At 46.7% G+C, this 1,027,500-nt stretch overlaps 9 protein-coding genes and 1 long non-coding RNA gene across 25 annotated transcripts in view; 5 read left to right on the forward strand and 5 right to left on the reverse strand.

Annotated features, from left to right (window-relative positions):
- The first annotated feature begins 175,792 nt into the window (after nucleotides 1-175,792).
- LOC137326212 (uncharacterized) lies at nucleotides 175,793-192,830 on the forward strand. Of its 3 annotated transcripts, XR_010964138.1 has the most exons (3): nucleotides 175,793-177,366; nucleotides 181,005-181,160; nucleotides 191,480-192,830. XR_010964138.1 is itself a non-coding variant. In XM_067991090.1 (2 exons), exon 1 carries the CDS (start codon nucleotides 176,160-176,162, stop codon nucleotides 176,895-176,897), a length of 738 nt encoding a protein of 245 aa, XP_067847191.1. In that variant the 5' UTR covers nucleotides 175,793-176,159; the 3' UTR covers nucleotides 176,898-176,920; nucleotides 191,480-192,830. The 3 variants fall into 3 exon arrangements, 1 of the variants encoding a protein (XP_067847191.1); XR_010964137.1 differs by lacking the exon at nucleotides 181,005-181,160; XM_067991090.1 differs by lacking the exon at nucleotides 181,005-181,160 and having other exon boundaries at nucleotides 175,793-176,920.
- Nucleotides 192,831-195,585: 2,755 nt separating this feature from the next.
- On the reverse strand, nucleotides 195,586-494,707 carry LOC137326213 (coiled-coil domain-containing protein 9-like). Of its 6 annotated transcripts, none has more exons than XM_067991093.1 (15): nucleotides 494,598-494,707; nucleotides 460,588-460,626; nucleotides 422,336-422,446; nucleotides 421,032-421,136; nucleotides 420,054-420,194; nucleotides 330,826-330,909; nucleotides 307,953-308,132; nucleotides 286,110-286,294; nucleotides 284,706-284,758; nucleotides 280,912-280,965; nucleotides 266,333-266,444; nucleotides 250,043-250,091; nucleotides 212,647-213,556; nucleotides 211,047-211,144; nucleotides 195,586-197,731 (listed from the first exon to the last, which is right to left on the reverse strand). In XM_067991093.1, exons 2-15 carry the CDS (start codon nucleotides 460,591-460,593, stop codon nucleotides 197,717-197,719), a joined length of 2,103 nt encoding a protein of 700 aa, XP_067847194.1. In that variant the 5' UTR covers nucleotides 460,594-460,626; nucleotides 494,598-494,707; the 3' UTR covers nucleotides 195,586-197,716. The 6 variants fall into 6 exon arrangements, with proteins under 6 accessions (XP_067847194.1, XP_067847193.1, XP_067847195.1 ...); XM_067991092.1 differs by having other exon boundaries at nucleotides 494,534-494,707; XM_067991094.1 differs by lacking the exons at nucleotides 460,588-460,626; nucleotides 494,598-494,707 and adding an exon at nucleotides 429,814-429,890 and having other exon boundaries at nucleotides 212,647-213,454.
- LOC137326216 (uncharacterized) lies at nucleotides 470,025-591,823 on the forward strand. 3 transcript variants are annotated; one of them, XR_010964139.1, is made up of 4 exons: nucleotides 470,025-470,102; nucleotides 506,132-506,386; nucleotides 574,353-574,449; nucleotides 591,756-591,823. It is a non-coding gene; the product is annotated as an uncharacterized lncRNA (long non-coding RNA). The 3 variants fall into 3 exon arrangements; XR_010964140.1 differs by lacking the exons at nucleotides 574,353-574,449; nucleotides 591,756-591,823 and adding exons at nucleotides 507,274-507,418; nucleotides 510,804-511,501; XR_010964141.1 differs by lacking the exon at nucleotides 470,025-470,102 and adding an exon at nucleotides 495,038-495,101.
- On the reverse strand, nucleotides 505,791-626,771 carry plekhd1 (pleckstrin homology domain containing, family D (with coiled-coil domains) member 1). Of its 2 annotated transcripts, none has more exons than XM_067991097.1 (13): nucleotides 626,572-626,771; nucleotides 622,910-623,003; nucleotides 590,299-590,388; nucleotides 564,756-564,832; nucleotides 561,684-561,775; nucleotides 543,969-544,021; nucleotides 542,386-542,480; nucleotides 539,987-540,080; nucleotides 536,913-537,094; nucleotides 534,401-534,533; nucleotides 524,642-524,786; nucleotides 517,014-517,166; nucleotides 505,791-506,326 (listed from the first exon to the last, which is right to left on the reverse strand). In XM_067991097.1, exons 1-13 carry the CDS (start codon nucleotides 626,718-626,720, stop codon nucleotides 506,208-506,210), a joined length of 1,476 nt encoding a protein of 491 aa, XP_067847198.1. In that variant the 5' UTR covers nucleotides 626,721-626,771; the 3' UTR covers nucleotides 505,791-506,207. The 2 variants fall into 2 exon arrangements, with proteins under 2 accessions (XP_067847198.1, XP_067847199.1); XM_067991098.1 differs by having other exon boundaries at nucleotides 505,791-506,359.
- A 15,941-nt stretch (nucleotides 626,772-642,712) lies between these two features.
- Nucleotides 642,713-677,333, reverse strand: slc39a9 (solute carrier family 39 member 9). Its single transcript, XM_067991099.1, has 7 exons — nucleotides 676,944-677,333; nucleotides 662,575-662,683; nucleotides 652,481-652,669; nucleotides 649,229-649,297; nucleotides 647,317-647,402; nucleotides 646,380-646,514; nucleotides 642,713-643,901 (listed from the first exon to the last, which is right to left on the reverse strand). Exons 1-7 carry the CDS (start codon nucleotides 677,037-677,039, stop codon nucleotides 643,674-643,676), a joined length of 912 nt encoding a protein of 303 aa, XP_067847200.1. The 5' UTR covers nucleotides 677,040-677,333; the 3' UTR covers nucleotides 642,713-643,673.
- Nucleotides 677,334-677,741: 408 nt separating this feature from the next.
- On the forward strand, nucleotides 677,742-706,451 carry LOC137326218 (enhancer of rudimentary homolog). Of its 3 annotated transcripts, XM_067991102.1 has the most exons (5): nucleotides 677,750-677,827; nucleotides 679,238-679,252; nucleotides 683,955-684,042; nucleotides 693,069-693,189; nucleotides 705,731-706,451. In XM_067991102.1, the coding sequence occupies exons 1-5, from the start codon at nucleotides 677,825-677,827 to the stop codon at nucleotides 705,831-705,833; spliced, it is 330 nt and encodes a 109-aa protein (XP_067847203.1). In that variant the 5' UTR covers nucleotides 677,750-677,824; the 3' UTR covers nucleotides 705,834-706,451. The 3 variants fall into 3 exon arrangements, with proteins under 3 accessions (XP_067847204.1, XP_067847203.1, XP_067847202.1); XM_067991103.1 differs by lacking the exon at nucleotides 679,238-679,252 and having other exon boundaries at nucleotides 677,742-677,827; XM_067991101.1 differs by lacking the exons at nucleotides 677,750-677,827; nucleotides 679,238-679,252 and adding an exon at nucleotides 679,287-679,801.
- An 11,433-nt stretch (nucleotides 706,452-717,884) lies between these two features.
- On the reverse strand, nucleotides 717,885-837,279 carry galnt16 (UDP-N-acetyl-alpha-D-galactosamine:polypeptide N-acetylgalactosaminyltransferase 16). The gene is made up of 15 exons (XM_067991104.1): nucleotides 836,976-837,279; nucleotides 769,895-770,070; nucleotides 751,433-751,531; nucleotides 745,533-745,600; nucleotides 743,527-743,592; nucleotides 741,147-741,268; nucleotides 737,464-737,551; nucleotides 733,303-733,387; nucleotides 732,543-732,646; nucleotides 727,685-727,811; nucleotides 726,986-727,078; nucleotides 726,152-726,235; nucleotides 722,766-722,910; nucleotides 720,622-720,738; nucleotides 717,885-718,107 (listed from the first exon to the last, which is right to left on the reverse strand). The coding sequence occupies exons 1-15, from the start codon at nucleotides 837,144-837,146 to the stop codon at nucleotides 717,955-717,957; spliced, it is 1,698 nt and encodes a 565-aa protein (XP_067847205.1). The 5' UTR covers nucleotides 837,147-837,279; the 3' UTR covers nucleotides 717,885-717,954.
- Nucleotides 837,280-884,622: 47,343 nt separating this feature from the next.
- dnal1 (dynein, axonemal, light chain 1) lies at nucleotides 884,623-925,956 on the forward strand. Its single transcript, XM_067990957.1, has 8 exons — nucleotides 884,623-884,684; nucleotides 884,783-884,821; nucleotides 892,254-892,363; nucleotides 900,612-900,667; nucleotides 902,486-902,541; nucleotides 912,356-912,482; nucleotides 922,904-923,044; nucleotides 925,232-925,956. Exons 1-8 carry the CDS (start codon nucleotides 884,682-884,684, stop codon nucleotides 925,270-925,272), a joined length of 573 nt encoding a protein of 190 aa, XP_067847058.1. The 5' UTR covers nucleotides 884,623-884,681; the 3' UTR covers nucleotides 925,273-925,956.
- A 13,192-nt stretch (nucleotides 925,957-939,148) lies between these two features.
- mideasb (mitotic deacetylase associated SANT domain protein b) lies at nucleotides 939,149-1,010,772 on the reverse strand. 2 transcript variants are annotated; one of them, XM_067991105.1, is made up of 13 exons: nucleotides 1,010,491-1,010,772; nucleotides 974,574-976,631; nucleotides 972,081-972,392; nucleotides 967,715-968,054; nucleotides 965,705-965,771; nucleotides 964,456-964,589; nucleotides 960,182-960,285; nucleotides 959,974-960,049; nucleotides 956,519-956,607; nucleotides 954,188-954,337; nucleotides 948,881-949,051; nucleotides 946,759-946,937; nucleotides 939,149-943,369 (listed from the first exon to the last, which is right to left on the reverse strand). In XM_067991105.1, exons 2-13 carry the CDS (start codon nucleotides 976,347-976,349, stop codon nucleotides 943,204-943,206), a joined length of 3,564 nt encoding a protein of 1,187 aa, XP_067847206.1. In that variant the 5' UTR covers nucleotides 976,350-976,631; nucleotides 1,010,491-1,010,772; the 3' UTR covers nucleotides 939,149-943,203. The 2 variants fall into 2 exon arrangements, with proteins under 2 accessions (XP_067847206.1, XP_067847207.1); XM_067991106.1 differs by having other exon boundaries at nucleotides 946,759-946,934; nucleotides 1,010,491-1,010,771.
- Nucleotides 1,010,773-1,010,825: 53 nt separating this feature from the next.
- Nucleotides 1,010,826-1,027,500, forward strand: part of ptgr2 (prostaglandin reductase 2) — an 81,969-nt gene continuing 65,294 nt past the window's right edge. The window contains exons 1-2 of one of the 3 annotated variants that reach the window (XM_067991109.1): nucleotides 1,010,843-1,010,926; nucleotides 1,011,547-1,011,620. The gene's annotated coding sequence lies outside the window, so the exon portion shown is untranslated. Of the gene's footprint in view, nucleotides 1,010,927-1,011,546; nucleotides 1,011,621-1,027,500 lie in introns of all 3 variants that reach the window. The other 2 variants (XM_067991108.1, XM_067991111.1) reach the window with 2 other exon arrangements.

The raw sequence follows: 1,027,500 nt of genomic DNA on the forward strand, positions 1-1,027,500 counted from the left end.
ATCCTTCAAAATTACACCCCTGCCAAAATGTCTACTCAATCAATTATTTCAACTATCGGACAAACTATGCTAATGACCATCCCACCAGCTTTAATTGCCGGTGGGACTTCTGCATTCGGGAGGCGCACACACCCGAACACGTCACCAGGAGCCCGGTAGTTGGCAGGTTGGATCTGAGCTCCGAACCCGCTCGGGATTTCAGCCATTTTCAGAGTCCCCCCGCCCCCAACACATCCGCCCCGCCATCCGAAAATCGAGCCCATGCACTTTGTTGTATGTGGTTCATATCTCACCTCTGAGTCAGAAAGTTGTGGGTTTGAGCCCCACTGCATTGAGCACATAATCCAGGCTGATACTCCCAGGGCAGTACTGAGGGAGTGCTGCACTGTCAGAGGTGCCGTCCTTCAGATGAGGCATTAATCCGAGGCCCTCTCAGGTGGATGTAAAAGATCCCAAGGCACCATTCAGAGAAGAGCAGGGGAGTTCTCCCCGGAGTCCTGGAGAATATTTATCCCTCGACGAACATTACTAGGATTATCTGGTCGTTATGTTATTACTGTTTGTGGGATCTTGCTGTGCACAAATCGGCTACCATGGGCTCGATTTTGGCGTCGGGTTTCCGGCGGGTTTCCAGCGGGGGGGCCCGGAAAATCCCGATATCCGGTCACGTGACCGGATCGCGTCGAAATCCCGGCCACTTCCGGGTACCGCGCTGACGTGCGGGGCTGCGCGCGCAAGCCCCGCTGGTGGGAATCCCGCAGGCAATTAATGCCAGCGGGGTTCCACTTGAGAGTACTTACCTTGCTCGTTGTGGTCAGTTAATGAGCTGAAGCAGCTGTCAAAAGAGGAAGTGTGGGATTTTAGGTTCAAGGCAGTGAGTTTCCCACACTGGGGGAAACAGTCTCTCTCCAACCAGGTGTGTTGCAGCCAGCAGCCTGTGGCAGCTGCCAAGGTGCACTCCATGGGGGAGAGCCCTCACCCACGCAGGAGGCCACCGCGTCACATAGGGCAACCCCTGCCCTCCACCACCCCCCGCCAAGCCAGAGGACAGACCGACACGAGACCGCAGCCCCAGTCCGAGGAACCACCCACCTACCCTGCACAACCCCTCAGACCAACACCTGCCAGATGGGTGGTGCGTGGACACCCTCGGAGGACGAACAGCATGACCAGCACCAGCAGCCTCGCAGTCCACGCCGTCCGCCGCAGAGACGTGGAGCCCCCCAACACGGGGTTGTTGCACGCCCACCTGCACAGCAGGAGGGAGGGCTACCGCAGAGAGAGACGCATCGCAGAGGGCACTACCCTAGCCACAGGGTCCACAGACCGAGGCGCAGCTCCCCGGACCTCTCCGAGCAGCAGTGCACACGGAGGCGCAGATTCACTCGACATGTAGTCGTGGAGATCTGCAGGCTCTTTCATGCCGAGCTGCTCCTGGCTGGCCCCAGCACCAAGTGCTTACCTGTCGCTGGCAAAGTCACCACTGCCCTCCACACCATCTCCTCCGCATCCTTCCAGGGTGCAGCCGGCTACACCGCCGATGTCTCTCAGTCGTCGGCGCGGACGAGCCCTGCAAATACACCTGCACCTACTCTGCAGTAACACGATGGGTGGCATCAGTGGTGGGTCCTCATAGTGATACCCAGGAGCGGGCATTATTGGACACAACGGACAGGATTCGCGGAGACATGGCAGTGGTGGTGTCAATATAATGTGTGCTGTTTGTTGCTCTGAAATTCAATAGAGGTAACACCCATGACAAACCCTCAGACACCCTTGTGCACCCCCTTCATGCTCACGACACGTTTGCCTTACGCTGCCTACCGCACGTATGTGATGCATGCCCTGTGGCTGCAGCACAGGTGGTGGCAGGTTGAGTGAGGCTGGCCGTGAGAGAGATGCACGAGAGGGTGAGTATGGGATGGAGCAATGAGATTGTATGAGGATTGGGTTGCGTGGTAGTGGCAGGATGAGTACTGGCGAGGTGAGTAGGTGCAGGTAAGATGAGGATGGGGTTTGAGTGGGTATGAAGGGTGATGTGACAGAGTAGTGTTGGCGGTGCTGAAGGAGATGTGGGGTTGGGGCAGTGTTGTGGCAGACGGAGTGTAGGGGAAAGACTTTGTGTTCTCACTGTGGCGGACCTACTGCGGTCATTGCAGCGCCTCCTGCACTGTATGCAGGTGGGCCATATGTTGGTGGCGCAGGTGACCTCCTCTGCCACCTCGAGCCAGGCCTTCTTGGTGGCAGAGGCAGGCCGCTTCCTCCCGCCCGCCGGGAGGAAGATCTCTGTCCTCCCCCTCCTCCTCACCCCATCTAATGATACCTGGGGTGAGGCATCATTACACTGGGAGCAGCCTTCCCCCTGGGCTGCTCCATGCTGTAATTTGTCCCATTGGTTGCAGCATCTGTCAGTGGAGGACTGCCCCTTTAACTAGAGAGCCTCCAGCTGACAGATCGTACTGTGCATGCGCAGCCCGCCCGACGCGCAGGCCAGCGCCGTGGACCCCGGAGGAGCAGGTAATTGATTCCTATTAGTGTGTTGCCTGCTACGATCGCGCGGGCAACCCACTAATTTCACCGAGCGTGTTGACCACGCTCCCGAAACCCAACCCGCCAGAAACCCGCAGGCCTGGCAAAATCGAGCCCCATGTTTCCCACATTACAACAGTGACTACACTTCAAAAGTACTTCATTGGCTGTAAAGCACTTTGGGACGTCTTGAGGTTGTGAAAGGCGCTATATAAATGCAAGTCTTTCTTTTATATGATTCAATATAAATTGGACAATACTAATTCACTGTGGCTCAGAAGTAAACTCAACCAGGGATCCTGTAAAAGTGTTGCTGCCAAGTTCCTACTGCTAATCACATTGCAGGACCAAGTGAAATTCCAGTTGTTTATCTCGATGGCTGTCTAATGGTTGCCATTCTAATTGGGTCTCAGAGCCCAATCACTGAGTTTGGTGCCACGATAATGACTCAAGCTGAGAGCAGGCGGGCTGAGGTTTGCATTGTGCTGAAAGCAGAGCTCTTTATAGCTTAATAACAAAACACATCATCAAAACGGTACAATGCTCCTTTCTTTGTGTACTGTGATGGGCCTGCTGTAAGGGCGATGTCCCTCCAATTCTTTGTGTACTGAGATGGGCCTGCTGTAAGGGCAATGTCCCTCCTTTTCTTTGTGTACTGAGATGGGCCTGCTGTAAGGGCAATGTCCCCCCAATTCTTTGTGTACTGAGATGGGCCTGCTGTAAGGGCAATGTCCCTCCAATTCTTTGTGTACTGTGATGGGCCTGCTGTAAGGGCAATGTCCCCCCAATTCTTTGTGTACTGTGATGGGCCTGCTGTAAGGGCAATGTCCCCCCAATTCTTTGTGTACTGTGATGGGCCTGCTGTAAGGGCAATGTCCCCCCAATTCTTTGTGTACTGTGATGGGCCTGCTGTAAGGGCAATGTCCCTCCTTTTCTTTGTGTACTGTGATAGGCCTGCTGTAAGGGCAATGTCCCTCCAATTCTTTGTGTACTGAGATGGGCCTGCTGTAAGGGCAATGTCCCTCCTTTTCTTTGTGTACTGTGATGGGCCTGCTGTAAGGGCAATGTCCCTCCAATTCTTTGTGTACTGTGATGGGCCTGCTGTAAGGGCAATGTCCATCTAATTCTTTGTGTACTGTGATGGGCCTGCTGTAAGGGCAATGTCCCTCCTTTTCTTTGTGTACTGTGATGGGCCTGCTGTAAGGGCAATGTCCCTCCAATTCTTTGTGTACTGAGATGGGCCTGCTGTAAGGGCAATGTCCCTCCTTTTCTTTGTGTACTGAGATGGGCCTGCTGTAAGGGCGGTGTCCCTCCAATTCTTTGTGTACTGTGATGGGCCTGCTGTAAGGGCGGTGTCCCTCCAATTCTTTGTGTACTGTGATGGGCCTGCTGTAAGGGCAATGTCCCTCCTTTTCTTTCATCACCCAGTTACTTTCAGCCACGGTAAAATACGTCAACCACTTCACCACTCAAATGTCAGCCAACAACTCGCACCATCCGTTAATGCTTGTGTCATCATTTTGTGGCTTAAACAAGGACCTAAAAAAATTACCTATTGGTTGATTTTCATGAATTCTGTACCAGGCCACGATGTAAAGGTGAGGTGTCTGGACCTATTGACAATGTGTAACTTATTCCATTGTATGCATCTCTCCGCTCTGAGTCAAAAGGTCATGGGTTCAAGTCCCACTCCAGAGTCCTGAGCACAAGGTCCAGGCTGACACTCCCAGTGCCAGTACTGAGGGAGTGCTGCACTATCAAGGTCCCGTCTTTTGGATGAGACATTAAACCGAGGCCCCATCTGCCCTCTCAGGCGGATGTAAAAAATCCCATGACACTATTTGAAGACGAGCAATTAGCCACATCTGGATTCCCAATTAACCACATGTGACTCCTGACTAATATATTGGAAAACACTGATTTAGAGAGGACTGAGGTTGAACCTCAGTAACCCTGGTGCAGCTGGACTGCAGCCCCCTTAAAAAGGACTTGCATTTATATAGCGCCTTTCATGACTTCAGGAAGTCCCACTCTGCATTACAGCCAATGAAATACTTTTGAAGTGTAGTCACTGTTACAATGTGAGGAAATGGAGCAGCCAATTTGCACACATTTTCTGATTAGTAAATAAATAATGAGAAACAGACAGTTATTGGTCATGTGATCTCAATACTCAGTCACATGGAATGTGCCTGTGAACTGTAACCTTTGTGTGTGTTGGTAAAATGGTGAGATGAACAGCAGATTGAGAGAGTGTTTCCTGATTGTTGTGGCTGATTTACTTCCTTGGTCAGTGAATGGTGGAGATGTTTGTTCAGTAAATATCCACACGTGAAGTACATTTACCTGGATTGTGTGTCAGGCGTTTTCTACTGAAATTAGTGCATGGGGATAAAACGGTGTCGCCATAGCAACACCTGTGGCTAGTCAGAGATTTCTATTGGCCGCGACTGAGTTAGAATCAACAAAACAATCAGTAATGTGATATAAAGAGTAGTTGGGTTTGGAGTGTATTTTTGTGCAGGCGAACTGACGGTTCTTCACCCAGGATTATCTTTCAAGCTCGGAAGCATCGAGTGAATTTCAGTTGCACACTTAATAGAAAGAGAACCTATTTATAAATCGAATCCCAGTCATGGAAAAAACCCAGCGAGCTCAGAACTCCATCACATCTTATCAGGAGTTTCTCACTGCACACTGCATTCCCACCAGATAACAAGACTATTTCCACATAACATTCCCTTTCCCATAAAAGGCCTGTGCTCGAGCTTTGGTTCATTATGATGCTGGGAAGAATCTGCTCCAATGACATGGATCACGTTCACAAACCCTCCATTATTCAGGATGGATTTATTTTCTACATTGAAGTCATCGAGAACAATTGATACGTTTAGATGCAGAATTGAGTGTTCGTTCTACTTCCAGAGAGATGTCAGTGTCTTCACCCCTCGATGATACCCGGCCTCACCCCTCGATGGTACCCGGCCTCACCCCTCGATGGTACTCGGCCTCACCCCTCGATGATACCCGGCCTCACCCCTCGATGGTACCCGGCCTCACCCCTCGATGGTACCCGGCCTCACCCCTCGATGGTACCCGGCCTCACCCCTCGATGATACCCGGCCTCACACCTCGATGGTACCCGGCCTCACCCCTCGATGGTACCCGGCCTCACCCCTCGATGGTACCCGGCCTCACCCCTCGATGATACCCGGCCTCACCCCTCGATGGTACCCGGCCTCACACCTCGATGGTACCCGGCCTCACCCCTCGATGGTACCCGGCCTCACCCCTCGATGGTACCCGGCCTCACCCCTCGATGATACCCGGCCTCACCCCTCGATGGTACCCGGCCTCACCCCTCGATGGTACCCGGCCTCACCCCTCGATGGTACCCGGCCTCACCTCTCGATGGTACCCGGCCTCACCCCTCGATGATACCCGGCCTCACCCCTCGATGGTACCCGGCCTCACCCATCGATGGTACCCGGCCTCACCCCTCGATGATACCCGGCCTCACCCCTCGATGGTACCCGGCCTCACCCATCGATGGTACCCGGCCTCACCCCTCGATGGTACCCGGCCTCACCTCTTGATGATACCCGGCCTCACCCCTCGACGGTACCCGGCCTCACCCCTCGATGGTACCCGGCCTCACCTCTTGATGATACCCGGCCTCACCCCTCGATGGTACCCCTCACCTCTCAATGGTACCCGGCCTCACCCCTCGATGATACCCGGCCTCACCCCTCGATGATACCCGGCCTCACCCCTCGATGATACCCGGCCTCACCCCTCGATGGTACCCGGCCTCACCCATCGATGGTACCCGGCCTCACCCATCGATGGTACCCGGCCTCAGCCATCGATGGTACCCCTCACCCCTCGATGATACCCGGCCTCACCTCTCGATGGTACCCGGCCTCACCCATCGATGGTACCCGGCCTCACCCCTCGATGGTACCCGGCCTCACCTCTTGATGATACCCGGCCTCACCCCTCGATGGTACCCCTCACCTCTCGATGGTACCCGGCCTCACCCCTCGATGATACCCGGCCTCACCCCTCGATGATACCCGGCCTCATCTCTCGATTGTACCCGGCCTCACCCCTCGATGATACCCGGCCTCACCCCTCGATGGTACCCGGCCTCACCCCTCGATGGTACCCCTCACCCCTCGATGATACCCGGCCTCACCTCTCGATGGTACCCGGCCTCACCTCTTGATGGTACCCGGCCTCACCTCTCGATGGTACCCGGCCTCACGTTTCGATGGTACGCGGCCTCACCCCTCGATGATACCCGGCCTCACCCCTCGATGATACCCGACCTCACCCCTCGATGATACCCCTCACCTCTCGATGGTACCCGGCCTCACCTCTCGATGGTACCCGGCCTCACCCCTCGATGGTACCCGGCCTCACCTCTCGATGGTACCCGGCCTCACCCCTCGATGATACCCGGCCTCACCCCTCGATGATACCCCTCACCCCTCGATGGTACCCGGCCTCACCCCTCGATGATACCCGGCCTCACCCCTCGATGGTACCCGGCCTCACCCCTCGATGATACCCCTCACCCCTCGATGATACCCGGCCTCACCCCTCGATGGTACCCGGCCTCACGCTTCAATGATACCCGGCCTCACCTCTCGATGGTATCCGGCCTCACCCCTCGATGATACCCGGCCTCACCCCTCGATGATACCCGGCCTCACCTCTCGATGGTACCCGGCCTCACCCCTCGATGGTACCCGGCCTCACCTCTCGATGGTACCCGGCCTCACCCCTCGATGGGACCCGGCCTCACCTCTCGATTGTACCCGGCCTCACCCCTCGATGGTACCCGGCCTCACCCCTCGATGATACCCGGCCTCACCTCTCGATGATACCCGGCCTCACCCCTCGATGGTACCGGGCCTCACCTCTCGATGGTACCCCTCACCTCTCGTTGGTACCCCTCACCTATCGATGGTACCCGGCTTCACCTCTCGATGGTACCCCTCACCCCTCGATGGTACCCGGCCTCACCCCTCGATGGTACCCGGCCTCACCTCTCGATGGTACCCGGCCTCACCTCTCGATGGTACCCGGCCTCACCCCTCGATGGTACCCGGCCTCACCCCTCGATGATACCCGGCCTCACCCTTCGATGGTACCCGGCCTCACCTCTCGATGGTACCCGGCCTCACCCCTCGATGGTACCCGGCCTCACCCCTCGATAATACCCGGCCTCACCTCTCGATGGTACCCGGCCTCACCCCTCGATGGTACCCGGCCTCACCTCTAGATGATACCCGGCCTCACCTCTCGATGATACCCGGCCTCACCTCTCGAAGGTACCCGGCCTCACCCCTCGATGGTACCCGGCCTCACCCCTCGATGGTACCCGGCCTCACCTCTCGATGGTACCCGGCCTCACCTCTCGATGGTACCCGGCCTCACCTCTCGATGGTACCCCTCACCCCTCGATGATACCAGGCCTCACCCCTCGATGGTACCCGGCCTCACCCCTCGATGGTACCCGGCCTCACCCCTCGATGATACCGGGCCTCACCTCTCGATGGTACCCGGCCTCACCCCTCGATGGTACCCGGCCTCACCCCTCGATGATACCCGGCCTCACCTCTCGATGGTACCCGGCCTCACCCCTCGATGGTAACCGGCCACACCCCTCGATGATACCCGGCCTCACCTCTCGATGATACCCGGCCTCACCCCTCGATGGTACCGGGCCTCACCTCTCGATGGTACCCCTCACCTCTCGATGGTACCCCTCACCTCTCGATGGTACCCGGCTTCACCTCTCGATGGTACCCCTCACCCCTTGATGGTACCCGGCCTCACCCCTCGATGGTACCCCTCACCTCTCGATGGTACCCGGCCTCACCTCTCGATGGTACCCGGCCTCACCTCTCGATGGTACCCGGCCTCACCTCTCGATGGTACCCCTCACCCCTTGATGGTACCCGGCCTCACCCCTCGATGGTACCCCTCACCTCTCGATGGTACCCGGCCTCACCCCTCGATGGTACCCGGCCTCACCCCTCGATGGTACCCGGCATCACCCCTCGATGGTACCCGGCCTCACCCCTCGATGGTACCCGGCCTCACCCCTCGATGGTACCCGGCCTCACCCCTCGATGATACCCGGCCTCAACTCTCGATGATACCCGGCCTCACCCCTCGATGGTACCCGGCCTCACCCCTCGATGATACCCGGCCTCACCCCTCGATGATACCCCTCACCCCTCGATGATACCCCTCACCTCTCGATGGTACCCGGCCTCACCTCTCGATGATACCCGGCCTCACCCCTCGATGATACCCCTCACCTCTCGATGATACCCGGCCTCACCTCTCGATGGTACCCGGCCTCACCCCTCGATGGTACCCGGCCTCACCTCTCGATGGTACCCCTCACCTCTCGATGGTACCTGGCCTCACCTCTCGATGGTACCCGGCCTCACCCCTCGATGGTACCCGGCCTCACCTCTCGATGATACCCGGCCTCACCTCTCGATGGTACCCGGCCTCACCCCTCGATGATACCCCTCACCTCTCGATGATACCCGGCCTCACCTCTCGATGGTACCCGGCCTCACCCCTCGATGGTACCCGGCCTCACCTCTCGATGGTACCCGGCCTCACCCCTCGATGCTACCCGGCCTCACATCTCGATGGTACGCGGCCTCACCTCTCGATGGTACCCCTCACCTCTCGATGGTACCCCTCACCCCTCGATGATAACCGGCCTGACCGCTCGATGGTACCCGGACTCACCCCTCGATGGTACCCGGCCTCACCTCTCGATGGTACCCGGCCTCACCCCTCGATGGTACCCGGCCTCACGCCTCGATGGTACCCGTCCTCACCCCTCGATGGTACCCGGCCTCACCCCTCGATGATACCCGGCCTCCCATCTCGATGGTACGCGGCCTCACCTCTCGATGGTACCCCTCACCCCTCGATGGTACCCGGCCTCACCTCTCGATGATACCCGGCCTCACCTCTCGATGGTACCCGGCCTCACCCCTCGATGATACCCGGCCTCACCTCTCGATGATACCTGGCCTCACCTGTCGATGGTACCCGGCCTCACCCCTCGATGGTGCCCCTCACCCCTCGATGCTACCCGGCCTCACCTCTCGATGGTACCTGGCCTCACCCCTCGATGGTACCCGGCCTCACCCCTCGATGCTACCCGGCCTCACCCCTCGATGATACCCGGCCTCACCCCTCGATGATACCCGGCCTCACCTCTCGATGGTACCCGGCCTCACCCCTCGATAGTACCCCTCACCCCTCGATGATACCCGGCCTCACCCCTCGATGGTACCCGGCCTCACCCCTCGATGGGACCCGGCCTCACCTCTCGATGGTACCCGGCCTCACCCCTCGATGGTACCCCTCACCTCTCGATGATACCCGGCCTCACCCCTCGATGGTACCCCTCACCTCTCGATGGTACCCGGCCTCAAACCTCGATGATACCCGGCCTCACCTCTCGATGATACCCGGCCTCACCTCTCGATGGTACCCGGCCTCACCCCTCGATGGTACCCGGCCTCACCTCTCGATGGTACCCGGCCTCACCCCTCGATGGTACCCCTCACCTCTCGATGATACCCGGCCTCACCTCTCGATGGTACCCCTCACCTCTCGATGATACCCGGCCTCACCCCTCGATGATACCCGGCCTCACCTCTCGATGGTACCCGGCCTCACCTCTCGATGGTACCCGGCCTCACCTCTCGATGATACCCGGCCTCACCTCTCGATGATACCCGGCCTCACCCCTCGATGATACCCGGCCTCACCCCTCGATGGTACCCGGCCTCACGCCTCGATGGTACCCGTCCTCACCCCTCGATGGTACCCGGCCTCACCCCTCGATGATACCCGGCCTCCCATCTCGATGGTACGCGGCCTCACCTCTCGATGGTACCCCTCACCCCTCGATGGTACCCGGCCTCACCTCTCGATGATACCCGGCCTCACCTCTCAATGGTACCCGGCCTCACCCCTCGATGATACCCGGCCTCACCTCTCGATGATACCTGGCCTCACCTGTCGATGGTACCCGGCCTCACCCCTCGATGGTGCCCCTCACCCCTCGATGCTACCCGGCCTCACCTCTCGATGGTACCTGGCCTCACCCCTCGATGGTACCCGGCCTCACCCCTCGATGCTACCCGGCCTCACCCCTCGATGATACCCGGCCTCACCCCTCGATGATACCCGGCCTCACCTCTCGATGGTACCCGGCCTCACCCCTCGATAGTACCCCTCACCCCTCGATGATACCCGGCCTCACCCCTCGATGGTACCCGGCCTCACCTCTCGATGGTACCCGGCCTCACCCCTCGATGGTACCCGGCCTCACCTCTCGATGGTACCCGGCCTCACCCCTCGATGGTACCCCTCACCTCTCGATGATACCCGGCCTCACCCCTCGATGGTACCCCTCACCTCTCGATGGTACCCGGCCTCAAACCTCGATGGTACCCGGCCTCACCTCTCGATGATACCCGGCCTCACCCCTCGATGGTACCCGGCCTCACCTCTCGATGGTACCCGGCCTCACTCCTCGATGGTACCCCTCACCTCTCGATGATACCCGGCCTCACCCCTCGATGGTACCCCTCACCTCTCGATGATACCCGGCCTCACCCCTCGATGGTACCCGGCCTCACCTCTCGATGGTACCCGGCCTCACCTCTCGATGGTACCCGGCCTCACCTCTCGATGATACCCGGCCTCACCTCTCGATGATACCCGGCCTCACCTCTCGATGGTACCCGGCCTCACCTCTCGATGGTACCCGGCCTCATCCCTCGATGGTACCCGGCCTCACCTCTCGATGGTACCCGGCCTCACCTCTCGATGGTACCCGGCCTCACCTCTCGATGGTACCCGGCCTCACCTCTCGATGGTACCCGGCCTCACCTCTCGATGGTACCCGGCCTCACCCCTCGATGGTACCCGGCCTCACCTCTCGATGGTACCCGGCCTCACCCCTCGATGGTACCCGGCCTCACCCCTCGATGGTACCCGGCCTCACCCCTCGATGGTACCCGGCCTCACCCCTCGATGGTACCCGGCCTCACCCCTCGATGGTACCCGGCCTCACCCCTCGATGGTACCCGGCCTCACCCCTCGATGGTACCCGGCCTCACCCCTCGATGGTACCCGGCCTCACCTCTCGATGGTACCCGGCCTCACCCCTCGCTGATACCCGGCCTCACCCCTCGATGGTACCCGGCCTCATCTCTCGATGGTACCCGGCCTCACCCCTCGATGGTACCCGGCCTCACCTCTCGATGGTACCCGGCCTCACCCCTCGATGGTACCCGGCCTCACCCCTCGATGGTACCCGGCCTCACCCCTCGATGATACCCGGCCTCACCCCTCGATGGTACCCGGCCTCACCTCTCGATGGTACCCGGCCTCACCTCTCGATGGTACCCGGCCTCACCCCTCGATGGTACCCGGCCTCACCCCTCGATGGTACCCGGCCTCACCTCTCGATGGTACCCGGCCTCACCTCTCGATGGTACCCGGCCTCACCCCTCGATGGTACCCGGCCTCACCTCTCGATGGTACCCCTCACCCTTCGATGGTACCCCTCACCTCTCGATAGTACCCGGCCTCACCCCTCGATGGTACCCGGCCTCACCCCTCGATGGTACCCCTCACCTCTCGATGGTACCCGGCCTCACCTCTCGATGGTACCCGGCCTCACCTCTCGATGGTACCCCTCACCTCTCGATGGTACCCGGCCTCACCTCTCGATGGTACCCGGCCTCACCCCTCGATGGTACCCCTCACCTCTCGATGGTACCCGGCCTCACCTCTCGATGGTACCCGGCCTCACCTCTCGATGGTACCCCTCACCCCTCGATGGTACCCGGCCTCACCCCTCGATGGTACCCCTCACCTCTCGATGGTACCCGGCCTCACCTCTCGATGGTACCCGGCCTCACCTCTCGATGATACCCGGCCTCACCTCTCGATGGTACCCGGCCTCACCTCTCGATGGTACCCGGCCTCACCCCTCGATGATACCCCTCACCTCTCGATGGTACCCGGCCTCACCCCTCGATGGTACCCGGCCTCACCTCTCGATGGTACCCGGCCTCACCTCTCGATGGTACCCCTCACCTCTCGATGGTACCCGGCCTCACCTCTCGATGGTACCCGGCCTCACCCCTCGATGGTACCCGGCCTCACATCTCGATGATACCCGGCCTCACCTCTCGATGATACCCGGCCTCACATCTCGATGATACCCGGCCTCACCTCTCGATGGTACCCGGCCTCACATCTCGATGATACCCGGCCTCACCTCTCGATGGTCCCCGTCCTCACCTCTCGATGATACCCGGCCTCACCCCTCGATGGTACCCGGCCTCACCTCTCGATGGTACCCGGCCTCACCCCTCGATGGTACCCCTCACCTCTCGATGATACCCGGCCTCACCCCTCGATGGTACCCCTCACCTCTCGATGATACCCGGCCTCACCCCTCGATGGTACCCCTCACCTCTCGATGGTACCCGGCCTCACCTCTCGATGGTACCCGGCCTCACCCCTCGATGGTACCCCTCACCTCTCGATGGTACCAGGCCTCACCTCTCGATGGTACCCGGCCTCACCTCTCGATGGTACCCGGCCTCACCCCTCGATGGTACCCGGCCTCACCTCTCGATGGTACCCGGCCCCACCCCTCGATGGTACCCGGCCTCACCCCTCGATGGTACCCGGCCTCACCCCTCGATCGTACCCGGCCTCACCCCTCGATGGTACCCGGCCTCACCCCTCGATGGTACCCGGCCTCACCCCTCGATGGTATCCGGCCTCACCCCTCGATGGTACCCGGCCTCACCTCTCGATGGTACCCGGCCTCACCCCTCGATGATACCCGGCCTCACCCCTCGATGGTACCCGGCCTCATCTCTCGATGGTACCCGGCCTCACCCCTCGATGGTACCCGGCCTCACCTCTCGATGGTACCCGGCCTCACCCCTCGATGGTACCCGGCCTCACCCCTCGATGGTACCCGGCCTCACCCCTCGATGATACCCGGCCTCACCTCTCGATGGTACCCGGCCTCACCCCTCGATGGTACCCGGCCTCACCTCTCGATGGTACCCGGCCTCACCCCTCGATGGTACCCGGCCTCACCCCTCGATGGTACCCGGCCTCACCTCTCGATGGTACCCGGCCTCACCCCTCGATGGTACCCGGCCTCACCTCTCGATGGTACCCGGCCTCACCCCTCGATGGTACCCCTCACCTCTCGATGGTACCCGGCCTCACCCCTCGATGGTACCCGGCCTCACCCCTCGATGGTACCCGGCCTCACCTCTCGATGGTACCCGGCCTCACCTCTCGATGGTACCCCTCACCTCTCGATGGTACCCCTCACCTCTCGATAGTACCCGGCCTCACCCCTCGATGGTACCCGGCCTCACCCCTCGATGGTACCCCTCACCTCTCGATGGTACCCGGCCTCACCTCTCGATGGTACCCGGCCTCACCTCTCGATGATACCCCTCACCTCTCGATGATACCCGGCCTCACCTCTCGATGATACCGGGCCTCACCCCTCGATCGTACCCGGCCTCACCCCTCGATCGTACCCGGCCTCACCTCTCGATGGTACCCGGCCTCACCCCTCGATGATAACCGGCCTCACCTCTCGATGATACCCGGCCTCACCTCTCGATGATACCCCTCACCTCTCGATGGTACCCGGCCTCACCCCTCGATGGTTCCCGGCCTCACCTCTCGATGGTACCCGGCCTCACCTCTCGATGGTACCCGGCCTCACATCTCGATGATACCCGGCCTCACCTCTCGATGGTACCCGGCCTCACCCCTCGATGATACCCGGCCTCACCCCTCGATGATTCGCGGCCTCACCTCTCGATGGTACCCGGACTCACCTCTCGATGGTACCCGGCCTCACCCCTCGATGATACCCGGCCTCACCCCTCGATGATACGCGGCCTCACCTCTCGATGGTACCCGGCCTCACATCTCGATGATACCCGGCCTCACCTCTCAATGGTACCCGGCCTCACCCCTCGATGATACCCGGCCTCACCCCTCGATGATACGCGGCCTCACCTCTCGATCGTACCCGGCCTCACCCCTCGATGGTACCCGGCCTCACCCCACGATGGTACCCGGACTCACCCCTCGATGGTAACCGGCTTCACCTCTCGATGATACCCGGCCTCACCTCTCGATGATACCCGGCCTCACCCCTCGATGGTAACCGGCTTCACCTCTCGATGGTACCCGGCCTCACCCCTCGATGTTAACCGGCTTCACCTCTCGATGGTACCCGGCCTCACCCCTCGATCGTACCCTGCCTCACCTCTCGATGGTACCCGGCCTCACCTCTCGATGATACCTGGCCTCACCTCTCGATGATACCCGGCCTCACCTCTCGATGGTACCCGGACTCACCCCTCGATGGTACCCCTCACCTCTCGATGGTACCCCTCACCCCTCGATGGTACCCGGCCTCACCCCTCGATGGTACCCGGCCTCACCCCTCGATGCTACCCGGCCTCACCTCTCGATGGTACCCGGCCTCACCCCTCGATGCTACCCGGCCTCACCCCTCGATGATACCCGGCCTCACCCCTCGATGATACCCGGCCTCACCCCTCGATGGTACCCGGCCTCACCTCTCGATGGGACCCGGCCTCACCTCTCGATGGTACCCGGCCTCACCCCTCGATGGTACCCGGCCTCACCTCTCGATGGTACCACTCACCCCTCGATGGTACCCCTCACCTCTCGATAGTACCCGGCCTCACCCCTCGATGGGACCCGGCCTCACCCCTCGATGGTACCCCTCACCTCTCGATGGTACCCGGCCTCACCTCTCGATGGTACCCGGCCTCACCTCTCGATGATACCCCTCACCTCTCGATGGTACCCGGCCTCACCTCTCGATGATACCCGGCCTCACCTCTCGATGATACCGGGCCTCACCCCTCGATCGTACCCGGCCTCACCCCTCGATCGTACCCGGCCTCACCTCTCGATGGTACCCGGCCTCACCCCTCGATGATACCCGGCCTCACCCCTCGATGATACCCCTCACCTCTCGATGGTACCCGGCCTCACCCCTCGATGGTACCCGGCCTCACCCCTCGATGGTCCCCGGCCTCACCTCTCGATGATACCCGGCCTCACCCCTCGATGGTACCCGGCCTCACCCCTCGATGGTACCCGGCCTCACCTCTCGATGGTACCCGGCCTCACCTCTCGATGGTACCCGGCCTCACATCTCGATGATACCCGGCCTCACCTCTCGATGATACCCGGCCTCACCCCTCGATGATACGAGGCCTCACCTCTCGATGGTACCCGGCCTCACCTCTCGATCGTACCCGGCCTCACCCCTCGATGGTACCCGGCCTCACCCCTCGATGGTACCCGGACTCACCCCTCGATGGTAACCGGCTTCACCTCTCGATGATACCCGGCCTCACCTCTCGATGATACCCGGCCTCACCCCTCGATGGTAACCGGCTTCACCTCTCGATGGTACCCGGCCTCACCCCTCGATGGTAACCGGCTTCACCTCTCGATGGTACCCGGCCTCACCCCTCGATGGTACCCGGCCTCACCTCTCGATGGTACCCGGCCTCACCCCTCGATGATACCCGGCCTCACCCCTCGATGGTACCCCTCACCTCTCGATGGTACCCCTCACCTCTCGATGGTACCCCTCTCCACTCGATGATATCCGGCCTCACCTCTCGATGATACCCGGCCTCACCCCTCGATGGTACCCGGCCTCACCTCTCGATGGTACCCGGACTCACCCCTCGATGGTACCCCTCACCTCTCGATGGTACCCCTCACCCCTCGATGATAACCGGCCTCACCCCTCGATGGTACCCGGACTCACCCCTCGATGGTACCCGGCCTCACATCTCGATGGTACCCGGACTCACCCCTCGATGGTACCCGGACTCACATCTCGATGGTACCCGGCCTCACCCCTCGATGGTACCCGGCCTCACCCCTCGATGGTACCCGGCCTCACCTCTCGATGATACCCGGCCTCACCCCTCGATGGTACCCGGCCTCACCCCTCGATGGTACCCGGCCTCACCTCTCGATGATACCCGGCCTCACCTCTCTATGATACCCGGCCTCACCCCTCGATGGTACCCGGCCTCACCCCTCGATGGTACCCGGCCTCACCCCTCGATGCTACCCGGCCTCACCTCTCGATGGTACCCGGCCTCACCCCTCGATGCTACCCGGCCTCACCCCTCGATGATACCCGGCCTCACCCCTCGATGATACCCGGCCTCACCTCTCGATGATACCTGGCCTCACCTGTCGATGGTACCCGGCCTCACCCCTCGATGGTGCCCCTCACCCCTCGATGATACCCGGCCTCACCCCTCGATGATACCCGGCCTCACCCCTCGATGATACCCGGCCTCACCCCTCGATGGTACCCGGCCTCACCCCTCGATGGTACCCGGCCTCACCCCTCGATGGTACCCGGCCTCACCCCTCGATGATACCCGGCCTCACCTCTCGATGGTACCCGGCCTCACCCCTCGATAGTACCCCTCACCCCTCGATGATACCCGCCCTCACCCCTCGATGGTACCCTGCCTCACCCATCGATGGTACCCGGCCTCACCTCTCGATGGTACCCGGCCTCACCCCTCGATGGTACCCCTCAACCCTCGATGGTACCCGGCCTCACCTCTCGATGGTACCCCTCACCCCTCGATGGTACCCGGCCTCACCTCTCGATGATACCCCTCACCCCTCGATGACACCCGGCCTCACCCCTTGATGATACCCGGCCTCACCCCTCGATGGTAGCCGGCCTCACCTCTCGATGATACCCGGCCTCACCCCTCGATGGTACCCCTCACCTCTCGATGATACCCGGCCTCAACTCTCGATGGTACCCGGCCTCACCTCTCGATGATACCCGGCCTCACCTCTCGATGATACCCCTCACCTCTCGATGCTACCCGGCCTCACCTCTCGATGGTACCCGGCCTCACCCCTCGATGCTACCCGGCCTCACCCCTCGATGATACCCGGCCTCACCCCTCGATGATACCCGGCCTCACCTCTCGATGATACCTGGCCTCACCTGTCGATGGTACCCGGCCTCACCCCTCGATGGTGCCCCTCACCCCTCGATGATACCCGGCCTCACCCCTCGATGATACGCGGCCTCACCCCTCGATGATACCCGGCCTCACCCCTCGATGGTACCCGGCCTCACCCTCGATGGTACCCGGCCTCACCCCTCGATGATACCCGGCCTCACCTCTCGATGGTACCCGGCCTCACCCCTCGATAGTACCCCTCACCCCTCGATGATACCCGGCCTCACCCCTCGATGGTACCCGGCCTCACCCATCGATGGTACCCGGCCTCACCTCTCGATGGTACCCGGCCTCACCCCTCGATGGTACCCCTCAACCCTCGATGGTACCCGGCCTCACCTCTCGATGGTACCCCTCACCCCTCGATGGTACCCGGCCTCACCCCTTGATGATACCCGGCCTCACCCCTCGATGATACCCGGCCTCACCCCTTGATGATACCCGGCCTCACCCCTCGATGGTAGCCAGCCTCACCTCTCGATGATACCCGTCCTCACCCCTCGATGGTACCCCTCACCTCTCGATGATACCCGGCCTCAACTCTCGATGGTACCCGGCCTCACCTCTCGATGATACCCGGCCTCACCTCTCGATGATACCCCTCACCTCTCGATGGTACCCGGCCTCACCTCTCGATGGTACCCGGCCTCACCTCTCGATGATACCCGGCCTCACCTCTCGATGATACCCGGCCTCACCCCTCGATGGTACCCGGCCTCACCTCTCGATGATACCCGGCCTCACCGCTCGATGGTACCCGGCCTCACTTCTCGATGGTACCCGGCCTCACCCCTCGACGGTACCCGGCCTCACCTCTCGATGGTACCCGGCCTCACCCCTCGATGGTACCCCTCACCCCTCGATGGTACCCGGCCTCACCCCTCGATGGTACCCGGCCTCACCTCTCGATGGTACCCGGCCTCACCACTCGATGATACCCGGCCTCACCCCTCGATGGTACCCGGCCTCATCTCTCGATGGTACCCGGCCTCACCTCTCGATGGTACCCGGCCTCACCCCTCGATGGTACCCGGCCTCACCTCTCGATGGTACCCGGCCTCACCCCTCGATGGTACCCGGCCTCACCCCTCGATGGTACCCGGCCTCACCCCTCGATGATACCCGGCCTCACCCCTCGATGGTACCCGGCCTCACCCCTCGATGATACCCGGCTTCACCTCTCGATGGTACCCGGCCTCACCCCTCGATGGTACCCGGCCTCACCACTCGATGATACCCGGCCTCACCTCTCGATGGTACCCGGCCTCACCCCTCGATGGTACCCGGCCTCACCCCTCGATGATACCCGGCCTCACCTCTCGATGGTACCCGGCCTCACCCCTCGATGGTACCCCTCACCTCTCGATGGTACCCGGCCTCACCTCTCGATGGTACCCGGCCTCACCTCTCGATGGTACCCGGCCTCACCCCTCGATGCTACCCGGCCTCACCTCTCGATGGTACCCCTCACCCCTCGATGGTACCCCTCACCTCTCGATGGTACCCGGCCTCACCCCTCGATGGTACCCGGCCTCACCCCTCGATGATACCCGGCCTCACCTCTCGATGGTACCCCTCACCCCTCGATGGTACCCCTCACCTCTCGATGGTACCCGGCCTCACCCCTCGATGGTACCCGGCCTCACCCCTCGATGGTACCCGGCCTCACCTCTCGATGGTACCCGGCCTCACCCCTCGATGCTACCCGGCCTCACCTCTCGATGGTACCCCTCACCCCTCGATGGTACCCCTCACCTCTCGATGGTACCCGGCCTCACCCCTCGATGGTACCCGGCCTCACCCCTCGATGGTACCCGGCCTCACCTCTCGATGGTACCCGGCCTCACCCCTCGATGGTACCCCTCACCTCTCGATGATACCCGGCCTCACCTCTCGATGATACCCGGCCTCACCTCTCGATGATACCCCTCACCTCTCGATGGTACCCGGCCTCACCTCTCGATGATACCCGGCCTCACCCCTCGATGGTACCCGGCCTCACCCCTCGATGGTACCCGGCCTCACCCCTCGATGGTACCCGGCCTCACCCCTCGATGGTACCCGGCCTCACCCCTCGATGGTACCCGGCCTCACCTTTCGATGATACCCGGCCTCACCTCTCGATGATACCCGGCCTCACCCCTCGATGGTACCCGGCCTCACCTCTCGATGATACCCGGCCTCACCGCTCGATGGTACCCGGCCTCACTTCTCGATGGTACCCGGCCTCACCCCTCGATGGTACCCCTCACCCCTCGATGGTACCCGGCCTCACCCCTCGATGGTACCCGGCCTCACCTCTCGATGGTACCCGGCCTCACCACTCGATGATACCCGGCCTCACCCCTCGATGGTACCCGGCCTCATCTCTCGATGGTACCCGGCCTCACCTCTCGATGGTACCCGGCCTCACCCCTCGATGGTACCCGGCCTCACCTCTCGATGGTACCCGGCCTCACCCCTCGATGGTACCCGGCCTCACCCCTCGATGGTACCCGGCCTCACCCCTCGATGGTACCCGGCCTCACCCCTCGATGGTACCCCTCAACCCTCGATGGTACCCGGCCTCACCTCTCGATGGTACCACTCACCCCTCGATGGTACCCGGCCTCACCTCTCGATGATACCCCTCACCCCTCGATGATACCCGGCCTCACCCCTTGATGATACCCGGCCTCACCCCTCGATGGTAGCCGGCCTCACCTCTCGATGATACCCGGCCTCACCCCTCGATGGTACCCCTCACCTCTCGATGATACCCGGCCTCACCTCTCGATGGTACCCGGCCTCACCTCTCGATGATACCCGGCCTCACCTCTCGATGATACCCCTCACCTCTCGATGGTACCCGGCCTCACCTCTCGATGGTACCCGGCCTCACCTCTCGATGATACCCGGCCTCACCTCTCGATGATACCCGGCCTCACCCCTCGATGGTACGGCCTCACCTCTCGATGATACCCGGCCTCACCGCTCGATGGTACCCGGCCTCACTTCTCGATGGTACCCGGCCTCACCCCTCGACGGTACCCGGCCTCACCTCTCGATGGTACCCGGCCTCACCCCTCGATGGTACCCCTCACCCCTCGATGGTACCCGGCCTCACCCCTCGATGGTACCCGGCCTCACCTCTCGATGGTACCCGCCCTCACCACTCGATGATACCCGGCCTCACCCCTCGATGGTACCCGGCCTCATCTCTCGATGGTACCCGGCCTCACCTCTCGATGGTACCCGGCCTCACCCCTCGATGGTACCCGGCCTCACCTCTCGATTGTACCCGGCCTCACCCCTCGATGGTACCCGGCCTCACCCCTCGATGGTACCCGGCCTCACCCCTCGATGATACCCGGCCTCACCTCTCGATGGTACCCGGCCTCACCCCTCGATGGTACCCGGCCTCACCACTCGATGATACCCGGCCTCACCTCTCGATGGTACCCGGCCTCACCCCTCGATGGTACCCCTCAACCCTCGATGGTACCCCTCACCCCTCGATGGTACCCGGCCTCACCTCTCGATGATACCCCTCACCCCTCGATGATACCCGGCCTCACCCCTTGATGATACCCGGCCTCACCCCTCGATGGTAGCCGGCCTCACCTCTCGATGATACCCGGCCTCACCCCTCGATGGTACCCCTCACCTCTCGATGATACCCGGCCTCACCTCTCGATGGTACCCGGCCTCACCTCTCGATGATACCCGGCCTCACCCCTCGATGGTACCCGGCCTCACCCCTCGATGGTACCCGGCCTCACCCCTCGATGGTACCCGGCCTCACCCCTCGATGGTACCCGGCCTCACCCCTCGATGGTACCCGGCCTCACCCCTCGATGGTACCCGGCCTCACCCCTCGATGATACCCGGCCTCACCTCTCGATGATACCCCTCACCTCTCGATGGTACCCGGCCTCACCTCTCGATGATACCCGGCCTCACCTCTCGATGATACCCGGCCTCACCTCTCGATGATACCCCTCACCTCTCGATGGTACCCGGCCTCACCTCTCGATGATACCCGGCCTCACCCCTCGATGGTACCCGGCCTCACCCCTCGATGGTACCCGGCCTCACCCCTCGATGGTACCCGGCCTCACCCCTCGATGGTACCCGGCCTCACCCCTCGATGGTACCCGGCCTCACCTTTCGATGATACCCGGCCTCACCTCTCGATGATACCCGGCCTCACCCCTCGATGGTACCCGGCCTCACCTCTCGATGATACCCGGCCTCACCGCTCGATGGTACCCGGCCTCACTTCTCGTTGGTACCCGGCCTCACCCCTCGATGGTACCCCTCACCCCTCGATGGTACCCGGCCTCACCCCTCGATGGTACCCGGCCTCACCTCTCGATGGTACCCGGCCTCACCACTCGATGATACCCGGCCTCACCCCTCGATGGTACCCGGCCTCATCTCTCGATGGTACCCGGCCTCACCTCTCGATGGTACCCGGCCTCACCCCTCGATGGTACCCGGCCTCACCTCTCGATGGTACCCGGCCTCACCCCTCGATGGTACCCGGCCTCACCCCTCGATGGTACCCGGCCTCACCCCTCGATGGTACCCGGCCTCACCCCTCGATGGTACCCCTCAACCCTCGATGGTACCCGGCCTCACCTCTCGATGGTACCACTCACCCCTCGATGGTACCCGGCCTCACCTCTCGATGATACCCCTCACCCCTCGATGATACCCGGCCTCACCCCTTGATGATACCCGGCCTCACCCCTCGATGGTAGCCGGCCTCACCTCTCGATGATACCCGGCCTCACCCCTCGATGGTACCCCTCACCTCTCGATGATACCCGGCCTCACCTCTCGATGGTACCCGGCCTCACCTCTCGATGATACCCGGCCTCACCTCTCGATGATACCCCTCACCTCTCGATGGTACCCGGCCTCACCTCTCGATGGTACCCGGCCTCACCTCTCGATGATACCCGGCCTCACCTCTCGATGATACCCGGCCTCACCCCTCGATGGTACGGCCTCACCTCTCGATGATACCCGGCCTCACCGCTCGATGGTACCCGGCCTCACTTCTCGATGGTACCCGGCCTCACCCCTCGACGGTACCCGGCCTCACCTCTCGATGGTACCCGGCCTCACCCCTCGATGGTACCCCTCACCCCTCGATGGTACCCGGCCTCACCCCTCGATGGTACCCGGCCTCACCTCTCGATGGTACCCGCCCTCACCACTCGATGATACCCGGCCTCACCCCTCGATGGTACCCGGCCTCATCTCTCGATGGTACCCGGCCTCACCTCTCGATGGTACCCGGCCTCACCCCTCGATGGTACCCGGCCTCACCTCTCGATTGTACCCGGCCTCACCCCTCGATGGTACCCGGCCTCACCCCTCGATGGTACCCGGCCTCACCCCTCGATGATACCCGGCCTCACCTCTCGATGGTACCCGGCCTCACCCCTCGATGGTACCCGGCCTCACCACTCGATGATACCCGGCCTCACCTCTCGATGGTACCCGGCCTCACCCCTCGATGGTACCCCTCAACCCTCGATGGTACCCCTCACCCCTCGATGGTACCCGGCCTCACCTCTCGATGATACCCCTCACCCCTCGATGATACCCGGCCTCACCCCTTGATGATACCCGGCCTCACCCCTCGATGGTAGCCGGCCTCACCTCTCGATGATACCCGGCCTCACCCCTCGATGGTACCCCTCACCTCTCGATGATACCCGGCCTCACCTCTCGATGGTACCCGGCCTCACCTCTCGATGATACCCGGCCTCACCTCTCGATGATACCCGGCCTCACCCCTCGATGGTACCCCTCACCTCTCGATGATACCCGGCCTCACCTCTCGATGGTACCCGGCCTCACCTCTCGATGGTACCCGGCCTCACCTCTCGATGATACCCGGCCTCACCCCTCGATGGTACCCGGCCTCACCCCTCGATGGTACCCGGCCTCACCCCTCGATGGTACCCGGCCTCACCCCTCGATGGTACCCGGCCTCACCCCTCGATGGTACCCGGCCTCACCTTTCGATGATACCCGGCCTCACCTCTCGATGGTACCCGGCCTCACCCCTCGATGGTACCCGGCCTCACCTCTCGATGATACCCGGCCTCACCCCTCGATGGTACCCGGCCTCACCCCTCGATGGTACCCGGCCTCACCCCTCGATGGTACCCGGCCTCACCCCTCGATGGTACCCGGCCTCACCCCTCGATGGTACCCGGCCTCACCCCTCGATGGTACCCGGCCTCACCTTTCGATGATACCCGGCCTCACCTCTCGATGATACCCGGCCTCACCCCTCGATGGTACCCGGCCTCACCTCTCGATGATACCCGGCCTCACCGCTCGATGGTACCCGGCCTCACTTCTCGATGGTACCCGGCCTCACCCCTCGATGGTACCCGGCCTCACCTCTCGATGGTACCCGGCCTCACCCCTCGATGGTACCCCTCACCCCTCGATGGTACCCGGCCTCACCCCTCGATGGTACCCGGCCTCACCTCTCGATGGTACCCGGCCTCACCACTCGATGATACCCGGCCTCACCCCTCGATGCTACCCGGCCTCATCTCTCGATGGTACCCGGCCTCACCTCTCGATGGTACCCGGCCTCACCCCTCGATGGTACCCGGCCTCACCCCTCGATGGTACCCGGCCTCACCCCTCGATGGTACCCGGCCTCACCCCTCGATGGTACCCGGCCTCACCCCTCGATGATACCCGGCCTCACCTCTCGATGGTACCCGGCCTCACCCCTCGATGGTACCCCTCAACCCTCGATGGTACCCGGCCTCACCTCTCGATGGTACCCCTCACCCCTCGATGGTACCCGGCCTCACCTCTCGATGATACCCCTCACCCCTCGATGATACCCGGCCTCACCCCTTGATGATACCCGGCCTCACCCCTCGATGGTAGCCGGCCTCACCTCTCGATGATACCCGGCCTCACCCCTCGATAGTACCCCTCACCTCTCGATGATACCCGGCCTCACCTCTCGATGGTACCCGGCCTCACCTCTCGATGATACCCGGCCTCACCCCTCGATGGTACCCGGCCTCACCCCTCGATGGTACCCGGCCTCACCCCTCGATGGTACCCGGCCTCACCCCTCGATGGTACCCGGCCTCACCCCTCGATGGTACCCGGCCTCACCCCTCGATGGTACCCGGCCTCACCTTTCGATGATACCCGGCCTCACCTCTCGATGATACCCGGCCTCACCCCTCGATGGTACCCGGCCTCACCTCTCGATGATACCCGGCCTCACCGCTCGATGGTACCCGGCCTCACTTCTCGATGGTACCCGGCCTCACCCCTCGATGGTACCCGGCCTCACCTCTCGATGGTACCCGGCCTCACCCCTCGATGGTACCCCTCACCCCTCGATGGTACCCGGCCTCACCCCTCGATGGTACCCGGCCTCACCTCTCGATGGTACTCGGCCTCACCACTCGATGATACCCGGCCTCACCCCTCGATGGTACCCGGCCTCATCTCTCGATGGTACCCGGCCTCACCTGTCGATGGTACCCGGCCTCACCCCTCGATGGTACCCGGCCTCACCCCTCGATGGTACCCGGCCTCAACTCTCGATGGTACCCGGCCTCACCCCTCGATGGTACCCGGCCTCACCACTCGATGATACCCGGCCTCACCTCTCGATGATACCCGGCCTCACCCCTCGATGGTACCCGGCCTCACCCCTCGATGATACCCGGCCTCACCTCTCGATGGTACCCGGCCTCACCCCTCGATGGTACCCCTCACCTCTCGATGGTACCCGGCCTCACCTCTCGATGGTACCCGGCCTCACCTCTCGATGGTACCCGGCCTCACCCCTCGATGGTACCCGGCCTCACTTCTCGATGGTACCCGGCCTCACCTCTCGATGGTACCCCTCACCCCTCGATGGTACCCCTCACCTCTCGATGGTACCCGGCCTCACCCCTCGATGGTACCCGGCCTCACCCCTCAATGGTACCCGGCCTCACCTCTCGATGATACCCGGCCTCACCTCTCGATGATACCCCTCACCTCTCGATGGTACCCGGCCTCACCTCTCGATGATACCCGGCCTCACCCCTCGATGGTACCCGGCCTCACCCCTCGATGGTACCCGGCCTCACCCCTCGATGGTACCCGGCCTCACCCCTCGATGGTACCCGGCCTCACCCCTCGATGGTACCCGGCCTCACCCCTCGATGGTACCCGGCCTCACCCCTCGATGGTACCCGGCCTCACCCCTCGATGATACCCGGCCTCACCGCTCGATGGTACCCGGCCTCACTTCTCGATGGTACCCGGCCTCACCCCTCGATGGTACCCGGCCTCACCTCTCGATGGTACCCGGCCTCACCCCTCGATGGTACCCCTCACCCCTCGATGGTACCCGGCCTCACCCCTCGATGGTACCCGGCCTCACCTCTCGATGGTACCCGGCCTCACCACTCGATGATACCCGGCCTCACCCCTCGATGGTACCCGGCCTCATCTCTCGATGGTACCCGGCCTCACCCCTCGATGGTACCCGGCCTCACCTCTCGATGGTACCCGGCCTCACCCCTCGATGGTACCCGGCCTCACCCCTCGATGGTACCCGGCCTCACCCCTCGATGGTACCCGGCCTCACCTCTCGATGGTACCCGGCCTCACCCCTCGATGGTACCCGGCCTCACCCCTCGATGATACCCGGCCTCACCCCTCGATGGTACCCGGCCTCACCCCTCGATGGTACCCGGCCTCACCCCTCGATGATACCCGGCCTCACCTCTCGATGGTACCCGGCCTCACCCCTCGATGGTACCCCTCACCTCTCGATGGTACCCGGCCTCACCTCTCGATGGTACCCGGCCTCACCTCTCGATGGTACCCGGCCTCACCTCTCGATGGTACCCCTCACCCCTCGATGGTACCCCTCACCTCTCGATGTTACCCGGCCTCACCCCTCGATGGTACCCGGCCTCACCCCTCGATGGTACCCGGCCTCACCTCTCGATGATACCCGGCCTCACATCTCGATGATACCCGGCCTCACCTCTCGATGATACCCGGCCTCACCCCTCGATGGTACCCGGCCTCACCTCTCGATGATACCCGGCCTCACATCTCGATGATACCCGGCCTCACCTCTCGATGATACCCGGCCTCACCCCTCGATGGTACCCGGCCTCACATCTCGATGATACCCGGCCTCACCTCTCGATGATACCCGGCCTCACCTCTCGATGATACCCGGCCTCACCCCTCGATGGTACCCGGCCTCACCCCTCGATGGTACCCGGCCTCACCCCTCGATGATACCCGGCCTCACCTCTCGATGGTACCCGGCCTCACCTCTCGATGATACCCGGCCTCACCCCTCGATGGTACCCGGCCTCACCTCTCGATGATACCCGGCCTCACCTCTCGATGATACCCGGCCTCACCCCTCGATGGTACCCGGCCTCACCCCTCGATGGTACCCGGCCTCACCCCTCGATGGTACCCGGCCTCACCCCTCGATGGTACCCGGCCTCACCCCTCGATGGTACCCGGCCTCACCTTTCGATGATACCCGGCCTCACCCCTCGATGGTACCCGGCATCACCCCTCGATGGTACCCGGCCTCACCCCTCGATGGTACCCGGCCTCACCCCTCGATGGTACCCTGCCTCACCCCTCGATGGTACCCGGCCTCACCTCTCGATGATACCCGGCCTCACATCTCGATGATACCCGGCCTCACCTCTCGATGGTACCCGGCCTCACCTCTCGATGGTACCCGGCCTCACCCCTCGATGATACCCGGCCTCACCCCTCGATGATACCCGGCCTCACCACTCGATGATACCCGGCCTCACCCCTCGATGATACCCGGCCTCACCTCTCGATGGTACCCGGCCTCACCTCTCGATGGTACCCGGCCTCACCCCTCGATGGTACCCGGCCTCACCCCTCGGTGGTACCCGGCCTCACCCCTCGATGGTAACCGGCTTCACCTCTCGATGTTACCTGGCCTCACCTCTCGATGGTCACCGGCTTCACCTCTCGATGGTACCCGGCCTCACCCCTCGATGGTACCCGGCCTCACCTCTCGATGGTACCCGGCCTCACCCCTCGATGGTAACCGGCTTCACCTCTCGATGGTACCCGGCCTCACCCCTCGATGGTACCCGGCCTCACCTCTCGATGGTACCCGGCCTCACCTCTCGATGGTACCCCTCACCTCTCGATGGTACCCGGCCTCACCTCTCGATGGTACCCGGCCTCACCCCTCGATGGTACCCCTCACCTCTCGATGTACCCGGCCTCGCCTCCGCTCCAGACCACAGTTATTATCTAAGTGCCTTTCCAATATCAGATTGTGGATGAGCAGACTTCCACCAGTTAAACACTGAGACAATCCTGTTTGGTTCCCAAGGGAAACATTACACTCTCCATCCCCCAACCACACCTTCCGGGTTCCATCCCTTTTCCTGACTGCCCTGCTCAGGACTGAAGGTTACCAGTTCCCTCCACTATCACGCACTGTGGCTGCAGTCTGTACTATCTACAGGATGCTCTACAACACCTCCCAAACCCCGACCTCTACCACCTAGAAGGACAAGGGCAGCAGGCACATGGGAACAACACCACCTGCACGTTCCCCTCCAAGTCACACACCATCCCGACTTGGAAATATATCGCCGTTCCCTCATCGTCACTGGGTCAAAATCCTGGAACTCCCTTCCTAACAGCACTATGGGAGAACCTTCACCACACGGACTGCAGCGGTTCAAGAAGGCGGCTCACCACCACCTTCTCAAGGGCAATTAGGGATGGGCAATAAATGCCGGCCTCATCATCAGAATGAATTTTTAAGCAACTCTGGTTGGACGTATTCCTGGAGGTTTCACCACATGACCTCCTGTCTCCAATCACCTTTTCTCCCCATCTCCAGTACTTTTATAACCAATAAATGAAAGTGTTCAAAGGGAATGAAAAATAAACACAATGTTTTTTTTAATACCCCAATGATTTTTCTCCTGGGATTCTTACAGCAGTGTCCAGGAGATTAAACTTTAATTCCTGGAGACTCCAGGGCAATCCTGGAGGGTTGGCAACCCTGCCCACTTGTCCTGCCTCAACCCTGAGACCTTTGTCCGTCCCTTTAACACCTCCAGACTCGACTGTTCCAACATCTTTGACACCATCAGTGACAGAATCACCAGCTACCATGGCCCTACGAGATAACTGTACTCGCACTATTGCTACCCTTTATGCTGTCCTTGCACTATTGCTGCCCTTTATGCTGTCCTTGCACTATTGCTGCCCTTTATGTTGTCCTTGCACTATTGCAGTCCTTTATGTTGTCCTTGCACTATTGCAGTCCTTTATGTTGTCCTTGCACTATTGCAGTCCTTTATGTTGTCCTTGCACTATTGCAGTCCTTTATGTTGTCCTTGCACTATTGCAGTCCTTTATGATGTCCTTGCACTATTGCAGTCCTTTATGTTGTCCTTGCACTATTGCAGTCCTTTATGATGTCCTTGCACTATTGCAGTCCTTTATGATGTCCTTGCACTATTGCAGTCCTTTATGCTGTCCTTGCACTATTGCTGCCCTTTATGTTGCCTTTTTTGGAGTGGCGATTCACTCATTCATACAGGGTCAGAGCACCAAATAAAGGTAAATGAGTTGCCTCTCGAGGAGAATCCTCTGCACACCAACAATTTGGGCTCAGCCAGCCCACAACCAGATAGTTGGAAAGATTCCATGAAGCAATTTTTTCCAAGCTGAGGCACCATTCTTTGAGTCCCAAGTTTCCCGATGAGACGGATTAGAAGCATAGAGGCTGCATGTAGAAAGCCTTCCTTTGGATAACAGAAGCTGCTGAATACCTGGTCCTTCATACATGGACAGTTGGTCAACTATCAAAGACTGGACCTGTGAGAAGGAGTGTCAACAGGAAATCAAATAATCCTTAAAAGCAATGAAATATTGATGCATAAAAATTTATGTAAGAAATTAAAATTATACATCAAAAGTAGCAGAAGGAGGTTAAATTCTCTTTTCAGGGATCATTGAACATCTAGATTGAGAAATAACAGCTTAGAAATGCATGAATGGTTGGTCAGATTATGTCCTTGCATATTTCAAGTGGAAAGGAAAGGTAGAACAATGGATGGGGTCGCCATTAAGAGTGACCTTGAACTTCAATAGAGGAATTTCTGTCAGCTGGTCAATAGCATGGGGTAATGTATTGGACTGGTAATGTATTGGACTGGTAATGTATTGGACTGGTAATGTATTGCACTATCAAGATAGGGAGCGTTTCTTCAGACATTAGACTGAAGCTCTATAGCTCTACTCATTTATATGGGACAAAGAAAGGGTCAGTTTATCTTAATGAAATCAATGTCAGAACAGATACATCTGCAGGTGTTATATAGAGTCAAATTCATGGTCAATTATTCATTAAAGACTGATGTTAAAGGGCTTGACTGACTGATTGAGACAAAATGAAGGAGAGATTTGGAGCTAGGTTTAAGGATAACTTGCATCTCTTCGGATTTTGCACAGTCATTGACCAAAGCTTCATCTTCACAAACTCCTTTTAATAGAGACAAAGGGTCAGCAAAAAGGCAGCATTCCAAGCAAAGAATTTCAGACACTAGAATCTGAAAGGCAAATGCATGAACTGAGAAAAGACTGTAGTTGGGAAACAGAGTGGAGGAGCACCCTGGGAGATCCTGGCAACGAAGCAGCAAGAAGTTACCAGGATGTTTCCAGACACACGACCAAATGAAAAGCAGCATTAGTGAGGGGTGGGGTAGGGTCACTAACACTGACTGAATGAGGGGGGGGGGTAGGGTCTCTAACACTGACTGAATGAGGGGGGGGTAGGGTCACTAACACTGACTGAATGAGGGGCGGGGTAGGGTCACTAACACTGACTGAATGAGGGGCGGGGTAGGGTCACTAACACTGACTGAATGAGGGGCGGGGTAGGGTCTCTAACACTGACTGAATGAGGGGCGGGGTAGGGTCTCTAACACTGACTGAATGAGGGGGGGGTAGGGTCACTAACACTGACTGAATGAGGGGGGGGGGTAGGGTCTCTAACACTGACTGAATGAGGGGCGGGGTAGGGTCACTAACACTGACTGAATGAGGGGGGGGGGTAGGGTCACTAACACTGACTGAATGAGGGGGGGGGTAGGGTCACTAACACTGACTGAATGAGGGGGGGGGTAGGGTCTCTAACACTGACTGAATGAGGGGGGGGGTAGGGTCACTAACACTGACTGAATGAGGGGGGGGTAGGGTCTCTAACACTGACTGAATGAGGGGGGGGGTAGGGTCACTAACACTGACTGAATGAGGGGGGGGGTAGGGTCACTAACACTGACTGAATGAGGGGCAGGGTAGGGTCACTAACACTGACTGAATGAGGGGCGGGGTAGGGTCACTAACACTGACTGAATGAGGGGGGGGGTAGGGTCTCTAAAACTGACTGAATGAGGGGCGGGGTAGGGTCACTAACACTGACTGAATGAGGGGCGGGGTAGGGTCTCTAACACTGACTGAATGAGGGGGGGGTAGGGTCACTAACACTGACTGAATGAGGGGGGGGTAGGGTCACTAACACTGACTGAATGAGGGGCGGGGTAGGGTCTCTAACACTGACTGAATGAGGGGCGGGGTAGGGTCACTAACACTGACTGAATGAGGGGGGGGGTAGGGTCTCTAACACTGACTGAATGAGGGGTGGGGTAGGGTCACTAACACTGACTGAATGAGGGGCAGGGTAGGGTCTCTAACACTGACTGAATGAGGGGTGGGGTAGGGTCACTAACACTGACTGAATGAGGGGCAGGGTAGGGTCTCTAACACTGACTGAATGAGGGGGGGGGTAGGGTCTCTAACACTGACTGAATGAGGGGCGGGGTAGGGTCACTAACACTGACTGAATGAGGGGGGGGGTAGGGTCACTAACACTGACTGAATGATGGGCGGGGTAGGGTCACTAACACTGACTGAATGAGGGGCAGGGTAGGGTCTCTAACACTGACTGAATGAGGGGTGGGGTAGGGTCACTAACACTGACTGAATGAGGGGCGGGGTAGGGTCACTAACACTGACTGAATGAGGGGCGGGGTAGGGTCACTAACACTGACTGAATGAGGGGGGGGTAGGGTCTCTAACACTGACTGAATGAGGGGCAGGGTAGGGTCACTAACACTGACTGAATGAGGGGCAGGGTAGGGTCACTAACAATGACTGAATGAGGGGGGGGGTAGGGTCACTAACACTGACTGAATGAGGAGCGGGGTAGGGTCACTAACAATGACTGAATGAGGGGGGGGGTTAGAGACACTAACACTGACTGAATGAGGGGGGGGGTAGGGTCTCTAACACTGACTGAATGAGGGGCGGGGTAGGGACACTAACACTGACTGAATGAGGGGGGGGGTAGGGTCACTAACACTGACTGAATGAGGGGCGGGGTAGGGACACTAACACTGACTGAATGAGGGGCGGGGTAGGGTCACTAACACTGACTGAATGAGGGGGGGGTAGGGTCACTAACACTGACTGAATGAGGGGGGGGGTAGGGTCACTAACACTGACTGAATGAGGTGGGGGGGTAGGGTCTCTAACACTGACTGAATGAGGGGGGGGGTAGGGTCTCTAACACTGACTGAATGAGGGGCGGGGTAGGGTCTCTAACACTGACTGAATGAGGAGCGGGGTAGGGTCACTAACAATGACTGAATGGGGGGGGGGTAGGGTCACTAACACTGACTGAATGAGGGGGGGGGTAGGGTCACTAACACTGACTGAATGAGGGGTGGGGTAGGGTCACTAACACTGACTGAATGAGGGGCGGGGTAGGGTCACTAACACTGACTGAATGAGGGGTGGGGTAGGGTCACCAACACTGACTGAATGAGGGGCGGGGTAGGGTCACTAACACTGACTGAATGAGGGGGGGGGTAGGGTCACTAACACTGACTGAATGAGGGGGGGGGTAGGGTCACTAACACTGACTGAATGAGGGGCGGGGTAGGGTCACTAACACTGACTGAATGAGGGGGGGGGGTAGGGTCACTAACACTGACTGAATGAGGGGCAGGGTAGGGTCGCTAACACTGACTGAATGAGGGGCGGGGTAGGGTCACTAACACTGACTGAATGAGGGGGGGGGTAGGGTCACTAACACTGACTGAATGAGGGGCAGGGTAGGGTCTCTAACACTGACTGAATGAGGGGCAGGGTAGGGTCTCTAACACTGACTGAATGAGGGGCAGGGTAGGGTCTCTAACACTGACTGAATGAGGGGCAGGGTAGGGTCTCTAACACTGACTGAATGAGGGGCAGGGTAGGGTCACTAACACTGACTGAATGAGGGGCGGGGTAGGGTCTCTAAAACTGAGTGAATGAGGGGCGGGGTAGGGTCTCTAACACTGACTGAATGAGGGGCGGGGTAGGGTCTCTAACACTGACTGAATGAGGGGCGGGGTAGGGTCTCTAACACTGACTGAATGAGGGGCGGGGTAGGGTCTCTAACACTGACTGAATGAGGGTCAGGGTAGGGTCTCTAACACTGACTGAATGAGGGGCAGGGTAGGGTCACTAACACTGACTGAATGAGGGGCGGGGTAGGGTCACTAACACTGACTGAATGAGGGGCAGGGTAGGGTCTCCAACACTGACTGAATGAGGGGGGGGGGTAGGGTCACTAACACTGACTGAATGAGGGGCGGGGTAGGGTCACTAACACTGACTGAATGAGGGGGGGGGTAGGGTCACTAACACTGACTGAATGATGGGCGGGGTAGGGTCACTAACACTGACTGAATGAGGGGCAGGGTAGGGTCTCTAACACTGACTGAATGAGGGGTGGGGTAGGGTCACTAACACTGACTGAATGAGGGGCGGGGTAGGGTCACTAACACTGACTGAATGAGGGGGGGGTAGGGTCTCTAACACTGACTGAATGAGGGGCAGGGTAGGGTCACTAACACTGACTGAATGAGGGGCAGGGTAGGGTCACTAACAATGACTGAATGAGGGGGGGGGTAGGGTCACTAACACTGACTGAATGAGGAGCGGGGTAGGGTCACTAACAATGACTGAATGAGGGGGGGGGTAGGGTCTCTAACACTGACTGAATGAGGGGGGGGGGTAGGGACACTAACACTGACTGAATGAGGGGGGGGGTAGGGTCTCTAACACTGACTGAATGAGGGGCGGGGTAGGGACACTAACACTGACTGAATGAGGGGCGGGGTAGGGTCTCTAACACTGACTGAATGAGGGGGGGGTAGGGTCACTAACACTGACTGAATGAGGGGCGGGGTAGGGACACTAACACTGACTGAATGAGGGGCGGGGTAGGGTCACTAACACTGACTGAATGAGGGGGGGGTAGGGTCACTAACACTGACTGAATGAGGGGGGGGGTAGGGTCACTAACACTGACTGAATGAGGTGGGGGGGTAGGGTCTCTAACACTGACTGAATGAGGGGGGGGGTAGGGTCTCTAACACTGACTGAATGAGGGGCGGGGTAGGGTCTCTAACACTGACTGAATGAGGAGCGGGGTAGGGTCACTAACAATGACTGAATGAGGGGGGGGGTAGGGTCTCTAACACTGACTGAATGAGGGGGGGGGTAGGGTCTCTAACACTGACTGAATGAGGGGCGGGGTAGGGTCACTAACACTGACTGAATGAGGGGTGGGGTAGGGTCACTAACACTGACTGAATGAGGGGCGGGGTAGGGTCACTAACACTGACTGAATGAGGGGCGGGGTAGGGTCACTAACACTGACTGAATGAGGGGCGGGGTAGGGTCACTAACACTGACTGAATGAGGGGGGGGTAGGGTCACTAACACTGACTGAATGAGGAGCGGGGTAGGGTCACTAACACTGACTGAATGAGGGGCGGGGTAGGGTCACTAACACTGACTGAATGAGGGGGGGGGTAGGGTCACTAACACTGACTGAATGAGGGGCAGGGTAGGGTCGCTAACACTGACTGAATGAGGGGCGGGGTAGGGTCACTAACACTGACTGAATGAGGGGGGGGGTAGGGTCACTAACACTGACTGAATGAGGGGCAGGGTAGGGTCTCTAACACTGACTGAATGAGGGGCAGGGTAGGGTCTCTAACACTGACTGAATGAGGGGCAGGGTAGGGTCTCTAACACTGACTGAATGAGGGGCAGGGTAGGGTCACTAACACTGACTGAATGAGGGGCAGGGTAGGGTCTCTAACACTGACTGAATGAGGGGCAGGGTAGGGTCACTAACACTGACTGAATGAGGGGCGGGGTAGGGTCTCTAACACTGACTGAATGAGGGGCAGGGTAGGGTCACTAACACTGACTGAATGAGGGGCGGGGTAGGGTCTCTAAAACTGAGTGAATGAGGGGCGGGGTAGGGTCTCTAACACTGACTGAATGAGGGGCGGGGTAGGGTCTCTAACACTGACTGAATGAGGGGCGGGGTAGGGTCACTAACACTGACTGAATGAGGGGCAGGGTAGGGTCACTAACACTGACTGAATGAGGGGCAGGGTAGGGTCTCTAACACTGACTGAATGAGGGGCGGGGGTAGGGTCTCTAACACTGACTGAATGAGGGTCAGGGTAGGGTCTCTAACACTGACTGAATGAGGGGGGGGGTAGGGTCTCTAACACTGACTGAATGAGGGGCAGGGTAGGGTCACTAACAATGACTGAATGAGGGGGGGGGTAGGGTCTCTAACACTGACTGAATGAGGGGCAGGGTAGGGTCTCTAACACTGACTGAATGAGGGGCAGGGTAGGGTCTCTAACACTGACTGAATGAGGGGGGGGGTAGGGTCACTAACACTGACTGAATGAGGGGCAGGGTAGGGTCACTAACACTGACTGAATGAGGGGCAGGGTAGGGTCTCCAACACTGACTGAATGAGGGGCGGGGTAGGGTCACTAACACTGACTGAATGAGGGGCGGGGTAGGGTCTCTAACACTGACTGAATGAGGGGCAGGGTAGGGTCTCTAACACTGACTGAATGAGGGGCAGGGTAGGGTCTCTAACACTGACTGAATGAGGGGCGGGGTAGGGTCTCTAACACTGACTGAATGAGGGGCGGGGTAGGGTCACTAACACTGACTGAATGAGGGGCGGGGTAGGGTCACTAACAATGACTGAATGAGGGGCGGGGTAGGGTCACTAACACTGACTGAATGAGGGGCGGGGTAGGGTCACTAACACTGACTGAATGAGGGGGGGGTAGGGTCTCTAACACTGACTGAATGAGGGGCAGGGTAGGGTCACTAACACTGACTGAATGAGGGGCAGGGTAGGGTCTCCAACACTGACTGAATGAGGGGCAGGGTAGGGTCTCTAACACTGACTGAATGAGGGGCAGGGTAGGGTCTCTAACACTGACTGAATGAGGGGCAGGGTAGGGTCTCTAACACTGACTGAATGAGGGGCGGGGTAGGGTCTCTAACACTGACTGAATGAGGGGCGGGGGTAGGGTCACTAACACTGACTGAATGAGGGGGGGGGGTAGGGTCTCTAACACTGACTGAATGAGGGGCAGGGTAGGGTCACTAACTCTGACTGAATGAGGGGGGGGGGGTAGGGTCTCTAACACTGACTGAATGAGGGGGGGGGTAGGGTCACTAACACTGACTGAATGAGGGGCAGGGTAGGGTCACTAACACTGACTGAATGAGGGGCGGGGTAGGGTCTCTAACACTGACTGAATGAGGGGCGGGGTAGGGTCTCTAACACTGACTGAATGAGGGGCGGGGTAGGGTCACTAACACTGACTGAATGAGGGGGGGGGGTAGGGTCACTAACACTGACTGAATGAGGGGGGGGGTAGGGTCACTAACACTGACTGAATGAGGGGCGGGGTAGGGTCACTAACACTGACTGAATGAGGGGTGGGGTAGGGTCACTAACACTGACTGAATGAGGGGCGGGGTAGGGTCACTAACACTGACTGAATGAGGGGCGGGGTAGGGTCACTAACACTGACTGAATGAGGGGGGGGGGTAGGGTCACTAACACTGACTGAATGAGGGGGGGGGTAGGGTCACTAACACTGACTGAATGAGGGGGGGGGTAGGGTCACTAACACTGACTGAATGAGGGGGGGGGTAGGGTCACTAACACTGACTGAATGAGGGGTGGGGTAGGGTCACTAACACTGACTGAATGAGGGGTGGGGTAGGGTCACTAACACTGACTGAATGTCTTCCAGGAGGTTTCATCACATGTCTCAAACCACCTCACCCCCACACTCCCACCATTGGTCACCCAACACATCCATCCTCACGGAGCCCCGCCCCCACACTCCCACCATTGGTCACCCAACACATCCATCCTCACGGAGCCCCGCCCCCACACTCCCACCATTGGTCACCCAACACATCCATCCTCACGGAGCCCCGCCCCCACACTCCCACCATTGGTCACCCATCACATCCATCCTCACGGAGCCCCACCCCCACACTCCCACCATTGGTCACCCATCACATCCATCCTCACGGAGCCCCGCCCCCACACTCCCGCCATTGGTCACCCATCACATCCATCCTCACGGAGCCCCGCCTCCACACTCCCACCATTGGTCACCCAACACATCCATCCTCACGGAGCCCCGCCCCCACACTCCCACCATTGGTCACCCAACACATCCATCCTCACGGAGCCCCGCCCCCACACTCCCACCATTGGTCACCCAACACATCCATCCTCACGGAGCCCCGCCCCCACACTCCCACCATTGGTCACCCAACACATCCATCCTCACGGAGCCCCGCCTCCCCACCCCAATAGGAAAGTTGAAGAACTCTTAATTATCCGATTGGATGATTCTTGATCGTCAGTCAAACAGCTTTTTCTTCCCATCTTCACTAATTTTACAATTAATAAACAAAAATTTGAAATAAAATGTAAAAAACACACAAGTTCTTTGAATGGCCCTATGATTTTTCTCCAGGATTGCTTGCAGCAGTGTCCTGGAGATTAATCTTTAATTCCTGGAGATTCCAGGGCAATCCTGGAGGGCTGGTGACCCCAGGAGCGGGTTGCACATGTTGAAGCATGCACTAAAGCCCAGAAATATGTGTTAGTGATATTAGTGGATGGAAGCTGAACACCTTCAGGTGAATCTTCTGTCCACTATTTTAGCTCCGGAGTTAACACCACCAGTAAAACAGTGGGCAAAGGAATATCACATCAGTGGAAGAGGTGAAGAAGAACAACAACTTGCATTTATATCGCACTTTTATAAGTAAAATGTTCCAAGATACTTCACAGGAGTGATTATCAAACAAAAATTGACACTGAGCCACATAAGGAGATATTAGGACAGGTGACCAAAAAAGAGGTAACGAGCAGAGAGGTTTAGGGAGGGAATTCCAGATCTTAGGGCCTAGACATCTGAAGGCACGGCCATCAATGGTGGGGCGAAGGAAGTGGGGGATGCACAAAAGGCCAGAATTGGAGGAGCGCAGAGATCTCGGAGGGTTGTCGGGCTGGAGGAGGTTACGGAGATAGGGAGGGGCGAAGCCATAGAGTGATTTGAAAACAAGTATGAGAATTTTAAATTCGAGGCGTTCCCGGACCGGGAGCCAATGTAGGTCAGCGAGCACAGGGGTGATGGGTGAACGGGACTTGGTGTGAGTTAGGGTACGGGCAGCAGAGTTTTGGATGAGCTCAAGTTTATGGAGGGTCGAAGATGGGAGGCCGGCCAGGAGAGTATTGGAATAGTCAGTCTGGAGATAACAAAAGTGTGGCTGAGGGTTTCAGCAGCAGATGGGCTGAGGCAGGGCAGAGAAGTGGCCAATATTGTGAAATAAAGATAAATTCGGTTTCCCTTTAGATCTTTGCCATTGTAAAAAAAAAGCAGGAGAGAGGGGGGCAAGGTGAATAAATTGTATCTTTCTACATTATGGATCATCCATTACAAACAAGTATCAATGAGGAGGCATCAATTTCCACCATTGAATATTGGGTGCGCGAAATCTGAACAGAAAGTTCACCCATGGCAACATTCCGAGCCTGCCTGTGGGTGACAAGTCAGGCTGGTGATCTCCCCGATGCACCACTAAAGGAGTCTTTAATCTCAACAAGCAAATGGGTGTCAAATGCAAGTTTCCACATATGTTCAGGTAATTGCAGGTGATCACATGTGTTCAGGTAATTGCAGGTGTCCACGTGTGTTCAGGTAATTGCAGGTGTCCACGTGTGTTCAGGTAATTGCAGGTGATCACATGTGTTCAGGTAATTGCAGGTGTCCACGTGTGTTCAGGTAATTGCAGGTGTCCACGTGTGTTCAGGTAATTGCAGGTGATCACATGTGTTCAGGTAATTGCAGGTGTCCACGTGTGTTCAGGTAATTGCAGGTGTTCACGTGTGTGCAGGTAATTGGAGGTGTCCGCGTGTGTTCAGGTAATTGCAGGTGTTCACGTGTGTTCAGGTAATTGCAGGTGTCCACGTGTGTTCAGGTAATTGCAGGTGTTCACGTGTGTTCAGGTAATTGCAGGTGTCCGCATGTGTTCAGGTAATTGCAGGTGTTCACGTGTGTTCAGGTAATTGCAGGTGTCCACGTGTGTTCAGATTATTGCAGGTGTCCACGTGTGTTCAGGTAATTGCAGGTGTTCACGTGTGTTCAGGTAATTGCAGGTGTCCACCTGTGTTCAGATTATTGCAGGTGTCCACGTGTGTTCAGGTAATTGCAGGTGTCCACGTGTGTTCGGGTAATTGCAGGTGTCCACGTGTGTTCAGGTAATTGCAGGTGTTCACGTGTGTTCAGGTAATTGCAGGTGTCCACGTGTGTTCAGGTAATTGCAGGTGTTCACGTGTGTTCAGATTATTGCAGGTGTCCACGTGTGTTCAGGTAATTGCAGGTGTCCACGTGTGTTCAGGTAATTGCAGGTGTCCCCGTGTGTTCAGGTAATTGCAGGTGTTCACGTGTGTTCAGGTAATTGCAGGTGTCCACCTGTGTTCAGGTAATTGCAGGTGTCCACATGTGTTCAGGTAATTGCAGGTGTCCACGTGTGTTCGGGTAATTGCAGGTGTCCACCTGTGTTCGGATAATTGCAGGTGTTCACGTGTGTTCGGGTAATTGCAGGTGTCCACGTGTGTTCGGGTAATTGCAGGTGTCCACGTGTGTTCGGGTAATTGCAGGTGTCCACGTGTGTTCAGGTAATTGCAGGTGTCCACGTGTGTTCAGGTAATTGCAGGTGTCCACGTGTGTTCAGGTAATTGCAGGTGTCCACGTGTGTTCAGGTAATTGCAGGTGTCCACATGAATTCAGGTAATTGCAGGTGTCCACGTTTGTTCAGGTAATTGCAGGTGTCCACGTGTGTTCAGGTAATTGCAGGTGTTCACGTGTGTTCAGGTAATTGCAGGTGTCCACATTTGTTCAGGTAATTGCAGGTGTTCACGTGTGTTCAGGTAATTGCAGGTGTCCACGTTGGTTCAGGTAATTGCAGGTGTTCACGTGTGTTCAGGTAATTGCAGGTGTCCACGTGTGTTCAGGTAATTGCAGGTGTCCACGTGTGTTCAGGTAATTGCAGGTATCCACCTGTGTTCAGGTAATTGCAGGTGTCCACCTGTGTTCAGGTAATTGCAGGTGTTCACGTATGTTCAGGTAATTGCAGGTGTCCACGTGTGTTCGGGTAATTGCAGGTGTTCACGTGTGTTCAGGTAATTGCAGGTGTCTGCGTGTGTACAGATTATTGCAGGTGTCCACATGAATTCAGGTAATTGCAGGTGTCCATCTGTGTGCAGGTAATTGCAGGTGTCCACGTGTGTTCAGGTAATTGCAGGTGTCCACGTGTGTTCAGGTAATTGCAGGTGTTCAGGTGTGTTCAGGTAATTGCAGGTGTTCACGTGTGTTCAGGTAATTGCAGGTGTCCACGTGTGTTCGGGTAATTGCAGGTGTCCACGTGTGTTCGGGTAATTGCAGGTGTTCACGTGTGTTCGGGTAATTGCAGGTGTTCACGTGTGTTCGGGTAATTGCAGGTGTCCATGTGTGTGCAGGTAATTGCAGGTGTCCACGTGTGTTCGGGTAATTGCAGGTGTTCACGTGTGTTCAGGTAATTGCAGGTGTTCACGTGTGTTCAGGTAATTGCAGGTGTTCACGTGTGTTCAGGTAATTGCAGGTGTCTGCGTGTGTACAGATTATTGCAGGTGTCCACATGAATTCAGGTAATTGCAGGTGTCCACGTGTGTTCAGGTAATTGCAGGTGTCCACGTGTGTTCAGGTAATTGCAGGTGTTCACGTGTGTTCAGGTAATTGCAGGTGTCCACCTGTGTTCAGATTATTGCAGGTGTCCACGTGTGTTCAGGTAATTGCAGGTGTCCACGTGTGTTCGGGTAATTGCAGGTGTCCACGTGTGTTCGGGTAATTGCAGGTGTTCACGTGTGTTCAGGTAATTGCAGGTGTTCACATGTGTTCAGGTAATTGCAGGTGTTCACGTGTGTTCAGGTAATTGCAGGTGTCCACGTTTGTTCAGGTAATTGCAGGTGTTCACGTGTGTTCAGGTAATTGCAGGTGTCCACGTGTGTTCAGGTAATTGCAGGTGTCCACGTGTGTTCAGGTAATTGCAGGTGTTCACGTGTGTTCAGGTAATTGCAGGTGTCCACCTGTGTTCAGGTAATTGCAGGTGTCCACCTGTGTTCAGGTAATTGCAGGTGTCCACCTGTGTTCAGGTAATTGCAGGTGTTCACGTATGTTCAGGTAATTGCAGGTGTTCACGTGTGTTCAGGTAATTGCAGGTGTCCACCTGTGTTCAGGTAATTGCAGGTGTCCACCTGTGTTCAGGTAATTGCAGGTGTCCACCTGTGTTCGGGTAATTGCAGGTGTTCACGTGTGTTCAGGTAATTGCAGGTGTCTGCGTGTGTACAGATTATTGCAGGTGTCCACATGAATTCAGGTAATTGCAGGTGTCCATCTGTGTGCAGGTAATTGCAGGTGTTCAGGTGTGTTCAGGTAATTGCAGGTGTTCACGTGTGTTCAGGTAATTGCAGGTGTCCACCTGTGTTCAGATTATTGCAGGTGTCCACGTGTGTTCAGGTAATTGCAGGTGTCCACGTGTGTTCGGGTAATTGCAGGTGTCCACGTGTGTTCGGGTAATTGCAGGTGTTCACGTGTGTTCAGGTAATTGCAGGTGTCCACGTGTGTGCAGGTAATTTCAGGTGTCCACGTGTGTTCAGGTAATTGCAGGTGTCCGCAAGTGTTCAGGTAATTGCAGGTGTCCACGTGTGTTCGGGTAATTGCAGGTGTTCACGTGTGTTCAGGTAATTGCAGGTGTCTGCGTGTGTACAGATTATTGCAGGTGTCCACGTGTGTTCAGGTAATTGCAGGTGTCCACGTGTGTTCGGGTAATTGCAGGTGTCTGCGTGTGTACAGATTATTGCAGGTGTCCACATGAATTCAGGTAATTGCAGGTGTCCACGTGTGTTCAGGTAATTGCAGGTGTTGACGTGTGTTCAGGTAATTGCAGGTGTCCACCTGTGTTCAGATTATTGCAGGTGTCCACGTGTGTTCAGATAATTGCAGGTGTCCACGTGTGTTCGGGTAATTGCAGGTGTCCACGTGTGTTCAGGTAATTGCAGGTGTTCACGTGTGTTCAGGTAATTGCAGGTGTCCACGTGTGTGCAGGTAATTGCTGGTGTTCACGTGTGTTCAGGTAATTGCAGGTGTCCACGTGTGTTCAGGTAATTGCAGGTGTCCACGTGTGTTCAGGTAATTGCAGGTGTCCACGTGTGTTCGGGTAATTGCAGGTGTTCACGTGTGTTCAGGTAATTGCAGGTGTCTGCGTGTGTACAGATTATTGCAGGTGTCCACGTGTGTTCAGGTAATTGCAGGTGTCCACGTGTGTTCGGGTAATTGCAGGTGTCTGCGTGTGTACAGATTATTGCAGGTGTCCACATGAATTCAGGTAATTGCAGGTGTCCACGTGTGTTCAGGTAATTGCAGGTGTTGACGTGTGTTCAGGTAATTGCAGGTGTCCACCTGTGTTCAGATTATTGCAGGTGTCCACGTGTGTTCAGATAATTGCAGGTGTCCACGTGTGTTCGGGTAATTGCAGGTGTCCACGTGTGTTCAGGTAATTGCAGGTGTTCACGTGTGTTCAGGTAATTGCAGGTGTCCACGTGTGTGCAGGTAATTGCTGGTGTTCACGTGTGTTCAGGTAATTGCAGGTGTCCACGTGTGTTCAGGTAATTGCAGGTGTCCACCTGTGTTCAGGTAATTGCAGGTGTCCACATGTGTTCAGGTAATCGCAGGTGTCCACGTGTGTTCAGGTAATTGCAGGTGTCCACGTGTGTTCAGGTAATTGCAGGTGTTCAGGTGTGTTCAGGTAATTGCAGGTGTTCACGTGTGTTCAGGTAATTGCAGGTGTCCACGTGTGTTCGGGTAATTGCAGGTGTCCACGTGTGTTCGGGTAATTGCAGGTGTTCACGTGTGTTCGGGTAATTGCAGGTGTTCACGTGTGTTCGGGTAATTGCAGGTGTCCATGTGTGTGCAGGTAATTGCAGGTGTCCACGTGTGTTCGGGTAATTGCAGGTGTTCACGTGTGTTCAGGTAATTGCAGGTGTTCACGTGTGTTCAGGTAATTGCAGGTGTCTGCGTGTGTACAGATTATTGCAGGTGTCCACATGAATTCAGGTAATTGCAGGTGTCCACGTGTGTTCAGGTAATTGCAGGTGTCCACGTGTGTTCAGGTAATTGCAGGTGTTCAGGTGTGTTCAGGTAATTGCAGGTGTTCACGTGTGTTCAGGTAATTGCAGGTGTCCACCTGTGTTCAGATTATTGCAGGTGTCCACGTGTGTTCAGGTAATTGCAGGTGTCCACGTGTGTTCGGGTAATTGCAGGTGTCCACGTGTGTTCGGGTAATTGCAGGTGTTCACGTGTGTTCAGGTAATTGCAGGTGTTCACATGTGTTCAGGTAATTGCAGGTGTTCACGTGTGTTCAGGTAATTGCAGGTGTCCACGTTTGTTCAGGTAATTGCAGGTGTTCACGTGTGTTCAGGTAATTGCAGGTGTCCACGTGTGTTCAGGTAATTGCAGGTGTCCACGTGTGTTCAGGTAATTGCAGGTATCCACCTGTGTTCAGGTAATTGCAGGTGTCCACCTGTGTTCAGGTAATTGCAGGTGTTCACGTATGTTCAGGTAATTGCAGGTGTCCACGTGTGTTCGGGTAATTGCAGGTGTTCACGTGTGTTCAGGTAATTGCAGGTGTCTGCGTGTGTACAGATTATTGCAGGTGTCCACATGAATTCAGGTAATTGCAGGTGTCCATCTGTGTGCAGGTAATTGCAGGTGTCCACGTGTGTTCAGGTAATTGCAGGTGTCCACGTGTGTTCAGGTAATTGCAGGTGTTCAGGTGTGTTCAGGTATTTGCAGGTGTTCACGTGTGTTCAGGTAATTGCAGGTGTCCACCTGTGTTCAGATTATTGCAGGTGTCCACGTGTGTTCAGGTAATTGCAGGTGTCCACGTGTGTTCAGGTAATTGCAGGTGTTGACGTGTGTTCAGGTAATTGCAGGTGTCCACCTGTGTTCAGATTATTGCAGGTGTCCACGTGTGTTCAGATAATTGCAGGTGTCCACGTGTGTTCGGGTAATTGCAGGTGTCCACGTGTGTTCAGGTAATTGCAGGTGTTCACGTGTGTTCAGGTAATTGCAGGTGTCCACGTGTGTGCAGGTAATTGCTGGTGTTCACGTGTGTTCAGGTAATTGCAGGTGTCCACGTCTGTTCAGGTAATTGCAGGTGTCCACCTGTGTTCAGGTAATTGCAGGTGTCCACATGTGTTCAGGTAATCGCAGGTGTCCACGTGTGTTCAGGTAATTGCAGGTGTCCACGTGTGTTCAGGTAATTGCAGGTGTCCACGTGTGTTCAGGTAATTGCAGGTGTCCACCTGTGTTCAGGTAATTGCAGGTGTCCACGTGTGTTCAGGTAATTGCAGGTGTCCACATGAATTCAGGTAATTGCAGGTGTCCACGTGTGTTCAGGTAATTGCAGGTGTCCACGTGTGTTCAGGTAATTGCAGGTGTCCACCTGTGTTCAGGTAATTGCAGGTGTCCACGTGTGTTCAGGTAATTGCAGGTGTCCACGTTTGTTCAGGTAATTGCAGGTGTTCACGTGTGTTCAGGTAATTGCAGGTGTCCACGTGTGTTCAGGTAATTGCAGGTGTCCACGTGTGTTCAGGTAATTGCAGGTATCCACCTGTGTTCAGGTAATTGCAGGTGTCCACCTGTGTTCAGGTAATTGCAGGTGTTCACGTATGTTCAGGTAATTGCAGGTGTCCACGTGTGTTCGGGTAATTGCAGGTGTTCACGTGTGTTCAGGTAATTGCAGGTGTCTGCGTGTGTACAGATTATTGCAGGTGTCCACATGAATTCAGGTAATTGCAGGTGTCCATGTGTGTGCAGGTAATTGCAGGTGTCCACGTGTGTTCAGGTAATTGCAGGTGTCCACGTGTGTTCAGGTAATTGCAGGTGTTCAGGTGTGTTCAGGTAATTGCAGGTGTTCACGTGTGTTCAGGTAATTGCAGGTGTCCACCTGTGTTCAGATTATTGCAGGTGTCCACGTGTGTTCAGGTAATTGCAGGTGTCCACGTGTGTTCGGGTAATTGCAGGTGTCCACGTGTGTTCGGGTAATTGCAGGTGTTCACGTGTGTTCAGGTAATTGCAGGTGTCCACGTGTGTGCAGGTAATTTCAGGTGTCCACGTGTGTTCAGGTAATTGCAGGTGTCCGCATGTGTTCAGGTAATTGCAGGTGTCCACGTGTGTTCGGGTAATTGCAGGTGTCCACGTGTGTTCAGGTAATTGCAGGTGTCTGCGTGTGTTCAGGTAATTGCAGGTGTTCACGTGTGTTCAGGTAATTGCAGGTGTCCACCTGTGGTCAGATTATTGCAGGTGTCCACGTGTGTTCAGATAATTGCAGGTGTCCACGTGTGTTCGGGTAATTGCAGGTGTCCACGTGTGTTCAGGTAATTGCAGGTGTTCACGTGTGTTCAGGTAATTGCAGGTGTCCACGTGTGTGCAGGTAATTGCTGGTGTTCACGTGTGTTCAGGTAATTGCAGGTGTCCACGTGTGTTCAGGTAATTGCAGGTGTCCACCTGTGTTCAGGTAATTGCAGGTGTCCACATGTGTTCAGGTAATCGCAGGTGTCCATGTGTGTTCAGGTAATTGCAGGTGTCCACGTGTGTTCAGGTAATTGCAGGTGTCCATGTGTGTTCAGGTAATTGCAGGTGTCCACGTGTGTTCAGGTAATTGCAGGTGTCCATGTGTGTTCAGGTAATTGCAGGTGTCCACGTGTGTTCAGATAATTGCAGGTGTCCACGTGTGTTCAGGTAATTGCAGGTGTCCACGTGTGTTCAGGTAATTGCAGGTGTCCACATGTGTTCAGGTAATTGCAGGTGTCCACGTGTGTTCAGGTAATTGCAGGTGTTCACATGTGTTCAGATTATTGCAGGTGTCCACGTGTGTTCAGGTAATTGCAGGTGTCCACCTGTGTTCAGGTAAATGCAGGTGTCCACGTGTGTTCAGGTAAATGCAGGTGTCCACATGTGTTCAGGTAATCGCAGGTGTCCACGTGTGTTCAGGTAATTGCAGGTGTCCACCTGTGTTCAGGTAATTGCAGGTGTCCACCTGTGTTCAGGTAATTGCAGGTGTCCACGTGTGTTCAGGTAAATGCAGGTGTCCACGTGTGTTCAGATTATTGCAGGTGTTCACGTGTGTTCAGGGAATTGCAGGTGTTCACGTGTGTTCAGGTAATTGCAGGTGTCCACGTGTGTTCAGGTAATTGCAGGTGTCCACGTGTGTTCGGGTAATTGCAGGTGTTCACGTGTGTTCAGGTAATTGCAGGAGTCTGCGTGTGTACAGATTATTGCAGGTGTCCACGTGTGTTCAGGTAATTGCAGGTGTCCACATGTGTTCAGGTAATTGCAGGTGTTCATGTGTGTTCAGGTAATTGCAGGTGTCCACGTGTGTTCAGGTAATTGCAGGTGTTCATGTGTGTTCAGGTAATTGCAGGTGTCCACGTGTGTTCAGGTAATTGCAGGTGTTCATGTGTGTTCAGGTAATTGCAGGTGTCCACGTATGTTCGGGTAATTGCAGATGTTCACGTGTGTTCAGGTAATTGCAGGTGTCTGCGTGTGTACAGATTATTGCAGGTGTCCACATGAATTCAGGTAATTGCAGGTGTCCACGTGTGTTCAGGTAATTGCAGGTGTTCACGTGTGTTCAGGTAATTGCAGGTGACCACCTGTGTTCAGATTATTGCAGGTGTCCACGTGTGTTCAGATAATTGCAGGTGTCCACGTGTGTTCGGGTAATTGCAGGTGTCCACGTGTGTTCAGGTAATTGCAGGTGTTCACGTGTGTTCAGGTAATTGCAGGTGTCCACGTGTGTGCAGGTAATTGCTGGTGTTCACGTGTGTTCAGGTAATTGCAGGTGTCCACGTGTGTTCAGGTAATTGCAGGTGTCCATGTGTGTTCAGGTAATTGCAGGTGTCCACGTGTGTTCAGGTAATTGCAGGTGTCCATGTGTGTTCAGGTAATTGCAGGTGTCCACCTGTGTTCAGGTAATTGCAGGTGTCCACGTGTGTTCAGGTAATTGCAGGTGTCCACGTGTGTTCAGGTAATTGCAGGTGTTCACATGTGTTCAGATTATTGCAGGTGTCCACGTGTGTTCAGGTAATTGCAGGTGTCCACCTGTGTTCAGGCAAATGCAGGTGTTCACGTGTGTTCAGGTAAATGCAGGTGTCCACGTGTGTTCAGATTATTGCAGGTGTCCACGTGTGTTCAGGTAATTGCAGGTGTCCACGTGTGTTCGGGTAATTGCAGGTGTTCACGTGTGTTCAGGGAATTGCAGGTGTTCACGTGTGTTCAGGTAATTGCAGGTGTCCACGTGTGTTCAGGTAATTGCAGGTGTCCACGTGTGTTCGGGTAATTGCAGGTGTTCACGTGTGTTCAGGTAATTGCAGGAGTCTGCGTGTGTACAGATTATTGCAGGTGTCCACGTGTGTTCAGGTAATTGCAGGTGTCCACATGTGTTCAGGTAATTGCAGGTGTCCATGTGTGTGCAGGTAATTGCAGGTGTCCACGTGTGTTCAGGTAATTGCAGGTGTTCATGTGTGTTCAGGTAATTGCAGGTGTTCACGTGTGTTCAGGTCATTGCAGGTGTTCATGTGTGTTCAGGTAATTGCAGGTGTCCACGTGTGTTCAGGTAATTGCAGGTGTTCATGTGTGTTCAGGTAATTGCAGGTGTCCACGTGTGTTCAGGTAATTGCAGGTGTTCATGTGTGTTCAGGTAATTGCAGGTGTCCACGTGTGTACAGATTATTGCAGGTGTCCACATGAATTCAGGTAATTGCAGGTGTTGACGTGTGTTCAGGTAATTGCAGGTGTCCACCTGTGTTCAGATTATTGCAGGTGTCCACGTGTGTTCAGATAATTGCAGGTGTCCACGTGTGTTCGGGTAATTGCAGGTGTCCACGTGTGTTCAGGTAATTGCAGGTGTTCACGTGTGTTCAGGTAATTGCAGGTGTCCACGTGTGTGCAGGTAATTGCTGGTGTTCACGTGTGTTCAGGTAATTGCAGGTGTCCACGTGTGTTCAGGTAATTGCAGGTGTCCACCTGTGTTCAGGTAATTGCAGGTGTCCACGTGTGTTCAGGTAATTGCAGGTGTCCACGTGTGTTCAGGTAATTGCAGGTGTCCACGTGTGTTCAGGTAATTGCAGGTGTCCACGTGTGTTCAGGTAATTGCAGGTGTCCACCTGTGTTCAGGTAATTGCAGGTGTCCACGTGTGTTCAGGTAATTGCAGGTGTCCACGTGTGTTCAGGTAATTGCAGGTGTCCACGTGTGTTCAGGTAATTGCAGGTGTCCCCGTGTGTTCAGGTAATTGCAGGTGTTCAGGTGTGTTCAGGTAATTGCAGGTGTTCAGGTGTGTTCAGGTAATTGCAGGTGTTCACGTGTGTTCAGGTAATTGCAGGTGTCCACCTGTGTTCAGATTATTGCAGGTGTCCACGTGTGTTCAGGTAATTGCAGGTGTCCACGTGTGTTCAGGTAATTGCAGGTGTTCAGGTGTGTTCAGGTAATTGCAGGTGTTCACGTGTGTTCAGGTAATTGCAGGTGTTCAGGTGTGTTCAGGTAATTGCAGGTGTTCAGGTGTGTTCAGGTAATTGCAGGTGTCCACCTGTGTTCAGATTATTGCAGGTGTCCACGTGTGTTCAGGTAATTGCAGGTGTCCACGTGTGTTCGGGTAATTGCAGGTGTCCACGTGTGTTCGGGTAATTGCAGGTGTTCACGTGTGTTCAGGTAATTGCAGGTGTCCACGTGTGTGCAGGTAATTTCAGGTGTCCACGTGTGTTCAGGTAATTGCAGGTGTCCGCATGTGTTCAGGTAATTGCAGGTGTCCACGTGTGTTCGGGTAATTGCAGGTGTCCACGTGTGTTCAGTTAATTGCAGGTGTCTGCGTGTGTTCAGGTAATTTCAGGTGTTCACGTGTGTTCAGGTAATTGCAGGTGTCCACCTGTGTTCAGATTATTGCAGGTGTCCACGTGTGTTCAGATAATTGCAGGTGTCCACGTGTGTTCGGGTAATTGCAGGTGTCCACGTGTGTTCAGGTAATTGCAGGTGTTCACGTGTGTTCAGGTAATTGCAGGTGTCCACGTGTGTGCAGGTAATTGCTGGTGTTCACGTGTGTTCAGGTAATTGCAGGTGTCCACGTGTGTTCAGGTAATTGCAGGTGTCCACCTGTGTTCAGGTAATTGCAGGTGTCCACATGTGTTCAGGTAATCGCAGGTGTCCACGTGTGTTCAGGTAATTGCAGGTGTCCACGTGTGTTCAGGTAATTGCAGGTGTCCACGTGTGTTCAGGTAATTGCAGGTGTCCATGTGTGTTCAGGTAATTGCAGGTGTCCACGTGTGTTCAGGTAATTGCAGGTGTCCACGTGTGTTCAGGTAATTGCAGGTGTCCACATGTGTTCAGGTAATTGCAGGTGTCCACGTGTGTTCAGGTAATTGCAGGAGTTCACATGTGTTCAGATTATTGCAGGTGTCCACGTGTGTTCAGGTAATTGCAGGTGTCCACGTGTGTTCAGGTAAATGCAGGTGTCCACGTGTGTTCAGGTAAATGCAGGTGTCCACCTGTGTTCAGGTAATCGCAGGTGTCCACGTGTGTTCAGGTAATTGGAGGTGTCCACGTGTGTTCAGGTAATTGCAGGTGTCCACCTGTGTTCAGGTAATTGCAGGTGACCACCTGTGTTCAGGTAATTGCAGGTGTCCACGTGTGTTCAGGTAAATGCAGGTGTCCACGTGTGTTCAGATTATTGCAGGTGTTCACGTGTGTTCAGGGAATTGCAGGTGTTCACGTGTGTTCAGGTAATTGCAGGTGTCCACGTGTGTTCAGGTAATTGCAGGTGTCCACGTGTGTTCGGGTAATTGCAGGTGTTCACGTGTGTTCAGGTAATTGCAGGAGTCTGCGTGTGTACAGATTATTGCAGGTGTCCACGTGTGTTCAGGTAATTGCAGGTGTCCACATGTGTTCAGGTAATTGCAGGTGTTCATGTGTGTTCAGGTAATTGCAGGTGTTCACGTGTGTTCAGGTAATTGCAGGTGTCCACGTGTGTTCAGGTAAATGCAGGTGTCCACGTGTGTTCAGATTATTGCAGGTGTTCACGTGTGTTCAGGTAATTGCAGGTGTCTGCGTGTGTACAGATTATTGCAGGTGTCCACATGAATTCAGGTAATTGCAGGTGTCCATGTGTGTGCAGGTAATTGCAGGTGTCCACGTGTGTTCAGGTAATTGCAGGTGTCCACGTGTGTTCAGGTAATTGCAGGTGTCTGCGTGTGTACAGATTATTGCAGGTGTCCACATGAATTCAGGTAATTGCAGGTGTCCATGTGTGTGCAGGTAATTGCAGGTGTCCACGTGTGTTCAGGTAATTGCAGGTGTCCACATGAATTCAGGTAATTGCAGGTGTCCACGTGTGTTCAGGTAATTGCAGGTGTCCACGTGTGTTCAGGGAATTGCAGGTGTTCACGTGTGTTCAGGTAATTGCCGGTGTCCACCTGTGTTCAGATTATTGCAGGTGTCCACGTGTGTTCAGGTAATTGCAGGTGTCCACGTGTGTTCGGGTAATTGCAGGTGTCCACGTGTGTTCGGGTAATTGCAGGTGTTCACGTGTGTTCAGGTAATTGCAGGTGTCCACGTGTGTGCAGGTAATTTCAGGTGTCCACGTGTGTTCAGGTAATTGCAGGTGTCCACCTGTGTTCAGGTAATTGCAGGTGTCCACGTGTGTTCGGGTAATTGCAGGTGTCCACGTGTGTTCAGTTAATTGCAGGTGTCTGCGTATGTTCAGGTAATTTCAGGTGTTCACGTGTGTTCAGATAATTGCAGGTGTCCACCTGTGTTCAGATTATTGCAGGTGTCCACGTGTGTTCAGATAATTGCAGGTGTCCACGTGTGTTCGGGTAATTGCAGGTGTCCACGTGTGTTCAGGTAATTGCAGGTGTTCACGTGTGTTCAGGTAATTGCAGGTGTCCACGTGTGTGCAGGTAATTGCTGGTGTTCACGTGTGTTCAGGTAATTGCAGGTGTCCACGTGTGTTCAGGTAATTGCAGGTGTCCACCTGTGTTCAGGTAATTGCAGGTGTCCACATGTGTTCAGGTAATCGCAGGTGTCCATGTGTGTTCAGGTAATTGCAGGTGTCCACGTGTGTTCAGGTAATTGCAGGTGTCCATGTGTGTTCAGGTAATTGCAGGTGTCCACGTGTGTTCAGGTAATTGCAGGTGTCCATGTGTGTTCAGGTAATTGCAGGTGTCCACGTGTGTTCAGGTAATTGCAGGTGTCCACGTGTGTTCAGGTAATTGCAGGTGTCCACGTGTGTTCAGGTAATTGCAGGTGTCCACCTGTGTTCAGGTAATTGCAGGTGTCCACGTGTGTTCAGGTAATTGCAGGTGTCCACCTGTGTTCAGGTAATTGCAGGTGTCCACATGTGTTCAGGTAATCGCAGGTGTCCATGTGTGTTCAGGTAATTGCAGGTGTCCACGTGTGTTCAGGTAATTGCAGGTGTCCATGTGTGTTCAGGTAATTGCAGGTGTCCACGTGTGTTCAGGTAATTGCAGGTGTCCATGTGTGTTCAGGTAATTGCAGGTGTCCACGTGTGTTCAGGTAATTGCAGGTGTCCACGTGTGTTCAGGTAATTGCAGGTGTCCACGTGTGTTCAGGTAATTGCAGGTGTTCATGTGTGTTCAGGTAATTGCAGGTGTCCACGTGTGTTCAGGTAAATGCAGGTGTCCACGTGTGTTCAGATTATTGCAGGTGTTCACGTGTGTTCAGGGAATTGCAGGTGTTCACGTGTGTTCAGGTAATTGCAGGTGTCCACGTGTGTTCAGGTAATTGCAGGTGTCCACGTGTGTTCGGGTAATTGCAGGTGTTCACGTGTGTTCAGTTAATTGCAGGAGTCTGCGTGTGTACAGATTATTGCAGGTGTCCACGTGTGTTCAGGTAATTGCAGGTGTCCACATGTGTTCAGGTAATTGCAGGTGTTCATGTGTGTTCAGGTAATTGCAGGTGTTCACGTGTGTTCAGGTAATTGCAGGTGTTCATGTGTGTTCAGGTAATTGCAGGTGTCCACGTGTGTTCAGGTAATTGCAGGTGTTCATGTGTGTTCAGGTAATTGCAGGTGTCCACGTGTGTTCAGGTAATTGCAGGTGTTCATGTGTGTTCAGGTAATTGCAGGTGTCCACGTATGTTCGGGTAATTGCAGATGTTCACGTGTGTTCAGGTAATTGCAGGTGTCTGCGTGTGTACAGATTATTGCAGGTGTCCACATGAATTCAGGTAATTGCAGGTGTCCACGTGTGTTCAGGTAATTGCAGGTGTTCACGTGTGTTCAGGTAATTGCAGGTGTCCACCTGTGTTCAGATTATTGCAGGTGTCCACGTGTGTTCAGATAATTGCAGGTGTCCACGTGTGTTCGGGTAATTGCAGGTGTCCACGTGTGTTCAGGTAATTGCAGGTGTTCACGTGTGTTCAGGTAATTGCAGGTGTCCACGTGTGTGCAGGTAATTGCTGGTGTTCACGTGTGTTCAGGTAATTGCAGGTGTCCACGTGTGTTCAGGTAATTGCAGGTGTCCATGTGTGTTCATGTAATTGCAGGTGTCCACGTGTGTTCAGGTAATTGCAGGTGTCCATGTGTGTTCAGGTAATTGCAGGTGTCCACCTGTGTTCAGGTAATTGCAGGTGTCCACGTGTGTTCAGGTAATTGCAGGTGTCCACGTGTGTTCAGGTAATTGCAGGTGTTCACATGTGTTCAGATTATTGCAGGTGTCCACGTGTGTTCAGGTAATTGCAGGTGTCCACCTGTGTTCAGGCAAATGCAGGTGTTCACGTGTGTTCAGGTAAATGCAGGTGTCCACGTGTGTTCAGATTATTGCAGGTGTCCACGTGTGTTCAGGTAATTGCAGGTGTCCACGTGTGTTCGGGTAATTGCAGGTGTTCACGTGTGTTCAGGGAATTGCAGGTGTTCACGTGTGTTCAGGTAATTGCAGGTGTCCACGTGTGTTCAGGTAATTGCAGGTGTCCACGTGTGTTTGGGTAATTGCAGGTGTTCACGTGTGTTCAGGTAATTGCAGGAGTCTGCGTGTGTACAGATTATTGCAGGTGTCCACGTGTGTTCAGGTAATTGCAGGTGTCCACCTGTGTTCAGGTAATTGCAGGTGTCCATGTGTGTGCAGGTAATTGCAGGTGTCCACGTGTGTTCAGGTAATTGCAGGTGTTCATGTGTGTTCAGGTAATTGCAGGTGTTCACGTGTGTTCAGGTCATTGCAGGTGTTCATGTGTGTTCAGGTAATTGCAGGTGTCCACGTGTGTTCAGGTAATTGCAGGTGTTCATGTGTGTTCAGGTAATTGCAGGTGTCCACGTGTGTTCAGGTAATTGCAGGTGTTCATGTGTGTTCAGGTAATTGCAGGTGTCCACGTGTGTTCGGGTAATTGCAGATGTTCACGTGTGTTCAGGTAATTGCAGGTGTCTGCGTGTGTACAGATTATTGCAGGTGTCCACATGAATTCAGGTAATTGCAGGTGTCCATGTGTGTGCAGGTAATTGCAGGTGTCCACGTGTGTTCAGGTAATTGCAGGTGTCCACGTGTGTTCAGGTAATTGCAGGTGTCCACATGTGTTCAGGTAATTGCAGGTGTCCACGTGTGTTCAGGTAATTGCAGGTGTTCACATGTGTTCAGATTATTGCAGGTGTCCACGTGTGTTCAGGTAATTGCAGGTGTCCACCTGTGTTCAGGTAAATGCAGGTGTCCACGTGTGTTCAGGTAAATGCAGGTGTCCACCTGTGTTCAGGTAATCGCAGGTGTCCACGTGTGTTCAGGTAATTGGAGGTGTCCACGTGTGTTCAGGTAATTGCAGGTGTCCACTTGTGTTCAGGTAATTGCAGGTGTCCACCTGTGTTCAGGTAATTGCAGGTGTCCACGTGTGTTCAGGTAAATGCAGGTGTCCACGTGTGTTCAGATTATTGCAGGTGTTCACGTGTGTTCAGGGAATTGCAGGTGTTCACGTGTGTTCAGGTAATTGCAGGTGTCCACGTGTGTTCAGGTAATTGCAGGTGTCCACGTGTGTTCGGGTAATTGCAGGTGTTCACGTGTGTTCAGTTAATTGCAGGAGTCTGCGTGTGTACAGATTATTGCAGGTGTCCACGTGTGTTCAGGTAATTGCAGGTGTCCACAGGTGTTCAGGTAATTGCAGGTGTTCATGTGTGTTCAGGTAATTGCAGGTGTTCACGTGTGTTCAGGTAATTGCAGGTGTTCATGTGTGTTCAGGTAATTGCAGGTGTCCACGTGTGTTCAGGTAATTGCAGGTGTTCATGTGTGTTCAGGTAATTGCAGGTGTCCACGTGTGTTCAGGTAATTGCAGGTGTTCATGTGTGTTCAGGTAATTGCAGGTGTCCACGTATGTTCGGGTAATTGCAGATGTTCACGTGTGTTCAGGTAATTGCAGGTGTCTGCGTGTGTACAGATTATTGCAGGTGTCCACATGAATTCAGGTAATTGCAGGTGTCCACGTGTGTTCAGGTAATTGCAGGTGTTCACGTGTGTTCAGGTAATTGCAGGTGTCCACCTGTGTTCAGATTATTGCAGGTGTCCACGTGTGTTCAGATAATTGCAGGTGTCCACGTGTGTTCGGGTAATTGCAGGTGTCCACGTGTGTTCAGGTAATTGCAGGTGTTCACGTGTGTTCAGGTAATTGCAGGTGTCCACGTGTGTGCAGGTAATTGCTGGTGTTCACGTGTGTTCAGGTAATTGCAGGTGTCCACGTGTGTTCAGGTAATTGCAGGTGTCCATGTGTGTTCATGTAATTGCAGGTGTCCACGTGTGTTCAGGTAATTGCAGGTGTCCATGTGTGTTCAGGTAATTGCAGGTGTCCACCTGTGTTCAGGTAATTGCAGGTGTCCACGTGTGTTCAGGTAATTGCAGGTGTCCACGTGTGTTCAGGTAATTGCAGGTGTTCACATGTGTTCAGATTATTGCAGGTGTCCACGTGTGTTCAGGTAATTGCAGGTGTCCACCTGTGTTCAGGCAAATGCAGGTGTTCACGTGTGTTCAGGTAAATGCAGGTGTCCACGTGTGTTCAGGTAATTGCAGGTGTCCACGTGTGTTCGGGTAATTGCAGGTGTTCACGTGTGTTCAGGGAATTGCAGGTGTTCACGTGTGTTCAGGTAATTGCAGGTGTCCACGTGTGTTCAGGTAATTGCAGGTGTCCACGTGTGTTCGGGTAATTGCAGGTGTTCACGTGTGTTCAGGTAATTGCAGGAGTCTGCGTGTGTACAGATTATTGCAGGTGTCCACGTGTGTTCAGGTAATTGCAGGTGTCCACCTGTGTTCAGGTAATTGCAGGTGTCCATGTGTGTGCAGGTAATTGCAGGTGTCCACGTGTGTTCAGGTAATTGCAGGTGTTCATGTGTGTTCAGGTAATTGCAGGTGTTCACGTGTGTTCAGGTCATTGCAGGTGTTCATGTGTGTTCAGGTAATTGCAGGTGTCCACGTGTGTTCAGGTAATTGCAGGTGTTCATGTGTGTTCAGGTAATTGCAGGTGTCCACGTGTGTTCAGGTAATTGCAGGTGTTCATGTGTGTTCAGGTAATTGCAGGTGTCCACGTGTGTTCGGGTAATTGCAGATGTTCACGTGTGTTCAGGTAATTGCAGGTGTCTGCGTGTGTACAGATTATTGCAGGTGTCCACATGAATTCAGGTAATTGCAGGTGTCCATGTGTGTGCAGGTAATTGCAGGTGTCCACGTGTGTTCAGGTAATTGCAGGTGTTCAGGTGTGTTCAGGTAATTGCAGGTGTTCACGTGTGTTCAGGTAATTGCAGGTGTCCACCTGTGTTCAGATTATTGCAGGTGTCCACGTGTGTTCAGGTAATTGCAGGTGTCCACGTGTGTTCAGGTAATTGCAGGTGTCCACATGTGTTCAGGTAATTGCAGGTGTCCACGTGTGTTCAGGTAATTGCAGGTGTTCACTTGTGTTCAGATTATTGCAGGTGTCCACGTGTGTTCAGGTAATTGCAGGTGTCCACCTGTGTTCAGGTAAATGCAGGTGTCCACGTGTGTTCAGGTAAATGCAGGTGTCCACATGTGTTCAGGTAATCGCAGGTGTCCACGTGTGTTCAGGTAATTGGAGGTGTCCACGTGTGTTCAGGTAATTGCAGGTGTCCACCTGTGTTCAGGTAATTGCAGGTGTCCACCTGTGTTCAGGTAATTGCAGGTGTTCACGTGTGTTCAGGTAAATGCAGGTGTCCACGTGTGTTCAGATTATTGCAGGTGTTCAGGTGTGTTCAGGGAATTGCAGGTGTTCACGTGTGTTCAGGTAATTGCAGGTGTCCACGTGTGTTCAGGTAATTGCAGGTGTCCACGTGTGTTCGGGTAATTGCAGGTGTTCACGTGTGTTCAGGTAATTGCAGGAGTCTGCGTGTGTACAGATTATTGCAGGTGTCCACGTGTGTTCAGGTAATTGCAGGTGTCCACATGTGTTCAGGTAATTGCAGGTGTTCATGTGTGTTCAGGTAATTGCAGGTGTTCACGTGTGTTCAGGTAATTGCAGGTGTTCATGTGTGTTCAGGTAATTGCAGGTGTCCACGTGTGTTCAGGTAATTGCAGGTGTTCATGTGTGTTCAGGTAATTGCAGGTGTCCACGTGTGTTCAGGTAATTGCAGGTGTTCATGTGTGTTCAGGTAATTGCAGGTGTCCACGTATGTTCGGGTAATTGCAGATGTTCACGTGTGTTCAGGTAATTGCAGGTGTCTGCGTGTGTACAGATTATTGCAGGTGTCCACATGAATTCAGGTAATTGCAGGTGTCCACGTGTGTTCAGGTAATTGCAGGTGTTCACGTGTGTTCAGGTAATTGCAGGTGTCCACCTGTGTTCAGATTATTGCAGGTGTCCACGTGTGTTCAGATAATTGCAGGTGTTCACGTGTGTTCGGGTAATTGCAGGTGTCCACGTGTGTTCAGGTAATTGCAGGTGTTCACGTGTGTTCAGGTAATTGCAGGTGTCCACGTGTGTGCAGGTAATTGCTGGTGTTCACGTGTGTTCAGATAATTGCAGGTGTCCACGTGTGTTCAGGTAATTGCAGGTGTCCACGTGTGTTCAGGTAATTGCAGGTGTCCATGTGTGTTCAGGTAATTGCAGGTGTCCACCTGTGTTCAGGTAATTGCAGGTGTCCACGTGTGTTCAGGTAATTGCAGGTGTCCACGTGTGTTCAGGTAATTGCAGGTGTTCACATGTGTTCAGATTATTGCAGGTGTCCACGTGTGTTCAGGTAATTGCAGGTGTCCACCTGTGTTCAGGCAAATGCAGGTGTCCACGTGTGTTCAGGTAATTGCAGGTGTTCACGTGTGTTCAGGTAAATGCAGGTGTCCACATGTGTTCAGATTATTGCAGGTGTCCACGTGTGTTCAGGTAATTGCAGGTGTCCACGTGTGTTCGGGTAATTGCAGGTGTTCACGTGTGTTCAGGGAATTGCAGGTGTTCACGTGTGTTCAGGTAATTGCAGGTGTCCACGTGTGTTCAGGTAATTGCAGGTGTCCACGTGTGTTCGGGTAATTGCAGGTGTTCACGTGTGTTCAGGTAATTGCAGGAGTCTGCGTGTGTACAGATTATTGCAGGTGTCCACGTGTGTTCAGGTAATTGCAGGTGTCCACATGTGTTCAGGTAATTGCAGGTGTCCATGTGTGTGCAGGTAATTGCAGGTGTCCACGTGTGTTCAGGTAATTGCAGGTGTTCATGTGTGTTCAGGTAATTGCAGGTGTTCACGTGTGTTCAGGTCATTGCAGGTGTTCATGTGTGTTCAGGTAATTGCAGGTGTCCACGTGTGTTCAGGTAATTGCAGGTGTTCATGTGTGTTCAGGTAATTGCAGGTGTCCACGTGTGTTCAGGTAATTGCAGGTGTTCATGTGTGTTCAGGTAATTGAAGGTGTCCACGTGTGTTCGGGTAATTGCAGATGTTCACGTGTGTTCAGGTAATTGCAGGTGTCTGCGTGTGTACAGATTATTGCAGGTGTCCACATGAATTCAGGTAATTGCAGGTGTCCATGTGTGTGCAGGTAATTGCAGGTGTCCACGTGTGTTCAGGTAATTGCAGGTGTTCAGGTGTGTTCAGGTAATTGCAGGTGTTCACGTGTGTTCAGGTAATTGCAGGTGTCCACCTGTGTTCAGATTATTGCAGGTGTCCACGTGTGTTCAGGTAATTGCAGGTGTCCACGTGTGTTCAGGTAATTGCAGGTGTCCACATGTGTTCAGGTAATTGCAGGTGTCCACGTGTGTTCAGGTAATTGCAGGTGTTCACTTGTGTTCAGATTATTGCAGGTGTCCACGTGTGTTCAGGTAATTGCAGGTGTCCACCTGTGTTCAGGTAAATGCAGGTGTCCACGTGTGTTCAGGTAAATGCAGGTGTCCACATGTGTTCAGGTAATCGCAGGTGTCCACGTGTGTTCAGGTAATTGGAGGTGTCCACGTGTGTTCAGGTAATTGCAGGTGTTCACGTGTGTTCAGGTAATTGCAGGTGTTCACGTGTGTTCAGGTAAATGCAGGTGTCCACGTGTGTTCAGGTAAATGCAGGTGTCCACGTGTGTTCAGATTATTGCAGGTGTTCAGGTGTGTTCAGGGAATTGCAGGTGTTCACGTGTGTTCAGGTAATTGCAGGTGTCCACGTGTGTTCAGGTAATTGCAGGTGTCCACGTGTGTTCGGGTAATTGCAGGTGTTCACGTGTGTTCAGGTAATTGCAGGAGTCTGCGTGTGTACAGATTATTGCAGGTGTCCACGTGTGTTCAGGTAATTGCAGGTGTCCACATGTGTTCAGGTAATTGCAGGTGTTCATGTGTGTTCAGGTAATTGCAGGTGTTCACGTGTGTTCAGGTAATTGCAGGTGTTCATGTGTGTTCAGGTAATTGCAGGTGTCCACGTGTGTTCAGGTAATTGCAGGTGTTCATGTGTGTTCAGGTAATTGCAGGTGTCCACGTGTGTTCAGGTAATTGCAGGTGTTCATGTGTGTTCAGGTAATTGCAGGTGTCCACGTATGTTCGGGTAATTGCAGATGTTCACGTGTGTTCAGGTAATTGCAGGTGTCTGCGTGTGTACAGATTATTGCAGGTGTCCACATGAATTCAGGTAATTGCAGGTGTCCACGTGTGTTCAGGTAATTGCAGGTGTTCACGTGTGTTCAGGTAATTGCAGGTGTCCACCTGTGTTCAGATTATTGCAGGTGTCCACGTGTGTTCAGATAATTGCAGGTGTTCACGTGTGTTCGGGTAATTGCAGGTGTCCACGTGTGTTCAGGTAATTGCAGGTGTTCACGTGTGTTCAGGTAATTGCAGGTGTCCACGTGTGTGCAGGTAATTGCTGGTGTTCACGTGTGTTCAGATAATTGCAGGTGTCCACGTGTGTTCAGGTAATTGCAGGTGTCCACGTGTGTTCAGGTAATTGCAGGTGTCCATGTGTGTTCAGGTAATTGCAGGTGTCCACCTGTGTTCAGGTAATTGCAGGTGTTCACATGTGTTCAGATTATTGCAGGTGTCCACGTGTGTTCAGGTAATTGCAGGTGTCCACCTGTGTTCAGGCAAATGCAGGTGTCCACGTGTGTTCAGGTAATTGCAGGTGTTCACGTGTGTTCAGGTAAATGCAGGTGTCCACATGTGTTCAGATTATTGCAGGTGTCCACGTGTGTTCAGGTAATTGCAGGTGTCCACGTGTGTTCGGGTAATTGCAGGTGTTCACGTGTGTTCAGGGAATTGCAGGTGTTCACGTGTGTTCAGGTAATTGCAGGTGTCCACGTGTGTTCAGGTAATTGCAGGTGTCCACGTGTGTTCGGGTAATTGCAGGTGTTCACGTGTGTTCAGGTAATTGCAGGAGTCTGCGTGTGTACAGATTATTGCAGGTGTCCACGTGTGTTCAGGTAATTGCAGGTGTCCACATGTGTTCAGGTAATTGCAGGTGTCCATGTGTGTGCAGGTAATTGCAGGTGTCCACGTGTGTTCAGGTAATTGCAGGTGTTCATGTGTGTTCAGGTAATTGCAGGTGTTCACGTGTGTTCAGGTCATTGCAGGTGTTCATGTGTGTTCAGGTAATTGCAGGTGTCCACGTGTGTTCAGGTAATTGCAGGTGTTCATGTGTGTTCAGGTAATTGCAGGTGTCCACCTGTGTTCAGGTAATTGCAGGTGTTCATGTGTGTTCAGGTAATTGCAGGTGTCCACGTGTGTTCGGGTAATTGCAGATGTTCACGTGTGTTCAGGTAATTGCAGGTGTCTGCGTGTGTACAGATTATTGCAGGTGTCCACATGAATTCAGGTAATTGCAGGTGTCCATGTGTGTGCAGGTAATTGCAGGTGTCCACGTGTGTTCAGGTAATTGCAGGTGTTCAGGTGTGTTCAGGTAATTGCAGGTGTTCACGTGTGTTCAGGTAATTGCAGGTGTCCACCTGTGTTCAGATTATTGCAGGTGTCCACGTGTGTTCAGGTAATTGCAGGTGTCCACGTGTGTTCGGGTAATTGCAGGTGTCCACGTGTGTTCAGGTAATTGCAGGTGTTCACGTGTGTTCAGGTAATTGCAGGTGTCCACGTGTGTGCAGGTAATTTCAGGTGTCCACGTGTGTTCAGGTAATTGCAGGTTTCCGCATGTGTTCAGGTAATTGCAGGTGTCCACGTGTGTTCGGGTAATTGCAGGTGTTCACGTGTGTTCAGGTAATTGCAGGTGTCTGCGTGTGTTCAGGTAATTGCAGGTGTTCACGTGTGTTCAGGTAATTGCAGGTGTCCACGTGTGTTCAGGTAATTGCAGGTGTCCACCTGTGTTCAGATTATTGCAGGTGTCCACATGAATTCAGGTAATTGCAGGTGTCCACGTGTGTTCAGGTAATTGCAGGTGTTCACGTGTGTTCAGGTAATTGCAGGTGTCCACCTGTGTTCAGATTATTGCAGGTGTCCACGTGTGTTCAGGTAATTGCAGGTGTCCACGTGTGTTCAGATTATTGCAGGTGTCCACGTGTGTTCAGATTATTGCAGGTGTCCACGTGTGTTCAGGTAATTGCAGGTGTCCACCTGTGTTCAGATTATTGCAGGTGTCCACGTGTGTTCAGGTAATTGCAGGTGTCCACCTGTGTTCAGATAATTGCAGGTGTCCACGTGTGTTCGGGTAATTGCAGGTGTCCACGTGTGTTCAGGTAATTGCAGGTGTTCACGTGTGTTCAGGTAATTGCAGGTGTCCACGTGTGTGCAGGTAATTGCAGGTGTCCATGTGTGTTCAGGTAATTGCAGGTGTCCACCTGTGTTCAGGTAATTGCAGGTGTCCACATGTGTTCAGGTAATCGCAGGTGTCCATGTGTGTTCAGGTAATTGCAGGTGTCCACGTGTGTTCAGGTAATTGCAGGTGTCCATGTGTGTTCAGGTAATTGCAGGTGTCCACCTGTGTTCAGGTAATCGCAGGTGTCCATGTGTGTTCAGGTAATTGCAGGTGTCCACGTGTGTTCAGGTAATTGCAGGTGTCCACCTGTGTTCAGGTAGTTGCAGGTGTCCACGTGTGTTCAGGTAATTGCAGGTGTCCACATGTGTTCAGGTAATTGCAGGTGTCCACGTGTGTTCAGGTAATTGCAGGTGTCCACATGTGTTCAGGTAATTGCAGGTGTCCATGTGTGTGCAGGTAATTGCAGGTGTCCACGTGTGTTCAGGTAATTGCAGGTGTTCATGTGTGTTCAAGTAATTGCAGGTGTTCACGTGTGTTCAGGTAATTGCAGGTGTTCATGTGTGTTCAGGTAATTGCAGGTGTCCACGTGTGTTCAGGTAATTGCAGGTGTTCATGTGTGTTCAGGTAATTGCAGGTGTCCACGTGTGTTCAGGTAATTGCAGGTGTCCACATGTGTTCAGGTAATCGCAGGTGTCCATGTGTGTTCAGGTAATTGCAGGTGTCCACGTGTGTTCAGGTAATTGCAGGTGTCCATGTGTGTTCAGGTAATTGCAGGTGTCCACCTGTGTTCAGGTAATCGCAGGTGTCCATGTGTGTTCAGGTAATTGCAGGTGTCCACGTGTGTTCAGGTAATTGCAGGTGTCCATGTGTGTTCAGGTAATTGCAGGTGTCCACCTGTGTTCAGGTAGTTGCAGGTGTCCACGTGTGTTCAGGTAATTGCAGGTGTCCACATGTGTTCAGGTAATTGCAGGTGTCCACGTGTGTTCAGGTAATTGCAGGTGTCCACATGTGTTCAGGTAATTGCAGGTGTCCATGTGTGTGCAGGTAATTGCAGCTGTCCACGTGTGTTCAGGTAATTGCAGGTGTTCATGTGTGTTCAAGTAATTGCAGGTGTTCACGTGTGTTCAGGTAATTGCAGGTGTTCATGTGTGTTCAGGTAATTGCAGGTGTCCACGTGTGTTCAGGTAATTGCAGGTGTTCACGTGTGTTCAGGTAATTGCAGGTGTCCACGTGTGTGCAGGTAATTGCAGGTGTTCATGTGTGTTCAGGTAATTGCAGGTGTTCACGTGTGTTCAGGTAATTGCAGGTATTCACGTGTGTTCAGGTAATTGCAGGTGTCCACGTGTATTCAGGTAATTGCAGGTGTCCACGTGTGTTCAGGTAATTGCAGGTGTCCACGTGTGTGCAGGTAATTGCAGGTGTCCACGTGTGTTCAGGTAATTGCAGGTGTCCACGTGTGTTCAGGTAATTGCAGGTTTCCACCTGTGTTCGGGTAATTGCAGGTGTCCACGTGTGTTCAGGTAATTGGAATTGTCCACGTGTGTTCAGGTAATTGCAGGTGTCCACGTGTGTTCAGGTAATTGCAGGTGTCCACGTGTGTTCAGGTAATTGCAGGTGTTCACGTGTGTTCAGGTAATTGCAGGTGTCCACGTGTGTTCAGGTAATTGCAGGTGTCCACCTGTGTTCAGGTAATTGCAGGTGTCCACCTGTGTTCAGGTAATTGCTGGTGTCCACCTGTGTTCAGGTAATTGCAGGTGTCCACGTGTGTTCAGGTAATTGCAGGTGTCCACATGTGTTCAGGTAATTGCAGGTGTTCACGTGTGTTCAGGTAATTGCAGGTGTCCACGTGTGTTCAGGTAATTGCAGGTGTCCACGTGTGTTCAGGTAATTGCAGGTGTCCACGTATGTTCAGGTAATTGCAGGTGTCCACGTGTGTTCGGGTAATTGCAGGTGTCCACGTGTGTTCGGTTAATTGCAGGTGTTCACGTGTGTTCAGGTAATTGCAGGTGTCCACGTGTGTGCAGGTAATTGCTGGTTTTCACGTGTGTTCAGGTAATTGCAGGTGTCCATGTGTGTTCAGGTAATTGCAGGTGTCCACCTGTGTTCAGGTAATTGCAGGTGTCCACATGTGTTCAGGTAATCGCAGGTGTCCACCTGTGTTCAGGTAATTGGAGGTGTCCACCTGTGTTCAGGTAATTGCAGGTGTCCACGTGTGTTCAGGTAATTGCAGGTGTCCATGTGTGTTCAGGTAATTGCAGGTGTCCACCTGTGTTCAGGTAATTGCAGGTGTCCACGTGTGTTCAGGTAATTGCAGGTGTCCACGTGTGTTCAGGTAATTGCAGGTGTCCACATGTGTTCAGGTAATTGCAGGTGTCCACGTGTGTTCAGGTAATTGCAGGTGTTCACATGTGTTCAGATTATTGCAGGAGTCTGCGTGTGTACAGATTATTGCAGGTGTCCACGTGTGTTCAGGTAATTGCAGGTGTCCACATGTGTTCAGGTAATTGCAGGTGTCCATGTGTGTGCAGGTAATTGCAGGTGTCCACGTGTGTTCAGGTAATTGCAGGTGTTCATGTGTGTTCAAGTAATTGCAGGTGTTCACGTGTGTTCAGGTAATTGCAGGTGTTCATGTGTGTTCAGGTAATTGCAGGTGTCCACGTGTGTTCAGGTAATTGCAGGTGTTCATGTTTGTTCAGGTAATTGCAGGTGTCCACGTGTGTTCAGGTAATTGCAGGTGTTCACGTGTGTTCAGGTAATTGGAGGTGTCCACGTGTGTTCAGGTAATTGCAGGTGTCCACGTGTGTGCAGGTAATTGCAGGTGTCCACGTGTGTTCAGGTAATTGCAGGTGTTCATGTGTGTTCAGGTAATTGCAGGTGTTCACGTGTGTTCAGGTAATTGCAGGTGTTCACGTGTGTTCAGGTAATTGCAGGTGTCCACGTGTGTTCAGGTAATTGCAGGTGTTCACGTGTGTTCAGGTAATTGCAGGTGTTCACGTGTGTTCAGGTAATTGCAGGTGTTCACGTGTGTTCAGGTAATTGCAGGTATTCACGTGTGTTCAGGTAATTGCAGGTGTCCACGTGTATTCAGGTAATTGCAGGTGTCCACGTGTGTTCAGGTAATTGCAGGTGTCCACGTGTGTGCAGGTAATTGCAGGTGTCCACGTGTGTTCAGGTAATTGCAGGTGTCCACGTGTGTTCAGGTAATTGCAGGTTTCCACCTGTGTTCGGGTAATTGCAGGTGTCCACGTGTGTTCAGGTAATTGGAGGTGTCCACGTGTGTTCAGGTAATTGCAGGTGTCCACGTGTGTTCAGGTAATTGCAGGTGTCCACGTGTGTTCAGGTAATTGCAGGTGTTCACGTGTGTTCAGGTAATTGCAGGTGTCCACGTGTGTTCAGGTAATTGCAGGTGTCCACCTGTGTTCAGGTAATTGCAGGTGTCCACCTGTGTTCAGGTAATTGCTGGTGTCCACCTGTGTTCAGGTAATTGCAGGTGTCCACGTGTGTTCAGGTAATTGCAGGTGTCCACATGTGTTCAGGTAATTGCAGGTGTTCACGTGTGTTCAGGTAATTGCAGGTGTCCACGTGTGTTCAGGTAATTGCAGGTGTCCACGTGTGTTCAGGTAATTGCAGATGTCCACGTATGTTCAGGTAATTGCAGGTGTCCACGTGTGTTCGGGTAATTGCAGGTGTCCACGTGTGTTCGGGTAATTGCAGGTGTTCACGTGTGTTCAGGTCATTGCAGGTGTCCACGTGTGTGCAGGTAATTGCTGGTTTTCACGTGTGTTCAGGTAATTGCAGGTGTCCATGTGTGTTCAGGTAATTGCAGGTGTCCACCTGTGTTCAGGTAATTGCAGTTGTCCACATGTGTTCAGGTAATTGCAGGTGTCCACATGTGTTCAGGTAATCGCAGGTGTCCACGTGTGTTCAGGTAATTGCAGGTGTCCATGTGTGTTCAGGTAATTGCAGGTGTCCACCTGTGTTCAGGTAATTGCAGGTGTCCACGTGTGTTCAGGTAATTGCAGGTGTCCACGTGTGTTCAGGTAATTGCAGGTGTCCACATGTGTTCAGGTAATTGCAGGTGTCCACGTGTGTTCAGGTAATTGCAGGTGTTCACATGTGTTCAGATTATTGCAGGAGTCTGCGTGTGTACAGATTATTGCAGGTGTCCACGTGTGTTCAGGTAATTGCAGGTGTCCACATGTGTTCAGGTAATTGCAGGTGTCCATGTGTGTGCAGGTAATTGCAGGTGTCCACGTGTGTTCAGGTAATTGCAGGTGTTCATGTGTGTTCAAGTAATTGCAGGTGTTCACGTGTGTTCAGGTAATTGCAGGTGTTCATGTGTGTTCAGGTAATTGCAGGTGTCCACGTGTGTTCAGGTAATTGCAGGTGTTCATGTTTGTTCAGGTAATTGCAGGTGTCCACGTGTGTTCAGGTAATTGCAGGTGTTCACGTGTGTTCAGGTAATTGGAGGTGTCCACGTGTGTTCAGGTAATTGCAGGTGTCCACGTGTGTGCAGGTAATTGCAGGTGTCCATGTGTGTTCAGGTAATTGCAGGTGTCCACCTGTGTTCAGGTAATTGCAGGTGTCCACGTGTGTTCAGGTAATTGCAGGTGTCCACGTGTGTTCAGGTAATTGCAGGTGTCCACATGTGTTCAGGTAATTGCAGGTGTCCACGTGTGTTCAGGTAATTGCAGGTGTTCACATGTGTTCAGATTATTGCAGGAGTCTGCGTGTGTACAGATTATTGCAGGTGTCCACGTGTGTTCAGGTAATTGCAGGTGTCCACATGTGTTCAGGTAATTGCAGGTGTCCATGTGTGTGCAGGTAATTGCAGGTGTCCACGTGTGTTCAGGTAATTGCAGGTGTTCATGTGTGTTCAAGTAATTGCAGGTGTTCACGTGTGTTCAGGTAATTGCAGGTGTTCATGTGTGTTCAGGTAATTGCAGGTGTCCACGTGTGTTCAGGTAATTGCAGGTGTTCATGTTTGTTCAGGTAATTGCAGGTGTCCACGTGTGTTCAGGTAATTGCAGGTGTTCACGTGTGTTCAGGTAATTGGAGGTGTCCACGTGTGTTCAGGTAATTGCAGGTGTCCACGTGTGTTCAGGTAATTGCAGGTGTTCATGTGTGTTCAGGTAATTGCAGGTGTTCACGTGTGTTCAGGTAATTGCAGGTGTTCACGTGTGTTCAGGTAATTGCAGGTGTCCACGTGTGTTCAGGTAATTGCAGGTGTTCATGTGTGTTCAGGTAATTGCAGGTGTTCACGTGTGTTCAGGTAATTGCAGGTGTTCACGTGTGTTCAGGTAATTGCAGGTGTTCACGTGTGTTCAGGTAATTGCAGGTATTCACGTGTGTTCAGGTAATTGCAGGTGTCCACGTGTATTCAGGTAATTGCAGGTGTCCACGTGTGTTCAGGTAATTGCAGGTGTCCACGTGTGTGCAGGTAATTGCAGGTGTCCACGTGTGTTCAGGTAATTGCAGGTGTCCACGTGTGTTCAGGTAATTGCAGGTTTCCACCTGTGTTCGGGTAATTGCAGGTGTCCACGTGTGTTCAGGTAATTGGAGGTGTCCACGTGTGTTCAGGTAATTGCAGGTGTCCACGTGTGTTCAGGTAATTGCAGGTGTCCACGTGTGTTCAGGTAATTGCAGGTGTTCACGTGTGTTCAGGTAATTGCAGGTGTCCACGTGTGTTCAGGTAATTGCAGGTGTCCACCTGTGTTCAGGTAATTGCAGGTGTCCACCTGTGTTCAGGTAATTGCTGGTGTCCACCTGTGTTCAGGTAATTGCAGGTGTCCACGTGTGTTCAGGTAATTGCAGGTGTCCACATGTGTTCAGGTAATTGCAGGTGTTCACGTGTGTTCAGGTAATTGCAGGTGTCCACGTGTGTTCAGGTAATTGCAGGTGTCCACGTGTGTTCAGGTAATTGCAGGTGTCCACGTATGTTCAGGTAATTGCAGGTGTCCACGTGTGTTCGGGTAATTGCAGGTGTCCACGTGTGTTCGGGTAATTGCAGGTGTTCACGTGTGTTCAGGTAATTGCAGGTGTCCACGTGTGTGCAGGTAATTGCTGGTTTTCACGTGTGTTCAGGTAATTGCAGGTGTCCATGTGTGTTCAGGTAATTGCAGGTGTCCACCTGTGTTCAGGTAATTGCAGGTGTCCACATGTGTTCAGGTAATCGCAGGTGTCCACCTGTGTTCAGGTAATTGGAGGTGTCCACCTGTGTTCAGGTAATTGCAGGTGTCCACGTGTGTTCAGGTAATTGCAGGTGTCCATGTGTGTTCAGGTAATTGCAGGTGTCCACCTGTGTTCAGGTAATTGCAGGTGTCCACGTGTGTTCAGGTAATTGCAGGTGTCCACGTGTGTTCAGGTAATTGCAGGTGTCCACATGTGTTCAGGTAATTGCAGGTGTCCACGTGTGTTCAGGTAATTGCAGGTGTTCACATGTGTTCAGATTATTGCAGGAGTCTGCGTGTGTACAGATTATTGCAGGTGTCCACGTGTGTTCAGGTAATTGCAGGTGTCCACATGTGTTCAGGTAATTGCAGGTGTCCATGTGTGTGCAGGTAATTGCAGGTGTCCACGTGTGTTCAGGTAATTGCAGGTGTTCATGTGTGTTCAAGTAATTGCAGGTGTTCACGTGTGTTCAGGTAATTGCAGGTGTTCATGTGTGTTCAGGTAATTGCAGGTGTCCACGTGTGTTCAGGTAATTGCAGGTGTTCATGTTTGTTCAGGTAATTGCAGGTGTCCACGTGTGTTCAGGTAATTGCAGGTGTTCACGTGTGTTCAGGTAATTGGAGGTGTCCACGTGTGTTCAGGTAATTGCAGGTGTCCACGTGTGTGCAGGTAATTGCAGGTGTCCACGTGTGTTCAGGTAATTGCAGGTGTTCATGTGTGTTCAGGTAATTGCAGGTGTTCACGTGTGTTCAGGTAATTGCAGGTGTTCACGTGTGTTCAGGTAATTGCAGGTGTCCACGTGTGTTCAGGTAATTGCAGGTGTTCACGTGTGTTCAGGTAATTGCAGGTGTTCACGTGTGTTCAGGTAATTGCAGGTGTCCACGTGTGTTCAGGTAATTGCAGGTGTCCACGTGTGTTCAGGTAATTGCAGGTGTCCACGTGTGTGCAGGTAATTGCAGGTGTCCACGTGTGTTCAGGTAATTGCAGGTGTCCACGTGTGTTCGGGTAATTGCAGGTGTCCACGTGTGTTCAGGTAATTGCAGGTGTCCACGTGTGTTCAGGTAATTGCAGGTGTCCACGTGTGTTCAGGTAATTGCAGGTGTCCACCTGTGTTCAGGTAATTGGAGGTGTCCACCTGTGTTCAGGTAATTGCAGGTGTCCACGTGTGTTCAGGTAATTGCAGGTGTCCACGTGTGTTCAGGTAATTGCTGGTGTCCACCTGTGTTCAGGTAATTGCAGGTGTCCACGTGTGTTCAGGTAATTGCAGGTGTCCACATGTGTTCAGGTAATTGCAGGTGTTCACGTGTGTTCAGGTAATTGCAGGTGTCCACGTGTGTTCAGGTAATTGCAGGTGTCCACGTATGTTCAGGTAATTGCAGGTGTCCACGTGTGTTCAGTTAATTGCAGGTGTCCACGTGTGTTCAGGTAATTGCAGGTGTCCATGTATGTTCAGGTAATTGCAGGTGTCCACGTGTGTTCAGGTAATTGCAGGTGTCCACGTGTGTTCAGGTAATTGCAGGTGTCCACGTGTGTTCAGGTAATTGCAGGTGTCCACGTGTGTTCATGTAATTGCAGGTGTTCACGTGTGTTCAAGTAATTGCAGGTGTCCACGTGTGTTCAGGTAATTGCAGGTGTCCACGTGTGTTCAGGTTATACTCGGTCGCAGTTTTTTTCGATTTTCTCCTGCTGGGTAGTTTCAAACTGGCAAAAGGTTTTCTGGAGTGTGAGAGGTTTCAGGCTGTTTTCATGGTGAATACATTGTTCTAAGAAAGTGACCTGGGACAATGTAATGCTTCAAACGATCGCCCCAACTGACCAAGAATACATCCATAAGTTGAGTGACCTCAGCTGGTGGCGGTTGAAAGAGGAATGTTTCAGAGTTCATTGGTGGGACTCATCCACCAGGGCAGTTCATGTTTGACTAAAATACTTTGATCAAAAGGTGACCAAGAGGTTGCTATCTGGAGATCAGGTTGAAAGTTTTTGTCTGAACAGAAAGGTGTGCAGTGCCAGTGGTCAGTGGAAAGCCCAGAGTCTTTTGGAGGAAGTAGGCACCTGGTCTCCCAACAGGGAAAACAACTGAAGCAGCTTTGCAGGCGAGTTCCTATTGAAATCGAATTCATCACATCAATGGTTACTCTCAATCGGAATAACATCAAAGCATTTGTTAGTTATAAAGTGGCTTCTCTGTAATAGTTTTACCTGAGTGAATGTCGGGTCGAGTTAATCAGAAATCCTAGTCTAATAATGCTAAGTTGGTGTTCACAGACCTTAACAAAAACACTGTGATTTGAGAGGTAAGTCATGCTTAAAAGAATCAATTATTAGCCATCAGTGAAAAGCACTTCACGAGCACTCTTTGAACCATTAAAATTCCGAAGGCTCGGCAATGGCATCAGTTTCCTTGAAAACAAATGAGAAGAATCTTTACAGCCACTGGCAGAAATACAGAAGTAGGCGTCTTGAATATTTACAGATTGGAGTCAAGCATTTGGAAGGACCAATCTGGTTGCCATATGCATGGGCTATCTTGAACTCAACTCTCTGTGACGTCTGTTTCGATTGTCCGCATGGCTTCTGGCACCAAAGCCTATATGGACCAGAAACTGCTTGTCTAGAATTGTGAAAGGTTTGGTTTAATGGGTTTGATCAGAATGAGGTGTGTATTTTGAGAGCAGGTACCTACTACAGACATGTAAACAACAAAGGATAGATGCTTGAATGGCCTGGAATTGGCTACTTTCCTGGTTTGCAATATCCAATTTCAGGAAAGGTATGATAACTACCAAACTTTAGTATCTTGGGAATGTCAGTTGGAATTTCAGGATCCAGCCTTCTGAGTCAGGCTGTTTTGTGTGCGTTTTTTAAAAATGCATGTCAGAAAAATATATTTTACGCTGAATAAATCTTTATGAAGTATTTTTTTTAGTTGTCCTGAGTCTTGACTCCAAAAATATTGACCACAAAGTTGCAAAAATTTAACAATAACCAACTACAACTACACCACAATCTGTAGTATTAAAAAAAGGTTTATCGATAAACTTCAACGTAAATACAGCCCATCAAAAAGAAATGTTCTGATTCATGATAGAAGAAAAAAAGAACCTTGACATGGTCATTGAGTTCACTGGAGAGTCAGAGTTTGTCGGTGGCCAAAAATAGTCCTATATCCTTCTCAAGACTGGTAATGGTGCTGGTTGGTGATGGTTCTGGTTGGTGATGGTTCTGGTTGTCAATGGTGCTGGTTGGTAATGTGCTGGTTGTCAATGGTGCTGGTTGGTAATGTGCTGGTTGTCAATGGTGCTAGTTGGTAATGTGCTGGTTGTCAATGGTGGTGGTTGGTAATGGTGCTGGTTATCAATGGTGCTGGGTTTTTTTTATTCGTTCATGGGATGTGGGCGTCGCTGGCGAGGCCGGTATTTATTGCCCATCCCTAATTGCCCTTGAGAAGGTGGTGGTGAGCTGCCTTCTTGAACCGTTGCAGTCCATGTGGTGAAGGTTCTCCCACAGTGCTGTCAGGAAGGGAGTTCCAGGATTTTGACCCAGCGACGATGAAGGAACGGTGATATATTTCCAAATCGGGATGGTGTGTGACTTGGAGGGGAACGTGCAGGTGGTGTTGTTCCCATGTGCCTGCTGCTCTTGTCCTTCTAGGTGGTCGACGTCGCGGGTTTGGGAGGTGCTGTCGAAGAAGCCTTGGCGAGTTGCTGCAGTGCATGCTGTGGATGGTACACACTGCAGCCACAGTGCGCCGGTGGTGAAGGGAGTGAATGTTTAGGGTGGTGGATGGGGTGCCAATCAAGCGGGCTGCTTTGTCCTGGATGGTGTTGAGCTTCTTGAGTGTTGTTGGAGCTGCACTCATCCAGACAAATGGAGAGTATTCCATCACACTCCTGACTTGTGCCTTGTAGATGGTGGAAAGGCTTTGGGGAGTCAGGAGGTGAGTCACTTGCCACAGAATACCCAGCCTCTGACCTGCTCTTGTAGCCACAGTATTTATATGGCTGGTCCAGTTAAGTTTCTGGTCAATGGTGACCCCCAGGATGTTGATGGTGGGGGATTCGGCGATGGTAATGCTGTTGAATGTCAAAAGGAGCTGGTTGGACTCTCTCTTGTTGGAGATGGCCATTGCCTGGCACTTATCTGGCGCGAATGTTACTTGCCACTTATCAGCCCAAGCCTGGATGTTGTCCAGGTCTTGCTGCATGTGGGAATGGACTGCTTCATTATCAGAGAGGTTGCGAATGGAACTGAACACTGTGCAATCATCAGCGAACATCCCCATTTCTGACCTTATGATGGAGGGAAGGTCATTGATGAAGCAGCTGAAGATGGTTGGGCCTAGGACACTGCCCTGTGGAACTCCCGCAGCAATGTCCTGGGGCTGAGATGATTGGCCTCCAACAACCACTACCATCTTCCTTTGTGCTAGGTATGACTCCAGCCAATGGAGAATTTTCCCCCTGATTCCCATTGACTTCAATTTTACTAGGGCTCCTTGGTGCCACACTCGGTCAAATGCTGCCTTGATGTCAAGGGCAGTCACTCTCACCTCACCTCTGGAATTCAGCTCTTTTGTCCATGTTTGGACCAAGGCTGTAATCAGGTGTGGAGCCGAGTGGTCCTGGCGGAACCCAAACTGAGCATCGGTGAGCAGGTTATTGGTGAGTAAGTGCCACTTGATAGCACTGTCGACGACACCTTCCATCACTTTGCTGATGATTGAGAGTAGACTGATGGGGCAGTAATTGGCCGGATTGGATTTGTCCTGCTTTTTGTGGACAGGACACACCTGGGCAATTTTCCACATTGTCGGGTAGATGCCAGTGTTGTAGCTGTACTGGAACAGCTTGGCTAGAGGCGCAGCTAGTTCTGGAGCACAAGTCTTCAGCACTACAGCTGGGATGTTGTCGGGGCCTGTAACCTTTGCTGTATCCAGTGCATTCAACCATTTCTTGATATCACGTGGAGTGAATCGAATTGGCTGAAGACTGGCTTCCGTGATGGTGGGGATATCAGGAGGAGGCCGAGATGAATCATCCACTCGGCACTTCTGGCTGAAGATGGTTGCAAACGCTTCAGCCTTGTCTTTTGCACTCACGTGCTGGACTCCGCCATCATTGAGGATGGGGATGTTTGCAGAGCCTCCTCCTCCCATTAGTTGTTTAATTGTCCACCACCATTCACTGGATGTGGCAGTACTGCAGAGCTTTGATCTTATCCGTTGGTTGTGGAATCGCTTAGCTCTGTCTTTAGCATGTTGCTTCCGCTGTTTAGCATGCATGTAGTCCTGAGTTGTAGCTTCTACAGGTTGGCACCTCATTTTTAGGTATGCCTGGTGCTGCTCCTGGCATGCTCTTCTACACTCCTCATTGAACCAGGGTTGATCCCCTGGCTTGTAGGTAATGGTAGAGTGAGGAATATGCCGGGCCATGAGGTTACAGATTGTGCTGGAATACAATTCTGCTGCTGCTGATGGCCCACAGCGCCTCATGGATGCCCAGTTTTCAGCTGCTCGATCTGTTCTGAATCTATCCCATTTAGCACGGTGGTAGTGCCACACAACACGTTGGATGGTGTCCTCAGTGGGACTTCGTCTCCACGAGGACTGTGCGGTGGTCACTCCAACCAATACTGTCATGGACAGATGCATTTGCGACAGGTAGATTGATGAGGACGAGGTCAAGTAAGTTTTTCCCTCATGTTGGTTCGCTCACCACTTGCCGCAGGCCCAGTCTAGCAGCTATGTCCTTCAGGACTCGGCCAGCTTCGGTCAGTAGTGGTGCTACCGAGCCACTCTTGGTGATGGACATTAAAGTCCCCCACCCAGAGTGCATTCTGTGCCCTTGCTACCCTCAGTGCTTCCTCCAATCTCCATGCGATTTCATGGGGTCCGGAGTCAATGTTGAGGACTCCCAGGGCCACTCCCTCCTGACTGTATATCACTGTACCGCCACCTCTGGTGGGTCTGTCCTGCCGGTGGGACAGGACATACCCAGGGATGGTGATGGAAGAGTCTGGGACGTTGGCTGAAAGGTATGATTCTGTGAGTATGGCTATGTCAGGCTGTTGCTTGACTAGTCTGTGGGACAGCTCTCCCAATTTTGGCACAAGTCCCCAGATGTTAGTGAGAAGGACTTTGCAGGGTCGACTGGTCTTGGTTTGCCTTTGTCGTGTCCGGTGCCTAGTGGTCTGTCCGGTTTTATTTTTATTATGACTTACTTTAGCAAGATTTTACAACTGAGTGGCTTGCTGGGCCATTAAGAATGAACCACATTGCTGTGGGTCTGGAGTCACATATCGGCCAGACCGGGTAAGGACGGCAGGTTTCCTTCCCTAAAGGGCATTAGTGAACCAGATGGGTTTTTATGACAATCCTGTAGTTTCATGGCCATCATTATTGATACTAGTTTTTTTTAAATTCAAGATTTTACTTAATTAATTGAATTTAAATTCCCCAGCTGCCGTGGCAGGATTTGAATTCATAACTCCGGATTATTAGTCCAGGCCTCTGGATTACTAGTCCAGTAACATAACCACTATGCTACCATACCCATGGTAATGGTGCTGGCTGGTAATGGTGCTGATTGGTGATGGTGCTGGTAATGATGCTCGTTGGTAATGGTGTTGGTAATGGTGCTGGTTGGTAATGGTGCTGGCTGGTAATGAGCTGGTTGGTATGGTGCTGGTTGGTAATGGTGCTGGTTGGTAATGGTGCTGGCTGGTAATGAGCTGGTTGGTATGGTGCTGGTTGGTAATGGTGCTGATTGGTAATGGTGCTGGTTGGTAATGGTGCTGGTTGGTAATGATGCTGGTTGGTAATGGTGCTGGTTGGTATTGAGCTGGTTGGTAATGGTGCTGGTTGGTTATGATGCTGGTTGGTAATGGTGCTGGTTGGTTATGATGCTGGTTGGTAATGGTGCTGGTTGGTTATGATGCTGGTTGGTAATGGTGCTGGTTGGTTATGATGCTGGTTGGTAATGGTGCTGGTTGGTTATGATGCTGGTTGGTAATGGTGCTGGTTGGTTATGATGCTGGTTGGTAATGGTGCTGGTTGGTTATGATGCTGGTTGGTAATGGTGCTGGTTGGTTATGATGCTGGTTGGCAATGTTGCAAATGTTACTCATCAGTTTACTGGTGGGACATAAAAAAAACTGTTTGGAAAACTTTAGCCAAAGAAATCAAGCTCTCTGGTGGAATAAAACACACCTTTGGTGTAAACCAGTGGTGAGAGTAGCTGCCCTCAATTTCACGGCAGCATTTGATTGGTTATGCACCCCTAGATAAACCGAGGTTAAAAGGGGTCAAAGGAAAAACCAAAGGGAGATGGTTGTGGACACTGGAGGCTAATCATCAGAGTCCAAAGGACATCACTGCAGGACTTCCTCAAATATCTTCATCTGCTGCACCAATGGCCAGGAATGTGACTGCACATTGCGTATGTACTATCTGCAGGATGCACTGCAGCAGCTCACCAAGCTTACTTCAATACAACCCCACCCCCTGACCTCGACCACCTGGAAGGATGAGAGCAGTAACATCATGGGAACACCATCACCTCCGAGTTTCACTCCATCTGACACACCGTCCTGACTTGGACATAAATCGCTATTCCTTCATCACCGCTGGGTCAAAAACCCAAAATTTCCTACCTAATACCGTTTTGGGAAGCACCATGAGCAGAAGGATGACCCACCACCATCTTCTCAAGGCAACTAGTGATGGGTAATAAATGTGACCTTGTGGGAGTCCCCAAGAACAAATAATAAAAAGAGAGACAAGAAACTAGTTTCCAGAATGTGGAAGAGTTGCAATAGCCCACAAAAGTTGAGCATAGTGAGAAAGTAGAGAAAAAAATAATGATCCTAATACATGAAATTAATAGAATAAATCTAGACAACTTTAAACAACATGCATTTGCGTTATGTCATTCAGTTTCGGATCATCAGGAAAATTGCTAACGTTTGTTAACCAATTTCAACTTGTTGACCAATTTTGGAACTTCCGAACATCCCAGGTCGAGGTGAAGTCAGAAAATCGAATTAATGCCTGCCACAAATTCAAAGAAAGAAAGACTTGTATTTATATAGCACCTTTCACAACCTCAGGACGTCCCAAAGCATGTTACAGCCAATGAAATATTTTTGAAGTGCAGTCACTGTTGTAATGTAGGAAATGTGGCTGTCAATTCGTGCACAGCAAGATCCCACAAACAGCAATGTGATAATGACCAAATAATCTGCTTTAATGCTGTTGGTTGAGGGATGACTATTGGCCAGGACATCGGATGAACTCCCCTGCTCTTCTTCAAATACTATCATGGGATCTTTTACGTTCACCTGAGAGGGCAGACGGGGCCTTAATTTAACATCTCATCCAAAAGACAGCACCTCTGACAGTGCAGCACTCCCCCAATGCCAGCCTAGATGTTGTGTTCAAGTCTCTGGAGTGGGACTTGAACCCACAACATTCTGACTCAGTAGGAAAGATTGCAACCCTCTGACCACCACAAGTCCAGTGATTTATCGTTGTGTTTCAACATTGCGTTTTGAGCTACTTTTATTTTATTGACATATAATCACTGAATAGTTTTCACCATTTGCCAATAATCTCCGGGCCCTGGTGACCACACAGCAATGTGATGACCCAATTCCATCAGAGTGACAAATTCCAGCAACAATACATTAAAACATCTGAGTTAATCAACAACCATATTAACATAACTCTTTGGCAAGCTATGACTCCATATGAATAGCAACACGGTGTCAGATTCAGACATGATCTTCAGCCACCAAACCGAGAGATTGAGTTACATTTGATCAGCTGACCAATGTCAGTTTACAACCCTGGTTAATAAGAGAATGTCCGAGTCTTGCTGGCCTCATCTGTGAGGGAATCTATAAATTATCCATCTGTGAGGGAATCTATAAATTATCCATCTGTGAGGGAATCTATAAATTATCCATCTGTGAGGGAATCTATAAATTATCCATCTGTGAGGGAATCTATAAATTATCCATCTGTGAGGGAATCGTAAAATTATCCATCTGTGAGGGAATCTATAAATTATATATCTTTCAGGGAATCTATAAATTATCCATCTGCGAGGGAATCTATAAATAATCCATCTTTGAGGGAATCTATAAATTAAACATCTGTGTGGGAATCTATAAATTATCCTTTTGTGAGGCAATCTATAAATTATACATCTGTGAGGGAATCTCACACGGTGAGCGGCGGGAGAGAGCGAGACCAGAGCGGGGATATAAACAGCGCGGAGAGAGCGAGAGTTCAGTCGGTGAGCGGCGGGAGAGAGCGAGACCAGAGCGGGGATAAAAACAGCGCGGAGACAGCGAGAGTTCAGTCGGTGAGCGGCGGCAAAGAGCGAGACCAGAGCGGGGATATAAACAGCGCGGAGAAAGCGAGAGTTCAGTCGGTGAGCGGCGGGAGAGAGCGAGACCAGAGCGGGGATATAAACAGCGCGGAGAGAGCGAGAGTTCAGTCGGTGAGCGGCGGCAAAGAGCGAGACCAGAGCGGGGATATAAACAGCGCGGAGAGAGCGAGAGTTCAGTCGGTGAGCGGCGGGAGAGAGCGAGACCAGAGCGGGGATATAAACAGCGCGGAGAGAGCGAGAGTTCAGTCGGTGAGCGGCGGGAGAGAGCGAGACCAGAGCAGGGATATAAACAGTGCGGAGAGAGCGAGACCAGAGCGGGGATATAAACAGCGCGGAGAGAGCGAGACCAGAGCGGGGATATAAACAGTGCGGAGAGAGCGAGACCAGAGCGGGGATATAAACAGTGCGGAGAGAGTGAGACCAGAGCGGGGATATAAACAGTGCGGAGAGAGTGAGACCAGAGCGGGGATATAAACAGTGCGGAGAGAGTGAGACCAGAGCGGGGATATAAACAGTGCGGAGAGAGTGAGACCAGAGCGGGGATATAAACAGTGCGGAGAGAGTGAGACCAGAGCGGGGATATAAACAGTGCGGAGAGAGTGAGACCAGAGCGGGGATATAAACAGCGCGGAGAGAGCGAGACCAGAGCGGGGATATAAACAGCGCGGAGAGAGCGAGACCAGAGCGGGGATATAAACAGTGCGGAGAGAGTGAGACCAGAGCGGGGATATAAACAGCGCGGAGAGAGCGGGAGTTCAGTCGGTGAGCGGCGGGAGAGAGCGAGACCAGAGCGGGGATAAAAACAGCGCGGAGAGAGCGAGACCAGAGCGGGGATATAAACAGCGCGGAGAGAGCGAGACCAGAGCGGGGATATAAACAGCGCGGAGAGAGCGGGAGTTCAGTCGGTGAGCGGCGGGAGAGAGCGAGACCAGAGCGGGGATAAAAACAGCGCGGAGAGAGCGAGACCAGAGCGGGGATATAAACAGCGCGGAGAGAGCGAGACCAGAGCGGGGATATAAACAGCGCGGAGAGAGCGGGAGTTCAGTCGGTGAGCGGCGGGAGAGAGCGAGACCAGAGCGGGGATATAAACAGCGCGGAGAGAGTGAGACCAGAGCGGGGATATAAACAGCGCGGAGAGAGCGAGACCAGAGCGGGGATATAAACAGCGCGGAGAGAGCGAGACCAGAGCGGGGATATAAACAGCGCGGAGAGAGCGGGAGTTCAGTCGGTGAGCGGCGGGAGAGAGCGAGACCAGAGCGGGGATATAAACAGTGCGGAGAGAGCGAGACCAGAGCGGGGATATAAACAGCGCGGAGAGAGCGGGAGTTCAGTCGGTGAGCGGCTGGAGAGAGCGAGACCAGAGCGGGGATATAAACAGCGCGGAGAGAGCGAGACCAGAGCGGGGATATAAACAGCGCGGAGAGAGCGAGACCAGAGCGGGGATATAAACAGCGCGGAGAGAGCGAGACCAGAGCGGGGATATAAACAGCGCGGAGAGAGCGAGACCGGAGCGGGGATATAAACAGCGCGGAGAGAGCGAGACCGGAGCGGGGATATAAACAGCGCGGAGAGCGTGAGACCAGAGCGGGGATATAAACAGCGCGGAGAGAGCGAGACCAGAGCGGGGATATAAACAGCGCGGAGAGAGCGAGACCAGAGCGGGGATATAAACAGCGCGGAGAGAGCGAGACCGGAGCGGGGATATAAACAGCGCGGAGAGAGTGAGACCAGAGCGGGGATATAAACAGCGCGGAGAGAGCGAGACCAGAGCGGAGATATAAACAGCGCGGAGAGAGCGAGACCAGAGCGGGGATATAAACAGCGCGGAGAGAGCGAGACCAGAGCGGGGATATAAACAGCGCGGAGAGAGCGAGACCAGAGCGGGGATATAAACAGCGCGGAGAGAGTGAGACCAGAGCGGGGATATAAACAGTGCGGAGAGAGCGAGACCAGAGCGGGGATATAAACAGCGCGGAGAGAGCGAGAGTTCAGTCGGTGAGCGGCGGGAGAGAGCGAGACCAGAGCGGGGATATAAACAGCGCGGAGAGAGCGAGAGTTCAGTCGGTGAGCGGCGGGAGAGAGCGAGACCAGAGCAGGGATATAAACAGTGCGGAGAGAGCGAGACCAGAGCGGGGATATAAACAGCGCGGAGAGAGCGAGACCAAAGCGGAGATATAAACAGTGCGGAGAGAGCGAGACCAGAGCGGGGATATAAACAGCGCGGAGAGAGCGAGAGTTCAGTCGGTGAGCGGCGGGAGAGAGCGAGACCAGAGCGGGGATATAAACAGCGCGGAGAGAGCGAGAGTTCAGTCGGTGAGCGGCGGGAGAGAGCGAGACCAGAGCAGGGATATAAACAGTGCGGAGAGAGCGAGACCAGAGCGGGGATATACACAGCGCGGAGAGAGCGAGACCAGAGCGGGGATATAAACAGTGCGGAGAGAGCGAGACCAGAGCGGGGATATAAACAGTGCGGAGAGAGTGAGACCAGAGCGGGGATATAAACAGTGCGGAGAGAGTGAGACCAGAGCGGGGATATAAACAGTGCGGAGAGAGTGAGACCAGAGCGGGGATATAAACAGTGCGGAGAGAGTGAGACCAGAGCGGGGATATAAACAGTGCGGAGAGAGTGAGACCAGAGCGGGGATATAAACAGCGCGGAGAGAGCGAGACCAGAGCGGGGATATAAACAGCGCGGAGAGAGCGAGACCAGAGCGGGGATATAAACAGTGCGGAGAGAGTGAGACCAGAGCGGGGATATAAACAGCGCGGAGAGAGCGGGAGTTCAGTCGGTGAGCGGCGGGAGAGAGCGAGACCAGAGCGGGGATAAAAACAGCGCGGAGAGAGCGAGACCAGAGCGGGGATATAAACAGCGCGGAGAGAGCGAGACCAGAGCGGGGATATAAACAGCGCGGAGAGAGCGGGAGTTCAGTCGGTGAGCGGCGGGAGAGAGCGAGACCAGAGCGGGGATATAAACAGCGCGGAGAGAGTGAGACCAGAGCGGGGATATAAACAGCGCGGAGAGAGCGAGACCAGAGCGGGGATATAAACAGCGCGGAGAGAGCGAGACCGGAGCGGGGATATAAACAGCGCGGAGAGAGTGAGACCAGAGCGGGGATATAAACAGCGCGGAGAGAGTGAGACCAGAGCGGGGATATAAACAGCGCGGAGAGAGCGAGACCAGAGCGGGGATATAAACAGCGCGGAGAGAGCGAGACCAGAGCGGGGATATAAACAGCGCGGAGAGAGCGGGAGTTCAGTCGGTGAGCGGCGGGAGAGAGCGAGACCAGAGCGGGGATATAAACAGCGCGGAGAGAGTGAGACCAGAGCGGGGATATAAACAGCGCGGAGAGAGCGAGACCAGAGCGGGGATATAAACAGCGCGGAGAGAGCGAGACCAGAGCGGGGATATAAACAGCGCGGAGAGAGCGGGAGTTCAGTCGGTGAGCGGCGGGAGAGAGCGAGACCAGAGCGGGGATATAAACAGTGCGGAGAGAGCGAGACCAGAGCGGGGATATAAACAGCGCGGAGAGAGCGGGAGTTCAGTCGGTGAGCGGCGGGAGAGAGCGAGACCAGAGCGGGGATATAAACAGCGCGGAGAGAGCGAGACCAGAGCGGGGATATAAACAGCGCGGAGAGAGCGGGTGTTCAGTCGGTGAGCGGCGGGAGAGAGCGAGACCAGAGCGGGGATATAAACAGCGCGGAGAGAGCGAGACCAGAGCGGGGATATAAACAGCGCGGAGAGAGCGAGACCAGAGCGGGGATATAAACAGCGCGGAGAGAGCGAGACCAGAGCGGGGATATAAACAGCGCGGAGAGAGCGAGACCGGAGCGGGGATATAAACAGCGCGGAGAGAGTGAGACCAGAGCGGGGATATAAACAGCGCGGAGAGAGCGAGACCAGAGCGGGGATATAAACAGCGCGGAGAGAGTGAGACCAGAGCGGGGATATAAACAGCGCGGAGAGAGCGAGACCAGAGCGGGGATATAAACAGCGCGGAGAGAGTGAGACCAGAGCGGAGATATAAACAGCGCGGAGAGAGTGAGACCAGAGCGGGGATATAAACAGCGCGGAGAGAGCGAGACCAGAGCGGAGATATAAACAGCGCGGAGAGAGTGAGACCAGAGCGGAGATATAAACAGCGCGGAGAGAGTGAGACCAGAGCGGGGATATAAACAGCGCGGAGAGAGCGAGACCAGAGCGGAGATATAAACAGCGCGGAGAGAGTGAGACCAGAGCGGAGATATAAACAGTGCGGAGAGAGTGAGACCAGAGCGGGGATATAAACAGCGCGGAGAGAGCGAGACCAGAGCTTACTCTGAGACCGAGACTCTGAGACCAGCGGCAGTTCGGGGTGACGTCACCAGTCAGAAAGTGACGCGGCACAGGGGAGGCAGCTGATTGGTGAGTAGGTTCAGGTGAGTATTTCTACCATTTTACTGTAAGTAAAGTAATAAGAAAGGGAAGATCTGCAGGTTTTATAGCAGATAGTGTTTTTTTTAAAGTGAACCTAGGTCCCTCGTATAGTTAACATTTTCTAATTTCAACGTAATTTAAAAGGGGTAACTCAGCTAAGGCAAGTCATGGCAGCAGACCTCGCACCCGTGATATGCCCCTCCTGCAAGATGTGGGAAGTCATGGACACTACCAGTGTCCCTGCCGACCACGTGTGCAGGAAGTGTGTCCACCTGCAGCTACTGACCGATCGTATCTCGGAGCTGGAGCTGCGGGTGGACTCACTGTGGAGCATCCGCGATGCAGAGAAACTCGTGGATAGCACGTTTAGCGAGTTGGTCACACCGCAGGTAAAGGGTGTACAGGCAGGAAGTGAATGGGTGACCACCAGGAAGAGTAAGAGGTGCAGGCAGGTAGTGCAGGGGTCCCCTGTGGCCATCCCCCTCTCAAACAGATTTGGATGCTGTTGTGGGGGATGACTTATCAGGGGAAGGCAGCAGCAGCCAACTTCCTGGCACCACGGGTAGCTCTGCTGCACAGGCTGGGAGGAAAAAGAGTGGCAGAGCTATAGTGATAGGGGACTCAATTGTAAGGGGAATAGACAGGCGTTTCTGCGGACGCAACCGAGACTCCAGGATGGTGTGTTGCCTCCCTGGTGCAAGGATCAAGGACGTCTCGGAGCGGCTACAGAACATTTTGGAGGGGGAGGGCGAACAGCCAGCTGTCGTGGTGCATATAGGTACGAACGATATAGGTAAAAAAAGGGGATGAGGTCCTAAAAGCAGAATATAGGGAGTTAGGAGGTAAATTAAAAAATAGGACCTCAAATGTACTAATCTCAGGATTGCTGCCAGTGTCACGTGCTAGTCAGAGTAGAAATAGGAGGATATTTCAAATGAATACGTGGCTAGAGGAATGGTGCAAGGGGGAGGGATTCAAATTCCTGGGACACTGGAAACGGTTCTGGGGGAGGTGGGACCAGTACAAACCGGACGGTCTGCACCTGGGCAGGGCCGGGACCGCTGTCCTAGGAGGAGTGTTTGCTAGTGCTGTTGGGGAGGGTTTAAACTAAAGTGGCAGGGGGTTGGGAACCTGAGCAGGGAGAGAGAGGAAAGCGTAACAGGAAGGGACAGAAGGTATGGAGTAATAGGTAAAGTGTTAAAAAAGGAAAAAGCAGGAACTAAGTGTCACAAAACAGATTTGAAAGTTCTTTATCTGAATGCACGTAGCATTCGTAACAAAATGGACGAGTTAACGGCACAAATAACTACGTATGGGTATGATCTTGTGGCCATTACAGAAACATGGCTGCAGGGTGACAACGACTGGGAATTAAATATGCCAGGGTATTTAACAATCAGGAAGGACAGGCAGGAAGGAAGGGGAGGTGGGGTGGCTATGTTAATAAAGGAAGGAATCACTGTAATACAGAGAAATGATATTGGGACAAAGGATCAGGATAATGAAACAGTTTGGGTGGAGATAAGGAATAATAAGGGGAAAAAAACATTAGTGGGCGTAGTATATAGGCCTCCTAATAGTTGCAACTCTGCTGGAAGAAGTATTAATCAGGAAATAGTCGGTGCATGTAATAAGGGAACAGCTATAATTATGGGGGATTTTAATTATCATATTAACTGGACAAATCAAATTGGGCAGAGCAGCCTTGAGGACGAGTTCATTGAGTGCATCAGGGATGGATTTCTTGAGCAGTATGTAACTGATCCTACAAGGGGGCAGGCAACCTTGGACCTGGTCCTGTGTAATGAGTCAGGATTAATTAATAATGTCCTAGTTAAGGATCCCCTTGGAACGAGCGACCACAACATGGTTGAATTCCATATCCAATTAGAGGGTGAGAAGGTTGATTCTCAAACAAGCGTACTGAGCTTGAATAAAGGAGACTATGATGGTATGAGAGCGGAATTGATTAAAGTGGACTGGGAAAATAGATTAAAGGGTAAGACGGTACATGAGCAGTGGTGTTCATTTAGGGAGTTATTTTACAACTTTCAAAATAAATATATTCCACTGAGGAAAAAAGGGTGTAAAAGAAATGACAGCCATCCGTGGCTAAGTAAAGAAATTAAGGATAGTATCCGACTAAAAACAAGGACATATAAGGTAGCCAAACTTAGTGGGAGGATAGAAGATTGGGAAGTCTTCAAAAGATAGCAAAAAGTAACTAAAGGATTGATTAAGAAAGGGAAGTTAGATTATGAAAAGAAATTAGCAAAAAATATAAAAACAGATAGCAAGAGTTTCTATAGTTATATAAAAAGAAAAAGGGTGGCTAAGGCAAACATAGGTCCCTTAGAGGATGAGATCGGGAAATTAATGGTGGGAAACATGGAGATGGCAAAAATGCTGAACAAATATTTTGTTTCAGTCTTTACAGTAGAGGACACTAAGAAAATCCCAACACTGGACAAACAGGGGACTCTACGGGGGGAGGAGCTAAATACGATTAAAATCACTCAGGAGATGGTACTCAGTAAAATAATGGGACTCAAAGCGGATAAATCCCCTGGACCTGATGGCTTCCATCCTAGGGTCTTGAGGGAAGTGGCAGTAGGGATTGTGGATGCTTTGGTGATAGTTTTCTAAAATTCCCTGGACTCAGGAGAGGTCCCGGCAGATTGGAAAACTGCTAATGTAACACCGTTATTTAAAAAGGGTAGTAGGCAGAAGGCTGGAAATTATAGGCCAGTTAGCTTAACATCTGTGGTGGGTAAAATTTTGGAGTCTATTATTAAGGAGACAGTAACGGAACATTTAGATAAGCATAATTTAATAGGACAAAGTCAGCATGGCTTTATGAAGGGGAAGTCATGTCTGACAAATTTGCTTGAGTTCTTTGAGGACATAACGTACAGGGTGGATAAAGGGGAACCAGTGGACGTAGTGTATTTAGACTTCCAGATGGCATTCGACAGGGTGCCACATAAAAGATTATTACTTAAGATAAAAAATCACGGGATTGGGGGTAACATTCTGGCATGGGTGGAGGATTGGTTATCGAACAGGAAGCAGAGAGTTGGGATAAATGGTTCATTTTCGGACTGGCAACCAGTAACCAGTGGTGTTCCACAGGGGTCGGTGCTGGGTCCCCAACTCTTTACAATCTATATTAACGATTTGGAGGAGGGGACCGAGTGCAACATATCAAAATTTGCAGATGATACAAAGATGGGAGGGAAAGTAGAGAGTGAGGAGGACATAAAAAACCTGCAGGGGGATATAGACAGGCTGGGTGAGTGGGCGGAGATTTGGCAGATGCAATATAATATTGGAAAATGTGAGGTTATGCACTTTGGCAGGAAAAATCAGAGAGCAAGTTATTTTCTTAATGGCGAGAGACTGGAAAGTACTGCAGTACAAAGGGATCTGGGGGTCCTAGTGCAAGAAAATCAAAAAGTTGGTATGCAGGTGCAGCAGGTGATCAAGAAGGCCAATGGAATGTTGGCTTTTATTGCTAGGGGGATAGAATATAAAAACAGGGAGGTATTGCTGCAGTTATATAGGGTATTGGTGAGACCGCACCTGGAATACTGCATACAGTTTTGGTCTCCATACTTAAGAAAAGACATACTTGCTCTCGAGGCAGTACAAAGAAGGTTCACTCGGTTAATCCCGGGGATGAGGGGGCGGACATATGAGGAGAGGTTGAGTAGATTGGGACTCTACTCATTGGAGTTCAGAAGAATGAGAGGCGATCTTATTGAAACATATAAGATTGTGAAGGGTCTTGATCGGGTGGATGCAGTAAGGATGTTCCCAAAGATGGGTGAAACTAGAACTAGGGGGCATAATCTTAGAATAAGGGGCTGCTCTTTCAAAACTGAGATGAGGAGAAACTTCTTCACTCAGAGGGTGGTAGGTCTGTGGAATTTGCTGCCCCAGGAAGCTGTGGAAGCTACATCATTAAATAAATTTAAAACAGAAATAGACAGTTTTCGAGAAGTAAAGGGAATTAGGGGTTATGGGGAGCGGGCAGGAAATTGGACATGAAGCTGAGTTCGGATCGGTCAATGCCCTGTGGGTGGCGGAGAGGGCCCAGGGGCTGTGTGGCCGGGTCCTGCTCCGACTTCTTCTGTTCTTTAGATTTGTGGTTGGGATCAGATCAGCCATGATCTTATTGAATGGCGGAGCAGGCTCGAGGGGCCGATTGGCCTACTCCTGCTCCTATTTCTTATGTTCTTATGTTCTTATAAATTATCCATCTGTGAGGGAATATACAAATTATCCATCTGTGAGGGAAACTATAAATTATCCATCTCTGAGGGAATCTGTAAATTATCCATCTGTGAGGGAATCTATAAATTATCCATCTGTGAGGGAATTTATAAATTATCCATCTCTGAGGGAATCTGTAAATTATCCATCTGAGAGGGAATCTATAAATTATACATCTGAGAGGGAATCTATAAATTATACATCTGAGAGGGAATCTATAAATTATCCATCTGTGAGGGAATCTATAAATTATACATCTGAGAGGGAATCTACAAATTATCCATCTGTGAGGGAATTTATAAATTATGCATCTGTGAGGGAATTTATAAATTATCCATCTCTGAGGTAATCTAAAAATTATCCATCTGTGAGGGAATCTATAAATCATACATCTGAGAGGGAACCTATAAATTATACATCTGTGAGGGAAACTATAAATTATCCATCTCTGAGGGAATCTATAAATTATCCATCTGTGAGGGAATCTGCAAATTATCCATCTGTGAGGGAATCTATAAATTATACATCTGTGAGGGAATCTATAAATTATACATCTGTGAGGGAATCTATAAATTATACATCTGTGAGGGAATCTATCAATTATACATCTGTGAGGGAATCTATAAATTATACATCTGTGAGGGAATCTATAAATTATACATCTGTGAGGGAATCTATAAATTATCCATCTGTGAGGGAATCCATAAATTATCCATCTGTGAGGGAATCTATAAATTATCCATCTGTGAGGGAATCTATAAATTATCCATCTGTGAGGGAATCTCTCAATTATGCATCTGTGAGGGAATTTATAAATTATCCAAATGTGAGGGAATCTATAAATTATTCATCTGTGTGGGAATCTATAAATTATCCATCTGTGAGGGAATCTATAAATTATTCATCTGTGAGGGAATCTATAAATTATCCATCTGTGAGGGAATCTATAAATTATCCATCTGTGAGGGAATCTATAAATTATCCATCTGTGAGGGAATCTATAAATTATACATCTGTGAGGGAATCTATAAATTATACATCTGTGAGGGAATCTATAAATTATCCATCTGTGAGGGAATCTATAAATTATACATCTGTGAGGGAATCTACAAATTATCCATCTGTGAGGGAATCTATAAATTTTCCATCTGTGAGGGAATCTATAAATTATACATCTGTTAGGGAATCTACAAATTATCCATCTGTGAGGGAATCTATAAATTATCCATCTGTGAGGGAATCTATAAATTATCCATCTGTGAGGGAATCTATAAATTATCGATCTGTGAGGGAATCTATTAATTATACATTTGAGAGGGAATCTTTGAATTATCCATCTGTGATGGACTCCATAAATTATCCATCTGTGAGGGTGTCTATAAATTATCCATCTGTGAGGGAAACTATAAATTATCCATCTGTGAGGGAAACTATAAATTATCCATCTCTGAGGGAATCTGTAAATTATCCATCTGTGAGGGAATCTACAAATTATCCATCTGTGAGGGAATTTATCAATTATCCATCTGTGAGGGAATTTATAAATTATCCATCTCGGAGGTAATCTACAAATTATCCATCTGTGAGGGAAACTATAAATTATCCATCTGTGAGGGAAACTATAAATTCTCCATCTGTGAGGGAATCTATAAATTATCGATTTGTGAGGGAATCTATAAATTATCCATCTGTGAGGGAATCTATAAATTATCCATCTGAGAGGGAATCTATAAATTATCCATCTGTGAGGGAATCTATAAATTATCCATCTGTGAGGGAATCTATAAAATTTCCATCTGTGAGGGAATCCATAAATTATCGATATGTGAGGGAATGTATTAATTATACATTTGAGAGGGAATCTATGAATTATCCATCTGTGAGGGAATCTATAAATTATCCATCTGTGAGGGAATCCATAAATTATCCATCTGTGAGGGAATCTATAAATTATCCATCTGTGAGGGAATCTATAAATTAAACATCTGTGAGGGAATTTATAAATTATCCATCTGTGAGGGAATCTGTAAATTTTCCATCTGTGAGAGAATCTATAAATTATCCATCTGTGAGGGAATCCATAAATTATCCATCTGTGAGGGAATCTATAAATTATCCATCTGTGAGGGAATCTATAAATTAAACATCTGTGAGGGAATTTATAAATTATCCATCTGTGAGGGAATCTATAAATTATCCATCTGTGAGGGAATCTATAAATTATCCATCTGTGAGGGAATCTATAAATTATCCATCTGTGAGGGAATCTATAAATTAAACATCTGTGAGGGAATCTCTAAATTATGCATCTGTGAGGGAATCTCTAAATTATGCATCTGTGAGGGAATCTATAAATTATCCATCTGTGAGGGTATCAATAAATTATCCATCTGTGAGGGAATCTATAAATTATCCATCTGTGAGGGAATCTATAAATTATCCATCTGTGAGGGAATCTATAAATTATCCATCTGTGAGGGAATCAATAAATTACCCATCTGTGAGGGAATCTATCAATTATCCATCTGTGAGGGTATCAATAAATTATCCATCTGTGAGGGAATCAATAAATTATCCATCTGCGAGGGAATCTATAAATTATCCATCTGTGAGGGAATCTATGAATTATCCATCTGTGAGGGAATATATAAATTATCCATCTGTGAGGGAATATATAAATTATCCATCTGTGAGGGAATCTATGAAATATCCATCTGTGAGGGAATCTATAAATTATCCATCTGTGAGGGAATCTATAAATTTTCCATCTGTGAGGGAATCGATAAATTGTACATCTGTGAGGGAATCTATAAATTATACATCCGTGAGGGAATCTATAAGTTATATATCTGTGAGGGAATCTCTAAATTGTACATCTGTGAGGGAATCTATAAATTATCCATCTGTGAGGGAATCTATAAATTATCCATCTGTGAGGGAATCTATAAATTATCCATCCGTGAGGGAATCGATAAATTGTACATCTGTGAGGGAATCTATAAATTATACATCCGTGAGGGAATCTATAAGTTATATATCTGTGAGGGAATCTCTAAATTGTACATCTGTGAGGGAATCTATAAATTATCCATCTGTGAGGGAATCTATAAATTATCCATCTGTGAGGGAATCTATAAATTATCCATCTGTGAGGGAATCTATAAATTATCCATCTGTGAGGGTATCAATAAAATATCCATCTGTGACGGAATCAATAAATTACCCATCTGTGAGGGAATCTATAAATTATCCATCTGCGAGGGAATCTATAAATTATCCATCTGTGAGGGAATCTATAAATTATCAATCTGTGAGTGAATCTATGAAATATCCATCTGTGAGTGAATCTATAAATTATCCATCTGTGAGGGAATCTATGAAATATCCATCTGTGAGTGAATCTCTAAATTATCCATCTGTGAGGGAATCTATAAATTATCCATCTGTGAGGGAATCTATAAATTATCCATCTGTGAGGGAATCCATAAATTATCCATCTGTGAGGGAATCTATGAAATATCCATCTGTGAGGGAATCTATAAATTATCCATCTGTGTGGGAATCTATAAATTATCCATCTGTGAGGGAATCTATAAATTATCCATCTGTGAGGGAATCTATAAATTATCCATCTGTGAGGGAATCTATAAATTATCCATCTGTGTGGGAATCTATAAATTATCCATCTGTGAGGGAATCTATAAATTATCCATCTGTGAGGGAATCTATAAATTATCCATCTGTGAGGGAATCTATAAATTATCCATCTGTGAGGGAATCTATAAATTATCCATCTGTGAGGGAATCTATGAAATATCCTCTGTGAGGGAATCTATAAATTATCCATCTGTGTGGGAATCTATAAATTATCCATCTGTGAGGGAATCTATAAATTATCCATCTGTGAGGGAATCTATAAATTATCCATCTGTGAGGGAATCTATAAATTATCCATCTGTGAGGGAATCTATAAATTATCCATCTGTGAGGGAATCTATAAATTATCCATCTGTGAGGGAATCTATGAAATATCCTCTGTGAGGGAATCTATAAATTATCCATCTGTGAGGGAATCTATAAATTATCCATCTCTGAGGGAATCTGTAAATTATCCATCTGTGTGCGCATCGTAAAATTATCCATCTGTGAGGGAATCTATGAATTATATATCTTTCAGGAAATCTATAAATTATCCATCTGTGAGGGAATCTATAAATTATCCATCTGTGAGGGAATCTATAAATTATCCATCTGTGAGGGAATCTATAAATTATCCATCTGTGAGGGAATCTATAAATTATCCATCTGTGAGGGAATCTATAAATTATCCATCTGTGAGGGAATCTATGAAATATCCTCTGTGAGGGAATCTATAAATTATCCATCTGTGAGGGAATCTATAAATTATCCATCTCTGAGGGAATCTGTAAATTATCCATCTGTGTGCGCATCGTAAAATTATCCATCTGTGAGGGAATCTATGAATTTTATATCTTTCAGGAAATCGATAAATTATCTACCTGTGAGGGAATCCATAAATTATCGATATGTGAGGGAATCTATTAATTATACATTTGAGAGGGAATCCATAAATTATCCATCTGTGATTGACTCCATAAATTATCCATCTGTGAGGGAATCTATGGGCTCGAATTTAGCAGGCCTGCGGGTTCCCAGCGGGTGGTCCTCCGGGAGCGTCGAAAACGCGGACGGGTAATTGTGTGCGTCCCCCACGCGATCGCGGGATAATTGGACCCATTAAGCCCTGCTTCCGGGTTCTGCGCTCCCCAGCTGCGTGCCGGCTGGCTGCGCATGCGCAGTACCGTCGACGCGATGTAGGAGCTCCAGTTAAAGGGGCAGTCTCCCAAAGCCCCTCCTGCTGCAAGCAAGAGGTCTGGGAGAATGGCTCAACAAAGGGGAAAGGCTGCGCCCCGATTTTCAGATCTGACACTGCAGCTGATGCTGGAGGGCGTGAGGAGGAGGAGGGAAACACTCTTCCCTGAGGATGGGCGCAAGTTCCCTGCCGCCGCAACCAGGAAGGCATGGGCAGAGGTGGCGGCGGAGGTGAGCAGCAGGGGCAACACCCCAAGGACTTGGGAGCAGTGCCGCAAGCGCTTCAATGACCTGACTAGGTCTGGCAAGGTGAGTACACCAACGCACCCTCCCACATCCCGTCCCCACCATCACGCCAAGCAGATCACAACCCCCTCCTGCACAGCCACCACTGCGCTCCATCAGCAATCCTCACAGCCACTCATTCACCATCCTCGCCGTGCACGCAATTACCCACCGTCCCTGACCCCACCCGAACACTACCACACACCCCAATCCCCATGCAATGGGATGGGCACGTGGCCCACACTTCCTCCCATCCGTTCCGCGCCACGCTCAACCCAACCACACCGATGCTCGATGCGTCTCACGATGCAATACGCACCCACTCACACATCTGTGTTTTGCCTTCACAGGAGAAGAGGAGCAAGAACAACCGCGAAAGGGCACGCACCGGAGGTGGGCCGCCGCAAGTGGTGGAGCTCACCGACGCAGAGGTGGAGGCGCTCGACCTTGCCCGCACGCGACATTGCCTGTCGGTGGCCGATGGCGAGTGTGTCGCTGCCGAAACGGCCGGTAAGGGAAAGCTGACACTCCACACCCATGATCGCGAGTTACCGTATCATCACCTGCCATCAGGCGCACTGTCAAGTTGGTCCACATGCCTCAAAGTGCCCTCTGTTCTCTTGCAGGTCCGTCTTTGGGTCAAGCGAGCGTGGAGGGCGATTCCTCAGAGGACATGGCGGTCTCTGAGGGTGCATCGTCACATCAGAGCCAACCATCCACCAGCGCAGAGACACGCACCTCGGTGGGTCCCCCTCGCCAACTAGTTGGGGTAGCACTTGGTGAGTCACTGCGCACGAGTGAGCATGAGCAGACCCTGGTGGCAGGGGCAGCCGCGGAGGGTCTGCAACGGAGGGAGCACTCATCTCCAGGCTCTGCTCAGCCGGACCCAGATGCTGAACCCAGGGGGCCACCAGAGAAAAGGAGAGTCATCGAGGGCCACCAGCTAATTGCTGAGGTGCTGGCAGAGGTGCCGCGCGCATTGTCCACAATAGCGCAGGTGATGGAGGAGTCCACCTCCTGCATGTGGGCATTGGTGGCGCAGGCACAGGAGAGTACCGGCGACACAGTGTCGCGGGTAGGTGCGGGACTGTCTGCGGTGGAGGACAGGCTGGCCTCCCTCGAGCGTCACGCACAGCTCCACTTCGAGTCCTTGCAGGCCCTGACAACGTCTGTACGGATTCAGGGTGAGCAACATTCCGACGCCACCAACAGGCTGAGGGATACACTAGGGGTGGCCTTGCAAGGCCTCACACATGCCATCCAAACTGCCGTCCAGCAGGGTGGAAGGGGTGATGTGGGCCGAGGCCAAGAGAGGGATGATGGTGACCGGGGACATGGAAGCGGGGACGCCTCTCAAGGCGCCCCCACGTCCCACCCATTGCCCACCTCTCAACCAGTACCCGCAATGGTGCCTCCTCTCCAGGTGGCCGAGTCTGCCCCTGCCCCGGTGCAGGAGGAGCAGTCTGTGGAGGTGCCCTCACGGGCACCGAAACCCAGGGGCCGTCCGCCAAAAGCATCTACCCGGTCAAGGCAAGAAGACGAGCAACCTGCCACTACCTCTGCTGGAGCCACAGGGGTAGCACCACATAGGGGTTCCCGGAGAAGAATTCCAAAGGCCTTATAATCACAAAGGGAATACACCAGGGTGTTTATTATTTTGTACTTTGTTTCTTAAATGATGTCACATTCCAGATATTAAATAGTCTATTCTCACCACTCCTGCCACCTCTCGTCCATTCTTCCGCGGCTTGTGCAATAGGTGCGTTCCGTGGAGGCCATCATGACGGCGAACACCTCCTGCCACCTTGGGCACACTGCTGTGGGTGCAGGATTACTGGCAGCACTCTTCAGTGGAGGGGGCTGGTATGGCCTCGCACTGTCTGACTCTAGGAGAACCGTTGACGTATGAGTGCGTCCCTGGCCCGGCGACCATCCCGGTGAGTCGCGGCTCGGCGCATGGGTCGTCCAACATCCTCTCGTGCGTCCTCCTCCTCCGCCTCCTCCTCCTCCGCCTCCTCCTCCTCCTCCTCCTCGCCCTCGCCTTCCTCAATGTGGGTGGCGGGTGTGGATGGGGCCTCCTCCAGCGGCACCCCTCTCTGTTGGGCCATGTTGTGCAGGGCACAGCAGACAACTATGATTCGTCCCACTCTGAATGGTGTGTATTGCAGCGCTCCCCCAGAACGATCAAGGCACCTGAAGCGCATCTTGAGAAGCCCTATGGTCTGCTCAATTGTAGACCTGGTAGCAGTGTGGCTGTCATTGTACCGACGCTCCGGCTCGGTGATGGGGTTCCTCAGAGGTGTCATGAGCCATGTGTGGAGGGGATACCCCTTGTCGCCGAGGAGCCAGCCGTTGCCGGCGTTGGGTGCCTGCAGGATGGGCGGGACGGCGGACTCCCTGAGGACGAAGGCATCGTGGCAGCTGCCGGGGTATCTGGCGCACACGTGTAGGAATCTCTGGCGGTGGTCACAGATGAGCTGGGCGTTCATGGAGTGATACCCCTTCCTGTTGATGAACAGCCCTGGCTCATGTGGAGGTGCCCGTATTGCGATGTGGGTGCAGTCGATTACACCCTGCACCCGTGGGAAGCCGGCCATGGCATGGAATCCAACCGCCCTCTCCATCTGGCTGCGCTCGTCCATGGCGAAGTTGATGTAGTGGGAGGCCCTGCGGAACAACCCATCGGTGACCTGCCTTATGCACTTGTGTGCAGAGGACTGACAGACCCCGGTGATGTCCCCGGTGGCACCCTGGAAGGAACCGGATGCGAAGAAGTTGAGGGCAGTGGTGACTTTGACGGCGACAGGTAAGAAGATGCTGCTTGGTCCATCAGGGAGCAGCTCGTCGTTAAGGAGGCTGCAGATGTCGGCGACTACCTGGCGATTGACTCTGAGCCTCCGTATGCACTGCTCCTCGGAGAGGTCCATGAAGCTGAGCCTCGCTCTGTACACCCTGTGCGGAGGGTAGTGCCTCCTGCGACGCATCTCTCTCTGCGGTTGCCCTCCCTCCTGCTGTGCAGGTGGGTGTGCCGCAGCACCGTGTTGGGGGGACCCACCTCTCCGAGGCAGACAGCGTGGACTGCGAGGCTGCTGGGGCTGGTCATCCTGTTCGTCCTCCGACGATGTCAACGCACCACCCATCTGGCAGGTGTTGGTGTGAGCGGTTGTGCAGGGTAGGTGGGTGGGTCCTCGGACTGGGGCTGCGGTTTCGTGTCGGTCTGTCCTCTGGCTTGGCGGGGGGTGGTGGGGGGCAGGGGTTGCCCTATGTGACGCGGTGGCCTCCTGCGTGGGTGAGGGCTCTCCCCCGTGGAGTGCACCTTGGCACCTGCCACAGGCTGCTGGCTGCAACACGCCTGGTTGGAGGGAGACTGTTTCCCCCAGTGTGGGAAACTCACTGCTTTGAACGTAAAATCCCACACTTCCTCTTTTGACAGCTGCTTCAGCTCATTAACTGACCACAACGAGCAAGTTAAGTGCTCTCAAGTGGAACCCCGCTGGCTTTAATTGCCTGCGGGATTCCCACCAGCGGGGCTTGCGCGCGCAGCCCCGCACGTCAGCGCGGTACCCGGAAGTGGCCGGGATTTCGTCCGAATCCGGTCACGTGATCGGAGATCGGGATTTTCGGGGCCCCCCCGCTGGAAACCCGCAGGTAACCCGACCCTAAAATCGAGCACTATAAATTTTCCATCTGTGAGGGAATCTATAAATTTTACATCTGTGAGGGAATCTATAAATTTTCCATCTGTGAGGGAATCTATAAATTATCCACCTGTGAGGGAATCTATAAATTATCCATCTGTGAGGGAATCTATAAATTATCCATCTGTGAGGGAATCTATAAATTATCCATCTGTGAGGGAATCTATAAATTATCCATCTGTGAGGGAATCTATAAATTATCCATCTGTGAGGGAATTTATAAATTATCCATCTGTGAGGGAATCTATAAATTATCCATCTTTGTGGGAATCTATAAATTATCCATCTGTGAGGGAATCTATAAATTATCCATCTTTGTGGGAATCTATAAATTATCCATCTGTGAGGGAATTTATAAATTATCCATCTGTGAGGGAATCTATAAATTATCCATCTGTGAGGGAATTTATAAATTATCCATCTGTGAGGGAATCTATAAATTATCCATCTGTGAGGGAATTTATAAATTATCCATCTGTGAGGGAATCTATAAATTATCCATCTTTGTGGGAATCTATAAATTATCCATCTGTGAGGGAATCTATAAATTATCCATCTGTGAGGGAATCTACAAATTATCCATCTTTGTGGGAATCTATAAATTATCCATCTGTGAGGGAATCTATAAATTATCCATCTGTGAGGCAATCCATAAATTTTCGACCTGTGAGGGAATCGATTTATTGTACATTTGAGAGGGAATCTATAAATTATCCATCTCTGAGGTAATCTATAAATTATCCATCTGTGAGGAAATCTATAAATTATCCATCTCTGAGGGAATCTATAAATTATCCATCTGTGAGGGAATCTATAAATTATCCATCTGTGAGGGAATCTATAAATTATCCATCTCTGAGGGAATCTATAAATTATCCATCTGTGAGGGAATCTATAAATTATCCATCTGTGAGGGAATCTATGAATTATCGATCTGTGAGGGAATCTATAAATTATATATCTTTCAGGAAATCTATAAATTATCCATCTGTGAGGGAATCTATAAATTATATATCTTTCAGGAAATCTATAAATTATCCATCTGTGAGGGAATCTATAAATTATATATCTTTCAGGAAATCTATAAATTATCCATCTGTGAGGGAATCTATAAATTATCCATCTGTGAGGGAATCCATAAATTATCCATCTGTAAGGGAATTTATAAATTATCCATCTGTGAGGGAATCCATAAATTATCCATCTGTGAGGGAATCTATAAATTATCCATCTGTGAGGGAATTTATAAATTATCCATCTGTGAGGGAATCTATAAATTATCCATCTGTGAGGGAATCTATAAATTATCCATCTGTGAGGGAATCTTAAATTATCCATCTGTGAGGGAATCTATAAATTATCCATCTCTGAGGGAATCTATAAATTATCCATCTGTGAGGGAATCTATCAATTATCCATCTGTGAGGGAATCTATCAATTATCCATCTGTGAGGGAATCCATAAATTATTGATCTGTGAGGGAATCTATTAATGATACATTTGAGAGGGAATCCATGAATTATCCATCTGTGAGGGAATCTATAAATTATCCATCTGTGAGGGAATCTATAAATCATCCATCTGTGAGGGAATCTATAAATTGTTCAACTGTGAGGGAATCTATAAATTTTCCATCTGTGAGGGAATCTCTAAATTGTACATGTGTGAGGGAATCTATAAATTACACATCCGTCAGGGAATCTATAAATTATCCATCCGTGAGGGAATCGATAAATTGCACATCTGTGAGGGAATCTATAAATTATACATCCGTGAGGGAATCGATAAATTATCCATCTGTGAGGGAATCTATAAATTATCCATCTGTGAGGGAATCTATAAATTATCCATCTGTGAGGGAATCTATAAATTATCCATCTGCGAGGGAATCTATAAATTATCCATCTGTGAGGGAATCTATAAATTATCCATCTGTGATGGAATCTATAAATTATCCATCTGTGAGGGAATCTATAAATTTTCCATCTGTGAGGGAATCTATAAATTAAACATCTGTGAGGGAATTTATAAATTATCCATCTGTGAGGGAATCTATAAACTTTCCATCTGTGAGGGAATCTATAAATTATCCATCTGTGAGGGAATCTATAAATTATCCATCTGTGAGGGAATCTATAAATTATCCATCTGTGAGGGAATCTATAAATTATCCATCTGTGAGGGAATCTATAAATTATCCATCTGTGAGGGAATCTATAAATTATCCATCTGTGAGGGAATCTATAAATTTTCCATCTGTGAGGGAATCTATAAATTATCCATCTGTGAGGGAATTTATAAATTATCCATCTGTGAGGGAATCTATAATTTTTCCATCTGTGAGGGAATCTATAAATTATCCATCTGTGAGGGAATCTATAAATTTTCCATCTGTGAGGGAATCTCTAAATTGTACATCTGTGAGGGAATATATAAATTACACATCCGTGAGGGAATCGAAAATTATCCATCCGTGAGGCAATCTATAAATTTTCCATCTGTGAGGGAATCTATAAATTATCCATCTGTGAGGGAATCTATAAATTATCCATCCGTGAGGGAATCTATAAATTATCCATCCGTGAGGGAATCTATAAATTATCCATCTGTGAGGGAATCTATAAATTTTCCATCTGTGAGGGAATCTATAAATTAAACATCTGTGAGGGAATTCATAAATTATCCATCTGTGAGGGAATCTATAAATTTTCCATCTGTGAGGGAATTTATAAATGAAACATCTGTGAGGGAATCTATAAATTATCCATCTGTGAGGGAATCTATAAATTTTCCATCTGTGAGGGAATTGATAAATTAAACATCTGTGAGGGAATTCATAAATTATCCATCTGTGAGGGAATCTATAAATTTTCCATCTGTGAGGGAATCTATGAATTATCCATCTGCAAGGGAATCTATAGATTATCCATCTGTGAGGGAATTTATAAATATTCAATCTGTGAGGGAATCTATAAATTATCCATCTGTGAGGGAATCTATAAATTTTCCATCTGTGAGGGAATCTATAAATTATCCATCTGCAAGGGAATCTATAAATTATCCATCTGTGAGGGAATTTATAAATATTCAATCTGTGAGGGAATCTATAAATTATCCATCTGTGAGGGAATCTCTAAATTGTACATCTGTGAGGGAATCTATAAATTATCCATCTGTGAGGGAATCAATAAATTATCCATCTGTGAGGGAATCGATAAATTATCCATCTGTGAGGGAATCTATCAATTATCCATCTTTGAGGGAATCTATCAATTATCCATCTGTGAGGGAATCCATAAATTATTGATCTGTGAGGGAATCTATTAATTACACATTTGAGAGAGAATCCATGAATTATCCATCTGTGATGGACTCCATAAATTATCCTTCTGTGAGGGAATCAATAAATTATCCATCTGTGAGGGAATCCATAAATTATCCATCTGTGAGGGAATTTATAAATTATCCATCTGTGAGGGAATCCATAAATTATCCATCTGTGAGGGAATCTATAAATTATCCATCTGTGAGGGAATTTATAAATTATCCATCTGTGAGGGAAACTATAAATTATCCATCTGTGAGGGAATCTATAAATTGTACATCTGTGAGGGAATCTATAAATTTTCCATCTGTGAGGGAATCTCTAAATTGTACATCTGTGAGGGAATCTATAAATTACACATCCGTCAGGGAATCTATAAATTATCCATCCGTGAGGGAATCGATAAATTGTACATCTGTGAGGGAATCTATAAATTATACATCCGTGAGGGAATCGATAAATTATCCATCTGTGAGGGAATCGATAAATTATCCATCTGTGAGCGAATCTATCAATTATCCATCTGTGAGGGAATCTATAAATTATCCATCTGTGATGGAATCTATAAATTATCCATCTGTGAGGGAATCTATAAATTATCCATCTGTGAGGGAATCAAAAATTATCCATCTGTGAGGGAATCTATAAATTATCCATCTGTGAGGGAATCTATAAATTATCCATCTGTGAGGGAATCTATAAATTATCCATCCGTGAGGGTATCTATAAATTATCCATCTGTGAGGGAATCTCTAAATTGTCCATCTGTGAGGGAATCTATAAATTATCCATCTGTGAGGGAATCTATAAATTATCCATCTGTGAGGGAATCTATAAATTATCCATCTGTGAGGGAATCTATAAATTTTGCATCTGTAAGGGAATCTATAAATTATCCATATGTGAGGGAATCTATAAATTATCCATCTGTGAGGGAATCTATAAATTATCCATCTGTGAGGGAATCTATAAATTATCCATCTGTGAGGGAATCTATAAATTTTGCATCTGTAAGGGAATCTATAAATTATCCATATGTGAGGGAATCTCTAAATTGTCCATCTGTGAGGGAATCTATAAATTTTGCATCTGTAAGGGAATCTATAAATTATCCATATGTGAGGGAATCTATAAATTATCCATCTGTGAGGGAATCTATAAATTATCCATCTGTGAGGGAATCTATAAATTTTGCATCTGTAAGGGAATCTATAAATTATCCATATGTGAGGGAATCTATACATTATCCATCTGTGAGGGAATCTATAAATTATCCATCTGTGAGGGAATCCATAAATTATCCATCTGTGAGGGAATTTATAAATTATCCATCTGTGAGGGAATCCATAAATTATCCATCTGTGAGGGAATCTATAAATTTTCCATCTGTGAGGGAATCTATAAATTATCCATCTGTGAGGGAATCGATAAATTATCCATCTGTGAGGGAATCTATAAATTATCCATCTGTGAGGGAATCCATAAATTATCCATCTGTGAGGGAATTTATAAATTATCCATCTGTGAGGGAATCCATAAATTATCCATCTGTGAGGGAATCTATAAATTATCCATCTGTGAGGGAATTTATAAATTATCCATCTGTGAGGGAATCTATAAATTATCCATCTGTGAGGGAATCTATAAATTATCCATCTGTGAGGGAATCTATAAATTATCCATCTGTGAGGGAATCTTAAATTATCCATCTGTGAGGGAATCTATAAATTAAACATCTGTGAGGGGATTTATAAATTTTCCATCTGTGAGGGAATCTATAAATTATCCATCTCTGAGGGAATCTATAAATTATCCATCTGTGAGGGAATCTATAAATTATCCATCTGTGAGGGAATCTATCAATTATCCATCTGTGAGGGATCCATAAATTATTGATCTGTGAGGGAATCTATAAATTATCCATCTGTGAGGGAATCCACAAATTATCCATCTGTGAGGGAATCTATAAATTATCCACCTGTGAGGGAATCTATAAATTATCCATCTGTGAGGGAATCCACAAATTATCCATCTGTGAGGGAATCTATAAATTATCCATCTGTGAGGGAATCCATAAATCATCCATCTGTGAGGGAATCTATAAATTGTACATCTGTGAGGGAATCTATAAATTTTCCATCTGTGAGGGAATCTCTAAATTGTACATCTGTGAGGGAATCTATAAATTACACATCCGTCAGGGAATCTATAAATTATCCATCCGTGAGGGAATCGATAAATTGTGCACCTGTGAGGGAATCTATAAATTATACATCCGTGAGGGAATCGATAAATTATCCATCTGTGAGGGAATCTATAAATTATCCATCTGCGAGGGAATCTATAAATTATCCATCTGTGAGGGAATCTATAAATTAAACATCTGTGAGGGAATTTATAAATTATCCATCTGTGAGGGAATCTATAAACTTTCCATCTGTGAGGGAATCTATAAATTATCCATCTGTGAGGGAATCTATAAATTATCCATCTATGAGGGAATCTATAAATTATCCATCTGTGAGGGAATCTATAAATTATCCATCTGTGAGGGAATCTATAAATTATCCATCTGTGAGGGAATCTATAAATTATCCATCTGTGAGGGAATCTATAAATTATCCATCGGTGAGGGAATCTCTAAATTGTACATCTGTGAGGGAATCTATAAATTATCCATCTGTGAGGGAATCTATAAATTATCCATCTGTGAGGGAATCTGTAAATTATCCATCTGTGAGGGAATCTATAAATTTTCCATCTGTAAGGGAATCTATAAATTATCCATCTGTGAGGGAATCTATAAATTATCCATCTGTGAGGGAATCCATAAATCATCCATCTGTGAGGGAATCTATAAATTGTACATCTGTGAGGGAATCTATAAATTTTCCATCTGTGAGGGAATCTCTAAATTGTACATCTGTGAGGGAATCTATAAATTACACATCCGTCAGGGAATCTATAAATTATCCATCCGTGAGGGAATCGATAAATTGTACATCTGTGAGGGAATCTGTAAATTATACATCCGTGAGGGAATCTATAAATTATCCATCTGTGAGGGAATCTATAAATTATCCATCTGCGAGGGAATCTATAAATTATCCATCTGTGAGGGAATCTATAAATTATCCATCTGTGATGGAATCTATAAATTATCCATCTGTGAGGGAATCAATAAATTATCCATCTATGAGGGAATCTATAAATTAAACATCTGTGAGGGAATTTATAAATTATCCATCTGTGAGGGAATCTATAAATTTTCCATCTGTGAGGGAATCTATAAATTATCCATCTGTGAGGGAATTTATAAATTATCCATCTGTGAGGGAATCTATAAATTTTCCATCTGTGAGGGAATCTATAAATTAAACATCTGTGAGGGAATCTATAAATTTTCCATCTCTGAGGGAATTTATAAATTATCCATCTGTGAGGGAATCTATAAATTATCCATCTGTGAGGGAATCTTAAATTATCCATCTGTGAGGGAATCTATAAATTAAACATCTGTGAGGGAATCTATAAATTATCCATCTGTGAGGGAATCCATAAATTATTGATCTGTGAGGGAAACTATTAATTATACATTTGAGAGGGAATCCATGAATTATCCATCTGTGAGGGAATCGAAAATTATCCATCTGTGATGGACTCCATAAATTATCCATCTGTGAGGGAAACTATAAATCATCCATCTGTGAGGGAATCTATAAATTGTACATCTGTGAGGGAATCTATAAATTTTCCATCTGTGAGGGAATCTCTAAATTGTACATCTGTGAGGGAATCTATAAATTACACATCCGTCAGGGAATCTATAAATTATCCATCTGAGAGGGAATCTATAAATTATCCATCTGTGAGGGAATCTATAAATTATCCATCTGTGAGGGAATCTATAAAGTTTCCATCTGTGAGGGAATCGATAAATTGTACATCTGTGAGGGAATCTATAAATTATACATCCGTGAGGGAATCTATAAATTATCCATCTGTGAGGGAATCTATCAATTATCCATCTGTGAGGGAATCTATCAATTATCCATCTGTGAGGGAATGTATAAATTATCCATCTGTGAGGGAATCTATAAATTATCCATCTGTGATGGAATCTATAAATTATCCATCTGTGAGGGAATCTATAAATTAAACATCTGTGAGGGAATTTATAAATTATCCATCTGTGAGGGAATCTATAAATTTTCCATCTGTGAGGGAATCTATAAATTAAACATCTGTGAGGGAATCTATAAATTTTCCATCTGTGAGGGAATCTATAAATTAAACATCTGTGAGGGAATCTATAAATTATACATCTGTGAGGGAATCTACAAATTATGCATCTGTGAGGGAATCTATAAATTATCCATCTGTGAGGGAATCTATAAATTATCCATCTGTGATGGAATCTATAAATTATCCATCTGTGATGGAATCTATAAATTATCCATCTGTGAGGGAATCTATAAATTTTCCATCTGTGAGGGAATCTCTAAATTGTACATCTGTGAGGGAATCTAAAAATTATACATCTGTGAGGGAATCGATCAATTAAAAATCTGTGAGGGAATCTATAAATTATCCATCTGTGATGGAATCTATAAATGATCCATCTGTGATGGAATCTATAAATTATCCATCTGTGAGGGAATTTACAAATTATCCATCTGTGAGGGAATCTATAAATTATCCATCTGCGAAGGAATCTATAAATTATCCATCTGTGAGGGAATCTATAAATTATCCATCTGTGATGGAATCTATAAATTATCCATCTGTGAGGGAATCGATAAATTTTCCATCTGTGAGGGAATTTATAAATTATCCATCTGTGACGGAATCTAAAACTTTCCATCTGTGAGGGAATCTATAAATTATCCATGTGTGAGGGAATCTATAAATTATCCATCTGTGAGGGAATCAAAAATTATCCATCTGTGAGGGAATCTATAAATTATCCATCTGTGAGGGAATTGATAAATTATCCATCTGTGAGGGAATCTATAAATTATCCATCTGTGAGGGAATCTATAAATTATCCACCTGTGAGGGAATCTATAAATTATCCATCTGTGAGGGAATCTATAAATTATCCATCTGTGAGGGAATCTATAAATTATCCATCTGTGAGGGAATCTATAAATTATCCATCTGTGAGGGAATCTATAAATTATCCACCTGTGAGGGAATCTATAAATTATCCATCTGTGAGGGAATCTCTAAATTGTCCATCTGTGAGGCAATCTATAAATTATCCATCTGTGAGGGAATCTATAAAGTTTCCATCTGTGAGGGAATCTATAAATTATCCACCTGTGAGGGAATCTATAAATTATCCATCTGTGAGGGAATCTATAAATTATCCACCTGTGAGGGAATCTATAAATTATCCATCTGTGAGGGAATCTATAAATTATCCATCTGTGAGGGAATCTATAAATTATCCATCTGTGAGGGAATCTATAAAGTTTCCATCTGTGAGGGAATCGATAAATTGTACATCTGTGAGGGAATCTATAAATTATACATCCGTGAGGGAATCTATAAATTATCCATCTGTGAGGGAATCTATAAAGTTTCCATCTGTGAGGGAATCGATAAATTGTACATCTGTGAGGGAATCTATAAATTATACATCCGTGAGGGAATCTATAAATTATACATCCGTGAGGGAATCTATCAATTATCCATCTGTGAGGGAATGTATAAATTATCCATCTGTGAGGGAATCTATCAATTATCCATCTGTGAGGGAATCTATCAATTATCCATCTGTGAGGGAATGTATAAATTATCCATCTGTGAGGGAATCTATAAATTATCCATCTGTGATGGAATCTATAAATTATCCATCTGTGAGGGAATCTATAAATTAAACATCTGTGAGGGAATTTATAAATTATCCATCTGTGAGGGAATCTATAAATTTTCCATCTGTGAGGGAATCTATAAATTAAACATCTGTGAGGGAATCTATAAATTTTCCATCTGTGAGGGAATCTATAAATTAAACATCTGTGAGGGAATCTATAAATTATACATCTGTGAGGGAATCTACAAATTATGCATCTGTGAGGGAATCTATAAATTATCCATCTGTGAGGGAATCTATAAATTATCCATCTGTGATGGAATCTATAAATTATCCATCTGTGATGGAATCTATAAATTATCCATCTGTGAGGGAATCTATAAATTTTCCATCTGTGAGGGAATCTCTAAATTGTACATCTGTGAGGGAATCTAAAAATTATACATCTGTGAGGGAATCGATCAATTAAAAATCTGTGAGGGAATCTATAAATTATCCATCTGTGATGGAATCTATAAATGATCCATCTGTGATGGAATCTATAAATTATCCATCTGTGAGGGAATTTACAAATTATCCATCTGTGAGGGAATCTATAAATTATCCATCTGTGAGGGAATCTTAAATTATCCATCTGTGAGGGAATCTATAAATTATCCATCTGCGAAGGAATCTATAAATTATCCATCTGTGAGGGAATCTATAAATTATCCATCTGTGATGGAATCTATAAATTATCCATCTGTGAGGGAATCGATAAATTTTCCATCTGTGAGGGAATTTATAAATTATCCATCTGTGACGGAATCTAAAACTTTCCATCTGTGAGGGAATCTATAAATTATCCATGTGTGAGGGAATCTATAAATTATCCATCTGTGAGGGAATCAAAAATTATCCATCTGTGAGGGAATCTATAAATTATCCATCTGTGAGGGAATCTATAAATTATCCATCTGTGAGGGAATCTATAAATTATCCATCCGTGAGGGTATCTATAAATTATCCATCTGTGAGGGAATCTCTAAATTGTCCATCTGTGAGGGAATCTATAAATTATCCACCTGTGAGGGAATCTATAAATTATCCATCTGTGAGGGAATCTATAAATTATCCATCTGTGAGGGAATCTATAAATTTTGCATCTGTAAGGGAATCTATAAATTATCCATATGTGAGGGAATCTATAAATTATCCATCTGTGAGGGAATCTATAAATTATCCATCTGTGATGGAATCTATAAATTATCCATCTGTGAGGGAATCGATAAATTTTCCATCTGTGAGGGAATTTATAAATTATCCATCTGTGACGGAATCTAAAACTTTCCATCTGTGAGGGAATCTATAAATTATCCATGTGTGAGGGAATCTATAAATTATCCATCTGTGAGGGAATCAAAAATTATCCATCTGTGAGGGAATCTATAAATTATCCATCTGTGAGGGAATCTATAAATTATCCATCTGTGAGGGAATCTATAAATTATCCATCCGTGAGGGTATCTATAAATTATCCATCTGTGAGGGAATCTCTAAATTGTCCATCTGTGAGGGAATCTATAAATTATCCACCTGTGAGGGAATCTATAAATTATCCATCTGTGAGGGAATCTATAAATTATCCATCTGTGAGGGAATCTATAAATTTTGCATCTGTAAGGGAATCTATAAATTATCCATATGTGAGGGAATCTATAAATTATCCATCTGTGAGGGAATCTATAAATTATCCATCTGTGAGGGAATCTATAAATTATCCATCTGTGAGGGAATCTATAAATTTTGCATCTGTAAGGGAATCTATAAATTATCCATATGTGAGGGAATCTCTAAATTGTCCATCTGTGAGGGAATCTATAAATTATCCATCTGTGAGGGAATCTATAAATTATCCATCTGTGAGGGAATCTATAAATTATCCATATGTGAGGGAATCTCTAAATTGTCCATCTGTGAGGGAATCTATAAATTATCCATCTGTGAGGGAATCTATAAATTATCCATCTGTGAGGGAATCTATAAATTATCCATATGTGAGGGAATCTCTAAATTGTCCATCTGTGAGGGAATCTATAAATTATCCATCTGTGAGGGAATCTATAAATTATCCATCTGTGAGGGAATCTATAAATTATCCATCTGTGAGGGAATCTATAAATTATCCATCTGTGAGGGAATCTATACATTTTGCATCTGTAAGGGAATCTATAAATTATCCATATGTGAGGGAATCTATACATTATCCATCTGTGAGGGAATCTATAAATTATCCATCTGTGAGGGAATCCATAAATTATCCATCTGTGAGGGAATTTATAAATTATCCATCTGTGAGGGAATCCATAAATTATCCATCTGTGAGGGAATCTATAAATTTTCCATCTGTGAGGGAATCTATAAATTATCCATCTGTGAGGGAATCGATAAATTATCCATCTGTGAGGGAATCTATAAATTATCCATCTGTGAGGGAATCCATAAATTATCCATCTGTGAGGGAATTTATAAATTATCCATCTGTGAGGGAATCCATAAATTATCCATCTGTGAGGGAATCTATAAATTATCCATCTGTGAGGGAATTTATAAATTATCCATCTGTGAGGGAATCTATAAATTATCCATCTGTGAGGGAATCTATAAATTATCCATCTGTGAGGGAATCTATAAATTATCCATCTGTGAGGGAATCTTAAATTATCCATCTGTGAGGGAATCTATAAATTATCCATCTCTGAGGGAATCTATAAATTATCCATCTGTGAGGGAATCTATAAATTATCCATCTGTGAGGGAATCTATCAATTATCCATCTGTGAGGGATCCATAAATTATTGATCTGTGAGGGAATCTATAAATTATCCATCTGTGAGGGAATCCACAAATTATCCATCTGTGAGGGAATCTATAAATTATCCACCTGTGAGGGAATCTATAAATTATCCATCTGTGAGGGAATCCACAAATTATCCATCTGTGAGGGAATCTATAAATTATCCATCTGTGAGGGAATCCATAAATCATCCATCTGTGAGGGAATCTATAAATTGTACATCTGTGAGGGAATCTATAAATTTTCCATCTGTGAGGGAATCTCTAAATTGTACATCTGTGAGGGAATCTATAAATTACACATCCGTCAGGGAATCTATAAATTATCCATCCGTGAGGGAATCGATAAATTGTGCACCTGTGAGGGAATCTATAAATTATACATCCGTGAGGGAATCGATAAATTATCCATCTGTGAGGGAATCTATAAATTATCCATCTGCGAGGGAATCTATAAATTATCCATCTGTGAGGGAATCTATACATTATCCATCTGTGATGGAATCTATAAATTTTCCATCTGTGAGGGAATCTATAAATTTTCCATCTGTGAGGGAATCTATAAATTAAACATCTGTGAGGGAATTTATAAATTATCCATCTGTGAGGGAATCTATAAACTTTCCATCTGTGAGGGAATCTATAAATTATCCATCTGTGAGGGAATCTATAAATTATCCATCTATGAGGGAATCTATAAATTATCCATCTGTGAGGGAATCTATAAATTATCCATCTGTGAGGGAATCTATAAATTATCCATCTGTGAGGGAATCTCTAAATTGTACATCTGTGAGGGAATCTATAAATTATCCATCTGTGAGGGAATCTATAAATTATCCATCTGTGAGGGAATCTGTAAATTATCCATCTGTGAGGGAATCTATAAATTTTCCATCTGTAAGGGAATCTATAAATTATCCATATGTGAGGGAATCTATAAATTGTACATCTGTGAGGGAATCTATAAATTTTCCATCTGTGAGGGAATCTCGAAATTGTACATCCGTCAGGGAATCTATAAATTATCCATCCGTGAGGGAATCGATAAATTGTACATCTGTGAGGGAATCTGTAAATTATACATCCGTGAGGGAATCTATAAATTATCCATCTGTGAGGGAATCTATAAATTATCCATCTGTGAGGGAATCTATCAATTATCCATCTGTGAGGGAATGTATAAATTATCCATCTGCGAGGGAATCTATAAATTATCCATCTGTGATGGAATCTATAAATTATCCATCTGTGAGGGAATCAATAAATTATCCATCTATGAGGGAATCTATAAATTAAACATCTGTGAGGGAATTTATAAATTATCCATCTGTGAGGGAATCTATAAATTTTCCATCTGTGAGGGAATCTATAAATTATCCATCTGTGAGGGAATTTATAAATTATCCATCTGTGAGGGAATCTATAAATTTTCCATCTGTGAGGGAATCTATAAATTAAACATCTGTGAGGGAATCTATAAATTTTCCATCTGTGAGGGAATCTATAAATTATCCATCTGTGAGGGAATCTATAAATTATCCATCTCTGAGGGAATCTATAAATTATCCATCTGTGAGGGAATCTATCAATTATCCATCTGTGAGGGAATCCATAAATTATTGATCTGTGAGGGAAACTATTAATTATACATTTGAGAGGGAATCCATGAATTATCCATCTGTGAGGGAATCGAAAATTATCCATCTGTGATGGACTCCATAAATTATCCATCTGTGAGGGAAACTATAAATCATCCATCTGTGAGGGAATCTATAAATTGTACATCTGTGAGGGAATCTATAAATTTTCCATCTGTGAGGGAATCTCTAAATTGTACATCTGTGAGGGAATCTATAAATTCCACATCCGTCAGGGAATCTATAAATTATCCATCTGAGAGGGAATCTATAAATTATCCATTTGTGAGGGAATCTATAAATTATCCATCTGTGAGGGAATCAATAAATTATCCATCTGTGAGGGAATCTATAAATTAAAGATCTGTGAGGGAATTTATAAATTATCCATCTGTGAGGGAATCTATAAATTTTCCATCTGGGAGGGATTCTATAAATTAAACATCTGTGATGGAATTTATAAATTATCCATCTGTGAGGGAATCTATAAACTTTCCATCTGTGAGGGAATCTATAAATTATCCATCTGTGAGGGAATCTATAAATTATCCATCTGTGAGGGAATCTATAAATTGTCCATCTGTGAGGGAATCTATAAATTATCCATCTGTGAGGGAATCTATAAATTATCCATCTGTGAGGGAATCTATAAATTATCCATCTGTGAGGGAATCTATAAATTATCCATCCGTGAGGGAATCTATAAATTGTACATCTGTGAGGGAATCTATAAAGTTTCCATCTGTGAGGGAATCTCTAAATTGTACATCTGTGAGGGAATCTATAAATTACACATCCGTCAGGGAATCTATAAATTATCCATCCGTGAGGGAATCGATAAATTGTACATCTGTGAGGGAATCTATAAATTGTCCATCTGTGATGGAATCTATAAATTATCCATCTGTGATGGAATCTATAAATTATCCATCTGTGAGGGAATCTATAAATTTTCCATCTGTGAGGGAATCTCTAAATTGTACATCTGTGAGGGAATCTAAAAATTATACATCTGTGAGGGAATCGATCAATTAAAAATCTGTGAGGGAATCTATAAATTATCCATCTGTGATGGAATCTATAAATGATCCATCTGTGATGGAATCTATAAATTATCCATCTGTGAGGGAATTTACAAATTATCCATCTGTGAGGGAATCTATAAATTATCCATCTGTGAGGGAATCTTAAATTATCCATCTGTGAGGGAATCTATAAATTATCCATCTGTGATGGAATCTATAAATTATCCATCTGTGAGGGAATCTATAAATTTTCCATCTGTGAGGGAATCTCTAAATTGTACATCTGTGAGGGAATCTAAAAATTATACATCTGTGAGGGAATCTATTAATTATACATTTGAGAGGGAATCCATGAATTATCCATCTGTGAGGGAATCGAAAATTATCCATCTGTGATGGACTCCATAAATTATCCATCTGTGAGGGAAACTATAAATCATCCATCTGTGAGGGAATCTATAAATTGTACATCTGTGAGGGAATCTATAAATTTTCCATCTGTGAGGGAATCTCTAAATTGTACATCTGTGAGGGAATCTATAAATTACACATCCGTCAGGGAATCTATAAATTATCCATCCGTGAGGGAATCGATAAATTGTACATCTGTGAGGGAATCGATAAATTATCCATCTGCGAGGGAATCTATAAATCATCCATCTGTGAGGGAATCTATAAATTATCCATCTGAGAGGGAATCTATAAATTATCCATCTGTGAGGGAATCTATAAATTATCCATCTGTGAGGGAATCAATAAATTATCCATCTGTGAGGGAATCTATAAATTAAAGATCTGTGAGGGAATTTATAAATTATCCAACTGTGAGGGAATCTATAAATTTTCCATCTGTGAGGGAATCTATAAATTATCCATCTGTGAGGGAATCAATAAATTATCCATCTGTGAGGGAATCTATAAATTAAACATCTGTGATGGAATTTATAAATTATCCATCTGTGAGGGAATCTATAAACTTTCCATCTGTGAGGGAATCCATAAATTATCCATCTGTGAGGGAATCTATAAATTATCCATCTGTGAGGGAATCTATAAATTGTCCATCTGTGAGGGAATCTATAAATTATCCATCTGTGAGGGAATCTATAAATTATCCATCTGTGAGGGAATCTATAAATTATCCATCTGTGAGGGAATCTATAAACTTTCCATCTGTGAGGGAATCTATAAATTTTCCATCTGTAAGGGAATCTATAAATTATCCATCTGTGAGGGAATCTATAAATTGTACATCTGTGAGGGAATCTATAAATTTTCCATCTGTGAGGGAATCTCTAAATTGTACATCTGTGAGGGAATCTATAAATTACACATCCGTCACGGAATCTATAAATTATCCATCCGTGAGGGAATCGATAAATTGTACATCTGTGAGGGAATCTATAAATTCTACATCCGTGAGGGAATCTATATATTATCCATCTGTGAGGGAATCTATAAATTATCCATCTGTGAGGGAATCTATCAATTATCCATCTGTGAGGGAATGTATAAATTATCCATCTGCGAGGGAATCTATAAATTATCCATCTGTGAGGGAATCTATAAATTATCCATCTGTGATGGAATCTATAAATTTTCCATCTGTGATGGAATCTATAAATTTTCCATCTGTGAGGGAATCTATAAATTAAACATCTGTGAGGGAATCTATAAATTTTCCATCTGTGAGGGAATCTATAAATTATCCATCTGTGAGGGAATCTATAAATTATCCATCTGTGAGGGAATCTATAAATTATCCATCTGTGAGGGAATCTATAAATTATCCATCTGTGATGGAATCTATAAATTATCCATCTGTGAGGGAATCTATAAATTATCCATCTGTGATGGAATCTATAAATTATCCATCTGTGAGGGAATCTATAAATTATCCATCTGTGAGGGAATCTATAAAATTTCCATCTGTGAGGGAATCTCTAAATTGTACATCTGTGAGGGAATCTCTAAATTGTACATCTGTGAAGGAATCTATAAATTATCCATCTGTGAGGGAATTTATAAATTATCCATCTGTGAGGGAATCTATAAATTATCCATCTGTGAGGGAATCTATAAATTAAACATCTGTGAGGGAATTTATAAATTATCCATCTGTGAGGGAATCTATAAACTTTCCATCTGTGAGGGAATCTATAAATTACCCATCTGTGAGGGAATCTATAAATTATCCATCTGTGAGGGAATCTATAAATTATCCATCTGTGAGGGAATCTATAAATTATCCATCTGTGAGGGAATCTATAAATTATCCATCCGTGAGGGTATCTATAAATTATCCATCTGTGAGGGAATCTATAAATTATCCATCTGTGAGGGAATCTATAAATTGTACATCTGTGAGGGAATCTATAAATTTTCCATCTGTGAGGGAATCTCGAAATTGTACATCTGTGAGGGAATCTATAAATTACACATCCGTCAGGGAATCTATAAATTATCCATCCGTGAGGGAATCGATAAATTGTACATCTGTGAGGGAATCTATAAATTATACATCCGTGAGGGAATCTATAAATTATCCATCTGTGAGGGAATCTATAAATTATCCATCTGTGAGGGAATCTATCAATTATCCATCTGTGAGGGAATCTATAAATTATCCATCTGCGAGGGAATCTATAAATTATCCATCTGTGAGGGAATCTATAAATTAAACATCTGTGAGGGAATTTATAAATTATCCATCTGTGAGGGAATCTATAAATTATCCATCTGCGAGGGAATCTATAAATTATCCATCTATGAGGGAATCTATAAATTAAACATCGGTGAGGGAATCTATAAATTATCCATCTATGAGGGAATCTATAAATTAAACATCTGTGAGGGAATTTATAAATTATCCATCTGTGATGGAATCTATAAATTATCCATCTGTGATGGAATCTATAAATTATCCATCTGTGATGGAATCAAAAATTATCCATCTGTGAGGGAATCAATAAATTATCCATCTGTGATGGAATCTATAAATTATCCATCTGTGATGGAATCTATAAATTATCCATCTGTGAGGGAATCTATAAATTATCCATCTGTGATGGAATCTATAAATTATCCAGCTATGAGGGAATCTATAAATTAAACATCTGTGAGGGAATCTTAAATTATCCATCTATGAGGGAATCTATAAATTATCCATCTGTGAGGGAATCTATAAATTATCCATCTGTGATGGAATCTATAAATTATCCATCTGTGAGGGAATTTATAAATTATCCATCTGTGATGGAATCTATAAATTATCCATCTATGAGGGAATCTATAAATTATCCATCTGTGATGGAATCTATAAATTATCCATCTGTGAGGGAATCTATAAATTATCCATCTGTGATGGAATCTATAAATTATCCATCTGTGAGGGAATCTATAAATTATCCATCTGTGATGGAATCTATAAATTATCCATCTATGAGGGAATCTATAAATTAAACATCTGTGAGGGAATTTATAAATTATCCATCTGTGAGGGAATCTATAAATTTTCCATCTGTGAGGGAATCTATAAATTAAACATCTGTGAGGGAATCTATAAATTATCCATCTGTGAGGGAATCTATAAATTATCCATCTGTGAGGGTATCTATAAATTATCCATCTGTGAGGGAATCTATAAATTATCCATCTGCGAGGGAATCTATAAATTATCCATCTGTGAGGGAATCTATAAATTATCCATCTGTGTGGGAATCTATAAATTATCCATCTGCGAGGGAATCTATAAATTATCCATCTGTGAGGGAATCTACAAATTATCCATCTGTGAGGGAATCTATAAATTATCCATCTGTGAGGGAATCTATAAATTATCCATCTGTGAGGGAATCTTAAATTATCCATCTGTGAGGGAATCTATAAATTTTCCATCTGTGAGAGAATCTATAAATTATCCATCTGTGAGGGAATCTATAAATTATCCATCTGTGAGGGAATCTATAAATTATCCATCTGTGAGGGAATCTATAAATTTTCCTTCTGTGAGAGAATCTATAAATTATCCATCTGTGAGGGAATCTTAAATTATCCATCTGTGAGGGAATCTGTAAATTATCCATCTGTGAGGGAATCTATAAATTATCCATCTGTGAGGGAATCTATAAATTTTCCATCTGTGAGGGAATCTATAAATTATCCATCTGTAAGGGAATCTATAAATTATCCATCTGTGAGGGAATTTATAAATATTCAATCTCTGAGGGAATCTATAAATTATCCATCTGTGAGGGAATCTATCAATTATCCATCTGTGAGGGAATCCATAAATTATTGATCTGTGAGGGAATCTATTAATTATACATTTGAGAGGGAATCCATGAATTATACATCTGTGATGGACTCCATAAATTATCCATCTGTGAGGGAATCTGTAAATTATCCATCTGTGAGGGAATCCATAAATTATCCATCCGTGAGGGAATCTATAAATTATCCATCCATGAGGGAATCTATAAATTATCGATCCGTGAGGGAATCTATAAATTATCCATCTGTGAGGGAATCCATAAATTATCCATCCGTGAGGGAATTTATAAATTATCCATCTGTGAGGGAATCTATAAATTATCCATCTGTGAGGGAATCTATAAATTAAACATCTGTGAGGGAATTTATAAATTTTCCATCTGTGAGGGAATCTATAAATTTTCCATCTGTGAGGGAATCTATAAATTATCTATCTGCGAGGCAATCCATAAATCATCCATCTGTGAGGGAATCTATAAATTATCCATCTCTGAGGGAATCTACAAATTATCCATCTGTGTGCGAATCGTAAAATTATCCATCTGTGAGGGAATCTATAAACTATTTTTCTTTCAGGGAAACTATAAATTATCCATGTGTGAGGGAATCTATAAATTATCCATCTGCGAGGGAATCTATAAATTATCCATCTGTGAGGGAATCTATAAATTATCCATCTGCGAGGGAATCTATAAATTGTCCATCTGCGAGGGAATCTATAAATTATCCATCTGCGAGGGAATCTATAAATTATCCATCTGCGAGGGAATCTATAAATTGTCCATCTGCGAGGGAATCTATAAATTATCCATCTGTGAGGGCATCTCTAAATTATCCATCTGTGAGGCAATATATAAATTTTCGATCTGTGAGGGAATCTATAAACTATCCATCTGCGAGGGAATCTATAAATTATCCATCTGTGAGGCAATCTATAAATTATCCATCTGTGAGGCAATCTATTAATTATCCATCTGTGAGGGAATCTATAAATTATCCATCTGTGAGGGCATCTATTAATTATCCATCTGTGAGGGAATCTATAAATTATCCATCCGTGAGGGAATCTATAAATTATCCATCTGTGAGGGAATCTATAAATTATCCATCTGTGAGGGAATCTATAAATTATCCATCTGTGAGGGAATCTTAAATTATCCATCTGTGAGGGAATCTATAAATTATCCATCTGTGAGGGAATCTATAAATTTTCCATCTGTGAGAGAATCTATAAATTATCCATCTGTGAGGGAATCTATAAATTATCCATCTGTGAGGGAATCTATAAATTATCCATCTGTGAGGGAATCTATAAATTTTCCTTCTGTGAGAGAATCTATAAATTATCCATCTGTGAGGGAATCTTAAATTAAACATCTGTGAGGGAATCTATAAATTATCCATCTGTGAGGGAATCTATAAATTTTCCATCTGTGAGGGAATCTATAAATTATCCATCTGTAAGGGAATCTATAAATTATCCATCTGTGAGGGAATTTATAAATATTCAATCTCTGAGGGAATCTATAAATTATCCATCTGTGAGGGAATCTATCAATTATCCATCTGTGAGGGAATCCATAAATTATTGATCTGTGAGGGAATCTATTAATTATACATTTGAGAGGGAATCCATGAATTATACATCTGTGATGGACTCCATAAATTATCCATCTGTGAGGGAATCTGTAAATTATCCATCTGTGAGGGAATCCATAAATTATCCATCCATGAGGGAATCTATAAATTATCGATCCGTGAGGGAATCTATAAATTATCCATCTGTGAGGGAATCCATAAATTATCCATCCGTGAGGGAATTTATAAATTATCCATCTGTGAGGGAATCTATAAATTATCCATCTGTGAGGGAATCTATAAATTATCCATCTGTGAGGGAATCTATAAATTAAACATCTGTGAGGGAATTTATAAATTTTCCATCTGTGAGGGAATCTATAAATTTTCCATCTGTGAGGGAATCTATAAATTATCTATCTGCGAGGCAATCCATAAATCATCCATCTGTGAGGGAATCTATAAATTTTCCATCTGTGAGGGAATCTATAAATTATACATCCGTGAGGGAATCTATAAATTATACATCCGTGAGGGAATCGATAAATTATACATCCGTGAGGGAATCTATAAATTATACATCCGTGAGGGAATCTATAAGTTATATATCTGTGAGGGAATCTCTAAATTGTACATCTGTGAGGGAATCTATAAATTATCCATCTGTGAGGGAATCTATAAATTATCCATCTGTGAGGCAATCTATAAATTTTCGATCTGTGAGGGAATCTATTAATTATCCATCTGTGAGGGAATCTATAAATTATCCATCTCTGAGTGAATCTTTAAATTATCCATCTGTGAGGGAATCAATAAATTATCCATCTGTGAGGGAATCTATAAATTGTACATCTGTGAGGGAATCTATAAATTATCCATCTGCGAGGGAATCTATAAATTATCCATCTGTGAGGGAATCTATAAATTATCCATCTGTGAGGGAATCTATAAATTATCCATCCGTGAGGGTATCTATAAATTATCCATCTGTGAGGGAATCTCTAAATTGTACATCTGTGAGGGAATCTATAAATTATCCATCTGTGAGGGAATCTATAAATTATCCATCTGTGAGGGAATCTATAAATTATCCATCTGTGAGGGAATATATGAATTATCCATCCGTGAGGGAATCTATAAATTATCCATCTGTGAGGGAATCTATAAATTATCCATCTGCGAGGGAATCTATAAATTATCCATCTGTGAGGGAATCTATAAATTATCCATCTGTGTGGGAATCTATAAATTATCCATCTGCGAGGGAATCTATAAATTATCCATCTGTGTGGGAATCTATAAATTATCCATCTGTAAGGGAATCTATAAATTATCCATCTGTGAGGGAATTTATAAATATTCAATCTGTGAGGGAATCTCAAAATTGTACATCTGTGAGGGAACCTCTCAATTGTACGTCTGTGAGGGAATCAATAAATTATCCATCTGTGAGGGAATCTATAAATTATCCATCTCTGAGGGAATCTATAAATTATCCATCTCTGAGGGAATCTATCAATTATCCATCTGTGAGGGAATCCATAAATTATTGATCTGTGAGGGAATCTATTAATTATACATTTGAGAGGGAATCCATGAATTATCCATCCGTGAGGGAATCGATAAATTATCCATCTGTGAGGGAATCTATAAATTATCCATCTGTGTGGGAATCCATAAATTATCCATCCGTGAGGGAATCGATAAATTAAACATCTGTGAGGGAATCTATAAATTATCCATCTGTGAGGGAATCTATGAATTATCCATCTGTGAGGGAATCTATAAATTTTCCATCTGTGAGGGAATCTATAAATTATCCATCTGTGAGGGAATCTATAAATTATCCATCTGCGAGGGAATCTATATATTATCTATCTGTGAGGGAATCTATAAATTATCCATCTGTGAGGGAATCTATAAATTATCCATCTGTGAGGGAATCTATAAATTATCCATCTGTGAGGGAATCTATAAATTATCCATCTGTGAGGGAATCTATAAATTATCCATCTGTGAGGGAATCTATAAATTATCCATCTGTGAGGCAATCTATAAATTTTCGATCTGTGAGGGAATCTATTAATTATCCATCTGTGAGGGAATCTATAAATTATCCATCTCTGAGTGAATCTTTAAATTATCCATCTGTGAGGGAATCCATAAATTATCCATCTCTGAGGGAATCTACAAATTATCCATCTGTGTGCGAATCGTAAAATTATCCATCTGTGAGGGAATCTATAAACTATTTTTCTTTCAGGGAAACTATAAATTATCCATGTGTGAGGGAATCTATAAATTATCCATCTGCGAGGGAATCTATAAATTATCCATCTGTGAGGGAATCTATAAATTATCCATCTGCGAGGGAATCTATAAATTGTCCATCTGCGAGGGAATCTATAAATTATCCATCTGCGAGGGAATCTATAAATTATCCATCTGCGAGGGAATCTATAAATTGTCCATCTGCGAGGGAATCTATAAATTATCCATCTGTGAGGGAATCTATAAATTATCCATCTGTGAGGCAATCTATAAATTTTCGATCTGTGAGGGAATCTATTAATTATCCATCTGTGAGGGAATCTATAAATTATCCATCTCTGAGTGAATCTTTAAATTATCCATCTGTGAGGGAATCAATAAATTATCCATCTGTGAGGGAATCTATAAATTGTACATCTGTGAGGGAATCTATAAATTATCCATCTGCGAGGGAATCTATAAATTATCCATCTGTGAGGGAATCTATAAATTATCCATCTGTGAGGGAATCTATAAATTATCCATCCGTGAGGGTATCTATAAATTATCCATCTGTGAGGGAATCTCTAAATTGTACATCTGTGAGGGAATCTATAAATTATCCATCTGTGAGGGAATCTATAAATTATCCATCTGTGAGGGAATCTATAAATTATCCATCTGTGAGGGAATATATGAATTATCCATCCGTGAGGGAATCTATAAATTATCCATCTGTGAGGGAATCTATAAATTATCCATCTGTGAGGGAATCTATAAATTATCCATCTGCGAGGGAATCTATAAATTATCCATCTGTGAGGGAATCTATAAATTATCCATCTGTGTGGGAATCTATAAGTTATATATCTGTGAGGGAATCTCTAAATTGTACATCTGTGAGGGAATCTATAAATTATCCATCTGTGAGGGAATCTATAAATTATCCATCTGTGAGGCAATCTATAAATTTTCGATCTGTGAGGGAATCTATTAATTATCCATCTGTGAGGGAATCTATAAATTATCCATCTCTGAGTGAATCTTTAAATTATCCATCTGTGAGGGAATCAATAAATTATCCATCTGTGAGGGAATCTATAAATTGTACATCTGTGAGGGAATCTATAAATTATCCATCTGCGAGGGAATCTATAAATTATCCATCTGTGAGGGAATCTATAAATTATCCATCTGTGAGGGAATCTATAAATTATCCATCCGTGAGGGTATCTATAAATTATCCATCTGTGAGGGAATCTCTAAATTGTACATCTGTGAGGGAATCTATAAATTATCCATCTGTGAGGGAATCTATAAATTATCCATCTGTGAGGGAATCTATAAATTATCCATCTGTGAGGGAATATATGAATTATCCATCCGTGAGGGAATCTATAAATTATCCATCTGTGAGGGAATCTATAAATTATCCATCTGCGAGGGAATCTATAAATTATCCATCTGTGAGGGAATCTATAAATTATCCATCTGTGTGGGAATCTATAAATTATCCATCTGCGAGGGAATCTATAAATTATCCATCTGTGTGGGAATCTATAAATTATCCATCTGTAAGGGAATCTATAAATTATCCATCTGTGAGGGAATTTATAAATATTCAATCTGTGAGGGAATCTCAAAATTGTACATCTGTGAGGGAACCTCTCAATTGTACGTCTGTGAGGGAATCAATAAATTATCCATCTGTGAGGGAATCTATAAATTATCCATCTCTGAGGGAATCTATAAATTATCCATCTCTGAGGGAATCTATCAATTATCCATCTGTGAGGGAATCCATAAATTATTGATCTGTGAGGGAATCTATTAATTATACATTTGAGAGGGAATCCATGAATTATCCATCCGTGAGGGAATCGATAAATTATCCATCTGTGAGGGAATCTATAAATTATCCATCTGTGTGGGAATCCATAAATTATCCATCCGTGAGGGAATCGATAAATTAAACATCTGTGAGGGAATCTATAAATTATCCATCTGTGAGGGAATCTATGAATTATCCATCTGTGAGGGAATCTATAAATTTTCCATCTGTGAGGGAATCTATAAATTATCCATCTGTGAGGGAATCTATAAATTATCCATCTGCGAGGGAATCTATATATTATCTATCTGTGAGGGAATCTATAAATTATCCATCTGTGAGGGAATCTATAAATTATCCATCTGTGAGGGAATCTATAAATTATCCATCTGTGAGGGAATCTATAAATTATCCATCTGTGAGGGAATCTATAAATTATCCATCTGTGAGGGAATCTATAAATTATCCATCTGTGAGGCAATCTATAAATTTTCGATCTGTGAGGGAATCTATTAATTATCCATCTGTGAGGGAATCTATAAATTATCCATCTCTGAGTGAATCTTTAAATTATCCATCTGTGAGGGAATCCATAAATTATCCATCTCTGAGGGAATCTACAAATTATCCATCTGTGTGCGAATCGTAAAATTATCCATCTGTGAGGGAATCTATAAACTATTTTTCTTTCAGGGAAACTATAAATTATCCATGTGTGAGGGAATCTATAAATTATCCATCTGCGAGGGAATCTATAAATTATCCATCTGTGAGGGAATCTATAAATTATCCATCTGCGAGGGAATCTATAAATTGTCCATCTGCGAGGGAATCTATAAATTATCCATCTGCGAGGGAATCTATAAATTATCCATCTGCGAGGGAATCTATAAATTGTCCATCTGCGAGGGAATCTATAAATTATCCATCTGTGAGGGAATCTATAAATTATCCATCTGTGAGGCAATCTATAAATTTTCGATCTGTGAGGGAATCTATTAATTATCCATCTGTGAGGGAATCTATAAATTATCCATCTCTGAGTGAATCTTTAAATTATCCATCTGTGAGGGAATCCATAAATTATCCATCTCTGAGGGAATCTACAAATTATCCATCTGTGTGCGAATCGTAAAATTATCCATCTGTGAGGGAATCTATAAACTATTTTTCTTTCAGGGAAACTATAAATTATCCATGTGTGAGGGAATCTATAAATTATCCATCTGCGAGGGAATCTATAAATTATCCATCTGTGAGGGAATCTATAAATTATCCATCTGCGAGGGAATCTATAAATTATCCATCTGCAAGGGAATCTATAAATTGTCCATCTGCGAGGGAATCTATAAATTATCCATCTGCGAGGGAATCTATAAATTATCCATCTGTGAGGGCATCTATAAATTATCCATCTGTGAGGCAATCTATAAATTTTCGATCTGTGAGGGAATCTATAAATTATCCATCTGCGAGGGAATCTATAAATTATCCATCTGTGAGGCAATCTATAAATTATCCATCTGCGAGGGAATCTATAAATTATCCATCTGTGAGGGAATCCATGAATTATCCATTTCTGAGGCAATCTATAAATTATCCATCTGTGAGGGAATCTATAAATTTTCGATCTGTGAGGGAATCTATAAATTATCCATCTCTGAGTGAATCTATAAATTATCCATCTGTGAGGGAATCCATGAATTATCCATTTCTGAGGGAATCTATAAATTATCTATCTGTGAGGGAATCCATAAATTATCCATCCTTTTGTTTAATCTGTATTTTATGAGTCATCATTTGACTATGATGTGGAGATGTCGGTGATGGACTGGGGTGGACAAATGTAAGGAATCATAGAATCATAGAAGTTACAACATGGAAACAGGCCCTTTGGCCCAACATGTCCATGTCGCCCAGTTTATACCACTAAGCTAGTCCCAATTGCCTGCACTTGGCTCATACCTCTCTGTCCCCATCTTACCCATGTAACTGTCCAATTGCTTTTTAAAAGACAAAATTGTACCCGCCTCTACTACTGCCTCTGGCAGTTCGTCCCAGACACTCACCACCCTTTGAGTGAATAAATTGCCCCTCTGGACCCTCTTGTATCTCTCCCCTCTCACCTAAAATCTATGCCCCCTCGTTGTAGACTCCCCTACCTTTCGGAAAAGATTTTGACTATCTTCCTTATCTATGCCCCTCATTATTTTATAGACTTCTATAAGATCACCCCTCAACCTTCTACTCTCCAGGGAAAAAAGTCCCAGTCTATCTAACCTCTCCCTATAAGTCAAACCATCAAGTCCCGGTAGCATCCTAGTAAATCTTTTCTGCACTCTTTCTAGTTTAATAATATCCTTTCTATAATAGGGTGACCAGAACTGTACACAGTACTCCAAGTGTGGCCTCACCAATGCCCTGTACAACTTCAACAAGACATCCCAACTCCTGTATTCAATGTTCTGACCAATGAAACCAAGCATGCCGAATGCCTTCTTCACCACCCTATCCACCTGTGACTCCACTTTCAAGGAGCTATGAATCTGTACTCCCAGATCTCTTTGTTCTATAACTCTCCCCAACGCCCTACCATTAACGGAGTAGGTCCTGGCCCGATTTGATCTACCAAAATGCATCACCTCACATTTATCTAAATTAAACTCCATCTGCCATTCATCGGCCCACTGGCCCAATTTATCAAGATCCCGTTGCAATCCTAGATAACCTTCTTCACTGTCCACAATGCCACTAATCTTGGTGTCATCTGCAAACTTACCAACCATGCCTCCTAAATTCTCATCCAAATCATTGATATAAATAACAAATAACAGCGGACCCAGCACCGATCCCTGAGGCACACCGCTGGACACAGGCCTCCAATTTGAAAAACAACCCTCTACAACCACCCTCTGTCTTCTGTCGTCAAGCCAATTTTGTATCCAATTGGCTACCTCACCTTGGATCCCGTGAGATTTAACCTTATGTAACAACCTACCATGCGGTACCTTGTCAAAGGCTTTGCTGAAGTCCATGTAGACAACGTCTACTGCACAGCCCCCATCTGTCTTCTTGGTAACCCCTTCAAAAAACTCAATCAAATTTGTGAGACATGATTTTCCTCTCACAAAACCATGCTGACTGTTCCTAATCAGTCCCTGCCTCTCCAAATGCCTGTCGATCCTGTCCCTCAAAATACCCTCGAACAACTTACCCACTACAGATGTCAGGCTCACTGGTCTGTAGTCCCCAGGCTTTTCCCTGCCGCCCTTCTTAAACAAAGGCACAACATTTGCTACCCTCCAATCTTCAGGCACCTCACCTGTAGCGGTGGATGATTCAAATATCTCTGCTAGGGGACCCGCAATTTCCTCCCTAACCTCCCATAACGTCCTGGGATACATTTCATCAGGTCCCGGAGATTTATCTACCTTGATGCGCGTTAAGACTTCCAGCACCTCCCTCTCTGTAATATGTACACTCCTCAAGACATCACTATTTATTTCCCCAAGTTCCCTAACATCCATGCCTTTCTCAACCGTAAATACCGATGTGAAATATTCATTCAGGATCTCACCCATCTCTTGTGGTTCCGCACATAGATGATCTTGTTGATCCTTAAGAGGCCCTACTCTCTCCCTAGTTACCCTTTTGCCCTTTATGTATTTGTAGAAGCTCTTTGGATTCACCTTTGCCTTATCTGCCAAAGCAATCTCATGTCCCCTTTTTGCCCTCCTGATTTCTCTCTTAACTCTACTCCGACAATCTCTATACTCTTCAAGGGATCCACTTGATCCCAGCTGCCTATGCATGTCATATGCCTCCTTCTTTTTTTTGACTAGGGCCTCAATCTCCCGAGTCATCCAAGGTTCCCTACTTCTACCAGCCTTGCCCTTCACTTTATAAGGAATGTGCTTACCCTGAACCCTGGTTAACACACTTTTGAAAGCCTCCCACTTACCAGACGTCCCTTTGCCTGCCAACAGACTCTCCCAATCAACTTCTGAAAGTTCCTGTCTAATACCATCAAAATTGGCCTTTCCCCAATTTAGAATTTTAACTTTTGGGCCAGACCTATCCTTCTCCATAGCTATCTTAAAACTAATGGAATTATGATCACTGGTCCCAAAGTGATCCCTCACTAACACTTCTGTCACCTGCCCTTCCTTATTTCCCAAGAGGAGGTCAAGTTTTGCCCTCTCTCGAGTCGGGCCATCCACATACTGAATGAGAAATTCCTCCTGAATACACTCAACAAATTTCTCTCCATCAAAGCCCCTAATGCTATGGCTGTCCCAGTCAATGTTGGGAAAGTTAAAGTCCCCTACTATTACCACCCTATTTTTCTTGCAGCTGTCTGTAATCTCCTTACATATTTGCTCCTCAATTTCCCGTTGACTATTTGGGGGTCTGTAGTACAATCCTATCAAAGTGATCTCTCCCTTCTTATTTTTCAGTTCTACCCATATGGACTCAGTGGGCGAACCCTCGGATATATCCTCTCTCACTACTGCCGTGATGTTCTCCCTAATCAAGAACGCAACTCCCCCTCCTCTCTTACCTCCTGCTCTATCTTTCCTATAGCATCTGTACCCTGGAACATTGAGCTGCCAGTCCTGCCCCTCCCTTAGCCATGTTTCAGTAATAGCTATAACATCCCATTCCCATGTACCCATCCATGCCCTGAGTTCATCTGCCTTGCCCATCAGACTTCTTGCATTGAAATAAATGCAGTTTAATCTCGACTTCCCTTGGTCTTTGCCCTGCTTTCTCAGACCATCTGTCCGGTCATGTTTTGTACACTCTCCCTTACTGCCTTTTGTTTCTGTCACCACTTTATTTCCCACTGACTTCCTGCATCGATTCCCATCCCCCTGCCACTTTAGTTTAAACCCTCCCCAACAGCATTAGCAAACACTCCCCCTAGGACATTGGTTCCAGTCCTGCCCAGATGCAGACCGTCCAATTTGTACTGGTCCCACCTCCCCCAGAACCGGTTCCAATGGCCCAGGAATTTGAATCCCTCCCTCTTGCACCATCTCTCAAGCCACGTATTCATCCTAGCTATCCTGTCATTCCTACTCTGACTAGCCCATGGCACTGGTAGCAATCCTGAGATTACTACCTTTGAGGTCCTACTTTTTAGTTTTACTCCTAACTCCCTAAATTCAGCTTGTAGGACCTCATCCCGTTTTTTACCTATTTCGTTGGTACCTATATGCACCACGACAACTGGCTGTTCACCCTCCCCCTCCAGAATGTCCTGCAGCCGCTCCGAGACATCCTTGACCCTTGCACCAGGGAGGCAACATACCTTCCTGGAGTCTCGGTTGCGTCCGCAGAAACGCCTGTCTATTCCCCTTACAATCGAGTCCCCTATCACTATAGCTCTGCCACTCTTTTTCCTGCCCTCCTGTGCAGCAGAGCCAGCCACGGTGCCATGAACCTGGCCACTGCCACCTTCCCCTGGTGAGCCATCTCCCCCAACAGTATCCAAAACGGTATACCTGTTTTGGAGGGAGATGACCGCAGGGGACCCCTCTACTGCCTTCCTCTGTCTGTTGGTCACCCATTCACTATCTCCCTCAGTAATTTTTATCTGTGGTGTGACCAACTCACTGAACGTGCTATCCACGACTTTCTCAGCATCGCGGATGCTCCAAAGTGAGTCCATCCGCAGCTCCAGAGCCGTCAAGCGGTCAAACAATAGCTGCAGCTGGACACACTTCCCGCAGGTGAAGGAATCAGGGACACAAGAAGGATCCCTGAATTCCCACATCCCACAAGAGGAACATGACACGGGTCTGGGATCTCCTGCCATGACTTAACCCTTAAGTTAGCTTAACAACAACTACTATGTCAAGAGAAAAAAAAGGAAAGAGAAACTACTTACCACTCCCTTTAAGGAGTTTACTCCTTTAAATTATTCTTAATTTAGAGAATGTTAACTACACTAGGGACCTTGATTCACTAAAAAAACGCTACTTCCTATAAGACCTGCAGACCTTCCCTTTCTTTTTACTTTAGTTACTGTAGATAAGTAGAAATACTCACCTGAACCTACTCACCAATCAGGTGCCTCCCCTGTGTCACGTCCCGATCTGATTCCTGGGGCTCGATGTTACCAGGCCTGCGGGTTTCTGGCGGGTTGGGTTTCGGGAGCGTGGTCAACACGCTCGGCGAAATTAGTGGGTTGCCCGCGCGATCGTAGCAGGCAACACACTAATAGTAATCAATTACCTGCTCCTCCGGGGTCCGCGGTGCTGGTCTGCGAGTCGGGCGGGCTGCGCATGCGCAGTACGATCTGTCAGCTGGAGGCTCTCTAGTTAAAGGGGCAGTCCTCCACTTACAGATGCTGCAACCAATGGAACAAATTTCAGCATGGAGCAGCCCAGGGGGAAGGCTGCTCCCAGTTTAATGATGCCTCACCCCAGGTATCATCAGATGGGGTGAGGAGGAGGGGGAGGACAGAGATCTTCCTCCCGGCGGGCGGGAGGAAGCGGCCTGCCTCTGCCACCAAGAAGGCCTGGCTCGAGGTGGCAGAGGGGGTCACCTGCGCAACCAACATATCGCCCACCTGCATACAGTGCAGGAGGCGCTGCAATGACCGCAGTAGGTCCGCCACAGTGAGAACACGAAGTCATTCCCCTACACTCCGTCTGCCACAACACTGCCCCCACCCCACATCTCCTTCGGCACCGCCAACACTACTCTGTCACATCACCCTTCATACCCACTCAAACCCCATCCTCATCTTACCTCCACCTACTCACCTCGCCAGTACTCATCCTGCCACTAACACGCAACCCAATCCTCATACAATCTCATGGCTCCATCCCATACTCACCCTCTCGTGCATCTCCCTCACGGCCAGCCTCACTCAACCTGCCACCACATGTGCTGCAGCCACAGGGCATGCATCACATATGTGCAGTAGGCAGCGTAAGGCAAATGTTTCGTGAGCATGAAGGGGGTGCACAAGGGTGTTTGAGGGTTTGCCATGGGTGTTACCTATATTGAATTTCAGAGCAACAAACAGCACACATTATATTGACACCACCACTGCCATGTCTCCGCGAATCCTGTCCGTTGTGTCCAATAATGCCCGCTCCTGGGTATCACTATGAGGACCCACCACTGATGCCACCCATCGTGTTACTGCAGAGTAGGTGTAGGTGTATTTGCAGGGCTCGTCCGCGCAGACGACTGAGAGACATCGGCGATGTAGCCGGCTGCACCCTGGAAGGATGCGGAGGAGAAGTTGTGGAGGGCAGTGGTGACTTTGACAGCGACAGGTAAGCAGTTGGTGCTGGGGCCAGCCAGGAGCAGCTCGGCATGAAAGAGCCTGCAGATCTCCACGACTACATGTCGAGCGAATCTGCGCCTCCCTGTGCACTGCTGCTCGGAGAGGTCCGGGGAGCTGCGCCTCGGTCTGTGGACCCTGTGGCGAGGGTAGTGCCCTCTGCGATGCGTCTCTCTCTTTTTTTTTTTTTTATTCGTTCACGGGATGTGGGCGTCGCTGGCAAGGCCGGCATTTATTGCCCATCCCTAATTGCCCTTGAGAAGGTGGTGGTGAGCCGCCTTCTTGAACCGCTGCAGTCCGTGTGGTGAAGGTTCTCCCACAGTGCTGTTAGGAAGGGAGTTCCAGGATTTTGACCCAGCGACAATGAAGGAACGGCGATATATTTCCAAGTCGGGATGGTGTGTGACTTGGAGGGGAACGTGCAGGTGGTGTTGTTCCCATGTGCCTGCTGCCCTTGTCCTTCTAGGTGGTAGAGGTCGCGGGTTTGGGAGGTGCTGTCGAAGAAGCCTTGGCGAGTTGCTGCAGTGCATCCTGTGGATGGTGCACACTGCAGCCACAGTGCGCCGGTGGTGAAGGGAGTGAATGTTTAGGGTGGTGGATGGGGTGCCAATCAAGCGGGCTGCTTTATCTTGGATGGTGTCGAGCTTCTTGAGTGTTGTTGGAGCTGCACTCATCCAGGCAAGTGGAGAGTATTCCATCACACTCCTGACTTGTGCCTTGTAGATGGTGGAAAGGCTTTGGGGAGTCAGGAGATGAGTCACTCGCCGCAGAACACCCAGCCTCTGACCTGCTCTCGTAGCCACAGTATTTATATGGCTGGTCCAGTTAAGTTTCTGGTCAATGGTGACCCCCAGGATGTTGATGGTGGGGGATTCGGCGATGGTAATGCCGTTGAATGTCAAGGGGAGGTGGTTAGACTCTCTCTTGTTGGAGATGGTCATTGCCTGGCACTTATCTGGCGCGAATGTTACTTGCCACTTATCAGCCCGAGCCTGGATGTTGTCCAGGTCTTGCTGCATGCAGGCTCGGACTGCTTCATTATCTGAGGGGTTGCGAATGGAACTGAATGCTGTGCAGTCATCAGCGAACATCCCCATTTCTGACCTTATGATGGAGGGAAGGTCATTGATGAAGCAGCTGAAGATGGTTGGGCCTAGGACACTGCCCTGAGGAACTCCTGCAGCAATGTCCTGGGGCTGAGATGATTGGCCTCCAACAACCACTACCATCTTCCTTTGTGCTAGGTATGACTCCAGCCACTGGAGAGTTTTCCCCCTGATTCCCATTGACTTCAATTTTACTAGGGCTCCTTGGTGCCACACTCGGTCAAATGCTGCCTTGATGTCAAGGGCAGTCACTCTCACCTCACCTCTGGAATTCAGCTCTTTTGTCCATGTTTGGACCAAGGCTGTAATGAGGTCTGGAGCCGAGTGGTCCTGGCGGAACCCAAACTGAGCATCGGTGAGCAGGTTATTGGTGAGTAAGTGCCGCTTGATAGCACTGTCGACAACACCTTCCATCACTTTGCTGATGATTGAGAGTAGACTGATGGGGCGGTAATTGGCCGGATTGGATTTGTCCTGCTTTTTGTGGACAGGACATACCTGGGCAATTTTCCACATTGTCGGGTGGATGCCAGTGTTGTAGCTGTACTGGAACAGCTTGGCTAGAGGCGCAGCTAGTTCTGGAGCACAAGTCTTCAGCACTACAGCTGGGATGTTGTCGGGGCCCATAGCCTTTGCTGTATCCAGTGCACTCAGCCGTTTCTTGATATCACGTGGAGTGAATCGAATTGGCCGAAGACTGGCTTCTGTGATGGTGGGGATATCGGGAGGAGGCTGAGATGGATTATCCACTCGGCACTTCTGTCGCCCTCCCTCCTGCTGTGCAGGTGGGCGTGCAACAACCCCGTGTTGGGGGGCTCCACGTCTCTGCGGCGGACGGCGTGGACTGCGAGGCTGCTGGGGCTGGTCATGCTGTTCGTCCTCCGAGGGTGTCCACGCACCACCCATCTGGCAGGTGTTGGTCTGAGGGGTTGTGCAGGGTTGGTGTGTGGTTCCTCGGACTGGGGCTGCAGTTTCGTGTCGGTCTGTCCTCTGGCTTGGCGGGGGGTGGTTGGGGGCAGGGGTTGCCCTATGTGACGCGGTGGCCTCCTGCGTGGGTGAGGGCTCTCCCCCGTGGAGCACACCTTGGCACCTGCCACAGGCTGCTGGCTGCAACACGCCTGGTTGGAGGGAGACTGTTTCCCCCATTGTGGGAAACTCACTGCCTTGAACCTAAAATCCCACACTTCCTCTTTTGACAGCTGCTTCAGCTCATTAACTGACCTCAACAAGCAAGGTAAGTACTCTCAAGTGGAACCCCGCTGGCTTTAATTGCCTGCGGGATTCCCACCAGCGGGGGCCACGCACGCAGCCCCGCACGTCATCGGGGAACCCGGAAGTGGTTGGGATCGCGGCGCGATCCGGTCACGTGACCGCATATCGGGATTTTCGGGCCCCCCCGCTGGAAACCCGCCGGAAACCCGACCCTAAAATCGAGCCCCTGATGTCACTTCGAACTCTGTCGCAGCTCCCTCGGCTCCTCTCAGCTGTTCTCAGCGCTCCGAAATCCCGCCTTTTTATGGGACACTCCCTCTGCTCCGATCCGCTCCTCTCAGAATCTTACAACACCAGGTTATAGTCCAACAGTTTTATTTTAAAATCACAAGCTTGCGGAGATTATGGGGGTGATTTTACCACCCGCTATCGGGTGCGGTCCTGGCGGGGGGGCCCGAAAATCAGGGAATCCCGGAGCGGGACCGGATCCCGTCTCGATCCCGCCCACTTCCGGGTTCCCCGCTGACGCGCCGGCGTGCGCGCGCAGCCCCCGCTGGTGGGAATCCCGCAGGCAATTAAAGCCAGCAGGATGCCACTTGACAGTATTTATTTAGGTATTTCAGGTCATTAACTGACCTGATTATGTGAGGAGGGGTGGGATTTTAGAACAAACTGGGACTGTTTCCCACACTGGGGGAAACACTCCCAGGTCAAATGGACGTGTTGCAGCTGTCAACCTGTGGCAGCTGCAAAGGTCCATTTGACAGGTTTGGGGGGGGAGAGACCTTCACCCATTGCAGGAGGCCACTCTGTCACTTGGGACAAAGTTTGGTCTCCACCACCCTCCTCCTGACAGTCAAAGTCACCAACCTGCACACTTACCCCGGGGTCCAGAGACATGTACCTACCTTGCGGACCCCCTCAGATGTACATCTTCCGGATGGGGGCCGCCGTAGCTGCAGTCATGACCTCCTCGGAGGGCGAACAGCATCACCAGCCTCGCCATCCACGCCGTCCACCTCTGACACGTGGAGCTCCACAACACAGTGCTGTGACACATCCACCTGTACAGCAGGAGGGAGGGCTACCGCAGAGAGAGATGCGTCGCAGAGGGCACTACCCTCGCCACAGGGTCCACAGACCGAGGCTCAGCCTCCTGGACCTCTCTGAGCAGCAGTGCACACGGAGGCTCAGTCACTCGACATGTCGTCGTGGACATCTGCAGCCTCTTTCATGCCGAGCTGCTCCCGGTTGTCCCGAGCACCATCTTCTTACCTGTCGCTGTCAAAGTCACCACTGCCCTCAACAACTTCTCCTCCGCATCCTTCCAGGGTGCAACCGGGGACATCGCCGACGTCTCTCAGTCATCTGCGCAAAAGAGCCCTGCAAATACACCTACACCCACTCTGCAGTGACACAATGGGTGGCATCAGTGGTGGGTCCTCATAGTGATTCTCAGGAGCGGGCATTATTGCACAAACCAGACAGGATTCGCGAAGACGTGGCAGTGGTGGTGCCAATATAATATGTGATGTGAGTTGTTCAGAAATTCAATATAAGTAACACCCATGACAAACCCTCAAACACCCTTGTGCATCCCCTTCATGCTCACGACACATTTGCCTTGCGCTTCCTACTGCAACATATGTGATGCATGCCCTGTGACTGCAGCACAGGTAGTGGCAGGTTGAGTGAGGCTGACCGTGAAAGAGATGCACGAGAGGGTGAGTATGAGAGAGATCCATGAGATTGTATGAGGATTGGGTTGAGTGGTAGTGGCGGGATGAGTACTGGCGAGGTGAGTAAGTGCAGGTAAGATGAGGATGAGGTTTGAGTGGGTGTGAGGGGTGATGTGACAGAGTAGTGTTGGCAGTGCTGAAGGAGATGTGGGGTGGGGGCAGTGATGTGGCAGACGGAGTGTAGGGGAAAGACCACGTGTACTCACTTTGGCTGACCTACTGAGGTCATTGGAGCGCCTCCTGCACTGTATGCAGGTGGGCGATATGTTGGTGGTGCTGGTGACCTCCTCTGCCACCTCGAGCCAGGCCTTCCTGGTGGCAGAGGCAGGCCGCTTCCTCCCGCCCGCCGGGGGGAAGATCTCTGTCCTCCCCCTCCTCCTCACCCCATGTATTGATGCCTGGAGTGAGGCATCATTACACTGGGAGCAGCCTTCCCCCTGGGCTGCTCCATGCTGTAATTTTTGCTGTTTGTTGCAGTATCTGTCAGTGGAGGACTGCCCCTTTAAATAGAGCGCCTCCAGCTGACAGATGTTACTGCGCATGCGCAGCCCGCCCGACGCGCAGATCAGCAGTGGGGAACCCGGAGGAGCAGGTAAGTGGATCCAATTAGTGGATTGGATGCTACGATCGCGCGGGAAGCTGACTAATTTCACCGGGCGCGTTACCCACGCGCCCGATAGCCTCCCCGCCGAGAACCCGCAGCCCTGCTAACATCGGGCCCTATCTCCTTCGTCAGGTCAGATTATCTCCTTCACTCACCTGACGAAGGGGATAATCTCCGAAAGCTTGTGATTTTAAAATAAAATTGTTGGACTATAACCTGGTGTTGTAAGATTCCTTACATCAATAGACGAAGCAGATCGTTGTGAGCCAAAAGTGCCTTTGAATACACACATGAAGTGGATGCCTATCATTTTCTCACACTGACACCAGCCCATTCTGCCCGAACTGTTCTCTGCTCAATCTTCATTCTTCACTCTGTAGCAACAAGTGAGAATATATCAGTAAAGCCATCAATTCCCGCAGAAATCATTGGGTGTAGTTATCAATTTAATTTAGTTTACATTCAGTCAGAACGCTTTCAAAGAGATTCCTGCTTTTTTCCACAATGTTCAAGGGATAATATGTTTACATAAATGACTCTCTCATATTTTTTTTTGCAGGGGCTAAATGTTTGTGCTCATCAAGTTGATGCACGAACACTGAACACATTTGTACAATATTCTTCTGTCTGTTGTTTTAACACGGGCCTTAACCCATTTATTCCAACTGGATAGCCACTGATATCGCCAAAACAAAGTAGATATGTAATATATTTAATTGATCTGTCTCACCAGTTCCACTGTTAGTCTGAGTAATGATGACGAGGTTGCAGCTCACCCTTCTAAATGTGGCCCACATCAGGCTTTTGTACCTGTACTCTTGTGCTCGCTGACCTGCATTGGCTCCCGGTCCAGCAATGCCTCGATTTTTAAATTCTCCATCCTTGTTTTCAAATCTCTCCATGGCCTCACCCCTCCCTATCTCTGTAACCTCCTCCAGCCCTACAGCCTCCGAGATCTCTGCGCTCCTCCAATTCTGGCCTCTTGCACATCCCTGATTTTTATCGCTCCACCATTGGCGGCCGTGCCTTCAGCTGCCGAGGCCCTAAGCTCTGGAATTCCCTCCTTAAACCGCTCTGCCTCTCTCTCCTCCTTTAAGACACTCCTTAAACCTACCTCTTGATCCAAGCTTTTGGTCACCTGTCCTAATATCTCCTTATGTGGCTCGGTGTCAAATTTTGTTTGATAATCACTCCTGTGAAGCACCTTGGGACGTTTTACTATGTTAAAGATGCTATATACATGCAAGTTGTTGTTGTTTGTGCAGCCTTAACATCTGTGAGTGGTACTGTGGTACAATGCACAGGCCTGTAGAATCATCGAAGGTTACGAGTTGGTTAAACACGATTTGCCTTTAACAAATTGGTGCTGTCTTTCCCTAATCTGTGCCGAGACACAAGAACAGCTGTTTCCTGACCTCAGAATCCAATCCCTTCACACGTTGCATTGGAGCACTTAGAAAACAGAGGCTTCTCCTCCTCCTATTTTACTTCAGTTACCCTTTCCTTTTGTTTATCTGTGGGATTTTGTAATCTGGCTGAATTTTCCACCTGACACTATGGTTGAAACCCTGTCTGTCTATCCCTTAGGTCTTCTTCCAGACTCTGAAGCATGCTCCCATTGCCCGTCATCACTAAATTTGGAAATTCGTGCCATCTACTCCCACCTAGTTAGGCAACGCTGATACTTCTTAAATCCCAGTAACACTTCCCGGAATGAGGCCGCACTCGTCTAGACCAGCAGATGCTGCTTATCAATCTATTCAACTGGCATTAAAGCCCAGGATCTTCATTGACAAAACTGGCCATATTTAGGATTGTTCCACATGCAAAGAGATGAGGAGGAGATGCCGGTGATGGACTGGGGTGGACAAATGTAAGGAATCTTACAACACCAGGTTATAGTCCAACTGTTTTATTTGACTATGACTATAAAACTGTTGGACTATAACCTGGTGTAAGATTCCTTACATTTGCCAAGAGATGAGGAGGACTGCTTTTGATGGTCAGTGTGTGAAAGATACTGTGCATAAAAGTAGCATGGATATTGAGTTACATAAGGACAGGCCATTCAGCCCATTGGCTTCCCATCACAGTATCTAATTGTTACAACGCACAGAGCACAGGGTTTGAACACTGCTTAACTAACAACAGTCACAGCCAACTAACCTTGAGAAATGTAATCACAACAAGTCATCAGGAATTATACCAATTCAGTGCAGACAGGGGTCTCAGTTTAACATCTCATCCGAAAGACAGCAGCACACTCCCTCAGTACTGCACTGGAGTGTGATCCTAGATTCTGTGCTCAAGTCCGTAGAGTGGGATTGGAACCCACAACCTTCTAATTGATAGGTGAGAGTGCTCCCCACTGAGGCACGGCTGACAGGAGGAGGATTTCAAACAAATACATCAATTTTTCACAGGCTAAAATTTGCAGTGAAATTTCAAGGCCATGGTATCCTGCACAGTGTGCTATTCATGACACAACTCACGTCATCCCATCATAATTTAATCAACATTAGGAAAAAGTTTCTCTGATAATTTGTAAAGATCTCTGCTTTCCAGAGCAGACCAAAGAACACATTGGCTCCAGTGCCACCTGCTGGTTACTCTCATCCTGCTACAAATCCCCCCTCAATGTTATTTCACCAACTGGAACTCTTTGTTCTTTCCTTTGTTCTTCTTTCATTCTTTTTCTTTTACTTCTGATCTTTTCTTCTGTCTCACAGGATTGAGCTGCAAACATTGATGCTGATAAAATGCAAGTTTAAAAAAAGCCTAGGATCAGGAGGAGGCCATTCAGCCCCTCGAGCCTGTTCCGCCATTTAATTAGATCATGGCTGATCTGTATCTTAACTCCGTTTACCTGCCTTGGTTCCATATCCCTTAAGACCTTTACCCAACAAAAATCTGTCAATCTCAGTTTTGAAATTTTTGATTGACCCCCAGTCTCAACAGCATTTTTGGGGAGAGAGTTCCTGATTTCCACTCCCCTTTGTGTGAAGAAATGCTTCCTGATTTCACCCCGAACGGCCTGGCTCTAATTTTAAGGTTATTCCCCCTTGTTCTGGACTCTCCCACCAGAGGAAATAGTTTCTCTCTATCTACCATATCAAATCCTTTAATCATCTTAAACACTTCAATTAATCTTCTATATTCAAGGGAATACAAGCCTAGTCTCTGTAACCTGCCCTCATAATTTAACCCTTTTAGTCCCATTTTCATGAACAATCTGCTACAATCTTCCTCAATGCTATTTGACCCAGGTGAACTCTTTTTTTCATCTTTTTCTTTTCTTTCTGGTCTTTTCTTCTGTCTAACAGGAGTTAGCTACAAAAAGAGATAAAATATAAGTTGTGATTTAAAAGAAAAACTTTTTAAAAGGTAAATGGGGCACGTTATCGTGAACCTATAGGACTGTATGGATTTAAAAACCTGAGGCATGGGGGAATTTTACATTTCTTAAAAAGAAAACTCTTCCTTTAATTAATATTTTTGTAAATTATATTCCAGAAAAAAATAATGAAGATATATGTTTAGTAAGGCATTTGACAAGGTCCAGATGCCAGACTGGTCAGAAAGGTAAAAGCCCATGGGATACAGGGAAATGTGGTGAATTGGATCCAAAATTGGCTCAGTAACAGGAAACAAAGGGTAAAAGTCAATGGATGTCTTTGCGAATGGAAATCCGTCTCCAGTGGTGTGCCACAGGGCTCAGTGATGGGTCCCTTGCTGTTTGTGGTATATATTAATGATTTGGACTTGAATGTAGGGGGCATGATTGGAAAATTTGCAGACGACACAAAAATTGGCCGTGTAGTTGATAGTGAAGAGGATAGCTGTAGACTCCTAGAAGATATCAATGGGTTGGTGGAGTGGGAGGAAAAGTGGCAAATGGAGTTCAACCCGGAGAAGTGTGAGGTAATGCACTTAGGGAGGGCAAACAGTAAAAGGGAGTACGCAGTAAACGGGAATATATTGAGAGGGGCAGAGGAAGTGAGAGACCTTGGAGTGCATGTGCACAGGTCCCTGAAGGTGGCAGTACAGGTAGATAAGGTTGTGAAGAAGGCATACGGAATGCTCTCCGTTATTAGCCGAGGTATAGAATACAAAAGCAGGGATGTAATGATGGAACTGTATAAAACGCTGGTAAGGCCACAGCTGGAGTATTGTGTGCAGTTCTGGTCACCACATTACAGGAAGGACGTAACTGCTCTGGAGAGAGTGCAGAGAAGATTTACAAGAATGTTGCCAGGGCTTGAAAATTGCAGCTACGAGGAGAGATTGGATAGGCTGGGGTTGTTTTCCTTGGAGCAGAAGAGGTTGAGGGGAGACTTGATTGAGGTGTACAAAATTATGAGGGGCCCAGATAGAGTAGACAGGAAGTACCTGTTTCCCCTAGCGGAGAGTTCAAGAACTAGAGGACATGGATTTAAGCTGATTGGCGGAAGGATTAGAGGGGACATGAGGAAAAACCTTTTTACCCAGAGGGTGGTGGGTGTATGGAATTCGCTGCCCGAATTGGTGGTAGAGGCAGGGACCCTCAACTCTTTTAAAAAGTACCTGGACCTGCACCTAAAGTGCTGTAAGCTGCAGGGCTACGGACTGGATGCTGGAAGGTGGGATTCGAATGGGCACCTGGTTGTTCTTCGAGCCGGCGCGGACACGATGGGCCGAATGGCCCCCTTCTGTGCTGTATCTTTTCTATGGTTCTATGGTTCTACATGTGACAAATGTTCACAGGCATAAGATGGGGCATGTCACTATTCAAGGTCTAGTGTGGGATAGAGAGGGACGTGCTGCTGAAATGCCCCTCAAAGAAAGACTTGCATTTATATAGCGCCTTTCACAACCTCAGGATGTCCCAAAGCGCTTTACAGGCAATGAAGTACTTTTGAAACGTAGTTGCTGTTGTAATGTAGGAAACACTGCAGCCAGTTTGCGCACAGCAAGATCCCACAAACAGCAATGTGATAATGACCAGATAATCTGTTTTAATGATGTTGGTTGAGAGATAAATATCGGCCAGGACACCGGGGAGAACTCCCCTGCTCTTCTTTGAAATAATGCCGTGGGATCTTTTACTACTATCTGAGAGGGCAGAGGAGCTTTAGTTTAATGTCTCATCCAAAAGATGGCACCTCCGACTGCAGCACTCCCTCAGTACAATTAATGCCACAACACAATTAATGCCCCTATGATTTTTCTCCACAGTTTTGCTCACAGCAGTGTCCTGGAGGTTAATCTTTAATTCCTGGAGACTCCAGGACAATCCTCAAAAGTAGGTATAGGCTGATAGACTGTTCATTGTACCTTTTTCCAAATTCTAGGAGATCATGAAGGGGCTGGTGACATGTCCAGTAAGATAAATACAGGAAGAAGCATTTCTGTTCAACCCCTGGGCTCACTACGTTACCAGATATCAAGGGCTCTATATTAGCACCCGCGATCGGGTGCATTCCTGGCGGGGGGGGGCTACGAAAATTGGGGAATCCCGGAGCGGGTCGGGAGCCCGGCTCCAACCCGCCCACTTCCGGGTTCCCCACAGACGCGCTGACGTGCGCGCAGCCCCCGCATGTGGGACTCCCGCAGGCAATTAAAGCCAGCGGGGTGCCACTTAAAAGTATTTATTCTGCTATTTCAGGTCGTTAACAGACCTGATTAAGGAGATATTTCAGGAGGGGTGGGATTTTACAAGCAACTGGGACTGTTTCCCGTCCTGGGGGAAACACTCCCAGTTCAAATGGACGTGTTGCAGCTGTCAACCTGTGGCAGCTGCAAAGGTCCATTTGACAGGTGCGGGGGGAGACCCTCACCCATTGCAGGAGGCCACTCTGTCACTTGGGACAAAGTTTGGTCTCCACCACCCTCCTCCTGACAGTCAAAGTCACCAACCTGCACACTTACCCCGGGGTCCGGAGACATGTACCTACCTTGCGGACCCCCTCAGATGTACATCTTCCGGATGGGGGCCGCCGTAGCTGCAGTCATGACCTCCTCGGAGGGCGAACAGCATCACCAGCCTCGCCGGCCACGCCATCCACCTCTGACACGTGGAGCTCCACAACACAGTGCTGTGACACATCCACCTGCACAGCAGGAGGGAGGGCAACCGCAGAGAGAGATGCGTCACAGAGGGCACTACCCTCACCACAGGGTCCACAGACCGAGGCTCAGCCTCCTGGACCTCTCTGAGCAGCAGTGCACACGGAGGCTCAGAGTCACTCGACATGTAGTCGTGGACATCTGCAGCCTCCTTCATGCCGAGCTGCTCCCGGCTGGCCCGTGCACCATCTTCCTACCTGTCGCTGTCAAAGTCAACACTGCCCTCAACAACTTCTCCTCCGCATCCTTCCAGGGTGCAACCGGGGACATCGCCGACGTCTCTCAGTCGTCTGCACAAAAGAGCCCTGCAAATACACCTACACCCACTCTGCAGTGACACAATGGGTGGCATCAGTTGTGGGTCTTCATTGTGATCCTCAGGAAAGGGCATTATTGCACAAACCAGACAGGATTCGCAAAGACGTGGCAGTAGTGGTGCCAATATAATATGTGATGTGAGTTGATCAGAAATCAATAGAAGTAAAAACCATAACAAACCCTCAAACACCCTTGTGCATCCCCTTCATGCTCACGACACATTTGCCTTACGCTTCCTACTGCACATATGTGATGCATGCCCCGTGGCTGCAGCACAGGTAGTGGCAGGTTGAGTGAGGCTGACCGTGAAAGAGATGCACGAGAGGGTGAGTATGAGATGGAGCCATGAGATTGTATGAGGATTGGGTTGAGTGGTAGTGGTGGGATGAGTACTGACGAGGTGAGTAAGTGCAGGTAAGATGAGGATGAGGTTTGAGTGGGCATGAGGGGTGATGTGACAGAGTAGTGTTGGCAGTGCAGAAGGAGATGTGGGGTGGGGGCAGTGATGTAGCAGACGGAGTGTAGGGGAATGAGTAAGTGTACTCACTTTGGCTGACCTACTGAGGTCATTGGAGCGCCTCCTGCACTGTATGCAGGTGGGCGATATGTTGGTGGTGCTGGTGACCTCCTCTGCCACCTCGAGCCAGGCATTCTTGGTGGCAGAGGCAGGCCGCTTCCTCCCGCCCGCCGGGGGGAAGATCTCTGTCCTCCCCCTCCTCCTCACCCCATCCAATAATACCTGGAGTGAGGCATCATTACACTGGGAGCAGCCTTCCCCCTGGGCTGCTCCATGCTGTAATTTTTTCTATTTGTTGCAGCATCAGTCAGTGGAGGACTGCCCCTTTAAATAGAGCGCCTCCAGCTGACAGATCTTACTGTGCATGCGCAGCCCGCCCGCCGCGGAGCTCAACAGCGGGGAATCCGGAAGAACAGGTAGGTGGATCCAATCAGCCTGCGATCACGCACGGGGCAGACTGATTTCACCGGGCGCGTTACCCACGCACCCAATAGACCCCCACCGTCCTGGTAATATCGGGCCCCTATTGTATAAAGGCATACTCCAATTCACATGGAACAAGAGGTTACTGGCAGGTGTGGTTGTTGGTTCTGAGTTAAAGACCCAAAAATGTAAGCGCAGGTTTGGCCCAAATTGAGTGTATTGATGCACCTACTCCACCTTACACTGGTGGTTTAGTAGTGAGAACCATTGACCCCGTCCAATCTTTACAGCCACAAAGCCGTCAACAAATCATTATTCATTTAGCAACTAGAAACCCAAGAGATTGCCCCCTTGGATTGGAAAATTGTCAATGTCCCTCCACTATTTAAGAAGGGTAAGAGAGACAAATAAGGAAATTATAGGCCCATTAGTGTAAGGTCAGTTGTGGGGAAGTTACTCGAATCTGTTATTAGGGACAGAGTGACTGATCATTTGGACAAATATGAGCTGATCAGAGAGAGCCAGCATGGATTGTAAAGGGTAGGTCATGTCTAACAAAGCGAGTTGAATTTTTTGAGGAGGTAATTAACGTGGTAGATAAGGGAGTATCTATGGATGGTATTTATTTGGATTTCCAGAAGGCATTCGACAAGGTTCCACATAAGAGGCTGTTAAAACAAATGAGACCACGTGGAATTGGTGGCGACCTATTGGCTTGGACAGGGGATTGGTTCGGAGGTAGGAGACAGCGAGTAGGGATAATGGGTATGGACTCAGATCGGCAGGATGTGACTAGTGGTGTCCCCTAGGGATCTGTACTGGGGCCACAGCTTTTCACTATATTTATAAATGACTGAGATGAAGGAATAGAGAGCCATATATCTAAGTTTGCTGATGACACTAAGTTAGGCGGCACAGTGAATAGTGTTGATGGGAGCAGAAAGTTGTAAAGGGACATTGATAGATTAAGTGAGTGGGCAAAACTGGGGCAGATGGAGTTCAATGTGGGAAAGTGTGAGGTCACCTACTTTGGACCCAAGAAAGATAGATCAGAGTATTTCTAAATGGTGAGAAGCTAGGAACTGTGGATGAGCAGAGAGATTTAGGGGTCCTAGTACAGAAATCACTAAAAGCTAGTGGACAGGTACAAAAAAGAATTAAAAAGGCTAATGGAATGTTGGCCTTTATCTCAAAGGGGTCTGGAATACAAAGGGGCGGATGTTATGTTCCAGCTGTACAGAGCTCTGGTGAGACCCCATCTGGAGATACTGTGTTCAGTTCTGGGCACCGCACCTCAGGAAGGATATATTGGCCTTGGAGGGGGTGCAGAAAGGATTTACTGGAATGGTTCCAGGGATTAGGGACTTCAGTTATGTGGATAGACTGGAGAGGCTGGGGTTGTTCTCCTTAGAGCAAAGAAAGTTGAGAGGAGATTTGATAAAATCATGAAGGGTCTAGACAGAGTAGATAGAGAGAAATTGTTCCCACTGGCAGAAGGGTCAAGAACGAGAGAACATAGATTTAAAGTGATTGGCAAAATTGACATAAGGAAAAACCTTTTTACTCAGCGAGTGGTTATGATCTGGAATGCACTGCCCGAGGGGGTGGTGGAGGCAGATTCAATCATGGCCTTCAAAAGAGAGTTGAACAAGTAATTGAAGGGAAAAATTTGCAGGGCTATGGGGAAAGGGCGGGGGAGTGGGACGAGCTGGATTGCTCTTACAGAGAGCCAGCACAAGCTCGATGGGCTGAATGGCCTCCTTCTGTGCTGCAACCATTCTATGATTCTGATGGGAGAGTCCAGAACAAGGGGACATAACCTTAAAATTAGGGGTGATGTCAGGAAGCACTTCTTCACACAAAGGGGAGTGGAAATCTGGAACTCTCTCCCCAAAAAGCTGTAGAGGCTGGGGGTCAATTGAAAATTTCAAAACTGAGATTGATAGATTTTTGTTGGGTCAGGGTATTAAGGGATATGGAGGCAAGGTGGGTAGATGGAGTTAAGATACAGATCAGCCATGATCTAACTGAATGACAGAACAGGCTCAAGGGGCTGAATGGCCTCCTCCTGTTCCTATATTCTTCCTATGTTCCTAGCTGAAAGCTCTTGCTACTTCCCTCCTGCTTGGCTGAGGGTATTTATAGTGATAAAAGTCACATAGCATAGCTCAGAAGGTCAATGTACCTTATGGTGTGGGAGTGAGCCATGTAGGAGGTGATGATCCCAGATTTGGTCACTGACCCATGCTAAATCTCAGCTGGAGCAGTGGTGGGAGGAGGAGAGGTAATATTGGCTTGGTGTCCCTTGGGCCATGGTTCCCATTCTTCATCACTATCCAGTGGCCATATGTTGAATGTGTTGATGTCAAGTTAGGGGTAACTGCCCCCGATTGGGCATTAATTGGTAACCTTACTCACATGGTGGTGTGGGAAATCCGAGAGTCCCATCGGTTGCTCTTTGGGGTGAAATTGGTCTTCGGCAGTAGGGCAAACATGGACAATAGCGAATCATCAGCCTGTTTACACCCCGTCCGATTTTCATTCTCATTGACTTAGAAAAGAAGTCAAGCGGGCTGTAAAATGGGCTCCCTATCACCAAAGCCCAATTTCACCCCTGTTGTTGGGCAGAGTAGTGGCAGCTTTGCTCTGCATCTAATCCGTGCTGTACCTGACTTGGGAGTGCTTGATGCTGGCTCCAGATACTACATGTGGAAGGGGTTCCGTGCCATTGCACTGACATCCCTCAGGTGTGAGGAAATACCCAAAAATAGGAAGGGGAGTGGGGAGGGAAATAACAGTTCGCCCAGGTCCTGACCTAAACATCTCAATCACGGGGACTGTGAAGGTGCCAGACATTCTCCGTTTGCTGTGGACTGGCGACAAAAGTGTTCGCCAATGCTGGCACACTGATCCTTGCAGAGACAGTCGACACTAAACCATTCATTGGCATCGATGGAAAGCTACTGGCAGAGGAAGCAGTCTTGTTTATTATTGAGAGCCATCTACCTCAGTGGGGAGATACTGGTTTGAATAACAAGGCAATTTATGCCGACGACTCTCGAGAGCTAATTAAATCGTGTCAGTCTGACTTTATGTCAATACACAAATTTATTGTTTCAAAATTACGCCAGGGGGAGCTCAAAGCTTGGGTTTACTATTCTAACCCCATCACAATTGTAGTATAGTGTTTCAGTGTGAATTTAGCGACTGCTATATGTTTCAGTGAAGTTAGAGTGTGTGATTCGAACATCCTTTCCCACCTTTGTCAGGAATGGGCTCTCATGGGCCAATTCATAATTCTATACACTGTAACTGGGTCTCACAATTTTGAGACAACAATCTTGGTAGACATCTTCAAGCTGCTCAGAGCAACGAAGAGTGCAAAGTTGGTTGAAGTCCTGGACTGCCCCCACCCCGGTGATGGACCTGCCACACAGGTTGTTTAAAGGCAGGTGGTCATCAGGGATTCCATATATGCAAGCAGGAAAATCTGGTTTGTAAACATGCTCATGTGATGGTGTCATCAATGTGTGGTTTCTTAATCCTATTGGAGAATAAGTACTCACAATACAACACCTCCCCCAACAGTCATGCCCACCTCATGTTATCAACTAGTTTCCTCTCAAATTGCTCTATTTGTTAATGTCATAGTTGATGGCTGATCCTGTGACTCTTTTTCCATCAACTGAGGGATCCGTCAGGCTTGAATCTTCCTCACACTCTATTGCTTCTTTGTATCAGTGACTGCCCCCCATCCATTCTTGTGCTGATGATCTGACCCTATGCTCATTCTCTTCAGGCTGCACCTCCTCAGTGCACACTGCTGACAGTTTTCTCACAATACTGAACTGAAACACGACAGCTGGCCCGTCTCCACGCCCTTCAATCATGCAATGAAAACCTTGCTTCTATCAATTCCTTGCAAATATAACCAACATCTCTTACCTTTTGTCCTTATAGAATCGTAGAATCAAACAGCACAGAAGGAGGCCATTTGGCCCATCGTGCCTGTGCCGGCTCTTTGAAAGAGCTATCCAATTAGTCCCACTCCCCCTGCTCTTTCCCCATAGCCCTGAAAATTTTTCCTTTTAATTATTCAATTCCCTATTGCCAGTTCATCATATAGCAACTAAATGGTGACTATACAAATCATAGGTTTGTTACAGTAATCGATGCCAGGCTGAAAGTTGAAGAATTGAAGCTTGTAGGAAAAAGGAAAGATTGAGGGAGGTCCAGCCTTGGGTGGCTGAGAAAGAATGGGGGCGGTATTGGACGGGAGCTCACGCCCGGCGAGCGATGGGTGTGACGCGTGCAAAGCATGTCCAGCGAGCGATGGGCAGGACATGTGCGCACACACCCTGGGGCCAGGAGGAGCCCTCATGGTCCCACAAAATTCAACGTAAAAAAGGTTTTGGGCTGTTTTCTGAGTGGCTCTTTCAAGGAGCCAGCACAGGCACGATGGGCCGAAAGGCCACTTCTTTGCAGTCTGATTCAATGATATCCCTTTTCTTCAACCATCTGTGCTGTAAGATTCTATCAAAGCATAGCTAGGTTTAACTGACTGAACTCTGGTTGCAAATCTAATCACTTAAATTGGACCTCTGAAACAAACAGTGTTATTTAAATCATTTAAACCCTTGTAAAGTGTCCCTAAATTGGTCTACGGTCATAAAATTTCCCAGTTGACTGTTTAACAATCATGATAACAGTGCTTCAGTTTATGTTTAGTAATTATAGGTTAGAAGTTACTGCGGGTGATAACAGTGGACAATAAAATCTCCTTGCCCGCTATTTAATGGAGGCACTGTGCTGTTTAAAATAAAAGAAAAAAAGACTTGCATTTATACAACAACTTTCACAACATCCCACAGCCAATGAAATGTAATATTTTTTTTATTCATTCATGGGATGTGGGCGTCGCTGGCGAGGCCGGCATTTATTGCCCATCCCTAATTGCCCTAGAGAAGGTGGTGGTGAGCCGCCTTCTTGAACCGCTGCAGTCCGTGTGGTGAAGGTTCTCCAACAGTGCTGTTAGGAAGGGAGTTCCAGGATTTTGACCCAGTGACGATGAAGGAACGGCGATATATTTCCAAGTCGGGATGGTGTGTGACTTGGAGGGGAACGTGCAGGTGGTGTTGTTCCCATGTGCCTGCTGCCCCTGTCCTTCTAGGTGGTAGAGGTCGCGGGTTTGGGAGGTGCTGTCGAAGAAGCCTTGGCGAGTTGCTGCAGTGCATCCTGTGGATGGTACACACTGCAGCCACGGTGCACCGGTGGTGAAGGGAATGAATGTTTAGGGTGGTGGATGGGGTGCCAATCAAGCGGGCTGCTTTGTCCTGGATGGTGTCGAGCTTCTTGAGTGTTGTTGGAGCTGCACTCATCCAGGCAAGTGGAGAGTATTCAATCATACTCCTGACTTGTGCTTTGTAGATGGTGGAAAGGCTTTGGGGAGTCAGGAGGTGAGTCACTTGCTGCAGAATACCCAGCCTCTGACCTGCTGTTGTAGCCACAGAATTTATATGGCTGGTCCAGTTAAGTTTCTGGTCAATGGTGACCCCCAGGATGTTGATGGTGGGGGATTCGGCGATGGTAATGCCGTTGAATGTTAAGGGGAGGTGGTTAGACTCTCTCTTGTTGGAGATGGTCATTGCCTGGCACTTATCTGGCGCAAATGTTACTTGCCACTTATCAGCCCAAGCCTGGATGTTGTCCAGGTCTTGCTGCATGCGGGCTCGGACTGCTTCATTATTTGAGGGGTTGCGAATGGAACTGAACACTGTGCAATCATCAGTGAACATCCCCATTTCTGACCTTATGATGGAGGGAAGGTCATTGATGAAGCAGCTGAAGATGGTTGGGCCTAGGACACTGCCTTGAGGAACTACTGCAGCAATGTCCTGGGGCTGAGATGATTGGCCTCCAACAACCACCACCATCTTCCTTTGTGCTAGGTATGACTCCAGCCACTGGAGAGTTTTCCCCCTGATTCCCATTGACTTCAATTTTACTAGGGCTCCTTGGTGCCACACTCGGTCAAATGCTGCCTTGATGTCAAGGGCAGTCACTCTCACCTCACCTCTGGAATTCAGCTCTTTTGTCCATGTTTGTACCAAGGCTGTAATGAGGTCTGGAGCCGAGTGGTCCTGGCGGAACCCAAACTGAGCATCGGTGAGCAGGTTATTGGTAAGTGCCACTTGATAGCACTGTCGACGACACCTTCCATCACTTTGCTGATGATTGAGAGTAGACTAATGGGGCGGTAATTGGCTGGATTGGATTTGTCCTGCTTTTTGTGGACAGGACATACCTGGGCAATTTTCCACATTGTCGGGTAGATGCCAGTGTTGTAGCTGTACTGGAACAGTTTGGCTAGAGGCGCGGCTCGTTCTGGAGCACAAGTCTTCAGCACTACAGCCGGGATGTTGTCGGGGCCCATAGCCTTTGCTGTATCCAGTGCACTCAGCCGTTTCTTGATATCACGTGGAGTGAATCGAATTGGCTGAAGATTGGCTTCTGTGATGGTGGGGATATCGGGAGGAGCCCTAGAGGAGTACAAAAAGTGCAGGGGGATACTTAAAAAAGAAATTAGGAGATCAAGGAGGGGCCATGAAATAACACTGGCGAGCAAAATAAAGGAAAATCCTAAGATGTTTTATAAGTATATTAAGGGTAAGAGGATGACTAGGGAAAAAATAGGGACCATTAGGGACAAAAATGGCAATCTGTGTGTGGAGCCGGCAGATGTAGGAGGGGTTCTAAATGAATTTTTTGCATCTGTTTTCACTATGGAGAAGGACGATGTAGACATAGAAATACGGCAGGGGGACTGTGATATACTCGAACATATTAACATCGAGCGGGAGGAGGTATTGGCGGTTTTAGCAGGCCTAAAAATGGATAAATCCCCAGGCCCGGACGAAATGTATCCCAGGCTACTGTGTGAGGCAAAGGAGGAGATTGCGGGGGCTCTGACACATATATTCAGAACCTCTCTGGCCACAGGGGATGTGCCAGAGGACTGGAGAACCGCTAATGTAATACCATTATTTAAGAAGGGGAGTAGGGAAAAACCGGGGAACTACAGGCCAGTGAGCCTAACATCAGTGGTAGGAAAATTATTGGAAAAAATTCTGAAGGACAAAATTAGTCTCCACTTGGAGAAGCAAGGATTAATCAGGGATAGTCAACATGGCTTTGTCAAGGGAAGATCATGTCTGACTAATTTGATTGAATTTTTTGAGGGGGTGACTTGGCGTGTGGATGAGGGTAACGCAGTGGATGTGGTATACATGGATTTCAGTAAGGCCTTCGATAAAGTCCCCCACAGGAGACTGGTCAAGAAGGTACGAGCCCATGGAATCCAGGGTGCCTTGGCACTTTGGATACAAAACTGGCTTAGTGGCAGAAGGCAGAGGGTGATGGTCGAAGGTTGTTTTTGTGACTGGAAGCCTGTGGCCAGTGGGGTACCACAGGGATCGGTGCTGGGTCCCTTGCTGTTTGTGGTCTACATTAATGACTTGGATATGAATGTAAAAGGTATGATCAGTAAGTTCGCTGATGATACAAAAATTGGTAGGGTGGTAAATAGCGAGGAGGATAGCCTCAGTCTGCAGGACGATATAGATGGGTTGGTCAGATGGGCGGAACAGCGGCAAATGGAATTTAACCCGGAAAAGTGCGAGGTGATGCACTTTGGAGGGACTAACAAGGCAAGGGAATACACAATGAATGGGAGGACCCTAGGCAAGACAGAGGGTCAGAGGGATCTTGGTGTGCAAGTTCACAGATCCCTGAAGGCGGCGGAACAGGTAGATAAGGTGGTAAAGAAGGCATATGGGATACTTGCCTTTATTAGCCGAGGCATAGAATATAAGAGCAAGGAGGTTATGATGGAGCTGTATAAAACACTGGTTAGGCCACAGCTGGAGTACTGTGTGCAGTTCTGGTCGCCACACTACAGGAAGGATGTGATCGCTTTGGAGAGGGTACAGAGGAGATTCACCAGGATGTTACCAGGGCTGGAGCGCTTCAGCTATGAAGAGAGACTAGGAAGATTGGGTTTGTTTTCCTTGGAGCAGAGGAGGCTGAGGGGGGACATGATTGAGGTGTACAAAATTATGAGGGGCACAGATAGGATGGATACCAAGGAGCTTTTTCCCTTCGTTGAGGGTTCTATAACAAGGGGACATAGATTCAAGGTAAAAGGCGGGAGGTTTAGAGGGGATTTGAGAAAGAACTTTTTCACCCAGAGGGTGGTTGGAGTCTGGAACTCACTGCCTGAAAGGGTTGTGGAGGCAGGAACCCTCACAACATTCAAGAAGCATTTGGATGAGCACTTGAAATGCCATAGCATACAAGGCTACGGACCAAATGCTGGAATATGGGATTAGAGTAGACAGGGCTTGATGGCCGGCGCGGACACGATGGGCCGAAGGGCCTCTATCCGTGCTGTATAACTCTATGGATCATCCACTCGGCACTTCTAGCTGAAGATGGTTCCAAACGCTTCAGCCTTGTCTTTTGCACTCACGAGCTGGACTCCGCCATCATTGAGAATGGGGATGTTTGCAGAGCCTCCTCCTCCCGTTAGTTGTTTAATTGTCCACCACCATTCACGACTGGATGTGGCAGGACTGCAGAGCTTTGATCTGATCCGTTGGTTGTGGAATCGCTTAGCTCTGTCTATAGCATGTTGCTCCCGCTGTTTAGCATGCATGTAGTCCTGAGTTGTAGCTTCACCAGGTTGGCACCTCATTTTTAGGTACGCCTGGTGCTGCTCCTGGCATGCTCTTCTACACTCCTCATTGAACCAGGGTTGATCCCCTGGCTTGTTAGTAATGGTAGAGTGAGGAATATGCCGGGCCATGAGGTTACAGATTGTGCTGGAATACAATTCTGCTGCTGCTGATGGCCCACAGCGCCTCATGGATGCCCAGTTTTGAGCTGCTAGATCTGTTCTGAATCTATCCCATTTAGCACGGTGGTAGTGCCACACAACATGTTGGATGGTGTCCTCAGTGCGAAGACTGTTGTAATGTAGGAAACGCAGCAGCCAATTTGCGCACAGCAAGATCCCACAAACAGCAATGTGACAAATGACCACATATTCTGTTTTAGTGATGTTGGTTAAGGGATAAATATTGGCCAGGGCACCAGGAGAACTCCCCTGCTCTTCTTCGAGCAATGGCCGTGGGATCGTTTACATCCACCTAAGAGGGCAGACTCTGGTTTAATGTCTCATCCGAAAGACAGGACCTCTGACAGTGCAGCACTCCCTCAGTACTGCAGTGGAGTGTCAGCCTGGATTATGTGCTGAAGTCTCTGGAGTGGGGCTTGAGCCCACGACCTTCTGACCCAGAGGTGAGAGTGAGACTCACTGAGCCATAGCTAACACCGTGAAGAGGAGGTAACTCATCTTCAGCATGGTAAGGGTTAAAAAGAACTAAAATTCCCTCCGACTTATTTTTAATGTTTATGCTTGGCACTGGTGTACAAGGTAATGTGGCATTCCCATTATCAACATCACTTCTAGGTTATGAAATAAATGGCAAATGTCTCAGACGACACATGTGGCATGATTCTTAATTTACAGCATTGAATATTTCAAGAAATCATAACCTCACTGTGTGAAAAGGTCCCTGGAGAGATAAAGACAGCATCGTGCCAATGTTGTGTCTTCCAATCCCAGAGGGTGATCACACAAAACCTGAACAACCAATGATGCTCCGTCACATCATCATCGTGTTAGACTGTTTACTGTTCTCTAAACTTCTGCTGTCTTGCAAACAGGAAAATAAACCTTGGAGCTTGGTGCTGAGTCATTTAGGAGGCCATGTGGAGAGCAGTTTTTCACACAAAAGTTAGTGGAAATCTGGAACCCTCTCCCCCAAAAGGCTATGAATGCTGGGTCAAAGGCTGAGATAGATATAGATTTTTGTTGGGTAAGGCTATTTAGGGATATGGGTCAAAGGCAAGTAAATGGAGTTGAGGTCCAGAGCAGCCATGACCCAACTGATTGGTGGGACAGGCTCGAGGGGCTGCTCCTATCTTCCCATTCTTAACAGGCAAAGGCACTTTGTTAAGTGGAATCAGTTCCAAGAATAATCAAGAATAGTCTCCTCTAATTCTCACATAGCTGCCTGGGAAAATCTGTACTGCAACACAAACATTTCAATGTGTCTTTTTACTGTTTTTAGGATAGAACTAGGATAAATTGAATTGATTCTCCTGCAGTGGCTGTGTGCATTACCCAGTGTGCAGCCGAGCCATGCAGATAGGAAGGTCCCATGTTTAATCCCTGTTCAGTCCTGAGTTACTTGATCTAAGTCAGAGAGTTGAAGACCTCTCTGTCACTGATCTCAGTGCCCCTGGGCATGGGCCAGGAAAGGATCAGCAAGGTCTCCCGCCCTTTATCACAATCCAGTCAGTCCTGCTGGAAAGTATGTTGGACAGGCAAGAATAGGGTTGGGTTCAGCTGTGATGCCCTCCATATAGAAAGTCCTGCCAACATTGACTGTCTTAGGCTCACACATGAAGAATGGGACAAGGTAAAAGGATGCTGACTGGGCCTTTAATCTAACAAGAGTTAGTGTCTTCAGGAGAGGATTGTCTAAAAATTGAGATGGAGGGGTAACAAATTGGCTTGTAGTGACAGACACCAAGAACGGTGCAATGACATCATTGGATTGTCATTGGGTCCTTGAGTTCTCTGGATAAATATGGCAAGTATCTTGCAAGGCACTGTAGCAGAGAGCCAACACTCTCTTCAGGACTCCCAAGTGACATGAGTAGGTTGGTCACACATTAGTTGTTTACCATCACCACTCCGTTTGAATAGATTCAAACGTCTATATTTTTTTTAACCTGCAGTTTTTATTCTCGATTTTTAAGCAGACGACACTTTAGTGGGGATTGGGTGATCGCTTTGCTGAACACCTCCACTCAGTCTGCAAGCGTGACCCCGAGCTTCCGGTCACTTGCCATTTTAATTCCCCGTCCCACTCCCACTCTGACCTCGGTCTCCTACACTGTTCCAATGAAGCTCAATGGAAGCTCGAGGAACAGCACCTCATCTTTTGATTAGACACTTTACAACCTTCCCCACTCAACACTGATTTCAATAACTTCAGATCATAACCACTGCTCCCATTTTTTTAGGCAGCAAGTGCTGGTAATGGTTCTGATGTTGCTATTTACAGCTCCTCGAGACCCATCTTTTGTTTCTTTACTTGTCCCATTCCCACCCTCTTTGCCTTGCACCATCGTCCCTTTTGTTATTTAATCACTCCTCCCTCCACCTATCACGGACCTTCTGTTTGTCCCCCTGCCCCTTTCCCTGGCTCTGTAATTGCTTAGAAACTGTTAAATCTTTACATCTTCCAGTTCTGACGAAAGGTCGTCGACTTGAAACGTTAACTCTGTTTCTTTCTCCACAGATGCTGCCTGACTTGTCAAGTATTTCCAGCATGTTCTGATTTTACTTTAATGAGGACAGAAAACTGCAGGGTCATGGAATGCCGTGAGAGCACATTGTAAGGCTGATCATCAGTTGCAGTGCCTGTTGTCTGGGGAACAGTGTGTAGCATGGGATGGAGTCAGTACCAACTCACCTGGGAAGGAAAATGACTGCAGCTGGTTTAACTCATTATTTTGCTCGCAATACTCCAGTGTGTACAACTACGGATGTGATATAAAAATGCCTAAAGTTAACCAACATGACAAATACTGAGAAAATGTATCTCTTAGAAGTCCACATTTGTACAAAGATGGATAGCTGTCTAGTGACTAGAGGTGCTGATGTAATACTGTGTCATTAGGAGCAGGCTATGACAAGTTCAGTGCCTGTTCTGTGCAGAGTTGGCAGTAGGTGGGTGCTACAGCTGGCACTCAGTACCCTGGTTTAAGGAGAGGATTACCCTTTGACCTAGGGAAACACCAGCCAGATTGGTAATCAGTGACCCCTCCTGGAGAGTGCAATTGTGTGAATATCAGGTGAGGAAAGATTCAGCCTCAGCTGTGATGCCTTCTTTAGTTGAATAGCCTGACAGCCACTGCCTAACCTGACACATGAAGAATAACCACAAGTAACGGAGCGTGCAAGACCGAGTCATTGGTTTCAGCAGAGGAGGAGAGCATGTTGAAGAGAGGGGAAGGAAAATCTGCATTTGAACTGGAATTAATTTCACAGATTTGGAACTACTAAATCGCCATTTACTGCATTGTTGTAAACTCTCAAAATTATTGCCCTTTGGGAAAAAAAACTGCATATTATGAATTTAAGTGTTGGTGATGTGAGTTCAGAGTTTTAAAACTCTATTGTACAGAGTTTAGTATAAATGAGCTCTGCTGTAGTTTGGTTAGAGTCAGGATGAGGATGGGGTTGAATTTCTATGGAGGTTCTCCTGCTCGTACACCCGAACAAGCTCCGTTCACACTGCTTTCCCAGCGTTCCCACAGCTCCTCGTCCAAAGTACCTGTGTACGAGGGGCAGAATCCCCATGGAAATTCACTCCCATGTCTCCTGACACACACGGACCAAACTTGTACCAGGTGATGTATGTTCAGGGTGAATGCAAGTGCTCGGTCGAGATGTCTGTGTCTATATCTGTGTGGGATAAGAGGCAGACATTGTTTAGGTATATATACTATCGATATTCAGATATGCAGCAACAAATTCTGAGTGTTGAGTTATGGGTTGAATAATTGGAAATAGCTGATAGTTAAGGGCCAGGAACACAAGAATTTCTAGACGAGAAAAGGCCACAGTCCGTCTAGTTCACCTCTACCATCCTGGTAGTCACATGATACGATAGTGGAGTTGTTGACTAATCAGAGCTATCAATGAGTCTACAACAGACCCAGACATGAGGCGAGGGAAACCCCCAGTGGGGGAGAGATTGGGGATCCACAGTCCAAAATCATCTGTTCCTCCCGAGCCTGTTACACTTACCACGTGTCATGTCTCAAATTACTCAGATACTGGATCCCAAAATATTATTTTCTGAAATAAATTATCTAATTTACATTTGAATGAATCAATACTAACTACTCCCACCGTCTCCCTGGGGAATCTGTTCCACTCGCTCACTGAAATATTGTTCCTGCAGATTAGTGTTGAATTTACCCCCTTCAAGCACAGGCCGTGTCCTCTGGATCTACTGTTCTGGACAAGGTGAAACAGCTGGTCATGGTCATCCTGTAGAATGACTAATCGGAAACAGCCGATAGTTAGGGGTTGTCTAATTGGAAATGGGCAATATTCTGTTACAGTACTGGTGGATCTCCTGTGGTGTTGCTCTCACCGTGAATCAGAGGAAGTGCTATTTGACACTGACAGGAGTGTTAGTGTCAGACTATGTAACAGTGTACTGTCATATCTGCTGGCTGGTCTCCCTTGGGCTGATAGTGGTGAGTCAGAGGAAAGACTGTTTTATAATAATAAATGTATTGATATATAAGACTAGTTGATCTCCAGTGGTGCTGCTCGTCGATTAAAAAAGTGAAAGTGGTGTTTGTTGAGGGATAAATGTTGACAACAGGAGAACTCCCCTGATCTTCCTGGACTAATTCCATGGGATCTTTTACATCCACTTGAATAGGCAGATAGAGTCTTGTTTTAACTTCTCATAAAAAATATGTCACTTCCAACAATAAGCACTCTCTCAGTACTGTACTACAGTGTCTGCCTAGATTGTACACTCAAGTCTAAAGTGGGGCATGACCCACAACATTGGGACCGAGGAAATGAGAGTGCTACCATTGAACCAAGCTAACATGAGAAGCAGGAACCTTGGCTCAGTTTTTACTACTGCAGCTCAGGGGCCCCTTGAGGTTAACTGCAGCACCCCACTGCTGACCTGGCAGAGATTAGTTAAGTCTGTAAAGACTGAGCATTGAATCTGGGACATTGCTCATCTATACGGCTCAGTCACAAACTGGCTTCACATGCTGAAACCTCACGGGAGCTCGGAAATAGATTTTACATAGAAATAAGTGACAATTTTAGTAATATCTTGGTTCAGTAATGGGGCTCTATTCTCTAAAAAAAGAGACGACTGAGGGGTGACCTGATAGAGGTGTTTAAGATAATGAAAGGGTTTGATAGGGAGGATGTAGAGAAGATGTTTCCACTTGCGGGGGAGACCAGACTAGGGGCCATAAATATAAGACAGTCACTAATAAATCCACAGGGAATTCAGGAGAAACTTCTTCATCCAGAGAGTGGTGAGAATGTGGAACTCGCTCCCACATGGAGTAGTTGAGGTGACGAGCATAGATGCATTTAAGGGGAAGTTAGATAAATACATGAGAGAGAAAGGAATAGAAAGATATGGTGATAGATGCTTCTAGATGAAGTACAGAGGGAGGAGCCTCGTGTGGAGCATAAACACCGGCATGGCCCAGTTGGGCCGAATGGCCTGTTTCTGTGCTGTAAATTCTATGTAATTTTATGTAATTCTGTGTAAATAGAAGCTGAGTCACAGAAAGCCATTGGGAGCCAGGCCTGAAAAATCACAAGCTACGTGATCATGAGTGACTTATGACCCAGCTCTCTGAATAAAACTAAATAAATTAATATATATTTATAAATAAATAAATAGACTGGATGTTGGGCGGTTCCTCTTTGCCCAGAGAGTAGTGTGCCTCTGGAATATATTGCCAGCTGGTGTGGTGGGTACTGACTCTCTGCATGTCTTAGGAGGGAGCTGGACAGGTTCCTGCCTGGAGCAGAGATCACATCATATAGAAGGCAAGCATCTTTATAGATAACACTTGGTCCGTGCGATCTCCTGGACTGGTTTCAATCGCCTGAGGGGGTCGGAGAGGAATTTTCCAGAGTATTTTTTCCCTTATTGGCCCTGGGTTTTTCTCTGTTTTCTTCCCCTGTCCCAGGAGATTACATGGCTTTGAGGGGGAAATGTCTAGACATGATGATCCAGCCACCATGAGTGTGGGGCAGGTCTGATTTACCAGCTGGGACTTTTCCTGGCCCTCATTTTCATCTGTTTGTATAAAACAAATGATATATTTTACATATCCTGGCCCATAGATTTTATCCCTGGATCAGAAAATGTATCACTAGATTCTTATTCTTTTGAATCCATCAATAGTCAGAGAGAAATTCTTTAGGATGCTTCAAAAACCTATCAATAGACCTTCCTCCTGTAACACCATCGTTATATTGAGAGAAACTCTTTAGTAACAAATTTTAATCAATGGCTTTTAGGATTTGTCTGTTTTAACCATTATTTCACCATTGCCATTACATGGAAAATTAAAGAGAGATCTAAAAACATAAAATATAACTTGGTATCCTTGCTGAGAAGCAATCCATCAGAACAAGATGATTTCATGTAAACAGGGTCATGATATGGTAGGAATGGGCTTCGGATTATGTCGCACTAATGGATTGCAATCATTGTCTACATTAGTCAATCTCTCATGGCATTGCACATGGGTGGTTTATGCAAAAATGTTTGCCATTCTGTAACTTATTGGTAATAACACAGTTCGGTTCTTTAAAGTGGCCCGAGGTATCTACACCAGGAGCATCAGAAAAGGATCTAATAGCCCGGAAGATCATTCCTTATCAAAACAGTGGTCCTCCCCCCTCCAAGCTGCACGCCACCCTGACTTGGACATATACTGCCCGTTCCTTCATCGTCCCTCAATCAAAATCCTACAACGCCCGACCTAACACCATTATGGGAGTACCTTCACCATACTACCCGTTTACTGTTTACATGCCTGGAGATGACTTTTGGATTCCCTTTCATGTTGGCCGCCAGTCTATTCTCATACTCTCTCTTTGCCCCTCTTATTTCCTTTTTCACTGCAGGGGTTCATGAAGAAGGCGGCGGCCCACCACTACCTTCTCAAGGTCAACTAGGGATGGGCAATAAATGCAGCCTTGCTTGAGTCAACCACATCCCAGTAACATTTTTTTTTAAAACGTAAGAGAGAGGTGAACATCTTCAACTATCCTAATATAGACTGGGATAACAACAATAATATAAGGGGCACAGAGGGGGAGGAATTTTTTGAAATGTCTTCAGGATAACTTTCTTAACCTGTATGTTTCCAGCCTAATGAGGAAGGAGGCGGTGCTGGACTTGATTCTGGGGAATGAGGTGGGTCAAGTGAAGCAAGTGTCAGTGGGGGAACATTTAGGGAACAGCGATCATATTATCATAAGGTTTAGAATAGCTATGGAAAAGGACATGGAGCATTCAAAAGTAGAAATACTCAATTGGAGGAGGGCCAATTTCAATGGGTTGAGAACAGTTCTGGCCTGGGTAAATTGGAATCAAAGATTGGCAGGCAAAACTATAATTGAACAATGGGCGGCCTTTAAGGAGGAGATGGTTTGGGTACAGTCTAGGTACGTTCCCACGAGGCAGAAAGGTAGGGCAACCAAAGCCAGAGCTCCCTGGATGACAAAAGAGATAGTAAGATGAAACGTAGAAAAGGGGCAGGTTGATAACGCAAGTGAGAACCAGGCAGAATATAGAAAGTTCAGAGGGGAAGTGAAAAAGGAAATAAGAGGGGCAAAGAGAGAGTATGGGAATAGACTGGCGGCCAACATAAAAGGGAATTCAAAAGTCTTCTACAGGCATGTAAACAGTAAACGAGTAGTAAGAGGAGGGGTGGGGCCGATTAGGGACCATAAAGGAGATCTACTCATGGAGGCAGAGGGGATGGCCATGGTACTAAATCAGTACTTTGCATCTGTCTTTACGAAGGAAGAAGCTACTGCCAGAGTCTCAGTAAAGGAAGATATAGTTGAGATACTGGATGGGCTAAAAATTGATAAAGAAGAGATACTAGAAAGGCTGGCTGTACTTAAAGTAGATAAGTCACCTGGTCCGGATGGGATGCGTCCTAGGTTGCTGAGGGAAGTAAGGGTGGAAATTGTGGAGGTACTGGGCCATAATCTTCCAATCATCCTTAGATACAAGGGTGGTGCCAGAGGACTGGAGAATTGCAAATGTTACACCCTTGTTCAAAAAAGGGTGTAAGGATAAACCCAGCAACTATAGGCCAGTCAGTTTAACCTCAGTGGTGGGGAAACTTCTAGCTGATAATCCGGGACAGAATTAACAGTCACTTGGACGAGTGTGGATTGATTAGGGAAAACCAGCACGGATTGTTACAGGCAAATCATATTTAACTAAACTGATAGAGTTTTTTGATGAGGTAACAGAGAGGGTAGATGAGGTGCAGTTGATGTGGTGTACATGGACTTCCAAAAGGCGTTTGATAAAGTGCCGCACGGTAGGCTTATCATCAAGATTGCGGCCCATGGAATAAAGGGGGCAGTAGCAACATGGATACAGAATTGGCTAAGGGACAGGAAACAGAGAGTAGTGGTGAACAATTGTTTTTCAGACTGGAGGGAGGTATACAGTGGTGTTCCCCAGGGTCGGTGCTGGGACCACTGCTTTTCTTGATATATATTATTGACTTGGACTTGGGTGTACAGGGCACAATTTCCAAATTTACAGATGACACAAAACTTGGAAGTGTAGTGAACAGTGAGGAGGATAGTGATAGACTTCAAGAGGATATAGACAGGCTGGTAGAATGGGCGGACATATGGCAGATGAAATTTTAACGCAGGAAAGTGTGAAGTGATACATTTTGGTAGGAAGAATGAGGAGAGGCAATATAAACTAAATGGTACAATTCCAAAGGGGGTTCAGGAACAGAGAGATCTGGGGGTATATGTGCTCAAATCTTTGAAGGTGGCAGGACAAGTTGAGAAGGCGGTTAAAAAAGCATATGGGATCCTGGGCTTTATAAATAGAGTACAAAAGCAAGGAGGTCACGATGAACCTTTATAAAACACTGGTTTGGCCACAACTGGAGTATTGTGTCCAGTTCTGGGCACCGCACTTTAGGAAGGATGTGAAGGTCTTGGAGAGGGGGCAGAAGAGATTTACTAGAATGATTCCAGGGATGAGGGACTTTAGTTATGTGCATAGACTGGAGAAGCTGAGGTTGTTCTCCTTACAGCAGATATAGTTGAGAGGAGATTTGATAGAGGTATTCAAAATCATGAAAGGACTAGACAGAGTACAAACATATGAACATACGAATTAAGAGTAGGCCATTCGGCCCCTCGAGCCCGCTCTGCCATTTGATAAGATCATGGCTGATCTGATTGTGACCTCAACCTTACTTTCCCATCTACCTACTATAACCTTTGACTCCCTTGTTAATCAGGAATCTATCTAACTCAGCCTTAAAAATCTTCAATGACCCTGCCTCCACCGCTCTCTGGGGAAGGGAGCTCCACAGACTCATGACCCTCTAAGTAGATAGAGAGAAACTGTTCCCATTGGCGAAAGGGTCAAGAACCAGAGGACACAGATTTAAGGTGATTGACAAAAGAACCAAAGGTGACATTAGGAAAACCTTTTTAAAAACAGCGAGTGGTTATGATCTGGAATGCACTGCCCGAGGGGGTGGAGGAGGCAGATTCAATCATGGCCTTCAAAAGGGAATTGGATAAGTACCTGAAGGGAAAAAATTTGCAGGCCTGCGGGGAAAGGGCGGGGGAGTGGGACTAGCTGGCTTGCTCTTTCAGAGAGCCGCCATGGGCTCGATGGGCCGAATGGCCTCCTTCCGTGCCGTAACCGTTCTATGATTCTATCCACTCGTAGCCTTAGCATGCCAACTGAGGCCTACAGATTACTTAGAAACTAGAGCCTAGAGGTTCACCGGCCAGGGCAAATGAAATGGCGATAGCAAGTAAATTTCTTGTATGCGATAAAAGAAATGAAACTGGTCAGAGGCTAACTGTTTGTGGGAAAGAGTAATTAGGACAAGAGGAAAACAGAATAGTCAATCAGGCAAAGTTCACACCAAGCCCTGTTACACATAATTGGCCACAGAAGGATTCCTATTCCATTCAGTCGAAGGCCTCCCAGAGATGGATCACTAAATGTGCTTGAAGCAGAGAAAATATCTAGTCAGAACTAAAACAAGGCCAACTGCATGTTTCCCACAGATAAATCTTCAACAGAGATCTTTTTCCCCACTTTGAATTCCTCTTCTCACCCTTGCTCTCTTGTAGGTAATGAATTATGCTGGGGTATAGTTTCCATGGGCAACAACAGCATTTCTCAGGGATCTTACCAAGTGGTCAAGCTGTGAGTGCAGGTGGACTATTCAGCCATGAGTGGGGGGCCCATCCCAGCTGAGTCCAATCCTGCCCTCAGATGTTGCCCATCCATGCACTTCTAGATAGGTTCCGAGAGTGGCTGGAGACTGAAACCCAAGCTGATTTTTGTCTTCCTCTCCCCCTCTCCCCTCCGCCCTCCCTAAGGACAACTAGATGAGATAAACTGACACTGCAGAGACCAGGGATTAAATCAGGATACTCCTAGTCTGTACTTCTTCAGTGAACTATGCGGGGAGAGGGGAGGGGAGAGCAGAGATTTTTTAAAAACATTTTAATACTAGGATTCTTATTATTCTCAGATTCTAATTTTCCAAAGCATGAAGTTCTAACTGACTTCAAACAGCACATTCAGGATACACGATGCCCTGAGCTCTTGTGACACTTTGTGAACTGATGCAGCTTCCCATTGTCTTTCAATCATTGAGGATTGTAGCAGTATCTGGGTATCACTGAAATAACACAGTCTCCCATTCTACTTTATGTACTTAAATTACATTCATTGAGTTCTACGTGCAATTTTTGGATGAGGGGCCAAGAGGAAACGTTAAAAAAACTAAACACTTTCTGATGCCCGAACATGTTTTAGAACAAGTTGGGTTTGTATGTCCAAAGTGATTAGATTGGGACCATTTTGGGTTATCTGTGACGAACAAAATTTGAAAAGAGAACAAGGGAGAATATACAAAATGCTTTATAAAGATGCACATACTCTGTGGTACCTTTTTGCCCATGGGGGTCTGTACATACTAATTATTCAGTAGCACAAACCAGTTTGGGTATTTTAATAATTGTTTTACCCATGTAGCTAGGGACATACAATTAGCTGTTTGGAGGAGGTGCAACAGTTTAAACTGTGGATCCACAGTTTTCCATGTGGAGCAGAGCACTGCTCCCTGGAGCTGGGTCAGGTGGTGAGAGGCAGATGATCCCAGCCCATGATGATCCCAATCCCAGTGGATTGTTGGGCTGTGTCACTTACTCATGTGTCAGTACCAAAACAATCCAGGAACAGATATACCTTCACCAAGAACCTTTTTTGACTATTTGGCCTTGAAGAGATTTAGGATTAACTTATATTAAGATGTTGCTATTAAGTTAATTTGAGCCCATGTCAGCTTGAGACAAAAAGAAAGAAAGAAAGAAAAGCAAGGAAGTTATGCTAAACCTTTATAAAACACTGGTTAGGCCTCAGCTGATTTATTGTATTCAATTCTGGGCACCACACTTTAGGAAGTATGTCAAGGCCTTGGTGATGGTGCAGAAGAGATTTACTAGAATGGTTCCAGGGATGGGGGACTTTAGTTATGTGGAGAGACTGGAGAAGCTGGGGTTGTTCTCCTTAGAACAGGGAAGGTTAAGGGGGGATTTGAAAGAAATGTTCAAAATCATGAACAGTTTTGATAGAGTAAATAAGGAGAAACTGTTACCAGTGGCAGAAGGATCAGTAACCAGAGGACACAGATTTAAGGTGATCAGCAAAAGAACCAGAGGAGACATGAGGAAAGATTGTTTTTATGCAGTGAGTTGTGATGATCTGGAATGCGCTGCCTGAAAGGGCGGTGGAAGCAGATTCAATAATAACTTTCAAAAGGGGAATTAGATAAAGGGAAAAAATTTACAGGGCTATGGGGAAAGAGCAGGGGAGTGGGACTAATTGGATAGATCTTTCAAAGAGCGGGCACAGGCACGATGGGCCGAATGCCCGCTTCCTGTGCTGTACCTACTATGATGCTATGAAAGAACTTGCATTTAATTAGTGCTCTTCATGACCTCACGATGTCCCAAAGTGCTGCACAGCTAATTAAATACTTATGAAGCGCAGTCACTGTTGCAATGTAGGAAACACGGCAGCCAATTTGTGCACAGCAAGATCCCACAAACAGTAATGTGATAATGATCAGATAATCCGTTTTTAGTGATGTTGGCTGAGGGATAAATATTGGCCAGGATACTGGGGAAAACACCCTGCTCTTCTTCAAAACAGTGGCTGTGGGATCTTATACATTCACCTGAGAGGGCAGGGGTCTGGGTTTAACATCTCATCCGAAAGACAGCACCTCCGATAGTGCAACAGTCCCTCAGTACTGCACTGGGAGTCTCAGCCTCAATTATGTGCTCAAGTCTCTGGAGTGGGACTTAAACCCACGACCATCTGACTCAGAGGCGAGAGTGCTACCCACTGAGCCAAGCTGACACGTAAATAGTAGATTCCAGTCTAGGGTGTACAGTCAAGGGTATTGCTGGGCAGAGGCTAGGCACTTTGCATGTGGCAGGGAGAGGTGGGCTCATCTACAACAGTTTGACTATAAAGTACTGTTGGTAGAAATTAGGGAACAGTTTGCATGTGGCAGGGAGAGGTGGGCTCATCTACAACAGTTTGACTATAAAGTACTGTTGGTTGAAATTAGGGAACAGTTTGCATGTGTCTTCTCAACTGGAACACACCATAAAAGAAAAAAACAGGAAATGCTGGAAAAGCTCAGTAAGTAAGGCAGCGTCTGTGGAGAAAAAACTGAGTTAACGTTTCACTCGCCTCACTGGCTGAGCTTTGCCAGCATTTTCTGTTTTTATTTCAGATTTCCAGCATCTGCAGTATTTTGCGTTTGATCAGATGCAGGGCTAAGGACAAGTACCAAAATATCCATCCTTCTTTAAATAAAAGGAATAGTGGCAGTGTTAGGTTGAGATGGATGTTTTATTATGTTAAAGGCGCTATATAAATGCAAGTTGCTGTTGACGTGTTAAGTTGTAAAGTAAAGAGCCCGAGTCACACCTGAGATTCTCTGCGTGGTCATTTTCACAATCTCAGCTATGCCATCGGGTGGGGAGCGCAGGACAGAGATGGCACACATGGAAGGAGGTGAATTTGAAAACACAAGTTACCTTAGGTCACACAACCTGAAGAGCAGCCAATGCTTGGGAGTGGCTCACTTAGCTAACCTCTTGAGTTTAGCAATAGTGAGTGTCGCTTGTTCTCCAAAGCATACGTTTTCAAACTGAGATCCACAGACCCCTGGGAGTCACCAGATTTCTGTCTGTTTAGGGTTGAGCATATTTGTTGATGTCATTTCTGTTGCTATACATGAATTGAAAAATAAACTATTTAAAGCATTACAGCATGATTTTCCTTTGAGTGGCCAACATTATATTTTGGCAGTTACAACAAGGAGTCCTCGAGTGTGTGTCAATATTTGCAGAAAAGTTTGAAAACTGCTGATTTGAAGTGGGAAGAAAATCATTTTAAAATATGGAAACATATTTTAAAGCAGCCTGTGATCTGTTTCTTTAAAGAGATGTCTTGGATTTCTATCTCCCTAAAGTCACTTTGATTTTTTTTGAGGTTTTTGTCGTTTCCTTTCTTCATTTGGTTCCCCATGCCACATTCCATACCCTAGCTAAGCAAGTGAGCAGGTAATCTGCTCCCAACCTTTTGCCAACAATTAACTGAAACCCACCAGTAGGCAGAGCGAGATAGGCTGGGTTGAACTGTTCTTCACTTTTCATCCTCTCTCCCTTCCTGGGGGGTAGGCCTCGCCCATGGTCTCGTACCATCCTAATAATTTGCCTGCAATCTGGATTGCACTGCATGGGGAATCACAAGTGTGAGTCTGCATCCATAACTCTTTGTTGTTTGTCTTTTAAATTAAACTAATTTTTATGATCACAGTGTAACATTAATCCTCAGCTGGTGGCTCCAAATCAGTACCAACTCCTTCCCCCAAATGTTTAAAATAGTACAAAGCTCCTGTTATCTCTCTGAACCTCTCCTGTTTCATTTTGTTGTTAACATTCAACTGGGTCTCCTGAAGCAAAGCAACATCAGCTCTCATTTTAAGGACACGACAAGGTTCTTTCTCTCAGTGGGCCTTTTTTAGTCATCCAGTATTCTTAGAGGAGACTTATTGAATATGTATACTACCCATTAGGCACTAAAAGTATCAAGAGGGTGACAGAAGATATATTCAATACCCAGCACTGATACAATATAAAGCACCATTTTAGGTGGTTTGATTCGCATTGCCCTTCTACAGGTTTTGGATCTCCTGTAACCCATACAACAGATACTGTAATGGAATACAGTATTCGATATATGTGCAAACTATTTAAAACAGGACAATCCACCCTCCCATGTTCCAATTCCTGCAGACAACTCAGGACAAAAGAAAGTCCCCATTAATTATGGTCATGGACCATAGCCCATAGACCAAAATGCACCATACAGATACTGTACCTTCTATTTTTCAAGGGTCTGTTATCTAATTTTCCCCCATTTATGGTCTCCCGTTCCCTCTTGTGGCCAAGGGATAGTTAGGCAACTTACTTTCAGGACTCTCCCTTACCACCCTTTTTCTTGCCAAGTTACATTCAGTTCAAGGTTTCCTTGGTTTCCTCTTGGTCGCACACAAGTAACTTGCACTTCTACACTGCAACAGTGTCTTTGTATGGCAGCAAATGGGGATAAGTTCAAAATTGCTAACTAGCAATTCAGAATTCTGTATGCAAAGAGTAAATAAGACAAGTAATCTAAACAGAGACACCAAATCTGCAAAATGCAGAACAGACTTGGGATAGCTAATTGTAATAAAAGTTAAAATCTAAGGTGTTACACAAACTGCCCATAATGCAAAAATGGTGTTTAAATTTTATAAGCAAGTCTTTTGTAATGTGAATCTATTTGTGTAAGTTGAAACAGTAAAACCGGATAGAAATCTGCACGTTTGTGTTGCACATTACTGAGTTATCAGTGCTGTACTAGCAAAAAAACCTGCAGAAAGCCCTGCACTCACTGGTTTAAAACAATGCATCCAGGACTCCAGGCTGCTTCCCGTGTCCTGGACAACCACAGGTTCAGGAAGTTTGGTCAGCTGGAGGAGCCCGAGCTCGGGATTTCGGAACTTGAGCAGCAGCTGGCGTCACTACGGTGTACCGTGAGGCTGAGAGTTTTGTGGACGGCACGTTTCTGGAGGTGGTCACCCCGCAGCTTAAGAGAGTGCAGGGAGAGAGGGACTGGGTGACCGCCAGACAGATAAGGAGGACCAGGCAGGTAGTGCAGGAGACCCCTGAGTGTATCTTTCTCTCTAACTAGTATTCAGTTCTGAATACTGGTGAGGGAGAGGGTTCCTCTGGGGAGTGCAGCCAGAGCCACGTCCACAGCACCATGGGGGGCTCAGCTGTACAGGGGGGGAGGAGAAAGGTCAGGAGAGCGATAGTGATAGGGGAACAGACAGGCGTTTCTACAGCTGCAGACGTGATTCCAGGATGGTATGTTGCCTCCCTGGTGCCAGAGTCAAGGATGTCACTGAGCGGCTGCAGAACATTCTGAGGGGGGAGGGTGAACAGCCAGAGGTCGTGGTCCATATCGGTACCAATAACATAGACAGAAAGAGAGATGACGTCCTGCAGGCAGATTTTAAGGAGTTAGGAAAGGAATTAATAAGCAGGACCTCAAAGGTAGTAATCTCCGGATTACTCCCGGTGCCACCCGTTAGTGAGTATAGAAATAGGAGGATAGAGCAGATGAATGTATGGCTGGAGAGATGATGCAGGAGGGAGGGCTTTAGATTCCTGAGGCATTGGGACTAGTTCTGGGGGAGGTGGGGTCTGTACAAACTGGGTGGTTTGCACCTCAACAGGACCGGGACCAATATCCTTACGGGGAGGTTTACTAGTTCTGTTGGCAGGGGAATGGGAATCAGATTCAGAAGGGAGAGAAGCAGAGCTGGAAATGGAAGGCAGAAAATTAGTGAATGACTTAGGAAGGCAGAGGAAACAAAGGTTAGAAACTAGACAACAAAGGAGTTTGTCAGTGCTTAATGGAAATACCTCAATGCAAGGAGTCTAGTGAATAAGGCAGATGAGCTGAGGGCACAGGTAGACACATGGCAGTACGATATCTTAGCTATTACTGAAACACTGCTTAAAGAGGGGCAGGAATGGCAACTCAATGTCCCTGGTTACAGGGTTTCCAGACAAGATAGAGAGGGGGATAAAAAAGGAGGGGGTGGCAATATTGGTTAAAGAAACAATTACAGTTGTGAGGTGGATGATATTTTAGAAGGAGCATCAAATGAGGCCATAGAGGTTGAGCTAAAATACAAAAATGGGGCAGTCACACTGCTGGGAGTGTACTATAGACCCCCAAACACTCAGAGGGAGATAGAGGAGCAAATATGTAGGCAAATTTCTGAGAAGTGCAAAAACAGTCGGGCAGTAATAGTAGGTGATTTCAACTACCCTAATATTAACTGGGATACAAACAGTGCGAATGGTATAGAGGGAATATAGAGGGAAGAATTGGATAAGAGCCGTTTTTGGGCAGGGGTAGCGTGATGAACTATTACCCCTCACCCCCTGTGCAGGCAGGCCGAGACTTTCGTCAGGCCTGAGGACTTACCTGCAATCAGCGTTGGGAAACAGAGTTGAACGAGGATTCCATGCAATTCGCACATCACACCAGCAGAGGGAGGACCAATCTCTTATAGAATCATAGAAAGGTTACAGCACAGAAGGAGGCCATTCAGCCCATCGAGTCCATGCCGGCTCAATGCAAGAGCAATCCAGCCGATCCCACTCCCCCGCCCTCTCCCCGTAGCCCTGAAAATTTTTTCCTTTCAAGTACTTATCCAGTTCCCTTTTGAAGGCCATGATTGAATCTGCCTCCACCACCCCCTCGGGCAGTGCATTCCAGATCATAACCACTCGCTGTGTAAAAAAGTTTTCCCTCATGTCACCTTTGGTTCTTTTGCCAATCACCTTAAATCTATGTCCTCTGGTTCTTGACCCTTCCACTAATGGGAACAGTTTCTCTCTATCTACTCTGTCTAGGCCCTTCACGATTTTGAATACCTCTGTCAAATCTCCTCTCAACCTTCTCTGCTCCAAGGAGAACAATCCCAGCTTCTCCAGTCTATCCACGTAACTACAGTCCCTCATCCCTGGAATCATTCTAGTAAATCTCTTCTGCACTCTCTCTAAGGCCTTCACATCTTCCCTAAAGTGTGATGCCCAGAGCTGGACACAATACTCCAGTTGTGGCTGAACCAGTGTTTTATAAAGATTCATCATAACTTCCATACTTTTGTACCTTATGCCTCTGTTTATAAAGACCAGGGTCCCATATGCTTTTTTAACCGCTTTCTCAACCTGCGCTCAATTTGCGCACATATACCCCCAGATCTCTCTGATCCTGCACCCCTTTTAGAATTGTACCCTTTAGTTTATTTTGCCTCTCCTCATTCTTCCTACCGAAATGTATCACTTTGCATTTTTCTGCGTTAAATTTCATCTGCCACGTGTCCGCCCATTCCACCAGCCTGTCTATATCCTCTTAAAGTTAATCACTATCCTCCTCACTGTTTACTACCCTTCCAAGTTTTGTGTCAACTGCAAATTTTGTAATTATGCCCTGTACACCCAAGTCAAAGTCATTAATATATATCAAGAAACGCTGTGGTCCCAGCACTGACTCCTGGGGAACATCACTCCAGTCCGAAAAACAACCGTTCACCACTACTATCTGTTTGCTGCCCCTTAGCCAATTCTGTATCCATGTTGCTACTGTCCCCTTTATTCCATAGGCTGTAATTTATCAAACGCCTTTTGAAAGTCCATATACACCACATCAACTGCATTGCCCTCATGTACCCTCTCTGTTACTTCATCAAAAAACTCTTATCAGGTTAGTTAAACACAATTTGCCACGAAATCCGTGCTGGCTCTCCCTAATCAACCCACACTCATCCAAGTGGTTGTTAATTCTGTTCCAGATTATCGTTTCTCAAAGTTTCCCCACCACCGAGGTTAAACTGATTGGCCTGTAGTTGCTGGGTTTATCCTTACACCCTTTTTTGAACAAGGATGCAATGTTTGCAATTCTCCAGTCCTCTGGCACCACCCCCATATCTAAGGATGTTTGGAAGATTGTGGCCAGTACCTCCGCAATTTCTACCCTTACTTCCCTCAGCAACCTAGGATGCATCCCATCGTGACCGGGTGACTTATCTACTTTAAGTACAGCTAGCCTTTCAAGTATCTCTTCTTTATCAATTTTTAGCCCATCCAGTATCTCAACTACATCTTCCTTCACTGAGACTCTGGCAGGCTGTCTGTTAGAAATCTCTTAAAGGTAGCTAGTACCAGTCATTTGCTGAAAATAACAGTCTGCTGTCTGCATGGAGACTGAATGGAGATCAGACATCGCATACATAAAACACAGATGCAGGTCCTGTCACTCTGTTTACAAACTGATGAGTTATGTTAAAACATTGAATAAAGGTTGCGCACTGCTAAATCCCACATCCTCCAATCTGCATGCCATGCCTCACCAATCTGCCGATCTGAGTTTGTACCAGGCCTGCAAGAGTCCATGCACCAAGGTTCTCTGCTGATGCACCAGGGGCCTTGGTGCAAGACATGGACAGAAGGAGGGACATCCTATATCCGCAGTGGGTCGGGGGGGTGGGAGTGCAAGAGGCCCTCCAGACAAAAGCCCAAAAGGCAGTGGGAGGCAGCGGGGGACGAAGTCAATGCCAGGCACACAGCATCATGAACATGGATGTGGTGCAGGAAGAAGTTCAATGCTTTGACACGAGTGGTCAGGGTGAGTGAGATCAAGTGGCGTCTCCTACCAACTGCACCATGCACTACACCCCCCATCACCCACATACCAACAAACTCACTCTTTCCATCAGTACTCAACTCTTCCAATCAGATGCTTCCTCTCACCCTTACACATTACTGCTGTTGCAAGCTGCCCACCCACAACTCACAGGCCACACACACTGGCAGCTATTCAACCATGACAGGCACATCACCCAGACACACGACCTGTTTTCTTGCAGGAAAAGGTGACGCATATCAAGTGGCAGCAAGTGGCAGTGGCACTTAGCCCCTCGAGCCTGTTCTGCAATTCAATGAGATCATGGTGGACCTGTGACCTAACTCCATATACCCGCCTTAGCCCCCTATCCCTTAATACCCTTGGTTCACAGAAACCTATCAATCTCAGATTTAGAATTCACAAGTGAGCTAGCATCAACTGCCGCCTGTAGAAGAGTGTTCCAAACGTCTCCCACCCTTTGCGTGTAGAAGCATTTCCTAACTTCACTCCTGCACATCCTGGCTCTAAATTTTAGGCTATGTCTTGACAGCCAGAAGCAATAATCCAGCCACTAACCAGTAAATCCTGCATGGTCCCTTTAAATAGCGCTGGTGGGGGGTCCTCCAAGCACTCTAAGGCACGTTCAGATGGTCGGGGTGAAGGCTGTGTGTTGAATGGAGCGTTAAGTCCCAAAACGGTGTCTATCACTTCAAATCAGCGCTGCACATGGATTGTTTCCATTTTCTCCTTATTTTACATGCAGCTGGCGTTCGTTATTTGTGCCTGCGCTAATTCCTGTACCAAAATGGCATCCAGCGCACGTCACACTGGAAACGTGCGTGCGCAGCCAAGGCGCCATCTTGGATGTCGGAGAGGCCGTGTTGCACCGAAACAGTGGCCGCTACACGGCTCAATTTAGTGCTCATAATTCTTAAATTGCATTCAGGAGAACTTTTTTAGCCAGTAGGTAGCAAGCCCAACAAGAAAGGGGGCAGTTCTGGATTTAGTTTTAGGAAATAAAGCTGGGCAGGTGATGGAATATCAGTGGGAGAGCATTTTGGTGGTAGTGATCATAATTCAGATAGATTTAGCATAGTTATGGAAAAGGACAGAGATAGGCCAAGTGTTAATGTTCTCAATTGTGGAAAGACCAATTTTACTAAGCTGAGAAGTGATTTATCAAAAATGGACTGGAAACAGCGACATAAAGGTAAATCAGTGTCAGAGCAGTGGGAGACATTCAAGGGGCAGATTCAAGGGGTTCACAGTAAACATGTTCCCACAAATCTAGAGCCCCCTGGATGACAAGCAGCATACTGGGTAAGATAAGGCAAAAAAGGGAAGCTTATGTCAGACACCGAGAACTCAATACTGCAGAAAGTCTAGAGGGGTATAGAACATGCAGGGGTGAAATTTAAAAAGGAAATTAGGAAAGCAAAGAGAGGGCATGAAAAAATATTGAAAAAAATTAAAATCAAGGAAAATCCAAAGATGTTTTATAAATACATTAAGAGCAAGAGGATAACTAAGGAAAGAGTAGGGCCTATTAGAGACCAAAAAGGTAAACTATGTGTGGAGGCAGAAGATGTGGGTATGGTTCTTAATGAATACTTTGCATCTGTCTTCACAAAGGAGAGGGATGATGCAGGAATTGAAATTAAGGAGGAGGAGTGTGAAATATTGGATGGGATAAACACAGTGAGAGAGGAAGTATTAAGGAGATTAGCATCTTTGAAAGTAAATAAATCACCAGCCCCGGATGAAATGTATCCCAGGCTGTTAAAAGAAGCCAGGGAGGAAATAGCGGAGGCTCTGACCATCATTTTCCAATCCTCCCTGGATACAGGCGTAGTGCCGGAGGATTGGAGGACTGCTAACGTTGTACCGTTGTTTACAAAGGGAGAAAGATAGGTCAAGTAATTACAGGCCAGTCAGCCTAACCTCGGTGGTGGGCAAATTATTGGAATCAATTCTGAGGGACAGGATAAACTGTCACTTAGAAAGGCATGGATTAATCAAGGACAGTCAGCATGGACTTGTTACGGGAAGGTCGTGTCTGACTAACTTGATTGAGTTTTTTGAGGTGGTAACAAGGGTAGTGTGTTTGATGTTGTCTACATGGATTTTAGCAAGGCTTTTGACAAGGTCCCACATGGCAGACTGGTCAAAAAAGTAAAAGCCCATGTATGTGTGAGTGTCTGTATATATATATATATGTGTTTGTCTAGAGGTGTGTACATATGTGTGTATAATCTGTGTGCATGTCTATGGCAAGTTGGATCCAAAATTGGCTCAGTGGCAGGAAGCAAAGGGTAATGGTCGACGGGTGTTTTTGTGACTGGAAGGCTGTTTCCAGTGGGGTCCCACAGGGCTCAGTACCAGGTCCCTTGTTTCTTGTGGTATATATTAATGATTTGGACTTAAATGTGGGGGGCATGATTAAGAAGTTTGCAGATGATGCAAAAATTGGCCGTGTGGTTGATAGTGAGGAGGAAAGCTGTAGATTGCAGGAAGATATCCGTGCCTTTCTAAGTGACAGTTTATCCTGTCCCTCAGAATTGATTCCAATAATTTGCCCACCACCGAGGTTAGGCTGACTGGCCTGTAATTACTTGACCTATCTTTCTCCCTTTTTAAACAACGGTACAACGTTAGCAGTCCTCCACGCCTGTATCCAGGGAGGATTGGAAAATGATGGTCAGAGCCTCCGCTATTTCCTCCCTGGCTTCTTTTAACAGCCTGGGATACATTTCATCCGGGGCTGGTGATTTATTTACTTTCAAAGATGGGCAGAAAAGTGGCAAATGGAATTCAATCCAGAGAAGTGTGAGGTAATGCATTTGGGGAGGGCAAACAAGGCAAGGGAATATACAATAAATGGGAGGATACTGAGAGGTGTAGAGGAAGTGAGGGACCTTGGAGTGCATGTCCACAGATCCCTGAAGGTAGCAAAACAGGTAGATAAGGTGGTTAAGAAGGCATATGGGATACTTTCCTTTATTAGCCGAGGTATAGAATATAAGAGCAAGGATGTTAAGCTGGAACTGTATAAAACACTAGTTAGGCCGCAGCTTGAGTACTGCGCACAGTTCTGGTCACCACATTACAGGAAAGATGTGATTGCACTAGAGAGGGTACAGAGGAGATTTACGAGGAAGGCAGCAGCAGCCAACTTCCTGGCACCAGGGGTAGCTCTGCTGCACAGGCTGGGAGGAAAAAGAGTGGAAGAGCTATAGTGGTAGGGGATTCTATCGTAAGGGGAACAGACAGGCGTTTCTGTGGCCGTAAACGTGACTCCAGGATGGTTTGTTGCCTCCCTGGTGCCAGGGTCATGGATGTCACTGAGCGGCTACAGGGCATTCTCAAGGGGGAGGGTGAGCAGGCAGAGGTCGTGGTCCACATTGGGAGCAACGACATAGGTAGGAAGGGAGATGAGGTCCTGCATCAAGAATTTAGGGAGCTAGGTAGCAGATTAAAGAGCAGGACCTCAAAGGTTGTAATCTCTGGATTACTCCCAGTGCCACGGGCTAGTGAGTATAGAAATAGGAGGATAGAACAGATGAATGCGTGGCTAAAGAGTTGGTGCAGGAGGGAGGGTTTCAGTTTCCTGGATCACTGGGCCTGCTTCTGGGGAAGGTGGGACTTGTACAAGTCGAACGGGTTGCACCTGAACCAGAGCGGGACAAATATCCTTGCGGGGAGGTTTGCTAGCACTGTTGGGGGGGGTTTAAACTAACTTGGCAGGGGGATGGGATACAGAGTGGAGCTACAATAGGGGGTGATGTGCAGCCAAATATAGAGAAAAAAACAAGTCAGCTTGGAAGACAGGGCAAATATGTAAGGGCTAGGCTGGATGGCATCTATTTTAATGCAAGGAGTCTTGCGAATAAGGTGGATGAACTGAAGGTGTTGATAAACACATGGGAGTATGATATTGTTGCTGTCACAGAGACATGGTTGAGGGAGGGGCAAGACTGGCAGCTCAATATTCCGGGGTACAGAATCTTCAGGCGAGACAGAGAGGGAGGTATAAGAGGAGGGGGGGTCGCAATATTAATTAAAGAATCAATTACTGCCATAAGGAGGGATGATATATTGGCAGGTTCCTCAAATGAGGCCATATGGGTGGAGCTTAAAAACAAAAAGGGGGCAAGCACTTTGATGGGAGTGTACTATAGGCCCCCAAACAGTCAGGGGGAGATAGAGGAACAGATATGTAGGCAAATCTCAGAAAATTGAGCAAATAATAGGGTAATAATAGTGGGGGATTTCAACTTCCCCAGTATTAACTGGGATACTCAGAGTGTAAAAGGCTTAGAGGGTACAAAATTCTTAACGTGCATCCAGGAGAGCTTTTTGAGCCAGCATGTAGAAAGTCCTACAAGAGAGGGGGCGGTACTGGACCTAATTCTAGGGAATGTGGCCGGCCAAGTGGAAGAAGTGCTAGTAGGTGAGCACTTTGGTGACAGTGACCATAATTCGGTGAGATTTAAGGTGGTCATGGAAAAGGACAGGGAGGGGCCGGAAATAAAGGTTCTAAATTGGGGGAAGGCCGATTTTAATAGGATAAGGCAGGATCTGGCCAAAATGGACTGGGATCAGCTGCTTGTAGGAAAATCCGCATCGGAGCAATGGGGAGTCTTTCAGAAGGGAGATTGAGACCATACAATGGCAACATGTTCCCGCAAAGGTCAAGGGTGGTTCCAAGAACTCCAGGGAACCTTGGATGTCAGGGGATATACGAGAATGGATTAGGAAAAAAAGGAGGGCTTTTGGCAGATACAAAAGGCTAAAGACGGAGGAAGCCCTAGAGGAGTACAAAAAGTGCAGGGGGATACTTAAAAAAGAAATTAGGAGATCAAGGAGGGGCCATGAAATAACACTGGCGAGCAAAATAAAGGAAAATCCTAAGATGTTTTATAAGTATATTAAGGGTAAGAGGATGACTAGGGAAAAAATAGGGCCCATTAGGGACAAAAATGGCAATCTGTGTGTGGAGCCGGCAGATGTAGGAGGGGTTCTAAATGAATTTTTTGCATCTGTTTTCACTATGGAGAAGGACGATGTAGACATAGAAATACGGCAGGGGGACTGTGATATACTCGAACATATTAACATCGAGCGGGAGGAGGTATTGGCGGTTTTAGCAGGCCTAAAAATGGATAAATCCCCAGGCCCGGACGAAATGTATCCCAGGCTACTGTGTGAGGCAAAGGAGGAGATTGCGGGGGCTCTGACACATATATTCAGAACCTCTCTGGCCACAGGGGATGTGCCAGAGGACTGGAGAACCGCTAATGTAATACCATTATTCAAGAAGGGGAGTAGGGAAAAACCGGGGAACTACAGGCCAGTGAGCCTAACATCAGTGGTAGGAAAATTATTGGAAAAAATTCTGAAGGACAAAATTAGTCTCCACTTGGAGAAGCAAGGATTAATCAGGGATAGTCAACATGGCTTTGTCAAGGGAAGATCATGTCTGACTAATTTGATTGAATTTTTTGAGGGGGTGACTAGGCGTGTGGATGAGGGTAACGCAGTGGATGTGGTATACATGGATTTCAGTAAGGCCTTCGATAAAGTCCCCCACAGGAGACTGGTCAAGAAGGTACGAGCCCATGGAATCCAGGGTGCCTTGGCACTTTGGATACAAAACTGGCTTAGTGGCAGAAGGCAGAGGGTGATGGTCGAAGGTTGTTTTTGTGACTGGAAGCCTGTGGCCAGTGGGGTACCACAGGGATCGGTGCTGGGTCCCTTGCTGTTTGTGGTCTACATTAATGACTTGGATATGAATGTAAAAGGTATGATCAGTAAGTTTGCTGATGATACAAAAATTGGTAGGGTGGTAAATAGCGAGGAGGATAGCCTCAGTCTGCAGGACGATATAGATGGGTTGGTCAGATGGGCGGAACAGTGGCAAATGGAATTTAACCCGGAAAAGTGCGAGGTGATGCACTTTGGAGGGACTAACAAGGCAAGGGAATACACAATGAATGGGAGGACCCTAGGCAAGACAGAGGGTCAGAGGGATCTTGGTGTGCAAGTTCACAGATCCCTGAAGGCGGCGGAACAGGTAGATAAGGTGGTAAAGAAGGCATATGGGATACTTGCCTTTATTAGCCGAGGCATAGAATATAAGAGCAAGGAGGTTATGATGGAGCTGTATAAAACACTGGTTAGGCCACAGCTGGAGTACTGTGTGCAGTTCTGGTCGCCACACTACAGGAAGGATGTGATCGCTTTGGAGAGGGTGCAGAGGAGATTCACCAGGATGTTACCAGGGCTGGAGCACTTCAGCTATGAAGAGAGACTGGGAAGATTGGGTTTGTTTTCCTTGGAGCAGAGGAGGCTGAGGGGGGACATGATTGAGGTGTACAAAATTATGAGGGGCACAGATAGGATGGATACTAAGGAGCTTTTTCCCTTCGTTGAGGGTTCTATAACAAGGGGACATAGATTCAAGGTAAAAGGCGGGAGGTTTAGAGGGGATTTGAGAAAGAACTTTTTCACCCAGAGGATGGTTGGAGTCTGGAACTCACTGCCTGAAAGGGTTGTGGAGGCAGGAACCCTCACAACATTCAAGAAGCATTTGGATGAGCACTTGAAATGCCATAGCATACAAGGCTACGGACCAAATGCTGGAATATGGGATTAGAGTAGACAGGGCTGATGGCCGGCGCGGACACGATGGGCCGAAGGGCCTCTATCCGTGCTGTATAACTCTATGACTCACACACATACATATATATATCCACACATGTTATACATATATATACAAATATATACCTGCACATATTATACACACACGAATATATATACTCGCACATATATACATGCACACATATTATGTACACACATTGACACACATATATACAAACACATACACATATATACACACGCTCGCATACATTTACACATACATATATAAACAAAACACATATATCCACACATGCACATACATATATATATTTGTGTATACATGTATATATTTGTGAGTGTATATAAGTGTGTATGGATATACTTGTGCATGATTGGATACATGTTTGTACGTGTGTATATATATGTATGTGTGTGTATTTATATATGTGGGTGTGCATGTTTGTATATATGTATACACATATATATATACACATATGCACACACATTGACACACACATACATATAAACATATGCACACACATATATATAAATACACACACATGCAAATATACATAAATATATACACATACAAAATGTATCCACAAGTATATCCATAGACATATACTCACATATATTGACACATATATATACACAAACACACACATATATAACACACATATACATGCATACACACATATCCCCACCATCACAAAAGCCAGTCTTCAGCCAATTCGATTCACTCCACGTGATATCAAGAAACGGCTGAGTGCACTGGATACAGCAAAGGCTATGGGCCCCGACAACATCCCAGCTGTAGTGCTGAAGACTTGTGCTCCAGAACTAGCTGCGCCTCTAGCCAAGCTGTTCCAGTACAGCTACAACACTGGCATCTACCCAAAAATGTGGAAAATTGCCCGGGTATGTCCTGTCCACAAAAAGCAGGACAAATCCAATCCGGCCAATTACTGCCCCATCAGTCTACTCTCAATCATCAGCAAAGTGATGGAAGGTGTCGTCGACAGTGCTATCAAGTGGCACTTACTCACCAATAACCTGCTCACCGATGCTCAGTTTGGGTTCCGCCAGGACCACTCGGCTCCAAACCTCATTACAGCCTTGGTCCAAACATGGACGAAAAAGCTGAATTCCAGAGGTGAGGTGAGAGTGACTGCCCTTGACATTAAGGCAGCATTTGACTGAGTGTGGCACCAAGGAGCCCTAGTAAAATTGAAGTCAATGGGAATCAGGGGGAAAACTCTCCAGTGGCTGGAGTCATACCTAGCACAAAGGAAGATGGTAGTGGTTGTTGGAGGCCAATCATCTCAGCCCCAGGACATTGCTTCAGGAGTTCCTTAGGGCAGTGTCCTAGGCCCAACCATCTTCAGCTGCTTCATCAATGACCTTCCCTCCAACCCCTCAAATAATGAAGCAGTCCGAGCCCGCATGCAGCAAGACCTGGACAACATCCAGGCTTGGGCTGATAAGTAGCAAGTAACATTCGCGCCAGACAAGTGCCAGGCAATGACCATCTCCAACAAGAGAGAGTCTAACCACCTCCCCTTACAATTCGATGGCATTACCATCGCCAAATCCCCCACCATCAACATCCTGGGGGTCACCATTGACCAGAAACTTAATTGGGCCAGCCATATAAATACTGTGGCTACAACAGCAGGTCAGAGGCTGGGTATTCTGCGGCGAGTGACTCACCTCCTGACTCCCCAAATCCTTTCCACCATCTACAAGGCACAAGTCAGGAGTGTGATGGAATACTCTCCACTTGCCTGGATGAGTGCAGCTCCAACAACACTCAAGAAGCTCGACACTATCCAGGACAAAGCAGCCCGCTTGATTGGCACCCCATCCACCACCCTAAACATTCACTCCCTTCACCACCGGTGCACTGTGGCTGTAGTGTGTACCATCCACAGGATGCACTGCAGCAACTCACCAAGGCTTCTTTGACAGCACCTCCCAAACCCGCGACCTCTACCACCTAGAAGGACAAGAGCAGTAGGCACATGGGAACAACACCACCTGCACGTTCCCCTCCAAGTCACACACCATCCCGACTTGGAAATATATCGCCGTTCCTTCATCGTCGCTGGGTCAAAATTCTGGAACTCCCTTCCTAATAGCACAGCGGGAGAACCTTCACCACACGGACTGCAGCGGTTCAAGAAGGCGGCTCACCACCACCTTCTCAAGGGCAATTAGGGATGGGCAATAAATGCTGGCCTCACCAGCGACGCCCACATCCCATGAATGAATAAAAAAAACCATACATACACACACATATATACACACACATATATACACATATGCACACACATTGACACACACATATATAAACATGCACACATGTGCATATATACATACATACATACACACATAGGTATCCACACATACAAGAATGTATTCACTTACGCACAAGTATATCCATACACATATATATACTCACATATATTGACACACATATACATGCATGCATATATAACATGCATGTATGCACACAATGTACACAAATGTTTCCACCCACATGCACACATACATACACACAGCCACATACACATACGCATGCACATATATATATATCCACATATACAAAAAATTATCCACTCACGCAAACATATATCCATACACACATGTATATACTCACACATATATAGATACACATATTTATATATACATAGATAGATAAACACACATACAGATACACACAAGCACATCTACACATACATACATGCACACACATACATATATAGACATATTATACACAAATAAATATACACACATATATATCCATACATGCCCCCACACATATACATACACACTTGGAATATGGTAGACATGGGTCTCTTTAAGAGATTGTCGTCTCTTCGCTTTCTCTTCCCCCTCCTCCCCTCTGCCGTTTATTACAAAAAAAGCTGCTTCGTTTCCTGGCACCAAGGGGGCAGATTGTGACAGCTGATCTTATTCAAGAGATGCGCATTTCAGGCAATAAACAACCTCAGGCTGTTTTCTCTCTCTCTCTCTCTCTGTGACTAACCCGGCAGCATCACAGCACTGGTGAGAACAACAGGAAGATCTCCAGCGAATAAGAGAAGCTGCCCCGCTCCCACACAGGCAGACATAATGTGGGAGGTGGGTGCCGGAGAGGACTGAGTGAAAGCACAAGCCGCTACAATGGTGCTCGGTGGGGAGATGGAGGGCGATTGGATGAAATGCTAATTTCGGCTTTGAATTGATTTCTCGCGGTAAGTTCTGAGAATCCACCTCGGTCCGAAGATAGAATAAAAAGCAAAAAGCAGGAGCCAATAATGAGGGACAAGGACTTCATGCCCAGTGGGGATAAAGGCAAGCCAGCCAGCTTCACCGGGGACAAGAAGGCGAAGATGGCGGCAAAGACCAACAAGAAGTGGGTGAGACTAGCCACGGTTTTGGCCTATGTCTTGTCGGTCTCCCTTGCAGCTATTATCTTGGCGGTGTATTACAGTCTGATCTGGAAGCCGGTTCAATCCACTCCCAATCCTCACACCATGAAAGGAGATCGACTGAATGAAGTCATGACTCCCACCGCTGCGATGAAGCCGGATTCAGACTCCAACACAAACCAAATGGTCACGGAGCAGCTGAGCACCAAGGCACTAGACTCTAAGACTCTGAAACCCACAGCAGGGGAGGAGGAACCCCGAATGCAAGCGTTGACTGCCACAGAGGCCTTCAACAAAAGAGAGATAGAGCAAGGAGGAAGCACCACAAAGAGCCCAGATCTGCCAGTGGTCACTGGGGTTCCTGGTGACCTGGAGGATGGCGAGGTCAGTGCGGGAGATGTTCCCAAAAATCTACAACATACCACAGGAACTAAGAGCCTCAAGGAGATAGCAATAGGTTCACAAGGGGTCACTCAAGCTCAGTCAATGACCAAAGTGAGCCCAAAGATCTCTGGCCATTTACAAAGTTTCTCGGAATCAATACCACTCGAGAGGGCAGAGCACCAGAATCTAACAGAAAGGACGGATGGGAACCAGGCGTCGGAAGCAGCTTCAAGGCAATAAGACGGACCTCCCGCGGCCGGACTGTAAGCACGTGTACTTGTAGATAAGACATCTAGATCTTTCAAGGAATTTAATCGAGATCCCAAAATCTGAGGGTCAAATCTGTGCACCTCGGGTAATCTCAAACTTTTACTGTTTAAATATTTGGTCGTTTCATCAAGATTCCTATTTCACGCGGGTTAGTCAATAAAATCCTCAGCATTACACTTGGGCAACATTTTTAAAAATAAACTTTCTAAAAAGTACACAAAGACATCGGCTTCGCTGCTTGTTGGGGACATGATCCTCGTTTAAAAATGGTTCCAGGACAATTTAGCGTTAAAATTTGGGATTATAATTTTACAGGAGTTTTTTTCTTTTCACACACGCTTGGTTGGCACTGGAAATATCTCAATTATTGCTACGTAGCTCGTTCAGTGTACTTAAAGGAGATTACATGCCTAATGGACACGATATGAGTTAACCTCAGGTACGTCAAGCTCTGTAAAATGTATCTGTACAGTCAACTATTGTATTTTAATACTCAGATTTGGGTCCAACAGACCTCTTGTGAGCTTTAGTAATGGTTAGTATTTTTTAAAAAAAATAAACGTCTTAAGAACTGAATTAGTGTTCGTTTCTTACCTAGAGGTAAGTAGAAATAACATTTGACATAAAATGCCCGAGTGGTGAGATATGAACAATTCTGGACAGGAATCAGGCTCCTTTTCAATCATGTAACGAACAAGATTTCTAAGTAAGTTTCTTAAAATTTCTACGGTTGACTTATTGAGTGAGGAAAAGCTAATGGTCCTTAAAGTACTTCCTAACACGGTATTATTCCACCGCTAAAAAAAAATGACTTTTAATTTTGGGTTATTTGCAAATCCCTTTCCGTCTTGGGGAAAGTGCATATAATGTCACTCGGTAACCAAGTGCATTGTTCTTATGGCGAAGAGAGACGGAGGAGCGCTCCGATTCTACTAGGAGAGTTTTAATGGAAGGTAAAACTGGAGATAATTGTGTTTCTCCAGCCGTGATAATCGTAACTCATGCTGCAAAGGCAATAACGGGGCACGTTTTAATTGGATAAAAAGGTCCTTGAATTGATGGGGAGAACGACGCTATCATTAAATACAGAAATGTGGTGACGTGTCTGGAGCTCAAACTAGAATATCTTGAGACCTGTGATTTACAAACTCAATCTTTAAGGCATTTTATTCATAAAAAGCAATATTTTGATTTCCTAGGTAATAAAAGAGCAGCTGTTAAATGAGGCTTTGGAAGGGTTTTTAATTCAATAAAAGGCCATTCGTAAGTTTTCATCAAAGGATGCATTTGTTAAAGTATTAACTTAGGTATTTAATATCAAAATACTAACATTTAATGGTTTTAACCGTTAAGAACTTAAAGTCAAGTCAGGGCAGGGCAGGAAACTCAGCCTGTGTTGTGGAAATGTTATAAAGTAAATCATTCATAATTAAAGCCACTTTTTTGGTGGGACCAAGACTTTTGAGAAAGTTCCTCACAAAACGCTATCAGTTAAACTCAAAACTGTGTGGATTCAGAATAGGTAGAAGGATTAAAGGGGAGTTGAGGAGAAATTTTTTACATCCAGAGGGTGGTGAGGGTCTGGAACTCACTGCCTGAAAGGGTGGTAGAGGCAGAAATCCTCATGGCATTTTAAAAGTACTTGGATGTGCACTTGAAGTGCCGTAACCTACAGGGTTACGGACCAAGAGCTGGAAAGTGGGAATAGGCTGGTTAGCTCTTTCTCGGTCGGCACGGACACGATGGGCCGAATGGTGTCCTGTGCCATAAATTTCTACAATTCAGGTTCAAACTAGTAAAGGATAAATTTAGGACTTACATCACAAAGTTCTTCTTCACACAGAGATAATACCAAATGGTATGGACTCCCAGATACAGTAGTGGAGACAGAAACCCTGGAAGCATTTAAGAAACAATTGGATGCTACAATGGGTGGAATAATAGGATCTTTCTGGATGGGTAAAAGATGGAGCAAATGGCCATCCTAATCTGTAATTAATTTATGATTTGTGATCCAACAAGTAAAACTGATTTAATAAGAGGCCTTGAAATAACTCTGAATATTAAGCTACAAACACCTTCCTACAATATCCCTTTGTTCCCTAGTTTAATTGTAACCAGAACAGGTTAATGCGGTGGGGGGGGGGGGGGGGACATCAACTTCGGTAGGGGCACAAAATGGGTGATCCATACACCCCACTCGATTCTCCTTTCCATTGGCTCCAATAGAAAAGAAAATCAGTGGGGGGGAGGGGTGTGTATAATGTGTGACTGATCCACTACTGCCCATTTTGCGCCCCCACGAGCTTGAATTTTACCCCAAATGTCTCTTAAAATAGCAGTCAAAGTTCATAGGCGGGTAAATGGGGTTGAGGCACAGATTAGCCATGATCTAGTTGAATGGCAGAACAGGCTCAAAGGGCCGAATAGTCTATTCTATATGAAGGTGTTAGCATTTGCAAGTCATCTGATTATATAATACTGATCCTCAAATAAATTTGGATTGTACTTTGCTTTCCATCAAAATGGTGTGGTGTCCATAGAAAATAATTATTTGTCTTATATGGGACAGGCTATTTCTCAACAATCATTAGCGAATTCTGTAACATTATCAGCAGGAATCATTTATTTCACCATTATAATTCTGGTTACTGCATAGCAGTTTGTGGGACACAGCTTATTCATTTAACAAGTGTTCATTTTAATGAAACTTCAGTAATTTAATATGCACAATTTGGTTCATGCTTTTCATCAACTTTGTAATAGGAAATTGGTTAATTTGAAGTATGGTTCAGCAAGAAATGATTGACCTAGAGACTTCTCTAATTGATCAGTATGTTAACTGAGCCATGCAAATCAGGGGGTTCTCAGGTTCTAACCCTGCTTTGAGTTAGCTGACCACTGCCAAGATAACGGCACTGCAATTAGCCCCAGCACCCTTGATTAGAGAGGGGAGAAAAAAGGTCAGCCAGGGTTTTCATTCTTGCTAACTATTCAGTGACCCCTACTGGAAAGTGTATGTTGAAGCCATACAAGAATCCAAATGGACCAAACTGGGATGCTCCTGCAGTCAAGTAGTCTGCGGACAGTAACTATCAACAACAAAAACAACTTTAACATAACACCTTTAACATAGTAAAACAACCCAAGGCGCTTCACAGGAGCGTGATCAGACAAGAATTGACACCAAGTCATTAGGTCAGGTGAACAAAAGCTTTGTCAAAGAGGTAGGTATTAAGGAGGGTCTTAAAGGATGAGATAGGTAGAGAAGTTTAAGGAGGGAATCCCAGAGCTTAGGCCTAGGCAATTGAAGGCATGGCCACCAATGGTGAGGCAAAGGGAGTGGGGGATGCACAAGAGGCAAGAGTTGGAGGAAAGCAGAGTTCAGAGAATTGTAGGGCTGGAGGAGGTTACAAAGATAGGGAGGAGTGAGGCCATGAAGGAATTTGAACACGAGAATGAGAATTTTAAAATAAGAGGTGTTGCTGGCCCAGGAGCCAATGTAGGTCAGCAAGCACAGGTGACCTACATGAGTGATGGTAAACGGACTTGGTGCGAGTTAGGAAACGGGCAGCAGAGTTTTGGAAAAGCTCAAGTTTACGGAGGGTGGAAGATGGGAGGCCAGCCAGGAGAGCATTGGAATAGTCGAGTCTGGAGGTAACAGAAGCACAATTGAGAGCTTCAGCAGCAATTGGACTGAGGAAGAGGCAGAGACAGGCGATGTTACAGAGGTGGAAGTGGGCAGCAGTCTTTGCGATGGAGAGGATACAGGGTTGGAAGCTCAACTCAGGGTCAGATAGCACGCTGAGGTTGCAAACAATCTGGTTCAGCCTGAGACATTGGCCAGGAAGGGGGATGGAATCAGAGGCTAGGAAACAGTTTGTGGCAAGGGCCAAAGTCAATGACTTCAGTCTTCGCAATGTTTAATTGGAGGAAATTGGGGCTCATCCAGGACTGGATGTCAGTCAGGCAGTCTGACAACACAGAGGCAGTGGAGGGGTCAAGAGAGGTGGTGGTGGTGGTGAGTTAGAGCTGGGTGTCATTAGTGTAAATGTGGAACCTTATGTCATGTTTCAGATGATGTCGCCGAGAGGCAGCACGTAGACGAGCAATAGGAGGGGCCAAGAATAATCAAGGCTCAAACATGAATAATGGCCACTTGGGCTTAGAGCAAACCCCAAGGAAGGAGTCAATGTCTTCAGAAGAGGAGGCAAATTGAGAATACCGACAAAGGTTAAAAATAATTTTTTAAAAAACTTTTTAAGATGATTTAGCTATCACGGGAGAAATGGTGTCTTAAGATTTAATTTTTCCCCTTTTCTCCCAAGTCTCTTCTATTATGCTTTATCTCCTGAAAGTGGTGGTCACCTTCTAAGGTACCTCCGCCATATAGCTGTTATTGGTATGAACCTGGACAGTGAGTATTGGTAGGATAGTCAACTGTAAGAACAAAAGAGTCCAGTCCAAACCCGACAGCTTTCCCTCTCCTCCCCACACACACAGAAACATTCTTTTCAGTAGGGTTTATTGGATAGTGATCAGGATTTTTGTTTTCTAATGTTAAAATTCACCTTGAATTATATAATCCAATATAGTCATTTTACAATTTCAAAACCATAAATAGTTCTTGTCATAAGATGTTCAAGTTCAATTAGTATCACTGGAAAGCTCTCGGAACTGTGATGTTATTTTTCATTTATTTATGAGAAGCACCTGATAAAACAATTAGTCAGTATGGTAGTGTAATGGTTATGTTACTGGACTAATAATCCAGAGAACATGAGTTCAAATCCTACCATGGCAGTTTGAGAATTTGAATTCAGTTTGAAAAATCTGAAAATAAAAAGGTGGCATAAGTAAAGCTGTCAGATTGTTGTAAAAACCCAACTATTCACTAATCTCCTTTAGGGAAGGAAACCTGCCGTCCATACCCGGTCTGGCCTACATATGACTCCAGTCTTATACTAATGTGGTTGACTGTTAACTGCCTTCTGACGTGGCCTAGCAAGACACTTAGTATCAAACCACTACCAGCGGTTCCACCTTCTCAGGACAACTAGGGATGGGTAATAAATGCCGGTCTTGCCAGCAAGAATGAATTTTTAAAAAAAAACAATGTTGTCACACTTCAGTGTACCACAGTGTCATAAAGGACAGGAATTACATCTTTCCTCACGATGGCTATAAGTCTGCTATATTTAAGGACTTTATAACAGCTATTTGAAAACCCAAGCAACAAGTAATAACTCTCCGATTGATGCAAAATTGTCTAGACACCAAAGCCTTGAAATTGGCTTGCAACAGTAGGCGAGCTGGGTGCAGGGAACAATCCTTGCACTGAATGAGTAGGCCCAAGGTGCACCTCATATTGGGCCTCGGGCCTCATTTACATGAGGCTGGAGAATGGCAGACACCTACTGGGCATCCCCGGGCAGTTCGCCGGCGAAGATGATTTCAAGTTTGGCCCATTGCGTCACCGGCAGTGACGCTCAGGTAGGTCCTGGGAGAGGGAGGAAGCGATCGGGGGCAGGGAGATCAATCATGAAGGGGGTGGAACGATTGGGAGGGGGTTGAGCGGATGCCGGTAACTCTTCAATACTGCAATGGAGCCAGGAAGAGCACTTTAGCACCTCCGGACTCCACATTCAGATATTTGTTTAAAAAAAACTTACCTCTTTGGTAGCAGTCTACGGCGGTCCCTTTAAGGACCGCTGGTTAGGACACATGTAGACCATGTTTGGTTTGCACCACGCATGATTTTGCAATGGGGGCCTCAAACAGACATTTGGCCTCTTATTTACATATTCAAAGGGCCCCAGGTATCTCTTTTTCTGCCTTTACCAATAGGAAGGGCAGGCAGCGCACTTTCGGCGCTTAACGTGTGCACACCCCTGCCTGCTATATTAGATGTTCAGGTGCCCGTTTTGCACCTGAAATGTAGTCCTCCTCTGGAATCAGAGCTAAATGCTTATACTTGCTCCTTGAGCCAGTGATAAAAGTAGCTAATTTGAGGGCCTAAATGACCATGTTAACATACTGAACCCTTATGTGATTTCCAAGATGCTGCTTAGTCATGTCCAGAAAGAAGCAGGAGACCGCTCACACAGACTTTTATTTAAAGCAATGCCATTAGTTGTCCCTCTGTTGTACAAACTCAATGCACAATGGGGAATAATGGAATAGTCCCTCATTTCTTTAATCAAGAAGGCCTTCAGAACTTTGTCATAGGTTATCAGGTTTTCCTCACTTGAAGAATTAACCCTGTCCCACTATTTCCCATTTTGTATCATCTTCATAGATTGTGTTATGATAGCCTATAGGAAAACTAAATGCATGGTATCCACAGAATGTCATGACCAGAAGCATGATGATGATACATTTGCAATAACTGTTCAATGTATCTTGCCTTGAAAACTGACCAGCCTGAGGAACAAGTATCATTTTACTGATACCATAAACAAAAATCTCCCAACTGATTTTAGCTCCAGCTGCCTATTGAATTAATGAGTTTCTTACTTGTTAAGTCTGCTGAAAATCGCGGTGACAATTCAGGTTTTATAGTCGCAGTTTCTATTACATTTTTTTTTGGAAAGGGACCAAAGTTCGATGAAAGAAAGGACATAACTAGTTTAGTGGATTAACGTACAACACCCAGAAAAGAGCACAAAATCATTTGTGCTGTCAATCTGCCCATTTAGTGTTTGAAGACACATCATATTCATTCATCTTGCAAAAGGACCAAAAAAAGTATAGTATATGCACATAAAAGGAGTTTTCGACATGTCTATTGTTGAACGGTCTTATAGAAGGAAGAAAATTATTCAGTGTAGTTTTATATATATTAGTTTTTAAAATAAAATTAAATGGTTTTATTGATGTGTATAATTCATGGAGCCATTCTAGGCCACTTGCAAGAAAGAGTACCTGTAAATGCAAGTGGGTAAGAGGACTGTTTGAAGAAGTAATGTGTTTATACAGACAGTCAGAATGCAAACACTTTTACACCATTTACAGTAACCGCATTTGAATCTGATGACACTTTGCCACTGTAAACAACCCATTAGTTTAGGGTCATTCAGATTCACCTAAAGAGGCGGCCTCCAACTCGAGAATTTTAGAGACATTTGGAGTCCGACATGTATAAATAGGGATTTGATTTGATTAATTCTTTATTCATTTTATAACGGGTCCTTCCTCCATGTTCCACCAATTTTCTCCTTTCCGCATCTCTCCTGAAAGCGTTGACTCATTGCAGATATATGGCTCCACAGGGGTCAGTTGTCCTTCAGTACCTCACCCACGTCATCATTTATCATTGATGAGCCTAGACAGTGAGTATCGACAGGATATTTAACTACAGGTAGCATCATAACTGCATTCAATCCTGTCCTCACCCGAAATCCACAGATGCCCACTACCAAACTAGTATCAGTAATGGTGGCCATAAAACTACCGGATTGTCGTAAAAACCCATCTGGTTCACTAATGTCCTTTAGGGAAGGAAACCTGCCATCCTTACCCGGTCTGGCCTTTATGTGACTCCAAACCCACAGCAATGTGGTTGATTCTTAATTGCCCTCTGAAATGACCTAGCAGCTCATCATCACCTTCTTCAAGGGCAATTAGGGATGGGCAATAAATGCTGGCCTTGCCAGTGACTCTCACATCCCATGAACGAATAAAAAAAAACAACAGAGGTTGCTAGACAGTAAGCAGGGGTGGGAACCCTGGCTGATTTTTCTCAAGACCACAGAGGATGCTGTAGCACTATGACTGCTGCCGTGGCTTAGATCAGCTAACTCAGCACCGATCGGAGATTGAACTTGGGACCTTCCCTTTCTGTATGGCTCAGTAACTCGTTACCGTATCCAGCTGCACCATCAGGTAGCAAGTAGCTGAGCCATCAGAAGATACTGATGCCCTAATTTTAGGTCTACAAAATCTATGGCTGCCATCCTCTCACTGCTTCCACCTCACGGTTTTCCCTGTGTCCACCTGTTCAGCAGCTTCTTTTCCAGCAAGGCAAACTTTAAATCAAGTTGTTAAATATTTTTTGTTGTGTATCGAGAGTTTAAATTTTCCTCATTGGCAGAGGGGCAGTTGAATCAGGCAGGAGCAAGTCTTGACAACAGCATGAGTGGTTGAATAATAGGTAGCCATTGTTATCTGCCTCTTGGTTCAGGGAATGTGACTAGAGGAATTTCATGAAACGGCAGATGGCAAATTAATATTCTGAATCTGGATTAATCACGGAGTCTCAGCACAAAACACTGAACATACCAATGTTAAATTAAGTGTAGTTAAGTCAAGCACAATGAAATGTGATCAAGTAAATCATCAGTCTTGTATTTTCAAAATTATTCCTGGTACCATTCAACTTTAAAGGTAGCACCACTTTAAAGGTTTATTCATTTTAAAACGGATCCTTGCTCCATGTTCCACCAATTTTCTCCTGAAAGCGTTGACTCATTGCTGGGGTATGGCTCCACAGGGGAGGGGAGGCTCTATTTCTCCAGAAACACTGTTAGATAGGTATATTTCCTCTCACGAGAAATATAGAAACCAAGCTGTGCAGGTTTAAAACTGTTGGGACCACAGGAAATATGATGGTTGCATTGCCTCTGTTCAAGTGAACATGGAATGGCATCATACATATTTTTGGATACCAATCATGTTGCACAAATGCAAGTCAAAATTTTGATACCAATCAGAATTTGGGCTTGACTATTCAACATGTGTTTGAGTGCCAGGCGTGGCATTCCAATCAATACTTAGACAGCTGGCAGCTACAGGAGACAGGACCACTAGCTCCATCATCAAATTGGGCCTCGTCTGGTCAGAAGACCCAATATAGCTGCTGTTGGTACTGCATAGATTATGTTACATTTCTCCTACATCCGAGAAAAGATCTCTCTTTCTTTAAAAACAATGGTCTTTATGGAGGAATGCTTTACTTGCAAGTAATTTCCCCCACCCCCCCAGAGTGAAGTATTGCTCATCTTTAAGCTATTGAGGTGACAAATTGTTCTTTATATTTGGATAGGCTGATAGTTGATGTTTACCTGGTCCCCTCGCCGTTCCCTCCGCAAAAGAAAACTGGGGAAAACATTCGATAGGCCTATTATTGGGCACAGGTAATGTGATCACCTATTAACCCCCGCCCAATGGCCCCTACGCAGGCAGAACGAGAACTTTGTTCTACCTCTGTACTCACCTAAAAGCTGCATTCAAATCCAGGCCTTGCACGTCAATTCAATGCAATTCACACTTTCCATCAGCAGGGGGAAGCTCCAATCTCTTAAAAGGAGGATGAGTCTTAAAATCTCTTAAAGGTAGCTGGTACCTGTTATTTGCTAAAAATAACAGTCTGCTGTCTGCATGGAGTCTTAACGGAGATCAGACATCGCACACGTAAAACACAGATGCAGGTCCTGTCCCTATGTTTACACACTGATGAGTTATGTCAAAACATTGAATAAAGGTTGCACACTACTAAATCCCACATCCTCCAATCTGCACGCCAGACCTCATCAATCTGCCGATCTGGCTACTTCCATGATGAAATTCCAAACAAAACTTTTTTTTAAAAACAATATTAAAATAGCTGCATGTCAACTAATAAAAGCCAGTAGAAATCTACATAATCAAGCCCAGTACGTGGACCTCATCTAGTGATCACAGTAGTGTGAAGTGAGCAAACATATGAAGCTACTTTAATAAAAATAAGGGCCTTCCAAAAATAATTGTCTTATGTATTTAGATATTCATTTTGAAGAACCCAGAATGCTTACTTGGCTTCTTCAGAGATTGGCAACTAGCTATCCAATCAGACAACAGGGAATGACTGTCAGTTGTCTAGTGTTCTAGTAAGTTGATGGAATCCTATTTATCTGTTGTATAATATTAGAAAATTAAACCGTAGTCACAAAATACAACTCCTAAAGCTTTCACACATACACACAGACTACTGTCTGTTTACTATTCCACAGACTAATGATTTTATTTACCTCTCATCAGATATTAGAATGCTGTATGAGTGTTACAAATTTCAGGTCTGCACTACATATTCTTTTGGGTTCAGCGCTGCATGTCTCTCCAATAAAGGATCCCATGTCCTCCACAATATGGAGATTATCTTTACTGGGCGTGATCCAGGAGTCGTAACAATGAAAACCCCTCATTGTGTACTGGATATTGTAATCTTGCATGTGTCCCCACGTGCATTTCTCCTATTGTGTGAACAGCAAGACGATGAACACTAGACAGATGAGGTCAATTGTAAACTAATAAGCTGATTTATTTTACATGTAATATATGAATGAACAGAAGTTTTCACTGAAATTCAATCTAATCCCTATCGTTCCTTGAACATCAAAGATAAGTTACGCAAGCTTATGTCCTGCTACAGGTCTAGTTTGGCTTTTACAAGTCAGTATTTACTGAACTGACTGGCTCTGAACTTAGAAGATCTCTTGTTCTGCGACTTTTTCCCACTCCAAGTTTCTTGTGTCTCAGCTGGACTCCTCCCTCAGCTCTCAGTGCCCAGTGATTGGCCAGTTGTGTTGTGATTGGAAGGTAGAAAATGTAACCCTGCTATTCAAGAAAGGAGGGAGGGAGAAAACAGGGAACTACAGGCCACTTAGCCTGACATCAGTAATAGGGAAAATGCTAGAATATTATTAAGGACATAGTAACAGGGCATTTAGAAAATCATAATATGATTAGGCAGAGTCAACACAGTTTTATGAAAGGGAAATCGTGTTTGACAAACCTATTAGTGTTTTTTGGGGATGTAACTAGCAGGGTAGATAAAGGGGTACCAGTGGATGACGTATATTTGGATTTTCAAAAGGCATTCGATAAGTTGCTACACATGAGGTTGTTACACAAGATTAGGGCTCATGGGGTTGGGGGTAATCCCAGACAGAAAACAGAGAGTAGGGATAAACGGGTCATTTTCAGGTTGGCAGGCTGTTACTAGTGGGGTGCTGCAGGGATTGGTGCTTGGGCCTCAGCTATTTACAATCTATGTTAATGACTTAGATGAAGTGACCGAGTGTAATGTATCCAAGTTTGCTGACGATATAAAGCTAGGTGGGAAAGTAAGCTGTGAGGAGGATGCAAAGTGTCTGCAAAGGGATATAGACAAGTTAAGTGAGTGGGCAAGAAGGCGGCAGATATAATGTGGGGAAATGTGAAGTTATTCACTTTGGTAGGAAAAATAAAAAAACAGAATATTTTTTAAATGGTGAGAAACTATTAAATGTTCGTGTTCAGGGGGATTTGGGTGTCCTTGTACATGTATCACAGAAAGTTAACATGCAGATACTGCAAGCTATTAGGAAGGCAAATGGTATGTTGGTCTTTATTGCAAGGGGGTTGGAGTACAAGAGTAAGGAAGTCTTGCTGCAATTGTACAGGGCTTTGGTGAGACCACAACTGGAGTACTGTGTACAGTTTTGGTCTCCTTACCTAAGGAAGGATATACTTGCCTTCGAGGCGGTGCAACGAAGGTTCACTAGATTGATTCCTGGGATGAGAGGGTTGTCTTATGAGGAAAGATTGAGCAGAATGGGCCTATACTTTCTGAAATTTAGAAGAATGAGATGTGATCTCATTGAAACATGTAAAATTCTAAGAGGGCTGATGCTGAGAGGTTGTTTCCCCTGACTGGAGAGTCTAGAATTAGGGGACATAGTCTCAGGATAAGGGGTCGGATATTTCGGACTGAGATGAGGTGAAATTTCTTCACTCAGAGGGTTGTGAATCTTTGGAATTGTCTACCCCAGAGGGCTATGGATGTTCAGTCGTTGAGTATATTCAAGGCTGAGATCAATAGATTTTTGGACTCTCGGGGAATCAAGAGATATGGGGATTGGGCGGGAAAGTGGAGTTGAGGTCATAGATCAGCCATGATTTTATTGAATGGTGGAGCAGGCTCGAGGGGTCGTGTGGCCTACTCCTGCTCCTATTTCTTACGTTCAATCAAACCTACTACTGCTCTCCTAGGTGTGGGCTCCTGACAGCTGCTTCCCCCCCACCCCCCCCTTCCCTCACCTTGTTGGGCTCAAATGAATGAAACCAATCCAACATATTAGGTGTGGGTCACTAGACTTAACAAGCTCCACTGTCTAGAACTGACACAGAAACAATAACATTTATATAGCACCTCTTACGAGTTCAGGACATCCCAATACACTTTACAGCCAATGAAGTACTTTTGAAGTGTAGTCACTGTTGTAATGTAGGAAACGCAGCAGCCAATTTGCGCACAGCAAGATCCCAGCAATGAGGTAATGAGCAGATAATCAGTTTTAGTGATGTTGGATGAGGGACACCGGGCAAAACTGTCCAGCTCTTCTTCAAATAGTGTCATGGGATCTTTCATATCCACCTGAGGGGTTTAAAGTCTCATTCGACAGTGTAGCACTCGTTCAGTACGTGGTACACTTTATGGATTTAATCTCTTATCAGCTGAACTTAATTTATATTATCATTAAAGTTAAATCCAAATTTCTATTAGACAAAATAGTCAAAAATCTCAAAACACAACAGTGGGTTATATATACAATACTTCATTTGATACAGCTCTTAACCAAGAGTACGAATGACTTTCAAAATGTGCTTCTTTTTCCATGGAAAGCTGCAAATAGGGGTTTCTGTAAATTCAATGGAAGGAAGTTGTAGAGTATTCTAATCTGATGTGTCATGTAGTTCTGGGATGTGGCATTTCCCTAACTGTTCCACACACAAATCATCCGAGCCATCTGATGTAGGCACCAAGTGGAGGTTGGCGGGAACTAGGGAAAGTTACCTCAATTTGCTTTTCACACTCCCTATTGAATGATGACAGACAGAGGTGTGGTAGCTACCTGACTGTCTTCTTCAACTGGAAAACTGTATATAATTCAACAGATCTAAAAGAAGGAATAAAATATATTAAAATAAGGCAAAAAATGTTATAAAGTAGAATTCATGAAACTCAAAGAAAGAATATTTAATTTATATATTATTAATGGAGTGTAAAAATAGTAAAATAGTAGTTTTATGTTTTATTGCATTGCTGAAATTTTCATGCAGTTCTCAACCCAGCTGTAATTCCTTGTTGTATACCTAGTGGTACTAGGCCTTGTAAAAGCCTTAAAGTGAATGAGCCACATATGGTAATAAAAGTTTTTACTTTTAATCTAAAGGGTATAACTAATGAAGCATTGCTGTATTTTGTTTTGACAAAATGTATTCCTAATTATTAAATCAACAGTAGAACTCTTAGCTGAGGAAACTTGATCAAAATGTAGCAAAGTTAAGTATTGAATTAGGACACTTGGGGGGCTGCTTTCAGACTTGTTGGGCATAAGACATTTTAGATAGGCTTGAAAGAAAAAGGCTGACATTTATATAGTGCCTTTCATGACCTCAAGATGATCCAAAGCATTTTACTTTTAAAGTGCAGTCACTGTTGCAATGTAGGAAATGCGGCAGCCAATTTGCGCACAGCAAGATCCCACAAACAGCAATGTGCTAATGACCAGATAATCTGTTTTTTAGTGATGTTGGTTGAGGGATAAATATTGGCCAGGATGCCAGGGAGAACTCCCCTGCTCTTCTTCGAATAGTGCCATGGGATCTTATACATCCACAATGAGAGGGCAAATGGGGCCTCAGTTTAACGTCTCATCCAAAAGACGGCACCTCTGACAGTGCAGCATTCCCTCAGTACTGCACTGGGAGTATCAGACTAGATTTTGTGCTCAAGTCTTTGCAGTGGGACTTGAACTCATAACCTTTTGACTCAGGTGCGAGTGATACCCACTGAGGCACAGCTGAAACCCGGTGGTAACCATGTACAGATACCATCCAATCATGCCTAATTTTCAGCTCCACTCGGTTTTTAACCATGTCTAATGGAACGATAAGCCATTCAGATGTAAAGATGTAAATATATTTAAATACAAAATTGAGTCATTTTACCTACTGTGTTCGAGAATGGTAACAGATGGTAAGCCACAATTTTCCACCAATAACACAACATTTCTGGAAAGTCAAATAAGTTTATCTACAACAGAATGCATTCAAAAGGCAGACCATCACTGTCAAAAAAGTTAATAAATATTTACGGGTATACAAGAAGTAAATAAGCTGAGAAGGCTACTAAAGTGAAACCTCAACACAAGGGGGGGGGAGTGTACTCAAAAGCCGAAAGTTACTAAGGACATACCTCACTTAACCAAGAACTTTGCATAATTGTTCAATCTAAGAGAGTATGACGCCATCCTGGAATCTGCTGCTGCCTCTGGTAGCTGATTACAAAAGATTGTGAACATTATGTCAATCATAAACCAATAAGATCACAGCAATGCTTATAAAATCTCGAATATGCACGTCAATATGTAGTAAGGTCTTGTAAACTATCTGCAAACATCACATGTCCATAATCATTTCTGTTCCATGTAAATAAAGTTGTGGTTTTCTTCCTTCTCCAACAGTCCTATTATAAACACATTATGTATGGTTTAAAGATTATAACACAAGTATCTCTTGCCTCTCCACAGATGAACCCACAACATCCAGTCCTGAGTTGCTGTATAGTGCCATCACAGTTTCTGAGGACAACAGGAAAGGTTACCAATGACTGGCAGAAGACGCAACTCCAATAGCCACAGAATTCAAGTCCCCACGGACAATGCACTGCTGAGAAGCAGAACAGTGAAATATGACTGGATCATCCACATGGGTTTTCTCTGAATCACATTATGTAAGCCATAGGTTATTACCACAATGGGCCAAGGATTCATTGGCTAACATCCCAGCCTCACACCTGGGGCACATTAGAGGCAGCAATACAAAATATCCATGACAGTCTGCATAGAAACATAGAAAATAGGAGCAGGAGTAGGCCATTCGGCCCTTCGAGCCTGCTCCGCCATTCAGTATGATCATGGCTGATCCTCTATCTCAATACCATATTCCCGCTCTCTCCCCATACCCCTTGATGCCTTTTGTGTCTAGAAATCTATCTAGCTCCTTCTTAAATATATTCAGTGATTTGACCTCCACAGTGATAGAGAATTCCACAGGTTCACCACTGAGTGAAGAAATTTCTCATCTCAGTCCTAAATGTCCTGAGACTGTGATCCCTCGTTCTGGACACCCCAGCCAGGGGAAACATCCTCCCTGCATCCAGTCTGTCTAGCCCTGTCAGAATTTTATGTTTCAATGAGATCCCTTCTCATTCTTCTAAACTCGAGCGAATACAGGCCGAGTCGACCCAATCTCTCCTCATACAGCAGTCTAGTGACATGACTATATTGCATAACAGTGTACATTTAGCCTGGCAGACATATCATCGATATTTCTGTCGCCCTTGTCCTCAGAAATCGCAGCTTCATATAGCAACTCAGATTGATTCTCAACTCAAACTACTCAGCACACGTGCGTAAAACTCTGCCCTTGAGCTCCAGGATATGGCTATTCAGAGTTCTCAAGTTCTCTGAAGGCCATTCTGCAGGGATTGCAAGCCAAAGCCTAGGTACCGTCCCTACCCGCCAAACCACAGCACCAACACATGGGTGATCCTTTGAGTGATGGGTCCTCCCAAAGCTTCAAAGCCAGTCCTAAGGATAAGTTGAAATAAAATATAGTTTCAGTATATATTCCTCGCAATATGTTCAACACAATGGACATTAAGATATTTCTACATATTTATATAGAAGTTAGAAAAAAATGCTGAAAGTGAACATTTGTAAATATATGTTTACTTTTAGGGCTTAATCTCAGTTTTCCTTTATCTGACATTTTGCAGTGAGGTTGACTACACTGTTGTGTTATGCGTGGAAATAAAACAAATATTTATTTATTTGTAAACTGTGTCTTTTTACTTAACTAAATAACTTATTTTTATCACTTGTATGTCCTGTGTTTTCCTTTCACTTACATTATTAGAAACCAGCAATATGGTGTCCCTTCCATCTGCAAGTTGCAAATCTCAGTGCTAGGAACATTCAACCACACTAGACATCCTTTTGCTCCTGGTCCTGCTTTCACAAATATATTCATGCAGAAAGTAATTTGGATCTTGCATCTCAATTTTTGTTCAAGAATGTTATAAATGCAAACATTCCATAACCATCCAAGTACATCATACAAATGCGATATAGAGCAAATAGATTTGTTAGAAATATGACCGAGGCCAGCAGCGTAACTAATACTCAATTGTGTTGTTTCACAATGTATTGTCATGCATCAGTACAGCATAAACACTTTACACAGGAAATTTCTGACTCCTGCTGGTGAGCTTGATCATGTCTTCATATGATGTGCACGCTTACATTGTTTCCAGCAGGGACATTAGACAGTAATCAGATGCAGGAACACAAGCTAATCTTTCTTTCTCCTCCTTAGCATTGAGACCAAGAGAAACGTCCCTAACATTGCACCTGCTGAGATCAGCTATCCCACCACAGATCTGGGATTGAACTTGGGACTTTCCTGGCATGCAAGACCCAGTACTGCACCAAGCAGTACATTTACCTACTAAGCCATCAGGGGGTGGCAGGAAGTTCTTTATGCAAAAACAAATTAAAATGTTTTTTTAAAAAACTGGTCCAAGTGTGATTTATAATGCAGATATAGGTTTAGTAATACCAGGAATTAAACCTTACTCAAAGGGGTAGGAAAGTCTAGGAGTACTTTCTGTTTGAAAAATGCAATTATAAAAATGTTACTTGTTTAATTTCTAGGTCTCTTTTCCTCCATAGCCACATCAGATATCAGTGACCCATGTCTCAGAGTAGCTCCATTCATTTTTTTTGTGTTCAAGGTGAAGAATGTTAGTGAGTACTGGGGAATGGTAAACTTTCCATTTCAGGCACCCAGTATCAGCATCAAGCATTCTCATAGCTAAATCTGCTAGATCAGAGATAGCACAGTTAAATGCAGGGTAAAACTCCCCTTACTCTACTCATCCTTGGGCCTGAGCGGCGTTGTCAATTAGTGCAGCTGACCTGTGCCCACTGAGTGCCCAAACCCATTCCACATAGGACCCTTACTGCTAGCAGACAGACAAGACTTTCATCCCATCAGTGTGGGCTGGATTGGACCCAGGTCCCAAAGGTGAAAGGCAGCACCCAGTTGGAGCTCTATTCATGTTGATGGGAATTGGTCTGGAACATTATTGGCAAAGAAAATGATATATAGTTGGGCAGCATTCTTTAAAACCTCCAATTAACATTATGAAGGCTTTGAATAACTATACAGAATCATTTATTTTACTCGATGCTTGCGATGCATTTTTGATTAGAGTGAAGCTTCAGCAATGATGTTCAGAAGATGATAATACTCTGTGTTAAGTGATGAAATCAAGGTTAAGATTTGGACCGTCAGGATAGACTATGTTGAACCTATTCAGTGTTGTCAGGAACTGAAAACTAAGCATGGGCTCTGGTACCTCCTGGAATGGTAATAATGAATACAGCAAGCACATGAAAACCAGGGTTAGGCTTTGAGCCTTTCGGATTAATGACCATGAACTGAGCAATGAAAGTCCTTCAATGAAATGCTGATGGTCGATGATGATCTGTACTTCAGCTCTGGAAAGCCAAACTGATCAAGAAAACCTAAAATTCAGATTAGTGAGTAGAAATTTTGAAAATTGAAGTTCAGCTGACAACCTTGTACTACGCTCTATTGTGTGATGTTTTTACACAGCCATTAATCAATTTATTTTAAAGCATTCGTACATAACCTTCATTGATCAGAATTTCTACCATAAGGATCTGATGTTGGACGAGCTTTGCAGCTGTAATGTAAACATTCATGTCTAACAAAAACACAAATTGGGAAACATGCTTGAATCAGGATTAACCATTTCAGTGTTCTGCCTGGATGAGGAACTATAATTAAATTCAGTAATCCATAAAATCCTATTCAATTCATTATGTTGTTTTCTGTGGGATCAGCTACTCAGAGACACCCAGATCTGGTCCTGGCAAACATCAATGGATCAGTGCATTCAACCCAAATATATCTTTTGCAAAAATGATCCACGTTATTAACCATTTCACCGACTCAAGAGAATTATTATATTTATTAAAATAGTCCTAATGTTGGGGGATACACACAATTCACAATGTGCATTATGTATTAAAATGGAAGATTGGATAGATTATCCATAGCAATACTTGTTTCCTGGCACTCAAACACTAAATAAATCCTCAATGTAACAAGAGGTCGAAGCCAGTGAAGGTCTCACCAACTTCAATGCAGAAATACTCCTCAATCTATCAATGGATTAATTTTTTCATTTAAAAAACTTCCCCTTTCAAAATTCTTTCTGCCATATGCCAAGTTCTGTTAATGGGCAAGTGACTTGTACCCAGGCCTCTGCCAAAGAAAGCTGAACAGTTGGAGGTGATTTGCCATATACTTTTTCTTTCTCCTTGCCTGTGGATTCACCACCTTCTCGATGGCATGGGTAACTGTGAACACAAATCTATGATACATCACACTGGGGCACTGCATTTGGACCATCAATGCAATGCACTGTCACAATGTTTACACATTAACTTTGTTTTAACATTTTAGAAACAAATTAATTTAGTTATCAAGAGATCTGTATGAAGTATTCAACAACTAAAAGAAAAACTCTGCCAGAGGCCCATTAAACACAAGACATTTTTGTTTTAATAATTTCATAGAATTTTAAATCAGCTTTCAAAATAAACCAATTCTAACCTTCAATCCAGTCTAAGGCTGCCACAGATATTAATTGCTTTAAATATATAAACTCCAAACCATGCTCTAGCATGTACATCAGTAACCAGTGTTTCCATGGACTCACTTTATCTTAATTGTTGGTTACATGACATGAGTAACAAAAATATCAAATTTATCAATTGATAAAATTTGTAAATACAAATGAAATATCAAACAATACACATTATTGAAATGTGTAAACTTAAGGTGTATATTAACACTGCACCATACCAATGTTTCAGCCCATTACTGAATCTAAAACAACATCTTCCTCCCTCCTCATGTAGCATTAATGGCCCCACTTTCAATCCAACCTTCAATACTGAACAGGATCACTCAGATAAACTTAGACTTTATGCTTTTGAAGAATGGTAATTATGGATGAAAGCTGGAAATCCTGCATGATTGCAGTTCCTAAATCTCTTCACCAACCCAATGTATTCACACAAAAGCTAATTTATTTTAAAAAAACAGTGCATTTCGCTCATCAAGGTGAGGGGCAAAATGCTGGGAATGCTAACTTTTTCAATTTGCAACGAACAGTGACAACATCTTGTACTTTTAACTCTAATTCACATTTGATTTGTGACATTATAACCTGACCTCAATGCAATTCTCCCAGAACTCTGAATTAGGAATGGCTAATTCAGTTTGCATGCCAGGAGGTATAATCTACCTGACTAACACACAGGCTGATTTTCAGCTTTCAGCTGGAATTAGCAGACTTTAGATGTTTGTACCAGCTTGTTCAGTGTTTTCAGTCCTGGATAACTCCGGTCAAACACTGGTATTTCTTACTCCAACATTTGAATCCGCATTGTTTTGTACCAAAAGTTGTTGCAATGCCATTAAATAATGTCAGTGTTTTCTACACATGGACTTAACAATTGCAACCCGCAGCTTGATCACAACGCTGCTGGTTATCAAAAAGCAACTGAATATATTGCAAATATCAATGTAATGGTTACTTTTACTGTAATCGCTTTCTTCCTCAAAGTGCATATGATTATAAACTTGGAAGGAGGATTTGAAAAGAGGGTGGTGGGCTGCCACCTTAAAAGCCAAGGGGGAAGAACACTCCATGTGGTATTAAGTCAGATATAATAGAGGACTCATATTCAGTAGAGCGATCCCTTTCAGCTGCCTTGCCAGTGCATCACCAGCCTCAACATCTGAAGACTCTTCTCTCCTGGCACTGAGATGTTTCATTTCCCAACACACACCAGCCTGTCTGAGCAAAACTGGCAAATTTGTCACAAATGTGGTGTCAGAGTTGTGCAGGGCCTACTGGAAATTGGACTGAGACCAGCCCAAACTAATTTTATTGTGACCCTTTAAGAGCCTGTTTATATTCTTTCTATCTGAAGAGCACTTATTATATAACTTACGTTTTTTTAATATTATGCTTGTCAATCAACTCACAGTAAATGAGTTGTTCTGCATTTTCTCCTAGGCACTAATTTATAGTATTCCAAACCAATAATGTTGACTAAGCATAAATACAATACCAATGCAAATCACTATTCACATCAATGTTGTCCAGAGACATTTTGTTGAAACCTATTTGTCCCTTTAAAGAGGCCAAAAATTTGAAAACATACCTGTTAAATCCAGTGTCCTAAACTAAATCCCATTCACAGAGACCAATTTTATTCTAAAATTGGAATCCATTTGTCAAGCATTACCTATTCTGCAGCCATCATGCCAAATGCACCACATTCTCACAAAATTCAAATAAAATTAATTATATAATAGAAATAAAGTGCTTAAATATGCAGCAATTGCAACCAATCAAATTATAGAAAAGCAAATAAAGTGAAATCAATACAGAAATTTTGTTTAGTAATTTAAAAAAATGTTTTGGCCTCAGCTAGTGTAAGGTTTCTAATTTTGCATGTTATTTGTGTACTATGAAGCTTGTAGCTTATACACTATAAGAGAAATACTGTCAATAACTTATTGATGTGAGAAGTGCACTCAAGAAGCAGAAAATCTTGATATCTTGATTATATAATACCATCAGTAAGGCATTTATTTCAATTTTCTTCAACCTGGAAAAGAAAGGAACAGGAAAGCAAACATTAATTACCAAGTTGTGCTTCATAAAAACTGAATTAGGCTATTTTATTAGCAACTCATGTGATCACATCACTTGCATGTCACATCCCTGTTCTTTAAGGAATAGTTTAAGCAGCCAGTGACATGCAAGTAATGTGATCACATCAGCAAGGTGTGACTGTCCACAAGTCTCTGCTCAATTTAATGGGGATAGGGCACTCTTAGTAAAAGAAGCATTGTCTTATCAAAGCTGTTTAGCAACATGTGCTTGGATCTCCTTTCTTGGCACAAAAAGTTTGCCAAATACTTATGAAGATGGTATAACTTTAAAAAGTAGTCTATGTAAGTGCCAAATAATTTCACAAGTAAAACTATGCAAGTACCTTGTAGTTGTTAAAGCTTGTACTGCTTGGATTTATTTATTCTAGTAAGAAGTACAAGATAGCAAACAGCCAGATATGATGACACCGCTATCCAACTGTAATACCAAATCAACTTCTATGCATGCCCAAAATACCAATTAGTAAGCACACAGCCAGGCCTCAGGAGAGTTAAAGAGGACATTTAATTCATGCAAACTGAGGCACAGAGATACTCTGGCCCCAATATTTACGAGAAGGGAGCAGGGGCGCGTGTTGTCAGGGCAGAAATCTGAAAATGCCGGGGATCCAAGGTGAGGTAGCCAATTGGATACAAAATTGGCTTGACGACAGAAGACAGAGGGTGGTTGTAGAGGGTTGTTTTTCAAACTGGATGCCTGTGTCCAGCGGTGTGCCTCAGGGATCGGTGCTGGGTCCGCTGTTATTTGTTATTTATATTAATGATTTGGATGCGAATTTAGGAGGCATGGTTAGTAAGTTTGCAGATGACACCAAGATTGGTGGCATTGTGGACAGTGAAGAAGGTTATCTAGGATTGCAACGGGATCTTGATAAATTGGGCCAGTGGGCCGATGAATGGCAGATGGAGTTTAATTTAGATAAATGTGAGGTGATGCATTTTGGTAGATCGAATCGGGCCAGGACCTACTCCGTTAATGGTAGGGCGTTGGGGAGAGTTATAGAACAAAGAAATCTTGGAGTACAGGTTCATAGCTCCTTGAAAGTGGAGTCACAGGTGGATAGGGTGGTGAAGAAGGCATTCGGCATGCTTGGTTTCATTGGTCAGAACATTGAATACAGGAGTTGGGATGTCTTGTTGAAGTTGTACAGGGCATTGGTGAAGCCACACTTGGAGTACTGTGTACAGTTCTGGTCACCCTATTATAGAAAGGATATTATTAAACTAGAAAGAGTGCAGAAAAGATTTACTAGGATGCTACCGGGACTTGATGGTTTGACTTATAGGGAGAGGTTAGACAGACTGGGACTTCTTTCCCTGGAGAGTAGGAGGTTATGGGGTGATCTTATAGAAGTCTATAAAATAATGAGGGGCATAGATAAGGTAGATAGTCAAAATCTTTTCCCAAAGGTAGGGGAGTCTATAACGAGGGGGCATAGATTTAAGGTGAGAGGGGAGAGATACAAAAGGGTCCAGAGGGGCAATTTTTTCACTCAGAGGGTGGTGAGTGTCTGGAACGAGCTGCCAGAGGCAGTAGTAGAGGCGGGTACAATTTTGTCTTTTAAAAAGCATTTGGACAGTTACATGGGTAAGATGGGTATAGAGGGATATGGGCCAAGTGCAGGAAATTGGGACTAGCTTAGTGGTATAAACTGGGCGACATGGACATGTTGGGCCGAAGGGCCTGTTTCCATGTTGTAACTTCTATGATTCTTCTATGATGCGGAGGTCCTGCCAAGTTTAACAGCAGGACCTCATTAGCATTTTTGTACCCTGTTTCCTGCCTGGCAGCTGGCCAAATTGACAGGCTGGCTGGCTTCCGTGCGGAAAGCCAGCGATAGAAGGCTGCAGCCTGGGATCGTTGGGGACGGTCCCCGGCAACCGAGAAAACATTGCAGGTTGGTGGGGAAATGGCAATCGGGAAGGGGGTGGGGTGGGAGGCAAGAGTCGGCAATCAGGAAGGAGGGGTGACCGGGAGACATCGCGGGTTGGTGGGGGGGGGGTAAGAGAGGATCGGGCTGGCAATTGAGAAAGTGGGGGGACCGAGAAACATTGCGGGTTTGGAAGGAGAGGGTCTGCGAATCGTGGCAGAAGATTTGCTTGAGGGCCAGCACTTACCTGCTGGATCTGCCCCCCTTTAGCTGCCGGGTTTCCCGAGCCCTGGGAAACCTGGGCGGCCTGCGCTAAATTTAAATCGCTGCCAAAATCTCAGGAACAGAGCCTCATTTACGTATTATAAATACAGACCCGCCTCTCCAGAATGGGTTTACTCGGACGCCCCCAAACCTGCCACGGTTAAACTGGAAGCAGTCACACTCATGGCAGGTTGGGATCAGGTTACCCAATATTTTATTTTTAACCACCGCCCACCCCCAACCCTCTCCCACCCCTCGTGGCAGGGGTGGGGTTTAAAATGTCTCCTTACGTGTCATTTATAAACTTTCCACTTGGCAAAAAAAGTATGTGATTTTACAACATTCACCTTCTGCTGGCAACATCTTAAAGGTAAACCACCACTGGAGTTGGCAAGGTACCTATCTCTACTACTGTAAATTGCACCACCTAGAAGAACAACCTACAAGTGGCATATTTCACCCAAGAAAATGTTGTTCCGTTCGAATGATAGTCAAGACTTGGATTCTAACTTTGGCCTAGCATATTTATGTCAGTAAATTTCTGTACATCATAGGGACATTGCTGGAGTTTAAGAAGCTAAAACCATGCAGCTTACTAGCAGAGAGAACTGGCAAGTTTTCCGAAGCTTATCCAGTCAGGACCACCCTGCCCATGAGTTTAAATGAGATTCCGACACGTTAGAATGTCAGTGCATACAAAGATATAAAGACATAAATACAAAGATATAAATACAAAGATATACTTTGCAAGGTCTTTGCTCTGTGCAAAAGGACATCCTTCATACATCAATAGAGTTGAGCTAGGGCTGGACTATGCTCTGGGGAACCCAAGTGAAGAGATCACCTAACTTTAAGACACTTGCATTGGGCGACATTGATCCACATGGTGTTCTGCTGTTGTGTGGTATAAGATTGCTGTGCATTATAGCATCAGCTTGTTTTTCATCAGTGTGAAATATATGAAAGGTAAAACACTACTTGTGGGGGAGTCCAAAACCAGGGGCCATAAATATAAGATAGTCATTAATAAATCCAATAAGCAATTCAGGAGAAACTTCTTTACTCACAGAGTGGTTAGAATGTGGAACTTGCAACCACGAGGAGTAGTTGAGGTGAATAGCATAGACACATTTAAAGGAAAGCTGGATAAATACACAAGGGAGAAAGGAATAGAAGGGTATGCTGATAGGGTGAGATGAAGTAAGGTGGGAGGAGGCTCATGTGGAGCACAAACACCGGCATAGACCTTTTGGGCCTAATGGCCTGTTTCTGTGCTGTAAAATTCTATGTTATTCTATCTTCCTTATGTATATCTTCAGTTATCTGAAGAGACTCGAGAAACTGGAGTTGTTCTATTTAGAGCAGAGAAGGGAGATTTAATATAGGTGCTCAAAATCCTGAAGGGTTTTGATAGAATACTAGGGAGAAACTGTTTCCACTGGCAGGAGGATCGGTAACCAGAGTACACAGATTTAAGGTAATTGGGGAGAGGGGAGATGAGGAAAATTTTTTTAAGCAGCGAGTTGTTATGATCTGGAATGCACGGCCTGAAAGGGTGATGGAAGCAGATTCAATAGTAACTTGCATCTCTACTTAAAAAGGAAAAATTTGCAGGGAAGTGGGACTAATTGGTAGCTCTTTCAAAGAGCCGGCATAGGCACAATGAATTGAATGGTCTCCTTCTGTGCTGTATTATTCTATGATTCTTCTTCATCTTGCAAGGTTTGCCCATATAACAGACCAGCTGTAAAAGGGATTTGCTCCATGGGTTCTGCTGATATCTCTCTGTAACCTTCTGTTTGGAAATTATGTGAAAGCAGCCTAAAGTGATGTGCTTTCCAATTTTCTGCTCCTCCCTGCGGGAAAGCTGTTGGTTTCTATTCCATACACACCCGCTCCACCAGAACAGCCAAGATCAACAATTCACAAACCTAGGTCCTAGTATTGTGTGCTGCAGCTGTTGGTATGCCAAAGTGCTGTTACACCCTCAGGATAGGGTAAAAATTCTTAGTTTCTTACTATATGTTGAATCAGAAAATTATATGTATACATATTTTAACAGAATTCACATTTTTCCAAATTGACGTTTATTTTTTTAGTTTATCAAGTAACTGAAGGCTCTTAATTCTACCCTTAATAAATAGCACAAAATGTGGACAAAAAATGATGCAACAAACCTGCAGCAATTGATACCCTGGATTTCTTTACCGTTTGTTGTTTTTAGTTATTAAGTTTATTCTAGCATAGATTTATGAAATGCATTACATTCTAATAGGTCCAAAACCAAAAGGAGTTTTCAAATGTTGCATAAGATCAAGGCCAAGAAGACTCTCCAGTTCGAGACTGCAATCAGAAATTATGAACTAAGGCATTGGTTTCCATTTTCAATTAAGTAAAACTCACATGACTGACAGAACCTTACTAAGGTCCTAAATTCAATCCCTTGTCTGTGTGGAGTTATCTGATCTCAGCCAGGGTGGTGTTAGAGTACCTCCATCAGTCTCAGTGCCCAAGATAGTGAGGGGGAAAATCAGCTGGGGTTTCTGTTCCTAATCCTGATAAAAAATCAGGATGGGGTTTGCTGTGATTACCCCCATCTTATGACATGGGTTGGGAGGTAGGAGATAGGAATAAAGGAAATGTACTGATCGGCAAAATGTGACAAGATTAGAAATCTAATGAGAAAAGTTAAAACAATAGAACAGTGTAGTGACTTGGGTTAAGATAAGCAGAGTGTGGCAGGAAGGGACAGAGAGTTTAACAATAATAGTGCAACAACAAATAAGGTCAAAGCAGGAAAAAATGGTAAAAAGTCAAAATTAAAGGCTCTTTATCTGAATGCATGGAGCATTCGTAACAAGATGGATGAATTAATTGCACAAATAGAGATAAATGGGTTTGACCTAATAGTCATTACAGAGACATGGTACATGACACTTAGAAAAGACAGGCAGAATGGAAAAGGAGGGGTGTAACCCTAATAATAAAGGATGACATAAGGACAGTGGTGAGAAAAGATCTTAGTTCGGAGGATCAGGAAGTAGAATCAGTATGGATGGAAATAAGAAATAACAAGGGGCAGAAAACACTGGTGGGAGTAGTTTATAGGCCCCATAATAGTAGCAATACCGTTGGACAGAGTATTAATCATGAAATAATGGGAGCTTGTAACAAAGGAAATGCAGTCATCATGGGGGACTTTAATCTGCATATAGACTGGGCAAATCAAATTGGCAAAGGTAGTTTGGAGGACGAGTTCATGGAATGCATTCGAGACAGTTTCCCAGAGCAATATGTCATGGAACCAACCAGGGAACAGGCTATTTTAGATCTTGTATTATGTAATGAGACAGGGTTAATTCGTAATCTCACAGTAAAAGAACCTCTGGGGAAGAATGATCATAATATGATAGAATTTCACTTGAGTTTGAAAGTAACGTACTTAAGTCAGAAACTAAGTTGTCAAAGGTAGATTGGGAAATTAAATTAAAGGGTTTGACAGTTGAAAAGTAATGGCAAACATTTAAAGAAACATTTCAATATTCTCAACAAGTATACCTTGCATTGAGAAATAAAAAGTCCACAGAAAAAGTGATCCACCCATGGCCAACTAAAGAAGTTAAGGAGAGTATTAGATTAAAAGAAGAGGCCTATAATGTTGCCAAGGATAGTAATAAGCCTGGGGATTGGGAGAGTATAGAAACCAACAAAGGACGACCAAAAAATTAATAACAAGGGAGAAAATAGAATATGAAAGTAAACTAGCAAGAAATATAAAAACGGATTGTAAGAGCTTCTACAAGTATGTAAAACGGTAGGGAGTAGCAAAAGTAAACGTGGCTCCCTTAAAGGCTGAGACAGGAGAAATTATAATGGGGTATCAGGAAATGGCAGATGGGTTAAACGATTATTTTGTATCTGTCTTCACAGTAGAAGACACAAAAAAAGCGTACCAAATATAGTGGGAACTAAGGATAAATGAGAGTGAGGAACTTAAAACAATTAGTGTCAGTAGAGGAAAAGTACTGGGACTAAAAGCCGACAAATCCCCGGACCTGATGGCCTACATCCTAGGGTTCTAAAAGAGGTGGCAGCAGAGATAGTGGATGCATTGGTTATGATCTTCCAAAATTCTCTAGATTCTGAAACGGTCCCAGTGGATTGCAAGGTAGCAAATGTTACCCCGCTATTCAAGAAGGGAGGGAGAGAGAAAATAGGGAACTACAGGCCAGTTAGTCTGACATCAGTCGTTGGGAAAATGCTGGAATCCATTATTAAGGAAGTGGTAATAAGGCACTTGGAAAATCATAATATGGTTAAGCAGAGTCAACATGGTTTTATGAAAGGGAAATCGTGTTTGACAAATTTATTAGTGTTTTTTGAGGATGTAACTAGCAGGGTAGATAAAGGGGAGCCAATGGATATAGTATATTTGGATTTTCAAAAGGCATTCGATAAGGTGTCACATAAAAGGTTGTTACACAAGGTAAGGGCTCATGGAGTTGGGGGTAATATATTAGCATGGATAAAGGATTGGGTAAAGAACAGAAAACAGAGAGTAGGGATAAACGGGTCATTCTCAGGTTGGCAGGTTGTAACTAGTGGGGTGCCGCAGGGATCGGTCTTGGGCCTCAGCTATTTACAATCTATATTAATGACTTAGATGAAGGGACCGAGCTTAATGTATCCAAGTTTGCTGATGATACAAAGCTAGGTGGGAAAGTAAGCTGTCAGGAGGACACAAAGGCCCCGATATTAGAATGGAGGTGGGATGGCAGTAGGGGGGTGAATGGGCGTGCAGGTAACCCGACCAGTAAAAAATGTCCGTTTCCCACGCGATAGCAGTTGAATTGGTGCCACTTAACGTGGCTTCTGGGTTTGCCGTCCGAAAGCTGCGCAGCGTGCGAACTGCGCACCCGCATCACAGGCTATCAGCTGGAGGAGCTCTATTTGAAGGGCCATTGCTCCAAAGGCTTTTGCTGAAGCAAACACCCACAGACCACATTGGGGCAAGGCTGCTCCAAGGTTCAGGAATGCCTCACTCCAGGTGCTACTGGACGGGGTGAGGAGGAGGAGGGAAGTGTTCTACCCAGCAGACGGGAGGAAGTGCCCTGCCTCTGCCACCAAGAGGGCCTGGTTCGAGGTGGCAGAGGAGGCCACCAGCAGCAGCAACATCTCCTGCACCTGGATCCAGTGCAGGCAGCGCTTCAATGACCTAACTAGGTCAGCAAAAGTGAGTACACTTACTGATTCTCCTACATTCCATGTTGCACATCACCGCCCCAACCCCCAACTCATTCTGCACTGCCAAGACTACTCCTCACACCTACTTAAGGTTCATCCTCAACTTACCTGCACTTCCTCACCTCCCCATTAGTCACCCCACCACTACCACTCATCCCAATCTCTACAATGTCATGACTCTGTCTCACACTCACCTTCTAATGCATTTCTTTCAGGGTCAGCCTCATCCAAAGCAATGCATTCATCAGTTGGCCACTTCACCATCACTCCTGTTCATTCTCCCCTTCTAGGAGAAGAGAGCGCAAAATGCACGCGAAAGGGCGAGGACTGGAGGGGGGCCACAACAAGACACGGTGCAGGAGGCGCTGGAGCTCAGCCACACCCTCGAGTGCCTGTCCATCGGGGACGGCGAAACTGGCACCCCACAAACGTTTGGTGACACAACTTTAACATTCATCACACAGAACATGAACTGATGTTAACAATACTTGCCATCTTCAACACCTTAGTATGCTCATCGCAACATGACACATCTGTGATGATGCTTAATATTGCCTTCTGTTCTCTTACAGGCCCTTCCGTGACCGCAGTGGCGGCAGAGGGCGGTTCCTCAGAGGACCTGCCAGCCTCTGAGGGTGCACTGTCACATCTTAGTGAGCCATCCACCAGCGCAGATACTCACACCTCGGTGGATCCTAGTACTCAGTTAGTTGGGTTGGCATCTGGTGAGTCACCACGTATATGTGAACGCGAGCAGACACTAGTGGCAGGGGCAGCTGTGGAGAGTCCGCGTCAGTGGGAGCACTCCTCTCCAGGCTCTGCTCAGCTGAGGATGGAGGAATCCAACTCCTGCATGAGCAGAATGGTGGCACAGGTACAGGAGGGAATTTTTGAGATACTGTCAGAGGGACGTGAGCAACTCTCTGAGATAGTGTCGCAGATAAGTGCGGGAATGTCTGCGATGGAGAGATGGCTGGCCCCGTTGAGCTTCAAGCACGGGTCACATATGAGTCCATTCAGGTCCTGACAACGGCCTGACAGGCAGGCAGATACACTAGCACTGACCTTACAAGGCATCACACATGTCCTCCAAACTGTTGTCCAGCAGAGTGGTAGGAGTGATGAGGCCCTGGCCCGGGGAGGGATGATGGCAAATGGGAACAAGGAAGTGGGGACGCCACTCAAAGAGCTCCCACGTCTCACCCGTTGCCCCCCTCTCAACCAGTACCTGCAATGCTGCCTCCTCTCCAGGTGGCCGAGTCTGTCCCGGCACAGGTGCAGGTGGAGCAGTCTTTGGAGGGGCCCTCATGGGCACCGAAACCCAGAGGGCGTAGGCCCAAAGCACTTAAGCAGTCAGGGCATGAACATGAGCAACCTGCCACTACCTCTGCTGCAGCCACAGGGGCTGCACCATGTAGAAGAAGTTGTAAGAGAAAGGTGAAGGTTTTGTGAGCATGAAGGGTATGTTCAAGGATGTTTGACAGATGATCATGTTTTTCATTTATATTTGCTTTTTCTTAAAGTCACATTAAATGTTATGATTGTCACCACTACTGCCACGTCTTGGCCATTCTTGACTGGCTTTTGTGATAGGGCCCTTTCATGAAGTTCACCATGAACGGCGACACTTGATGCCACACATTGGGTCACTTTACAATGGTGTATGTGTACCTGCAGGACTGTTTTGTGCAGGGAGGGGTGGGGGAGTGCTGGTGTGGGCGCTGCTCTTTCCAGGTGGTGTGAGGACTGGACTCTTCACAGTGTCTGAAGTTAGGAGAACCGTTCACATATCAGTGACTCCCTGGCCTCACGAGTAGCCAGGTGAGCTGCTGCTCTGCCCATGGGTTCCTCCTCTTCCTCCTCCGCTTCCTCCTCCTCCACCTTCTCCTCAATGTGGGTGGCAGATGTGGATGGGACCTCCTCATGTGGCACCCCTCTGTTGTGCCATGTTGTGCACGGCACAATACACTACTATAATGCGTCCCACTCTGTCTGGTGCGTATTGAAGCACTCCCCCAGAACGATCAAATCACCTAAATCGCATCTTGAGCAGCCCTATAGCATGCTCAATTGTAGACCTGGTGGCAATGTGGATGTCATTATATCGACACAGTTGCTCGGTGATGGGATTCCTCAGAGGTGTCATGAGCCACGTGTGCAGGGAGTATCCCTTGTCCCCGAGGAGCAAGCCCTTGCAGGTGTTCGGTACGTGGAAGAGGGGTGGGATGTTGGATTCACTCAGAATGAAGGAATCGCGGCAGTTGCCAGGGAATCTGGCGCACACGTGAAGGAATCTTTTGCCGTGGTCACAAACGAGCTGAGTGCTGATGGAGTGATACCTCTTTCTGTTGATGAACAGTCCTGGCTCGTGTGGAGGTGTTCGTATTGCTACATGGGTGCAATCGATTACACCCTGCATCCATGGGAAACAAGCCACAGAGTGGAATCCCACTGCCCTCTCCATCTGGCTGAGGTTGTCCATGGGGAAGTTGACGTACTGTGAGGCTCTGTAAAACAAGCTCTCCGTGACCTGCCTTATACTCTTGTGTGCAGATGACTGAGAGACCCCGGCGATGTACCCGGTGGCACCCTGGAATGATCCGGAAGCGAAGAAGTTGAGGGCAGTGGTGACTTTCACAGTGACGCGTAATGAGATGCTGCTCGGCCCAGCCGGGAGCAGCTCGGCATGAAGGTGGCTGCCAATGTCTGCGACCACCTGGCGACTTGCTCTCAGCCTCCGTATGCACTGCTCCTCATAGAGGTCCAGGAAGCTGAGCCTCGGTCTGTAGACCCGGTGGCGAGGGTAGTGCCTCCTGCAATGTCGCTCTCTCTGTTGTTTCCCTCTGTGCTCTTGTGCAGGTGCCTGTGGCGCAGCACTGTGTTGTGGAGCTCCACGTGGCGGAGGTGGACGCCGTGCCTGGCCAGGATGGTGATGTTGCTCGTCCTCGGATGTAGTGGTGAATGCAGCCATGGCGCCCCCCTGATGGTGTGAGTTTGAGGGGGTCCAAAAAGTTGTTAAATATGTGTGAACAGAAGAATTGTGAGTGGAAAGTAAGAATTTTCAGTGAAAACACAAAGATCTCGCAGCCAAAAGTTTGTGTGAAAGAAGTGAGTGCCCTGCAACAAGAACTCACCTTTTCTCCCCATCTGTCAAACAAGCATTTGAATGTCCTGCTGGCTGAAACACATCTGGTAGAACACGGAGTGTTTCCCACAGCACAGGAGACACGCTGAGGATGTTTCAAAATCAGACCCCTACCTCAATGTGGACAAACCTAAGTACTTCAAGTATCTAAATAAGTTTTAACTATCATCCCACCATTGCCGGTGGGACTTCCGCATTTGGGAGGCGCACGTGCACCCAGAAGCATCAATGGGGAACTCTGAAGTCTGCGGGTTGGAGCCGGGTTCCGAACCTGCTCGGGATTTCCGCGATTCTCGGTGCCCCCCCTGCCCCCGCCCCCAACCACCCGCTACTTCACTTGAAAATCGAGTCCAAAGAGTCTGCAAAGTGATATAGACAGATTAAGTGAGTGGGCAAGAAGGTGGCAGATGAAGTATAATGTGGGGAAATGTGAGGTTATTCACTTTGGTAGGAAGAATAGAAAAACAGAATATTTTTTTAAATGGTGAGAAACTATTAAATGTTGGCGTTCAGATAGACTTGGGTGTTCTCGTATAAGAAACACAAAAAGTTAGTATGCAGGTACAGCAGGCAATTAGGAAAACAAATGGCATGTTGGTCTTTATTGCAAGGGGGTTGGAGTACAAGAGTGAGGAAGTCTTACTACAGTTGTACAGGGCTTTAGTGAGACCTCACCTGGAGTATATACATAACATAATATATTACTGCATACCCTAACCTTAATCTAAGGAAGGATATACTTGCCTTGGAGGTGGGCAACGAAGGTTCACTAGATTAATTCTGGGATGAGAGGGTTGTCCTATGAAGAGAGGTTTAGAAGAATGGGCCTATACTCTCTGGAGTTTAGAAGAATGAGAGATGATCTCATTGAAACATATAAGATTATGAGAGGGTTTGACAGGGTAGATGCTGAGAGATTGTTTTCCCTGGCTAGAGAGTCTAGAACTAGGAGGTATAGTCACAGGATAAGGGGTCGGCCATTCAAGACTGAGATGAGGAGGAATTTCTTCACGCAGAGGGTTGTGAATCCTTGGAATTCTCTACTGCAGAGGGCTGTGGATGCTCAGCCGTTGAATATATTCAAGGCTGAGATGGATAGATTTTTGGATTCTAGGGGAATCAAGAGATATGGGGATTGGGCGGGAAAGTGGAGTTGAATGGTGGAGCAGGCTCGAGGGGCCGTATGGCCTACTCCTGCTCCTATTTCTTATTTTCTTATAAGCGGTATCCCCCAGAGATCTGTATTGGGGCCTCAGCTTTTCACTATCTATCACTGAATTGGATGAAGGAATAGGGGGTTGTATATCAAAGTCTGCAGACGACACTATGTTAGGAGGCACAATAAGTTGTGTAGATGGGAGCAGGAAGTTACAAAGGGATATAGTCAGATTAAATGAGTGGGCAAAACTGTGGCAGATGGAGTTCAATGTGGGGAAGTGTGAGACTTTGGATCCAAAATAAGACAAATTGGAATTTTTTCTTAATGGTGAGAGACCAGGTGCTGTGGAGGACCAAAAGGGATTTGGGTGTCCAGGTACACAAACCACTAAAAGCTAGTAGATAGGTACAAAAAGGCTAATGGAATGCTGGCCCTTATCTCAAGGGGGCTGGAATACAAAAGGGAGGAAGTGATACTTCAGTTGTATAGAGCCTTGGTCAGACCCAATCTGCAGTACTGTGTTCAGTTTTGGGCACCGCTCCTCAGGAAGGATATATTAGCCTTGGAGGGGGTACACTGCAGATTCATGATAAAAAGGCTTAAAGGGTTACATTATGAGGACAAGTTGCATAGACTAGGCTTGTGTTCCCTTGAGTTTAGAAGGTTGAGAGGTGATCTAATTGAGGTGTTTAAAATGAGAAAAGGATTTGATAGGGTAGATACAGAGGAACTATTTCCTTTGGTGGGGGAATCCAGAACAAGGGGACACAATCTTAAAATTGGAGCCCGTCCATTCAGGAGTGAAATTAGGAAGTACTTTTTCACACAAAAGGTAGTGAAAATGTGGAATTCTCTACCCCAAAAAGGCTGTAGATGCTGGGTCAATTGAAATTTTCAGGAGTGAGAGTGACAAGTTTTTATTAGGGAAGGGTATCAAGGGATTAGGAGCAGACGGGTAAATGTAGTTAAGGTACAGATCAGCCATGCTCTGATTGAATGGTGGAACAAGCTCGAGGTGACTGAATGGCCTCCTCCTCTTCATATGTTCCCGCGCAATGGTCAAATGATCCATCAACATTCAGAGTCAAACCTCGTGTACATGAATAATGGTCACTTGGGTCAAATACACAAAAGGCACCGGATCAAGGAGTCAACAACTTCATAAGAGATGGGGAGGGGGGGGAAAATTGGCAAAAATAAAAATGAACCATAATTCTACAAATAAAGGACAGGTATATTTACTGTACTATTTTTGCACCCTCCCCCAAAAGAATGTCTTAAAAAGATTTTTTGCACATGATTTAGTATTTTAAAAGGGTAATGTCCAACCCATAAGTGTACTGGCTTAGTAATCTTCTCAAACCAGTCCAAAGATCTAGTAACTAGATTTCAATCTAGTGTTTTGAAGGAAATTGGTCTTGCAGCTAGGTGTGACACTACAGTATTTATTTTATCAGTCAATGTAAAAAAAAGGGGAAAGAAAGAGAAACTAAATCATAAATTGGGATTGTTTAACAGTTAATTCACAGAACAATTCTTTCGAAAAGCATTTTGCTTAATCATACCTTCATTCCAATCAGAGTCTTGGTAATGTCTAAAATGGCAGCGTCGGGTGAAATCTTTGCACTTGGCTTCAAAGCAATGGCTGAATCACCAGGCGTCCCTGAAGAAAGACAAAGGTGCATGTAAATAAACAGTAGATAGATGGTTGATGCCCTTTAAAAATAACCTAATGCATCAAATCAATCATAAAATTAATAGAAAGACTGTCTCATGTGATCACAGATGAATAAGTCACATCTCTCAGCGGAAGAGGAATTTAAAAATATACACAATATTCTATTACGTTGGTCACCATGGGAGAGTTGGTGAAGAAAAGGGAGCAATTTATCATATTTCCCTGAAGTTCTAGAAAGTATTGGCCAGTGACTCAGAAATATGCAAATAAAACAAAACATGTGCGAAGTACTACTACATTCAAATGCATGTTAGGTCCCCTACTGTACTGTAATGTCTCCTGATTAGAATTTGTGTCAGTTAACAAGTTATGAAATTGAATTCAATCGATCTATTAATTTGTGGGCTAGGAGCAGAAAATGAACATTAATAACCAATTCACTAATGCCCATCAGGGAAGAGAACCTGCCACCCTTACCCAGTTTGGCCTACATGTTACTCCAGTCCCACATTATATGGTTGACTCTGAATGCTCTCCAAAATGGCCTAGCAAGCTACCCAGTTGTAAATAAAGTAATCATTCAAGTACAAGGCCCACCACCACCTTCTAAAAGCAACTAGGGATTGGCAATAAATGCAGTATTGCTAGTATCTAGCTCTCCATTATAACATGGCCGTTACCCATCCCCGCACACCAAAAGCAAAATCCACCCAGAGGTAAATTACAAAAAAAATGTAAAGAAATATCTTTTATCATTGAGGGGGTAGATATTTTCCCTCCAATTTTCTCCCATTTTTCTTTGCTGTAGACTCATAGCAGCAGACATGAAATAATGTCCTGGGTGCAAATCTTTCTATGGGCCTGGGTTATACTAGATACTTCCCCATGGTAACACGGCTAATAATTCAACAAAGCGGGGGAAAGAATAAATTAAATGTGTGTCCCACCACTCCATGGAACTAAAAGCAGCATGCTGCTTCTTGTAAAGCATACGCTTATGTACGTTCTCTGCAACAGGCTATAGGGTGGGGGCAAAACTGTTAAAATGGACAAGTACCACTCCATTTAAAAGCCTCTTACGGCAACTCTTAATTTTTGTAACTTTTAAGGAATCGATGCTATCAAATTGAGGCACGTATTCAAACCAATTATTTCCAAAGGACACAAATTATTTAAAAATTATCACACAGAGCATCAAACTTTCAGACCTCACTAAAAAGGTACCATATCATATGTTGAATTGCCTCTGTGATAAACCTATCAAGTGCAGTTATGAGCTTTATGAACATTTCAAGTTTCTCTTACAAAAAAAGGGTCAATTGTTTCAGCAAATATCAGTGACCAAAAAGCAACCACCTTTGTTTCCCCCTAAAACAAATATAATGTAAAGGAGTTAATTCATCACCTTTGCAGACAGTTTACAAAATAAAGCCAAGGCATTATAATGATTAGTTTTACAGTGCTCAAAATGTTTTTAAAAATCTTACCTTTACCATCCGTGTAGTCAGTGTAATTTCTTTTGTTTTCTTCAGACAGTTCCTCTTGATTTTTCTCTGGATGAAGCCCAGAACAACCATTTCCACCTTTGCAAGCAGGGGCACTGGTTTCCTGTTCACCGTGCACAGTTTCTGCACTATCAGTTATCAATGTTGGCTGCAACTTCCCAGTAGCTTCCTTAGCAGACTGATCCTGCAATTTCATGCTCATTACCAAACTCTTTGTTGCAATTTCAGCAGCTGAAGAACATTTCTTTCTTTCTTCATCACAAACAGCAATTAATATATTTTTATCCAGTACTGAAGAATTATCATCCAGAGAGTCAGAACACTCAGAAAACTCAAGTCCAAGTGGAATTCTGTCTTTTAATGCTGCATAATCCTCTATAGCAATGATTTGGTCTGACTTCTTATCTGAGGCAACCAACATTGACTTTTTACTCAGTTTACTAGTGTCTGAAGAGGAACAATGATTTAATGCATTTCCTGTCTCTTCAAAGTCCTGTACATCACTCCCTGACAGAACAGCGTGACCTAAGACCCCATTTTCTGAAGGGGAATCAGAGTTGGTTTTGCCTGAAATATTATGGTGCAATATAGGGCTGATCTGCATCAACTCCTCGGCCAATGATAGATTATCCAACTTACTGCTGCAAGGTGTTGGCTTGTTTACAGTCCCTTCAGCATCCACCAGAGCTCTATGAACTTCTTTGAGATCGAAGGTGCTTGCCTTGGAGTCACGTGGCTCAACAGTTTCCCACTCCCCATTCATCCAGTCATCAGTGCCTTCTTCAGCATCCTGCCAATCAAACATGACCACATCTAAGTCAGCATCCCTCCACAATTCTTCATCTTCATTTACCCGTTGTTTCTTACGTTCTTCTGTGACTGTCTCCACCCACTTTAAACAAGAACACAAATAGAAACTGATATTAGGACTGGATTATTGTTAACATATTCACAGTCACCAATATCAATAATGCATTACTATCTTCAAAATATACACCTGCAAAAGGTGATTTTTTGAACTATCTTAAGGATGTTTACCTCTGCAGCACTAAACAGTTGGTGACTCATCAAAGGGCAAGTCACAAACTACAACACATTCATTTGGCCCACCAATGGACCTGAAAATATTTGAGCATACTCAGCACTTGCTAGACTGTGAAAAGGGGAACATTTTGCCTGAGGTACAGAACCTAGCATTCTTCCCAATTTGTTTAGCTTCCCATAAAATAAGATAGTGTAGAAACAAAAGGCAATGACTTTGAAGGCCTACATCTTCAAGCTTGAGCAATGCCAGCCTTGTCCCGAGCTGTCAATTCAAGTAAATGGCGCTTGCAGGATGCAAATTCCTCTTTGCAGCTGGCTTACAGATAGCTTTAAGAGAAACCCTCAGCATGCTACAAGGCAACCATTGAATGAATATAATGAACAACATTTCTTTGGTGGTTCCTACCCTGCCAGATATAATGCAAAACCAATTCCACTATCCAATTTGCTAACTTTCGTTTACTGTCTTTTTCCCAATCAAAACAACTGCCAGCAAAATTTTTGTCCAACCAAGATAGAAAGGTAACAATTTCTGTACATCAACCACGTGATACTTCCAATGGAAGAACCACATGGTGTGCAGAAAGGGGCGTAAAATCTCAGCATTATGATTTCCTGAGATAAATGATACTTGTACAATCTTAGGTAAAAATGATAGATAGATCCTAAGGATCCTACTCACATGCAAAAGGAGGTATGAAGGATACACAACAAAAGCACGCAATTTGCGAACTCTTGTCAGAATGAGGGCTAGTAGCAAAAGAAACACAAGACTTCACAAAAACCAAGTTCAAATGAACTGGATACTGCTTTGTTTAGAATCAAGTTCAAAATTGCATGTGGGAATGATCTGAGGAAAAAGGGGTATCACTTCATAAGCTGGGACATCATAGGATTTACCTCAATCAACCTAAAGACAAGTGACGCAGTTGTATCAGTTGGGACTCAACAAGCTGGAACAGAGTCCTTGGGGGGAGTTTTAACCCCCAAGGACGGGTGGGTTGGAGTCGGGTGGGAGGTAAAAATACTCGTTTTTGCAATTGCGACCGCAACCCGGCTCCAACGCGCCCACTTCCGGGTTTAATGTGGGCACATTGGATGCACACAGAGCCAAATAGCAGATGTCACGTTCCCAATTAGTGCCGGCGTGCAGGTCATTAGTGGGGCAATTAACCTCGTTGAAATAGGTTTTATATTATTTAATATTACTCACCTCTAAAGTTAACGGCTCCAGGACAGCTTTCCCGGGGCTCGTGAATCTCGCCAGGTGAAAGCAGGCGAGAAGGGCCGGACCCATGAGGTAAGTGCCTTTGTTGGCACTGCTTGTGGGCCTGAAGGAGCAGGAGTGTTTCCTCCAGGCCCAACAAGCTCACCTGGCGCGCTTGGACCCCGGGGATCGGCTGACCCCCACCCCCCACCCACCCGATAGCCTCCAGCCTCCCCGCTGACTGACCTCTCCCCCCGCCCACAATGTCAGACTTACCTGGCATCTGCTTCCTGGCTGCTTTTCCTCCCAAAGGGCAGCCAGACTATCAATTTGTCAATTCTGGGAAACCCGGAAGCAAAAATAATTGCCTTCAATTGAGTTGCAATCGCAGATTCCGATGCGCTCACTCCATTTCCGGGTTTCCCACGTGAAAATCTACCCACCTGCTCTCTTCCCGGCTCCAGGTCAAAATCATGTCCTCTGGTCCAGCAACAACTGCATATATAACAGAATTATTGGCATATCATATCCCAATAGGTTAAAAAAAATACCGGCACAAGATGAATAGCCATTGGCTATGAAGGGAAAGACATACAAGGACTTGTCCTGCCAAGAAATGGACAGGCTGTTCTGGAAGGTAGACATCAACTGTTGAAAGTACAACAGGTCTCCTCCGAAAGGTTGGACCTGTTGAAGATATTTGTTGTCACATTTCACATGCTCGCGCAATGGGGGAATTGTAACCCCCAAGAATGAGTGGGTTATGGTCGGGTAGGAAGTAATAATTACAGAAATTTGAAATGAGACCACAACCTGGCTCCAACATGTCCGCTTCCAGGTTTAACAGAGGCACGTTTTTGCTGCATGTGAGTAACCTGCTCGCTGGAGGGGGGTCGATAATTATCACAGCCATTTAGATGTTTAGCAGATGTTAATGAGGCGATTTTAAATTGAATTCAACAGGTACTTGAATTTAATGCGCCCTGCACGGGTTTCCCGGGGCTCAGGAAACTCGCCAGTGAAATGGAGGCGAGATTGAGCCGCAGTTCATGGGGGTCTTTAAAGTTAGAAATGCCCGATGTGAGTAAAAGCTCAGTGCTTACAAACGGTGTCTCAGTTCCCTCTGGGAAACATTTGACACAGAATTCTTGTGATCATACAGCTTTTTCAGAAGTTTGGAGGCTTTCAAACTGAAAAGATCAGGATTGGTGGTGGGGAGGGGCACCATGGATGATTTCAACAGGACATCGGATGAGGAAACCAATCACCACAATTGTGTACAAAATTATGAGGGGCACAGATAGGATGGATACTAAGGAGCTTTTTCCCTTCGTTGAGGGTTCTATAACAAGGGGACATAGATTCAAGGTAAAAGGCGGGAGGTTTAGAGGGGATTTGAGAAAGAACTTTTTCACCCAGAGGGTGGTTGGAGTCTGGAACTCACTGCCTGAAAGGGTTGTGGAGGCAGGAACCCTCACAACATTCAAGAAGCATTTGGATGAGCACTTGAAATGCCATAGCATACAAGGCTACGGACCAAATGCTGGAATATGGGATTAGATTAGACAGGGCTTGATGGCCGGCGCGGACACGATGGGCCGAAGGGCCTCTATCCGTGCTGTATAACTCTATGACTCTATGACCATTCACGGCAGAGGTGGGATTTGCAGGTGCACAAGAGAGAGAACACAGATCTGGAGAACAGCAGAGAGAAGAGCAGAGTGGAGAAAAGCAGAGAGAAGAGCACTGTGGAGAACAGCAGAGAGGAGAGAAGAGTGGAGAACAGCAGAGAGAACAGCAGAGTGGAGAACAGCAGAGAGGAGGAGCAGACTGGAGAACAGCAGAGAGGAGAGCAGAGTGAAGAACAGCAGATAGGGGAGCAGAGTGGAGAACAGCAGATAGGGGAGCAGAGTGAAGAACAGCAGGGAGGAAAACAGCAGAGAGGAGAGTAGAGTGGAAAACAGCAGAGAGGAGAGCACAGTGGAGAACAGCATAGAGGGGAGCAGAGTGGAGAATAGCAGAGAGGAAAACAGAAGAGAGGAGAGCAGAGTGGAGAATAGCAGAGTGGAGAACAGCAGAGAGGAGAGCAGAGGGGGGAACAGCAGAGACGAGAGTTGAATGGAGAACAGCAGAGAGGAGAGCAGAGTGGATAACAGCAGAGAGGAGAGCAAAGTGGAGAACAGCAGAGAGGGGAGCAGAGAGGAGAACAGCAGAGAGGGGAGCAGAGAGGAGAACAGCAGAGAGGAGAGCAGAGTGGAGACCAGCAGAGTGGAGAGTAGAGTGCAGAACAGCAGAGAGGAGAGCAGAGTGGTGAATGGCAGAGAGAAGAGCAGAGTGGATAACAGCAGAGAGGGGAGCAGAGTGGAGAACAGCAGAGAGGGGAGCAGAGTGAAGAACAGCAGGGAGGAAAACAGCAGAGAGGAGAGCACAGTGGAGAACAGCATAGAGGGGAGCAGAGTGGGGAAAAGCAGAGACGAGAGCAGAGTGGAGATCAGCAGAGAAGAGTGCAGAGTGGAGAACAGCAGAGATGAGAGCAGAGTGGAGAACAGCAGAGATGAGAGCAGAGTGGAGAACAGCAGAGAGGAGAGCAGAGTGGAGAATAGCAGAGAGCAGAGCAGAGTGGAGAACAGCAGAGAGGGGAGCAGAGTGGAGAACAGTAGAGAGGAAAATAGAAGAGAGGAGAGCAGAGTGGAGAATAGCAGAATGGAGAACAGCAGAGAGGAGAGCAGAGGGGAGTACAGCAGAGAGGAGAGCAAAGTGGAGAACAGCAGAGAGGGGAGCAGAGAGGAGAACAGCAGAGAGGAGAGCAGAGTGGAGAACAGCAGAGTGGAGAGTAGAGTGCAGAACAGCAGAGAGGAGAGCAGAGTGGTGAATGGCAGAGAGAAGAGCAGAGTGGAGAACAGCAGAGAGGGGAGCAGAGTGGAGAACAGCAGAGAGAAAAGCAGAGTGGAGAACAGCAGAGAGGTGAACAGCAGAGAGGGGAGCAGAGAGGAGAACAGCAGAGAGGAGAGCAGAGTGGAGAACAGCAGAGAGCAGAACAGCAGAGAGGAGAACAGCAGAGAGGAGAACAGTAGAGAGGAGGGCAGAGTGGAGAACAGCAGAGAGGAGAGCCGAGTGGAGAACAGCAGACAGGGGAGCAGAGCGGAGAACAGCAGAGCGGAGAACAGCAGAGAGGAGAGCAGAGTGGAGAATAGCAGAGAGGAGAGCAGAGTGGAGAATAGCAGAGAGGAGAGCAGAGTGGAGAACAGCAGAGAGGAGAGCAGAGTGGAGAATAGCAGAGAGGAGAGCAGAGTGGAGAATAGCAGAGAGGAGAGCAGAGTGGAGGGGAGCAGAGTGGAGAACAGCACAGGGGAGCAGAGTGGAGAACAGCAGAGAGAACAGCAGAGTGGAGAACAGCAATGTGGAGAACAGCAGAGTGGAGAACAGCAATGTGGAGAACAGCAGAGTGGAGAACAGCAAAGTGGAGAACAGCAGAGTGGAGAACATCAGAGAGGGGAGCAGAGTGGAGAACAGCAGAGACGAGAATAGAATGGAGAACAGCAGAGAGGAGAGCAGAGTGGAGAACAGCAGAGAGGAGAGCAGAGTGGAGAATAGCAGAGACTAGAGTAGAATGGAGAACAGCAGAGAGGAGAGCAGAGTGGAGAACAGCAGAGAGGAGAACAGAGTGGAGAACAGCAGAGAGGGGAGCAGAGAGGAAAACAGCAGAGAGGGGAGCAGAGTGGAGAACAGCAGAGAGGGGAGCAGAGTGGAGAACAGCAGAGAGGGGAGCAGAGTGGAGGACAGCAGAGAGAAAAGCAGAGTGCAGAACAGCAGAGACGAGAGTAGAATGGAGAACAGCACAGGTGAGAGCAGAGGGAAAACAGCAGAGAGGAGGGCAGAGTGGAGAACAGCAGAGGGGAGAGCAGAGTGGAGAACAGCAGAGAGGGGAGCAGAGAGGAGAACAGCAGAGAGGAGAGCAGAGTGGAGAACAGCAGAGAGGAGAGCAGAGTGGAGAACAACAGAGAGGGGAGCAGAGAGGAGAACAGCAGAGAGGAGAGCAGAGTGGAGAATAGAGTGGAGAACAACAGAGAGGGGAGCAGAGAGGAGAACAGCAGAGAGGAGGGCAGAGTGGAGAACAGCAGAGGGGAGAGCAGAGTGGAGAACAGCAGAGAGGGGAGCAGAGTGGAGAACAGCAGAGAGGGGAGCAGAGTGGAGAACAGCAGAGAGGGGAGCAGAGTGGAGAACAGCAGAAAGGAGAGCAGAGTGGGGAACAGCAGAGACGAGAGTAGAGTAGAGAACAGCAGAGAGGAGGGCAGAGTGGAGAACAGCAGAGAGAAAAACAGCAGAGAGGAGAGCAGAGTGGAGAACAGCAGACAGGAAAACAGCAGAGAGGAGAGCAGAGTGGAGAACAGCAGAGAGAAGAGCAGAGTGGGGAACAGCAGAGAGGAGAGTAGAGTGGAGAACAGCAGAGAGGGGAGCAGAGTGGAGAATAGCAGAGAGGTAAACAGCAGAGAGGAGAGCAGAGTGGAGAACAGCAGAGAGTAGAGTAGAGTGGATAATAGCAGAAAGAAGAGTAGAGTCGAGAATAGCAGAGAGGAGAGCAGAGTGGAGAACAGCAGAGAGGGGAGCAGAGTGGAGAACAGCAGAGACGAGAGCAGAGTGGAGAACAGCAGAGACGAGAGTAGAATGGATAACAGCACAGGTGAGAGCAGAGGGAAAACAGCAGAAAAGAGGGCAGAGTGGAGAACAGCAGAGAGGAGAGCAGAGTGGAGAACAGCAGAGAGGGGAGCAGAGAGGAGAACAGCAGAGAGCAGAACAGCAGAGAGGAGACCAGAGTGGAGAATTGCAGAGAGCAGAACAGAGTGGAGAACAGCGGAGAGGGGTGCAGAGTGGAGAACAGCAGAGAGGGGAGCAGAGTGGAGAACAGCAGAGAGGGAATCAGAGTGGAGAACAGCAGAGAGGGGAGCAGAGTGAAGAACAGCAGAAAGGAGAGCAGAGTGAAGAACAGCAGAGAGGGGAGCAGAGTGGGGAACAGCAGAGATGAGAGTAGAGTGGAGAACAGCAGAGAGGAGAGCAGAGTGGAGAATAGCAGAGAGCAGAGCAGAGTGGAGAACTGCAGAGGGGAGCAGAGTGGAGAATAGCAGAGGGGAGAACAGCAGAGAGGAGGGCAGAGTGGAGAATAGCAGAGGGGAGAGCAGAGTGGAGAACAGCAGAGACGGGAGCAGAGTGGAGAATAGCAGAGAGGAGAGCAGAGTGGAGAACTGCAGAGGGGAGAACAGCAGAGAGGAGGGCAGAGTGGAGAACAGCAGAGAGGAGGGCAGAGTGGAGAACAGCAGAGAGAAGAGCAGAGAGAAGAGCAGAGTGGAGAACAGCAGAGAGGAGAGCAGAGTGGAGAACAGCAGAGAGGGGAGCAGAGTGGAGAACAGCAGAGAGAACAGCAGAGTGGAGAACAGCAATGTGGAGAACAGCAGAGTGGAGAACAGCAATGTGGAGAACAGCAGAGTGGAGAACAGCAAAGTGGAGAACAGCAGAGTGGAGAACATCAGAGAGGGGAGCAGAGTGGAGAACAGCAGAGACGAGAATAGAATGGAGAACAGCAGAGAGGAGAGCAGAGTGGAGAACAGCAGAGAGGAGAGCAGAGTGGAGAATAGCAGAGACTAGAGTAGAATGGAGAACAGCAGAGAGGAGAGCAGAGAGGAGAACAGAGTGGAGAACAGCAGAGAGGGGAGCAGAGAGGAAAACAGCAGAGAGGGGAGCAGAGTGGAGAACAGCAGAGAGGGGAGCAGAGTGGAGAACAGCAGAGAGGGGAGCAGAGTGGAGGACAGCAGAGAGAAAAGCAGAGTGCAGAACAGCAGAGACGAGAGTAGAATGGAGAACAGCACAGGTGAGAGCAGAGGGAAAACAGCAGAGAGGAGGGCAGAGTGGAGAACAGCAGAGGGGAGAGCAGAGTGGAGAACAGCAGAGAGGGGAGCAGAGAGGAGAACAGCAGAGAGGAGAGCAGAGTGGAGAACAGCAGAGAGGAGAGCAGAGTGGAGAACAACAGAGAGGGGAGCAGAGAGGAGAACAGCAGAGAGGAGAGCAGAGTGGAGAATAGAGTGGAGAACAACAGAGAGGGGAGCAGAGAGGAGAACAGCAGAGAGGAGGGCAGAGTGGAGAACAGCAGAGGGGAGAGCAGAGTGGAGAACAGCAGAGAGGGGAGCAGAGTGGAGAACAGCAGAGAGGGGAGCAGAGTGGAGAACAGCAGAGAGGGGAGCAGAGTGGAGAACAGCAGAAAGGAGAGCAGAGTGGGGAACAGCAGAGACGAGAGTAGAGTAGAGAACAGCAGAGAGGAGGGCAGAGTGGAGAACAGCAGAGAGAAAAACAGCAGAGAGGAGAGCAGAGTGGAGAACAGCAGACAGGAAAACAGCAGAGAGGAGAGCAGAGTGGAGAACAGCAGAGAGAAGAGCAGAGTGGGGAACAGCAGAGAGGAGAGTAGAGTGGAGAACAGCAGAGAGGGGAGCAGAGTGGAGAATAGCAGAGAGGTAAACAGCAGAGAGGAGAGCAGAGTGGAGAACAGCAGAGAGTAGAGTAGAGTGGATAATAGCAGAAAGAAGAGTAGAGTCGAGAATAGCAGAGAGGAGAGCAGAGTGGAGAACAGCAGAGAGGGGAGCAGAGTGGAGAACAGCAGAGACGAGAGCAGAGTGGAGAACAGCAGAGACGAGAGTAGAATGGATAACAGCACAGGTGAGAGCAGAGGGAAAACAGCAGAAAAGAGGGCAGAGTGGAGAACAGCAGAGAGGAGAGCAGAGTGGAGAACAGCAGAGAGGGGAGCAGAGAGGAGAACAGCAGAGAGCAGAACAGCAGAGAGGAGACCAGAGTGGAGAATTGCAGAGAGCAGAACAGAGTGGAGAACAGCGGAGAGGGGTGCAGAGTGGAGAACAGCAGAGAGGGGAGCAGAGTGGAGAACAGCAGAGAGGGAATCAGAGTGGAGAACAGCAGAGAGGGGAGCAGAGTGAAGAACAGCAGAAAGGAGAGCAGAGTGAAGAACAGCAGAGAGGGGAGCAGAGTGGGGAACAGCAGAGATGAGAGTAGAGTGGAGAACAGCAGAGAGGAGAGCAGAGTGGAGAATAGCAGAGAGCAGAGCAGAGTGGAGAACTGCAGAGGGGAGCAGAGTGGAGAATAGCAGAGGGGAGAACAGCAGAGAGGAGGGCAGAGTGGAGAATAGCAGAGGGGAGAGCAGAGTGGAGAACAGCAGAGACGGGAGCAGAGTGGAGAATAGCAGAGAGGAGAGCAGAGTGGAGAACTGCAGAGGGGAGAACAGCAGAGAGGAGGGCAGAGTGGAGAACAGCAGAGAGGAGGGCAGAGTGGAGAACAGCAGAGAGAAGAGCAGAGAGAAGAGCAGAGTGGAGAACAGCAGAGAGGAGAGCAGAGTGGAGAACAGCAGAGAGGGGAGCAGAGTGGAGAATAGCAGACAGGGGAGCAGAGTGGAGAACAGCAGAGGGGAGAACAGCAGAGAGGAGGGCAGAGTGGAGAACAGCAGAGAGAAGAGCAGAGAGAAGAGCAGAGTGGAGAACAGCAGAGTGGAGAGCAGAGCGGAGAACACCAGAGAGGAGAGTAGAGTAGAGAATAGCAGAGAGGAGAGCAGAGTGGAGAACAGCAGAGAGGGGAGCAGATTGGAGAATAGCAGAGAGGAGAGTAGAGTAGAGAATAGCAGAGAGGGGAGCAGAGTGGAGAACAGCAGAGGGGAGAACAGCAGAGAGGAGAGCAGAGCGGAGAACAGCAGAGAGGAGAGTAGAGTAGAGAACAACAGAGAGGGGAGCAGTGTGGAGAACAGCAGAGGAAAGCAGCAGAGAGGAGAGTAGAGTGGAGTACAGCAGAGAGGAGAGTAGAGTAGAGAACAGCAGAGAGGGGAGCAGAGTGGAGAACAGCAGAGAGGGGAGCAGTGTGGAGAACAGCAGAGAGGGGAGCAGTGTGGAGAACAGCAGAGAGGGGAGCAGAGTGGAGAACAGCAGAGAGGGGAGCAGAGTGGAGAACAGCAGAGAGGGGAGCAGAGTGGAGAACTGCAGAGGGGAGATCAGAGTGGAGAACAGCAGAGGAAAGCAGCAGAGAGGAGAGTAGAGTGGAGAACAGCAGAGAGAAGAGCAGAGTGGGGAACAGCAGAGACGAGAGTAGAGTAGAGAACAGCAGAGAGGAGGGCAGAGTGGAGAACAGCAGAGACGAGAGCAGAGTGGAGAACAGAAGAGAGGGGAGCAGAGTGGAGAACAGCAGAGAGAAGAGCAGAGTGGGGAACAGCAGAGACGAGAGCAGAGTGGAGAACAGCAGAGACGAGAGCAGAGTGGAGAACAGCAGAGAGGGGAGCAGAGTGGAGAACAGCAGAGAGGAAAACAGCAGAGAGGAGAGCAGAGTGGAGAACAGCAGAGAGGAGAGCAGAGTGGAGAACAGCAGAGAGGAGAGCAGAGTGGAGAACAGCAGAGACAAGAGTAGAGTCGAGAATAGCAGAGAGGAGAGCAGAGTGGAGAACAGCAGAGACTAGAGTAGAATGGAGAACAGCACAGGTGAGAGCAGAGGGAAAACAGCAGAAAGGAGGGCAGAGTGGAGAACAGCAGAGAGGAGAGCAGAGTGGAGAACAGCAGAGAGCAGAACAGCAGAGAGGAGAACAGTAGAGAGGAGGGCAGAGTGGAGAACAGCAGAGAGGAGTGCCGAGTGGAGAACAGCAGCGAGGGGAGCAGAGTGGAGAACAGCAGAGAGGAGAGCAGAGTGGAAAACAGCAGAGAGGAGAGCAGAATGGAAAACAGCAGAGAGGAGAGCAGAGTGGAGAACAGCAGAGAGGAGAGCAGAGTGGAGAACAGCAGAGAGGAGAGCAGAGCGGAGTACAGCCGAGAGGGGATCAAACTGGACAACAGCAGAGTGGAGAACAGCAGAGAGGAGGGCAGAGTGGAGAACAACAGAGAGGAGAGCAGAGTGGAAAACAGCAGAGTGGGGAGCAGAGTGGAGAACAGCAGAGTGGGGAGCAGAGTGGAGAACAGCAGAGTGGGGAGCAGAGTGGAGAACTGCAGAGAGGAGAGCAGAGCTGAGAACAGCAGAGAGGAGGGCACAGTGGAGAACAGCAGAGAGAAGAGCAGAATGGAGAACAGCAGAGTGGGGAGCAGAGTGGAGAACAGCAGAGAGGGCAGCAGAGTGGAGAACAGCAGAGAGGGGAGCATAATGGAGAACAGCGGTGAGGAGACCAACAGTGGGGCCAAGGTCGCGTGGGGCACTACCCACGTGAGAGGGTCAGCAGACAGAGGCTGAGCAACCTGGACCTATCTGAAGAACACTGCCTGTTCAGGCTTTGATTGAGGCTGAGGTCGGCAAGTGGTTGCAGACATCTGCAGCCTCCTTCAAGAGCTGTTCCTGCTGAACCTGCTAGCCGCACATTGCCAGTCACTGTCAAAGTCACCACTGCCCTCAATTTCTTTGCCTCTGATTCCTTCCAGTCTGCCACTGGAGACATCTCCAGAATCTCTCAGTCGGCTGCACATAAATATATAAGGCTGGTAACGGATGGGTTGTTCACCAGGGTGCCCATTTCCCCAGCAACGATAATAGCCAGAATGAGCGGGCAGTGGGTTTTGCATCTCTGGTTGGCTCCCCACAGGTGCAGGGTGCCATCGATTGCACACAGGTAGCAATCCATGGACGACCACATGAAACAGGTGTTTTTATCAACCACAAGGGATTTCACTCCATCAATGCAAAGCTGGTGTGCAACCACAAGAAGACGTTCAAGCAGGAGTGCACCAGATTTCCTGGGAGCTGTCGTGATGATTTTATTCTGTAACAGTCCAACATTCTCGACCTCTTCCTCTCAGGAGACTGACTTAAGAGCTGGTTCGTAGGAGAAAAGGGATACCCGCTTCAAACTTGGCTCATGACACCTGTGAGGAACCCCACCAATAAAATACAAGAGCGATACCAGAGCCACATGACCACTAGGTGTGTCATTGAGCAAGCTATTGGCATGTTGTATGATGCGCTTCAGGTGCCTGGATCGGTCTGGAGGCGCCTTTCAGTACTCGCCAGCAAGGATGTCCAGAATGGTAGTGGTGTGCCATATCCTGGACAACAGCGGAGAGGATTAGAAGTGGAGGATGGCCAAGGCGCTCTTCAATCATCTTCTGATGATGAGAACATTGAAGGGGAGCAGAAGGACGAAGAGCAATTATGAAGATGGGGCAGCCATCGCCAGGCCAGCTGCGTATATTGGTGCCAGGGATGTCCTCGTATCTCAAAGGTTCACTAGTTAGTCAGACTGGGAAAAATAAAAATTGAAATAATCTGGCCCACTCCCACCACCAACCACTCCCCCCACCTTTTCACAAAACAATCCTTCAACCACGCATACATCCACTGCACATCTGCCCAATGGGTCCAGTCATGTATTGACATGCATCATGAAGCAAATGAAAGAGCGAGTTGGCACTCGGAACGCAATAATGGGCAAGACGTGGCAGTGGCACTAATCAATAAATTTTATGTGCTGATATCAAAAAAAGGAAACTTCACAACATAACATTTCTTCAAACATCCATGTGCATACCCTTGGTGAATTACAATTGCTTGAACTTACGGTTCATTCCACTTCCATGAGGTGCATTCCCTGTGGATTCAACAGAGGCAGGTTGCTCAGATCCCTGCCCTGACTGCTGAGATGCATTTGGCCTACGGCCTCTGGGTTATGGAGCCTGTGAGGGCCCTGCCAAAGACTGCTCCACCTGCACCTGCGCAGAGGCAGTCTCTGACATCGGGAGAGGAGGCAGCATGTCGGGTACTGGTTGTGGGTGGGGGGGGGTGGGTGCAACTGGTGAGACGTCGGAGTGCTTTGAGTGGAGTTCCCACTTCCATGTCGCCTTTCGCCATCATCCCTCTCCTGGCTGCGCAACATCACTCCCACCAATCTGGAGAACAGTCTGGTGCAGAACAGTGACGCCTTGTAAGGCCACGGATAAGGTATCTGTTTAATGTGGCAGACCTCTCCTCCACGGGCGTGGTCATGGCCTGCATACTTATTTGAGAACTGTCCTGGAAGCTCCACAGAGGTAGCAACTCTCTCCTTCGCAGATATTCTCGCAATTACATGCGACATCAAACCACTACTGTTGGAACTGGGCTCCTCCTTTCTCCTTTCCACTGTGGAGAGTGTGCGTGACATGTCTGCCAGTACCTCGCAAAGTTGCTGCTGTACCTCTATTGTTCTCATTCTCAATGATAACCCCAGGGTTCAGCATCTGTGTCCAGCTGAGCAGAGCTTGGAGAGTACACCCTCCAACGTGGACTCTCCACAGCTGCCCCTGCCATCAGTGTCTGCTTGTGCTCACTTGTGAGTGGTGAATCACCAGGTGACAACCCAACTAACTGTCTAAGAGGACCCAATGAAGTGCGAGTATTTGGGCTGGTGCATGGCTGGATGTCCCATGACAGTGCACCCTCAGAAGGAATGAGGTCCTCTGAGGAATCGTGGTCATGCATCACCCCAGACTCTTGTTCTACACGTGAAGGCCTTGGAAGACAAAAGAAAGCGATATGAATTAGTCCCGGCAAAGTAACAATCTTGACAATCACCATACTCAGGCTTCTCATTTTGACAAAATAAAGTTAGCACGTGTGTCAGAGATTTTTAAAATTCTGTCACCAGGCATCTGCGAGTTCTCAGTCTCTCCATCTCTGATGGAGAGGGATGCAGATGTGCCACTTACCTCAATGCCGTCCTAATCTGCATCAGTGAGCTGCACTATTTGTGGAGGGCCACCTCCAGTCCTCATCTTCTCCCTTGCATTTTACGCTCTCTTCTACAGGGGACAAAAGAACAGATCTGTGAGTGACTGAAGGTCACGTATTCACCCGATGGATGCAGTGCATTGGGTGAGGGTGTGTATCAGACAGATGCATCACATTGCATCAGGATTAGGGTGAGTGGCAGCAGTGGATGGATGCATGTCCGGTGAGGAAATGCACAGAAAGTGAAGTATGGGTGCAGCTGAAACTTAAGTGGGTGTGAGGAGTGGTGTGATGGAGTATGCTTGGCAAGTCAGAGAAGGGTGCGGGGGGTGGGGTGGGGGTGCTGTACACCAAGGAAATAGGTGAATCAGCAACTGTACTCACTTTTCTTGTCCTGGTTAGGTCATTAAAGCACTTCCTGCATTGGATCCAAGACCAAGCACTGTGCCCTGCAGCTCACCTCCAGCCACACCTTCTTGATAACAGAAGCAAGTTTTTTCCTCCCATTGCTGGGTAAAATGATATCCCTCCTGCTCCTCACTGCACCCAGCAGTACTTCAAGAGAAGCATCACTGAATCTGGGTGCTGGCCTTGCTCTTCGTGAATCTATGGTAAATACATCCCGGCTCCTCCAAATTTCATTTTTGTATTGGCCCTTTAAATAGCAGACTTCAGATCATGTCATGCGGGTGTGCAGTACGTCCGCTCCATAGCTTGGAAATGCCAAACCCGGAAGAAAAAATATATTCATTCAATCAAGTTGAGATCGCCCTTTAAGTGGAGAATTCATAAACAGCCATCTACCAAAATGCCTATTGCCATCAAGCCCAGCAGATAAATACTGTGTCTAAATCCTAAACCCCACCTGAAGACATGGCATTTTGCATAAATGGCCATGACTTTGTCTGGTGTGACCAAAACTATGCCTTGTTTGGCTGTGAAACAAAGTTACTATTAGAATTTTTTCTAGTTAACCACAAACCATAATCTTTCTACAAGTACCAAAAAAGTGTTGGACTGGATCTTTGGTGAACAGAGGGGGTTTGAGTAGCCAGCCATTCAGGTAAGGGTAAATATGCATTAATTCCACTAGTTATTTGACAAACATTTGTAATTTGAAAAGAAATTTAAAAATTGAAAGGTAATTTCAGTATTGTAGGAAATATATGCTAAGACAGGAGCAAAGGAATGTTGTTGCCCAGAGGTTTTTTCAGAAGGAGCCCTTGAAGGGTGAACCACTCTCCTCATGTTTTCTCCTCCTTGTCTTCTGAGAAGAGGGAGAAGTCTACCTTAAGATGACAAAAACAAGCAGTGGACCTGGGTGACTCAGTGGGGGCAGAAAGTTTACATGTACTGCAAAATATAAAGCCACATTGGCCTCCAGCAGTGATGAGGCCAGCACCCCGAATGTCAATGGTGAAGGAGACATTATAGCATCCACCTTAACAAAACCGAATGGAGAGATAAGACTGGACACAGTGCTAAAGGAATCCTTCAAGAAATTTAGGGAGAGACAAGATCCTTGGTCAAAGTCTTACCTTTCCTTTTACAAGGAAGGTGTTGGTGTTGATGGAAGGATTTAGCATTCACTCGCCACTTTTGTCCTGACTGCTACTTTTAAGTTTTGGGTTGTCATACCATCAGGTGGTCACTTACCCTGTCTCTTGTGAAAACTAAGTTAGCGGTTGGGTGATTAGTCGCGTGGGAAACCCGTAAAAAATTTTGGGTGTCGGTTTGAGCGATCGCGACCGAATTGAAGGCCCTTAATTTTACTTCCGGGTTTTGCGTCTCCAAGCTGCGCAGTGGACATACTGCGCACCCGAATGACATGCTGTGAACTGGAGTATTTAAAGGGCGATTGCAAAAATGGATTTTGAGGGAGAAAGGAGGAGCATCCAGAATTCAGCATCATGGAGCCCAGGCAGCCCGTTTTAGTGACTCCTCCCTTGAGTTGCTACAGGCTGGTGTCAGAAGCAGGAGGGAAGTCCTCTACCCAGCTTACAGTAGGAAGCGACCTGCTTCTGCCACGAAGAAGGCATGACTGGAGGTGGCAGAGGAGATCAGCAGCAGGAGCATGGTGCCCAAGTCATGGGGACAATGCAGAAAGCAATTTAATGACCTAACCAGGTCAGAAGTGAATACCACCCACATCCTGTGAAAAGAACCCTCCACTCCTCCACCACTCTATGTTGGCACGTCTACACCATCACATCACTCCTTACACCCGCTTACGTTTCAGCATCAGCCATCCTTCACTTTCGATGCCCTTCCTTACCTCCCCATTTATGCACCCACCACTGCCACTCACCCCAATCCTGATGCAATATGATGAATCTGTCCGATAATTTCCCTCTGAAGCATCTGTTTCATAGTGAGCCTCATCCAAAGCAGTGCATCCATCGGGTGAATGCGGCACCTTCAGTCATTCACAGGTCTGTTCTTTCTCCCCTTGTAGGAGGACAGAGCGCAAAACGCAAGGAAGAGGAGTAGAATTAGAGAGGGGGCCACCACAAATAGTGCCCTTGACAGATGTGGAGGAGGAGGCGATGGACATCAGTTGGACGGTTGCATGCCTGGCCATTGGAGATGGAGAGACTGGCAACCCGCAAATGGCTGGTGACAGAAACTTTAACATCCTTGAACTATTCCACACCTCAGTATGGTCATTGGAAAGATTGTAACTTCTCCTTTGACTATTTAATATTGCTTTATGTTCTCTTCCAGGGCCTTCACGGATTGATGAAGAGATAGCCACCATGGAAGAAGATGATTCCTCAGAGGAGTTCAATTCTTCTGAGGGTACACCCTCACACCATATCCAGCAATGCACCAGCACAGATACTGGCACTTCGGTGGGTCCTGTTAGCCAGATAGTTGGGTTGTCACCTGATGATTCACCACTCAAGTGTGTGCGAGCAGACACTAGCGGCAGGGGCAGCTGTGGAGAGTCCACGTTGGGGGCCGCACTCCTCTCCAAGCTCTGCTCTCCTGGACACAGATGCTGAATCCTGGGAGGCATCGTTGAGATTGAGAATGATCGAGGTACAGCTACACCTTTGCGAGGTAATGGAAAACGTGTCACACATACTCTCCACAATAGCGCAGAGGATAGAGGAGTCCAACTCCATCACCAGTGGGTTGGTGGCGCAGGTAAATGCGGGAATTTCTGCAATGGAGAGAGTCGCAGCCTCCATTGAGCTTCAGGCACGGCTTTCTAATGAGTCTGTGTAGGCCATGACAATGGCCGGGTGGCCTCTGGATGCCAACCTGTCTGACGCCTGAAACAGGCAGACAGATACTTCCACTGTGGCCTTAGAACGCGGCACTTCTCCCCACCAACCTGCTGTGCAGCAGAGCGGTGAGAGTGATGTGGCACTCGCTCAAAGCGGGATGATGGCGAAAGGGGACATGGAAGTGGGGACTCCGTTCAAAGAGTTCCCACGTCTCACCCACTGCACCATCCGCAATGCTGCCTTCTCTCCCGATATCCAAGCCTGACCCTGGTGGAGCAGTCTATAGCAGGGCCCTCATGGGCTCCAAAACCCAGAGGGTGTAGACCAAGAGCATCACATCAGTCAGGGCATGAATCTGAGCAACCTGCCACTCCCTCTGCTGAAGTCACAGGGGATGCACTACGTAGAAGCGGTAGGAAGAGGAAGACTAAGCAATTGTAGTTCACCAACGGAATGCACGACGGTGTCTGATGCAATGTCACGTTTTTCATTTATATTTGTTTTTGTTCATTCTGCATTATATGTTAGAATTCTCACCACCACTGCCATGCTTGCCCATTCTTGAGTCTCTTTTGTGAAATCACCCTTTCATGTGCTTCATCATGAATGCCAAAACTTGATGCCACCCATTGGGCAGGTGTGTAATGGGTGCATATGTGGTTGAAGGACTGTTTTGTGCAAACGGAGGGGTGGGTGGGGTGGTGGTTCCAGGCGGCCTGAGTAGTCACATTCTATTTGCAGATTTCATTATGGGAGCCTGTTAGATATGAGTGAATCCCTGAAATCACAGGCAGTCATGTAAGTCACTGCTCTGGTGATGGGTTCCCCATCTTCATGTGCCTCCTCCTCAGCGATACTGTGGAATAATTCCATTGCGCCGCCCATCCTAATCATGTCAGTTTGAGGGGGTCCAAAATGTAGGAAAATTTGTCTGAACATAAGAATTCTCAGTCTCAACAAAGAAATCTCAGTCTAAACACAAAGAGCTCTCAGCCAAAGGTTTGTCTGAGAGAATTGATTGTCCAGCTGCAAAAACTCACCTTTTATTCAGATGTGTCAATCACTGGTTTAATGGTCCAAATGAGCTTCGGCTGCAACTCGCCTCCATTTCCATGGCGTGTTTCAGAAGCCATGGGAGACAAGTTCAGTATAAATTAAATTCAATTCTGTCGCAGAATCCATAAAAATCCCCTTAAGTGTTTGAACTCAGTAAGTTCGCTGATGATACAAAAATTGGTAGGGTGGTAAATAGCGAGGAGGATAGCCTCAGTCTGCAGGACGATATAGATGGGTTGGTCAGATGGGCGGAACAGTGGCAAATGGAATTTAACCCGGAAAAGTGCGAGGTGATGCACTTTGGAGGGACTAACAAGGCAAGGGAATACACAATGAATGGGAGGACCCTAGGCAAGACAGAGGGTCAGAGGGATCTTGGTGTGCAAGTTCACAGATCCCTGAAGGCGGCGGAACAGGTAGATAAGGTGGTAAAGAAGGCATATGGGATACTTGCCTTTATTAGCCGAGGCATAGAATATAAGAGCAAGGAGGTTATGATGGAGCTGTATAAAACACTGGTTAGGCCACAGCTGGAGTACTGTGTGCAGTTCTGGTCGCCACACTACAGGAAGGATGTGATCGCTTTGGAGAGGGTGCAGAGGAGATTCACCAGGATGTTACCAGGGCTGGAGCGCTTCAGCTATGAAGAGAGACTGGGAAGATTGGGTTTGTTTTCCTTGGAGCAGAGGAGGCTGAGGGGGGACATGATTGAGGTGTACAAAATTATGAGGGGCACAGATAGGATGGATACTAAGGAGCTTTTTCCCTTCGTTGAGGGTTCTATAACAAGGGGACATAGATTCAAGGTAAAAGGCGGGAGGTTTAGAGGGGATTTGAGAAAGAACTTTTTCACCCAGAGGGTGGTTGGAGTCTGGAACTCACTGCCTGAAAGGGTTGTGGAGGCAGGAACCCTCACAACATTCAAGAAGCATTTGGATGAGCACTTGAAATGCCATAGCATACAAGGCTACGGACCAAATGCTGGAATATGGGATTAGAGTAGACAGGGCTGATGGCCGGCGCGGACACGATGGGCCGAAGGGCCTCTATCCGTGCTGTATGACTCTATGACTCTATAACTACCTAAATTGGCCCTTTAACTATTGGCCCACCGGTTTTAAGTGCCGACGGGACTTTCAGGTGTCAGAAGTGCGTGCGCATCCTAACGTGCCTGGGTCAAATCCGGAAGTGGGCGCGTTGGACCCTGGATGCGGTCCCGCTCTGAAAACTTAGTATTTTCACTGCCCACCTGCCCTCAACCCACCCGTTGTTGGGGGTTAAAATTACCCCCCACGTCTTTTGAAGTTGACTTTTCCAGCTCTGGGAGTTCTTTGTATTTAGACTGAGATTTCTTTGTTCAGACAAATTTTCCTATATTTTGGACCCCCTCAAACTGACAAGATCAGGACCCCAGCTGGAAGAAAGGAACTGTTCACAAATTGTACCTGTTTTATCATCAACTGGCAGTGATGTGTTGACTGCTGTCAAGTTGACTTCTGTGACATCAGCTGATGAAGGAGCAGCTGTAGCAGATGACTTGGAAGCAGACTTGTTAAATATTTATGAAACAAGAGAATGCACTTCTGTGACTTTTAATCCAGTGACAGCTGGTACTGGAGAGGCTAGAGCCTCTAACTGCCATGCGTTATTGCTTGAATGAGTACCCCAAAACTTTCTAAATCAATATGAATGTACCTCAACCACATCCTAAGCACAATGCACTGCACTTGATTCTCTGTCCAAGAACCCCATTTTTCAGCTAGCCATAATACGAGCACAGAGTGAAGTCATACTAGCATACAAAATAAATACAACAAACCTGAAATATACTGTGCATCTCTCAAAATTGTACATCAGCAATGTAAATATTTTTAAGCACATCAGTTACTGGAAAAGACATATAGATCTTAAAACTGGGCACTGACATTGACTGAAATCAAGGATAAAAATCAACTGGAAATTAATCTATGAATGCAATAATACAGTTGACACAGGCCTCAATCAAGCAATTTAAATGCAAAATTACAAAATGCAGTCCAAGACTGGAAGTTAGTATCAGTGACTTGCAATACTGAAAACCTGTTGAAACCACAAAAAGTTTATGAAGTATGGAACTGAGACTACGAACGCAACTGAATTTCCAAAAAAGAAATTGAAGCTGTAAAACTTTTTTTTCCCAGATGTGCTTCCATCAAAGTGCTGTTAGCCATGGTAAAATAGGTATTCTTCCAGAACAGGCCCTATATATAATGAAGTGAGAAAAAACATATGGTAAATTTGACTCCTGCATGGGGCCACACTTAAAAGATGTATTGCAGTTTTCTCTGTTCACTTTTGGGTGATTCTAGGCATGAGGAAGACTGGCAGATAGTCAGATATCTTACAATCATCCCACATTGTTTTGGTGCTGACATAGGCCCAAAACCAGTGAGGTCCTATGCAAATTTCACATAATAAACATTAAAAACCATCTCAAATGATGGCTATTATTTTATAGTTGTTAATTTGCCTGACTAGCTTTGTGTTCAGTATTTCTACTAATACATTTTTCCTCCTCCCTTCAAAAGGTGTTGATGCCTTGCTCCAGTACCATTCCCTAGGCACTGGATGCCCTTCAATGCCTTGCCCACACAGCCATTCTTCATGTGCGAGCCTAGACACCAAATCTAAGCAGGCTATTCAAACATAGAATCATCTCAGCTGAGCTAGATCTCGTCTTCACTGGATGACCAAGCACATGCATTACCAACAGGGGTACATGGGTAGCAATCCGAAGCGGTAAATTTCCCCTTAACCAGGACACTGAGCACCCCTTCTACTGCCTGGCTGAGCCCAGTTAACTCAGCATAGAACATGAATCAAACCTGAAATCTACTGGTCTGTATAGCCTAGCTACTCACAGTGTTAACCAGCTAAGTCATTCACATTTCTTAATATTGTGATTAACCAATTCCAATAATGGAGTATATTTTTGGCAACTAAGCAAATTCACCAAAATAGGCTATTTTTAACCTCTTATTCAAACAAACTTTTAACGGGTTAGGTATCAGTCAGGTTTCAATGTAAAATACTTGCCCACATTTGTGTTCCACATACTACCGTTTCTTTTAACTAGCACTCTGTTTATAGCAAAGTAGAGATTATATTAAAAGATAAAAGTTTGGCACCTGATAAATATATTAGCAACAAACTAAGTAAACAATTATTGGTAGCTAGCAGATATAATTTGTGAGAATTCCAAATGTCTGTTATCAGCACACCAAATATAGTAGTGAAATATCTGTCCAGTACTGCGAATAGAGACTTGATTGAAGAACAAGAGTGCTGGAAATTGCAAACCAGCTGAAATTAATAATTTTTATATAATTGACACAAACAGGATACGGTTATTTTTTCACATAAAAGTAACTAAAATAATTTAGATTTGACAGTCTGTCTCCAGAGCTCTATAGAGACATTTAACAATGATTATTCAGCAATGAAAAGAGATAGTTACAAAATAGAGGAAGGGCAAGTATTTCTCCCTCAAATATTTTCAGTATCACAAATACTGTGCAACATGGAAACAGACTATTCAGTCCACCCAGTCTGTGTTGGTGTTTTTCCTCAAACGAGTAGTAGCCATAATTTCACGAGCCTGCCCTGTTCCCATATCCCTTTATTTCCCTTTCCTTCAACCATCTATCTACCATGTTCTTAAATGCAGACGTGGGGGTCGATTTTCGGATGGCTGAGCGGGTGCGTTCGCGGCGGGGGGGCTGCTAAAATTCGGGATTCCCGGGGCGGGTCTGGAGCCCGGCTCCAACCCGCCCACTTCCGGGTTCCCCAATGACGCGCTTAGATGCGTTCAGCCCCTGCATGCGGGACTCCCACCAGCAATTAAAGCCGGCGGGATCCCACTTAAACCAATTAATTAGATAGTTCAGGTCGTTTGCAGACTTAATTGCGAGGATATTTTAGAAGGGGTGGGATTTTCATATCAACTGAGCATGTTTCCCGTACTGGGGGAAACACTCCCAGTTGAAATAGACGTGTTGCAGCAACCAGCCTGTGGCAGCTGCAAAGGTTCATTTGACAGGTGGGGGAGGGGGAGACCCTCACTCATTGCAGGAGGCCACTCTGTCACTTTGGACAAAGTTTGGCCTGCACCACCCTCCTCCTAACACAAAAATTCACAAACTTGGAACCTAAACTCCGGTGTGCAGACACATTTACCTACCTTGCGGACCCCCTCAAACGTACATCTTGCGGATGGGGGCCGCCATAGCTGCAGTCATGACCTCCTCGGAGGACGAACAGCATCACGACCTCGCCAGCCACCTCTGACACGTGGAGCTCCACAACACAGTGCTGTGACACATCCACCTGCACATCCGGAGGGAGGGGAACTGCAGAAAGAGATGCATCTCAGAAGGCACTACCCTCGCCACAGGGTCTACAGACCGAGGCTCAGCTTCCTGGACCTCTCTGAGGAGCAGTGCACATGGAGGGTCAGTCACTCGACATGTAGTTGTGGACATCTGCAGCCTCCTTGATGCCGAGCCGCTCCCAGCTGGTCTGAGCACCATCATCTTATCTGTCGCTGTCAAAGTCACCACTGCCCTCAACAACTTCTCCTCCGGATCCTTCCAGGGTGCCACCGGGGTCATCGCCGGCATCTCTCAGTTGTCTGCACAAAACAGCCCTGCAAATACACCTACACCCACTCTGCAGTGACACAATGGGTGATCCTCAGGAAAGGGAATTATTGCACAAACCAGACAAGATTTGGAAAGACATGGCAGTAGTGGTGATAACAAATTTTAATGTGCTTGCCAAAACAAACAAAACTAAATGAAAAACATGACAGTCTGTCTTACACCCTTGTGCATCCCTTTGTGCTCACAAAACCTTCGCCGTACGTTTACGGGAACCCCTACGTGGTGCATCCCCTGTGGCTTCAGCAGAGGTAGTGGCATGTTGCTCTTGTCCATGACCTGACCGATGAGATGCTTTGCGCGGACGCCCTCTGGGTTTCGGTGCCTGTGAGGGCCCCTCCAAAGACTGCTCCACCTGCACCTGTGCAGGGGCAGACTCGGCCACCTGGAGAGGAGGCAGCATTGCGGGTACTGGTTGAGAGGGGGGCAACGGGTGAGATGTGGGAGGGCTTTGAGTGGCGTCCCCACTTCCATGTTCCCTTTCGCCATCATCCCTCTCCTGGGCCAGGCCCACATCACTCCTTCCACCCTGCTGGACGACAGTTCGGAGGACATGTGTGAAGCCTTGGAAGGCCAGTTGTATCTGTCAGCCTGTTTAAGGCGGCAAAATGTTGCTCACCCTGAATCCAAACGGCCGTTGTCAGGGCCTGAATGGACTCATTGTTGAGCCGTGCTTGAAGCTCGATGGAGGCTAGCCTTTCCTCCATTGCAGACATTCCTGCACCTACCAACAACACTGTCTCAGAGATGCCTTCATGTCCCTGTGACAGTATTCCACTCATGCAGGAGCTGGACTCCTTCCTCTGCGCGATTGTGGAGAGTGCGCGTGGCAACTGTTCTAGTACCTTGGCAATGTGCTGCTGGCCCTCGATGACTCTCGTTTTCATGGCTGGCCCCCAGGGTTCAGCAGAGCAGAGCCTGGAGAAGAATGTTCCCACCGACACGGACTCTCCACAGCTGCCCGCCACCAGGGTCTGCTCGTGCTCACATGTGTGCGATGACTCACCATGTGCAAGCCCAACTAACTGAGGACGAGGACCCACCGAGTGTGTGTATCTGCGTTGGTGGATGGCTGGCTCAGATGTGACGATGGCCCTCAGAGGCCGGCAGGTCCTCTGAGGAATCGCCCTCCGCAGTCACGGCGGTCGCAGATGGCCCTGCAGGAGAACAGAAAGCAGTATTAAGCATGTGGACAGATGTTGAGATGCTGCAGATGCCAAGCAACGTTAAGATCATTCGCTAATTTGAGTGCTGAGTGTTAGATTTCTGTCACCAGCCGCTCGTGCGCTCCCAGTCTCGGCGTCCGCCACTGACAGGCACTCCAGCATGCGGCTTATTTCCATTGCCTGCTGCTCCGCGTCCGTTAGGACCACCTGGTGTGGCGGGCCCCCTCCGGTCCTTGCCCTCTCCCAGGCATTCTGGCATCTCTTCTTCTATCAAGGCAAAACACAGAGAGGCGTGATTGAGTGATGGTTGCATAATGACCTGCTGCATGCATTGGTGTGGGTGGGGGTGTCCGTGAGGGAGATGCATGGGAGGGTGCATTTGAGACATAGCCATGATATTGTATGAGGATTGGGTTGCGTGGTTGTGTTCGAATGGGAACTGGGGCGGTGAGTAAGTGCAGGCAAGGTGAGGATGATGGTTGAGTGGATGTGGGGAGTGATGCGAGAGCGTTGTGGTGGCAGTGCAGAAGGGGTTGTGCGGTGGTGGAGGTGATGTGGAAGACGGAGTGTGGGAGAATGCATAAGTATACTCACTTTGGCTGACCTGGTTAGGTCATTAAAGCGCTTCCTGCACTGGACCCAGGTTCGGCCGATATTGCTGCTGCTGCTGACCTCCTCTGCCACCTCGAGCCAGGCTTTCTTGGTGGCAGATGGACCTCCTCCCATCAGATGGGAAAAACGTTTCCCTCCTACTCCTCACCCCATCGAGCAGCACCTGGAGTGAGGAGTCAGAAAACCTTGGAGCAGCCTTGCCTCTGGCCTGCTCCATTCTATTATTTTGGTTCTTTGCTGCAGGAGGAGCATTGGAGGACTGCCCCTTTAAATAGGGCTCCTCCTGCTGACAGTCTGTGATGAGGGTGCGCAGTGCGCCCGCTGCGCAGGTCTGGAACGGGAAACCCGGAAGCAGGCGTAAGTACCTTCAATTAGGCTGCGATCGCGTGCGGAGCACCCCGATTTCACTGGGCGCGTTACCTACACGCCCAGTCGACCCCCCCGCTGCCAACCCGCCTCCCTCCTAATATCGGGCCCGTGGTCTTAGCTTAAATCACTAATTCCGGTAGTGCATTCCACAGCCTCACAACCTCTGTGTAAAAAATGTTTTTTCCTGCTCTGCCTTGAATTTCTTGCATTTAATCTTAAAAATTCCTTGGTGCTCGACCCCTCAATCACTGGAAACAGTCTGTTTCTAAGTACTCTGTCCCATCCCGTTATAACTTTTAAGCACCTTTATCTTATCATGAAGACAGGTTAGAGGATGTTTGACAATAACCGAAAACCAGTTTCATAATTTGATAATTTAATCAAACACGCAAACTGTCAATTACTCCAAATCAGTTCAAATCCAAAAACAGAAGGACTCAATAGCCTAAATTTTAACTCAGAAAAATAGGTGGGTTGGGGCGGGGGGGTCAGTAAAAAATTTAAAAATCTAAAACCTGCCCCCAACCCGCCCATTTCTGGTTTTAACGGAGGTGTGTCGAGGGGCGGACGACTCTCAGGAGGCAGGTCAATCGCTAAAAGCTTTCAAGGAGGCTGCGGGCCTCCATTTTTACAGCTTTTTTGTTTTTAAATCCTGGGGGCCGGGGTTCCCGGGCCTTCTGCTTCACACCACGTGAGAGGAGGCGAGAAGGCCCGAAACTGCAGGCAAGTGGCTTTAGAGCACAGCTTGTGGGCCCAGAGGAGCAGGAGTGCTTTCGCCAAGCCCAACAAGTTTACCTGCAGCGACCGCCCAATGATTGCAGACCCCCCCCCCACGATCTCCAACCCCCCAATGATCTCCGACCCCCGATGACTCCCGACCCTCCCTCCCATCTAAGACTTACCTTCTTGCATCTGCTTCCTTCCACTTCTCCCGTCCGACTGAGACCAGTCTAAAACGTAAGGACGTCCGGGAAACCCATACTTCCGGGTTTCCCGTCAGGAGCTCCCTCCCACTCGAGTAAAAATTTAGGTCAATATCTCAAAAATAATATGCTTATAGAAAAGATATTGATTAAAATGCTTAAAATACTCCCATCATCAAAGACAGGTGAGGTGCCTGAAGATTGGAGGGCAGCAAATGTTTGCGCCTTTGTTTAAGAAGGGCGGCAGGGAAAAGCCTGGGAACTACAGACCGGTGAGCCTGACATCTGTAGTGGGTAAGTTGTTAGAGGGTATTCTGAGGGACAGGATCTACAGGCATTTGGAGAGGCAGGGACTGATTAGGAACAGTCAGCATGGTTTTGTGAGAGGAAAATCATGTCTCACAAATTTGATTGAGTTTTTTGAAGGGGTAACCAAGAAGATAGATGAGGGCTGTGCAGTGGTCTACATGGACTTTAGCAAAGCCTTTGACAAGGTACCGCATGGTAGGTTGTTACATAAGGTTAAATCTCACGGGATCCAAGGTGAGCTAGCCAATGAGGGTACGGTAGCATAGTGGTTATGTTACTGGGCTAGTAATCCAGAGGCCTGGACTAAAATCCAGAGTCATGAGTTCAAATCCCGCCACGGCAGCTGGGGAATTTAAATTCAATTAATTAATTAAATTCAATTAATTAAATAAAAATCTGGAATTAAAATACTAGTATCAGCCATGATGGCCATGAAACTACCGGATTGTCGTAAAAACCCATCTGGTTCACTAATGTCCTTCAGGGAAGGAAACCTGCCGTCCTTACCCGGTCTGGCCTATATGTGACTCCAGACCCACAGTTGTAAAATCTCGCTACGAAAAGTCATAATAAGAATAAAACCGGACGGACCACCCGGCATCGGACCACTAGGCACCGGACACGACAACGGCAAAACACCAAGCCCAGTCGACCCTGCAAGGTCCTCCTTACTAACATCTGGGGACTTGTGCCAAAATTGGGAGAGCTGTCCCACAGACTAGTCAAGCAACAGCCTGACATAGCCATACTCACAGAATCATACCTTTCAGCCAACGTCCCAGACTCTTCCATCACCATCCCTGGGTATGTCCTGTCCCACCGGCAGGACAGACCCACCAGAGGTGGCGGTACAGTGATATACAGTCAGGAGGGAGTGGCCCTGAGAGTCCTCAACATTGACTCTGGACCCCATGAAATCTCATGGCATCAGGTCAAACATGGGCAAGGAAACCTCCTGCTGATTACCACCTACCGTCCTCCCTCAGCTGATGAATCAGTCCTCCTCCATGTTGAACACCACTTGGAGGAAGCACTGAGGGTAGCAAGGGCACAAAATGTACTCTGGGTGGGGGACTTCAATGTCCATCACCAAGAGTGACTCGGTAGCACCACTACTGACTGAGCTGGCCGAGTCCTGAAGGACATAGCTGCCAGACTGGGCCTGCGGCAGGTGGTGAGCGAACCAACATGAGGGAAAAACTTACTTGACCTCGTCCTCACCAATCTACCTGTCGCAAATGCATCTGTCCATGACAGTATTGGTAGGAGTGACCACCGCACAGTCCTCGTGGAGATGAAATCCCGTCTTCGCACTGAGGACACCATCCAACGTGTTGTGTGGCACTGCCACCGTGCTAAATGGGATAGATTCAGAACAGATCTAGCAGCTCAAAACTGGGCATCCATGAGGCGCTGTGGGCCATCAGCAGCAGCAGAATTGTATTCCAGCACAATCTGTAACCTCATGGCCCGGCATATTCCTCACTCTACCATTACCAACAAGCCAGGTGATCAACCCTGGTTCAATGAGGAGTGTAGAAGAGCATGCCAGGAGCAGCACCAGGCGTACCTAAAAATGAGGTGCCAACCTGGTGAAGCTACAACTCAGGACTACATGCATGCTAAACAGCGGAAGCAACATGCTATAGACAGAGCTAAGCGATTCCACAACCAACGGATCAGATCAAAGCTCTGCAGTCCTGCCACATCCAGTCGGGAATGGTGGTGGACAATTAAACAACTAACGGGAGGAGGAGGCTCTGCAAACATCCCCATTCTCAATGATGGCGGAGTCCAGCACGTGAGTGCAAAAGACAAGGCTGAAGCGTTTGCAACCATCTTCAGCCAGAAGTGCCGAGTGGATAATCCATCTCAGCCTCCTCCCGATATCCCCACCATCACGGAAGCCAGTCTTCGGCCAATTCGATTCACTCCACGTGATATCAAGAAACGGCTGAGTGCACTGGATACAGCAAAGGCTATGGGCCCCGACAACATCCCAGCTGTAGTGCTGAAGACTTGTGCTCCAGAACTAGCTGCGCCTCTAGCCAAGCTGTTCCAGTACAGCTACAACACTGGCATCCACCCGACAATGTGGAAAATTGCCCAGGTATGTCCTGTCCACAAAAAGCAGGACAAATCCAATCCGGCCAATTACCGCCCCATCGGGGCTCAGTCATGGGGATATCGGACATGAGGGACTCAGTCATGGGGGGTGGAGGGGGTTGGAGCTTGTGGTGGTGGGGGAGGGTGCAGTTGATCACGTGTGTGGGATTGCGGCAGGTAGGCTTGTTGGGTCTGGAGGTTACACTCCTGCTCCCCTGGGCCCACAAGCAGTGCTATAAAGGCACTTACCTGCTGATCTGGGCCTTCTCGCCTCCTCTTATGTGGTGTGAAGTACAAGGCCCGGGGATCCAGGAGTTAAAAATAAAAAACCTATTAAAATGGAGGCCCGCAGCCTTTTACTGACCGATCTGCCTCCTGAGAGCGGGTTGGTTGCCCACCCTCGACCCGCCTCCGTTAAAACTGGTTTTACTTTTTTAAGATTTTTACCTTCCCACCCGACCCCAACCCACCCATTCATGGGGTTAAAATTTAACCCCATGACTCCGGGTACTTTTGACATGCTGGCTTGAGATGCTTTACTATCTTGTTAGGGAATGTGAATCAGTAGATGACGTTTTGCCTACAGAGTAATTGATTGGCCTGTGAACACCAAGGTTGTTTGGGATACAGCTGATTTTACTGTGTGATTATAGGTATATAGGCAAGAGTGTAACATGTAGTTGTTAGAATATTCTCAGAGCAACTGAACCGCTTGATATCGCGGGGTCATTAAGGTCTGATCACCCCGGGAGCCTTGTCGTGTAAATTTTTTGTCAGGATGTTTTTAACGTCTTACTTAGTGTATTATAGTTGCATTATTGTATCTTGTATTGTAACTCTTCACAAACATGGGTGGAAACTTGTATGTACCTCTCTCTTTGAATCTCACCTAGCTAGGATTGCACATGCTGTGCAAAATCTTCTAATCAAAAAACAAGTAGTTGACTTTTAAAAAATCATCTTAGAAAACATTCCAGATTGTGTTGATTATGCCAAGAGAATGGAAACAAACATCTTATTTTTAATTTAGCCATGCAATTATTCAAAATCAACTTGATTGAGTTCTTTGATGAAGTAACAGAAAGGGTTGCTGAGGGTAGTGCGGTTGATGTTGTGTATATGGACTTTCAAAAGGCATTTGAAAAAGTACCACATAACAGACTTGTTAGCAAAATTAAAGCCCATGGGATTAAAGGGACGGTGGCAGCCTGGATTCTAAATTGGCTAAGGGACAGAAAGCAGAGAGTAGTGGTGAACTGTTGTTTTTCAGACTGGAGGAAAGTATACAGTGGCATTCCCCGGGGTCGGTATTAGGACCACTGCTCTTTTTGATATATATTAATGACCTGGACTTGGGTGTAGAGGGTATAGTTTCAAAGTTTGCAGATGACACGAAACTCGGAAATGTAGCAAACAATGTGGAGGTCAGTAACAGATTTCAGAAGAACATAGACGGACTGGTGAAATGGGCAGACACACAGCAGATGAAATTTAACGCAGAGAAGTTTGAAGTGATACATTTTGGTAGGAAGAATGAGGAGAGGCAATATAAACTAAATAGTACAATTTTAAAGGGAGTGCAGGAACAGAGAGACCGGTTTTGATAGAGTAAATAAGGAGAAACTGTTCCCTGTGGCAGAAGGGTCGGTAACCAGAGGACACAGATTTAAGGTGATCGGCAAAAGAGCCAGAGGAGACATGAGGAAACATTTTTTTACACAGTAATCTTTGAAGGTGGCAGAACAAGGTGAGATGGCTGTTAAAAAAGCATATGGGATCCTGGGCTTTATTAGTCGAGGCATAGAGTACAAAAGGAAGTTATGCTAAACCTTTATAAAACACTGGCTCGGCCTCAGCTGGAGTATTGTGTTCAATTCTGGGCACCACATTTTAGGAAAGATGTCAAGGCCTTAGAGAGGGTGCAGAAGAGATTTACTAGAATGGTGTCAGGGATGAGGGACTCCAGTTATGTGGAGAGACTGGAGAAACTGGGGTTGTTCTCCTTAGAACAGAGAAGGTTAGATTTGACAGAGGTGTTCAAAATCATGAACGGTTTTGATAGAGTAAATAAGTTTTCAGTGGCAGACAGGTCGGTAACCAGAGGATAGAGATTTAAGGTGATCGGCAGAAGAGCCAGAGACAACATAGAATCATAGAATCATAGAATCATAGAAGTTACAACATGGAAACAGGCCCTTCGGCCCAACATGTCCATGTCGCCCAGTTTGTACCACTAAGCTAGTTCCAATTGCCTGCACTTGGCCCATATCCCTCGATACCCATCTTCCCCATGTAACTGTCCAAATGCTTTTTAAAAGACAAAATTGTACCCGCCTCTACTACTGCCTCTGGCAGCTCGTTCCAGACACTCACCACCCTTTGAGTGAAAAAATTGCCCCTCTGGATCCTGTTGTATCTCTCCCCTCTCACCTTAAATCTGTGCCCCCTCGTTATAGACTCCCCTACCTTTGGGAAAAGATTTTGACTATCGACCTTATCTATGCCCCTCATTATTTTATAGACTTCTATAAGATCACCCCTTAACCTCCTACTCTCCAGGGAATAAAGTCCCAGTCTGTCTAACCTCTCCCTGTAAGTCAAACCATCAAGTCCCGGTAGCATCCTAGTAAATCATTTCTGCACTCTTTCTAGTTTAATAATATCCTTTCTATAATAGGGTGACCAGAACTGTACACAGTACTCCAAGTGTGGCCTCACCAATGCCCTGTACAACTTCAACAAGACATCCCAACCCCTGCATTCAATGTTCTGACCAATGAAACCAAGCATGCTGAATGCCTTCTTCACCACCCTATCCACCTGTGACTCCACTTTCAAGGAGCTATGAATCTGTACTCCTAGATCTCTTTGTTCTATAACTCTCCCCAACGCCCTACCATTAACGGAGTAGGTCCTGGCCCGATTCGATCTACCAAAATGCATCACCTCACATTTATCTAAATTAAACTCCATCTGCCATTCATCGGCCCACTGGCCCAATTTATCAAGATCCCGTTGCAATCCTAGATAACCTTCTTCACTGTCCACAATGCCACCAATCTTGGTGTCATCTGCAAACTTACTAACCATGCCTCCTAAATTCTCATCCAAATCATTAATATAAATAACAAATAACAGCGGACCCAGCACCGATCCCTGAGGCACACCGCTGGACACAGGCATCCAGTTTGAAAAACAACCCTCGACAACCACCCTCTGTCTTCTGTCGTCAAGCCAATTTTGTATCCAATTGGCGACCTCACCTTGGATCCCATGAGATTTAACCTTATGTAACAACCTACCATGCGGTACCTTGTCAAATGCTTTGCTGAAGTCCATGTAGACCACGTCTACTGCACAGCCCTCATCTATCTTCTTGGTTACCCCTTCAAAAAACTCAATCAAATTCGTGAGACATGATTTTCCTCTCACAAAACCATGCTGACTGTTCCTAATTAGTCCCTGCCTCTCCAAATGCCTGTAGATTCTGTCCCTCAGAATACCCTCTAACAACTTACCCACTACAGATGTCAGGCTCACTGGTCTGTAGTTCCCAGGCTTTTCCCTGCCGCCCTTCTTAAACAAAGGCACAACATTTGCTACCCTCCAATCTTCAGGCACCTCACCTGTAGCGGTGGATGATTCAAATATCTCTGCTAGGGGACCCGCAATTTCCTCCCTAACCTCCCATAACGTCCTGGGATACATTTCATCAGGTCCCGGAGATTTATCTACCTTGATGCGCGTTAAGACTTCCAGCACCTCCCTCTCTGTAATATGTACACTCCTCAAGACATCACTATTTATTTCCCCAAGTTCCCTAACATCCATGCCTTTCTCAACCGTAAATACCGATGTGAAATATTCATTCAGGATCTCACCCATCTCTTGTGGTTCCGCACATAGATGACCTTGTTGATCCTTAAGAGGCCCTACTCTCTCCCTAGTTACCCTTTTGCCCTTTATGTATTTGTAGAAGCTCTTTGGATTCACCTTTGCCTGATCTGCCAAAGCAATCTCATATCCCCTTTTTGCCCTCCTGATTTCTCTCTTAACTCTACTCCGGCAATCTCTATACTCTTCAAGGGATCCACTTGATCCCAGCTGCCTATGCCTCCTTCTTATTTTTGACTAGGGCCTCAATCTCCCGAGTCATCCAAGGTTCCCTACTTCTACCAGCCTTGCCCTTCACTTTATAAGGAATGTGCTTACCCTGAACCCTGGTTAACACACTTTTGAAAGCCTCCCACTTACCAGACGTCCCTTTGCCTGCCAACAGACTCTCCCAATCAACTTCTGAAAGTTCCTGTCTAATACCATCAAAATTGGCCTTTCCCCAATTTAGAATTTTAACTTTTGGGCCAGACCTATCCTTCTCCATAGCTATCTTAAAACTAATGGAATTATGATCACTGGTCCCAAAGTGATCCCTCGCTAACACTTCTGTCACCTGCCCTTCCTTATTTCCCAAGAGGAGGTCAAGTTTTGCCCCCTCTCTAGTCTGGCCATCCACATACTGAATGAGAAATTCCTCCTGAATACACTCAACAAATTTCTCTCCATCCAAGCCCCTAATGCTATGGCTGTCCCAGTCAATGTTGGGAAAGTTAAAGTCCCCTACTATTACCACCCTATTTTTCTTGCAGCTGTCTGTAATCTCCTTACATATTTGCTCCTCAATTTCCCGTTGACTATTTGGGGGTCTGTAGTACAATCCTATCAAAGTGATCTCTCCCTTCTTATTTTTCAGTTCTACCCATATGGACTCAGTGGGCGAACCCTCGGATATATCCCCTCTCACTACTGCCGTGATGTTCTCCCTAATCAAGAACGCAACTCCCCCTCCTCTCTTACCTCCTGCTCTATCTTTCCTATAGCATCTGTACCCTGGAATATTGAGCTTCCAGTCCTGCCCCTCCCTTAGCCATGTTTCAGTAATAGCTATAACATCCCAGTCCCATGTACCCATCCATGCCCTGAGTTCATCTGCCTTGCCCATCAGACTTCTTGCATTGAAATAAATGCAGTTTAATCTAGACTTCCCTTGGTCTTTGCCCTGCTTTCTCAGACCATCTGTCCGGTCATGTTCTGTACACTCTCCCTTACTGCCTTTTGTTTCTGTCACCACTTTATTTCCCACTGACTTCCTGCATCGGTTCCCATCCCCCTGCCACATTAGTTTAAACCCTCCCCAACAGCACTGGCAAACACTCCCCCTAGGACATTGGTTCCAGTCCTGCCCAGATGCAGACCGTCCAATTTGTACTGGTCCCACCTCCCCCAGAACCGGTTCCAATGGCCCAGGAATTTGAATCCCTCCAGCTTGCACCATCTCTCAAGCCACGTATTCATCTTAGTTATCCTGTCATTCCTACTCTGACTAACCCGTGGCACTGGTAGCAATCCTGAGATTACTACCTTTGAGGTCCTACTCTTTAGTTTAACTCCTAACTCCCTAAATTCAGCTTGTAGGACCTCATCCTGTTTTTTACCTATATCGTTGGTGCCTATATGCACCACGACAACTGGCTGTTCACCCTCCCCCTCCAGAATGTCCTGCAGCCGCTCCGAGACATCCTTGACCCTTGCACCAGGGAGGCAACATACCATCCTGGAGTCTCGGTTGCGTCCGCAGAAACGCCTGTCTATTCCCCTTACAATCGAGTCCCCTATCACTATAGCTCTGCCACTCTTTTTCCTGCCCTCCTGTGCAGCAGAGCCAGCCACGGTGCCATGAACCTGGCCACTGCCACCTTCCCCTGGTGAGCCATCTCCGCCAACAGTATCCAAAACGGTATACCTGTTTTGGAGGGAGATGACCGCAGGGGACCCCTGCACTGCCTTCCTACTCTTCCTCTGTCTGTTGGTCACCCATTCACTATCTCCCTCAGTAATTTTTATCTGCGGTGTGACCAACTCACTGAACGTGCTATCCACGACTTTCTCAGCATCGCGGATGCTCCAAAGTGAGTCCATCCGCAGCTCCAGAGCCGTCAAGCGGTCAAACAATAGCTGCAGCTGGACACACTTCCCGCAGGTGAAGGAATCAGGGATACAGGAAGGAGCCCTGAATTCCCACATCCCACAAGAGGAACATAAGGAAACATTTTTTTTTACACAGTAATGATCTGGAATGCACCGCCTGAAAGCGTGGTGAAAGCAGATTCAGTAGTAGCTTTCAAAACGGAATTGGATAAATACTTGAAAGGAAAAAAATTACAGGGCTATGGGGAAAAGAGCAGAGGAATGGGACTAATTGGACAGCCCTATCAAAGAGCCGGCACAGGCACAATGAGCCAAATGGCCTCCTCCTGTGCTATATCATGCTATGATAGTATGAAAATAACAAAAAATGCATCATTACTTCATTCTCAAAGTGTTCTTATGTGGGACACGTTTGGGGTCTGGACGCGGTGACACATCAGCCTACTCATACAGGCCAGCAGCGCGCCTTTGCCATTGCTGACTTGTATGGATCTTCCTCTGACATGGGGCAAGATGTGCAGCTAAACTGCCAAATGCACCTTTGCGCTAAAGTTTTGAAATGCATGAAATTCATACAAGTGCAATAACTTTAAAGTTAAGATCGTTCAAAGGAGAAGCTGTTGTTGCCAAATCCACTCCATAGATAGGTAGGCAGATTCAGCACCATCAGAAGCTGTCACAATTGCTGAGCAATAATACAGTAAGAGCATAAGTGACTTTTTCTGTTTGCACATGGTACACAGTTAGGAAGTCTGCAGCAGGTTAGGTAAATAAAGACTTCTCAGTTGCCAGGGATACTCTATAGATCCTGATGGGGCTCAAGGCCATGGGTTCTTCCTGACTTATATTCTCCCACACAATTATAAGACCTTATAAGAAAGGGGAATTGAAACTGGCAAGCTGACCCATTTACTGGTATATTATTGACTCCCTATTAGCACTAGAGGCCTGAATTGCTAATTGACAGGCAATATGGGAAATGCATCTGCAAAACCGTGAGACAAGTAAAGGTCAATGTTGGAGTCCAATTTCTGGTCTGCAGGACCCCTGGAAAATGTATTCCTCTCTCTCTCTCTCCTTCCTCTGAAAAGAAAGGAATGGAATTCCTATATCGCATGATAAATTCAACCGATTTAGGTTAAGTCAGTTAGCACTATTGACGTAATCGCGTTGGGCAATATCATTGCATTTGCGGCTTTCACTAATGCCAAAATAATAAAACTTTCAAAATAACTTTCCAAAGGACCACTTCTACAACTTCATATGACAAATGACACTGATCTTCATTGATGAAATAAGCTTTCTCTGGTATGGGTGGCCAATGGTGAAGACCACTGCTAATTACTGCATAAAAATAACAGTTTGCAGTTCAGAATAACTGTCTTAAATATAAAAGGAGCAAGATTACCTGACTAACCTGTAACACCATGAACTGCAAAGTTTCTAGCCGATTCTCCACAATGGAATGAGTGATGTTCCTATTTGTGTGTGGAAGTTGAATAAATCTGGGAAAGTGTTTAAATCAGTGCAAGATGACAGCTGTTGCAGTTTTAGCTGACTGTTTACTGTAGCTGAACTTCATTTGTTAGTCAGTAATGCAGTGAATTTGCCACAGGTAGCTGGTCTGTGTGGGAACCTCTTCGACTTTAGTTGCAGCCGAGGACAAAACGCCAGGGACCAAAGAAACTGAAATCATCTTCTGTGGAGAGGAAAAGATTGGCTGCCATACAAAAAAAGTGACAGTTCCGGCTGCAACACCAACAAGGAAAGAATCAGAACACTTGTGGGAAAATTTACATATTGCCCACATGAGGTTTCTGCATTTGCAGGAGAACACCATTTTACTCTCTGCATCATGTGTGATGGGATGCTTTACAATTAGTGCTCAGTTGAAGAACCAAATGGAACATACCTGCAATAATGCTGCTGCACTGCTTCTTAAGCTCCGAAATGTATACTCAATGAACTGAAGGCTTCAAAGCATTGCTATTGCTGCTATGTAGTGCATTAGGTTCCAGTGCTTTTTGTTACAACGGGCTTCACTGAAAGTATAGGAAACACCAAGGTCTTTCGTTCATTCATTACCTTAAAGGCAGCCTTTCTGCTTCTTTTGCAAATAAAAAAATTGCAGCTGGTGTTAAAATTGTCTATTTGATAAGGTGTATTACTAGCTCCAATATAAACCCTCCCGCAACAAGTTAGTAATTGTCCAGCAGTTTGCAACCAACAATTATGGGTCATTGTTCTGAATGGCCTCTCACTATTCTGTGACACAACAGCACTACATAGATACTATATGACATATAGCAAGAAACAAGAGTACTCTTATTTAAGACTTAAAACCCAGTATCATAGGAGCTTAAGAATGTACAGGACTGTTGCTTTCGGTAGTCTCCTTGCCTCTCTGTGTTTTTGTCTCCGGTTCCCCCCTGTCCCAAATGCTAATTTTATCTGTTTCACATAACTGTTTGCACCTTCTTGTTCCTTACACTGTTGGGTCAGCTGCTAAAAGGCGTTACATGCACTTTTTCTGTTAAAAGTCAAACCTTAAGAATTTTGGGAAAATCCCAAATTACTTGTGCTGCACCAGTTTATTCCCAGGAACAATTTTGGGAACATAGACAACAGTTAGGACTGTCTTTTTCATGCTAATAAAACAAATTTTTACACGTTAATGCATATTTTGTGTATGTGTTTCCTATAATGTACAATGCTCCCCCATCATGCTACTGCTAGTCCCAGGTGAGCTCAATAGCCAGCACTAGCATCATTCTAAATCACTGCTGCTTGCTGGGAGAGAGGTTGTAATTGAGCCCATGTTGTTTTCATTTATTGAATACACTTTCTATCCCACTCTGTCTTGTTAGGTATGTTCATATTTGATTAAGAAGAAAAAAATGTGAAAGCAAACAGAAGAGATTTCCAATGCCTTAGATTAGCACAATCTCATACATACTTGTCCTCCAGTGTCTCTTTGTACTTCAATCTTCTCTTTTACATCCAATCTGTTGTGTAAAAATAAGTGACACTCACATTACTTACTTGCACAAAAAAACCTTCTATGTAAACTTTATTGATGATAGTTGATCTAGTTTTGCTGTGCACCCTCTATAACTGCTATTTCTTTTGCTATTTGCTCATATATAGAAACACCACTTTAAAAAAGCTTCAATTTACTAACAAAAATTTCTGATGATTAATTTTAATCGATCATTTCAACAAACGTTCCAAAGCATGGTGTGCAATCTAAAACTTTCAGCAGAAATTACTTATACAGGATTAACAAAAGATTAGCAATTGTAGAAAGAAATAAACTACTGGTACTAAGTATTCAGTTTTAAATTCTATTCTTTTGTTATTGAGATCTGGTATAAATGAACAAAACTGATATGGAATATCTGGACTTGTGTCTGAGGTCTCACTTTTGATCCTGCTGATCCTTTCCTTTTTCACACCATTGTTTCCATTTACCATCTTTTTTATTTTATTCCCTTCTAGAAATTTCACATTTTCTTTCTTCTATGTAAGCTCTTCATATATTTTTCCTACTGATTGATTTAGAAACAAACCTGTTTTCTTCCCCCAATGAACATTTAAAAAAAAAAATGATTTGTGCTACAAGAAAAAAAGGAAACTCTAATATCATATTAACATTTGTTGAAATATGGATGACCTTACAACTCCTGGACACATTCCCCATACACAACAATGGAAAAATATATTCCATTTGGATGACAATATAGGTGGAAAGGATCACTTTCCCATTTTTCATCTGGCAACGTCATATGTTCCTAACACAGTGAAAATGTTTCGCTGTGTGCTCGAAGTGACATTTTCATATACTATTTTAAATCATCAGTTTCTAAGAGTTTATTGTACTAGCTAAATCTCTCCTGCCTATGATATCCACTGGAGCTAGACTGAAGGTACCAAATCTAAATTGATTCATCACACTAGCATTAAACAGCTAGTGTGTCATATATGGTGCTACAATAAAAATACTGCCAGAGCACCAAATACTATTAAATCTGGCAATATGTTGACCATCTTTGAATTAGCAAATAATAAAGCAACTAATATAAGGGGATTAAACTGCAACTGAGCAGTCAAGCTCACTTTTCTGGTGAAAACTGGATTGTAGCAAATTTTATACCGAAATACATAGCAGGCTGTTAATAAAGCAAAATTAGAAAAATAAGCATAGACAGTGTAACTGAGTGAGAGAGTTGTATCTGAGATAGGGACACCATTTTAAGAGGTTGTTGACGTAATTGCCTTTAACAACTCAAGCCTGGGAGAATAAAAGGCTGGGGAAATGGTTCTGTTAGAAAGGGGAATTTGAGGAGGAAGGATCTAAGATGATATCTGTGACTGTCTGGTTCATTACTATCAGTAAAGACCCAGCAGGAAGGTGAATAAACTATGCTGGTTTGGGTACCATAGTCTGTGTATCTAATTGACCACTGGGTCCTGGGCCTGCATCAGCTTGTTACAATAGCTACATTAAAAAAAACAGTATTGATAATATTGGGGCTAATTACATTTTATTAGGGCATGAATGGAGTAGGACATGGGCCAAGCTGAAATAAGATGTGTTTCCCGTTATCTGGTAAGTAGAAGCGACGAAGTCTGGGGCTGATGCAGCAGCATACCTGGGACTCAGGCTGGGAGCCAAGGTGTTCCTCAGGCTGATGCCATGATTAGAGACATTCCTCTGGCTAAGGCCTGGAGTGGAAGTCTAGGTGGGGCTAAGGCCCAACACAAGGCTGAAACTAAGAGCATAGGCTTATGTGTGGCTGAGGACAAGAGACATTCCTGGGGCAGAAGTGAATGGAGTAGTTCTCCTATGCTGTTGGGTAAGTTGGAGGAACATAGGAACAGGAGGAGGCCATTCTGCTCCTTGAGCCTGTTCTGCCATTCAATTAGTTCATGGCTGATCTGTATCTTAACTCCATTTACCTGGCTTTGATCCCTATCTCTTAATACCCTTACCTAATAAAAATCTGTTGGTCAGCATTGAAAATCTTAACCAACCCCCCAGCATCCACAGCCTTTAAGGAGACAGTTCCAGAGTTTCACTATCCTTTATGTGAAAAAGCACTTCCTTATTTCACTCCTGAAAGGCCTAACTCTAATTTTAAGATTATGCCCCCTTGTTCTGGACTCCCCCACCAGAGGAGAGGATACACAAGTAATGGGTTTGGGGAGTAGTATGTGGCCATTTGGTAGTGGTGGAAGAGGGCAGTTACAGGCTGTGGCAGTGGTGCTAGTATTTGGGAGGAGGAGCATTGGGATAGTAGGATTTAGTAGTGGAGTTGGTTTTGTAACATGGAGTAGTGGAGAGGGGTTGTGGGATGTGATAGAAATGAATAGCCCAGATGTGGGAATCCACATAATGGGGAAGGGGAATGGAGTGCAATTTGAGCAGTGGGAAGGAAGTATTGGAATGTGGTAGAAGTGGGGAGGGTTGCTGGGATTTGGTAGAAATGGCAGCATTGAGTGTCAGGGTATCAGTGTTGAAGGAGGAGTTCTGGGCTCTGGTGGGGGTGGAAGTGGGGGTTCTAAGATCTAGGAATAATGTGTCAGAGTATTGCAATGGCGGGATGGCAGTTTTGAATTTTGACCTTGCTAGGGAGGATGGTGCTGTATGTGGGAGTACTGGGGAACATACATTTATATGAATTAAGAGCAGGAGTAGGCCATTCGGTCCCTCGAACTCATTCTGCCATTTGATAAGATCATGGCTGATCTGATTGTGACATCAACCCTACTTTCCCATCTACCTACTATAATCTTTGACTCCCTGTTAATCAGGAATCTATCTAACTCAGCCTTAGAAATATTCAATGACCCTGCCTCCACCACTCTGGGGAAGGGAGTTCCACAGACTCATGACCCTCTGAGAGAAAGAAATTCTCCTCATCTCCGTCTTAAATGGGAGACCCTTTATTTTTAAACTGTGGCCCTTAGTTCTAGTCTCTCCTACAAGGGGAAACATCTCCTCAGCATCTACCCCTTCTAGACCCCTCAGGATCTCACATGTTTCAATAAGATCACCTCTCATTCTTCTAAACTCCAATGCATACAGGCCCAACTCGTCCAACCTTTCCTTATAAGATAACCCCCTCATCCCAGGAATCAGTCGAGTGAACTTTCTCTGAACCGCCTCTAAAGCAATTATGTCCTTTCTTAAATAAGGAAACCAAAACTGCACACAGTATTCCAGATGTGGTCTCATCAATGTAGCAAAACATCTCTACTTTTATATTCCATTCCCCTTGCAATAAATGTCATCATTCTATTTGCCTTCCTAATCACTTGCTGTACCTGCATACTAACTTTTTGTGATTCATGTACAAGGACACCCAAATCCCTCTGTACTTCAGAGTTCTGCAATCTCTCTCTATTAAATAATATACTGCTTTTCTATTCCTCCTGCCAAAGTGGACAAGTTCACATTTTCCCACATTATACTCCATCTGCCAAATCTTGCCCACTCATTTAACCTATCTATATCTCTTTGCAGACTTTTTTTTTATTCGTTCACGGGATGTGGGCGTCGCTGGCAAGGCCGGCATTTATTGCCCATCCCTAATTGCCCTCGAGAAGGTGGTGGTGAGCCGCCTTCTTGAACCGCTGCAGTCCGTGTGGTGACGGTTCTCCCACAATGCTGTTAGGAAGGGAGTTCCAGGATTTTGACCCAGCGACAATGAAGGAACGGCGATATATTTCCAAGTCGGGATGGTGTGTGACTTGGAGGGGAACGTGCAGGTGGTGTTGTTCCCATGCGCCTGCTGCCCTTGTCCTTCTAGGTGGTAGAGGTCGCGGGTGTGGGAGGTGCTGTCGAAGAAGCCTTGGCGAGTTGCTGCAGTGCATCCTGTGGATGGTGCACACTGCAGCCACAGTGCGCCGGTGGTGAAGGGAGTGAATGTTTAGGGTGGTGGATGGGGTGCCAATCAAGCGGGCTGCTTTATCTTGGATGGTGTCGAGCTTCTTGAGTGTTGTTGGAGCTGCACTCATCCAGGCAAGTGGAGAGTATTCCATCACACTCCTGACTTGTGCCTTGTAGATAGTGGAAAGGCATTGGGGAGTCAGGAGGTGAGTCACTCGCCGCAGAATACCCAGCCTCTGACCTGCTCTCGTAGCCACAGTATTTATATGGTTGGTCCAGTTAAGTTTCTGGTCAATGGTGACCCCCAGGATGTTGATGGTGGGGGATTCGGCGATGGTAATGCCGTTGAATGTCAAGGGGAGGTGTTTAGACTCTCTCTTGTTGGAGATGGTCATTGCCTGGCACTTATCTGGCGCGAATGTTACTTGCCACTTATGAGCCCAAGCCTGGATGTTGTCCAGGTCTTGCTGCATGCAGGCTCGGACTGCTTCATTATCTGAGGGGTTGCGAATGGAACTGAACGCTGTGCAGTCATCAGAGAACATCCCCATTTCTGACCTTATGATGGAGGGAAGGTCATTGATGAAGCAGCTGAAGATGGTTGGGCCAAGGACACTGCCCTGAGGAACTCCTGCAGCAATGCCCTGGGGCTGAGATGACTGGCCTCCAACAACCACTACCATCTTCCTTTGTGCCAGGTATGACTCCAGCCACTGGAGAGTTTTCCCCCTGATTCCCATTGACTTCAATTTTACTAGGGCTCCTTGGTGCCACACTCGGTCAAATGCTGCCTTGATGTCAAGGGCAGTCACTCTCACCTCACCTCTGGAATTCAGCTCTTTTGTCCATGTTTGGACCAAGGCTGTAATGAGGTCTGGAGCCGAGTGGTCCTGGCGGAACCCAAACTGAGCATCGGCGAGCAGGTTATTGGTGAGTAAGTGCCGCTTGATAGCACTGTCGACGACACCTTCCATCACTTTGCTGATGATTGAGAGTAGACTGATGGGGCGGTAATTGGCCGGATTGGATTTGTCCTGCTTTTTGTGGACAGGACATACCTGGGCAATTTTCCACATTGTCGGGTGGATGCCAGTGTTGTAGCTGTACTGGAACAGCTTGGCTAGAGGCGCAGCTAGTTCTGGAGCACAAGTCTTCAGCACTACAGCTGGGATGTTGTCGGGGCCCATAGCCTTTGCTGTATCCAGTGCACTCAGCCGTTTCTTGATATCACGTGGAGCTAATCGAATTGGCCGAAGACTGGCTTCCGTGATGGTGGGGATATCGGGAGGAGGCTGAGATGGATTATCCACTCGGCACTTCTGGCTGAAGATGGTTGCAAACGCTTCAGCCTTGTCTTTTGCACTCACGTGCTGGACTCCGCCATCATTGAGAATGGGGATGTTTGCAGAGCCTCCTCCTCCCGTTAGTTGTTTAATTGTCCACCACCATTCACGACTGGATGTGGCAGGACTGCAGAGCTTTGATCTGATCCGTTGGTTGTGGAATCGCTTAGCTCTGTCTATAGCATGTTGCTTCCGCTGTTTAGCATGCATGTAGTCCTGAGTTGTAGCTTCACCAGGTTGGCACCTCATTTTTAGGTACGCCTGGTGCTGCTCCTGGCATGCTCTTCTACACTCCTCATTGAACCAGGGTTGATCCCCTGGCTTGTTGGAATGGTAGAGTGAGGAATATGCCGGGCCATGAGGTTACAGATTGTGCTGGAATACAATTCTGCTGCTGCTGATGGCCCACAGCGCCTCATGGATGCCCAGTTTTGAGCTGCTAGATCTGTTCTGAATCTATCCCATTTAGCACGGTGGTAGTGCCACACAACACGTTGGATGGTGTCCTCAGTGAGAAGACGGGATTTCATCTCCACGAGGACTGTGCGGTGGTCACTCCTACCAATACTGTCATGGACAGATGCATTTGCGACAGGTAGATTGGTGAGGACGAGGTCAAGTAAGTTTTTCCCTCGTGTTGGTTCGCTCACCACCTGCCGCAGGCCCAGTCTGGCAGCTATGTCCTTCAGGACTCGGCCAGCTCGGTCAGTGGTGGTGCTACCGAGCCACTCTTGGTGATGGACATTGAAGTCCCCCACCCAGAGTACATTTTGTGCCCTTGCTACCCTCAGTGCTTCCTCCAAGTGGTGTTCAACATGGAGGAGGACTGATTCATCAGCTGAGGGAGGACGGTAGGTGGTAATCAGCAGGAGGTTTCCTTGCCCATGTTTGACCTGATGCCATGAGATTTCATGGGGTCCAGAGTCAATGTTGAGGACTCCCAGGGCCACTTCCTCCTGACTGTATATCACTGTACCGCCACCTCTGGTGGGTCTGTCCTGCCGGTGGGACAGGACATACCCAGGGATGGTGATGGAAGAGTCTGGGACGTTGGCTGAAAGATATGATTCTGTGAGTATGGCTATGTCAGGCTGTTGCTTGACTAGTCTGTGGGACAGCTCTCCCAATTTTGGCACAAGTCCCCAGATGTTAGTAAGGAGGACTTTGCAGGGTCGACTGGGCTTGGTGTTTTGCCGTTGTCGTGTCCGGTGCCTAGTGGTCCGATGCCGGGTGGTCCGTCCGGTTTTATTCTTGTTATGACTTTTCGTAGCGAGATTTTACAACTGAGTGGCTTGCTGGGCCATTTCAGAGGGCAATTAAGAATCAACCACATTGCTGTGGGTCTGGAGTCACATATAGGCCAGACCGGGTAAGGGCGGCAGGCTTCCTTCCCTAAAGGACATTAGTGAACCAGATGGGTTTTTACGACAATCCGGTAGTTTCATGGCCATCATTACTGATACTAGTATTTTAATTCCAGATTTTTATTTAATTAATTGAATTTAATTAATTAATTGAATTTAAATTCGCCAGCTGCCGTGGCGGGATTTGAACTCATGACTCTGGATTTTAGTCCAGGCCTCTGGATTACTAGCCCAGTAACATAACCACTATGCTACCTTATGTAGACTCCTTATGGTCTCTCCACAACTTACTTTCCTACCTACCTTTGTGTCCCTTACCACAGGGATCCCTGTGGTATGGGAGTACTGGAGGACTTGGGGTTGGAAGTCGGGATCAAGGATTGTGGAAGCTTCGGGCCAGTTGGATTTGGCAGGAGATACCAATATGTGGGAGGCCACATTGGCAGTTGAGGGGGGGGGGGTAGCTAAGAAGGAACGTACAGATGCTCCCAAAGCATCCTGTGCTTAAATGAAAACAGTGATTCCAACTCAGTGGAAAACCAGCTCAAAATCATAGAGAATAAAACTAAATGCACCTCACATGGATGGTCCTTTTTGCACCACTGCTCGAGAGTCAAGAACTGAAGGGCTCAAACTAAACAAGTACACGTGGCAAGTAAGGATAGGTATACTATAAACATGACAGTCAGGTGTGATGGGAGTAGTATGACAAGAGGAAATAATTACATGTTACTTTCTGGAAGCACAGGATGTGCATACTACACACAAGGTGATTGCTGATATGAAGTTAGAGGATTTGATTAAATATAATGTCGCAGGGATCAGTGCTTGGGCCCCAGCTATTCACAATAAATATCAATGATTTGGATAAGGGAACGGAATGTAGCATTTCCAAGTTTGCAGATGACACAAAGCTGGGGTGGAATGTGAGCTGTGAGGAGGATGCAAAGAGGCTCCAGTGTGATTTAGACAAGTTGGATGAGTCGGCAAGAACATGGCAGATGCAGTATAATGTGGATAAATGTGAGGTTATCCACTTTGGTTTTAAAAACAGAAAGACAGATTATTATCTGAATGGTGATAGATTGGGAAAAGGGGAGGTGCAACGAGACCTGGATGTCCTTGTACACCAGTCGCTGAAAGCGAGCACTCAGGTGCAGCAAGCAGTTAGGAAAGCGAATGGTATATTGGCATTCATTGCAAGAGGATTTGATTACAAGAACAGGGATATCTTACTGCAGTTGTACAGGGCCTTGGTGAGGCCACATCTGGAGTATTGTGTGCAGTTTTGGTCTCCTTATCTGAGGAAGGATGTCCTTGCCATGGAGGGAGTGCAACGAAGGTTTACCAGACTGATTCCTGGGATGGCAGGACTGACGTATGAGGAGAGATTGGGTCGACTAGGCCTATATTCACTAGAGTTTAGAAGAATGAGAGGTGATCTCATCGAAACATATAAAATTCTAACAGGACTAGACAGACTAGATGCAGGGAGGATGTTCCCGATGGCTGGGGAGTCCATAACCAGGGGTCACAGTCTCAGGATACGGGGTATATCATTTAAAACCGAGATGAGAAGAAATTTCTTCACTCAGGGTGGTGAACTTGTGGAATTCTCTACTACAGAAGGCAGTGGAGGCCAAGTCATTAAATATATTCAAGAAGGAGATAGATATATTTCTTAATGCTAAAGGGATCAAGGGATATAGGGAAAAGGCAGGAACAGGGTACTGAGTTACACAATCAGCCATGATCATTTTGAATGCCGGAGCAGGCCCGAAGCGCCGAATGGCCTACTCTTCCTCCTATTTTCTATGATTCTATAAAAGCAGCCACTTGTACAATGGGGTTCCCCCAAAGTGTATTAAAAAAATAAGTGCCCATTTGATGTTAATGGGTCAGCCATTTATTCCAACATGCTTGCATAAATTTACTAAATAAAAGCAGTGGACATTTAATCCAACAGCATTTAACTAAACTTTATCAAATAGAAAGACAAGTACAAAATGGTTCCTCCAAAATGCATTCATGAAATAAAAGCAGCAGGCATTATTAAATGAATTATGCAGCAGGCAAGAGCCAGCCAAGGAGTATTAAATTAATTTATGGAGCAGCAGAGGTTTTTATATTAACTATATGCAGCAGTGGTGCTGGGAAGATTTCTTTTAAAAAATTAATTTGCAGGTACAGTCAGGAGTGGGGCCTGAGGCATACGGCCAGGAATATTTTCAAATTAATTTATAATTCAGTTGGGAGTGGGGCCAAGAAATATATGAATTAATTCATATTGCAGCCGGGAGGGGGGCTGGGGAAATTGTCAAGAGTTTTTGTTTCAGCCAGGAATGGAGAGCATAGGCAAGTAAATAAGTTCATTTTGTAATCTCTTATTATATATATTCCTTTTCTTGGGAGCAGGGCTGGAAGAAAAGGATCACGATTTCTATATTTTTTAACTTTTGCTCTCTGGAGTGATGCCATGGAAAGGACCATGCCAGGAAGATTTTGCAGCTAAAGAGGTGGACATACAGTACAGAGGAAACATTTTCTTTTTAAAAAAAAGTTAGAAAGGAAACAGTTTTTTTAAATAAAAAAAATGTTTACAAATTTTCTATGATTACTGTGTAACAATGTTTACAGAGATTTTCATTGAAAGTGTGACATTAAAAGAAACTCAATCATGACAAAGTAAGGCTTGTGGACAGGAACTGCGCACCACATACAAGACTTAATATATCATAGTTAGATCAATTACTTTCAAGCTTGTACATTAAAAAATGTTTTAATTGAGACTTTTTAAATGTTTTTTTTTAAATTCCAGCCAAATACTAAGAAATGCCTTGTACTCACTGGGAACTACCTTCTGGAAGGGGGAGAGAAGCACTAAGTGGAACTAAGTTAGTCAACTTTTTTTTGACATTTAAAAAAAAATTCTTTCAGTTAATATAATCTTTGTTTCAAAGGCCAGCTTTATAATTTTTGTGCATTAGAAATGCACCAATTCCCTTCATCTATAAGACACACAATACATAAGAGAACTAACTAATGATTAGTCTGACAAATATAGTAAACCTCAGTCCCACAGAATTTTGAGTGCTTTCAGAAGCATGAACCTAGTCCATATTCACCATATTTGATTTAAATAATTTAACAACTAGTTGCAAGCCAAGTTACAGTAACCTCAAAAGGACTGCTCTTAGTCTGGTCGAAACACAGCATGGGATTTAATTTGCATTATAGCCCTTATAAACTGTAAGCAAGGATGAGTCATTTTAGTTTCTATCTGGCAGGGGAGAGTCCATGATTCAGAAGGTGGATCTCCCAGGACGAGCAAGTAGAATCAGCTATAACCAGTTTAAGCTTTGCTGACGTAGAGATAGATCGTAATGCTGGCTGGAGACAGTCTAACGCCTTTATCCAGTAGGGTGTAAACTCTTTTCTTTTTGCAGCGGACATGGCGACCAGAGCTACTTGGCACGGGGTGCGAAACAGTCAGGTTGACTGCAAGGACAGGTGAAGGAACCTCGCCGTGGCAACGAAATGTCTTTGTGAAGAACCTTCTTCACGAAGCTGTGGTTTCAAGGCTGCGGACATCTTCTGCAAGGCTTCCCGAGGCACGGATACTTCGACATGACCTTCAGGATGCTAAAGATGCTTCATGCCTACAAAGGAAGCACTGTTGTCGCTTCTCACGGCAGAGCCACTCTTCACGCTTCCGTATGGCGAAGGGACGGATGCTGACCGTCCCATGTTCAACCCGCATGTGCCTGTTGTGGATGTGCTGATGTTCCTCAAGAGGGATGAGGATCGGAGCATCGACATCGCGGACATGTTTGGGATCTGGACCAGCAAGAGGAGCATTAAGGCGATGCTGAACGTGGATATTGAGGGGAAACATCACTCACCTCCCCTCAAGCTTTGCGATTGGAATGAGTCGTGGGTATGTGGTGTAGTAGGGGCAGCCCAGAGTGTGTCGATCCTGCGGCAAACCTGGGAACGAGGCGGCCTCCTGCAAGGCAGTGATCTGCAGGAAGGAGGGCCACCAGACGCTGGTCTGTCAGGAGGCCAAGTGCTGCACCCTGTGTGGCGAGGCTGGTCATCTGTACAAGACCTGTCCAAACCACAGACACAGCTACCCACGGGCAGCGAGAGGCGAGGCGACGCAGGAGAAGAGAGCAGCAGTCGTGGCTGCCCTAAAGGAGGCCAGACCCCTCCTCACCTGCTCCCCCAGCATCCCCCCACCCTGCAGACCTCTGTGAAAGCGCCAACGACCAGGAGGAGGATAAAGAGCAGGAAGGGAGCATCACTGAAACCAACCAAACCCCGAGACTCTCCCTGAGCATGCAGAGTTGATGGAAAGTGAACCAGAGGCAGAAGAAGGATGGACCATGCAGGATCGTAGGATCAGAGGAACTAACTCAAGGTGGGTCCAGCAGCAAGAGGCACTTAGGGTCCCCAATGGACAACAAAAGCCACTGGCACATAGGAAAAAGGGGAGAGACTCCCGCCTTCATCAAAGGAAGCGGCAAAATGCGACAGTGACACGGACAGCATGCACCAGCTCCAGGTACTTGGGAGCAGTAACACCCAGCTCTGGGGCACTGGGAGCAGCAACGCGCTCAGCAAACCCCCAACTTGGACGCCGAGAGTAGCGATGTGGAAAGCGAGGTTCCCCAACTCCGGGCAACTGGGAGAAGTGACGTAGAGAGCGAGGTCCTCCAACTTCAGGCAACTGGGAGAACTGACTTGGACAGTGAGTTCCTCCAACTCCAGGGGATGGCCAGTACTAAATGAGTACTTAGAATCATAGAACGGTTACAGCATGGAAGGAGGCCATTCAGCCCATCGAGTCCACGTCGCATCTGTCTTTACCAAGGAAGAAAATACTGCCAGGGTCTCAGTAAAGGAAGATATAGTTGAGATACTGAATGGGCAAAAAATTGATAGAGATACTAGAAAGGCTGGCTGTGCTTAATGCTTAAAGTAGATAAGTCACCCGGTCCTAGGTTACTGAGGGAAGTAAGGGTGGAAATTGCAAAGGTATTGGCCATAATCCGTAGATACGGGGGTGGTGCCAGAGGACTGGAGAATTGCAAATGTTACACCCTTGTTCAAAACAGGATGTAAGGATAAACTCAGAAACTATAAGCCAGTCAGTTTAACCTCGGTGGTGGGAAAACTTTTAGAAACGATAACCTGGGACAGAATTAAGTCACTTGCACGAGTGTGGATTGATTAGGGAAAGCCAGCACGGATTTGTTAAAGGCAAATTGTGTTTAACTAACCTGAGTTTTTTGATGAGGTAATAGAGAGGGTAGATGAGAGCAATGTAGTTGATGTGGTGTATATGGACTTTCAAAAGGTGTTTGATAAAGTGCTGCACAGTAGGCTGATCAAGATTGTGGTCCATGGAATAAAGGGGGCAGTAGCAACATGGATACAGAATTGGCGAAGTGACAAGAAACAGAGTGGTGGTGAACGGTTGTTTTTCGGACTGGAGGGAGGTGTAAAGTGGTGTTCCCCAGGGGTCGGTGCTGAGACCACTACTTTTCTTGATATATATTAATGACTTGGACTTGGGTGTACAAGACACAATTTCCAAATTTGCAGATGAGACAAAACTTGGAAGGGTAGAGGAGGTTAGTGATAAACTTCAAGAGGATATAGACAGGCTGGTGGCATGGGTGGACATGTGGCAGGTGAAATTTAACGCAGAAAAATGCGAAGTGATACAATTTGGTAGGAAGAACAAGGAGAGGCAATATAAACCAGAGGGCACAACTCCAAAAGGGGTACAGGAACAGAGAGACCTGGGGTATATGTGCATAAATCATTGAAGGTGGCAGGGCAGGTTGAGAAAGCGGTTAAAAAAGCATACGGGATCCTGGGCTTTATAAATAGAGGCATAGAGTACAGTGGAAGTTATGATGAACCTTTATAAAACACTGGTTCGGCCACAACTGGAGTAGTGTGTCCAGTTCTGGGCACTGCACTTTAGAAATGATGTGAAGGCCTTAGAGAGGGTGCAGAAGAGATTTACTAGAATGATTCCAGGGATGAGAGGCTTTAGTTTCATGGATGGACTGGAGAAGCTGGGGTTGTTCTCCTTGGGACAGGGATGCTTGAGAGGAGATTTGATAGAGGTATTCAAAATCATGAAGGGTCTAGATAGAGAGAAACTGTTCCCATTGGTCAAGAACCAGAGGACATAGATTTAAGGTGATTGGCAAAAGAACCAAAGGTGACATGAGGAAAAACTTTTTTACACAGCGAGTGGTTAGGATCTGGAATGCACTGCCCGAAGGGGGGGGTGGAGGCAGATTCAGTCATGGCCTTCAAAAGGGAACTGGATAAGTACTTGAAAGGAAAAAATTTGCAGGGCTATGGGGATAGGGTCGGGGGCTAGCTGGATTGCTCTTACATAGAGCCGGCGTGGACTCGATGGGCCGAATGGTCTCCTTCTGCTCTGTAACCTTTTCTATGATTCTAACTCCAGGACACCAAGAGCAGCGACGCGGAGGCTGAACCACCAGCGAAGGCTGAGGAGCTGGACCTGGATCTCGATCTCAATGGCAAATCACCCTACGAGACCCCGTAGAGAACTCCCAAGCGCAGACAGTTACCCACCCACCACACCACCACCAAAGGAGAACAGGCCTCGTACCTCAGCTCAAGAACCTTCCAAAAGTTTGTGCACACCACGCAAATGCAGAATCCAGACCAAGGGATGGAAATAGAGGGTAAGGTAGAACCCGGACTGATGCAATTGTAGGATCTTAGAATGGCTTTAAAAATTGCATCAATAAACATGCATAGTATTAAGTCAACTACACGATGTGCTGCGACCCTGAACTACCTGTCCAGGGTCAAGAGGGACCTACATGGAATAAAAAGGAAAAAAAATAGCACAACCAAAAACTGTAAAAGCCTCAGAAAACTCATGGCCACAAGCTAAACAAAAATAGGAACAATTATAGCAAATTTTGTAAGTTGAGAGTAGCATTAAGCACCTCTCATGACAGGAGGAAAGTAACTGACGTGAAGCAAGACAGGCAACTATATAATGCATGGAAGGAGTAAATCAAGTGTGGAACGACAAAGTTTTCTTTCCTAGGCACCCTTCGAGACTGAGACATGCACAAATTTCCCCCTTGTGTCGCATTTACTGGCTTTCTTCATGGGGAGAACAAAGCAATTGCTAGAAATCATACTTTCCTACATGAATTTGAGTTTCACAGCACTAATCATTCATGTACTAGATAACTAAAAATTCCAAATTGCGTTAATAACTCATACTATTCCCAAATGATTGAACCTTTAAGGATAAATTTTATGAATGCAGCCTTTCCCACTGGAAGAACAGATCAGGAAATCATGGGCCTGTGTCCCACAATTTTCCACCCATTAAAATGCACAAGGATAGAGCAAATTAAGTACTCAAGTTTTCTAACTCATGGCTACATACTAAACATTAAATTTTACAAATGTGCACTCCTGATGTGGAGCCTCCTAATATCGTGGGAGGCACGTCCACAATTTCCCAACATGCATCCCCAGCAGCAAAGCTCCTCACTATCAATTCTGATCTATTTCTCAGTGAATATCACGTACAGTTACTAAACTGGCTACTCTTTCTTAATCTTTCTCCACAGCAACCAAGGATACTATTTTTATACTTTGTTCTTTTACAGGATGGGAAAGAAAGTATTATTTGGCTTTGGTACAACTAGAAAACTTGGATTTAATTTACTCTGACCTTGTGTTCAGTAAAGCAATCTAATTCCAAAATGAAATATTAACATTGTACAGATTGGATACTAAAAACTTGAGGAAAGTTCTGTGGACTAATTATATTAATCTGGTGACCCAAGCTATGGGTTCCACTCACTGCATACACAAAAATAGATCAACATGAGGTCAAGCTAGTCTTTACAATTGGGACTGTTCAGATCCTAACCAATTAAATGCTCTTTTGAGTTGAATGCCACTGTATGGTTAGACATGGATATTTTAGAAATCCAACTTTTTTTTTGGTGGCAGTGGGAGGTATCAAATACATAGTTCCTCCACTTTCTCTGCAGGCCTCCTAATCTTTGCAGGTCTTTCATTTACTGTAGCTAAACAAGCTGATGGTAGACCTCCTTCAGTGCCAACAGTTACCTCTCCTGATTTTCTCTGCTCCCTGTGGGCAAGAACTTAGGCGGAGCAGTTCACCTCAGTATAGCGGGAGATTGAGTCAGCAATTAACCCACCCTCCCAATGCTAAGGTGCCATATCTATGCTCCAACATGTCATCTTAGTCATTTTAATTAAATTCATTTTCGGGATGTGAGCGTTATTGGCAAGGCCAACATTTATTGCCCATCCCTAATTGCCCTTGAGAAGGTAGTGGTGAGCCGTCTTCTTTTTGAACCGCTGCGGTCCGTGTGGTGAAGATGCTCCCACAGTGCTGTTAGGTAGGGAGATCCAGGACTGTGACCTAGTGACGGTGAAAGAACGGCCAAAATATGTCCAATTCGGGATGGTGTTTGATTTGCAGAGGAACTACAGGTGTTCCCATGTATCTGCTGCCCTTGTCCTTCTAGGCGGTGGAGCTCCCGGGTTTGGGAGGTGCTGTTGAAGAAGCCTTGGCGAGTTGCTGCAGTGCATTGTGTAGATAATACACACTGCAGCCACAGTGGTGGAGGGAGTGGATGTTTAAGGTGGTGGATTGGCTGCTGATCAAGCGGGCTGCTTTGTCCTGGACGATGTTGAGCTTCTTGAGTGTTGTTGGAGCTGCACCATCCAGGAGAGTGGAGAATAGTCCATCACACTCCTGACATGTGCCTTGTAGGTGGTGGAAAGGTTTTGGGGAGTCAAGAAGTGAGCCACTCCCTGCAGAATTCCTAGCCTCTGACCTGTTCTGGTAGACACAGCATTTATGTGGTTGGTCCAGTTAAGTTTCTAGTCAATGTGACCCCCAGGATGTTGATGGTGGTGGAAAATCAGCAATGGTAATGCCATTGAATGTCAAGAAGAGGTGGTTATGCTCTCTTGTTGGAGATGGTCATTGCCCGGCACTTGTCTGGCGTGAATGTTACTTGTCATTTATCAGCCCAAGCCTGGATGTTGTCCAGGTCTTGCTGCATGTGGGCACGGACTGCTTCATTATCTGAGGGGCTGCGAATGGAACAACACTGTGCAATCATCTGGCAAGCATCCCCACTTCTGACCTTATGATGGAGGGAAGGTCATTGATGAAGCCTTGATGTCAAGACTTCATAAAGTTTTGAAGGTAAAACCCAACTTCTAGAATATTATATATTAGACTCTCAAGTTCAGAGAACTGAACAGTTTTTGTAAATTAAAAATGAATGTTAAAAGGTCAATCACCCTTGTGGTGTTTGAGCATGTGTTGCCTGTGTCAACCCCAATGGGTTCTTATTAGAAAGTGTTCCAGATCAATCTACTTCTTTAAAAGCCTGCGCATATATATGCTGTTAATTTCATTAGCAACTTGCAAGTAGAAGTTAAGGTAATTCTTTCCCGCCCCAACCTCCAAAAATGGAATATTGGATACCTCTGTTATGGTGGCTTTATGTTCTATACTACAAAACAATGGTGAATTTGCCAACAGAATACAAAGTTGTCCCTCTTTTGCTCGCACTTACTTAAAGCTTCTGGCTCTCCCAGTCAGTCTGTCTTTGCCCTTTGATTTACTGCTATCTGTAGCTTCAGACCACGGAAACAATTCTTTGATCTTGTCAGAATGATTCCCATCATCTATAACATAGCAGGATACAATTTAGTAATAGTATCAGACGGAAAATACTTTGTATCTATTTTAAAGTGCTTTTTGGGTAACAGTTTTCACTGGATTTAAAAGAACATTCCTTTTTGGCAATGCTATGAAAAAACAAAAAATATGTATTCAGTATAGAATATTCTCCAGCTACCAAGTTAACAGGCTCTACAAACAACCCTAAAATAGCAAGTACAATTACCTAACTTAAGGAAGTACGTTCATGTTTGTAAAAAAAAAGAATTATGTTTACTTCATTGCGGCATTAAACAGAAAAGCATAATAGGATATTGTATAGGATATCACCATGAGAAAGCAAAAGGTATACATGGTTGTGCATTGAATGTGCTGCTTAGTGTTAAAATACAACAATACCAGGAGTGTTTACCCCAAATTCAGGAATCATTCATGTTGTGACTTTTTCCACTCTTGTTGCTAGCCAAAGGGCAGTTAATCCTTAACTGCTTCTATTTTGGCAGTCTTTCAACATGGCAACATCCCATAGAAGGTTATGCTTTCAGAACAATGTAAGAAAAACATTGGGTTTCATGCAATAGTTATTTTGGCATTAGCAAAAGATTCCCATGCTGACTCAATTGGAAGGGAAGGAAGATTCAGCCCAAAGGCACCATTTTTAGACCCTCTCCTAGATTTTCCCTCTCAAGGTGCTGACTGAGGATTTCATACAGTTCTAAAGGGTGCTAACTATTCCCAGTACCTCGCCCAAATGGTCATTCTTCCACCTTAAAGTATCAACAAGGTATGAGGCATCTCAGCTAAATCAAATCATATCCTCACCCCTTCCAAGATCAGCTAACCCAAAGGCCAGGGACTGAACCATGAACTCTTCTGGTCTACACAGCTGTTTCACACTGTGCAATCTTTTTACTGACTGAACCTTTGGGGAACCCTGATCTTGCCGAAGTTGTCCCCTTGCAAAACGTGCAACACGGCAAACCCAGTTTTGATTTTTAACATTAACTCGAGTACAAAAATACTTCTGCTGAAATTCTTCAGGTCTTCATAGCATTTAACTGTACAAGAAATAAACTCAATGCTTTGCCTTTTTTAGTAAAACTTCAGTTTTTCTGCCTTGAGAATAAGGGATTCTGCCCAGTCAGTTCTCCTTCCTCACGTATCAACCCAACTGAAACTGGCAAAATTAACCCAGAAACCTAAACTTCCTATTGGCATAATTTTGTAAATGTTGACATAGAAGCGTTACTCCAATGTTAAAGTGGTATGTAAACATTTACAATGGCAATTTGCCTCTGTAAAAAATGGTCCCTGACCAGTAGGTGGTGCTACAGTGCCACTTTGTCTCCCAGCTGTTTAGCCTTTAATGGCCTCACCTCAATCTCTTTGGTCCTGCTGCAGCCTCTGCCTCTCTTGGCTTTGAAAATCCTCTGTGTTCAAACTCAAAAGTTCACAATTTCTACATTTATTACCTGTATAAAATGCTTTGATTTTTATTGCTCCCTCAGAGCTTCGTCCGTAGTATAATTTTTATTGCTTCCTTGGGGCCTCTGGTCCTGGCCTCGGTCCCAGTCTTACTCAGGTAAGGGCCTCTAGTCTCAGCCCCTGGTTTATTTTAAGTTTCTTAATTCCCAATTCTTGCCCTCTTCTATTGCCTCTGCTCCTCAACTCACTGCCACTGCTCCCTTTCATGTTCCTTTCATTCGGACTGCTTTCTTTTGTGCTGCTTTCTGCTGTCTGTTAGTTCTTAACTCACCAACCAATTTTTCACTCTTGAAAAGTGCACTTCCTGATTACACTCAACATTTCCTCCCTATACCAATCCCATTGAAGATCCATTCATATATAGATTTTAAATTTCACAGCTCAAACTACCGACTCTGCTCCTCAGTTTGTTTCCAGCAAAGAAGTGTGAGTTGTCAGTGAATTTGCAATTCACACTACTTTCTCCCTGCTCCCCTTTCTCACATTACATTGCACCATATCATCCACTTTTCCCCTAACTGGGGCCTGCCCTCTTCTCTATTTGCTTCCACTTATTATTATAATACTAAACTCCTCCACTCCTTAATACCTCCCTCTGAAAAGTGCTCACCTCCCAATGATTCAACAACAACTTGCATTTTTATAGCACCTTTAATGTAGTAAAATGTCCCAAGGTGCTTTTCACTGAAGTTGTGTCCACAATCTCCCAGCTACTTATTTTTTCTCCTGCACACCCTAACCACTACCACACCTCTCAACTCCTCACAAACCCAAAACCACATTCCCAAAATATTCTACACCTTGCACTCAATTTTTCCAGTCTTCCCCTTATTGTCATATATCACACCCCTTGCTCCAATCCTAAATTCCACCCCATCCCACCCAATTCATTCACTCCATCCCAGCTACCAATTCCCTAGGCCCCATCTTCCTACACAACTACCCAAGCTCTCCCACCCTTATCGGCAACCCCTCTGTCACCCATTTATGCTAACTACCTCCTGTGTACATCACCTGGTCTGAATGCTAGCATCCACCTCCAATCCGCTAGTCACTGCCATCTTCCTCCTTCCCCTTTACTTCAACATAACACTCTACAATTTACTACATAATGCATCAACATCACTAACACCCATACACACAGATCACAATAATGCACAATACAAAATAAAATGCATGTACAACATTCAGATCCATGAACAAGTCTTTCAAACACTTAGTCGTATACTTCGCCACAATCATAAACTCTTACACCTGCACAAAGAGAGACAAGCAGGACATAGCAAACAACATAAGCCATAAAAAATTATATATTTCCAAACATCAAAACACTTACACAAACAACCACACAATTTTTACTTTATTTGTCACCAAACTCACATCAGTTGCATTGTATAATACATGGTACATTAAAAGAACTTGCATTTAAATAGCGCATTTCATGACCTCAGGACGTTCCAAAGAGCCTTACAGCCAATTAAGTACTTATGAAATATCGTCACTGTTGTAACATAGGGAATCGCAGCAGCCAATTTGCGCATAGCAAGGTCCCACAAACAGCAATGAGATAAATGACTGTTTTAGTGATGTTGGTTGAGGGATACATATTGGCCAGGACACGGGGGAGAACTCTCATGCTCTTCGAATAGTGCCACGGGGTCTTTTATGTCCACCTAAGGGCAGACAGGGCCTCGGTTTAATGTCACTTCTGAAAGACATCATCTCCGACAGTGCAGCACTCCCTAGTAATGCAATTAAATGTCAGCCTGGATTATGCGCTCAAGTCTCTGGACTGGGGCTTGAAACCATGACCTTCTGACTTGGAAGAGAGTGCTACCACTGAGCCAAGACTGATATAATTACAGACTAAAACACTATTACGAAAGGGCATATCCTTTGATTTCCTTTAAGCAATGCCACAGCATTAAGCATCAGCCTTGGCCAATATTTTATGCATAAAATGTTCATGTTTGCAATTAAAAGTTCCCCTCCATCTACATAGGAACAGAAGGAAGCCATTCAGCTCCTCGAGCCTGTTCCGCTATTCAATTAGAATGCCTGCCTTTGCTCCATATCCCTTGATACTCTTACCTAACAAAGATCTATCAAACTCAGTCTTGATAATTTCCATTGACCCCCAGCATCCACAGCCTTTTGGGGGGAAGACAATTCCAGATTTCCCTCCTAAATAGACTGGCTCTGATTTTAAGATTGTTCCCCCTTGTTCTGGATTCCTCTACCAGATGAAATAGATTCTCTGTATCTACCCCATCAAATCATTTTACCATTTTAAACACTTTGATTAGATCAACCCTCAATCTCCTATTCTCAAGGGAATATAACCCAAGTTTATGCAACCTGTCCTTGTAAGTTAACCCTTTTAGCCTCTATCATTCTGGTGAATCTGAGCTGATATATTCAAAAATATTTTTAAAAATCTATGCAATAAGCAAAAAACAAATTAGCTTTAGTTTTTAACCAGTATGATTAACCTTCTGTATATATGTTAGATTATTGTGAGAACCCACTAAACAGGAGTTTGTATACTGAGGTAGTAAGCTAATTCAATATGTTGTAAATTAATGTTAAGTATGTGGAAAAAAAACAAGTTGTTCAAGAGTTTCTCCAGGGAGAATACCACCACAGTGCAAAACAACTGTGTAGAGCTGTTGTTTTGCTAAAAGTCGGATAGTAGTTGCTACATCTCTTGCAAATGTGCATAAGAAAACATTTGACTTAATTCCAAAACTGTTCTTTCAATATATTCTGCATATACACTCCGGGGGATTACCAGTGTAATATTAACAGATTATGTTTTACAATCAAGGCTGGTGACACCAAGTATAGAAAGGTTCTTCCACAATTTTTTTTTAAGTTCACAAAATATCTCAGTTTCATTGTTTCTATTTTTATGCCAACTGTAATTTATTGGAATTCTTCATTTGGAAAGGAAATGTAGCTTTCTCCTAATGACTGTAGTAAAATTCCCCATTTGAAATTGTATCGAGCCATACAAATCAAGAAAGTCGCATGTCCAATCACCAGTCTGTGCTGAGTTAGTAAATATCAGTAGTGGGGGCTACAACTGGCCTCAGTACTCTGGGCTACGAATGTGGAAAGGGAATTAAAAGTTAGTGCATCAGGATTTTGGCCAAGTACATTACATAGAAACATAGAAAATAGGAGCAAGAGTAGGCCATTCGGCCCTGCTCCGCCATTCAAAATGATCGTGGCTGATCGTCTAACTCAATACCCTGTTGCTGCTTTTTCCCCATATCCCTTGATCCCTTTAGCATTAAGAAATATATCTATCTCCTTCTTGAATATATTTAATGACTTGGCCTCCACTGCCTTCTGTGGTAGATAATTCCACAGGTTCACCACCCTCTGAGTGAAGAAATTTCTTCTCATCTCGGTTCTAAATGGTATACCCCGTATCCTGAGACTGTGACCCCTGGTTATGGACTCCCCAGCCATCGGGAACATCCTCCCTGCATCTAGTCTGTCTAGTCCTGTTAGAATTGTACATGTTTCGATAAGATCAACTCTCGTTCTTCTAAACTCTAGTAAATATAGGCCTAGTCGACCCAATCTCTCCTCATACGTCAGTCCTGCCATCCCAGGAATCAGTCTGGTAAACCTTCGTTGCACTCCCTCCATGGCAAGGACATCCTTCCTCAGATAAGGGGACCAAAACTGCACACAATACTCCAGATGTGGTCTCACCAAGGCCCTGTATAACTGCAGTAAGATATCCCTGTTCCTGTACTCAAATCCTCTTGCAATGAACACCAACATACCATTCACCTTCCTAACTGCTTGCTGCACCTGAATGCTCGCTTCCAGCGACTGGTGTACAAGGACACCCAGGTCTCGTTGCATCTCCCCTTTTCCCAATCTATCACCATTCAAATAATAATCTGTCTTTCTGTTTTTACAACCAAAGTGGATTACCTCACATTTATCCACGTTATACTGCATCTGTCATGTTCTTGCCCACTCACCCAACTTGTCTAAATCACATTGGAACCTCTTTGCATCCTCCTCACAGCTCACATTCCACCCCAGCTTTGTGTCATCTGCAAACTTGGAAATGTTACATTCCGTTCCCTCATCCAAATCATTGATATATATTGTGAATAGCTGGGGCCCAAGCACTGATCCCTGCGGTACCCCACTAGTCATTGCCTGCCACCCGGAAAAAGACCCGTTTATTCCTACTCTCTGATTCCTGTCTGTCAACCAATTTTCAATCCATGACAGTATATTCCCCCAATCCCATGTGCTTTAATTTTGCACACTAACCTCTTGTGTGGGACCTTATCAAAAGCCTTCTGAAAATCCAAATACACCACATCCACTGGTTCTCCCCCATCTATTCTACTAGATACATCCTCAAAAAACTCCTGTAGATTTGTTAAGCATAATTTCCCTTTCATAAACCCATGCTGACTTTGTCCAATCCCATTAATGCCTTCCAAGTGTTCTGTTATCACATCCTTTATAATAGACTCGAGCATTTTCCCCACCACTGATGTTAGGCTAACTGGTCTGTGATTCCCTGTTTTTTCTCTCCCTCCTTTTTTAAATAGTGGGGTTACATTTGCCACCCTCCAAACTGTAGGAACTGTTCCAGAGTCTATAGAATTTTGGAAGATGACCACCAATGCATCCACTATTTCCAGGGCCACTTCCTTTAGTACTCTGGGATGTAGATTATCAGGCCCTGGGGATTTGTCAGCCTTTAGCCCATTAATTTCCCTAGCAGTATTTTTTTTACTAATACTGATTTCCTTCAGTTCCTCCCTCTCACTAGACCCTTGGTTCCCTAACATTTCCGGGAGGTTATTTGTGCCCTCCTTTGTGAAGACAGAACCAAAGTATGTGTTTAATTGTTCTGCCATTTCTTGGTTCCCCATTATAATTTCCCCCATTTCTGATTGCAAGGGACCTACATTTGTCTTCACTAATCTTTTTCTCTTGACATATTTATAGAAGCTTTTACAGTCAGTTTTTATGTTCCCTGTTAGTTTACTCAATTTTTCCCCTCTTAATTAATCTCTTTGTCCTCCTTTGCTGAATTCTGAACTGCTCCCAATCCTTAGGCTTGCCGCTTTTTCTGGCAATTTTATATGTCTCCTCTTTGGATTTAATACTATCCCTAATTTCTTTTGTAAGCCACGGTTGAGCCACCTTTCCTGTTTCATTTTTGCGCCAGACAGAAATGAATAATTGTTGTAATTCCTGCTCACATTCTTTAAATATTAGCCATTGCCTATCCACCGTCATCCCTTTTAGTAAAGTTCCCCAATCTATCATAGCCAACTCACACCTCATACTTTCGTAATTTCCATTATTTAGATTCAGGACCCTAGTTTGGAATTCAACTACTTCACTCTCCATCTTAATAAGGAATTCTATCATGTTATGGTCGCTCTTCCCTAAGGGACCCCGCACAACAAGATTGTCAATTAATACTTTCTCATTGCACAATACCCAGTCTAGGATCGCCTGCTCTCTAGTTGGTTCCTCAACGTAATGGTCCAGAAAACCATCACATACACACTCCAGGAATTCCTCCCCCACAGTATTATTGCCAATTTGGTTTGACCAATCTATATGTATAGTGAAGTCACCCATGATTATAGTTGTACCCTTCTTGCATGCGTCTCTAATTTCCTGTTTAATGCCCTCCCCTACATCTCCACTAATGTTTGGGGGCCTATAGACAACCCCCACCAACGTTTTCTGTCCCTTGGTGTTTTTTAGCTCCACCCAGATTCCACATCGTGATTTTCCGAGCCAATATCCTTCCTCACTATTGCATTGATTTCCTCTTTTACTAACAACGCTACCCCACCTCCTTTCCCTTTTTGCCTGTCCTTCCTAAATATTGAATACCCCTGGGTGTTCAGTTCCCATCCATGGTCACCCTGCAGCCATGTCTCCGTAATCACAACTATATCATTAGGTTCAGTTATGATGCCCCCTCAGCTCAGTAAGCTTCCAATATACCATCTAGGCTCACACATTAAGGAAGGTCACTTGGGTGAGATCTCAGTGGGTTTTTGCAATAACTACATTCTTTGTCACTAAGATTGAGACCAATTGTTCAGCTACCTCTGCCGCATCCCTCCCTTCCCTTTCTCACCAAGCCAACCATCTCCCAAGGTTCCCCTCTGTCCTAGCCCTGAACTCGCATCTTTCTCTAGTTTATGTCCTCTCTCTCTTCTTGCCCTCTCCAAGTTCATCTTGTCCATAAGAGGCTTTCTCAAACCTATTCCCATTAAACTACTGACGACGCAACTTCCCTTCCTGTCCCCGATGCTAGCTGATATTTATTGTAAATGGTTCCCTCTCCTCAGGTACTGCCCAACCTCCCTTTCAAATCTGACATCATCAAGCCCCACCTCAAAACCCACCTTTGATCCCTCTGTCCTTGCAAACTATCAATCATCTCCAACTTCCCTTTCCTCAAATCCTTGAATATGTTATCGCTTCCCAAACTGTGCCCATCTTTCCCACGTTTGAATCCCTCCAATCAGGTTTCCACCCCTGCCACAGTACTGAAACGGCCCTTATCAAAGTCACAAATAACATCCTCTGTGACTGTGACACACTATCCCTCCTCAACCATCTCTCTGCAAGCCTTTGACACGGTTGACCACACCATCCTCCTCCAACACCTCTCTCCTTCGTCATCTAGCTGAATGGGACTGCCCTTGTCTGGTTCCATTCTTACCTGTCCAGTCATAGCCAGAGAATATCCTGCAATGGCTTCTCTTCCTGCCCCCGCACCGTTACCTCTGGAGTGCCCCTCTATTTATCCTTGGGCCCCTCCTATTTTATCTACATGCTGCCCCTCGGCGACATCATCCGAAAACACATCAGGTTCCACTTGTACACTGAGGACACCAGCTCTACCTCAGCACCTCCTCCATTGACCCCTCCACTGTCTGTCAGACAGCATGTCTGACATCCAGTCTTGGATGAGCCACTATTTCCCCCCATTAAACATTGCGAAGACCACAAACTCTGTTCCCTCAACCAATTCCATGCCCCTCCCTGGCCTCTCTCAGCCTGAACCAGACTGTTGGCAACCGTGGCATCCTATTTGGCCCTAAGCTGAGCTTCTGAACCCATATCCTCTCCATCACTACTTCCACCTCCATTGATCTGCTGCTGAAACCCTCATCCACATTTTAGTTACCTCCAGACGCAATGACTCCAATACTGTCCTGGCCGGCCTCCCATCTTCCGCCCTCCATAAACCTGAGTTCATCCAAAAAACTTTGCTGCCCTTATCCTAACTCATACCAAGTCCTGTTCACAGATCGCCCCTGTGCTTGCTGACCTACAATGGCTCCTGGTTCATTTAAAATTTTTAAATCCTCATCCTCAAGTCCCTCCATCGCCTCTTCCAGCCTACTACCCTCCAAGAACTCTGAAATTCCCTCCCTAAACCCCTCATCCTCTCCACCTCTCTCTTCTTTCAAGACCCTCCTTAAAATCAACCTCTTCAACCAAGCTTTTAGTCACCCATCCTAATATCTCCTGCTTTAGCAAAGTGCCGATTTAGCATTAGTGCCTGAAGCTTACTACCTTGACTAGCTGAAACCAGAGCTAGCAGCAAAACAGCTTTCGAGATCAAGAACCTAAGCTGGCAAGAGTTCAAAGATTCAAAGGATGACAATGTGTTTATGAAAAAATAAGGTTTAAATCCCAGGGAGGGACCAAAGTGGAGGAATGGGAATTTACTTACCCAGCCCTTTCATAAAGTGAAACCTGGGAAGATACTGCTCAGGAAGGAAACAGTGCTAGATCTAGTTCTGGGGAATGAATTGGGGTAGGTGGAGCATGTTTCAGTGAGGTAGCATTTGGAGTACAGTGATCATAATATCATTTGGTTTAGAATAGTTATGGAACAATCAAATGTGAAAATGCTTAACTAGAGGAGGGCTGATTTCAGTGAGTTAAAAAGGGATCTTAAACAGGTGGATTAAATGGTAAAAGGGTAGTCAAAGGAAGGGTAAGACCGATTAGGGACAAAAAAGGAGATCATCTTGTGGAGGCAGAGGGCATGACTGAGGTACTAAATGAATACTTCGCATCCGTCTTCACTACAAAAGAGGATTTTGCCATTGTAGCAGTAAAGGAGGTAGTAGCCATATTGGTGTGGATAAAAATAAAGAGGAGGTACTTAAAAGATTGGAAGTACTCAAAGTAGAAAAGTCACCCGGTCCAGATGGGATGCATCCTCGGTTACTGAGAGAAGTAAGGGTGGAAATTGCAGAAGCTCAATCTTCCAATCCTCCTTAGATATGGGGATTGTGCCAGAGGACTGGAGGATTGCAAATGTTATACCCCTGTTCAAAACAGGGAGGAGGATAAACCCGGCAAATACAGGCCAGTCAGCCTAATGTTGGGGGTGGGAAAATTTTTAGAGACAATAATCCGAGACAATTAATTGGCACATAGAAAAGTATGGGCTAATAAATGAATGTCAGCACAGATTTGTTAAAGGACAATCGTGTTTGACTAACTTGATTGAGTTCTTTGATGAAGTAACAGAGAGGGTTGGTGAGGGCAATGCGGTTGATGTTGTGCATATGGACTTTCAAAAGGCATTTGATAAAGTGCCACATAATAGGCTTGTTAGCAAAATTAAAGCCCCTGGGATTAAAGGGACAGTGGCAGCATGGATACAAAATTGTCTAAGGGATAGAAAGCAGAGAGTAGTGGTGAATGGTTGTTTTTCAGACTAGAGGTAAGTATAAAGTGGTGTTCCCCAGGGGTCAGTATTAGGATCACTGCTCTTTTTGATATATATTAATGACCTGGGCTTAGGTATAGAGGATATAATTTCAAAGTTTGCATGACACAAAACTCGGAAATTTAGCAAACAATGTGGAGGATAGTAACAGACTTCATGAGGACAGAGACAGACTGGTGAAATGGGCAGACACATGGCAAATGAAATTTAATGCAGAGAAGTGTGAAGTGATGCACTTTGATCAGAAGAACAAGGAGAGGCAATATAAACTAAATGGTACAATTTTAAAGGAAGTGCAGGAACAGACCTGGGGGTACAAGTACACAAATCTTTGAAGGTGGTTGAACAAGTTGAGAACGCTGTTAAAAAGCATATAGGATCCTGGGCTTTATTAATAGAGGCATAGAATACAAAAGCAAGGAAGTTATGCTAAACCTTTATAAAACAATGGTTAGGCCTCAGCTGGAGTATTGTGTTCAATTCTGAATACCACACTTTAGGAAAGATTGTCAATACCCTGGAGAGGGTGCAGAAGAGATTTACTAGAATGGTACCAGGGATGAGGGACTTCAGTTATGTGGATAGACTGGAGAAGCTGGGGTTGTTCTCCTTAGAGCAGAGAAGGTTTAGAGGAGATTTGATAGAGGTGTTCAAAATCATGAACAGTTTTGATAGAGTAAATAAGGAGAAATTGTTTCCACAGGCAGAAGGGTCGGTAGCCAGAGGACATAGACTTAAAGCAATTGGCAAAAGAGACAGAGGCGACATGAGGAAACATTTTTTATTCAGCAAGTTGTAATGATCTGGAATGCACTGCCTGAAAGGGCGGTGGAAGCAGATTCAATAGTAACTTTCAAAAGGGAATTAAATAAATACTTGAAGGGAAAAAATTTACAGGGCTATGGGGAAAGAGCTGGGTAATGGGATTAATCGAATAGCTCTTTCAAAGAGCCATCACAATGGGCCGAATGGCCGCCTCTTGTGTTGTACCTACTATGATACTCTTAGAGAATGAAGGGAAACAGATTCATAAGTCAAAATAGTTGCCACATGTACATCAATAAAATTAAGTTTCAGAGAAATAGGAAACACTGGAGATAGTCCAAGATTAGAGCAATTTCCCAACACAAAAGGATTCTCCTACTGCAAAAAAAATTCTACAACTTTCTTCCATTTAAATGGAGCAAGAATGTTCAGTTTACAAACCATTACTGATATATCCACCACCAGAGCGGAGACAATTCTCTTAAAAAGGTTCCATTTCAAGAATTGGATGTGCATGGGGTGTTTATGCTCCACACAAGCCTCCACCCACCCCTCTTCATCTAACCCTATCACAGTATTTTTGTTTTATTCGTTCATGAAATGTGGGCATTGCAGGCGAGGCCAGCATTTATTGCCCATCCCTAATTGCCCTTGAGAAGGTGGTGGTGAGCCGCCTTCTTGAACCGCTGCAATCCGCATGGTGAAGGTTCTCCCACAGTGCTATTATATCCTTCTATTCCTTTCTCCCTCATGTGTTTATCCAGCTTCCTCTTAAATGCATCTATGCTATTTCGCCTCAACTACTCCTTGTGGTAGCCAGTTCCACATTCTCACCACTCTCTGGGTAAAGAAGTTTCTCCTGAATTCCCTATTGGATTTATCAGTGACGATGTTATATTTATGGCTCCTAGTTTTGGTCTTCCCCACAAGTCGAAACATCTTCTCTACATCTACCCTAACAAACCCTTTCATAATTTCATAAGAGTAAGACCATATCAGAATCACCATTGCCTATTCTGCTTAAATTTTCTGAACAGATATGTTCCCACTGTTTCTTGATTTACTAGATTACTATTGTATTATCTATCCAGTCATGCACCAGATGGCCTGAAAATGAGCCATAGACATACTGGTCAGGGTTTGAGGCTGTTGAGATTAGAGGTGAGTTCCTCTAAATGCCACTGGTCTTGGATCTACTGCTATTGGTGCAAGCTCCCCAGCAGTACAGAAAAGCATCTGTCACCAGTGTCAGAAAAGGAGGAAACGCCTATAAGAGAACTCCTTTAGGGATAGGCAATTTCTGGAAATGCTACCTCACAGCCTGTGCTGCAGCCAAATCTATCTTCAGCTGTGGCAACATACCCCAGTTGGGAAACTATTATGCAAAAGATCTCATGAATAGTCTTGTATTATGGAACGTAAGAATAGCTGGGATGATCAAAACACAGACAGTTTATTGCTGCAAAGAATACTTTCCAGGTTGATTAAATCAATCTGCCCACAAACATAATTTCCTGCAGAGTTTCCAAGTGAGACTTCCTGTAGCTGACAGGATAGTGGAGCTCGTGGAATGTGGCACTATTCAAAATATTCAGACTAAAGTTATAAAGTGAGCTCAAGCAAAGAAAACTCATCCCACCACAGGAGAGAATTTTAAACTTTTTACAAACAAAAAACTGCTAAACAGTATTCAAACAGTTTCTGGCATGATAAACAAAAGTGTCAATATATTGCTGACAATGGGATAAAAAGAACTGTAGACATGCCCTAGGTCATGGTCTTCCTTAAAGCAGAAAGGGGGAAGATAGCCTTGCTAAGCATCTGATTTTCTTAAAAGGATGATTTCCAAAGTGGATTTGTATGTGGATTAACTATTTTTCAATTACATAGGGTATTTGATGGATATATATTAATGGATCTCCAATGGTGCTGCTCATGGTGAGTTGACAAATGTGGTATTTTATAACATGGGCCCAAGTTCTAATGCCGTGTCCCTTCCATTCACAGCAGAACCTGAGATTACACCCCCTCCTACAGCAGATTTATCTCCTTCCCTTCTTGCACTCCACCTCCCTCCTTGACGAACAGGATGTATGTGTCTCACTTGCTCTCTTCCCTCCCCACTTCGCTCTCCCTTTGGCCATCAACGGTCTTCCCCCCTCAACAGGTTCGCTCGCTGCACTCCCATAACAGTATCTGTCACTCTTTCGTCTCATCCACACTCAAAAGTTCTTCTCCTCCTCTCCCCACATTGCTGGACAGGGGCCTGTGCATTTATCTCCCTCCCACCTCAACATAGAGTGTCTCCTTGTGTCTGTCTGTCTCTGCTCCCCTCAAGAGGGTTTCTCCTCCTTAACCCTACATCTGCTTCTCTGTTTCTCTCTTCCTTCCTTGAGCTGTAGCACTGCTGAAATAAAGTCAAGAGTTTGTTAACCAGATAAACTCTGCATTCATATTGTTTCATTTTTCTCTCATTCACTTCTCTTTCCTCATATCTTTTCTTTGGCACCTCCTTAACATCTTTTTTAATTTTCTCTCCTTTTTTTTTAAAAAAAGCTCTTTTTACTTCACTCTCCTGTTTATTTCTACAATGCTCCCCAATCCTCCTCCACTGTCATTGCAGCATTGTCACTGCAGTCGGTGTGGAGCAGACAAAAAGGCTATGGAGAAAGCACAGAGAAAATGGGAGGGAGCGGACCATTGTGGTCTCACTAGGGTTTACTCCAGGGAGTTGTGGTCTTGCACATCAGATTAGAAAGCAGATGAATAAACTGGAAGGTGATGGACTTCTGTGCTTCGGGGGGGGGGGGGGCGGAGGGGAGGAGAGAAACTGTGAAATGGCTGCAGAGTGGCTTGTAGGAGTTACTTGCATGAAGATAGCCACAGCAGTTCTTGAGAATGGGGGCAACAGAGAAATTTAATACAAAATTTATCCCATTTTGGTATTCCCAGCTTGAGGGAAGAGTAGAAAGAGAAAACCAGGGTGAACCAGGAGTGCATGATGTTCAGAGGCTTGGCAGGATGCAACAGAAACCAGTTTGTGGCCAAGGGGTGGGGAGCTGTTGGAATCTGGTAATGTTGTATTTTGTGAAAAGCTGCTGTTGTGATGAATTTTATTTTCAGGGCTTTATAGTGAAATTGGTGACAGCCTCTCACAGTGACCATATCTTGCAGTACATTTTTGTTGGAATGTGATCATACAGAATTCTTTTTTTGGATTGTGTAAATTTTTTCAGTGAAAAGTGATTGCAAAGAAAACAAATTTGGGGGGGGGTTGCATAATATAAGTGATGATAAAAAGTAGAAAAGCAGAGAATTATGAGGAAAAGAAATTTGACTAGATAAGCGCAGTGATCACGACAGACGCTGGCAGGGACAAATCATATATATAATAATTAATGTATATATAAAATATTTGTGATGATTCATGTACACTCAAAGTAGTTTACCTCGTGCATCATAATGCTGAAACCGTACACTGCATTTCCTTGCGTTTCTTCCACCTGCAGAGGAAAAACATTATACTAGCCATTTCATTCTAAAAGTGTTTTGGTGCGGTGAAGCAGAAAATGTTACACTGTATCCGAAATAAACAGCTTACTACAACATTTTGCTACCAGCAAGTTTTAATTATGCTGAAAGTCTGCAGTTCCACCAATTGTCTATCTTTACCCTCCTGAAGACAGCAACTCATGAGTGGTGCAGGCTTAACCTGCACCTCACCCATACATCTGATCTTCATGTGAGTCTAGACGCAGAGTAACAGCACCTCATTCAATTATTGGACTATCACCTGGTATCTGCACAAACAAAGCTCCAAGGAGGATAGCAATCAGCAGCAGACCTCTGGCCAATTTTCCCCAGGAACACTGACACCAATAGTAATGCCCTTAGTGTGGAGATATATTAACTCAGCACAGAGAAGGACTCGAACCAAAACCTTCCAGGTCTGTATAGCTCAGTGCCACATCACATGGTGCATTTTCCCATTTGTTAGTTGAATTGTTTATTATCTTAATACAATCTAAGGCTAAATATTAGATTACTTTACCATAATGGTCTTTGAAAGCAGACTGTCTATTGTTCTACCAAGAAACAAATCCTACGGCAGCCTTCCAGTCCACAGGTGCAAAATTCAGTGCATGTGCAATGTTTGCATTGAATACCACAGGCCCATAATTTTATTCACTGCACACAAGATAGCAGCACTATCGATTTGAAATAGTTTTTGTGTAAAACCAAGGGTCAACAGAGCAGCGACTGAAATTTTACACAATTCAATAGGATCTTAAAAATATATACTGGCCCTGATATTTACGGGAGGGAAAGAGGGAGCAAGGGGCAAACCCAGAAATTCTGGGGACGTGGAGGTCCTGCTGAATTTAACGGCGGGACCTCCTTATTTTTTTAAATTCTGTTTCTCACCCGGCAGCCGGACAGATTGACAGGCTGGGCTGGCTGCCGGGCAGGAAAGCCAGCAGCAGAAGGCCGTTGGGGACAGTCCCGGGCAATCGGAAAAGATCGCGGGGCAGAGGGGGGGCCGGGAGAGGGCTTGGACTGTCAATTGTGAAGGAGGGAAATTTCGCGCGACACATGTGGGGGGAGGTGTCGACTGATCACAGTGGTGAGGAGAGGCCGCGATTGGCAGAAGGTTTGCTGGAGGGCCGGGAGGAGCACTCCTGCTCCTCCTGGATCATAAGCAGTGCTGGAAAGGCACTTACCTGCTTGATCCGGCTGCTCCGTCTCCATTTAGCTACCAGGTTTCCCAATCCTTGCGAAACCCAGCCGGCAGCAGTTAAATTTAAATCGGGCTGCCAACTGCACTGTGGGTTCCTGATTTAAATATTACAATGAAGTGTCCCTCCTCTCCAAGACGGAACACAGACATGTCACGCAACTCACCGTAAAAATGGCGGCAGGTTGGGGTCGCCTTTTTGTGATTTTTAATTTTTAAACCCCACCCCCCGACCCTCTCCCACCTGTTTTAGGGGGTTAATCTTAGCCCCACTGTCTCCAAAAAGTAGCCTAAATTGCTTGACTATTTACTGAAATTGTGCTACTGGTGTGGCTTGTTTGAAGTAATGAGTTAAATTTCCATAAGGAATACTAACTCTGATAAACAAATAGGGGGGAATTTTAATCCCCCCACGACGTGTGGGAGAGGGTCAGAGGGAGGGGGTTAAATGGCTAAAAATGTGAAACCCACCGCGAGTGCGCCTACTTCCAGTTTTACTAGAATGGGTTGGGGCGGGCGAGTAACCAGCTCTTTAGAGGCAGGTCAGTGATTTTAATATGTTAATGAGACTGCGTTCCTCAGATTTTGGCAGCCATTTAAATTTAGCGCTGGCCGGCAGCTGAAGGGAGGCGGGAGCTGCCGGAACCAGCTATTATGTGCTTTTCCAGCACTGCTAGTGGACCAGGAGGAGCAGGAATGCTTCCCCCCAGCCCCTCAAGCAAATCTTCTCAATCAGCCTCACCCGCCTGTTTTAGGGGGTTAATCATAGCCCCACTGTCTCCAAAAAGTAGCCTAAATTTGCTTGACCATTTACTGAAATTGTGCTACAAGTGTGGCTTGTTTGAAGTAATGAGTTAAATTTCCATAAGGAATACTAACTATTTAATCCCCCCACGACGTGTGAGAGAGGGTCGGAGCTCCGAACCACCGACCCCCAATCTTCCTGATTGTCAGGGGCGTCCCCAGTGATTGCTAGCTTTCCCGCCCGGCAGCTGGCCAGCCTCTCAATCTGTTCGGCTGCTAGGCGGGAAACAGAGTTAAAAATTCTAATGAGGTCCTGCCGTTAAATTCGGCAGGACCTCGGCCGTCCCGGGATTTCTGGGTTTCCCAGCCACTGATACACATCCCACGTCCCCGCTACCTCCCTGCCTCCCGTAAATATCAGGGCTATAGTATTGGTCCAACTTTTAAGACAATTTCACAGCAAAGGCAGAATGCTTCAACAAAATCTTAATGCAAGTCTTTAGTTGCAGCCCCCTAAACTTTCACCATCACTGTTTATTGATGAACCAAATGAATTTTTGAAAAGGCTTTATGAAAAAAAACATTAATCTACCTTTTCTTCCCCTCAGTAATTGAAATTTCAAATGTCCAAAGTAAGGTTTTAAGCAAAATAATAAAAAAGATACATGTCATAATAACTTGACTAAATCAGTCAATTGAATTGTCTGTTCATATCTTTATTAAAAGGCGTCAGCCTCTTTCAAAAGCTAGGATTTATTATTTTTGGCCAGAGCAGTGACTGCTAGGTGAAGGAGGTCCTGAAGTCTGAGCATGTGCACAATCCCCCAGGATGAATCAGTAGGATATAAGCTAGCCAAATAACAAAATGCTTCTCCCAGCCTCTAACAAAAACTTTTAGTCTTTCAAAATTATTTGCAGAAAAGCAAGAGAACAAATTTCAAAAGCTTTATTCAGGTAAGGTTTTTACTGATTTTGATTTTTAAAACACTGAGGGAGAGACAGACAGAAAGAAAAGAGACTAAATAAGTATTGGTCAATCTCCCAATGGTGTTGCGCATGGAGAATTAAGATGAAGCGCAGTGTTCGGGTTGTCGGGTGGGGGAAATGGGAAGAGAGAGAGGAGATTAAGGGGGGAGGGAGGATGGGGTGGACAAGAGGGGAAAACAGGGCAGGAAAATTCAGCAAGGAGGGGCCGGTGAACTCAGTGAGAAGGGGATGGGAACCCTTCCCTCAAGTCCAAATTTTCATCGGGGGGTGGGGTCAGTCATCTTTCTGCTCAGTGTGGGGTGGGGAGAGATGAGTTGTGTTTCCCTGCATCGTATATCTATATATCTGCTCGCAGATAAAATAACTCACTTCCCCTTACGTCCCAGTGAAGAACGACCATAACCTGTATTCAACAGCTCCAAGTGCCGAATCAAGATTGGAAACTCACTGCAGGAAACCTAAGCTGCAAATTTATATCCCACCATTCTTTACCACAGGATGTTGTTTCCACCACCAAGCTACTCTAGACTCCAATATTCTTATATATCATAGGGTCAAAACAGTTTCACTAGAAAGCTCCAGAGTTCATTATTTTATTTACATATACATTTTTGAATGAAGAATTCTGTAGCATTTAAATTCCACCAAATCTGAAATATTGGCATCCTTGAAGTATAAATTACAAAGTTTACTATTCTTTAATTCAGGAAAACCATCACTATTTCCTACAATTTTTAATCAGTACATACTGAACAATTTTACTGCTTAGATGCTGACCTTTTCTTTTATGAAAGCCAAGCTCATTTTCCACAGCAAAATCTTCTCGAAACCTGGTGAAAAGAAAAGCACTTATTGAAAAGAAATGTAATGCTTGAAAACTTCACATTCCACACTCCAGAACACTCTTGTATGACAGTGTTCTTGTGTATTGATGAGATCATATAGCATTAATTCCAGTCTTCAACATAAGAACATAAGAAATAGGAGCAGGAGTAGGCCAATCGGCCCCTCGAGCCTGCTCCGCCATTCAATAAGATCATGGCTGATCTGATCCTAACCTCAAATCTAAATTCATGTCCAATTTCCTGCCCGCTCCCCGTAACCCCTAATTCCCTTTACTTCTAGGAAACTGTCGATTTCTGTTTTAAATTTATTTAATGATGTAGCTTCCACAGCTTCCTGGGGCAGCAAATTCCACAGACCTACTACCCTCTGAGTGAAGAAGTTTCTCCTCATCTCAGTTTTGAAAGAGCAGCCCCTTATTCTAAGATTATGCCCCCTAGTTCTAGTTTCACCCATCCTTGGGAACATCCTTACCGCATCCACCCGATCAAGCCCCTTCACAATCTTATATGTTTCAATAAGATCGCCTCTCATTCTTCTGAACTCCAATGAGTAGAGTCCCAATCTACTCAACCTCTCCTCATATGTCCACCCCCTCATCCCCGGGATTAACCGAGTGAACCTTCTTTGTACTGCCTCGAGAGCAAGTATGTCTTTTCTTAAGTATGGACACCAAAACTGTATGCAGTATTCCAGGTGCGGTCTCACCAATACCCTATATAACTGCAGCAATACCTCCCTGTTTTTATATTCTATTCCCATAGCAATAAACGCCAACATTCCGTTGGCCTTCTTGATCACCTGCTGCACCTGCATACTAACTTTTTGATTTTCTTGCACTAGGACCCCCAGATCCCTTTGTACTGCAGTACTTTCCAGTTTCTTGCCATTAAGATAATAACTTGCTCTCTGATTTTTCCTGCCAAAGTGCATAACCTCACATTTTCCAATATTGTATTGCATCTTCAAATCAATGTAATTCCAGCACTAGTTTTAATTGTTATTAGAACTTATTTCATTTTACTGAGATTCTAACAAATATTCTAAATATAATGGATGTTAGGAGAGAATTTAATCTCAGGGTTCAGATGATCCCCATAAGGTACAGACAGTCATGAACTGCTGATGTAAATTTACAGCCTTTTCACTCCTGTTCATTCATCCCACAATTCTGTTTATTGAGTCTGGTATTGTTGAAGTAAAATTCTTACAGCTTGAAAATATTAGCATTGACACTGTGAGGACAAAAAACTTAATTTTATCTCTGAGTCGTAGTTTATTGAGAAATACAAAATGACCAACATCTTGAATGTTGCCTCTAACAGGGAAAAGACCTACATGTCCTCAGTTTTGTTTGCGTCCCATGCTCTTTTCCACTCTCCTCTGGAGTTCTTGTGACGTGCCAGCCGCTCCTGATCTATCTGCTCCCGCTCTTTCTTCCAGCGGACGTACTCTGCTCTCTCCCGCCCCGTCATCAACATAGTCATGTCCACAGTGCCTTTCTGAGCTGGCATCCCACCCTCCTGAAGCAAATTTTAAAAATTACAGTATTAAATTTTGAAAGACTAACATTTTTATACCAAAATAGATGTACAGTCCCAACCACTTACATTGTCCATGCTTATCATGGGTAGCCGCCTATATCGGGCAAATAGAGCTAACCATTTGCCATTAACATAGGAGTCAATTACAAAGCACCACTTATAACATATTAAGTGCACTAGCTATATCAGGCAGTGTTTGCGTCTGTTTGAAAGGGGCATGCTGACGGGTCCAGGTTCATTGTGTCTGTTCAAAAAACATAGATTATAGAAGATGCTGCACTACAATCACTCCAATTGGTTAGTTGATCAAGTTGCAACCGCAGGGATGGAATTCCAATCCAGTCAGCCGCTTGCTTCCTTCTTTATTCCCGTTCTCTCTCGGTGTCTCTAAAAGACAATGCACTAGATCGGGAATCGAGTTTGGATCAGCCCTGTGATGGACAGACTAGAATCCATCACTGAGGCACAGCAAGTGCCGTTAAATCTACCCCAGGGATTCCTTCATGAGTAGTGAGAAGGCTTCATAAATGGTGGGGACTGTTCTTGGTAATACAGTACTTTCAACCAACCTATTATGGTTTTACCGTCCAACGCTTAGAGCGGGCTAATCACATCAACACCAACGTGCCTGCTATAAGCGGCGGGAACGGGATACCACATTGCAAAAAAAAAGTTAAAATATTTTGGGATTTTGCACATTTCTCCAGCTGTTACATGAAGGAAAAGAAATTAATGTTTGAAAGCTTAAAAAAAATTTAGTGGGGGATTTAAATTCACCAATGATAACTCCTCCTCATGGTTCAGTTGGTAAAGACAGTGTGTAACTGAGTCACAAAGACCAGAAAGATCCCAGATTCAATCCTCAGCTGCAAATCCAAACTTCCAAACTTGGATCTTCAATCGAAACTGATTCAGCTGCGGTAATGGGGCACCAGAATTAGCCTATACAATTACAACAGTGACCATACTTCAAAAATAATTAACTGGCTGTAAAGCGCTTTGGGATGTCCTAAGCTCGTGAAAGGCTATTATAAATGGAAGTTCTTTCTTTCTTTCTATGCGCCCCTGGGACAAGCAGAGGGGGAAGAAACATATCGAGGGGTCCTGTGCCCAATCACTAGCCAGTGACCCTTGCTAAAAAGCAGGTGTGAGCATGCGCATGTGTGCAGATACCAGACGATATGGTCAGGTTCAGCCTTCGCTGTGAAGCCCCCATGCTCAAATAACCTCCAAGCATTCACTGTCTAGGCTCACACATGAAGAAAGGCTCACTTTTGGTTAATTTGGCTAGAAAAGGATAAAGTCATCCAGGGAATAATTTATTCAAGCCTAAACACCTAATAACAGGATACTGTCACATTGTTTACAAAGAATAATAATAAAGCTTATCAACAGCTTTTACTTTTGTAAGTGTGGTATCATTTTCTTATCCTGTAACTGTAGCTGAATGCATAGTGTGGAGATGCCGGTGATGGACTGGGGTTGACAAATGTAAGGAATCTTACAACACCAGGTTATAGTCCAACTGTTTTATGCATAGTGTACAGGATGAAATATGTGTCAATAAATTAGAGCACAACTATTCTGCACTAAAAACCTGAAATGGTATTAGAGACTAGTTAAAAAGAGTATAGAAACAAGAGATAGAATCAAAGAATCGTTACAGAACAGAAGGAGACCATTCGGCCCATTAAGCCCGTGCCAGCTCTTTGTAAGAGCAATCCAGTTAGTCCCATTCCGCCGTTCTTTTCCCGTAGTCCTGCAAATTTTTTCCCTGCAAGTATTTATCCAATTCCTTTTTGCCAGCCAGGATTGAATCTGCTTCCACCACCCTTTCAGGCAGCGCATTCCAGATCATAACTACTCGCTGCGTAAAAATGTTTTTCCGCATATCACCTTAGGATCTTTTGCCAATCACCTCAAATCTGATTCCTCTGGTTCTCGACCCTTCCGCCAATGGGAACAGTTTCCCTTTATTTACTTTATCTAAACCCTTCATGATTTTGAACACTTCTATCAAATCTCCTCTTCACCTTCTCTACTCTAAGGAGAACAACCCCAGCTTCTCCAGTCTATCCACGAAACCGAAGACTCTCATCCCTGGAACCATTCTAAACCCTCACTAAGGCCTTCACATTCTTCCTAAAGTGCGGTGCCCAGAATTGGACACAATACGCCAGCTGTGGCCGAATCAGTGTTTTATAAAGGTTCAACGTAACTTGCTTTTGTACTCGATGCCTCTATTTATAAAGCCCAGGATCCCGTATGCTTTTTTAACCACTTTTTCAACCTGTCCTGCCACTTTCAAAGATTTGTGCACATATACCCCAGGTCTCCCTGTTCCTGCACCCCCTTTAAGACAAAAGAACATAAGAAATAGGAGCAGGAGTAGGCCATACAGCCCCTCAAGCCTGCTCCGCCATTCAATAAGATCATGGCTGATCTTCAACCTCAACTCCACTTTCCTGCTCAATCCCCAAATCCCTTGATTCCTCTAGAGTCCAAAAATCTATCTATCTCAGCCTTGAATATACTCAATGGCTGAGCATCCGAGGCCCTTTATGGTAGAGAATTCCAAAGATTCACAACCCTCTGAGTGAAAAAATTCCTTCTCATCTCAGTCTTAAATGGCCCCTTATCCTGCAACGATGCCCTCTAGTTCTAGACTCTCCAGCCAGGGGAAACAACCTCTCAACATCTACCCTGTCAAGCCCCCTCAGAATCCTATATGTTTCAATGCGATCACCTCTTATTCTTCTAAACTCCAGAGAGTAAAGGCCCATTCTACTCAACCTCTCCTCATATAACAACCCTCTTATCCCAGGAATTAATCTAGTGTACCATTTAAAATTGTATCATTCAGTTGGTATTGCCTCTCCTCATTCTTCTTGCCAAAATATATCACTTCGCACTTCTCTGTGTTAAATTTCATCTGCCATGTGTCTGCCCATACCACCAGTCTGTCCACTTGAAGTCTATTACTGTCCTCCTCAGTATTACACTTCCAAGTTTTGCGGCATCTGCAAATTTTGACATTGTGCGCTGTACACCCAAGTCCATGACATTAATATATAAAAAAAAGTAGTCCTAGTACCGACCCCAGGGGAACACCACCATACACCTCCCTCCAGTCCGAAAGACAACCGTTCACCACTATTCTCTGTTTCCTGTCACTTAGCCAATTTCGTATCCATGCTGCCACTGACCCTTTTATTACATGGGCTCCAATTCTGCTTACATGTGGCACCTTATCAAACGCCTTTTGAAAATCCATATACACAACATCAACCCTTTCTGTTACCTCATCAAAAAACTCAATCAAGTTCGTTAAACATGATTAGCCTTTAACAAATCCAGGCTAGCTTTCCTTTATTAATCCGCACTTGTCTAAGTGACTATTAATTTTGTCCCGGATTATCATTTCTAAAAGCTTCCCCACAACCGAGGTTAAACTGACTAGCCTGTAGTTGCCGGGTTTATCCTTACACCCTTTTTTGAACTAAAAGGGTAGTCAAAGGAAACGTGGGACCGATTAGGGACAAAAAAGGGGATGATCTTGTGCAGGCAGCGGGCAAGACAGATGTACTAAATGAATACTTCACATCTGTCTCCACTAGGGAAGAGGTTGCTGCCATTGTACAGTAAAGGAGGAGGTAGTAGCGATATTGGATAGGATAAAAATAGATAAAGAGGAGGTACTTAAAAGATTGGCAGTACTCAAAGTAAAAAAGTCACCCGGTCCAGATGGGATGCATCCTCGGTTACTGAGGGAAGTAAGAGTGGAAATTGCAGAGGCTCTGGCCACAATCTTCCAATCCTCCTTAGAAATGGGGATGGAGCCAGAGGACTGGAGGATTGCAAATGTTACACCCCTGTTCAAAAAAGGGGAGAGGGATAAATTCGGCAATTACAGGCCAGTCAGCCTAACATCGATGGTGAGGAAACTTTTAGAGACAATAATCTGGGACAAAATTAATTGGCCATTGGAAAAGTATGGGCTAATAAATGAAAGTCAGCACAGATTTGTTAAAAGGAAACCGTGTTTGACTAACTTGATTGAGTTCTTCGATGAAGTAACGGAGAGGGTTGATGTTGAGTATTTGGACTTACAAAAGGCATTTGATAAAGTATCACATAACAGACTTGATGGCAAAATTAAAGCCCATGGGATTAAGGGACGGTGGCAGCCTGGATACAAAATTGGCTACAGGAGAGAAAGCAGAGAGTAGTGGTGAACTGCTGTTTTTCAGACTGGAGGGAAGTATACAGTGGTGTTCTCCAGGGGTCAGTATTACGACCACTGCTCTTTTTGATATATATTAATGAACTAGACTTGGGTATAGATGGTATATATTTACAGTAGAAAAAGAGGATAGCATGCCGGAAATCCCAAGAAAACTAATATTGAATTGAGGACAGGGACTCAATAAAATTAACATAAGTAAAGCAACAGTAATGAAGAAAATAATAGCACTGAAGAGTGACAAATCCCCAGGACCAGATGGTTTCCATCCCAGGGTTTTAAAGGAAGTAGGTGAGCAGATTGCAGATGCCCTAACTATAATCTTTCAAAGTTCTCTATATTCAGGAACTGTCCCTCTAGATTGGAAAGTTGCACGTCACTCCGCTTTTTAAGAGAGGAGAGAGAGGGAAACCGGGGAATTATAGACCAGTTAGCCTAACATCTGTTGTGGGGAAATTGCTGGAGTCTATAATTAAGGATAGGGTGACTGAACACCTTGAGAATTTTCAGTTAATTAGGGAGAGCCAGCATGGATTTGTGAAAGGTAGGTCGTGCCTGACAAACCTGATTGAATTTTTTTGAAGAGGTGACTAAAGTAATGGACAGGGGAATGTCAATGGATGTTATTTATATGGACTTCCAGAAGGCATTTGACAAGGTCCCACATAAGAGACTGTTAGCTAAGACAGAAGCCCATGGAATCGAGGGAAAAGTACGGACTTGGTTAGGAAATTGGCTGAGCGAAAAGCGACAGAGAGTAGGGATAATGGGTAAGTATTCACATTGGCAGGATGTGACCAGTGGAGTCCCGCAGGGATCTGTCTTGGGGCCTCAATTATTCACAATATTTATTAACGACTTAGATGAAGGCATAGAAAGTCTCATATCTAAGTTTGCCGATGACACAAAGATTGGCGGCATTGTAAGCAGTGTAGATGAAAACATAAAATTACAAAGGGATATTGACAGATTAGGTGAATGGGCAAAACTGGCAAATGGAATTCAATGTAAGCAAATGTGAGGTCATCCACTTTGGATCAAAAAAGGATAGAACAGGGTACTTTCTAAATGGTAAAAAGTTAAAAACAGTGGATCTCCAAAGGGACTTGAGGGTTCAGGTACACAGATCATTGAAGTGTCATGAACAGGTGCAGAAAATAATCAATAAGGCTAATGGAATGCTGGCCTTTATATCTAGAGGACTGGAGTACAAGGGGGCAGAAGTTATGCTGCAGCTATACAAAACCCTGGTTAGACCGCACCTGGAGTACTGTGAGCAATTCTGGGCACCGCACCTTCGGAAGGACATATTGGCCTTGGAGGGAGTGCAGCGTTGGTTTACTAGAATGATACCTGGACTTCAAGGATTAATTTACGAGGAGAGATTACACAAATTGGGGTTGTATTCTCTGGAGTTTCGAAGGTTACGGGGTGATCTGTTCGAAGTTTATAAGATATTAAGGGGAACGGATAGGGTGGATAGAGAGAAACTATTTCCACTGGTTGGGAAGTCTAGGAGTAGGGGGCACAGTCTAAAAATTAGAGCCAGACCTTTCAGGAGTGAGATTAGAAAACATTTCTACACACAAAGGGTGGTAGAAGTTTGGAACTCTCTTCCGCAAACGGCAATTGATACTAGCTCAATTGCTAAATTTAAATGTGAGGTAGATAGCTTTCTGGCAACCAAAGGTATTAAGGGATATGGGCCAAAGGCAGGTATATGGAGCTAGATCACAGATCAGCCATGATCTTATCAAATGGCGGAGCAGGCACGAGGTACTGAATGGCCTACTCCTGTTCCTATGTTCCTATAATTTCAACTTGACACAAAACTCAGAAATGTAGTAAACAATGTGGAGGATAGTAACAGACTTCAGGAGGACACAGACAGACTGGTGAAATGGGCAGACACATGGCAGATGAAATTTAACGCAGAGAAATGTGAAGTGATGCATTTTGGTAGAATGAATAAGGAGAGGGAATATAATCTAAATTTTAAAGGGGGTGCAGAAACAGAGAGACCTGGGGGTGTATATACACAAATCTTTGAAGGTGGCAAGACAAGTTGAGAAGGCTGTTAAAAAGCATATGGGATCCTGGGCTTTATTAATGGAGGCAAGTGTACAAAAGCAAGGAAGTTATGCTAATCCTTTATAAAACACTGGTTAGGCCTCAGCTGGAGCATTGTGTTCAATTCTGGGCACCAAACATTAGGAAGAATATCAAGGCCTTAGAGAGGGTGCAGAGCAGATTTACTAGAATGGTACCAGAGATGAGAGACTTGAGTTATGTGGAAAGACTGGAGAAGCTGGGGTTGTTCTTCTTGGAACAGAGAAGGTTAAGGGGAGATTTGATAGAGGTGTTCAAAATCATGAACGGTTTTGACAGAGTGAATAAGGAGAAACTGTTTCCAGTGTCAGAAGGGCCGGTAACCAGAGGACACAGATTTAAGGTGATCGACAAAAGACCCTGAGGCGACATGAGGAAACATTATTTTACGCAGCAAGTTGTAATGCAGATTCAGTAATAACTTTCAAAAGGGAATTGGATAAATATTTGAAGGAAAAAATTTACAGGGTTATGGGGAAAAAGCAGGGGAGTGGGACTAATTGGACAGCTCTACAAAGAGCTGGCATAGGCACGATGGGCTGAATGGCCTCCTCCTATGCTGTACCTACTATGATACCTGCCAAACCCAATTCTCATCTTCTTCTGTTCACTACTATTGCTCCATTTCAGTAAGGCAGACACACCATGGGTTGGGGCTATCCAAACGTGCACTGTGAAAATGATCTAGTCCCTTCACTAACACTGAAGATACCAGGATACCCGTTCCCTTTGGCACTCTCTGTTCTGCAATTGTGAAATGCAGAGATGGATAGAAAGTTGGAGTCAGGATTCAGAGATATGGTAGGGATGAATCCCAAGGGACCAAAGATTCTCAGAGTTTGAAGCAGCTACTGGTGAGGCGGTAGCAGGCTGACATGGAGGCATCAGGCAGGCAGCCATGTGGGTTAATTTGTAATAAGTATTAAAACTTATATATTGTAGAATCTTAGGAAGAGCAATAGTCTTTAAAGTTTATTGAATATGAGTTATCTTTCCGGAAACTTTTCCACTCCTATACTTCCAACTGAACAGCTAGACGAATCAACCAGAGAACAGAGGATTGGTAAAAATCACTGGATGGAGAAAAGTGGCAAATGGAATTCAATCCGGAGAAGTGTGAGGTAATGCATTTGGGGAGGTCAAACAGGGCAAGGGAATATACAATAAATGGGAGGATACTGAAAGATGTTGAGAAACAGAGGGACCTTGGAGTCCATGTCCACAGATCCCTGAAGGTAGCAGGACAGGTAGATAAGGTGGTTAAAAAGGCATACAGGATACTTTCCTTTATTAGCCGAGGCATAGAATATAAGAGCAGGGAGGTTATGCTAGAACTGTATAAAACATTGGTTAGATCACAGCTTGAGTACTGCATACAGTTCTGGTCACCACATTATAGGAAAGATGTGATTGCACTAGAGAGGGTACAGAGGAGATTTACGAGGATGTTGCCAGGGCTGGAGAATTTTAGCTGTGAGGAAAGATTGGATAGGCTGGGGTTGTTTTCTTTGATACAAAGGAGGCTAAGGGGAGATTTTTTTGAGGTACATAAAATTATGACGGGACTAGATAGAGTGAATAGGGAGGAGCTAGTTTCCTTAGCAGAGGGGTAAGTGACCAGGGGCATAAATTTAAAGTAATTGGTAGAAGGATTAGACGAGAGCTGAGGAGAAATTTTTTCACGGGTGGAACTCACTGCCTGAAAGGGTGGTAGAGGCAGAAACCCTCAGCTCATTTAAAAAGTACTTGGATGTGCACTTGAAGTGCCGTAAGCTACGGGGCTATGGACCAAGTGCTGGAAAGTGGGATTAAGCTAGATAAGCTCTTTTTCAGCTGGCATGGACATGATGGGCCAAATGGCCTCCTTCTGTGCCGTATCTTTCTATGATTCTATGTAGAAAAATCCAGATTCCACTGTGTTAACATTAGTAAAGCAATCAGTTCTACCACCACCAGGCCCCCTACATCTGTACAGGTACAGAAATGTGTGTATGGTGATGGGTATGTGGAAACAAAGGTGGAGATTGCAGTATTAGATTGAATGGTAATCCCAAATGTTACACTGCAATGGCTTATTCTAGAACAATATTCAGTTGGTGGCAATGGGTATCAGAGTATACAACAGGTACTAAATTTGATTCTGACAACAGGTAAGATATGCAGCTTGTGGGGTGGGGATTTTAATCTCCCAAGAAGGACAGGAGAGGGGAGGTGGGGTTAAAATTTCAAAAATCAGAAACCCAAACCCAACCTGGGTTGGGGGCGGGTGGCTAACCTGTTCGAGAGGCAGGTCAGTAATTTAAATATGTTAATGTGGCTGCGTGCCTCAAATTGTACCGGAGTTTTACATTTAACAGCTGTGGGCCGGCTTTCCAAGGGCTCAGGAAACCCAGCAGAAGAAGGGAGTTGAGGAAGGCCGGATCCAGCAGTTAAGTGCCTTTTCAGCACTGCTTATGAGCCAGGAGGAGCAGATGTGTTCCCCCCGCCCCCCAGACCCCCAAGCTAACCTGCCTCCCTCCCCACATATGCCGACCCCCACTCCCCACTCGATCACTCCCCCCGCCGCCCCTCCCCCCTGTCTGGGAATCCACGCTCTTTCTCTCTCCAGAATACACACTCTCTCTCTCCCTCCCTCCACAATCTCTCCCTGCGTCTCACCACAATCTCCCCCCGATCTCTCCCTCCCTCCCTCCCTCCCTCCATGATCTCCCCCCGATCTCTCCCCTCCTCCACGATCTCTCCCTCCCCGCCACGATCTCCCCCCACCCACGCTCCTAACTCACACTTGTGAACCAGTTGGGTTTTTAAGACAATTTGGCCACAAAGTCCCAGATTTATTAAATTCAATTTCACAACTTGCCATGGGGGGAATTGAACTCTCAGCCTTTGGGATGCTAGTCCACTACCACAACCATTAGGGTACCCTATCGGCTGTAAGGTAAAAACAAGGGCCAACATCACTGCGTTAATGAATACGAGTGCACAGTATGGAGGAAATAAGACAAAATTCCCGACTGGCTAAACCATGAAAGAAGTTTTGTTCGAAGAGCAGTTAGGTGGTTCATTGTTTAAAAGCATGGACTGATATGCAAGCACCAGACAATACGTGATTTCAATTGCTGCCAGATGCCAAAAGTAAACAGACGGTTGGGATGGACAGGGCCATATCATTCACACCGTATTTATTTACACGTTAGAAATGGTTAATATCTCGGTCGCCTATCATCAAAATGAGCTTGCATTGTTAAAGTTAAGACAGACCGACCTATAATTGAGGAGCAATCCTACGATTACTGCTTTTCACTGCCTCAACCTCGACAGGAGACAAACAGGGGTTCTGTGCAAGATCAACATCCCGAGACTCAGTTGAAAGCTATGGAAAAGATCAATAGGATTCTTGACTGTTTCTTGTTTTGAAACAATTTACATATTGCATAACAAGTATTGTGCTACCAGTTTTATGCTGTGTATTTCTGCTGCTGTGTAATTATCATGCTTATAAATATATCTATTAATTTTAGCATTACCCACTGATCTGACATGTTGGTATTTGCCCCTTTCTGAATAGAGAGAAGAATAGTATAGGCATCCCATGTGGCTGCTGTTGCAATATGCCATGTGTAGGGAGTAATTATTAGTCCTGTCGCATGCTATCCCACATACTGCACTCACAAGGGCACTAGTTTTGGTTCATAGGAAACTGGGTACATAATCAATTGTTTCAAAGCAGACTGGCAATCTGGAATCCTTCTAGTTCTTTTCAGTTGCTTTCAACTGAGTCTGAGTAGTTGATCTCAACATTTTCAGAACATTCATTAGGGTATGAAATCATAGAACATTACAACATAGAAACAGGTCATTTGGCCTGTATCGTTTTTCTCCACATTACTCTCTAGTCTAATCCCTCTCTCTATACTGTTTAATATTCCTCTTTCTCAACCTAGATGAAGGCTTACAGTAAGTTTCAGCAAAGAAGCACGACCAAGAAAAGCATTAACCTTAGAATTCCAAATCTTGTTTTGACAAATCTTAAATTTCAACTCTATGTAGCTAAATTCCGTGCTAACTGCTACTTTTTCTTCTCACTTCTTCACTGCACACTTCCCTCTCATTTTATTTTAGACATTTTCTGTAACTCCATAGTTATGTAATTGCTTGTCACATCTCATATATTTTTCATTTAGGCAGCTTTACTCAGCTAATATAGTAAACAAGAAATTTCCATTCACCATTAGCTCCTGTATCCCAAATACATTAAGGCTACAACTCTTAATGTGTCATAGAGTTATACAGCACGGATAGAGGCCCTTCGGCCCATCGTGTCCGCGCCGGCCATCAAGCCCAGTCTAATTTAATCCCATATTCCAGCATTTGGTCCGTAGCCTTGTATGCTATGGCATTTCAAGTGCTCATCCAAATGCTTCTTGAATGTTGTGAGGGTTCCTGCCTCTACAACCCTCTCAGGCAGTGAGTTCCAGACTCCAACCACCCTCTGGGTGAAAAAGTTCTTTCTCAAATCCCCTCTAAACCCGCCTTTTACCTTGAATCTATGCCCCTTTGTTATAGAACCCTCAACGAAGGGAAAAAGCTCCTTAGTATCCATCCTATCTATGCCCCTCATAATTTTGTACACCTCAATCATGTCCCCCCTCAGCCTCCTCTGCTCCAAGGAAAACAAACCCAATCTTCCCAGTCTCTCATCATAGCTGAAGCGCTCCAGCCCTGGTAACATCCTGGTGAATCTCCTCTGCACCCTCTCCAAAGCGATCACATCCTTCCTGTAGTGCGGCGACCAGAACTGCACACAGTACTCCAGCTGTGGCCTAACCAGTGTTTTATACAGCTCCATCATAACCTCCTTGCTCTTATATTCTATGCCTCGGCTAATAAAGGCAAGTATCCCATATGCCTTCTTTACCACCTTATCTACCTGTTCCGCCGCCTTCAGGGATCTGTGAACTTGCACACCAAGATCCCTCTGACCCTCTGTCTTGCCTAGGGTCTTCCCATTCATTGCGTATTCCCTTGCCTTGTTAGTCCCTCCAAAGTGCATCACCTCGCACTTTTCCGGGTTAAATTCCATTTGCCACTGTTCCGCCCATCTGACCAACCCATCTATATCGTCCTGCAGACTGAGGCTATCCTCCTCGCGATTTACCACCCTACCAATTTTTGTATCATCAGCGAACTTATTGATCATACCTTTTACATTCATATCCAAGTCGTTAATGTAGACCACAAACAGCAAGGGCCCCAGCACAGATCCCTGTGGTACCCCACTGGCCACAGGCTTCCAGTCACAAAAACAACCTTCGACCATCACCCTCTGCCTTCTGCCACTAAGCCAGTTTTGTATCCAAAGTGCCAAGGCACCCTGGACTCCATGGGCTCGTACCTTCTTGACCAGTCTCCTGTGCGGGACTTTATCGAAGGCCTTACTGAAATCCATGTATACCACATCCACTGCGTTACCCTCATCCACACGCCAAGTCACCCCCTCAAAAAATTCAATCAAATTAGTCAGACATGATGTCTGAGATGTTAACCAAGGCTAAACTAAATGAAGACAATTTATGGCTACCTGTAGTTTGATAACAAAAGCAGCATGTAGCAATTTTAATTTTTTTTCTCATATTTAAAACCAAGTAATAAAGCTAAAAATGCATATTGTAGCTACACTTCACTACATGAAATCACATCAAGATTTTGAAATCAGGCTTTGGCACAAATCAAACATTTTCAATGCAACAATCTTAGTCAGAGTATAGTATGAAAATTAATAGAATACAATGTCATCCATAATAAGACAATGAATTGAAGCAGACCATGGGAGAAAAAAACTCATGTATTTATACATAAAAAAGTATTGTGGAAAGTTTCTTAAAGTGACAAGCATGTGTCGTGATTTCCATTAGATTGGATGGTTTAACATTTTTTGGGTTTTTGTAGGTGTTCCAGTTGTTACCTTTGTGACCCACTCTGATACATTTAAAACACCAAAGGGCCAATTTTAACTTGACCCTCCTGGCAGAAATGGGGCAGTAATGGAGTTAAAATTGCTGTACACCACTTACTGCTCCATTACCACTTCACCGCCATATTTATTGAGGCCTTCCACTGGGCAGCCCAGGAGACCACCTGCATCTGGCAAGAGCCTCATTACTACATGCAAATTGGGATGCTATGACGTACAAAGGACCTGAAGCGATTTAGAAGGACAGCGTGCAGTGTGCATGCTATGCTCAGCTGAACCAGGTGAAGAAATGTGGCCCAAATAGGTAAGTGCAGAATTACTTTTGTGGGGCAGGAGCAGCAGGAGTACTCCTCCAGCTCCACAAGAATAATGTGGGCCACTCTGGGCTCCCTCCCCGATCTACCTGCCTGCCAGCTGGGTCAGCCTTCAAGCCATTCGATACTGTGCCAGCCCGGAGCTGGTGAGCTGCAACAGCGTGGTAATGAGGCCTGGCCCCAGAAATAGCTTGGGACTCCCGCCGGCAGGAACCGGAGTTAAACTCTACACTCAAACCTCCATCGTCGCCCTTCTGTGTTCTCCTCAGCTGTACTGACGCATATGCAGTGCACATGACTGATCAGCTGGCTCACAAGCAGCCGAACAGATGAATGGCATAGGCATCTGACTTCTCACCACTTGACAGACTACAAAATGATTAGCAGGTTTGCCTACTTCCAGAAGGTTCTAACTAAAATTTCCAACTATCCTCCAGTTGCGTCACTAATTCTCCAAGTACCAACACAGTTTAAAGTTATGTCCATAAACATCAGGCATTAAGTCATAAGCAGTAATATCGCGTTTTATAATTTCATAGTCCACACTGTCCATTCGATTAAAGTGTGAAAATGCTGAGTACTTTACCGTGAAAGTGATGATACAAGCTGTTGGGGGTTAAATTGGGCCGCATAGCGCCCATTGTGTAGGCGCTACGCGGACTGCTAAGCCCAAAATGGTGTCCATGATGCGCGCGCGCGCGCTTCCGGCGTGACGTGCGCAGGATTCCATCTTGGTAACGGTAGCTGTGCTTGTGCACCTAACGAACGCCGGCAGTACGTAAAGTAGGGAGGTTATGACGTAGATTCGTATGCAATGCTGATTTGAAGCAGCCGGCACCATTTTCGAACTCCCCGCTCCAGCCAACGCACTGTCCTAACCTCCCACAACTGAACAGGAGTTAAAGGGCATGAAGGACCCCCCCCCCACCAGCGATATTTAAAGGGATCATGCAGGAGTTACAGGTTAGTTGCTGGATTAGTTATTCTGGCTGCTGGTACAATTGTAGGTGTTTGAGGAAGTTGCCTAAACTCAGAGAAACTTGCAATATTATATAGTGTGGTCTGGGTGATCCTGCAGTAGTTAGTGGCATTTAAAATAGTGTGCTGAACAATGTTGCTTCCAGACATGGGTGGCCTGCTAGGGCTTCCTCTGGGAATTGAACATGACTGGGAGTATGCAGAGAGGACAAGCTGTGAGAAGAGGGAGGAGGAAAAGATGGAAGAGGAGGTGCAGCAGGAAGTGGAGGAAGAAGCAGGGAGGCAACAAGGTAGACAAGCCCTGTCTGCTAGGGGTCTGCATGATCACATTATGAATGAGAGATACCAGTAACCTCAAAGACACCTCCCCATTCACCAACGGTCCCACGCTCCTTACCTTTCCGCTCCCATATGACCATCAAATCGTCTTCCTTATGATTACACATAATTTTCTCCCTCAACTCAAAACAGAAATGAAAGCCAACACCAAATGCAAATACAAATGCAAATCCAAATCTATCATTTAACATATGCAATAAAGCAAAAAAAATGAGACTATTCCACCTTGTGCATTCCCTCAGAGCCTATCGTTTGTGTGCCTTTACCTTTCCTAGTACTCCTATGAGGTGCATCCCCAGTGGCTGGAGCATGAGTGTTGGGAGGCTGCTGACCTTTTTTTTTATTCGTTCATGGGATGTGGGCATTGCTGGCAAGACCAGCATTTATTGCCCATACTAATTGCCATTGAGAAGGTGGTGGTGAGCTGCCGCCTTGAACTGCTGCAGTCTGTGAGGTGAAGGTTCTCCCACAGTACTGTCAGGTCAGGAGTTCCACGATTTTGACCCAGCGACGATGAAGGAACGGCGATATATTTCCAAGTCGGGATGGTGTGTGACTTGGAGGGGAACGTGCAGGTGGTGTTGTTCCCATGTGCCTGCTGCCCTTGTCCTTCTAGGTGGGAGAGGTCGCAGGTTTGGGAGATGCTGTCAAAGAAGCCTTGGCGAGTTGCTGCAGTGCATCCTGTGGATGGTACACACTGCAGCCATGGTGAAGGGGGTGAATGTTTAGGGTGGTAGATGGAGTGCCAATCAAGCGGGCTGCTTTGTTCTGGATGGTGTTGAGCTTCTTGAGTATTGTTGGAGCTGCAGTCATCCAGGCAAGTGGACAGTATTCCATCACACTCCTGACTTGTGCCTTGTAGATGGTGGAAAGGCTTTGGAGAGTCAGGAGGTGAGTCACTTGCCACAGAATACCCAGACTCTGACCTGCTCTGGTAGCCACAATATTTGTGTGGCTGGTCCAGTTAAGTTTCTGGTCAATGGTGACCCCCAGGATGTTGTTGGTGGGGGAATGTGGCGATGGTAATGCCGTTGAATGTCAAGGGGAGGTGGTTAGACTCTCTCTTGTTGGAGATAGTCATTGCCTGGCACTTGTCTGGCGTTAATGTTACTTGCCACTTATCAGCCCAAGCCTGGATGTTGTCCAGGTCTTGCTGCATGCGGGCACGGACTACTTCATTATCTGAGGGGTTGACCTTCAATGGAGGCTCTGGGCCGAGAGGACCCAGCTTCGGACTGCACCATCTCGGCCTGGGCTGCAGCAGTCTGGCCTGGCTGGCTGACAGGCAACAGGAAGAGCACTGGCCAAGTGGCAGGGGTGGGGGCAGGAATGCTGTCACCCTGAGAACGGACAGCAAGCTTGTCTTCCATGGCGCCACTGCCACTCTCCCGGGGCGGGGCCTCAGCACTCCTGGTGATCTGCTTGAGAACAGATTGCTGGAATGCTATGACGCCCTGGAAGCCCCATTCCACAGTAGTACCTAGAACCACGATAACAGCAGTCTGAGCCCGTAATGTAGAAGTCTGAGCTCCGAATTAAGCATGCTGACCTTGGATGGCAGATGTTTGTACTGTAATAGAAGTTGAGACATCGGTCATCAGACGCTGTATCATGGTGGGTCCCACAGGTGCGCTGATGGAGGTGACCAACCGTTCCATGTGGGAAAGAATGGGCTCCAAGCTCTGCGCAAAAACCCTGTGCCAAATTGGAGCTGGACTCCTCCATGCCCCTTGACAGTTTGTGCAGGCTTTCCGGCAGGCTTTCCAGTGAACCAAGCATTTGGTGATGTACGCTCATCAGCCACCTTCTGTAGCCTGGCCCAGTGAAGTCATCATCTGACTCCTCGGCAGCAGAGCCATTGTGAGACCTCGTCCTCCAGCGAGCTGGCACTTGTGGTTTCCGTCCTCCCGCCAAGCCTCCTGCGCACTTGTGCTCGGTGTCTCACCACATGGAGTTCCCTCCTCTAACCTAGCCTCTAAAGTATACAGTGTCAGTATCTGAGCTGGTGGATGCGAGTGTCAGATCAAGTGACGGTGTGTCTGCATCATCACTATAGAATCATAGAATCATAGAAGTTACAACATGGAAACAGGCCCTTCGGCCCAACATGTCCATGTCGCCCAGTTTATACCACTCAGCTAGTCCCAATTGCGTGCACTTGGCCCATATCCCTCTATACCCATCTTACCCATGTAACTGTCCAAATGGTTTTTAAAAGACAAAATTGTACCCGCCTCTACTACTGCCTCTGGCAGCTCGTTCCAGACACTCACCACCCTTTGAGTGAAAAAATTGCCCCTCTGGACCCTTTTGTATCTCTCCCCTCTCACCTTAAATCTATGCCCCCTCGTTATAGACTCCCCTACCTTTGGGAAAAGATTTTGACTATCTACCTTATCTATGCCCCTCATTATTTTATAGACTTCGATAAGATCACCCCTTAACCTCCTGCTCTCCAGGGAAAAAAGTCCCAGTCTGTCTAACCTCTCCCTGTAAGTCAAACCATCAAGTCCCGGTAGCATCCTAGTAAATCTTTTCTGCACTCTTTCTAGTTTAATAATATCCTTTCTATAATAGGGTGACCAGAACTGTACACAGTACTCCAAGTGTGGCCTCACCAATGCCCTGTACAACTTCAACAAGACATCCCAACTCCTGCATTCAATGTTCTGACCAATGAAACCAAGCATGCTGAATGCCTTCTTCACCACCCTATCCACCTGTGACTCCACTTTCAAGGAGCTATGAATCTGTACTCCCAGATCTCTTTGTTCTATAACTCTCCCCAACGCCCTACCATTAACGGAGTAGGTCTATGATCTTCCTCTGCCTCCTTTGACTGGGCCGTTTCCAGGTCTTGGGTATCTGAATTGACAAAGGAACACGGGTTGAGTTGTGGTGAAGGGAGAGGAGAAAGTAAGATGCGTGCTAACACAATCTGCAGCACGGGAAGCGAGAAGGAGGATTAGGTATGCAGAGACCCTCATCATCGATACCGCCAGCACCGCCAGTGGCAACGGCCACAGCAACGGACCGTCCAGCACAGTGTCCTCCATGGGGGTGAGGACGTATAGGTGTGCCTGCCCTCCCCCAAGTCTTTCCTGCTGCCTAGTGTTATGCACCACCTTCTCCTGCAAGAAAGAGGGAAGTGTGTCAGTGAGTGTCCTGCAAGATGTTTGGGTGATGTGGCTGTCATGGTTGAATAGCTGCCTGTGATCTTTGACAATTGTAAACAATTTTACAACACCAAGTTATAGTCCAGCAATTTTATTTTAAATTCACAAGCTTTCGGAGGCTACCTCCTTCCTCAGGTGAACGATGTGAAAATGAAATCCTCGAAATGAAATCGCATTTATAATTCACAGAACAATGCTTGGTGATTACAGACAGTTTTTTCAACTGCCCGTTGCCAAGGCAATCAGTGTGCAGACAGACAGGTGTTACCTGCCAGGTCTCAGAATATACAAATCACCAAAAAAAACAACAAACAAAAAAAACAGAGATAGAGAGGTAGAAACATAGAAAAGACAGCAACTGACCCGTTATATTAAAAACAGATAACATTTGTTCGCTGGTGGGGTAACGTGTAGCGTGACATGAACCCAAGATCCCGGTTGAGGCCGTCCTCATGGGTGCGGAACTTGGCTATCAATTTCTGCTCGACGATTTTGCGTTGTCGTGTGTCTCGAAGGCCGCCTTGGAGTACGCTTACCCGAAGGTCGGTGGATGAATGTCCATGACTGCTGAAGTGTTCCCCGACTGGGAGGGAACCCTCCTGTTTGGCGATTGTTGCGCGGTGTCCGTTCATCCGTTGTCGCAGCGTCTGCATGGTCTCAACGATCGCACACTGCAATTTAACCCCCGTTCTGTCCAAACTTTGTCATTCTATTTACGGTGGCTCGCTAATTCAAATGCTTGCAAAAATCCAAGTTGCCTCCCTCTGTAAAATTTGGTGGCCGACAAGAATTAACAAAGCCACTGCATGCAAAGTTATAGGGCTCAATTTTAAAAGGGTAGCGGGATGGCAGCGGGGGGTGGGTCATTGGGCGGCAAACCTGAAAAATAAAAATTTACCTTTCCCAACGCGATCGCGAGGTAATTGATGCTCATTAATCTTGTTTCCGGATTTTGCGCCCGACAGCCAGCCTGATTGACAGGTTGGCTGTGGACAGGAGCTGTAATGCCAAGGGGCAGGGGGTGGGGGAGAGAGAGAGAGACGTCATTTGGAGCTGCAAGAGAGAATTGGGGGGGGGGTGCGGATTGGACATCGGGGGCGGGGAGACATCGGAGAGAGAGACATCGGAGCAGGGGGGTGCAGGTGACATCATTTCAAAGGTAGATTTATTTATTTTTTACGTTGTGAACTGTTATTTTACTTCATTTATTTTTGCCTGATCTGGCCCTTCATGCCTGGTTTCACCAGGCGGGAATCGGAAGCCGTTGGAAAGCCACCCAGCTAAGTTGAAAATCACTTTAACTATCTAATATATAAGAAATAAAGTACCTTAAGTTCCTCAATGAGGTACATTTGTTTCTTTAAATATCGTCCTGCCGGCACTTCCAGGTTTGGGAACAGCGCGCGCACCCAGATGTGTCTTTGTGAGACTTGGAAGTCGGCGTGTTGGAGCCGGGTTCGTTTCCCCCTCCTCATTTCCCAATTTTCATAGCCCCACCCCCCCCCAACACTTCCAAATTAAAATTGAGCCCTTAGGCTAGATACCAGATTCACTGCAAGTTAATGCCCCATCTTCCTTTCCTCTGTGTTAAATTTGTATAGAGCCATTACGTGCTACTGTTCCTCCACCTCAAATCTGTGCTGCTTACCCTTCTCACCAACCTTCAGTTTCAGACAGTCTATCTCCTCCTCACGTTGTTCTTTTGCAGCCTTCAATTTCAGCACCTAATTGGTATAATATATTCCTTGTCTTTTGCCACTGCAGCTAAATGATCTAATCCTATCTCTTAGCCTAAATCATTGAGCCATTGTTGTCACACAGCTGTTTCCTAGTTTCAGTTTTCTTGAAATTTAAAGCATTTGAACAGCCTTTTTAGCTGTACGCATGATATTCAGTCACACCAAATTGCCATCATGTTTATGCTCTTTACGCCAGCTATTTCCTTGGGTTTATGCCACCGATTACTTCCTAACCTATGAGCCAGTGTACTTTACCTGTTCAATATTAAGGTAAATCATAGAATGGTTACAGCACAGAAGGAGGCCATTCGGCACATCGAGCCCATGCTGGCTCTTTGTAAGAGCAATCCAGTCAGTCCCATTCCCCGCTCTTTCCCCACAGCCCTGAAAACTTTTTCCCTTCAAGTATTTATCCAATTCCTTTTTGAAAGCCACGATTGAATCTGCTTCCACCACACTTTCAGGCAGTGCATTCCAGATCATAACTGATCACTGTGTAAAAAAGTTTTTCCTCATGTCACCTTTGGTTCTTTTGCCAATCACCTTAAATCTATAGCCTCTGATTCTTGACCCTTCCACCAATGGGAACAGTTTCTCTCTATCTACTCTTTATGATTTTGAATACCTCTATCAAATCTCCTCTCAACCTTCTCTGCTCTAAGGAGAACAACCCCAGCTTCTCCAGTCTAGCCACGTAACTGAAGTCCCTCATCACTGGAATCATTCTAGTAAATCTTTTCTGCACCCTCTCTAAGGCATTCACATCCTTCCTAAAGTGCGGTGCCCAGAATTGGACACAATACTCCAGTTGTGGCCGAACCATTGTTTTATAAAGGTTCAAGATAACTGCCTTGCTTTTGTACTCTATGCCTCTATTTATAAAGCCCAGGATCCCGTATGCTTTTTTAAGCATTTTCTCAACCTGTCCTGCCACCTTCAAAGATTTGTGCACACGTACCCTCAGGTCTCTCTGTAGCAAGGCCCAGTAGTCTAATAGAGTATTCCAGCTTACATTTTTTTAATATATATTCATTCTCAGCATGTGAGCATCGTTGGCAAAGCCGGCATTTATTGCTCATCCTTAGTACAACCTAAGGCTTGCTAGGCTATTTCGGAGGTCAGTCAAGAGTCAACCATGTTGGTGTGGGACTGGAATCACAAATTGGCCAGAATGGGTAAGGATGGCAGATTTCCTTCTCCGAAGGACATTAATGAACTGGTTGGGTTTTTACAACAATCTTTACAGCTTCATGGTCACTTTTACTAATACTAGCTTTTTATTTCCAGATTTTTTTTTGACTGAATTCAGATGGCATTTGAATTCTCATTCTCCGGATTAGAAATCCAGGCCTCTGGATTATTAGGCCAGCAACATAACTACTACATTACCATACCCGGATTGAAAAGTACCGTGTGCTGCTATGTGGTTTCTCTGACTCGATAGGTGGAAGGACATATGCTATATTTCTTACTTCTTTAGATTCATCTGTTTGAATGGCAATTTGGAACGGGCTATTCTCAGCCTATTCCTTCACTGGTGGATTTCAGATTTATCCACCAATGTGAAATGTAGCTTTGACACCAAAGACATACAGCATTTTTAACAAGAATGTTCACTCTCACAAAACTAATCTCACCTTTGGAATTACAAGTTTTCTTTAGTGGTTGAGATTTTAGTTCATTTATGTATTGCCAAGAATCAATAGATCAACCAAGACTAATCAATAGGAACACAGATGATACCCAAGATTATACTGAGTTAGTTGATTTGCCATAATTTTTCATCCATTTCAAAAAATTATTCGGTATGTTACATAACATATCTTCGTTATGACCAGCAGGCTGATAACACAACTTCTATTGGTGACAGACTTGCTATAAACCAGAGTACTTTTCAGTTTACAAATATGTTTGAGATAAAACTACAGTGAATACACATTAACGTACAAGCCTGGTTTTCTGGTCTGGTAGACTTACTGTCTGAGATAGGTATCTGTGTTTCATGAAGATATGGTCCATAGTTGAAATCTGGTTTACTAGATATTCTGCACTGGTCCACCAAAGCATTCGAACATTTTGTGAAATACTGTTCTCATGTTCATTTTAGCTACATCAGTTACTGGTTCTGGAGAGAGAAATTTCAAGGGTGATACCATCTATGGGTAAAGACTTCCACCACAGGGAGAATATTCGTTTTGGCATTATGTGTAGCACTACTGATACTATACTAACCCAAACCAGTATGCATAGAGAGATAAAGAATGAAAAGACAAAGGAGACAAAGAAAAATTGAAGGAACAACTTTGAAAAAGGAGGGAGAGCACATTGGTATTCCAAAGTGTTTCACCAGGGAATTTTAAGCAGTATGTTCACACCTATGGTTTCCTGTTTGAGAAGTTCCTGATTTTTGCTGTACCGTCAGCAAAAATAAATCATGCTCAGCTGTTTCCCCACAGGAAGCAAGGAGAAAAAAAAGACCAATAATATGCCCAGATCCAATGGACAGAATTTTTAAAAAATTGATAAAAATGTGCCAATCCCCACCTCTAGAATATTTTTATCCAGATTCCTACAGGATGTCCATTTCTCCAATTCAGTAGTTCTGGTTCTCATTAAAAATTGTAATGCACCTTTCTAATAGGTCCTCCATGACAATCATTAACAAATATTTTAGAAAATTTCAAGAAAGGTTTACACATGAAATCTTCAGATAAGCAGCAGCAAAAACACATCATGCATCTTTTCATGCATTATCTATAACTTACCTGCCACCCTTTTTCCCAGCGCTTGTTTTCTATACCAGACTTTACCATCTGAAAGTCAGGGCCACCCCAGTTGCGAACATTACGCCGACTGCCCACTTTCTTATCCCCCTCTGGTAAGGGACCTGAACGCCGACGGTCATCCAAGAAATTTCTAACTGGATTCTTGTCAACTTTTCCTTCCTAAAAAAAAGGCAGGTTACTCGCCAGAGGTAAAGTAGTTCCCATTATTCTCTACCAAGCTCTCCTTTACAGAGCATATGTTAAGCTCTTAAGCCAGCAACTTTACAAGAGCATGGAGAATGGGAATTGTATGTTTGTTGCTTCATTAAGAGCACATTAGGTAACAAATTCCATCTCGTGCAAACTTTCAGATTGTATACAGCACCAACATTCTTGATTTTTACGGCAAAGGTCACCTTTTACGAAAGTCCTGAAGAAAAAAGGGAGGAAATACAGATACATGGAGAATTTCAAAGAATAAGAACTACTACACCAGCTCCTTAGACAGTACTGCACTTCCTTTGGAAACAGGTTACACCAGCTGGGAACAATAGCAAGTTCAGGACACCCGTCTGCTAGTTGCCAGAACAGTGTTGAGTAAATGTAGGAATACAATTTTGCGCACTTGTCATGCAAATTTCCTTCAAGTTTAAAGTCAGTTTACACTGTGGTTACTGCCTTACTAAATGGCACTTTATGAGCAGTTATTGTACTCATCATCCTGGTAAGAGTATTAAAAACTCCATAGATTACACAAATTGGGGTTGTATTCTCTGGAGCTTCGAAGATTAAGGGGTGATCTGATCGAAGTTTATAAGATATTAAGGGGAACAGATAGGGTGGATAGAGAGAAACTATTTCCGCTGGTTGGGGATTCTAGGAGTAGGGGGCACAGTCTAAAAATTAGAGCCAGACCTTTCAGGAGTGAGATTAGAAAACATTTCTACACACAAAGGGTGGTAGAAGTTTGGAACTCTCTTCCACAAACGGCAATTGATACTAGCTCAATTGCTAAATTTAAATCTGAGATAGATAGCTTTTTGGCAATCAAAGGTATTAAGGGATATGGGCCAAAGACGGGTATCTGGAGTTAGATCACAGATCAGCCATGATCTTATCAAATGGCGGAGCAGGCACGAGGGGCTGAATGGCCTACTCCTGTTCCTATGTTCCCATGTAAATACATTGTCTCCTGTGGGAGCAACATCTGACTGGATTTCCTAATGCTCTTAACTGAATCTATATAGTAACAAAGCCCAATTTTAGTACCATGGAGGTTTCTATCATCAGAAAGAAAGATGGGATTATAATCTCTTGGACAAAAAGGAATTCGAAAAATAAATTGGACATAAACAGTGTTATGATAAAGGGATGTTCTATCCTTATGTAAATAAAAGGAGTCAGTCATCAGAGTATATAACTTACTGACATCTAACAAAAAACAAAGCCATGGCAGTTTCACAGGTCACTGGTTTCTGTCATAGGAAGATACTGGCTCAAAAAAGCTTGCGAATGCTTGGTTCAGATACCAATATAAACTGTGACATTAGAGAGTCATTATACCAACCTTCCACCAGAATACAGATGTATAACTATTATTGGGTAAAAGATAACAACTTACTTGAATCTGGTGTATATGATCATCTGCATTAACTCATACATATAAATGCTTTAATTTGTACCGCTGTGTGTAAAATAGCTTCTGCATTTACTTGCACAGGTCACTACACTTCAAATTAATTCAATATATGTGAAGCAATTTGAAATTTTTTGGAACATGTTTTAAGATGCTACATAATTGTACGTCTCTCTCTCTCTCTAGAGAGAGAGAACGCAAGGGGGGGGGGAGAGAGAGCGCGCAAGAGAGAGAAAAAGGAGACTGTGTGTGTTCCTTGTTATTAGGGTAGGTCTTGGCAGGGGAGGGGGGAGGGAGAAGATAGAAGCAGCAGAGGCAGCTGAATGGATAATCCTTATCTTGGTGACGAAGAGCTCCATGAGATCTTTACATTTATTGTTGGAGGCAAGGGTGGAGAGAATATGGAGAAGGGTTAAGCTGGCTGTTGGCAGCAGAGAAAAAGGCTAGTGGTCGGCCAAGTGGAAGAAGTGCTAGTAGGTGAGCACTTTGGTGACAGTGACCATAATTCGGTGAGATTTAAGGTGGTCATGGAAAAGGACAGGGAGGGGCCGGAAATAAAGGTTCTAAATTGGGGGAAGGCCGATTTTAATAGGATAAGGCAGGATCTGGCCAAAATGGACTGGGATCAGCTGCTTGTAGGAAAATCCGCATCGGAGCAATGGGAGTCTTTCAGAAGGGAGATTGAGACCATACAATGGCAACATGTTCCCGCAAAGGTCAAGGGTGGTTCCAAGAACTCCAGGGAACCTTGGATGTCAGGGGATATACGAGAATGGATTAGGAAAAAAAGGAGGGCTTTTGGCAGATACAAAAGGCTAAAGACGGAGGAAGCCCTAGAGGAGTACAAAAAGTGCAGGGGGATACTTAAAAAAGAAATTAGGAGATCAAGGAGGGGCCATGAAATAACTCTGGCGAGCAAAATAAAGGAAAATCCTAAGATGTTTTATAAGTATATTAAGGGTAAGAGGATGACTAGGGAAAAAATAGGGCCCATTAGGGACAAAAATGGCAATCTGTGTGTGGAGCCGGCAGATGTAGGAGGGGTTCTAAATGAATTTTTTGCATCTGTTTTCACTATGGAGAAGGACGATGTAGACATAGAAATACGGCAGGGGGACTGTGATATACTCGAACATATTAACATCGAGCGGGAGGAGGTATTGGCGGTTTTAGCAGGCCTAAAAATGGATAAATCCCCAGGCCCGGACGAAATGTATCCCAGGCTACTGTGTGAGGCAAAGGAGGAGATTGCGGGGGCTCTAACACATATATTCAGAACCTCTCTGGCCACAGGGGATGTGCCAGAGGACTGGAGAACCGCTAATGTAATACCATTATTCAAGAAGGGGAGTAGGGAAAAACCGGGGAACTACAGGCCAGTGAGCCTAACATCAGTGGTAGGAAAATTATTGGAAAAAATTCTGAAGGACACAATTAGTCTCCACTTGGAGAAGCAAGGATTAATCAGGGATAGTCAACATGGCTTTGTCAAGGGAAGATCATGTCTGACTAATTTGATTGAATTTTTTGAGGGGGTGACTAGGCGTGTGGATGAGGGTAACGCAGTGGATGTGGTATACATGGATTTCAGTAAGGCCTTCGATAAAGTCCCGCACAGGAGACTGGTCAAGAAGGTACGAGCCCATGGAATCCAGGGTGCCTTGGCACTTTGGATACAAAACTGGCTTAGTGGCAGAAGGCAGAGGGTGATGGTCGAAGGTTGTTTTTGTGACTGGAAGCCTGTGGCCAGTGGGGTACCACAGGGATCGGTGCTGGGTCCCTTGCTGTTTGTGGTCTACATTAACGACTTGGATATGAATGTAAAAGGTATGATCAGTAAGTTCGTTGATGATACAAAAATTGGTAGGGTGGTAAATAGCGAGGAGGATAGCCTCAGTCTGCAGGACGATATAGATGGGTTGGTCAGATGGGTGGAACAGTGGCAAATGGAATTTAACCCGGAAAAGTGCGAGGTGATGCACTTTGGAGGGACTGACAAGGCAAGGGAATACACAATGAATGGGAGGACCCTAGGCAAGACAGAGGGTCAGAGGGATCTTGGTGTGCAAGTTTACAGATCCCTGAAGGTGGCGGAACAGGTAGATAAGGTGGTAAAGAAGGCATATGGGATACTTGCCTTTATTAGCCGAGGCATAGAATATAAGAGCAAGGAGGTTATGATGGAGCTGTATAGAACACTGGTCAGGCCACAGCTGGAGTACTGTGTGCAGTTCTGGTCACCACACTACAGGAAGGATGTGATCGCTTTGGAGAGGGTGCAGAGGAGATTCACCAGGATGTTACCAGGGCTGGAGCGCTTCAGCTATGATGAGAGACTGGGAAGATTGGGTTTGTTTTCCTTGGAGCAGAGGAGGCTGAGGGGGGACATGATTGAGGTGTACAAAATTATGAGGGGCACAGATAGGATGGATACTAAGGAGCTTTTTCCCTTCGTTGAGGGTTCTATAACAAGGGGGCATAGATTCAAGGTAAAAGGCGGGAGGTTTAGAGGGGATTTGAGAAAGAACTTTTTCACCCAGAGGGTGGTTGGAGTCTGGAACTCACTGCCTGAGGGGGTTGTGGAGGCAGGAACCCTCACAACATTCAAGAAGCATTTGGATGAGCACTTGAAATGCCATAGCATACAAGGCTACGGACCAAATGCTGGAATATGGGATTAGATTAGACAGGGCTTGATGGCCGGCGCAGACACGATGGGCTGAAGGGCCTCTATCCGTGCTGTATAACTCTATGACTCTATATTTGCCCTACAGGATGCTCCTAAAGTAATCGTAATCACAACCAAGCTGGAATTCACTGTGGTGTTGCCCATACTCTGTCTCACTCATTATTTTCAGACTTTTTTTTAATGCATATAGTTCATGTGAGAAATTTAAAAAGGCAGGGGTCTTGAAATTCACACTCCAGCAACTTGTTTGGAGGAGTTAGATCAGGCTGGCAGAAGATATTACGTGGGATGCCCCAGGGATTGGTATTGGAATCACTACCATTTACTATTTACATCAATGCAGACAAATACAAGATACAGCACGTAGGAAGGAAAAATGGGTGGCACACTTACTCCATTAATGGTGTTGAAATAAGAATGATGTTGGGAGAGATCTAGGAGTCTTAGTATACTTGACACTCAACCAACACTAAGCAACAACCAACAGAGTCAATGAAATGTTGGTGCTTAGCCAGAACAGAAGACTACAAGTTTAAGGAAGTCATGATCAAACTATATAGAGAGCACTATAGACCAAACCTTGAACACTGTGCTGAGTTCTAATCACTGAGAAACAAGGAAGACATTCAACCATTGGAGGCAGTGCAAAGAAGAGGCACAGACTGATCCCTAGGGCATGATTTTTACTTGGAACCGGGAACCCTGAGTGACAGGCTGGCTGCCTGTCGGGAGTGGTGGTGGGGGGGCTTTGGAGAAGATCGGGGTGGGGGGGATCCTTGGGGAAGGTCCGGAGGTGGGGGGTCTTGGAGAAGCTCGGGGACGGGGGAACGTTGGGGAAGGTCGGGGGGGCCCTGGGGAAGGTCGGAGCGGGTGGGTGAGCCTTTGGGAAGGTCGGAAAGTGGGGGGCCTTGAAGAAGCTTGGGACGGGTGGCCCTTGGGGAAGGTCGAGAGCAGGAGGTGAGGTATCAGCAGTCAGATGAAGAGTCGGAGATGGAGGGGGGTCTACCATTGGGAAGTGGGGTGGTTGGCTGATCCCCAGGGTCCTGTTGGCCAGGTGATTTTACTGGGCCTGGATGAAACACTCCTGCTCCTCCGGGCCCAGAAGCAGTGCAATGAAAGCACTCACCTCATGGATCCGGCCCTTCCAGCCTGCTGTCACCTGACGAAAATCAGAAGCCATGGGAAACCCGTGTAGGTGAGCTTAATTTAGTTTCAGCTTTAGAATCCACAAAAAATTAAGGAGCTCAACTATTTCAATGAAGTACGTTGCCCCTTTAACAATCCGCCCACCAGCCTCAACTGGGGACGAGACTTCCGGTTTGGAGCCAGGTTACGATCCCACTTCAAGAAACTGTTACTTTTACCTCCCACCTGCCCCCAACCCACCCATTCTTTGGGGTTAAAATTACCCTCTAGTGTCAGAGGCCTGAGCTATGAGGGAAGATTGAAGACAACTGAGTTTTTCAGCCTTGAAAGGAGAAATCTAGGGGTGATTTTATAGAAGTAGATAGGATAACGTTATAGGAAAAAATTGCAGAAAAGCAAGTATTCCTCAATAAGGGAACACTTAATGTTCCTGCAATAGACGTTGCGTCAACACTATTTTCTACAAGATGTCTTCTGGGGACAGCATAGAGCTCCCGCAAATAATAGTCAATGTTGGAATTTTAAGGCAAGAGATGCAGGAGCATGCCCCAGGTGCAGATGCCTTTTGTTGAAATATAACTCAAAATTTAACTCCCGTTGATTTATTTTGGCCAGCTTCCGATAATACCACTAAATAATTTATTCAATTCTCTGTCAGATCTGGAAACTTTTCCTTCAATGGGTAAGAATCATAGAATGGTTACAACACAGAAGGAGGCCACTCAGCCCGTCAAGCCCGTGCTGTCTCTCTGCAAGAGCAATCCAGTTAGTCCGACTCCCCCGCCCTTTCTCCGTAGCCCTGAAATTTTTTTCCCTTCAAGTACTTATCCAATTCCCTTTTGAAAGCCATGATTGAATCTGTCTCCAGCACCCTTTCAGGCAATGCATTCCAGATCATAACCACTCGCTACATAAAAAGGTTTTTCCTCATGTCGCCTTTGGTACTTTTGCCAATCACCTTAAATCTATGTCCTCTGGTTCTTTACAATTCTGCCAATGGGAACAGTTTCTCTCTATCTACTCCGTCTGGACCTCTCATGATTTTGAATACCTCTATCAAATCTCCTCTCAACCTTCTCTGCTCTAAGGAGAACAACCCCAGCTTCTCCAGTCTAGCCACGTAACCGAAGTCCCGAATCCCTGGAACCATTCTAGTAAATCTTTTCTGCACCCTCTCTTAGGCCTTCACATCCTTCCGAAAGTGCGGTGCCCAGAATTGGACACAATACTCTAGTTGTGGCCGAACCAGTGTTTTATAAAGGATCTTCATAATTTCCTTGCTTTTGTACTCTATGCCTCTATTTATAAAGACCAGGATCCCGTATGCTTTTTTAACCATTTTCTCAACCTGCCCTACCACCTTCAATGACCTGTGCACGTATACCCCCAGATCTCTGTTCCTGCACCCCCTTTAGAATTCTACTCCTACCAAAATGTATCACTTCGCACTTCTCTGCGTTAAATTTCATCTTCCAAGTGTCCGCCCATTCCATCAGCCTATCTATGTCCTCTCGAAGTCTATTACTATCCTCCTCACTGTTCACTACACTTCCAAGTTTTGTGAAATCGGCAAATTTGGAAATTGTGCCCTGTACACCCAAGTCCAAGTCATTAATATATATCAAAATAAGCAGTGGTCCTAGTACCGACCCCTGAGGACTGTACACTGTACACCCCCCTCCAGTCTAAAAAACGTTCACTCTACTTACTCTCTATTTCCTGTCACTTAGCCAATTTGGTATCCATGCTGCCATTGCCCCTTTTATTCCATGGGCTTCAACTTTGCTGACAAGCCTATTATATGGCACTTTATCAAATGCCTTTTGGAAGTCCATATACACCACATCAACTGCATTGCCCTCATCAACCCTCTCTGTTGCCTCATCAAAAAAACTCAATCAAATTAGTTAAACACAATTTAGTTTTCAAGTGACTATTAATTTGGTTCCGGATTATTGTTTCTAAAAGCTTCTCCACCACCGAGGTTAAACTGACTGGCCTGTAGTTGCTGGGTTTATCCTTACACCCTTTTTTGAACAAGGGTGTAACATTTGCAATTCTCTAGTCCTCTGGCACCACCCCCATATCTAAGGATGATTGGAAGATTATGGCCAGTATCTCCGCAATTTCCACCCATACTTCCCTCAGCAACCTAGGATGCATCCCATCCAGACCTGGTGTCTTTAAGTACAGCCAGCCTTTCTAGTACCTCCTCTTTGTCAATTTTTAGCCCATCCATTATCTCAACTACCTCCTCTTTTACTATGACTTTGGCAGCATCTTATTCCTTGGTAAAGACAAATGCAAAGTACTCATTTAGTACCTCAGCAATATCCTCTGCCTCCATGCATAGATCTCTTTTTTGGTCCCTAATCGGTCCCACCCCTCCTCTTACTAACAGATTTCTATTTATATGTCTATAGATGACTTTAGGATTCCCTTTTATGTTGGCTGCCAGTCTATTCTCATACTCTCTCTTTGCCCCTCTTACCTCCTTTTTCACTTCACCTCTGAACTTTCTATATTCAGCCTGTTTCTCACTTGTATTATCAATTTGACATCTGTCAAATGCCCCCTTTCTCTGCTTCATCTTACTCTCTATCTCTTTTGTTATCCAGGGAGCTCTGGCTTTGGTTGTCCTACCTTTCCCTCTCGTGGGAATGTGCCTAGACTGTAACCGACCCACCTCCTCTTTAAAGGCCGCCCATTGTTCGATTACAGTTTTGCCTGCCAATCTTTGATTCCAATTTACCCGGGCCAGATCCGTTCTCAACCCATTGAAATTGGCCCTCCTCCAATTAAGTATTTTTACTCTGGTGTGCTCCTTGTCCTTTTCCACAGCTAATCTAAACCTTATATTCTACATATATATATATATATATATATATATATATACTATGATCACTGTTCCCCAAATGTTTCCCCACTGGCACTTGCTCCACTTGGCCCATCTCATTCACCAGAACTAGATCCAGCAATGCCTCCTTCCTCATTGGGCCGGAAACATACTGATCAAGAAAGTTCTCCTGAACACACTTCACAAATTCTTCCCCTCTCTGCCCTTTACACTATTACTATCCCAGTCTATTCTCAGGTTCTCAGGTGACTGTGCAGAATATTGAATGAGGCCATCCAATTTTCCTAGATTCCCTAAAGAGCCCTACAGAAAAATCTGAAACAGCTGATGTACCCATGTACCAATCTTGAAAAGGCATCAGTATTGACCAAGGCTAACAGCAAAGAGGTGCTTGACCAATGCAGCACTACCTACTAATGAAGGTCTTGATATCAATGCAAAAACTTTAAAAAGTACTTTCCAAATATAGAACCAGGTAATGATTGTGAAGTCAAAAACATTTTATAAACTTTTTAGATTAAAGTTTTGCAAAGAGGACTGGATACGATATTCAAATATTATACAAGCGCAAAATGACCAAATTAAAACAGCAAGAAATCTTTTGCAAGTGTGCTAACAGAAACTGCTGCCAATAATGGGAGAAAAAGAACCAAGGTATCTCCTTCCACAAGGTGCTGTATACAAATATTGGGAAAGGACTACACAATCAACATGACTTGTGTTATGCTGTACTTTTAAAGTAACAGATTTTCCTCTAAGTATTTATTTGTATCAGGAGGCTGAATGTGGAACTGTTTCATGGCCTTGGTGGTGCTCATAACCTGTATGGCCATCTTCCAACTATATATTTTTTTATTCGTTCATGGGATGTGGGTGTCGCTGGCGAGGCCAGCATTTATTGCCCATCCCTAATTGCCCTTGAGAAGGTGGTGGTGAGCCGCCTTCTTGAACCACTGCAAGCCGTGTGGTGAAGGTTCTCCCACAGTGCTGTTAGGAAGGGGGTTCCAGGATTTTGACCCAGCGACGATGAAGGAACGGCGATATATTTCCAAATTGGGATGGTGTGTGACTTGGAGGGGAATGTACAGGTGGTGTTGTTCCCATGTGCCTGCTGCTCTTGTCTTTCTAGGTGGTAGAGGTCGCGGGTTTGGGAGGTGCTGTCAAAGAAGCCTTGGCGAGTTGCTGCAGTGCATCCTGTCGATGGTACACACTGCAGCCACGGTGCGCCGGTGGTGAAGGGAGTGAATGTTTAGGGTGGTGGATGGGGTGCCAATCAAGCGGGCTGCTTTGTCCTGGATGGTGTCGAGCTTCTTGAGTGTTGTTGGAGCTGCACTCATCCAAGCAAGTGGACAGTATTCCATCACACTCCTGACTTGTGGCTTGTAGATCGTGGAAAGGCTTTGGGGAGTCAGGAGGTGAGTCACTCACCGCAGAATACCCAGCCTCTGACCTGCTCTTGTAGCCACAGTATTTATGTGGCCAGTCCAGTTAAGTTTCTGGTCAATGGTGACCCCCAGGATGTTGATGGTGAGGGATTTTGGCGATGGTAATGCCGTTGAATGTCAAGGGGAGGTGGTTAGACTCTCTCTTGTTGAAGATAGTCATTGCCTGGCACTTGTCTGGCGCGGATGTTACTTGCCACTTATCAGCCCAAGCCTGGATGTTGTCCAGGTCTTGCTGCATGCGGGCTCGGACTGCTTCATTATCTGAGGGGTTGCGAATGGAACTGAACACTGTGCAATCATCAGCGAACATCCCCATTTCTGACCTTATGATGGAGGGAAGGTCATTGATGAAGCAGCTGAAGATGGTAGGGCGTAGGACACTGCCCTGAGGAACTCCTGCAGCAATGCCCTGGGGCTGAGATGATTGGCCTCCAACAACCACTACCATCTTCCTTTGTGCTAGGTATGACTCCAGCCACTGAAGAGTTTTCCCCCCGATTCCCATTGACTATATGAAAAACTGGCCTCTTATTCAAACAATACTGTGCAGGTGAGTTTACATCTTCAATACTGCTGTCATCACTCACATTAGGGAGAGGGAGAAACTATATGTGAAATCCAATTTTAACTCAGGCCGCAAATCATGTGTGTGAGGGGCTTGGCATGACCATTTTAACTGCTGAGCCTCATTTTAATATGATTGACGGGCTACCCTCCCAATTGTGTGGCAAAATCGGGCAGCCCCCCCACAAGCGCACACAATTTCCAGCATGACTGCTGAGGTCTAGTTAAAGCGTGGATGCATCCCCTGCATGCATTTTTGCTTGTACAACTTGAACATTTTTTGGCAAAAAGATGAGTCGACGGATAAAGTGGGGTTATGCAGGGGTGTCATTAGCCACAAGGTATCTCTTGTTCCCCAGCAGCCATCCTGCCACAGTCCTCTCATGGTCGAATATTGGGGGGATGGTCGACTGTATCACGATAAATGCATCGTGGGAGCTCCTGGGTACCTTACAGAAACCTGCAAGATGGTGTTCCTGTGATCAGTCACTAGCTGGACATTAAAGGAGAGATAGCCTTTTCTATTGACATACTCTGCTGACTGGTGCTCTGGTGCCGATAGCAACATGTGTGCAATCAATTATACCCTGTACATGAGGGAAGCCAGCCACTGCTGCAAATCCCCAAGCTCGCTCCTATTAATTGCTGAGATTAATGGGGAAGGAGATATACTGCTTCGCCCTGGTGAACAGGGAGTCAGTGATCTGCTTAATGCAGCTGTGTACTGCAGACTGGGAGATACAGCTGATGTCCCCGTAGCAGACTGAAAGGAGCCAATGGTGAAGAAATTAAGATCTGTGGTGACTTTGAGAGCCACTGAAAAAGCATGCGACCCTCCCACCCCGCAGTCAGTAGGTCCTGCTGCAGGAGGCTGCAGAGGTGACAGACGTCCTGCCTGGAGAAACGCAGCCTCCTCCTGCATTGCTCCTCCAAGAGGTCTGGACATCCTATGTGTTGGGTAAGGCCTCCTACAAGCAGCCCCTCTCACCTGCTGTCTTCTGAGAAGCCCACCTAATACTGGTTGCAGTGGTTGCTGCTGCTCCTCCTCCTCCAAGTGTCCATCCAGAATAAAGTACCAAAAATTGTCCCCATAATATGCATCCTTACTTAGGATGATAAGGCCAAAAAAGAGTGAAAGAAACAATCTGGAAGCTGGAATTTGGCAAGCCAGACAGCAAAACGATCATCTGGTCCACTGAGCTGCAGCTGAGAGCCCCTTTCTTTTTAATAGAGCTTTAGTAGTTCTCACATATCAATCCCACCAGGTTTTACTGGCAGGTCTGGGACTGGGATTCCACGATTTTCAGATAAAATGGCAATGGGGTCCAGATGACATCATCGGAGCACAACCATTATATTTTAATGAGGCCCCACCTGCCTGTTGCGGGGGCCTGTCCTGAATTCAAAATAACCACAGTTAAAATGGCGGAGGGCGCTAACACGTCAGGAATGGAGCGAGAAGCGCTCGACCGCCATTTTAGACCCCCACCACATGCCGCCTTCCCGTCAGGTGGGGGGCAGGGTTAAAATCAGGCATTAAAGGATAAACAACGAAGAGACAGAATTCATTTTACAAGGCTGAAAAATTACTTTTAGCATTAAGCAGGTCCTTCAGTAAAGAGTATATTGGTCCTCATCAGGACCAGTTACTTGAACCTCTAACTAATAACACTGCTTTGAGTAAGGCATAAGAGAAGTTTGTTAGAACTTAAATCAACCAAAAAGGTGGGTTTCATTCATTCTGAATACTCTAAACTGTATTTTGGCAAGCAAGAAATTGAAATCCTTCTTTTTCTTCAGTGATCCAACTTCAGCTTGCTATTTTAAATAAGGTTTAGTCTGACTCGTGAACCAGGAATTGATATCTATGTACTTCCTACTGAAGTCATTTTTCAGCTTTTTAAAATGAATCCTAATGATTCTGTCCATATGGACTCATGTATTCCACCTGCTCAACAGAGCTAATCTTTTAACAGTATCGGGACTTGATGGTTTGACTTACAGGGAGAGGTTAGACAGACTGGGACTTTATTCCCTGGAGAGTAGGAGGTTAAGGGGTGATCTTATAGAAGTCTATAAAATAATGAGGGGCATAGATAAGGTCGATAGTCAAAATTTTTTCCCAAAGGTAGGGGAGTCTATAACGAGGGGGCACAGATTTAAGGTGAGAGGGGAGAGATACAAAAGGATCCAGAGGGGCAATTTTTTCACTCAAAGGGTGGTGAGTGTCTGGAACGAGCTGCCAGAGGCAGTAGTAGAGGCGGGTACAATTTTGTCTTTTAAAAAGCATTTGGACAGTTACATGGGGAAGATGGGTATCGAGGGATATGGGCCAAGTGCAGGCAATTGGGACTAGCTTAGTGGTATAAACTGGGCGACATGGACATGTTGGGCCGAAGGGCCTGTTTCCATGTTGTAACTTCTATGATTCTATGATTCTAGTATTGGACTCAAGTGACTCATTAACAAGCTATTAATTAGAGAATCAAACTGCTATGTTTTTTTGTTCACATCTACAAATGTACCAATGCCCTAGTGACTGAGATATTCAACAACAATCCCACAGCAGCTGTTTAACTTTGTTAGCATCTGGATGTTGAAAGATGAAAATACAGCCTTTCTAACTACAATGAATACTTGATTTTGGACCTATACAATTACTTGATTACGAATAGTTGATTTTGGATCAATACAATTACTTGATTACGCAGTAGGACTTCTTCCACTTTTGCATTTTCAATGTTAAAAATTTATAAAGAGTAACATTAGTGAAATTCTGGCGTGTGAAACTAGCCATGTGTAATGTGCGATTTTCCCCTGTGTAAGAGCAGGTATATTATTGACAGTGTATTTGAAAAAGGAGCTGCTACCAAACAAGTGTGAAATCTTTGTCCCATTTATGCTGGCAAAAAACTGTGAATAATTTTTGTATATCCTTCTGAACACTTGGGAGCCCCATCCATTATTTTTTTTAAAATAATTTTTAAAAACAGAGTATTAAAATAACTGTACTCGCCCCCTCCTTGTGTGGGGGTCAGTATGCACTAGGTATCCCCCAATAGCAGTTCCCTGCCACTAGAGTTAAAAAGGCAAGGAATTTTAAGCCTGGCAATAATCCAACTTTATTCCTGGCAGCAGGCTGAAAATGGCATTGTTGCAGTTGGCGACACTATTCCCAGTTGTTTGTAGTGGGAAAAATACATATGTTCATAGTCCATACTTTAGTGAAGATACAAAACACTTTCTTTTGGTTTTATTGTAAAGCTGCTGGGGTTTTTTCATAGTGTAGGAATGCAAGGGGCCAAACAGAAATCAGCAAGCAGATGAGTGAGTCTGGTTACTCTCATTTCCTAATATAATGGCTAGTTACAAAGCACTACAACCTATTGGTTTGGGACAGCCAATGGTGTCTGACATAGACGCCAAAAAGATTTTTTTCTGGGGGGAGGGGGATATAAATCAGGAATCCTATTCCTTCAGCCGTGTCACATGTGGTAACACCCTCAACTCTGAGTCAGAAGGTCTTGTGTTCAAGTCCCACTCCAGAGACTTGAGCATATAATTCAGTGAGGTACTGAGGGCGTTTTGCACTGTCAGAGGTGCTGTTTTTCAGATGAGACATTAAACCCCCCCTCTCAGGTGGATGTAAAAGATCCCATAGCACTATTTCGAAGAAGAGCAGGTGAGTTCTCCCTGGCGTCCTGGCCAATATTTATCCCTCAACCAACATCACTAAAAACAGATTATCTGGTCATTATCACATTACTGTTTGTGGGATCTTGCTGTGCGTAAATTGGCTGCCACGTTTCCTACATTACAACAGTGACTACACTTCAAAAGTGTTTCATTGGCTGTAAAGCGCTTTGGGACATCCTGAGGTGATGAAAGGCGCTATAAAAATGTAAGTCTTTCTTTCTTTAGTTCTCTATTTAAGCAGCAATCTACTCAAGTCACAATCCACCATTTAAGCATATAATTTAGGTTGACATTCCACTGTAGTGATGGGGAAGTGATGTAGTGTCAGATGACATCCTTAAGAGATGTTAAACTGAGACACTGGGGGAAAAATTCGTAAAGGGTTGTTTTCGGGCGGGGGTAGTGTGATGCGCTAGTACCCCCCGCCCGATGGACCCTACGCAGGCAGCACGTGAACTTCATGCTATCTGCTAATTATCATGATATCTCCGTGCAGCCAGCACTACCCATACTGCTGACAGGGTGCACGGAGAATGAAGAAGTTGGAAATGAGCCGTGCACAGCGCACGTCATCAACAGCCCGCACCTCTTAAAGGTGCAAGTGCACATTTCAAATGGTAGATATGCAGCTTACTTGGAGGAGGGAAAGATGGCCACGAGGATAGCAGGACCGGCATAAGAGAGGGCTCCACGCTTCTCTGATGATGTTCGGAGGTCCTGATGGAAGGGGTGGACGAAAGGAGGGCCAACATGTACCCACAGGGTGGTCGGAGACCCTCCAGACTGCAGCTCTGCAGGCATTGGCAGGCTGTGGCGCAGGAAGCAAACGCCAGGAGCATTGCACCACACACTTGAGTGCAGTGCCGAAAGAAATTCAATGATTTGACACGATTGGTCAAGGTGAGTGAATGCAACTGCACCACTGCTCCTCGCATCACACTCCCCATCACCCACCCACCAACAAACACTGCCCATCCATATGCAATGCTGCATTCGGCATGCTGCATCTCACCCGCACATAGTACCACACTTGCAGGCCACACAACCACCACTCAAACTCACACAAACTGGCAGCTATTCGACCACGACAGGCACATCACCCATACATCATGCAGGAGACTCACTGACACACTGTTCTCTGTCTTGCAGGAGATGATGGCACCTAACAGCCGGCAGCAGGAAGGACCTGAGGGTGGACGGGCACATTTACACATCCTCACCCCCCTAGAGGAGACAGTGCTTAGGATCATTGGGAGGGCTGTTGCTTCAGTCACAACATGCAGCGCTGGAGGTCACGATGAAGGGGGTCTCTGCATATCTAATGCTCCTTCTCCTTTTCTACATCTCCCTCCTCCCATAATCTTTTCTGACTCACGTGCTGCAGATGCTGTCAGCACGCACGTCTTACTTGCTCCTCTCCCCACTCCACAACTCAACCTGTTTCCCTTTGTCATTGCAAATATCCAAGAACACATGTTGGCACCGTCCGAGGAAGAGGAGGAGGATAATGAAGCCACAATCACTCGATCTGACACTTGCTTTCACCAGCTCAGAGACTGACACTGCGTGTCCTTTAGAGGCCAGGTTAGAGGAGGGATCTGCACGTGGTGAGACACCGAGCACAAGTATGCAGGAGCCGGGGCAGGGGGAATAGATACCACAGGTGCCAACTCGCCGGAGGGCGAGGTCGCTCACAATTGCAGCACAAACATCTGCCATCCAAGGTCTGACTGCTGCATTTGGAGCTCAGACTGCTGCTATCGTGGCTCTGGGGACCACTGTGGAACAAGGCTTGCAGGGCGTCACAGCACTCCAGCAATCTGTTCTCCAGCTGATCACCAGGATTGCTGAAGCGCTGCCCCGGGAGAGTGGCAGTGGCGCCGTGGCAGTTGGACCGCTGTCCTCTCTCAGGACGACAGCCTTCCTGCTCCCACCCCTGACAGTGCCCCTGTTGTTGCCTATTGACCAGCCAGGCCAGACTGCTGCAACCCATGCTGCGATGGTGCAGTCTGAATCCGGGCCCTCCTGGCCCAGAGCTGCTCGAGGTCGTCCTCCAAGGCCATCTGCACGCTCCTCCATGGAAGGCCAGCAGCCTCCCACCACCCATACTCCAGCCACTGGGGAAGCACCTCCTAGGAGCACTAGGATAGGTAAAGACACACAAACAAAAGGCACTAAGGGAATGCACAAGGGTGAATAGTTCTGTTATATTTGCATAATTTCATTTATTCATTGATAAATGAGACTTTGATTTTGCATTTGGTGGCGGTTTTTATTTATGCAATGAGCTGAGAGGGACACCAATGTGCAATCAGATGGAGGGCGATTTGATTGTCTTGTGGGAGGGGAAAAGTGGGGAGTGTGGAGCGTTGGTGAGTTGGGGGATGTAGTTCCAATTATTGATAGCGGGCACGGATCAGGTGAGCACGCAGAGCCCTTGCAGACAAGGCGTGTGGTTCCTGCTGCAACCTTGCGTCTTCCTCCACTTCCTCTTCCGGCTCCACCCCCTCCTCCTCCTCCTCTTCCTCCTCCTGCTCCTCAGCCTCCTCCTCCTCCACCTCTGGCTCAGGGTCTTCTCCAATCATTGGTGGCAAAGGCTGGTCCCTCATGATGGCGAGGTTGTGCAGCATGCAGCAGACCACCACAAATCTGCCCACCCACTCAGGGGAGTGTCACAGGGCTCCTCCAGACCAGTCCAGGCAGCAGAAGCGTTGTTTGATGGTGCGCTCCAAGATGTTGCGTGTGGCAGCATGGCTCTCATTATTGGCCTGCTGTGCACGTGCGCCTGGGTTCCTGATCGGTGTCATGAGCCACGGGGTGAGGGGATAGCCCTTGTCGCCCAGTAGCCAGCCTTTGACTTGCCGAGTTGGATGAAAGATAGCTGGCACGTTGGACTGCCGCATGACGAGGGTGTCGTGACTACTCCCAGGGTAGCAGGCATCGACCTCCATAATTTGATGCATGTGGTCGCACACCAGCTGCATGTTGAGGGAGTGGAAGCCCTTTCGGTTGACGAAGACGGCTGAGTTGATGTGCGGGGCATGCAGAGCAATATGTGTGCAGTCAATAGCATCCTGCACCATGGGGAAGCCAGCAATACGAGCGAACCCCCATGCTCGCTCGTTCTGCTTGTGGAGAGGAAGGTGATGAACCTGTTCTTCATGTGGTACATTGTGTCTGTGACCTCCTTTATGCAGCAGTGCACTGCATACTGCGCAATGTTGCACATGTCGCCAGCAGAGGCCTGAAATGCTCCTGAGCCACAGAAATTCAGCACCATGGTGATCTTCACAGCCACAGGCAATGCTGTCCTTGCCCTGCTATGAGGCTGCATTTGTGGCCGCACCAGTTGACAGATCTCGGTGACGGCTTCCTTGGTGAACCTCAGGTGTCGGATGCAATCCTCCTCGGTCATGTCGAGGTAAGAGAATTGGTCCCGGAAGGCCCTCATTCGGTCGGCCTCCTGCTCAGTGCCCTGCGTCTCCTCGCAGCTTGTCCTGCTATGCGTGGCCTCGCTACATGCTCCCAGTCATGCTCAATGTCCAGCGGGAGCACCAGCAGACCGCCCATGGTTGGCAGGAATGTTGTTCAACCACGGTTGTAACTTTCCGACCCGTAAGGCAGTACCTGCCAAAGCACTCTCAAGTGTAGCCTAGGAACTCTCAGTAAGGATAGGGAGCTTCAAAAAACACTTCCTACTCCACCAACAGCCAGAATCAATAATCCAGCAACTAACCTGCAACACCTGCGTGGCCCCTTTAAATAGCGCTGGTGGGGGGGGGGTCCTTCAGGCACTGTAAGACACGTTTAGATGGTTGGGGTTAAGACTGTGTGTTGAGTTGAGCGTTAAGGTCCAAAATGGTGTCTATCACTTTAAATCACCGTTGCACACTGATTGCACGCATTTTCTCCCTACTTTACATGTTTCCAGCGTTCGGTATTTGCGCATGCGCTAACTCCTATACCAAAATGGCATCCAGCGCACGTTATGCTGGAAACGTGCGTGCGCATCCAAGGTGCCATCTTGGATGTCAGAGAGGCCATGTAGTGTCGAAACAACGGCCGCTACACGGCCCAATTTAGCGCCCACTACCTGCCCGTTCCAATCATTTAAGTGGATGTTAATGATCTCATAGCACAAAGAGCTAGGAACATTACAGCCAACACTTTTCCTTGAACCAACATCACCAATAAATAGATTATCAGGTCACTTTTCTCATTGCTGCTTGTGAGATTTTGCTGTGCAAAATACATCTGGGTTTCCTACACAACAGTCAAAGTGCTCTTCAAAGTATGTCACTGTAGGTGAAACCCCTGGAAATGTTTGAGATAGATGATGAAGGCATTATATAAATGCAAGTCTGCAGAGTCTTTCCTTTACTGCAATTTAACTGAAGTCTTCATCATTAGGTGCAGTACCAATTAGGACCTTTATATACAAGCCCCAAAAGGTTCCCTTAAGATGCTACAACAATTAAACAGCTTTGGAAAGGTGATATTCCTTTTGCTATAGAAGGGGAATATTAGCACATATGGTTATGAAGAATGCATTTAAATTTTATTACAAGTAGCAGAGAGGAAATGTTCCCCCATACTCTGGGGATGGGAACTTTTGGACTAGGGGTAGGATCAACAGAGCGCAAACACTACGTGGGCAACACATAAAAAATTGATGGCCTCCCTCCCCTCCACTACCCCCAACCTCCAGTTAAAAACCAAGCCCCTATACACAAAATCTAACAACCCTATACTAAAAAAATCCTAGCTCCCTCCTCTCCCTAGAAACCTAAAAAGTTCCCATGTACAAAATCCAAACACCCCCACATTAAGAATTGACATTCCCATGCTAAATGTCCAACCCATCACATGTAAATAAAAGCCCTGATACAAAGTAAAAATCTACATCGCTCAAGCCCCAAGCCCCACCATCAACTTCCTGCAGTTTTTAAAGTGAAAGCTCTTTCAGCTTTTTTAAACGTCTCAGGCCTGAAAGCTGCTTCATGATTGGTACAAAAATTGGTCTCAATGCACCAATTAGGAAGCAGCTTCTCTAATCCTCAAGGCCTAAGGATTCTGAACCGCTCGTCAAATTGGGTATGTGAATCATGTCTTGGACACTACCAAGGTTAGTTACTGAATGGCTCTCATTCTGTTTACATGAATCAGCAACCATCCCTAGCTAAGATACTAATGCTGAAGTACCAAGGCAAGTTAAAAATTCAATATCAGCCAAAGCTGATAAAATACCAAGTACAAATGATTAAATATCATACAAGTCTATTACAACAGTCACTATCATTTTAAATTACCCCACAAACCACAGTATTTATCTCAAGCTCCCTTGGAAGATAAGTTTACATTGTAAATATGGTAGGTTATTACAATCTTCAGTATTGTGGGAAATTCTCACCTCTAGTCTTCCTTAGCTTCAATTAGGTTTTAATAAAACTAGCCTGATTCAGATCACTATTTACAAGTTTTGCATAATGCAACAGTATTCCCAAGTGATCAGATGTTAATTAGTGGTTGATAACTGATTGCACTTTATACACACTGCAGATTACTAATTCTGGATTCGGAAATGTGTTCCCCCTCCCCTCCGACAGCCTCTTTGAACCAACACACTTCTAGATACTGAATCTGAATGGAGGGCTGAATCAGGTATTAGGAACTCTTCAAGCTGTTAGTGAACATTACATGGTTGGTACTTGAAGGAGGGGTCTGAAAGTGCCATGAATGTTCCAAACTTGTGCATATGATTTTGATTGTTTGTTACTATCTCCAGTGAATGAACTATCTATCTTCGTTTTATGCCCTTTTACATTACATTTGGGAATATTGCTGGAGAATAGAGAAGAAAGTGCCCTGTCTCTATTTATATTTCTAATGTGGACGAGATTATTTTCCATCACCATGGTCAGTTACAAGTCTCCTTTAGCCTGCCAATCATTCTGACAGAAGGAAGGAACTGGTTTAACTGGACTTTAGATTATGTAAAATTCTTCGTTGACCTATTTCTATTTCCACTTGCAATCTATTTTGTTGCATGCATCTTTATTATATGATCTATTACAATGTATATTCTCCTACTGGGAACAGGTTGTAAATTCCTGGATTCCAGCTCTTTATCGTTCATGATCCATCATCCAATCTCTCATTTATTTCTCCTATGCACATGGGATCAGTTACCATGTGCATAATATAAAATTAATCCCCATATTTGGGAAAATATCCTTTTGCCAAGTGTCACATTTTATTCCATTACAGTTTTTCTGGTAAGACATTCTGCATGGGTCATTTTAAAATTAAAGTGATCCTCAGTACTGTACTTTCTTTAACCAGCTGGGATTATTTTTGAAGACATTAATCAGGCAAACTAATGGTTTGCTTCAACCTACATCACTGATGAAGTATACATCAGTTCTCACTTATAACCCAAACAGCAGGGAAATATGTACAGTAAGTTTTGTGAAGAGATGTGAAATAGCCCCACATAAGCCTTGGTCAATATAAAATTCCGAGGGAACAACAAGCATAAACACAGATGATATTGATTTTTGTACTGAAAATGTTATACCCATCATGGTTTAAATAATGGCAGAATTAACATATATGTTCAAAGGTAGAGATTATACACTACAACTTAAATGTACAATCAACATTTCAAAGGAAAAATATTTTAAAATATAATTAGCTACAACAGCCAGAAGTTGTATATCTATTACAAATCCATTAACATCTCATGTTAATTCATCATTTATTTCACAACAATGTGTTCTTCTAGTCTACAAGTATCAGGCTTGACTTAGTGATAACGTTCTCACCTCTGAATCAGAAGTGGGGTTCAAACCCCACCCGAGACCTTAGCTCATAATCTAGGCTGGCACTTCAGTGCAAAAAACAATTTCACTGCCTACACTTATGGCTCAAATCTGTTTTTGTTGAGAGCAACATCAATTATGGGAAGAGTATCATTTCATATTTGAAACATTAGAAGGTTTTTATTTTGTGCTCAGGGTGGCAGAGGATTGTAGATGAGATTAAGCAATATGATGTTTGTAATTTTAATGGTTTCCCTTTAACCCTTAGGCCACTAGCATCTTCAGGGAATTCCACTCTCCCCAGATTTGCCAGTTTTAGGTTTACACACTCGCTCAATGACTCAAACCAATTCTAACATTACAGTAATACAGCTATTCAGATGTCAGTAGTGGGCCATTATTGTAACACTAAAATGCTACCAAAATGCATACTTACAACATCGTCCATTGTGAAGGCAAGGTGCATTGTCCAAAATCATCTTCTCATGCCTTAGAAAAAGTTCCAATAGGTTGGTTTTTCAGCCAATCAAGACTCGGAATTCTAAACACTGGCCTGGTTGCTTCATTGGTGCAACCATGTCAACTTTAGACATCTTTTTGAACATGACAGTAGGTACTCTAGAGGTTCAAGATACTTTATCAATGGTCCACAGAAAGATACCACTGAAATCAGTTTTCATCAGTACTGCTCTCGTAGTTGAACACTCCTTAAAGCAAAGCCATGCAATCATGGCCTGCATTACTGTTTACTAAAAACCATCTGAAAATAATGGTACAACTTGCTGAAGCTATCTGTGTCCACTTTGAGTTAGAGGTTGCATGTCAAGCGCAATAACGTAGCAAAATTTTCAATGGAAGAAACAGTTTAAATTTAAAATCCACAGGTGGTTCAGTGGGTAAATCCAACAAAAGGTTCTGTCAACCATGGCAGTGATGGGGATCCCAAAATTAATTTAAGTAGCCCTTGGCTATGGACAAAAAATGAACCAAGATTTCTGTTCCTGCTGATGTCAGGTGATGATAGATTAGGTACAACTAAGATAGCCCCCACAGTCAAATACGCTGTTAACAAATACTAACCAAGTTAGTAGCTACTTTGGCAAGGCACAGGAGGGCCACCATAGTTGATGGAACCCTATACCATTGCAAAAGGAGGTAGAATAGGGTATGGGTAGAAAATTGGATGAAAAATGTTTCTTACAACAATAGACAAATAAAATGGTTCTCTACAAGGCATCTCACATCGATTGCCAACCAACTGGTTTCCTGCAAGGTTGGATGTTAACCAATTTTAGGTAAGCAAATGCTGATCAAGTATCCTTTATAGTACTGAGTGGTACCAATATATGGTCTTGAAAATGCAAGAGAAATATCTTAAGACAACTTAATTAATGCTACAGCAAGAAAACACCCATCTACAAATAAAAACAATTAAGATGCTCATTTCTCGCTGGTTAAAGTCTCAGTGGAGGGCTCTTGATTGCTCAGTGAGCTCATCCAGTAAGTGACTGAGTCACACAGACCAACAAGATCGCACTCCGTGCTGAGGTAGCTGATCTTAGCTCGGAGACAGTGTACTACAATTAGTCTCAGCGTTTTGGGCTAGAGAGGGAAAAAAATCCAGCGAAGGTTCCTATTCCTGATCGCTATCCAGCAAACCCTGCTGAAGTGTACATGTAGACATACAGTACGACAGGATCAGGTTCAACCGTTGAATAGCCTGCTGACAATCACCTCCAGGATTTACATGTGAATAACAGCTACTTGGCAGAGGTATCGGAGGGTAAATGGCACCTGTGAAACTGCATCCAACAAGGACTTAAATATCTTCAGGAAAGGAAGAAGAAAAAGTGAGCCTTAGTGGAGAACAAACCTGTACTGCATTTGAAGTTGAACACAGATACACATATTATATATATATATATAGGGTACGAGATCAAATCTGACTTTTTTGGTGTGGGCCAGGAAGAGGAAAGGATAAAACACTAGCTGAAACATAAAAGACCTAAAAGTTCTTACCTGTCGGCTACGTTCATATTCAGCTATTTTCTCCATTTCGTCATTCATCTTTTCAATATTTTGCTTTCTTCTTTCCTCCCAATCCTGGTTTTAAAAGCAAACACAGGGTCGGTTATGATCCCATTTCCTACCATTATGAGCAATCTCAGATAGGCTGACCATACATTCAGCTTCTCAACCAACCAATTGGACGGTCTGAATTTGTAAATCCAGTCTCAATAGCTAAAAACCAAAATCGCTCTTCCCACCGCCACCCAACCCCACCAAAAAAGAATTGTGAAAGACCTGTTTAATGTCAACATTAAACCATTGGTAATATCACAAGAACATGTTTTTGAAACATCCAATTCCTGAGAATAGGATTTTAATAGTGGGTAATCGAAACTAATAGCCAATCATGGCATGAGAGATAAATGATTCTCAAGCAGTTAGCAAGCCACTTAACCTGTATAAATGTCAAAGGTCATTAATCCAGCTGTGGAATGTGCAGCTGTAATTAAAAATGACTCAACATCAGCTGTGGAAAAAAAATTATTTCAAGCAGGTCCTGCGAATTCTGATGATCTCTGTAATGGTGTGTCATAAGTACATTTTCATGAAGGCAGAACATTCCATTGTGTGCAAAGGAATGGCAAGTATGGGAATATGTGACAAAGATCTCACGAATTTGATTGAGTTTTTTGAAGGGGTAACCAAGAAGATAGATGAGGGCTGTGCAGTAGACGTGGTCTACATGGACTTCAGCAAAGCATTTGACAAGGTACCGCATGGTAGGTTGTTACATAAGGTTAAAACTCATGGGATCCAAGGTGAGGTAGCCAATTGGATACAAAATTGGCTTGACGACAGAAGACAGAGGGTGGTTGTAGAGGGTTGTTTTTCAAACTGGATGCCTGTGTCCAGCAGTGTGCCTCAGGGATCGGTGCTGGGTCCGCTATTATTTGTTATTTATATTAATGATTTGGATGAGAATTTAGGAGGCATGGTTAGTAAGTTTGCAGATGACACCAAGATTGGTGGCATTGTGGACAGTGAAGAAGGTTATCTAGGATTGCAACGGGATCTTGATAAATTGGGCCAGTGGGCCGATGAATGGCAGATGGAGTTTAATTTAGATAAATGTGAGGTGATGCATTTTGGTAGATCGAATCGGGCCAGGACCTACTCCGTTAATGGTAGGGCGTTGGGGAGAGTTATAGAACAAAGAGATCTGGGAGTACAGATTCATAGCTCCTTGAAAGTGGAGTCACAGGTGGATAGGGTGGTGAAGAAGGCATTCAGCATGCTTGGTTTCAGTGGTCAGAACATTGAATGCAGGAGTTGGGATGTCTTGTTGAAGTTGTACAGGGCATTGGTGAGGCCACACTTGGAGTACTGTGTACAGTTCTGGTCACCCTATTATAGAAAGGATATTATTAAACTAGAAAGAGTGCAGAAAAGATTTACTAGGATGCTACCGGGACTTGATGGTTTGACTTACAGGGAGAGGTTAGACAGACTGGGACTTTTTTCCCTGGAGAGTAGGAGGTTAAGGGTTGATCTTATAGAAGTCTATAAAATAATGAGGGGCATAGATAAGGTCGATAGTCAAAATCTTTTCCCAAAGGTAGGGGAGTCTATAACGAGGGGGCACAGATTTAAGGTGAGAGGGGAGAGATACAAAAGGGTCCAGAGGGGCAATTTTTTCACTCAAAGGGTGGTGAGTGTCTGGAACGAGCTGCCAGAGGCAGTAGTAGAGGCGGGTACAATTTTGTCTTTTAAAAACCATTTGGACAGTTACATGGGTAAGATGGGTATCGAGGGATATGGGCCAAGTGCAGGCAATTGGGACTAGCTTAGTGGTATAAACTGGGCGACATGGACATGTTGGGCCGAAGGGCCTGTTTCCATGTTGTAACTTCTATGATTCTATGATAAGATCGGTCAATCATCAGAAAAGACCTGGCCATGAAGTGGGCAAGTTGCTGCCCAGTTTGGAGTGCACAAAGCTAAGACGTGAACATTACTGTAAAGTATCAACATAGAACCTACGTGTACAAGGGAAATTTGTAGTTGTGAAAGAAAACGTGACTGGAAGCCTGTGGCCAGTGGGGTACCACAGGGATCGGTGCTGGGTCCCTTGCTGTTTGTGGTCTACATTAATGACTTGGATATGAATGTAAAAGGTATGATCAGTAAGTTCGCTGATGATACAAAGATTGGTAGGGTGGTAAATAGCGAGGAGGATAGCCTCAGTCTGCAGGACGATATAGATGGGTTGGTCAGATGGGCGGAACAGTGGCAAATGGAATTTAACCCGGAAAAGTGCGAGGTGATGCACTTTGGAGGGACTAACAAGGCAAGGGAATACACAATGAATGGGAGGACCCTAGGCAAGACAGAGGGTCAGAGGGATCTTGGTGTGCAAGTTCACAGATCCCTGAAGGCGGCGGAACAGGTAGATAAGGTGGTAAAGAAGGCATATGGGATACTTGCCTTTATTAGCCGAGGCATAGAATATAAGAGCAAGGAGGTTATGATGGAGCTGTATAAAACACTGGTTAGGCCACAGCTGGAGTACTGTGTGCAGTTCTGGTCACCACACTACAGGAAGGATGTGATCGCTTTGGAGAGGGTGCAGAGGAGATTCACCAGGATGTTACCAGGGCTGGAGCGCTTCAGCTATGAAGAGAGACTGGGAAGATTGGGTTTGTTTTCCTTGGAGCAGAGGAGGCTGAGGGGGGACATGATTGAGGTGTACAAAATTATGAGGGGCACAGATAGGATGGATACTAAGGAGCTTTTTCCCTTCATTGAGGGTTCTATAACAAGGGGACATAGATTCAAGGTAAAAGGCAGGAGGTTTAGAGGGGATTTGAGAAAGAACTTTTTCACCCAGAGGGTGGTTGGAGTCTGGAACTCACTCTCTGAAAGGGTTGTGGAGGCAGGAACCCTCACAACATTCAAGAAGCATTTGGATGAGCACTTGAAATGCCATAGCATACAAGGCTACGGACCAAATGCTGGAATATGGGATTAGAGTAGACAGGGCTGATGGCCGGCGCGGACACGATGGGCCGAAGGGCCTCTATCCGTGCTGTATAACTCTATGACTCTATAACAGAAAAGTGTCACGAATATAAGGTGTCAGAGGTGAACATAGCAGAGTTGTTCAAATTACACTAGATACTACCATGTACATAAATGCACCTCAGAGAAAAAAAATGAATGTTAGAATTTCCATATGTTAAATCACACTCAATCCTCACTGCTGTCATATTTAAATTGGCACATAATTGGAATGCACAACATGAAACAGGTGATGGGCCTTCAGAACATAACCCACACCCATGGGAGCATGCTACTGCAGATCTGTTCAGGAGGGTGTTTGGAAGGCACTGAATCTGTAGAGAATAGAGGGCAGCACAGAACTCAGTACATACACCACATAATTAAGATATTCTATGATTGCACAATATGTTACATTATTTGTCCATGTACATTGAACGTGAGTGCATAATGAAAATGGAATGAACATACTGCATCTATATCAACAAGAATTAATTCGGTCATAATATGCATAGTTATACTCCAGGTAGAATCTTGATGCAGTCACCAGCGCCGATAGACACAAAAGCAAAGAACTCATGATGAACCTTATAAAACACTGGTTTGGCTACAACTGGAGTATTGTGTCAGTTCTGGGCACTGCACTTTAGGAAAGATGTGAAGGCCTTAGAGAAGATGCAGAAGAGATGATTCCACGGATGAGTGACTTTAGTTACGTGGATAGACTGGAGAAGCTGGGGTTGTTCTCCTTAGAACAGAGAAGGTTGAGAGGATATTTGATAGAGGTGTACAAAATCATGACGGGTCTAGACCAAGTAGATAGAGAGAAACTGTTCCCATTGGTGGAAGGGTCAAGAACCAGAGGACATAGATTTGAGGTGATTGGCAAAAGAACCAAAGGTGACATAAGGAAAAACTTTTTTACACAGCGAGTGGTTAGGATCTGGAATGCACTGCCCGAGGGGGTGGTGGAGGCAGATTCAATCATGGCCTTCAAAAGGGAGCTGGATAAGTACTTGAAAGGAAAAAATTTGCAGGGCTACAGGGATTTGCACGGACTCGATGGGCCTCCTTCCGTGTTATAACCTTGCTATGATTCTATTTTAGAAGTAGCTAGCAATGTTCACATGAATTACAGATGAAGCATAAAGCACTGGTGAGAAAAAAGCAGCAGTGCTGTTGGTAGAAGAGGAGTCAGCTGGTACAGGGCAGAGGTCCAGCATGCCAAGTACCCCGACGTTCCAAAAGGATACAGACTTAAGGATCTACTGAGGCTGTTGCAAGATTTTATTGAGTCACTTGTGTCACTTGCTGAGTCACAGCAGCGGAAGATGGCCTGGCTAGTGTGGAACTCCAACATCCAGGAGTGAGGTCATGAGGCAATGCTTGTTTGCACTGCAGACTGCCACTGAGCACATGGCAACACCAATAGAGTCTGTACGGGAGACCTCATTTATACATCCCAGTAGAAGCATCCCTCAGGAATGCTTCTGCGGATGTTAGACAGGTTTTGGTGTCCAAAATCCAAGAGCAAACTTTGCCAAATTCAAATTGCTTGGAAAGCCTTTAAAGTACCTATAATACAACAGCAACTACCACTTGCATTTATATAGCACCATTAAAGTAGCAAAACATCGCAAGGTGCTTTCAGGAGCGATTTTCAAACAAAATTTGACACCGAGCCACATAAGGAGATATTAGGATAGGTGACCAAAAGCTTGGTCAAAGACGTAGGTTTTAAGGAGTGTCTTAACATAGAAACATAGAAAATAGGAGCAAGAGTAGGCCATTCGACCCTTCGGGCCTGCTCTGCCATTCAAAATGATCATGGCTGATCGTCTAACTCAGTACCCTGTTCCCGCTTTTTCCCCATATCCCTTGATCCCTTTAGCATTAAGAAATATATCTATCTCCTTCTTGAATACATCTAATGACTTGGCCTCCACTGCCTTCTGTAGTAGAGAATTCTACAGGTTCACCATCCTCTGAGTGAAGAAATTTCTCCTCATCTCGGTTCCAAATGGCATACCCCGTATCCTGAGACTGTGACCCCTGGTTCTGGATTCCCCAGCCATCGGGAACATCCTCCCTGCATCTAGTCTGTCTAGTCCTGTTAGAATTTTATATGTTTCAATGAGATCACCTCTCATTCTTCTAAACTCTAGTGAATATAGGCTTAGTCGACCCAATCTCTCCTCATACGTCAGACCTGCCATCCCAGGAATCAGGCTGGTAAATCTTTGTTGCAAGGACATCCTTCCTCAGATAAGGAGACCAAAACTGCACACAATACGCCAACTGCGGTAAGACAACCCTGTTCCTGTACTCAAATCCTCTTGCAATGAACACCAACATACCATTCACCTTCCTAACTGCTTGCTGCACCTGACTGCTCGCTTCCAGCGACTGGTGTACAAGGACACCCAGGTCTCGTTGCACCTCCCCTTTTCCCAATCTATCACCATTCAGATAATAATCTGTCTTTCTGTTTTTAAAAACAAAGTGGATAACCTCACATTTATCCACGTTATACTGCATCTGCCATGATCTTTCCTACTCACCCAACTTGCCTAAATCACATTGGAGCCTCTTTGCATCCTCCTCACAGCTCACATTCCACCCCAGCTTTGTGTCATCTGCAAACTTGGAAATGTTACATTCCGTTCCCTCATCCAAATCATTGATATATATTGTGAATAGCTGGGGCCCAAGCACTGATCCCTGCGGTACCCCACTAGTCACTGCCTGCCACCCAGAAAAAGACCCGTTTATTCCTACTCTCTGTTTCCTGTCTGTCAACCAATTCTCAATCCATGCCAGTATATTCCCCCAATCCCATGTGCTTTAATTTTGCACACTAACCTCTTGTGTGGGATCTTATCAAAAGCCTTCTGAAAATCCAAATACACCACATCCACTGGTTCTCCCCCATCTATTCTACTAGATACATCCTCAAAAAACTCCTGTAGATTTGTTAAGCATAATTTCCCTTTCATAAACCCATGCTGACTTTGTCCAATCCCATTAATGCCTTCCAAGTGTTCTGTTATCACATATTTTATAATAGACTCGAGCATTTTCCCCACTACTGATGTTAGGCTAATAGTCTGTAATTCCCTGTTTTTTCTCTCCCTCCTTTTTTAAATAGTGGGGTTACATTTGCCACCCTCCAATCTGTAGGAACTGTTCCAGAGTCTACAGAATTTTGGAAGATGACCACCAATGCATCCACTATTTCCAGGGCCACTTCCTTTAGTACTCTGGGATGTAGATTATCAGGCCCTGGGGAATTGTCAGCCTTTATAGCCCCATTAATTTTCCTAGCAGTATTTTTTTTACTAATACTGATTTCCTTCAGTTCCTCCCTCTCACTAGACCCTTGGTTCCCTAACATTTCCGGGAGGTTATTTGTGCCCTCCTTTGTGAAGACAGAACCAAAGTATGTGTTTAATTGTTCTGCCATTTCTTTGTTCCCCATTAGAATTTCCCCCATTTCTGACTGTAAGGGACCTACATTTGTCTTCACCAATCTTTTTCTCTTGACATATTTATAGAAGCTTTTACAGTCAGTTTTTATGTTCCCTGCTAGTTTACTCTCATACTCTATTTTTCCCCTCTTAATCAATCTCTTTGTCCTCCTTTGCTGAATTCTGAACTGCTCCCAATCCTCAGGCTTGCCGCTTTTTCTGGCAATTTTATATGTCTCCTCTTTGGATCTAATACTATCCCTAATTTCTTTTGTAAGCCACGGTTGAGCCACCTTTCCTGTTTTATTTTTGCGCCAGACAGGGATGAATAATTGTTGTAATTCCTGCACACGTTCTTTAAATATTAGCCATTGCCTATCCACCGTCATCCCTTTTAGTAAAGTTCCCCAATCTATCATTGCCAACTCACACCTCATACTTTCGTAATTTCCTTTATTTAGATTCGGGACCCTAGTTTCCGATTCGACTACTTCACTCTCCATCTTAAAGGAGCAGAGAGAGGTAGAGAGGCAGAGAGGTTTAGGGAGGGAATTCCAGAGCTTAGGGCCTGGACAGCTGAAGGCACAGCCGTCAATGGTGGAGCAATTAAAATCGGGGATGCGCAAGAGGCCAGAATTGGAGGAGCGCAGAGATCGCGGAGGTTTGTAGGGCTGGAGGAGGTTACAGAGATAGGGAGGGGGGAGGCCATGGAGGGATTTGAAAACAAGGGTGAGAATTTTAAAATCAAGGCATTCCCGGACCAGGAGCCAATGTAGGTCACTGAGCACAGGGGTGATGGGTGAACAGGACTTGGTGCGAGTTAGGATATGGGCAGCAGAATTTTGGATGAGCTCAAGTTTATGGAGAGTGGAAGATGGGAGGCCAGCCAGGAGAGTATTGGAATAGTCAAGGCTAGAGGTAACAAAGGCATGGATGAGGGTTTTGGGAGCAGATGAGCTGAGGCAGGGGCGGAGACGGGCGATGTTACGGAGGTGGAAGTAGGCGGTCTTGGTGATGGAGTGGATATGTGGTCGGAAGTTCATCTCGGGGTCAAATAGGACGCCGAGGTTGCGAACAGCCTGGTTCAGCCTCAGACAGTGGCCAGGGAGAGGGATGGAGTCGTTGGCTAGGAACTTTTCCTCATCCAGTACTGGATGTCGGACAAGCAGTGTGACAAATCGGAGACAATGGAGAGGTCGAAAGAGGTGATAGTGAGGTAGAGCTGGGTGTCGTCAGCTTACGCGTGGAACCTGATGCTGTGTTTTCAGATGTTGTCGCCGAGCGGCGGCATGTGGATGAGAAATAGGAGAGGGCCAAGAATAGATCTGCGGGGGACTTCAGAGATAACGGAGTGGGAAGAGAAGCCATTGCAGGTGATTCTCTGACTACGATTGGATAGATAAGAACGGAACTAGGCGAGTGCAGTTCCACCCAGCTAGACAACGGAGGAGAGGCATTGGAGGAGGATGGTGTGGTCAACTGTGCCAATGGCTGCAGACAGGTCAAGAAGGATGAGGAGGGATAATTTACCACGGTCACAGTCACATAGGATGTCAATGATGACTTTGATAAGGGCCGTTTCAGTACTGTGGCAGGGGTGGAAACCTGATTGGAGGGGTTCAAACATGGAATTGCGGGAAAGGTGGGCACTGATTGGGAGGTGACAACACATTCAAGGACGTGGGAGAGGAAAGGGAGGTTGGAGATGGGGCGTTAGTTTGCAAGAACGGAGTGGTCAAAGGTTTTTTTTGTGGAGGTGGGTGATAAAGGCAGATTTTAAGGGGAGGGGGACAGTATCTGAGGAGAGGGAACCGTTAACAATATCAGCTAACACGGGGGCCAGGAAGGGAAGTTGGGTGGTCAGCAGATTGGTGAGAATAGGGTCGAAGGAGCAGGAGGTAGGTCTCATGGTCAAGATGAGCTCGGAGAGGGCATGAGGGGAGACAGGAGAAAACTAGTGAAAGATGCAACTTCAGGTCTAGGGCGGGGGGAACCGTAGGGGAAGTTTGGCTTAGTGGCTAGGGGAAGGGAAGGAAATGGCAGAGGCAGCTGAATGGGGTTCAGGGGTTCACAGAAAACATGCTCCCACAAAGAAAAAGGATGGGAAGGCCAAATCTAGAGCCCCCTGGATGACAAGGAGCATACAGGGTAAAATAAGGCAAAAAAGGGAAGCTTACGTAAGACACAGATAGCTCAATACTGCAGAAAGCCTAGAGGAATATAGAAAGTGCAGGGGTGAAATTAAAAAGGAAATTAGGAAAGCAAAGAGAGGGCATGAAAAAATATTGGCAAGTAAAATTAAGGAAAACGCAAAAATGATTTATAAATACATAAAGAGCAAGAGGATAACTAAGGAAAGAGTAGGGCCTATTAGAGACCAAAAAGGTAACCAATGTATGAAGGTGGAAGATGTGAGTATGGTTCTTAATGAATACTTTGCTTATGCCTTCACAAAAGAGGGGGGCGATGCAGAGATTGTAGTTAAGAAGTACGAGTGTGAAATATTGGATGGATAAACATAATGAGGGAGGAAGTATTAAAGGGTTTAGCATCTGTGAAAGTAGATAAATCGCCACGCCCGGATGAAATATATCCCAGGCTGTTAAAAGAAGCAAGGGAGGAAATAGCTGAGACTCTGACCATCGTTTTCCGATCCTCCCTGGCTACTGCCGTGGTACCGGAGGATAGGAAGACTGCTAACGTTGTACCATTGTTTAAAAAGGGAGAAAAGGATAGACCTAGTAATTCAGTCTAACCTCGGTGGTGGGCAAATTATTGGAATCAATTCTGAGGGACAGTATAAATTGTCATTTAGAAAGGCACGGATTAACGAAGGACAGTCAACATGGATTTGTTACGGAGAGGTTGTGTCCGACTAACTTGATTGAATTTTTTGAGGAGGCAACAAGGAGGGTCAATGAGGGTAGTGCATTTGATGTAGTCTACATGGATTTTTTTTTATTCGTTCATGGGATGTGGGCCTCGCTGGCAAGGCCAGCATTTATTGCCCATCCCTAATTGCCCTTGAGAAGGTGTTGGTGAGCCGCCTTCTTAAACCGCTGCAGTCCGTGAGGTGAAGGTTCTCCCACAGGCTGTTAGGTAGGGAGTTCCAGGATTTTGACCCAGCAAGGATGAAGGAACGGCGATATATTTCCAAGTTGGGATGGTGCGTGACTTGGAGGGAAACATGCAGGTGGTGTTGTTCCCATGTGCCTGTTGCCCTTGTCCTTCTAGGTGAGAGAGGTCGCGGGTTTGGGAGGTGCTGTCAAAGAAGCCTTGGTGAGTTGCTGCAGTGCATCCTGTGGATGGTACACACTGCAGCCACGGTGCGCCGGTGGTAAAGGGAGTGAGTGTTTAGGGTGGTGGATGAGGTGCCAATCAAGCGGACTGCTTTGTCCTGGATGGTGTCGAGCTTCTTGAATGTTGTTGGAGCTGCACTCATCCAGGCAAGTGGAGAGTATTCCATCACACTCCTGACCTGTGCCTTGTAGATGGTGGAAAGGCTTTGGGGAGTCAGGAGGTGATCACTCGCCACAGGACACCCAGCCTCTAACCTGCTCTTGTAGCCACAGTATTTATGTGGCTGGTCCAGTTAAGTTTCTGGTCAATGGTGATCCCCAGGATGTTGATGGTGGGGGATTCGGCGATGGTAATGCCATTGAATGTCAAGGGGAGGTAGTTAGACTCTCTCTTGTTGGAGATGGTCATTGCCTGGCACGAATGTTACTTGCCACTTATCAGCTCAAGCCTGGATGTTGTCCAGGTCTTGCTGCATGCGGGCACAGACTGCTTCATTATCTGACGGGTTGCGAATGGAACTGGACTCTGTGCAATTATCAGCGAACATCCCCATTTCTGACCTTATGATGGACAGAAGGTCATTGATGAAGCAGCTGAAGAAGGTAGGGCGTAGGACACTGCCCTGAGGAACTCCTGCAGCAATGTCCTGGGGCTGAGATGATTGGCCTCCAACAACCACTACCATCTTCCTTTGTGTTAGGTATGACTCTAGCCACTGGAGATTTTAGCAAGGCTTTTGACAAGATCCCACATGGCAGACTGGTCAAAAAGGTAAAGATCCATGGGATCCAAGAGAAAGTGGCAAATTGGATCCAAAATTGGCCGAGTGGCAGGAAGCAAAGGGTAATGGTCAAAAGATGTTTTTGTGACTGGAAGACTGTTTCTAATGGGGTTCCACAGGGCTCGGTACAAGGTCCCTTGTTTTTTGTGGTATATATTAATGAATTAGATTTAAATGTAGGTGGCATGATTAAGAAGTTTGCAGATGATTCAAAAGTTGGCCGTGTGGTTGATAGTTAGGAGCAAAGCTGTAGACTGCAGGAAGATATCAATGGACTGGTCAGGTGGGCAAATGGAATTCAATCCAGAGAAGTGTGAGGAATGCATTTGGGGAGGGCAAACAAGGCAACAAAATACATAATAAATGGGAGGATACTGAGATGTGTCGAGGAACTGAGTGCATGTCCACAGATCCCTGAAAGTAGCAGGACAGGTAGGCAAGGTGGTTAAGAAGGCATACAGGATACTTTCCTTTATTAGCCGAGGCACAGAATATAAGAGCAGGGAGGTTATGCTAGAACTGTATAAAACACTAGCGAGGCCACAGTTTGAGTATTGCGTATAGTTCTGGTCACCACATTACAGGAAAGATGTGATTGCACTAGAAAGGGTACGGAAGAGATTTATGAGGATGTTGCCAGGACTGGAGAATTTTAGCTATGAGGAAAGATCGAATAGTGTGGAGTTGTTTCTTTGGAACAGAGGAGGCTGAGGGATGATTTAATTGAGGTGTATAAAATTTTGAGGAGCATAGATAGAGTGGACAGGAAGGACATATTTTCTTTAGCAGAGAAGGTCAATAACCAGGGGGTATAGATTTAAAGTAATTGGTAGAAGGATTGGTAGAGGGGAGCTAAGGAAAAAAAATTTCACCCAGAGGGTGGTGGGAGTCTGGAACTCACTACCTGAAAGGGTGGTAGAGGCAGAAACCCTCATCGCATTTAAAAGGTACTTGGATGTGCACTTGAAGTGCCAAAACCGACAAGGCTACAGACCAAGTGCTGGAAAGTGGGATTAGGCTGGGTAGCTCTATTTTGACTGGCATAGACACGATGGGCCGAATGGCCTCCTTCTGTGCCGTAAATTTTCTATGTTTCTAATGGATGGTCCCAATCTTAGTGACAAAGTAGTCCATGAGCTCCTCGCACTTCTTGTTGGAGGTGAGAGTGGAGGAGGCGGGGAGAGGGGTTTGAGAAAACGGTTTGTAGTGAAGAAAAGCCGGGGGTAATCTTTGCATTCCAGGATGATCCTGGAAGTGAGCAGTTTTGGCAGAGGATAGCAGGACCCGACAGTGCTTTATGTAGTCCAGCCAGATTTGGCGATAAATGGCTACAGTTGTCCACCATAAACGTTCAAGTCTGCATCCCTTGGACTTAAGGGAGCGGAGATGAGGGCCATACCAGGAGTAACGACCAGGGTGAGAGAGAGTAATGGTTTTAATGGGGACAAAGGCATCAAAGGTGGAGTTGAGGGTGTGATTAAGCAGATCGGTAGTGGCAGAAATGTTGTGGTGAATGGAGGGCCAAAGGCTAGACAGTTGGGAACTTGAAAGTACCATTATAAGTAACTTCGGGGAGAGTTTTTTTCCAAAGGCGAACACAGAAGGAAGTGGGGTTGGGAGGGGGATGTGGGTGGAGAGGGGTACAAGGAAGTGATCAGAGGTGGCTTTATCCGTGATTGACACGATGGGAGTAGAGAGACCACGTGAGATGGCAAGGTCAAAGGGGTGGTCGTGAATATGGGTACAGGAGTTTATATGGAGGGGGAGATTAAGGGAGGCTAGGAGGGCAGTGAACTCAGAGGAGAGAGAACATGATGTGTTTAGATGGAGGTTGAAATCACCGAGGATGAGAAGTCGCTCGGTGCGGAGGCTGAGGGAGGAAAGCAGTGAAGATATCTTGGTGAGAAACTTGGTGAGGTACTTGGGTGGGCAGTAGAGAATGAGGATTTTAAAGGAGAGATGCTGAAAGGAGGAGAAGATGCCAGAGGAATATGGGGACAGACCAAGGTATAATTTGGTGATAAGGGCCACACTGCCATTGCGGCAGTCTAGGTAGGGCAAGTGGTGGAAGTTTTAGCCAGGCGGGGAGGCTTCATTAAGGGGGAAGGTGTCATCACCCGTCAGCCACGTTTCCGTCATGGCCATGATGTCGATACAATCATCCACAATAAGCTCATGGATGGCAAGGTCTCAGGTAACGGACATTCTGGAGGGAGATGCAAAGAGGGGCGGTGATTGCTGATCCGCTGGCAGAGTCTACAGGGTCAGCTCTGGGAAAGGTGAGTGGGACAGGAAGGAGATTGGTGAGATGAGTCTCTAGCGGTCGCGCTGGGCGGGAAAGTCAGTGAGAGAGTACAATGGGGCAGTTGGGTTGCTGCTCGTAAGGAGGCAGCAATGAGCCCTTCGGAGGATGCTAAGAGAGGCACAGAGGGAAGCTGCGAACTTATCTAAGAGGGAGTCATGCCTGAGATGGAATCATAGAAAATTTATGGCACAGAAGGAGGGCATTCGGCCCATCGTGTCCACGCCGGCTGAGAAACAAGCCACCCAGCCTAATCCCACTTTTCCGCATTTGGTCCGTAGCCCTGCAAGTCACGGCTCTTCAGGTACACATCCAAGTATTTTTTAAATGAGTTGAGGGTTTCTGCCTCTACCACCCTCTCAGGCAGTGAGTTTCAGACCATCCTCTGGGTGAAAAAATTTTTCCTCATTTCCGCTCTAATCCTTCTACCAATCATTTTAAATCTATGCCTCCTGGTTATTGACCTTCTCTGCTAAGGGAAATAGGTCCTTCCTATCCACTCTATCTAGGTCCCTCATAATTTTTTACACCTCAATCAAATCACCCCTCAGCCTCCTCTGTTCCAAGGAAAACAACCACAGCCTATCTAATCTGTCATCAGAGCTAAATTTCTCCAGTCCTGGCAACATCCTCGTAAATCTTCTCTGCAGCCTCTCTAGTGCAATTACATCCTTCTTGTAGTGTGGTGACCAGAACAGTACGCAGTACTCAAGCTGTGGCCTAACCAGTGTTTTATACAGTTCCAGCATAACATCTCTGCTTTTATATTCTATGCCTCGGCTAATAAAGGAAAGCATTCCATATGCCTTCTTAACCACCTTATCCACCTGTCCTGCTACCTTCAGAGATCTGCGGACATGCACTCCAAGGTCCCTCACTTCCTCTACACCTCTCAGTATCATCCCATTTATTGTGTATTCCCTTGCCTTGTTTGCTCTCCCCAAATGTATTACCTCACACTTCTCCGGATTGAATTCCATTTGCCACTTTTCAACCCATCTGACCAGTCCATTGTTATCTTCCTGCAGTCTACAGCTTTGCTCCTCACTATCAACCACACGGCCTATCTTCATGTCATTCGCAAACTTCTTAATCATGCCCCCTACGTTTAAGTCCAAATCGTTAATGTATACCACGAAAAGCAAAGGACCTAGTACCGAGCCCTGCAGCACCCCACTGGAAACAGCCTTCCAGTTGCAAAAACACCCGTCGACTATTATCCTTTGCTTCCCGCAACTGATCCGATTTTTGATCCAATTTGCCACATTCCATTGGATCCCATGGGCTTTTACTTTTTTGACCAGTCTGCCATGTGGGACCTTGTCAAAAGCCTTGCTAAAATCCATGTCGACTACATCAAACGCACTACCCTCATCGATCCTCCTTGTCACCTCCTCAAAAAATTCAATCAAGTTAGTCAGACACAACCTCCCCTTAACAAATCTGAGCTCACTGTCCTTGATTAGTCCGTGCCTTTCTAAGTGACAGTTTATCCTGTCTCTCAGAATTGATTCCAATAATTTGTCCACCACCGAGGTTAGGCTGACTGGCCTGTAATTACTCGGTCTATCCTTCGCTCCCTTTTTAAACAACGGTACAACATTAGCAGTCCTCCAATCCTCCAGCACTACGCCTGTATCCAGTGAAGTTTGGAAAATTATTGTTAAATTTTCCCTATTTCCTCCCTGGCTTCTTTTAACAGCCTGGGATACATTTCATCTGGCCCTGGTGATTTATCCACTTTCAGAGATGCTAATCCCCTTAACACTTCCTCTCTCACTATGTTTATCCCATCCAATATTTCATACTCCTCCTCCTTAACTTCAATCCCTGCATCATCCCTCTCCTTTATGAAGACAGATGCAAAGTATTCATTAAGAACCATACCCACATCTTCTGCCTCCACACATAGTTTACCTTTTTGGTCTCTAATAGGCACTACTCTTTCCTTAGTTATCCTCTTGCTCTTAATGTATTTATAAAACATCTTTGGGTTTTCTTTGCGTTGACCTGCTAGTATTTTTTCATGCCCTCTCTTTGCTTTCCTAATTTCCTTTTTAACTTCACCCCTGCACTTTGTATACTCCTCTAAGCTTTCTGTAGTATTGAGTTCCCGGTGTCTATCATAGGCTTTCTTTTTCTGCCTTATCTTACCCTGAATGCCTCTTGACATCCAGGGGGCTCTAGATTTGGCAGCCCCTCCCTTTTTCTTTGTGGGAACATGTTTACCCTGAACCCCTTGAATCACCCCTTTGAATGTCTCCCACTGCTCTGACACTGATTTACCTTCAAGAAGCTGTTTCCAGTTTACTTCTGCTAAATCATTTCTCAGTTTAGTAAAATTGGCCTTTCCCCAATTGAAAACTTTAACTCCTGCTCTCTCTTTGTCCTTTTCTATAACTATGCTAAAACTAACTGTATTATGATCACTACTACCAAAATGCTCTCCCACTGCTACTTCTTCCACCTGCCCCTCTTCATTTCCTAGAACTAAATCCAGAATTGACCCCCCTCTCGTTGGGCTTGCTATATACTGGCTAAAAAAATTCTCCTGTATGCAATTTAAGAATTCTGCGCCCTCTATACCATTCACACTGTTTGTATCCCAGTTAATATTAGGGTAGTTGAAATCACCTACTATTACTGCCCTATTGTTTTTGCACTTCTCAGAAATTTGCCTACATATTTGCTCCTCTATCTCCCTCTGACTGTTTGGGGGTCTATAGTACACTCCCAGTCGTGTGACTGCCCCTTTTTTGTTCTTTAGCTCAACCCATAAGGACTCATTTGATACTCCTTCTAAAATATCATCCCTCCTCACAACTGTAATTGTTTCTTTGGCGGTAGGAGTGTAGGAATGTTGAGGAATGCTGAGGAGTTGGGGTAGGGATTTGGGGTGGGGGGGGCGGCACAGAACTCGACAGGAGAGAAATGAAAGGAGGCATGATGAGAGGAGAGAGGGGCCTTGGAGGGGTAAAGAGAAAAGAAAAAGGTGAAAAAAAGGGAAATAAAAGCGATGGGCTTGGGTCCAGAGCGGCAGCCAAAACGCGCACGCAAATAGATACAGGGAAACTCAAGTTACATAGGCGTGGTTACATAGCAAGATTGGGATAGATATCTCTTGGTAATAACCAGGGAATAGAGGAAAGTCAATAGGAAGGAGTCCAAAGTTAAAGTCAGAGGTCCAGTGGTGGGATAAAATTGACGTAGTTAGGGTAGAGTCAGCTTGGAGCATCGACGGACTTATGTCCAGGTTCGGTGACAGGAGTGGAGGGCAAGTGAGTCCAGAGGCTATATGAAGGGTAGAGTATCAAAGGACACATTGCTGGAGAGAATAAAGAGCCAGGAGGTGTGCAGAATCGAACGCAGGGCAGAACGGTAATGAAGAAGAAATTCAGAGGCCTCAGCACCCACTGTTTTATGTTTGGGCAGATCAGTGGGCATGGTGAGGAGATGCCTTCAAACATGTGTGTGGCAGTACAGCAGCAGTCAAATGGCACTCAAGCAGTACTCTGCTATTACTTCACCCTTCTCAACTGGCACTTAGCTTTGTCTACAAAAGCAATGAGCCAATAGCGATTCTATCAAAGGATACCTGGCACTAATGCAGGTCCATCAGGGTTTATCTCAGACATCAGTAGTGGGCTTTCTATACTTCTTGCAACTTGCCAGTTGGCCACTCCCTCAACTAGGGGAGCACTTGGTAGTGGGACAATAAACATGATGAAATTCACAATGCACAAGCAGCAAACACACAGCAAAGTACATTAAACATTTACACCATAAGCACTAAATAATATGATTCACTTTTACTATATCTTGCAGTCCTTGACCATGCCAAAATGAAAGCATCAGATATTCAACTGTAACATCCCCAATGAACCAACTGTTCCTTCTTCTATTTCATTGAGTATGTCACAAGATCATAATTCAGATGAGCAAGGCCATTTGGCCCATCTTATCTCATCCGTCCAAAAAGACAAACTCATAGTCCTTCCCATCACAACCACATTTGATTGTCTAAGAAAGCATTTTGTATACCACACTCTCTTCTTTTCCACCTCTCATGCATCCTCTCCCTCCCGAAACAATCACAGAGGCACATTATTCTCCGCCAGTGGTCACACACCATTTACACAGATGGATGAACTTCCTATTTTGGTATGCCATATTTGGTATGCTGGTTGATGCATGAATGGCCATACAGCCAATTGTGATTTTAGAAAAAAAATGTTTTGATTTCTGATGCTTTTGAAGTTTATGTAGCAGGATATATGCCATGCAGAGCATTAATTACTTTCTTAATAAGCACTATACCACAAAATGGTCAACTTCCAATGGGTGCCCGGAAAGTCCATAGTAGCAACCATCACTACCACTAGTAATGTAATGCAGATAGCTGACTGTCTTTTTCAACTAGATGGTACAGCATCATAGATTGGAAATTTGCTAATGTCACTCCATTATTTAAGAATGGTGGGACAGATAAACCAGGCAACTACAGGCTTGTCAGTTTAACATAATGTCGGGAAGCTATGTGAATCTGTCAATAGGGATAGAGTGATTGAAGACTTGAACAAATATGAGCTGAACAGAGAGAGCCAATATGGCTTCATTAAAGGTAAGTCATGACTGACCAATCTTGTTGATTTTTTTGAGGAGGTCACTAATAAGGTAGATAAGGGCATGTCTATGGTTGCTATCTATACAGACTTCCAGAAAGCATTCGATAAGGTTCCACATAAGATTATTAGCAAAAATGAGAGCACATGGAATTGGAGGTAGCCTTTTGACTTGGGTTGGAAATTGGTTGGGAGGTAGGAGACAGAGAGTGGGGATAAAGGGTAGGCACTCTGATTGCGGGATGTGACAAGTGGTGTTCCCCAGGGATCTGTTCTGGGGCCTCAACTTTTCACCATATTTATTAATGATTTGGATGAAGGAATAGAGAGTGGTATATCCAAGTTTGCAGATGACACCAACTTAGGAGGGACAGTAAGTAGTGAAGATGGGAGCAGGAAGTTGCAAAGGGACAGACAGATTAAGTGAGTGGGCAAAACTCTGGCAAATAGAGATGAATGTGCGCAAGTGTGAGGTCATCCACTTTGGACCTAAGAAAGATAAATCGGAATATTTTCTAAATGGTAAGAGACTAGGAACTGTAGAGGAGCAAAGAGGTTTGGGAGTCCAAGTACAAAAATCATTAAAAGCCAGTAGACTGGTACCAAAAAGGCGAACGGAATGTTGGCCTTTATCTCAAGGGGGTTGGATTACAAAGGGAAGAAAATTATGCTCTAGTTGTATAGAGCCTTGGTCAGACCCCATCTGGAGTACTGGGTTAAATTTTGGGCACCGCACCTCAGAAAGAATATATTGGCCTTGGAGAGGGGTGCAGCGCAGATTCACCAGAATGATATCAGGGCTTAGAGGGTTAAATTTTGAGGATAGGTTACATTTTTTTTATTCATTCATGGGACGTGCACGTCGCTGGCAAGGTCAACATTTATTGGCCATTCCTAATTGCGCTTGAGAAGGTGGTGATGAGCCGCCTTCTTGAACCACTGCAGGCCGTGTGGTGAAGGTTCTCCCACAGTGCTGTTAGGAAGGAAGTTCCAGGATTTTGACCCAGCGACGATGAAGGACAGCGATATATTTCCAAGTCAGGATGGTGTGTGACTTGGAGGGGAACGTGCAGGTGGTGTTGTTCCCTTGCGCCTGCTGCCCTTGTCCTTCTAGGTGGTAGAGGTCGCGGGTTTGGAAGGTGCTGTCAAAGAAGCCTTGGCGAGTTGCTACAATGCATCTTGTAGATGGTACACACTGCAGCCACGGTGGAGGGAGTGAATGTTTAGGGTGGTGGATGGGGTGCCAATCAAGTGGGCTGCTTTGTCCTGGATGGTGTCGAGTCTCTTGAGTGTTGTTGGTGCTGCACTCATCCAGGCAAGCGGAGAGTATTCCATCACACTCCTGACTTGTGCCTTGTAGATGATGGAAAGGCTTTGGGCAGTTAGGAGGTGAGTCACTCGCCGCAGAATACCCAGCCTCTGACCTGTTCTTGTAGCCACAGTATTTATGTCGCTGGTCCAGTTTCGTTTCTGGTCAATGGTGACCCCCCTAGGATGTTGATAGTGGGGGATTCGGCAATGGTAATGCCATTGAATGTCATGGGGAGGTGGTTAGACTCTCTCTTGTTGGAGATGGTCATTGCCTGGCACTTGTCTGGCATGAATGTTACTTGCCACTTATCAGCCCAAGCTTGGATGTTGTCCAGGTCTTGCTGCATGCAGGCACGGACTGCTTCATTATCTGAGAGGTTGCGAACGGAACTGAACACTGTGCAATCATCAGCGAACATTCCTATTTCTGATCTTATGATGGAGAGAAGGTTATTGATGAAGCAGCTGAAGATGGTTGGGTCTAGGACACTGCCCTGACTTGATTTGTATTCACTTGAGTATAGACGATTGAGGGGTGATCTGATCAAGTGTTTAAAATGTTCAAAGGATAGGGTGGATGAAAAGAAACTATTTCCTCTGGTGGGGGAATTTAGAACAAAGGAGCACAATCTTAAAATTAGAGCTAGGCCGTTCAGGAGTGAAATCAGGAAGCACCTTTTCACACAAAGGGTAGTGGAAATCTGGAACTCACTCCCCCAAAAGGCTGCGGATGCTGGGACAATTGAAATTTTTTAGACTGTGATTGATAGATTTTTGTTAGGTAAGGGTATCAAGGAATATGGAGCAATGGCGGGTAAATGGAGTTGAGATGCAGATCAGTCAGGATCTAATTGAACGGCAAGGTGGGCTTGAATGGCAGAATGGACTACCCCTATTCTTAATGTTCCTACTTCAGTCACAGTCTCCCAGCTAAGCCTCTTCAGGCACTGCTCTTCCATAATGACTATTTAGTAATTGTAAACAATTTTACAACACCAAGTTATAGTCCAGCAATTTTATTTTAAATTCACAAGCTTTCGGAGATTTTCTCCTTCCTCAGGCAAATGTTTCAAGAGCTCCTTGAAGCCTACGCATTTATACATATTGAACAATACATGGTGTTTACAGACTGCCCCTGCAACTGCCCGTTGCCATGGCAATCACCGTGTTCAGACAGAGAGGTGTCACCTGCAGAACCCCCGAATACACATTCAACAAAAAAACAAACAGGGAAAAAAAACAGAGAAAAAAAAACACAGAGAGAGGCAGAAACATCCGGAAGGCAGAGAGAGCCAGCAAATGACCCATTATATTAAAAACAGATAACATTTGTTCGCTGGTGGGGTAACGTGTAGCGTGACATGAACCCAAGATCCCGGTTGAGGCCGTCCTCATGGGTGCGGAACTTGGCTATCAATTTCTGCTCGACGATTTTGCGTTGTCGTGTGTCTCGAAGGCCGCCTTGGAGTACGCTTACCCGAAGGTCGGTGGATGAATGTCCATGACTGCTGAAGTGTTCCCCGACTGGGAGGGAACCCTCCTGTTTGGCGATTGTTGCGCGGTGTCCGTTCATCCGTTGTCGCAGCGTCTGCATGGTCTCGCCAATGTACCATGCTCTGGGGCATCCTTTCCTGCAACGTATGAGGTAGACAACGTTGGCCGAGTCACAGGAGTATGAACCATGCACCTGGTGGGTGGTGTCATCTCGTGTGATGGTGGTATCTGTGTCGATGATCTGGCATGTCTTGCAGAGGTTACCGTGGCAGGGTTGTGTGGCGTCGTGGACGCTGTTCTCTTGAAAGCTAGGTAGTTTGCTGCGAACGATGGTCTGTTTGAGGTTGGGTGGCTGTTTAAAGGCGAGTAGTGGAGGTGTGGGGATGGCCATAGCGAGGTGTTTGTCCTCATTGATGACATGTTGAAGGCTGCGGAGAACATGGCGTAGTTTCTCCGCTCCGGGGAAGTACTGGACGACAAAGGGTACTCTGTTGGTTGCGTCCCGTGTTAGTCTCCTGAGGAGGTCTATGCGATTTTTTGCTGTGGCCCGTCGGAACTGTCGATCGATGAGTCGAGCGTCATATCCCGTTCTTACTAGGGCGTCTTTCAGCGTCTGTAGGTGTCCATCGCGTTCCTCCTCGTCTGAGCAGACCCTGTGTATTCGCAGGGCCTGTCCATAGGGGATGGCCTCTTTGACGTGGTTAGGGTGGAAGCTGGAAAAGTGGAGCATCGTGAGGTTGTCCGTGGGCTTGCGGTAGAGTGAGGTGCTGAGGTGCCCGTCTTTGATGGAGATTCGTGTGTCCAAGAAAGAAACTGATTCTGAGGAGTAGTGTTGTAAAATTGTTTACAATTGTCAACCCCAGTCCATCACCGGCATCTCCACATCATGACTACCATCGACACCACAAACTGCCGGCTCACAGTGGAAAGGATATCCAAGAAGATTGCGCATTTAGACACAGACATCAAGTTTTTACAGAGCTGCAAGAAAGCAGACAAGATCCCGAAAGGACTCCAGATCACGAACCCACTCAAGTCCACATACAACTCGGATTACGCTGAGAGACTCTGCCGCCGTACCTCTCGCACACTCCGCAACCATCTCATAGCCAAGTTCCGCACCCATGAGGACGGCCTCAACCGGGATCTTGGGTTCATGTCACGCTACACGTTACCCCACCAGCGAACAAATGTTATCTGTTTTTAATATAATGGGTCATTTGCTGGCTCTCTCTGCCTTCCGGATGTTTCTGCCTCTCTCTGTGTTTTTTTTTCTCTGTTTTTTTTCCCTGTTTGTTTTTTTGTTGAATGTGTATTCGGGGGTTCTGCAGGTGACACCTCTCTGTCTGAACACGGTGATTGCCTTGGCAACGGGCAGTTGCAGGGGCAGTCTGTAAACACCATGTATTGTTCAATATGTATAAATGCGTAGGCTTCAAGGAGCTCTTGAAACATTTGCCTGAGGAAGGAGAAAATCTCCGAAAGTTTGTGAATTTAAAATAAAATTGCTGGACTATAACTTGGTGTTGTAAAATTGTTTACAATTGTCAACCCCAGTCCATCACCGGCATCTCCACATCATGACTATTTAGTAGACTCTGATGCAGCAGACTGTCATGAAACTTCTTGTGCCCTTTATGCTCCCAGCCCCCTTCTCATCCTCTTCTATAAGTGAGAGCTACCCGCCAGTAGCTGCTTCTCCTATACGCTCGACCAGAAAACACTACTTTGGTTATTACACTAATGTTTCCCTTTGTTAGCTCATTGATCCAAGGTTGGAATAAAATACTCACTCAAACGAAACGCCACAGCTAGTAATTCTGCACACCTTGTTCAGGTTTGGCCTTTAACAAGCCCTTAAGTTAAGTAGGGCTTTTTAACAATAATTTGTCACTAATGGTTACTAATCAGTTTTTGGAGGTTAGGAATTCTCAGAGAAGCCATGAACAAATTAGGATTTAGCATTTCCTACCTATTCACCACTTTCCATCCACATCAATTTTTTTTTGCTAAAACTAGTGAAGTGAGGTTATGGCTATAATGTTATGCTATGCTATTATAAGATTACAATGTTGAGGAATTAAGTTTATCCCAGACCTTACAGGGCTTTTCATATGAATTCTCTCTCCCACCTCTTGATCACAACCCCACACCTCCAAAAAATAGGAAATGAGTTACATAAAGGCACACCAATAATTGTCAATGAAACAATTTTAGAAAATCAATAAAAACAGAAAAAATTGAAAACAAACTATGGAGGCAGCATGGCAAGTTACACTGCAGAGCAGGGCAATTTACATTGCACAACAGGGCAAAGCTGAATGACCTCAAAATGTGGTTTAGGAAGTAGGGCTAGAGGAGGGAGAGTGGAACTTGTAAATGGAGATTTTGAAACCAGTGTGCAGGGGGAGATGGTTTAGGAAGGTCAGTGGTGATATGTAATCAGATTTAGAACAAGATAGGATGTGAGCGGATTTGATGGAGTTAGAACGTGAGTAGGCAGCAGCTCGGAAGGCCAGAAAAGAGTTAATTAGCAACGGTCCTAACACCAATCCCTGCAGGACACCACAGATCCAAATGCATTCCAACCACTTTCTGCCTACGGGCATTCAGCTGATTCTCAATCCACCGCAGCAGATTACCACTAATTCCACAAGTTTCTATCTTGTAGAGAAGCCTCATGCGGTACCTCATCAAAAGCTTTCTGAAAGTCCAGGTAGACGATGTTACATTGAGTTACATTGAATCTACAGCACAGAAACTGGCCATTCGGCCCAACTGGTCTATGCCAATGTTTATGCTCCACACGAGCCTCCTCCCTCCCTACTTCATCTACCCCTATCAGAATACCCTTCTATTCCTTTCTCCCTCATGTGTTTATCTAGCTTCCCCTTAAATGCATCAATGCTAGTCACCTCACTCCTTGTGGTAGCGCGTTCCACATTCTTACCACTCTTTGGGTAAAGAAGTTTCTTCTGAATTCCCTATTGGATTTATTAGTGACTATTTTATATTTATTACCTCTAGTTGTGGACTCCCCGACAAGTGGAAATATTTTCTCTACACCTACCCTATCAAACCCATTCATTATCTTAAAGACCTCTATTAGGTCATCCCTCAGCCTGCTCTTTTCTAGAGAAAAGAGCCCCAGCCTATTTAGTCTTTCCTGATAAGTATACCCTCTCAGTTCTGGTAGCATCCTTGTGAATCTTTTTTTGCACATGGTGACTTCTTCAAAAAATGCAATCAAATTGGTAAGACACAACTGTCTTTTCCGGAAGCTGTGTTGGGTGTCCCTGTATTGCCTGCTCTGTCTAAGTGGTCGTACAGTACATACCTAATGATTCCCTCAAGCATCTTACCTATTACTGATGTCAAGGTAATGGTCTCCATATTATAAAAAGAATATAGAGGCATTGGAGAAGATGCAAAAAAGATGAAGTAGGTAGGGGGAAGGCTCATGTAGAGCATAAAAGCCGGCATAGACCAGTTGGGCCGAATGGCCTGGTTCTTCGCTGTTAACTCAATGTGTAGTTACCTGGTTCTGCCTTATTCCCCTTTTTAAAAATTGTAACTACATTAGCCTCTTTGCAGTCTAAGGGAACAGTCCTCGACTCCAGCGAGCTATTACGGGCAAGGGGCTCGCACAGCACCTGTCCCATCTCCTTTAGGACCCTCGGGTGGATATCATCTGGACCGGCAGCCCTATTTCTTTTATACTAGATCTAATATACAATCACCCCTGGTTTCCTCTTAGACATACTGAGTTAGGAAACAGTCTTGTATTACTTCAACAAAACTTTCAGTTGCACTTCCCACCACATCAGATGATATACCATCATCCCACTGATTTCTTGGAAAATTAAAGTCTCCCATCAAACAGAGATCATTTGTTTCAGAGGCTTTAGAAATTTGTTTCCAGAGTAATTTATGTTCAGGTAGTTGATTTACTGTATTTTGTAACTGTAACATTTTATAGATTTTGGATTGTTTTGATGGGAGTAGGTAGCCTGGTAGTAAACTGGTATGATATTACTTGCTTTGACACGCAGATTTCTTTAACTGAAAATGGCGACAATCAGGTTTTTCTGAACCTCCTGTTGGCCTTGCTGTGCATCTGAAGATATAGTGACAGCAGCTATAAGGCAAATGTCAATCTTGCTTTGGTGTTGCTGGGTTTGGCGACGTTTGCTGGGTTTGGTGACTTTAGGCCTTCTCTGAGCTGGGACTTTAAGAGGCTTACAGACGATTCGTCTTACAACGTGCAGAAGTTACAATGTGCCCCACTTAGTTGGATCAACCACCCATGAAAGAGTATAATTGATGTTTCTCTAACAGCTTTGGCAATCAGTTTCTTTCAGGAACAGGAGATGGAAAATTGCAACTTCCATCCCCATCAGACGAACACATTAACCCACGTAACATGGCAGCTTCCGAATGTCTTTCTGCTGTTGGAAAAATTTCAGCTTGCAGAATTTGACCCCATAATGAACCTTCTTTTTAGAACTCAAGCATATTAACCATTCAGAATAAAGGCAGTATATCAACCATTTAAAGCTACAGTCTTTCAAAAGGTTTTCCTTTAAAACCCATGTAGGGTTAGAGATTGAGCCACTGACAAATACACTGACTGCAGAACACGATAACTACCTAATAAATTTTGACCACTCCTCTTCCTACAGATTTTGACTCCTTTTGGGGACAGTTCCAAGGGCAGTGGGCACTTTCTAATAAGTGGCTATTATTCATGTGTGAACCTCCACGGTGAATGCCAGTCACCATTTCAAACTGGATTTCATTTGACATTCACAGCACACTCTTCAGCAGGGGTTGCTAGATTGCAATCACGAGCAGGAACACTGGCTAATCTTTTGCTCACTAACCCAGGACTCCTGAGGCCATTTTAGTACTGCCATCATTCCAACTGAAATTAGCTAACTCACTGTCCAATCTTTGGCAAAAGAAAAAAAAACCTCAATCATCACCGATTCAACTGCAGATTAATTCTAACAGTGTCTTATAAATATTAGCTCTAAATTATCAATGATGTTTTTCCTCTTTTAGGAAGCCAACCCTCCCATCTCTTGCCCCTCCCTTCCAAGATCAGGGGACTCATCCCACCGATCTATTTACCTTGGGAGGAAATGGTTGGCAATATAAAGATCCAATGCACCCCCTAGTGGCATCAAACACTCAGTTCAGGCTTTCCAAAGTGCATCAGCAGTGTCACTATTTATAGGCATTTCACTGGATCAAAAAATAGAACTCAAGAGATCAAGCAAACCAAATAACTGACAACACATTCTAAAAAGGCCCATTTTTCTTTGCCTTCCTCCCCCCAAGGTTACTTTTGTCTTCTTTCCTGAAGCCGATTCCATCCATCACAAATATTTCACATTTCAGGAGCAGGACAGAGAACCTGTTTGCTTCTATGCTTCTGCCAATGTAGTTCTATAACTATACACCAGAAGGTGCACAACAGCTTACCTTTGCAGATTTACTCAAAGATACCAACAGTATTATTTCACTTTATATACAAGCTACCATAGGCTGTAGTGCTGAAGTCTTGTGCTCCAGAACTAGCCACGCCTCTAGCCAAGCTGTTCCAGTACAGCTACAACACTGGCATCTACCCGACAATGTGGAAAATTGCCCAGGTATGTCCTGTCCACAAAAAGCAGGACAAATCCAATACGGCCAATTACCGCCCCATCAGTCTACTCTCAATCATCAGCAAAGTGATGGAAGGTGTCGTCGACAGTGCTATTAAGCGGCACTTACTCACCAATAACCTGCTCACCGATGCTCAGTTTGGGTTCCGCCAGGACCACTTGGCTCCTGACCTCATTACAGCCTTGGTCCAAACATGGACAAAAGAGCTGAATTCCAGAGGTGAGGTGAGAGTGACTGCCATTGACATCAAGGCAGCCGAGTGTGGCACCAAGGAGCCCTAGTAAAATTGAAGTCAATGGGAATCAGGGGGAAAACTCTCCAGTGGCTGGAGTCATACCTAGCACAAAGGAAGATGGTAGTGGTTGTTGGAGGCCAATCATCTCAGCCCCTGGACAATGCTGCAGGAGTTCCCCAACCATCTTCAGCTGCTTCATCAATGACCTTCCCTCCATCATAAGGTCAGAAATGGGGATGTTTGCTGATGATTGCACAGTGTTCAGTTCCATTCACAACCCCTCAGATAATGAAGCAGTCCGACCCCACATGCAGCAAGACCTGGACAACATCCAGGCTTGGGCTCATAAGTGGCAAGTAACATTCACGCCAGACAAATGCCAGGCAATGACTATCTCCAACAAGAGAGAGTCTAACCACCTCCCTTGACATTCAACGGCATTACCAATCGCCAAATCCCCCACCATCAACATCCTGGGGGTCACCATTGACCAAAAACTTAACTGGACCAGCCATATAAATACTGTGGCTACAAGAGCAGGTCAGAGGCTGGGTATTCTGCGGCAAGTGACTCACCTCCTGACTCCCCAAAGCCTTTCCACCATCTACAAGGCACAAGTCAGGAGTGTGATGGAAGACTCTCCACTTGCCTGGATGAGTACAGCTCCAACAACACTCAATAAGCTCGACACCATCCAAGACAAAGCAGTCCGCTTGATTGGCACCCCATCCATCACCCTAAACATTCACTCCATGGCTACAGTGTGTACCATCTACAGGATGCACTGCAGCAACTCGCCAAGCTTCTTCGACAACACCTCCCAAACCCGCAACCTCCACCACCTAGAAGGACAAGGGCAGTAGGTACATTGGAGGGGCACAACACCACCTGCATGTTCCCCTCCAAGTCACACACCATCCCGACTTGGAAATATATCGCCGTTCCTTCATCGTCGCTGGGTCAAAATCCTGGAACTCCCTTCCTAACAGCACTGTGGGAGAACCTTCACCACACGGCCTGCAGCGGTTCAAGAAGGCGGCTCACCACCACCTTCTCAAGGGCAATTAGAGATGGGCAATAAATGTTGGCCTTTCCCGCGATGCCCACATCCCATGAGCGAATAAAAAACATATACTATTTCTATTATCATTTTAATACAAAGATTTCTTCAAAAGAGCTAGGCAATATTAAAGAATGAGGGAGAGGAATAATGGAAGAATAGACATTATGGGGAGGTAGAAGGGGAAGAGGGAGAAAATTCTCTTACCCCTGTAAAAGAAAGAACTTATATACCATCTTCACGACTTCGGAACGTCCTAAAGCATGTTACAGGCTAAGAATAATCTGCTGATATGCCTTGCTGACAAAAGTTAATCCAATGTTACATCTATATATTTGCTTGCTGGATGATGAATGCAATGGCTAGATAAAGGGGAATGTTGGAGGACTGGTTTATCTCTAAAGCAGTGTTATTTTAATATTGATACAAGTGCAGAAGAATAGTATTAAGCATAGGTTTCACTCATCATTCCTATGGTATAGGAAATTGAGAGTAAAAATAAAGAACTACCTCAGCTCTTCCCCACCACCTTGAAAACTGTGAATTAATCACTAAAACTGGAGTAAAATTGATCATTCAATGGAAACAATTCCTAGAAGTAAAGTGGTTTTCCACAACAATTCTTATAGATCAGTGATTGTAATGATTTTAAGTAAAGCATAGATCAACTTTTTTAAAAAATGAACCCAGAACTCAAAAGGTTCAAGAGAAAGTTGCAATTGATACGATGTGAGAATGAAACTCTCCAATCAAATTCAATTCCCAGTCCCTGTAGGTAAGCAATGAAGGAATAAATAAATAACTTGCATTTGTATAGCACATCCTCAGGATGTCCCAAAGCACTTCAAAAGTATTTAATTCACAATTAAGTGAAACGTGAAGCCAATTTGTGCGCAACAAAGCCCCACAAACAAGCAACAAAATAAATGACCACATAATTTTTTTTTAGTGATGTTGATTGAGGGACAAATGTTAGCCAGGGCACCGCAAGAACTCTCCAGGTCTTCTTTGAATACTACCATGGGATCTTTTACCTAAACATGCAGAAAGGATCTTGCTTTAACGCTTTGTTTGAAAGATGGAACTGCTAACAGTACAGCACTCCCTCAGCACTGCACAGTGTCAGCCTAGATTATGTGCTCAGGTCTCTGGAGTGGGGCTTGATCCCACAACCTTCTGACTCAGAGGGGAGAGTATTACAACAGAGGCCAAGAAAAGACCATAAGAGATAGGAACAGGAGTAGGCCATTCGGCCCCTCGAGCCTGCTCTGCCAGTCAATGAGATCATGGCTGATCTGATTTTTTTACCTCAACTCCACTTTCCCGCCCTTTCCCCATATCCTTTGACTCCCTTGCTGATCAAAAATTTGTCTAACTCAGCCTTGAATGTATTCAATGACTCAGTCTCCACAGCTTTTTGGGGTAAAGAATTCTAAAGATTCACAACCCTCTGAGAGAAGAAATTCCTCCTCATTTCAGTCTTAAACGGGCGACCCCTTATTCTGAGACTATGCCCCCTAGTTTTAGATTCCCCCATGAAGGGTAACATCCTCTCAGCATCTACCCTATCAAGTCCCCTCAGAATCTTGTATGTTTCAATAAGATCTCCTCTCATTCTTCTAAACTCCAATGAGTATAGACCCAACCTGTTCAATCTTTCCTCATAAGACAACCCTTCCATATCCAGAATCAACCTAGTGAACCTTCTCTGAACTGCCTCCAATGCAAGTATATCCTTCCTTAAATAAGGGCACCAGAACTGCACGCAGTACTCCAGGTGTGGTCTCACCAGCACCCTGTACAGTTGTAGCATGACTTCCCTGCTTTTATATTCCATCCCCCGAGACATAAAGGCCAATATTAGTTTGCCTTCCGGATTACCTACTGCACTTGTATGTTGACTTTTTGTGTTTCATGTACGAGGACACCCAGATCCCTCTGTACCGCAGCATTTTGTAGCATTTCTCCATTCAAATAATGTTTTGCTTTTTTATTTTTCCTCCCAAAGTGGATGACTTCACATTTTCCCACATTATATTCCATCTGCCAAATTTTTGCTCATTCGCTTAACCTGTCAATATCCCTTTGCAGACACTTTGTGTCCTCATCACAACTTGCTTTTCCACCTATCTTTGTATCATCAGCAAATTTGGCCACAAGACACTCTGTTCCTTCATCCAAGTCATTGATATATATTGTAAATAGTTGAGGCCCCAGCACTGAGCCCTCCAGCACCCCACTAGTTACAGATTGCCATTTTGAAAATGACCCTTTTATCCCGACTCTTTGTTTTCTGTGAGTTAGCCAATCCTCTCTCCATGCCAGTATATTACCCCCAACACCATGAGCTCTTATCTTGTGCAGTAATCTTTTATGTGGCACCTTATCGAATGCCTTTTGGAAATCCAAATATACTGCATCCATTAGTTCCCCTTTATCCACCCTGCCCGTTACTTCCTCAAAGAACTCCATTAAATTTGTCAGACACGATTTCCCCTTCATAAAACCATGTTGACTCTCCTTGATTGTATTATGAGTCTCCAAATGTCCTGCTACTATTTCCTTAATAATAGATTCTAGCATTTTCTCAATGACAGATGTTAGGCTAACTGGTCTATAGTTACCTGCTTTCTGTCTCACTCCCTTCTTGAAAAGGGGTGTTACGTTTGCAGTTTTCCAATCCGCTGGGACCTTTCCAGAATCTAGTGAATTCTGGAAGATCACAACCAATGCATCCACTATCTCTGTAGCCACTTCCTTTAAGACCCTCGGATGCAAGCCATCAGGTCCAGGGGACTTGTCAGCCTTTAGACCCATTAGTTTACCTAGTACCTTTTCTCTAGTGAGAGTGATTGTTTTTAGTTCCTCCCTCCCCTTTGCCCCTTGATTTTCTACTATTATTGGTATATTATTAGTGTCTTCTACTGTGAAGACAGGTACAAAATATCTGTTCAATTCCTCTGCCATTTCCTTGTTTTCCATTATTATTTCCCCAGTCTCATCCTTTAAGGGACCAATGTTTACTTTAGCTACCCTCTTCCTTTTTATATACTTGTAGAAGCTTTTACTGTCAGTTTTTATATTTTTTGCTAGTTTACTCTCATAATTTATTTTCTCCCTCTTTATTATTCTTATAGTCATCCTTTGCTGGTTTTTAAAGTTTTCCCAATCTTCAGGCTTACCAGTAATCTTTGCCATGTTGTATGCTTTTTCTTTTAATCTGATAACATCCTTTACTTCCTTAGTTAGCCATGGTTGGTTCACCCTTTTTGTAGAGTCTTTCCTCCTTACAGGGATATATTTTTGTTGCGAGTCATAAAATATCTTTTTAAATGTTTGCCACTACTTATCCACCATCATACCATATAATCTGTTTACCTGGTCCACTTTAGCCAATTCCGCCCTCATTCCTTTATAATTGCCCTTATTTAAGTTTAATACAGCAGTTTCAGACCCAAGATCCTCGCTCTCAAACTGGATGTGAAATTCTATCATGTTATGATCACTGCTTCCCAAGGGATCCTTTACTTTGAGATCATTAATTAATCCTGTTTCGTTACCCATTACCAGATCCAAAATGGCCTGTTCCCTGGTTGGTTCCCCAACATATTGGTCTAAGAAACAGTCCCTAATACACTCTATGAACTCCTCCTCAGGGCTATTTTTGCCAATTTGATTCGTCCAATCCATGTGAAAGTTAAAATCGCCAATGATTATTGCATTACCTTTTTTACAAGCCCCCCTTATTTCCTGATTAATATTTTGCCCTAGTGTAGCTACTGTTAGGGGGCCTATATATTACTCCCACCAGTGATTTCATTCCCTTGCTATTTCTTACCTCCACCAAAATTGATTCGACATCTTGATCTTCTGAGCCAAGGTCATTTCTCACTATTATACCAATTTCATCCTTTATTAACAGAGCTACCCCACCACCTTTACCTTTTTTCCTATCCTTCCAAAATGTTAAATAATCCTGAATATTTAGCTCCCATCCTTGGTCACCTGCAATGGCCACGAGATCATACCCTTTGTTTTTATTTGTGCAGTCAATTCATCTATCTTATTAAGAATGTTGCGCGCATCAGATAAAGAACCTTTAATTTTGTCTTTTTACCATTCTTTCCTACCCTGGCCCCATTTGCTAGTGCACTCTTATGTTTGTACGCTCTGTTCCTTCCTGTTTATCATTAACACTCTGTTTATCATTACCTCCATCACTTTCCTGTACTACTTGTTTTCCTGCACAGGAGGACTCTAATTTTAGAATTTCTGCATACAGCTATTAGAAAGCAACGAAAGACTTTCGTCCCATTCAATATCCAAATTATTTCAGTGCCTAACCTCTACGCTTCGAGGAGTGCAAGGATCTTCTATTCTATAAGTAGACATGATCGACTTAGGAACATAGGAACAGGAGTAGGCCATTCAGTACCTCGTGCCTGCTCCGCCATTTGATAAGATCATGGCTGATCTGTGATCTAACTCCATATACCCGTCTTTGGCTCATATCCCTTAATACCTTTGGTTGCCAAAAAACCATCTATCTCAGATTTAAATTTAGCAACTGAGCTAGTATCAATTGCTGTTTGCGGAAGAGAGTTCCAAACTTCTACCACCCTTTGTGTGTAGAAATGTTTTCTAATCTCGCTCTTGAAAGGTCTGGCTCTAATTTATAGACTGTGCCCCCACTCCTAGAATCCTCAACCAGCGGAAATAGTTTCTCTCTATCCACCCTATCCGTTCCCCTTAATATCTTATAAAATTCGATCAGATCACCCCATAACCTTCGAAACTCTAGAGAATACAACCCCAATTTGTGTAATCTCTCCTCGTAACTTAACCCTTGAAGTCCGGGTATCATTCTAGTAAACCTACGCTGCACTCTCTCCAAAGCCAATATGTCCTTCCGAAGGTGCGGTGCCCAGAACTGCTCACAGTACTCCAGGTGCGGTCTAACCAGGGTTTTGTATAGCTGCAGCATAACTTCTGCCCCCTTGTACTTTAGTCCTCTAGATATAAAGGCCAGCATTCCATTAGCCTTATTGATTATTGACACTTCAATGATCTATGTACCTGAATCCCTACATCCCTTTGGATATCCACTGTTTTTAACTTTTTACCATTTAGAAAGTACCCTGTTCTATCCTTTTTTGATCCAAAGTGGATGACCTCACATTTATCTACATTGAATTCCATCTGCCACAGTTTTGCCCATTCACCTAATCTATCAATATCCCTTTGTAATTTTATGTTTTCATCTACACTGCTTACAATGCCACCAATCTTGTGTCATCGGCAAACTTAGATATGAGACTTTCTATGCCTTCATCTAAGCCGTTAATAAATATTGTGAATAATTGAGGCCCCAAGACAGATCCCTGCAGGACTCCACTAGTCACATCCTGCCAATGTGAGTACCTACCCATTATCCCTACTCTCTGTCGCTTTTCGCTCAGCCAACTTCCTAACCAATTCCGTACTTTTCCCTCGATTCCATGGGCTTCTACCTTAGCTAACAGTCTCTTATGTGGGACCTTATCAAATGCCTTCTGGAAGTCCATATAAATAACATCCATTGACATTCCCCTGTCCACTACTTTAGTCACCTCTTCAAAAAATTCAATCAGGTTTGTCAGGCACGACCTACCTTTCACAAATCCATGCTGGCTCTCTCTGATTAACTGGAAATTCTTGAGGTGTTCAATCACCCTATCCTTAATTATAGATCCAGCATTTTCCCCACAACAGATGTTAGGCTAACTGGTCTATAATTCCCTGGTTTCCCTCTCTCTCCATTCTTAAAAAGCGGAGTGACATGTGCAATTTTCCAATCCAGAGGGACAGTTCCTGAATATAGAGAACTTTGAAAGATTATAGTTAGGGCATCTGCAATGTGCTCACCTACTTCCTTTAAAACCCTGGGATGGAAACCATCTGGTCCTGGGGATTTAAATTAGCAATTGGAATTTGCAGCTGAGCACCATGACTTTTGTTATTATGACTTGGCTATCATCCTGGGAATTAGTGGAAATCATGCTGGAACCAAACAAGAACTTCCAGTAGAAGAAAGGAATCAGGTTTAATGCAGAACAGTAGATTTGCATTTCATCAGAATCAAATAGATCTACCTGTGGATAACCCCATTTCCTTAAAATCACGGAATATCTTCCTGTTAAGAGCACATTTATAGGGTTTATCCCCCTCATGGCTCGGGATGTTTTGCTATGTTAAAGGTAAAATATAAACGCAAATAGATGTAGCGTCATGCTCCTGTTGAGCATATTCACTTGTTTTCCATGCTGAAGACTGTATTAAAGGCCATCCTTGTGAAATCTGGGCTAATTACCTTTGCTGCCCTGAACCATAACATTAAACATCCATTGCATTGCCAGCAAGGTTCAAAGCACTGTATTATCAATTAAAGTTATACTGTCAGTGGACTGAAAAGGTGTCCAGTTGCTTTGTGCTCATCATCAAGGCGCCACATCGAGAGGGAGGCTTAAGTAGTGGAGGGTCTACAGAGCAATTGCAGCTAGCCTGAATACTAGCCATGTATATTGCTCCCAAAAGCCCATGACGTTTTGGCAATATAGAATTTCCCAATTCCAACTCAAGCAATGAAGACCAGTTGGAAGACAATGGTTTCAAATGCTGACCTGAAGATTCACATTGTGGATCATGTACATTGCAGCTGTTATTCGGGTTCACCTTTCATTTTGCTCTCTATCTGTAAATCATGCTAACATGAGAGTCTCTCCCAGAAGGCTTACATGGTAACCCAGGAACACACAACCTCGCTGAGTACCTTTACTCGTGTCTAGAAACTCCTGGCTGGAAAATAGCTGTTTGGATTTTTAAAAATAAGTTGATCTGAAAAGTGCTTCATTCATGTAGTCCTGACAGCAGTGGCTGTGACTCACTTAAGGTCATGGTTATCAATAACAGTGGGAACTTAAGTCCAAGTTTTTTTTAATTTATTCGTTCATGGGATGTGGGCGTCGCTGGCGAGGCCGGCATTTATTGCCCATCCCTAATTGCCCTTGAGAAGGTGGTGGTGAGCCGCCTTCTTGAACCGCTGCAGTCCGTGTCAGAACTCATTTTATCCTACATCTCCATTCAATTATTCCCATTGTTTATCTTGGTAAATTCCACCTGCCCTACATATCTTTGGGCTCAATATTAATGCAGAGACGGGATTGGAGAGGGGGGCCAATAGCGGACGACAAATGTGCAAGATTATGGGACATGTGGGAATGTCCAATTTCAACAGGGCTGCCTCATTATCATTTTACTTCCAGGTTTCGCGTCTCTACTGCTGTGAGTGGGCGTGATGCGACCCGCATGACAGGATTTCACCTCGACTATTTAAAGGCCCAGTTAACAGATGCAATAGTGGAGGAGGTTTGGAGTTTTGTGTATTGTGTTCAGTGTTTAGTTAAGTAGAAGGAAAAAAATGGAAGCAAGGAGGGCATAGGCTGTGCCCAGATTCAATGAGGTGTCCCTGGACGTACTACTGGGTGCAGTAAGATCGAGGAAAGAGGTCCTGTTTTCTAGCAATGGGAAAACGAAAGCTGCAGCCACAACAAAGGTGGTGTGGCTGGAGGTGGGCAAAGAGAATAGCAGCAGGAGCATTATTATGAGGACTTGGATCGAGTGCCGGAAGCGTTTTAATAGGAACATAGGAACAGGAGTAGGCCATTCAGCCCCTCGTGCCTGCTCCGCCATTTGATAAGATCATGGCTGATCTGTGATCTAACTCCATATACCCGCCTTTGGCCCATATCCCTTAATACCTTTGATTGCCAAAAAGCTATCTATCTCAGATTTAAATTTAGCAATTGAGCTAGTATCAATTGCCGTTTACGGAAGAGAGTTTCAAACTTCTACCACCCTTTGTGTAGAAATGTTTTCTAATCTCCCTCCTGAAAGGTCTGGCTCTAATTTTTAGACTGTGCCCCCTACTCTGAGAATCCCCAACCAGCGGAAATAGTTTCTCTCTATCCACCCTATCTGTTCCCCTTATTATTTTATAAACTTCGATCAGATCACCCCTTAACCTTCAAAACTCCAGAGAATACAACCCCAATTTGTGTAATCTCTCCTCGTAACTTAACCCTTGAAGTCCGGGTATCATTCTAGTAAACCTACGCTGCACTCCCTCCAAGGCCAATATGTCCTTCTGAAGGTGCGGTGCCCAAGTCAGGAAAGGTAAGCAAAGTTGCAGATTCACCTACATCCTATAGTGTGCCACCACCCGCCCCCCCACCCCCACCCCCACCCACCTTCACTCTGTCTTGTCAAGCGTACTCTATTCACATCACTCCTCACTCCCACTTAAGTTTCAGCAGCACCCATCATTTCATTTCAATGCACTTCCTCAACTCCCCCTTCCTCCATCCATCACTGGCACTACCCCAATCCCACAGAGAAGCAGGAGTGATGTGCCGTTGGCCCAGGCAAGGGATGATGGTGATAGGGGAGTGCAAGTGCAAGTTTGCACATCTCACGCATTGCCCCACGCCGCCCTCAACCAGTACCCGACATGCTGCCCTCTCTCCCGCTAGCCCAGTCTGCCCCTGCACAGGCGCAGGTGGAGCAGTCTTTGGCGGGGCCGAGCTGGGATCAGAGCAGCCTGCCACTACCTCTGCTGAAGCCATAGGGATTGCACCACATCGAAGTGCTAGAGAAAGAAAGAGAAAAGCTTTGTAGATCACTGAGGGTACGCACATGGGTGCTTTTGAAAATGTGTTAATATTTTTAATTTATTATGTTGCACCACTTTCCCATTCCTGCATGGCGAATGCCAACTCAGGTTTTCATTTGTTTCACATTAAATGTGAAGACATGGAACTGACTGAGACCAATTGGTTCATGTGCAACTAGTGGATGGATGGTTACAGGACTGCTTGTATAATTGGGGGGAGGGGGCAGGGGATGCGATAGTTACTTTGATCCAATGTGAGTGACTAACTGAACCTTTGAGCTATATGGAAATCCCTGGCATCCCGAGGATCAATGTGATCGGCTGGTCTGGTGTTGGGCACCCCATCTTCCTCTTCCTCCTCTTCGGTATTGGAATCCTCATCAGATAAGGCGGGCTGAGCAGCTTGTTCCTCCTGCACCTCTAGTCCTTGCTGCTGCGCTATGTTGTGCAGAACGCAGCACACCATGATTATTCTGGAGACCCTCACTGGTGAGTACTGAAGGGCACCTCCAGACCTATTTACGCACCTGAAGCGCAACTTGAGCATGTCGATGGCTTGCATTGGTTGACAAATATCTGCCATTGCATTGCTCCTGATGTTCATCGGTGGGGTTCCTCAGAGATGTCATCAGCCAGATTTGAAGAGGGTATCCTAGCAGCCATCTTTTAAGGCTGGTTTCAGGTCTGAACAGGTTGGGGATGTTGCACGGCCGCAGTATGAAAGCATCATGGTAGCTCCACGGCGCAGGCCTGCATGAACCTTTTTTTTGTGGCTGCACACTAGCTGAGCATTGATGGAATGAAATCCCTTGTGGTTGATGAATGCTCCTAGTTGATCTGGTGGTGCTTAGATTGCCACGTGTAGGCAGTCAATGGCATCCTGTGGGAAACCAGCCAGAGAAATGAATCCCAGTGCCCACTCATTCTGGCTACTGTCATCACAGGGGAATTTATATACCTCTCAGCCCTGGCCAACAATCCATCCATTATCTGTCTTATACATTTATGTGCAGGCAACTGGGAGACCAGTAGCACCCTGGAAGGAACCAGAGGCAAAGGAATTGAGGGGGGTGGTGACTTTCACAGCCACTGGTAATGCGTGACCACCAAGTCCAGAAGGCAGCAGGTCTTCTTCCAGGAGGCTGCAGATGTCTGCAATCACCTGATGTGACAATCTCAGCCTTCGGTAGCACTGCTCTTCCAAGAGGTCAAGGAAGCCTCTGCCTGTAGACCACTGGCTAAATAGTGCCTCCTGTGACCTCGACCCCTCTGCTAGCCACCTGCAGCTCCCTCCACAGCATGCCCTTATTGCTGATGATGCTCATTCTCTTCCTCATCCAAAATCCAATCAAAAGCAGAGGTGGCGTCACCCATTGTGATGTTCTCTGTGAACACCTCCAAACTGTACAAATAAGTTTCTCACAATAAGTACTCTCACCAAACTGATTACCAACAACAACTTGCATTTATATAGCACCTTTAATGTAGTAAAACATCCCAAGATGCTTCACAGGAGCGATTATCAAACAAAATTTGACAACGAGCCATATAAGGAGATATTAGGAGATCAAAAGCTTGGTCAAAGAGGTAAGTTTTAAGGAGCGTCTTAAAGGAGAAGAGAGAGGTAGAGAGGTGGAGAGGTGGAGAGGTTTAGGGAGAGAATTCCAGAGCTTAGGGCCTAGGCAGCTGAATACACGTCTGCCAATGTGGAGCGATTAAACTCAGGGATGCGAAGAGGCAAGAAATGACCCAGTTGGACCGTTCCGCCCCACCTGTCCTTCGTGGAAAAGTTTGTGCAGAAAAACACCTTTGACCACAAGGCGATCAGCAAGTGGTCCGTACGTAACATCCTCGAGACCCTGCGGGAAAAGGAGATGGTGGATCCTGTCGGTTGGTTCCCCAAGCAGACTGTCAATGTCATTTGGCAGAATGCCTCATCGCCAGAACTGTCAAACAAGCACCAAGACCTAGCTTGGCTGGTGGTGAGAAGGGCCCTTCCCGTCAGATCCTTCATGCACTCCCGGACTCACAGCGCCACCGCGTGCTGTCCCTGAGGAGGCTGCAGTGGGGACAAGACCGTCACCCACCTCCTTCTGGGATGTGCCTTTGCAAAGGTCTGGAGAGAGATGCAGTGGTATCTGTCCAGAGCAGTTCCGTAACACAGGACTCTGTGCTCTACAGGCTATTCCCAGGGACGCACACCAAGACAAACATCGACTGCTGCTGGAAGACCATCAACTCGGAGAAAGATGCCCTTTGGTCTGCCCGAAACTTGCAAGTCTTCCAGTGCAAGGAGCTGTCCTCGACCGAGTGTTGCAGACTAGCACATTCCAAGGTCCAGGACTACATGCTCAGGGACGCACTGAAGCTGGGTGCGGCCGCCGCAAAGGCTCTATGGGGAAAGGCAACTGTTTACAGCCTTCCCGCCATTGTATACCGAGGGGCTGCAATCAGGGAAAAACCCGCACGGGCAGAATGTAAAATTCAAATTGATGTAATGAATCTGTAATATACCTGTAATGATTCAATAATCAGTATTGAGTGCAGTGCAAGGAGGCACCCTAGAATGTCATGAACTGTAATTATGTACAATGTGTTACTGAACTGTACTTGATGTAACCTGCAAATTGTATAATCTGTATTGTGTACGTTTGAAATGTGATATGACAACTGTATTGTATGTATTGTTGCAAATTTTATGAATAAAGTATACTTTTTGAAAAAAAATCTTTCACACCCAGTCCACCCTACCTTCTCCTTGGAAATTTATTTGTGATCACTCCCAAAAAAAAATCCAACTTGCTCTTACTGTGGTACTTTCTGGAGTGACAGGAACTCTCAAACGATCCACCATCACAAAAGTTCTGGTCTAATGCATGATTGCCAGTATGGATTTTCGCACGATCAACACACTCATGACCTTGTTGCCTTTATTATATCACTCTGGTCCTAAATGCTTCAGTAAATCATGTCATTTTCCTGGGCAGCTCGAAAGCCTTCAGTAGCAACTTTACATACAAATAGCAATTACAAATGCATATCTTATGACTTCCCCCCAAACTATGTTTGTGGCTATGTAATTTCCTTTCAAAGCGCTCTGCATTGACGGCTCACCTTTTGACCTGTATTATTGCAGAGATTACGCAAGGCTCAGTCCTTTGTCCGACTCTGACCCTATCAGCGACCTTCCCCGCTCATCATCCAACAACCTGCAAATGACTCCACTCTATATTCAGCAGCTTTCTTCAGATCCCGCACCCTTAAAGCTCACAATCTCCTCTTCTTGAGATGTAATGGCTTGTTATTACATTTTAATCTCCTCCAGGTCTTCAATTCAAATAAAACTTGTGTTCCTTTCAATTTTTCACAGACAACGGCCTTGATATTTACGGGGCGGCGTGGCTGGGAAATCTGGAAAAACGGAATGTGGAGGTCCTGCCTAATTTAGCAGCAGGAACTCATTTGAAATTTTTTTCTCCGGTTCCCACGTGGCAACTGGCCAGTTTGAGACCCTGGCCGGCTGTCGGGCGGGAAGCCTGCAGTAGAAGGCTGCAGCCAGGGACCGGAGTGGGGGGGGGGGGGGGGGGGGGAGGGGAATCATGGGTTGGCATTGCAGGGTTGGGGAGCAGAGGAGAGATCAGATCATGTGGAGGGGGTCTGGAGATCGCGGGGAGGCATCTGATCGCGGTGGGGGTGTTCTGGAGATTGTGAGGAGGGAGGCAGGTTAGCATGGGGGGCCATGGGGGAACACTCCTGCTCCTCCTGGCCCACAGTCAGTGCTGGAAAAGTACTTACCTGCTGGATCCGGCAGTTCTCGCCTCCCTTTGGCTGCCGCAGCTGTTAAATCCAAATGGCTGCTAAAATCTGAGGCATAGAGGCTCATTAACATATTAAAATTACTTACCTGCCTCTCAAGAGCAGGTTATACCCCCCCCCCCCGCCAACCAACCCGACCCGGTTAAACCGGAAGTAGGCATTTTCGCGATGGGTTGGGATCAGGTTTTCCATTTTTAAGAATTTAGCCCACCCCTTCCCCCACCTGCTCTGGGGGGATAAAATTCCCCCCAACTTCTGTTCATGTCCTTCTATTTTAAAAAAAACTTTAATTGGTTGTAGGTCATATAAAAAGATGTTATGGGAACAATGAATTTGCAATTCTTTAGGATAGAAAATGTAGTTGGGAGAAGCTCTGCACTTTGAGGGAACTTATCTCATGGATTAACTCTAGTGGAACTATAGAATTCAGTCAAGATAAGGAAAAACATGTATAACCCAGATTAAATTCTGTATGTGAAACTATTAACAGACATTTGAACAGATTGGGCTCAGAGATAAAGGATTTGGTCACTATTTGAAAGCAAAAAAACATCCCTAAGGCATTCCTTGATGGCCATCTGCAAAGCTCTACCCTTCATTGCTGGTGAGCCACTCCCCAGGACTCGCTGAATAATTACAAGTAATTGAACTTTTTCAAGGGCTTGAACCAACTCTTTCCTCCTCTCTCATCGCCTACCCAAAAACTACACCGTATGGAAAGAAAAATCACGACTCTCCTAGCTTAAAATACCCAATCACAGCCTTGATCCAGACATGGACACAAGAGCTGAATGCTCGAAAGGAAATAACAGGGGCAAAGAGAGAGTATGAGAATAGACTGGCGGCCAACATAAAAGGGAATCCAAAAGTCTTCTATAGGCATATAAATAGTAAACGGGTAGTAAGAGGAGGGGTGGGGCCGATGCATGGAGGCAGAGGGTATGGCTGAGGTACTAAATCAGTACTTTGCATTTGTCTTTATCAAGGAAGAAGATGCTGCCAAAGTCACAGTAAAAGAGGAGGTAGTTGAGATACTGGATAGGCTAAAAATTGATAAAGAGGAGGTACTTGATAGATTGACTGTACTTAAAGTAGGTAAGTCACCCGGTCCGGATGGGATGCATTCTAGGTTGCTGAGGGAAGTAAGGGTGGAAATTGCAGAGGTGCTGGCCATAAGCTTCCAATTATCCTTACTTATGGGGGTGGTGTCAGAGGACTGGAGAACTGCAAATGTTACACCCTTGTTCAAAAGAGGGTGTAAGGATAAACTGTGCAACTACAGCTCAGTCAGTTTAACCTCGGTGGTGGGGAAGCTTTTAGAAACGATAATCTGAGGCAAAATTAATAATCACTTGGACAAGTGTGGATTAATAAAGGAAAGCTAACAGGGATTTGTTAAAGGCAAATCGTGTTTAACTAACTTGATTCAGTTTTTTAATGAGCTAACAGAAAATGTTAATGAGGGCAATGCGGTTGATGTTGTGTATATGAACTTTCAAAATGCTTTTGATAAAGTGCCCCATAATTGGCTTGTCAGCAAAACTGAAGCCCATGGAATAAAAGGGGCAGTGACATTATGGATACGAAATTGGCCTAGTGACAGGAAGCAGAGAGTAGTGGTGAATGGTTATTTTTCGGACTGGAGGAAGATATACAGTGGTGTCCCCCCAGGGGTCAATACTAGGACCACTGCTTTTTTTTGATATTAATGACTTGGACTTGGGTGTATGAGGCACAATTTCAAAATTTGCAGATGACACAAAACTTGGAAGTGTACTAAACAGTGAGAAGGATAGTGATAGACTTCAAGCGGACATAGACAGGCTGGTGGAAACGGCGGACACATGGCAGATGAAATTTAACGCAGAGAAGTGCAAAATGATACATTTTGGCAGGAAGAATGAGGGGAGGCAATATAAACTAAATGATACAATTCTAAAGGAGGTGCAGGAACAGAGAGATCTGGGGGTATATGTGCACAAATCTTTGAAGGTGGCAGGACACATTGAGAACGCAGTTAAAAAAGTATACGGGATCCTGGGCTTTATAAATAGAGGCATAGAGTACAAAAGCAAGGAAGTTAAGTTGAACCTTTATAAAATAAATACTGGCTCGGCCACAGCTGGAGTACTGTGTCCGATTCTGGGCACCGCACTTTAGGAAGGATGCGAAGGTTTTAGAGAGGGTGCAGAAAAGATTTACTAGAATGGTTCCAGGGATGAGGGACTTCAGTTACGTGGATACACTGGAGAAGCTGGAGTTGTTCTCCTTAGAGCAGAGAAGGTTGAGAGGAGATTTGATAGAAGTGTTCAAAATCATGAAGAGTTCAGATAAAGTAAATAAAGAAAAACTGTTCCCATTAGCAGAAGGGTCGAGAACAAGAGGACACAGATTTATGATGATTGGCAAAAGAACTAAAAGCGACTTGAGGAAAGATTTTTTTAACGCAGCGTGTAGTTATGATCTGGAATGCGCTGCTTTCAAGGGTGGTGGAAGCAAATTTAATAGTAGCTTTCAAAAAGGAATTGGATAGTACTTGAAGGGAAAATATTTGCAGGGCTACAAGGAAAGAGCGGGGGAATGGGACTGACTGGATTTCTCTTACGAACAGCCAGCATGGGCTTGATGGGCAGAGCTGCCTCCTTCTGTGTTGTAACTATTCTATGATTCTATGAGACGTGAAAGTAGTTGCCTTCATCATCAAGGCAGCATTTGATTGAGTATGCACAAATGAGCCCTAGCAAAAATTGACGTCAATGGGGTCAAAGGGAAAACCGTCCAATGGCTAGAGTCATAACTGATGCAAAAGATGATTGTGATTCACGAAGGTGAGTTATCACTGCAGGAGTTCCTCAGGGATGCGTTCTCGGCCCAACCATCTTCAGTTGCTTCATCAACGACCGTCCCTCCATCATAAGATCGGGAATGGGGCTGTTAGCTGACAATTCCACAGTGCTCAGCTACATTCACAACTCCTCCAATAATGAAGCAGCCTTAAGCAACATATGGATAATATCCAAGCTTGGGCTGGCAAGTGGCAGATAACATTTGCACCACATAAGTACCGAATAATAACCATCGTGAGCCAGAGAAAGCCCAGCCACCTCCCCCTGACCTTCAACGACACCATCATTGCCAAGTTGCCCACCATCAGCACCCACTAACCAGAAGTTGAACTGGATCAGTCATGTCAACGTCATGACAACAAGAGCAGAGCAGAGGATGGGTATTCTGCAATGAATGATTTACCTCCTGACCCCTCAAAGCCTATCCGCCATCAGCAAGGCTCAAGTCAGAAGTGTGATGGAATACTCATCACTTGACTAGATTTGTGTAGCCACAAAAATACTTAAGAAGCTTGACACCATCCAGGACAAAGCAGTTCTATTGATCGGTGCTCCTGTCACTGGACTCAATACCCACTCCCTCCATTACAGGTGCACTGTTGCTGTAGTATGTATTATCTACAGGATGCACTGCAGCAATTCACAGAGGTCACTTCGACAACACCTCACTTCCCTGTGACCATTACCACCATGAAGGTCAAGAGCGGCAATGTTGTGGGAGTACCATCACCTCCAAGTTGCCCTCCAAGTCACACACCATTCAGACCTCGACATATACTGCCGTTCCTTCATAGCCACTGGGGCAATATCTTGGAATTCCTTACTGAACATCATTGTGGGAGCACCATCACCACAAGGACTGCAGCAGGTCATTCTTCTCGGGGCAACTAGGAATGGGCAATAAAGTCACAAAGACACTGCCTCAAATGAAGTCTGCAACCATACCTAGACTGATGATAAACATAAGTTGCTTAGTAGATGACATATTCTTCAGGTAAAGTTTCTGGCCTTTAGAATCTAGTCTACTGCACTTTTGAGGGGTACAAAGTTATGTTTGTCCCAATGCAGGCATTTGCTGATACAAATCTGGACTTGGTAGTGCATTATAAATTCTACTTAAAAGGCTTACTTTGAAGTTTATGTGTAAGTATATATATTATATTTGTTCAATAATTGCTGTAGAAGGAAAATGAAAGATTGATTCTAACAAATCTTTGTGCTCTGAAGCATATAACTTTTTGCAAGCCACTTCAGAAACAGCCAAAAACAATCACCTCAAGTCCAACAATCAAGTGCGTGTTCAGTGATATAGGAAACTTGATCAGGGAACAACAATGTTGAGACAGCAATTAAAATAGCAGCCCACAAATAAAGGAACTATGACAACTTCTTGGAATGGAAAATTATTTGGCATGGTACATATCAGACTGGCCTAATATATCAGCAATAAGAATGTTCCATGAAAAGAACGTCCAGTGGTAAAAGTTACACCACAGATTTGAAAAGTATTTCACAAGAACTAGTGCTTACTTTTTATGATCTCAAAAAGTCTACAAAGATCAGAGTTGATGCAAATCAATATGGGTTGGGTAATGTATTGCTCTAGAAACAGGACTCAAAAGCAGCCATCTCAATTTCTCCACTCCCCTCACTTAATCTAACCTACATCTCTCTGAACTTGCAGCACTCCGTTCTCTCAGTTCCAATCCTGACATTGTCATTAAACCTGCTGACAACCTTCAGATCATAACCACTGCTCCCATTTTTTTAGGCAGCAAGTGCTGGTAATGGTTCTGATGTTGCTATTTACAGCTCCTCTAGACCCATCTTTTGTTTCTTTACTTGTCCCATTACCACCCTCTTTGCCTTGCACCATCGTCCCTTTTGTCATTTAATCACTACTGCCCTCCACTCTATTAGAGACCTTCCCTATGTTCTTTCTTCCTCCTTCCTTCCTCTCGCCTTTCCCTGGCTCTGTACTTGCTTAAAAACTGTTTTATCTTCAACAACTTCCAATTCTGACAAAGGGTCATCGACCTGAAATGTCAACTCTATTTCTTTCTCCACAGATGATGCCTGACTTGCTGAGTATTTCCAGCATGTTCTGTTTTTATCTCAAAAGTAGCAGCCTATTCACCTCAATTACAAACACTGGGCACAGATATGCATAGAAAAGCAAAACATTAGAAAAGTAAAACATTAGAAAAGATTATTTTCCTGCAAATGGAAATCTATCCATTTGGAAAAGTAAGGGCTAATAGATGAAAGTCAGCACAGGTTTCTTAAAGGAAAATCATGTTTGACTAACTTGATTGAGTTATTTGATGAAGTAACGTAGAGGGTTGATGAGGGTAGTGTGATTGGTATTGTGTATATGGACTTTCAAAAGGCATTTGATAAAGTACCACATAATAGACTTGTTAGCAAAATTAAAGCCCATGAGATTAAAGGGACGGTGGCAGCATAGATGCAAAATTGGCTGGGGGACAGAAAGCAGAGAGTAGTGGTGAACGGTTGTTTTGCAGACTGAAGGGAAGTATACAGTGGTGCTCGCCAGGGGTCAGTATTAAGACCACTGCTCTTTTTGACATATGTTAGTGACCTGGAATAGGGAACACAGGGTATAATTTCAAACTTTGCAGATGACTCGAAACTCAAATGTAGTAAACAATGTGGAGGATAATAACAGACTTCAGGAGGACATAGGCAAACTGGTGAAATGGGCAGACATATGCCAGATGAAATTTAATGCAGAGAAGTATGAAGTGATGCATTTTGGTAGGAAAAATGAGAAGAGGCAATATAAGCTAAATGGTACAATTTTAAAGGGGGTGCAGGAACAGAGAGACCTGGGGGTGTATGTATACAAATCTTTGAAGGTGGCAGGACAAGTTGAGAAGGCTGTTAAAAAAGCATATGGGATCCTGGGCTTTATTAATAGAGGCATAGAGTACAAAAGCAATGAAGTTATGCTAAACCTTTATAAAACACTGGTTGGGCTTCAGCTGGATTATTGTGTTTAATTCTGGGCACCACACTTTAGGAAGAATGTCAATGCCTTAGAGAGGGTGCAGAAGAGATTTACTAGAATGGTATCAGGGATGAGGGACTTCAGTTATGTGGAGAGACTGGAGAAGCTGGAGTTGCGCTACTTAGAACAGAAATGGTTGAGGGGAGATTTGATAGAGGTGTTCAAAATCATTAACGGTAAATAAGGAGAAACTGTTTCCAGTGGCAGAAGAGTCAGTAACCAGAGGACATAGATTTAAGGTGATCGGCAAAACAGCAAGAGGCAACATGAGGAAACATCTTTTTTCGTAGCAAGTTGTTATGATCTGGGATGCGTTGCCTGAAAGGGTGATGGAAGCAGATTCAATAGTAACTTTCAAAAGGGAATTTTTTTTTTTTATTCGTTCACGGAATGTGGGCGTCGCTGGCAAGGCCAGCATTTATGGATAAATACTTGAAGGGAAAAAATTTACAGGACTATGGGGAAAGAGCAGGGGAGTGGGACTAATTGGAAGACTCTTTCAAAGAGCCGGCAGAGGCACGATGGGTTGAATGGCCTCCTCCTGTGCAGACAGGGTCCCCCTTATCCTCACTGGCCACCCCAGTATTCTCCAATTCATGGGAGAGGGTGATCCCTCCTGAGCTTGCATGGGAAGGGGAGCAGGGGGTGATGGAAGAGTGGATCAGGGTTTCTCTCTCCACAGCTGCTGCCTGATCTGCTCAGTGTTCCCAGCATTTTCTGTTTTTTTTACAAATATGGGAACCTGATATACTTATTTGATGTTAAAGAGCACTGTTTCTATTTTGTTAAAATTGATTTTATTTTGTAATAAATGCCTATTATAAATTATTAGTTTTTTGGACTGTAATTTTTAAGTTTTAAATGCATCACTTCAAAATTATAGAATTTTAGTTCTATTTTCATGTAGTTTTAGTAGTAATCTTAGTCATTTTGAAGGGAAGCTGCAATGATAGTTGTCACTAAAGAAAAGTTAAGGAAAAGAAGATGCCATCCATTCCAGCAAAGCTCATTACTCTGGTATTCTAAATCAAAAGCAAAATACGGCAAATGCTTGAAATCTGAAATAAAAACAGAAAATGCTGGAAAAGCTCAGCAAGTCGGGCAGCATCTGGGGAGAAAGAAACAGAGTTAACGTTTCAGGTCGAAGACCTTTCGTCAGAACTCAAATTCAATCCAGTTCTGATGAAAGGGCTTCGACCTGAAACGTAACTCAGTTTCTTTCTCCACAGCTGCTGCCTCATGCATTTTCTGCATTTTCTGTTTTTACTCTGGTATTCCAGCTGTCCCACTTAGCATCCAACTGTGTATTGGAGCACTGAAGGTTCCATCTCTGCTACCATGACCATCAGATTATTCCAGATATTCCTCGTATGAAGAAGTTCTCTGATACCCATTTAAACTGTTGCGATACTTGTAACAACTGATCCCATTATCCTGCCTTATTTTAAAATATTCAGGACTTAACCATGCAATTTAATGTTTTATACAGCTCAACAAGGTTTTCCCTTAACCTTCTTTTCTAAAGACCAAAAATGGAGGGCTTCTTCTTGTTACCTATCTTACATTTAGAATTATTCTTTTTGCTCTTCTCTACACTTTCTCTAATATTTGCACATCTTTTGTAGTACGGTAACCTGAACTGTACACAATACTCAGTATGGTGAGCATTGTACAGCCTCAGGATAACCTTAGCAGTATTGTATTCCCCTGTTCTGCAACATATCCCAGCATTTGTTAGCTTTAATTTCTGCACCACATTCTCTAGACAGTGTAGGTCCACTTAAATATATTCCTTTGAGTCACCCTATAATTTTATTCCATTTTGTACTTAGATTGCACATTTCATCCGCTGTACAATATTTTTCATTCATCATCAAAATTGCATCTGCCATCTCTCAGTCTGTTTGTACAAGTTATCCAAATCCTTCTCTGGTTTTACTGCTATTCCTATTTTAGCATAGGTTGCAAATTTGGTAATCTGACAGTTGCATTCAGAATCTAGTCCATTTATGTAAGTACAGTGAAACCTGTAAATTACAGACACCTCAGGGACAAGCACCAACTGTCCTTTTTTTTGCAGGTCCTTATTTTCAAAATTATACCGACTGTAAAAGTTTTCAGTGGAATGAGGAGTTCTTTACCCAGCATCCACAGCAGCAGAGAAACCGCTCTATCCCTGGGATCGAGCTGTGCGGATATTCAATCCCAGAGAAACCGCTCTATCCCTGGGATCGAGCTGTGCACGTATTCAATCCCAGAGAAACCGCTCTATCCCTGGGATCGAGCTGTGCGGATATTCAATCCCAGAGAAACCGCTCGATTCCTGGGATTGAGCTGTGCACGTATTCAATCCCAGAGAAACCGCTCTATCCCTGGGATTGAGCTGTGCGGATATTCAATCCCAGAGAAACCGCTCTATCCCTGGGATCGAGCTGTGCGGATATTCAATCCCAGAGAAACCGCTCTATCCCTGGGATTGAGCTGTGCGGATGTTCAATCCCTGAGAAACCGCTCTATCCCTGGGATCGAGCTGTGCACGTATTCAATCCCAGAGAAACCGCTCTATCCCTGGGATCGAGCTGTGCGGATATTCAATCCCAGAGAAACCGCTCTATCCTTGGGATCGAGCTGTGCACGTATTCAATCCCAGAGAAACCGCTCCAGCCCTGGGATCGAGCTGTGCGGATATTCAATCCCAGAGAAACCGCTCCAACCCTGGGATCGAGCTGTGCGGATATTCAATCCCAGAGAAATCGCTCTATCCCTGGGATCGAGCTGTGCGGATATTCAATCCCAGAGAAACCGCTCTATCCCTGGGATCGAGCTGTGCGGATATTCAATCCCAAATAAACCGCTCTATCCCTGGGATCGAGCTGTGCAGATATTCAATCCCAGAGAAACCGCTCTATCCCTGGGATCGAGCTGTGCACGTATTCAATCCCAGAGAAACCGCTCTATCCCTGGGATCGAGCTGTGCGGATATTCAATCCCAGAGAAACCGCTCTATCCCTGGGAACGAGCTGTGCGGATATTCAATCCCAGAGAAACCGCTCTATCCCTGGGATCGAGCTGTGCACGTATTCAATCCCAGAGAAACCGCTCTATCCCTGGGATCGAGCTGTGCGGATATTCAATCCCAAATAAACCGCTCTATCCCTGGGATCGAGCTGTGCAGATATTCAATCCCAGAGAAACCGCTCTATCCCTGGGATCGAGCTGTGCACGTATTCAATCCCAGAGAAACCGCTCTATCCCTGGGATCGAGCTGTGCGGATATTCAATCCCAGAGAAACCGCTCTATCCTTGGGATCGAGCTGTGCACGTATTCAATCCCAGAGAAACCGCTCCAGCCCTGGGATCGAGCTGTGCGGATATTCAATCCCAGAGAAACCGCTCCAACCCTGGGATCGAGCTGTGCGGATATTCAATCCCAGAGAAATCGCTCTATCCCTGGGATCGAGCTGTGCGGATATTCAATCCCAGAGAAACCGCTCTATCCCTGGGATCGAGCTGTGCGGATATTCAATCCCAAATAAACCGCTCTATCCCTGGGATCGAGCTGTGCAGATATTCAATCCCAGAGAAACCGCTCTATCCCTGGGATCGAGCTGTGCACGTATTCAATCCCAGAGAAACCGCTCTATCCCTGGGATCGAGCTGTGCGGATATTCAATCCCAGAGAAACCGCTCTATCCCTGGGAACGAGCTGTGCGGATATTCAATCCCAGAGAAACCGCTCTATCCCTGGGATCGAGCTGTGCACGTATTCAATCCCAGAGAAACCGCTCTATCCCTGGGATCGAGCTGTGCGGATATTCAATCCCAAATAAACCGCTCTATCCCTGGGATCGAGCTGTGCAGATATTCAATCCCAGAGAAACCGCTCTATCCCTGGGATCGAGCTGTGCACGTATTCAATCCCAGAGAAACCGCTCTATCCCTGGGATCGAGCTGTGCGGATATTCAATCCCAGAGAAACCGCTCTATCCCTGGGAACGAGCTGTGCGGATATTCAATCCCAGAGAAACCGCTCTATCCCTGGGATCGAGCTGTGCACGTATTCAATCCCAGAGAAACCGCTCCATCCCTGGGATCGAGCTGTGCGGATATTCAATCCCAGAGAAACCGCTCCAACCCTGGGATCGAGCTGTGCGCGTATTCAATCCCAGAGAAACCGCTCTATCCCTGGGATCGAGCTGTGCGGATATTCAATCCCAGAGAAACCGCTCTATCCCTGGGATCGAGCTGTGCGCGTATTCAATCCCAGAGAAACCGCTCTATCCCTGGGATCGAGCTGTGCGGATATTCAATCCCAGAGAAACCGCTCTATCCCTGGGAACGAGCTGTGCGCGTATTCAATCCCAGAGAAACCGCTCCGTCCCTGGGATCGAGCTGTGCGGATATTCAATCCCAGAGAAACAGCTCTATCCCTGGGATCGAGCTGTGCGGATATTCAATCCCAGAGAAACCGCTCCAACCCTGGGATCGAGCTGTGCGGATATTCAATCCCAGAGAAACCGCTCTATCCCTGGGATCGAGCTGTGCACGTATTCAATCCCAGAGAAACCGCTCCATCCCTGGGATCGAGCTGTGCGGATATTCAATCCCAGAGAAACCGCTCCAACCCTGGGATCGAGCTGTGCGGATATTCAATCCCAGAGAAACCGTTCCATCCCTGGGATCGAGCTGTGCGGATATTCAATCCCAGAGAAACCGCTCCATCCCTGGGATCGAGCTGTGCGGATATTCAATCCCAGAGAAACCGCTCTATCACTGGGATCGAGCTGTGCGGATATTCGATCCCAGAGAAACCGCTCCGTCCCTGGGATCGAGCTGTGCGGGTATTCGATCCCGGAGAAACCGCTCCATCCCTGGGATCGAGCTGTGCGGATATTCAATCCCAGAGAAACCGCTCCATCCCTGGGATCGAGCTGTGCGGATGTTCAATCCCAGAGAAACCGCTCCATCCCTGGGATCGAGCTGTGCGGATGTTCAATCCCAGAGAAACCGCTCCATCCCTGGGATCGAGCTGTGCGGATGTTCAATCCCAGAGAAACCGCTCCATCCCTGGGATCGAGCTGTGCGGATGTTCAATCCCAGAGAAACCGCTCCATCCCTGGGATCGAGCTGTGCGGGTATTCAATCCCAGAGAAACCGCTCCATCCCTGGGATCGAGCTGTGCGGGTATTCAATCCCAGAGAAACCGCTCCATCCCTGGGATCGAGCTGTGCGGGTATTCAATCCCAGAGAAACCGCTCCATCCCTGGGATCGAGCTGTGCGGGTATTCAATCCCAGAGAAACCGCTCCATCCCTGGGATCGAGCTGTGCGGGTATTCAATCCCAGAGAAACCGCTCCATCCCTGGGATCGAGCTGTGCGGGTATTCAATCCCAGAGAAACCGCTCCATCCCTGGGATCGAGCTGTGCGGGTATTCAATCCCAGAGAAACCGCTCCATCCCTGGGATCGAGCTGTGCGGGTATTCAATCCCAGAGAAACCGCTCCATCCCTGGGATCGAGCTGTGCGGGTATTCAATCCCAGAGAAACCGCTCCATCCCTGGGATCGAGCTGTGCGGGTATTCAATCCCAGAGAAACCGCTCCATCCCTGGGATCGAGCTGTGCGGGTATTCAATCCCAGAGAAACCGCTCCATCCCTGGGATCGAGCTGTGCGGGTATTCAATCCCAGAGAAACCGCTCCATCCCTGGGATCGAGCTGTGCGGGTATTCAATCCCAGAGAAACCGCTCCATCCCTGGGATCGAGCTGTGCGGGTATTCAATCCCAGAGAAACCGCTCCATCCCTGGGATCGAGCTGTGCGGGTATTCAATCCCAGAGAAACCGCTCCATCCCTGGGATCGAGCTGTGCGCGTATTCAATCCCAGAGAAACCGCTCTATCCCTGGGATCGAGCTGTGCGCGTATTCAATCCCAGAGATAGAACGGTTTCTCTGCCTCTATGCATGCTGGGTAAAGAGTTCCCCATTCCATAAAAGCGGTTTCTTTCACAAAACCCAATGCTGCCTCGCGCTGACTGGCGCAGGCTGTTATAACTGGATAGCCTGGTGAAGGATAGAATACTGGAGCCTGGTCTTCAGTTGCTTCCAAGCCTTTATTCACACAGCTCAACATTACACACCCTCCTATATATAGATACAAGAGAGTTCACAATTGATACCCACCACCTGACTACAATTAACACTAATTGATATAAATCATATGGATACAATTAACAGATTCCCTTCTCTCTTCAAATAAAATTTTAAAAAATTAAACTTTACATATACAATATGAACAAAATTTCAAAAATCAAAAACTTCCATACTCTGTACAACTTATCCTATTCACACCATTCCATTGTGAGGCGACCCTTCTCCAGGACTCCGAGTAATTTCTTCGTACATGGACTTCTTTTAGTAAAACAATCTGACAGTTGATGGCTTGAATCCACCCATTTAATTTGAGAAATTTCCTTTCTCTCCAACATTTGTTTCAAGCCAGCAAGGTCAATCCATAATCTTTTCTCACTCACATTATTTGTAGTGTATCATTATCCCACAATGAACGATTGTCTACATAACATTCAAAGGGTATACTATCTTCAGTGCTCCCATTGTACAGGATGTCACTCAAGATATTTGTCAAATAGATTCCCATATCCACTCCATCAACAAGAGCCAGTGTTTCAGCAGCCAGAGTACTTTTAACAACTCTTTCATTTTCTTAGCTTCCCAAGCTAAAAGGACAACATTTCCTATTCTCACCCATAAAAAAAACTATGAGACCAGCTGCACTATAATAACCATCACGAAACAATCACCTGAAATGTTAACTCTGTTTCTTTCTCCACAGACACTACCTGACTTGCTGAGCTTTTCCAGCATTTTCTGTTCTTCTTTCAGATTCCCAGCATCCGCAGTATTTTGCTTTTGAAGAAGATTAGCCTGTGAAGCATCGCTAAAGATAACTAGCTTCATTTTCTATGGGTCACCTAAGGATGGGAAACTTAAATACCCATTTATCTATATTTAATTTTTGTAATGTTTTATTTGCCCTTAAAACATTCTCTACTATGGGGGGTTTTATTGAAGTACTTAACTCCAACACATCAAAACTAGCATCTGGTCTAGTCTGAGTGCACAACCAATTCAACTGACCAATCAAGCTTCATAATTGCTCTGTCTCTTCTTTAGATAGAACATCACCTATCTGTGATGACCTTGTACGATTCACCAGGATGGCAGTAACACTCACTAAATAGGACTGTTGATTTAAACTTATACCCGACCCTCTCTACTTAATATCTAAACCAATATTTAAAAGCCCCACAGGTCTGACTCCCAATTTTAAATTCTACTTTCATCTTATTAATGACGAATTTCTCAAATTCCACAGTACCACCCCATAAAAAATCAACATGCACCATGAAGATGCCTGAAAGTTTTCCATTATGTTACCAATAAAACATTGCGGAATCTGCTTTGAGTTGAACACAGCCTGTTCTCAGCAAAACTGATCTCACTGAAAAATACCATACCCTGGAAGCATCATTCAGGCCATAGGCTCATTTGTTTAGTTTCCATAGCTTGCCTTCCGCATCTGCTGCCTCTTTAGGCGGTTTCAGATACACTTGTCCCTGAAAAGTATTGCCCTGCAGAAATGCGGCCTTTTATGTCAATTGACCTACACTCCCATCAATATGTTGCCAAAAGAGCCAATTTTTTTTTTAAGATTACCTTTCCAGCAGTGGGAGCATCACCCAGTTTCTCTTCAAAACCCCAAGCTACCAACCTCGCTTTAGCCTTATAAGTTCCATCTGCAAGGACTTTTTCACTAAATCCCATCTACGCGACAAAGCTTGTTGACCCTTATCCGTTAACTCAGAATAAACTCTAAATTCTTTCCAACTATCTCACTCCCTTGGTTTTGCCTCTCTTACTCATCTATCCTCAAGTTTATTGGCCGCCACCAAAATTTCATGATCATGAGGATTTCTGTTACGTGACTGTTCTGTTTTGTTTCATTGTCTGACTTAGTCAAGCTACATCTTCTACTTCTACTGCGAGATCTCCCTCTCTCATCTCTAGTTCACCATCATTTTCTGACATGAGATTCACTTCCAGACTCTCTATCGCTACTTGTACTCCGCTTTCGTACTCTCCACTCTTTTACCCCATTCTGTCAGTCCATGGATCTTGTTTCATGGCCATCATCATGAACATTCAACCAATATTTAAACCTACCAGTAGCTTTGCCTGCACGTCCCAAAATTGTTGCATCCCTCCATTCGTTAGTCCCTTCTGGAACATATGTCACCCGTGTACCCACTTTGGGTAATTGTTCTGTGGATGTGATAGCTCGGTCATATGTTTCTTGATTACTGACATTACCACTGTCCAGCCCTTGATCTACCTTAGTCTGTACCTCAGGAAACTCATCAAAAAAATCATGAACATCTGAGGCACAAGGTGTCTCGTTTGCTTACATTTATGAGATTTTATAAATAATCCCAATTAATCGTGAAGAATGAACCCTAACAGTTTGATTGCCGTGTTGGACAAGTACTGTCTTACCATCACGACCTATTACCTTACCAGGGCCTTTCCATTCTCTATGATCCTTTCTTTTATTGTACACCAAATCTCCCGAATTGAACTCTGTCTCAGCTGGTCTAATACGATGCCTCAGTGCTCTATGAATTTTCTGATACCTCAGCCTTGATAAAAGCCTGTCTCCCTGCATACATAGCATTTAAATACTCAGAAAATATGGCACTAATTGTAGTACCTTCTAGAGCAGCAGGATTATCACAAAGAACAGAAGGTAATTTGGGATTGCGCCCATTGACCAGTAAGGACTATATCCTCCAACCATCTGAAGAGAATTCTTTGTATGAACAGCCCATGCTGGGGCAGTTGACAATTCACTGTGTTCGATCAGCCAAAATTTTATGCACTATGCTATCAATCACAATGACATGATTCCTTTCACAGAGTCCATTGCTAAAAGGGTTCTCAGCTGCTGTTATTCATGTCAATTATATTCATATTCTCTCACATATCTCTAAAAACCGTGTTAGCGAATTCACCTCCATTATCGGTCAAAAACTTTGCTAGTGTCACAAGTCCAGTCCCTATCCATTTTTCCATAATTTTATCTAGAATAACCTTCTTCTCCTTACTATATATTAATGTAGAAATACTAAATCTAGTAGCTAGGTCAATAAAATGCAAGATGAAAACATTTCTGTCTTTGTCTAATACCTTTAGATCCATGGCAACTACCTCATTGAAGTCACGTGCTAATGGAACACTTAGAATAGGACATGGAGGCGAGCGTCTATACTTCTTACAAATTTCACAGTTCTCACTAAACCCGTCTATTAGCCTCGTATACTCATCAACTACACCTGCATCCTTTTAAACGTTGACAAGTAGAGTGGGCAAATTGTCTATGTAACTTTAAGACAATTCGTTTTTTTTCCTCTCATCCTTATCACCTGATGCCATTAATACTTGCCTAACACACTGATGAGAAACATCAGGTTTTTATTGAGGGGATACAATAATGCCCTGACTGGGTAAACTGTAAATTAACCGATTTTCCAAAAATGATTGCCTCATCATGTTCCATGTCAAGTTTCATTTTTGCCTTTTTAATGGAAGGTTTACCCAAAAGCATAAAAGCATAGATATCTCACTAGAGACTACATCCGTACTTATAAAATGGCTTACTCCAGCTGTCTTACATGGAATTACCACTCTCTTTAGTGACCTCAAGGTATTGGCGTCTCCAAGCCTAAAACATATAGAACTTTTATATTCCTTAACCGTGCGTCGATCCTCACTACTTAGCGAATCAAGATAACATTTTAACCAACCGCATACAGTTGAAGTACATGCTACTATCTAACACAGCACAATTAAAGGAATCCATGACTAATACATTCTTCACAGGATTAAAACTCCTTGTGACCAGTATAATCTATTCAGCTTCTTCATTATCTTCATCCTCTTCCTCAGAACTACTTTCTTTATGCGTCGTTTCCAAGACCCTGCATCTTCGTTCTGGGCAATTCGCCTCAATGATACGTAGTGTCACATCTAAAGCATCTATTGATCTTTCCTTGAGCATTCCTGGGATTTGAAACCTGGTCTGGCACCTGCAATAAATATCAGGAACATTTTAAAACCTGGTATCCATCAAATCTTCTATTCTTTGTGCCACAGTGGAAGACCCCATTTGTTCCATGAACGCTGAAGGGAATGACAGTTTTCCCAGGAACTTTTCGTAATGCAGCAGACATTTGATCCAATAAAGCCTCCTTTTCCGAGAACATGGATGCCAGTTAGGACCGGTTGCCTGTCCATTTGAGACACCCTCGCACAATCTAGTAATTTAAACGCTAGTACCGATCCAGGGATTCTCAATTGGAACTTTAACAAATTATACAAAAGGTTGACAAAGTCCACGATATACTCTTCCACTGAATGACCGTGCGTTTTCCGAAATCTCTCAAATGCTGACCAGGCCTCATAGGTACTTAACAGGTCATCTTTCTTGTAGACTTTATCTAGAAATTCTATGAGAAAGGTAAAACCTTCACCATCTGCATCCATCTCAGAAAATACCTTACTTCTGATTTTACTTTGTTCAGGAAGCGACAACGCCAAGACCATGCCTTGTTTTCTCTTTGGCAGAGTAGTAACCCATGTCCACATATCCACCTCGTTCTTCCACTGGTCATACGGTTCAAACTCCGAGAACATTGGAGGGAAATTGTACTTCAATGATTTAAACTTGCTTTCTTCCATTTTCCACAATGGCCACTAGACTTTCAAGTTTTTCATCTTTATGTGTCCAAAAATAATTGTAGTTTCCAACCTCCACTTTTAGGCAACTATCCTCTGCTACCATTTTATAACTGGATAGCTAGGTGGTGAAGGATAAAATACTGGAGTTCACTGGAATACTTCAGTTGCTTCCAAGCCTTTATTCACAAAGCTCAACATTACACACCCTCCTTTGTATGGATCCAAGAGGGTCCCCAATTGATACCCACCACCTGAATACAATTAAGACTAATTGATATAAATTACATAGATACGATTAACATACACTGACCTCCTGAGAATTTGGGGAAGGCAGCAAGCTGCAAGGAGAAGCGCCAATGATCCCAATTCAGTGAAACTTCCAGATACAACAGTTTTGCAACAGTCTATTAAAGGGTTTGGAGCATTGAAAGCTGTCCATAGTTGGTAATTTGCGAGTGTCCGTGGTTTCAGAGTGCCTCTTGTATATTTTACCATTCAAGTTATTTAGATCTATCAATAAGTGTCCGTTTATACAGGCTTCACCGTATAAGACGTGGGGGGTCAAAGCACAGATCTTACAGAATACAACCCGACACTTCCCAGAGTCTAAAACATATCTCACTGGCATTGTTTCCTATCCTTTAGCCAATTTTGTATCCAGTTCCATTGCTCTAACTTAACTAGTTAGAAACCTTGCACGAGGGATCTAATCAAAATCTTGAAAGTCCAAACAAACTACATCCTAGGGAGTTCAAAAGGATACATCATCCATATAGTCAGTATAAGCCGGATCCAGATAGCAAAACTTGCACTATAGTAAGAACCAACAAATACTTCCTCAAATACTTTCAAATTGGATAGCTCTTTTAAAGATCCGGCACATGGTAGATGGGCCTAATGGCATCCTTCTGCACTGTATGATTCTATGACCTCGACATTAACCCCCGCCCTCCGGGTCGGGCGAGAGGAGGTCAGGGGAGGGGGATGTTAAACCTTAAAAAATGGGAAACGCATCACCAAACCCGCCTGTTGCCATTTTTACGGTGGGTTGCGATGCGAGCGAGTGTCCTGCCTTGGAGAGGAGGGACACTTCATTATCATATTTAAATCAGGCTCCCACAGCTGAATTTAACTGCCGTCAGTTGGGTTTCCCAAGGCTCGGGCGCTACACGGCCTCTCTGACATCCAAGAGAGCGTCTTGGATGTGCACGCATGTTTCCAGCGTGACGTGCACCAGACGCCATCTTGGTATAAGAGTTAGTGCAGGTGCAGATAATGAACACTGGAATCATTTAAAATAGGGAGAAAATGGCTTCAATCAGTGTGCAATGCTGATTTAAAGTGATAGACACCATTTTGGGACTTAACGCTCAACTCAACTGTGGTCTTAACCCCAACCATCTGAACGTTTCTTAAGAATGCCTGGGAGGACCCCCCACCTGCACTATTTAGAGGGACCATACAGGATTTACAGGTTAGTGGCTGGATTATTGCTTCTGGCTGCTGAGACATTTGCAGAAGTGAAGTTAGGAAATGCTTCTACACGCAAAGGGTGGGAGACGTTTGGAACGCTCTTCTGCAGACGGCAGTTGATGCGAGCTCACTTGTGAATGTTAAATCTGAGATTGATAAATTTCTGTGAACCAAGGGTATTAAGGGTATATGGAGTTAGGTCACAGGTCCACCATGATCTCACTGAATGGCGGAGCAGGCTCGAGGGGCTAAATGCCACTGCCACTTGCTGCCTCTTGATATGCGCCACCTTCTCCTGCAAGAAAGCGAGACGTGTGTCTGGGTTATGTGCCTGTCATGGTTGAATAGCTGCCAGTGTGTGTGGCCTGTGAGTTGTGGGTGGGCAGCTTGAAACAGTGGTAATGTGTTAGGGTAAGAGGATGCACTGGTTGGAAGAGTTGAGTACTGATGGAAAGAGTGAGTTTGTTGGTATGTGGGTGATGGGGGGTGTAGTGCATGGTGCAGTTGGTAGGAGACGCCACTTGATCTCACTCACCCTGACCACTCATGTCAAAGCATTGAACTTCTTCCTGCACTGCATCCATGTTCATGATGCTGTGCACCTGGCATTGACTTTGTCCCCCGCTGCCTCCCACTGCCTTTTGGATATAAGTCTGGAGGGCCTCTTGCCGCCACCCCACCCCCTGCGGATATAGGATGTCCCTCCTTCTGTCCACCTCTTGCACCAAGGTCTCTAGTGCATCAGCAGAGAACCTTGGTGCACGCTCTCTCGCAGGCCTGGTACAAACTCAGATCGGCAGATTGGTGAGGTTTGGCGTGCAGATTGGAGGACGTGGGATTTAGTAGTGCGCAACCTTTATTCAATGTTTTAACATAACTCATCAGTGTTTAAACATAGGGACGGGACCTGCATCTGTGTGTTACGTGTGTGATGTCTGATCGCCGTTCAGACAGTAGACTGTTATTTTCAGCAAATATCGGGTACCAGCTACCTTTAAGAGATTTCTAAGAAACATCCTCCCTTTAAGAGACTGAGCTCCCCCTGGTGTTGGAAAGTGTGAATTGCAGTGATTCCATGTGCCAGTCCTGGAAAGTAACACTGATTGCAGGTGAGTCCTTGGGCCGGCCAAAACTCGCATCCTGCCTGTGCAGAGGTAATTGGGTGCGGGGTAATAGCGCATCACACTACCCACGCCCAAAAGGAGCCTTTTTCCAATTTTTGCCCCGATAATTCAAAAGTTTTGATGTTCTTTTCAAAATCAACAATTCAGTTTGAGTTTTCTATATAATTCCATGTACATAAATATAAAACTATAAATATAAATCCAGAAATAGGAAAACAGGGTTTTTATGCTGGGTCGTTTTTTGGATGATAATAATAGACTTGAATCAGATGGATTCATTAATTGTATCAATTAAATATGTGATTAAAACCAAGATTAACATTTTTAATCGCGAGATGAATAGCGATTCATTTTTTAACCCTAGTTAGAGTATGTTGGTTGAGATTAATTTAGTACAAATAACTATTAGTGTAAACAGATGAAAGTCATTTAGTGCATGAATGACAAAACTGTTACATCAGTTTGACTATCCTGATATAGACTGGGATAGTAATAGTATAAAGGGCAGAGGGGGAGGAATTGCTTAAGTGTGTTCAGGAGAACTTTTTTGATCAGTATGTTTCCAGTACAACGAGGAAGAAGCATTGCTGGATCTGGTTCTGGGGAATGAGTTAGGTCAAAGGGAGCAAGTGTCAGTGGGGGAACATTTCGGGAACAGTGATCATAGTATCATAAGGTTTAGATTAGCTATGGAAAAGGACAAGGAGCACACCAGAGTAAAAATACTTAATTGGAGGAGGGCTAATTTCAGTGGGTTGAGACCATGTCACTCCGCTTTTTAAGAAAGGAGAGAGAGTGAAACCAGGGAATTATAGACCAGTTAGCCTAACATCTGTTGTGGGGAAAATGCTGGAGTCTATAATTAAGGATAGGATGACTGAACACCTCGAGAATTTTCAGTTAATTAGAGAGCCAGCATGGATTTGTGAAAGGTAGGTCGTGCCTGACTAACATGATTGAATTTTTTGAAGAGGTGACTAAAGTCGTGGACAGGGGAATGTCAATGGATGTTATTTATATGGACTTCCAGAAGGCATTTGATAAAGTCCCACATAAGAGACTGTTAGCTAAGATAGAAGCCCATGGAATCGAGGGAAAAGTACGGAATTGGTTAGGAAGTTGGCTGAGCGAAAGGCGACACAGAGTAGGGATAATGGGTTGGTACTCACATTGGCAGGATGTGACTAGTGGAGTCCCGCAGGGATCTGTCTTGGGGCCTCAATTAGTCACAATATTTATTAACGGCTTAGATGTAGGCATCGAAAGTCTCATATCTAAGTTTGCCGTTGACACAAAGATTGGTGGCATTGTAAGCAGTGTAGATGAAAACATAAAATTACAAAGGGATATTGACAGATTAGGTGAATGGGCAAAACTGGCAAATGGAATTCAATGTAAGCAAATGTGAGGTCATCCACTTTGGATCAAAAAAGGATAGAACAGGGTACTTTCTAAATTGTAAAAAGTTAAAAGCAGTGGATGTCCAAAGGAACCAAGGGGTTCAGGTACATAGATCATTGAAGTGTCATGAACAGATGCAGAAAATAATCAATAAGGCTAAAGGAATGCTGGGCTTTATATCTAGAGGACTAGAGTACAAGGGGGCAGAAGTTATGCTGCAGCTATACAAAACCCTGGTTAGACCGCACCTGGAGTACTGTGAGCAGTTCTGGGCACCGCACCTTCGGAAGGACATATTGGCCTTGGAGGGAGTGCAGCGTAGGTTTACTAGAATGATACCCGGACTTCAAGGGTTAAGTTATGAGGAGAGATTACACAAATTGGGGTTGTATTCTCTAGAGTTTAGAAGATCAAGGGGTGATCTGATCGAAGTTTATAAGATATTAAGGGGAACGGATAGGGTGGATAGAGAGAAACTATTTCTGCTGGTTTGGGATTCTAGGAGTAGGGGGCACAGTCTAAAAATTAGAGCCAGACCTTTCAGGAGCGAGATTAGAAAACATTTCTGCACACAAAGGGTGGTAGAAGTTTGGAACTCTCTTCCGCAAATGGCAATTGATGCTAGCTCAATTGCTAAATTTAAATCTGAGATAGATAGCTTTTTGGCAACCAAAGGTATTAAGGGATATGGGCCAAAGGCAGGTATATGGAGTTAGATCACAGATCAGCGATGATCTTATCAAATGGCGGAGCAGGCTCGAGGGGCTGAATGGCCTACTCCTGTTCCTATATTCCTATGTTCCTATCTGGCCCAGGTAAATTGGAATCAAAGATTGGCAGGTACATTTCGACAAGGGGGAAAGGTAGGGCAACCAAAGCCAGAGTTCCCTGGATGACGAAAGAGATAGAGAGTAAGATGAAGCAGAGAAAGGGGGTATGACAGATGTCAGGTTGATAATACACGTGAGAACCAGGCTGAATATAGAAAGTTCAGAGGTGAAGTGAAAAAGGAAGTAAGAGGGGCAAAGGGAGAGTATGAGAATAGACTGGCGGCCAACATAAAAGGGAATCCTAAAGTCATTTATAGGCATATAAATAATACATATAATAGTAGGAGGATCGGTGGGGCCTATTAGGGACTAAAAAGGAGATCTATGCATGGAGGCAGAGGGTTTGGCTGAGGTACCAAATGAGTACTTTGCATCTGTCTTTACCAAGGAAGATGCTGCCAAAGTCACAGTAAAAGAGGAGGTAGTTGAGATACTGGATGGGCTAAAAATTGATAAAGAGGAGGTACTAGAAAGGCTGACTGTACTTAAAGTAGATAAATCACCCAGTTTGAATGGGATGCTTCCTAGGTTGCTGAGGGAAGTAAGGGTGGAAATTTCGGAGGTACTGGCCATAATCTTCCAATCCTCCTTAGATATGAGGGTGGTGCCAGAGGACTAGAGAATTGCAAATGTTACACCCTTGTTCAAAAAAGGGTGTAAGGATAAACCCAGCAACTACAAGCCAGTCAGTTTAACCTCGGTAGTGGGGAAGCTTTTAGAAACGATAATCCGGGACAAAATTATTAGTCATTTGGACAAGTGTACATTAATAAAGGAAAGCCAGCACAGATTTGTTAAAGGTAAATCGTGTTTAACTAACATCTTTTGATGAGGTTACATAGAGGGTTGATGGGGGCAATGCGGTTGATGTGGTATATATGGGGCCCGATGTTAGCAGGGCTGCGGGTTCTCGGCGGGGAGGCTATCGGGCGCGTGGGTAACGCGCCCGGTGAAATTAGTCAGCTTCCCGCGCGATCGTAGCATCCAATCCACTAATTGGATCCACTTACCTGCTCCTCCGGGTTCCCCACTGCTGATCTGCGCGTCGGGCGGGCTGCGCATGCGCAGTAACATCTGTCAGCTGGAGGCGCTCTATTTAAAGGGGCAGTCCTCCACTGACAGATACTGCAACAAATAGAAAAAATTACAGCATGGAGCAGCCCAGGGGGAAGGCTGCTCCCAGTGTAATGATGCCTCACTCCAGGCATCAATACATGGGGTGAGGAGGAGGGGGAGGACAGAGATCTTCCTCCCGGCGGGCGGGAGGAAGCGGCCTGCCTCTGCCACCAGGAAGGCCTGGCTCGAGGTGGCAGAGGAGGTCACCAGCACCACCAACATATCGCCCACCTGCATACAGTGCAGGAGGCGCTCCAATGACCTCAGTAGGTCAGCCAAAGTGAGTACACGTGGTCTTTCCCCTACACTCCGTCTGCCACATCACTGCCCCCACCCCACATCTCCTTCAGCACTGCCAACACTACTCTGTCACATCACCCCTCATACCCACTCAAACCTCATCCTCATCTTACCTGCACCTACTCACCTCGCCAGTACTCATCCCGCCACTCAACCCAATCCTCATACAATCTCATGGCTCTATCTCATACTCACCCTCTCATGCATCTCTTTCACGGCCAGCCTCACTCAACCTGCCACTACCTGTGCTGCAGCCACGGGGCATGCATCACATATGTGCAGTAGGAAGCGTAAGGCAAACGTGTCGTGAGCATGAAGGGGATGCACAAGGGTGTTTGAGGGTTTGTCATGGGTGTTACTTATATTGAATTTCTGAACAACTCACATCACATATTATATTGGCACCACTACTGCCATGTCTTCGCGAATCCTGTCTGGTTTGTGCAATAATGCCCGCTCCTGAGAATCACTATGAGGACCCACAACTGATGCCACCCATTGTGTCACTGCAGAGTGGGTGTAGGTGTATTTGCAGGGCTCTTCTGCGCAGACGACTGAGAGACATCGGCGATGTCCCCGGTTGCACCCTGGAAGGATGCGGAGGAGAAGTTGTTGAGGGCAGTGGTGACTTTGACAGCGACAGGTAAGAAGATGGTGCTCGGGCCAGCCAGGAGCAGCTCGGCATGAAAGAGGCTGCAGATGTCCACGACGACATGTCGAGTGACTCTGAGCCTCCGTGTGCACTGCTGCTCAGAGAGGTCCAAGAGGCTGAGCCTCGGTCTGTGGACCCTGTGGCGAGGGTAGTGCCCTCTGCGACGCATCTCTCTCTGCGGTAGCCCTCCCTCCTGCTGTACAGGTGGATGTGTCACAGCACTCTGTTGTGGAGCTCCACGTGTCAGAGGTGGACGGCGTGGATGGCGAGGCTGGTGATGCTGTTCGCCCTCCGAGGAGGTCATGACTGCAGCTACGGCGGCCCCCATCCGCAAGGTGTACATCTGAGGGGGTCCGCAAGGTAGGTACATGTCTCTGGACCCCGGGGTAAGTGTGCAGGTTGGTGACTTTGACTGTCAGGAGGAGGGTGGTGGAGACCAAACTTTGTCCCAAGTGACAGAGTGGCCTCCTGCAATGGGTGAGGGTCTCCCCCCCACACCTGTCAAATGGACCTTTGCAGCTGCCACAGGTTGACAGCTGCAACACGTCCATTTGACCTGGGAGTGTTTCCCCCAGTGTGGGAAACAGTCCCAGTTTGTTCTAAAATCCCACCCCTCCTCACATAATCAGGTCAGTTAATGACCTGAAATACCTAAATAAATACTGTCAAGTGGCATCCTGCTGGCTTTAATTGCCTGCGGGATTCCCACCAGCGGGGGCTGCGCGCGCACGCCGGCGCGTCAGCGGGGAACCCGGAAGTGCGCGGGTCCGGGGCGGGCTCCGGTCCAGCTCCGGGTTTCTCCGATTTTCGGAGCCCCCCGCCAGGACCGCACCCGATAGCGGGTGCTAAAATGACGCCCATGGACTTCCAAAAGGCGTTCGATAAAGTGCCATATAATGGGCTTCAATTTTGCTGACAAGCCTAATAAAAGTGCAGTGGCAGCACGGATACGAAATTGGCTAAGTGACAGGAAAGTGGTGGTGAATGGTTGTTTTTTAGACTGGAGGGAGGTGTACAGTGTACAGTCCTCAGGGATTGGTACTAGGACCACTGCTTTTTTTTAGATATATTAATGACTTGGACTTGGGTGTACAGGGCACAATTTCAAAATTTGCAGATGACACAAAACTTGGAAGTGCGGTAAACAGTATGGAAGATAGTGATAGACTTCAAGAAGACACTGACAGGCTGATGGAATAGGCCGACACATAATGAAATTTAACGCAGAAAAGTGCAAATTTTGTCAGGAAGAATGAGCAGAGGCAATATAAATTGAAGGGTACAATTCTAAAGGGGGTGCAGGAACAGAGAGATCTGGGGGCATATGCGCACAAATCTTTGAAGGTGGCAGGACAGGTTAAGAAAGTGCTTAAAAAAGCATATGAGATCCAGGGCTTTATAAATAGAGGCATAGAGTACAAAAGCATGGAAGTTATGTTCAACCTTTATAAAACACTGGTTCGGCCACAGCTGGTGTATTGTGTCCAATTCTGGACACCGCATATTCAGAAGGATGTGAAGGCCTTAGAGAGAGTGCAGAAAGATTTACCAGAATGGTTCCAGGGATGATAGACTTCAGTTATGCGGATAGACTGGAGAAGCTGGGGTTGTTCTAGGAACATAGGAACAGGAGTAGGCCATTCAGCCCCTCGTGCCTGCTCCGCCATTTGATAAGATCATGGCTGATCTGTGACCTAGCTCCATATACCTGCCTTTGGCCCACATCCCTTAATACTTTTGGTTGCCAAAAAGCTATCTATCTCACATTTAAATTTAGCAATTGAGCTAGTATCAATTTAGAGCAGGGATTCATGAAGGGTTTAGATAAAGTAAAAAAGAGAAACTGTTCCCATTGCCGGAAGGGTCGAGAACCAGAGGACAGAGATTTAAGGTGATTGGCAAAAGAACCAAAGGAAAAACTTTTTTACGCAGCGAGTAGTTATGATCTGGAATGTGCTGCCTGAAAGGGTGGTGGAAGTAGATTCAATCGTGGCTTTCAAAAAGGATAAATACTTGAAGGGAAAAAATTTGCAGGGCTATGGGGAAAGAGCGGGGGAATGAGACTAACTGGATTGCTCTTACAAAGAGCCGGCACAGGCTCGACGGGCCGAATGACCTCCTTCAGGGCCGTAACCAATCTATGATTCTATGACCCTGATAAAAATGTTCAATAGCATAATAAAAATCCATATTTGTGTTAACCTGCCAGGACAGCTAGGTAGTAAAATGATCTTGGCAGTACATAAAGGACAAAACTCCAAGTACCAACAGCAGCACTAAAATAGAAGCAAAGCACAAATTTTGTTGATTGCCTATTTTAGGATAAATTTGTTATCATTCCTTACTGCAGTTGCTTGGATGATGTTATCGCTGCTGTTATTAGAGCTGTCTTGGATATATAAGATGTGTTGAGAATTGCAGTGGACATTGATCAAATTGCTGTGAACTTTTGCTGAGACTTAAAAACAATTAGTTAAAAGGGAACTTTAACATAGGGGTAAATATATAAGAAAAGACAATACCTCTTTAGTAGTATAGTCTTCATTTTTCTGAATTCATTATAATCTCTGCAAGCTGCAGGGACGTCCCTAGCCATTAGGTCAGATGTGAGGGAGGGAGGGAGGGAGGGAATAAATATGTGCAATCCTATAAAGCATTAACATTTGGATGTACCTATCTTTCCTTCCCAAGCATTATGAATGCTTAAGTCACATATACAGCCTTAGTTCATTTCTGTATCAGAATAGTACATGTGATGAGGCAAATCCCCTAAGAAGGGTTTAATGGAATAATTTGGGATCTTGGCAGATTCGAGCTGTACAAAGCTAAAGAATGAAGACAATCCTAGCAGGCAGGTAACTGGCCATCTTCATTCTCTACATCTTCCACAGTGAGCCTAACCCTGGAGTAGGATGAACAACAGTAGCAGTATAAAGAACTCTTGGCTCGTAAACACCTATAGCCAGGATGAGATCATCCAAATTGTAAACCAAAAGCAAAATACTGCGGATGCTGGAAATCTGAAATAAAAAAGAAAATGCTGGAGAAGCTCAGCAAGTCAGAAGGCATCTGGGGAGAAAGAAACAGAGTTAACGTTTCAGGTCGAACACCTTTCATCAAGGCAAGCTTATCTAAGCAATAATGCTTAGGAGCTATATATTTTTTACTCCACATGGGTGCTTCAATAGAGATCTTGAAGGTTTGTCCAATACTTTGAAGTCAACCCTGTGGAATGCTTGAATGAGGCAGACTATTTCCTACCTTCTAGGTAATAAAAATTAGCTAATCTTTATTGGGACTACTTTTCCCCCACTGACTGTCTCTGAGCAAAAGGAGTAGCATGACAATGGGAGGTTTCCTGATTTTCAGAATCAAACTCAGAAGCAGCCAAGAAATGCTTCCAGCTGCTCATGGATGAGAATCATTGATCAAGGCACCCTTGGTCATAGAAACAGAAAGAAAGCCATTCGGCCCAGCTGGTCTATGATGGTGCTTATACCTCAAACGAGCCTCTTCCCACTTCCCATCCTGCCCCCATATCCCTCTATTCCCTTCTCCTTCATGTATTCGTCAAGCCTCCCCTTATATGTGTCAATGCTATCTGCTTCAACCACTACATCTCATTACTCTCCTGTGTAAATAAATTCCTCCTAAATTCTATATTTGATCTGTTCGTGGTTATCTTATATTTATGCTCCCTTGTTCTGGACTCACCCACAAGTGGAACCAGTTTCTCCACGTACACAGTATCGAACCCCTTCCTAATTTTAAATACCTCTATCAGGCCTCCTCTTAGTCTTCTTTTCCAGAGAAAAGAGCTCCAGCCTGCTCAATCTTTCCAGACAGTTGCATCCTCTCAATTCTGGTAACATCTTTGGACATCTCTTCTGCACTTTCTCCAGTAATTCAATATATTTTTTGTAGTGTGGAGACCAGAACTGCACACAATAGTCCAGCTGTGGTCTAACCAAGGTTCTGTATAAAGTTAACATTACCTCCTTGCCTTTGTGTTCTATTTCTCTAGAAATGAATCCAGTTCTTTGTTTGCACTCTTTATGGCCGTATCAATTTGTGTTGCTACTTTTAGCAATTGATGTAGCTCTTCTCCCAGATTTCTTTGCTCCTTTATCCCATTTAGTTTCTTACCTTGCAACGAATAAGTGGCCTCCTCATTCCTCCTACCAAAATGAACCACCTCACACTTCACTATATTGAATTTTATTTTCCATTTATCCGCCCACTCTGCAAGCCTGTTTGTCTTCCTATATTTTGGTGCAGTCCTGCACATTAGCTCTACCCCCCAATTTCCGCCAATCAAGAATTTGTGGGAGATGGAAGAACCACTCAATAGTTTGTTGGGCTGGAGTATACAATACAAGCTGAAGTGCATTACTAGCCTCCAGCACCCCTTCGCAAATAGAGAGAGAATTGGAAATGGGAGAGTGGAATTACACCACTCTTCTTTGATATTGCCTGAAGAAAAGGATTTGGAAGGCATCTCTGTGCCAGCTAGGGTCTCAAGATTATACATGGCCAAAGACAGCCCAGTATCATCTGTGCTAAGCTTACAGGACAATTCCACACACTGGCCAATACTCCTCACTTCCTCAATGGACAAAGACCTGACCCCTAACAATCCCCTTGAAACCATGATCTTCTAACTCAGAGATGAGTGCGCTACCACTGAGCCACGACTGAAAGCAGCAACTGTAGCAGGGAAAGGCAGAAAAGGATTCTAAAACACTATCCCTGTTGTCTGACTTACAAGAGTAAATTTTACAAGATTCCATTCATGACACGGAGTTTCTTGGCCAGGAGCAAGAATCATACAATTAAACATGAAAGTCAACACGCCCAATCAACGTGTTGCATTTTGCAAAGAAATTTTAGTCTTTCTTGGAGGACGCACTACCAGCTAGAGCAAGCATCAAGTAAATTTTTGATTATTATACAAATTGGTCCTGTAGTGGATTTCCACCTCCTTCCCCCCACCTCCACCATAGCACAGCTCTCCATATAAAATGTGCAGAGGAAGAAGTAATGTTCTGACCTGTAAGAGTGGGAGTCTAAGTGTACACTTCAAAGATTATCTCCCATTGCACTAAAAGTTTGTTTCATTTTGCTTTTTGGATTCCTTCAGTTAAATTTTGATTGTTGTATTATTTCCTGCGGTTGCACGGCAATATATTTTTTCACACTTCTTTTCACACAAGAATCTTGCTGACAGCTGCAATTTGAATTGCAGGAAGCAAAATGCAGATGAGAATTTCTTTGGGGAGTTCACCGGTGCTGCTAGAATTGAAGGAGGAAGAAATGCATGAAGGTTGTGTGTTATAGGAAAGAAGATTATGTCAGTCATTAGCACGTTTACCCAAGTTATGAATCTGCGCACTGTATATGCACAACACCACCATGCCCTCCATTGCCATTTACTGTGCCTCAGCTACCACTCCCCATATGCTGCTACCTTAATACTACCCTTCTAAAATGAATTATTGGGGCTATGTTGAAATAAACTACCATAATTTTTCATTTTCTGCAACTGTATCACGATGTACTGGTACTGATGTTTTTCAATCCAGTGCTTTCACTCACTAAGTGTATGGTGTGAGTCTTCTAGAACCTAATCTAGTGCTCCTTCAGTAGGGAAAGTAAGATTGATGGCAGGTTGCTGATCATCATCAGAGATAGACTTCCTTGTACCTCTTGGTGCTAATTCACAAAATGGCCCTGCAATTCATGGCACATCTGATACAGCTGTGGCTACCTGCTCCTGGACAGATCTTTCATCATGTCACCAACTATATCTGCTGACCTCGCAAGGTCTACCTGCCAATAACCGAGGACAACTGCCATCACTTGCTCCAGGTCAGCAGTTTTACCATCTGCTGCAAGGACATGCTACTGTCAACTTCTAACAGAGGACAAACATTGCCAATGGCGGGCATAGTCAGTACCATCAACTGGTACAGTACCATCAGTATCTCTGGTTCATTGACCAGAGGTGGCGGTACAGTGATATACAGTCAGGAGGGAGTGGCTCTGGGAGTCCTCAACATTGACTCAGGACCCCATCAGATCTCATGGCATCAGGTCAAACATAGGCAAGGAAACCTCCTGCTGATTACCACCTACCGTCCACCCTCAGCTGATGAATCAGTCCTCCTCCATGTTGAACACCACTTGGAGGAAGCACTGAGGGTAGCAAGAGCACAGAATGTACTCTGGGTGGGGGACTTCAATGTCCATCACCAAGAGTGGCTCGGTAGCACCACGCCTGACCGAACTGGCCGAGTCCTAAAGGACATAGCTGCCAGACTGGGCATGCGGCAGGTGGTGAGCGAAACAATACAAGGCAAAAACTTACTTGACCTTGTCCTCACCAATCTACGTGTCGAAAATGCATCTGTCCATGACAGTATTGGAAGGAGTGACCACCGCACAGTCCTCGTGGAGACGAAGTCCCGTCTTCGCACTGAGGACACCATCCAACGTGTTGTGTGGCACTACCACCGTGCTAAATGGGATAGATTCATAACAGACCTCGTAGCTCAAAACTGGGCATCCATGAGGTGCTGTGGGCCATCAGCAGCAGGAGAATTGTATTCCAGCACAATCTGTAACCTCATGGCCCAACATATCCTTCACTCTACCATTACCAACAACCAGGGGATCAACCCTGGTTCAATGAGGAGTGTAGAAGAGCATGCCAGGAGCAGCACCAGGCGTACCTAAAAATGAGGTGCCAACCCGGTGAAGCTACAACTCAGGACTACATGCATGCTAAACAGCGGAAGCAACATGCTATAGACAGAGCTAAGCGATTCCACAACCAACGGATCAGATCAAAGCTCTGCAGTCCTGCTACATCCAGTCATGAATGGTGGTGGACAATTAAATAACTAACGGGGGGAGGAGGCTCTGCAAACATCCCCATCCTCAATGATGGCGGAGTCCAGCACGTGAGTGCAAAAGACAAGGCTGAAGCGTTTGCAACCATCTTCAGCCAGAAGTGCCGAGTGATCCATCTCGGCCGCCTCCCGATATCCCCCCCATCACAGAAGCCAGTCTTCAGCCAATTCGACTCACTCCACGTGATATCAAGAAACGGCTGAGTGCACAGGATACAGCAAAGGCTATGGGCTCCGACAACATCCCAGCTGTAGTGCTGAAGACTTGTGCTCCAGAACTAGCTGCGCCTCCAGCCAAGCTGTTCCAGGACAGCTACAACACTGGCATCTACCCGACAATGTGGAAAATTGCCCAGGTATGTCCTGTGCACAAAAAGCAGGACAAATCCAATCCGGCCAATTACCGCCCCATCAGTCTACTCTCAATCATCAGAAAAGTGATGGAAGGTGTCGTCGACAGTGTTATCAAGTGGCACTAACTCACCAATAACCTTCTCACCAATGCTCAGTTTGGGTTCCGCCACGACCACTCGGCTCCAGACCTCATTACAGCCTTGGTCCAAACATGCACAAAAGAGCTGAATTCCAGAGGTGAGGCGAGAGTGACTGCCCTTGACATCAAGGCAGCATTTGACCGAGTGTGGCACCAAGGAGCCCTAGTAAAATTGAAGTCAATGGGAATCGGGGAAAACTCTCCAGTGGCTGGAGTCATACCTAGCACAAAGGAAGATGGTAGTGGTTGTTGGAGGCCAATCATCTCAACCCGAGGACATTGCTGCAGGAGTTCCTCAGGGCAGTGTCCTAGGCCCAACCATCTTCAGCTGCTTCATCAGTGACCTTCCCTCCATCATAAGGTCAGAAATAGGGATGTTCGCTGATGATTGCACAGCGTTCAGCTCCATTCGCAACCCCTGAAATAATGAAGCAGTCCGAGCCCGCATGCAGTAAGACCTGGACAACATCCAGGCTTGGGCTGATAAGTGGCAAGTAACATTCGCGCCAGACAAGTGCCAGGCAATGACCATCTCCAACAAGAGAGAGTCTAACCACCTCCCTTTGACATTCAACGGCATTACCATCGCCGAATCCCCCACCATCAACATCCTGGGGGTCACCATTGACCGGAAACTTAACTGGACCAGCCATATAAATACTGTGGCTACAAGAGCAGGTCAGAGGCTGGGTATTCTGCGGCAAATGACTCACCTCCTGACTCCCCAAAGCCTTTCCACCATCTATAAGGCACAAGTCAGGAATGTGATGGAATACTCTCCACTTGCCTGGATGAGTGCAGCTCCAACAACACTCAAGAAGCTCGACACCATCCAGGACAAAGCAGCCCGCTTGATTGGCACCCCATCCACCACCCTAAACATTCACTCCCTTCATCACCGGCACACTGCAGCAACTTGCCAAGGCTTCTTCGACAGCACCTCCCAAACCCACAACCTCCACCACCTAGAAGGACAAGGGCAGCAGGCACATGGGAACACCACCACCTGCACGTTCCCCTCCAAGTAAAACACCATCCCGACTTGGAAATATATCGCCGTTCCTTCATCGTCACTGGGTCAAAATCCTGGAACTTCCTTCCTAACAGCACTGTGGGAGAACCTTCACCACACGGACTGCAGCAGTTCAAGAAGGCGGCTCACCACCACCTTCTCAAGGGCAATTAGGGATGGGCAATAAATGCTGGCCTTGCCAGTGACGCCCACATCCCATTAACGAATGAAAAAAAAATTCAAGAACTGGAGGACATAGATTTAACCTGATTGGCGGAAGGATTTGAGGAGACATGAGGAGAAACCTTTTTACCCAGAGGGTGGGTGTATGGAATTCGCTGCCTGAATTGGTGGTAGAGGCAGGGACCCTCAACTCTTTTAAAAAGTACCTGGACCTGCACCTAAAGTGCTGTAAGCTGCAGGGCTATGGACCGGGTGCTGGAAGGTGGGATTAGAATGGGCACCTGGTTGTTCTTCGAGCTGGCGTGGACACGATAGGCCGATTGGCCCCCTTCTGTGCTGTATCTTTTCTATGGTTCTAATTGCCCAATATTATTACATTGCTGCATTTTCCAAAGCTCATTGATGGCAACCATATGGCCATCCAGGTGGAAGGTTCCTCCTCCTCACGTGTGCACCGCGCATCAACAGGTGTGACCTTCTCAAGGTCATTAACATCCTCTGGGATGTGTATAGCTGTTTGCAAACTTCAGCGAGGGACCTATGATGCTGTGTGGTATCTTACTCTGGGCCACCAGCAGTGCTGACAGGCTGCCCCTCCAGTCCTACAATGACATAAAAAGGACAAATATTAAATGCTGGCTCCCTGATACATCTTCAAACACTGCATTACAAGATATTGCAAGTAATGTTTGAATGCCTGTGTGGAAATGAGCAAGAAGGGAGATAAAACATAGAGAAAAATGTTATGAGTCTGAGCCTGGGATGAATTGCTACTTTCTTTCTTTATTCCCTCCATGGTCTGATATATCAGAAAGTACAAGGGAGCCAAGGCTATATTTTGTGAGCCTCTCTTAAGTTGGAACTTGTTCCCCTGAATTTTGTGCCATGTTGTTGTGCAAACAGAAATGTAACCTTGAGATGCAAGTTGAAGGTACACGTGTACAGTGGAAGACATGCCCAACCTGCAGGCCAATCAGTAGTGACCATGCATAATGCTGCTAGGTTGTGTTACAATGATTTGATGTGTGAAGCCCTTGGAAGATATGTGTGGCAAACACACCATTAATTGTCCGTTGCATCTTAAATGCGTGGCCTGTTGAAGTATGGGTGTACATTCAGTGCAATGCAAGATTGTGTGAAGGCTTGCTGGGGGTGAGCTGCAAGCATAGTTAACACTGTGGTGCAGTCTTAGTCCACGTAAATGGTACTATTTGGGACTCATTTCACATTCAATAAAGTACATAGACTCCTCTATCTTCCATTCCCAAAGGTACTGTACTGGCTGCTACCCCCTGACAGGCATGGTTCACTGTGTCCTCTGGGATGGGTGCTTTGGACTGCTGAGCAGGGTAACTACTTTAGTGACAGATGGATCTCCACTTTACCAGAAAAACAGGGAGCTGGGTATTGCACTGTTCTGTCACTTACCCACACACTTCATTTCTTGCCTCTGCATTGGGTGTCCTTTCACTCCATTTTTGTCTGGGATTTCTTTCTCCTCTCCTGCCTTCTCCATTCTCTTTCTCTCCCACACCCATTAGCTTTGCCAAAAGGCTGACAAATATTTAAAACCCATTTTGAGCCTTCTAAAAAGGCTGAAAACATATTTGCCCCCATATGTGTCCACCTACCTTTATGATGCCAATTTAAGTTGTGAGCCAGGTTTTCCACATGCCCTGTTAAGCTAGTTCCTGGCACAAGACCAAAACTAATTATTCAAATAAGCTGCCCCAAAATATTGCAGGAGCATCTTTCTCCAATTACGTGACAATTCCTGGCTACACTTCACCAGGATGACAAAATTAGTCCTATTATACCGAGCAAGACAAGACTGGTTTACATCATCTGATTTGGCCAGAATATTCTGCAAAAGCCAGTGGTCAGAATAGCCCAGAGATGAAGACATCAAAATTTCAAAAGTTAGGATTGGAAGAAAGGAAAAATGTCTATGTTATTAGGTAATTACCAGCACAACCAAGGATACAGATAAGGTAATTAATAAATTATCAGTTTACAGAGTGATTTCATTATCAAAAATGTCTTCTCTATAGACTGTATACAATATTAATACAAAGTTCAAATATGTACTTAATGACAAGTGCTCCAGTATTTACACCAATGTAACAGTGATGACTGATTGCAATTGGAGCAGAATGAGGTGCTGTAAAGAACATTCCCAAAGATGAAATCAGCTGATATTTTCCAGATTGTGGCAGGCAGCCACATTAGAACTGCTTTATTCTGTAGTGCTGAGATTACTTTATAAGGCGAGGACATGTTAATTTCTGGCTTCTCATAGATGAACTACTGTAAAAATAGATTAGCAAAAACAACTTTTTCTTCTCCAAAATGGACATTCATCGCTTTATCTCCCCAACATTATACTACAGTTATGCTCACACAACGATCTATGACAGTGGTTTTCTAACTTCTATTTGCAGAGAACTCCTGCAAGTATTGGCACATTCCCAGGGACACCCTGTCCTAACTTCCAAAAGCAATATCGCTAAAAAGAGCTTTATTTTTAAACTGGTACCAGTGGATCTCCCGTGGTATTGTGCATGGTGAGTGAGAGATTAAACTGTGTTAGTTAGGTTAAGAAGGGTGGCTAAAACCATTCAGAAAGTATTCTGGGTGAAAATTGTGCAGAGATGGTGATTTTGTTTTGATTTGATTAGAAATTTGAGCCAATCAGGATTATATGCATGATGGACACCACTGCATGTGTGAAGCACATACTACACATGTCTATTACATGTAATTACACCTGCAAATTTCAATTCAAGGCATCACACATCTGTACAGCAAAAATGTAGTGATTACTTGAAATTTAACCTAATAACCAATTAAATATCAACCAATCGAATGCATTATAATTCAGTCAGTAATGAGCAACAGAAAACTAAGTAATATTTTTTGAAAGCTACAAATCCTGAATTAGCAAATAACAAGTGCCGAATGAAATTTGTTCAAAGAATTTGTGGCCTTCATCTGAGTGGCCATCTTCAATTTTCCACCAGCTAAAAAAAAAATCAGTAAAAGTAAAATTTATTATGTAAGAAACAAAAGTGAGTTGTCTGTACAGTGTTGTAAATCCCTCGGAAGAGGCTTACTCCTGGTTTGAGAATCTAAAGCTCAATTTAGAGTATTTAGCTGAAGCTTCACTTATTGGATTGGGCACTTTGTTCATTTTTATACAAATGCCTTTGTGCCTCCTGATTAGTTGCAGTCCTTGTTAATCACAGCAAAGCCCTCTTCTCTTTGAGTCGACCCACCACCACTGTGCAAGGATGGCCCAACTTGCCACCCTTGAGCAGCACAACTAACCAAAGTTGTTCCTGAGCTATCCTGATTCACCTGGAGTTCTACAGGGCGTGGGAAGGGATAGGAGGAGATCTTCTTTCCCCACATACTCTATACCATCCACACCCTCCCAGCTCAGAAGAGCAGAGGAGAATTCCTATCAGATTCTGTTGTGGGGAGTTGAACTCTGCTGCACGCTGGAATTCCGGATCTTCAAAAACCACATATAACAAAGTTCAATCCCCTGGAGTAGCATCAGGTAGTGCTGCAGGATGGTTTTATAGGGGTGATGTGGTTTTTCAGGATTCCTCAATAAAAACACAGCCACAAATTTGCAGTGTCACTGCCATAACAAGATTCAAGTCCAAGGTTATAACAATTTCATAGAATCATAGAATCATAGAAGTTTACAACATGGAAACAGGCCCTTCGGCCCAACATGTCCATGTCGCCCAGTTTATACCACTAAGCTAGTCCCAATTGCCTGCACTTGGCCAATATCCCTCTATACCCATCTTACCCATGTAACTGTCCAAATGCTTTTTAAAAGACAAAATTGTACCCGCCTCTACTACTGCCTCTGGCAGCTCGTTCCAGACACTCACCACCCTTTGAGTGAAAAAATTGCCCCTCTGGACCCTTTTGTATCTCTCCCCTCTCACCTTAAATCTATGTCCCCTCGTTATAGACTCCCCTACCTTTGGGAAAAGATTTTGACTATCTACCTTATCTATGCCCCTCATTATTTTATAGACTTGTATAAGATCACCCCTCAACCTCCTACTCTCCAGGGAAAAAAGTCCCAGTCTATCTAACCTCTCCCTATAAGTCAAACCATCAAGTCCCGGCAGCATCCTAGTAAATCTTTTCTGCATTCTTTCTAGTTTAATAATATCCTTTCTATAATAGGGTGACCAGAACTGTACACAGTATTCCAAGTGTGGCCTAACTAATGTCTTGTACAACTTCAACAAGACATCCCAACTCCTGTATTCAATGTTCTGACCAATGAAACCAAGCAAGCTGAATGCCTTCTTCACCACCCTATCCACCTGTGACTCCACTTTCAAGGAGCTATGAACCTGTACTCCTAGATCTCTTTGTTCTATAACTCTCCCCAACGCCCTACCATTAACGGAGTAGGTCCTGGCCCGATTCGATCTCCCAAAATGCATCACCTCACATTTATCTAAATTAAACTCCATCTGCCATTCATCGGCCCACTGGCCCAATTTATCAAGATCCCGTTGCAATCCTAGATAACCTTCTTCACTGTCCACGATGCCACCAATCTTGGTGTCATCTGCAAACTTACTAACCATGCCTCCTAAATTCTCATCCAAATCATTAATATAAATAACAAATAACAGCGGACCCAGCACCGATCCCTGAGGCACACCGCTGGTCACAGGCCTCCAATTTGAAAAACAACCCTCTACACCCACCCTCTGTCTTCTGTCGTCAAGCCAATGTTGTATCCAATTGGCTACCTCACCTTGGATCCCGTGAGATTTAACCTTATGTAACAACCTACCATGCGGTACCTTGTCAAAGGCTTTGCTAAAGTCCATGTAGACCACGTCTACTGCACAGCCCTCATCTATCTTCTTGGTTACCCCTTCAAAAAACTCAATCAAATTCGTGAGACACGATTTTCCTCTCACAAAACCATGCTGACTGTTCCTAATCAGTCCCTGCCTCTCCAAATGCCCGTAGATCCTGTCTCTCAGAATACCCTCTAACAACTTACCCACTACAGATGTCAGGCTTTGTTTAAGAAGGGCGGCAGGGAAAAGCCTGTAGTTCCCAGGCTTTTCCCTGACGCCCTTCTTAAACAAAGGCACAACATTTGCTACCCTCCAATCTTCAGGCACCTCACCTGTAGCGGTGGATGATTCAAATATCTCTGCTCGGGGACCCGCAATTTCCTCCCTAACCTCCCATAATGCCCTGGGATACATTTCATCAGGTCCCGGAGATTTATCTACCTTGATGCGCGTTAAGACTTCCAGCACCTCCCTCTCTGTAATATGTACACTCCTCAAGACATCACTATTTATTTCCCCAAGTTCCCTAACATCCATGCCTTTCTCAACCGTAAATACCGATGTGAAATATTCATTCAGGATCTCACCCATCTCTTGTGGTTCCGCACATAGATGATCTTGTTGATCCTTCAGAGGCCCTACTTTCTCCCTAGTTACTCTTTTGCCCTTTATGTATTTGTAGAAGCTCTTTGGATTCACCTTTGCCTTATCTGCCAAAGCAATCTCATGTCCCCTTTTTGCCCTCCTGATTTCTCTCTTAACTCTACTCCGGCAATCTCTATACTCTTCAAGGGATCCACTTGATCCCAGCTGCCTATGCATGTCATATGCCTCCTTCTTCTTTTTGACTAGGGCCTCAATCTCCCGAGTCATCCAAGGTTCCCTACTTCTACCAGCCTTGCCCTTTACTTTATAAGGAATGTGCTTACCCTGAACCCTGGTTAACACATTTTTGAAGGACTCCCACTTACCAGACGTCCCTTAGCCTGCCAACAGACTCTCCCAATCAACTTCTGAAAGTTCCTGTCTAATACCATCAAAATTGGCCGTTCCCCAATTTAGAATTTTAACTTTTGGGCCAGACCTATCCTTCTCCATAGCTATCTTAAAACTAATGGAATTATGATCACTGGTCCCAAAGTGATCCCTCACTAACACTTCTGTCACCTGCCCTTCCTTATTTCCCAAGAGGAGGTCAAGTTTTGCCCCCTCTCTAGTCGGGCCATCCACATACTGAATGAGAAATTCCTCCTGAATACACTCAACAAATTTCTCTCCATCCAAGCCCCTAATGCTATGGCTGTCCCAGTCAATGTTGGGAAAGTTAAAGTCCCCTACTATTACCACCCTATTTTTCTTGCAGCTGTCTGTAATCTCCTTACATATTTGCTCCTCAATTTCCCGTTGACTATTTGGGGGTCTGTAGTACAATCCTATCAACGTGATCTCTCCCTTCTTATTTTTCAGTTCTACCCATATCGACTCCGTGGGCGAACCCTCGGATATATCCTCTCTCACTACTGCCGTGATGTTCTCCCTAATCAAGAACGCAACTCCCCCTCCTCTCTTACCTCCTGCTCTATCTTTCCTATAGCATCTGTACCCTGGAATATTTAGCTGCCAGTCCTGCCCCTCCCTTAGCCATGTTTCAGTAATAGCTATAACATCCCAGTCCCATCCATGCCCTGCGTTCATCTGCCTTGCCCATCAGACTTCTTGCATTGAAATAAATGCAGTTTAATCTAGACTTCCCTTGGTCTTTGCCGTGCTTTCTCAGACCATTTGTCCGGTCATGTTCTGTACACTCTCCCTTACTGCCTTTTGTTTCTGTCACCACTTTACTTCCCACTGACTTCCTGCATCGATTCCCATCCCCCTGCCACTTTAGTTTAAACCCTCCCCAACAGCACTGGCAAACACTCCCCCTAGGACATTGGTTCCAGTCCTGCCCAGATGCAGACCGTCCAATTTGTACTGGTCCCACCTCCCCCAGAACCGGTTCCAATGGCCCAGGAATTTGAATCCCTCCCTCTTGCACCATCTCTCAAGCCACGTATTCATCCTAGCTATCCTGTCATTCCTACTCTGACTAGCCCGTGGCACTGGTAGCAATCCTGAGATTACTACCTTTGAGGTCCTACTTTTTAGTTTAACTCCTAACTCCCTAAATTCAGCTTGTAGGACCTCATCCCGTTTTTTACCTATATCGTTGGTACCTATATGCACCACGACAACTGGCTGTTCACCCTCCCCCTCCAGAATGTTCTGCAGCCGCTCCGAGACATCCCTGACCCTTGCACCAGGGAGGCAACATACCATCCTGGAGTCTCGGTTGCGTCCGCAGAAACGCCTGTCTATTCCCCTTACAATCGAGTCCCCTATCACTATAGCTCTGCCACTCTTTTTCCTGCCCTCCTGTGCAGCAGAGCCAGCCACGGTGCCATGAACCTGGCCGCTGCCACCTTCCCCTGGTGAGCCATCTCCCACAACAGTATCCAAAACGGTATACCTGTTTGAGAGGGGGATGGCCACAGGGGACCCCTGCACTACCTGCCTGCACCTCTTACTCTTCCTGGTGGTCACCCATTCACTTCCTGCCTGTACTGCCTTTACCTGTGGTGTGACCAACTCGCTAAACGTGCTATCCACGAGTTTCTCTGCATCGCGGATGCTCCACAGTGAGTCCACCCGCAGCTCCAGCTCCGAGATACGATCGGTCAGTAGCTGCAGGTGGACACACTTCCTGCACACATGGTCGGCAGGGACACTGGTAGTGTCCATTACTTCCCACATCTTGCAGGAGGGGCATATCACGGGTGCGAGGTCTGCTGCCATGATTTGCCTTAGCTTAGTTACCCCTTTTAAATTACGTTGAAATTTGAAAATGTTAACTATACCAGGGACCTCGGATCACTAAAAAAAAAACTACCTGCTATAAAAGCTGCTTAGTTTCCCAGCTCTTAGTTTAAACCAATGCCCTAATTTAGAGAATTTGAAGAATGAAACAGCCCAACTTCCATGTCTCCTTCAGGAGCAGATCAATACGAAATGCTCACCCATCACTTCATCTGACGGCGGTGATGAGAATCATTTTCTGCTCCTGAATCTGACAAATGAGGGGAAATAATGGTATACAGGATCGATTGACCATGAAAAGGCAGTGCCCTCGGACCATTGAAATTGGAGTAGAACAATAGTAGCCAATAGTTCTGATAAATGATCATAAGGTCCACTGCTGGATAACCACACTTGTCACAGACTGAACCCTGATGAAGTGCAGCTGCACTGTAGTGATGTGGATGGTATCCACTGTTTAATTCTGCACTTTCCTAGATGCTGCTGCATTAAATGTATTTAACTTTGCCTGTACCAGTGACAGATTTATAGCCAGCTACACAGAGAGCCAAGGATTAAGTTCATATTTTGACACAATTCCCACTCAGTTTTCAAAATGGCCGAGAGCTAACCAAATCACTCTGACCTCAAGCTAGTTTATGTTGCTTAATGTATGGGTAGAAACGACACACTCCCTGCAGGCTCCCTCAAGTGGGCACCACAGCACGTGAGGGAGGCATCGGCCACAGCTGCTAGCCTAGGTAGTAGGGGCTGCAATCACAGCTATTTTAGTCCATTTGCATCTATGCCAATCACTGGATGGTCTCTGGTGACAATTTGGGATTGGAACTAGGATGCAGGAGATCAAAACATGAAGAGAGTCACAACTGAGTATCGGGTAGATATTGGTATGGAAAGGATGTGGATGAATTAATGGAGTCAAATAAGTTTCCAGTGCTAGATAACGCTGGAAGCATTTCAAATGAGCAAAGGTCTTTGAGAAGAATCAATACAAGTTAGGCACAGATGGGAATGATCTGGTGCAAGAAAGAACAGGGTGATAACGGCAGCATCAACGATTTACATTTATATCACGTCATGTGAATAACATATCCTGTCAAAAAGACTAAGCTAACAAGGTGATATTTTATCTGAAAGTAAATACGTTCATTTATATACCACCTTATCTCTCAAAAATGTTTCACTTCAGATAAAATGAGTTGCTTTGAATTGACTCATGTAAGCAAGCAAGATAGCCATGTTTCATACATCAAGATCCCACAAACGACGAGATAATTGACCAATTAATCTGTATTGGTGTCATTGATTGAGAACAATCTTTTGAATGGTGCCACTTCCGTCTGAGCCTCAGTTTAATATTTCAGCCAAAGGATAGCAGCTCTGACAATGCATCATTTCCTTAGCATTAAATTGGAATGCAACTTAATTTATAAACTCACATCTTGGCACAGGGCTTAAACCCTTTAGGAAGGATGTCAAAGCCATGGAGAGGGTGAAGAGATTCATTATGATAATACCATGGGTGAGAGGTTTTAGTTATGAAGAGAGACTGGAGAAACTGAGGCTCGGTCAATTGAAAATTTCAAAACTGAGATTGATAAAGTTGGGTAGGGGTATCAAGGGATATGGAACCAAGGAGGTTAAATGGAGTTGAGGTACAGATCAGCCATGATCCAGCTGAATGGTAGAGCTGGCTCAAGGGGCTGAATGGCCTACTCCTGTTCCTATCTTTTCATTAAAGCAGAGAAAGCCAAAAGGAGATCTGATAGAGGCTTTTTAAATCATAAGAAATTTTGATAAGGTGGATAAGAGGAAATTATTTTCACTGTCAATGAGGCAGTAACTAGAAGGCATAAATTTAAGATCACCACAAGGGAATGTGTCAAAATTTGCTGATGACACCAAATTGGGCAGTGTGGCAAATTATGACAAAGACTGTGAAAGACTGCAGGAGGAAAGATAGGCTAGCAGAATAGGCAGATAGATGGAAAATGCAGAACAATATAGAAAAATGTGAAGCAATACATTTTGGAAGAATAGCGAAAGTGCACCTTAATTGGTAGGATCTTCTGTCAGATGGAGGACCACAGACATTTTGGTGTGCAGATACTCAAGTCATTAAAAAGCTGCTGCACAGGTAGATAAAGCAATAAAAAAGGCAAACAGAATCCTTTATATGGACTTGGAGACAAAGAACATAAGCAAGGAGACAATGTTGAACTTGTAAATTACCTCAATTAGGCTGCAGCTAGAGTACGATGTGCAGTTTTGGGCACCCCATTATAGGAAGACGATGTAAGTAATGGAAGAGGTGCAGTGTATATTCACTAGGATGTTACCATGGATGAAGGGTTGTAGTTATGAAGAAAGACTTGAGAAGTTAGGAGTTTATTTGCTGGGGCTGAAAAGAATGAGGGATAACCTGATAGAGGTATTCAAACTGAAGTGTTATTGATAAGGTAGGATGTTATATAGACCGTTTCCATTTGTTGGCTAGGTAGTAATGAGAGGACATAAATTTAAGATAATCGCAAAAAGAAAAGGGATGTTAGAAAAAAGTTCTCTATGGAGGGGTACGGTTAATAAGTAGAAGTTTCTGCCACAAAGTGTTGTTTAGGCAAAGTCCGTAAGTATTTTCAAAAGGGAATTTGTTTCTTGAAAAAAAGAGGAACCTTAAAGAGTGTGGGGAGTGAGCAGGAAAAAGGGATAAGACTAAGTGGCTCATGTGGAGAAGAACAGTGCAGACTTAATGTGCTGAATGATCTCTTTCTGTGCTGTCACCTATGATTCTTACCATAAGTAACAGACTTAGTTAAACCAAAATATCAGGGTTCACAGGAGAGGTAGGCACAACGAAGCTTGAAAAAAGGTGGCACTATAGTTGTGGGAGAATTATGTGTCAACAGAAAGAAGCAATCCAAGTGTCTTAGTTAGTACATCAAAGAGAGTTTCGATTGAAGAATTAGAAAAAACGTGACTTTTCGATAACAATATCCAGGAGGGGTGGTGACAGTATTGATTAAGGAGAATATTGCAGTGCTGGAGAGAGGATATCCTGGAGGGGTCAAGGACAGAATCTATTTGGTTAGTGTTAAGAAAAAAGAGAGATGCCATTTCACTATTGGGTGTATTCTATAGGCCACCAACTAGTGGGAAGGATATAGTGCAGCAAATTTGCAGGGAAATTACAGAGAGGTAAAAGAGCCACAGAGTAGTGATAATGGGTGACTTCAACTATCCTGATATAGTCTGGGATGGTAATAGTATAAAGGGCAAAGAGGGGGAAGAATTTCTGAAGTGTGTTCAGGAGAACTTTCTTGATTTCGTTTCCAGCCCAACGAGGAGGGAGGCATGGCTGGATTTGGTTCTGGGGATTGAGGTGGGTCAAGTGGAGCAAGTGTCAGTGGGGAACATTTAGGAAACAGTGATCATAGTATCATAAGGTTTAGATTAGCTATGAAGAAGGACAAGGACCACTCTAGAGTAAAAATACTTAATCGGAGGAGGGCCAATTTCACTGGGTTGAGAACGGATCTGGCCCAGGTAAATTGGAATCAAAGATTGGCAGGCAAAACAACGGGCAGCCTTTAAAGAGGAGATGGATAGGGTACAGTCTAGGTACATTCCCATGAGGGGGAAAGGTAGGGCAACCAAAGCCAGAGCTCCCTGGATGACAAAAGAGATAGAGAGCAAGATGAAACAGAGAAAGGCGTATGACAGATGTAAGGTTGACAATACAAATGAGAAACAGGCTGAATATAGAAAGTTCAGAGGGGAAGAGAAAAAATAAATAAGTGGGGCAAAGAGAATAGACTGACAACTAACATATAAGGGAATCCAAACGTCTTCTATAGGCATATAAATAGTAAACGGTTCGTAAAAGGGATCGATTAGGACCAAAAAGGAGACCTACGCATGGAGGCAGAGGGCATGGCCGAGGTACTAAATGAATACTTTGAATTTGTCTTTACCAAGGGAGAAGATTCTGCCAAAGTCGCAGTAAAAGAGGAGGTGGTTGAGATGCTCGATAGGCTAAAAATTGATAAAGAGGAGGTATTAGAAAGGCTAGCTGTACTTAAAGTAAGTAAGTCACCAGGTCCAGATGGGATGAATCCTAGGTTGCTGAGGGGAGTAAGGGCAGAAATTGTGGAGGTACTGGCCATAATTTTCCAATCATCCTTAGATACAGGGGTGGTGCCAGAGGACTGGAGAATTGCAAATATTACACCCTTGTTCAAAAAAGGGTGTAAGGATAAACCCAGCAACTATAGGCCAGTCAGTTTAACCTCAGTGGTGGGGAAACTTTTAGAAACGATAATCCGGGACAAAATTAAGTCACTTGGACAAGTGTGCATTAATTAAGGAAAGCCAGCACAGATCTGTTAAAGGTAAATCGTGTTAACTAACTTGATTAAGTTTTTTGATGAGATAACAGAGAGGGTTGATGAGGGCAATGCAGTTGATGTGGTGTATCTGGACTTCCAAAAGGCATTTGATAAAGTGTCACATAATAGTCTTGTCATCAAAGTTGAAGCCCATGGAATAAAAGGGGCAGAGGCAGCATGGATACGAAATTGGCTAAGTGACAGGAAACAGAGAGTAGTGGTTAACGGTTGTTTTTGGGACTGGAGGGAGGTATACAGTGGTGTTCCCCAGTGCTGGGACCACTGCTTTTCTTGGTATATATTAATGACTTGGACATGGGAATCAGGGCATAATTTCAAAATTTGCAGATGACACAAAACTTGGAAGTGTAGTAAACAGTGAGGAGGATGGTGATAGACTTCAAGAGGACACGACAGGCTGGTGGAATGGGCGGACACTTGGCAGATGAAATTTAACACAGAGAAGTGCGAAGTGATACATTTTGGTAAGAAGAACGAGGAGAGGCAATATAAACTAAAGGGTACAATTCTAAAGGGGGTGCAGGAACAGAGAGATCTGGGGGTATATGTGCACAAATCGCTGAAGGTGGCAGAGCAGGTTGGGAAAGCGGTTAAAAAAGCATACTGGATCCTGGGCTTTATAAATAGAGGCATAGAGTACAAAAGCAAGGAAGTTATGATGAACCTTTATAAAACACTGCTTCAGTCACAACTGGAGTATTGTGTCCAATTCTGGCCACCGCACTTTAGGAAGGATGTGAAGGCCTTAGATAGGGTGCAGAAAGGATTTACTAGAATGATTCCAGGGATGAAGGACTTCCATTACATGGATAGACTGGAAAAGCTGAGGTTGTTCTCCTTACAGCAGAGATGGTTGAGAGGAGATTTGATAGAGGTGTTCAAAATCACGAGGGGTCTAAATAGAGTAGATAGAGAGGAACTGTTCCCATTGGCGGAAGGGTCAAGAACCAGAGGTCACAGATTTAAGGTGATTAGCAAAAGAACCAAAGGTGACATGAGGAAAAACACTTTTACGCAGCGAGTGGTTATGATCTGGAATGCACTGCCTGAGGAGGTGGTGGAGACTGTTTCAATCTTGGCTTTCAGAAGGGAACTGGATAAGTACTTGAAGGGAAAAGATTTGCAGGGCTGGAGGGAAAGGGCGGGGGAATGGGACTAGCTGGCTTGCTCTTGCAGAGAGCCAGCACAGGCCCGACGGGCCAAATGGTGCAACCATTCTATGATTCTATAATATAGACCTCTTGGTCAGGAAAAGTTAGGGCTGGTAAAGGGAGCCCAAGAAATGCATTTTTCCCTGGATAAGGAAGCCTGTAAAATGATAAAAACATTGGTCCTGGGGAATTCAATTATCTAAAAGATTGACCAGGATAAAAGTTAACTAAATGTATCCCTGTGATTTCAAATCATTAGAAAACTGGGATGAATGTATCATATGGTGAATAAAAAATATTTTACAGACTTCAGATTATGCATGCTACAGCAGCATACTAAATTTCCCTATAAGCAAATTCAGAGCAATGCAGGACATCAGAATCCATTTTAATCACATTCAGTGATGATGTAGCTTTTCTTCTTAGAGCTCTTGCCAAATCTGAGAAAAGCTCCAATTTCAAATTGAGATTTTCATGAGGGAAAGTTAACTTCAATTCCATTTCTCATTTACTGAGTCTAACTTATCTTACATAACATTTGTTAGTTTCTCCCACTACCATTCTGAACCTATTGGCCCCTTCCCGGGGTATGATTCCTCCAGTGCCAATCGCTGTCAGTACATTGCCCAAGTAGGCATTAATAATGTGCTAGTTGACTGCAGCAGAGACCAAGCCTGTTCTCACGCAACATCCCCATGTGTGCACAAACAGTAGGGGTCACTGGAAAGCGACCAGAAGTGGGAATTCTGGCTCATGTTTCCCATCCTCACCTAAGCCAACTGTAATATCACTGCCCTAACTGAGATCAACTAATTCAGCAAAGGTTAGGAGTCGAATCTGAGACCTTGTCTGTATGGCACAGTTACTTACTAACTGAACATGTTAAGCCACGAGAGAAGCCATTCAAATACTAAGTTTAAAGTAATACGAAAAAGTTTTTAAAAATTGAAATACTGAGGGTCTGGATACCCAGTTTGCACTGGCAAAAATCTCTAAATACGTGATGTTATATCAGTTTCCTAACCCTAATGGTAAATGTGATATCTCGTGCTAAAGGATTTTCTCACTCATCTCATGACTGGGACCATTTCAATCTCAAATTGTAACATTGCGACAAATCAGAGTAATCTGGGACAAGAGCTGAATATCAAATTACTAAGTAAGGTTCCTTTTCAAGCATCAAGGACCCCAAAATTTAGAACAAATGATGGCCATACCACAATTTACATACACAGGTCCAAAACAAAAGCAGATTTTTTAGTAAAAAGCCCTAAATTTGTTTGGCACAACCCAAGCTTGATTAATTAAGGTACTTGTAATTAAGGTAACGATCCTCTACAGAAGAGTTTATCCATAAAATGCTAGCAGACCTATGTGAGGTTATTTTCTAGGTTCACAATGCTGGCAGCCCATGATCAGGAAATTGTGGACAGCGTGCCTATGATGTTGAAATATATGCTGCCGGCGGAAGAAGTTCCCCACTGGCAGCACGAATTTAGAAAATTATCCCCGATAAGCCATTTAGGAGCAGATACACAAGCAACAATTGACAGGAAATTTCTAATTCCAGATGTATGTAAAAAATAATGGAAATTAGACTATTACGACTTCTCATCCTCCAACAATCTGCTTCCTATTAAAGCCAGGGCAGAAATGCCAACAACAGCTTTTGGAAAATGCAGATCGCTCCTTTCACTGTGCATTTCCTAGTGAAACAATCCGTATGGAGGTAAGTAACCTTCAGTTTCAGAATAAGGAATAGGGTAAATACATTTAAACCTCAAAATTATCTGGACAATGAAAAATGAAATGAAAACTGACATTTATACTCTTACTTTTACAGAAAAAGACCTATAAACATTATACTATAACAAGATTGGATAGAGTTTTTAAAAATTGAGTCTTTCCCTTCCCAATTGGGACTAGCTTAGTGGTATAAACTGGGCGACATGGACATGTTGGGCCGAAGGGCCTGTTTCCATGTTGTAAACTTCTATGATTCTATATTTGGAGCAGCCGACTGCCACTATCAATGAAGGCAATTTGACAGTCTGAGCGATGCACATACTTTCACTGAAACAATAGGATCATAAAAGGATGGTTAAAGTCATGTTATAATGAGCTTCATAAATCACTTTTTAATCCAACTATTTTCAATGGGCAAAATACTAACGTGAGCACCCTTTACCACAAGCAAGTTGTATTTTTATTTAGACATTACATAAGAACTTAAGAAATAGGAACAGAAAATCTCAATGCAATCAGGCAGAGTCAACACGGCTTTGTGAAAGGGAAATCGTGTTTGACTAATTTATTAGAGTTCTTTGAGGAAGTGCCACAGGGATCAGCGCTGGGGCCTCAACTATTTACAATCTATATCAATAACTTGGATGAAGGGACCGAATGTATGGTTGCTAAATTTGCTGATGACACAAAGGTAGGTAGGAAAGTAAGTTGTGAAGAGGACATAAGGAGTCTGCAAAGGGATATAGATAGGTTAAGTGAGTGGGCAAAAATTTGTCAGATGGAATATAATGTTGGAAAATGTGAACTTGTCCACTTTGGCAGGAGGAATAGAAAAGCAGTATGTTATTTAATTGGAGAGAGATTGCAGGACTCTGAGGTACAGAAGGATCTGGGTGTCCTAGTACACGAATCACAAAAAGTTAGTATGCAGGTACAGCAAGTGATTAGAAAGGCAAATGGAATGTTGTCATTTATTGCAAGGGGAATGGAATATAAAAGGAGAGATGTTTTGCTACAGTTGTACAGGGCATTGGTGAGACCACATCTGGAATACTGTGTGCAGTTTTGGTCTCCTTATTTAAGAAAGGACATAATTGCTTCGGAGGCGGTTCAGAGAAAGTTCACTCGACTGATTCCTCGGATGAGAGGATTATCTTATGAGGAAAGGTTGGACGAGGTGGGCCTGTATACATTGGAGTTTAGAAGAATGAAAGGTGATCTTATTGAAACATATAAGATCCTGAGGGGACTTGAAGGGGTAGATGCCGAGAGGATGGTTCCCCTTGTGGGATAGACTAGAACTAGCGGTCACAGTTTAAAAATAAGGGGTCTCCCATTTAAGACGGAGATGAGGAAAAAAATTTTCTCTCAGAGGAAGATGAGTCTGTGGAACTCCCTTCCCCAGAGAGTGGTGGAGGCAGAGTCATTGAAGATTTTTAAGGCTGAATTGGATAGATTCCTGATTAACAAGGGGGGTCAAAGGTTATAGTAGGTAGACAGGAAAGTAGGGTTGAGGTCACAATCAGATCAGCCACGATCTTATCAAATGGCAGAGCGGGCTCGAGGGGCCACATGGCCTACTCCTGCTCTTAATTCATATGTTCGTAAGAGTACGCCATACGCCCCCTCGAGCCTGCTCCGCCATTCAATAAGATCATGGCTGATCTTTAGCCACAACTCCATTTTCCTGCCCTATCCCCATATCCCTCGATTACCATAGTGTCCAAAAATCTATCTATCTCAACCTTGAATATACTCAATGACTCTGCATCCACAGCCCTGTGGAGTAGAGAATTCCAAAGATTCACAACCATCTGAGTGAAGAAATTCTTCCTCATCTCAGTCTTAAATGGCCGACCCCTTATCCTGAGACTATGCCCCCTAGTTCTAGACTTGCCAGCCAGGGGAAACAGCCTCTCGGTATCTACCCTATCAAGCTCTCTCAGAATCTTAAATGTTTCAATGAGATCACCTCTCATTCTTCTAAACTCCAGAGAATATAGGCCCATTCTACTCAATCTCTCCTCATAGGACGACCCTCTCATCCCAGTACCTTATGGTCATAAAAAAATGTGCTTTGTATTAAATAAATTGGTGCACTAAACAATGTTTGGTATACAAGATCTGGCAGCAGTTTAAACACACTGGCAAATTTGAGTAACATCTAAGAATTTCCATGCATAAAAGCTGTCCAAAAGGTTGCTTTTTATAAATCCTACCTTTGCTTTGCTTTCCTCCACAACAAATTTACGAAGTCTTTGCCCTCTTCCTACAGAGAATCTTTGACCTGCAACTGCTTCACACCCTTTAAGACTGCTTGCTCCTCCAAACACTCGTTTCTCACTTACCACTCTCTTTTCCTAAAAGTACCAAATAGTACAAATAAATCAGACTATATAAACAATTAAAAGTAGCATTATGTACTTTTATACTGCATCTTGCATTAAAGGTGAGAATAGGGCAATATTACTTTTTTAAAAAGAGTCCACAGGCATTCTATTAACATGTACTTACTTATCAGCAAGATAGGCAGACTTGTGAAGAAAGTACAAAAATGTACAAAAATAATTGAACCCTGCAAGTCATTACTCTTCTTATGTAAGTTTTCTATTCAAAATTGTGAATAGTATAGATAAGGTAAATCCAGAACACAAACTGACAAGACAAATTAGCAAAAGGCAAATTTAGGATGGATGACAAAAGGAATTCTACACACAATTATCAACACATAAAATAGCTCGATGTTGTGATTGATTGTTTGGGGGTGAGGGGGGAGGTAGGCAGGGAGAGGGAAGAGAACTGAACTGAACTCTGGATTGATGAACTCAGATGTCTTCATTATCTATTTGTGAAAATGGCAGTAAAACCATAGTCTAAATATTCCTCACCAATGATCCTAAATTAAAATAGTTTGTTCCAACTTACAATCCAAAGCCGTTCAAATGCATTCCTCTAGTTCTGTGACAGAAATCTCTGCTATTGATATCAGGGAGAAGGCAGGGGAAGAAATAGAAGGAAAAGGGTACAAGAATGCCATGGCACCGAATAGTTTCAGAACAGACAATTTTATTCCTCTGCCCTCCCTATAATTTTTTTTCCCTCTCTAATACCAATTGCCATCCAAAAAAATCTAATTGGTCACATACAATAAGATGAAGAAATGTACAGGCTTACAACAGTGTTAAAACACAACTTACATTCGGGGCTTTTGTAATAGTGATGGTGAGGTTCTCTGGTTTATTTTTTCGAGTGGTGACAGCCATTCCTTCCAGTTCTGCCCTTTTTTTGTCTTCTTCAATTTCCTGCAATAATCAAATACCACGTTCATTAGAAGTTAACAGGAGTGAAATTTCTTTGTAGCCCAACCTTAGGTTGCCCCATAGAGTGAAGGACCACATGCCAAACCTCATGAAGATCACTGTACTGGTAACTAAGGGGAAGAAGTTGGGATGAGTGAAAATACACAAGTTTCAAAAGTAAACAATAGCCAGAAAGTCCAAATCGCATTTACACCTCCCTAAAACAACACAAGTGAATTTTAACACAATACCAGAATCATAGGGCCCGATATTAGGAGGGAGGCGGGTTGCCAGCGGAGGGTCGACTGGGTAACCCGCTCAGTAAAATCGGTGGGTTCCCCACGCGATCGTAAGTAAATTGAAGCCACTTACCTTGGCTGCCGGGTTTCGCGCTGGAAAGCTGCGCAGCGGGCGGACTGCACACCCGCATCATAGGCTGTCAGCTGGAGGAGCCCTATTTAAAGGGGCAGTCCTCCACTGTCTGATGCTGCAGAAAGGAGCCAAAATTACAGCATGGAGCAGCCCAGGGGGAAGGCTGCTCCCAGGTTTAATGATGCCTCACTCCAGGTCCTACGCGTCATTGGGGAACCCGGAAGTGGGCGGGTTGGAGCCGGGCTCCGGACCCGCTCCGGGAATCCCCAATTTTAAGAGCACCCCCCGCCACGAACGCACCGCTTGGCCATCCGAAAATTTACCCCATTGTATCGCAAGTAAATGCGGCAGTCTTTCCTTGAGCTGCATACTGTGCTTTTGTGTTTCAAAATATCAAATACAGCAGATGCAAAATCAGATATGACATACTTCAAACTACAATACGGATCGCTCAATTCTACTTAAAGTTGGAAAATAGCAATCTACTTTTTAATTTTTGATTCTACACTTCAGTTCACAAAACATAATTTACAGTGAAGAAAAACTGAACAAAACTTTCTGCAATATACAGGCAACAGCCAATACAGCTGCCTCCACCAAAGGAGAAAAAAAACTAAGGATGCAGTTTGGAATGAGGGCGCGCGCGCACACATACACACACACAGAAACACGAGTAGTGAGGGGGAAAAAAAAGAGAATCAAAATAGCAGTGTAATGCCTAAGTAATTTTTATCAGGAATTTCTTATTTTTTATGTAGAGTTTGAATCAGCAAGGAAGAATTGATATTTCTACATCCGAGATTCAAAACCTTGTGATGAATATTACATACCCGATATCTTTTCATAAGTGCTTCATTCTTTTTCCGCAAAGCTTCGATCTTCTTATCTAGTTCTGCATCCTTTTCCTCCTTAGTCTTTAAAATTACATCCAGTGCTGCATCCTAGAAAGAAAACGGTACAGCATCTCTGTCAATGTTGAATAGAGGTGTGGCAATTCACTGTTAGAAAGTTCCCTTCAAACTAATCCAGGATGAGTTACTTTCCAATTCAAGTAAGTTTTCGGTGGTCAAAATGTAAAGTAGGAGTTCTTAATGCAAACTAGAAAGCAATTTAAAAATATTTTCCACTCCCACCTGGTACTTGTTCAATGACAGTCAAGTGCCACTATAGAAGCCAAGCCAATATTTGAAACGTTCGAGGTTGTGTCTGTGAGAGGGCCCTGTATTTATCTATCATTAGTTTTACACTGGGTAGGTACAGCCAAGCACCAATTTGTATCATGATGTCCTCAGATTTTGATACAAAGAGCTGCATATGAACATGCTTGCATATTTTGATTATTGGTATTCAAAGCAGGAGTATCCAACTGTGCTTCACAGTATAGGTGAAAGCACATGAGCATCTATCCCTGGTATTGAAAGCATACTGTTCTTGGTGGGATCATGGAAACGTTTTTAATATAACTTGGATTTTCACATAATTTGGCGACTATTTTAATAAATATTCAGAGGCACCTCCAGAGGAAAGTACAGATAGTTTGTTGGGTTTTTCAGAGGCCTTGATTCCTCCTGAACTATGAAAATGTTACCTGGAATCAAATCAGGATGTGAGATTTATAGATCACTGCTTTCAGACAATTCTGGGAATTATATCCTTGTCTTTTATTTTTATAAAAGACAAGGATATAATTTTATCACACTCTCTTGCATGATATCCCCAATACAAGACCACCACCAAGTATGATGGGAATGTTGGCAAAGGAGACCTTTATACACAGCTGAGTTTGGGTAGGGAGGGGGAGAAGGCAAGACCATGTAACCAGCATGAAATCATCTTTCATAAATGTCTCAAGAGGTTTTCCCCTGTTGCATAGGTAGTGTAGTTGCTTGCATTTGGAGATGAAAAGGAGGTAGAATTAAATATTTTACAGGGAAGCTTTCTGACTCTTTTAACCAAAACTAGAGCAAACACTATAAACTGTGAGACAAAAACAGACATATGGAGTGTAATTTTAACCCCCAAGTACGGGTGGGTTTGGGCCGGGTGGGCAGTAAAAAAGAGTTTGTTTTTGGAGCGGGACCGCATCCTGGCTCCATTGCACCCACTTCCAAGTTTAACGCAGGCTCGTTTGGATGCGCGCGCAACAGAAACCCGGAAGTCCCGTCCCCACTAAAAGGTGGCAGGCCGACGTACATCATTGCGATAGTTGAAGTACTTAATCTTTTGTGTGTTAGAAATGTCAAACAAATTTAACTTTACCTGTTCGGGTTTCCCATCGCTTCCGAGTCACGTCAGGTGAAAGGAGGCAGGAAGGGCCAGATCCACGAGGTGACTGCTTTTATTGCACTGCTTGTGGGCCAGAAGGAGCAGGAGTGCTTCATCCAAGCCCAACAAGCTCACCTGGCATCATTGGACCCCAGGGATTGCCCAACCACCACCCCCGCCCCGTTGGTGTACCCCCCCACCATGGTGGACCCAACTCTCACCACCAGATCTTCTCCAAGGCCCACCCAATGTCGTCCACATCTCCCCACCTCCCCCCACCCGATTTCTTCCATGGCCCACGATCTTCCTCCCCCTCTCTGATTCGTGCCTCCTATCCCTCCCAACAGGCAGCCAGCCTGTCAATCTGGCTGCCTGGCGCGTGGGATACCCGGAAGCACAAATACTTAACTCCAATTGAGTTGCAATCACAAATTGAGACCCACTCACTTTACTTCCAGTTTCACCACGTGAATATCTACGAACGCACTGGGTTCCCAGCTCCCAGCTAAAATCACGCTCATGGTCTGATGAGAGCTGATCTCAGACCTCATCCCAAATACGATCTCAAAATTACAGTTCCAGCAAGAGATTACCATTCCTCCTCTATCTCAACTTAGACTTGCAAAGTTAGATCACTGACCTCATTGACCAAACAGAGCCATCCTCACATATAAAGACCACACGGACTGCAGAAGTTCAAGAAGTAACATTCGCGCCAGACAAGTGCCAGGCAATGACCATCTCCAACTTCCCCTTGATATTCAACAGCATTACCATCGACGAATCCTCCACCATCAACATCCTGGGGGTCACCATTGACCAGAAACTAAAAAACTGGACCAGCCATATAAATACTGTTGCTACAAGAGCAGGTCAGAGGCTGGGTATTCTGCGGCGAGTGACTCACCTCCTGACTCCCCAAAGCCTTTCCACCATCTACATGGCACAAGTCAGGAGTGTGATGGAATACTCTCCACTTGCCTGGATGAGTGCAGCTCCGACAACACTCAAGAAACTCGACATCATCCAGAGCAAAGCAGCCCACTTGATTGGCATCCCATCCACCATCTTAAACATTCACTCCCTTCACCACTGGCGCACTGTGGCTGCAGTGTGTACCATCTACAAGATGCACTGCAGCAACTCGCCAGGGCTTCTTGGGCAGCACCTCCCGAACCCGCAATCTCTACCACCTAGAAGGACAAGGGCAGCAGACGCATGGGAACACCACCACCTACACTTTCCCCTCCAAGTAACACACCATCCTGATTTAGAAATATATCGCCGTTCCTTCATCGTCGCTGGGTCAAAATCCTGGAATTCCCTACCTAATAGCACTGCGGGAGAACCATCACCACACGGCCTGCAGCGGTTCAAGAAGGCGGCTCACCACCACCGTCTCAAGGGCAATTAGAGATGGGTAATAAATGCTGGCCTTGCCAGCGACTCCCACATCCCATGAATGAATAAAAAGGCAGCGGCTCACCACTCACCTTCTCAAGGGAAATTAGGGATGGGCAATAAATGCTGGCCTCGCCAGCGATGCCCACATCCCATGAATGAATATTAAATGAAAAACGCCAACTTGCATGCATATAGCATCTTCAACATAGTAAAACGTCCTAAGGCGCTTCACAGGAGTGATTATCAGACAAAATTTGACACCGAGCCAAATATTAGGACAGGTAACCAAAAGCTTGGTCAAAGTGGTAGGCTTTAAGGAGCGTCTTAAAGGAGGAGCAAGAGGTAGAGAGGCGGAGAGGTTTAGGGAGGGAATTCCAGAGCTTGGGGCTTAGGCAGCTGAAGGCACAGCCGCCAACGGTGGAGTGAAGAAAGTCGGGATGCGCAAGAGGCCAGAATTGGAGGAGCGCAGAGATCTCAGAGGGTTAGAGGGTTGTAGGGTTAACTAATTTATTCTCACTTTCAACAGAAGGAAGGTGGTGAAGAGTCCAGCATTGATTTGCTAATACAGTTCCAACTCAAAACAATTAGGCAAAAAAAAGAAAAATAGGACTTGAGAATTCCCCAATCCATGTACCAAATGCATCCAAGCTCACTAACCCTCCAAGCTCAGACAGGGCTAGCGAGGTAAATGGACGGATACAAGAAACTTCATTTCACACAAGAATCAATAGGTTCAAAAAAGTTTTGACTTCAGTTTGCTTAGAACCAAAATTAAAATCTTACATAAGGTTGATCTGAGAAACAAAAAGTTCAATTTCTAGGAGCATTTAATAAACCAGGAGAGCATGGGATGATGAACAAACGGCACCGACAGATTCCTAGCTTCTAAGTCTCTCAGCCTGCCACCAACTAGGAGATAACAGTATGAAGACTCATCTACAAAGTCAAAGGCCATGGATACAGAAGGCAATTAGTACTTCCCAAAATTGCTAATCACCTCCCCCAAGAACAACAACTTGCATCCATATAATGCCCTTTAAAGTAGAAAATGTCCCAAGGCACCTCAAAGAGGCATAATCAGACAAATATGGATGCCGAGACAAAGGAGATATTAGGAGTGGCCAAAAGCTTGGAGAGGTGGGTTTTAAGGAGAGACTTAAAAAAGGAGGGAGATGGAGAGATGGAGAGGTGGTTTAGATTCCAGGTGGTAGCAAGGGATACCACAAAACCAGAAAGGACAAGAGAGAGTCTTTCGAATCACCTTGATATCAGTTTGACCATAGATACCATATGTGCCATCTGTATTCTCTTCTTAAGTTATACCCAGTCTTCAGATGTCTGCCAATGTTGAGATTGTCACCAAAGGTGTAAACTCTACCACTATCATATTGCATCTGGTAGTGGGGTTCCTAAAGGGTGGACACAGTCAGTCCCAAATCAGAACAGAAGTGTCAAAAAGAACCACGCTAGCATTATGAATAGCAGTCAGTGCCAATTCCAAGATTTAACCACAATCAGCTCATTGAAGGTCATCAACCCGAGATGAGCATAAAAAACGATGCATGACTAGACTAATTCTAAATGATCAGACACTCTGGTCTGAGGAAAGAATTGTGAATAAATGGAGCAGAATGTCAAACAAAATTGGCACCAGACACACGTCTGATAGTCACCAACCTTTGTAAAAGCCCAGGTGCACTTTATATGTCTTTTCATTCAACATAAAAGGAAAAGTATATTAAATACTGACCAAACATGGTACACTATGAGAGGGGGGAAAAAGAAAGCAAGAGAGGAGAGAATGCAAGAATAAGGGGGAGAGAAAGCGAGAGAGATGGGGAGAGAAAGCAAGAGCGAGGAGAGCAAAAGCAAGAGAGGGGAGAGCAAAAGCAAGAGACGGGAGAGCAAAAGCAAGAGAGGGGAGAGCAAAAGCAAGAGCGAGGAGAGCAAAAGCAAGAGAGGGGAGAGCAAAAGCAAGAGCGAGGAGAGCAAAAGCAAGAGAGGGGAGAGCAAAAGCAAGAGCGGGGAGAGCAAAAGCAAGAGAGGGGAGAGCAAAAGCAAGAGAGGGGAGAGCAAAAGCAAGAGAGGGGAGAGCAAAAGCAAGAGAGGGGAGAGCAAAAGCAAGAGCGAGGAGAGCAAAAGCAAGAGCGAGGAGAGCAAAAGCAAGAGAGGGGAGAGCAAAAGCAAGAGAGGGGAGAGCAAAAGCAAGAGAGGGGAGAGCAAAAGCAAGAGAGGAGAGAGCAAAAGCAAGAGAGGGGAGAGCAAAAGCAAGAAAGGGGAGAGCAAAAGCAAGAGAGGGGAGAGCAAAAGCAAGAGCGAGGAGAGCAAAAGCAAAAGAGGGGAGAGCAAAAGCAAGAGAGGAGAGAGCAAAAGCAAGAGAGGGGAGAGCAAAAGCAAGAGAGGGGAGAGCAAAAGCAAGAGAGGGGAGAGCAAAAGCAAGAGAGGGGAGAGCAAAAGCAAGAGAGGGGAGAGCAAAAGCAAGAGCAAGGAGAGCAAAAGCAAGAGAGGGGAGAGCAAAAGCAAGAGAGGGGAGAGCAAAAGCAAGAGAGGGGAGAGCAAAAGCAAGAGAGGGGAGAGCAAAAGCAAGAGAGGAGAGAGCAAAAGCAAGAGAGGAGAGAGCAAAAGCAAGAGAGGGGAGAGCAAAAGCAAGAGAGGGGAGAGCAAAAGCAAGAGAGGAGAGAGCAAAAGCAAGAGAGGGGAGATCAAAAGCAAGAGAGGGGAGAGCAAAAGCAAGAGAGGGGAGAGCAAAAGCAAGAGAGGAGAGAGCAAAAGCAAGAGAGGGGAGAGCAAAAGCAAGAGGAGAGAGCAAAAGCAAGAGAGGGGAGAGCAAAAGCAAGAGAGAGGAGAGCAAAAGCAAGAGAGGAGAGAGCAAAAGCAAGAGAGAGGAGAGCAAAAGCAAGAGAGGGGAGAGCAAAAGCAAGAGAGGGGAGAGCAAAAGCAAGAGAGGGGAGAGCAAAAGCAAGAGAGGGGAGAGCAAAAGCAAGAGAGGGGAGAGCAAAAGCAAGAGAGGGGAGAGCAAAAGCAAGAGAGGGGAGAGCAAAAGCAAGAGAGAGGAGAGCAAGAGCAAAAGCAAGAGAGGGGAGAGCAAAAGCAAGAGAGGAGAGAGCAAAAGCAAGAGAGGGGAGAGCAAAAGCAAGAGAGGGGAGAGCAAAAGCAAGAGCGAGGAGAGCAAAAGCAAGAGAGGGGAGAGCAAAAGCAAGAGAGAGGAGAGCAAAAGCAAGAGAGGAGAGAGCAAAAGCAAGAGAGAGGGAGATAGTAGAGGAGAGAAAGCAAGTTGGAAAGGGTGCACGCTGAAGAGAGCATGAGAAAAAGCAAAAGAGCGAGTGAGCATGAAAGAGGAAGAGAGCAAGAAAGAAAGAGCGAAAAAGAGAGCGCATGAAAGCGAGCGACAAAGAAAGAAATAGAGAGAGAGAGAGAGAGAAAAAGTGAGAGGAAGAGAGAGAGGAAAAGGAAAAAGGATTAAAAAAACAAAGTGCTTTTAATGATCCAAAGCAAAATTCTTCTGGATTTTCTCAATTGGCCTAGTTTTTCAAAGCCAACGTTTGATAAGGAGAATAAATATTCAGATTCCATTGCCAGCGTTCAATCAAATGTCCCAATGTATAATCCTGTCAATATATGTTATCCACACATAGGTTACACAGATTTCTAAATATGTTGCATAAAAATCTACTTCAAATTAGAATAAACTGAATATTACTCAATTCCAGATAATAAAATCCCATCTGATCCCATTGCTTTAATACACTGAGGCTATTCACAATAGGCGTCAGCCATGTAGTAATGATCTTCAGAATAACAATGTATAGGAAGAAAACTCTGGATGGCTATGCTTAGTAATCTAAGTGATAAGGCTTAAAAATAATTAGGCAAAATGTGATAGAATTAAAGACTTCCAAATGTGTTTGAAGCAAGATATGAACATTTTGTCCCCTGAAAATCGGCTCAAATCACCAGTATTAATTTATCAATAGTACTTCATTCTCAGATGACACAAAATAAATAAAGCAATCTACAGCTGTTGTACAATTCATAAAGTAGGGAGCAATGTACAGCATGATCCAATGGTTAAAAAGTGTGATGGTACTAATAAAAAACAAAGCTATTTAATTCTAAAATATCTTCATAAACCTAAGTGTCATATTGACAAAGCTTTTTACGCCAATAACTGTCTTTGTTGCCAGCCAGTAGAGTGTTACATGCCAATACCTTTAATGCACTCAACATGGCAAGGCAAATGCACAGTCATAACTGTTCCGACTGCTGCCATACTCTGGGAACAGGGTCCCTTTCTTGGTGTGTCACACTTTCGTTTCTGAGTCAGCTGTCAACTGACCCCCCACAAGGGAGAGTTTGAAACATCATCATGTAAAAATGTGCACACATATACACACACAGTGCTGATCATACCCAACATTCAACGCTTGACTCCTGACAATGTTTCAACAGCTGTAACCAGACCTCAGCTGATCAACCAGCCTGCAAATGGCTGGCACTATCTTCCATTTAACAAGCCATTTCTAGCTAATACAGATTTACATTTGACTCTACACTCTGCTGAACACAACAGAACTTTACTTTGTTACTCAAGGCAACCATGAAGGCCTCAGTCTTTTAGAATGTAAAACAAAACACTCACAGTTTTGTGCATTTTGAGTATTAGCAATCCTGGGCTGCTTCCAAACAGCTTCTAGAGGCATCAGTCAGCGTCCCAGTAGTAACTGCATGGTGATCGTGATCATGCTTTGATTACAAAAGCCTGTGGGCTTCAAGCCAAGTGCCTAGGCAGCTTGACAAATGCATCCACAGCTCTGTATAGGGTATTTTACCCTGCCACTCCTACATGCAGGATTACTGTTAAAAGCCACATTTACATGGGACACAGTTTAATAGACAATATCCCTATTGTGGAGACCAAGAGATGAATTGTAAACTCCAGAAATTAAACCTTTCCTCCATGTTTCCCCCCATTTGGAAAGCTCCATGTATTTTGAATATAATACTAAGATGTCTGGTGCACTGCACACATCAGCCACTATTTGCAGTCACATAAAAGAATACCTTGTATGAAACAGCTTTTAAAGAGACACCAGCTTTCTTCCATTTTAAAACTGATCCACATTAAGATTTTAATAAGAATTACCATGAAGAACATCACCGTTACTATCGCTTCCTCAGAGAAAAATGCCCCCATACAATATTACTATGCAGCTCTGTAATCTAGAATATTATCCCAATACAGAAAAAACAGTTTAAAGTATGAACAAGCTGCAAGAAATGCCCAGTCACTTCTCATCTCGTAGGTAAGAGGATAAAGATCTCCAGTGAACAGGAATTTCTGCTCAAACTCACTCAGAATAAGATGATTCTGCACAGGAACTCGAGTAGAATTCTACAGACTTCCTTATTAAAAAAATAAGCGTTTATATAGCGCCTTTAAAGTAGTAAAACGTCAAAGGGAGCTTTATAGAGACATAATCAGACAAAAATGGACACCGATCCAAAGGAGATGTTCTGAGGGGTGAGGTCTTAAAGGGAGGTGCATAGGCAAGGGGTTTTAATGGGGGGAATTCCAGAGCATGGGGCCTAGGAGACTGAAGGCAACACCACCAATGGTGGGGCGAAGTGGAGGGAGTTATACACAAGAGGCACGAGTCAGAGGAACGGAGAGTTTGGGGAGGATTGTAGGTCTGGAGGAAGTTACAGAAACAGGAAGGGGTGAAGCTTTGATGGGATTTAAACACAAGGATTAAAATTTTAAATTGGAGGTGCTGGAGGACAGGAGTGATGGGTAAGCTGGACTTGGTACGGGATGGGATACAGGCAGTGGAGTTTTGAATGAACTGAAGTTTACAGAGTGTGGAGGTTGGGAGGCTGGCCAGGAGAGCTTTGGAATAGTCAAGTCTGGAGATGACAAAGGCCTGAATAAGGCTTTCATCAGCATGAGCTGAGGCTGGGGTGGAGGCAGGTGATGTTAAGAAGGTGGAAATGGGCAATCTTTGTGATGGAGACGATATGGGATGAACAGGCTATGGGATTGGAAGCTTAAAATTAGCCCAAAACTAAAATTATCTAAAACTAAACTGTGCCATACAAAATTTAGGTTAAATACTATGGGGGTTAAATTTGATAAGGCCCGATACCAGGCGCGGGGGCTGCGGTGTGCGACTAACCCGCACCGAGTGTTAGCGATGCAGGCAGCACGTAAGATTCATGCTGCATCTTCATTACCATGATTCCCAAGTGCAGCCAGCTCCACCCACGCTGTTTGGTGGCTGAACACTCCAACAGGAGGCTCTAAATGGGGCATGGCCAGCACTAGGTAAAGGCAGTCTGCACCTCTTAAAGGGGAGGTGCACTGTCAATGGAAGCAGTGCAGGATGACAGGCAGAATGACTGGAGCGGCAAGAGAGTGTGACTAGAGGTTCACTGACAGCACAATGGAAGCCTTAGTGGAGGGAGTGCAGGAATGAAAACTCATCCTGTACCCGCAAGGTGGCAGGAGACCCTCCAGACACCAGCTGTGGAGGCAGTGGGAGGAAGTGGCCTGGGTGTGAATGGCAGGAGTATAGCACCATGCACGTGGATACAGTGCCAGATAAAGTTCAATGATTTGACATGAGTCGTCAAGGTGAGTGAATGCAAATGTCGAGTGGCACATCCTACCAACCGCAGCACTGTTCCAGGCACAACAACCCCCCTCACCCACCAACAAATGCTGCCCATCCAAACACAACGCTGCACTTCACCCTCACATAGTGGCACACTTGCAACACTCTGGGTGGGGGACTTCAACGTCCATCACCAAGAATGGCTCGGTAGCACCGCTACTGACCGAGCTGGCCAAGTCCTGAAGGACATAGCTGCTAGACTGGGCCTGCGGCAGGTGGTGAGCAAACCAACACAAGGGAAAACCTTACTTGACCTTGTCCTCACCAATCTACCTGTCGCAAATGCATCTGTCCATGACAGTATTGGTAGGAGTGAACACCGCACTGTCCTCGTGGAGATGAAGTCCCGTCTTCGCACTGAGGACACCATCCAACGTGTTGTGTGGCACTACCACCGTGCTAAATGGGATAGATTCAGAATAGATCTAGCAGCTCAAAACTGGGCATCCATGAGGTGCTGTGGGCCAACAGCAGCAGCAGAATTGTATTCCAGCACAATCTGTAACCTCATGGCCTGGCATATTGCTCACTCTACCAGGGGATCAACCCTAGTTCAATGAGGAGTGTAGAAGAGCATGCCAGGAGCAGCACCAGGCGTACCTAAAAATGAGGTGCCAACCTGGTGAAGCTACAACTCAGGACTACATGCATGCTAAACAGCGGAAGCAACATGCTATAGACAGAGCTAAGCGATTCCACAACAAACTGATCAGGTCAAAGCTCTGCAGTCCTGCCACATTCAGTCATGAATGGTGGTGGACAATTAAACAACGAAGGGGAGGAGAAGGCTCTGTGAACATCCCCATCCTCAATGTTGGCGGAGTCCAGCACGTGAGTGCAAAAGACAAGGCTGAAGCGTTTGCAACCATCTTCAGCCAGAAGTGCCGAGTGGATGATCCATCTCGGCCTCCTCCCCGATATCCCCACCATCACAGAAGCCAGTCTTCAGCCAATTCGATTCACTCCACGTGATATCAAGAAACGGCTGAGTGCATTGGATACAGCAAAGGCTATGGGCCCCGACAACATCCCGGCTGTAGTGCTGAAGTCTTGTGCTCCAGAACTAGCTGTGCCTCTAGCCAAGCTGTTCCTGTACAGCTGCAACACTGGCATCTACCCGACAATGTGGAAAATTGCCCAGGTATGTCCTGTCCACAAAAAGCAGGACAAATCCAATACGGCCAATTACCACCCCATCAGTGTACTCTCAATCATCAGCAAAGTGATGGAAGGTGTCGTCGACAGTGCTATCAAGCGGCACTTACTCACCAATAACCTGCTCACCAATGCTCAATTTGGGTTCCGCCAGGACCACTCGGCTCCAGACCTGATTACAGCCTTGGTCCAAACATGGACAAAAGAGCTGAATTCAAGAGGTGAGGTGAGGTGAGAATAACTGCCCTTGACATCAAGGCAGCATTTGACCGAGTGTGGCACCAAGGAGCCCTAGTAAAATTGAAGTCAATGGGAATCAGGGGGAAAACTCTCCAGTGGCTGGAGTCATACCTAGCATAAAGGAAGATGGTAGTGGTTGTTGGTGGCCAATCATCTCAGCCCCAGCACATTGCTGCAGGAGTTCCTCAGTGTCCTAGGCCCAACCATCTTCAGCTGCTTCATCAATGACCTTCCCTCCATCATAAGGTCAGAAATGGGGATGTTCGCTGATGACTGCACAGTGTTCAGTTCCATTCGCAACCCCTCAGAGAATGAAGCAGTCCGAGCCCACATGCAGCAAGACCTGGACAACATCCAGGCTTGGGCTCATAAGTGGCAAGTAACATTCATGCCAGACAAGTGCCAGGCAAGGACCATCTCCAACAAGAGAGAGTCTAACCACCTCCCTTTGACATTCAACGGCATTACCATCGCCGAATCCCCCACCATCAACATCCTGGGGGTCACCATTGACCAGAAATTTAACTGGACCAACCATATAAATACTGTGGCTACAAGAGCAGGTCAGTGGCTGGGTATTCTGCGGCGAGTGACTCACCGCCTGACTCCCCAAAGCCTTTCCACCATCTACAAGGCACAAGTCAGGAGTGTGATCGAATACTCTCCACTTGCCTGGATGAGTGCAACTCCAACAACACTCAAGAAGCTCGACTCCATCCAGGACAAAGCAGCCCGCTTGATTGGCACCCCATCCACCACCATAAACATTCACTCCCTTCACCACCGGCGCACAGTGGCTGCAGCATGTACCATCCACAGGATGCACTGCAGCAACTCGCCAAGGCTTCTTCGACAGCACCTCCCAAACCCGCGACCTCTACCACCTAGAAGGACAAGAGCAGCAGGTACATGGGAACAACACCACCTGCACGTTCCCCTCCAAGTCACTCACCATCCCAACTTGGAAATATATCGCCGTTCCTTCATCGTCGCTGGGTCAAAATCCTGGAACTCCCTTCACCACACGGACTGCAGCGGTTCAAGAAGGCGGCTCACCACCACCTTCTCAAGGGCAATTAGGGATGGGCAATAAATGCCGGCCTCGCCAGCGACACCCACATCCCATGAACGAATAAAAATAAGTGTCATTGAGGTTAGTGATATTGCTCATTAATAAGGTGAGCACGCAGAGCCCTGGCAGACAGTGTGCACCTTGTTGCCTCCCTGCATCTTCCTCCACTTCCTCCTCCGTCTCCTCCTCAGCTTCAGCATCTTCGGCCTCCAACTCAGGGTCTTGTCGGATAATCGGTGGCAAGGGCTGTTCCCTCATAAGGGTGAGGTTGTGCAGCATACCAATACGAATCTGGACACCCACTCAGCGGAGTACTGCAGGGCTCCAACAGAACGATCCAGGCAGTGGAAGCGCTGCTTTAGGCACGCTGTGCGTGCTCGATGAAGTTCCCTGTGGCCACATGGCTCTCGCTGTAGGCCTGCTCTGCACATGTGCATGCGTGCCTGACCGGAGTCATGAGCCACCTCATGAGAGGATAGCCCTTGTCACGCAGCAGACAGCCTTCGACTTGCCAAGTCAGTGCAAAGATAGTTGGGACCTTGGACTCCCGCATAGTGAAGGTGTCGTGACTGCTGCCAGGGTAGCGGGCATTTACCTGCATGATGCGCTGCATGTGGTCACACACCAGCTGCACATTGAGGCAGTGGAACCCCTTTCTGTTCATAAAGATGGCCAAGTTGAGATGTGGAGCCCACATGGCTATATGCTTGCAATCAATGGCACCCTGCACCATGGGGAAGCCAGAAATGTGAGCAAAGCCTCGTGATCGCACGTTCTGCTTCTCTCTATCAAGAGGGAATGTGATGCACCTGTTGCGCAGTTCGTACAGTGCCTCCATGACCTCCCTTATGCAGCAGTGCACTGCAAAGGATCCAGAGCCATAAAAGTTCAGCGCCACAGTTACCTTGACAGCCACAGGAAATGCTGTCCTTGTCCCGCTCTGAGGCTGCAGTTGTGGTGGCAGCAGTTGACATATCTCCGTCACAAGCTCTTTGGTGTACCACAGCCGTCGGATGCACTGATCTTCGCTCATGCTGAGGTAAGAGTATTGTTCCCTGAAGGCCTCATGGGATATGGCCTACTGCTCAGTGCCAAGCGCCTCCTCCTCCTCCCTCTCCTCCCAGCTTGACTTGTTCTGCAGGCCTCTCTGCATGCTCCCAGTCGTGTTCTATGCCCAGGGGGAGCCCAGCAGGCCACCCATTTGCCAGAAATCTTGTTCAGCACACTGTTGTAAATGACACCAACAGTAATGCAGGACCTGCCAGACCACTCTTTATATCTATCCAAGTATGGGAAGCTTCAACAAACATGTACAATTGTACCAGCAGCCAGAAGCAGTAATCCAGCAACTAACCTGCAACACCTGCATGATCCCTTCAAATAGGTGTGGGGTCCTCCAGACCATCTAAGACATGTTCAGCTGGTTGTGGTTAAGAAAGTTCACTGGCTGGAACGTTGAGTGCCAAGATGGTGTCTATCCCTTTAAATCAGCGTTGCACTGATCTAACACATATCCTCCCTACATTACATGATGCCAGCGTTCGTTATCTGCGCATGCGTAAAGGCCTTTAGCAAAATGGCATCTGGCACATGTCACGCTAGAAGCGTGCACGCGCATTCCAGATGCCATTTTGGGATCTTAGGAGGCTGCATAGTGCCTGAAAAACAGGCACTACACGGCCCAATTTCTAGCCCTATTTTTGGTTGCTCAATTCCCAATTTTTTACATTCTAATTATTCCTACAACTTCACAGGAATGATCATGATTTTAGCAATTCAAATTCTAGCCATTCTATATTTTTGTATCACTTCAATGCTTCAGCTAATAGTTACGGATCTTTGTTGAGCAAAGGATAGATGATACCCTTCTAACTGGCCAAAGACTGCATGCACGCACTGAGTAGCAGCAGATAGCCATCTCAGTATGGATCTGCTCAACAATAAGCTCAGTACAGATGAAAATCCTTACTCAGAGAAGAATGCTGGATGCATTCACTGAAACACAGCCTCTCAAAACACTAAAGAAAAATATTGCATAACTACTAGTTATTTTCCAGTATCAAAGCAGAACTTAATGCGGTGAAATCTACATCAACCTTCATCTTTATAGCTTAGCTGAGCCATTTGCTGGTGGATGCCATTAATCGTTTAAAACTTAACATTCAAAATAGGTTTCATAAAAATAATTATGTACATTTTTTAATTTATAATAAAAGTAGAATTAAAGGACTACAATCATAATACACTTCTTCTATCATAGCATTATTGGTACAAAAGTTATTTTTTGTTCCTGGAAACCACAAGTCTGTCAAAAACATGCATCTAATCTGGGACCATTGCATCTGATACCCATCCCATTTGGTGTTAAAAGCCTTCTTAGAGGTTTATGTAACCACAAAACACAGCCATTGAGCCATTAACCCCAAGCTAATCAGATCATTTTGTGGAGATTCAGAAATATAATCTTGGTCTTAGTATTATTCGAGCCGCAATACAGCCATTTCATGAAGATTTTGGGCACCAACGTTCACGAGTCCAAAGTAGATAACTTGGCCCTGAAATTAGAATGGATGCGGGATGGCAGCGGGCGGGGTGGGGGGTGAATGAGCGCATGGGAACCCAACCAATAAAAAGTGTCTGTTTCCCACACGATCGCAATTCAATAGTTGCCACTTAACGTGGCTTCCGGATTTGCCAACGGGAAAGCTGCGCAGCGGGCGGACTGCGCACCTGCATCACAGGCTGTCAGCTGGAGGAGCCCTATTTAAAGGTCCATTGCTCCAAAGGATTTTGCTGGAGCAAACACCCACAGACAACAATAGAGCAGCACAGGGGCAAGGCTGCTCCCAAGTGCTACTGGACGGGGTGAGGAGAAGGAGGGATGTCTTCTACCCGGCAGACAGGAGGAAGTGCCCTGCCTCTGCCACCAAGAAGGCCTGGCTCGAGGTGGCAGAGGAGGTAACCAGCAGCAGCAACATCTCACACACCTGGATCCAGTGCAGGCAGCGCTTCAATGACCTAACTAGGTCAGCAAAAGTGAGTACACTTACTCATTGTCCTACATTCCGTTTTGCACATCACCGCCCCAACCCCCACAACTCATTCTGTACTGCCAACATTACTCTATCACATCACTCCTCACACCCACTCAAAGCTCATCCTCAACTTACCTGCACTTCCTCACCTCCCCATTAGTCACCTCCCAATACCACTCACCCCAATCCCCATCCAATGTGATGGCTCTGTCTCATACTCACCCTCTGATGCATCTCTTTCACGGTCAGCCTCACCCAAACCAATGCATTCATCGGTTGAACACTTCACCATCACTCACTCATACGTCTGTTCTTTGTCCCCTTCAAGAAGAGAGCACAAAATGCACGCGAGAGGGCGAGGACTGGAGGGGGGGGGCCACAACAACTAGTGGTCCTCACAGACGCGGAGCAGGAGGCGCTGGAGCTCAGCCTCACCCTCGAGTGCCTGTCCGTCGGGGACGTCGAGACTGGCACCCCACAAACGTCTGGTGACACAACTTTAACATTCATCACACACAATATCAATTGATGTTAACATGGCTTGCCATCTTCACCTCAGTATGCTGATCGCAACATGACATCTGTGATGATGCTTAATATTGCCTTCTGTTCTCTCACAGGGCCTTCAGTGACCGCAGTGACGGCAGAGGGTGATTCTTGCCAGCCACCATCTCTGCTGCAGCCACAGAAGATGCACCACGTGCAAGTAGTCGTAAGAGAAAGGCAAAGATTTTGCGAGCACGAAGGGTATACACAAGGGTATTTGACAGACTGTCATCTTTTTCATTTATATTTGCTTTTTGTTAAAGTGACATTAAATGTTATGATTGTCACTACTGCCACGTCTTGCCCCATTCTTGACTGACTTTTGTGATAGGGCCCTTTCATAAGGTTCACCATGAATGGCGACGCTTGATACCACCCATTGGGTCAATTTACAGTGGGTGTATGTGTAGTTGCTGGACTGTTTGGTGCAGGGAGGGGTGGACGGCCTGGTGTGGACGTTGCTCTTTCCAGGTGGTGTGACAACTGGACTCTTCACATTTCCTGATGTTAGGAGAACCGTTCACGTATCAGTGACTCCCTGGCCTCACAGCCAGGTGAGCCGCTGCTCTGCCCATGGGTTCGTCGTCCTCCTCCTCCTCAATGTGGGTGGCAGATGTGAATGGGGCCTCCTCAAGTGGCACCCCTCTCTATTATGCCATGTTGTGCAGGGCACCACATACTACTATAATGCATCCCACTCTGTCTGGTGCATATTGAAGCGCTCCCCCAGAACGATCAAGGCACCTAAATTGCATCTTGAGCAGCCCTATGGAGGGAAGATCATTGATAAAGCAGCTGAACATGGTTGGGCCCAGGACACTGCCCTGAGGAACTCCTGCAGCAATGTCCTGGGGCTGAGATGATTGGCCTCCAACAACCATTATCATCTTCCTTTGTGCTAAGTATGCCTCCAACCACTGGAGAGTTTTCCCCCTGATTCCCATGGACTTCAATTTTACTAGGGCTCCTTGGTGCCACACTCGGTCAAATGCTGCCTTGATGTCAAGGGCAGTTACTCTCATCTCACCTCTGGAATTCAGCTCTTTTGTCCATGTTTGGACCAAGGCTTTAATGAGGTCTGGAGCCGAGTGGTCCTGGCGGAACCAAAACTGAGCATCGGTGAGCAGGTTGTTGGTGAGTAAGTGCTGCTTGATAGCACTGTCAACGACACCTTCCATCACTTTGTTGATGATTCAGCGTAGACTGATGGGGCAGTAATTGGCCGGATTGGATTTGTCCTGCTTTTTGTGGACAGAAAACATTTGGGCAATTTTCCACATTGTCGGGTAGATGCCGGTGTTGTAGCTGTACTGGAACAGTTTGGCTAGAGGCGCAGCTAGTTCTGGAGCACAAGTCTTCAGCAATACAGCCGGGATGTTGTCGGGGCCCATAGCCGTTTCTTGATATCACGTGGAGTGCATCGAATTGGCTGAAGACTGGTGATGGTGGGGATAGTGGGAGGAGGCAGAGATGGATCATCCACTCGGTACTTCTGGCTGAAGATGGTTGAAAATGCTTCAGCCTTGTCTTTTGCACTCACGTGCTGGACTCCGCCATCATTGAGGATGGGGATGTTTGCAGAGCCACCTCCTCCTGTTAGTTGTTTAATTGTCCACCACCATTCACGATTGGATGTGGCAGGACTGCAGAGCTTTGATCTGATCCGTTGGTTGTGGAATCGCTTAACTCTTTCCATAGCATGTTGCTCCCGCTGTTTAGCATGCATGTAGTCCTGTGTTGTAGCTTCACCAGATTGGCACCTCATTTTTAGGTAGGCCTGATGCTGCTCCTGGCATGCTCTTCTACACTCCTCATTGAACCAGAGTTGATCCCCTGGCTTGTAGGTAATGGTAGAGTGAGGGATATGCCAGGCCATGAGGTTACAGATTGTGATGGAATACAATTCTCCTGCTGCTGATGGCCCACAGCGCCTCATGGATGCCCAGTTTTCAGCTGCTAGATCTGTTCTGAATCTATCCCATTCAGCATGGTGGTAGTGCCACACAACACGTTGGATGGTGTCCTCAGTGTGAAGACAGGACTTCGTCTCCTCAAGGACTGTGCGGTGGTCACTCCAACCAATACTGTCATGGACGGATGCATCTGCGACAGGTAGATTGGTGAGGACGAGGTCAAGTAGGTTTTTCCCTTGTGTTAGTTTGCTCACCACCTGCCGCAGGCCCAGTCTAGCAGCTATATCCTTCAGGACTCAGCCAGCTAAGTCAGTAGTGGTGCTACCCAGCCACTCTTAAGAGTCATAGAGTCATAGAGTTATACAGCACGGAGAGAGGCACTTCGACCCATCGTGTCCGCGCCGGCCATCAGCCCTGTCTACTCTAATCCCATATTCCAGCATTTGGTCCGTAGCCTTGTATGCTATGGCATTTCAAGTGCTCATCCAAATGCTTCTTGAATGTTGTGAGGGTTCCTGCCTCCACAACCCTTTCAGGCAGTGAGTTCCAGACTCCAACCACCCTCTGGGTGAAAAAGTTCTTTCTCAAATCCCCTCTAAACCTCCCGCCTTTTACCTTGAATCTATGTCCCCTTGTTATAGAACCCTCAACGAAGGGAAAAAGCTCCTTAGTATCCATCCTATCTGTGCCCCTCATAATTTTGTACACCTCAATCATGTCCCCCCTCAGCCTCCTCTGCTCCAAGGAAAACAAACCCAATCTTCCCAGTCTCTCTTCATAGCTGAAGCGCTCCAGCCCTGGTAACATCCTGGTGAATCTCCTCTGTACCCTCTCCAAAGCGATCACATCCTTCCTGTAGTGTGGCGACCAGAACTGCACACAGTACTCCAGCTGTGGCCTAACCAGTGTTTTATACAGCTCCATCATAACCTCCTTGCTCTTATATTCTATGCCTCAGCTAATAAAGGCAAGTATCCCATATGCCTTCTTTACCACCTTATCTACCTGTTCCGCCGCCTTCAGGGATCTGTGAACTTGCACACCAAGATCCCTCTGACCCTCTGTCTTGCCTAGGGTCCTCCCATTCATTGTGTATTCCCTTGCCTTGTTAGTCCCTCCAAAGTGCATCACCTCGCACTTTTCCGGGTTAAATTCCATTTGCCACTGTTCCGCCCATCTGACCAACCCATCTATATCGTCCTGCAGACTGAGGCTATCCTCCTCGCTATTTACCACCCTACCAATCTTTGTATCATCAGCGAACTTACTGATCATACCTTTTACATTCATATCCAAGTCATTAATGTAGACCACAAACAGCAAGGGACCCAGCACCGATCCCTGTGGTACCCCACTGGCCACAGGCTTCCAGTCACAAAAACAACCTTCGACCATCACCCTCTGCCTTCTGCCACTAAGCCAGTTTTGTATCCAAAGTGCCAAGGCACCCTGGATTCCATGGGCTCGTACCTTCTTGACCAGTCTCCTGTGGGGGACTTTATCGAAGGCCTTACTGAAATCCATGTATACCACATCCACTGCGTTACCCTCATCCACACGCCTAGTCACCCCCTCAAAAAATTCAATCAAATTAGTCAGACATGATCTTCCCTTGACAAAGCCATGTTGACTATCCCTGATTAATCCTTGCTTCTCCAAGTGGAGACTAATTTTGTCCTTCAGAATTTTTTCCAATAATTTTCCTACCACTGATGTTAGGCTCACTGGCCTGTAGTTCCCCGGTTTTTCCCTACTCCCCTTCTTGAATAATGGTACTACATTAGCGGTTCTCCAGTCCTCTGGCACATCCCCTTTTCCACATCGTTCAACTGAGGAAGGAGGTAGCCTCCGAAAGCTTGTGAATTTAAAATAAAATTGCTGGACTATAACTTGGTGTTGTAAAATTGTTTACAATTGACATCCCCTGTGGCCAGAGAGGTTCTGAATATATGTGTCAGAGCCCCCGCAATCTCCTCCTTTGCCTCACACAGTAGCCTGGGATACATTTCGTCCGGGCCTGGGGATTTATCCATTTTTAGGCCTGCTAAAACCGCCAATACCTCCTCCCGCTCGATGTTAATATGTTCGAGTATATCACAGTCCCCCTGCCGTATTTCTATGTCTACATCGTCCTTCTCCATAGTGAAAACAGATGCAAAAAATTCATTTAGAACCCCTCCTACATCTGCCGGCTCCACATACAGATTGCCATTTTTGTCCCTAATGGGCCCTATTTTGGTGATGGACATTGAAGTCCCCCACCCAGAGTACAGTCTGTTCCCTTGCTACCCTCAGTGCTTCCTCCAAGTGGTGCTCAACTTGGAGGAAGACTGATTCATCAGCTGAGAGAGGGCGGTAGGTGGTAATCAGCAGCAGGTTTCCTTGCCCATGTTTGACCTGATGCCACGAGATTTCATGGGGTCCGGAGTCAATGTTGAGGACTCCCAGGGCCACTCCCTCCTAACTGTATATCACTGTGCCACCAGCTCTGGTGGGTCTGAACTGCTGGTGGGAGAGGACATACCCAGGGATGGTGATGGAAGAGTCTGGGACGTTGGCTGAAAGGTATGTTTCTGTGAGTATGGCTATGTCAGGCTGTTGCACGGTGATGGGATTCCTCAGAGGTGTACAGGGGGAATCCCTTGTCCCCGACGAGCCAGCCCTTAAGGGTGTTCAGTGCGTGGAAGAGCGGCAGGATTTTGGATTCCCTCAGGATGAAGGAATCATGGCAGCTGCCAAGGAATCTGGCACATACATGAAGGAAAATTTTGCGGTGGTCACAAACAAGTTGTGTGTTGATGGAGTGATACCCCTTTCTTTTGATGAACAGTCCTGGCTCGTGTGGAGGTGCTCGTATTCCTATATGGGTGCAATCGATTACACCCTGCACCCATGGGAAGCCAGCCACAGAGTGGAATCCCAATGCCCTCTCCGTCTGGCTGAGGTCGTCCATGGGGAAGTTGATGTACTGCAAGGCTCTGCAAAACGAGCCATTGGTAACCTGCCTTATGCACTTGTGTGCAAATGACTGAGAGACCCTGGCAGTCACCGGTGGCACCCTGGAATGATCTGGAGGCGAGGAAGTTGAGGGCAGTGGTGACTTTGACAGCAATTATCAATGAGATCCGCTCGGCCCAGCCCGAAGCAGCTCGGCATGTAGGAGGCTGCAGATGTCTGCGACTACCTGGCAACTCATTCTGAGCCTCTGTATGCAGTGCTCCTCAGAGAGGTCCAGTAAGCTGAGCCTCGGTCTGCAGACCCTATGGCGAGGGTAGTGCCTCCTGCGGCGTTGCTCTCTCTGTTGTTGCCCTCTGTGCTCTTGTGCAGGTGCTTGTGGCGCAGCACTGTGTGGTGGAACTGCAAGTGGTGGAAGCACACGCCGTGCCTGGCAAGGATGGTGATGTTGCTTGTGCTCGGATGTAGTGGTGAATGCAGCCATGGCACCGCCCTCCTCCCTCATAACGATGGTGTGAGTTTGAGGGGGTCCGAAAAGTCATTAAATATGAGTGAACAGAAGAATTATGAGTGGAAAGTAAGAATTTTCAGTGAAACATGGCGAGGATGTTTAAAAATTCAACCCGTCTTTAGTATTGGTGAGACCGCACCTGGAATACTGCATACAGTTTTGGTCTCCATACTTAAGAAAAGACATACTTGCTCTCAAGGCAGTACAAAGAAGGTTCACTCGGTTAATCCCGGGGTTGAGGAGATGGACATATGAGGAGAAGTTGAGTAGATTGGGACTCTACTCATTGGAGTTCAGAAGAATGAGAGGCGATCTTATTGAAACATATAAGATTGTGAAGGGGCTTGATCGGATGGATGCGGTAAGGATGTTCCCAAGGATGGGTGAAACTAGAACTACGGGGCATAATCTTAGAATAAGGGCTCTTTCAAAACTGAGATGAGGAGAAACTTCTTCACTCAGAGGGTGGTCGGTCTGTGGAATTTGCTGCCCCAGGAAGCTGTGGAAGCTACATCATTGAATAAATTTAAAACAGAAATAGACAGTTTCCTAGAAGTAAAGGGAATTAGGGGTTACAGGGAGCGGGCAGGAAATTGGACATGAATTTAGATTTGAGGTTAGGATCAGATCAGCCATGATCTTATTGAATGGCGGAGCAGGCTCAAGGGGCCGATTGGCCTACTCCTGCTCCTATTTCTTATGTTCTTATGTGGACAAAATTAAGTTCTTCAAGTATCTAAATAAGTCTCTTAACTATCATCCCGCCGGTTTTAATTGCCGGTTGGATTTCCACATTCTGGTGGCATGCGCGCACCCAGACACGTCAGTGGGGAACCTGGAAGTTTGCGGGTTGGAGCCGGGTTCCGAATCCACTCGGAATTGCTGCGATTTACAGAGCCCACCCCCGCTACTTCACTCGAAAATCAAGCCCCTTGTGTTGGAAATTTTCCCTATAACATGGAACTTCAACTATTTCTTATGTTGTTATATTGATATGGAAACACTGTGTTAAGGTGCTAAGAAGCAAGTCAAAAACTCAATCTCAGTATTTAATAGGATGATTGCTAACTACCATCCACTATGCTTACAATTGTGCAGGGTATTTTTTTTCCCATCAAACCAATAAACATCAGGCTAAATCTTTCTATCTGGCAGACTTGATGGGAAAAGCATCCGCTCAAAGTAACAGAACCTCGTTATCTTAGAAGGATTTCCTCAGTTTCAAACCACTAACAAAATATGGGTATATTTGCTACAGATATGTTAAATGGATCTGAAACGAGAAATGGAGATTGGTGCAGTCTGTAAGGCCTTTCGAAAGAGTTTCATCGGTCACATTCTGGAAGGAGATGGTGGTTGTTTCTCGGTTAATTCCTGGTTGTTCCCCCGGTATTGCCCCCATCTTCGTTTCCTCACGTCCAAGAAGTGCAGACTTATGTATCTGGCACACAACTAGTTTAGCCAACCATCACCAGATCTGGCTGGACCACAATAAATTCCATCGGTCGTTACCCTCTTTTGCCAAAACCACCCACCAACTACTCCAGGATCATCTTGGACAGCTCCTTTTTACTACTGGAGTTAAGGTATGGAGAAGCCATGCTTTAATTGAATGGTGGCGCAGGCTTGTGGTTATGAACGGCCAACTCCAGTTCCTATGTACCAACCTTCTCTTTAAATCTCTCTTCCCTATCCCCTCCGCCCTCACCTTCAACAAGCGCAAGGAGATCATGGACTTCTTTAAGATTGAGACCATCCATTCAACTGCCTCTGCTGCTTGGTTCCGCTCTTACCTAACCCATCACTGCCAGAACATAGGCTTTTCTTCCATCCCCGCAACACTACCTCCGGCGTCCCTGGCCTCCTCCTCTTTTTCATTGGCATGCTGTCCCTTGGCGGCATCATCCGCAGACATGAGGCACGATTTTTACCTGGAGCCGGGAACTCAGCGGGTGGGTAGATAATCACGAGGGTAACTCAGAAGTAACGTGAGCATGTCAGAATATGCGATCACAAATAAATTGAAGGCACTTAATTTTAATTCCAGGTTTGGGGTCTCCAAGCTGCAATCTGAAGTCCACTATTAAAGGGCCAATGCAAAAATGGAATTTGGAGGAGAAAGGAGGAAGTGAAGGCGTGGAAGCGCATAGAGGAAAGGCAGCACCCAGGTTCTTGGACGCATCACTTGAAGTACTGTTGGGTGTTGTGAGAAGTAGGAGGGGGATCATTTACCCAAGTGATCGGAGGAAGAAACCTGGTTCTGCGACCAAAAAGGCATGGCTGAAGGTGACAGAAGAGGTGAGCAGCAGGAGCACGGTGCCAAGGTCTTGGGTTCAGTGCAGGAAACGTTTTAATGACCTAACCAGGTCAGGAAAAGAATCATTTGCTGATTCACCCACATCACCCACCCCCCCTCCCCACCTCACTCTATGTTGGCACGTCTACTCCATCACATCACTCCTTACACCCACTTATGTTTCAGCATCAACCATCCTTCATTTTCGATGCACGTCCTCACCTCCCCATTTATGCACCCACCGCTGCCACTCACCTGATGCAATGTGATGCATCCGTCTGAAAATCACCCTCTGATGCATCTGTTTCATAGTGAGCCTCACCCAAAGCAGTGCATCCATCGGTTGAATACGGCATCTTCAGTCATTCACAGGTCTGTTCTTTCTCCCCTTGTAGGAGAAGTGAGCGCAAAATGCAAGGGGGAGGACGAGGACTGGAGGTGGTCCACCGCAGATAATCCAGCTAACAGATGCGGAGGAGGCCATGGAGATAAGTGGGACAGCTGCATCCCTATCCATCGGAGATGGAGAGACTGGGAACCCGTAGATGCCTGGTGACAGAACTTTAACATTTTTCACACAAATTATGACTTTATTTCATCAATGACTGAATGCTGAAAGACCTCAGTATGGTGATTGGAAAGATTGTCACTTTGCCGATGAATAATTAATATTGCTTTCTGTTGTCTTCCAAGGCCTTCACGAGTTCAAGAAGAATGTGGCGAGATGGAAGACATCGATTCCTCAGACGACCTCATTCTTCTGAGGGTGCACCGTCACAGGACAAACAGCCATGCACCAGCGCTGGTACTCGGACTTCGGTGGGTCCTCTTAGGCAGTGAGTTGGGTTGTCACCTGGCAATTCACCACTCACAAGTGAGCAAAAGCAGATGCTGAACCCTGGTGTACATCGTTGAGGAGGAGAATGATTAAGGTATAGATTCACCTTTGCAATGTACTGGGAAAAGTGCCATGCACACTCTCCACAACAGCAGAGAGGATGGAGGGTCCACCTCCAACACTAGTGGATTGCTGTCGCAGGTAAGTACGACAATGTCTACAATGCAGAAAGTGGCCGTGCAGACTTTGGATGCCAACATGTCTGTCGCCTTAAACAGGATGACATACCTTATCTATGGCCTTACAAGACCACCAAACTGCTCTCCAGCAGAGTGGTGGGAGTGATGTTGCACCGGCCAGGAGAGGGATGATGGTGAAAGGGGATATGGAAGTGGGAACTCCACTTAAAACACTCCGATGTCTCACCCATTGCGCCCTCCGCCCCACCCCTCCTCAACCGGTACCCGCAATGCTGCCTCCTCTCCAGATGGACAAGTCTGCCCCTGCACAGGTGCAGATGGAGCAGTCCTTGGTGCGGCCCTCACAGGCTCCAAAACCCAGAGGTCATAGGCCAAGAACATCTCAGCAGTCACGGCAAGGATCTGAGCAACCTGCCACTACCTCTTCTGAAGCCACAGGGGATGCACCACGCAGAAGCGGTAGAAAGCATAAGTTAAAGCAATTGTAGTTCACCAAGGGTATGCACAATAATGTTTGAAGAAATGTTACGTTGTTAATTCTGTTTTTTTATATCGACACATTACATTTATCAATTATCACCAATTCCACGTTTTGTATCCCAAGTGTCAAGTCGCCCTTTCACTTGATTCATCATGAATGCCAATATATGATGATACCCATTGGGTGTACGTGTGGTTGAAGGACTGTTTCGTGCAAAGGGAGGAGAGAGTTTGATGGTGGTGATGGTTGTGACACGTGGCCTGAGTATCTCCATTTCTTTATTTAGCAACTCTCATTATGAGAATCTGAGATATGAGGGCGTCTCTGGCAGCAATGTGCATGGATGGTCCGGCAATGGGTATCCCATCTTCATTTTCCTAATCCTTCTCATCCTCTTCCTCAATGTTGCCACCAGCAGAGGATGCTTGATGAGCGCCTTCATCCATCTCCACTTGTAACCCTCTCTGCTGCGCTATGTTGTGCAGGATGCAGCACACAACGATTATTCTGGATATCCTTGCTGGCGAGTACTGAAGGGCGCCTCCAGACCTATCCAGGCACCTGAAGCGCATCTTCAACATGCCAATGGCTTGCTCAGTGACACACGTGGTGGTCATGTGGCTCTGGTATCACTGTTACACCTCGTTGGTGAGGTTCCTCACAGGTGTCATGAGCCATGTTTGCAGGGGGTATCCCTTGTCTTCAAAAAGTCCTCAAATCTGTCTCCTGTCCAGAAGAGGTCTGGAATGTTAGAGTCACACAAAATGAAGCAATCATGGCAGCTGCCAGGGAATCTGGCACACACCTGCAGAAATCTCTTCCTGTGGTTGCACACCAGCTGTGCACTGATGGGGTGATAGCCCTCTCGGTTTATGAAGATTCCTGGCTCATGTGGTGGCCCTCGGCTTGACTCGTGTGTTCAATTGATTGAACCTTGCACCCGTGGGAAGCCAGCCAGAGAGGCTAAATTTGCTGCCCGCTCATTCTGAAGTTCATGTAATCAGACGCCCTGGCAAACAACCCATTAGTCACCTGCCTTATACACTTATGTGCAGACGATTGACACACCCTGGAGATGTCACCGGTTGCGCCCTGGAAGGACCCAGAGGTGAAGAAATTGAGGGCAGTCGTTACTTTTACTGCGACGGGCAATGCATGGCCACCAGGTCCAGCCAGAAACAGTTCTTCCTCAATGAGGCTGCAGATGTCTGCGACCACCTGAGCCTGCGTAGGCATTGCTCCTCAGAGGAGTCCAGGAAACTTAGCCTCTGCCTGTATACCCTCTCAAGTGGGTCATACCTCCTGCGACCTCAGCCCCTCTGTTGGTCCCCACTCTGCTGTTCTCCAGGTCCTTGTTGCGCACCTCTCTCTTCCGAAAACAGCTGAGAGGAGCAGAACAGAGCAGAGGGAGTGTCCCATAAAAAGGCAGGATTTCGGAGGGCCGAAAACAGCTGAGAGGAGCAGAACAGAGTAGAGGGGGCGTCCCATAAAAAGGCAGGATTTCGGACCACCGAAAACAGCTGAGAGGAGCGGAACGGAGCAGAGAGAGTGTCCCATAAAAAGGCGGGATTTCGGAGGGCCGAAAACAGCTGAGAGGAGCAGAACAGAGTAGAGGGGGCGTCCCATAAAAAGGCAGGATTTCGGACCACCGAAAACAGCTGAGAGGAGCGGAACGGAGCAGAGGGAGTGTCCCATAAAAAGGCGGGATTTCGGAGGGCCGAAAATAGCTGAGGGGAGCAGAACAGAGCAAAGGGAGCGGGGGCCTTCAGGCGACAGGTGCGATGGAGTTCGAAGTGACATCAGGAATCAGAAAGTGAAGCGACACAGGGGAGGCACCTGATTGGTAAGTAGGTTCAGGTGAGTATTTCTACTATTCTACAGTAACTAAATTAAAAAGAAAGGTAAGGTCTGCAGCTCTGAAAGCAAGTAGTGTTTTTTAGTGAATCAAGGATCCTGGTGTAGTTAACATTCTCTAAATTAAGAGTAATTTAAAGGAGTAAACTATTTAAAGGGAATAACTAATGAGCTTAATCTAAGGCAAGTCTTGGCAGCAGAGCTCGTATCCGTGATATGCTCTTCCTGCACTATGTGGGAAGTCACGGACACGACCGATGTCCCTGACGACCATGTGTGCAGGAAGTGTGTCCACCTGCAGCTACTGACTAAGCGTATTTCGGAGCTGGAGCTGCGGGTGGATTCACTGTGGAGCATCCGCGATGCTGAGATTATCGTGGATAGCACGTTCAGTGAGGTGGTCACACCTCAGGTAAAGGTTACGCAGAAAGAAAGGAAATGGATGACCGCCAGGCAGAATAAAAGGACTAGGCAGGTAGTGCAGGAGTACCCTGGGGCCATCTCCCTCTCAAACAGATATACCGCTTTGGATACTGTGGGAGGAGATGGGTTATCAGGGGAAATCAGCAAGAGCCAAGATCGTGGCACCGCGCTAGACTCTGCTGCACAGTGAGGGAGGAATAAGAGTGGCAGGGCTATATTGACAGGGGATTCAATTGTAAGGGGAACAGATAGGCGTTTCTGTGGCCGCAAACGTTACTCCAGGATGGTATGTTGCCTCCCTGGTGCGAGAGTCAAGGATGTCACAGAGTGGCTGCAGGGCATTCTGGAGGGGGAGGGTGAACAGCTAGTAGTCGTGGTCCATATCGGTACCAACGACATAGGTTAAAAAAAGGGATGAGGTCCTGCAAGATGAATTTAAGGAGTTAGGAGATAAATTAAAAAGCAGGACCTCAAAGGTAGTGATCTCAGGATTACTACCAGTGCCATGTGCTAGTGAGTATAGGAACAGGAGAATAGACCAGATGAATGCGTGGCTGCAGGGATGGTGTAGGAGGGAGGGATTTAGATTCCTGAGTCATTGGGACCGGTTCTGGGGAAGGTGGGACCTGTAGAAGCGGGAGGGGTTACACCCGAGCAGGACCGAGACCGATGTCCTCAATGGGTGTTTGCTAGTGCTGTTGGGGAAGGTTTAAACTAGAATGGCAGGGGGATGGGAACCTGAGCAGGGAGACAGTGGAGGGGGAAACAAGGATAGAAACAAAAGACAGAAAGGGAAGAAGTAATAGTGGAAGGCAGAGAAAACAAGGGCGAAAAACAAATAGGGCCATAGTACAAAATAAAACCAAGATGACTAGCAATCTTAAAAAGACAAGTCTAAAGGCATTGTGTCTTAATGCGCGGAGCATTCGCAATAAGCTAGATGAGTTAACAGCACATAGATATTAACGGTTATGATATAGTTGCGATTACGGAGACGTGGCTGCAGGTTAACCAAGGATGGGAACTGAACATCCAGGGGTATTCAATATTTAGGAAGGACAGGCAAAAAGGGAAAGGAGGTGAGGTAGGGTTGTTAGTAAAGGAGGAAATCAATGCATTAGTGAGGAAGGATATTGGCTCGGAAAATCACGATGTGGAATCTGTAAGGTGGAGCTAAGAAACACCAAGGGACAGAAAACATTGGTGGGGGTTGTCCATAGGCCACCAAACAGCTGTGGAGATGTAGGGGAGGTCATTAAACAGGAAATTAGAGACGCATGCAAGAAGGGTACAACTATAATCATGGGTGACTTTAATCCACATATAGATTGGTCAAACCAAATTAGCAATAATACTGAGGGAGAGGAATTCCTGGATTGTGTACGTGATGGTTTTCTAGACCAATACGATGAGCAACCAACTAGAGAACAGGCGATCCTAGACTGGGTATTGTGCAATGAGAAAGTATTAACTAACAATCTTGTTGTGCGGGGTCCCTTAGGGAAGAGCGATCATAACATGATAGAATTCCTTATTAAGATGGAGAGTGAAGTAGTTGAATTCCAAACTAGGGTCCTGAATCTAAATAAGGAAATTACGAAAGTATGACGTTCGATTTGGCTATGATAGATTGGGGAACTTTACTAAAAGGGATGACGGTGGATAGGCAATGGCTCATATTTAAAGAACATGTGCAGGAATCACAACAATTATTCATTTCTGTCTGGCGCAAAAATAAAACAGGAAAGGTGGCTCAACCCTGGCTTACAAAAGAAATTAGGGAGACTATTAGATCCAAAGAGGAGACATATAAAATTGCCAGAAAAAGCGGCAAGCCTGAGGATTGGGAGCAGTTTAGAATTCAGCAAAGGAGGACAAAGAGATTGATTAAGAGGGGAAAAATATAGTATGAGAGTAAACTAGCAGGGAACATAAAAACTGACTGTAAAAGCTTCTATAAATATGTCAAGAGAAAAAGATTAGTGAAGACAAATGTAGGTCCCCTACAGTCAGAAATGGGGGAAATTATAATGGGGAACAAAGAAATGGCAGAACAATTAAACACATACTTTGGTTCTGTCTTCACCAAGGAGGACACAAATAACCTCCCGGAAATGTTAGGGAACCAAGGGTTTAGTGAGAGGGGGGAACTGAAGGAAATTAATGGGGCTAAAGGCTGACAAATCCCCAGGGCCTGATAATCTACATCCCAGAGTACTAAAGGAAGTGGCCCTGGAAATAGTGGATGCATTGGTGGTCATCTTCCAAAATTCTATAGACTCTGGAACAGTTCCTACAGATTGGAGGGTGGCAAATGTAACCCCACTATTTAAAAAAGGAGGGAGAGAAAAAACAGGGAATTACAGACCAGTTAGCCTAACATCAGTAGTGGGGAAAATACTAGAGTCTATTATAAAAGATGTGATAACAGATCACTTGGAAGGCATTAAGGGGATTGGACAAAGTCAGCATGGGTTTATGAAAGGGAAATCATGCTTCACAAATCTATTGGAGTTTTTTGAGGACGTAACTAGTAGAATAGATAGGGGAGAACCAGTGGATGTAGTGTATTTGGATTTTCAGAAGGCTTTTGATAAGGTCCCACACAAAAGGTTAGTGTGCAAAATTAAAGCACATGGGATGGGGGAATATACTGGCATGGATTGAGAATTGGTTGACAGACAGAAAACAGAGAGTAGGAATAAACGGGTCTTTTTCCGAGTGGCAGGCAGTGACTAGTGGGGTACCGCAGGGATCAGTGCTTGGGCCCCAGCTAGTCACAATATACATCAATGATTTGGATGAGGGAACGGAATGTAACATTTCCAAGTTTGCAGACGACACAAAGCTGGGGTGGAATGTGAGCTGTGAGGAGGATGCAAAGAGGCTCCAATGTCATTTAGGCAAGTTGGATGAGTGGGCAAGAACATGGCAGATGCAGTATAATGTGGATAAATGTGAGGTAATCCACTTTGGTTGTAAAAACAGAAAGGCAGATTATTATCTGAATGGTGATAGATTGGGAAAAGGGGAGGTGCAACGAGACCTGGGTGTCCTTGTACACCAGTCGCTGGAAGCAAGCATTCAGGTGCAGCAAGCAGTTAGGAAGGTGAATGGTATGTTGGCCTTCATTGCAAGAGGATTTGAGTACAGGAGCAGGAATATCTTACTGCAGTTGTATAGGGCCTTGGTGAGGCCACATCTGGAGTATTGTGTGCAGTTTTGGTCTCCTTATCTGAGGAAGGATATCTTTGCCGTGGAGGGAGTGCAACGAAGGTTTACCAGACTGATTCCTGGGATGGCAGGACTGACATGAGGAGATATTGGGTCGACTTTTTTTTTTAAATTAGTTCATGGGATGTGGGCGTTGCTGGCAAGGCCAGCATTATTGCCCATCCTTAATTGCCCTTGAGAAGGTGGTGGTGAGCCGCCTTCTTGAACCGCTGCAGTCCGTCTGGTGAAGGTTCTCCCACAGTGCTGTCAGGAAGGGAGTTCCAGGATTTTGACCCAGCGACGAAGAAGTAACAGCAATATATTTCCAAGTCAGGATGGTGTGTGACTTGGAGGGGAATGTGCAGGTGATGTTGTTCCCATGTGCCTGCTGCTCCTGTCCTTCTAGGTGGTAGAGGTTGCGGGATTGGGAGGTGCTGTCGAAGAAGCCTTGGCAAGTTGCTGCAGTGCATCCGGTGGATGGTACACACTGCAACCACTGTGTACTGTTCACTAGAGTTTCGAAGAATGAGAGGTGGTCTCATCGAAACATATAAAATTCTAACAGGACTCGACAGACTAGATGCAGTGAGGATGTTCCTGATGGCTGGGGAGTCCAGAACCGGGGGTCACAGTCTCAGAACACGAGGTATACCATTTGGAACCAAGATGAAGAGAAATTTCTTCACTCAGAGGGTGGTGAACCAGTGGAATTCTCTACCACAGAAGGCAGTGGAGGCCAAGTCATTACATATATATTGAAGATGGATATCGATATAATTCTTAATACTAAAGAGATCAAAGGATATGGGGAAAAAGTGGGAACAGGGTACTGAGTTGGACGATCAGCCATGATCATTTTGAGTGGCGGAGCAGGCCCGAAGGGCCGAATGGCCTACTCTTGCTCCTATTTTCTATGGTTCTATGCACCAGTAGATCCCAACACAGCACGACAAGGATGTTCATTTTCCTCCTCCTCAGATGTCCGCTGGGATACATCTATTGCGCACCCCCCCATCCTGATCTTGTCAGTTTGAGAGGCCCCAAAATCTTCCAAAAGCTGCCTTAACAACGAACACTCAGTCTCAACACAAGATGAACTCTCAGCCAAATATTTGCCTGAGAGAACTGAGAGACCAGCTGCAATGCTTGCGGTTTTATTGAGATGTGTCAATCACAAGTTTAAAGGGCCAAATCAACTTCTGCATGAATCTCGCCTCAGTTTCACTGGCGAGATTGAGAATCCATGGGAAACCCGTGCAGGTGAGGTTCAATTAGTTTCACTTAGAATCCACAAAAAATTAAGGACTTCAACTATTTCTAAGAGGTAAAATGCTCCTTTAACAATGTGCCCGACGGCATTAAGTGGGGCACCGGCTTCAGGGTTTCGGATGCCCGCGCATCCAAACACACCTGGGTCAAACTTGGAAGTGCGCACATTGGAGCCAGGTTGCGGTCCTGCTGGTGAAATCTACAATTTTGACTGCCTACCTGCCCCCAGCCCACCCCATGGAATTAGCTTCCACATCTATGCCGATAACACCCAGCGCTACCTCTTCACCACCTCTTATAACCCCTCCACTGTCTCTGTATTGGCAGACGGCTTTTCTGAAATCAAATCTTGAATGAGCTGCAATTTGCTCTACCTAAACAACCTCCCCACCTTTGCCACCAGTTCCATTCCCCTCCCTGCCACTGTCTCAGGTTAAACCAGACTGTTCGCAGACTCAGCATCCTACTTAACCCTGAGCTGAGCTTCCGACCCTATATCCTCTCCATCACAAAGACCGTCTACTTGTACCTCTGTAACAACACCCCTCCTCCACCCCTACCTCAACCCATCTGTTGTTGAAACTCTCAGCCACCTCTTTGTCACTTCTAAACTCGACTATTCCAATGCCCTCCTAGTTGGTCTAGCATCCTCCACCCTCCATAAATTTTAGTTCATCCAAAACTCTGCTGCCTGCTCACCCCGCATCCTTTGCAGAATAGAGGCCAAAGTCCAAAGATTTATTATATGCTATTTATTAGGGATACAAGATAAAGCTAAATTACCTCTTGAAATGTCTGCATTATAAATAGCCTAGATAAGTTAGGAAAAGTTCTTTCCCACCTTACCTGCAATGTGGCACTCCTGCAAGAAACCCAGTCGACCGCCCATGCACGTGAGCAGCCATGATAATTGGAGATTTCATTTCAACTTTCAAGAATGACACTTTGCCTGGAAAACCCTCCCACCAAAGTGGAATGTACACAAAATTATTTAGGAGACAGGTTAATATCAGAACGCTAATGTAGAATATCCTAACACCTACAGTTTGGAACTTTAACAGGGAGAGAGTTCAGGATATTGTACATCATCATTTTGATAGTACTTTGATAGGGTGATTTCCAGCTTCTTCCAATTTAAATTAGGAGCACACGTCACAACAATTATGTAACCAGTGCTCAACCAGTGCTCGCAGCTGTCCACATTAGCAAAAATGAGTTGAAGTCAATGGGTTTTTCATGAAATGGATGTTGTCAGACACATCACAGAACCATAGAATGATACAGCACAGGAGACCATCGTGTCTGTGCCGGCTCTTTGAAAGATCTATCCAATTAGTCTCACTCTCCTGCCCTTCCCCATAGCCTTGCACATTTTTCCCCTTCAAATCTTTATCCAATTCCCTTTTGAATGTTATTATTGAATCTGCTTCCACCACCCTTTCAGGCAGTGCATTCCAGATCATAACTCTCCTCGCCTCTGTTTCTTTTGCCAATCACCTTAAATCTGTGTCCTCTGGTTACCCACCCTTCTGCCACTGGAAACTGCTTCTCCTTATTTACTCTTTCAAAACTGTTCATGATTTTGAACCTCGATTAAATCTCCCCTTAACCGTCTCTGCTCTAGGAGAACAACCCCAGCTTCTCTAGTCTCTCCACATATCTGAAGTCCCACGTCCCTGGTACCATTCTAGTAAATCTCCTCTGCACCCTCTCTAAGGCCTTCACACTTCTCTGCATTAAATTGCTTCTGCCATATGTCTGTCCATTTCACCAATCCTCCTGAAGTCTGTTACTGTCCTCCTCACTGTCCTCATTTCCAAGTTTTGCGTCATCTGCAAACTTGAAAGGCCATTAATATATATCAAAAACAGCAGTGGTCCTAATACCAACCCCTGGTAGACATCACTGTACACTTCCCTCCAGTTTGAAAAACAACCGTTCACCACCACTCTCTGTTCTTTGTCTCAGCCAATTTTGTATCTGCGCTACCACTGCCCCTTTAATCCCATGGGCTTCAATTTTGCTAACAAAAAATATTATGCGGTACTTTATCAAACGCCTTTTGAAAGCCCATATACACAACATCAACTGCACTACCTTCACGAACCCTCACCGTTACTTCATCAAAGAACTCAATCAAGTTAGTCAAATACGATTTTCCTTTAACAAATCCGTGCTGGCTGTCATTTATTAACCCATATGTTTCCAAGTGACAATTAATTTTGTCTCGGATTATTATCTCTAAAAGTTTCACCACCATCGACGTTAGGCTGACTGGCCTGTACTGGCTGGGTTTATCCCTCTCCCCTTTTTTGAACAAGGGTGTAACATTTGTAATCCTCCAGTCCTCTGGCACCACACCCACATCTAAGGAGAATTGGAAGATTCTGTCTAGAGCCTCCACTATCTCCACCCTTAATTCCCTCAGCAAACTAGGATGCATCCCATCTGGAATGGGTGACTTTTCTACTTTGAGCATGCCAACCTTTTAAGTACCTCCTCTTTATTTATTTTTATCCTATCCCATTTCTCTACTATCTCCTCCTTTAATATGACATTGGCAGCATCCTGTTCTTTAGTGAAGGCAGATGCAAAGTATTCATTTAGTGCCTCAGCCACACCATCTGCCTGCTCAAGAAGATCTCCTTTTTTGTGCCTAATCGGTCCCACCCTTCCTTTGACTACCTTTTTACTATTTATATGTTTAAGAAAGGCTTTATCTGGATCTCGAGCCTGCTGGATGTCAAGAAGCATTCAGGGTAAGATAAAGCAGAAAAAGAAAGCCTATGATAGACACTGGGAACTCAATACAACGGAAAGCTTAGAGGAGTATACAAAGTGCAGGGGTGAAGTTAAAAAGCAAAGAGAGGGCATGAAAAAATATTAGCAGGTAAAAGCAAAGAAAACCCAAAGATGTTTTATAAATACATTAAGAGCAAGAGGATAACTAAGAAAAGAGTAGGGCCTATTAGAGACCAAAAAAGTAAACTATGTGTGGAGGCGGAAGATTTGGGTGTGGTTCTTAATGAATACTTTGCATCTGTCTTCACAAAAAAGAGGGATGATGTAGGGATTGAAGTTAAGGAGGAGGAGTGTGAAATATTGGATGGGATAAACATAGTGAGAGAGGAAGTATTAAGGGGATTAGCATCTATGAAAGTGGATAAATCACCAGGGCCGGATGAAATGTATCCCAGGCTGTTAAAAGAAGCCAGGGAGGAAATAGCGGAGGCTTTAACAATCATTTTCCAAACTTCACTGGATACAGGCATAATGCCGGAGGATTGGAGGACTGCTAACATTGTACCGTTGTTTAAAAAGGAAGCGAAGGATAGACCGGGTAATTACAGGCCAGTCAGCCTAACCTCGGTGGTGGGCAAATTATTGGAATCAATTCTGAGGGACAGGATAGACTGTCACTTAGAAAGGCACGGATTGATCAAGGACAGTCAGCACAGATTTGTTAAGGGGAGGTCGTGTCTGACTAATTTGATTGACAGGTAGATAAGGTGGTTAAGAAGGCATATGGAATGCTTTCCTTTATTAGCCAAGGCATAGAATATGAAAGCAGGGTTGTTACGCTGGAACTGCATAAAACACTGGTTAGGCCACAGCTTGAGTACTGTGTACAGTTCTCGTCACCACATTACAGGAAGGATGTAATTGCACCAGAGAGGGTGCAGAGGAAATTTACGAGGATGTTGCCAGGACTTGAGAATTTTAGCTCTGATGACAGATTGGATAGGCTGTGGTTGTTTTCCTTGGAACAGAGGAGGCTGAGGGGTGATTTGATTGAGGTGTACAAAATTATAAGGGGCCTAAATAGAGTGGATAGGAAGGACCTATTTCCCTTAGCGGAGGGGTCAATAACCAGGGGGCACAGATTTAAAGTGACTGGTAGAAGGATTAGAGCGGAAATTAGGAAAAATGTTTTCACCCAGAGGGTGGTGGGGGTCTGGAACTCACTGCCTGAGGGTAGTAGAGGCAGAAACCCTCAACTCATTTAAAAAATACCTGGATGTGCACCTGAAAAGCCACGACCTGCAGGGCTACGGACCAAATGCGGGAAAGTGGGATTATTCTGGGTGGCTCGTTCCTCAGCCGGCACATACACGATGGGCAGAATGGCCTCCTTCTGTGCCGTAAATTTTCAATGATTCTATGATTTTGGGTTCCCTTATATGGTACCCACTTATCTATTCTCATACATTCTCTTTGCCCCTCTTATTTACTTTTTCAGTTCTCCTCTGTACTTTCTGCATTCAGCCTGGTTATTTACTGTATTATAAGCCTGACATTTATCATAAGCCTCCTTTTTCTGTTTCATTTTAATCTCTACGTCTTTAGTCACCCAGGGAGCTCTAGCTTTGGAAGGCTTGATAACCCAAAAAGACTGACTGAAGAATTGACTATTTATTCAGCTACTTTATTTTATTCCCCTTAAGACTAAAATGGATTGAGTATAATGGTAGTGTGAATTGTGCATGGTGTATGGCATTAATAGGCTTGATGGGCAGAATGTCCTTCATTCCAAGTTCTCCTTATGTTTGTTAGTTGGCTCCACTACAACAGTCATGCCCAACCAAAATAGACCATACGAACAAACGAATTAAGAGCAGGAGTAGGCCATTCGGCCCCTCTAGCCTGCTCTGCCATTTGATAAGATCATGGCTGATCTGATTGTGACCTCAACCCTACTTTCCCCTCTACCTACTATAACCTTTGACTCCCTTGTTAATCAGGAATCTATCTAACTCAGCCTTAAAAATATTCAATGACCCTGCCTCCACCGCTCTCTGGGGAAGGGAGTTCCACAGACTCACAACCCTCAGAGAAAAAATTTCTCCTCATCTCAGTCTTAAATGGGAGACCCCTTATTTTTAAACTGTGACCCCTAGTTCTAGTCTATCCCACAAGGGGAAACATCCTCTCAGCATCTACCCCTTCTACTCCCCTCAGGATCTTATATGTTTCAATAAGATCACCTTTCATTCTTCTAAATTCCAGTGTATACAGGCCCAACTTGTCCAACCTTTCCTCATAAGATAATCCCCTCATCCCAAGAATCAGTCGAGTGAATCTTCTCTGAACCACCTCCGAAGCAATTATGTCCTTTCTTAAATAAGGAGACCAAAACTGCACACAGTATTCTAGATGTGGTCTCGCCAATGCCCTGTACAACTGTAGCAAAACATCTCTTTTTATATTCCATTCCCCTTGCAATAAATGACAACATTCCATTTGCCTTTCTAATCACTTGCTGTACCTGCATACTAACTTTTGTGATTCATGTACTAGGACACCCAGATCCCTCTGTACCTCAGAGTTCTGCAATCTCTTTCCAATTAAATAATCTACTGCTTTTCTATTCCTCCTGCCAAAGTGGACAAGTTCACATTTTCCCACATTACAACTCCATCTGACAAATTTTTGCCCACTCACTTAACCTATGTATATCCTTTGCAGACTCCTTATGTCCTCTTCACAACTTACTTTCCTACCTACCTTTGTGTCATCAGCAAATTTAGCAACCATACATTCGGTCCCTTCATCCAAGTTATTGATAAATATTATAAATAGTTGAGGCCCCAGCACTGATCCCTGTGGCATTCCACTCGTTACATCTTGCCAACCTGAAAATGACCCATTTATGCCTACTCTCTGTTTCCTGTTAGCTAACCAATCCTTTATTCATGCTAATATGTTACCCCCTACACCATGAGCTTTTTTTTGAGTAGTAGCCTTTGATGTATCACCTTGTCAAAAGTCTTCTGGAAATCCAAGTACACCACATCCAAAGCATCCCCTTTATCCATGTTGCTTGTCACTTCCACAAAGAACTCTAATAAACTCTAGAAAAAATGGTGCAATAGGATTCTTGGAAAGCTGTTGAAGGTATTGCACAATTCTGAGAAATGGTCCCTTCTGTAACACGTAGAGTATCTAATGTGATCTGTTTTCTTTGATAAAAGGTTGCTCAAAATAGTTTATCGAGGGAAAACAGCGACAGTGCAATGAAGCAGGCACACGCTGCAAGAGTTCAGTAGTATAATCCAGTCTGCGGTGCAATTTCACACACACTAAGAAATTAAAACGCCAGGTTTCTCTCACACACACACACCTTTTAGTGCCTAGTTACAAACTGCATTGGCAGAATTCTCTTGGAAAGGAAGACTCTTCAAATGAACAGGAGATTTGAAAATAATATACCCCCCACCCCAAACTAAAAGGCTGTAGAAAAGATTGATGAGATAAATTAATCAGAAGCAAATTGCACCATTGGCACTACTCAGCCTAACAAAAGCTTTTCACTGCATCCATTAACACAAGGCAACACAAGTCCATGTACAGTTTGTCTTCTTCTCCTCCCTTCCGTAAACCGAACTCAAATTGTGGAAAAGATCAATAAACATCATCAAACAGCCATACACTCTCCATAACTCAACGAAATGTGCAGAAACTTCACCTACCATTCATGAAATCTCCAGCAAAGGGCCTCATCCAAAGCAAACTGAACTAAGCAACGGCTGATTGGGAAGACACTGACAAACTTCAGACACTGTACCTATTAAAGCTCTGCAAGAGGGGTGATCTGCATACTATAACACTAGCTAGACTAGTCAGTATTATTATTTTGGAGAGAAACGGGGAAAAAATCTTTTTATTCCAAATGGATCAGTACAACCTTCCCAAATATATCACGGAAGATTAGTTGTGTGAAAGCATTTCTTGCACACTTACCATCATTTCCCACTCTTCATGTGTCCTTCAAATTTCTCCCTACAAGAATAAATTTAAAAATTAGCACTACACATATTGAATGCTGTAAGAGAACTATAGTAAATGAAAAGTGCGTAAGCAGAAACATGAGAAATCCAACTTAAAAGGACTGCAGAGGACCAGGTGCCCTATATCCATAAGGTTACATTCTCACAGTATAACTTGTGTAAAGACCATAATTTGGAGCCCCAGTTTAGGAGATGGAGATAGAAGAAAATATAAAACACAAAGGGAAAAAAGCACAGAGTTGTTGAGGCAAAGAAAAAAAAATGTTTTGTCATGCACACTTTTCATTCATAACAAAACTACTCAAAAAAATTTCCATAATCAAAATAGTGAGGTTAATTTTAATACTGTAAAGAGTTACATATATAAAACTACTAGTCCAGATTTTGAAATCATTGAACTAGGATAGCGACTAGTAGAAGTTTCTTCTCACCATTTGAGTTACTGTTTTCACCCACCACAGCCCTCTTCCCTGCCCGTTAGCTACCTCTTTGTGAAAGTAACTAGAATATCTGTATTACTGACCTCCATCTGTTGTTCACTACTCCACTATTTAGTTTAGTCGGTCTTATAAAAGTGCTTGCTCTCTTATCCTACCCTCACTCCTAACCAATTCTGTTGAAGAATTCCAACTGAAATGTTAACTGGTTTTTCAGATAGCGACTAAGCTTCTTTAGTTGACAACTTGTTCTGTATCTGCAAACACAAACTTTGACTGCAGCATATTGCCAATTAATGGGGTCTCCTTATTCCCTTACCTACCTTTCAGCTAAAAAGAAATTGAAATTTCAATTTATCAAAACATTTTCTGTTCCCAATAATAAAAAGCAGCTTTCACAACCGTGTGATGAAAATGCAGCAAATAAAGGGACCTCGACTTAAGACATCTGTTCTGTCCGTTATGATGTTCACAGAACGAAACTGCAGCTCGTCCCAACGAGGTGGACTTGGGTCTGTTTGCAAGAGCTTGGTTTTCATCTAAGAATGTTTACTCTTTAGCTTATAGTGAAGGCTGTCCCTATTATAATTAGATAGCAGGACTAACCTATTGATCCTTAAGACAAGGCGAAGCAATGGGACATTAATAATTAGAGACCTACAAATAGAAGCATAGAAAATTTACGGCACAGAAGGAGGCCATTTGGCCCATCGTGTCCGCGCCGACCGAAAATGAGCCACCCAGCCTAATCCCACTTTCCAGCACTTGATCCGTAGCCTTGTAGGTCACAGCACTTCAGGTGCACATCCAGGTACTTTTTAAATGAGTTGAGGGTTTCTGCCTCTCAGGCAGTGAGTTCCAGACCCCCACCACCCTCTGGGTGAAAAGATGTTTCCTCAGCTCCCCTCTAATCCTTCTACCAATTACTTTAAATCTATGCCCCTTCATTATTGACCTCTCTGCTAAGGGAAATAGGTCCTTCCTATCCACTCTATCTAGGCCCCTCATAATTTTGTACACCTCAATGCAGGAGTTCCTCAGGGCAGTGTCCTAGGCCCAACCATCTTCAGCTGCTTCATCAATGACCTTCCCTCCATCATAACGTCAGAAATGGGAATGTTCGCTGACGATTGCACAGTGTTCAGTTCCATTCGCAACCCCTCAAATAATGAAGCAGTCCGAGCCCGCATGCAGCAAGACCTGGACAACATCCAGGCTTGCGCTCATAAGTGGCAAGTAACATTCGCGCCAAAGAAGTGCCAGGCAATGACCATCTCCAACAAGAGAGAATCTAACCACCTCCCCTTGACATTCAACGGCATTACCATCGACGAATCCCCCACCATCAACATCCTGGGGGTCACCATTGACCAGAAACTTAACTGGACCAGCCATATAAATATTGTGGCTACAAGAGCAGGTAAGAGGCTGGGTATTCTGCGGCGAGTGCCTCACCTCCTGACTCCCCAAAGCCTTTCTACCATCCATAAGGCACAAGTCAGGAGTGTGATGGAATACACAACACTTAAGAAGCTCGACACCATCCAGGACAAAGCAGCCCGCTTGATTGGCACCCCATCCACCACCCTAAACATTCACTCAGTGTGTACCATCCACGGGATGCACTGCAGCAACTCGCCAAGGCTTCTTCAACAGCACCTCCCAAACCCGCGACCTCTACCACCTAGAAGGACAAGAGCAGCAGGCACATGGGAACAACACCACCTGCACGTTCCCCTCCAAGTCACACACAATCCCGACTTGGAAATATATCGCCATTCCTTCATCGTCGTTGGGTCAAAATCCTGGAATTCCCTTCCTAACAGCACTATGGGAGAACCTTCACCACACGGACTGCAGCGGTTCAAGAAGGCGGCTCACCACCACCTTCTCAAGGGCAATTAGGGATGGGCAATAAATGCTGGCCTCGCCAGCGACGCCCACATCCCATGAACGAATAAAAAAAAATTAAACCACCCCTCAGCCTCCTCTGTTCCAAAGAGAACAACCCAAGCCAATCCAATCTTTCCTCATAGCTAAAATTCTCTAGTCCTGGCAACATCCTTGTAATTTCCTCTGTACTCTGTCTAGTGCAATTACATCCTTCCTGTATTGTGGTGTCCAAAACTGTACACAGTACATAAGCCTCACAAGTGTTTTGGACAGTTCCACCATAACCTCCCAGTTCTTATATTCTATGCCTCGACTAATAAAGGAATGTATTCCATATGCCTTCTTAACCACCTTATCTACCTGTCCTGCTACTTTCAGGGATCTGTGGACATGCACTCAAAGGTCCCTTATTTCCTCTACACCTCTCCGTTTCCTCCCATTTATTGTGTATTCCCTTGCCTTATTTGCCCTTCCCAAATGCATTACCTCACACTTCTTCCGATTGAATTCCATTCGCCATTTTCTGCCCACCTGACCAGTCCATTGATATCTTCCTGCAGTCTACAGCTGCAGTCACTATCAACCACACGGCCAATTTTTGTATCATCTGCAAACTTCTTAATCATGCCCCCCACATTTAAGTCCAAATCATTAATACATATCACAAAAAGCAAGGGGCCTAGTCCTGAGCCCTGCGGAATCCCACTGCAAACAGCTTTCCAGTCACAAAAACACCCGTCGACCATTACCCTTTGTTTCCTGCCACTGAGCCAATACTGGTTCAGACGCAAACTACTACGGACGCTTAAAATCTGAAATAAAAACAGAAAATGCTGGACTCAGCAGGTCAGGCAGCGTCTGTGGAGAGAGAAACAGAGTTAATGTTTTAGGTCAATGACCTTTCCAGCATTTTCTGTTTTTAATACTGGTTGAGTAAAGTTTAATTTGCTTACAAGGATTTTACCAAAGAGGCTGACTAATAGTATATCTGTTAACACTAGACAAAATGCTTCAAAGCAAGAGTGTAATGAAATTATTCAAGTTCAATACAATATTATAGTTGTTACACAACTCCATAAGAAAGAATTGGCAGCAGTTTGGTGGGCTTAATAAAGTCATTCAACACAACAGTCTTCTGATGTTGTCTATGGCCTAGGATCACAATGAAAATTCCAAAGGAAATTAAAGGAAAGCCTTGACTGTATCCCGACACCTTTGCCACTTTGAAATGGCAAAGATTAAAACTGGTGTGTTTGCTGTTAAAAAGGAGTCAGACAGGGAGAACCTCTCTTCCTTTTACCATTACGTTATATCATTTGCTTTGCTCACTTGAATAATCTAGATCTGGCATTAGCCCAAGTAGGAATGTTCTCAATTTAAGAGTCACAGTTCTTGCTTTTATTAATGGTATCTTAATTAGCAACACTATCAAGATTATAACAAAGAACATCAATCTTGCAGTGATTATTGTAAAAAACGGTCTTTAGAGATAGTTTACATTTCAGAGTGGATATATTCTCCCTTGTAGTATCGAGGAATAGTTTGATGCAAAGTTTGGTCTCTTGGTGAGGTTTAGTAGGGGTATGTTGACCGGAGGTCACCGGTTAAGGTTATTGGCTTAGTACAAAGAGGAGACGAGTCAATTCTCTCTTAACTCTCAATTCGCTTTATTCACGTCGTTAGATCATATACATATAGCTTATATGTCTGGTTAGACATAGACATGCGTTTTGCACCAGGTTATACAGTTTTATACCCAAACTAGGATCTAAACGCACACCCACTAGGTTTCTTTGACACTCCCCGGGTGGTCACAGAACATAAAGGCTAATACCCGAAAAGGAGAGCTGACGAATGCCAGGCATTCCGTTCTCTATCTCTCTCGACGTCGTCTCTATGTCCCTGACGTAGGTTCTTCCACTTCCACGATGGTTGGTCTCTGGAGTCTTCGCTCTGGCTCCACGCCCCAGATTCTTCATTCTTATTCCGAATCTTATCTCTTCAAGCTGTGCTGTCTCTCTCTCCCTTTGGTTTAGGCTTGCTCGCCTAGTCTGTGTCTTCTCCTCATTGGCTCTGTCCCAAGGACTTAGGTAGCATTACCTCATTACTCCTTTTCTAAATACGGACTTGTGTCTTATCACATCTCCTTTGTCTTTCACAAAACTTAGCTAATTCAAACCGGTTCCAGCCAGCTCAGGCCAGCGACTGAACTCAGGTTACTTCAGTTCAAAAGTTGCTTTCGCCTGTGTGTCAGCAGTTCAGAATCTCAGTAGTTTCTGCATCCCCTGGCCAACAGGTAGACAGATGGAAATGCTGAAAAGCTGCCTTAAATACTTTGGAAGACTGTCTCATAGCAATCTAGAATGTGTCCATTACCAGCATTAACAGAGTGTAAGACAACCACTTGATGACTTTTGATATAATTTTAACACTATTCTGTATTCCTCTACTTGGGAAGGAAAAGAGACAACATTATCCAAACTGGAAATAAAATTTACCTTACCTATCAGGAGGATGTTTGGAAGTCTCGTGGAAATCCAACAAACCTGGTATGCTTGCCCTTTTTTTTTAAAAAAGAAACCCAATTTCCGAGAAGATCAAGAGGCTACCGACAAATATCGCACCCCCGCTCCTCCCCACTTCTTGCTGTACATTGGCCTACACAGAGGAAAAGTAGAAAAATTAATTGGAAAGCCTATGAAAATCACTGTGGACAAATATCAGATCAGGTTGTTGACATGTCACATTCGTACTCTAAAAGTTATCGAGTATTAAATAACTGGCTCCATGCTGAAAGTAGCTTTCAACAGAGACAGCTCATTAATGCTTTACTTCTACAAACATTTCCTGCCTGAGGATCTAACTCCTGCAATGGATGACAGGCTTACTTTATCTCAAAGGTTCACACCTTCATAACCTCTTAAGCTCAACTTTCGCAATACCCTCCTTGCTAGCCTTCCAAGCTCCACGTTACATAATCTCCAATTCAATGAACAGTCCACCACCCAGATCCTGTCCTGCACTCATGTTCATTTATCACTCCACTGACTCCCAAAGCACTAATTCAAAATTCTTGTTTAAAAGTTCCTTAACGGCCTTGCACCAACCCCCCCCACCAACTGTTGCAACTTCCTTTAGTTCAAATGCTAGTACTCGCCCTCCATACTTTCAACATTAGCTTCTTGTTCCTCTCTCACCCTCCCTTCATCTTTAACATAGAAACAGAAGCATCAGTAGGCCAAAGGGCCCCTCGCGCCTGCTCCACCATTCAATAAGATCATGGCTGATCTTCTACCTCAACTCCACTTTCCTGCCCTATCCCCATATCCCTTGATTCCCTTAGTGTCCAAAAATCAATCGATCTCAATCTCAAATATACTCAACCGCTGAGCAATCACAGCCCTCTGCGGTAGAGAATTCCAAAGATTCACAACTCTCTGAGTGAAGAAATTTTTCCTCATCTCAGTCCTAAATGGCCGACTTCTTATCTTGAGACTATGTCCCCTAGTTCTAGACTCTGCAGCCAGGGGAAACAGCCTCTCAGCATCTACCCTGTCAATCCCTTTAAGAATGTTATACCTTTCAATGAGATCACCTCTCATTCTTCTAAACTCCAGAGAGTATAGGCCCATTTTACTCAATCTCTCCTCATAGGACAACTATCTCATCCCAGTAATCAATCTAGTGAACCTTCGTTGCACCTCCACTAAGGCAAATATATCCTTCCTTAGGTAAAAGGCCAAAACTTCAGCCTTGACCCTATACTCAAACTCTCTCACTGAACCCCTCCACCTTGCTATCTGCCCACCTTCACAAACCTCAAAAAAATTTCTTTGACCATGCCTTCAGTCAATGCTTCTAACTACCACTATTAATGTGGTTAATTCCCCTACTTCATTAAATATGTTTACTATGTTAAAGACATAAGCAAATGTAAATTGGTGGTGTCGTTGAGATGCGAAGAATACTGGAAATCTAGTTAGTGTCCATTCCTTAAAGATATTCATATTAAAAGGCACATGATGATCTTGAACCACACATTGTCCAGGTTAAAATTAAAATTAAAATTATGGAGATCAGGTGTACCCCTGGCTCATGTAATGTGAATGTCACAGAAAAATCAATCACCTATGTTAGAGAATAAATTGGAAAAACATAAACAATTATTTTAAGCGATAAAAAAGAAAGCAAAGTTGCATTTTTGGCTTTGTGATGGATGTCATAAGAAATGGAGAAGTCCTTGACACTGAACATGACAGAAATGTCTAGAAAATCATTACTGGGTTTTCCACAAAATTGTTATAATATTGGATATCAAGGCAATATTATACCAATTTTGTGGCAAACCCAGTAATGATTTTCTAGACATTTCTCTCATATTCAGTGTCGAGGACCACTCCTGTAAGCCGGTCCTCATTCGTACAAACCGGTATGATTTTATATACACAACTCTGGTAATGTAGCGTAGCCCAGGGTTGAACAGACTATTACCGTGCTTTTCTACTGGAAATGGCGAGAGTCCAGTCATGTTTGCCTAGCCTTCAGATAACAAAGAATGCAGAACGTAGATTTTATTTGATTATGGATCAATTTATACACCTTCATACAAAAATAAGCAACACCGCCAATTCTCCTAATAATACCGAACCCAGAACAAGGTCCATATCGCAAAACATAAGATATGAGATTTTGTCGACCCACGGGAGTTTTTGCTTGCTTACTTCTACATAGGCTATAGTGATGAACTGGCAGAAAGCTGCCAAATACATCTCTCTGCCTGGACAAAGAGGTGTTAAATCAACCCCTACCCCAGAGACAATATATGGTCATCCCCCATCAAGAGAACCAGGTTACTCGAGATCAAGGCAGGCATTCGGGAATGCTCATCAACAAAAGCTACAATGGGGCCTGGCTGGTTTTTATGCAGAACAAAGGCTGGCTCTTATAACCCAGCCATTAGGAATGACAATATGCATCAACAGCATCCAGGCCTGAAAACACAATCAAAACAGTTAGTAATGGGCTGTAACAAAAACAGACCTACGGCATCTCCATTCACACAAGGAATGTAGATTCCCTCCTAACCTAGAGTTAACTTGCCTGCACTACGCAAAAAAGTGACCATCAAAATCCCATAGATGATAAAAATACAAATTTTTCTATCCATTACAACTCCATCTAGTCACTTTGAATATTTAATGCTTCATGTACACTATGTCTTTAGTTATGAGTCCAATTAAATTTTCCCCATCGATAACAAGAATTTTAGTCTTTAGATGATCTTTTTCTAAATATGCAGTTATGAAATACAACACTGAAGATTTGTAACTGGACCATTTAGTAACCTGGAAATGGACATAGTTTATGTGCATGTCTACAGGCTATATATATATGGTTAACTTACATAGTTGGGGCAGAACAGACAAAACCTAGGGTGCTAGACAGTGACACTATGGGCTCCATTTTAACTCCCCCTTCCCCCCCCTCCCCACCCCTGCTCGTGAGAACCAGGCAGGGGGCAGTTAAAATGGAGCAGGGTACTAGCCCACTCCTTTGCCACCCCGCTCTGGCCTACTACAATTTTAAATTGCAGGTGGCACGGACACCCACCCAAAGCCAGTGGTGACCTCTTTAATTATGCAGATCAGCTTCCGATGATGTCATCAGGCCCAATCTGCCATTTTAACCTGAGGCCTGAGCGGGGGAGTAGTGGTGACTTCCCCACCAAGCAAAACCAGTCGGGAACAGCAGTCAGGCCCAGCAAAGTATGTTTTTTTTAAATTGTTTCCTTGTGGGCCAAGAGGAGCAGGAGTGCTCGTCCGGGCCCCACAAAAAAACCTTGGGCCTTCCCCCGCCCCCGAAGAGGATTCCCAATATCTGTTCAAATCAACCGTGTTCCCACCCATGAGTTAAAATCAAGCCCTAAATTACAGTATTAAAAAAGTTCCAGGACTAACATCTTTTCAAGGACTTCACCAAAAATAAATTCAATACTTGAAATCATTCAGATTGCGAGGTAAATGGAATGAACAAAAAATGTATAATTTTTGTTATTCATTCTCATGGCGTGGGTGTTCCTGGCAAGGCCATCCCAAACTTACTTGCCTGAGAAGTTGGCGGTGGACCTTCTTCAACTGCTGGTAGCAGTTTGATACAACTGAGGGCTTGCTAGACCACTTCAGAGAGCAGTTAAGAGTCAATCACCTTATTATACACTTTGAAGTGTGTAATAACCCAGTCACTCCTGTAGTACTTGAATCAATACAGTTTACCTCTATATTATAGTGTTTGTCTACAGCAATAGGAAAATAAAAGGAAAAGGCTCTTAGATACATTTTCTCAAACCAACAAGAGGACTTGAAACTCAATTTTCAATTAGTTTGGCCTACATTACGTCTAGATACACGAGTCAGCCAACTTCGTCCATTGAAATTCAGTTTACATTTTTTTTTACAGTCTCAGAAATATTTTCATTTTAACTGGAAGGTCTGGCAGTTCTAATGTAGTGTTTGGATTCTGTTTACATTTGTTTCAAAGCTGATTATGTCATTACTTCTTCCAAGAGACCTGAGGCCATCCAGAGTTATTTTCACAAGACTACAATGTATTTTAAGAGGGTAAACAAGAGAGGAAGATTGATGAACTTTATTTTCAAGATTCACCTGGGAGGGGAGCAAGTAAAAATAGCACTGTGCACCCTTGTGGGAGAATAAAAAGGTAGTTATGTCACATATCAGGATATTCAACTATTTTGCTGTGGACAATCTGGGTATGATTTATATTGAAGTGTTTCTTTTAAGTTAAATTGAGCTCAGAAGGGTTTAAAAATTTCCTGTGCAGCATGAAGTGGGGGAGGCGAGATGTATATTGAAACCAGACAAGCCAATCTGTGCAATACTACTTATCTTCCAATTAAACAATAAAGGTTGTCAAGTCTTTACTGCAAACTGTGTTGGGATAGCCCTATTCATTTCGGAAACAGCAGTTAGTTAACAGGGGCGTCCCTTTAGGAAAGCAGTAGTTGATTTAATTGGTAGTCCTACGGGCCAATCCCTGGACAGGGATGGGGTCAGAGGCCAAGCCCTCAACTTGCTCTCCAGAGACCAACAAAACAAGGAAATATATTCTGGGTCAGTCGGTAAGTTCTGCTGAGAGAGAGCGCAATAAGGACCTAGGCCAGACAACCTTAAGAGAACTGACCAAGAGCAAGCCTTAGTCCAAATTCAGTAACAGGGCTGACCAAAAGAAAGCACTACTAAGCCCACTAACTGGGACAATGTGGCATGGTTTATTTTTTTCTTTATTATAAGGTCAAGTTTAAGGTAAAATTGAACAATTCGTATCTGGCCTCAATTCACAAAAGTTAATGGCCCAGAAATTCGAGGACAAATTTTTGGGCGCGCGGAAGGCGCAGGGCTCACTCATTCCCTGCTCCTGAGTGAGGAGGCCCAAGGCTCCCCAGATATTGCCGGCGGAGAGTTAGGGCAATATTGGGCCACTGCTAGCGATACAGCAGCTTTTGAGGAAGTGGGTCCACGGATCAGGGATGGGGGGGGGTCCAGATATCGTGGAATCAGGTGAGGCGGGTGCGGCAGAGATCGATAATCGGGAGTAGCAGCAATGGGGGTAGGGAACTGCGGCGATCAATTCCTTTAATGTGAGGTCGGAAGGACAACTGCTCTTCTCGGCTCACATTCAGGTAAGTTACTTACCTTGGTTGGCAGGCGGTCCCTAGGGCTGGTTTCCGAGTGCAGCCAGCGATAGCGCTGGCTGCCACAGGCCAAACCAATCTTGGAGAGGGAGCCTCTAGCAGGTGGGGACATGTGCAAAGGGCCTAACACCTGCTTCAGGCGTGGGCAAAAGGCGTCTTTTGTTCTCCTTTCCCAATATGGCGGGCGGCGCACTTACGGCCGTAAATATAGACACGCTTCCTGCCCGCTATATTGGGGCTTAGTAGGTCAGTTAGCGCACAAAAAACTTGTGCTGCACTGCCAAATATACAAGTTAATCTTTTTGCCTTTTGGAAGATTGAAGAAACACATGTGGAAGCATATGCAAGATTGTGGTAACCAATTTATACAAGGGGTTTCCATTATTACAAATAACAGGCAGGTTCCTGATCATAAGAGATAAGGGATGCACTTACAACAGCGCCGGCTGACACTGAACCTTTGAGTACATCCAGGGCAGACCCGAAATTTGTAACAAATCATTTGCAACACAAGCATCTTCATAGCTAGGCCGAACTAACCACAAATTTAAAATTATACCACAGCCCAACTAGGAATTTTTTTTGAAAAAAGAGGAAACAGAAATAAAAAGTGCCAAGTCTTCCTGAGCCCATGTACCTGCTTACCACCTGAGCCTAGGAGGGCAATCAATCTTCTCTTCACTGGCCACAAGCTCTGCCTAGCATATCTCTTCTTCAGATAAGTGGCCTCCTTATTCCTCCTACCAAAATTAACCACTTCACTACATTGAATTTCATTTTTCCATTTGTCCGCCCACTCTGCAAGCCTTTTTATGTCTTCCTATATTTTGGTGCAGTCGTTCTACCTCCAATTTGGTATCATCTGCTAATTTCAACACGATTCCTCCAATTCTTGAGTCCAATTTATTTATGTATATTAGGGCCTTCTATAATCAAATAGCCTGTTGCCACTCATCATCTAAACCTGGACTGTCCAAACTACTGCCCAGAGGCCATTTGAAACATATAAGCCATGCCTACCTGGCCCCAAAGCCTCAGCAACTCATTTTCTATTTGCACTTGCACTTTCACTTCTCTGATTCGCCTGGCAGTTTGAAACACAGAAAATTGGACCAAGAGTAGGCCATTCGGCCCTTTGGGCCTGCTCCCCCATTCAAAATGATCATGGTTGATCATCAAACTCAGTACCCTGTTCTCGCTTTTTCCCCATATCCCTTTAGCATTAAGAAATATATCTATCTCCTTCTTGAATACATCTAATGACTTGGCCTCCACTGCCTTCTGTGGTAGAGAATTCCACAGGTTCACCACCCTGAGTAAAGAAATTTCTCCTCATCTCGGTTCTAAATGGTATACCCCGTATCCTGAGACTTTGACCCCTGATTCTGGACTCCCCAGCCATCGGGAACATCCTCCCTGCATCTAGTCTGTCTAGTCCTGTTAGAATTTTATATGTTTCGATGAGATCACCTCTCATTCTTCTAAACTCTAGTGAATATAGGCCTAGTCGACCCAATCTCTCCTCATACGTCAGTCCTGCCATCCCAGGAATCAGTCTGGTAAACCTTCATTGCACTCCCTCCATGGCAAGGACATCCTTCCTCAGATAAGGAGACCAAAGCTGCACACAATACTCCAGATGTGGTCTCACCAAGGCCCTGTATAACTGCAGTAAGACATCCCTGCTCCTGTACTCAAATCCTCTTGCAATGAAGGCCAACATACCATTCACCTTCCTAACTGCTTGCTGCACCTGAATGCTCGCTTCCAGCGACTGGTGTACAAGGACACCCAGGTCTCGTTGCACCTCCCCTTTTCACAATCTGTCACCATTCAGATAATAATCTGCCTTTCTACAACCAAAGTGGATTACCTCACATTTATCCACGTTATACTGCATCTGCCATGTTCTTGCCCAATCACCCAACTTGTCTAAATCACATTGGAGCCTCTTTGCATCTTCCTCACAGCTCACATTCCACCCCAGCTTTGCGTTATCTGCAAACTTGGAAATGTTACATTCAGTTCCCTCATCCAAATCATTGATATATATTGTGAATAGCTGGGGCCCAAGCACTGATCCCTGCGGTACCCCACTAGTCACTGCCTGCCACCCGGAAAAAGACCTGTTTATTCCTACTCTCTGTTTCCTGTCTGTCAACCAATTCTCAATCCATGCCAGTATATTCCCCCCAATCCCACGTGCTTTAATTTTGCACACTAACCTTTTGTGTGGGACCTTATCAAAAGCCTTCTGAAAATCCAAATACACCACATCCACTGGTTCTCCCCTATCTATTCTACTACTTACATCCTCAAAAAACTCCAATAGATTTGTTAAGCATGATTTCCCTTTCATAAACCCATGCTGACTTTGTCCAATCCCCTTAATGCCCTCCAAGTGTTTAGTTATCACATCTTTTATAATAGACTCCAGCATTTTCCCCACTACTGATGTTTGGCTAACTGGTCTGTAATTCTCTCCCTCCTATTTTAAATAGTGGGGTTACATTTGCCACCCTCCAATCGGTAGGAACTGTTCCAGAGTCTATAGAATTTTGGAAGATGATCACCAATGCATCCACTATTTCCAGGGCCACTTCCTTTAGTACTCTGGGATGTAGATTATCAGGCCCTGGGGATTTGTCAGCCTTTAGCCCCATTAATTTTCCTAGCACTATTGTTTTACTAAATACTGGTTTCCTTCAGTTCCTCCCTCTCACTAAACCCTTGGTTCCCTAACATTTCTGGGAGGTTATTTGTGCCCTCCTTTGTGAAGACAGAACCAAAGTATGTGTTTAATTGTTCTGCCATTTCTTTGTTCCCCATTAGAATTTCCCCCATTTCTGACTGTAAGGGACCTACATTTGTCTTCACTAATCTTTTTCCCTTGACATATTTATAGAAGCTTTTACAGTCAGTTTTTATGTTCCCTGCTAGTTTACTCTCATACTCTATTTTCCCCTCTTAATCAATCTCTTTGTCCTCCTTTGCTGAATTCTGAACTGCTCCCAATCCTCAGGCTTGCTGCTTTTTCTGGCAATTTTATATGTCTCCTCTTTGGATTTAATACTATCCCTAATTTCTTTTGTAAGCCACGGATGAGCCACCTTTCCTGTTTTACTTTTGCGCCAGACAGAAATGAATAATTATTGTAATTCCTGCTCACATTCTTTAAATATTAGCCATTGCCTATCCACCGTCATCCCTTTTAGTAAAGTTCCCCAATCTATCATAGCCAACTCGCACCTCATACTTTCGTAATTTCCTTTATTTAGATTCAGGAACCTAGTTTTGGATTCAACTACTTCACTCTCCATCTTAATAAGGAATTCTATCATGTTATGGTCGCTCTTCCCTAAGGGACCCCGCACAACAAGACTGTTAATTAATACTTTCTCATTGCACAATACCCAGTCTAGGATCGCCGGTTCTCTAGTTGGTTCCTCAACGTATTGGTCTAGAAAACCATCATGTACACACTCCAGGAATTCCTCCACCACAGTACTATTGCCAATTTGGTTTGACCAATCTATATGTAGATTAAAGTCACCCATGATTATAGTTGTACCCTTCTTGCATGCGTCTCTAATTTCCTGTTTAATGCCCTCCCCTACATCTCCACTACTGTTTGGGGGCCTATAGACAACCTCCATCAACGTTTTCTGCCCCTTTGTGTTTCTTAGCTCCACCCATACAGTTTCCACATCGTGATTTTCCGAGCCAATATCCTTCCTTGCTATTGCATTGATTTCCTCCTTTACTAACAACACTACCCCACCTCCTTTCCCTTTTTGCCTGTCCTTCCTAAATATTGAATATCCCTGGATGTTCAGTTCCCATCCTTGGTCACCCTGCAGCCACGTCTCCATAATCACAACTATATCATAACCGTTAATATCTATCTGCGCTGTTAATTCATCTAGCTTATTGCGAATGCTCCGCGTTTTAAGATACAATGCCTTTAGACTTGTCTTTTTAAGATTGCTAGTCATCTTGGTTTTATTTTGTACTATGGCCCTATTTGTTTTTCGCCCTTGTTTTCTCTGCCCTCCACTATTGCTTCTTCCCTTTCTGTCTTTTGTTTCTATCCTTGTTTCCCCCTCCACTGTCTCCCTGCTCAGGTTCCCATCCCCCTGCCATTCCAGTTTAAACCTTCCCCAACAGCACTAGCAAACACCCATTGAGGACATCGGTCTCGGTCCTGCTCGGGTGTAACCCCTCCCGCTTCTACAGGTCCCACCTTCCCCAGAACCGGTCCCAATGACTCAGGAATCTAAATCCCTCCCTCCTACACCATCCCTACAGCCACGCATTCATCTGGTCTATTCTCCTGTTCCTATACTCACTAGCACATGGCACTGGTAGTAATCCTGAGATCACTACCTTTGAGGTCCTGCTTTTTAATTTATCTCCTAACTCCTTAAATTCACCTTGCAGGACCTTATCCCTTTTATTTAAAACCTATGTCGTTGGTACCGATATGGACCACGACTACTAGCTGTTCACCCTCCCCCTCCAGAATGCCCTGCAGCCGCTCCCTGACATCTTTGACTCTAGCACCAGGGAGGCAGCATACCATCCTGGAGTCACGTTTGCGGCCACAGAAACGCCTATCTGTTCCCCTTACAATTGAATCCCCTGTCAATATAGCCCTGCCACTCTTATTCCTCCCTCCCTGCGTAGCAGAGCCTAGCGCGGTGCCACGAACTTGGCTCTTGCTGATTTCCCCTGATAACCCATCTCCCCCAACAGTATCCAAAGCGGTATATCGTTTGAGAGGGAGATGGCTCCAGGGGACTCCTGCTCTACCTGCATAGTGATTTCATTCTGCCTGGCGGTCACCCATTTCCTTTCTGCTGCGTAATCTTTACCTGCTGTGTGACCACCTCACTGAACGTGCTATCCACGATTATCTCAGCATCACGAATGCTCCACGGTGAATCCACCCGCAGCTCCAGCTCCGAAATGCGGTTAGCCATTAGCTGCAGCTGGACACACTTCCTGCACACATGGTCGCCTGGGACACCGGTAGTGTCCATGAGTCCCCACATAGTGCAGGAGGAGCATATCACGGGTGCGAGCTCTGCTGCCATGACTTGCCTTAGACTCAGACTGCGTTAACCTCTCGGACTCTCTTCCCGCTCTCGAGATTCCCCTTTTGCACTGAGCTCACCTCTCGAACTCTCCTTTTACACCGCGCTCACCTCTCGGACTCTCCTCTCGCTCTTGGGACTGTCCTTTTACACTGCACTCATCTCTCGGACTCTCCTCTCGCTCTCGGACTCTTTTACACCACGCTCACCTCTCGGAAAAGTTAGGCTGTCTGTGCTGTTCCTTGTTGCTGGGCACCTCTTAAATTTACTGGTGATTAAACAGCCCTGGGAACAGACCTTCCCAAAGTATCAGGCCAGCAAAAAAGGCGAACTGAATATCCAAAGTATAAAAGATAAGCAAAGCATTCAAAATTGGGAAAACCAGGAGCAGTAAGAAATCAAGTCAGTTTTTGGGAAGGAAAAGTTTAGAAATTAGCTTTCTAAAGATTAGTGATCTATAAATTCTCATTGATAATAGTATAAACATGTAAGTTTGTATTAATTGTACTGAGTTAGGATATGACTGCAAGTTGAATACAGTTCTGAATAAAATAAATGAAGGACAAATGGAGCAACGGCTGTAAATGGAGCAGCTTAACATTACAACAGATTTTAGAAGATTTTTTTTCCACACATGGACAGGTATGACTCGCAGCATCACAGAAGTTTTCAACTATTTAACCATGTTGCCTAGATCAATGCCCACTGCTACTTTTCCAAAGCCATCCAACCGTCCAAATGCTATTACATAGTGCAACAAGCTTTCTGAAAATCCTAACAAATACCCCAGTGACCAATATCCTTGATCTGCAGAACCTGCGAAAGAATGAAATAGTTGACTCCTCTAAACACTTGTAGCCTTATGGAACAACATCTGGTTATCATCTGGGGTACCAAGGTCCTAAGATTTCCCTGTTCTTGAGGACTCAGTGCTCCCCAAAGCCTTTCTCATTTCACCTCTAATGCAATGTCCTCAATATGAGGAAAACTGGGCTCCAGTCTTTTCTGGCACTTAGCCTATCTATAAAATTAATATTCCCAATTTTGCATTTGAAATGAGAATAATCAGACTTTTTAACAATCACAGTGGATACCAACTTTGACTGTATTACTATAGGCTTTGTTGTGCGACAGATATGTTGTACTAAAGCAAGCACTGGTAGACTCTCCATTCTTAAGATTGGTGTTTAGATGAAACGATACAAGCCGTTTAGTTCAGAACTTTAGCTTAAATTGAAAACCTGTATCAAGGGAGGGCAAGGGTGGATTTAGTTGCAGTTTCTATACATTGACAATACCAGACAACTGTGCTCAAGCCAGAATCTGAATTTTGACCTTTTATTTTCCCACCTGACCTGTTCAGAGGATTAGACTTAATTAGTTTTATTAAAACAGGAGAAATAGATCATAAGTAGTTGCCATATTACATTATCCAAGTTGAATCCTGAGAGACTAGATTATGCTAGTTTATCGGAAAGTCTCTAACCTCCTTATTCCCAACCACCACCCATACTGCTCGCACTGTAGATGAATTCAGGTGTTTTTCCTCTTGGGGAGAGCACAGAAGAAATCTGACTTCAGTAAGCAGACAATCCTGCACATTGTCAAAATGGGCTTAATGTTGTACTACACTTCCCAGACAGCAGCGGTACTAATGCAGTATTTTGGTGCAAAAACGGGGGCTGGGGGAAAGGAGAAGACTCTCACTACCTTCCAAATTAAAACCTAACCACCCGGTGAGAAGAGTTCTATTTTAGTAATCTATCCTCCTCACTTTCACTCCTCTGCAGCTGGCCAAATTTGAACTGCCTTCAAACATTTAATGTTCATCACCATTTTGTAATTTCTGTATGACACCAAACCTACAAATGTACTTCCACACTACTCACTGAAAGGTGGCGCATTTCCTTACACAATTAATAATCTAAAGGTTTATTAAAAGGACAAGGTATCAATACTCCAGGATACAGAACAGTCCTTGAGCATGAGAACTCACTTTGTGCAGTATCCATGTTACTAATTCCTGTGAAAGCAGACTAGCAGATCGCTAACTCACCAAAACTAGTGAAGGATAACCCTGAGCAGGGCATTTGTTTTGCAGTCAAAGCTAAGACGGCTTATAAAGTCAAGAGAATCATTGGGTATCTCATGACTGAAACCGAACCAAAAAAATTGCTATGCCGTCTTTATCAGTGCTCCATTAGGACAAACAAAAATTAAATCAAGGAATAGTTACAATAACCTTGAATGAGGCATCACCATGACACAAAATAAAGCGACTAGCTCATTTTTCATGATTTCAGTGTTCAAGTAGCACAGATTAGAGAGTGGAAGAAATTAGTTGTGAAGTTTTGACTGTACCAAATGTCAGAGGGTTACAGAAATTCTGCATTCACAATTTATATGGATTAAGAACATAAGAAATAGGAGCAGGAGTAGGCCATACGGCCCGTCGAGCCTGCTCCGCCATTAGCGGATCTTCGACCTCAACTCCATTTTCCCGCCTGATCCCCATATCCCTTGATTCCCTTAAGAGTCCAAAAATCTATCCATCTCAGCCTTGAACATACTCAACGACTTAGCACCCACAGACCTCTGGGATAGAGAATTCCAAAGATTTACAACCCTCTGAGTGAAGAAATTTCTCCTCATCTCAGTCCTAAATGGCCGACCCCTTATCCTGAGACAATGCTCCCTAGTTCTAGACTCTCCAACCATGGGAAACAACCTCTCAGCATCTACCCTGTCAAACCCCCTCAGAATCTTATATGTTTCAATGAGATCACCTCTCATTCTTCTAAACTCCAGTATAGGCCCATTCTACTCAATAATTATAATGCCCAAACACCAGGTTAAAATGTCCAACACAGAAATCCTGGTTCAAGCTGAGGAAATTGAAGCTATGCTGATTAAGTCTGCAATAGTCTACATTACAACAGTGACTACACTTCAAAAGTACTTCAGTGGCTGTAAAGCAGTTTGGGACATCCTGAGGTCATGAAAGGCACTATATAAAGACCAGCCACGTTGTCAGGATGTGCAGGACCCGGAAGGCTAGTCTTAGTCTTAATACTCTCGGAAAGAAAAGACATGTAGGTAGCACAGAATATTCTGCCTCATGTGCGCCGCAGACACAGATCCACATGCACAATTCTCCATTTCAGCTACATTTTTGGAAAAGGCAAACAGCAGATCCCAGATACTTCCCTAAAGGAAAGGAAAGGGGAAAACGACCCTGTATTGCACCTTTTTGAGTAGTACTACCAGCTGACCTATGTGGCGGTCACCTGCCTAACCTTTGGGAAAAAAGAATTCATACACTTGTAACACCTTTAATCCAACAAAACATCACAAGGCATTTCACAGGGCAAATCAGACACCAGGCAGAAATTCAGAGGTTAAGAGACCAAAAGCGAGGTCAAAGAAGTAGATCTGTGGCAGCTATTGAAAATGGGGCAAAGCCCCATAACAAGGCAGAGGAGTTTAGGAAATGAGTTCAAGAGCATTGGGATGCAGGTGCAGCAGGTGATCAAGAAAGCCAACGGAATGTTGGCTTTTATTGCTAGGGGGATAGAATATAAAAACAAGGAGGTATTGCTGCAGTTATATAAGGTATTGGTGAGACCGCACCTGGAATACTGCATACAGTTTTGGTCTCCATACTTAAGAAAAGACATACTTGCTCTCGAGGCAGTACAAAGAAGGTTCACTCGGTTAATCCCGGGGATGAGGGGGCGGACATATGAGGAGAGGTTGAGTAGATTGGGACTCTACTCATTGGAGTTCAGAAGAATGAGAGGCGATCTTATTGAAACATATAAGATTGTGAAGGGTCTTGATCGGGTGGATGCAGTAAGGATGTTCCCAAAGATGGGTGAAACTAGAACTAGGGGGCATAATCTTAGAATAAGGGGCTGCTCTTTCAAAACTGAGATGAGGAGAAACTTCTTCACTCAGAGGGTGGTAGGTCTGTGGAATTTGCTGCCCCAGGAAGCTGTGGAAGCTACATCATTAGATAAATTTAAAACAGAAATAGACAGTTTCCTAGAAGTAAAGGGAATTAGGGGTTATGGGGAGCGGGCAGGAAATTGGACATGAAGCTGAGTTCGGATCGGTCAATGCCCTGTGGGTGGCGGAGAGGGCCCAGGGGCTATGTGGCCGGGTCCTGCTCCGACTTCTTGTGTTCTTTAGATTTGTGGTTGGGATCAGATCAGCCATGATCTTATTGAATGGCGGAGCAGGCTCGAGGGGCCGATTGGCCTACTCCTGCTCCAATTTCTTATGTTCTTATGTTCTTATGATAAGATACCTGAAAGCTCTGCCACTAACAGACTGAGAAGAATGGTGGGTGAAAACTGGGAGGTAGCATTGCAGGATGTTACTGAGGTTGGGCAGGGCAAGGTGGTGGAGGGATTTGTAAACAATGGGGAAGATTTTGAGATAAAACTACTGTCAGCCCGTAGAGGTCAGCAAGGACATGACTGGATGCAAGCAGTCAAGGTCTGGATGAGGTCAAGTTCAAGAGGCAAGGAGGAAATGGTATAGGGGGATAGCTCCAGAATTTACACAATTTTTAAAAATGCCAATGGTTGATTTAACAGATGTCATCTCCACCTTTTCCAAAAGGAAAAGGAGCAATTAATTTGTATGTGTGTGTCAATTAATTTGAATGTATGTGTGGTGGTGGGGGATGTGTGTGCGTGATCACGTGTACGTGCAGGGGGGTGGTGGTGTATGTGTGGGGGGGCGTTGGGGGTATGGGAGGGTGGGGGGGCGTTGGGGATATGGGAGGGTGGGGGGGCGTGGGTATGGGCAGGTGTGTGGGGGGGGTTTGTGTGTTTTGGTTGTTTGGCAGACTTCTGAAAAGCAATGTGCTTAAGCAAAATATTTTTTTTAAATGTGCATTTTTTTTAAACTAGGGTGTTATATAATTACTAAACATAAGTGTGTGCTGGAAAATACTCGCCCATTACCTTTCTATTATCGTCTGCCTTTCGAAAACTTTGAACTACCTTGACCTCAAAGGGTGATGGTGCAGGATTGATGGTGAGGGGGTGATGGTGTGGGGTTTGGGGGTAAGGGTGAGAGAGTTGGAGGTGGGTGGTTATGTGCAGGCTTGGGGTTTGGGGGTGAGGGTGTGGTGATGGATTGGGTGCAGGTGGTGGGCGGGTTGGGGAGTGGTGTTGAGGTGCGGATGTGGGGGTTCGGTGGTGGGGTTTGGGGGTGATGGGCAGGAGGTGTTCAGGGATGTGGATAGTGCGGGAGGGTGTGCGGTTGTTCGGGGTGCGGGTTTAGGGGTCAGGCAGTGGGGTTTGGGGGTGTGGGTGTATGGTTTGAGCTTGTATGATTGTTCGCGGTGCGGGTTTGATGGTGTGGTAGTGGGATTTGGGAGGTGGTGCCCAGCACTTTTGAGGGTGCGGGTGTACGGTTTTGGTGGTGGAGTTTGGGTATGAGGGTATGGGGTTGCTAGGCGGGTTTAAGGGGTGCTGGTGGGGTGGGCGGATGCGAGGCATGGGGTGCGCGATTTCGGGGTGCAGATGCGGGTGTTTGGCGGTTGATGGTGGGATGGGCGAGAGTGGGGTTTGGGGGTGCGGATGCGGCGGTTGGTGGTGGGGTGAGCGGGGTTTGGGGGTGCAGGTGGTTGATGGTGGGGGTGCGGCGTTTGAGGGTGCGGGGGATGACAGTGGGGTTGCGGGGTTGATGGTGGGAGTTTGGGGGCGCGGGGGTTGATGGTGGGAGCTTGGGGGCGCGGGGGTTGATGGTGGGAGCTTGGGGGCGCGGGGGTTGATGGTGGGAGCTTGGGGGCGCGGGGGTTGATGGTGGGAGCTTGGGGGCGCGGGGGTTGATGGTGGGAGCTTGGGGGCGCGGGGGTTGATGGTGGGAGCTTGGGGGCGCGGGGGTTGATGGTGGGAGCTTGGGGGCGCGGGGGTTGATGGTGGGAGCTTGGGGGCGCGGGGGTTGATGGTGGGAGCTTGGGGATTGATAATGGGGGTTTCAGGGGTTGAGGGGAGTTGATGGTGGGGTTTTTGGGGGTGCGGGGGTTGACGGTGGGTGTTTGGGGGCGCGGGGGTTGACGGTGGGAGTTTGGGGGCGCGGGGGTTGACGGTGGGTGTTTGGGGGCGCGGGGGTTGACGGTGGGGGTTTGGGGGTGCGGGGATTGATGGCGGGGGTTTTGGGGTGCGGGGGTTGATGGTGGGGATTTGGGGGTGCGGGGGTTGATGGTGGGGATTTGGGGGTGCGGGGGTTGATGGTGGGGGTTTGGGGGTGCGGGGGTTGATGGTGGGGGTTTGGGGGTGCGGGGTTGATGGTGGGGGTGCGGGGTTGATGGTGGGGGTTTGGGGGTGTGGGGGTTGATGGTGGGGTGCAGGGGTTGATGGTGCGGAGTTTGATGGTGGGGGTTTGGGGGTGCGAGGTTTGATGGTGGGGTTTTGGGGGTGTGGGGTTGATGGTGGGGTGCAGGGGTTGGGGGTGCAGGGGTTGATGGTGGGTGTTTGGGGTTGCGTGGGTTGATGGTGGTGGTTTGGGGGCGCGGGGGTTGACGGTGGGAGTTTGGGGGCGCGGGGGTTGACGGTGGGAGTTTGGGGGCGCGGGGGTTGACGGTGGGAGTTTGGGGGCGCGGGGGTTGACGGTGGGAGTTTGGGGGCGCGGGGGTTGACGGTGGGAGTTGGTGGCGGGGGTTTGGGGGTGCGGAGATTGATGGCGGGGGTTTGGGGGTGGGGGGGTTGACGGTGGGGGTTTGGGGGTGCGGGGGTTGACGGTGGGGGTTTGGGGGCGCGGGGGTTGATGGCGGGGGCGCGGGGATTGATGGCGGGGGTTTTGGGGTGCGGGGGTTGATGGTGGGGATTTGGGGGTGCGGGGGTTGATTTTGGGGGTGCGGGGGTTGATGGTGGGGGTTTGGGGGTGCGGGGTTGATGGTGGGGGTTTGGGGGTGCGGGGGTTGATGGTGCGGAGTTTGATGGTGGGGGTTTGGGGGTTGATGGTGGGGTTTTGGGGGTGTGGGGTTGATGGTGGGGTGCAGGGGTTGATGGTGGGGGTTTGGGGCTGCGGGGTTTGATGGTGGGGTTTTGGGGGTGTGGGGTTGATGGTGGGGTGCAGGGGTTGATGGTGCGGAGTTTGATGGTGGGGGTTTGGGGCTGCGGGGGTTGATGGTGGTGGTTTGGGGGCGTGGGGGTTGACGGTGGGAGTTTGGGGGCGCGGGGGTTGACGATGGGAGTTTGGGGGCGCGGGGGTTGACGATGGGAGTTTGGGGGCGCGGGGGTTGACAGTGGGAGTTTGGGGGCGCGGGGGTTGACGGTGGGAGTTTGGGGGCGCGGGGTTGGTGGCGGGGGTTTGGGGGTGCGGAGATTGATGGCGGGGGTTTGGGGGTGCGGGGGTTGATGGTGGGGGTTGATGGTGGGGGTGCGGGGGTTGATGGTGGGGGTGCGGGGGTTGATGGTGGGGGTGCGGGGGTTGATGGTGGGGGTGTGGGGGTTGATGGTGTGGGTTTGGGGGTTGATGGTGTGGGTTTGGGGGTTGATGGTGGGGTGCGGGGGCGCAGGGGTTGAGGGTGGGAGTTTGGGGGCGCGGGGGTTGAGGGTGGGAGTTTGGGGGCGCGGGGGTTGAGGGTGGGAGTTTGGGGGCGCGGGGGTTGAGGGTGGGAGTTTGGGGGCGCGGGGGTTGAGGGTGGGAGTTTGGGGGCGCGGGGGTTGGTGGCGGGGGTTTGGGGGTGTGGGGATTGATGGCGGGGGTTTGGGGGTGCGGGGGTTGATGGTGGGGATTTGGGGGTGGGGGTTGATGGTGGGGGTGCGGGGGTTGATGGTGGGGGTTTGGGGGTGCGGGGTTTGATTTTGGGGGTGCGGGTTTGATGGCGGGGATTTGGGGGTGGGTGCTTGGGGGTTGATGTTGGGGGTGCGGGGGTTGTTGGTGGGGGTGCGGGGGTTGTTGGTGGGGGTGCGGGGGTTGTTGGTGGGGGTGCGGGGTTTGATGGTGGGGGTTTGGGGGTGCGGGGGTTGATGGTGGGGGTGTGGGGGGTTGGGTTTGCGGGGGTTGATGGTGTGGGTTTGGGGGTGCGGGGTTTGATGGTGGGGGTTTGGGGGTGCGGGTTGATGGTGGGGGTTTGGGGGTGCGAGGTTTGATGGTGGGGGTTTGGGGGTGCGGGGTTTGATGGTGGGGGTTTGGGGGTGCGGGGTTTGATGGTGGGGGTTTGGGGGTGCGGGGTTTGATGGTGGGGGTTTGGGGGTGCGGGGTTTGATGGTGGGGGCTTGGGGGTGCGGGGTTTGATGGTGGGGGTGCGGGGTTTGATGGTGGGGGTTTGGGGGTGCGGGTTTGATGGCGGGGATTTGGGGGTGGGTGCTTGGGGGTTGATGGGGATTTGGGGGTGCGGAGGTTGATAGTGGGGGTGCGGGGGTTGATGGCGGGGGTTTGGGGGTGCGGGGGTTGTTGGTGGGGGTTTGGGGGTGCGGGGTTGATGGTGTGGGTTTGGGGGTGCGGGGTTTGATGGTGGGGGTTTGGGGGTGCGGGGTTTGATGGTGGGGGTTTGGGGGTGCGGGGTTTGATGGTGGGGGTGCGGGGTTTGATGGTGGGGGTGCGGGGGTTGATGGTGGGGGTTTGGGGGTTGATGGTGGGGGTTTGGGGCTGCGGGGTTTCATGGTGTGGGTTTGGGAGTGCGGGGTTTCATGGTGTGGGTTTGGGGGTGCGGGGTTTGATGGTGGGGGTTTGGGGGTGCGGGGTTGATGGTGTGTGTTTGGGGTGCAGGGTTGATGGTGGGGGTTTGGGGGTGCGGGGTTGATGGTGGGGGTTTGGGGGCGCGGGGTTTTATGGTGGGAGTTTGGGGGCGCGGGGTTTTATGGTGGGAGTTTGGGGGTGCTGGGTTTGATGGTGTGGGTTTGGGGGTGCGGGGTTTGATGGTGGGGGTTTGGGGGTGCGGGGTTGATGGTGGGGGTTTGGGGTGCAGGGTTGATGGTGGGGGTTTGGGGGTGCGGGGTTGATGGTGGGGGTTTGGGGGCGCGGGGTTTTATGGTGGGAGTTTGGGGGCGCGGGGTTTTATGGTGGGAGTTTGGGGGCGCGGGGTTTTATGGTGGGAGTTTGGGGGTGCGGGGTTTGATGGTGGGGGTTTGGGGGTGCGGGGTTTGATGGTGTGGGTTTGGGGGTGCGGGGTTTGATGGTGTCGGTTTGGGGGTGTGGGGTTTGATGGTGGGGGTGCGGGGGTTGATGGTGGGGGTTTGATGGTGTGGGTTTGGGTGTGCGGGGGTTGATGGTGTGGGTTTGGGGGTGCGGGGGTTGATGGTGTGGGTTTGGGGGTGCGGCGGTTGATGGTGGGTTTGGGGGTGCGGGGTTTGATGGTGGGGGTTTGGGGGTGCGGGGGTTGATGGTTGGGGTTTGGGGGTGCGGGGTTTGATGGTGTGGGTTTGGGGGTGCGGGGTTTGATGGTGTGGGTTTGGGGGTGCGGGGTTTGATGGCGTGGGTTTGGTGGTGCGAGGTTGATGGTGGGGGTTTGGGGGTGCGGGGTTGATGGTGTGGGTTTGGGGGTGCGGGGTTTGGGGGTGCGGGGTTTGACGGTGGGGGTTTGGGGGTGCGGGGTTTGATGGTGTGGGTTTGGGGGTGCGGGGTTGATGGTGGGGGTTTGGGGATGCGGAGTTTGATGGTGGGGGTTTGGGGGTGCGGGGGTTGATTGCGGGGGTTTGGGAGTGCGGAGTTTGATGGTGGGGGTTTGGGAATGCGGAGTTTGATGGTGTGGGTTTGGGGGTGCGGAGTTTGATGGTGGGGGTTTGGGGGTGCGGGCGTTGATGGTGGGGGTTTGGGGGTGCGGGGTTGATGGTGGGGGTTTGGGGGTGCGGGGTTGATGGTGTGGGTTTGGGGGTGCGGGGGTTGATGGTGTGGGTTTGGGCGTGCGGGGTTGATGGTGTGGGTTTGGGGGTGCGGGGGTTGATGGTGTGGGTTTGGGGGTGCGGGGTTGATGGTGTGGGTTTGGGGGTGCGGGGTTGATGCTGGGGGTTTGGGGGTGCGGGCGTTGATGGTGGGGGTTTGGGGGTGCGGGGTTGATGGTGGGGGTTTGGGGGTGCGGGGTTGATGGTGTGGGCTTGGGGGTGCGGGGGTTGATGGTGTGGGTTTGGGGGTGCGGGGGTTGATGGTGGGGGTTTGGGGGTGCGGGGTTTGGGGGTACGGGGGTTGGTGGTGGGGGTTTGGGGGTGCGGGGTTGATGGTGTGTGTTTGGGGTGCAGGGTTGATGGTGGGGGTTTGGGGGTGCGGGGTTGATGGTGGGGGTTTGGGGGTGCGGGGTTTTATGGTGGGAGTTTGGGGGTGCGGGGTTTTATGGTGGGAGTTTGGGGTTGCGTGGGTTGATGGTGGTGGTTTGGGGGTGCGGGGTTTGATGGTGGGGTGCGGGGGTTGATGGTGCGGCGATTGATGGTGGGGGTTTGGGGGTGCGGGGTTTGGGGGTGCGGGGGTTGATGGTGGGGGTGTGGGGGTTTGGGTTTGCGGGGGTTGATGGTGGGAGTTTGGGGTTGTGGGGTTTGATGGTGGGGGTTTGGGGGTGCGGGGTTTGATGGTGGGGTGCGGGGGTTGATGGTGCGGCGTTTGATGGTGGGGGTTTGGGGGTGCGGGGTTTGATGGTGGGGGTGTGGGGGTTTGGGTTTGCGGGGGTTGATGGTGGGAGTTTGGGGTTGTGGGGTTTGATGGTGGGGGTTTGGGGGTGCGGGGTTTGATGGTGGGGGTTTGGGGGTGCGGGGTTTGATGGTGGGGGTTTGGGGGTGCGGGGTTTGATGGTGGGGGTTTGGGGGTGCGGGTTTGATGGCGGGGATTTGGGGGTGGGTGCTTGGGGGTTGATGTTGGGGGTGCGGGGGTTGTTGGTGGGGGTGCGGGGGTTGTTGGTGAGAGTGCGGGGGTTGTTGGTGGGGGTGCGGGGGTTGTTGGTGGGGGTGCGGGGGTGCGGGGTTTGATGGTGGGGGTTTGGGGGTGCGGGGGTTGATGGTGGGGGTGTGGGGGGTTGGGTTTGCGGGGGTTGATGGTGTGGGTTTGGGGGTGCGGGGTTTGATGGTGGGGGTTTGGGGGTGCGGGGTTGATGGTGTGGGTTTGGGGGTGCGGGGTTTGATGGTGGGGGTTTGGGGGTGCGGGGTTTGATGGTGGGGGTTTGGGGGTGCGGGGTTTGATGGTGGGGGTTTGGGGGTGCGGGGTTTGATGGTGGGGGTTTGGGGGTGCGGGGTTTGATGGTGGGGGCTTGGGGGTGCGGGGTTTGATGGTGGGGGTGCGGGGTTTGATGGTGGGGGTTTGGGGGTGCGGGTTTGATGGCGGGGATTTGGGGGTGGGTGCTTGGGGGTTGATGGGGATTTGGGGGTGCGGAGGTTGATAGTGGGGGTGCGGGGGTTGATGGCGGGGGTTTGGGGGTGCGGGGGTTGTTGGTGGGGGTTTGGGGGTGCGGGGTTGATGGTGTGGGTTTGGGGGTGCGGGGTTTGATGGTGGGGGTTTGGGGGTGCGGGGTTTGATGGTGGGGGTTTGGGGGTGCGGGTTTGATGGTGGGGGTGCGGGGTTTGATGGTGGGGGTGCGGGGGTTGATGGTGGGGGTTTGGGGGTTGATGGTGGGGGTTTGGGGCTGCGGGGTTTCATGGTGTGGGTTTGGGGGTGCGGGGTTTGATGGTGGGGGTTTGGGGGTGCGGGGTTGATGGTGTGTGTTTGGGGTGCAGGGTTGATGGTGGGGGTTTGGGGGTGCGGGGTTGATGGTGGGGGTTTGGGGGCGCGGGGTTTTATGGTGGGAGTTTGGGGGCGCGGGGTTTTATGGTGGGAGTTTGGGGGTGCGGGGTTTGATGGTGGGGGTTTGATGGTGTGGGTTTGGGGGTGCGGGGTTTGATGGTGTGGGTTTGGGGGTGCGGGGTTTGATGGTGGGGGTTTGGGGGTGCGGGGTTTGATGGTGGGGGTTTGGGGGTGCGGGGTTTGATGGTGTGGGTTTGGGGGTGCGGGGTTTGATGGTGGGGGTTTGGGGGTGCGGGGTTGATGGTGGGGGTTTGGGGTGCAGGGTTGATGGTGGGGGTTTGGGGGTGCGGGGTTGATGGTGGGGGTTTGGGGGCGCGGGGTTTTATGGTGGGAGTTTGGGGGCGCGGGGTTTTATGGTGGGAGTTTGGGGGCGCGGGGTTTTATGGTGGGAGTTTGGGGGCGCGGGGTTTTATGGTGGGAGTTTGGGGGCGCGGGGTTTGATGGTGGGGGTTTGGGGGTGCGGGGTTTGATGGTGTGGGTTTGGGGGTGCGGGGTTTGATGGTGTGGGTTTGGGGGTGTGGGGTTTGATGGTGGGGGTGCGGGGGTTGATGGTGGGGGTTTGATGGTGTGGGTTTGGGTGTGCGGGGGTTGATGGTGTGGGTTTGGGGGTGCGGGGGTTGATGGTGTGGGTTTGGGGGTGCGGCGGTTGATGGTGGGTTTGGGGGTGCGGGGTTTGATGGTGGGGGTTTGGGGGTGCGGGGGTTGATGGTTGGGGTTTGGGGGTGCGGGGTTTGATGGTGTGGGTTTGGGGGTGCGGGGTTTGATGGCGTGGGTTTGGTGGTGCGAGGTTGATGGTGGGGGTTTGGGGGTGCGGGGTTGATGGTGTGGGTTTGGGGGTGCGGGGTTTGACGGTGGGGGTTTGGGGGTGCGGGGTTTGATGGTGTGGGTTTGGGGGTGCGGGGTTGATGGTGGGGGTTTGGGGATGCGGAGTTTGATGGTGGGGGTTTGGGGGTGCGGGGGTTGATGGCGGGGGTTTGGGAGTGCGGAGTTTGATGGTGGGGGTTTGGGAATGCGGAGTTTGATGGTGTGGGTTTGGGGGTGCGGAGTTTGATGGTGGGGGTTTGGGGGTGCGGGGTTGATGGTGGGGGTTTGGGGGTGCGGGGTTGATGGTGTGGGTTTGGGGGTGCGGGGGTTGATGGTGTGGGTTTGGGGGTGCGGGGTTGATGGTGGGGGTTTGGGGGTGCGGGGGTTGATGGTGTGGGTTTGGGGGTGCGGGGTTGATGGTGTGGGTTTGGGGGTGCGGGGTTGATGGTGGGGGTTTGGGGGTGCGGGCGTTGATGGTGGGGGTTTGGGGGTGCGGGGTTGATGGTGGGGGTTTGGGGGTGCGGGGTTGATGGTGGGGGTTTGGGGGTGCGGGGGTTGATGGTGTGGGTGCGGGGGTTGATGGTGGGGGATTGGGGGTGCGGGGTTTGGGGGTACGGGGGTTGGTGGTGGGGGTTTGGGGGTGCGGGGTTGATGGTGTGTGTTTGGGGTGCAGGGTTGATGGTGGGGGTTTGGGGGTGCGGGGTTGATGGTGGGGGTTTGGGGGTGCGGGGTTTTATGGTGGGAGTTTGGGGGTGCGGGGTTTTATGGTGGGAGTTTGGGGTTGCGTGGGTTGATGGTGGTGGTTTGGGGGTGCGGGGTTTGATGGTGGGGTGCGGGGGTTGATGGTGCGGCGATTGATGGTGGGGGTTTGGGGGTGCGGGGTTTGGGGGTGCGGGGGTTGATGGTGGGGGTGTGGGGGTTTGGGTTTGCGGGGGTTGATGGTGGGAGTTTGGGGTTGTGGGGTTTGATGGTGGGGGTTTGGGGGTGCGGGGTTTGATGGTGGGGTGCGGGGGTTGATGGTGCGGCGTTTGATGGTGGGGGTTTGGGGGTGCGGGGTTTGATGGTGGGGGAGTGGGGGTTTGGGTTTGCGGGGGTTGATGGTGGGAGTTTGGGGTTGTGGGGTTTGATGGTGGGGGTTTGGGGGTGCGGGGTTTGATGGTGGGGGTTTGGGGGTGCGGGGTTTGATGGTGGGGGTTTGGGGGTGCGGGGTTTGATGGTGGGGATTTGGGGGTGGGTGCTTGGGGGTTGATGTTGGGGGTGCGGGGGTTGTTGGTGGGGGTGCGGGGGTTGTTGGTGGGGGTGCGGGGGTTGTTGGTGAGAGTGCGGGGGTTGTTGGTGGGGGTGCGGGGGTTGTTGGTGGGGGTGCGGGGGTGCGGGGTTTGATGGTGGGGGTTTGGGGGTGCGGGGGTTGATGGTGGGGGTGTGGGGGGTTGGGTTTGCGGGGGTTGATGGTGTGGGTTTGGGGGTGCGGGGTTTGATGGTGGGGGTTTGGGGGTGCGGGGTTGATGGTGTGGGTTTGGGGGTGCGAGGGTTGATGGTGGGGGTTTGGGGGTGCGGGCGTTGATGGTGGGGGTTTGGGGGTGCGGGGTTGATGGTGGGGGTTTGGGGGTGCGGGGTTGATGGTGTGGGTTTGGGGGTGCGGGGGTTGATGGTGTGGGTTTGGGGTTGCGGGGTTGATGGTGGGGGTTTGGGGGTTCGGGGATTGATGGTGTGGGTTTGGGGGTGCGGGGTTGATGGTGTGGGTTTGGGGGTGCGGGGTTGATGGTGGGGGTTTGGGGGTGCGGGCGTTGATGGTGGGGGTTTGGGGGTGCGGGGTTGATGGTGGGGGTTTGGGGGTGCGGGGTTGATGGTGTGGGTTTGGGGGTGCGGGGGTTGATGGTGTGGGTTTGGGGGTGCGGGGGTTGATGGTGGGGGTTTGGGGGTGCGGGGTTTGGGGGTACGGGGGTTGGTGGTGGGGGTTTGGGGGTGCGGGGTTGATGGTGTGTGTTTGGGGTGCAGGGTTGATGGTGGGGGTTTGGGGGTGCGGGGTTGATGGTGGGGGTTTGGGGGTGCGGGGTTTTATGGTGGGAGTTTGGGGGTGCGGGGTTTTATGGTGGGAGTTTGGGGTTGCGTGGGTTGTTGGTGGTGGCTTGGGGGTGCGGGGTTTGATGGTGGGGTGCGGGGGTTGATGGTGCGGCGATTGATGGTGGGGGTTTGGGGGTGCGGGGGTTGATGGTGGGGGTGTGGGGGTTTGGGTTTGCGGGGGTTGATGGTGGGAGTTTGGGGTTGTGGGGTTTGATGGTGGGGGTTTGGGGGTGCGGGGTTTGATGGTGGGGTGCGGGGGTTGATGGTGCGGCGTTTGATGGTGGGGGTTTGGGGGTGCGGGGTTTGATGGTGGGGGTGTGGGGGTTTGGGTTTGCGGGGGTTGATGGTGGGAGTTTGGGGTTGTGGGGTTTGATGGTGGGGGTTTGGGGGTGTGGGGTTTGATGGTGGGGGTTTGGGGGTGCGGGGTTTGATGTTGGGGGTTTGGGGGTGCGGGGTTTGATGGTGGGGGTTTGGGGGTGCGGGTTTGATGGCGGGGATTTGGGGGTGCGGGTTTGATGGCGGGGATTTGGGGGTGGGTGCTTGGGGGTTGATGTTGGGGGTGCGGGGGTTGTTGGTGGGGGTGCGGGGGTTGTTGGTGAGAGTGCGGGGGTTGTTGGTGGGGGTGCGGGGGTTGTTGGTGGGGGTGCGGGGGTGCGGGGTTTGATGGTGGGGGTTTGGGGGTGCGGGGGTTGATGGTGGGGGTGTGGGGGGTTGGGTTTGCGGGGGTTGATGGTGTGGGTTTGGGGGTGCGGGGTTTGATGGTGGGGGTTTGGGGGCGCGGGGTTTTATGGTGGGAGTTTGGGGGCGCGGGGTTTTATGGTGGGAGTTTGGGGGTGCGGGGTTTGATGGTGGGGGTTTGATGGTGTGGGTTTGGGGGTGCGGGGTTTGATGGTGGGGGTTTGGGGGTGCGGGGTTTGATGGTGGGGGTTTGGGGGTGCGGGGTTTGATGGTGGGGGTTTGGGGGTGCGGGGTTTGATGGTGTGGGTTTGGGGGTGCGGGGTTTGATGGTGGGAGTTTGGGGGTGCGGGGTTTGATGGTGGGGGTTTGGGGTGCAGGGTTGATGGTGGGGGTTTGGGGGTGCGGGGTTGATGGTGGGGGTTTGGGGTGCAGGGTTGATGGTGGGGGTTTGGGGGTGCGGGGTTGATGGTGGGGGTTTGGGGGCGCGGGGTTTTATGGTGGGAGTTTGGGGGCGCGGGGTTTTATGGTGGGAGTTTGGGGGCGCGGGGTTTTATGGTGGGAGTTTGGGGGTGCGGGGTTTGATGGTGGGGGTTTGGGGGTGCGGGGTTTGATGGTGTGGGTTTGGGGGTGCGGGGTTTGATGGTGTCGGTTTGGGGGTGTGGGGTTTGATGGTGGGGGTGCGGGGGTTGATGGTGGGGGTTTGATGGTGTGGGTTTGGGTGTGCGGGGGTTGATGGTGTGGGTTTGGGGGTGCGGGGGTTGATGGTGTGGGTTTGGGGGTGCGGCGGTTGATGGTGGGGGTTTGGGGGTGCGGGGTTGATGGTTGGGGTTTGGGGGTGCGGGGTTTGATGGTGTGGGTTTGGGGGTGCGGGGTTTGATGGCGTGGGTTTGGTGGTGCGAGGTTGATGGTGGGGGTTTGGGGGTGCGGGGTTGATGGTGTGGGTTTGGGGGTGCGGGGTTTGGGGGTGCGGGGTTTGGGGGTGCGGGGTTTGACGGTGGGGGTTTGGGGGTGCGGGGTTTGATGGTGTGGGTTTGGGGGTGCGGGGTTGATGGTGGGGGTTTGGGAGTGCGGAGTTTGATGGTGGGGGTTTGGGAGTGCGGAGTTTGATGGTGTGGGTTTGGGGGTGCGGAGTTTGATGGTGGGGGTTTGGGGGTGCGGGCGTTGATGGTGGGGGTTTGGGGGTGCGGGGTTGATGGTGGGGGTTTGGGGGTGCGGGGTTGATGGTGTGGGTTTGGGGGTGCGGGGGTTGATGGTGTGGGTTTGGGGGTGCGGGGTTGATGGTGGGGGTTTGGGGGTGCGGGGGTTGATGGTGTGGGTTTGGGGGTGCGGGGTTGATGGTGTGGGTTTGGGGGTGCGGGGTTGATGGTGGGGGTTTGGGGGTGCGGGCGTTGATGGTGGGGGTTTGGGGGTGCGGGGTTGATGGTGGGGGTTTGGGGGTGCGGGGTTGATGGTGTGGGTTTGGGGGTGCGGGGGTTGATGGTGTGGGTTTGGGGGTGCGGGGGTTGATGGTGGGGGTTTGGGGGTGCGGGGTTTGGGGGTACGGGGGTTGGTGGTGGGGGTTTGGGGGTGCGGGGTTTGGGGGTGCGGGGTTGATGGTGGGGGTTTGGGGGTGCGGGGTTTTATGGTGGGAGTTTGGGGGTGCGGGGTTTGATGGTGTGGGTTTGGGGGTGTGGGGTTTGATGGTGGGGGTGCGGGGGTTGATGGTGGGGGTTTGGGGGTGCGGGGGTTGATGGTGGGGGTTTGGGGGTGCGGGGGTTGATGGTTTGGGTTTGGGGGTGCGGGGTTGATGGTGGGGGTTTGGGGGTGCGGGGTTGATGGTGTGGGTTTGGGGGTGCGGGGTTTGATGGTGGGGGTTTGGGGGTGCGGGGTTTGGGGGTGCGGGGTTTGATGGTGGGGGTTTGGGGGTGCGGGGGTTGGTGGTGGGGGTTTGGGGGTGCGGGGTTGATGGTGTGTGTTTGGGGTGCAGGGTTGATGGTGGGGGTTTGGGGGTGCGGGGTTGATGGTGGGGGTTTGGGGGTGCGGGGTTTTATGGTGGGAGTTTGGGGGTGCGGGGTTTGATGGTGTGGGTTTGGGGGTGTGGGGTTTGATGGTGGGGGTGCGGGGGTTGATGGTGGGGGTTTGATGGTGTGGGTTTGGGTGTGCGGGGGTTGATGGTGTGGGTTTCGGGGTGCGGGGTTTGATGGTGTGGGTTTGGGGGTGTGGGGTTTGATGGTGGGGGTGCGGGGGTTGATGGTGGGGGTTTGGGGGTGCGGGGGTTGATGGTGGGGGTTTGGGGGTGCGGGGGTTGATGGTTTGGGTTTGGGGGTGCGGGGTTTGATGGTGGGGGTTTGGGGTTTGATGGTGTGGGTTTGGGGGTGCGGGGTTTGATGGTGGGGGTTTGGGGGTGCGGGGTTGATGGTGGGGGTTTGGGGGTGCGGGCGTTGATGGTGGGGGTGCGGGGTTGATGGTGTGGGTTTGGGGGTGCGGGGGTTGATGGTGTGGGTTTGGGGGTGCGGGGGTTGATGGTGTGGGTTTGGGGGTGCGGGGGTTGATGGTGTGGGTTTGGGGGTGCGGGGTTTGATGGTGTGGGTTTGGGGGTGCGGGGGTTGATGGTGTGGGTTTGGGGGTGCGGGGTTTGATGGTGGGGGTTTGGGGGTGCGGGGTTGTTGGTGCCGGTTTTGGGGTGCGGGGGTTGATGGTGTGGGTTTTGGGGTGCGGGGGTTGATGGTGTGGGTTTGGGGGTGCGGGGTTTGATGGTGGGGGTTTGGGGGTGCGGGGTTTGATGGTGGGGGTTTGGGGGTGGGGGGTTGATGGTGTGGATTTGGGGGTGCGGGGTTTGATGGTGGGGGTTTTGGGGTGCGGGGTTTGATGGTGTGGGTTTGGGGGTGCGGGGTTTGATGGTGGGGGTTTGGGGGTGCGGGGGTTGATGGTGTGGGTTTTGGGGTGCGGGGGTTGATGGTGGGGGTTTTGGGGTTGGGGGGTTTGATGGTGTGGGTTTTGGGGGTGCGGGGTTTGATGGTGGGGGTTTGGGGGTGCGGGGGTTTGATGGTGGGGGTTTGGGGGTGCGGGGTTTGATGGTGGGGGTTTGGGGGTGCGGGGGTTGATGGTGTGGGTTTTGGGGTGGGGGGGTTTGATGGTGTGGGTTTTGGGGGTGCGGGGTTTGATGGTGAGGGTTTGGGGGTGCGGGGGTTTGATGGTGTGGGTTTTGGGGGTGCGGGGTTTGATGGTGGGGGTTTTGGGGGTGCGGGGGTTGATGGTGGGGGTTTTGGGGTGGGGGGGTTTGATGGTGTGGGTTTTGGGGGTGCGGGGTTTGATGGTGAGGGTTTGGGGGTGCGGGGGTTTGATGGTGGGGGTTTGGGGTGCGGGGTTTGATGGTGGGGGTTTGGGGTGCGGGGTTTGATGGTGAGGGTTTGGGGGTGCGAGGTTGATGGTGAGGGTTTGGGGGTGGGGGGTTTGTGGGGTAATAATAAGAGCCTGTTATAACTCCTTTAAACTACGACACGAAATACGTACCCGGGGCTGCTGTAAACACTGCGCCGGATTCACACCTCGGTGCCGCTCTCCCTGACACACTCACCCCCTCGCTCGCTCGCCCTCACTCACTAACTCCTTCCCTCCATCTTTTCCCTAACGGCCGCCCCGGGCGGGCGCGCGGTGACCGTTGGTCCGTTGCTCGGTTGTCCGTTGACCGCCGGTCTCTCGCGCGCCCCCAGCGCGTGGCCCCCCGCGCCCCGCCCCGCCCCCACCCTCCCTCTCCCCCAATCACAATCCAGGCTTCTCCCTCCTAGCCCAATGGGCAAAGGCAGAAAGGAACGCAGCCCTTTGATTGGTTTACGACGCTTAGCCTTTAGAAACGGTAGCAGGTGATTGGCTCCGACCCCCCTTCGACGTCTAGTTAATATTCATAAACCTAAACCGATTGATTGGACGATTCCCGGGATAATTAACATTCCACGCCCCGCCCACTGACCCGCCCCTGTGTCTGAATCGGCTGCTCATTGAATATTCATAAGGTTGCGGCTGTTGATTGGCTTCGCCGCCGGGCGCGTGCTGGATCTGGGCTGGGTCATTAACATTGAAGGTGAGCGCGCTGCGCGCCCCCCTCCCCTCGGGCCGCGGCTCGCTCCCGCGTCAATCAGCGGCCCGGCGCCAAGTTTCCATCCGTGCGCTGATTCTATTAATATGTAAACCAAGTGCGGCCAGAGGGACCCGTGGGTCTGGAGGGCGGGGGGTGGGGGAGCTTTGTTTCGGGCCTGTGTGTGGGCGGGGGTAGCGCGATGCCCCGTTACCCGCGCAGGCAGGGCCAGACGTCGGTCGGGCCTGAGGAACCAGCGCAATGCGCACTTCCCACCACCAGGGGCAGCTCGATCTCTTAAAGGCAGGCTGTCCGTTCGAAATCTCTTAAAGGGAGCTGGTACCTGTCATTTGATGAAAAATAACAGCCTGCTGTCTGAACGGAGATCAGACATCGCACACATAAAGCACAGATGCAGGTCCTGTCACTATGTTTACACACTATTGAGTTATGTTAAAACATTGAATAAGGGTTGCGCACTACTAAATCCCACATCCTCCAATCTGCACATCAGACCTCACCAATCTGCCGATCTGAGTTTGTACCAGGCTTGCGAGAGTGCGTGCACCAAGGTTCTCTGCTGATGCACTAGAGACCTTGGTGCAAGAGGTGGACAGAAGGAGGGGCATCCTATATCAGCAGTCAGGGGTGGGGTGGCAGCAAGAGGCCCTCCAGACTTATATCCAAAAGGCAGTGGGAGGCAGCGGGGGACGGAGTCAATGCCAGGCGCACAGCATCATGAAGAAGTTCAGTGCTTTGACATGAGTGGTCAAGGTGAGTGAGGTCAACTGTCAAGTGGCGTCTCCTACCAACTGCACCATGCACTACACCCCCCATCACCCACATACCAACAAACTCACTCTTTCCATCAGTACTCAACTCTTCCAACCAGATGCTTCCTCTCACCCTTACACATTACTACTATTTCAAGCCACAACTCACAGGCCACACACACTGGCAGCTATTCAACAGCCTGACACACGTCTCGCTTTCTTGCAGGAGGCAGCAAGTGGCAGTGGCATTTAGCCCCTCGAGCCTGTTCCGCCAGTCAATGAGATCATGGTGGACCTGTGACCTCACTCCATATACCCATAACCCCATATCCCTAAATACCCTTAGTTCACAGAAATCTATCAATCTCAGATTTAGAATTCTCAATTGAGCTAGCATCAATTGCCATTAAATGCGGAAATCCATAAGGTTTGCGAGAATGATATCTCGCCATCCGGCTCATCGTGAAGTGATGCCGTCCATACGGACTAAACTCGCCAGGGCTTGTCCATTCTGATTTAAGTACCCTGTTAAAGACGTGGGAAGTCTTAATGACGGCCAAACAACCTCTGGCACTGAAAATTAACTTTAACAAATGTGGAGTCTCATTCCTTCACATTTTAATTGTTGTTGGACGTTTTTTTTTAAATGTAAATAATTTTTATTTTTTTACTTTTTCTTTCTGTCTCTTTTATCTCTGTCTCTTAATCCAATCTTTCTTCCCCTCTCTATTTCGCTTGCTGTACCTGATTTGAGATTGAATTCACCATTCTAACTTACACTTCCTGGTTCAGACACTGTGCTGTTATTAACGATGCTTCAATCTGGTAATCTGGTTAAGGGGATAAACGGTTACTTGCCCTGTTCACACAGGTCCCGGATGCCCTGCAGGGGACGCCGTGATTTTTGGATTTCTGGTTTTCAGGAACCTGCTGTGCAAAAGCTGATAGAAAGTCTATGGGCAAGTGCAAATCGAACGAATGGTAAACTATCCCTCCTCATCCTTCTCGATCTGTCTGGAGCCTTTGACACACCATCCTCTAACGTCATTCCTCCATCGTCCAGCTGGTTGGGACTGCCCTCGCCTGGTTCCATTCTTATCTATGCAGTCCTAGCCAGAGAATCTCCTGCAATGGCTTCTCCTCCCACTCCCGCACCGTTACTCTGGAGTCCCCCAAGGATCTATCCTTTGCCCCCTCCTATTTCTTATCCACATGCTGCCCCTCGGCGACATCATCCGAAAACACAACATCAGGTTCCACATGTACACTGACGACACCCAGCTCCACCTCACCACCACCTCCCTCGACCCCTCCACTGTCTCTGATTTATCACACTGCTTGTCCAACATCCAGTTCTGGATGAGCAAAAGTTTCCTCCAACTAAACACTGGGAAGACCGAAGCCACTATCTTTGATCCCTACCACAAACTCCGTTCCCTACCCACCGACTCCGTCCCTCTCCCTGGACACTGACTGAGATTGAACCCGACCGTTCGCAACCTCGGCCTCCTATTTGACCCTGAGATGAGTTTCTGACCCCATATCCACTCCATCACCAAGACCGCCTACTTCCACCTCCGTAACATCGCCTGTCTCCACCCCTGCCTCAGCTCATCTGCTGCTGAAACCCTGATCCATGCCTTTGTTACCTCCAGACTCAACTATTCCAATGTGCCCCTGGCCGGCCTCCCATCTTCGACCCTCCATAAACTTGAGCTCATCCAAAATTCTGCTCCCGTATCCTAACTCACACCAAGTCCCGTTCTCCCATCACCCCTGTGCTCACTGACCTACATTGGCTCCAAGTCCAGGAACGCCTCGATTTTAAAATCCCTATCCTTGTTTTCAAATCCCTCCATGGCCTCTCCCCCTCCCTATCTCTGTAACCTCCTCCAGCCCTACAACCCTCCGAGATCTCTGCGCTCCTCCAATTCTGGCCTCTTGTGAATCCCCGATTTTAATCGCTCCACCATTGGCGGCCGTGCCTTCAGCTGCCTAGGCCCTAAGCTCTGGAATTCCCTCCCTAAACCTCTCTGCCTCTCTCTCTCCTCCTTTAAGATACCCCTTAAAACCTATCTCTTTGACCAAGCTTTTGGTCACCTGTCCTAATATCTCCTTATGTGGCTTGATATCAATTTTTGTCTGATAATCGCTCTTGTGAAGCACCTTGGGACGTTTCACTAGGTTAAAGGCGCTGTAAATGCAAGTTGGTGTTGAATGGCTGGCTCCGTTCATTCACTGCTCACAGCAAAATCCGGCCTGTCATTTTCTGAAAAAAATCTAATTTTCATTTGAATGAATCAATACTAACTGCTTCCACCATCTCCCTAGGGAATCGGTTCCATAAATTGCCCACTCGCTCACTGAAATATTGTTTCTGCAGATTAGTGTTGAATTTACCCCCTTCAAGTGCAGGCCGTGTCCTCTGGATCTACTGTTCTGGACAAGGTGAAACAGCTGGTCATGGTCGACATTATCCAGTCCCCTTAGAATCCTAAGAACAGCAATCGTATCAACGCTCAACCTTCTCTATTCCAGTGAGAACAATCACTGCTCATGATCCAATCCCTTCAGCTCCTCAACCATTCTGGTTGCTCTCTTCCGTGTCCTTTCAATAGCTGCAATGTCCTTTTTGTTCTGCGGCGACCAGAGCTGTACCCAGTATTCCAAGTGTGGTCACACCAACTATTTATAAAGTGGCAGGATTACCTCACTACTTCGGCTCAATATTGACCTTTGAATACATCCCAACATCTGATTTGCTTTACTCACTGTCACCGAGCATTGTTGCGATAGCTTCAATTTATTGTCAATCAAGAACCCCAGATCTCTTTCATTTTCTGTCCACATTATTTTCTTTCCATTTAGTTAATAGTCTCTTCCTGGATTATTATTATCCCATCTACAGTGACTCGCCCTCCCAAACATCACAGCAGGAGAATGACCCACCAATTGTCCTATCATGTTATCTCTCTTTGAAGGCACTGTGTGGTGAATCTGTGGTAATTTCACTCCCTTTGCTCTTCCTATAAGTTCTTGCTAAGGTGATGAGGAAACACCAAGTGGTGTCTCAAGCCTGGCACCTCACAGCAGTTTAATCAAACACGTCACCTCCAAACACCAGGGCCGAGCCTGGAACCCCAGAGAATGTAGGGAGTGAGTTTGAGGATGGTGATTCACTACTGACAAGTAAAGTTGTTGCAGGAGAGGAACAGCAAAGAGCAGGCTAGGCTGATTGCTGTATGGATAACATACAAACATACAAACAATGACCGACAGGAAAAGACCCTCTGGTCCATCCAGCTTGTCCCACACAACAGTGCCTTGAGCATCACAATAAATAGGCCCCGGGATTGGCATCCTGCTGGGCCTGGCTTCAGAGGGGAGTTGATGCAGGAGCGAAAACAACTCATGGACATCCTTTGAGTGTGTTATGAGCAGCCCTCAGCAGCTGGCAATGTGTGGTAATACACCTCCAGAGTCAATGAGGTCATGGAATTCAGTCAAATAGCGAGCAACGTGGAGCGAGTGGCATCTTTGCAGCCATCTGCAGGGGAGCCCCCAAAGCAGAGGGAATAACCGTAGACCATGTTTCTATAAGGCAGACTTCACCCCCATTGGAGACACTGTACTGGTCCCTGATTGGGGAATCAGCCCTTATATTGATCTGGTCACTGGTCATAAATGAATGTGAACAGGTCAGTCATAGGACTGTATTGATGTGGTCACAGGAGGCAATTACATTGAGGATCAGTATCATTAGTGGGTGTGGTGACTAACACGGTATTATTGAGTTGGTCAGGAACAGAAAGTTGCCAGTGTTTTGAGGTAGTCATAGGTAGCGAATGGACCATTCTAGTTACCGATTCTTTACAAATAGGCAGTTACTAAATTCCTTCTTCCCTACGCAGTGCCTCTATTGTATGGCCTAGACTTACACCCATTCAATGGTCAGAAAATTAAACTCTTTAAATAAATTGTTCAAAACAAGCAATTCTTTGACTTGCAAGTGAGAAATTCCTGAATCGAGGCAGTGCCAGTTCCTAGAATCCAAGGTAATAGCAGAACTGTATTTCAGCTGGAGTTTTATTATGGGCTGTTTGTGTAAACTGCAATTATATTTGTATTACGGTCTCCCCTATACAACAAAATAAAATGAGCACGACTTGTTGTTTGGGACACACTATTTTATCTCTTGCTTCCACTTTTATCCATTTTATCTTTTCTTCCTCTCTGGATCTTCATGTGTTAGGTGTCCTTCTCCAAGTAATGGTTGAAACAGGTCTTACCTGGCAGTGCTCTGTAACTGACCACAGGGAGGAGATATTAAACCAGGCTTTCATTTTTTAATCTATAATATCATAGTATGTACAGCACAGGAGGAGGCCATTTGGCCCATCGTGCCTGTGCCGGCTCTTTGAAAGAGCTATCCAATTAGTCCCACTCCCCCTGCTCTTTCCCATAGCCCTTCAAATTTTTCCCCTTCAACACTCCTCCTTCAGCCAATGCCACCCAAAATATTCATCTCATCGGCTGTTTGTGGGGCATTACAGGCACAGAATGGCTGCTGTTCTTTTCCACAACTCACTGCGCTTCGAAACTTATCCATTTTATGGGAAGCGCTTTTCAACGTGACCAGAAAGAAAAAGAGAACTTGCATTTATATAGCACCTTTCACGACCTCAGGATGTCCCAAAGTGCTTTACAGTCAATGGAATAATTTTGAAGTGTAGTCACTGTTGTAATGTAGGAAACACGACAGCCAATTTGTGCACAGCAAGATCCCACAAACAGCAATGAGATAATGGACAGATTATTTGCTTTTTAGTGATTTTGGTTGAGGAATACAGGACACCAGGGAGAACTCCCCTGCAATTCTTCGAAATAGTGCCATGGGATCTTTTACATCCATCTAAGGGGGCAGGTGGGGCCTCAGTTTAACCTTTCATCTGAAAAACGGCACCTCCGACAGTGCAGCACTCCCTCAGTACTGTTCTGGAGTGTCAGCCTCGACTCTGTGCTCAAGTCTCGGGAGTGGGACTTAAACCCACGACCTTCTGACGCAGAGGCGAGAGCCAAGGCTAACACAACGGTTAGAAGAATGTGATAATAGCTGCTTGCTGTTAATTGTATCCCTGTGATTTATATCAATTAGTGTTAATTATATTCAGGTGGTGCAAATCTCTTGTCTCCATTTATAAGAGAGTGTGGTGTGGGTGTAATGTGGAGCTCAGTGAATAAAGGCTTGGAAGCAACTGACACTTGCCCCCGAGAGATGCCTGTGCCAGACCAGATTCTCTCTCCGATCCCTGGATGTAGGGAAGCCTTTAGCTGTGGTGCACACTCCCAGTGTTATGGCCAATGCCATGCACTTACTATGTGTGGAACCATAAGCCCAAACCCGTGCCTTCCCTGCCACGGAACAACACGTCCCATGTCCCTAGTTCTAGACACAGCTTTCACTCACAAACTGGACAAGCCACACACCAGAGGGAAACTGAGCCAAACTCCATGTTCTTTCTTAAAATTCAGAACATTTATTTTTTAAAGCTTTATCTCTTCTCTGATAAGCAAGTTTTCTAAGAGATGAACAAATATTTTTTATCCAGTGTGATCTTGTTTACAATCTTTCTGTACATGATTTGGAAAAGAGGTACATATAATAATCACAGTGTAAAACAAACGTTGAAGCAAATTTTAGTTACATCATCTCCAAAATATCACTCACAACAACGTTCCAATTTCAATCTAATTTCCTTCCTTTGGGTCCTTTGACAAAGACAGTTCCTCAGCCAAGGTGGAGGGGACATGGGCTGTTTCTCAGCCCTCTGCTCAATCCGCTCTCGAGTGGACCAATAGGAGGCACAGAAGGAAGGCCCAGATGGCACTGCCAATAAGTTGCCCTGCCTCACCAAGGTGAGTGGTCTTGGCATGGGTTGGCCAATCACGGGGAAGGATGCAGGTCCCCACGTTCCATGACACAAGAGGTTAGAGGACCAACATGTCACATCACTACACTGTCAATCCCTTCGTGTTGTATGGTAATATGGTAAAAGGAATGGAAGGGAAGGGAGGGCAAGTGAGAATGAATAAATAGGGAAGAAGCAAAACAAAATGTGAGGAAGCATCAGAGAGAGACAAAAGAAAACCAGGAAGAGATACTGAGTGAAAAATATAAATACTCCGTTCACAATGTTCATCAATGTCAGTTTGGACTGCCTTTGGTGATACTAACTAAAAGAATATTAATTATAAGTACACAGAAAAGGAAATTATGTCTAGATCATGCAAAGGGTTCGGGGGAGTCCTATAAATACACTTCCTTTGGTCTGGAGCATGAAACAATATCCCTAGCCCAGCAGATATTTCCATTTGCTCTCTCTACGGAGCACAGCTCTGTGATTTGGAACTCCAGCTCGGTTTCATGCTAAGCTCATTATTTGCAACTTTTAATGCAGCACAATTTAAATATTTTCTAAAAAGCCCAGCAGATTCGTAGGGCAGCAACAGACACATTTATTCAGTCGTGAAGTAAATTCCTGCATAAATATGACCAATAAAATGAATACTTCACCATTATAGTACCGCAAAGGACAGAGAAATATGCAACTTAAATGATACGTTAAGTTAGTAGAACACAAACAGAATGTTTACAAGTAAAACACCCTGTTTGTTTTCCAGTATCGCACAGCATCATTTAATTTTAAATGCAAACTTCATGTGTACACATGCTATAATTATTAACAGTTATTTTCACCCCTAAGGCCTCCTGTGTCATGCGTCCTACCCCAGGGGACTGAGATGACCTGGTCCTATTCTATTGGGCATTGTTTTAAATAGTTAACACCCTGACAGAGGACCTGTGCAGCAGACAGTTCCTAACCTTACTTCTTCCTGACAGGCAGCCCAGGATTATCACATCAGTTTCATAGAATCATAGAATCATAGAAGTTACAACATGGAAACAGGCCCTTCGGCCCAACATGTCCATGTCGCCCAGTTTATACCACTAAGCTAGTCCCAATTGCCTGCACTTGGCCCATATCCCTCTATACCCATCTTTTTTAAAAGACAAAATTGTACCTGCCTCTACTACTGCCTCTGGAAGCTCGTTCCAGACACTCACCACCCTTTGAGTGAAAAAATTGCCCCTCTAGACCCTTTTGTATCTCTCCCCTCTCACCTTAAACCTTAGCATTAAACTTTATACCTATATGTATTATTTAGTAACTTATTTTATTGCCACCTGTAATCCTGAACTGTCTTACAGCAGTTTGTTTTAAGTTGCGTCTGCTGGAAAACCACTGAAGAGAAACAGGGATAAACAAAATGGAAGCATGTCCATATACTGGTTAAAGGGGCGACAGTGTCACTGAGGGTGGGTGATGTTGTGGAGTTGGGAGTATATAAAGAATTGCCTTAAGTGGAAGGTCAGAACAGGAGCAAAGGATCAGAGAGCTTCAACCCATGGGCACCTGTTCCCACCATGTTGGTTCTCTTGCTAAACTAATCTACATACCCTTTTTCCACATCCCCTACCCCCCCCCCGACCCCCACCTGGAAGAAGGACGAGGAGGAAGGGGAGTGGAGGAGGGGAAATGGGGGAGTGGAGGAGGGGGGATGGGGGAGTGGAGGAGGGGGGATGGGGGAGTGGAGGTGGAGGAGGGGGGAGTGGAGGAGGGGGGATGGGGGAGTGGAGGAGGGGGGATGGGGGAGTGGAGGAGGGGGGATGGGGGAGTGGAGGAGGGGGGAGTGGAGGAGGGGGGATGGGGGAGTGGAGGAGGGGGGATGGGGGAATGGGGGAGTGGAGGAGGGGGGAGTGGAGGAGGGGGGATGGGGGAGTGGAGGAGGGGGGATGGGGGAGTGGAGGAGGGGGAGGGGGAATGGGGGAGTGGAGGATGGGGGAGTGGAGGAGGGGGAGTGGAGGAGGGGGAATGGGGGAGTGGAGGAGGGGGAATGGGATGCAGCCAAAAATCTGCAACCTCAGAGGCTGAGGGTCAGTTGGAATTTTCAAAACTGAGACTGATCGATTTTTGTTAGATATGGGTATTAAGAGTTTGGAACCAAGGTGGGTAGATGGAGTTAAGCTATAGATCGGCCATGATCTAATCAAATGGTGGAACGTGCTCAAGGGGCTGAATGGCCTTCTCCTGTTCCTCAGCAACATACAGCATAACTTCTTGATGAATGAGGTTGGATGTGCATGAGCTGTGAAGCTCGCAAAGCAATGTGGGCGCCATCAATTGCACCTGGACCTCGTGGAATCCAGCAACCCTCTAAAACTGGACGGCCCTATCTCACTGCTGCCTCGTTGTGATGCCAAAGGGGATGTAAAGTGCCTCAGTCACCTGATAAACTCATGCCTGCACTGCGGCCTGGCCGATATGTTAGCGATCGCTCGCACCTGCCTGAAATGACCCAGTACCACAAACAGTGGGCACAGTAATCGTGTTCATAGCCACAGAGAGCGCGCAGTGCGGGCAGGTCCCCATGCAGTAGGTGGCAGAGCTTCTCCACTGCCTCTTTGGAGAAGTGCACTCATCTCATACACATCGCCTCAAAAAGGTCCTCATATGACCTGTGCTGCCTGTATATTCCATGGAGGGTGGCTTTTTAAAAAAATTCGTTCATGGGATGTGGGCGTCGCTGGCGAGGCCGGCATTTATTGCCCATCCCTAATTGCCCTTGAGAAGGTGGTGGTGAGCCGCCGCCTTGAACCACTGCAGTCCGTGTGGTGACGGTTCTCCCACAGTGCTGTTAGGAAGGGAGTTCCAGGATTTTGACCCAGCGACGATGAAGGAACGGCGATATATTTCCAAGTCGGGATGGTGTGTGACTTGGAGGGGAACGTGCAGGTGGTGTTGTTCCCATGTGCCTGCTGCTCTTGTCCTTCTAGGCGGTAGAGGTCGCGGGTTTGGGAGGTGCTGTCGAAGAAGCCTTATAGCTAGTGGGCTGCAGCATCTTTTAAAGCTGCCCACGTCTCCTTTGTTCCATCTAATGCTGCTCCTGATCCTCCCCCTTCCAAGGGTGTGCCCATAGGGAATGCACTTCCTGCAACGAGAAGCCTTCAATTGCAGGTAGATAGGGTTGGGATGTGGGAGTGGGGTGGGGAATGGCCTGCCTATGTTCTGAACCTCTCAGAAGCAAATCCAGGTGTCTGTCGGCAGAATGGGAGCAAGAAGAAACTCTCCGTACCCCTCAGGCTCAGAAGATCCCTGTCCCGATCCTGGCACCAGCTGCGCCTCATAAATCTCAGCCTGAGTTACCCAGAGTGCACAGGCCCTGGTTTGAACATGTTAATGGGGTCAGTCAGGACTCGGGGGTGGGGGCAATGTGGGATGGGGCAAAGAGCATGAGGGAATTTTGTGTGTGAGGGGGCAAGCGGTTTAAAGGCGCAAAACGGGTGGAATCAGCTTCTGCCCAATTTTCCTGCTGGAAAGATACCGTTTCTACACCGTTAATACACTGAAAAGAGGGTCAGAAATTACCACCCTTGGTAGTATCTGGCTAAAATATATTCAATTAGACACAAGTGTGTCACAGACTTTGCACGTGACACTTTTAAGTGTGGCAAATGCTGTAGACATAAATCTGTAGAAAGCGTGTATAAAGATCTATCCCTTTAATTAAAATAGCATACCTTGGCTAACCAGTGAGATTTGCTTTTTCACAAAACATTTGCTTCCTTTAATTGATCTTAAATTAATTTTTGTGCTCATTGAAGTGAATGATGTTAGTCTTGGAAATTAAACATTTTTCCCAATTTGACAACCAGTCAGCATCGAGCATTCCAGGCCCAATACAGAGCAGGTTAAATACAGAGTAAAACTCCGCTCCTCCCCCCCCCCAACTCTACCCCAACAAAGGGGAAATTTCCCCCCCCCCCAGTCACTGGATGCAGTGACATTGAAAACACACCCACTTACGATGATACTGCGACCAGGGCTACTCCCCTCCCGCCGTGCTTCGACCCCACAATTCAAAGAGCACCTCCCTGATTGAACCATGGATGCTGCACAGCTGTCCTGTGAGTTCTCCGAGCGAGCTGGCTAAACTAGGAAGTGGTTTACGGTGTAAATCCGCACCCAATAAGAACTGAGCAGAGACTCCTGAAACTCACCTCGCATGGACCTCTTCTAGCCAATGGACAAAGGAGACTTTGATCCAGCCAGCCTGGGGCTGGATGGGAGACCAGAGGTGAAAAAAAACAATTAGTCTAATCCACTGCCTTAATCTACTCTTGCCCATTTATATTTTACAAAGGTCACAAATTGGGGAACAGGTCAAGGGTTACGTTACGGCAAAGCAGAACTTCCTCTCGTTACGTCTCACGCCAGCATCAGGACTTTGAGGAATCTTTGAGAGTCATGTACTTATAGACGGTCTCCCGGAAACGCCGGTCCCTACTCAGCTTCCTGGCCGTCTCCTTCAGCTCCTCCATCTTCTCTTCCTGTTCACCTTGGGGAACGATGAAAGAGTGGGAATTGGTCACTGAAACAAAGGTGTACACGACGTCAGGTGAGTGAACTCGGGCGTCTTTAGCCAGCTAATAATCCCACCGGCTCTGTGGATTAATTAGGGGCCAGTTTTTAACAACAGCTTGTATTTATATTGCACCTTTAACAGAGGATTACATAGAATGTACAGCACGGAAACAGGCCATTCGGCCCGTCTGCTCTATGCTGATGTTTATGCTCCACTTGAGCCTCCTCCCACCCTACTTCATCTCACCCTATCAGCATATCCTTCTATTCCTTTCTCCCTCATGCATTTATCTTTATACCTTAAATGCATCTCTGCTATTCGCCTCAACTACTCCCTGTAATAGTGAGTTCCACACTCTGAGCAAAGAAGTTTCTCCTCAATTCCCTATTGGATTTATTAGTGACTATCTTAGCCTGGAATTTGCTCCAAAAATAACAGTGTGTTGAATAACGCTCACTGTTATTTAAGGGCAAATGAAAGAGCAACATTCAGCGAGTGAGCGCAGTCAAACCCACAAATCGGGAAGTTGCTCTCCGAGATTCCCCGCTGGTTTGACAGCTGCGTGGGAAGGAGATCGTGCCGGTGAAACGAATGGACCAGCACAAAGTTTCTGCACAGCCCGGCTGGAAACAAACTAACCTGCGCAGAAAAAGGGACACTGGGTTTTTTCGGTCTAAACGACCTTCTAACAGCCTGGTGTTAATGACTGTCAAACAACCTCTCTGGCACTGAGAATTAACTTTTAAAAATGTGGAGTCTCATTACTTCCAATTTTAATTGTTGGACATTTATTTTTAAAAATTACATTTCTTTGTCTCTTAATTTCGATATTTCTTACCCTCTCTTTCTTCCCCTTTCTCTAACTGATTTTCATTGAATTCACTACTGTAAACTTTCACTTCCTGATTCTGACTGCGCAGCTCGTCAAGGATGTTGAAGCTGATTAGTTGAGAGGAGAGAGAGATCCTTTCCCCGCTCTCACACATTCCCGGGAGAGGACGCTGCACTTTTTGCAGCTCACCATTGGAGGAAGTTTCCGCACAAAAGCCCGTGGATTGTTTGTGGGTGAGTTTAAATCTAATGTAGGTGGTGGGCACCGTTTGTTCGCCGCTCAGAGAGAATTCCGGGCCCTTATATTTATGGCCCCTAGTTCTGGTCTCCCCCACAAATGGAAACATCTTCTCTTCATAATTTTAAAGGCCTCTATTAGGTCACCCCCCAGCGTTGCCATGGCATCTTCTTGGCCCACCTGAGGGCAGTGTGAGGCGAATGGATATTTGCTCCTTTATTTACATGTCCTTCAGCACTGAGCGGGATTATACCAATGGCTTCCCTTCCTCCTCCAATCTGAGCCCACGCTGACCAGCAAGGTCCCTGGGTCTGCACTGAATCCGCAAAACTCAGCCTCGTGGCAGGGGTCTCAGCTCCCCTCCCCCTTTAGGGCGAGGGGGCCCGAACGGCCGGGGTTCATGCCCCATGATTGTTATCCCGTGGCCCCACTGCTAGAAGTGTGCATGTGAAAAATCGGGGTTAAAGGGAACGCTAAGGGCCTAACACTGGAGCCTTCCCAACCCTCCTCCCGTTACCCCTGACATAGAGGCCTATTGCTGGTGGGCCGGAGAGGCGTAGGCCTCTCTCCCACACGAAGTAGTTAGGACTCAGATTGCAATTTTAAGGGACACGTGGGTGGAGCTTATGATGGGAATGCCCCGCCCACATTCACTGCTGTCCAATCAGGCCAGAGAGGTTTTAAAGATTGTTTTCTTTTGTTGTTGTGTGGATCCCTCCGCCTCCTGACTCCGAAATACCGGGGACCTCTCCTGACCCAGCTCCACCCTTGTCCCGTGTAACCTCCCCTCCTCCCACCTCCGAGCACCCACCCACAGGGCCTCTAAAGGCATCCCAGGCAGTCGACATTCCCAAGACATGAGAGCTGGGCAGCAGCTCCATCGGGACCCCCACCTGGTGCCTGGGGGGGGGCCTCAAAATGGCAGCGGCCAGAATGGTCAAAACCGACCCCGATCGGGGGAGAGCTGGATTGCCATCAGCCTTGCCCTGCCTCAGCACTCACTTATCCACTCCCACTCCCTCCGCATCGCCCTTAAGTGACAGCTATGGCTCAGAGGCAGCACTCTCACCTCTGGGTCAGGGGGTTGTGGGTTCAAGTTCGAGACTCGAGCCCATAATCCAGGCTGACACTCCCAGTGCAGTACTGAGGGAGTGCTGCACTGTCGGAGGTGCCGTCTTTCAGATGAGACATTAAACCGAGGCCCCGTCTGCCACCTCAGGTGGATGTAAAAGATCCCACGGCACTATTCAAAGAGCAGGGGAATTCTCTCCGGTGTAATTGGCTGCCGTGTTTCCTACATTACAACAATGACCATGCTTCAAAGGCATTTAATTGGCTGTAAAGCACATTGGGATATCCCGAGGTCATGAAAGGCGCTGCAGAAATGCAAGTCTTTCTGTCTTTTCTTTTTATAAATTACAAATTCTTTCTTTCTGTAAGCTGGTGGTGCTGGATCTGCCCACTGAGAAGCAGGCTGTGAAGATAATTCCAGCAATGGTGCATTTCCATCTGCTGGTGGTAGGACAGCAGAACAGGGCCATTGTGAACTGCCCCGGGTTACAGCAGCACCATCCTGTGGCCACATTCCAGGATCAGACCACACAGCAAGGAGCAAAAGGGAAAAGTCGAGAGGGAACCTCTTGCTTACAATTTAAACAAACCTTTGCGGGGTGGGGGCTTAATGAGGGCACATTGTTGTGTTCATCAATGTGGGGAATGCAATATTTCCCCACTCTTTACATCTGTGTCAGCGTGTCGATTTCCCGTGTTGGATACAGCATGAATTAGTCTCGAGGCTTTTTATACCATTTCCCACACCAGCCAACATTGCAGCCCCTCTGAATGAGCTTGTTAATTTAACACAACTGTACGTGCATCTTAATGTGGAGATGCCGGTGATGGACTGGGGTGGACAAATGTAAGGAATCTTACAACACCAGGTTATAGTCCAACAGTTTTATTTTAAAATCACAAGCTTTCGGAGATTATCCCCTTCGTCAGGTGAATGAGTGAAAGGTTCTCAAATCGCATATCTTACGTCCCAGTACGCTGAATATACATTGGGTCTCTTTCTCTCTGTCTGTGTATTCAGTGTACTGGGACGTACTGTTCTCCGTGACTGGCCTGTTTGAACAACAACGACACCTTTGATTGGTGTGATGCTGTCCCAGCCTAATATAAGATATGCGATTTGAGAACCTTTCACTCATTCACCTGACGAAGGGGATAATCTCCGAAAGCTGGCTCTTTTTCCCCCCTTCCCCCAGTTCACACCGGCTCTCTTCCCCCCCTTCCCCCAGTTCACACTGGCTCTCTTCCCCCCCCTTCCCCCAGTTCACACTGCCTCTCTTCCCCCCCTTCCCCCAGTTCACACTGCCTCTCTTCCCCCCCTTCCCCCAGTTCACACTGGCTCTCTTCCCCCCCCCCCTTCCCCCAGTTCACACTGGCTCTCTTTCTCTCCCCCCCCAGTTCACACTGCCTCTCTTCCCCCCCTTCCCCCAGTTCACACTGGCTCTCTTCCCCCCCTTCCCCCAGTTCACACTGGCTCTCTTCCCCCCCCTTCCCCCAGTTCACACTGCCTCTCTTCCCCCCCTTCCCCCAGTTCACACTGGCTATCTTCCCCCCCTTCCCCCAGTTCACACTGGCTCTCTTCCCCCCCTTCCCCCAGTTCACACTGCCTCTCTTCCCCCCCTTCCCCCAGTTCACACTGGCTCTCTTCCCCCCCCTTCCCCCAGTTCACACTGGCTCTCTTTCTCACCCCCCCCAGTTTACACTGGCTCTCTTTCCCCCCCCCCCAGTTTACACTGGTTCTCTTCTGCACCCACCCCCCGTTTACACTGGCTCTCTTCTGCCCCCCCCCCCAGTTTACACTGGCTCTCTTTCCCCCCCCCAGTTTACACTGGCTCTCTTCTGCACCCACCCCCCGTTTACACTGGCTCTCTTCTGCCCCCCCCCCAGTTTACACTGGCTCTCTTCCTCCCCCAGTTTACACTGGCTCTCCCACCCCCCCCAGTTTACACTGGCTATCTTCCCCCCCCCTCCCAGTTTACACTAGCTCTCTTCTCCACCCCCCCCCCCCCTCAGTTTACACCCCCCCCCCCAGTTTACACTGGCTCTCTTCTCCACCCCCCCCCCCCCCCCTCAGTTTACACTGGCTCTCCTGCTCCTCTCTTTGACTGAGTGCTGCTGTTCTGGGGAACCAAGCAATGTTGCGTGTTGTGGGTGGGGATTTGTTTAGCCTAAAGCTATGGGCAATATCAGGACATCCCACCCCACCCCAGCAGGATCGGGCATCAAGGCGGTGCGTTTGGTCATTGAATAGAGACCAATGGGCCTCTTCCGTTGGACGTCACTGCCAGTCGCCATCTTTGTTTCCTTCAGCATGTGGCAGCTTTCCATCTCTGAGGATAGCGGCGGAGGCCTAAGACGGGAGTGGCGGAGAGAGACGGAACGAGAGCGCGGAGCGGGAGCGTTACAGCACAGCCCGTACCACGTTCGAAACCCCCTGCGGATTTTCGCCTGCCAACATGCGGGCAAGAGGTCCGGGCCCAGAACTCTGACCGCCTATGGGGAAAACAGCGACTGTGGATGGTCAGCACGAATACTTGTGCACATCACATGAAACTACAGCGGCCGGGGGGGCGAAACTCTCTGGATCTGTGCTGCCAGAATCATCCTGAAGGGACGGACGTGCAGCCCGCACATGACGCACTCGGTCATAATCTCCAAAGTAGCAGATGGAGAAACAATCTAATCTCACCTATTGCTTGTTGTATTCCACACTGCGTCAACTCATGGTCGTTGCCAGCTCAGAATGTTGTTGAACGCGATGCCTAGTAATTCACGGCTAAACGTGTCATTGCTGCCTGTGCTGGCGTTCCTCCCACACCCTCGTCAACCATCGTTGTATTGGACAAGATGTGAAAGAGTTTGATGGGGAACCAAGCTACATACTGGGTCCTTGGCACTCGTGACAAACATCCCAGGCGAATGTGGAGCTGGAATCCCCACTCTCCACACAATTAAAACTGGGATACCCCCTGAGAAATTAGAAGAGATTATGTATCTGATGGCAGAGAACGTAATTACACTAATGAACTGATTCTAAGAATCAAAGCTTGGTTCATTTGCTGGGGTCAAATCAAAATGAGCTCTGTTGATGTAAATGTATTTTGTATCAGCAAGGGTCATTGGTTGCAGAGATACTTAATGAAAGGATGAAAGACTTTCATTGTGCAGCATCTTAACCACGACTCTCCCGAGTGTCACAACATGCTTTGCATTCAGTCAGCTTCTTTGAAGAGCTGCACAGGCACAATGGGTCGAGTGACCTCCTTCTGTGCTGTAAGATTCTATGATTTTATTGAGGGAGAATCCACAAGTAGGGGACTAAATATAAGATAGTTATATAATATAAGATTGGATAAATCCAATCAAGAATATAGGAAAAACTTCTTTACCCAGAGAGTGGTGAGAATGTGGAACTCGCTCCCACAAGGAGTAGTTGAGGCGAAATAGCATAGATGGATTTAAGGGGAAGCTGGATAAACACACGAGAGAGAAAGGAACAGAAGGATATGGTGATAGAGTGAGATGAAGTAGTATGTGGATTGATGTGACCTCTGTCACATGACTGATTCATCTCTGGCTCTGTCTTTTTATAACTGTATCCCATCCTCTTTTCCCTGATTGTATTAATACAATCCTGTCTGCCTCTTTCGGTTTGGAAGAAGGGTCCACTCCTGAGCCTTGCTCCAGCCCTACAACCCTCCGAGATCTCTGCGCTCCTCCAATTCTGGCCTCTTGCGCATCCCCGATTTTCTTCACTCCACCATTGGCGGCCGTGCCTTCAGCTGCCTAGGCCCTAAGCTCTGGAATTCCCTCCCTAAACCTCTCCGCCTCTCTGTCCTCTAAGATGCTCCTTAAAACCTATCTCTTTGACCAAGCTTTTGGTCACCTGTCCTAATATCTCCTTATGTGGCTCGGTGTCAAATTTTGTTTGATAATCGCTCCTGTGAAACGTTTTACTATGTTAAAGATGCTATATACGTGCAAGTTGTTGTTGTTATTGTGTCCCCTTGGTGCGAGGCACCTACACAAGACGAGATTGGAGGAAAGTCTCTACCTTAAGATGCACGAATGTAAGGAATCTTACAGTAAGCAGGAGAGAGCAACACCAACTTGCATTTATATAGCACCTTTAACATAGTAAAACATCCCAGGGCGCTTCACAGGAGCGAGTTTCAAACAAAATTTGACACCAAGCCACATAAGGAGATATTAGGACAGGCGACCAAAAGCTCGGTCAAAGAGGTAGGTTTTAAGGAGTGTCTTAAAGGAGGAGAGAGAGGTGGAGAGGTTTAGGGAGTGAATTCCAGAGCTTAGGGCCTAGGCAGCTGAAGGCACGGCCGCCAATGGGGGAGTGATTAAAATCGGGGATGCGCAAGAGGCCAGAATTGGAGAAGCGCAGAGATCTCGGAGGGTTGTAGGGCTGGAGCAAGAAATCGAGAAGAAAAAAAACTGTAAGAATGTTTTAGAGTCAATGAAGAAACAATCACACAAAATGAAAACAAGCTCCCAATCCCGCAGGAACAGTCTTATTTTTTTCCACTCCTTCCCTCCTGTTCTGATTCTCGCTGACTGCCCTGACTGGGGACCAGCCTCTCGTAGCTCGCTCGAGTGCATGTTCCAACCTGTGACGGTGGAGGGGGGCAGAAATTTTGACTCCCGCCCAAAACAACAGGGCGTGGAGTTGTGGGAGGCAGGACATGTCACCTGACCCTGCACTGCTCCTCCTGAACCAGATCCGGGTTCGGAAGGGCCTCGTTCCCAGGTTACCCGCCCCGGGTGAAATGTTGGCGAGTGGACTCCTCGCCCATTTACAGACCCATCTGACTATTTCATCAGACAGGCCATGGGCATCAATGGGTCGGGCAACGTGCTTTCCCCACACCGCCCACCCCCCACCACCGGTTTCCAACCGCTGACCACCAGTATTTCAGGCACAGAATCAGTGGCCGTGAGTTGAATTTCTCCTCCAGCGAGTGTTCCAGGCCGTTCAAATGTGGGAGCCTCGCAATCGAGGCCGATCCCACCCTCGCCCGACACCCACACACAGCGCTGGATAGTGACTGGGAGTGGGGATTCTGTGCTGATTCACCACTCCCAAACCAGGGGTGCTGAGGCCAATTATAGCTGCCCCAAGGTGCAATTAGCACAGACTGGGGATAGAACGTGGATCTTTCTGCTCTGTTTAGCTCACTGGATAAACTCACTGTGATCTCTCACGGTGGGGGAGGCGAGGGAGACAGCTGGACAAAGCATTTCCAGCTCATCTGTGAATGCTTTGCAAAATTAATCGCCAGTTGTTTTTTAGGTGCCGTTCAGCTCACTGATGCCTGACACTGAGGAAAACCATGGCCACTATGGAATAAGGAGGCCACATACTGCTTGGAAAATAAGAGTCTAAATGGGATGGAGGAGCAGAGGGATCAGGGGTACAGATACACAAATCACTAAAAGTAGCGACGCAAGTAAGCAAAGCCATAAAAAATGTAAACCAAGCACTGGGGTCCATTTTTACAGGAATAGAATTCAAAAGCATGGAAGTTATGTTAAACTTGTATATTATATAAGATCATAAGAAACAGGAGCAGGAGTAGGCCATATACCCCCTCGAGCCTGCTCCGCCATTCAGTAAGATCATGGCTGATCTTCTACCTCAACTCCACTTTCCCACCCGATCCCCATATCCCTTGATTCCCTTAGTGTCCAAAAATCTATCTATCTCAACCTTGAATATACTCAACGACTGAGCATCCACAGCCCTCTGGGGTAGAGAATTCCAAAGATTCACAACCCTCTGATGAAGAAATTCCTCCTCATCTCAGTCCTAAATGTCCGACCCCATATTCTGAGACTATGCTCCCTAGTTCTAGACTCTCCAGCCAGGGGAAACAGCCTCTCAGCATCTACCCTGTCAAGCCCCCTCAGAATCTTATATGTTTCAATGAGATCACCTCTCATTCTTCTAAACTCCAGAGAGTATAGGCCCATTCTACTCAATCTCTCCTCATAGGACAACCCTCTCATCCCAGGAATTAATCTTGTGAACCGTCTCTAAGGCAAGTATATCCTTCCTCAGGTAAGGAGACCAAAACTGTACGCAGTACTCCAGGTGAGGTCTCAGCAAAGCCCTGTACAATTGTAGTAAGACTTCCTTACTCTTGTACTCCAACCCCCTTGCAATAAAGGCCAACATTCCATTTGCCTTCTTAATTGTTTGCTGTACCTGCATGCTAACTTTTTGTGTTTCTTGTACGAGGACACACAAATCTCTCCAAACACCAACATTTAATAGTTTCTCACCATTTGAAAAATATTCTGTTTTTCTATTATTCCTACCAAGGTGAATAAACTCACATTTCCCCACATTATACTCCATCTGCCACCTTCTTGCCCACTCACTTAACCTCTCCATATCCCTTTGCAGCCTCTTTGTGTCGTCCTCACAGCTTACTTTCCCACCTAGCTTTGTATCGTCAGCAAACTTAGATACATTGCACACAGTCTCTTCATCCAAACCATTAATATAGATTGTAAATAGCTGAGGCCCAAGCACCGATCCTTAAGGCACCCAACTATTTACAGCCTGCCAACCTGAGAATGACCCGTTTATCCCTACTCTCTGTTTTCTGATTGTTAACCAATCCTCTATCCATGCTAATATGTTACCCCCAACCCCATGAACCCTTATCTTGTGTAACAACCTTTTATGTGGCACCTTATCGAATGCCTTTTGAAAATCCAAATATACTACATCCACTGATTCCCCTTTATCCACCCTGCTAGTTACATCCTCAAAGAACTCCAGTAGATTTATCAAACATGATTTCCCTTTCATAAAACCACGTTGACTCTGCCTAATCATATTATGATTTTCTAAGTGCCCTGTTACCACTTCCTTAATAATAGATTCCAGCATTTTCCCGACAAATGATGTCAGACTAACTGGCCTGTAGTTCTCTGTTTTCTCTCTCCCTCCTTTCTTGAATAGCGGGGTTACGTTTGCTACCGTCCAATCCGCTGGGAATGTTCTAGAATCTAGGGAATTTTGGAAGATCACAACCAATGCATCCACTAACTCTGCAGCCACCTCTTTTAGAACCCTAGGATGTAGGCCGTCAGGTCCAGGGGATTTATCAGCTTTTAGTCCCATTAGTTTCTCCAGTACTTTTTCTCTATATTTATATTAATTACTTTAAGTTCCTCACTCCCATTAGCCCCTGCTATTTCTGGTATGTTTTTTGTGTCTTCTACTGTGAAGACAGTTACAAAATATTTGTTTAAAGTCTCTGCCATTTCCTTATTCCCCATTATAATTTCTCCTGTCTCAACCCCCAAGGGACCCACGTTTACTTTTGCTGCTCTCTTCCTTTTTACATACTTGTAGAAGCTCTTACAATCCGTTTTTATATTTCTTGCTAGTTTACTTTCATATTCTATTTTCTCCCTTTTTAACAATTTTTTGGTCATCCTTTGCCGACGGAACCGTGGTTAGAGTACGGTGAACAGGTCTGGTCTCCATATACCTTGGTTAGACCACATTTGGAGTACTGTGAACAGGTCTGGTCTCCATATGATAAAAAGGATATGGAGGCACTGGAGAAGGTGCAAAAAAGATTTACTTGGATGATACCAGAACTGAGAGGTTATAACTATCAGGAAAGATTGAACAGGCTGGGGCTCGTTTCTCTAGAAAAGAGCAGGCTGAGAGGTGACCTGATAGAGGTCTTTAAGATTGTGAAAGGGTTTGATAGGGTAGATGTAGCAAAGATGTTTCCACTTGTGGGGGAGACCGGAACCAGGGTCCATAAATATAAGATAGTCACTAATAAATCCACAGGGAATTCAGGAGAAACTTCTTTACCCAGAGAGTGGTGAGAATGTGGAACTCGCTCCCACATGGAGTGGTTGAGGCGAATAGTATAGATGCGTTTAAAGGGAAGCTAGATAAACACATGAGAGGGAAAGGAATAGAAGGATATGCTGGTAAGGTAGACGTAGAGAAGATATTAATCAGCCTGCGAATCTTTCCACTACTTCACTCTGTTCTCTGTGGGAAGAGTGTGAATGTACAAAATCAGCAAGAACTGAAAAGCAACCAGGTTGGTTTTGCAATCAGTGGCACACCTTGCAGGTGAGGTAGGAACCAGGGACTTTCATGGGGAGGGGCAGCCAGAGGGCGAGTCTACCTATTCCTGCAACCACACCAAAAGAGCTGGGAGGAGGCCAGGCTCGTGTATTGTGAGTGGGACGTGGTGCGCAGAGAGGAAAGAGAGAAATCTTAAAAAGAAATGGCCTCTTCTTCACTCAATCGCACTGGCAGTTTGGGAGGGAGGGAGGGGGTGGAGAGGAGGTAGAGAAGAATTTCACCCAGCAACACATTCACTTCCTCTCCGTCCAATTCATTTGTATTAAAAAGGTTTAGTAGTGTTACAGTACAGCCAACACCCCCCCTCCCCCCGTTAGGATTGAAAGCCCTTGCACCACGTTGAATGGGAACCTCTTGAAGCATCGAATGTCACTTACCAAAAGAGTTCCAAACGGCGGTGGACTGCCTCCGACGGAACCTGCAGCTCTTTATCCTGCGGGCCGCAGCCCTTTGCACGTACACCGAATTCTTCATGATGATGGGGAGATTGGCGTCAATCTCAGCCTTCCTGATACACTCCTCAAAGAACTCTGCAGAAGACAAAGGTCAAGTGAAAAATTGGGAGCGTTGACGGAGAGTGGAAATAACGCAAAGCTTGGCAGCAAGAACATTCTCGCAGGCGAGGCTGTTCGAACTTTGACCGCCCGCTTCTAGAGCAGTTTCCACCCCATGATTCTTTCAACGTGTATATAGGAACAGGAGGAGGCCATTCAGCCCCTCGAGCCTGTTCCACCATTCAATTAGATCATGGCTGACTTGCATCTTAACTCCATTTATCCGCCTTGGTTCTGTAACCCTCAATACCCTTACCCAACAAAAATCTATCAATCTCAGTTTTGAAATTTTCAATTGACCCCCAGCCTCAACAGCTTTTTGGGGGAGAGAGTTCCAGATTTCCACTGCCCTTTGTGTGAAGAAATGCTTCCTGACATCACCCCCTGAACGGCCTGGCTCTAATTTTAAGATTATTCCCCCTTGTTCTGGACTCTCCCACCAGAGGAAATAGTTTCTCTCTATCGACCCTTTCAAATCCTTTAATCATCTTAAACACCTCAATTAGATCAGCTCTTAATCTTCTATATTCAGGGAATACAAGCCTAGTCTCTGTCCTCATAATTTAACCCTTTGTGCCCTGGTATAATTCTAGTGAACCTGCACTGTACCCCCTCCAAGGCCAATATATCCCTCCTGAGGTGCGGTGCCCAGAATGTAGTTTTAAAAAAATTATCGCTCGGCTCTGCTCTGAAACCGGGTCATTCTCACTGCGAGAACTGCAAGCACTGCAGGAAGTGTGGATACTGTTGGGATTTCTTGTGCCAAATCTCCTGTCCTAATTATCTTCTCCATATTATATGGTGGACTCATTACTAGATGGGGGGGGGGGGGGGGGCGTGGGATTCACTGAGACTCCGCCCCTTTCACTACAGTCTCACGTGAGCCACACGATCTTCCCCTTCCCCCCCTCCCCATCGTGCTTTGCAAATCAGCCATCAATCCAGAGTGGGCTCCAATGCAGCGTGTCGCTGACTGGGAGACTGATTCCCCCCCCCACACTGTGACCGCCTCACTTTGGTCGGGGGGGGGGGGGGGCAGCAGAAACCAGGTGCTTCCTCACAGGGAGAAAACTGCCTACCTGCCCTCTCACCTCTCTGCACCACACAGGAGGAGGGACTTTGAACAGAGAGAGAGGGAATGTTAAAAAGGGGAGAAGGAATTGGGGAACCATGGGTCGCACTGCAATGAATAACACTGCTGCTCTTACTCTCCCGAAGAGGCGCCTTGTTAATGATCCTCCTGTCATCACCTCCAAGTGTGAGCACTGGGTAACTGGCAATTAGTTTCTAGTTATCTGCAGTCTTTGTGTGCTGTGTACTTTAATGCAACTTCAAATTAGTCAAATGTTACGTGTCAGTTTGGCTCGGTTGGTAGCACTCTCGCCTCCGAGTCAGTTGATTTCACGACCCGTAACTCATTTTCTTAATCGCACCTCAGTGAAGGCCCTTGGGACGTTGTTCTGCATTAAAGGTTCTTTATAAACGCAAGTAGTTGTCGGTTTGCAACGAGTTTCTCTGTGCCTTACTGCACCATTCCCCCTTGAATAGACCTCTTTTGAGAGGAGCGTTTTTAATCCTCCAGGATTGCCCTGGAGTTGCCAGGAATTAATCTTCTGGACCCCAGGAGAAAAATCATAGGGACATTAAAAAAAAATTGTGTGTGGGGAAAAATGGATGTTGAGCCAAAGAGGGAGATATTAGGAAGGGGAGAAAAGAGGTGGGTTTTAAGGATGGTTTTAAAGGAGGAGAGAGAGGCAGAGAGCATTAGGGAAGAAATTCGAGAACTTAGGGCCTAGACAACTAAAGGCACCTCCTCTCAAACACAAAAGACAAACATACTTCATACCCGATAAACTTGAGCTCATACAAAACTCTGCGGCCCGTTACTTAACTCGCACCAAGTCCCGTTCACCCATCACCCCTGTGCTCGCTGACCTACATTAGCTCCCTGTCCAGGAACGCCTCGATTTTAAAATTCTCATCCTTGTGTTCAAACCCCTCCATTAACCTCCTCCAGCCCTACAACAATCTGAGAAGTCCACATTCCTCCAATTCTGGCCTCTTGTCTATCCCCCACTTCCTTTGCCCCACCATTGGTGGCCGTGCCTTCAGCTGCCTAGACCCCAATCTCTGGAATTCCCTCCCTAAACCTCGCTACCTCTCTCCTCCTTTAAGATGCTCCTTAAAACCTACCTCTTTGACCAAGCTTTTGGTCACCTGTCCTAATATCTCTATGTGGCTCGGTGTCAAATTTTGTCTGATAATCGCTCCTGTGAAGCACCTTGGGATGTTTTACTACGTTAAAGGCACTTAAATAGGCTACATTAGGTCTAGTGTGGCTGGCACAAATGCTTGGGTCTCCAGCTTTGAAATATGCTGATCCTCCCCAGGCTATAAGCAAAGACTTGAGCTCTTGTATGAAAGAAAGATTTGCATTTATATAGCACCTTTCATGACCTCAGGACATCCCAATGGTTTTTTTTTTACAGCCAATGAAGTATTTTTGAATTGTAGTCGCTGTTATAATGTAGGAAGCAGCCAATTTGCACACAGCAAGGTCCCACAAACAGCAATATGATAATGACCAGATAATCTGTTTTAGTGATGTTGGTTGAGGGATAAATATTGGCCAGGTCACCAGGGAGAGCTCCCCTGCTCTTCTTCGAATAATGCCATGGGATCTTTTATGGTCCACCTGAGCGGGCAGGCGGGGCCTCTGTTTAATGTATTTTTTTTATTCGTTCATGGGATGTGGGCGTCGCTGGTGAGGCCAGCATTTATTGCCCATCCCTAATTGCCCTTGAGAAGGTGGTGGAGAGCCACCTTCTTGAACCGCTGCAGTCCGTGTGGTGAAGGTTCTCCCACAGTGCTGTTAGGAAGGGAGTTCCAGGATTTTGACCCAGCGACAATGAAGGAACGGCGATATATTTCCAAGTTGGGATGTTGTGTGACTTGGAGGGGAACGTGCAGGTGGTGTTGTTCCCATGTGCCTGCTGCCCTTGTCCTTCTAGGTAGTAGAGGTCGCGGGTTTGGGAGGTGCTGTCGAAGAAGCCTTGGCGAGTTGCTGCAGTGCATCCTGTGGATGGTACACGCTGCAGCCACAGTGCGCCGGTGGTGAAGGGAGTGAATGTTTAGGGTGGTGGATGGGGTGCCAATCAAGCGGGCTGCTTTGTCCTGGATGGTGTTGAGCTTCTTGAGTGTTGTTGGAGCTGCACTCATCCAAGCAAGTGGAGAGTATTCCATCACACTCCTGACTTGTGCCTTTTGGATGATGGGAAGGCTTTGGGGAGTCAGGAGGTGAGTCACTTGCTGCAGAATACCCAGCCTCTGACCTGCTCTTGTAGCCACAGTATTTATGTGGCTGGTCCAGTTAAGTTTCTGGTCAATGGTGACCCCCAGGATGTTGATGGTGGGGGACTCGGTGATGGTAATTCCGATGAATGTCATGGGGAAGTGGTTAGACTCTCTCTCGTTGGAGATGGTCATTGCCTGGCACTTGTCTGGCGCGAATGTTACTTGCCACTTATCAGCCAAAGCCTGGATGTTGTCCAGGTCTTGCTGCATGAGGGCACGGATTGATTCATTATCTGAGGGGTTGCGAATGGAACTGAACACTGTGCAATCATCAGCGAACATCCCCATTTCTGACCTTATGATGGAGAGAAGGTCATTGATGAAGCAGCTGAAGATGGTTGGGCCTAGGACACTGCCCTGAGGAACTCCTGCAACAATGCCCTGGGGCTGAGAGGATTGGCCTCCAATAACCACTACCATCTTCCTTTCTGCTAGGTACAACTCCAGCCACTGGAGAGTTTTCCCCCTGATTCCCATTGACTTCAATTTTATTCGGGCTCCTTGGTGCCACACTCGATCAAATGCTGCCTTGATGTCAAGGGCAGTCACTCTCACCTCACCTCTGGAATTCAGCTGTTTGTCCATGTTTGGACCAAGGCTGTAATGAGGTCTGCAGCCGAGTGGTCCTGGCGGAACCCAAACTAGCAACGGTGAGCAGGATTGGATGTGGCAGGACTGCAAAGCTTTGATCTAATCCGTTGGTTGTGGCATCGCTTAGCTCTGTCTATAGCATGTTGCTTCCGCTGTTCAGCATGCATGTAGTCCTGAGTTGTAGCTTCACCAGGTTGGCACCTCATTTTTAGGTATGCCTGGTGCTGCTCCTGGCATGCTCTTCCACACTCCTCATTGAACCAGGGTTGATCCCCTGGCTTGTTGGTAATGGTAGAGTGAGGAATATGCCGGGCCATGAGGTTACAGATTGTGCTGGAATACAATTCTGCTGCTGCTGAAGGCCCACAGCGCCTCATGGATGCCCAGTTTTGAGCTGCTAGATCGGTTCTGAATCTATCCCATTTAGCACGGTGGTAGTGCCACACAACACGTTGGATGGTGTCCTCAGTGCGAAGATGGGACTTCGTCTCCACGAGGACTGTGCGGTGGTCATTCCTACCAATACTGTCATGGACAGATGCATCTGCGACAGGTAGATTGGTGAGGACGAGGTCAAGTAAGTTTTTCCCTCGTGTTGGTTCGCTCACCACCTGCCGCAGGCCCAGTCTGGCAGCTATGTCCTTCAGGACTTGGCCAGCTTGGTCAGTAGTGGTGCTACCGAGCCACTCTTGGTGATGGACATTGAAGTCCCCCACCCAGAGTACATTCTGTGCCCTTGCTACCCTCAGTGCTTCCTCCAAGTGGTGCTCAACATGGAGGAGGACTGATTCATCAGCTGAGGGAGGACGGTAGGTGGTAATCAGCAGGAGGTTTCCTTGCCCATGTTTGACCTGATGCCATGAGATTTCATGGGGTCCGGAGTCAATGTTGAGGATTCCCAGGGCCACTCCCTCCTGACTGTATATCACTGTACCACCAACTCTGGTGGGTCTGTCCTGCCGGTGGGACAGGACATACCCAGGGATGGTGATGGAAGAGTCTGGGACGTTGGCTGAAAGATATGATTCTGTGAGTATGGCTGTGTCAGGCTGTTGCTTGACTAGTCTGTGGGTCAGCTCTCCCAATTTTGGCACAAGTCCCCAGATGTTAGTGAGGAGGACTTTGCAGGGTCGACTGGGCTTGGTTTGCCTTTGTCGTGTCCGGTGCCTAGTGGTCCGTCCGGTTTTATTCTTACTATGACTTTTTTTTAAAGCGAGATTGTACAACTGAGTGGCTTGCTAGGCCAGTTCAGATGGCAATTAAGAATCAACGACATTGCTGTGGGTCTGGAGTCACATATAGGCCAGACTGGGTAAGGACGGCAGGTTTCCTTCCCTAAAGGACATTAGTGAACCAGATGGGTTTTTATGACAATCCGGTAGTTTCGTGGCCATCATTACTGATACTGGTTTTTTTTAATTCCAGGTTTTATTTAATTAATTGAATTTAAATTCCACAGCTGCCGTGGTGGGATTTGAACTCATGATTCCGGAAGACAGCATCTCTGACAGTGCAGCGCTGCCTCATTACTGCACTGGAGTGTCGCCCTGGATTATGTGCTAAAGTACAAATACATAAAGGGCAAAAGAGTAACTAGGGAGAGAGTAGGGCCACTTAAGGATCAACAAGGTCATCTATGTGCGGAACCACAAGAAATGGGTGAGATCCTAAATGACTATTTCGCATCGGTATTTACGGTTGAGAAAGGCATGGATGTTAGGGAACTTGGGGAAATAAATAGTGATGTCTTGAGGAGTGTACATATTACAGAGAGGGAGGTGCTGGAAGTCTTAACGCGCATCAAGGTAGATAAATCTCCGGGACCTGATGAAATGTACCCCAGGACGTTATGGGAGGTTAGGGAGGAAATTGCGGGTCCCCAAGCAGAGATATTTGAATCATCCACCGCTACAGGTGAGGTGCCTGAAGATTGGAGGGTAGCAAATGTTGTGCCTTTGTTTAAGAAGGGCGGCAGGGAAAAGCCTGGGAACTACAGACCGGTGAGCCTGACATCTGTAGTGGGTAAGTTGTTAGAGGGTATTCTGAGAGACAGGATCTACAGGCATTTGGAGAGGCAGGGACTGATTAGGAACAGTCAGCATGGTTTTGTGAGAGGAAAATCATGTCTCACAAATTTGATTGAGTTTTTTGAAGGGGTAACCAAGAAGATAGATGAGGGCTGTGCAGTAGACGTGGTCTACATGGACTTCAGCAAAGCATTTGACAAGGTACCGCATGGTAGGTTGTTACATAAGGTTAAATCTCATGGGATCCAAGGTGAGGTAGCCAATTGGATACAAAATTGGCTTGACGACAGAAGACAGAGGGTGGTTGTAGAGGGTTGTTTTTCAAACTGGAGGCCTGTGACCAGCGGTGTGCCTCAGGGATCGGTGCTGGGTCCGCTGTTATTTGTTATTTATATTAATGATTTGGATGAGAATTTAGGAGGCATGGTTAGTAAGTTTGCAGATGACACCAAGATTGGTGGCATTGTGGACAGTGAAGAAGGTTATCTAGGATTGCAACGGGATCTTGATAAATTGGGCCAGTGGGCCGATGAATGGCAGATGGAGTTTAATTTAGATAAATGTGAGGTGATGCATTTTGGTAGATCGAATCGGGCCAGGACCTACTCCGTTAATGGTAGGGCGTTGGGGAGAGTTATAGAACAAAGAGATCTGGGAGTACAGGTTCATAGCTCCTTGAAAGTGGAGTCACAGGTGGATAGGGTGGTGAAGAAGGCATTCAGCATGCTTGGTTTCATTGGTCAGAACATTGAATGCAGGAGTTGGGATGTCTTGTTGAAGTTGTACAAGACATTAGTTAGGCCACACTTGGAATACTGTGTACAGTTCTGGTCACCCTATTATAGAAAGGATATTATTAAACTAGAAAGAGTGCAGAAAAGATTTACTAGGATGCTACCGGGACTTGATGGTTTGACTTATCGGGAGAGGTTGGATAGGCTGAGACTTTTTTCCCTGGAGAGTAGGAGGTTTCAGGGTGATCTTATTGAAGTCTATAAAATAATGAGGGGCATAGATAAGGTAGATAGTCAAAATCTTTTCCCAAAGGTAGGGGAGTCTATAACAAGGGGGCATAGATTTAAGGTGAGAGGGGAGAGATACAAAAGGGTCCAGAGGGGCAATTTTTTCACTCAAAGGGTGGTGAGTGTCTGGAACAAGCTGCCAGAGGCAGTAGTAGAGGCGGGTACAATTTTGTCTTTTAAAAAGCATTTGGACAGTTACATGGGTAAGATGGGTATAGAGGGATATGGGCCAAGTGCAGGCAATTGGGACTAGCTTAGTGGTATAAACTGGGCGACATGGACATGTTGGGCCGAAGGGCCTGTTTCCATGTTGTAAACTTCTATGATTCTAAGTCTCTGTAGTGGGACTTGAACCCACGACCTCCTGACTCAGAGGAGAGAGTGATACCCACTGAGCCAAGCTGGCACAGTGTAAGCATATTTCAGGACAACCCTTACTGTCACCGGCATCACTTACTTCTCAGCTGGCCCACGTCTCCTTTCATTAGCTCGTTTTTCTCCACCGTGCGTTCGTTTGAGCTCAGGCCCTGCTCCAGGCGCTGCAAGGCATCCTCTGCATCCTGCAATCTCCGCTCCAGCTCCGCTCGAGACTTAATCTCCTCCTAGCACAAGAAATCAGTTTCAACTTAAGAAATAAGAAACAGATATCAAGAACTATCTGTCTCTCTGGGGCCTGCGTGTCCCGAAGGAGCAGTGCGTATAGGGATGCTCTGGAGATTTAATGTAATGAAGCAGCTGATGTAATCAGTTACATCTATATACAGTGCAGCCAATACCAGTGCATCATCAATTCTGCAACTTGTAAAATTTTCTTTAAATTACACTCTACATAAGCAGTTTCTATATCTCAGTATCTATCATACAATCGCAATCAGCAGTTTCTGTGTGTCACTTTTTATGGTATACTATATGAACAGATTCTACAGCGCAACTTCTATAGTTCACTTTACATAAGGAGTTTCTTTAGAGCAGTTTCTATAAGACATTTCAAAACCAACTCAATAGCACAATGTGCACAGTGCACTCTCCAAAAGCAGTCTCTGCACCACTGTTTTTATAGTGCAATCTGTAAAAGCAATTTCTATAGTGACTCTACATAGGGCAGATCCTATAGTACGCTCGACCCAAGGAGCTCCTATAGTACGCTCGACCCAAGGAGCTCCGATAGTACGCTCGACCCAAGGAGCTCCCATAGTACGCTCGACCCAAGGAGCTACTATAGTACGCTCGACCCAAGGAGCTCCCATAGTACGCTCGACCCAAGGAGCTCCTATAGTACGCTCGACCCAAGGAGCTCCCATAGTACGCTCGACCCAAGGAGCTACTATAGTACGCTCGACCCAAGGAGCTACTATAGTACGCTCGACCCAAGGAGCTCCTATAGTACGCTCGATCCAAGGAGCTCCCATAGTACACTCGAACCAAGGAGCTCCCATAGTACGCTCGACCCAAGGAGCTCCCATAGTACGCTCGACCCAAGGAGCTCCCATAGTACTCTCGAACCAAGGAGCTCCCATAGTACACTCGAACCAAGGAGCTCCCATAGGACGCTCGACCCAAGGAGCTCCCATAGTACGCTCGACCCGAGGAGCTCCCATAGTACGCTCGACCCGAGGAGCTCCCATAGTACGCTCGACCCGAGGAGCTCCCATAGTACACTCGACCCAAGGAGCTCCCATAGTACGCTCGACCCAAGGAGCTCCCATAGTACGCTCGACCCAAGGAGCTCCTATAGTACGCTCGATCCAAGGAGCTCCCATAGTACACTCGAACCAAGGAGCTCCCATAGTACGCTCGACCCAAGGAGCTCCCATAGTACGCTCGACCCAAGGAGCTCCCATAGTACGCTCGACCCAAGGAGCTCCCATAGTACGCTCGACCCAAGGAGCTCCCATAGTACGCTCGAACCAAGGAGCTCCTATAGTACGCTCGATCCAAGGAGCTCCCATAGTACACTCGAACCAAGGAGCTCCCATAGTACGCTCGACCCAAGGAGCTCCCATAGTACGCTCGACCCGAGGAGCTCCCAAAGTACGCTCGACCCAAGGAGCTCCCATAGTACGCTCGACCCAAGGAGCTCCCATAGTACGCTCGACCCAAGGAGCTCCTATAGTACGCTCGACCCAAGGAGCTCCTATAGTACGCTCGACCCAAGGAGCTCCCATAGTACGCTCGACCCAAGGAGCTCCTATAGTACGCTCGATCCAAGGAGCTCCTATAGTACGCTCGACCCAAGGAGCTCCCATAGTACGCTCGATTCAAGGAGCTCCTATAGTACACTCGAACCAAGGAGCTCCCATAGTACGCTCGACCCAAGGAGCTCCCATAGTACGCTCGACCCGAGGAGCTCCCAAAGTACGCTCGACCCAAGGAGCTCCCATAGTACGCTCGACCCAAGGAGCTCCCATAGTACGCTCGACCCAAGGAGCTCCTATAGTACGCTCGACCCAAGGAGCTCCTATAGTACGCTCGACCCAAGGAGCTCCCATAGTACGCTCGACCCAAGGAGCTCCTATAGTACGCTCGATCCAAGGAGCTCCTATAGTACGCTCGATCCAAGGAGCTCCTATAGTACGCTCGATTCAAGGAGCTCCTATAGTACGCTCGATCCAAGGAGCTCCTATAGTACGCTCGATCCCAAGGAACTCCTATGGAAGAATCATAGACTCTTACAGCACAGAAAGAGGCCATTCGGCCCGACGTGCCTGTGCCAGCTCTCCGAAAGAGTTGTCGAATTTCGTCCCACACCCCAGCTTTTTTACCCAATAATCCTGCAAATTAGTCCTCATCGAGTACATGTCCAATTGGCTATTCAAAGTTCCTATGGAATCTGATTCCACCACCCTTTCAGGTAGTGAGTTCCAGATCTTAACAACCCTCTGTGTGAAAAATATTATCCTCAATTCCCCTCTAGTTGTTTTATTATTTTATTTCTGTGACCTCTGGTTACTGACCCACTTGCCAGAGGAAGGAGTTTCTCCCTACTTGTTCTATCAAAACCCCTCATGATTTTGAACGCCTCTATCAAATCTCCCCTTACCCTTCTCTCTCAGAGGAGGACAACCCCGGCTTCTCCACATAACTGAAGTCCCTCATCGCTGGTACCATTCTAGTAAATCTCTTCTGCACCCTCTCCAAGGCCTTGACATCCTTCCTAAAGTGTGGTGCCCAGAATTGGACACAATACTCCAGCTGAGACCTAATCAGTGATTTGTAAAGGTTTAACATGTCTTCCTTGCTTTTGTATTCAATGTCCCTAGTTACAAAGCCAAGTGGCCCATAGGTTTTCTTAACCACCTTATCAACTTGCACTGCCGCCATCAAAGATTTGTGAACGTGTGCCCCCAGGTCCCTCTGCTCTTGCACCCCCCTCAAAATAGTACCATTTAGATTATACTGCCTCTCCATGTTGTTCCTCCCAAAGTGCATCATTTCACACTTATCTGCATTAAATTGTATCCGCCATGTGTCTGCCCATTTCCTCCTGAAGTCTGTACATTAGTACATTCTACATAAGGAGTTTCTCGGTACACTCCACGTAAGGAGTTTTTTTTTTATTCGTTCATGGGATGTGGGCGTCGCTGGCGAGGCCGGCATTTATTGCCCATCCCTAATTGCCCTTGAGAAGGTGGTGGAGAGCTGCCTTCTTGAACCGCTGCAGTCCGTGTGGTGAAGGTTCTCCCACAGTGCTGTTAGGAAGTGAGTTCCAGGATTTTGACCCAGCGACGATGAAGGAACGGCGATATATTTCCAAGTCGGGATGGTGTGTGACTTGGAGGGGAACGTGCGGGTGGTGTTGTTCCCATGTGCCTGCTGCCCTTGTCCTTCTAGGTGGTAGAGGTCGCGGGTTTGGGAGGTGCTGTCGAAGAAGCCTTGGTGAGTTGCTGCAGTGCATCCTGTGGATGGTACACACTGCAGCCACAGTGCGCCGGTGGTGAAGGGAGTGAATGTTTAGGGTGGTGGATGGGGTGCCAATCAAACGGGCTGCTTTGTCCTGGATGGTGTCGAGCTTCTTGAGTGTTGTTGGAGTTGCACTCATCCAGGCAAGTGGAGAGTATTCCATCACACTCCTGACTTGTGCCTTGTGTTTCTACGGTACATTCTGCATAAGGATTTATGTAGTAACCTCCTTCAGCCCTACAACCCTCCGGGTTCTCTGTATTCCTACAATTCTGGCCTCTTCCACATCCCTGATTTCCTTCGCTCCACCATTGGCGGCCGTGCCTTTAGCTGCCGAGGCCCTCAGCTCTGGAATTCCCTCCCTAAACCTCTCCGCCTCTCTCTCCTCCTTTAAGACGCTCCTTAAAACCTACTTCTTTGACCAAGCTTTTGGTCACCTGTCCTAATATCTCCTTATGTGGCTCGGTGTCAAATTTTGTGTGATAATCGCTCCTGTGAAGCGACGTGGGATGTTTATCTATGTTAAAGGTGCTATATAAATGCAAGTTGGTGTTAACTAATAGCCTCTTGGAATTCTAGGGACAACTTGTGGTTGGGATTTCCACAGTCCACTTTCTCAAAGAAGTGAAGGCGGTTGGTTAGGTCAGACCTTCCACTCTGAACCCAAGTTGACTGCTGGTGACCAGGTTATTATTGCACAGATAACCCTCAAGTGTAGCCCTGATTAATGTTCTTTTTCTTGACTATTTCTCCCATCTTCTGGCTGGGCTACGGCTCCACGGGCCCACTGACTATCCATGTTGGTCAAGGTTCAGGTGCGAGCTTCCACAATTGAGTGTCAGCGGGCTATTTGACTGCATGGGGCATCACTGCCACATTTGATCCTGTCCTCACCTGCCTTCTACCTCTGCAGGAGGAGGAACCCTAGTCAATTAATTTCTCTTCTCTAGTCTTGGGGGATAACTCGGTAAATTACATCGCACCTACTGCTCCCCCTCCCCCCCACTCCAGCTGAGAGTTTAGCATTGAGCTGCTCTAATGCTGCTTAGTTGTAAGGCTCTGTTTTTAAAGTTCAGCACATCAGCCAAAAATATTTTCCAATCATTAGACATCAATGTCACATGTGATTGAGTGATTACGTTTGGGAGTCCCTTGGTGCACACTGCAGTACTTTTAATGTACAAGGAAAGAGCTGCACTCAGCGGCCGAGGTCCGTGCTCACCGATTAACACGGGCTGAGAGCTGCATTCAGCGGCCGAGGTCCGTGCTCACCGATTAACACGGGCTGAGAGCTGCATTCAGCGGCCGAGGTCCGTGCTCACCGATTAACACGGGCTGAGAGCTGCTGAGTAAGCTCACCTTATGAGTTGGTGGGATTGAAGATTTGACTTTTGCGTTGCTGAAAATGAACTGCTGATTATGGTTCAGTATCAGCCGTGACACAGTGGGTGTCTCTCTCACCTGGGTCAGACAGTCATGGGTTCAAGTCCTACTCCAGGGACTTGAGCACAAAAAAAAAATCTAGGCTGATACTTCAGAGAAAGAAAGAAAGACTTGCATTTATATAGCGCCTTTCACAACCTCAGGACGTCCCAAAGTGCTTTACAGCTAATGGTGTACTTTTAAAGTGTAGTCACTGTTGTAATATAGGAAATCCAGCAGTCAATTTGCGCACAGCAAGATCCCACAAGCAGCAATGAAATAATGACCAGATAATCTGTTTTAGTGATGTTGGTGGAGGGATAAATGTTAACCAGGACACCGGGGAGAACTCCCCTGCTCTTCTTCAAAATAGTGCCCTGGGATCTCTTACATCCACCTGAGAGGGCCGACAGGTTTAATGTCTCATCTGAGAGTTGGCACCTCCAACAATGCAGCACTCCCTCAGAGTGTCAGCCTGGATTCTGTGCTCAAGTCTCTGGAGTGGGGCTTGAACCCACGACCTTCTGACTCAGAGGTGAGAGTGTTACCACTGAGTCACGGCTCACAACTAATTAGTGCACACTGCTCGCATGCATCTCCTAAAGTCGAGTTCAGAGGATCGGGGACCAGACTACAGCTCAGACTCTGACAGAAAAGAATGCAAAACAACCTGGGTAAAGGAGGCAAGAAGCTAACTCTTTTTATGTGGGAACAGGATACAATCGAGTAGGAGCTGCTTTAATCAATACTTCATCGTCTGCTGCATCCTTGGTTTCAAATCACTACATGGCCTCCCCCCTCCCTATCTCTGTAACCTCCTCCAGCCCTACAACCCTCCGAGATCTCTGCGATCCTCCAATTCTGGCCTCTTGCACATCCCCGATTTTAATCGCTCCAACATTGGCGGCCGTGCCTTCAGCTGCCTCGGCTCTTAGCTCTGGAATTCCCTCCCTAAACCTCTCTGCCTCTCTACTTCTCCTCCTTTAATATGCTCCTTAAAACCTACCTCTTGATCCAAGCTTTTGGTGACCTGTCCTAATATCTCCTTATGTGGCTCGGTGTCAAATTTTGATTGATAATCACTCCTGTGAAGCGCCTTGGGACGTTTTACGACATTAAAGGCGCTATATAAATGCAGGTTGGTGTTGAAATAAACGTCATTTACCACACCAGGAATTTGAAAAGAAATGAAGTCCCACCATTCACCCTTCCCCCACCTGCCTCCTCCCCCCACCTCCCTCCTCCCCCACCCACCTCCCCCTCCCCCCTCCTCCTTCCTCCTTCCCACCTCCCCCCCCCACCTCCCCCTCCCCCACCCTCCTCCTCCTCCCCCCTCCCCCTCCTCCCCTCCCCCAGCTCCCTCCTCCCCTGAAGGTGCTGACTTATGTGGGGTGTTCTATTGCTGTATCCTGCCCACTCTTCATGTGTGAGCCTACACACAAGTGTTGGACAGTTCAATTACAGAGGGAACTACAGCCCAGCCTGAACCTTTCCTCACTCTGTTAGGGGTCATTTTGTGATCCCTCACTCCCTGTGTGTGTTGGACGGAGATGGGACTACAGCGTTGTAACTCTGATCCAGGCCCTCTTACTCCTTATTTGCACACACTGTTCCGCTGGTGGCTGGGGATGGGAGGTTTTCAGTCTTCGACGGAGCAGCTTGAGAGATCTTCATTCTGAATGGTGTCTTCCTCATCTTACCTCATACTTACCAGGCATGGGTTCAGGATGTGTCCAATCTCTGGGTAGCGAAGGTGGATTCACTCCCTCAGCAATGCTTTTATTAAGGTCCATTGGCAGCTTTAATGCCGATTTATTAAATTACCTTCCCGTTAACCTTTGAGGTACAGCAGTTTGCTGAATTTTATTTTCAAGTGCTCTACATTTCTCTATATTTACAACTGATTGGGGTATGTTTGAAGAAGCTTTTGTGTTAAAAAGGTGGGTTACCTACTTTCACTTTAGGTAACCATGTCACGAAACGTGATGCCCACCGCGACACTTACAGGTCCAGTATCTGTAGAATGTTGCGGCCAAGCACCATTTTTGTATAAGTTGCGTATTTGGAAGTGTGACATCCAAAATCATCACTTCATCCAAATTAACCCAATTCCAATCTCTTTGGAATTCTTCCCTTTTGGGTTTCAGACTCGTTCCAGGTCAGTCCACACCAGGCTTTGCAAGTGAGAATGCCCAACAGTAGTCCTAACTTCTCCCTCTGACCCCTGGTACATTGAACTGTCCACCGCAGACAACAATCTACTCAGTTCCTTTGTCACCTTAGGAACTTTCATTAGATCCTCGTGAAGTCTAATATTTTCTACAGAAAACCTGGAGTTCTTAACCATCTGCACACGGAGACATATGTACATATCAAACACACGCTAAAATCTCATACACATTTACACAAATCCCACCTGGCCTATATGTGACTCCAGTCCCACTTCAATGTGACTCTTGACTGCCTTCTGAAGTATACCTAGCAAGACACTCAATCAGGGTGACCAGGGATGGGCAATAAATGCCGGCCTTGCCAGTGACACCCACATCCCAAGAATGAATAATAATGTTTTAAAATACATATACTGACACATATACAAACATTACGAGAAAAATCCACAGCTATCTAATGGGACAGACTGACCTGCATTTCCTAAGTTGCATTTTCTCAGGGCCCAGCTCAGCTGCAATTCTTTGCTCCACAACTCTGCAATTTTTCATCAGGATTGTGGTCTTTCCCCCATATCCCACAACCCGTCACCCCCCCCACCTCACTCACCTCCCCCCCCACTGCCCACTCGACCCCCCCACCTCACTCACCTCCCCCCCACTGCCCACTCGACCCCCCCACCTCACTCACCTCCCCCCCCACTGCCCACTCGACCCCCCCACCTCACTCACCTCCCCCCCCACTGCCCACTCGACCCCCCCACCTCACCTCCCCCCCCACTGCCCACTCGACCCCCCCACCTCACCTCCCCCCCCCACTGCCCACTCGACCCCACCCCTCACACCTCCCCCCCACTGCCCACTCGACCCCCCCACCTCACCTCCCCCCCCCACTGCCCACTCGACCCCCCCCACCTCACTCACCTCCCCCCCCACTGCCCACTCGACCCCCCCACCTCACTCACCTCCCCCCCCACTGCCCACTCGACCCCCCCACCTCACTCACCTCCCCACCACTGCCCACTCGACCCCCCCCACCTCACTCACCTCCCCCCCCACTGCCCACTCGACCCCACCCCTCACTCACCTCCCCCCCCACTGCCCACTCGACCCCCCCACCTCACTCACCTCCCCCCCACTGCCCACTCGACCCCCCCCACCTCACTCACCTCCCCCCCCACTGCCCACTCGACCCCACCCCTCACTCACCTCCCCCCCCACTGCCCACTCGACCCCCCCACCTCACCTCCCCCCCACTGCCCACTCGACCCCCCCCACCTCACTCACCTCCCCCCCCACTGCCCACTCGACCCCCCCACCTCACTCACCTCCCCCCCCACTGCCCACTCGACCCCCCCACCTCACTCACCTCCCCACCACTGCCCACTCGACCCCCCCACCTCACTCACCTCCCCCCCCACTGCCCACTCGACCCCACCCCTCACTCACCTCCCCCCCCACTGCCCACTCGACCCCCCCACCTCACTCACCTCCCCCCCACTGCCCACTCGACCCCCACCCCTCACTCACCTCCCCCCCCACTGCCCACTCGACCCCCCCACCTCACTCACCTCCCCCCCCACTGCCCACTCGACCCCACCCCTCACTCACCTCCCCCCCCACTGCCCACTCGACCCCCCCACCTCACTCACCTCCCCCCCACTGCCCACTCGACCCCCCCACCTCACTCACCTCCCCACCACTGCCCACTCGACCCCCCCACCTCACTCACCTCCCCCCCCACTGCCCACTCGACCCCCCCACCTCACTCACCTCCCCCCCCACTGCCCACTCGACCCCCCCACCTCACTCACCTCCCCACCACTGCCCACTCGACCCCCCCACCTCACTCACCTCCCCCCCCACTGCCCACTCGACCCCCCCACCTCACTCACCTCCCCCCCCACTGCCCACTCGACCCCCCCACCTCACTCACCTCCCCCCCCACTGCCCACTCGACCCCCCCACCTCACCTCCCCCCCCACTGCCCACTCGACCCCCCCACCTCACTCACCTCCCCACCACTGCCCACTCGACCCCCCCACCTCACTCACCTCCCCCCCCACTGCCCACTCGACCCCCCCACCTCACTCACCTCCCCCCACTGCCCACTCGACCCCCCCACCTCACTCACTTCCCCCCCCACTGCCCACTCGACCCCCCCACCTCACCTCCCCCCCCACTGCCCACTCGACCCCCCCACCTCACTCACCTCCCCCCCCACTGCCCACTCGACCCCACTCCTCACTCACCTCCCCCCCCACTGCCCACTCGACCCCCCCACCTCACCTCCCCCCCCACTGCCCACTCGACCCCCCCACCTCACTCACCTCCCCCCCCACTGCCCACTCGACCCCCCCACCTCACCTCCCCCCCCACTGCCCACTCGACCCCACCCCTCACACCTCCCCCCCACTGCCCACTCGACCCCCCCACCTCACTCACCCCCCCCCCACTGCCCACTCGACCCCCCCACCTCACCCCCCCCCCACTGCCCACTCGACCCCCCCACCTCACCTCCCCCCCACTGCCCACTCGACCCCCACCCCTCACTCACCCCCCCCCCCACTGCCCACTCGACCCCCCCACCTCACCTCCCCCCCACTGCCCACTCGACCCCCCCACCTCACCTCCCCCCCACTGCCCACTCGACCCCCACCCCTCACTCACCCCCCCACCCACCTCCCACTCGACCCCCTCCCACCCCTCACTCAGTGGTCTCTCACCCTCAGTTCACTCTCAGTCTGCTGCTTCTCCACGGTCAGCTCCGAGAGTGAGGCCTGGAGCTCCTGGGACTGGGTGGAATAAAATTCTCGCTCTGCCTGCAACGCGAGGGCTCTCTGCTCATTCTCCTGTAGTCTACAGAGGGGAAGAAAGGAAGAACTCGCATTTATACAGCGCCTTTCACAACCTCAGGACGTCCCACAGCCTTTACAGCCAGTGAAGTATTTTTGAAGTGTGGTCACAGTTGTAATGTAGGAAACGCAGCAGACAATTTATGCAGGGGGTGTTAGAATACCTGATAAATTACATTCTACCTTTTCTGGAGAATCTGTGGAGAAGGAAACCTGCTGTCCTTACCCAGTCTGGCCCACATATAACTGAGAAAACAATCCCACAAGAGGAAGGCAGCGGCTCACCACCACCTTCTCAGGGCAACTAGGGATGGGCAATAAATGGGGCCTGGACAGTGTCACCCACATCCCAAAAACAAATTAAAAACATAGAATCTTCAACTGCTTTTTCATGAAGTGGGTAATGTGCTGTTAGTGGTCGAGGGGAGAATATTGTCCAGGACACTCTTTGCCCAATAGTGCAGTGGGATCTTCAACACAGACCAGGCCTCGGTTTAAAGTTTAATCCAAAGGGTGACATTACTTGGGTACCAGAGCAGTAACAATCTGCAGACTCCGAGGCCTTGATTTTAACCCCCTTTGCCCAGTGAGAATGGTGCGTGGGAGGGGGTTAAAATTAGGCCGAGTACACTTACCAGCCTGAGGTCGCTCAGGGTTCACGCCCGGGGACATCTTAACTTCGCCGCCTTTCAAACCGGCCGAGGCTGCCACTGCAGGCAGTCGGGGGGGGGGGGCCGACTTAACATTCAACGGTCGCGGCCGGATGCTATCATCGGTGCTGCGACATGATCTTAACTAAGAGTTGGGGAATGCGGCACTGCCTGCTGCCCGGCAGATGAACCACAGCGGGAGGAGCAGACTGGTCACAGAGGCCCAGGAGAAGCTGGAGTGCCCCCCACTTCCCCCCAAACCCCACACGGGGGGCTGGGGCCTCCCCAGCCCCAGCCCCAGCCCCCCCCCCGATCATGTTGGACCCCCCCCCACTCGCCTCCAGACCCCTCCTCCCACTGATTGCAACCAAATTCCCACTCCTGCCACCAGCCAGGCAATGGACTTAATAACAACAACTCGCATTTATAAAGTGCCTTTAACGTAGCAAAACGTCCCAGGGCGCTTCACAGGAATGCAATCAAACAAAATTTGACACTGAGCCACATAAAGAGATATTAGGACAGGTGCTTGGTCAAAGAGGTAGGTTTTAAGGAGCGTCTTAAAGGAGCAGAGAGGTGTAGAGAGACAGAACGGTTTAGGGAGGGAATTCCAGAGCTTAGGGTCAAGGCAGCTGAAGGCACGGCCTCCAATGGTGGAGCGATTAAAATCGGGGATGTGCAAGAGGCCAGAATGCAGAAGAGGCCACTGACAATTGGTTGTGGAAGGTTTCGGGAGCGAATTCCAGAGCTCAGGGCCCGGAACTCTGGGAACGTTTATGTAAATAAGGCCCAGCCGTTACAACCGGACTCCCCGGGTTTGCTCATTCCTATCGGGGGCTCGCCCACCCCCTCCCCCCTTTAAAACTCGGGGGCTCGCCCACCCCCTCCCCTTTAAAACTCGGGGGCTCGCCCACCCCTCCCCCCTTTAAAACTCGGGGGCTCGCCCACCCCTCCCCCCTTTAAAACTCGGGGGCTCGCCCACCCCCTCCCCCCTTTAAAACTCAGGGGCTCGCCCACCCCCTCCCCTTTAAAACTCGGGGCTCACGCGCACCATTCCCCCCCCCTCTTTAAAACTCGGGGGCTCACGCGCACCATTCCCCCCCTCCCCTTTAAAACTCGGGGGCTCACGCGCACCATTCCCCCCCTCCCCTTTAAAACTCGGGGCTCGCCGCACCATTCGCCCCCCCTCCCCTTTAAAACTCGGGGGCTCGCGCGCACCATTCGCCCCCCCTCCCCTTTAAAACTCGGGGCTCGCCGCACCATTCGCCCCCCCTCCCCTTTAAAACTCGGGGGCTCACGCGCACCATTCCCCCCCTCCCCTTTAAAACTCGGGGCTCGCCGCACCATTCGCCCCCCCTCCCCTTTAAAACTCGGGGGCTCGCGCGCACCATTCCCCCCCCTCCCCTTTAAAACTCGGGGGCTCGCGCGCACCATTCCCCCCCTCCCCTTTAAAACTCGGGGGCTCGCGCGCACCATTCCCCCCCTCCCCTTTAAAACTCGGGGGCTCGCGCGCACCATTCGCCCCCCCCTCCCCTTTAAAACTCGGGGGCTCGCGCGCACCATTCGCCCCCCCCCTCCCCTTTAAAACTCGGGGCTCGCCGCACCATTCCCCCCCCTCCCCTTTAAAACTCGGGGGCTAGCCGCACCATTCCCCCCCCTCCCCTTTAAAACTCGGGGGCTCGCGCGCACCATTCCCCCCCTCCCCCTCAGGGACTAGAGTCTCTTCTTCTCACCTTTCTTCAGCAAGAACTTTCTCATGCTGCAGTTTCCTCATGTCCTCCTCGATCTGCAGCAGGGTAGACCGGAAGGTGCCGCTGGACTCGGAGAGCTGCTCGTTCTGGCTGGTCAGCTTCTGAGTCTGGTGTTCACTTTCCTGCAGCTTCTCCAAGGTCCGCCGTTTCTCCTGACACAGGGACTGGGGCCAGGGGGCAAAGCCAACAGGTCAGTGGAAGCAAACACTCGGGGACTACCCTTCAGCGAGATACTGAAAGCTCTCCACCACTGGGGCTCTCAAGGACATGAGGACAGACCCTCCTGTGTTAAATACATCTTCAAAATCAAACACAACATGCCGGTGAATTTTCTTCTGTACTCACCGATAGTGAGCACTGATCACTAATAATCAAAACTAATGGCCTTTGGAAGGGGTGCAGCGCAGATTCACCAGAATGATACTGGGGTCCAGAACTAGCTGCGCCTCTAGCCAAGCTGTTCCAGTACAGCTACAACACTGGCATCTACCCGACAATGTGGAAAATTGCCCAGGTATGTCCTGTCCATAAAAAGCAGGACAAATCCAATCCGGCCGATTACCGCCCCATCAGTCCACTCTCAATCATCGAAGTTATGGAAGGTGTCGTCGACAGTGCTATCAAGCGGCACTTACTCACCAATAACCTGCTCACCGATGCTCAGTTTGGGTTCCGCCAGGACCACTCGGCTCCAGACCTCATTACAGCCTTGGTCCAAACATGGACAAAAGAGCTGAATTCCAGAGGTGAGGTGAGAGTGACTGCCCTTGACATCAAGGCAGCATTTGACCGAGTGTGACACCAAGGAGCCCTAGTAAAATTGAAGTCAATGGGAATCAGGGGGAAAACTCTCCAGTGGCTGGAGTCATACCTAGCACAAAGGAAGATGGTAGTGGTTGTTGGAGGCCAATCATCTCAGCCCCTGGACATTGCTGCAGGAGTTCCTCAGGGCAGTGTCTTAGGCCCAACCATCTTCAGCTGCTTCATCAATGACCTTCCCTCCATCATAAGGTCAGAAATGGGGATGTTCGCTGATGACTGCACAGTGTTCAGTTCCATTCGCAACCCCTCAAATAATGAAGCAGTCCGAGCCCGCATGCAGCAAGACCTGGACAACATCCAGGCTTGGGCTCATAAGTGGCAAGTAACATTCGCGCCAGATAAGTGCCAGGCAATAACCATCGCCAACAAGGGAGAGTCTAACCACCTCCCCTTGACATTCAACGGCATTACCATCGCCGAATCCCCCACCATCAACATCCTGGGGGTCACCATTGACGAGAAACTTAACTGGATCAGCCACATAAATACTGTGGCTACGAGAGCAGGTCAGAGGCTGGGTATTCTGCAGCGAGTGACTCATCTCCTGACTCCCCAAAGCCTTTCCACCATCTACAAGGCACAAGTCAGGAGTGTGATGGAATACTCTCCACTTGCCTGGATGAGTGCAGCTCCAACAACACTCAAGAAGCTCGACACCATCCAGGACATAGCAACCCGCTTGATTGGCACCCCATCCACCACCCTAAACATTCACTCCCTTCACCACCGGCGCACAGTGGCTGCAGTGTGTACCATCCACAGGATGCACTGCAGCAACTCGCCAAGGCTTCTTCGACAGCACCTCCCAAACCCGCGACCTCTACCATCTAGAAGGACAAGAGCAGCAGGCACATGGGAACAACACCACCTGCACGTTCCCCTCCAAGTCACACACCATCCCGACTTGGAAATATATCGCCATTCCTTCATCGTCGCTGGGTCAAAATCCTGGAACTCCCTTCCTAACAGCACTGTGGGAGAACCTTCACCACACGGACTGCAGCGATTCAAGAAGACGGCTCACCACCACCTTCTCTCGAGGGCAATTAGGGATGGGCAATAAATGCTGGCCTCGCCAGCGACGCCCACATCCCATGAACGAATTTTTAAAAAGGGTTAAATTATGAAGACAGGTTGCATAGACTAGGCTTGTATTCCCTGAAGCATAGAAGATTAAGGGGTGATCTGATTGAGGTGTTTAAGATGATTAAAGGATTTGATAGGATGGATAGAGAGAAACTATTTCCTCTGGTGGGACAGTCCAGAACAAGGGGGCATAACCTTAAAATTAGAGCTGGGCCGTTCAGGGGTGATGTCAGGAAGCACTTCTTCACACAAAGGGGAGTGGAAATCTGGAACTCTCTCCCTCAAAAAAGCTGTTGAGGCTGGGGGTCAATTGAAAATTTCAAAACTGAGATTGATTGAATTTTGTTAGGCAAGGGTATTAAGACACAGATCAGCCATGATCTAATTGAATCTAACAGGCTCGAGGGGCTGAATGGCCTCCTCCTGTTCCTATGTTCTTCATATTTCAGTGAGTGACTGGTCAATCTATGGAACAGATTCCCCAGGGAGATGATGGAAGTGGTTAATATTGATTCATTCAAATACAAATTAGATCGCTTTCTTTCAGAAAATAACATTTTGCAATCCAGTATATGAGCAATTTAAGACATGACACGAGGTAAGTGTAACAGGCTCGGGAGGAACAGATGATTTTGGACTGTGGATCCCCAATCTCTCCCCACTGGGGTTTCCCTCGCCTCATGTCTGGGTCTGTTGTCGACTCATTGATAGAGATTGATTGCTCTGATTAGTCAACAACTCCATTATCATATCATGTGACTACCAGGATGGTAGAGGTGAACTGGACAGACTGTGGTCTTTTTGGTCTAGAAAGTCCTATGTTCCTACCAGTACAGTAATGAAACTACAGATAATTTAATAACTTTAAATTTGCTGCTTCCCCCTACACTCCCTCACTGCACTGGGAGTGTCAGCCTGGATTATGGGCTCAAGTCTCTGGAGTGGGCCTTGAACCCACGACCTTCTGACTCAGAGGTGAGCTGACACTGTGCACTGTACTATCTCAGCTACATTCCCCGGGGCAGGAGGTGTGAGGAGCAAGAACTCACAGTGTATCTAAACGCAGGCACAGACCCTTGCCCTATCATTACACGGCACTGCTCACCATCCTCACTCCAACCTTTGCTCACACCCGTTTCCACCCTCACCTCCAAATTATACTGCAGGGACTCCGATAGTTGGTGCAGTTGTTTCTTTTCCTCTTCGACTCCCGTGAGCGAGCTCACTGTCACTTCCAGCTCCCTGAAACCAAGAATCCACAACTCAGAAAGTCAACACGTCTTCAGTTTGTCAGCAAAACCCAAGAAATGACAGAAAAGGAAAGAACTTTGCATTTATATAGCGCCATATCACATTCACGTCTTCAGGACGCCCCGAAGCACTTGACAAATTAATAGATGATTTTTCTTGCCCCCCCCCCCACCACCCCTAACTGCTGTCACTGTTGTAACGTGAGGAAACTTGGCAACTAATTTGTGCACAGCAAGATCCCACAAAGAGAAAATGAATGAACAACCAGATGATCTGTGTCTTGGTGGTGTTGGGAGAATGTTGGCCAAGATACGTTATGAACCAATAAATGAATCGTCTGACAAATAAATATTAGGATTCATCAGCCACTGGCTTTACAAGAACAACAATTTGCATTTATACAATGCCATTAACGCAGTAAAACATCCCAAGGTGCTTCACAGGGGCGTAATCAGACAAATATTGACACCAAGCAACATAAGGAGATATTAGATCAGGTGACCAAAAGCTTGGTCAAAGAGGTGGGTCTTAAGAAGCGTCCTAAAGGAGGAGAGAGAGGGGGAGAGGTTTAGGGAGGGAATTCCAGAGCTTAGAGCCTAGGCAGCTGAAGGCACGGCCACCAATGGTGGAGCGATTAAAATCGGGGATGTGCAAGAGGCCAGAATTGGAGGAATGCAGAGATCACTGGGGTTTGTAGGGCTGGAGGAGGTTACAGAGATAGGGAGGGGCGAGACCATGGAGAGATTTGAAAACTAGGATGAGAATTTTAAAATCGAGGCGTTGGTGGACCGGGAGCCAATGTAGGTCAGCGAGCTCATAAGAACATAAGAAATCGGAGCAGGAGTAGGCCATACGGCCCCTCGAGCCTGCTCCACCATTCAATCAGATCATGGCTGATCTTCAACCTCAACTCCACTTTCCTGCCCGATCCCCATATCCCTTGATTCCCCTAGAGTCCAAAAATCTATCCGTCTCAGCCTTGAATATACTCAACAGCACAGGTGATGGGGGAACGGGACTTGGTGCAAGTTAGGATGTGGGCGGCAGAGTTTTGGATGAGCTGAAGCTTACAGAGGATGGAAGATGGGAGGCCAGCGAGGAGAGCATTGGAATAGTAAAGTCCAGAGGTGACAAAGGCATGGATGAGGGTTTCAGCAGCAGATCAAAGCAGGGGCGGAGACGGGCGATGTTACGGAGGTGGAAGTAGGCGGTCTTGGTGATGGAGCGGATATGTGGTCGGAATATTAACTTGAGGAATGCGTTTAGTCATTTCCAACGATCAGCCCGTTACCTTCGATGTGCTTCAAAGGTGAAGGCCAAGGTTTTCCAATTGGTCGTTGCGCTAGTATAAGGGAGTTGGGCAGGCCCCTCCCCACCCCCCCCCCCCCCCGACTCCCATTGCAGTTCCGGTCCTGGGGTCAAAAATGTACGAAAGGTGGTATCGCGACCTTTGCTGGGAAACCACGCAAGTCTGAGGGCAGGAGCCTGCATGGGCCTGTGCAGGACTACGTTCCAGCACTGGGCACCTCCTCCGCATCTGATCTGATTATTTTCATAACTAAAAAACTAAAGTATTCAAAGAGAATGAAAAGAACACGCAATTTTTTAAAGCCCCTATGATTTTTCCTGGTTTGCTTGCAGCAGTGTCTGGGAGGTGAACCTTTAATTCCTAGAGACTCCAGGACAATCTTGGAGAGTTGGTAACCCTACTAAAGTATACGGTGAGGAGTCAGTCACAGACAGTGGTTGCCAACCCTACACAATTGCCCTGGAGTCTCCAGGAATTAAAGATTCATCCTCAGGACACTGCTGGGAGCAAACTGGGAGAAAAATCATAGGGGCAATAAAAAAGGTGTTTGACTGACAGTCAAGAATCAACCAATCGGGTAATGAAGTCCATTCACTTTCTGATTGGCCTGGGAAGGTGGGGCATTGTTAGGATGGACATGTTGGGCAACCAATAGTGGGAATGTGGGGGGAGGGGAGTGGGCCATTGCGAGGATGGACATGTTGGGTGACCAATGGTGGGGGGGATGGGGCATTGCGAGGATGGACATGTTGGGTGACCAATGGTGGGGGGGATCGGGCATTGCGAGGATGGACATGTTGGGTGACCAATGGTGGGGGGGATGGGGCATTGCGAGGATGGACATGTTGGGTAACCAATGGCGAGAGTGTAGGGGCGGGGGGGCAGTTGGAGGCAGGAGGTCATGTGATGAAACCTCCAGGAATATGTCCAAAGTTGGGAACCCTAGTCCCAGAGCCAATTGATGCGGGATTGTTCCTCCCCCTTTACCTCTTTATCTGTTCTTGCTCCGATCTCAAGTCCTGGACCATTTCCTCGATCTTGTTTTTTTCCGCTTCAAGGACTTGATTCAGTCGCTCCAGTTCCTGCAATTGAATTGAAAGTCATGTAACTACAGACCACCGTCCTAAACCACTGGGAGGCAGCATCAACACTGACCCAACAACCTCTTCCCACTTACAACCATTTCTTAATTAGCTGAACATTTTTTACATTGAGTTATATAGAGCCCAAAGCACAGAAACAGGCCATTCGGCCCAACTAGTCTATGCCAGTGATTATGCTCCACACAAGCCTCCTCCCTCCCGACTTCTTCTCACTCCATCAGCATAAATTTCACTTTCCAGTGCTGTAACAACCAAACACTGACCTAAAATTTGATTTGGTGGGATGTCTATTTAACAAAATATATATTTGCAGAATCTTCTTCCCCACACAGTCCATATGAAACTGGAACAACAGGAACAACAATAGGCAGACTGGTGAAATGGGCAGACACGTGGCAGATGAAATTTAACCCAGAGAAGTGATAAATTTTGGTAGGAAGAATGAGGAGAAGCAATATAAACTAAATGGTACAATTTTAAAGGGGGTGCAGGAACAGAGAGACCTGGGGGTATATGTACACAAATCTTTGAAGGTGGCAGGACAAGTTGAGAAGGCTGTTAAAAAAGCATATGGGATCCTGGGCTTCATTAATAGAGGCATAGAGTACAAGAGCAATGAAGTTATGCTAAATCTTTATAAAACACTGGTTAGGCCCCAGCTGGAGTATTGTGTTTAATTCTGGGCACCACACTTTAGGAAGGATGTCAAGGCCTTAGAGAGGGTGCAGAGGAGATTTACTAGAATGGTACCAGGGATGAGGGACTTCAGTTATGTGGAGAGACTGGAGAAGCTGGGGTTGTTCTCCTTAGAACAGGGAAGGTTAAGGGGGGATTTGGTAGAGGTGTTCAAAATCATGAACAGTTTTGATAGAGTAAATAAGGAGAAACTGTTTCCAGTGGCAGAAGGATCAGTAACCAGAGGACACAGATTTAAGGTGATCAGCAAAAGAGCTAGAGGCGACATGAGGAAACATTTTTTTTAAGCAGCGAGTTGTTATGATCTGGAATGCACTGCCTGAAAGGGCGGTGGAAGCAGATTCAATAATAACTTTCAAAAGGGAATTGAACAAATACTTGAAGGGAAAAAATTTACAGGGTTATGGGGAAAGAGCTGGCACAGGCACGATGGGCTGAACGGCCTCCTCCTGTGCTGCATCATTCTATGAAACAGAAAATACACAGCAGGTGCAGTGTCTGAAACTAAACTGAGAAAGGCAAAGAAAGAAAGAGGGAGAGAGAAAGAGAGAAAAAAAGAGAGACAGAGAGGGAGTGGAGAAAGATACAAAAAGAGAGAGAGAGAAAGGGTGAAAGAGAGGAGAGAGTGAGAGAAAGAAAGAGTGAGTGAGAGAACGAGAAAAATGGTGAAAGAGAGAGAAAGGGAGAACATTGACTTTGCTAAGGTGCTAAGATGAGTTAATAGTTACAGGGGCACTTTGCATAGATCCTGTGTTTATTGGCTCCACTCACCTCTTTCTGCTCTCGCTGCAGACAAAGTTCTTCTGTCTCCTCCATTAGTTTGTCTGAAAACCACATCCACATAAAACCTGTTAGTTAATTGCTGCAGTGCCCCGTTAACAGAGTCACAAGACCGATCAGGGGTCCTGGTCCACACACAGCGGATTTGAACAAAGCATACACTGTCAACAGCGAGAAAACCACCTATCGACTTTCTTTTTAATATTCAGGGTACGGTAGTGTAGTGGTTATATTACTGGACTGGTATTTCGGGGTACGGTAGTGTAGTGGTTATATTACTGGACTGGTATTTCGGGGTACGGTAGTGTAGTGGTTATATTACTGGACTGGTATTTCGGGGTACGGTAGTGCAGTGGTTATATTACTGGACTGGTATTTTGGGGTACGGTAGTGTAGTGGTTATATTACTGGACTGGTATTTCAGGGTACGGTAGTGTAGTGGTTATATTACTGGACTGTTATTTCAGGGTACGGTAGTGTAGTGGTTATATTACTGGACTGGTATTTTGGGGTACGGTAGTGTAGTGGTTATATTACTGGACTGGTATTTCGGGGTACGGTAGTGTAGTGGTTATATTACTGGACTGGTATTTTGGGGTACGGTAGTGCAGTGGTTATATTACTGGACTGGTATTTTGGGGTACGGTAGTGTAGTGGTTATATTACTGGACTGGTATTTTGGGGTACGGTAGTGTAGTGGTTATATTACTGGACTGGTATTTCGGGGTACGGTAGTTTAGTGGTTATATTACTGGACTGGTATTTCAGGGTACGGTAGTGTAATGGTTATATTACTGGACTGGTATTTCAGGGTACGGTAGTGTAATGGTTATATTACTGGACTGGTATTTCGGGGTACGGTAGTGTAGTGGTTATATTACTGGACTGGTATTTCGGGGTACGGTAGTGTAATGGTTATATTACTGGACTGGTATTTCGGGGTACGGTAGTGTAGTGGTTATATTACTGGACTGGTATTTCGGGGTACGGTAGTGTAGTGGTTATATTACTGGACTGGTATTTCGGGGTACGGTAGTGTAGTGGTTATATTACTGGACTGGTATTTCAGGGTACGGTAGTGTAGTGGTTATATTACTGGACTGGTATTTTGGGGTACGGTAGTGTAGTGGTTATATTACTGGACTGGTATTTCGGGGTACGGTAGTGTAGTGGTTATATTACTGGACTGGTATTTCGGGGTACGGTAGTGTAATGGTTATATTACTGGACTGGTATTTCAGGGTACAGTAGTGTAGTGGTTATATTACTGGACTGGTATTTTGGGGTACGGCAGTGTAGTGGTTGTATTACTGGACTGGTATTTCGGGGTACGGTAGTGTAGTGGTTATATTACTGGACTGGTATTTCGGGGTACGGTAGTGTAGTGGTTATATTACTGGACTGGTATTTCGGGGTACGGTAGTGTAATGGTTATATTACTGGACTGGTATTTCGGGGTACGGTAGTGTAATGGTTATATTACTGGACTGGTATTTCGGGGTACGGCAGTGTAGTGGTTATATTACTGGACTGGTATTTCGGGGTACGGCAGTGTAGTGGTTATATTACTGGAATGGTATTTCGGGGTATGGTAGTTTAGTGGTTATATTACTGGACTGGTATTTCGGGGTACGGTAGTGTAGTGGTTATATTACTGGACTGGTATTTTGGGGTACGGTAGTGTAGTGGTTATATTACTGGACTGGTATTTCAGGGTACGGTAGTGTAGTGGTTATATTACTGGACTGGTATTTTGGGGTACGGTAGTGTAGTGGTTATATTACTGGACTGGTATTTCGGGGTACGGTAGTGTAGTGGTTATATTACTGGACTGGTATTTTGGGGTACGGCAGTGTAGTGGTTATATTACTGGACTGGTATTTCAGGGTACGGTAGTGTAGTGGTTATATTACTGGGCTGGTATTTCGGGGTACGGTAGTGTAGTGGTTATATTACTGGACTGGTATTTCGGGGTACGGTAGTGTAGTGGTTATATTACTGGACTGGTATTTCGGGGTACGGTAGTGTAGTGGTTATATTACTGGACTGGTATTTTGGGGTACGGTAGTGTAGTGGTTATATTACTGGACTGGTATTTCAGGGTACGGTAGTGTAATGGTTATATTACTGGACTGGTATTTCAGGGTACGGTAGTGTAGTGGTTATATTACTGGACTGGTATTTCAGGGTACGGTAGTGTAATGGTTATATTACTGGACTGGTATTTCGGGGTACGGTAGTGTAGTGGTTATATTACTGGACTGGTATTTCGGGGTACGGTAGTGTAGTGGTTATATTACTGGACTGGTATTTTGGGGTACAGTAGTGTAGTGGTTATATTACTGGACTGGTATTTCGGGGTACGGTAGTGTAGTGGTTATATTACTGGACTGGTATTTTGGGGTACAGTAGTGTAGTGGTTATATTACTGGACTGGTATTTCGGGGTACGGTAGTGTAGTGGTTATATTACTGGACTGGTATTTCAGGGTACGGCAGTGTAGTGGTTATATTACTGGACTGGTATTTCAGGGTACGGTAGTGTAGTGGTTATATTACTGGACTGGTATTTCGGGGTACGGTAGTGTAATGGTTATATTACTGGACTGGTATTTCGGGGTACGGTAGTGCAGTGGTTATATTACTGGACTGGTATTTCGGGGTACGGTAGTGTAGTGGTTATATTACTGGACTGGTATTTCGGGGTACGGTAGTGTAGTGGTTATATTACTGGACTGGTATTTCGGGGTACGGTAGTGTAGTGGTTATATTACTGGACTGGTATTTCGGGGTACGGTAGTGTAGTGGTTATATTACTGGACTGGTATTTTGGGGTACAGTAGTGTAGTGGTTATATTACTGGACTGGTATTTCGGGGTACGGTAGTGTAGTGGTTATATTACTGGACTGGTATTTCAGGGTACGGTAGTGTAGTGGTTATATTACTGGACTGGTATTTCAGGGTACGGTAGTGTAGTTATAGAATCAATGCGTAGTAACAGCACAGAAGGAGACCATTCGGGCCATCAAGCCTGTGCCAGCTCTTTGAAAGAGCAATCCAGTGAGTCCCATTCCCCGCTCTTTCCCCGTAGCCCTTCAAATTTTTTCCCTTCAATTTTTTATCCAATTCCTTTTCGAGAGCCACGATTGAATCTGCTTCCACCACCCTTACAGGCAGTGCATTCCAGATCATAACTACTCGCTGCGTGAAAAAGTTTTTCCTCATGTCACCTTTGGTGACAAGCCTATTATGCGGCACTTTATCAAACGCCTTTTGAAAGTCCATATACATCACATCAACTGCATTGCCCACATCAACCCTCTCTGTTACCTCATCAAAAAACTGAGTCAAGTTAGTTAAACATTAACAAATCCGTGCTGGCTTTCCTTTATTAATCCGCACTTGTCCAAGTGATATTACTGGACTGAATTTTGTCCCGGATTATCATTTCTAAAAGCTTCCCCACCGCCGAGATAAACCTGACTGGCCTGTAGTTGCCTGGTTTATCCTTACACCCTTTTTTGAGGGTAACATAACCCTGTAGTGTAGTGGTTATGTTACTGGACGAGTAATCCAGTTCAAATCCCACCACGGCAGTTTGAGAATTTGAATTCAGTCTCAAATAAACCTGGAAATAAAAACTGATTACAGTAAAAGTGACCGTGAAGCTGTCAGATTGTTGTAAAAACCCAACTGGTTCACTGATGTCCTTTAGGGAAGGAAACCTGCCGTTCCTGTCTGGGAAAGTAGGCTGTGAGGAGGACACAAAGAGTCTGCAAAGGGTCATAGACAGGTTAAGTGAGTGGGCAAGAAGGTGGCAGATGGAGTATAATGTGGGGAAATGTGAGGTTATTCACTTTGGCTAGAAAATCAGAATATTTTTTTAAATGGTGAGAAACTATTAAATGTTGGTGTTCAGGGGGATTTGGGTGTCCTTGTACATGAAACACAGAAAGTTAACGTGTAGGTAGAGCAAGCAATTAGGAAGGTAAATGGTATGTTGGCCTTTATTGCAAAGGGGGTTGGAGTACAAGAGTAAGGAAGTCTTACAATTGTACAGGGCTTTGGTGAGACCTCACCTGGAGTGCAGTGTACAGTTTTCATCTCCTCACCGAAGGAAGGATATATTTACCTTAGAGGCGGTGCAACGAAGGTTCACTACATTGATTCCTGGGATGAGAGGGTTGTCCTGTGGAGGAGAGATTGAGTAGAATGGGGCTATACTCTCTGGAGTTTAGAAGAATGAGAGATGTTCTCATTGAAACATACAAGATTCAGAGGGCTTGACAGGGTAGATGCTGAGAGGATGTTTCCCTTGGCTGGAGAGTCTAGAAGTAGGGGGCATAGTCTCAGGATAAGGGGTCGGATATCAAGAACTAAAATGAGGAGGAATTTCTTCTCGCACAGGGTTGTGAATCTTTGGAATTCTCTACCCCAGAGGGCTGTGGATGCTGAGTCGTTGAGTACATTCAAGACTGAGACTGACAGATTTTTGGACTCGAAGGGAATCAAGGGATTATAGGGATCGGGAGGGAAAGTGGAGTTGAGGTCGAAGATCAGACATGATCTTATTGAATGGTGGAGCAGGCTCGAGGGCCATATGGCCTACTCCTGCTTCTATTTTTACGTTCTTATGTCCTTACCCAGTCTAGCCTACATGTGACTCCAGTCCCACACCAATTTGGTTGACTCTTAACTGAGCTCTGAAGTGGCCTGAGCAAGACAAAGGAACATGGGAACAGGAGTGGGCTATTCAGCCCCTCGTGCCTGCTCTGCCATTTGATAAGATCATGGCTGATCTGTGATCTAGCTCCATGTACCTGCCTTTGGCCCATATCCCTTAATACCTTTAATTGCCAAAAAGCTATCTATCTCAGATTTAAATTTAGCAATTGAGCTAGTATCAATTGCCGTTTGCGGAAGAGAGTTCCAAACTTCTACCACCCTTTGTGTGCAGAAATGTTTTCTAATCTCGCTCCTGAAAGGTCTGGCTCTAATTTTTAGACTGTGCCCCCTACTCCGAGAATCCCCAACCAGCGGAAATAGTTTCTCTCTATCCACCCTATCCGTTCCCCTTAATATTTTATAAACTGCGATCAGATCACCCATTAACCTTCGGAACTCCAGAGAATACAACCCCAATTTGTGTAATCTCTCCTCGTAACTTAACCCTTGAAGTCCGGATATCATTCTAGTAAACCTACGCTGCACTCCCTCCAAGGCCAATATGTCCTTCCGAAGGTGCGGTGCCCAGAACTGCTCACAGTACTCCAGGTGCAGTCTAACCAGGGTTTTGTATAGCTGCAGCATAACTTCTGCCCCCTTGTACTCCAGTCCTCTAGATATAAAGGCCAGCATTCCATTAGCCTTATTGATTATTTTCTGCACCTGTTCATGACACTTCAATGATCTATGTACCTGAACCCCTCGGTCCCTTTGGACATCCACTGTTTTTAACTTTTTACCATTTAGAAAGTACCCTGTTCTATCCTTTTTTGATCCAAAGTGGATGACCTCACATTTGTCTACATTGAATTCCATTTGCCACAGTTTTGCCCATTCACCTAATCTATCAATATCGCTTTGTAATTTTATGTTTTCATCTACACTGCTTACAATGCCACCAATCTTTGTGTCATCGGCAAACTTAGATATGAGACTTTCTATGCCTTCATCTAAGCCGTTAATAAATATTGTGAATAATTGAGGCCCCAAGACAGATCCCTGCGGGACTCCACTAGTCACATCCTGCCAATGTGAGTACCTACCCATTATCCCTACTCTCTGTCGCCTTTCGCTCAGCCAACTTCCTAACCAAGTCCGTACTTTTCCCTCGATTCCATGGGCTTCTATCTTAGCTAACAGTCTCTTATGTGGGACCTTATCAAATGCCTTCTGGAAGTCCATATAAATAACATCCATTGACATTCCCCTGTCCACTACTTTAGTCACCTCTTCAAAAAATTCAATCAGGTTTGTGAGGCACGACCTCCCTTTCACAAATCCATGCTGGCTCTCTCTGATTAACTGAAAATTCTTGAGGTGTTCAGTCATCCTATCCTTAATTATAGACTCCAGCATTTTCCCCACAACAGATGTTAGGCTAACTGGTCTATAATTCCCCGGTTTCCCTCTCTCTCCTTTCTTAAAAAGCAGAGTGACATGTGCAATTTTCCAATCCAATTCCTGAATCTAGAGAACTTTGAAAGATTATAATTAGGGCATCTGCAATGTGCTCACCTACTTCCTTTAAAACCCTGGGATGGAAACCATCTGGTCCTGGGGATTTGTCACTCTTTAGTGCTATTATTTTCTTCATTACTGTTGCTTTACTTATATTAATTTTATCGAGTCCCTGTCCCCGATTCAATATTAGTTTTCTTGGGATTTCCGGCATGCTATCCTCTTTTTCTACTGTAAATACTGACACAAAGTAATTGTTCAACATGTCCGCCATTTCCCCATTGTCAATGACAATATCCCCACTTTCAGTTTTTAAGGGGCCAACACTGCTCCTGACCACCCTCTTTTTCCTAATATAACGATAAAAGTTCTTCGTATTGGTTTTGATATCCCCTGCAAGTTTCTTTTCATACTCTCTTTTTGTAGCTCTTACTATCTGTTTTGTGACCCTTTGTTGATCTTTGTATCTTTCCCATTCGCCAGGATCTGTGCCATTTTTTGCCTTTTTGTATGCCCTTTCCTTATGTCTTATACTGTCCCTTACCTCTTTAGTTGTCCATAGCTGTTTTTTTTGACAAGTAGAGTTCTTGCCCCTCAGGGGTATAAACCGATTCTGGATCACGTTAAATGTTTCTTTAAACATTTCCCACTGATCATCAGTCGTTTTACCCATTAACAGATTTGCCCAGTTTACTGTGGACAGTCTCTGTCTCATCCCATTGAAGTCGGCCTTACCCAAGTCTAGAATCTTAGCAGCTGACTCACTTTTTTCCTTTTCAAACACTACATTGAACTTGATCATGTTATGATCGCTATTGGATAGATGTTCACACACAGTTAAGCCGTTAACTAAATCTGGTTCATTACTCATTACTAAATCTAGTATGGCTTGCCCCCTTGTTGCCTCTAGAACATACTGCTGTAGAAAACTATCCCGGACACACTCAAGAAATTCACTACCTTTCTGACAGTTGCTAGTCTGCTTTTCCCAATCTATGTGAAGGTTAAAGTCTCCCATTAAGACCACTATGCCTTTCTTACACGCTTGTCTAATCTCTGCATTTATACAATCTAACACTTCAGAGCTGCTGCCAGGTGTCCTATACACAATTCCCACTATAGTCTTAGATCCTTTCCTATTTCTCAATTCAACCCATAAGGTCTCAGTTGGCTGCTTACCTCTCGTTATATCCTCCTTTATCATTGAGGTGATTTCATCTCCAATCATTAAGGCTACTCCTCCCCCGCTTCCATTTTCCCTATCTCTCCTGAAGACCTGCGGCCATCTCTCAGTAATAACTATCATGTCATACCCTCCAATTTGAATTTGAACCTGTAGTTCATTTAATTTATTCCTTATACTCCGTGCATTTGTATATAGAACTCTTAGTTGGGCCACACACCCTAGCCTGACCTTCAGCTTTGATGCTGGGTTAATCGCCTTACGCCTTCCAGTTTTCACTTTATCTGTAGTGTATCAGTTGTATCAAACTCATTGCAACTAGGGATAGGCAATAAATGCCAGCCTTGCCAGCGAGGCCCACATCCTGAGAATGAACAACAAAAACTATAACAAGGGTATCTGAGGGGCCCAGCTAGATGGCACTGGCACACAAAGGGTTATCAACACTGCTAGATCTTGCTAGTTTACCCTTACAGTGCCAAGTCCAGCCAATGTTGTCTGGGAAACCGGCTTAACCAGCTGGCTTTTCTTTTTATTCATTCATGGGATGTGGGCGTCGCTGGCAAGGCCGGCATTTATTGCCCATCCCTAATTGCCCTTGAGAAGGTGGTGGTGAGCCGCCTTCTTGAACCGCTGCAGTCCGTGTGGTGAAGGTTCTCCCACAGTGCTGTTAGGAAGGGAGTTCCAGGATTTTGACCCAGCGATGATGAAGGAACGGCGATATATTTCCAAGTCAGGATGGTGTGTGACTTGGAGGGGAACGTGCAGGTGGTGTTGTTCCCATGTACCTGCTGCCCTTGTCCTTCTAGGTGGTAGAGGTCGCAGGTTTGGGAGGTGCTGTCGAAGAAGCCTTGGCGAGTTGCTGCAGTGCATCCTGTGGATGGTACACACTGCAGCCACAGTGCGCCGGTGGTGAAGGGAGTGAATGTTTAGGGTGGTGGATGGGGTGCCAATCAAGCGGGCTGCTTTGTCTTGGATGGTGTCGAGCTTCTTGAGTGTTGTTGGAGCTGCACTCATCCAGGCAAGTGGAGAGTATTCCATCACACTCCTGACTTGTGCCTTGTAGATGGTGGAAAGGCTTTGGGGAGTCAGGAGGTGAGTCACTCGCCGCAGAATACCCAGCCTCTGAGCTGCTCTTGTCGCCACAGTATTTATGTGGCTGGTCAAGTTAAGTTTCTGGTCAATGGTGACCCCCAGGATGTTGATGGTGGGGGATTCGGCGATGGTAATGCCGTTGAATGTCAAGGGGAGGTGGTTAGACTCTCTCTTGTTGGAGATGGTCATTGCCTGGCACTTGTCTGACGTGAATGTTACTTGCCACTTATGAGCCCAAGCCTGGATGTTGACCAGGTCTTGCTGCATGCGGGCTCAGACTGCTTCATTATTTGAGGGGTTGCGAATGGAACTGAACACTGTGCAGTCATCAGCGAACATCCCCATTTCTAACCTTATGATGGAGGGAAGGTCATTGATGAAGCAGCTGAAGATGGTTGGGCCAAGGACACTGCCCTGAGGAACTCCTGCAGCAATGTCCTGGGGCTGAGATGATTTGCCTCCAACACCCACTCCCATCTTCCTTTGTGCTAGGTATGCCTCCAGCCAATGGAGAGTTTTCCCCCTGATTCCCCCTGACTTCAATTTTACTAGGGCTCCTTGGTGCCACACTCGGTCAAATGCTGCCTTGATGTCAAGGGCAGTCACTCTCACCTCACCTCTGGAATTCAGCTCTTTTGTCCATGTTTGGACCAAGGCTGTAACAAGGTCTGGAGCTGAGTGGTCCTGGCGGAACCCAAACTGAGCATCGGTGAGCAGGTTATTGGTGAGTAAGTGCCGCTTGATAGCACTGTCGACGACACCTTCCATCACTTTGCTGATGATTGAGAGTAGACTGATGGGGTAGTAATTGGCCAATTGGATTTGTCCTACTTTTTGTGGACAGGACATACCTGGGCAATTTTCCACATTGTCGGGTAGCTGCCAGTGTTATAGCTGTGCTGGAACAGCTTGGCTAGAGGCGCGGTTGGTTCTGAAGCACAAGTCTTCAGCACTACAGCCGGGATGTTGTCGGGGCCCATAGTCTTTGCTGTTTCCAGTGCACTCAGCCATTTCTTCACTTCATGTGGAGTGAATCAAATTGGCTGAAGACTGGGTTCTGTGATGGTGGGGATATCGGGAAAACCCACAAGGACTCAATTTGTTCTGAACGTTGCTCAACCTACAAAATGGGTGGCAGGGAGTCCATAGGAAGGAAAACCCATCGGAATAAAGCTTTTATCACAGAATCATACGGCACAGGAGGCCATTTGGTCCATCATGCCTGTGCTGGCTCTTTGAAGGAGAAATCCAATTCGTCCCATTTCCCTACCCAACTATTTATCCAATTCCTTTTTGAAAGTTATTATTGAATCTGCTTCCAATTGGAATAAAAAAAGAATTGGAAGAGACAGAAAAATGTAAAATTAAAGTTGAAAGGTCAACTATCCCACATTTGATACCCACTTAGTTTCCACACAGAACGTAACATACTACGTAAGGGGAGGATTGGCTTAAAATGCCTCTTGTGTGGAGAGGCCAAAGGGAAAGGAGATGGAGGAGGAAGGGTTATCGCTGGAGGGAGGACTGGAACTAGACTACTCACTCTTCAGGGCAGGGTCGGCTCGCCAGCTCTGGTGGACATATTCCAGGAGGTTTCATCACCTGACCACCTGCCTCACCCCCACATTCTCACCATTGGTCACCCAACATGTCAATCCTTACGGTGCCCCGCCCCCACATTCTCACCATTGGTCACTCAAATTGTCCGTCCTCACGGTGCCCCGTATTCGCATGGCCAATCACAAAGCGAACAGACTCTTCGTTATTCGATTACATTATTCTTCACTGTCAATCAAACATTTTTTCCCATCTCAGATATTTTTCTAACTAATAAACTAACTTGGGTATTCAGGGTATCATTTCAAAGTTTGCAGATGACCCAAAACTCAGAAATAGAATCATAAAAATTCATGTCACAGAAGGAGGCCATTTGGCCCATCGTGTGCATGCCAGCCGAAAAAGAGCATTCCGACCTAATGCCACTTTCCAGTTCTTGGTCCCTAGTCTTGTAGGTTACGGCACTTCAGGTGCACATCCAGGTACTTTTTAAATGAGTTGAGGGTTTCTGCCTCTACCATTCTTTCAGGCAGTGAGTTCCAGACCCCCACCACCCTCTGGGTGAAATAATTTCTCCTCAATTCCCCTATAGAATCATAGAAAGGTTACAGCACGGAAGGAGGCCATTTGGCCCATCGAGTCTGCGCCGGTTCTATGCAAGAGCAATCCAGTAAGTCCCACTCCCACACCCTATCCCTGTAGCCCTGCAAACTTCTCCTTTCAAATGCTTATCCAGTTTCTTTTTGAAGGCCATGATTGAATCTGCCTCCACCACGCTCTGCTCCTGTACCCATTTTAGAGTTGTGCCCTCTATTTTATATTTGCCTCTCCTTGTTCTTTCTACCGAAATGTATCACTTCGTATTTTTCTGAGTTAAGTTTCATCTGCCATGTGTCCGCCCATTCCACCAGCCTGTCTATATCCTCTTGAAGTCTATCACTATCCTCCTCACTGTTTACTACCCTTCCAAGTTTTGTGTCAACTGCAAATTTTGAAATTGTGCCCTGCACCCAAGTCTAAGTCATTAATATATATCAAGAAAAGCAGTGGTCCTTGTACTGACCCCTGGGGAACACCACTGTACATCTCCCTCCAGTCCAAAAAACAACCGTTCACCACTACTCTCTGTTTCCTGTCATTTAGCCAATTCTGTATCCATGTTGCTACTGCCCCCTTTATTCCATGGGCCGCAATCTTGATGACAAGCCTACCATGCGGCACTTTATCAAACGCCTTCTGAAAGTCCACTTACACCACATCAACTGCATTGTCCTCATCTACGCTCTCTGTTACCTTATCATTTCTAAAAGTTTCCCCAGCAATGAAGTTAAACTGACTGGCCTATAGTTGCTGGGTTTATCCTTACACCCTTTTTTGAACAAGGGTGTAACATTTGCAATTCTCCAGTCCTCTGGCACCACCCCCGTATCTAAGGATATTTGGACGATTATGGCTATTAAGGGCAGGGGAATGGGACTAATTGGACAATTAATCCTTCTACCAATTATTGTAAATCTATGCTCCCTGGTTATTGTCCGCTCTGCTAAGGGAAATAGGTCCTTCCTATCCATTCTATCTAGGCCCCTCATTATTTTATACTCCTCAATTACATCTCCCCTCAGCCTCCTCTGTTCCAAAGAAAACAACCCAGCCTATCCAATCTTTCCACATAGTTAAAATTCTCCAGTTCTGGCAACATCCTCATAAATCTCCTTTGCACCCTCTCTAGTGCAATCACATCTTTCTGACAATGTGGAGACCAGAGCTGTACACAGTTCTCAGGCTGTGACCTAACTAGTGTTTTATACAGTTCTAGCATAACCTCCCTGCTCTTATATTCTATGCCTCGGCTAATAAAGGAAAGTATCCTGTATACCTTCTTAACCACCTTATCCACCTGTCCTGCTACCTTCAGGGCTCTGTGGACATGCACTCCAAGGTCCCTCACTTCCTCTACACCTCTCAGTATCCTCACATTTATTGTGTATTCCCTCACCTTGTTTGCCCTCCCCAAATGCATTACCTCACACTTCTCCAGATTGAATTCCATTTGCCACTTTTCTGCCCACCTGACCAGTCCATTGATATCTTCCTGCAGTCTACAGCTTTCCTCCTCACTATCAACCACACGCCCAACTTTTATATATTCTGCAAACTTCTTAATCATGCCCCCTACATTTAAGTCTAAATCATTAATACCACAAAAAGCAAAGGACCTACTACCGAGCCCTATGGAACCCCACTGGAAACAGCCTTCTAGTCACAAAAACTCCTGTCGACCATTACCCTTTGCTTCCTGCCACTGAGCCCATTTTGGATCCAATTTGCCACATTCCCTTGGATCCCATGGGATTGTACTTTTTTCACCAATCTGCCATGTGGGACCTTGTCAAAAGCCTTGCTAAAATCCATGTAGACTACATCAAATGTATTACGCTCATCGACCCTCCTTGTTACCTCCTCAAAAAATTCAATCAAGTTAGTCAGACACGACCTTCCCGAAACAAATCCATGCTGACTGTCCTTGATTAGTCAGTGACTTTCTAAGTAACAGTTTATCCTGTCCCTCAGAATTTTTTTCCAATAATTTGTCCACTACCAAGGTTAGAATGACTGGCCTGTAATTACTCGGTCCATCTCTTTCTCCCTTTTCAAACAACAATACAATGTTAGCAGTCCTCCAATCCTCCGGCACCCGCACCTGTAGCAAGAGAGGATTGGAAAATGATGGTCAGAGCCTCCGTTATTTCCTTCCTTGCTTCTTTTAACAGCCTGGGATACATTAAACCAGGGCCTGGTGATTTATCTACTTTCAAAGATGCTAAACCCCTTAATACTTCCTCTCTCATTATGTTTATCCCATCCAATATTTCACACTCCTCCCCCTTAACTTCTGGCTGAAGCATTTGCAACCATCTTCAGCCAGAAGTGCCGAGTGGATGATCCATCTCGGCCTCCTCTCGATATCCCCACTATCACAGAAGCCAGTCTTCAGCCAATTCGATTCACTCCACATGATATCAAGAAACGACTGAGTGCACTGGATACAACAAAGGCTATGGGCCCCGACAACATCCCGGCTGTAGTGCTGAAGACTTGTGCTCCAGAACTAGCTGTGCCTCTAGCCAAGCTGTTCCAGTACAGCTACAACACTGGCATCCACCCGACAATGTGGAAAATTGCCCAATTATGTCCTGTCCACAAAAAACAGGACAAATCCAATCCGGCCAATTACCGCCCCATCAGTCTACTCTCAATCATCGAAGTGATGGAAGGTGTCGTTGACAGTGCTATCAAGCGGCACTTACTCACCAATAACCTGCTCACCGATGCTCAGTTTGGGTTCCGCCAGGACCACTCGGCTCCAGACCTCATTACAGCCTTGGTCCAAACGTGGACAAAAGTGCTGAATTCCAGAGGTGAGGTGAGAGTGACTGCCCTTGACATCAAGGCAGCATTTGACCGAGTGTGGCACCAAGGAGCCCTAGTAAAATTGAAGTCAATGGGAATCAGGGGGAAAACTCTCCAGTGGCTGGAGTCATACCTAGCACAAAGGAAGATGGTAGTGGTTGTTGGAGGCCAATCATCTCAGCCCCAGGACATTGCTGCAGGAATTCCTCAAGGCAGTGTCTTAGGCCCAACCATCTTCAGCTGCTTCATCAATGACCTTCCCTCCATCATAAGGTCAGAAATGGGGATGTTCGCTGATGATTGCACAGTGTTCAGTTCCATTCGCAACCCCTCAGATAATGAAGCAGTCCGAGCCCGCATGCAGCAAGACCTGGACAACATCCAGGCTTGGGCTCATAAGTGGCAAGTAACATTCACTCCAGACAAGTGCCAGGCAATGACCATCTTCGACAAGAGAGAGTCTAACCACCTCCCCTTGACATTCAACGGCATTACCATCGCCGAATCCCCCACCATCAACATCCTGGGGGTCACCATTGATCAGAAACTTAACTGGACCAGCCATATAAATACTGTGGCTACAAGAGCAGGTCAGAGGCTGGGTATTCTGTGGCGAGTGACTCACCTCCTGACTCCCCAAAGCCTTTCCACCATCTACAAGCCACAAGTCAGGAGTGTGATGGAATACTCTCCACTTGCCTGGATGAGTGCAGCTCCAAAAACACTCAAGAAGCTCGACACCATCCAGGACAAAGCAGCCTGCTTGATTGGCACCCCATCCACCACCCTAAACATTCACTCCCTTCACCACCGGCGCACAGTGACTGCAGTGTGTACCATCCACAGGATGCACTGCAGCAACTCGCCAAGGCTTCTTCGACAGCACCTCCCAAACCCGCGACCTCTACCACCTAGAAGGACAAGAGCAGCAGGTGCATGGGAACAACACCACCTGCACGTTCCCCACCATCCCAACGTGGAAATATATCGCCGTTCCTTCATCGTCGCTGGGTCAAAATCCTGGAACTCCCTTCCTAACAGCACTGTGGGAGAACCTTCACCACACGGACTGCAGCGGTTCAAGAAAGCAGCTCACCACCACCTTCTCAAGGGCAATTAGGGATGGGCAATAAATGCCGGCCTTGCCAGCGACTCCCACATCCCATGAACGAATTTTTAAAAATCCCTGCATCATCCCTCTCCTTTATGAAGACAGATGCAAAGTATTCATTCAGAACCATACCCACATCTTCCGCCTGCATACACAGTTTACCTTTTTGGTCTCTAATAGGCCCTACTCTTTCCTTAGTTTTCCTCTTGCTCTTTATGTATTAATAAAACATCTTTGGGTTTTCCTTGATTTTACTTGCCAATATTTTTTCATGCCCTCTCTTTGCTTTCCTAATTTCCTTTTTAATTTCACCCCTGCACTTTTTATACTCCTCTAGGCTTTCTGTAGTATTGAGCTCTCGGTGTCTGACATAAGCTTCCCTTTTTTACCTTATCTTACCCTGTATGCTCCTTGTCATCCAGGGGGCTCTAGATTTGGCAGTCCCACCCTGTTTCTTTGTGGGAACATGTTTACTCTGAACCCCTTGAATCTCCCCTTGAATGACTCCCACTGCTCTGACACTGATTTACCTTCAAGTAGCTGTTTCCAGTCCACTTTTGCTAAATCACTTCTCAGCTTAGTAAAATTGGCCTTTCCCCAGTTGAGAACTTTTACTCCTGATCTATCTTTGTCCTTTTCCATAACTGTACTAAATGTAACTGAGTTATGATCACTAAAACTAACTGAATTATGATCACTACCACCAAAATGCTCTCCCACTGCTACTTCTTCCACCTGCCCAGCTTCATTCCCTAAAATTAAGTCCAGATCTGCCCCTTCTCTTGTTGGAATTGCTATATACTGGCTAAAAAAGTTCGCCTGAATGCATTTTAAGAATTTTGCGCCCTCTGTACCTTTTATACTGTTTGTATCCCAGTTAATATTCGGGTAGTTGAAATCCCCTACTATTACTGCCCTATTGTTTTAGCACTTCTCAGAAATTTGCCTACATATTTGCTCCTCTATCTCCCTCTGACTGTTTGGGGGTCTATTGTACACTTCCAGTAGTGTGACTGCCCCTTTTTTGTTCTTCAGCTCAAGGACTCATTTGATGATCCTTCCAACATATCATCCGCCTCACAACTGTAATTGTTTCTTTAACCAATATTGCCACCCCTCCTTTTTTATCCCCCTCTCTATCTCATCTGAAAACCCTGTAACCAGGAACATTGAGTTGCCATTCCTACCCCTCCTTAAGCCATGTTTCTGTAATTGTTAAGATATCGTACTGCCACGTGTCTATCTGTGCCCTCAACTCATCTGCCTTATTCTCTACACTCCTTGCATTGAGGTATTTCCATGAAGCACTGACAAACTCCTTTGTTGTCTAGTTTCTAACCTTTGTTTCCTCTGCCTTCCAAACTCACTTACTAATTTTCTGCCTTCCATTTCCAGCTCTGCTTCTCTCCCTTGAATCTACACTCAGGTTCCCATCTCCCTGCCAAGCTAGTTTAAACCCTCCCCATCAGCACTAGTAAACCTCCTCGCAACGATCTTGGTGCCGGCCCTGTTGAGGTGCAACCCGTCCGGCTTGTACAGGTCCCACCTCCCCCACAACTGGTCCCAATGCCCCAGGAATTTAAATCCCTCCCTCCTCCAACATTTCTCCAGCCACACATTCATATAGTCCATCCTCCTATTTCTGTTCTCACTAGTGCATGGCACTGGGAGTAATCTGGATATTACTATCTTTGAGGTCCTGCTTATTAATCTCTTTCCTAGCTCCTTAAAATCTGCCTGCAGGACCTCATCCTTGTTCAGGAGGACATCGACAGACTGGTGAAATGGGCAGACACGTGGCAGATGAAATTTAATGGAGAGAAGTGAGACATTTTGGTAGGAAGAATGAGGAGAGGCAATATAAACTAAATAGTACAATTTTAAAGGGGGTGCAGGAACAGAGAGACCTGGGGGTCACAAATCTTTGAAGGTGGCAGGACAAGTTGAAAAGGCTGTTAAAAGAGCAAATGGGATCCTGGGCGTTATAAATAGAAGCATAGAGTACAAAAGTGGGGAAGTTATGCTAATCCTTTATAAAACACTGGTTAGGCCTCAGCTGGAGTGTTGTGTTCAATTCTGGGCACCACACTTTAGGAAGGATGTGAAGATCTTAGAGAGGGTGCAGAGGAGATTTACTAGAATGGTGCCAGGGATGAGGGACTTCAATTATGTGGAGAGACTGGAGAAGCTGGGGTTGTTCTCCTTAGAACAGAGAAGGTTAAGGGGAGATTTGATAGAAGTGTTCAAAATCATGAAGGGTTTTGATAGAGTAAATGAGGAGAAACCGTTTTCAGTGGCAGAAGGGCCGGTAACCAGAGGACACAGATTTAAGGTGATCAGCAAAAGAGCCAGAGGTGACATGAGGAAACATTTTTTATGCAGTTGTTATGATCTGGAATGCACTGCCTGAAAGGGTGGTGGAAGCAGATTCAATAATAACTTTCAAAAGGGAATTGGATACATACTAAGAGAAAAATTTACAGGGCTGTGGGGAAAGAGCAGGGGAGTGGGACTAATTGGATAGCTCTTTCAAAGAGTCGGCAAAGGCTTGATGGGCCAAATAGCCTCCTCCTGTGCTGTACCTATTATAATACTATGGAACTGTTCAAAAATAAAATTTTTAAAACAATTTTAATGCCCCTATGATTTTTCTCCCTGGATTGCTTGCAGCAGTGTCCTGGAGATTAATCTTTAATTCCTGGAGACTCCAGGGCAATCCTGGTGGGTTGGCAACTCTAGTGTGGGGACCCCCTGCCTTGGGGGTGTGGTGGGGGGGGGGGGAGGTGGGGAGAGTGTGGAACCCGCAAACCGAGGTTGAACCAAGAGGGTAATTAAATCCTCTGAAAATGCACGGGGGTGAGAATCCAATTTGAGGAAGTGGGCATCAAAAGACGCTGGCTGCCCGATTTCATGTTTTCTGATCATGAGAGGCAGCAAGCTGTACATTTTCCAATTTACTCAATGCCCGAGGGATCACACTGCACATTACTGAATTATATTTAGCAATCAGGAGCAGGTGCTAAGTGCAGCCGACATTAATTTCTCTGCGACAGAGAACATATTGTTCAGCGTCGGTAATTTTACAGCCCACTCAACGCTCTCCAACCAAATCACAAAATCACATCTTGGACCAGAATCTAATCCTGGTTTGTAATTCACGGCTGACCTAAGTATTCCTGCTTCTCTTTGGCAAGCTGCAGGCCTTGTGCTTCAAGGCTTCCGATCATCGCTTCCCCTAATTGGGCGTTCTGCCACGTTCTGTGGAGAGAAGAGAGTAAAGGAAGCTCAGTGTGACAGTATCCAGACCTGCTTGTATCAAAAGGGGCTTCACAGCCTCTGTCACACTTCAAACACCCAGCCCTATTCGAACAAAAGAGCAAATAATGAAAAGGTCATTTCATTCAGTGTGTTTACCGATCTGCAGCCAGAAATTTACTAAAAAAATTCTCTCACCAACAGCAATTAAACTCTGCTTGACTGCAGCGTTTGTTTAACAAATATATTTTGTGGATTTAAAGGGATAGGTCGACTCTCACACAGTTCCACCTTAGCAGCGGAATAATACACTGTGCATGGTATAAGAACATAAGAAATAGGAGCAGGAGTAGGCCATACGGCCCCTCGAGCCTGCTCCGCTATTCAATCAGACCATGGCTGATCTTCAACCTCAACTCCACATATATTGCTCCTGCCATTATAAACAATAGCCTAGAAATTCGACCACGCCCGAATCGGGGCAGAATCTTTGGGCAGCTCGGGCTGCTCATACCGAATGGGGCTGGTGGCAGGAGGGGGCGCCGAGCGCTGCCCAATTTTAATATGGAGCTGGGAGTAGCACTTCCGCTCTGGCCCCTCCCGCCTCCATAATAAGGTAAGTAAACAGCGTGGTCCCTTTAAGAAACTGACCGCAGCGGATCATTCATAGTCCAATTTGGCAAAGGGGGCTGTCACGGGACGTAGGCCCCTGATTGGCTGATGTGATGGACCGACCGCCAGTTTCAGGCGCGCTCTGCACGCCTACAGAGGAGCCCCGTCCAATATGGCGGGTCTCTCACTTCTGGCACAGACTGAGCACTGTGGGAGAACCTTCACCACACGGACTTTTTTTAAAAATTCGTTCATGGGATGTGGGCGTCGCTGGCAAGGCCGGCATTTATTGCCCATCCCTAATTGCCCTTGAGAAGGTGGTGGTGAGCCGCCTTCTTGAACCGCTGCAGTCCGTGTGATGAAGGTTCTCCCATAGTGCTGTTAGGAAGGGAGTTCCAGGATTTTGACCCAGCGACGATGAAGGAACGGCGATATATTTCCAAGTTGGGATGGTGTGTGACTTGGAGGGGAACGTGCAGGTGGTGTTGTTCCCATGTGCCTGCTGCTCTTGTCCTTCTAGGTGGTAGAGGTCGCGGGTTTGGGAGGTGCTGTCGAAGAAGCCTTGGCGAGTTGCTGCAGTGCATCCTGTGGATGGTACACACTGCAGCCACTGTGCGCCGGTGGTGAAGGGAGTGAATGTTTAGGGTGGTGGATGGGGTGCCAATCAAGTGGGCGGCTTTGTCCTGGATGGTGTCGAGCTTCTTGAGTGTTGTTGGAGCTGCACTCATCCAGGCAAGTGGAGAGTATTCCATCACACTCCTGACTTGAGCCTTGTAGATGGTGGAAAGGCTTTGGGGAGTCAGGAGGTGAGTCACTCGCCACAGAATACCCAGCCTCTGACCTGCTCTTGTAGCCACAGTATTTATATGGCTGGTCCAGTTAAGTTTCTGGTCAATGGTGACCCCCAGGATGTTGATGGTGGGGGATTCGGCGATGGTAATGCCATTGAATGTCAAGGGGAGGTGGTTAGAATCTCTCTTGTTGAAGATGGTCATTGTCTGGCACGAATGTTACTTGCCACTTATGAGCCCAAGCCTGGATGTTGTCCAGGTCTTGCTGCATGCGGGCTCGGACTGCTTCATTATCTGAGGGGTTGCGAATGGAACTGAACACTGTGCAATCATCTGCGAACATCCCCATTTCTGACCTTATGATGGAGGGAAGGTCATTGATGAAGCAGCTGAAGATGGTTGGGCCGAGGACACTGCCCTGAGGAACTCATGCAGCAGTGTCCTGGGGCTGAGATGATTGGCCTCCAACAACCACTACCATCTTCCTTTGTGCTAGGTATAACTCAAGCCTTTGGAGAGTTTTCCCCCTGATTCCCATTGATTTCAATTTTACTAGGGCTCCTTGGTGCCACACTCGGTCAAATGCTGCCTTGATGTCAAGGGCAATCACTCTCACCTCACCTCTGGAATTCAGCTCTTTTGTCCATGTTTGGACCAAGGCTGTAACGAGGTCTGGAGCTGAGTGGTCGTGGCGGAACCCAAACTGAGCATCGGTGAGCAGGTTATTGGTGAGTAAGTGCCGCTTGATAGCACTGTCGACGACACCTTCCATCACTTTGCTGATGATTGAGAGCAGACTGATGGGGCGGTAATTGGCCGGATTGGATTTGTCCTGCTTTTTGTGGACAGGACATACCTGGGCAATTTTCCACATTGTCGGGTGGATGCCAGTGTTGTAGCTGTACTGGAACAGCTTGGCTGGAGGCGCAGCTAGTTCTGGAGCACAAGTCTTCAGCACTACAGCTGGGATGTTGTCGGGGCCCATAGCCTTTGCTGTATCCAGTGCACTCAGCCGTTTCTTGATATCAAGTGGAGTGAATCGAATTGGCTGAAGACTGGCTTCTGTGATGGTGGGGATATCGGGAGGAGGCTGCAGCGGTTCAAGAAGGCGGCTCACCACCACCTTCTGAAGGGCAATTAGTGATGGGCAATAAATGCCGGCCTCGCCAGCAGCGCCCACAACCCATGAACGAATAAAAAAAAACTTCAAAAAGCACATCATTGACTGTAAAGCACTTTTGGACGTCCTGAGGTTGTGAAAGGCGCTATATAAATGCAAGTCTTTCTTTTTCTTCTATCCTTTCACCCTGCTACTGACACACGTAGGTTTACAGAAGGAAGCAACAGCCCATTAACACTGTGAATGAGGTCACTGCAGCCGTATATGGCCCTCCCGGGAGCTGGGTACCTGCCAGGAACTTTCGAAGCTAACATTATTACATAGCAATCTTGGCCAAAAGCCCTTCTGTGCTATCTTTTTCGTGAAAATTAGTTAATTTGTTGAAATATATTCTGCTGGCCCGTTTTTACAGTCTATGCAATGGGCTGTTCAGCTCCCAATGATCCTTTGCTGTACTTACACCTTTCCAGATTCCTGCAGCATCTCCAGCCAGTGCTGTTGGTCAAATTCAGTCTCGGCTGCTAATAAAATATTCCCCTAAAAAGAAAACACAGAGAGTTCACATTAACATTTTATCTTCGTTATCAAGATTGGCTAAAAGAGTTGGGACTCTACACTTTAGAGAAGTGTAGATTTAGAGGTGATCTGATCGAGGTTTATAAGATGATGAAGGGAATAGATTGTGTTCCAGTTGACAGTTTGTTCCAATTAAATAGGTTCGGGAGGACCGAGGGTCACAATTTTAATTTGTATAAGACCAGATCGAGGTTCGATGTCAGGGGGTGGTTCTTCCCCAGAGAATAGTGAACCTCTGGAACAGGCTGCTGGTTCATCCGGTGGACGCCAATTCACTGAATCCCTTCAAGCGAGAGCTGGACCCGTTTCTGGGTGGGGCAGAGATCACCTCACGGCTGTGTGGGACAGGTTGGATGGACCAGAGGGTCTTTTCCTGTCCGGCATTGTTTGTAACACCACAAGCACTTCCATTTCGACAGATTTTGGTTGGGTAAGGGTATCAAGGGATATGGAGTCATGGCGGGTAAATGGAGCTGAGGCACAGATCAGCCATGATCTAATTGAATGGCGGAACAGTATTGAGGGGCTGAACGGCCTCCGCTGTTCCTATGTTCCTGGGTGCAGTGAACGGGTCTAGGTTCCATTACAGCAGAGATTCCCAAATATATTTTTTTGCTGAGCCCCCTTCAGACCTTCATGTCCCAATCATTGCCCTCCATTTTTTTCCTCCAAGGGATTTCTGGAACGTGCCCAACAGTTGTCTCACGTGGAGATTTTGTTCCCAACACTAGTTGCAGCTGCTACTTTTGAGATAAGGAGGACGTTGCTGCTGTATATACTTTAACTGGCTTTATTTGAGACTTCCAGCTATAGAATAATCAGGGTTTGAAAATAAAATAAGGAGTGGGATTGGAGTGGTGATGAGTTTCACTTAATTTAGGAACATAGGAACAGGAGGAGGCCATTCAGTCCCTCGAACCTGTTCCACCATTCAGTTTGATCATGGCTGATCTGTATCTTAACTCCGTTTACCCGCCTTGGTTCCATATCCCTTAATACCCTTAACCAACAAAAATCTATCAATCTCAGTTTTGACATTTTCAATTGACCCCCAGTCTCAACAGCATTTTTGGGGAGAGAGTTCCAGATTTCCACTCCCCTTTGTGTGAAGAAATGCTTCCTGACATCACCCCTGAATGGCCCAGCTCTAATTTTAAGGTTATGCCCCCTTGTTCTGGACTCCTGCACCAGAGGAAATAGTTTCTCTCTATCTACCCTATCAAATCCTTTAATCATCTTAAACACTTCAATTAGATCACCCCTTAATTTTATAGACTTGAGGGAATACAAGCCTCGTCTATGCAAACTTGTCCTCATAATTTAACCCTTTTAGCCCCGGTATCATTCTGGTGAATCTGCACTGCACCCCCTCCAAGGCAGTGTATATCCTTACACTGTTCAGGGGTGATGTCAGGAAGCACTTCTTCACACAAAGGGAAGCGAGATCCTCATATTTAGGATTTTACCCTCGTGTAGCGTTGTGAGGTACGGTGAGGACCGATTGGCTGTTTGTGGGTGGGTTACAGTGCTCAGTTATGTTCTGTAACTCTGAAAGGAGCTTCCAAGTTGTTTACAGGTTGCTGTGTTTCCGAACTGTAACCAGGAGGGAGCCTGTTCCGTCCCTATTAGGGAGGTCAACATACAGGGGGAGAAAGGTGAAGAGTGACATTAATAATCAATAACATCAAACTCCAGGCTGGAGATGGTCAGTCAGGTCCATCTGAGATCACCAGATTCAGCTCTGACCTCACTTCTGCAGAACATGCTTCTGTGCATTTCAGTTCAGTTGTTTTTGCACTATGGAGTGGCATATATTTCCTATTCAAATGCCCTCCTGGCCGGCCTCCCGTCTTTCAACTTCCATAAACTTAAGCTGATCTGAAACTCTGCTGCCCGTATCCTAACTCGCACCAAGTCCCGTTCACCTATCACCCCCTGTGCTCCCTGACCTACATTGGCTCCCAGTCCGGGAACACCTCAATTTCAAAATTCTCATCCTTGTGTTCAAATCCCTCCAGGGTCTTGCCCCCTCCCTATCTCTGGAACCTCCTCCAGCCCTACAACCCTCCAAGGTGGATCTCTGCGCTCCACCTCGTGCCGATTTTAATCGCTCCACCATTGGCGGCCGTGCCTTCAGCTGCCCAGGCCCTAACCTCTGGAATTCCCTCCCTAAACCTCTCCACCTCTCTGTCCTTTAGGATGCCCCTTAAAACCTCTCTCATTGACCAAGCTTTTGGTCACTTGTCCTAATATCTTTGGCTCAGTGACAATTTTGTTATCTGATAACGGTCCTGTGAAGCACCTTGAGACATTTCACTACGTTAAAGGCATTATATAAATGCAAGTAGTTCCACAAGAAAATAAGCCTTTTTGACAAGTCATTTATCTCTTTTGCTGTCTGTAAGCAAATTGTCTGCCATTTTTCCTACGTTACATCAGTGACTGCATTTCAAAAGTACTTTGGTGTTATAACTGGATAGCCATATGATGAATAGAATACTGGAGCCTGGTCTTCAGTTGTGTCCAAGCCTTTATTCACAGGGATTCCCCTTACACACACACCACACCCGAGATCAGCTCTCTTATAAATGGATACAAGAGAGTCCCCAATTGATACTCACCACCTGAATACAATTAACACTAATTGATATAAATCATACAATTAAAAGAGTCTCTGCTCGCTCTTTAAATAAAAAATTAAACTTTACATATACAATACAAACAAAAATTTCAAAAATCAAAAACTTCCATACTCTGTACAACTTATCCTATTCACACCATTCCATTGTGAGGCGACCCTTCTCCAGGACTCCGAGTAATTTCTTCGTACATGGACTTCTTTTAGTAAAACAATCTGACAGTTGATGGCTTGAATCCACCCATTTAATTTGAGAAATTTCCTTTCTCTCCAACATTTGTTTCAAGCCAGCAAGGTCAATCCATAATCTTTTCTCACTCACATTATTCGTAGTGTATCATTATCCCACAATGAACGATTGTCTACATAACATTCAAAGGGTATACGATCTTCAGTGCTCCCATTGTACAGGATGTCACTCAAGATATTTGTCAAATAGATTCCCATATCCACTCCATCAACAAGAGCCAGTGTTTCAGCAGCCAGAGTACTTTTAACAACTCTTTCATTTTCTTAGCTTCCCAAGCTGAAAGGACAACATTTCCTATTCTCACCCATAAAAAAAACTATGAGACCAGCTGCACTATAATAACCATCAGGAAGGTTAGCATAGAATCATAGAAAAGATACAGCACAGAAGGGGGCCATTCGGCCCATTGTGTCCGCGCCGGCTCGAAGAACAACCAGGTGCCCATTCTAATCCCACCTTCCAGCACCCGGTCCGTAGCCCTGCAGCTTACAGCACTTTAGGTGCAGGTCCAGGTACTTTTTTTTTAAAAAAAAGAGTTGAGGGTCCCTGCCTCTACCACCAATTCGGGCAGCAAATTCCATACACCCACCACCCTCTGGGTAAAAAAGTTTTTCCTCATGTCCCCTCCAATCCTTCCGCCAATCAGCTTAAATCCATGTCCTCTAGTTCTTGAACTCTCCGCTAGGGGAAACAGGTACTTCCTGTCCACTCTATCAGGGCCCCTCATAATTTTGTACACCTCAACCAAGTCTCCCCTCAGCCTCCTCTGCTCCAAGGAAAACAACCCCAGCCTATCCAATCTCTCCTCGTAGCTGCAATTTTCAAGCCCTGGCAACATTCTTGTAAATCTTCTCTGCAGAGCAATTAAGTCCTTCCTGTAATGTGGTGACCAGAACTGCGCACAATACTCCAGCTGTGGCCTTACCAGCGTTTTATACAGTTCCATCATTACATCCCTGCTTTTGTATTCTATACCTCGGCTAATAACAGAGAGCATTCCGTATGCCTTCTTCACAACCTTATCTACCTGTACTCCCACCTTCAGGGACCTGCGGACATGCACTCTAAGGTCTCTCACTTCCTCTACCCCTCTCAATATATTCCGTTTACTGCGTATTCCCTTTTCCTGTTTGCCCTCCCTAAGTGCATTATCTCACACTTCTCCGGGTTGAACTCCATTTGCCACTTTTCCACCCACTCCACCAACCCATTGATATCTTCTTGGAGTCTACAGCTATCCTCTTCACTATCAACGACATGGCCAATTTTTGTGTCGTCTGCAAATTTGCCAATCATGCCCCCCTACATTCAAGTCCAAATCATTAATATATACCACAAGCAGCAAGGGACCCAACACTGAGCCCTGTGGCACACCACTGGAAACGGATTTCCATTCGCAAAGACATCTATCGACTTTTACCCTTTCTTACTGAGCCAATTTTGGATCCAATTTGCTACATTTCCCTGTATCCCATGGGCTTTTACCTTTCTGACCAGTCTGCCATGTAGGACCTTATCAATTGCCTTACTAAAATCCATGCAGACAACATCCACTGCACTACCCTCATCAATCCTCCTCGTCACTTCCTCAAAGAATTTAATCAGATTTGTAAGGCATGACCTTCCCTGAACAAATCCATGCTGACTATCCCTGATTAAACCATGCCTTTCCAAGTGACAGTTTATCCTATCTCTCAGTAATGATTCTAACAGTTTGCCCACCACCGAGGTAAGACTGACCGGCCTATAATTGTTCGGCTTTTCCCTCGTACCGTTTTTAAACAATGGCACTACGTTTGCAGTCTTCCAGTCCTCCGGTACCTCCCCTGTATCTAGTGAGGATTGGAAAATGATCCTCAGAGCATCCGCTATTTCCTCCCTGGCTTCCTTCAATAGCCTAGGAAACAATCCATCCGGCCCTGGTGACTTATCAACTTTCAAGGATTCCAGTCCCTCTAGTACTTCCTCTCTCGTTATGTTTACCTTATCCAATATTTCACACCTCTCCTCTTTAACTACTACGTCTGGATCATCCCTTTCGGTTGTGAATAAGGAGACAAAATATTCATTTAAAACCCTACCCACATCCTCTGCTTCTACACACAAGTTACCCTTATCATCCCTGATAGATCCCACCTTTTCCTTAGCTATCTTCTTGTTCTTAATGTGCTGACAAAACATCTTTGGGTTTTCTTTAATCTTACTAGCTAATATTTTTTCATGCCCTCTCTTTGCTTTCCTTATTTCCTTTTTTACATCATCCCTGTACTTTCTATACTCCTCTCGGCTTTCTGTAGTATTTAGTTTCCTGTGACAGTCATAAGCTTTCTTTTTCTGCTTTATCTTGCCCCGTTTACTTCTAGACAATCAGGGGGCTCTAAATTTGGCAGTGCCACCCTTTTTCTTTGAGGGGATGTGTCTGCATTGTACCCGTAGAATTTCACTTTTTAGTGCCTCCCACTGGTTTGCCACTGATTTCTCCTCAAGTAGTTGTGTCCAGTCCACTTCTGCCAAATCACCTTTTTAGTTCTGTAAAATTTGCCTTCCCCCAATTTAAAATGTTTACTCCTGATTTAACTCTGTCCTTTTCCATAATAATGCTAAAACTAACTGAATTGTGGTCACTATCCCCAATAGGGTCACCCACTGTCACTTCACCCACTTGCCCATCTTCATTTCCCAGGACTAAATCTAGAATTGCATCCCCTCTTGTTGGGCTTGTCACGTACTGGCTAAAAAAGTTCTCCTGGACACTGATCAAGAATTTTGCGCCCTCTGTGCCCCTCACAATGTTTGAATCCCAGTTGATGTTCGGGAAACTGTGGAATTTGAGAAATTCGTCATTAATAAGATGAAAGTAGAATTTAAAATTGGGAGTCAGGCCTGTGGGGCTTTTAAATATTGGTTTAGATATTAAGTAGAGAGGGTCGGGTATTATTGCCCTCTTATTTTGCACTCAGAAATTTGCCTACATATTTGTTCTTCTATTTCCCTTTCGCTATTCGGGGGTCTATAGTACACTCCTAGTAGTGTGACTGCCCCTTTTTTATTTCTTAGTTCAAACATATGGCCTCGATTGATGATCCATTTAACATATCATCCCTTCTCACAACTGTAATTGATTCTTTAACCAATAATGCTACCCCCCCTCCTTTTTTATCACCCACTCTATCCTGCCTGAAAACTCTATATCCAGGGATATTGAGCTGCCAATTATCCCCCTCTTTAAGCCAGGTTTCCGTTATAACAATGATATCATGCTGCCATGTGTCTATCTGTGTCCTTAGCTCATCTGCTTTGTTTGTAATACTCCTTGCATTGAAGTATATACCCTTTAACCCCGTCAAATTCCTGTGCTGAACACTAGTTAACCTTTGCTTCTTTTGCCTTTCTAAGTCGCTAACTATGTCACTAACTGTTTTTCTACTTCCCGTTTCCGAGTCTGAATTTGTCCTATCTGTACCTGCCCTTTGGTTCCCATCCCCCTGCCATACTAGTTTAAACCCTCCCCAACAGAACTAGCAAATGCCCCACGAGGATATTGGTCCCGGTTCTGCTTGGGTGCAACCCGTCCAGCTTGTACCGGTCCTGCCTTTCCCAGAATCAGTCCCAATGCCTAAGGAATTTAAACCCCTCCCTCCTATATCATCTCTCAAGCCACGCATTCATCTGGTCTATTCTCCTATTTCTGCTCTCGCTAGCACGTGGCATGGGAGTAATCCGGAGATTACTACCTTAGAGGTCCTGCTTTTTAATTTATTTCCTAACTCCCTATATTCTGCTTGCAGGACCTCATCCCTTTTTTTACCAATGTCGTTGGTACCGATATGGACCACGACCTCTGGCTGTTCACCCTCCCCCTCCAGAATGTCCTGCAGCCACTCCATGACATCCTTGACCCTAGCACCAGGGAGGCAACATACCATCCTGGAGTCACGTTTGTGGCCGTAGAAACGCCTATCTGTTCCCCTTACAATTGAATCCCCTGTCAATATAGCCCTGCCCCTCTTATTCCTCCCCTCCTTTGCAGCTGAGTCACTCGTGGTGCCACGGTCTTGGCTCTTGCTGATTTCCCCTGATAAGCCATCTCCCCCAACAGTATCTAAAGCAGAATATCTGTTTGAGAGGGAGATGGCCCCAGGGGACTCCTGCTCTGCCTGCATAATCTTTACCTGCGGTGTGACCACCTCACTGAACGTGCTATCCACGATAGTCTCAGCATCGCGGATGCTCCACAGTGAATCCACCCGCAGCTCCAGCTCCGAAATACGCTTAGTCAGTAGCTGCAGCTGGACACACTTCCTGCACACATGGTCGCCAGGGACACTGGTAGTGTCCATGACTTCCCACATAGTGCAGGAGGAGCATATCACAGGTGCGAGCTCTGCTGCCATGACTTGCCTTGGATTAAGCTCGTTATTTACTCCCTTTAAAGAGTTTACTCCTTTAAATTACTCTTAATTTAGAGAATGTTAACAACACCAGGGACCTTGATTCACAAAAAAAACACTAATTGCTATAACTAAATTGAGATTAGCCTTTTTTATTTAGCCTGTGAAGCATCGCTAAAGATAACTAGCTTCATTTTCTTTGGGTCACCTAAGGATGGGAAACTTAAATACCCATTTATCTATATTTAATTTTTGTAATGTTTTATTTGCCCTTAAAACATTCTCTACTATGGGGGGTTTTATTGAAGTACTTAACTCCAACACATCAAAACTAGCATCTGGTCTAGTCTGAGTGCACAACCAATTCAACTGACCAATCAAGCTTCATAATTGCTCTGTCTCTTCTTTAGATAGAACATCACCTATCTGTGATGACCTTGTACGATTCACCAGGATGGCAGTAACACTCACTAAATAGGACTGTTGATTTAAACTTATACCCGACCCTCTCTACTTAATATCTAAACCAATATTTAAAAGCCCCACAGGCCTGACTCCCAATTTTAAATTCTACTTTCATCTTATTAATGACGAATTTCTCAAATTCCACAGTACCACCCCATAAAAAATCATCAACATGCACCATGAAGATGCCTGAAAGTTTTCCATTATGTTACCAATAAAACATTGCGGAATCTGCTTTGAGTTGAACACAGCCTGTTCTCAGCAAAACTGATCTCACTGAAAAATACCATACCCTGGAAGCATCATTCAGGCCATAGGCTCATTTGTTTAGTTTCCATAGCTTTCCTTCCGCATCTGCTGCCTCTTTAGGCGGTTTCAGATACACTTGTCCCTGAAAAGTATCGCCCTGCAGAAATGCGGCCTTTTATGTCAATTGACCTACACTCCCATCAATATGTTGCCAAAAGAGCCAATTTTTTTTTAAGATTACCTTTCCAGCAGTGGGAGCATCACCCAGTTTCTCTTCAAAACCCCGAGCTACCAACCTCGCTTTAGCCTTATAAGTTCCATCTGCAAGGACTTTTTCACTAAATCCCATCTACGCGACAAAGCTTGTTGACCCTTATCTGTTAACTCAGAATAAACTCTAAATTCTTTCCAACTATCTCACTTCCTTGGTTTTGCCTCTCTTACTCATCTATCCTCAAGTTTATTGGCCGCCACCAAAATTTCATGATCATGAGGATTTCTGTTACGTGACTGTTCTGTTTTGTTTCATTGTCTGACTTAGTCAAGCTACATCTTTTACTTCTACTGCGAGATCTCCCTCTCTCATCTCTAGTTCACCATCGTTTTCTGACATGAGATTCACTTCCAGACTCTCTATCGCTACTTGTACTCCGCTTTCGTACTCTCCAATCTTTTACCCCATTCTGTCAGTCCATGGATCTTGTTTCATGGCCATCATCATGAACATTCAACCAATATTTAAACCTACCAGTAGCTTTGCCTGCACGTCCCAAAATTGTTGCATCCCTCCATTCGTTAGTCCCTTCTGGAACATATGTCACCCGTGTACCCACTTTGGGTAATTGTTCTGTGGATGTGATAGCTCGGTCATATGTTTCTTGATTACTGACATTACCACTGTCCAGCCCTTGATCTACCTTAGTCTGTACCTCAGGAAACTCATCAAAAAAATCATGAACATCTGAGGCACAAGGTGTCTCGTTTGCTTACATTTACTGAGATTTTATAAATAATTCCAATTAATCGTGAAGAATGAACCCTAACAGTTTGATTGCCGTGTTGGACAAGTACTGTCTTACCATCACGACCTATTACCTTACCAGGGCCTTTCCATTCTCTATGATCCTTTCTTTTATTGTACACCAAATCTCCTGAATTGAACTCTGTCTCAGCTGGTCTAATACGATGCCTCAGTGCTCTATGAATTTTCTCTGACCATTGCTAAAAGGATTCTCAGCTGCTGTTATTCATGTCAATTATATTCATATTCTCTCACATATCTCTAAAAACCGTGTTAGCGAATTCACCTCCATTATCGGTCAAAAACTTTGCTAGTGTCACAAGTCCAGTCCCTATCCATTTTTCCATAATTTTATCTAGAATAACCTTCTTCTCCTTACTATATATTAATGTAGAAATACTAAATCTAGTAGCTAGGTCAATAAAATGCAAGATGAAAACATTTCTGTCTTTGTCTAATACCTTTAGATCCATGGCAACGACCTCATTGAAGTCACGTGCTAATGGAACACTTACAATAGGACATGGAGGCGAGCGTCTATACTTCTTACAAATTGGCGACAAGGTTGGTGAGCTGCAGGGGCAAATAGCCACATGGGAATACGATGTTGTGGTGATAACGGAGACGTGGCTCAAAAAAAGAGCAGGATTGGGTACTAAGTATTCCTGGATACAAGGAGTTCAGGAAAGATAGGGAAGGAAACAAAGGGGGGGTGTGGCACTATTGATTAAGGAAAATATTGTAGTTGTGGAGAGAGAGGATGTTCTGGAGGGGTCAAGGACAGAATCTATTTGGTTAGAGTTAAGAAACAATAGAGGTGCCATTACACTATTGGGTGTATTCTATAGGCCACCAACTAGTGGGAAAGAGATAGAGGAGCAAATTTGTAGGGAAATTACAGAGAGGTGCAAGAGCCATAGAGTAGTGATAATGGGGGACTTCAACTATCCTAATATATGTTGGGATAGTAATAATAAGGGACACAGAGGGGGAGGAATTGTAGAAATGTGTTCAGGATAACTTACTTAAGCAGCACATTTCTGACCCAATGAGGAAGGAGGCATTGCTGGACTTGGTTCTAAGGAATGAGGTGGGCCAAGTGGAGCAAGTGTCAGTGGGGGAGCATTTAGCGAGTAGAGATCATAATATAAGATTTAGAATAGTTATGGAAAAGGACACAGACCACTCTAAAGTAAAAATACTCAATTGGAGGAGGGCCAATTTCAATAGGATGAGAACAGATCTGGCCAGGGTAAATTGGAATCAAAGATTGGCAGGCAGAACCGTAATTGAACAGTGAGCAGCCTTTAAGGAGGAGATGGTTTGAGTACAGTCTAGGTACGTTCCCATGAGGCAGAAAGGCAGGGCAACTAAAGCCAGAGCTCCCTGGATGACAAAAGAGATAGTGAATAAGATGAAATGGAAAAAAGGGGTGTATGACAGATGTCAGGTCGATAAAACAAGTGAGAACCAGGCAAAATATAGAAAGTTCAGAGGGGAGGTGAAAAAGGAAATAAGAGGGGCAAAGAGAGAGTAGGAGAGTAGACTGGCGGCCAACATAAAAGGGAATCCAAAAGTCTTCTACAGGCATTTAAACAGTAAACGAGGTGTAAGAGGAGGGGTGGGGCTGGTTAGGGACCATAAAGGAGATCTACTCATGGAGGCAGAGGGGATGGCCATGGTACTAAATGAGTACTTTGCATCTATCTTCACCAAGGAAGAAAATGCTGTCAGAGTCTCAGTGAAGGAAGATATAGTTGAGATAGTGAATGAGCTAAAAGTTGATAAAGAAGAGATACTAGAAAGGCTAGCTGTACTTAAAGTAGATAAGTCACCCGGTCCGGATGGGATGCATCCTAGGTTGCTGAGGGAAGTAAGGCTGGAAATTGCAGCGATACTGGCCATAATCTTCCAAACATCCTTAGATACGAGGGGTGGTGCCAGAGGACTGGAGAATTGCAAATGTTATACCCTTGATCAAAAAAGGGTGTAAGGATAAGCCCAGCAACTATAGGTCAGTCAGTTTAACCTCAGTGGTGGGGAAACTTTTAGGAACGATAATCCGGAACAGAATTAACAGTCACTTGGACGAGTGTGGATTAATTAGGGAAAGCCAGCATGGATTTGTTAAAGGAAAATCATATTTAACTAACCTGATAGAGTTTTTTGATGAAGTAACAGAGAGGGTAGATGAGGGCAATGCAGTTGATGTGGTGTACTTGTACTTTCAAAAGGCGTTTGATAAAGTGCCGCGTGGTAGGCTTATCATCAAGATTGCAGCCTTTGGAATAAAGCAGGCAGTAGCAACATGGATACAGAGTTGGCTAATGGACAGGAAACAGAGAGTAGTGGTGAACGGTTGTTTTTCAGGCTGGAGGGAGATGTACAGTGGTGTTCCCCAGGGGTCGGTACTTGGACCACTGCTTTTCTTGTTATATATTAATGACTTGGACCTGGGTGTACAGGGCACTATTTCAAAACTTGGAAGGGTAGTCAACAGTGAGGAGGATAGTGATAGACTTCAAGAGGATATAGACAGGCTGGTGGAATGGACGGACACATGGCAGATGAAATTTAATGCAGAAAAATGTGAAGTAATACATTTCGGTAGGAAGAACGAGGAGAGGCAATATAAACTAGAGGGCACAACTCTAAAAGGGGTACAGGAACAGAGAGATCTGGGGGTATATGTGCACAAATCGTTGAAGGTGGCAGGGCAGGCTGAGAAAGTGGTTAAGAAAGCACACAGGATCCTGGGCTTTATAAATAGAGACATAGAGTACAAAAGCAAGGAGGTTATGATGAACCTTTATAAAACACTGGTTTGGCCACAACTGGAGTAGTGTGTCCAGTTCTGGGCACCGCACTTTAGGAAAGATGTGAAGGCGTTAGAGAGGGTGCATGAGAGATTTACTAGAATGATTCCAGGATGAGGGGCTTTAGTTACATGGATAGACTGGAGAAGCTGGGGTTGTTCTCCTTGGAACAGAGACGGTTGCGAGGAGATTTGATAGAGGTATTCAAAATCATGAAGGGTCTAGACAGAATAGATAGAGAGAAACTGTTCCCATTGGCAGCAGGGTCAAGAACCAGAGGACATAGATTTAAGGTGATTGGCAAAAGAAACAAAGGTGACATGAGGAAAAACTTTTGTACACAGCGAGTGGTTATAATCTGGAATGCACTGCCCGAGGGGGTGGTGGAGGCAAATTCAATCATGGCCTTCAAAAGGGAACTGGATAAGTACTTGACAGGAAAAAATCTGCCGGGCTACGGGGAAAGAGCGGGGGAGTGGGACTAGCTGGATTGCTCTTGCATAGAGCCGGCATGGACTCGATGGGCTGAATGGCCTCCTTCCATGCTGTAACCTTTCTATGATTTCACAGTTCTCACTAAACCCGTCTATTAGCCTCGTATACTCATCAACTACACCTGCATCCTTTTAAACGTTGACAAGTAGAGTGGGCAAATTGTCTATGTAACTTTAAGACAATTCGTTTTTTTTCCTCTCATCCTTATCACCTGATGCCATTAATACTTGCCTAACACACTGATGAGAAACATCAGGTTTTTATTAAGGGGATACAATAATGCCCTGACTGGGTAAACTGTAAATTAACCGATTTTCCAAAAATGATTGCCTCATCATGTTCCATGTCAAGTTTCATTTTTGCCTTTTTAATGGAAGGTTTACCCAAAAGCATAAAAGCATAGATATCTCACTAGAGACTACATCCGTACTTATAAAATGGCTTACTCCAGCTGTCTTACATGGAATTACCACTCTCTTTAGTGACCTCAAGGTATTGGCGTCTCCAAGCCTAAAACATATAGAACTTTTATATTCCTTAACCGTGCGTCGATCCTCACTACTTAGCGAATCAAGATAACATTTTAACCAACCGCATACAGTTGAAGTACATGCTACTATCTAACACAGCACAATTAAAGGAATCCATGACTAATACATTCTTCACAGGATTAAAACTCCTTGTGACCAGTATAATCTATTCAGCTTCTTCATTATCTTCATCCTCTTCCTCAGAACTACTTTCTTTATGCGTCGTTTCCAAGACCCTGCATCTTCGTTCTGGGCAATTCACCTCAATGATACGTAGTGTCACATCTAAAGCATCTATTGATCTTTCCTTGGGCATTCCTGGGATTCATTCGCTCGTTATTACTGTCCCAATTTTGTCTTCTGTTGCTATAACTGGATTTGCTGTACCTGCTTTCATCACCAATCTGGCTGTCTTTAATCCTTCTATCATATTGACGCCTGTGTCTGGTCTCTTGAAAATTTTGAAACTTGGTCTGGCAACTGCGTTTAGTACCAGGAACATTTTAAAACCTGGTATCCATCAAATCTTCTATTCTTTGTGCCACAGTGGAAGACCCCATTTGTTCCATGAACGCTGAAGGGAATGACAGTTTTCCCAGGAACTTTTCGTAATGCAGCAGACATTTGATCCAATAAAGCCTCCTTTTCCGAGAACTGGATGCCAGTTAGGACCGGTTGCCTGTCCATTTGAGACACCCTCGCACAATCTAGTAATTTAAACGCTAGTACCGATCCAGGGATTCTCAATTGGAACTTTAACAAATTGTACAAAAGGTTGACAAAGTCCACGATATACTCTTCCACTGAATGACCGTGCGTTTTCCGAAATCTCTCAAATGCTGACCAGGCCTCATAGGTACTTAACAGGTCATCTTTCTTGTAGACTTTATCTAGAAATTCTATGAGAAAGGTAAAACCTTCACCATCTGCATCCATCTCAGAAAATACCTTACTTCTGATTTTACTTTGTTCAGGAAGCGACAACGCTAAGACCATGCCTTGTTTTCTCTTTGGCAGAGTAGTAACCCATGTCCACATATCCACCTCGTTCTTCCACTGGTCATACGGTTCAAACTCCGAGAACATTGGAGGGAAATTGTACTTCAATGATTTAAACTTGCTTTCTTCCATTTTCCACAACGGCCACTAGACTTTCAAGTTTTGTTTTTTGTGCGAAAAACAATCGTAGTTTCCAACCTTCATCTTTGGGCAACCATCCTCTGCTACCATTTTATAACTGGATAGCTCGGTGAAGAATACTGGAGCCTGGTCTTCAGTTGCTTCCAAGCCTTTATTCACACACCCTCCTATATAGGGATACAAGAGGGTTTTTAAAAAAAATTCGTTCATGGGATGTGGGCGTCGCTGGCTAGGCCAGCATTTATTGCCCATCCCTAATTGCCCTTGAGAAGGTGGTGGTGAGCCGCCTCCTTGAACCGCTGCAGTCCGTGTGGTGAAGGTTCTCCCGCAGTGCTGTTAGGTTGGGAGTTCCAGGATTTTGACCCAGCGACGATGAAGGAACGGCGATATATTTCCAAATCGGGATGGTGTGTGACTTGGAGGGGAATGTGTAGGTGGTGTTGTTCCCATGCGCCTGCTGCTCTTGTCCTTCTAGGTGGTAGAGGTCGCGGGTTTGGGAGGTGCTGTCGAAGGAGCCTTGGCGAGTTGCTGCAGTGCATCCTGTGGATGGTACACACTGCAGCCACAGTGCGCCGGTAGTGAAGGGAGTGAATGTTTATGGTGGTGGATGGGGTGCCAATCAAGCGGGCTGCTTTGTCCTGGATGGTGTCGAGCTTCTTGAGTGTTGTTGGAGCTGCACTCATCCAGGCAAGTGGAGAATATTCCATCACACTCCTGACTTGTGCCTTGTAGATGGTGGAAAGGCTTTGAGGAGTCAGGAGGTGAGTCACTCACCGCAGAATACCCAGCCTCTGACCTGCTCTCGTAGCCACAGTATTTATATGGCTGGTCCAGTTAAGTTTCTAGTCAATGGTGACCACCAGAATGTTGATGGTGGGGGATACAGCGATGATAATGCTGTTGAAGGTCGAGGGGAGATGGTTAGACACAGTCTTGTTGGAGATAGTCATTGCCTGGCACGAATGTTACTTGCCACTTATGAGCCCAAGCCTGGATGTTGTCCAGGTCTTGCTGCATGCGGGCATGGACTGCTTCATTATCTGAGGGGTTGCGAATGGAACTGAACACTGTACAATCATCAGCGAACATCCCCATTTCTGACCTTATGATGGAGGGAAGGTTATTGTTGAAGCAGCTGAAGATGGTTGGGCCGAGGACACTGCCCTGAGGAACTCCTGAAGCAATGTCCTGGGGCTGAGATAATTGGCCTCCAATAACCACTACCATCTTCCTTCGTGCTTGGTATGACTCCAGCCACTGGAGAGTTTTCCCCCTGATTCCCATTGACTTCAATTTTACTAGGGCTCCTTGGTGCCACACTCGGTCAAATGCTGCCTTGATGTCAAGGGCAGTCACTCTCACCTCACCTCTGGAATTCAGCTCTTTTGTCCATGTTTGGACCAAGGCTGTAATGAGGTCTGGAGCCGAGTGGTCCTGGCGGAACCCAAACTGAGCATCGGTGAGCAGGTTATTGGTGAGTAAGTGCCGCTTGATAGCACTGTCGACGACACCTTCCATCACTTTGCTGATGATTGAGAGTAGACTGATGGGGCGGTAATTGGCCGGATTGGATTTGTCCTGCTTTTTGTGGACAGGACATACCCGGGCAATTGATACCCACCTGAATACAATTAACATTAATTGTTATAAATCATACAATTAACAATTGGGCTGTCCTGAGGCGAGGTGATCAGATGCTATATAAATGCAAGTTCTCTAATTTGGGCTGTTTTGTCGGTCAGCTGTTTGTGAGGGTAGTTCTGTCAGCTTTTGTGAAGCTCGTGAGTTGGTGACCGGTTTTGTAGTTTGGCCAAGTGTTGTGGAGTCAGGGAGCAGTTTTGGGAGAGTAGAGTTTAGTTGGGAGAGGAAAGAACTGATTATTCGGGGGGGAGGATAGTTGGGTCGTGAGTAAGGAAGGGGTCTGGAGGTGTGGGAAGAGAGTACTGTGTGGGTAGTGAGTATGTCGGGAGCTGACTGGAGTATGGTGAGCTGGTTAGGACAGGAAAAATCCGGATTCCAGTCACTTAGGCACATTTGATAGATTCCAATCACATTAATTAATTCAACTGAGCCGAGGGAGATCGGAGGGGGATAAAGGAGGGCCCGAGAGCGGGAGAGCTGAGCTGAGCCGAGCCGAGGGAGATCGGAGGGGGGTAAAGGAGGGCCCGAGAGCGGGAGAGCTGAGCCGAGCCGAGGGAGATCGGAGGGGGATAAAGGAGGGCCCGAGAGCGGGAGAGCTGAGCTGAGCCGAGCCGAGGGAGATCGGAGGGGGATAAAGGAGGGCCCGAGAGCGGGAGAGCTGAGCCGAGCCGAGGGAGATCGGAGGGGGATAAAGGAGGGCCCGAGAGCGGGAGAGCTGAGCCGAGGGAGATCGGAGGGGGGTAAAGGAGGGCCCGAGAGCGGGAGAGCTGAGCCGAGGGAGATCGGAGGGGGGTAAAGGAGGGCCCGAGAGCGGGAGAGCTGAGCTGAGCCGAGCCGAGGGAGATCGGAGGGGGGTAAAGGAGGGCCCGAGAGCGGGAGAGCTGAGCCGAGCCGAGGGAGATCGGAGGGGGATAAAGGAGGGCCCGAGAGCGGGAGAGCTGAGCTGAGCCGAGCCGAGGGAGATCGGAGGGGGATAAAGGAGGGCCCGAGAGCGGGAGAGCTGAGCCGAGCCGAGGGAGATCGAAGATCGGAGAGGGATAAAGGAGGGCCCGAGAGCGGGAGAGCTGAGCCGAGCCGAGGGAGATCGGAGGGGGGTAAAGGAGGGCCCGAGAGCGGGAGAGCTGAGCCGAGCCGAGGGAGATCGGAGGGGGGTAAAGGAGGGCCCGAGAGCGGGAGAGCTGAGCCGAGCCGAGGGAGATCGGAGAGGGATAAAGGAGGGCCCGAGAGCGGGAGAGCTGAGCCGAGGGAGATCGGAGGGGGGTAAAGGAGGGCCCGAGAGCGGGAGAGCTGAGCCGAGGGAGATCGGAGGGGGGTAAAGGAGGGCCCGAGAGCGGGAGAGCTGAGCTGAGCCGAGCCGAGGGAGATCGGAGGGGGATAAAGGAGGGCCCGAGAGCGGGAGAGCTGAGCCGAGCCGAGGGAGATCGGAGGGGGGTAAAGGAGGGCCCGAGAGCGGGAGAGCTGAGCTGAGCCGAGCCGAGGGAGATAAACTGGGACCAGCGGCGCAGTTCCAGAGGTGACATCACCAGTGAAAAAGTGACGCGGTGCAGGGAGGCAGCTGATTGGTAAGTAGGTTCAGGTGAGTATTTCTACTGTTCTACAGTGCAGTAACTGAAGTAAAAAGAAAAGGAAGGTCGGCAGATCTTAGAGCAAGTAATGTGTTTTTTAGTGAATCAAGGTCCCTAGTGCAGTTAACATTCTCTAAATTAAGAGTAATTTAAAGGAGTAAACTATTTAAAGGGAATAACTAATGAGCTTAATCTAAGGCAAGTCTTGGCAGCAGAGCTCGTATCCGTGATATGCTCTTCCTGCACTATGTGGGAAGTCACGGACACGACCGATGTCCCTGACGACCATGTGTGCAGGAAGTGTGTCCACCTGCAGCTACTGACTAAGCGTATTTCGGAGCTGGAGCTGCGGGTGGATTCACTGTGGAGCATCCGCGATGCTGAGATTATCGTGGATAGCACGTTCAGTGAGGTGGTCACACCTCAGGTAAAAGTTACGCAAAAAGAAAGGAAGTGGGTGACCGCCAGGCAGAATAAAAGGACTAGGCAGGTAGTGCAGGAGTACCCTGGGGCCATCTCCCTCTCAAACAGATATACCGCTTTGGATACTGTTGGGGGAGATGGTTTATCCGGGGAAATCAGCAAGAGCCAAGTTCGTGGCACCACGGGTGACTCAGCTACACAGGAGGGGAGGAAAAAGAATGGGAGAGCAATAGTGATGGGGGATTCCATCGTAAGGGGAACAGATAGGCGTTTCTGCAGCCGCAGACAAGACTCCAGGATGGGATGTTGCCTCCCTTGTTCTAGGGTCAAGGACGTCACAGAGCGGCTACAAGGCATTCTGGAGGGTGAGGGTGAGGGTGAACAGCCAGAGGTCGTGGTCCATATCGGTACCAACGACATCGGTCAAAAAAAAGGGATGAGGTCCTGCAAGCAGAATATAGGGAGTTAGGCAATAAATTAAAAAGCAGGACCTCTAAGGTAGTAATCTCAGGATTACTCCCAGTGCCACGTGCTAGCGAGAGCAGAAATAGGAGAATAGACCAGATGAATGCGTGGCTTGAGAGATGGTGTAGGAGGGAGGGGTTTAAATTCCTGAGGCATTGGGACCTATTCTGGGAAAGGCGGGACCTGTACAAGCTGGACGGGTTGCACCCAAGCAGAACCGGGACCAATATCCTCGTGGGGCATTTGCTAGTTCTGTTGGGGAGGGTTTAAACTAGTATGGCAGGGGGATGGGAACCAAAGGGCAGGTACAGATAGGACAAATTCAGACCAGGAAAGCAGTTAGAGATGTAGTTAGCGACTCAAAGGCAAAAGGAGCAAAAGGTTAAATAGTGTCCAGCACAGGAATTTGACGGGGTTAAAGGGTATATACTTCAATGCAAGGAGTATTACAAACAAAACAGATGAGCTAAGGACACAGATAGACACATGGCAGCATGATATCATTGCTATAATGGAAACCTGGCTTTAAGTGGGGGATAATTGGCAGCTCAATATCCCTGGATATAGAGTTTTCAGGCAGGATAGAGTGGGTGATAAAAAAGGAGGGGGGGTAGCATTATTGGTTAAAGAATCAATTACAGTTGTGAGAAGGGATGATATGTTAAATGGATCATCAATCGAGGCCATATGTTTGAACTAAGAAACAAAAAAGGGGCAGTCACACTACTAGGAATGTACTATAGACCCCCGAATAGCGAAAGGGAAATAGAAGAACAAATATGTAGGCAAATTTCTGAGTGCAAAAATAAGAGGGCAATAATAGTCGGAGTCTTCAACTACCCGAACATCAACTGGGATTCAAACAGTGTGAGGGGCAAAGAGGGCGCAAAATTCTTGATCGGTGTCCAGGAGAACTTTTTTTAGCCAGTACGTGACAAGCCCAACAAGAGGGGATGCAATTCTAGATTTAGTCCTGGGAAATGAAGATGGGCAAGTGGGTGAAGTGACAGTGGGTGACCATATTGGGGATAGTGACCACAATTCAGTTAGTTTTAGCATTATTATGGAAAAGGACAGAGTTAAATCAGGAGTAAATGTTTTAAATTGGGGGAAAGGCAAATTTTACAGAACTAAAAAGGGTGATTTAGCAGAAGTGGACTGGACACAACTACTTGAGGAGAAATCAGTGGCAAGCCAGTGGGAGGCACTAAAGTGAAATTCTACGGGTACAATGCAGACACGTCCCCTCAAAGAAAAAGGGTGGCACTGCCAAATTTAGAGCTCCCTGGTTGTCTAGAAGTAAACGGGGCAAGATAAAGCAGAAAAAGAAAGCTTATGACCGTCACAGGAAACTAAATACTGCAGAAAGCCTAAAGGAGTATAGAAAGTACAGGGATGACTTAAAAAAGGAAATAAGGAAAGCAAAGAGAGGGCATGAAAAAATATTAGCTAGTAAGATTAAAGAAAACCCAAAGATGTTTTATCAGTACATTAAGAACAAGAGGATAGCTAAGGAAAAGGTGGGACCTATCAGGGATGATAAGGGTAACTTGTGTGTAGAAGCAGAGGATGTGGGTAGGGTTTTAAATGAATATTTTGTCACCGTATTCACAAAAGAAAGGGATGATCTGGACACAGTAGTTAAAGAGGAGAGGTGTGAAATATTGGATAAGGTAAACATAACGAGAGAGGAAGTACTAGAGGGACTGGAATCCTTGAAAGTTGATAAGTCACCAGGGCCGGATGGATTGTTTCCTAGGCTATTGAAGGAAGCCAGGGAGGAAATAGCGGATGCTCTGAGGATCATTTTCCAATCCTCACTAGATACAGGGGAGGTACCGGAGGACTGGAAGACTGCAAACGTAGTGCCATTGTTTAAAACAGGTACGAGGGAAAGGCCGAACAATTATAGGCCGGTCAGTCTTACCTCGGTGGTGGGCAAACTATTAGAATCAATACTGAGAGATAGGATAAACTGTCACTTGGAAAGGCATGGTTTAATCAGGGATAGTCAGCATGGATTTGTTCAGGGAAGGTCATGCCTTACAAATCTGATTAAATTCTTTGAGGAAGTGATAAGGAGGATTGATGAGGGTAGTGCAGTGGATGTTGTCTACATGGATTTTAGTAATGCATTTGACAAGGTCCCAGATGGCAGACTGGTCAGAAAGGTAAAAGCCCATGGGATGCAGGGAAATGTGGCGAATTGGATCCAAAATTGGCTCAGTAACAGGAAACAAAGGGTAAAAGTCGATGGATGTCTTTGTGAATGGAAATCCGTTTCCAGTGGTGTGCCACAGGGCTCAGTGCTGGGTCCCTTGCTGTTTGTGGTATATATTAATGATTTGGACTTGAATGTATAAATTTGCAGACAACACAAAAATTGGCTGTGTAGTTGATAGTGAAGAGGATAGCTGTAGACTCCAAGAAGATATCAATGGGTTGGTGGAGTGGGAGGAAAAGTGGCAAATGGAGTTCAACCCGGAGAAGTGTGAGGTAATGCACTTAGGGAGGGTGAACAGTAAAAGGGAATACGCAGTAAACGGGAATATATTGAGAGGGGCAGAGGAAGTGAGAGACCTTGGAGTGCATGTGCACAGGTCCCTGAAGGTGGCAGTACAGGTAAATAAGGTTGTGAAGAAGGCATACGGAATGCTCTCCGTTATTAGCCGAGGCATAGAATACAAAAGCTGGGATGTAATGATGGAACTGTATAAAACACTGGTAAGGCCACAGCTGGAGCATTGTGTGCAGTTCTGGTCACCACATTACAGGAAGGATGTAATTGCTGTGGAGAGAGTGCAGAGAAGATTTACAAGAATGTTGCCAGGACTTGAAAATTGCAGCTACGAGGAGAGATTGGATAGGCTGGGGTTGTTTTCCTTGGAGCAGAGGAGGTTGAGGGGTGACTTGATTGAGGTGTACAAAATTATGAGGGGCCCTGATAGAGTGGACAGGAAGTACCTGTTTCCCCTAACGGAGAGTTCAAGAACTAGAGGACGTAGATTTAAGCTGATTGGCGGAAGGATTAGAGGGGACATGAGGAAAAACTTTTTTACCCAGAGGGTGGTGGGTGTATGGAATTCGCTGCCCGAATTGGTGGTAGAGGCAGGGACCCTCAACTCTTTTAAAAAGTACCTGGACCTGTACCTAAAGTGCTGTAAGCTCCAGGGCTACGGACCGGGTGCTGGAAGGTGGGATTAGAATGGGCACCTGGTTGTTCTTCGAGCTGACGTGGACACGATGGGCCGAATGGCCCCCTTCTGTGCTGTATCTTTTCTATGGTTCTATTAATTTATGGATCCATAATATAATTAATTGACTAGTTCACTTGACTCAATTCACTCATTATGATTCTGGGGATTCCACTGACTCTCCAGGACAAAAGCCATAGTTCAGGAAGAGCAAAGGTAGGTGGCAAAGATTGCTGAGGTGACAATGGAATGGGATATTGATAATGATAAGGCCCCTCTGGTTTTGTGTGTTCAGCAATCTGTTGGGTGACCTAAGGGTCATAAACTGCCCAACAAAGTTAAACTCAGCAAGAATTGGACAATGGTATGATTGTTTTTAACATGGTGTAAAGGGAGGTACAAAGCAAAAATCAGTTAGGAACTTTGGCTACCTTCAAGGAGAGCTACTGTGGACAGGCAATCGCTCATGATTCCCGGGGAATTCCTTACACGTGAGTTTCTAGACGTAGGACTGCATATACTGCTCTCTATGTAGTCTTAAGATGAATGTTTTGATTCAATAATAAATAGTTGTCAGACATATTACTGTCTCCAGCTTTTCAAATAAGTTATCAAAAGGATAAGGAACTATCACAACAGGCAGAACAAAGGGCTGGGCAGGAAGGACTGGGATTGAGGCCCAGAAAATGGTAAGCAACCGCAAGGCATTAATTGACCGAGGGACAGCGCAGAAAGGACCCGAGTGTGTCAGAAGGAGGACCGGGGTAGAGGACGGGAAGAAAAGCAGCTGATGGGGAGGGTGTTTAAATGTGTACCAGGAGACGACAGGGAGGCAAGGGAGTACAAATAAGTACAACTGGGAGTAGAGGCTGAGTGGAGACAGGACCAGAAGCCCCAAGTTGAAATTTGCCAGAGGCCAGAAGGGAGTTTGAAGAAAAAACGTGAACAGGTAAGGCTATTTATAATTAACAATCATTTTTAAAAAAAATTAAGATTGGGAGATTAAGTTGAGGAGGTAGAAAACGAAGACATATTTGCAAGCTCGAGGGGCTGTATGGCCTACCCTGGCTCCTATTCCTTATGTTTAAACCCACTTGAAGTAGCTGTGACGGGCCCTCTGAAGACTCTACAGAGCTGCTGGTGTGACTGGGCCGTGACAGCCAACAGATGCTCGCTTCACAATGGGGAGTCCCACTAAGTGAATACCATTGATGGGGACATTTTAACAAGGCAAACACCTACAGGAGACTGGCCCATCATTAAATGGAGCATGTGTCTCACACAACAATTTTAATATATTATAGAGGCTGGGTCATTGTAAAGATTCAAATAAAGGCATCTTGAGTTTTGTGATGATTTTAGACCCTAAACTAATACACCCATCATTGATGGTGTATGAAGAATATTAAATAAATATACTGAAAGAATGGATTTGATTCATACCATTTCAGGGGGAGTTGGATTGATATCTGTAGGGAGAGGTAATTGAGCATTACTGAGCTTAACAGCCTGATTTATTTTTTATTCCAGGGGTTAGGGGGTGAAACCTAGTGTTTGTTAATGTTGGGAGAGAATGCTGGGTGAATGATCTGGTCCAGTATGGAAAGGGTTAATCAGGGATATAGCCAGATTCTTGTAATTCAGTCGCGTCCAATAGAAATCTCTGACTAGCCACAGGTGTTGCTATGGCGACACCGTTTTATCCCCATGCACTAATTTCAGTAGAAAACGCCTGACACACAATCCAGGTAAATGTACTTCACGTGTGGATATTTACTGAACAAACATCTCCACCATTCACTGACCAAGGACGTAAATCAGCCACAACAATCAGGAAACACTCTCTCAATCTGCTGTTCATCTCACCATTTTACCAACACACACAAAGGTTACAGTTCACAGGCACATTCCATGTGACTGAGTATTGAGATCACATGACCAATAACTGTCTGTTTCTCATTATTTATTTACTAATCAGAAAAACAATTAGCCACATCTGGATCCCCAATTAACCACATGTGGCTCCTGGCTAACTTATTGGACAACACTGCTGCAACTGAACTCAAATAGAAATGACTCATCAGCCTACAATACTGCCAATGAGTTGGTACAGTGTAGTCATGTTAATTGTCAGCTCTTGTCTGTTAGCATAATCTCCAAACCACAGTGTATTAAAAGAACTAATCAATATTGCAACTGTGTTTGAAGGGAAACATCTGAAACAAAGGGCTTTCTTGCCCAAGTGAAGAGATAAGAAGTCAGGGATACGAGCAAGTCTGTTGACCAGAAGAGAATCATCCGTCTAAACACTTTGAACCAAAGAGTACGGGAACAAAAGGGAACACATCTGGCAAGATGTGCTGACAGTCACGTGACCGCGATAAGAAAGGGTATAAAGATAAAGAGTTTGCTCCGAGACAGGGAAATACAGTGAGTTCTCCACACAAGGAAGGCGGCTCGATTGGCGCAGTTCCCAGGACGGAGATAACTATCATGATGTCCTGTTTACAGCGGTTGTAATGTGGAGCCCCCCTCCCTGATCCCACCACTGTTGTAATGTGGAGCCCCCTCCCTGATCCCACCACTGTTGTAACGTGGAGCCCCCTCCCTGATCCCACCACTGTTGTAACGTGGAGCCCCCTCCCTGATCCCACCACTGTTGTAATGTGGAGCCCCCTCCCTGATCCCACCACTGTTGTAACGTGGAGCCCCCTCACTGATCCCACCACTGTTGTAATGTGGAGCCCCCCTCCCTGATCCCACCACTGTTGTAATGTGGAGCCCCCTCCCTGATCCCACCACTGTTGTAATGTGGAGCCCCCTCCCTGATCCCACCATTGTTGTAACGTGGAGCCCCCTCACTGATCCCACCACTGTTGTAATGTGGAGCCCCCTCCCTGATCCCACCACTGTTGTAATGTGGAGCCCCCTCCCTGATCCCACCACTGTTGTAATGTGGAGCCCCCTCACTGATCCCACCACTGTTGTAACGTGGAGCCCCCTCCCTGATCCCACCATTGTTGTAATGTGGAGCCCCCTCACTGATCCCACCACTGTTGTAATGTGGAGCCCCCCTCACTGATCCCACCACTGTTGTAATGTGGAGCCCCCCTCCCTGATCCCACCACTGTTGTAGCGTGGAGCCCCCTCCCTGATCCCACCACTGTTGTAATGTGGAGCCCCCTCCCTGATCCCACCACTGTTGTAGCGTGGAGCCCCCTCCCTGATCCCACCACTGTTGTAACGTGGAGCCCCCTCACTGATCCCACCACTGTTGTAGCGTGGAGCCCCCTCCCTGATCCCACCACTGTTGTAACGTGGAGCCCCCTCCCTGATCCCACCATTGTTGTAACGTGGAGCCCCCCTCCCTGATCCCACCACTGTTGTAATGTGGAGCCCCCTCCCTGATCCCACCACTGTTGTAATGTGGAGCCCCCTCCCTGATCCCACCACTGTTGTAACGTGGAGCCCCCTCACTGATCCCACCACTGTTGTAACGTGGAGCCCCCTCACTGATCCCACCACTGTTGTAACGTGGAGCCCCCTCACTGATCCCACCACTGTTGTAACGTGGAGCCCCCTCACTGATCCCACCATTGTTGTAACGTGGAGCCCCCTCACTGATCCCACCACTGTTGTAATGTGGAGCCCCCTCACTGATCCCACCACTGTTGTAATGTGGAGCCCCCTCCCTGATCCCACCAATATTGCTGGTTTACTTATAGCCTGTCATAAATAAACCTTAATTTGATTTTAAGATCGATGTGTAGTCGCACCTGAATCGACTGGCCTGATTATATTTAGAGACACGGTACGGCTTTGCTGACATTGGAGAGGGGGAGGAGTGAAGTCCATAACAGACGGAGTGGCCTTTCAATCTCATCCTTCCGGAACACCAGTCCTGCCGTGACACTTGCTCGCTGTTTCTCAAAGGAGACCCTTGTCCTAGCCTCAACTGCCCTCTATGTCTGCCCTAAACTTGCCCTTTCAACTCTGAACCCAGTGCCCACAGCCTTGGCCTATCGGGAAGCATTGTTCCAGTTTGACTTTCTCCGTCCTGTTATACAGCGAGGAGGACATGCAGGGTAACTTCCCTCAGCCCCCTGCCTCCTTATCCCAACAGCAGCTCTTCTACCTGACTTACGTGGAAATCTTCGTGCGAAATTCTCATTCCAAAAGGCATGTTGGGCTCTTCCTTTGCCTCCACGATACACCCACCCAGCGGTATCACACCCTGCAAAAAAAAAAAAAAACGACAAGGAGAACACAATCTCGGTCAGGAATTGCCGGCACCTTCTCACTCACTGCGCTGGTTTCTAGAACCTTCTGTTTAGAAGACCACGGGAGGACGTTAGCCCCACACTGGGCGCGGGTCACCAAGTGGTCAGAAATCAGACCCGTAAAGCAAAGATCGTGGGTTCGATTCCCCACCCTGACCATGACTGACTGATCAAAACTCAGATCGACCCATTATTAGAAGCAAAGTTCGAACCAAGGATCGAGTGAGCAACAGACAGAAATTAGGACTGTCAACTGATTAATTGCAATTAATTTTTTTTCAATCTAAATGACGTTCCTATATTGAGATCAATACATTTTTGTTAGGCAAGGGTATCAAGGGATATGGAGCAAAGGTGGGTAAATGGAGTTGAAGAACAGATCACCAAGGCTTCTTCAGCAGCACCTCCCAAACCCACGACCTCCACCTCCTAGAAGGACAAGAGCAGCAGGCACATGGGAACACCACCACCTGCACGTTCCCCTCCAAGTCACACACCATCCCGACTTGGAAATATATCGCCGTTCCTTCATCGTCGCTGGGTCAAAATCCTGGAACTCCCTTCCTAACAGCACTGTGGGAGAACCTTCACCACACGGACTGCAGCGGTTCAAGAAGGCGGCTCACCACCACCTTCTCAAGGGCAATTAGGAATGGGCAATAAATGCCGGCCTCGCCAGCGACGCCCACAATAAAGAAAAACTGAATGGTACAGGCTCGAGGGGCTGAATAGCTTTCTCCTGTTTCTTTGCTCCACCACCCTCCTACAAGCACTAAATACCCAATATCTCCCTCCACCATCATCACCACTGCTGGTACCCAATAAATACTGGGCTCTAATACCACCTTCCCACTCTATTGGCACAGTTTGGCTCGAAGCCCATTGGCCCAAATCAGCATCATTCCCGTCCTCATGCCATGCTGCCCAACCCGTCCCTGGGGATGGGGGCTGGTGACCTCATGGAGTGACTGGACTCAGTGCCAATCGTAAACTCCACACGGAGACCCAGACAAAACTGAAGCTCAGCCCTGGGCAGAACACAGCAACACCACCAGATATTTGCCCTGGATGGAAGGATTAGGGCTGGACCAGTCACTCTATATAGCGTCCATAATAGTGTTAAAAGACATTTGCATAAAAGCACAGTGGGAGTGTGAGAGGACAAGCTCTGTTTTCCTCACAGAGTGTAGCTAGGCTGGTATTTTAAGTTTGGCGAGTTGGTTCAGGGTCAATATTTGAGGCCTAAAGTTTTGCTCAGCACTTTAATCTGACCTTCTAGCAGGGCTTTTCGTTTTATCTGGTTCTTGTTTTCCAATTGTAGGCAGAGAGAAGATTGTCCAACCTTGAAATTGTGCTCTGCAGAAATTCCACTGAGGATCATGACCGACTGAGCCTTCGATTATTCTCAAGGTAGGCCACTGTTCCCTTGTTTAGTCTCCACCTGAGTTACAGCTTTTTGCACTTTGTGCTATGTCCTGGGGCTTGGGGTCTGATTTGCATTAACTGTGTTGGTAGTCCAGCCTAAAGAGGTAATCATTGGTCACTCAGTGACCATTAGACCATAAGAGATAGGAGCAGGAGTAGGCCATTCGGCCCCTCGAGCCTGCTCCACCATTTAATGAGAACATGGCTGATCTGATTTTTACCTCAACTCCACTTTCCTGCCCTTTCCCCATATCCTTTGACAGACAGACAGAAAGAGACACACACACAAACCCAGGGAGTGAGAGAGAGAGACAGATTCCCCCGTGTTATGCTCCGGTGAGACCAACACCTGTCCACAGTGCTCCAATCCGATATTGAATAGCATTAAAGTCAAAAACGCCTTCTGATCGAACGGGATTTTATGGGTTGGGTGCGTGAGGCTACAAAACGCTTGATTTATTCCTCAGCTCTGCCTGATGACCCAGGTTACTCACCGACACACAGTGGCTAATTTCCCCTAATAGCCTCTACCATTTCAGCCGAGCCGGGCACCGGGTGTCCAAGCTGGGCACCAGGGGCATGATTTTAAAAAGCTGGCGGGGGGAGGGGTCAATGGGTGCACAGGTAACCCGAAAAATAAAACTTACCATTCCCCATGCGATCGCAACTTAATTGGTGGCCATTAATCTCGTTTCCGGGTTTGCCGTCTGCGCACCCACATCATCTGCTGTCAGCTGCAGCATCGTAATTTAAAGGGCCATTCCTACAATTGCTCCATAGCTGGAGCAAAGATCAAGAAGACACATCGGAGCAGCACAGGGCAAGGCTGCGCCCAGTTTCAGTGATGCCTCACTTCAGGTGCTACTGGACGGGGTGAGGGGGAGGAGGGAACTATTTTACCCGGTGGATGGGAGGACGTTGCCTGCCTCTGCCACCAAGAAGGCCTGGCTCAAGGTGGCAGAGGAGGTCACCAGCAGCAGCAGCATCTCCCACACCTGGATCCAGTGCAGGCAGCGCTTTAATGACCTAACTAGGTCAACAAAAGTGAGTAAACTTACTCATTGTCCTACATTCCGTCTTCCAAATCACCGCCCCAACCCCCCCAACTCATTCTGTACTGCCAACACTACTCTATCACATCACTCCTCACACCCACTCAAAGCTCATCCTCAACTTACCTGCACTTCCTCACCTCCCCAATAGTCACCCCCCAATACCACTCACCCCAATCCCCATCCAATGTGATGGCTCTGTCTCATACTCACCCTCTGATGCATCTCTTTCACGGTCAGCCTCACCCAAACCAATGCATTCATCGGTTGATCACATCACCCTCACTCACTCACTCGTCTGTACTTTCTCCCCTTCAAGGAGAAGGGAGCCCAGAATGCACGGGAGAGGGCGAGGACTGGAGGGGAGGGGCCACAACAAATAGTGGTCCTCACAGACGCGGAGATGAGGAGCTGGAGCTCAGCCTCACCCTCGAGTGCCTGTCCATCGGGGACGCCGAGACTGGCACCCCACAAACGTCTGGTGACACAACTTTAACATTCATCACACATAATATGAATTGATGTTAACATGCCTTGCCATCTTCAGCACCTCAGTATGCTCATCGCAACATGACACATCTGTGATGATGCTTAATATTGCCTTCTGTTCTCTTTCAGGGCCTTCAGCGACCACAGAGGGCGATTCCTCAGAGAACCTGCCGACCTCGGAGGGCGCACCGTCACATCTGAGCGAGCCATCCACCAGCGCAGATACTCACACCTCGGTGGGTCCCTGTCCTCAGTTAGTTGGGCTCGCACCTGGTGAGTCATCACGCACGAGCACGAGCTGACACTGGTGGCAGGGGCAGCTGTGGAGAGTCCACGTCGGTGGGAGCACTGCTCTCCAGGCTCTGCTCAGCTGGACACAGATGCTGAACCCTGGGGGCCATCCTTTAAAAGGAGAATGATCGAGGGGCAGCAGCACATTTGCGAGGTGCTGGAACAGGTGCCACGCGCACTCTCCACAATCACACAGAGGATGGAGGAGTCCAACTCCTGCATGAGTGAAATAGTGGCACAGGTACAGGAGGGAAACTCAGATTGTGTCTCAGGGACGTGAGCAGCTGACTGAGATAGTGTTACACGTAACTGCAGAAATATCTGAGATAGTGTCGCAGATAAGTGTGGGAATGTCTGTGATGGAGGGAAGGCTAGACTCCATCGAGCTTCAAGCACGGCTCACAAATGAGTACATTCAGGCCCTGACAACGGCCGTTCAGATTCAGGGTGAACAACATTCTGCCGCCTTCAACAGGCTGACAGAACCTTTACAACTTTTTTTAAAAATTCGTTCATGGGATGTGGGCGTCGCTGGCAAGGCCAGCATTTATTGCCCATCCCTAATTGCCCTCGAAGGTGGTGGTGAGCCGCCTTCTTGAACCACTGCAGTCCGTGTGGTGACGGTTCTCCCACAGTGCTGTTAGGAAGGGAGTTCCAGGATTTTGAGCCAGCGACGATGAAAGAACGGCGATATATTTCCAAGTCGGGATGGTGTGTGACTTGGAGGGGAACGTGCAGGTGGTGTTGTTCCCATGTGCCTGCTGCTCATCCTTCTAGGTGGTAGAGGTCGTGAGTTTGGGAGGTGCTGTTGAAGAAGCCTTGGCGAGTTGCTGCAGTGCATCCTGTGGATGGTACACACTGCAACCACTGTGCGCCAGTGGTGAAGGGAGTGAATGTTTAGGGTGGTGGATGGGGTGCCAATCGAACAGGTTGCTTTGTCCTGGATGGTGTCGAGCTTCTTGAGTGTTGTTGGAGCTGCACTCATCCAGGCAAGTGGAGAGTATTCCATCACACTCCTGACTTGTGCCTTGGAGATGGTGGAAAGGCTTTGGGGAGTGAGGAGATGAGTCACTCGCCGCAGAATACCCAGCCTCTGACCTGCTCTTGTAGGCACAGTATTTATATGGCTGGTCCAGTTAAGTTTCTGGTCAATGGTGATCCCCAGGATGTTGATGATGGGGGATTCGGCGATGGTAATGCCGTTGAATGTCAAGGGGAGGTGGTTAGACTCTCTCTTGTTGTAGATCGTCATTGCCTGGCACGAATGTTACTTGCCACTTATGAGCCCAAGCCTGGATGTTGTTCAGGTCTTGCTGCATGTGGGCTCAGACTGCTTCATTATTTGAGGGGTTACAAGGCATCACACATGTCTTCCAAACTGTTCTCCAGTAGGAGTGGTGTGGGCCTGGCCCAGGGGAGGGATGACGGCGAAAGGGGACATGGAAGTGGGGACGCCACTCAAAGCACTCCCACATCTCACCCGTTGCCCCCCTCTCAACCAGTACCTGCAATGCTGCCTCCTCTCCAGGTGGCCGAGTCTGCCCCTGCACAGGTGCAGGTGGAGCAGTCTTTGGAGGGGCCCTCACGGGCACCAAAACCCAGAGGGCGTAGGCCCAAAGCATCTAATCAGTCAGGGCATGAACAAGAGCAACCTGCCACTACCTCTGCTGCAGCCACAGGGGATGCACCACGTAGGAGTAGATGGAAGAGAAAGGGGAAGGTTTTGTGAGCACAAAGGGGATGCACAAGGGTGTTTGACGGTTGGTCATGTTTTTTATTTATATTAGCTTTTTGTTAAAGTGACATTAAATGTTATGATTGTCACCACTACTGCCACGTCTTGGCCATTCGTGACTGGCTTTTGTAATAAGGCCCTTTCACGAGGTTCACTATGAGCACCCACACTTGATGCCACCCATTGGGTCACTCTACAGTGGGTGTATGTGTAGTTGCAGGACTGTTTTGTGCAGGGAGGGGTGAGGTGGGGGTGTGGGGGCTGGTGTGGGCGCTGCTCTGTCCAGGTGGTGAGGACTGGACTCTTCACACTTTGTTCGTGAGGCCAGAGAGTCACCGATCACAGCCAGGTGAGCCGCTGCTCTGCCCATGGGTTCCTCCTCAATATGGGTGGCAGATGTGGATGGGGCCTCCTCCAGCGTCACCTCTCTGTTGTGCCATATTGTGCAGGGCACAACACACGACTATAATGCGTCCCACTCTGTCTGGTGCGTATTGAAGCTCCCCCAGAACGATCAAGGCACCTGAATCGCATCTTGAGCAGCCCTATAACATGCTCAATTGTAGACCTGGTGGCGATGTGGCTGTCGTTATATCGACACTGTTGCTCGGTGATGGGGTTCCTCAGAGGTGTCATGAGCCACGTGTGCAGGGGGTATCCCTTGTCCCCGAGGAGCCAGTCCTTGTGGGTGTTCGGTGCGTGGAAGAGGGGCGGGATGTTGGACTCCCGGAGGATGAAGGAATCGCGGCAGTTGCCAGGGAATCTGGCGCACACGTGAAGGAATCTCTTGCGGTGGTCACAGATGAGCTGAGTGTTGATGGAGTGATAGCCCTTCCTGTTGATGAACAGTCCTGCCTCGTGTGGAGGTGCTCGAATTGCTATATGGGTGCAATCGATTACACCCTGCACCCGTGGGAAGCCAGACACAGAGTAGAATCCCACTGCCCTCTCCGTCTGGCTGAGGTCGTCCATGGGGAAGTTGACGCAGTGCGAGGCCCTGCGAAACTTGTGTGCAGACGACTGAGAGACCCCGGCGATGTCCCCGGTGGCATCCTGGAATGATCCGGAGGGGAAGAAGTTGAGGGCAGTGGTGACTTTAACAGCGACGGGTAATGAGATGCCGCTCAGCCCAGCCGGGAGCAGCTCGGCATGAAGGAGGCTGCAGATGTCCGCGACTACCTGGCAACTGACTGAGTCTCCGTATGCACTGCTCCTCAGAGAGGTCCAGGAAGCTGAGCCTCGGTCTGTAGACCCGGTGGCGAGGGTAGTGCCTCCTGCAATGTCGCTCTCTCTGTTGTTGCCCTCCGTGCTCTTGTGCAGGTGCCTGTGGCACAGCACTGTGTTGTGGAGCTCCACGTGGCGGAGGTGGACGCCATGCCTGGCCAGGATGGTGATGTTGCTCGTCCTCGGATGTAGTGGTGAATGCAGCCATGGCGCCCCCCCATACTGAAGGTGTGAGTTTGAGGGGGTCCGAAAAGTTGGTTAAATGTGTAAACAGAAGAATTCTGAGTGGAAAGTAAGAATTTTCAGTGAAACACAAAGATCTCCCAATCAAAAGTTTGTAATAATTCACCTTTTATCCCCATCTGTCAACAGGCATTTCAATGGCCACTGCCTGAAACCCGACTACTTTCCAATGGCGTGTTTCACACAGCACGGGAAACAGGTTGAGGGAGTGTTGAAATCACTTGCCTTCATTCTTAAATCACATTTATGTACATTACATCATGTACTTTTCGTACTTGAAATGCTGCTTTAAATATCGGCAATTAAAGCCGGCGGGACTTCCGGGTTTGGGAACGAGGCGCTCCCTGGTGACTCTGGGTCGTGCACATTTTTTGGCGTGTTGGAGCCGGGATTTCTGCCCGCGCCAAAAAAAATGATTTTATTTGCCTCCCTCCGTCCCCGCACTTTTCTTTTAAAATCGTGCCCTGGGTGTCCAAATCTAGACCATCTGCTCTATCCCGGTGTTTATGCTCCACACGAGCCTCCTCCCTCCTTACTCCATCTCACCCTATCACCATACCCTTCTGTTCCTTTCTCTCTCATGTGTTTATCTGGATTCCCCTTAAATGCATCGATGCTATTTCGCCTCAACTACTTCTTTATGGTAGTGAGTTCCACATTCTCACCACTCTCTGGGTAAAGAAGTTTCTCCTGAATTCCCTATTGGATTTATTAGTGACTATCTTATATTTATGACCTCTGGTTTTGGACTCCCCCACAAGTGGGCAGTGTATTGGGATATGGGTGTGCGTGGGGAGGGGGTTGTGTGCGGCATTGTGTGTAAGGACAACTTATGTTTTTGGTCCGTTTGCCGTCCGACAGGCTGGTCTCAGTCGGAGAGGAGCAGAGCAAGGAAGAGTATGTGGAAAGGTAAGTCTTTCATGGTATGGGGGCGGGGGGCATGGGGCCACCAGCGGTCACGGGGGTGGGACGTCAGTCATGGGGGGGAAGGGCTCAGGGGTCAGTCACAGTGAGGGGGGGGGGGGCGGGGGTCGCTGCAGGTAGGCTCGTTGGGAGCACTCCTGGGCGGAGCACTGCACCAGCAGTGTCAGAAGGGCACCTACCTGCAGTGTGTTGTTTAATTCATTCATGGGATGTTGGCAGTGCTGCAAGGTGTGTGCGTGTGCGTGTGTGTGCGTGTGTGCGTGCGCGCGTGTGTGTGCGTGCGCGCGTGTGTGTGCGTGCGCGCGTGTGTGCGTGTGTGCGTGTGTGCGTGTGTGTGCGTGCGCGCGCACGTGTGAACCTTCACCTTGGACCTGATGTTCCGACACAACACACCAATACCAACAGTTTTATTCCACAATGTGGCAATAGAGGAGTTGTGGCCCGAGCAGTGAAAGTACAGTCACAAACACAAGGTCAGGGTGATGAGCTCTGAACCACTCTGCACTAAATTTACAGCTGAAGTCTACTTATAAAAAATCATATTAAACAGAAAGAAAATGAATGAGCTCGTCATCTCTGGATTTTTGCTCAGTGACAGTACACAAGCTGTGTCCTGATTAAAACCTAATGATTGGCTAACGTATTGACTCACTAATTTCAGAGGAAGTCTTCGAAAGGCTGATTTGTTTATGAGGATAAATCATTTTGATTTTTAAAAAACCTGCTGTGTTTTTGCTGATGTTCAGCAAAATTCATATTTAATGCATCATATCTTCACTTTAGGTTGGTCACTGTGGCTAGTCCAGTACAAGTGTAAGGAAAAGTCTCAATCAAGCACCCCTCCCCTCTAACCTACGGGGCATTAATACATCACCCGGGGCCCACCCCTCCCCTCTAACCTACGGGGCATTAATACATCACCCGGGGCCCACCCCTCCCCTCTAACCTGCGGGGCATTAATACATCACCCGGGGCCCACCACTCCCCTCTAACCTGCGGGGCATTAATACATCATCCGGGGCCCACCCCTCCCCTATAACCTACGGAGCATTAATACATCACCCGGGGCCCACCCCTCCCCTCTAACCTACGGGGCATTAATACATCACCCGGGGCCCACCACTCCCCTATAACCTGCGGGGCATTAATACATCACCCGGGGCCCACCACTCCCCTCTAACCTGCGGGGCATTAATACATCATCCGGGGCCCACCCCTCCCCTCTAACCTGCGGGGCATTAATACATCACCCGGGGCCCACCACTCCCCTCTAACCTGCGGGGCATTAATACATCATCCGGGGCCCACCCCTCCCCTCTAACCTGCGGGGCATTAATACATCACCCGGGGCCCACCCCTCCCCTCTAACCTGCGGGGCATTAATACATCACCCGGGGCCCACCCCTCCCCTCTAACCTGCGGGGCATTAATACATCACCCGGGGCCCACCCCTCCCCTCTAACCTGCGGGGCATTAATACATCATCCGGGGCCCACCCCTCCCCTCTAACCTGCGGGGCATTAATACATCACCCGGGGCCCACCCCTCCCCTCTAACCTACGGGGCATTAATACATCACCCGGGGCCCACCCCTCCCCTCTAACCTACGGGGCATTAATACATCACCCGGGGCCCACCCCTCCCCTATAACCTACGGGGCATTAATACATCACCCGGGGCCCACCCCTCCCCTCTAACCTACGGGGCATTAATACATCACCCGGGGCCCACCCCTCCCCTCTAACCTGCGGGGCATTAATACATCATCCGGGGCCCACCCCTCCCCTCTAACCTGCGGGGCATTAATACATCATCCGGGGCCCACCCCTCCCCTATAACCTACGGGGCATTAATACATCACCCGGGGCCCACCCCTCCCCTCTAACCTACGGGGCATTAATACATCACCCGGGGCCCACCCCTCCCCTCTAACCTACGGGGCATTAATACATCATCCGGGGCCCACCACTCCCCTCTAACCTACGGGGCATTAATACATCATCCGGGGCCCACCCCTCCCCTCTAACCTACGGGGCATTAATACATCACCCGGGGCCCACCCCTCCCCTCTAACCTACGGGGCATTAATACATCATCCGGGGCCCACCACTCCCCTCTAACCTACGGGGCATTAATACATCATCCGGGGCCCACCCCTCCCCTCTAACCTACGGGGCATTAATACATCATCCGGGGCCCACCCCTCGCCTCTAACCTACGGGGTATTAATACATCACCCGGGGCCCACCCCTCCCCTCTAACCTACGGGGTATTAATACATCATCCGGGGCCCACCCCTCCCCTCTAACCTACGGGGCATTAATACATCATCCGGGGCCCACCCCTCCCCTCTAACCTACGGGGCATTAATACATCATCCGGGGCCCACCCCTCCCCTCTAACCTGCGGGGCATTAATACATCATCCGGGGCCCACCCCTCCCCTCTAACCTACGGGGCATTAATACATCATCCGGGGCCCACCACTCCCCTCTAACCTACGGAGCATTAATACATCACCCGGGGCCCACCCCTCCCCTCTAACCTACGGGGCATTAATACATCACCCGGGGCCCACCCCTCCCCTCTAACCTACGGGGTATTAATACATCATCCGGGGCCCACCACTCCCCTCTAACCTACGGGGCATTAATACATCACCCGGGGCCCACCCCTCCCCTATAACCTACGGGGCATTAATACATCACCCGGGGCCCACCCCTCCCCTCTAACCTACGGGGTATTAATACATCATCCGGGGCCCACCCCTCCCCTCTAACCTACGGGGCATTAATACATCATCCGGGGCCCACCCCTCCCCTCTAACCTACGGGGCATTAATACATCATCCGGGGCCCACCCCTCCCCTCTAACCTACGGGGCATTAATACATCATCCGGGGCCCACCACTCCCCTCTAACCTACGGGGCATTAATACATCATCCGGGGCCCACCCCTCCCCTCTAACCTACGGGGCATTAATACATCATCCGGGGCCCACCCCTCCCCTCTAACCTACGGGGTATTAATACATCATCCGGGGCCCACCACTCCCCTCTAACCTACGGGGCATTAATACATCACCCGGGGCCCACCCCTCCCCTCTAACCTACGGGGCATTAATACATCATCCGGGGCCCACCCCTCCCCTCTAACCTACGGGGCATTAATACATCATCCGGGGCCCACCCCTCCCCTCTAACCTACGGGGCATTAATACATCACCCGGGGCCCACCCCTCCCCTCTAACCTACGGGGCATTAATACATCATCCGGGGCCCACCCCTCCCCTCTAACCTACGGGGCATTAATACATCACCCGGGGCCCACCCCTCCCCTCTAACCTACGGGGCATTAATACATCACCCGGGGCCCACCCCTCCCCTCTAACCTACGGGGCATTAATACATCACCCGGGGCCCACCCCTCCCCTCTAACCTACGGGGCATTAATACATCACCCGGGGCCCACCCCTCCCCTCTAACCTACGGGGCATTAATACATCATCCGGGGCCCACCACTCCCCTCTAACCTACGGGGCATTAATACATCACCCGGGGCCCACCCCTCCCCTCTAACCTACGGGGCATTAATACATCATCCGGGGCCCACCCCTCCCCTCTAACCTACGGGGCATTAATACATCATCCGGGGCCCACCCCTCCCCTCTAACCTACGGGGCATTAATACATCATCCGGGGCCCACCCCTCCCCTCTAACCTACGGGGCATTAATACATCACCCGGGGCCCACCACTCCCCTCTAACCTACGGGGCATTAATACATCATCCGGGGCCCACCACTCCCCTATAACCTACGGGGCATTAATACATCACCCGGGGCCCACCCCTCCCCTCTAACCTACGGGGCATTAATACATCACCCGGGGCCCACCCCTCCCCTCTAACCTACGGGGCATTAATACATCACCCGGGGCCCACCCCTCCCCTCTAACCTACGGGGCATTAATACATCATCCGGGGCCCACCCCTCCCCTCTAACCTACGGGGCATTAATACATCATCCGGGGCCCACCCCTCCCCTCTAACCTACGGGGCATTAATACATCATCCGGGGCCCACCCCTCCCCTCTAACCTACGGGGCATTAATACATCACCCGGGGCCCACCACTCCCCTCTAACCTACGGGGCATTAATACATCATCCGGGGCCCACCACTCCCCTATAACCTACGGGGCATTAATACATCACCCGGGGCCCACCCCTCCCCTCTAACCTACGGGGCATTAATACATCACCCGGGGCCCACCCCTCCCCTCTAACCTACGGGGCATTAATACATCACCCGGGGCCCACCCCTCCCCTCTAACCTACGGGGCATTAATACATCACCCGGGGCCCACCCCTCCCCTCTAACCTGCGGGGCATTAATACATCATCCGGGGCCCACCCCTCCCCTCTAACCTACGGGGCATTAATACATCATCCGGGGCCCACCCCTCCCCTCTAACCTACGGGGCATTAATACATCACCCGGGGCCCACCCCTCCCCTCTAACCTACGGGGCATTAATACATCACCCGGGGCCCACCCCTCCCCTCTAACCTGCGGGGCATTAATACATCATCTGGGGCCCACCCCTCCCCTCTAACCTACGGGGCATTAATACATCACCCGGGGCCCACCCCTCCCCTCTAACCTGCGGGGCATTAATACATCATCCGGGGCCCACCCCTCCCCTCTAACCTACGGGGCATTAATACATCATCCGGGGCCCACCCCTCCCCTCTAACCTACGGGGCATTAATACATCATCCGGGGCCCACCCCTCCCCTCTAACCTACGGGGCATTAATACATCATCCGGGGCCCACCCCTCCCCTCTAACCTACGGGGCATTAATACATCATCCGGGGCCCACCCCTCCCCTCTAACCTACGGGGCATTAATACATCACCCGGGGCCCACCCCTCCCCTCTAACCTGCGGGGCATTAATACATCATCCGGGGCCCACCCCTCCCCTCTAACCTACGGGGCATTAATACATCATCCGGGGCCCACCCCTCCCCTCTAACCTACGGAGCATTAATACATCACCCGGGGCCCACCCCTCCCCTCTAACCTACGGAGCATTAATACATCACCCGGGGCCCACCCCTCCCCTCTAACCTGCGGGGCATTAATACATCATCCGGGGCCCACCCCTCCCCTCTAACCTACGGGGCATTAATACATCATCCGGGGCCCACCCCTCCCCTCTAACCTACGGAGCATTAATACATCACCCGGGGCCCACCCCTCCCCTCTAACCTACGGGGCATTAATACATCACCCGGGGCCCACCCCTCCCCTCTAACCTACGGGGCATTAATACATCACCCGGGGCCCACCCCTCCCCTCTAACCTACGGGGCATTAATACATCATCCGGGGCCCACCCCTCCCCTCTCACCTACGGGGCATTAATACATCACCCGGGGCCCACCCCTCCCCTCTAACCTACGGAGCATTAATACATCACCCGGGGCCCACCCCTCCCCTCTAACCTACGGGGCATTAATACATCACCCGGGGCCCACCCCTCCCCTCTAACCTACGGAGCATTAATACATCACCCGGGGCCCACCCCTCCCCTCTAACCTGCGGGGCATTAATACATCATCCGGGGCCCACCCCTCCCCTCTAACCTACGGAGCATTAATACATCACCCGGGGCCCACCCCTCCCCTATAACCTGCGGGGCATTAATACATCACCCGGGGCCCACCCCTCCCCTCTAACCTGCGGGGCATTAATACATCACCCGGGGCCCACCCCTCCCCTCTAACCTACGGAGCATTAATACATCACCCGGGGCCCACCCCTCCCCTCTAACCTACGGGGCATTAATACATCATCCGGGGCCCACCCCTCCCCTCTAACCTACGGGGCATTAATACATCACCCGGGGCCCACCCCTCCCCTCTAACCTACGGGGCATTAATACATCATCCGGGGCCCACCCCTCCCCTCTAACCTGCGGGGCATTAATACATCATCCGGGGCCCACCCCTCCCCTCTAACCTACGGGGCATTAATACATCACCCGGGGCCCACCCCTCCCCTCTAACCTACGGGGCATTAATACATCATCCGGGGCCCACCCCTCCCCTCTAACCTACGGGGCATTAATACATCATCCGGGGCCCACCCCTCCCCTCTAACCTACGGGGCATTAATACATCATCCGGGGCCCACCACTCCCCTATAACCTACGGGGCATTAATACATCACCCGGGGCCCACCCCTCCCCTCTAACCTACGGGGCATTAATACATCACCCGGGGCCCACCCCTCCCCTCTAACCTACGGGGCATTAATACATCATCCGGGGCCCACCCCTCCCCTCTAACCTACGGGGCATTAATACATCACCCGGGGCCCACCCCTCCCCTCTAACCTACGGGGCATTAATACATCACCCGGGGCCCACCCCTCCCCTCTAACCTACGGGGCATTAATACATCACCCGGGGCCCACCCCTCCCCTCTAACCTACGGGGCATTAATACATCACCCGGGGCCCACCCCTCCCCTCTAACCTACGGGGCATTAATACATCATCCGGGGCCCACCCCTCCCCTCTAGCCTACGGGGCATTAATACATCACCCGGGGCCCACCCCTCCCCTCTAACCTACGGGGCATTAATACATCATCCGGGGCCCACCCCTCCCCTCTAACCTACGGGGCATTAATACATCACCCGGGGCCCACCCCTCCCCTCTAACCTACGGGGCATTAATACATCACCCGGGGCCCACCCCTCCCCTCTAACCTACGGGGCATTAATACATCATCCGGGGCCCACCCCTCCCCTATAACCTACGGGGCATTAATACATCACCCGGGGCCCACCCCTCCCCTCTAACCTACGGGGCATTAATACATCACCCGGGGCCCACCCCTCCCCTCTAACCTACGGGGCATTAATACATCATCCGGGGCCCACCCCTCCCCTCTAACCTACGGGGCATTAATACATCACCCGGGGCCCACCCCTCCCCTCTAACCTACGGGGCATTAATACATCATCCGGGGCCCACCCCTCCCCTCTAACCTACGGGGCATTAATACATCATCCGGGGCCCACCCCTCCCCTCTAACCTACGGAGCATTAATACATCACCCGGGGCCCACCCCTCCCCTCTAACCTACGGGGCATTAATACATCATCCGGGGCCCACCCCTCCCCTCTAACCTACGGGGCATTAATACATCATCCGGGGCCCACCCCTCCCCTCTAACCTACGGGGCATTAATACATCACCCGGGGCCCACCCCTCCCCTCTAACCTACGGGGCATTAATACATCATCCGGGGCCCACCCCTCCCCTCTAACCTACGGGGCATTAATACATCATCCGGGGCCCACCCCTCCCCTATAACCTACGGGGCATTAATACATCACCCGGGGCCCACCCCTCCCCTCTAACCTACGGGGCATTAATACATCACCCGGGGCCCACCCCTCCCCTCTAACCTACGGGGCATTAATACATCATCCGGGGCCCACCACTCCCCTCTAACCTACGGGGCATTAATACATCATCCGGGGCCCACCCCTCCCCTCTAACCTACGGGGCATTAATACATCATCCGGGGCCCACCCCTCCCCTCTAACCTACGGGGCATTAATACATCACCCGGGGCCCACCCCTCCCCTCTAACCTACGGGGCATTAATACATCACCCGGGGCCCACCCCTCCCCTCTAACCTACGGGGCATTAATACATCATCCGGGGCCCACCCCTCCCCTCTAACCTACGGGGCATTAATACATCACCCGGGGCCCACCCCTCCCCTCTAACCTACGGGGCATTAATACATCATCCGGGGCCCACCCCTCCCCTCTAACCTACGGGGCATTAATACATCACCCGGGGCCCACCCCTCCCCTCTAACCTACGGGGCATTAATACATCACCCGGGGCCCACCCCTCCCCTCTAACCTACGGGGCATTAATACATCATCCGGGGCCCACCCCTCCCCTCTAACCTACGGGGCATTAATACATCATCCGGGGCCCACCCCTCCCCTCTAACCTACGGGGCATTAATACATCATCCGGGGCCCACCCCTCCCCTCTAACCTGCGGGGCATTAATACATCACCCGGGGCCCACCCCTCCCCTCTAACCTGCGGGGCATTAATACATCACCCGGGGCCCACCCCTCCCCTATAACCTACGGGGCATTAATACATCATCCGGGGCCCACCCCTCCCCTCTAACCTACGGGGCATTAATACATCACCCGGGGCCCACCCCTCCCCTCTAACCTGCGGGGCATTAATACATCACCCGGGGCCCACCCCTCCCCTCTAACCTACGGGGCATTAATACATCATCCGGGGCCCACCCCTCCCCTATAACCTGCGGGGCATTAATACATCATCCGGGGCCCACCCCTCCCCTATAACCTGCGGGGCATTAATACATCACCCGGGGCCCACCCCTCCCCTCTAACCTACGGGGCATTAATACATCATCCGGGGCCCACCCCTCCCCTATAACCTGCGGGGCATTAATACATCATCCGGGGCCCACCCCTCCCCTCTAACCTACGGAGCATTAATACATCACCCGGGGCCCACCCCTCCCCTCTAACCTACGGGGCATTAATACATCACCCGGGGCCCACCACTCCCCTCTAACCTACGGGGCATTAATACATCACCCGGGGCCCACCCCTCCCCTCTAACCTACGGGGCATTAATACATCACCCGGGGCCCACCCCTCCCCTATAACCTACGGGGCATTAATACATCATCCGGGGCCCACCCCTCCCCTCTAACCTACGGGGCATTAATACATCACCCGGGGCCCACCCCTCCCCTCTAACCTGCGGGGCATTAATACATCATCCGGGGCCCACCCCTCCCCTTTTACCTACGGGGCATTAATACATCACCCGGGGCCCACCCCTCCCCTCTAACCTACGGGGCATTAATACATCACCCGGGGCCCACCCCTCCCCTCTAACCTGCGGGGCATTAATACATCACCCGGGGCCCACCCCTCCCCTCTAACCTACGGGGCATTAATACATCATCCGGGGCCCACCCCTCCCCTCTAACCTACGGGGCATTAATACATCATCCGGGGCCCACCCCTCCCCTCTAACCTACGGAGCATTAATACATCATCCGGGGCCCACCCCTCCCCTCTAACCTACGGGGCATTAATACATCACCCGGGGCCCACCCCTCCCCTCTAACCTACGGGGCATTAATACATCACCCGGGGCCCACCCCTCCCCTCTAACCTACGGGGCATTAATACATCATCCGGGGCCCACCCCTCCCCTCTAACCTACGGGGCATTAATACATCATCCGGGGCCCACCCCTCCCCTCTAACCTACGGGGCATTAATACATCACCCGGGGCCCACCCCTCCCCTCTAACCTACGGGGCATTAATACATCACCCGGGGCCCACCCCTCCCCTCTAACCTACGGGGCATTAATACATCATCCGGGGCCCACCCCTCCCCTCTAACCTACGGGGCATTAATACATCACCCGGGGCCCACCCCTCCCCTCTAACCTACGGGGCATTAATACATCACCCGGGGCCCACCCCTCCCCTATAACCTACGGGGCATTAATACATCACCCGGGGCCCACCCCTCCCCTCTAACCTACGGGGCATTAATACATCACCCGGGGCCCACCCCTCCCCTCTAACCTACGGGGCATTAATACATCACCCGGGGCCCACCACTCCCCTATAACCTACGGGGCATTAATACATCACCCGGGGCCCACCACTCCCCTCTAACCTGCGGGGTATTAATACATCATCCGGGGCCCACCCCTCCCCTCTAACCTACGGGGCATTAATACATCACCCGGGGCCCACCCCTCCCCTCTAACCTACGGGGCATTAATACATCACCCGGGGCCCACCCCTCCCCTATAACCTACGGGGCATTAATACATCATCCGGGGCCCACCCCTCCCCTCTAACCTACGGGGCATTAATACATCACCCGGGGCCCACCCCTCCCCTCTAACCTACGGGGCATTAATACATCACCCGGGGCCCACCCCTCCCCTATAACCTACGGGGCATTAATACATCATCCGGGGCCCACCCCTCCCCTCTAACCTACGGAGCATTAATACATCACCCGGGGCCCACCCCTCCCCTCTAACCTACGGGGCATTAATACATCATCCGGGGCCCACCCCTCCCCTCTAACCTACGGGGCATTAATACATCATCCGGGGCCCACCCCTCCCCTATAACCTACGGGGCATTAATACATCATCCGGGGCCCACCCCTCCCCTCTAACCTACGGGGCATTAATACATCACCCGGGGCCCACCCCTCCCCTATAACCTACGGGGCATTAATACATCATCCGGGGCCCACCCCTCCCCTATAACCTACGGGGCATTAATACATCATCCGGGGCCCACCCCTCCCCTCTAACCTACGGGGCATTAATACATCACCCGGGGCCCACCCCTCCCCTCTAACCTACGGGGCATTAATACATCATCCGGGGCCCACCCCTCCCCTATAACCTACGGGGCATTAATACATCACCCGGGGCCCACCCCTCCCCTCTAACCTGCGGAGCATTAATACATCACCCGGGGCCCACCCCTCCCCTCTAACCTACGGGGTATTAATACATCATCCGGGGCCCACCCCTCCCCTCTAACCTGCGGAGCATTAATACATCATCCGGGGCCCACCCCTCCCCTCTAACCTACGGGGTATTAATACATCATCCGGGGCCCACCCCTCCCCTCTAACCTGCGGAGCATTAATACATCACCCGGGGCCCACCCCTCCCCTCTAACCTACGGGGTATTAATACATCATCCGGGGCCCACCCCTCCCCTCTAACCTACGGGGCATTAATACATCACCCGGGGCCCACCCCTCCCCTCTAACCTACGGAGCATTAATACATCATCCGGGGCCCACCCCTCCCCTATAACCTACGGGGCATTAATACATCACCCGGGGCCCACCCCTCCCCTCTAACCTACGGGGTATTAATACATCATCCGGGGCCCACCACTCCCCTCTAACCTACGGGGTATTAATACATCATCCGGGGCCCACCACTCCCCTCTAACCTACGGGGCATTAATACATCACCCGGGGCCCACCCCTCCCCTATAACCTACGGAGCATTAATACATCATCCGGGGCCCACCCCTCCCCTCTAACCTACGGGGCATTAATACATCACCCGGGGCCCACCCCTCCCCTCTAACCTACGGGGCATTAATACATCACCCGGGGCCCACCCCTCCCCTCTAACCTACGGGGCATTAATACATCACCCGGGGCCCACCCCTCCCCTCTAACCTACGGGGCATTAATACATCATCCGGGGCCCACCACTCCCCTCTAACCTACGGGGCATTAATACATCATCCGGGGCCCACCCCTCCCCTCTAACCTACGGGGTATTAATACATCATCCGGGGCCCACCCCTCCCCTCTAACCTACGGGGCATTAATACATCATCCGGGGCCCACCCCTCCCCTCTAACCTACGGGGCATTAATACATCACCCGGGGCCCACCCCTCCCCTCTAACCTACGGGGTATTAATACATCATCCGGGGCCCACCACTCCCCTCTAACCTACGGGGCATTAATACATCACCCGGGGCCCACCCCTCCCCTCTAACCTACGGGGCATTAATACATCACCCGGGGCCCACCCCTCCCCTCTAACCTACGGGGCATTAATACATCACCCGGGGCCCACCCCTCCCCTCTAACCTACGGGGCATTAATACATCACCCGGGGCCCACCCCTCCCCTCTAACCTACGGGGCATTAATACATCATCCGGGGCCCACCACTCCCCTCTAACCTACGGGGCATTAATACATCACCCGGGGCCCACCCCTCCCCTCTAACCTACGGGGCAATAATACATCACCCGGGGCCCACCCCTCCCCTCTAACCTACGGGGTATTAATACATCATCCGGGGCCCACCCCTCCCCTCTAACCTACGGGGTATTAATACATCATCCGGGGCCCACCACTCCCCTCTAACCTACGGGGCATTAATACATCATCCGGGGCCCACCCCTCCCCTCTAACCTACGGGGCATTAATACATCATCCGGGGCCCACCCCTCCCCTCTAACCTACGGGGCATTAATACATCACCCGGGGCCCACCCCTCCCCTATAACCTACGGGGCATTAATACATCATCCGGGGCCCACCCCTCCCCTCTAACCTACGGGGCATTAATACATCATCCGGGGCCCACCCCTCCCCTCTAACCTACGGGGCATTAATACATCATCCGGGGCCCACCCCTCCCCTCTAACCTACGGGGCATTAATACATCACCCGGGGCCCACCACTCCCCTCTAACCTACGGGGCATTAATACATCATCCGGGGCCCACCACTCCCCTATAACCTACGGGGCATTAATACATCACCCGGGGCCCACCCCTCCCCTCTAACCTACGGGGCATTAATACATCATCCGGGGCCCACCCCTCCCCTCTAACCTACGGGGCATTAATACATCACCCGGGGCCCACCCCTCCCCTCTAACCTACGGGGCATTAATACATCACCCGGGGCCCACCCCTCCCCTCTAACCTACGGGGCATTAATACATCACCCGGGGCCCACCCCTCCCCTCTAACCTACGGGGCATTAATACATCATCCGGGGCCCACCCCTCCCCTCTAACCTACGGGGCATTAATACATCATCCGGGGCCCACCCCTCCCCTCTAACCTACGGGGCATTAATACATCATCCGGGGCCCACCCCTCCCCTCTAACCTACGGGGCATTAATACATCACCCGGGGCCCACCCCTCCCCTCTAACCTACGGGGCATTAATACATCACCCGGGGCCCACCCCTCCCCTCTAACCTACGGAGCATTAATACATCACCCGGGGCCCACCCCTCCCCTCTAACCTACGGAGCATTAATACATCACCCGGGGCCCACCCCTCCCCTCTAACCTGCGGGGCATTAATACATCATCCGGGGCCCACCCCTCCCCTCTAACCTACGGGGCATTAATACATCATCCGGGGCCCACCCCTCCCCTCTAACCTACGGGGCATTAATACATCACCCGGGGCCCACCCCTCCCCTCTAACCTACGGGGCATTAATACATCACCCGGGGCCCACCCCTCCCCTCTAACCTACGGGGCATTAATACATCACCCGGGGCCCACCCCTCCCCTCTAACCTACGGGGCATTAATACATCATCCGGGGCCCACCCCTCCCCTCTAACCTGCGGGGCATTAATACATCATCCGGGGCCCACCCCTCCCCTCTAACCTGCGGGGCATTAATACATCACCCGGGGCCCACCCCTCCCCTCTAACCTACGGGGCATTAATACATCACCCGGGGCCCACCCCTCCCCTCTAACCTACGGGGCATTAATACATCATCCGGGGCCCACCCCTCCCCTCTAACCTACGGGGCATTAATACATCATCCGGGGCCCACCCCTCCCCTCTAACCTACGGGGCATTAATACATCATCCGGGGCCCACTCCTCCCCTCTAACCTACGGGGCATTAATACATCACCCGGGGCCCACCCCTCCCCTCTAACCTACGGGGCATTAATACATCACCCGGGGCCCACCCCTCCCCTCTAACCTACGGGGCATTAATACATCATCCGGGGCCCACCCCTCCCCTATAACCTACGGGGCATTAATACATCATCCGGGGCCCACCCCTCCCCTCTAACCTACGGGGCATTAATACATCATCCGGGGCCCACCCCTCCCCTCTAACCTACGGGGCATTAATACATCACCCGGGGCCCACCCCTCCCCTCTAACCTACGGGGCATTAATACATCACCCGGGGCCCACCCCTCCCCTCTAACCTACGGGGTATTAATACATCATCCGGGGCCCACCCCTCCCCTCTAACCTACGGGGCATTAATACATCATCCGGGGCCCACCCCTCCCCTCTAACCTGCGGGGCATTAATACATCATCCGGGGCCCACCCCTCCCCTCTAACCTGCGGGGCATTAATACATCATCCGGGGCCCACCCCTCCCCTCTAACCTACGGGGCATTAATACATCACCCGGGGCCCACCCCTCCCCTCTAACCTACGGGGCATTAATACATCATCCGGGGCCCACCCCTCCCCTCTAACCTACGGGGCATTAATACATCATCCGGGGCCCACCCCTCCCCTCTAACCTACGGGGCATTAATACATCACCCGGGGCCCACCCCTCCCCTCTAACCTACGGGGCATTAATACATCACCCGGGGCCCACCCCTCCCCTCTAACCTACGGGGCATTAATACATCACCCGGGGCCCACCCCTCCCCTCTAACCTACGGGGCATTAATACATCATCCGGGGCCCACCCCTCCCCTCTAACCTACGGGGCATTAATACATCACCCGGGGCCCACCCCTCCCCTCTAACCTACGGGGCATTAATACATCATCCGGGGCCCACCCCTCCCCTATAACCTACGGGGCATTAATACATCACCCGGGGCCCACCCCTCCCCTCTAACCTACGGGGCATTAATACATCATCCGGGGCCCACCCCTCCCCTCTAACCTACGGGGCATTAATACATCACCCGGGGCCCACCCCTCCCCTCTAACCTACGGGGCATTAATACATCATCCGGGGCCCACCCCTCCCCTCTAACCTACGGAGCATTAATACATCACCCGGGGCCCACCCCTCCCCTCTAACCTACGGGGCATTAATACATCATCCGGGGCCCACCCCTCCCCTATAACCTGCGGGGCATTAATACATCACCCGGGGCCCACCCCTCCCCTCTAACCTGCGGGGCATTAATACATCACCCGGGGCCCACCCCTCCCCTCTAACCTACGGGGCATTAATACATCATCCGGGGCCCACCCCTCCCCTCTAACCTACGGGGCATTAATACATCATCCGGGGCCCACCCCTCCCCTCTAACCTACGGGGCATTAATACATCATCCGGGGCCCACCCCTCCCCTCTAACCTACGGGGCATTAATACATCATCCGGGGCCCACCCCTCCCCTCTAACCTACGGGGCATTAATACATCACCCGGGGCCCACCCCTCCCCTATAACCTACGGGGCATTAATACATCATCCGGGGCCCACCACTCCCCTATAACCTGCGGGGCATTAATACATCACCCGGGGCCCACCCCTCCCCTCTAACCTACGGGGCATTAATACATCATCCGGGGCCCACCCCTCCCCTATAACCTACGGGGCATTAATACATCATCCGGGGCCCACCCCTCCCCTCTAACCTACGGGGCATTAATACATCACCCGGGGCCCACCCCTCCCCTCTAACCTACGGGGCATTAATACATCACCCGGGGCCCACCCCTCCCCTCTAACCTACGGGGCATTAATACATCACCCGGGGCCCACCCCTCCCCTCTAACCTGCGGGGCATTAATACATCACCCGGGGCCCACCCCTCCCCTCTAACCTACGGGGCATTAATACATCACCCGGGGCCCACCCCTCCCCTCTAACCTGCGGGGCATTAATACATCACCCGGGGCCCACCCCTCCCCTCTAACCTACGGGGCATTAATACATCACCCGGGGCCCACCACTCCCCTCTAACCTACGGGGCATTAATACATCATCCGGGGCCCACCACTCCCCTCTAACCTACGGGGCATTAATACATCACCCGGGGCCCACCCCTCCCCTCTAACCTACGGGGCATTAATACATCATCCGGGGCCCACCCCTCCCCTCTAACCTACGGGGCATTAATACATCATCCGGGGCCCACCCCTCCCCTCTAACCTACGGGGCATTAATACATCATCCGGGGCCCACCCCTCCCCTATAACCTACGGGGCATTAATACATCACCCGGGGCCCACCCCTCCCCTCGAACCTACGGGGCATTAATACATCACCCGGGGCCCACCCCTCCCCTCTAACCTACGGGGCATTAATACATCATCCGGGGCCCACCCCTCCCCTCTAACCTACGGGGCATTAATACATCACCCGGGGCCCACCCCTCCCCTCTAACCTACGGGGCATTAATACATCATCCGGGGCCCACCCCTCCCCTTTTACCTACGGGGCATTAATACATCACCCGGGGCCCACCCCTCCCCTCTAACCTACGGGGCATTAATACATCATCCGGGGCCCACCCCTCCCCTATAACCTACGGGGCATTAATACATCATCCGGGGCCCACCCCTCCCCTCTAACCTACGGGGTATTAATACATCATCCGGGGCCCACCCCTCCCCTCTAACCTACGGGGTATTAATACATCATCCGGGGCCCACCCCTCCCCTCTAACCTACGGGGCATTAATACATCATCCGGGGCCCACCCCTCCCCTCTAACCTACGGGGCATTAATACATCATCCGGGGCCCACCCCTCCCCTCTAACCTACGGGGCATTAATACATCACCCGGGGCCCACCCCTCCCCTCTAACCTGCGGGGCATTAATACATCATCCGGGGCCCACCCCTCCCCTCTAACCTACGGGGCATTAATACATCACCCGGGGCCCACCCCTCCCCTCTAACCTGCGGGGCATTAATACATCATCCGGGGCCCACCCCTCCCCTCTAACCTACGGGGCATTAATACATCACCCGGGGCCCACCCCTCCCCTCTAACCTACGGGGCATTAATACATCACCCGGGGCCCACCCCTCCCCTCTAACCTACGGAGCATTAATACATCACCCGGGGCCCACCCCTCCCCTCTAACCTACGGAGCATTAATACATCACCCGGGGCCCACCCCTCCCCTCTAACCTGCGGGGCATTAATACATCATCCGGGGCCCACCCCTCCCCTCTAACCTACGGGGCATTAATACATCATCCGGGGCCCACCCCTCCCCTCTAACCTACGGGGCATTAATACATCATCCGGGGCCCACCCCTCCCCTCTAACCTACGGGGCATTAATACATCACCCGGGGCCCACCCCTCCCCTCTAACCTACGGGGCATTAATACATCACCCGGGGCCCACCCCTCCCCTCTAACCTACGGGGCATTAATACATCACCCGGGGCCCACCCCTCCCCTCTAACCTACGGGGCATTAATACATCATCCGGGGCCCACCCCTCCCCTCTAACCTACGGGGCATTAATACATCACCCGGGGCCCACCCCTCCCCTCTAACCTACGGGGCATTAATACATCATCCGGGGCCCACCCCTCCCCTCTAACCTACGGGGCATTAATACATCACCCGGGGCCCACCCCTCCCCTCTAACCTACGGGGCATTAATACATCACCCGGGGCCCACCCCTCCCCTCTAACCTACGGGGCATTAATACATCATCCGGGGCCCACCCCTCCCCTCTAACCTACGGGGCATTAATACATCATCCGGGGCCCACCCCTCCCCTATAACCTGCGGGGCATTAATACATCATCCGGGGCCCACCCCTCCCCTCTAACCTACGGGGCATTAATACATCACCCGGGGCCCACCCCTCCCCTCTAACCTACGGGGCATTAATACATCATCCGGGGCCCACCACTCCCCTCTAACCTACGGGGCATTAATACATCACCCGGAGCCCACCCCTCCCCTATAACCTGCGGGGCATTAATACATCATCCGGGGCCCACCCCTCCCCTCTAACCTACGGGGCATTAATACATCATCCGGGGCCCACCCCTCCCCTCTAACCTACGGGGCATTAATACATCACCCGGGGCCCACCCCTCCCCTCTAACCTACGGGGCATTAATACATCATCCGGGGCCCACCCCTCCCCTCTAACCTACGGGGCATTAATACATCACCCGGGGCCCACCCCTCCCCTCTAACCTACGGGGCATTAATACATCACCCGGGGCCCACCCCTCCCCTCTAACCTGCGGGGCATTAATACATCACCCGGGGCCCACCCCTCCCCTATAACCTACGGGGCATTAATACATCATCCGGGGCCCACCCCTCCCCTTTTACCTACGGGGCATTAATACATCACCCGGGGCCCACCCCTCCCCTCTAACCTACGGGGCATTAATACATCACCCGGGGCCCACCCCTCCCCTCTAACCTACGGGGCATTAATACATCATCCGGGGCCCACCCCTCCCCTCTAACCTACGGGGCATTAATACATCATCCGGGGCCCACCCCTCCCCTCTAACCTACAGGGCATTAATACATCATCCGGGGCCCACCCCTCCCCTCTAACCTACGGGGCATTAATACATCACCCGGGGCCCACCCCTCCCCTCTAACCTGCGGGGCATTAATACATCACCCGGGGCCCACCACTCCCCTCTAACCTACGGGGCATTAATACATCACCCGGGGCCCACCCCTCCCCTCTAACCTGCGGGGCATTAATACATCACCCGGGGCCCACCACTCCCCTCTAACCTACGGGGCATTAATACATCACCCGGGGCCCACCCCTCCCCTCTAACCTACGGGGCATTAATACATCATCCGGGGCCCACCCCTCCCCTATAACCTACGGGGCATTAATACATCATCCGGGGCCCACCCCTCCCCTATAACCTACGGGGCATTAATACATCACCCGGGGCCCACCCCTCCCCTCTAACCTGTGGGGCATTAATACATCATCCGGGGCCCACCCCTCCCCTCTAACCTACGGGGCATTAATACATCACCCGGGGCCCACCCCTCCCCTATAACCTACGGGGCATTAATACATCACCCGGGGCCCACCCCTCCCCTATAACCTACGGGGCATTAATACATCATCCGGGGCCCACCCCTCCCCTCTAACCTACGGGGCATTAATACATCATCCGGGGCCCACCCCTCCCCTCTAACCTACGGGGCATTAATACATCATCCGGGGCCCACCCCTCCCCTCTAACCTACGGAGCATTAATACATCATCCGGGGCCCACCCCTCCCCTATAACCTACGGGGCATTAATACATCATCCGGGGCCCACCCCTCCCCTCTAACCTACGGGGCATTAATACATCATCCGGGGCCCACCCCTCCCCTATAACCTACGGAGCATTAATACATCATCCGGGGCCCACCCCTCCCCTCTAACCTACGGAGCATTAATACATCACCCGGGGCCCACCCCTCCCCTCTAACCTACGGAGCATTAATACATCATCCGGGGCCCACCACTCCCCTCTAACCTACGGGGCATTAATACATCATCCGGGGCCCACCCCTCCCCTATAACCTGTGGGGCATTAATACATCATCCGGGGCCCACCCCTCCCCTCTAACCTACGGAGCATGAAATCCTGATTTTTAAACTCATTACTTCTGATTAAATCACAATCTGCTGTTGTACTTTCAGGCTATATTGTGGATTGAATTGTTCTCTCAATGTGCTAATTGTAAAGATTAACAGGTTCTGGACTGTGACACATGGCAGTCACATGACTTTAGTCACAGTAGCAGAATTAGCAATAGCCAGGGAGGATATTAGCCAAAGCTTTCGGTAACAGTGTTAGCCACAAAACAGCATCTTCTCTACATCTACCCTATCAAACCCATTCATTATCTTAAAGACCTCGATCAAGTCACCCCTCAGTTGTCTTTTTCTGGAGAAAAAGAGCACCAGCCTGTTCAGCCTTTCTGGTATCCTTGTGAATCTTTTTTTGCACCTTCTCTAGTGCCTCTGTATACTTTTTATAATATGGAGTCCAGAACTGTGCACAATACTCCCAATGTGGTCTAACCAAGGCTCTACACAGGTTGGTTCCAGTTGTTCCTATTCATCTACAGCATGTTATAATGTGGAAACATATTAAGGATTTTAGACCAATGAATAAACAGTGAATTAAACCTGCCATTCATCAAAGCATGGGGATTTCTCATGTGTCTGTGTTGTGAGCCTTTCTATTTTCTCCACAGTCCCTGCTGATACCTGGCTTCTCCCCAGTCTTAAAGGAAAAAAGACTTGCATTTATATAGAGCCTTTCATGACCACGGGACGTCCCAAAGCGCTTTACAACCAATGAAGTACTTTTGAAGCGTAGTCACTGTTGTAATGTCCAGAACGAGGGGTCACAGTCTCAGGATACGGGGTAGGACATTTAGGACTGAGATGAGGAGAAATTTCTTCACTCAGAGGGTGGTGAACCTGTGGAATTCTCTACCACAGAAGGCAGTGGAGGCCAAGTCACTGAATATATTTAAGAAGGAGCTAGATAGATTTCTAGACACAAAAGGTATCAAGGGGTATGGGGAGAGAGCGGGAATATGGTATTGAGATAGAGGATCAGCCATGATCATACTGAATGGCGGAGCAGGCTCGAAGGTCCTACTCCTGCTCCTATTTCTATGTACGGAAAATGTGCCAGCCAAATTGCACACAGCAAGATCCCACAAACAGTAATGTGATAATGAGCAGATAATCTGTTTTAGTGATGTTGGTTGAGGGATAAATATTGACCAGGACACCGGGGAGAACTCCCCTGCTCTTCTTCAGATAGTGCCATGGGATCTTTTACATCCAGAGAGAGCAGACAGGACCTCAGTTTAACATCTTATCCTAAAGATGGAACCTCTGACAGTGCAGCACTCCCTCAGATAGCACTGGGAGTGTCAGCCTGGATTTTGTGCTCGGTCTCTGAAATGGGGACTTGAACTCACAAACTTCTTTACCCAGAGAGTGGTGAGAATGTGGAACTCGCTCCCACAAGGAGTAGTTGAGGCGAAATAGCATCGATGCATTTAAAGGATAAACACATGAAAGAAAAAGGAATAGAAGGGCATGGTGATAGGGTTAGATGAAGACGGGTGGGAGGAGGCTCGTGTGGAGTATAAACACCCTTGGTTAGACCACATTGGGAGTATTGTGCACAGTTCTGGACTCCATATTATAAAAAGCATACAGAGGCACTAGAGAAGGTGCAAAAAAAGATTCACAAGGATACCACATTCTATGTGATTGGGTATCCTTTTTTACAGAGATAATAAGAGGAAAACATAGATAATGAGGCCAACACAGTTTCATTATTTTATGTAAAACTGTGCTTTAGGTTTCTAACTCACAGTAAAGGGTTAATATTATATTAATAAAGCTATTGCTGATTTGAGTAATTTATTACTTATCAGTGTTGCCTTGTTAGATCATGCCTGAATAAAGCAAAAACAGTCGATCCAGTGGGGCTGGAGCTCCTCTGAATTTTTGAGCTTGAAGGGTTAAAACAAGGATTGAGACAGTGTAATGGGTGGGGCAATGGTTAACCACATCTTCCTTTCAACTCTGTGGCCTGGATTTAAGTCCAACCCACACTGATGGGATGAAGGTCCCTGTCCATCTCCCACACCAGCATTCAAAGTGACCACCTCTGTGCCTAGCTAGGTAAGTCACCACTATACAAAATTGTCAAGGCCCAGTCTGTCATAATGTTCCCACTCCAGAGACTTGAGCACAAAATCCAGGCTGACACTCCCAGTGCAGTACTGAGGGAGTGCTGCACTGTCGGAGGTACTGTCTTTTGGATCAGACATTAAACCGAGGCCCTGTCTACCCTCAGGTGAATGTAAAAGATCCCATGGCACTATTTGAAGAAGAGCAGGGGAGTTCTCCCCGGTGTCCTGGCCAATATTTACCTCTCAGCCAACATCACAAACAGATTATCTGGTCATTATCACATTGCTGTTTGTGGGATCTTGCTGTGTGTGAATTGGCTGCAGTGTTTCCTACATTACAATAGTGACTACACTTCAAAAGTACTTCATTGGCTGTAAAGCACTTTGGGACGTCCTGTGGTCATGAAAGGCACTATATAAATGCAAGTCTTTCTTTCTTATGCATCACGATACAGACACTCCCCATCCAGAGCCATGTGATCTCCTGGGAGAGGCGAAAAAAGATATAAACCCAGGCCAATTAGGGGGGAAAAAAAATGTAAAATTCCTCTCCAACTCCTTCAGGCGATCAAAACCAGACCAGGAGATCACTCTGACTGATTTATAGCAGAGTCACTGTGGGTGTGGCACATGATGACAGGTTTCCTTTAAGTACAGCATTTAATATTACAACTTTGCCTGGGAGAGCAGTATTTTGGGTCAATGCTGTATTTTTAAATCACGGCTAATAACTGGAGAAATGGTGCATTTTGTAGGACATGTCACATGAGTCTGCCTGGTGGAAACATCTCAAGGTTGTTCTAGTTAAGGACTCTCGATGACTGACAGTGGAGGGGGGGGGGGGAATTGAGGGACATGAACAATGTAGCATCCATTACAGTCAGCTTTAGGTAATTGTGTCATTAATCCCAAAGTGGTGGATATGGAAGATTTATGTCTGGTTTTAAATGAGTGGGAGACAATTTTATCTCTTAGTGATGATGATGCCAGCCCAGGTTTGCTGCAGAGTACCCAGCACCAAATACAACATAATCTACTGGATCCACCTAGACCCCCGCCCCACCCCCATTTCCCTTTTTGAAAGTTATTATTGAATCTGCTTCCACCGCCCTTTCAGGCAGTGAATTCCAGATCAGAACAACTCTCCGCGTAAAAAAATTCTCATCTCCTACCCCAGTTCTTTTGAATTATGTTAAATCTGTGTCCTCTGGTTACCGACCCTCCTGCCACTGGGAACGGTTTCTCCTTATTTACTCTATCAAAACTATTCATGATTTTGAACATCTCTATCAAATCTCCCCTTAACCTTCTTTGCTCCAAGGAGAGCAAACCCCAGCTTCTCCAGTCTGTCCAAGTAACTGGAGTCCCTCATCCCTGGTACCCCATCCTCAGGTCCTGTTGCCCCATCCCAAGGCCCAGCTGCACCTCTGCCTCAGGCCCTGTTACCCCGGACTTGCTGCCCGTTTGGATAGGCCAGGTTTCGGTGGCCTTTAAACGGCTGAGCCCGGCCGAGTACCAAGTGAGCAGGGTCTGAGGTGAACCCACCTTTTGCCTCTATTAATAAAGCCCAGGATCCCATAGGCTTTTTTAAACCGCCTTCTCAACTTGTCCTGCCACCTTCAGAGATTTGTCACCAGTCAATGGATCAGGGTCAGGACTTGGGCCTCTGCTCTGCTCTCAGGCCTCTGCCGGAGGTACTTTGTCAGTAGGTACTAGGAGGCGATTTGACTCATTTTCCGAGTCTGGCGGGGAAATACCTGATGGTCCACCGTAGATCACGGAATTACCACCAAACAGATCACTTTGGGCAAATTGTGGAGACGGCCGGTGAGTCAGAGTGTTGCAACCTGTGACTCGTGCCAAAACACGGAACAACATGTCAGATGGGGAGAGTCAGCAGGTACGATGATCAAGCAGCTTCTATAACGGGCGGTCGATCCGCAAAGGTCACTTTTATCCCAGGTGGCAATTTGAGAATGTACCTCAGAGAGTCCTAAATTAAATAAGATATTTTCTCAACCATTGTACAGGGTGTCCCAGCTCACGCAGCCCAGGCCCATTTCTATATTCCAATGCTTGCTTCTCATTGGTAAAAACGAGAACTGTTTGTGGCTTCTTGTTATGGAATCCATTTCGATCACAATACAAGACACAAGACACCTCACCATTGAGTACACCTGAACCGTGAGCTAGAATTGAGTAAAATACAGCCAGAATTTAGCTTTTAAAATGGTCAAACAGCCAGTAGGCACTGTGCAGAGCCTCACACATGCAGACTGACCACTTGGTTAAGGTGTTGGAGGGCTGACAGAACGATGTCACCTGACGAAGGAGGAAGCCTCCGAAAGCTTGTGAATTTAAAATAAAATTGCTGGACTATAACTTGGTGTTGTAAAATTGTTTACAATTGTCAACCCCAGTCCATCACCGGCATCTCCACATCATGACTATATAAATGCAAGTTGGTGTTGTGTCTAGTGCTGGCAATGATTCAGAGTCGGCAACAGTTAAGAAGAGGATTGACAGAACATGTCTCACTGAGTGGGGAGCAGCCACTTGCTGTATTTGGAGAGATTTTCAATGGCTGTCTCTCAGCAGATGATGAGGTCATACTTGTACTGACGCTGGAAAACTATAACGTCAACATGGAAGGATTTTAAATTTGGAGTTTTTGTACCAGTTGTTTCGCTAAGTACTAGTCCTGTCATTGAATGAGAGTTAGTGACTATGCTGAATTCTGGTTATAAAGGAAAAATAACTCATGAGAGCAAAACTCCCAGGGTTCCATGTAATATCCACCAGCTACTAATGTCTTTCTCAATAAAACTTCTCATTGCAAATAAGCAAATTAATTGCAAAACCAGAGGGGGAAACGGGCAATTAATTTAACATTGGTAGTCGAGGAATACTCTTTTTGAACAATAAATTCAAGGATCAGAGATTGGTTTATGTGCTGATATTTTTTTTTTTAAGTTTGTTCTCGGGATGCGGGCGTCGCTGGCAAGGCCGGCATTTATTGCCCATCTCTAGTTAAAAAGGTGGTGGTGGGCCTTCTTCTGGAACTGCTGCAGTCCACGTGGTGAAGGTGCTCCCACAGAGGGAATTCCAGGATTTTGACCCAGCGACGATGAAGGAACTATGGATATATTTCCAAGTTGGGACTGGGAGAGGAACTTAGAGGTGATGGTGTTCCCACAACATTGCTGCCCTTGTGACTCTCTCAGTTGCAGAGGTCCTGAGGGGTCAGAGTAACCATCGCGAGTTACTGGATGTCCCAAAGCACTTCACAGCTGTTGAAGTACTTTTGAAGTGTAGTCACTCTTGTAACGTAGGAAACATGGCAGCCAATTTGTTCACAGCGAGATCCCACAAACAACAATGTGATAATGAGCATATAATCTGTTTTAATGATGTTGGCTGAGGGATAAATATTGGCCAGGACACTGGGGAGAACTCCCCTGCTCTTCTTCGAATAGTGCCATGGGATCTTTTACATCCACCTGAGAGGACAGACGGGGCCTCAGTTTAATGTCTCACCTGAAAGACTGCACCTCCGATCAGTGCTAGTACTGAGGGAGTGCTGCACTGAGTGTTAGCCTGGATTATGGACTCAAGTCTCTGGAGTGGGATTTGAACCCATGACCTTCTGACTCGGAGGAGAGAGTGTGCTACCCAATGAGCCACGGCTAACACCCTAAGTTGTTGGGAGCCTGCAGTTTTCATTTTCCCAGCGAATAAATGAGATTGAGCAGAGTCTACTGACCTTGGGATGTATGTTAAAGTATCTGTTGCTCTCAAAGTTTTTTCTTTCATTTTCTGCATAATAAAGTAAAAAGCTGTCCTTGATGAGGAAGAACCTGGAAAAAAGGCAAAAGGTTGAGATTCAGAGAGACTATGTCACATCGTGCCAAGCTAAACAATATCCAATTGTGCTCGATCAGATGAAATCTCAGCTGCCATTCTGTCTATGCTGGCTGGTACAGAATTAAACCCAAATACATATGGATTAAAAGCATCCGTGTGATATCAATAATAACTCAACACCGTTTCACCGTACCTCAGGAAGGATAGATTGGCCTTGGAGGGGGAGCAGCACAGATTCACCAGAATGATAGCGGGACTAAAAGGGTTAAATTATGAGGGCAGGTTGCATAGACTCGGCTTGTATTCCCTTGAATATAGAAGATTAAGGGATGATCTAATTGAGGTGTTTAAGATGATTAAAGGATTTGAAAGGGTGGAGAGAGAGAAACTATTTCCTCTGGTGGAGAGTCCAGAACAAGGGGACATAACCTTAAAATTAGAGCCAGGCCGTTCAGGGGTGATGTCAGGAAGCATTTCTTCACACAAAGGGGAGTGGAAATCTGGAACTCTCCCTCAAAAAGCTGTTGAGGCGGGGGGTCAGTTGAAAATTTCAAAACTGAGATTGATTGAGTTTTGTTAGTTAAGGGTATTAAGGGATATGGAACCAAGGTGGGTAAATGGAGTTAAAGTGCAGATCAGCCATGATCTAACTGAATCACAGAACAGACTCAAGGGGCTGAATGGCCTCCTCCTGTTCTTACATTCCAGTGAAACCACTCAAAACAACTATTTTAAGAATGGCATCAACCTATTTAAAACTCAGTGAAATCCAGTGATAGCAATTGAAAGTTAAATGGTAACTAGAAACAGACTGGTGACTATGGGTGATCCCAAACTGTATTCACTACAGCCAAACTCTGTTGCTAAGGCTTCACTGGCACTTTAAACAGCTGGTTAATTAGACACTGAGCCCTTCCTCCCAATATCACTGCCTTTTCTTTGCTGCATTTGTTCAGTTTCAAACCAGCACTCTGAGTGTAACACTGATCAGCGCTAAATGTCACAATAAAGAGTTGAACCCCTCAGACGCTCACCGGCCCCACCCATCTGCTCACCGGCCCCACCCATCTGCTCACCGGCCCCATCAGATGGCAACAGAGTTGGAAACAAAACCAGAGTCTGAAAATCGATAAGGTTCATGTAAATGGGCTTCGGAAATAGCAGTTTGAGCTCTGTATCCGCATGATCACTACAACTTAAGGAAGTTATGTTGAACCTTTATAAAACGCTGGTTCGGCCACAACTGGAGTATTGTGTCCTGTCTGGCCATTGCACTTTAGGAAAGATGTGAACGCCTTAGCAAGGGTGCAGAAGAGATTTACCAGAATGATTCCAGGGATGAGGGACTTTAGTTACATGGATAGACTGGAGAAGTTGGGGTTGTTCTCCTTGGAACAGAGAAGGTCGCGAGGAGATTTGATAGAGGTATTCAAAATCATAAAGGGTCTAGACAGAGTAGATAGAGAGAAACTGTTCCCATTGGCAGAAGGGTCAAGAACCAGAGGATATAGATTTAAGGTGATTGGCAAAAGAACCAAAGGTGACATGAGGGAAAACTTTTTTACACAGCGAGTGGTTAGGATCTGGAATACACTGCCCGAGGGGGTGGTGGAGGCAGATTCAGTCATGGCCTTCAAAAGGGAACTGGATAAGTACTTGAAAGGAAAACATTTGCAGGGCTACAGGGATAGGGCAGGGCAGTGGGACTAGCTGGCTTGCTCCTGTGGAGAGCCGGCATGAACTTGATGGGCCAAATGGCCTCCTTCCTTCCGTCCGTCCATGCTGTAATCATTCTATAACCAGTGATCACTACAACAACAGCTTGCATTTATATAGCACCTTTAACGTAGTAAAACGTCCCAAGGCACTTTACAGAAGCGATTATCAGACAAAATTTGACACTGAGCCACATAAGGAGATATTAGGACAGGTGACCAAAAGCTTGGTCAAAGAGGTAGGTTTTAAGGAGTGTCTTAGAGGAGCAGAGAGAGGCGGAGAGGTTTAGGGAGGGAATTCCAGAGCTTAGGGCCTAGGCAGCTGAAGGCACGGCCGCCAATGGTGAAGTGATTAAAATTGGGGATGTATAAGAGGCCAGAATTGGAGGAGCGCAGAGATCTCAGAGGGTTGTAGGAGGTTACAGAGATAGGGAGGGGCGAGGCCATGGAGGGATTTGAAAACAAGGATGAGAATTTTAAAATCGAGGCGTTCCTGGACTGGGAGCCAATGTAGGTCAGTGAGCACAGGGGTGATGGGTGAACGGGACTTGGTGTGAGTTAGGATACGGGAGCAGAGTTTTGGATGAGCTCAAGTTTATGGAGGGTGGAAGAGCCAGGCCAGGAGAGCATTGGAATAGTCAAGTCTAGAGGTAACAAAGGCATGGATGAGGGTTTCAGCAGCAGATGAGCTGAGGCAGGGGCGGAGGCAGAGAAGAGCGATGTTACGGAGGTGGAAGTAGGCGGTCTTGGTGATGGAGCGGATATGTGTTTGGAAGCTCATCTCAGGGTCAAATAGGACGCCGAGGATGCGAACGGTCAGACAGTGGCCAGGGAGAGGGATGGAGTCGGTGGGTAGGGAACGGAGTGTGTGGCGGGGACTAAAGACAACTGTCTGAGGCTGAAGACAATGGCTTCGGACCTCCCAATATTGGAGTGATCACAACAAGATGAGCACTACAGCCTGTAGTCACTACAACCAATGCTCACGACAACATGATCAAGCAGATTCCGCTATAAATGGTTTAACCCCTTATTAAAACAGAGAGAGGGGAATTTCATACTAACCCAGTAACACCTCCCTCACTAATACTGAATAGGCCAATTTCAACACCATAACACACGGTCTTATTTATAGCTCGTGGGCTAATCATCACATTAATAACTAGAAATATACCTATTTTTCTTTAAAATCTATAATTGTAGTGGAAACTTTACATTGATTCATTAAGTGAGTTTTGTAGGCATTAATCGGACATATTTACAGCTTTTAAAGTGAATAACTTTGGAACACTATTAAATGTCAGCTTGTGACCAATTCCTGCAGAGTTACCGAAGTTCCCCCAGTCTGGGGGTGTATTTTAAAGGGGTGCTGTTTCTAAACAGACTGGGCACGGATAGAGACTGCGGGAGTGAAAGGAGCGGGGCCAGAACTCGCCCTGGAGCAGCTCGACAGCCGGGGAGTCGGCGTTAAATCAGAACTGGAGGCAAAAATCATTTGATTGCAAAATAAAAGGGAGCTGGATCTTACTGTCTCGACCAAAAAAACACTCTACCTGAAGGCGAACTCTGGGGGCAGTAAATTGTTTTAAAGACAGAATTATGAACACACAATCCCACCCACCCAGAGAAATAAAACCCAGAGCCCACAAACTTCCTGACCTGGTCAATGGTCAGTTTAAAGCAGGGTGGATTTCACCCGCACTCGTTCATTCAGGGGCTGCTTGACCACTGAAGGGAGCCAGGTACAGAGAGCAAAAATAGTGCAGAAACGCTGCAGCTCAGGCGACCCGTGTGTGGAGAGAGAACGTTTCAGGTTAAGAACAGCAAAATAAACAGGGCGAATCACCTTCTGGACCATTTCGCAGACTGTCTCCCGAAGGGTCTCTTCCACAGCACTCCGTGCAGCTGCACCTTGGTGCTGATATCCAGCTTGTCCGCCTCTGTACACTCGCCGAAATAGGATGGCAAGATCGGGGAGGACTTGGAACTGAACATAGCCGGGCTGGGGATACCGAGAATCAATGCAGCTGCAGAGAGAGAGGGAGGGAGAGAGGGAGGAGGAGGAGGAGGGAGTGAAAGAGGAGGAGGAGGGAGAGAGGGAGTGAAAGAGGAGGAGGGAGGGAGAGAGGGAGGAGGAGGAGACCTATAATCATGGACCGTGAGGCTGGGCACAGGGAGGTGCAGAGTCCCGCCTGAAACGGCTCCGTTAACACCCTATCTCTCTCCCTCCTTCCTCTTGCTCCGAGTCCCTGGTTGCTTTTATTTAAATAGATGACTATCCCCGTCATAGGAACAGGAGGAGGCCATTCAGCCCCTCCAGCTCGTTCAGCCAATCAATCAGATCAGGGCTGAGATGCATCTTAACTCTTTGGTTCCATTTCCCCAACACCCTCATCTATCAAAAATCTGCCCATCTCAGTTCTTTGGGCGGTAGAGAGTTCCAGATTTCCACTCCCCTTTGTGTGAAGAAATGCTTCCTGACATCACCCCTGAGCGGCCTGGCTCTAATTTTAAGATTATGCCCCCTTGTTCTGGACTCTCCCACCAGAGGAAATAGTTTCTCTCCATACACCCTATCAAATCCTTTAATCATCTTAAACACCTCGATTAGATCAGCTCTTAATCTTCTATACTAGAGGGAATACAAGCCTCGTCTATGCAACCTGTCCTCAGAACCCCTGAAGACTTTGCATGAGTTGCAGCATTTATGCAATGCTCACCAAAAGCCTTGTTTCTTTTGAGTGGAAAGGGGGCACTGAATGACAAGTGTCTACACCAGATTTTATGTATTTTTTAGCCAGCAGGCTGTGCCTTGTGTGGGGAACAGGCCAGACCAGGCCTGGCGAGGGAAGGTGGGGAACAGGCCAGACCAGGCCTGGCGAGGGAAGGTGGGGAACAGGCCAGACCAGGCCTGGCGAGGGAAGGTGGGGAACAGGCCAGACCAGGCCTGGCGAGGGAAGGTGGGGAACAGGCCAGACCAGGCCTGGCGAGGGAAGGTGGGGAACAGGCCAGACCAGGCCTGGCGAGGGAAGGTGGGGAACAGGCCAGGCCAGGCCTGGCGAGGGAAGGTGGGGAACAGGCCAGACCAGGCCTGGCGAGGGAAGGTGGGGAACAGGCCAGACCAGGCCTGGCGAGGGAAGGTGGGAAACAGGCCAGACCAGGCCTGGCGAGGGAAGGTGGGGAACAGGCCAGACCAGGCGAGGGAAGGTGGGGAACAGGCCAGACCAGGCCTGGCGAGGGAAGGTGGGAAACAGGCCAGACCAGGCCTGGCGAGGGAAGGTGGGGAACAGGCCAGACCAGGCCAGGCCTGGCGAGGGAAGGTGGGGAACAGGCCAGGCCAGGCCGAGCGAGGGAAGGTGGGGAACAGGCCAGGCCAGGCCTAGCGAGGGAAGGTGGGGAACAGGCCAGGCCAGGCCGAGCGAGGGAAGGTGGGGAACAGGCCAGGCCAAGTGAGGGAAGGTGGGGAACAGGCCAGGCCAGGCCAGGCGAGGGAAGGTGGGGAACAGGCCAGGCCAGGCCTGGCGAGGGAAGGTGGGGAACAGGCCAGGCCAGGCCTGGCGAGGGAAGGTGGGGAACAGGCCAGGCCAGGCCGAGCGAGGGAAGGTGGGGAACAGGCCAGGCCAAGTGAGGGAAGGTGGGGAACAGGCCAGGCCAGGCCAGGCGAGGGAAGGTGGGGAACAGGCCAGGCCAAGCGAGGGAAGGTGGGGAACAGGCCAGGCCAGGCCTAGCGAGGGAAGGTGGGGAACAGGCCAGGCCAGGCCTAGCGAGGGAAGGTGGCGAACAGGCCAGGCCAAGGAGGGAAGGTGGGGAACAGGCCAGGCCAAGCGAGGGAAGGTGGGGAACAGGCCAGGCCAGGCCTAGCGAGGGAAGGTGGGGAACAGGCCAGGCCAGGCCTAGCGAGGGAAGGTGGGGAACAGGCCAGGCCAGGCCTAGCGAGGGAAGGTGGGGAACAGGCCAGGCCAAGCGAGGGAAGGTGGGGAACAGGCCAGGCCAAGTGAGGGAAGGTGGGGAACAGGCCAGGCCAAGTGAGGGAAGGTGGGGAACAGGCCAGCCCAAGCGAGGGAAGGTGGGGAACAGGCCAGGCCAGGCCTAGCGAGGGAAGGTGGGGAACAGGCCAGGCCAGGCCTAGCGAGGGAAGGTGGGGAACAGGCCAAGCCAATCGAGGGAAGGTGGGGAACAGGCCAGGCCAAGCGAGGGAAGGTGGGGAACAGGCCAGGCCAAGTGAGGGAAGGTGGGGAACAGGCCAGGCCAGGCCTAGCGAGGGAAGGTGGGGAACAGGCCAGGCCAGGCCTAGCGAGGGAAGGTGGGGAACAGGCCAGGCCAGGCCAAGCGAGGGAAGGTGGGGAACAGGCCAGGCCAGGCCTAGCGAGGGAAGGTGGGGAACAGGCCAGGCCAGGCCTAGCGAGGGAAGGTGGGGAACAGGCCAGGCCAGGCCTAGCGAGGGAAGGTGGGGAACAGGCCAGGCCAGGCCAGGCGAGGGAAGGTGGGGAACAGTAAGTATTGATCTGGGCTGGGCTGGTACACCACCTGCTGGACACAAGCAGCAACAAAGTAATCCAGTGAATATGGTGAATGAATGCCCCAAAGCTTTTGGCAGAGGAGAAAGGTACCTTCAACACTGGTAGAATTCTAGGGAGTTGGGCATTGCTGGCAAGGCAGGCATTTATTGCCCATCACTGGTTGCTCTGAGGTGATGATGCTGGGCCTTCTTCTTGACCCATTGTAGTGGTTTAGATACAACTGAGTAGCTTGCTCGGCCGCTTCAGAGGGCAGCTAAGAGTCAACTACGCAGGGCGTGGGACTGGAGTCACATATAGGCCAGGCCGAGTAACGACTGCAGATTTCCTTCCCTAAAGTGAACCAGTTGGGTTTTTATGACAATCCGACAGCTTCATGGTCTGTTTTACTGATAGTCACTTTTCAAAAATTTATTTCCAGGTTTATTAAACTGAATTTAAATTCTCAAACTGCCATGGTGGGATTTGAAATATGGATTATTAGTCCAGTAACATAACTACTACATTACCATACCCAACTATTTAAAAAAATATATCCAGAACTAGGAGAGATGAGGGAAAATATAAAGATAGGATTTGAGAGGCTGTTGAAGGATGGGGAAGGAGCCATGAGAGGAATTTAGGGGGAGGGAGTTCCTGAGAGTAGGGCCGAGATGGTGGAAGTCGCTGGCACGGGGGGGGGGTCAGAATTGGAGGATTTAAGGCTCGGCCAGGGATGTAGGGCTGGAAGAGGTTGCAGAGGTCAGTGGGGCCGGGCAGTGGATGAGGTTTCTAAAAGAGGGTGAGGATTTTGAACTCCGTGTGCTGGGATGGGGGTGGGACGAGCTCTGTAGCAGTTGAGATTGGAGGTAACAAGTGTGTAGGTAAGGTCTTCAGCAACAGTGGCAGTAAGCTGAGATAATCACGTACTCACCTGCACAGCCACAGTCTACAGTGGTTAGTTATGTCACAGCGGGTGTGGAATTGTAGAGCCAGTGTTCCAATGATGGGCAGCTTTCCATGGCAGGTCTTTGTTTTAATAACTGTTAAATTTCAAGCCGAGCCTTCTCCCTCCCGTCCCACGATGGCTTGGTATGTAAATGGCCACCTATTATGATTCTGATTCGCCTAGACCAGGGAGAACTCTGGTTGGTGCTGAGTTTGCTCATCTCAGGCAAAGTATTGGTAGGTTAAAAGAAAGAAAGTGCATTTACATAGCACCTATCATGGCCTCAGGACATCCCAAAGCGCTTTACAGCCAATGAAGGGCTTGTGAGGTGTAGTCACTGTTGTAATGTAGGAAATGTGGCAGCCATTTGCACACAGCAAGATCCCATAAACAGCAATATGATAATGAGCAGATAATCTGTTTTAGTGATGTTGGTTGAGCGATAAATTTCGGGTAGAACTCCCCTGCTCCTCTTCGAATAATATCATGGGATCTTTCACATCCACCTGGTTTAGCACCTCATCCAAAAGACAGCACCTCCGACAGCGCAGCACTCCCTCAGTGGGAGTGTCGACCTGGATTTTGTGTTCAGGTATCTGGAGTGAGACTTGAACCCATGACCTTTTGACTCGGAGGTGAGAGTGCTACTCACTGAGTCACGGCTCGAAGTATCGACTCCAATACCTGGCGTTTTGTCGCCCGTTGTGAGTATTTTAAGAAGCGTACATTCAGCTTCTAAGAGACTTTCACACTGCTCAGCTCAACCCCCTGACTTGCTCAGAGCAGGTCTTTATACATTCGGTTAATTTGCAGCTTCAGATCTGCAAGCTGTGGCACGAGGCGCCACTTAATCCTTTTGATCAACAATTGTGTTACCACTTTCCTGCTTTGCAAATGGTGCACAATTACCTCAAAATCTTTTTTTGAAAATGAATACGAAAGCCAAACAGGAATGACATATACAGGATAGCAGGTAGATTGTGAGTGTGCTACATTTCAGGTAACACATGGGCTGGATAATGCTACGTTGCACTAAAACAGCAATATAGAATTCATTTAGAAAGGCATGGGCTAATCAAGGACAGTCAGCATGGATTTGTTAAGGGAAGGTTGTGTCTGACTAACTTGATTGAATTTTTTGAGGCAGTAACAAGGGTCGATGAGGGTAGCGCAATTGATGTACTGTACATGGATTTTAGTAAGGCTTTTGACAAGGTCCCACATGGCAGATTGGTCAAAAATGTACAATCCCATGTGATCCAAGGGAAAGTGGCAAATTGGATCCAAAATTGGGTCAGTGGCAGGAAGCAAAGGGTAATGGTCGACGGGTGTTTTTGCGACTGGAAGGCTGTTTCCAATGGGGTCCCACAGGGCTCAGTACGAGGTCCCTTGCTTTTTGTAGTATATATTAATGATTTAGACTTAAACGTAGGAGGCATGATCAAGAAGTTTGCAGATGATACAAAAATTGGCCGTGTGGTTGATAGTGAGGAGGAAAGCTGTGGACTGCAGAAAGATATATAAATGTGAGGATACAGAGAGGTGTAGAGGAAGTGAGGAACCTTGGAGTACATGTCCACAGAGCCCTGAAGGTAACAGGACAGGTAGATAAGGTGGTTAAGAAGGTATACGGGATACTTTCCTTTATTAGCCGAGGCATAGAATATTAAAGCAGGGATGTCATGCTAGAACTATATAAAACATAGTTAGGCCACAGCTTGAGTACTGTGTACAGTTCTGGTCACCACATTACAGGAAGGATGTAATTGCACTGGAGAGGGTGCAGAGGAGATTTACGAGGATGTTGCCAGGACTGGAGAATTTTAGCTATGAGGAAAGATTGGATAGGCTGGGATGGTTTTTCTTGGAACAGAGGAGGCTGAGGGGAGATTTAATTGAGGTGTACAAAATTATGAGGGGCCTGGATAGAAAGGACCTATTTCCCTTAGCGGAGGGGTCAATAGCTAGGGGCATAGATTTAAAGTGATTGGTAGAAGGATTAGAGGGGAGCTGAGGAAACATTTTTTCACCCAGAGGGTGGTGGGGTCTGGAACTCACTGCCTGAGAGGGTGGGAGAGGCAGAAACCCTCAACTCATTTAAAAAATACCTGGATGTGCACCTGAAGAGCCGTGACCTGCAGGGCTACGGACCAAGTGCAGGAAAGTGGGATTAGGCTGGGTGGCTCGTTTCTCAGCCGGTGCGGACACGATGGGCCGAATGGCCTCCTTCTGTGCCATTAATTTTCTATGATTCTATCTCAACTGACTGGTCAGGTGGGCAGAAAAGTAGCAAATGGAATTCAATCCAGAGAAGTGTGAGGTAATACATTTGGGGAGAACAAACAAGGAAAGGAATACACAATAAATGGGAGGATACTGAGAGGTGTAGATGAACAGAGGGACCTTGGAGTGCATGTCCACAGATCGATAAGGTGGTTAAGAAGGCATATGGAATGCTTTCCTTTATTAGCTGAGGCATAGAATATAAAAGCAGGGATGTTATGCCAGAACTGTATAAAACACTAGTTAGGCCACAGCTCGAGTACTGTGTACAGTTCTGGTCACCACATTACAGGAAAGATGTGATTGCACTAGAGAGGGTACAGAGGAGATTTACAAGGATGTTGCCAGGACTGGAGGATTTTAGCTATGAGGAAAGATTGGATAGGCTGGGGTTGTTTTCTTTGGAACAGAGGAAGCTGAGGGGTGATTTAATTGAGATGTATAAAATTATGAGGGGCCGAGATAGAGTGGATAGGAAGGGCCTATTTCCCTTAGCAGAGGGGTCAGTGACCGGGGGGCATAGATTAAAGTAATTGGTAGAGGGATTAGAGGGGAGCTGAGGAGAATTTTTTTCACCCAGAGGGTGGTGGGGGTCTGGAACTCTCTGCCTGAAAGAGCGGTAGAGGCAGAAACCCTCAACTCATTTAAAAAGTACTTGGATGTGCACTTGAAGTGCCGTAACCTACAGGGCTACGGACCAAGTGCTGGAAAGAGGGATTAAGCTGGATAGCTCTTTTCGACTGGCACGGACATGAGGGGCCGAACGGCCTCCTTCTGTACCGTAACTTTCTATGATTCTGTAGAAGATGACAATTCCAACATTCTCTGTAGCCCAAGGTGCGTTACAGCTTCAAAGGACAGTCTGATCTGTTACTTTATAATATTCCATAATTTTTATCTTGCTCCCAGAAGCTATCGTGACACAAAGGAGCTGGCTCACGCAATTTAATCCAGTGATTTGGAACTGAATCCTGTGCTACTGTGCTGTGCAATTTGGACAGTCGAGGTGAGAGACATCACTGCTGAAGATTTAAGGATTGATTTAATCATTCACTGGGAGTAGCAAACAAGCCCAGGTCACATACAACACAAACCAAGCAAGCCAAACTCTACAATGCCCTAATCCATCTGCAGCACTGTCCCGTTCCATTTCCTGCACCAGTGTTGTCCAATGTTAGCCACCAGCTACATGTGGCTAATTGGGAATCCACATGTGGCTAATTGCATCTCATTAGGAACTAGTGAGTCTTTGGACATGTGATTGCAATGCCCATAGTCACAGGGCGTATGCACGTGAACTTTAACCTTGTACATTTATTGATAAAACAGTAAGATGAACAGCAGTGTGTGCGAATGTGTAATTGTTGTGGCTGCTTTACTTCCTTGGTCACTGAATGGTGGGAGATGTTCAGTAAATATCCACACGTGAAGTACATTTACCTGGATTGTGTGTCAGGCGTTTTCTACTGAAATTAGTGCATTGGGATAAAATGGTGTTGCCATAGCAACACCTGTGGCTAGTCAGAGATTTCTATTGGACGACTGTGTCCCACACCAGCCATCTAAACTGAAGATGCTGCTGCATACTCTTCCTGTTCTGAGCTTAACCTGGAAAAGACCACACTCCAAAGACACAACTATAATCTGGAGAAAATTTCCACTACCTGAACTAGAATGCAGTAAGAATTATCTGAGGAACATCCCACTGCTACCTATAATCAATATGGGATTTGTGCTCACACAGAAGCACGCAATAAAAGAAAGACTTAAATTTATATGGCACCTTTCATGATCTCAGGACTTCCCAAATGCTTTACAGCCAATGCAGCACTTTTGAAGTGTAGTCACTATTGTAATGTGGGAAATGCGGCAGCCAATTTGTGCACAGCAAGATCCCACAAACAGCAATGTGATAATGACCAGATAATCTGTTTTTAGTGATGTTGGCTGAGGGATCCAAATCCTCCAATAATTCGGCTTTGGAACTGCTGAATAATTCCCTTACTGTCCATACAAGAGACAAACAGAGCACGCAGGAGATAATTCCTACACTTTTCGCTGCCCTCTCCTACATTTGCTGATCCAGGCTCAGGTTTGGTTCCACAAGTGCCACTAACTCTCTCGTTACCTCTCCCAGGTGACCATTCATATGTGAGACAGTGAGTAGTGCCTATCTGACCAAGGCCTCACAATCCAGGCCAAGTTTATCCTCGCCAGACTCAACTATTCCAATATTCTCCTGGCCGGCCTCCCACCCGTCACCTTCTGTAAACTTCAGCTCATATTCTATCCAGCGCCAAGTCCCGCTGACCCATTACCCCCGCCATTGCTGATCTGTATTGGCTCCCAGTCCCTCCAATACCTCAAATTTAAAATTCTTGCCCTCCTGTTTAAATCCCGTCATTGTCCTGCCCCCTCCTTTTCTGTCATCTCTTGTAACCCTAAAGTCCACCCTCCTGTCCAAACTCTTCCTCAGATTCCAACCTCATGTACCCCACTCCCTTCGCCCCATTGACAGCTGCGCCTAGGCCCAATGCTCCAGAATACAATTCCTAAAGCCCTTCACCTCCTTAAAAACCCACCTCTTTTCACCCCCCCCCCCCCCCCTCCAAAGTCTCCTTCTATGGCTCGGTATCCAATTTTATTTTGATTAGGACTCTGCAAAGAGCTTTTGGATGTTTTTCTACATTAAATGAGAGTGGTTATTGTAGATGTCCACACTCCACCAGGGGTCAGTAGACAGCAATCAGGAGCAGGGGCCCTGGCTGATTTCTGCCCAAGGCTATGCTAAATGAGTTGGTTAACAGTTCTGCTGCTGGTCTAACTCACTAGGTCAGACTGGTTTATTTAGATTGTACCTGCACTACCCCATACAAAATTGGCCAGGCCACAGTGGAGAGAAGCAGAGTAGAATGCACAGGGGAACGATGAAAAGGAACTGAAGTGAAGGTGTAACCACTCTGTGGGCCATTCACACAAATCCCCTACAAGAGGGAAATCCCCCTCCTACCCCCTAAACTCGGAACAATATAGTCCACAAGGACAAAGAAAAAAAATGCAACGGTACTCCACAATATTAACTTTACGCTGCATTGGAAATATGTGTTACATAACAAAGATGTGCATTTTGAAAGCTTTACTTTCCAATAGGATAAACATCCAGGGTCAGATTACTAGGTAACTATTCTTCACCTCTGGCACAAGCATCAAGGACTCTATCCTGCCATAATCCAGCTGTGACCATGCCCACCATATCCCACTCCCTGGAATAAGCACAGTTAGTCTATATGGGTAGAACTGAAGAATAAGAAGGGAGAGATCACTTTGATAGGATTGTACTACAGACCCCCAAATAGTCAACGGGAAATTGAGGAGCAAATATGTAAGGAGATTACAGACAGCTGCAAGAAAAATAGGGTGGTAATAGTAGGGGACTTTAACTTTCCCAACATTGACTGGGACAGCCATAGCATTAGGGGCTTGGATGGAGAGAAATTTGTTGAGTGTATTCAGGAGGAATTTCTCATTCAGTATGTGGATGGCCCGACTAGAGAGGGGGCAAAACTTGACCTCCTCTTGGGAAATAAGGAAGGGCAGGTGACAGAAGTGTTGGTGAGGGATCACTTTGGGACAAGTGATCATAATTCCATTAGTTTTAAGATAGCTATGGAGAAGGATAGGTCTGGCCCAAAAGTTAAAATTCTAAATTGGGGAAAGGCCAATTTTGATGGTATTAGACAGGAACTTTCAGAAGTTGATTGGGAGAGTCTGTTGGCAGGCAAAGGGACGTCTGGTAAGTGGGAGGCTTTCAAAAGTGTGTTAACCAGGGTTCAGGGTAAGCACATTCCTTATAAAGTGAAGGGCAAGGCTGGTAGAAGTAGGGAACCTTGGATGACTCGGGAGATTGAGGCACTAGTCAAAAAGAAGAAGGAGGCATATGACATGCATAGGCAGCTGGGATCAAGTGGATCCCTTGAAGAGTATAGAGATTGCCGGAGTAGAGTTAAGAGAGAAATCAGGAGGGCAAAAAGGGGATATGAGATTGCTTTGGCAGATCAGGCAAAGGTGAATCCAAAGAGCTTCTACAAATACATAAAGGGCAAAAGGGTAACTAGGGAGAGAGTAGGGCCTCTTAAGGATCAACAAGGTCATCTACGTGCGGAACCACAAGAAATGGGTGAGATCCTGAATGAATATTTCACATCGGTATTTACGGTTGAGAAAGGCATGGATGTTAGGGAACTTGGGGAAATAAATAGTGATGTCTTGAGGAGTGTACATCTTACAGAGAGGGAGGTGCTGGAAGTCTTAACGCGCATCAAGGTAGATAAATCTCCGGGACCTGATGAAATGTATCCCAGGACGTTATGGGAGGTTAGGGAGGAAATTGCGGGTCCCCTAGCAGAGATATTTGAATCATCCACCGCTACAGGTGAGGTGCCTGAAGATTGGAGGGTAGCAAATGTTGTGCCTTTGTTTAAGAAGGGCGGCAGGGAAAAGCCTGGGAACTACAGACCAGTGAGCCTGACATCTGTACTGGGTAAGTTGTTAGAGGGTATTCTGAGGGACAGGATCTACAGGCATTTGGAGAGGCAGGGACTAATTAGGAACAGTCAGCATGGTTTTGTGAGAGGAAAATCATGTCTCACGAATTTGATTGAGTTTTTTGAAGGGGTAACCAAGAAGATAGATGAGGGCTGTGCAGTAGACGTGGTCTACATGGACTTCAGCAAAGCATTTGACAAGGTACCGCATGGTAGGTTGTTACATAAGGTTAAATCTCATGGGATCCAAGGTGAGGTAGCCAATTGGATACAAAATTGGCTTGACGACAGAAGACAGAGGGTGGTTGTGGAGGGTTGTTTTTCAAACTGGATGCCTGTGTCCAGCGGTGTGCCTCAGGGATCGGTGCTGGGTCCGCTGTTATTTGTTATTTATATTAATGATTTGGATGAGAATTTAGGAGGCATGGTTAGTAAGTTTGCAGATGACACCAAGATTGGTGGCATTGTGGACAGTGAAGAAGGTTATCTGGGATTGCAACGGGATCTTGATCAATTGGGCCAGTGGGCCGATGAATGGCAGATGGAGTTTAATTTAGATAAATGTGAGGTGATGCATTTTGGTAGATCGAATCGGGCCAGGACCTACTCCGTTAATGGTAGGGCGTTGGGGAGAGTTATAGAACAAAGAGATCTAGGAGTACAGATTCATAGCTCCTTGAAAGTGGAGTCACAGGTGGATAGGGTGGTGAAGAAGGCATTCGGCATGCTTGGTTTCATTGGTCAGAACATTGAATGCAGGAGTTGGGATGTCTTGTTGAAGTTGTACAGGGCATTGGTGAGGCCACACTTGGAGTACTGTGTACAGTTCTGGTCACCCTATTATAGAAAGGATATTATTAAACTAGAAAGAGTGCAGAAAAGATTTACTAGGATGCTACCGGGACTTGATGGTTTGACTTACAGGGAGAGGTTAGACAGACTGGGACTTTTTTCCCTGGAGAGTAGGAGGTTAAGGGGTGATCTTATGGAAGTCTATAAAATAATGAGGGGCATAGATAAGGTCGATAGCCAAAATCTTTTCCCAAAGGTAGGGGAGTCTATAACGAGGGGGCATAGATTTAAGGTGAGAGGGGAGAGATACAAAAGGGTCCAGAGGGGCAATTTTTTCACTCAAAGGGTGGTGAGTGTCTGGAACGAGCTGCCAGAGGCAGTAGTAGAGGCGGGTACAATTTTGTCTTTTAAAAAGCATTTGGACAGTTACATGGGTAAGATGGGTATAGAGGGATATGGGCCAAGTGCAGGCAATTGGGACTAGCTTAGTGGTATAAACTGGGCGACATGGACATGTTGGGCCGAAGGGCCTGTTTCCATGTTGTAACTTCTATGATTCTATGAACAGTTTAAGCACAGAATCTTACCTACCTTGTTGATAACTTGCAAGACCCTCCCACGTTAAAGAACCCCAGGGCAACAGCAGAGCAGTTGAATGGTTTGATACCAGAATGTAAAGAATAGAAGTGACCTTGAAAGAATGAGGGTGCAGTGCAATGGAGGATGCTGTCAGCAGTGCTAGTTCAATCCATCGTTAACTGTGGCAGGTTCAATAGATTATAGGGAAATCAGAATTGCATTCAGCAAGGTCATCCCAGTTTAACACCCTGGACTGTAAGTGCTTGTGGGACTGCACAGTTGTTGGCGGTTATCTATCATGTTTTTGGAATACAACAGGAACTTGACTAGTCTGCAACATGTTTTAACTCTCCCACATTAGACCAAATTGCTCAAAAATAGTTGTAATAACTTTGCATTAATTAACAAAATCAAATGGTAGAGTACATTCAGCACCTGTCGTGATGAGGAGGCGAAACCTCAGCTTAAAACATGTCCACGTGCCGTTAGAGAATGGAAAGGGGGTCCCTTCCCCACTGATTGTAAAGAATCATAAATCAGGAGACCGTTCGGCCCGTCGTGCCTGTGCTGGCTCTTTGAAAGGGCGGTCCAATTTAGTCCCACACCCCACCTTTTTACCCATAACCCTGCAAATCAGTCCTCTTCAAGTACATGTCTAAATGGCTTCTGAAAGTTCCTATGGAATCTCATTCCACCACCCTTTCAGGTAGTGCATTCCAGATCTTAACAACCCTCTGTGTGAAAAACATTCTCATTTCCCCTCTAATTCATTAGCAAATTATTTTAAATCTATGACCTCTGGTTACCGACCCATTTGCCAGAGGAGTCAGTTTCTCCTACTTGCTTTATCAAAACCCATCATAGTTTTGAACACCTCTATTAAGTCTCCCCTTAACCTTCTCTGCTCTAAGGAGAACAACCCCAGCTTCTCCAATCTCTCAACGTAACTGAAGTCCCTCATTCCTGGTAAACCTCCTCTGTACTCTCTCCAAGGCTTTGACATCCTTCCTAAAGAATGGTGCCCAGAATTGTACACAATATTCTAGCTGAGTCCTAAACTACAATATCATTTTGCCCTACAACCTTCAAAGATTTGTGAATATGTGCCCCCGGGTTCCTCTGCTCTTGTATCCCCCTCTGCCATGTGTCTGCCCATTTCACCAGTCTGTCTATGTCCTCCTGAAGTCTGTTACTATTCTCCACACTGTTTATTACATTGTGAAGTTTTGTATCACCCCCAAACTTCAAAATTGTACTCCCTATACCCAAGACCAGATCATTTATATATAACAAGAAAAGCAATGGTCCTAATACCGAGCCCTGGGGATCTCACTGCATACTTCTCTCTAATCAGAGAAACATCCATTCATCACCACTCTCTGCCTCCTATCTTGTAGCCAAATACGTACCCAAGTTACCACCGTCCCTTTAATCCCGTGTGCTTCTATTTTCCAAATAAGTCTGTTATGTGGTACTTTATCAAATGCCTTTTGCATGTCCATATACAACATCTACTGCACTATCTTCAGAGAAAGAACTTACATTTATATAGCACCTTTCACGATCTCAGGATGTCCCAAAATGCTTCACAGCCAATGAAGTACTTTTGAAATGTAGTCACTGTTGTAATGTAGGAAACATTACATTAAAAGGGGGCTAAATTCAGGAGTGCAGTATTGCAGGAACACCAATGCTGTATCACAGAATGTGGGACAGACTTAATCTTCCTCTGGGGAGCCATCTATTGGCTGCTCTTTCACAATTCCCAGATACCAGCTTTGATACCATCAGGTAATGCAGATTCCACCCTACCCATTGGTGCATTTAACCAAGAGGAGAGAAAAAATAACAGTAAAAAAAATAAAGATCACTTACCTGCTAGGGTCTTCATTCAACTCTATGCACCAATGGAGTACGCAAAACCCAGTAGAGTACCAGTACATACCAAGCTAGTCCTGCAGGCTGCATTTATTTGCATAATTTCAACAAGGCTGGATTATAAAGGACTGAAAGTAGGGTCTTAGATAGCGTTTAGATAGACTTAGATAGACTGCTGATGTCTATCCATTCACCCTCAACGTGGAAGCAATTTTCAAAAATATCTTCTAGACGCTGGAAGTTAATCCTGACAGCTTCTTATACGTGCCAATCATTAGCATTTCACACTGACAACAAACGTTTTGGGGGGTCTGGCAGACTTGTCAACAACTTGCATTTATATAGCACCTTTAATGTAGAAAAACACTCCAAGGCGCTTCACAGGAGCATAATCAGACAAAAATGGCCACACAGCCAAAGGAGACCTTAGGACAGGTGACCAAAAGCTTGGTCAAAGAGGTAGGCTTTAAGGACCGTTTTAAAGAAGAGAAAGGTGGAGAGGTGGAGAGGTTTTGCTGACAAAAATCAGCCAGTCCCACAGCAAATGTGCTAGAACAGATCCCCATCTCCTCTCCGAACTGCTCCCAGCATTAATGGCCAGGATTGTGGCCTCTGTAGGCGGGAATGGGAGGGAGGGGACACAGGAAGGTGCACCAGGGCATTAACCAATGGAGTCAGGTGGTCATTGAAAGGGAGCATAGATACCAATGAAGAAGGGAATGGAAATGGATGGCAAAGAATAGGAGGGAAAGACAAAGCTTTTTTTTAAAATGGGGGGGGTGGGGTGGCCGTGAGGAGAAAGGAATGAGAGAGAAGCTGGCAATAGCAGTGGGGTGGAGGAGGGAGAGGCAGCATTAACTCTGAGGTGTGGGGGATGGGAAGATCCCAGCTTGAACTGGATTCATGGTAGAAGAGGAGATGGTTAGCTGGGTAGGAGGAAGAGAAGATTGGCAGGTTGAATTGACAAGAGGAGATGGAGTGTGTGAACTGCAAGTTTTGAAGAGAGTATATCTCAGTGAAAGGGTGTGGAGTTGGACGGGGTTGTGTCTGAGAAAGGATGGGGAGTTGGAGGGGGTACAGTGTGTGTGTGAAAGGGTGGGGAGTTGGATGGGGTAAAGGTGTGGAAGGGATTGGATGTGTAAGTGTGACTGTGGGTTAACCTTTGGGGTAAGTGAATAACTGGTTAGAGTATTGAAATACAGGAATCACATATTTTTAATCCTACAAAAAAGGAATCTGTATCAATTGTTAAGTATAAAAGTGCTTAAAATTAATCAGATTACATCACTTAGCATAAAGATTCAAAACTTTCCAAGGCAACATGCCCCAAAACTCCCTCCCCCCAGAAATGCACGACCAGCATTTGGATTTTTCCCTCTAAACTTATGTTTTACGTCCCCTCCCCCAAAAGAAGCAAAGGAATGTGGTGCACACCTATTGCTTGAAGTTACAAAGCCTGCGTAACTACTTGTTTTCACATTTCAGGGTTGTTCGAGTTGCCACTTTTTTTTAAAGCACCGTTGGTTGCCCTTTGCTGGGTGTATAGATTGGCACGTATGCATTCGGATAAGGAACCCAGACATAAACTGCGTGCTAGTCGAACAAAAGGCACCTTGGGACACTTGGCTTCTGTTAAAGGGAGAACTGCAGATGAAGCCAGCTCTTCTCACTCGTTTTAATAAAGTGTGAACAGACGAATATTCAGAGGTACAAGGAAAATAAACAGGAAGATCTAGCCTCTGAACAAACTTATACACCAAGTGGGTAACGTCCTATCATTGAAACACATGAAGGGAAATTGTCCCTTGTCCTCTCTCCTGTAAATGACCCAGATAGTCAGGCTAACTCCAATGGTATTTGAAGGTGGAAGACGACATTGGTATACAGCTCCCAACAAAACCAGAAAATAGGTGTTCAAAAATCATGAAGGGTTTTGATAGAGTAAATATCGAGAAACTGTTTCCAGTGGCAGGAGGGTCAGTAACCAGAGGACACAGATTTAAAGTAATTGGCAAAAGAACCAGAGGGAAGGAGGAAAAAATTTTTAGGCAGTGAGTTGTTATAATCTGGAATGCACTGCCTGAAAGGGTGGTGGAAACAGATTCAATAATAACTTTCAAAAGGGAATTGGATAAATACTTGAAATGGAAAAATTTACAGGGCTATGGGGAAAGAGCGGGGGAGTGGGACTAATTGGATAGCTCTTTCAAAGAGCCAGGACAGGCACGATGGGCCAAATGGCCTCCTTCTGTGCTGTAATATTCTATGATTCTAAAAGAGCTTGGGACTATAAACCCTTCTATTGATAAAAATACACAGCAACTTGGATGCATGTACAATTTTATCTGCTATGTAACCGGCATTTTCTTGTCTATTTTCTTTAGAAGCAGTCCGCTTTTCAGTTTGAGGAGAGATGTTTACGTGATGCAAGAGAAGGGATAAAAGAAAGGTTGTACAAAACTAATAGAAGGGCCACTTATTAAAAATTTATTTATATTTATCTTAAAAACAAAAAAAATGTAAGATCTGTTAATGTGCATAGAGAGTTGGAGAAATAAGGCAGTCGTCCATGGAATGATTTCAGTTTACATAAAACAACTGAAGCAATAGGACACGGTTCAGAACAATGAATATTCACAAGTCAGCACAGTCATATCAATAGCATTTCATTCTTCACACTTTTATTTCCATGGATCTATGAAAACCTTTCCTGACTGCTACCACTCCCCCACCCAAGTGTGATATGTTTAACCATAAAAATCAAAGATTCAGACGGTTTCTTTTTATTTCCTTTCCCCATGTACATTAACGAAGCACTTTTAAACAAAAAAAATCTTCTTCCAAATACACGAGCCTGGCAAAATCCTACCAATTAAACGCACAGACACTGACTGAACTAGCAGGCACCAAACTCACGGGCTAACAAACTCTTTAAGACTGTACACTTATGAATAAAATCCAGTAAAAATTATATTTCATATACTGCGTAACAAGCCCAGTGTTAATTCTTTTGGCTCGATTAATGCCACGGGTTATCTCTAACGCACCCCAAGTTCTTTTCTAATTTAGTATGTGGCTGAATTCCGTCCTTTGTACCGAGACACCGTTTGGTTAAAGTTACATTCTCTTGTTTGGTTGGAACAAGGGGAATAAGAGATTTCTGGTCATATCTCTCGTTGACACGAAGACAAAACTCAGTTTATATTTTCAGAATGGCTATGCTGCTAGAATTCTTCCCAACTTCCTATTTACAAACTGACCAAAATTTAATTTAATTTATACTTTCAATCCCATTTCATTCGGAATTTCACAGGAAAGACTGAAGGGAGAAAAAGAAAACCACATGCAGCGATCCCGCTCTGCCGACATGGGACCGCTGGCAGACCCTTATTATCCACGCTCCTGTTGGTGCTGGCTCTGCTGACGGTTAATGCTGGTGACCCACCGAGAGGACCAGAGGGACCAAGCAGCCCAGGACAAGGGTGCAAACTTCAAGCCGACTGAGTCCCTTCCCACCGGAATCAGCCTTGTGACTGTGGCCAGTGCCTCCCACTTCCGGGAGCACGTGCACAGTGGCTACGTATAGGAAAGTTCCTGCTGAAAACAGCATGGCGATTCCAGTGGCATTCACTTCTGAAAGTGCTTCTTTACTGCTCTACAATCATAAGAAAACACATGGATAATAAGAAAGCACACATCAACAATTCAGCGGAAACTCTAAAATCCTGAGTGTGCAATAAACAGTTCAATATAAAAGACACTGCATTCTTCAATTTTGAAAACCCAGATCAAGCACTAAGTCAGTCAAGGCAAGAGATTTTGTTTCGAAAATTTGTTCAAATTCAGCCCACAGTGATGGGATGAAATAGTAGGCATTTCAAGTGAAAGGAGTTTGAGCAGTTTCAATCCAGTTTCCAAGTATAAAACTGCCTCTTATGTAATGTCATTAAATTAGCAATCTCACTCAGAAGTGGGAAACAAAAGCACATATCTGCTGACAAAGAAAAAGACTTGCATCTCTATAGCGTCTTTCACAACCTCAGGATATCCCAAAGTGCTTTACAGCCAATCAAGTTCTTTTGAAGTGTAGTCACAGTTGCAATTAAGGAAGCACAGCAGCCAATTTGCACACAGCAAGATCCCACAAACAGCAATGAGATAAAGGACCAATTAAACTGTTTTGGTGTTCAGTTATTACTGGCTTTACTGTGACTATGTTAGCATCTTCTATCAGATCGCATAGCTGCACAGGGTCAAGCCAAGCTGCAACTATTATCCAGGTTATTCAAACCCCGTTCATTGAGTCAAAGAATTCTATCAAGTTGAAATTGTGCTGTGCAATATTTCCCTGCTATTTTAGCAAAGGCCTTAGATCAGGTATTTTAAGATAGCAGAAAGGAGAATTTCCTACAAATACATTTGTTATATAAAAACTAGTTTTTGTCCAGTTTTCACCCATCGCACACTTCAAAGTGTCAAAAGTATGAAAATAGTAGAGGAAGAAAGCCAACTATTCCCTCCTGGTGTTTCTAACATTGATAACCTGCCTGAAAGTCCTGGGGACGTGTGAATCTCATCAGAATACTCGCGTTTTAAAAAAAATCTTAATATCAGGGCCACTTTAAAAGAAACATCAAACAGCTATAGAGAACCAAAATTAACTTGTGGTGCCTTTTTGATTTTTACCATTTTCATTTTTAAAAAAAATATTTAAACAGTGAGGGGGAGCAACTAATCAGCCAGGATCACCATCTAGTGATTCCATCCAATGATCAGTTGCCAGCATTGTCACCTGAGCACATAACCTAACACTCCCAGTGCAGTACTGAGGGAGTGCTGCACGGTTGGAGGTGCCATCTTTCAGATGAGGCCCCTTTTAAATGATCAGGTGGGCATTAATGCTCCAATGGCCTAATTTGCAGCAGAGTTCTCCTGGTCAACATTTTCTCCCTCAACCATCACTACCAAATAAACACATTAACTGATCATTTATTGGCTGCCATGTTTGCCTATGCTACAACAGTGATTGCACTTCAAAAAGTAATCCATTGGCTATAAAGCAGTTAGAAATTTTCTGAGGCATAAGGTGCTATAAAAATCCAAGTGCTTTCCCTTGCATCCCTGCTGGAAAGTACATGTGTGGGCATTAGGGAAGGACAGGATTGGGCTTGGCTGTGATGGCCCCCTTGGCTGACAGCCACAGCCCAGGTTCACACATGAAGAATTCGCATTAGGAGGAGGTACCAGAATTCTCCCTCGGTCTGTGCAGCCCATGAAACTGTACCGCAGCACGAGCTGAGGAGGGGAGAACTGGAGTATAGATTATAGGGGAATGGCTTCAAGGTGTTACCGAGCTCAATGCTACTAGGGGACTGAATTAGTCAACACAGCCAAAGCTCCCAGCGTTAGTGAAAATATTAGATTATATTGATTCAGCTCCCTTGCACCATCAGAGCAGTAAACCCTCAAGGTCAGTGCTCTTCAGTTAGATCATAAAAACTCTATTTCAAAAACTGAAAACACAGAAACAAGAGAGGAAAAAATACAGCCGGTGTTATAATTTTTTGCAATTGTTTGATGTTCGAATTGTATGGTCTGATGTAGAAACTCTTCCTGTTTTCAATTACATTACCTGCTCTGCCATCGCATTATATAATGATGCAATGATAATGGTTTTAATTAACTAGTGCCTGAAACTGCGCCAACTGCCACATATGTTGGCTTGGCTCACTTGGCAGCATTCCCATCTCTAGGTCAGAAATCATGGGTTTCAGCATCAGACCAAAGTCTGACCTCATAATCTAGGCCGACACCTCCAGTGCAGTAGAGGCAGTCAGTCAGAGTTGCCCCATCCTTGGATGAGACATTAAACTGAGGCCCCGTCTGCCTGTTCAGGGGATGTTAAAGATCCCATGGCATTTTCCAAAGAGGAGCAGGGAGTGCTTCTGGTGCCCTGGTCAGTATCTTCTCAAACAATACCAAAAAACAGATCAATTGACCATTCACCTCTGTTGTTTGCAGCATGTTGCTGACATAGTAAGAAGCCGCACGGTAATTCATAGCGCAGTGTTTCGAGGTGCTTTAACGTGGCACGGTGTTGTATGAATACCAGCATTAGTTAATGTTACCATACCTTACTCAGGCCCAGGTAAGTGACCATGGAGAGTAGCGGTGCTGCCAAAGCAAACACCAGTAAGTGCTTCCTGATTCGATTCCTTTCAAGTCCTGCGTGCATGAGGAAAGAAACCAGACCAAAAGCAGCTGGGGCCTAAAAAGAGAGGAACACAAAGGTTGCAGTGCATTAAATAGCCCAACGCACGGTGCTTACAGTAACTCGAATCACGAGATTCCCCCCACAACCTCAGATTCTGTGCTCAAGTCTCTGGAGTGGGGCTTGAACCCACAACCCTCTGACTCAGAGGCGAGAGTGCTACCCACCTGAACCATGGCTGTGTTGAATAAAGTATATTGAGGAGGAATTGGGACAAAACAAACGCACTGACACGAGTGCAGTCTCAACATCACTGCAGAAAGGACATTGTTGATTTAACTTATCAGAAACACATTCCAATTGTTTCAAACAAACAGAGACGGATGATAGGAAAATACATTGTCGCTGGCAATCCTTAGGTGCCCTGAGAAGGTGCTAGTGGGTTGCCTTCTTGAATCGCTGGTGGCAGTTTGCTACTTTAGAGGGCAGTTAAGAGTCAGCCACACAGATTTGGATCTGGAGTCACATATAGGCCAGGCCGAGTAACGACTGCAGGTTTTCTTCCCTAAAGTGAACCAGTTGGGTTTTTACGACAATCCGACAGCTTCACGGTCACTTTTACTGATACCAGGTTTTTTTTTCCTTTCTTGATTTAAAAAAAAATCTGAATTCCAATTCTCAAACTGCCATGGTGGGATTTGAACTGGCGGCCTCTGACTTACTAGTCCAGGCCACTGTACCCATGTCTAAAGGGGGAAAATGTCCAGTTAACTCCAAACATCACTGAAAATCGATCTCGAATCCTAAAACGTGGAATACAGTAAAGAAAGAATGGGAAATCCAAGATTTGGATACTTACTTTGTGCAACATTATAGCTACAAATACAATCAACTGTACACTCGTCTGCGATGTGGAAGCTGCTGCACCCAATGCAACGCCATCCGCTGTAAGGAAAAGGAATAGATGAGGCTGGGCTGTGCGGGGGGATACAGAAATAAAAGATGCTGCTTCAAACTCATTAACTTAATGGGCAAAACTGGTGCCAGAGAAAGGCTGTGGATTTGATCCAGCTAATGGCTCAACCTGCCATTACAGGTTCCACTGCTCACACTCGGGGGAAGAGGGGGGCACCATGAGGCAATCTGGAAAAGCCAAGAAAGAGCAGGTCTTAAATGAACAGAGCACTGAGAGAGAATAGCTCAGAAGACAGCAACCCTCAGCAGGTGAGAGTGCATTGAAGACGCAAAAAACATTTAAAAAGTTCACTGGAGACAGTGTGCAATCAGAAATGTACATAGGACTGATTAATCATAGTTAAGTCTTTAGGAATTATTCTAACAAGCTACAACATGTGTAACAATAATAGTCTATAATCTGTGGTGCTGAGTTTCAGCTAATCCATGAAACCATTTAAATCTGAATTTCATGTTTAGTTTTGAATGCCTAAAAATCACTATTAAACAGCAATAACAGGCTTCCCAATAGTTCATCATAACATTTGGAAAAATTTGCAGGGCTATGGGGAAGAGCAGGGGAGTGGGAAGAATTGGGTAGCTCTTCGAAAGAACTGGCACAGGCACGACGGGCTGAATGGCCTCCTTCTGTGCTGTATCATTCTATGATTCATTTAAGTTAGCTATAAAGTGCCAGGTTCAGTCACTGCTCTGTACTGAGTTAGGTGATCTCAGTCATGGCAACAGGGTGCTATGACTAGACTCAGCAGCCCTGGAATGGCTATGTTCATCTCATGCTGGGGTACCAGACTGCAGCCCTCCAATATCTCAGACAAAGCGGTCACACTTCATGCATGTTAGACAGTGGCTGTCACAATATTCAATCACAAGGTGCCTCGCAGCAAAGTCCCTACCTATCGTCGTCATGGGATAGTGACCACCCTGGCTGTTTCTTTATTGCTCCTCCTCCCCAGATCAGAGTGTTGAAGTAACTGGAACTCAATGCTTAACACAGTAAATTTAAACTTATAACCTCGTAAGCCTGGATGCAGGTTATGGGACATGCATTTCCTAAATCCTTCTAAAAAGTTACAAATGCAAAACTGATCGCATTCGTGTTGTGTGAATTTGTTCCAGAAAACTACCTTGACACAAACACTTCAGGAACTTGTGAAATGATCAACTCACCTAATATAAATATAGGTTTACAGTACTAGTTGTATTGCACACAAATGAAGGGTGGGGAGAGAGAGAGAGAGAGAGAGAGAGAGAGAGAGAGAGAGCTTGAAAAAAAAATTACACAACAAAATCCTTTTGTGGGCGCCTCTATTATGCTGAAACTAAACTGCTACAGGAGAACTCTTTCAAGTAATAAGCTGTTAGACCACAAGATGGAACAAAAATGAAGTTACACAAAAAATAGCTGGTTAAAATAATCAGCTCAGAATCAAAACCTCTGCAGGATCAAGCGGCAGGGGCAAAAGAAAGGCATCCCAAAAAGACCTTGTATGGTTACAGCAGCTTAGAAAAATCTTTGCATTTTAGCACTACACTTGGATCAGGCGACTGATACATGGGGCAGTGGGCCGGAAATGGTTCGACATATTCTGTGCTTAGATTTGGTTCACCATTTGCTTGAATGCATCACACATCAGCAATCGGAATGATGAATCGAGCCATTAAAAGAGCACCAGTGGTCCTGGGACTGCACCATCAGCTTGTTATTTTGAAACCCTGGCATGTATTTTGGACACATTGGTAGAAGTGCTGAAGCAGTGCTATTAAAGCTGTCACACGACATGATGAATTAGCATTACCTGCTGCATGAACCACCAGTCCAAGTGTGGTGGTGATCTTGGTATTTGCTGTTCTTGCAGCTTCAGGGTCTGAAAGGCATATTAAAAACACAATGAACCGTGCAGAGAACTCCCGCAAATTAAACGCAGTATGGATCATTTCAGTGGGGTATTTTCATATATAAGCCATTTCTTTGATCCCTATGTCCCTTCACTTGCTTGGATGCCCACAGCCAAGCTTCTTGTAGTTAATCAGAAGGTACCAAAGGTCCCGCTGGCAAGATTCTGCCCTTTTCAATACTTCAGCCCAAGAGATGCTGCAGCCCTTGCTCTGCCACTGGTGTCTTCTCTCTTGACAAAGCCTAGATTAGTAACTAAGGTGTATAATGGTCTTTGGGAGTTAATAACCACACAGGGTCAGTGTTGTTGCTAACTCCCAAAGACTATTACACACACATATTGAATCACTTGTCTGTCTTACAACAGTTTTAACATTATTTTCTCATTAAAGCACATTTTTGATTTTGATCCTTTTTTGTGTGCAAAGGAACGACCATAAAATTTGTTGTTTTGGTTGAACTGATGTTTTAAAGTCACTGTTACTTTTACACCAGTTAGGAAAATCCAGAAATTGGAAGAGTCCTGAAGTCATATCGCAGGTTTACAAGTCAGAGCAGTCTGCGGTGGGCTGCACTATTGAGTATTAACTCGTGTCTCTGACGGACAGAGTCCTCACACCAAAATATAGCTTTTATTAGTGATTTTGTAAAGAAAGCTGTTAAATGCCTTGGAAGTGCTGAAATTTTGCAGCATTTTCACAGGGTGTGGAATGCAAAGCAGAGGAACTTATGCTTCAATTATCCAGAGCCTTGGTCAGACCCCATCTGGAGTACTGTTCATGGCCTTGCAGGGAGTACAGCGCAGATTCACCAGAATTATACCGGGCTAAAAGGGTTAAACTACGAGGATGGGTTGCATGAACTTGGTTTGTATTCTCTTGAGTTTAGAAGATTTGTGGGTGATTTAAATGAGGTGTTTAAAATGATAACAGGATTCGATAGGGTAGATACAAAGAAACGATTTCCTCTGATGGGTGAATACAGAACAAGAGGGCATAATGTTAAAATTAGAGCCAGGCCATTCAGGAGCAAAATCAGGAATCACTTTCACAAAATGGGTAGTAGAAAGACTGGTAAATGGAGTTGAGCTGCCATGATCTAATCGAATGGCAGAACAGGCTTGAGGGACTGAATGTCCTGCTCCTGTTCCTATGTACAAAAGTAAACCTGATTGGAATCATGTAGGACCACTTTTCTTTTCGATATATTAATGATTTGTACTTGAGTATACAGTGCATAACTTTAAAGTTTGCAGATGACACGGAACTCTGAAATGTAGTAAACAATGTGAAGGATAGTAACAGACTTCAGGGGGACATCGACAGACTGGTGAAATGGACAGACACATGGCAGATGAAATTTAAAGCAGAGAAGTGTGAAGTGATACATTTTAGTAGGAAGAATGAGGAGCAGCAATATAAACTAAATGGTACAATTTTAAATTATTTTACAACACCAAGTTATAGTCCAACAAATTTATTTTAAATTCCACAAGCTATCGGAGGCTTCCTCCTTCCTCAGGTGAACGGTGTGGAAATGAAATTTTCGAATCCTTCGCATTTGAAAATCACAGAACAATGCCTGGTGATTACTGCCCGTTGCCAAGGCAATCACAGTGAGCAGACAGAAAGGTGTCACCTAAAAGGCCACCGAATATACAAACCCCCACACCGTTCACCTGACCAAGGAGGAAGCCTCCGAAAGCTTGTGGAATTTAAAATAAATTTGTTGGACTATAACTTGGTGTTATAAAATTGTTTACAATTGTCAAACCCAGTCCATCACCGGCATCTCCACATTACAATTTTAAAGGCAGTGCAGAAACAGAGAGACCTGGGGGTGCACATACACAAATCTTTGAAGGTGGCAGGACAAGTTGAGAAGGCTGTTAAAAAGACATACGGGACCCTTGACTTTATAAATAGAGGCATAGAGTACAAAAGCAAGGAAGTTATGCTAAACCTTTATAAAACAATTTAGGCACCGCACTTTAGGAAGGATGTCAAGGCCTTAGAGAGGGTGCAGAAGAGATTTACCAGAATGATTCCAGGGATGAGAGACTTGAGTTATGTGGAGAGACTGGAGAAGTTTCTCCTTAGAGCAGAGAAGGTTATGGGGAGATTTGATAGAGGTGTTCAAAGTCATGAAGGGTTTTGATAGAGAATAGATAGGGAGAAACTGTTTCCAGTGGCAGGAAGTCAGTAACCAGGGGACACAGATTTAAGGTAGCTGGCAAAAAAACCAGAGGCGACATGAGAAATGTTTTTATGCAGCGAGTTATGATGATCTGGAATGCACTGCCTGAAAGGGTGGTGGAAACAGATTCAATAGCAACTTTCAAAAGGTAATTGGATAAATACTCGAAGGGGAAAAAATTGCAAGGCTCTGGGCAAACAGCAAGGGAGTGGGACGAATTAGATAGTTCATGAAAAGAGCCGGCACAGGCACGATGGGCCGAATGGCCTCCTTCGAAATTCTCCTCTTTACACAATTCTCAACCCATTATGTAAAAATTGATCACCCTTCATTTAAGGCACACGTTATTGGGAAAACAGGCCACTAGTTTGCTGCTATAACTTCAATACATTGGTTTCCAAGGGCTGTGATAAAAGTGGCAGAGCTGGAAGAGTCAGACTAAGGAGGAGGAAAAGCAGGGATGATGCATTAAAATTTTTTATATGGTGCAGGGATTGAGTGTGGGTGCAGTACTTCAATTCTACCAGTCTAAATATTGCACAAAATGAACTGATTTTTAGCCTAGCTTTGGGACAGCCTTGTATGAAACACAAGGCATGGGAACAGTGAGGTCTCGCAGCTGCAGGAAAGCTACATTTGATGGGCTGCCTTCCATACATTCCTAAAATTTCAGCAGCAACTTCTCATTCCCAAACTTTAGCTGGACTGTAACAAAGCCTTGAATGCTTCACTTGTTCAGCTTGGATTTAAAACTAAACAGTTACCTTCGACCAGTGCTTCTTCATCTGGGCTGATCACTACTTGCTTCAAATTTTCAGACTGTTTGAACAAACCCTTGAACCCTTAGGAGACAGTTAAGAAGCAGAAATGCCAAATACCATACAGCCCAGTTTCAGCTCACCATGTCTCACGGCATTATTTAGCAGAGCTAGCTGTTGAGATTTTAAGTGCCTCTTACCATCGCTAGAGTGCATGTGAGAACTGCCTATCTGGTCGACTAGGAGCATAAAAACAAATCCAAGGACCAGTGAAACACCAATGTATGCATGCAACGCAATGTGCTCGTGCTCGTGCACAGCCTCTGCCGATTGTCCTGTCTTTAACGGATCGTCCACCTTTTCCGCTTCACCTCCGTGGGGGTGTTTATCTGAGGAAGAGTAAAAATAGATTTAAATCAGACTACACCTTTATAAGGGGGGGCCTTTCTTTACTACTTAAATGGGAATCATAGAAAGGTTACAACATGGAAGGAGGCCATTTGGCCCATCGAGTCCGTGCCGGCTCTATGCAAGAGCAATCCAGCTAGTCACATTCCCCCGCCCTATCCCCGTAGCCCTGCAAATTTTTTCCTTTCAAGTACTTATCCAGTTTCCTTTTGAAGGCCATGATTGAATCTGCCTCCACCACCCCCTCGAGCAGTACATTCCAGATCATAACCACTCGCTGTGTAAAAAGGTTTTTCCTCATGTCACCTTTGGCTCTTTTGCCAATCACCTTAAATCTATGTCCTCTGGTTCTTGACCCTGCCGCCAATGGGAACAGTTTCTCTCTATCTAGAACTTTCATGATTTTGAATACCTCTATCAAATCTCCTCGCAACCCTCTCTGTTCCAAGAAGAACAACCCCAGTTTCTCCAGTCTATCCACGTAACTAAAGTCTCTCATCCCTGGAATCATTCTAGTAAATCTCTTCTGCACCCTCTCTTAGGCCATCACATCTTTCCTGAAGTGCGGTGCCCAGAATTGGACACAATACTCCAGTTGTGGGTGAACCAGTGTTTTATAAAGGTTCGTCATGACTTCTATGCCTCTATTTATAAAGCCCAGGATCCTGTACGCTTTTTAACCGCTTCCTCAACCTGCCCTGTCACCTTCAAAGATTTGTGCCCCCAGATCCCTCTGTTCCTGTACCCCATTTAGTGTTGTGCCCTCTAGTTTATATTGCCTCTCCTCGTTTTTCCCACTGAAATGTATCACTTCGCATTTGTCCACGTTAAATTTCACCTGCCACGTGTCCGCCCATTCCACCAGCCCGTCTATATCCTGTTGAAGTCTATCACTATCCTCCTCACTGTTTACTACCCTTCCACGTTTTTGTGTTATCTGCGAATTTTGAAATTGTGCCCTGTACACCCAAGTCCAAGTCATTAACATATATCAAGAAAAGCAGAAGTCCCAGCACCAACCCCTAGGGAACACCACTACACCTCCCTCCAGTCCGAAAAACAACTTGTTTCCCGTCATTTAGCCAATTCTGTGTCCATGTTGCCACTGCCCCCTTTATTCCATGGGCCGCAATCTTGATAAGCCTATCAAACGCCTTTTGAAAGTCCATATACACCACATCAACTGCATTGTCCTTATCAACCCTCTCTGTTACCTCATCAAAAAACTCTGCGAGAACAGATGCGACGATGACTGAGAAACTGGGAGAATGGAATAGTCCTTACAGGAAGCAGGGTGGGAGGAATGTTCAAACATTGTGCCGATTTAGGGACCTCACAGGTCACTCTTGAATCAACTACGTTTAAAACTTTACAAGTTTTCACTACCGTGCAAAAAAAAAATCAACCAACACTGAATCAAAGCAAGGTGCCATGGGAAGGGGAGCGGGTTTATGGAAGAGTGGACCAGTGTGTCACGGAGGTAACGGTCCCTTCGGAATGCTCAAAGGGGAGGGGAAGATGTGTTTGGCATCGCGCTGGAAGTGGCGGAAATGGCAGAGGCTGGAAGGTGAGGACAAGGGGGACCCTATTATGGTTCTAGGAGGGAGAGGAAGGGATGAGGGCAGAAGTGCAGGAAATAGGACAGACATGTTCGAGGGCCCTGTCAACGACAGTGGAGGGGAATCCTCGGTTGAGGAAAAAGGAAGACATATCAGAAGCACTGGTGTGGAAGGTGGCATCATTGGAACAGATGCAACGAAGTCTGGGAGAGTGGAATGGAGTCCCTACAGGAAGCAGGGTGGAAAGTGTAATCAAGATAGCTGTGGGAGTCGTTGGGCTTATAATAAATACTGGTTGACAGCCTATCCCCAGAAATGAAGATAGAGAAGTTGAGGAAGGGAAGGGAAGGGTCGGAGATGGACCTTGTGAAGGCGAGGGAAGGGTGGAAATTAGAAGCAAAGTTGAAGAAATTTCGGAGCGAGACCAGGAAGCAACACCGATACAATCATCAATGTACCGGAAAAAGAGGTGAGGGAGGGGGCCTGAGTAGGACTGGAACAAGGACTATTCCATGTATCCCACAAAAAGGCAGGCATAGCTAGGACCCATACGGGTTCCCATAGTGACATCTTCTATTTGGAGGAAGTGAGTGGAGTCAAAGGAGACGTTGTTCAATGCAAGAACAAGGGTGGTGAAGGATGGGGACTGGTTGGGCCAGCATTCACGAAAGCGGAGGAGGGCCGGAGGATGATGCCACCTTCCACACCAGTGCTTCTGATATGTCGTCTTCTTTTCTCAACCGGGGAATCCCCCCACTGTGGTTGATTGGGCCCTCGACCTTGTCCGTCCCATTTCCGGCACTTCAGTGATTTACTTGTACTTCTTTCAATTTAGTATACTGTATTCGCTGCTCACGATGAGGTCTCCTCTACATTGTGCAGAATGGGTGATCGCTTTGCTGAACACCTCTGCTCTGTCTGCAAGGCAGTCGCTTGCCATTTTAATTCTCCATCCCACTCCGACCTCGGCCTCTTATACTGTTCCAATGAAGCTCAACGGAAGCTCAAGAAAAAGCACTCCATCTTTCGGTAAGGCACTTTACAGCTTTTTGGACTCAACATTGATTTCAATAACTTCAGACCACTGCTCCCATTTTTTCAGCCAGCAGGTGTTCTGCTGTTGCCATTTACAGCTCCTCTAGACCCAAGGCGGGATTTCGGAGCGCTGAGAACAGCTGAGAGGAGCGGATCAGAGCAGAGGGAGTGTCCCATAAAAAGGCGGGATTTCGGAGCGCTGAGAACAGCTGAGAGGAGCGGATCAGAGCAGAGGGAGTGTCCCATAAAAAGGCGGGATTTCGGAGCGCTGAGAACAGCTGAGAGGAGCGGATCAGAGCAGAGGGAGTGTCCCATAAAAAGGCGGGATTTCGGAGCGCTGAGAACAGCTGAGAGGAGCGGAGGGAGCTGCGACAGAGTTCGAAGTGACATCAGGAATCAGAAAGGGACGTGACACAGGGGAGGCACCTGATTGGTGAGTAGGTTCAGGTGAGTATTTCTACTTATCTACAGTAACTAAAGTAAAAAGAAAGGGAAGGTCTGCAGGTCTTATAGCAAGTAGCGTTTTTTTAGTGAATCAAGGTCCCTAGTGTAGTTAACATTCTCTAAATTAAGAATAATTTAAAGGAGTAAACTCCTTAAAGGGAGTGGTAAGTAGTTTTTCTTTCCTTTTTTTTTCTCTTGACATAGTAGTTGTTGTTAAGCTAACTTAAGGGTTAAGTCATGGCAGGAGATCCCAGACCCGTGTCATGTTCCTCTTGGGGGATGTGGGAATTCAGGGATCCTTCTTGTGTCCCTGATTCCTTCACCTGCGGGAAGTGTGTCCAGCTGCAGCTATTGTTTGACCGCTTGACGGCTCTGGAGCTGCGGATGGACTCACTTTGGAGCATCCGCGATGCTGAGGAAGTCGTGGATAGCACGTTCAGTGAGTTGGTCACACCACAGATAAAAATTACTGAGGGAGATAGTGAATGGGTGACCAACAGACAGAGGAAGAGTAGGAAGGCAGTAGAGGGGTCCCCTGCGGTCATCTCCCTCCAAAACAGGTATACCGTTTTGGATACTGTTGGGGGAGATGGCTCACCAGGGGCGGGTGACAGCGGCCAGGTTCATGGCACCGTGGCTGGCTCTGCTGCACAGGAGGGCAGGAAAAAGAGTGGCAGAGCTATAGTGATAGGGGACTCGATTGTAAGGGGAATAGACAGGCGTTTCTGTGGACGCAACCGAGACTCCAGGATGGTATGTTGCCTCCCTGGTGCAAGGGTCAGGGATGTCTCGGAGCGGCTGCAGAACATTCTGGAGGGGGAGGGTGAACAGCCAGTTGTCGTGGTGCATACAGGCACCAACGATATAGGTAAAAAACGGGATGAGGTCCTACAAGCTGAATTTAGGGAGTTAGGAGTTAAACTAAAAAGTAGGACCTCAAAGGTAGTAATCTCAGGATTGCTACCAGTGCCACGGGCTAGTCAGAGTAGGAATGACAGGATAGCTAGGATGAATACGTGGCTTGAGAGATGGTGCAAGAGGGAGGGATTCAAATTCCTGGGCCATTGGAACCGGTTCTGGGGGAGGTGGGATCAGTACAAATTGGACGGTCTGCATCTGGGCAGGACTGGAACCAATGTCCTAGGGGGACTGTTTGCTAGTGCTGTTGGGGAGGGTTTAAACTAGTGTGGCAGGGGGATGGGAACCGATGCAGGAAGTCAGTGGGAAATAAAGTGGTGACAGAAACAAAAGGCAGTAAGGGAGAGTGTACAAAACATGACCGGACAGATGGTCTGAGAAAGCAGGGCAAAGACCAAGGGAAGTCTAGATTAAACTGCATTTATTTCAATGCAAGAAGTCTGATGGGCAAGGCAGATGAACTCAGGGCATGGATGGGTACATGGGACTGGGATGTTATAGCTATTACTGAAACATGGATAAGGGAGGGGCAGGACTGGCAGCTCAATGTTCCAGGGTACAGATGCTATAAGAAAGAGAGAGCAGGAGGTAAGAGAGGAGGGGGAGTTGCGTTCTTGATTAGGGAGAACATCACGGCAGTAGTGAGAGGGGATATATCCGAGGGTTCGCCCACTGAGTCCATATGGGTAGAACTGAAGAATAAGAAGGGAGAGATCACTTTGATAGGATTGTACTACAGACCCCCAAATAGTCAACGGGAAATTGAGGAGCAAATATGTAAGGAGATTACAGACAGCTGCAAGAAAAATAGGGTGGTAATAGTAGGGGACTTTAACTTTCCCAACATTGACTGGGACAGCCATAGCATTAGGGGCTTGGATGGAGAGAAATTTGTTGAGTGTATTCAGGAGGAATTTCTCATTCAGTATGTGGATGGCCCGACCAGAGAGGGGGCAAAACTTGACCGCCTCTTGAGAAATAAGGAAGGGCAGGTGACAGAAGTGTTAGTGAGGGATCACTTTGGGACCAGTGATCATAACTCCAATAGTTTTAAGATAGCTATGGAGAATGATAGGTCTGGCCCAAAAGTTAAAATTCTAAATTGGGGAAAGGCCAATTTTGATGGTATTAGACAGGAACTTTCAGAAGTTGATTGGGAGAGTCTGTTGGCAGGCAAAGGGACGTCTGGTAAGTGGGAGGCTTTCAAAAGTGTGTTAACCAGGGTTCAGGGTAAGCACATTCCTTATAAAGTGAAGGGCAAGGCTGGTAGAAGTAGGGAACCTTGGATGACTCGGGAGATTGAGGCCCTAGTCAAAAAGGAGGCATATGACATGCATAGGCAGCTGGGATCAAGTGGATCCCTTGAAGAGTATAGAGATTGTCGGAGTAGAGTTAAGAGAGAAATCAGGAGGGCAAAAAGGGGACATGAGATTGCTTTGGCAGATAAGGCAAAGGTGAATCCAAAGAGCTTCTACAAATACATAAAGGGCAAAAGAGTAACTAGGGAGAGAGTAGGGCCTCTTAAGGATCAACAAGGTCATCTACGTGCGGAACCACAAGAGATGGGCGAGATCCTAAATGAATATTTCACATCGGTATTTACGGTTGAGAAAGGCATGGATGTTAGGGAACTTGGGGAAATAAATAGTGATGTCTTGAGGAGTGTACATCTTACAGAGAGGGAGGTGCTGGAAGTCTTAACGCGCATCAAGGTAGATAAATCTCCGGGACCTGGTGAAATGTATCCCAGGACGTTATGGGAGATTAGGGAGGAAATTGCGGGTCCCCTAGCAGAGATATTTGAATCATCGACAGCTACAGGTGAGGTGCCTGAAGATTGGAGGGTAGCAAATGTTGTGCCTTTGTTTAAGAAGGGCGGCAGGGAAAAGCCTGGGAACTACAGACCGGTGAGCCTGACATCTGTAGTGGGTAAGTTGTTAGAGGGTATTCTGAGAGACAGGATCTACAGGCATTTGGAGAGGCAGGGACTGATTAGGAACAATCAGCATGGTTTTGTGAGTGGAAAATCATGTCTCACGAATTTGATTGGAGTTTTTTGAAGGGGTAACCAAGAAGATAGATGAGGGCTGTGCAGTAGACGTGGTCTACATGGACTTCAGCAAAGCCTTTGACAAGGTACCGCATGGTAGGTTGTTACATAAGGTTAAATCTCACGGGATCCAAGGTGAGGTAGCCAATTGGATACAAAATTGGATTGACAACAGAAGACAGAGGGTGGTTGTAGAGGGTTGTTTTTCAAACTGGAGGCCTGTGACCAGCGGTGTGCCTCAGGGATCGGTGCTGGGTCTGCTGTTATTTATATTAATGATTTGGATGAGAATTTAGGAGGCATGGTTAGTAAGTTTGCAGATGACACCAAGATTGGTGGCATTGTGGACAGTGAAGAAGGTTATCTAGGATTGCAACGGGATCTTGATAAATTGGGCCAGTGGGCCGATGAATGGCAGATGGAGTTTAATTTAGATAAATGTGAGGTGATGCATTTTGGTAGATCGAATCGGGCCAGGACCTACTCCATTAATGGTAGGGTGCTGGGGAGAGTTATGGAACAAAGAGATCTAGGAGTACAGGTTCATAGCTCCTTGAAAGTGGAGTCACAGGTGGATAGGGTGGTGAAGAAGGCATTCAGCATGCTTGGTTTCATTGGTCAGAACATTGAATACAGGAGTTGGGATGTCTTGTTGAAGTTGTACAAGACATTAGTAAGGCCACACTTGGAATACTGTGTACAGTTCTGGTCACCCTATTATAGAAAGGATATTATTAAACTAGAAAGAGTGCAGAAAAGATTTACTAGGATGCTACTGGGACTTGATGGTTTGACTTATAGGGAGAAGTTGGATAGACTGAGACTTTTTCCCTGGAGAGTAGGAGGTTAAGGGGTGATCTTATGGAAGTCTATAAAATAATGAGGGGCATAGATAAGGTAGATAGTCAAAATCTTTTCCCAAAGGTAGGGGAGTCTATAACGAGGGGACATAGATTTAAGGTGAGAGGGGAGAGATACAAAAGGGTCCAGAGGGGCAATTTTTTCACTCAAAGGGAGGTGAGTGTCTGGAACGAGCTGCCAGAGGCAGTAGTAGAGGCGGGTACAATTTTGTCTTTTAAAAAGCATTTGGACAGTTACATGGGTAAGATGGGTATAGAGGGATATGGGCCAAGTGCAGGCAATTGGAACTAGCTTAGTGGTATAAATTGGGCGACATGGACATGTTGGGCCGAAGGGCCTGTTTCCATGTTGTAAACTTCTATGATTCTATGGGGATCGGGCAGGAAAGCGGAGTTGAGGTTGAAGATGATCTGATGAAATGGCAGAGCAGGCTCAAGGGGCCGTACGGCCTAATCCTGCTCCTATTTTTCGTGTTCTTATTTCAGATTGCCTTTGCTTTTGAAATAGTCTGGGAACACTCACTGCTCAGGTCATTTGGGTGAGGTACTGAATGGTCCCTGCACCCAGGATACTAGATCAAGCACAGGTCAGTACCTTCAGGAGGGTAAAGGAGGAAAGCAAGATACACAAGAGTAAGCAATACCTGGGTGTGATTGTACGGCTAACATCTCATCAAGGGGCGTGGAAAAATCTATAGTGGTGTATTGCTGCTGTATGAACCCCCAAATTAGATCACAACAACTTTCTGGATGTGCATTCAAAAGCAAGGAACCATGAGGAAGAGTATTTATACCTAAAGTATTGCCCTGGACAATGTTGACAGTTCAGCAATTGAAGTTTTACTCCTTTTGAAAATAGGTAATAGGTAAGAATTGCCACACTTCATTTGAAAAAGTACATCTATTTATTAATATGTTAGAAATTCTTATGACACACTTACTTCCTCTGAACGCAACCTTATTTCCTATTGTCACGTATTTTGATATACTTTAGCATCAAGTTTTACCATTATAAATTTCCATGTCCACATTTCCAATGGAAAAGAGATATGCAGAAGAGATTTACTAGAATGAGGGACTTCAGTTACGTGGAGAGACTGGAGAAGCTGGGGTTGTTCTCCTTCGAACAGGGAAGATAAGGGGATATTTGATAGAGGTGTACAAAATCATGAACGGTTTTTATAAGAGTAAATAAGGAGAATCTGTTTCCAGTGGCATAAGGGTCAGTAGCCAGAGGCGAAAGGAGGAAACTTTTTTTTTTAAACGCAGCGAGTTGTAATGATCTGGAATGCACTGCCTGAAAGGGCGGTGGAAGCAGATTCAGTAGTAACTTTCAAAAAGGGAATTGGATAAATACTTGAAGGGAAAATATGTACAGGGCTATGGGGAAAGAGCAGGGGAGTGGGACTAATTGGATAGCTCTTTCAAAAAGCCGGCACAGCCACAATGGGCCAAATGGCCTCCTGTACTGTATCTACTATGATACTCTGCCATTTCCGCCACCTCCCACACGATCCCACCACCAAACACATCTTCCCCTCCCCTTTCAGCATTCTGAAGGGACCACTCCCTCCACAACACCCTGGTCCACTCTTCCATCACCCCCAACACCCGCTCTCCTCCCCACGGCACCTTCCCGTGCGAGTGCAGGAGATGCAACACCTGCCCCTTCACCACCTCCCTTCCCACTGTCTGGGACCCCAAACACTTCTTCCAGGTGAAACAGCAGTTTACTTGCACTTCTTTCAATTTAGTATACTGTATTCTCTGTTCACAACGTGGTCTCCTCTACATTGGGGAGATCAAACAGAGACTGGGTGATCGCTTTGCTGAACACCTCCGCTCTGTCCGCAAGCATGACCCTGACCTGCCGGCCGCTTGCCATTTTAATTCCCCGTCCTACTCCCACTCTTACCTCTCTGTCCTCGGCCTCTTACACTGTTCAAATGAAGCTGAAGGAAAACTTTATCTTTTGTTTAGACACTTTACAGCCTTCTGGTCTCAACATTGATTTCAATAACTTCAGATCATAACCGCTGCTCCCATTTTTAGGACAGCAAGTGCTGGTAATGGTTCTGATGTTGCTATTTACAGCTCCTCTATTCCCGTCTTTTGTTTCTTTACTTGTCCCATTCCCACCCTCCTTGCCTTGCACCATCATCCCTTTTGTTATTTAATCACCCCAGCCCTCCACCTATCAGAGGCCTTCCCTCTTATTCTTTCCTCCCCTCCCCCCTTTCCCTGGCACTATGCTTGCTTAGAAACGGTTTAATCTTCAACTACTCTTCCAGTTATGACAAAGGGTCATTGACCTGAAACGTTAACTCTGCTTGTTTCTCCAGATGCTGCCTGACTTGCTGAGTATTTCTAGCATTTTCTGTTTTTATTTCAGATTTCCAGTACCTGCAGTATTTTGCTTTTGATGACACTATGTAAACTTGCCACGTGTAAACACCCTCCCATAAGTGGTGGCACTGTAATACCTAGGTTTGGAGTCACCAAGCTGCTCAGCCTGTACTGCTGAGAAATACCTATGTTCCAAACAACTCCACTTCTTCGCTTCCCAGAAGATGTTAATCTTTGCTATTTTAACTATAAATAATCAAACCAAAGCATTATGTAAAATAAAAAAAGACAGAACGTTCTAACTTTAAAATGGGGACCGAATTACATTTGTGCCCTGGTCGAATTAGCCATTGCCCTCTAACCCCACTTCACTTGAATAATACACTTGGACTCGATTCCAATGTAATGCCATGGGAGATTAACTCATGGCCTAATTCAGAAAGTTTAATTGATGTTTGATGGTTCTAATTCATGTGTAATAGCTCTGGTGGCTTTGTTTAACCTGGAAAATTAGCCATCTACTTTCTGGAATGCAATGAGAGTACAGTCGCTACTTAAGAACAACTTTAATGACCTAATGATTACAGAGCTTCCAGTTACTTTCATTTTGTGGCCTGCTGTGCTGTGCTTTCAAACTTGTCCAAACAACACTGGGCTCAGGATCTAAACCTTACCATGCAAAGCATCCTCGTATAGCGCATGAACCCCTTCAGGAATGATGACGGCTAGAGCAGTGCCACACAGCAACCCAGCACCAAGAACGGTCACCAACTTCAACCTTTCCTGGAGAGAAATAAAAACACTTTCATTATTTTTTTTGCATCAAAACAGCAAAAATGTAGGTGATGAACAACCGGTATAGAAGGAGACCATTGCGCCTGTGCTTGCTCCTGTTGGAATTATTTCCTTATACCTTTTAATATTTATCCAATTCCCTCTTAAGTATCATAGAAAATTTATAGCATAGGAGGCCATTCGGTCCATCGTGTCTGCGCCAGCCGAAAATGAGCCACCCAGTCTAATCCCACTTTCCAGCACTTGGCCACAGCCCTGTAGGTAATGGCACTTCAAGTGCATACCCAGGTACTTTTTAAATGAGTTGAGGGTTTCTACCTCTACCACCCTTTCAGGTAATGAGTTCCAGTCCCCCATCACCCTGAGTGAAATTTTTTTTCCTCAGCTCCCCTCTAACCTTTCTACCAATCACTTTAAATCTATGCCCCCTGGTTATTGACCTCTTTGCTAAGGGAAATAGGTCCTTCCTATCCACTCGATCTAGACCCTTCATAATTTTGTACACCTCAATTAAATCACCCCTCAGCCTCCTCTATTCCAAAGGAAACAACCCCAGCCTATCCAATCTTTCCTCATAGCTAAAATTCTCCAGTCCAGACAACACCCTCGTAAATCTCCTCTGTACCCTGTGACCAGAATTGTACACAGTACTCAAGCTGTGGCCTAACCAATGTTTTATACAGTTCTAGCATAACATCCCTGCTCTTGTATCCTATGCCTCGGCTAATAAAGGAAAGTATCCTGTATACCTTCTTAACCACCTTATCTACCTGTCCTGCTGCCTTCAGGGCTCTGTGGACATGCACTCCAAGGTCCCTCACTTCCTCTACACCTCTCAGTATCCTCACATTTATGGTGTATTCCCTTGCTTTGTTTGCCCTCCCCAAATGCATTAACTCACACTTCTCCGGATTGAACTCCATTTGCCACTTTTCTGCCCACCTGACCAGTCCATTGATATCTTCCTGCAGTGTACAGCTTTCCTCCTCACTATCAACCACACGGCCAATTTTTGTATCATCTGCAAACTTCTTAATCATGCCCCCTACATTTAAGTCTAAATCATTAATACATACCACAAAAAGGGACCTAGTACTGAGCCCTGTGGGACCCCACTGGAAACAGCCTTCTAGTCACAAAAAAAACCCGTCGACCATTACCCTTTGCTTCCTGCCACTGACCCAATTTTGGATCCAACTTGCAACTTTCCCTTGGATCACATGGGATTGTACTTTTTTGACCAGTCTGCCATGTGGGACCTTGTCAAAATCCTTGCTAAAATCCATGTAGACTACATCAAACACACTACCCTCATTGACCCTCCTTGTTAGCTCCTCAAGAAATTCAATCAAGTTAGTCAGACACGACCTTCCCGAAACAAATCTATGCTGACTGTCCTGGATCAGTCCGTGCCTTTCTAAGTGACAGTTTATCCTGTCCCTCAGAACTGATTCCAATAATTTGCCCACCACCGAGGTTAGACTGACTGGCCTATAATTACTCGGTCTATCCTTCGCTCCCTTTTTAAACAACGGTACAACGTTAGCAGTCCTCCAATCCTCCGGCACCACGCCGGTATCCAGGGAGGATTGGAAAATGATAGTTAAAGCCTCCGCTATTTCCTACCTTGCTTTTTTTTTTAAAAACAGCCTGGGTTACATTTCATCCGGGCCTGGTGATTTATCTACTTTCAAAGATGCTAAACCCCTGAATACTCTTCTCTCACTGTGTTTATCCCATCCAATATTTTACACTCCTCCTCCTTAACTACAATATCTGCATCGTCCCTCTCTTTTGTGAAGACAGATGCAAAGTATTCATTAAGAACCATTCCCACATCTTCCGCCTCCACACATAAAAGTTACCTTTTTGGTCTCTAATAGGCCCTACTCTTTCCTTAGTTTTCCTCTTGTTTTTAATGTATTCATAAAACATCTTTGAGTTTTCTTTGATTTTACCTGCCAATATGTTTTCGTGCTCTCTCTTTGCTTTCCTAATTTCCTTTTTAATTCCACCCCTGCATGTTCTATACTCCTCTAGGCTGTAGTATTGAGCTCTCACTATCTGACATAAGCTTTCCTTTTTTACCTTATCTTACCCTTTATGCTCCTTGACTTCCAGGGGGCTCTAAATTTGGCAGTCCCACCCTTTTTCTTTGTGGGAACATGTTTACTGTGAACCCCTTGAATGTCTCCCACTGCTCTGACACTGATTTACCTTCAAGTAGCTGTTTCCAGTCCACTTTTGCTAAATCACTTCACAGCTTAGTAAAATTGGCCTTTCCCCAGTTGAGAAATTTAACTCCTGTCCTTTTCCATAACTATGCTAAATGTAACTGAGTTATGATCACTACCACCAAAATGCTCTCCCACTGATACTCCTACCACCTGCTCAGCTTCATTCCCTAAAACTAAATCCAGAACTGCCCCCTCTCTTGTTGGGCTTGCTATGTACTGGCTAAAAAAGTTCTCCTGAATGCAATTTAAGAATTTTGCGCCCTCTACCCTAATATTAACTGGGATACTGTTTGTATCCCAGTTAATATTAGGGTAGTTGAAATCCCTATTACTGCCCTATTGTTTTAGCACTTCTCAGAAATTTGCCTACATATTTGCTCATCTATCCCCCTCTGACTGTTTGGGGGTCTATAGTACACTCCCAGCAGTGTGACTGCCCCTTTTTGGTTCCTTAGCTCAACCCATATGGCCTCATTTGATGATCCTTCTAACATATCATCCACCTCACAGCTTTAACCAAAATTGCCACCCCCTCCTTTTTTTTTATCTCCCCCTCTACCTATATCATGATTGAAAGCTGAGTCAAAGCTATTTACTTTAAAGCATTCTATATCCCAATAGCCCTTTATGTTCATTGTACTAACCCTGAGTTTATACCTCCTTGTTTAATTCACCAACTCAGTGACCAATGGAAATAAAAGAATGGAGTCATAGTGTACATTTCAGAAAGAGGTCACTGCAAATATGATTGATTTATAAATCAGTCACTCAATCAATCCAAATAGCATTTAACAGTTTTACAGACACTTCTACATCCTATGCTCTTTAGCAGCCTGATTTCCAACAAAGTTCCCATCGTTGCATGGATCCCATTCAGAAGAAATTAATAGTACTGGAAGGGACACTGCTCTTAGGAACACATTGTAAACATTGATGGGCAACTCATTATCTCATTGCTGTTTATAGGAGCTTGCTGTGCGCAAATTGGCTGCCACATTTCCTACAACAGTGACTACAATTCAAAAGTACTTCATTGGCTGTTAAAAGCTTTGGGGCGTCCTGAGGTCTCAGAACAAAGCCTGAGAAATATCTGAACTACCATTAGGTTTTCAAACTGGGATCTTTGAAGGGATCCCCAAGATCATCAGATTTCTATCCATTTATCAGATTTCTGTAAATGTTAAATTACCACCAGGTTATTTCTGTTACTGTCCACTAATAAAAACATTTCCTGCAATGACAGCAGTGCTTTCCTTTGAATTGCTGATAGCGTCTTTCAGAAGTTAAGGAAAGGGGTCCCAAAGAGCACATCAGTATGTGCAGGGGGCCCCCAACAGAGAAAAGTATGAAACCACTTATGTGCTTAACCCTACAGACCATACTATTGCCCAGATTATAAAATTTTAAACACTCATGATTCATTTGGAATCTATTAATTGTAGGGTATTGACACATGGAAATTTCTCTAAGTACATAGAGAAACCAGAAAGAAAACTGCTGCAAAATATTTGGAGTTGAACGGGTTATCAAACATAATGATGTATTTTTTTCCCACAAAAGGTGACATCATGTCTAATCACTGAGCTACGTTTTCTATTTGAATCGAATGTGTGCCAGCTACACAAGAACCAGGCCAGTTTGCCCAATTAATTTCACCTATTGACTATCACCTACTCTCTACAGATTATTTTAACATATGGCAACACCAAGGTCAATGGGGTCAAAGGGAAAACCCTCCAGAGGGTGGAGTCATACCTGACACACAATAAGATGGTCATGGTTATCAGAGGCCAGTCATCTTAGACCAGGGTCAGCCCACTCCATTCACAATTCCTCCCACAATGAAGCAACCCATGCAAGCCTCAACAGCACTTGGATAACATCCAGGCTTGGGCTGACGAATGCCACATTAAGTGCCAGGTGATGACCATCTCAAACAAAAGAAAGGCAATGGTACTGCCATCCCAGAATTCCCTCACCATCAACATCTTGGGGGTCACCACTGACTAGAAGCTTAACCGGAACAGCCATATCAACACTGTGGCTACTGGAGCAAGGTGAGGCTGGATACTCATTGAGAAATGGTTCACCCCCTGGGTGCTCAAAGCCTATCCACCATTTACAAGGCTCAAGTCAGAAATGTAATGGAATACTCAGCACATGCCTGGATGTGTGCAGCTGCAACCAATGCTTAACAAGTTTGACACCATCCAGGATGGAATAGTTTGCTGATTGGTGCATCTGCCGCTGAACTCAATATGGCCCCTCCCCTCCCCATCGTTGGTGCACTGTGGATGCACAGCTTAACTCACCAAGGTTACATCAATAGCACCTCCCTCCCCTGTGACATGAACCACTAAGATCAGCAATGTTGTGGGAACACCATCACCACCGGGTTCTCCTCCAAGTCACATACTATCCTGACTTGGACAAGCATCGCCATTCCTTAATTATTGTTGGGTCAAAATCTTGGAAGTCCCTACCCAATACCATTGTGGGAGCACCATCACCACAAGGACTGCAACGGTTCAAAGAGAAGGCCCAGCACCACATTCTCACGGAAACTAGGAACGGGCAATAAGTGTACCAGTGTCCGAGAACAAATATATTAAAAATGGTATCCACACAACATTCTAAAGCCATGTGGGAGGGGATATGATTTATAATCCACTTGTGTCACTGACCCCAATGTATTTGCTTAAGTTTGCCAACTCTTTGGATACATATCTTATCCCATTGCTCACCATCACATATTCCCCATTTCTACTCAACTTTCTCCAGCAGAACAAAAGAGTGGCAATTTAATTCCTTTCCTTGGGAAATAATCATTTTAATTCCAAGACAGGATTCACCTGGTTCACCCCACCCCCCCACCCGTGTAGAATTAAGCTACACGGATCAGGGAAATGGGATGATTATAGCATGTCGACAGGAGGTGTGGAAAGCCTACCAGAAACAAAAAAGTTGGGGGGCAAGAGAGGAGCAGGATCGGATAAAGCAGTTAAGAAAACACCTGCAGGGATGAACGAACAGTAAAGCTGGGTTGGGGATACACACTGTGGTGTTCCATTTCTCATACTGCTCTGCAACACATGGTGAACAAAACCAGATCAAACATATCAATCGACTGTAGAAGTCCACTGATCAGTACAATGATCATAGGCAGGTACAAGATAAATCCAAAACCTGGAATAAAACTAGCCTTTATATAGAACACAGACTGGAGTATTCCAGGGGTGCAGGATATCACGGGGTTCAAATCACGATGGAAGTTATGACACATGCTGTATTACTGCCTCGTAACTTCAGTCTGTGTGATGTGTTCACCTCCAATGCTTTGTATCTGGAGGTCATAGTATCTTTGAAATTAGTCCCAGTCCCCCTGTGAAAGTAACAGTACTATGTAGGAGTGGATGGATTTACTAATGGAAACTGCAACTTATCCATTAATTCCACTTTATTTATGAGATAGTAATTCACGAGCTGTCACCATTAAAGCTGCCAAATTGTCATAAAAACCCAACTGGTTCACTAATGTCCTTCAGGGAAGGGAAGGGAACCTGCCACCCCAACCTACTCTGGCCTACGTGACTCCAGTCCTACACTACCAGGCTGACTCCCCAAGCTCTCTGGAGTGGCCAAGCAAGCCACTCAGTTACAATTACATCAATCTTCTCAGAGCAACTGGAGATGGGCAATAAATGCAGCCCCACTGACATCAGACAAAAAATATTTGAAAAAAATTCATACACTACATAAGTTCATTGTTTATGAAAAACAATCCAAATCCAGGGAGATCACCGATTTTAGTTCACCAAACTTGTAAACAGTTCTTATATTTTAATTTGCAAGAACTGTTGACCCAATAAAAGGCATCCTCACCCATTAGCCCTGTGCTCACTGGTCTACATTGGCTCCTAGCCCGGCAACACCTTGATTTTAAAATGATCATCCTTATGTTCAAATCTCTCCATAGCCTCGCCCCTCCCTATCTCTGTAACCTCCTCCAGCTCTACAACCCTCCGAGATCTCTGCACTCCTCCAATTCTGGCCTCTTGTGAATCCCCGATTTTAAGCGCTCCACCATTGGTGACCTTGCCTTCAGCTGCCTGGGTCCTAAATTCTGGAATTCCCTCCCTAAATCAACCTGTCCTTCTTTAAGTCGCTGCTTAAAACCTACCTCTTTGACCAATCTTTTAGTTACCTATCCTAATATCTCTATGTGGCTCAGCATCAAATTTGTCTGATTATGCTTCTGTTAAGCGCTTTGGGACATTTTTACTATGTTAAAGGCGTGGTATAAATGCAAGTTGTTGTTGTTAAATTATTCTGGAGTTTAAAAAAAGCCCTTAAAAGTTAGTAAATCTGCCACCTTGTATACAAGAACAACAAACCCTAAAAAGCATCTGTTTATTTAACCTGCTTCAGTTTCCCAGCTTGAAAAACTCCTAAACACTTATTACCCATTCGTGAAGCCCCCAGCACAAGAACCCTTTTCCTAGTGACAAATGCAGCATTGTTACTGAAACTCTGCAGTGTTCCAAGATCCCTTAGTAACTCACAGGTAAGTTTTAAGGTGACTGTAGCCATATATTCATTACAGCTGAGCATGAACTGGCAAAAGCACTGTCTCCTTGATTCACAATATTGTTTCCTTCGAAAATCCTGTTGCCTGATGGAAGTTCTGTGCATTTTACTTGTTCTAATAAAAAACACAACCAAATTTAAGGAAATGCACCCGCCGTTAGGGCTGAATTCCTGGGTTCAATGCAGCAGTTTATAAAGAGCACACTGAATTTTAAACTAAAATATATTCACGTAACAAGATGTCTGTGTCTCAACTAAACCTGCAATCTCGTGGCAGCTACTGTAGAAAAGAGCAAAAAGTGATTGTTTCTACTACCAACCACACACATTAAATTAGTAGCAATTTTAAAATGAAAATGCAAACTCTTCCAATAGTTTACTTGATAGATTCATGGCCCAGGGTGAACTGGAGCCATATAAGCCGGAGTTCCGACATTCGACCATGGACTGAGCCGAGTTAGTCATTCTCAGCCAGATCAGCAGTAGGGACGCTAAAATATTCACCACAGTACTCTGGGAGGGGAATCAGAGGCTCCGCTTCTGTTAACTATTTAGTGACCCCTGCTGGAATACATGCACGTATGGACACTGGATGAGGACAGGGTCAAGCTCTGCTGTGAAGGCTCCCACGGCCAAATAGCCTGGCACTCACCATCTAAGCTCAGACAAGAAGATTTGGCTGCAGTAATGGAGGATGATCAGAATCTGCACAACAGTGTACCAGCATGAGTCAGAGTCTTCAAGAGAGGAGGGACACTAAGGCAAGGTGCGCTGAGCTCACGTACAACATATGACTGCAGATTATATCAATCTTGTATGAAAAGAAAGTAATTGAGGAGCAAGTGTCCAATAAGGAAACTTGCTGGATTATGAACTTGGTGGATTACCCTAGAAATGTGACACTGTGGTGGAAAATACCAATGCAGATCTGATCTAACCAAGATTTTTAGCCTGCTCAGAACAGATGCACATCTTTTAATTTCACATTAAATAAGAGATTCTAAATTATTGATTCATCAATAATTTATCAGTGGCTCAGTGGGTAGCACTCTCACCTCTAAGTCAGAAGGCTGACACTCCAGTGCAGCACTGTTGGAGGTGCATCTTTTGAATGAGATATTAAACCAGTCTTCCCTCTCAAGTGAATGTAAAAGATCCCATGGCACTATTTCGAAGAATAGCAGGGGAATACTTCCTGGTGTCCTGGCCAATATTTATCTCTCAACTAACATCACTAAAACAGATTATCTGGTCATTTATTTTATTGCTGTTTGTGGGGCCTTGCTGTGTTTCAAACATTACAATAGTGACTACACTTCAAAAGTACTTAATTGGCCGTAAAGCGCTTTGGAACACCCTGCGAAAGGTGCTATAGAAATGTAAGTTTTTTCTTTATTAGACACTTGCTCCTCAATTACTTTCTTTTCATACAAGGTTGTACTGCCAATTGACATAATCTACAGTCAATAGGGCAAATTCACACTCCCAGCAGAGAGCCACGGTTGAAGGGAGCACAAATCGGACAACTGGTGCTTCCTTCCAGCGTGAGATTGATGAATTTGCCCTTATATTCAGAAAAAGGGGATGCTGCATTCTACAAATGTACTGGTTCTAAACTAATTTCTAAGTCATGCTTTTGTCAGTTCTCATAATCTGTACGGATATGCACTCTCCCCCTCCTTCATAGCATTGCTAGCAGGGGTTATGCCCAGTAGGAAAAAATGAACCAAGACAAACTAAAATGGAAGTGTGCAAGCTGGAAATCAGATAAAACAAAACTATGTTGGAAATCAGATTGACCAGCCTAACATGTTTTAAGTACAAATAGGCTTAGCTGAAAGTCTTATTGCCACTACTTGGGAGGGGCCAGAACACAGTAGTAGTGCACTACCTAAAAGCTGCATTTCATAAGTTTTTCCAGAGGTTACTAGAGCTGGGTGCTTGTCTTGAAAAATTTTTTTTGCTTTTGGGATTTTTATACAAAATGAGTCCATGTGCAGATTTTACCACGAGCTCTTGTTTGTTTGCCACTGAACTTAACAGCACACTGAACAACATTAACTGTATAGAGCTGCAGTACTCAAAACGGATCACAGAGATTCTCGTCAGGAAACGGGTTATCAGCTGCAGTGTCCATTTATAGCAAACCGACTGGTCCATGAAAATCACGTAACTATCAATGATTACCATGGACCAAGGCGAGTGTTGCTGCTCCACATCCAGCTTCCTGCTTACTATCCAGTCTTTCTCCCTGGCCAGCTCTGGGATTCACTGCTCCTTCACAGGCTCAAGGTTCCCGTTTACTCCCTCCAAGCTTCAAGCTCCAGTGCCTGGACTCAAGTCTCACCCAGGTCTCGTTCAATTGCACTTCCCATAATCTCCACTCACTCACCTACCCCCATCTTAAACTCATGTCTTACTATTCAATTATGAGTTAGGGGAGTCAGAGGGAGATATTTCCCTCGCACATCTACAACATATGTTGAGTAGTTGGTGCTTGCAGTTGGCACTTGCAGTTGGCAAGTGCAAAATAGGAAACCATTCAATAACCTGTGGAGAGACTAACATACTAGGAAATGGTAGAAAACCTATTTAGAAACTATTTTGATTCAAAATTATTCATAATTGCATATTGTACATGATATTGTATATAATTTTTCTATACCACTATAACTGGTGCCGTCTTTTTTAAAAGTCTAATTGTTTAGCCCAAAGCCTAATTTCCACAATAACAGCACAACAAATTCCTTACAAAATTCAAAATGAAAACACTGTCTCTCTACAAAGAGCCTCACTGCACTAACAGCTCTCCTACAAATGCCAACATAAAGATTCATCTCTCCCCATTAAAAACAGGCTCCTACATAAATCAGAACTAATTAGGGTCTGACTCAGATCCAGCACAAGTGACAGAAGGACCAATGCGTATGCACCCTCCCAGTCACTCACTCTCTCCTTCATAGCCAGAGACAAATAATATCTTTTCTCCAGCTATCAAGGCAGTTGAAGCCCCGCAATCTCTCTAGAAGAGGGAAGAGGAGGAGACACGTTAGATAGGTAGATAGATAGAGACACAGAGAGAGACATAGAGAGTGAGAGAATATGAGGTATACATCAAGACACAAGAGAAAAGTAGCATGATTATCAGACAAGAAAAACTGATACCGAGCCAAAGGAGACATTAGGACAGGTGACCAAAAGCTTGGTCAAAGAGGCAGCCTTACAAAAAAGGAGAAAGGAAGAATAAAACAATCAGAGACACAGCTACATATGATGAAAATATGTGAGTGGCATACAGGAAGAGAAAAAGCATAAGACAAACAAAAAGAGGGAGATAAAAAGTGGAGAACAGAAGACAAGAGAAGAGACAGCTACAGGGAGAGAAAGGTTTTTAAAAACTATATACATTTGTTCTATAGCATTGCAACAGATGAACTCATTCTTAAAAGTGTTTCTTGAATTCCTTGCCTTGACTGAGTTAGCTGATCTCAGCTATGGTGGAAGTAGGTGTCATTGGTGCCTCTGGGTTGGGGAAGGAATGACCTAGCCAGGATATCAGTGCTGATTGCCGTTCAATGACCTGTACAAAAAAGTGCGCGTGTGTGTTTAGGGTCATGGGTGAGGAGAGGATCGCATTCACTGCGAAGGCCCCCATTGTCCCAGAGTCCTCTTGGCAACATCATAGCACACTGAGGGACAACAATCAATTGGGGTGAAGTGCTGAGTGCTGGTGCCCAAGGAACCATATCCCTGCTCTCAAGGAGAAATGGGGAGAATAATTATTTTAGAAAAAAATTCTCCTAATACATCACTACAAAGAGAGTGAGGAGAGTGTTAGGGGAAATGTTTTTATACAGCGGGTTGTTGGACCACTGGATGCTTTGCCACAGGGAGTCTTGAGGCAGAGACCACTGCATCTTTTAATGGAAAACCAGATAATGTTTGAAATAGAGTAAGATATAGGGTAAGAGAGAGAGAGAGCAGGGCAATGGATTTAGTTCTGGATTGCCGAGAAAAGAGCCAGAAGCTGAATGGCCTCCTTCCTCTTTCGACTGTATGGTTTTAAAAACATGAAGATGGATGTCTAACTAAATACTTGATTAATGCACTTATTTCCTAAATGACATTGAAAGAATAATACATGGTGAATTTCACAATTCAAGATAACAATCCCAATTCATACAAATGCTGCAAACTAAGGACTCTTCTGTAGGTGTCTTTGGATCCAATCGCAGATTAACCGAAGGTCAGAGTTTAGATGCCTGGTGTTACTCTCACTGCTAGATCCTACATTACAACAATGACTACATTTCAAAAGTGCTTAATTGGCTGTAAAGCGCTTTGGGACGTCCTGAGATTGTGAAAGGCACGATATAAATGCAAGTTCTTTCTTTACTCAGTTAATGCTGAGAAAAAGGGAGAACATGAAAACTGTTTCAGTAGAGCGTCTCTTCCCAGACTACTTGGCATATTTGCCAAGGAGCAGGACTTCTGTTTTACAAGGCCAGCCTGCTCTTCAGTTGAGGAGGTTTGGATGGGTTTTGGGAAGAGAGGATAAACAGCATAAAAATCAAGTTTCCAAAACCCACTGACCATTAAGGAAAATAAAGGAGAAAATATGTCTTCCTATTGATAGGAATTAGAAACAAGCATTTTGTTCCAAATGTCAAAAGTATTAATTCCCCCCACCAAAATTAACCAGGGGTTATTGGTAGCATCACATCTGGAATACTGTGTACAGTTTTGGTCTCCTTATCTAAGGAAGGATATACTTACCTTAGAGGCGGTGCAACGAAGATTCACTAGATTAATTCCTGGGATGAGAGGGTTGTCCTAGGAGGAAATATTGAGTAGAATGGGCCTATACTCTCTGGAGTTTAGAAGAATGAGAGGTGATCTCATTGAAATATAAGATTCCAAGAGGGCTTGACAGGGTAGATGCTGAGAGGCTGTTTCCCCTGGCTGGAGAGTCTAGAACTACGGGGCATAGTCTCAGGATAAGGGGTCGGCCATTTAGGACTGAGATGAAGAAGAATTTCTTCAGAGTTGTGAATCTTTGGAATTCTCTAGCCCAGAGGGCTGTGGATGCTCAGTCGTTGAATATATTCAAGACTGAGATCAATAGATTTTTGGACACTAAGGGAATTAAGGGATACGGGAATCAGGTGGGAAAGTGGAGCTGAGGTCGAAGATCAGCCACGATTTTACCGAATGGCAGAGCAGGCTCAAGGGGCCGTATAGCCTACTCCTGCTCCTATTTCTTATGTTTCTTAGGACTGGTTACCTCTCTATTCAATGGAGAAATTTAATGTAGCTCAATATTTCTCAGTCTAGACAGTAAATAAACCGTTCATAGAATCATGCAGCACAGAAGGAGGCCATTCAATCCATCATGCCTGGGCCGGACTCTGGATTATGAATCCAGGCCTCTGGTTTACTAGTTCAGTAACTTAACCACTACACTACCATTCTCAGTTCTCTCAAATGCTATTGAATAAACAAGTCATCGTTTTAGTTAGAGTTGGTTTGCAGGTTGGTGTTTAACAGTGTTAATGTAAAGATGGCAGCGCAATCTGCATTCGCTTTCATCACTTGGCTGTCTAGGCTTTTCTACTTCACAACCTAAAATAACCTCCTTACTTGCTCCAAAAACACAGCAACACTAATCATGTAACTACATCTCTGAATGCAATTCAAAGCCGAACATTTGCTTCATACTTTAATAAACCATTCAAAGACCATTGTAATAATGTTGAAACAAAGCTCTTTACCCATTATTGTTATCCGAACATTACATCTGACAGGCAGACAGGCCCCTTTTGGGCAGGCACAGCAAAGAACTGATACTGCAAATAGTTGACACTTTCAGCTGCTGAGGCAAGCATCTGACATCTGAAATTCACCAATTATTTAATTTGTCAACTCAGAATGTGCAATTTCCAACAGATTTTGATGCAATGATGACACCTGGTCTTCAAAGAAAGTGATTCTAGACTTGGGGGAAGGGGAGAAGGGTAACTAAAGGTTTCTTTTTGTTAGCCTAGTTAACAATAGGTGTACTGTACCATCCCCACTTCCCTTCGTGTGCAAATTCTGGACACTGCCCAACTGTCAAAAAAGCAGATTGCCCTTCAACCCAAGTAAAAGTTAATCCAGAGCCCGATACTGCTGTCGCACTGAAGAACTTCCATTTGCCTGGTTGGAAATGTTTAAAAACTGTGTGGCAAAACAAACTCTTCTAGAAGTCCCAAAGGTTAAGCAGGTTTTCCCTTAGTTCAAGTTTTTTTTACACACACAGTAACTCAACTATTTTTTTTTTTAAAAAGTTCCTTACTAAAATGTTGCCCCAACCTCTCCTGCAGATGCTAACTCAATGGGACACAAGTGCTGGTACCTCACCCAGGTGGTTGTTGTAGACATTGACTGCGAGGCTATTTGACCACACGAGGCATCACAGCCAAGTCACAACATCCATACTTTGAAGCACATCTCATTGGATAACCATCAGCAATGCAGCCTGCTTCAGGGCACTGCAATCTTTGCCACAGGTATATTAATTCTTTATTATAAAACTCCAATAATGTACAATACAAAAACAAGAGGTTCAAATGAAGTATGATGCTGGGCAAATGTTAAATATGAATGAACATTTTAAAAAACACCAATATTCCTGTTTTCTGGCATCAAATCAAACAGAATTATTTGACTTCTAAACTCTTTTTGGCCCTACAATTGCAAATACGCAGACCCAAAGACGCAGTAAGACTTCTGAGTCCACTGCTTACACAAACATGTGGAGGTAATGTTGTGTTAAAAAGTAACAAGCACAATTCGAGTTGTTCCAAAATAGGACGAAGGTATTACCCCTCCTAAACTGTCTCCTCAAAACACAAACATTGCAGGCTCTAGTCAGACTGAGATGGAGGAGTAAATCGTACCTTTTCGCTCGTGGTGTGTGAAATTATTAGATTCCTGCTGCAATGATTCCTAAAAATTCAACAGAACTTCCAACTAACTTTCTGGCACTCAGGTTACAATCTACTTACATGACTCAGCCTTACGTGCAGGAGTAAAACCCGCCACAAAACACCAATAAAAAAAAAATCAGCAAAATTGTAATTTGTCAACTACATTCCATATTGAAACTAGATGAATATTTGTAAAGTCGACCTTTTAAAAAAGAACCCAGAAAAACAAAAAAAAAATCAACCTTTTTGAAAGAAAATGGATGGAGAGAATTTCTTTTTATAAAGGTTGACATGGAGGGAAAAAGTCAACATTGTTTAGTAAAGAAAATGGAGGAAAAGTCACCCTTTATAAGGAGGGAAATGGATGGAAGGAGGAAAGGACAATCATGTGTCGGTGAACAGTGAGAGGAGGGGCGGCTGTCGGCCTGTCCCACTGCCGCCCGGGCTCCTTCTTACCTCGGAGAAGTTGAACGCCAAGGGGATCGTGCCTGCCACGTAACAGCCGACCAGCATGGCCAGGGAGAGCAGGCTGATGGTGGCGAGATCGTCCATGCTGCCCGGCCGGCCGGGCCGCCCGCCGCCTGCGGGAGTGGGAGAGGGTGGGTGGGTGAGCGAGCGGCCTGTGAGGGAGGAGAGGGGCAACAAAGGGCCGCCGCTAAACTAATCGAGGCCGAGGTTCACCGACGGCTTGTCCGAACGCCGCTGTTCAATCGCTCGAGGAATCAAACTCCATCTTCATTCCGCCTGAGAGGAAAACCTCGAACAAACCGCCGCCGCCGCCGCCGGACTCAGCCCCACCGCACGGCCATAGCAGCGGCCCACTGACCGTCCACTTCCGGGTCAAAGAGTGACCAACCGCCGCCAACAACAAAAAAAACAAATTCACCCAAACGCCACGTCTTCTTACTTTTGTTCAAATAAAATTTGAATTCGATTTTTTTTCCCCCCCTAATAAGATGTTTCTGGTTTACTCCTCGAGGTCGATACACGAACATTTATTGACGTGTTAATTCTTTTTTTAAAAAAATCAACCTTCTTTGCCCCTCACAAAGATGGCGACCGCTACAGGCATTGGGAGAACCAAAGAAAGAGGTAAGTGTGCGCGTGCCTGCGAAACATCCCATTTCAGGCCTTCGGGCGCCAATTGCAACCGATGTAATGATAGTGTAATGAAACTCGAAGTGTATTACTGTGAGCTGGAGATGTTTTTAATGAATATTGTTTTTAAGATGCCCCGCACAAAGATGGCGGATGGGCGGGCGGGCGGGGGTCAGGGTGTAAGCGGGTGAGTGGCAGCACGCTGCTTTAGTCCAGTGGTGGCTCTCGAGCGGCTCGACATGGTAAGAAGCCTGAGGGAAACCGTTAGAGGGGCTGGGAAACTCTGGGACTGGTTCACTTTAATATTGGAGACTAGATGTTGTTCAAATACATAAATAATGTGCAAGAGAAAAGGGTACTGGACTGTGTGGGGTAACTGAATAACGCTCTGCGGCCTAGAGGCTCAGGAGGAGGCAAGTCCAGCTCCTCTCTGCCCAACTCAAGTCCTGGAGAAGTTGTTAGTCAACAGTGGGGCAATATTTAGGAGTAGGATTTATGCGTTTTAGAACAAAAACTGTGCATAATATAAACATACTGGGTGGATTTTGCTGTTCTGCATGAGATAAAATGGATGGAATTTACTATATTGGTATAAAATTCACAGCAAGTCTCCAGCAAAAATAACAAAAATCGTCTCTTTTTTTATATATTGATGCATTGATTTGTTTTCAGGAAAAATGTTTCCCCTTTAAAATTGTTTGGTGCGTTCAATGAAAATGGCTTTTTGTTCAAATAGCCAGTGATCCTGTAATATGTGGTGTGTATTACATTTGTAAATCTTGCTGTTTTTTTAAAAAAAACTTGACAATAGGAAAATTTATGGTGTAGATTGTTTCTTTGCAAAATAAACTGGGGTTTAAAAAAAAGCTAGCTTTTGTGTTTGAGGTAATTCAAGCAGTATGGAACAAGGTACGTGGGGGCCTAAGCTCTCTGAAATGTAAGGATATTAGAAGCGATGCTATGTTAAGTGTGAAATGTCTGATCACAAAGAGCAAGTCTGATTGCAAATCTGTTGGAACAAATTAAGATGAGTTTATTTTGAGGAGCGATGCACCACTATGTTGAATTTCTAAGTCAAAACAAGTAAGTGTCAGTGAACGACAACTTTCATTTATATAGTGCCTTTAACATGAAAATGTCCAAAGGTGCTTCACAGGAGCATTATCAGACAAAATTTGACACCAAGCCACATAGAGGTATTAGGACAGGTGACAAAGCTTGTTCATAGAGGTAGGTTTTAAGGAGCAACTTAAAGGAGGAGAGAGATGTTTAGGGAGGAAATTCCCAAGCTTAGGGCCCAGGCCGCCAAAGACACGGCCGCCAATGGTGAAGTGATGAAAATTGGGGATGCGTAGTGATCACGAGGGGGTTGTCGGGCTGGAGGAGATTAGACGTAGTGTGTGTCATTCAATGAGTGAGACTTTACAGGGCTGAGAATTGTACTCCAGCAGAAGTTACTGGCTAGCAGTGACAAAGGACACAGAGTGAAATCAGCGAAGATTATATAAAAGAAAATTAAAATGATCATTGAAGTAATTCAGCAGTGATAAGAACACATTGTGTACATTTACTATAGTCCATCTATAGTGCTGGTGGACTCTGATGTTAATAATTTGTGCACTTACTAAATCACACTGTTTTATATATTGCAGGCGGTAAACGTACAGGTGAATCTGCTATTGATGCTTCCAAAATGTGACTGAAACTAGCACGGAACTACCGCATGCATCTAGGAACCCATCCTTAAAATGCAAGAAATCCTGGAAAGTTCCCTTATGCAAACTATCGTGTAACTAAAAAAAATCTGAACTAACTACCCCAAAATATGTAATCTTTAAACATTAGGATTTTTATTACCTGAAACTACTTCAACTTTATTTTGTTGATGTATTAGATTTTAAATCTATTATTATATTGTAGTATTAAGCCAGTTTCTTTCTGTTCCCTCCTTGTGGTGCTAAATTGGGGTTAATTCAGTTTTCAAGGTATACACTATTTAAGATGACAAATGTCCTTGCAGACAAGTACAAACCATGTCCCATGTTGTTGAATCATATCCACTAACCAAAATATCTCGGGGCCTATGGGTTTTGCATGCTGGTGATGATGATGCTCTTCTAAGATGGCTGGAATTATACACAGAGTCTGCACATTCTAAATAAATTTAAGGTAGCATGTTCTTGCATTTTTGGATGTATTCGCTAATTCTAATTGTGGTAAGATTCCAGTTCTTGAACTACTGTAGGACTACAGCAAAGTTGTTAATTTTTTTTATTTCAAACTCTTTTCAAATGTTTAGTTTGCTTTATTTTTTATCTCAATGTGTCCATAGCACAAACAAATCTCTTGTGCTTTTCAATCAAAAAAACCCACTAACTCTTAATTCATTGTCTCTGACTTTCTGAGAAAATTCTTTCCCAATCACAGGTTTGCATGCTGCATCTAATCTGTCTTTGTTTCTCTGTATGACATGTACTATACTTGCACCTTCTTCAACTGAGTAACAGTTTGGACAATTGGCTAGTTCTCATTAGAACATAGGAACAGGAATAGACCATTCAGCCCCCCGAGCTTGTTCCGCTATTCAATATGATCATGGCTGAACCTCTATCTCAGTACCATATTCCCGCGCTCTCCCCATATCCCTTGATGCCTTAAGCCTTGGCGTCCCTGGGTGGCTTTCTGAAGTTGAAGCATTGCTTTTGGACCCTTATCTGGCTTAAATCAGCTGCTGGTGTTTCCATCTCTGCTGAGAGCTTGAAAGGTCTGAAATGTTGATCCACCCAAATAGATAAATAAATCCAATAGGGAATTCAGGGGAAACTTCTTTACTCAGAGTGGTGAGAATGTGGAACTCGCTACCACATGAAGTAGTTGAGGCGAATAGTGTAGATGCATTTAAGGGTAAGTTAGATAAACACGTGAGAGAGAAAGGAATAGAAGGTAATGCTGATAGGGTGAGGTGAAGAGGGGAGGGAGGAGGCTCGTGTGGAGCATAAATGCCGGCATAGACCAGTTGGGCCGAATGGCTTGTTTCTGTAGATTCTATGTAATACATGTACGTATGTAAACTATTAATAACAAAGGTCAGTATTTGAGCAGTTGGATAGAAATGGGCTATGAAATGAGCAGCGCAAACTGCTGCAGTTAGGTCCACTAGTTTATCTTGTTCATGGACTTGCTATTATCTGGTCAATTTAACATGAAAAGTCAGTTGAATATGGATGAGCTCCTTTTACAAATGTCAAACTGACCATGTAGTTTGAGCATTATTTAGAATTGGCTGTGTAATCTACAGTATTCAGGGTATTGATTGGTGTGCATGTGTGGAATCATTTCTCTGGGCCATGGCTGAAAGAACAGCCAGCCAGCTTGCTACAAAACTCCTGCTAATGCTTGCCCTGTGCCTTTAATTTTTAGGATGCGTTGATTTTAAAGTTCCAAGTGCGAGGCTGGTAGAATTGATTACAAATCAGACAGCTAGATTGAAAACTCTGGTGGTAGAAAGGAATTGGGTGACTGGGAGAGGGGGGGTTGACTATTGAGGATGTGCTGAAGTCTGTCTGGATCCCCTGCTTATACTTGCATAAGTGATATAGAGGAGGGTACACCTAAAAGTTGCTGATGCCACCAAGGTATGTGGTCAGGTGAAGAGTAAAATGGCGCTTGCTACTGATCAAAGGGATTCGGAGCCAATCTGCTTAATTGCTAAGAGGCAGATGGATCTTATTGTGCATCAGTGTGCTATTCAGATACATCGATAGGTATTAGGATTGAGAAAAGTTACGTATCTGTGTACTATTATACACTGGAGTAGCAAGCTCAACAGGCTAGAGCTTAGATTGCTAGCAGCTCCAGGAAATTGTGCTGCAGGTCAAATAGTACAGCAGTGCCGCCCAGATATCAGAAGTGGGTTTAATGTTATGCTAATAACTTTTAAAAACTTAACGCCTGTCTTACTTCCTATCATATTTTTCCTTTTCTATCTTTAACTTATTTACATTTTACAGAAGAATACTTTTATTTTAGACACAGCCTGTGTGAGCCGTAGTTGGACAGGTTACTTGCAGCACCGTGACCGTTTAATTTCTGTTCACTTGTGTGCTTTAACTGTGTAATTAATCTTCAGCCCGTTAATACTGGTCATTGTCACTGTGGATTTTCAAATGATCTTTTCTTTCCCAAATGATTTGAGTTTTTAATTCTTATGACAGATTGTAATTGAAGGCAGGATTTGAACTTGCGTGTCTGGCAATAATTCACCTATGATGGAGATTCAGTTTTGAAAATGCTGTATTAAAATTCACAGCAGTTCTGTTTTATTACACTTCCAGCTCACTTCGCTTTCTATTTCGTCAGATCAAGATTGGTTCACAAAATTGAAGCCTTCTCGTCTGATTCTGTTTCTCTTTCCCTCCCCTTTAATTCCTCCCTTCCCTTGCCCCCCCCCACCCAAAAGATTGTCTTTGCATTTATTACCAATCTGTGTCTCGAGTGTAAAGTAGCAGATCACTGAATGCCATTGCATGCAAGTGAGAATGTTATTATCTTGTTAAAGTGGTAACTGGACTTAATGCAGTTTATAGATGTAGCAATGGGGGTCCATCAAAGTATGCTACAGCTTGGGTTTAAATGTATGGTAGCCCAGCATCTGGATTGTGGAATAAAAATGTACACAATGGGCACTTATGCACCGCTGGTCCAGTCCCTTCATGGTAGGCAAACCATCAGAGACTGCTAAAAAGATGCACAAAGGCAGTTTAAAGTTGTGTTTATATCCAGTGGAAGCAGCTCCACTGTGTAATGAGTCTGAATTACCCTGTTCGTGCTGTGAGCGGGTTTCCGAACTCTAGCAGCGTGAAGTAACTGAATGTGGGTGAGGTTCTTTCAGGTCATGGACCTCGTGATGGAAGAAGGAGGGAACAGTGTAGTTGATTATGGGCGAGCAATCTAGCTAGTACAAGCCAGCTGAGTGATCAGAACAGCGGGCATTTGTTTGTGTCCGGCAGCGCCAGACTTCTCGAATTGTCTGGTTGTGGTGCTTGTCCCACGTTATATACACCGGCACTACTGTCTGAGACTAGCAGTGGCGCTAGGGCCACCTTATTTACAGTGGCACTACTGCCCTATACAAGCTGTGGCACTAGGGCCACCTTATTTACAGTGGCACTACTGCCCTATCCAAGCTGTGGCACTAGGGCCACCTTATTTACAGTGGCACTACTGCCCTATCCAAGCTGTGGCACTAGGGCCACCTTATTTACAGTGGCACTACTGCCCTATCCAAGCTGTGGCACTAGGGCCACCTTATTTACAGTGGCACTACTGCCCTATACAAGCTGTGGCACTAGGGCCACCTTATTTACAGTGGAACTACTGCCCTATACAAGCTGTGGCACTAGGGCCACCTTATTTACAGTGGCACTACTGCCCTATCCAAGCTGTGGCACTAGGGCCACCTTATTTACAGTGGCACTACTGCCCTATCCAAGCTGTGGCACTAGGGCCACCTTATTTACAGTGGCACTACTGCCCTATACAAGCTGTGGCACTAGGGCCACCTTATTTACAGTGGAACTACTGCCCTATACAAGCTGTGGCACTAGGGCCACCTTATTTACAGTGGCACTACTGCCCTATACAAGCTGTGGCACTAGGGCCACCTTATTTACAGTGGCACTACTGCCCTATACAAGCTGTGGCACTAGGGCCACCTTATTTACAGTGGCGCTAATGTCAGAGACTGGCTTGCCCTCCACTACCATCACTGCAATATAAATGCAGTACCACTGGTTTTCTTGGAGATTGGGTTATCTGCTTGTCATCTGGAATTGGGAAAGAGTGAAGGCAGCAGTTCCTGGAAACTTGAAGAGAGCATGTAAAATATATAAATTTCAGTGTTTTCACATATGCAGTAACGAACAATGATTATTAACTAAAATGTAAAACCAAAACCTTGCATCGTAATTGTTGACAAGCCCTCAGCAGTTATAGAATGATACAGCACAGAAGGAGGCCATTTGGCCCATCGTGCCTGTGCCGGCTCTTTGAAAGAGCTATCCAATTAGTCCCACTCCCCAACTCTTTTCCCCAGAGCCCTGCAAATGTTTCCTTTTCAGGTATTTATCCAATTCTCTTTTGAAAGTTACTATTGAATCTGCTTCCATCACCCTTTCAGGCAGCGCATTCCAGATTATCATAGCTTGTTGTATTTTTTAAAAATCTCATCTCCTCCCCCTTTAATTTTAAGTTACTTTGCAATTTGTGTTTTGTATTTTTGTTACTTCAGGGGTGGAAGGAGAAAAGAGAGGAAACGTGGAGCAAAGGAGGGAATAACTTGCATCTAACATGATTCCTTTCTCTTCTCAGTCACACACGATTTTGCTAGTTCAGCCCACCAAAAGGCCAGAAGGGAGGACGTATGCTGACTATGAGTCTGTAAATGAATGTATGGAAGGTGAGTCCTCCTCGTTTTGTGTACATGTTTAGATTAGAAAAACTTGGATTTATACAGTGCTTTTCACAAACTAAGGATGTCCCAAAGCACTTTACAGCCAATTAAGTACTTGTGAAATGTTGCCACTGTTGTAATGTAGGAAACGTGAATGCCAATTTGCGCACAGCAAGATCCCACTAACAGCCATGTGATAATGATCAGATAATCTGTTTTAGTGATGTTGGTTGAGGGATAAGTATTGACCTGAACACCGGGGAGAACTCCCCTGCTCTTCTTTGAAAACTGCCGTGGAATCTTTTACATCCACCTGAGAGGGCAGACGGGGCCTCAGTTTAACGTCTCATGCGAAAGACAGCACTTCCGACAGTGCAGCACTCCCTCAGTACTGCACTGGAGTGTTGGCCTGGATTTTGAGCTCAAGCCTGTGGAGTGGGACTTGAACCCACAAATGTTCTGACTCCGAGGCGAGAGTGATACCAACCGACCCACAGCTGATACTGAAGGAGAAGTTACTTTAACTTCTGTTTATCATTTAATTGGTGCCTCTTGTGTGCCCTTCTGTTTTCCCACCTCCCCGCAGTTAAATGTTAATTCGAGGCCCCGTCTGCCCTCAGGTGGACATAAAAAAAAATCCCACGGCACTATTTGAAGAAGAGCAGGAGAGTTTTCTTGGTGTACTAGCCAACATTTGTCTAGGGGGCATGTTGATTTCAATAGTATTTTTAAAATGTATTAAAACAGTTACTTTGTATAGGAACAATTGGACATTTTAAACTATTTAAAAACAGTTTACTGTGCTTACTTGTTTGCAATATAGTTCATGCCTCGCTGCCTCATCTAACTTTTCCCCTTAGTTAGGTGATGAACTGGCAGCTACCAATACTTTTAATGCTCTGAATTTGAATGGTGTAAGTTTACACTTAACTAGCAATCAGGGGGCAAACTCTCCAGTGGCTGGAGTCATACCTAGCACAAAGAAAGATGGTAGTCGTTGTTGGAGACCAATCATCTCAGCCCCCAGGACATCGCTGCAGGAGTTCCTCAAGTCAATGACAATATCCCCACTTTCAGTTTTTAAGGGGCCAACACTGCTCCTGACCACCCTCTTTTTCCGAATGTAACTATAAAAGTTCTTCGTATTGGTTATGATATCCCTTGCAAGTTTCTTTTCATACTCTTTTTGTAGCTCTTACTATCTGTTTTGTGACCCTTTGTTGTTCAGTTCCATTCGCAACCCCTCAAATAATGAAGCAGTCCGAGCCCGCATGCAGCAAGACCTGGACAACATCCAGGCTTGGGCTCATAAGTGGCAAGTAACATTCACGCCAGACAAGTGCCAGGCAATGACCATCTCCAACAAGAGAGAGTCTAATCACCTCCCCATGACGTTCAACAGCATTACCATCGCCGAATCCCCCACCATCAACATCCTGGGGGTCACCATTGACCAGAAACTTAACTGGACCAGCCACATAAATACTGTGGCTACAAGAGCAGGTCAGAGGTTGGGTATTCTGCGGCAAGTGACTCACCTCCTGAATCCCCAAAGCCTTTCCACCATCTACAAGGCACAAGTCAGGAGTGTGATGGAATACTCTCCACTTGCTTGGATGAGTGCAGCTCCAACAACACTCAAGAAGCTCAACACCATCCAGGACAAAGCAGCCCGCTTGATTGGCACCCCATCCACAACCCTGAACATTCGCTCCCTTCACCACCGGCGCACTGTGGCTGCAGTGTGTACCATCCACAGGATGTACTGCAGCAACTCGCCAAGGCTTCTTCGACAGCACCTCCCAAACCCGCGACCTCTACCACCTAGAAGGACAAGAGCAGCAGGCACATGGGAACACCACCACCTGCACGTTCCCCTCCAAGTCACACACCATCCTGACTTGGAAATATATCGCAGTTCCTTCATCGTCGCTGGGTCAAAATCCTGGAACTCCCTTCCTAACAGCACTGTTGGAGAACCTTCACCACACGGACTGCAGCGGTTCAAGAAGGCGGCTCACCACCACCTTCTCTAGGGCAATTAGGGATGGGCAATAAATGCCGGCCTCGCCAGTGACGCCCACATCCCATGAACAAATAAAAAAAAAATCATTCCCATTGATTTGCCAGTCAGTAATCTCCAAAAACATTTCATAATTTGCATTCCTACCTGCTAAACTGGATCAACAGGTTCTGCCAAAGCAGCTGGTCAGGAGTTGAGAGCAGTGGGGTTGTCTAATTCCCTTGTGTTTTACACCAACACAGTTACGTATGCAGATCAATTGTGCAAAGTCTGAAATGCCTGGGGAGGAGCGAGCTGTGTATCTGGGGATTGGAAGATTGGTGTGTTTGACACCAGGAATTGATTGCAAGCGAAGAAAGCTGGGGAAGGGAGAGAAATTCCACGGGGGTGTATGAGGCTGTGGAATATCCAAACACTCGGGACCCTAATTAAAGTTTATCTAGTGAGGGAATGCTGACTAAAAAATGTTTTCGGAATCTGCCTCCAAGTACTCCTCAAACTTGGATTAATGAAGGCACGATCTTCAATCCTTCAGTGTGAATGCCTTGCCAATAATTATCCCTCAACCTATACCTAAAGCAGATTATTTGGTCATTATTTCATTGCTGTTTGTGGGATCTTGCTGTGTGCAATTTAGCTGCCGCGTTTCCTACATTACAACAGTGACTACACTTCAAAAGTACTTAATTAGTTGTAAAGCGTTTTGGGATGTCCTGAGGTCATGAAAGACGCTATATAAATGCAAGTTTTTTTCTTTCTTTCTTTCAGTGGACTGGTTTATCAAGTAATAAAACAAAATACTGGAAACCAGAAATGAAATGCTGGAAACAATCAGCAGGTTAACATAAAAAGTTAACATTTCAGATATAACTCTTCATGACAAAGGCTTATATCTGAAATATTAACTTTTTTTCACCTTTCTGCACAGATACTACCTGATCTACTGAGTGTTTCCTGCGTTTGTTTCTGGTTTATTAAGTGTCAACACTTCCAGCACAGAACCTGGCCCAAACTTGAATTAAAACCAGCCCGTCAAATTCACAGGACATTAAGGCTGTGAGGTAACCTCTGGGTTAAAGTGACTTAACAAATCATTTGAAATTTCCTTTGGAGTTTGGTGCTATCTGAAACTTGATTCCTTGAAACTTGCCTCTTGTGCATCCCCGATTTTAATCGCTCCACCATTAACGGCCGTGCCTTCAGCTGCCTAGGTCCTAAGCTCTGGAATTCCCTCCCTAATCCTCTTCGCCTCTCCACTTCTCTCCTCTTTTTAAGACTTCCCTTAAAACCTACCTCTTTGACTAAGCTTTTGGTTACCTGTCCTAATATCTCCTTATGTGGCTCCGGGTCAGATCTTACCGGATAATCGCTCCTGTGAAGCGCCTTGGGACGTTTTACTACGTTAAAGGTGCTATATAAATGCAAGTTGTTCTTGAATATGGAGAATAGCAATTTGTTTTGTACAATTGGTCATCAGGTGCTTAGTGAGGTCCTGTGTCATACAGCACAACATTAAATGAGTCCCACTACCATCAGGCTATTGCTGGTGAGGCTCTGTTTTGTTACTAGGGTGTATTTCAGTGCAAAACCAGGCAAGTAATCCAATCTAGGGGCTCTTAAGAACAGTGAGAAATTCATTGTACTTGCTGTACAGAATTATAATTGTATTTAAGAACTGTGCTGTAAAAATACTAATACATTTGAATACCATGGTACATCATAGAATCAAACAGCACAGAAGGCGGCCATTTGGCCCATCATCCCTATGCCGGGTCTTTGAAAGAGCTATTCAATCAATTGGTACATGGATGAAAAAAACCTTTAGCTACATTTAATATGAATTTCATGAGCTAACAGTGCCTCACTGTGGTACTAAACAAGCAAGTCCTAAGTTTCATCATCTTCAGTTTTCTGCTGTTTGTACAATTTCTCTCAACACATTTTTATAGGGTATTCATGTAAGTGTACTATTTTTTTAATTGTATTTTCATCCCTGATTCTTCTGCCTCCTCCCCTATTCTTTGTCCAGTTTGGAGCATAGAGGGTAGATGTATGTCTTTTAGTCCCTCCAAGGTCAGTATATCCAATTCTGGGCACCGCACTTTAGGAAGGATGTCAAGGCCTTGGAGCAGGCACAGAAGAGATTTACCAGAATGGTACCAAGGATGAGGGAATTCAGTTACGTGGAGAAGCTGGGACTGTTCTCCTTAGAGCAGAGAAGGTTAAGGGGAGATTTAATAGAGATGCTCAAAATCATGAGTGGTTTTAACAGCGTAGATCGGATGAAACTGTTCCCAGTGGCAGGTGGGTCGGTAACCTGGCAAGAAATCCAGGTGAGAGATGAGAATTTTTTCTGCAGCCAGTTGTTCTGATCTGGAATGCACTGCCTGAAAAGGTGGTGGAAGCAGATTCAATAGTAACTTTCAAAAGGGAATTGGATACATACTTAAAAAGGGAAAATTTGCAGGGCAAGAGCAGGGGAGTGGGACTAAATGACATTAATAAGGTTTAAGATAAAGATTGAGCAGGACATAAGTAAGACAAAAATCAAAGTAAAAAAGCTGACTTTAAGGGGATGAGAATGGAACTAGGGAAATAAACTGGAAAAATTTACTGACAAAGAAATAGACCAGCAGTGGGAAATATTTAAGAGTGATCAATAGAGTCCAGGAGAAATACATCCCACTAAAAATCAAGAACAAACTAGCCAATAATGATACATCATGGATGAAAAAGAGATAAGGATAAAATTGAAACTAAAGAAAAAGGCATAATCTAAGTACATAGTCAATAAAGGAGGATGATAAAAGGTTAGGAAGGATGTCAAAAAAATCAATTAGGAATGCAAAGAAGAACTACAAGATTATCAGGAATATAAAAAGAAATAGTAAAGACACATAAATAACAAAAGAAGAATCCGTATCGGGATAGGGCCAATAAAGGACACACACGATAAACTCACGGGTAATGACAGTGAAATGGCAGAAATATTAAATAATTACTTTGCCTCAGTATTTATCAGGAAGACTAATCTGGTGGGCATGACATTAGAAGAGGAGATCAAAAAAGATATAAAGACATTTAAGATAGAAAGGGGGGGAGATAATTGATAAACTAATCAAACTTAGAGAATAAACCCATTGATTGCATCCACGCATATTAAAAGAAGTTAGGGAAGAGACAGCAGAGGCTATCTCTTCCCTAATGTATAAAAATTCACTAGAAAAGGGAATAGTGCCAGAGGACTGGTTGACAGCTAATGTTATTCCTATATTTAAAAAGGGAAATAGAACAAGTCTAGGGAACGATAGACCAGTTAGCTTAACATCGGTGGTTGTAAAAATAATGGAATCCTTACTCAAAGATATAACAAAAAGACATCTAGAAAACAAAAATACAATAGAGTAGCCAGCAAGGATTTCAAAAGGGAAGGTCATGTTTGACCAACCTTATTGAATTCTTTGAAGGAGTATCAGAAAGGGTAGACCAGGGTAATGCAGTAGATGTAATATATTTGGATTTTCAAAAGGCCTTCGATAAGGTAGTAGACTCATGACTACGGTCAGAGCATGTGGAGTCGGGACAAGTAGCAGAATGGATAGCAAGTTGTCTACAAAACAGAAAACAGAGAGTAGAGGTTAAAGGCAGTTACTCAGACTGGCAAAAGGTGGGAAGTGATGTTCCACAGGGATTGGTGCTAGGACCACTGTTCACAATTTACATAAACGATTTGGAAATCAGAAGTACAATTTCAAAATTTGCAGACGACACCAAGTTGGGCTGTGGCAAAATATACAGGAAGACATTAATAAACTTGCAGAATGGGCATGCAGTATAGATAAGTGAGGTGGTGCGTTTTGGTAGGAAGAATAAGGAGGCCACATACTCCTTGGAAAATAAGAGTAAATGGGGTAGAGGAGAAAAGGGATTGGGGGTACAGATACACAAATCACTAAAAGTAGTGATGCAGGTTAATAAAGCCATTTAAAAAAAAAAGCAAACCAAGCACTGGGGTTCAATACTAGAGGGATAGAATTGAAAAGCAGAGAAGTTATGTTAAACTTGTACAGAACCTGGTTAGACCACACTTGGAGTACTGCGCACAGTTCTGGTCTCCATATTATAAAAAGGATATAGAGGCACTGGAGAAGGTGCAAAAAAAAAATTACTAGGATGGTACCAGAACTATCAGGAAAGTTTGAACAGGCTGGGGCTCTTTTTTTCTCTAGAAAAGAGAAGACTGAGGGGTGACCTGACAGAGGTCTTTAAGATTATGAAAGGGTTTGATAGGGTAGACGTAGTGAAGATGTTTCCACTTGCGGGGGAGACCAGACTAGAACTAGGAGTTAAATATAAGAATCACTAATAAATCCAATAGGGAATTCCTTAACGTTTCAGTTTAATTCTTGTATTAATGGGAGGGTAGGATTAACTAGTGTAAGATTTGGGGTGTTGATGCTGCCATGTAGAGGCTAGGTTTCCAAACTGCAGGTGCCAGGCACAATGGGTCTGTGAAGCTATTAGATTCCTATGTTGGTATATTCCTGGTATTGGACATACTATTTTTGGCAGCCATGATTACCTAGAGACTTGAACCCATAATCCAGGCAGACGCACCCAGTGCAGTACTAATGGAGTGCTGCGCTGTCAGAGGTGCCGTCTTTCTGATGAGATGTTAACCGAGGCCCCTTCTGCCCTCTCAAATGGACATAAAAGATCCTACGGCACTATTTCAAAGAAGAGCAGGGGAGTTCTCCCCGGTGTCCTGGTCAATATTTATCTGTCAACCAACATCACCAAAAAGATTATCTGGTCATTTATCTCATCGCTGTTTGTGGGACCTTGCTGTGCGAAAATTGGCTGCCCTGTTTTCTACATTACAACAGTGACTACACTTCAAAAAAAATTTCATTGGCTGTAAAGACTTTTGGTACATTCTGAAGTTGTGAAAGGTGCTCTATAAATGCAAGTCTTTCTTTTTATATCATACATCAAATGTTAAGAGTTCAAATTTCTATCTGGTGTATGGGGGTGGGGGATTGGTCGGAGTGCCTGCTCCACTGACCCGTGCTGAACATGTGCACCTTGAGCTGTCACTGAGGGCGCTCTTTGTGGATTGGAGTTGGATGACCCGGTTGTCCAGTGAGCTTCTGGCCCGTAGTTAAGCCTCCCCACTGAGTGAGGTACCAAAGGGTATCCTGAGCCTGTGGAACTGAACCCCAGCAAATTTTCAAACACACAAGCAAAATATTGCTAATGCTGGAAATCTGAAATAAAAAGCAGAAACTGCTGGAAATACTCAGCAAGTCAGGCAGCATTTGTGGAGAAAGAAACAGTTAACGTTTCAGGTCGATGACCTTTGGTCAGAACCAGAAGAAATTAGAGATTATAAGCAAGTACAGAGCCAGGGAAAGAAGGTGGTGGATTGTGGGGAGGGTGGGTTGATTTTTCATACACCTTCAGGATGGTGGGTTGGTGGGGTTAAGGAGGTGGCTGTAACTTCAGGAAGCGAGTGCCAATGATTTGTAAAGCCTGGAGTACTGGCAGGTTTGCAATTCTAGTTTGGGTGTCATTAACCTCTCATCTTTTAATACTATTGGCACAGTCACAAAGTTTTAAGTCAGTGGGACTGAGGAACCTTGAATCTTGCTGATTTAACAGCGGCCAGGAGAGAATCCTGTGCTGTTTCCCTATTAATGTACAAGTTCCTGCTTTTGATGCAGGGAGGCCTGAGGTCTGTGCAGTGGTCGGGTTTGATCTATGGTTTTGTTTGGTGGCTACCTTGTGTTTTGAAACCATGTAAAATGATTTGACTACAGTGCCAGTAAGGTGATTTATATTTTAACTGGATACGTTGATTGCAAAAAATTTATTTTTAAAAGTTCAGGGTGACGTCCACACCTAAAGCCTGTTCTCTGCAGATGCTGACAGACTGGCTGTGTATTTGCAGCATTTTCTGCTTTGGGACTGAGACGCATTGTTGGGATTAGGAGCAATAGAGTCTGGGGACTGAGGCACATTGTTGGGAGAGGGAGCGTTAGTCTGGGGACTGAGGCGCATTGTTGGGAGAGGGAGCATTAGTCTGGGGACTGAGGCACATTGTTGGGAGAGGGAGCATTAGAGTCTGGGGACTGAGGCGCATTGTTGGGAGAGGGAGCATTAGTCTGGGGACTGAGGCACATTGTTGGGAGAGGGAGCATTAGTCTGGGGACTGAGGCACATTGTTGGGAGAGGGAGCATTAGTCTGGGGACTGAGGCACATTGTTGGGAGAGGGAGCGTTAGTCTGGGGACTGAGGCACATTGTTGGGAGAGGGAGCATTAGTCTGGGGACTGAGGCACATTGTTGGGAGAGGGAGCATTAGTCTGGGGACTGAGGCACATTGTTGGGAGAGGGAGCATTAGTCTGGGGACTGAGGCACATTGTTGGGAGAGGAGCGTTAGTCTGGGGACTGAGGCACATTGTTGGGAGAGGGAGCATTAGTCTGAGGACTGAGGCACATTGTTGGGAGAGGGAGCATTAGTCTGGGGACTGAGGCACATTGTTGGGAGAGGGAGCATTAGTCTGGGGACTGAGGCACATTGTTGGGAGAGGGAGCATTAGTCTGGGGACTGAGGCACATTGTTGGGAGAGGGAGCATTAGTCTGGGGACTGAGGCACATTGTTGGGAGAGGGAGCATTAGTCTGGGGACTGAGGCACATTGTTGGGAGAGGGAGCATTAGTCTGGGGACTGAGGCACATTGTTGGGAGAGGGAGCGTTAGTCTGGGGACTGAGGCACATTGTTGGGAGAGGGAGCATTAGTCTGGGGACTGAGGCACATTGTTGGGAGAGGGAGCGTTAGTCTGGGGACTGAGGCACATTGTTGGGAGAGGGAACGTTAGTCTGGGGACTGAGGCACATTGTTGGGAGAGGGAACATTTAACACTGCTCTGCTGTAAAATTTATTTTTCAGATGGAAACATTGCACATATAAAAGTGTAATCTCTTTTGTTTCCCCCCATTTATTAGGCGTCTGTAAGATGTATGAAGAACATTTGAAGCGAATGAACCCGAACAGCCCGTCAATCACGTACGACATTAGCCAGCTCTTTGATTTCATCGATGATTTGGCTGATCTCAGTTGTCTTGTGTGAGTAATCCTCTTCATACGTTGCTCACATTAGCGGTCCAATAATACTCTTGAAGGGATTACAAAATGTGCTGCTTCTCCATGTGGAATAGCTCTTCGCTGATTTGTCTAGCCCTTGATTATAAGAACAAATGCTGCTCAGAATATGAAACAGCAGCCTTCTGTATACAGCAGTTAGTATAAACTGCCACTGGGTGGCGGAAGCACACTGCAGAGTGATGCTACTATTTGAGTGACTGACAGAATTTACCGAACAGAAACAGGCCATTCGGCCCAACTGTTCAATGCCGGTGTTTATGCTCCACACGAGTCTCCACCTGTTCTATTTACTTCATCTAACCCTATCAGCATTACCTTCTATTCCCTTCTCCCTCATGTGTTTCCCCTTAAATGCATCTGTGCTATTTGCCTCAACTACTCCTTGTGGTAGCGAGTTCCACATTCTAAATTACAACTATGTACTCAAATACTCTTTTAGGTAATCAACTGTTTATAAACTGTGCATTCACGCTATATCCCAATGACTGTATAGTATTAAGCCTTCTGTTTGCAGCTTTAATGTAGCCAATCGGCACTGATCCATTTATCTAAAGAGCAAATTCCAAAAAGTGCTGCAAGCTGTTTTTAAAAAAAAATCCTGCTCCACAAGCAATGCAAATGGATGAGGTTACAAGCAACACTGAAACTGTAAAACACGCTGGCAAAAGCTCGGCCTGTGCTTCATGATGCCTTGGGGCCCAGTATCTGTGCCTCATGACACACAAAAGCTTTATACTTGAAATGCACAGCAGTTGGAATATTCCTCTGTTGATACTGAGCTGGGGAAATTGCAATGACACCAGTAGACCTGCACAGGAGCACAGTCAGTGACTGAGGCGCCATTACTCAACAACAGCCACAACAACTTGCATTTATATAGCACCTTTAACGTAGTAAAAATATCCCAAGGCACTGCATAGAAGTGTAATCGGATAAAAATTGACACCGAGCCACATAAGGAGATATTAGGACAGGTGACCAAAGAGGTAGGTTTTAAGGAGCATCTTAAAGGAGGAAAGAGAGTTTTAGGGAGGGAATTCTGGAACTTGGAGCTTAGGCAGCTGAAGGCACTGTTGCCAATGGTGCGACAAAGGGAGTGAGGGATAGACAAGAGGCCAGAATTGCAGGAATGCTGAGATCTCGGAGGATTGTAGGGCTGGAGGAGGTAATAGAGATAGAGAGGGGCGAGGCCATGGATGGCCTCTTACTCAAGGCTGCCCTGCTTTGCCGATAGTGTAAATGAGACCATCTTCCAGTGTCCAATTGGCTGTAGTCCAGTGACTGTTCTCCAGCTATGATTGGCAAATATCTTTACCGAAATTTGTACAATAGCTTTTCTTGGGGTGCTTTTTGGCAACTATTTTAATCTTGTAAAGACTAAATTTGTCTTTTTTAAAGTCTGCTAATCCTGCTTTGCTTCTCATAGAAATTTATGGCACAGAAGGAGGCCATTGGGCCCATCGTGTCTATGCCAGCTGAAATAGAGCTATCCAGCCTAATCCCGCTTTCCAGCTCTTGGTCAGAATGTGAATCTACAGTCTTCTGTTGTTACGGCACTTCAAGTTGAGAGTTTCTGCCTCTCCCACCCTCTCAGGCAGTGAGTTCCAGATCCCACCACCCTCTGGGTGAAAACATTTCTCTTAAACTCCCCTCTAATCCTTCTACCAATTACTTTAAATCTATGCCCCTTCATTGTTGACCTCTCCGCTGAGGAAAATAGGTTCTTCCTATTCACTCTATCGAGGCCCCTCATAATTTTATACACCTCAATTAAATCTCCCCTCAGCCTCCTCTGTTCCAAAGAAAACAACCCCAGCCCATCCAATCTTTCATTATAGCTAAAATTCTCCAGTCCTGGCAACATCCTCGTAAATCTCCTCTGCACCCTCTCTAGTGCAATCACATCCTTCCTGTAATGTGGTGACCAGAACTGTGCGCAGTACTCAAGCTGTGGCCTAACCAGTGTTTTATACAGTTCCAGCATAACCTCCCTGCTTTTATATCCTATGCCTTGGCTAATAAAGGAAAGTATTCCATATACCTTCTTAACCACCTTATCTACCACCTGCTACCTTCAGGGATCCACATGCACTCCAAGGTCCCTCTGTTCCTCTACACCTCTCAGTATCCTCCCATTTATTGTATATTCCCTTGCTTTGTTTGCCCTCCCCAAATGCATTAACTCACACTTCTCTGGATTGAATTCCATTTGCCACATTTCTGCCCACCTGACCAGTCCATTGATATCTTCCTGCAGTCTACAGCTTTCCTCCTCACTATCAACCACACGACCAATTTTTGTATCATCTGCAAACTTGTTAATCATGCCTCCTACATTTAAGTCTAAATCAATGATATATACCACGAAAAGCAAGGGACCGAGTACTGAGCCCTGCGGCACCCCGCTGCAAACAGCATTCCAGGCACACAAACACCCGTCGACCATTACCCTTTGCTTCCTGCCATTGAGCCAATTTTGGATCCAACCTGCCACTTTAGCTTGGATCCCATGAGCTTGTACTTTTTTGACCAGTCTGTCATGTGGGACCCTGTCAAAAGCCTTGCTAAAATCCATGTAGACTGCATCAATTGCACTACCCTCATCAGTTACTTTCTCAAAAAATTCAATCACGTTAGTCAGACACGACCTTCCCTTAACAAATCCATGCTGATTGTCCTTGATTAATCCGTAATTTTCTAAATGACTATTCATACTATCCCTCAGTATTTTTCCCAATAATTTGCCCACCACCGAGGTTAGGCTGACTGGCCTGTAATTACTCGGTCTATCCCTTTCTCTCTTTTTAAACTTCGGTACAACATTAGCAGTCCTCCAGTCCTCCGGCACCACACCTGTAGCCAGAGAGGATTGGAAAACGATGGTCAAAGCTTCCACTATTTCCTCCCTGGCTTCTTTTAACTGCCTGGGATACATTTCATCCGGGCCTGGTGATTTATCTACATTCAAAAATGCTAAACCCCTTAATATTTCCTCTTTCACTATGTTTATCCCATCCAATATTTCACAATCCTCCTCAACTACAACGTCTGCATTGCCCCCTCTTTTGTGAAGACAGACGCAAAATATTCATTAAGAACCATACCCACATCTTCTGCCTCCATACACCGGTTACCTTTTTTGGTCTCTAATAGGCCCTACTCTTTCCTTAGTTATTCTCTTGCTCTTTATGTATTTATAAAATATCTTTGGGCTTTCTTGATTTTATTTGCCAATATTTTTTCATGCCCTCTCTTTGCTTCCCTAATTTCCTTTTTAATTTCACCCCTGCACTTTCCTCTAGACTTTCTGCAGTATTGAGTTCTCGGTGTCTGACACAAGCTTCCCTTTTTTACTTTATCTCACCCTGTATGCTGCTTGTCATCCCGGGGCTCTAGATTTGGCAGTCCCACCCTTTTTCTTTGTGGGAACATATTCTGAACCCTCGCTTTCTTTCATTGGAATATATTTAACTAATCATTGCTGTTGGCGGGGCGAATGGAAATCTTCAGAGATTCTCTCTTTCAAATCTCTGGAACATTGTAACCACGAGCATGCGTGTATGTGTGCTCTTTAAATAGTGATGAATAAGTGCACGCACCATTAAAACTGGTCTCATGCAAAAAAAAATTGTGTTCCATAGGGGTTTTAGTCTTGCGTGAATGCAGATGTTGTGCCATTATATACCTCTAGTGATTGCTCTTTGGGAAATGGGTTAAAACCCATCAGTTAGTCCTGGGTGTAGGGGGTCTGGCTGAAAATTGAATTTAGATACTCCACCCTTTCGATCAAGCCCCTGATCCCACTGCCCACCCCTAAACTGCTTTCTCTTCCATTCGAGACCACACCTGAGCTTGTGTGTGCTCTTAACCAGGTTCCCTGGTCCCTGCCAATTCCCATCACTGTTTTTCCAGATTTCTAAGAGTACTGGCTCACGTTTTATACATTTAAATCTGTTCACTAAAGCCTTGCTAATGAATCAGTTCCTGCATAAACTGAACTGAAAGCAGCATTTTACAATCCACGAGGAAAAAAAGCGCTTCAAGCTTCAAGTGCCTTCACTTACTCAACATCCTTTGTGTGGAATTAATCAAGCGGGTTTGGCATTGGAAGAGAGTTTACACAAGGCACTCGATGTGCAGATAAGTACTTTTGAGTGCCATTATAAAATGTTACAATCTAATCCCAAATTACTTGGATTAAAAATTGCCTCTTTAATGTGATTGCTTCTGATTGAAGTGGTCTGTTGGAGATTGTGTGTGAATTATTTAACTCTTTACATGTCGAGCTATTTTGGCCCTTACTACAGGAGATGCAGCACACAACAATGGTACCTAACTACTGATGTTTCCACTTGTGAGGGAGTCCAAAACTAGAGGTCCTAAAAAATAAGATATTCACTAATAAATCCAATAGGGAATTCAGGAGGAACTTCTTTACCCAGAGGATGGTGACACGGGGGGAGGCTTGTGTGGAGCATGAACACTGGCATAGACCAGTTGAGCCGAATGGGCTGTTTCTGTGCTGTAAATTCTATGTACTGCTGCTGAGACACCTCTATGGAGTTGGTTGATTGCTGTGACTGGATGGCAGCCTATTTCTTGGGATGATTGGGGTCGGTCTTCTCTTTATCTTCTCCCCTCCTCCCCCCACATTAGATTTGGGTCAGACCTGTAAAATCCAAAACAGTGCAGTTCCCTGACTTCAGAGTGTCACCCAATGGGCAGAGTGTTACCCAATGGAACACTAAGCCAAGTCAAACCGACCAGAAAGCTGAAATTTGGGTCTAGGCAATTTGCCTCGGCATTAAGGCGAGGTAAGGTGAGTGAACGGACTAAATGGCTCACCCTTGTGCGTGCGTGTGTGTCCTGTACATCACCTTCAAGGTGAAAGGAGAAAACTGGAATCCAATTCCAAACTAGAAATCGGTTGGTCGATGTGGAGCTCTGAGTCTGCAGAGATTTCATAGATTCCAGTCACCTGCTGATGATCATTTTTTATTATTATTATTCGTTCATGGGATGTGGGCGTCGCTGGCAAGGCCGGCATTTATTGCTCATCCCTAATTGCCCTTGAAAAGGTGGTGGTGAGCTGCCGGATCAGGGCTGGGGGAGCTAACTAAGGAGCAGATACTTGTATTTGTGTAACAATTAATAATATATTATGATTGTTTAAGCACATGGGCCAATGAATACATGGCTGCTGAGGGTGATTTAGCTCCTTCACATGATAACTCCCAGCAGGTGGCAGGACAAATTGAGAAGGCTGTTTTTTAAAAAAAAACCATAAGGGATCCTGGGCTTTATTAATAGAGGCATAGAGTACAGAAGTAAGGAAGTTGTGCTAAACCTTTATAAAACACTGGTTAGCCCTCAGCTGGAGTATTGTGTTCAATTCTGGGCACCACATTTTAGGAAAGGCCTTAGAGAGGGTGCAGAAGAGAAGGGGCTGAGAGACTTGAATTATGTGGAGAGACTGGGGTTGCTCTTCGAACAGAGAAGGTTAAGGGAAGAATTGATAGAGGTGCTCAAAAGTATGAGGGGTCTTGATAGAGAGAAACTATTTCCACTGAGTGGAGGGTCGGTAACCAGACAACACAGATTTAAGGCAATTAGCAAAAGACGGGGACCGGGGGGGCGACGGACGGGGACCGGGGGGGCGACGGACGGGGACCGGGGGGGCGACGGACGGGGACCGGGGGGGCGACGGGGGGCGACGGACGGGACCCGGACGGGGCGGGGGACGACGGACGGGACGCGCCGGACCTGGAGGGGGGGGGACGACGGACGGGACGGGACCGGGCGGGGGGGCGACGGACGGGGCGGGGGCGACGGACGGGACGGGGGCGACGGACGGGACGGCGGCGACGGACGGGACGGGATGGGGGCGACGGGCCAGACGGCAGGGCGGGGGCGACGGGACGGCGACGAACGGGACGGGACCGGGCGGGGGGCGACGGGACGGGATCGACGGGATGGGGCGGCGACAGACGGGACGGCACCGGCGCACGGGGGCGATGGACTGGACCGGGCGGGGGGCGACGACGGGACGGGGGCGGGGGGCGACGACGGGACCGGGCCGGGCCGGGCCGGGGGGGGGGCCGGGCCGGGGGGGAACGGGGACGGGCCGGGGGGGGGGGGGGGGGGAACGGGAACGGGCCGGGGGGGGGGGGGGGGGGGGAACGGGAACGGGCCGGGCCGGGGGGGGGAACGGGAACGGGCCGGGGGGGGGGGGGGGGGGGCGACGACGGGAACGGGCCGGGCCGGGGGGGGGGGGGGAACGGGAACGGGCCGGGCCGGGGGGGGGGGGGGGGGCGACGACGGGAACGGGCCGGGCCGGGGGGGGGGGGGGCGACGACGGGGACGGGCCGGGCCGGGGGGGGGGGGGGGGGGGGGGCGACGACGGGACCGGGCCGGGCCGGGGGGGGGGGGGGGGGGGCGACGACGGGACCGGGCCGGGGGGGGGCGGGGACGGGACCGGGGGGGCGACGACGGACGGACGGGGGGGGGGAACGACGGACGGGACGCACCGGACCGGGGGGGCGATGACGGACGGACGGGGGGCCGGACGGGCGGGGGGGCGACGGACAGGGCCGGGACTGGGCGGGGGGCAACGGGACGGGACGGCGACGGGGGTGCAGGGGAGGGGCGACGGACGGGGTGGGACGGGGGGGGCGACGGACGGGGCGGGACGGGGGGGGCGACGACGGACGGGGGGGGGGAACGACGGACGGGACGCGCCGGACCGGGGGGGGGGGGACGGGGGGGCGATGACGGACGGACGGGGGGCCGGACGGGCGGGGGGGCGACGGACGGGACGGGACCGGGCGGGGGGGGCGACGGGCCAGGATCGACGGGATGGGACGGCACCGGCGCACGGGGGCGATGGACCGGACCGGGCGCGACGGGACGGGACCGGGGCGGGGGGCGACGGACGGACGGAGGGGGGGGGGGCGACGGGACGGGACCGGGCGGGGGGGGGGCGACGGGACCGGGCGGGGGGGGGGGGGGCGCGGGGCGGGCGACGCGACCGGGGGGGGGGGGGGGGCGGGCGACGCGATCGGGCGCGGGGGGGGCGCGACGGGACCGGGTGAGGGGGGGGGCGACGCGACCGGGGGCGGGGGGGGGGGGCGGCGCGACCGGGGGCGGGGGGGGGGGCGGCGGCGACGGGACGGGGGCCGGCGGCGCGGGGGGTGGCGACGGGACGGGACCGGGCGCGGGGTGGGGGCGACGGGACGGGACCGGGCGCGTGGGGGGCGACGGGACCTGACCGGACTGGGTGGGGGGCGGGACCTGACCGGACCGGGTGGGGGGCAGCGGGGTGGGCGACGGGACGGTTCTGGCGGGGGGGGGCGACAAGACCGGGCGGACGGGACGGACGGTGGGGGTGCGCGTGTGCGGGATGGTTAGTGGGGGCGCGGGTGGGGACGGGCGGGCGGGCGGGACGGACGGGGTGGGAGGTGGAGTGCGGGAGCGGGTGGTTGGGGGATGGGGACGGGATGGGCGGCGCGGGGGGGTGGGTGGGACGCGTGGTGGACGGGAAGAGGGGCGGCTGGGGGGATGGACAGGACGGGATGGACCGGGGTGGAGGTGATGGGATGGACCCGGGACGGACGGGGGGAGGGAGGGAGCGCGGGGAGGGGACGGGGTGTGGCGTTGGGACGGGGAAGCGGGGCGGGAGCGGTGATGGAGGGGTCGGTGATGGAGCGGGGGGCGGGGAGAGAGGGAGCGCGGGGGAGCGGTGATGGAGCGCAGTGATGGGAGGGGGCGGTGATGGAGCGTGGGGATGGGAGGGGGCGGTGATGGAGCGTGGGGATGGGAGGGGGCGGTGATGGAGCGCAGTGATGGGAGGGGGCGGTGATGGAGCGCAGTGATGGGAGGGGGCGGTGATGGAGCGCAGTGATGGGAGGGGGCGGTGATGGAGCGCAGTGATGGGAGGGGGCGGTGATGGAGCGTGGGGATGGGAGGGGGCGGTGATGGAGCGCAGTGATGGGAGGGGGCGGTGATGGAGCGTGGGGATGGGAGGGGGCGGTGATGGGAGGGGGCGGTGATGGAGCGCAGTGATGGGAGGGGGCGGTGATGGAGCGTGGGGATGGGAGGGGGCGGTGATGGAGCGCAGTGATGGGAGGGGGGCGGTGATGGAGCGTGGGGATGGGAGGGGGCGGTGATGGAGCGTGGGGATGGGAGGGGGCGGTGATGGAGCTTGGGGATGGGAGGGGGCGGTGATGGAGCGTGGGGATGGGAGGGGGCGGTGATGGAGCGCAGTGATGGGAGGGGGCGGTGATGGAGCGCAGTGATGGGAGGGGGCGGTGATGGAGCGTGGGGATGGGAGGGGGCGGTGATGGAGCGTGGGGATGGGAGGGGGCGGTGATGGAGCGTGGGGATGGGAGGGGGCGGGGATGGGAGGGGGCGGTGATGGAGCGTGGGGATGGGAGGGGGCGGTGATGGAGCTTGGGGATGGGAGGGGGCGGTGATGGAGCGCAGTGATGGGAGGGGGCGGTGATGGAGCGCAGTGATGGGAGGGGGCGGTGATGGAGCGCAGTGATGGGAGGGGGCGGTGATGGAGCGTGAGGGATGGGAGGGGGCGGTGATGGAGCGGGAGGATGGGAGGGGGCGGTGATGGAGCGCAGTGATGGGAGGGGGGCGGTGATGGAGCTTGGGGATGGGAGGGGGCGGTGATGGGAGGGGGCGGTGATGGAGCGTGGGGATGGGAGGGGGCGGTGATGGAGCTTGGGGATGGGAGGGGGCGGTGATGGAGCGCAGTGATGGGAGGGGGCGGTGATGGAGCGCAGTGATGGGAGGGGGCGGTGATGGAGCTTGGGGATGGGAGGGGGCGGTGATGGAGCGCGGGGATGGGAGGGGGCGGTGATGGAGCGCAGTGATGGGAGGGGGCGGTGATGGAGCGTGAGGATGGGAGGGGGCGGTGATGGAGCGGGAGGATGGGAGGGGGCGGTGATGGAGCGCAGTGATGGGAGGGGGCGGTGATGGAGCTTGGGGATGGGAGGGGGCGGTGATGGAGCGTGGGGATGGGAGGGGGCGGTGATGGAGCGCAGTGATGGGAGGGGGCGGTGATGGAGCGCAGTGATGGGAGGGGGCGGTGATGGAGCGTGGGGATGGGAGGGGGCGGTGATGGAGCGGGAGGATGGGAGGGGGCGGTGATGGAGCGTGGGGATGGGAGGGGGCGGTGATGGAGCTTGGGGATGGGAGGGGGCGGTGATGGAGCGTGGGGATGGGAGGGGGCGGTGATGGAGCGCAGTGATGGGAGGGGGCGGTGATGGAGCGCAGTGATGGGAGGGGGCGGTGATGGAGCGGGAGGATGGGAGGGGGGCGGTGATGGAGCGCAGTGATGGGAGGGGGCGGTGATGGAGCTTGGGGATGGGAGGGGGCGGTGATGGAGCGCGGGGATGGGAGGGGGCGGTGATGGAGCTTGGGGATGGGGGGGGGGCGGTGATGGAGCGCGGGGATGGGAGGGGGCGGTGATGGAGCGCAGTGATGGGAGGGGGCGGTGATGGAGCGGGAGGATGGGAGGGGGCGGTGATGGAGCGTGGGGATGGGAGGGGGCGGTGATGGAGCGTGGGGATGGGAGGGGGCGGTGATGGAGCTTGGGGATGGGAGGGGGCGGTGATGGAGCGCAGTGATGGGAGGGGGCGGTGATGGAGCGCAGTGATGGGAGGGGGCGGTGATGGAGCGGGAGGATGGGAGGGGGCGGTGATGGAGCGTGGGGATGGGAGGGGGCGGTGATGGAGCGCGGGGATGGGAGGGGGCGGTGATGGAGCGCAGTGATGGGAGGGGGCGGTGATGGAGCGCAGTGATGGGAGGGGGCGGTGATGGAGCGGGAGGATGGGAGGGGGCGGTGATGGAGCGCAGTGATGGGAGGGGGCGGTGATGGAGCGTGGGGATGGGAGGGGGCGGTGATGGAGCGTGGGGATGGGAGGGGGGCGGTGATGGAGCGCAGTGATGGGAGGGGGCGGTGATGGAGCGCAGTGATGGGAGGGGGCGGTGATGGAGCGCAGTGATGGGAGGGGGCGGTGATGGAGCGCAGTGATGGGAGGGGGCGGTGATGGAGCGCAGTGATGGGAGGGGGCGGTGATGGAGCGCAGTGATGGGAGGGGGCGGTGATGGAGCGTGGGGGTGGCGGGGAGCCGGGTGGAACTATCCGCTGGTAGGAGAGCCCTCCTGATTTTACGTTCATTAACTTAAATAGCTGGGAAAATTGCTGCACTGTCGGCGGTGCTGTCTTTCGGATGAGATGTTATACTGAGGCCCCATCTGTCTTCTCGGGTCGATGTAAAAGATCCCATGGCACTATTCAAAGAAGAGCTGGGAGTTCTCCCTCGTGTCCTGGTCAATATTTATCCTTCAAACAGCATCTAAAAACAGATTATCTGGCCATTATCTCATTGCTGTTTGTGGGATCTTGCTGTGTGTGAATTGGCTGCCACGTTTCCTACATTACAACAGTGACTACACTTCAAAAATACTTATTTGGCTGTAAAGTGCTTTGGGACGTCCTGAGGTTGTGAAAGGCGCTGTATAAATGCAAGTTCCTTTACATTTATTATAGTAAAGGGAAAATATGTTTATGTACATATGGTCCACACTTTTTTTTATCTGGATTATCTTTAAACAAATAGTTGCAAATGTTTATTGGATTGGTTCAACTGTTGTTTCCTGCCCGACTCTTTCCCCCCCCCCCCCCCCGAGCTGTCAGTATTTAGAGTAAAAGTGCCTGAGCCACCGAGTTAGATGGTTTTGGTTGATTTCTCCCAATGCCCCCTCTGACCAGTGATTTGGTTTTTGAGTAATTGTTGTGAATAATAAAAAAAAAGCAACCTGCTGCTTGTTTACAATATCCCTTCAACACTCTTTGCAAAGGAACAAACCGAGCTGTTGGAACTCTTGCTTTCCCCATTCTTCTCCTGCTTTCCCCATTCTTCTCCTGCTTTCCCCATTCTTCTCCTGCTTTCCCCATTCTTCTCCTGCTTTCCCCATTCTTCTCCTGCTTTCCCCATTCTTCTCCTGCTTTCCCCATTCTTCTCCTGCTTTCCCCATTCTTCTCCTGCTTTCCCCATTCTTCTCCTGCTTTCCCCATTCTTCTCCTGCTTTCCCCATTCTTCTCCTGCTTTCCCCATTCTTCTCCTGCTTTCCCCATTCTTCTCCTGCTTTCCCCATTCTTCTCCTGCTTTCCCCATTCTTCTCCTGCTTTCCCCATTCTTCTCCTGCTTTCCCCATTCTTCTCCTGCTTCCCCCATTCTCCTCCTGTTCTTGGTGTATCTCGATCTGAAGTACCTGGTTTGGTCTTGTTCCAGTCAGAAGGGGCGGGTAGTTGTCTTTTATTTTGTTTCAATTGAGGAAGCACCAAGGTCACAGTCAAAAGATGAGGTAAATTGAGAAGTAATAATGAAGCTTAGCCTTTAAACGCTTGAAGATTGTGTAAGGAAGAGAAGGCTGACTGGAATGAGGAGATCTTTAGAAGGAAGATGGTAGTGTCAATGATAAGAAGAGAGGTGATGAGGGGGTTGGAATGAAGATTGCCTTTCTGATGACCAACTCTTTCTTGTATCCCATCCATGTGTGTATGAGAGATGCTCAGGAGTTACAGCATGGAGGGAGGCCGTTTGGCCCATTGTTCCTGTTCCTGTTCCTGTGCCTGTTCTTGAGATCAGCACAGTGTCCAGTCTGCAGCTTTATAGAGTTGCTGAAAGGAGTTGGTGTTTGGTAATAACTTGAGGCAGCTTCAGCAATGGTGAAGCTGGTCGCTCTGCCTCCCCAGCACAGGATAAAGGGCTGATCCTCCAAAAGGAAGTAGACTTATTAGCTTTCATGGCCAGCTCTTGGTCATAACATTTCTTGTTTGTGTGTGTGTGTTAAGCTCTACTATTCAGGTTAATAGGTTCTCTGCTTCATAGGAATTGCTGGATGAAAAAGACCACAGTCCGTCTAGTTCACCTTCTACCATCCTGGTAGTCACATGATACGATAGTGGAGTTGTTGACTAATCAGAGCTATCAATGAGTCTACAACAGACCCAGACATGAGGCGAGGGAAACCCCCAGTCGGGGAGAGATTGGGGATCCACAGTCCAAAATCATCTGTTCCTCCCGAGCCTGTTACACTTACCACGTGTCATGTCTTAAATTGCTCATATACTGGATCCCAAAATGTTATTTTCTGAAATAACCTTTTTGTAGTTTGGCAACCAGTACTGTACACTGTATTCTAAGTGCGGTCGCATCATTAATTTATAAAGTGGCAGGATTACCTCACTATTTTGGCTCGATATTGGCCGTTGACGACATCCCAACATCTGATTTGCTTTACTTATTGTCGCTGAGCATTGTTGTGATCGCTTCAATTTATTGTTATCAGGAACCGCCCCCCCCACCCGATCTCTCATTTTCACGTACAGATTGAAATTCAATATGTTGCTTTCAGTCATTGTTATGAAGCATCATTGCTGAAAGTAGTGTGAAATCTAATCCTTTTCTTTCTCTCTCTCCTGTAGTTACCGAGCAGACACCCAGACATACCAGCCCTACAACAAGGACTGGATCAAGGAGAAGATCTACGTCCTGCTGCGTAGACAGGCCCAGCAAGCAGGGAAATAGATGAAGGCCCCACCCTGGGTGTAGGGAGGTCACACAGCAGGCACGTATAGAATACACTTCCCAAGACTTTGTGTTCACGGGAGACCAAATCAGTATTGGGCAGCAATCGGAATATGCGATCAGTGAATTTTTAAAAAGGTAGCTTTTTTTAACATATATATGTATGTGAGTATATATATATATATATATATATATATAGGTTTATCTTTGTACTGACTTGTAATAGATGTCAAGTGTGATTTTGAATTCTTCATCAGTGAGAAACACAAGCATCATATGATCCAATACTCTGCATTTAGCGAGTGGATATCTTGAAGGTTTGGTTCGGGTGCCTCATTTTAGAATATATTGCTCACGTGTTTCCAGTCCATGGTGTTTTTTGTGTCGTAAAGCACAATACCCTAGGCACATCTCTCTCTCTCTTTCTCTTCTGACTGGCTTTCTAGTATGATGTGTGTTTTTTAAAAATCTTTGTTCCAAACCCCACTTACACTGTGACCTTTTGGAAAAAGTGCATGAGATAACTTTTATGTTGAAGTGTTCTGTATACTGTCTGCAGTTTAATTTATGCAACTTTTTTGTAATTTTTGACAAGCAATAAAATTTCACATGATGCCATTTCTGTTTTAATTTAAAAAATCTATTGAATTGGCTCTACTTAATAATCCATGACTGGCAGATATAATCCTCCTCTCCCTCTCAACACCTACACTGCTCTGATTTGTGCTTGAGAGTTGCAGCCTTTTGAAGGGTTTGTTAAATTTTCTCCGTTAGTTGCTGTGGATGAAATGTGGTGGAAAGGGAGAGGCCAGTGTCCATACACACCGCCAATCATTTAATTTCTCAAAGGGGAAAAGGTGAATTTTCATTCGAGACTCTAGTTAGATCCCAAAAGATCCAACAGAGAGGGTGCAGAACATTTTGAGGGGGAAGGGGAATAGCCAGAAGTCATGGTCCATGTTGGAACCAATGACATAGGAAGGAAAAGGATCGAGGTCCTGTAGGCAGAGTTTCAGGAACTAGGGAGGAAATTAAAAGAGCAGGACCTCAAAAGTAGTAATCTCTGGATTACTCCGAGAGTGTATGAACAGTAGGATAAGACAGGTAACGCATGGCTGATGAAATGGTGCAGCGGGGAGGGCTTCAGATTCCTGGGCAGGAGGGACCTCTACAAGACAGACGGGTTGCACCTCAACAGAGCTGGGACCAGTGACCTCATGGGGAGGTTAACTAGTGCTTTTAGGGAGGGTTTAAACTAAGTTGGCAAGGGGATGGGCACCAGGATGAAACATTAGAGAGGAGATGCAAGGTGCACGGAGCACTGGGAGGGACAAGTAGCACTGGAGTAAAGAATAGTTCACAAATAGGAGGGTTCAGACAGGAGGGCAAATGTGAGTCAGTCTAAGATGAGTTTGGTGTGCGTGTGTGTAAATGCACGTAGCTTGGTAAATAAGGTTGGTGAGCTGCAGGCTCAAGTCGCCACATGGGACTATGATATAGTGGCAATAACAGAGACCTGGCTCAAAGAAAGGGAGGATTGGGTACTTAATATTCCTGGCTACAAGGTATTCAGGCAAGATAGGGAAGGGAAGAAAGGAGAGGGGTGGCAGTATTGATCAAAGGGTACTGAAAGAATAGTTTCAATAGTAACTTTCAAAAGGGAATTGGATAAATAGTTGAAAAGGAAAAATTTACAGGGCTGTGGGGAAAGAGCAAGGGAGTGGGACTAATTGGATAGCTCTTTCAAAGAGCCGACACAGGCATGGTGGGCCAAATGGCTGCCTCCTGTGCTGTGATTCTATGATTCTACATCTAAAGGCTTTAGCTGAAGTACTCTCTGGAGTGGGCGAGTCACAACTGCATGTGTTCTCCAGCTGCCAGAATCCAATTTATATAATAAGCAACTCTGTGATGTTCAAGTCTTTTAGGCTGGCTGCCTTAGAAGCTTCAAGTGAGGCAGTTTCATGATTGAGCACATTTGGAGGCTGGCCAATACAACACAGCCTGGTGTGTGTGTGTGTGTGTGTGTGTCCGGCTGGAGAGAAGGGTCAGGACTGTAGTTTGGAATTGGGCACATCGATCATTCGGATTCTTTATTAGATTGTGTTTATTTAAGCAGCAATTGCTTGATAACCGGTTTCTCCGATAATGAGGTTAAGAACTACTGAGCAATAAGTGCACAGAGGTTAAATTAAAATGTGTAGATTTTATGATTGATTTATCCCCCCATCGCACTTCTCCCAAGGTCGAAAGCCTGTGCTGGGTATGGTTCTTAGGGTAGAAGCTGCCCGATGATAATACGTCACCCGTTATTTAGGTTGAGCCTAAACCGAGTGGCTGTGTGTCACTCGACCAAGGGAAGCATCACAGCCGTACCTGCCCTCCGGGAGTAATGTGAAGAATGTTCAGGGGTGGGATCCCGGGGCATAGTGCCCCTACTGCGATGTCTGGTGTGAACAGCTACCCTGTCCTTTCTACAGGAAGCACTGCAGCAACTCGCTGAGGCATCCTCAGCAGCAACTCCCAAACCCACCACCAGCGCACCATGGCTGCCGTCTGTACAATCTACAAGATGCACTGCAGCAACTCCAAACTCGTGACCTAGAAGGACAAGGGCAGCAGGTGCATGGGAACACCATGACCTACATGTTCCCCTCCAAGTCATAACACCATCCCGATTTGGAAATATATCGGCGTTCCTTCGTCGTCGCTGGGTCAAAATCCTGGAACTCCCTTCCTAACAGCACTGTGGGAGAACCTTCACCACACAGACTGCAGCGGTTCAAGAAGGCGGCTCACCACCACCTTCTCAAGGGCACTTAGGGATGGGCAATAAATGCTGGCCTTGCCACCCACATCCTGAGAATGAATATAAAAATGTATATTAATTAACTAGGGTGGTTTAATGATTCTATTCAATGTTACGAATTAAAATTAGCACACTTGTGATGTAGTTCCTCAAAGCAGTTTAAAAATCCTCAAAAAAATTAAATTGTGGTTCGGTTTCAAATTGAAGTTTGAGACCTGAAAATAGTGTCTCATTAAAATCTGTTCCCATTTCCTTGTAAATATTAACTAGCATAAGCCCACTTTTTTCCCCTAGACAGTTTTTGTCTTGATCATACTATATTTGCTTGTCTTGAAAAGTTCAAATTGTACAAAAGCTGCTTGAAATACACTGGAAGGGAGGGATTGTATTTTTATTGAATAGTTTCTCTGGAGCATACAAAGTATTTGATGCTGTAAAGGTATTTTGGGGGTAGCTTGGAGCAGCAGGGTGCTGTGCTAAGATGGAGATTGTCCCTCATTGAGTTCTCTGGTTCAGCTGTGCCACTCTTAAGCACCTGAGCAGAAACTGGGCCGAGTTGGAGACACTCCGACACATAACTGAGGGAGAGGAGTATGTGGACAATTTTCTCCAGACCTCGGTCACACCTCGTAGATAGGTACAGGTTCAGAACGGGTTGGTGTGATCAATAGTGTGCAGAGTAAGGGGAATCCAGGTGAGATAGAGAACGAGGATCTGCAGAAACTGGTCCTATCCAACAGGTACAATGTACTTGCTACCTGTGAGGATAAGGATAAAGACTGTCAGAAGGACACCCAGAATGCTGACCATGGCACCCTGGAGCAGGAGGCTGTCCACAGCAGGGGGGAGGGGAGGGGGGCACGTGATGTTGTAGTTGTAGGGGATTCAATAATTAGTGGGACAGATTGCATCCTTTGTAAGCAGGATCAAGAGCCCCACATGGTATGTTGCCTACCAGGTGCCAGGGTGAGGGGCATCTCGAACCGGCTTGAAAGGATATTGGAGAGGGAGGCGGAGTATCCAGTCATTGTGGTCCATGTTGGGACCATCATAGGCAAGAGGTCCTGTTCAGAGAGTACCAGGAGCTAAATTAAAAAAACAAGACCTCAAGGGTTATAATCTCTGGATTATTACCCGAGCAATGTGCAAATTGTCATAGGGATAAACAGATTACGGAAGTGAACATGTGGCTGAAGGAGTGGTGTGGGAAAGAGGGGTTCCATTTCATGGGACACTGGCACCAGTACTGAGACAGCAAGGAACTGTACCATTGGGACAGGCTCCACCTGAACCAAGCTTGGACCAGGATCCTAGCGGAAAGGATAAATAGGGCAGTCACAAGGACTTTAAACTAGTAAATGGGGGGGGGGGGTAAGGCACAGGTGGAAAAGGTAATATAAATAATCATTCTAAAACAAATGAAAAGGAAGAGAGTAGAGTAATAGTCAGAAATTAAGCTTTAGGCACTACAGGTAAAAGGAAAACTAAAAGATATAAAATAATTAAACCAGGGGAGAGAAATAAGAAATGTGTGAGAAAAACAACAACATTAGAGCAGGAGGACAGATTAGGGTGTGTGGCCCAAATAAGTGCCCTTTATACAAACCCCTGGAGTATAAGGAACAGACTGAATGAATTGCAGGTGCAAATTCAACTTAGAGGGTACAACATGGTAGCCATTACGGAGTCATGGCTACAAAACGGTCAGGACTGGGAACTGAATATACCAGGTTATAAGGTCTACAGGAAGGATAGGGAAACTGGTACAGGAGGAGGAGGAGCCCGAGTGATTAACAGTGAAATTACTTTATAGGAAGAGAGGATATAACGAGAGGTAAGCAGAATTAAGAAATAGAAAAGGATTTAAGTAGTGGGAGTTGTCTATAGGCCCCCTGGTAGCAGCTGTGAAGTGGCAGAATGTATAAGATTAGACAAGCATGTAGCAAAGGCAGAGTAGTTTTAATGGGGGATTTTAACTTCCATATTGGTTGGGAGAAGCAGATGAGCTCATGTCAGAAAGATAGTGAATTTCTTGAATGTGTTCAGGACAGCTTTCTGCAACAAGATGTCCTAGAACCAATAAGGAGGCAGGCCATATTAGATTTAATAATGAGTAAGGAGCCAGATTTAGTTACCAGCCTAACAGTGTGTGAATATTTATCCAATAGCGATCATAATATGATCAAGTTCAATGTTGTGTTTGAAAGTAGCTGATACAGTTTCTTCCTAAGATTCTAAATTTAGGTAAGGCCGACTTCAATGGGATGAGACAGAGACTGTCCACAGTAAACTGGGCAAATCTCTTAATGGGTAAAATGATAGACGATCAGTGGGGGATGTTCAGTAAAGAATTTAACGTGATACAGAACCAGTATATACCCCTAAGGAACAAGAGCTCTACTTGCCAAAAAAAACAGCCGTGAGCAACAAAAGAGGTAAGGGACAACATAAAACTAAAAGAAAAGGAATATTAAAATGCAAAAAATAGCACAGATCCTGGTGACTGGGTGCGATGCAAAGGGTGACAAAACAGATAGACCTACAAAAAGAGTATGAAAAGAAACTTGCAAAGGATATCAAAACCAACAAAAAAAATCTACAATTTTATCAGGAAAAAGAGGGTGGTCCAGAGCAATGTGGACCCTTGAAAACTGATATTGATATTGTAAATGAAAATAAGGAAATGGCGGACATGTTAAATAATTACTTTGCATCAGTATTTACAGCAGAGGAAGAGGATAGCATACCAGACACCCCAAGGAAATTAATTTTGAATCAGGGACAGGAACTCACCATAATTAATGTAAGCAAATTAACAGTAATGAAGAAAATAATGGCACTAACCAGGACCAGATGGTTTCCGTCCCGGGGTTTTAAAGGAAGTAGGTGAGCACATTGCAGATGCCCTAACTATAATCTTTCAAAGTTCTCTCAATTCAGGAACTGTTTCTTTAGATTGGAAAATTTAATAGTTCACTCCTCTATTTAAGAAATGTGAGAGAGGGAAACCAGGGAATTATAGACCAGTTAGCCTAACATCTGTTATTGGGAAATTACTAGAGTCTATAATTAAGGATAGAGTGACTGAACATCTTGAAAATTTTCTGCTGATCGGAGAGAGCCAGCGTGGATGTGTAAAGGGTAGGCCATGCCTGACGAACTTGATTGAATTTTTTTAAAGTAGTGGATAGGGGAATGTCTATGGATGTTATTTATATGGACTTCCAGAAGGCATTTGATAAAGTCCCTCATAAGAGACTGTTAGCTAAAGTTGAAGCTCATGGAATTGAGGGCAAGTTATTGACCTGGTTTGGAAATTGGCTGAGCGGCAGGAGACAGAGAGTAGGGATAATGGGCAAGTACTCAAATTGGCAGGATGTGACTAGTGGAGTCCCGCAGGGATCTGTGTTGGGGCCTCAATTATTCACTGTATTTATTAACGACTCAGATGACAGGATAGAGAGCCACATATCCAAGTTTGCCAATGACACAAAGATAGGCAGCATTGTAAGCAGTGTAGATGGAAGCATAAAATTACAGAGAGATATTAATAGATTAAGTGAATGGGCAAAACTGTAGCAAATGGATTTCAATGTAGGCAAGTGTGAGGTCATCCACCTTGGACCTGAAAAGAATAGATCAGAGTACTTTCTAAATGGTGAAAAGCTCGAAACAGTGGAGGTTCAAAGAGAGTTAGGGGTCCATGTACATAGATCATTAAAATGTCAGGGACAGGTACAGAAAATAATCTATAAGGCTAATGGAATGCTGGCCTTTATATCTAGAGGACTAGAGTACAAGGGGGTAGAAGTTATGCTGCAGCTATACAAAACCCTGGTGAGACCACAGCTGGAGTACTGTGAGCAGTTCTGGGCACCGCACCTTCGGAAGGACATATTGGCCTTGGAGGGAGTGCAGTGTAGGTTTACTAGAATGATACCCGGACTTCAAGGGTTAAATTACAAGAGGAGATTATACAGACTTGGAGAGAAAAAATTGACATTAAAATTCCTTCTTGATACAATCTATTCAAACCAAGCTAAATTCACCTTCACCAATACTGTTGTATCAAACTTAATTCAGGGTAACACTAAGTAATTTTGACAAGGTAACTAATCACTCCCATGATGCCAGCAGAATGTCTAGTCTGGTACAAATCTGGAATGCACTGCCTGAAAGGGCGGTGGAGGCAGATTCAATAGTAACTTTCAAAAGGGAGTTGGATAAATACTTGAAGGGAAAAAATTTACAGGGCTATGGGAAAGAGCAGGGGAGTGGGACTAATTGGATAGCTCTTTCAAAGAGCCGGCACAGGCACGATGGGCCGAATGGCAGCCTTCTGTGCTGTATGATTCTATGAAACACAAAAATTGTTTAAAAATATACATTTGATAGTTGCTCAAAGTGGAAAGTCTGTCAGGCAGGCTGCCCATGTGTCAGGAAGTAAGTTATTTATTGACAATGGTTAACTTTTTGAAATCTTAACTTTTTTGCCCCCATTTCTTTGTAATTGAGTTGTAAATATAGATAGATAGATAGATAGAAGTTACAACATGGAAACAGGCCCTTCGGCCCAACATGTCCATGTCGCCCAGTTTATACCACTAAGCTAGTCCCAATTGCCTGCTCTTGGCCCATATCCCTCTATACCCATCTTACCCATGTAACTGTCCAAATGCTTTTTAAAAGACAAAATTGTACCCGCCTCTACTACTGCCTCTGGCAGCTCGTTCCAGACACTCACCACCCTTTGAGTGAAAAAATTGCCCCTCTGGACCCTTTTGTATCTCTCCCCTCTCACCTTAAATCTATGCCCCCTCGTTATAGACTCCCCTACCTTTGGGAAAAGATTTTGACTATCTACCTTATCTATGCCCCTCATTATTTTATAGACTTCAATAAGATCACCCTGAAACCTCCTACTCTCCAGGGAAAAAAGTCCCAGTCTGTCTAACCTCTCCCTGTAAGTCAAACCATCAAGTCCCGGTAGCATCCTAGTAAATCTTTTCTGCTCTCTTTCTAGTTTAATAATATCCTTTCTATAATAGGGTGACCAGAACTGTACACAGTACTCCAAGTGTGGCCTCACCAATGCCCTGTACAACTTCAACAAGACATCCCAACTCCTGCATTCAATGTTCTGACCAATGAAACCAAGTATGCCAAATGCCTTCTTCACCACCCTATCCACCTGTGACTCCACTTTCAAGGAGCTATGAACCTGTACTCCTAGATCTCTTTGTTCTATAACTCTCCCCAATGCCCTAACATTAACGGAGTAGATCCTGTCCCTCAGAATACCCTCTAACAACTTACCCACTACAGATGTCAGGCTCACCGGTCTGTAGTTCCCAGACTTTTCCCTGACGCCCTTCTTAAACAAAGGCACAACATTTGCTACCCTCCAATCTTCAGGCACCTCACCTGTAGCGGTGGATGATTCAAATATCTCTGCTAGGGGACCCGCAATTTCCTCCCTAACCTCCCATAACGTCCTGGGATACATTTCATCAGGTCCCGGAGATTTATCTATAATTTTTTTTTAATTAATTGTAACAGTAGGGTTACCACCAGTCTAAGTTTAGATGATCCAGTTTTTGAGTGATATTGGCTAGAGATTTCTGAAGTACAAACTGCAAAATAAAAGTCCATTCATTTTTAAGGCACTGGTTTACAGCAAATTTAATTGTTTCCACTGAGCTTTTCAGTAAGGTGGAAACCAGTGGCCTTGGAAAATATTTTCTTTCTCTGCTTACTGCTGGGATGTGCAGCTTTAATTACTGAGGTTTTTCGATTGAGTTTCAAAAGTACCCTCAGCTCAAGCCATGAGCTCACTCCCTGTCCATTTCATAGAATAGAATCATAGAATGGTTACAGCACTGAAGGAGGACCTTCGGCCCATCGAGTCTGTGCCGGCTCTTTGTAAGAGCAATCCAGTTAGCCCCATTCCCCTGCTCTTTCCCTGTAGCCCTGCAAATTTTTTCGCTTCAAATATTTATCCAATTCCCTTTTGAAAGCCACGATTGAATCTGTGTCCACCACCCTTTCAGGCAGTGTATTCTTGATCATAACCACTCGCTACGTAAAAAAGTTTTTCCTCATGTCGCCTTTGGTTCTTTTGCCAATCACCATAAATCTGTGTCCTCTGGTTCTCGACCCTTCTGCCAAAGGGAACAGTTTCTCTTTATAGTCATGATTTTGAATACTTCTATCAAATCTCCTCTCAAGCTTCTCTGGTCTAAGGAGAACAACCCCAGCTTCTCCAGTCTATCCACGTAACTAAAGTCCCTCATCCCTGGAACCGTTCTATTAAATCTTTTCTGCACCCTCTCTAAGGCCTTCACATCCTTCCTAAAGTGCAGTGCCCAGAATTGGACACAATGCTCCAGTTGTAGCCGAACCAGTGTTTTATAAAGGTTCATCATGACTTCCTTGCTTTTGTACTCTCTGCTTCTATTTATAAAGTCCAGGATCCCCTATGCTTTTTTAACTGCTTTCTCAACCTGCCCTACAAGCTTCAAAGATTTGTGCACATACACCCCCAGATCTCTCTGTTCCTGCACCCCCTTTAGAATTGTACCATTTAGTTCATATTGCCTCTTCTCGTTCTTCCTGCCAAAATGTATCACTGCGCATTAAATTTCATCTGCCACGTGTCCACCCATTCCACCAGCCTGTCGATAGCCTCTTGAAGTCTACCACTATCCTCCTCACTGTTCACTACACTTCCAAGTTTTGTGTCGTCTGCAAATTTTGAAATTGTGCCCTGTACACCCAAGTCCAAGTCATTTATATATCAAGAAAAGCAGCGGTGCTAATACCGACCCCTGGGGAACACCACTGTGCTGGTTTTCCTTTATTAATCCACACTTGTCCAAGTGACTATTAATTTTGTCCCCGATTATCGTTTCTAAAAGCTTCCCCACCACCGAGGTTAAACTGACTGGCCTGCAGTTGCTGGGTTTATCCGTACACCCTTTTTTGAACAAGGGTGTAATATTTGCAATTCTCCAGTGCTCTGGCACCACCCCTGTATCTAAGGATGATTGGAAGATTATGACCAGTACCTCCGCAATTTCCACCCTTACTTCCCTCAGCAACCGAAGATGTATCCCATCCGGACCGGGTAACTTATCTACTTTAAGTATAGCCAGCCTTTCTAGTACCTCCTCTTTTTTCCTGGTTAATTCCTGGGATGAGAGGTGGAGTAGAATGGGCCTATACTCTCTGGAAGTTAGAAGAATGAGAGGTGATCTCATTGAAACATAAAAGATTCTGAGAGGGCTTGACAGGGTAGATGCTGAGAGGCTGTTTTCCCTGGCTGGAGAGTCTAGAACTAGGGGGCATAGTCACAAGATAAATTCTCAGCCATTTAGGACTGAGATGAGGAGGAATTTCTTCACTCAGAGGGTTGTGGATCTTTGGAATTCTCTGTCGCAGAGGGCTGTGAATGCTCAGTCGTTGAGTATGTACAAGATTGAGATTGATAGATTTTTGGACACTAAGGGAATCAAGGGATGCGGGGATCAGGCAGGAAAGTGGAGTTAAGGTTGAAGATCAGCCATGATCTTATTGAATGGCGGAGCAGGCTCGAGGGGCCATACGGCCTACTCCTGCTCCTATTTCTTATGTTATCATCAATTTTCACCCCATCCAGTATCTCAACTACCTCCCCTTTTACTGCGACTTCGGCAGCATCTTCTTCCTTGGTAAAGACAGATGCAAAGTACTCATTTAGTACCTTGGCTATGCCCTTTGCCTCCATGAGTAGATCTCCTTTATGGTCCCTAATCGGCCCCACCCCTCCTCTTACTGCCCGTTTGCTGTTAACGTGCCTGTACAAGACTTTAGGATTCCCTTTTATGTTAGCTGCCAGTCTATTCTCATACTCCCTCTTTGCCCCTCTTATTTCCTTTTTCACTTCTCTGAACTTTCTATATTCAGCCTGGTTCTCACTTGTGTTATCAACCTGACATCTGACACATGTCCCCTTTTTTCCCCCGCTTCATCTTACTCTCGATCTCTTTCACTCTCCAGAGAGCTCTGGCTTTGGTTGCCCTACCTTTCCCTCTCGAGGGAATGTACCTAGACTGTACCCGACCCACCTCCTCTTTAAATGCAGCCCAGTTCTGGACTTAACAAAAACTCACAAGCCTCCATGTGTTCAAATAAAAAGAAGCGACCAACAGACCTGCCTTTTCTTCACAGGAAGTGGTGTAATGGTATCGCTCCTTCACACCTGGGACTTCCTGCTCATGGACACGGTGACTAGGATTGTCCTGGAGTCAACAGGAATTGAAGGTTAATGTCCCAGACACTGCTACAAGCAACCCGGGAGAGAAAAAAAATCACTGGGACATTAAAAACAATTCTGTGTTCTTTTCATTTTCTTTGAACAGTTTACTTTATTAGTTATTAAAATTTTGGTGATGGGGAAAAATGGCTGCTTGACCGACAGTCAAGAATCATCCAATCAGGTAATGAAGAATCTGTTCAGTTTCCAATTGGCCGTTGGAAGGCACAGCATCGTGAGGATGGGCATGTCGGGTGACCAATGGCAGGAGCTTGGGGGTGGGGCACTGAGGATGGGCATGTCGGGCGACCAATGGCGGGAGCTTGGGGGTGGGGCACTGAGGATGGGCATGTCGGGCGACCAATGGCGGGAGCTTGGGGGTGGGGCACTGAGGATGGGCATGTCGGGCGACCAATGGCGGGAGTTTGGGGGTGGGGCACTGAGGATGGGCATGTCGGGCGACCAATGGCAGGAGCTTGGGGGTGGGGCACTGTGAGGATGGGTATGTCGGGTGACCAATGCCGGGAGCCTGGAGGCGGGGGCTGTTGGAGCGGTACATCATGTGATGAAAAACCTGAAACACATTCAATCAGAGTTGGAGACCCTAATTGTGACATGAGATTTATCTTGTTTTGGAATAATTGCCTGCTCCCTCTAAAGATAAGTGATGTTTCAGCAGCTCAGTGACGGTAAAGTTATATGTTTGGGTGAGGAAAAACAAACTGACCGCTGTAATAGACAGCAGCTGTCGAGACAGGATGGTACGCGGTCCATTTGTGTGTGATCTTTCCTCCAGCAGCATCCGTACTGAGCTGTGCTCAGGTTCCTGTCCAAACTTGTCTTGTCAACTGCAGTTCAGCTAACTAGTGCCATGGCTTTCTGGCCTTTTTTTTAAACCTTAAGTCTAGAGTGAAAATGTATTTACACAAATTAAAAACCTCCTCTCCACTTTCAAGTCCATGCACGTTTAATGGCGGGGCAGGGCGGGGCGGGGGAGAGGGGGCGTGTGGTTTCCAGGGTCACGTGATTTGCAGCAGCTCCCAGTGTTGGCTGTCGAGCTCAGGCTGACAGGGTGTGGTCCCCAGCCGGCTGGGTTCAGTTTTGGCTGCTTGGCTGTCCAGGCACGCGCCAGTTACCAGGTGCTGGATGGCCGATCCCATCAGCTTCCATTTCTAGAATAAACAATGAAGACATTATTACACGCAGCGGTTAAAGAAAAGCACTCGCTTTTCTACAGTGCCTTTCACAACTTCAGGCCGTCCCAAAGCAACTCACAGACAATGAAGTACTTTTGAAGCATAGTCACTGTTGTAATGTAGGAAACGCAGCAGCCGATTTGTGCACAGCAAGATCCCACAAACAGCAATGAGATGACCACCAGATAATCTGTTTTAGTGATGTTGGTTGAGGGATAAATATTGGCCTGAACACCGGGGAGAGCTCCCCTGCTCTTCTTTGAAATAATGCCATGGAATCATTCTTTCACCTGAGAGGGCGGACGATGCCTTGTTTTAACGTCTCATCTGAAAGACGGCACCTCCAACAATGCAGCACTCCTTCAGTACTGGCACTGGAGTGTCAGCCTGGATTTTGTGCTCAAGTCTGGAGTGGGCCTTGAACCCACGACCTTCTGACTCAGAGGGGAGAGTGATACGGCTGACAGGTCGAGGTCTCAGTCCTGTGCTTGTGTTGATGGAATCTAATCTCTGGTACATGATCTTCAAATAAAAAGATGGAAAAATAAAACACACACACTGGATAACTGCTTAATTCTATTTTTTAATCTTTTTAAAATTCTTGGCAACAACATTCAATTGAGACAGCTCCATCTGTACTCCCATATTGGCATTGAAGAAGCCTCCCTCGATCCTAGAGCCCAGTAAAACAATTCTCTGGCTTGTCAGCATAAATAATATTTAATACATAAAATTGAAACAATGTGTGAGTGTAGAGAAAGGGGTTTGAGCACCATGCTAAAACTCCACAATAAATTCACTGCTCTGTAACAATATCCAGATTGCAGTGTTTCCACTTCCATTACATTTTCTATTCTGTATTTATTGCTTTTTATAAAGATGGCACCAAGTAACATACCACTCTTCAATAATGTACCACTCTTTCTTCACTATGATAGTACAGTAGTGTAGTGGTTGTGTTACTGGACTCATAATCCAGAGAACCGGAGTTCAAATCTCACCACCGCAGTTCCAGAATTTGAATTCAATTTAAAATAAATCTGGAAATAAAAAGCTGGTGTCAGTAAAAGCGAAGCTGTCGGATTGTCGTAAAAACCCAACTGGTTCACTGACGTCCTTTAGGGAAGGAGGCCTGCCGTCTGGGCCTCCAGTCCCACACCTACGTGGTTGACACTTAACTGCCCTCTGAAGTGGCCGAGCAAGACACACTTGGTTGTATCAAATGGTTCAAGGCGGCGGCTCACCACCACCTTCTCAAGGGCAATGAGGGATGGGCCTTGCCAGCGACGCCCACATCCCCAGAACGAATGGGGTGGGGGGGGGGGGGGGGGAAAGATGGATTACAACCTACTTTGGATCATTTCATCTTTATATAGGAGCAGGAGGAGGACATTTGGCCCAGTCAGTCAGCTCAGTCTTAAAGCAATACTGCAGGCAGCTTGGGATCCAATAACCAGTGATTCCTGCTGATTTATATGTTCTAATGTCTCTGCTAAATAACCATTTTCCGTTGTAAACTGGAGTTTTTAAGTGTGCCTCCCGCTGTCTGACCATTGCTGCTATTGGGCAATCTGATGTTTTATCAAAAATACAAACCACAATGAAAGTGTGTGTAGCAGGGAGCCTCAGGCACATGTTTTCTGTTAATAATTAGAATGTTTTAAACTGCATGTACCGTGGAATACTGTAGAGTACAGGCTTCTCCACTTCTCAGTATTAAGACAAAGATATGAAAATTACTTAATGGTGAATAATTTTTTAAAAAATTAGTTCCCCTGCTTCCCCAATTTTCATTCGGTCGATTCACTAGCCATTTCTCACACTGAATTGTAATACTTTTCACTGTCCTAAATTTCATCTGCTATTATCCTACTCACTGATCTATCGAGAGGGTCCCAGGTTCAATCTCTGGGCTACGCCGAGTGCAGTGTGTGTCAGCTTGGCTCAGTGGGTATCACTCTCGCCTCTGAGTCAGAAGGTCGTGGGTTTAAGTCCCAGTCCGGACACTTGAGCACATAATCTAGGCTGACACTCCCAGCGCAGTACTGAGGGAGCACTACACTGTCGGAGGTGCCATCTTTCAGATGAGACGTTAAATAGAGGCCCTGTCTGCCCTCTCACTTGGATGTAAAAGATCCCATGGCACTATTTTGAAGAAGAGCAGGGGAGTTCTCCCCGGTGTTCTGGCCAATATTTATCCCTCAACCAACATCACTAAAACAGATTATCTGGTCATTATCTCATTGCTGTTTGTGGGATCTTGCTGTGCACAAATTGGCTGCCGTGTTTCCCACATTACGACAGCGACCGCACTTCAAAAGTACTTCATTGGCTGTAAAGTGCTGTTGTCCTGCAGTCCAGGACGACGGTGGAGGTGGGGGGCTGAGATTAAAGCCTGCCCTTCAGCTGCAGTGAGACCCCACCCTCCCAGTCCTCACTACTGGAAGCTCAGTTCCTGTGAACAATAGTAACCTGCTGTCCTTCTCTCACCTGTCTGCCATCCTCCAGATTGCACGGTTCGAGGATGACCTCCGATCCTATGGAGAAGTTTGTAATCGCCACGCACTTGTCCTGCTGCTTGATCAGAGGTCTGGACAACACCCATTCCTGCAAATAATCAAACATCCAAGAGTTGCAGTGTAACCTGAATTATAATGAGGACATAATCACACAAATTTCTAATGTCTTTGTTTATATATATATATATAAGCATTAATTTTTTTTAAAACCAGGTTTCTCCCCCTCCCCCCGAAGGCTCTGACTCTTGCTGGCGAAGGTCATTGGGCACCAGTAACTCTCAGTGAGTCAGCAGGCTATTCACCCACAGGGTGCATGCAACCGAATTTGATCCCATTATCACCTGTGATGGGAAGCCTGTCTGATTTATTTATCCTGCCCTCCCTATCCCAGTGCGACTGCCGAGGCTTCATTATACTCTCACACCCCCTGGCTGTCCACTAACTCAGAAGAGACCCGGGCTCAAAGCTGGATCTTCAGTGTTTGTCTTAGTGTTGCTCTGGCTGTGTGGTGTTACCCACAAGGCCAAAAGCAACGTGCAACCGTACTCCACAATCTCGTGATGAGACATTAAACCAAGGCCCCGTCTGCCCTCTCAGGTGGATGTAAAAGATCCCACGGCATTATTCGAAGAAGAGCAGGGGAGTTCTCCCCGGTGTCCTGGCCAATATCACTAAAAACAAATTATCTGGTCATTATCTCTCTGCTGTTTGTGGGATCTTGCTGTGCGCAAATTGGCTGCTGCGTTTCCCACATTACAACAGTGGCTACGATTCAGATCTGCTGCCTGTATTCTAACTCGCACCAAGTCCCGTTCGCCCATCATCCCCTGTGCTCGCTGACCTACATTGGCTCCCGGATCGGGAACGCCTCGATTTTAAAATTCTCATCCTTGTTTTCAAATCCCTCCATGGCCTCCCCCCTCCCTATCTCTGTAACCTCCTCCAGCCCTACAACCCTCCGAGATCTCTGCGCTCCTCCAATTCTGGCCTCTTGCACATCCCCGATTTTAATCGCTCCACCATTGGAGGCCGTGCCTTCAGCTGCCTAGGCCCTAATCTCTGGAATTCCCTCCCTAAACCTCTCCATCTCTCTACCTCTCTCTCCTCCTTTAAGATGCTCCTTAAAACCTATCTCTTTGACCAAGTTTCCCCTCTTAATATCTCCTTATGTGGCTCGGTGTCAAATTTTGTTTGATTACGTTCCTGTGGAGCGCCTTGGGACGTTTTACTACGTTATAGATGCAAGTTGTTGTTGATTGTGAAATTTGTAAACAATTTTACAACACCAAGTTATAGTCCAGCAATTTTATTTTAAATTCACAAGCTTTCGGAGGCTTCCTCCTTCGTCAGGTGAACGATGTGAAAATGAAATCCTCGAAATGAAATCGCATTTATAATTCACAGAACAATGCTTGGTGATTACAGACAGTTTTTTCAACTGCCCGTTGCCAAGGCAATCAGTGTGCAGACAGACAGGTGTTACCTGCCAGGTCTCAGAATATACAAATCACCAAAAAAAACAACAAACAAAAAAAAGAGATAGAGAGGTAGAAACATAGAAAAGACAGCAACTGACCCGTTATATTAAAAACAGATAACATTTGTTCGCTGGTGAGGTAACGTGTAGCGTGACATGAACCCAAGATCCCGGTTGAGGCCGTCCTCATGGGCGCGGAACTTGGCTATCAATTTCTGCTCGACGATTTTGCGTTGTCGTGTGTCTCGAAGGCCGCCTTGGAGTACGCTTACCCGAAGGTCGGTGGATGAATGTCCATGACTGCTGAAGTGTTCCCCGACTGGGAGGGAACCCTCCTGTTTGGCGACTGTTTGTCTGCACACTGATTGCCTTGGCAAGGGGCAGTTGAAAAAACTGTCTGTTATCACCAAGCATTGTTCTGTGAATTATAAATGCGATTTCATTTCGAGGATTTCATTTTCACATCGTTCACCTGACGAAGGAGGAAGCCTCCAAAAGCTTGTGAATTTAAAATAAAATTGCTGGACTATAACTTGGTGTTGTAAAATTGTTTACAATTGTCAACCCCAGTCCATCACCGGCATCTCCACATCTTGATTGTGAAAGAGGGGAAGGAAGAGTTGGAGTCTGTCTCTCACCTGGCTGAAGGGAATGCTGCTGTGTGTCTCGGTGCACTGCCCCAGGCTGATAATGATGTTGCCCGTCTTGTAGGGGGTCTGAGACTCCACGCACTTTCCTCCCTGTCTCAACACAACCGTCTCAGACACTTCCTTTTCTGGGATTCTGAAGCAAAAAGGAGGTTGTAAAAAGTGTCTCACTCAGTCATGACAAACTGGATAGAAAACAGTACCTGAGGAAATAAATGTCGTATGCAAGATGGATATATGTGTGATACCAACATACATCGTCAAGAGACAACAACAAACCAATGTAGAGTAATTCTGGGAAAGGTGGGACACAAGCACGTCTACAATATCTGCACATGCTCCTTTATTCCGCACAAGAACCTGGAGAAATGGTTTCTGACAGCTGTTCACTCCCAATGTTGTAGCAGTTTTGTTGTGAGCCTCTTCATTACTGCCTCAAGGCCACGTTGGTACAGGCCTGCCAGTAGGGTCTTTATAACATCATCGGCTAAGCAATAGCAAATGTTGTACAGAGCTCCTCTTAGACTCCATCTGGAGCACTGCGTTCAGTTCTGGGCACCGCACCTCAGAAAGGATATATAGGCCTTGGAGGGGGAGCAGCGCAGATTCACCAGAATGATACCGGGGGTTAGAGGGTTAAATTATGCGGACAGGTTGCACAGACTAAGCTTGTATTCCCCTGAGTTTAGAAGATTAAGGGTGATCTAATTGAGGTGTTTAAGATGATTTGATAGGGTAGATAGAGAGAAACTATTTCCTCTATCTCCTCCAGAAACATTTAAAAAAGTTCTACAAGAACAATTTGCTATTTTAGGAACATTGGAAGAAGAGGAGGCCATTCAGCCCCTCGAGGCTGTTCCGCCATTCATGTAGATTATGGGTATCTTAACTCCAATTACCCGCCTTTATTCCATATCCCATTATATCCCTATCTAATAAAAATCTATCGATCCGTCTTGAATGTTTCAATTGGCCCAGCATTCACACCTTCTGAGGGAAGAGTATTCCAGATTTCTACTTCCCTTTTACGGCCTGGCTCTAATTTTAAGATTATGCCCCCTTGTTCTGGATTCCCCCACCAGAGGAAATAGTTTCTCTGTATCTACCCTATCAAATCCTTTTGTCATTTTAAACACCTTGATTAGATCAGCGCTTAATTTTCTATACTCGAGGGAATACAAGCCTAGTTTATGCAATCTGTCCTCATAAGTTAACCCTTTAAGCCCCTGTACCATTCTGGTGAATTTGCACCAAGGCCATGGTTTTGTTACAAAAGCCATTTTGTCTGAAAAGTCTTGCTGAGCTAAGTATTTTCTATCTGCCTGCAATTTATGTGAGTTTTTCAAAACTTTACATTTGTTTCAGCATTGAAATCGGCATCCAAAATCAGAGGGATGGGGGGCAAATGGTAAGCATTTGGAGACTGGCCAGTCACACAATCATTGAAATGATTGGATGGGGAGTCAGTATGAGGATCTCCAGCAAACCAGATTTTCTCAGCACAATATAGAGACATTTCCTCTCGAGATGTGTGTAAGGACTTTTTTTTAAATTAGGGGAAGACTTAAAGATTGAAATTACTTCAGCCTCCGCCTTCGGAGTTTGACATTTTATTATTTAAATTAATCCCAAACACATTATGTGAAAGAGAAGCTGCTGGGGCAGGGAGGGGAAGGAATGAAGCATGTGGAAAGGAGAAAGGGCTGCAGCTTGCTGGCTGATTACTTACTGTTCCTTTCCCTTCCTCCCACAACATGAATCTCAATGCTCGTCCTGGTTACTTAATCTACTATGAGACGTTTATCCTTCTCATTAAAACACAGTCTAATTTTGATTTGTTTTGACATCTGGTTGTGAACAAACACTTTGGATCTTCAAATTGATTTCCAGAATCTGCTTCTCAAATGATCTGACTTCAGAATTCTCCAGTTTGCATTATGATAATGGAACACTAGAGCTAAATGAGAATTCGAGTATGAGACTGGTTTCAGTACATTTGATGTTTTTCTTGTATTTGGTTCGTTTATAAAGTCAACAGTATTGGAATGAGGGATTCTGTGGACTGGTCTCTCGTTCGTCTGAATAAAGATTACATAACCTTGTGGGTTGAGGCAAATATCAGATACATTTAAGGGGAAGCTAGATAAGCACATGAGGGAGAAAGGAATGGAAGGGTGTCCTGATAGGGACAGGTGAGGTAGGGTGGGAGGAGGCTCGTGTGGAGCGTAAATGCCGGCATAGACCAGTTGGGCTGAAAGACCTGTTTCTGTGCCGTAATCTCGATGTAACTCTGTCCAGAACAAGGGGGCTCAGGGGTGATGTCAGGAAGCACTTTGGCAGATTTTTGTTGGGTAAGGATATCAAGGGATATGAAGCAAAGGCAGGTAAATGGAGTTAAGATACTGATCAGCCACGATCTGACTGAATGGCGGAACAGGCCCGAGGGGCTGAATGGCCTCCTCCTGTTCCTATGTTGGTGAGAAGAGAAAGCCTTGGATCATGAGGGGAGAGGTGTAGGTGTGTGTATGTACATATATATGTAATAAATTGAAGTGGTGGGATTATTGTTGATTTTCATAAGAAATGAAAAAGAAACACTCGCCGATTGGTAATGTGGCCTAATCAGTGCATGTGGTGAAGAACTGATTGGTCGCAGTTTAATTGACCAGGGCTGGGCGTCAATTAAATGTTTGAATAAGTCAATAGGAGGTAAGTATAAAGAATCTGCCTATATTAGAATAAATATAACTAACAGTGAGAGAAATGTTATAGGAGGTATTGATGGCACACTCTATAAGCAAGATTTTTAATACATTACCAATCAATCTCCTGTGACATTGTACAGAGAGGCACGACCAAATGTAACCGTCTGGTGAAACGGGGTTAAATGTTAGGGATGATTAGGCCAGGGCATGCAGATGTAATTCAGTCCCCATTTAAAGTCGCAGTGTGACAAGTTTACATAGGCAGTTTCCATTATAAATGTGGACATAGGATTTTACAGTAGCCAAAGTTGACCAAAAATGTAACAATAATGTTAAAATCAGGACAAAATAACATTTTGTAGGCAAGAAAACTGCGCAGATGTAAGCTTTAATATATTATCTAGGTAATATGTCTTGCATAGGGTTAGCACGAGCAGTCTGGAGGACACAGCTTACGGACCTCCGATGAGTTCTCTGCTCGGGGGTATAGTTGGTACCGGTCTCTTGAGCACAGCATGTAATGGGTTGTATTAGTGTGTTTATTAATCAGATGTCTCTCTCGAGTCCACATGCCTGTATCATAAATGAAGGACAGTGAGTGTCCTAAACCCCAATAATGGGCAGAGCAGAGGGTAAGGGAGGACGATGAATAGAAACCAGCAGTAATCCTACCTCAGCTCGGGATAGATGTTCTCCAGGTACCACTGAAAGGACTTGCATTGTAGCTTACTGCGCAGCTGCACTCTATCTGCAATACTGAAACAGAGGGCGCTAAGTTACAGTGTAGCCAATGAACTTCACTTCTGGATCTCTAAGCACCAATTGAGAGTCAGAGCTTATAACCAAAGGATGCAACGCAGCAGCTCGTTAGAAACTGGGCCACCTTTGTGCCCACAGCTGCCCGATCTGGAAGAGAAACCACATAGAGGCAGGGCCTTCCTGACTAGACCAGGAATTCCAAGGGTCTTTCACCCTGGTCCTTTGTTGTAAGCCTCCTGGATACAGAGAGGCACTGGTGGAGCAGAGAGTTGGGAGCAGATCATGTCAAGTCAGCCCTGGCTCAGTGGGTGGCACTCTCCCCTCTGAGTCAGAAACTTGTGGATTGAAGTCCCACTCCAGAGACTTGAGCACAGGATGACACTCCAGTGCAGTACTGAGGGAATGCTGCAGTGTCGTTGGTGCCGTCTTTCAGATGAGATGTGGCCATTAAAGATCCCATGGCATATTTGAAGAAGAGCAAGGGAGTGCCCAAGCCATCATTCTTTGCACCAAAAAAAACAGAATCATCTCGTTGCTGTGGGATCTCACTGTGCACAAAATGGCTGCTTCTGTTTCCTACGTAATACAAGTCTCTGCACTTTGAAGTAACTCATGTAAAATGCTTTAAGACGTGACAAGGTGCGATATTGAGGCACATTCCGCTTAAATATAAATGCAACGGAGTTACAAGGAAGAGGCAGAAGATATGATTAGAAAAGAAGTTGCTTAAAGATTTCTCAGACTTACTTTCCGTAGGCCTTGCCAACGGCTGAGGGCCTGGCCTCGTAGTAGTACCGTTTATAGTCATCCATCCAGACCTCCACAGTCCGTTTGGTATTCCTTAAACAAACACATGCAGACGCTCTTCACTGTCGGAGTTTAAAGCATCAAAATAAAACATAGACCTGCCCCCAACCACCCTTTGCCAAACTGGACCTGTTTCTGGCTGGGGCAGTTGTTTTTGGGTGGGGTGGAGAGTTTATATATTGTATACACAGGGTATTACAATTGTGTGGGACAGGCTGGATGGACCAGGGGGTCTTTTCCTGTCCGTCACTGTTCCTATGTTTGTTAATTAATGTCAGTGCCACCTTTGACAGTTGAGATAAGATATAGTTAATAGAGGATCATGTGCCATGGTCTCACTGGGGTGAGCAATTGGGAAGATTCCTTTCAAAACACTTCTTGCGCATCTCCCAATTCACCTAAGCTGCAAATAGGAACATAGGAACAGGAGGAGGCCATTCAGCCCCTCGAGCCTGATCCGCCATTCAATTAGCTCATGGCTGATCTGCACCTTAACTCCACCTATCCGCCTTGGTTCCATATCCCTTAATACCCTTGCATAACAAAAATCTATCAAAATACACCATCTTCCTTATGTCCTCACTGCGTTACAGTTGAGACTTATCACACCCCCTCCTGCTCTAACTCCTGCAGGCTTACCTTATATAAGTGAGAGCGTTGCCCTCGGGGAAGTCGTATGGGTGTCGCTTGCGGAAGACGTGCCCCACACGGCTGCACGGCACAATCTCCAAACTTCCTCCGCACATCCAAACACGGAAAGACAGCTCTGGAAGTGAACATAGGAATTTCTAGACCAAAAAGACCACAGTCCGTCTAGTTCACCTCTACCATCCTGGTAGTCACATGATACGATAGTGGAGTTGTTGACTAATCAGAGCAATCAATCTCTATCAATGAGTCCACAACAGACCCAGACATGAGGCGAGGGAAACCCCCAGGGGTGGAGGGATTTAGGAACCATAGGTCTAAAGTCAGTTGTTCCTCCCGAGCTAGTTACACTTACCCCATGTCATGTCTCAAATTACTCAGATACTGGATCCCAAAATGTTATTTTCTGAAAGAAATCTATCTAATTTACATTTGAATGAATCAATATTAACCACTTCCATCATCTCCCTGGGGAATCTGTTCCACTCGCTCACTGAAATATTGTTCCTGCAGATCAGTGTTGAATTTACCCCCTTCAAGTGCAGGCCGTGTCCTCTGGATCTACTGTTCTGGACAAGGTGAAACATCTGGTCATGGTCGACATTAACTGGTCCCTTAATAGTGCTAAACAAACAAAACGTCACTGAACAGACTGAACCAATGGGCTGCAAGCTGCCTCAGAAGGTGCAAATCTTTGTGGAACATTCCTTTCCTTCCAGATATTTATCTGTCCCCACAATCAACTTCAAACCAAGGGGGTCCTCCAACTGTCAACAACACCATCAACTTTTTTTTTTATTCGTTCATGGGATGTGGGCGTCGCTGGTGAGGCCAGCATTTATTGCCCATCCCTAATTGCCCTTGAGAAGGTGGTGGTGAGCCGCCTTCTTGAACCGCTGCAGTCCGTGTGGTGACGGTTCTCCCACAGTGCTGTTAGGAAGGGAGTTCCAGGATTTTGACCCAGCGACGATGAAGGAACGGCGATATATTTCCAAGTCGGGATGGTGTGTGATTTGGAGGGGAACGTGCAGGTGGTGTTGTTCCCATGTGCCTGCTGCTCTTGTCCTTCTAGGTGGTAGAGGTCGCGGGTTTGGGCGGTGCTGTCGAAGAAGCCTTGGCGAGTTGCTGCAGTGCATCCTGTGGACTTGCATTTATATAGCGCCCTTAATGTAGTAAAACCTCCCAAGGAGCCTCACAGGAGTGATTATCAAACAGAATTTGACACCGAGCCACCTAAGGAGATATTAGGACAGATGACCAAAAGCTTGGTCAAAGTAGGTTTTAAGGAGCGACTTAAAGGAGGAGAGAGAGGTAGAGAGGTTTAGGGAGGGAATTCCAGAGCTTAGGGCCTAGGCAGCTGAAGGCACGGCCGCCAATGGTGGAGCGATTAAAATCTGGGATGCGCAAGAGGCCAGAACTGGTGGAGTGCAGAGATCTCGGAGGGATGTAGGGCTGGAGGAGGCTACAGAGATAGGGAGGGGTGAGGGCCATGGAGGGTTTTGAAAACAAGGATGAGAATTTTAAAAATCGAGGTGTTGTTGAACTGGGAGCACAGGGGTGATGGGTGAACAGAACTCGATGTGAGTTTGGACATGGACAGCAGAGCTTTGGATGAACTCAAGTTTAGCCAAGTCATGGTATTTTGATTCCAATATTGAGAGAAACACAATACTCTACGTACTTTCATTCCTCTTTTTTCTTGTCTTGTGCTCACAGGAGTGAAGGATGTTTGTGCTGGCAAATTGAGACAATTAGAATCATAGAAAGGTTACATAGAAGGAGGCCATTCAGCCCATCGAGTCCACGCCAGCTCTATGCAAGAGCAACCCAGCTAGTCCCACTCCCCCGCCCTTTCCCCGTAGCCCTGCAAATTTTTTCCTTTCAAGTACTTATCCAGTTCCCTTTTGAAGGCCATGATTGAATCTGCCTCCACCACCCCCTCGGGCAGTGCATTCCAGATCCTAACCACTCGCTGTGTAAAAAGGTTTTTCCTCATGTCACCTTTGGTTCTTTTGCCAATCACCTTAAATCTATGTCCTTGGGTTCTTGACCCTTCCGCCAATGGGAACAGTTTCTCTCTATCTACTCTGTCTCAACCCTTCATGATTTTAAATACCTCTATCAAATCTCCTCTCAACCTTCTCTGTTCCAAGAAGAGCCCCAGCTTCTCCAGTCAATCCAAGTAACTAAAGTCCCTCATCCCTGGAATCATTCTAGTAAATCCTTTCTGCACCCTCTCTAAGGCCTTCACATCTTTCCTGAAGTGCGGTGCCCAGAACTGGACACAATACTCCAGTTGTGGCTGAACCAGTGTTTTATAAAGGTTCATCGTGGCTTCCTTGCTTTTGTACTCTTATGGGCTCAATTTTAAACTTAAATTGCGGGTGGTTTGGGGGCGGGGGGGCTGCGAAAATTGCAGAAATACAGAGCGGGTTCAGAAACCGGCTCCAACCCGCCGACTCCCGCGTTTCCCACAGACTCACCTGTGTGCGGGGGGGCCCCGAATCTGGAAGTCCCGCCGGCAATTAAAGCCAGCAGGATGATAGTTAAAGAACCAAATGTACCTCAGGCACTTTACCAGTGATATATTAGGTGGTTCAAACGATTTTTAACGTACCTGGGCGGCTTTTCCACGGCTTCTGATTCACGCCTGGTTAAACAGTTAAAACATAAAATCAACCTACCTTCCCACCCAGCTCCGATGTCTCCCTCTACGATCTCCCCATCTCCCCCCCACCCACGTCCCACCGAACAGCCGCTCTTCCCCCCCGATGTCCCCATTCCCCCCACCGATCTGCCCCTCTCTTCCCCCCCCCCCCCACGATCTGCCCCTCTCTTCCCCCCCCCCCGCCGATCTGCCCCTCTCTCTCCCCACCCCCGCCGATCTGCCCCTCTCTCTCCCCCCACCCGCCGATCTGCCCCCTTCCCCCCTCCCTCCTCCCTCCTCCCCTCCCTCTCTCTCCTCTCTCCTTCTCCTCCTCCTCCTCCTCCCCCCCTCCCCCGCTGAGTCTCATTCTCTCTCTCTTTCTCACCCCCCCACCCACCCTCGGTATTGCAGCTCCTGTCAGCAGACAGCCTGTCACTCAGGGGCCGCCGGGCGCGAAACCCAGAAAGAACTTTAATCACCAACAATGACATCGCGACCGCGTCGGAATCGGTAAGTTTTTTTTAAATTCTGGTTTGCCACATGCACCTTCACCCCCCCCGCTGCCAACCCACCACCATTTCAAAATTGAGCTCTATGCCTCTATTCATAAAGCCCAGGATCCTGTGTGCTTTTTTAACAGCTTTCTCAACCTGCTCTGCCACCTTCAGCGATTTGTGCACATATACCCCCAGAATCTCTCTGTTCCTGTACCCCTTTTAGAGTTGTGCCCTCTAGTTTATATTGCCTCTCCTCGTTCTTCCTGCCGAAATGTATCACCTTGCATTTTTCGGTGTTAAATTTCATCTGCCACGTGTCCACCCATGCCACCAGCCTGTCTATATCCTCTTGAAGTCTATCACTATCCTCCTCACTGTTTACTACACTTCCAAGTTTTGTCTCATCTGCAAATTTGGAAATTATGCCCTGTACACCCAAGTCCAAGTCATTAATATATATCAAGAAAAGCAGTGGTCCCAGCACCGACCCCTGGGGAACACCACTGTACACCTCCCTCCAGTCCGAAAAACAACCGTTCACCACTACTCTCTGTTTCCTGTCACTGAGCCAACTCTGTATCCATGCTGCTACTGACCCCTTTATTCCATGGGCTTCAATCTTGATGACAAGCCTATAATGTGACACTTTATGAAACGCCTTTTGAAACAGAGACACCACATCAACCGCATTGCCCTCATCAACCTCTCTGTTACCTCATCAAAAAACTCTATCAAATTCCCCCTCTTTAGTATCAAGCACTTCCAGATCAGGTGTGGCATAGCCAGGTGCAGAGTAAAGCTTGCTTTAAACTACCCCAAGCTCAGCGGCTCCTCTCCCCTACCCTCCCTACCCTCCCTCCCTCCCTCCATCATCAGCCTTGATCTTGGAGTACCAAATTACAGACAATTTTATGCTTTAACAGCTACTGGGAACCTGGGTTGAGACTACTTAATTAGAATCATTATACCTTTCCCAGTATAGGTGTCAGCCAGGATTCAGAGACTTCAGCACATAATCTAGGCCGACACTCCCAGTGTGGTACTGAGGGAGTGCTGCACTGTTGGAGGTGCCGTCTTTTGGCTGAGATGATAACTTTAGCCTCCATCTGCCCTCACAGGAAGGTGTAAAAGATAGCATGGCCATATTCGAAGAAAAGCAGGGCAGTTCATCTGGTATTCAAACTATAACAATAAGCGGCAACTCTAGCTCCCCGTCCAGGCTACCTCTAATAATACAAGATTCTGAGGGGGTTTGACAGGGTAGATGCTGAGAGGCTGTTTCCCATGGCTGGAGAGTCTAGAACTAGGGGGCATAGTCTCAGGATAAGGGGTCGGCCATTTATGACTGAGATGAGGAGAAATTTCTTCACTCAAAGGGTTGTGAATCTTTGAAATTCTCTATCCCAGAGGGCTGTGGATGCTCAGTCATCGAGTATATTCAAGACTGAGATGGATAGATTTTTGGACTCCAGGGGAATCGGGATATGGGGATTAGGCGGGAAAGTGGAGTTGAGGTCGAAGATCAGCCACGATCTGATTGAATGGTGGAGCAGGCTCGAGGGGCGTATTGGCCTACTCCTGCTCCTATTTCTTATGTTCTTGTGTTACTATCCAGCATAACCCAACTTTCAGAATGAACTCACAATAAGCAGTCAGGTGATAACAGACACCTGCAAGAAAAAAAAAGAGAAATACAAGAACTCACCAAAATTTTCACCACCCCAAATGTCCATCTGCGTGTCATATTTGCCAAGGTGGTTGAACCAGAATTTACTGATGACAAAGATCCCTCCGGCAATAACAGGGGTCCTATAGAAATAAAGCACAGGTGTCAGCCGTGGCTCAGTGAGTCTCACTCTCCTCTGAGTCTGAAGGTCATGGGTTCGAGTCCCACTCCAGAGACTTGAGCACAAATTCCAGGCTGACACTCCCAGTGTGGTACTGAGGGAGTGCTGCACTGTCGGAAGTGCTGTCTTTCGGATGAGACATTAAACTAGAATGACAACAGTATGTTCGGGGGCGGGGGGATTGCGAGCTGCTGCCAAGCCCCAGCACGAGGCGGGATATTCCGGAGGGCTCCAGGACACGCTCCAGGTTCCAGAGCAAGTCGTGGGTTCCAGAACATGCCCTGGGTTCCGGAGTGCGCCCCGGGTTTCTTGGGGTAATTTTAACCGTGGTCGATGGTGTAAACCGGGAGATATCGAATTAGCCAGCCCTCATACAACGCGCCTGATTTTCCTTTTGATTGAAGTCAACAGAACGGAAAATCGGGGAGCCGTACAATGGGCAGCCAATTCGCTATTACTCAGTTTAAATCATCGCCCACAGTTAAAATGACCCACCGCGTCCGTGTGCAAACCAAATACAAGCCAATTGATTTAAGACCATGACATTCATTTGACCGACTGAAATCAGGTGAAGGACATTGGGGCTGTGCTTTCCCAGCCCCCTCACCCAGTGCTTACCGTATTGATTCAGTCGGGTCCGTCCTCACCATCTTCTGTTCAATGGGCATCTGCTCCCATTTAAAATGCAAACTCCAGTCAAACCCTATGGGGGGAGGGAGGATAAAACAGCAAGAAGTCCAATAAAGCCCACAACAGAGGGAAATCTGAGAGGCTGCCTGAACTGTGCCAAAGTTACTTCACAAGATTGACATAGATGAGGGAGTTCACTCAGCTCATCCCTTAGCTCAACCATCCACAACCTTCCTGTTCCCTCTTCGTGTCATTTTTTAATATTAATTCTGGGGATGTGGGCGTCACTGGCGAGGCCGGCATTTATTGCCCATCCCTAATTGCCCTTGAGAAGGTGGTGGTGAGCCGCCTTCTTGAACCACTGCAGTCCGAGTGGTCATACTGCCCGCAATGGTGTTAGGGAGGGAGTTCCAGGATTTTGACCCAGCGACGATGAAGGAACGGTGATATATTTCCAAGTCGGGATGGTGTGTGACTTGGAGGGGAACGTGCAGGTGATGTTGTTCCCGTGTGTCTGCTGCCCTTGTCCTTCTCGGTGCTGGAGATCACTGGTTTTCACCTTGAATTAATCCAAGGTTTTCCCCCTCCCCCAGCAGGCCCAGGATTATTCTTTCAGCTCAAAGCAGCTGAAACCACCTGGGAATTCGAGAGACATGTCTGTCTGGTCAAATTCTGAACCATAAGGGACTGAAATAGGGAGACATTTCCCGGTTAAATTGCTTTTGAGTCCAGACCCTCGTGGTTCACGGTGATCTCTACTTTAAAAAAATTATTTAACAAAATAACAAGGCAGCTCCCACACGCAGAGGAGTGAGACAGTCCCCTCAGACTTTACCATTTGATCATTTTGCTTCAAGTTTCCAGCATGGAATTGCTGGAGGTGCCGTCTTTCCAATGAGGCGTTAATCTGACTCTCAGTCTAACCTGTTTAGCTCAAGGGGAAAGGAGGTTCACTGCAGTCTAGCTCCAGGAGATAGGAACATAGGAACAGGAGGAGGCCATTCAGCCCCTCGAGCCTGTTCTGCCATTCAGTTAGATCATGGCTGATCTGTACCTCAACCCCATTTTCCCTCCTTTGCTCCATATCCCTCGATACCCTTACCCAATAAAAACCTATCTATCTCAGTCTTGAAAGCTCCAATTGACCCCCAGCATCCATAGCCTTTTGAGGGAGAGAGTTCCAGATTCCCACTCCCCTTTGTGTGAAGAAATGCTTCCTGACATCACCCCCGAACGGCCCAGCTCTAATTTTAAGGTTATTCCCCCTTGTTCCGGACTCTCCCACCAGAGGAAATAGTTTCTATCTACCCTATCAAATCCTTTAATCATTTTAAACACCGCACTTAGATCACCCCTTAATATAGCCAGGCAACTTTTGCAAACTTTCAAACTTCAAATTATTTTCAGTGGTAGCAAAACTTTCTCCTGTGACAATAAAATTTAACCAATGCCAGTGAGCATTGCACCCACGGAACTCTTTGTTTCCCGTGACCAGCAGTATAACTGGGATCTGCTGATCCTGCATTGCAATAATGGTCTGAAACCAGGAATACAGTAATGTCCGACAAGTAAATTACACATTAACCGTGGCTCAGTGGTAGCACCAGAGCTTAAGGCCAAGGTAGCTGAAGGCACGGCCACCAGTGTGGGGCGATTAAAATCACACAAGCAGCCAGAATTGGAGGAGCGCAGAGATCTCGGAGGGTTGTCGGGCTGGAGGAGGTTACAGAGATAGGGAGGGGCGAGGCCATGAAGGGATTTGAAAACAAGGGTGAGAATGTTAAAATCGAGGCGTTGCTGGAGCCCAGGGGTGATGGTGAACGGGACTTGGTGCGAGTTAGGATTCGGGTAGCAAAGTTTTGGATGAGCTCAAGATCATTGAGGATGGAAGAACATTTATGGCCCAATCACAGCAGCTAAACACAGCCATTCACAGCTCTCCAAACTGTCTGCAGGTGACTTCCAGCAGCCCTGCCTTTTTTCTTCATTTTCTTACAGTTTAATCATAGAATCATAGAAAATTTACAGCACAGAAAGGAGGCCATTCTGCCCATCGTGTATGTGCCGGCTGAGAAACGAGCCACCCAGAATAATCCCACTTTCCCGCATTTGGTCCATAGCCCTGCAGGTCACGGCTCTTCAGGTACACATCCAGGTATTTTTTAAATGAGTTGAGGGTTTCTGCCTCTACCACCCTTTCAGGCAGTGAGTTCCAGACCCTCACCACCCTCTGGTAGAAGGATTAGAGCGGAAATTAGGAAAAAAATTTTCACCCAATCACTTTAAATCTATGCCCCCTGGTTATTGACCCCTCCGCTAAGGGAACTAGGCCCTTCCTATTCACTCTATCTAGGCCCCTCACAATTTTGTACACCTCAATCAAATCTCCCCTCAGCCTCCTCTGTTCCAAGGAAAACAACCCCAGCCTATCCAATCTTTCCTCACAGCTAAAATTCTCCAGTCCTGGCAACATCCTCGTAAATCTCCTCTGCACCCTCTCCAGTGCAATTACATCCTTCCTGTAATGTGGTGACCAGAACTGTACGCAGTACTCAAGCTGTGGCCTAACCAATGTTTTATTCAGTTCTAGCATAACATCCCTGCTTTTATATTCTATGCCTCAGCTAATAAAGGAAAGTATCCCGTATGCCTTCTTAACCACCTTATCCACCTGCCCTGCTACCTTCAGGGATCTGTGGTCATGCACTCCAAGGTCCCTCACTTCCTCTACACCTCTCAGTATCCTCCCATTTATTGTGTATTCCCTTCCCTTGTTTGCTCTCCCCAAATGTATGACCACTTTTCAACCCATCTGACCAGTCCATTGATATCTTCCTGCAGTTTACAGCTTTGCTCCTCACTATCAACCACACGGCCTATCTTTGTGCCATCTGCAATACATCCCTGCACGCCAGTACTTTGACAGGTAATAAATTTATCGATTTTATTCTAATCCTAATAATTTATCAACACCACGACAGGCAATGCTTCTCTGATCCTTCCTCTCTCAATCTGCCAAAGCTCCAACCAATCCCTCCTCTATGCTGATCCTCCTCCCTGGATCCACATTCTGTGGAGATTGAGACTCATCGCACTGCTCTCCACACCCCTACCGTCCTCTCCAAGCTCATCACTTCGAGCCCTCTCTGTTCAACTCCTGATCACACAGTTACCTTTCCTGCCGCAATACTGGTTGATGCTGCTAATGACCTGAGTCTCCTCTGTCTCCCCTCCCCACCATCAGCAGCCCTCTGCTGGTTGAATGGTGATCTAACCGGGATGTTTAAATGTATTCATTAGTAGATAGAGAGAAACTATTACCTCTGATGGGGAACCCAGAATAAGGGGGCACAATCTTAAAATTAGAGCTAGGTCATTCAGGAGTGAAATCAGGAAGGGGAGTGGAAATCTGGAACTCTCTCCCCCAAAAGGCTGTGGATGCTGGGGGTCAATTGAAATTTTCAAGACTGAGATCGACAGTTTTTTGTTGGGTGAGGGTATCAGGGATATGGAGTTGAGGTACAGATCGGCCATGATCTAATTGAATGGCTGAACAAACTCATGAAAGGCACTATATAAATGCAAGTCTTTTATCTCGGATACACCTCCACCGTAGAGAGACTCAGCTGATCCCCCCCACCTACACTCAAGGAGGAGAGGAAAGGAAGACAAATACTCACTTGGGAAGTAGTGGTATTGAAGGATATGGAGAGAGGACAAGAAATTGGGCTGAAAGGGATAGAGTTTGCGCAGATAACCAATGGCAGGGCAGGCTTGATTGGACGAATGGGCAACTCCCCCAAAACAAAAAAATATTAAGGGGCTAATTTTAACCTAACCCTTCCAGCAGGAGATGGACAGGATTGGATCAGCTTTACACAACATTAATGGATAGTAAAACGAGCAGACGATCCGGGAGGGTTAGGTTAAAATGAACTCCTAAATATAAAAGTGCCTTCAAATAAATAAGGTGTTAGGACAATCACTATGGTAATGGCTACAATCAGACTCTTAGTTCCGGAATCACCCAGAACACACCAAGCCAATCACAATCTCTTACCTAATCTAGGCTCAGGCCTAGTCTTTTCTACCTTGATTTCTTTAACACACATTTGAAGAAAAAAATGACATTCCAAAGATATCGTGTACCTCCTCGCAGATCAGCGGATGCAGCAAGATAAGCAAAATTGTCCAGGCTTATGACGTCGATGATGGGACTCGCCACACGAGTGTAATCCTGGAGGGTTGGGGAGAGGAAATGGGTGCAGTCAGCATTAGAGAACTACATTCAAATAACAGGGGAAAGGAAAATATTTACAGGGTCTTTCCGATACCAACTATCACAAGAAAGAACTTGCAGTCACAGAGTGTTTTATCACATCCTCATGATGTCCCAAAGTACTTTACAATCAATAGATTCATTTCTAACACAAAGCAAAGAGAGGGCATGAAAAAATATTAGCTAATAAGATTAAAGAAAACCCAAAGATGTTTCATCAGCACATTAAGAACAAGAGGATAGCTAAGGAAAAGGTGGGACCTATCAGGGATGATAAGGGTAACTTGTGTGTAGAAGCAGAGGATGTGGGTAGGGTTTTAAATGAATATTTTGTCTCCTTATTCACAAAGGGATGATCGGGACGTAGTAGTTAAAGAGGAGAGGTGTGAAATATTGGATAAGGTAAACATAACAAGAGAGGAAGTACTAGAGGGACTGGAATCCTTGAAAGTTGATAAGTCACCAGGGCCAGATGGATTGTTTCCTAGGCTATTGAAGGAAGCCAGGGAGGAAATAGCGGATGCTCTGAGGATCATTTTCCAATCCTCACTCGATACAGGGGAGGTACCGGAGGACTGGAAGACTGCAAACGTAGTGCCATTGTTTAAAAAGGGTACGAGGGAAAGGCCAAACAATTATAGGCCGGTCAGTCTTACCTCGGTGGTGGGCAAACTATTAGAATCAATTCTGAGAGATAGGATAAACTGTCACTTGGAAAGGCATGGTTTAATCAGGGATAGTCAGCATGGATTTGTTCAGGGAAGGTCATGCCTTACAAATCTGATTAAATTCTTTGAGGAAGTGATAAGGAGGATTGATGAGGGTAGTGTAGTGGATGTTGTCTACATGGATTTTAGTAAGGCATTTGACAAAGTCCCACATGGCAGACTGGTCAGAAAGGTAAAAGCCCATGGGATACAGGGAAATGTGGTGAATTGGATCCAAAATTGGCTCAGTAACAGGAAACAAAGGGTAAAAGTCGATGGATGTCTTTGCGAATGGAAATCCGTTTCCAGTGGTGTGCCACAGGGCTCAGTGCTGGGTCCCTTGCTGTTTGTTGTATATATTAATGATTTGGACTTGAATGTAGGGGGCATGATTGGCAAATTTGCAGACAACACAAAAATTGGCCGTGTAGTTGATAGTGAAGAGGATAGCTGTCGACTCCAAGAAGATATCAATGGATTGGTGGAGTGGGCGGAAAAGTGGCAAATGGAGTTCAACCTGGAGAAGTGTGAGGTAATGCACTTAGGGAGGGCAAACAGTAAAAGGGAATACGCAGTAAACGGGAATATATTGAGAGGGGCAGAGGAAGTGAGAGACCTTGGAGTGCATGTGCACAGGTCCCTGAAGGTGGCAGTACAGGTAAATAAGGTTGTGAAGAAGGCATACGGAATGCTCTCCGTTATTAGCGGAGGTATAGAATACAAAAGCAGGGATGTACTGATGGAACTGTATAAAACGCTGGTAAGGCCACAGCTGGAGTATTGTGCGCAGTTCTGGTCACCACATTACAGGAAGGACGTAATTGCTGTGGAGAGAGTGCAGAGAAGATTTACAAGAATGTTGCCAGGGCTTGAAAATTGCAGCTACGAGGAGAGATTGGATAGGTTGGGGTTATTTTCCTTGGAGCAGAGGAGGCTGAGGGGAGACTTGATTGAGGTGTACAAAATTATGAGGGGCCCAGATAGAGTAGACAGGAAGTACCTGTTTCTCCTAGCGGAGAGTTCAAGAACTAGAAGACATAGATTTAAGCTGATTGGCAGAAGGATTAGAGGGGGCATGAGGAAAAACTTTTTTACCCAGAGGGCGGTGGGTGTATGGAATTCGCTGCCCGAGCTGGTGGTAGAGGCAGGGACCCTCAACTCTTAAAAAGTACCTGGACCTGCACCTAAAGTGCTGTAAGCTGCAGGACTACAGACCGGGTGCTGGAAGGTGGGATTAGAATGGGCACCTGGTTGTTCTTCGAGCCGGCGCGGACATGATAGGCCGAATGGCCCCCTTCTGTGCTGTATCTTTTCTATGGTTCTATGATTCTAACCTCTTGCTCTTCCTCGAATAATGCCACAGGATCTTTTACATATACCCGAGCAGGCAGACAGAACACACTGCCTCAGTACTGTACTACTCAGTACTGTATTGCCATGGCTCAGTTGGCATCACTCTCCCCTTTGAGTCAGAAGGTCATGGGTTCAAGTTCTACTTCAGAGACTTGAGCACATAATCCGGGCTGACACTCCAGGGCTGCACCGAGGGAGAGGCTCGTCTTTCGGATAAGACTTTAAACCGTTGTCCATCTGAGAGAGCAGAAGGGATGTGAAAGATCTCGTGGCACTATTTCGGAGAGCAGGGGAGTTCTCCCCAGTATCCTGGCCAATATTCATCCCTCAACCAACATCACTAAAAACAGATTATCTGGTCATTATCACATTGCTGTTTGTGGGATCTTGCTGTGCGCAATTTGGCTGCCGCGTTTCCTACATTACAACAGTGACCATGGCTGTAAAGCACTTTGGAATGTCCTGAGGTCGTGAAAGGCGCTAGATAAATGCAAGACTTTCTTCTTCTTCCATCTTGGAGTCACCTTAACCCTAGAGACTCAGCTTACCTCTCTACCTACCCCCAAGCAGGAGAGGAGAGGAAAGGAAGTCAAAGAGGGAGGGAATGCAGGGAGAAAGAGATCTACAATCAGAAAACATTTCTGCTCTGGGCTGACTTTAGTCACCTGAAAGCTGTTGGGTTTGTCGGTATCAAAAAAACAATGGTGAGAAACACTGGCCTGCACCTCTCCCTGGTATCGTCACTTAACCAGAATAGTAACATTGGGACTGAATACTCTTCAACTCGGCTCCCTGCCCCATTTTGAGAGACAGAAGCTTGAAGGATTGATGCAAATCATGGAAGCAACAAGGTACATTACACAGGATGGTCCAAATGAGTTTGGGCTGTCTCGATCCGGTCCCTAGTGAGCATGTGTCCTTGGCGCTAAACCACTTAGAGTTTGGCCCAAAGTCAAATTGAATTGGCAATCTCACTCACAAGGATGTCGGAGGTGGGGAACGGGAAAAAATGTCCCATTAGTGGAGTAAGGGAGCTCTACTGGAACTGGGCAGAGGCAAACTGTTTGAGTCAGACTAGTGGTAGCCTCCCAAACCCATGACCTCCACCATCCAGGACAAAGGCAGCAGGTGCATGGGAACAAAACCACCTCCAAGTTCCCCTCCAAGTCACACACCACCCTGCCTTGGAAATATATCGTCGTTCCTTCATCATCGCCGGGTCAAAATCCTGGAACTCCCTACTTAACAGCACTGTGGGAGAACCTTCACCACACGGACTGCAGCGGTTCAAGAAGGCGGCTCACCACCACCTTCTCAAGGGCAATTAGGGTTGGGCAATGAATGCTGGCCTCGCCCGAGAATGGTTCATTCCCCACCACTGACAGCCCTCACCCTGACAAGCACACAAGTGTTTACCCTCTAACCTCATCCCCTAGGCACCAGCCTTGAACTGCTAATACCATTTCAGTAGAGAACATCTTACAGAGGCTTACCTCGTTAACCCTCTGCAAGAGTGGTTGCAGCCAGTCCTTGTTTACCTCGCAATGACTGTCGAGGAACGACAGGACCTCTGCGGTAGCAGCGTCAGCTCCCTTCACCCGCGAGCGAATTAACCCTACAAAGAGAGAAGCCTTTTACACTAAAATAACAACAACAAAAACTTGCATTTATATAGCGCCTTTAACGTAGTAAAACATCCCAAGGCGCTTCACAGGAGTGAAACCAAACAGAATTTGACATCGAGCCACATAAGGAGACATTAGGACAAGAGACAGGTTTTAAGGAGTGTCTTAAAGGAGGAGAGAGAGGTAGAGAGGCGGAGAGGTTTAGGGAGGGAACTCCAGAGCTTAGGGCCTAGGCAGCTGAAGGCACGGCCGCCAATGGTGGAGTGAAGAAAATTGGGGATGCACAAGAGGCCAGAATTGGAGGAGCGCAGAGATCTCGGAGGATTGTAGGAGGTTAGAGATAGAGGGGGCGAGGCCATGGATGGATTCAGAGGCTTGCCTGTCGACTGCCCCCGTTAATCCACGGTAATTCAGACGCGACCCCTGGGCGAAGAGACCGCCTTTAGAAATGGCATCGTGTTTGGGCAATGATGTTCTGTGCCCATGGGGCTGGGGCTATTCAGTTCGATTCTCGACAGCGCCGTTTGTCCTGATCTTGGCAATCGGCCGTGCAAAGATAGGGTGTCTCCCATCGGAATAGGGAAAACTGCACTGAATGTGATCCGGGACCAGATTCTGCACAGCAGGCAGTGCTGGGAATAGGCTGTCTGTACATAGGACCTCTATTACCATTTTAGGTCGGAACTGGTTGTAGTTTGAGCCATGCTCACGCCAACCCGGACCACTGGTCACTGAACCCAAGAGGTCAGTGTCCAATAATTTCCATGGGCCCTGGATAATAATAGCCGTGGGATCTTTTATATCCACCTGAGGGGTCAGACGGGGCCTCGGTTTAATGTCTCATCCGAAAGATAGCACCTCCGACATTGCAGCACTCCTTCAGTACTGCACTGGGAGTGTCAGCCTGGATTATGTGCTCAGGTCTCTGGTGTGGGGCTTGAACCCATGACGTTCTGACTCAGAGGAACATAGGAACAGGAGTAGGCCATTCAGCCCCTCGAGCCTGTTCTGCCATTCAATAAATCATGGCTGATTTGTACCTCAACTCCATTTACCCGCCTTGGTTACGTAACCCTTAACTAACAAAAATCTATCAACCTCAGTTTTGACATTTTCGATTGTCCTCCAGCCTCAACATCTTTTTGGGGGAGAGAGTTCCAGATTTCCACTCCCCTTTGTGTGAAGAAATGCTTCCTGACATCACCCCTGAATGGCCCAGCTCTAATTTTAAGGTTATGCCCCCTTGTTCTGGACTCCCCCACCAGAGGAAATAGTTTCTCTCTATCTACCCAATCAAATCCTTTAATCATCTTAAACACCTCAATTAGATCACCCCTTAATCTTCTATACTCGAGTGAATACAAGCCTAATCCATGCAACCTGCCCTCATAATTTAACCCTTTTAGTCCCGCTATCATTCTGGTGAATCTGTGCTGCTCCCCCTCCAAGGCCAATCTATCCTTCCTGAGGTGCGGTGCCCAGAACTGAACACAGTATCTCCAGATGGGGTCTCGCCAGAGCTCTGTACAGCTGGAATATAACATCCGCCCCTTTGTATTCCAGCCCCTTTGAGATAAAGGCCAACATTCCATTAGCCTTTTAAATTATTTTTTGTACCTGTCCACTAGTTTTTTAGTGATTTCTGTACTCGGACCCCTAAATCTCTCTGCTCACCCACAGTTCCTAGCTTCTCGCCATTTAGAAAATACTCTGATCTATCTTTCTTAGGTCCAAAGTAGGTGACCTCACACTTTCCCACATTAAACTCCATCTGCCCCAGTTTTGCCCACTCACTCAATCTATCAATGTCCCTTTACAACTTTCTGCTCCCATCAACACTATTTACTGTGCCACCTAACTTCGTGTCATCAGCAAACTTGAATATACATCTCTCTATTCCTTCATCTCAGTCATTTATCAATATAGTGAAACGCTGTGGCCCCAGTACAAACCCCTGGGGAACAGCACTGGTCACATCCTGCTAATTTGAGTCCATACCCATTATCCCTACTTTCTGTCTCCGAACCAATTCCCTATCCAAGCCAAGAGGTTGCCTCCAATTCCACGTGCTCTCATGACTCAGATGTGAGAGTGCTACCACTGAGCCACGGCTGGCAGATGGTAAAGACGATTAAACGGGGACTACACTTGAACCAACTGGTCATGTGACTAGCAAAGTTTTATTCTGTCATAAGCTTTGAACTGAAGGAGGAGAATGGAAAAAAAAACCTCTCCGATCCTGACTTACCTTCCCGCCTCGTGTTCCTCAAGCACTTCACTTTGCGCATCTTTGTTAAGAGCTCGCAGTCCTCAGCTGAAAGGTAAACGAGGACAGGCTAATGTTTGCGGGATGAACTGTGTGCTTCAAAAACAATGCAAATGCCATCTAGTTTTTAACACTGGCTGTTATTCTCTCCCTCTTATACGTTCATACAAATATTTGAGAAATGTTATCAGTATTGCCACTCTACCTCTCTCTCTCCTCCTTTAAAACCTACCTCTTTGACCAAGCTTTTGGTCACCTGTCCTGATATTTCCTTACATGGCTCAGTGTCAATTTTTGTCTTATAATCGCTCTTGTGAAGCACCTTGGGACATTTTACTATGTTAAAGGCCCTATATAAAAGCAAGTTACTGTTGTTATTTGTCAACAGATTCTGTGAATTCTTGTGCTAATTTTTGAGCCATTACTTGATGTATATGAAAGAGTATTGATGTAAAATCTCTACACATATTGCTTCAAGTCACAAGCAAGACCTATAAACAGTCATTTGGGTTTACAGTTCTAATGCTTAAATTATTCTAGGATTCACTAAATTCCAATATTGAACGCTAAAGGAATAGGTTTATTCAGATTTGAAGCAACTCTGCCTACAGCAGGTCCCGCTAGCTTGCAGACTGCCTGACTTGTCCAGTGTGAATCTGACCACCCATCCAATTGCAACAATAGCAACTTGCATTTATATAGCGCCTTTATTGTAGCAAATCATCCCAAGGCGCTTCACAGAAGCGACTGTCAAACAAAATTTGACACCGAGCCAAATAAGGAGATATTAAGACACTTGACCAAAAGCTTGGTCAACGAGGCAGGTTTTAAGGAGCGTCATAAAGGAGGAGAGAGAGGTAGAGAGGCGGAGGGGTTTAGGGAACCTAGGGCCTAGGTAGCTGAAGGCACAGCCACCAATGGTGGAGTGATTAAAATCGGGGATGCGCAAAAGGCCAGAATTGGAGGAGCGCAGAGATCTGGGAGGGTTGTAGGGCTGGAGGAGGTTACAGAGATAGGGAGGGGGGAGGCCATGGAGGGATTTGAAAGCGAGGATGAGAATTTTAAATTGCAGCATTGACATACCACATACTGCTGTCAAGGGAATGTCTCTAAATAATATGCTTCAATCAATGGATCACAGTGGGCGAATTATTATTATTGGATCAGATGCTTTGGGTGATCTCTCCGACCACTGCTTGGAGTCCATTTCTCCTCCATGAAGCATTTTGAGACTCTTCTACATTAAATTCAACCTTAAAGTCAACATGATGCCATTTAAAGAAAAAAGATAAATGTATCCAGTGTCTTTCACGACCTCAGGATGTCCCAAGGTGCTTTATAGCCAATGAAGTATAGTCAAATGTAGGAAATGCAGCAGCCAATTTGCAAGGTCCCACAAACAGCAATGTGATAATGACCAGGTAATCAGTTTTAGTGATGTTAGTTGAGGGATAAATATTGGCCAGGACACCGGGGGAGAGCTCCTCTGCTCTTCTTTGAATAGTGCCATGGGATATTTTACGTCCATGAGAGGGCAGTTTAACATCTCATCCGAAAGGTGCCACCTCTGACAGTGCAGCACTCCATCAGTACTGACACTGGGAATGTCAGCCTAGATTATGTGCTCAAGTCTCTGGAGTGGGACTCAGAGGAGAGGGTGAGACTCACTGAGCCACATGAAAAGAAAAACCAGAACCTATACCCCAATCTTTAAGATCGAACTCTGTGCTTTACATTAAGTCTGTGCCTCATTTTGTGTTGGAATTGGTTTTTAAGCCTATGAGTTTTCATACACAGCACGACTACTTCAAGCTGTGATTTCACCCCCATCAACCACACTGTGTATCTCCTCCCCTCCTCCTGCCGTCCAGGTTTAGAACCCACAAAAGATAACACCCCAAAGAAGCTTTGATGACCACACTATAGTTCATTCATGCCCTCTTTTCTTTTTTTAAGTGGCCCGGTTTGATAACGGAATATTTACTCACGGTCGCTGCTGAAGTCATCCACAAGAATGATTTCCTGGATTAGATTGGGGGGACTGCGGTTCAGGATGCTGAAAGAAGCAAGAGACAAGAGAGGATTAGAAGCTGTAACTCATTACCAGCGGGCGCCAGAAACGTAAACCCCCGAGACAGCTCATCCGTCTCCCTCAACTCCTGCCAGTTGGGAAGCAGACATTTTGCTGTGAACTCCACTTAACCCACGGCCTGGCTACCAGCTTTGTATCATTAAATCATACAGGAATGGAGGAGGCCATTTGGCCCATCGTGCCTGTGCCAGCTGTTTGAAAGAGCTATCCAATTAGTCCCATTCTCCTGCTCTTTCCCCAGAGCCCTGCAAATATTTTCTTTTGAAGTATTTATCCAATTCCCTTTTGAAAGCCAAGACTGAATCTGCCTCCACCACCCTTTCAGGCAGCGCATTCCAGATCCAGTGGGGTGCCGCAGGGATCAGTGCTTGGGCCTCAGCTATTTACAATCTATATCAATGACTTAGATGAAGGGACTGTGTGTAATGTAACCAAGTTTGCTGACGATACAAAGCTAGGTGGGGAAGTAAGCTGTGAGGAGGACACAAAGAGCCTGCAAAGGGATATAGACAGGTTAAGTGAGTGGGCAAGAAGGTGGCTGATGGAGTATAATGTGGGGAAATGTGAAATTATCCACTTTGGTAGGAAGAATAGAAAAGCAGCATATTTTTTTAAAAGGTGAGAGACTAAGAAAGGTTGGTATTCAGACGGATTTGGGTGTCGTTGTACACGAATCACAGAAAGTTGACATGCAGGTACAGCAAGCAATTAGGAAGGCAAATGGTATGTTGATCTTTATTACAAGGGGGTTGGAGTATAAGAGTAAGGAAATCTTGCTGCAATTATATAGGGCTCTGGTGAGACCTCACCTGGAGTACTGTGTAGAGTTTTGGTCTCCTTACCTAAGGAAGGATATACTTGCCTTAGGAGGGGGTGCAACAAAGGTTCACTAGATTGATTCCTGGGATGAGAGGGTTGTCCTGTGAGGAGAGATTGAGTAGAATGGGCCTATACTCTCTGGAGTTTAGAAGAATGAGAGGTGATCTCATTGAAACATATAAAATTCTTAGAGGGCTTAACAGGGTAGATGCTGAGAGGCTGTTCCCCCTGGCTGGAGAGTATAGAACTAGGGGGCAGAGTCTGAAGGTAAGAAGTCGGCCATTTAGGACCGAGATAAGAAAAAATGTCTTCACTCAGAGGGTTGTGAATCTTTGGAATTCTCAGCCCCAGAGGGCTGGGGATGCTCAGTCGTTGAATATATTCAAGACCGAGATCGATGGATATTTGGACACTAAGGGAGTCAGGGGATACGGGGGGAAAGTGGAGTTGAGGTAGAAGATCAGCCATGATCTTATTGAATGGTGGAGCAGGCTCGAGGGGCCCTTTGGCCTACTGATGCTTCTGTTTCTATGTCCTTATCAGAAGAACTCATTGCGTAAGAACATTTCTTCTCATTTCTCCCCCCGGTTCTTTTGCCAATCACCTTAAATCTGTGTCCTCTGGTTACCGACCCTCCTGCCAATGGAAACAGTTTCTCCTTAGTTACTCTTTCAAAACCCTTCATGATTTTTAACACTTCTATCAAATCTCCTCTTAACCTTCTCTGCTGTAAGGAGAACAACCCCAGCTTCTCCAGTCTCTCCACATAACTGAAGTCCCTCATCCCTGGTACCATTCTAGTAAATCTCTTCTGCACCCTCTCTAAGGCCTTCACATCCTTCCTAAAGTGTGGTGCCCAGAATTGGACACAATTCGCCAGCTGGGGCCGAACCAGTAAACATGACAAAGCTGAGAGAAAAATGGAGAAACGGTGAATGAAGAGAGAATGCTAGTGGGTCAGTCAGCATCTGAAAGGGAAAGATGATTGGTTAGCCTTTCAGCTGTGACATTTGATCAACAACAACAACATGCCTTTATATAGCACCTTTAACATAGTAAAAAGTTCCAAGGCATTTCACAGGAGCGATTATCAAACAGAAATTGACACCAAGCCAAAGAAGGTGACCAAAAGCTTGGTCATAGAGTTAAGGAGCGTCTTAGAGAGAGGTGGAGTGGTTTAGGGATGGAATTATGGATTGAGACACGTGGCTGTAGGCCAGCAATGCAAGACATCTCCAAGGTTGAAAAAAGTGCCAGAGAAAGTGAGATGAATCAAGAAGTAAAGGTTAGGTGTCACTAAACTTGGGTTTTAAACCCCAGCAGATTGTAGGAGGAGGGGAAGATAGAAGACGGTGATGAGGTGAGGAGATGCACAGTTTTGAGGTCCTGGGAAAGAATGAGTTAAGGAGCAGGAAACAGTGAGATGGACAGAGTGGGACCATGGGGAAAAAATTAGGATGGTATATTTGGAGTTTTGGAGGATCAAGGTCAGAAAGATAAGAGAAGCAATGACTATAGTTGTTTGATAAAATGGAGACGGGTAAGGCTGTGATAGAGAGGATAGAGCTGAGAGAGGAACCTATTATTAGGTGCTTTTACAGTCTTGCAAAACTACTCTTTTTACACTGACATGGCCCCTTTAACTACACCAATCGACTCATTGACACATACCCCATCAAATGAGCCCAGCATTCACTGAATCTGGGGTTAATTAAATTACATAGAATTTACAGCACAGAAACAGGCCATTTGGCCCAAATAGTCCATGCTGGTGTTTATGCTCCACACGAGCCTCCTCCCACCCTACCTCATCAACACTATCACCATATCCTTCTATTCCTTTCTCCCTCATGTGTTTATCTTGCTTACCCTTAAATGCATCGATGCTATTTGCCTCAACCACTCCATGTAGGAGTGAGTTCCACATTCTCACCACTCTCTGGGTAAAGAAGTTTCTCCTGAGTTTCCTATTGGATTTATTAGTGACTGTCTTATATTTATGATCACTAGTTTCGGACTATCCCAAAGTGGAAACATCTTCTCTACGTCTACCCTACCAAACCCCTTCATAATTTTAAAGGCCTCTATCAGGTCACCCCTCAGCCTTCTTTTTTTTTAAAAAAAGAGCCCCAGCCTGTTCAGCCTTTCCTGATAGGTATAACCTCTCAGTTCTGGTATCATCCTTGTAAATCCTTTTTGCACCTTCTCCAGTGCCTCCATATCCTTATTTTAAGAGGCAGTCCAGTCTGAGGCAAGAGAACATGCTTTCTGGCAAACTTCAGGATGAACTGGACGAAAGTCAGAACATGAAAACCCTCCGTCAGTGCAGATCCGTTAAAGGAAAATTCTATGATGTTCTTGAGCAGATACTGATTGCCAAGCACTAACTGACTTTACACATCCAGTTATACTGCTTATTGTAAAAGATGCTGCAAAAAAGGAAATAAACTCCAGAGACAAACCTTTAAACCCCATCATATTTAAGAGTATGGTAGTGTAGTGGTTATGTTACTGGACTAGTAATGAGAGTTCAAATTTCATCATGGCAGTTTGAGAATTTGTATTCAACTTGCATTTATATAGGGCCTTTAACATAGTAATACCTCGTTCTAATGTCTCATATAAAAGGCAGCACCTCTGACAGTGCAGCACTCCCTCAGTGCTGCCCTGGGAGTGTCGGCCTGGATTATGTGCTCAAGTCTCTGCAGTGAGACTTGAACCCACAATCTTCTGACTCAGAGGTGAGAGTGCTACCTACTGAGCCAATCTTAACACAGACTAGGACTAGAACCTGGGACCTCCCTGGTCTCTGAGGCTCAACTCCTCGCTGGCTAAACTCAGAGTTTTCGGGGGGGGGGGATGGGTGCTATCTTTCAATCTTTTGGGAGGTGGAGTAACTGTATATATAATTTGCATAGTAGTGACTTAAGGATGCACTGGTGGTATTGCAATCTGTGTGTGCAAACAAAATAAAAGTTTCTGGAATTTGATGCCCCTGAAGAGGTGCTTTGCTCATTATGCAAATATTCCCATCAGACCTTTCTGCCTCCGCCACAACAGCTCGTGCTCACTTATACATCTCCAACCAAACTTCTAAACTCATTAAACGTTAGAAAGCAGAAGTGACTGTAAAATTTAATTATTGGCATCGGCATCTCCACATCTTAATTATTGGAAGCAGCTCCTGGAACGAGTGGGAACATTTTTACTCGACACTCCATAAAACCTTGTAGAATTTTTACCCAGATCATTCGGCAGTGTGTTCAAAGGCTGGCGTTAATAAAGAAAGATGTCTTTGGTTGCCGGTTCAGGCTAATGAATACCAGCTTTTAGCTGTTGGATGAAAGAAGGGTTCTATCAGAGCGAGTTTCTGTTCTCCATAGGGGAGAGTGCTGGACACATGACTAGTTTAAAAAACCTCTCTTAACAATGGGGAGAAGTTTCTTTTTTTTTAAATGCTGAAGCTTTGAGAGCTCGTCGTTACTGCTCGAGTTTTGAATGCCCACCTCCGTAAACTTGAGCTCATCCAGAACTCTGCTGCCCGTATCCTAACTCCCACCAAATCCCGTTCACCCATCACCCCTGGGCTCGCTGACCTACAGTGGCTTCCGGTTCAATTTAAAATGATCATCCTTATGTTCAAATCCCTCCATGGCCTCCCCCCTCCCTATCTCTGTAACCTCCTCCAGCCCTACAACCCTCCGCGATCTCTGCGCTCCTCCAATTCTGGCCTCTTGTACATCCCCGATTTTAATCGCTCCACCATTGGCGGCCGTGCCTTCAGCTGCCTGGGCCCTAAGCTCTGGAATTCCCTCCCTAAACCTCTCCGCCTCTCTCCCCTCCTTTAAGACACTCCTTAAAACCTACTTCTTTGACCAAGCTTTTGGTCACCTGTTGTAATATCTCCTTATGTGGCTCGGAGTCAATTTTTGTCTGATTATGCTCCCCTGAAATGCCTCGGGACATTTTACTACATAAATGCAAGTAGTTGTTGTTGTCCCTTGGACGTGTGAAGAATTTCTTCATGCGGAAGAGGGTCTCTAGGACATATACCAATCAATGTTTAAGCTCTACTGAGAACTGCAAGGAATACCTAGCAGAGTGATCATCCTCTCGAGAATCCTTCACAATGTGACCCTTCCCATGGCCAACTCAACATGTGGTCCAAGGAGAGAGCTGAGTAAATGTCCCATGACCAAAGTGCGGTGGAAGATGCTCAGAGCTATGATAGAGTTTGCTCTATTTAAGAAAGACAGACTTCCATTCCTATGGCACCTTACACATCCTCAGGATGTCCCAAAGCGCTTTACAGCCAGTCAACGAAGTTCTATTGAAATCACTGTTGTAATGTAGGGAAAAGCGGCAACCAATTTGTGCACAGCAAGGTCCCACAAACAGTAATGTGATAATGACCAGGTAATCTGTTTTAGGTTTGAGGAATATTGGCCAGGACACTGGGGAGAACTCCCCTGCTCTTCTTTAAATAGTGCCATTGGATCATTTACATCCACCTGAGAGGGTAGATGGGGCCCCAGTTTAAAGTCTCATCCTGAAGACGGTACCTCTGACAGTGCAGCACTCCCTTGGTACTGTACTGGGAGTGTCAGCCTGGATTGTGGGTTCACGTCTCTGGAATGGGGCTTGAACGAGTGACCTTCTGATTCAGAGGAGAGAGTGCTACCCACTGAGCCACGCACGACACCTTGTCATTATAAACCTTTGGAAGGAAGATCTTGCCTTTATATAGTGTCTTTCACTACCTCAGGATGTGTCGGAGGAGTGGGCAGTGCAGGTAGGAATGGTTGGGTGGAGAGAATTACACAGATAGAGCAGAGGAGTTCACTAAGAGATTTGAAGAGGCAGACGATAATCTGGAAGTTGATTTGCTAGATCTACAAGGTGTCATTGGAGCTCGAGAGGGACAGGGTGATGGGTGTGTTGGTACGTTGTCGATAGCCACTGACGCGATCCACTCACCTTTTCACCGTGCGGAGTAGTGTGGAGCGAGCCTCGTTGTGGAACGTTATGATGACACTGGTCGCTGACAGGTCCTTGTTGTACTGGATAGAGGAGCACCTGAGAAACACAGAGTGTGGGCAGTTAGAAAGGGGAATTTGAGAGGTGAAATATAGGAACTGGAGTAGGTCATTCAGCCCCTCGAGCCTGCTCCCCCTTTCAATTAGATTGTTGCTGATCTGTACTACTGGATAATCCTTATCCTTTTAGTAACAGATTAGTGAAAGATAGAGACAGTAATATGTCTGACAATTAACAATATTTATTATTGAATCAAAACATTCATCTTAAGAAAGCTTGTGAATTTAAAATAAAATTGCTGGACTATAACTTGGTGTTGTAAAATTGTTTACAATCTTAAGACTACATAGAGAGCAGTATATGCAGTCCTACGTCTAGAAACTCACGTGTAAGGAATTCCCCGGGAATCATGAGCGATTGCCTGTCCACAGTAGCTCTCCTTGAAGGTAGCCAAAGCTCCTAACTGATTTTTGCTTTGTACCTCCCTTTACACCATGTTAAAAACAATCATACATTGTCCAATTCTTGCTGAGTTTAACTTTGTTGGGCAGTTTATGACCCTTAGGTCACCCAACAGATTGCTGATCACACAAAACCAGAGGGGCCTTATCATTATCAATATCCCATTCCATTGTTAGTTATCTCAGCAACCTTTGCTTCTTACCTTTACTCTTCCTGAACTATGACTTCACTCAGTGTCATTGTGATCGAAAGGCAGGATCTGTAAGCATACAGTTTAAACCAATTCTGCCTGTATTAACTGTTCTGTCTTTTCATTCTGGCCTGGACTTGTGGCGTAACTATTTACAGCCGTTTGAGTTGCCTAACCATGTATTAAAAACCATGTAAAAACATATCTATATTCCCTCATGTATCCCAATCCCATTTTCCTGCCTTTAATCCATATCCCTTACTACCCTTCCCCAACAAAAAAATCTATCGACATAAAATAGAGACGCACCAATGTATGTGCCAATCCTGCCCGCTACAATCTCTGCCCATTCAGACACGGGCTTTGTGTGCAAATTGGCTGCCACGTTTCCTACATTACAACACTTCAAAAGTACTTCATTCATTGTAAGGCGCTTTGGGACGTCCTGAGGTTGTGTGAAAGGCTCTATATAAATGCAAGTCTTTCTTTTTTCTTTCAATGAACTGACACTTGTTCTCTTAAGCATGAAATGAATGAGAATAGTATACTGCAGGAATAAATAATACCATATTTGACACTACCCATGCTGCTCTCTCATCTTCAAAAAGTAGAAGAACACTAATCTGTCAGATCATAGCATTCAGGCTAATCCCAATTGTTGAAGTTATTTATAAGAAAAATGATTACACAGAAGCAAAAGAATACAGTAAGGAACTAGCAAGGCAAAGTTATAAAACAGCAGTGAATTAAGCAGCCCAGAAGAATGTGAATGTTTTCATTGCAGTGCATTTCTTACACATCTGCAAGCCTTTTGGAGAACGCTGACTTTTGCAAAGTTCCTGCTGTGATGCTTCTACACGTGTGAGACAATACTTCGACCCCAGACCCCCGCATGGAGTACGACTATAATCTTCAACACCACCCAAAACTAAAAATTACAGGAGTGACGGCTGTACATATTCGCCCATCAATAGGCTGCTGGATGTAGGAAATATCAATCAAACTGTGCAGAGACACAACGCTGCAGTTGTTGCATTAAATAACCAGAGTGAATATTGACATCACTGTCAGCCAATGAGTTGGAGGTGGGGCGGGACTTGTGGTTTTAATTTACAAATCATGACCAAAACTACAGCAACCAGAGTCTCAAGTACAGCAGGGTGATTTCTCCAGCAAAATGCAGTGAGTGGAGGATAGTTACAGAATACAAAATCATGCGCATAAAATCAATCCCAGTTACTTAGAGCAACAACTACAACAATTTGCATTTATATAGCGCCTTTAACATAGTGAAACGTCCCAAGGCCCTTCACAGGAGCGATTATCAGACAAAATTTGACACCGAGCCACATAAGGAGATATTAGGACAGGTAACTAAAAGCTTGGTCAAAGAGGTAGGTTTTAAGGAGGAGAGAGAGGTAGAGAGGTTTAGGGAGGGAATTCCAGAGCTTAGGGCCTAGGCAGCTGAAGGCACGGCCGCCAATGGTGGAGCGATTAAAATCGGGGATGCGCAAGAGGCCAGAATTGGAGGAGCGCAGAGATCTCGGAGGGTTGTAGGGCTGGAGGAGATTACAGAGATAGGGAGGGGGGAGGGCTGGAGGAGGTTACAGAGATAGGGAGGGGGGAGGGCTGGAGGAGGTTACAGAGATAGGGAGGGGGGAGGCCATGGAGGGATTTGAAGCGTGGTCTCCAGATGACGTGATTAACAGGGGAATTACCCAATTATCTCCATTCTGGCCTGGGCTTGTGGCGTTACTATTTACTGCCGTTTGAGTTGCCTAATTAAAGTTTTGCACATAATTAATCTGATTAGCACACACTGGCTAATGTGCAGATCAAAGGCCCTTGCCTCTGTGTTGCAGAAACCTTGGCACCTGTCCTCCATTTTCAAAGTGAGTAGGGAAAAACAGTTACCATCTCAACTCTGGTTAGTTCAAAAGCACGTATCTGAACTCATTAAAACGAAACTTGCTTGAGGCAGAATTCTGCATCTATCAGAAAGTTGCCAACACCACCACCGTGAGCTTTTCCATTAAACTCGCCAGCCATCCATGACCTCTCTCAATAAGGTCGTCAATTAGTGCTGAATTATGGGCTGTCTGATGTTGGGTATTGGTAACGACTGGGCTCTAGGCTGAGGCTGTCCTCAGTTCCAAGCTACATCAGACAGGGATGAGGTGAGGAATAGTTGATGCTTCTGGGTAGCAGGAATTACTGATTCAGCCACTACCCAAAATGAGACATTCGTGTCGTTCTGAGAAAGTTGCAAACAACTCTCCAATGGACCAGACACCACCTAGTTGTAAGATACTGCTGAGTATTACTGCACTGTCACATGTAGCTTCAGGAAGCCTCTCGATTTGGGCATCCTATTTGACCCTGAGCTGAGATTCTGATCCTATATCCATTCCATCACCAAGACCGCCTACTTCCACCTCCGTAACATCGCCCATCTCCACCCCTGCCTCAGCCCATCCGCTGCTGAAAGCCCCATCTATGCTTTTGTTGCCTCCAGACTCGACTATTCCAATGTTCTCCTGGCCAGCCTTCCATCTTCCACCCTCCATAAACACAAGCTCATCCAAAACTCATATCCTAACTCACTCCAAGACTCGTTCACCCATCACCCCTGAGCTTGCTGACCTACATTGGCTCCTGGTCCAGCAACACCTCGAATTTAAACTCCTCACTCTTAAGTTCAAATCCCTCCATGGCCTCACCCCTCCCGATCTCTGTATCCTCCTACAGCCCTACAACCCTCCGAGATCTCTGCACTCCTCCAATTCTGGCCTCTTGTGCATCCCCCACTTCCTTCGCCCCACCATTGGTGGCCGTGCCTTCAGCTGCCTAGACCCTAAGCTCTGGAATTCCCTCCCTAAACCTCTCCACCTCTCTCTCCTCCTTTAAGATGCTCTTTGACCAAGCTTTTAGTCACCTGTCCTAATATCTCCTTATATGGCTCAGTGTCAATTTTTGTCTGATAATCGCTCCTGTGAAGCGCCTTGGGACGTTTTACTACGTTAAAGGTGCTATATAAATGCAAGTTATTGTTATCTTTTTGATGGGGTGTGCTGGCCAAAATATCAGAACCATCTGTGATTTACAACGGTCTTAGATTGACTTGGAGTCTCCAGGAAGTAAAGATTAATCTCCTGGACTGTCTTACCAGCAACTCGGGTGAAAAGTTTTGGGGCATTAAAAAAAATTGTATTGTTTATTAGTTACAATGGAGATGGGGAAAAATACTGTTTGATTGGACGATTGTTGACTGTCAGTCAGGTAACGAAGCGTCTGTTCGCTTTCCAATTGGCCATGGAAAGGCAGGGCACCGCGAGGATGGACATGTCGGGTGACCAATGGCGCGAGTCTGGGGGCGGGTCCGTAAGAGGTGGGAGGTCAAGTTATAGAACCGCCTGGAATACCTCCAACTGGAGTTGGCCCTGAGCTTGTGTGGAATTTGAGACTCCCGTTGTGCAGCTGGTTTACAGGAAGACAAGCTACATATTACAAAGCTAAATGCAGGACAGTGACTCAGCCTGAACGTTCTCCCCAACTCTGGGCTCCTAGTTAAAGCAGCTTTTGTCGTCTTGCTCATCTTTCCAGCTCCCGTTCCTTTTTGCATTTCTCTCTCCAGCCTTTCAATTTCTTCTGTTTCTCGCCCTCTTTTTTTTCCTCTCTCTCTCCCTTCATAGAATGATAGAGAGGTTACAGCAGGGAAGGAGGCCATTCGGCCCATCAAGACCATGCCGGCGGCTCTGTGCAAGAGCAATCCAGCTAGTCCCACTCCCCCGCCCTTTCCCCATAGCCCTGCAATTTTTTTCCTTTCAAGTACTTATCCAGTTCCCTTTTTGAAGGCCATGATTGAATCTGCCTCCACCACCCCCTCGGGCAGTGCATTCCAGATTAGAACCACTCGCTGTGTAAAAAAGTTTTTCCTCCTGTCACCTTTGGTTCTTTTGCCAATCACCTTCAATCTATGTCCTCTGGTTCTTGACCCTTCCGCCAATGGGAACAGTTTCTCTCTGTCTACTCTGTCTAGACCCTTCATGATTTTGAATACCTCTATCAAATCTCCTCACAACCGTGTCTGTTCCAAGGAGAACAACCCTAGCTTCTCCAGTCTATCCACGTAACTAAAGCCCCTCATCCCTGGAATCATTCTAGTAAATCTTTTCTGCACCCTCTCTAAGGCCTTCACATCTTTCCTAAAGTGTGGTGCCCAGAACTGGACACAATACTCCAATTGTGGCCGAATCAGTGTTTTATAAAGGTTCATCATGACTTCCATACTTTTGCACTCTATGCCTCTATTTATAAAGCCCAGGATCCCGTATGCTTTCTTAACCGCTTTCTCAACCTGCCCTGCCACCTTCAACGATTTGTGCACATTTACCCCCAGATCTCTCTGTTCCTGTACCCCTTTTAGAGTTGTGCCCTTTAGTTTATATTGCCGCTCCTTGTTCTTCCTACCAAAATGTACCATTTCGCATTTTTCTGCGTTAAATTTCATCTGCCAAGTGTCCGTCCATTCCACCAGCCTGTCTATATCCTCTTGAAGTCTATCACTATCCTCCTCACTGTTCACCCCACTTCCAAGTTTTGTGTCATCTGCAAATTTGGAAATTGTGCCCTGTACACCCAAGTCCAATCCAAGTCATTAAAACATATCAAGAAAAGCAGTGGTCCCAGCACCGACCCCTGGGGAACACCACTGTACACCTCCCTCCAGTCCGAAAAACAACCGTTCACCACTACTCTCTGTTTCCTATTATTTGGCCAATTCTGTATCCATGCTGCTACTGCCCCCTTTTATTCCATGGGCTTCAATTTTGATGATAAGCCTACCATGCAGCACTTTATCAAACACCTTTTGGAAGTCCATATACACATCAACTGCATTGCCCTCATCAACCCTCTCTGTACCTCATCAAAAAACTCAATTAGGGTAGTTAAACACGATTTGCCTTTAACAAATCCGTGCCGGCTTTCCTTAATTAATCCACACTTGTCCAAGTGACTGCAATTTTGTCCCAGATTATCATTTCTAAAAGTTTCCCCACCACTGAGGTTAAACTGACTGCCCTATAGTTGCTGGGTTTATCCTTACACCCTTTTTTGAACAAGGGTGTAACATTTGCAATTCTCCAGTCCTCTGGTACCACCCCCCGTATCTCAGGATGTTTGGAAGATTATGGCCAGTACCTCCGCAATTTCCATCCTTACTTCCCGCAGCAACCTAGGATGTATCCCATCAGACCGGGTGACTTATCTACTTGAAAGGCTAGCTGTACTTAAAGTACCTCCTCTTTATCCATTTTCCATCCAGTATCTCAACTACATCTTCCTTTACTGAGACTCTGGCAGCATCTTCTTCCTTGGTAAAGACAGATGCAAAGTACTCATTTCGTACCTCAGCCATCACCCCTACCTCCACAAGTAGATCTCCTTTTTGGTCTCTAATCGGCCCCACCCCTCCTCTTACTACCCGTTTACTATTTACATGCCTGTAGAAGACTTTTGGATTCCCTTTTATGTTGGCCGCCAATCTATTCTCACACATACTCTTTGCCCCTCTTATTTCCTTTTTCGATTCCCCTCTGAACTTTCTATATTCTGCCTGGTTCTCACTTGTATTATCAACCTGACAACCTTCCTTCCCCCTTTTTCTCTCTCTCTCTCCTCACTCTGTCATATGGATTCTGACGAAGTATCTGTAAAGCCTATTCGGAGAAACTCATCACACACAAAGTGACCTCTGACCCCCCAGTCTAGACTTGGCAATGTCTTGCAGACATTTTGTATTCCCATTGTCAACAAAGTTTTCTCTCTCAGGTCAGAAAGTGAGACCCATGTAAACATTGCTCTCATTGCCCTGCCCATATCCCCCAGTACTGGAATGTACAGCTGTCGGTAAAATGGGAATGATCTTTAACACACTTTGCAAAGTACACTTCAACAAATAAGTGACAGCTAGCAGGAATTTAAGAAATACCATGTAGAATATTCGTGGAAAGTCACTGTTTACAGTGCAGGATATTTGAGTTCATTCAGAATCAAATCAGAACTTCCAGCACAAATAACCAAGGGAAAACGCCGCCCCCTTTTGGCCCACCGCTGTCTACACAGCAAGATCCCACAAACATCAATTCGATTAATGACCAGATAATCTGTGTTCATAGAATGGAACAGCACAGAAGGAGGCCATTCGGCCCGTCAAGCCTGTGCTGGCTCTATGCAAGAGCAATCCAGCTAGTCCCACTTCCCTGCTCTTTCCCCGTAGCCCTGCAAATGTTTTCCTTTCAAGTACTTATCCAGTTCCCTTTTGAAGGCCATGATTGAATCTGCCTCCACCACCCCCTCGGGCAGTGCATTCCGGATCATAACCACTCGCTGTGTAAAAAATTTTTTCCTCATGTCACCTTTGTTTCTTTTGCCAATCACCTTAAATCTTTGTTTTCTGGTTCTCAACCCCTTTGCCAATGGGAACAGTTTCTCTCTATCTACTCTGTCCGGACCCTTCATGATTTTGAATACCTCTATCAAATCTCCTCGCAACCGTCTCTGTTCTAAAAACAACCCCAGTTTCTCCAGTCTATCCACATAACTGAAGTCCCTCATCCCTGGAACCATTCTAGTAAATCCTTTCTGCACCCTCTCCAAGACCTTCACATCCTTCCTAAAGTGTGGTGCCCAGAACTGGACACCACACACCATTAGTGACTGAACCAGTGTTTTATAAAAGTTCATCAAGACTTCGATAATTTTGTACTCTATGCCTCTATTTATAAAGCCCAGGATCCCATATGCTTCTTTAACCACTTTCTCAACCTGTCCTGCCACCTTCAATGACCTGTGCAGATATACCCCCAGATCTCTCTGTTCCTGCACCCCCTTTAGAATTGTACCATTTTGTTTATATTGCCTCTCCTCGTTCTTCCGACCAAAATGTATCACTTCGCACTTCTCTGCGTTAAATTTAATCTGCCAAGTGTCCGCCCATTCCACCAGCCTATCTGTGTCCTCTTGAAGTCTATTACTATCCTCCTCACTGTTCATTACACTTCCAAGTTTTGTGTCATCTGCAAATTTGGAAATTGTGTCCTGTACACCCAAGTCCAAGTCATTAATATATATCAAGAAAAGCAGTGGTTCCAGAACTGACCCCTGGGGAACACCACTGTACATCTCCCTCCAGTCCGAAAAACAACCGTTCACCACTACTCTCTGTTTCCTGTCACTTAGTCAATTTCCTATCCATGCTGCCTCTTCCCCTTTTATTCCATGGGCTTCAACTTTGATGATAAGCCTATTATGTGACACTTTATCAAACACCTTTTGGAAGTCCATATACACCACGTCAACTGCATTGCCCTCATCTACCCTCTCTGTTCCCTCATCAAAAAACTTAATCATGTTAGTTAAACACGATTTACCTTTAACAAATCCGTGCTGGCTTTCCTTTATTAATCCATACTTGTCCAAGTGACTGTTAATTCTGTCCCGGATTATCGTTTCTGAAAGCTTCCCCACCGCCGAGGTTAAACTGACTGGCCTGTAGTTGCTGGGTTTATCCTTACACCCTTTTTTGAACAAGGGTGTAACATTTGCAAGAGTGCTACCACTGAGTCACGGTAACACCATCATGGATCACATCTGACATTGTAAATCTATTACATTAAAACACATGGCTATGTGGGAAAAATCCATGTCAGCTCCACAGTGCCTCAGTGGATAAATGCACCTTGTTATCTGGTTAATGCCCCAGAAAGTCTGACCTGAAGTGCTCGCTTTGACTCTTGCCTCTGTGTCAGAAGGTTGTGGGTTCAATCCCCACTCTGAAATGCCAGTGCAGCAGGTGTGCTGCATTATCGCAGAGACCTTCTTTCAGATGAGACATTAAACCAAGGCCCAGCCTGCCATGTGAAAAGGTCCTGAATCTCTACTTGAGGAAGAGTAGGGCATTCTCCTGGTATTCTGGGCAACACTGCTCACTCAAACAACACCACCCCAAACAGGTTATCTTGTTATTTGTGGGATCTTGCTGTGCACAAATTGATTAATTTAAATTAATTTCAATTAGATAGATTTCTTTCAGAAAATAATATTTTGGGATCCAGTATCTGAGCAATGTGAGACATAACACGTGGTAAGTGTAACAGGCTCGGGAGGAACAGGTGAATTTAGACCAATGGATCCCCAATCTCTCCCCACTGGGGGTTTCCCTCGCCTCATGTCTGGGTCTGTTGTAGACTCATTGATAGAGATTGATTGCTCTGATTGGTCAACAACTCCATTATCGTATCATGTGACTACCAGGATGGTAGAGGTGAACTAGACAGACTGTGGTCTTTTTCATCCAGCAATTCCTATGTTGCTAAATTAGCTGCCGAGTTTGCCTACATAACAGTAACTGCACTTCAAAAGTAATCCACTATAAAAACCCTTTGGGACACCCTGAGGGTGCTAATAAGCTGTTACATTACTTTCTTTGTAACCATATAGAAGAGAATCATACAGCGCAGGAGACTATTCGCCCCATCGTGCCTGTGCCGGCTCTTTGAAAGGCAGAAAACGTTGGTGGGGGTTGTCTATAGGCCCCCAAACAGTAGTGGAGATGTAGGGGAGGGCATTAAACAGGAAATTAGAGACGCATGCAAGAAGGGTACAACTATAATCATGGGTGACTTTAATCTATATATAGATTGGTCAAACCAAATTAGCAATAATACTGTGGTGGAGGAATTCCTGGAGTGTGTACATGATGGTTTTCTAGACCAATACATTGAGGAACCAACTAGAGAACAGGCGATCCTAGACTGGGTATTGTGCAATGAGAAAGGATTAATTGACAATCTTGTTGTGCGGGGTCCCTTAGGGAAGAGCGACCATAACATGATAGAATTCCTTATTAAGATGGAGAGTGAAGTAGTTGAATCCAAAACTAGGTTCCTGAATCTAAATAAAGGAAATTACGAAAGTATGAGGTGCGAGTTGGCTATGATAGATTGGGGAACTTTACTAAAAGGGATGACGGTGGATAGGCAATGGCTAATATTTAAAGAATGTGAGCAGGAATTACAATAATTATTCATTTCTGTCTGGCACAAAAATAAAACAGGAAAGGTGGCTCATCCGTGGCTTACAAAAGAAATTAGGGATAGTATTAGATCCAAAGAAGAGACATATAAAATTGCCAGAAAAAGCAGCAAGCCTGAGGATTGGGAGCAGTTCAGAATTCAGCAAAGGAGGACAAAGAGATTGATTAAGAGGGGAAAAATAGAGTATGAGAGTAAACTAGCAGGGAACATAAAAACTGACTGTAAAAGCTTCTATAAATATGTCAAGGGAAAAAGATTAGTGAAGGCAAATGTAGGTCCCTTACAGTCAGAAATGGGGGAAATTATAGTGGGGAACAAAGAAATGGCAGAACAATTAAACACATACTTTGGTTCTGTCTTCACAAAGGAGGGCACAAATAGCCTCCCGGAAATGTTAGGGAACCAAGGATTTAGTGAGAGGGAGGAACTGAAGGAAACCAGTATTTAGTAAAACAATCGTGCTAGGAAAATTAATGGGGCTAAAGGCTGACAAATCCCCAGGGCCTGATAATCTACATCCCAGAGTACTAAAGGAAGTGGCCCTGGAAATAGTGGATGCATTGGTGGTCATCTTCCAAAATTCTATAGACTCTGGAACAGTTCCTACAGATTGGAGGGTGGCAAATGTAACCCCACTATTTAAAATAGGAGGGAGAGAATTACAGACCAGTTAGCCTAACATCAGTAGTGGGGAAAATGCTGGAGTCTATTATAAAAGATGTGATAACTAAACACTTGGAGGGCATTAACGGGATTGGACAAAGTCAGCATGGGTTTATGAAAGGGAAATCATGCTTAACAAATCAACTGGAGTTTTTTGAGGATGTAAGTAGTAGAATAGATAGGGGAGAACCAGTGGATGTGGTGTATTTGGATTTTCAGAAGGCTTTTGATAAGGTCCCACACAAGAGGTTAGTGTGCAAAATTAAAGCACATGGGATTGGGGGGAATATACTGGCATGGATTGAGAATTGGTTGACAGACAGGAAACAGAGAGTAGGAATAAACAGGTCTTTTTCCGGGTGGCAGGCGGTGACTCGTGGGGTACCGCAGGGATCAGTGCTTGGGCCCCAGCTATTCACAATATATATCAATGATTTGGATGAGGGAACGGAATGTAATATTTCCAAGTTTGCAGACGACACAAAGCTGGGGTGGAATGTGAGCTGTGAGGAGGATGCAAAGAGGCTCCAATGTGATTTAGACAAGTTGGGTGAGTGGGCAAGAACATGGCAGATGCAGTAGAACGTGGATAAATGTGAGGTTATCCACTTTGGTTGTAGAAACAGAAAGGCAAATTATCTGAATGGTGATAGATTGGGAAAAGGGGAGGTGCAACGAGACCTGGGTGTCCTTGTACACCAGTCGCTGGAAGCGAGCATTCAGGTGCAGCAAGCAGTTAGGAAGGTGAATGGTATGTTGGCCTTCATTGCAAGAGGATTTGAGTACAGGAGCAGGGATGTCTTACTGCAGTTATACAGGGCCTTGGTGAGACCACATCTGGAGTATTGTGTGCAGTTTTGGTCTCCTTATCTGAGGAAGGATGTCCTTGCCATGGAGGGAGTGCAACAAAGGTTTACCAGACTGATTCCTGGGATGGCAGGACTGACGTATGAGGAGAGATTGGGTCGACTAGGCCGATATTCACTAGAGTTTAGAAGAATGAGAGGTGATCTCATCGAAACATATAAAATTCTAACAGGACTAGAATCATAGAAGTTCACAACATGGAAACAGGCCCTTCGGCCCAACATGTCCATGTCGCCCAGTTTATACCACTAAGCTAGTCCCAATTGCCTGCACTTGGCCCATATCCCTCTATACCCATCTTACCCATGTAACTGTCCAAATGCTTTTTAAAAGACAAAATTGTACCCGCCTCTACTACTGCCTCTGGCAGCTCGTTCCAGACACTCACCACCCTTTGAGTGAAAAAATTGCCCCTCTGGACCCTTTTGTATCTCTCCCCTCTCACCTTAAATCTATGCCCCCTCGTTATAGACTCCCCTACCTTTGGGAAAAGATTTTGACTATCTACCTTATCTATGCCCCTCATTATTTTATAGACTTCCATAAGATCACCCCTTAACCTCCTACTCTCCAGGGAAAAAAGTCTCAGTCTATCCAACCTCTCCCTATAAGTCAAACCATCAAGTCCCGGTAGCATCCTAGTAAATCTTTTCTGCACTCTTTCTAGTTTAATAATATCCTTTCTATAATAGGGTGACCAGAACTGTACACAGTACTCCAAGTGTGGCCTTACTAATGTCTTGTACAACTTCAACAAGACATCCCAACTCCTGTATTCAATGTTCTGACCAATGAAACCAAGCATGCTGAATGCCTTCTTCACCACCCTATCCACCTGTGACTCCACTTTCAAGGAGCTATGAACCTGTACTCCCAGATCTCTTTGTTCTATAACTCTCCCCAACGCCCTACCATTAACGGAGTAGGTCCTGGCCCGATTCGATCTACCAAAATGCATCACCTAACATTTATCTAAATTAAACTCCATCTGCCATTCATCGGCCCACTGGCCCAATTTATCAAGATCCCAAGGACTAGACAGACTAGATGCAGGGAGGATGTTCCCGATGGATGGGGAGTCCAGAACCAGGGGTCACAGTCTCAGGATACGAGGTATGCCATTTAGAACCGAGATGAGGAGAAATTTCTTCACTCAGAGGATGGTGAACCTGTGGAATTCTCTACCACAGAAGGCAGTGGAGGCCAAGTCATTAGATGTATTCAAGAAGGAGATAGATATATTTCGTAATGCTAAAGGGATCAAGGGATATGGGGAAAAAGCGGGAACAGGGTACTGAGTTAGACGATCAGCCATGATCATTTTGAATGGCGGAGCAGGCCCGAAGAGCCGAATGGCCTACTCTTGCTCCAATTTTCTATGTTTCTATCCAATTAGTCCCATCCCCCTGCTCTTTCCCCATAGCCCTATAAATTTTTCTCTTCAAGTATTTATCCAATTCCCTTTTGAAAGTTACGATTGAATCTGCTTCCACCTCCCTTTCAGGAAATGCGTTCCAGATCATATCTTGCTGTGTAAAAAAAAATTCTCATCTTCCCTCTGGCTTTTGCCAATTACCTTAAATCTGTGTCCTCTGGTTACCGACCCTCCTGCCAGTGGAAACAGTTTCTCCTTATTTACTCTATCAAAATCCCTCATTTCTTTGAACACCTCTATTAAATCTCCTCTCAACCTTCTCTGCTCCAAGGAGAACAATCCCAGCTTCTCCAGTCTCTCCACATATAGATTATACAGTCTCAGGTTTAATCAGTGGTCTATGCTGAGTTAACTGATGCCAAGCCTGGGTAACTGCACATCGGTAAATATTTATTTAATCGGCCACTTCACTTTTGAGTATCCTACACGATCTGACTGTTTCTGTTCACAGTGGGGAGAAGGGGAAATCAGATATTCCAAAAAGTACGGAAATTTGGGGAAGATTAGTTTGGGATTGCGGGGAAATGCAGACGTATGTTTGCATGACACAAAACTGATTGGTGCCAGGTCAGCCATTGCCCTGACGATATCACCATGGCGATTACTGAAGTGCCAGACAAGGGTTGCTGGGCAACAGGACTGGGTCATAGTCCTCGGCAACAGCAAGAGGAAATGGGAAGGCCGTGGGTCTCAGTACTGCTGGAAGATCGAACACTTGATTATTTAGCTCAATTCAGTCTGGTCTTTTTTATATCCACACCTTAAGTCTAACATTAAATTTCACAGTACAGTTTTACTGGGTTACAGAAATGGAAGATTCAATGAGGGCGGAGTGGATGAGTTCACTGCTGTCGACTATTAATACAATATCACACACAACTACTGTACACTAATAAAACTCTGCAATTCGATGGCTCAGGAATTGAGAATTATTCAGCCCTCTGCTAACGGGAACACTGGTGGTGCTCACTCACACCTTCACAATTCAAATCCCTTTGAAGTCAAACTGTTTCACGTATCACTGTGGAAGCTCAGTGTCAGTTTTAAGGGGTCCTGGTGTCAGCCATGGGTAATTCAGTGGGTACCACTCTCGCCTCTGAGTCAGAAGGTCGTGGGTTCAAGACCCACTCCAGAGACTTGAGCACAGAATCTATAGTTGAGGGATAAATATTGGCCAGAACACTGGGGGGAACTCCCCTGCTCTTCCAGTGCCGTTGGATCTTGTCCGTCCACCTGAGGGGACAGTTGGGGCCTCAGTTTAACATGTCATCTGAAAGACAGCACCTCCGACAGTGCAGCACTCCCTCAGTACTGCACTGGGGTGTCAGCCTAGATAAAGTGCTTATTAATTTAAGTATTAATAAGCTTCTGCCCCCCTCTAATTCAGGATTCGATAGGGTAGATGCAGAGAAACTATTTCCTTTGTTGGGCAATCAAGAACGTGGGGGCACAATCTTAAAATTAGAGCCAACCCATTCAGGAGTGAAATCAGGAAGCACTTCTTCACACAAAGGGCAGTGGAAATCTAGAACTCTCTCCCTCAAAAGGCTGAGGGGATGCTGGGGGTCAATTGGAGCTTTCAAGACTGAGATCGATAGATTTTTGTTAGGTAAGGGTATCGAGGGATATGGAGCACAGGAAGGATCTACTTACTTTAGAGGCGGTGCAACGAAGGTTCACTAGATTAATTCCTGGGATGAGAGGGTTGTCCTATGAGTTTAGAAGAATGAGAGGGGATCTCATTGAAACATACAAGATTCTGAGGGGGTTTGACAGGGTAGATGCTGAGAGGTTGTTCCCTCTGGCTGGAGAGTCTAGAACTAGGGAGCATAGTCTCAGGATAAGGGGTTGGCCATTGAGATGAGGAGAAATTTCTTCACACAGAGGGTTGTAAATCTTTGGAATTCTCTTCCCCAGAGGGCTGTGGATGTTCAGTCGTTGAGTATATTCAAGACTGAGATTGATAGATTTTTGGACTCTAAGGGAATCAAGGGATATGGGGATCGGGGAGGAAAGTGGAGTTGAGGTTGAAGATCAGCCATGATCTTATTGAATGGCGGAGCAGCCTCGAGGAGCCGTATGGCCTACCGCTGTTCCTATTTCTTATGTTCTTAAATGGTGTTAAGATACAGATCAGCCATGATCTAATTGAATGTTGGAACAGGCTTAAGGGGCTGAATGGCCTCGTCCTGTTCCTATGAAACTCGATTAAATTAAATGTAAGGAATCATTTGTTAGGTGTTTGATATTTGGATGTTTGTGCTGTGGAATAGTGGAATCTGAAGTCTGTGCAGTCTCCAAGTACATTCCACAGTTCCCGGTGGGGTGGGAAAAAGAGAGATAGAAAGAATTGGGGAGTGCTGCGTCTCCCCCCCAGGGATGTGGCATTCGACAGATGGCGCTAACGGTCCCTCTCTCTCTCTCACAGCTGTTTAAGTTCCTGAATACAATCCGATCAGGCCTTCTCCATCTCAACAGGACAACACACCAATTTGCGGGTACAAATCACCTCCTTCTATTTCTAGAACGCGCTGTGCGCTAACTAGCACTCTCCTCCTGAGAGCTCAGTCAGTCGAGGACCATCAACTATTACACTGCTACACTGGTCATTTAATTCTGTCCGTTCAGCCACAATTTGATCCCAGTAAAGAGCAACATTTTTTTTTAATACATATTCCTGTTTCGCACCGAGGCATTTTGCAGGTCATTTTACTGCCCGCGCGCGGGTGGTGCGTGTACGCGCGCGGGTGGTGCGTGTACGCGCGCGGGTGGTGCGTGTACGCGCTCGCTTGGGGTTGCCAACTGTGGTTGGGCATATTCCTGGAGGTTGAGGCACATGACCTTCCGCCTCCAAGAGCCCCAGGAGAAAGGAATAGAAGGATATGCCGATAGGGGTAGATGAAGTAGGTTGGGAGGAGGCTCGTGTGGAGCATAAACACTGGCATGGACTAGTTGGGCCGAATGGCCTGTTTCTGTACTGTACATTCTATGTAATAACCTGTAACGTAGCGTGGCCTAAGAATGTGTGTAATTGGTGTAGAAATTAACAGGGCACAAGACTGACGGATGATCCTAACGTAGGAGGTTTTTAAGGCGGAGAATCTGATGAGCTCCAGCTGTGAACACTCCCATCCCATCACCACCATGCCCGTATGGCAAGAGATATTTAAGCTACACAACACACACATTGTTCCAATTGAGCTGATGTTTAGAGTGGAATCATTTGTTCCTTGGACACCAGTCCCATTGAATGCACAGATGTTAATAGGCAGTTGGCATCTGCTTCACCTTTATTTAAGAAGTGGGAAATGTTTCCCATAGATGTATAATCTGACTGGTTGTTTACCAGCCAGTCACTGATTATACCCAACAAACTCAGGTGCTCTTGCTGCTGGGGTTTACCAGTTCTAATTCACCTATCAGCCGTGGCTCAGTGAGTCTCACTCTCATCTGAGTCAGAAAGTCGTGGGTTCAAGTCCCACTCCAGAGACTTGAGCCCATAATCTAGGCTGGCACTCCAGTGCAGTACTGAGGGAGTGCTGCACTGTTGGAGGTGCCGTCTTTAGGATGAGATGTTAAACCGAGGTCCCGTCTGCCCTCTCAAGGGGACACAAAAAAATCCCATGGCACTATTTGAAGAAGAGCAGGGGAGTTCTCCCCGGTGTCCTGGCCAATATTGATCCCTCAACCAACATCACTAAAAACAGATTATCTGGTCATTATCTCATTGCTGTTTGTGGGATCTTGCTCTGCACAAATTGGCTGCCACGTTACCTACATTACAACAGTGTCTACACTTCAAAAGGTGCTTCATTCACTGTGAAGTGTTGTAAAAGGCACTGTATTGATGCAAGTCCTTTCCTTCTTGCTTCTAATTCACTTCTCCTCTATTTGCCCCTTGAACTGATCCTGGGATTATGATTCCACAAGCTCTGGTTGCCCTCCAGTACCTCACCCCCCAAGTACCCATTCTATCGTGGGTGATCCTATGTAGTGAGTGCTCGGGCTGTTTGACTGGGGAAGGCATCGCTTACGATCCTGACAGCCATACGCTCACACTTTCCAGCAGTGGTGACCGCTAGTGTGGTCAGCAGCGACTCCCTCCCTCAAAACCTGCCCACCTCCTTAGCCCAGTGGTGCTAAGCCCAGTTGTCGTTTCCTACACTAGCACTGGCTGAGAACTAGGCACCATTTGGGGCAATCGAACTTGGGACCGTCCTGCCCGCTATGTGTCGAGCAGCTTTTATATTGTTCGAACACAGCCAGCAGCAAAGGAACTAAACAAGGCAGAGTTAAGAGTGGGCCTTCCTGATAGTCACCGAGGCCAGGCTGGGTTCTTTCAACAGTACCAGGGGATCTGGGTGGCAATGTGCCCACATGGAGCAATTCCCTGTATTGGCATCACCTGTCGCCACGACTGACCTTAAAGCAATGGTCAGTTTAGTCAGTAAACCCAATTAAAAAGCATGATGCTGACCCAGGAGTTTTCCTTTGCAGAACGAACTGTTCTTTCTGCATTTGTTATCAACTGATTAAAATTCTCTGAAATATATGAATCCGTGTGTAATAGCATGTCTTTTAGTTAGGTTAACTAAACTGACCATTGCTTTAAGGTCAGTCTTAGTTCAATGGCCTAGTGATCACTGCTTCTAAATTGACTTATACTTTAACAGGCAAAGGCTAAAGGTTAACATCACTACAATGTAAAGAGAAATCAATATCCGTATAACATTAGCATATTGCAGGACAGTCTGATTAACCCTTTCCTTACAGTGGCAAGGAGGGGCTGTACAGTTAGCCTGATCATCTCTGGGCTGGGGATGGGGAAATCAGCCTGGGGTCCTGCTCCTGACAATGACTTTCTGGAAAGTGTGTAGATAATGAACGAGGGCAGGATCAGGCTGGGCTGCAACATCCAAGTGGCTGGCTGGCACTTGCCCACGTTTGAAGAGTGGCAATGGAAGCAGAGGGTAAGTGGAGCCACGTCAAGAGGCGAGTGACTCACCTCCTGACTCCCAAAGCCTTTCCACCATCTACAAGGCACAAGTCAGGAGTGTGATGAAATATTCTCCACTTGCCTGGATGAGCGCAGCTCAAACAACACTCAAGAAGCTCGACACCATCCAGGACAAAGCAGCCCGCTTGATTGGCACCCCATCTACCACCCTAAACATTCACTCCCTTCACATTGTGGCTGCAGTGTGTACCATCTACAGGATACACTGCAGCAACTCACCGAGGCTTCTTCGACAGCACCTCCCAAACCCGTGACCTCTACCACATAGAAGGACAAGGGCAGCAGGCACATGGGAACACCATCATCTGCACGTTCCCCTCCAAGTCACACACCATCCCGACTTGGAAATATATCGCCGTTCCTTCATCGTCACTGGGTCAAAATCCTGGAACTCCCTTCCTAACAGCACTGTGGGAGAACCTTCACCACACGGACTGCAGCGGTTCAAGAAGGCGGCTCACCACCACCTTCTCAAGGGTAATTAGGGATGGGCAATAAATGCCGGCCTCGCCAGCGACGCCCACATCCCGAGAATGAATAAAAAGAAAAAATCCCAGAAGAAGTCACGGCCTTCAGGAGAGGAAGGCAGAAGATGGGGAAGGGGTTTGGGGAATGGTCGACACAGTCCAGTTCCAATCTCTGGACGGTTGTTTGGAGCGCTTCCCATTACCTGTAATGCCTGGTGTCACGGATGGTCCTATCACTGGCGAGCTTGTCACTTTCTTGCTGGTTGAATGCATGGTGCCCATAGGGGTCATCTCCAGGCCTCAAGACCTTACTGGAGAGATAGACCTTCTCATCAAAGGCCTGTAGTTTATTCTTATCCAGCCATGGCGCTTCGGTCACCTGGAAAAGAAAGGAAGCCTTGCAGTTATATCGCACCTTTAACGGCCTCAGGACGTCCCAAAGCACTTCACAGCCAATGAAATACTTTTTGAAGTGTGGTCACTGTTGTATAGTGATGCCAACTGGAGGTCTACCGCCTCGAACCGCCCCGCTTGGTTAAACAGCCTAGTTATAACTAATAAAGGAACATCAAAGAAAATGAAAATAAAAACACAATTGTTTTTAATGGCTCTTCAATTCTTCTGGGTCGTCCACAGAGGCGTCTTGCTGATTAATCTTCAATTCCTGGATACTCCAGGACAATCCTGGTGGGTTGGCAAACCTACTGTTTAAATCTGAGATAGATAACTTTTTGGCAACCAAAGGTATTAAGGGATATGGGCCAAAGGCAGGTATATGGAGTTAGATCACAGATCAGCCATGATCTTATCAAATGGCGGAGCAGGCACGAGGGGCTGAATGGCCTACTCCTGTTCCTATGTTCCTATGTAATGTAGGGAAACACAGCAGCCAATTTGCGCACAGCAAGCTCCCATAAACATCAACGAGATAAATGACCAGATAATCTGTTTTTTTGAAGTGATGTTGGTTGAGGGATAAATATTGGCCCAGGACAGATAAAGGAAGAGGTTATAAAAGGAGAGGGAGATTGGTCACGTGATAGATTGTGCCTCAACCAAGATGGTAGCCAAGCAACCGAGTCTTTAGCAACATTCAGGACTGAGCTCCCCTCCAACCTATGCTCCCTGTCTCCCTCAGCTCTGCTTGGTGCTCATTTCAGTTCTGCTGCTTGCCCTATCAGCCTGGCTTATCCTAGCCATTCTGTAGGGCTGTGACCAAGTGGTCTCCCCGCTAGAAATCCTAACCAATTTAGACCAGGCTGAGATCAACCAAAAGTTCAAAATAGCCCTGAATTTATTCACTGCCTCGGGTTCACCTGATCAATTATCCTGCTCTCAAAGATCTCCAGGGCAGAGAGTAATCACAAGGCCAACAGGAATCAATGTTAAAGCAACTTTAAATCTCAGACCATTCTCGGAAACTGAATGAAGAGCATGCAAAATAATCCAGCCAGTATAGTGACGTCACAGTCAAAACAAATATTATACCGAATTCACAGCATTTGGCCCAACTGGTCTATGCCGATGTTTATGCTCCACACGAGCCTCCTCCCTCCTTACTTCATCTCACCCTTTCAGCATATCCTTCTATTCCTTTCTCTCTCATGTGTTTATCTCACTTCCCCTTAAATGCATCTACGCTATTCGCCTCAGCTACTCCTTGTGGTAGCGAGTTCCACATTCTCACCACACTCTGGAAGTTTCTCCTGAATTCCCTATTGGATTTATTAGTGACTATCTTGTATTTATGGCTCCTAGTTCTGGTCGCCCCCGACAAGTGGAAACATCTTCTCTACGTCTACCCTATCAAACCCCTTCATAATTTTAAAGACCTCTATCAGGTCACCCCTCAGCCTTCTCTTTTCAAGAGAAAAGAGCCCCAGCCTGTTCAGTCTTTCCTGATAAATATAACCTCAGTGTTCTGGTATCATCCTTGTAATTTCTTTTTTCATCTTCTCCAGTGCCTCTATCATTTTTGTAATATGGAGACTAGAACTGTGGTCAGGTGGTCTAGAATCATAGAATGGTTACAGCACAGAAGGAGGCCATTCGGCCCATCGAGTCTATGCCAGCATTTCGCAAGAGCAATCCAGTTTGTCCCACTCCCCTGCCTTTTCCCCGTAGCCCTGCAAATTTTTTCCCTTCAAGTACTTATCCAATTCCCCTTTGAAAGCCACGATTGAATCTGCCTCAGCCAGTTCATTCCAGATCATAACCACTTGCTGTGTAAAAAAGTTTTTCCTCATGTCGCCTTTGGTTCTTTTGCCAATCACCTTAAATCTGTGTCCTCTGGTCCTTGACCCTTCCACCAATGGGAACAGTTTCTCTCCATCTACTCTGTCCAGACCCTTCATGATTTTAAATACCTCTATCAAATCTCCTTGCAACCATCTCTGTTCCAAGAAGAGCCCCAGCTTCTCCAGTCAATCCAAGTAACTGAAATCCTTCATCCCTGGAATCATTCTAGTAAATCCTTTCTGCACCCTCTCTAAGGCCTTCACATCTTTCCTAAAGTGTGGTGCCCAGAACTGGACACAAAACTCTAGTTGTGGCTGAACCAGTGTTTTATAAAGGTTCATCATAACTTCCTTGCTTTGTACTCCATGCCTCTATTTATAAAGCCCAGGATCCCTTATGTTTTTTTAAGCACTTTCTCAACCTGCCCTGCCACCTTCAACGACCTGTGCACATATACCCCCAGATCTCTCTGTTCCTGCACCCCATTTAGAATTGTACCATTTAGTTTATATTGCCTCTCCTCATTCTTCCCACCAAAATGCATCATTTCACACTTTTCTGCTTTAAATTTAATCTGCCACGTGTCCGCCCATTCCATCAGCCTGTCTATAGACTTCAAGAGGATATCACTCTCCTCACTGTTCACTACACTTTCAAGTTTTGTGTCATCTGCAAGCTTTGAAATTGTGCCCTGTACACCCAAGTCCAAGTCATTAATATATATCAAGAAAAGCAGTGGTCCTGGTACTGACCCCTGGGGAACATCACTGTATACCTCCCTCCAGTCTGAAAAACAACTGTTCACCACTACTCTCTGTTTCCTGTCCCTTAGCCAATTTCCTATCCATGCTGCCACTGCCCCTTTTATTCCATGGGCTTCAACTTTGATGACAAGCCTATTATGCGGCACTTTATCAAACGCCTTTTGGAAGTCCATATACACAACATCAACTGCATTACCCTCATCTACCCTCTCTGTTACCTCATCAAAAAACTCTATCAAGTTAGTTAAACAGGATTTGCCTTTAACAAATCCTGGCTTTCCTTTATTAATCTACACTTGTCCAAGTGACTGTTAATTCTGTGCCAGGTTATTGTTTCTAAAAGTTTCCCCAGCACCGAGGTTAAACTGACTGGCCTGTAGTTGCTGGGTTTATCCTTACACCCTTTTTTGAACAAGGGTGTAACATTTGCAATTCTCCAGTCCTCTGGCACCACCCCCCTATCTCAGGATGTTTGGAAGATTATGAACTGTACCTCCACAATGTCCACACTTACTCCCCTCAGCAACCTAGGATCATCCCATCCGGACCTGGTGACTTATCTACTTTAAGTACAGTCAGCTTTTCAAATACCTCCTCTTCATCAATTTTTAGTCCATCCAATATCCCATCTACCTCTTGCACAGAACCTACCAAGGTTCTGCCCAAGTTTAACATACTTAATGAGAGGGGAGGGAGGGAGGGAGGGAGGCAGGCGGAGAGGGGAGGGAGGGAGGGAGGGAGGCAGGCGGAGAGGGGAGAGAGGGAGGGAGGGAGGCAGGCGGAGAGGGGAGGGAGGGAGGGAGGGAGGCAGGCGGAGAGGGGAGGGAGGGAGGGAGGCAGGCGGAGAGGGGAGGGAGGGAGGGAGGGAGGCAGGCGGAGAGGGGAGGGAGGGAGGGAGGGAGGCAGGCGGAGAGGGGAGGGAGGGAGGGAGGGAGGCAGGCGGAGAGGGGAGGGAGGGAGGGAGGCAGGCGGAGAGGGGAGGGAGGGAGGGAGGCAGGCGGAGAGGGGAGGGAGGGAGGGAGGCAGGCGGAGAGGGGAGGGAGGGAGGCGGAGAGGGGAGGGAGGGAGGCGGAGAGGGGAGGGAGGGAGGCGGAGAGGGGAGGGAGGGAGGGGGGCGGAGAGGGGAGGGAGGGAGGCAGGCGGAGAGGGGAGGGAGGGAGGCAGAGAGGGGAGGGAGGGAGGGAGGGAGGCGGAGAGGGAGACTGCCTTTAACAACAAGCGATAGCGGAATGGGGCATCACTGGTTTGGCAGCCATAAAGGTTTGACACCACAGGAAGGACAGGTCCTTTGTTACACTCATTGCTATCATTTGGAAAAAAAGTAGAATCATACAGCATATAAGAAAGTCATTCAGCCCATCGTGCCTGTGATGGCTCTTTGAAAGAGCTATCCAATTAGTCCCATTCCCCTGCTCTTTCCCCATGCAAATTTTTTCCTTTTTAAGTATTTATCCAATTCCTTTTTGAAAGTTATTATTGAATCTGCTTCCACCGCCCTTTCAGTCAGTGCATTCCAGATCATAACAACTCACTGTGTAAAAAAATTCTCATCCACCCCACCCCCACCACCCCCCCCGGCTTTTTTGCCAATTATTTTAAATCTGTGCCCTCTGGTTACCGACCCTACTGCCACTGGAAACAGTTTCTCCTTATTTACTGTATCAAAACCCTCACGATTTTGAACACCTCTATTAAACCTCCCCTTAACCTTCTCTGCTCTAGGGAGGACAATCCCAGCTTCTCCAGTCTCGCCACGTAACTGAAACCCCTCATAAGAGCATAAGAAATAGGAGCAGGAGGAGGCCATACAGCCCCTCGAGGCCGCTCTGCCATTCAATAAGATCATGGCTGATCTTCGATCTCAACTCCACTTTCCCACCTGATCCCCATATCTCTTGATTCCCTGAGTGTCCAAAAATCTATTGATCTCAGCTTTGAATATATTCAACGACTGAGCATCCACAGCCCTCTGGGGTAGAGAATTCCAAGGATTCACAAACTCAGTGATGAAATTTCTTCTCATCTCAGTCCTAAATGGTCAACCCCATATCCTGAGACAATGCCCCCTTGTTCTAGACTCTCCAGCCAGGGGAAACAGCCTCTCAGCATCTACCCTGTCAAACCCCCTCAGAATCTTGTATGTTTCAATGAGATCACCTCTCATTCTTCTAATCTCCAGAGAGTATAGGCCCATTCTACTCAATGTCTCCTCACAGGAATCAATCTAGTGAACCTTCGTTGCACCCCATCCCCCCGGGGCAAGTATATCCTTCCTTAGATAAGGAGACCAAAACTGTACACAGTTGACGTATTGCGAGGCCCTGTGAAACAAGCCGTTGGTGACCTGCCTTATGCACTTGTGTGCAGATGACCAAGAAACCCCAGCAATGTCCCTGGTGGCACCCTGGAACGATCCGGAGGCGAAGAAGTTGAGGGCAGTGGTGACTTTAACAGTGACGGGTAATGAGATGATGCTCGGGCCAGCCGGGAGCAGCTCGGCATGAAGGAGGCTGCAGATGCCCGCGACTATCTGACAACTGACTCTGAGCCTCCGTATGCACTGCTCCTCAGAGAGGTCCAGTAAGCTGAGCCTCGGTCTGTAGACCCGGTGGCGAGGGTAGTGCCGCCTGCAATGTCGCGCTCTCTGTTGTTTCCCTCTGTGCTCTTGTGCAGGTGCCTGTGGCGCAGCACTGTGTTGTGGAGCTCCACGTGGCGGAGGTGGACGCCATGCCTGGCCAGGATGGTGATGTTGCTCGTCCTCGGATGTAGTGGTGAATGCAGTCATGGCACCGCCCCCCCATCCTGATGGTGTGAGTTTGAGGGGGTCCAAAAAGATGGTAAATATGTGTGAACAGAAGAATTGTGAGTGGAAAGTAAGAATTTTCAGTCTAAACACAAAGATCTCCCAATCAAAAGTTTGTCTGAGAGAACTGAGTGCCCTGCAGCAATAATTCACCTTTTCTCCCCATCTGTCAAACAGGAATTTCAATGGCCAAATGGCTGCTGCCTGAAACACGTCTCCTTGAACATGGAGTGTTTCACACAGCACGGGAAACACGCTGAGGCTGAATTGAAATCACACTCCTGCCTCAATCTCCACAAAATTAACGACTTAAACAAGATTAACCATGTCAATAAGTGGTTTAACTATCATCCCCTCGGCTTTAATTGCCGGCGGGACTTCTGGATTCGTGAAGCCCGAGCGCACAGGTGCGTCTGTGGCAACCCCGGAAGTCGGTGGGTTGGAGCCGGCTTCTGAACCCGCTCAGGATTTTCCCAATTTTCGCAGCTCCTCTCCACCCCCAACACACTTGAAATTTGATTTTAAAATCAAGCCCTTTGTGAACTCCTCACAGCTTACTTTCCCACCTAGCTTTGTATCGTCAGCAAACTTGGATACGTTACACTCGGTCCCTTCATCCATGTCAATACAGATTGTAAATAGCTGAGGCCCAAGACCGATCCCTGTGGCACCCCACTAGTAACAGCCTGCCAACCTGAAAATGACCCATTTATCCCTACTCTCTGTTTCCTGTTCGTTACCAATCCTCAATCCAAGCTAATACATTACCCCAACTCCATGAACCCTTATCTTGTGTAACAACCTTTTATGTGGCAGTTAATCAAATTCCTTTTGAAAATCCAAATATACTACATCCATGGATTTGTTTTGGGAAGGTCGTGTCTCACTAACTTGATTGAATTTTTTGTAGGGAGCATGAAAAAGTTTGCAAATGATACAAAAATTGACCATGTGGTTGATAGTGAGGAGGAAAGCTGTAGACTGCAGGAAAATATCAATGGACTGGTCAGGTGGGCAGAAATGTGGCAAATGGAATTCAATCCGGAGAAGTGTGAGGTAATGTATTTGGGGAGGGCAAACAAGGCAAGGGAATACACAATAAATGGGAGGATACTGAGAGGTGTAGAGGAAGTGAGGGACCTTGGAGTGCATGTCCACAGAGCCCTGAAGGTAGCAGGACAGGTAGATAAGGTGGTTAAGGTGAACGGGATACTTTCCTTTATTAGCTGAGGCATAGAATATAAAAGCAGGGATGTTATGTTAGAACTGTATAAAACACTAGTTAGGCCACAGCTCGAGTACTGTGTACAGTTCTGGTCACCACATTACAGGAAAGATGTGATTACACTAGAGAGGGTACAGAGGAGATTAACGTGGATGTTGCCAGGACTGGAGAATTTTAGCTATGAGGAGAGATTGGATAGGCTGGGGTTGTTTCTTTGGAACAAAGGAAGCTGAGGGGAGATTTAATTGAGGTGTATAAAATGATGAGGAGCCCAGATAGAGTGGATAGGAAGGACCTATTTCCCTTAGCAGAGAGGTCAATAACCAGGGGGCATAGATTTAAAGTGATTGGTAGAAGGATTAGAGGGGAGTTTAAGAGAAATTTTTTCACCCAGAGGGTGGTGGGGGTCTGGAACTCACTGCCTGAGAGGGTGGTAGAGGCAGAAACCCTCAACTCATTTAAAAAGTACTTGGATGTGCATTTGAAGTGCCGTAACCTACAGGGCTACGGACCGAGTACTGGAAAGTGGGATTACGCAAGATAGCTCTTTTTCGGCCAACAGGGACACAATGGGCCGAATGGCGTCCTTCTGTGCCGTAACTTTCTATGATTCTATGATCCACTGGTTCCCCTTTTATCTACCCTGCTAGTTACATCCTCAAAAAACTCAAATAAATTTCCCTTTCATAAAACCACGTTGACTCTGCCTAATCATATTATGATTTTCTAAGTGCCCTGTTACCACGTCCTTAATAATAGATTCGAACATTTTCCCCAAGACTGATGGCAGGCTAACTGACCTGTTGTTCCCTGTTTTCTCTCTCCCTCCATTCTTGAATAGCGGAGTTACATTCGCTCCCTTCCAATCCACTGGGACCGTTCCAGAATCTAGGGAACTTTGGAAGATCATAACCAATGCATCCACTATCTCTACAGCCACCTTCTTTAGAGCCCTTGGATGTAGGCTATCAGTTCCGTGGGATTTGTTGGCTTTTAGTCCCATTAATTTCTCCATAGAATCATAGAAAGGTTACAGCACGGAAGGAGGCCATTAGGCCCATTGAGTCCATGCCGGCTCTATGCAAGAGCAATCCAACAAGTCCCACTCCTCCGCCCTATCCCGTAGCCCTGCAAATTTTTTCCTTTCAAGTATTTATCCAGTTCCCTTTTGAAGGTCATGATTGAATCTGCCTCCACCACCATTCCAGATCCTAACCACTCGCTGTATAAAAGAGTTTTTCCTCATGTCACCTTTGGTTCTTAAATCTATAGCCTCTGGTCCTTGACCCTGCCGCCAATGGGAACAGTTTCTCTCTCTCTACTCTGTCTCGACCCTTCATGATTTTGAATACCTCTATCAAATCTCCTCGCAACCGTCTCTGTTCCAAGGAGAACAACCCCAGCTTCTCCAGTCTATCCACGTAATTAAAGTCCCTCATCCCTGGAATCATTCTAGTAAATCTTTTCTGCACCCTCTCTAAGGCCTTCACATCTTTCCTGAAGTGCAGTGCCCAGAATTGGACACAATACTCCAGTTGTGGTCGAACCAGTGTTTTATAAAGGTACATCATAGACTTCCATACTTTTGTACTCGATGCCTCTATTTATAAAGCCCAGGATCCTGTATGCTTTCCCAACCTGCCCTGCCACCTTCAACGATTTGTGTACATATACCCCCAAATCTCTCTGTTCCTGTACCCCTTTTAGAGTTGTGCCCTCCAGTTTATATTGCCTCTCCTCAATCTTCCTACCGAAATGTATCACTTTGCATTTTTCTACGTTAAATTTCACCTGCACCCTCTCTAAGGCCTTGACACCTTTCCTAAAGTGCGGTGCCAGAATTAAACACAATTCTCCAGCTGAGGCCTAACCAATGTTTTATACCTTCCTTGCTTTTGCCTCTATTATAAAGGATCCCATACGCTTTTTTAACAGCCTTCTCAACTTGTCCTGCAAACTTCAAAGAATAATATTGGAACATAAATAACAGGTCAATGAAGCATTCCTTTAACAGGTAAATATAAAATGTTCCTTAACCTTTGACTCAATGACTTAACTGCACCATGTTAGTTGGTCATTCTCTCCCCCTCTCTGATCCTGAGACACAGTTCCACATGCGATCCACACTCCACTGCCTATTCTTAGTGCGTGAGCCTAGATAGTGAGTTCAAGCAGGCTATTCGACTGTTGAGGGAATCACAGCCGGGCCTACTGTCCCAGCAGGAGAATGTACATAAGACTATTTTGGTCTACCTGGTTAACCAGCCTCCCACCCTCCATAAACCTCTGCTCATCCAAAACCCTGCTGCCCATATCCTAACTCGCACCAAGTCCCGTTCACCCATCACCTCCTGTGCTCGCTGACCTACATTGGCTCCCAGTCCGGCAACGCCTCAATTTTAAAACTCTCACCCTTGTTTTTAAATCCCTCCATGGCCCTCCCCCCTCCCCATCCCTGTAATCTCCTCCAGCCCTACGACCCTCCGAGATCTCTGCGTTCCTCCAATTCTGGCCTCTTGCGCATCCCTGATTTTAATCGCTCCACCATTGGCGGCCGTGTCTTCAGCTGCCTCGGCCCCAAGCTCTGGAATTCCCTCCCTAAACCTCTCCGCCTCTCCTCCTTTAAGATGTTCCTTTTGACCAAGCTTTTTGTCACCTGGCACAATGTTTTCTTCTTTTGGGGGAGTGAGTTCCAGATTTCCACCACCCTTTGTGTGAAGAAATGCTTCCTGATTTCACCTCTGAACGGCCTGGCTCTAATTTTAAGATTGTGCCCCTTTGTTCTGGACTCCGCCACCAGAGGAAATATGAAAAGTTATATATCAACCTGATCGCATTCTTTTATCATTTTAAACACTCCTCAACTTTGTAATTGGACTTAGTCAAACCCCAACTTGAATATTGCATCCAGTTCTGGTTCAAACTCCGGAGGGAAGAGTCACGAGGCTCATCCCTAGTGTCAGAGGGACTGAGTTATCAGAAAACACTGGAGAAACTTAGGCTTTTCAGCCTTAAAAAGGAGCCAACTGAGGGGTATACAGGATAGTCGATGGCACAGAAACGTAAATCTGGCACACGACTTCGAACTAAATTGTGAGAGTAGGTGGTGCTGATTCAAAGTAGGAAAAGACAAATTTCGGGCTGATGGCAGGAAGAATATGATAGAGGCAAAAACCGTCCAATCATTGAAGAAACAGATGGAGTGTGTAACTGGGAGTGTTGGGAATGTATTTTTGTTTCAGTACATAGACAAAGTCCTGTGCTTGTATTAATAATGAGTTCAAACACGGGGTCAAAATTGCTTAGGGGTTTCTTCTGCCCTCTCAGCTGGATGTAAAAGATCCCATGGCACTATTTAAAGAGGAGCAGGGGAGTTCTCCCCGGTGTCCTGGACAATATTTATCCCTCGACCAATATCACTAAAACAGATTGTCTGGTCATTTATCACATTGCTGTTTGTGGGATCTTGCTGTGTGCAAATTGACTGCCTCATTTCCCTACATTACAACAGTGACTACACTTCAAATATACTTCATTATCTGTTAAGTGCTTTGGGACTTCGTGAGGTGGTGAAAGGCATTGTATAAATGTGAGTCTTTTCTTTTCAAATCTCGAACCCTGAAAAAGGACACAACACTGCTAATTAACTACAAATCAGCTCCCACTCGTCGAGCTGGATATTTTGCTGGAAACATACCAAGAAAAACAATGAAACTGGAACATGTTACTGGAAAACAAATCAGATGTACTCCTCATCCTGAAGGGAGATAAATCTGAATGGATTTGGTGGTAATGCCTCCTGCCATCAACTTCTGGCTTTCAAAAAAATAAACTTCCACGCAAATATTTTCCCTCTGTAATGGTCTTGGCATGAAAGCTGTCTCTGATTTCACTAACTGACTCACTGGGGTACTACATTCATAATACATCTCAGATGTAAAAGTACACTGGGTTGAAAATGTATACAGTTCACCTCCACTCTCGAGCGCTCTCATTCTCTCTCTCACTCCCTTGCTTGTTCTCGATCGTTCTCTCACTTAGGCTCACTCTTATGTTCTGTCTTGTGCTCTGTTCTCTATTGAACTCTCACTCTCTCATTCTGGCTCTCAACCTCTCATTCTTTCTCACTCCCTCTCAGTCCTGTTCTCTCTTGCTCTTGCTCTCTCTCGCTGTGTCTCACTTGAAGTCCTGTTCTCCATAGTTCCCATTTTCTTTCTCACTCTCATTCTCTCTGTCTCTTTCAGTCTCATTCTCACTCTGTCCTGCTTCCATTCTCTCTCTTTCAATCTTGTCCTCTCTTGTTCTCAATCCCAGTCTCTCTCGCTCCCAATCTCTTTCACTTCCATTCTTTTTCTTGCACACTCTTTCTCGCTACTTCTTGTTCTTTCTCACCGTTTCTTACTCACTCGCACCTGCTCTCTCTTGCTCCCGTTCTCTCACTCCCTATCGCTTTCATTGTCCCTCAATCCCCCTCTCCCGTTCTCTCAATCTCCATTATCGCCCGTCAGTATCATTCCCTCACTCTCCCACTCTTATTCCCTCCTTTGCTCTCTCCTCTCTCATGTCTTCCCGTTCTCTTGCACACTGTCACAAACTCACGTGTCTCTGCTTTATCAATTCTACAGTGCATCTGCACTTTCCTCCCATATCCTTCTTAATCTCCAAATACATTCTCCAGCATGCTCTCCCCCCGCCTGCATCCACAGTCTTCTAATCTAACTCAGTCCGCTCGATCGGCAGACCATCCACTGGCTTAAACATCCACTCCCTCCACCACTGGCACACCATGGCTGCAGTGTGTACCAACTACAGGATGCACTGCAATGGGTCTTGATTTCAACATCAGAATGATACCAGGGCTAAAAGGGTTAAATTATGAAGACAGGTTGCATAGACTAGGCTTGTATTCCCTCAAGTCTATAAGATTAAGGGGTGATCTAATTGAGGTGTTTAAGATGATTAAAGGATTTGATAGGGTAGATAGAGATAAACTATTTCCTCTGGTGGGAGAGTCCAGGACAAGGGGGCATAACCTTAAAATTAGAGCTAGGCCGTTCAGGGGTGATGTCAGGAAGCATTTCTTCACACAAAGGGTAAAGGAAATCTGGAACTCTCTCCCCCCAAAAAGCTGTTGAGGCTGGGGGTCAATTGAAAATGCCAAAACTGAGATCATTAAATTTTTGTTAGTTAAGGGTATTGAGGTTTACGGAACCAACACGGGTAAAAGCTTGGTCAAAGTGGTAGATTTTAAGGAGGAGAGGGAGGTAGAGAGGTGGAGAGGTGTAGGGAGGGAATACAAGAGCTTAGGGCCTAGGCAGCTGAAATGGAACGATTAAAACCGGGGATGCGCAAGAATGGAAGAGCTCAAAGATCGCGGAGGGTTGTAGGGCTGGAGGAGGTTACAGAGATAGGGAGGGGGAGGGGGAGGCCATGGAGGGATTTGAAAACAAGGATGGGAATTGTAAAACTGTAGCGTTCCCAGACCAGGAGCCAATGTAGGTCAGCGAGCACAGGGGTGATGAGAGAATGGGACTTGGTACGAGCGGAACGGTTAGAAGGGAACCTTCTCAATATTACACTGGAAAGGCAGTTGAGATTTAACCAGTACAAGGAATGTAACTTGAAGCCTTGATAATGATTGTGTGGACAGAGGCCAATGAAACAAAACTCCCCATCCAATCACCTTCTGGTAAATCCCCCCCATCCAATCACCTTCTGGTAAATCCCCCCCATCCAATCACCTTCTGGTAAATCCCCCCCATCCAATCACCTTCTGGTAAATCCCCCCATCCAATCACCTTCTGGTAAATGCCCCCCCCCCCATCCAATCACCTTCTGGTAAATCCCCCCCATCCAATCGCCTTCTGGTAAATCCCCCCCATCCAATCACCTTCTGGTAAATCCCCCCCCATCCAATCACCTTCTGGTAAATCCCCCCATCCAATCACCTTCTGGTAAATCCCCCCCATCCAATCACCTTCTGGTAAATCCCCCCCATCCAATCACCTTCTGGTAAATCCCACCATCCAATCACCTTCTGGTAAATCCCCCCCATCCAATCACCTTCTGGTAAATCCCCCCCATCCAATCGCCTTCTGGTAAATCCCCCCCATCCAATCGCCTTCTGGTAAATCCCCCCCATCCAATCACCTTCTGGTAAATCCCCCCCCATCCAATCACCTTCTGGTAAATCCCCCCCCATCCAATCACCTTCTGGTAAATCCCCCCCATCCAATCACCTTCTGGTAAATCCCCCCATCCAATCACCTTCTGGTAAATCCCCCCCATCCAATCACCTTCTGGTAAATCCCACCATCCAATCGCCTTCTGGTAAATCCCCCCATCCAATCACCTTCTGGTAAATCCCCCCATCCAATCACCTTCTGGTAAATCCCCCCCATCCAATCACCTTCTGGTAAATCCCCCCCATCCAATCACCTTCTGGTAAATCCCACCATCCAATCACCTTCTGGTAAATCCCCCCCATCCAATCACCTTCTGGTAAATCCCCCCCATCCAATCACCTTCTGGTAAATCCCCCCCATCCAATCACCTTCTGGTAAATCCCCCCCCCATCCAATCACCTTCTGGTAAATCCCCCCATCCAATCACCTTCTGGTAAATCCCCCCCATCCAATCACCTTCTGGTAAATCCCACCATCCAATCGCCTTCTGGTAAATCCCCCCCATCCAATCACCTTCTGGTAAATCCCCCCCATCCAATCACCTTCTGGTAAATCCCCCCATCCAATCACCTTCTGGTAAATCCCCCCCATCCAATCACCTTCTGGTAAATCCCCCCATCCAATCACCTTCTGGTAAATCCCCCCCATCCAATCACCTTCTGGTAAATCCCCCCCATCCAATCACCTTCTGGTAAATCCCCCCCATCCAATCACCTTCTGGTAAATCCCCCCCCATCCAATCACCTTCTGGTAAATCCCCCCCATCCAATCACCTTCTGGTAAATCCCCCCATCCAATCACCACCTGGTAAAAACAGCATTAAGTACAGATATTGTGAGGCTCCTCTTGTAACCTAGCAGGTAAAGGCAATCGATGGACCAGCTCCTGGCCTGTGCGGAGTTAACACATCGCAGGGAGACAGTAGTAACCGTTCTACAGATAAACAAATAAATCAGTCAGGGTTCCCACTCCTGACTGTCATTCCGTGATCTCTGCCAGAGAGTGGGACCCTGATATTGGAGGGTGACCACCTCACCAGTGGAAGTTGGACGGAACGGAACCCCTGTCCATCTACTACTGAGACCGTAGACTCTGTCGCCAAACAGGGACGGATGCATCCCGCCCACAGGCGCTAGGGTTGCCAATCCTCCAGGATTGCTCTGGAGTGTCTAGGAATTAAAGATTAATCTCCTAGACACTGCTGCAAGCAATCCTGGAGAAAAATCATTGGGGCATTAAAAAAAGGGTTTTTTTCATTCTTTTCGACCACTTTTGTTTATTAGTTATAAAAATATTGGAGATAGTGAAAAAAGCTGTTTGACTGGATGAGGCAGTTGGAGGCAGGAGGTCATGTGATGAAACCTCCAGGAATACGTCCAACTAGAGTTGGCAACACTAGCAAGCCCACTTCAGTGGCCCAAGCCCTGATTGGTGGATATTGGAGTGGCACCCAGCTACTCAAAGAAGGGATTTCCTTGGGGCCTGGGTGGGGTTTGAATAAGATAGCGAGAGTGGACACTTTGCTCCTAATTTGGGAGGCACTTCAAAGAAAACCTATTTTCTTTATCGCTGGAGCTTGGGGCCTTTCCTGGGCCTCAGCCCTCAACCAGGTATAGGGCCCAAGTAACCTTCCCTGAAGTGAACCAGTTGGGTTTTGACATCAATTGGCAGCTTTCATGGTCATTTACCGTTGCTAGAACACAAATGACCAGCTTGATCATGGAGCGGAGGATATTAGTCAAATTCTGGTCTCTTGCGCATCCCCGATTTTAATATCTCCACCATTGGTGGCCGCACCTTCAGCTGCCTAGGACCTAAACTCTAGAATTCCCTCCCTAAACCTCTCCGCCCCTCTACCTCTCTCTCCTCCTTTAAGACACTCCTTAAAACCTACCTCTTTGGCCAAGCTTTTGGTCACCTGTCCTAATATCTCCTTATGTGGCTCGGTGTCAAATTTTGTTTGTTAATCGCCCCTGTGAAGCGCCTTGGGAAGTTTTACTACGTTAAAGGTGCTATATAAATGCAAGTTGGTGTTGTTGTTAATGAATTCGATTTCACAACTTGCCATTGGTGGGATTTGAACTCGTGACTTGCTAGACTCACTAGTCAGGTTCCATGACCACTAGACTATCATAGCCAATTAGTGTAGCACTCCCCCCAGTACTGCACTGGAGTGTAAACTCGGATTATGTGCTGGTACTTGAAATCAGCCCAGCCTCTTTTTGTCCTTGTGAACTTTCTCCACCTGTCTCTAATAAAGGAATTCTTTGTTTTATTCCAAGGTGATAGATAAACCTCAACTTTAGCCAAATGATTGACTGCACAAAGTGACCCGGCTATAAATCATCACGGTGGGGATGCCCATTCAGCCCCTCTTCACCACTGTCATCTTGAAAGCATTTATTTCTTTAACAAAAAATCATGAATACAAAGCAGAGATTCGAATTAACAACCTCTCCCGGGATCCCACATTTCTCTGGGATGTTTCCCCCATGTTTTATTGGTCCTGATTTTACATGTTGAACTGTTTAAAACTAACACACACACAGAGTCTAATTACTCCTCTCAGAATGACGTACTTTGGCAATGGTCAACCAAGGGAAAACATTCAGCTGTTCTTCTAAAAACTATTCCTCTCCCCTTCGCTCCTGAAGACGTTGACTCACGCTGGGGTACAGTTCCACACATGCTGACAGTCCTCCAGTACCTTGCCCAAAGAGCCATACTGTATCTCGGCAGGCTATTATACCTTGAGAGGCATCAAAGTCGAGCCCAACACTGACTCTCATGAAACACGGGCACTGGATAGTGATAGGAAGTGGAAACTATCTCCTATGGTGTCGGCTGTGGCTCAGTGGGTAACACTGAGTCAGAAGGTCGTGGGTTCAATTCCCACTCCAGAGACTTGAGCACAAAATCTAGGTGACACTCCCAATGCAGTACTGAGGGAGTGCAGTACTGTCAGAGGTGCCGTCTTTTGGTTGAGACGTTAAACTCTGCCTGCCCTCTCAGGAGGATTTAAAAGATCCAAGGGCACTATTGAAAGAAGAGCAGGGGAGTTCTCCCCGGTGTCCTGGACAATATTTATCCCTCAACCAACATCACTAAAACAGATTGACTTTTTAAAAATTCGTTCATGGGACGTGGGCGTCGCTGGCAAAGCCAGCATTGTCTGCTCATTATCTCATTGCTGTTTGTGGGATCTTGCTATGTGCAAATTGGCTGCTGTGTTTCCCTACATTACAACAGTGACTACACTTCAAATATACTTCATTGTCTGTTAAGTGCTTTGGGACTTCCTGAGGTTGTAAAAGGCGCTATATAAATGCAAGACTTTTTTTTCAAATCTCAAACCCTGAAAAAGGACACAACACTGCTAATTAATGGACAAATCAGCTCCCACTGGTCGAGCTGGATATTTTGCTGGAAACATACCAAGAAAAACAATGAAACTGGAACATGTGTTACTGGAAAACAAATCAGATGTACTCCTCATCCTGAAGGGAGATAAATCTGAATGGATTTGGTGGTAATGCCTCCTGCCATCAACTTCTGGCTTTCAAAAAAATAAATTTCCACGCAAATATTTTCCCTCTGTAATGGTCTTGGCATGAAAGCTGTCTCTGATTTCACTAACTGACTCACTGGGGTACTACATTCATAATACATCTCAGATGTAAAAGTACACTGGGTTGAAAATGTATACAGTTCACCTCCACTCTCGAGCGCTCTCATTCTCTCTCTCACTCCCTTGCTTGTTCTCGATCGTTCTCTCACTTAGGCTCACTCTTATGTTCTGTCTTGTGCTCTGTTCTCTATTGAACTCACTCTTTCGTTCTGGCTCTCAACCTCTCATTCTTTCTCACTCCCTCTCAGTCCTGTTCTCTCTTGCTCTTGCTCTCTCTCGCTGTGTCTCACTTGAAGTCCTGTTCTCCGTAGTTCCCATTTTCTTTCCCACTCGCATTCTCTCTGTCTCTTTCAGTCTCATTCTCACTCTGTCCTGCTCCCATTCTCTCTCTTTCAATCTTGTCCTCTTTCGTTCTCAATCCCAATCTCTCTCGCTCCCAATCTCTTTCACTTCCATTTTCTCTCGCATTGTCTTGTTCTTTCTCACCGTTTCTTGCTCTCTCTTGCTCCTGGTCCGTCCCTCCGTCCTTCCATCCCTCCCTCCCTCCCCCCTCTTATTCCCGCCTTTGCTCTCTTTTCTCTCACATCTTCCTCCCAAAGTAATAGTTTGGAAAAAAAGCTAATTTGGAGGGAGTGAGAATGGAACTCGGGAAGGTAAACTGGAAAAAAGTTTTGGCAGACGAAAAGATAGAAAAGCAGTGGAGAATATTTAAAACGGTGATCAAGAGTGTTCAGGAGAAATATATTCCACTAAAAAACAGGAAAAAACTAGCCAATAATGAGAAACAATGGACAAATAAAGAGAAAAGGGTAAAACTGAAACAAAAAAAGCCTTACACAAAAAGTACAGAGAGTAAAGGAGAGGATGACCAAAGGGAACACGAAGAGGTTAGGAAAGAAGTAAAAAAAAAATTAGGAAAGCAAAGAGAATCTATAAAATTAAATTATCAAGGAATATTTAAAAAAATAACAACATAAGAAAATAAGAAATAGGAGCAGGAGTAGGTCACACAGCCCCTCGAGCCTGCTGATCTTCAACCTCAACTCCACTTTCCTGCCCAATCCCCATATCCCTTGATTCCTCTAGAGTCCAGAAATCTATCCATCTCAGACAAATACAAAGTATTCTATAGACACATAAATAACAAAAGAAAAATCAGTATTGGGATGGGGCCACTAAGGGATGCACAAGATAAACTCACAGAAATATTGAATAGTTACTTTGCCTCAGTATTTATCAGGGAGACTAATCTGGTGGGCATGACATAAGAGATCAAAAATGATAAAGAAATTTAAGATAGAAAGGGGGGGGGGGGGGGAAGACAATTGATAAACTAATCAAACTTAGAGAGGATAAAACCCCTGGTCCAGATGGATTGCATCCACACATATTAAAAGAAGTTAGGGAAGAGATAGCAGAGGCATTAGTCCCATATTTAAAAAGGGAGATAGAACAAGTCCAGGGAACTATAGACCAGTTAGCTTAACATCGGTGGTAGGGAATCTTTACTCAAAGATGTAATAGAAAAACATCAAGAATCCAAAAAAAAAGTCAGCACAGATTCCAAGAAGGGAAGGCCATGCTTGACCAACCTTATTGAATTCTTTGAATAGACAAGGGCAATGCAGTAGATATAATATATTTGGATTTTCAAAAGGCCTTCATTGTGGACTCATGACTAAGGTCAGAGCATGTGGAGTCAGGGGACAAGTAGCAGAATGGATAGGAAGCTGGCTACAAAACAGAAAAGAGAGAGAGTAGGGGTTAAAGGCAGTTACTCAGACTGGCAAAAGGTGGGAAGTGGTGTTCCACAGGGATCGGTGCTGGGACCACTGTTGTTCACATTTTACACCAATGATTTCGACTCGGGAATCAGAAGTACAATTTCAAAATTTGCAGACGACATGAAATTGGGGGATGTAGTTAATACAAAGGAAGAATGCATCAAAATGCAAAACTTGCAGAATGGGTGTGGAATTGGCAAATGAATTTCAATATCGATAAGTGTGAGGTGGTGCATTTTGGTTGGAAGAATAAGGAGGCCTCATACTGCTTGGATAATAAGAGTCTAAATGGGGTAGAGGAGCAAAGGGATCGGGGATACAGATACACAAATCACTAAAAGTAGTGACACAGGTTAATAAGGCCATAAAAAGGCAAACCAAGCACTGGGGTTCATTTCTAGAGGGATAGAATTGAAAAGCAGGGAAGTTATGTTAAACTTCTTTAGAACCTTGACTAGACCACACTTGGAGTATTATCTACAGTTCTAGTCTCCATGTTATAAAAAGGATATAGAGGCATTGGAGAAGGTGCAAAAAAGATTCACAAGGATAATACCAGAACTGAGAGAATATCCTTATCAGGAAAGACTGAACAGGCTGGGGCTCTTTTCTCTAGAAAAAAGACTGAGGGGTGACCTGATAGAGGTCTTTAAGATAATGAACGGGTTTGATAGGGTAGACATAGAGAAAATGTTTTGATTTGTGGGGGAGACCAAAACAAGAGGTCATGAATATAAAATAATCTCTAATAAATCCAATAGGGAATTCAGGAGAAACTTCTTTACCAAAAGAGTGGTAAGAATGTGGAATGTGTTAACACAAGGAGTGGTTCAGGCAAATAGCATTGATGCATTTTAGGGGAAGCTGGATAAGCACATGAAGGAGAAAGGATATGCTGATAGGGGTAGATGAAGTAGGGTGAGATGGGACTCATGGAGCATAAATGCTGGCATAGACCTCAACTTTCCTCCCATATTCTTCTTAATCTCCAAATTCTCCGTTCTCCAGCATGCTCTCCCCCCTCCTGCATCCACGTTTGTGTTGAATCTTGATTTCAATACAGTCTTCTAATCTAACTCAGTCCACTCGATCGGCAGACCATCCACTGGCTTAAACATCCCCTCCCTCCAACACCGGTGTTCCATGGCTACAGTGTGTACTATCTACAGGAAGCACTGCAATTGGTCCTGATTTAAACACAATGAAGATATAGGGAAGAGTGTGTAAAAAGGGGGTTTGCAGAGCTTAGGAGGAACAAGAGAGATGAGTTCAGAGGAGTAGGGGTTTCGGTAGTGTCAGTTTGATATCAGAATGATACCAGGGCTAAAAGGGTTAAATTATGAAGACAGGTTGCATAGACGAGGCTTGTATTCCCTCGAGTATAGAAGATTAAAGGATGATCTAATTGAAGTGTTTAAGATGATTAAAGGATTTGATAGGGTAGATGGAGGGAAACTATTGCCTCTTGTGGGAGAGTCCAGAACAAGGGGACATAACCTTAAAATTAGAGCCAGGCCGTTCAGGGGTGATGTCAGGAAGCATTTCTTCACACAAAGGGGAGTGGAAATCTGGAACTCTCTCCCCCAAAAAGCTGTTGAGGCTGGGGGTCAATTGAAAATTTCAAGACTGAAATTGATAAATTTTTGTTGGTTAAGGGTATTAAGGGATATAGAACCAAGGCGGGTAAATGGAATTGAGGTACGGATCAGCCATGATCTAATTGAATGGCGGAACAGGCTTAAGGGGCTGAATGGCCTCCTCCTGCTCGTATATTCCTATGGTTGAGATGAGAAAGGTTTAATTTAGTTGTGCAGAGAAATCTCGTCTAAAAGAAATATTATTAGAGCGATATCCTTTGGCAAATGCATCCCTAGCTTATTTTTTGACTGTTCCCCTGGGACAGAACGTATAAAAACTAAGTACCATTTTACAGTTGGAGAACTTCAGAAATAGCCAGTGTGAACTGACTGAGCAGTGCCAATAAAAGCCACAAATGTTTTTCTGCATTGCATCTACACTGAACTCAGCTTTCAATTCTCATCTTTAGTTGTGATGTGGAGATGCCGGTGATGGACTGGGGTTGACAAATGTAAGGACTCTTACAACACCAGGTTATAGTCCAACAGTTTTATTTGAAAATCACAAGCTTTCGAGAAAGCTTCCGAAAGCTTGTGATTTTCAAATAACACTGTTGGACTATAACCTGGTGTTGTAAGACATCTTTAGTTGGACAACAACAACAACAACAGCAGCTTGAAATAATATAGCGCCTTTAACATAGTAAAATGTCCAAAGGTACTTCACAAGTGCATTATCAGACAAAATTTGACACCAAGCCACATAAGGAGACATTTGGACAGTTGACCAAAAGCTTGGTCAAAGAGGTAAGTTTAAAGGAGGAGAGAGGTGGAGAGGTTTAGGGAGGGAATTCCAGAGTTTAGAGCCGAGACAGCTGAAGGCACGGCCGCCAATGGTGGAGTGATTAAAATCGGGGATGCAGAGGGGCCAGAATTGGAGGAGCGCAGAGATCTCGGAGGGTTGTAGGGCTGGAGGAGGTTACAGAGATAGGGAGGGGGGAGGCCGTGGAGGGATTGACCACAAAAAGTGACCCGGCTATAAATCATCACGGTGGGGATGCCCATTCAGCCCCTCTTCACCACTGTCATCTTGAAAGCATTTATTTCTTTAACAAAAAATCATGAATACAAAGCAGAGATTCGAATTAACAACCTCTCCCGGGATCCCACATTTCTCTGGGATGTTTCCCCCATGTTTTATTGGTCCTGATTTTACACGTTGAACTGTTTAAAACTAACACACACACAGAGTCTAATTACTCGTCTCAGAATGACGTACTTTGGCAATGGTCAACCAAGGGAAAACATTCAGCTAGGAATATAGGAACAGGAGTAGGCCATTCAGCCCCTCGTGCCTGCTCCACCATTTGATAAGATCATGGCTGATCTGTGATCTAACTCCATATACCCGCCTTTGGCCCATATCCCTTAATACCTTTGGTTGCCAAAAAGCTATCTATCTCAGATTTAAATTTAGCAATTGAGCTAGTATCAATTGCCGTTTGCGGAAGAGAGTTCCAAACTTCTACCACCCTTTGTGTGCAGAAATGTTTTCTCATCTCGCTCCTGAAAGGTCTGGCTCTAATTTTTAGACTGTGCCCCCTACCCCTAGAATCCCCAACCAGCGGAAATAGTTTCTCTCTATCCACCTTATCCATTCCCCTTAATATCTTATAAACTTTGATCAGATCACCCCTTAACCTTCGAAACTCCAGAGAATACAACCCCAATTTGTGTAATCTCTCCTCATAACTTAACCTTTGAAGTCCGGGTATCATTCTAGTAAACCTACGCTGCACTCCCTCCAAGGCCAATATGTCCTTCCGAAGGTATGGTGCCCAGAACTGCTCACAGTACTCCAGGTGCAGTCTAACCAGGGTTTTGTATAGCTGCAGCATAACTTCTGCCCCCTTGTACTCCAGTCCTCTAGATATAAAGGCCAGCATTCCATTAGCCTTATTGATTATTTTCTGCACCTGTTCATGACACTTCAATGATCTATGTACCTGAACACCTAGGTCCCTTTGGACATCCACTGTTTTTAACTTTTTACCATTTAGAAAGTACCCTGTTCTATCCTTTTTTGATCCAAAGTGGATGACCTCACATTTGTCTACATTGAATTCCATTTGCCACAGTTTTGCCCATTCACCTAATCTATCAATATCCCTTTGTAATTTTATGTTTTCACCTACACTGCTTACAATGCCACCAATCTTTGCGTCATCGGCAAACTTAGATATGAGACTTTCTGTGCCTTCATCTAAGTCGTTAATAAATATTGTGAATAATTGAGGCCCCAAGACAGATCCCTGAGGGACTCCACTAGTCACATCCTGCCAATGTGAGTACCTACCCATTATCCCTACTCTCTGTCGCCTTTCGCTCAGCCAACTTCCTAAGCAAGTCCGTACTTTTCCCTCGATTCCATGGGCTTCTATCTTAGCTAAAAAGTCTCTTCTGTGGGACCTTATCAAATGCCTTCTGGAAGTCCATATAAATAACATCCATTGACATTCCCCTGTCCACACTTCTTTAATCACCTCTTCAAAAAATTCAATCAGGTTTGTCAGGCACGACCTACCTTTCACAAATCCATGCTGGCTCTCTCTGATTCACTGAAAATTCTCGAGGTGTTCAGTCACCCTATCCTTAATTATAGACTCCAGCATTTTCCCCACAACAGATGTTAGGCTAACTGGTCTATAATTCCCCGGTTTCCCTCTCTCTCCTTTCTTAAAAAGCGGAGTGACAGGTGCAATTTTCCAATCTAGAGGGACAGTTCCTGAATCTAGAGAACTTTGAAAGATTATAGTTAGGGCATCTGCAATGTGCTCACCTACTTCCTTTAAAAACCCTGGGATGGAAACCAGCTGCCTGAAAGGGTTGTCACTCTTTAGTACTATTATTTTCTTCATTACTGTTGCTTTACTTATGTTAATTTTATCGAGTCAGTGTCCCCAATTCAATATAAGTTTTCTTGGGATTTCCTGCATGCTATCCTCTTTTTCGACTGTAAATACTGACGCAAAGTAATTGTTCAACATGTACGCCATTTCCCCATTGTCAATGACAATATGCCCAATTTCAGTTTTTAAGGGGCCAACACTGCTCCTGACCACCCTCTTTTGCTCCTGACTACCCTCTTTTCTGTTCTTCTAAATACTATTCCTCTCCCCTTCGCTCCTGAAGACGTTGACTCACGCTGGGGTACAGTTCCACACATGCTGATAGTCCTCCAGTACCTTGCCCAAAGAGCCATACTGTATACTTTGAGAGGCATCAAAGTCGAGCAGTACTGGAGGGAGTGCAGTACTGTCGGAGGTTCCAACTTTCGGATGAGATGTTAAACAGAGGCCACGTCTGCCCTCTCAGATGGATGCAAAAGATCCCATGGCACTATTCGAAGAAGAGCAGGGGAGTTCTCCCCAATGACCTTGCCAAGGTTTATCCCTCAACCAACATCAGTAAAACAGATTATCTGGTCATTACCACATTGCTGTTTGTGAGATCTTGCTGAGCGCAAATTTGCTGCTGCGTTTCCAACATTATAACAGTGACTACACTTCAAAAGTACTTCAGTGGCTATAAAGCGCTTTGGGACGTCCTGAGGTGGAGAAAGGCGCTATATAAATGCAAGTCTTTCATTCTTTCTAAAAGAGAAGTGTAGGAGACAAGCCCTTTCAGTGGTGCAGACCAGGAAGATCCCGGGTTCGATGCCTGGTCTGTGCCGAGTTGGCTGGTCTCAGCCAGAGACGGTGGGGTCGGCGGGGGAGAGGTCTGAGCAAGGGTCTCACTCCTGATCACCACCCACCCACCCTTACTGGAAAGAGTTTGCATGTCAATGCTGGATGTGGCCAGGATTCAACCTGGCTGTGGAGAAACCCACCCGCCCACTGAGAGTGAGGACAGACACACAACTCGTGAACATAGAAACAATTATCCTCCTAGTCAGCTGGCTACAAATGGACAGATGCAAGCAGGAAATGGCTCACAAAGTGCACTTTCGCCAGGGGGACTTCCCCCATCAAGCAATAACTATCAGCAGCAACAGAACCCTAACTTTGTAGGTGGTGGAAGAAGCAATGGACGAGGACCAATAAGTCAGCCACAGATGACTCCAGCTCAAGGATCTGGAGCTGTTAGCAATGGACGAGACCCACGTAGAGCATTCAAAAGATGACCTGTGCCATATGTATATACCAGCCTTGTTCAACTCTACACCTTACTTGAACCCACTTGATGCACTTTTATTTTTTATATAACTGCGTTTGTATGTATGTTTTGTTTTAACCCTCTTCATCATTAAGGTGGGGTTTTGAACTGTAAAACATTGACTCCTTAATAGTTGAGGTGTCTTGCAGTATTCAAGCTGCACAAGACTTATTACCTTATTGTCTGAAAATGAATTGTGAAAGTAAAGGTGATTGTCCATGTTGAGAGTAGCAGGGGAAAAAGTTAATTTTAGGTTTAAAATGTCAATAAAATCACATTCAATTACCGATAAGAAAAAAAAAGGGGAGGCTGAGGGGGGACATGATTGAGGTGTACAAAATTATGAGGGGCACAGATAGGATGGATACTAAGGAGCTTTTTCCCTTCGTTGAGGGTACTATAACAAGGGGACATAGATTCAAGGTAAAAGGCGGGAGGTTTAGAGGGGATTTGAGAAAGAACTTTTTCACCCAGAGGGTGGTTGGAGTCTGGAACTCACTGCCTGAAAGGGTTGTGGAGGCAGGAACCCTCATAACATTCAAGAAGCATTTGGATGAGCACTTGAAATGCCATAGCATACAAGGCTACGGACCAAATGCTGGAATATGGGATTAGAGTAGACAGGGCTGATGGCCGGCGCGGACACGATGGGCCGAAGGGCCTCTATCCGTGCTGTATAACTATGACTCTATGACTCTATAACTCACATTGGGAGAGAAGAAACACGGGACTTGACAGAGGGGACAGAGAGGAAACCGAGGGACAGAGAGATAAAGAACACGGGAGTTTGGACCAAGGGTGGTTGTAATGGATATCACAGCATCGCATGGTAGGAGCAGCACAGAAGGAGGCCATTCGGCCCATCGTGCCTGTGCCAGCTCTTTGAAAGAGCTATCCAATTAGTACCACTCCCCTGCTCTTTCCCCATAGCCCTGTAATTTTTTTCTCTTCAAGTATTTATCTAATTCCTTTTTGAAAGTTACTGTTGAATCTGCTTCCACCACCCTTTCAGGCAGTGCATTCCAGATCAGAACAACTCGCTGCGTAAAAATGTTTCCTCATATCGCCTCTGGCTCTTTTGCCGATCACCTTAAATCTGTGTCCTTCTGCCACTGGAAACAGTTTCTCCTTATTTACTCTATCAAAACCATTCATGATTGTGACTAAATGCTATGGTGCTGGATGGATAAACCACATGGGACTGATGTCAGAGCAGGGAGCTCTTAAAACTACCAACTTGCAAGAAAGGCATGGTTACACAAACAAATATAATTAGTCACATTCCTGACTGAGTTCGGGCTGGGACCCTTATCAGGTGCTGGGTAGTCGTAAATAATGGAACCTTACAGGCTGGTCCATGAGACCTGGCCTGGAATCTGAGGGACTCGGGGGGGCCGGGGGAACCATGGATTCCCAGCCTTGACACAGGGGCACGACCAGATAAGGTGAGGCAGAAACAGTCTCAAACCACTGTGTGAAGTCAAGAACTCGAGGCACCAATGGGCACCTCCCCCTTTTGGGAGACCCCAATAGAGCAAGGGCCCATGTCAATAACTAACCCTGGGTCCACTCCCAAAAGTGGCAGGATAGGAGCACCCTGCACTGATATCAGCTTGTAGAGACTTAGCAGGAGTAACGTTACTACGGCTGACTTTGGAGGCCCACCAAACAGCTATTAGACGAATGATCTGGATCACCAGAAGTAGGACTGAGGACAAGGAGTCAAAGAGGTCACCCCAGGCGGGGCAGAGACGTGAGAGACAAACCAATCGACGAAGGTACCCCGGGGGGTGGAAAGCACTTCCTTCAAGACTCCTGAGGCAGACACGACTCTACCCAGTGTGGACCGGGTGATATGATCTCTTGCTCTGTGCTGTAAATCACTGCCCCAACACTGCGTGTGTTGGTCCTTTAGTGAATTTCAATAAAGCCCCTTTTTACCAAATTAGGGAGTCACGTCAATTACCCGGCAACAGAGAATAAATAAAACTCTCTCAGAATTGGCGACTCTCTGCCGGGACCTGACTAAAATTGGTCATTTGGCTTCACAGACGGTCCTAGGACTGACCTATTTGCGCGGTACGTCGGGTTAGGAGGGAGAACCAGAAGGGACTGCTTTAGCCAGTGGTATCTGTGTCTAAGGGGATGGCTAGTCACACAAAAAACATGGAGACAGTTCTACAGGCAGAATGGAAAAAATTAAACAGTATTGAAGCAATTCAGACAGTTATGTGCGATAGTGGGAACAGCATTCCTGGCGTGATGGCTTTCATCCAGAAACAGGTGGATGAAGGAACCATCAAGCTTAAGAGAGTCTCTCACCTACTAAACCATGCCGCCCTCTCCTGTGCAAAGAGGAGCGAGCAGTCAAGATCCAATCTGGAGCCAGGTCAAACAGCGGGCCCTCGAACTAGACAGAGAGAACTCTCAGTTGGAGAAAGAGATCACAGAAATAAAACGGGACCTAGAACTGCAGAATAGGACTCAGGACGTCACAAGCATATTACAGCGGCAGCAGACTCAGGGGTGAGTGTCTGCCGCGCTAGCAGTCGGGTCACAGGAGATGATAGAGAGAATTCGGGAAATGGAGGGAGTAATTGCGGGTTTGACCCAGGAATTCGAAGATGCACAAAGGGCTTTGCGAGAAGAAATAGCTAATCCAGGAAGGGAGGCCGATCATTCGTCATGTCACCTCAGGATAGCCGAGCTGGAGGGCAGACTGGGCCACCAGAAAGCCGTTGTTTCAGCCATAACCAGGGCACAGGGGATGACAGGAGGCGATCCTGAGTGTGGAGGGACCAACGGCCCCCTATCTCCACCCCGACGTTGACCAGGGGTTTAAGGGACAAGAGCTGACGCCCCTAAATGTGGTAAGAATCAGAACGACAATGGGAGCCAAGGGAGGTCAGGGGCCCACCGTGGTCGAATCACAGCCGACACGGCCAGACATTGCACAGACTCTGACCAGAGAACTTGGTATTATGTCACTATGCCCCTCCCTTCCAGCAACGGAGGAGAAGGAGAAAACTTTTAAACATGGGAGTAAAAACAAGCCTGGTAAAAGGGCTTTCCCGCATGAGATTTTAAATAAGTTTAGAATTAAGTAGGAAAAATTGGAGATTGAAAATGGAGTGCAGAGATGAAGGATAAATGATTTAAAAAAGGGAGAGATAATAAGCTACAGAATGTGTTCTTTTGTTTTCAGTGTACTGTCTCTTGAAAAAGCCTGTCCTCTTTGTGAGTGCTTTCTGTCAGTGTTGGGGGCTACACCCCCGTCTTACTGCTTGTTACGTGTTTTCCTCTTTTGTGTAATCTAGCTGTTTTGTCTTGTGTTTAATTCTGATATTGCTGAATTAAAATGGGAGTTATTGAGGTTAAGTGACCTATTAAATTCTGGTTCTTACAAAATGTGAGCAGGTCAATTCCAGACATGAGACCACCACATTAAAATTGGCATTTTGAATTTCTGAAATGCTCAATGATCTGATGTGAATGTCGAGTGATTTGAAGTTGAAGTTGTGTTGAGTATTGGTGAGCGTGAATTGATGTGTAAGGAGTTAATGTGTGTAACTGTAAATCGAAGAACGATCTTGTTATCTAGTACAGGGCGGCAATTTTGATAATTTTGGGTTAAATTTTGGATGTACTAAGATGTGATAGCTGTTAGCTCTGACAGCACGCCCCTTTTTATCCTGTGGTCTGAAAAAAAGTGACCGAGAAACAGAACAGATGAACAAAAAGGATATCTGGTATCTCCTCGCTAGGAAAAGCAGGAAACCTAGACCAGCTCGGAGAGTTGGTTATGATCATTCCCACAAAAAGAATGTGGAGAAAAATGAATTGGAAAGCTGTAGTTGTGTTACGGCAAGGACAGGATACCGAAACGGTACATGCATCGTCACTATCATCCTTTTATGGCTTACGGGCAATGAGAATGCGCAAGTTGAGGATGACGAGACCGTCTCCACCAATCCCAGAAGGATATTCGCAGGCTTTGGGCCTTTAATAACATGGGATGCGGAACGGGAGTTTGAACATTCTGAACCCTCCTCACCTGAGGGAATAAATAAAATCAAAAACACTAAGCATTTTTCTTAATGTGGTTACATCTTGAAGACATAGAAAGTACTTGGAATTGGAAATTCCAAAGTCAGCAGTCCTACGTACATGTGTGTGTGGGAGAGACAGGCTTTATTTCAGACAGACTGTGAACTCCAGAGAGAGAGAGTGAGAGTGAGAGTAAGAGCGAGGAGAAGAGAGGGAGGGAGGGAGGGAGGGAGGGAGGGAGGGAGGGAGGGAGGGGCGGGCTGGGCAGTCTCTCTCCTGTTTGGTTTTCTGGATTTGTTTTGGGTAAAGGGATTATTCCTTTGGGAAAAAAAATGATTTGACAAATTAACCCCTTGGGCTCTCAGGAAGAGCCACAATGGATTGTCTGTGTATCTTTTAAACAGGTGACCCTGGTTTTCGGGACCACCTGAGTGGTGATGGTGCAGGATTACCGAGAGTCATTCTTTGACACAAAGTGGCTTTACAAAGTTACGGAGCAACCTTTGCTGGAGAAATTTGGCGCAGGAAGCGATCCAGTGGTGTAAAAATTTAAGACCTTAGCTGCAGACATTGGCAGATATCAAAAGTCACAGCGTGGTGATGTTATTTCAATAATTCAAAATTACATAGAGGAGGAAAAGCAATCATCAGCCTTGATCCAAGCTGCTAGTCTTCTTTTGAAAACATTTTGATTTGTTTTGTTTTCCATTTATTGTCTTCCGAGACAGAGTGCTCGAGGTGGGGAGATATGGGAGTTACATCCTAAAGTAATGACAAGCACTTCTACCTCTACTATAAAACCACGATGTGGAGATGCCGGTGATGGACTGGGGTTAACAATTGTAAACAATTTTACAACACCAAGTTATAGTCCAACGATTTTATTTTTAATTATTAAAAATAAAATCGTTGGACTATAACTTGGTGTTGTAAAATTGTTTACAATAAAACAACAAAGCCTGGGCATAATTTGTTTCTGAAATTGGAACTGATAAGAAAAATTTATATGAGTTGCTGTGCAAGCACTCAAAGTGGGAAAATTTACCTGTATTTTAAGGGGATAATCAAAGAATATTTTAAAATAAAAGAAGTCCAGTCTAAATGGCTCCTGTCCAGTGCTGTGTATCAAGGAAGAATTCTTTTGGGGAGGGAATAAAATTGTACATTGACAAGTCCTGTCAGCCCAACAATACTGCTCTCGAATTGGGATAATTGGGAAATGACGGGAGTGACTCGGGCACAATGTAACGGGATATTTTGGGAAATGATGGGAGGGACTCGGGCCCAATGTAACGGGATATTTTGGGAAATGATGGGAGGGACTCGAGCCCAGTGTAACGGGATATTTTGGGAAATGATGGGAGGGACTCGAGCCCAGTGTAACGGGATATTTTGGGAAATTATGGGAGGGACTCGAGCCCAGTGTAACGGGATATTTTGGGAAATGGAAAGCGGTTCAAGAAGAATTTAAGTAAAATAAACAAATAAAATGTTTTGGGATATTGGGCCTGACTAAATATTGTATTGGACAGTAAAGTTCCTCCAGGGCTCATGATTGGTGAGATAATGGGATGTGTAAAATTGGATGAGGAGGTGATTGAGAATTAAAGTAAAGAAACAGAGAAATTACACCACCCAATGGGAATCTCTCTAAAGTCACTGCCCTGGGCATGATTTACCAAAAAATATCTGGTATAAATGTACAATTTAATGAAAGTCGGGGAAGTGTAGTTGAGAATAGTAAATTGATAGCTTTGTCTTGGAGATATTTGTGTCCTTGCCTATACTGAACAATGAGAAAACTGCATGTGATAGCCCGGCCACTACCCAGACACCAGGACCAGGCAGGGGGAGATAAGCTAAGAACTCCAGACACCACCTTTTGATACGATAACCTGAAAGCCCAAGAATGGCTACAGTGGACATGGGGGATACAAATGTATGTTGCCATCATCGGAAATGGAGACCAGGATAAAGAACATGATTACAAAGGCCTATGGCTCGGTGAGCTGTTGGAACCACTCTTCAAACAGAACGGTTGTTCTTTTCGGATTGAATCTTACTGGACATATGACGTATGCCATGACAAACACGTCCGGAAATACCAGACGGACAAAGAGACGGGCCAGCAGAAAGTTAATATTCAAGAACATTACCTGTGACAGGTTGCGTGTGAGGCAATTGGTATGTGGAAATGCATGAAGAAGATGCAATGAAGAACGGGTCTCAGACAGGCTCAGTTACTGGACAACAGCATGACATGAAATGGTTAATGTGGCTCAGGAGAGTGAGAAAACCTTTTAAACAAGGTACATGCTCCAAAGAGAAACAGACTAATTAATGAAACAATCAGGAAACACTGGTACCAAGCAGAGGGATTAAAATTAAAGAGGGACATAGTAATTTGGATTTCCAAAATTCAGGGTTAGGTTCCTTTCAGTTAACAATGAAATTGGGAAAAATAATACTTAGAAAATATCCACAAAATGGATATTAATAAAAGGAGAGCTGGAGAATCTTTTAAGTCTATGATTTTTTTTGGCATTATAATACACTCCAGGTTTCTGTATTAACCAAAAGAAATTTTTTTTTGTAAATTCGTTCATGGGATGTGGGCATCGCTGGCAAGGCCAGCATTTATTGCCCATCCCTAATTGCCCTCGAGAAGGTGGTGGTGAGCCGCCTTCTTGAACCGCTGCAGTCCGTGTGGTGAAGGTTCTCCCACAGTGCTGTTAGGAAGGGAGTTCCAGGATTTTGACCCAGCGACGATGAAGGAACGGCGATATATTTCCAAGTCGGGATGGTGTGTGACTTGGAGGGGAACGTGCAGGTGGTGTTGTTCCCATGCGCCTGCTGCCCTTGTCCTTCTAGGTGGTAGAGGTCGCGGGTTTGGGAGGTGCTGCAGAAGAAGCCTTGGTGAGTTGCTGCAGTGCATCCTGTGGATGGTACACACTGCAGCCATGGTGCGCCAGTGGTGAAGGGAGTGAATGTTTAGGGTGATGGATGGGGTGCCAATCAAGCAGGCTGTTTGTCCTGGACGGTGTCGAGCTTCTTGAGTGTTGTTGGAGCTGCACTCATCCAGGCAATGGAGAGTATTCCATCACACTCCTGACTTGTGCCTTGTAGATGGTGGAAAGGCTTTGGGGACTCAGGAGGTGAGTCACTCGCTGCAGAATACTCAGCCTCTGACCTGCTCTTGTAGCCACAGTATTTATGTGGCCGGTCCAGTTAAGTTTCTGGTCAATGGTGACCTCCAGGATGTTGATGGTGGGGGATTCGGCGATGGTAATGCCATTGAATATCAAGGGGAGGTGGTTAGACTCTCTCTTGTTGGAGATGGTCATTGCCTGGCACTTGTCTGGCACGAATGTTACTTGCCACTTATCAGCCCAAGCCTGGATGTTGTCCACGTCTTGCTGCATGCGGGCATGGACTGCTTCATTATCTGAGGGGTTGCGAATGGAGCTGAACACTGTGCAATCATCAGCGAACATCCCCATTTCTGACCTTATGATGGAGGGAAGGTCATTGACGCAGCTGAAGATGGTTGGGCCTAGGACACTGCCCTGAGGAACTCCTGCAGCAATGTCCTGGGGCTGAGATGATTGGCCTTCAACAACCACTACCATCTTCCTTTGTGCTAGGTATGCCTCCAGCCATTGAAGAGTTTTCCCCCTGATTCCCATTGATTTCAATTTTACTAGGGCTCCTTGGTGCCACACTCGGTCAAATGCTGCCTTGATGTCAAGGGCAGTCACTCTCACCTCACCTCTGGAATTCAGCTCTTTTGGCCATGTTTGGACCAAGGCTGTAATGAGGTCTGGAGCCGAGTGGTCCTGGCGGAACCCAAACTGAGCATCGGTGAGCAGGTTATTGGTGAGTAAGTGCCGCTTGATAGCACTGTCGACGACACCTTCCATCACTTTGCTGATGATTGAGAGTAGACTGATGGGGCGGTAATTGGCCGGATTGGATTTGTCCTGCTTTTTGTGGACAGGACATACCTGGGCAATTTTCCACATTGTCAGTAGATACCAACTTAGAAGTAAGATATAAATAATATATAGATACAGGATAAGACAAGGCCAAGACGGTTACAGGGTAAGGTGAAACTTGACCCAGCGTGGTTTCATTCAGGTTCAAAAGGTTGGAGATGTAAGAATATGGTTTATAACTAAACCTGGTCAATTATCCCAACCCACTTGGCGTCTAGGTATTTAGGAAGAGGGCGGTACGGAGTGGTGATGAGGTTTTGTCTCAGTGAGAGGGAAAACAGCCCCCTCTGGGTGTGTAAATGCGCTGCCGAGGTAAAAGCCATCTAGAGTTTTTTGACACCAAGTCAGCACGGGAGGTGGGATAGTTTATGACTAGAAGATCAGACCAGAGAGGCATATGATGCCCCAACAGCCGAATAGTACTTACTCATTTATACTGTACTCAATGTATGTATGATCACAAAATATAATCACAATACATAACCACAAATACTATGCTTGCAATTTGAAGATGAAATAATGTGAAAAGGAGCCAATATGAACTCATCATGAGGTGGTTATGTTGGTGCCTCCTGTTTGTAGATGATGGTCCTCATGCTCCATCAGGGAACTCGGGAGAATTAAAACAACAGGACTGTAAACAAAGGGTGGAGGGAAACAGAGTAGGCGAAGGGAACCAGACAGGCTCCTGTCTAATTCCTTGCTTGCACATACCTACCTACCACCACTGGTCAACATATCCTGTTCAATATTAAAGATCACACACAAATCAATGTAACAGTAGATGGCCCCCTTAGGGCCGAATTACACACTTACGTAGCCAGCTTCGGATTTGACATTCCCCTGATAAGGAGGTCTTCCAGGACTTGGTAACATGACTGAACACCTACCTCAAACATTTTTACCTGCTCCAACAAGATACTGCCCTGATAGACGATATTAAGAATCTCGAGGAGGAATCCGACTGGTGGGACATAGGGTCAAATAGATCAGTCCACCCTCGGGAGAGTATTGCCTCTCACCTCCTCGTAGTACTGCAGCTCTTGTTGACCATTTACTTAATGTATGCTACACGCCTTGTTAAACAGAATAATTGATAAATTAAGACGCTATACCGAGTACTTACCAGCAACTCAGTTTACGAGGAAATTGAAGTGAGGGGTTGGAGAGGACTCCTCCCCCTCAAGGCGGGGACTGGAAGATTGTACCCTTCCAGCCCAGTAGTATAGTGGGCAAGAGGAGTTACTATAACGATGTCTGTCTGTGGATCTTGTTTTTATATGACCTTTTATATAATTTTGTGTGACTAAATGCTACGGTGCTGGATGGATAAACCACGTGGGACTGATGTCAGAGCAGGGAGCTCTGAAAACTATCAACTTGCAAGAAAGGCCTGGTTACACGGACCAATATAATTAGTCACATTCCTGACTTAGTTAGGGCTGGGACCATTATCAGGTGCTGGGTAGTTGTAAATAATGGAACCTTACAGGCTGGTCCATGAGACCTGGCCTGGAATCTGAGGGACTCGGGGGGGCCGGGGGGAACCATTCCCAGCCCTGACACAGGGGCATGACCAGATAAAGTGAGGCAGAAACAGTCTCAAACCACTGTGTGAAGTCATGATTAGTTAAGACCAGGGGTGGGACACAAGCTGCTTCTGCAGACCCCCGAAAGGTGGACGATAACAGGGGAGACTGACTCCTTTTTCTCAAAGAAATAAAGAACTCGAGGCACCATTGGGCACCTCGCCCTTTTGGGAGACCCCAATACCCTGCACTGATATCAGCTTGTAGAGACTTAGCAGGAGTCAAGTAACTACGGCTGACTTGAGGCCCACCAGACGAATGATCGGGATCACCAGAAGGAGGACTGAGGACGAGGAGTCCAAGAGGTCACCCCAGGCGGGGCAGAGACGTGAGAGACAAACCAATCGACGAAGGTACCCCGGGGGGTGTGGAAAGCACTTCCTTCAAGACTCCTGAGGCAGACACGACTCTACCCAGTGTGGACCGGGTGATATGATCTCTTGCTCTGTGCTGTAAATCACTGCCCCAACACTGCGTGTGTTGGTCCTTTAGTGAATTTCAATAAAGCCCCTTTTTACCAAATTGGGGAGTCACGTCAATTACCCGGCAACAGAGAATAAATAAAAATCTCAGTCCAAAAGGAGAACAACCCCAGCTTCTCCAATCTCTCCACATAACTGAATTCCCTCATCGCTGGGACTATTCTCGTAAATCTCCTCTGCACTCTCTCTAAGGCATTGACGGAATTGAACACAATATTCAAGCTGGGGCCTAATCAGTTTTTTTTATATAAAGGTTTAGCATAACTTCCTTGCTTTTGTATTCTAGAATAAAGCCCAGGATCCCATATCCTTTTTTTAAAACCGGCCTTCTCAACTTGTCGTGCCGTCTTCAGAGATTTGTGTCCGTACAGTCCCATATGTTTGACGCTGATAGGATGTTTAGACCATGGGTTTGCTTTTAAACTGAATTCAAATTCACGAACAGCCATGGTGGGATTTGAACTCAGGTTCTCTGGATTATTAGTCCAGTAATATAACCACTACACTACTGTACCCGCTAATGGAAATAAAATGAGACATTAATAAATAGGAAGAGGATAAAATGGGTAGAAAATACAGAAGACAAGAAGCAAGGGAGTGCAAGTACAAGTGATGATGTGATGGAGAGGATCATGGTGCAGGGTCAGGGTCAGGTTGCACTGACCAAAGGTGAGTTTGAAAATGGAACGATGCAGCAAGCCCACCAGTTTCAGGGAGGAGTGGTTCACTGATGTACATCAGTACCAAGCAGCCTCGACAAGGGTTTAAAAACAGGAGCAGCAGAGATGCTGAGACTATCGTGGATAGCACGTTCAGTGAGGTGGTCACACAGCAGGTAAAGATTACGCAGGCAGAAAGGAAATGGGTGACCGCCAGGCAGAGTAAAAGGACTAGGCAGGTAGAGCAGGAGTCCCCTGGGGCCATCTCCCTCTCAAACAGATATACCGCTTTCGATACTGTTGGGGGAGATGGGTTATCAGGGGAAAGAAGCAAGAGCCAAGTTCGTGGCACCACGGGTGGCTCTGCTGCACTGGAGGAGAGGAAGAAAAGTGGCAGGGCTATAGTGATAGGGGATTCAACTGTAAGGGGAACAGATAGGTGTTTCTGCGGCCGCAAACGTGACTCCAGGATGGTATGTTGCCTCCCTGGTGCGAGGGTCAAGGATGTCACAGAGCGGCTGCAGGGCATTCTGGAGGGGGAGGGTGAACAGCCAGTAGTCGTGGTCCATATCGGCACCAACGACATAGGTAAAAAAAGGGATAAGGTCCTGCAAGGTGAATTTAAGGAGTTAGGAGATAAATTAAAAAGCAGGACCTCAAAGGTAGTGATCTCAGGATTACTACCAGTGCCATGTGCTAGTGAGTATAGGAACAGGAGAATAGACAGGATGAATGCGTGGCTGCAGGGATGGTGTAGGAGGGAGGGATTTAGATTCCTGGGACATTGGGACCGGTTCTGGGGAAGGTGGGACCTGTACAAGCGTGACGGGTTACACCCGAGCAGGACCGGGACAAATGTCCTCGCGGGGGTATTTGCTAGTGCTGTTGGGGAAGGTTTAAACTAGAGTGGCAGGGGGATGGGAACCTGAGCGGGGAGTCAGAAGGGAGTAAAGTTGAGAGCAGCAAGAGAGGGGAAGACCCAGGGGAAATTTACAATACAAATAGTAGAAACAGTTGTTCAAGAACAAGTGAAAGGGAAAAGTGCAGAGCAGCAGAAAGAAAGTGTACTTTAGACACTACAGATAAAGTGAAAACTAGAAGGCATAAGGCGATTAACCCAGCATCAAAGCTGAAGGTCAGGCTAGGGTGTGTGGCCCAACTAAGAGTTCTATATACAAATGCACGGAGTATACGGAATAAATTAAATGAACTACAGGTTCAAATTCAAATTGGAGGGTATGACATGATAGTTATTACTGAGACATGGCTACAGGATGGTCAGGATTGGGAACTAAATATACCGGGTTATAAGGTCTACAGGAGAGATAGGGAAAATGGAAGAGGGGGAGGAGTAGCCTTAATGATTGGAGATGAAATCACTTCAATGATAAAGGAGGATATAACGAGAGGTAAGCAGCCAACTGGGACCTTATGGGTTGAATTGAGAAATAGGAAAGGATCTAAGACTATAGTGGGAGTTGTGTATAGGACACCTGGCAGCAGCTTTGAAGTGCTAGATTGTATAAATGCAGAGATTAGACAAGTGTGTAAGAAAGGCATAGTGGTCTTAATGGGGGACTTTAACCTTCACATAGATTGGGAAAAGCAGACGAGCAACTGTCAGAAAGGTAGTGAATTTCTTGAGTGTGTCCGGGATAGTTTTCTACAGCAGTATGTCCGAGAGGCAACAAGGGGGCAAGCCATACTAGATTTAGTAATGAGTAATGAACCAAATTTAGTTAACGGCTTAACTGTACGCGAACATCTATCCAATAGCAATCGTAACATGATCGAGTTCAATGTAGTGTTTGAAAGGGAAAAAAGTGAATCAGCTGCTAAGATTCTAGACTTGGGTAAGGCCGACTTCAATGGGCTGAGACAGAGACTGTCCACAGTAAACTGGGCAAATCTGTTAATGAGTAAAACGACTGATGATCAGTGGGAAATGTTTAAAGAAACATTTAATGTGATACAGGATCGGTTTATACCCCTGAGGGGCAAGAACTCTACTTGCCAAAAAAACCAACCATGGACAACTAAAGAGGTGAGGGACAGTATAAGACATAAGGAAAGGGCACACAAAAAGGCAAAAAATGGCACAGATCCTGGCAAATGGGAAAGATACAAAGATCAACAAAGGGTCACAAAACAGATAGTAAGAGCTACAAAAAGAGTATGAAAAGAAACTTGCAAGGGATATCAAAACCAATACGAAGAACTTTTATCGTTATATTAGGAAAAAGAGGGTGGTCAGGAGCAGTGTTGGCCCCTTAAAAACTGAAAGTGGGGATATTGTCATTGACAATGGGGAAATGGCGGACATGTTGAACAATTACTTTGCGTCAGTATTTACAGTAGAAAAAGAGGATAGCATGCCGGAAATCCCAAGAAAACTAATATTGAATCGGGGACAGGGACTCGATAAAAATTAATATAAGGAAAGCAACAGTAATGAAGAAAATAATAGCACTAAAGAGTGACAAATCCCCAGGACCAGATGGTTTCCATCCCAGGGTTTTTAAAGGAAGTAGGTGAGCACATTGCAGATGCCCTAACTATAATCTTTCAAGATTGTATAAATGCAGAATCTCTAGATTCAGGAACTGTCCCTCTAGTTTGGAAAATTGCACATGTCACTCTGCTTTTTAAGAAAGGAGAGAGAGAGGGTAACTAGGGAATTATAGACCAGTTAGCCTAACATCTGTTGTGGGGAAAATGCTGGAGTCTATAATTAAGGATAGGGTGACTGAACACCTCGAGAATTTTCAGTTAATCAGAGAGAGCCAGCATGGATTTGTGAAAGGTAAATGTAAGGACTTGCACAACACCAGGTTATAGTCCAACAGTTTTATTTTAAATCACAAGCTTTCGGAGCTTTCCTCCTTCGTGACAAAGGAGGTAAGCTCCGAAAGCTTGTGATTTAAAATAAAACTGTTGGACTATAACCTGGTGTTGTGCAAGTCCTTACATTTGTCCACCCCAGTCCATCACCGGCATCTCCACATTATGAAAGGTAGGTCATGCCTGAAGAGGTGACTAAAGTAGTGGACAGGGGAATGTCAATGGATGTTATTTCTATGGACTTCCAGAAGGCATTTGATAAGGTCCCACATAAGAGACTGTTAGCTAAGATAGAAGCCCATGGAATCGAGGGAAAAGTACGGACTTGGTTAGGAAGTTGGCTGAGCGAAAGGCGACAGAGAGTAGGGATAATGGGTAGGTACTCACATTGGCAGGATGTGACTAGTGGAGTCCCGCAGGGATCTGTCTTGGGGCCTCAATTATTCACAATATTTATTAACGACTTAGATAAAGGCATAGAAAGTCTCATATCTAAGTTTGCCGATGACACAAAGATTGGTGGCATTGTAAGCAGTGTAGATGGAAACATAAAATTACAAAGCGATATTGATAGATTAGGTGAATGGTCAATACTGTGGCAAATGGAATTCAATGTAGACAAATGTGAGGTCATCCACTTTGGATCAAAAAAGGATAGAACAGGGTACTTTCTAAATGATAAAAAGTTAAAAACAGTGGATGTCCAAAGGGACCTAGGTGTTCAGGTACATAAGTCATTGAAGTGTCATGAACAGGTGCAGAAAATAATCAATAAGGATAATGGAATGCTGGCCTTTATATCTAGAGGACTAGAGTACAAGGGGGCAGAAGTTATGCTGCAGCTATACAAAACCCTGGTTAGACCGCACCTGGAGCACTGTGAGCAGTTCTGGGCACCGCACCTTCGGAAGGACATATTGGCCTTGGAGGGAGTGCAGCGTAGGTTTACTAGAATGATACCCGGACTTCAAGGGTTAAGTTACAAGGAGAGATTACACAAATTGGGGTTGTATTCTCTGGAGTTTCGAAGGTTAAGGGGTGATCTGATCGAAGTTTATAAGATATTAAGGGGAATGGATAAGGTGGATAGAGAGAAACTATTTCCACTGGTTGGGGATTTTAGGAGTAGGGGGCACAGTCTAAAAATTAGAGCCAGACCTTTCAGGAGCGAGATTAGAAAACATTTCTACACACAAAGGGTGGTAGAAGTTTGGAACTCTCTTCCGCAAACGGCAATTGATACTAGCTCAATTGCTAAATTTTAATCTGAGATAGATAGCTTTTTGGCAATCAAAGGTATTAAGGGATATGGAGCCAAAGGCAGGTATATGGAGTTAGATCACAGATCAGCCATGATCTTATCAAATGGCAGAGCAGGCACGAGGGGCTGAATGGCCTACTCCTGTTCCTATATTCCTATAATTTGGCATCTCCCAGCTCCTGAGCCTGTTTTGTAGAGAAACTTCTTATGCTCCAGATGGATATAAATGCCAAGCCATAATAGAGTGAGAAGAGTAAGAGTGAGTTATAAAGAAGTGCAAGAAAGATAAAAATCGGCAGAAGTAGAAGAGTTTCAAGTGGAACTTTCGTGCCACAGTGATCAACAAGAGATGCAGACAATGTCTGACAGGCGAGTCATTATAATCCAGCCCTAGACCGAGTAATCGCAATAGAAAATTATTTCAAGATATTGGATTTGATCCCAGGCAGCTATGTTTTATAGGACTGCATCAAGAATACTCCTGTTAACAGCACCCCATCTTTGAACCTTAGGGTTTAATTCATGGGGCAGATATTAAAAAATAGATAATATGGTTGTTGTAGTTCCATTGAGGAATTGTTGACCTATCCTGTTTTTCTCTTGTTTTGTTCTGGTTTGCATGACGTAAAGTTTGAACATCTTAACATTAAAAATTAATTTCTCAGTTATAATTAACGTAAAACTGAACCAAGTCCATGCCTGTACCACTGGTTATATGGAACAGCGCCATTTCCATCTGAGGGGTTACATGGACAGTGCTGTTTAAATGTCGAAGTAAGGTCGCCAATCAGTTTGAGATAACGGGAGGCAACGTGCTTTGCAATCTTGTTTGAAGCCATGAGGAATTCATTATCGAAGGTATCACGAGATGATAATTCCAACAGGCAGATGAAAGAGAATGAGTCATCTTCAATCAGACAAATCAATGCTCTCACTGTACGCAGAATTCAAAAACTACATCACATGGTGCGATAACATTGCATCTGGATCTATATTTTTTTTACCTCAGGGAATGAATGAGCCTTCAGCTCAGCTTCCCGTCTTCATTAAAAGGTGCAGAGTTCAAACCCGGCATCGGGCGGTCCTGGCGAGGGGAGGTCCCGGCGCCGGGCGGTCCCGGCGAGGGGAGGTCCCGGCGCCGGGCGGTCCCGGCGAGGGGAGGTCCCGGCGCCGGGCGGTCCCGGCGAGGGGAGGTCCCGGCGCCGGGCGGTCCCGGCGAGGGGAGGTCCCGGCGCCGGGCGGTCCCGGCGAGGGGAGGTCCCGGCGCCGGGCGGTCCCGGCGAGGGGAGGTCCCGGCGCCGGGCGGTCCCGGCGAGGGGAGGTCCCGGCGCCGGGCGGTCCCGGCGAGGGGAGGTCCCGGCGCCGGGCGGTCCCGGCGAGGGGAGGTCCCGGCGCCGGGCGGTCCCGGCGAGGGGAGGTCCCGGCGCCGGGCGGTCCCGGCGAGGGGAGGTCCCGGCGCCGGGCGGTCCCGGCGAGGGGAGGTCCCGGCGCCGGGCGGTCCCGGCGAGGGGAGGTCCCGGCGCCGGGCGGTCCCGGCGAGGGGAGGTCCCGGCGCCGGGCGGTCCCGGCGAGGGGAGGTCCCGGCGCCGGGCGGTCCCGGCGAGGGGAGGTCCCGGCGCCGGGCGGTCCCGGCGAGGGGAGGTCCCGGCGCCGGGCGGTCCCGGCGAGGGGAGGTCCCGGCGAGGGGAGGTCCCGGCGCCGGGCGGTCCCGGCGAGGGGAGGTCCCGGCGCCGGGCGGTCCCGGCGAGGGGAGGTCCCGGCGCCGGGCGGTCCCGGCGAGGGGAGGTCCCGGCGCCGGGCGGTCCCGGCGAGGGGAGGTCCCGGCGCCGGGCGGTCCCGGCGAGGGGAGGTCCCGGCGCCGGGCGGTCCCGGCGAGGGGAGGTCCCGGCGCCGGGCGGTCCCGGCGAGGGGAGGTCCCGGCGCCGGGCGGTCCCGGCGAGGGGAGGTCCCGGCGCCGGGCGGTCCCGGCGAGGGGAGGTCCCGGCGCCGGGCGGTCCCGGCGAGGGGAGGTCCCGGCGCCGGGCGGTCCCGGCGAGGGGAGGTCCCGGCGCCGGGCGGTCCCGGCGAGGGGAGGTCCCGGCGCCGGGCGGTCCCGGCGAGGGGAGGTCCCGGCGCCGGGAGGTCCCGGCGAGGGGAGATCTTGGCGAGGGGAGATCTTGGCGAGGGGAGATCTTGGCGCTGGGCGGTCCTGGCGAGGGGAGATCTCGGCGAGGGGAGACCCCGACGCCAGGCGTAGTCGTGTTAAAAACAAGTCATTACTCTGTATGCTCACCAAAGCTGTTTTTTTTTTAAAAACTTAAATGAAACAAACTATTGTATAAAGAGCACGTATATCATCTGGGGTGGGCCTCTCTGTAATGCTACAATCAAATCCTTCCCGTGTAAGTCTCATGTCACAAAGCTGATCGAGTGCAGCTGGACAGTTCATTTAAGCACAAACCTCTTCCATTGGCCCACGTGTTTACTGATTGAAGACCCCAGCTCGAGGACTAACACAATTATCTGCAGCAAGCAAATCAAACTGAAACAACAATTAAATGAACCCCCAACCCATTCAGTTACTCAAACAGTTGTTCCTTTCATAGAGTTGTGGTTTCCTCAAAATAATGTTAACATATTATAGCAACAGGAGGAGGCCATTCAGCCTGTTCCGCCATTCTATCAGATCACGGCTGATCTGTAACCTCAACTCTATTTAACCACCTTGGCTCTGTAACCCTTAATACTCTTACCCAACAAAGGGTAAAAGCAAATAAGTAAAGGAAATCCAATTACTCTCCTTGGGTTTAAAGAGTCACAAGCTTGCACTCGAGAAGATGCACTCCAAAGTTTGCAGTCCTCATGATGTCCAGTTATGGGCCTTGTGTATCCAATCTCCCCCCACCTGACCCCTCAGGCCCCACTCCTCCTTGATGCTTCTCCTCCAGTCGCCCCAAGACAATCTGGTCGACAGGTCCCTTTGCCTACACATCAACTTCAGGTCATCCCATCTTGGAAATTCCGTTACCCTCATCACCCACCTTTTTTCTATCTCTCTAGATAAAGCTTTTGTACAAGAATTTACTCCATTTTTCTGAGGGTAACCAACAGAGTAACAGAGGGAGGGAGGAGTGGGGCAGTGGGACCTACGGGGCATTGATCTAGCACCTTTCACTACCTCAGGACCTCCCAAAGAGCTTCACAGCCAATGAAATACTTCTGAAGTGTAGTCACTGTTGTAATGTAGGAAAAACGGTAGCCAATTTGCGCACAGCAAGATCCCACAAACAGCAATGGCCCCGATGTTTACGGGGAGGTGAGGAGGGTGCGGGGGAAACCCGGAAATCCTGGAAAAGTGGAGATCCTGCCGAATCCTGCAGGACCTCATCATCATCTTTTTATTCCGTTTCCCGCCCGGCAGCCGGACAGACGGACAGGCTGGGCACCTGGTGGGCGGGAAAACCAGCAGTGGGAGGGTCAGAGCCAGGGAGCCTTGGGGGACGGTCATCGGCAATCGGGGGCGGGGGGAGTGCGAAATCGTGGGGCAGCCGATCATGGGGCAGGCCAGAGATCGAGGGTTGAAGGGGGGGGGAAAAAGTCGGCTAATCACATCAGCGAGGAGAGGCTGCGATTTTCAGAAGGGAGTCCGAAGGCTTCCTTGAGGGTCCGGGGTGGGGAGAGGGGTGGGGGGAAGCACTCCTGCTCCTCCTGGCCCACAAGGACTGCTGTAAAAAACACTTACTCCTGGAGCCGGCCGCTCTCGTCTCCCTCTCGCTGCCAGTTTCCCCGAGCCCTGGGAAACCCGGCCGGCAGCAGTTAAATTTAAATCATGTTCCCAATTGCACAGGGGGAGCCTGATTTAAATATGATAATAAGGTGTCCCTCCTCGGGCGCTTCTGCAATGGGTTGGGTTGCGTTCCCCAATTTTTAATTTTTAACCCCCTCCCCCTCTGACCCTCTCCCGCCCGTCGTGGGACGTTAATATCGACCCCTATGTGATAATGACCAAACAAACTGTTTTTAGTGACGTTGGTTGAGGGATAAATATTGTCCAGGACACCAGGGAGAACTCCCCTGCTCCTCTTCGAATAGTGCCATGGGGCCTTTAACGTCTCATCTGAAAGACAGCACCTCCGACAATGCTGCACTCCCTCAGTGCTGCACTGGGAGTGTCAGCCTGGATTATGTGCTCAAGTCTCTGGGGTGGGATTTGAACCCACAATCTCCTGACTCAGGGGTGAGAGTGAGACTCACTGAGCCACGGCTGACTCCTTTTGCTAACACTCAGCAGCGAGTATTTTCCCATCCATCCCTAGCCCAGAGGCATAAAAGCCAATTGCAGCCTCCCGCCCTTCATCCAGCAGAGATCAGCTCACTCAGAACGGGCTGTGGACAATTTGGCCGATTCTTTCAGCACCACCTCACCTCACGATTTAGAGTATTGTTTAAAGTTCGAATCGTGTGCCTTTGGAGTGCAAGGCAACATGAGAAAGACTCTCACGGATCGCATATCATAAATCAAAATCAAAACTTAATTCACAAAAAAAAAAATCAAGTCAGCTCTGTCCTGATGCTTTGCGGGGCTTAGAGAATAAGGCTTTAGTCTTACACACCATTCCTACCCTGCTTCTTGTCATTCTGACTTGTTTATCCAGCTGCCTCATTAATTTGACAGAATGTTCTCAAAATGGAACGCAGGCCTCGAGAAACACGCATTTCTTAACGGTTTTGGGAAACCGTCTCATTTCCACCCTCCTCCAACCTCAAGGCTCAGAACTCAATATTAATATTACAGTTTTTAAAGTTTTTTTGCTTCCGGGACAGTTTTCATGTTCTAAACATCCAAACTTTTTCTTTTGGAACAAGAGGTGAACTACTCCCTCCCAAAACCACCTGACAAGGGGCTTCTGTCAGGAAGGCAGCAATCGGGCAGTAGGTCACCAAAGGTCACTTACTACATATCCGGGAATGTTGAACAGAACAATGAAAAGTACAGAGTCTCCCGTGAGGCAACATCGGCAAGGAAGGGACTTCCTGTCAGCGGAAAGATCCAGAAAGAATGCTGTTGCTCTACCTCCTTATGATCAACACCAACCTGCATTTACATAGTGTCTTTAATGTAGTAAAACGTCCCAAGGTGCTTCACAGGAGCGATTATCAAACAAAATTTGACACCAAGCCACATTAAGAGATATGTCAGGTGACCAAAAGCTTGGTCAAAAAAGTAGGTTTTAAGGAGCGTCTTAAAAGGAGGAGAGAGAGGTGGAGAGGCAGAGAGGTTTAGGGAGGGAATTCCAGAGCTTCGGGACTCGGCAGCTGAAGGCACGGCCGCCAATGGTGGGGCGATGAAAATCAGGGATGCGCAAGAGGCCAGAATTGGAGGAGCGCAGAGATCTCGGAGGGTTGTAGGACTGGAGGAGATTACAGAGGGGGGAGGCCATGGAGGGATTTGAAAACAAGGATGAGAATTTTTAAAATGGAGGCATTGCCACTTACTCTAATGAGCAGAATGACTGTGCTACAAACTGGGTACAATTCAGGAGAACACCAAATGAATCCAGCTATGTCTGCAGTACGAGCTGTACATTTTAAATGGTAAAAAAATGTCAAAGTGCGACAGACTGCTGGATTTAATTAGGTCATTAAATCCACATGATCCTATTTAATCTCCCAAGGGAATGGTTTCTGCCTCACACTCGAGTGAAATTCAAGAATATTCCTGCAATTACTGAACAAGGAAAGAGGATCTACTCCTGTCTGCTCCTTTAAGAAGCTCCTTAAAACCTACCTCTTTAACCAAGCTTTTGGTCACCTGTCCTAATATCTTGTATGACTCAGTTTCAAATTTTTGTCTGATAACGTTCCTGTGAAGCGCCTTGGGACATTTTAAAGCGCCTTGGGACATTAAAGGCGCTATATAAATACAAGTTGTTGTACGTTCAATTAGCATGGGACCATCGCTGTTGAAACTGGAAGCACCTCGAGGAATGAGCCCACCGCCTGTCCCATCTCTTTGCCCTCATGCACAGTTACTTACCCCCTACAACAGAAATATCAAAACAAAAGTAATGCACACTGAACATTTTTATATTAATTTTCTTAAAGCTCCACATGTTGTGACAGGAGGTACTGAACCTGGGCACAGTGTGCTAGATAGCAGGACAAAGCAGTGCTAGAATTACATAGAATATACAGCACAGAAACAGGCCATTCGGCCCAACTGGTCTATGCTGGTGTTTATGCTCCACACGAGCTTCCTCCCACCCGACTTCATCTCACCCTATTAGCAAACCTTCTATTCTCTAGTTTCCTCTTAAATGTATCTATACTCTTCGCCTCAACCACTCCTTGTGGTAGCAAGTTCCACATTCTAACCACTCTCTGGGTAAAGAAGTTTCTCCTGAATTCCTTATTGGATTTATTAATGACTAAGTTATATTTAGGACTCCTAGTTTTGGACTCCCCCACAAGTGGAAACATCTTCTCTATGTCTACCCTATCAAACCCCTTCATAATCTTAAAGACCTCAATCAGATCACCCCTCAGTCTTCTGTACTCAAGGAGTATCAACCGAGTTTATGCAATGATTCAATGCTCATAATTTAACACTCTAAGCCCCAGTATCATTCTGGTGAACCTGTACTGCTCTCCCTCGAAGGCCAAAATATCAATTCCTTCTCACCCTAAACTACCTTGCAATACATATCAGCAAATTATAGACTGAAACCTTCCTGGAACTGCTGTGTACAAAAAGCTCAACAACTTGTTGGAACCAAACTTAACGTTGGTGCTCGGAAAGATAATGGAATCCTGACTCAAAGCTGTAATAGAAAAACATCTGGAAAGCAAAAAAATAATAAATAGTCTACATGGATTTCAAAAGGGAAGGCCATACTTGATCAAACTTATTGAATTCTTTGAAGAAGTAACAGAAAGGGTAGACAAGGGTAATGCGGTAGATGTAATATATTTGGATTTTCAAAAGGCCTTCGATGAGGTACCGCGTAGCAGACTCAGGATTAAGATCAGAGCATGTGGAGTCAGGGGACAAGTAGCAGAATGGATAGCAAGTTGTCTACAAAACAGAAAGCAGAGAGTAGGGGTTAAGGGTAGTTACTCAGACTGGCAAAAGATGGGAAATGATGTTCCACAGGGATTGGTGCAGGGACCACTGTTGTTCACAATTTACATAAACGATTTGGACTCGGGAATCAGAAGCACAATTTCAAAATTTGCGGACGACATGTAATTGGGAGGTTTGGTTAATACCGAAGAGGACAGCGACAAAATACAGGAAGACATTAATAAACTTGTAGAATGGGTGGGTAAGTGGCAAATGAATTTCAATATAGATAAGTGTGAGGCGTTACATTTTGATAGGAAGAATAAGGGGGCCACATCCAGCTCAGATAGTAAGTCTTAATGGGGTAGAGGAGCTCGAGGAAACCTGCCGTTCTTACCCAGTCTGGCCTAAACGTGACTCCAGACGCACAGCAATGTGGTTGATTCTTAATCGCCCTCTGAAATGTCCCAGCAAGCCACTCATTTGTACAATCTTGCTACAGAAAGTCACAAAAAGAATAAAACCGGACGGGCCACTAGGCACCGGACACGACAAAGGCAAACCAAGCCCAGTCGACCCTGCAAAGTCCTCCTCACTAACATCTGGGGACTTGTGCCAAAATTAGGAGAGCTGTCCCACAGACTAGTCAAGCAACAGCCTGACATAGCCATACTCACAGAATCATACCTTTTAGCCAATCTCACAGACTCTTCCATCACCATCCCTGGCAGGACAGACCCACCAGAGGTGGTGGTACAGTGATATACAGTCAGGAGGGAGTGGCCCTGGGAGTCCTCAACATTGACTCTGGACCCCATGAAATCTCATGGCATCAGGTCAAACATGGGCAAGGAAACCTCCTGCTGATTACCACCTACCGTCCTCCCTCAGCTGATGAATCAGTCCTCCTCCATGTTGAACACCACTTGGAGGAAGCACTGAGGGTAGCAAGGGCACAGAATGTACTCTGGGTGGGGGACTTCAATGTCTATCACCGAGAGTGGCTCGGTAGCACCACTACTGACCGAGCTGGCTGAGTCCTGAAGGACATAGCTGTCAGACTGGGCCTCTTCACACGGAGGACACCATCCAACGTGTTGTGTGGCACTACCAACGTGCTAAATGGGATAGATTCAGAACAGATCTGGCAGCTCAAAATTGGGCATCCATGAGGCACTGTGGGCCATCAGCAGCAGCAGAATTGTATTCCAATACAATCTGTAACCTCATGGCCCGGCATATTCCTCACTCTACCATTACCAACAAGCCAGGGGATCATCCCTGGTTCAATGAGGAGTGTAGAAGAGCATGCCAGGAGCAGCACCAGGCGTACCTAAAAATGAGGTGCCAACCTGGTGAAGCTACAACTCAGGACGACATGCATGCTGAACAGCGGAAGCAACATGCTACAGACAGAGCTAAGCGATTCTACAACCAACGGATCAGATCAAAGCTCTGCAGTCCTGCCACATCCAGTCGTGAATGGTGGTGGAAAATTAAACAATTAATGGGAGGAGGAGGAGGAGGCTCTGTGAACATCCCCATCCTCAATGATGGCGGAGTCCAGCTCGTGAGTGCAAAGGACAAGGCTGAAGAGTTTCCAACCATCTTCAGCCAGAAGTGCCGAGTGGATGATCCATCTCAGCCTCCTCCCGAAATCCCCACCATCACAGAAGCCAATTTTAAGCCAATTCGATTCACTCCACATGATATCAAGAAACGGCTGAGTGCACTGGATACAGCAAAGGCTATGGGCCCCGACAACAACCTGGCTGTAGTGCTGAAGACTTGTGCTCCAGAACGAGATGCGCCTCGAGCCAAGCTGTTCCAGTACAGCTACAACACTGGCATCTACCCAATAATATGGAAAATTGCCCAAGTATGTCCTGTCCACAAAAAACAGGACAAATCCAATCCGCCCCATCAGTCTACTCTCAATCATCAGCAAAGTGATGGAAGGTGTCGTCGACAGTGCTATCAAGCGGCACTTACTCACCAATAACCTGCTCACCAATGCTCAGTTTGGGTTCCGCCAGGACCACTCGGCTCCAGACCTTATTACAGCCTTGGTCCAAACATGGACAAAAGAGCTGAATTCCAGAGGTGAGGTGAGAGTATCTGCCCTTGACATCAAGGCAGCATTTGACCGAGTGTGGCACCAAGGAGCCCTGGTAAAATTGAAGTCAATGGGAATCAGGGGGGAAACTCTCCAATGGCTGGAGTCATACCTAGCACAAAGGAAGATGGTAGTGGTTGTTGGAGGCCAATCATCTCAGCCCCCAGGACATTGCTGCAGGAGTTCCTCAGGGCAGTGCCCTAAGCCCTACCATCTTCAGCTGCTTCATCAATGACCTTCCCTCCATCATAAGGTCAGAAATGGGGATGTTCGCTGATGATTGCACAGTGTTCAGTTCCATTCACAACCCCTCAGATAATGAAGCAGTCCATGCCCGCATGCAGCAAGACCTGGACAACATCCAGGCTTGGGCTCATAAGTGGCAAGTAACATTCGCACCAGACAAGTGCCAGGCAATGACCATCTCCAACAAGAGAGAATCTAACCACCTCCCCTTGACATTCAACAGCATTACCATCGCCGAATCCCCCACCATCAACATCCTGAGGGTCACCATTGACCAGAAATTTAACTGGACCAGCCACATAAATAATGTGGCTACAAGAGCAGGTCAGAGGCTGGGTATTCTGCGGCGAGTGACTCACCTCCTGACTCCCCAAAGCCTTTCCACCATCTACAAGGCACAAGTCAGGAGTGTGATGGAATACTCTCCACTTGCCTGGATGAGTGCAGCTCCAACAACACTCAAGAAGCTCGACACCGTCCAGGACAAAGCAGCCCGCTTGATTGGCACCTCATCCACCACCCTAAACATTCACTCCCTTCACCACTGGCGCATCGTAGCTGCCGTGTATACCATCTACAAGATGCACTGCAGCAACTCACCAAGGCTTCTTCGACAGCACCTCCCAAACCTGCGACCTCTACCACCGGTGTGCGGACAACACAGTGTGAACTGTGAGTTTGGTAAGTGTGGGAGTTTAAGGGTTAATCTCTTTAAAATCTAGTGCATATTGCTTTCAACTGTTTAACTTCAATTTTAAAGTTTAAATTTTTAAGTTTCTGTCAGGCTTCAGCAGAGAGAGCTGCTGTAGCAAGTTAATTGGTTAGCTAGATTAAACTGGTACCTGAAGGTGAGGCAGGCCTGACTCATCTGAGTCACAAACTGTAGATATACAGGGGCCTGTCAGTGCGACAGCACGGTGTGCAGACAACACAGTGTGAACTGAGAGTTTGGTAAGTGTGGGAGTTGGGGGAAGTGGGGGAAGGAGGTGCTGCTTTGCCTTGCTTTTCCGAACTTTTTCCCAGAGCGGCAGTGGACCTGAGAGTAGAAGACTGAGATTGGGGAATAAAAGCAGCAGCAGACCTGCAACAAGAGACAACTACTGTGCGACGTCACAGGTGAGGCAGGAGAGTCCGAGAGGCGAGCAGAGTGTAAAAGGAGAGACCTAGAGCGGGAGGAGAGTCTGAGAGTCTAAGGCAAGTCATGGCAGCACAGCTCGCACCCGTGATATGCTTCTCCTGCACAATGTGGGAAGTCATGGACACTACCAGTGTCCCTGGTGACCATGTGTGCAGGAAGTGTGTCCAGCTGCAGCTACTGGCTAACCGTCTTTCAGAGCTGGAGCTGCGGGTGGATTCACTGTGGAGCATCCGCGATGCTGAGACTATCGTGGATAGCACGTTCAGTGAGGTGGTCACACAGCAGGTAAAGATTACGCAGGCAGAAAGGAAATGGGTGACCGCCAGGCAGAGTAAAAGGACTAGGCAGGTAGAGCAGGAGTCCCCTGGGACCATCTCCCTCTCAAACAGATATACTGCTTTGGATACTGTTGGGGGAGATGGCTTATCAGGGGAAAGCAGCAAGAGCCAGGTTCGGGGCACCACGGGTGGCTCTGCTGCACAGGAGGGGAGGAAGAAGAGTGGCAGGGCTATAGTGATAGGGGATTCCATTGTAAGCGGAACAGATAGGCGTTTCTCTGGCCGCAAACGTGACTCCAGGATGGTATGTTGCCTCCCTGGTGCTAGGGTCAAGGATGTCACGGAGCGGCTGCAGGGCATTCTGGAGGAGGAGGGTGAACAGCCAGTAGTCGTGGTCCATATCGGCACCAACGACATAGGTTAAAAAAAGGGATGAGGTCCTGCAAGGTGAATTTAAGGAGTTAGGAGATAAATTAAAAAGCAGGACTTCAAAGGTCGTGATCTCAGGATTACTACCGGTGCCACGTGCTAGTGAGTATTGGAACAGGAGAATAGACAGGATGAATGCGTGGCTGCAGGGATGGTGTAGGAGGGAGGGATTTAGATTCCTGGGACATTGGGACCGGTTCTGGGGAAGGTGGGACCTGTACAAGCGGGACGGGTTACACCCGAGCAGGACCGGGACCAATGTCCTCGCGGGGCTGTTTGCTAGTGCTGTTGGAGAAGGTTTAAACTAGAGTGGCAGGGGGATGGGAACCTGAGCGGGGAGTCAGAAGAGAATAAAGTTGAGAGCAGCAAGAGAGGGGAAGACCCAGGGGAAATCTACAATACAAATAGTAGAAACAGTTGTTCAAGAACAAGTGAAAGGGAAAAGCGTAGAGCAGCAGAAAGTGTACTTTAGACACTACAGATAAAATAAAAACTAGAAGGCGTAAGGCGATTAACCCAGCATCAAAGCTGTGGCAGGGGGTTGGGAACCTGAGCAGGGAGACAGAGGAAAGTGTGTCAGGAAGGGACAGAAGGTATGGAGTAAAAGGTAAAGTGTTAAAAAAGGACAAAGCAGGAACTGAGTGTCACAAAACATATTTGAAAGTTCTTTATCTGAATGCACGTAGCATTCGTAACAAAATGGACGAGTTAACGGCACAAATAACTAATAGTATTGGTATGATCTTGTGGCCATTACAGAAACATGGCTGCAGGGTGACAACGACTGGGAATTAAATATGCCAGGGTATTTAACAATCAGGAAGGACAGGCAGGAAGGAAGGGGAGGTGGGGTGGCTATGTTAATAAAGGAAGGAATCACTGTAATACAGAGAAAAGATATTGGGACAAAGGATCAGGATAATGAAACAGTTTGGGTAGAGATAAGGAATAATAAGGGGAAAAAACACTCGTGGGCGTAGTATATAGGCCTCCTAATAGTTGCAACTCTACTGGAAGAAGTATTAATCAGGAAATAGTCAGGGCATGTAATAAGGGAACAGCTATAATTATGGGGGATTTTAACTATCATATTAACTGGACAAATCAAATTGGGCAGGGCAGCCTTGAGGAAGAGTTTATTGAATGTATTAGAGATGGATTTCTTGAGCAGTATGTAACTGAACCGACAAGGGGGCAAGCAACATTGGACCTGGTCCTGTGTAATGAGCCAGGATTAATTAATAATGTCCTAGTTAAGGATCCCCTTGGCATGAGTGACCATAACTTGGTTACATTCTATATCCAATTAGAGGGTGAGAAGGTTGGTTCTCAAACAAGCGTACTGAGCTTGAATAAAGGAGACTATGATGGTATGAGAGTGGAATTGATTAAAGTGGACTGGGAAAATAGATTAAAGGGTAAGACGGTACATGAGCAGTGGTGTTCATTCAAGGAGTTATTTTACAACTTTCAAAATAAATATATTCCACTGAGGAAAAAAGGGTGTCAAAGAAATGACAGCCATCCGTGGCTAAGTAAAGAAATTAAGGATAGGATCCGACTAAAAACAAGGACATATAAGGTAGCCAAACTTAGTGGGAGGATAGAAGATTGGGAAGTCTTCAAAAGACAGCAAAAAGTAACTAAAGGATTGATTAAGAAAGGGAAGACAGATTATGAAAATAAATTAGCAAAAAATATAAAAAGATAGCAAGAGTTTATACAGTTTTATAAAAAGAAAAAAGGGTGGCTAAGGCAAACGTAGGTCCCTTAGAGGAGGAGACCGGGAAATTAATGGTGGGAAACATGGAGATGGCAAAAATGCTGAACAAATATTTTGTTTCAGTCTTTACGGTAGAGGACACTAAGAATATCCCAACACTGGACAAACAGGGGGCTCTGGGGGGGAGGAGCTAAATACGATTAAAATCATTAAGGAATTGGTACTCAGTAAATTAATGGGACTCAAGGCGGATAAATCCCCTGGACCTGATGGCTTACATCCTAGGGTCTTGAGGGAAGTGGCAGTAGGGATTGTGGATGCTTTGGTAATAATTTTCCAAAATTCTCTGGACTCGGCAAAGGTCCCGGCAGATTGGAAAACTGCTAATGTAACACCCTTATTTAAAAAGGGTAGTAGGCAGAAGGCTGGAAATTATAGACCAGTTCGCCTAACATCTGTGGCAGGTAAAACTTTGGAGTCTATTATTAAGGAGACAGTAGCGGAACATTTGGATAAACATAATTTAATAGGACAAAGTCAGCATGGCTTTATGAAGGGGAAGTCATGTCTGACAAATTTGCTTGAGTTCTTTGAGGACAGAACGTACAGGGTGGATAAAGGGGAACCAGTGGACGTAGTGTATTTAGACTTCCAGAAGGCATTCGACAAGGTTCCACATAAAAGATTATTGCTCAAGATAAAGGATCACTGGATTGGGGGTAATATTCTGGCATGGGTGGAGGATTGGTTATCTAACAGGAAGCAGAGAGTTGGGATAAATGGTTCATTCTCGGACTGGCAACCAGTAACCAGTGGTGTTCCGCAGGGGTCGGTGCTGGGTCCCCAACTCTTTACAATCTATATTAACGATTTGGAGGAGGGGACCGAGTGTAACATATCAAAGTTTGCAGATGATACAAAGATGGGAGGGAAAGTAGAGAGTGAGGAGGACATAAAAAACCTACAAGGGGATATAGACAGGCTGGGTGAGTGGGCGGAGATTTGGCAGATGCAATACAATATTGGAAAATGTGAGGTTATGCACTTTGGCAGGAACAATCAGAGAGCAAGTTATTATCTTAATGGAGAGAAACTGGGAAGTACTGCAGTACAAAGGGATCTGGGGGTCCTAGTACAAGAAAATCAAAAAGTTAGTATGCAGGTGCAGCAGGTGATCAAGAAGGCCAACGGAATGTTGGCTTTTATTGCTCGGGGGATAGAATATAAAAACAGGGAGGTATTGCTGCAGTTATATAAGGTATTGGTGAGACCGCACCTGGAATACTGCATACAGTTTTGGTCTCCATACTTAAGAAAAGACATACTTGCTCTCGAGGCAGTACAAAGAAGGTTCACTCGGTTAATCCCGGGGATGAGGGGGCGGACTTACGAGGAGAGGTTGAGTAGATTGGGACTCTACTCATTGGAGTTCAGAAGAATGGAGAGGGGATCTTATTGAAATATATAAGATTGTGAAGGGGTTTGATCGGGTGGATGCGGTAAGGATGTTCCCAAGGATGGGTGAAACTAGAACGAGGGGGCATAATCTTAGAATAAGGGGCTGCTCTTTCAAAACTGAGATGAGGAGAAACTTCTTCACTCAGAGGGTGGTAGGTCTGTGGAATTTGCTGCCCCAGGAAGCTGTGGAAGCTACATCATTAAATAAATTTAAAACAGAAATAGACAGTTTCCTAGAAGTAAAGGGAATTAGGGGTTACGGGGAGCGGGCAGGAAATTGGACATGAATTTAGATTTGAGGTTAGGATCAGATCAGCCATGATCTTATTGAATGGCGGAGCAGGCTCGAGGGGTCGATTGGCCTACTCCTGCTCCTATTTCTTATGTTCTTATGTTCTTAGAAGGACAAGAGCAGCAGGTACATGGGAACACCACCACCTGCACGTTCCCCTCCAAGTCACACGCCATCTCGACTTGGAAATATATCGCCGTTCCTTCATCGTTGCTGGGTCAAAATCCTGGAACTCCCGACCTAACAGCACTGTGGGAGAACCTTCACCACACGGACTGCAGCGGTTCAAGAAGGCGGCTCACCACCACCTTCTCAAGGGCAATTATGGATGGGCAATAAATGCTGGCCTCGCCAGCGATGCCGACATCCCATGAACGAATTTTTAAAAAATATACAAATCACTAAAAGTCGCGACGCAGGTTAATAAGGCCATTAAAAAAAAGCAAACCAAGCACTGGGGTTCATTTCTAAAGGGTAGAATTGAAAAGCAGAGAAGTTATGTTAAACTTGAATAGAACCCTGGTTAGACCGCACTTGGAGTACTGTGCACAATGCTGGTCTCCATATTATAGAATCATAGAAGTTTACAACATGGAAACAGGCCCTTCGGCCCAACATGTCCATGTCGCCCAGTTTATACCACTACGCTAGTCCCAGTTGCCTGCACTTGGCCCATATCCCTCTATACCCATCTTACCCATGTAACTGTCCAAATGCTTTTTAAAAGACAAAATTGTACCCGCCTCTACTACTGCCTCTGGCAGCTCGTTCCAGACACTCACCACCCTTTGAGTGAAAAAATTGCCCCTCTGGACCCTTTTGTATCTCTCCCCTCTCACCTTAAATCTATGCCCCCTCGTTATAGACTCCCCTACCTTTGGGAAAAGATTTTGACTATCTACCTTATCTATGCCCCTCATTATTTTATAGACTTCCATAAGATCACCCCTAAACCTCCTACTCTCCAGGGAAAAAAGTCTCAGTCTATCCAACTTCTCCCTTTTAGTCAAACCATCAAGTCCCGGTAGCATCCTAGTAAATCTTTTCTGCACTCTTTCTAGTTTAATAATATCCTTTCTATAATAGGGTGACCAGAACTGTACACAGTATTCCAAGTGTGGCCTTACTAATGTCTTGTACAACTTCAACAAGACATCCCAACTCCTGTATTCAGTGTTCTGACCAATGAAACCAAGCATGCTGAATGCCTTCTTCACCACCCTATCCACCTGTGACTCCACTTTCAAGGAGCTATGAACCTGTACTCCTAGATCTCTTTGTTCTATAACTCTCCCCAATGCCCTACCATTAACGGAGTAGGTCCTGGCCCGATTCGATCTACCAAAATGCATCACCTCACATTTATCTAAATTAAACTCCATCTGCCATTCATCGGCCCACTGGCCCAATTTATCAAGATCCCGTTGCAATCCTAGATAACCTTCTTCACTGTCCACAATGCCACCAATCTTGGTGTCATCTGCAAATTTGCTAACTTATAAAAAGGATAGAGAGGCATTGGAGAAGGTGCAAAAAAGATTCACAAGGATGATAACAAAACTGAGAGGTTTTTCCCTGTCAGGAAAGACTGAACAGGCTGGGGCTCTTTTCTCTGGAAAAGAGAAAACTGAGGGGTGACCTGATAGAGGTCTTTAAGATTGTGAAAGGGTTTGATAGGGTAGATGCGGAGAAGATGTTTCCACTTGTGGGAGAGACCAGAACCAGTGGCCATAAATATAAGATAGTCACTAATAAATCCACAGGGAATTCAGGAGAAACTTCTTTACCCAGAAAGTGGTGAGAATATGGAACTTGCTACCACAAGGAGTAGTTGATGCATTTAAGGGGAGGCTCGATAAACACATGAAGAAGGACTCGAAGGGTATGCTGACAGGGTGAGATGAAGTAGGGAGGGAGGAGGCTCGTGTGAAGCATAAACACCGGCATAGACCAGTCGGGCTGAATGGCCTGTTTCTGTGCTGTACAAAAAAAAATATAAACTTCTCTTCTTTTTTCTCCTCCTTTAGATATGACGCCATAAGGAGAAGTAGATGACTTCGAAGATCTCCCAGACCCCTCAGCATCCGGCCCTGCTGCGTTTCATTGCATCAGCTGTCATTCACCTTCTCTCTGCTGAGCACTGACCCAGGGACCAGTCACTTGAGGGGCATTAGTGAGTCCGAGTGACGGAAAGAAATAGTGATTGCAGGAACTTGCATTTATATAGCACCTTTCACAACCACAGGATGTCCCAAAGTGCTTCACATCCAATGAAGTGTAGTCACTGTTGTAATGTAGGAAATGCAGCAGCTAATTTGCGCACAGCAAGATCCCACAAATACAAACGTGATAATGACCAGATAATCTGATTTATTGATGTTATTTGAGGGATAAATATTGGCCAGGACACCGGGGAGAACTCCCCTGCTCTTCTTCGAATGGTGCCATGGGATCTTTTACATTCACCTGAGGGGGCAGACAGGGTCTCGGTTTAACATTTCATTCGAAGGACGGTCAGCTGGGATTATAGGCTCAAGTCTCTGGAGTGGGAGTTGAACCCACAACCTTCTGACTCAGAGGCGAGAGTGCTACCCACTGAGCCACAGCTACAAGTGGAGATGTATTTTCAAACAACTTTAAGGTGGATTTTCTCGAAAGACATGCTGGGGGTTCCCATCTTATTGGCGGAACTTGGAATCAAGCCCGGGATTCTCCAGTGCCGCCCATCGCGGGGTGGGGGAATGCCGTGCAAAAGGGCAGTCGATTCACTGCTGGGAGAGACACAGAGGGGGAGAGCGATGGAAATGGAAACCATGGGTACCACTGCTGTGACCTGTCCCTTTGTCCTTTTAGCTTCAGCACCTGGAGGGAGTGCGAATATGCAAGTCTGTCCGGAGTCTAAAAAGGGCAGTCGATTCACCGCAGAGAGAGAGAGAGAGAGAGAGAGAGAGAGAGACCACGCAGTGTACAAGTCAAACACACTGTGAGGGGCAGAAGAATAGAATTTTTGCCCCCCTTTTCACCCTCCTCTATGGCAATGGTTTGCTGGGATTTGAGGAAGAGTTGTGTCGTTGTAAATGCATTCATGAAGATTTCTTTTTGAACCACTTCTGACGTCACTCCACATAGCAACAGGAGTCATTCTCTCCCCATGGTTCCATGGAAAGAAGAAAGACTTACATTTATATAGTGCCTTTCACAACCTCAGGATGTCCCAAAGTGCTTTACAGCCATGAAGTACTTTTGAAATGTAGTTACTGTTGTAATGTAGGAAACTCAGCAGCCAGTTTGCGCACAGCAAGATCCCACAAACAGCATCGAGATAATGACCAGATAATCTGTTTTTAGTGATGTTGGTTAAGGGGTAAGTATTAGCATTTATATAGTGTCTTTAACGTGGTAAAACATCCCAAGGCACATCACAGGAGTGTAATGAGACAAAAAATTGACACCGAGCCAAAGGAGATATTAGGACAGGTGACCAAATGCTTGGTCAAAGAGGTAGGATTTAAGAAGCATCATAAAGGAGGAGAGAGGTAGAGAGGTTTAGGGAGGGAATTCCAGAGCTTAGGGCCTATCGGCTGAAGGCACGGCTGCCAATGGTGGGGTGAAAATCGAGGAAGCACAAGAGGCCAGAATTGGAGGAACGCAGAGATCTCGGAGGGTTGTAGGGCTGGAGGAAGTTACAGAGAGTGGGAGGGGGGAGGCCATGGAGGGATTTGAAAACAAGGATGAAAATTTTAAAATCAATGCATTCCCAGACCGGGAGCCAATGTAGGTCAGCGAGCACAGGGGTGGTGGGTGAACGGGACATGGCGTGAGTTAGGATACGGACAGCAGAGTTTTGGATGAGCTGAAGTTTACGGAGGGTGGAAGATGGGAGGCCGGCCAGGAGAGTATTGGAATAATCGAGACAGGAGGCAACAAAGGCACGGATCTTTCCAGCATGTAGTTTGAGAAATAGGTCACCATTAATCACGCAGCTCACTAACCCATTCACTCCACACTTAAGGTGTATAAATTTCAGATCACAGAGGTCCAGACCTGTCCACAGAAAGCATTACATTGCAGTGAGTATAAAGTTGCCCAAATTGTAACTGTCCCAACAGAATTTGGAGACAATATAATAGTCCTCCAGCAGAGAAATGCATCAAACATTGGACTGGCCTGGTTATAGACTCAAGTTTAACAAGACATATCCTTGGCTCGATGTATATTTACTCTTGACCATGGGGCTGTTACAACATGCTGGAATATTCCATGCCATCCTTGGCACTCACTTCTTCAGACACACAACATTCTTTGTGTGTTAGTTCTGCTCCTGCAATGTGCTTTCAGTTGCTTCATCATTTATGTATTGGGATCATTTTCCAACTGTAGACTCCCGGCTGAGGGCATGAATCAGATTTTTAAAGTAACGATTGGAAAATCCGGTTTCTGATATACACTCAGTTTTTAAAAAATCTGGAAATAAAAAAAAACTAGTTACAGTAAGCGTGGCAGGAAACTAATCGGATTGTTGTAAAAACCCAACTGGTTCACCAATGTCCTTTACGGTAGCCATCATTATCCAGTCTGGCCGAGCTGGATAAGCCGTCCTTATCCAGTGACTCCAGTCCCACACCAACATGGCTAACTCTTAACTGACTTCTGACGTGGCCTGAGCAAGATACTCAGTTGTATCAAAACTGCAACAAACTACAACGGTTACAGAAGGCAGCCCACCGCCACCTTCCCAACGGTAACCTGCCTGCGGCAGGTGGTGAGCGAACCAACACGAGGGAAAAACTGGGCATCCATGAGGCACTGTGGGCCATCAGCAGCAGCAGAATTGTATTCCAGCACAATCTGCAACCTCATGGCCCGCCATATTCCTCACTCTACCATTACCAACAAGCCAGGGGATCAACCCTGGTTCAATGAGGAGTGTAGAAGAGCATGCCAGGAGCAGCACCAGGCATACCTAAAAATGAGGTGCCAACCTGGTGAAGCTACAACTCAGGACTACATGCATGCTAAACAGCGGAAGCAACATGCTATAGACAGAGCTAAGCGATTCCACAACCAACGGATCAGATCAAAGCTCTGCAGTCCTGCCACATCCAGTCGGGAATGGTGGTGGACAATTAAACAACTAACGGGAGGAGGAGGCTCTGCAAACATCCCCATTCTCAATGATGGCGGAGTCCAGCACGTGAGTGCAAAAGACAAGGCTGAAGCGTTTGCAACCATCTTCAGCCAGAAGTGCCGAGTGGATGATCCATCTCGGCCTCCTCCCGATATCCCCACCATCGCAGAAGCCAGTCTTCAGCCAATTCGATTCACTCCACGGGATATCAAGAAACGGCTGAGTGCACTGGATACAGCAAAGGCTATGGGCCCCGACAACATCCTGGCTGTAGTGCTGAAGACTTGTGCTCCAGAACTAGCTGCGCCTCTAGCCAAACTGTTCCAGTATAGCTACAACACTGGCATCTACCCAACAATGTGGAAAATTGCCCAGGTATGTCCTGTCCACAAAAAGCAGGACAAATCCAATCCGGCCAATTACCGCCCCATCAGTCTACTCTCAATCATCAGCAAAGTGATGGAAGGTGACGTCGACAGTGCTATCAAGCGGCACTTACTCACCAATAACCTGCTCACCGATGCTCAGTTTGGGTTCTGCCAGGACCACTTGGCTCCAGACCTCATTACAGTCTTGGTCCAAACATGGACAAAACAGCTGAATTCCAGAGGTGAGGTGAGAGTGACTGCCCTTGACATCAAGGCAGCATTTGACCAAGTGTGGCACCAAGGAGCCCTAGTAAAATTGAAGTCAATGGGAATCAGGGGGAAAACTCTCCAGTGGCTGGAGTCATACCTAGCACAAAGGAAGATGGTAGTGGTTGTTGGAGGCCAATCATCTCAGCCCCAGGACATTGCTGCAGGAGTTCCTCAGGGCAGTGCCCTAAGCCCTACCATCTTCAGCTGCTTCATCAATGACCTTCCCTCCATCATAAGGTCAGAAATGGGGATGTTCGCTGATGATTGCACAGTGTTCAGTTCCATTCGCAACCCCTCAGATAATGAAGCAGTCCGAGCCCGCATGCAGCAAGACCTGGACAACATCCAGGCTTGGGCTCATAAGTGGCAAGTAACATTCACACCAGACAAGTGCCAGGCAATGACCACCTCCAACAAGAGAGAGTCTAACCACCTCCCCTTGACATTCAACGGCATTACCATCGCCGAATCCCCCACCATCAACATTCTGGGGGTCACCATTGACCAGAAACTTAACTGGACCAGCCGTATAAATATTGTGGCTCCAAGAGCCGGTCAGAGGCTCGGTATTCTGCGGCGAGTAACTCACCTCCTGACTCCCCAAAGCCTTTCCACCATCTACAAGGCACAAGGCAGGAGTGTGATGGAATACTCTCCACTTGCCTGGATGAGTGCAGCTCCAACAACACTCAAGAAGCTCGACACCATCCAGGACAAAGCAGCCCGCTTGATTGGCACTGTGGCTGCAGTGTGTACCATCCACAGGATGCACTGCAGCAACTCGCCAAGGCTTCTTCGACAGCACCTCCCAAACCCACGACCTCTACCACCTAGAAGGACAAGGGCAGCAGGCACATGGGAACAACACTACCTGCACGTTCCCCTCCAAGTCACACACCATCCCAACTTGGAAATATATCGCCGTTCCTTCATTGTTGCTGGGTCAAAATCCTGGAACTCCCTTCCTAACAGCACTGTGGGAGAACCGTCACCACACGGACTGCAGCGGTTCAAGAAGGCGGCTCACCACCACCTTCTCAAGGGCAATTAGGGATGGGCAATAAATGCCGGCCTCGCCAGCGACGCCCACATCCCGAGAACAAATAAACGCAAAACAGGGATGGGCAATAAATGCCGGCCTTGCCAGTTGCACTGACATCCCAAGAGTGAATACATTTTTTTAAAAACCAGAGGACACAGATTTAAGATAATTGGCAAAAGAACCAGAGGGGAGACGAGGGGAATTTTTTTTAATGCGGTGAGTTGTTCTGATCTGGAATGCACTGCCTGAAAGGATGGTGGAAGCAGATTCAATAGTAACTTTCAAAATATCCTAATATCTCCATTTTTGACTTCTGCGAAACGCCTTGGGACATTTCATCCACAGTAAAGGCATTATATAAGTGCAAGTTGTAGTTGTTTGTCTCTTGGTCCCACTGCTCAGAAATCTGCACCCCCCCCCACCTCCCTCCCCGCTCCCTAAATCCTTGCTTGGGTATGTGCTTCCCTGAGTGACACCAGCAGTATCTTGATTCTGAGTTCTGGTCCTGCCCTCATACAACGATAGTGAGCTTTTTTCATAGATTATGTCTCATTCTGGATCTTCCTCCAACACCAGAGGCAACATCTCCCAGCCAGAATGACACAATACCGAATGCAATCTCTCTACTAACTGCGCAGGCAGTTGTTCCACTGCAGATTCCCCCCTCCCCAGCCACAAACAACTTCTATTTATATAGCACCTTTACAGTAGGAAAAAATTCCCAAAGTGCTTCACAATGGAACGTGAGGAGGCCATTCAGCCCCTCGGGCCTATTCTGTGATTCAATTAGATCATGGCTGATCTGTATCTTAACTCCATTTACCCATCTTTGATCCAAATCCCTTGATGCCCTAACCCAACAAACATCTATTGTCAATTAACCCCCAGCATCCACCACCTTTTGGGGGAAGGAGTTGCCGATTTCCACTAATGGAGGGATAAGGAGGCCAACAGGTTAGGAGTTGGTGACAGGAGCATAGGTCCTGTGCACTATAAAAGCACCTATAAAAAGCAGCCAGAGGCAAGCTTTAATTGGAAGCTGTTCTGCAACATAAAAGAGCCACAAAAAGCTCGTACACAGTACTCATGTGGAGAATGAAACTAATTGCCCACTTGCTTGGAATTCTGTTGGCAGGAGAATATGATTCAAGTCCCATTGCTCGATCTGTGTGTTACCACATCGACTAGATAGGAAACCAACATCATACGGTCCATCAGAACTTGATTACTGAAGGAGTGCAGCACTGTCAGAGGTGCCATCTTTCAGATGAGATGTTAAACTCAGGTTTATGTCCTCTCAGGTGGACATAAAAGATCCCTTGGCACTATTTCAAAGACGATGTCAAAGATATCAAGGCCTTGGTGAGGGTGCAGAGGAGATTTACCAGAATGGTACAGGGACGTGGGATTTCAGTTATGTGGAGAGACTGGAATAGCTGAGATTGTTTTCCTTGGAGCACAGACTGATAATATACTTCAAAAGGAGAAATTTGCAGGACTATGGGGAAAGAACAGGGGAGTGCAACTAATTGGATAGATCTTTCAAAGAGCCGGCACAGACACGATGGCCCGAATGGCCTTTTCTTGTGCTGTATGACTCTATGATAAGAGCAGGGGAGTTCTCCCCAGGTGACCTGGACAAATTTATCCCTCAACCAACATCACTAAAACAGATTATCTGGTTATTATCTCATTACTGTTTGTGGGATATTGCTGTGCACAAATTGGCTGCCACGTTAACTACACTTCAAAAGTACTTCGCAGGCTGTGAAGTGCTTTGGGACATCCTAAGGTCGTGAAATTCGCTAGATAAATGCAAGTCTTTCTCTTTACACTGGAAGCCATTTTGATTGGGATCGCAGGAGAGCGGTGCCCATTCACACTGCTGGAACCAGCCGCAGACTCGTACACCCAGTTCCTGCTGGGCTAAGGGAGCCGGATTGCGCAGTGTTCAAGGTCAGGAGCTGATTCCCAGAATCTAAAACAAAACGTGGCTAAAATAAAAGCAGCGTGAAAGCCTTTAAGAACTTAAAAGCAGGTGGAATTAACGTCTGCATTGATGAAGTGGCTCTGCAAGAGAAAGCAGGAGGTGATGATTAGTGGAAAAGGCTCCTGTCTGGTAATGACGAAGGAAGCTCCCTGGGGTTCAGAACCTCATCACTGCTGCTCACGGTAATAAAATGGAGGAAGGGAGAATCTAGATTATTATAAAATGATGCCGTCAGCTAGTACAAAGAAAGTTAATTTCATTCAAAAGGAGCTGGACAAATCTAATTGGAAAGGCTCCAGAATGGAAGATGAATTTTAACATGGATCACTGAAAATTAATGCACTTTTATATAGGAAACTGTGCTAATTGAGATGATTAAAGGAAATGATAGGGTAGATAGAGAGAAACTATTTCCTCTGGTGGGAGAGTCCAGAACAAACAGGCAGAACCTTAAAATTAGAGCTAGGCCGTTCAGGGGTGATGTCAGGAAGCACTTCTTCACACAAAGGGGAGTGGAAATCAGGAACTCTCTTCCCCCCCCCCCAAAAAAAGCTGTCGAGGCTGGGGGTCAATTGAAAATTTCAAAAATGAGATCGATAGGTTTTTGTAAAGCAAGGGTATTAAGGGTTACGGAACCAAGGCAGGTTAATGGAGTTAAGATACAGAACAGCCATGACCTAATTAAATCTAACATGCTCGAGGGGCTGAATGGCCTCCTCCTGTTCCTAGGAGAACAGAAAGTGGGAGCCCATCAGCAAAGATGGCAAGGAAAAAAGGGTTTTGATCATTCACAATAAGTATCTACAGCGAAGCTCTCGTCAATGAGGCTAACCAAGCACTGGGAATGATTACAAGTCAAAGCAGGTTCTTCTAACCTTGTGTATAACTGGTTGGCAACAGCACAGTTTGTGACATTGTTGCAGCTGTGGGAATTCTATTTGCAAAAGGCACTGTCATTGTAGAGGCTTCAGGAAATTATATTCAGAAAGGATTTGCATTCATGACCTCAGGGCATCCTAAAGCGCTTTGCAGCCAAATTTTGTACTTTTGAAGTATAGTCACTGTTGTAATGTAGGAAACGTGGCAGCCAATTTGCGCACAGCAAGATCCCGCAAACAATTTCTTGTCTTTTAATGATTGAGGGATAAATATTGACCGGGACCCCGGGGAGAACGCCCCTGCTCTTCTTTGAAATAGTGCCATGGGATCTTTTTACACTCATCTGAGAGGGTAGGCAGGGCCTCGGTTTAACGTCTCATCCGAAAGACAGCACCTCCGAAAGTGCAGCACTCCCTCAGTATTGCACTGGGAGTGTCAGCCTGCATTATGTGCTCAAATCTCTGGAGTGGGGCTTGAACCTTCTGACTCAGGGATGAGTGTGCTAATCCCCTGTCTCTCTAGCCCAGCAGTGCTGCAGTTGGACTCAGCATCCCTGGGCTAGAGAGACAAGGGGGTTAAAAAAAAAATCAGCCAGGGTTCCCACTCTTGACTGCTGCTGGAAACTGTGAATGTGCAGATATCAGGAGAGGATAGAATCAGCCTCAGCTGTGCTGCCTTCCACAGTTGAATAATCTGTCAACGCTATCTAGGCCACTTAACAGGGGAGTCCAGCAGTGTAGTGGTTACAGAACTGGACGAGTATCCATGGCATGTCATCAAACTGAATTCAATAAAACTGATTATTTACAGGATGGCGTCAGAACATGATTGAAACCTGTCAGATTGTCCTAAAAACCCAGCTGATTCACGAAGGGAAGCTGCCACCCCTTCCTGGTCTGGCCTACACGTGACTCCAGTCCCAAACTTCACGGTTGACTCTTCACGCCCACAGGCCAACTAGGGATGAGCAATGGTGCCGACCACATCCCGGGGGGAAAAAAAAAAGAAAATTTGGACCAGTGGGGCGGCTGGCACCCGATGAACTGCAAGAGACGGCACGTGCAGAAGAGAGGAGGGTGAAAAAGGAAAGGAAATCTATGGTGTTGATCTTCAGTTCAGTCCCCATAGCTCAGAACACTGTTGGCTGAACGTGTGTTGAGAGAGTGCTTAGGCCACTGGTACAGTCTTATGCTTTATTAGGAAGACAAAATTTCAAGAAATCTGCATTCCTCCAACTCTGGCCCTTTGTGCATCCCCCACTCGCTTTGCCCCACCATTGGCAGTCATGCCTTCAGCCGTCTAGACCGTAACCTCTAGAATTTCCTCCCTGAAACGCTCCGTCTCTCCCCCTCTCTCTCCTGCTTTAATACCCACCTCTACGACCAAGCTTTTTGTCACCTGTTCTAATGTCTCCTTCTTTGGCTCAATGTCAATTTCTGTCTGATTACGCTCCTGCATTAAAGCTGCTATATAAATGCAAGTCTGTTATAGTAAGATAGAGGATGCACTAATTAATAGACGGAAGGTATCCTGAAAAGTAGTTATGCACTCGTAACAATTAGGGGCAACAATTGCTGTGGTTTCTGTGCATAGAAACATTGTAAACATGGTTCTTCTTGATACTGTGTTACGAGATTATAATTGTGAGAACACAGTGGGCCAGATTTCACTGTAGCAGGACATCTGCCTTTGGTTAGACTTGCCTCTGCACCCTTCAGCTCAAAACATTTTTGCCCGCGAGGTTGCTGAAAGTGTGAGCTGATAACGGGGCAGTGAGGGAAACAGGGGATCTGGGACCTGAGTGAACGGGGCAAGCAATTGGGTATCTCCTTAACCAATGGGATTTAACGATTGGGAAATAGAGAGAGGAAGGATCGAGAAGGAGGGTGAATTAGAGGGAATTAATTCAATGTCAAATCAGGTACAGAAAGAGAAATAAAGAGAGGGAAAGAAAGATTAGATTAAGAGAGAGAAAAAAAAGACAGAAAGGAAAAGAAAAAAAAAATAAAATTTGACATTTTTAAAATCTCCCCGAAAAATTCAAAACTGAAGGAATGAGACCCCACACTTGTAATCTTTGGTGCCAGAGAGGTTGATTGACAGTAATTAATATTTAGCACGTATTTAAAAGGGTACTTATGCTATGAATTACGAGCATTACTCCAGTCTCACATTTGTCACACTGGTTGTTCAAAATCTAGTACCAGATGAGCAAAAAATTTCCTCCAACTAAATATTGGGAAGACTGAAGTCATTGTCTTCGTTCCCTGCCACAAACTCCATTCCCTAGTCACCGACTCCATAAACTTGAGCTCATCCAAAACTCTGCTGCCCGTATCCTAACTCTCACCAAGTCCCGTTCACCCATCACCCCTGTGCTCGCTGACCGACATTGGCTCCCGGTCCAGGAATGCCTAGATTTTAAAATCCTCTTCCTATCTCTGTAACCTCCTCCAGCCCTACAACCCTCCGAGATCTCTGCGCCCCTCCAATTCTGGCCTCTTGCACATCCCCAATTTTAATTGCACCATTGGCGGCCGTGTCTTCAGCTGCCTAGGCCCTTCGCTCTGGAATTCTCTCCGCCTCTCTACCTCTCTCTCCTCCTTTAAGATACTCCTTAAAACCTACCACTTTGAGCAAGCTTCTAGTCACTGTCCTAATATCTCCTTCTTTGGCTCAGTGTCAATTTTCTATTTGATAATGCTCCTGTGAAGCGCAGTGGGATGTTTTACTTCATTTAGGCCCCAAATAAATGCAAGTTGTTGTAGGAAAAGGGCGACATAAGCTGTCAGCCAAACCTCTCCTGGCCAATAACAATACATAGCAAATTCACTAAATTCATCTTTCTCCGCTTATTCATTTCAAAAACCTTTTCTTCTCGAGTAAAAATAAATACAGGAGGCAGCTAAATAAAGGGTGCTAGCAACACATCATTGCCATGCACTATTTTAACAGTGACAGCTTGGGAATCAGTCAGTCCCTCACTCCTTGCTCTGTGCAGGTGAGGACCGGCTCAGCAGATTCGAATCACAGCTCACATACAACCTCTAAACCGCCACAGAATACAAGAGGTGTTCTGTGGGCACTGTGTAAACAAAAAAATGTGCTTGTGATCTGGATTCAGCACAAAAACTATATTTTTTTAAATGCAAAAATCACACAATTACCCAATACTATATTAAAAGGGACATTTTTAATAAAACATTTCATTTATTTTTAAAATAATTTTTTGGTGGAACATGCAGGTGGCAAATATTTACATTTCTGAAAGAACCCTCAGATTGGAAACTTTCTAACGTGTGTGTGCATATATATATATTATTTCCAGTCCTGGTGTTAAGCAGCACTCTCTCAGTCACTGCCAGCTCTGAACTCACCCTGTGCACTGTAGCCACCTCCAGGCTGCACAATGATTCCCCTCATCCCTGTGAGGGGCTGGCTCCACCTCACAGATCATCAGCAAAGACATCTCACGATTCAAGATAAATAGACAGATGTAAAAGGAGAGGAGGAATTGCTCGGGGGTCAGGTAGAGATTGCCTCATCCTATCATTGGTATAAATTGATATCTTTCGATATATTCAGCACTCACCGCTTGCAGGCTGCTCCTGCCCTCTCGGAGGGGCTCGGGCCTGGCCACTCGGTGTCCCTTGGTGCCGCTGTGTTGGGGATGCGGTTTGTTGTCCTGCCACAAGTAGTAGAACATGCCCAGGATCCAGGCGACAGTGAGCAGAGCGGCGGCATTGACCCGCACCCTCCGCATCCTCCCTCTGCCTCACTGATGGATGGAGAGGGGCGTGTGTAGCTCTGACTTGGCCTGTGTTTGGGGGGCTGTTGCAAGGCGGTTCCCGGGCTCTCCCACCTGGCTCTCCCCTCCCCTCCCCTCAGACCTTCACCCCCCCCCCCCACCCCTTCAATCCAACAGCACTCCTGCCGCAGACAGAGCTCAACAGCCTGCCGCTGGGTCCTAAAGCTCGCCCGACTCATAGCTCCCACCCACCCAGCTGCTCAGTTGCATTTCTTCTCGTTTCCCAGTTAATGGGCAACCTATATCTGGAGTAACTCAGCAGACAGCAGTCCTGTTCCGTGGGATATCCTCTGTCACCATCCCCCAGCCCCTCCCTCTCTGTCTCCAATCCACCCCCTCCCTCTCTGTCTCCGATCCATTCCCCAGCCCCTCCCTCTCTGTCCCCGCTCCATTCCCCATCCCATCCCTCTTTCCCCAATCCATTCCCCATCCCATCCCTCTCTGTCCCCGCTCCATTCCCCAGCCCATCCCTCTCTGTCTCCGCTCCATTCCCCAGCCCCTCCCTCTCTGTCTCCGCTCCATTCCCCAGCCCCTCCCTCTCTGTCTCCGCTCCATTCCCCATCCCATCCCTCTCTGTCTCCGCTGCATTCCCCGGCCCATCCCTCTCTGTCCCCGCTCCATTCCCCAGCCCATCCCTCTCTGTCTCCGCTCCATTCCCCAGCCCATCCCTCTCTGTCCCCAATCCATTCCCCAGCCCATCCCTCTCTGTCTCCGCTCCATTCCCCAGCCCATCCCTCTCTGTCCCCAATCCATTCCCCAGCCCCTCCCTCTCTGTCTCCGCTCCATTCCCCAGTCCCTCCCTCTCTGTCTCCACCCCATTCCCCAGTCCATCCCTCTTTCCCCAATCCATTCCCCAGCCCCTCCCTCTCTGTCTCCGCTCCATTCCCCAGCCCATCCCTCTCTGTCCCCAATCCATTCCCCAGCCCCTCCCTCTCTGTCTCCGCTCCATTCCCCAGTCCCTCCCTCTCTGTCTCCACCCCATTCCCCAGTCCATCCCTCTTTCCCCAATCCATTCCCCAGCCCCTCCCTCTCTGTCTCCAATCCATTCCCCAGCCCCATCCCTCTCTGTCCCCGCTCCATTCCCCAGCCCCTCCCTCTCTGTCTCCGCTCCATTCCCCAGCCCATCCCTCTCTGTCCCCAATCCATTCCCCAGCCCCTCCCTCTCTGTCTCCGCTCCATTCCCCAGTCCCTCCCTCTCTGTCTCCACCCCATTCCCCAGTCCATCCCTCTTTCCCCAATCCATTCCCCAGCCCCTCCCTCTCTGTCTCCAATCCATTCCCCAGCCCCATCCCTCTCTGTCTCCGCTCCATTCCCCATCCCATCCCTCTCTGTCCCCGCTCCATTCCCCAGCCCCTCCCTCTCTGTCTCCAATCCATTCCCCAGCCCCATCCCTCTCTGTCCCCGCTCCATTCCCCAGCCCATCCCTCTCTGTCTCCGCTCCATTCCCCAGCCCATCCCTCTCTGTCCCCAATCCATTCCCCAGCCCCTCCCTCTCTGTCTCCGCTCCATTCCCCAGTCCCTCCCTCTCTGTCTCCACCCCATTCCCCAGTCCATCCCTCTTTCCCCAATCCATTCCCCAGCCCCTCCCTCTCTGTCTCCAATCCATTCCCCAGCCCCTCCCTCTCTGTCCCCAATCCATTCCCCAGCCCCTCCCTCTCTGTCTCCGCTCCATTCCCCAGTCCCTCCCTCTCTGTCTCCGCTCCATTCCCCAGCCCCTCCCTCTCTGTCTCCACCCCATTCCCCAGTCCATCCCTCTTTCCCCAATCCATTCCCCAGCCCCTCCCTCTCTGTCTCCACCCCATTCCCCAGCCCCTCCCTCTCTGTCCCCGCTCCATTCCCCAGCCCCTCCCTCTCTGTCTCCGCTCCATTCCCCAGCCCCTCCCTCTCTGTCTCCGCTCCATTCCCCAGCCCCTCCCTCTCTGTCTCCGCTCCATTCCCCAGCCCCTCCCTCTCTGTCTCCAATCCATTCCCCAGCCCCTCCCTCTCTGTCACTGCTCCATTCCCCAGCCCCTCCCTCTCTGTCTCCGCTCCATTCCCCAGTCCCTCCCTCTCTGTCTCCGCTCCATTCCCCAGCCCCTCCCTCTCTGTCTCCACCCCATTCCCCAGTCCATCCCTCTTTCCCCAATCCATTCCCCAGCCCCTCCCTCTCTGTCTCCACCCCATTCCCCAGCCCCTCCCTCTCTGTCCCCGCTCCATTCCCCAGCCCCTCCCTCTCTGTCTCCGCTCCATTCCCCAGCCCCTCCCTCTCTGTCTCCGCTCCATTCCCCAGCCCCTCCCTCTCTGTCTCCGCTCCATTCCCCAGCCCCTCCCTCTCTGTCTCCAATCCATTCCCCAGCCCCTCCCTCTCTGTCACTGCTCCATTCCCCAGCCCCTCCCTCTCTGTCTCCAATCCATTCCCCAGCCCCTCCCTCTCTGTCCCCGCTCCATTCCCCAGCCCCTCCCTCTCTGTCCCCGCTCCATTCCCCAGCCCCTCCCTCTCTGTCTCCAATCCATTCCCCAGCCCCTCCCTCTCTGTCTCCAATCCATTCCCCAGCCCCTCCCTCTCTGTCACCGCTCCATTCCCCAGTCCCTCCCTCTCTGTCTCCACCCCATTCCCCAGTCCATCCCTCTTTCCCCAATCCATTCCCCAGCCCCTCCCTCTCTGTCCCCAATCCATTCCCCAGCCCCTCCCTCTCTGTCTCCACTCCATTCCCCAGTCCATCCCTCTTTCCCCGCTCCATTCCCCAGCCCCTCCCTCTCTGTCCCCACTCCATTCCCCAGCCCCTCCCTCTCTGTCCCCGCTCCATTCCCCAGCCCCTCCCTCTCTGTCCCCGCTCCATTCCTCAGTCTCTTTCTCTGTGAATCCACCCCATTCCCTCACCTGTGCTCCATTCCCCGGCCAGCATCTCCCTGAATGCGTGGAGCCAATTCACAGCCGAACGTGCCAGATTAGCTAAGAGCAGCTAACTCGGCTCAGACCCAGAATTGACAGGGGACCCTCTAATCTGTCTGGCTCAGTTATAAGCACTGTTCCCTCTAAGCTGTGTGAGTGTGTGGCTGCACAGCAGTTTGTTATGAGCGGCACCCGTCATCATTCCGTCCGTGCACCAAACCAGTGCTCTCTGGTGACATCAGCTACCAATCACTTTGCAGCAAGGGCGGGAGTTAAAGTTAGGTTGGACAGGAGTGTTGTACTGTGGATGTCGGCATCTAGTGCGGGTCAGTGCTACAGCTACTCAGAGACCGGTCTCCACAAAGAGTATATACTGTGCGATGGATGGATATATATATATATATATATAGGACAAAGTGTAAATTTACATATACTATTTCTTTTATATATATATGAAAGTGTAAAAGTTTATATATATTATATGAAACTATATATTAATTTGACAAAGTATAAAAGTTTATATATATTCCAGCCCTTTGAGTAGAACTTAGAGTAATTGAAAAGGGGACAGCAATGCAAGTTCGACTTCTTGATTTGCTAACGTGCAATCAGATTCACAAAAAAAGGGAGAATGTTCAAAGTAAACTAGTTGCAACAGCAGTGAACTGCAATAAAAAAAACACTCAAAGCAAGTATTTTGCCACTGGCACACATCACTGACATGAACCGGCGAAGATTAACCCTTTTGAGTACTGAATGTCTTTTGGAACTTGTATGTTCGTTACCTGCCAAAAATGATTTTTTTATAGGATAAATATTGTAAACGTTTATATATATATACGTTTACAATATTCATTCATTGGACAAGTAGTGTAAAAGTTTATATATAAATACATATACACACGTTTCCATCCCTTCATGATATAACTGATTTGAGTTTCCAATCAGAAAACTTCAGCACACGAGGATTCAGTGAGGAGGTGCAATCAATTAAATGAAAGCTTTTCACTCCATTGCGAATTGTGGAGAACTGTTACTTTAGTCTAAAGACAAACATATTTAAGGCATTGGTAGCAAATAACATTGGAGGGCGTCTACGATTAGGGCAATTAACAGTTTTTGTCACCATCCCATTAGATGTTAGCTTCTGAAGTAAATTACAAATTAACCCAAATTACCTGGCATATTGTAACGATCATTTGTCAATTTCCATATTTCATATTTACAAATTAAGTAATTCTGACACACATCATATGTAATACTGTTATTAAAGATCCTTCTACAATTGTGCTAAAATATACTTCCCAATCACATTGGTACATTGAAGCAATGAAGTTGATTTAAATTGTTTTATACAACCACTGTCCAAAAGCCCTCAGTTGCCCCAAGGATTGTCTCTTTTTATCTTTGTCCGTTGCCTCCCTCAGTTCAGGTTCTTCATCACCAAACTGCTCCCTGCCTTACACAGAGGCAGCCAAAACTAATGAGACCTGCAAGATGTACAATTGTAATGCAATAATTTGTTAAACCCTGCTGAGGATTCAATGGGAGAAGAAAGAGAGCTTTGGGGGTGGCAGGATGGAGAATGGCAGTTGGATTACCATGGTTTGAATTCAGAACTCAAATTTGCATAGTCTACCCTTTAACGTCTGTTCTTTATGGTAAAAAGAAAACAAAATTGAATGCTGAAAATCTGAAATGAAAATACAAAAATGCTGGAAATACACAAAAGGTCTGTCAACATCTGGGAGAACAAAAGTCTGTTTATGCTTCGGATGGGACCCTCCGTAGAACCCAGTTCTTGCGATTTGAGTTTTGATGGCCTCCTCTTACCCAAGACGCTGCATTTATCAAATAACATGCTTTAGGATTTAATTTATTTTTAAACACTATAGAAAAAGGTTAATCAGAAATCCACCCCACCCCACTCAACAAAAATACTGTCTTTAAGGTGGCAGCAATAACCATAGCATATCCTTATACATGGGCTGATATTTTGGGTTAAAAAAAAACTGTTGTACATTAAAATGGGAGAGGATCTGATAGTTGTTCTTATATGCAGCTGTTTCTAGAGCCTATTTGTGAACTCAAGCCCCAAATCCCTTGAGTGGGAATCACTGTGAAGATGGTATGCGGACAGTGCATTGTACAGTGTTATGTACCTATTTCCTTTGGTTTATAGATAGACCCCTCTTCATTTTACTTGGAAGAAAATGTTAATTCTTCCCATTGTGGCTGTTTAAAAAAAAAAGTGTGTCCTTTTGTAGGCTGAAAATTAAACTGCTTTATAAATAATGAACAAATGTGCACTGTGCTCGAACCTTTTAATGAATATTTGTTATTTCTTCAATAAATTTCAGTTTCAAAGTGAAAAAAAAAAGAAAGAGAGCTTTAATTATACTGTCCCCTATCCCCAAATTCACTCTGTCTGATTTGACAGCTGTTTTGTATTTCTGACTCACTTTAAATATTCTGATCGCACTCGATTTATTTCTGTTTGAATCAGAGTCATTAAGCTGATTCAACGAAAAGCTGATTGGAATCGTTCCCATCAGATAATTTTTAATAAAATATAACAAAACTGGTCTGCTCAATCCTAGTGCAATTTAAGAAACCCATTTCATAAATTATATAAATTTATCAGCCAATATAACATTAAATTGTTACAATTATCCATTATTTTGTACATTTGTTCTCTTTGTTATTCACCCTGAATAATGTTTTATAAAAAGATCTTCTATTCAAAGTTGTGATTTTTTTACGGTGGTGCACACAGCCTTTATATCGGGCCACAAACCCAAATTCATTCCACTCATGGCCAAAAAAAATGAGAGGGAACCTTGGTTACGAGCTCCCCTCGTTATCTGGGCCATGGGAAAGGTGTGATTGGGCTTTTAGACAGTGTTCAGTAGGTGGCAGATGAAGATTTAGGCTGCAGTTATACTGCAGTTACTGATTTGAGAATTAGCTGAGAATTATGGGAGCCTTTGTGCTCTTCTCAAATTAAAAAGATTGCACAAATAGTGTTAAAAGTTCCCAGGTGTTCAATAATTGGCCCAGGCACAGTTAAAATAGGGCTACCCACCAGACTCAAGTTATACTGACAATGTGAGGCAGCCGCTAGAATGGACGCTTATATTAATGGATGTCAGATGAGGTTCCGTTCCATTTCTCTCATCCAAAGCCACGTGGTATTTCACAAACGTGTACCTAATCTACTTGGTCCTCAGAGCTCAATCTTATTTATAGCTGGTGTTTATGACATAACATCAAATAGCTGCGGCATGATTTTAGCTGGGAGCTGGGAACCCAGTGCGTTCGTAGATAGTCACGTGGTGAAACTGGAAGTAAAGTGAGTGGGTCTCAATTTGTGATTGCAACTCAATTGGAGTTAAGTATTTGTGCTTCCGGGTATCCCACGCGCCAGGCAGCCAGATTGACAGGCTGGCTGCCTGTTGGGAGGGATAGGAGGCACGAATCAGAGAGTGGGAGGAAGATCGTGGGCCATGGAAGAAATCGGGTGGGGGGAGGTGGGGAGATGTGGACGACATTGGGTGGGCCTTGGAGAAGATCTGGTGGTGAGAGTTGGGTCCACCATGGTGGGGGGGTACACCAACGGGGCGGGGGTGGTGGTTGGGCAATCCCCGGGGTCCAATGATGCCAGGTGAGCTTGTTGGGCTTGGATGAAGCACTCCTGCTCCTTCTGGCCCACAAGCAGTGCAATAAAAGCAGTCACCTCGTGGATCTGGCCCTTCCTGCCTCCTTTCACCTGACGTGACTCGGAAGCGATGGGAAACCCGAACAGGTAAAGTTAAATTTGTTTGCAGTAAAAAAGAGTTTGTTTTTGGAGCGGGACCGCATCCTGGCTCCATCGCACCCACTTCCAAGTTTAACGCAGGCTCGTTTGGATGCGCGCGCAACAGAAACCCGGAAGTCCCGTCCCCACTAAAAGGTGGCAGGCCGATGTACATCATTGCGATAGTTGAAGTACTTAATCTTTTGTGTGTTAGAAATGTCAAACAAATTTAACTTTACCTGTTCGGGTTTCCCATCGCTTCCGAGTCACGTCAGGTGAAAGGAGGCAGGAAGGGCCAGATTTTTAAAAAATATTTGTTCATGGGATGTGGACGTCGCTGGCGAGGCCGGCATTTATTGCCCATCCCTAATTGCCCTCGAGAAGGTGGTGGTGAGCCGCCGCCTTGAACCGCTGCAGTCCGTGTGGTGAAGGTTCTCCCACAGTGCTGTTAGGAAGGGAGTTCCAGGATTTTGACCCAGCGACAATGAAGGAACGGCGATATATTTCCAAGTCGGGATGGTGTGTGACTTGGAGGGGAACGTGCAGGTGGTGTTGTTCCCATGTGCCTGCTGCCCTTGTCCTTCTAGGTGGTAGAGGTCGTGGGTTTGGGAGGTGCTGTCGAAGAAGCCTTGGCGAGTTGCTGCAGTGAATCCTGTGGATGGTACACACTGCAGCCACAATGCGCCAGTGGTGAAGGGAGTGAATGTTTAGGGTGGTGGATGGGGTGCCAATCAAGCGGGCTGCTTTGTCCTGGATGGTGTCGAGCTTCTTGAGTGTTGTTGGAGCTGCACTCATCCAGGCAAGTGGAGAGTATTCCATCACACTCCTGACTTATACCTTGTAGATGGTGGAAAGGCTTTGGGGAGTCTGGAGGTGAGTCACTCGCCGCAGAATACTCAGCCTCTGACCTGCTCTTGTAGCCACAGTATTTATATGGTTGGTCCAGTTAAGTTTCTGGTCAATGGTGACCCCCAGGATGTTGATGGTGGGGGATTTGGCGATGGTAATGCCGTTGAATGTCAAGGGGAGGTGGTTAGACTCTCTCTTGTTGAAGATGGTCATTGTCTGGCACGAATGTTACTTGCCACTTATGAGCCCAAGCCTGGATGTTGTCCAGGTCTTGCTGCATGTGGGGTCGGACTGCTTCATTATCTGAGGGGTTGCGAATGGAACTGAACACTGTGCAATCATCAGCGAACATCCCCATTTCTGACCTTATGATGGAGGGAAGGTCATTGATGAAGCAGCTGAAGATGGTTGGGCCTAGGACACTGCCCTGAGGTGAGCGCCTTTATTGCACTGCTTGTGGGCCAGAAGGAGCAGGAGTGCTTCATCCAAGCCCAACAAGCTCACCTGGCATCATCGGACCCCGGGGATCGGCCGACCACCCCCCCACCCCGCACCGATGGTAGCCAACCGCCCCCCCCCCACACCCCCGCAATGGCCGATACCCCTCCTTACTTCCAAATCCTCCCAACCTCTGGTCTTCTGGCAACCTGATCATTTCCTGGCCTTCGATCTCCTCCACGGCCCACGATCTCTCCCCCCTCCTCTCCAATTCCTGACCGACAGCTAGCTGGCCCCCTGTCAATCAGGCTGACTGCCGAGCCTGAAACCCACAAGTTCAATTTATTGCCCTCATTAAGGCTGCGATCGTTGATTGCGACCCGCCAACTTTAACTCTGAGTTTCACGTCCGATTATCATCCCACCCCCACCACTCCCTTCATTAAAATGTGTGTTTAATAAACGCCAGGTTGATTCCTGTAGTACAACAGTCAGAAGATCTGTCAGATGCCTCCGAGTATTATGAACCAACCAAGGAAAATGGACTGCTGGCAGTTTTAATCCATCATCCAGTCAGCAAAGACAATTTATTAAAATGACAGTAAGTGTAAGAGAATATATCAGCCCCAAGGTGTCAGCCTTGGCTCAGTGGGTAACACTCTCGTGTCTGTGTCAGAAGGTCATGGGTTCAAGTCCCACTGCAGAGACTCGAGCACAAAATCCAGGCTGATGCTCCTAGTACAGTACTGAGGGAGTGCTGCACTGTCGGAGGTGCCGTCTTTCAGATGAAATGTTAAACCAAGGCCCTGTCTGCCCTCTCAAATGGATGTAAAAGATCCCATGGCACTATTTTGAAGAAGAGCAGGGGAGTTCTCCCCGGTGTCCTGGCCAATATTTATCCCTCGCCCAACATCACTAAAACAGATTATTTGTTCATTTTCTCATTGCTGTTTTGTGGGATCTTGCTGTGCACAAATTGGCTGCTGCGTTTCCTACATTACAACAATGACTACACTTCAAAAGTACTTCATTGGCTGTAAAATGCTTTGGGCCGTCCTGAGGTCATGAAAGACGCTATATAAATGCCAGTCTTTCTTTCTTAAATAGAGCAAACAGCATTGCTCTGAGCTTCGGTTAAAGTCAACCAGTAGACCAGTTAACAATTGGACCTATAAATCCAATTGGGGTTTTTTCCTTACTATTTTCAGTCCAGTTCCAGTGTAACAACATATGATTCCATTTAAGCTGCAAGTGATTTAACTCTCCAGATTGAATCACGTTCCAGACTGGGCTCGGTAATGACCTAAGGTGAAATGTGAAACTTACATGCTGTGGGATTTGCTATTTGTCTGTTTGCCAACTAATGATGTTGTAAGATACCCATTTCCTTTCCTTTGTTTCATTTTCTTTTTGTTTCTCGTCTTGATGACCCCCTGAGTTGGTCCAGGACTCTGAGTGATAAACAGGTAGGTTGGGGAGGGAGGGGGGTATTGTACAGAGAGTATCTCAGCCCATTGTGCATCCTGTACGGTGGCTGTGTCCTTACTGGACTGAATATTTTAAAACTGCCAAACAGAAAATAGCATTGTTGCCTTTTGCTTGCCCTGGAGCCAAGACATTGGAGGCGTGTTGCATTAAACGGTGGAGTTAGTGTACAGCAGTGAATCAAAGAATCTTACAACACAGAAGGAGGCCATTCAGCCCATCATTCCCGTGCTGGCAGAGAAAGACTTGCATTTATATAGCGCCTTTCATGACCTCAGGACGTCCTCAAGCTCTTAACAGCCAATCAAAGTATTTTTGAAGTGTAGTCACTGTTGTAATGCAGGAAACACAGCAGCCAATTTGCACACAGCAAGATCCCACAATCAGCAAGGTGATAATGATCAGATAATCTGTTTTAGTGATGTTGGTTGAAGAATAAATATTGGCCAGGACACCAGGAAGAACTCGAATAGTGCCCTGGCACCTTTCACATCTACCTGAGGAGGCAGCCTTGATTTAACATCTCATCTGAAAGACGGCACCTCTGACAGTGCAGCACTCCCTCAGTAGTGCATTGGGATGTCAGCCTAGATTATGTGCTCAAGTCCATGGCGTGGGGACTTGAACTCAGCAACCTTCTGACTCAGAGGCGAGAGTGATACCACTGAGCCACAGCGGACACCTTGGGAGCACAGCTGGGTATGGTGCTGAGGTAATCATTCATGCAAGATAGTGCATTTCTTTTTAAAGTTGTTTATAATCTATCTTCCCCCTGAATTGTCAATCATCTATCCCTTCACCCATCTCCCATGCTCCTCACCTGTGTCAGGCGATCTGGTGCTGGGCCCGTTGCTTTGTACCTGACTGCAGACAGATACACCACAGCAGCCGGCCTGGATTAATTTTCCCAGCCATTCTCTTCCCACCCCCCCCCCCCCTCTCCTGTGGTGAGATCTCCCCCCCCTCTCCTGTGGTGAGATCTCCCCCCCCTCTCCTGTGGTGAGATCTCCCCCCACCCCCCCATCTCCTGTGGTGAGATCTCCCCCCACCCCTCCTCCCCAGTTGGAGCCTTTCCTTCACTGCCAAGCTCAGGTGATGACCTGCCAACCTGTGGGACATTGGGTGTAAAACTACTGGGGGAGGGGTCAGCGCGGAGGGTATATATATATGTTTTTCACTGATAAATCAATGTTCATTCTGGTGCTTTAAAACAGTCATCAATCAGCGTGGACCCCTGCCCCTCTCCCTGCACTCCCACCAGTGCGAATGGGAATTCCCGCCCACAGTATACAGCCACGTTCAAACATCTCAGCTTGAAAGTACTACAGACAAACTCTGCGAGGAGTCACAGTAAGGCAGTAGGAGGCGAGAGAAGGGGGGAAGCCCCAATGTAGAGTGGGGAGAGGAGCAGAGTGCGTTTTGGAGGACTTACACATGAGCCACACAGATGGGAAAGGTCCAGTTTGAAATCCCAGGCCTGGCTGGGTGAGTTGATCTCAGCTTGTAAGGCAGAAGGGGATCAACTTTTTCCCTCAGTACCCCTGTGCCAGAGAGGGGTAAGTCCTGACAGCTAGCAGGTGATCCGTGCTTTAAAGTTCCGGTAGGATTGAGCCTGGTTCTAATCACCCTAGAACAGTGTCTAGGCTCACATAAGCCTGGAGACTGGAAAAGCTGGGATTGTTCTCCTTAGAGAGAGAAGATTAAGGGGAGACCGAATGGAGGTGTTCAAAATCATGAGGGGTTTTGATAGGACAAGTAGGGAGAAACTGTTTCCTCTAGCAAGTGGGTCAGTAACCAGAGGTCATAGAAATAAAATAATAAAAGAACTAGAGGGAATTGAGGATAATATTTTTCACACAGAGGGTTGTAAAGATCTGGAACTCACTACCTGAAAGGGAGCAGATTCCATAGGAACTTTCAAAAGCCAATTGGACATGTACTTGAAGAGGATTAATTTGCAGGGTTACGGGGAAAAAGCTGGGGTGTGGGACTAAATTGGACAGCTCTTTCAAAGAGCCGGCACGGGCACATCGGGCTGAATGGCCTCTTTCTGTGCTGTAAGATTCTATGATTCTATAAGGAACTTACTAAGGGGTGGAAGTGATGTTCCAGCTGTACAGAGCTCTGGTGAGACCCCATCTGGAGATACTGCATTCAGTTCTGGGCACCGCACCTCAGGAAGGATAGATTGGCCTTGGAGGGGGAGCAGCACAGATTCACCAGAATGATACCGGGACTGAAAGGGTTAAATTATGAGGACAGGTTGCATAGACTAGGCTTGTATTCCCTCGAGTATAGAAGATTAAGGGGTGATCTAATTGAGATGTTTAAGATGATTAAAGAATTTGATAGGGTAGATAGAGAGAAATTATTTCCTCTGGTGGGAGAGTCCAGAACAAGGGGACATAACCTTAAAATTAGAGCTAGGCCGTTCAGGGGTGATGTCAGGAAGCATTTCTTCACACAAATGGGAGTGGAAATCTGGAACTCTCCCCTGCAAAAAGCTGTTGAGGTGGGGGTCAATTGAAAATTTCAAAACTGAGATGAAAAGACTTTTGTCAGACTGGGAATTAAGATTATGGAACCAAGGCGGGTAGATGGAGTTAAGATACAGATCAGCCATGATCTAATTGAATGGCAGAACAGGCTTAAAGGGCCTGAATGGCCTCCTCCTGATCCTATGTCCCTACACATTTATAAAACGCCTTTCATGACCTCAGGACGTCCCAAAGCGTGTTATAACCAATGAAGTACTTTTGAAGTGTAGTCACTGCTGAAATGTAGGAAATGCAGCAGCCAATTTGTGCACAGCAAGATTCCACAAAAAAGCAGAGTGCTACTCACTGAGCCATGACTGACACAAGTGTAGAATGATCACCTGGAGCCACTCCTCAGTGTGAATCAGAATCTTCAGGAGATGACAAGGCAATAGACCTTCGCTACGATAGATCAAACTCGGCATCGTAAAATTTCACACTGAAGCAGATGAAACGCCTGTTGCCCGAAAGGACTTCCCCCGGGGCAGCCCAACTGGTATTGCTTAGGGCATGAGCAATTCCAGCAGTCCTGTTCAAAGATCTCCCAACTGCACAACAATCGCCCCCTCCACCCATCTTAACCGGTACGACATGTGTCACATTTGATAGAGATTCAGCCTGCGAGGATTGTAAGGGATTATTTTATGCCACTTAGCTCTGTGCCATGATCATTCTTCTGTGTCGATGTTAAGCCTTGGTTCAAAGGTCATCACGTCCTGTGTAGGAAAGATGGATTTGGCATTTGTATCTCGGGGTTTTACCGTGATTAAAGCAAAATATTGCTAATGCTGGAAATCTAAAATCAAAACAGAAAATGCTGGAAATATTCAGCAGGTCAGGCACCATCTGTGGAGAGAGAAACAGGGTGACGAAGTAAAGAAATTAAGGACAGTATCCGACTAAAAACAAGGACATATAAGGTAGCCAAACTTAGTGGGAGGTTGGAAGATTGGGAAGTCTTCAAAAGATAGCAAAAAGTAACTAAAGGATTGATTAAGAAAGGGAAGATAGATTATGAAAATAAATTAGCAAAAACTATAAAAACATATAGCAAGAGATTCTATAGTTATATATAAAAAAAAAGGGTGGCTAAGGCAAACGTAGGTCCCTTAGAGGATGAGACCGGGAAATTAATGGTGGGAAACATGGAGATGGCAAAAATGCTGAACAAATATTTTGTTTCAGTCTTTACGGTAGAGGACACTAAGAATATCCCAACACTGGACAAACAGGGGGCTCTAGTGGGGGAGGAGCTAAATACGATTAAAATCATTAAGGAATTGGTACTCAGTAAATTAATGGGACTCAAGGCGGATAAATCCCCTGGACCTGATGGCTTACATCCTAGGGTCTTGAGGGAAGTGGCAGTAGGGATTGTGGATGCTTTGGTAATAATTTTCCAAAATTCTCTGGACTCGGCAAAGGTCCCGGCAGATTGGAAAACTGCCAATGTAACACCCTTATTTAAAAAGGGTAGTAGGCAGAAGGCTGGAAATTATAGACCAGTTAGCCCAACATCTGTGGTGGGTAAAATTTTGGAGTCTATTATTAAGGAGACAGTAGCGGAACATTTAGATAAACATAATTTAATAGGACAAAGTCAGCATGGCTTTATGAAGGGGAAGTCATGTCTGACAAAATTGCTTGAGTTCTTTGAGGACAGAACGTACAGGGTGGATAAAGGGGAACCAGTGGACGTAGTGTATTTAGACTTCCAGAAGGTATTCGACAAGGTGCCACATAAAAGATTATTGCTCAAGATAAAGAATCACTGGATTGGGGGTAATATTCTGGCATGGGTGGAGGATTGGTTATCTAACAGGAAGCAGAGAGTTGGGATAAATGGTACATTCTCGGACTGGCAACCAATGGTGTTCCGCAGGGGTCGGTGCTGGGTCCCCAACTCTTTACAATCTATATTAACGATTTGGAGGAGGGGACCGAGTGTAACATATCAAAGTTTGCGGATGATACAAAGATGGGAGGGAAAGTAGAGAGTGAGGAGGACATAAAAAACCTACAAGGGGATTTAGACAGGCTGGGTGAGTGGGCGGAGATTTGGCAGATGCAATACAATATTGGAAAATGTGAGGTTATGCACTTTGGCAGGAAAAATCGGAGAGCAAGTTATTATCTTAATGGCGAGAAACTGGGAAGTACTGCAGTACAAAGGGATCTGGGGGTCCTAGTGCAAGAAAATCAAAAAGTTAGTATGCAGGTGCAGCAGGTGATCAAGAAGGCCAACGGAATGTTGGCTTTTATTGCTAGGGGGATAGGATATAAAAACAGGGAGGTATTGCTGCAGTTATATAAGGTATTGGTGAGACCACACCTGGAATACTGCATACAGTTTTGGTGTCCATACTTAAGAAAAGACATACTTGCTCTCGAGGCAGTACAAAGAAGGTTCACTTGGTTAATCCCGGGGATGAGGGGGTGGACATATGAGGAGAGTTTGAGTAGATTGGGACTCTACTCATTGGAGTTCAGAAGAATGAGAGGCGATCTTATTGAAACATATAAGATTGTGAAGGGGCTTGATCAGGTGGATGCGGTAAGGATGTTCCCAAGGATGGGTGAAACTAGAACTAGGGGGCATAATCTTAGAATAAGGGGCTGCTCTTTCAAAACTGAGATGAGGAGAAACTTCTTCACTCAGAGGGTGGTAGGTCTGTGGAATTTGCTGCCCCAGGAAGCTGTGGAAGCTACATCATTAAATAAATTTAAAACAGAAATCGACAGTTTCCTAGAAGTAAAGGGAATTAGGGGTTACGGGGAGCGGGCAGGAAATTGGACATGAATTTAGATTTGAGGTTAGGATCAGATCAGCCATGATCTTATTGAATGGCGGAGCAGGCTCGAGGGGCCGATTGGCCTACTCCTGCTCCTATTTCTTATGTTCTTGTTATGTTTGTTAACGTTAGGTCAATGACCTTTCGTCAGAACCCATTTTGATGTTGGCTGTGGGATAAATATTGACCAGGACACTGGGGAGAACTCCCTGCTCTTCTTCAAATAGTGCCATGGGATCTTTTACAGCCACTTGAGAGGGCAGACGGGGCCTCGGTTTAACGTCTCATCCGAAAGACGGGACCTCCGACAGTGCAGGAGTGCACATAATGGACCGAATTTCTTCGATGTACCTGATCTGAGAAAGGTCACCGACTCCTTTTCAAAGATCAAGGAGGCACTGCAGCAGTTCATCGAATGTAAAACTCACGGTCATTGATTATTTGCAGGATTATTCGCACTTCCCATCATGGCTACAGATTTTCATGGAAGGATGGTGGAATTATAGAATAAAATCTCCCAAACGGCAGTAAAAATCTTGGAATTCCAAATAACAAAAATGGAATTTGACCTCGGTATTCTAAACCAGGGAGCCTGATCATCATTAAAATGATTCATTGAACATTCCGATAAATTGTATCAAGAAAAATGGCTTAACTCACTGGCCAAATGTAGAAGCTGAACTTAGTTCAATACTGTGTTGACTTCACACTGAAGGAAAGCCAACTCCTTCTGACTCGAGTTTTTCAGCCAGTTCATAAATCAGCTTATGATGTCTGTTTTCTCATCATAACAAAAAAAGGGGGAGAGACTACCTCCAGCATCTGTATCCTGCTCGACGCCAGATTAATGTTGTTTTATTTTTTAGTTGGCCTTTATCTCAAGGGGGCTGGAATACAAAGGGGAGGAAGTGGTGCTTCAGCTGTACAGAGCCTTGGTCAGGCCCCATCTGGAGATACTGTGTTCAGTTCTGGGCACCGCATCTCAGGAAGGATAGATTGGCCTTGGAGGGGGAGCAGCACAGATTCACCAGAATGATGCCGGGGTTTAGAGGGTTAAATTATGCGGACAGGTTGCATAAACTTGGCTTGTATTCCCTCGAGTTTAGAAGATTAATGGGTGATCTAATTGAAGTGTTTAAGATGATAAAAGGATTCGATAGGATAGATAGAGAGAAACTATTTCCTCTGGTGGGGGAGTCCAGAACAAGGGGACATAACCTTAAAATTAGAGCTAGGCCGTTCAGAGGTGAAATCAGGAAGCACTTTTTCACACAAAGGGGAGTGGAAATCTGGAATTCGCCTCTGAGTCAGGAGGCCATGTATTCAAGTCCCACTCCAGAGACTTGAGCACATAATCCAGGCTGACACTTCAGTACGGTACTGAGGGAGCGCAGCACTGTCAGAGATGCGATCTTTCAGATGAGACATTAAACCGAAGCCCCATCTGCCCTCTCAGGTGGACGTAAAGAAGAGCAGGGGAGTTCTCCGTGGTGTCCTGGCCAATATCTATGCTTCAACTAACATCACTAAAACAGATGCTTTGGACATTTACTCATTTCTGTGTGTGGGATCTTGCTGTGCGCAAATTGGCTGCTACGTTTCCTACATTACAACAGTGACTACACTTCAAAATGGAATTAATTGGCTGTCAAGCGCTTTGTGACAGCCTGAGGCCATGAAAGGGGCTACATGCATACAAATCTTTCTTTCAGCAGCTGTACTGTGATGTTGCTCACAGTAACAGGGTGGATACACTACATCTCATGTAACATACCTGATTTTATCAGAGCCATGATTTACTGTGATTAAAGAAATCAAATTATGTCTTTATTATGAGGCATTATGGGAATGTTAGCGGCATTTTCGGGTTCAAATTATATGGTTGTTCTTCCTTGGAGAACAGTGTGAGTAATGGAAGGATTCACAGACTCATTAAACACTGCAGAGGATATACTTGGAATAAATATTAGGAACATAGGAACAGGAGTAGGCCATTCAGCCCCTCGTGCCTGCTCCGCCATTTGATAAGATCATGGCTGATCTGTGATCTAACTCCATATACCTGCCTTTGGCCCATATCCCTTAATACCTTTGGTTGCCAAAAAGCTATCTATCTCACATTTAAATTTAGCAATTGAGCTAGTATCAATTGCCGTTTGCGGAAGAGAGTTCCAAACTTCTACCACCCTTTGTGTGCAGAAATGTTTTCTAATCTCACTCCTGAAAGGTCTGGCTCTAATTTTTAGACTGTGCCCCCTACTCCTAGAATCCCCAACCAGCGGAAATAGTTTCTCTCTATCCACCCTATCCGTTCCCCTTAATATCTTATAAACTTCGATCAGATCACCCCTTAACCTTCGAAACTCCAGAGAATACAACCCCAATTTGTGTAATCTCGCCTCGTAACTTAACCCTTGAAGTCCGGGTATCATTCTAGTAAACCTACGCTGCACTCCCTCCAAGGCCAATATGTCCTTCCGAAGGTGCGGTGCCCAGAACTGCTCACAGTACTCCAGGTGCGGTCTAACCAGGGTTTTGTATAGCTGCAGCATAACTTCTGCCCCCTTGTACTCCAGTCCTCTAGATATAAAGGCCAGCATTCCATTAGCCTTATTGATTATTTTCTGCACCTGTTCATGACACTTCAATGATCTATGTACCTGAACCCCTTAGGTCCCTTTGGACATCCACTGTTTTTAACTTTTTACCATTTAGAAAGTACCCTGTTCTATCCTTTTTTGATCCAAAGTGGATGACCTCACATTTGTCTACATTGAATTCCATTTGCCACAGTTTTGCCCATTCACCTAATCTATCAATATCGCTTTGTAATTTTATGTTTTCATCTACACTGCTTACAATGCCACCAATTTTCCAATCCAGAGGGACAGTTCCTGAATCTAGAGAACTTTGAAAGATTATAATTAGGGCATCTGCAATGTGCTCACCTACTTCCTTTAAAACCCTGGGATGGAAACCATCTGGTCCTGGGGATTTGTCACTCTTTAGTGCTATTATTTTCTTCATTACTGTTGCTTTACTTATATTAATTTTATCAAGTCCCTGTCCCCGATTCAATATTAGTTTTCTTGTGATTTCCGGCATGCTATCTTCTTTTTCTACTGTAAATACTGACACAAAGCAATCGTTTAACATGTCCGCCATTTCCCCATTGTCAATGACAATATCCCCACTTTCAGTTTTTAAGGGGCCAACACTGCTCCTGACCACCCTCTTTTTCCTAATGTAACTATAAAAGTTCTTCGTATTGGTTTTGATATCCCTTGCAAGTTTCTTTTCATACTCTCTTTTTGTCGCTCTTACTTTCAGTTTTGTGACCCTTTGTTGATCTTTGTATCTTTCCCATTCGCCAGGATCTGTGCCATTTTTTGCCTTTTTGTATGCCCTTTCCTTATGACTTATACTGTCCCTCACCTCTTTAGTTGTCCATGGCTGTTTTTTTTGGCAAGTAGAGTTCTTGCCCCTCAGGGGTATAAACCGATTCTGTATCACGTTAAATGTTTCTTTAAACATTTCCCACTGATCATCAGTCATTTTACCCATTAACAGATTTGCCCAGTTTACTGTGGACAGTCTCTGTCTCAGCCCAATGAGGTCGGCCTTACCAAATATTGATCAATAAATTTTGATATATATTAAAGATCTGTACTTGGGTATACAGGGTATAATTTCAAAGTTTGCAGATGACAGGAAACTTGGAAATGTAGTAAACAATGTGGAGGATAGTGACAGACCAGAAGGACATAGATAGACTGGTGAAATGGGCAGACACATGGCAGATGAAATTTACCGCAGAGAAGTGTGAAGTGATGCATTTTCGTGGGAAGAATGAGGAGAGGCAATATAAACTAAATGGTACAATTTTAAAGGGGGTGCAGGAACAGAGAGACCTGGGGGTATATGTGCACAAATCTTTGACGGTGGCAGGACAAGTTGAGAAGGCTGTTAAAAAAGCATATGGGATCCTGGGCTTTATTAATAGAGGCAGAGAGTACAAAAGCAAGGAAGGAATGCTAAACCTTTATAAAACATTAGTTAGGCCTCAGCTGGAGTATTGTGGGCACTGCACTTTAGGAAGGATGCTAAGGCCTTAGAGAGGGTGCAGAGGAGATTTACTAGAATGGTACCAGGGATGAGGGACTCCAGTTATGTGGAGAGATTGGAGAAGCTGAGGTTGTTCTCCTTAGAACAGAGAAGGTTTTGAGGAGGATTGATAGAAGTGTTCAAAATCATGAAGGGTTTTAGATAAAGTAAATAAGGAGAAATTATTTCCAGTGGAAGAAGGGTCGGTAACCAGAGGACACAAATTTAAGGTGATTGGCAAAAGAGCCAGAGGCGAGATGAGGAAACATTTTTTTTACACAGCGAGTTGTAATGATCTGGAATGCACTGCCTGAAAGGGTGATGGAAGCAGATTCAATAATAACTTTCAAAAGGGAATTAGATAAATACTTGAAGGGAAAAAAATTGCAGGGCTATGGGGAAAGAGCAGGGGTGTGGGACTAATTGTATATCTCTTTCAAAGAGCCAGCACAGGCACGATGGCCTGAATGGCCTCTTCCTGTGCTATACGATACTACTACAGTGAAATACTCTCTCTGTCCCCCAGTTACTGCAAGCACAGTCCGTGACCTAACTCAATTTTAAAAGTGCTGTTCAAATTGGATTGAGCTTGTTGAAATTATCCAAAATAATTGTGTAAGTAATGTATTCCCACTAATTGGAAAACACTGCTTCATCTCATTGTCTTTGTTAGTTTGTTTTATCTGTAGACTTATTAGAAGGTCATTATTATTCACAAATGCTTTTTGTGGGCCCCTGTCTCCCTCTGTCTCTGTCTCTCTCGCTGTCCCCCTCTCTCTCTTTCTGTCTCTCTCTGTCTCTCTCTCTGTCCCTCTCTCTATCCCTTTGTCTGTCTCTGTCCCTCTATCTCTCTCTCTGTCCTTCTTTCTGTCCCATTCTGTCTCTATCACTCTCTGACTCCATCACTCTCTCTGTCTCTCTATTTCTGTCTCTCCCTGTTCCTCCAACTCTCTGTCTCTCTCTTTCTGTCTCTCTCTGTCTCACTCTCTCTCTGTCTCTCTCTCTCTCTCCCTGTCTCATTCTTTGTCTGTCTCTATCTCTCTCTGTCTCACTCTGTCTCTCTTTCTCTGTCCCTCTCACTCTTTCTGTGTCTCTCTCTCCATCTCTGTCGCTGTCTCTTTCTGTTTACCTCTGTCTCTGTCTCTCCCTCCCTTTCTCTCTCTGTCGCCGTCTCCCTCTCTCTCTCTGACTCCCTCTCCCACTCTTTCTCTGTCTTCCTCTCCTTCTCTCTCTGTCGCCGTCTCCCTCTCTCTCTCTGTCTCCCTCTCCCTCTCTCTCTCTGTCTTCCTCTCCTTCTCTCTCTGTCTTCCTCTCCCTCTCTCTCTCTGTCTCCCTCTCCCACTCTTTCTCTGTCTTCCTCTCCTTCTCTCTCTGTCGCCGTCTCCCTCTCTCTCTCTGTCTCCCTCTCCCTCTCTCTCTCTGTCTTCCTCTCCTTCTCTCTCTGTCGCCGTCTCCCTCTCTCTCTCTGTCTCCCTCTCCCTCTCTCTCTCTGTCTTCCTCTCCTTCTCTCTCTGTCTTCCTCTCCTTCTCTCTCTGTCTCCCTCTCCCACTCTTTCTCTGTCTCCCTCTCCCTCTCTCTCTTTCTCTGTCTCTCTCTATCTCTGTCTATCTCTGTCTCTCTCTCCCCCCTCCCTCCACCTTCTGAAGACACTGACTCATTGTGTTCCACTGCTACCATATACTTTCCAATACTTTCTCCAAGTGGCCATTCATCATGTCTGAACCTAGACAATAAAGTGTTGGCAAGTCATGCAACCATGGAGAACAATACAAGCCAAGCCTCACTCATCATCCACCTACAAACATGTGTCTGTTCCAGTGAGGATCCCTGAATGGGGACCAAAAGTGGAAGTCATAGAATCAGAGACTCACAGGGCTCAATTTTCGAGTGAAGTAGCGGGTGCTTTGGGGGCAGGGAGGGCTCCGAAAATCGGGGAAATCCCGAGCGGGTTCAGAGCCCGGCTCCAACCCGCAGATTTCAGGGTTCCCCACTGAAACGTGGAAGTCCCACCGGCAATAAAAGCAGGCGGGATGATACTTTAGATAGTTTAAGTACTTGAAATACATAAGTTTGTCCACATTGAGGTAGGGGTCCGATTTTGAAACATCCTCAGCGTGTCTCCTGTGCTGTGGGAAACACTCCGTGTTCTACCAGATGTGTTTCAGCCAGCAGGACATTCAAATGCTTGTTTGACAGATGGGGAGAAAAGGTGAGTTCTTGTTGCAGGGCACTCACTTCTTTCACACAAACTTTTGGCTGCGAGATCTTTGTGTTTTCACTGAAAATTCTTACTTTCCACTCACAATTCTTCTGTTCACACATATTTAACATCTTTTCGGACCCCCTCAAACTCACACCATCAGGGGGGCGCCATGGCTGCATTCACCACTACATCCGAGGACGAGCAACATCACCATCCTGGCCAGGCACGGCGTCCACCTCCGCCACGTGGAGCTCCACAACACAGTGCTGCGCCACAGGCACCTGCACAAGAGCACAGAGGGAAACAACAGAGAGAGCGACATTGCAGGAGGCACTACCCTCGCCACCGGGTCTACAGACCGAGGCTCAGCTTCCTGGACCTCTATGAGGAGCAGTGCATACGGAGGCTGAGAGCAAGTCGCCAGGTGGTTGCAGACATTGGCAGCCACCTTCATGCCGAGCTGCTCCTGGCTGGGCCGAGCAGCATCTCATTACGCGTCACTGTGAAAGTCACCACTGCCCTCAACTTCTTCGCCTCCGGATCATTCCAGAGTGCCACCGGGGACATCGCTGGGCTCTCTCAGTCGTCTGCACACAAGTGCATAAGGCAGGTCACCGACGGCCTGTTTCGCAGGACCTCGCACTACGTCAATTTCCACATGGACGACCTCAGCCAGACGGAGAGGGCAGTGGGATTCCACTCTGTGTCTGGCTTCCCACGGGTGCAGGGTGTAATCGATTGCACCCATATAGCAATTCGAGCACCTCCACACGAGGCAGGACTGTTCATCAACAGGAAGGAGTATCACTCCATCAACACTCAGCTCATCTGTGACCACCGCAAGAGATTCCTTCACGTGTGCGCCAGATTCCCTGGCAACTGCCACAATTCCTTCATCCTCCGGGAGTCCAACATCCCGCCCCTCTTCCACGCACCGAACACCCGCAAGGGCTGGCTCCTCGGGGACAAGGGATATCCCCTGCACACGTGGCTCATGACACCTCTGAGGAACCCCATCACCGAGCAACAGTGTCGATATAACGACAGCCACATCGCTACCAGGTCTACAATTGAGCATGTTATAGGGCTGCTCAAGATGTGCTTCAGGTGCCTTGATCATTCTGGGGGGGAGCTTCAATACGCACCAGACAGAGTGGGACACATTATAGTCGTGTGTTGTGCCCTGCACAATATGGCACAACAGAGAGGTGACGCTGGAGGAGGCCCCATCCACATCTGGCACCCACATTGAGGAGGAGGAGGAGGAGGAGGAGGAGGAGCAGGAGGAGGAGGAGGAGCAGGAGGAGGAGGAGGAGGAGGAGGAGCAGGAGGAGGAGGAGGAGGAGGAGAAACCCATGGGCAGAGCAGCGGCTCACCTGGCTGCTCTTGAGGCCAGGGAGTCACTGATATGTGAACAGTTCTCCTAACATCAGACAGTGTGAAGAGTCCAGTCCTCACCACCTGGACAGAGCAGCACCCACACCAGCTCCCCCACCCCCACCTCACCCCTCCCTGCACAAAACAGTCCTGCAACTACACATACACCCACTGTAGAGTGACCCAATGGGTGGCATCAAGTGTGGGTGCTCATGGTGAACCTCATGAAAGGGCCTTATTACAGAAGCCAGTCAAGAATGGCCAAGACGTGGCAGTAGTGGTGACAATAATAATATTTAATGTGCATTTAACAAAAAGCAAATATAAATAAAAAACATGACCAACCGTCAAACACCCTTGTGCATCCCCTTTGTGCTCACAAAACCTTCCCCTTTCTCTTCCATCTACTCCTACGTGGTGCATCCCCTGTGGCTGCAGCAGAGGTAGTGGCAGGTTGCACTTGTTCATGCCCTGACCGATTAGATGCTTTGGGCCGACGCACTCTGAGTTTTGGTGCCCGTGAGGGCCCCTCCAAAGACTGCTCCACCTGCACCTGTGCCGGGACAGACTCGGCCACCTGGAGAGGAGGCAGCATTGCAGGTACTGGTTGAGAGGGGGGCAACGGGTGAGACGTGGGAGCGCTTTGAGTGGCGTCCCCACTTCCATGTCCCCTTTCGCCATCATCCCTCTCCTGGGCCAGTCCCACATCACTCCGACCACTCTGCTGGACCACGGTTTGGAGGACATGTGTGAAGCCTTGTAAGGCCAGTGCTAGTATATCTGTTTAAGGCTGCAGAATGTTGTTCACTGTGAGTCCAAACAGCCGTTGTCAGGGCCTGGTCTCATTTGTGGGCTGTGCTTGAAGCTTAATGGAGGCTAGCCTTCCCTCCCTCACAGACATTCCCTCACGTCCCTGTAACACTATCTCAGAGAGTTGCTCACGTCCCTGTGACACTATCTCAGAGAGTTGCTCACGTCCCTGTGACACTATCTCAGAGAGTTGCTCACGTCCCTGTGACACTATCTCAGAGAGTTGCTCACGTCCCTGTGACACTATCTCAGAGAGTTGCTCACGTCCCTGTGACACTATCTCAGAGATTGCCTCAGACTGCTGAAATGGGCAGACACGTGGCAGATGAAATTTAATGCAGAGAAGTGTAAAGTGATGCATTTTAGTGGAAAGAATGAGGAGAGGCAATATGAACTAAATGGTACAATTTTAAAAGGGGTGCAGGAACAGAGAGATCTAGGGGTGCATGTACACAAATCTTTGAAGGTGGCAGGACAAGTTGAGAAGGCTATTCGTGCATATGGGATCCTGGGCTTTATTAATAGGGGCATAGAGTACAAAAGCAAGGAAGTTATGCTAAACCTTTATAAAACACTGGTTAGGCCCCAGCTGAGTATTGTGTTCATTTCTGGGCACCACACTTTAGGAAGGATGTGAAGGCCTTAGAGAGGGTGCAGAAGAGATTTACTAGAATGGTTCCAGGGATGAGGGACTTCAGTTACGTGGAGAGACTGGAGAAGCTGGGGTTGTTCTTCTTCGAACAGAGAAGGTTAAGGGGAGATTTGACAGAATGCTTCATGAATCATGAAGGGTTTTGATAGAGTAAATGAGGAGAAACTGTACCTGTGTCAGAAGGGTCAGTAACCAGAGGACACAGATTTAAGGTGATCGGCAAAAGAGCCAAAGGCGACATGAGGAAATATTTTTTTTACGCGGTGAGTTGTGATGATCTGGAATGCACTGCCTGAAAGGGCGGTGGGAGCAGATTCAGTCGTAACTTTCAAAAGGGAATTGGATAAATACATGAAGGAAAAAAATTTACAGGGCTATGGGGAAAGAGGAGGGGAGTGGGACTAATTGGATAGCTCTTTCAAAGAGCCAGCACAGGCACGATGGGTCGAACAGCCTCGTCTGTGCAGTACCTTACTATGACACTATGATAGACTCACAGAACCATAGAATCATAGACTCATAAAATTAAAGACTCATAGACTCATGAATAGAATTAAGAAATAGAAAAGGATTTAAGACTGTAGTGGGAGTTGTCTATAGGCCGCCTGGTTGCAGCTGTGAAGTGGCAGAATGTATAAATGCAGAGATTAGACAAGAATGTAGCAAAGGCAGAGTAGTTTTAATGGGGGATTTTAACTTCCATATTGGTTGGGAGAAGCAGATGAGCTCATGTCAAAAAGATAGTGAATTTCTTGAATGTGTTCAGGACAGCTTTCTGCAACAAGATGTCCTAGAACCAATAAGGAGGCAGGCCATATTAGATTTAATAATGAGTAAGGAGCCAGATTTAGTTACCAGCCTAACAGTGTGTGAATATTTATCCAATAGCGATCATAATATGATCAAGTTCAATGTTGTAATTGAAAGGGAGAAACTGTATCAGCTACTAAGATTCTAAATTTAGGCAAGGCCGACTTCAACGGGATGAGACAGAGACTGTCCACAGTAAACTGGGCAAATCTCTTAATGGGTAAAATGATAGACGATCAGTGGGGGGTGTTCAGTAAAGAATTTAACGTGATACAGAACCAGTATATACCCCTAAGGAACAAGAGCTCTACTTGCCAAAAATAACAGCCATGGGCAACAAAAGAGGTAAGGGACAACATAAAACTAAAAGAAAAAGCATACAAAAATGCAAAAAAAGCATCGATCACGGCAGCTGGGAGAGATACAAAGAACAGCAAAGGGTGACAAAACAGATAGTAAGAGCTGCAAAAAAGGGAGTATGAAAAGAAACTTGCAAAGGATATCAAAATCAACATATTTTGTTTTTACAATTATATTAGGAAAAAGAGAGTAGTCAAGAGCAATGTGAGCCCCTTAAAAACTGATAATGGTGATATTGTAAATGAAAATAAGGAAATGGCGGACATGTTAAATAATTACTTTGCATCAGTATTTACAGTAGAGGCAGAGGATAGCATGCGGGACACCACAAGGAAACTAAGTTTGAATCAGGGACGGGGACTCACCATAAGCAAATTAACAGTAATGAAGAAAATAATTGTAAACAATTTTACAACACCAAGTTATAGTCCAGCAATTTTATTTTAAATTCACAAGCTTTCGGAGGCTACCTCCTTCCTCAGGTGAACGATGTGAAAATAATGGCACTAAAGAGTGACAAATCCCCAGGACCAGATGGTTTCCATCCCAGGGTTTTAAAGGAAGTAGGTGAGCACATTGCAGATGCCCTAACTATAATCTTCCAAAGTTCTCTCAATTCAGGAACTGTTTCTTTAGATTGGAAAATTGCACACGTTACTCCTCTCTTTATAAGACCATAAGACCATAAGAGATAGGAGCAGGAGTAGGCCATTCGGCCCCTCGAGCCTGCTCCGCCATTTAATGAGATTATGGCTGATCTGATTTTTACCTCAACTCCACTTTCCCACCCTTTCCCCATATCCTTTGACTCCCTTGCTGATCAAAAATTTGTCTAACTCAGCCTTGAATGTATTCAATGACTCAGCCTCCTCAGCTTTTTGGGGTAAAGAATTCCAAAGATTCACGACCCTCTGGGAGAAGAAATTCCTCCTCATTTCCATCTTAAATGGGGGACCCCTTATTCTGAGACTGTGCCCCCTAGTTTTAGATTCCCCTATGAGGGGTAACATCCTCTCAGCATCTACCCTATCGAGTCCCCTCAGAATCTTGTATGTTTCAAAAAGATCTCCTCTCATTCTTCTAAACTCCAATGAGTATAGACCCAACCTGTTCAATTTTTTCTCATGAGACAACCCTTCCTTACCTGGAATCAACCTAGTGAACCTTCTCTGAACTGCCTCCAATGCAAGTATGTCCTTCCTTAAATAAGGGCACCAGAACTGTACGCAGTATTCCAGGTGTGGTCTCACCAGCACCCTGTACAGTTGTAGCATGACTTCCCTGCTTTTATACTCCATCCCCCTAGAAATAAAGGCCAATATTCCATTTGCCTTCCGGATTACCTGCTGCACCTGTATGTTGACTTTTTGTGTTTCATGTACGAGGACACCCAGATCCCTCTGTACCGCAGCATTTTGTAGTATTTCTCCATTCAAATAATATTTTGCTTTTTTTTTTCCTCCCAAAGTGGATGACTTCACATTTTCCCACATTATATTTCATCTGCCAAATTTTTGCTCATTCGCTTAACTTGTCAATATCCCTTTGCAGACACTTTGTGTCCTCATCACAACCTGCTTTTCCACCTATCTTTGTATCAGCAAATTTGGCCACAAGACACTCTGTTCCTTCATCCAAGTCATTGATATATATTGTAAATAGTTGAGGCTCCAGCACTGAGCCCTGCGGCACCCCACTAGTTACAGATTGCCATTTTGAAAATGACCCTTTTATCCCGACTCTTTGTTTTCTGTGAGTTAGCCAAACCTCTATCCATGCCAGTATATTACCCCCAACACCATGAGCTCTTATCTTGTGCAGTAATCTTTTATTTGGCACCTTATCGAATGCCTTTTCGAAATCCAAATATACTGCATCCATTAGTTCCCCTTTATCCACCCTGCCCATTACTTCCTCAAAGAACTCTAATAAAGTTGTCAGACACGATTTCCCTTTCATAAAACCATGTTGACTCTCCTTGATTGTATTATGAGTCTCCAAATGTCCTGCCACTACTTCCTTAATAATAGATTCTAGCATTTTCCCAATGACAGATGTTAGGCTAACTGGTCTATAGTTACCTGCCTTCTGTCTCACTCCCTTCTTGAATAGGGGTGTTACGTTTGCGGTTTTCCAATCTGCTGGGACCTTTCCAGAATCTAGTGAATTCTGGAAGATCACAACCAATGCATCCATTATCTCTGTAGCCACTTCCTTTAAGACCCTCAGATGCAAGCCATCAGGTCCAGAGGACTTGTCAGCCTTTAGACCCATTAGTTTACCTAGTACTTTCTCTCTAGTGATAGAGATTGTTTTTAGTTCCTCCATCCCCTTTGCCCCTTGATTTTCTACTATTATTGGTGTGTTATTAGTGTCTTCTACTGTGAAGACAGATACAAAATATCTGTTCAATTCCTCTGCCATTTCCTTGTTTTCCATTATTATTTCCCCAGTCTCATCCTCTAAGGGACCAATGTTTACTTTAGTTACCCTCTTCCTTTTTATATACTTGTAGAAGCTTTTACTGTCAGTTTTTATATTTCTTGCTCGTTTACTCTCATGATTTATTTTCTCCCTCTTTATTATTCTTTTAGTCATCCTTTGCTGGTTTTTAAAGTTTTCCCAATCTTTGGGCTTACCAGTAACCTTTGCCATGTTGTATGCTTTTTCTTTTAATCTGATACCATCCTTTACTTCCTTAGTTAGCCATGGTTGGTTCACCCTTTTTGTGGAGTCTTTCCTCCTCACAGGGATATTTAAGAAAGGTGAGAGAGGGAAACCAGGGAATTATAGACCAGTTAGCCTAACATCTGTTGTTGGCAAATTACCAGAGTCAATAATTAAGGATAAAGTGACTGAACACCTTGAAAATTTTCTCGCTGATCGGAGACAGCCAGTATGGATTTGTAAAGGGTCGGTCGTGCCTGACAAACCTGATTGAATTTTTTGAAGAGGTGACTAAAGTCATGGATAGGGGAATGTCTGTAGATGTTATTTATACGGACTTCCAGAAGGCATTCGATAAAGTCCCTCATAAGAGACTGTTAACTAAAGTTGAAGCTAATGGAATTGAGAGCAAGTTATTGACTTGGTTAGGAAATTGGCTGAGCGGCAGGAGACAGAGAGTAGGGATAATGGGCAGATACTCAAATTGGCAGGATGTGACTAGTGGAGTCCCGCAGGGATCTGTGTTGGGGCCTCAATTATTCACTGAATTTATCAACGACTCAGATGAAAGGATAGAGAGCCACATATCCAAGTTTGCCAATGACACAAAGATAGGCAGCATTGTAAGCAGTGTAGATGGAAGCATAAAATTACAGAGAGATATTAATAGATTAAGTGAATGGGCAAAACTATGGCAAATGGATTTCAATGTAGGCAAGTGTGAGGTCATCCACTTTGGACCTGAAAAGAATAGATCAGAGTACTTTCTAAATGGTGAAAAGCTCGAAACAGTGGAGGTTCAAAGAGACATTTGTCCTGACATTTTAATGATCTAATGTACATAGATCATTAAAATGTCAGGGACAGATACAGAAAATGATCAAAAAGGCCAATGGAATGCTGGCCTTAATATCTAGAGGACTTGAGTACAAGAGGGCAGAAGTTATGCTGCAGCTATACAAAACCCTGGTTAGACCGCACCTGGAGCACTGTGAGCAGTTCTGGGCACCGCACCTTAGGAAGGATATATTGGCCATGGAGGAAGTGCAGCGTAGGTTTACTAGAATGATACCTGGACTTCAAGGGTTGTATTCCCTGGAATTTAGAAGATTAAGGGGTGATTTGATCGAAGTTTTCAAGCAATTAAGGGGAACTGATAGGGTAGATCGAGAGAAACTATTTCCACTGGTTGGGGAGACTAGGACTAGGGGACATAGTCTAAAAATTAGAGCCAGGACTTTCAGGCATGAAGTTAGGAAACACTTCTATGAACAAAGGGTGGAAGAAGTTTGGAAAACTCTTCAGCAAACGGCAGTTGATGCTAGCTCAATTGTTAATTTTAAATCTGTGATTGATAGATTTTTGTTAACCAAAGGTATTAAGGGATATGGGGCTAGGGCGGGTATATGGAGTTAGGGCACCGACCAGCCATGATCTCATTGAATGGCGGAACAGGCTCGAGGGGCTAAATGGCCTTCTCCTGTTCCTATTTTCCTATGTTCATAGAATCATAGATTCATAACATCGTAGACTCACATAATCGTAGAATCATAGAGTCATAGAATCATAGAATCATAGAATCAGAGACTCATAAAATCATAGTCATAGAATCAGAGAATCATAGGAGCATAGATTCATAGAATCAGACTCATAGACCAATAGAATTATAGACTCATAGAATCATAGAATCATGGGCTTATAGGGTAGATATTCGACTATGTAGCACCCATTGTATTGGCGCTACGCAGCCTCCTGAAATTCGAAAATGGCGTCCGGACTGTACAGACCGTGCATCAGATGCCATCTTGGTAAAGGGGTTCGCACATGCGCAGATAACAAACGCCGGCTGTATGTAAAGTCAGGAGAATATGCGTTAGATCAGTGTGCAACACTGATTTATAGGGATTGACACAATTTTGGCGCTTAATGCTGCAATGCACTGTCTTAGCCACGACCAACTAAACATATCGTAGATGGCCTGGAGGACCCCCCACCAGCGCTATTTAAAGGGACCATGCAGGATCCACAGGTTAGTTGCTTGATTATCGCTTCTGGCTGCTGATGCATTTGTACCTGTTCTTGGAGGTCTCCTATACTTGAATACTAGGACTATGGAACATAGCCTAACATTTAGAGCCAGGACTTGCAGGAGTGAAATTAGGAAATGCTTCTACACACAAAGGGTGGGAGAAGTTTGGAATGCTCTTCCACAAGCCGTAGTTGGTGCTAGCTCAATTGTTAATTTTAAGTCTGAGATTAATAGATTTTTGTTAACCAAGGGTATTAAGGGATATGGGGCTAAGGCGGGTATATGGAGTTAGGGTCACAGATCAACCATGTTCTCACTGAATGATGGAACAGGTTCGAGGGGCTAAATGCCACTGCCACTTGCTGCCTCCTGTTATGTGCCATCTTCTCCTGCAAGATAGCGGTTCATGTGTCAGTGAGTGTCCAGCAGGATGTCTGGGTGATGTTCCTGTCATGGTTGAAAAGCTGCCAGTGTTTGTCGCCTGTGAGTTGTGTGTGTGGCTTGAAACAGTGGTAATGTGTGAAGGTGAGAGGAAGCATCTGATTGGCAGAGTTGAGTACTGATGAGAGTTTGTTGGTATGTGGGTGATGGGGGGTGTAGTGCATGGTGCAGTTGGTAGGAGACACCACTTGACAGTTGTCCTCACTCACCCTGACCACTCATATCAAAGCATTGAATTTCTTCCTGCACTGCATCCATGCTCGTGTGCTATGTGCCCAGGCATTGACTTCATCCCCTGCTGCCTCCCACTGCCTTTTGGACATATGTCTTGAGGGCCTCTTGCACCCCTGTGGATATAGGATGTCCCTCCTTCTGTCCACCTCTTGCACCAAGGTCTCCAGCACAACCGCAACATCGTCATCAAACCAGCGGACAAAGGAGGAGCCATTGTCATACAGAACAGAACGGACTATTGCAAAGAAGCATACCGACAACTGGACAACCAGGAACACTACAGACGGTTACCCGCAGATCCGACCAAAGAACACACCCACCAGCTCAACAAACTGATCAAGACCATCGATCCAGACCTTCAAAGCATCCTACGTGCTCTCATCCCACGTACTCCCCGCGTGGGAGACTTCTACTGCCTCCCAAAGATACACAAAGCCAACACACCCGGACGTCCTATCGTATCAGGCAATGGAACCCTGTGTGAGAACCTCTCTGGATACTCAAGGGCATCCTGAAGTCCATCATACAGGGAACCCCCAGCTTCTGTCGCGACACTACAGACTTCCTACAAAAACTCAGCACCCACGGACCAGTTGAACCAGGAACACTTCTCACCACGATGGACGTCTCGGCACTCTACACCAGTATCCCCCACGATGACGGCATCGCTGCAACAGCCTCAGTACTCAACACCAACAACAGCCAATCTCCAGACGCCATCCTACAACTCATCCACTTCATCCTGGATCACAATGGTTTCACCTTCGATAACCAGTTCTTTACCCAAACACACGGAACAGCCATGGGGACCAAATTTGCACCCCAATACGCCAACATTTTCATGCACAAGTCGAGCACGACTTCTTCACTGCACAGGACCTCCAACCAACGCTATACACCAGATACATCGACGACATTTTCTTCCTATGGACCCACAGCGAAGAATCACTGAAGAGACTACACGATAACATCAACAAGTTCCATCCCCGCCATCAAACTCACCATGGACTACTCCTCAGAATCGGTTTCTTTCTTGGACACACAAATCTCCATCAAAGACGGGCACCTCAGCACCTCACTCTACCGCAAGCTCACGGACAACCTCACGATGCTCCACTTTTCCAGCTTCCACCCTAACCACGTCAAAGAGGCCATCCCCTATGGACAGGCCCTACGAATACACAGGATCTGCTCAGACGAGGAGGAATGCGATGGACACCTACAGACGCTGAAAGACGCCCTCGTAAGAACGGGATATGACGCTCCACTTGTCGATCGACAGTTCCGACGGGCCACAGCGAAAAATCGCATAGACCTCCTCAGAAGACAAACACGGGACGCAACCAACAGAGTACCCTTCATCGTCCAGTACTTCCCGAGAGCGGAGAAACTACACCATGTTCTCCGCAGCCTTCAACATGTCATCGATGACGACGAACACCTCGCTAAGGCCATCCCCACGCCTCCACTACTCGCCTTCAAACAGCCACCCAACCTCAAACAGACCATCGTTCACAGCAAATTACCCAGCTTTCAGGAGAACAGCATCCATGACACCACACAACCCTGCCACGGCAACCTCTGCAAGACATGCCAGATCATCGACACAGATACCACCATCCCCATCCTCAATGATGGCGGAGTCCAGCACGTGAGTGCAAAAGACAAGGCTGAAGCGTTTGCAACCATCTTCAGCCAGAAGTGTCGAGTGGATGATCCATCTCGGCCTCCTCCCGATATCCCCACCATCACGGAAGCCAGTCTTCAGCCAGTTCGATTCACTCCACGTGATATCAAGAAATGGCTGAGTGCACTGGATACAGCAAAGGCTATGGGCCCTGACAACATCCCAGCTGTAGTGCTGAAGACTTGTGCTCCAGAACTAGCTGCTCCTCTAGCCAAACTGTTCCAGTACAGCTACAACACTGGCATCTACCTGACAATGTGGAAAATTGCCCAGGTATGTCCTGTCCACAAAAAGCAGGACAAATCCAATCCGGCCAATTACCGCCCCATCAGTCTACTCTCAATCATCAGCAAAGTGATGGAAGGTGTCGTCGACAGTGCTATCAAGCGGCACTTACTCACCAATAACCTGCTCACCGATGCTCAGTTTGGGTTCCGCCAGGACCACTCGGCTTCAGACCTCATTACAGCCTTGGTCCAAACATGGACAAAAGAGCTGAATTCCAGAGGTGAGGTGAGAGTGACTGCCCTTGACATCAAGGCAGCATTTGACCGAGTGTGGCACCAAGGAGCCCTAGTAAAATTGAAGTCAATGGGAATCAGGGGGAAAACTCTCCAGTGGCTGGAGTCATACCTAGCACAAAGGAAGATGGTAGTGGTCGTTGGAGGCCAATCATCTCAGCCCCAGGACATTGCTGCAGTAGTTCCTCAAGGCAGTGTCCTAGGCCCAACCATCTTCAGCTGCTTCATCAATGACCTTCTCTCCATCATAAGGTCAGAAATGGGGATGTTCGCTGATGATTGCACAGTGTTCAGTTCCATTCACAACCCCTCAGATAATGAAGCAGTCCGTGCCCGCATGCAGCAAGACCTGGACAACATCCAGGCTTGGGCTGATAAGTGGCAAGTAACATTCGTGCCAGATAAGTGCCAGGCAATGACCATCTCCAACAAGAGAGAATCTAACCACCTCCCCTTGACATTCAAGGGCATTACCATCGCCGAATCCCCCACCATCAACATCCTGGGGGTCACCATTGACCAGAAACTTAACTGGACCTGCCATATAAATACTGTGGCTACAAGAGCAAGTCAGAGGCTCGGTATTCTGCGGCGAGTGACTCACCTCCTGACTCCCCAAAGCCTTTCCACCATCTACAAGGCACAAGTCAGGAGTGTGATGGAATATTCTCCACTTGCTTGGATGAGTGTAGCTCCAACAACACTCAAGAAGCTCGACATCATCCAAGATAAAGCAGCCCGCTTGATTGGCACCCCATCCACCACCCTAAACATTCACTCCCTTCACCACCGGCGCACAGTGGCTGCAGTGTGTACCATCGACAGGATGCACTGCAGCAACTCGCCAAGGCTTCTTCGACAGCACCTCCCAAACCCGCGACCTCAACCACCTAGAAGGACAAGGGCAGCAGGCACATGGGAACACCACCACATGCACATTCCCCTCCAAGTCACACACCATCCCGATTTTGAAATATATCGCCGTTTCTTCATTGTCGCTGGGTCAAAATCCTGGAACTCCCTTCCTAACAGCATTTTGGGAGAACCTTCACCACACGGACTGCAGCGGTTCAAGAAGGCGGCTCACCACCACCTTCTCAAGGGCAATTAGGGATGGGCAATAAATGCCGGCCTCGCCAGCGACGCCCACATCCCGTGAACGAATAAAAAAAGAACACGAGAGGACACCACCCACCAGGTACATGGTTCATACTCCTGTGACTCGGCCAACGTTGTCTACCTCATACGTTGCAGGAAAGGATGTCCCGGAGCATGGTACATTGGCGAGACCATGCAGACACTGTGACAACGGATGAACGGACACCGCGCAACAATCGCCAGACAGGAGGGTTCCCTCCCAGTCGGGGAACACTTTAGCAGTCAAGGACATTCAGCCACCGATCTTCGGGTAAGCGTTCTCCAAGGCGGCCTTCGAGACACACGACAACGCAAAATCGTCGAGCAGAAATTGATAGCCAAGTTCCGCACCCATGAGGACGGCCTCAACCGGGATCTTGGGTTCATGTCACGCTACACGTGACCCCACCAGCAAGGGGAAAAAAAAGTTATCTGTTTTTAATACAACTGGACATTCTCTCTCTCTCTCTCTGCCTTTCGGGTCTCTTTCTCTCTCTGGCTTTGTAATCTGACCCATTGTGTATTCAGTACTGTTTTCCGTGGCTAACCTGTCTGAACACCAACGACACCTTTGATTGGTGTGATCATGTCCCAGCCTAATATAAGATATGCGATTTGAGAACCTTTCACTCACTTACCTGACGAAGGAGATAATCTCCGAAAGCTTGTGATTTTAAAATAAAACTGTTGGACTATAACCAGGTGTTGTAAGATTCCTTACATTTGTCCACCCCAGTCCATCACCGGCATCTCCACATCCAGCACATCAGCAGAGAACCTTGGTGCACGCGCTCTCACAGGCCTGGTACAAGGTCAGAATGGCAGATTGGTGAGCTCTGGCCTGCAGATTGGAGGACGTGGGATTTAGGAGTGTGCAACGTTTATTCAATGTTTTAACAAAACTCACCAGTTTTATAAACATAGGGCCTGGACCTGGATCTGTGTTTTACGTGTGTGATATCTGACCTCTGTTCAGATTCTATTTGGACCTGCATCTTATATTTTGCACTGATATATATGGTGCAGGCTGCCATTAAGAGGGGCAGGCTGCCTTTAAGTGGTGCGAGCAACTCAGGTGAGATTTGAGCCCCCTGCTGGTGAGAAGTGCCGAAGCTGGAGAGAATGTCACAGTTCAGACTCGACACTGCGCTCCCATCAGGTAAATGAGGAGGCAGCATGAATCTAGTGTGCAGCCTGCGTCGGAACCACCGAGCGCATGTTGAGCTCGTACATGATGCCCGCGCATGGATTCAGGGGTTAACCAATTTAAGCCCCATACACTCAACGAATCATAGGCTCATAGACTCATAGAATCATAGACTCATAGAATCATACAATCATAGAATCACAAACTCATTGAATCACAGAGTCATAGACTCATAGATTCACAGACTCATGATGTTACCAGGGCTGTGGGTTCACGGCGGGGGGTCGATTGGGCGCGTGGGTAACGTGCCCGGTGAAATCAGTCTGCCCCCCGCGCGAAGTGGGCGGGTTGGAGCCGGGCTCCCGACCCGCTCCGGGATTCCCCGATTTTTGGAGGCCCCCCGCCAGGAACGCACCCGATAGCGGGTGCTAATATCGGGCCCTAGAATTGTTGAATCATATAATCAGAGACTCATAGAATCATAGAGTCTTAGACTCATACACTCAAAGAATGAAATAATCAGGGACTCATAGAATTGTAGATTCATAGACTCGTAAAATCATAGAGTCAGAATCATAGACACGAAGAATCAAAGAATTATAGACTCATGGAATCATAGCAACATAGATTCATAAATTCATAGACTCATAGACTCCTAGATTCATAGACTCCTACACTCATAGAATTATAGACGCATAGAATCATTTAATCATAGATCCATGGAATCATAGACTCACAGAATTATAGAATCATAGAGTCATAGACATACAGATTCATAGAATTATACAATCATAGAAACATAGACTCATAGAATGAAAGACACATAGAATCATAGAATCAAAGAATCAAAATTCATAGACTCATAGATTCATAGAATCATAGACTCACAGAATTATAGAATCATAGATTCATAGACTTACAGACTCATAGAATCATATAATCATAGAATCACAGAATCTAAGACTCATAAAATCATAGAATCAAAGTCTCATAGAATCAAAGACTCATAGAATCATAGAATCATAGAAAATAGGAGCAGGAGTAGGCCATTCGGCCCTTCGAGCCTGCTCCGCCATTCAGTATGATCATGGCTGATCCTCTATCTCACTACCATATTCCCTCTCTCTCCCCATACCCCTTGATGCCTTTTGTGTCTAGAAATCTATCCAGCTCCTTCTTAAATATATTCAGTGACTTGGCCTCCACTGCCTTCTGTGGTAGAGAATTCCACAGGTTCACCACCCTCTGAGTGAAGAAATTTCTCCTCATCTCAGTCCTAAATGTCCTACCCCGTATCCTGAGACTGTGACCCCTCGTTCTGGACCCCCCAGCCAGGGGAAACATCCTATCTGCATCCAGTCTGTCTAGCCCTGTCAGAATTTTATATGTTTCAATGAGATCCCCTCTCATTCTTCTAAACTTGAGTGAATACAGGCCGAGTCGACCCAATCTCTCCTCATACGACAGTCCTGCCATCACAGGTCTGGTGAACCTTCGCTGCACTCCCTCTAGTATATCCTTTCTTAGGTAAGGAGACCAAAACTGCACACAATACTCCAGGTGTGGTCTCACCAAGGCCCTGTATAACTGCAGGAAGACATCCTTGCTCCTGTACTCCAATCTTTTTGCAATGATGGCCAACATACCATTTGCCTTCCTAACTGCTTGCTGCACCTGCATGCTTGCTTTCAGTGACTGGTGTACAAGGACACCCAGGTCCCTTTGTACATCAACATTTCCCAATCTATCACCATTTAAATAATACTCTGCCTTTCTGTTTTTCCTTCCGAAGTGGATAACTTCACATTTATCCACATTATACTGCATCTGCCATGTATTTGCCCACTCACTCAACTTGTCGAAATTGCCTTGAAGCCTCTTTGCATCCTCCTCACAACTCACGATCCCACCTAGTTTTGTGTCATCAGCAAACCTGGAAATATTACATTTGGTTCCCTCGTCCAAATCATTGATATAAATAGTGAATAACTGGGGCCAAGCACTGATCATGGAATCAAAGACTCATAGAATCATAGAATCATAGATTCATAGAAACATAGAATGAAAGACTCATAGAATCATAGAATCAAAGACTTATAAAATCACAGAATCATAGATTCATAGACTCATAGAATCATAGAATCAAAGACTCAAAGAACCATCTAATCTTTGACTCATAGAGTTAAAAAAGCATAGATTCATAGACTCATAGATTCATAAACTCATAGAATCAAAGACTCATAGAATCATAGAATCAGAATCATAGACTGATAGAATCATATTATCATCGACTTATAGAATCACAGAATCATAGATTCGTACACGCATAGAATCATTGAGTCAAAGTCTCAGAATCATAGAAACAAAGACTCATAGAATCAAAGAATCATAGACTTACAGAAACATGGAATCATGGAATCAAAGCCTCATCGAATCATAGATTCACAGAATCATAGGGCTCGATATTACCAGGGCGGTGGGTTCGCTGCGGGGGGTCGATCGGGTGCGTGGGTAACGCGCCCGGTGAAATCAGTCTGCCCCGTGCGCGATCGCAGGATAATTGGAGCCACTTACCTGGTCTTCCGGGTTCCCCGCTGTTGAGCTGCGCGTCGGGCGGACTGCGCATGCGCAGTAAGGTCTGTCAGCTGGAGGAGCTCTATTTAAAGGGGCAGTCCTCCACTGATTGATGCTGCAACAAATAGGAAAAATTACAGCATGGAGCAGCCCAGAGGGAAGGCTGCTCCCAGGTTTAATGATGCCTCACTCCAGGTATCATTGGATGGGGTGAGGGGGAGGACAGAGACCACCCCCCCAGCGGGCTGAAGGATGCGGCCTGCCTCTGCCACCAGGAAGGCCTGGCTCGAGGTGGCAGAGGAGGATACCTGCACCATCAACATATCGCCCACCTGCATACAGTGCAGGAGGCGCTCCAATGACCTCAGTAGGTCAGCCAAAGTGAGTACACTTACTCATTCCCCTACACTCCGTCTGCCACATCACCGCCCCCACCCCACATCTCCTTCTGCACTGCCAACACTACTGTCACATCACCCCTCACACCCACTCAAACCTCATCCTCATCTTACCTGCACCTACTCACCTCGCCAGTACTCATCCCGCCACTACCACTCAACCCAATCCTCATACAATCTCATGGCTCTATCTCATACTCACCCTCTCATGCATCTCTTTCATGGCCAGCCTCACTCAACCTGCCACTACCTGTGCTGCAGCCACGGGGCATGCATCACATATGTGCAGTAGGCAGCATAAGGCAAACGTGTCGTGAGCATGAAGGGGATGCACAAGGGTGTTTGAGGGTTTGTCATGGTTGTTACTTATATTGAATTTCAGAACAACTCATATCACACATTATATTGGCACCACTACTGCCATGTCTTCGCGAATCCTGCCTGGTTTGTGCAATAATGCCCGCTCCTGGGTATCCCTATGAGGACCCACCACTGATGCCACCCAGTGTGTCACTGCAGAGTGGGTGTAGGTGTATTTTCAGGGCTCTTCTGCGCAGACGACTGAGAGACATCGGCGATGTCCCCGGTTGCAGCCTGGAAGGCTGTGGATCAGAAGTTCGGGAGGGCAGTGGTGACTTTGACAGCGACAGGTAGGAAGATGGTGCACGGGCCAGCCAGGAGCAGCTCGGCATGAAAGAGGCTGCAGATGTCCACGGCTACATGTCGACTGACTCTGAGCCTCCGTGTGCACTGATGCTCAGAGAGGTCCAGGAGGCTGAGCCTCGGTCTGTGGACCCTGTGGCGAGGGTAGTGCCCCCTGTGACGCATCTCTCTCTGCGGTTGCCCTCCCTCCTGCTGTACAGGTGGATGTGCCACAGCACTCTGTTGTGGAGCTCCACGTGTCAGAGGTGGACGGCGTGGATGGCGAGGCTGGTTAGGCTGGTGATGCTGTTCGCCCTCCGAGGAGGTCATGACTGCAGCTACGGCGGCCCCCATCCGCAAGATGTACATCTGAGGGGGTCCGCAAGGTAGGTACATGTCTCTGGACCCCGGGGTAAGTGTGCAGGTTGGTGACTTTGACTGTCAGGAGGAGGGTGGTGGAGACCAAACTTTGTCCCAAGTGACAGAGTGGCCTCCTGCAATGGGTGAGAGTCTCCCCCCCCCACACCTGTCAAATGGACCTTTGCAGCTGCCACAGGCTGACGGCTGCAACACGTCCATTTCAACTGGGAGTGTTTCCCCCAGTGTGTGAAACAGTCCCATGTTTATCCAAAATCACACACAGTCCCTTAATCAGGTCAGTTAATGACCTGAACAAGCAAAGTAAATACACTTAAGTGGCATCCCGCTGGCTTTAATTGCCTGCGGGATTCCCACCAGCGGGGGCTGCGCGCGCAGCCCCGCACGTCAGCGCGGAACCTGGAACCGGTAGCGGGTGCTAAAATCGGGCCCATAGAGTCAGAGACCCATAGACTCATAGAATCATAGGATCAAAGTCATAGAATCATAGAATCATAGAATCATACAATCAAAGACTCATACTATCATAGAATCAAAGACTCATAGACTCATAGAATCATAGAATCAGAGGATCATGGAATCATAGAATCATAGGGTCAGAGACTCATAGAATCATAGAATCATAGACCCATAGACCCATAGAATCATAGAATCAAAGGCTCACAGAATCATAGAATCGAAGACTCATACTATCATAGAATCGAAGACTCATACTATCATAGAATCAAAGACTGATAGACTCATAGAATCAAAGACTCAAAGACTCAAAGAATCATTGAATCATAGAATCATAGACTTATAGAATCATGGAATCTTTGACTCATAGAATCATCGAAGCATAGATTCATAGAGTCATAAAATCATAGAATGATAGACTCATAGAATCATAGAATCATTGGGTCAGAGACTCATAGAAACATAGAAACATTGAATCATAGACTGATAGAATCATGGAATCAAAGACTCATAGAATCATAGAATCATAAAATCATACACTTAGAGAAACACAGAATCATAGTTTCATGGAGTCGTAGACTCATAGAATTATAGGGTCAGAGACTCATAGAATCATAGAATCTTAGAATCATAGACTCACAGAACCATAGAATCATAGACTGATAGACTCATAGAATCATAGTATCATAGAATCAAAGACTCGTAGAATCATAGACACATAGAATCATGGAATCTTAGAACCACAGTTTCATAGAATCATAGAATCAAAGACTCATGGAATCATTGAATCATAGAATCATCGAAGCATAGACTCATAGAATAAAACAATCATAGAGTCATAGACTCATAGAATAAAACAATCATAGAGTCATAGACTCATAGAATAAAACAATCATAGAGTCATAGACTCATAGAATAAAACAATCATAGAGTCATAGACTCATAGAATAAAACAATCATAGAGTCATAGACTCATAGAATAAAACAATCATAGAGTCATAGACTCATAGAATCATAGGGTCAGAGACTAATGGAATCATTGAATCATTGACTTATAGAATCATAGAATCTTTGACTCATAAAATCATAGAATCATAGATTCATAGAGTCATAAAATCACAGAATGATAGACTCATAGAATCATAGAATCAAATAATCATAGAAGTATTGAATCAAAGACTCATAGAATCATAGAAACAAGGACTCATAGAATCAAAGACTCGTAGAAATATAGGATCAAAGACTCATAGAATCATAGAATTAAATAATCATGGAACTATTGAATCAAATCCTCATAGAATCATGGAATCAAAGACTCATAGAATCACAGAATCATAGAATAAAAGACTCATACAATCACAGAATCATAGAATCAAACACTCATAGAATCAAAGACTCATGGAATCATAGAATCAAAGAGTCATAAAATCATAGACTCATAGAATCATAGAATCAAACACTCATAGAATCAAAGACTCATGGAATCATAGAATCAAAGAGTCATAAAATCATAGACTCATAGAATCATAGAACCACAGACTCATAGATTCATAGACATAGAATCATGGAATCTTTGACTCATGGAATCATGGCAGCATAGATTCATAGAATTACAGATTCATAGAATCATAGAATCATAGAATCAAAGAATCATAGACTTATAGAATCATTGACTTATAGAATCATGGAGACTTTAACTCATAAAATCATAGAATCATAGATTCATAGAGTCATAAAATAATAGAATGATAGACTCATAGAATCATGGAATCATAGAATTGTAGACTCATCGAATTATAAACTCATAGAATCATAGAATCATTGGGTCAGAGACTCATAGAATCAAAGACTTATAGAATCATACACTCATGGAATCATGGAATCATAGACTCATGGAATCATTGGATCAGAGACTCGTAGAATCAAAGAATCATAGACTCATAGAATTATAGAATGAAAGACTCATGCAATGATAGAATCATATAATCGTAGAATCATAGACTAATAGACTCATAGAATCAAGGACTAATAGAATCATAGAAACAATGGGGGGAAAGTTGGATAAGGGTCTGTTTTGAGTGATGGAAGCACGATGCACTATCACCCCACTCCCGACGGACCCTACGCATTAAGCACGTGTACTTCGTGCTGCCTGCTACTTATCCTGAAATCTCCGTGCAGCAAGTGTAACCCTCGCTGCTGAGAGGCTGCACGGAGAACAAGGAAGTTGGAAATGGGGCGTGGACAGCGCACATCATCAGCTGCCTGCACTACTTAAAGGTGCAAGTGCACATTTCAAATGGCAGATACACAGACAAGGAGGAGAAGGGAGAATGGCATCACGAGTAGCTGCACCAGCAAGAGAGCGGGCACCAAGATTCTCCGACGATGCTCTGGAGGCCCTGGTGGAAGGTGTGGACTAGAGGAGGGCAGCCATGTACCTGCAGGGTGGCCGGAGACCCTCCAGACTACAGCTGCGTAGGCACTGGCAGGCCGTGGCACAGGAGGTGATTGCTAGGAGCATTGCACCACTCACGTGGGTGCAGTGCCGCAAGAAGTTTAATGATTTGACACAAGTGGTCAAGGTGAGTGAATTCAAGTGTCAAGTGGCACATCCTCCCAACTGCACCAATACTCCATGCACGACACCTCCCGTCACCCACCCACCCACCAACAAACACTGCCATCCATACGCAATGCTGCATCTCACCCACACATAATACCACACTTGCAGGCCACACAACCACCACTCACAAGTCACACAAACTGGCAGCTATTTGACCATGACCGGAACATCACCCACACACCTTGCAGAACACTCACTGACACACTGTCCTCTGTCTTGCAGGAGAAGGTGGAGCATAACACCCGGCAGCAGGAGGGATCTGAGGCTGGACGGGCATATTTACACGTCCTCACCCCCCTAGAGGAGACAGTGCTTAGGATCATTGGGCGGGCCGTTGCTGCAGCGGTTACAACGTGCCGCGCTGGAGGTCACGGTCAAGGGGGTCTCTGCGTATCTAATGATCCTTCTCCTTTCCCACATCTCCCTCCTCCCATAATCTTTTCTGACTCACGTGCCTGCAGATGCTGTCAGCACGCACGTCTTACTTGCTCCTCTCCCCACTCCACAACTCAACCTGTTTCCTTTTGCAATTGCAGATACCCAAGAACACTTGGCAGCACCGTCCGAGGAGGAGCAGCAGGAGGAGGAGGAGGAGGAGGGGGAGGAGGAGGAGGAAGTCACTGACGCCACACAGTCACTCGATCTGACACTTGCTTCCACCAGCTCAGAGACTGACACTGCGTGTCCTTTAGAGGTTAGGTTCGAGGAGGGATCTGCACGTGGTGAGACACTGAGCACAAGTGCACAGGAGCCGAGGCGGGGGGAGCGGAAACCACAGGTGCCAGCTCGCTGGAGGGCGAGGTCACTCACTAGTTCTGCTGCAGAGGAGTCAGATGAGGACTTCGATGGGCCAGGCTACAGAAGACGGCTGATGGGCGTACACCAACAAATGCTTGGGGCACTGGAAAGCCTGCCAGAAAGCCTGTGCACAATGAGAAGGGGCATGGAGGAGTCCAGCTCCAACTTGGCACAGGGCTTTGCGCAGAGCTTGGAGCCCATCCTTTCCAACATGGAACGGGTGGTCACCTCCATCAGCAAACCTGTGGAACCCACCATGATGCAGCGTCTGATGACTGATGTCACAGCTTCCATTGCAGCACAAACATCTGCCATCCAAGGTCTGACTGCTGCCTTGGAAGCTCAGACTGCTGCTATCGTGGCTCTGGGGACCACTGTGGAACAAGGCTTGCAGGGCGTCACAGCACTCCAGCAGTCCGTTCTCCAGCTGATCACCAGGATTGCTGAGGCGCTGCCCCGGGAGAGTGGCAGTGGCGCCATGGCAGTTGGACCGCTGTCCTCTCTCAGGACGACAGCCTTCCTGCTCCCACCCCTGACAGTGCCCCTGTTGTTGCCTATTGACCAGCCAGGCCAGACTGCTGCAACCCATGCTGAGATGGTGCAGTCTGAATCCGGGCCCTCCTGGCCCAGAGCTGCTCGAGGTCGTCCTCCAAGGCCATCTGCACGCTCCTCCATGGAAGGCCAGCAGCCTCCCACCACCCATACTCCAGCCACTGGGGAAGCACCTCCTAGGAGCACTGGGATAGGTAAAGACACACGAACAAAAGGCACTAAGGGAATGCACAAGGGTGAATAGTTCTGTTATATTTGCATAATTTCATTTATTCATTGATAAATGAGACTTTGATTTTGCATTTGGTGGCGGTTTTTATTTATGCAATGAGCTGAGAGGGACACCAATGTGCAATCAGATGGAGGGCGATTTGATTGTCTTGTGGGAGGGGAAAAGTGGGGAGTGTGGAGCGTTGGTGAGTTGGGGGATGTAGTTCAAATTATTGATAGCGGGCACGGATCAGGCGAGCACGCAGAGCCCTTGCAGACAAGGCGTGTGGTTCCTGCTGCAACCTTGCGTCTTCCTCCACTTCCTCTTCCGGCTCCACCCCCTCCTCCTCCTCCACCTCTGGCTCAGGGTCTTCTCCAATCATTGGTGGCAAAGGCTGGTCCCTCATGATGGCGAGGTTGTGCAGCATGCAGCAGACCACCACAAATCTGCCCACCCACTCAGGGGAGTGTCACAGGGCTCCTCCAGACCAGTCCAGGCAGCAGAAGCGTTGTTTGATGGTGCGCTCCAAGATGTTGCGTGTGGCAGCATGGCTCTCATTATAGGCCTGCTGTGCACGTGCGCCTGGGTTCCTGATCGGTGTCATGAGCCACGGGGTGAGGGGATAGCCCTTGTCGCCCAGTAGCCAGCCTTTGACTTGCCGAGTTGGATGAAAGATAGCTGGCACGTTGGACTGCCGCATGACGAGGGTGTCGTGACTACTCCCAGGGTAGTGAGCATCGACCTCCATGATGCGATGCGTGTGGTCACACACCAGCTGCATGTTGAGGGAGTGGAAGCCCTTTCGGTTGACGAAGACGGCTGAGTTGATATGCGGGGCATGCAGAGCAATATGTGTGCAGTCAATAGCATCCTGCACCATGGGGAAGCCAGCAATGCGAGCGAACCCCCGTGCTCGCCCTTTCTGATTGTCTCTGTTGAGAGGGAACATGATGAACCAGTTCTTCGTGTGGTACAGTGTGTCTGTGACCTCCTTTATGCAGCAGTGCACTGAATACTGCGAGAGGCACTGGAGAAGGTGCGAAAAAGATTTACGAGGATGATACCAGAACTGAGAGGATATACCTATCAGGAAAGGTTGAACAGGCTGGGGCTATTTTCTCTAGAAAAGAGAAGACTGAGGGGTGACCTGATGGAGGTCTTTAAGATTATGAAAGGGTTTGATAGGGTAGACATCGCAAAGATGTTTCCACTTGTGGGGGAGACCAGAACTAGGGGCCATAAATATAAGATAGTCACTAATAAATCCAATAGGGAATTCAGGAGAAACTTCTTTACCCAGAGAGTGGTGAAAATATGGAACTCGCTATCACAAGGAGTGGTTGAGGCGAAATAGTATAGATGCATTTCAGGGGAAGCGAGATAGGTACATGAGAGAGAAAGGAATCGAAGGATATGCTGATAGGATGAGATAAAGTATGAGGGAGGAGGCTCGTGTGGAGCAAAAACAACGGCACAGACCAGTTGAGCCGAATGGCTTTTTTCTGTCCTGTACATTCTGTGTAATTAATTTTGGATTGATACAGGGCTATGTGGAGAGAGCGGGACAGTGGGATTAGTTTTGGATTGATACAGGACTATGTGGAGAGAGCAGGGCAGTGGAATTAGTTTGGGATTGATACAGGACTATGGGGAGAGCAGGGCAGTGGGATTAGTTTGGGATTGATACAGGGCTATGTGGAGAGAGCAGGGCAGTGGAATTAGTTTGGGATTGATACAGGACTATGGGGAGAGCAGGGCAGTGGGATTAGTTTGGGATTGATACAGGACTATGGGGAGAGCAGGGCAGTGGGATTAGTTTGGGATTGATACAGGGCTATAGGGAGAGAGTGGGACAGTGGGATTAGTTTTAGATTGATACAGGGATGTGGAGAGAGCGGGACAGTGGAATTAGTTTTGGATTGATACAGGGATGTGGAGAGAGCGGGACAGTGGAATTAGTTTTGGATTGATACAGGGATGTGGAGAGAGCGGGACAGTGGAATTAGTTTGGGATTGATACAGGGCTATGTGGAGAGAGTGGGATAGTGGGATTAGTTTTGGATTGATACAGGGCTATAGGGAGAGAGTGGGATAGTGGGATTAGTTTTGGATTGATACAGGGTATGGGGAGGGTCCGGGCAGTGGGATTACTTTTGGCAATTATTACTGATAGGCAATGACACACTCATGAGATGTGGGCTGGTGTTTGTGGGGTGGGGGAGGTTAGGCTGGTGTTTGGGAGTGGGAGAGACGTGGGCTGGTGTTTGGGGGGTGGGGGAGGTGTGGGCTGTTGTTTGGGGGGGTGGGGGAGGTGTGGGCTGGTGTTTGGGGGGGTGGGGGAGGTGTGGGCTGGAGTTAGGAGGGTGGGGGAGGTGTGGGCTGGTGTTTGGGGGGGTGGGGGAGGTGTGGGCTGGTGTTTGGGGGGTGGGGGAGGTGTGGGCTGGTGTTTGGGTGGGTGGGAGAGGTGTGGGCTGGTGTTTGGGTTGGGGGGATAGTCTATCGGTACACGGGGGGGTGGTCTAAACCCCTGGGTCTACCCAACTTTCTCCGCCACACTCCCGGCCACGGGAGACAGATTGTCCATACTTCCCTTCCCCTCTGCTATTCTGCTGTAACCATTGACACCTCCTCTGGACCCACCTTTTGTTTCTGTTCTGACAAAAGGTCATCGACCTGAAACGTTAACTCGGTTTCTTTCTCCACAGACATTGCTTGACCTGCTGAGTATTTCCAGCAATTTCTGTTTTTATTTCAGGTTTCCAGCATCCGCAGTATTTTGCTTTTGATTCTATACTTGTCCTGTTATCACCCCCTTTTGCCTTGCACTTTTTGTCATTTTTGTCATTTTTGTCATCCTTTTTGTCATTTCATCGCTCCTGCCCTCCACCCTATCACAGACTTTGCGAAATGTTGAATGTTGGCCCAGGACACCAGGAGCACTTGCTCTTCTTTGAATAAGCCAGATAACTTGAGCAGGCAGGCAGGACCTCGGTTTAACGTCTCATCTGAAAGACGGCACCTCCGACAGTGCAGCACTCCCTCAGTACTGCATTGAAGTGTCAGCCTGGGTTTTGTGCTCAAGTCTCTGGATTGGGGCTTTAATCCATGACCTTCTGACTCAGAGGCGCAACTACTGCTGCTGAGCCAAGCTGACACACAATAATTTGCTTCTGTAAAAGATAGCTGCTCCGTACTGTTAAACATGCTTTTATTTCGTTCACATAGTGAGTTGCTGCCCCTTTAGTCCTGTACTGGTCCTCTCTTTCAATAGCCCCAATGGGGATTGGTTAAATGGAAGTAAAATTCCAGATATCTGGCCTCCTTCACGCTTCCTCTCTCTCTGATTGCACAGGTGATCGGATACAAGGGGAACTGCTGGCATGATCCTTTAATTCTGCACCCATCTGTTTGGACGTGAATATGAGTATTGAGATCACATGTCCAACTACAGTGTCCATTTCTCATTTTTTATTTACTAATAATAAATGCAATAAACCACACCTGGATTCCCAATAAACCACACCTGGATTCCCAATAAACCACACCTGGATTCCCAATTAACCACACCTGGATTCCCAATTAACCACACCTGGATTCTGAATTAGCCACACCTGGATTCTGAATTAGCCACACCTGGATTCCCAATTAACCACACCTGGATTCTGAATCACCCACACCTGGATTCCCAATTAGCGCTATTGGCCCGCACCGGTCTCTCTATATGATTCTCCACATTATATAGCTATGTTATACAGGTGTACAATGGCCAGTGCTCGAGGTGCAGTGCCCCTTTAAGACGCTTTATTGGTGGGTTCAAGCCCCGCCCCCTCGGAGCCCGTGAGGAGACGCGCATGCGCGGTGCTTCCCGTGTGCATAGCAACCGCAGCACAGCGGCGGCCGGCGGAGGATGGTGAGTGTCGGTCCCCGGGCCCCCGGCCCCCCCGCGGTATTACTATCCCCCGCGCCCCGGCTCCTAATAACGCGGACTTTTCTCTTTTCTTTCTCTAGGCCAAAGCGACCACCATCAAAGAGGCTCTGGCCAAGTGGGTGAGTAGCAGCCGCCCGACACTCAGCGACCCCCGGACCTGGTGAGAGAGACAGATCGGCCCCAGGCCCCCGCAATCGGTGCCACCTCTCCCTTTCTGGCCCCATTTACCCCTTTCTGCCCCCCTTTACCCCTTTCTGGCTGCCCCCTTTACCCCTTTCTGGCTGCCCCCTTTACCCCTTTCTGGCTGCCCCTTTACCCCTTTCTGGCTGCCCCCTTTACCCCTTTCTGCTTGCCCCCCTTTACCCGTTTCTGGCTGCCCCTTTGCCCCTTTCTGCTTGCCCCCCTTTAGTACCTTTCCACCCCTATTCAGCCCCTTTACTCCATTCGGCCCATCGTGCCTGTGCCGGCTCGCTGAAAGAGCTACCCAATTAGTCCCACCCCTCTGCTCTTTCCCCATAGCCCTGCAATTTTTTCCCTTCAAGTATTTATCCAATTCCCTCTTTGAAAGTTATTATTGAATCTGCTTCCACCGTCCTTTCATGATGTGGAGATGCCGGTGATGGACTGGGGTTGACAATTGTAAACAATTTTACAACACCAAGTTATAGTCCAGCAATTTTATTTTAAATTCACAAGCTTTCGGAGGCTTCCCCCTTCCTCAGGTGAACGATGTGAAAAAATTTTTTTTCACATCGTTCACCTGAGGAAGGGGGAAGCCTCCGAAAGCTTGTGAATTTAAAATAAAATTGCTGGACTATAACTTGGTGTTGTAAAATTGTTTACAACCGTCCTTTCAGGCAGTGCATTCCAGATCATAACAACTCCCTGTGTTTTTCCTGATCTCGCCTCTGGTTCTTTTGCCAATTATCTTAAATCTGTGTCCTCTGGTTACTGACTCTTCTGCCACTGGAAACAGTTTCTCCTTATTTACTCTATCAAAACCCTTCATGATTTTGAACATCTCTGTAGGTATACAGTGATGATCCCCAGGGATCGATTTTTTTTTGATATACATTAATGACTTGGACTTGGGTGTACGAGGCACAATTTCAAAATTTGCAGGTGACACAAAACTGGGAAGTGCAGTAAACAGTGAGGAGGACAGTGATAGACTTCAAGAGGATATTGACAGGCTGGTGGCATTGGCGGACACGTGGCAGATGAAATTTAACGCAGAGAAGTGCGAAGTGATGCATTTTGGCAGTAAGAACGAGGAGAGGCAATATAAACTAAAAGGTACAATTCTAAAGGGGGTGCAGGAACAGAGACCCAGGGGTATATGTGCACAAATCTTTGAAAGTGGCAGGACAGGTTGAGAAAGCGGTTAAAAAAGCATAAGGGATCCTGGGCTTTATAAATAGAGGCATAGAGTACAAAAGCAAGGAAATTATGATGACCCTTTATAAAACACTGATTCAGCCACAACTGGAGTATTGTGTCCAGTTCTGGGCACCGCACTTTAGGAAGGGTCAAGAACCAGAGGCTACAGATTTACATAGAAACATAGAAAATAGGAGCAAGAGTAGGCCATTCGGCCCTTCGGGCCTGCTCCACCATTCAAAATGACCATGGCTGATCGTCTAACTCAGTACCCTGTTACCGCTTTTTCCCCATATCCCTTGATCCCTTTAGCATTAAGAAATATATCTATCTCCTTCTTGAATACATCTAATGACTTGGCCTCCACTGCCTTCTGTAGTAGAGAATTCCACAGGTTCACCACCCTCTGAGTGAAGCAATTTCTCCTCATCTCGTTTCTAAATGGTATACCCCGTATCCTGAGACTGTGACCCCTGGTTCTGGACTCCCCAGCCATTGGAAACATCCTCCCTGCATCTAGTCTGTCTAGTCCTGTTAGAATCTTATATGTTTCGATGAGATCACCTCTCATTCTTCTAAACTCTAGTGAATATAGGCCTAGTCGACCCAATCTCTCCTCATACGTCAGTCCTGCTATCCCAGGAATCAGACTGGTAAACCTTCGTTGCACTCCCTCTGGTCTGAAAAACAACCGTTCACCACTACTCTTTGATTTCTGTTCCTTAGCCAATTTTGTATCCATGCTACCACTGTCCCTTTAATCCCACGGTCATTAATTTTGCTTACAAGTCTACTATGTGGTACTTTATCACATGCCTTTTGAAAGTCCAAATACACAACATCAACCGCACTACCCTCATCGACCCTCTCCGTTCATCAAAGAACTCAATCAAGTTAGTCAAACACGATTTTCCATTAACAAATCCTGACATTCATTTATTTTCCAAACGTCAATTAATTTTATCACGGATTATTGTCTTTACAAGTTTCCCCATACCGACATTAGGCTGACTGGCCCGTAATATCCCTCTTCCTTTTTTTGAACAGGGTATAAAATTTGCAATCTTCCAGTCCTCCGGATAGGATAGGAAGATTGTGGCCAGGACCTCCTCAATTTTTACCCTTATTTTCTTCATTAACTGAGGATGCATTCCATCTGGAACAGGTGACTTTTCTACATTGAGTACTGCCAATCTTTTAAGTACCTCCTCTTTAACTATTTTTATCCTGTCCATTACCAGCACTACCTCCTTTACTGCTACATTGGTAGCATCCTCTTCTCCAATGAAGTCAGATGCAAAATATTCATCCCCAACATCGCCCGTCTCTGCCCTTTTTCTTACCCCTTTCAGCCCCCTTTCGTACCCCTTTCTGCCTCCTTTACTCCTTTCTGACCGCCTACTTCTGTAACATTGCCCGGCTCCGCCCCAACTCAGCTCATCTGCTGCTGAAACCTTCATCCATGCCTTTGTTACCTCCAAACTTGACGATTCCAATGCTCTCCTGGCCGGCCTCCCATCTTCCACCCTGTATAAACTTAAGCTTATCCAAAACTCTGCTGCCCGTATCCTAACTCGCACCAAGTCCCGTTCACCCATCACCCCTGTGCTCACTGACCTACATTGGCTCCCGGTCCGGGAACGCCTCGATTTTAAAATTCCCATCCTTGTTTTCAAATCCATCCATGGCTTCGCCCCTCCCTATCTCCGTAACCTCCTCCAGCCCTACAATCCTCCGCGATCTCTGCACTCCTCCAATTCTGGCCTCTTGCGCATCCCCGATTTTTATCGCTCCACCATTGGCGGCTGTGCCTTCAGCTGCCTAGGCCCTAAGCTCTGGAATTCCCTCCTTAAACCTCTCCGCCTCTCTACCTCTCCTCCTTTAACAAGTTCCTTTAAAACTTACCTCGTCGTCCCCTCAAATATTTGACACTGATAATGGTCCTGTGAAGCACCTTGGGATGTTTTACTACGTTAAAGGCGGTATATAGAATCATAGAAAGGTTACAGCACAGAAGGAGGCCATTCGGCCCATCGAGTCCGTGCAGGCTGTATGCAAGAGCAATCCAGCTAGTCCCACTCCCTCGCCCTCTCCCCATAGCCCTGCAAATTTTTTCCTTTCAAGTACTTATCCAGTTCCCTTTTGAAGGCCATGATTGAATCTGCTTCCACCACCCCCTCGGGCAGTGCATTCCAGATCCTAACCACTCTCTGTGTAAAAAAAGATTTTCCTCATGTCACCTTTGGTTCTTTTGCCAATTGCCTTAAATCTATGTCCTCTGGTTCTTGACCCTTCCACCAATGGGAACAGTTTCTCTCTACTCGGTCTAGACCCATCATGATTTTGAATACCTCTATCAAATCTCCTCGCAACCTTCTCTGTTCCAAAGAGAACAACTCCAGTTTCTCCAGTCTATCCACGTAACTGAAGTGCCTCATGCCTGGAACCATTCTAGTAAATCTCATCTGCACCCTCTCTAAGGATCCCGTATGCTTTTTTAACCTCTTTCTCAACCTGCCCTGCCACCTTCAACGATTTGTGCACCTATACCCCCAGATCTCTCTGTTCCTGTACCCCTTTTAGAGTTGTGACCTCTGGTTTATATTGCCTGTCCTCGTTCATCCTACCGAAATGTATCACTTTGCATTTTTCTGCGTTAAATTTCATCTGCCCGTGTCACCAGCCTGTCTATGTCCTCTTGAAGTCTATCACTATCCTCCTTACTGTTCACTACCCTTCCAAGTTTTGTGTCATCTGCAAATTTGGAAATTGTGCCCTGTACACCCAAGTCCAAGTCAATAATATATATCGAGAAAAGCAGTGGTCCCAGCACCAACCCCTGGGGAACACCACTGTACACCTCTCTCCAGTCCGAAAAGCAACCGCTCACCACTACTCTCTGTTTCCTGTCACTTAGCCAATTCTGTATCCATGTTGCTACCGCCCCTTTTATTCCATGGGCTTTAATTTTGATGACACATGATGGTGCAAGGCAAGGAAGATGGTGATGGGACAAGTAAAGAAACAATAGATGGGTCTAGAGGAGATGTAAATGGCAACAGCAGAACCATTACCAGCACCTGTCTTGAAAAAAATGGGAGCAGTAGTTATGATCTGAAGTTAATTGAAATCAATGTTGAGTCTGGAAGGTTGTAAAGTGCCTAAACAAAAGATGAGGTGCTGTTTCTTCAGCTTCCGTTAAGCTGCATTGGAACAGTGTAGGAGGCCGAGGACAGAGAGGTCAGAGTGGGAGTGGGACAGAGAATTAAAATGGAAAGCGACCGGAAACTCAGGGTCACACTTGTTCAGCAAAGCAGTCACCCAGTCTTTGTTTGGTCTCCCCAGTGTAGAGGAGAATTCATTGCGAGTGGTGGATACAGTATACTAAATTGAAAGAAGTGCAAGTAAACTGCTGTTTCACCTGGAAGCAGTGTTGGGGGCCCTGGATGTTGGGAAGGGAGGAGGTGAAGGGGCAGGTGTTGCATCTCCTGCGCTCGCACGGGAAGGTGCCGTGGGGAGGAGAGCGGGTGTTGGGGGTGATGGAAGAGTGGACCAGGGTGTCGCGAAGGGAGTGGTCCCTTCAGAATGCTGAAAGGGGAGCGGAGGGGAAGCTGTGTATGGTGTTGGATGATACGTTGTATGTGGAGGCTGGTGGGATGTAACCTCTGTTCAGTCCACAAGCGTGACTCTGACCTGCCGGCCGCTTGCTGTTTTAATTCCGCATCCCCCTCCCACTCTGACCTTTCTGTCCTCGACCTCTTACACTGTTGCAATGAAGCTCAATGGAAGCTCGAGGAACAGCATCTCATCTTTTGTTTAGGCACTTTACAACCTTCAGGACTCAAAATTGATTTCAATAACTTCAGATCATAATTACTGCTCCCATTTTTTCAAATGTAAGGAATCTTACAACACCAGGTTATAGTCCAACAAATTTATTTTAAAATCACAAGCTTTCGGAGATTATCCCCTTCGTCAGATGAATGAGTGAAAAGGTTCTCAAATCGCATATCTTATACTATGCTGGGACAGCATCACACCAATCAAAAGGTGTCGTTGTTATTCAAACAGGCCAGTCACAGAGAACAGCACGTCCCAGTACACTGGATATACATTGTGTCAATTACACAGACAGGCAGAAAGAAACCCAAAATGGCAGAGAGAGAGAGAATATATTAAAAAACATAATTTTTTTCCCCCTTTTTGCTGGTGGGGTTACGTGTAGCGTGACATGAACCCAAGATCCCGGTTGAGGCCGTCCTCATGGGTGCGGAACTTGGCTATCAACTTCTGCTCGACGATTTTGCGTTGTCGTGTGTCTCGAAGGCCGCCTTGGAGAACGCTTACCCGAAGATCGGCGGCTGAATGTCCTTGACTGCTAAAGTGTTCCCCGACTGGGAGGGAACCCTCCTGTCTGGCGATTGTTGCGCGGTGTCCGTTCATCCGTTGTCGCAGTGTCTGCATGGTCTCGCCAATGTACCATGCTCCGGGGCATCCTTTCCTGCAACGTATGAGGTAGACACCGTTGGCCGAGTCACAGGAGTATGAACCATGTACCTGGTGGGTGGTGTCCTCTCGTGTGATGTTGGTATCCGTGTCGATGATCTGGCATGTCTTGCAGAGGTTGCCGTGGCAGGGTTGTGTGGTGTCGTGGACGCTGTTCTCCTGAAAACTGGGTAACTTGCTGCGAACGATGGTCTGTTTGAGGTTGGGTGGCTGTTTAAAGGCGAGTGGTGGAGGCGTGGGGATGGCCTTAGCGAGGTGTTCGTCGTCATCGATGACATGTTGAAGGCTGCGGAGAACATGGTGTAGTTTCTCCGCTCCAGGGAAGTACTGGACGACGAAGGGTACTCTGTTGGTTGCGTCCCGTGTTTGTCTTCTGAGGAGGTCTATGCGATTCTTCGCTGTGGCCCGTCGGAACTGTCGATCGACAAGTCGAGCGTCATATCCCGTTCTTACGAGGGCGTCTTTCAGCGTCTGTAGGTGTCCATCGCGTTCCTCCTCGTCTGAGCAGATCCTGTGTATTCGTAGGGCCTGTCCATAGGGGATGGCCCATTTTTTCAGATAGCAAGTGCTGGCAATGGTTCTGATGTTGCCATTTACAGCTCCTCTAGACCCATCTTTTGGGTGAGGACAAGGGGACCCTATCGTGGTTCTGGGAGGGAAGGGAAGGGGTGAGGGCAGAAGTGCAGGAAATCGGACGGACACGGTCGAGGGCCCTGTCAACCACTGGAGAGGAATCCTCAGTTGAGGAAGAAGACGACGTATCTGGAAGTACTGGTGTGGAAGGTGGCACAGTCGGAACAGATGTGATGGAGAAACTGGGAGAATGGAATTAGAGTCCTTACAAGAAGCAGGGTTTGGTATCATGGGCTGGGTAGCGATCAGTGGCTGATTCTCCGCACCCCATCCCAAGAGTACCAAGCTGCATTGTGGAGCCCAGCTAACACTGCACAAACTGGAGATGGGTGTCTTGGTACCATATATAATATAAGCATTGGATTCAGTGTATATATTTGAATGGAAATTTTGACGACCTGTACACACTTACACGTGCCCTGCCTGGTAGCTCATACCACTGTTTCTCATGTATTCTGGCAGGGTCCAAGGGGCGGCCTTATTTTGAATCCTCTCTGTTGCTATCAAATTGACAACTAACAGGGTAAATATCCAACCACCTTTTACCTCCTCGCAGTTGCCATCTCTCCAGTAGATGACTGCTGCTGCTGGTGAGTGTGCTTGAATGGACATCAGGTGAGAACAGGATCAGGCTTAGCTGGGATGCCCTTTCACTGTTGACACCGAGCCACATAAGGAGATATTAGGACAGGTGACCAAAAGCTTAGTCAAAGAAGTAGGTTTTAAGGAGTGTCTTAAAGGAGGGGAGAGAGAGAGAGAGAGAGAGAGAGGTTTAGGAAGGGAATTCGACAGCTTAGGCCTAGGCGACTGAAGGCTCGGCCGCCAATGGTCGACTCCAATGGAAAGAGGGGTTGCGCAAGAGGCAAGATTTGGAGGAGCGCAGAGATCTCGGAGGGTTGTAGAGCTGGAGGAGGTTACAGAAATAGGGAGGGGCGAGGCCCTGGAGGGATTTGAAAACAAGGAGGGATAGTAACAAATGATTTGTCTCAAGAACAGAAATGATGACAAGGTTGGGTGATTCATGATTTTCAGGAGGAAAAGTCCGGTGAGAAGGCAGCTGAAGCTTTGGAGGTGAAGTTATACGGCCAGGTCCCACCTATTGAAAAGATGGATGCATCCCTCTCTACTTTGAGTAATTGCGAGTAAGTTTTACCAGGTGGAATCTTGAGCGCTTATTTACACGTCTTGCTTCTACCAGTCTTTCTTTCCTTAAAATGTATATTTTTATGCTGAAAACCATAACGTCTCCAAGGTTTCTCCTCTTCTCTCTCCCGCAGGCCCTGATTGGGGTTGGGATATGGTTCTACTGGCATTGCTTATCTTGCCGAAGTGGGCATTCTTTATCTCTGAGCCGAGGCAAATTCTGTTGGGCTATTTTATCACGAGGAGTGTCACAGTGAAGTCTGATCGTGCCCCCTGATGTGTATGCATATCCACTTTCAGCCATCAATAGGGGGCAGGAACGCTGGCTGATTTCACCCCCAAACCCAGGAGTACTGAGGCTAATTGTAGCACCCCATTCACCACCCTGCTTGAGGTGGAGAACCTCAGTAGAAATTAAACCTGTTAGCACTCAAATCCTGATCAAAAATCAATTGTTTATCGTAATCAATATTGTAAACCCTGGATTATAAAACACCCCCGGCACTATCCGCACACCTATTTTTTTGGAACAATTTCTGTTTTGGTTTAGAAAACAATTGTTCCTTTCTCCTTTTCCCTCAGTTCCCCATTTGCACTCTCACAGCAATTGGTCTTGGAAGCACAAAATTATCAATACCAGAAAATGTGTCTTCATTTCTTTTCTTGGTATTGTAACTATCCAAACTCAATACAAGTGTCCTCTTGGAAATGTAGTCAGGAATTCTTGGGCTGTCTGATAAGACTGGTGGTACAAACTCTTTTGGTCAATTATCTTTGCAAATGTCATGGCGACTAGAGCAGGTTAGAGGCTGGGTATTCTGTGGTGAGTGACTCCCCAAAGCCCCCCCCCACCATCTACAAGGCAGAAGTCAGGAGTGTGATGGAATACTCTCCACTTGCCTGGATGGGTGCAGTTCCAACAACACTCAAGAAGCTCCAGGATAAAGCAGTCCAGTTGATCGGCACTCCATCCACTGGTTTAAACGCCCACACCCTCCACCACTGGCGCACCGTGGCTGCAGTGTGTACGATCGACAGGATAAACTGTCACTTAGAAAGTCACGGACTAATCAAGGACAGTCAGCACAGATTTGTTAAGGGGAGGTCGTGTCTGACTAACTTGATTGAATTTTTTGAGGAGGTGACAAGGAGGATCGATGAGGGTAGCACAATTGATGTAGTGTACATGATTTTAGCAAGGCTTTTGACAAGGTCCCACATAGCAGATTGATCAAAAAAGTAAAAGCCCATGGGATCCAAGGGAATGTGGCAAATTGGATCCAAAATTGGCTCAGTGGCGGGAAGCAAAGGGTAATGGTCGGGTGTTTTTGCAACTGGAAGGCTGTTTCCAGTGGGGTGCCGCAGGGCTCGGTACTAGGTCCTTTGCTTTTTGTAGTATATATTAATGATTTGGACTTAAATGTAGGGGGAATGATTAAGAAATTTGCGGATGACACAAAGCTAGGCCGTGTGGTTGATAGTGAGGAGGAAAGCTGCAGACTGCAGGAAGATATCAATGGACTGGTCAGATGGGCAGAAAAGTGGCAAATGGAATTCAATCCAGAGAAGTGTGAGGTAATGCATTTGGGAGAGCAAACAAGGCAAGGGAATACACAATAAATGGGAGGATACTGAGAGGTGTAGAGGAAGTGAGGGACCTTGGAGTGCATGACCACAGATCCTTGAAGGTAGCAGGACAGGTAGATAAGGTGGTTAGAAGGCATATGGAATACTTTCCTTTATTAGCCGAGGTATAGAATATAAAAGCAGGGTTGTTATGCTGGAACTGAATAAAACACTAGTTAGGTCACAGCTTGAGTAATGTGTACAGTTCTGGTCACCACATTACAGGAAGGATGTAATTACACTAGAGAGGGTACAGAGGAGATTTACGAGGATGTTGCCACAACTGGAGAGTTTTAGCTCTGATGACAGATTGGATAGGCTGGGGTTGTTTTCCTTGGAACAGAGGAGGCTGAGGGGTGATTTGATTGAGATGTACAAAATTGTGAGAGGCCTAGATAGAGTGGATAGAAAGGACCTATTCCCCTTAGCGGAGGGGTCAATAACCAGGGGGCATAGATTTAAACATAGAAACATAGAAAATAGGAGCAGGAGTAGGCCTTTCGGCCCTTCGAGCCTGCTCCGCCATTCAGTATGATCATGGCTGATCCCCTATCTCAATACCATATTCCTGCTCTTTCCCCATACTCCTTGATGCCTTTTGTGTCTAGAAATCTATCTAGCTCCTTCTTAAATATATTCAATGACTTGGCCTCCACAGCTTTCTGTGGTAGAGAATTCCACAGGTTCACCACCCTCTGAGTGAAGATATTTCTCCTCATCTCAGTCCTAAATGTCCTACCCCCTATCCTGAGACTGTGACCCCTTGTTCTGGACCCCCCCAGCCAGGGGAAACATCCTCCCTGCATCCAGTCTGTCTAGCCCTGTCAGAATTTTATGTTTCAATGAGATCTCCTCTCATTCTTCTAAACTCGAGTGAATACAGGCCGAGTCGACCCAATCTCTCCTCGTATGACAGTGCTGCCATCCCAGGGATCAGTCTGGTGAACCTTTGCTGCACTCCCTCTATGGCAAGTATATCCTTTCTTGGGTAAGGAGACCACAACTGCACACAATACTCCAGGTGTGGCCTCACCAAGGCCCTGTATAACTGCAGTAAGACATCCTTGCTCCTATACTCAAATCCTCTTGCAGTGAAGGCCAACATACCATTTGTCTTCCTAACTGCTTGCTGCACCTGCATGTTTGCTTTCAGTGGCTCGTGTACAAGGACACCCAGGTCCCTTTGTACATCAACATTCCACAATCTATCACCATTTAAATAATACTCTGCCTTTCTGTTTTCCTTCCGAAGTGGATAACTTCACATTTATCCACATTATACTGCAACTGCCATGTATTTGCCCACTCACTCAACTTGCCTAAATCGCCTTGAAGCCTCTTTGCATTCTCCTCACAACTCACGATCCCACCTAGTTTTGTCATCAGCAAACTTGGAAATATTACATTTGGTTCCCTCGTCCAAATCATTGATATATATTGTGAATAGCTGGGGCCCAAGCACTGATTCCTGCGGTTCGCCACTAGTCACTGCCTGCCACCCCGATAAAGATCCATTTATTCCTACTCTCTGTTTCCTGTCTGTTAACCAATTTTCAATCCATGCCAGTATATTACCACCAATCCCATGTGCTTTAATTTTGCACACTAACCTCTTATGTGGGACTTTATCAAAGGCCTTCTGAAAATCCAAATAAACCACATCCACTGGTTCTCCCTTATCTATTCTGCCAGTTACATCCTCAAAAAACTCCAGTAGGTTTGTTAAACATGATTTCCCTTTCATAAATCCATGTTGACTCTGTCTAATCCCATTGATATTTTCTAAGTGTCCTGTTACCACAGCCTTTATAATAGACTCTAGCATTTTCGCTACTACTGATGTTAGACTAACCGGTCTGTAATTCCCTGTTTTCTCTCCCTTTTTTAAAGAATGGGGTTACATTTGCCACCCTCCAATCTGCAGGAACTGTTCCATAATCTATAGAATTTTGGAAGGTGACAACTAATGCATCCACTATTTCCATGGCTACCTCTTTTAGTACTCTGGGATGCAGATTATCAGGCCCTGGTGATTTATTGGCTTTCAGTCCCATTAATTTCTCCAGCACTATTTCTTTACTAATACTAATTTCCTTTAATTCCTCCTTCTCACTAGTCCCTTGGTTCCCTAGCATTTCTGGGCAGTTATTTGTGTCCTCTTCCGTGAAGACAGGACCAAAGTATTTGTTTAATTGCTCTGCCATTTCCCTGTTCCCCATTATAAATTCTCCTGTTTCTGACTGTAAGGGACCTACATTTGTCTTCACTAATCTTTTTCTTTTTACATACTTATAGAAGCTTTTACAGTCTACTTTTATGTTCCTTGCAAGTTTACTCTCATACTCTTCTTTTTTTTTTCCCTTCTTAATCAATCTCTTGGACCTTTTTTGCTGAATTCTAAACTGGTCCCAATCCTCAGGCTTGCTACTTTTTCTGGCAACTTTATATGACTCCTCTTTGGATCTAATACTATCCTTAATTTCTTTTGTTAGCCATGGTTGGGCTGCATTTCCTTTGTGTTTTTGCACCAGAAAGGAATGTATAATTGTTGCAATTCATGCATTCGTTCCTTAAATGTTAGCCATTACCTATCCACTGTCATGCCTTTTAATGAAGCTCCACAATCTATCATAGCCAACTCACTCCTCATACCTTCATAGTTTCCTTTGTTTAGATTTAGGACCCTAGTTTCGGATTGGACTACTTCACTTTCCATCTTAATGAAGAATTCAATCATGTTATGGTCACTCTTCCCTAAAGGACCCCGCACAACAAGATTATTAATTAACCCCTTCTCTTTGCACAATACCCAATCTAGGATAGCCTGTTCCCTGGTTGGCTCCTCAACGTACTGGTCTAAAAACTATCTCTTACACACTCCAGGAATTCATCCTCCACAGTATTATTGCTGGTTTGGCCAGTCTATATGTAGATTAAAGTCACCCATGATTACTGTAGTACCCTTGTTACATGCATCTCTAATTTCCTGTTTGGAGGCCTATAGACAATTTCCACCAGTGTTTTCTGCCCCTTGGTGCTTCTTAACTCCACCCAGACTGATTCTACATCTTGATTTTCTGAGCCAATATCCTTTCTCACTATTGCTCTGACTTCATCCTTTACTAACAATGCCACCCCACCTCCTTTTCCTTTTTGCCTGTCCTTCCTAAATATCGAATACCCTTGGATATTCAGCTCCCAGCTTTGGTCACCCTGCAGCCATGTCTCTGTAATCGCAATTATATCATATCCGTTACATCTATTTGCGCTGTTAATTCATCTACCTTATTATGAATGCTTTGTGCATTCAGATACAGTGCCTTTAGATTTGTCTTTTTAACATTTTTAGACATCTTAACATTTTTTTGTACTATGGCCCTATTTGTCTTATTACCATTTTTTCTTACCCGGACCCTATTTGTTTTCTTTTGTTTGTATGCTCTGTCCCTTCCTGACCCAATCTGGTTATCCTTACCCCAATCACTTTCCTGCACTGCTTCTTTGTCTTTTCTCTTTATCATTCTCGATATCTCTCCACCGGGACCCTCCCCCTCCCTTATTTAGTTTAAAGCCCGATCTACCTCCCTAGTTATTGGATTCGCTAGAACTCTGGTCCCAGCATGGTTCAGGTGTAGTCCGTCCCAATGGAACAGCTCCCTCTTTCCCCAGTACTGGTGCCAGTGCCCCACGAATCGAAACCCACTTCTCCCACACTAATCTTTGAGCCACGCATTCATCTCCCTGATCCTATTGACCCTGTGCCAATTTGCTCGTGGCTCAGGTAATCCAGAGATTATTACCTTTGTGGTTCTGCTTTTTAATTTAGTCCCTTGCTGCTCAAACTCTCTCAGCAGAACCTTTTTCTTAGTCCTACCTATGTCGTTAGTACCTACGTGGACCACGACAACTGGATCCTCCCCCTCCCACTCCAAGTTCTTCTCCAGCCCGGAAGAGATGTCCTTAACCCTGGCACCTTCGGGACTCGTGCTCCTGGCTGCAGAGAACAGTGTCTATCCCCCTAACTATACTGTCGCCTACTACAACCACCTTCCTTTTTACTCCCCCCACTTGAACGGCTTCCTGTACCACGGTGCCGTGGTCAGTTTGCTTGTCCTCCCTGCAGTCCCTGCACTTAGTGGTTGGTAGAAGGATTAGAGCAGAATTGAGGAAAAATTTTTCACCAAGAGGGTGGTGGGGGTCTGGAACTCACTGCCTGAGAGGGTGGTAGAGGCAGAAACCCTCAACTCATTTAAAAAAAAAAATACCTGGATGTGCACCTGAAGAGCCGTGACCTATAGAGCTATGGACCAAATGCGGGAAAGTGGGATTAGGCTGGGTGGTTCGTTTCTCAGCTGGTGTGGACGCGATGGGCCGAATGGCCGCCTGTGCTGCAAATTTTCTATGATTCTGTGATGTACTGCAGCAACTCGCCAAGGCTTCTTCGGCAGCACCTCCCAAACCTGCGACCTCTACCACCTAGAAGGACAAGGGCAGCAGGCGCATGGGAACAACACCACCTGCACATTCCCCTCCAACAACATCAATAACTACTTGCATTTATGTAGCGCCTTTAATGCAGTAAAACATCCCAAGTCGCTTATCAGGAGTGTTATCAGACAAAAATTTGACACCAAGCCACACAAGATATTAGGACAGGTGGCCAAAAACTTGGTCAGATAGGTTTTAAGGAGTGTCTTAAAGGAGGACAGAGCGGTTTAAGGAGGGAATTCCAGAACTTAGGGCCTCGGCAGCTGAAGGCACAACCGCCAATAGTGGAGTGATTTTAAAATCAGGGTTTACGTAAGAGGCCAGAATTGGAGGAGTGCAGAGATCTCAGAAGGTTGTAAGGCTGGAGGAGGTTACAGAGCTATGTCCAAGTCTCTCACCACCCTGATTTGGACATATATCGCCATTCCTTCATCGCTGCTGGGTCAAAATCCCTACCTAACAGCACTGTGGGAGAATCTTCACCACACGAACTGCAATGGTTCAAGAAGGCGGCTCATCACCACCTTCTCAAGGGGCAACTGGGGATGGGCACTAAATGCCGGCCTTGCCTGCGACTCCGATGTCGCAAGAATGAATTTGAAAAAGTTTTTCCTCCAGAGCTAATTTCTGACACTAACAAGACCTCACGAGCTTGTTGTGTGGCCCATCAATTTTGAGCAATAATCAAGAATTAATGGATATTTTGATTCCCTTGTTTTTGCCTTGGATTTTGAAGCCATTTAATTAAAGACATGTATTTTTGGCAGTCTTCCCTGAAAACAAACAACGAGTAGACATAACAGTTCTGATCGTAATCATTCTAGTTGTAAGTGCCTGTCAGAGAGACGCTTTTTTGTTTGTGATTTTTTTTGTGTATGTGGAGGTAAGGGATGTTGGTGCTGGGGATTAGAATGATTTCTGTACCAGGCTCTTATTACCTCGCAGGGCATGGTTAGATACAGAGTACTCTGCCACTGACCGTGTGCCTCAGTCCTAACCAAGCACCACCTACTGCACTAGTGTGACCAGGGTGTCAGCTGTGGTTCAGTGCGGCACTCTCGCCTCTGATTCAGAAAGTCATGGGCTCAAGTCCCAGTCCAGCGACTTCAGCATGTAACCCTGGCTGACACTCCAGTACAGTGCTGAGGGAGCACTGTACTGTCGGAGGTGCCGTCTTTTGGATGAGATGTTAAACAGACCTGTCTGCCCTCACATGGCACTATTGGAAGAAGGGCAGGGGAGTTCTCCCCAGTGTCCTGGCCAATATTTATCCCTCAACCAACATCACTAAAATAGATTCTGGTCATTTATCTCATTGCTGTTTATGGGACTTTGCTGTGCGCAAATTGGCTGCTGCATTTCCCTACATTACAACAGTGACTATGTTTAAAAGTAAGACTTCATTGGCTGTAAAGCGCTTTGGGACATCCTGAGGTGGTGAAAGACGCTATAGAAATGCAAGTTCTTTTCCTTTTCTTTTTAGTGTGGCATTTTTCTGTTTCTTACACTGGATGCTCTGTTGAGTGAGAGTGCCAGTTGTGTGTGGGAGGTCCATGCCTACGAGGAGCTGGGTTAAGATTGCCCAAACTGATTTGCCTCGGATTTTTGCAGTCAGCAGACGGAGACTTTCCATCAGTTTGATGGCTGGAATTGAATACACGTTCCAGAAGTGAAAGGCCAGTGTCCAAACCACCAATTCCCAGAAGTGCTGTTTTTGCAAATGTGCATCTAAGAACATAAGAAATAGGAGCAGGAGTAGGCCAATCGGCCCCTCGAGCCTGCTCCGCCATTCAATTCGATCATGGCTGATCTGATCCTAATCTCAAATCTAAATTCATGTCCAATTTCCTGCCCGCTCCCCGTAACCCCTAATTCCCTTTACTTCTAGAAAACTGTCTATTTCTGTTTTAAATTTATTTAATGATGTAGCTTCCACAGCTTCCCGGGGCAGCAAATTCCACAGACCTACTACCCTCAAGTTCATAATGGCACAGTTATTTTAGGTAGAAATATTGTTGGCAAACTGGATAAAATAAGATAGATAAAAAAGTGCAGGTCAAATCAGTTGGTACAAAAAAGGAACATTGTGCAATGTTCTCCCAAATGTAAAACATTCCTTCTCTTGTTTTTCAGAAAGTTGTCCCTTTCAACAAACTGCATTGAAAAGATAGCGAATTTGAATGGACTAAGTAAGTGTGTGTCTTTTATTAATGTTTTCTTTCAAGTGCTTTTATTTTCAGTTATATTGCTTCCAGATTTAGGAGAACGATGTTCGTTTATTGCTCTCCCTTGCTTGGCTCCACTTTTATTGGAGATCGACAGAGAGCAAATATGCAGTGTCGGCTCCACTTACATTAGTAAAGCTGGCTCCTTAATCCCTATAAACAGAATCACAGACTCACATTCTCGAAGGTCTGTGATACCATCCACTGGCTTAAACATCCACTCCTTCTACCACCGGTGTACCGTGGCTGCAGTGTGCAATATCTACAGGATGCACTGCAGTAAGATCAGGTCCGGTAGTGTAGTGGTTCTGTTACTGGACTAATAATCCAGAGAACATGAGTTCAAATCCCACCACGACAGTTGGAGAAATTGAATTCAGTTTCAAAAAATCTGGAAATAAAAAGCTGGTAAAAGTGACCATGAAGCTGTTGGATTGTCATAAAAAAACAAACCGGTTCACTAATGTCATTTAGGGAAGGAAACCTGCTGTCCTTACCCGGTCTGGCTTATATGGGACTTCAGTCTCACACCAACATGGTTAACTCTGAAGTAGCCTAGCAAGCCACTCAGTTGCATCAAAAGGCTACTGCAGCGGTTCAAAAGGCAGTCCACCACCACCACCTTCTCAAGGGCAACTATGGGTGGGTAATAAATGCCGGCCTTGTAAGCGACGCTACATCCTCAATGAATTTTCTTTTTAAAAAAAAAATCGCCAAAGCATCTTCGGCAGCACCTCCCAAACACATGACCTCCAGCACCTAGAAGGACAAGGGCAGCAGGTGCATGGGAACAGCACCACCTCCAAGTTCCTCCCTTGGCTGTTGCTAATGATCCTTTATTACCTGAAAATTTCTATTGAAAACTGGTTCTTTTGACTTTATCAGGTTTCAATGGGACTTCTTCCTTTCTGTGAGTAGGTGCTTTAACAATGGGTACTGGAGCAGTAGTTTAATTGAGTTACTGTCCCAAACAACAAGATTACAGCTCAAGTTATTTACGGAAGCCAACTAGACCCTGAGAGTAAATTATTGCTTTGCCGCACATTCCGAGCCACACTTAAGTTTTTTTTTGTATTTTTCCCTTCCTGAATTCAGGTTTTTAAAAAAAAATCAGATGTAGTCCGAGGAAAAAGATAATATTCATAATCAGAAAGCTGATTTTGAAAGAACAAGTTCAGCGCTCTCCGGAAAAATCAGAATCTGTCTTCACAGAGTAAATGGTTAAAAGGGATTGATGCAGATCATGGTCAGCACCCTCAGCGACTCCTGCCCCATGGAGCTTTGTTCAGTCATCAGGGTGTGACACATGACTGAAGGTGCTCTCCGCATTGCTGCCCATTCAGTCCAGGGAGAGACGGACTGAGCAAGTGGCTCGAGCATCACCTGGAGATAAGTGGACTGAAGCTGGTCTTTTGAATGTTGTTGGGATCATATTATTTTGTAATCCATCTTCAGGGGATAATTACCAGATTTAACCCTAAATTCAGAAGCATCAACTCTGTTCAGAATTGTGTGGCATATACTGAGATGTTATTTCAATGGCTTGAGGGGGTCAGAGAGGAATTTTCCAGAGTATTTTTCCCTTATTGTCCCTGGGTTTTTCTCAGTTTTTTTTTCCCCCCTCTCAGGAGATTACATGGCGGTTGGGAGGTAGGAAGTGTCTAGACCTGATGCTCCAGCCATTGAGTGTGGGGCAGGCTTGATGGACCAGCTGGTCTTTTCCTGCACCTCAATTTTGTATGTTTAAAAGTGAAATGTTATCCATTTTCTCGTGTTTTCCAGAGAAGTTAAGAATTCTGTCACTAGGAAGGAACAACATAAAGAATTTAAATGGTCTGGTACGTTACAATAGTTTCACTCTCTGGTCCTAAACCTCGCTATTGAAAGCTTCACTTAATTCCCCGATGCTCAGTGAGTTTAGTCAATGAGTGGCTGAGCCGTACACACCAGGAAGATCCCAGGTTTAATTTCTGAGTTATCTGATCTCAGATGGGGTAGCAAGGGGATTTAGGAATGGTCAATAAATGGAACTCCTGTCAGCTGATAACCAGTGGCCTTAATTGTGGCTGTAGTGAGAGTTTTATTAATTGCATTTTATTTACTGTTCTTAGTTAAAATGTGGACCATCTAATCCACCTATCTATATCTCTAATATAAATATGCATGTGCATACCTCTTCTCCGTTACACTTAAGTTGTCCATCTCATGTTTGTCACACACTGAAGGTTGAGGGGTGATCTGATTGACGTGTTTAAAATGACAAAATTGATCGGGTAAATATGGATAAGCTATATCCTCCGGTGGGGGAATCCAGAACAAGGGGACTTAATCTTAAAATTAGAGTTAGGCCGTTCAGGAACGAAATCAGGAAGCAGTTTTTCCACACGGGGTAGTGGAAATCTGGAACTCTCTTCCCCCAAGAAGCTGTGGATGCTAGGGGGTCAATTGAAAATTTCAAAACTGAGTTCCAGATTTCCACTACCCTTTGTGCAAAGAAGTGCTTCCTGACATCACCCCTGAATGGCCTAGCTCTAATTTTAAGGTTATTCCCTCTTGTTCTGGACTCTGAGGAAATAGTTTCTCTCTATCCAGACCTCATCGTAAACACCTCAATCTTCTATACTCGAGGGAATACAAGCCTAGTCTATGCAACCTGTCCTCATAATTTAACCCTTTTAGCCCCGGTATCATTCTGGCGAATCTGTGCTGCTCCCCCTCCAAGTACATCATATCCTTTCTGAGATGCGGTGCCCAGAACAGAATGCAGTACCCCAGATGTGGTCTGACCAGAGCTTTATACAACTGTAGCATAACTTAAGAACATAAGAAATAGGAGCAAGAGTAGGCCATACGGCCCCTCAATTCAATAAGCGGATCCTTGACCTCAACCCCACTTTCCCGCCGGATCCACATATCCCTTGATTCCCCTAGAGTCCAAAAATCTATCAATCTCCGCCTTGAATATACTCAACGACTGAGCATCCGCAGCCCTCTGGGGTAGAGAATTCCAAAGGTTCACAACCCTCTGTGTGAAGAAATTCCTCCTCATCACAGTCTTAAACTACCATCCCTTTTATATTCCAACCCCGTTGAGAGGAAGGCTAACATTCCATTAGCCTTTTAAATTATTTTTTGTACCTGCCCACTAGCTTTTAGTGATTTCTGTACATACTTTGACTTGCCGATCAGCTCCAATGCTGTTTGTAATGGCATGTCTGCCTGCTGTTGCTCAGTCTGACAAATCTCCTCGCAACCGTCTCTGTTCCAAGGAGATCAACCCCAGCTTCTCAAGTCTATCCACGTAACTAAAGCCCCTCATCCCTGGGCACCACCCCCGTATCTACGGATGTTTGGAAGATTATGGACAGTACTTCCGCAATTTTCACCCTTACTTCCCTAAGCAACCTAGGATGCATCCCATCCGGACCAGGTGACTTGTCTACTTTAAGTACAGCTAGCCTTTCTAGTACCTCTTTTTTATCAATTTTTAGCCCATCCAATATCTCAACTATATTTTCTTTTACTGAGACTCTGGCAGCATTTTCTTCCTTGATAAAGACAGATGCAAAGTACTCATTTAGTACCATGGCCATCCCTTCTGCCTCCATGAGTAGATCTCCGTATGGTCAACATCGTATTCCCATGTGGCTGTTTGCGCCTGCAGCTCACCAACCTTTTATATTACGCTTTGTGCATTTACACACATGCACTACAAACCAATCTCAAACTTTCATGAATTCTCTTAGTCTCATCCCACCTAATACTGTATTATTACTTGTTCTAGTGCTGTCTTTCTCCCCCGATCCTTTGTACCCCTTGTTTCTCCTTTCCAGTGCTACATCCTGGTGCCCATCCCCCTGCCAAATTAGTTTAAACCCTAAGCTAACCTCCCGGCGAGGACATTGGTCCCAACTCCATTGAGGTACAATCCAGTCTGTGCAGGTCCCACCTCCCCAAGAACTGGTTCCAATGCCCCAGGAATCTAAAGCCCTGCACCATCCATAGAACCATAGAAAAGATACAGCACAGAAGGGGGCCATTCGGCCCATCGTGTCCACGCCGGCTCGAAGAACAACCAGGTGCCCATTCGAATCCCACCTTCCAGCATCCAGTCTATAGTCCTGCAGCATACAGGACTTTAGGTGCAGGTCCAGGTACCTTTTTAAAAGAGTTGAGGGTCCCTGCCTCTACCACCAATTTGGGCAATGAATTCCAAACACCTACCACCCTCTAGGTAAAAAAAGTTTTTCCTCATGTCCCCTCTAATCCTTCTGCCAATCCGCTTAAATCTATGTCCTCTAGTTCCTCTAGGGGAAACGGGTTCCTCCTGTCGACTCTATCTGGGCCCCTCATAATTTTGTACACCTCAATCAAGTCACCCCTCAGCCTCCTTTGCTCCAAGGAAAACAACCCCAACCTATCCAATCTCTCCTTGTAGCTGCAATTTTCAAGCCCTGGCAACATTCTTGTAAATCTTCTCTGCGCTCTCTCCAGAGCAGTTACGTCTTTCCTGTAATGTGGTGACCAGAACTGCGCACAATACTCCAGCTGTGGCCGTACCAGCGTTTTATACAGTTCCATCATTACATCCCTGCTTTTGTATTCTATACCTCGGCTAATAACGGAGAGCATTCCATATGCCTTCTTCACAACCTTATCTACCTGGCCTGCCACCTTCAGGGACCTGTGCACATGCACTCCAAGGTCTCTCACTTCCTCTACCCCTCTCAATATATTCCCGTTTACTGCGTATTCCCTTTTACTGTTTGCCTTCCCTAAGTGCATTACCTCACACTTCTCCGGGTTGAACTCCATTTGCCACTTTTCCTCCCACTCCACCAACCCATTGATATCTTCTTGGAGTCTACAGCTATCCTCTTCACTATCAACGACATGGCCAATTTTTGTGTTGTCTGCAAATTTTCCAATCATGCCCCCTACATTCAAGTCCAAATCATTAATATATACCACAAACAGCAAGGGACCCATCACTGAGCCCTGTGGCACACCACTGGAAACGGATTTCCATTTGCAAAGATTTCCATTGACTTTTACCCTTTGTTTCCTGTTACTGACCCAATTTTGGATCCAATTCACCACATTTCCCTATATCCCATGGGCTTTTACCTTTTTGACCAGTCTGGCATCTGGACCTTGTCAAATGCATTACTAAAATCCATGCAGACAACATCCACTGCACTACCCTCATCAATCCTCCTTTGTCACTTCCTCAAAGAATTTAATCAGATTTGTAAGGCATGACTTTCCCTGAATAAATCCATGCTGACTATCCCTGATTAAACCATGCCTTTCCAAGTGACAGTTTATCCTATCTCTCAGAATTGATTCTAATAGTTTGCCCACCACCGAGGTAAGACTGACCGGCCCATAATTGTTCGGCCTGTCCCTCGTACCCTTTTTAAACAATGGCACTACGTTTGCAGTCTTCCAGTCCTCCGGTGCCTCCCCTGTATCTAGTGAGGATTGGAAAATGATCCTCCCTGGCTTCAGTAGCCTAGGAAACAATCCATCCGGCCCTGGTGACTTATCAACTTTCAAGAATTCCAGTCCCTCTAGTACTTCCTCTCTTGTTATGTTTACCTTATCCAATATTTCACACCTCTCCTCTTTAACTACTACGTCCCGATCATCCCTTTCCTTTGTGAAGATGAAATAGATATAACGAGAGGTAAGCAGCCAACAGAGACCTTATGGGTTGAATTGAGAAATAGGAAAGGATCGAAAACTATAGTGGGAGTTGTGTATAGGATCCCTGGCAGCAGCTGTGAAGTGCTAGATTGTATAAATGCAGAGATTAGACAAGCGTGTAAGAAAGGCATAGTGGTCTTAATGGGGGACTTTAACCTTCACAAAGATTGGGAAAAGCAGACTAGCAACTGTCAGAAAGGTAGTGAATTTCTTGAGTGTGTCCGGGATAGTTTTCTACAGCAGTATGTCCTAGAGGCAACAAGGGGGCAAGCCATACTAGATTTAGTAATGAGTAATGAACCAGATTTAGTTAACTGCTTAACTGTACGCGAACATCTATCCAATAGTGATCATAACATGATCGAGTTCAATGTAGTGTTTGAAAGGGAAAAAAGTGATTTAGCTATTAAGATTCTAGACTTGGGTAAGGCCGACTTCAATGGGATGACAATTGTAAACAATTTCACAACACCAAGTTATAGTCCAACAAATTTATTTTAAATTCCACAAGCTTTCGGAGGCTTCCTCCTTCCTCAGGTGAACGGTGTGGAAATGAAATTTTCGAATCCTTCGCATTTGAAAATCACAGAACAATGCCTGGTGATTACTGCCTGTTGCCAAGTCAATCACAGTGAGCAGACAGAGAGGTGTCAACTAAAAGGCCACCGAATATACAAACCCCCATCATCCTGGATCACAATGTCTTCACCTTCAATAAGCAGTTCTTTACCCAAACACACGGAACAGCCATGGGGACCAAATTCGCACCCCAATACGCCAACATTTTCATGCACAAGTTCGAGCAGGACTTCTTCACTGCACAGGACCTCCAACCAACACTATACACCAGATACATCGACGACATTTTCTTTCTATGGACCCACGGTGAGGAATCACTAAAGAGACTACACGATAACATCAACAAGTTCCATCCCACCATCAAGCTCACCATGGACTACTCCTCAGAATCAGTTTCTTTCTTGGACACACGAATCTCCATCAAAGACGGGCACCTCGGCACCTCACTCTACCGCAAGCCCACGGACAACCTCACGATGCTCCACTTTTCCAGCTTCCACCCTAACCACGTCAAAGAGGCCATCCCCTATGGACAGGCCCTGCGAATACACAGGGTCTGCTCAGACGAGGAGGAACGCGATGGACACCTACAGACGCTGAAAGACGCCCTCGTAAGAACGGGATATGACGCTCGACTCGTCGATCGACAGTTCCGACGGGCCACAGCGAAAAATCGCGTAGACCTCGTCAGAAGACTAACATGGGACACAACCAACAGAGTACCCTTCGTCGTCCAGTACTTCCCCGGAGCGGAGAAACTACGCCATGTTCTCCGCAGCCTTCAACATGTCATCAATGATGACGAACACCTCGCTATGGCCATCCCCACACCTCCACTACTCGCCTTTAAACAGCCACCCAACCTCAAACAAACCATCGTTCGCAGCAAATTACCCAGCTCTCAGGAGAACAGTGTCCACGACACCACACAACCCTGCCACGGTAACCTCTGCAAGACATGCCAGATTATCGACACAGATACCACCATCACACGAGAGGACACCACCCACCAGGTGCACGGTTCATACTCCTGTGACTCGGCCAACGTTGTCTACCTCATACGTTGCAGGAAAGGATGCCCCAGAGCATGGTACATTGGCGAGACCATGCAGACGCTGCGACAACGGATGAACGGACGCCGCGCAACAATCGCCAAACAGGAGGGTTCTCTCCCTGTCGGGGAACACTTCAGCAGTCAAGGACATTCAGCCACCGACCTTCGGGTAAGCATGCTCCAAGGCGGCCTTCGAGACACACGACAACGCAAAATTGTCGAGCAGAAATTGATAGCCAAGTTCCGCACCCATGAGGACGGCCTCAACCAGGATCTTGGGTTCATGTCGCACTACACGTAACCCCACCAGCGAATAAATGTTATCTGTTTTTAATATAACGGGTCATTGACTGTCTTCCTTCTCTCTCTCTCTGTCTGTCTCTCTCTCTCTCTCTTTTTTTGGTGGTTTGTATATTGGGTGGCCTTTTAGTTGACGCCTCTCTGTCTGCTCACTGTGATTGCCTTGGCAACGGGCAGTAATCACCAGGCATTGTTCTGTGATTTTCAAATGCGAAGGATTCGAAAATTTCATTTCCACACCGTTCACCTGAGGAAGGAGGAAGCCTCCGAAAGCTTGTGGAATTTAAAATAAATTTGTTGGACTATAACTTGGTGTTGTGAAATTGTTTGCAATTGTCAACCCCAGTCCATCACCGGCATCTCCACATCAATGGGATGAGACAGAGACTGTCCACGATAAACTGGGCAAATCTGTTAATGGGTAAAACGACTGATGATCAGTGAGAAATGTTTAAAGAAACATTTAACGTGATACAGAATCAGTTTGTGGGCAAGAACCCTGAGGGGCAAGAATTCTACTTGCCAAAAAAAACAGCCATGGACAACTAAAGAGGTAAGGGACAGTATAAGACATAAGGAAAGGGCATACAAAAAGGCAAAAAATGGCACAGATCCTGGCGAATGGGAAAGATACAAAGGGTCACAAAACAGATAGTAAGAGCTGCAAAAAGAGAGTATGAAAAGAAACTTGCAAGGGATATCAAAACCAGTACAAAGAACTTTTATAGTTACATTAGGAAAAAGAGGGTGGTCAGGAGCAGTGTTGGCCCCTTAAAAACTGAAAGTGGGGATATTGTCATTGACAATGGGGAAATGGCGGACATGTTGAACAATTACTTTGCGTCAGTATTTACAGTAGAAAAAGAGGATAGCATGCCGGAAATCCCAAGAAAACTAATATTGAATCGGGGACAGGGACTCGATAAAATTAACATAAGTAAAGCAACAGTAATGAAGAAAATAATAGCACTAAAGAGTGACAAATCCCCAGGACCAGATGGTTTCCATCCCAGGGTTTTAAAGGAAGTAGGTGAGCACATTGCAGATGCCCTAATTATAATCTTTCAAAGTTCTTTAGATTCAAGAACTGTCCCTCTGGATTGGAAAATTGCACATGTCACTCCGCTTTTTAAGAAAGGAGAGAGAGAGGGAAACCGGAGAATTATAGACCAGTTAGCCTAACATCTGTTGTGGGGAAATTGCTGGAGTCTATAATTAAGGATAGGATGACTGAACACCTTGAGAATTTTCAGTGAAACAGAGAGAGCCAGCATGGATTTGTGAAAAGTAGGTTGTGCCTGACAAACCTGATTGAATTTTTTGAAGAGGTGACTAAAGTAGTGGACAGGGGAATGTCAATGGATGTTATTTATATGGACTTCCAGAAGGCATTTGATAAGGACCCACATAAGAGACTGTTAGCTAAGATAGAAGCCCATGGAATCAAGGGAGAAGTATGGACTTGGTTAGGAAGTTGGCTGAGCGAAAGGCGACAGAGAGTAGGGATAATGGGTAGGTACTCACATTGGCAGGATGTGACTAGTGGAGTCCCGCAGGGATCTGTCTTGGGGCCTCAGTTATTCACAATATTTATTAACGACTTAGATGAAGGCACAGAAAGTCTCATATCTAAGTTTGCTGATGACACAAAGATTGGTGGCATTGTAAGCAGTGTAGATGAAAACATAAAATTACAAAGCGATATTGATAGATTAGGTGAATGGGCAAAACTGTGGCAAATGGAATTCAATGTAGACAAATGTGAGGTCATCCACTTTGGATCAAAAAAGGATAGAACAGGGTACTTTCTAAATGGTAAAAAGTTAAAAACAGTGGATATCCAAAGGGACCAAGGGGTTTCAGGTACATAGATCGTTGAAGTGTCATGAACAGGTGCAGAAAATAATCAATAAGGCTAATGGAATGCTGGCCTTTATATCTAGAGGACTGGAGTACAAGGGGGCAGAAGTTATGCTGCAGCTATACAAAACCCTGGTTAGACCGCACCTGGAGTACTGTGAGCAGTTCTGGGCACCGCACCTTCGGAAGGACATGTTGGCCTTGGAGGGAGTGCAGCGTAGGTTTACTAGAATGATACCCGGACTTCAAGGGCTAAGTTACGAGGAGAGATTACACAAATTGGGGTTGTATTCTCTGGAGTTTTGAAGGTTAAGGGGTGATCTGATCGAAGTTTATAAGATATTAAGGGGAACGGATAGGGTGGATAGAGAGAAACTATTTCCACTGGTTGGGGATTCTAGGAGTAGGGGGCACAGTCTAAAAATTAGAGCCAGACCTTTCAGGAGCGAGATTAGAAAACATTTCTACACACAAAGTGTGCAGCAAACGGCAATTGATACTAGCTCAATTGCTAAATTTAAATCTGAGATAGATAGCTTTTTGGCAATCAAAGGTATTAAGGGATATGGGCCAAAGGCGGGTATATGGCGTTAGATCACAGATCAGCCATGATCTTATCAAATGGCGGAGCAGGCACGATGGGCTGAATGGCCTATTCCTGTTCCTATGTTCCTATGAATACGGAGACAAAATATTCATTTAAAACCCTACCCACATCCTCTGCTTCTACACACAAGTTACCTTTATCATCCCTGATAGGTCCCACCTTTTCCTTAGCTATCCTCTTGTTCTTAATGTACTGATAAAACATCTTTGGGTTTTCTTTAATCTTACTAGCTAATATTTTTTCATCCCTCCAGCCACGCATTCATCTGCTCTATCCTCCTATTTCTATACTCACTAGCGCGTTGCACCGGGAGTAATCCGGAAATTACTACCTTTTGAGGTCCTGCTTCTTAATCTCTTTCCTAACTGTGTACCATCCACAGGATGCATTGCAGCAACTTGCCAAGGCTTCTTCGACAGCACCTCCCAAACCCGCGACCTCTACCACCTAGAAGGACAAGAGCAGCAGGCACATGGGAACAACACCACCTGCACGTTCCCCTCCAAGTCACACAATCCCGACTTGGAAATATATCGCCGTTCCTTCATCGTTGCTGGGTCAAAATCCTGGAACTCCCTTCCTAACAGCACTGTGGGAGAACCGTCACCACACAGACTGCAGCGGTTCAAGAAGGCGGCTCACCACCACCTTCTCAAGGGCAATTAGGGATGGGCAATAAATGCCGGCCTCGCCCGCGACGCCCACATCCCATGAACGAATAAAAAAAAACTCCTTAAAATCTGCCTGCAGGACCTCATCCCTCTTTCTACCTATGTCATTGGTACCGATATGGACCACGACCTCTGGTTGTTCACCCTGCACCTCTTTCCCCCCCCCCCTCCCCCAGAATATTCTGCAACCGCTCAGTGACATCCTTGATCCTGGCACCGGGGAGGCAACATACCATCCTGGAATCACGTCTGTGGCCACAGAAATGCCTGTCTGCTGCCCTCTAATCCCCTATCGCTATTGCTCTCCTGACATTTCTCCTCCCCGCCCCATATAGTTGAGCCACCCATGGTGCTGTGGACTTGGCTCTGGCTGAACTCCCCAGAGGAACCCTCTCCCTCACCAGTATTCAGAACTGAATACTGGCTAGAGAGTGAGATAGGCTCAGGGACCTCCTGCACTACCTGCCTGGTCCTCCTTATCTGTCTGGCGGTCACCCAGTCCCTCTCTCCCTGCACTCTCTTAAGCTGCGGGGTGACCACCTCCAGAAACGTGCTGTCCACAAAACTCTCAGCCTCACGGATACACCATAGTGACGCCAGCTGCTGCTCAAGTTTCGCAATCCCGAGCTCGGGCTCCTCCAGCTGACCAAACTTCCTGAACCTGTGGTTGTCCAGGACACGGGAAGCAGCCTGGAGTTTCCACATGGCACAGGCCGTACATTCGACAGGTGTGTCCGGGAATTCACAAATCCGAGCCTGCACTGGGATGGAATAATGTCTGAAAGATCCATATGTATTGTTTGTTAATTAGTGGTACAAAGAGAACAAACACTGTGAAAATCTGGTGCTTTAATCAGTTTTACTTTCTGCAGGAGGCAGTAGGGGAGACGCTGGAAGAGTTGTGGATTTCATATAACCTGATTGAGAAGCTTAAAGGAATTCACGCCATGAAGCAGCTACGAGTACTGTACATGACGAACAACCTAGTGAAGGATTGGGGTATGCTCCATTTTTTAAAAAAAAGACAAAGACTTGCATTTATATAGCATCTTTCACGACCTCAGGACGTCCCAAAGCCCTTTACAGCCAATGAAATATTTTTGAAGTGCAGCCACATTTGTAATGTAGGAAACGCAGCAGCCAATTTGCGCACAGCAAGGTCCCACGAACGGCAATGTGATAAAAGACCAGGTAATCTGTTTTTAGGTGTGGGTTGAAGGACACTTGGGGAGAACTCCCCTGCACTTCTTCCAATAATGGCCGTGGGATCTTTTACATCCACTTGAGAGGGCAGACGAGGCCTCGGTTTAACGTCTTATCTGAAAGACGGCACCTCCGACAGTACAGCACTCCTTCAGTACTGCACTGGGAGTGTCAGCCTAGATTATGGCCATAAGTCTCTGGAGTGGGACTTAAATCCACGACCTACTGACCCAGAGGCGAGAGTGAGACTTTTAAAAAATTCATTCATGGGATGTGGGCGTCGCTGGCGAGGCCGGCATTTATTGCCCAGCCCTAATTGCCCTTGAGAAGGTGGTGGTGAGCCGCCGCCTTGAACCGCTGCAGTCCGTGTGGTGAAGGTTCTCCCACAGTGCTGTTAGGAAGGGAGTTCCAGGATTTTGACCCAGCGACGATGAAGGAACGGCGATATATTTCCAAGTCGGGATGATGTGCGACCTATGTGCCTGCTGCTCTTGTCCTTCTAGGTGGTAGAGGTCGCGGGTTTGGGAGGTGCTGTCGAAGAAGCCTGGGCGAGTTGCTGCAGTGCATCCTGTGGATGGTACACACTGCAGCCACTGTGCGCCGGTGGTGAAGGGAGTGAATGTTTATGGTGGTGGATGGGGTGCCAATCAAGCGGGCTGTTTTATCTTGGATGGTGTTGAGCTTCTTGAGTGTTGTTGGAGCTGCACTCATCCAAGCAAGTGGAGAGTATTCCATCACACTCCTGACTTGTGCCTTGTAGATGGTGAAAAGGCTTTGAGGAGTCAGGAGGTGAGTCACTCGCCGCAGAATACCCAGCCTCTGACCTGCTCTCGTAGCCACAGTATTTATATGGCAGTTCCAGTTAAGTTTCTGGTCAATGGTGACCCCCAGGATGTTGATGGTGGGGGATTAGGCGATGGTAATGCCGTTGAATGTCAAGGGGAGGTGGTTAGACTCTCTTGTTGGAGATGGTCATTGCCTGGCACTTACCTGGCGTGAATGTTACTTGCCACTTATAAGCCCAAGTCTGGATGTTGTCCAGGTCTTGCTGCATGTGGGCTCGGACTGCTTCATTATTTGAGGGGTTGTGAATGGAACTGAACATTGTGCAATCATCTGCGAACATCCCCATTTCTGACCTTATGATGGAGGGAAGGTCATTGATGAAGCAGCTGAAGATGGTTGGGCCTAGGACACTGCCCTGAGGAACTCCTGCAGCAATGTCCTGGGGCTGAGATGATTGGCCTCCAACAACCACTACCATCTTCCTTTGTGCTAGGTATGACTCCAGCCACTGGAGAGTTTTCCCCCTGATTCCCATTGACTTCAATTTTACTAGAACTCCTTGGTGTCACACTCGGTCAAGTGCTGCCTTGATGTCAAGGGCAGTCACTCTCACCTCACCTCTGGAATTCAGCTCTTTTGTCCATGTTTGGACCAAGGCTGTAATGAGGTCTGGAGCCGAGTGGTCCTGGCGGAACCCAAACTGAGCATCGGTGAGCAGGTTATTGGTAAGTGCCACTTGATAGCACTGTCGACGATACCTTCCATCACTTTGCTGATGATTGAGAGTAGACTGATGGGGCGGTAATTGGCCGGATTGGATTTGTCCTGCTTTTTGTGGACAGGACATACCTGGGAAATTTTCCACATTGTCGGGTGGATGCCAGTGTTGTAGCTGTACTGGAACAGCTTGGCTAGAGGCGCAGCTAGTTCTGGAGCACAAGTCTTCAGCACTACAGCCAGGATGTTGTCGGGGCCCATAGCCTTTGCTGTATCCAGTGCACTCAGCCATTTCTTGATATCCCGTGGAATGAATCGAATTGGCTGAAGATTGGCTTCTGTGATGGTGGGGATATCGGGGAGGAGGCCGAGATGGATCATCCATTCGGCACTTCTGGCTGAAGATGGTTGCAAACCATTCCGCCTTGTCTTTTGCACTCACGTGCTGGACTCTGCCATCATTGAGGATGGGGATATTTGCAGAGCCTCCTCCTCCTGTTAGTTGTTTAATTGTCCACCACCATTCACGACTGGATGTGGCAGGACTGCAGAGCTTTGATCTGATCCGTTGGTTGTGGAATCGCTTAGCTCTGTCTATAGCATGTTGCTTCCGCTGTTTAGCATGCATGTAGTCCTGAGTTGTAGCTTCACCAGGTTGGCACCTCATTTTTAGGTACGCCTGGTGCTGCTCCTGGCATGCTCTTCTACACTCCTCATTGAACCAGGATTGATCCCCTGGCTTGTTGGTAAGGTAGAGTGAGGAATATGCCAGGCCATGAGGTTACAGATTGTGCTGGAATACAATTCTGATGATGACCCACAGTGCCTCATGGATGCCCAGTTTTGAGCTGCTAGATCTGTTCTGAATCTATCCCATTTAGCACTGTGGTAGTGCCACACAACACGTTGGATGGTGTCCTCAGTGAGAAGACAGGACTTCGTCTCCACGAGGACTGTGCGGTGGTCACTCTTACCAATACTGTCATGGACAGATGCATTTGCGACAGGTAGATTGGTGAGGACGAGGTCAAGTAAGTTTTTCCCTCGTGTTGGTTCGCTCACCACCTGCCGCAGGCCCAGTCTGGCAGCTGTGTCCTTAGGACACGGCCAGCTCGGTCAGTAGTGGTGCTACCGAGCCACTCTTGGTGATGGACATTGAAGTCCCCCACCCAGAGTACATTCTGTGCCCTTGCTACCCTCAGTGCTTCCTCCAAGTGGTGCTCAACATGGAGGAGGACTGATTCGTCAGCTGAGGGAGGGCGGTAGGTGGTAGTCAGCAGGAGGTTTCCTTGCTCATGTTTAACCTGATACCATGAGATTTCACAGGGTCTAGAATCAATGTTGAGGACTCCCAGGGCCACTCCCTCCTGACTGTATATCACTGTACCGCCACCTCTGGTGGGTCTGTCCTGCCAGTGGGACAGGACATACCCAGGGATGGTGATGGAAGAGTCTGGGACGTTGGCTGAAAGGTATGATTCTGTGAGTATGGCTATGTCAGGCTGTTGCTTGACTAGTCTGTGGGACAGCTCTCCCAATTTTGGCACAAGTCCCCAGATGTTAGTAAGGAGGACCTTGCAGGGTCGACTGGGCTTGGTGTTTTTTTGCCGTTGTCGGGTCCGATGCCGGGTGGTCCGTCCGGTTTTATTCTGATTATGACTTTTCGTAGCGAGATTTTACAACTGAGTGGCTTGCTAGGCCATTTCAGAGGGCAGTTAAGAATCAACCACATTGCTGTGGGTCTAGAGTCACACATAGGCCAGACCGGGTAAGGGCGGCAGGTTTCCTTCCCTAAAGGACATTAGTGAACCAGATGGGTTTTTACGACAATCCAGTAGTTTCACGGCCACCATTACTGATACTAGTATTTTAATTCCAGATTTTATTTAATTAATTGAATTTAAATTCGCCAGCTGCCGTAGCGGGATTTGAACTCATGACTCCGGATTTTAGTCCAGGCCTGGGCCACAGCTGGCACCTTTTTTGGTGACTTATGTGCTAAGCATGCTGACTGCAGTAATGCGCCTTTTCTGTTGAGCGTTTGGATGATGGGCACGTTGCTGCCCTCCATACGGTGAGTTCTGGACCTAGAGCACAGATTACCAGAGGTGACAAGTGGAGGCCAATCTCCTCCTCGTCGGGAGAATGAAAGTGGAGCAGTCTGTGTTGCTCTCGTGCCATCTAGTGGCCAATTGCAGACCAGCATTGTTAGAGAGCTGGGATTCCGACATTCAAAGCTGTCCACCTCAGGGAGGAGATAGGACTGAGACTTGTGATTGAAGAGTGAGACGGGCCACATATCCATTTTGAACATTTTTAATTGTTTTAAGGAGTGAAGAGGATTAAATCAGCCAGAATTTTAAATCTAAATGAGTGAGATTTGACAGACCTGCACCTTGTCTGAGAAACGACAGGATGGGTTGAACATGGGGAGATCATGAAAGAAAGAAATAAAGAACTTGTTATTTCTATTGTGCCTTTCATAACCTCAGACGTCCCAAAGTATTTTTGAAGTGTAGTCACTGTTGTAATGTAGGAAATGAGGCAGCCAATTTGCACACAGCAAGGTCCCACAAACAGCAATGAGATAATAACCAGATAATCTGTTTGTGATATATAGAGGTATAAATATTGGCCCAGGACACCGGGGGAAACTCCACTGCTCTTCTTCGAAATAATGTCATTCAATCTTTTACATCCACCTGAGCAAGCAGACGAAGCCTCGGTTTAATGTCTCATCCGAAAGACGTCTCATCTGTCAGTGCAGCACTCCCTCAGTATTGCACTGGGAGTGTCAGCCTAGATTTTGTGCTCAACTCTCTGGAATGGGACTTGAACCCACAACCTTCTGATTCAGAGGTGAGAAGTGCTACCCACTGAGCCACGGCTGACATGGTTCCGATACAGTTCTGCAACGTCTCTTGACAGACATTACCCAACCCGCTGAATGTCTCCAGCCCTTTACGTTTCGGTTTCATGAATATTAAAGCAGAGGCAGCTGTAACAAAAAAAATACTTCAATATGTACTTCACTCAAAATCTCAACTCAAAAATACTTCACTCTGCCTTCACAAAAGAGGGACTGTAATTAAGGGGGAGGAGTGTGAAATATTGGATGGGATAAACATAGTGAGAGAGGAAGTATTAAGGGGTTTCGCATCTTTGAAAGTAAATAAATCACCAGGCCCGGATGAAATGTATCCCAGGCTGTTAAAAGAAGCCAGGGAGGAAATAGCGGAGGCTCTGACCATCATTTTCCAATCCTCCCTGGATGCAGGCGTAGTGCCGGAGGATTGGGGACTGCTAACATTGTACCGTTGTTTAAAAAGGGAGCAAGGGATAGACCGAGTAATTACAGGCCAGTCAGCCTAACCTCGGTGGTGGGCAAATTATTGGAATCCATTCTAAGGGACAGGATAAACCATCACTTAGAAAGGCACGGACTAATCAAGGACAGTCAGCATAGATTTGTTAAGGGAAGGTCGTGTCTGACTAACTTGATTGAAATTTTTGAGGAGGTAGCCTACAAGTGCGTTTGATGTAGTCTACATGGATTTCAGCAAGGCTTTTGACAAAGTCCCACATGACAGACTGGTGAAAAAGGTACAAGCCCATGGGATCCAAGGGAAAGTGGCAAGTTGGATTCAAAATTGGGTCAGTGGCAGAAAGCAAAGGGTAATGGTCGACGGGTGTTTTTGTGACTGGAAGGCTGTTTCCGGTGGGGTCCCACAGGGCTCAGTACTAGGTCCCTTGCTTTTTGTGTTATATATTAATGATTTGGACTTGAATGTAGGGGGCATGATTAAGAAGTTTGCAGATGATACAAAAATTGGCCGTGTGGTTGATAGTGAGGAGGAAAGCTGTAGACTGCAGGAAAATATCAATGGACTGGTCAGGTGGGCAGAAAAGAATTTTAGCTGTGAGGAAAGATTGGATAGGCTTGGGTTGTTTTCTTTGGAACAGAGGAGGCGGAGGGGTGATTTAATTGAGGTGTATAAAATTATGAAGGGCCGAGATAGTGGATAGGAAGGGCCTATTTCCCTTAGCAGAGAGGTCAATAACCAGGGGGTCGTACGTTTGAAGCAATTGGTAGAAGGATTAGAGGGGAGCTGAGGAGAAATGTTTTCACCCAGAGGGTGGTGAGGGTCTGGAACTCACTGCCTGAAAGGGTGGTAGAGGCAGAAACCCTCAACTCATTTAAAAAGTACTTGGATGTGCGCTTGAAGTGCCGTAACCTACAGGGCTATGGACCAAGTGCTGGAAAGTGGGATTAGGCTGGGTGGCTCATTTTCGGCCGGTGGAGACACGATGGGCTGAATGGCCTCCTCCTATGCCGTAAATTTTCTATGATTCTATGGATTTACAGATATGAAGGGAGGAAAATAAAAGCAAATGGAATCTGCATCACCCCACCGTTATTTTGATAATGTTACTGGGAGGTGGCAGAATTGACCTCATTCAAACTTGAGCTGCTCTGTAACACAGTAATCACCTTCCAATAATACATTTCTCTAGTCTGTATGTATTCATACAATACCAGACCAATGCAACTCCAATGGGTTAAATTCTTCCTGTCAATTTTGCTGATTTTAAAAAAAGGTGGTATGAGCGCAGAATGAGGAATCTTGTTTGAATTTCACCCTGTTTGTGCTTTGATAATCTGTTTTGATGCTTTTGCTTGTATCATTTTTGACTCATTAATATTTCACCTTTAAGACTCAGGACTACCAATCTGTCAATCACGTGTCTGCCCAATTGTGCCACAATCAATACTTGTGCACCCCTCAGTGATGTAATCTCCCATCGCATGCTTGAGAGATTATATCACTAGGAACTCATTTGTTCCCTCACTGACTGAAAGTCACCACTTGGCATTTATAGATTGCCTCAGGACGTCCCAAAGCAATTCACAGCTAATGAATAACTTTTAAGTGTTGATTTTTCGGCAAATGTGGCAGCCAGTTTGCACACAGCAGTTTCCCTGAATAAGGAGGTAAATTACCTTTATTTTTATTCGTTCATGGGATGTGGGCGTCGCTGGCGAGGCCAGCATTTATTGCCCAGCCCTAATTGCCCTGAGAAGGTGGTGGTGAGCTGCCTTCTTGAACCGCTGCAGTCCGTGTGGTGAAGGTTCTCCCACAGTGCTGTTAGGAAGGGAGTTCCAGGATTTTGACCCAGCGACGATGAAGGAACGGCGATATATTTCCAAGTCGGGATGGTGTGTGACTTGGAGGGGAACGTGCAGGTGGTGTTGTTCCCATGTACCTGCTGCTCTTGTCCTTCTAGGTGGTAGAGGTTGCGGGTTTGGGAGGTGCTGCCGAAGAAGCCTTGGCGAGTTGCTGCAGTGTATCCTGTGGATGGTACACACTGCAGCCACTGTGCGCCGGTGGTGAAGGGAGTGAATGTTTATGGTGGTGGATGGGGTGCCAATCAAGCGGGCTGCTTTGTCCTGGATGGTGTTGAGCTTCTTGAGTGTTGTTGGAGCTGCACTCATCCAGGCAAGTGGAGAATATTCCATCACATTCCTGACTTGTGACTTGGGGAGTCAGGAGGTGAGTCACTCGCTGCAGAATACCCAGCCTCTGACCTGCTCTTGTAGCCATAGTATTTATATGGCTGGTCCAGTTAAGTTTCTGGTCAATGGTGACCCCCAAGATGTTGATGGTCGGGGATTCAGCGATGGTAATGCCGTTGAATGTCAAGGGGAGGTGGTTAGACACTCTCTTGTTGGAGATGGTCATTGCCTGGCACTTGTCTGGCACGATTGTTACTTGCCACTTATGAACCCAAGCCTGGATGTTGTCCAGGTCTTGCTGCATGCGGGCTCGGACTGCTTCATTATTTGAGGGGTTGCGAATGGAACTGAACACTGTGCAATCATCGGCGAACATCCCCATTTATGACCTGATGGAGGGAAGGTCATTGATGAAGCAGCTGAAGGTGGTTGGGCCGAGGACACTGCCCTGAGGAACTCATGCAGCAATGTCCTGGGGCTGAGATGATTGGCCTCCAACAACCACTACCATCTTCCTTTGTGCTAGGTATGACTTCAGCCACTGGAGAGTTTTCCCCCTGATTCCCATTGATTTCAATTTTACTAGGGCTCCTTGGTGCCACACTCGGTCAAATGCTGCCTTGATGTCAAGGGCAGTCACTGTCACCTCACCTCTGGAATTCAGCTCTTGTGTCCATGTTTGGACCAAGGCTGTAATGAGGTCTGGAGCCGAGTGGTCCTGGCGGAACCCAAACTGAGCATCGGTGAGCAGGTTATTGGTGAGTAAGTGCCGCTTGATAGCACTGTCGACGACACCTTCCATCACTTTGCTGATGATCGAGAGTAGACTGATGGGGCGGTAATGTGCTCAAATCTTAGCGTGGGGTTTGAACCTACTACCCTCTGACTCTAAGGTGGGAATGTTACCAACCCCACCCCCATCCTCAGTGACCTAGTGGAGGAAATGAGTTGGAGAGATTCGGCCATAGCATATAGTGATACCTCCCCCTCCCCCTCCCCTTCCCCATTGTGGCCAAGTCTCCAATCACCACAGTATCGTAATCTAATAACCTAATGGAGGGGGTCGCTGTCAGTACAGAGTGAGGAGGTTAGATCATGATACTCAAAATCACTATCCTTATAGTGACCCAATCACCTGATACCTGTTGTGACCTAATGGCCCATTCGAATGGATAGCTAATCCTGCCGCTATCTAGCAACCTGATTTCCCCTGCACCATTCCCCCACTACCACTCCAGCAAGGCTCTGCCTCCCCCCTCGTTTACACACAGCTTTTATTCTACAGATGGAATATAATGTGGAAGAATAGAAAAACAGAATATTTTTAAAATGGTGAGAAACTATTAAATGTTGGTGTTCAGAGAGACTTGGTGTCCTCGTACAAGAAACACAGAAAGTTAACATGGAGGTACAGCAAGCAATTAGGTTGGCAAATGCAATGTACACCTTTTTTGCAATGGGGTTGGAGTACAAGAGTAAGGAAGTCTTGCTGCAATTGTAGAGGGCCTCGGTGAGACCACGCCTGGACTACTGCATACAGGTTTGAAACATAAACATAGAAATATAGAAAATTGGACCAAGAGTAGGCCATTCGGCCCTTCTGGCCTGCTCCGCCATTCAAAATGATCATGGCTGATCGTCTAACTCAGTACCCTGTTCCCGCTTTTTCCCCATATCCCTTGATCCCTTTAGCATTACGAAATATATCTATCTCTTTCTTGAATATATCTAATGACTTGGCCTCCACTGTCTTCTGTGGTCAAGAATTCTACAGGTTCACCATCCTCTGAATGAAGCAATTTCTCCTCATCTCTGTTCTAAATGGCATACCCCGTATCCTGAGACTGTGACCCCTGGTTCTGGACTCCCCATCCATCGAGAACATCCTCCCTGCATCTGGTCTGTCTAGTCCTGTTAGAATTTTATATGTTTCAATGAGATCACCTCTCATTCTTCTGAACTCTAGTGAATATAGGCCTAGTCTACCCAATCTTTCCTCATACATCAGTCCTGCCATCCCAGGAATCAGTCTGGTAAACCTTCATTGCACTCCCTCCATGGCAAGGACATCCTTCCTCAGATAAGGAGACCATAACTGCACACTATACTCCAGATGTGGTCTCACCAAGGCCCTGTATAACTGCAGTAAGACATCCCTGCTCCTGTACTCAAATCCTCTTGCAATGAAGGCCAACATACCATTCACCTTCCTAACTGCTTGCTGCACCTGAATGCTCGCTTCCAGCGACTGGTGTACAAGGACATCCAGGTCTCGTTGCACCTCCCCTTTTCCCAATCTATCACCATTCAAATAATAATCTGCCTTTCTGTTTTTACAACTAAAGTGGATAACCTCACATTTATCCACGTTCTACTGCATCTGCCATGTTCTTGCCCACTCACCCAACTTGTCTAAATCACATTGGAGCCTCTTTGCATCCTCCTCACAGCTCACATTCCACCCCAGCTTTGTGTCGTCTGCAAACTTGGAAATGTAACATTCAGTTCCCTCATCCAAATCATTGATATATATTGTGAATAGCTGGGGCCCAAGCACTGATCCCTGCGGTACCCCACTAGTCATTGCCTGCCACCCGGAAAAAGACCCGCTTATTCCTACTCTGTTTCCTGTCTGTCAACCAATTCTCAATCCATGCCAGTCTCCTTACCTAAGGAAGGATATACTTGTCTTAGACAGGGTGCAATGAATGTTCACTAGATTAATTTCTGGGATAAGAGGGTTGTCCTATGAGGAGAGATTGAGTAGAATGGGCCTATATTCTCTGGAGTTTAGAAGAATGAGAGGTGATCTCATTGAAACATATAAAATTCTTAGAGGGCTTGACAGGGTAGATGCTGAGAGGTTGTTTCCCCTGACTGGAGAGTCTAGAACTAGGGGACATGGTCTCAGGTTAAGAGGCTGGCCATTTAGGACTGAGATGAGGAGGAATTTCTTCACTTTGGAATTCTCTACCCCAGGGGGCTGTGGATGCTGAGTTGTTGATTATATACAAGACTGAGATCGATCGATTTTTGGACTCTAGGGGAATCAAGGGATATGGGGATAGGGCAGGAAAGTGGAGTTGAGGCCGAAGATCAGCCATGATCTGATTGAATGGTGGAGCAGGCTTGAGGGGCCGTTTGGCCTACTCCTACTACTATTTCTTATGTTCTTATGTATTATTCTTTTAACTTTTAGCTGAGTTCAGCAAGCTGGCCGATCTTCCTCAGCTGGTCGACCTCGTCTTTGTAGGGAACCCTATCGAAGAGAAATACTCGTCTGAAGGCAGCTGGGTGGATGAAGCAACAAAGAGGCTCACTAGGCTGAAGAAACTGGACGGTATGTTAATTTTGCCCCTCACTCCTGTTGTAGAGATAAACAATCCCAGCACTCACTCGTACGTACACAAGAACTAGTGAATTGCTGTGGGACTATGCATCAGTACATTTTAATCTGAATCTTCTCTCGTTCCAGTACAAATCGTGAGCAAAATTATAAAATATAACAGCCACCACAAATCAAGGGGTTTGATCAATATCAGCTTGCATTTATACAGCATCTTTAACGTCCCAAGGTGCTTCACAGGAGCGTAATCGGACAAAAATTGATACCGAGCCATATAAGGAGATATTAGGACAGATGAGGTAGGTTTTAAGGAACGTCTTAAAGGAGGAGAGGTTGAGGGAGGGAATTCCAGAGCTTAGGGCCTTTGCAGCTGAAGGCATAGCTGCTAATGGTGGGGCGATTAAAATCGGGGATGTGTAAGAGGCCAGAATTGGAGGGTTGTAGGGCTGGAGGAGGTTACAGAGATAGGGAGGGGCGAGGCCGTGGAGGGATTTGAAAACAAGTATGAGTTTTAAAATGGAGGCTTTGACGGACTGGGAGTAATTGTAAGTCAGCGAGCACAGGGGTGATGGTGAACAGGACTTGGTGCGAGTTAGGATAAAGGCAGCAGAGTTTTGGATGAGCTCAAGTTTACGGAGGGTGCAAGGTGGGAGGCTGGCCAGGGGAAAACCAAGTGAGAGCTAAGCAAGTCAGATCTTTACACAGTGGATATGAGAGGTATGGCAGTACACACTGATGCACACTGCCACACAGTGGTGGAGTCTGGTTTGGTGATTTCTCTTTCTGAAAAACCTGGCTGTACGTGAGGGGAGGGAACTCTCAGCCAAGGGAGTGTCACACCAAAAGAGTGATAATTTCAAGGCTTCGAACCAGTCGATTTCATCACATCAGCGAGAATAGTTCAGACCGCACTTACAGTACTCTGCACAGTTCTGGTCTCCATATTACAAAAAGCCTACTCCTGCTCCTATTTTCTATGTTTCTATTATATAGAGACACTGGAGAAGGTGCAAAAAACATTTACAGGGATGATGCCAGAACTGAGAGGTTATAACTATCAGGATAGATTGAACAGGCTGGGTCTCTTTTCTCTTTTTTTAAAAAAAAGAGAAGGCTGAGGAGGTGACCTGATAGAGATCTTTAAAATTATAAGGGGTTTGATAGGATAGACTGAGGGAATCATAGAAAGTTACGGCACAGAAGGAGGCCATTCGGCCCATTGTGTCCGTGCCAGCTGAAAAAGAGCTATCCAGCCTAATCCCACTTTCCAGCACTTGGTCCGTAGCCCTGTAGGTTACGGCATTTCAAGTGCACATCCAAGTACTTTTTAAATGATTTGAGGGTTTCTGCCTCTACCACCCTTTCAGGCAGTGAGTTCCAGACCCCCACACCATCTGGGTGAAAAAAAATTCTCCTCAGTACGTGAGGGAGAAAGGAATAGGAGGATATGCTGATAGAGGTAGATGAAATATGGTGGGAGGAGGCTCATGTGGAGCATAAACACCAGCATAGACCAGTTGGGCCGAATGGCCTGTTTCTGAGCTGTAAATTCTTTGGAATTTTCAGTTTTTGCAACTGGCCCTATTTTTTTATTATGTGTAAGTGACGTGTCCCACATAACCAATTGAAAAGAGCATCGTGTGAGCCGTGGCTCAGTGTTAACACTCTCGCCTCTGAGTCAGGAGGTTGTGGGTTCAAGCCCCACTCCAGAAACTTGAGCACAAAATCTAGGCTGACACTCCAATGCAGTACTGAGGGAGTGCTGCACTGTTGCAGGTGCCGTCCTTCGGATGAGATGTTAAACTGAGGCCCCATCTGCCCTCTTAGGTGGACATAAAAGTTCCCCTGGCACTATTTTGAAGAGCGGGGGAGTTCTCCCCGGTGTTCTGGCCAATATTTATCACTCAACCAGCATCACTAAAAACAGATTATCTGGTCTTTATCACATTGCTGTTTGTGGCACCTTGCTGTGTGTAAATTGGCTGCCGATTAGTGATTACACTTCAAAAATACTTCATTGGCTGTAAAGCACTCTGGGAGGTGAAAGGTGCTGTATAAATGCAAGTCTTTAAGTGGAACAGTAAGCTTTAGTCACTGGTTTCGGGTGAGTGACTGTCAATTTTCTTTGTTTTCAAAGACAAAGAAACAACTTTCTGACAATGTAACCTCTTGTAAATTTAGGGGTGCCCGTCATTAAACAAGAGGAAGAGGAGGAAGACTAACTCCCGCGTCACAATGACTGATGTCTGAAAGACTTCCCCAACGTCCTCCTCCACCATTGCACTTTCTGCACCCCTCCTTGCGACTGGACAAGGTCTCAAGATGCTCGCAAAGCGCAGTTTCTGGAAGTTTCTTAGCACGTTCTCTGTTGTGTTGCCTTGTGATTTTTGTTGTGTTTTTTGAAGCAGCGAGCTCGCCTGAAATCCAGTGACCAGCTCCGAAATATTGAATCGAGATCCATTCTGTTTCAACTGCTAACAGCAAAAGAGTTGCTTGAACTACAGAATGTAATATTTTTTTAAAATTTGTGTGGCAAATGTGTTAACTTGTTAAACACTGTTCGAGTACATGGTAAACGCTTGCTCATTTCTGGTAGAGTACTTGGTTAGTTTTTTAGTTTTAACTTGTATGTAATTATAAATTAATTCTGGGATGTTGTTAGCAGGCAGCCATGTAGCCCAGGAGTGTGATGTTACACTTGCCTTGCTTCTCATGCGACAGAACAGATTTTTTCCATGCTTTTCCCATCAAGCTCAGTCCAGATTTTGTAAAGTGATTTTTCTTGTTTTTGTAAGGTGCTTTTTATCTGTTTTATACAAAATTATTTATCAGAAGATATTGTACGTGTATGTGCTATCTTGTGAAAAATGATTTATTCTGGTAACCATTAAAGATAATGAACTTTCCCTGGTCTTTTTTTACCAATGATTCCCCCAGCCCATGCCCTTTTACCTCCTTCTCTCCTAAAGACATTGGGGTAGGATTTTGGTGGTGAGGTGGGCCTTGCGTTCAGGTTACTGGGAAATTCGTCTGTCCCATTTTTCAGGCGTCCCGGGCAGCCACAGCAGGTAGGCCCCTCGCCCATGTTAATCGGGGGCCTGACGCCTGTTGAAGGAGAAATTCAGCTTAGGGTGAGGGGAGTGAGCAACAGGCCTGCCTCACTCTGTATTCTTTAGTGGTCTCCTCCCTCCCCCTGCCGCCGCCAGCTACAGGTAAGGTTTTATTTTCAAATTTAAATTTAAAAAAGCACACACCTTCCTGTGGAGCCAGGAGGAGTGGAAGTTAGGGTTGTCAACTCTGGTTGGGTGTATTCTTGGAGGTTTCATCACATGACCTCCCACCTCGAACCGTTGCTTCACACTCCTGCCATTGGTCCATCCTCCGGCCGTTCTGCCTTCCCATGGCCAATTGGAAATCGAACAGGCTCTTTGTTACTCAATTGGATTAATTTTTTCCTTCATCTCCCAATATTTTTATAATTAATAAATTGAGTGTTCAAAGAAAATGAAAAACATTTTTTTTTAATAACCTCAAGGATTTTTCTCCTGGTTTGCTCACAGTAGTGTCCTGGAGATTAATCTTCAATTCCTGGAGACTCTAGGACAATCCTGAAGGTGTTGGCAACTCTCAGTAGGAGTGCTCCCCCCACCCTGACTCCACAATCCTCACGCTCGGCCCCCACCCCACCTCAGGTACTCGCACCCAGGCCAATGCCTGCAAGGCAAGCGGCCTGACATTTGTATTGTGCAAGAGCTACCTGTGAATATACATGGGCTTGTAGATCAGGGCGTGCAGTCCCTACGCAACGCTGAGGCTAGGCCCAAAAACAGGCCCAGGCAAACTTCTACCCCTTTGGCTCCTGGGTAGAGTCGCTGCAGGTCCGTAGACATACAGACTCCCAGCAAGGGGGGTGGAGGGTGGCTGCTTGCCAATGAAGAACAGGAACTTTGATTACTGTTTTCTGTCTTCCCTTCCTAGTCCAGGGGCACGAGGCCAAGTGTAGCGCTGCCACCACCATCTAGGCCGCAATCAACCTACTCAGCACAGGCCAGATGCTGAAGCAGGGTCTTCCTGGTGTGTACGGTGAACATGCAGGGTCTAACCAAGGGGCAGCCTTTTCAGCAACTGACTGGTCAGTAGATTGCTACACCTAATTTAAGGTGATGTGTCCCCTTGCTGTTTAAAAATACATACTGTGTTCCCTTGCACACTGTTTAGACAGCTTTTGCCAAGCTGACATTTTTTTTTAATACTGATTTAACTGCATGCAAAAGCACACTTTTATACCGGCAGTACTTCGTAAAAAGGGGCAGGGGGATTTCTTTCCCCCTCCTTGTGATCTGAACGGGATATTCATGTCTTGACTATAGAAGATTAAGGGCTGATCTCATTGAGGTATTTAAGATAATTAAAGGATTGATTGGGTAGATAGAGAGAAACTATTTCCTCTGGTGGGGGAGTCCAGAACAAGGGGGCATAACCTTAAAATTAGAGCTAGGCCGTTCAGGGGGTGATGTCAGGAAGCATTTCTTCACACAAAGGGGAGTGGAAATCTGGAACTCTCTCCCCAAAAAAGCTGTTGAGGCCGGGGGTCAATTGAAAATTTCAAAACTGAGATTGATAGATTTTTATTGGGTAAGGGTATTAAGGGATATAGAACCAAGATGAGTAAATGGAGTTAAGATACAGATCAGCCATGATATAATTGAATGACAGAACAGGCTCGAGGGGCTTAATGGCCTCCTCCTGTTCCTATGTCTTCCCACTTGTGCTCCTTCACCCTTCTCTGAGGTGGGCTGAGAGAACTGTTGGTAGGTCAGAGCATCTCTATCTCATCTGTTTGCTTGTCTACTGACTATTGTGTTATCTATTGTCTGCCTTTATTCCAATTCAGGCCAATTAATGCATTCATCTAATTAAATATTTTATTTACTTAATTGTTAACTTTAATTGGTGAATCACCTGACTTCACATAAGAAAGACAGGAAGACATGCATTTATATAGCATCTTTTATGACCTCAAGATGTCCCAAAGTGCTTCACAGCCAATGGAGTACTTTTGAAGTGTTGTCGCACAGCAAGGTCCTACAATCAGCAATGTGATAATGACCAGATAGTGATGTTTAAGGGATAAATATTGACCAGGATGCCAGGGAGAACTCCCCTGCTCTTCAAATTGTGCCATGGGATCTTTTATGCCCATCTGAGAGGGTAGACAGTGTCTTGATTTAACATCTCATCCAAAAGATGGCACCTCCGACAGTGCAGCACTCACTCAGTACTGCAGTGGGAGTGTCAGCCTGGATTATGCTCAGGTCTCTGTAGTGGGACTCGAACCCATGACCTTCTGACTCAGAGGCGAAAGTGCTGCCCACTGCATCACACATCTCTCTCCTGCCTCTTCCAGCTTCCATGCCGCACCATAGGAATTCCTCATGTGTCCCAGGTCAGTTCTTCTTTTTCCGCTAATTGGTTGTAAAATTTACCTTCAGAGGTGGAGGGGGATCAGCTGCCACAGTGGAAAGGAAATTTGGGGGGTGGGGTCTGGGAAATTTAGGATAAAGTGCAAGTATGGAGCCGTGCACGTTCTATAAAATGTAATGTCCGCATCACTTCCTATTCTACAGATACGATATTGGACCAGGCTCTACACGTTCTCACTTGTATATACAGGATGTAAACGTGCATGAGGTTATGACACGATTTTCCAGTAAGTGAATCTTTTTCTTTTACTTTGTGTACTTCAATGCAAAAATAGTGTGGTTTTTTTTGTCCTAATTGCTGTGTCGGTCAATTAGAGTCGACCTCCACCCCCAATATCTCCCTTCGTGGGTCCTTCCCTAGCACCTGTCGAAGTCCCAGCGAGGAGCCTCGCACGGAGCGAGTGCAGAGCGTTGAGTCGGGAGTGCTGACCTCTGAGCTGGATTCTCCGATCTGAGTTGGGCGCCTCACAGTGCAAAATTACCCCACGCTCCAGGGGGATCTCCACAACCTGGGCCGATTATCCGTTTTCCTGTCAATTATCTGCCGAATGCAGGAGAAAGCCTCGCGGGAAAAATCACCTCATTATATAGCACTGACGCCAATCTCCTCCTAACTGACATAAGTCAACTTCACTCGCCCAAGAACGTTAAATTCAGTTTTTGTATTTAACTTGTTTTTAATGTGCCTAAGGTTATTGCTGTAAGATCAAAATTTGAGGACGCTTGATTTACTAATTTCCATTATCCACCGGGAGTTGATTCCCTGCATTATGCCAGATATTGGAAGTTCTACTTTGCATCTGTCTATTCTCTGCACACAACCAATCAGATGTAGATTAGCTTTTAAAGTACAATTAGAAAGTAAAATAAATACCCGAGGCAGGTGTCATTAGCATTGGTATTTGTTGATGGTTCAATAAACATGCACCAAGAAGTGGTGGGATGTGGGATTGTGCCCTTAGTCCCTCACACGGCTGTCGTGTGAGACACTATCTCCTTGGGCTGTCGGGAGGTAGGAGGGGATCAAGCAGAAGACTGACACATCCCCATCGGGGTATAAGTTGGAGGTGAGACACCACAGGTCATTGCCAGAGATCTGGGAGCCTTCCTCACAGTTGGGGAATAATCTAGGTCATGTGCATGGAACTCGAGAAAAACAGAAAAGAAAAATTAAAGGCAAAAAAGAAAATTTAAAAGGGTTTGTTTAATAAATAAATGCTATATTTGTAAAGTAAATAAAGATAAGTCTTCAAGTGAATTCTATATTCAAAAAATCATTTTTGTATAAGTGATATTGCAGCTTAATAATTAGAGCAGAAATGTAGCTTGTAGAGAAATAGTGTGCAAGGGGTTAAAAAGCATGCAGTCTCCCATTTGGGGCATTCGTGTTGTCTGTAGCAGAAGTCAGTCAGGCTGTTTCCATGGTGATGTTTGTTCCTTTTTGGCCATTTCAATTCAGAATTCCTCTGCTCCAGGCGCTCACAATGCAAGGAAACCCCACTCTATGATACTTTTGTTCTAATGTTCTCTAGTACATGTACAGATACCAAATCACCTTGGTTACTTTCGTTCTGGCACTTTGCATGTGATCCGATTAGCAAAGCAATCTGGAATGATCTACTGGTTCATTGTCCATGAGTAAACTTGTAAATGTGACTGCATTTTCTCTCAGCTTACATTTCTGAAGAAGGTAACAGAGCTTGTTCACAGAAAAAAGATGATCCTATCGTGCTTGGAGATGTCACTCAACATTTCTTAATCCAGCCTGGGTGGAATGTGGCCCTTACATGTGACATTATATATATCCTTAGCATAAAACAAGTGTGCTTTCAACCTTTTATTATCTCAGTGTCAGTCTGGCATTGGAGAAGGTGCAAAAAAGATTTACAAAGGTGATACCAGAACTGAGAGGTTCTAACTATCAAGAAAGACTGAATAAGCTAGGGTTCTTTTCTCTAGAAAAGAGAAGGCTGAGGGGTGACATGATAGAGGTCTTTGTAATTATGAAGGAGTTTGACAGGGTAAACATAGAGAAGGGAGGAGTCCAAAACTAGGGGCCATAAATATAAGAAAGTCACTAATAAATCCAATATGCAATTCAGGAGAAGCTTCTTTTTCCAGTGGTCAGAATGTGGAACTCACTACCACATGGAGAGGTTGAGGCGAATACCATGGATGTATTTAAGGGGAAGCTGGATAAGTACATGAGGGAGAAAGGAATAGAAGGATATGCTGATAGGGTGAGATGAAGTAGGGTGGGAGGGGGCTCGTGTGGAGCATAAACATCACCGTAGAGCAGTGGCCCATTTCTGTGCTGTAAATTCGATGTAATTCTGTGGTCCTTAATAATGTGGAGGAAATTTGGGATTCAAATTCCTGGGACACTGGAAACGGTTCTGGGGGAGGTGGGACCAGTACAAACCGGACGGTCTGCACCTGGGCAGGGCCGGGACCGCTGTCCTAGGAGGAGTGTTTGCTAGTGCTGTTGGGGAGGGTTTAAACTAAAGTGGCAGGGGGTTGGGAACCTGAGCAGGGAGAGAGAGGAAAGCGTAACAGGAAGGGACAGAAGGTATGGAGTAATAGGTAAAGTGTTAAAAAAGGAAAAAGCAGGAACTAAGCATCACAAAACAGATTTGAAAGTTCTTTATCTGAATGCACGTAGCATTCGTAATAAAATGGACGAGTTAACAGCACAAATAACTACGTATGGGTATGATCTTGTGGCCATTACAGAAACATGGCTGCAGGGTGACAACGACTGGGAATTAAATATGCCAGGGTATTTAACAATCAGGAAGGACAGGCAGGAAGGAAGGGGAGGTGGGGTGGCTATGTTAATAAAGGAAGGAATCACTGTAATACAGAGAAATGATATTGGGACAAAGCATCAAGATAATGAAACAGTTTGGGTGGAGATAAGGAATAATAAGGGAAAAAAAACATTAGTGGGCGTAGTATATAGGCCTCCTAATAGTTGCAACTCTGCTGGAAGAAGTATTAATCAGGAGATAGTCGGGGCATGTAATAAGGGAACAGCCATAATTATGGGGGATTTTAATTATCATATTAACTGGACAAATCAAATTGGGCAGAGCAGCCTTGAGGACGAGTTCATTGAGTGCATCAGGGATGGATTTCTTGAGCAGTATGTAACTGATCCTACAAGGGGGCAGGCAACCTTGGACCTGGTCCTGTGTAATGAGTCAGGATTAATTAATAATGTCCTAGTTAAGGATCCCCTTGGAACGAGCGACCACAACATGGTTGAATTCCATATCCAATTAGAGGGTGAGAAGGTTGATTCTCAAACAAGCGTACTGAGCTTGAATAAAGGAGACTATGATGGTATGAGAGCGGAATTGATTAAAGTGGACTGGGAAAATAGATTAAAGGGTAAGACGGTACATGAGCAGTGGTGTTCATTTAGGGAGTTATTTTACAACTTTCAAAATAAATATATTCCACTGAGGAAAAAAGGGTGTAAAAGAAATGACAGCCACCCGTGGCTAAGTAAAGAAATCAAGGATAGTATCCGACTAAAAACAAGGACATATAAGGTAGCCAAACTTAGTGGGAGGATAGAAGATTGGGAATTCTTCAAAAGACAGCAAAAAGTAACTAAAGGATTGATTAAGAAAGGGAAGTTAGATTATGAAAAGAAATTAGCAAAAAATATAAAAACAGATAGCAAGAGTTTCTATAGTTATATAAAAAGAAAAAGGGTGGCTAAGGCAAACATAGGTCCCTTAGAGGATGAGACCGGGAAATTAATGGTGGGAAACATGGAGATGGCAAAAATGCTGAACAAATATTTTGTTTCAGTCTTTACAGTAGAGGACACTAAGAATATCCCAACACTGGACAAACAGGGGACTCTCGGGGGGGAGGAGCTAAATACGATTAAAATCACTCAAGAGATGGTACTCAGTAAAATAATGGGACTCAAGGCGGATAAATCCCCTGGACCTGATGGCTTCCATCCTAGGGTCTTGAGGGAAGTGGCAGTAGGGATTGTGGATGCTTTGGTGATAGTTTTCCAAAATTCCCTGGACTCAGGAGAGGTCCCGGCAGATTGGAAAACTGCTAATGTAACACCGTTATTTAAAAAGGGTAGTAGGCAGAAGGCTGGAAATTATAGGCCAGTTAGCTTAACATCTGTGGTGGGTAAAATTTTGGAGTCTATTATTAAGGAGACAGTAACGGAACATTTAGATAAGCATAATTTAATAGGACAAAGTCAGCATGGCTTTATGAAGGGGAAGTCATGTCTGACAAATTTGCTTGAGTTCTTCAAGGATATAACGTATAGGGTGGATAAAGGGGAACCAGTGGACGTAGTGTATTTAGACTTCCAGAAGGCATTCGACAAGGTGCCATATAAAAGATTATTACTTAAGATAAAAAATCACGGGATTGGGGGTAATATTCTGGCATGGGTGGAGGATTGGTTATCGAACAGGAAGCAGAGAGTTGGGATAAATGGTTCATTTTCGGACTGGCAACCAGTAACCAGTGGTGTTCCACAGGGGTCGGTGCTGGGTCCCCAACTCATTACAATCTATATTAACGATTTGGAGGAGGGGACCGAGTGCAACATATCAAAATTTGCAGATGATACAAAGATGGGAGGGAAAGTAGAGAGTGAGGAGGACATAAAAAACCTGCAAGGGGATATAGACAGGCTGGGTGAGTGGGCGGAGATTTGGCAGATGCAATATAATATTGGAAAATGTGAGGTTATGCACTTTGGCAGGAAAAATCAGAGAGCAAGTTATTTTCTTAATGGCGAGAGACTGGAAAGTACTGCAGTACAAAGGGATCTGGGGGTCCTAGTGCAAGAAAATCAAAAAGTTGGTATGCAGGTGCAGCAGGTGATCAAGAAAGCCAACGGAATGTTGGCTTTTATTGCTAGGGGGATAGAATATAAAAACAAGGAGGTATTTTGGCAGTTATATAAGGTATTGGTGAGACCGCACCTGGAATACTGCATACAGTTTTGGTCTCCATACTTAAGAAAAGACATACTTGCTCTCGAGGCAGTACAAAGAAGGTTCACTCGGTTAATCCCGGGGATGAAGAGGCGGACATATGAGGAGAGGTTGAGTAGATTGGGACTCTACTCATTGGAGTTCAGAAGAATGAGAGGCGATCTTATTGAAACATATAAGATTGTGAAGGGTCTTGATCGGGTGGATGCGGTAAGGATGTTCCCAAAGATGGGTGAAACTAGAACTAGGGGGCATAATCTTAGAATAAGGGGCTGTTCTTTCAAAACTGAGATGAGGAGAAACTTCTTCACTCAGAGGGTGGTAGGTCTATGGAATTTGCTGCCCCAGGAAGCTGTGGAAGCTACATCATTAGATAAATTTAAAACAGAAATAGACAGTTTCCTAGAAGTAAAGGGAATTAGGGGTTATGGGGAGCGGGCAGGAAATTGGACATGAAGCTGAGTTCGGATCGGTCAATGCCCTGTGGGTGGCGGAGAGGGCCCAGGGGCTATGTGGCCGGGTCCTGCTCCGACTTCTTGTGTTCTTTAGATTTGTGGTTGGGATCAGATCAGCCATGATCTTATTGAATGGCGGAGCAGGCTCGAGGGGCCGATTGGCCTACTCCTGCTCCAATTTCTTATGTTCTTATGTTCTTAAAAAATATATTAACTTTGTAAAATCCTTCAGTTTAGTTAGGAAAGTATCTAAATGTTTCACAGCACAGAATCCAATTTTGGTAGCTACACCTCTCTAAAGCTTCATTGTGCTGAACACTCTAGTATCTTCTGAAGATTCTTCTTAATCAGTTTTGTCCAGGTCAACTACAGCTCTATATCTAAACACTTATAAAGAAACCCCTTCCCATCTCGATAAAGGGGATAACTTTTAAAAAATTAATTTTTGAGATTTGGGTGCCGCTGGCAAGGCCGGCATTTATTGCCCATCCCTTGTTGCCCCTTGAGAAGTTGGTCGTGGGCTGCCTTCTGTGTATGTGGTTAGTCATTACTAAGCTGGATAATCCATACCTCATCTATTGCCTCCATAAGTATGGGACCAAAGCCAGTAATAGTTTTTCTTCTCACTAGTTCAGGAGCAGAGACATCTCTGAATTGTCAAATCAACCAAAGATACAAGTACCTTCTCCTATACTTAGTGATGTCGGGTGGATGTTAATACCCAAGGTTTGCAGTAAGGTCATAGCAGGAGAACTGCCTTTTCCTTGATACAGAGAGGACGCAGAGGCTGAGGAAGATTTCAATGTTCTTCATAATTACATAGAATTTACTGGGCAGAAACAGGCCATTCGGCCCAACTGGTCTATACTGGTGTTTATGCTCCACACAAGCCTCCTCCTTTCCTACTTCATCCAACCCTATCAGCATATCCTTCTAATCCTTTCTCCTTCATGTACTTATCAGGCTTCTCCTTAAATGCATCTATGCTCGTCGCCTCAGCTACTCCACGTAGTGGTGTACGGTAGCATAGTGGTTATGTTACTGGACTAGTAATCCAGAGGCCTGGACTAATAATCCAGAGTCATGAGGTCAAATCCTGCCACGGCAGCTGGGGAATTTAAATCCAATTAATTAAATAAAATCTGGAATTAAAATACTAGTATCAGTAATGGTGGCCATGAAACTACTGGATTGTTGTAAAAACCTATCTGGTTCACCAATGTCCTTTAGGGAAGGAAACCTGCCGTCCTTACCCGGTCTGGTCTATATGTGGCTCCAGACCCACAGCAATGTGGTTAATTCTTAATTGCCCTCTGAAATGGCCAAGCAAGCCACTCAGTTGTAAAATCTCGCTAAAAAAAGTCATAATAAGAATAAAACCGGACGGACCACTAGGCACCGGACACGACAAAGGCAAACCAAGCCCAGTCGACCCTGCAAAGTCCTCCTCACTAACACGTGGGGACTTGTGCCAAAATTGGGAGAGCTGTCCCACAGACTAGTCAAGCAACAGCCTGACATAATCATACATAAGAAATAGGAGCAGGAGTAGGCCAATCGGCCCTTTGAGCATGCTCCGCCATTCAATAAGATCATGGCTGATCTGATCCTAACCTCAAATCTAAATTCATGCCTTTCAGCCAACGTCCCAGACTCTTCCATCACCAGCCCAGCCCTGGGTATGTCCTGTCCCACGGGCAGGACAGACCGACCAGAGGTGGCGGTACATGATATACAGTCAGGAGGGAGTGGTCCTGGGAGTCCTCAACATTGACTCCTGACCCCATGAAATCTCATGGCATCAGGTCAAACATGGGCAAGGAAACCTCCTGCTGATTACCACCTACCGCCCTCCCTCAGCTGATGAATCAGTCCTCCTCCATGTTGAGCACCACTTGGAGGAAGCACTGAGGGTAGCAAGGGCACAAAATGTACTCTGGGTGGGGGACTTCAATGTCCATCACCAAGAGTGGCTCGGTAGCACCACTACTGACCGAGCTGGCCGAGTCCTGAAGGACATATCTGCCAGACTGGGCCTGCGGCAAGTGGTGAGCGAACCAAAACGAGGGAAAAACTTACTTGACCTCGTCCTCACCAATCTACCTGTCGCAAATGCATCTGTCTATGACAGTATTTGTAGGAGTGACCACCGCACAGTCCTCGTGGAGACGAAGTCCCGTCTTTGCACTGAGGACACCATCCAACGTGCTGTGTGGCACTACCACCGTGCTAAATGGGATAGATTCAGAACAGATCGACCGGCTCAAAACTCTTTATCATCAGCAAAGTGATGGAAGGTGTCGTCGACGGTGCTATCGAGCGGCACTTACTCACCAATAACCTGCTCACCGATGCTCAGTTTGGGTTCCGCCAGGACCACATGGCTCCAGACCTCATTACAGCCTTGGTCCAAACATGGACAAAAGAGCTGAATTGGTGAGGTGAGAGTGACTGCCCTTGACATCAAGGCAGCATTTGACCGAGTGTGGCACCAAGGAGCCCTAGTAAAATTGAAGTCAATGGGAATCAGGGGGAAAACTCTCCAGTGGCTGGAGTCATACCTAGCATAAAGGAAGATGGTAGTGGTTGTTGGAGGCCAATCGTCTCAGCCCCAGGACATTGCTGCAGGAGTTCCTCAGGGCAGTGTCCTCGGCCCAACCATCTTCAGCTGCTTCATCAATGACCTTCCCTCCATCATAAGGTCAGAAATGGGGATGTTCGCTGATGATTGCACAGTGTTCAGTTCCATTCACAACCCCTCAAATAATTAAGCAGTCCGAGCCCGCATGCAGCAAGACCTGGACAACATCCAGGCTTGGGCTCATAAGTGGCAAGTAACATTCGCGCCAGGCAATGACCATCTCCAACAAGAGTGAGTCTAATCACCTCGCCTTGACATTCAACGGCATTACCATTGCCGAATCCCCCACCATCAACATCCTGGGGGTCACTGTTGATCAGAAACTTAACTGGACCAGCCACATAAATACTGTGGCTACAAGAGCCGGTCAGAGGCTGGGTATTCTGTGGCAAGTGATTCACCTCCAGACTCCCCAAAGCCTTTCCACCATCTACAAGGCACAAGTCAGCAGTGTGATGGAATACTCTCCACTTGCTTGGATGAGTGCAGCTCCAACAACACTCAAGAAGCTCAACACCATCTAGGACAAAGCAGCCCGCTTGATTGGCACCCCATCCACCACCCTAAACATTCACTCCCTTCACCATCGGCGCAGAGTGGCTGCAGTGTGTACCATCCACAGGATGCACTGCGGCAACTCGCCCAGGCTTCTTCAACAGCACCTCCCAAACCCACGACCTCTACCACCTAGAAGGATAAGAGCAGCAGGCACATGGGAACAACACCACCTGCACATTCCCCTCCAAGTCACACACCATCCCGACTTGGAAATATATCGCCGTTCCTTCATCATCGCTGCGTCAAAATCCTGGAACTCCCTTCCTAACAGCATGTGGGAGAACCTTCACTACACGGACTGCAGCGGTTTAAGAAGGCGGCTCACCATCACCTTCTCAAGGGCAATTATGGGAGGGCAATAAATGCCGGCCTCGCCAGCGATGCCCACATCCCATGAACGAATAAAAAAAAAGTGCGTTCCACGTTCTAACCACTGTCGGAGGTGCCGTCTTTCGGATGAGACATTAAACCGAGGCCCTGTGTGGCTTCTCAGGTGGACAAAAGATTCCATTGCACTATTTCAAAGAGCAGAAAAGTTCTCCCTGTTCTGGACAGTATTTACCCCACAACTAGCATTACTAAAACAGATTATCTGGTCATTCATCAGGGTAGTGCATTTGATGTAGCGTACGTAGATTTTAGCAAGGCTTTTGACGAGGTCCCTCATGGCAGACTGGTCAAAAAAGTAAAAGCCCATGGGATCCAAGGGAAAGTGGCAAGTTGGATCCAAAATTGACTCAGTGGCAGGAAGCAAAGGGTAATGGTTGACGGGTGTTTTTGTGACTGGAAGGCTGTTTCCAGTGGGGTCCCACAGGGCTCAGTACTCGGTCCCTTGCTTTTTGTGGTATATATTCAAGTCTAAATCATTAATGTAGGGGGCATAATTAAGAAGTTTGCAGATGACACAAAAATTGGCCATGTGGTTGATAGTGAGGAGGAAAGCTGTAAACTGCAGGAAGATATCAATGGACTGGTCAGGTGGGCAGAAAAGTGGCAAATGGAATTCAATCCAGAGTAGTGTGAGGTAATGCATTTGGGGAGGGCAAACAAGGCAAGGGAATACACAATAAATGGGAGGATACTGAGAGATGTGGCGGAACAGAGGGACCTTGGAGTGCATGTCCACAGATCCCTGAAGGTAGCAGGACAAGTAGATAAGGTGGTTCAGAAGGCATACGGGATACTTTCCTTTATTATCCAAGGCATAGAATAGAAGAGCAGGGAGGTTATGCTGGAACTGTATAAAACACTAGTTAGGCCACAGCTTGAGTACTGCGTACAGTTCTGGTCACCACATTACAGGAAAGATGTAATTGCACTAGAGAGTGTACAGAGAAGATTTATGAGGATATTGCCAGGATTGGAGAATTCTAGCTATGTGGAAAGATTGGATCGGCTGGGGTTGTTTTCTTTGGAACAAAGGAGGCTGAAGGGAGATTTAATTGAGGTGTCTAAAATTATGACTGGACTAGATAGAGTGGATAGGAAGGACCTATTTCCCTTAAGAGAGGTCAGTAATAAGGGAGCATAGATTTAAAGTGATTGGTAGAAGGATTGGAGGGGAGCTGAGGAGAAATTTTCTCACCCAGAGGGTGGTGGGGGACTGGAACTCACTGCCTGAAAGGGTGGTAGAGGCAGAAACCCTCAACTCATTTAAAAAGTTTTGGATGTGCACCTGAAGTGCCGTAACCTACAGGGCTACGGACCAAGAGCTGGAAAGTAGGATTAGGCTGGATAGCTCTTTTTTTGACAGGCAGACACGATGGGCCGAATGGCCTCCTTCTGTGCCGTAAATCCCTATGATTGTTTGTGGGATCTTGCTGTGTGCAAATTGGCTCCCGTATTGCCTACATTTTAATAGTGACTACACTTTTAAAAAAAGTACTTCATTGGCTGTAAAGTGCTTTGGGATGTCCTGAGGTTGTGAAAGGTGCTGTATAAATTCTTTATTTTTCTAGATCTGTGGAAACAGGTTTCCATTTGAACAGAAAACTTCTTTATTAAAAAAAATCCAACACCAGCTACATTTAATAATGGTATATTTACAATCTCTCTCCTTTGTAAAACAAAGCATTTAGTCAGTGATACAAAATAAAATACAAATATTACAATGCAAGAGGACTGATGTTTGCAGCAGGGGACGAGGGGTCCTAACCTGCCACTACCCAGTTTAAACAAGGTTTAAAGGGCAGGGGAAGAGGGGTTGTTGAAAAGAAACAAAAATGTACAAAACCATTCACGGAAAACATTCGCCAGGCCAGCCTCACTAAAATTAAATCACATTACAAATCTTATAAAGTTTATACAGAAACCAAATAAGCAAAGAATAAATAATATTTTTTTTTAATATATTTACAAGGCCTTTGGTAAAACAGGCTGCTAAATTCAGTGCTGACAGCCACGACTGTAGCACTGGTTTATATAGTTACTCTTTGTGCTGTATGTACAGTGGCAAAATGAGCAAAAGCTGCAGTATCACATTGAATGAGCTTTAAAGGTGAAAGGATCAGGATTGCCCAGCTTAGTGGCTGGACACCCGGGAATCTCAAAAGCTATCCTTTTCAAACCATGAATTAACAAACAATGGTTCTACACTTGTGTTGTACAAGAGACTGACACACTTACACATGACCCAAGCATAGGGTTGCCAACCCTCCAGAATAGTCCTGGAGTGTCTAGGAATTAAAGATTAATCTCCTGGACACTGCTGTGAGCAAACTGGCAGAAAACTCATAGGGGCATTAAAAAAGTGTGCTTTGTTCATTTTCTTTAATAACCAACTATAAATGAAAGTGTTCAGCTATAAAAATATGGGGGGAAAAGCAGTTTGACCAGGTGGAGCGGTTGAAGGTCCTGTGATGAAACCTCCAGGAATACATCAACCAGAGTTGGCAACCGTAGCCAAGCACAGCCGCCCAAAATCTGCCTGGCGATAGTTGGGCTCTGTGAGCTTACCTCATTGTTGGGTGGGTGGGTGGGTGGGGGGGCGCAGAAAGAGTGCAATTGGTGCTGATTTGTTGTGCTTCCAGCTGCTGTAATTTATTATAATTCATTTTGAATAAATACTGATTGAGGAAATGTGATTTAAATTAAAGAGTTAGCAGCGTAGGCACAGATTTAGTGCAGCTGGCAACTTGTCAGTTGCAATCTTTGGAAGGGCTTGTGCCAGGGACTGGGCCAGCATGAGGATTTCTTACTTGCATCAACAGCTATTAACTGCAATGGGCACAGGCACGATGGGCCGAGTGGCCTCATTTTGTGCTCTATGAAAACAGCAGGGTGTGGACCAGGGTGCTGGGCAGGGTTGGTGGCACCCGTGGAACTGCCTCACAGCAACAAGCTTCGGGGGCGGGGGGTTGAGAAAAAGACAGGACCACTTCCCGGGTGAAGTAATGAGTCCACAATACTCACTCTGCAAATTTCAAGAAGTGTTTGTGTGACCGGGGGGGGGGGGGGGGGGGAAGAGAAGAGGAGTAACGGAAAAGGTAATGGGATTTTAAAGTATCCAGCATTTCATCTCACACTGTGCATTCCTGGGGTGAAAGTTCACAGATTGAGAGGACTGCAGTGTTGTAACTGCTGTTATTAACCCTTTAATTTGGACTGGCTGTGTCTGGGCACTGTGAAAGCTGAATGCTTGGAGTTCACAGTATTGGGAACAAAATATCATAATGGTCAGGAGAATCCCAGCATGTTTCATAAACGCTGGCGAGTGACTAAAGTATGTGCAGTGAAATAGATAATCGGAGGCAGCTTACTGAGGAGCAAGGCAGCTGTCAGACTCCAGAGCCCAGATCTGTGTGTCAGAAGGAGATTTCAAACAAAATACCAAACTCAATTAGTCTAACTGTGTGAATCTGGGGGGGTAGAGTTCCCACTGGTATTATCAGTTCGATCTGGGGGGGTAGAGTTCCCACTGGTATTATCAGTTCGATCTGGGGGGGTAGAGTTCCCACTGGTATTATCAGTTCGATCTGGGGGGGTAGAGTTCCCACTGGTATTATCAGTTCGATCTGGGGGGATAGAGTTCCCACTGGTATTATCAGTGCGATCTGGGGGGGGTAGAGTTCCCACTGGTATTATCAGTTCGATCTGGGGGGGTAGAGTTCCCACTGGTATTATCAGTTCGATCTGGGGGGATAGAGTTCCCACTGGTATTATCAGTTCGATCTGGGGGGATAGAGTTCCCACTGGTATTATCAGTTCGATCTGGGGGGATAGAGTTCCCACTGGTATTATCAGTTCGATCTGGGGGGATAGAGTTCCCACTGGTATTATCAGTTCGATCTGGGGGGGTAGAGTTCCCACTGGTATTATCAGTTCGATCTGGGGGGGTAGAGTTCCCACTGGTATTATCAGTTCGATCTGGGGGGGTAGAGTTCCCACTGGTATTATCAGTTCGATCTGGGGGGGGTAGAGTTCCCACTGGTATTATCAGTTCGATCTGGGGGGGTAGAGTTCCCACTGGTATTATCAGTTCGATCTGGGGGGGGGGTAGAGTTCCCACTGGTATTATCAGTTCGATCTGGGGGGGTAGAGTTCCCACTGGTATTATCAGTGCGATCTGGGGGGGGATAGAGTTCCCACTGGTATTATCAGTGCGATCTGGGGGGGGATAGAGTTCCCACTGGTATTATCAGTGCGATCTGGGGGGGTAGAGTTCCCACTGGTATTATCAGTGCGATCTGGGGGGGTAGAGTTCCCACTGGTATTATCAGTGCGATCTGGCTGAACCAGGGCAAAAGATTGCGGAATTTCTATTTACGCTAAGTGTAATTCGCGTCTGCATGCTCTTTTGCACTGGTTCAAAAATCATTGTGCTGAAGTCAGCCCCGCCCACAAAACTGCCCCCCCCCCCCGGATCGAAAGAATGAGGGCGGCCGCTTGAGGAGGGTCTTCAGGTCTTCAAATGAAGCTTGTTTTCTTAGGCACACAGGCACATGTTTTGAACATTTTTAGATATTAAAAAACATTTAATTTACTAAGAAACTGACTACTGTGCACCAATGAAAGTAATAATTGGTTCAGTATAGTTTTTTTTAAAGTCATTTTTAGTGATTTAAAATCAGGTTACTCAAAGGTGGAGGACTGGACACTCATTAAACATTCTTATTTTTAGTGATAAACCCATTTTCAGCTGTATTAATAAAACTGCACCAGGTTACCACTCTTAAATACACCAATTAATATTGGTTTTTATTGCAAAAGAAAATGAACGGTTCCGCTCTGTTAAGCTGCCGGATTGTGGTGGTTAGTGGAAGATTTTACGTTAGTCATTATGCAAATACATTTTAGCAGGAACTCAAACTGAAACCCAACCAGCACAGTTTTCGTGCACAATATGTGCCCAATTGCTGATTGCAGCCAAAAGCGGAAACTCTACTCCCAGGTGTTTCAAACTGGCACACAGTTCATGGCTGTCCAATTCTAATACTGCAGCCTAAAGTCATGCAACATAATTCCATCTAGTGTGATGTAAAAATAGAATATATATATATATATAGTGATTCCTTTCAGGTGAATATATGTTTACAGCTTGTTTCTGCTGAGCGACACGATAAGTGTCGGCATTCTACACTTAACTAATGTGCAACACTTTACAGCTTTCGAACAATCTTTGAAGCTGTGCAGGAAAACTGCTAGGCGACTGTAAATAAAAAAGGAAAAGGTGAGCGATGGGGATCGTTCCATCAGCTCGACAAAACAAAAAAGTGTGTGTAATTTTCCTCTGTTCGCCAGTGTCACTGCTGCTGCTTCAGTCCCCCGCCAAGTCGAGCAATCAGCCTGGGATGAGAATCATCCCAAAGCGGCCTCCACACACTCTTTTCCCCCCCCCCCCCCACTTGTCCATTTGTAAGGCCAGGGGGTCAGAGTCGCAGTTGGAGCTACCCAGAAGAGTTATATCTAGCATTGCCCATGTCGACATTCGAGGTGAGTCCCGTCTGTCTACAACCGCCGCCTTTGAGGTTTATCGGTTGCTCGAAGTTCCTTGCACAGCAGTGGAGGGAAGCCGTTCTCTTCGCCTCCACTACATGTCCTGGTAGTAATAGTAATAATCGTCGTATTCCTCGTGCCCCTTCGCCAGCTCCTCTTCTGTTGCAACGCGGCTCTTCAGCTCTGCCTCCCTCTGCTTCTTCTCCTGGACACTGTGGCTCTTCATGTGCGCACTCCGACTCTTCACTTTGAAGAAAACCCTGGAACAGAAAGATCAGGTCAGAGGTTAGGCTCGAACAGTGCTCCTGACCAAGTTGGCATCATCCCCTTGGAGCTCCCTTTAGGGAGTCAAGGAATTCCCCAGTGTTCTTCCTAAAGGGTGGTGGAAATCTGGAACTCTCTTCCCCCCCAAAAGGCTGTGGATGCTGGGGGTCAATTAGATTTTTGTTGGGTATGGGGATCAAGAGATTTGGAGAAAAGGTGGGTAAATGGGGTTGATCAGCCATGATCTAATTGAGTGGAGGAACAGGCTCGAGGAGCTAAATGGCCTACTCCTATTCCTGTGTTTCTAATATGGCCGGAAGTTTGTTCTTCCTGTTTTTATCGCCTCTCCCAGGAGACAGTATTGCTAGAGGGGGTTGAGGACAGTGGGGATTTGGGGAGGGCAAACAAGGCAAGGGAATACACAATAAATGGGAGGATACTGAGAGGGGTAGAGGAAATAAGGGACCTTGGAGTGCATGTCCACAGATCCCTGAAAGTAGGACAGGTGGATAAGGTGGTTAAGAAGGCATATGGAATGCTTTCCTTTATTAGCTGAGGCATAGAATATAAAAGCAGAGATGTTATGCTGGAACTGTATAAAACACTAGTTAGGCCACAGCTAGAGTACTGCATACAGTTCTGGTCACCACATTATAGGAAGGATGTAATTGCATTCGAGAGGGTACAGAGGAGATTTATGAGGTTGTGCCAGGACTGGAGAATTTTAACTATGTGGAAAGATTGGATAGGCTGGGGTTGTTTTCTTTGGAACAGAGAAGATTGAGGGGTGATTTAATTGAGGTGTCTAAAATTACTATAGAGTGGATAGGAAGGATCTATTTCCCTTAGCAGAGAGGTCAATAACCAGGGGGCATAGATGTAAAATGATTGGTAGAAGGATTTGAGGAATTTTTTTTTCACCCAGAGTGTGGTGGGGGTCTGGAACTCACTGCCGGAGAGGGTGGTAGAGGCAGAAACCCTCATTACATTTAAAAAGTACTTGGATGTGCACTTGAGGTGCCGTAACCTACAGGGCTACGGACCAAGTGCTGGAAAGCTTTTTCGACAGGCACAGACACGATGGGCCAAATGGCAGCCTCCTGTGCTGTGATTTTTTATGTTTCTACGTTCTATGTAAGGTCACACCATCCACTCGATGAGGCAAGCTTTGATTGGTCTTTCCTTGACCTTTTTGAATGTTCATAATCAAGACTTAAGACAAGGGAATGGCAGAACAGTGTCAGCATGAATTGAGGGGGGGGGGGGGGGGGAAAAGAGGGAGAGAAAAAAGTTCCATCTTGAATTGAAGGGGGAAGAGAGGGAGAGAAGAATGCCAGTGTTGAACTAAGGGGAGAGAGGGATTAGACTGCCGGCAAAAGAGGAGGGGTAGATTGCTTCCAAGTTAACAATTGTAAAAACAAATTTAAAACAATTCATCTGGTTTAATAACGCAAAATGCCATTACATATTTACAATGGCCTGCAATCTTTCTGCATGAAATGATGGCGAATCCCCACAATTTATGCCACAATATTCCACTATACAAGCAAAGGAGTGTTGCAGTTTAAGTTATGACAATCGAAGGGCTGCACTTTGTGTTACTCAATGTCAAGGACCTAAATTCTGGGTCAATTGGAGCTTTCAAGAATGAGATTGATTGATTTTGGTTGGGTAAGGGTATCAAGGGATATGGAGCAAAGGCAAGAAAATGGGGTTGGAGGTACAGATCAGCCATGATCTAATTGAATGGTGGAACAGGCCTGAGGGGCTGAATGGCCTCATCCTGTTCCTATGTCATAACAAATGTCTGCCGCATGGGGGCACTGTGGCTACAAGTAGAAAAGCTGGAGCATCCACCGGTGATATATTTCTCCAGTATACAATAGGATTTATACAATACCCACTTTAAACAGCACATTTAAAAAAAGTTGTCATTCAGTAAGTCTCAACTCTCTGCAAACCTCAGAACTCATAGAATCATACAACATCAACAACTTGTTATAGCACCTTAAACGTAGTAAAACGTCCAGAGGCGCTTCACAGGAGCTTAATCAAACAAAATTTGACACCGAGCCACATAAAAGAGATATTAGGGCAGGAGACCAAAAGCTTAGTCAAACGGGTAGGTTTTAAGGAGCATCTTAAACGAGGAGAGAGGTGGAGGGGTTTAGGGAGTAAATTCCAGAGCTTGGGGCCCAGGCAGCTGAAGGCACGGCCACCAATGGTGGAGTGAAGAAAAGAGAGAATATAGAGGAGGCCAGAATTGGAGGAGCGCAGAGATCTCGGAGGGTTGTGGGGCTGGAGGAGGTTACAGGGATAGGGAGGCAGCACAGAAGGAGGCCATTCTTTGAAGGGGTGCAGTGTGGGCATACCACCCTAGGGAGGATATTAGAGCCACGGAGCAGGTGCAGCAAAGGTTCGCTAGAGATGACACCAGGAATGAGAGGTCATAGTTATGAAGAAAGGCTTGAAAGATCGGGCCTTTTTTTGCACTAGAATAGCAAAAGTTAACCTGGGAAGGTTAAAAAAAAACTTTCAAAATTATGAAAGATGGGTTCCACTGGTTGGCAAATCGGTAATATTGGGGCACAGACTGCCAGGATCATCACTAGAAGAATAAAGGGGGAAGTTAAGAGGAATTTTTTTTCACACAAGGAACATTTCATGTAAATGGCAGAGACTAGAGCATCAGTTAAAAGGGATTTGGATCAGGATTTGAAATGCTAGAGTATGGGTAAAGGGCAGGGTGAGGGGATTACAGCAGATAGATCCCGTTGAAGGGCTAGTACTGGCGCAGGATCGATGGGCAAGTGGCCTCTTCATCTCCTGCAAATTGCTTGATTCTATTTCCGTTAACAATTCTTTGCATTGGTAATAAATTATAATAATAATCTCTTTTTTTTGAGCAAATGCTCAGAGACTGAAACTGGTGCAAGGAGGTTAAGTTTAGGTTCCCCCCCTCGTTTATGTAAGTCAGACTTGTGCCAGGAGAATGGTAATTGGCCTCAGTACCCCTGGGCAATGTGGGGTAAAAAGAAATCTTGGTCGAAAACCAACGACTGAATAAATCTCGGGCGGACTTCATAGAATCATGCAATTTACAGGAGACCATTTGGCCCATCGATCCTGTGCCAGTGCTAGCTCTTCAACTGCAGCCATCAACCTTCCATTGGCTGGAAGCACGTGTGGACATTTGGGCAAGAACAAGATCAGGTTTGGCCACGATACAACACTGAGTCGAATAGCCCATTGGCATACACCAACTGGTCTCACGTTCGAGGAATGGGCACTTGGGCGAGGCACCAGATAGCGCCTTGCGCCAGCACAACTGACCCCAACGCTAGGCATGAAGGCCTCAGCTTTTGACCCGAAAACCTGCACTTACTTCCCACACTTCTTGCAAGGGAAGATGTTTTCTTGACTCTGCTTGGCATATTTGGCCGAGGCGCCCGACTGCGCCCGCTCGCTCCTGGTAGGCGCCCGTGGCACTGCAGGCTGCCGAGGTCTGTAGCTGCATCGGTACGTGGGGTCGTGACTCCTCCGCAGGTGACCGTCTTGGGCCTGCTTCAAAGAAAAGAGAGAGGGCAGGACAACACTGGTCAGTGAGGTGTAATGCTCTTAGAAATATAAAAAGACTTGCATTGATATAGTGCCTTTCACAACATCTCAAAGCACTTTACAGCCAATTAAGTATTTTTGAAGTGTAGTCTCTGTTGTAATGTAGGAAATGCAGTAGCCAATTTGCACAGCAAGATCCCACAACCAGCAATGTGATAATAATTGGATAATCTGTTTTTAGTAATGTTGATTAAGGGATAAATATTGGCCAGGACACTGGGAGAACTCCCCTGGTCTTCTTCCAATAGCGTCATGGCATCATTTACGTTCACTCGAGAGGGCAGACGGGACCATCTCATCCGAAAGACGGCACATCTGATAGTGCAGCACGCCCTCCGTACTCCACTGGGAGTGTCGGCCTGGATTATGTGCTAAAGTCTCTGGAGTGGGACATGAATCCACAACCTCCTGACTCAGAGGCAGGAGATTATATGTGATGTAGAAAGCTGCACACAAGACCTTGCAGGAGCCAGTTACAGGCCGATGTGAAAGAAAGCTGGATAGGTTAATGGGGGCAATCTCACATTGAGGAAGTGCAGACTCGCACACAGACTGGATAGACAGTTCCTCAGGATAGATATCTGATAGTTAGCTATGCAGTGCTCATAAATTGAACTGTAAGTGATACTACAAACGGCTTTGTGTTTGGCACTGGAATTCTTTCCCATCTCAGACATCCTGTCTCACCGCCAACCCTCAGGTTAGGTATTAGCACAGGCCAGATGCAGAGTGGAGCTCTCCTCTGCTCCCAACAATGTGCCTTAGCTCTAATAGGAACAGGAATAGGCCATTCAGCCCTTCGGGCCTGTTCCGCCATTCATGGCTGATCTTCACCGCGACTCCATTTACCCGTCTTGGTTCCATATCCCTAGATACCCTGACCCAACAAAAATCTATCGATCTCAGTCTTAAAAGCTCCAACTGTCCCCCAGCATCCACAGCTTTTTGAGGGAGAGTGTTCCAGATTTCCACTACCCTGTGTGTGAAAAAGTGCTTCCTGATATCACCCCTGAATGGCCTAGCTCTTATTTTAAGATTATGTCCTCTTGTTCTGGGTTCCCCACCAGAGGAAACAGCTTCTCCGTATCTACACTATTGAATCCTTTTAACAATTTAAACACCTCGATTAGATCAGCCCTTAATCTCCTAAACTCAAGGAAATACAAGCCTAGTTTATGCAACCTGTCCTCATAGTTTAACCCTCTAAGCAGAGTGACTCCTGTGCTTCAGTGGGTAGCAATCTTGCCTGAGTCAGAAGGCTGAGAGTTCAAATCCCACTCTAACTTGAGCACATAACCCAGACTGATACTCCCAGTATTGTACTGAGGGAGTGCTGCACTGTCAGAGGTGCCGTCTATCAGATGAGACATTAGACCGAGGCCCCGTCTGCCCTTTCAGGAAATGTAAAAGATTTTGTGGCCCTATTTCAGAGAGCAAGGGAGTTCTCCCTGGTGTCCTGACCAATATTCCTCCCTCAACCAGCACCTAAAATAGATTATCCAGTCATTATCTCATTGCTGTTTGTGGGATCTTGCTGTTCGCAAATTGACTGATGCATTTCTTACAACATTGACTACACTTCAAAAATACTTCAATGGCTGTAAAGCGCTTTGGGACGTCCTGAGGTGGAGAATACAAGTTCTTTCTCTTTTACTATACCAGTGTGACATTTTCCCTTAGTCCCTGGCCAGCATCCAATCATAGCGCTTTGTAACACAGATCAGCTAATTCCCCAAAATTCAGGGGTTGAACCTCATCTGTAGACCTCAGGGAGCACAGTAACCAATTGAGCAATGGGGGCAATACAAATAAAGCTTCCTTTAAGAAACAAAGCTTAACCACAATTAATAAATGCCCTCTAGTAATGCACTAAAACCAGATTAACTTACAGCTGCTGGGTCCCGTTCTGTCTTTATGACCTTCGCCTGGGTCAGGATCAGCTTCTTGTGATCTGACCTGTACTCCTCCTCCTCTTCCTCCTCATCGTCGTCCTCCTCCTCCTCCAACTCTTTCTTAACTTCTGCCGTGAAAGGCATTCGGGTTTTACGAGGGAGAGAATCCTGCAAAAAAAAAGCAAGTGCAGAGTCTTTCATACTTTCTAATGTTCGAACGCGCGTTTACCAGTTCTTACTCTGCTGAGACGAGACCACCAGTATTCTCTTCAGGTTAGACCTATCCCTTCAAATGGTTCATCCAAAACCCAGCATCGTGCCTTGACTGAGAAGACTAGGGTGATGACAGTCCAGAGGCGGAGGAAAAGGGTTGCCTAAATGATTTTAAAGCTTTTGGTCACTACTGGAACATCGCTCGTCTCCGCCCCTGTCTCAGCTCATCTGCTGCTGAAACCCTCATCCGTGCCTTTGTTACCTCCACACTCGACTATTCCAATATTCTCCTGGTCAACCTCCCATCTTCGACCCTCCATAAACTTGAGCTCATTCAAATCTCTGCTGCCCGTATCCTAACTCGCACCAAGTCCCGTTCACCCATCACCCCTGAGCTCACTGACCTACATTGGCTCCTAGTCTGGGAACGCCTCGATTTTAAAATTCTCATCCTTGTGTTCAAATCCCTCCATGGCCTCGCCCCTCCCTATCTCTGTAACCTCCTCCAGCCCTACAACCCTCAGATCCCTGCGCTCCTCCAATTCTGACCTCTTGCGTATCCTTGATTTAGTTCACCCCACCATTGGTGGCCGTGCCTTCAGCTGCCTAGGCCCCAAGCTCTGGAATTCCCTCCCTAAACCTCTCCGTCTCTCTACTCTCTCTCCTCCTTTAAGACACTCCTTAAAACCCATCTCCTGTCCAAATATCTCCTTATGTGGCTCGGTGTCAATTTTTGTCTGATAAATCGCTCCTGTGAAGGGCCTGGGGATGTTTTACTACGTTAAAGGTGCTATATAAATGCAAGTTGTGTTGGTGCAGAGTGTGAAGGGGCAGGGAGTCTGCGCATCCGTACCGGGATTAAAAACTTCTTGTTTTAAAAAAAATTAGAAACCTGGTTCTGAGGGTCCCCTTGTGCTAAGGTCCTGATCTCCACAAATGCCCTCATCCCAAGAATTAATTTTGAGAAGTACCACAGTTTCGGTGCATCTCCTCCTCCTTGTGGCCACGACCTGGAGGATTCCGGAACATTCTACGGGGATCGTGTATATTTAACGCAGTGAATTACATGCAATTCACCACTTGCTATAGAGGTTTAAAAACTCAGGGCCCAGGTCCTGCTTCTGGAAAGCGATCGCTGTTCCATGCGCAAAGACCCTCCCCTGTTGTTACTGAACAACAGAGGAAAGTGGACCCCTCGGGTTCGGTCAGTGGAAGCCCGGAAGGTAGGGAGAAGCCCCCCACAGAATAGCATCACCCAGAGGATCGCACTAGTTTTCAAAATTAACACTGTTTGTGAGGTCAAAGGGAGAGGGGGTACTGTGGATACAACTTTAGGAGGGTTAGCATTAGCGGAGACGGGTGAGTTAACAGCGGCAGGGAACGGGAAAAGCCTCGAGGAAATTCCCAGCATAAGAGTCAGCCGTGTATGGCGGGACTGGGGTCACGTGCAGGCCCACACAGTGTATGGCGGGACTGGGGTCACGTGCAGGCCCACAGTGTATGGCGGGACTGGGGTCACGTGCAGGCCCACAGTGTATGGCGGGACTGGGGTCACGTGCAGGCCCACACAGTGTATGGCGGGACTGGGGTCACGTGCAGGCCCACACAGTGTATGGACAGCAGGAGCCCTTCCCTGAAGGGCATCGGCGAACCAGTTTGGTCTTTACAACAATCTGGCAGCCCATGACTATTTCCTAACTTTCCGTGGTGAATTCATGGGTCACTAGTCAAGTAACATAACCACCGTGCGAACCCTGTTTGCCCGCTATATGCGATGGCTGGAAGCATTGATAAAATTATTACATAGAATTTACAGCACAGAAACAGGCAATTCGGGCCAACTTCACTGGAGGAGGGCTAATTTCACCGAGTTAAAAAGGGATCTTGCCCTGGTGGATTAGAATCAAAAATTGGTGGCAAAACATTAAACAATGGGAGGCCTTCAAGGAGGAGATGGTTCGGGTGCAGAGTAGTCACAGTCCCACGATGGGGAAAGGAAGGGCAAACAAAGCTAGAGCTCCCTGGATGACTAAAGATATGGAGTTTAAATTGAAACAAAAAAAAAGGAGGCTTATGACAAACGTAAGGTTCATAATACAGTAGAGAACCAAGCTGAATACAGAAAGTACGGAATCTTACAACACCAGGTTATAGTCCAACTGTTTTATTTGAAAATCACAAGCTTTCGGAGGCTTTCTCCTTCGTCAGGTGAGTGAGTGCTCACCTGACGAAGGAGAAAGCCTCCGAAAGCTTGTGATTTTCAAATAAAACAGTTGGACTATAACCTGGTGTTGTAAGATTCCGTACATTTGTCAACCCCAGTCCATCACCGGCATCTCCACATCACAGAAAGTACAGAGGAGATCTAAAAAAGGAAATAAGAGGGGCAAAGAGAGAGTATGAGAATAATTAGTGGCTAACATAAAGGGAACCCAAAAGTCTTTTATAAATATATAAATAATAAAAGAGCAGTCAAAGGAAGGATGGGACTGACTAGGGACAAAAGAGGAGATCATCTTGTGGAGGCAGAGGGCATGGCTGAGGTACTAAATGAATACTTCGCATCGGTCTTAACTAGAGAAGAGGATGCTGCCATTGTAGCAGTGAAGGAGGAGGTAGTAGCGATATTGGATAAAAATAGATGAAAAGGAGGTACTTAAAAGATTGGCAGCACTCAAAGTAGAAAAGTCACCCGGTCCAGATGTGATGCATCCTCGGTTACTGAGGGAAGTAAGGGTGGAAATTGTGGAGGCTCTGGCCACAATTTTCCAATCCTCCTTAGAAATGGGAATGGTGCCAGAGGACTGGAGGATTGCAAATGTCACACCCTTGTTCAAAAAAGGGGAGCGGGATAAACCCGGCAATTACAGGCCAGTCAGCCTAACGTCGGTGGTGGGGAAACTTTTAGAGCCAGTAATCCAGGACAAAATTAATTGGCACTTAGAAAAGTATGGACTAATAAGTGAAAGTCAGCAAGGTTTTGTTAAAGGAAAATCGTGTTTGACTAACTTGATTGAGTTCTTTGATGAAGTAACAGAGAGGGTAATGTGGTTGATGTTGTGTATGGACTTATAAAAGACATTTGATAAAGTACCACATAATAGACTTGTTGGCAAAATGGGATTAAAGGGACAGTGGCAGCATGGATACAAAATTGGCTAAGGGACAGAAAACAGAGAGTTATGGTGAACGGTTGTTTTTCACACTGGAGGGAAAGTATTAGAACCACAGCTCTTTTTGATATATATTAATGACCTGGACTTGGGTATAGAGGGTATAATTTCAAAGTTTGCAGATGACACAAAACTCAAATGTAGTAAACAATGTGGAGGATAGAATGAGGAGGCGCAATATAAATTAAATGGTACAATTTTAAAGGGGGTGCGGGAACAGAGAGACCTGGGGGTGTATGTACACAAATCTTTGAAGGTAGCAGGACAAGTTGAGAAAGCTGTTAAAAAAGCATATGGGATTCTGAGCTTTATTAATAGAAGCATAGAATACAAAAGCAAGGAAGTTGTACTAAACCTTTATAAAACTCTGGTTAGGCCTCAGCTGGAGAATTGTGTTCAGTTCTGGGCACCACACTTTAGGAAGGATGTGAAGATCTTAGAGAGTGCAGAAGAGATTTACTAGAATGGTTCCAGGGATGAGGGACTTTAGTTACATGGAGAGACTGGAGAAGCTGGGATTGTTCTCCTTAGAGCAGAAAAGGAGAAGAGGAGCTTGGATAAAAATGTTCCAACTCATGAAGGGTTTTGATAGAGTAAATAAGGAGAAACTGTTTCCAGTGGCAGAAGGGTCGGTAACCAGAGGACACAGATTTAAGGTGATCGGCAAAAGAGCCAGAGGCAACACGAGGAAACATATTTTTGTTACGCAGCAACTTATAATGCACTGCCTGAAAGGATGGTGGAAGCAGATTCAATAATAACTTTCAAAAGGGAATTGGATAAATACTTGAAGAGAAAAAATTTACAGGGTTATGGGGAAAGAGCAGGGGAATGGGACTAATTGGATAGATCTCTCAAAGAGCCATCACAGGCACGATGGGCCGAATGGTCACCTCCTGTGCTGTCCCTACTATGATACTATGAACTGGTCTATGCCAATGTTTATGCTCCACACGAGCCTCCTCCCTCCCCACTTCATCTAATCCTATCCTTCTATTCCTTTCTCCCTCGTGTTTATCAAGCTTCCCCTTAAATGCATCTATGCTATTTCGCCTCAACTACTCCATGTGGTAGCGAGTTCCACATTCTAACCACTCTCTGGGTAAAGAAGTTTCTCCTGAATTCCCTATTGGATTTATTAGTGACTCTCTTATATTTAAGACCCCTAGTTCTGGTCTCCCCCGCAAGTGGAAACATGTTCTCTACATCCTCGCTATCAAACCCTTTCATTATCTTAAAGATCTCTATCAGGCAACCCTCAGTCTTCTCTTTTCCAGAGAAAAGAGCCCCAGCTTGTTCAATCTTTCCTGATGGGTATAACCTCTTAGTTTTGTTATCGTCCTAGTAAATCTTTTTTGCACCTTCTCCAGTGCTTCTATATCCTTTTTATATTATGGAGACCAGAACTATGCACAGTACTCCAAGTGTGGTCTAATCAAGATTCATAGAATCATAGAAAGTTACGGCACAGAAGGAGGCCATTCGGCCCATCGTATCTGTGCCAGTCGTTAAAGAGCTATCCAGCTTAATCCCATTCTATACAAGTTTAACATAACTTTTCAGCTTTTCAATTCTATCTCTCTAGAAATGAACCCCAGCCCCAGTGCTTGGTTTGCCGATTTTGTGGCCTTATTAACCCGCGTTGCTAAATTTTAGTGATTTGTGTATCTGTACCCACCGATCCCTCTGCTCCTCTACCCCATTTAGACTCTTATTATCCAAGCAATATTTGGCCTCATTCTTCCTACCAAAACACAACACCTCACACTTATCCATATTGAAATTAATTTGCCAATCTATATCCTTTTTATAATAAGGAGACCAGAACCAGTACTCAGTATTTTAAGTCTGGTCTAACCAAGAAAGACTTGCATGGCTGCAGGACATCCCAAAGCGAATGAAGTAAACCGGACCGTACCTTTCTGTCGATTATGACTGGCTCGTCCACAATCTTGGCCTCGCTGGCGGAAGTGTCGCCAAATATCAGCACCCCATTCCTGCCGATCTTGACTTGCTTCTTGTACGTGTAGTAAAACTCGACACACTGGGCCACTGTCTTTGTCTTCACCTGGAAAATGCAAGTCGGCATTACATAGAATCTCTCAGCACAGAAAAGGAGGCCATTCGGCCCATCGTGCCAGTGCCGGCTCTTTGACAGAGCTATCCAATTAGTCCCACTCTTTCCCCATAGCCCTGCAAATTTTTTCCTTTTCAAGTATTTATCCAATTCCCCTTTGAAAGTTATTATTGAATCTCCTTCCACCACCCTTTCAGGCAGTGCATTCCAGATCATAACAACTCACTGCGTTAAAACTGTCTCATCTCCCCTCTAGTTCTTTTGCCAATTATCTTAAATCTATGTCCTCTGGTGACCGACCCTTCTGCCACTGGAAACAGTTTCTCTCCATCTACTCTATCAAAACCCTTCATGATTTTGAACACCTCTATTAAACCTCCCCATAACCTTCTCTGTTCCATGGAGAACAACACCAGCTTCTCCAATCACTCCACATAGAATGGTTACAGCATGGAAGGAGGCCATTCGGTCCATCGAGTCTATGCCGGCTCTATGAAAGAGCAATCCAGCTAGCCCCACTCCCCCGCCCTATCCCCGTAGCCCTGCCATTTTTTTCTGCTTTGAAGTACTTATCCAGTTCCCTTTTGAAGGCCATTATTGAATCTGCCTCCACCACCCCCTCGGGCAGTGCATTCCAGATCCTAACCACTCGCTGCGTAAAAAAGTTTTTCCTCATGTCACCTTTGGTTCTTTTGCCAATCACCTTAAATCTATGTCCTCTGGTCCTTGACCAATGGGAACAGTTTCTCTCTATCTATTCTGTCTAGACCCTTCAAGATTTTGAATACCTCGATCAAATCTCCTCTCAACCTTCTCTGTTCCAAGGAGAACAATCCCAGCTTCTCCAGTCTATCCACAAAACTAAAGTCCCTCATCCCTGGAATCATTCCAGTAAATCTTTTCTGCACCCTCTCTAAGGCCTTCACATCTTTCCTAAAGTGCGTTGCCCAGAACTGGACACAATACTCCAGTTGTGGATGAACCAGTGTTTTCTAAAGGTTCATCATGACTACCTTGCTTTTGTACTCTCTGCCTCTATTTATAAAGCCCAGGATCCCGTATGATTTTTTAACCGCTTTCTCAACCTGCCCTGCCACTTTCAACGATTTGTGCATATATACCCCCAGATCTCTCTATTCCTGTAACTCTGAGTTGTGCCCTCTGGTTTATATTGCCTCTCCTTGTTCTTCCTACTGAAATGTATCACTTCACATTTTTCTGCGTTAAATTTCATCTGCCAAGTGTCCGCCCATTCCACCTGCCTGTCTATGACCTCTTGAAGTCTATCACTATCCTCCTCACTGTTCATTACACTTCCAAGTTTGGCGTCATCTGCAAATTTTTAAATTGTGCCCTGTACACCCAAGTCCAAGTCATTAATATATATCAAGAAAAGCAGTGGTCCTAGTACCGACCCCTGGGGAACACCACTGTACACCTCCCTCCAGTCTGAAAAACAACCATTCACCACTACTCTGTTTCCTGTTACTTAGCCAATTCTGTATCCATGCTGCTACTGCCCCTTTTATTCCATGGGCTTTAATCTTAATGACAAACCTATTATACGGCACTTTATCAAATGCCTTTTGAAAGTCCATATACACCACATCAACTGCACTGCCCTCATCTACCCTCCCTGTTACCTCATCAAAAAACTCAACCAAGTTAAATGAAGTCCCGCATCTATATGCAAAATGTTCTGAGAGCTTTCATTGGAAGAGAACTTGCTGGATTGAGAAATGTTTGAGTGACATCTCCAAGCACGATAGGATCATCTTTTATGTGAACAAGATCTGTCAGAATTGTAAGCTAAGATGCGAGAAAATGCAGTCACATTTACAAGTTTACGCTTGGACAATGAACCAGTAGATCATTCCAGATTGTTCTGTGCAGGCTATGTTTATGGTGTGATTATTTTGCCAATTATCTTAAATCTGTGTCCTCTGGGTACAGACTCTGAGAAAACACTTCTCAGTTTTTGAGCAAAGAATTCCACCTTCTCTTAACCTCCTCTGCTCTAAGGAGAACAATCCCAGCTTCTCCAGTCTCTCCACATAACTGAAGTCCCTCGTCCCTGGTATCATTCTAGTAAATCTCCCCTTAACGTGCCCTGCTCTCCGTGTCTGCAGCATCTCCACATACCCTCTCCACCCTGGCACATTGGCATCTTACCAGCTTCTGAACAAGGAAGAAATCCTTCTTGTGCACTGCCAGCCCCTTGTTGAACATCTTCTTCTCTGCAGACGTCCACTTATCTGACCCTGTAGATCATAAAAGGAGTCAGACATATTGTTATTTGAAAGCCTCTGGCTTTCCATTGGGGCCGCCAGTGGCCTCCCCCCTCCCTATCTCTGTAACCTCCTCCAGCCCTACAACCCTCCGCGATCTCTGCACTCCTCCAATTCTGGTCTCTTGCCCATCCCCTATTTTAATCGCCCCACCATTGGCGGCCGTGCCTTCAGCTGCCGAGGCCCTAAGCTCTGGAATTCCCTCCTTAAACCTCTCCACCTCTCTCTCCTCCTTTAAGAGGCTCCTTAAAACCTACCTCTTTGACCAAGCTTTTGGTCCTGTCTTTATATCTTATGTGGCTCAGTGTTACATTTTGCCTGATTACGCTCCTGTGAAGCGCTTGAGATGTTTTACTATGTTAAAGGCACTATATAAATGCAAGTTGTTATTGTTGTGTGAGGGGAGCACCTCAGGACTACGACAGGCAGTGAACCATCAGAAAAGCCGGACGGTGATTTTTATTCCTGGCTCTGGCCTCTACAGTCCGTCAGTGCTGATGAGAAAATAAAAGACTGACTTGCATTTATATAGCCCTTTCATGACCTCAGGACGTCCCAAAGTGCTTTACAGCCAATTAAGTACTTTTGAAGTGCAGTCAAAGTTGTAATGGAGGAAACGCAGCAGCCAATTTGCACACAAGGTCCCATAAACAGCAATTAAATAAACGACCAGATCATCTGTTTCAGGCGTCACTTGAACTCCCCTGCTCTTCTTTGAAATAGTGGCCATGGAATCTTTTACATCCACCTGAGAGGGCAGACAGGGCCTCGGTTTAGCGTCTCATCTAAAAGACGGCACCTCCGACAATGCAGCACTCCCTCAGTACTGCACTAGGAGTGTCAGCCTGGATTTTATGCTCAAGTCTCTGGAGTGGGACTTGACCCACGATCTTCTGACTCAGAGGCGAGAGTGCTTTTTTTAAATTCATTCGTGGGATGTGGGTGTCGCTGGCAAGGCCAGCATTTATTGCCCATCCCTAATTGCCCTCGAGAAGGTGTTAGGTATGGAGTTCGAGGATTTTGACCCAGCAACGATGAAGGAACGGCGATATATTTCCAAGTCGGGATGGTGTGTGGCTTGGAGGGGAACGTGCAGGTGGTGTTGTTCCCATGTACCTGCTGCTCTTGTCCTTCTAGGTGGTAGAGGTCGCGGGTTTGGGAGGTGCTGTCGAAGAAGCCTTGGCGAGTTGCTGCAGTGCATCCTATGGATGGTACACACTGCAGCCACAGTGCGCCGGTGGTGAAGGGAGAGAATGTTTAGGGTGGTGGATGGGGTGCCAATCAAGTGGGCTGCTTTGTCCTGGATGGTGTCGAGCTTCTTGAGTGTTGTTGGAGCTGCACTCATCCAGGCAAGTGGAGAGTATTCCATCACACTCCTGACTTGTGCCTTGTAGATGGTGGAAAGGCTTTGAGGAGTCAGGAGGTGAGTCACTCGCCGCAGAACACCCAGCTTCTGACCTGCTCTTGTAGCCACAGTATTTATGTGGCTGGTCCATTTAAGTTTCTGGTCAATGGTGACCCCCCAGGATGTTGATGGTGGGGGATTCGGCGATGGTAATGCTGTTGAATGTCAAGGGCAGGTGGTTAGACTCTCTCTTGTTGGAGATGGTCATTGCCTGGCACTTGTCTGGCGCGAATGTTACTTGCTACTTATCAGCCCAAGCCTGGATTTTGTCCAGGTCTTGCTGCATGCAGGCTCGGACTGCTTCATTATCTGAGGGGTTGCTCAACAATAACCTGCTCACACCGATGCTCAGTTTGGGTTCCGTCATGTGCAATCATCAGCAAACATCCCAATTTCTGACCTTATGATGGAGGGAAGGTCATTGATGAAGCAGCTGAAGATGGTTGGGCCTAGGACACTGCCCTGAGGAACTCCTGCAGCAATGTCCTGGGGCTGAGATGATTTGCCTCCAACACCCACTACCATTTTCCTTTGTGCTAGGTATGACTCCAGCCACTGGAGAGTTTTTCCCCTGATTCCCATTGACTTCAACTTTACTAGGGCTCCTTGGTGCCACACTCGGTCAAATGCTGCCTTGATGTCAAGGGCAGTCACTCTCACCTCACCTCTGGAATTCAGCTCTTTTGTCCATGTTTGGACCAAGGCTGTAATGAGGTCTGGAGCCGAGTGGTCCTGGCGGAACCCAAACTGAGCATCGGTGAGCAGGTTATTGGTGAGTAAGTGCCGCTTGATAGCACTGTCGACGACACCTTCCATCACTTTGCTGCTGATTGAGAGTAGACTGATGGGGCGGTAATTGGCCGGATTGGATTTGTCCTGCTTTTTGTGGACAGGACATACCTGGGCAATTTTCCACATTGTCGGGTAGATGCCAGTATTGTAACTATACTGGAACAGTTTGGCAAGAGGAACGGCTAGTTTTGGAGCACAAGTCTTCAGCACTACAGCCGGGATGTTGTCGGGGCCCATAGCCTTTGCTGTATCCAGTGCACTCAGCCGTTTCTTGATATCACGTGGAGTGAATTGAATTGGCTGAAGACTGGCTTCTGTGATGGTGGGGATATCGGGAGGAGGCCGAGATGGATCATCCACTCAGCACTTCTGGCTGAAGATGGTTGCAAACGCTTCAGCCTTGTCTTTTGCACTCACGTGCTGGACTCTGCCATCATTGAGGATGGGGATGCTTACAGAGCCTCCTCCTCCCGTTAGTTGTTTAATTGTCCACCACCATTCACGACTGGATGTGGCAGGACTGCAGAGCTTTGATCTCATCCGTTGGTTGTGGAATCGCTTAGCTCTGTCTATAGCATGTTGCTTCCGCTGTTTAGCATGCATGTAGTCCTGTGTTGCAGCTTCACCAGGTTGGCACCTCATTTTTAGGTACGCCTGGTGCTGCTCCTGGCATGCTCTTCTACACTCCTCATTGAACCAGGGTTGATCCCCTGGCTTGTTGGTAATGGTAGAGTGAGGAATATGCCGGGCCATGAGGTTACAGATTGTGCTGGAATACAATTCTGCTGCTGCTGATGGCCCACAGCCCCTCATGGATGCCCAGTTTTGAGCTGCTAGATCTGTTCTGAATCTACCCCATTTAGCTGACACTCTGTAACTAGTGTCAGGCACCGGAGTGTGAGGAGTGCATCATTGTTAAGGTGCTGAAGCCTCACTCCAACAGTCAGTGACAACACGGTCTGATCCACGGGTAATACTGAGCCTGCACCAAGTACAAAGGATGCCCGATCTTCCATCAGACATAGCCATGGATTCCGCTCTTGCCCGGAGAGCTCCCAGCTGGTTGGGAGTTACTGGACCTAAAAGCAGGAAAGCAAATAAGAGTAGGGAGTCAGAGGATGAGGATAAAGGCTCCCACTTACCTGCGTAGTGGTAATTGACCAGCGCCCTGCTCCTGCCCCGTGGAGTCCTTTTAATAAGCAGCATGTTCAGGGCCATCTGATAGGGACAAGAAATAAACATGGGAGACTGGAACAAACAGGAATACACACACACACACACACACACACACACACAATAAACAAATATATAAAGACCTATAGTCAAATTGAGATACTGAGGATTGCTTACCAATATGTTGCCCTTGGACTCGTGCAGACAGTGTAAGGTGAGTTCCTGGTTAGTGCCTCCTCCTGGTAAAATGCTGGAACAGGCCAGTGTCATCAGGTCCTTCACTGCAGAGCCAAACCAAACAAGAGCATGTGTCAGGTATGGTGCACAGCGACACACCGTCTCTGGGAACCAACGTTTCTCTCCTCTCCTGAAGATGGTGACTGTTTGCTGGGGTGCAGCCGTCAGGCACAGAACACCCAGCAGGTCACCTAGGAGGTAAGTGAGGCTCGACAGTGAATGGCCATAGGTTATTCTACAATGGGGCCATCACAGCCTAGCCCAGTCCTCTCCTTGTTCATACATGAACACTTTCCAGCAGGACATACTGGACAGTGACCAGGAGCAAGGATCCTAGCTGATTGTTGGCTCTCTTCCCCCTAACCCCTGCCCAAGCCTAATGCAACGAGGCCAATTGTAGCCCTCCCCTCTACTGCTGTCTCTCTTGGCGGCATCAAGCTCAGCACAGAGTGGAGATTGAACAACAACAACTAGCATTTATATAGCACCTTTAAAGTAGTAAAATGTCCCAAGGCGCTTCACAGGAGCATTATCTGACAAAAAAATTGACTCCGAGCCACATGAGGAGATATTAGGACAGGTGACCAAAAGCTTGGTCAAAGAGGTAGGTTTTAAACAGCATCTTAAAGGAGGAAAGAGAGGTGGAGAGGTTTAGGGAGGGAATTCCAGAGCATAGGACCCAGGCTGCTGAAGGCACGGCCGCCAATGGTGGAGCAATTAAAATTGGAGATGCGCAAGAGGCCAGAATTGGAGGAGTGCAGAGATCTGGGAGGGTTGCAGGGCTGGAGGAGGTTACAGAGATAGGGAGGGGGGAGGCCATGGAGGGATTTGAAAACAAGGATAAGAATTTTAAAATTGAGGCGTTCCCAGATCGGCAGCCAATGTAGGTCAGCAAGCACAGGGGTGATGGGTGAACAGGACTTGGAGAGAGTTAGGATACGGGCAGTTTTTGTGCCAGTTTAGCCTAGGAAGTGTCTATTGACACCACTGTGTCGGGGGGGGCGTGACTTACAGCAGGATTCACAGCAAACAGTCTATTTAAAAAAAGAGTCTCTACAAACTGCAGCAAACAGAACTCACGATGGAAACGACAGCAAAGTCTCGCGATAAAAGCAGGATTATTTCTCCAGCAACATGCAGTGAGGGGAGGGTAGTTACAGAATACAATTGATTATCGCAGTGAGGGGAGGGTAGTTACAGAATACAATTGATTGTCGCAGTGAGGGGAGGGTAGTTACAGGATACAATTGATTATTGCAGTGAGGGGAGGGTAGTTACAGAATACAATTGATTATTGCAGTGAGGGGAGGGTAGTTACAGAATACAATTGATTGTCGCAGTGAGGGGAGGGTAGTTACAGGATACAATTGATTGTCGCAGTGAGGGGAGGGTAGTTACAGGATACAATTGATTGTCGCAGTGAGGGGAGGGGAGTTACAGAATACAATTGATTGTCGCAGTGAGGGGAGGGTAGTTACAGAATACAATTGATTGTCGCAGTGAGGGGAGGGTAGTTACAGGATACAATTGATTGTCGCAGTGAGGGGAGGGTAGTTACAGGATACAATTGATTGTCGCAGTGAGGGGAGGGTAGTTACAGGATACAATTGATTGTCGCAGTGAGGGGAGGGGAGTTACAGAATACAATTGATTGTCGCAGTGAGGGGAGGGTAGTTACAGGATACAATTGATTGTCGCAGTGAGGGGAGGGTAGTTACAGGATACAATTGATTGTCGCAGTGAGGGGAGGGTAGTTACAGGATACAATTGATTATTGCAGTGAGGGGAGGGTAGTTACAGGATACAATTGATTGTCGCAGTGAGGGGAGGGTAGTTACAGAATACAATTGATTGTCGCAGTGAGGGGAGGGTAGTTACAGAATACAATTGATTGTCGCAGTGAGGGGAGGGTAGTTACAGGATACAATTGATTATTGCAGTGAGGGGAGGGTAGTTACAGGATACAATTGATTATTGCAGTGAGGGGAGGGTAGTTACAGGATACAATTGATTATTGCAGTGAGGGGAGGGTAGTTACAGAATACAATTGATTATTGCAGTGAGGGGAGGGTAGTTACAGAATACAATTGATTATTGCAGTGAGGGGAGGGTAGTTACAGAATACAATTGATTATTGCAGTGAGGGGAGGGTAGTTACAGAATACAATTGATTGTCGCAGTGAGGGGAGGGTAGTTACAGGATACAATTGATTATTGCAGTGAGGGGAGGGTAGTTACAGAATACAATTGATTGTCGCAGTGAGGGGAGGGTAGTTACAGGATACAATTGATTGTCGCAGTGAGGGGAGGGTAGTTACAGGATACAATTGATTGTCGCAGTGAGGGGAGGGTAGTTACAGAATACAATTGATTATTGCAGTGAGGGGAGGGGAGTTACAGGATACAATTGATTATTGCAGTGAGGGGAGGGTAGTTACAGGATACAATTGATTGTCGCAGTGAGGGGAGGGTAGTTACAGAATACAATTGATTGTCGCAGTGAGGGGAGGGTAGTTACAGGATACAATTGATTGTCGCAGTGAGGGGAGGGGAGTTACAGGACACAATTGATTATTGCAGTGAGGGGAGGGTAGTTACAGGATACAATTGATTATTGCAGTGAGGGGAGGGTAGTTACAGGATTCAATTGATTATTGCAGTGAGGGGAGGGTAGTTACAGGATACAATTGATTGTCGCAGTGAGGGGAGGGTAGTTACAGAATACAATTGATTGTCGCAGTGAGGGGAGGGTAGTTACAGGATACAATTGATTATTGCAGTGAGGGGAGGGTAGTTACAGGATACAATTGATTGTCGCAGTGAGGGGAGGGTAGTTACAGGATACAATTGATTATTGCAGTGAGGGGAGGGTAGTTACAGGATTCAATTGATTATTGCAGTGAGGGGAGGGTAGTTACAGGATACAATTGATTGTCGCAGTGAGGGGAGGGTAGTTACAGAATACAATTGATTGTCGCAGTGAGGGGAGGGTAGTTACAGGATACAATTGATTGTCGCAGTGAGGGGAGGGGAGTTACAGGATACAATTGATTGTCGCAGTGAGGGGAGGGGAGTTACAGGATACAATTGATTGTCGCAGTGAGGGGAGGGTAGTTACAGGATACAATTGATTGTCGCAGTGAGGGGAGGGGAGTTACAGGATACAATTGATTATTGCAGTGAGGGGAGGGTAGTTACAGGATACAATTGATTGTCGCAGTGAGGGGAGGGGAGTTACAGGATACAATTGATTATTGCAGTGAGGGGAGGGTAGTTACAGGATACAATTGATTATTGCAGTGAGGGGAGGGGAGTTACAGGATACAATTGATTGTCGCAGTGAGGGGAGGGGAGTTACAGGATACAATTGATTATTGCAGTGAGGGGAGGGTAGTTACAGGATACAATTGATTGTCGCAGTGAGGGGAGGGGAGTTACAGGATACAATTGATTATTGCAGTGAGGGGAGGGTAGTTACAGGATACAATTGATTGTCGCAGTGAGGGGAGGGGAGTTACAGGATACAATTGATTATTGCAGTGAGGGGAGGGGAGTTACAGGATACAATTGATTGTCGCAGTGAGGGGAGGGGAGTTACAGGATACAATTGATTATTGCAGTGAGGGGAGGGTAGTTACAGGATACAATTGATTGTCGCAGTGAGGGGAGGGGAGTTACAGAATACAATTGATTGTCGCAGTGAGGGGAGGGTAGTTACAGAATACAATTGATTATTGCAGTGAGGGGAGGGGAGTTACAGGATACAATTGATTGTCGCAGTGAGGGGAGGGTAGTTACAGGATACAATTGATTGTCGCAGTGAGGGGAGGGTAGTTACAGAATACAATTGATTATTGCAGTGAGGGGAGGGTAGTTACAGAATACAATTGATTATTGCAGTGAGGGGAGGGTAGTTACAGAATACAATTGATTATTGCAGTGAGGGGAGGGTAGTTACAGAATACAATTGATTATTGCAGTGAGGGGAGGGGAGTTACAGGATACAATTGATTATTGCAGTGAGGGGAGGGTCGTTACAGGATACAAACTATGTGCATAAAATCAATCCGAGTCACTTACAGCAATGATTGACGGGGGAATTACCCAATCACCTCCATTCTGGCCGGGACTTGAGGTGTCACTATATGCAGCCATTTAATAAATAGTGGGGTTTATTTTTAAGTCTACTCGGTAAATTCTACACACATTCTCACCTCTCTGTTGGTTGGTTTTAAGGTCCTCACAGGGTTTGAATACCAGATCAGCATGGTCGACATCTGACGCCGCCAAGGAACGGTCACGCAGCCCAGGTATTTCAGCCTGGAACTGTGGGCCAATGTTAATCCGCCTGAGGAGAAACGGGGCGCAAAAAGCTTTAAAGCAGCAAGACTTCCCCCCCCGCTCCCCCCCCCCGACTTAACTCAGAGCAAACGCTGAAAGATTTCAAATCCTGATAATTAGACAACCTGCCAGGAATTTTCTTTTTAAATGGTGAGATTTAACAGAGCATGGGATTGAAGGGTTTGTATTATAAATTGAATTCCATAGATGCTTTGAGAAAGAAAATACATTTGCTCCCTAGGTACTTTACACGGAAACAGGAGGCCATTCAGCCCCTCGGGCCTGTTCCGCTATTCAATTAGATCATGGCTGATCTGCATCTGAACTCCATTTCCCCGCCAATGTTCCGTATCCCTAAATTCTATCAATCTCAATCTTGAAAATGTCAATTGACCCCCAGTCTCAACAGCCTTTTCGGGAGTGAGTTCCAGATTTCCACTCCCCTTTGTGTGAAGAAGTGCTTCCTGACATCACCCCTGAACAACCTAGCTCTAATTTTAAAGTTATGCCTCCTTGATCTGGATTCACCTACCAGAGGAAAGAGTCTCTCCATATCTACCCTATCAACTCTTTTTATCATTAAAGGCATCAACAGGGCCTCGGTGGTGAGGTTATCAGTACAAGCTACAAGACTGAAGAATTAAAATAGTCGTGGGCAATGTTACTCCCTCAATCATCTCCCCTCCTTTCCCAAAGGTGCTGCCAGTTTCTGGGGTTCTCTCTCTCTCTCTCTCCACCCCCTCTCCCTCCCTTCCTTCCCTCTCTCTCTCTCTCTCTCTCTCTTTCCCCCTCCAGTGGCCATCTCTCACGTAAGCCTAGATGGCGAGCACTGGCTGGCTATTTGACCACGGGCGGGTATCCGGGCCAAGTTTGATCCTGTCCCCACCCGATACCTATACGTGCATATTTGCACAGGGGTGGGGGCCTGCTCCCCTCCCAAGGGGCACTGAGGCCAAGCTGTAGCTCGGCCTCCACCGTCCAAGCTGAGGTGGGCAGAGCCGGCACCTTCTGGCTTGCAGCTGCTTGTACGATCGGTGGAAGGGACGTTCGCTTGTTCTGACGACATCCCGTGCCACACTTCAGCAGGGACCTTGCCCGTGTGTAATTTTTATGGTTACTTACGGTTCAATGCTTGCCGGAGTTGCTTCGCCTATGAAGGAGAGAACCGGGGGAGGGGTATCGGCACTGTCTAGAAAAGAGAGAAAATATTACAAGTGTCACAACCACATTAAAGGCTCAGAGCTGAAAGTCATAGCTTCTCAATGACCGGGGGAAACTACATACTGAACCTTACAACCCTCTTCGTCTTATATGGACTGCGCTTGACTTACAACAACTTGCATTTATATAGTGCCTTTAACTTAGTAAAACTTCCCTCAGTGCTTTATCGGTTAGAACAGCTCAATAAGTCTGGAGAAGGGCCCTAAATACTGGTCAGGTTGCCAAATGAGGGGGTCTGAGAGCAGCGGGGGAGAGGGCAGTGGGTCGGGAGTCCGCTCATTTGTGCTCGCGCCTTGTACTGAGTCCTCGGCCTCGCCCTTGGGGTCAAATGCCAAGTGATATAGACCAAGCAGATACACGCAGGGTGGGGAAAAGAGAGAGAGAGAAAAAGAGGGAAAATGGGAAAAAGAGGGACAGAGAGACAGGGAAAGAGAAAGAGAGCTTTCAAACCCAGCACAGGCACGATGGGTCAAATGGCCTTCTCCTATACTGTACCTACTAGGATATGATGCAGGGGAAGAGGGAGGGGCAGGGGGGAGAGAGAGAAAAAAGAGAGAGAATAGGGAAAAGAGAGACAGAGAGGGCTGAAAGGTGGCAAATGGAATTCAATCTGGAGAAGTGTGAGGTAATGTATTTGGGGAGGGCAAACAAGGCAAGGGAATATACAATAAATGGGAGGATACGGAGAGGTGTAGAGGAAGTGAGGGACCTTGGAGTGCATGTCCACAGATCCCTGAAGGTAGCAGGACAGGTAGATAAGGTGGTTAAGAAGGCATACGGGATACTTTCCTTTATTAGCCGAGGTATAGAATATAAGAGCAGGGATGTTATGCTGGAACTGTATAAAACACTAGTTAGGCCACAGCTTGAGTACTGTGTACAGTTCTGGTCACCACATTACAGGAAAGATGTGATTGCACTCGAGAGTGTACAGAGGAGATTTACGAGGATGTTGCCAGGACTGGAGAATTTTAGCTATGAGGAGAGATTGGATAGGCTGGGGTTGTTTTCTTTGGGACTGAGGAGGCTGAGGGGAGATTTAATTGAGGTGTACAAAATTATGACTGGACTAGATAGAGTGGACAGGGAGGACCTATTTCCATTAGCAGAGAGGCCAATGACCAAGGGGCATAGATTTAATTGGTAGAAGGATTAGAGGGGAGCTGAGGAAAAATCTTTTCACCCAGAGGGTGGTGGGGGTCTGGAACTCACTGCCTGAGAGGGTGGGAGAGGCAGAAACCCTCAACTCATTTAAAAAATACTTGGATGTGCACCTAAAGTGCTGTAACCTACAGGGCTACCGACCAAGTGCGGGAAAGTGGGATTAAGCTGGATGGCTCTTTTCCGGCCGGCAGACACGATGGGCCGAATGGCCTCCTTCTGTGCCGTAAATTTCTATGATTCTATGAAAAAGAGAGAGATGAAGAGAAAAAATTTGCAGTGCTTAGAGGAAAGAGCGGGGAATGGGACTAACCGGATTGCTCTTGCAAAGAGCCGGCACAGGCTCGATGGGCCAAATGGGCTCCTTCTGATCCGGCAATAGATTGTCTGACCACTCTAGGGTGTGATGTATCGGGAGGTCCTGAGCGTGAATGGCGCTGTATAAATTTCTTTCTTTCAATGGCCAGACCTGTAACCACCGGTTCATCCCACTCCCTCCACACACACTATTCCATTTCAGATCGACATAACCCGATAATGCAATTGTACTGCTGGGCGTGTGCGTGTTTGTTTTTGCAGCCGTGATATAAAAATCCCACACACTCCTCACGGTACGTCACAGTGCTAACACCGTCACTGATGAGGAGAACTATTCACTTGTTTTGAAATGGGAGGTTCATCGTGTCGAATATCTATACCACTGGTGGGGGGGGCGGAGAAAAAAAAAAGTCAACTGAACAAAAGACTCACTTGATCGGCTTAAAGAGGTTTTGGGTGTAGTCCTTGGGGTGACTGGTTGGGACGAGTTGTTTGTGGCTGAGAGGAAGGCATTAAAGTAGAGGCCCGTGCCCTCCCTCATGGGGCTGAGGATGGGGGGAGGGGTGTAGGGCGGTGGTTGGAAGTTCCTGTCCATGGGGTGCTCCAGGAGCCTGACGGGCGAGCGCAGGTTGCTCTGGTAGAGGGCGCCGGGTGGGTAAGTGATGACGGAGACATGATTGAGGGTCTTGGGCGGAATGAAGAGAGGCTCCGGCCTGGGGCGTCGTCTCAGTTTGGCCGTCAGGTTCGCCTGACCGCTGGAGCTTTCTTCCACCTGCAAAAAAAACACACCAAATTTTATTTAGACACACAAAAGATTGTCCAGTGAAACCTGTAAATTACAGACACCTCAGGGACTGGCATCAACTGTCCTTTTTTTGCAGGTGTCCTTATTTTCAAAATGGTCATTATACGTACTGTAAAAATTCTCAGTAGAATGAGGAGTTCTTCACCCAGCATCCATAGCGGCAGAGAAACCGCTCCATCCCTGGGATCGAGCTGTGCGGATATTCAATCCCAGAGAAACCGCTCTATCCCTGGGATCGAGCTGTGCGCGTATTCAATCCCAGAGAAACCGCTCTATCCCTGGGATCGAGCTGTGCGGATATTCAATCCCAGAGAAACCGCTCCATCCCTGGGATCGAGCTGTGCGCGTATTCAATCCCAGAGAAACCGCTCTATCCCTGGGATCGAGCTGTGCGGATATTCAATCCCAGAGAAACCGCTCCATCCCTGGGATCGAGCTGTGCGGATATTCAATCCCAGAGAAACCGCTCCATCCCTGGGATCGAGCTGTGCGGATATTCAATCCCAGAGAAACCGCTCTATCCGTGGGATCGAGCTGTGCGGATATTCAATCCCAGAGAAACCGCTCCATCCCTGGGATCGAGCTGTGCGGATATTCAATCCCAGAGAAACCGCTCCATCCCTGGGATCGAGCTGTGCGGGTATTCAATCCCAGAGAAACCGCTCCATCCCTGGGATCGAGCTGTGCGCGTATTCAATCCCAGAGAAACCGCTCCATCCCTGGGATCGAGCTGTGCGCGTATTCAATCCCAGAGAAACCGCTCCATCCCTGGGATCGAGCTGTGCGCGTATTCAATCCCAGAGAAACCGCTCTAACCCTGGGATCGAGCTGTGCGCGTATTCAATCCCAGAGAAACCGCTCCAACCCTGGGATCGAGCTGTGCGGATATTCAATCCCGGAGAAACCGCTCTATCCCTGGGATCGAGCTGTGCGCGTATTCAATCCCAGAGAAACCGCTCTATCCGTGGGATCGAGCTGTGCGGATATTCAATCCCTGAGAAACCGCTCTAACCCTGGGATCGAGCTGTGCGGATATTCAATCCCAGAGAAACCGCTCTAACCCTGGGATCGAGCTGTGCGGATATTCAATCCCAGAGAAACCGCTCTATCCCTGGGATCGAGCTGTGCACGTATTCAATCCCGGAGAAACCGCTCTATCCCTGGGATCGAGCTGTGCGGATATTCAATCCCGGAGAAACCGCTCTATCCCTGGGATCGAGCTGTGCGGATATTCAATCCCGGAGAAACCGCTCCAACCCTGGGATCGAGCTGTGCGGATATTCAATCCCGGAGAAACCGCTCCATCCCTGGGATCGAGCTGTGCGGATATTCAATCCCGGAGAAACCGCTCCATCCCTGGGATCGAGCTGTGCGGATATTCAATCCCGGAGAAACCGCTCCATCCCTGGGATCGAGCTGTGCGGATATTCAATCCCGGAGAAACCGCTCCATCCCTGGGATCGAGCTGTGCGGATATTCAATCCCGGAGAAACCGCTCCATCCCTGGGATCGAGCTGTGCGGATATTCAATCCCGGAGAAACCGCTCCATCCCTGGGATCGAGCTGTGCGGATATTCAATCCCGGAGAAACCGCTCCATCCCTGGGATCGAGCTGTGCGGATATTCAATCCCGGAGAAACCGCTCCATCCCTGGGATCGAGCTGTGCGGATATTCAATCCCAGAGACAGAACGGTTTCTCTGCCTCTATGCATGCTGGGTAGAGAGTTCCCCATTCCCCAAAAGCCGTTTCTTTCACAAAACCCAATGCTGCCTCGCGCTGACTGTGATACACTGACCTCACGAGAATTTGGGGAAGGCAGCAAGCTGCAAGGAGAAGCGCCAATGATCCCAATTCAGTGAAACTTCCAGATACAACAGTTTTGCAACAGTCTATTCAAGGGTTTGGAGCATTGAAAGCTGTCCATAGTTGGTAATTTGCGAGTGTCCGTGGTTTCAGAGTGCCTCTTGTATATTTTACCATTCAAGTTATTTACGTCTCTCATTAAGTGTCCGTTTATACAGGTTTCACTGTACTTACTCCCTGCAGTGTGGCCCTGACTGTAACTGAGCCATAGGCTTGTATTCCCTCGAGTATAGAAGATTAAGAGCTGATCTAATCGAGGTGTTTAAGATGATTAAAGGATTTGATAGGGTAGATGGAGAGAAACTATTTCCTCTGGTGGGAGAGTCCAGAACAAGGGGGCATAATCTTAAAATTAGAGCCAGGCCGTTCAGGGGTGAAATCAGGAAGCACTTCTTCACACAAAGGGGAGTGGAAATCTGGAACACTCTCCCCAAAAAAGCTGTTGAGGCGGGGGGTCAATTGAAAATTTGAAGACTGAGATTGACAGATTTTTGTTGGGTAAGGGTATTAAGGATTATGGAACCAAGGCGGGTACATGGAGTTGAGGTGTAGATCAGCCATGATCTAATGAATGATGGAACAGGCTTGAGGGGCTGAATGGCCTCCTCCTGTTCCTATGTACCTGGAACCCAAGCAATCCCAACTTAAATCTTCAGTCAGTGTTGAGTTAGCTGATCACAGCTAGGACAGGAGCACAAGAGCTATAATTGACCCCAGTGCCCTTGAGTTAAGGAGTGTGTGTAAGGTGGTGGGGGGGGGGGGGGGGGGGGAAATCAGGGGCAGGGATACCACAGTGACCCTCTACTGGAAAGTGTACCTTGAACAAGCCAAAGAAAGGATAGGAACAGGCTCAAATGTGACACCCCCCCCACGTAGAATTAGCTGACTGACGCTCATCGTCTAGGCTTCCACATAGAAAGTGGCTACAGAAACAAGATACTGGAGTGTGCCTGAAGCCTGTGAACTGACTCTGGACAGAGTGGTGTAGTGGTTCTGTTACTAGACTAGAGGCCTGGACTAATAATCCAGAAGAACAGGAGTTCAAATCCCACATATTAAAAGAAAATAGAAATAAGGAACTGACCATGAAATTGTTGGATTGTCAGAAAAAAAACAACTGTTTCACTAATGTCCTTTAGGGAAGGAAACCTGCCGTCCTTACCCGGTCTGACTCCAGTCTCACACCAATGTGTCTTAACTGCCCTCTGAAGTGGCCAAACAAGCCACTCAGTTGTATTGGCCCATCACCACCTTATTGGGGCAACTAGGGATGGGCAATAAATGCCGGCCTTGCCAGCGATACCCACGTGACCTGCAAAGAGAACATGGTTGATAGGCAGAGTAGACTATTTTTCAACCTATTACTTTCTAACGCTCTAACAAGCATTTACCAGTTCTCACTCTGCTGACAAGGCTGTACAAGACTCGTCCACCAGTATTCTCTTCAGGTTAGACATTGAAAGGGTTCATCCAAAACCCAGCATAGGGTCAAGTGAAGTAGATTGTGCCTTCACTGAAAAGATTAGCATGGAGGAAAAGGGTTGCCTAAATGATTCTAAAGCTTGTAATCACTTCTGTAACATCGCCCGTCTCAGCTCATCTGATGCTGAAACCCTCATCCATGCTCTCCTGGCCGGCCTCCCATCTTCCACCCTCCGTAAACTTTAGCTCATCCAAAACTCTGCTGCCCGTATCCTAACTCACACCACGTCCTGTTCACCCATCACCCCCCCGTGCTCCCGGTCCAGCAACACCTCGATTTTTAAAATTCCCATCCTTGTTTTCAAATCCCTCCACAGACTCCCCACCCCCCCCCCCCTCCCCCCTCCCTATCCTTGTAACCTCCTCCAGCCCTACAACCCTCCGAGATCTCTGCGCTCCTCCAATTCTGTCCTCTTGTGCATCCCCGATTTTACCATTGGCAGCTGTGGCTTCAGCTGCCTAGGTCCTAAATTCTGGAATCCCCTCCCTAAACCTCTCCGCCTCTCTACCTCTTTCCTCCTTTAAGACGCTCAAAACCTTGGTATCAAATTTTGTTTCATTACGCCCCCGTGAAGCGCCTTGGGACATTTTTAATACATTAAAAGGTGCTATATAAATGCAAGTTGTTGCTGTAAAGGGATGTCACCTGGACTGAGGGTTCTGCTCCTGAGCCTCTACTCGATCTACGCTTGCGGATTGTTAATAGGGGTGGACTCAGCTCGAATGGACCTCTTTCACTTGACGAGCTCGTCTGGGATTCCCCATCCCCTTTCTTGTCAGTGTCTGTTGTAACAGAGTCCATCTTTCTGACTGGCACTGATACGGGTATAACAAGTGGCATCAGGCAGCCATCATCAAGCCGACCCCTGGTTGGTGCAGATTCCGCTGTGACCCTGGTAACTTTCGAGTGCCCAGCAGTCCTTCTCTTCCACTCTTCTTGGGAATCATTTTCCCGAGCCTGAAAGAAAACAACAGCATTTGATTCACATCTTCCCTTCTCAAAAACGCCGTGAAGAAAAGACTTGCATTGAATTACATAGAAATTACAGCATAGAAACAGGGGGGGGGGGGGGGGGAGAAAGAGGAGAATCTTTTTATCTTTATGCAGCTAGTTGTTCTGACCTGAAATGCACTACCTGAAAAGCAGATTCAATAGTAACTTTCAAAAAGGAATTGGATAAATATTTGAAAAAGAAAAATTTGCAGAGCTATGGGGAAAGAGCAGGGGAGTGGGATTAATTGGATAGTGTGCAGTATGATATTTGTATGCTGTACCTTTGATTGTAGGACAGGATATTGGAACTTACGATTTAGGGCACAGATGTGCCTATACATCATTACATATTTTAATCTTCAAAGAAATTTGCATTTGGTCCCTTGGGGGTTCAAAGATGCAAGATGGGTCATAAAGGATGGTGTCTGCATTGACCATTGGTTTGGGTCACTGTCCATGTTAGGCTTTGAATTCACTGTAAAATGCTTTGGGATGGCCTGAGGTCATGAAAGGCGCTATATAAATGCAAGTTCTTTCTTTTTTAGTTGTGGACCTGCAGGCAGCCATTTTGGAAGCTGGCCAAAAGGAGAAGGAATGGCCTCACCATCGATGCCTGCTTATCTTACTTACTGGTGGCAGTGCCGTACACTGCTAACTTCACAATAGTGCAATACCCCACCCCCACACACTACTGCCCTCTCCAGAACAAACATGTGGCTGATGCAGCCAAGGGTCATCTCTCCATCCACAAAGATGCTCAGCCTTCTGCTCCCCAGTGAGGTATTTGAGGAGGCTCATCGGGCATGCGCCCCTGCCCAACCCACCCCCCCACCAAGACAAGAGGGGGGAATAAGCTGTGGTTCAGTGGGTATCACTCTCGCCTCTGAGTCAGAAGATCGTGGGTTCAAGTCCCACTCCAGAGACTTAAGCATAAAATCTAGGCCGACACTCCCAGTGCCAGTACCGAGGCCCCATCTGTCCTCTCAGATGGATGTGAAACATCCCATGGCACTATTTGAAGAGCAGGGTCCTGGCCAATACAGTATTTATCCATCAACCAGCATCACCAAAAACAGATTATCTGGTCATTGTTTTTACAATCCATGTTCTGTCACAAGTTAGAGAATTTTACAGCATAGAAATAGGACATTCGGCCCAACAGGTCTATGCTGGTGTTTATCCTCCTCTCACCCGATCAGCATATCCTTCTATTCCTTCGCCCCTCACGTACCTATCTAGCTTTCCCTTAAATGCATCTATGTTATTCACCTCAACTACTCCACGTGGTATAAAGTTCCACATTACGTTTGTGGGAACTTGCTGTGTGCAAATTGGCTCCTGTGTTTCCTATATTACAACAGCGACTACACTTCGAAAAGTATTTCAACGGCTGTAAAGCACTTTGGGACATCCTGAGGTCGTGAAAGACGCTATAAAAATGCAAGTTTTTCTTTTTTTTTTAAACAAAGTCTTTCAAGCAACAGCAACCCAAAACGAGAAGCGCCAGGAGTTAGGCAAGACCAAATGAATCCCGGGAGCAAAATTGTTTCATCCCTTGAACATGCATTGTTCCCAATGGTTGATAAAGCAAGAGAGCTATCAATGTAAAAATATACAGCCAAAAAGTACAATGGCTCACCAAGATATGTATCTGAACGTAAACTCTTAAACAGAATGTACAGCACAGAAACAGGCCTTTCAGCCCAAACGAGGCCCCATCTGCCCTCTCAGGTCGATGTAAAAGATCCCATGGCACTATTCGAAGAAGAGCAGGGGAGTTCTCCCCGGTGTCCTGGCCAATATTTATCCCTCAACCAACATCACTAAAACAGATTATCTGGTCATTATCTCATTGCTGTTTGTGGGATCTTGCTGTGCACAAAATTGTCTGCTACGTTTCCTACATTACAGCAGTGACTACACTGCAAAAGTACTTAATTGGCTGTAAATCTCTTAGGTCGTGAAAGCTGCTACACAAATGCAGGTTCTTTCTTTCTATGTAGCTCAAGGGGTAATGATGAGGAGGTGTCACTGGGTTTTCAAAGCTTACAGATTATAGGAGCAAAGGGAAGACAGAGCTACAGCTTTAAAGTGCTGGGAAAGATTGAGAAGGAGACAGTGCGTTCAGCAATGGATAAAACTTACCTCAACTGAGGAGTTCCAGTTGGACAGGGGTTCCGTGGAAGCTTGTTGTGGTTGCGGTCCATTAGTTTCATCAGAAGTTCTCTCTTTTCTTGTTGTGTTTTGTATAACGCTATCAGCTGCCCCCTCAACTTCTGAGGCAGTTTCCTGGGCAGGAACCTGGGCGGGCTTTCTACTGTCTTGAGACAGGTGGGTTTTGTCGTGTTCTCTCTGACTCCACTTGTCCTTCTCATTTGCCTGTGCGTGCCCCTGCACGTTCTTTGACTGAAGTGAATCCACCTCGAACAGTTTGAGCGGGTTACGTTCGCAATGATTCGGTGGCACGTTCAACAGCTTCTGGAGCTCCGGCCCATAGGCTTGCGGCCAGCGCTGGCTGACATTCTCCATGGTGCCCGATGCCTTCCCACATCTCTGCACCTCAAACGGGGAAATCATGTTCCTTTCCTTAAAGGAGCATCGCACCCGCTTTACTAAGGGCGATTGAAACTCGGTCGCCATCGGAAGTGAAGGACGTTCCTGTTTGTGGCCGACCGTGGACCTCTGAAGACCTTTGCTGACCTGAGCCTCAGAAGGTTGTTGGAACTGAGGTGGCGCTGAAGCTATCTGGTGTGTCGGTGCATCTGGCCCTTGGCTTGTCTGAACCCGTTGGAGACCAAGAGACTGAGGTGGCTGTTGGTGAGGGAAGAACTGCTGGAATATGTGTTGTTGGCACGAGCTTTGTGCTTGATGACTATAGAGGGGAAGGAGCGATGGCTGGTGAGCTTGATGGAACATGTTTAATACTGAGTTTGGGGGCAGGTCTTGCTTTTGACTCTGGCCATATGGAAACTGGAAGAACTGATGGTGAGGCAAAGCTTCATTACTTTGTTGCTGTTGATGTTCCTGGTGTTGTTGATGTAGCAGTTGGGTCTGCTGGTGTTGCAGTTGGTTCTGTTGGGGTTGATGCTGCAGTTGGGTCTGCTGGTGTTGCAGTTGGTTCTGCTGGGGTTGATGCTGCAGTTGGTTCTGCTGGTGTTGCTGCTGGGGTTGATGCTGCAGTTGAGTCTGCTGGTGTTGCTGCTGTTGGTTCTGATGGTGCTGCAGTTGGCTCTGCTGGTGTTGATGTTGATGTTGATGTTGCTGTTGGCGTTGGTGCTGCAGTTGTTGTTGTTTCTGTAGCTCAGCGAGTGACAGGACCCGTTGCTTGACCATGGCCTGTTTCTTTGCCAATTGGGCCTTCTCGGCTATCTGTTTTATTGCATCCCCGAATAAGTCCAGCTGAGACACACTGACTGCGTTCTCCTGCTGCCTTTGGAGAGATTGGTGTGACAGTTGGACTGTGACACCTTGCTTCGAGAGAGTCTGCGGGAAGGTACCCGGGATATTGGGATCAACGATGCTCACAGCCCCGGCATTGGCACTGAACGAGGTGGCACTTTGAGGCCATGAGCCACCCTGACCGGCTGGCTGCCAGCTGAGCCCACCCTTGGTGGGCAAGCAGTCCATCAAAATGGAGGCGGCCCAGTTTGGGGGCACGGTGCCATCTGTGGCCGTACCTCTCTCTTGCCCCGTTCCCGCATTGGTGACAGACTGGCACTGCCCCCCGCTGGGAGGGGCCTCGGGTCCCATGGGGGGCTGTGGGTTGACTAGGCCGCCCGAGGACTCAGCTTCGCCACGCAGCATTCCGTTCTTCCTTTGGCGATTCGGCCCTGGTCGAATAGCGCCGGTCCTCTCGGCGAAGAATGAGATCTGCTTGCCTCTCCGCTTGGCTGAGCTCTTGCCCGGGGCCTGGACATTCATGTTTAGAGCAGCATCTAAGTGAGTGATCAATCTCTCGGCTCTTGTCTTGACTTTTTGGTGTACCCCCGCCACCCCTTTCACTTTCAAACTCCTCTCTTGGAAGAGCCACAGTGTCTCCGGTCTAAAAATAAGGTGTCAGAAGGCCAGGAATGAATCATGGATGTCCGCTCACCAATATATCAAATGACTGCACCACCAACAAGCCTAGCTGTTGTGCGAAGTCGACGCAGGTAATTTTACACTCGCTTTTTACATGCAGAGGCCCAGAGCGATTGTACCAACCTGGAAGAACAATGGAGGTCAAATATTAGCAATAATCATAATCATCAGCTTCATCCGACTCTTTATGAAGGAAAAGGGACACTCTTATTGACCGAAAAATGAATACCGATTGGCCAAAGCCATGGTCCTATCAACACTGCAAACCTGTCAGTGATCTGTGACATTTTAAACACACAAGAACCATCCTCTTTCATAATCCTTTCCAAATTATAAGCCACATGACCCTGCAACACTTGCGTGACATTGCTTCACGCACTCAGATCACTGCTCCTTTTTGCCGCTGCAGCACACCCAATCCCTGCCCCGCTGTCACAAAATATACAATACAAAAACATCTCTGGTTTAAAGCTCCTCTCTCGGTATTGAAATGTGTTTGCTTTCAGGCAGCCTGTGCAGTTAGCCTCGGGAGGCCTGAGCCTCGCTCTAAAGTTCAGCCCGTCGAGAGCCAAAACAACAACTGTTCCTCCTTAACGTGCTCATTAAAGCCGGCAGATGGAAAAGGTTTCCGAGAGGCTGGTATTGCTCGTGTGATTGCTCTGGCCTGTCACTGCATGTACTCCAGTCCTCTGGAATGTTACGCAATGCCAGAGTACTGATGTAATATTTTAGAAAGTAATTCTAAACATAAAAACTAACACACGCACACTTCGACCAAAGCAAAGAGTTTGGATTGCGCTTGTTTTTTTAAAAAATAAAAATGCAGGACAAGTCAGTCAGTGTAGCTGTAACTCTACGGCATGATTTGGAAACCCAGGTTTGAGTTGTATGCAGACGGTCATTTGCATTCGGCTTTCCTTCAGAGGATAAGAGACAAGTCCGTTCGTGCCGGCCACGGGAAGGAAGGGGAGGGAGTTGGTCATTGGGACAGAGGGATTCCCTTGTTCTGTCCACTGAGCTCCACTCAGTCAGTCAGCCAACCAACCAACACTTAGCTATCAATTAATGATATCTGCAGTTTAACTCTCGGTTAAGAGAAGAAAGACTTGCATTTCTATAGTGCTTTTTACAACCTCAGGACATCCCAAAGTGCTTTGTAGCCAATTAAGTACTTTTGAAGTGTAGTCCCTGTTGTAATGTCGGAAACGCGCACAGCAAGGTCCCACAAATAGCAATGTGACAGTGACATAATCTGTTTTAGTGATGTTGGTTGAGGGATAAATATTGGGCAGGACAATAAACTCCCCTGCTCTTCTTCAAATAGTGCCATGGGATCTTTTAGGTCCACCCGAGAGGGCAGACAGAATCTCAGTTTAACATCTCATCCAAAAGACGGCACCTCAGACAGTGCGGCACTCCTTCAGTCCTGCACTGGGAGGGTTGGTCTAGATTATGTGCTCAAGTCTCTGGAGTGGGATTTGAACGCGCAACCTTCTGACTCAGAGGCGAGAGTGATACCCACAGCCACGGCTGACACCCCCATCTGTAGAGAAGAGAAAACTCTTGGTTAATAGTACGTGCAGTGCAGAGTTTAATTCTCAGTTAATGGTATGTGTAGTTTAGTTCTTGGTTAACAGTATCTGCAGTGTGGAATTTAACTCCCATACAGACATCTGTTTTACTGCTGAAAATACTGGAGAATTTGCTGGAAAAGCATATACCGAAATTAACTTAAAAATTGCACTCCCTTATTTCAGCATAAACTAGACTGCAATGTTCATTATTGCTACAATAACCAATAACTCTGTGGGTTGATGGCTCAGAGACTTGTGGTTAGTACACGGTCAGTCAGAACAAACATCACAAACAGATTATCTGGTCATTATCACATCGCTGGGATCTTGCTGTGCGCAAATTGGCAAATTGAGTTTCCTACATTGCAACAATGACTTTACTTCAAAAAGTACTTAATTGGCCGTAAAGCGCTTTGGGATGTCCTGAGGTTGTGAAAGCTCCTACATAAATGCAAGTCTGTCTTTCTTCTTCTAAAGTGTAGACAGAGAAAGGTCCAGGCTGTGATTTTGGGGGAGCTGGTGCCTGGTTCAGGAACAGCTGGAGGCTGTACTCACAAGTAGCAGCTTTTACAATATGTTCAGGCTGTCCTATCGCTGCCAACATTTTCACCGGAATACAAACAACACTCTTGACCAGGAACATGCTTCACGCACACTTCTGATCAATGTTTTATGCAATATTCTTTTGGGAGACCTCTCACAAAAAGGACGATGATAGACGGGCCCTTGGTGAAACAAGAGGACTTCCACCAGCGAGCGGACATCCCTGATAAAGGAGCTGTTATCACAAAATAAGAGCCGTCACGTGGTCCATTTTAGTTAATTCATCTAGAAAAGCCTACTACACTCTCCCAACACAGCATCCGTCCATTCCCAAATGATTCCAGGATTTTGCACTAATTCACCCAAAAATCCATTCTGCTCACAGATGTGAAAAAAACTTCCTGAAGTGAGGTTTTTGATTTCTGCCCGTTTGACCCCGTGACCCTTGGCCTACTGTCAGGGCATCGCTCAAAAATAGTGCTGCACCTGGGCCTTGTGCTATATTCCACGGAACCTGTATAATTTCTCACTAATGTATTTTGTCAGGATCACTGTGAAATCTCTACAAAGCCAAATAAACATCAAGGGCTAGAAATTGGGCCATCTAGCGCCCGTTGTTTCAGCAAGACGCGGCCTCCCTAAGTACCAAAGTGGTGTCTTGGCTGTGCATGCATCTAGTGTGACATGTGCCGGACGCCATCTTGGTATAGGTATTAGCGCATGCGCAAATAATGAACGCCGGCAGCATGTGAAGTAAGGAGAAAATGGATACAATCAGTGTGCAACGCTGTTTTAAAGTGACAGACACCATTTTGGGACTTAACGCTCCACTCAACGCACACAGTCTTAACCACAACCATCTCAACATGTCTTAGAGTGCCTGCAGGGCGCCCCACCAGTGGTATTTAAAAAGGACCATGCAGGATTTACAGGTTAGTGGCTGGATTATTGCTTTTGGTGCTGATGCATTTGTAACTGTTTCTAGAGGTCTCCTATAATTGAATGCTAGGACAAGGGGACACAGCCTAACATTTAGAGTCAGGCCTTGGAGGAGTGAAGTTAGGAAATGCTTCTGCACGCAAAGGGAGGGAGACGTTTGGAACGCTCTTTTGCAGACAGCAATTGATGCTAGCTCAATTGTAAATTCTAAATCTGAGATTGATAAATTTCTGTGAACCAAGGGTCTTAAGGGATATGAGGCTAAAGTGGGTATATGGAGTTAGGTCACAAGTCCACCATGATCTCATTGAACGGCGGAACAGGCTCGAGGGGCTAAATGCCACTGCCATTTGCTGCCTCCTGTTATGTGCCACCTTCTCCTGCAAGCATGTGGGACATGTGTCTGGGTGTCTATCATGGTTGAATAGCTGCAAGAGTGTGTGGCCTGTGAGTTGTGGGTATGTGGCTTGCAGTGGTAATGTGTGAGGGTTAGAGGAAGCATCTGGTTGACAGATGAGAGTTTGTTGGTGTGTGGTGCAGTTGGTAGGAGACGCCACCTGACAGTTGATCTCACTCACCCTGACCACTCGTGTCAAAGCACTGAACTTCTTCCTGCACTGCATCCATGTTCGTGGTGCTATGCGTCTGGCATTGACTCCGTCCCCCAGGCCTCCCACTGCCTTTTGAGCTTATGTCTCAAGGGCCTCTTGCGCTCCTCCCCCCCCCTCCCTCCCTCCCTCCCCCTGCGGATATAGGATGTCCCTCCTTCTGTCCACCTCTTGCACCAAAGCCTCTAGTGCATCATCAGAGAACCTTGGTGCATGGACTCTTGCAAAAGAGAAGGCTGAGAAGTGACCTGATAAAAGGTCTCTAAAATTATGAAGGGATTTGATAGGATAGACGTGGAGAAGATGTTTCCACTATAAATCCAATAAGGAATTCAGGAGAAATTTCTTTACTCGGAGGGTGGTGAGACTGTGGAACTCACTGCCACAAGAAGTAGTTGAGGCAAATACACAGATGTGATATGGGGAAGCTAGATATGTACATGAGGCAGAAAGGAATAGAATCATAGAAATTCATGGCACAGAAGGAGGCCATTCGGCCCATTGTGTCCGCGCCGGCCGAAAAAGAGCTATCCAGCCTAATCCCACTTTCCAGCACTTGGTTGGTAGTCCTGTAGGTTACGACACTTCAGGTGCACATCCAAGTACTTTTTAAAATGAGTTGAGGGTTTCTGCCTCTACCACCCTTTCAGGCAGTGAGTTCCAGACCCCCACCACACTCTGGGTGAAAAAGTTTCGCCTCAACTCCCGTCTAATCCTTCTACCAATTACTTTAAATCTGTGCTCCGCCAGGCAGGGTTGCCAACTCTCCAGGATCGTCCTGGAATCTCCAGGAATTAAAAATTAATCTCCAGGACACTGCTGCAAACAAATAGGGAGAAAAATAGTGTGTATTTTTCATTTTCGTTTATTAGTTATAAAAATATTGGCGAAGGTGGGAGGTCATGTGATGAAACCTCCAGGAATATGTCCAACCAGAGTTGGCAACCCTACCACCACGTGTTTCCTTTTATGATCCACAGGGTCAGATAAGTGGACGTCTGCAGAGCTTAGGGCCGAGGTGGATGAAGGCACAGCAGTCAACGGTGGAGCAAAGGGAGGGGGGAGGATGGACAAGAGGCCAGGGTTGGAGGAGTGCCGAGATCTTAGTGACGAGTATTAATGACAATGCTCAGAGACAGTAAACGCTCCATTTGCCTTCACAGGCAGCTCACGCACCAGCTGTATTTTTAACAAGTCCCACATAACATTACAATCCAAAATATCTGACACAATATAGTTGGATAATCTTTAACCTTTAGACTGTTCGACATTCATACTCAGCTCACTTGAATGCATTTGTCAGATTGTTGGGTCAGCAGGTCAAAGGTTAAAGTCCATATGGTCATGTGGCAAACTTGATACCAATTTTGTTTTCTTTCCATTGGTTGACAGGAAGGAGGGGGGAACGGAAGGGTGAAGGAGAACGAGCAAAATGTGGACATTAGTGAGGGACACTGCACAGCCACGAACAAAAAAAAACCTGATCCACTTCGAACAAGCTCAGCCCCTTCCCGGCACTCCCTCTGTGCAGCATTTCCTGATCCGAGGGCCAGCACCAAGAACAGGGCAAACCTGGCCCGAGAATCTTGCCCAATTATCTGCTGGGTTGGTATTATTTTAAACACTTGTTGCAGTAAGACCTGCGAGGTTAGGGCAGCGGGATTTCTTTTTTCCACCAGTCAAATTGCTTTTGCAGGACTCGGATGCTTGTGTTTAGTTTTTAACGTTCTTATTTGGGCTGTTTCACTCAGTGAATGCTTTAAGTGAAAGAGAGGGCACAAAGACTTCTAATTGGCCCTTTATTGGCCTCTGATTTTATACTCTCCTTTCTCACCTTTCTGAAAGCTCTCACATCATAGGTAGTAGCATCCCTATGTGCCCATTCTTCATGTGTGAGCCTAGATGGTGAACGTCACCAAGCTGTTCGACCGCAAGGGGCTTCTCAACCACTCGAACCTGTCCTCATTTGGAAAACCTGAGACTTTTACTGAATTTTTCTCCCTTCAGGCTTGACCAGACGCTGCTGTGACCCCTTCATTTTTATTTACCTTTCCATCTAATCAAAGAGAGTCACCAGTCAGGAGGCTCAGCCCGTTCAACCCAACTCATTGCCGCCATTGCTATTAATCTTCTTATTATGGACTGAAGAAACAGAAAGTTCTGTAAATCCACAGCAGGTCAGTCAGCTGTGAGGTGTGAGCCGTGGCTCAGTGGGTAGCACTCTCCCCTCTGAGGCAGAAGGTCGTGGGTTTAAGCCCCACTCCATAGACTTACGCCCATAATCTAGGGCGACACTCCCAGTGCAGTGCTGAGGGAGTGCTGCACTGCTGGAGGTGCCGGCTTTCCAGGAGACGTTAAACCGAGGCCTCGTCTGCCCTCTCAGGTGGAAAAAAGATCCCATGGCATTATTCGAAGGGGAGCAGTGGAATTCTCCCCGGTGTCTCGGGCCAATATTTAACCCTCAACTAATATCACTGAAAACAGATTATCTGGTCATTATCCAGTATCACCAGTGTTTGTGGGATCTTGCTGTACGCAAATTGACTACCACGTTTCCTACATTACAACATTGACTACACTTCAAAAAATACTTCATCGGCTGTAAAGCCTTTGGGACGTCTTGAGGCTGTGAAAGGTGCTATATAAATGCAAGTCTGTCTTCATCTATGAACGGAGGTTAATGTTTTGGGCATAACACTTCTGGTCGAGTTCTGACGAAGGTTTATATCAGAGACGTTAACCTATCGTTTAAGTTAATGAACTTGCTGCATGCTTCCAACATTAGCTCCAGAATTCCTGCATTTGTGTATTTTTTTTGTGCGCTGTTTATGGATTTTTAAAATCTTTTGTGTGCAGTTTTAGAACAGTCACCGATTGAAGAGACTCAAGCAACCCATCTCCCCACCCCCCCCCGCCTACCTTTGATTTGAATTATCTTTGGAAAACCTTTCAGCAGTGTCATTTCTCTTTTGTTGGACAGTTTTGTGTTTGTAAAATTGATTTTACGCACTGCTGTTTGCAACGGTTGGCAGTGAGCAACAAGCCAGTGAATCTCAAGGACCTTGCAGTTAAGTCCACTCTTGGACCTCTCTCAATGTCCACACTTAAAACTCCTGGCAGGAGTCAAGGTGGTGATCAGGGGCAGGAAGCCTGACTGATTGACTCCCATCCCCCCACTGCAGTGAACCCTACCCTACTGCCCCAACTACCTTAGCTGAGGCAGGGGGAATACCTGGGACTTTCCAGGTCTAGAGTTGATCTGCTCGATGGCTAAACTTGCTGAGCTATCTAGGGAGAGAGGTTTTTTTTTCTAAAATCTCCAACATGGTTAACAGTTTGATGAGGTAATGAATATTGGCCAGAACACAAGGAGAATTCCCCTGCTCTTCTTCGATGGTCTCCCTGGTGTCCTGGCCAATATTTATCCCTCGCCCAACATCACTAAGGCAGATTATCTGGTCATTATCACATTGCTGTTTGTGGGATCTTGCTGTGCGCAAATTGGTTGCCACGTTTCCTACATTACAACAGTGATCACGCTTCAAAAGTACTTCATTGGCTGTAAAGTGCTTTGGGACGCCCTAAGGTCGTGAAAGGCGCTATATAAACGCAAGTCTTTCTTCAAGCCTCATGTAGTATTTGGAATAAATTGTAAAAATATACCATGAGCAACAGATGGACTTCGATGCAAATTCAGTTCAAGCCCCACAACAACTTGCACATTGTGCACGCATCACATTCCTGGACTAGTCCTGCTGCCAAGGCAAAACACTATGGAATCAAGGCAAAAAAAAAGAAATAGGAGCAGGAGTAGGCCATAAGGCCCCTCAAGCCTGCTTCGCCATTCAATAAGATCATGGCTGATCTTTGACCTCAACTCCACTTTCCTGTGCGATCCCCATATCCCTTGATTCCCCTAAAGTCCAAAAATCTATCCGTCTCAACCTTGAATATACTCAACGACTGAGCATCCACAGCCCTCTGGGGTAGAGAATTCCTCCTCATCTCAGTCTTCAATGGCCAACCCCTTATCCTGCGACTATGCCCCCTAGTTCTAGACTCTCTAGCCAGGGGAAGCAGCCTATCAACATCTATCCCATCAAACCCCCTCAATCTTACATGTTTCAATGAGATCACCTCTCATTCTCCTAAACTCCAAAGAGTATAGGCCCATTCTACTCAACCTCTCTTCATAGGACAACCCTCTCATCCCCGGAATTAATCTAATGAACCTTCATTGCACTGCCCCAAAGGCAAGTATATCCTTCCTTAGATAAGGAGACCAAAACGGTACACAGTAGTCCAAGTGAAGTCTCACTAAAGCCCTGTACAATTGTAGTAAGACTTCCTTACTCTTGTACTCCAACCCCCTTGCAATAAAGGCAAACATGCCATTTGCTTTCCTAATTGCTTGCTGTACCTGCATACTAACTTATTGTGTTTCTTGCACAAGGACACCAAGGGCTCGATAGCAGGGCGGCAGGGGGTCGACTGGGTGCGTGGGTAACGCGCCCGGTGAAATCGGGGTGCTCCGCACGCAATTACAGGATAATTGGAGCCACTCACCTGTTCTTCCAGGTTCCCCGCTGCTGAGCTGCGCAGCGGGCGGACTGCGCATGCGCAGTAAGGTCTGTCAGCTGGAGGAGCTCTATTTAAAGGGGCAGTCCTCCACTGACTGATTCTGCAGAAAACAGGAAAAATTACAGCATGGAGCAGCCCAGGGGGAAGGCTGCTCCCAGGTTAATGATGCCTCACTCCAGGTATCATTGGACGGGGTTAGAACAGAGATCTTCCCCCCCGGCGGGCGGGAGGCAGCGGCCTGCCTCTGCCACCAAGGCCTGGTTCGAGTTGGCAGAGGAGGTCACCTGCACCACCAACATATCGCCCACCTGCATACAGTGCAGGAGGCGCTCCAATGACCTCAGTAGGTCAGCCAAAGTGAGTACACTTACTCATTCCCCTACACTCAGTCTGCCACATCACCGCCCCCACCCCACATCTCCTTCTGCACTGCCAACACTACTGTCACATCACCCCTCACACCCACTCAAACCTCATCCTCATCTTACCTGCACTTACTCACCTCGCCAGTACTCATCCCGCCACTACCACTCAACCCAATCCTCATACAATCTCATGGCTCTATCTCATACTCACCCTCTCATGCGTCTCTTTCACGGTCAGCCTCACTCAACCTGCCACCACCTGTGCTGCAGTCACAGGGCATGCATCACATATGTGCAGTAGGAAGCGTAAGGCAAACGTGTCATGAGCATGAAGGGGATGCACAAGGGTGTTTGAGGGTTTGTCATGGTTTTTACTTATATTTAATTTCTGATCAACTCACGTAACATATTCTATTGGCACCACTACTGCCACGTCTTTGCGAATCTTGTCTGGTTTGTGCAATAATGCCCTTTCCTGAGGATCACTATGAAGACCCACACCTGATGCTACCCATTGTGTCACTGCAGGGTGGGTGTAGGTGTATTTGCAGGGCTCGTTTGTGCAGACGACAGACGTCGGCGATGTCCCCGGTGGCACCCTGGAAGGATGCGGAGGAGAAGTTGTTGAGGGCAGTGATGACTGACAGCGACAGGTAAGAAGATGGTGCTCGGGCCAGCCGGGAGTAGCTCGGCATGAAGGAGGCTGCAGATGTCCACGACTACATGTCCACGGAAGCGGAGCCTCGGTCTGTGGACCCTGCGGCGAGGGTAGTGCCCTCTGCGACACATCTCTCTCTGCGGTAGCCCTCCCTCCTGCTGTGCAGGTGGATGTGTCACAGCACTGTGTTGTGGGGCTCCACGTGTCAGAGGTGGACGGCGTGGATGGCGAGGCTGGTGATGCTGTTCGCCCTCCGAGGTCATGACTGCAGCTACGGCGGCCCCCATCCGGAAGATGTACATTTGAGGGGGTCCGCAAGGTAGGTACATGTGTCTGGACCCCGGGGTAAGTGTGCAAGTTTATGTATTTGATTGTTAGGAGGAGGTTGGTGGAGGCCAAACTTTGTCCAAAGTGACAGAATGGCCTCCTGCAATGAGTGAGGGTCTCCCCCCTCACCTGTCAAATGGACCTTTGCAGCTGCCACAAGCTGGTGGCTGCAACACGTCCATTTCAACTGGGAGTGTTTCCCCCAGTACGGGAAACATGCTCAGTTAATTGCAAAATCCGATCCCTGCTAAAATATCAGGTCAATCAGGTCTGTAAACAACCTGAAGTACCTGTACAAGTACTTTTAAGTGGCAACCCGCTGGCTTTAATTGCCGGCGGGAGTCCCACATGCGGGGGCTGCGCGCGCATCTAAGCGCGTCACTGGGGAACCCGGAAATGGGACGGGTTGGAGCCGGGCTCCGGACCCGCCCCGGGAATCCCCGATTTTTGCAGCCCCTCTGCCATGAACGCACCCGATCGCGGGTGCGAAAATAGAGCCCCAAGTCTCTCTGAACACCAACATTTAATAGTTTCTCACCATTTAAAAAATATTATGTTTTTCTATTCTTCCTACCAAAGTGAATAACCTCACATTTCCCCACATACTCCATCTGCCACCTTCTTGCCCACTCACTTAATCTGTCCATATCCTTTGCAGATTCTTTGTGTCCTCCTCACTTACTTTTCCACCAACCTTTGTATCAGCAAACTTGGATACACTACACTCGGTCCCTTCATCTAAGTCATTAATATAGACTGTAAATAGCTGAGGCCCAAGCACCGATCCCTGCGGCACTCCACTAGTTACAACCTGACAACCTGAGAATGACCCGTTGACCCCTACTTTAACCAATCCTATTCATGCATGTATTACACAAGGTAAGGGATCATGGGATTGGGGGTAACAACCTTTTATGTGGCACTTTATCGAATGCCTTTTGAAAATCCAAATATACTACATCCACTGGTTCACCTTTATCTACCCTGCTAGTTACATCTCAAAAAACTAATACATTTGTCAAACATGATTTCCCTTTCATAATGTGATTAGGGAGGTAACAGAGGGAGGTAACAGCTACAGCTTTGAGGTAATGAAGAAAGAAAGACTTCCACTTCTGTAGCACCTTTCACGACCTCAGGACGTCCCAAAGTGCTTTACAGCCAATGAAGTACTTTTGAAGTGTAGTCACTGTTGTAATGTAGGAGGGAAAAAAAGTGGGTGTGGTGGAGGTCTGCCTAATCACATCATAATGTGATTAGGCAGAGTCAACATGGTTTTATGATTTTCTAAGTGCCCAGTCACCACTTCCTTAATAATGGATTCCAGCATTTTCCTGACGACTGATGTCAGCCCGTGAACAAAAGTCCCCTGAATGAGGTGCAGGTTTGAGGGGAGGCAACAGGAGACTCTGGGATTCGAACCCATAAGCATCTGGTCAGAAAGCAAGTGCTTAAAACTCCACCACACCCACTTTTTTTCCCTCCTACATTACAACAGTGACTACACTTCAAAAGTACTTCATTGGCTGTAAAGCACTTTGGGACGTCCTGAGGTCGTGAAAGGTGCTACAGAAGTGGAAGTCTTTCTTTCTTCATTACCTCAAAGCTGTAGCTGTTACCTCCCTCTGTCTTCCCTTTGCTCCTATAATCTCTAAGCTTTTAAACCCCAATGACATCCCCTCATTGGGGTTAGAGTTAGGATGATATGATATTTCCTCTTACCCATTTCAATATTGATTTTGTCCCATACCATGGCTCATTACCGAAGTTTCACGTAGTGCATTTACACTAGAAACGTAGTGTCAGCACTAAGCAATGCTTAACATATTTACGTAAACCCAGAGTCAAGACCCGACTTGACTCCAGAGTGAGCTAGAGAAAGTGGTGCCAGTCGCCCTCCGGTACCCTCCCATGGTGCCAGTCGCCCTCCGGTACCCTCCCATGGTGCTAGTCGCCCTCCGGTACCCTCCCATGGTGCCAGTCGCCCTCCGGTACCCTCCCATGGTGCCAGTCGCCCTCCGGTACCCTCCCATGGTGCCAGTCGCCCTCCGGTACCCTCCCATGGTGCCAGTCGCCCTCCGGTACCCTCCCATGGTGCCAGTCGCCCTCCGGTACCCTCCCATGAGTGGCCGATCTTCATGTACAGCTCTAGAAAGCAGGGTTACTTCCCCGTGGATGAATCCCGCTCATGCCTGATTCTGATGTCTACACAAGTGCCCTCTCCGATACGAGTCACCAGGTACAACAACCACCTGCATTTATACAGCTTCTTAAACGTATTAAAACATCACTCTGAATACTGTGCACAGTTCTGGACTCCATATTACAAAAAAGGATATAGAGGTCATAGAGTCATAGAGTTATACAGCACGGATAGAGGCCCTTCGGCCCATCGTGTCCGCGCCGGCCATCAAGCCCTGTCCACTCTAATCCCATATTCCAGCATTTGGTCCGTAGCCTTGTATACTATGGCATTTCAAGTGCTCATCCAAATGCTTCTTGAATGTTGTGAGGGTTCCTGCCTCCACAACCCTTTCAGGCAGTGAGTTCCAGACTCCAACCACCCTCTGGGTGAAAAAGTTCTTTCTCAAATCCCCTCTAAACCTCCCGCCTTTTACCTTGAATCTATGCCCCCTTGTTATAGAACCCTCAACGAAGGGAAAAAGCTCCTTAGTATCCATCCTATCTGTGCCCCTCAATTTTGTACACCTCAATCATGTCCCCCCTCAGCCTCCTCTGCTCCAAGGAAAACAAACCCAATCTTCCCAGTCTCTCTTCATAGCTGAAGCGCTCCAGCCCTGGTAACATCCTGGTGAATCTCCTCTGCACCCTCTCCAAAGCGATCACATCCTTCCTGTAGTGCGGCGACCAGAACTGCACACAGTACTCCAGCTGTGGCCTAACCAGTGTTTTATACAGCTCAATCATAACCTCCTTGCTCTTCTATTCTATGCCTCGGCTAATAAAGGCAAGTATCCCATATGCCTTCTTTACCACCTTATCTACCTGTTCCGCCGCCTTCAGGGATCTGTGAACTTGCACACCAAGATCCCTCTGACCCTCTGTCTTGCCTAGGGTCCTGCCATTCATTGTGTATTCCCTTGCCTTGTTAGTCCCTCCAAAGTGCATCACCTCGCACTTTTCCGGGTTAAATTCCATTTGCCACTGTTCCGCCCATCTGACCATCCCATCTATATCGTCCTGCAGACTGAGGCTATCCTCCTCGCTATTTACCACCCTACCAATTTTTGTATCATCAGCAAACTTACTGATCATACCTTTTACATTCATATCCAAGTCGTTAATGTAGACCACAAACAGCAAGGGACCCAGCACCGATCCCTGTGGTACCCCACTGGCCACAGGCTTCCAGTCACAAAAACAACCTTCGACCATCACCCTCTGCCTTCTGCCACTAAGCCAGTTTTGTATCCAAAGTGCCAAGGCACCCTGGATTCCATGGGCTCGTACCTTCTTGACCAGTCTCCTGTGCGGGACTTTATCGAAGGCCTTACTGAAATCCATGTATACCACATCCACTGCGTTACCCTCATCCACACGCCTAGTCACCCCCTCAAAAAATTCAATCAAATTAGTCAGACATGATCTTCCCTTGACAAAGCCATGTTGACTATCCCTGATTAATCCTTGCTTCTCCAAGTGGAGACTAATTTTGTCCTTCAGAATTTTTTCCAATAATTTTCCTACCACTGATGTTAGGCTCACTGGCCTGTAGTTCCCCGGTTTTTCCCTACTCCCCTTCTTGAATAATGGTATTACATTAGCGGTTCTCCAGTCCTCTGGCACATCCCCTGTGGCCAGAGAGGTTCTGAATATATGTGTTAGAGCCCCCGCAATCTCCTCCCTTGCCTCACACAGTAGCCTGGGATACATTTCGTCCGGGCCTGGGGATTTATCCATTTTTAGGCCTGCTAAAACCGCCAATACCTCCTCCCGCTCGATGTTAATATGTTCGAGTATATCACAGTCCCCCTGCCGTATTTCTATGTCTACATCGTCCTTCTCCATAGTGAAAACAGATGCAAAAAATTCATTTAGAACCCTTCCTACATCTGCCGGCTCCACACACAGATTGCCATTTTTGTCCCTAATGGGCCCTATTTTTTCCCTAGTCATCCTCTTACCCTTAATATACTTATAAAACATCTTAGGATTTTCCTTTATTTTGCTCGCCAGAGTTATTTCATGGCCCCTCCTTGATCTCCTAATTTCTTTTTTAAGTATCCCCCTACACTTTTTGTACTCCTCTTGGGCTTCCTCCGTCTTTAGCCTTTTGTATCTGCCAAAAGCCCTCCTTTTTTTCCTAATCCATTCTCGTATATCCCCTGACATCCAAGGTTCCCTGGAGTTCTTGGAACCACCCTTGACCTTTACGAGAACATGTTGCCATTGTATGGTCTCAATCTCCCTTCTGAAAGACTCCCCATTGCTCCGATGCGGATTTTCCTGCAAGCAGCTGATCCCAGTCCATTTTGGCCAGATCCTGCCTTATCCTATTAAAATCGGCCTTCCCCCAATTTAGAACCTTTATTTCCGGCCCCTCCCTGTCCTTTTCCATGACCACCTTAAATCTCACCGAATTATGGTCACTGTCACCAAAGTGCTCACCTACTAGCACTTCTTCCACTTGGCCGGCCACATTCCCTAGAATTAGGTCCAGTACCGCCCCCTCTCTTGTAGGACTTTCTACATGCTGGCTCAAAAAGCTCTCCTGGATGCACGTTAAGAATTTTGTACCCTCTAAGCCTTTTACACTCTGAGTATCCCAGTTAATATTGGGGAAGTTGAAATCCCCCACTATTATTACCCTATTATTTGCACAATTTTCTGAGATTTGCCTACATATCTGTTCCTCTATCTCCCCCTGACTGTTTGGGGGCCTATAGTACACTCCCATCAAAGTGCTTGCCCCCTTTTTGTTTTTAAGCTCCACCCATATGGCCTCATTAGAGGAACCTGCTAATATATCATCCCTCCTTATGGCAGTAATTGATTCTTTAAATATTGCGACCCCCCCTCCTCTTATACCTCCCCCTCTGTCTCGCCTGAAGATTCTGTTCCCCGGAATATTGAGCTGCCAGTCTTGCCCCTCCCTCAACCATGTCTCTGTGACAGCAACAATATCATACTCCCATGTGTTTATAAACACCTTCAGTTCATCCACCTTATTCGCAAGACTCCTTGCATTAAAATAGATGCCATCCAGCCTTGCCCTCACATATTTGCCCTGTCTTCCAAGCTGACTTGTTTTTTTCTCTATATTTGGCTGCACATCACCCCCTATTGTAGCTCCACTCTGTATCCCATCCCCCTGCCAAGTTAGTTTAAACCCCCCCCAACAGTGCTAGCAAACCTCCCCGCAAGGATATTTGTCCCGCTCTGGTTCAGGTGCAACCCGTCTGACTTGTACAAGTCCCACCTTCCCCAGAAGCAGGCCCAGTGATCCAGGAATTGGAGAAGATGAAAAAAAGATTTTCAAGAATGATACCAGAACTGAAAGATTATAACTATCAAGATTGAACAGGCTGGGGCTTTTTGCTCTAGAAAAGAGCAGGCTGAGAGTTGACCTGATTGAGGTCTTTAAAATTTTGAAGGGGTTTGATCGGGTAGGCGTAGAGAAGATGTTTCTACTTGTGTGGGAGACCAAAACTAGGGGCCATAAATATAAAATAGTCACTAATAAATCCAATAAATAGAAACTTCTTTACCCAGAGAGTGGTGAGAATGTGGAACTCGCTACCACATGGAGTGGTTGAGGCAAATAGCATCGATGTATTTAAGAGGAAGCGAGATAAACACATAAGGGAGAAAGGAATAGAAGGTTATTTTGACAGCTTTAGATGATGAAGAGGGATGGGAGGAGGCTCATTAGGAGTGAGTCAACCTGCATAGACCAGTTGAGCTAAATGGCCTGTTTCTGTGCTGTAAAATTCTATGTAAAACATCCCCAGGCGCTTCACAGGAGCGATTATCAACCAAAATTTGATACACAGCCACATAAGGAGATATTAGGACAGGTGACCAAAAGCTTGGTCAAAGAGATAGATTTTAAGGAGCGTCTTAAAGGAGAAGAGAAAGGTGGAGATGCAGAGAGTTTTATGAAGGGAATTGCAGAGCTTCGGGCCTAGGCGGCTGAAGAAGGCACAGCCGCCAATGGTGGGGTGAAGGAAGTGGGAGATGCACAAACGGCAAGAATTGGAAGAATACAGAGATCTCGGAGGGTTGTAGGGCTGAAGCAGGTCCCAAAGATAGGTAGGGGTGAGGCCATGGAGGGATTTGAACTAGAGGATGAGAATTTTAAAAATCGAGGCGTTTCCGGACTGGGAGTCACTGTAGGTCAGTGAGCCCAGGGGTGATGGGTGAACGGGAATTCATGAATTAGGATACGGGCAGTAGAGATTTGGATGAGTGCAAGTTTATGGAGGGTGGAAGATGAGAGGCCGGGCAGGAGAGTATTGGAATAGTCAAGTCTGGTGAAAAAAAAAAGCACGGATGAGGGTTTCAACAGTAGATGAGCTGAGGCAGTGGCGGAGACGGGCGATGTTCGAGATGGAAGTAGGCTGTCTTTGCGACGGAGAGGATACGGGGTTGGAAGCTCAGCTGAATGTCAAATAGTCAGCCGAGGTATAAATATGAATAGGATAGTGATCAAAAAGGGAATCTAGTCCCCTCTCTGCTCCTCCTCCCCCAAGCCAGGGTCACTGTGGCCAATTAATTAGTGTGCCCCAATTGTGCTCAGGCAGGTCAACCAATTCAGCAAAAGTCAGAGGGTCGAACCTGATTCATAACATACTGTAAACAATTTTACAACACCAAGTTATAGTCCAGCAATTTTATTTTAAATTCACAAGCTTTCGGAGGCTTCCCCCTTCGTCAGGTGAACGATGTTCACCTGACGAAGGGGGAAGCCTCCGAAAGCTTGTGAATTTAAAATAAAATTGCTGGACTATAACTTGGTGTTGTAAAATTGTTTACAATTGTCAACCCCAGTCCATCACCGGCATCTCCACATCATAACATACTGGGTAGTGGATTTACCCAGTGAGCCATAAAGTAAGATGTTAAATGTTTCAGATTTGAAAATATACATATTTCAGATTTCACAAACACATTTTACTGCCTTTAGATATTTTAGGGCTGGATTTCGGGGGGGGATTTAGAAACAAACATTTTCCTTTCCACTGATGCCAGGGTTACAGAGCTGCTGGTAAGGGATGTTGACAACTAAAGGACACCAACAGGCCCCAGCTGGAGTATTGTGTCCAATTCTGGGCACCATACTTTAGGAAGGGTGTCACGGTCTTAGAGAGGGTGCAGAGGAGATTTACTAAAATGGTGCCAGGGATGCAGGACTTGTGGGGAGACTGGAGTAGCTGGGATTGTTCTCCTTAGAACAGAGAAGGTTAAGGGGAGATTTGATAGAGGTGTTCAAAATCATCAAGGGTTTTGATGGAGTAAATAAGGAGAAACTGTTTCCAGTGGCAGGAGGGTCGGTAACCAGAGGACACAGATTGAAGATAATGCAAAAGAACCAGAGGGGAGAGGAGGAGAATTGTTTTTACACAGCGAGTTATGATCCAGAATGCACAGCCTGAAAAGGCGGTGGAAGCAAATTCAATAACTTTCAAAAGGGAATGGGACAAATACGTGAAAGAGGAAAAATTTACAGGGCTATGGGGAAAGAGCAGGGGGAGTGGGACTAACTGGATAGCTCTTTCAAATAGCCGGCACAGGCACGATGGGCCAAATGGCCCCTTCTGTGCTGTATGCTTCTAAATATAGATACACACACACACACACACACACAGACACAGACACACACAGACACACATGTACATGCACAAACATAAATATATATACAGTTATACATAAATACACACTAATACACAGACACACACTCTGCCTCTGTTCCTTTATACAACAACAGCAACTTGCAATTACACAGCGTCTTTAACGTCGTAAGGCGCTTCACAGGAGTGTAATCAGACAAAAATTATATACTCCTTTAGAGTAATAAATGCAGGTTTCTTCCTACATAAATCTTGGAGATGGTACATTTGAAATCATAATCCCCTACAATGAACAGTGTTAGTGCCAAATTACTATTTCTTTCAATGCATGTGATTTATAAAATGCTTTGTCGATTTCCTTAGCATGATACAGCACAGAAAGGAGGCCATTCGGCCCATCGTGCCTGTGTCGGCACTTTGAAAGAGCAATCCAATTAGTCCCACTCCCTCACTCTTTCCCCATAGCCCTGTAAATTTTTCCTTTTCAAGTATATACACACACAATTCCCTTTTGAAAGTCACTATTGAATCTGCTTCCACCACCTTTTCAGGCAGCGCATTCCAGATCAGAATAACTCACTGCGTTAAAAAAAAATTCTCCTCATCTCCCCTCTGGTTCTTTTGCCAATTATCTTAAATCTGCATCCTCTGGTTACCAACCCTCCTGCCAGGCAAGTACTTTTGAAATGTGATCACTGTTGTAATGTAGGAAAGCTAGCAGCAAAGTCCCACAAACAGCAATGGTAATGACCAGATAATCTATTTTTTTTTAGTGGTGTTGGTTGAGGGATAAATATTGGCCAGGACAACAGGGAGAACTGCCACGCTCTTGTTCGAAATAGTGCCGTGGGATCTTTAACATCCACCCGAGAGGGCAGACAGGGCCTCGGTTTAACGTCTCATCCTAAAGACGGCACCTCCGACAGTGCAGCACTGGAGTGTCAGCCTAGATTATGTGTTCAAGTCTCTGGAGTGGGATATGAACCCAACTCATGACATTCTGACCCAGAGGCGAGTGTTCTACCCACTGAGCCACAGCGGAGAACCGCTATATTGATTGACTGCTGCTTTTATTTATGTGATAAATTTTGGGGGAAAACCCATTGAATCAAGTAGCCATGGCTTTTATTAAACTAATAAATCTGGGGAACCCTATTCAATTAAATGCCCAATCCCCCTCTCCATTAATCCCAGACCCAACAACCCACCTCCTCAATTCTGAGACCCCAATACCCACTTGCTTCTCCCAGACCCACCCTCCTGTCTCCAATGCTCCCACACCCTAGAATCACCCAACATTACCCAGTGCTGCTACACCCAGGACCTGCAACCTATCTCCTACCTACCCTCAACCTCCCTGCCATCTTCCTCTGTATTTTATCCTTTTTTTTAAAAAAAGTCAAACTTAACAGCATAGTTAAACAAATATGTAATAATCATCCAGGCCACTGATTACAGTTTCCCTGCAAATGGAGACATAATTGTGGAACTCAAAGCCAAAAATACCACATACATTCCCACAATAGTGCTATAAAAAGGCAATTTCACTCACTCAATCATAAGTCAATCACCCCAATATATTGTACATTACATTAGCGGCTAACATAAAAGGGAACCCAAAAGTCTTTTATAAACATGTAAATGGTAAAAGGGTAGTCAAAGGAAGGATGGGGCCGATTAGGGACAAAAAAGATCATCTTGTGGAGGCAGAGGTACAAAATGAATACTTCGCACCGGTCTTCACTAGAGAAGAGGATGCTGCCATTGTAGCAGTAAAGGAGGAGATAGGAGCGATATTGGAGAGGATAAAAACAGAGAAAGAGGAGGTTACTGAGGGAAGTAAGGGTGGAAATTGCAGAGGTTCTGGCCACAATCTTCCAATCCTCCTTAGTTTTGGGGAGGCTGCCAGAGGACTGGAGGATTGAAAATGTTATACCCCGTTCAAAAAAGGGGAGAGGGATAAATCCAGCAATTACAGGCCAGTCAGCCTAACGTCGGTGGTGGGGAAACTTTTAGAGACAATAATTCAGGACAAAATTAATTGGCACTTGGAAAAGTCTGGGCTAATAAATGAAAGTCAGCGTGGATTTGTTAAAGGAGAATAGTGTTTGACGAGCTTGATTGCGTTCTTTGATGAAGTAACGGAGAGGGTTGATGAGGGTAGAGCGATTGATGTGTATATGGACTTTCATAAGGTTTTTGATAAAGTGCCACATAATAGACTTGTTGGCAAAATTAAAGCCCATGGCATAAAAGGGACAGTGGCAGCTTGGATACAAAATTGTCAAAGGGACAGAAAGCAGAGAGTAGTGGTGAACTGTTGTTTTTCAGACTAGAGGGAAGTATACAGTGGTGTTCCCCAGGGGTCAGTATTAGGACCACTGCTCTTTTTGATATATATTAATGACCTGGACTTGGGTATAGAGGGTATAATTTCAAGTTTACAGATGATACAAAGCTCAGAAATGTAGTAAACAATGTGGAGGATAGTAACAGACCTCAGAAGAACATAGACAGACTGGTGAAATGGGCAGACATATGGCAGATGAAACTTAACGCAGAGAAGTGTGAAGAACGAGGAGAGGAGATATAAACTAAATGGTAAAATTTTAACGGGAGTACAAGAACAGAGAGACCTGAGGGTGTTACATCGAAACAGGCCATTCAGCCAACTGGTCTATGCTGGTGCTTGTGCTCCACCTGAACCTCCTCCCACCCTACTTCATCTCACCCTACCAGGATACCTTTCTGTTCTTTCTCCGTCATGTGCTTATCTAACTTCCCCTTAAATGCATCTGCACTGTTTGCCTCAGCTACTCCTTGTGGTAGCGAGTTCCACACTCTCGGTAAAGAAGTTTCTCCTGAATTCCCTACTGGATTTATTAGCGACTATTTAATATTTATGACCTCTAGTTTTGGACTCCCCCACAAGTGGAAATATTTCCTCTATGCCTACCTCATTACCTTAAAGACCTCTATCTTCTAGCCTTAGCCTTCTATTTTCTAGAGAAAAGAGCCTCAGCCGGTTGAGCCTTTCCTGACAAGGTTTGTCTTTTTTATGGCCTTATTAACCTACGTCGCTACTTTTAGTGATTTGTGTATCTGTACCTCCAGATCCCTTTGCTCCTCTATCCCATTTAGACTCTTATTATCTGAGCAGTATGTGGCCTCTTTATTCTTCTGACCAAAATGCACCACCTCACACTTATCTATATTGAAATTCATTTGTCAATTACACATCCATTCTAGAAGTTTATTAATGTCCTCTTGCATTTTAATGCATTCTTCCTCTGTATTAACCATACCCCCCAATTTGGGGTCATCCGCAAAGTTTGAAATTGTACTTCTGATTCCCGAGTCCAAATCATTATTGTAAATTGTGAACAACAGTGGTCCCAGCACTGATCCCTGTGGAACATCACTTTCCACCTTTTGCCAGTCTGAGTAGCTACCTTTAAACCCTACTCTGCTTTCTGTATTGTAGCCAGCTTACTATCCTGACTCCACATGCTCTGACCTTAGTCATGAATCTACTATGTGGTACCTTATCGAAGGCCTTTTGAAAACCTAACTATATTACATCTAATGCATTACCCTTGTCTACTCTTTCTGTTATTTCTTCAAAGAATTCAATAAGGTTGGTCAAGCATGACCTTCCCTTTTGAAATCCATGCTGACTACTCGATTATATTATTGTTTTCTTGATGTTTCTCTATTACATCTTTAAGTGAAGATTCCATTATCTTTCCTACCACCGACGTTAAGCTAATTGGTCTATAGTTCCCTGGACTGGTTCGATCACCCTTTTTAAATATAGGAATGATATTACCTGTCCGCCAGTCCTCTGGCACTATTCCCTTTTCGAATGAATTTTTATATATATGTAATAGTGCCTCTACTATCACTTCCCTAACTTCTTTTAATATGCGCGGATGAAATCCATCCGGACCAGGGGTTTTATCCTCTCTAAGTTTGATTAGTTTATCAATTATCTCCCCCCTTTCTATCTTAAATGTCTTTATACCTTTTTTGATCTCCTCTTCTAATGTCTTACTCATCTTGTTAGTCTCCCTGATAAATACTGAGGCAAAGTAACTATTCAATATTTCTGCCATTTCGCTGTCATTACTTATGAGTTTATTTTGTGCATCCCTTAGTGGCCCTATCCCTATCCTTATCCCGATTTTTCTTTTGTTATTTATGTGTCTGTAGAATACTTCACTATTTCTTTTTATATTGCTTGATAATTTAATTTTCATAGTTCTTCTTTGATTTCCTAATTGTTTTTTGACTTCTTTCCTAACCTCTTTGTATTCCCTTTTGTCGTCCTCTCCTTTATTGTCTATGTACTGAGAGTCTGCCTTTTTCTTTAGTTTCAATTTTACCTTTATCTCTTCATTCATCCATGGTGTTTCATTATTGGTTATTTTGTTCTTGCTTTTTAGAGGAATATATTTCTCCTGAACTCTATTGATCACAGTTTTAAATATTTCCCACTGCTGTTCTATCTCTTTGTTGAATTTTTTTTCCAGTTTACCTTCCCTAGTTTCATTCTTATACCCTCAAAATTAGCTTTTCCCAATCTATTGCTTTGGTCTTTGTCTTACTTATGTCTTTCTCAATCATTATTTTAAACGTCCTTATGTTATGATCGCTATTGCCTAGATGTTCCCCTATGCTTACTTCTCTTATCTGCTCCAGTCCATTTCCCATTACTGGATCCAGCAGTGATTCCTCTCTCGTTGGGTTTCTCACATACTGGGTAAGAAAGGAGTCATGCACACACTGTAAAATCTCCATTCCCCTTTCCCCACCTCTTCTTGCCAGTTTATTTGGGGATAGTTGAAACCTCCCATGACTATTATTCTATGATGTTTACTCATTTCACATATTTGCCTACATATTTCATCCTCCACTTCCCTTCCACTATACTGGTCTGTAGAATATACCTATCAATGTGATCGATCCCTTCTTATCCATTGTCTCAATCCATATGGATTCTGTTTCTATCTTAGTGTTACTTACTTCCCTTTTTACTATTGCTATTATGATGTCTCTAATTAGTACAGCTACTCCACCCCCTATCTTTCTAAATATATGTTATATCCTGCAATATTTAACTGCCAGTACTGTTCTTTAAGTAGCCATGTTTCAGTTATCCCTACTACATCTGGCTCCCGCTACGAATTATTGCCTCCAGTTCCCCTGTTTTGTTTCGGATGCTGTGCACATTGCTGTACAGGCAGTTTAATTTGTTTTAGTAATTCTTCCCCTCCCTTTGTTTTTAACAGTCATTTTGTACTTATGCTCTAAAACTGTATTTGTTCCCTAACCGCTTAAGTTACCTTTGTGAATGTACACAAATCTTTGAAGGTGGCAGCACAAGTTGAGAAGGCTGTTAAAAAGCAAATGGAATCCTGGGCTTTATTAATAGAGGCAGAGAGTACAAAAGCAAGGAAGTTCTGCTGAACCTTTATAAAACACTGGTTAGGTCCCAGCTGGAGTATTGTGTCCAATTCTGGGCACCACACTTTAGGAAGGATGTCAAGGCCTAGGATGCAGAAGAGATTTACTAGAATGGTGCCAGGGATGAGGGACTTCAGTTATGTGGAGAGACTGGAGAAGCTGGGATTGTTCTCCTTACAGCAGAGAAGGTTAAGAGCAGATTTGATAGAGGTGTTCAAAACAGTTTTGATAAGATTAAATAAGTAGAAACTGTTTCCAGTGACAGAAGGGTCGGTAACCAGAGGACACAGATTTAAGGTGATCAGCAAATGAACCAGAGGCGACATGAGGAAACATTTTTTTAAAACGCAGTGAGTTGTGATGATCTGGAATGCACTGCCTGAAAGGGTGGTGGAAGCAGATTCAATAATAACTGTCAAAAGGGAATTAGATAAATACTTGGAGAAAAAATTTACAGGGCTATGGGGAAAGAGCAGAGGAGTGGGACTAATTAGATAGCTCTTTCAAAGAGCCAGCACAGGCATCATGGGCCTAATGGCCTCCTTCTGTGCTGTAACTGAGATAAAATAAAGCATCTCCGAGCTCACCGTGAGCAAAGCACAGGAGATCCACTGGTAATACATTAAAAAACTCATTACACTTAAGTTGTCACATAATGTTACACATATATCTTAAAATGCTGGATGCTGCTGACACACACTTCTAACCTCCATGAAACGGACAAATAGAGACCAATCTGCAAAGTTTCCTGTCCAAGCAACAATTAGACTCTGAATGGCCTTAAAGAGACATAGCTTGACTTTAGCAGCAGAATAATACATCATGCGTTACTTCATATAACACTCCTGTCCTTCTAAAACAATGAGTAATACGATTAGTAGATCCATTAGTAATATATTAAAAATTGTACAACGGCATGCACAGATGTTACTCTTTGTTACAGATGGAAAACAATGGTAAAATGTTAGGTCCTCCTGAGCTCCACCCTGAAACTGACAAGCACCTTCAAATCTGCAAAGTTGACTGACCAAACAACAGTTAAACTCTGAATGACCTCAGTTTATGTTTACTTATCGCAATAAAGAGTTTGTGGCCTCAAGAGACACACAGTTTCACCTTAGCAGCAGAATAATACATTGTGCATTACAGTGTGTAATGTCCCTGACCTTAGACTGTTGCTAATCACATGATGCACGAGCAATGCCACGGGAGATCTGCTAATGAATATGTATATTAGTCTTGCATCTAGCTGCCTCAAGGTGTCACACATGAAAGCGTAATACATGCAAAGTACACGCCATACTTACACCTAATACTAGTGTCAGCTGTGGCTCAGTTGGTAACACTCTTGCCTGAGTCAGAAGGTTGTGGGTTCAAGTCCCAACTTGTGACTTTAGCCTTGTAATCTCGCCTAATAGTTCAGTGCAGTACTAAGGGAATGTGGTATTGGCACGAGGTACTAATTAAACTGAGGCCTAGTTAGCCTGTTCTGGTTGGTTGGCTGGATGTAAATATTCCCTGGCACTCTTGGAAAAGGAACAGGCTGGTGTCCTGGCCAATATTTGTCTCCCAACTACCAAAAATAAAACTGATTAACTGCTCATTCATTTCATTGCTATTTGTGGGACCTTGCTGTGCACAAAAAGATCTCTCATATTTGCCTACCCTTCAAACCAATTAATTGCACATGAAATGTTTTTAAATCATCTCCAAGAAAGGTGGTAAAATGTTATATAAATGCAAATCGAGCTAGGCTATTCAGGAGTGAAATCAGGAAGCACTTCTTCACACAAAGTAGTGGAAAATGGAACCCACAAGCTTCTGACCTAGAGGCGAGTGTGCTACCCACTGAGCTATGACTGATAACCACTATTCTGATTGTCTGCTTCTTTTATTTATTTGATAAATTTTGGGGGAATCCCACTGAAACAAGTAGCCATGGCTTTTATTAAATTAATAAATCTGGGAACCCCATTCAGTTAAATGCCCAGCCCCTTGTAATAAATTGGATAGCCAGGTGAAGGATAGAATAATAGAGCCTAATCATCAGTTGTTTCCAAGCCTTTATTCTTAGATCCCCCTTATACACCGTGCACCCCCTAGATAAGCTACTTCCTATAAATGGATAGGAGAGTCCCCAGTTGATATGCACCACCTGAATACAATTAACACTGACTGATATAAATCACATGGATACAATTAACACCCCTCTCCATTAATCCCAGACCCAACAACCCACCTCCTCAATTCTGAGACCCCAATACCCACTTGCTTCTCCCAGACCCACCCTCCTGTTGCCAATGCTCCCACACCCTAGAATCACCCAACATTACCCAGTGCTGCTACACCCAGGACCTGCAACCTATCTCCTACCTACCCTCAACCTCCCTGCCATCTTCCTCTGTATTTTATCCTTTTTAAAAAAAGTCAAACTTAACAGCATAGTTAAACAAATATGTAATAATCATCCAGGCCACTGATTACAGTTTCCCTGCAAATGGAGACATAATTGTGGAACTCAAAGCCAAAAATACCACATACATTCCCACAATAGTGCTATAAAAAGGCAATTTCACTCATTCAATCACCCCAATATATTGTACATTACATGGGATAAAACAAAGCATCTTCCTCAACTCTCCCCCAACAAGGCTATGGAAGCTTGGGGTCAATTGGAGCTTTCAAGACTGAGATCGATAGATTTTTGTTTTGTTAGGCACTGGAGTGACAAATCCCCAGGACCAGATGGTTTCCATCCCAGGGTTTTAAAAGGAAGTAGTTGAGCACATTGTAGATGCCCTAACTATAATCTTTCAAAGTTCTCTCAATTCAGGAACCGTTCCTTTAGATTGGAAAATTGCACGTCACTCCACTTTTTAAGAAATGTGAGAGGGAAACCAGGGAATTATAGACCAGTTAGCCTAACATCTGTTATTGGGAAATTACTAGAGTCAATAATTAAAGATAGAATGATGAACATCTTGAAAATTTTCCGCTGATCAGAGAGAGCCAGCGTGGATTTGTAAAGGGTAGGTCATGCCTGACGAACCTGATTGAATTTTTTGAAGAGGTAACTAAAGTAGTGGACAGGGGAATGTCTATGGATGTTATTTATATGGACTTCCAGAAGGCATTCGATAAAGTCCCTCATAAGAGACTGTTAGCTAAAAAGTTTGGAAATTGGCTGAGCGGCAGGAGACAGAGAGTAGGGATAATGGGCAGATACTCAAATTGGCAGGATGTGACTAGTGGAGTCCCGCAGGGATCTGTGTTGGGGCCTCAACTATTCACTGTATTTATTAACGACTCAGATGACAGGATAGAGAGCCACATATCCAAGTTTGCCAATGACACAAAGATAGGCAGCATTGTAAGCAGTGTAGGTGGAAGCATAAAATTACAGAGAGATATTAATAGATTAAGTGAATGGGCAAAACTCTGGCAAATGGATTTTAATGTGGGCAAGTGTGAGGTCATCCACCTTGGACCTGAAAAGAATAGATCAGAGTACTTTCTAAATGGTGAAAAGCTCGAAACAGTGGAGGTTCAAAGAGAGTTAGGGGTCCATGTACATAGATCATTAAAATGTCATGGACAGGTACAGAAAATGATCAAAAAGGCTAATGGAATGTTGGCCTTAACATCGAGAGGACTAGAGTACAAGGGGGTAGAAGTTATGCTGCAGCTATACAAAACCCTGGTTAGACCGCACCTGGAGTACTGTGTTCAGTTCTGGGCACCGCACCTTAGGAAGGATATATTGGCTTTGGAGGGAGTGCAGCGTAGGTTTACTAGAATGATACCTGGACTCCAAGGGTTAAATTACGAGGTGAGATTACACAAACTAGGGTTGTATTCCCTGGAATTTAGAAGATTATGGGGTGATTTGATTGAAGTTTTCAAGATATCAAGGGGAACTGATAGTTTCTCTCGATCTACCCTATTTCCACTGGTTGGGGAGTCTAGGACGAAGGGACATAGCCTAAAAATTAGAGCCAGGACTTTCAGGCGTGAAGTTAGGAAACACTTCTACACGCAAAAGGTGGTAGAAGTTTGGAACTCTCTTCCATAAGCAGCAGTTAATGCTAGCTCAATTGTTAATTTCAAATCTGAGATTGATAGATTTTTGTTAACCAAAAGGTATTAAGGGATATGGGGCTAGGGCAGGTATATGGAGTTAGGGCACCGACCAGCCATGATCTCATTGAATGGCAGAACAGGCTTGAGGAGCTAAATGGCCTCCTCCTGTTCCTATTCATAAAACAATAACAAATCACAACTAAACAATCTTAAAAACAAAAATATTTTTTAAAAAATGAAGCCTTTTGGGACCTTCTGACCGTGCTAACCTGACCCCCTCTCCAGGTTTACAAGCAACTGCCAATCTAAAAGAAACTTCCCTCAGCAATGGCAATTAATCTAATCGACATCAGGATGTGCCCTTTTACGCCAAGTCCCTGAGCAATGGCCTTAAAAGGGATGACCCAGTTAAAGACAACTCCGCACTGAGCAACTAAACATTGCAACTGACCCCAGTCTCCCCATGAGCAACACTACAGGAGGTCAGCAAGTCTAAACAAAAATGAAGGCTTGACTAAAATAAGACTTAAATCAACGCAACAAATAGTAGTCCAGCCTTCCCCCATAGTGTTGCCAACTCTGGTTGGACGTATTGCTGGAGATTTCATCACATGACCTCCTGCCTCCAACCACCTTTTAAAAAAAATCTCCAATATTTTTATAACCAATAACAAAAACACTTTTTTTGTTAATGACCCTATGATTTTTCTCCCGGTTTGCTCACAGCAGTGTCCAGGAGATTAATCTTTAATTCCTGCAGACTCCAGGACAATCCTGGAGAGTTGGCAACCCTATTCCCCTTAGACTTAGAGGTGTGGACACAAGGCCCAATTTTAACTCTTGGCCAATCTTGGGCAGGTGAGTAGCTGTGCGAGTTAGAAACTCACCCACTGCTCCAGAAATGAGGCCCGGGGTATCTCAACTCCTTCCCCAGTGGTGAGACCAGTACATCTCATCTCACAGGGCACCACTGATATGCTAAGTCCTCATCCAGGGCCAGGAGAAGCAAGTCCCAGTGTAAAGAGACCCCACCCCTAGCAAGTAATTTGCATTGTAAGGGATGGACAAAAGTCCTTAGGCCTCATCCGGAAACTTGCAAGAACATCTAATCTCCTGTTTCTGCCAGTCTCCTGCCCAACTTACAGTAAGGTACCAGTAGAAGCCCAATGCAAGTTCAGGACTCATGGGTTTGAACCCATAACCTTCTGATTCAAAGGTAATAATACTACCACTGAGCCTAGACAGAAGAAGAAAAAAGTGCAGATAATCTTTCTCTTTGTTGCATTATCTGTTAGACGACTATCTATTACAGGGGCTTTGAATGAAAGGGTGAGGGGCTCTTTGATTGTAGAGCAGTGCTCTGTTACACACACCAACAGCTGTAGCTACGGTCACTAATTTCTGGCCCCTGGCACTTAATGTTTTGAAGTGGAAAGCAGAGAGGAGAGCTTCTTGTTGAAATATAGTCAGGGAGCCTTGCACAGTGCAAGGTTTAACTTAAGATCCAATTAACAAGAAAGAAAACAAAAAGATTTGCATTTCTATAGCACCTTTCACGACATCAGGACATCCTAAAGCGCTTTACAGCCAATGAAGTACTTTTGAAGTGTAGTCACTGTTGTAATGTAGGGAAACGCAGCAGCCAATTTGTGTACAGCAAGATCCCACAAACAGTAATGTGATAATGATCAGATAATCTGTTTTTGGTGATGTTGGTTGAGGGGTAAATATTGACCATGACACCAGAGAGAAATCCCCTGCTCTTCTTCGAAATAGTGGCCACGGGATCTTTTACATCCACCTGGAGAGGGCAGACGGGGCACCAGTTTAACGTCTCATCCGAAAGACGGCACCTCTGACAGTGCAGCACTCCCTCAGTACACGTGGCTTGAGAAATTGAACAATCTTCCTCAAGGAGGCACAGCAAGATCCCAGTCTAACGGCAAAACAAAATGTTCAGGATTGACCAAATTCTATTCGGAAAAGCCCCATTGCCCTTGTGTGAAGGATAAGCACATTTTATGAAAATGTGAAGCAGCAAAAAAAAGACACAGAACTGACAAAGTAGAATGACACACAGTGAAACACTGCAGCACTAGATAACCCTTTTAAGCCACTTTTCATATTCTACCCACATGTACCTATTGCAGTTACATTAAATTTAGAATGACCATCATTACAAGAATGCTGGCAATACTTGCTTCTGTCCCTAGAGTATAGGAGAGGAATGAGTCACTCTTCCAGCTCCTCTTTCATAAAGCACAGATACATTCATTCAGTTGATGTTTAAACTCCTGCCTTATTACAGAGGAGTTATGTTAAACTTATCTTGAACCTTAGGTGAAACCACTCTTTGAATACTCTGCACAGTTCTGGTCTCCATTTTATAAAACTGGAGAAGTTACAAAAAAGATTTACAACGATGATACCAGAATGGAGAGGTTATAACTATCAGGAAAGGCTGAACAGGCTGGGGTGGGGCTCTTTTCTGTTAAAAAAAAAGGCTGAGAGGTGACCTGATAGAGGTCTTAGAGATAATGAAAGGGTTTGATAGGGTAGACATAAAGATGTTTCCACTTGTGGGGGAGACCAAAACTAGGGGCCATAAATATAAGATAGCCACTAATAAGTCCAATAGGGAATTCAAGAGAAACTACTTTACCCAAATCATAGAATGATATGATACAAAATGCCATTCGGCCCATCATGCCTGTGCTGGCTCTTTGAAAGAGCAATCCAATTAGTCCCACTCCCCTGCTCTTCCCCATATCCTTGCAAATTTTTCCCCTTCAAGTATTTATCCAATTCCCTTTTGAAAGTTATTATTGAATCTGCTTCCATCACCCTTTCAGGCAGTGCATTCCAGATCATAACAACTCACTGCATAATTTTTTATCTCCTCATGTCGCCTCTGGTTCTTTTGCCGATTATCTTAAATCTGTGTCCTCTGGTTACCGACCCTTCTGCAACTGGAAACAGTTTCTCCTTATTTACTCTATCAAAACCATTCATGATTTTGAACACCTCTATCAAATCCCCCCCTTGACCTTCTCTGTTCTAAGGAGAACTCAGTTTCTATAGTCTCTCCATGTAACAGAAGTCCCTCATCTCTGGTACCATTCTAGTAAATCTCTTCTGCACCCTCTCTAAGGCCTGACATCTTTCCTAAAGTGTGGTGCCCAGAATTGAACACAATACTCCAGCTGGGGCCTAACCAGTGTTTTATAAAGGTTTAGCATAACTTCCTTGCTTTTGTACCCTATGCCACTATTTATAAAGTCAAGGATCCCAAAAGCCTTTTAACAGCCTTCTCAACTTGTCCTGCCATCTTCAAAGATTTGTGTATGTGCACCCCCAGGTCTCTCTGTTCCTGCACCCCCTTTAAAATCGTACCATTTAGTTTATATTGCCCCTCCTCATTCTTCTTAAGAAAATGTATCACTTCACACTTCTTTGCATTAAATTCCATCTGCCATGTGTCCGCCCATTTCACCAGTCTGTCTATATCCTCCTGAAATCTGTTACTATCCTCCTCACTGTTTACCACATTTTCAAGTCTTGTGTCATCTGCAAACTTTAAAATTATACCCTCTATACCCAAGTCCAGGTCATTAGTATATATCAAGAAGAGCAGTGGTCCTAATACTGACCACTGTATACTTCCCTCCGTCTGAAAAACAACCATTCATCACTACTCTCTGCTTTCTCTCCCTTAGCGAATTTTGTATACACACAGCCAATGAAGTACTTTTGAAGTGTAGTCACTGTTGTAATGTAGGAAACGCAGCAACCAATGCGTGACAGCAAGATCCCACAAACATCAATGTGATAATGAGCAGATAATCTGTTTTTAATGATGTTGGTTGAGGGATAAATATTGTCCAGGACACCGGGGAGAACTCCCCTGCTCTTCTTCAAAATAGTGCCATGGGATCTTTTGCGTGCACCTGCGGGGGCAGATGGGGCCTCGGTTTAACATCTCATCCAAAAGACAGCTCCTCCGACAGTGCAGCACTCCCTTGGTACTGCGCTGGGAGGGATAGCCTGGATTTCGTGCTCAAGTCTCTGGAGTGGGACTTGAACCCATGACCCCTGACTTAGAGGAGAGTGCGCTACCACTGAGCTACAGCTGATAGATCCGTTAAGGATAGAGGAATTGAACTCTTTTCATTGCAGCGATGTCAACATCAAGCATCACCATGTCAGGCACAGCCCAGCTGCAGAATCAGGCTCCCTCCACGCCCAGCTGGAGTTTGCCCAGCCACAGAGAGGCAACATCCATCCCACTTTGGGCCAGAGTCGAATCTAAGCATCAGAGCTAAAGAGTAAGCAGTGTTTCTTAACTGGCATCAGAATAACTAAATGTGTTTCTAGTAGATCCAGGCTGACACTTCAGTGCAGTACGGAGGGAATGCTGCACTGTTGAAGGTACCATCTTTCGGCTGAGACGTTAAACCGAGGTCCCATCTGCCCTGTGTGCTGGGATTGGTTCAGCTGTGTACACCTGTGTGATGGTGTGTGTAGCTGGGTATGGCTCTGTGCTGGTCTGGGTATGGCTATGTGTACCTGTGTGCTGGTCTGGGCGCAGCTCTGCACTGGGACAGGCACAGCTGTGCGTACCTGTGTGCGGCATAGGTTCAGCTGTATTCTAGAACGAGTATAGTGCCCTGTACCCGTGGGCTGGTGCGCCAGCCCTGTACCCGTGGGCTGGTGCGCCAGCCCTGTACCCGTGGGCTGGTGCGCCAGCCCTGTACCCGTGGGCTGGTGCGCCAGCCCTGTACCCGTGGGCTGGTGCGCCAGCCCTGTACCCGTGGGCTGGTGCGCCAGCCCTGTACCCGTGGGCTGGTGCGCCAGCCCTGTACCCGTGGGCTGGTGCGCCAGCCCTGTACCCGTGGGCTGGTGCGCCAGCCCTGTACCCGTGGGCTGGTGCGCCAGCCCTGTACCCGTGGGCTGGTGCGCCAGCCCTGTACCCGTGGGCTGGTGCGCCAGCCCTGTACCCGTGGGCTGGTGCGCCAGCCCTGTACCCGTGGGCTGGTGCGCCAGCCCTGTACCCGTGGGCTGGTGCGCCAGCCCTGTACCCGTGGGCTGGTGCGCCAGCCCTGTACCCGTGGGCTGGTGCGCCAGCCCTGTACCCGTGGGCTGCATAGGTTCAGCTGTATTCTAGAATGAGCATAGTTGAGTGTACCCGTGGGCTGGTGTGCCAGCCGACAATTGGGCTTGAATATAAAAAAAATACAGGAGCAGAGCTCCACGTGATCGAGTCCAACACTAGAGGAAGTTGTAAACCACGATGCAAGTTCCCCAGCGTTAAACTCCCCCCCCCAGCACTGACCTAAATACAGTAAATCCCTGAATAAAAACTGCACCGTCAAAAAAAGCAAAGAAGTTGGAACACAGTTTTAATATAAACTGTGCACTGTATAACGCGCCCTGCAATAAAGCAGGAGCCTTTTCTTTTTGCAATGCAACACACAAAAACCACTTCCTTTCCTCCCCCCCCAAAAAAATCTCAATACCACGTTCAACTCGAAAGCAGCCACCCACACGCAGCTGTACAGTGAGTCCAAAAACATGCAAGACCTTTTTTTGTGTATTAAAGGCATTTGACGAAGAGGAGGGGGTGTTTTTTTTGAGGGGGTGTGGGATGAAACTACGGTCGTGGGAAAGGTTTTGTGCAACTTAGAAGCTATGCAGCGCCCCTTAAATATATATAATCCTCATTTAAAACTGTAGCTCATCAGGTGGAAACTGGGCTCCTTTCACATTCACTTAAAACCTGGCTATGCTGTTTGACATGATGGTGTCAAGTTCCATTTTAAGCATTCATTGAACCAATATTACTTCGTGCATTAAAGCCTATAAAATATACCTGTAAGTAACCATTCTATCTTACTAAAAATACCAAAACAGGAAGCTACTCAGATATAGCAATGTGTGGTTCCGAACTTTTCTTTTCCAAGCAATATATGAAGATGCAGTCATTCTATGGACGATCTTACCTGTGCATTTGCAAGTCCCAGAGCCACGCATCGACAAACAGTCTCCCCTCCCCGCTGAATAATAGTTTGGAAATGCAACCAACCCCCCCCCCCCCGCAGTTACTCGCTGCATCCGCCTCCTACCATCGCAATGCTGTGGTGAGCTTGCATTTGTCAGGCTGAGTCATAGAGTTTACCTCATCGAGGGCTGAGCAAACACTATTGCAAGGTTTCTCCTCTGTCTGTCTCTCTAGGGGGGAAAGCGATATGACAATTGCACAACATCTGTACACAACACAATAAAAGCTCCCCGCACTCTGGGTGTGCGCTTCTCGGTCGTTTGTTTCCCTTTCTATGCAAGCTGCTCAATGCAAAAATAAAACCAGATTCCCCACAACTCAAAAAAAATGCCTTGTGATCTCCCACACCTACTTCCTGCTGCCGACCAAAAAAATGGCACAGGGCCCTTTTAAATCCAGTAAATACGCCGGGACTTTCCGCTCGGTGACTTGCACGGGTTCTACTGTCGTAACACACTACATAAAGAGTGAGTTTAGTAGGCGCAATCAAATGGCGTGTTGAAAATGAAAGCATTCAGGGTTTTGTTACATAAACATAGAAATTACAATCATAATTTTTTTTAAAAAGCACGACTGCATTTCATTTCTTGAAATAATATATTTAACCAATAAAACGTGTGCAACGTGACCATTTGCAAACAAGTTTTTTTTAAACCCAGTGCATTTGTAGAATTGAAACTTACTGCGGGGGGGGGGGGGGGGGACACAGATAGAACTTATCTACGATGAAAGATTCAGCAATTATTTCTCCCTCCCTCCAAAACCCCAGTCCCAAACCCAAACAACCCCAACTTCTAGCTGCAAACTTGGGTCATCTGCTCACGTCAGTTTCAGTCCGGGTAAACTGGCAAAAGAAAAACACCCGAGTCAATCCGTGCCAACGAAAACTGGCACCGCTTAACAGAGGGAACCCGGGCTACATTCTAATACACAGAGGGGGGAAGGTTTTCAAATAAAACTTCCGCAACTTACACACACGGCCGCCAGTGTTCCCTGCAAATCGCCAGAAGTTTCTTAATCCAGAACTTTTCCTGCAAAGGATGATCGCTCTACTACCTAGTTAACAAACTGCGTCTTATTAAAAGTTATGCAGTGACGTCAGGACCCAGCCTGTCAGCAAAACAACCGCATTATTATTAGGTTTCACTTGTTACTTTTATTTTTTTGTTCCCTTTTTTTAATGCATCATATTTTTGGCCCTACGGTTGTATCTCGACCCCCCTCTCCTCTCCTCTCCCCGACTAAAAATAAAGGACTATTTTCTGGTCTGTTTGCATTGGCTCTCGCAGACTTATCGGGAGGGAGCTCCACTTACTATTTCACAACTTGGACTTGCCTACGTTTCATGAAGGCTGACTTCGTAAATCGCTGCATAGGATTGGATCGCGACTGCTCAGCGCGTTGCATGGTATTTGTTGTTTTAAGTTGCACGGGGTTTGTTACTGTAAATTGCACGTTATTTTAAGTTGCACGGTGGTGTATTATTTTAAGTTGCATAGAGTTTGTCATTTTAGGTTGCACGTCAATAACAACGCTGGAAAAATCGTCATGTTTTGGTTGGAATATATGCAAAAATCAGCTGAGGGAAGACAGAGTTGAAATAACTTTTTTGAAAGGGGGGGGGGGAGGGAATAATTCCAATGGTGTCGATGTAAATACTGTAACAGCAGGACGCGACCTGTCGGTTGCATTGAGAATGCAGTAGTTGCCTGTATTTCTCTGTCAGTATCCGGCGAGCTGTAATTGTAGGACTGCTCGCTGCAGCAGCATTGAAACCACCCGACCCTGGCAGTAAATTAATAGCACGCGAAAAGAGCCTGGGACAATTTTTTTTTGCTTTTTTTTTGTGTGATTTTCCTCCTGCTGTAAAATGACTGTTTTAAATAAATGTTTTACTTCCCCGGCGGACTGGGAACGTGTGGACTTTAAAAGGGGAGTTTAGTTCAGTCCAGGATTGTAATGCACAAATATTGCAAGGGATCTCTTGTCACACGTCTCACACTCTAATTACATTTTTTATGCCATTAGAGTTTTGTTTTCGATAGCACACTGGGTGTGTTAGTAAATCAAATGGATCCACCGAGCTGATACTACACGATCGAGTAAGAACAATTTTGTACATTATGAGCTCCTTGTTAGGGACTGTCCATCAATGGCATATTTTTTAAACAAGAATATAAAAAGGACTTTGATGACTGGGGGGTCTAAATCTATACACATTGGTGTATTTTTCCTTAGCTCGCTTTTTTTTCTGGGGCTGGTGAGTAAAACATGTTTTTTGTACTTTTTTTGGGGGTGGGGGGAATATGATAATTGTGGACGGTGCCTTAAGTGTCGCAAACGGAATTTAGAGAGTGAAAGTGGATTGCGATTGCAAATTGTCCGAATATCCTGAATTGTGGGACACCCCCTCGTCCAAGTGCAATTATACCAGACCCACTGGCACTGGGTTTCAATCGCTCCAGGGAGGGGGGGGGTCAGAGAGGAATTTTCCAGATCTTTTCCTTTATTGCTGGGTTGCCAACTCTGCTTGGAGGTAATCCTGGAGGTTTCATCAAACAGAATATTTTGCCAACTCCGATATTTTTATAACTAAATGAAAGTGTTAAAAACAATTAAGCACAACATAAGACCATAAGAGATAGGAGCAGGAGTAGGCCATTTGGCCCTTCAAGCCTGCTCCGCCATTCAATGAGATCATGGCTAATCTGATTCTGGCCTCAACTCCACTTTTCCACCTTTTCCTCATATCCTTTGACTCCTTTGCTGATCAAAAATTTGTCTAACTCAGCCTTGAATATATTCAATGACTCAGCCTCCACTGCTCTTTGAGGCAAAGAATTCCAAAGGTTCACAACCCTCTGAGAGAAGAAATTTCTCCTCATCTCTGTCTTAAATCCCTTATTCTGAGACTATGCCCCCTAGTTCTAGATTCCCCCATGAGGGGTAACATCCTCTCAGCATCTACCCTATCGAGTCCCCTCAGAATCTTATATGGTTCAATAAGATCTCCTCTCATTCTTCTAAACTCCAATGATAAAGGCCAATATTCCATTTGCCTTCCTAATTACTTGCTGTACCTGTATGTTGACTTTTTGTGTTTCATGTACGAGGACACCCAGATCCCTCTGTACGCAGCATTTTGTAGTATTTCTCCATTCAAATAATATTTTGTTTTTTTATTTTTCCTCCCAAAGTGGATGACTTCACATTTTCCCACATTATATTCCATCTGCCAAATTTTTGCCCACTCAATATTCCTTTGCAGACACTTTGTGTCCTCATCGCAACTTGCTTTTCCACCTACCTTTGTATCAGCAAATTTGGACACAATACACCCTGTTCCTTCATCCAAGTCATTGATATATATTGTAAATAACTCAGGCCCCAGCACTGATCCCTGCAGCACCCCACTAGTTACAAATTGCCATCCTGAAAATGACCCTTTTATCCCGACTCTTTGTTTTCTGTTAGTTAGTCAATCCTCTATCCATGCTAATATATTACCCCAACACCATGAGCTCTTATCTTGTGCAGTAATCTTTTATGTGGCACCTTATCGAAAGCCTTTTGGAAATCCAAAATACACTGCATCCATTGGTTCCCCTTTATCCACCCTGCCTGTTACTTCCTCAAAGAACTCTAATATATTTGACAGACATGATTTCCCCTTCATAAAACCATGTTGACTCTCCTTGATTGTATTATGAGTCTCCAAATGTCCTGCTACTATTTCCTTAATAATCGATTCTAGCATTTTCCCAATGACATGTTAGGCTAACTGGTCTATAGTTACCTGCTTTCTGTCTCCTCCTTTCTTGAATAGGGGTGTTACATTTCTGGTTTTCCAATCCGCTGGGACCTTTCCAGAATCTAGTGAGTTTTGGAAGATTACAACCAATGCATCCACTATCTCTGTAGCCACTTCCTTTAAGACCCTCGGATGCAAGCAATCAGGTCCAGGGGACTTGTCAGCCTTTAGACCCATTAGTTTACCTGGTACTTTTTCTCTAGTGATAGTGATTGTTTTTAGTTCCTCCCTCCCCTTTTCCCCTTGTTTACCTACTATTATTGGTATGTTATTAGTGTTTTGTACTGTGAAGATAGATACAAAATATCTGTTCAATTCCTCTGCCATTTCCTTGTTTTCCATTACTATTTCCCCAGTCTCATCCTCTAAGGGACCAATGTTTACTTTAGCTACTCTCTTCCTTTTTATACACTTGTAAAAGCTTTTACTGTCAGTTTCTATATTTCTTGCTAGTTTACTCTCATAATCTATTTTCTACCTTTCGTGGAGTCTTTCCTCCTTACTGGGATCTATTTTTGTTGAGAGTCATAAAATATCTTTTTAAATGTCTGCCACTGTTTATCCACCTGCTCACATATGCTCAGTTTGGGTTCCGCCAGGACCACTCGGCTAAAGGCCTCATTACAGCCTTGGTCCAAACATGGACAAAAGAGCTGAATTCCAGAGGTGAGGTGAGGGTGATTGCCCTTGACATCAAGGCAGCATTTGACCGAGTGTGGCACCAAGGAGCCCTAGTAAAATTGAAGTCAATGGGAATCAGGGGGAAAACTCTCCAGTGGCTGGAGTCATACCTAGCACAAAGGAAGATGGTAGTGGTTGTTGGAGGCCAATCATCTCAGCCCCAGGACTTTCTTGCAGGAGTTCCTCAGGGCAGTGTCCTCGGTCCAACCATCTTCAGCTGCTTCATCAGTGACCTTCCCTCCATCATAAGGTCAGAAATGGGGATGTTCACTGATGATTGCACAGTGTTCAGTTCCATTCGCAACCTCTCAGATAATGAAGCAGTCCATGCCGCATGCAGCAAGACCTGGACAACATCCAGGCTTGGGCTCATAAGTGGCAAGTAACCAGACAAGTGCCAGGCAATGATCTTCTCCAACAAGAGAGAGTCTAACCACCTCCCCTTGACATTCAACGGCATTACCATCACCGAATCCCCCACCATCAACATCCTGGGGGTCACCATTGACCAGAAACTTAACTGGACCAACCACATAAATACTGTGACTACAAGAGCAGATCAGAGGCTAGGTATTCTGCAGCGAGTGACTCACCTCCTGACCCTCCAAAGCCTTTCCACCATTTACAAGGCACAAGTCAGGAGTGTGATGGAATATTCTCCACTTGCCTGGATGAGTGCAGCTTCAACAACACTCAAGAAGCTCAACACCATCCAGGACATAGCAACCCGCTTGATTGGCACCCCATCCACCACCCTAAACATTCACTCCCTTCACCACCGGCGCACTGTGGCTGCAGTGTGTGCCATCCACAGGATGCACTGCAGCAACTTGCCAAGGCTTCTTCGACAGCACCTCCCAAACCCGCGACCTCTACCTCCTAGAAGGAAAAGGGCAGCAGGCACATGGGAACAACACCACCTGCATGTTCCCCTCCAAGTCACACACTATCCCGACTTGGAAATATATCGCCGTTCCTTCATCGTCGCTGGGTCAAAATCCTGCAACTCCTTACCTAACAGCACTGTGGGAGAACCTTAACCAAACTGACTGCAGCGGTTCAAGAAGGCGGCTCACCACCACCTTCTCAAGGTCAATTATGGATGGGCAATAAATGCTGGCCTTGCCAGCGACGCCCACATCCCATGAACGAATAAAAAAAAAATTCTAATCTGTTTTCCCAGTCCACTTTAGCCAACTCATGTCATTGTAATTGCCCTTATTTAGGTTTTATACAGTAGTTTCAGATCCAAGATCCTCACGCTCAAACTTGATGTGAAATTCTATTATATTTTGATCACTGTTTCCTAAGGGATCCTTTACTTTGAGGTCATTAATTAATCCTGTCTCATTACCCATTACCAGATCTAAAATGGCCTGTTCCCTGGTTGGTTCCACAATGTATTGTTCTAAGATACAGTCCCTAATACGCTCTATGAACTCATCCTCAGGGCTACTTTTTGCCAATTTGATTTTTCCAATCTATATGAAAGTTAAAATCGCCCATGATTATTGCATTACCTTTTTTACAAATCCCCATTATTTCTTGATTTATATTTTGCCCTACAGTGTAGCTACTGTTAGGGGACCTATAGGCTACTCCCACCAGTGATTTCTTACCCTTGCTATTTTTTACCTCCACCCAAATTGATTCGACATCTTGATCTTCTGAGCCAAGATCATTTCCCACTATTGCACTAATTTCATCCTATATTAGCAATTTTTTAATGCCCCTGTGATTTTTCTCCTGGGTTGCCTGCAGTGTCTGGGAGATTAATCTTCAATTCCTGGAGACTCTAGGACAATCCCGTTGGTTTGGCAACCCTGCTTATTGGCCTTGATTGTTTTTCTGGTTTCTTGTCTCCCAGGAGATTACATGGCTGGAGGGGGGAGGGGTAGGAAATGATGCTCCGGCCATTATGAGTGTGCGGCAGGCTTGATGGGCCAGCTGGTCTTTTCCTGCCCATCATTTTCATATGGACAAACATTTACTGTACAGTCAATGACATTGACCCACTGCATTCCAGAATTTAATAATCTCTCCTTAACCAGCTTAGCAGAGCTTATATTTTAACACTCAGTAACAACCTCCCTTTCCCTCCACCACCCCCCCACAAAAAAAATTACAGATCTCCAATAAATCTCCAATAGATTCACCAGAATGATACCTGGTCTAAAAGGGTTAAATGATGAGGACAGGTTACATGGACTAGGCTTGTATCCCCTCGAGGGAGTAACTATGACTCTCTTCGAGACCTTAGTAGGTGGTCTCGGAGTTTTGCCCTCTGGTTGCTGCAGCTGTGACAGTCTTGTAAGTTCTCGGTCACAGTGATCCCGTTGGCTGAATGGGCTGCTCAAAGAACTTGCTTGAAGGGTGATCTGCGTAGACCCGCGGAGGTAAGCGATTTCACTCTTCACCTGTCCAGGCAAGAGCCCAGGCAGATGCCTGGTGTGGAGCCAAAAGTTGTGGGTAACGACTTGCCCTCAGCCGGTGTTTGTTTTAGTGTGATAGTAATAAAGCGCAACCATCATAGGTAATCGGCAAGCAAGGCCGCTAACCAAAGGACGCTAGCTCAGTCGCGTCTCTCTGTTATGGTGGATTCCATGCCAAGTGAACCTGGCGGTAACGTCTGTTTTCCCAATCACAGATCACCCCTCCTCCCTACCTTAAGTACCTGCGATTCACTAACGGCCAGCCCAACTTGGCTGTGGTGAAGCTGGATATTGCAACGTGGACGAGCCACGTAAAGACTCGAAACAGGCACTCATTCAATGGGAAGCTGTCCCACGAGTGTATCAAAAATACAGAAGATTAAGGGGTGATCTAATAGAGGTCTTTACGATGATTAAAGGATTTGATAGGGTGGTTAGAGAGAAACTATTTCCTCTGGTGGGGGAGTCCAGAACAAGGGGGCATAACCTTAAAATTAGAGCTGGGCCATTCAGGGGTGATGTCAGGAAGCATTTCTTCACACAAAGGAGAGTGGAAATCTGGAACTCTCTCCCCGCAAAAAGCTGTTGAGGCTGGGGGTCAATTGGAGCTTTCAAGATTGAGACTGATAGATATTTGTTAGGCAAGTGTATTAAGGATTACGGAACCAAGGCGGGTAAATGGAGTTAAGATACAGATCAGCCATGAACTAATTAAATGGTGGAACAGGCTTGAGGGGCGAAATGCCCTCCTCCTGTTCCTATGTTCCTAAATCAGGGTTAGTCACTGATCCTGCGACAGTGAGCCTCTGAATTTGTAAAAGCAAACGATTGATAAGAAATATATATTTTTACAAGACAACAGTGTTTAACTATCCTGACAGAGTTTTTTGATGAGGTAACAGAGCGGGTCGATGAAAGCAACGCAGTTGATGTGGTGTATATGGACTTCCAAAAGGCGTTTCATAAAGTGCCATATAATAGGCTTGTCAGCTGAGTTGAAGCCCATGGAATAAAGGGGGCAATGGCAGCATGGATACCAAATTGGCTAAGTGACAGGAAACAGAGAGTAGTGGTGAACGGTTGTTTTTCGGACTGGAGGTTTTATTAGTTAATGGGATGTGGGCGTCGCTGGCTAGGCCAGCATTTATTGCCCATCCCTAATTGCCCTTGAGAAGGTGGTGGTGAGCCGCCTTCTTGAACCGCTGCAGTCCGTGTGGTGAAGGTTCTCCCACAGTGCTGTTAGGAAGGGAGTTCCAGGATTTTGACTAAGCAACGATGAAGGAACGGCGATATATTTCCAAGTCGGGATGGTGTGTGACTTGGAGGGGAACGTGCAGGTGGTGTTGTTCCCATGTGCCTGCTGCCCTTGTCCTTCTAGGTGGTAGAGGTCGCAGGTTTGGGAGGTGCTGTCGAAGAAGCCTTGGCGAGTTGCTGCCATGCATCCTGTGGATGGTACACACTACAGCCACTGTGCGCCGGTGGTGAAGGGAGTGAATGTTTAGGGTTGTGGATGGGGTGTCAATCAAGCGGGCTGCTTTGTCCTGGAGTGTTGTTGGAGCTGCACTCATCCAGGCAAGTGGAGAGTATCCCATCATACTCCTGACTTGTGCCTTGTCGATGGTGGAAAGGCTTTGGGGAGTCAGGAGGTGAGTCACTCGCTGCAGAATACCCAGCCTCTGACCTACTCTTGTAGCCACAGTATTTATGTGGCTGGTCCAGTTAAGTTTCTGGTCAATGGTGACCCCCAGGATGTTGATGGTGGGGGATTCGGTGATGGTAATGCCGTTGAATGTCATGTGGAGGTGGTTAGACCCTCTCTTGTTGGAGATGGTCATTGCCTGGCACTTGTCTGGCGCGAATGTTACTTGCCACTTATGAGCCCAAGCCTGGATGTTGTCCAGGTCTTGCTGCATGCGGGCACAGACTGCTTCATTATCTGAGGGGTTGCGAATGGAACTGAACACTGTGCAATCATCAGCGAGCATCCCCATTTCTGACCTTATGATGGAGGGAAGGTCATTGATGAAGCAGCTGAAGATGGTTGGGCCTAGGACACTGCCCTGAGGAACTCCTGCAACAATGTCCTGGGGCTGAGATGATTGGCCTCCAACAACCACTACCATCTTCCTTTTGTGCTAGGTATGACTCCAGCCACTGGAGAGTTTTCCCCCTGATTCCCATTGACTTCAATTTTACTAGGGCTCCTTGGTGCCACACTCGGTCAAATGCTGCCTTGATGTCAAGGGCAGTCACTGTCACCTCACCTCTGGAATTCAGCTCTTTTGTCCATGTTTGGACCAAGGCTGTAATGAGGTCTGGAGCCGAGTGGTCCTGGCGGAACCCAAACTGAGCATCGGTGAGCAGGTTATTGGTGAGTAAGTGCCGCTTGATAGCACTGTCGACGACACCTTCCATCACTTTGCTGATGATTGAGAGTAGACTGATGGGGCGGTAATTGGCCGGATTGGATTTGTCCTGCTTTTTGTGGACAGGACATACCTGGGCAATTTTCCACATTGTCGGGTAGATGCCAGTGTTGTAGCTGTACTGGAACAGCTTGGCTAGAGGCGCGGCTAGTTCTGGAGCACAAGTCTTCAGCACTACAGCCAGGATGTTGTCGGGGCCCATAGCCTTTGTTGTATCTAGTGCACTCAGCCATTTCTTGATATCACGTGGAATGAATCAAATTGGCTGAAGACTGGCTTCTGTGATGTTGGGAATATCGGGAGGAGGCCGAGATGGATCATCCACTTGGCACTCCTGGCTGAAGATGGTTGCAAATGCTTCAGCCTAGTCTTTTGCACTCACATGCTGGACTCCGCCATCATTGAGGATGAGGATGTTTACAAAGCCTCCTCCTCCCATTAATTGTTTAATTGTCCACCACCATTCACGACTGGATGTGTCAGGACTGCAGAGCTTTGATCTGATCCGTTGGTTGTGGAATCGCTTAGCTCTGTCTATTTCATGTTGCTTCCGCTGTTTAGCATGCATGTAGTCCTGTGTTGTAGCTTCACCAGGTTGGCACCTCATTTTTAGGTACGCCTGGTGCTGCTCCTGGCATGCTCTTCTACACTCCTCATTGAACCAGGGTTGATCCCCTGGCTTGTTGGTAATGGTAGAGTGAGGAATATGCCGGGCCATGAGGTTACAGATTGTGCTGGAATTCAATTCTGCTGCTGATGATGGCCCACAGCGCCTCATGGATGCCTAGTTTTGAGCTGCTAGATCTGTTCTGAATCTATCTAATTTAGCACAGTGATAGTGCCACACAACACGTTGGATGGTATCCTCAGTGCGAAGACGGGACTTCATCTCCACGAGGACTGTGCAGTAGTCACTCCTACCAATACTGTCATGGACAGATGCATTTGCGACAGGTAGATTGGTGAGGACGAGGTCAAGTGAGTTTTTCCCTTGTGTTGGTTCGCTCACCACCTGCCGCAGGCCCAGTCTGGCAGCTATGTCCTTCTTGCATAGAGCCAGCGCGGGCTCGATGGGCCTTCTGGCCTCCTCCTGAGCTGTAACCATTCTATAATTCTATGACAGCTGGGGTTCCAGTGCATTGTAGGTGTGGTGATTATCTGTTGCCGTTCAATAAACCCGAGAGTATCTGAACACCACGGGGGTCATTGTAACTTTGGGCGATGGTGTGAAACAGGCGATCTCGAATTGACCTCCCGTATTACAGCCCGCCCGATTTTCACTTGCATCAAATTCAATCGAAAGAATAATCATGCGGGGGTTATAATCGACGGCTAATTTGATATCACCTGTTTTACACTATAGCCATAGCTGGGGTTAGATCCATTTAAAGTGCCACCAACAGTACGTTGGGATAGATGGAGGGAGATATATTCATTCCAAAATATACTCGGCAATAAAATATATCTTAAAATTCCAAACACCGAAGGCTTTATCCAGCGTGTAGATTACACAGTTCTTGAAAAATGGGAGGGAATGATTACTTTATAAAGTGGTGTCAGCCATGGGTCAGTGGCAGCACTCTCACCCTGGAGTCAGAAGGCCCCCACTCCAGGGACTTGAGCACATAACCCAGGCTGACACTACAGTGCAGTACAGAGGGAGTGCTGCACTGTCAGCGGTGCCGTCTTTCGGATGAGACGTTAAACCGAGGCCCCGTCTGCGCTCCCAGGTGGACATAAAAAAATCCCATGGCTCTATTCAAAGAAGAGCAGGGGAGTTCTCCCCGGTGTCCTGATCAACATTTATCCTTCAACCAACATCACTAAAAACAGATTATCCGGTGGTTATCACGCTGCTGTTTGTGGGACCTTGTTGTGCGCAAATTGGCTGCCACGTTTCCCAATATTGCAACACTGGCTACATTTCAGAAGTACTTAATTGTTAAGGACTGCCCCATCTCCAACCTCCATTTCCTCTCCAAAGTCCTTGAACTTGTTGTCGCCTCCCAAATCCATCTTTCCCGCAACTCCATGTTTGAATGGGTATGGTAGCACAGTGGACTGTTACTGGACTAATAATCCAGAGGCCTGGACTGATAATCCGGAGTCATGAGTTCAAATCCCGCCACGGCAGCTGGGGAATTTAAATTCAATTAATTAAATAAAATCTGGAATAAAAAGCTAGTATCAGTAATGATGGCCATGAAACTACCGGATTGTCGTAAAAGCCCATCTGGTTCACGAATGTCCTTACCCAGTCTGACCTATATGTGACTCCAGACCTACAGCAATGTGGTTGATTCTTATTTGCCCTCTGAAATGGCCTAACAAGCCACTCAGTTGTACAATCTCGCTGCAGAATGTCACAATAAGAATAAAACCAGACGGACCACTAGGCACCGGACACGACAAAGGCAAACCAAGCCCAGTTGACCCTGCAAAGTCCTCCTCACTAACATCTGGGGACTTGTGCCAAAATTGGGAGAGCTGTCCCACAGACTAGTCAAGCAACAGCCTGACATAGCCATACTCACAGAATCATACCTTTCAGCCAACGTCCCAGACTCTTCCATCACCATCCTTGGGTATGTCCTGTCCCACCGGCAGGACAGACCCACCAGAGGTGGCGGTACAGTGATATACAGTCAGGAGGGAGTGGCCCTGGGAGTCCTCAACATTGACTCCTGACCCCATGAAATCTCATGGCATCAGGTCAAACATGGACAAGAAAACCTCCTGCTGATTACCACCTACCGTCCTCCCTCAGCTGATGAATCAGTCCTCCTCCACGGAGGAAGCATTGAGGGTAGCAAGGGCACAGAATGTACTCTGGGTGGGGGACTTCAGTGTCGGTCACCAAGAGTGGCTCGGTTGCACTACTACTGACCGAGCTGGCCGAGTCCTGAAGGACATAGCTGTCGGACTGGGCCTGCGGCAGGTGGTGACAATTAAACAACTAACGGGAGGAGGAGGCTCTGTGAACATCCCCATCCTCAATGATGGTGGAGTCCAGCACACAATGTGGGAAATTGCCCAGGTATGTCCTGTCCACAAAAAGCAGGACAAATCCAATCCGGCCAATTACCGCCCCATCAGTCTACTCTCAATCATCAGCAAAGTGATGGAAGGTGTCGTCAACAGTGCTATCAAGCGGCACTTACTCACCAATAACCTGCTCACCGATGCTCAGTTTGGGTTCCGCCAGGACCACTCGGCTCCAGACCTCATTACGGCCTTTGTCCAAACATGGACAAAAGAGCAGAATTCCAGAGGTGAGGTGAGAGTGACTGCCCTTGACATCAAGGCAGCATTTGACCGAGTGTGGCACCAAGGAGCCCGAGTAAAATTGAAGTCAATGGGAATCAGGGGAAAACTCTCCATTGGCTGGAGTCATACCTAGCACAAAGGAAGATGGTAGTGGTTGTTAGAGGCCAATCATATCAGCACCAGGACAATGCTGCAGGAGTTCCTCAGGGCAGTGTCCTAGGCCCAACCATCTTCAGCTGCTTCATCAATGACCTTCCCTTCATCATAAGGTCAGAAATGGGGATGTTCACTGATGATTGCACAGTATTCAGTTCCATTTGTAACCCCTCAGATAATGAAGCAGTCTATGCCTGCATACATCAAGACCTGGACAACATCCAGGCTTGGGCTCATAAGTGGCAAGTAACATTCGTGCCAGACAAATGCCAGACAATGACCATCTCCAACAAGAGAGAGTCCAACCACCTCCCCTTGACATTCAACGGCATTACCATCGCCGAATCCCCCACCATCAACATCCTGGGCGTCACCATTGACCAGAAATTTAACTGGACCAGCCATATAAATACTGTGGCTACAAGAGCAGATCAGAGGCTGGGTATTCTGTGGCAAATGAGTCATCCTGACTCCCCAAAGCCTTTCCACCATCTACAAGGCACAAGTCAGGAGTGTGATGGAATACTCTCCACTTGCCTGGATGAGTGCAGCTCCAACAACACTCAAGAAGCTCGACACCTTCCAGGACAAAACAGCCCGCTTGATTGGCACCCCATCCACCACCCTAAGCATTCACTCCCTTCACCATCGGCGTACAGTGGCTGCAGTGTGTACCATCCACAGGATGCATTGCAGCAACTCGCCAAGGCTTCTTCAACAGCACCTCCCAAACCTGCGACCTCTACCACCTTGAAGGACAAGAGCAGCAGGCACATGGGAACAACACCACCTGCACGTTCCCCTCCAAGTCACACACCATCCCAACTTGGAAATATATCGCCGTTCCTTCATCGTCACTGGGTCAAAATCCTGGAACTCCCTTCCTAACAGCACTGTGGGAAAACCGTCACCACACGGACTGCAGCGGTTCAAGAAGGCGGCTCACCACCACCTCCTCAAGGGCAAATAGGGATGGGCAATAAATGCTGGCTTTGCCAGCGACGCCCACATCCCATGAACGAATAAAAAACAATCCTCCCAATCAGGTTTCCACCCCTGCCACAGTACTGAAACGGCCCTTATCAAAGTCACAAATGACATCCTATGTGACTGTGACTGTGGTGAACTATCCCTCCTCATCCTCCTCGACCTGTCTGCAACCTTTGACACTGTTGACCACACCATCCTCCTCCAATGCCTCTCCTCCGTTGTCCAGCTGGGTGGGACTGCGCTCACCAGGTTCCATTCTTATCTATCCAGTCGTAACCAGAGAATCACCTGCAATGGCTTCTCTTCCTGCTCCCGCACCGCTATCCTTGGCCCCCTCCTATTTCTTATCCACATGCTGCCCCTCGGCGACATCATCCGAAAACACAACATCAGGTTCCACATGTACACTGACAACACCCAGCTCCACCTCACCACCACCTCCCTCGACCCCTCCACTGTCTCTGATTTATCACACTGCTTGTCCAACATCCAGTTCTGGATGAGCAGAAATTTCCTCCAACTAAACACTGGGAAGACCGAAGCCACTATCTTTGATCCCTGCCACAAACTCCGTTCCCTACCCACCGACTCCGTCCCTCTCCCTGGACACTGACTGAGATTGAACCCGACCGTTCGTAACCTCGGCCTCCTATTTGACCCTGAGATGAGCTTCCGACCACATATCCACTCCATCACCAAGAGCGCCTGCTTCCACCTCCGTAACATCGCCCGTCTCCACCCCTGCCTCAGCTCATCTGCTGCTGAAACCCTCATCCATGCCTTTGTTACCTCTAGACTCAACTATTCCAATGTGCCCCTGGCCGGCCTCCCATCTTCGACCCTCCATAAACTTGAGCTCATCCAAAACTCTGCTGCCCGTATCCTAACTCACACCAAGTCCCGTTCTCCCATCACCCCTGTGCTCGCTGACCTACATTGGCTCCCAGTCCTGGAATGCCTTGATTTTAAAATTCTCATCCTTGTGTTCAAACCCCTCCACGGCCTCCCCCCTCCCTATCTCTGTAACCTCTTCCAGCCCTACAACCCTCCGAGATCTCTGCGCTCCTCCAATTCTTGCCTCTTGCGCATCCCCGATTTTAATCGCTCCACCATTGGCGGCCGTGCCTTCAGCTGCCTAGGCCCTAAGCTCTGGAATTCCCTCCCTAAACCTCTCCGCCTCTCTGTCCTCTAAGATGCTCCTTAAAACCTATCTCTTTGACCAAGCTTTTGGTCACCTGTCCTAATATCTCCTTATGTGGCTCGATGTCAAATTTTGTTTGATAATCGCTCCTGTGAAGCACCTTGGGATGTTTTACTACATTAAAGGTGCTATATAAATGCAAGTTGTTGTTGTTCGTCTTGGTGATTAAATTGTTTTGATTATATAAGCTGTGATAAAAATAGATTTAATTTTCTGTTGGGGGCATGAATATTGGGAGAACAACAGCAAATGAAGGAGTTGGGACATTACTCTTAGTCTGCTTCTGGGCTAGCTTCACTGCCACAGAATGACACAGAGACACCCTGCAGGGATGTACACACTGCAGAGAGTCAGCAGAGGAGCACAGACTCGAGTAATGTGCTGGGGACCTTTATCCCATTGTGCAGTGGAATAATGGGAATTTGTAATACAATGGGAAGGTCACGGACACCCAAAAGAGATAGAGACGAATCAAAACAGCTGGAGTCAGTATGTAATCTCCATTTGCTATCCAATGTTAACTGCAGTCATCATGTGCTATTACACAGAAATTACAGCACAGAAACAGGCCATTCGGCCCAACAGGTCTCTGCTGGCGTTTATGCTCCATACGAGCCTCCTCCCACCCCTCTTCATCTAACTTATAGGGAGAGGTTGGATAGACTGAGACTTTTTTCCCTGGAGAGTAGGAGGTTTAGGGGTGATCTTATAGAAGTCTATAAAATAATGAGGGGCATAGATAAGGTCGATAGTCAAAATCTTTTCCCAAAGGTAGGGGAGTCTATAACGAGGGGGCACAGATTTAAGGTGAGAGGGGAGAGATACAAAAGGGTCCAGAGGGGCAATTTTTTCACTCAAAGGGTGGTGAGTGTCTGGAACGAGCTGCCAGAGGCAGTAGTAGAGGCGGGTACAATTTTGTCTTTTAAAAAGCATTTGGACAGTTACATGGGTAAGATGGGTATAGAGGGATATGGGCCAAGTGCAGGCAATTGGGACTAGCTTAGTGGTATAAACTGGGCGACATGGACATGTTGGGCCGAAGGGCCTGTTTCCATGTTGTAAACTTCTATGACTCTATGATTCTATAACCCTATCAGCATATCCTTCTACAATAAAAACAGAAAATGCTGGAGAAGCTCAGCAAGTCAGGCAGCATCTGTGGAGAAAGAAACCGAGTTAATGTCTCAGGTTGATGACCTTTCGTCAGAACTGGAAGAGGTTAAAGATTTCACTGTTTTTAAGCAAATACAGGGCCAGGGAAAGGGGGCGGGGAGGAAGGGGAGGGGAGGAAAGAACAAAAAGGAAGGTCTGTGATCGAGTGGAGGGCAGGGGTGATTATTAGAAGCATAACCTTCTATTCCTTTCTCCATCATGTGTTTATCCAGCTTCCCCTTAAATGCATCTATACTATTCGCCTCAACCTCTCCTTGTGGTGGCAAGTTCCACATTCTAACCACTCAGAAGTTTCTCCTGAATTCCTTATTGGATTTTTAGTGGCTATCTTATATTTATGGCCCCTAGTTTTGGACTCCCCCACATTTAGCATTATAGCAGCCTTAGCACTGGGAATAGAAGAATTAAATGCCGGGCTTAATTCTGGGGTTAAGGGCCATCAGCAACACCAGCCCAGCCACCCCCCACCTCCCCCAGGGCCTGCCTAGTAAAGACAGGGGACTCCAAGCTTTTGTCTTCATAGGCCATATAGGTGCATTCTATAGAGCCCCAGGGTCACACATAGGAACAGGAGTAGGCTATTTACCCCCTGTTCTGCTGTTCAGTTAGATCACAGCTGATCTGCACTTCAACATTTACCTGCTCGATATCCCTTGATACCCTCACCCAACAAAAATCTATCGAGCTCAGTCTTGAAAATTTCAATTGACCCCCAGAATCCACAGCCTTTTGGGGCAGAGAGTTCCAGATTTCCACTACCCTTTGTGTGAAGAAATACTTCCTGATTTCACTCCTGAACAGCCTAGCTCTAATTTTAAGATTGTGCCCCCCTTGTTCTGGACTCTCCACAGAAAAATGTAATGTTTCAGTCTGTGGACCTATTGGTTTGCCGATATCTCAAACTGCTGATACTGACAGAGCGTGGTGTTCTGATTGAGGATTTATCTGCCAATGAGGCAACAGTGCAATAAATAGCCCTTTTCAAACCCTTTCGCCCACAAATTTCAAACAGGACAAACCAGAAACCTAAGCGCACATAGGCTTGAATTGTCTGGGTTTTACAGCCAGATTACCTGGACTCACATATAAAAAGAAAGAATATGCATTTCTATAACACATTTCACAACCTCAGGACGCCCCAAAGTGCTTTACAGCCAATGAAGTACTTTAGAAGTGTAGTCACTGTTGTAATGTGGAACTGCGGCAATCAATTTGTGCAGAGCAGGATCCCACAAACAGCAATGAGATAAATGACTGGATAGTATGTTTTGTATGCATTGTTTGAGGGATACCTGGGGAGAACTCACCTTCTCTTCTTCGACTAGTGCCATGGGATCTTTTACATATGACTGGGTGGACAGACGGGCCTGATCTGATATTACCCCTGTAAGAACGTCCCCCGCTCGAGCTGGTGTATTACCCCTTTAAGAACATCCCCCGCTCGAGCTGGCGTATTACCCCTTTATGAACGTCCCCCACTCGAGCTGGTGTATTACCCCTTTAAGAACATCCCCCGCTCGAGCTGGTGTATTACCCCTTTAAGAACATCCCCCGCTCGAGCTGGTGTATTACCCCTTTAAGAACGTCCCCCGATCGAAATGGTGTATTACCCCTTTAAGAACATCTCGCTCGAGCTGGTGTATTACCCCTTTAAGAACGTCTCCCCGCTCGAGATGGTGTATTACCCCTTTAAGAACGTCCCCCGCTCGAGCTGGTGTATTACCCCTTTAAGAACGTCCCCCGCTCGAGCTGGTGTATTACCCCTTTAAGAACGTCCCCCGCTCGAGCTGGTGTATTACCCCTTTAAGAACGTCCCCCGCTCGAGCTGGTGTATTACCCCTTTAA

This window comes from Heptranchias perlo, chromosome 10 (assembly GCF_035084215.1).
Source record: "Heptranchias perlo isolate sHepPer1 chromosome 10, sHepPer1.hap1, whole genome shotgun sequence".
In the NCBI taxonomy this organism is placed as follows: Eukaryota; Metazoa; Chordata; class Chondrichthyes; order Hexanchiformes; family Hexanchidae; genus Heptranchias; species Heptranchias perlo.

Excerpts from the sequence above, each read along its gene's own strand:
- LOC137326212 (XM_067991090.1), top strand. The coding sequence starts at position 176,160 with ATGAGGGACAAGGACTTCATGCCCAGTGGGGATAAAGGCAAGCCAGCC.
- LOC137326213 (XM_067991091.1), bottom strand. Across the intron at positions 420,195-421,031 it reads CTATTACAAAAGCCCCGAAT|GAAAAGAGAGTGGTAAGTGA; the intron begins GTAAGTTGTGTT and ends TGGTACTTTTAG. Across the intron at positions 266,445-280,911 it reads TCAGCATTATGATGCACGAG|ATGATGGGAATCATTCTGAC; the intron begins GTAAACTACTTT and ends GCTATGTTATAG.
- plekhd1 (XM_067991098.1), bottom strand. The coding sequence starts at position 626,720 with ATGTTCAGTTCCAAGTCCTCCCCGATCTTGCCATCCTATTTCGGCGAG. Across the intron at positions 561,776-564,755 it reads CTGCAGGAATCTGGAAAGGT|AACGTGGCAGAACGCCCAAT; the intron begins GTAAGTACAGCA and ends TTCTCTCCACAG. Across the intron at positions 542,481-543,968 it reads TGCAGCGAGAGCAGAAAGAG|GAACTGGAGCGACTGAATCA; the intron begins GTGAGTGGAGCC and ends ATTCAATTGCAG.
- slc39a9 (XM_067991099.1), bottom strand. The coding sequence starts at position 677,039 with ATGGACGATCTCGCCACCATCAGCCTGCTCTCCCTGGCCATGCTGGTC. Across the intron at positions 649,298-652,480 it reads TCACATGCACTCTAGCGATG|ACCCTGAAGCTGCAAGAACA; the intron begins GTAAGAGGCACT and ends TATGCCTTTCAG. Across the intron at positions 643,902-646,379 it reads CTTACCTGGGCCTGAGTAAG|AGCAGTAAAGAAGCACTTTC; the intron begins GTATGGTAACAT and ends TTATGATTGTAG.
- LOC137326218 (XM_067991101.1), top strand. The coding sequence starts at position 679,760 with ATGTTCTTGCATTTTTGGATGTATTCGCTAATTCTAATTGTG. Across the intron at positions 679,802-683,954 it reads ATTCGCTAATTCTAATTGTG|TCACACACGATTTTGCTAGT; the intron begins GTAAGATTCCAG and ends TTCTCTTCTCAG. Across the intron at positions 693,190-705,730 it reads GCTGATCTCAGTTGTCTTGT|TTACCGAGCAGACACCCAGA; the intron begins GTGAGTAATCCT and ends TCTCTCCTGTAG.
- galnt16 (XM_067991104.1), bottom strand. The coding sequence starts at position 837,146 with ATGCGGAGGGTGCGGGTCAATGCCGCCGCTCTGCTCACTGTCGCCTGG. Across the intron at positions 737,552-741,146 it reads TCTTGCAGAGGGTTAACGAG|GATTACACTCGTGTGGCGAG; the intron begins GTAAGCCTCTGT and ends CCAACCCTCCAG. Across the intron at positions 720,739-722,765 it reads GCAGCATTCCCTTCAGCCAG|GAATGGGTGTTGTCCAGACC; the intron begins GTGAGAGACAGA and ends GATTATTTGCAG.
- dnal1 (XM_067990957.1), top strand. Across the intron at positions 892,364-900,611 it reads TCTACTTTGAGTAATTGCGA|AAAGTTGTCCCTTTCAACAA; the intron begins GTAAGTTTTACC and ends CTTGTTTTTCAG. Across the intron at positions 912,483-922,903 it reads CAACCTAGTGAAGGATTGGG|CTGAGTTCAGCAAGCTGGCC; the intron begins GTATGCTCCATT and ends TTTAACTTTTAG.
- mideasb (XM_067991105.1), bottom strand. The coding sequence starts at position 976,349 with ATGAATGTCCAGGCCCCGGGCAAGAGCTCAGCCAAGCGGAGAGGCAAG. Across the intron at positions 968,055-972,080 it reads GAGCAGAACCCTCAGTCCAG|GTGGAAGAAAGCTCCAGCGG; the intron begins GTGACATCCCTT and ends TTTTTTTTGCAG. Across the intron at positions 949,052-954,187 it reads CAGTCATAATCGACAGAAAG|GATTCTCTCCCTCGTAAAAC; the intron begins GTACGGTCCGGT and ends TTTTTTTTGCAG.